At 37.9% G+C, this 1153433-nt stretch overlaps 5 protein-coding genes, 5 long non-coding RNA genes, 1 other non-coding gene and 1 pseudogene across 20 annotated transcripts; 3 read left to right on the top strand and 9 right to left on the bottom strand.

Moving 5' to 3' along the window:
* Positions 1–216146: 216146 nt before the first annotated feature.
* LOC138118502 (uncharacterized) lies at positions 216147–222629 on the bottom strand. The gene is made up of 3 exons (XR_011155173.1): positions 222548–222629; positions 221715–221775; positions 216147–216575 (listed from the first exon to the last, which is right to left on the bottom strand). It is a non-coding gene; the product is annotated as an uncharacterized lncRNA (long non-coding RNA).
* A 70088-nt stretch (positions 222630–292717) lies between these two features.
* GPC6 (glypican 6) lies at positions 292718–1047182 on the top strand. Its single transcript, XM_069008450.1, has 10 exons — positions 292718–293099; positions 513523–513681; positions 705857–706248; positions 844337–844502; positions 978988–979118; positions 986806–986949; positions 991221–991250; positions 1037230–1037366; positions 1046304–1046479; positions 1046914–1047182. The coding sequence occupies exons 1-10, from the start codon at positions 292718–292720 to the stop codon at positions 1047114–1047116; spliced, it is 1920 nt and encodes a 639-aa protein (XP_068864551.1). The 3' UTR covers positions 1047117–1047182.
* Positions 595197–598740, bottom strand: LOC138107160 (uncharacterized). Its single transcript, XR_011149269.1, has 3 exons — positions 598571–598740; positions 596293–596407; positions 595197–595846 (listed from the first exon to the last, which is right to left on the bottom strand). It is a non-coding gene; the product is annotated as an uncharacterized lncRNA (long non-coding RNA).
* LOC138107176 (uncharacterized) lies at positions 598816–619972 on the top strand. The gene is made up of 4 exons (XR_011149290.1): positions 598816–598983; positions 614661–614758; positions 619141–619173; positions 619258–619972. It is a non-coding gene; the product is annotated as an uncharacterized lncRNA (long non-coding RNA).
* LOC138107148 (transmembrane protein 50B-like) lies at positions 748352–748939 on the bottom strand. The gene is given in 2 exon segments (XM_069008462.1): positions 748352–748504; positions 748506–748939. Coding segments are annotated over 2 exon segments (471 nt in total). The 3' UTR covers positions 748352–748467.
* LOC138120241 (U2 spliceosomal RNA) lies at positions 831674–831842 on the bottom strand (annotated as a pseudogene).
* On the bottom strand, positions 899957–908974 carry LOC138107183 (uncharacterized). The gene is made up of 3 exons (XR_011149293.1): positions 908397–908974; positions 903053–903221; positions 899957–900101 (listed from the first exon to the last, which is right to left on the bottom strand). It is a non-coding gene; the product is annotated as an uncharacterized lncRNA (long non-coding RNA).
* On the bottom strand, positions 1042323–1043384 carry LOC138107169 (uncharacterized). The gene is made up of 2 exons (XR_011149279.1): positions 1043311–1043384; positions 1042323–1042663 (listed from the first exon to the last, which is right to left on the bottom strand). It is a non-coding gene; the product is annotated as an uncharacterized lncRNA (long non-coding RNA).
* A 24214-nt stretch (positions 1047183–1071396) lies between the features above and the next one.
* DCT (dopachrome tautomerase) lies at positions 1071397–1098864 on the bottom strand. Of its 10 annotated transcripts, XM_069008431.1 has the most exons (12): positions 1098703–1098864; positions 1091980–1092065; positions 1090284–1090324; positions 1089544–1089672; positions 1088465–1089261; positions 1080998–1081297; positions 1079433–1079533; positions 1078216–1078382; positions 1076426–1076605; positions 1076185–1076320; positions 1074581–1074782; positions 1071397–1072675 (listed from the first exon to the last, which is right to left on the bottom strand). In XM_069008431.1, exons 5-12 carry the CDS (start codon positions 1088763–1088765, stop codon positions 1072494–1072496), a joined length of 1569 nt encoding a protein of 522 aa, XP_068864532.1. In that variant the 5' UTR covers positions 1088766–1089261; positions 1089544–1089672; positions 1090284–1090324; positions 1091980–1092065; positions 1098703–1098864; the 3' UTR covers positions 1071397–1072493. The 10 variants fall into 10 exon arrangements, with proteins under 10 accessions (XP_068864532.1, XP_068864506.1, XP_068864515.1 ...); XM_069008405.1 differs by having other exon boundaries at positions 1090284–1092065; XM_069008414.1 differs by having other exon boundaries at positions 1089544–1090329.
* Positions 1098865–1099261: 397 nt separating this feature from the next.
* Positions 1099262–1099334, bottom strand: TRNAF-GAA (transfer RNA phenylalanine (anticodon GAA)). Its single transcript has one exon. It is a non-coding gene; the product is annotated as a tRNA-Phe (tRNA).
* A 4641-nt stretch (positions 1099335–1103975) lies between these two features.
* TGDS (TDP-glucose 4,6-dehydratase) lies at positions 1103976–1117211 on the bottom strand. The gene is made up of 12 exons (XM_069008393.1): positions 1116847–1117211; positions 1115314–1115380; positions 1114824–1114892; positions 1113924–1114014; positions 1112838–1112980; positions 1111277–1111375; positions 1110381–1110440; positions 1108093–1108136; positions 1107651–1107816; positions 1107011–1107069; positions 1105012–1105109; positions 1103976–1104649 (listed from the first exon to the last, which is right to left on the bottom strand). Exons 1-12 carry the CDS (start codon positions 1116924–1116926, stop codon positions 1104549–1104551), a joined length of 1077 nt encoding a protein of 358 aa, XP_068864494.1. The 5' UTR covers positions 1116927–1117211; the 3' UTR covers positions 1103976–1104548.
* Positions 1117212–1117355: 144 nt separating this feature from the next.
* Positions 1117356–1146754, top strand: GPR180 (G protein-coupled receptor 180). Its single transcript, XM_069008385.1, has 9 exons — positions 1117356–1117563; positions 1120198–1120356; positions 1123331–1123525; positions 1126891–1127071; positions 1127276–1127325; positions 1130864–1131021; positions 1137254–1137445; positions 1137794–1137871; positions 1139531–1146754. The coding sequence occupies exons 1-9, from the start codon at positions 1117416–1117418 to the stop codon at positions 1139687–1139689; spliced, it is 1320 nt and encodes a 439-aa protein (XP_068864486.1). The 5' UTR covers positions 1117356–1117415; the 3' UTR covers positions 1139690–1146754.
* Positions 1146755–1153433: the final 6679 nt, after the last annotated feature.

The following is a 1153433-nucleotide window of genomic DNA, read 5'->3' as shown; positions in this document are numbered from 1 at the left end:
AAGAATAAGCAAACTGTCTCTTGAATAAGGAGGAAATAAAAGTTTCAGGTAGAAAGATTAAATTTGTCTGGACCCTTGGAGGATTTCAAAAGTGAGATTGGTTACCACAATTCAGCAAGAAAATCTAATCTATAGTTAATTCAAAAAGTGTTAGTGCAGAAACAGGGAATGCCTACAAGCCATGAATACTGGCAGAAAGTCAGATGGAGAAAGGTGAAACAGAGTGCCTTTCGTAGATGTCTGTAACATTCTGGTTTAGGTGTTGTGGATAATATCTTCATTTACATCTGATATTAATATTGCTTTAATTAGGAATAATTTTACTGTAATTACATAACAGTTTTTCTAATTCAAGGATCTGAAAAATCTATCAGTGATGCTTGTTGGACATTTGACCAAGTAATTGGAATATAGGTTACTCAAACAAATAATTTGCAAGCAACTTTATCTAATAGAGTTTTCACACAACTCAAAGACAAAAGCAACAAATCTAGAAAGTCAGAACACCAGCAATAACTAAGAAAACAGAGTGGCATTAAGATGTTGGGTTTAACATTTGAAAGCGAAGGGTCCTCTAGCAGTTTTCTTCAGACCTTATTTTTCTTTCTCAAATTCAGAGAAGTGGAACACAGAATTTGGAAACACTGGTATGAAGATTAACACGCAGGAACAGATTGTCTTTCAGCTTAGGGCTCTGTGTATTTATTAAACCACAGTGTAGATGCTGTCCTGACCTCTGAAGAGAGGTCTTTCAATTCTCAGGCAACTGACATCTTGATTTTGCTGTGAAAACCTATAAACTGTACCAAATTCCCAGGAACAACACTACACCCACTGTGAGGGAAGCCAAAAATCTTAAAATCATTATTCTTTTTCATTAACTGCAGCAAGAAATATCTGCCAAGGACTTTATTACAAAGACCTACATGGATTTCAGGATACCTAGCACATCTTTTTCTTATTGAAAACATTTTCTATTGCAAGTATTGAACAATGTCCAAGATTTGTTCAATCAAGCCAGTGATATCTAAGAATTCCAAGCTGAAAACCAAGGCTGATATTTGCACAATTCTGACACTTAGAAACCTTTCAAAAAATGAAATTAATTTCTTCTAGGTAAATTTCCAGGAATTCTGGAAGCCTAGTAGAGCTACAAATCATCACAAACTCTGTTACCCCTTCCTGAAAATGAAAGTCAGCTTCATTTCAGCATAACTTCTCCAGTGTAGAAGTATATTTGTCTTGCTGGTTTTGAAGAGAAACGAAATTAGACACAAGCAAAGCAAGGAAGCATGCGTGTTCTCCTTAAAGAGAGGATGAAAGAACACACCTGTGAACAACACATTTGTGACAGGTCTTAGTACCATCACTTAGAATACTACTGAACACATATTGATGCCAAAAAAAAAAATTAAAAATTAGGAATATATAGAGTATAGGAAAGGAAAGGTTTTATTATTACTGCTCAATAAATATTTTTTCAAATAAATGGTCACATGTTTAAAGATTAAGATAATGCTGATTAATGGACTTAGATGAAAATTAGTTTAATATTCAGAAAATTTGTTTCAAGCACTATATCCAGTCCAAATGAATACTTCTAATACTTTCTGAGTAATTCTGCATCTAACCATTACTTATAAAATGTATTTTACATATATAAAGAAATAAAATAATTTCATGGTTTGGGATTTTCTGGTTTTTTTGTTTTGTTTTTTTTTTTTTTTTTGAGAAACTAACCTCCATGATTAGGATTATAATTTAATTTTACACAAGGAAGCAGGTCAAAACTAAAAATCATTTCCATCTGTTAGGGAAGTAGTGGTGTGTTTATTTATATTCCTTTTTATTCTTTAGTATTTTTATTTTATTCATTTTCTGATGTAATTTTTCACCAATTGCAGTTTCCATTCTGCACCAAGAGCCAATGTTTTTGCATGTTACAGGTCAGCCCAATATATTAAAAGGACATATAAGTTGTTCTGTTACATCATAGAACTAATTGCTTATCTCTTGGTAGTCAAACCTTGTATCAATGGATGCTTCCATTCTTCAGGTCTCCATTCAGAAGCTAAAAGGATAAGCTCACAAACTTCTGTAGTTTCACAATCCAGTTAATTATATTTAAAATCAGCTAATTATTTTTATCATTTTGTAACATGATTGGTTGTAGTTTGATCTTTTTCCTCATGTTGTGACTCCAGATAAATTTCTGAAGTATACTAACTTTTTTGGTCTAAAAAAATGAAAGTATATAGTGCTTCTCAAAGGCCTGAAACTAAAAAGAACCACTCTGTGTTCTCAGCTTGATCCTTGGAGTGTTTATCCTTTTCATTCTAAACAGTCAGTTGATAGAAAGCAGAAATAACTGAAGGCAGAAGGAATTTAGCACAATGCTGTGGGTTTCTTCTAGGTGAATTATTTAAATAATATGTTACTAATCCTGTGTTTCCACAGCAGGCTAAACTGATGTAAACACTGGCTGCTGCAGTCCCATCCTCTGCTGCATCCTCTCATTCCCTTCTTGACCTGGCTTTGGGGTTTGCTGGGCCCTTCATTAGCCTGTCTTGTGTTCAGTTACACAAAACCCCCACAATTTGGCTCTCAGAAGAAACCAGTGATGACCAAATTGAGTCCCAAAAAAGATTTATCGATTCATACTTGAGATTTCAGTTAGTTCAAAATTACAACAGCTGGCAGCTCTTGACTCAGTCTGCATCAGGCTCTTCCTGGTTGCTCTTCTCTCCTCTTGTATTTTTAACTCAGTGGGATCTAAAGTCAATTTAGAAGTACTCTGTCATTATAGAGACTTATCTGGATCTCCCAAACTGTGGTAAGAACTTAGCCTAGGAAATGAAATGGTGATTTCTATAGCAGGTTATAAAACACAGTGTTGATTAGCAGACTAGTTCATTTCATTCAAATCAGATAGCTTGCTGTATCATTGATATTTATTTTACCATTTTTTGTGACACACCTGTCGCGGGTTGGGTTTGTAACCAGGCAGAAACACCAATCTAGTGTAGTGGTTTGGTCTAAAATACTCATTACTGTTTATCTTCTGTGAGATAAGAATTAGGAGAAATGCAAAGCAGGCACCAACTTGAATGAATATAAAGAAGTTTATTAACAGACCTAAAAGAAGAAAAGAAAAAAAATTATACCACCTTTAGAACTCTCCTCCTCCCCCCACCTTCCTCCCTTCTCCCACTGACAATGTAAAGACAACCCTTAAGATGTTCAGTCTGTTTACCACGTCCATAATAACCTTGTTCAGTCCATTTAGAAAGAGAAGTCTCTTTTTGCTCGTGCTATGAAAACAGTATCACAATGAGACAGCCACCCACTTCCAAATATTGTTCAGTCCATTTAGGAAGAGGAGTCTCTCTGCTTACGATCTGAGTCCCTTCCCCCGACTTGCAGCTTTTCCCGCAACTGCTTTCGAGGGTCCACTCTTGAAAGTTTTCTGGGGTACAATTTTAAGGTTGAGCTGTTCAGAAACAAAAAATAACAGAGGCCCTTCTCCTTCCCTGGGAGCAAAGGGTCATCTTCATCTTTAAGACTATCTCTGGAAGCATCTCTAGGAATTGAGGTTTTTCTCCTTTCCTCTTTGGAGCAAAAGTCCTCGTCTGGTTCATCTGGTTCATCTCTCTCTGTCCAAGCTTCTCATGAAATTACAGCTGCGGCAGCATCTGCCTATTGCTTACGAGTTGAACACTCCACCCCCCATATCTTCATGAAATTACAACAGGATACTCTGATATATCATAGCTTCACAACAGACTTTCAGCTTTAAGCATCTCCTCTCTCTCTTCCCTCAGGTTTTCAGCTCTTCACAGCAATAAAAGGGTTAATCTCACCTCGGCCTTACAGCTGGAATGTGGCTTATCGCTGTTGGTCCCCTGACCTCTGCCGGACAGAGGTGCCGCTTTGCTGAATCTCGGCCGCAGTGGAGGGGGGGGTTCCGAGCCGCTCCGGCTGCCCACGGCAAGGCAGTGGGGGGGGTTCCATGGCTGGAACAGGCCCATGGCTCCAGGCTGGCCGTGGCCTGGCCCGGCCTGGCCCGAGCAGGGCCTGGCTGGGCCCGCTGGCCCCCGCACGGGGCCTGCAGCCACCTGTCCCAGTGCCGGAAACGAGAGAGAGCTTGGGGGGGAGTTTGTCTATTCTTAAGTGTGGATCACAGAGGCAGTCACAACTTTAAGTGGCTTAAAGAATTGTCCATATTCAAACTGGCCAGCTGATAGGTTCTATCAGGTCCCAGAGGAAGCTGTAAGCACCCCTTAGCAAGGATATCCCTTCCGGGACTATGCTTGCTAACCTATGACAACACCATAACAACCATAAAAGCTCACTGAACTGTTCATGTTAATGAAATGGCAAAAAAGTGCATATACACAGTTATTAAAAGCATTCACACAAACCCACCTACACACATGTATTTTTATATATGAATAGCTATATACACATATAGATATGCATTAGTACAGCAGGCTGCTGTTGTCTCAATACTCATTGCATCTGAACTGTGCCTGAACTGTGCCTGCAGTTCTTAGTGTTTGAGGACAAAGAAAATAACTTCTCACAGTGTATTGGGTTTGCCTTTGAAATAATAGCACAGAACTATTGACAAAAGGCTCACCTAACAGCAGAGCTGAGATTAGGTGCTGAGGGTTATTGTCTTCCTCTAGTCTCAAAGCTATGTGAAATGTCAGTTAATTGAAAATGGTAATTGTTCCACACAACATCAACAGTTTCATTCCAGGAAATGTGCTGCTCTTAAATTAATAGCCATTGATCCAGAGGTATTTCATGATTCTTCTCCATAGTTTTCTCAAATTATCCAGCTATCAGTCCTTGGGAGAAAACCTATTTCACCATTTTTATTGACCATTCTTTACTGAGTGACCTGGCTTCCTGTTCATATAGACTAAAATAGGCCTATCCATCTGAATGTTTGTCAGGCCCACCAAGACACCTAACTTTGAAAATACCTACTACTTTTTACTATAAATACTCAGAATGAAAACTGTTAAGTAATAGTACAAAGCAGTTACATGGTTATTACTGATTAATACAAAGAAGTACACTCTCATGCTGGGAAACTGCTTTTGTGATAGTAAAAATAGTTCCTTTCAATAGTGCATTTCAGTAAAACTTAAATTCCAGTTTAATTTCTTAGGCAGGTTATTTGGGTTTCTTTGTTTGCTGAAGGAGTATATTATTTTTACAACCTATTTGAATAACAAGTAACAATATGCCTTTGTTATTGCACAGAGAACAATTGCAAATGCTTTGCACTACTTAGCTGTTCCTTTGAAAGCTGAATGGAGAAATTAAGTGGTGCAAAGGTGTTCTTCCATTGAGGAGACAGTTTACCTTCCTTATGTAGTCATAAAAAAAAATCAAAAATTACTGTTTAGATAAGCAGTTGAAAACATTTATAGAGATACAACTCTTAATGCTTTCTGTGTTTGCAGTTTGGTAAATTATTGTCTAGTAAATTTAAAATTTAATTTCAAAATAAATTGTAAATTCTATCAATTAATTTTTGGTAGTACTGAATAAAAAGAGTCATATTTTTTCAAAGTTTTCATTTCCATTTTAACTTGGAACAGTTTCACCTTCACTGATATATTAGTAAACTGTTTATTTATTCGTAATGTTTAGATTCCAAGGCGAAATTTACATATAATGAATGATGGCAAAAGTGTACAGAAATATAAAGTTTTTTAAATAAATGTATATTAATATCAGTTCTGCAGTGACCCAGAAAAGGCCTCCTTTAATCTCAGAAGAAAATATTCTACTTTTCTCTCTTCAAGGGCTTTTTCTTACAGAGGGATTCAATTTAATGTAAACTGAAACAGTTGCCAGCAGGAAACAAAAAAGCAGTCTTGTGTAATATAACATACTTTTCTATTGTTTCAAAAATAATAAACTGGTTGCAAAGAGTTTCTCTGTGTGATCTTAAGTTGCTGTATTTTTGTCTTCTTTTATTTATTAGTAGACAGTTTTATATTAGAAATGGAAAAGGGAAATCTGATTAAGGTTTCTAGGATAGCTACAGCAAAAAATCAGTTGAAATTAGATTTCCACATAACATACATAATGAATTCGGATGTTATATACCAGTTTTAATGCTCAATCTGGTTTATAGTTAATAGAATCAAAAGGTATGTGAGCCAGGGAATATTTTAAGAAAAATTTACAGCAGCTCAGAGGGAGTGGAAAAGATCCCTAAGCATATGGTGCTAAATAAATGAAAGTGAAAACGACTTTTGTGAAGAAACATAAAGGAGTCGAAAGAACTAATTACAAAAGGTAAGCACGTTTTTGCATCATTTATACTTCTGAAAATGAACACATGCACAGTTCATCCCATTTATTGTCATTTTGTACATACTTTCTCTTTCAGTGAATTTCAGCTGCATAGTTAGAAAGTAAGTGCGAATCAGAAATAACGGAATAAATGATTTGGTGGTTATGCAAAGAGTAGTTGTGGTCATGGAGGCAAAAGTTCCTCTTCTATATAATTTTTTTTTTTTTTTTTTTTTGGGTCTTGTGTCAGCAATTTGTCTCCCTGCTCTATTTTATTCTGTTTCAAAATCTAAGCTCGACCATTGTTTCATTCATTTTCTGGTTAAAAAAGACAAGGAACAAGGGTCATTTGAAATTATTGAAACTTCAACATCCTCCCTCATGTGCCACTCTAAGTTCATATTATTCCAAAAGTTTACCTGTTTTTTGAGAGCTTTTGGAAATTTAGACCACTTTGGCAAATTTGTACATCACTGATACCCAATTTGAAATATTTGAAAATATTTGAATATGTAAGTATAGCTCTAAGTGTGTTGCTGTCATTAATAGCCTTGAAGATCACAGCCATTTCCAGCCTTTTGAGGTTTATCTCTTTAAAGCTTATATTAGCAGCTAAAGGCTGTCTTTCCCAAAGTGATTTCACATTAAAATATCATAAAAATAACATTAATTATAGAGATGAGGATTACAGATGCAGATAACAGCTGAACATTGAAAGTTCTAAGCAAATCTGCAAGACAGCAGTAATGACTTAATTAAAACAAAATGCCTCTGTATCTGAGCACAACAATAAAGGAAAAAGAGGCAATCCCCAGTAACAAAAACATGAGTGATTCAGCTGAAGTATGTAAGAGTAGTGTGTAATAGATTGGCTCAGGTAAATCTAATTTATGCCAACCTTAAACATTAGCATTCTAATAGCTGCCAGAAATTTAGAATATGTTATCTTTTGAGTGCCAGATAGTTTAGAGGGTAACTACCAATTACCCATTATCTGAGTCATATCAGAAATGACTTAATGTTTTATTTCCTCCCATGGCCAAGCTGGCTCCGATACCTTTGCAACAGACTTCGTTAAATCTGCTTCCTGATTTAAAGGGAAGCTGTCCTTTCCCACTTATCAAATGGACTGAAATTACCTCAACAGGGAAAAAGAGTTGTTGCCAAGAAGCAGAGTTATGTCGAGGTCTGTTCACACCAGGTGATTTTCTATCTGGTTCATATGACCCATATTTGGCCCATGCAAAGCTTATCTCCAGTCCAGGTTTGGTTTTAAGAAACCCTTATATGTCTTATTCTGCACATTCTGAAAATTCAAGCATTTGTAATCTATCTGCAATAATATTAGTATCTTAAAAAATACATTAAATTCCTGTAACAAAGCATAAAGGCATCCATATTTTTGCTCCCTGGTGTGGAGGAGATAAAAACCAGATTCTCCTTATGTTAACGTTTTCTGCACAGTCTTTAGATGGAAAAAGGCCACAGAGCAATTCTCACTGGAAATAAAAACAGCAGTACTCAAAATTGTTATAATAATCATAAATCATAACATTTGCCACTTCTGCCACTCTGCTTCTGTCACAAACTGAGAGCTGATTCAAGAAAGTGCCTAATACAAACTCATCCTTTTTTTTGAAAAATCACATAACATTTGCTTTCTTTTAGCCATGCATTATCCTCCTGCTAATGACAAAGAGAAGGAGCAATAGCCTAACTGAATCATGGCAGCAGAAGGCTTTGGTTGCATTAGTTCACACTGTATATGCTGTCTGTAAGTAAAATTGGGTATCTATTTAATGTCTCATATTGATGTTGGTCAAGTAGAATGGTTATACTATAGGAATACCCAAAATGGCTGATTCTGCATGGATATGCATTGCTTTCATACAATCATTAAAATAGTAACTTAAAATCATAGAAATTAAGTGGAGATTACATCACTTTGATGGCACTTTATAGGTGCTTAATGATAAGAGACTAGAAAAGGGATCTTTAATTTGCATGTTGTGTACATGTTACATTTCTCCATGAAATGGAGACTTATATTGAATATTACTATTAATATAAAAATCTGTATTGACCAAGGAGTATTTTTAAGTGAAAAGACTACACACTGTATCCAACTCACAAATTTTCACTTTAATGATATTCATACTTTTCCTTCCCTGAAATATTTATCTTCAATGGAGAAAAAAAAAAATTCCTTTGCTTATATATGTGTCTGCCTATTCAGGTTCTCATATTATGTTCTGAAACTATTAAAAATTATTTTAGTGTGGGAAATATTTAATTAAATTTGCAAAATATAATGCAATTTTCTTCCCCTGCTATAAAGAACTTGACTATTTTATATGAATGTCCCTCTGAAAAATGTCAGTTCAAAATTACAGAAAATGTTTTCATGTAAATGAGGAGTTACTTTCTCGTAACAAAATAAAAATTACAAAAACAAAAAAGAACTTTTAGCCCATTAATTTTCATAAAGTTTGATCTTGCAGTCATAGAAGTCATACATCTAGACTCATACACAGTTACTTTTAAATTCAGAGAAAAGCTATGTAACTAGGTGAACATAAAGGAAGTTTAGATCACTAGCTAGTGGAAATAGTGCAGATGCTGTCTAGACAGCTAGGTCTGCATTTAGATAAATGAAAGAGCAAATTTTAAATAAATATGAAAACCAAAAAATATTATTTTGACTGCTGTCTGCAGATGGATGAGAAAGAAACCAGATGTGTTCAACATCTGCCAAAAAAAAGAGAATTAGTTGTAGCACCCATGAATTCTGAGAGAGACTGAATATGCAAAATATGCAACATTACCACTGTCACTGAGAGCTCCCTCTCTGGAAGACACCTATCCTTAAGTAAACTTTATTTTTCCATCTGTCTTTCCTCTTCAGCACAATTGCTTTGCTAGGGTATCTGAACTGCATGGTCTTTTTCATACTAAGTAGAAAGGTCCAATTTTCTTACTTTTTTATATTGAGAGTGTCATCTTATTGAGAGAATAAGGGTTTTGGTGCAGTATACTCTGATAGAATATCAATTAAGTCCTGTTCAATGGCTACTTCAGAGTCACTTCATTTTCAAAATATCACTGAAGCATAAGTTAATTAAATTACATAAATTTCAGTCAGTGATGGAAGAAGTAATATCTGATATAAATAGCAGTAATTTTTTACTGAAATTCCTATTAGGAAAAAAAATGTATGATGATATATCACCAATGTAATTAACAGTCTTTTTATGAGTCATGGGGGAAAACATATCAAAAGTTAGCTGTTCCTGGGCAGGTAAGCAGGATCATTGCTGTTTCTTCTTTCCATGCCTGTAGGGCAGAATTCAGTCGGACAGTAAAATTTAATGATGTACAGTCTGATATTAATTGTGCGTGTACCCATGGGTTACAGTAAGGAGTTTGTCAGAGGTGGCAGCTTGCCGCAGGTGTTTAATGTCACATGATTCATAGTAAATGACTTGAAGCTCCCAAGTATCTACAGCTAAAAACAATTCTGTTCTCTGCAAGTGCCCTCCAGAGCAGAGTGGCTATCTGTCAGCACAAGAGAGTGGGTAGCAATTGACTCCAGTTAGCACCATCTATGAGCAATTTCTCAAGGATAAAAAAGTGATAATGGCCAGCTTTGTCATTAGAAACCATGTTCTTAGCACTGGCTTAATTTTTAATATTTTCCCTTACCAGCAGTATAAAAAATTATCTTCCATTTTTATCATGTGTAACATAAAATTGCAAAAACCCCCATATGGCAGACTTTAAACACAGCAGCAACATTTTTAAGCTTTTTGGATGTGTTTTCGAAGATAGAAGCTCTCTTCTTTTTCCTGCTTATTCCCTTAATTGAAACAGGAAGGTTTTCCTTGGGCTTCCATGCACATCATACCCAAAGAAAATGATGGGGAGGGGGGCATTGGACATTTTGCATCACTGACAGTGCTAAGCACATTTGAAAATTCAATCTTTTGAAATTTTACAGTTGATCTAAAACCTTCATGACAACTGTCATGCTTCTAAAACTTCTAGTTCAACTTCTTGATTCCAGTTCTACTTAGAATTGAGAAAAGCAGTAACACAAAGCTGAAAAAAATGGTAGAAAGAGGTCTAGTACTTTGAAAAATATCAAGTGTTCTTTATTTTTTTAACAGGAACTATAAAACATATTCTTAGTTCACATGATCTATCTTGATCAGCCTAGCATGGAACCTGGAATAATTTACTGTAAAAGATCCCAATTTCTAATTTATCATTTTAAATTTAAAAGAAACTTACAGGCATACACTAATTTTGAAATCATAACTTTATATTCAGAAACAACAAAACTAAGTTTAAAAACATGTCCAATGCTAGCTGGGTTTTCAGTGTGAAAACTTCTAAAACACATTAATGGTTAACTACATTTCAGCAATGTGTCTCTCTAAGGTGGACAAGGACACCTTGTTCTTCAAACCAGCACTTACCTCTGTCATCCCAACACTGGCAAGGGGAAATACAGTAGATCTGCAGCGTCTTTGGCACTCAGTGTCTGCAAAAGCATCACAAGGTCAAGGGATGTGATTGTCCTGCTCTACTCCATGCTGGTGCACCCTCATCTCCTGTCCTGTGTGCAGTTTTGAGCACCACGATAAAAGAAAGACATTAAGCTATGAGAGACCATACAAAGGAGGGCAACAAAGATGGTGAAGAGCCTCAAAGGGAAGCCACATGAGGAGCAGCTGAGGTCACTTGGTCTGTTCAGCCAGGAGAAGAGCAGAGGGGAGACCTCATTGCAGTGTACAACTTCCTCATGAGGGGAACAGGAAGGGCAGGCACTGATCTCTTCTCTGTGGTGACCAGTGCCAGGACCCAAGGGAATGGCCTGAAGTTGTGTCAGGGGACATTTAGGTTGGATATCAGGAAAAGATTCTTCACCCAGAGGGTGGTTGGGCACTGGAACAGGCTCCCCAGGAAGGTGGTCACAGCCCCAGCCTGACAAGAGTTCAAGAAGCATTTAGACAATGCTTTGATTCTTGGGGCTGTCCTGTGCAGGGATAGGAGTTGGACTTTGATGATTCTTGCTTTTCCCTTCCAGCTCAGGATATTCTATGATTCTATGACAGTATGATAAACCTCTGTATCAAAACTGCCTGTCACATTTGCAGTGAGTTAACATGTCAGTGTCTCTGAATAGCATAAAGCTCCTTCTCCAGCTCTGCACCATGTGCTTTCATTAGAGTTTATTTGCAGCCTGCTTGCCTTGCTTCCAGTGGAAACCTAGGCACCAGACATCCTCTGAAATCTAGAAATCTGGCAGATCTCTTCCCAAAGATCAATGCATAAAGCTGACATTCTTTTAAGACAGGGAAGGTTCTGAGAGACTAAATTGAGGGTCTCAAATTTAGGTGTGTGAAGCTGAATGCCTATGCAGCTGTTCAGTCACAAGATTTGCAAATGTAGTCTCCAGTCAATGGGAAAGGAAAAAAACAGTGCCAGAAGATGTTTTGGAAGCCTAGCTCAAATGCTCTGAATTGTTCTGACTCTCCTGAGGAATGTTTTGGCAGTTAGTGTAGTAAGAATAAAGAGAAAGATTATTGAACTGGAAGCTTCCTACCTCTGTCTGAGAAGGAAAAATTTCAGGTGAATATTGTACTACAAAGCACTTTCAAGCAGAGCAAACAGATTCATGTTTTCCTTTTACTGGGAAGGCATGAACTGGTGCTACTTCTTATATAGCACATGTAATTTAGGAAAGTTTCTTCTTTCAGCTGCCTCAATAGCTAATTGGAAGTGATAAACCACTCCAGAGATTGTAGGTCTACTAAATTATTCCCTGGAGAGGTGACTGGATGGAGAGGAAAACCTTGGTAATTAAGACTGTGAATTAGACACTTCAGTTAAGAAGATTGAACGCAAGCTAAGGAGATTTAAAGAAAAAAAAAGGGTAAAACATTACAGCTAAAAAAAGGTAATCATACTGTACATGAAAATATACACATCAATTGGATTCTCTTTCACCCTAATGGAAAAAAATCCTAATACAAGTATAATGAGTATATGTTAGAGATCCTTCAGGCTGCCAAAACTTTTGAAATTATACTGTATGTATACCTAATTTTTTGCCTGATTTGTAAAATACCTGTTACTGGATATTCCATTCATTCTTTACTGGGACTCTGAATAGGGTCACACAGACCATTAAATCAGTTGCAAAAGGGTTATGGTTTGAGAAATAGTGGAAAGGTAAATAAGTACTGCTTGGTCTTTGCTAGTGAAGTTAATGACCTAAAACATGTTACTTACAGATTTTGTCAAATTTTAAATATGCAAATACACACACACACACATACATTTAAGAAAGGGTCTTTTTCAATTTGAAACCAAATGTGACCTTTAAAGAAAAGAGGGGCTGTGGGAGAAATGATTAATGGTCTTAATGAATATGTAGAACAGGCGAGCTGGAAAGGTTATAAGTTAAATCATTTTTCTGCCTGTAAATGCAAATAGTTCTTTACACAGTTGGTTATGCAACATTGATGCAGGAATACTTGCAAATATTTTCACAAATCCTATTCAAAAGCCACAAAATGCCAACACATACTGTTGGTCAGTAAACGGGTTGGAAGACACAGAGGGCAGTGTGCAATTATAAGCCAAGGAAAGAGTCAGAAGGCTGCTGTTAGGAGTGAGGGGGGCAGAATAGAGCCAAGGAACTGCAAAAAGTTATATACTAACATATTAGAGATCTGTGGATAAAAATCTTGACAAAGTCTTCTTTCACAGCTTCTGCTTGCTAAATTTCTTGTGCTAGTCTGTTGCTGTTGGAGAACTTTCTCCCTGTAAACTCTTGGAAGTTGTATGAAGGTAAAAGCCTTCTTTATTCAACTTTTAAGTATATTTTTGATAAGAACAATTTAGTGAAATGAACAAATGTATTTTGACTGGATCTTCTTTTGCTCTAATACTGTTTGCAGTGTTTATAGACAGGTTTTGCAGATGTGCTTGTAATCTAATATCAAAAGAGAAGCAAAATGTTGTATAGACCAGATGTACCATAGAAATAAACAAAAAGTAGTTGCTACATCAGAATCTGGAGAAGTGTATGACAATCTCAGAAATATTCTGAAGAAAGGAAGCAGAAAATAGTCTTTTAAGGCACACTTTAGACTCTGTGATCTTCTTATAGTCTTCTTTACACACAAAATACAGCAAGGGTTTTAAGACAATTTTGTAGATTGTCTTTAAGAGCATACACATTTAAATAATGTAATTTGGAAGATACTGACTATGCAACTTTCTCCACTCTAAATTATCTAGATCTTCCATTAATACACTGATTCTCTTAATAATGAGTTTACTCTGCTTGTATACTTATAGCTGTAAGTTTAGTTCAGTGTACCTGAATTTAGCAGCTGGGGGAGAAAGCAGATCTTTCCAGAAGATAAAACACAGTCTGAGTGCTGTGTTTAACCTGACCATGAATTTTCTCAGAAGTCTTCAAGGCAGTTTTTCTTTGTAAAATGTGGTTCTACAGTCACATACTCTACCATTTACAAAGAGTTGGAAAAACAAATGTAAAACTTCTCTGGGTGCAGCAAAATCAGCTTGCAAAGAGATATTACCTGGGAACAGGTACCAACTGGTAGGAAAAGACCAGATGGAAAACAGAAGGCGCTGTAATCTAAATGTCTAATTGCAGATGTTTTTAACAGATGTATTCATGACTTTGATCATGTATGATACATCCTTACCAAGCACACCTCTTTGAGTGGTTAGACTACTATTTCATCTTTGTACATTTGCCTAAAACAACCAGGCTACTCTGAGTAATAAACCTAAAAAAAATTGAGTAGAAAACTTACGTATGCAATTTATTTCCCTGGTTTCTTAAAATTTTTGTTCCATTTCCCTAGTGGTGAATTTTTCCACATGACCAAAGTAATGTGAATTCTTCATTGGATCAAGATTTCCCTGCATATAAAAGGGGCAAATAAATATTCACAGGAAATTTATGATGTTATGAAACTTTTCTCTTCTGAGCATAAAAATGAGAGAACTGTAAACTGTAAATCCATTATAATTAATTTAAGAAATAATTTAGAAATTATTTAATTTTCTAATTAGCTAACAGAAGTGGAACAGATTTGAGTTGATGTGAGATGTTTATTTAATAGAATCAGTTCTTACTCTTTTAAAAATTCTTTAGCCATTGAATGCATTACAACTTACTGTAAGATGTTCATCCTGTCCTTAAGCATCCAGAGGTCTGTTTGCAATGTATATGCAAAGGCTCCAAGAAGAAAATGAATTTATGATGATCCTCTATTATGATGACAAGTAGAAATACTATACTTCTCACTAAAGTGAGCTTGTACATGCTTTTACATTTTGTGAAGGATTTATAATGCTTGGCTGAACTTACATGGATAAAGTAGGAATCACTGAATTTTATCTGAAACCTGAACCGAATTTTCTGCTTTTCTTTCTTAGATTGACTCAGAGTCGATTTTCTACTCTATACATATAATTAAAAATCTATAACATAAAGTTATGTCTATAAATGTTATGAATCTGTAGAATTGTTGTGGTTTATACTCATTTTGGAATCTATGTGTTTGTGCTTCCTTTCATTACATGTTTTTAATGGCTATTCAGCAGATTTGCTGGTTGAGATTTGGTGGTTCAAGTTTGCTGATATCACAGTTAGAAGAAATATTGTATAAGCCCTCAGTATCAGGGTACTAATAGGAAATGCCAGAATATATGTCTTTCAGCTCTGGATCTGTATATCAGTCTGTGTCCAGGGATCCAAGTAACTGAAAATCACTTGAATGCCAGCAGATTTTACCTGTGTTTTGCATTTTGCTAAACAGATGGGGAGCAAACTCCCTGTACTTCCTTCCTGAAAGAGGCATAGAGAAAGAATCTAAAAATAACCGTATAAATGAATGGCATTTCTGCTTGAAACATTTCTGAGAGAGCACTACACACAAGCAATAAGCTGGTATAACCTACTGCAGATGGTAATTTAAAGAAATGAATACATTATTAAGTACTCATCTTCCCTTCTAAAACGGAATAAGGAGGTCACTGAATTAGTTTTCTTTAATGAAGTCTGTGACAGGTATTTCTGACAAAGAGATAGTAATATCATCAAAACCAAATATTAATATTTAAGACTTTAGCTTAAATCTTAGTCTTTTTTTTTGTCTTTTTTTTTTTTTTTTTAAGTAGCGGTCTGTTTCCTGTTTTTAAGCAATTGGCAGAAAGATTAGTCTCTGAAGCTATAGGACCCACTACCATTTACACCTTTTTTTTAGCAGGGAAAATTTAAGGTATGCATTTCACAATTCAGTGAATCGTGTCTGTTTTTCATTTGGTTTTTTTCCGCTTCTTACAGAGTTCTTGTTTCCTCCACCATTCCTAGAAGTCAAGTCCAGGGGCCTCCAGGAAATACATCTCCACTGCTGCCCTGATTGATTAGGAATTAAACAACATCATCATTGTAAGAAATTCTTTACTAGGCAGAAATTCTTTACTGTGAGGGTGAAGAGGTACTGGAACAGATTGCCCAGAGAGGTTGTGGGTGCCCCATACCTTGGGCTATTCAAGACTGGGTTGAATGGGTCTTTGAAAAACCTGGTCTAGTGGACAGTGCCCCTGCTCATGGCAGGGGGGTGAAATGGACTGCCCAGGGAGGTGGTGGAGTCACCATCCCTGGACGTATTTAAGGAAAGACTGGATGTGGCCCTCGGTGTCATGGTCTAGTTGACAATGTGGTGTTCAGTCATAGGTTAGAGTCGATGATCTCAAGGGTCTTTTCCAACCTAATTCTGTGATTCTGTGCACTGGATGGTCTTTAAGGTCCTTTCCTTCACAAGCCATTCTAAGATCATTAAGATCTTGGATCAAGATACTACTGTGCGAGAAAAGACAAGGACTGTGCCCACTGTGCCCTTCCACTATACCTCAGAAATTCTGTGGCCCATGTTACACCTTTCACAAAGTGTTTTTGAACACTCGGCTTGTGCTTTGCATCACTTGTAATGTAAACAGAATATGCTCTGAATTTCTCCTCTGCCAGTTGCAGCCTGCACATTGTGCCAGTTTAGTTGTTCACCTTGTGTCAAAACTTAGCTGAAGGGTTAGAAAATACAGCCAGTTTTTCTTTCAGTTGATCATCAAGAGTGGTATTTGGGTGGAATTATTTTTAGGCAAATAATATTTTTTAATTAATTTTCAGCTTATTATCTATGCCTTAGAGTACTTCAGTAGAACATGTGCTTACTTCAGGGATCCTTTTTGTGCCTTTAAATCTCATACTGAAAATATGCAGCCCCTTTTAGAATCATGAACAGCATAGGAAAGGGCTTGTTTCAGGACTAAGTTCATGGATGAATAGATTAATGCTGAGCAAGTAGGGCTAAGCATTTCAATACTTTTTATCAGTTGGAACCTCATTACGTTTTTTGAAGATGCAAGGCTTGTTTCAGAGTTCTGATTTAATTGTTATCTTTGTTACTGACTGAACCTACCACTTACCTATATTCATCTTTTTGTATGTGTGTGTTCCTACTGACTTTGAGAATTCCATATCTGGGACAAGTTCTCTCACATTAAAGGCTATATGAAATTGTAATAAAAGAGTAAATGTGCCCCATGCATATATCATACATTAGATACTTTTATATAGACTTATCTATTTTGTATCCCATGACTAGGAGGCATAGAGCTTCATGATGAGTTCTGTAACAAACAGAAATAACTGGATATTTTCTGAGACAGCTTTCAGCAGAAAATCTATTTGCTGAGCCCAAAATGATTTCATTCCTGCATCTTATTACCATATTTACTTCTATGGATTGTATAATAATCCTCTGAAGTCATTCTTGGTTACATTCTTGCCTAGCTACCCTAGATCAGAGACTCAATATTGGTGTTTTTTTAGTCTTGGGTGATGTCTGGTTACTAAAAGTTTCTGGTTTGTGCAATCCCAAAATTTTGGATCTGTGACCAGATCTAGGCAGACCAGCTAGCAAAATAATTTTGGATAAGTATGCCAGATGAACTGCTTATAAGATGCCAGAAGCAAATATATCTAATACAGCCAGGAATACCTGAGTATTTTCTGTCATGGAGATGGGAACTTAAAGTACTTGACAGACTTAACCTTGGCTCTGGGTTCTGTCACAAAAAACTTGAACATCAAGAAATGTCTCTGATTTTCATTACATTATGGCAGGTTTTTCATATTCTCCCTGTAAGAGGAGAATATATTTACACAGTAAAGAAACTGGACACAAATTATATGGAAAATGCATTAATCAAGTAAAGTCTAGGCCCTGATCAATCAATGTTCTACTTGAGTACAACGATGTAGGTATGATTATGACCAGAAATCACTGAAAAGGTAGAAGGAAAGTATCACGATATTTGTTTTGACCTAAAAGTTCTGTGTATAATGCAATGCTTGCAATGAAGAAGCAGAATGCCTTCACTAAATTGAGAAAGATTAGAGGATGGACAGCTCTTTGTATAAACAGATTAGCAGGGCAGTAGCAAACATCTTCATGTTATCAGGATTGCCTTGACAATGGAGAAGAACATATTGCAGTCTGTGAATTTGAAATTGCTTTCCTAATGTTACCTTTCGAACATACCTGTTTATCTCTGGACTGTAGGAATTAAAAACACACTACTTAATAGCAAAGGTTGACCTGTTGATTTATTTGAGGGATTAAAGCCAGTGTTACTATGACTTTTTCCATAAAAGGAGGAGCTGGAAGAGTAAAAGAAAGACTTGCTACCCTCAAAGTCATAACAAAGAAATCTTAAAGGTACTATAGTCATTTCCATAATAGCTTTATTGGTCCAAGTTTAAAGGAAAAAAATGTCTTTCCAGGATTGACAGTCCACTAAGAGTTCATTACTTGTTCACTTCTCTAATTTTAACTGCCACATTTTCTAGCTTGTTGTCTCTAGGGTGGTTTATTTAGAAAAACTTTTGATGTATGAAGAAGTGAAAACTTGGTCTTACACATGTGGCCTCAACAAAAATCCCTAATTATGTCTGATCAGGAAAAATACTTTTGATAAAGTAATAAGAAAATGAAGCCCAGGGATTTATGTATAACAAAATACTGTACCAACATGTAGTATTTAGGAACCTGGAGTGGGATCCATGAAACCAGATACATTTCTCAAAATCCTTGCCCAGGAAGACTCACTGTAACTAGGTAACTCTGGCACCTCATGACATGTTAGCACAAAGAGGCAGAGGCGTGACCCATGGTCTCCACCCACACTATGAGGAGACTGGATAGAAAGTAGATCCAGTCCAAAAATAGGTACATACATTACGCCAAGCCTATGGCTGCATATAGATCCATCAGACTGGCCTTAATAGGTCACTGTTGTGGCTATCACCTGCAAGAGTGCAGCTACAAGCCATTTGCAGACTGAAAATAGCTTGTCTTCCACCAGCTTGGTCTGCTGTCATGTTAACTCAGCTTGACTCATACTGATGTACTTCAGATAATCCTTTTAGATACTGACAGATGGTTCTCTACATTCACTGTGTGGCCACAGAAGAAGGATCAAAAGGTCAAGTCCCATGCCTCCTTCAACCCAAATCTGCAAATCCTACCTCTCCACCCAGAATACAGGCTGGGATGGATGCACACTTCAGGTTGAAGCTGGGCCATATTGCACAACCAACAAGGACACAAAAGTCTGGACCAGTGAGGAAAATAAAAAAGAAAAAGAAAGCGTAAATATTTCACTAGAGATAGGCCTTGTGGGCATACCAGGAAGAAGAAAAGGTCCAGTGTTGTGACTGTTTCTTTTAATCCATTTATGAATTTTATCTCATTACATTTTGTGCAAACAATGTAAGTAATTTGACACAGCAGGAATTGAGGCACCTGCACAAACTCAAAAAAAATGTAGTTGAAGGTGCCTGGATCACATTTTTAGTGTTAAATTTCACGTAAGTTGCACTTCAAGATCATAACACCATATTGAATATAGCTCTAAAATTCTTCTGAATAATATTGGGCTCAGAAATTATTTTAATGTTATTTATGACTGCTGAGTACTATTCCCTTTTGCTTTCCTCCCCAAACCACATATGCTTCTTAATTAGGGCTCCTCTTTCTAGAAATTACAAACTCAATTTAGTTTGGCCTAGGATTTCGATTTTTAAGGGAAAAGGTAATGTCCAAAGTTATTATTCAGTAATATATACAGAAGTGGTAATTTGATGCTAATGACTTTTTTTTTGATAAAAATTCTTGTCATTCCTTGAAAGTTACTATACTGCTTTTGGTACCTATAATTTAAAGGCCTCTAGTCTCCAAAGATTTATTGTCATGATTAATTTTAAACATCTGCTTAGGTCATTGGTTTTTATGAGGTTACTTGTGCTCAAAGTTAAGCATGTGAATATTTTATGTAAGAACGAGGCTGTGACTTGCTACAGCCTAACAGGGTTAAATAAAAAACAAATTTAAAAAAGTTTAAAATAGAACAGTTGCAAGAGTTACATTACAAGTGCCCCAGTAAAACGTTACTGCAATACTTGAAATATTTAAAAATAATATTACTTTTTTAGAAGTTCAAAAGCCATATTTTCACTATTTAAAAATCAAATAAGAAATGAAAATATAAGTATAAATATGCCAAGTTAATGGGTACAAAGAAATGGGGTTAGTCTAGGAACTCAAGATTTCTCCAACATTCTTTTGGTCAAAATAGGGTTTGATGTTATATATACATAAATGCACCCATACATATGCCTGTCATAAAAGTGAACATTTTGTTTACTTTTATTGCTTGTTTTTTATTAGACTTATTGTAGGTTAAGTCCCATAGTCAGCTAAGCCCTGCACAGCCACTCACTGCCCTGCAGTGGGATGGAGGAGAGAATCAAAAGGGTAAAAGTAGGGGGGCTCATGGTTTGAGGTAAAGACAGTTTAATAGGTAAAGCAAAAGCTGCACACACCAGAAAGCTGAAAAGAGGGCAGGTATAGATATCAGGAAGAAATTCTTTACTGTGAGGGTGGTGAAGCCCTGGAACAGTCTGCCAGGAGAGGCTGTGGGGTGTCCCTCACTGGAGATATTCAAAACCCACATGGGTGCAGATCTTTGCCATGTGCTCTAGGACAGCCCTGTTTGAGCCAATTTGGGCCAAATTACCCCACTGTGGTCCCTTCCAGCCACACCCATTCTGTGATTCTGTGAAATGAACAATTCCATATCTGCCAGAAAAGATTCTACAGACTTTTTAGAAATGTCTTGGGCACAAGCAGAAGGACCTGTCTGGGAGAGTTTCTGTGATTGCCAACAGTGTCCCCAGGGTGCTTATCAATACATCTATCCATACAAACAGTGCCTATCAATTGGTCTAGGTCTTGGTCTAGCAAGAGCTTCCTAGAGTAAAGACATGATGGCAGGGTTTCTGAAATTCCCACCTGAAGAGGTTCTGTGATAAGTTGTTGACTGCGCTCTTTGAAACCTGATAGCAGCTCAGTCAGCCACCTTGTCTCACATCAGTTCCTTGTCTCATCTTTGCTCACAATAGCTGTGAAGTTCTGGACCACTCCCGGAACAGACGACTGAATGTGCTGGTTATGTGCACCGGCACAGCCCTGACATACTGGTACACAGTGTAACTGAATTTTCTTTTTATACAGCAATTATTACTTTCATTCTGTAAATTCTGCTGGAGGGTCAGCCTGTTTACAAATAGCAGTTTCTTCTCAAAGAGGCTGGGGTTTTTGTTTAATGCAAACAAGATAAAAAGGTTATCCCCATGTAAATAGATTCATTCTTTTTTTGTGAAAGCTAAATTAAAGTATTTAAGCTTTAATGTCTTTCAAGCTTTTCTTAACACCATTTTTCCCTTTTTCTTAATAGGCATGTGAAATCTACTCCCAGGTAAAATAATGAGCTACATCTGGAGTTACAGCAGTTGGAGGGATATCCTTCCACTTCATTGAGTTAATCTTTATCAACTCTGGGAAGGTCATTGCTGACAGATTTTGTCAGATCTGTTCTTAAGGGCTGCCAATCTTGAGTCTCTACAATTTAGTTCAGTAACCTGTTTACTTCTTAGAAGTCCTTCTGATAGAAAATCTTTCTCAAAGTGTAGCCTAAAGTTTTCCTCCTTTATTTTAAATCTGATACATTTTGACTTCTCTCCTATGGACATTGAGAACAGAAGATTTTACACACATTAAGGTAGTTATCATGTCTTCAGTGTTCTCTTCAGGCTATAACAACTCCTCTTATGAAAACTCTCTTACTAAGCCATAGGAGTTGGAACTCTGTCATTCTTACGGGACTTTTTTCTGGATTTTCTCAAAATGTACCTATCTTTTGTTCTGCAAATATCATGAACACACTATCTTTACAATAGAGGATATGTATTTTGAGAATAGAAAGCAGATTTCTAAAAGGTTAAATTTCTAAATGAAAATCGATTGAAAAAATTTTACAGACTTTCACATGGGAAAGCATCATAAAATATATGGGTAGAAACAGTTTTAATTTTGTGGGTTCTTCCAAATCCAGCTTTGAGTTTTATTCAGTATGGCAGAAATTCAGGGAACATCATCCTGTAGTCACAGATTCAGCAAAATTACATAATCATGTACATGAAAAGTACTGTGGGAAAGTTTATATTTCATTAAGCAGGTGGACTGATGAACTGGTTCATTAAGAAATTGGCCAAGGGCTCCTGGATTCAATATATCAGTGGCTGTCATGCCCATTGGTTTCTCTTCATATCTTGGCCATCCTTGCCAGCGCAAAGCTTGCACATCCCCTCTGATCTTTCTCCCACAGTCAGTTGCTGGTTGTACTTCATGATGTAGAATTGAAGTATAGAAGGAAGGAAAGCTAGAGGAAAAGATTTGCGTCGATCCCTTTCCTGCTCATTTTCTCCCCATTGCTTGGGATCACAAAAGCAGCAGCACCTTGCATAGCAATGATATTAGGCACATAGTTTGTTGCACGAAACTCTTACAGAATACTTATTCTTCAGCTAGGGAAAGTTCAATTTATACTTGCCCTGTGTCATATATTTTTTGTTTACATATCTGCAACTGACCAAAGAATGATTTTTGTTCTGATCCGGTATCATGGTTCTTTAATGTTATGTTATATATTTGTTTTAATGATGATTGATTTTGTATCATTGATTTTTGCATAGCAAAAATCAGTCTACAGCTATTGCATTTCTTAATATCTTAATGTTCTCCCTTCTCTCACTAAATGCCTTTCCTCATTCATTGGTTATTTTTTGTCTTTACCAACTGTTCATATTTTGCATTTTCCCTTTTTTCCATTACTTCTTCTCTGTTTTGTCTCACAGATAAAGGAAAATAAAGACACAGGAAAGTATTTCCACTTTTTACTTGGGCTGTTGTGTTTATGTAAGTCACTTGCTGTCCTTATTCTTCATCTGTCTATCTTTCTCATGCATTTTTAGGACAGTGACTGTGCTTGGTTTGCTGATGCTGCTAATGTTTATAACAACATTCCTGAACTTTTATTTCCTTAATTGCAGTTCCTACATTAGAAAAAACACACTAATAAAAATCCCACACTTGTACTGCCCCTTCCATCTGCTATGCCACTGAGATTCCACTCAGATGGCACTTTGAAAAGGTATTGTCACAATGCATAAAATTCAGCAGGAACTAGCAATAATTAGGTTAATATTATTTATTCCTCTGATTACAGTACTTTTCTTATCAGGCTGTCAGTGTTGTGATAACTTCTTGTTCATGTTTTCAGACTCTCTGCTAAGATGGCTTTGAGCAACTGAAAGAATATTTTGTGAATGTATAAAATTAAAAGGAAACATGTGGTCTTTCTGTCTTTTGATAATTAGCCACAGCCACTATAATGTCCTTCATTTTACCTAAAAATTTGTCCTTGAACAAATTCTAGATCTCTTCTGTTCTCATTGTGCTTTGTGATGATCTTTGCCTTTTCATTGATTCAGCACTTACCTTTGAGCCTTACATTTCAAATATGTTGAATTTGCCTTTTATCAGCTTAAAAATGTGAGTCTCATGCATATTTACATTGCAAGCTGTGACGGCTCTGGAAGAGGTCAGTTGTGTCAACTACTCTATACATCCACAAGAAACTCTATTATCTCTTGAACAGACACAGCTTTACAATGTGTAAAACTAAGCACATTTTTCTGATAATATTACCTTCTTATTTTGAAACTCCTAGTTTGGGTGTTTAGTTTTACAGTTTTAAATAAGAATGGTCTTAATACTGAAAAAGAAGAAAAGTAAAGTTTGAATGAAAAAGTCTCTCTTCCACTGTAGTTTTGTGGCTGTCGCCAAGGAACAGTGTTAGCTTTAAAATTATAATTGTGACTTCCTTTTCATTGTAATATCAATTTTTCTAATTATGGTATGATATGTGCAAAAAGTCTTAACCAAAAAAAAACCAACAAGAAAGTCTGGTGAATCAGATATTTCATAGGTTAGAACCTGATTCAAAACTCTTCTTTGCAGTACAAGGACACAAAATATTTGTATTTCATTGCTTTTAATTTCATCTTCTCTTTTTTGTAGCTGGACTTGGTCTGTTAACTCATTTTAAAAATATACATCTCTTTATGATGATCGACATTGGGGTAAATTATTGGTGAGATTGGGCTTTGTCTTGAATTGGCTTTAAAGATCATGGGAAGAGTCACAACAAAGAAAACATTACACAAGTTCAGTAAGTGAACTTAAGCCTGACCTTCAACATTTCAGAGTAGGAGCTGCATGAAAGAGGAAAGATGAGGCTAGGACAGCTGTAAGCTAAGAAAGAAGAAAAAAAGCAAGGCTTTACAAACATACATGATAAAAATAACCTCTAGTGGGAACTGGTTCATTTGTTTTAGAGGAATCCTAACCTACCCATAGATATGTTCTTAAAAGAAGTTGCAAAGTGCTGCTGGCACTGTTTCCTTTGCTGCCATTTTGCTGGTTCCTATGATCACTCAGAGTGATATTGGTCACTTACTCTGATATAAATATTTTTATCTGTTCTGCAGTTCCAGGATATTCTTTTTACAGGGACAAGGTATTTACCATATTACAAAAGAAGTTATGCAATAATATTTTTGGAGCCTTATGCTGCTCTGATAATGACAGGCTGAATCTATCCAGAAGGAGACTCTAACATCCACTATAAAAAGGGAACCCAGCCCTTTGCAATGCTGAAAAAAAATATTTAGAAAGTAGAAAGAATGGTAATTTATCATTTATGACAGCATCTGGCAAACATTTTAAGCCTTGTTGTATAGCTTTAAATTCTACACATAAGTTAGCAATGAAAAACTGAAGTTACTATCTTCAGAAATTATTAAGGGAGATATTTCAATGCAAAAATATAGAAAAGGAAAGGCAGCACATGACATTTTTACATTGAGTTAAAAGAGACTTGTGACAACTTCATGAAATATTTTGATAGAAGGAAGAACACTTTCGTCAAAATGTTTAATTTTTTGAGTTCTTATTAATACATGCCTCAGTCTCTTGTTAGACTCTGAAATATACTGTTCCATAGTCTAGTACAGCAGAATTCAGACAGGATTTCTGTGAAGTGTCACATGTAATGTCACATTTTATATAAGATTCATGTTTGAGGAAATTACCTTCATTTAAATATTAGAACATAGTCTCTACTGGAAGAAAGAAATTATTATTCAAAATGAGGTGCTTGAAAGAACACCATAGGAACATCAGCAGATATTGTTTCTTGTGTCACAGAACCTACATATTCCCAGTGTTATGTCTTCCATTTCTTCATCCAAGAAAAAAGAGAGGGGAAAAAAGGAATTTTACCCAAGTTTTAGACTAAAAAGTTACTGTGTTTTGTGCACTTTTTTCCTGATTTCCTTTGGAGCCTTTTTCATTGCAGGAGATGCTAGGAAACAAGTTAACTAGAGCTGAATGTAAGGTTCCTACCCAAGACTCTTCACTGCACTGGGCCACCTATTCTGCCTCCATTCATATTCTCAGAATTTTATCAGAGATTCTTACAGCGACAGGGAAAGATTCCAACTCATTTAAAAAGCCAGCAATAAATACATCAGCATATTTTTCCTCTTACATATCTACCCAAGGCATCATCCTGTCACATTCTGATCTTTTCAGCTTTCTTTATTTAGCAAACGATAACTAGACCTGGTTTTTGTTTCAATGCTATTAAACCATAGGGTGTAGGGTTTAGTATGCATAGGAAGAAAACAGATGTACTTGTAACAAACCAAGAAAAAATGTTGCTCTAAATATCCTTCATTATTGTGTATATTTTAGAAAAAAAGTATGCACCCACATTTACAGATTCATTTGAGCAACTTTTAACACTTTTTCATACTGAATAACATTGCCCTTGGTAAACGGTGTCAGAGAAAAGATCACTGAAGTAAAGGTGGCTTTCATTATCTGTAATGATAAAAATATGGTCCTTACACATCTGTCATTTGTTCTTAAACTATTTGGTACCCTGAATTAGTACAACAAAAGACTAAACTTTAACCTTGTTTTGTAGACTTTTCATTTTTAAGGAAGTAGTTCTAAATGGTCAGAAAGCAGGCTGTCATTGCCAATCACATGCACACTGTACCATAAAAAACACTGAAACATGGGCCAGCGGCAGATTAAGAAAGGCAGCTACTTGAAAGTCAGTTCTTCACTTCTTTAGCCTTTATACACACTTCCACTAAACTACATGCTTTAGGGGAAAAAAGAAAAAGTAATTTTTTTGTTTTGTGCCTGTGTTACAAAGAAAGTGGAAATGGTATTGAAAACCCTGTAGATATGAGGTAAGGGTTCCATTTGGCCACTGCATCCTTTCTCTCTGTTTCTTTCTATATTTTTCATTCATATTTTTTAATTTTCAGGGCACTTTGAAATGCACAACTCAATGTGAATTATTCCTCTTTTGGAGTTTCTGCAATAAGACTGCAGTGAATCTTGCTCTTTGTAGCCACGGCCCTATCACAAGGCAGAGGAGTTTTATTTCTTTGTGTGTGTCAATTGAAACAATTTATTTGAAGACTTTGAGAGTGAAAGAAAAAGCTAAAAAGAGGCTAATAAAAGTCAATATCTTCCCTTTGAGCAGTGTCAATCAATTGGAGTGAAATAGATTCCCTGCTTGTTCAATAAGAAAATTACTTTGTGTCACAAATGACCTGGAGAATTCTTGGGTCCTCATTATCAAGAAATACCTGGTGTTTTGGTCTAGCATTACTCGTTTAATTGGCAATGGCTTCTTTGTATTAAGTTATCTGTTTCAGACAATTTAGAAGAAAATATCATTTTATTAAACTATGTCCAACTGAAAGATAAGCAGCAGTTTCCATGACAAAAAGTGCTATGGTAAATTTGGAATTATTTGGCATTAAAACAGCATGGTAAATTGATAGTGTGTAGTGGATGTTTGATCAACTTGGCAAAGACATGGGTTTGAAATTTTTGTAATACTTTTGTCATAATTTTTGTAATACTCCAATTCAAAGAGGGATTCCATTATATGCTTATTCTCTCTTATCTGGCTCATATTTTAGTGGTAACTGTAGTAGTAAAAAATAAATAGGAAAATGTAAAACTACTTAAAAGGTCTTTTTCATTTAAGTGGTAAAAAACATTCAGCTCGTACACTGAATGCATCTTTTCTGACAATATTAATCATGTAAGTCACAGTGAGACTTTAAAACAGTAGAAATATTATTTTTTAAATAAATATTTTTTTTTTATAATAAATTATTCTAATGAATAATTTGTGTTTAGGCAATTTGCATCTAGGTACCTAAAAAAATTCTTTTTTTTTTAATGTAACATATGGTTATGATATCGTTAGAATATCATGCTACAGTGGGCTTCGGTCGGGGAATGCTAAGGACTATTTTGTCTAAACATCCATAACAGGCTTGTTTTATCTGGCTTCTGATTTAATATTTTTTTCTTTTTTTTTCTTTTTTTTTTTGTAGTTCTAATTTCCAGTCTTTACGCTTGTTTTTTCACTCTTTACTGATCAATAAAAACATACAATCACTATGCTAAACAGTGTTAGAAACGGTTCCTCTGAGGCCTCTAATGAGATTTTTGCTTGTTTTTAAGGCTATTTAGAATTCTTCTTAGCTCTTGTTCACACCTTCACACAGTCTTCTTAAGGGAGACATGTTAAACACCCACACATTCTTTTCTATCCCTACCATAAATGTTGTACAATACACACACTACAACACACAGCTTGACTGTAATTTGGTCCCTAGCTGATGGCAGGCTCCAAAGATCTTGTTGCTGCCTAAAATCTTTTGAAAAATGATCCTCTTCCTACATAGACAACTTCTCTGCTAAATACTGTATTATTAATACTGGTGTCGGGGTAGAGAGGAAATAAAATGTCTGGCAAAATTTCCTTATAGAAAGTTGATACAGGATAGCATGCCTGCTTTAAGGAATTAATAAATTTTATATATGGACAATTGAAGGGAAGATTTGAACTGTCAAAAATACTTGTGCCTGTTGGCAAACTACAAAAATATATTCTTAGACGACTTACCACTTTATCTTCCTTTCTTGTGGTGCTGCATGAAGGATGTTTTTATTCTGCACTATGTGATTACTGTTGTCCTTCTGCTGCGTTATGCCTACACATTAAAGACAGGGAAAGACAACTGACCTACACAAACTTTTTTCTACAAGCCAAAAGTAGGTTAAGTGTCTCCAACTTCACAGCTGAAAAGCATGGCATTCTTCACCCACAAGGCTCCAGCTGTTCTTCTTATGGCCACACCTATAAAGTGTAGAAGTAGATTAATTAGAAATTCCTATTTTCTCAATCACTCCCCATATAAGGAAAATTCCAAGGTGATGTTTCTAACTCATTTTTCTCTTTACCATTCCCAATGACTCAAAAAGCACTCTATTCTGTCATCTTCTTCACTGAGAAATATGGATGCAGTTTGCCACACAGGTGTTGTAAGTTTCAATTTATGTGCTTCTCCATAGGGGATAACTGAAGATGGGGGTTGGTCATCACATAAGTTAAACGAACATTCCAGAAGTTCCATTTTCTGATTCTGCTGGAATATCCTACAGTGGGCTCAACATTCGTAGAAAATGTCTCCAACCATTCATTAATTAATTTAGTGCATCTTGTGATAACATTTCTTGTGATGAGTTCATTTGCTATTGCTGTAATGTTTTAAATGCTTTGGTAAGATTTCTAGAGTAACTCGGTATTAATTACAATATTAATTAAGTGGATCCATGTTGCTGAGAATCCCCTGATACACTGAGTATTTCAGTATATTGGAAAACTTTGACGTCCTCATCAGACTGAAAAAATGCCTTATTCTTCGGAAAAATAACAGTAGAAAAGGAAATAAAGAAGTTAGTGCAGAGTAAGCCTTCCTCTCTTGTATGCTCTGCTTCAGATGTTCACTTCTTAGGAGTAGGCATCATGTTGCTTACCTGTTATGACAATAAGGTGGCATTCATTGCTGAGTTAGAGAAAGAGAACGTAGTTCAGTTCTGTTGCCATAGGGTGTGCAAGCAGCACTGCTAGGACTTACTGACACATAAGGGACCTTTCAATGGAAGCAGAATGGCAGGATTGGCTCTGTTATTCAGTACATTTTACAAGTGATGAGTTTTTGCCATGTTTAGAAGCAAAACAGAGGAAATATATTTTTGTTTTCACGTTGTTGAGTTATATGATAGTGCACCCCATGCTCTTCACAACTAGGACAGAAGTTTACTGTCAATCTAGAAAAAAAATCACAACAGAATTAAACTTGAAATAATTCAACTGATGTTTGCAAAATGGTGGCCTGAGACTGAGTAGAGAGCTAAGAAGGGGGAAGGATGGAGAAGGGATACTCTTGCACTGTTATTGTGTGTTTTTAAAGAATTCCAAGGAGCTATTAATATGCAGAACAAAAACTCTGTCTTTATTCTACCTGTCTTTAGGGACAAGAAACAAAACCTAACCAATCAAACAAAATACTGTCACTTTGTGCAGAGCTGTAAAGAAGAGAGAAAGTGCTTTTCCAATATACTGCACCTACACTTCCAGAGAACTGAGATGTGCTTGAAAAGAAAAATGACTTTAAGTAAGCTTTTTGTGGCTGTTGTACTAGCATGTCTCAAACATTCTTCCAAAGCAAGCCCCAAAGTATGGCACACCACTAAACCTAAATTTCTATTTTAGTATTTTTTATTAGATTTTTCAACTGTATGCTTTCCTTCAGTACTTTAAATTAACTTTTGTAACAAGGGAATAATATCATGTTGCTCTGTTACATTGACTCCATCTCACAACATAAAATGATGAGAAATTGAATATATAAAATTGACTCAGTTAGTATTAGAAATTGAAGGGTGACTCTGAAACCTGCCATAAAAAATAAGATACCTTTGTTCATTCCTTTTGTTAAGGCACTTGAAATGCCTTCTAAAAGGATTAACTGCAGGATAAGATTTACAGTCTCTCTAGCTGAAGCTTGGGAATAAAATAGGAATTATGTTTTCAAAATATCTGAGTATATTATTACTCTCTGCTTAAAGAAAATAAAGTACTTGACAAAGGAGAGATGGTATAATGCAAAATGTTGAGGTCAGAAGACATGGAAATTCCAGGAACTAGAAATTGATAAATTGGTGGGAAATCATGAAAAGGTTCCAAGAGGAAAATCACAGATCTCTGAATGCACCTGGGATTCATGGCAGTAATGATAAAAATTTGAGACCGACTGCAGTGAAGACAAATGCAGGTGGACAGCAGTATACCCATTATCAAACTGATAACAGAGATGGAAGCGAAAATATTGGAGGGTGAGAGAAAGATTCTAGAACAAATAAATCAGAAAAATAAAGTGTGATTTCTAAGCTCAAAATGCATTATATAACACTGAAATGTTATATGGAACATGGAAAATGGACTCAGGAGCTGAAAGTTCACGTGGTGATGCTAAGTAAAAAGAGCAAGGATTTAAAAGTACTTGTAGAGATTGCATGCTAAACAGCTGTTTTATTTTGGTTTGATTTGATTGATTTTTTTGGTTGGTTGGTGGGTTTTTTTCTTAAAGGGACATTTGTACAATCACAAAATTACAAAATAGTGAAGAATGTTGGGAAGGAGTTGCTTGCTACAACTTATTCTTTATTAAGACGGCTTCTACCCAGGAGTCTAAAAAAGACATATAGTGAAGCTTCTTCATTTGATTGACTTTAAAGCCTCCCTTTTGCAACTTTTATCCTGTACTTCTCTCCTATATATCCTTTAGAAACCATTTCATGACCCTGTGTGGTGTGTAAGAGTGCTATGAATCATGCAGGTGAATGAAGACTATATCATACAATATGAGAATGTGGAAGGATCTAAGAAAATTCTCAGGTAACAGGTTTAAAATAAGCAACTGTAATAGTTTTTCCACTCAGCACAAGACTTTCCAAAAAGTCAAAAAAGGTTTCAACGAGTTCATGGAGAAATGGTTTGTTTGTGACCATCAGACATCACATTTCAAATAGATGTTCCTTCTGTAAAAGACACATGCTGTAGTTTCTGGAAAAGGAAGAACAAGGCAAGCCCTGTGCATAGCCTGTCTTATGTTCTTCCATATGTACAAGTTACAGCCTGCTATTTTTTTCCTATTATAGGAAGTTTTCATCATTAATTTCTGATTTAATTCTGTTCCTTTTTTTTTTTTTTTTTTTTTAATTTAAATGAGCTCTGTTTTAACGGTGACTGATCTCATGTTTAAACACTTTTTATTAACAGGTCTTTTTGTATGTCTGGAATGTCTCTCAATACCTGTGTTTAGGAAGGAAAGGCCTAATGTCTTTCACAGGTAATATCTGAACTCTCTAAAAGAAGAGCTAAATCAGGTCAAGCTATAAAACACAGGCAGAAACATGTTTCATTCAGTAATATTCATAGTTCTAGTATTAGAGGAATTTATAGCATAGAGTTCCTATCATTCCTAGAAAGATTTAAATGTACATTTACTATTATTTCAAGGACAGTGAAATATTTAGTTATAAAATAGACAATTTACATTATTCCCGCTCCATGAAGTACTGTTTAGTAATATAAATTTTTTAAAAAGTGTTTCTGAAGGATTAATATTAAGACCAATAATGAGCTTTATATCCAGATTGCTTGCATAAATTTAGATGAATGGCTTTCTTAAAATAGCAGCAAAAACAACAAAACAAAACCACTCCCATATTTTCTGGATTTGGATTGTTTTTATGTAGTTTCCCTCAGTAAGAAAGAGCAAGTTTGTATACTCTGAAAGTGCCCAGACTCAATAGCCCAAAAAGTAAATGAAAAATTTTATCAGGCTCAGCAAAAAGTTTCTCACACAGAACTCATGGTCATGCAAAACTGAAGTGAACAGAGTGAAAAAGCAGTCTAACTGAGCATCTCATTTTATAATGAGTGTATTGCTAAAGTGGTACAGAGAGAGAATTCTTTTTTTCTAAAAGAATACCTCATTGGTCTAGCTCATCCTTTCTTTGTCTTTTGGAAAGATCAGTTTCAACATAAATCTTAACAGGTAGATAAGGAACTTGACTGTACATTTTCAAATTATAAAACTATAAAAGAACCAGATGTTCCCAAGAAACATCTATTTCCCTAACTTTTTACATTAAACATTCATCTTTCATTATGCCAAAAAGATGAATGGTTATCTTAATAATATTTCAAGCACCAAAACAAATATACAATCTCATTCTATGAAAGGTGAAGCAAAACGATAAAGGATACGCTTTGGAATGATATTGTAATGCATGCAAATATAAACTTATGAATTTTTGTATGATGACTTTTACTTCTTTTCCTACATTGTCCTTGAGAGCTAAAAGCCAGTTGTTTGGGGTTTTTTTAGGTGATGTTATGTTGCTGTTGTACCGGGGACAGCGAGAAAAACAACATGGACTTCAGTCCAAGAGGAAATGGAATTATTTATTAATTTCCAGACTTGTTTCTATAACCTGGTTTGCTTGAATGGCATAAGGTTATTGGTCCTTTGACCATCCACCTCTTAGAATGATTGGTTAAACCCTACAACACCCATTTCAAAATATTTCTTCAGTCAGTATCATAACAAGCTGCATAACAAGCTGCAGGTGGTAAGATTAAATATTAGTTTACAAAACCCTCTCACTGTTTAGAGCTAGCGTGTGTGTGAGAGCAAGACTTTCACACAATGCTGGCAGAAAGCTGGAAAATTTCTCTGCATCAAACTTTCAGCATCCACAATGTTATGTTTGTAAATATCTAGGGAGATAACATATTTCAAGTTATTTTCTGAATTTAAAAGAGCTTTAGATATCTAAAAAAAGAAAAAAAGTATTTAGGCAGGGAACAGACATAAATCTTGCATTAACTTTCTTTTCACAATCACATGATGAGGAATATTACAAGCTTTTGGCTGAATTATATTCATACTGGTGTTCCTTCATAACGATAACCAGTAAGATACAAAAATCCTAGTAGCAGTATTGGATAGAGAGACTCTCTGGTGTCTCAAATTGAGTACTTGAATCATAAAGAGTTCAGGAATGCTTTTAGGTCCTGGTGCATTACGCCATTGAGAAATATGGGGTAAAGTTCTATCTGTAGGTGTCTTCCAGTATCCTTTCAGTAATCAGTAATCCTTTCCTTTTCAGGAAAAGGCACATATATGTGCAGGTCCAGTGTTTGAACAAGTAGTGCTGTCAACACCACAAATGTCACTGTTTGCCTTCCTTGCAACTCAGTCTACCCATACATAAGGCAGGATTGGGAATGTGTATTCTGAGAAACAGAGCTCTGAGAAGTCAATAGACCCTGAAACAATGTGATATCCTTTCAAAACAATGGAATCCACAAGGTGACTTCCTCTGACCTCTGGAGGGTAATCTTAAAGATAATAAAACTGATTTGAACAGAACTTTAAAACAGATGCTTGGTCAGAAGTTTGGACTGGTTACCCTACATTGTAGAGCTTTGTATTGGGTGTGGGTGGCAAGGTTTTAGCAGCAGGCGGGCTAGAGTGATCGCTGTGAGACCCTGTGCAGATGCAGTTATTTCCAGCTGCCTCCACAAAACACCCACTGCAGGACACAGCTGAGCCCATCAGCCAAGTGCGTGGTGCCTCTGAAAACACATTTAAGAAAGAGAAAAAATGCCAGACAAAGAGCAGTGTGATGGGGGTAAAAAAAGGGAGAAACAACAGTGAAAATGTCAAGGTCAGAGAAGGAGCTGAGAAGGGGGTGCTCCAGGGACCAGAAGAGATTCCCCCACAGACAGTGGGGGAAAACACAATGAAGAAGGTTGTCCTACTTCAACCCATGAAGAACTGTGCTGGAGCAGATATCCACAGTGTGACTAGTAGACAACTCTATGCCGGAACACATGAACATTTCCTGAAGTCCCTGGAAATACCCCTTATAAGCAGAGGAAAGGTGTGAGGAAGAAGAGGTGATGGATGAAGAGGTGCTGCAATTAACTGGTTATAATGTCCCATTCCCCATATCCCAGTGCCACTCAAAGCAGGGGGAGATAGAAGAGTTGGGACTGAACAAGTGCAGCTGGATCTGAGAAAAAGATGGGGGGAAAGTGTTTTAAAATTTGCCTTTACTTCTCACTATCCAAATCTCTTTTAATTGCCAATAAGTTCCATTAATTTTCAAAAATAAGCTGGGCATACACCTTTGGTAACATAGCCAGTCCCACTCAACAGGCCTGTTTGAGACTGTACTATGACATCTTAAATTGCCGTGCTCCATCTTTTTCCAGAGAGTGGGCCAATTTACAGAGGAAATGTTCCTAGATTATAGAATGGTTTGAGTTGGAAAGGACCTTTAAAGATCATGTAGTCTGATCCATCTGCCATGGGCAGGGACAACTTCCACTAGTTATGGTTAGTCAAATCCGCATCCAACCTGATTGTGAACATGTCCCTTAATAGGACACCCACCTGTTCCAGTGTTCCACCACTCCCATTTTAAAAAATGCCTTCCTTGTGTCCAATCTAAATCTACTCTCTTTTAATTTAAAATCACTGTGCCTTGCCCCACCACTACAGGCCCTGGTATAAAGTTTCTCTTTGTCTTTCTTATAAGCCCCCTTTTAAGTGCTAGAAGGCTTCTCTAAGTTTCCCCATGGAGCCTTCTCTTCTCCAGCCTGAACAATACCAACTCTCTCAGTCTTTCTTCAAACCACAAGTGTTCCAGCCTTCATGGATAATTTTCATGGACTCTTCCTCAAGTGAAGTCTATTTTGCTCATCGGTAAGTCATACTCATTTGTTTCTCTTACACACTATTTTCTCTCCCTGTCCCATTGGGGAATGGAAGTGAGAGCATCTGGGGTAGTATCTGACATGTTTCTATGGATCAGGATATTAAAGTTAGCAAACTTACAATGCTTTTTTCTCCCACACATTTCCATTTATTGCATTTAGATAGTATTGTTTAAAAGTACTGATGAATCATTTTAGTAACTTCATTCCCAGTCTTAAATACAAGTGGAAATCATAAGGGAAAAAAAAAAAAAAAAGGAAAATAATGAGAAGGTTAAAGTTCCTTTGTATGGTAAATTGTAAACATTGTTCCCTCTGGATGAGATCTATATGTTTTCTGAGAGACGTCTTTCAAGATCCTTCTACCACCACCCCTGCAGTTAATACAGACTAGCATTATTCTTACATGAGTAAAGTATTTTCTTGATATATCAGCATGTTTTATTCAAAAGCATTTTATATCTGTCTTGGTTGTCCATTTCGACCTATTGAACATCAGTAGGTGCATTCATTGACACACTATTTGAACTGTTTTTCCTAGGCAGCATTTATGATTATGAAGAAAAGCCAGATCAGGGATGTGATTTTCTAGTTGCTGAGTAAAGAGCAGCCACTTAAAATCAGATGGCTATTTTTGGCTACAGCTCAGTCCTTGTTATTGTATGTTTTCTTTTAATTATGGTTAAATTACTACCCCTGCAATCTACAGTAATGAGCAAAAAATGTTGTGAAATGCAGATTTTTTTACATTATTAATCTCATCTAGCAGCTCTGTAACATGTTAATCTCTGAATAACCTTCAATTTACACTCTAACATGGATTTTAATGGTAGAAATTAGATCTGAAAATAGCTATTTGGTTTTCTATTTCATGTAGTCACTAGATTGTTCCCTAAAGAATATTTTCCAAAGCTTCGTCTCATCTAGACTTAAGTGTACTGAGCAATAAAGCTTCTACTACTTTCCTTTGGAGACTGTGTCACCATGTAATAGATTTCACTACTGGGATTCTTTACCCTATTCAATCACAGCAAAATATTTCACCTTCTCTGAAACAGGAAAAAGGAAAAACATAGCAAAAGCAAAAATATTTATTGGCTAAAGCTAGCAATAGGGCTCTCTATAAACCAGAGATGTTACGTCTCTTAAAATCTAATTCCTTCTATGGTACTGTTTTAATTTCCTGTGATATGAAACCTGCTGTTGTGTTTTTATTCATATTTTCCTAAGGTAAAGGCAAATCCTACCTGTTCCCTTTCTCTGTATCAGTTAGTTGTCATTTCACATTTCTTGTTTGTAGTTGCAAGATTGTCTTGCCCTTGAGAATGAAGTGCTGAAATAGCCACATAACCACCAAATTTCCTTAAGTCAGATTTATTAAAAACAGTGAAAATGGATTTAAGATAATAAGTGTATCAAGATGTCATCACCTTTATGAGGCATTATCTTCTTATTCCCCAAGTAAGGAACAAACTTCTTTAAGCAAGAGAACAAGTTGTTATTTTTCAAGTTAATGGATCAGGGGCAAGGGTGAGGATGGTAATTACACACATTACTAGGCCACTGGCTAGAAAATACCAAAATTACTGACAGATATACATACCATTCCTACATTTTCCTGGCACACAGCATGCAGAATATTTTGATGAGTGCTTGGATTCAAGAAAGTATATATTCTGGGTTGTAAAATAGTCTAGTCACTGTCAAAAAATATTATATGAGGCTACAGGAAGGGAACAGAGTAAGGTAAAAGGCAGCTCAGGAAACAATAGAACTGTTTATGTGTAATAAAGCTTAACTAGCAAGTTAGAGTGTTATGGGGTAAGAATACATAAAAATTGCAAGGAAAGACAGACAGACACATGAATGTACATGCAATCCTGGACAACTGCACGTCAAAAGAATGAAGGGCTTCTGCAATAGGCAGAGAGAGGGAGAGCTGCTTCTCTTGGAGCAGGCAGCAAAAGAATGCAGCTTCCTCACTGCTCCAGATCTCACCAATTCTGCTGAAACAATTCCTGTCATAAATACTTCTTTCTCCATACCCCCATTCCAAATCCTATCATTGTACACAATATTTGTGGTTTTGGCAATTTTAGCCTTTAGCCTCTGCCAACAAGACTGCAATGTGTGCTGAGGGTGTTACTCTCACAGGCAGGTGCCTTATCCTGTTGCTCAGCTATTTTTTATTTTGCTTACCTGCTTCTTTTCTTTAGTGTGCTGAAAGGAGTCTTTTCTCCATTGTCAGTGTTGTACATCTTCAGTGACCAGTAATTAGTTGACCATCTGGGGATTGTTTGTAGGTCTAGGTCCTCTGTTTTCAAATACATTTTCAAGGCACTTGCTATTATCCCATGCTTAAACTTGACATCATAACAAGAGACATCTGGTACTAAGCTCAAATTCACACAGCCACTTCTCATAGCAAGTTGGTAACGTTTCAAAGGTCAGGACATTCTTTGCACAGTTGGCATAAGTTTTCACTTGCATTTTTACTGGGCCACTGTACAGTGTCCCTGTTCTGTAAACTAGAATTACTTTTATTGTTGGATGTGTGGATGGTAAGAAGGGGGAGGGAGATAGAAAAAAAAATAAAGTCACCTTCACTGCCAGTGAGTGCATCCCTTGCAAATTTAAAAAGATAAATTTAAATGGCTTTTCAACCTGTCTAATCAGATCAAAATGTTGTGGTTAAAAGATCTTTAGCTCTGTTCTTGGAGAAGGCAGTTTCTTCAGGCTGAAGTTTTCTATTCTACACAGTTTTGTACCTTGTTTTAGAAACTAAGAAAGAGAACAGAAACATATACAGTTTTCATTTTCATCTTTCAAATAATTAAGTCTTTTGTTTTAGGATAATTTTGCAATTAAGTACAGATCAGACTACAGAATAGAAGCCTTCTGTGTCTTATGCATTTTCATAAAGGTAATTAATTTTTTTATCTTGTTTGGTGGTTAAGTAGAAAAACTCACAGCATCCCAAATAATTATGTTCCAGCCTTGATATTTTGTAGCTATCAATCAAAATTCCTTGACATAAAGCTACTTATGTCAGTGAAGTTACAGCTAAGGTAAATGTGCATGTCTTGTTGTCTACTTAACAATTATGTGGTCATGAGTAGATGCAAAATATATGTCTATGGAATATAATTCCAAATGCATCAGTTCCTTTATTTTACAATCTATTTAATAAAAGTTTCCTCTAGAAATCTGATTATAGCTAATTCAAATAACTTTGGCTCCTACACTGTGCTGCTAAATGCAGCAGGGAAAATTCTGGCATATTCAAATTACTTTTTCATGAATATTTATATAATTTAAATAATATTTTTAAATGTCATATCTGTTGGAGAAATTGTTTTTACCTTCACATTTACATTCCCAATGTACGTGGATATTTGTGAACCCTTAATTCACTGAATGCCATTTCTTTTCAATATAACCAAACTGCTAATATAGAATACAGGGTGGTTTTGTTTTGTTTTGTTTTGTTTTGTTTTGTTTTGTTTTGTTTTGTTTTGTTTTGTTTTGTTTGGCTATTTTTTTTTTTGTATGGATATATTTGCCTCGACTTTCAGGGGACTTCCTAGAAAAAAAAATTAGCCTGCTATAAAAGGAAACAAAGATTTGTCAATGAGGTAGGATATGACTTCTCTCTTTTATCTGAAGAAGGGAGTTATGCTTTATACATTGCAAAACAGTATGGATAGTGACAGTTTAGTTGTGGCCTTGAATGCCTAACACTGCTCTCAAATTGAAAGAGAATTACTTAACATGTTAACCTTGTAGTGGTGCAGGACTGCTGTAAGATATAGTCTGAGCACACCAAGCATACCAGATTTTAATAATATTAAATGTGTTTAGGACATGGTTCTGTGGGAGTGAGATTAGCCATGCTTTTTAGCAGAGTGAAATTATGTGTTATGCCTGCAGAGACACAATCTCTAGGATTTATGATTAGCATAAACTGCCGTTATGACTGTTCAGTTCTAGACTGATCTGGCAAAATTGGATATGTTGGATAACTAGGTCCCTGAAAAATCTTTGGAGCAGAACTGCTAATTTTCTCGCTCATTCAAAGCACCAAAACAGTTTGAGGGTATTTTGTTCCTGAGAATCTTTTAGAATCTCAGTCAGAAGGATTGAGACACCACTGACTGGTATCCTCTGGCTATCAAAAAATACCTCTAAGCCTGCAAAACACATAGTATGTCCTCCTGCCAGTGTTTCCTTCATGTCCTCTGTTTCACGCAGTAAAACCTAGCTTGGCAAGATTCATCACACTGCTCCCACAGCAACAGAACACTTGGAGGAGAACACAGAATTATTATCATTATATTTGAAGCCTGCAAGAGACCCAGGAGAAGTGCTGGGTGACAGAGAAGTACCTAGTCCTAAACAGGAGGCTAAGATGCTTTCTACAAAGTTAAGGTTGTGTACTGGCAACTACTTCTAGCATAGGAGAGAGGCAGAAGATGTAACCATTCAGAGTGCTCTAGTGAGTGGTTCTGCCTACTGTGACCCTATGCAGTCGTGCTTCTTCAACCTCTAAAGAAAGTCTTAAGAGCAGCAGCTCTCCAGAACTTAACATATATGTTTCATAATGTAGCAAGAAGGTAGGAAATTTTGAACCATTACTTATTAAAACTCCCCTCTGATTTTCTCATTGGTGTGAAAAAAACCCTAAAGCAACAAAAACCTGATTCTTGTGGTTTAAGACCAAATCACAACATGAATACTAAATGGCTGTGGATACCAATATAATTTAATCATGGATATATGAAACTTTATGAATCACACAGTTTCCATGTTCCATGGGAGTGATGATGCAGATGTGAAGTCATTCACGTTAGTGCAGCAAGCCCCGCCATGTGATGTGCATTTCTGGGGCTGGGCCACAGGGTCTGAAGTGCTGGAGTTATGGTCCCAAATCCTGCTTCAGAGTCATGCATTCCCATCAGAGTTTCACAGGATCTCCTTTTTCTGTGTCCCAGCTGGAATCTTTTCCTCTGGCTTTTCTGAGTATTATTGAGTGTCCTCAATTGGAGGGTTGGGTAGTAAATATCTCATTGACAATTAATATGATGAAATTACACTCTTTCCCCAGTCTGCTGTCACTGTTGTCTGCTTGTTCTGGACACTTCAGGGCATGTTTGCATGTGATGATCAACAGGTTGCTTTTATAGTTTGGCTATCTGTGACACAAAGCAAATATTCTTCTGTTTGGAACAGACGGATTGTTATATTTTGTTTACTTCTACTACATAAAAGAGTTGGTACACTGTTTCATGCTACCAGTTAGGCTAACTAGACTAAATTCATGAAACTTACCTGGGTGGAAGGGAAGAAGAGAGATTGTTTCTATACAAAAAATTTTGAAGACCTTTTCTTTTTCTGAAGCAAATATATGTGTGTCTTTCTGTAAGTTGTGTTCCCACTGCCTTCTGTCCACAACACATAGACAATTCTTTCAACAACTAGAAACATTTGCTGTAAAATGAGCCTGTACATTAAAAAGTCACTGAATGTGAAGCTTTCTGACATTCAGAGCTCTTTCTATTGTGGAATGCATTACTGAAGATACTACTGCATATTGCAATGTTCCCAGCTTTATAATGGTACATCTGTTAAAGTATTTTATGATCAAATGACAATAAAATTTGAAATTGAACAACTTTTCTTTTAGTTTTTAAAAATTAACCTTTATATCCCATGCTTCTTCACTAGTTCCACTTGAAATGTACTTCTAATCAGCAACTTTAATTAGGCAAGACATTGCTTTGGACATTTTTCCACTTACCTAGCACCTCTAGCATGGAGGACTCATACTTTAGTGTCAAAAAGTTGGTATGCACTAACATTAAAAAAGGAGAACATTTTATGAAACTGTATAAGAAAGCATACTTTTCTCAGTGACTTACATATTTTTCAAAATTAAGAAGAGTATGTTGATATAAGCTCATACATATTAGATTTGAAATACAAATTGCTGACAGAACTAGTGTTCAGCAATTTTAAGAAGTTCATTTCCTAATTTTGAACAACAGTTATCTAACACATTTTCTTTTAATCACAAGGAACTGAATTTAATTATGCAGGGAACACAATTTTTTTTTTTATATAAATGGCTTTTGCACAACTGTTCAATCTGCTATAATATATAACATTAGTTAAATTGATAAGGTAAATATCCCACAATTCTTTTCTCATTTGCACTCTCTGATACCACTTTACAATATAAACTGTGACACTTCAGTGGAAATGTTGTCATTGTGCCATTATATTAATTCCAATATGATTTTCATCCAACTATAAACAGACCCTTAGACTGTTAGTCCAGAATTTTGACAGTATCTCTTTTTTTTCTCTCACCTAAACACATGATGCTGATGTCTTCTTTTTAGAGTTCAAGGTATTCAAATTTTATACAAAAATATTTGAAGCATGGGAAAAAACATCAGTATGGTCTGTATGTGACTAGTGAAAAATGTAGTGCCTACCAATCCCAAGCAGAAAATATTTCTGCAAATAGACTTAATGTTCGATTTCATCGCAGTGGTATGAGGTATCCCATCTGGACTCTTGGGAGTTCAGAAATCATAGCCATTAGTGTGAAATATGTAGAACTAAAACCAGTCCAAGCAGAGTTATGATTTATTCTTCCTGAAAGCTAGAAGATGTTTGTTCTTCATTTCTATACTCATATGAAATTTGACAGCTTTTCTTGCTAAATCAATGGGAATTGCAGTACCAGGGCAAAAGTGAAATAGCTGGACTGAGCAGTAAATATCTTGTTCCCTCAGTTTTTGTGAAAGTCCAGTTATTGATTCTAAAAACAAAACAATGACAAAGTATTTTTTCTTCCCCAAGCACTAGTTCTAATAACTTTCCATGTTATTTCTATTTACACACTGATTTTCAGAGACCAGTCACCTAAGTTTTAATATAAATACTAAATGAACTTTTATTTCCCGAATACATAAACCTAGATTTCTCTCATTTAGAATAAACTTCAATGTTACACTTTTTAGAGTGAATCTACAAAACAGGTTTTGAATACCTGAAGAGGAGCAGAAGGGAAAAGTAAATAATGTTCTATCTCTCTGAAATAAAAAAACCCCATGAATAAAGGTATAAGTTTTATCAAAATATTAGACCTCATGCATAATATAAATGCCATCGAGGAGGACCTGGACAGACTTGCGAAGTGGGCTTGTGTAAACCTCATGGAGTTCAATGAGGCCAAGTGCAAGGTCCTGCTCCTCACTTAGAGAGTCACAAACATGCATACAGGCTGAGTGATGTGGAATTGACAGCAACCCTGAAGATAAGAACTCGGGGGTATTGTTGTATTACAAACTGAGTACGAGCCAGAAATGTGTGCTCGAAGCCCAGAAAGCAAATCATAGCTTGGGCTGCATGAAAAGAAAAGCAGCCATCAGGTGAAGTGAGGGGATTCTCTCCTACTCTGCTCTTCTGAGGATCCACCTGGAGTACTGCATCCAGCTCTAGGGCCCTCAGGGCAAGAAAGACAAGGACCTGCTCACCTGGGTCCAGAGGAGGATGAAAAAGGTGATCAGGGGTTGCAGCATCTGCTCTATGAAGACAGACTGAAGGATTTAGTTTCGTTCAGCCTAGAGAAGAGACGGTGCTGAGGAGACCTGATCGCAGCCTTCCAGTACCTTAAGGGGGCCTATGGATAAGAGGGGGATGGACACTCTGTCATGGAGCACAGTGACAGGAGAAGGGGCAGTGGTTTCAAACTGAATGACAGCATGTTTAGAATGGACAAAAGGAAGACGTTATTTTACGATAAGGATGGTGGGACACTGGAACGGGTGAATGCCCTCTCACTGTGCTCAGAAGTGCTTGGGATCAGGTTGCACTTGATTAACCTGAACTAGTGGAAGATTTCCAGGCCTGTGACAGGAGGGTTGAAACTGGATGATCTTTAAGGTCCCTTCCAACCCAAATCATTCTAAGATTTTTGTGATCTAGACATATTTCCACTGTAAAATGGCCCACTCCGTGGAAGCAGATGGAGCATGGCAGTTTAGAAGGTTTCTTCACAGTCTCAAACAGGGATATCAGGCAGCACTGGCTAAGTTACAATAAGTGAACTCTCAGCTGTCATTTTTCAGGAGCTCTGGGGCTGATGTCTCTAACTGGCCAGGTTTGGAAGCATGTCAGAACTTTAAATGAGTTTGAAACAGTCCTGACATAAATACTACCAAGGATGCCATTACCCACAAATTTTTCAGGTAAAACAGAGGAATAATATTAGATATTGAGCTCTTGGAGAACCCAGTGAAATATCTCTATAATTTCAACATTGATCAATACTGATACCATCTGTCCTCACAAAGGTAATGCTGCAAGTGGCAATCATGCCTCAAGATAGGATGATCTGTGCTGTATTATACCTACCTTATCTTTTTTTCTTCTGTCATCTCTCCATCTATGAAAGCAGTAATATACTTCCAAAATAGTATCAGAAATCAATGAAAATTCATTGCATCTATACGAATTTACCATCCTATTGTTAAAATATTTACTGAAAATTTAGAATACTCAGGAAGAATAAAAAATATATCGTAATACAGATGAAGATATGTATTCTCTGTATTATTCAAAGCAGCAACTAACCTTTTAAAAGTCTGAGTGTTTTATCATTTAGTTCCTCATAAAATAATACATAAGGAAAATGGGAGCATGGTTATTTTAGCACAATCTTAAGAAAATAAGTATCTTTTTCTGATATTTTAGTTTTGTAAGCTGGGTTGTTTGGGGTTTTTTTCACAAAATATTCAACATTAAACTCCATAAAGCCACATTCCATTATGTAATTCAGATGCTCATCTTTCTTGTCGGTAAATATTTTTTGTTTCTTTTTTATGTTTCTAGGGTCTGAACATTTTGAAACTTTCTTCCATGAAAGGTTACACTGCGAATAGCATTCATGTGCAGAACTGAAACTTTACACGTATTGGAATAAATGTTTTCTCAGTATGTAATTTTATAGAACATATAATTACTGTTGCTATTCCAAAGTGATCATGCCCTGCTCTGTTGGCATCTAAAAGTCCCTTTAAACTCAATAGGCAGGAATTTCCTTTGAGCATGTAATCTCTATCATCTATCTGAGCTAAACATTTAGATAAAGATTTTAAGCAATTATAGTTCACTTCCTTCTGTAGTTTAAGACCCCTAGTGATTTCTTGGCAATTTTTGTGTGTGCTCTCTGAAGTTTTTTTCCCAGATCCTTCATTAGCTTCAGAAATCATAATGTGTGCTTTAGTTTAAATTGTATGGCATCTAATTTATTGTAGACACAGTGAATATGGTACATTAATGGGTAGATTTTATAACCTTGAAATAAAAGAACATGTCATGCTGGGTTTCTCGCTTGTCTTCTCTAACAGTTTCTATCATTTGCATGCAATTTGGGGATTTCAGTATAAACATTCAAACAACTTCCTGATAAACTTTGTGTTGATAATGCCTACCTGATAGAATCTAAATTTTATTAGTGTAATCTTTCCGCTGAGTATAGGATTAACCCTAAATTTCATATTGTATTTATTTTGTTTGTATCCCTGTTGACTCTATAAATAGCATTAGAACCCCTGGAGCCACGCAAGATGTGAGTTTTAGTTTTGTTAAAAATATGACAAATTTTACTTCTCTCACAGTGTAGAGAAATAGCATTAAGGACCAAATGCATTTTCATAATAATAGTTGTGTATGTTTGTGTACAAAAGTACACAATGAGAAGAAACTCATTACACTTTTAACCTTTGCATAAAGTTACAAATTTAAAGCAATTTAGGACACAAAATCTCTTCAACTTTCATGTTCTGCCCTAGTATCTGTTCAAAAGAAATTCAATCACATTGTGCTGCTGCTCACACACCATTCAGAAAGCATATATTTTAAAAACACTTCTGTGTCTTCTTGGTGATGAAAATAGTTTGTCTGATTCTTGCAAAAAGGAATTACCTACTGGATTGTATTAATTCATCTGCAGACATGTCAGAAACTGAATATAATGGATTTCAACACAGTTCCCTGAGGAAAAACTGCCTGGCAAAGCATCATGCATCAGACTAAATATGCATGTATGGTAGATTTTCTATTCTTTAAAATGTCTACTCTGATACATAAAATTCCCTGGCTGTGGAGAATATGTCATAGGTTTATCAACAAGGAGGCTTGTTCCTTCAGTTTTAGTCTTAGAATGCTCATTAGGTAATTCTAAAATTTCAGTATTTAATTCACCAGGGAGCTAACTAAGGTCATCAGCAAATTAGTTGAAATACTTTGGGTTTAGCCTTGTGCACCTTTCAAGAAAAGGTTTGGCCAAACTCTTTATTTTTCAGTATACTCAGGGACAGTCAGGCTTCCACAGTGAGTTTTGGGGATTTTTTCCCATTAAGTTCTGAAAGTCTTTGTCCAACTGTTTGAATGTATCACCAAGAGGACGGTGATCAGATATATAATGCTTGTCTGTGGTTAATTTGAATAGGGAATAAACTGCAGCTCAACTGAGATGTGTTTTTGAAATAATTCCCTAAATATAAAACACTTCTGAAAGCAGACAGAAATTTTCTGTGTGGATTAAGGACAAAGGAAAAAGGCTGGAGGGTCAGCAGGGGGCTCTTGCCATGGTAGGGTCCCTGACTTAGGAAGACTACAATGACCTAGCCACAATAGAAGAAGAAGTACACAATAGGGCAGACCTCACTGAGGCCTGTTAAGACCAGTGAGCTTCTTTCCAGACTTCCTCCTTTGTCCTCACCCGTACTTCAAGCTATACCTCTCAAAAAGAGCATTTGCTCCTCTGGGAAAAGACTGTTTGGTCTTTAAGACATCCACACCACTCTCTTGTTTTCTGGAGGCTACAGGAATGATGTAATTTACAGGTCAATGGGTTTTAGGCAGACCTTTGGCCTTAAAAACCTTTAATCACAATGCTGCAGTATTTTGTGGCCAGGAAATATTTCCACACTTAGCTCCTGTTTTCCTGGCACTAGAGAAGGAGGATGCTAAAGGGAGGCATTATGTCATCTTCTGTGCCTTGCTCATGAATGGGAATAACCTTCCTAAACCTGACTGTTAACAACTTGATAGCCCCAAAAAACACTCTGGCCACATGGTTCAAAGTAATCATCCTAAGACTTGGTCCTAGGAGCTTCTAGTAGAACAAATATGCCATTTTGCTAATTAGCAAAATACACAGTGATTAAATTTGTAGGTGTCTTTAACAATGAAAAAATACAGTTTAGAGACTCATTGCATTCTTGTATGTATTAGGGGTTTTTTTGAGTTTGAAATTATTTTTGCTCAAGTGAATCTCAAGACTATATGCACAGAATGAACTAAATTCACACTGAGACTAAGAGCAACAATAGAACTCCCACATGGAAATCTAAATTATTGAACACAAAGAAGAATGTTTTGCAACTTTGATTAGGGAATTGTTAATCAGGCCCATAATAGAATGTAGGTCAAAAACCAATTAAAAGAGTCTGACTAGAATTTATGATTAGGCAACCATTAAAAACACTGAGTATTAAAAAAATTAAAAGATGGACTAGATCCATAAATATGAATTCTTTTTTTTTGTGCTCTGGATACAATGTAACAGTTAAGTTAGCGATCAATTACTAACTTCAGGAACAGAGAAATTGTTTGGCAGATAAAAAGCGTATTCAGCCTTTGACAAATACTTGGCTGTCACTATCTTTTATTTGAAATACCACTGTAACAACCCTAGCTCTAGCTTTTATTTTTTGTATCTTCCAAACAAACAAACTGTGTATGGTGTTTTTAGTCAGGCTTTGAAGTTCAATCTGTTCTGGCAAGGAAGTGGTACTTCACAAATAGTAAAAATACAGTTCCTACTTTTACTTACCCTGCAGAACCATTCTCTTATTAGAAAGTCTGGCAAAACAAGTGAGCAGTTGGATCTCTGGTAAAGTTTTGTAAAACTGCAACAGTGTGACAATAAAAGAACATAGCAACAACTTCAGCACTTCAAAGTGCACAAAAATTCCAAAGAAAAAATATGTATTTATTTGATTTTTTGATCAACAAAAAACCATTATTTGCATACCTCTTCATCCCATCTTCACATGTATCTCCAATAAATATAATTTCATTTTATTAGGACCGTGTTTCAAATAATATTTTTCCCAGTCAAACCTGACTGTTTATGCATAAAGCACTTAGAACTCTGTCTTTAAATTTAGCAAACACTATCCATTTCACTTATAAAAAAAAGCCCAAACAAACCAAAAACCCTTTTTTTTGTTTAGTCAAATTTTTTTTGGAAAAAAAGTCAAGGAGAAAAGTAGTGTTTGATATTAGGAGAAGGGTATTAAAGTGGGAACATTCTTTTAAATTAAAAATTGAAATTAAATTTCAGATTAATACAGATTAAGAAATCTCAAATGTGAGACACTGAAGAGACTGTCATGCATGAACCATACTCAGTTTAACAAGATTACTGATAATGATATGCTCATGTTGTGAAGAGAAGATTCCAGAGGAAATTAAGGCAATAAAGTGGGTTTTAGAAGAATTTCAGGGCACAATGTATGTCTCATCTCTTTCAGTATAGTACGTTTATTCTTTCATAAAAAGTCCAATAAGGAAGAGTGACAATGTTGTCCCCTGATAGATATATTGGCAGTGAATGTATGAAACTTCAAGAAAGGTTGCATGTTTTAAAGAAATAAATATGTTAGTAGGAAAAGAGATATTATGAAGGCAAAGGGGGAAGAATTGAACGTCTGTTTATATTTTAAAAATAGTTTTGACGATAAAATATAGTATTTCTGTTACTAATTTTAATAGATACCTGTATACTTTTATTCTCAAAATAGAAACCTGAGGTGTTATGAATATATATGTTCTTCACTGAAATAGTTTGGGAACCAAATCAAACCTTCTGGAGAAGGTAGCTTCAAATGAACTTTTTAAGAATTCATATTTTTTGTACTTTTGGACATGACCTTACAAACACCTTCACAAAATTTGAAATCAGTGCAGCACAAATGTTTTAATTTGCGTTATAAACAAGGAAACACAAGCACGATATAAATGGTCTGCTTTATCAAGAATAGAGTAGACTGGAAGCTAAAGGAGGGGGTTAATAGCATTTGAGCATACTGCTGATAGATAAAGCTCATGAGGTTTTTGTCTGGCCTTGAAGACAGAGGAAAAACATATATGTTGTGTTCTCCCTCCATAGTGTCTAGCCCTGGACTGCCTCTGGCTCTGAAAATTACAATTATCTTTTGTGTGTACTGTTTTTAATAAGGTAATATGAATACTCTCTTGTAGCTCACCACAATGAGATTTTTCACAACATGAAACTGAGGGCAGAGTAGGCATGTGAAGGAAGTTCTGGATGTGGCACAAGACATTGGAACAGCTGAAGTTGCAAAGACAGCTATAACAGTGTTGGAAGTGTTGCTGTCATGGTGACAGGATGACATTTTTGACCAAAACTGCCCATAGATGGTAATTTCCTCCAAATAGATTCCCTCGAAGTGTGCCTGAGCATTGCCCAGAAGCACATTGATCAGAAGGACCGGGACTAAGCCAGGAACTTTGGCTGAGAGTCCCTGCTTGATGTTCCTCCTTCCTCTTTTATGTATGAGTACAGACATGACTAAAGGGGTTAGGCCTAATCTCAAGGACCTGCTCCCTCAGGCTCCTCTTTTGATTAATGAAGAAAGAGTCAATAACTTTTACAATAGTTTTCTATTCTGAGTCTCTAGAATTGTCTGTCTTCATTGAGTGTAAGGAGTAGTATTTGCATATATTTTTCCACCTTTCTGAAGTGGCCTCAAGACATACGTAAATTATAAATGTAAAAAGCATTATGATATTGACAAACTTAATTTAAATTTTTCATAAAAATCAGATGGGAATAAGTAGATTTATAATACACCCTATTTTACCTTGAGGGAAGCAGGACCATATTTACATTTTTGGCTAATTCAACTCTTACAACTAGCAGGCCAAATTTCAAGGAAGCTGTTGATTTTTATACCACATTTCCAACCCCTTATCTATATTGTCACTACAGCTATGATGCCTCGGACAATTCAGACTAGGAGATGCCCAAGTTACTAGACAAGGTCTTGAGTTTGGGCATGACAATTCCAGTAATTTATGTAAATCAAAGTAAAGCATGTAGAAATAGAAAATGTTCCACACCATTTAAAGATGAGAGATGTCTGTGTGTATCTAAGAAGCTTCTGGTATTTGGTGTCTTTTTTATAAACATTAAATAATGCTAAATAAGCTTGAAAATAGCCAGTTTCCATTTTAGTTCTCCCCTGTGGTGACTATGAACTTGCCTTTTATATCCCTCCAGAGACACAGCTGGAAGCCATGTGGACACCCTAGAATCTCTAAAATGGCACTCAAATCTTATACTTAAGCAACTGAGCTTACTATTGGATTAATTTGATTTACAGTTAGAATTTTATAGGAGATGCCAAACAGACCACAGCAAGCACCAGCTCAGAAAACAAGCTATACATCTCTATTCATCTTTTTTAACATACATGAGTTATCCAAGGGAAATGTTTTGGTTACAACCTCCTGGTCATATATGTAAATTTCCAAATGAGATTTTGGCTGCCTTTGCCCTTATAATAAAATTAGAGCTGTTCAATAACACAGTACTCTATTGTTTTTCATTTTAATATATTAACACAGAATCACATAATTGTTAGGATTGGAAGGGACCTCTGGAGATGATCCAGTCCAACACCTCTGCCAAGGCAGGGTTGCCTAGAGCAGGAGACACAGGAATGCATCCAGGTGAGTTTTGAACATCTCCAGAGAAGGCAACTCAGTGACCCACAGAGGCTTGGCACCCTGTTCCAGTGCTCTGCCACCCTCAATGTAAAGAAATTTTTCCTCATTTGCAGTGAAAATTCCTGTGGTTTAGTTCATGGCCATTGCTCCTTGTCCTGTCTCTGGGCACAACTGAAAAGAGTGGCACCATCCTCTTGTCACACACCTTTGAGATATTTATGTGCATTGATGAGATCCCCACTCAGTTTTTTCTTCTCTAGACTAAACAGGTCCAGCTCCCTCAGTCTCTCCTCATAACAGATGCTCCAGATCTCTCATCATCTTTGTGGTCTCCAGTGGACCCTCTCCACTGCACCTCCTTGTTTTTATCGTACTAAGGAGCTCAGAACTGGACACAGCACTCCAGATGTGGCCTCACTAGGGCTGAGTAGAGGGGGAGGATCATCTCCCTGGACCTGCTGGCCACACTCTTCCAGTTCACCCCAGGATACCACTGGAGTTCCTGGCCACAAGACCACACTGCCAAGTAATTAACAACTTGTCATCCACCAAGACTCCTAGGTCCTTCTCTGCAGAGTTGCTCTCTAGGAGGTCAGCTCCCAACCTGTACTGGCACTTAGGGTTAATCCTCCCCAGGCAGGACACTACACTTGCCCAGTATTTATCCCTGGGGAATGCAAATGATTACAAGCCTTCAACCAGATCCTATCCACTGATCACAACCCTCTGAGCTCTGCCATTCAGCCGGTTCTTGGTCCACCTCACTGTCCATCCATCTAACCCACATTTCCTGACCTTACCTTTGAAGATGTTATGGGAGGCAGCGTCAAAAGCCTTGCTGAAGTCAAGGCAGATGACATCCACTCTTTTGTCCTCATTGATTCATCCTGCTATGTCACCATAAAAGGATATTAGATTGGTCAGCATGATTTCCCCTTGGTGAATCCGTGCTGGCTACTCCTGATGACCTTCTTTTCTTCTACATGCTTGGTAATGATGATGCCTGGGGTGGCCACCTGAAAACAGAGACTAGACAAGAATAAGGGAATAAAGGTAGGTATTTATTTGAAGAGCCTTCAAAGGTACACCCTGGGCAGTCAAAAGGCTACACCCAAGATGGACCCCAGGTCACGAGTTCTTCACACTTTTATAAGTTTGGTCCATTTGCATATTAGGGTTAATTCTCCAATTAAAACTTCAGTTAACGATGTAATTGTCCCAAGTTTACTCCCTTTCTTAAGATGTTAGTTTACACATTTTGAGCCTAGGACAATCTGGGTGTCCTTAGAGAGCAAACTTGGAGAGGCCTGTTATGTCTAACTAGCATGAGAGAACAGTAGTTAACAGGCTAACAGAAACTTCAGAGTTACAAACTAGGCAGTACAGAATTTGAAAAATATAATACTTTAAAATATTAAAATAATTTAACTATTAATATTAAAATTTGAAAAAAGTTAAAACCTAAGGCATCAATGACCTCCACAATGATCTGTTCCATCACCTTTTCAGGGATGGAGGTGACACTAACTGGTCAGTAGTTTCCTGTGTCCTCCTTCTTATGCTTTTTGAAGATGAGAGTAACATTTACCTTCCTCCATTCATCAGGCACTTCTCCCATTCTCCATGATTTTTCAAAGATGATGGAGAGCTGAAGAGAAACAACATCTGCCAGCTCCTTCAGCACCTGTAGGTAGACCCCACCAGGGCCCATGGATTTATGGATGTTTATTCTGCTTATCTGTCCTGCAACCCAACCCCGTATGACCAAGGTGAAATCTTCCTTTATCCAGCCTTCTTCTTTTTAGTCTGAGATCTGGGACTCCTGAGGGCTGAGCTCAGCAGTAAAGACTGAGGCAAAGAAGGTACTCAGCAATTTTGCCTTCTTGTGTTCCTCGTTACCAGGACACACATGTGATTCAGCAGCGGCCCCACATTTTCCCCAATCTTCCGTTTACTGCTGATGTACTTGTAGAAGCCCTTCTTGTTGTCCTTGATGTCCCTTGCCAGATTCGATTCCAAGTGGGCCTTGGCCTTCTTCATCATATCCCTGCATACTTTGTCAGTGTTCCTATAGTCCTCCCAAATGGGAGGTCTCTCCCTTTTCCCACATCCCATGAATTTCTTTCTTCTGTTTGATATTTACTAGAAGCTCTCTATTCATCCATGAAGGTCTGCTGCCCCCTTTGCTTGATTTCTTGATCATTGGGATACATTGGTCTTGAGTTTGGAGGAAATGGTGCCTAAATAATGACCAGCTCTCTTGGATCCCTTTCTCTTCTAGAGCCCTAACACATGGAATTCCTCTGGGTAGGTCTTCAAAGAGGCTAAAGTCAGCTCTCTGTAAATTTAGGTTTCTAGTCCTGCTTACTGCTTTGCTTCCTCCAAGCAAGATCTTGAGTTCCACCATCTCACAGTCACTACAGCCAAGACTGCTCCAACCTTCACATCTTCAACCATTCCCTCCTGGCTTGTATAAGATCCAACAACACCTCTCCTCATTGGCTCCTTCATCACTTGCAGCAAAAAGTTATCTTCAATGATCTGCAGGAACTTCCTGTGTGTCAAGCCTTGTCATCCCTCCAACAAATATGAGTGGTTGAAGTCCCCCAGGAGAACCAGTGCCCATGACCACGAAGATATTTCTAGCTGTCCACAGAAAGACCCATCAACCTCCTCCTCCTCTTCCTCCTGATCTGGTGGACTGTAGTGAAAACCCACAACAGTGTCACCCATATCAGCATGTCCCTTAATTCTTACCCATAATCTCTTATCTCCGTTGTCTGTGCCTGGGTAGAGCTCAATACATTCCAGTTGCACTCTCACATAAAGAACAACTCCACCACCTCGGCTGTCTGACCTGTCCTTTTTAGAAAGTACACAGCCATCCATGACAGCATTCCAGTCACGTGAGCTATCCCACCATGCCTCTGTAATTGCAATGAGATTATGGTCCTGCGACCTCACATAGATTTCTAGTTCTTCTTGTTTATTCCCTGTGCATCATGTGTTTGTGTACAGGCTTTTAAGAGAGGTAACGAAGCATGAAGGTTCCCTAGAAGGGGTGTAAGAGGAACACCAAGAATGTTTTTGCTCCCTGAATTCTTTACCGTATCACTCTTCTGTGCATTAGTTAGCTTAGTTTATTCTTATTACTATTACCTCCTTCAGCTTTCTTGACAACTGCATTTTTGTTGTTCAATAGCTATTTGAGTATGTAAGAATCCACAAATTACCTTTCTGTTTTTACTAACTATTTTTAAAATTCAGCTTGAAGTTTTGTTACAAAAGTCCTGGAATATATATGTAGCTCTTTCAGAAATAATTATACTCCCTTTTGTAGGTATTACTCCCTTTTTAGACAGCATGGTCTGAATAGATAAATAGGTAGTGTGACCTCTAACTGTCACAGGGTACATAGGCTAAAGAGAAGGTTGCAGAGTATAGATCACCTGATTCAGTGGGACTGAGGTTTTTAATTCGCAGCGAAGATACATGTAGGTCTGTTGATTCACTGAATTATTACTCAGAAAAAGTACAAAGCCAAGGCACAAGCAATTAAACTTCGTGTTTCTTCAGTGAAGAAAGCAATGAGAAAATTTGTAATTCCTTAACACACCCTTATTCTTATGAAAATCCCCTTATAATTAAAACTTAACCTTGACAAATCAATAAGTATAATTTATTTTATATTAAAAATATAGGCTATAATACTTACAACATTTCTGTTACAATAAATTAAATGCAGAAATTTTTAATTTAAGATTTGATTTTCAATAGCTATTTATGATTTAATTTTCAGAGATTGATGTTACTATACAGACACAACCACACAATTTAATTTGCAGATCATGTTCATATCTCTTCTGAAGTCTGTCTGTATCAATACTGCTCAGTCAGCTCCATCAGATGGTGCACATTGAATCTGCCTTATCCTGCTTACTTCCTCTCTTACAAACAGAGGAAGGAGAGGGACCCTTTCACTTCTTAGGCCAATATGCAGGGTGGTGTCTAGATTTGTTAATGTAGAAAGGATGGAACTGAGCCAGAAAGTTTCTTTATGAGCGAGCCCAGAGAAACATTGCCTATTATTCTTCCCTCGTGTGCATGCTTAGAAAAATTAATATTTTTGGATGTAAAATATGCACATGAACAAACACAAAAGGTCAAGTATACATCTGGCAAATGGAAATAATGTAAATTTAGCAGCTTGGGTCCATCTAAATAATATGTAACTTGGGGATACTTTGTTAAAAAAATATCCTTTCTCCTCAGTGTTATGGAAAGTCCCAAGTCACAGTACGGTACTATTCTACGGACTCTTAAGCTTTGCATTTTCTGAGTTAGAAAAGCAGATAGACACCTGTAAGGCCTGAAATAATTGCAGAGCTATTAAATCAAAATTTCTTAGCAATGAAGCATAGGTAAGAACAAAGAGGGCTACCTATCTGCTTTAATGCAGTTATTCATATCTATCCTATTTGTCTTACTATACTTAAAAGCAACATGCTGTAAAAATAACGATTTTGACTCTGGTTGATGCATGGTATGCTCTGCATGTGTTTTAATAATGTATATGCTGCAGTAAGCTATAGTGCTACAAACATGCTATGAACAGTTACAATCCCTGTCCTTGTCTGAAGGTGGTAAGATCGGACACAAATTCCAGCTGTTAGCGGCCCATGTGGAACCAGGATTTTAACCATTTAAACAGGAGTAGCATCGCAGAGTTAAGGCTAATATACAACTGGCTCTTACATGAGTATGCTCCTAACTTCATCAATATTGAGTCACTCCACTTCTGTGTTCCTTTCTTCTGGAATTGAAGTGCACATCCTTGCAGCATTGTTATGCTACCCCCACCCATACATACACTTTTTTTTTTTTTTCCCCTGTGCAAATTTAAATATCTGTACATAACCTCATGCACACCAACATGTGCCTCTGAGCCATGGCACACGCATTTACAAGGCAGAAATGGAAAAGCTATTAAGAATCCACATAGCCTTAGAAAAATTGTTGTGTAAGACCAGAGACCAAAAAAAAGTGTAAGCTGTTTTGTAGATGTAATTTTTCACATCATCCCACAGATTCCTTAACCAATCACTTTGACTTTTCTATATATATTAAAAATCTGATAATTATTGTAAAAATGTTATAGTAATGCTTAGGGTGAATAGCTTGAAGCTCTCAGGTTTTTAAGTGCTGAAGATGTGATAATGTTATTCTTGTACTCTGAATCTTGTTTTGTTTGGTCTTTTTTTTTCAAGAAAGCTGCCACTATTTGCATGTAATAACCACAGAATTTTATTTCTGCATCCTGTACATTGTTTAAACTCTTTCATTTTTTTAGAGTCTGTGGTCTAGGTCTCTAGCTATAGAGTCAGCAGAGTGTGTCCCTGTCATAAAACCAGATTTGGGCAGACATTTTGGGTACTATGGGGTTTACCTGCCCATGTTTAGATGCGTGAATCCCACCTGAGTCATCAAAACTCTTGCCCTGTTTAGTCAGAAACTAAAAAAGCCTGTGTCCAAAGAATCTCACAGGAGCCAGCTATAGAGTCTACCAATTTCCTAATTAAAAAAAAAAAAAGCACAGTTTTTCTTCAAAAGGAATTGATCTTATGACCCTGAGCTTGTAGGCATATTTTATTTACTTTTAACTGTTCTTCAATGAAATATCTTATTGACTTGAAAGGTTTTGTCTGGCAAATTAGTCTTTCTCTATTTCTAAAAGATTCTCTGATAAAGTTTTGTTGCTTTCTGAAAAACAAAAAGGAAAAATATTTCATCTCAAGTAATTTTTATGCATATTAGACTGACACTAACTCACCTTAACTTTAAATGCTAGATCAAGGCTTCAGAAGCTGGTGGGAGATAGCATATTGTTGAGAAAAATGAAATACTGTTGACTGCAGATGAGTTCACAAAGTCTGCTGATGCACAACCCCTGCAGAGGCAGCACTCTGACAGCTAAATGTCTTCCTGAAAGAGCACTCCTGGACATCCAGCCTTCAGCCATTCCTTCCTTTCACTGCAAATTTAAGTCTGAACAAACATATTTTAAGATATCACAATTATATTTTTTTTAACGAGAAACATATCTGATTTTCAGTGGAAGGAAATATTTTGTAATTTTATCTAGTGTGACAGAAGACTGGTCCACTTGCTTAAAAGTCACAGAAACAGAATCACAGAATGGTTGAGGTTGGAAGGACCCCCTGGTGATCTTCTGGACCAACCCTCCTGCTCAAGAAGGGCCATCTAGAGAGGCTTGTGCAGGACTCTGTACAGAGAGATTTTGAATATCTTCCTCTCTGGGAAGCCTATGCCAGTTCTCAGTCACCCTCACAACCAAAAAACATTTTCTGATGTTCAGAGGAAACCACCTGTCTTTCTATTTGAGCCTGTTGCCTCCGGTCCTGTCACTGGCACCACTGAAAGCATAATCAGATCCACCCACAAGCCTTCTATTCTCTAGTCTATACAGTCTCAGCTCTCTCAGCCTTTTTTCATAGAAAAACACTCCAGCATCTTTGGCATCATCTTCATGGCACTTTGCTGGATTGCTTTTGTTTTGTCCATGTTTCTCTTGTACTGGGAACCCCAGAACAGAACACAGGACTTCAGGTGTGGCTGCACAGTGCTGAGTATAAGGGCAGGATCACTTCCCTTAACCTGCTGGCATCACCACTGTCCTTCTTTGTCACAAGGACACATTCCTGGGTCATGTTTAGCCTAATGTGCAGAAGGACACCTAGGTCCTTTTCTGCCAAGCTGCTTTCTGTCTGTTCCAGCATGTACCAGTGACTGGAGTTGTTCCCCCCAGGTGCAGGACTTTGTTGAACTCTATGAGGTTTCTGTTGGCCCATTTCTCCATCCTTTCGCTCTGGCTGGCAGCATGTCTCTCTGACACATTAGGCCCATTTCCCACTCTGATGTCATTATCAAACTTGCTGAGGGTACAGTCTTACCCATCTTCTGGATCACTAAGGATGTCAAATAGGACTATACCCTGTGTTGTCCCCTGGTGAGCACAACTATAACTGGTGTCCAGCTGGACGGTGCACTGCCAATCACCACAGTTTGGACACAGCCACGAGGTCAGTTTTCAGTCCATCTGACAGTCTGCTTGTCCAGCCAGTACATGAACAGCCTCTTTATGAGCACCTCATGGTAGACAGTGTCAAAGATCTAACCAAAGTCCAAGTAGTATCCACCACTCTCCCCTCATCTACCAGGCCAATCACTTCATCATACAAGTTTTTTAAGTTGGTCAAGCATGACTTCAACTTGTTGAAACCATGCTGACTACTCCTGATGATTTTCCTCTTGTTAATGTGCCTGGAAGTTGTTTCCACAGATAGCTACTCCATCATCTTCCCTGGGAACAAGGTGAGGCTTACCAGTCTGAGTTCCTTGAGTCCTCCTTCTGCCCTTCTTGAAGACAGGGGGTGACATTTACTATCCTTCAATCTTTGAGCAAAATATATTTTTGGATCTGGACCTAAATAAATGTGTTCTGTATGGTTTTAAAAAAATACAATATAATTATGAGTGCAGTATGTTCAGACACTAAATAACACAAACATTAATGTTTTGTAGGCATCACTTTATGATAAGTGAAATTTTTGTTTGGTGTGCTAATTTTCATTTCAATACTGCTCTTGTTACTATGTTTCCAAATTATTATCTGCAGGTGGTTCTGTGTGTCACTCAATGCATTATAAGAAATCCTGAAAATAAATACATTTAGAGAGTGCTGTAGTGTCTTGTTACCTATGAAAACTACACTTCATTTATTTATTTATGTAATTAAAGCTCTATAAAGAACAAAGCTAATATATAGTCCTTGCACAGTACAAGCCAAGATCTATTCTTGCAAATGTCTACATATGTGTTCAGTAATATTGCATGAAAATAAATATTTATCAAGTACTCAGGATTAATTTTAAGGGTAAATTAAAAGGTTTTTTCCTGAACAAGTACATTCTGAAACAGCCTTCTCATCAAAGTAGCAGAAACAACAAAGGCAGTTGGATTAAAAAGAGTCTAAATGCTTTTCGGATTGACTAATGCAACTGCAGGAATATAAAGTGCAGAACTCAACCACTCAGGACAGGTTCTTTGCTCTTATTTACTAGACTTGTGCACATATATGGTAAATAGATTTATCTTTGTTTGTCAGTGTTTGTGGGATCAGAGATTTAATACTTGCCGGATAGTTCATTTTTAGGAAGCTTGGTCTCTTAACTTTAAATTTGAAAATTTGTCCTCCTTATGTGTGTAGAGATTCTATCTCGTTACATCTTGTAAAACGCTTTTCAAACTACTTCCAAAATGAAAGTATATAAAAGGTTAACACAATACTTATTTTTAGCTTCACATTCGTATGAAAAAATGGCAATTTGACTGTATTCATTGTGATTTGAAACCAGATAAATAATGAACAGTTCAAGTGATAATTACCTTATTTCAATATTTACAGAAAACTGGCACTTCATCATCATCAAAGCACATTGAGAATTGTCTTATTATCTACACAAGTGCCTGGTTTCTATAAATATTGAAATTTTGTAATTATCTCTAGCACTATTTCTTCCTTATCTACTTTTCAGAATTGAGCAAATAGAAATATCATTTAGCTATTAACATTTTCCAAATATGTATCTAGTTTCTTTTTAATGAGAGTCCATATGTAAAGAAAGTAAATTGCAAAATAAGGTCAATGAAATGGAATGAAATATCTTTGTATCAGAGGCATCCAAAAGAATGAGTTAAAACTTTGTTATTCAAATACCTAGATTTAGCCTAACTCCATTTCTAAAAGGCAAGACCTCTTCACTAAGAGTCCTAACAGACAAAAAGGAGACATTGACATATATGCATCATGAAATTAACCCCTTTTTTTTCTCTCTAGCACATATTGAGCCAGGTTGTGCAGAGCCATTCAGCGTGTTTTGCTCAGTCAAGCAAAAAGATGACATTTCCCCAGGTTGTCTTCCCTTGTAAGTCCCTTTGGGACACGGCAGACAGGACCAGACTGAACCTGTCTGTATGTTGCAATTGTGTTTTTCCCCTATGTTAGTTTATGATCACACTGATCTGTACCAGATTATCAAGAATTAATCTGTAGCAGAAAAGTATAGAAATCTGTTAAACGCTCATCCTTCACAACAAAAACTCAAGTAATGGAATGTTGTGAAAGAATCTCTGTATGGTCTTCAGGGAACCATCCATACCCTGAAAATAGGGCACACGTTACTCCACATCAGTATTAGGTGCAGTTTGTTGCAGATCTTTTCAGTGTCCTAAGTTCAAAATCTCTTTTTTTTTGTCAGTGTGTTTGGGCATGCTCTGGAGTCTAGCTCTAGTCTGGAGGGATCTTCAGATACATCTGTACTGCATACAAATCAGGGCCTATGATAGGCCCAAACATTGTCCACTGTGGTTGTCCATATAATTTAATTATTAGCCTGCTCCTCATCAGGTTTGGCCCAGGTTTGCACCCTCCAACACATGCTGGGGCAAACAGGTAGACAATGCTCCTGAGAGTAATTTAGATTATTTGTTTATTTACTGCTTTATGTACTTATTCTCCACATGCATTTTTGTTCCTCTTAAACTAGATGCACTGACCATTAAAATTTTTAATGAGACTGATTGGATGGGACCCACTTTATCTAGCCTGAGATGTCACGTGACTTTATTATCTTAGCATAACTGAACTGCAACCAGGAGTCCTTTTTTCAAAGAATATATGTGGAATCAAAACAACTAATTCGTAGGTAGATGTAAATGACATATGTATTTTGAGGGTGGATAAGATTGATCCCACCCTTCCCTGTATTCTTAGCTTCTTCTTTCACACTTTTAGTCTCATTACGATATATACAGTCATTAGAGATGAACATCCTTCACATCCTTCAAAAAATTCTTGATCATCTGCATTATAGATGAGTTCAGTTAATCTGTACTTCTCAAATGCTTCCTCCCCTAAAAAAGAATCACTTGAAATAAAAGAAGTATCTGATCTTTTTTACCACATTTCACCACACAGATATAAAAGAACTCTAATGTTGTCACAGCAGTGCTGATGTTACGGCAATTCAGCATGAAATTATGCCATAATTAAGACCACACAAGATAACACTAATTCCCCTCCCTCTTTAAGATTCAAGTACCTACAGGCCTAGATAAGACAAATGTGCATTCTTGGCATTTATTGTATCTTTCCATTGGAAAGAGCAATGTAGGTATAAACCCCATGATTCATAACTTAGCGATACATAGCCAGTCCAAGCTGTCTAATGAGATAAAAAAAAATATGGAATTATTTTCCCAAATTGCTGTCATAGTGAAAATAAATTCTAAGTCCTTATGGAAATATTGTACTGGTGAAACTGGTAACAGAGCTCAGTCCTGGGGCCAGTCCTCTTTGCTATCATTTAATTTTAAGTCTTCTACTGAGGGAAGGCTGAGAGGAAAGTTACCTCCCTGATGATTCAATACATTACAGAAGATAAATACTAATGTCAGTCCTGTGCACTTTTCAGCAAGAGGAAAGCTATGAAATCCCTACATTTTCTTCAGTGGCCTTTGAGGCAAGAAGAATTAAATCAGGAAGACATCATTTTGACTTAATATATGATGAGCACAATCAGAGGCGCAATTTGTAAAAGTAAACTAGAAGTGAAGAACACAAAGGGTGCTCTTTCTATAAGCAATTCCTGCTATTAAAAATTACTTAAATACATAAAACCAGTAACATGTCAGGTCTAGGGTAGTTTAAAAAGGAATAGGGCTGAAAATATCAGCACTATGAAAAAAATACATATTACATTTTTGCAATACCCCTTTTTTATAAATAAATCTGTAATTTTTATTCTATAAAACAGCAACACCTTTCTCAAATTGTATGTAGAGTAATGAAGCCTTCCTTTTCTTCTTTGCCTGGTTGTACCTGTTATCCCACAGTACCAGAGACACACATAAAACAGGCTCTAGACAGGAAGTAGAAGATGGAAATAACATGAAAAGCCAACTCATTAATGTTATGTCTTGCATACAACAAACATAGTAGCATACAGTATAGTGTTTGCCCCTCCCTGTACTCCTACAAGTTCCTCGCTTGTTGCAACCGCTGGACTCTGCCTAGCAGGCTGCTGCTCCCTGAAAGCTCAGCGAGGGTTTCCTGGGGCCATGCGATTGATCGCACCCCGGAGTCCGTTTTGGACAGCCCTGCGACCTGGCTCGGGCAGCCAGCAGCGTTACAATGCAGTGGATGGTAAAGAAGGTAGAGAAGGGTCTCTCATGAGGGTTTGAGGTAGCTTTAATCACATCTTGTCCCTGCGACATTCAGAGGTGGAGAGACTACGTGGGCTGAGTGCGGGGTGGTTTGGTCAGGGGGCCCAGGGGCAGTCCCTGGGCAGGGTTGGGGTACAGAACAAATAGGGAGAAACCAAGGGAGTGGCCAAGGCTAGGGAGGGAACAGGCCACCACACTCGCTCTTAATTCTGACATGCTCTTGTCAACCAGTGGCAAAAGCTGCCATCAGACAAGCGTCTCTGCAGAGCCTTGTAAGTGGGGCCTCACAAACAGCATTTGAACACTTCAAGGGCCTGGGCAGAACAAAGATCTATCTATCGCCCATGGCAGGCAATCCTATCACAGAAATATAGTCCTGAAGCACTTTCACAGCATCCCATTCCTGAAATTCTGCATCCACCTGAATCCACAAAAGACTTTTCCAGTCCTACTAATATACAATATCGATAACAAAGTGTAAAAGCCATAAATTATAATGTGTCATAAAAAGAGACAGGAACTTGTGGGTATATTCAGCAAAGTCACCTAATATAAAGTGACATATTCCAGATTTCCATATCATTTTCCAAGGTTCTCAAGGCAGTTTTATAAATGTTATGGGTTTATTACTTTGGCAAGTGAAGACTGTATGTTCAAATAAAGAACATTGCAAACATTATGAGTTTTTATACAGAATCAGAAGGAAGTATGCCAGAGCATCTTGACATCAGAATCTCAAAATTTAACAACATTATATGTATCCTTCAGAAATGGAAAATTGGACTCATACCATGAAAATGATGATGGAAAAATTATTAGTTTTCAAAGTACAACTGCACTATCTTCCTTGTTACAAATAATTAAAAAATGTGTTCTGTTTCATATTCAAGATTTCCAAAATAAGGAGTATTAATTTCAAACAATTTTGCCATTTTAAAATGTTATACAAGAAACAGTACTGACTTAACTGCAGAAGATAAAAGGCTTAAATAAGAAATAGATATCTCAAAGTGTATTAAAGGATTGTCTGTCAATGACTTAGGAAAAATTAATACATTTATAAGCAAGCATAATTTACAACAGGTTTAGAGAAAGGAATAATTTTAACATATTAACTACTGCTAATGCATTCTCTTTATTTAAAAGATGCATATTTCATTATAAATGGCTTGCTGAATTATAAGATGGCTTTTATATCTCTTTATTTCATTTTGAATGTGTTAAGGTTTATTATAACCTGCCAGTAACTACCACAACTATCCTTAATTCACTTTCAGAAAATGCTATTTTCATTACATATTGCTTCTAAGTATATTTAAAGTATTTACAATGAATTTTGAAATATGAAAATACATTTTATGTTATCACAGTGGGATTTTGTGTCAACTGTAAGTGCACTGTAGATGTTTAGAACTAAAGTTTTTATGGGTTTATTTTTATATCCTTTTGCAAATTTTTACATGTTACTAATACTGTAACTGATGTGTGAAGGACTGGCTGAAGGGCAGAGTCCGAAGAGTTGTAGTGAATGGAGCTGCATCTGGCTGGTGACCAGTTGCCAGTGGCATTCCTCAGAGCTCAGTCCTGGGGCCAGTCCTCTTCAATCAACAATCTGGATGAAGGATCTGAACATGTCATTAGCAAATTTGCTGACAATATCAAACAGGAAGGTGCTGTTGACACTCTTGAGGGACAAAAGGTTTTGCAGAGTGATCTGGATACATTGGAGCATTGGGCTATGATTAATGGGATGAAATTTAACAAGTCCATATGCTGGATTCTGTACCTAGGACAGAGTAATGCTGGGAACAAGAATAAATTGGGAGAACAGAGAGTGGAGAGCAGCCCTGCAGAAAGGGGTCTGGGGTTGCTGGTTGGCAGCAGGATCAGTGTGAGTCAGTGTGTCCTGGCAGCCAGGAGGGCAAATCCCATCCTGGCATGCATCAAAAGCAGCATCATCAACCTGTTAAAAGAGGGGATTATCCCTCTGTATCCAGCATTGGTGCAGCCTCACCTCGAGTAGTCTGTGCTGTGCTGGGCCCCACAATGTAAGAAGTATGTTGAGGTCCTTGAATGCATTGAGAGGAGGGAACCAGTTCCGCTGGAAGGACTGGAAGTCATGTCCTGTGAGGAGTGGCTGAGGACTTCGGGATTGTCTAGTTTGGAGAAATAGAGGCTGAGGGGCCACCTCTTTGCTCTCTACAGCTTCCTGGGGAGGGGAAGCGGAGAGGGAGGAGCTGATCTCTCCTCTCTGGGATGTGATGACAGGACGTGTGGGAATGGTCAAACCCTGGATCAGGCATTCTAGAGGGGTAGGCAATGCCCCAGTGTTTAACAAGCATTTGCCCAATGCCCTTAATAGCATTCTTTAACTTGGTCAGCCCTGAATTGGTCAGGTAGTTGAACTAAGGGGTTTTTGTAGGTCCCTTTCCAATTGGAACTATTCCATTTATTCTATTTTATGCTATTTATATATTTATGCTCTATATAATTTTAATATAATTGATACTGCTCATGAAGTGTAGAGACTGACCACTTTATCCTCAGGGAAGCACACAGGATGTATTTAAGTTGCTTAAACATTTGAGATGCTTTCACACATGCTGTTAAGCATCCAGCTGTGAGCCCAGAAGGATACAATTCTGTTGTTGGTCTAGGATAATATCTGTTCCTATCTGAGAAAATGCTTCTGGATACTTCAAATGGCATGATATTCTTTGGCTTATGTATCTGAATATCCCACTCATTGAATCATTCCCTTACTCCTCATGGAGGGATTCCTTGAGTCTCTGTTGACTGTAGTGGTGTTTAGACACGTATAGCTCACATGTAAATATCTACACTCTTAGCAGGGCAGGTTGAACCTCAAGCCCGCTGCTTACCACTGAGTCATTTTTCTATGATTGTGCTCTTTCATGTCAACTAGAGTTGAAGTCAGAAGATGTTTGATTTCTTTGTTCCCTGAATATGAGGTTATCATTAATTTCTCAAATGCCTACTATATAATGTATTTGACTGAAAATTTGGCTGGGTTAGAGTGATTACCTATATTAAACTACAAAACTTTATCCCTAAAGCAATCCTATAGGTATAAAGTGATTTGAAGAATACTCTAGGTGAAACAGTTCACTCAAGACAGTTCAAAAGAGAGAAAAAAAAGTTTTATTCTTTCATTTTCAATAAATACCTCCATTGCCTTCATTCTTTGTTCATAGCTGTCTTGTTAGGTTTTGTAGATTTTGGCATCACAGTGGCAATTGATACTAGGACATCAAAAAAGATTAACCAAAGATTAAGTTGGCATGAGAGCTTTTTTCCAGCATGTACTAAAAGTAAACGTCCAGAGGAAAAACCCAACAGCATATGGTAATACTTCTTCAAGCCTACAAGACTTCCTGAGGCAGAAAAGGTTTGTATGGATTTTTCTGACATGAATTTGTCTAGTCTTCCTACAAGCCTATTTACATTTTTATCATCCACAATACTCGGTGTCAAGGTGATGCACACTCTATCTGTAACCATGTTTTGAACCTGACAGCTGACAGCTTCATTTGATGCCTACTAGTGCCTTTGCTGTCAAGGGGCAGAGAACAATAGATCAGTTCTCTACATGCTCTATCATTTCCCCCTCAGTCATTTCTTCTTCAAGCAGAAGAGTCCCTGACTACTTATTTATTCCTTGTAAAGACACTGTTTCATACTTCTCATATTCTTTGTTGTCCTTCTCTTAACCTTATCCAATTCCTCTCTATCATTTTTTTTTCTGGGTACTTCAGTACATACAGTAAGAAAAAATGCTTTATGCATCTTTATAATAACATTCTCTGTTTTACTCTATGCTTCATTTCTAAGAACTCAGTAATTATTGTTACTGAGATTCACCTAATATCTTAACAACTTCTCTGGTATAACTTCAAGATAATTTCTCCAATTGATAGAAATGGACTCAAAAGGAAAGGTGGTTCTTTGCCATGAACACCACTTTATATTAACCTACACTGGCCGCATTTTGCTAGCTATTTTCTTCCCTAATCCTCTAAAATTCTTTGGTGGATTCTTCATAGGTGACCCTGGTCGTTGCTATTTCAAATGGCTTAGTAACATCAGAAATATTTTCACTTCACTTTTCACCTATTTTCTAGGTCACTTATGAATATCTTGAATGATATGTGGGCTAACACAAAGTCTTATGGAATATCATTGGTGTCCTCCACCCACAATGAAAACTGGCCATTTACTGCTATTTTCTCATTCTCTTTTAGAACCATCTTCAAATATTTACAAAGACCTGTTACTCTGTAGTTTACCAAATAAATTTTTGTGATATACACATTAAGCCAGATCTCCTTCAGTGCTTGCTTGTTATAACCCCAGAAAGTCAGTTGTGACAACATAGGGGTAAAATTCTGTGTGTATCCATCTATAAGAAGTGAGACTAGGTGATAAAAGATCTTGGCCCACAGCTTTGTGAAAGTCTGAAGACAGCAGCCATCTGAGAATGAATAAGAATGTGAAGGGCATGAGCATAGGGGATTCGGTGACTGTGGCTAGATTGTATTTATAAACTAACAAGCTCATAAAAGTATTACAACTAGTACATTTTAATATTAAAATGAAATAAAATCATACTGAATCCTCACATTTTCCCCACATGTCCCAGAAGGCTTTCTACAGAATGAATACAAGAACAGCTATGAATCAAGTATAATTCTGGCTGCAATAAATAAGATCAACAAGCAGCCCTTAAGGGTAGCTCCAGCACAGTAGTTTACCATCTTTTTTATTAGTTATATAAACAGCCTCAAGATATTTTGTCATGTGATATCCCCCTGGAATCTTTAAAAAATCCAAAACCTTTTAATCTTCCTGTAAAAGCTTGTAATGTGTAGCTCAGTCTTGCAGCCCTGTGCCTTATCTCCATGTACAGCAAAGGCTAATTTGTCCCCTTTAAGCCTTTCACTGCAACCTGATGCTCTCTTAATCACCCCCTGAAACTCTGGTCTGTTTATCCTCTTTTACAGAGACAGGTGCAAAGGATTTTATTAATGCAATACCTTCTTAAGTGGTTTAGTTTATCCCTTACTATTGATCCAATGGTTTAAATCTATTAAGAGGGTGCGAACAGACACTTTATTCTTTGCTTAATAGAATCCATTCTAGAAAAAATAGGACACAGTATTCTGTCCTCTCAAACATCTTCTTTTTTCTGTAAAACCTGAGACCAAAAGCAGATTACAGAACATCTAGCTGCTATGTAATTTTGATGGATGCTTGTTTTTCTGTAAATCTCCAAGTAATTTATTCAGATTTTTAACATTCATATATAATATTTTTGTAATAATTTTAATATTAAAAATATGACTACATACCAAAAATTTGCTGAATTTTTCATACAAGCAATATGTTACACAAGACATGGACATACTGGAGAGATTGCAGTGAAGGGCTACAAAGGTGATTCAAGGTCAGGAGCATCTCATTTGTGAGGAAAGTCAGAGATGGCTAGACTGCTCAGCCTAGAGAAGGCTTAGGGAAAATGTCATCAATGTATACAAGAACCTGAAGGGAGGGTGTGAAAAGAACAGAGACGGGCTTTCTTCAGTGGTGCCCAGTGACAGGACCAGAGTCAATGGGCAGAAACAGAAACACAGGAGATTCCCTCTGAGCATCAGGAAACAATTTTGATTGTGAGGGTGATTGATTGATCACTTCCACATCTTTCCCACATAGGTTGTGCATTCTCAATTTTTGGAGATCTTCAAAAGCCTCGTGGGCAACCATCTCTTGGTGGCCCAGCCTGAGCAGAAGGATTGGTCCAGATGACCTCCAGAGGTCACCTCCAACCTTAACCTTTTTTTTTAATTATGTGAGAGTTAACAAAAATTCAGTCTTTTGTAATCTAAGCATGTAAATTTTTTTTTGGAGAACACTCAGAAGTCCCATTCATTTAAGATAATAATAATTCTTATTAGTCTGGAGAAGCCTTTGTGGTTTCCACATGAGTTATGATACATAGCAGAGTCAATCCAAACTTTCAGTGTGCTCTGCCTTGGAAAGTAATTCAATGATAGCTTCCTGCCATGAGCATTTTAGCAGCTAAAGTAAACAAGCATAGTAAGAGACAACATTAAAAAAGACAGGTATAATTTTTCTTTGGCTTTTTAGTACTAATAAATAAAAGTAATGAGGCTTTGAGTAGTATCTAACCCCTTGCATGCTTAGCCATGGAAAACACCAAGTCTTTATGACAATGGCAGTAGAACCAGCAAAGCACACTGTCTCCATTAACAAGACCTCAGGGATGCAGGCTGGTTCACCGCCTTTCTTGATGACTTTTTAAGCAGTTGTTCCAGCATGACTGTCAAAGAGTGATGCATCTATATGTGTAAAGGAAGAGTGTTTAGAACAGTCCAGGATATTCTAATGAAAAGAAATATTCAATCAGCAGCCAAGAAAAATACTAGTGTGCTACTTACACATTCAGTGGAAATGTATGGGGATATGTGCTTGTTTGGATAACAGAGATACATCTATTAAAGTGAAACAGTCCACACACACAGCAGTAGGGAAATAGTTCTACCTTAAAATATCTATGGTTTGAAAGCCATCTATTTTTTTTTTTTTTTTAAGATATAAATTTGCTCTTTAGAGGTGAAAACCTGGTCCTTTACCCAAGTTTCATGTTGTCCTGGTTTGAGACAAATTCAGAGGAACGTCCAAAATGAATGTCCTCTGATAGAAGGCAGGTTTCAGCTGCCTTTCCCCCACCAGGTTCGGAAAGAATTTTCCTCTGAGGAAAATGAAAGGAAAAAAAACCTATTTATTTAACAGAGACAATGCATAATGGCAAAAGAATAATGCCAAATAATAAAACCTCTCACTGTGGAGAGAACGTGGTAAATTTTCAGTCCTTTCTGTGGGTGTGGTCTCTCGCTTCCTCTCTTTGGGGCTGGGTTGGCACTGGCCCCCCCTCCAGGCTAACAGTGTAGGGTCTCCCGGTGTGTTCTGAACAGTTCCAGAAGAGAAGAAGAAGCCAAAGTGACAGAGAAAAAATGTTTAACTCTCCACCTCTCTCCAGAGAAACAGAGCCAAAAGCTGGCTGAAAAGCAGGAAAGGGTGCTTCCTCCACTCTTGCCACCGCAGAAGCACACAGAGGAGATAGACTTACCTTGGAGCACACTCTGCTTTGAAAAGTTTGTCTGGCTTTTTTTTCTTTCTCTCGCACACAGTTTTAAAGAAACAGAAAGGCACAGGAATCATATCTGGGCATAGAGCAGCAATAGCGGGTTACACATCATAAAGTCACCCCAAGACACATATTTATCTAAGTTTTCCATGAGTTTTACAATTTTGTTTGTTCTGTAAGGAATTTAACAACCTCCACGTTACATTACTCAGGAAAAAAAAAAAAGTGTAGTGTTTCCCCTGAAAGAGTAGTACTCCCTTCCTGTGAGACAAGAGGAAGTTTACAGTCTCTTGCACTTTAGTACATGCTCTCAATGAGGTTATTATACTGCTATTGGCTCTGCAACAGACTGAAACCTTAAGTTTCAGTTAAGTATTAAATAGTTCACTTTAGCTTTCGTGGTGGACCTATATTTCTGAAAGACAATATGGTGGTATTTTACATTCCTGCTGTCTTCAGGAGCTCTGTTATTTAAAATCCTCTCAACATCTTGCAGTTTTACAGATGAAATAACCATATGTTTATACAAGTGTTCTCAGTACCGGAGAACAGAATGGCCTTCAAGTGCAAACAGAAGAAGCTGAATAAGATGGCAGATGAAGGTTTTATGGATATATTCTTCTTTCCCCTCTCCCCTTTGTATCTTCTTAGCTTGCAGTCTGGTTAATGTCAGTGTGAGCTGACAACAAACAAGTGACACATACCCACTGCTGTGGAGTCACTATGTGCCAGCTGACTGCAGCTGGTGCCAGCTCTCACGGAAGGCTGTAGAAATAATCCTTCCAGCCTATTTCTCTTTAAAATGTGGGGTTTCTGTCCTGTGAGGATTCAAGTACTTTAAGCAAAGTCCAAAAAGTTCCAAAATAATGTTTTACAAAGACACTGCAAATCTGAGTCATTAATACACACAGAATAAAACATGTGAAGGCTTATGCATGAAGCAGCTAGTGAAAAGGGAGGAAGCTCAGGTTGTTTTTCTTTCTCTCTCAATATCCTTCTTCTCAGGTTTCCACTTTTAACTCCTGCATGATTTTTTTAGGGTACTGACAAGGCAGTGCTGGTGCAACTATATGAAATATTTTTTCACTAATGTAGGAACCAAGCATTATATCCACTCTTTTTTTTTACCAGATGTCAAGGGTATTTTGTTATGCTAACAACTATTGGAATTGGAGGGGTTACTGTCTAGTGTAATTGCAACCTTCCTCCATTCTGTTATTGCTGCCAGTTTCTACTGAGCCAAATCAATCCTGACAGCTGGCCAGATGCTTCTTGTGCCAGTCAGCAGGACTCTGGTCTCAAAAGAGCATCTGGTTATAAGGAAATTTTGCAGCAAACTATATAGTCAATCTTGTTTTCTAAAAATATCATCATAAACACTGAAGAAAAAGTATTTAGTAGCTTCACTAATACACTGTGTTTTTTAAATGTGGGGGTGAGCACTTGACTTTCTCACTACAAATTCTATTTATATAGCATTAATGGAGAGTAGTAAAAAGCTCTTTTTTTGGTGAATAAGCTATATATGTCATATCTTTATGACACTCTGTGCAGTCCACAGACTCAAGAGCAGCTGCTTAAAGTGTAAGCCAGCAGCACAGAACACATTTATCCTAGTATTTGTTTCATGAGGTCACAAGTTATTTTGATTTGGAAGGTTTTTGGGACATAGACTCTTCAGAAGCCTTAGACAATTTTTTCTACTACCCTATAATTAGCAAATAACAGGAGGGTTTGGGTTTTTTTACTGATCAAAGCAGTTAGAAAAGTACAACACTTTCCATAGAAGACACCAAGGTTCTCATGCAGTTTCTTTAGACAAACCTGGACTTATTTTCTTACAGTTTATTTTCACTTTGCTCACAAAACCTTTTAAGGGAATAATGAAGAATGAGTTGTTTCCTTATTACCTTCACTGCTTCTGCTTGATGAAGTAGAGTGTTTCTTAACACAGAAAAAATGCTAAGTATGGATAGGCTGTCTAGTTTTTCACTTGATCATTTTCTTTCCTCAATGGAAACAGTTGGCATTATGATCTAAAAATATATCTATTCATCCAAGGAGTGAAGAACAGGGGATAAAAGTTCCATGCAGGGCAAAGCCTATTTGCTGTTCCTAGTGTGTTGGTCCGTATGCAAGAGATATTCTTTGGATGCCTCTGCATATGCTGAAACATATTCACATATGTTTCTTGCAAAACTAGAAAGCAGGTACAGCTGGTGAAACCCTACTAAGCCCTCAAAGAGGCCTTCCACTTCATTCAATTGTTCTTACAATACCACATACAGTGGCTTGCTCTGCTTTCATTTTCTGTCATGAAAACAAGCTGATATAGTCTATATATAAATTCCAGCATCTGAGTTCCACATGCTGGATGGAGTTATTCTTTGCTGAGGATATTTCTGTTGGGGAAAAAATGATGCCACAAAGTCAGAGCATTTCTGGTGCAATTTGTTTATTGAATTAACATGATATTTCTTTCAACAAAAATATTTACAAATTGCAGCCTACTTCCTATGAAAACTTCAGGTTTTCAGCTTTTCCCTCTTTTGGACTTACTCATTTTGGTGGTATAAAATATCCTTTAGAGTCATTATACTAAATTATACCTCCACTAAAGAAATTCCCATAGAGTTCACATGTACGGTGCACTTGAGCTAAACGTAGTGGGAAGAGAAAAGGGGTGAAACAAGGAATTAAAACTCTTGGATTCTCATGGGACTTCTCACCATCTCAGTCCTGAGTTATTGGAGCTTACTTTTACCATATTCAAAAGGCAGTTAACATATGTCCCCATTTTTTCCCCTTTAGTCACACGGCTTACACTGAGAACATATGTTAAGTGATTTTTTTTTACTTTCTTTTGTGTTGTAAGTGCTGTCTGGTACTAAACTTTATATCACTATATAATGGGTTCCTCACACTCACTGTTTTTTCCAGTTAATGGAATGTCCTGATTTGAAAAGTTTAAATATATCTTCCATTTACATCACTTCAGAAATAAGGGCACAGGAGTTAAATATCCTATTCACTTAACTTCATCTTTATTTCTCCCTTTTCCCTTTCCAACTGAAAGCCTGGAAATTTTACATCTGTTTACCAATGACCACACACCATTTAACATGATAATACCAGCAAGATGAATCTCTCTTAAGTGTAATGCTGTTACATATGTCAGAACTGAGCAGCTGTTATTATTACCCTTACTTTTAAGGTAGTGAAATTAGCTCCTGGGGATAAATTCCTTTTAAGGATCAATTGGTATAAATCTCTTTTCTTTGCCATTGCTAGTGCAATCCACCGTGACCAGTGAACAGCAGTTCAGAACACCTAAACATTGGCCCAACTTTTCTACCTATTGTGCTGGGAAACAGTAATTAAACTCTTTGCATTCCCTCTCCTCTTTGGCAAAGTTGTTTGAGCTTTTATCAAAAAAAAACTCCATATGTGCTGTGAATCCTCATTCTGAAGTTAGGAGGAGATATTTCTGATTAAGCATTTTGCCCACAACCCTTGTTCTTTCTTGTTTCTTCAATGGCCCACCTCTGTGCTACCCTTTCTCTAGGTTTCCTGCCCATCCCACGATTAATCATGTTTAGATCAGGGCCATCAGCATCCAGAGCAGCACCAGCTGATTGAAAAGCCTGGTAGTGCTGCTATGGAGACCCAGTTGAGGAAAAAATACTAATTTTTTGATGCCACTCAGAATTGGAGGAAGATCTATGTGAATGGACTACAAGGCAAACCAACACAGGAAAAAAAGAGCACCTGTGACTTGATCCTGCACTTGAGGAGGTTGGGAAGTACGGACACATTGCTAGGAATGCTATGCCAGTTACCTGAGAAAGCAAAGTGCTGGGAGGACAGTTTGTAGTCTTGAAGAAATCCAAGGGATCCTCAGTAAGATGATGAACAGAAAGTTTCAGTACTGCTGTAACCAGTCAAGTATGATTGACACAGCTTTCCACTTTCTTAACCATTTTCCAGCCTCTCCTCATGACCTCAACTAATCACAGCCATTTTGCAAAGTGTGTTCATTGAGGTGGCTGGGCTTTCTGCATGTATTTTTGGCTCTCTTTTCCCCAGGACTGTCTGATTCTGGTGGAGCATCATGCTTTCTTCCTCCCTTGTTCAGACGTCTGACGTGAGCATGGAGGCAGGTTTCTCTGCTGCTATCACAAGTGCTTTGGACAGCAGCAGATAGGCCTGCTAATTTTCTTCCTGTTTGTGCCTTTGCCTGCTTTCTAGAAGTTCAGTAATGATCTCTGCTCCACATAGCATTGTCAACATGCATGAACAGAGCACTGATGAGGATTATAACAGCGTTACTGCTGTGCACTTTTAGCATTTACATGCAACTTCCTGCCTATGGATATTTTGCATGAGAAAACAATTGAAGTCACTTAGAGAAAGAACTAGAAAAATTATCTGAAAAATCAGAAAAAGGTTTCCCTTTTGCTGGGCAAAGAGCTTTCCAGGATAGCACAAATTGAAGTGCAATATGTTCTGTCTTGACAGAAGTCACTATGTATAAAGCAAAGCTTAACTTTTGCATCTTGGTGCTCATTTCCCTAAAAGTGAGGCTCACTTAGAAAATCAGATCATTTCAACTTGACTACCAGTTGAATGACAGGTAAAAATATAAAAATGTTGAAACAAGCATGTTTTCAAACAGTAAGTTTTATTTTATTTTATTTTATTTTATTTTATTTTATTTTATTTTATTTTCAAAGGCCATTTCAAATTCTACTAAGTGCTCATTATGATCTTTATTTGTGTGCTCTTGTTTTGAGTTACAACTCATAAGAGAATTTAAAATGATAGAACAATAAGGATATTTTTGTTGGTAGATATTTAAAAGCAGCTGTCTGTACAATTTTCAAGTGAAATATTTCTGAAATGCGTGATTTAATATAGAAAAGGTTTTTTATATGTGTTAAATGATTTTTATATTAGCTCCTTATGTTATTTCATGAGCCTTATGCTATATATACAGTTATTAATTAATGCCTAATATTGATTTTCATATTGCCTGAAGAAGAAAGAAATCTTGAAGAATATGTTGAAAATATAGCTAAAACACAGATGAATAGGCAGAAGCTAAATGAGTATAAAAAAATTCTAAAAACAAATTAACTGTTTTCAGTCATTTCTGCACTTAATAAACTTATGTAACCATGTGGTATATAGAACTAATTAATTACAGTCCTACTTAAGTTTGTATGTAACATTTTGTATTAGTATAAAAATTTTGGCTGTTTTAATCTCAAAATTAAATTCCACTTTAAAATGAATTAGGATTTGTTGGCCAAAGAAAAAGCTGTAAGAAAATAGAAGTGCTATAAGAAATAGAATATTCTCACATCTAATGTACACAAAATATTCCATTGAATTTAATTTTGATTTACTGCCACAGATAAGGAGGTTTGGCCTTCTGTAAGTGAGGGAAAGATAATGCCAGGCAGAGAGACGCTTGCTGAGGAGCATCCATATTCTTGGTATTGTATCTCTCTTCTCTGCGTCTTGCTGGTTTATGTCTACCTCGCATGGCTTTTTTTAATTGAAGACTTTCTTAGGATGTGACTTCTCAGGAAGGTATTCCATTGTAGAACTGAAATAAAAAATTCAATGCTGAAGCTGTCAACACAGTTATAATCTGTAATTATGATTATGTAGTCAGACTGGAGTGACTTGTTAAGAACCATAATCCCCATAAATAGCAGGATCTAGCAGAGCGCAGTGGTTTAAAGCTGCTCTAGTCAGATAATTAACAGAGAGAAACAGGCACCTCCAAAATGTGGTTCACTTGTGTATGGCCACCATGAGCCTTCCAACAGCAAAGAGTAAGAACAGGAGCACATCTGACATGGGGCTGACCCAGGCTCTTCACCACACCTGCAGCCACCCATCTATGGAGTTGGTGACAAGGCTTCAGCTTCTCTGATGGAGAGAGAAGTCAAAAACCTCTTCTAATGCCAAACTGCTGTGGTGACAGCATTGATTTGGGAAGAGGAGGCTGGATGCCTGAGTTTCCCAGAGAGATGCTGCAGCCACTGGCTGGTCAGCAGCTAGCTGTAGACAGTAAAGAATTCAAAAGGTATGGAGGCAAAAAGGGAGAATAAAAGCAGTGGTCAGACAGTATTTACTCTGCAGCACCTGTAGGCCAAGCTGAGTGTCTTCCTATGATCCTATATCTGGTCTGGACCATAGCTTATTTTTATTTTTGTTACTTTTTTGTGGGGTATGTAAGGAAAAATAGCTTCAGCCCAGCTCATGGAAACAAATTCGGAAGCGGGAATGCTTTGAATCTTATGTCTATTTTAACAAATGCTTTCAGACATGTTTCTATCAATTACCTGTTTCTTATAAATCAAGCAAGAAGTGCATTTCCAATTCATATTCAGATATTTTAACACATCAGAGCTCATCAGGATTCATCTCATCAGAGGACAGAAATATTCCATGAGACCTACCTAATCTATGCAAAATAACTCAGAAACTTGCTGAAACTCCTGCAAATGATAGAAAGAATCATATTCTAATTTTTTTTTTGTGTAATGATTTCTGATAGTTTATCTATTTAAAAAGTTGCAAATGATTCATACAGCAAAATGGTGACACTTGCTGAGTATGTTTCGTAAGTTACTCATCCATCCTAACTTAATATGCCACTTCATTAAAGTCATATGTTCACAGACTGTTAAAACAAGAATTTAATTATTAGGAAAAAAAAACAACTTAGCAAACCATACATTTTTAATACAATGTCTTGCTATTTTTTCTCAGTAGGAATACTTTGCTTTCATGAACAAAATTTTACAATTTTCCAGAGTTTGTTATTTTTGTCGTGATTCATTTCACCTAACTTTAGATGTCTAGATTGCCTAAGCTTTTACAGCTAATGGAAAGAGCAATTCCAAAGCATCCAAGGTATTTAACCTATCTTATGGGTACTTCTCAAGATGACCTGAATTACCTTGTAATTTTCTCTACATGTCAATTAAATTTGATTTTTAGATGTAGTTAAAGTACATTCCTGTGAAATTAATGAAAGATTTTTTTCCCCTGTTCTGCAGAAAGAAAGGCTTAACATGGTCTCAGTTGTTAGAGGCTGCAAGAGTAGGATAAGAAATATCTGTGGTGTGTTTGACTCTGCTTCTCTTTTCCTAAACCCACAATAGATAAGATAAACTTATTTTCCTTGCACACTCTTCTAGGGATGTTCATCTATATTCAAATGTAAGTTCAATTTTCATACTGCTCCAATAAACATGGTTCCTGCAGAGTGGCTTTCATAAAGCTTATAGAGAAGCTGGGTCATTCAGGAGTGCCACGTGGGAGGACAAATGTGTATTCCAAAGGCTACATATATATATCCCTAAATCATAGGAAAGAGATAACTCCAGCAAATTATGTGAGAGAAAAAAGCACTCTTTCATTCCTTAATGTAGGCTTGATCTAAAGCCTTATGATGCTATATTGAATCTTTTAATATGAGTTTAATGACAATCCAGACATAATTGAAGAAAACTTATTGAACTGGAACTCAGCTTCCATTTTCCTGCACAGCAAGAGCTTACAAAGAAGATGAAAGGCCTCAAGCAGAAATTTATCTTAACTAAAAGCATTGTTTTCCCTTATTAGAGTTTAGTCCTCATTTTATTTGTTATAGCCTTTTCTACTATAATTGAAAAACTAATGAATATTAGGAAATAAATTTAAGTGATTGACTCATTTTCTCATGGAAAAGGGATAGAGCTTTCCTTTAAGGATCTCTGTTTGTCTTTGAAAACTGAGTGCTGTAACTACTAAGCTTCTCCCAGTTGTTGGAATAACCCTGATATTTGGATTGTTACAAAACAGCTCCAAGCAACTGGAACTCCTTGCTTATGTCGATATTATATCTATTTACTGTGAGCTCAATTCAGAGACAAAATTAGAGAAGACCAGACCCAATTTCCTGTTTTTCAAAAGTTTAGTATATTTCAATACCATAAGGGTAACTGGCAACCTTTAGTTCCAGAGCATGTTTTCCAATGATTCTGCTGCTGCACACCAACTGTAGACAGATTTATGTTCCAGATTGGTATAGTGGTAATTAAAGAATGTTTTTACGAAGGTTTGTAAATTCATAGACATTTCACAGTATATAAATTTATTTTTTCAACTGTAGCTAACCCGAATTATCCAACAATATTTTATAGAATAGGGTCTGTTGACCCAGACTGGACTTTGATTTTATGAAAAGTGCAGCAAAGGCTGTCATGAGATTTTACAAGATAGTCATTATGCTTTGTAGCATTAAATCATCATTCTGGATATGATTTTTACATTGTTCTGTTTCCTACCAGCAAACCAGTGGCTATATTGATATCTACATCCATTGCTAGTAAAAGGAACAACATAATATGGCATTATTCTAGGTTTATCCTAGGTGTATCCTTGGTGCTGCAAATAAAATTATATCAATATAAATCTAGTTTATCACCAGCATGAATTATTTTTGCATTTTTAATTTAGATCTTATGGGATAGTATTGATAGTTGAAAATGCATTATCTCATATCAATAGTAATATTCCGTGTATATGTATTGAACTGATCATAGTTCTATCTAGCAATACATAACAGTGTCTGAATACTCTCTAAAATTCTGATTATCTACTTGTTTTAAATTTTAATATTTAACATCACTATACTTACTTTTATATACTCATTATATTGGGATAGTAATGGTTCGTGCTGAGAAGTATATGAAAAGATTAATGGGTTGTGACTCAGTACCTGCTGAGGCTTCAAGCAAAATAATTTATGCATTCTTAACACATTTAACTTTGAATTTGCTCCCCAGCAAAAACTATTATCTAAGGTGAAAGCATTCATTGACTTGTAATGGTAATAATGCTATCTGGATGTACAGGTAATAATATGCATATTATTGGTATTCAGGATAAGATAAAGGCAGCAAAAAATCAAAATATGTTGAGGCTAACCATAAAGGTCAATGGGAAAGAGACAGTCTTTTACAAGTGCATTGGCAGTGAAAGAATTACTGGGGAGAAACTAGATATATTAAAAGAATAAAGTAGTGCAGGCAATTAAATAAATGGTAAAAATTGCTGCCATGGTATTTTTATTTGAAAATTTTCTTCAAAAAAGAAGTAATATGAGTAATTAGGAAGGAAAAAAACGCTTGTAAAGGTAAGATTGAACACGTGAAAATCAGACAGCCGGGATGTTGTGTTGCCCAAGATGTTTATATCATTGTTTAAAAGGTGGAAGAGATTTTCAAAGCTGTGGACAAATGCTGTCCTACTCTGTGCAAGTCAGTGACAGCCAAGAGCCTTGTGACTGCATGTTTCGGCATTGTTACTAAATGCGAGATCAGTAATGTCTTTTCAGCCTAGAGAAGAAGAGGTTCAGGAAGGTCTTATCACAGTTTCAAGTACTTATAGGGCAGCTACATAGATGACAGAGGCTCTGTCTTCACAAGAAGCCATGTGGAGTAGACAAGGAGCTTGGGTACAAGTTACCTTAAAAGAGGTTTCATCTTGATATAATATGGACATTTTTTATATTGACAATAATCGATCACTGGAACAACTTCCCTAGGGATGTGGTAAAGTCCTCATCACTGGAGATTTTCAAGACATGACTACAGAGGATGCTAAATAATCCCAAATAAGCCCCCTTTTCCATGGAAGATTGGACCAGATGGTTTTCCAGGGTCTCCTCAGAGAGAGGGCCATTTTGTGGTTTTATGATTTTATATCTGAGGAGTCATGGACAGTGAGGAGCAGTACCAAAAAACTAAAGGCACGTCTAGGTAGTCTCCTTTTTGCTTTTTCTTTTTAAAAATACAAAGAAGTGAACAGCATGTACACATGAGTCCCACACATGTGACTTCCATTCCAGTAATGCTCTGGGGTGAGAACCCCAAACAGCTTCAAGATAGTAAGGTTTTGGTAAGCAAGCAGCATAAAATTTTAGAGTAATTTTATTTTGCAGACTACATTCATTTTTTATACAGAATTTGTGGGTAAAGCCTTCTTATTTTATAAAATTATGCTGATCAGCAAAGGTCATAGCTGACAAAAAAATGTCAATCACAGAGGAGGGAAGAGTTGTGACATGAGAAATAAGTCTTTTTTTTCATGTATACCATACTATTTTAAAGAGTTTGTTTTCATGTATCTGTCAATAAATTAGTTTTTGTCATTTGAATATGTGATTCCAACATCTGACCACTGATCGCAGTGCCTGCAGTGGGTACCCACATCTTGGTCTCAAGAGAATACTTGCCTGTCTCTCCCATGCCTTGTGGTAGCTCTATGTATGCACCACATTTACAGCCCTGCTCTGGATGTGAGTCTAGCAGGGAATCTCTCTGAGGGGAGAGAAGAATTGTTACACAAATCAAGTCCAATCACACCCAAAGGCTTCATTCTGAATCGATCCAGAAACTAACGCAACCCTCAAGATACATTAATAGTGTACTGTCTTCTTATTCTCAGGCTCTTCACAACCACACCACTGAAAGAGTTGCCCGAGTAGTCAGAGTCTGCAGCCAAATGACACTGCTGAGAACAAGACAGTAGCCTGTTCCGAAAAACAAGATCTCACTCCATGACAATTCACCTTCCTGCACCTTTTTGGAGTCTGCGCTTTCAGAAAGAATCTATAAAAAATATTTAGAAAAATACAATCTGAGGGAGAAAATATTTAAGTCATTTTGACTAACTTAGGAGAAGCAAAAAGACTGGATAGACATATTTACTACACAGAAGGTACATCTTGGGTTATATGGCATTCTTTAGTGTGTGCCCCTTTCTCGTGATGGTGAAATGATAGCTGGTAAGGAGCAATCTGAGGCAAGGGGTTTGTAACACCAGCATTCTATAAGATGCATGTCTTCCATTTCTGCTTTTTGAGTGTTCCTTTCAGGTAAGCCGGGAGTATCTTGTGTACAAGGCACACACAGTTAGCCTGACACATTGGTATTCACTTGAGCAATTGCCTGTGAGCTGCACAGATGGCCAGAACACATACAGTATGCTTTACGTGTTCTGGATGCATTGCACTGATTGCATATGCTCGTCAGTCTGTTATTCAAAACATTTAAATACTTGGCCACTGATCAAAGTTGCAGCTACTGCTCAGGCCAGGTCATTGATGCTCAGTAATCCTGGAGGAGTGTTCTTCTCTAAGTGGTCTTAAAGGAAAGGTTAAGACAACTTGCCTGCTTCTCCCTCACAGGGAGCATGACATGGTTGTGAGCAGTAAGAACCTGTGGAATCCACGGCTTCAAGTCATAAGGGACTGGAGGGGAGGCCAAGTACTCTTGAAGAATCAAAACAAATTTGCATTTGAACCATTGTGACGGGACTCACAGAATCACGGAAACACAGAATGGGTCAGGTTGGAAGTGACCACATTGGTTCAAATGATCCAACCTCCCTGCTGAAGTAGAGTCATCCTAGAGCACATTGCACAGGGTTGCATCCAAACAATACAAAGTACTTGAGTCTTTCCAGTGAGGGAGACTCCACAACCTCTCTGGGCAATCTGTTCCAGTGCACGGTCACCCACACAGTAAAGAAGTTCTTCCTCATGTTCAGGTGGAACTTCCTGTGCATCACTTTCTGCCCATTGCCTCTTGTCCTATTGCTTGGCACTGCCGAGAAGGGCCTGGCTCCATCCTCTTGTCACCCATGCTTTAGGTATTTAGAGAGAGGATCTATCTGAATTGCCTCTTCTCAAGGCTGAACAGACCCAGCATCCTCAGCCTTTCCTTGTAAGATAGATTCTCCAGATGCTTGACCAACTTTACAGCCCTCTGCTGGACCTGCTCCAGGACCTCCATGTTTCCCTTGTGCTGTGGAGCCCAGGACTCATTTCACTTTCTTTAAAGTACTAGACATTGACACTACTGTATCTATATCTCCAGAGGAAAATGCAAGAGGACACTCAAAGTGACACTCTAGCAATTGGTACCTCTCTCAGCAACCACAAGAGTACTCTAAGACAACTTGAGACCCCAAACATTGCTACCTTAGCTAAGTACTGAAAATAATGATGGTGATTCTGATAAGATATGAATAATAAAATCCTTTGTAGCTAAAGTAGAAAAGATTTAATTTTAAAAAAGAAATATGGAACAAAGAAAAGGTTCTTTGTTCTCTGTGTACAGGAATAAACACAGAATATTCCATGTGCAAGCACATGGTGCCTTTTTATGTTGCTCTGAAGTTCTTAGAAATGGCCTCAGTTGGGATGACTTATCGAGGAGAATCACTGCTACCCTGAAGAACTTTGGGGGTTAATGTAGTGTAAAATAATGAATGCTGTTCATCAGTTGACTTGATAAATTTGGTTCTGATTTATTTATAGCAAATAGAGAATGAGGATTAAAGTACCTAACACTGTAATTGAACTCAAGTCCTTTTCAAAATCCCTGTGAGAAAAGCACCACCGTACCTTTTATCTATTGTGATATAGTCTTTTATTATATCTGTGCTCTACTTCACAGTTGTTTATTAGCTCCCTGTACAACTATTTACTGTTCAGAATTACTTTAGGTGCCTTTCTAAATAAAAGTATCCTGGCTCTAGTGAAAAGAGGAAAAAATACCTCACAGAAGGCTGTCATGTGTGTAAGGTGCTTTAAAGAAAGATAGTGAGGCAACCAACACATCAAACATATTGTTATGGATATCGTTCAAATCAAGTATTTAAATATTCCTAAATTAATAATGAATATAATTCCTAAAACTAGGAAATTAAGGTAAATAATATTGTGAAATCTTTTATTACCTGTGATTATCCCTACTTTAAGTTCATTAGCATTTTAATAATAAACCTGTATTTCAATAATTATTTTTTCCCTTATTAATTCTAAAGAACACTGTTGATTTCGAAGACTGATGATTAAAGGAATAATGACTTTTGTCATAACGGCTAATTCTTCATCTGTTCCTGTAATTACAAGAATGAAGTCTAGGCCATGGCAATTTTCATAAAGGTCAGACTAATTCGCAGCCTAAGAGCACTGCTTTACTGGATACCTTCATTTATGTTTTTGGAAACAAGCATTGTTTGAAAAGTCACTGCTTGTCTCTCCCTCTCTGACATACTATGCAAAATGCTTGCAAAGGGCAAATTAAAGACCTGCTTCAAAAAAGCAAAGGATACAATAAAAGTGGAGTTTTATTCTGCCTTGTTCTGAGGAAATTTTGCCTCCCCTACCACTAATTTGAAAGGTGGCCAACAGTCCTAAAAAGATATGGATTCCCATCCTCTATCCTAGACACCTCATTTAATACTTTACAGTTATACATGTGTATTTTAAGAAACAAAAGCATTTGGGGTTTTGAGCACCTTCTTTTGCTGAATCACTTATCCAAGGCTAGCTTGATCAGAGACATTTTTTTTATCAGTTCTCCCCTTCTAATCAACTCCCTGGTTAGGAATATTCCAGGGCTAAATTTTCTTGGGGGTTATGTCTTTTGCCCACATGTAGAGGATCAACAAAATTATCTTCATCTTTGCTTTCTTTGTATGATGCCAATTATAATTTGAAACCTATGATATGATTTGAAATCATATCTGGAATTCAATCCTGAATGGAGCTGTGCATGTCTTAAAAACTGAATTTTCCTTTAATGCCTATTGGCAGGGGTTCTTAGGGTGTTTGACATCTGATAGGAAACACTTAGCTTTATACAGATGGGGAAAGAAGGCTGCATATGATAATATCCCATAGGACAGTTCTTAATTGCCATCTATACTTTTATGTCTTTACTGAATATATATAAATCCCTTTGCATAGGTAAATCTATTAAAAGGTGACCTGCTAAGTTTTTAATTAAAAAAAAATTAAGTTCTGCTGTCCCCCACAGCCCCCTTTTTATGATCTTCAGGTAAGAGAAAATAATGCATCAGGGATTTGTAATATCGTAATTACCTTTTAAATGCAAAATTAACACCTGAATGGTCTGAAAACCAAAGAGTTCCTTATAAAAGATAAGTGAACGACTACATAAATGATTCAGTTAAAGACCAGCACAAGGAAAAAGAACATAAAATAATGTGTTTATATACATAGAACACTAAAATTGTCAATTTACCTATCTATATAGCAGTATATTTTGATATGAACACTTGGAACGTCTGAGATGAAAAAATTCAAAAAATTTTTTTGAGTCTTGCTCAAAATCTCAGTAAACAAACAGTGGAAAAAGGATTTCTTGACATCATTAAACTTTTGATCTGTCTTTACAATATATTTTTATTCTTTACATGTTGCTCTGTGCTGCAAATACTGTTTATGTATTTAGTATTCTTTAACAAATAAAACAGAGCTTTTGGAACATAGAACAGAAAACAGATTTTTTTTCACCTGGGATGTAGAAGCAAATCTGCACTTATTTATTATATCCCTGGATTTGTGCATATGGTGTTTATTTTTGTACAGTCTTTCAACTGAAGTGAAAGGCTTAAAAATAGTTTCATTTAAGTCTTCATCATACCAAATACAATGTACTTAAACTTGCTTAAGAGAAGAAAGACCTGGAGCACAGGTTTTGCCACTTGTAAATCACCTCTAAACATGGCTGCCCTTTGTTTCTTCCCCTCCTGGGACACACTGATTATGCCTATTTAATACCTGATAAAACATGTTAGAAACCTGTCTTTAGCAACCTGAACTAGTCAGGCCAGTTGAATACAGGTATTGTGGAGAGCCAATGGCTGCACTGAAGCAGATGAAAACTGGTTTGAAATGCTTTTTCTTACTTGCCATGTAGACAGTGAGCATTTCTCATAGCTCAGATAGCCACCAGTAGAAAAGGGAAAAATTTGGTATTTAATCCCCTAGTCTTTATTTTCCTTATGGCTCCCTGTATTTTGGCTCTTTGCCAGTGAAACATTAAAATCTATTTTTCTAACTATTTTTTTTTCTCCATGCATACTGCATGAAACCAAGCTTATCTGCAGCCAAATAATGCAAGAGTTTCAAGATACCAGACTTTGGGTGAAATCTTCCATTTTATTTGGCAAATCATGTTGGTGGAAGTTGGGGTGACAGAGAGCTGCTGGCTCTGTGTGTGCATATGTTTTATGAGAGAGGAAAGGGAGGTGGCTAAGTAGCAGGACCCTGGCTTGCTTCCATGGTAAAGCAGGAGGTAAATCTGGTACTGTCCAATTGATTTGCTCAAGGTGTTTGCTGGAAATGGCTGCTGTCTTACCTATATATTTCATAGCATGAACCTTGTATATTTGTCAGAAAAATTATTCTGGGTTTTCACAGTGCAGCATGAGTCTTTCCAAAAACAACTGTCCTAGGTCTCCAAAGCAGATGGTGTCATCAAAGTTTTTATTGTGGGCTCTCACTAATTTTGTTTTGCATTAAGTAATAAATATTACTTCAAAACAGATGTTTGTAAAGGGGTGGTAAAAAAAAAAAACACTTTAAAATGTTATAGGTGTGTAACTAAAATCCTTTGTGTCAGGAAAGTGATCAGATAAAAAAATCACCAGTAATATAGGGATAATATGACTCTCTTTTTGGATTCAAAGTAGTGGAGACCAAACTCAATTCATGTTCTCATTCTCCCATTTGCTTTCTTAATGTTTTTCAAATAATTCACCCTAAACCGACAAGAGATGAGGAGACCTGTTTTGAATGTTGTGCAAATTAACCAGGGGTTGCATAAGTATTAGTAAGATTCTGTGCAGGAAATTCCCTAGATGTGAATATTTCTAATGGAAGCAGTGATTGCTGAAAAGAAGCAAAATGGTATTTCAAGAAGAACCATGATTTGGTAAAGGGTTTGAAAGAAATTAATGCAGAACAAAGAAATAAATGGCTTTACGTGTCTAGCTTCTCCAGGTGCCAATTAAAATTGCATATAAAATACATATGATACAGTTATTTGTAACAACTGAAAGTACAGTTCTACAAAAGTTTAAGATGATTTAAAGTGGTGCTGCTGCAATTTTTTCTTCCCTCCTGCATTTGTTCCTGCGTTTCTGACCCTGCTTTGCAGTTGCTGACATCCTTATGTGGCTGTCCTTATTTGTGGTAATTTCAGAGAACTAAAGTAGAAGAAAACCAATCTCTGGGTGGCAAAAGAACACACTCTGAAAGGACAGAATTATAAGCAAAGTGTTGTGAAGGAGGAAGACCATCTTGGAATAATCTAATGAATTAAATTATGGTTTAGTTTTATTAAAACACCTAGGATTAATTACTGACACGTTACCTTAGGAAGTCTCATCATCCGTTGTAGGGTATGCCCAGCCACTGCCCTGGAGGGGCATCTGCTTAGATAAGGAGAGTGCTCAATCTCCCACCAGGACTCTCCCTGGGAAGGCAGCTACTCAGTTACGGCGAGAAGACAGACCCAGAATCCTCTGGGAGACCCTATGCGGATCCTTTGTAACCCATTGGTCCTCACCCTCTGACACCCACCCCCTGTATCCCTGTAAAAGCTAGCCCCCCGCCCCTGCGAGGCAGAGAGGGTTTGTCCCTAGCTTCCCTTGCACCGGAGTACGGACCAGGAATACGGACCAACAATAAAGCTACTTTGTGCAGAATCAGCTACACGGGCCTTCTCGTCTCTCTCTGGTCTGGCTTGGCCTGGAGGTGCCCTGCAGAGCTGAGCTGGAATCACGAGCTGATAATCACTAAAGAGCTGACAGCCTCTGCAAGGGCCCCTCTGCCAGCAGCTGAGGGAAAACACCGGACCTCAGGAAGGCGATTCCTTTTGGGACCATCTCTCCTGACCGGTCACCTCTTCCTCGGTCAGAGCTACTGACCATTCACCAGCAGTAATAATCCAGGACACATTAAACTTTAAAAAGTGAATGTAAACTTGATATGAAGAAAAATCCCACATGGTTGTGAAAAAATAACCATGCTTTTTCACCAAATTTATTAACTTTTATTACTAGGAAAGATGAAAAACAGTAAATAAGATTTAAATATTTCCCACCACTAGAAAATTGGTGGAGGAATTCAAATTAGGAAGAATCATTCCGTTCTAAAACTGCTATTAACTACAATTTTTATATTATTAATAAAGACATTTTTCAAAATAAAACACTGTGGAAAAAAATTTAAAAGCATCCTACACTACACAGACTATTGCATTGATTATTAATTATTATAACTGTTATTATTTCCTTCCGTTTAGAGATTTGTTTAATTAAAATAAATCTTCCCAGTTCTGTGCATTAATATATTATGTGATCAGCTTAAATCCATTTCTTATTAGTAGAAATGTAATGCAGCATTGAGTATTTAATGCATTCAGTGAAAACTAGTCATGAAGTTGAATGAAGTTATTCTGGACATATACTGATATGATGGATTGCCAACGAACACAAAGAACTTGGAATTCAGCCACTAAAATTCATCTGCAGAGCATTAATTTAGTTCCTAAAGGGGAAACCTGGGAACTCCTACCAAAAGGGAGTCAGATGTCTCTATGTGAATGAGGACAACTGAAAAACGATTGATTTTGCTGTCCTTGAAAGGAAGGACTTATAGCTTTATTATACATCTTCAAGATGGCAAGAATTAAGAGTTTTTCTTGTGAACAAAATTTGAATATTTCTTTAGCTGCAGTTGCATGCAGGGAACCACTGGCAAACTGAGATAATTTAGATGTTTGTAAGCAAAAGACTTGCCATTTCTGTCTGTTCTTTTTCTGTCCCTATTCCTTTGGTTATCTGAGTACCTTCAGGGCTGCTCCACTTCTGACTTTTCCCTGCTGCTGTGCTCAAGGCGCCTTGAAGGGTACCTCAGGCAGGGGTCCAATGCCAGCTGCCTGGTAGATTCCCAGCAGGAGTTATTCGGGATGGTGACATCCATATTACAAAGTAAAGCTTGTGCAGAACCCTAATTTCTCTTAAGAGTAGAAAAATTGAAGTGTATCAAGCCATTAATTTAGGGGAAGTCAATAATTCCACTTTCCTGGAATCTCCAGGCACCATTTATTTTATTCCAGATACCTTTGCTTGCTTATTGTTTGCATGGCAATGGAAAGTGTATTATTTTTTTAGTTTTAGCTCTTTCCTTTGGTCTCTAAGACTTACTGTTTCATCTAGGCTACATCAACAGCCTCAGAAAATGATCCAGTAAAAAACAAAGTAAATCATATGCTGAGTAAATATTTTGTTCAGTAGACTTCAGGCGAGTCTGTCAAGAAAACATGCTAAACTCCTCTGACACAGAGTTTTAGCTACCCAAAACTCATCAGCAGAAGAGCAGCTACAACTTCTCATCAAGTATGTTCTGATACAATCAAATTCAGATTTGCAGTTGTATCTTTTGAATATTCCACCTTTCTGCTACTGGAAGTATGAAGCATTAGTCATCAAGACTGATGCAGAGAAAAGTGAATAGATTCTATAAGTCAGAATAGTCACAGAGTTTCCACATTATCATATGCATTTTGAGAGACTGACTAAGTTTTATTAACAATAAATTATCTTGAGCTGTTATTAGATAGTTCTCTTGGGCACAACACCGATAATGCCATATGTTATTTTTTTGTGCTCCTCATTCTCAGGTTTTTTAATTAAGGGTGCATGGGTGAAATCAGTGAAGTCTCATTAATTTAATTAATGGATTGAAAGGCCACATGACCATGAATTAATGTGAATTACTCCATGGAGACAACATTTTGTTTTTGAGGAAAGAAACATTTCACTGACCTCTAGTCACCTAAGTAAAATGAGCAGAGATAATCAACAGCCAGGACTCACTCATTAAGAGATCAGGAAATTTAAAAAACTTTAAAACTATTCTTACATGTGAATTTCTTTTAAAGCTGCTAGTTCAGTACTAAAGCAGTACTGAAGTTTGAAAAGATCTGTTATTTCATTTTGGTTTCCGTTTATTACTCACAGAAGTACTTGCAAAGGAGAAAAAAAAAGATTTTTATTAGGACTAAGAGAACAGAATGCAAGATATTTGTGGGATATTCTGTTTTACTTTTCTGCCAATAAGATGGGACACTTGAGAGATTTTTCTGTGCTTTAAGTTTCTCATCTGAAAAATTAGGATGCTCATTCATAGGAAGGTTTGTTAAGCACATAGTAATGAAGAATGAGATACACGGAAAAATGACTACTTACTATGTTAAGGAATTTTTAAGGAAATAGTTGAATTTTTAAGGAATGTATTTGAAGGATATTCGGAAACTCTAGGACTCTTCTTTCTAGTGCACTAGTTGATACCAGCATTTGACCATCAAAGAAGATCTAGTTTTATTTAGGATTCTTTTTCTAAGATTTAAACATTTTGTCAAAATGTGTCTGCAGAAAAAAATAATTGTAACAGATGAATACCCACGAATAAACTGGATATTTAAAATACTCAATTAAAAAGAAGATATTTCTACAGCTAATCAGCACTAAGTTATAATAATATTTAGGATGTAAAGGGTCCTGAAGGACAAGTTATATTTTTTTCTTCTCTTCGTTTGATTTTTTAAGTAAATAGTTCTATGGGATTTAAAAGGTTTTGGTTTTTTATGTGTGACATTTGTCATGGATTTTTAGAGGGGTGAATGAATACACTGTTATCTAAATATTTGGACATCAGAGTTTTTTATGTATCTGGTCCCTTATTACAACATGAGAATGTGTCTGCAGTAATACAAATGAAACAGACATGAGATTTATAAAGATGTAATAAAAATACCTTGGTCTTGTCCCAGAAACAAAGAGAAGTCATATACCTAATTACAAAAGAATAAAAAGAATAATTCTTCTCAGTTTGCCCTATTACTTGAAGTACCTCCAATCTTTGAATCAGCTTCTATCAGAACACATATGGTCTTCATGCAAGTGTTGGAGTTTTTTTGTTTACAAAATGCTGCCAGAGTCACCAGTGGACCACTTACAGATGTAGACAACTGAGATGAAATCTGCATCTGAAAACCACTCAGAAAGTGTATTTATGAAAGAATATACTTGCTCTGCTACTGGTAGTGTTTCATGTGCAAGGAACTATTTCACCAGTCCTGTAACATTTTCTGTGTCTTCCAATTTTTTTCTAAGTACAGTTCAAGGTATGGTATTCTGCCCATAAAACCTTTTACCTTTTGACTCCTAAGTATCTTAAAGACCTGCTCTGTCTCTTTGCTTTATGTCAGTAGTTGAGATCAACTGAGACATTTAAAGTGACAGCCTCTATATTTAGTTTAAATGTCATGGGGCTGGTGACACTTTGTCCTTAGAGCAAAGCCATAGATTTCTATAATTCACTTCTCCTGTTGTTACATCAGAATTAATTTTAGGCAGACTTCATTCACTAGCTGTATTCGGATGGAGCAGGATGCTTAGGAAGACTTCTAATCAACTGGGGAATTCTTTTCTGTCATTTGCTATTCTCGCTGTCAATCTATATTGTTATGAGACATGCCTTCAAGAAGTCTTGCTGTATTTGTGCCTACAATTTTTTCCCCTCCATTGGGAAAAAGAGCAGCTATACTGGGAAGTTGCCAGGACAGCAAGAATAGCCTCCCAAATGGATACACAGAGCATACTTTGAGACCTCTGCTGAATGGGAAAAAAAAGCAGTAAAAAGCATTTTGTAATTTTAAATGTATAGAATAACTCAAAATATTCTCTGCAGTAGGCACAGAGAATGCCTCACAAAAATGAACCCATCGCTTCTATTTTGATCAGACTTCCTTATCTATAATACATTTTAGCCTCTTTTACACCTTCCATTAGACTCTGGAATATATGAAGCTCACCACCATGTGAAATATTCTTCATGATACCCACTGAGCTATTTTAGTTATACTGTTTAACTTCCAGCTGAAATACAAGAAGAAGGCAGGTTACAAAGGAGAAATTCTCTATGCAGCCCATCTATTATCACTGTGTCTATTGGGTTGACAGTCCAAATCCCATTAAAGTAAATGAGGATGATGTGATCAAAACCTCACAGGTTTAAAAGGTTATCTCTGACTCAATTTCTGATCTGCAGTTTAGGAGAGGCATGACTGTATGCTTTGTGAGTAGGTCATTTAAACAAGGTGCAACTATCTTCTCTGTCCACTTGTGTAAGTCAACTTAGTTTCACCTGATGTGATTTAACATAATGAATCCCAACACAAACTCCATTCAAATTTATTAATGTTAATTCACCCCAAGTAATTTCTACCCTGCCCTTAGAAGACTTTGACACTGTAACTCCTCAACAGTTAAATGGAAACAAAGCTGAGCTGGGCCAAAACTGAAGTTAATAAATCTGTCTGGAGATCTAGCAAGTCACTGGAAATATATAATGTAAGGGAATGCTCAAAAATTGCAACAACTATTTTGGCTGATTAATGTTTTAGTTCTTTTTTCCTTACTTTTGACATAATTTATTTTATCCTTTCGTTTTAACTGGTTATATATATTTTAAATAAATTTGCATGGATTCAAAAAAGAAAAAATGAGTTCTTCAGAATCCCTTTCAAGTTAACCTGGGTCTTCCCTTTTGAGTATCTTCTGCATGCCAATAATCAGTTTTCTCTTCTGTTTTTCCAGTGGTTCTGGTATAGCTTGTTAGGCAGCAGAAGAGGGGGAACAGCAGTGAAAGAAACTATGATAATTTTTCTTGTGCTGGTGATCTAAAGTATGGAAACTACAATCAGAAAGGTTGAAGGGTTGTGTAAAAATAAGTTTATATATCTGTATGTGTGTATACAAACATATTAGTATAGGCTCTCAAAAGAATCCAGAAAACATGTTTTCTAATATTTCAGAAAAAAATGTATATATACTATATTAAAAGTACATTTTAATATTATAATTTTACAATTAATTATGTATCATACACATACTATAAACTGCAGCTGATAAAAGATACACTTATACTGCCTAATGACTACATTTTGAATCATAAATCAATTTGCCAGTGGAAAAAAATTGATTAGTTTTTTAAAATACCCAGCATAACACAAAATTATAGATTTTTGGATTATAGGGAAGATAGTACTGAAATTGTGCCACAATAATGCATATGGGCTTCAAATGCAGTTACAGGAATATCTGCATGTATTTCTCGTCTGAAAGACACTAGAAGGTTTACTGGAAAGTCCTAACATAATCACAGTACTCTAGTGGTTAGAAAGCTTTTTCTCATTTCCTCTTTGAATATATCTTATGCATAGTCCAGTTTTTGGTTCTTCAACAAAAGTAAATCTTACCTTCTTTTGAATGCCAAAACTCCATAGACAGTAAATATACCTCATGGGTTTTTTTGTTAGTCTAGATAAACTAAATTATTTTACTCCTCATCCAGACATCCAGTCTTCTGGATCATCCAAATTTTCATTCTTTCTAGCTATACTAATCTAAAGGTGTATTTGTTTACAGCACAAGTAGTTCTCTGTGGATTAGTGTAGCTGCAAAGTGCATATGGGTACTACCTACAGCACTATGCTTTTCACTTGAAGTAATAACATTTCATTCTGCAGCCAATAGAGAGAAATAACACAAATAAGTTCTAAATCACTCAAAATACCTGTGTCTCTACTGTGACAATAGAGAGATAGTAAAGCAAATAAAGTAATAAATTAGGCATGTCTTGATATTTACAAATGAAGAAAATTTAGGAGGTGAGTACTTTGGGTACTGAAAAGTGACTTTCTCAAGCCTAACCAGACAAGGTTTCTCAAAACAGAGGTTTTAGCACAAACAGCATCTTGCTCCTATGTTAAGATACGAATTGCATCTTATCTGCAAAAAAAGTCAAAAAATGCACTGTGCATCTTTCAAGGTTAATTTTGTTGTTTCCCACCCAACCTTATGTTGGTTTGATTAAAAAAAACAACCAAAAAATGATTCATGCAACATTTTAAATATATCCTTACTCAAAACAGTAAGGTAGGATAAGGAGTTTCTCAAAATGAAGGAAAAGGAATCATTAATGAATAATGTAAAATCTAACCAAACCTATACCTATGTTGGAATTTATTTTTTCTCCAGACAACAAAGTGTTGAAAGAAAGTGGTTCTATATCAAGCTTAGTGCTAGAAGTTATGATTCCCAAGATAACATAATTTCATTTATTATCTAAACTGCAACAATATTTTTAAGCTGTTTCCTTCTTAGGATCCATTCTAACATAAATTATTTTATTCTAATTAGCCCTATTTTCCATGCCATGTGAGAAGTAAGAAATGTGGTAATTCACTATTTTTCTTTAGAGTAGAATAAAGACAGCAGGATTTGTCACAAAATAAATTCCAAGATTCCATAGTTTATAATCATGTAAGTCAACTTACAAAGGAATTATTTTGGAAAATGCTAAAGGAGTTCCAGCTCTAAATCATTAGACTTACTGTCAGGAAGCACATTTCATTCATCATATTTTGTAAAACAAGATATCAGACCTGTACTAGCTCAGCAGCATTCTGATGACAATCACTAATGGTTTGATTTTAGCCCAGAAAGTTGCTGATTCCTAGAAGATAAAAGAGTCTTCAGAAAGAAAGAAATGAGCATCAGTGACACTCCCTAAACCAATATGGTTGTCTGACCTATGCAACGCAACAGGAAATGTTCTTCACATTTGCTGTCCACCTCCCACAGTAGAAAGCTTCAGGGAATGATAATGAAGTATATTTTAGGGCAAAATTCTTAACTCTGCCGGTGGGATTCATTAGCAGCAACACAAAAATCAGATTACTGAAATGGGTTTAAAACTGTGGGAGTAAAGCTGTCATTGAATCTCAAGGTTGTCGGAATGTGCAGGGGATAAGTATTCCACAAGAACTTTAATCTGATATTTCCGAGTATCTACTGCAAAGCCTGTTCTAAGTATTCAGGAGAAAAAAAACTAAAGCAAAACCAACACACCAAACCACAACAACGACAAAAACAAAACATAAACACCAAAACAAAACAACAACAAAAAGAACCAGAGTACAATTTCATATTTGGTAAAAGTGACAACACAGCCTGGCTGACATACATTTAGTATCCTAAAAACACTGGGCCGTCTGAAGTGGTTACCACCCAAGCTGCTCATAGACAAGCACTCAGTGTTCCCCTGTGGCAAAGACCACCAACCTGCAGATGAAAATGCAATCTCACAGCAGCCTACGCAAACTTGCATCAGGTTTTGTCCTTGCTACAGGTTTTTCTGCTTCCCAGAAAGAAGAGGTACCATCATATGCCATCACACTTTCTGATTCCCCAGTTATGTCTGATGTCAACACGTTAAACATCCATGGTCTCACATCTTCTAGGGTACAAGGAATTATAAACATTCTAATCAAGGGAAATAGGCACAACAGGCATATACCTACATATCCAAAATGGAAAGATTGACCTCAAGCTACTTTCCCAAGGTTGTGTATAAAATCCATGGCAGAATCTAGAAAAGAGGATTGAAATATTGACACATTTTTAAACAGTGGCAAAGATCAATCATCTTTAATAATATTACTATTAGTATTTCATAATAGCTCTTCTCAGTTCAGTCTTGGGTCTTGGTTTTAGATTGTGTATGACATAGTATCTAAAATCATTATGCAAAAAGGTAAAGGCAGCGTACACAGACATAAAGTGAATTACAAGTCTGGAAGTCTTCCCAAAGCCAATGTGAAAATGCCAAGGTTGTCAAAACCTGATGATGGGATATTAAGAAGTCTTTCATCTTATATTTCCATGCTAGCATTACTGAGTGTGTTCTAAACATCTAGGGAAGCCATAAACACATGCAGTACAATTTTGTATACCATAACAGTGACAAAGAGTAGCTACTGCATTAAATTAATTGTGAAAGCATGTTTTTCTTAAATTTTCTAGGTGTTACCAAGCACAACCTTGAATGTCAGTATCCTAGAAATCATTAATTGCACCCTATGCTAAATTATCCTCTAATGTCAAAGAAAAAAAAAAATCAGATTGCATGAATTATTCATCACCTCCAATCCAATATGAATGCTGTTCTAGCTGAGTGTTAAGCACTTTTGAACAGTATCACAGAAGGTGAACACTTTTCTATAACAGAATACCAGAAACTTACCTGACCTTTATAAAATACATGTCCCAAAAATCAAGAAGATATACCTCAGGAGGAAAAAATGAACTTAGGACTAAAGATATTAACTTTGTTAATAGGGTCATATAAGTATTTGCATAACATGTTTCAGATGAAATCCACTCACATAGGATTAAGACTCTCAAAAAACAATGTTAGAAATCTCTTAATATATGTCTTTCCACTCTCACAACAATTTCTTCAATGCGTTTTCAGTTAAGGTACAGAGGCTGTTTGCTATATGCACATAAGTAGACTAACATCTTGTTTCTGGGGATATTCCTAGAGCAATTGTTGCTTCTACCCTGGTTTGGGAGGAGATTTTGCCTGTACTTTGCCGAGGATGCATATGTTAGAGGAGAATGGTGAATTGGGCTGCTGGTTTTTATATCTGCGCATTCTTACAGTAGGGATATTTCCCAGAGTTAAATGTTTGGTGTCAATTAACAAAGGTGATATTTGGATAAAACACTGTTGTCATGTGACTACTCTATAAGCTTCCACATTTCATACTGCACACTTCAGAAGCTCCTTTGCCTACCCAGATATACTCGGGTTCACAGATCTTACTTTCTGGACTGATCATTTAGGTGTGTGCATGGAAGGAAAAGTTAAAAAAACAACCACAGCACAAAAAAAAAAAAAAATACACAGCAAGAGACTGTTGTCAAAATCCAATTACTGAGTGAAAAGTGGAATTTAAAAATCCCATGACTTGATGACCTGAAAAACCTATGGTGACCTGATGAACTGAAAAGCCCATGGTGACGTGATGACCTGAAGATTTGAAATTTCCTATCCAAAGTAAGATTATACAACTTGCTTTCTTCAATGTATTTTAATATTTTTATCTTTTTTTAAAAATTTATATTAGTTGGTGTATAATATTATTGTATAGGAAAAGCATCAGATGTCCTTAATTCACCATAATAAACACTGTTCCAGAGAAGCTGCCTTACGTACTGTTTAGAAAGTGACCAACCTCCAGCTGGCCTATGAATCTGCCAGCTAGGAGGAAAAACTGTAGGGAAATAGAAGGATACAGCAACTGCTTTATGAAGTATGGCAAGAATCTTTAGTCCAGGAGAAAGTAGCACTGTCCTACTCATGCTTGTGTTCTTTCTGTGTCACTCTACACATTACTCCTGCTCTGAAGTTTTTTTCCTACTAGTTACTAGCTACCTTTTAATTCTAAATTAGTTTATTTAAAACTTGATTTTAAATATTAGTGTGATAGAGTTCTTCCTTTGGATTTCCAGATACCATGTCCAGCACATGATATTTGCTTAAGACAAAACAGTGAAACACTGTTGTGAACCTGAAATTTTAAACAATATTTTCATACAAGTTTGGACTAGGAAAGAAACCAAGAGGTTCCCTAAGACATCACTTCCACAAAAAACTCAAAAATCACGTATTCCTAAATACGGGAGGTATATTTAAAGAAATAATATTTTCTCGGGTTATTTTTTTTTTTCACTTAAAGCATTGACACAAATCTATGGTACCTTCAGTTTCCTCATGGATGCACTCACTTATGCTGCTAGGTAGAAGAAACCCAGGGAGTGAAATTGAGCATTGGATGCTTGACTGAACCGCTACTTAACTGGTAGCTTCCTCTATATTTAGTTCGGACCACTCTGACCATATTTCTTGGAAAAAAAAATGGTTTAGAAGATAACAGGTCTCAGCAGTTTAGGTAGAAGTTAGTAGTATAGAGGTATCAAGCCTGTTGCACTTGACTCCAAGCTTCAGGACTCATATCTGCCCCCTTTCCTTTTTAGTGGAACAGACAGAATCTATCCAGATTCCTAAGCACAGCTGCATATTGAAAACAGCAGTCTGAAGGCTAGGTGATCTCAGCCACCTATTCATCTCACAAACAGAAGTGACTGAGGAATCTTGCCTGAAGATAGACCTATGGTCAAAAGATGTCTATCTCTAATTTAGTGTGTAAAACAAGTTGTAAAAAATTTAATTCCTAAAATTGTATGGTACAGCCATACATTGTATGTATTTGTACTGAAAATTTAGAAGTAGTGCTAGAGCTTCAATGAAGCTCAGTTTGCAAAGGAGAGAAGAAAGGAGTCAAATTGCATAGTTCTTTAAAATAAAAAAAAAAATTAAAAAATACAGAATTAGGATAATGAAATTTCACTTGCTGCTATTTTATGATAATTTTTTCATTATCTGCTTAATGGAATTCTAGTTTGTGAAATCCTTCCTTAAAAATTTTTAATGAATCAAACAGACACATAAAATGAAGGAATGTCATTCAGACAATAACCAGGCACTGCATGATGTATTCTGGCAAGTTACTGAATCTGTTTTAGGCAATTGTCTGAGACCCGGGTTATGCAGCATAAACTGATAGCACATCTGCTACAGTTTATAGCAATACAGATAAATATTTATCTACAGTAAATTCTGGTACACTCTGAAACTTGAACAGTGTGGAAGTAAGAGTTCCATGGTAAAAGGAAAGTGCCAGAAAATACATTAATGGGTGAATTTATAGCTATTTTTTACTTGAAAAGGTCAAGCGTTTAAAACAGCAGGCATATATGAAACAAAAACATTATGGTATTTCAAGTATACCCTGAAAATAGAAACATCATGTACATGGGTCTTTGCATGAGAATACAGCAGTTCTGGCTGTCCTGGTAGATTTTCTGTACAAAAGAGTAATAAAGGCATTCAGTTAAAAAGGAATCTGGAAGCTCCAGAATCATGGGAATTGAGTGCAATTCCTGGCACCTATTATTATGCAAGAATGGTTCAGAAAGGTAAAGAGTATCTTCTTACGCAATATTGAAAAAAATTACCAGTATCTTTACGATGTGTTTTCTCTCTATGTTTTTTTCTCTAACTTATAGATATGAGTACACAGAGACTTGAAGCAGGTGTCCATAAATAAGTATCTGGTAAAATTTGAGATGCTCCAAGGAAGGTGGGACAGCTGCATAGGTTTATCAGCTGTGACACGGGAGCTGTATGAGAAGCTACCACCACCAGAGACCATCTAAGGCTGGGCAGGCTATCGCTGGGAATCTCACCTTTAACCATCACCTCTACGTGGGCACCTGAATTGAGCCCAGGGTTAAGATATTAAATAGCAATACAATAACAAAAAGCAAAACTTAATGGAGTGCAAGTTATTTTCTTGAATATAAGTGTCTTGTGCATTTTTATATATTGAGAGTTGTCCCACCTAGTTTTCATCTCTAGAAAACTGTAGGTCTCCTATGGCTCCCAGCTCAGGATTTTGTAGATATATAAACAGCTTCCTCGGATATCCCAAGCTGGGGGACACCTATGCCTGCACTACGAAACACAATCCCTAAAATCATAGTCTTAATATAATTTTTTTATGCCAAATCATCTCTGATGGATCTTATTTCCAAACACTCTGTTTTTTCAGGTGGTCAACTACTTATCTGTGTTTGTGAGCTCTTTTCTGAACTGAGATATCTCTCCAAGAACTGGAAGTGATGCATAAGTATCCCAACCACTACAAAGGTTTTAAATCTTTCTGTGTTTCAAGAATACAAATAGTTGCATCAGAGACAACAAGAGTTAGAAAAGTGGAAAAAAAAAAAAAAGCACCAAAATTACCTAGAGAGCTTTTCTATTTCATTATCCAAAGGATTTCTCATCAGTATGCTGATAAGAAAAAGACACAGATGTGTGTTTCCCATATCAAATAGTGCTTGTTATTCTGTTCTTGTGGCTGCCCCAGCAACCAGTGACCTGTGTGAGAACCTGTGCTGACAAGCTCCACAGGTATCCAAGCTTAATGTAGCTCCGGAGTGCTTTTAATAGATAAGCATAGTCTATCTGTTCTGGCAAAGAAAAATAGGGCAAGCAATCAGACAACCATTTTCCATAACCTGAGTGGAATATTTAACACAAGTCAAGGGTAAAGAAAACAATCTTCCCAGAACAATGCCTTGAAATTCCATTGAAAAAAGAGCATTTGTGTTTATACACATTTGTGTAAATATATATATATAGATACATATATATACATACGTGTATATATATATGTGTGTGTGTGTAGTATGTATGCACTTTTAATAGGAATGAGAGATTGCTCCTTTGTTTCCTTAAGTATATTATATGACAAAACAGAAGCCCTTTCTACATAATAGTCTAGATATTCCAACTAGTAAAATTGCTAGGAGATATCATATAAAACCAGAAAAACATAATGACAAAAAAGTGTTGACCCACAAGAAAATGAAATTTTCTTTACTCATTCTAGCTGTCTAGAAATGAAAATTCTAGTGCTACTGCATAAGATAGCACACAGAAAAAAATCTCATAAGATTTTATTTTTTTAACACATTTTCCTTTTTATTGAGCTTTATTCCCTTTTTATTGCCAATAAAATCTACAGTACGATGATTCTGGTGTAATACTGTGTATTGCAAATTCACTTCTACTGAATTGCTTTTTTCTTTGTGTTGATTTATAAACACAGACAACTGAGAACAGAATACAACAGATTTTTAAAATTGTTTTGATTAATTTATTATCATTACTTTTTTTAACCCTAAGTTTTAAAGTTTTACCTATTAATCTTCATTTGCTATGTACATTTTAAGCATGTTTCTGTGGGGAATAAAGTCTGTGATCATTAATTTAAAAGAACAGATAACAGCTTACTAGCTTATTGGTTAGAGAAGCTCTAATCACTTTTGAAGTACAAGACATCCTGAAAATTAGAAAAAGTATCTCCTTTGAGCAATGAAGCTGGAGTACCAATAAGCTGATAACACAGAAACGGACAAGGAGCTGTTTGGATGTTCCCATTCTCTCTGAATGGTCATCTCGCATGACATGATCCATATCTTACTAACATCAGTATGAATGTAAGATGAATAATTCTGTGGAAGTAGGTATTGGCACCCCGTCAAGTTTTAGAAGTGTTACTAAAGGAAAATGGTGTAGGGAGGAAAAAAAAATGAATAAGCATAGAAAAAAAAAGCATACAGGAATGAAGAATTAAGTCAGAGTGCAACTGAAATAAATCTTATGATATAGGGGAAGACTGACCAAAGGTTCATAGTTCCTGCTCTCAAATGTCTAAAAATCAAGATATTTGAAAGCTATCAAAAGGCTCTAATGCTTCCTTGTAAGGTGGGGGCTACTTAGGTCTTCAGAGCTGTAAAGATTAGACACTAGATATGCTTTATAATGAAATCTGAAATTATTTACATAATCATCACTTTCAAAAGCTAGATACTTATGTAAAACACTAGCTATTAAAAAAATTATAACCATACTATGAAGGATGACAACATTGTGCAAGTTTGTTTAAAAAAATGGACAAAGAAAAAATATATTGTGTGAGTTGGTAGAATCCCTTTGCTGCTGTAATATGAAAATCAAGTGGCATAGGAGAGTGTTCCTTAAACTCACTGTCATTCATGCTTATTTGCTTCCTCTTTGGAAGCTATCACAAAATAAATACAGTTTACTATCAAGATCAGAGATATAAGAAAAAAAAGTGGAAATAGAAATTTGGTAAAAAATTAGGGTTTTCTTAAATTCAAATATTACTTTTCTCACACATTTTATGATCCACACAATATTTTAGGCTCCTTTTCAGAACTGCCATCAGTGGAACATATACAAGGATACGCTAAAGATTGATATGTAAAACTGAGCCTGAAGCCTGCCTTTGTTAAAAAAAAAAAAAAAAAAAAAGATGTGCTTCATGTAATTCTCTTTACTTGTCTCATTAAAGTGGTGATAAAATTCCACTCTGCTGAAATCAGATAGAGTTTTGCCATTCTTTTCCATGTTGTCAGCATTTCATTTACAGGTTCAATATCCACTGTATTTCAGACAGAGAGTGTTGGCTCAACTTTTCCCTTTACTCTCTGTCCCATCTCCTAGAGATTGCTGTTCTCTTAATAGAAGGGGAAGGGGATCCTGAACTGCTATAGTCTACAGGATAATATGTCACATACAGTGGTCATGAATTCAGATTATCCTTGTATACTTTCAGGTTTTTGAAAGATAGAGGCTTAAGAACTTTATCTATTTCCAAAGACATTGTAGCACAACAAAACTTCCACACCATAAGAGATAGAAAAATGGAACAGTGACTACTATAGCTTGCTACAAAAATTAGGTGTATTGTAATCCAGGAATAAAAATAACCAAAAATAGTAAATTAGTTATTTTTTTAAGCCTGAAAATATTTTTTTCTACTTTTCTGTACCAGCTTCACTTCATGTTCTTTTTGAGCAGCAAAAAGAAAAGAAAAAGAAGACATAGAGAAGTAAAGGGAGGGTAGGAATCTAGGAGAAAAATAAAATTGAAAAATAAGGTGAATGTATTCAAAATAAAGAGATAAGCAAAGAAATAATTCATACTTTGAAACAGTCAAATTTTTTAAAGGAAAAATAAAAACCCAGCCCACAAGCAAAGTCACTTTCTTGTCCTAAGCTGCAACTCTGAGGGGCATCTAGACACATTCTATGTGCCCTAAAATATGCTGGTACATGATTTGTTATACAGTAAAATCCAACAGTAAAAATATTCCCATTTTCTTTCCATGAAATTTATTTTAAGCATAGAGGTCCTGAAATGTAATCATTGTTCTCTGGTGACACTTTCAAGGACTTGTCCTGTCTTCTTAGTCATTTGTCACTGAAAGCAAGGTAGCAAGGTCTGGAGCAAAACCCATGATGGTTTTGTGCTGTTTTCCAGGAGAGCATTTAAAACAGAGTGCATATTCTCTGGATAAATATTATAAGAAATTTCTGTCAGTAAAAACCCCGAAACATTTCAAGAGCTCATTTGCTTACGAGTACAGCGTCCACAGGAATGATGGAGTTTATGCAATTGGCTGCAAGGGGAGGGACAGGTGCCACCAGTTTGCTCCGTGGAAGGTTTATTCAGCCAGCTTATTTCCACTGCATGTGCAACCAGGCTCTCTATCTCCCTGCCTGGAGCACGCTTAGCTTTAAGCTGCCCCTTGTTACTTGTTTTTTTCCTGTAACAGTTTAATTTTAGGTCATCCAGAGGTCAATCCAGTGTATATGTTCCTGAGATAGGGCTGTAAGCCATATGGAAGAAACAATACACCAGTTCATGGTTATGGAAAAGCACAGTGTACCTTCTTTGTCTTATTCTTCCTTTCAGCTTTAATGACAGAGAGGAAGCTAGATTGGTAAAAGCTACACATTAGGCTTCTCCTTGGGGAAAGAAGTGGAAAAGTGAGATTTTATGCATGAACAAAGGGATTCAACTAAAACGAACTAACAAATTTTTTCCCTTACTTACATGGAAGTCATAAACTTTTTATAACATGTGTTCTTAAGGATTTAAGATTCTCAATGTAAAAAATGTGTGTAATTAGTAAACCCCATAGTATATGATAAAAAAGGGAGTGATTTTGTTAGACGATTCTGTAGATTATACATAAAAGAGTTTATCACATAATATCACTTCATATGAGTTCCAAGAGATTGATGTATTCTGTGGGGCAGAACTGAACCTGGATTTAGATCCTCTTTTGACATATCTTTCCTTAATAAACAGGCAACTTTGTTCTGACACAATGAAAAAAAGAAGCTGTGTCTCACTACAAATTTGTCTTTCAGCTACATTGTATAACACCTTCAAATTATTTTTTGAAGTTTTTTCTCTTCTGGTCCACACTTGAACAAATATTGTCATTCTTGTTGTTGACATTGGAGTTCCTTTTGATAAAATGCAACTCATCTTACTTTTGATTGTGAAACCAGTACAAAGAACATTTTGCTACCATTGCATCTTGGTATTTGAAATTACACATTCCAAGCCACATTGTGTGTGAGCTCATTATGTTCAGAAAGAGGAAAATCTATTTACTTATTTTTTCTCTAAAGGAATTATCCAGAAACTGGTAAATCACATGCACTGCCCAATTACTTCATTCTCAACCATAACAGCAACTTTTACTTTCTTGTCAATAAACTCCCTGCAAGCAATCAAGTTACTCACTTGGAATAAATGATGGATTGACCTCTGATAGCTGTGGATGAAAAATGTATCAACACAAAGATATCACTTATGCTTCAGGAAATCCCTGTAGTGTAGATTGTTTAAAGGTGGGAAAATGGCCTGAAAAAAAAGTATCACACTTTCAATTCTTTTCCTAAACTTCATCTATAAACCATTATCAGATGAACGATAATGAACTTTGGTTCTTATAAAACACTATGTGAACTTTGGTCTGACCTACTTAACTAGTGTTTTTTGTTGAGTGATTTGTTCTGTTTTCAAGCTTCTGTTCCTTTATTATTTAATTCTTAATGTAGTACCAGCCAGAAGGAAGAGGGGGTGGGGTAAAGAATTTAGAACCAGTCAAGAAGAAGAAATAAATTCAAGTTTTCTATGGTATCATATAAAGACTAAGAAATACAAACTGATACTTCACATATTAAAATGTACTTTGAACAATGAAAGTGTCAATTGACCACACAGAGGAATCTGATGCTATTTGACATAGCTTAAGGCATCCTGGACACCACACAGGGGTGGCAGATATGATACAGGGATGGCCTTTGTCCTTCTGGAGTTGCAACTGAGGGTCTAGGAGGATAGCCCAGGGTAGCCCAAACAGTTCTAGGCATCTTTGGTTAGGCAAAGCAATTGAGTCTGTTGGTCCAGCACCACCTTTTGCTCATTTATCTCAATGAACTTGGAGCTTTGCTCTACAGTCTGCCACTGAATAGTTTCTACTGGAGCCACATCTTGCAAGTTTAGATGGTTTTTTTTGAGTTTTAAAGCTTCATTGATTTACTGTAACTCTTATCTGCAACTTCACCTCACCTGTATATTTCTATTATCACATCCACAGGTTATTTCAAGAAGAATACTGTATGTTGCTATTTAATTCTTCATGACAAGTGCAATACCTGGCAGTCCTGAGAAGAGATTCATTTAGGCATTTCAAATAAGAACCATCTTTGATGAAGTTGTGGTTTTTTGTTAGAGGAGGCTGCACTGATGATGGAATCAACAATCAATTTTCATTTACTATTTTTGTTTCCATTAATAGATAATAACTCTGAAATTATGCTGCCAAAGCTAAGCTCAGCTTTAGACATTTCTGATAGACTCAGATATTTCTTTACTGAGTCAGACACTTGCAATTAATGTATCTTTACAGAGAGAAACTTCAGAATATTGTGTAAATGTTTTATATAACTAACTTTATTCCCCTGAAGAGAGAAAGAACTACATTACAAATCTGATATTCAGGATTCTGAAACTCTTTTTACTTTCATGTTAAATTTCCCTGTGGTTTCCTTTTCTACTTTATTGGCTTTAATTGTCTTTTTGCTCAGCTCAAAACACCATGAGCTTTACGACAGACAGCATCTTCTAGTGACAGTGTTGTTTTGTTTTCTTGAATAAAAGGTGGCATTTATGTTCTATTAAAGGAAGAAGACCAGAGGATAAAAAGAGGTTTTGTTTGCTTGTTTGCTTTGCTTCCATTTGCCAGAGTCTTTTCCAGGATGCAAAATACAGAACACAGTGGTAGAGACTGCACTAACACTGTGTGGTGCATTATGAAAAACCTTTTATCACACTGGAAAATAAAGGCAGGAAATTGTGTCACCGTTTATTGGACATAAAACAGTCAGCCATCTCACTGGGATTGAAGGAATTTGGTTTATAAGCTCGAGTTCTTCCAGGTCTGTGTGCCATGATCTCTGCTGGAATGCCTTGAGCACCAGGAAGGCTGACACCCTTTTGTGTCTCTCCCATGGACTAAGGGAAAATATGGCATCATGAGCCAATTCCCTTTTCCTTTTATCTCCTTTTATAGAGTCTTCTTTTCTTTCAGCAAGCAAGCAATAATACCTTGCACTAAGACACTGGACACTGCCATTTGAAATGTCTGCTGCACAAGCAAACAGAATGGAGTATATACTGTTTACTTACCCTCTGCTGTGCATTTATATGTGAGGTCAATGATGAATCAGACTTGGGCATAGAGCTGTTTAAATCTTGTTTTTTAATGCCAGCTTACTTAATACTTGGTTGAAAGACAAGCCAAAATTCTACCATTTCAGGACTTATCAGAGCATTACATGAAGTTAACCTCCAGCGCTATTCCCCATGAAACTCTGATAAGCACGTTTTAATAGTTCACAGTCAGCTAGAGTAAGATAGTCACAGAGAGTTTTTCTCAAGAAATTAATGTTCCCTGTAAATCAATAGCATTGAAAATACCAAAGAAGATGAGTATATGGAATTCACGAGTTCTGCTTTAAAAGGAGGTACAGTCCACTTTGAGTAAGGATTAGCCACAAAGTTTATCGGTATTTTTACTCACACTCCACTGCTTTAGTTGGTCAAGTATAGTGAACCACTGCATGCTGCCAAGGTTTAAAGAGGGAACAGCTGTATAGATTTACATCTTGCTCAAGAAATTGGATGTTCTTCCGAGGCATTATTTTCTAAAAATTCTACTTTCCATCTATCATTATTTTGAGAAAAAGGGATGGGTCGTTTTTCCTCAAAACTTTTGAAAAGCTTTGCTAGAGAATTTGACAAGTCATAGATGTAACTGTCTACTCCACATTTGATTCAAAATAATGGTAAAAAACATTATCAAGTTCATTGTCTGAGTTTTAGTGCCTTTTTGATGGAGAATGTACATGAAGGTGTGCTACACTTTTTCATTTTTCTTCCAAATAACAGGAATATCTTGCCCTTTGGGGGCAACAGTAGTTCATGGACTAGGAGTTTTCCATTTTGTTAATTTAAATTATCAGTGTGATAAGATTATCCTTTTTTTTCATTCATTCAAAGTTTTGTTATGCATGTACCATTCTACATCATCAGAAATAAATGAGAGCTTTGCAAGCAACTCAACTGAAAAATTTCTCTTGAGACAAAGTTTGGCTTCCAATGACTGTATCAGCAGAGGGGCTTGTATTCAAATTAAAATACAGCAGTAGCTTTAATTGCTAATGACTAATGACAAACTAAAAAGCTAAATAGACAACAAAGGGAACATACAGGAACTGTTAACCTGACAATATAGTATACTATAACCATGGATTAGGTTCTCACAAACTTTAGCGTGAAAACAATTCTCATTAAAGCATCCTACTGATGTAAGGGATTTTGTGTCACATGAAAGTTAGGTATTTATTTTAATAAAAAATGAGGTGGTCATGATTATAGAACCTGGAGAACTAAGGAGATGGCAAATATCAGGCTCTTTATATTTGGACATAGAGCTGCTGTCCCTAGAAGAGGGTTTATATATGATCATATTCTGAGTGACAGTACTTGTGTTATATGAGGCAAAAAAAAAAAAGTTTATGCACCTCCCTGGGCTTAACTGTTTTTAGTCATGAATGTGTAATATTGCCCAAGCTGTTGTAACAGTATAGAAGAGTAGAGATAAAGGATTAACTACATAAAGTATCACCTTCCTCAAATAATTGGCTTTTGGTGTTGAAGATATATTGATTTTCTTCTTAACATTTCTGTCCTCTTTTTTTTCATATTATATGAGAAAAGCACTTCTCCACACAATTTGTTTGACATATTATTCTTGTGTTATACTCTATATAGTGTTTGTGGTTTGCTACTGCCCTATCAGTACAGTAGATTCAATTACAGAAATATTGCACGCATAGCTGAACTAAGAGTATATTAAGCATAGAATAACTGAACCAGTTTCATATTGTAACATTTAGAAAAGTTTAAAAAATAACAACATTTCCTATTAGAGGAGCATCATCAGTGATGTATAAAAAAGAAACTTGGTGTGAAAAAAAGGTTCATAACACAAACAGGTTTTATGGCAGTACATAAAGTTGGAACATAAGCATAAATACAAGATGGTGCAAAACCCCAAGAACGTGAAAGTACATTGCCTTTTATTCTAAAAACAAGTAATTTTAGTTTGTTGGGAAGAAACATCATCCATGCTCACACTGCATAACAGAGAGCAGTGCGAGAGCAGCTGAGCTAACACAGACCTGATTGAATTTGTTAGGCTCAGTGTTACAAGGTAGACTTAGCAGCAAGCACCTTAAATGTGTGCTGGCTGCACCCTGGTAAACACACTGAATCCAACATTACCTGGGCACTACACCAGCCTACGAACATGTCAATGAGTATGTTGCTTGTACAGCTTCTATGTCAATGAAAACTGGCTCACAGAGCAGCAGTTTTTTATATTTCCACTCCAGGGTGTCTTTCTCTATTTTTTTTGCCAGCAAGACTATAAACAGATTGGTCCAAATTGAAACATCACATGAAACTCTTGCACCAAACCTCAGTGCAAAATTACTGTAAGTTCAGATGATACTATCCTTAAGGAACTGTTTGTCCCAAAGGGACATATTTCCTAAGTCCTGGTGTCTACCAAGATAGATGTAGTCCAAAAAAGAGGGATTATTTTAGGTACTTTCCCAGGAATTTTCATCTTTGAAATAGACAAGTAATAGAATTTAGTCTCTAAATTCAGCTCATCCAGTACAAGGCCAACTCTCTACCGCAGCTCTGTTGAAGAAGTATTCCAAAGTAGAACATTTATAAAATAAAAGTGTGGATGCACTATCTGGAGTTTCATTTGCGTATGTTTCATTTTATATATCCATGTATTTATTTATACAGTCAAACATATATAGAAAAAAATCCTAAAATGGAAAAGTGGGAAAATGGAACATAATTAATGTTGAAGTAAAACAGTGTTTGTATAATAAACATAACAAAATTGAGTCAGTGAAATAGAAGAATTAATTGGTAGATTTAAAACAGAAGCAAAAGTAAAGCTTCCTGTTCTGGTTTCTGCCTGTAGTAAGGACTGTGAAAGCTTTTTTGAATTAAGATATTTTTCCAGTTTAAATTCAGGCATTAAGAAAGATCCATCAGTTGTTCTTACAGAGCAAGAAAGACTACATTTGTCTCCCCATTCCTGGACTGCAGTGCTCCTGTATGTACCACTGTCTGGTTAATAATGTGAGAGGACTCATTCTTTCTGAAAAAAGTCTCAGATTTTTGTTAAAATAACCAGCACTGAAAATACAAGAAGCTTCTCTCTATGTTTGCAGTCAGCTTTCTGTTGTGTTTGCTACAAAATCATTGCTGCTGTAATTTGGGAGGTTTCCAGTGGGCAGGCTGCAATTGTCTGCTTTCTGCAAACCCTGTCATCCTCCAAAGAAAAAGAGGTCATTGCATCCAATCTCTAACATGCATTCTGGTATCTTTCCCAAAAGGAGAAACTTTTGCAGCCAAAGCACTTTGGTATTTTCCCTTGTGTTCATAAAGAGGGCTAGTAAAGCCTTTTATTGAGGGCTCTGCTCCCATTACATGTGGCCAGCAGTGTGAGGCTGTGCAACACTCCAAGTCTAAGCACTGGCATGGATGTTGGAGGATGTCCTAATGCTCTATAGCTGGCCTCAGATGTGCTAGATATGCTTTCAGACCAGGGTACTGGGATGTGAAGGCAGCTTAAAATCAATTGTGCCCTAAAATGGAAAAGGGATGACGATCAAGCAAGGAAAAGCATAAAACAGGGAGGCAGAGATTGACACTGAACAGAGCTGCCTTTCACTCCTCTAAGGCCTTCCAGGGAGCTGGATCTGCCCAGAGTTGTGACAAAACAGATTAACCAAAAGTGGTCTCTTTATCATCATCATCATTTCCCTCCCCTGAAACTTCTTCCTCAAAGAATGAAAGTTCTGTGGATGGAGCTTTGGTCCAATCCTACCATGGCCATCATTTAATCATTTTTGGAATGCAGATATGAGAATATAAGACTTTCAACAGGAGTACCACTGAGTTCACAGCCTTGCCCATCTACTCTAGTAACTATCTCTTGAAAGGGTCCCCTATGCAAAGTTTAGCCAACTGTGTAGGACCAGAATGTACAGTCATGCTTGCCTGCATGAAACAGTCTGCATCTCTGGTGATCTGAAGCTGTCCAATGTTGTCTCTTAATATTTTATTGTTGATAATGTGCTTTCCTTTCATGGGTTTAATAATTACTTAACATCTTGATGAGTGCAACAGTTTATGTATATATATATTTTTTTTTAAAGTCCACTATCATGTCAAAAATCATGTTGATCCTATTTCATCAGCTGAATAAGGACTTCCAATTTAATTTCTCATGTGAGTGATTTTATTTCACATTATTCTCCAGCTCCTTCCTTCAATGAGATCTAGTATACTTAATTTCTCTTTGCATAGAAATCACTCTGTAGAAATCTTTAATAAAACTGGTTTATTCTCTCTACCCCTATGAGTTCTACTGTACCCTTTGCACAAGGAGGAATCAGAAGTCCATATATTCGGGATTCAAAAAATTATTATATAAGGGTTATTTCAGCTGCTTTTATGTTTATTATCCAATAGTTCTTAAAATTTCATTTTTTTTAAACAATGAACATGAAAACAAAATATTCATATAACCATTTTAAGTCAATCATAGCTCCCAGACCTCTCTGGCAGTAGCTGGTTAGAATCAGTCATTGTATATAGTTTGGCTTGTTTTCCTATGTGTGCTAATTTGCACTAATCAACACTGAATTTCATTTGCCACTTTATTACGTAGTCAGTCAATATTTTGACATCCTTCTGCATGTCTTTACAGAATTTTTTTATGTTTATGATCCTGAATAATTTAAAGTTGTCAGCAATTTTATTCTCACTACTTACCCTCTCTTTCAGATAATTAATGAGTGTGCTGAACACCACATACTAGGAGAAAGAGGGACCTAATTTGAGTGCCTATTATTAGGAAAATGACTGCTTATTTTATTGTTTGTTTCCAAATTTTTTATCTGGTGTGACTGATATAATTAGAGGTTTTTCTGTTTGGTTTGGTTTTGTGTTTGTTTGGGTTTTTATTATCCTTTCTAGGATACCCTGAAGTTTAAAATGTATGAGACTAATATTTGTTTAGATGATTTTTTAGGAAGGTCTCCTTCTGGAAAAACTTTGTTGACTTATCCCTTTTCAAACATAGCTTTCATTGTGATTTTTACGATACCTTATATTCTGGGAAAATGCTGTCTTTTCTATGCAGTGTCCTGCTGTTACAGCAACATTTAAATAGATTAGAACCTTCAGTTCTCAAGACAAAATGTTAGACAACAATAGTTGACAATTACATGGCATTCAAGGCTTCAATCCAATGTGTCTCAACTGGTTTAAAATATATGTATTGAATCATCCAGCTTCAAGACTAATGTTTTCGAAAATAATACAGCTATCCTCTAAGTATAGGTATTTCTTTCAGAATTTTCTCATCAAATTTGAAGGATGGTAAAGGTCATTTACCACTGTGGATATCCACTGGTACAAGTACTGAATACAAAATTTAAAGCTATGTTTAACCTACAAAGTTTAAAGCTATGATTTGCTTACTGACAAAATAATTCCTGAACACCATTAATAATGTTGTTAGTCATTCATCTAGGAGAATATTACTACTAATTTCTCTGTACTTGTACTAGTTGTCTCATAACTTGAAGTGGTGTAATAGGTTCAATGTTTGCAGTGAAGACTGCATTTGAGTAGAGTCAGAGTACTTCTCTTCAAAGTGAACGGTAACATGTGCATGTTAAAGTCATGTTTGCTTTGTAAGCAGCACAGTATTGGGAAAAATTAATTATCTCATTGAGGAGGGAACAAGCTAAGAGGGAGGGGATATTCTGTTCCCATATAAATAGCAAATAAAACAGAAAAGAAAGATATTTTAGGAAAAACAATTAAACAAAACTTTTAATTGTAAAAACACTGGAATAGGTGGCTGGGGAGGTTGTACTGCCTCCATCATTAGGCAAGTCTCCCAGGAAAATCATTTAAGGATATCTGACTGTAGCATGTGGACAGAAGTTTGGCTATATGATTACTTGCATTTACTAACTATTTTTTTCCGATTCTAATATAACTTTTAGTCACCCCCCTGTAAGGTCTACTTTTTGTATTAAAAGAAGAATTATCACCTTAGGATAAACAATTTAGTAGCCTATTAAGAGGGGACCATGTGCATGTCACGGCTTCTTTTATCTGTAAGACAGCTGTAATCATGTCATATCTTCTATTTGTTTTGAAGTTCAATTTTTTAGCATTTGTTTAAAATTGCATACACTAAACTTTTAGAAACTCTTGTTCTGTGCATGTATTAAGCAAAAAAGTGTTTTGTCACACAGCTGGAAAATCATAGACTCATTTTAGTTTTGTATGTTTTGCAGTATTTTCTCACAGTAATAGACTGTAGATTCCTGAACTGTTTCCCCAGAAAAGGCAATACAAAATCTGTTTCAAGTAATTTTGGTGAGGGCTGAGCTGTCACTCAATAAAACATTTAGCAAAGTAAAATCCTTACTTGAATGAGAAGTCCAGAAGTCTTTACTTTGCATTTCTCCCTACTAGTTTCACTCTAGTATTCCCTTGAAGAGAGCGGAAATCTGCTCAGATACCTAAATTCATTTACCTAAATGGATATGTCACCTACCACTTGAGATGTCACAGCATTTCTAAGATATCTACACAAGCATGGTGAAAATTACATGAGTCATGGGAATTCTGCAACCTTTGAAATGAGCAGCTGAAAAGCCAGTCAGGATATCTTAAGGCATCTCAAAGCATTAGACATCTGTGGTTAGACATCAATTATCCCACGATAACTGAGACATGCCTTTTCAGGTCTTCATTTTACCACAAGGTTGGCAAACAAAAGTCAAATGGAGATTTCCACAGCTGATAGAAAATCACTCGCTGAGTTTTGCTTTTCTTGCTTCTCACTATCACTCTACTTATGCTACTAGTTTTTGCTTTGTTGGTAGTGCTTTTTCATTTCTCTACCAAAAAAAAGTCTTGTTTCCTGCCACTTACACTCTTCTTTCTTGAATTGTTCTTTGAGTCCAGGTGCTGTTTAGCACAGAAGCTCTTAAGTATCCAAATATCCACAATCATTTGCAAGGTGCAACCCACTTTCACAACATGTCTGTGGTGATTTACTTGTTAGTTATAAACAGACATAAAGAAACTCATACTCCCTGTAACTAGCCCATGCACTAAGAGTTTACAGGACTTCTCAATTTGTCAGGGCACAAATAGAAATGCTCTTAGGCTTCTGGATGAAATAGTTTATGAAATTATCCTTCACAGCTGCTTGTTACCAGCCTTGCAGCTGAGACGCCATAGCCGATCATGTTAATTTCGAGTCCATTTTTGTGCAGAGTGAAATAGATTAGTTTAATCTAACACTGAAGCTTTTTTAACAGATTTACTCCTTTGCATTGAAATGGAGGGTGTTTTTCTAGTGAAGCAGCTGTGACTCAAATCGTTATTGTTACATGGAAAGGAGTAAAACTAAGAAAAGAGGAGACATTTGGTAAACAGTGCACTTCAAACTGAGATTTAGTCAAAATTAATGAAAGTTTTGGTTTAGGAAAGAAAACACCTCTGATTTCTTATATCGTTTGCCGCATGCTCTGCATTGTGTAAAACACGTTTTCTGTTTGATTAAGCAAATTATTCATTTTATTTAGTCAAAATTAATTATGATTTTTTTCTCTGAAGCTTTCTTATTCCCAGCACTTCCTTTACAACACTGACATTTGGAAAGTCACAAAATAATTACATCAGAATGTTTTTTCACAGCTGTAAAAAATTGACAGTAGGTGGCCTGAACAACTAGCCATGAATTGCCTTGAAAACATGTAGCAGAACAAATAAATCTTCTGGGAAGAAGCCTATCACTATGGTTCCACATTTCTCATGTTTTTTCTTTCCCTCTGGCTGGCTTGAAACATGCTTCCTATGCTGAGGCTATATATTCTATTGCTCAACTTCCCCATCTATGATCAAGGAGGTAAAGGGAACAGATTTCCCTGCTTGCTTTTTTCCTGGTCTATTACACAGGCTCAGTGACTTCCCCTTGGAAACTGAAATTCAAATATTTTCTGTTCAGAAGGCATTAAGTGCTGTATATATTCTTTGTCTTCTTAAAGACTCCCTGTACCTGCATATGTTTATATTCAGAAACATGAATAAACACACCTTGGCAGCAAAGGCAGCACCATTGGACAGCACGTCTGGATCCATGTAACAACTAATATAATTTGTATTGTGAAGTACTGTGGACTCCAGTGTGAGTATCCCTCATGCACCACAGATACTCCTCTGTCTGTTTTTCTCGAAAAAACCCCAACACCATTAAAATAATCCAGTCCTTATCAGTTACCAGCTCCCAGATGAAAAAGTCAAGCAGCTGATACTGAAGGTAAAAAGGGCAGAAGGTATGACAAGTGCAGAAAATACTTGGATGTGCTTGCAGCTACAGCCAGTGCTTCATGGCCACGATTAATTAGGTTGGGAGGGCTGCTGGATTGCTCTCTGAGGGATATCAGCAGTTACAAGAATGCATTATATCCAGTTGCTCGAAGCCTAGCAGACTATGTCCTGCTCTCAGATATATGTGTTTTGCCATCTGGACTAAGACAATGCAACATACCTGGGCATCAAACCATCAGCCTGTAGGAAACACCACCTGCTTCACAATTTATGGCACATCCCGTGGCCAAATGAATCAGCAACTGGAAACACCCCCAATTCTCTCATGCATCTTTGCTTTCTCAGAATACTGAAATATGATGGAGGTGAGTTATGTAATCAGGAGCTCCCAGAGCTCTGGGAGAGACACTACACCTGGTGAGCTGGTTTTTTGAGAGTCCACTGTGACTGATCGTGGATAAAGCTAACGTGACATCATCTTTGTAGATACAAAGTTATGGGTTTTAGTCTATATATTAGTGGTCTGAAAGTATTTATGAGAAGCTGGGAATTTTGCAAGAGTACTGGGTCCAGAGGGCTGTGATCGACATAATTCTATGGGTGTGTACATGCTGAGGATCTTGACCATTTCTTTCTCTAAAATTTTATTTCTCACTTTCATTTTTATATGAACAAAATAAATTATCTTATGTTCACTATAACTACTTAATAAGAAAATAATATCAGGAAAAGAGAGTGGTTAAGGTGATCTAAACACTGATTTAATCATGACATGGATCAGCTAAGTGAAAAGGGGTTATTGGAGATCCCTTACCTCTCCCCTTCACTTTTATTCACTTTTCTAAAGCCTTGGAATAGAAAATAAAGGTGTTAGACTGAGACCAAGCCTAATACAATGCTAGGGTTTTGGGGGGAGGGTTTTATTTTTTAATGAAATTACTTTGAGCACTGCTGGGGTTTGCCTCTTCATAATCTTTGGCAGATAAATTACGAAGGCAACACTAATATATTAAAGTATAAGGGATATGAATACCTTCCTTTGAAGTTTACTTCAGTGACCTCAGGAATGGACAAGCAAAAGGTTTTCCTGAACGCAGCTATTTTTCTCCTCTAATCTAGTTTTTTTGACTTCTAGGTTGCATCCACTCTGTGCTAGTCCAAGAATAAAGAAAAACTGCCTTTAAAAAAGCATCCAGTTTTGATACACCTTTGAATAAAAGCACCCTAACCATTGTATTCTGTTTCTCAGGCTTGTAAAAGATTCTGTGATGGAGCTTTGATCTTGAAAATTTACTTTCCCAATTTGTCTGTCTTCTTTCATTCTAAAATCAAATGCAGTTATCAGAGAAGTCCAAGGTTTCTTTTCATCTTGGAGATAGAAAAGAGCTCAATCTGCATCTAAAAGCATGCTCAAGCCATACAGTTTGTTCCCATAATAGAGACAGATACTGAATTATGCAACAAGTTCCCAGTGAGCAATTACATTTTAATCACAGTAAAGATTTTTTCTGCAAAGACACTTCTATAGATGATTTATTTCAAAAGATGGGAATTGTGCCCATATAGCTTAACTGGGAAAGTGTTCAGCTTCCCCAGACAAATTTCCTGGCAAGAAGATTGTTTGAGGAGACTAGTAACTAATATTTGAACCACCTTTCTTTTTTTTTTATTTCCTCTTTTTTTTTTTTTTACAGTAAATCTTTAACACAGCATGACCTATGGTAGAGAGGTCTTAGTCTGCAGTTCCATTTGGTCACTCATAGCTTGCTTTCTTGGATTAGAGAAACTCCATGAATTATTTTTACTTTTCATAAATGGATTGTGGTGTTTACAGTATTTGCCTTCTGTGCTGCTAAATTGAATAACCATATAGTACTTCAAAGAATGGCTGAAAATAGAAGTAAATTATAGAGGAATGTTCCAGTGCATTTACTATCAAAATGAAAGTCTTACTGTGGGTAAATACATGTGGTACTGTTCAGAATTAGTGATTTTCTGATCATCCTACATTAAATATAAATTTAAATACATAAAAAATTAATATAAAAATTATAAAATAAATATTTACATTCAAAAGACATGAAAGATGTTTATAAACTACATCTACCTATTTAGGATCTGACTTGAGATAAAGTTCAAGCTCTGCTGTCACAGTACTACCTGAAACATTTGGTAGGTTCAGCCAAAGGAGGAAAAACATAAAAGAGATGAGTGCCTCAAAAAAGAGATGAGAACCCTTCTTTTATTGGTCTTTCTACCAAGAATTTGAGCATATTGTATAACTGGTATTTGTGTTTTGCTCGTAAACAGAAATCCTCATATTCAGTTACTTGCACAGTCACTGAAATTCGAAAGATATTTTTGGTTTTGATTGGAAAAAAAATGTCAGACTATGGTAAGAAACATGCCAAATGAACCAGTCCTTTGCACAGGACATCCTTTTCTAGCAAGTACAAGCAAGCTTGCCTGTGATTGTTTAATCTGTCTCTGGCATTTTTGCCAGCAGAAAGGAGCAAGTTGTGAAATTTTTAAGTGCCAGCCCCTTACAGATTTACAGAACACACCCCAAAATTTCAGCTACATTCAGGAAACCACTGTCTGGTGAATGTTGCTCATGGACTTCAGAATTCTTCCAGGTTGCTGCAGCATGTGCCACCCTGAGACTCCAGAGAGATTTCCATTAAGTGTTTTTTAACCAGCATAGGCTGCATATCTAGTTACCTGAATCCATTTGTATGGCTATTTAAACAAAAAAATAAGTAAACAGATAGATGCTTAACACAGATCGATGCTATGCATTGCATAACTATGCAGTTTCCATCACAAAAGGAGGATTCAGGACTTACATTTTATGACCGGTAACCAATTTTATTGAACTCTATAAAATCTAAATGGATGAAGAAATTTTACAACCTGGTCTGCAGGATGCCTTCAGATCTTCTCTTAATGCTGAATATTTGTAGTGGTTTTGTACAAGGAAAAAAAGTAAAATAAAAGCTTTGATGCCTAGCTGTAAACAAAACACACACTAGGACATTGGGGAAATCACTAAATCACTTAGCACATCTCGATCCAACTCTTTTGTATCCTAGAAGAGGTAGTTTGAAAGTGCAACATAATAGATATTATGGTAGCATTTCTATCTAGAATAATTAAACTCATTATATAATATTCAGTAATAACCTGAATGTAATTGTTTATAGGTATACAGTAACTTTAGGTCAAGATACTTTTAGCAGTACATGTTGACTTTGGTCCTTTCAAATATGATTGTCCAGCTGTTAGCTGAAGTTTTTACATTTTCCTAATCTTTAAAAACCTTCAATATCTCAAAGAAATACCCAAGAGTAAAAATAATTCTTTCAGTAATCTATATTATCCACACTCAAAATTTTATTGCATGAATAAAATTAAATAATTTTCATCAAACCCCAGCTGCTGACTAAGCAGTACAATAATATTTTTTTCCTTTTTTTTATTTTTCAAATACACAGTCTGATGTATAAAGCAAGTGTAATGTAACAACTCAGAAATGAGATGGCAACCTACACAGAGACCTCACATCTATTTATGTCATTTCTTGAGTATTTAAAGACAATGTTATGATTTTTGTGCCACATTCTCTATTTTTGAATGCTTGAGGTTGTCAATATGAAGCTGCAATAAAGCTGTGATGAACGATTTTCCTGATGAGACCCATAACATTTGGTATTCCAAATAAAAATAAGCTTAAGTAAACAAACAAACATTATTAGCTCTAAGTGTAAACAAAGTGAGGGAATTGAAGCTAACGCACTCAGATATGTTAGCAGGGTTTGCTATGAACAGGAATGTTGAAATTCTAAACAGTATTTTTTCTCCTGTTTGCTGAAAGTACTCTCACACTTATTTTGCCACTCGTTTTTTTAGTCTATCTAAAAATCTGTCTTGTCTGGATTTTTTTCTTTCCTCTTCTGCAGTCAACTTTTCCATCTTCTTTTTTAGAGCCTCCATTTTTAACCCTTAAGCTCACACTACCGTGACAATTTTCCTTCCTAGTCCTTGACAGTAAAGCTATTCCTTCACTTAATACAAATGTATGAGCATACCTACTGTACTCAGTCAATGTTAGCTCAAAACTTTGAAGACAGAAAGTGGTATGTAAAGGCTTAGTGCACTGTTCAATACAGTCAGACTCCATTTAAATAATGCACCCACTGTATTTATAGAATAATTCAAAGGTGCTTGGACCCCTGAAATAACAGAAGCACATTTTATTTTCCACCATCCCAATTAGGATATGCTATATTATTATAGGTAGGCTATTTTATTTCACTGAAATGGGAGGAAATCTCAAGAGTGAAGCCAACACAAAGCTTGGTATTAGCACAAACCTCTATCAGAGCTTTGTGCTGTTAATGGCATAAGTAAAACAGCTTCTCATTATGCTTTCATAATATGAGACTTTTAAAAGGTAAAGGCTAAATACTACCTGCTTTATGATTAATAGAGATTTTCCTGTTGAACATATAGGGGTAGGATTTCACCCCAAAGGTTTTGTTGTGGGAAATTACCTGATTTATTTATGAAATACATTTTCATTACAAGCGCGCTTCAGGTTAGTAAATATGAAGGCTACAACCAGAAGGAAAACCCAGAAGGATGACCCTACCATGTACAACAATGCTGTTACTCTATTACATGAAGAGTATGAGCATGCTACCTCAGAAACTACAAATTTTGATCAGCCTCCTTAGTTCTGCATTGTTTTTCCATAGTTGCTATCCTGTAGCCTAAGGAAAGGGATATTTCAATAGGTTTTCTTCTAAAACTAAAAGGCAAATAGTTATTATTTTCACTTTAGATTATTCATTCTTTTTTGTCCTGTCAGCTTGTGAAGCCACAGACCCCTACCAGAAAAGTTGCCCTTACCATGGATTGCCTTTTGGACCAACTCCTGCTTTATTTGTGACACTCCTGGCTAGTAAGGCCTTTAAAATTTTATCCACAGGCACACAACAAAGGCAACTAGGAAATCACTTTGTCTCTTCCCCTAGTTTCATTGTGATCTCATAAATATATCTTAGACATATTTGTATAGCATCTGTACTTTGATAGGAACTTTTCGGAATATGTACTTTTACTGAGTATTTCACCATTTCAACAGACAGCATCCCTTCACTTGCAAAGATTAGTTAGAATGAAGTTATTATGTCATTAGAAACAGGAGCTTTGATTAACACTTTACACTCATGAGAATAACTGCATGGATTTCATTTAAGGCACAGCCCCTCCACCCAAAGAGTCAAAACTCCAAGGTACATAATATCATACAGAGATGTAAAACTGCTGTGGGAATAACTTGTAATAAGAGACAGAGTAGCCATTAAAATAAATTTACTTACCAATTTCCATTGTGATTTTCTGTTTTTATGTAAAAATTAAATGCCTTTACTCTTTGGTCACTACCTTAGAATGGAGCAGACCATAGCATAAATTTCTCAACCACTCTCAAGAACGTGCATTAAGCTCTTTGCTCAAGAAAAAAACAAATTCAAAAACTGTATACAGAGAGATCATGAAAATAAACACAGTCATGAAAAGCTGGTTTTATTGTTTGTTTGTTTTTTTTAAAATGAAACCTATTTTTCCAGTTAATTTTCGAACTATTCCATGCCCTGAAAATAATAGAAAGAAACCTGACAATTAATGGATTTACTTCCCTTAGAATTCTAAAGCATCAATTTCTCCTTACTATGAAGGTTTAAAAAAAAAAATCACATGGCTTTGTCAGAGGACTTTTTGCTGGACCAGCGTTTTGGCACTCTGATGACACAGAATTATTTTCCAGCACTGCAGATACTGCTTGAAGGATTTTGAGATAGCTTATTTCTTGTACATTTTCCCTTTTAATCTTGCTGAATTTGTGAGCAATTTGGATTTCAGAGCCACTGTAACTTCCAAAAATCTGTTTCTGGGCTTTCATTATGAGATTAGCAAGACTTTTACAGATTGCTAATGATGCAACTATGTTATCGCAAATAATACAGAGGTATTGAATCATTGACTTTACAGTAACATATGTTTTCTGATACTCTTGTGACTTTCTCTCACTTAAAAAAAAAAAAAATCTGCTCAGATATCCCAGAAATGGTTGTATTTTCTAAAAGAATACGGAGGAGGAATGTCATGTTTCCCATTCCTGTTCAAAATCACTTTTACCTACTAATAGCCATGGAAATTGCACAAATGTACCTGGCACAATGGCCAGGACCTGGTGCTGTCCTCCTGTAAATAATGTGCCTCAGTCATCAGGTGTCAGAATCAGGCTCCTTATTTATGTTTGCCCACTCCTCCCAGACTGAAATGACGCCTGTCTGGAATAAGAAAAGGCAAGCATTTGGGCTCTGCACATGCAGTTTAGCACGCTCTCAGTGACTATGAATACAAGTTCTCCCAAGCTGAGAGAAGGTGCGGCAGAACACAGTTTTCTGCTTCCAGAGTGCTCACCTTAACCAATTGGCCTAGGGATGCTTCTAACAACTGATTTTTAATGGTGATGTTTGAAAAATAAATAGTCTGAATTGAATTCTGCAGCTCTGAATTCATTTAGCAAAAGTAAATTTTTCCAAGCTTGAACTTCAGCTGGGTCTGGTTCACACTCCACACATACTGACAGCAACAGAGTGTATATTCTTTACTGGGAGGCAAGAAGCATTATCTCAGGGACAGGATAAGTGCAAGTATGACTTCTGAGCTGGGCTGTGGTTCTTCAGCTCAAATTGCATAGAGAGAGGCTTGTGTCCATCCTAACAGAGACAAATGTGTCTGAAGTCTGCCTGCACTACCCTTGGGCAGAATATGATACTCATAATGTCACCTTTAAAGATTTGGGATTGGATTCTGCCATTTGTGGGAGTTAATATACGACAGCTATGGCTTCACTTAAACTTTTAAAAATACGGGATTTGGGAAAGGATAAATGGGATTCATGTCAACTAATGTGAATAATTTCACTCAGAAATCATGAGAGTTGAATTTCTAAATGTGAAAAAGGGTATTGAAAGAGTTCAAATTTATTTACAATGTGAAAAACCAGGTATGTGTAACTGACATTAGGCAGAATCACATGGAGAATTATTGTTACATTAGAATTGTCAAGATAGAAAGTGATGTCCTATAACCTCACAGAGTAGTCTGCTTTTGGTCCAGGACCATTTAAATTAGCTTTTTTGGGGGGTGAAACACAAATGAGAGTAATCTAATTCAAAGAGGAAAAAATTGGAGAGGAAATTGCAAATACTTTTGAGGTAAATGCTTTTAATAAAAGAAATTTAGAAAATTATTGTCTTGGTGGGCTGGAGGAATTGCTAGTGTGGTTGAACATAGATTCAATTACAAATTTATAACATTCGCTCTTCTCTTAAAGGAAAACCAAAACCAGGAAAACTTCTTTGCTAAGGAAGCCAGGAAGGAAGGAATGATTATAAATAATTTGATTTTTTCCTTCCTTCACTCATATTTAATAAACACTTTCTGCAATTGTGATCAAGATTTCATTTTCTGAATAACATCTTATAATGAAGTATTATGTAGACAACAGATATTACAAGAACAAAATCAGGCTCAGAGAAAATAAATGTAACCCCCACCTTTTCTAAAAAAAGCATTTCTCTTACAGGGTTGCTGCATTTAAAATAAAACATGCATAAAACATAAACATATGTAGCAATATGGTAGATATTAAATAAAAGATAGATCATCATTTTTTTTCACCTTTCGAGGTACTACAAATATACTGATACCTGTAAAACTAATCTCACTGAATTGTGTCATAAGTAGCAAATACTCATTATGTTTTAGTAGAACAGCCTGCTTAACTAACAGAAATTTCACATAACCTTTTTCAAAACAGAAATGAGTCAAGATTGTACACTTAGTATTTTTACTAGAGAATATATTTATAGCTAAAGCTAATTTTTTTTATAAAGCTGCAGCAAAACCTTTGTATTATAAAGTTGGTGAATACAAATTCTTAGCTATGGTATTGCACACATTCTTTTAATGTACTGTAACACTAAACACCTAATCAATAAAGGCTCATTAAATACTCCCAAGCAACAGCAACGACAACAAAAACCCAACAAAAAAGGCCAGTCTAATCGGGGAGATCTGCGTGTTTTAAACAGCCAGTTGAAGGTCTTGTCCATCAATGTCTACTTCAGTTCCGAGGGCACCATTGACAAGCAGCTCTGTGCTTCACTAAGAGACACTGGTCTGTGAACTGATTTGGAGGTCACCTGTCATTTTAAAAATGCAATCAATACAATCCTGAAACGGTCCTCAGATTCAGTTAATAAGTTAGAAAGGAATAGGTCAGTGATGCCCCAGTGAGTTGCCTGTTATTTTCTGAAAGGCTTTATTTTTTTATCAGTGTACATCAAGTTCCCTTTGTGCTTTTATAAGTAATGGAATTTGCATATTTTCACACTGACAAAATCCCAGAAGAAGACATATTAACATGTTCTTTAATAAAATATGGGTGAGATTTCCCATATTTCCACATTCATTAACTTGTTTTTAGTTCTAAAGGGAAAACAAGCCCTTTCACTGATTGCTTAATGGTTTGTCAGTCTTACACCAGAGAAAATAACATGAATAGCAGGAGGCAGGGAAAACTTAAATGGTATTTCTGATTTTATTTTTGAAACCACTAAATTCTACAGGTAATATATGGTGTTTAAAATAAAACAGACAATGTCTTGCTTGACCAATTGTCAAAATCATTATTTTCTTGATAAAAACAATACTTTCTTTTCAGCTGAAAAAGTTAATTTCATTTAAGCCCTTTGCATAAAAACATTATTATTTCTGCTCTGTGACAGGAGGAAATAAAAGTTGCCACAACAGCGATGAAAAGTGGTTTTCCACCCATGATGTCTAACCATTAAATTGATTGCTCCACCTATTTTTGTCTACAGGTGGAGATTTAAAAATTGCACATGTTTTCTTGAAAACACAGAAACTATTTTGTGGAGTACTGTTAGAAAACAGCAGCAGAAGTTCAGCAAGCCTTACTGTGGGGCCATATCTCAGCAGGGGCAGCACAGGTGGTCCCAGGTGAGCACAACTGAGAGCCTCACTTCCCACTGGCTCTGGGTGGCTCAGCAGGATCCAGACATAAGAGAGTAAAGAATGAGGGGAGAAACCAAAAGAAGGTGGAGCCCAGACTGTGGAGATCCAAAAGGCAGTGTGCCCTGGACCACTGGAAGATGCTCAAAGTAGACACACTGTGTTCTTCCTGACCTTGTCCCTTTCAAAGATAAATGAAACAAACACATGTGCATGTCATCTTGGCAGATGCCAAAACACCTCACTCACAGCTACCAATTAGCAACAGCCTGTCTTCCACCTGGAATGCAGCTGTCTTCTCTTAAATCCAACAAGATTCCTCCTCAGCAACTTTTTAGCAAAGTACACATCCATCATCCCTCATCTCTTGTAGCATTTGGTCTCAACCATTTGACCAGCCTTGAACTCTTGCTATCTAGGTGCTTTGCTGGATTGCCTGCCATGTATCAAAGGTGGGAATTCACTGTTGCATGTTGTCAGAGTTCTGCTTGTTCTGCAGAGTTAGCAGTTTAATGCCATGGAAGAAAAATGGCACACACGGTGTGTTTGTCACCACTGCTGACTTCCCTGGACTCTGTCCCTCAGATCGTAGGTCTTCAGTCCCAGAGCTGGATCAACTCACATGACCTCAGCAGTGGCTTCATGCTGGGGTTTTCCAAGGACTTTTGCTCAGTCTGCCTTGTGATGCAGTGCCTACCAAGAGGTGAGCCCAGGGCGTGATCGTCTCAGTTGATGAAAATGTCCCCTGCATGTGCAGGAGACTGCTGAAACAATTGCCAAGGGCTGCAGGCTTTTTGATTCAGGACTACTTGTACACTGCTTTCTAAGCCACTTCAAGCTGTCTGGCGCTGCATTGAAGGGATGTAAGATTTCAGGACTGATACTTTTGTTCTGACTTCCTTGGCTTTTTGTTCATCTTTTCTGGATTGCAGCAATATGCCCTAGCTGCCTCAGGGTTTGCTTCAGATGTGTGTATCCTGTGAAGGATAGCTTGGCATCCTTGCTACTCACTGGATTCTCTTCATATTCTGTAGATGTTACTTTTCCTTTGATGTTTGTGTAAGCTAGAACTTCTCTGCTCTGTAACATTACTGGGCATATCTCCAAACTATGACCAGAAACCAAGTCGTCAATATAGTTGGGAATGAAGCCGCACCCCTTCTTCATTTTTCTATGGAGTGATCTTGAATCTATGCACATCTTTTGATCACCTGCAAAGTTTCATGCCCTTTCAAGGCTTCCAGGTATAGTTTGATAATTTTTAATAGCAGAAGTAATTGTTCTTTTTTACATTTCCCAAATAATCATCTACAAAGACAGCAGTAAGAGACATGGGATATTTCTCTTGTCCTAAGTCTAACTCTTCTCACTTGCAGCCTACTCTTCTTTTAATGATCTCCATTTAAGTTGCAATTCAAACAAAAGGAAATTTTAAAAAAACCATAAAAATTCACATTTACTGAAAATTATGTTCTTTTGAAAACTTTACTAAGTCACCTAGACATTCTTTCAAGGAATTCTGTTAGGAAAGCAGACTGTGGTTGCCTTGTAAGAAGAAAGTTATGCTCAGATCCCAAACCTCAGGCTTCTGTTCTTGGGATAGGACATAAAGTTACCCCATGAGGTAGTTTTGCCTTGCTACACCAATTAGATCAGAACCACATACCAAGAAAGAGGAATCAGACTCATGGCCAGTGTTGAATAAAAAGAAAAACCAAAACCAGGGCTTTGGATGGTAGATACAGTATATCCATATCAGTAAACACGAGACTCCATCTGGCAACCCACACAGCTGGCTAACTGGCTTCATTTAATCCTGAGCAGGGATTGTGTTGGAAGCAGGGGCTTGTGTTGAAAACTCTTGTTCACACGCAGCAACTCAGGGGGTAAGTTTTGTTCCCTTCTTCAAGTTGTTTGTGTGTGTAAGTAAAATTTCACATAAATTAACTTACTATTCTAGTAAGAAAAAATTAAAATCAAGCTAGTGGGGTTTTTTAAAGTTTCTTCTGAATCTACTGACACCAGTAGTAATTTGGCTTCCATAAGGAGAAAAAAGAATAGAATATATAGACTGACAGTTCAAGTGAGATTTTTTTTTCATTGTCATAACATTGGCAAGAATATATTGCCTCATGCTTGTAGATCCTCAGAAGTTGGGTAGTGCTTTTTTTCTTTTTTTTTCTTTGTTTACTAGATAGGCAAAGCTGAAAGCCATATTATTTTTCTGAATAGATGGATTTCTTCCAGTTTCAGCTGGTAACTTTCTTATCTTGAAAAGCCTTTATCAGTTTCAAGAGCTGTTCATGTTGCTAAAGAAGGAACCTTTCTTCAGGTGACAAAACCAGACATATTCTGTTTGTTACTGGGAAAGGAATGTGATTTATATTCTCACCTTTTTGTACTTGCTACATTCTCTGCTGTTAAAGTACAAGTACTTTAACTGTAGACATTTGCTCTTTCTGTATAAAATAAAAACCTATAGACACACTTTCACCACAGAATTCTTCTGGTGTCAGTTAGTGGTTTCGCCAGATAAAAAGTCAGGACAAAAACAAGTGTTCCCTAAAGAGAGGCAATTGCACCAGGAGCAACATAGCAATACCTCAGCCTCGGACATATCTATTTAAATGTACTTGAGCCAGACTGAATTCTAAAGATGCAATAAAGCTGTGCAACAGCCAAAGTAGCTGCTAAGGCAGGCACAAGTGAGAGGGAGGAAAAGGCGTGAAAAAGCCCCGAATGACATTGTTATGGATTTCTCTGCAGCGGTAGTTCTCGTGACTCTGACCCTCAATATCGACATTCAAAAATATTCTGAAAGACCCACTTGTGTAGTGCACTTGCACCCATCTCTACCTCTTTTTTTCCCTCCTTTTTCCAGTACCTAAAATATACTGACAAATTACAGAGTTAATAGTGATTTGTGATGAGCCAATGAGCTGTTCTCAGAGCAGTTGCAAATCTATTCATGACTTCCTGGTTCATGGATGTAAACTCTTGCTCAAAATCTGAATACTTTATTCATAAATAAAATTATATGAGATGGAGAGAAAATAATTTGGTTTGGTTTATTAAAACTCCAGGTGGCACAGTGTATTCATCTACAAATAAATTTCAGAAGTTTGTCTCACAGGGAACTGTGTATGTATGAGAGAGATTATTATTCTAAAAACAGCATGTGTCAATTCAGCATGGATTTCCTGGTGTGAAGCGTGGGGATTCTGATTATTGTTATGGAAACTTGGAGGCTCTTCATCCAGTCATAGTCCTAGTTAGACTCATCCTTCCTTTGTCCGTGTCTGGATGACACCTAGATCATATCCAAGTGCAATGGTGCCTTACATCCCATACAGCGTTTTATCAGGCAGCTGCACCCACGCTGCTGTCAGCGTGCTTTCCAAGCTTGAGCTTTCCCTCATCTTAGTCATTCCTGAGGGATATCTACTCTCATGGGTCAAAACTCCACCACAGAGCTGATGCAGCCAGCTAGGGGCTTGTAGGGCAGGTGTTCCCTGGGGGAGCCTAAGAAACCCTTTGGCCTCAAGAGCTAAGAGCAATGCTCAGTTGGAGAAATTATACCACTGTTGTTGCTTTCTGCTGGCTAAGTAGCATATAACATGGAGGATCTGAATAACTTCCTTGGCAAAATAATATTTCCTAATAGTAGTGTTTTAGTTGGCATAGTATAAACAGAAATGCAAAAAAGGCTGTAGGGGGAATATCTATTATTGGCCAGATGCTACCCTTGAGGAAAAGTTTCCAGAAGACAGAAGCTACCCTCAGTAAGTGGGGTTTGGTTATTTCACTGAATCCTAGTGAATCTGGACATGCAAACAACATCATCTATCCATTATAGAACGTAAATATGAGTAATATGAGATTTAAATGCTTCTTTCGTTTTTTTCTTTTGAGAAAGGTCAAAGGCTCTGGCAACTAAAATACTTAAAATGGAAAAATATTTGTAGTTATTAAGTAAATATCTTTTTCAGTATGTTTTATAGGTTTTTTCCCCACTCTTTTAATACTGTGCTCACTTTAATTCTGCATTTGACCCATTTAGTCTTTTTTAACCGTGTTGTGCTTTGCATCTTCTGTGTGACATCCAGCACTAGGTGAACATTTCCCAACTTCCCAAAGCAATTTCCACTTTAAACATGTTTCATGAACATTAACGTTATTTTACAAAAGTACTTTAATGTTTTGTCTTTGATTTTCAAGACAAGGTGCTTTTTGTTTATTTGGTTTGCAGGTTTTTTTCTTCACTTCTTTGAAGCTTTAATGAAGTATCACCCTTTCTTTTTTATCTTTTTTTTTTTTTTTTTTTTTAATTGGAGAATTAATAGACTGGCAAAAAGATCACAGGTACTCATTTTATACATTTTCTAAAAAGCTTTGTGATGCTGGCTTACTAATTATCCTGGGATTGTTCTTTGCTTTTTTGGAACCTCATTTGTGGGATACCAAGAAACAAGCAATCTCAGCACAAGTAAAATGAGTTACCAGACCATGGAAAATTCTTTTATTTGGGCTCATCTGTTATGTGTTGAATATTTCTCGTGATCTGCTGAGTAACTTGTACCTCATTCAAAAGGAACTGAAGATGCTGCACATTTTGCTGGACTGATCATTTCTTTGTGAACCTTTGCCACTCTCACTGAACAGCATCAATGACATTCTGGCTGGGGATTTGAACTTACATTTGATAAATATTTTTGACCAAAAAAGTATTTCTAGGCTACTTGTAACGTGCCGAACAAATCTGTTTAGAAAAGGAGAGCTACGCTCCTTAATCTAGCAGCCTAAGGTGACTCCTAGACTTCCTGAATACAAATCAATGCTTTGGATAGGAGAGGATGGGCTTTAGGATTCAGTCAGTCAAACAATTAAACAAAGCAGATGTTGGATGACACTTTTCATTTAACGTGGCAGTTTGGGGTAGCTGTCTTGCTTTTAGCAAAATAAAATATACATTCATAAATGGAATTGAAAAAAAGGAAATTAACCAAACAGTATCCCTGTGTGCACACATGCATTTATTCCAAGGCTTCTGTAGATTATATAAAACAAGTGTTACTGTGCATATGAACCAGGGAGCTCATTTTCCTTTTCCATTTCTCCAGCCTTGTTATTTTGAAAAACAATGACATTATACATTATTAAATATATTTCAGACACAAGTGTGTGAGTGTATGGTCAAAATATTGCGATATGGTGAGATTGCTTCAGGAAATATATATTCAGGTAAATTCTCCCAGATAATAGTGTATAAACTATTGTGACTTTAATATCTGGCATTAATGTACCTGAAAATGTTATATTTTAGGTTGAGTCAGCTTCCGTTAAAAGATGTTTGTGGTACAAAAATAATACATAAATCCGTGATAAATGCTTTTGGGTGTTATTACCCATTTTGTAGTAATATAAAAATCCCATGATTTTATTTGCAGTTTTTTAATCTTTAATGATAAGACAAATAAGGATACAAGTTCTAACACTAATGCAAATAAAGTGATGACTTGTGGAAAGTAAACTCCTAACAACCAAACAGGTTGATCCCTCATGAATATATACCTTAGGGCTGGGGACATAAAGGTCTGTCCTCATCGTGTGAAAATAAGTCGAAAGAAAATCCAAATCAAGCTGTAACTAGTGCATTCATACCACTGCACTACAGGGATTTCACTTAGGATTGCAGTCACATTAGGTTCTCAGATAGGCAGTGAAGAAATAAAAGGCACTGTTGCCTAAAAGCCTCTTTTATGACATCCTAATTTGCACCGTTGAGGTCTTTGCTACTTCCCATTAACTATAAATGTAGCCATGGGTACTACATTGATGCCTTAGGGTTTTATGTTATGTTCCACAAATAGGTGAAATGAATCAGATCAAAACAGTGAAGTGCATGGAACTGGTAGTGTGTTCTGAGATATCTGAGAATATGACTTATATAGAGCATTTACACATTACTTTTGGGAATCTCAAAAGCCAACAGGGAAGCAGTTCAGCCCATGCAGTCATACAAAGTTTTGGCAAGCTCTGGAGAATACGGCAGAGGCCAGGGAAGTAAAATGAAAACATCACAAGAGCGATCTTATCCAGTGAGCACTGCAGTGCCAGAGCAAGTACTAAAATGGTGGAACTGATGTTAAAAAGTGAGGAAGAAAAGCAAATATCAAAATGCTGCAGAATGTGGCATCCTTAGGAAATCTTTAGTATGTTTACTTCACTTAATTTTGAAGTGAGCAGAAGTTACAAATTTGGAGAGGACACACAGTCCACATTGAGAGAAGACCAGAAGCAATACAGGAAAGATCTCCTTCATAACTTCAGTCAGGAAGAAAGTGAAGGGAACCTTCAGAGGACATGCCAGAAGTGACTGGCAAGGGATTGCTATTTAGGTTTCCTGACCACTGAGGACAGGGCTAAAAGGTTAGAGTAGGCAAACACAGCTCTTCAAGTACATTATGAAAGAAATTAGATGGAGGATTCAGCTTCCTAGACGAGTGGTATATTTATAGAAATCTTGGTTTTATCAGTACAATTTTAATACTACATTGTGTAAATCAATTAGTCAAAAAGCCTTACTTGCAATGTAACATACCTACTTCAATACCCTAGATGTGTTTTGAATTACCAGCTCCAGGATACAATGTGTAATTAAGAATATTCTGTGTGGATTTGCCTTGCGACTGTGAAGAGTTAACTCCCTCTATTGACTTTGGGCATGATTTCTTGGTTCATTTTCCTAGTATTGATTGGATTGGTATTTGGTTTTTATGATTTCAGAAATTTTGCTATTTGCATTAAAGTTGGCAACATTTTCCCCTTCCCTGCATCGCCCACACTCCCCCACCTTTACTCTCAGCCAAAGACTGATCAAGAAAAGACTCTTTATATGGAACATCGGTCTAAATCTTCTGCCTTAAGAGAATTATCCTCAGGAAAAAAAAGTAGAATACATAAAATTTTTCTACCATCAAATATATGAATCACCACTAAACCTGTTAAATTTTTTTTAATTTCTGAGTCCACTCTTTCCCTCTGCCAACCTCTACTTCAAATATGAACAATAATCTTTTGGAAGTGTTGATTTTCCGCTAGTTATATTCATTTAGCTGAATCCAAGACATATGAACTGTCAATAGCAGGAATCTTGCACCCAAGCAATATTCTTTTCACCTTTGCTGGAAGCTTCAGACCTCAGATGTTTTAGCAGTGTGCCTAAAAAGCTGGTCTCCATTTCCTATTGGCATGATCTTACTTTTGCTGCTGCTGCCAAGGGCAGTACATAACGGTCTTCATGGGTGTCTTGTTGGGCTCTCAAGAATCAGGGATCAAGGCTGAGCCCCTGGGAGCCCCTGGACTATGGAGAGATCCCAGGGGAGGCTTGGTGTCCACAGAGACTTGGTGCCTACTTTCACTGCCATGAACATTCTCATTCTTCACAGAAGCTTCTCAGCCTGGCCAAACACTTCTCAAAATCTGTGTGATTCCTTTCAGCCACCCCTCACCACTGGCCACTCACTTGAGCTCTACACTTGGTCTGCTGCCACAGATTCATACTTTGTTCCCAAGAAGGCAGAAGAAAGCTTGTTTGGCCTTCATGTTAGGGAAAGCAAAACTCAGTTGTTTCTTGTGGTGCTGAAAAAAAGCCTTTTACTGACTTTAAAACTAATTGATCTGAATCTTGAGTGATCACTTCAAGGTCTATTTTAAAATAAACAGTTTTCAGCAGACTAGACATGAGTAAAGGATGAAAGGTTTCAAAAAAAAAGTTCATCTTGATTGAACAAAACATCTATAATTTATAAAACACTTTGCTAGACAGGTTAAAGCCCTTTCTTGTGTGTTTCAGATGCCATTTGGCTAATAAATGATAAATACAAATGTCAAATTTTCCAAAAGTTCATTTGTTATTTAAAAATATGTAAGCAGTCTTCCCTAAAAGCTTGGGGAAAAGCTCTTCACACTGTGAACAATTTCCTGGAGCAAAAATACTAGTCTCAGAAGAAATTTCTCAGCTTCCAAAATGTATCTATGGTCTCACTTTTACAGCATCCTACATTAATGATCCTAGATCAAATCAATAATTTTATACAATCTGACCAAACAGTTCTTTGAAAGGTTCTGCTAGTGAGGAAGGGATATACTGGGACATAAATCCAAAGAAATCAATAGATAAATGACAAATCATTTCAAAGGGGCAAGCACTTCCTCTTAGAAGTCAGTCTAAAATCTATCTTTGGAAGGTTTTATTCCTTATTTTATGGCAGGAAGTATTGATTCCGTAGACAGTGCAAACCCATAGAATTCTCTGTTATCTCAAAATTATTCTGTGATTTTGAGAGACATGTAAAAAAACCCTGAAAATTCTAGTTGAGTAGGAGAACTAGCAATAAAATAATGATGGATCAAGTCTCAGAAAATAAAGCCTGATTCAGCAAAATTGAGTTAACAGCAGATGGGAACTTTTCTGGAGAAGATTTTCTGTGTAATTGGGAGCAGGAGTCAAACCTCAATTGTGAAGCATCCTCAGTGTTGGCAATGCTTGAGACAATCCACCTGGCATCTTTCTGCTACATTTGTGTAAAAGGAGATTAATCTGCTTTTTAAATGGTACACATTGTTCTGTTATCCCCACCTTTTTTGAGTGAAGAAGCTTTACCACGGTATTAAGCTATATGGATATCCAGACATCTCATTGCCAATTAATCAGTGTTTCTGCACCTTAAGGATTTACTTTGATATAAGTAGTGCTCTTCAGTATTGAGGTATATAGTGAAAGCTAACAAGTTCAGCTATAACATCTCTTTTTCAGTCTTTCCCCATTGACCATCATCTGCAAACTCTTCACTTTATTCTTCTTGCTGTTCAGATGTTGTTTCAAAACAGTTTATTTCCTGCAAACTTAAAATTATATGGGTGAATATAGTACAACTCCAGAGACTGGGAGCTTCTGGAGGTATAATGCTTATTTTATACTGCATTCTTGGAGCATTTCTGTAACATCATGTTTATAGAATCATAGAATCAAGTAGTTTGACATGAAAGAAATATTTAAAGATCATCTATTCCAAACGTCCCCTGCCATGGAGAGGGACATCTTTCAGTAGATAAGGTTGCTCACAAACCCCATCCACCATGGCCTTGAATGCTTCCAGAGATGGAGCACCCACAACTTCTCTGCGCAGCCTGTTGCAGCCTTTTACCATCCTCATCCTAAAAAATGTCATCCTTATACACAATTTAAATTCACCCTCTTTCAGCTTAAAACCTTGTCCTATCCTCTTGTCCTATCACTACACACCTGTCTTGTGGTGACTTTATTATGTGTATCCCATATTGCTGCCCTATGCCCAGAAATTAATTCTTGTGCCTTTTTATGCCTTTAAACCGAGCCTGAGAGGGGGAAGGAAAAACTGAGCAAAAGTTTTTCAAAGCAGTTTGCAGCTTGTTCAAGGTCACACAGAGATGGCGACTTTTTCTTTTCCCAGCTGCAGCAGGGGAGCGAGGAAGCACCCGGCTTGCGGCTGCCCAGTCAGCTTTTGGCCAGTGGTTCAGCTGCTTTTTCTCTGGAGAGAGACTGAAAGTTGAACTTTTCTTCCCTGGAATTTCGGATTTTCTCCCTTTTTTGCTGGACTGCTTCAATATCAGAGCACATCAGGAGGACTTTCCACCAGGTACAGAGGGCCTGGCCCTGAGCCAAGCCCCAGCTCCGAGCAGACCAAAGGGAGGACTCTGACACTTTTTCCCAGGTTTTTTCTCCACAGTGAGAGATTTTTAATATTTAGCATTCTTTTCCTTTTCCTGTGTGTTTGTGAAATAAATAGTTTCTATCTCTTTCACTTTCCTTTGAGGAAAATTTATTTTTTTTCCCAAACCTGGTGGAGGAGGGGTGGTTATAGCCTGTCTTCTCTCAGAGGATATATTTCTAAATTTGGCCAAACTGGCACAACCCTTACAAAAAGGCCCTTTCCAGCTTTCTTGTTAGCCCCTTTTAGGTATTGGAAGGCTGCTCTAAGGTATGTATGGAGCTTCTCTACCCGAGGCTGAACAATCCCAACTCTCTCAGCCTGTCTGCATAGAAGTTGTATTCCAGCCCTCTGACTCCTTTGTGTGGCCCTCCTCTGAAACCATTCAAATGACTCCATGTCTTTCTCATACTGGAGAGCGCAGGACTGGATACAGTACGTATTTAAGTTCAAAACAAACATTACTTTTTGTTCAGTTGCATAGCCTGTATCTTGTGTGCCTCAGTTAGCTATTTTTAGGTATGGATATTGAAGTATGAGGTGGGCTGTTTAATGCTCTGACTTGAAATATGATCAGGACACAAATGTACTACACCATCTGGCTTTGAAAATTCAAGCCTGGTTTTAAAAACTGTTGCCAAAACAACCATGTGGTGCTATATAGTGCCACAGCCTCATTGTTTTTCTGCTATGGAACTTGCTTTCCCTGACCTATAGAGCAGGAAGAGAGCAGACAGCTCACAGAGCTGCATCTTGCCTGTGATACTTGGAGGTGAATGAGGCTTCTGTGGAACAAATGCACAGAAGTACCAGACCACTGGGTGGATGGATCTAGTTCCAGAACTTTACACAGATTTCAGAGATTTTCCAGTTCCTGAAGTGTCAGAAATAGAACAAGGATTTGGATGGGAGAAGAAACCACTAGGTAAAACTCCTCACCTTCTCAAAAAGGTTTTCAGAAGAAATATAAGTGATTCTGAATGATTATTTCCAAGTTATACTATGAAATGCTTATAGATGTTGCAGCAGATCAGTGAATCCTAAGAAGGATGAAATTGAGCATTCTCCATTTTCTTGTTAACAGGGAAACTGAGCAGTACAAAGTAGATCTCTAGCTGATTTTTTTTCTTCTTTTTTTTTTTTTAAATTTTGAATCAAAACCAGGTTTTTCATAGCAATTCTCCATTTTTTATTGAATATATATTTGTCTCTGCCTGTGAGAAGCTTTTAAAAAAACCCACATCATTAACTGAATTCCTATAGGAGTCAGCACTGTATGATGTGTGAATGCTGAGCTGCAAAATGCATCCCATGAGCAGCAGAAAAATACATTCTTTCAGGTACCTTTGCCCCTGTTACCCACCTTGTTCAGATTCATGTTTCTTGCACTGTGAGACTGGGCTCCCTGGGGCAGGTATTGACCTCTTCCTTGCAAAGTATCAGCAAGACATTCATTGAAAATTAAGTGAAAGGAGCATCTTTTTCCTTTCTTGTGGGATCAGTTTTACTTATGAGGAAACAGAGAAGTATCTGTGCTCTTTAACCAAAAAACCAAGTGTATTTCTGTGCTTGCCAACTCTTAAATAGAAACAGATTGAAAACAAGAAGAAAAATTAAACTGGTCTCCTCACATGTTTTTTTTTAAACAGCATCCCAAAAGAAGCCATTCATTTGGCATTTTTACCAGCATAACTCTTAACTTTTTCCTAAAAAAGATGCTTATATTTAGTGTGTGGCTTGTCACATTTTTCATTACTGCAGAGGCAAGCCTAGCCTCCATTAAAAGTCTGGGAAATCCTGTGTTATCAGATAAGGTAGGTTATCACCAGTTGCAAACTGCAACATTTTCATCCTGTTTTACGGTGGCAGTTTTCCTCAGAAAGCTTTTTGAAAGCATTAAATTCTCATTTGGGTATCCCTAGACAGATAGGTAAGGAGTTTTACCTTTCCTGCCAGTATCCTTTCCCAGTCTGTGCAGTATTTGAGACTCTCAAAATAGGGTAGGACACAGCTCTGGTAAGATGTAGGTGAGAGAGCAGAGCTGGAACTCTGGGAAAATGTACCAGTGGCACTGCTGGGGGTCAGCTCATTGTAGCATCTTTAACTGGGAGTGTAATGCCATGCTAGAGGCATATGCCCTTCAATCCCTACCAAACAGACATGGAACAGGCCAAGGAATCAAGGGAATAATCAGCAGGCAATAATCAGGCTCTGTTCTTTCTGCCCCTTATATTAATCCAACAGCAAATGGCTTCCATGTGTCTTTCCTATGGCAAAGTTTGAGCAGGAAAAAAAAAAGCCCCAGCAGTCTCTCTAAGCATAACTGCATAAGTAATAATGTAGTTTTACTCACTACCTGTGGCTCTGCTCAGTCACCACCAAACTTTACAGCATCTTTTGTGTGTTCCTTAAAGGTTTTGCTTTTTTGGGGTTCTTTTTAGCAAAATGAATTCCAAAGCAGGACCCCTTCCTCTGTCACTACTCCCAGTGGTGGAAAAGTAGTTTAGCAAAAGCCTGAAGCACACTCCTGCTCTTTCGTCCAGCTGCTTCTGAGCACTAACAAGCATTGCAGCTAACAGACATCGAGTGCTATGATATATGATGTCTTTGAATCTTCAGAAATATTAATGTAGCTGGGGAAAATGACACATAGGGCCTCACCACTAACAAAATATGAAATTGTACCCTATGAGAAAATAATTCAGAATTTAGTGTAATAGAAGGAACTTGTTTCAGACCTTTAGTCAAAATTCTGCAGTTAAATGATTTTATGGGAAGTCTGTCTTCTTTATTTTTACTTTTCTTATGTCTCTCTAATACAAGTGGAGTTTATCCCTGTGTGCTGATATTAACATACGTCAGTGGAAGTTATCAGTTGTTTTTAGTCTCAGTACCCTGCACGCCAAATATTTTTCACTTCTAAGAAAAGCACAGCTCATCAGTTGCAGGACCCTGCATTTGCCTTTGCTGAATTTCAGATGGTTAAAGTGAATTAAAGTGGCATCAGCAGTCTGTATTGCTAATTTTTTTTAATTCAAAGTGACAGGTAATAATTTCTAATACTCTTTACCATAGCTAATAATAGTGACATTTAGGATTCAATTAAATACCTCAAGAAATACTTCAGAAATACTGAATTCTACCATTCTGTAATTGGTAATAATATAGATGTGGATAGAAACTGGAACTCTCCAATTAAGCATCTATTACATTTAATGCATCCTGTGGATAGAGGGAGAGTAGTATTGTTTCACCTCTTTATTTTAGAAGGACTTTTGAAGTTATCACATAGGAGTCTTATAAATAAACAGCAGAAATACTGTCCAGTTTAAACCACTGTTATATGGACACAAAAGTCGTGGAAAATTATTTTAGGAAAGAATGACTGTAACTCCTTGTCAGAGTAAAGAAATGTTTTGTGTGTTATCCAACATTCTGCAATATTTTTCATTCATGACGGTGCACGAAAGAACACCTTTATTAAATTTTCAGATGCTATGAAGCTCTAGGTGTGCAGATACTTTGAAAGATAAGTTTTTTTGTAAAAATGTATCTGTTTTAGTAATGTGCTTAAGTAAAATATAAGTCATCAGTGCAACACATGAAAAAAATACGGTCCCCAGTTGTGGCATAACCAGAGACGTTTATTAAAAGAGTACATAGCTTCTATAATATTTTCACTATCAGGTAAGAAGAGCATGAGCCTGGATAGCCAATAGTATAGTTGTTAATAAGCAAGCTAACCAATAATACTAGTGATCAATTCCGTAATAGCAACATCAGACTTTTCTCCCAAAGATAAATAAATGCTTGTATAATAGCTCTCTCTGCAAACTACTGTGCACCTGCGACATGTTATATTTTTAAAAGTTTTGTTACATCTTTCCTGCTTTGACTGAATAGTCCTTTCTTTCTAACTAAATGCTCTTTGTTCTCTCAATTACAAGTTTCCTTTGTTTTCTTTCCCTACATAGCAGGAGGAAAGGATTGTATGGTGACAGGGAAATCCTGTGATAAAAATGTAAACCAGGAAATAATGTGTTTTGCATAAAAGGACCTGAAGGTTATTATGGACTACAAAATGAACATTTGCCAACACTTATTGCAGCATTGTGAAGAAATAGGTTCTTTGTTGGGCCATACAATCCGCAAAGCCACACAAACTTTTTGAAAATAACTTTCACTTTCTTTACTTCCCTTCCAATCATTTACTTTGAGCAATGATCCAAAGAAACATAGATTAAGATCTGATTGGAAGGAAAGTGTAGTCAAACCTCCTGCCTAAAGCAGACTCTCTGCAGTTACTCTGCTTCTAACCAGCCGCCAGGTAAAGTGTGACCTATTAGCCCAGTCATCCAGGTATTGTTTTTATCGGCCTGGGTTTTCACTACTCTGAAGCCAATGAGGTGCAATTTTAGGAATGGGCTTGGGAATATTGGGAACCAACAACTGTAGAAAATGTGACCTAAAGAAAGAAATACCTGGGTTGCAGAGTCAGAGAAGGAAAGCCTGGAAGTTGCTGTGATAAGAACTTTCAAACGCGTTATGGTAGCCCACAGAGGAAATGTAGTGAAGTTAGTGCAATCGAATTCAAAGGCCTTTTAGGAAAGGAAGTTGATTTCCACCACTCGCCCCTGCCTGCTTCCTCCCCGCCCCCCCCCCGCCCCCCCAAGTATGTCAATATATCAATAGATTTATTTTTCACACTTCTACTTTCATAAATTTCATTCATTCAACATGCTCTCATACTCTTAGTGGTCTGTTCAGGATCACTTGTGTGCAACAGAGAACAGGGTACAAGTCCTTATCCAGTCTTTGTTTTTCTCTATTTGGTGGCAACAAGCCAATTTTTTAACAGATCTTTCATGCACTGTAGGAGTCAACAGCTGGATGGTCTTTTCTCCCAGAATCTCGCTTAACTCAGCTTCCCTAATTCTTAGGCCACATTGCTGTCCATTGTATGTTTTCTCTTTATTGGTACACCAAGTTTTTCTGATGGGCTAAAAAGGAAAGGATTGATATATATGATATGCTGTAACCTTGTTGGCATCTTCCTGAAGCTCATGTGCAGGTTCTTCGCTGATGAGATATGTTATCAATACAGGTCACTCCTACAACTCTGTGATGTGCAGTTTCTTTTGTTCTTTTTCAAATGTATATTTCCAGTCATACTTCATGAAGACCTCCAGACTTCTCTGCATAAAATCTTGACAACAGGTAATGATAAAGTTGCATTTATACTCACTGTGGATAAGGCAAGAATTGATGGGCTTGAAGTTGCAGCAGGAAGAGCTAAACTATACGTTAGGAAAAAACCCAAAAGCTTTCTAAAAAAGCAGCCCTAATCCACATTGCTAGTGAGGTTGTACAACTCTATCACTGCAGGGTTTGAAAACCAGTTGTTATGGGTTGACCCTGGCTGGAATCTAAAGCCCTCACCCAATTGCTCACTCATTCACCTTTCAATGGAATAGGGGAAAGAGACAGAAGGGTAAAACTGAGAATAACTTGTGAGTTTAATAAGGGAATGAAAATGAGTGGGGGAGTGGTGGCGGGGGGGACGACAACCTCACAAAACAGCAAGTGATGCAAGGGCCTGTTTGCCCACTCACTGGTGGAAACAGAGTGAGAAACAGATAAAGCATTGACCTATGCAGACACTGATCAGCAATATCTAAAACACTGGGATGTGATCAACACTCTTTTGGTCATGAATCCAAATCACAGTAACATAGGGGCTGCCATGAAGTAAGCTGACTTTATCTCAGCCAGATCCAGTACACCACTTTACACAAATATATTCAAGAGATATTTTACATTCTTCAGGGTTCTTTCTTCAGGGTTCTTTCTTCAGGGTGCAAAGATTGAAACAAACTAAGAGCAACACATAAAATCACAGGTACAACTTGGCTCACATCCACACACCTAAATACTCTTACACCCAAAAGAGATGGTGACTGGGCCCAAATTTATGGGAAATATTCTTGCCATAAGTTATCACTGGAGCTATGTCCAGGCATAATGTGGAACTGTAATAGCTGGCAAGACCAAAACCATTAACAGGAACCATGTTAGAAATTAAATAGCATGAATAGTCAGGGACTAGGCCTTTTGCTTAATTGTATGAACACATCTTCAGAGTTCCTACCAAGCTGCTTTACTATGAATATAATGCATTGAAGTAAATATTTGTGTATTTTTACCTCTTTTGATAAAAACTAGGTGGGTTGAATAATTGTTCTTTTGTCAGAAGGAAGGTCTTTACCTTAATACCATGATAAATTGTCCAATGGTAACACATGGAATAAAACAGTATTCTGGAAACAATTGCTCATTAACAAAAAAGAAAGAGGAAGCAAAAAAACCCCTGGCAAACAGCTGTTTCTTTTTACTCACATGGGAGACAAAGTATAAGTAATTTTTTATGTCCCCCCAAAAAAGTTTGTGCAGAAACAGTACACCCCAGAATTCCTTCTAGTGGCATGTCTGTACCTCTGTGCATTCTGCAGGTAGTATTGACATGTACCTGGGAACTGTATGAAAGAAATCCCCTCTATGCATCTGATATGAGATGATAATTACACAATGTTTCTTTAAGTGTAATTTTTTTTTAGGTGTAATAATTTCCTGCAACTTTCAGGGGGGAATTAAATTTTAATCTGTTCTAAATATTTTATCCATTGTGCCCATATATTTCTAGACAGTTCTGTTTGAAGGTTCAGACTGTTGTTGTTTCTAAAATGTCCTAATTTCACATAGTGAATAGGACATCAGTACAGCACATAGAAAAAAATAATATGCAGTACATTCAAAAATAAGGTCTCTCCTCCTTTAACAAGTTAAGTAAATCTATTTTTAAACAGAGGATGTTTATAATATTTAAATATTTCTGTTGCATATCAAAGAATAATAGGTTTATCACACTCAGTTTGGCACATGCATACATACCATCAGTTTTCACTGATTACTTTAATCTCCAAAGTCTGTTTTCTTTGATTAACATGCAGATCTCTATGTAAACTAGTATACGACAGATTAATTAATGTAATTTCCTCTGTAACTTTCTATATTTTGCCTGTTTATATTTTGCAGTTTAAAAAATATATACTCTGCTAAACCTTGTATTAAAACACAGCTTTCTATTTCCTTTGAAATTCATCTCCAGCTCACTTTAGGTCTGGTTCATCTATTGACTTTACAGGTAGTCTGTTGCTAGGAGCAAGCACACAAAGGAATTAAAACACTAGATATCATTATTTAAAGGCAACTTACTTATTTTAAATAGCAAAAGATTGTGTACTGCCTATGTGTCAGCTATGCCAATAATATAAGTAAATATTCAGATCAATGCTCCTTAAATTTAAATTTCCTGTTATTTTATTTGGGACTTGATATTGTCTAGTGGAAATACCATTTAGTTATTTTTCTACACTTTTTTTAAATCTACTTTTCCATAATATGACTTTCACAAAGAAAGAAACATTAAGCCTCACTGAAAATGTTTGATTGTGTTAAAGTGACACATATTCCCTGTGGATCTAAAAGTGTACTTCACTAGCCCAATCACATAGTTTCTCATAGAAAATAATTGTTCCAGTAGTGTAAATGAAATTCAACTTGAAATTCACTAAAATTTTCTCTGAATTGCAGTTTTGTCAGCTTGCAATTTTTACTTTGCATGGACTTGTAGACCTTGATGAATTAAAAGCTGAGTGTAGTTTAAATAACTATCGGCAAAAGCAGAGGAAATAAGGATTGGTCCTGTTAACATTTCTCCTTTAGGGTACAGAAAGCCATGGAAACCATTGCATGTTGTTTAGAACTTTTGAAAAATTTTTTTTTAAAAATGAAATTAACATGCAATAGGTTCCTTAGTGTGGATTTAAATACAGTTGTCTTATAACTCCCAGCCACAAATTCCCATTTCTTGAGAGAACAACCTGTGACTTACGAGAGTGTCATTAGTAGTAAGTTCAGAAATTACTTCCATTACATCAGGTTTTTAAGACTTTAACTCATTGTATGCATTTTAATCTTGTTGGAAATGTAAAGTTTTCTTTGCTACTATCAAATATGACAATGGTGATTGCAAAAATGCAAGTATTCACAGACAACGGCAGTCTATTTAGCAGGTTAATTACCAGATTTACAGCTGTAACATACATATTGGTGCATAGAACCCAGTGTACATTTTGGTGTTGTAATACACAGCTGCATAAATTTATTTCATCTCTGTTCCAGTGGACATCAGCGGATTAGGTAATTTATGAAAGAAGATTAAAAATACGTTGTTTCCCCCAAAGGTTTTGGAGTTTTTCTACTTCTACAGATAAAACTGTAATTTATCTTGGTGCCCACTTTTCTGAGAATTTTCTGCATTATTTACAGGAAATATCTTGTCTTTGTACTCCATCGTGATGCAGCTAAAAACTCTGCACTTGTGGGGAGAGAGGATTACAGTAACAGAATCTGTAGGATCAATGCCTTAACTACATGCTTCACAGAAAACATGGTGTGATTTTATATGAACACTTAAGCACCTGAAGCTCATGGTAGGGTCAGACACAGGTAGTAGTTAAAGCATAAATGTGAAAATAACCACAAGGAAATTAAAAAGGTAAGAGAGAAAAGGATAATAAAGCTGTGAGATGTTCTGGTACCTTGGTAGTTTGGAGCTTTGCGTGAGGAGCTGTTTAAACAATTTCTGGGGGAAAAAACGAAAACCGAAACAACAAAAAACCCATTCAATTTCATATGTATTAGTAAATTAAACTTCACAGGTCTGATTAGAAGATAAATATCAAGGAATTGTAAAGTCAGATGAGCAAACTCCTCCTCCTTTTTACTCCTAGAATAAAAAGGTGTTAATCATCCCTCATGTTGCAAACAGCCTGCCTTGTATTGTCTTATTCAAATGACTCCTAGGTTCTGTCCGGTAATGTGGATCAAAATCATACCATGGAGTGTGCTAGCCATTACTGAGGACAGATAGATGCATGTCAGTAATCAGACCTGTGCTTTTGGTCTGTGTAAATTACTGCTATAAATGGAGCTTGGGGGATCACATAAAGGAAGTGTGGGGAAGTAAGATTACTAGATCATGTGAAGAATGTGAGATAAAGACACAAAAGTTTTCAGTACTTCAGTACAGTTTTCAAAGGTAATGACACAGGATAGGGTAAATTATCTGTTTCAGATATGCAGACTTAGTAGACCTTGATATTTGGTATGTGTTAGTGCCTTCATATAAAGTAGATCACACAACTGAAGATACTACCTGAAGCAAACAAGTTCTTTGTGGGAAAAGGAGGAGTAAAAGCTTCTGCAGTTAGGGGAGGATTTGATTTACAGCCCTGGAAGAAGCTAGGTCTGGCATAATTGTCAGAGATTTATAGGCCTTAAGCAAGAGAATCACAAACCTATGTTTCTATAGTTATAAGTAAAAATAAGTATTGAGGGTTACGGTGACAAGTTTTAAGTATAACAATGTGATTTTATAGGTTAAGAATTTAGATGTTGTAAAAGAAATCTCTGTGTGTACGTGACTTAACGAGCCATTGGTTAAGATACAGCTGCACTGCAGTGAGAAGTACCACAGGTGATAGGTCATGAAGTCAAAACAAAGTTTCGTTTTAAGTTCTTATTGGATTAGAAAGTTATAAATTACCATGTAACCTTTTGTCTTGTGACTATTCGCCATTATTCTAATTTACTGCAAATCCCACGCCTCAAGACTGATGCCTTATTTGTTATTTTAAGGAATAAATCCTGAGTAATTGCATAGTCCCATCTCTCTTAATTGAATAATCTGACAGGAGACCCGAAGATTGGGATCCAATAGTTCTTTATTTTAACAAACCTCCAACCCTTTCAGAAGGAAGAGTTTGTTTCATACAGCAGATATTAAGATTCTTTTCTTCTCTACTGATGTCACCTGGATTTCATTGGATTGCTTGATAATCCTTTTTTTTCTTTTTTTTTTTTTCTGCTATGTTGACTTGCTCTTAACTCCTAACAGTACACAATGTACTGTGTTCCCAGAGACCAACATAAGGGAATGTATGTTGCTGTACAAAGTTATTCAGGGTCCCTCAACCTAATCTACTTTACTTATCATCTGTCTCCATTGACTAATAGTAGATGCTTAAGGAAGGATTTACAAAAACAACAAGATTAAAATGGTCATTGATCATTTCCTGGAATATTTTCCCAGTTCTTGTCAGTCAGCAGCTCAGGGGTTTCTTGAGTTAGAAGTTGTTGCTTTCAGTAGTTAGCAAAACATTAATACACTTTCATTTGGATGTCTCCATGCAACTGCTTAGCTATGAGCTACATGTCTAAGCTTTAATTATAGGTAATGGACTGAAATATAGTTAATGAACTGTCTAGTCAAGACAGTCAATAGAACCTCAAGAGAGATTCAATTCATGCTAAAGTAAACATCCAGTACATAAGCATGAATGCCTGGTATACTTGAAGTACCCAAGTTTATCTCACTGGCTCTGGTCAAGAAAGGAAAGGTCTCATTCAGGTTTAACATTCACAAATTTCTAGGATGTCTGAAACAGCACAAAATTTCAAAGTTAAAGCAAATAAGCTGAGGCTTTTCTATTTTATAGTTCCAGCTGAACTTTCCTGCAGCAGTTTTACGCAGCTGTGTCTTGAACTTTAGTAATTCATGAAGTCCACAGCATCCCATTATCCCATGGCATATATGTTTTGTGTGAGGACATATTTGCTTTTTTTCCTTCTTTCCTCCCCCACCTTTTATTTGTTTGTTTTGGGGTTATTTTTGTTGGTTTTTTGTTTTGTTTCTGTTTCTTCTTACTATGTTTTGCATCTAAAACCTCTTTTTCAGCAGGATGATTGAACCTTTGCTATCTATTCAATTAACAATAATTTTGTAGATTGCCTTATTTTCTAGTGAGCTCTCCAGCTAGTAGGGCTACACAAGGATAACCACATCTAGAGCACCCCAGACACAATTTTTTTTATAAACTTTGAAGCACATCTAGCAAGTTCAATTACAATTTCCCATATAACTTGTCAAAAAACTCTGCTTATTCAGTCTTGGTCAATTTCCTGCTGCTTGATTTTTGAGACTTTATTGTCTTGCCAAATTCTAACTCTCTTGGGATCTTTTACTTTTTGAGACAGTCCTCTATATTGTCTCATGCACTGTCTACTGTCTGCCTTGAATGAAGCTACTTTCCTTTTAAACACACATTTAAGTGCTTTTCTGAAATGATGCCCAAATGGCTAGTCTTCTCAACCAACATGTTTTCTTTGTCTAATTCTGTTCTCTTGCTTTATTTTTTTTCAATAAACCTTCATTACATTCACAAGTGTTAAAGAAAAAAATACATTTTAAATTAAACTGAAAATAAATTAAGTTTTTACTAAAATATTGGGCATAGATTAAACAAAAGTTTTGGAACCCATGTATCTTTTGTGGAAATTCAAACTAAGCAAAAAGTTTTCTCCTGACTCTTTAAAGAGGCATGTATCTTGAGAACAAGAGATTGACTTTCCTGAAAGAAAAATATCCTGGACAGCAAAACTTAATGAAATTAACTCAGGCAAAACATTTGTCATGTTCATGAAACCTTGTTTTCAGGTAGTTAAAAAACTCAAAGCAAAAGGTGAACCTTTAAAACCATGAAACCTGTAATGAAGAGGAAAAGAGAAGTTAAAAATTCAGAAAATCACTGCTGCCAAGTTTTGTACAGATCTAGTAAGAATTCATGCTGTCCTTTGGATGCCTACACCTCAAGCTCCAAAAAGTATTTTTGGAATAGACTATTTTAGTTGGAAGAGACCTACATTGATCGTCAGCTCTTCTTTCTCCCCTTCCCCTCCTCAGGAAGCTGTAGAGAGCAATGAGGTCACCCCTCAACCTCTGTCTGTCCAAACTGGACAAGCCCAAACTTCTCAGCTACTCCTCACTGGACATTCTTTCCAGCCCTTTTGCCAGTTTTGTTGACTTCCTCTGGACATTTTCAAGGACCTTCACATTCTTCTTTAATGGTGAGGCCCTGCACTGGCACTCCAGGTGAGGCCGCATCAATGCTGAATACAGAGGGATGATCACTTCTTTTGACCATCTGGTCATGCTGTGTTTGATGCACCCCAGGATGTGGTTTTCCATCTTGGCTGCCAGAGCACATATTTTCTCTTGCTGACTAAATATCTGAATTGTTGCAATGAGCACAGAGCCATTTCATTCATGTTCATGTACACAGACTTGAAAAAAAAAAAAAGAAACACATAAAAAGGATAAAATATATTTCAAATGAAAAATACCTTATGAAATTATTACTCTGTGTTGCCTAAAGAAAAAAAAAAAACAAATGAAACATCAAGAGTAAATGCCATGTATATAAATACGTATATATGTATATAAAAGTATGCATAGATACATGTACATACATGTATACATGCACATATGTACATTTATACATACATATTTAGGTACATATATTTAAGTAGCTAGGTAGGTACCAAAAATCTCTTGCCAAGAGAGACAAAGAGGCTTTTTTTTATTAAATATGGGTATTTTTTTCATTCACCTTCCTCTGCAGAATAAAAACTTGGAGAATACTAAGGGCCCTTCACAAGAAGTACTCTTTACCATGAAGAGGCAGAGATGGATCATGCCTGGCATTTTGAACCAAAACTTTTCAGAAAATAATGTACAGCAAAGTGTAATGAATAAATCCTTTAGTCTCAAATGAGATATTCCCTTGACCAATGCTGAATAGATTTGTCACCTAACATTTTCTTGTGGTAGCACTGAAATCAATATAAACACTTTTCTTTCACATAAATGTCTAAATTTAGCAGGAAAAATGTAGTTCACTTTAACTGGAAGTATTTTACTTTAGATTTCCACATGCAAATCTGATTCTTCTGGATGAATAAAACTGAGAATAAATGTATTTTTCATATGTCTAGGACAAGATTATAAAAGCAATAAATCACAGAAACTCTGTGCAGCTGCAAAATATCTATTACTGTATATAAAGACCTGCTTTCAATTCCATTTTGAATATTTTTTTCTTTGATGACACGAAATTGTGATTAGCCATAGTTTTGAAGAGTGCCCTCAGTAAATGAGCAGAGAAAGTTGGCAGCAAGGGCTTGAAATATTTAATAAATAGTAGAGGCTCCTCCATTCAAGTATATGACTGGGACAGATTGAGAAGTATTTTAGAGACTGGGACAGATTGAGAAGTATTTTAGACTTTCAGAACAGAAAAGATTGATTAAAAGAATAATGTACTTTTCCAAAACACTAACCAAATATTCAAGCCACAGTGTACATAAAAATATTAAATTAGGAGTTCTTCTAGTCTCCTATTTCTCCTATAGCCTTCTATTTCATCTTCTGAATACTAAGACAATAACAAGTAGAAAACTCACACAAATTTAGGGAAACCTTTATTATAAGTGTGCAAGTTTCCTTCCATGAAAGTTCTGTGCACTTTTCGTCCTCATAAGAGATGAAGTTGTATTATTGAGAGTAATACATCAAACCACATTAAATTTTTGAACACTTATTATTACTGTTCCATGAAGGTGGACTAGAGTATAGAAAAAGAAAATTTGTGTAGCACTATTTTTTTCCAATTCTCCATCTGGGACAATCTTTGTCTTTTTTTCATTCCTGTAGCATTAGAGATGGAACAAAGTATGACACCATCATTCTAAAGCCATGGGAAAGAATGCTGTGCTGATTAACTCATCATGGTGGCTGATAATGAAAGATGTTTTCTTGTTTCTCAGTTTTGTGTTGAAGGTCTAATCATGGGAATATCATCATATCTATTTACTGCTGCTCTGTAGTTTGTAGTTTTATTTTGTTGTTGTAGCTCATTTTTTTTAAATCTTTGCAGTAAAATGTTTCATATTCCATTACTTAGATTTAATATCAGCTTCGTTTAAAATTTTATCAATTTTTACTGGAATTTTTTCAGATTATGAACCTGCTTAGAAATAGCAAGACTATGAGAATTAGTCCCTGTAATTGCATTATGAATGTTAAGATGTTGTGGCCGTAGGAATCTGTTGCTATATGAGGTTTAGCTGCAACAGTATTGCTCATGTTGACTGTTTTACCACTCTGTTCCTGAGAGAAATGCAATCATAATCTAGTTTCTTCCAAATCTGTTCGTATTTCAGCCTGTTACTTGTTTACAGGACAGACTGACCAGTTAGGAAGATGAAAAATTATTACTTCTCTTTCTGGAAAATATCAGTCAGTGTGACAGGGGAAATGATAGTTCACATATGAGAAATTACTTTTTTCTATGTTAAGGCAGGTTTCATACCACTACTTTTGAAGAGCACTGTGAAAACCATAAACCAATTAAAATGGGCATGAAATACTTTCATTAATTTTCTGAAATACATCATTTAAATATTTATTTTAATTTAATTTTATTTTAAATTTTATTTAAGAAATTAAGCATTCCTCAAGCTGTAATAATTATCAGAAACTAGGTGGTTTATTTATGGAAGTGTGCTACCTCTGATCATTTTATGGGACATCTAACTTTATCATCCATATTACTTTCTGAAAAGAGTGTTTGAAGATTTGCCACGTTGCCTTGGTTGTGAAAAAGACATTTTCCATGGTAAGTGCTATTGTTGAAAGTATGATAGAAACTGTATCACTGGAGTTTTCCTAATGGTTTGGAAGAAAGACAGAAATTGGAACAATATCTTACAGATTAGAGCTCTGTATAGGCTGATGGATGCTAAGCTTCAAGTCTCTGTTGTATTTAGGGCAGATAATTGAACTTGGCTTTACCTCTTTCCAAATAATCTACCTATTTGTATTTGTCCTGGCATTTATGCCCTTGCTGCAAAAACAAACAAACAAACAAACAAACAAACAAACAAACTGGAAAAAAAAAACCAAAAAAACAAATCTGGAAAAAAAAAAAAAAAACAAAAAATAAAGCATAGAATCAAAGAACAAAGAATCATGGAATCATTTAGGTAGGAGAAGACTCTTAAGTTCATTGAGTCCAGTTAATCCAGCACTGCCAAGTCCACCACTAAACCATGTCTCATAGCAACACATCTACATGTCCATTAAATACCCCCAGGGATGGTGACTCAACCACTTTCCTGGGCAACCTGTTCCAACGCTTGACAACCCTTCCTGTGAAGAAATTTTTTCCAGTATCCAATCTCAACCACCTGGTGCAAATGGAAGCTATTTTCTCTCCTCCTAGCACTCATAACCTAGGAGAGGAGACTAACCTCCATCTCACTACAACTTCCTTTCAGGTAATTACAGAATCATTTCATTTGGAAAAGACCTCTAAGATCATCAAATCCAACCTTTGACTGATCACCACCTTGTCAATGAGACCATAGCACTAAATGCCATACCCAGTTTTTTCTTGAACAGCTCCAGGGATAGTGACTCCACCCCACCCCAGGCAGTTTGTTCCGATGCTTAAAAACCATTTTTGTGAAGAAATTCCTTCTGGTACTCAACCTGAACCTCTCTTGACCCAGTTTAAGATTTATGTCTTCTTGTTCTGTCACGAGTTGGGAGAAGAGCATGACCCCCGCCAGGCTACAACCTCTTTTCAGGCAGTTGCAGAGAGTGATAAGATCCCCTCTGACTCTTCTTCAGGTTAAGCAACCCCAGCTCCCTCATAGGACTTGTCCTCCTTGTCATAGGACTTACACTCCAGACCCTTCACCAGCTCTATTGCTCTTCCCTGGACTCACTCCAGCACCTCAAAGTCTTTCTTGAAGTGAGGGACCCAAAACTGGACATAGTACTCAAGGTGTGGCCTCACCAGTGTTGAGTAGAGGGGAAGAATCACTGCCCTGGTCCTGCTGGCCACACTATTTCTTATGCAAGCCAGGATGCCATTGGCCTTCTGGCCTCCTGGGCACACCCTGGCTCATGTTCAGTGGTTGTCAACCAGCATCTCCAGGTCCTTTTCTGCTGGGCCTCTTCTTAGCCACTCTGATTCAAACCCATAGTATTGCACTGGGTTGTTGTTGACCGAGGGGCAGGGCCCAACACAGCCTTGTTGAACCCCATACAATTGGCTTGGCCCCAAGACCTTTATAGTTTTTTCATAGCACAGTAAAAAAAAAATTATAAATCTGGAAATTTTTTTTAACAAAAGAATATTCTGGTGGTAGAGACTGCCCTACTTACTTTTTTTGTCCACCTTGAGTGTTTAGCCAGATTTGTAGACATTTAGTTGCCTTAAGTCTGTTCTGTCTGTAGGGGAGAGTTACTGCGTATTTTAGAAACCTTTCCTTAGATTTCCTTTCTCCTGAAGTAACAGACTCAGTTGGATAGCAATGAGCAATTATTCCTCCTCACTGAGTTTAGAAAAAGGCTCTTTTCCAATTTCTGCTGTTGGCAGACAGTGTCCAATTCAGGCTTTCTGTCACTATTACAAGCATTCAAACTGGGTGCATTTTTTCCAGGCAGATCAGTGTCATTAATTGTCACCTTGCAATGGCACATAAGGAACTGCTACAAAAGACACATAACAGAGGAGATTTATTCATACGACTACAAAGGAACTTCCGAATTTCAAATCTGATGCAACATCTAAGTCTTTAGGATTCTTCACGCTTGACACGCATATCTGATAAATTAGTCAGATCAGTACTAATGTAAACACAGTTTTCCTTAATTTCCGAGCATGTTTCATTATTAAAAATAAACTTGAATTGTTTATTAGAAATGAAAACTTGAGAAGCACCTTTGTGGTAAGTTGTATATACAAGTGATTACTTATTCAGGATTAGTAATGCTATTTATCCTTGCAATAATGGATAACTTTAACCAAATTTGTGCAACGAGAAAAAGAGCAGCATGTGAATTTGAACTTAAAAAACCTCTTGGGTTAGATAATAAGGCTTTGTCTATATCCATAAACTAAATGTGCACAGGACTCTTAAATAGCCCTAAAGCCAACAGGACAGAAAAATTTAAGCCCTTTTTCCCTCCAAGAAAGGGTGACCAGATCCAAAAACAATTATTGCTCTACATGTCTCTGCTTCATGATACCCTACAGCCTGTGACTGGAAATGGGTTTGGAGAGACCATTGGTCATAGACCATTATGACAATTCAGAACTGCAAATCATCTCCTTTCAGTAGCCTAAAACCCTCCCTCACAGTGCTTAATTGGAAACAAATATGTAATAAATCAATTCAGTAGAAGTTACTTTGATTCTTACTTTTTTTTTTTTTTAACTGGTGGACTTTTCAGTCAGATATTAATGCTCTAACATTTTTGGTTTTTTGCATTTTGCATTTAGTTTTTTTTGGTCTTAAAAATAAGTTGAAGAAAGTACTCCAGAACAAAAAGAAATCCTGTAGCTGTTTTCCCTCATTTTTCATACAGTTTGAGAAATGAGACAACTCTTATTAAAAAAAAAATTAAAATATTTTATTGAAAACAGATAAAAAATTGAAAAATTAGAAAAATATAAAAATTTGGGATCTTATGGCTCGGGAGGTGGTATGCCCCAGGAGCGCAGGGATTTGAGATCTTCAGGCTGAGACAGCACTGGACCTCTAGTGGAAAAACTTGTAGTGCTGGGCTGACTTTTAGCTAATCCAAAAGTCAAGAAAAATTATTAAAGGCTCCTTAATAGGAGTAAGGCTTTAATACCCAGCACTGGTGTCCACCACAGCTAATCTGCCGAGGACTGCTCTCCTCTGAGGCTTGACTCGTTTTATAGTGCCTTTGCTCCGCCACAGCCCGCCCACAGCCCGCCCCTTTGGTCCAAGGTGATCGGTACTTTCCCTTTGACAGATCATCTCTGTTCACCAATAGCTCGTCGTTGTCAGGGGGGTGGTATCAGTTGAAGTAAAGGCAGTAACATGCCTTCATTAAGATTCAGGTTGCTACGGAGCTTGCCTACAGAATAGCGGCTATGGGGCTAAAAATAGCTGCTGGCTGTTAGAAACTGGGGGTTTTGGAGTTGGTCCTTGGACTAAGTGCAAAGTGAAAACCTTAAAAAAAATATTAAAATACATCTAATACATCTTAAAACACTTGCAAGAGTAGACAATGAACATAGGAAAAACAACTCCCACAGTGCACAGGTGGTTTAAAGTTGAAAAGGGATTCTTAACTGGGGAATTTTTAACTGGGGAATTTTTAACTGGGAATGGTGCAAATAAACTACTTTGAACAATTGAAAACACTAATAATAGAACTTGGTTTTTGTACCTGGGCTGATGGGTTAATTTTAACATTCAATTTAAAAATATTTAACTCAAAATTAACTAATTAAAGTACTTAATATGCAAAGACCAAGCACAATTAAGGATTTCATGTATGACATACAGGTACTTACAATGACTATCAGCGGCTCTTGAAGTGAGTCTTGAAGTGGGTCTGTAAAAACTCTGCTGTTTCAACTGAAAGATAAAATGAGAATGAAGTAAACAAATTCACTAAAGCAGCTGTTACACAATCCCACTGTGTCTCCAATTCCAGAATATAAGTCTCCTTTCTACTTTTGGTTTTGGTACTTATTTAACCCAGTGGTAACTGATTTTGGTTGATCTCTCCTTTCAATAATTTTCTGCAGTTTCAAAAATTAACTCCTTTTTAAAGTACTACTCTTTTAGTTTCTGCCTTGTTCCCACTCTTTCACCTTTTCCTTTCTGGCTTCATGTCAAGGTCAATTTGCCCCACCAGCTGATCTACTCCTTTTCATCAGATTCCACTCTATTATAGTTTGCTGAGCTACTTTCTTCATTCACCAACCTGATTTTCCTGTCAGTCCCACCATCCCCCTTTATTGAAGAATGATTAGAGGATCAGGGGCATGGGTCATTGATAGAATTATGGGATCAATAAAATAACTGTACAAGCAATAGGCCTGCAAGCAAAGGTTAGTGTGAGAAACTATCTGCAGGAAAAAATCCCTGTGTAAGAAACAGGCCTGGGAACAAGAAGGGAGTTTAAGGATGTGCAGCTGTGCAGATAAGACCTGGAGAAAGGAGGGTGAACTCTGAATTCTTTTAATCATGACATAACTAGTAGAAGCTTGCCAATGTAGTCTAATTAAGTAGAAGCAGAAATGCACTTTGATAGGTTTTAAGCCACTTAAGAGTTAAGAAGCTGGGATACTATATAAGTGCCTCTGGATTACTAATAAAGGGAGCTTGCTTTTATCAACCATATTGGCTGTGTCAGCAATTTCTCCCCCCGCCAGAGTCCACGGACCCTTTTCCAACACCCTTTGTCACTTTGTTCTTTGAACTGAATGCTCTTTTTCAGGCAAAATTTCCAGTTCTCCCTGTATTTTCTTCATGTTCTAAGTTCTTCCTTCCCCTTCCCTAGTCTCACAGTCTTGATATAAGCAAATTAAACCAGTGAATTCCCTTCTCAACATGATATTTGTTTCCACTTCATTTGAACCAGATTTTGTCTCTGCCACAAATTTAGGCTGTCTATGCCACACTGTCATAGAGGGAGGGCCACCCTTGTTTTCACTGATAGTGCTCTAAGAATAGCAGTTTTGGGACAAATTCTAGAGGATAGTTTTGAACTTGTGCCCATGTTAAACAGGAAGCAAGGTCAGTTACCTGACTGTAATGCAGGCAGAGTTTAGTCATAACAAGGAGAACTGGAGAAGAATGGATTCTTCAGAAATATTAAGGAAGAAAATCACTTTTCTACTACATAAGAAAATCACTTTTCTACTCAAAACTATGTAACTGGTCATAGTTACAGATTTTGCAGTGGGAAGATTTAAAAAAAAAATTGCAAATCACTAAAAGTCTATTTCTTTAGCCAGTGAAACCCCTTCATAACAAAAATTGACTGATGATCCCACAAGAGCAGATGTAAATGAAAAAGGTGCAAATGTTTGGGAATCAACGTATATCTTTATGGGTTTCTCTTTCACACATATTCAAATAATATTGTCTGAATATTTACAAATTAATAATTGAATTTGATTTCATTTTACAGTAAATACTCCAAGATTTTTGGGTATAAATAACCCAATTCTGGCAAGAATGAATCTTTTCACTGTTAGTGACTGGTCCAGAAAGCCTTAATTACAGAAGATGTTGCCAACACCAATGAATATCTGATGGCAGAAAATACTAAGATCTTTTCAAGATAGATATTTATATTCTAGAATGATTCAGGATACACAGTCTTATTTGACAAGTATTCAAGAAAGAAACTTTTTCTCAGTTTTAATAAATATCTGAAATGTGATATCTCAATAAAGGCATTCTGTTAAAATGTGATGTACATTTAAAATCAGCATGATTCTAGTAAAATAGTGTGCAAGACAGTGGAAAATGAAATAACTTTCACCCTTTCACCCCCTGCAGAGATTAAATTTACAGGAAATATTTAAGAAAATACTATAAACACAGGTTTGATCTGTATGTAAAAGCAATTGGAGCAGAAATTAAAGATGCTCACTTTGTTCCTGTTAATCCTACTATCCACTGTTCTTGATGCACACAATATTTTTACATGCAGTATAGAGGAAGAAAGCAGGAAGTAAATTTGTTACTGTGATATATGTATCACAGTGTACTTAAAAAAAAAAGAAAAGGAAAAACAGATGTTTCATGCGCAGGTATAAAATTCATAATAATGATAAAACTATCAAAGATGTGCAATGAAGTGTAGATTAAAGAGCACAATCTTGTCATTACAACATATGCTCTGAAGTTTCATGAAATAGAATGGTTTAACTAGGCACGTTCTCATGAAAACAAGGAGAGTGAAAAGACCTGCAAAACAAATGGTTTTTTATGTTCTGAAAGGTACAACCTGTAGAAGGGGATGAATGTAGCATTAATGTGCTGTAGGAGTTGTAGAGTTGGACTGATGCACTAGCATCCATTATCCAGTTCTCTGCAACTGAAAGTCACTTTGATTGAAGGTCATTATGACCAAGATGCGGGTCTTAACACTTCTTGGAATTCGTTCTGGTAGAAACAGTGCCAATTCTGTTAAATATCATTTTATTTTGATTAACACAAAAATGAAAGGACTTCCTTCAAATATCTCATTCTTTTCCAGACTTTTTTTGGATTGGAATAATTTCAGTTACAGATGGAATGAGCAGTCCCTGATTATTGTGCCTAAAAACATGTCCTCATGTACTTCTGTGCTAACTAGACACAATATAGTTGTTTAGAAAAAAATTACTTAACAGGTAATGGTATTGGGATAAAATCCAGATGTCAGTAACATGTACATCATAATGTCATTTTTCATTTTATCGCCATCACACACCACTTAGGAAGTGGCAACAAAAGCTGAGTTTCTAACTAATATCAGTGACTAACCGTAACAGTGTGATGTGTGATTTATAGCAACCAATCATAAACCATAGACATAGAAAAATTATATGCATACATTGCAATCCAAGAATGAGAAAAATATGAGCTAAAAAGATATGAAAGAGAATGGTTTTGTTATGTATGAAAAGTCATATATTCAGTCTTCTTGTACTTACTTCCATATGAATGCAAGTGAATATCTTCAAATTATGACACAATCTGAAAAATGAAGAAAAATAGGAACTCACCTTAGCAATTTCAGACAACCAGCATATTATTTTCTTTCATGACTTAGCAAATGCTTCATCAACATCCATTGTAATCCCGTTTATGAAAGCCAAGTACAGCAGCAGTCAGTCAATCACCAGAACTGCACATTCTCCCTGACAGATACTGGATCTGATAGACTTGGAAGAAATTTAGAAACATTTTGCTTCTGATATTTGGATATTCATCTGGATGATACATGCCTTTGTTTCAATTTTGTCATTCAAAGAAATCAATTGATCCACAGGCAAAGAGCAAGCCTAATTATAAACTGGTCATGTCAAAGAGCAGGAATATCTATGATACCTCTAAATATTGGTAAGCAGAGATGGACCATACAGTGCCAAGATGACAACCCAAACCAATTTTGATTGACACCAGAGTGGAAGACAATAACAGTGGGATTCTTCTATGTCTATACTGATAGGTACATAACATCTTCCAAGGTACATGAGATTATCCAAGACAGGAGGCCAATAGGTACAACACAGATCTCACAGAATGTCACCATTCGTCTTGACTGACAGTAAGTAGCTAAGCAAGATACCTGGCAGTGCCAGAAACAGTCCTTACTAAATGTAAGCAACTGAATTATATATGTGTCTGCATTCAGGAGATGAGTGGTTTTGCTGGTGTGCCAGACAGGTAGTTCCACAGTTGAGATGCACAAAATTACAGAAAGGCCTTAGGAACTTGTCTATTCCCCAAGGGAATTCATCCCTTACCCTAGTTTCTCCCATGAAGTGTAGTTCTACATGCCAGGAATTTTCCACAGTACTGTGCGAAATGCCTCCCACTGGAGCTTGCTGGTCTATGCTTAGAGGTCTCTATTGCAAAAACACATGAGGAATGTGGAAATCCATAATCTCTTTTGTTCTGTTCTGAGCTCCATTTAGAATCCATGTCCCATCAACTCCACCACCATTCTTTCTATCTGCAACAGTCTGCTTAGAAAAATTAAAGTACTGCTTATGAAATATCAATACTCACTCACAAAATGGCAGAGTGAGTGTACAAGCACATGTACTAGGGGAAAAAAAAAGAAAAAAAAGAAAGAAAAAACAAACAAACAAACAAACAAAAACCACAAAAACAAAAACAAAAACACACACAAAACCACCTAGCAATGAATTGCAGAGAAACAGAGAAACAGTAGAGCTGGAGCACATAGAAAAGCATGTATAAATGTAAAGCACGTATCGTGTTCGGGTTCAAATGGATGAATCACCAAGAGGATTGCTTAAAAGCACTAAGTCTGGTATCTTTGTGCAGGAATTTTGAGAGCTGAAAGCTCCTCTTGCTAGAGAAGTCTGGGAAAAAAGTACATCTTACTCTTTGGCAACGAGATATGAGAAAAGCCACACTGGTTGCAAAAACTTAAAATAATTTCTGAAGATTCTATTAATTCTAATTAATCTAATTGCTTTCTAGTTGTCAATCATTTCCCTTTTTTTGACCTATTATTTCACTCTATTCAGCCCCAGATATGCCCACAAGAATGTGTTTATTTGAACGAGGATTTCCTTCTTATCTAGGAACTTTGCCCTACTTCTGCATATGCTGACACTTCATTTCTTCTTATTGCATTGATGGCCATCATGATCTTTCTCTAGTGTCTCTGTAAGTCTGAGAAATGATAAAAAAAATCTTCTGCACTGAGAAGAAATGCTTCAAGAAGCTGTTTTATCATCTGGATTCTTGGACAACCTGCAAATCAACACTAATCAGGAACATTACTGGGCAGTGGAATTCAGAGATTAGTATTGGTAAATTGTTTGAACAGTACTTAAAATATATTTAGTCTGTACCAAACTTTTCCAGTGAATTCACAGGTATTAGGTTTGGTGTGCTGTGCTGTGCTGGAAATCCAGGAGTTACAGGTGTCATGGGAGAGACCTGTGGACATGTGAGGCTGGAAATTGTGCACATAATGCTGGGCTTTTTTGTAGATGCACACCTCTTCCAGCTTAATAGCTTCAATTTATTATTTTTGCTCTGTTACAGGGCCTTCTTTTGGAAACTTGTCCACTTTAGCCTGCAATTGCCTGCATTTTATTCAGCAATTGCTTTAAAAACAGTGGCCTGCAGTCAAGGCTCCAAGGCAACTTTACTGTTCAGACTACCTTCATTATTGATTGTAAAGGTGCCTTCAATGCTCAGGACCTCTAGGCAAAATTGAACCTATAATTTGGGATAATTTTGAAGTTGTGAAGTTCTGAACCTTTTGAGTGTTCGGCTGTCTCCCCTTATTTGTACAATTTTTGTAGTGTGGATGGACTCCTGTCCCCATTATAAACCTGGCACAGACAGGAGGCACGGCTGGGGCTACTCATGCTCTTACTAGGTAGCCAGCCTCTGATTGCATCTGTACAGAGAAGCTTGGCAGCAAGCACACAGGTACCTTATCAGATTTCATCTGTAAGTATTCAAAAGCCTATCTTCCTCAACAAAAAACAAACAAACAAACAAACACACAAACAAAACAACCAACCAACCAGCCAGAAACCCAACCTCACACCAAATAAAAATGAAGCACTTTTTTTAAGCTGAAAAACTATTAAACTTGTATTCCAGTTTAAGTGGGGTTTATATCCACTTTCATTCACAATTGAAACAAATGGAAAAAACTTTACCCAAATATCTTAATTTTTCAGACAGGTATATAATTTGCCTAATGTATATGGGTAGTCCCAGAAGGAAAGTTATACATAGATTTACACAATTACCTGGATTAAATATTAGAAATCCCCCTTGCCCTGAGAATTTTCCTCCAGATGCTCCGACATAATTACATTCAGTTGAAAGTATCTGTAGTTGTACTGTTGGATAAATTGGTTTATTGCCTACTTTGAAATCATTGAATATTATTCCTGTTTCTTCCTCTGTGTGAATCCTTAATTTTATATTCCTTCTTTCCAGAAACAAATTGAAATAGATGTGCTGAACACATGGATATGAAGCAGTCTGCCCAGTAATAATTGTCTCATGACAGTTTTGAATTCTTCCAGTTCTTCTCCCTTTGGGATGCTTTAGTGGTTTGGATAGCATTCATAAGAGAGAGACAAAGTACTGTCTCAAGCTAGATATTATTAGCACAGACTTGATAAAATCTAAACTTTTTTGAAACAATTGTTTTCTGAATAATTAAGTGGATCCTGAAAAATTCCAAACATTACTGATTTTTACTACACTTTACAGTTTTTAAAATATCATAAAAGAATTCCAGTCTTGGAGAGAAGTTGGCTTTGTACTCACACAGGAAATATTTCAAGAGCAGAAGATATTCAAGTTCTTTTTAATATACTATTTTTCAATATTTTCCGTCCATAAATAATTACATAAATGGTGCATAGAAATAAAAGTTTTCTTAAAGTAACTTTTCAGCTTTTCTTTACATTTTGCAGAAATAATATAGTCAGGAAATTCTCTCGTTTAGATTTCAATATAAAACAAAATGCAAACAGTCTCTAAATAAGTAAATAAAAAAATACCAGCTGTTAATAATTCTTGTACATCTACTAGTCATTGTTGTGCAAAAAGGAATAAATTTGGAAAGGAACTACAAAATAGATTCAATAGAGATTTTTTTTTTTAAAACTCTTTTGAAAAAACAACTTTTCTGTTTCACTAAGCAAGCTTTGCTAAAACTTCTGCATTTTCACATTTAGTGCTTGGAGATAGCCAGTATATCATTGACTTTGTAAATCCAGTCTTGCCATCAATGGTACTCAAAAGTGGATATAATCCATTTTATGGCATACTTAATGGCACATGCTTTGATTTCCTTGTCTTTCTGTGAATGCAAAGGGACCACTGGGCTAGGATTTCTGGGTTTTTAGTCTCCTGAGTGTCATGCAAATATGTTTGGGCAGTACGTCCCAAAATAGCTGTACTGCATCTCTATGGGGACAGTGTTGTAGGGGGTAGCCATAATTAAACCAAGCAATGTGAACATGAGCAAACTAGGTTACCATGCTAACCTTGCACCTTCTCAACATATAGCATCTTTAATACTGACCTTGATTTTATAGCCATTTTATTCCTTTTTTTTTTTGTTGATGTTGTTTTAATAAAGAAAGTGTTTATTTCTTTCTCCTTCAAAATATCTGGAAATATGCCTGGGAATTCTAAAATAATTAATTATGTATTAGCATAATGAGTCTTCTTAAGCCAAATGATCACCTCTAGTTGCACTTCAATTTGAGCCAAATGTTACAGAAAACCTGGACTACATTATAAATCACAGTTACGCTGGGACCACATTATACTGGAAAAGATATTTTAAAAGAAATAATAAATCACATACCTTCTGTTATACAAGCTGAAAATGTGGTTTAGAAGATTCAGATTTGGGTAGCTGTGTTTTCTTCCTTCATAATCACTCCACAGGGCAAAAATGCTGAGTGCAGCCTAGCTGTAATTTTAATATTGTTATTGAATATTTAGACCATGAACTATTTTAAGATACTCCTTTAAAGGTAGAAAGAAGGGTGTAGAACAGTGACACAATAGTGATGGAGGAAGGCTTCTCATATTTAATCATCTTTTTCTCAGGTTCTTATCACCAATAAAGAACCTGAAAAATCACCTGCACTCCCAGAGGCACAATATCTTTCCAGGGAAAGTATTTGCACAGAGGAACACTTTGAAAAATGTCATCTGAATACAAAGCATGGGAAAGAGACAAGGTACAGAATTTCTAGTGCCTAGGTTGTGCTTGGGGACTTGGACAGTGCTGAGTGTAGTGCTTCAGGTAAGTGTCTGTCACCATTCAGCCAGTAAAGCCTTATTTTCATGAATTTATCTCTTTAGAACTTACGAATTCCTTTTTATACAAAAGTGCTCCTGACAAAACAGTCTCTTATGATAAGAAATATATCTTTGAAATATGATTGTCACTTGCAAATTATAAAATTTCAACAAAACATGGCAAACTGCATAAATGTAAGAAATTTATGGTAAAAAAATAAATATTGAAAATGTGTCCATTGTTTTCAATTTTAAAAAAGAAAATACTTCAAACTACTCCAAAAATGAAAAATCACCTTCATGAGTCTGGTCATGTCAAGTTCACCAGTTCAGGTTATTCTTTTTGTGAGCATTTATATCTGATTCCCTATAATTAGAGAGGTTTTGGTTGGAGAAATAATGTGGAAGTCTGGCTAATAAGCATTAATTCCAGTTCAAGAGGATTTCAGTCTGCACATAAGTTATTAAGTCTACAGCTAAAAGGATTCCATTTTGATCATTTGGTCTGATTTTGTGCATAATGCAGGCCATGGAATTTTAGTATATCAAGATATCCATACACAGCTCAGATGTGTAATCTGAAAATATGCTTGGGAATGTATAATTATTTGTCTGTGTGTCTCCATTTTCCCATTTACAACTCCTTTTCATGTCAGACAAAAATCTGAATGAGACTGACTCACTGTCTCTAACATGCTATTTTGGGTGGTGCACTCACTTCAAGTGTAAAACAAAATGCAGTTTTAAATAACAGTCAAAATAGAATGAATCTGTTATACTTTATTCTTGCATTTTCTATGTGCCCCATTAAATAAAAAAATCTCTTTTACTCATGGATTTTAAAAGAATACCAAGGTTGCAATTCACTAAATATAGAAGTAAAAGAACAGGGTTTTTTACATTTAGAACTAAATCAGTCCTTAAAATTACAATTTTATAACCATGCTGAATTGTAGTTCCTTGGGATTTCTATTGATATATGGTGTTAAATATATTAGTTATTCACTGTCTATTTGTAAATCAGACCACCTGTGTGGAAAAAATCTCCTTTATTTATGCTTCCACATTCCATATGCAGAGAAAGCCTCTAAAAATAGTTTGCATCTGGCAAGTTGATCACTGTGACAATAAAAGGTTTAAACAGCAAGATATCTCTCTGCTTTCAGTAACATCTAGCAATTTTGTTCACTGTGTGTACACCATTTGATATTTTCAAGCATTATGAATGCCACACCTTTCTTTTTTTGCTCTGGAAAACTGACTACATTATTACTAAATTTGTAATATTTAAAGTGTCATGGAAAGCAAAAAACATCCCTGAGAATGCAGAAAACTTACACAATCTGTTTAAAATAGTCAATCTTTCAGACAGGGTTTCTCCCAGGAAAACTCTTTTTAAAGTCATTTAGTACTTACTTTTTTTAAGATATAATAATATATTATATATATGTTAAGATTTTTTTCCACCAACCAAAAATTGTAACAGGGATGTAATTCCTGATTATGTTTTTTAAAAATTGAGATTTTTTTTTTGTTTTATTTTGTTTGTGACAACATTCTGCTTCATACTAACGTGTAAAACAGTACTTGTAGAAGCCTACGTCTTGGCTTATCACAAGCCTTTATTTTTTCATAAGACATTTAAGGTTTGAACTAAGGAATAGGTTCCCACAGAAAAGACTGGGAATCAAGCAAGAGGCACCATACTATTTACAACGCCTTAATCTGTCTTTAATCTCAATGAAAGGTACATCATACTACAAGTCAGATCTAGACTGAATAGTTTAAAGAGAATCCTGAGGAGTGCAAAGACTACAGCATGGGATGATTGGATCAAGCAGCAGGTGCACAGTTCAGTGATGATATCAGCATGCATTTGACTAAACAGACTGTTGAAACCATCTTTTGTTATGCATAATTGCCAGGAGTTGCTGTGGGTTTTGCTCAGATGGATAGGCATCTTCTTACAGGATTGTGTTCCCTTCCCCACTCGGTGGAATCGTCAAGCCAGTGTAAGACTCTGTAAGTTCCCCCTCAGAGAGTGCCCTACCAGCTACTGGCACATACTACCAATGCCAGCAGGAATTCCCTGGGTCTGGCTTTATAACTACCTGCCTCTCTTCTCAAGCCCACAGCTGGTAATGCAGTAGGAGAGGGCTGAGATGGCTGCATGCACCACGAGGAACGGAGGGAGACTTTGCTGTGTGAAGGGCACTGTACCAACTGCTCATCCAAACTGCATTGCCTGTGCCCTATTCAGAGGCACAAGTGGAACAAGAACATTTTGCAGTATCAAGCATCCCTCTAGAAAGTGGGTGAGGTCTTGGGGTATTCCTTGGAGGATGAGGGTGCTGAGGAAATTACACAAATTAAGTGTAAAAATCAGACAGCTGCTACTGAGGTTTAACCATGTTCCCTATTCCAAGACTTGGTGGTCCTGACTGGCCTCACCTGTGGTTCCCACCCATGCCTTCTTGGCCCAAGTGCCTCATGGCTGCTCCGTTCTGTGCAACTAGACTTTCCCTGAGCTATCCTGTAGATACTATTATCTGTAGTCCTATCCCCTGAATGGTCCCAAGCCAATGATGAAGGAAGCCTCTTCTCCAGTCCTGTTTCTGGCCCAACTTCCTGCTGTTGTTCCTGACTGGTATTCCTTGATGGACCTGGTTCTGATTGAATACCTCAATTTGCCTTGGTATGATTGAGCAGTGCTCAGAAACTGGGTCCATCACCAACCCAGGACCTCTCAGGTGCTGAGGACTGAACCCCACCAGTACAATCATGAGGGTGCTAGGGTCACCCTCAGTGCCCAGGTAGACATAGCAGTAACCCCTGGAAGAATTAATCCCACCTTTCACCTTTCTGCAACTCTACTCCCAAAATCAGAGCTGCTTATTGATATCTTTCTTGGCAAAGTGAGGAGACACCATCTTGATCTGATGTCTGGGAGGGTGTTGCAATTTGATACTCTTCTCCCTGCTACACACATTGAGAATCTCTGCTGCTCCCTAGCTCCCTGCTGACTGTGAAAACCACTGGAGCATGACCGCAGTGTGCCGAACATGTCCTGGAACTCCTCCTGTGTGGAGAAGCATGACATGATATAACTCATTCGTGAGACTGAAGGAAAAAGAGGGGGCACAGAGGAAGAGGGCATACCACAAGGGAAGAGATGTCATGATTACCGCTTAAGCTTACATGACATTCCCAGACTTCTATTTTTATTGACTTATTAAAAACCTACAGTCTACATTTTCAGCAGTTTAATTCTTCTGCTTATTCTGCTGAACTATTTTTGGAGAATTGCCTTTGTTGTTTAACTTGCATTAGCTTTTGAATGCATTCATTCATTTTGTTTCAATTCTGTCTCTTTAGTCATGTAATTATTTCCATCTTTTTATGCCAAATATCTAGTTTGTGTATGTTCAGTCTTGGTCTTCTTACACTGGTTGTAGATGTTGATTATAGTAGTTCAGTAGTCTCTTTTCTTAATGTTTCCATTGCTGCTTTACTTTAAGTTGTGGCTAAATTTGCCAAAAGCTTTTAAATATATGTATAGAATTGGTAAAATAAAAAAAGAACCGTCTAACTTTGCTAAACCTAACTTCCCAAAATCAAATGCTTTAGAGTAAACAAGGAATTACTTTAACACTTGATTGTGCAAGAGAAGATCTAGGTAATTAATTCACTTTTTCAAAGATGTAGGATTTTTTCACTGTAAAGTGAACTTATATTTTTTTTGCTTTAGAATCTAATTCTTCACCTTACACGTATGCTAATTTTCTTCAGAGCTGCCATTTGGAGTCCCTCAACAGAGAAAGATCCAATTACCCTGAGAAGACACCTTACTTCAGGACTGTCTGTACTGCTAGAAATGGGTGTCATTTGAACCAGGTTTTGCTTTGTCTATTCTGAGCAATCACCCAAACCTATGCCATGACCTTTAATCTCTCCATAAAACCACAAATCCTTGGTGTCAGATGAAAAGCAACATGTGGTGGTCTGTAAAGCAGTCATCTCATTATTCAGCTTCCATTTTCTGGAAGAAGACTATTTAAAAACAGAAGTAGTTTCAGGGCACAAAGAGCTATCATGCTTTAAACTGCCTCATATCCAGGCTTTACTCCATGGAATGATTCCCCTCCCTATTAATTCCCAAGAAATGATACTTCTGCTAAGGTAAGCACATCAACTTGCAAAAACCTCTGGGTAACACGCTCTGGGATGTGAATTATTGTTCTCAGGAAGTCTGGCATACATTTGTAGGCTTTTGGGTACAGGCTTCTGGCAAAACTTTCTCTGCTTCAGTGTCTGTGGGATCTGAATCCAATCTTCCTTCTCTTCATCTACAGGAAGAAAAAGGTGAATAGGTTGTGTGCCAAGGTCACTGCTATCATCTCCCCTTCTTTTGCCACATGCTGATGGCTTCACAGGAAACAGGAGTGCGGTGGAGGAGGCGGTCTTGGTCGGTGGATGCAGTGTATCCCCTCAGTTCCTATGACTCACCCATGCATGGAAAAAGCATTTTTAGCATTTTGACATACCTTTTCACTGACAATGGTACAACTCAACTTAAGTGCAAACTTACAGTGTCTTTAACTTACAGTCCACACAGAATTACTTTAAATAGAGGTCACCTTTCTCTCTTCTCTTCGCTTTTCAACCCTCATCCATTATTTACTCAATTCTTTCTCTCTTGGATCAATATCTTCAGGCTAAAAACTTAAACTGTGAAAGTTCAGCTGTTTCTCATCCATCTGTATTCCTGTTCTCTTTGAAGAGCTGTGTTGTGACTAAAATCCTGTTTTGAAAAGATATCTAAATTATCAAATTAACCAGAAATAGCAGTTCTGTTTCTTTGTTTATATTTAGGTTAATTAATTAAGGTAAAATAGATGGGCACCCAGTTAGAAGAAAGGATCAGGCATGGCATACGTACTGTTAAGAAGAAACTCTTGAAGCCATAAAGGTTTTATTTTGGCTTTGCAAATGTCCACACTACCAATATGGGAAACAAATAAATAATCTTTTTCCCCTCAATGTTTCTTTTCCTCTTTTCCACGTGTTATCTTTGGACCTGATATTACATTACTCGCATTGCTGCTAGCCAGGAGACTGATATCTTGCTTTTGTTAGTAACTACTTTTGTCCAATCAGTCAACCACAGCCAATCAAGTCAATGGTCAGCCTTGCTAGGCTGTGGGAGCATGCAGTGATCAGCAGTTACTTTCTGTTCAGGGATGGATGCTTGGGAGCAAAACAGAAGCAGCACTATTCATGTGTTGCTGAATTGGAGCTGTATATTTGTGTGAAACCTGTATATAGATATGAATTCTGCAAGGCCAGCTTTCCTAGGGAGAGGTAAAACTGCTGCAGATACCAGGTTTGTTCTTTGAATCGCCCAGTGGTTATCTCTGAACTTACATAAGACACATATTTTGATGTTTACCTATTTATGTTTAGTGACTTCAGATCAAAGATTCTGTACTTGTGGGATGCACTGGGACACAAGACTTCCTATGGCATTTCATAACACTAAACACACTGAGGGATGCAGATCAATATTCATCAGTAAGCACCACAGAATTTATCACTGGCATTCATCTTGCCTAAAAGAAATTGAAATGCTCTGCCAGAAAGAACTGTCTCTGAAATGAAAATCAGAGAGGAAAAAAATTCTGTGAAAAACTGTGGGTTTTAAAACTTCATAATCTGGTTAGAAAACGCATTTCTAAGAAGACATTGCAAAACTGACTCTTTTCAGTCCTATGCTTTTGATATGTTTTCAACGCAGTAGCTGAGCTAAAACTTGTGGAACCAAAAGTAAACCTAGAGAGGAAGAGAAAGCAGCAACTGAGTAGAATCTCTATGTTGCGCTTTTATTTATAAGGAAACAAGCTGTGCTTTTGTTTAAGGTGAAGGAATGGAGGCAAGGACATCTACTTTCTTTACTGCTCCACACTTCTTTTTTCTCCAGTAATCCAGTCTTTGATGTGGGATTGAGTCAGATATCAACAGCAGATTTTACATTTTCTCAGTCTGTTTCTGGGTGCATTACAATGTTATGATTAGCTGACAGCTTAAGTTCTTTTCCAAATTATAACAGCATGGTCCTTCTTCCTCTTGCCAACACATAGCAGATCCCACTGTGGGGTGTTTCTAAAAGTAAGATCAAGATGCAGTAAAACCAACTCATCAAGAAAAATCACAGATCTAATCACTCACCTTTGGGAACAGGTTCACAAGGGGGGTCTTAAATGTGCCACTACATGGCAACAGGTGAGTTTAATATCTCACACCTGCAGGCATGAAAAGGAAATAACTGTAAATAGTTCTCCCTTAAATAGTTTTAAAATGTAGAAATATGTCATTAAATTTGCTTTTCAGCAAAACTTAAGAACTACTTAATGTATCAGTATTTTGGGGATTAAGATAATCTACAGGCTGTGTTTATTTTAACAGAGAGTGGAATGATTGGAATTCTAGGTAGACTGACCTGAAAAAAACTACCAAGTTACTTGAATATCTTGACAATGGAAATCGTTTTAGTTCAGATTTATTTTCCACAAAATGTTTTGGGTATTTTTTGCTACTTTCATTTTAGAAACAGCATCCAGACAAACAGTAGAATAATGAACTGCTACAGTGAAATTGGGCCATAAATCAGGGGAATCTGAATGATTAAAAAAAGTTGAAAAACATTTCATTTTTTAATGACCCTAACTGGTAACATTCTTCCTCAACCCAAGTTCACACATTAATTTCAAGAGTTTCAGTTCAAATTCATCTCTTTCTTCTATATGGTAGTTTTTTATAAACCAGAATTGTTGATTATAAATCTCCTACCGCAAAATGAAAAAAAAAAAAAAAAAAAAAAAAAAAAAAAAAGAATAATGGGTAAATTGTTTCAAAGGACAGTAATTTATATAGGACATCTGGACATCTGACTCATAGGAAGGAAACTAGTACTAATCAGATGAAAATTTGGAGAATGAAGAATTTGCTTGCTTTTACACAGTCTGATTTATGGGACTTTAGCCGTATTTTAATTTTTTATTGATTACAAAGCCTTTGCATAGGTTAATGATAAAGGTTAAAACTCCTTCGACATTGAAAAGGATTGAAAAGATGGATTTCTTCATTTAAAACAGGCATTATTGGCAATACTGATTCCAGCACCCTAGAGCCTTGATCTTATAATGAACATGTCTTATAATGAACATGGATTTAGAAGCTATTGCCCAAGAAGGCAATAGGAATAGATCTAATGAAGGTTACTGTGGCTCTCTCTACCTCAGACATAGTTATGTTTGGTGTCTGTATGGAAAATCTTTTAGACACCTAATACTTGCCATTTTATCAATACAGTTTTAATATATATGCTATTTATGCTAAAACTGACCTACAAGTAAAAAAAAGTACGTATTAGCTATTTCAACAAATAATGTTATCACTTTTTGATTCTTAAGAATGTGAAACAAATGGAAATGTTTTGGTTTGTGACACCATTTGTTTGTGTTACATTAACTCATAAAAGCTTTGTTTTCTCAATGGAAATACTGAGTAAATTAATGTATAATGTGAAACAAATGCCACTGTCAACTTTGAAAGAAAACTTTCAAATACTGGACTAGAGACTTAATGTCTGCTGCTCTTTCAGTTAAAATTACTTGCCAGACTTATCTTAAGATCATTGGTTCCACTCTATTTCTTGTGTACACAGATTTCATAAAATATGGGCAGTAAAACATGATGTGTTGGATTTATTTCCTGACATATTCTTAACCATGCAGAATTTTCTTAGCTAATACCATTAGGCAGGTTTCTTAATTGGTTTCTAACAATAACAGGAATACTATTCCTTTGTATGTGAGATTACTTGCATCTTGATAGTCCCTGTACAGTTAAAATTGCTATTTATGTTGGTTTGTGTATTATTACAATGATTGCTGTAAAAGTAAAAGAAGGAGGATTTTAGATCAAATTATTTCCTCCAAATAAGTGCCTGTTACATACGACAGACAATTTCTTCAGTGTTTATGCAGTTGGCTTGGCTTCTAAGTGAGTATGAGCTCTCTGTTCCACATCCCCTTGTGGCATACCGCTCAGGTTCAGCTTTTGGTACTCAAACTCTTCTTGGGATCTGAAACAGATTTCCTAGGCTACTTTTCTTAGGAACAGCCAAGAAAATTAAAGCAATGACAGCATTTCAATGAAAGCAATGACTGGCCAATTGCAGGAGTGAGGCTTATGAAGACATTGGGAATTTGCTGCTAGGTTTTATATCCCATTATAGAACCTTCCTATGATACTAAGCAACACTCCAAATTTAAGTGATTTCACTGGCCATGTCTATATTATCAAGCTTGTGAGTCTCCTGGTTTCAGTTCTTCTTACCCACATTGCATGGACATTTGTTCACTCCATGGCTGAACATTAGGGAAAATTATCTCAGTCACTCCAAAATAAACCTAAAGTTCTGTGGATAATTCATTCCAAGGACTGTTTCCAAAAGGCAACACAAACCAGACGTTTGAAGGCTTGGGTTTCTCTGCCCTACAGAGTCCCTCAAAAGAAGGCTTTTTATTTTCAAAACACTTTCCCATGCCTGGATATCATACCGCAGAGCCTGCAATGCGTTCCTTCAGTTTCATGTTATAAAAACACCACCTGGTGGGTTGCAGCACAGCCCTCGTATTTATTTCGGACACTTTGAACTAAAAACAAACAAACAAATTGATAACTGGATCTCTGAGCCTGGGGGATCACTGTGTGTGGCTTAAAAGAGATGCAAGGCATTGTACTATGTAGAGGAGATTTGTTTAGCAATTTCTTCTAGGTATTGCTGTCCCTGGGCACAGCAGGCATAAGCCACTCAACACCACTTTGCCTGAAGGATGTCCTTCTGGGACACATATTTAACTATGTAAATGTAGCTGCAATGACGCTTTCTGTACTTTTACAGGTAACACTTTCATGAAGTACTGGCTTCTCATAAATGTTTGCACACATCAGCTATTGGCTATTTTCATGTCAGTATGCAGCCCTTGATCCTGCCCTTCAACACCAGATACTTGAAACCAAAGTTGATTAAAGGCAGGGGTTTAGGTATAAAACTGAAAATATACTACTACAGCTAAAAAAATATGAACTTGATAAATATTTCACTTTTTTAATATTTCTTTTTCATTTTCCTACCTAGAATTTCTAAAATGTAATCCATTTTTCATAGCTACATGATTCAACATTTAGTTTTAGTTTTCCATCAAAGATATTAAGCATGATGGTAGGGGACATATTGGAAAACATTCACTGGTCACTCAGTGTTGAACCTCTTATGTGACTAAGTGTAGGGTTTGCCTGTCCAAATTCAGACCAAATATCTACTGCTGAGTATTCCACCTCCTTCTTCTGCATCCTTCAGTCACTGATTCACTGTAATACAAGCTGCTGTAACTAACTAAGTTGTGTAAATAGAAGGGTCAAAAGTCACTGGAGATGCTTTAAGATGTCCAAGACATCTGTAAAGGGTTTTGTAGGAATCAGGTTGCTTTTGGACAAGCAGATGTATGCCAAATGTGATATCTCTCTTCCCTACATCTAAAACGTCTGTAGGCAGCTGTGTTTAACCAAATGTACCCAAGCTGAAAATGTAGACTCTACATATACCAAGAACTAAGCAGAATTATTTGCACCTTACATAGCATCTCTTTTTATCTTCTTAAGCTCATCACTTCAGCATCAACATACTGCTACTTTATGCAGCTTTCGGGGTAGTGCTCAGAATTGCTTAACATTTCTGACACAAACTGAACCATGTAAACAACACAGCAAACAGACGAAATTTTGCTCTGCCAAATTTTGAGCTCGTGTGTGATTTTAAAAAGAGTGTACTGAAATGTTTTTAATGGATGTATTTTAAGCACTCTGGCCTTCATATTTAAAAGTAATCTCATACAAGTGAGAAAGTGTAAGCATATTTTTGGCTTGTTGGGTTTTCTTTCAATTTTGGGTTTTCATTGCTTTTGGTTTGGCTCCTTCTTGCATAAAGCAAAGTGGCTGTAGAAGACTTTATGAGAATCATTCACTCCACTTTATGAAGATAATCAATTTCCCTGTGGTCCAAGATACATATTAATCACTGGATGCTGTAAGTTAGGGGTCCCAATGGGCTGATTTTTTTAATTTTTCAGTATATTTATTTTCCTCCCACCTCAAAACATCAGGCAACAGTTGCAGGCTGAAACAAATAGTGAAGCAGAGACATTACTGTTTCGTCAAAATCTATCAATTTTGGTTTCAAACCTTTGATGCAATGAGACTGCACCCAAATTAAGATTTTAGACCTAACAGAAAGACAGAAGTTGATAGGAATAAACACCATTTTACATCATGCAATTTTATTATAAGTGAAGGCTGTTTTCTGTGTAATTCATTGGTTTCATTGATAGGGCATTGATAGGGCAACACTTACATTTATGTTCATGTAATAGTAGATTGTATAACGAAAAATTCTCATTTGTTCTTAATTAATAAAGTTGAATCCTCTGTTCTTTTGTCATAAATCTTGTAGCAAATGGAGCCTCACTGAAAGACAAGTCTGAAGTATTAAGAAATTCACCTGAGTAAGCTGATTTATAATTCATATATGGCAAACATATGTGTAATGCTACAAAACTTATTTTGATTTAAAATTAAAACTTAAAGATCCCCAAAGCTTCATTGGAAAAATGCTTGAAAATTGTGACATTCCTTTATCCTCTGTGGATCAACTGTGAATTTTTCCTTCATTAAATGAAAACTATACAAAAGAAAGCAAAGATACATTCTCTACTAGGTTGATTCCTGACTCGATTCTCAGCAGAAATAGTTCATGTATCTCTTATTATGTAGTCAAAGAATGACAAAGCAATGTAAGTTCATTCCCCCTGTACTATGTGTTAGTAGTGGGGGGTTTTGTTTGTCTGTTCATGACTAGTGCTGAATTGTGAAATATTTAACATTTATAGAATCACAGAATTGTTGAGGGAGGAACCTCTGCAATCATCCATTCCAATGACACTGCTCTTTTCCATTTCACTTCAACTGTGTAATGGAGAGAGAAAAAGTTGCATTAAATTATAGAAGCATTTTTCCTGAAGAGGATGAATACACACACTGCTCTATGTGTACTATAAAAAGGGCATATAGAATATGTTTTCCTTTTAGGGACATCCCCTAGGTTTTCCAAGTATAGATGCAGTCATAAAGACATGAAAACGACCTCCAGAAATCAGTCCTTTTCCAGGTAGCCTTCATAAGGGAGTTTTCACACATCTTTTTCTCCCCTCATTAAGACTTCATTGCCAATTTCCCATCAACTTCACATGGAAGAGTCTTTGAATAATAATAATAGGGGTAGTCTATTGTTTCTACTTTTATTTCTAAGCACTGGATACTCATAAGTATTTTGTGACATTTTTAAGAGTACTGGCTTAAATACACTAGCTGGAGAATGATCTCCATATACATATATTCAGTATTTTTTTTCTCACATATAGCTATTGTTCAGTAGAACAGTATATAAATATTTTTTTATGTAGAAAATGGACATTTTCATAGGAACCACTATGTATAAACTGAAGTATTTCTGAGGTATTTAAGTACAACTCAGTGATTTAGTTATCTGTGAGTTAATTATATTTTGTTTAGTTTTGAACCATTTTCATGATATTGGGTAGTTAGGAATAAAACCTGGCAAAAAACTCCAGTGAAATAAAAGGAGGAGACATGCATTGAAAGCTTTAAAAGTTCCAGATGGAAAAATATTGGCCAGTCAAATAAAAAGTTTTGGGACCTAATATGTAATTTTAATTTATGAAATGCAAATGCAAGGTAATACAAAGTAAATATTTTTTTTCTTTTATCTTTTTTTTTTTTTTTTTTTTTTTTTGGTTAAAATAAATTAATGCCTCCCCATGATCCTTCTCATAAATTTAGGGACAGAACTTCAGCTTGTTCTCAGTGTTTTACTCCACAGTTCTTGTTTTAAAAGATCCTGGAATTTCCATTGCATGTGATTTAAATAATTACTTTTTCTTCTAAGAAGAATTTTGCCTACAAATTCACAGTGCTGACTTTTAAAAGCAATATTCCACATTTCTTTTACATCTGAAATGCGGTCCCATTCTTTAAAAATAAAACTTTTCCTCATATTTGAGGCTTGTAGGAAATTCTGAATACATAAAGGCTGTATTTTGAATCTTCCAGAACATCATAAGAATGTTGCACAAAGAGAAATACAGTTCTTCCTCTTCTCTAAATCTTTGTCTGGGTTTGTGTCCAAGGTGATGTCGACAGAATCTCATTTGGCACCTTCAGTTTCCCTTGAAAACCCATATTAATTCTGTTATATGCTGCACAGTAGACAGAAGATAATACAGAGAGGTGGTTAAGGTTAGACTACTCTCACACAAACACTTTCTAGTTTGGGTTCAAAATAGGCCATTGTCAGAGGATGTTCCATTTAAAACCATTAAAATTATTAAATTCCCAGCATGGCCCTTGGCAGGTAAGCATGTACTGCTCCAAAGTCATAGCCTGTTTTTGTAATACCTCAGCAGAAAACTTCTGTGTCAAATGAAAACCTCCCATGACTATAGGTTTGACTTTTCAAATCAAGGCTAAACACTCTTGCTGATTATTTGAAGGAAATTGTATTGTTCCTGTAGGTATTCTGGAGAACACAACAGGTCAGCTGTCAAAACTGCCAATAACGTTACCTCTCACAAGTTTAAGTATGTTTAGAACATATTAAAAAGCTTTAGAAACACTCTGCAGCTGTTATACTATAATGAGATGCTGTAATATTAAACACAATGTTTACTGAAATTCTTTTGCTGCTTATTTTTTTCTAAACCAGAGCAGGACAATACTTTAAATTGCAGCTATTTACAGAGTTTCAGAGCTGATACTGGGAGCATGTATGCGATATTTGTCAGCTTTGCTTTATGTAGATTTATGCAAACATGATATTTGGATTTTAATTCCCAAGCTATTTATGTTATGCTCTGCTGAAATTATAAATTTCATCAGAAAAATCCCTCAGAATCTCAGATGATACTTCTGAATTTTACCATTTTTCCAGTTAAAATATTAGTTCTAGTATGATTTTAATACTAAACTAGACAGTTATCAGAGATAATTTGAAATACCTGGGAATCTTAATTGCCTTTTCTGTAACATAATTCCAGATTCAGACATGTGAGGAGACTAAAACCAAAGAAGTTTGCTTTATTTCTGGTCTGTTCTGCTACAAATGATTAATAGCTCTCATATGCAAGTATTACTGCTTATGATATATGAAAGGTGGCATATATTTTTAAATCCTGGTGCATAATGGACGACAGAACCTACTAATTTAAATAGAAAGGATAGCCTAGGTGTAGTAATTAAATCTATAGTTATATTTATTAGAACTACCTAAAAAACCCCAACAGCAGAGCACAGTTCTGTTCAAATAGGCTATTTTAAAGGAGTGGTTTTCTTTTCAGTGATTTTTTCACCAGATGATATCTATATATATTTTTTGGACCTCTTATTTCAATAAGGTCAAAGTTGTGGCATAGACTTATAGGACTGAATAGGTGACAGGTTTGCTGTATGGTTACACCACAATTCTAACAATGTATTCATTTAAGATCAGAGATTATATATAATAATTTATGGCATTTTGGTTGACCAAAGTAAAATACATTGGTAGATTTGAACATTTTTTTATAACACTGCTTTCATGAGAACTTCCAAAGTCTGCAGTTTTCAGTTGAGGCTGGAAAGAAAAAATTTCCCATCAAAAGAAATCTCTATTTTCCATAGTACTGTAAGTTAAATTTTCAGGTGTAGAAATTACCCCTGACTTTCCAGTCATTAATTAATATCTAGTCACATTGTCTTCAGATTTAAAACACATTCAGCTGAAGCTGGTTATTTCTTCAACTGCCAGATCTAAAAATATTTTTCTTTTTTATGTTAATTAGCTTTTAGAATTGATATCCTGCATAAGACCATATCTTTCACTACTGTGATAATGTATCTGTAAATATACTGGGAAAAATCTACTTTGCTATATCTATAGCACTTACTGAACTGCTTTTTTGCGTAGATGAGAGCTGAATTTTTCACCATCTATTGAAATTAGTATTTTTAAATATGAGAAGACCTCACTAAAACTCTGAAGAAATTATGCAAACAATTTTTTTTGCTTTTGTTCCACATAAAAAACTTCCCTGAAAAAAATCCTTGATATACCTTGATAGTGATGATCCTCTCAAAATATTTTCAGTGAAGCATTGAATGACTGCTGTTTTTCTAGAAAGGTCACAGAATGTACACGATGAGGAAAAGTTGTATTCCCTTCTTCTCAAAATGTGTTGTCACTTTTCCTTCTTGTATATCTACTTGCATTGTACTCATACAGCTAATTTCCACTAATTCCTGGCAAGAGAACTGGATTAATAAATCCACACAAAATAGCAGGGTACGCTGCCCAGTACAGAAGCAAAGAAGACCAATTCAATCTAGCAGGTTTTTTTCAGAAAACATCCAGCAGGTTTTTTAAGACAGCATGTTTGACTTTAGCTGACTCTTCCCTTAATGCTTTTTTTTTCAAGGCTGCAGGAAGGATATTTGAGTACATAGAGCAGGAGTTCACAAAAAGCAGCTTTCAAGCTGCTTTTAGAGAGAAGAGTACTTTTAATGCAAGCACGAAAAAAAGTTATTCTTTTTGAGAATGACTGTCCTCTGCAGATTCTGTTAAATCAGCTTAACAAAGAAGATAACACCATGACTAAAATATTTATACCTCATCATAGTCCCTCTGAATAATAATAATAATAAAAAGATTCACTAGTTTATTCATTTTTCCTAATGATACAGAAAGGAAATAAGTATCTAAACAATGAATACTGATTCAGAAACTCAGACTGTAAAATCAATATATCAGCTCAGTAGAGCTGAGCTTCTTTCTAATGCTGCTGTTCCAGCAGTAGAGTTTACCTTCTGAATTATATATGTATTGACCTAATTATATAAATATTGACTTTGCTTTATATGAAGCTTTTTTTCAGTTTCAGTGTAATTACAATGTCAATATTTGTTGTATGTAATAACACCGAATTTAGACTTGTTAATTTTGATTGATAGTGGCATGCCACAAGTTATTATATGGGATAAGACAGTTAGTCTACAAGTATGCATAGCAGATACAAGCAGCTGACAATGTTACCAAATTTCACTGTGTCTCCAAGACCTTCTGCTTCCAATGTTTAACCAGGGAGAAGAAATATAATGGGTGATTACATCCTTGTTCCATACAAAATACTGTTTTGAGGTGGAGAAATATTTACCTTGGTTAAAAAAAAGTACAAATATTCATCTGGGAACTAAGGGAAAGAGTTCCTGTTTAAATTTAGCTTTAGAATTTTTCTTATAATGTTGTAAAGTCTGTTTAAATTGTGCCAAAGTGGAGGTTTTATATAGCAACAACTATATTTTGCTGCATACCTTCCATGAGTTATACATTATTTTGCAATAATATTGGGACCCAGACACAACCAATTTTACATTAAATTATTTCCTTTTTTTCTTCAAAAATCCAAGAAAGATGTGAGCAGTGGACTTTTAGGTACTACTGGGACTTGCAAAACTGTTCACTTCAGTCTGCAAGTGTTTGTTGCGATATATTTCTACAAGAACAGCTTTGTTCAGAGCAGGCAGACCTCAGAACTGCTTTCAACGATGAATAGCCATATATTATAGTGCATGTTTCTAGATGCAATTATAAAGGATTTTGAATTTGGCAGTAACATTAGAATTAGAAACCAAACTGTGACAGTCTGTGTGCTGAGGATATTTAAATTTTTTCTAGCTATAATATGTTGCCAGTAGTGACAAGGCATGCATCATACTGTATTTTCTTATTTGTCTCAGCAGGGATGCCAGACAAGACGAAGCTCAGTGACGTAAAGCAAATCCATCAAACCAACGATGGCAGCACTTTAGACACAACTGGAGCAGGATGTACAGCAATGGCCGATTATATGACATTTATGCTGATTAGTTTGGTAATACCATTTCTCAGTCTTTGGTAACTGCTTGTTTCTGTCTTGATATATGTATCCCATTGTCATCTATTTATCTCTGCTCACAAGCCTGGAATAAGGGATCTGGTGAATATAGCAATATTTATGGTATCTTTTACAAGATCAGCCACCGATCTTAGCCCTGAATATTAGCAAAGGTTTTTATGTAATATTTTACCTGTGTCTTTTTAAACACCTATATAGTCACAAAAAGTCCTGTTTGCTTTTTTAATATTTTATGTTAAAAAAATTTTTTCTATGATAATCTTTCTCTTAGAAGCAATTTGTAAAAAAAGAGAGCATTACCAAGTTTGAAAGGGTCTTTGGAGATCATCTAGACCAAATCTGCTCGTAGCATACTCACTTTGTGCAAGTTGTCTAAGGCCAAGGTTAGGTGGTATTGGAATGTCTCCAAGGATGGAGAGTCTATTGAATCCCTGGCCTAACTGTTTCAGTGCTTCAGCACTCCAAGCAGATGTTTTTTAGCTATTGTATTTTGGTTTATGCCTCTTGCCCATTGTGCCCTCTGAGTCCTGTTACTGGGCACTATGAACAAGCATTTGGGTCCATCTTTGCTCCCCTTATCAGGTATCTATACATTTTCAAAAGATCCTGCTCTGCATCTTCTCCAGGCCAAACAGACCCAGCTGTCTCAGCCACTTCTGGTGTCAGATTTGTTCCCATGCCTTGAAAATCTTCATGGCCCTTTGCAGGAATCCACCCACTGTGTCCATGTCTCTCTTGTCATTGTCCTTGAGAGCGCAGACCTGAACACAGCACTGTAGATGTGTCTCACTAGTGCAGAACAGAGGGGAAGCATCGCCTCCTCTGACCTGCTGGTATTTTTCCTGATTCAGCCCAGAAGGTATTTGGTTGTCTTTGCTGCAAAGGGCACAGTGTGGGCTCTTTTTCAGCTTGGTGTCCCTTAGGACCACAAGGTCCTTCTCTGCAAAGGTGCTTTTCACCCAGCAGGCACCAACCTGTACCAGTGTATGGGGTTATTCCTCTCCAGGAGGAGGATTTGGCATTTCCCTTTCTTCATCTTTCTGAGATTCCTATCAAGCCAATTCTTCAGTCTTCCAAGGTCCCTCTGAATTCAGAACTATTTTTTATAGTTCAGAAAAACTATGTATTAGATACTGTATAGGTATGTGATAGCTGCATTTTATCTAGGGATAACAGCAGGGTTAAGACACACTGTTGGGTTAAGGTATCTTAATCTATATGTCAACATACAGATATTTACTTATGTGCTGTATATTTCTAAGCTGTAACTGTAGTCATTGGATTCAATTGCTAAAATACCAACAATGAGTATCAGTTGTGATGCCCAAAAATAACCCACCTGGTGTCCACTACTGCTCTGAATGGCCTCAGTTCTTTCTCTGGACAAGTGACCGCAGCCCTTTGTCAACAGAGTTGGTGAAGCCCAGTGCATTTTTCAGCTCATATGAAGACAGACGCCTAAAGAAGCAACTCAGTTGCCCACAGATAGGTGACTGGTGCCACCTAAGATTTCTTGGAGTATCCGAGACATCCTCATGGGACTGCAGGATGTATGGGATGTTCCAGAGGCTTCCTTAAATGGGAGCCATGGGGAGGGGCAGCTGGCAGCTAAGTGGAACATCCTTCTTTATCTCAAACAGATCTAGACATTCACATGTGGGCCCATGAATCCTACACCAAGCCTTCACCAATATTATTGGTAGCTTAGATACCTGCTTGCAGTGATGACACACGAATGCAAACCTGAATCACAAGAATCCCAGCTCAAGTTCATGAAATGAGGCAAGCAGAAGTGTTCCGCAGTACTAATGGTATATTATATATTACTCTTACAAAATTTGATTGTTCTGCCATGACGAAATCCATGTCATTTGAATCAGAAAGTATTTAAGAATACTTTGTAGTTATTTTTCCTTTACAGTCTTTTACAAGATAAAAAAAAACAACCCTGTAGTATTGTATGTATTCATACAGTAACTAGAAAGACAAAAAAAGTTACTCTTATATGAGACTAATATAAAGAAACATACATAAATATTTTTATTCCTAAACCTATATGTTAGTTGTTAACACACACAATATAGCACATACAGTATAATGCACACAGTATAACAAATAGGTAAAAAGATATAAAGGTTAGCAAAGCAAGTGAACATTCCTATGAGCAATTCCATGCCCAGATAAACATCATTAATAGGCATGTGTGCCAGTGTGTACATTTTGCTTGACCTCTTTTTTTTCTTTGCAGATTCTGTAAATCAATCTTTCAAATTCACTTGTCTTGTTTACTTGAAATTATGACGTTGGTAATTGAGGGAAAGAAAATGTGATTTCATTCTTTTCCTTTGTTACATCAACTCACACAAGCAATCAATCCAGTCTGGCAACTTTTTTTTGAAAATGGCCAGTATTAGTCACTTCAATGAAAATGGAATAAATCTTTGAAAAGGAAACACAGAAATGCAGAAAAAATTCCACAGTTACTCGTTACTTAGAATTTTATTTATATCCTGAAGCACTTTGTTTCCATTCCTAACTTTTGTGTGTTATTCAAGACCTTACAAAGGCAGGTAGTCAAGGAATAGTAGCTTTTTCTATAGAACCGTGGAAACACAAACCTCATTTTAAAATACTGATAGTAATTAGTCCTAAGACCTCCTCAGGTATATGTGAATTACTAGTCTGTAATACTCCTCTCTTTTGTTTTTCTTGGCCTGTTCCCATTATCTTCGATGCTGTACCTACACAGAATCATTTCTAAGACTCCTTCTGGAGTAGAAAATTAAGTCTCTCCTTCCCAGACACATTTGAACAAACTAATAGTAAATATGAATAATAGTAGCAAGTCTGGAGATTTCTCACTACTCTGCCATGAGACCTCGTTCACCCTCCTGTTCCATCTATATCTAGGCATCACCACACACTCCACGTCATTGATCAGACTTATACATCTGCCAGGCTGCATCAAGATTTTTTCATTAAATCTGCCATGCTATGAAGAAATATTCTAGTTTCTTAAAGAACTATTATATAATCATTAAAACAGGTCAGATCAAGGAGAAGGTAGCCAAGGCTCTTTGGTGATCTGTCCCAAGGTCACCTTGCAAGGAAGGTACCATTGCATGAAACTGTGGAAACCTGCAGAATGTTGTATAGCTCCACGTTTGGAAGTTAGAACAAAACAAAAAAATACCCAAACAAAAAAACAATGTTTCTGTGCTAAAGCAAACAATGAAAAGAGGAATAGCACTGAGCAGAAACATGAAGAATGTTTTAGAAAAGCCAAGATGAGAAATAGGAAAAAAAAAAAGGCTAAGCTGGATATTGTGACAGTAAACTATAAAACCACCTGCATCCACATAAAATGATGGACCGTATGCAGTATGTATGTGAGTCAATCTGGGTCAATTGCCTGGGCATGCAGAAGCTTTTCCCAACATCAGGTCGCACAGGCTCCACAGGACTGAGCTGAGCTCCCCAGATGACCTCAGAAATGACATGTAGGTGTTGTTTCCTCTGTTTCCTGTCATTTGTTTATCCTGGGCCATTTTTAATGGTCTAAATCTTCTCCATATTTCCCAGAACATTTGGTAAATAAGATTTTTGGCTTTATTTTTCCTTCTTTTAAATAGTCTTTTAATGTATTATTACTGTTATGGTGTAAAGTAGGAATGCTTTACTCAAAGTGCACTATTTCTCAGACAGACACACTCAAAAGCTGATCATACTAAAATGATAATGGATACCAATATTACAGTTGTGTAACTGGCCTCAGTACATTTTTTTTTCAAGTAGCAACCATAAGGTGAAAGAGCTTGGTAAGGAATAATTAGAGACTTAGAGGACAGTCTGGTTGCTTACAATAAAATTCCAGGAATAGAATAATTCCAAAAAATACTACCGTTCAGAAATCCAAAATATTTTTACTTGGTAAAATCAAGATATTCTTCTTCTACCCTGAGATCAAGAGAGACCCTATATGTAGCACACACCCATTTCTTAGGGAAGTCTGCTGCCTCCCTGGGTAAAGCCCTCAGATCATTGCCCATTACTGGTTTTTCAGGAAGCCCGAGGTCAACCAAGAAAGACTGAGGTGCCACAGTGTGTCCAGCGAAGTGCAAGGGAGCTGGTGAAGGGTCTGAGTGTCTGAGGGAGCTGGGATTGTTTAGTGTAGAGGAAAGAAGGCTCAGAGGAGACCTTATCACACCACAAATACCAGAAAAGAGGTTGTAGGAATGTGGGGGTCGGCCTCTTCTCCCAGGCAACAAGTGATAGAACGAAAGGACACAGCCTCAAGCTGTGCCATGGAAGGTTCAGATGTATATCAGGAGGAATTTCTTCATGAAAAGGGTCGTTAAACATTAGAATGGACTGCCCAGGGAGGTGGTGGAATCACTATGCCCAGAGATATTTAAAAGAGATGTGGATGTGACACTTATGGACATTAGGTTAAGCATGGACTTTGCAGTGCTGGGTTAACAGTTGGACTCAAGGATCTTAAGGTTCTTTTCCAACCTAAATGAGTCTATAATTCTTGACTGTCCATTTCTATTTTCTGAAGATGTACCTGTGTTTTTAAATGTACATGTATATCCTGGGGAAAAGGTACTGATTGGAATACTTATACTCATAACTAATGTCCTAGCACTTTAAATAAACATTTCAAGGTGACAACTTTTCCTATGTGTAGCTAGTGAAAGACATCAAAAAGCACTTGTGTTTCCTTGGAAAAAAATGTCATTGTTCCTTTCATGACTAATAAAAGATGATACATAATTACAGCTATGTAAAATGTTATGTCTGTATTCCTCTCTTTCTACAGATATATAGATGTACATATAACTTCTTTGTTACTCTGTACCTGTATGGTTATATGCTAAAATAATATTCTTGTTCAGATTATAACAGGGGTTAGATTAACCTATTGAAGATTTTGGATTAACCTTATTATTTCATATCGTCTTCTCAAGATAATGAATTAAAATATGTAGTCAAAGCTATCTCTACTTATTTTCTTTTATATTCAGTTCTACTCTGAAATAATTGTGTAAGCATTAATCTTATTTAGAAAATGGTGTGCTTTTCTATGTGCTCTGAGTCACAACTGATTATAATAGGAATTAAAATACAAGTTGTTTCTAACTATATTATACTTAAAAAGCTAGTGTGACTCTATAAAAATCCAGATTTTCTTCTTGAAAATCTCAGCAAAATATTACTTAAGCTTTAACTCTTTATTCTTTCTTCCTGGCGATACATGAACAAATTTTGTGAGAAAATATTTGCATATCTGGCAGTTAGAAACTTTATCTTTTGCTTTATTTTAGTACTTCTTAATGTAAAATGCTAGAGACAGTATACCTGGTACGCCATGAGGCTCTTTTCCAGTTCACATTGAGGAGGAAGCTCATGCTGAGCTTCTGCGGCTGGGAGGACTCGGTCGATGCATCTCATCACCCCTCACAGTGCAGAGGGCTGTGCTAAGATCACCTGCTGTGCATCCCTAATTTAGGTGTCACAACGAAGTCTCTCCAGGTTTATCAAGCAGTCTAAATCAATTGTTAGTCTCTTGAATGTAAGTCACATGGAGGTCTTTCTCTGTGGCAGTTTCTGATTTTCCTGCTCCTCTCAATGTCACTCTCTTTCCCATTTGAGGTGGTATAAGAGTTTACAGGATCATGCAGTGAAACTGGACAGAGTATTTCTGACTCAAAGGATGTTCTTGATCCAGTTCACCTTGTATCTTCAAAGACAATGCCACTGGTGGAATGGATGGTATAGCCATAGTGCTCATAGAATTTTGGCCACACATTTATAGCAGGTGGACACAAAATTAGGGACAACAAAACACTTGAATAACATAAAAACCTACTGCAAAGTTCTTTTCATAACTGCATTATGTGTGAGGATTCATACTTCAGTATCTAAAGCAGGATATGGCCATTAAAAAAATCATACTAAAGCCTGATTTTATTCATACATATGCCACACATGAAAGTGTATAAGAGATCTCTTGCTGATGGGCAAAAACATACTGCTCAATACATAAGTCAGCATGCCTTACAAAGAGCCATTTCTCTTCTCTGTCCCCTGTATCTGTCTTTAGGGGATGGATATTGTATAGAATGTGCTTTCCTGTTTACTTTCAGTGCACTTTATTTATAAGTAGAGCTAACACCTTTGTGGCGGGTGGTAAAAATATTCTTCATGTCTGTTTACATGCCTGCTTTTTGGCAGATGGAAGTGTTCATGAAACCTGTGTATTTCACCCCTTGTATTTAAAAAAAAAGAAAAAGAAAATCATAGTTTTATCAACTGAAAAAAAATATGGAATACCAGGCCTTCAGAAAGGTAAAAAGCAACATCATCCTGAAGCATAAAAGTTGCTGTCATATATCTCTTTAGCAAGCTATAAAAACTATGGTATTTTTAGTTTCAGAGCAATAGCAGACTGGAAATTAGCACATGGGCCAGCTCCATCTTTTAGACATTTGTGATACTACTGAATTCCATGGATATAACTGTAAACATAGCTTGACTTTGTATTACCTACATGCAAAATTGAATTGATACACTTCATACAGTAAGATTGTTTTCAGAAAAGCATCACAAAATTACAGGTAATAGCAATTTGTATTTCTCTGGTTTCTACTGGTTATATGCACACCATAACAAATAAAAAATTAATTTAGAAAATAAAGATTTATATTATGAAGTGTTACCTCTTTGACTCTTAGGAAAAAGTATGAAATATGTCACTTTGTGATAAATGTCAGCATTTCAGTAATCTAAATATCATGGGAAAGAGGAAATTGCATAGTTGTTTTTTTATAATTTTATAGTAAGCCACTGTTTGTATGGGTCTTAAAACTGGCAATTTCAGACTGCAGAAGAGGAATTATGTTGGGTTGTCAGTATCTGGGGTCCTTCAAAGGGAGGAATGTGACACTGATGCATTATTATTTCGCACTTCAGGATTCACTTTGTTGTCATTATGCTTGCTGACATGCTTTTATACCTTTGCTCTTCCTTCATTCATCTGTTGCTCCAGATTACATCTGAATCTAACATATATGGTTCCATTTACGTATGTTAGATGTTACCTCTTGGTTCTCTTTGTTACCCTTAAAACCACTCTTTTCCTGGTCCAGAGCTGTGTTTCTTCAAAGACCGTGGGTCAGTTGTTTATAGCTATGGGGTCTCCAGTACCAACCCTATGCACTCTCCTTTGGCACCTCATGACTGTGTTTCCTTTACACCACAATCTGTGCCTGCAGTTCTCTGCTCTTGCACTAAGCCTCTATTTCTCTACATTATAACATTGTCTTAGAGTCATAAATATCTGATTCTACATGGAATAGCTGTGTGTTACTGCTATCTATGTAAAACTATTGTTGTCTGATTTAAAGATAAATGGAAGTAAACCCAATTTGCCATAGTCATCGGGTCAGTCAGGAAAAAACCATCTTGTCACAGCTAAACTGAGCAAAACAAAGCTGAAGGCAAGTAAAGAAACATTCCGACAGCCTGTCTGAAGAGTGCCATTGTGGAGGGCTTGAAAACTCCATACAAAGCCAGCAATGGCCACTTTAGCCATGGCAATGCCATGTTCCAAGGCTACACAGTTACACCAGTATGGCCTGAGACACCTGCCCCTTTCTGGTGCTGCAGGGAGGCAGTGGCCTCCTCAGCCATGTCCTGCACTGTTCCTGCCAGCTCCCGGCAGATGCCTTAGGCCATTTCAAAAGGTAAAAACAGCCTCAGTATGGCCAGATCAACTGAGCCCTCAGGATCAAAGGGTCACCTCAAAAATGTGATTCCTCCCATGCTGAGAAAGGAATCTAGGATCACATAAGTCTTTTCTGGTAAAGAAAAGATTAATTCAAGTATATTGAATTATTATGTGAATTTACAAGAGATAAAATTTACTTTTATCATAGGCTTCAATCCGGTTAAGTCCTTCCATCTTCTCCTTCTAGAACAAAAACTTCTAAAGTGTCACCTCTCTTCATTACCTGCACAGGGAATTTGAATACCTACCCTAGCAGGACTGGTCCTCTACATCACCTGATACTCAGGCACCATCTGGACCTACTCAGGCACCTACATCTGGACCATGTATAGCCTTCTACAGTAGCAGGGGCCTAAAACTGTTTAACCTGTAGCCTTGAAACCAAGTAAAAATAGTTATGGGAGTGTTAATTTCTTTTTAATGTGACAAAGCCAGGGAAAGGCACTCTCCATATGTTTCTGGAAAACTACTGGAATTTCAAATCATATTTGAGAGTTTATAAACACATGAACATACCTGCTTATTTAAGCAATGATCATTTCTGTTTCAAATGTAGATAAGTAATAACGAAGGAAAAAAAAATCATTCTGTACAACAGGCAAGTGAAATTTGCTTGTGTCTAATAATATTGTATCTTCAGTTTTATCTTAATGTAATGCAAAAGCTTGAAGCCAAATTTACTGATTGCCAATTACTTAACTGAATGATTGTCTTGGTTTGAGACAAATTAGGAGGACACGTCCTGAGACGAACATGTCCTCTAACGGAAGGAAGGTTTCGGCAGCCCCTTCCCCACAGGTTCAAAAGGAATTTCTTGGAGGAAAGTGAAAAAAAGCCTGTTTATTTAACAAGCAGGGTGCACGAAGGCACAAGGAAGAAAAAATGAATAACGTTAGATAATAAACCTCTCACTGTGGAGAAGACCTGGTAGATTCAAAGTCCTTTCTGTAGGTGTGGCTCTGACCTCTGCACAGATGGGGTGTGGTGTGGGCCCCTCCGGGCCGCGGTGTGGGGCCTTCCGGTGATGGTGTTCCGGACTGGAGCAAAGCTGAACAGTTCCAGAAGAAAAAGAAGAAGCCACAGTCGCAGGAAAACTTCCTGCCTCAGCTAATGAACAAGAAGCTAGCTAAAAAGCAAAAGAATGCAACTCTTCCCTGCTGCAGAGCCGAGAGCTGGGGTGAGAGCAGTGAGTTATCTGTGTTTTTGAACACAGATGCCAAAGGAATTCCACCTCCTTCCCCACCCCTCTCTCTCGGATCTAGCTTAAAGGCACAGGATTCATGTCTGGCATAGAGCAGGCGATAGGGGATACACCATCATAAACTCACCCCAAGAAAATGATCAATAAAATTACAGCCAAAAACCAAACCAAACCAAACAATAAAAAAAGAAAAAATTAAAAAACATACAAATGAAACAAAACAAACAAACAAACAAAAAGAAACCAAAACAAACCCCCCCCCCCCAAAAAAAATCCAAAAAAATAAAACCAACATGACATTATTCCAGTAGTCAGAAATCTGTGATGGAAGTCCTGAAAAATCTCATTCCTGTTCCCTAAGTGGTTTCTGCATTTTAAGTGTAATTGTTCCCAGATAAAATCCTGAGTCCAGAGAGAAGACAGTAAGATTTCATACTCTCTGTGAACAAATTCATTTTCTCAGCTCTGATGGTGGAGAAGCTTTTTTGTTATTGCCCCTAAAAGCTATTGTTGTCCTCCTAGAATGTATCATGTCTGCTCCTGAGTTGCCACAGCTTACAGCCTAGCAATTTGCAGAAACACATTAGGGTCTAAATTGCTGTGGCAAGGACAAACACTCTCATATCACTGCTGGAAAGACAGAAATCTCTAGGACAGAAGAACCAATAGTTTCTCTGGACCTAGTGGAAACTCTCTTTTAAGTTTCAGAGTTCTGAGTGTTGAAACTCCAGCCAAGCACTGCTTTCCCCTGAAATTAGAAAATTATAATTGTGTGATAACTTACATTAATATATATATACACTTGCCTCTATACATAAACAAGCAGCTAAGGATCAGAAGCACAATCTTTTTTGGGTTTGGGGGTTATTTTTTAACAAATGGTTTCTTTCCTTTAAGTCATAAGAGGATTTTGGAAGAGAATCTTTCTGTTTTAGAAACAAAAGGCAACATACAACTGATTGAACATTCAGGAAACAAAACGATATAAATATTTACTTGTGCATTTTCATCTCTCAAGCAATAGCATACTTCATATCTATCTCAATCAGGAGTCCATGTACCAGTCTTTTACAAAAAGCATTGCTTGTCTGTGCATGAAAACATCTGGTTTCAAAGACCATCATTTGACTCTGAAAAAGATCCAGTGTTGTCAATATCCATTGTTCTTATTTTTCCCAGTTGAACTTAAACAACAGTAGGCAAAAGTAGTAATTAACATGCAAAACAATGTTACCCTAAATGCTTTTTATATCCCTGCACAAGTATGAACTCTATCTGTTCTCTGGCAATACAGATGAAAGCACAGATGTATAACCACTAACTATTATGCATATAGTTCATCCCCACAACTGCATAACCATTTTGTTCTCTCTCCCATTATACCCTATTGCTCTTTTTGCATGCTAATTTTATTTACTATTCTATATAGTTGTCAATTTTAGTATTTTTTTCTAATCCAACTGTAGAATAGCAGATCAGATCTGTTTCTTTTTAGGTTTCTTCATGGCCTACTGATGGGGTATTCCAATGTTATTAGGCTTGCAGAGTCTACTTCAAAAATTTATGCTTAAAAAATTATTACTATGAGGGAAAGACAATCATGACATCGGGTACTGGATGTTGTTGCTGTTATTGCAAAATTCAGCCTTCGCTTCCAGACAGATACTTTATTTAACATCAATTGGTAATTTTTAATTGACTTCAGATAGGAAATTAGAAGAAGCATCTAAATTCATAGAACTGAACTTAATCATTAGATTTCCTGATTAGGCAAATGGGAAAAGCAATAAAACCCCAAACACAAACATCATGTTTTTCAGATAGACCTGGATATGTTTAGGGAAATGATTATATTATTTGGATTGCCTCAACTAGTGGGGAGCTACATGTCATGAATCAGAGGGCCCTCCCAGTCACAACCGTTCAGAGCTGCTTTCCAAGTCCATGATCCAGCACCCAGCTTGCAATTTCTGATCCTCCTACAGTGATCATCACAGGATATTTTATTGCTCAAAAGTGCTTAGAAAACCCATTATTAAATAGGTATCAAACCTTTGAGGATAAATCAAGTAAGGTTGAGGAATTCCAAATAGTATAGATAGTATTCAGTCTCAGAAGGAAGATAACATTTATTCATCCATTGCTAAGTGGCTAGGGAGGTTACACTCTCCATATATCCATCATACATATTTTTGCAGGCAGTAATGTTTGGCATTTCTGTTTCCATACACTATCTTCTTCATCACAGTAATCTTTTCCACTTTCACTCTACTTTGATTTACTGGGGTGATACCACATATATTACCAGAGACCCTAGCTTCTATCCTATCAGACACCCTAGAAAAGAAAGACAAATTTAAATCTGTGATAGGCCAAACTTTTCCAGGGAATGTAGTCACAGAAGCCAAGGAACTGATAAGGTGATTAGGAGATATTTCAGCTGTAGCACAATTTTAGGCAATTAAGGAGTAGCACCATCTGCTTTATTTGATAGCTTTCCACTGGACTACACTGAAGAACACTGCAGGTTTAGGCACTCTGTGACTAGTACATTATCTGATTGGCAGCTTTAGCAAAGAGGCTGAGGTTTGAACAAGCAGAAGTTGAACTGCACCAATATCTACCACTGATTCTTCCAGAATGGAGCTGAAGAAAAGTTTTTGACAGGGTAATGTCAGGAAGGCTGCAGTGCTGCTGTGTGTGTTTGTTCAGTGTCTAGATAAAAGCCATTAGATTCCTGTACTGTTGTTATGATCTCAATAGAAGAGATGCCTCTGCACAATTTAAGGTGCAAACGAGACCAAAGTCACCAGTACAGATTTTATGTAACAGTAAATGTGAGATAGAGAAAGAAATTGGAGGGGGCTGGGGAAGAGGGGTAGAGAGAGAGATTAAGCAAAGATACCACCACGAGTGGCATTCTGCTGGTCCCCGAGTTGTTCTTCTGGAGGTACCATGTTTATACAGTCCAGCTCCTGGGTATCCATGGGGTGTATCCGCCATTCCCATAACTTGAGATGGCATGTGCATAAGCACTTCGTTTTCCATCAGCTTGCTACAGTGGGAATTTTTTGTCTGGATGCTAACCAAAACTTTAACTCCATTAGGCCTGGAATTAGCTCTTTCCTGCTGTGCATTATGTGCTTATCTCAAGTTCCAAGATGGTGGTTTTTATTATGGGGACAGTGTTTTGAGGCATGCAACTGCATTCTTTAAGTCCTCACAACTATCAGTCTGACACATTTTAGAAAAAATAGCTTGTAGAAAAGACCCATAAACCTATCAAACGCTAAGACAAAATTAAATTTACATTTCATGAATGTTAGTAATTATCATTTCTCAAACATTGCTAGCTGGTTTAAAGAAAATGCTCTTGAGGATTTGTGATCTATAGCACATTGCATTGAAATGGCTTTGCATCAAAGCCTGACACTGGCTTTTCACCAAATTATATCTTTGCTATATGATGTATGTGCATGAAGACTCTCTCAGACTGTGAGGTTAAAAACAAACCTAGCTCTGCCCTTTATTTCTCTGCTCTTCAGGCTGTATGTCATTTTTTCAAAATTCTTCAAAACAGTGAATCTCTGAATAGAATTGAATTTGTCAAATTCAAATATCCCTTTTAATGTGTCCCTACACTTTATGACACAGTATGTACATTGGGAGATCTCGTATTCCCTTTTTCATAGCAAGACTCAACTTGAAATAGAAATTCCATAGCCAGTGTAAGCAATATCTAGTTTCTTGTGCTGACAGCCTCTAGTAGATAAAAATTCCTGTAAGACTCCCTCTTATCACCTCCAAGAGAAGAAGCTATCTTCCCTCCTTGATACCATACAGGCATGTGGCCCAGGTTAAAATGATGAAAAGAGTCATTTATGAAATTATTCCAATCCAGCATCCAGGAGGCCACAAAGATGTTATAGCAATTATTTTTTTCCAGTGATTGAAAATGATTGTACCCATAACTTGCAATGTGGTATATGGAGTCCTATTAATTTCTAGATGTATGAAGTTGCTAAAATGTTATGTGTGGGGTCTGGGATTTTACTGAACTTATTAAGTCTTTAAACACAAGTATGTAGCACTTGGTGGTTCCTACCATGAAAAGATTGAAGTTATTTATTGTGTGTCTCTGGTGGAGATTATATTTAATCCTTAACACTGTGTGCATTTAGTCGGTACTCAGGACTTGTACCATACCTCCTGATCTGTTTTATATTTCATGTTTTAATTAAAACTTTGAAAGCATGATGAGGTTTCTCTCTACCTTTGAATGTCAATTTACATTTATGTTAGGGCATTCTGAATGAGTGAACATCTTAGAATATCAGAATATTGCCCTACTCTCAACTACAACTAAAAGGTTTTTGAGAAATAAAAGTAAATTTTAAGAACTTTTTTCCTCTACTTCCTTTGAAAATAACTTAGAATAACAGGATAAGTGTGAAAGGTTTCTGGCTCCCAGGCCTATGTACACTAGATCATACTACACTAAGACTTTCTAGATACCATTAAATTGGACTTCCTCCAATGCACGAGGTGCAGCCCAACTCATGCAGCCTGTCTGCTCTATCAGCAGTGTATACAAACTTTCAAAGGCGTGTGACTTTTCACTGGCATCCCTGAAAAATGAATGAGTGTGAAGGTCCATAGTTACAAAAAAAGAAATGCCATATTAAATTACAGTGGTTTTTTCTGTCTCCTTTTTCTCAGAGAGGCAGTAATAACTTAGCTAACAGCGAAGTTAAGAAGACTCTTAATTTCGAGTTATTCAATAGATAAAAAAATTGAGTTGTTGAACAAAGACTTTGAGAAATCAATTCTAAAAGGAAAATTTTTATTTCTTTTCCACCAAATATCAAAATATCACTGATTTAGATTGGGTTTTTTCCTTGCTCAAAGGAAGCATGCAATTTACAGAAAACTACCATAATAAAACTTATATTTTTAAATCTTTGAATGAATACCTCGTCAAAGACCTTGCTGGAAATGTAAAATAAATTGAGCTTGTAGAAGAAGATATAGGAATCATCTCACCTGATCTCATTCTTCCAAAAAAAAAGTATTTGGTCCAAGCTTGTCCAGACACTCTCTTAGTCACTTGTGAGACATTTGCAGGACCTGTCATTTTAATATCAGCTTACATGACAGGAGAAATGAACTTCCCCCAGGAGATGCACATCTTCTTCAACTCTCTCTAAAAAGAGCTTTGATGACTAAATTACATAAGGTACTGAAGATTTTGGATAGCAAATAACAAGACTCATCCCCACCTCAGGCATCCAGCAGGAGTGACAGAAGTAACATTGCTTTAATGAACACAAGGAATCCCAAATATAATTATGATTATTAAAATTGTTCTTAGAAAGGTGATTACTTTATGGAAGGAAATTAAACTAATGATAAACATAAAGTTTAAAAATTTTGATGCCTTTCCAAGGTCTACATACTAAATAAAAAGCATTGACCTAACTGCATCTATGAACAGTTGTTTTCCAATGTGTTGATTACAGCCAGCCAACTCTGCAGCTATATCAGCCCCATGGCAGTAATGACCTGGCAATAGGACTTTGTATTGGTTATATTCATGAGGCCATGATTGGAACTGGAAAAGAAAAAAATTCAGAAACCTGGCCTTCCAGCTTCCAACAATTAGCTTTGCTACAAATCCAATTTGACAGGAGCACACATAAATTCAGCTTTCTGCTACTAACTGTAAACTTCAAAAAAACCCAAGACATTTTCAAGGGATATTAATGGAGATGGTCTGGATCTAAAAGGAAAGGTTGGTGCATTTTAGATCTTTGCTAATGAAATTAATGAACAAACCCATAATGTTTAATGGATTAAATATTACATTAGCAGTCCATTTCCAAAGGATTGATGAGTTCCTTGCTTGTTTCAGACACTATTTGCAACTGGCAAGTAAGATTGGCTAACAATCTAAAGATCTGAATGTCTGATTTTGTTTTCCAAAATGTAATATAAAAAGCACCGAATCCACCACAACCAACAAAAACAAAACAGAAATAATAAAAGGTTTTTGCTCGTAGAGTTCTGCTTGAAGCAAGACTACAAAGTAATGTTGCCCCAGGATATGATTCAGGCTCACAGATGCCTTATACAAAGGCTAATGAGCCTGTTGCCAGTACTGAAAACACTATTTGCCACTGGCAAAACTAACAGTAATTCTATATTACCACTAATTCGCTGGCTATTTTTCTTCATTCAATAGCTCATAAATTCCAACAGTGTTGCTTCTAGGGAAATATCAATTGCTATGAAAAAGGCATGTAAAAATGTCATAACTCTAAGTGCTTTTGTGACAGGATATTAATATTTGCAATTCATATTTATCATTGAAGATACGGAAGTTAAACTTTTCCAAAATATTGAGTCAAGAAAATCCGTTTGCTTGGATATACAAATGAAGAGTAACGAAGACTACATGGAAATCCAGAACTCGTAATATCTTGAAGTGATTTCTAATTTAATTCCTTGAGGGAAGGAAGAAGAGCTAATGGCTTTCCCACTTTAAATACAAAAGTGTTCCTGAAAGCACCACTATACAAATATCATCTAATAATTCTCAAAGGGTAAATAAAACATTTATTTCTGTAAGGCATATTTTTTTCAACTATTACTACCCTTATTGAAGGATAATCCCTCTTGAAAAAAGACTATAAAAGTTAGTGGCAGGAAGTTAATTTATATTGAATAATTGTTTTACCAGGACAGAGTAGAAATGAGCAAAGAGAGGTATTTGCATTACCCTGTGTTGTATCTCCAAAAAGCTTTTCTGTTCAACAGTCAAGATCAGCTTGGATAACAAACATAACGTGAATTTAATGATACCTACTAAGCAAAAGATTTTTTATTAGAACAGCTTAAGTCTCAATTTAGAGACCCATCTCTGACAAAAAGTACATTTGACAGTGTGTTTTCTTCCTTAACATAAAAGTTACCATATCTCCAGGGAAATTTTTTTGTGACATGTATTAACAGCTGTTGACAAATGAGAGAGGTGGGGGAGCAGGAAGGAGAGGGGTGGGAAGGAGAGGATAGAAGGGAGGAAGAGAAGGAGAGAGAGGAAAATTGAGAGAATGGATGGGGCAGAGAACAAAATAGGGAAAGGGAGAGATGGGTGAAATGAAGGGAGGAGGTGAGGCAAGGCAAGGCAAGAAAAGGCAAGGAAAAGAAAGATGACAAAAGGAAGAAGAGGAAGGAAAAGAGGAAGGAGGAGAGCAGACATACTCACCCCTAAACCATATGCCCAAGTGTCACATCCAGACAATTCTTGAACACTTCCAGAAACAGTGACTCCACCATATCCTCAGGTAATTTATTCCAATGCCTAACACTCTTTCAGTGATTTTTTTTTTCCTATTGTCTAACCTGAACCTCCCTTGGTGCAACTTAGGCCATTTCCTCTTGTCCTTTTACTCTACTACTGGCAGAGTAGACCAATCCCCACTTGATCAAAATAATTATTTCCTTGATTTTAAAGCTAATGACATTTTACAGGCAACAGTAACTTTTATTTTCTTTACATATTTACACAGTCAGAGAAGGCAGTAAACCTCCATTTTCCTTTTTCTGCTGCCTTCAGAGGCAGGATAAGCCTCTTAATAAGAATATGCTGGCAACTTTTAAGTTTTTCCCTTTAGTATCTACAGTGGCTGGCTAATGTTGCAAGATATCAGGTAACATGGCACTGAAAGAACATATTGCAATAAAAAAGATATTTAAATAATACAAAATAAGGTCTAATGGCTTTTAAAGAGCAGGTAAGACTATATTTAATATTTTAAGGATGAATTTAGCATATGTACTATACTTCATAATCCAAACTCCTGTGAAAAGCAACCACAAAATCCTATAGCTCCCTAATGAAAAGGAAGCACAAAATTCTGACAGAAAATGCTGCAATAAAAACATTTATCCTTGGATGATAGGTAAAAAAACCCAGTATATTATCTTATTTTCAGGTAAAATGGAAATTTTTGTTGAGTTGCCAACATGTTAAGTAAGCAGTGTGTGTTTTGCCTATTTTGTGTTTACTTGAGTAAAGGCTTTTAAAACGTTTGTGACTCCTTTTGTTTGTGTTTCTTGCACAGAATACATTGAGACAAGCAAGCTGTGTTAGATAATATGGTGAACCCTATAAATTCTCTCCTTTTTGTGTAAACAAGATGTCTAGAGATTCCTCTAAACAGCAGGTTAAATGGAGATCCCTGATTTGATTTAAACCATACTGGGTCAAAATGGACTACCTGGAAATGCATCATAAGTGACACTGGTGAAAAATACTGAAAGCATTTCTTTCTCTGGGGTGGCATCAATTTTTCCACTGCTCAGCACACTTCAGTACATTCATCCCCAGGTCTGTGCTTCTTGGAAGAGCCAAGTGACCACATGGCACATTACAGATCTTTTTAATAAATCTAGCTAAGGATCATCAAGTTATTTGTTTGTTTGTTTTATAATACAGTTTCCTGGTTCTGAAAACATCTGGGTCTAGCAATGAGGACAGTTTAAATTTTGCAGAGAAATTCTAAATCACTATTACCTGCATCACTTTCAGTCTTACTCTGTTTTATTGCTGATACATATCTGTCTTTATGAGATTCTGAAAAAATTAAATTTAAAACAAAATGTGGTGTTTGCAAAAAATGAAAGTATGTAGTGTTTATGGGCTTTTCTTCCTTTTTTGTTTTAAATATTTTCTCTTTCAAGTGTCATTTAGAAGGAAAGTTTCATTCTGATTGTAAAGACAGAAGTTAGAAGCAAGCAGAAAAATAAAAAGACATGGATTATTACACAGAACATACACTGCCTTCCACCAAAATAAACAGCTATCACACTTACGACTTCCAGGACAGCTACCCTTTCATATAACATCTGAAAAATATTACTAAATTATTTTTTTTTTTAATATGACTTCCGATTTGTCACATATTCAAATGATGTGCATGTGCCTGCTTCATTAAAAACTACATAGCACCAATCTGTTATATATTGTCCATCTTATGTGTAAAAACTATAGCTTAACACCTTTGTCACGATAAGCATTTCTTTAGTAGAAAATAAGTGCTACCAGTACAATATGCAAAATTAACATGATTTTATTCTTTAATATATCAAACAAAGTCAACAAATACTATTGATTTGCAAATAAGGACAGAACACAAGGCTCTCAGGTGGTAACAGTTCACGGATCTGGTACAAATACTGGTATATCTTCATACTCATAGATTCCCCTACACTGGTTCTGGATGCCTCTGTTACACCATAAAAGGAAATCTCTATTCTCTGCCTTTCCTTTCTTTCACTTATCAGAATATAGCAAGATACATCTGCAGATATCACTGCAGATATGTCTTGATTTCTGATGTACAAACATAAAGAAAACAGATTTTTTTCCTTTTGTTCCTTTTTCTCTGCAAGGCTTCCTTACCAAAAGATTTCAAGTTGTGTCACATTATCTTTTGTGCTTATGCAGCCATACCAGTTGTTCCTGGTAACTATCCGCCCATCATATATGTGCTCTCTTATGTAGTTACTCTTCAATAAAGTGTAACACAAAATTTTTGTTAAAAATGTTGCTCAAATACACCAACTTCTGGCATTTGCTTTGTTGTTTTACTTCAGTTCTACTATTTACTTCAATTGCTCTGTTTTCCTTTCCCTACTTTTCAACATGATAGAGTGTGCTCTGCTCTCTTCCTGTCCCCACTGGCAGTGAGGCTCCCTGAGTGCCTCAAGACCATGTGAGACAGTGTCATGCTGAAAGTGCCACCCTCTTCCATGTCTGTAACAGCCCATTCCCTCTGCCTCCTGCATTTTGGCTTAGCAAGCAGTGAAGCAGATCAGTTTGTTGATCCCCTGGAAATTCAACCAGCTAAAAATCAACGTGTGGTTTTGTTTTCAGTGCCACTTTCCCTGGTAGCAACTGCTTGCAGGAGCAGCACTTCAGACCTAGAAATGCACAGTATCCCCATCTTAGAATGGGGTAGGTTGCAGCTTGAAAAGTTAGGTTAATGAAGGCACTCACAGATCTTAAAAGATGTGATATTGGACCCTCATGGCTTGTAGATGTAGGAATCCTTCAGTGATAAGTCATTCTAACTACTTCATTGTCAAGTCAGTCAACACATCAGCCATCACCACAGCCTGTTTGGTCAGCTGGCACCCATGGTGCACTTACCATCTCTGGCTCTTGAAGAGCTAAAAGTGTACACACCTAAATATACACTGACAGACATACAGGACACTGGGATTTCTGATATATCTTCACCTAAAAGGCAGTTTCTTGCACAATGTGTGGAATTTGAGGTCTTCATTTATATTACATAGGGAAATTAGCTACTCAACAAAATCTGCAGTCTTAAATGTCAGGTCTTATAGAAAACTTCAGTCCCTATTTGAATATTTTACTCCAAGAATCAAGAACGTGGTGTTATCTATAATTTGCTTCTTTTTTCATTCATCATATCAGCCCCTTAGTAGAATGCGGTATAATTTTCTTATAGAACTCCTTCAAAACCAAAGGGAGGAAAATGCATCACACCTAAAGTTCTCAATGGTGTAGCTATTTTCTGTCTTAAGGACTGTGATCTTTCCATCAGCATCTATCTTTGGAAGTCTGACGTGCTGGCAGTAAAATTATCTTTTATTTTGTCATTCGGAACTTCTCTTTTATCTTTCTGCAATATGGTCACTGACTACCCTAATTTAATTTCACATTCACCCTTTTTGAAGCACTCTGTATAACTCCACCTTCGCTGCTATCTCTCACTTTTATTTCTTTCTGTTAACATCAGAGAATCTTCGTTCTGACACAATCTACCATGCACATTCTATTAAATAACATTCTGTGTTGCAAGAGCAAGCTGATAATAATCTGCTGTGTGACCTTCTCCTTTGTCAAATTGCTCCCTCAACCCCACTTACACTGTGAGAACTGTTCTCCCTGCTAAGTGTATTGTTATGGGCTTTCATTGTCCATTACATGCATTCATTGCAATGAATGTACCTTAATGTTCTATACAGCAGTAGTATAATGAATACATTTTTTGCATTTCTTGGCTTTCTCCATGGTCACTGAAATCAGTATTTTTTTCTTTTTTTTTTTTTTTTTTTTCCCAGGGATTCAGTGGTTCAGTGAGTTTTGAATTAGGACTTTATGTTAACTTTCCATGAACAGCAGCTTTTGCCTTTTGGATATGGCATTTGCACTCAATGTGCTATTAGACACTGGGCATGTCCCCAGTGTGGTAGGGTAGGCTGTACCAGTACAGGAGAAGGAAAAGGAAGGGAACAATTCTCTCCACATTTTGAGTGAAACCCTGTTAAAGAAATGGATGTACTTACAGGAGGTTTATAAAAGTCTTAGAATATTAAAAAGGGCTGCATAGTTAGTAAAGCAATCACTGAAAGACTTTAACACCACAGCACTTTAGGACACTTTAGGAAAAAACAGTTCTTTAAAATGTAAGCATCTTCTTGATAACCAGTCTGGTACCACTGGGTCTCTTCAGCTGTTCATTAAGTAATGATGTTATTTTAAGTGTTGGTACTGATGGTATTCCTATAAGTGCTCTTGTTTGTAACATTTCCCTATGAAAAAGAGAGGTGTTCATGAGGAAAAGGCTGAAAGGAGAAAGAAACAGGAAGCAGAAAGAATAGCTAATAAAAATGTTAATAAATAATAAGTAAATAATTACTTAAATAAGTAATTCAATCATTGTCATGATTTTATCTGTAACAATTCCTGCTTACATCATCTAGGATTGTCTACAAAATAAGAGGCTGTGCCAGGTATCAATTCCTAACATATATCATCAATTTTTAATATTTATAAATGTTTTAAAGCGCATTTTGGGGAAAGGTAAATTTTATATTATGAGTTTGCCTGTTTCACATATGCATATTTTAATGAGGTTTGAGCTGGCATTTGGTAAATCTTCCTTCCTTGAAACTTTTCTTACTAGAATACGTGATTTTGTTTGGTGCTTTGTCAGAATACAATTTAAAGTAAGCACCAAAGCGAACTTTATTTAAATTCAGAGCAATTTCAGACCAGGCTTATGCATTAGGTCAACAGTGCAGGACAGTTTCTTCCTCCTCTACAACAGCTATCATTTATTTAAATTGAGTATAAAGTAAAATTTATTGTACCATGTGTGCCTATAAGCAACCTCTAGTGAATATGATTGTTTATTCAAATCACTGTGTTTTCCTTGTCCATTTTATTTTGCACTCTTTTGGAACATTATAGTGGAAAAATTTTCCTGGAGAGAGACCTAGTTAATATTTCATGAGACAGACGACTTCCAGAATTCTTTCTGAGCTTCGCAAAATTGAACATGGGAAAATAAAGTTGTCAGGTGTAAGAGCAGTGGAGCATTTTTTCCAGTCTGGTTTGGAGTATGAAATCACATGGTGCTGTTCTGGGAAAGCTGATTTCAGTCACTGTAAAGTGCATCATTATTATTCAGTCTGATTGATCAAGGTAAGGATATTCACTTCATTTAGATCAAATAAAGTCACAACCAAATTATTCTGTACACAGTCAGGTGCCATCTATCTAATCTAAATAAATCTAATACACTTTTCCATTTTGTTACAAAAAAAGGTAGACTGGTTCCCACAGCTGAGACTTAGTAAGTGAATGATAAATAACTCAAAGATTTTCAAACTGTATGAGCAGGAAAAAATAAAATAATAGGAGAAAAAAGAAGACAAATCTTGCAAGTTACATGGAAGAAAGCAGGCATTTCATATAATTTAATTTGAAATATTGCTCGTATCAGGTAAATTAGACATATTTTCTTCCGAACTGTTCACCAAGTTTTGAAAGCAGATGGAATATTTTGATATTATCAGAATGACTAGCCGAGAAATAGTACAATTGGGCTATTTGGAGACAACCCTAATTCATTCCATTGTTTTATTAGACAACTTTCATAGAGACTTAACATGTTGTGTCATTTGGCTTTGGATATGAAGAGAAAATTTCTGGGCTCCTGAAGTGCTGAGTTGAAAGACAAGCCTGACAGAGTTCAAGAAGTGTTTGGACAATGCTCTCAAGCACATGGTGTGGTTCTTGGGGAATTGTGCTGTGCAGGGCAGGAGTTGGACTCAGTGATCCTTGAGGATTCCTTCCAACTCAGCATTTTCTTTGTGATTCTGTGATTATGACTATAACAACTGAGAGTAAGTGCAAAGCATGGTGAAACTACTGTAGGTGTTTATACACAGGGATGAAATTGATAACATTAATAATATTGTTACATGCATTTATGGATGCATGTGGGAGAAAGCATACATTTTCTTATAGATATTTAAGGCAAGGAGGGCTTATTTATGCTTCCCTGTTTGGTCTGGAATATTCAAGAAATAGTTCTCCTGTTTCCACTGTGAGGAAGATGATGTGAGTTTGACAGGGAGTGGATGCAAAAGGTCCAGGAACCAACCTTATGAATGCTATAAGGTGTAGTTGGTAAAATGCTTAAAGAAAGTCAAGTAGTTCAGAAAAGTACAACCTCATTTATTCTTACCCAAAACATGGGAAAACAGGAGAGAACAATCCTTGATACTTTATACCAACCAGACAACAAAGGTAAACATCTATAAATAAAAAGCCCACTTGAACAACTAGCTCATGATTACTCTAGATAAGTCAAGAATAACCAGATGACTGATTTTATTTAGTTGTGTGTCCTGGTGTCAGTATGGATACAGTTAATTTTCCTCCCGGTAACTTCTACAGTGCTGTGTTTGTTGGGATGAGAACAATAACACACTGATGTTTTAGTTGTTGTTAAGTAGTGCTTACTCTAAGGCAAGGACTCTTCATCTTATTATATTGCCCTGCCAGTGAGGAGGCTGCTGGGCACAAGAAGTTGGGAGGAGCCATGGCCAGGACAGCTGACCCCACTGGGAAAAAGGAATATTCCCTAGAATATGACAGCGCATAAACTAGGGGAAAAATTGGCCAGGAGCTGCTGCTCAGGGTGAGAATGGGCACTGGTCAGGAAGTGGTGAACAACTGTGTTGTTCATCACTTCTTTTGTGTATTCTAGTTATTTTGTTGTTGCTGTTAGTTGGAGTAGTGGCAGCAGTAGTTATTTTCTGTCCTATTAAACTGTCTTTATCTCAACCTACAAATCTTACTTTTTTTTTCTGATTCTCTCCCCATCCCAGTTCGAGGCCAGGATGCAAGAAAATGGATGTGTGGTATTTAGCTGCCTGCCATGTTAAATCATGACATTGGGATATAGATGTTACCTTTCCCCAACATGGACAACTGGTTGTGATCCTTGCACATAATTAATTTTTTTAATCTATAGACATCCTTTAGTATATATCATCCCTCATCCCACGCAACTTGCCTTAAAATAAAAGAAAAATCTAAAAAACAACCAAACAAAAAATCACAACACAATAAAAAGCCCCCCTCAGAAAACCCACAAAAGCAAGTATGTATAACCTATGCAAAAATACCCCAAAATAAGTAGTTCTGCAAAAGCTGATCAATGGTAGACATGGCTTATGACAGATATTGTTTAAAGATTGACAGTCTCTTTTTATTTAATATTTCACTTAATAAAGATGAATACATAAATCATTTTCTGAATTATTTAAATTTTCTTGATTTTTAGCATGCCATGACAATTGTTAGATATAGAGTTCCTATTAAAGGACTTTTTCATCAGGTTTATCATTCTAAACTTGCTGCAGCAGCTGCTAGCACTACCAGTGAACAGCGAAATTGAGAACGATACAGCTGATAGGTTTTACCCTTTATCAGCCTCATGCTAATTTAATGCAACACAGAATATTATTTGCATTACTTCAAAAGTAAAAAGATGCCCCCCCATGGGATTACATCACTATTAGACATTTCTTACTCTATTATGTTTGAGTCAACACAGCAATCGAAGCAGGGATTGTACAAACTTCATTTGTGATAATAAACTTAATGAGCAGCACTGAGAAATGTCTGAAGAACTGAATTATGATGACATAGTATTTGCCAAATAGAGCTTTGTATTTTTTTTGTATGTTTTTTCATTAAAGACACACCAGCTCATTTGGCATGAAATGGAAAATAAGAATACCAATGTGCATTTTAAACATCTGTCATGGTAGGCAATCACTGGAAGGGAAACAATCTCTAAAACACATATAAGATGCAAAATTAGAACACTCAAAGTTTTTTCTTATGAAATAAGATGGTTATACTGTTTTGTGATGTTTTCTGTTGCCATCAATAAAATTCCTCAGTTTTACTGTGTATCACTAACAGTGAAAGGAAGGAGTAAAATAAATATAGATTTATTTTGTTAAGAAAAGTAATTATAATAGCCCAGTTTATTTAGTACCAGACAGAATGCCTGAAAATGCTAATATGCCAACCAAAGTGAATGGCACCTAACTTGGTCATTACAGAAACAACCCCAGCAAAAGCCAAAGAAAAAGTCTTATAAAGCTATATATGTACAGACTGGATTTTGCCTGGTACCCCATAATCCTTATGGATCCAGACCTGACAGGGATCCTCTCGCACTGAAGCTATCAAAAGTTGAAAATTTAAAAACACTTTTGGTTTTACTTTTCATAAAGTCTAACATACTTTTAAAAAAATCCATTTAATGTTTGGTTTGCAGCACACTTTTTTTTGCTTGTTGTGTCTGACACTCTTCCTTCTGTCATTTCATTTTCTATTTCAACATTTATAACCACACTCTCACTGTCCTCATCCTTTTATTCCCATTTCTGTCAGTCTGCCATCTACACGCATAAGCACATCATCACCTATTTACTCTGAATGAAATAACCAGCATGGTGGGCCTTGGGCATGTCAATAATTCATATTGCACAGCAAAAAGGATTTGATAAATACTTGTGATCCCTGTAAATCACCTTGAAAACTGGTTATATCTAGGATGATAGAGATCAGAATGACCTATGAAACTGCCCTTGAGGACAGAAAGGTGAAAAGAGAGTTTTCTTAGTGTGAAGGACAAACCCATATTTTTTTATTTCTTTTGTAGAAATGCTCATGCAACTTCACCTGGTATGGCTTTTTTCCAATCACTTCCCATGACCAATATTCTATTATTTCTAAAATACGTTATCCATTAAAGAAAAAAAAAAAAAACAAACAAAAAACCCAAACAAACACACAAAACCCAGAACCTTAATATGGAGAATAATTTCAGACTGCATTGTTCACCTGTGATTTTGTTGCTGGATGTGTAAATCTTCATTTTTCTACAGCTTTGCTCCACAGAACTTTGACAAGGCTGTAAGTGATGAATCACCATCTCCTGTTCAATATTGTGTGCTTCTGAAAACTAGTTATTTGTTTTCATTCAATTGTTAAATCCATTAGCTAATTTTCTTAACACAAATTGGTCAGTGTCATGCAGAATATGCTGAAGACAAAGAATTCTTGAGTTGAATACACACAAGGTAGTCCTTTTCTACTGAAACAGCAGAAGGTTATAGCAGATATTCAATGGGGAAGACTCTAAAGAAGCGGTTGTGGATTAACAGAGCTGTGATCTGTGTGATCTGTAATGATCTAAAAAAACAAAGAAATTATATGTTATAAAGTAATAATCACAGTTGACACTATTGATGGTAATCACAAAAGCAAAGCTAAACAGTATGAGGGAATATTTTTTTCAATTTGCTTCTCTGATTCAAGGTTGAGATCATTTGGCACATGACCCTTGTTATTTGTGTCTTAATTACCTCTGCCCATATTATGCTGATAAAAGCTTTGATCTGCAACCTTTTCATATAGTTCATCACCAAATTCCATCTCTGTCAAGCAAATAAAAGCCATATCTACACTATTGCACAAGACAGCTTTTCTCTCGTTCATGTGTCTTGAACTCCCAAGCCATACCCCAGCCACATATTAGGACAAATTACCAGCATGTAAAAGCCCTCGCCTGTACTCCCAGTTACACCCAAGTGGACCTTTGGAGCACAGGAGCCATCACCTGTTAAAGGAGTACAGGCCCGCTTGTCTAGGATACCAGGCTTAGGAATGCAACAACAGCAAAGCTGGTGACAGCCACAGAAAGATAAGACAATGACCAGTGCTGAAAAAAAGCCAAAGCTTTCTTATTTTTCTGCATACACACTTTGAGTCTACTGTAAGAGAGAGTGAGAGCAGGAGCACTTCAGAACTTCAGATTTAATTACCCTCAGTCTGAAAATCAACAACAAATGGATATAGCGTGACAAAGAGTAGAAGTTAATCTGTGCTACAATGCAGTCAAGACCTGTAGCCCAAGGGTTGTCTCCTGTTAATAAACTAATGACTTAGACTGGTTCAAAAATTTCTTGGTATTTCTGCAGTGCAGACTTCCCTAGTGAAGGTATTCCATATGCATAAAAGATGCTTTTTATTAAGTAAGAAAACATTTCAAAGAAGACACACTGTATCAATGTCATACCTATGCCCCTAATTTTGCTGTAATGAGATTAGTTGAAAAATAATTGTGTCCAGGCCCAAATTTGTCCTACTCAATGAAGCATAGTTATCATAGTTTTTAACCTAATATTTATTTGCTATTTAATATCAGATGCCAAAACACTTATGTTACTTTTTTGTTCTAATACTCCTTTGATTTTATAGCATGTACCAGTTTGGCCAAATTTAGAAATATATCGTCTGAGAGAAGACAGGTCACAACCACCTCTCCCCCACCAGGTTTGGAAAAAAAATAAATTTTCCTCAAAGGAAAGTGAAAGAGATAAAAACTATTTATTTAACAAACACAAGGGAAAAGGATAATAATGCTAAATAATAAAATCTCTCACTGTGGAGAAAAAACCTGGGAAAGTGTTGAAGTCCTCCCTTTGGTCTCCTCAGAGCTGGGGCTTGGCCCAGGGCCAGGCCCTCTGTACCTGGTGGAAAGTCCTCCTGGTGTGTTCTGATATTGAAGCAGTCCAGCAGAAAAGGGAAAAAATCCAAAATTCCAGGGAGGGAAGAAAAGTTCAACTCTCAGTTTCTCTCCAGAGAAAAAGCAGCTGAACCACTGGCCAAAAGCTGACTGGGCAGCCACAAGCCGGGTGCTTCCTCGCTCCCCTGCTGCAGCTGGGGAAAGAAAAAGTCGCCATCTCTGTGTGACCTTGAGCAAGCTGCAAACTGCTTTGAAAAACTTTTGCTCAGTTTTTCCTTCCCCCTCTCAGGCTCAGTTTAAAGGCATAAAAAGGCACAAGAAGTAATTTCTGGGCATAGGGCAGCAATATGGGATACACATCATAAAGTCACCCCAAGACATAGCACGACATCAGAGGGTGTGTTGGGGCAGTTGGGGTCAGCTGTCCCGGCTGTTTTCCCTCCCACCTTCTTGTGAACCCCCAGCCTTCTCGCTGGCATGGCTGCACGAGAAACAGGAAAGGCCTTGACTCTCTATAAGCACTGCTCAGCAATACCTAGAGCAGAATTGTCTTATCAACACTTTTTTCAAGACAAATCAAAAACATAGAGCCATACAAGCTACTGTGACAAAAATTAACACTAGCCAAACTAGAGTTTGGTGGCCAACACCAGCATACCACTGCATAGCAGGTACAAATATAATGCTGCATTAGCAGAATACAATTTTTGAGTGTACACCATGCATAGGGACTGTTGTTATAGTCTACCAGTAGCTAAGTATTTCAGACTTACTAACTTCTTTGTTTATCTTCAAACGTGGTTAGGAAAACCTAACAAGAGCATCCTTTTTTCTGCTACACAACTGGTAATCTTAGGGAGCTTTTTTATATTTAAGTAACACATGTAGAAGATTTAGATAATTCTGACATGGATTTTACAGCAAAAACTAATGACACTAATTGTTTCATTCTTGCTTTTATTGAAATAATAAAAATGATAACAAACAATCTTAATACCTCAATTCATAAGTTTTTGATTTCCAGCACACCAGCCCAGATTTTGGAACATGTAAGTATATGAAAACTGAGCTACACTGTCTCAGTATAATGCAATTCTGGGAAGTTATCCAAATTTGGGAATGCTGTTTTATGACCAGCACATCAAAAATTGAGAGATAACTCAACTCATAGGCAACTAAGAAAAACATATAACCAAGGAGTTTGAAGCCGAGATTTTGTGTTCTATAAAAATGATGCAAGAGACTTTCCTGTTTCCTTACTAATAGGGCCAAAATTTGTATTCTTTGAAAGACCCTTTTCCATTTACAGTTGATTTATTAATGGGAAATACAGTTCAAACAGCCCTTTATGTAGCCAAGACTTCCTCTACATAAATATTAAAGATTTTTGGACAGAAGCACAAGACAGAGTGGTGTTGTCTACTGTTTCAAATCTGCCACAGCAAAGCTGCAATTAAACAATGTCTCATTACTTGCAAAATCTTTCCGATCTAACAGTCTTTCTGCTTCAGTAGTTTACTGATTTCCTCTTCCTGGAATCCAAACATTATTTGAAAAGAAACAGGCAGACCATTTGTCTTTGCAGGAGGACTAGATTAGGGAAGCCATTTAGAAAGGATGAACTCCAGAAGTGGCAGATTTGAGGGTCTAAAATAATATTGAAAATTGCTTTCTAGTGATGTTTATGTTCTCTGGCTTCAAGAACATGCAGTGCAAGATGATGAGTGTCAGCAAATAAACATGACAACTCCAAGGGGGAGTCATGAAATGGCAGTAAAAACACCTGGTAAGTACAGCAGTACCCAGAAATCCCAGAACTTCCAAATCATAGATTTGTAACAACTGAGGAAGTAGCAAGATATTAAATGTGCAGCCATTCTTTCACACATCTGTAGCAGGTTACTTGCCATGGGAAATAAGCTGTTGTTGAGCTTTCTGCCTTTCTGATATTAGTGCTTGTATGATACCGAGAACACAGCCCCACATTTCCAGTTACATTGCCATTTATGGAGCTTTTATCAATGAATCACCTTAAATAATAGACTTAGCTTTAGGTACAATGCACACTGATTGCCAATGGTTGTCTTAAAATCATCTATTTAACCTTTAAGCTATTTCTTGCAACTGAAAGGGCCATTTCAAGAGTAAGGTTCATTATTACAGATGGAAGAAAATAATTTAATCTTCTCAAGTACAAATTGCTCTGTGCAGATCACCCCTGTCAGAAGTTGAAATGCACCACACAGTTTTTATTATTCTTGCTAGCAACTGAGTGATAAAATCCAGGCTTAATAACAGAGAATAAAGTCCTCCAAAACTGTAAAAAGACAGAAGTCACAAGAACTCTGTACCTAAATATTTTGGAACAATATATTGAACATAATACACACATGCGCATGCAAAATCCAAAACCCAGTAACCTCCAATAAAGATAAAATCTGAACTCCTTCTTTGGGGAAATTTAATAGAACAGAAAAGAAAAAAACAGTTGGATGAACTTGATTCAAAACATCATTCAGTTCTTGTCACAGAGTTTAAATTAAATGCAAATCAATTTCTGATCTCATCTTCTCATCACATTCTGTGAGGGCATTTTGAACCTGAGGCTAAAATTGATGGAACCAACAATTTGTAGAACAACTTGCGTTACCTTTAAGAAGGCTTGTGCATATCAAAACAATTAAAAGATAAAGGGCTAGGGACAGAGACAGACAGGAGAAAAAGGTAACAGGGCAAAAAGCTCTGTATTTTCTGTTCTTTGGTAATGTAGTTTTTATGTTAAATTTCATCTCCCAAAAATAAATGTCATTTAAAATATTGAAATGACGGACAGGTAATGAGAAACTGTGCCCTGGGAATATGACTAAAGCAAGAGGTGAGGTGGAGCAAGACAAGGAGATTAAGAGAAGAGAGGGAGAGGGGAGAGGAAGCATGGGAAGGTAAGGGGGGGGGGGGGGGAGGGAAGAAGAAGGAGAAGAGGAGGAAAGGAAAGAATTTTTTCTAATTCTGCTAATTCCTTTTCTAGTTCTGCACATAACAGCATACATCTAATAATGTTACTTCATGTACTATTTGAGGCTGTAGAAGACACTGACCTAATTAGAGAAGAAAATCAGGAATAAGACATCTGTATGGTGCATTTCAAGGTTAAAAAACTGTTGCAGATGCTATACAGCATAACATGCATGGGATGTCATTTTAGCAATATAACTCAAACAGCAGATACTATAGTCAAATGTAAAGTTAAGTGTGCCAGTTACAATTTGACAGAAAGAAGCTGAACCTGAAGATTTTATTTCCACATTAATTTCTGAGTAGTTATCTATATACTGCAGCAGCTGTATATGAATACAGGATTCTGAATCCTATGTTATCTTTGAAGGTTCTGATAAGCAAGGTAGAGGTGGTGAATAATTATATATAAATCCATATGCCTTTTTGTTAATTACAAAGTTAGAAAATGCATTTATTAGTGAAAATATAGGTTGCCATGTGGAAGATACTTACATCACTAAAGACAATTGATAGTAAAAGTTACAGTACAGAAGGAAAATGTGACAAAATATATGTATCTCAGAAATGCACTGCAGAATGAAATAAGGAAGATAGCAAGTGAACTGAATATGTTAATGGCAAAGAATATAAGTGACACCCCAGGTGTTATTTTACATCAGGACTCTTCTTTCCCTCTCTTTTCCAAACTTTTCTTTAAAAAACACTCATATGTACAGTTTCAAAATGCTGAAAGAGGGGTTCCAAACTTCTCTTCTGGAAAGGACTTCAAGATGCAATTACAGTAGTCAGGACTATTAATTTTTGTGGACCAATCAATGTTCCTGAAAAGAAAACACTTTTTTTTTGTGCTGTGCACTTTGCTCTTCTTCAGGAAAGTTGTTTTTATGTTTAATTTTATCTCCCATTCACAGTATTAAACTTATAGACAGGCAAAGAAAAACTGTTCCCTTTAAATGGGTAATATGGCAAATGAAAAAGAAATAAGATCTCTTTTGGCAATTTGGTTGATTTACCGTGCCTGACTATCTGACCCAATACAGAAATTTTTGTTTCTTTGATTTTGCATTTACTTTTTCCATGAAGAAAACATATGGGAAAAAAAATTGGAAGTCACCCAGACTCTTGTTTTCTCCAGATGTTGCTCAGGAATGCAGAAGAAAAAGAGAAAGAAATGGTTTGCTAGCAATAAGGAAATAATTTACAAACAAAAGAGCCAAAACCACCATTCCCATGAAACCCTGCTGCAGAAGTTTGGCCTGGGTACAAACTTCTGGGTAATTTGAGATTGAACAGTAACTTCAGAAACACAGAAATAAACATCAAAGTATACTTGAGGCCCTAGTGTTAATCATGTTACCAATCTCATTTATATTTTTCTGTTGAAAAGCTTTAATGGGAATGAAGCTGTTAAATTCTAAGAGACATATTTTAGGCAGTAGATTCAAAAGCAGCTGAGCTTACTCAAAATCACTAAAATGTTTTGCAAAGTTTTGCAATAACTAGTGCTAGAATACACAAGGAAATGTGGCTATGGGCAGAATAGAAGTTTGAATCACAGTAGAAGCACTGTCCTAGTTCAGCACAACCTGTAAAACCAAACCTTAAAACAAATAGAGAACTATCTTATGAAAGTGCTTAAAATGATAGAATAACTACAAAAAGTATGAAAAATGATCTCATTCAGATTTTACACAATATTACCTGAGCTAAATTTAGAGTTCGACCTCAAAATCAAGGCTTAAAGACATGGTTTGCAACTGAGTTGCATTTTACTCTTTCTGTCCAGTAGAATTTGTAGATTTCAATGCAGGCCATTGGTAAAAATGCTCCTTGTTGAATCATCCTTTCTTTCTGCTTATAAGAATGGGCCAAAGTGATGAAAACTTAATGAGTCCATTTTATGTTTCTAAATTAGGTACTACCATATTTGAAAAGCAGATGTTACTGTGAGCCATGGTGATTCTGGTAATCTGACTCTGCTGCCTCGGTTCTTCATAAAGTTAATATGGAGAAAAAAATAGCTTTGATGTTTGAATGTTTTGGGAGTTAAGCACCTAAATTAGATTACTCAAATGGAACAATCTGGGCAAACACCTCTAAGAGATTAAAATTCAGAAATCCTAAAAGTTATTAGATCTCAAACTGAAATGTATTTTGGGGGAAAAATTACTTCTTCATGGCTGTAAAAGAGATTCTTTCATATTACTTAGGAGTTAAAGCATCAGTGAGGGACATGTTATTCCTTCATCAAGGTCTGCATCTTGGTCTCTTCTTGATACTTCAAGCTCTATGTTTTGGGATATACAGGTATGTTGCTTCAGTGCCTGGGATATTCCATTAATTCCTTTGTTCTACAGACTGCTAGTCATGTCATCACCTAAAAAAATCTATGCTTCAGTTTACTTGAGCACTTCTTAAAATGCCTGCAGCAATGAGAGAATTTTAAAGCAGATCAGGCTATGTCTCATGGGTAGACAGTCTGTGCTGTTACCTAGGGCTGAACCGTCTACATTTGACCTCAGTGCAGTCAGAATTACTTTGCCTGGATCTAGCCTACTGGAATGAATCAATTTGTTAGCAAAGCAATTGACAGTTCAGAATTCTTCTGCTAATCTGGAGTTGCTCTGAACCTTTTTTAAGATCTTCAGCAATTTATATGGAATCTGATTTGTATTATTTATCTTTTGAGAGACTGGAAGCATTAGCAAAAGAATAGTCAATGTCTCATTTTGGCCTGATCCTTCTACAGTTTTTTTCTATGGATGCTAAAAAAGCTAGCAGAGAAATTTTCCTGCTTGGCTCTTGTAGTCTTTGTTCTCACACAAACTAGCTGAGAAATGGTTTGCTATTTTGTAAACCAAGATTTTATCTCACAGGTGCAAACTTGTTAGGCACAGCTTTGTTATGGTACACTGAAGAAAATATTTTGAAATAGGTGTTATACTATTCAGCCAATCACTCTGGGAGGTGGATGGTCAAGCACCCAATAATGTTATGTCACTCCTGCGAATCAAGTTATATAAACGAGGGGGTAATTACTTAAATGATCCCATTCTATCCTGGACCTGAATTCAGTGTCGTTTTTCGCACCATCACTGCGGACAACAGCAACAGTTTTCCTTACCAGCTGCAAGAGGAAAAGGAATAAAATTAAAATCTCCCATGTTTTTCAAAGATTCTTCTTGCATGGAAGATGAAATCACACTCATATAGGTCAGAAAAGATCTCCAGAGGTCATGTAGTCCAACCTCTTACTCAGAGCACATCCAGCAGGCCATGCCCAGTTGATTTTTAAATATCTCTGAAGATGCAGGTTCCACAGTCTCTCTGGGAAGCCTATTACAGTGCTTGATCACCTTTATGGCATTTTTTTATTACATAGAAAGATTTTATTTCATTTTCTTATGCTATGTTTCAACTTGTTTTATTTTTCTCTTGCTTTCCATCTGCACAGGTGAAAAGTTTGACTGTCTTCTCTAGTTTCTTGCATGAGGTGCTTGTATGTCCCCCTTAGCTTTTCTTCTCCAGGTTCAAAATTCCCCATTCTTTCAGCATTTCCTTCCATGGTACATGGATCAACCTCCTCAACAATCTTGGTATCTCCCTGCTGATCTCTCTCCAAAATGTCTTCACTTTATGTCTTGGCCTATTCATGCATCTGCAGTTCTTAATTCAAATTAAAAAAAGAAAAATCAGTCTTTTCACTTAAATCTCGGATTGTCTACCAGAAAGACATTCTGCTCACCACTGCCCCTAACAGAACAGGGGTTAAACATGCTTGATTATTGCACAATGAACAGATGTCAAAGAAATTTCTTGGAGAAATTTTCCCACTAAGTATTTTGAACAAATTATGCTGAGTTAGTAACTACACAGAATATTGTATACTTTTATTCTTCTGATTGCTACATAGATATAGCAGAATAAAATAATCCCTACATACATACATATATGAACAACTTTAATTTGAATTTTCCTTTTATTTCAGTGCAAGTAAGCTAGAATAGCTCAGACTCCCTGGAGCCAAAGTTTAATGAAGTGCTATAGCTTAGGCTAGTTTCATTAATCCTAAATTTAGCTCTAGTATTAAACACTGAAACAATGGGGGTTTTTTATACCATCATATCTTAATTATTGCTAAATAAATTCTTTGTACCAGTCTACACAGAATGCAAAACAGCAAACAACTAAAAAAGGCTCCCTTTTACAAGTCAGAATTCATTTTAATGGCCACATTTCTTTAAATCAAGAGTCTACTCTCATTTTGTAAAATTTCTGGATTTTAAATGCCTGGTGTATTTAATGAGGTCTGAGACTTCATAAATGGAATGGAATGGAATCATACAATCACAGAATTGTGTAGGAAGTGACCTTAAATATTGTCTGTTTCAACCCCCCTGCTATGAACAGGGACATCTTTGACCAGCATGGTCTAGTGGAAGGTGTTCTTGCCCATGGCAGAGAAGTGGCAACAAGATGGTCTTTAAAGCCCCTTCTATGATCTCTTGTTCTTGTGACAACTTAAGTGAGCCATATACTTACACAATTAAAAAAAAATAAGTCTGGTCATCTAGTCTTCCTGTAGGATTTGTTTAACTTTCCTGTGAACAATATCACAGTTACCTATTACTCCAGTGAAATGCAGCAAGGAATTGAGGGGTTTATAAAATAGTTTATTGATGTTCTTTAAAATCATATCTAGACTGTAGACCCTCCTAATCATAATAATTTACTATAGTAACTATAGTGTTGTCTTATTTCTTTTAACTGGCTCTACCTCTATAATTATTACCTCCATGAAAGTAAAATTTTAAAAAATAAATCTCCCAACATTTTGGTAAAATAAGTTAGCTGTTCTATATCCCAGATGATACTCCAATTTGAACAGTGGTTATAATGCAAACCTCTATGTATTGACTCTGAATTAGGTATTGTATTGATAATACTAAATGTATCATCTATCATATCAGAAGATCTTCAAAGAGCTCAGATAGCTGTAGGAAATTCCAAAGTTTGATTAAAATCTTAATATTAGTTGAGGGCGGGTACAAGGTTTTACTCTTCAGTAATAGGTAACAAAAATGTTTCATCAGAAAAACAAAACATTAAAAAAATTAAACAACGCTGACTACATTGTTTACTACATCTGACTCTTACTGAAAACATTTGTGTCACTGTTATCCCCAGAGAGACAGCAAAATCACAACATGAGTGCAGATCAGATGATATGGCCGAAGCAAGAGCTCAGACCCCTTTAATACCAAAAACCTATCTTTTATAGCATGGATCACAAAAGAGAAATTACATGATTGGCTCCTTGGCTAGCCACCCACCACAGTGAGTGGCTGAGTGATATAACCACCCATTTCAAAATATTATTCTCACAAGGCTGAAAACAATTCCTCTGTTCTCACAACAGCCTGCACCTGTGGATAGTTTACCAAACCGTCTTTCTCTGTTTCTCAGCTAAAGCATGAGAAAGGAAAAACTTCACAAATGCTTCAGCAGCTGGAAAATTCCTCTGCTCCTGCCTTTTAGCATCCACACATTTGTATACTTGGTCAAGCTTTGTCTAACCTATAATGGCAAAATCTCTTCTTTCCTATGTTGCATTCTTTACTGGACAGAAATTCAAAGCACTGCCAAGTGATAACTTGGTCATTTTGTGCAATGGAATGTCTATCCAGTCATTTCAGATGGCCAGGCTGAGAAACATCTCGTCTAATTCTGGGCAGATAATCAAGGTGCTCCCTCTTTAGCTGATTATGATTCTTTCCATGATTATACCTGAAGGGAACACAAACCTGATGTTAAGAGAAAATACTGCCTTTGGCTCTTCTTCAGCTCTCTGGACAGAAAGGAGGAGAAAAACACTAAACACACAATAGTATGATCTGCAGGCAAGGCTTCACCAAGAGAGCTCAAGAGAGATCAGTTTCTAAGACATTAATTTAGGAAAACAATATGAAGAGAAAAAAGAAATATAATCTAAGTTTAGTGTTCTGGCACAAGAGCTTGATGAACTTGGATATTAATGGACAACTCAACTTTTCTTAAAAGAAACTTTTCAAGAGTGTAGCTCATATAGGAAAATAGTGCATCTTCAAATGTTCTTGCTGTTAAGGTCAAAATGAAAAAGCTCTAACTCAAAGACAAACCAGTATTTCACAAGACCAAGAAATTAAAGAAGGCATAATAAATAACAGAAACGCTTGGTTACACAGAAGTTTCAAAGCAGTAATTCTCAGACATGAGACAGCAATCCCTTGGAGAGAAGCAAACTTCATTTTTTAAATCACCCATTTCTTCATCTTAGATTTCAAAAGGACAGGTCGTTAAGTACAGAAGGAAGACATTGTATTGCAGCTATTCCATAGGGATTATATTGCAGCTAGTCCCACCAGAGAAATAGCTAAATCTGGTTGCACAGTGCTAAAGCTCAGTATTTAAACTTTGACGTTCATTGAAGTCAATGAGGAAGGTGAATGCTTGATAGTAGCTAAATATTGGGTTAATGATTCATGGTTGAATATATATAGTTAATTTAAAGGATATTGTGCACTGTATATTATACTTATTAAAACTATGATAACTGTTGCTATGAAGGTGTTTAAATAATATTAATTCTGAAATGATCATTTATACATCTAATTACTGATAAAGGATAGCCAAAAAACATTCAATTAATCGAACCACTTTATTTATGAATAAACTCTGTGCCCTTTTCTCTGCCACTCTGTTTCAGAGGTTTCATGGAATTTCAATGCTTTTTCTTTTATTGACAGATGTATTTTGAGATACAATAGTAAAAATTAAAGTAAAGCATTAAAAATTAAAGTAAAGCATTAAAATTACTAGTATTCTATGGACTGTTTACTTGATTTTAATGTAATTATGTCAATTTTAAATATTAAATACAATGTTAGATGGCTTTTTTTTATTCTGCAGAAACTGCTGTCATTATTTTCAGGGAAAACATATGTCAAGAGAGATTAGTACTAAGAAGGAAATTTGTAAAAAGTAATTAAACAGATGAAGTAGTTGTTTGGGTTTTATTCCCATTTCTGTTTCTATAAATATCTATGTTTTTTAGAGCTTTCTATCTCACTACACTACCTGTTTGCTTGTGCTTTTCTCAGTCTTAGAGTGAAGCAAGCAAATAGGACTGAAATCCTTTATATGAGCTGGCTGTCATGGGATAGTCTATTGTAGACAGCAAATAATAGTGGTTAAAATGCCACTTTTGTAGGAGGAACAAGAAGGCAGCTTCCAGAAGTATCATACAGACATATTATCTTCCCCTTCTCAGGGTTTTCATGAGGGTCTCTAAGCAAGTGTCTCTTATTTGAATATTGAAAGCTTGCAAAATAAATCTCTCTGTAATTTAACATAGTATAAACTCAAAGTTCATGATTTAAAATTAAATAAATTCAAATGAATTCTAGGCTAATTCATTCAAATAAGTATTAGTCTGTAGTTTCCATGTGAACAGGCCCTTTGAAGAATTTGAGCCACAGTGGCTAGATTTTGACAGAAGAGTCACTAATAGAATTTTTATTCTCTTTAAAATAATGCAAGTAGTTCATATAACACTGCATCCTTTCATCCATTTTAATACACATCCTAATCTCAGTTTTATGATTATGTACAACTGCACATGCTGAGACAAGTCCTATTGATTACAACTTGTTCTATTTACAGCATGTGTCTTAGGTGCAAATGAATATATGCAGCAACAATTCTTATTACACATAAATTCAGTTCCAATTCAGAAGTTTTCTTCCAACAGCTGTTTCCAGAAAACATACATGAAGTTGGCTGAGAGACAGCTGATAAGAAAACAAGAGGTCAATACAGAAAAGTCAATTTGATTGAAATATTAAAAATCATTAAAAATAATACATGCATTATATGTTCTTCATATATTTTCCCATCTTTTATACTATAAGCATCCAAGAAAATTTATCATTCAATCAAATATTTGAAGACATTATTGTTATAGTTACTTGTCCTCTCCTGGTATGTTTCCTTCTCTTCAAGTATTGGCAGTTCTTCAATTACTGCAAATAGCATTCATGTCAATGAGTGATCTGAACCTTTGATCACAACTCTGATTGCTCTTCTTAATTATATATAGATATAATTGTTGCATCTATAGAAAAAGACTTGCAGTTTCATGCAAGATGAGCCTAAGACACCGATTTATCTTTTAAAAGCAAAGCTCTAACAATCTAAGGCATTCAAAAGCAGAAACATCAGTGATGTCTGCCTTTCCTGTCTAGAAAAAAAGAGCAGACATCACTCACAGGCAAGAAGGCAGGCTCACTTCAAGACTTGGGGAGGTTAAGTGCTAAATTCTCTAGGAAACCTTGGCCAGGCACATGAAGAACAAGATATCAGGAACAACTCATATGGCTTTACCATGGGCAAACCATGCCTGAGCATCTGTCTGGCAGGGGTGGGACCAGTCAAAACTCTGTACCTCCAACCACTCCCCTGCAAACAAGGTGAAAATGGCTGTGTGAGAGCCTTCTGAGGGGCTGACAGCCAATCACCCTTTTTTATAGATAAAATAATTTAACTTTTAGCATAATATCATATCTTACCATAAGAGAGAAAACTGAAACTTGATTTGCAAGTATATGTTTCTGGTTTACAAGACCCAGTAACCACAGAGGTTGTATTTAAGCTATTTGAGAATGTATATGGGAAGACCCCAATCCATTTTACTGATCACTCCACTGATACGATAAAGTTCTCCTTTATTAAAACCTGCTAAAAGTTCAGAAGCTATTTCAGATTCAGGAACAAAGTCCCATCAAAAACTTTTTCAAGCTAAAAAGTAATGAAATAGAAAAGCTTGATTTCCCTCTCTTTTTATCCTGAAGTAAAGCTGAAAGAAAACCCTATCTTTTTTCTGCCTCATGTTACAAAGTCTCCTAAAATATGCTAGTCTTGATGGAAACCTTTTATGCAGAAACCTTTTGTGGAAAAGTGCAAAAGAAAGTCCTTTTCCTCATCTTTCAAGATTAAGCATGGGTTTGAACTAGAATTAAAAATGGAGAAAATTCTTATCAGTGGGCATCATTAACTTTTTGATTCCACCATTAGTCCCTGTAATTTATAGGTTTCAATACAGCAGGAATTCCTGACACATTTTGTCTGATCTTCAGAGCTACTGCAAAAGCAAAACCAGTGTTTCAGAAAGTTCCACTTTGTTCTGTGAATGAGCCTTTCCAGGTAACTTTGGAACATGTGATCAGAACATAAAACAATTAAATTCTGTTCATAGTATGCCATGGGTAACTAAAAAAATCGAAATATTGGTAACAAAAGATAGTCTTATCTGAAAAGGTATTTTTCTAATGGACTTTAGCAATAAAATCACCAGTAACAATTTGGACATCTGAAGATGTGTCAGTACCTCAACTCATTTCAAGAACTTCCTCACCTCCAGAATGATGCAATCTAGGAGAAATCTCTGACAACATTTTTACTTTCTAAGGAGCTACACTAAAATGTATATATTTATGTAATAATTTATCAAATTTTATATAGAATCTGCATAATGCATTAAAGGAAAACAGTTGTTTTTGATCGTATATAACTCAGCAATGCACTCATGTATAGACCTGATTTGTAAGAAAGAGGCATTACTTATAGACTTTGTCTATATTACTTACAGACTTTTTATCTATATATTGGATTTTTTGGAACTTTATTCATCTAAGAGCCAAAAATATTTCGTTTGATTACACATCTCAGTGTATTTCAGATATCAAAAATGTTATGTCTCATAGCAACTCCATTGATAGGTTGTCCCTTCTGCACGTTTGTTAGGTTGGAAAATAAAGTTGACTTATTTCATACAGACAGAAAGTCTCAAATTAGACACTGGAGGCAGACTAATATCTTGAGGTTTCTGGCATCTCATATCTTTCCATGGGATGTTTCCTGCCTGCAGGCTCTGCTTGGTACATGGTACTCTTAGCATCTGACACATCCTTCTCTGACACTTCATGAGGTAGTTGCACATCAGCAGCATGCTCTTATGGGGACTTTTACCACTCTCATCAGCTTCAGGGCCAGGCAGAGTCTCGTGGTGCATGTGGAGTTACTCAGGTCCTGGGCCTGTCATTGTTCCTCTGCTCCTCACCAGGCCTGAGTGGCTGTGGTGATATAACAACCAGCCATAGTCTGAGCAGTATTCAAATTCTAAAACTTGGAAGTTTATTTGGTCACATTGCAGGCACAGGGCACTCAGGGTATGAGGAATATTCTTGGGAGGCGTGGGAGAAGGAAGGGCTGGTGCTTCAGCTGTGAGGTAGGAGCAATTCCCATGAAGAAATGTCTAGCTCATTTTAGAAAGGACTTAAAAGGAAAAGAAAAGCCAAGTGCTCTGAACTAAGGGACTCAGGGAATCAGGATGGCTTCCTGGGGCACATGATGAAGGGGACGGAGATTGCTACAGCTAGTACAACTGTCTGGAAGGAGCCATTTACCTCTTCTTGACCCCAGACCTGTCTGAAAAATGGAAACAATAATATTGCCCTATAAAGGTTTGAAAAATGCATAATATCTGACAGATACTTGGAAATCATGGCATTATTATAACAAAAGAAGAAAGTGCTTCTAATGGTGAACAGTGTTTCCTTTTCTGGGTTGTCAAAGCTATATCGGTCTTAGGTACACTAAGTCATTAGAAGTCCTGTGTCTCCTTCTCTGTCTGCATGTTTGGTTTCCATCTGAAAACCAGCATGAGACAGATGACTTTTGGTAAATATATATATGACTACTTCGAATGTCAATGGATTTGGAACTGGGAAGAACTCTCCACAGAAAACTTACAATGTGCTATTCAGGAGCTTAGAACACACTTGTACATGTAGTAGGTGATCATATGGCTCAGCTTTGAGATATTATGGGGAGAAAGTGACAGCCATAGTAAGGCTGGGCTCCACAATTTACTTTTTTTCCCCTCAGCTAGTGCAAAAGAAAAGATAGGAAGCAAGATAATCTTTAACCCAAATCTTGAAACACAAAGACTTTCAAAGGAACAATGACAATTTTGATGCATACTGAGAATGCACGGATTTATTTCAATGACTCACTTCCTGGAACACTGAAAGAAATTATTTCCTGTCAGGAAAGATCAAACAACTTTTTATAGAGAATGACAGAAGGCAAATGCAAAAAAAAAAAATTGCCTTGCAAAGTAGTGTATCAGGGTGCTCCTCTCCCCACACCAGCTAGAAAAGCACTGCAGGAGCCAGGAAGAAAGCACCTGTCTTTAGTAAAAAAAGTCCCAGATATTTCCTTTGGATAATTAATTAATTAAATTAAGTAATAATAACTACGCCATTAAAAAATAACCTGTTACCAGTGGATTTTTCCCACATACTACACTGAGATTTATAAGAAGCAGCTGATGTCTAGGTTAATATAGCAAATACCAAGTCAGTGACATAGAAGTTCCTTCTTTGCATCTCATAAAAGTACTCTATATTGTGACATCTGAAAGAAATATTATAAATGGAATTAGTCACAAACTTGCATGTGAAATTTTTTAATTTAAAAAGTCATGATTTATTGAAACAATCTCTTAGTAAAATTGTCACTGAATTTTATGTGTAAAAAAAATTATGACTGTTAAAGTTTTACAGCTTTTAAAAATCTATTTTGTGGCCTTCAGAAGAAAAATACTTTCAATATTAAAATATAAATGAATTTATTAAGTGAGAAATACAAGCCAAAACTAAGAAATGTTTTAGAAATCACTGAAGCAGAATGTATTGATTAATCTTTACAGATGTTTTTCTTTCTTGCACTTTCATTATGACATATTTCTCATATATTTAGTGTTTCTTTCCAACTCAGAAGAAAGCAATTTAGTTCTTTAAAAGTGGGCAACTAATGTCATTATAGATGCTCTGATATTTTTCCAGATAGTTTCATGAAGCCAGAATCATGTAAGGAGCGGAGCAGCAGATGGGTACTTGAAAGAGCTCTGCATGTCTACCTTTAGGAAACTGAATCCTGCTTTTTGAAACCCTGAAAAACAAAATTACTTGATGAACATATGAAAACACATCTTCACATTCAACTATGCCACTTCTTTTGACTTTTGTTTGCTTGTTCTCAGAAACCAAGTATAAAGCTCCACTCTCCTTAAGTCTAATGCTAAAAAAGCCAAGGGAATTTGCATAAAAATTACCTACTTCTACTCTGATCAAGTTACAAGAATGTTTCAGCTGTTTGATTGTTTTTAATAACTTCATTATATTGATCCCAAGTTTTGATGGATAGGACATGCAAGTGGAAACTTTAACATCACAGTTTTATTCGTTACAAAGTAAGAGCAAAACAGGAACTCAGGAGAAAAGATAAATGCTTCTAAAGAGTGTTGCTCTGAATTTAGATGTCATATCTATCCATACTTTGATATTATTAAATACAAAATTTGAATACACAAGGAAATCAGATACTGGACCTTTCTTTTTTGTTTATAGGAAGAAAAAGCAATAAAAATATTTGCACTAAATCAAGTAAAAAAACCCCAAACCAGATAACTGGCATTTTTGTGCTTAGTGGTTAGTGTTCTGATTCTCAGTTCATAAACTCTCTTTTCCTTATGAGTACCTGAAATTAAAATTGGAACACTTTAAAAAAATATTTTATGGTTACATTAATGCTTGCTACAAATCAAGACTGCCTGAGACCAATATTCATATTTCAGCCATAACAAAGTGGAACTAAATGCAAATAGAACATTACCTGTAGAAAATTGTTTTCGTTTTATCCTTAAAGCTACTTTGTTTCAAGTAGCTTATCTTTTTAAGGATTTATCTAACCCCAGTTTTTAACAGATCCTTTCTTGGATACGTATGTATGTGTTTCAACTACAGATATGGACACACATATACTGAATCAGCAAGACATCTACTGCCAGTGCAATCAGAAAGAGTTAGAACAGTATCCTTGCAATAACTGGATCACTCAGGAGAATAATGTAATTGCAGAAACCAGCATTATAGTTCCTCAGAGCTAGAGAAAATATGAAAACCATGAACAAAATATGCAGAATTTGTTAATATTTTTTTCTTCCCATTCCTCGGATAAAAAATAATTTTTGAACATTTAAATTTTTTTTCTTGAACAGTTTGAGTGGATGCAGTGAATTATGCACTAAAAAATGAAGTGCCTCCTCCACATTTGTTTGATTCAAATTAATGATTGCTCTGAACCAAAATCCCAGATCTTAATATATTTATCTTCACTTTACATAGAATTGCAGCTTGACAATGTAGTTTCTAATCTCTATCACAGGCCAACCCACATTTCTGTATCTTAGCTTTTAGCAGCTTTGAACAAATGAGAACACAGCACAGCTTTGAAGGGCTAATTTCTTTTGCAAACTGTACAATACTGATATATTCAGAGACCTTCTCTAGTTCTGAACTAATAACAACATGAGACATGTATTTCCAAACAAATAAATTTTTTTTGGAAATACAGTGCCTTTCCAGTTAGAAAAGCCTAGTTTCAAGCCTACTAGCTTTTATGACAGGCTTGACATATTATTAAAAATAACAAAAATCTTGAGTGTGTAATAAAAGGGTAAATGCTTGACAATATTATATCCATAATGACAAACAAATGCTTCTAAAAATGTACTGGAACTGAACTAACTTGTTGAAGAACTTGAAGGTCGGTTTCAGACAAGGGGCTTGATAAATGAAAGCAGTCACATTGCCCACAGAGTTGTCCTGTCATACAAAGTACGACATTCCAGCACTCAAACACTTCTTTTCCAACAGAATGCATCCTTGATTTGTCAGGAGTGTGACACACTCTATTAGAAGAGGATACTGGTGTCTTCACAAAACAAGTTCTGCTGAGCAGCCTGCAGAAGTGTCACATCTTGTTAGAACTGCCACCCTGTCCTTATGTCTCATTATGCATGGAATACTATACTGGAGGGTATCACTTAATGAAATTAATGCTGGAAATGAAACAAAACAGGAGATAATTGCATGACAATGACACAATACATCTGCCCACTTTAGAATATGTTACAAAGTGAAGGTACATCTCTCATTATTTCAACCAGCTTCACTGTATTATAATTGTTTTTGATGTACTTGCAAATCACTTTAAATGGCTGCAGTAAGAACATTTTACTTTTTTTGCTGAATTTATGCAAACATGTCTGAATTTACTTTCCCCCTTCCTTCTCCTTTATATTTCTCTGTCTTTTTAACCTCCTATTGTGACATTTTAGACAGGTTTCTTCCAGTGTGTATACTCCTCAACTTGTCTATGCTGGCTTAAAAAATCTGAGTCTAAAATGCTTTGGAACCCACTCCTACTACTCACAATATATTAAAAAACAACAGAAAGCAAAGGAAAATATAATGCAAAATATAGGAATTAAGGGTCCACACTACTATTCCAGTCACACGTAAGCTGTTCTACCTGATTATTCTACATGGCTGTTTCAGAATTTGTAATTCTTGAAAGAAGGATCTGTCACAGAGGTGTCTGCTAGATCGCATCTAAGACAATATTCAGACTGACTTTAGTAATGTCAGAGTGTGTTACTAGAGTTCCTAAACAAAGTGGCCTTCATCAAGAATAGCTACTCTTTGCAGCATTTAGGCAAGGAAGTATCCTCCAGCACCTTTAATGCAACAGAGGGATCCTGGGGGAGTACAAGGGAATCCACTAGTTGCACAAAATGGGTTGATTTTTGTATGGTTTTTCTAAATGACAATTCCTACTGCTCTTGGATTAGAACACAGGGAAAAAAGAACCATTGGTTTGACTTGAGAGAGGATTTATTGTATTCTTGTGAAACCCAAATTCACCCAAATAATGTCCTCTTTCCTCTACCCCACACTCAATTTGAAAGATTGTATGGAAAAGACATGCACAGACAAGACTTTCTGTTGGAAATGCAGCACTCAAATGCTAAACAGAAGAGATATACAAGATAAAAGGGATCTTGACTTCACAGTGTAGTGCTTAAAATACTTTGTCAGGCTGTGGAGCCCTGGATCATGCACCCTGTTTTGTGTTCTACATTTAAGAGTCATTGATTTTAAAAAACCCACAGTAGTTTAGACGAGTGTTTCCATTTGGGTTTCATAGCCACTAGGATGGTTAATAATGCTTTGGGGCCTTTAGTCATGAAGAGGTGCAACGAAGTATTCCGGGACTGTTGTTAAATAACAACATAGGTTCTTTAAGTTTTAAACTTGGATCCTACATGGCTCAGTCCTACAGAGATAATAATTTACGGTAGTAATAATTTTTGTTATCATCATGCAATTCATTTCATTTTCCCCTTAGCTCAGCACTCATGATTATAACTTTTATAAAGTAATTTTAGTCAGTATTCTGCAGGACCTTAATTCACAAGGGCATACAGGGATGGGGAAGAGGACGTAATATAGCACATAGAAATTCCAGCTATATTTTCCTTGGTTGTTTAGCTCTCTTCCTTTTCTACTCAGTCAAGATATGTATTCTGCTGGATGTTTTTTCTCTCTTTGTCTTAGGTATGATGGGAGGAAAGTAATTTCACAGTGTACAGCTTATTTTCATCTGTTGTTTTTCAGGTAATGAATGAAGTTATGCACACTTGGCATTTATTCAGCTTGCTCATATGTGTTGGATTGTACTTTTTGAATAATTCATTATGCTCCTTACACTCCGGTAGACACATCAGAGTATGTAAGGGAGTCTGCAGAGAGACATGCAACTGTTGACGAGTTGCTATCATCTGAGCAGAGGTTATGAACAAAACAGAGTTTCTAGTAAACAAAACATGTAAAAATGGTGCAGAAATGCAAGATCTTTGCTATAAAAGCTATACATCAAGGGACTCCAAATATGAAAATTTCATGATACAATTCTGTTAACAGAAAGGTCATAAAATATTAGAAGATGGCACTACAGAAACACTACACTACAATTGTTAAACAAGTGCCTCTCAAGGACAGCTTTTATTTAATCAGAAAAATAACTACTGTTCTAAAAATACAAAAATTATCTTGTGCAAAGTTGGAAAAATGGTTTTCATCTACATCATATAAAAAACCTAAACTTAGCATGGGATGCTCAAATTTTATTTTTGCATTTTTCCATTTCAGTTGTTTCATTGCCTGTATGTGAATACATACTGTTTCATGAACTACTTGCTCCGATTCTACAGATCACTGATAATACAGAGACCATGAGTTGAGAAACAGCTTTAGATTTGGCTACTCCTGCACCTTCTTTCATTAGTCCTACTCAGATAAAGTGCCACAAGTAACACTAGCTGCTATAAATCTATAGGAGTTATTCTGGTTTCTGCTAGAAGCTGTCTGATGAAGCAAGGGACCAAGATCAGTGTTCTGCTAAATTGTAATTGTATACTGCCCATCTTCACACAGACACACAAATACACATGCAGGTATTTCACAATGTTTTCTCTTGAGTTTTGATGGAAGCTGATTAGTTAAATGGGTGCTCTCTGTGGCTTGGTCCTGAGACATCAATGAAGGTGCTAAGGGCTTAAAAAATGCAAAAGGCATTCATATCATAACATATCTGATCCCATGTCTAGAAGTGTATTTCTGCAACCATGAAATCTGGGATTTTTGTTACAGACTTCATTGGAAACTGAACTGTATTCTTATATCAAAGTAAGGAAGGTTAGCAGAAAGATTGACGTTCATGTGAATTCATAGATGACTGGAAACTAATAATTATTTCATTCTATACTCAATATATTATGAGATAGACTTTTGTACTGTTTTAACCATTGTGCTAGAAATAGCATGGCATGAGGGAAATATTCCCTGTTAAAATCCCCATAGAGCTCATTATAAAGATGAAGTGATTACGATACTGAAAAAAGAATGAAAAATTAGTCTGAAAACAAAAGTGAGTATCACATGGGGTTTGGCCTTATGTTTCAGGTCTTTTTTTTAATATGCTTTTTTTTCATTGTATTTTGACATTTTTGTTACTTGGTCATCACTGGAAACTTATTTGTTGTACCGCTGAGAGAAGTGTCATAGAACTCAAAGGGTTGAACTGATGTTTTGGGGGAAAGTGGATTTTCATGTTGCTCTTCAGTGAAACTTTTATTTGGTAATTCTATAAAACATGATCCTTACTGCAGTCATGACGTCAAAATATGAGAAAAAAAAAGAAAAACAAAATAAAATTCCTGCAGAATTTTCCAAACACAAAAACACATCTTAGGTGGTAAGAGCAAAGTATTTATAAGATTTTTATTTCTGTTTGTGACTTTGATTATGAACTCTTGGACAATTGGCTCTAGGTGACCCTGTCTGAGCAGGAGGGTTACACAAGATCAACTTCAGAGGCCCCCTGAAACCTCAATTTTTCTGTGATTCTGTGGTTAAGAACTTTAACCACATTTATGTTTGAACTACAGATTTTTTTTTATTATTATTTCTCTTTAGTTAACGGTAAGGACAATTCAGAGGAAAATCAAATTTGTGTCATTCACACTGTTTGTTCAGAGAGATTTGAGTACCTGGGGAATGTAGCTGGACTTGTTGTGAAGATGCCTTTCAATTCCATAAGAAATGGAGTTTGGTATGAAACCAAAAAAATGTTTTCACTCCAGCAAAATAGTGAAGTATTGTTCAACGAAGTGAAATGATTTATGAAGTCCAGAGTATCCCTGTCACATTCTCTTGCTTTAAACCCTTATAATGATTTTACATAAAGGGATTCCTGAATTGCAGCAACGTAGGAGAGAGGAAAAACTCTTACAATGCATTCATAAGATCTTTGGAAGCCAACCACAACCCTCATCTGCCCTCCTCTATATTAGTGTCGACTTTTGTAGGCCAAACGAGTTCACGTACTCGTTATCATAATGATTTTTCAAGATATTTTGATCATGAATATATTTTTATACATTCATATATATATATATATATAAGGACTTAATGACCATGTGAAAAAAAGTAAAAACATTTTGACATAAACTATCAACTATGAGACTATTTTGTTCATTTTCAAATGCTTTCTATTCATTTCATTTGAAATTCTGTTTATTACATTGCATTACAGTCACTTGGTTATGAATGAAGATTTTATTATGCTTAGTCATATCTATATCAAATAGCATTTTTTATTTCCTATCAAAATTAATTCCTTCTAATCATTAAAGACCTATTATAGATACTATATAAATTTATACTAACATATTAAGAATATATTCTGTGTAATGTAGTAGCATACTCAGGCACAGCATCTCCAGCCTGTTGAGGGAGGTGATTGTCCCAATCTACTCTGCCCTGCTACAGCCTCACCTTGAATATTGTTTTGGGCACCACAATATAAAAAAGACATTAAGCTCTTGGAGAGTGTCCAAAGGAGGGCAGCAAAGATGGTGAAGGGCCTTGAGGGGAAGCTGTATGAGGAGCGGCTGAGATCATTTGGTCTGTTCAGCCTGGAGAAGAGGAGACTGAGGGGAGACCTCATTGCAGTCTACAGCTTCCTCATGAGGGGAAGGGAAGGGGCAGACACTGATCTCTTCACAGTGGTGACCAGTGCCAGGACCCGAGGGAATGGCCTGAAGTTGTGTCAGGGGAGGTTTAGGTTGGATATTAGAAAAAGGTTCTTCACTGAGAGGGTGGTTGGGCACTGAACAGGCTCCCCAGGAAAGTGGTCACAGCACCAGCCTGACAAGAGTTCAAGAAGCCTTTGGACAGCGCTCTCAGGCACATGGTGTGACTCTTGGGGTGTCCTGTGCTGGACCTAGACTTGGACTCAATGATTCTTGTGGGTCTCTTCCAAATTAGCAGATTCTGTAATTCTCTCATATTAACTCCAAAATACAAGTATTGAAAGATTTTATGTCAATGCAAACCATATACTGTTACATATACAGCTGACCAAACATAGACCTCAAGTGCCATTCCAGCTTCTTTGGGATAGTTCTCCTGGTCTACAGACACTTCTTTAAAAGTGCATGAGCTACCCATAAATCTCATATCAGCTAGCCTTGTGTAGATAGCTGAAAGGCCCATGAGTGTTTAAAATGGTACTTGGTGCCTGTGGGCAGGCACTCAAATCATATTCTAAAATTATTATTCACTTAAGCACCTACCTTTCCATCACAGAGTGAGCTGGTATCATTCCATCAGTTGGATCATTCTGTAGACTATTGGCTGAAAAGCAGTTGAAAAGACATTGGTGACTGACGCCATTTGAAATACCATACTTTATTCTGTTCATCCTTTACCTTTGTAAAGGACATGCGACTTCTGTAGACCTTGTGTAAGATTTGTCAGTGTGTGTGACATCTCAAAAGGCACTGAGAGCCTCTGAGTGGACCCCTGAATCAAGACTAAATCTTCTAAAAATAAAGTGGTATCTTGGATGCTAGCTTGCAAGTGGACACCTAAATGTAGGTGTCTAAGTCTTTGCAGCTTGTCCACCTTGGGAGTTGTCTTACTTTCACTACAAAAGAGAGCACAAAACAACTGTTTTAAAATTGAAGACATTACATTTAATGTCCCTACAGTGCACAGTGTTTGTGTTACTGTTGTGCAGCCATTGGCTAGCAAGTCCCTATGAACTGAAAAGATAGCATCAGCTCACACTACACAAAATTATCCTTAAGACCAAAATTAGAGTAAGATGGAAAATAAAACATAATCAAAACTGTTGTTAAAACTACCTCTTTTGCAGAAGAAAACTTTGTGGTAATGCAGTCTAAATTGAGATACTGTTAATTACATATCCAAGACTACAAGAAGCATTAAACATAGAGACCTTCTCAATTACTTTACATTAAACTTCTCAATCACTATGCCTAGAACTCCCTATTTCTATCTCATGGCATTTGTGCTTAACAGCATCTTCTATCTGTTGGATTAAAAGCAAAAATACTTCTTTCCTTTTTTATTTTAAATTATCAAAATATGACATTTAATTTACCAATTCATATTTTGAAATTCTTGTGCAATTTGAAGTGGATAGAAATGTGAATCTTTTATTCATTATGCTAGGTAGTCACCACCTTATATGCACCACAACAACTAAAGTATAGTAAGTACCTGCAGCTGTTTTGTAGCAGATGGCTATAGTCAGTGTCTGATTTTTTTTACTGTTAGCAAGTGCACAGCACTTGATTAAATGGCCTAATTTAAAAAAAAAAAAACAAAAAAAACCAAAACAAAACACAGACCATTTTAGAAGTTATAGTTTGTCTTTTCTCTTCTTTTGCCTTACAATTGCCATATAGCTTCACTGTTTTATTTTCTCATCTTAGTTAAGATTTTTTTGGCATTGGTATTTTTCAAGACTCCTGCTTGATAGTTTTTAAATCAGCATTGTATGCACCTCCTGCAGACATTCTCTCCTCTGAAGGGAACTTATGCTGATATTCTTAAGACTTTGTTTCACAGCTTGAAAAAACTTACAGGCATTTCAATCTTGTTTGGAGAAGAGCTGGGAATCAGGAAGGTAATAATCATGTTAGATTTTTTCCAAGCACACTATAAACCTAAAAATGATCCATTTGCTCTGAAATCTCAGAAGATTAGTCCAAGCTACCTTACTCAACTTCAACCCCATTCCACTTGGGAGGAAGATGGGACTCAGAGACTATGAGAGGTTGCTTTACTATTAAAAAATAGTCTGTAGTCAGCTGTAGATCAGTAATGAGAATTAAAGCTGATCAAAACTATATTGTCCTCATAACTTCTATTTTTTTAAATAAAGTGTGATAAACAACTACCTATCAAATTGTGTATCCTAATTTTATCTCTCTAGTTTCAACAACATCTGTTATAATAATATTAAAGTGTTTTTGAGAATTCAGTTATTCCTCCCCATCCCACCCAGCAAATGAACTAACCTAGCATAGGGAGAAATCAAAATCAGGACTCCATTACAAAAGCTGCCATAATAAATTTGGGAAGATCTACTTTAAAAAACAGATGTCTTACTATCACTTGGAAAAAATTTGGTCCTTCTTTTAGTTGAATTTTTGAGAAAATGACCTCTAGAGTTCCTTTCCAAGTAAATAATCCTACGAATCTGTGATTCTAAAGCCTGTTTTATCTTTCAATGAGTTTGTGGCTTAATTGAACATGGATCACAAGAGCCCATCCTGGAAATAAAGTAAGGATCAGAGCAAAGCAAGACAAATTACATCATGCAATGGTCCTCACATGCAAATCGGGAAGAATGATTACATGGAAAGTGAGCTGTAAGTCTAATTCGTTCAACTGGAAAATTATGTCAATAACTGTTCCCTGCTTAATTCAGGGTTTATGCACAGTTGAGAAAAGGGCAGACTTGAGTGCAAAGTTTTGTGATAGGACTACTGAGAGCTGTCAGGGTTGTTACTTCACTGACAAATCCACTGAATCTCAAGACTACTACTTCTAATTATGTAAGTTCCCTGGCAGACACTGGTTTTATAATTGGCTGTCCTTAGCACAGGCTTTTAGTAACTTCTTTAATGTTGTGTGGGTTAGAAACCGGGCATGCTAAAGGGAGATTATTTTCTCTTCTCTTCATACCATTCTCTACCAGTCTTCTTTAATCAAAAGTGGACAGTTCAAAAATCCTTCAGACCCAGAAAGTAAGACCTAATTTGATTTAATCTGCCCTTGTAATTTCAAAATATGATGAAGGGAATGGAAATATTTTTTTCCTTTAAAGTAACTATCATTGTTATGCTCTTCTAATATCCAGGACATAGTTTAGTATCTTGCACAACAATACTAAACTACATTGATCTGCTAGCATTGTATCTTTCCATCACTGTCTAGTTAAGAGTAAACCAAATAATTTCATTCAGTAGGAGCAGACTGTTACTTGAACATGCTTCTCTGAAATTGTTATGGGTGCTTGAGTGATAATGATTGGATGACCTACCTACACTCTAATAATGAACAGACTATAGAAAGTAATACAGCATATTAAATTGAGGATATAAATCTCTTTCTATTACTACTGTCTTCCTCAACACTAATGGAAAGTTCAGCTTTTTATGGCAGCTTAAATAAGAACTGGAAAATTATGAAGCAGACAGGATTAATTGAATGCCCAGGAGATGTGGCTGTTGCTGGTCTGCCTCCTCTCTATTGGTCTCCTGGACTCACCTTACAGTACATCTCTGCATTCACCCTTTATTTAAATTGCATATTTGTGGCAGATTTGGATCAAGTTTTTTAGGTCTTTTTTGATAAGATTAATTTTTTACAAACTTCAGGGGCCATTCTTTTGTTGACATTACATGTTTGTGTATAGAACTCAGAATTTCCATTTAGGATACGTGCTCACTCTGTACCTATGACAAATCGGCAGTGTCAGACCAAAAGTTTTGTTTCTCAAAAAAAAAAAAAAAGGTTGTGGCAGTTCTTTGTCCAATACAAAACTGTGTCTCAATCTTTTCCTTTAACCTCAGAACTTAATGTTTTTGCATTTACACTGAATAATATCCCATCTGATGTGCATATAAATTAACTCTGTGAAAAAAATATCAATTTGTGAAATTTAAAAGAAACAGACATAATCAATGCTGTCAGTTTACTATTTTATAGAAGTCTTTCTGACCTTTTTTTTCCCTGGCTTAATTTGGCTTTGGTAATAAGAAATAAAGGTTTTTGTTGCCTTATTAAACTCTTTTGTTGTAGTATATTGACTTAAGGTTTAACACCAACAGTCAAGGTAGAAGTTAATTACTATTCAGTACCTTTAATTGCAAGCTAAAGTTCTAATACTTCAGGACAAGGTAAAGCAAATAACACTTGTCACCAGTAATTACAGCCAGTTTTCACCACCCTGCCTTAAAGGCACTGAGCTGCTACTTTCTTAAGAGGTCACAAAAGACAAATGACCAAAAAGATAAATGACCAAAAAGATCACACTTCTCAAATATTCAAATAATACTTCACTTTTCTTTATCTGCAATTATGCTTGTGTTCACCATTAAAATTAAGACCAAAAAAAGCCTTTCTATTCTTCTGTTGCTGCACATTCCTGGAAGTGTCCAGGTAATCTACTCTTGCTTACTGTTTAATACTCACATAACTCACCAAGGTCTGCGTTTAGGAACAAGTTGGTGATTGTGATTTTTTTCTTCTTAACAAACTCCCATAAAGACCTAGTAGGCAAAGTACACCCTTGTAAGAAAAATACACAAGAGAAAAATAAACAGAAATCTGTATAAAATGAAATGGTCAAAGGGAGACTGGCATAGTTTCTCAAATTCACAGATACCTCTTTTTCTCCTATGCAGCATTTGTGAAAATCATAAGGAAGTAAATGGAAGAAGAAAATTTACATCAAGCTGTTTCTTAATTGAGCTCTAATGGATCTCCCTCGAGACTCATCATAACAGAGAAATTCATATGTAGTCTGATTTGCATCTGTGCACTGAACTGGCTCACAGGTGCTTACCTTTGCTGTCTAGCAAAAACAGACAGTTTTTAGTACTGGCTTGCAATCTAAATCTTCCTCTCATCTCTTCTAAGCAACACAGCCCAAAGCTTCAAAAATAAGTTTGCTGATAACTCTCTGTGAAATATATTTCCCTTTAATATCTGCACCTAAGAAATACAGTTTTTAACCTTTCCTCACAAGGTTTCTATGATGTATAGGTGAGTTGCATAGTTAAGAGTAGAAAACAGAAAGTCAAAAAATATCTGTGCTAAACAGTCCCTACCATCATCACCAGCTTTAGCTCCTTACTAGTGATTATAACTTGTCACTGACAGAACTGAGTGTGTGGTTTCAAGGCCAGCATCCAGTGAAATAGAGAACACTGTAAATTCACATTTGCAATGTATTTGCCATTCTGTTGCATGTGTGGGTGTGTGTTCATTGCACACACAGTAATGTGAGTGGTTCTTGAAATAGACTGAACTGAAGAATGTTCATCCTGTTGAGAGATGAAATACAGCAAAAGTGATAGCTACAGCTGATATTGCAATTGAAATCACTCTGTGCCTAAGGACAATACTTTTCTTTTGTGTGCTGAACTTCCCTCACCTAATGACCACAAACTACATGAACAGCCTGGAATTATTGGCACCTTCCTATGAGGTTCTTAGTTGACTTTGTTCAGATCATTCAAGTAAGGTATGGTCTGCTAGGACAAGCTCTTAAATGCTGCTGTACATAAAAGGAAACCTACCTAGCTTTTGGACTGGTCACTGCTCATTCTCCTGGGTCATTTCTTTCCCTTGAACTTTCACTGGCCCCTACTGCTCAGCTGTACTGAGAGAGGAGTTAGTAGTGAGCCAGTTTAAAAGGAGAAGCAGGACATATGGGCAGCTTTAGAAGAAAAATGTCCTCTTCTTATATGAGGTCTTTTGAGTACTTTTCTTCAAGCTTCATTATCTAACTTTATTTTGAGAAGATTTAGGTACCTGAGATGTTCAAATCTACAGTTAATACTTTGTTTGAAAGGAACTAATTTCAGTCAGTTAAATAATCCCTATGAGAGTCTTTTTGATACAAACATAAAGCAAATGTTCAGAAGAATTGCTATACTTAAATTCATTTCATAAATGTAGGACTAACAATGATTTGGAGTTGTGGAGCTCATCATTTATATATATATATGTGTGTGTATATATATATATATATAATCTTAAATACGTCATATCTGTATATTCCTTTGATTTTCTCCAAGTTTTTCATTAAAAAAAAAAAAAAAAGAAAAAAATGTGCAGAACTGTCTTGGATCAGATTACTGGGGAAGAACACACTTGAAAGTGTGGAAAGAAAGGCAATCCTTGTTTACCTAGACATTGCAACCGTCATTTTGTTAGAGATGCAGAAGATCATTATAAGTCAAGCAGGAAGTATTTAAGTTAATCAGTTTATTGAAAGAGTTTCTTCAAATGGATTGTCAAAAGCAAATAATAATGTGTTTTAACTGCAGTGGACAACAGCAGTCATAGGTCTCGAGAGCCCAAGTATTGAATCCCATGAATAGTTTTCATTTAAGTAAAAAGAAAATCACAGAAATGGAGATGCAATCCAGAAGTTTGGAACTAAATTATGTGACTGCAAGAATTTTGAGAGCTTGTTGTCATCACAAATAAATGAGGGAGCTGAAGGTGTTAGCCCCAAATCCTGGCAGTAATCAAAATAGAATGTGTTTCAGATAATTCTAAGGATGTACTATAATGGCTCTGCCAATTCAATCCTTAGATAAAAGATATCATATTCATTGTTTTCTTAGTGATTAAAGTACATAAAAAAAGACAACTTTCACCTCCAACAATGTGTACCACAAACATGTTTTCAGAGACCTAAAAGTATCTTGTTTCTCTTTCATCTTGCTGACTCTTTATATAGAGACGATCATGCATAAATTGTAGACTTGGACATATATCAGATTAAGAGAATGAAGAGATCCTTGAAAAATAACAGGATTTAGGAGGGCAAGCTAGTCTCAAATTATGTCTTAATTTTAACATCCTGTGAGTTTCCATGCATCACCTTTGCTGTGTGAGACTCTTCAGCATCCACAGCAGGTTAAAACTTGTGTGGTGCTGACTGTATATCAGATGTGAGCAGAGGAGAGATACCAACAAATCTGAGCTGATGTCTTCATCACTGGTTTGGTTACTCCAAGTGCTTTATCAGCAGAGCCCCCAGCGTACATGCAGAGCATGGCAGCAGAAAGTGCTTTTCTGCCATCATAGTCACACTAATCCTCTCAATGACATAAACTAAGTATGACAAAGGCTCTGTCAGCATAAATGTCTCTGCATAAGGTATTTTTCTGACATAACAGTGTCAGTAGGGAGTGAGATTTTTTTTCACACTCTCTGCTATGAAAGCTCTGTTGATTAAAATTTTGAGTATAATTTCAACTAAGACTGCAAGACTAAGAAATCAACCTTAAAATGTCTAAGAACCTTTCTCCCTTCCATCTGCCCTGAGAAAAAGCTGAGATGGTAGGAGTGGGATTTGTGAGCCACAGAAGGATAACATCAAGATGAATTTTTTTGTGGGCCTGTAAAATTATGTGATTGTGTCACCCTCATTCAAAGATGATGTCAAGGACTTTGGGAAGAACTAAGTAGTGTTTGGGGAATGTAGTGATGCTAATCTGTGATGTGGTTATCAAGATGCCCCTTTCTGTATCTTGATGTACTGGAAAGTTGTTTCTAGGAAACTGTCCATCTAATGTAAGCTCTTTTCCACTGCTTTCTATAGGACACTGCTGGGCCTGTTGCCATTGCTCTAAGTACACTGTCAGTAACAGTACTCTGTAGTATAAACTGAATTTATTATGAATAATAATAAGAAATCATTATAATGAATGATATCAGAAATTATAATATTTCATATCTTTCCATTCTCAGTTACCAAAAGTGTGGACTTCATTGGGTGCATAACAATATGGGCAAATAATGTGCATTATATAATGTGCATAGAGGTACATAGAGACCTAGACACATACATACTTCTATATTATATATAGTATCTGTAAAGATGTGTGTATATATACATATATATACATATGTATATAGATATCTATCTAACTCATGCCTCGAGATGCTAAGATTTTGATGAATTTTTAAACTTATTCGGGGAAGCATAAAATGCAATTTTGCTGGAAAAACCCTTATATTCTACTCCCTTAAGTGACAGATTCTGATGCCATAAGAGATACTCTAAGGTCTGAACCACAAAATTTGTGCATGTCAGCTAGTGAAGTGTTTGTTTATAATTACCATTACACCCAGGTATACAGTCTTGTACCAATATATCCGAGTACAATTTTTTCACAAACAGCTTCTTCTCATTTGCTATATTTAATTTTAAACCTGTAAAGTATCCCACTAAGATGCATGAGAGATACCTCTGCCCAAATTAAGGGGCAAATGAGGCCATATGCTGAAGTCCATAGTATGGATTTTATTTAACAGTAAATGTGAGGTAGAGAGATAAAAAGAAATATGAAAGTAGAGGGGGTGGGGCGGGGGGAGAGAGAAAGACAGAGAGAGGGGGAGAGAGATGGGGAGAGAGAGATCAAGCAGAATATGACTGGCTATTCTTCACCCTAGGCTTCCTGGTGGTGGTGGTCCTGAGGTTGTTCAAAACTTTTCATATTTGTACATTCTTGAAAACGAATTAACAGCCAAATGTTTCTGTTATTCTGTTAGTTGAATGATTCCCTCACTTCGATTGCTAATTAATCCCCATGCTCATTTTTTCTCTTCTTGTGAGGCGGTGGGTTTCTGAGTCAGTGGGTCTGAGCTCAGAGGTCATGATCTACCCCATGTGAATTACCTTTCACCCAGCCTGAACTCATTTCAGCACAGTTGCTGAGCAGGCTTTCCTTGTGGCCCATAAATTCTGCATTCTTTATGTCCATTGTCACTGATACAATCTTCTCTCCCAGATTTGTCAACCTTCCCCGAGGTCTGAGATAACACTCGGACAATAGTACCACCTTTATCTTGTCTCAAGTTCCCATCACGGTGACTTAACTTACAGTTCAAGTTCCAGGCATTCGTGGAGGCATATTCCCGTAGGGAGACTTCAGTGGTTGCAGATGCCACCTGTCCCATAACTTGGTGTGATCTTTGTTTGACCAGTGACATGTGTATGAGCAGTTGGTGCTTTACACAGTTTGCCTCGATGGGAATTTTTGCCAGGATGCATTACCCAGGATGTGTGTCAGAGACTGAAAATAGTTCATGCCTCAAACACTGATATAAAGTTTTGCTCATTATAAAGAAGCTACAACCAAAGAAGCCTCCCTGAAGAGTGGGACTTTGAACTGAAAGTCAAACTGTTGATTAGATAAAGGGACACATTGTTCAGTCATCTCAGGCTGAGGGAAAGGTGTGCATCCACAAAAGGCCAAAGCCACCAGCCGCAACTATCCCTGGTTGAGTTTGGGGTGGGGAAGAGCACAGCTCACAGAAGCCAGGTTTACACAGACTCCACCCAGCTGAGGGGGGAGGAGGAGGTTTTGGGTGCATGGTGCAACCTCTGGTGAGAGGCAACAAACACCCATCCTCTGATTACACAAACTGGCCCAGCTGTGGAACCCCCAGCCCCACAGGACACATCCACGGGACTTTCCCATGAGAGGCTCGGCCCCACAGGGCTGCACGTGGTGCAACAGACCCAGAGTCTGCTGTGAGAGACTGCCCCCCACCCCAGGGGGACATGGCCAGACATGCCCACCTAGCCTGAACATGTACACCCATGGGACTCTGTGCCTTCTGGGGGACCTTCACCACCAAGAAGAGCAGCTGGAGAGGATCAATGAACATCCTGGGGATGCACGGAGGGGTGATATTTTCCTCATTCTGTCCCTGTCATTCTTTCTGTCCCCCCCAGCTATCTTCTACTTCTTTCTTCCTTTCTTTCTTTCTCTCCCTCTCTCTCTCTCTCTCATATTTACCATCAAATAAAAACCTTACTATTGTCACTGGCATATGGTCTCGTTTGCACCTTAATTTGGGCAGAGCATTTCTAAGAACCTTAAAACTGGATCATAACAATGTGCCAGCCAGATCTTGTGTCAACCAGGCCTGGAGTTGGCACCCTTCTGTCACTCCATTCTCTGCTTATCTCATGGCAAAGTGCTTCTGTGGTAACAGTGCTTGAGACAGGCAACTGTGCTCTTTAAGTCTTTACATATCCCTGGAATAATTCTAGCAAAGTTCAAGCATTTTGCCCTCATTGTTTGCAATTACGGTTCACATTTAATGGTTCTATTAAAAGGCATTGCTTTATTCATAGCATTCACTCCGATTTTCAATTTTCTGCCTGTTTGCCTTTGACTTCAGGTGCTTTGTATTACCTATTTGTATTTATTTAACTTGGCATGGCTGTTTTATCTGCAATTCATATACACTTCATTACTGCAATTAGGTGACTGAACTTATGAACTTGAATGTATCACATGGGCAGTAAGTAAGAGATTTTCTGCCTTGAGTGTTTCTTTCTCTGTATATTTTCTCCTAGACTGCATATTTATTGCCTGAGTAGTTGTTATCTTCATTGTTACTGTCTTGAGAGTCTTCTGAAACTACTGCCAAATGTTCACTTACATGAAGATCTGGCTTCTGATTCCTGTTCACTAAGCACTCCTCACTTCAGACAGTGTCCAGTTGTATAGAAGTCATTTTTACACTCAGACCATACAAACACATATTCTCTCCTTGCTGGTCATCTCTCTGGCTCAGTGTCTCTCATTTCGTAGGTTACAGAGGTAAAGAGGTTTTCAAAAGTAGAACAGGAAATTTCTGCATTCAAAATACTCTATTACTTAGGGTACTGCCTTAGGAGAGGAAAGAAGAGACTGAGACTCCTCCAGGGAAAGCTGTTATACCAAATGTGGGAACTCAGAATCTTTGTGAGTTATTTCACTTATTCTCTAGAGCATAAATAGTGCAGAATAGACTAGACTAGAATAGAGTAAGCTAGAATGGAAATAGAACAGAATAGAATAGGTTGGATTGGAAGGAACCTTAAGATCATCTAGTTTAACCCCCCTGCCATGGGCAGGGACACTTTCCACTAGACCAAGTTGCTCAAAGCCTCATCCAGCCTGGCCTTGAACACTGCTAGGGATGGGGCATCCACAGCTTCCCTGGGCAACCTGTTCCAGTGCTTCATCACTATTATATTTAATCTGGGACAAGCCTGTGCTCCTTTCTGTTGGGTGTGGAAGGTCCTTCCTCAGCTGGAGGATTTGCAGCACTCTCCAGAGGAAGCTACCTGGTCCCTCCCTGGCCTAAAGATGACAGTCTAAATACCAAACCTCTGAGGTCTAAATCATCACCTTGTGACAGATTCCTCATGAATGTGGCTAGTTAGATAAATGAATCTCACCTTTGACTGATAGAATATACGATTGATTGTCATTTAATGAGACACTTAACTGTAGTATTCATCCAGTTAAATTAATATATTGTTGTGAAGAATTTATTGCCTTTCAGGAGAGATGTATGGTCTTGAATACAATACATAGAAGGCTTGAGTAAAATTTTTATTTTGCTGTAGCAAATATTCAATCTGTAACTTCTCTTACATTTTTTTCATGTTGTATTTCTAGATTAAAAAATGGGTGTTTTATTAGTTCTCCTCTATACTAGTGTAGTAGTTTAGATAATACTGCTTTTATTGTTACTATACTACTACGGTATGCTTATCAACACTCTTTAAATTAGCAAAGGCTTAGCACTTAGCCAGCTCCAATCTTTCTTCAGGGATGTATAGGTGCCCTCTTTTTATTAGGTTTATCAATGATTTTAACATCAATAAAATCTCAAGTGCACCAACATTAACACTAAATTAATGCTGTGGCCTGCATTTCAGGTCCAGAATTAAAATTGCAGAAAAAGACAAAAAGGGTCAAATTAGTAGTTTTAGAACCTGGGGACAAAAGGAAAAGGGAAGGGCTGTCCTCTGGTCAGCCGTTCCTGATGTCTGAAGTCTGTAGAAACTCCTGCTACAGCTTTAAAGCACATGAGCACAAAGAGTATATACTATACATTACTCATCCTCTGAAACAGAGCTGAACGAAAGTGTCCTCCTGAAGAGCTCCTCACATGAGAATGTGTAATTTGTATTTGCACAGCAGAGCATAGTACAGTGCTAGGCAGAGGCTGTGTCCCAGCTAGTTCTGAAACTGGCTGTGTTACCTTAGTGTACTTATGGTGCTTCTGAGGTCTGATGTAGCATAAATCTGCATTCAGAGTATGGTACTGCACTGTGCAGTCACATTGCAACATTTAGAGCTAGCTGAGGTATTCATAACAGACTGTGGTACTTCTTCTTGTAAGCTTGTCTTTAAAGCCCTAGAAGCTTGGACTGAAATCAATTCATCTGAGATACTTGACACCTCTATTGGCTATAATGACAATGTTATGCCATAGTGTGATAGCATTGCTGAACGCAATTTCTTCCTACAAAGTAGAAATGTCAGTTCTGTGGATGGGCATTGCTCTTGATTCCCTAATGTGCCACATTAAGGAGAATGTTACAGTGGTTGAGTCCACAGCAGGAATGACCAAGGAGCCACAGAGCCCCAAAACAGTGGAGGTCTGCTGGTGGGCAGGCTCCGAGGTCTAAGACCACCCCTTTTTACCCTTTTTAAGTCCATGTTCTAGATAGTTCTCCTTTCCTTGATACCCCACTGATTCCCGGCTCCCTTGTTCCACCCCTAGCCTCCCCCAGTGGTCACTGTCTTGTCACCCCACGCCCTCTCCATCCCCTGGCTCCCAAATGATAGGTTCCGATGTTCTGCCCTCCCCCAGTGCCGATCCGGATAAAAACCCGGACCCCACAGTGTTCTGTGTTCTTTGTTCCTGGGTCCCTTCTAGCGGGGACTCCAACAAACCCCTCGGAACTCCATACAAAGGACCCCTCCCCCCTCTCTGTCCCGGCGGCGCTGCAGGAGCTGTCCGGCTCTGTGTGTGTGAGTGGCTGTGAGCATCCCCCAGCTCCGGAGGGTCAGAGTGTGTCCGAGCGCGTTCGCGCAGCACCCCCGGGGCGGCTCCGGCGGGACGCGGTCGGGACGGACGCGCCGCTCTTTCCACCCCCGCCACGCGCAACGTGTCAGGATAATCTTGAAAATCAAGGGCTGATAGTGTATGGGTGGTTTCCACACTGTGCAGTTAGAATTTGAAAAGAAAAACTCATCTAATAGCTTCCCTATAAGTACAATCAAGGAGATTTTTAATTATACGTCAGTAATTTCTAAAGAAAATCTAGATTGTCTCTTTTTCATGTGCCTGTGTGATGACCATTGCATCAGCATGTTTTATATCATATTTAATAGACCTTATTAGACTCCATTATCTGTCTGTTTTGACCAGTTACAATGCCAACCTCACAAGAGTGTTTTCATTTGTATCTTCTAATCCCAGTTTTCTGGATGGTGGCCTTGTTACAAACTCTGTATGTGAGATAGTCAGTATTGTCTTGCAACAGTAAAATTTCACAATTCACTTTCAATACTCTCTCATTTCTTATAACATTTACTTAAATAAATATTCAATTTCTAGAGCTATCTGTGGGATTTTGATTTATTTTAATTCTGACGGAGTATTGTTCTCATTCCACTAGTGTTGGAAACATAGTTCATAAATTTTTGCTCCAGCAACTGGAGTTTCTACACATAATCTTAAAATGTAATACTGATGATCATGTAATAGATTTTTGCATGCATGATTCCAGGCAATAAATAACTTAGCAGCTACTGAAACCTTTATAAGAGTTTCCCAGTTGTCTCTTAGAAAGCCATGCAGTACCACTTTTAAATTAATATTTTTCAGGAACCTGAATCTCTTTCAATATTTCTAAACATCGACAACTGCTGTCACTTGATACTATGTGAAACATTTGCTCAGAGTTAGCAGACAAATGTGAAGGTGGAGGATGTGTGCAGGCCTGTGCCTCTGGAGTGGCAACAACATGTTGGGCATCATGTTCTCTGATTATAAAAATAGCTCCAGATACATACCTTTAAGCACCTGAAGCAGTCCCTAGCTGATGCTTTGCCATGCACTTAAAATAATTGAGTGACTGTAGTTTCAAAACAAGATTTAAGAGTTTTAATCTTTCACAATTCCATACATTGAAAAGCATTACCATAAAAGAAATTTTATGGGCATTTTAAATTAAACTCTTTTTTTTTTTTTCCCCTACAGATTTCATTCAAATATGAAAGGCAATGTGTAGCAGGGTCTTATGTAAGTATATGCATTGGCCACTTCCTGGAAAAATATGCACAGATTATTTCTGCAGAGAAAAAAATTATGTATCTGAAAAAAAAATTACACACCTTTGAAAATTAGAGATAAAAATAATGTATCAAACAGTAACCATTTAAGTCTGTGCAACTGCACTGGTACAGGGACAACTGAGAACAAAGTCTTTCTTGTGAATGTTAGTTTGAAGGTGATGAGATTAATTATGGATTAAATAAGTATGGTTAAATTCTTCCAGCAATTATAGAAAGTCCTCAGAACAACAACAACAACAACAACAACAACAACAAATTCTTTGCTACAATAAATTCATTACTTGATCTTGATGTCCCAATTTTGCACTGAATTAAACTTATCGTTCACTTAGCACTTCTGAAATGAACCATTTATACCTGCAACAATGGTCTGTAATTAAACTATTCCATGATCTCTATTATCTACCTTACAGAAAGGTTCAGGAGAGTAATTAACACTCTTCACAACAGCAAAAAGCGTTATTAATCAACACTAAAATAAGCACCTGGAAACAATTGTAAATTAATAGGTTTATAAATTAATAGGTTTGTTACATGGAGACCAGTAAAATTTAGCAGCTCTTTGAGAATTTACAGTAAAAACACTGCAGTATTTTTACATTCCTAATAGAAAAGGTAGACTTAATTAGCAAAGGTGATCCTAATAGCAAAATAGGACCTAATAGACAAATGTCTTGTCTTAGGTACATAGAGAAACATTTCTGACTTAAAATTTCAACACAAATCTGAATATTTGGTTTGATAGCATTATATCATCTGTTTTTTTGGAATGGTTTATATACCTCTCAATAGTTATGTGGGATTTATTATACTTTTCAACCAGCCTGTAGATACAACTGTAGGTAAAATGAATATATCAGAGAGCCCAAATTCTAACTTGACACATCTAATTTCTATTATAAAATTAAATTTTTCTAGGTTTTTACATGAGGTCATAGCATTTTTAATCTACATGGTTTGGGTGGGAGTTTTTTCTGAGTTCTTAGCTTGGCTTTTCTTAGAGATTTTGTAGAATGAGGGCAGAAGGTAACTACTGTCTACTTACTGTAGTTAAGTGCCCTTCCTGTGCTTTAATGCTACCCTGAGTTCATTGCCCCGGACATGAACACGAGCCATTGTTCCATTAATGGCCTTATTGGGGAAAGGCCAAGTTGGTGTCACAGGGCTGAATTTGCACAGGGCTCTATAGCCCCTTTCCCTTCTAGAGGTCAGGCTGACTGTGCTCAAAGCCAGTGTCAGTGTAGTGCAGCTGCCTAATCTTGCAACAAATCACTGGGAGAAGACTTTGGGTGGCAGAAGGACCTCACAGAGGCCTTGCTGGAGGCCTCTACCTATGGCACTGAGGCTGCACCTCCGCTCAGACCCACAGTCCTGGCCTTTGCCTGAACTATGCCCTAGGCATGGCCATGCACACGTGCTGACTCGACTTCATGTCTCCCCAGACTGCACTTCTGCAGACATCACAGTGACTGCAGGACTTGTCTGACCGTGGGGACAATCAGTGCTCCTTGCTCTGCTCTTTTTCTCACATGCTGCTGGGCAGCTGTCCTCTCCAGCAAAAGCCTACTGCTCTATCCACCTCTTTTTGGACTTTGGCACCAATGCAGGGAGCAGAAACAGTGACATGCAGAGAAGCCACCATTTCTGCTCTCACCACTCCTCTCTTGGATGGGGAAGTTTTCCTTGTGCAGGTGAAGAAGGGCAAGGGCTTAAATGCAGCTCCTGAACAACGAAATGAGGAATGCTCAATGGACTACCTGGCAGGTAGTTAAATCACTTGTCCAAAACTGCAGACCACCTTTTCTCTCCCTAATGATTTATCAGAACTACTACTTCTTCTTTTTACCCTTTATTAAGATCTGTGCTTATTTTCTCAGCTAAGGGTAAAACAACCTGTTACAGTTGTTGGTACAGTGTTGTCATCCTCTGGCATTCAAAAATCATTCTGAATTACAAAGTAAAAGCAGCTCTTTTAGTTCTCCTTTTGCCTTCAGCCCTCTTAACTTACGTATTAAAGCTTTTCTATCCAAGAATTTTTTAATTTCATGTTTTCTTGCCTGTTTTCAGTTGGAAGCTCACATTCTCAGGTAATCATGCAGAAGTGAAAACACAGGAAAAGAAAAGATTTGACTTTATGAAATCTGGTGAGTCTGAGTAATGGTTTCATGGACTTTGTTGGTGTAGCAAGTTTGGAAAAATCCTTTACCCAGAATTGTACAATGCTTCCCCATCTCCTCTATGCCATATTTTTAAGATTAATTTTATTTTCTATGAAAAAAAAATTCATTGAAGTACTTGGCCCTCCTATGCACTGGCATTCAGTTCACACAAGGGTTGATACTGTAAATGATTCTGTATTTCTCTGAAATTCAGTTTGAAGCCAGATCAGCTGAGTAGACAACGTTTCTGTAGACCAGCTGATTATGATGTTACAAGGGAAACTATTTTTGCTTTCACTTCACATCACACATGAGTTAGCAGCAGCTCTGCCAGTCAATGCAAATGTCTTGGAAAAGGGTGTAAAACTGGCAGTTTGTACAACAAAAGTTGCATTTAAAATGTCTGTCTGTAAACAAGAGAAGATGCACACAGAAACTAGATGTTAAATAGGTTCCATTACATTTTTTTTAGCACACAATGTATCAATTTTATCTCCGTGGAGCAGTATAAAAACAAAACTTAAAATGGTTTTAAAACCTGGACAAATACTCTAGATACAATTACTTTGTGAACGTTATTATCCATTAAAAACATGTTATCCTGAACAAAGCATTCAGTCTCTTTTTCTTGGTTTGTTTTGGGGTTTTTTACAATAAAGGCATACATTTAACATAGGTTCATGTTGTTGTAATTGTGTTTTTATGAACAAATAAATAGTTAAACATTTACTTGATCAGAAAGAACTAGGAAAATTAATAGGGTCAACAGCATGTCTCCCACAACATCTAGAAACTCTTCCTCCCGCATATTTTATTTTTAGCAGTAACTTTACTCCAGCATCCTGGCATGCTTTGAGAGATCTGGGTTTGAGTGTTCAGGGCACACAGGGGTCTCAGAGGTCCACACCAAGTGAACTTTCCATTATGATTCACTGGGGCACCCGTTTTCTGCAATGCCCCTGTTACCTATAGGGTGTTTGTCTTCTGCATAATCCAAAGTAGCTGAATATCAGGGTTATTAATAAAATACTATCTTTTGTTTTTCTTTAGAGAATTTTACAATTTTTTTTCTATTCTGTATTTTAAACTTTATTTGTTTTTGTCTAGAAATTACCTAAAAGTAATAAAATACTGATGTAGAAGTACAGTTGAGAAATGATGGGAATATTTATTTCATTTGATTAATGCTTGAACTCTTTTTTTCCTTACTACAAGTACAGCCAATGATTAGGGTCTAATGAGTGCAATCTGATTTAATATGAACAAGAAAGTTTTTGGCACTGTAACTTTTAAAATTATAATCTGACCAATATTCCAACTTTCCTATGATCTCTTTAATTTATTTTTATTACCAGAGAGGTTGTTCTGTTACAATAAATAGTTTAGGAACAATTTAATTTCTTCTTTCACCTGGATATCTTTAATGATTTACTTCCTTGAAAAACAATCGATGACAGTAGATACAAATGAAAATCATTAATCTCTGTATAATGCATGCTGAGTTTGGACTTTATCCAGGAAGTGTCTTACTTAAATATACTGGTCAAGACAAAAATCTTGGAAAATTACTTTTACTGAGGTTTGAATACAACAAAATAAGAATCAGCTGTCCCATTTCTACAAGTTAACAGAGATGTGTCTTTCCAAAATCTTCATGTCTAAATTCAGGTTTAAGCTTTATATGTCAATATCTTTCCACTTTGCCCTAATTATCCTGCTTTCATAAAAAATGGATTGGTAAACCATTAACATTAGTAGCAGCCGAGATCAAGACACGTACAGCAGATGCAATAATGCTCATCATTCAAATAATCATCATCTAGATGATTGTATTGAGACTTCTCAATTCCCTGCATGCTACTTAAGTCCATTGAATAGGCCTGCACTTGAATAGGGTGTTTGTGGGGGTTTTGGGGTTGGGATTTTTGGTTTGTTTTCTTGTTTGTTTTGTTCATTTGCTTTTTCTTTGGGATTGGTAATTTTTTTTTTTTTTTTTAGATTTTTAAATTTTTTTTCACCAATTTCTCTCCTAACTCTGTAGATCAACATAAGATATCTCTTTCCAAATACCTTACATATTTATCCCATGGATACCTGATTTATGTGGGATTTTCAGGGTCCTGTGATAGAAATGATCAAGGGTTTCTGACTTCAGGGATTTCATCTTTGGGTTTGATTTTGTGTATGGACGTGCTGGCATTCCCATGTGCTGTTCCACACATGCTTTATGCTGTCTTCCCGAGAGCAAATGCAGGAGGACAGTATATGGGCTTTGGCAGAGTGCAGTACTAATGCAGTTCGACTGTTTCTGGTGTATGAGGTAGGCCTTTCAAGCTGGGTTGGGGTTTTTTTTGGGTTTTTTTTGATTCACAGATATTTATAAAACTAAAGTGGCCTTGGGGTTTTGCTCTTATTCCATTTGCAGCAGTCTAACTTGGACTTATAGCAGAAAATTTATACCTACACTTACTACTTTTTTTCCTAGCCAGTGTTTTCATTCTTCCTCCTTCCAAGTGTACTCCTGACAGTCTTACAGTCAATTTTTCAGTCAGGAAAGGCCACAATGCCTTTCCACAAAATTTTTCCAAGAGTCTGATCATTTTTTTGAATATGAAGGAGTCCTGGAATTTCTGTGAATCAATATGCTTAGTTCCTCCATGCAGCATCAGTAATTCCCTAAATTCACTGAAATCTGACCACTTCAAACAAAGAACATTTGGTAACATTTACAGAACTCCTTTTTTATTCATACAATTAATTTAAATTGATTTATTTAAGGTTCTTCTCTATTAAATCCTTACAAGGATATCCAGATCAGTATAAACTTAGCACTGCTTCATGTTGATTTTTAATGACTTAGCAATGAAATCTGCCAGCTATCACAAATCTGAATAGCCAAGGCTATTCAATACTAATACCATTATTAGTTGCATTTGTTCTCCAACACTGTATTTAGGAAGTTAAATACTTCTGTAATGATACTGTTCCTAATCCACCATCTGTTGAGTGATGATAGGTCTTTATACACTTACAGCAAAATTAATATTGAAGTCTTCTATCGTTATTTAAAAATTGATGTTTCTTGAGACATCAGCTATACAGTTTCACAAACATGTCTTTAGAAAGATAAAAGTGAGAAAACACCCTAAAGCCTTTGAGAAGATTGCAAACAAATCAGGCACTACAGTAGAAAATATAAATCAGGAAATGCTGGTGAAAAAAGCTAGAAGACACAACCTAAAATACAAAGAAACCAAGTGGGATTATCCAAAAGCCCAATAACAGAGATGTAGGAATCGAATTCTTGTAACAGCAAATGGGATACTTCATCTTAAATATGCTAGAAAGAAAAGGAGAGACAGGGCACATTCCTAAATAAGCTAAGAAACACTGAGGAACTTGAGGAAGTACTTCAAGGATTATCTGCTTTTGTATTTTCTTGCCTTAAAGTTTCTTTTGTAGTATTTTCTTTAACATAATGATATGTTTTATTTTTAATCCCTGTCAGGCACAGAGTAATTTTTTTGAGATCTGAATACATCATCTGGGTAAAAGAAGAATGGTGGCTGGGTAAGCAGAGAACTCATTCTCCAGTTGAGGACTGATACACTGCTCAAGAGTCTTTGCGTAATTCATTTCTTTGTGTGCTCTCAGGCTTATATGAGAAAGGAGGGTTCTAGAGGCCAGGCACATCTGCATCCAGTTACAAAGGATCATTTTGGGGTGGAACTTCCCAAATGTCTAAGTTGTGGAGGGCTTTTAAGTGTTTTGACAGACAAAAGAAGTCTCAAAATGACTGTGATGTATCCAGTTCAATGGACAAGAGCAGACTCACAAAACAAAACAGTAAAATCTCCTTCACTATTCTTTATTCTTTTATCCTCAAAATATTTTCCATTATTCTCATATTCTGTGTGCTGATGCTTCTAAGGCAATTAGGATTCCTGCAAGAGTTTCTAATGAAAGGAAATGTTTAACAGAAGCATCAGTTGGAATGAGTGATAAAGGAACAACCATATTTTCAAGAGCTAAATATTTTGAGATCAAAATTCCTGAAATAAGCTAATTTGTCTTCAAAATATGCATAAAACGTAAGCCTGTACTATTTTCAGGACTCAACCTCTGTATTAGACAGATTTCCTGACCTGCTGGGATAAAGCAATTACCTCAGGCTTTGAAGTCAGCTATGAGAAAATTTTTAAGGATTCCATAGTCTGGTGGAGACATCTGGCTGGAAAACAGAAATCAGTGCAAATTTATTGCACTAACCTAAGAAATATATGAACCAACAGCCTCAAAAAAACAACTGATACTTTTTGAGGCTGAAAATATTTTGTAGGAAACAATGTCTGTAAATACAGTGGATATTTAAACCCTAAAAATAAATGAAGTTATTTACTTCTTTTGAATTGTCTAAACCATCTTCTGTTAGGCAACGAAACCACCAAGAATAACTCTTCAGTAAAAGGTAAATATTTTCTTTCAAGTTGTCTTTTACGTGTTGTATTGGATCTGACAGAGATGGAGTTAATTATCCCCACAGCAGCCCTCATCCTGCTATGCTTTGGAGTGGCACCTGGAAAGGTGATGGTAACACACACCGGTGTTTTGGCTATGGCTGAGCAGTGCTTGCACAGCATCAAGGCTGTATCTCTGACTTTACTCTCCCTCCAGGAGGCTGGGAGTGGGTAAGATCTTAGGAGGGGATGCAGCCAGTACATCTGATCCCAAATGGCCAAAAGGATATTCTATATCACATGGTGTCTGCTCAGCAATAAAAACTAGGAGAAGTTGGGAGGCAAGGCAGATGGCATTTGCTGTTATGACAATTGACTTCCAGAACAACTGTTATGTGCACTGGAGCCCTGCTTCCAGGGAAGTGGTTGGACATCACCTGCTGTTGGGAAGAAGAGAATAAATCATTTGGGTTTTCTTTTTACTTCCACACACAGCCTTTGTTTTTGCTTTATTAATCTGCCTTTATCTTGAACCATGAGGTTTTTCCCCTGTTATTTTGTCCTCTGCCCTGCCCTGATGAGGAAGGCAGTGATACAGCATGTTAGTGGTCCAGCCAAGATCAACATACCACCATTCTTTTTGGCTCACGAACAGGGACATGAGGAATTCGAGATAAGGCAGAGGCAAAGGGTTGAATGTACTTGGGTTTTGTGGCAAGATTTTGGTAGCAGGGTGGCTACAAGGGTGGCTTCTGTGAGAAGCTGCTTGAAGCTTCCCCTGTGTTTGACAGAACCAATGTCAACCAGCCCCAAGACAGACCCATTGCTGGCCAAGGCTGAGCCCATCAGCAATGCTGGGATGACATATTTAAGAAGGGGAAAAACCCTGTGCAATTCAGCCAGAGGAGTGAGAACATGGGAGAGCAACAGCCCTGCAGATACCAAGGTCAGCGAAAGAGGTCGGGCAGGAGGTGCTCCAGGTGCCAGAGCAGATTCCCCCCCAGCCCGTGGTGCAGACCATGGTGAAGCAGCTATGCCCCTGCAGCCCATGGAGGGCCATGGTGGAGCAGAAACCCATTTCATTATCATACTCTGGTTTAATTGACAGTAAATTAAATTAATTTCTTCAAGTCAAGTCCTCTTTGTCTGTGACAGTAACTGCTGAGTGATCTCTTGTCCCTATCTCAATCCATAAGACTTCTGTTCTGTTTTCTTTCCCCTTTCCAGTTGAGGAGGGGAGTGATAGAGCTGTTTTGGTGAGCACCTATCATCCAGACCCCTGAAATCTTTCATCCTTTACCTTTATTAAAAGCAGATCAAATTTATTCATAAAATCCTCCTGATTCAATGATTTTCAGACACAATAGGTGGGATACATAAATCTGGATGCTCTCTCTGTGCCTCATTTATAAAGTTAAGCCTTCATATACCATTTAAAATAAATAAACCCCCATTTTCAGGGGGTTAAAACTTAGTGAGACAGATTTCACCTTTACTGATTAATTTGGTATTTGTAAATTTTTCCAATTTCTCTTTTACATTTCTATTAACATTTTGTTATGGTGCTTAAAACAATGTATCTTGATTTCTTTCTTTCAAAGAAAATTAAGTATCAGATGATGCCATCTGTAAAAGGTAATTTTCAATTTAATCTCTTAACTCCCTTACTTACTAAAAATACATTACAAACTGTGGAAAGGTACCAAAAAAAACCCTGAAAAAACAAACTTCACATAAACCCAAAACAAAAAGCCCAGACTTATTTTCTTGATCTGCAAATACACTAATATGGGAAATTGAAAGCTCTTCCTGTCTTCATGCACAGAGAAAACAATCATTTTATCTGACCAAGTGTATGGAAAGATGAGATTGTAGAAGTAATCTGAAAGATTCCCTCTTTACCTTCAGATTTTAAACTTTCTTCATTCCTTATCTTAATCCTAAAATTACACCCTTTTAACATTCACTTCCCATATATTTTTAACTTGACCCAATTTTTTCCCCACCATGAATGACTCATAAAATAAATGTTACTATTTTTTTTATAGTTATCTAACCCATTTCCCTTCTAAAGCTTCTACTGACACTCAGTGATTGCGACAGGACCATACCAGAGCCTTCAAAGAGATTATTTCCTTTGGGTGGTAACCTCTTCAGAAGTAGAATAGCTTAATTTCTACTTTTTAATTTAGTGATTAACTAAATAAGAGAGAAGTTGTTTTAAAGGTTGATGTGAAGTGTTGGAGTTGGTTCTATTTCTACTGAAAAATTGTTCCAATGAACAACTAATTATTTAAAATTTTGATGGAAATTATTTTTTCTTAAGGGAAAAAATCTAGTAATTCAGTTAAACAATAATATTCATAAGGTGCTTGTTTAAAATCTATATTTGGTGTGATATTTCAGTTACACGATAATGGCATGTTATATGTGTGCTTCTTTCTTTCAGATAAAAACTATTCAATGGACTTCTCTAGTGGAACTTTAGATCATCTATTTTTCCTTTAAGCTCCATTTACACAGTCTCTGCTGGCACAGAGAAGAGTTGATATGCAATTAGGTGTTCACTTAGAGTACCTTTGAACTTATCACCTTGCTATCTTAAGTAAAACAACATGATAATAAAAAGGTGTAATTTTTTTCATGCTGTGCATAACTGGTAGTTACAAGAGAGGTGCACAGGCTAACAACTCTGAAAGAATCCTTATTTTCTGAAGTGACTCTTTTGACCTTGAAACATGGTGAACTATCTCTAAAAAGCATTATGGACATTTAAAATGAATGTTAATCACTTCTGAAAAATCTATGCCTTATTATGAAGTGACTAATGTGTTTCCTTGAAATTAAAACTTTTAGCTTTCCATATCTTTAATTTTTAACTGTGTATGTATACTGTGTCAGCTTTTAGCCCTAGTGATTCAAATGCTACTACCAGGCTGAGACATACAAATAATCTAATATAATTTGATCTTTTAAAAGCACCATTCATTTTTAGATTAAGAAGAGTTATGTATTATCATCAACTGTAGAGGCAGAATGATATAAACCTCTGACATTTGTAACAAAATTGTATTCCTCTGATTATTGGGAAGACCAGAAATAAAAAAAAAAAAAAATGTGGCAAAGTACTTCAGGGCTAATGAACTGACATCTGGTTTGAACTAAAACCATAAGTTTTGACTCTGCAGCAATTTTTAACGAGAAATTGTATCTAAGTACTCTGGTTTTAGACTTCACAAAAAAAAAAAAAGAAAAAAAGAGAAAGCAGATAAAGAACATAGAAAGGAGATGAACCCAAGATGGTTTAGTAATTCCAGCTAGCTTACATGGTTAACTGGTCCTAGTGTATGAAGATCCTTTTACCAATACAAGAGAAAATGGTTTGTGTGAGCTAAAATGGTTGATAATTTTCCAGTATACACTGATTCTTTTTCTCCCTTAAATGATTTTTTCCCTTAATTGCCCTAAATTTGAATGATTCTCTCCAATAAAATGTAGATACCTTTTTGTACCAAAAGAATGAAAATGTACAATGATGATACAAGCAACTCTTACTCACTGACCTGCAGGTAATATCTCACAGAATAAGAGGTGAAGAGAGAAAAGCTTGAAGTGTACATGAAGACTGGAATCAGGGGAAGGTTTTTGACAAGTCTCTTACATATTTTACTGTGTGTTCACTTTTGTTAAAAGGCAAGTCTTCAGGGAATATCTCAACAGTGCTAACGAAGTCCAGTCCCTTGTATAATTGATTGAAAAAAAGGCAGGATCCTGCTTTGAATCATCCTCTGGAAGAACCCAACTTTATAGACTAAATTAGAAGCTGAGAAGCCTTTGTCTCTCTTCATTGACTATTAAAGAAGAAATGAAGATCAGTGTCTCTAAGCACAAATTAATCCTTAAGAAGACCTTTCGCTTAATTGAATCATGCCTCTAGATGATGTCACAGCGCAGGATGGTTCCTCAGAGGTTCCTTAATGCAGGCAGCCCTGTGTGACAGCTGGTTCTAGGGACAGACTTGCAAAGGGAGGGGGTAAAGGGAAAGTTTGGAAGGCTATATCATGGATTGAAAGGAAAGGAAAAACCCAGGATACTTCAAAATTATGAGAACAGAGTGCTTTGGAAACACAGGACTCATTCAGAAGCACAGGAATTTTCTTGCTTCAGATTGTCAAGCCTTTCTGCAATTTTATTCCAGTCATGTAGAGAGAAACAGGACTGTGAACGTATTTTTTCGAAATAACCAGTATTGTACTGAAAAAATGCACAACTTCTTTTCCCAGAGGATCTAATCAAATGTAAATTAATTGCATAGGCTTATGGAAAATATTTTCAAGACAGTTGATAATCTTAAATTTGTGTTCAACAAGATTTTATTAACTTGGAGCTGCATTGAATGTTTTCTTTCATGATTGGAAAGATTAAAAAGCTCTGCTTTGGATGTTGTTTTCTTCTGAGACAGTTGGAATAGGATGCATTTCTAGTCAGTGATACAGGTATTTGGGAATGCACTGAACATGCATTTCATTGCTCACAGAGAGATGAAGGCTGCTTTCAGATGGAAGTAATTTTTCTCCAGTGGCACTCAATTCTGCATTTATATGAAAATACAGGGGTGAATGTTTGATGTCTATAAGCAGTCTTAATAATCTGTGTCTCTGATACAGATACAAGGTGTTTTATACATATTTTTCCCTGCTAGTACATCCTGTCAAGACACTCACTAATTACTTTAAAAAAATAAGCATTTCACTAACACCAAGGTCACTTGCATAGAATTTTTCACATTTGGTTATAAATGTGCTCCTGCAGGCAAGCTATAATGCATGACAAATTCACCAGGTCACTGTAACCATGATTCACCAGCCAAAATACCTGGCCTGTGGAACCATATCATACAGGCAAAATTTGGGAAGTTTTGCTTGCCAAAGAGACATACTAACCAGGCAGGTTATAATCATGTGTCCCACCATATCAGGCTATGGCTTCCAGCCACCTGCTGTGTGGTGAAGCAGAAGCAAAATATCAAGCCTGCAGCACTCAAGGACTTTGCTTTAAGATCTTGTTTCTGCAGCAGCTAGGACCCCCCACTGCCCACAAGTGAGCTTCTCTTTCTGGCTGGAAACAGGATTGCATTCTGACATCCTGAAGTGCTCCTCTTGCACATTTTTGCTAAGGTCTATTAGAAAGGCCATTTTGTGCCAACAGAATAAACTCTTACAATATAAATTATATTCTATTTAGAACACATTTATACCTATTTAAACTCTTAATTGCACAGGAAATAATATACATTACAAAATTATGATCCTTTTGATATTATCTAATAAAATACCAAGTAAATCACACTTCAGTCTTAAGACATCTAAAGGATATAATTAATGGTGCTAAAAGTTAATTACAATTATTTCATTGGTGTGGGACTCCTTACATTATGCAGCTCTTTATGCTCCTCAATTTGCTTAAAAATAGGGTATTTGCAGTTTCACCAGTAGGAGAACATTGTAGTAAGCAACAAAACCATGTTTTTAAAATGAAATTTTTTTGTCAGGAATACTTACACAGACATCATTTTTGTTCTAACACTGTTCTTTAAATGGTGTGGGGGTGTGTGTGTGTGTTATTTAGCCCAACAATAAACATATTCTTATAAAGACTCCCAAGTCAAAATTTCAGTTATTAGTAATGGTTATATTTATGACAGTATTGTGAACTTTATTAATGTCTCAATTTGACTGCAGTTGATCTATTAATCTGAGTGTGTAACAATGGATAATACTGGGAAGCCTTGCACATCAAAAAATAGTCTTTCTCTAAAGAGATAATGCTCATGAGTAACTAAGATCAATTAATTGAAATGTAGCACAATGACATTTTCTCAGCTTATTAATGAACATTGATTTGTTTAGCAGCTTCAAACATCTAGTGCCCAGTCCGTTTCTAAGTAATTAAAAAGCATTTGAATAAAGGAAGGAATTTTTAGACTACAAAAAGGAAAACAATGGACTAAATTCTCTGGATATGTTTGTATGACTGTAACTGAGAAAATGTAAGAAAATAAATTTAGGAATAATGGATATGGAAAGGAGAAATATAATGTGGTATATGATTCTCTGCTGTTTTATCATCTATATCCCTAAGTCAAAACAAGAACTGTGAAAATGAACATATTAAAAGTAGCAATCTGTCCCATTTGTAAATTCCTATGTTAACATTTATATTAGAGAAAATCACTTTATTTCTAAGTATTAAATTGTAACAAACTTTAAAAAGAGTATATATCAAAACCCTTTCTGGATTATCTTCACTTTTCACAGCAGCCACAAAGCACATTTTAAAGAATTTATCAGTAGAAAAGAAAATAAATGTAATAAAACCTGAGCACGTCTCAGTGGAGATGAGTAAAAGTTAAGTTAATACAACAAGCATTACATTGAACTAAGTACAAATTCAAGTCATTGCATGCTGGAAACACTTGAAAATATGCATGAGAATCACTTCAGTCTCTACTGAACTACCTCCATATTTCTGTCTCTTTGAGCTACCTTGACAATGGTGGAGACATTGTTCTAAATCTGGGCCTGTTACGCAGTGTGCAGAGCCAATTCACACACCAAAGAGAAGTATTTCTATTTTTAATTTTAGTTGGCACAAAGCTGGGTGGTAACCAACAAATTGCTAACTCACTTATTATCAAAACCTTACACTATTTATACACACTTTAACAAACAAACACATCTGCATTTATTGGTTGCAGGGTACATAACTCTTATTAATTAGCACTCAAACCCCTACTTGCCAGCTACATCTCTCACTTCTCACACTAATTAGTTCTCATATGAAGTTCTTTCTTCTGTTTGGGGTCCATTTTGAGTTGGGAGTCTGGGGTCCATTTTGAGTTGGGAGTCAATAAGTCAGTGGTCACAAACTCACCCTTCCATGCTTACCTTTCCTCCAGCTACTGATCAGTTCTGCTCCACACTGCACCACACACTCCTGGTGGGTCTCATTCAGACAGCCCATTCGTCTTGGGATTGTTTTCACTTTTCCTTAAAACAAAAGATTAGCCAAGCACACAGAGTTCACAGTGCAGTTGCTTAATCATAACTGCTCAGCTATAGCTACTGATTACCAACCAAAAAAACCTGCAAAGTTTGATTCAAATCTTTAGGGGTACAAATCTTGAGGGGCTCGATATCAGAAATACTCCCTTTGGTACTACTGTTGGGTATCCATGCTCATAAAATTGAAGTCAAAACAATCAGGACTGTGGCTGACCTCAAGATAAACCCCTTGCAAGCAACCATTGCCATGCACATCAAATAGGGCTCTTATAAGTGAAGACAATAAAATTGCACATATCTCTCTGTTCTCATCTCTGAGCCATGATTCAACTCATCCTAATACAAGGGTCGAACCAGATTAATTCTTCGTAAAAGTGTTTAGATTGAACTTAGACATCCAAAATTAAGAAAGCTATATCTCATCTTGTGTGAGTTTGAAAGAAGTCTGGGCTGTTCTTGTTGCTGAGTATCTACCAACAAGGAAGCTTTTTTCAGTAGTGAAACATTTTGTCCTCGTAGGTAGGATACGTCTCACTTAAGTTTAGACAACTACAGCTGAAGTAGTTTGCAATGCTTACTTAAGGGTTAATAGAGATAAATAGGCATCTTGAATCAGACGCATTGCCTATGAAGACAGTCTGGACAAATAATCAGATGTAGACATCCTAATTCACTTATTTGTATTTGGAATACATTCCTAATTGCAGATACAATGTTTGCAGTGACAAACAAAGGCATCTCTCTTTTCTTTTTCTCTCTCCTCACAAATTCTTATTCCTCACTATATTATGAAGATATTTGCAGTCCTATTAAGAGTTATTAAATACTAGTTTAAGTAGATAATCAATGTCTGCTAAGACAGATTACCTTATTAAAGAGAAATTTAATTTTAGCCGTCTTCAAAAACTGGGACATAGTATAGAGTAAAAACCCAGGGAAGCCATCAAGGTCACGTTCAGAATGAAATGCATCAGATCAAGCATAAGCAGAAATAACTATATACAAACAGCCCAAGTAAAAGTAAAAAACACAGACATAGGGGTAATTTATGTCTCAACAGGCAGAGCAGGGCCATGTTTTATGAATCTCTTGCTTAACTTTAAGTGACCTCTTCGGTCTGCAATTAAATTATCCAGAAAGGAAGAACATTTAATTCATTAAAAGAGGGAATGATTTTTTTGCTATGCTAATGACAAGGCTTGTACTGAGACATAACCAGTTACTTCAGTTGACTGCTTAAATTCCAACTCTTTTCTTTCTCTCTGACTAATGGAAGTTACATTTTTCTTTTTTTTTTAATGTCTTCAGACATCATCTGATATGTTTGTTTAATGATGCCAAATTCATATGATATTTTGCTTCCTCTGACATACAGGTGGCTCCCAAAGAAAACTTTTTAATGAATCCCATTTTGTGCTTTAAAAGCAAACACCAAATGATGGGTAAGAATTGGTGCACTATGAAACTGGACAAACCCTGACATTTTCTTTGTTCATAATCCTTTTGTGCCTTAATAATATCTTGATAAGGACTGGTTGTATGGGCTAACATGAAAGTCATAGCTGCCCAGACAGTATCCTGCTTGACTCTAGTTGTACAAAGGAAAGGATTGGATCATAGAGGATGCACCAGAAACTCAACTCCCAGCTGATCACCTGGGGGTCATTGGCCGGTCTTTGGCTCTCAGCCAGTCTGAGCCCTCTTCAAGGGATGAGAACTTCTGCAGAGAGAAGATACAAGATCACAGAATCATAGATTCATACAATCATAGAATCATTTACATTGAAAAAGACCTTAAAGATCATTGAGTCCAACTGTTAACATAACACTGCCAAGTTTACCCTGAAACCATGTCTCTAAGTGTCACATCTTCATGTTTTTAAAATACCTCCAGGGATGGTGACTTCCATGGACAGCCTGTTTCAATGCTTGGCAAACCTTTCTGAGAATAATTTTTTCCTAATATCTAATCTAAACCTCCCCTGGTGCAACTTGGGGCTGTTTCCTCTCATCCTATCACTCGAGACTTGGGAGAAGAGGCTGACTTCCATACCACTATAACTTCCTTTCAGGTTGTTGTAAAGAGCGATAAGGTCTCCCCTGAGCCTCTTTTCTCCAGGGAGTTTTGGAATTGATCATGGCTCTGCATTCAGTACCTCGAAATTTCACTTCCCAAAATTCAGATCTCCTGTATACCTCACAGCTTTGTAACTTTCACATCTGCAAATAGGTCTGGCAGCAAATGAAGAAAAAAAAATCAGGAAAGGTATCTGTGCCATTCTACCCATACACCACCTGAGATTCTCAAGTCTTTAAAGCTTTCCAAAGAGAGATTTCAGGGGTAGTGGGAGAAGGGAGCACATCTCACAGGACAGGATGACATAATCGCTAAGCAACTGAATTCCATAGGCTACCCGCAGACTGATACTGCTTAAAATTTAGAAATAAGAAGGCTGTTTTTGTTAAGACAAGGGATGGCATACATGACCACAAATTTTAGTCCACAGCTTCCCCACATATTTTGGCATAGATCGCCAGAGCCTCTGACACTTCTAAATGAACTTAAAACAACATTACAAAAATCCACCTTTTCTTGGACCTTCGTATAATAAACGTCATTCTAGAACAAGGGTAGTAACTTTTAAAGGCTGAAAGATCGAACAGACACAATTTTTTGTACCTGTCTGCTGCTCCTGTTCCTTATTTCTGTAGGGAGACGTCTCTAACCTGTGCCTCTATCTGCAGAACTACCGCCTTTACGCTGATTTACATGACAGAGAACTGTGATAAATGGCAGACCCATTTTCCTTCAATCACATGTACAGATGGGACAGAAACTTTCCTTTTGGAGGCTTAATGCTTGGAATAATAACATGTTATTTGAATCATACCAGTTTCACAGAATAATATGGCTATATATGGACTAGAGCACAGACATCTCCCTCTACTCCTCCTCCCTCACGTCCATTATCTCCAGAACTTATCCCTTTATTTTTATATACTTTAGTTATGTTGTTAAGAAGATGCAGACTGTGTCTGTTTTTATTAGGCAGAGGATGGGAGAGAAGGAAAAGACTCTATTTCAACAACAAACGCACATAGAATGATTTTTCATAAAGTTATCAAAAGGAAATACTCGAACAGATTTTAGTATCATTTATGAGTAAAAGCATGTTGAGCAATAGACAACTGTGGTCTGTTGTCCAACAAGTGAGTAAAACAGAAGCAGATGGCAATACATTAACTCTCACGTGCTTGTTCCAAGGCGCCCAGCGCCAGCTGCGCTCACCAGAACTTCCCGAGATTGACTTCCTTCTCCTTCTCCTTCATGGCCACATGCCACCTAGCGGCTTCGCGCCGAACCACAGCTCTAAAGCTCTGCACCCCGAGAGCTACAGCGTAACACGGGGACACGCGCTTGCTTCTCAATGCTTAAGGATGTAAAACTGGCCGTGGAAACAACTAAACGCAGAGCGTGAAGCACAGCTTTACTTCGAGAGCAATTTCTCTCCCAGGCCTCTAAGGACAAAGAAGCAAAACAAAAAATCAGATTTACCTGCATGAAGCAAATTTTTGTCTTCCAGTATTTGTGCCTGTGGAGCACTAAAGCAGAGATCAGGTCATTCAGACGTTAAAATAACAACAACAACAAAAAAGCAAGATAGTACGTCTGCTAAAAGATCAAGGAATAAATTCAGTCAATCTCTAAAAATAACAAATATTCCCTTCTTCTGACTTAGACCTTCTAAATATTTTACTTAACTTTCTCATTTATCAACATATATTTTAAACTTTTTAAAGTCATGTTTTTATTCATCGGAGTTCTGAGGGTTTTTTTGTTCTTACATTATCAGAGAACACAAAAAGTGGTGAAGAGCACTTCTTCCTGATTGCACTCAAAGGCCATGTTACAGAGATGTTTTGATTTTTTGAACACAGCATCACATTTCTTACATAAAATAGTGAGAGCACGTTTTTTGTTGGATAAAATTAGAGATGTTTAAAAAATTATTGTAACTGCTTTACCAGTAACAGCAGCCCTAGAAACTCACTTGATAGTGTCATTGTAATAGCTTTAAAATCAAAGCTTTTGTGCTTGAGCAGGTAGTTCTAAGAAGAAGAGATGTGGTGATCTCTGGATTCTTCCTGCCTTGGAAACAAAAACCACAAACAAAACAAAACTATAGGGTACTCGTGATGCTTATCAAAATATTGTGTCTGCTTTCTCTCAAGTGTATTTTGATTGAACACTGCCTGAGAGGTTCTTCATTACACAGGCAGTCCAGACATTAGAGATTCAGCATGACTTTATGTAATGCAGATCAGAAAGCATTTGATGGCAACTTAATATTTGAAATGCAATGAATAATTCACTATGTGGATCCAGAACACCATTTTCTAACTCGCTACGTTAATAAAATTAAAGTGCAAAGAATTATCATCTCAAGACAAAACAGGATACCAGACCAAATCAAATTGACATTTATCATACACAACTGTTAAAAGATCTTGTAAATGAATACTGCAATATATTCTCCTTTGAGGGCGTGTTACTGTATGACAGGTAACATAATAATTATGCCATGTTTGCCTATAGTATTTTTTTCATCTGATAACTCCTGGCCTGCTACCCTAGAAGAAACTTCCCTAATCAGCATCAGGGAAGCTAAGGTCAAAAGAAATAAAGACTCTGTTAATGATTTCCCTCTTGCCGGATTCACCAGCAGCTGTACGATATTCAAACATGTATTACAACATGATTTAGAAATTCAAATCTGAAATATTTTTTTCTGCTCTGTGGATTTTTTTTAATGTTCATACATAGCATGGCTTCACAGTTTTAATGATACAAGGTATTTCCTTGCCAAGCAGCTGAATGCTTACACATATTCTAGGCAGCATACCATGAGCAGCTGTATCCATTTCCTATGTCCTGTCAAGATCAAGTGTAACTGCATTTGAGAATTTGATCACTTGGTCTTATTTGCACTGGATAGGACCAACCAAATTTCCTTTCATGACAGTATTTAAGCTCAAGTCTTCCTCATCTATAAAGCCTAAGATTTACAAACGTACCTAACCTGCAATTCTGAGAGTATATAAAAAATTCTCAACTATCTAAACAGAAAGCAAGTTTGTAATGCTGAAAACAAACCTGGACTGGTGCTACAGACCTAAACTGGTGCTCTATCAGTATTGACAAAAGAAAGAGTGGGGGAAAGGCAGTGTGGTGAACCTTAGGCACTGACAGCAAAAATTCAAAATGCTCATTTAATTCAGAGGCTAAATATTCTCCCACAACTGTTGGTTCTCCTTCAGCCTGTCATGGGCATCAGCCTTGATAAATGGGAGGATAGAAGTGATTCATCCTTCCTAATGTTGTGCTCTACAGCTGACCTCAGCCTCTCCTGAGAGTTCTCAGAGTCTGCTGAATTTACTGGTATAACCTAAGGTTCATAACTAAAATTTCGAAATAATTTTTTGCTGCAATTTAAATATATTATATATATATATGTATCTCAGTGAAGTGATATCAGAATATCAGAGAGGGTAATGAGGGCAACAAACTGCATTGTGAAGGGAATCTGCCTTTGAAAGGCTATTTGTTCATTTGGTGTTTAAAAACCATCTGTTTTACAGGAGAAGGCAGCAGCACACAGTGTAATACACCACAGGCTGTCAGTTCTGTGTTTACTAGACAAGGACGGTGCCAGTCTAATTTTAATGATAAGCTGTTCTGGTTGAAGCTAGACAGAACAGCTTCCTCCAGCTTGTTTGCAGGTGTGGCAGTTTGCAGAAAATCTCTCAGGGTTCAACAAAGTAACAGAGTTGTTAATAATGTCTTCCAGAAACCTCACAGAGAAAAAGGAGAAAGAGAAGGAGAAAGAGGAAGAGAGAAGCTTTGTGCTTTCATTACCAACTCTGGCAGGAGAATAGGATCCTGAGGTCCTTGAAGTCTGTTTACCTAAATATTGAAGAGTTTTGCCAAATGGTAAACAAACTGTGGCAGTTGTTGCTTGGGATCTGTTATTTTTTGGTTCATGGCAGCAGCACTGTGTCTCACTTAGGCCCTCAGAGGGTAATAACCCCTGTAACAGTGTGAAAGTGCATGTCAAAGCTATCAAGGAATCACTATACTTGTCTAAAAGGAAAAGTTCAGACTTTTTTACAAACAGGTAGTAGGTTAATAGCCTGATTCAGGCCATCTATTTTTTCCTGAATCCTAAAGAAGAACTACATGTTGTCTACACTGGAAAGCACAAGGGGCTGGGGAGCAAACTCAAACACTTGCTCCTGATTATCCCACCGCATAATCGAAACACCCCACTAGCTTGCTATTCAACTGTACCAGCTAGCTTTTCCCAAGATTAAACCTGAGCTGGAGGAGGGATACAGTCAATTCCCAAAGACATACGGGCAACCCTATACTAGGATCGCTTTCCTCCACTCTTCACATCCTCCAACACAATCCAAGGACATCTTGCAGTCTCAAACATACCTGAAAGCCCTTATCCCTTCCCCAAGCCATGCAACCAATACCTTTAGTTTCTCATTAAGACACCACTCTGGTGAGCTGCATCACAGCCCTATGTTAATTCAGACACTCTGGTGGAAACAGAAGTGTGGGCAGTGCAGACTGTAGGTGTAGATTGTATGCAAACTCTGTGGCACCGTATCTTACAGGGCAGTCCAGTCTTCCCTTTCACAACACTAGCCATGTCCAGGACATTTAAAACACTTTAATCAAGCTGCACTTAAGGAAAATGATCTTGCTTGAGCTATGTTGCAGTTCAGTGATGGAAGTGGAAGAGCCTAAATGGCTTTTTAGTCTCTGGTGCTTAGGGTAAAACTGGCAAGCTCAAAGCAAGTTCACTTGAAGTCTAACACAGCTAGGCAGCACAAAATACACAAGTGACACAGAGTAAACAGCATCAGAGCAGTGTGAAGAAGGCACATCCTAAAAATCTAAACTTTGTTCAGGCAGGAAGCTTGGAGTTAAGGAATAATGTACTCTGCCACTAGTGACCAGTTATATAAAACTTGGATGTGAAACTTTAGCAGGCTGTGTGCTAAAGAAAGTATAAATTGAAAACGTGGGTCGTGTATGATGCAAAGACTTTTAAATTAACTACTTCTAGGCTGACTTGTTATTAATACTCAATGTTATATCACTGCTATGTATCACTGTACATGCACGTTAGTAATCTAACACTGAACAAAATAATATAAATCAGTTGAGAACTTTAAATTAAATCAACATAACTCAAGCACAAGCATGAGTGGTTTTGGTTTTTTTTTTAAATGCAGTAGTTTAATGCAGTTGAGGCAGAGAAAATTGAACAGTAAAACATAGCAGGGAAATAGTGTATTAATTATGCATTTACAACTTATGATGCTTACTATATCAAAACAGCAGATTTCAAAGCACGGTAAAGAGCTTGTGCAACAGTTTCACCCACCTTACCTGATTTGTGGTAGCTGCTTGTATAGAGGCTCTTAGCTTATGCTGAAGTAACTCTAGCTAGCTTAACCTTGTTTCATTAACTTTGTACACAGTATGAACTTTTTTCATGGATTTGAACTTTCCCCTGACACCTAACTTTCAGATTAATGCACAGCACTGAAAGATCACAGCCAGACAGTTACAAAAGCCTACCCAGATTTGAAAATGTGAACATTATTTTAACCTGTACTGATGGAAAGAAGAACTCATGGGATCACACAATTTTCTGTTTATCTGGGGAACATAATCGAACTGTATGATAAAGAAAGTGGAAAAAAAAATACAAAAGAAAGTGAAAAACATCCATATGTATATGCTGCATGTATTTTACTAAACCAAGGGATATCATGGTAAGAACAGTGCTCTCTAACACTATCAAAACTCCTTCACCTTATGAAGCTGTCTTCAAGGACACGACAGAAGGATGGGATGCCGACTAGAAGGACAAACTTGAGAAGTGAGCCCACAAGAATGTCATTAAGTCCAATGTGTCTAAGTACAAGACACTGCATCTGGAGTGGGACAATCCCAGATATGAGTAGAGACTGGGAGAACAAGTCATGAGAGCAGCCCAGTGGAGAAGGTTTTGGGGCTTGTGATAGATGAAAAGCTGAACATGAGCCAACAGTATGAGCTCACAGCCCGAAGGTCAATCACATCAAAAGAAGTGCGGCCAGCAGGTTAAGCAAGGGGATATTCCCCATACTTCACCCTAGGGACACCCCATCTGAAGTACTGTGTACAGTTCTGGGGTCATCAGCAAAACAAAGACGTGGACCTGTTATTGCTGGTCCAAGGAAGGGCCGTGAAGATGATCAGAGGGATGGAGCACTTCTCTCATGAAAACAGACAGAGAATTATGGTTGTTCAGCCTGAAGAAGAGGAGGGAGAGACCTCATTGCTGCCTCCCAGTACCTTAAGGGTTCTTATAAAAAAGGAGGGAGATGAACTTTTTATATGAGCAGATAGTACACTGGACAAGGTGCAATGGTTTTAGGCACGTTTAGATTGTTAGGAAGACGTTAGGAGGAAATTCTTAGAGAGCTGTGAGGCATTGAAACATAGAGAAGTTGTGGATGTCCCATCCCTGGAAGCATTCAAGGCCAGGTTGGATGGGCCCTTGAGTAACCTAGTAAATGATATCCCTGCCCAGGAAGGGGATTGGAACTAGATGATCCTTAAGATTCCTTCCTACCCAAACCATTCTATGATTCTATGACCTATTGAGAATCCTTTACTTCCTTCCTTCCACAGTCTTTCACCAAAAATGATTGTAGACAACAACAATAATAAAAAAACAGTTAAACAAAATAAACACATATAAAAAATTCTTAACCATATGGGAGGGGGGAAAAGAACCCCACTATTTTCAAATGAATGCAGCAATTCTAGTTTCATTTTTATTAAATATTTTATTCATATCCCTTTGTTTCATTCTCTCAAAATAACAGTTATTTCCTGCTCAGTTTATCCCATTTTCACAGATTAGTTACCTATTCTTTCAAGTCCCACTCATTTGTCTGTCTCTTGAGGAACTAGATACTGTCTCTTCTGAGCCCCATTAAAGCTCTCTATTCACAGTGCTCTCTGTGTTTCATGGTGCAACCAGTTTTGAAAGGGTTGAAAGAAAAAATGAAAAAATGTACTTGATGAGGGGAAATATTCCACTTTGAAGTATGAGATGGTTGTGTATGCAGGCCTTCATTTTATGAATATGGGTGGGAGATGTCAGGCAAGGGGTATTATTCTCACCTGACTGATGATATCCAAATTTTATTTAGATCTGTCACCCTCATCAATTTTTATTGATAGCAGAGAGAAAGAGAGCTGCAAAGAACGATGTAGCTCACCCTAACATAGATATTTAAGACAAGCCAGATTAATCTGGAGATGAATATTTCTTGCCATCATCACCAAAAATGAATTTAGAATGGCTACTTCCAACTTCGACACCTAATTTTCAGACATCTAAACTGTGAAAGATGCAAACATTGCCTTTAGAATTATTCAGTCTTACTGAACTGATTAATTTCATGCTGCTGAGGGGGCAACAAAATAACCTCTCCCTTTTGTAAGCCTTCTATAATGTATATAGTCTCAGTACTTTAAGTAGCCCATTGTTTTTATATTTTTTTTTATAATTTATTTAGGCAAGTCAGCCAGTTACCTTTTATACTGATCTCTACAGCTTTTCTTTCTTGTCCCATAAATGTAGTCTCTTTTTTTTTTTCTGCCAAACTACTTCATATGAATATTTCCAATATCTGGCACCTTCCTCTTACCATCTCTCAATTAAAATGCAAACCATCTTCAGATCATAATTTAAAAAGGTATTCTCTCTCCAATAATCTTAAACTGGCCTCTAGTAACTACCCAGAGAAGTTTTGAATTTTCCCAACAAAGCTAAACTATTAAAAGATGTGAATTAGAACTAAGCTACCTATATTTTAAACATGCATTATTTCAACTACTTCCTGTTATGATATTAAAAAACATTTTTAGAAGATAACAGCACTTTAGTGTTACCTCTGTAGAACATTTCTGTAGCTGTTCCTTTAAGTAAAATGGACATGGACCAAATGAAAATATTTATGTCTAAGCAGAACCTCACAAAAATATATTATATATGACTAGGAAAGGAAAAATGAGCAGGGCTTGGAAGAATAACAGCAACAAGAGATATCACTATCAGAAATAAAATTAAATGTAGACAGGAACATCAAACAACAATGTTGTATTATAAATAACCATGTCCCTAACTGAAACTATAAATCAGACTTTACTTATCTTTAATCTCTCTCTTGAGCATTGTAGATGTAGTTTCAGCTGCCTAACTATAGCCCTGACTGGCATTTGATCCCTGGGACAGTCTGGTCAGCCTTGAAGCAATGCATTCCTCTTCACATTAATCCACACCTTGGACCAGATTTAGGCTTCATTTCTACTCTAAGCCATATCTCTTCCCAGGCTGCTTTCAAATGACTTTCCTGGTTCACCTCGAGGAAAATTTTGAGACTGTGCATTCTGCACGGTTCCTCAGCAATTGTCATGCAGCCAGTGCAGTCCACCCTGGCACCGGCCCATTAAGGCTCCAGTCGTGCCTCCAAGGTCTGCCCCTGCCTGCATTTCATCTTCAGCTCCCACTTCAGCCCAACTGCCTCTGCCAGTTCCATGAGCCTTGAAGGTCACTTGGTCAATAAAAAGATCAAAAGTGAATAATGAAGCCTAAATGTACAAAAAGGCAGTGGAAGAAAGCAATACAACTGTATGACAGGAAATAACTGACACAACTTTTGCCAGAGAAGTGGATATAATGTCATTTATAGCTAATAAATAGATGGCTGCCTTTATTACTTACAGATTTCTTATGCATAAGGTTTCTAAGTTGATGCCTTTCTTACACATCTGCAAAAGAAAAAAGTAAACAACATGACTTCATTTTTTTCATCTCTCACTTTCATTAACGATCCTCTTTTTGCCTTGAAAAGGGCAATATTGGCCAAAAATATTCATTCTAAGTGCTCTTGAAAATCATGTTGCCTCCTTCTGAGTCCCTTATCTGACTGCTCATTCTTAGGTCACATATAAGCTATTTGTCTTTCAGAGGACTATATATGTACATTGAACTGTATTTTGTGCTATCTGGAATACCTACCCATCAATACATTCAGGCAACCCCCACTAAAATTGTTCAAAATATCTCTGTTTCTTAACATTGTTAGCAATGCTTGTTTCAAACTGCTTATAACCATTAATTATTGTTGAAATAAAACTAATTAAAAAATGAATTATAGAAATAAAGGAAAGCTGGTGCACAACAGAGTAGAAGAAAAATCAAGCCCAAAGATTTGTCTTCTGTTTTGCATTACCTATTTTAAAAACAAACAACACTGACATGCCTTCTATACATGGAAAAAAGCCTTTGGTGTAAAATTATTTGAACTAATTGCACCACAACTTGAATAGTACTACACCTATAAATAACCACATTAAAATTACGCCAAATTAAATTAAATATAAAAAAAATTCTGATTTATGAAGTCTCTAAGTAGTGAACTGCTATAAAATCATAGAATAGAAACAGTCATCAAGCTAGTAAGTAAGAATGAAGTATGGGAAATAGAGAAATATAAGATGAAGAAAAGGATTAAATATACTACAGCTAGGTTCATTAGTTCTAATTTAAATTGATAAATACAATATGCACAGATTTAAAACAATTATTGCCCCCAATATAACAAATAATAGTTGGTAAAATCTGGGTGCAAAAGCTGTGCACCTCTATCCATTTTTAAAGACTGCTCTCTACAGTCCTGCCTAATCTGCAATCTCATTGCAGTGAAAGCTCAGAAAAGACAAGGAACTCCTGGAGCAGGAGTCCACAAAGATGATTTGGGGTCTGGAGCATCCCTTATGAGGAGAGACTGAGGGAGCTGGGCCTGTTTAGTCTAGGAAGAGAAAACTGAGAGAGGATCTCATCAATGCACATAAATACCTCAAGGGTGTGTGCCAAGAGGATGGTGCCAGACTCTTTTCAGTTGTAACCAGCGACAGCATGAGGAGCAATGGCCATGAACTAAAACACAGGAAGTTTCACCTCAACACGAGGAAGAAATTCTTTATGCTGAGGGTAGCAGAGCACTGGAATGGGTTGCCAAGGGGGTCACAGAAACTCCCTCTCTGGGCACATTCAAAACTCACCTGGACATATTCCTGTGTAACCTGCTCTAGGTGACCCTGCCTTTGCAGGGAGATTGCTCTAGATGATCTTCAGAGGTCCTTTCCAATCCTAAAAATTCTGTGCATTTGTGATTCTGTGAATGAGGCAACAGAAGGTAATAAATATTAAATCAAGGTATTAGGTTTTGAGGAAAGTTTTCAGCGGAAGTCATATGAAGAGCATCACATGTCGATGGAAGAATTTCAGAAACAAATGTAAATAAGAGTGGCAGTTCTCAGTCTTCAAATCTTACAATGTTGTGGATTGAAGAAAAAAGGATATACAACACCACTTAAAATCTCCTAGTTTTGTCAAACCAAGTGCAAATGAGAAAAAGACAAACCATAATAGATACGTACTTCAGCTACATGTATCGAGAAAGAAATCCAGCATCAGGATTCCCCTGTGGATTAGCACATGCTATGACTTTTGGGGATTCTATTTAATTTTATTCTGAAGTTAACTTAGCCATTGCTTTCCTAAATAAAGTTGTATCTGCGTTTTGTGTATCTTCTACATAACAGAAGACAAAGACACTTTCCCAGTGTGTTTCATTATTATTAACAAACATTTATTCGGTGATTTTTTTCTGCATTTTTTCCTAAAGCAATGTAATTGCTTGCTGCCAGCAATTAAAGTACTTCATCTGTAGCTGGTCTTAAATAAAGGAGCACAGGAAGAAGCTTTTGACACAACTGAATACTTAGGGCTGGACACAATCTCAAAGTGAAGTGGAAGAATTATTTCAGGAAACTGAATTTCCATTAATGACACTTTGACAGCAAGAATGTGGATATTTGCTAAATATGTAAAATGAATCTTCACTTGTCCCACATTCTATGCAGCAGATGACTTAGTTCTGAAAGACTGAGGATTATGTCAGTGAAAATAAAACAGACTGGTCATCTGCAGCTGTATTCCTAACTTTTGCAAAATATTTTTCTGCCTAAACACAAGTAGAAAAACAAAATATTTTTTAAATTTTTGCTTAATTAGCAGAAAGTCTTTAATTGCTATTTGAGACAACAAACATCAGGAATATCTGAGCCAAACAAATTGCCATATTGGAGAACTGAAAGAGTTAATCCCATAATGAAAAAGTGCTTGTAGGATTAAAGCAAGATTGCACCAAGTTATTTGACAAGCGAACAAGAGTCAACTCCTGAACTTGGAACTCGAGCATTGTATTTTCAGTCTGGGCCTTAACATCCATGACTGCTGAGTGCTCATTCAGTTCATTTCGGAAAATTCATGACAAATTACTAATTCAGTTCTCTTACAGGCACTTTTGATAGATGAATAGGTTTTATTCTGACACAGCCATTGAAATCAACTTGGAAAATTGAAAAAAGAGTGCTTTTGACTGTCATATAGAAAGTTGTTCTCTGATGGCTCCAATTCCAATTTGCAAACATCTTTATTGCAGACCTTCAGCTTCCCTGCCATTTTACTTTGAAGATTAATTAACAAACAGACATAATAAATGCATAATTAAAAAATGCATTTGCTTTTATGTTACTGTAGATATGAAGCTTGAGGAGAAAACCATAAGCTTATTGTAAATGTTATGGAACAAAAGGGTAAGTACATACTTAAATGTCAAAAATTATTCTCAGTGTGTCTCAAGGCAGTTTTAAATGCCTGGTTTTGTTAATGTGATTAATATGCTACCTTTGAAAAGATATTCACAGACAGAAAGTGTGGCAATAAATTTGGTTACAAGTATCTAGAAATATTTCTGCTTTTGTTCTTGATTTCCATTAAAATAAGAGGTAGTTTCCATAAACCCTACCTATAATCCCTGACCAACACATGTCCTTTAAAAGTTCCAGAATGCAGATTCTGTAGTTTCCTCAGCATTTAAATTGGGACATTTTCATATTGTAAAGTAGATCTCTTAAATTAAAATTAAACCCCACACAGTCTGTGTACTAAACAGATGGAAAATGTTTTTCTTCACATCTAGCACTCACAATTGTACCTTAACATGCTTGCACTGCATTACAGGAGCATTTCATTAAAGGAGTATTACAACTGCAGCCTTCTGGACTCTCTCTAGCTGGTGTTTATCTACTCTACCGTGCAGGCGAAAGCATTTCTGCCACGACCACACAGAAAGGAACTCCACCAAACAAGCAGAAAGGGGTACCTCCTGTGCCATTGGGACAGTTTTCCTATTTATGTTTCCTGATAATAATGATAATTACATCTTTTGGAATTGCATTACTTTAGTTACTGTTGTTTAGCTTTGATCCTGATACATTTTTGCAGAATGCTACTAAGTCTATCATTCTTATTTTGGTGAAGCAGTGCAGAATTTAGGGAACTGTGCCCTGTTTGAATTCAGGATCAGTTTCCAAATTATTTATGCAATTTATCAAGAAAATTATGGATTTAAATCTTATCCAACAGTGTACTTTGAGAAATTTCTAGGTGATAAAGATATATTCTCTTCTATCATCAAGTGTTTCAAGACATTCAAATTTAAACACTTAGTACTGAGAATTTATTTTTCCAAAATGAAGTATTTAGACAATATTCTAAATAAGGGAGATAGAAAAGAACTTTTCTGAAATAGTGAATTAATATGTTGATGTATGATCAATGTCAGTGCTCAGTACTTAATTCAGCAAGAAGTGACACTTTGGAGTAGTCAAAATAATTTGCTAATTTAGACTAATTTAAATAAAAATATTAGCATATATATTTTCAGAATGAGTTGTTCTGTCTTCAAACAAAAAAAAATTATATGTCATATTTTAAATTAAGAATTTTATCATATTGTTTCTTTTGAATATTTATCTCCATTAAAACCAGAAAGAGCTCAATAACTTGAAAATGAAATTAATATTTTCATATGACAAAAAGAAAGTGTATGGCATTAGTCAGATTAGCATAGTTATCATGTTTCAAAAAGAAAAGGGAAGAGGCACAGCAGTTTGACCCATGAGAAATGTATTTCCCACAGCTGTCTGGAGAAGCATTTAGTATTAAAAAATACTTTTAAAAATCCTATTTTGTTTATGTTAGATATTATATTTTCATTGTCAGATCACAGTGTTGAAATCAGAAAATTTCCATTCACATTTTTTAAATACTGGTAATTGTAAAATTAGTATTTTAAGAGTTATATACCTGGTCAGAAACCATGTCAGATATTTTAAAGAATATTTTTAATAATACAGTTCAATTATAGGATCAAAGATTAAGACAGACATAACTAAGATAATCCTTCATTTTCTTCTTCTCAGTTCTCCCAATAAATATTCTGCTACTGCTACCCCAGGATAAATGTCATAGTTAATCGAATAAATGTATAATCAATTTTATTGGAATAAATTGAAAAAAAAATATAATAACATCAGCCCAGTGTGCAAACACTGGTGCACCTTTCGTGGTGAGTCATTTAATTATGGACTGACTGTTCAGTTCTGGACAATGATAAACAACAACCAGTTCACCACAGCAGTGATTCCTCATCATCCATTCCTTTCATTCCATTTCCTTTGGTCTGAGAACTTGCCTGAACACCCATGCAAATATCTGTCCTTCCACTGTCACCACTAGGGCAGCAAGGGCTCTTTGGCAAATGGCAGCAGAACTTTTCCCTCATACAAGCCCTGTCAGAGCAGTGACCCAGCCAAGTGGGTGGCAACCCTGCTGTGAGACCCAGGAGTCCATCAGCTTCCAGCTGCATGTCTGGGAAAGAGTTAGGCACCTTCATGGCCCTTACGATTGCCATTGGACAATCATCTTTTGCGAGGTGCAGAAAAGGAGCCTTCAGTGTGTTCTAACAGTTCTTTGGGTGAGCAGCTAGCACTGCAAAATGACCTGGGGAGCTCTACATGGCTCAAAAGCACTCACAGACATTGCAGTTGGTCAACACATTAGCTTATGCATTTTAGTTTTATCATTTCAAGACAGCATTATGAACTGCCAGCAAAGTTCTTCTGCATTTCATAGTTTCAGATGTTTGCAAGATGACTGCAGTGTTCCACTCTGGTTACAGTGAAGACAGGAGGACTGCAGGAGCACTAGCTGGTAGTATGTCAATTATCTCTCAATTAGTTATGTGGTAAGAGCAGATATTTATCATTATTTTAGGGGACAAGTCCTAACATAAAAAAAAAAAAGCCTGAGTACAGGTTTTCATCACAACAACAAAGGTTTAGCCATGACCTGGGACTGTACATTTACTGTATAATATACAGTTAATATGTGGTTATTCCAAAGAGGAGCAATCAGGGAGCTTAAAAACACGCTGTACCTCTGTGTGGCAATTAATTCAGCTAGAGTATTGTTGAATTGATGTGCTGTTCGTTCCTGAGTACTGCTGATACTGACTGCTTTGAGTTGTTCTAAGGAAAAGACAAGAGGACCATTTATAGTTAACCACCTACAGAAATGGACACTGTGAAATTATGAAATTAATTGCTGAATTCCTACATTTTGCTTCTTAGATTTCAACAGCACCTTCTCTTGAAGATACCACGAGCTATGTAAGAATTTGTAGCTATTATCAACAGATCTTATTCCCATACAAAAGCAGAGCTATTTCCCGTTATGATTTCCTCCTGGAAATACTCCCTGCAGGAGGATAAACATATGGTAAATGTGAAAAAGTTAATTGACTATATATTGGCTGTAAAAGTTAATTAGCTGCATAGTCTTCCATATATTGGTATTTTAACAATTTACCTTCAGATGTCAAAACGGATGCTTTCATTTTCCTAGGTCTGTTACCTCAAAACTAGCTTTCAAGAAAGTTTGATGCAATAAACAAATCCTTCTGTCCAGCGACTGTATGCACCTTACAGAGTAGTTATACTCTTTTTGCCAGTCATTCAGTGAAAAGAAGTTAATCCTTGGGATTCTTGCCATCTGATTGTGAATGGTCAGTCAAAAGCTAACCTGGAAAAAATAAGTTTTAAGCCAAGTCATTTGCCTGATGAAATTGCTTGTCTGGCCATATAACCATAAGAGCTCAAGACAAAAAGGAAGGTAGTGTCAGACATGATTTGTGTGGCCCTAATCTGCCAAGAAGCCACAGTTTAGTTCTCATATTCTGTTGTTATGACTACCTGTGCTCAAGTTTAAACTTGTCTCATATCCAGGCTTTGAGCAAGCACCAAAACATGGAGTGTGTGGGAGAGACGAGAGTTTCAGCTCCAAAGACCCCTTAGGACAGTGCATCAAAACCAGCCTGAGATATGCAGACACCTGCTAAGGGGGCCACAGCCACACTCATTTTCTCCAGTTCTCATACTGTCTACAGATACAACACATGGCTAACATCAGGCAGAAAACTATCAAACTTCTTCATTAGAGGCCCAGTAGGACAAACTAGAGTTTTGAAATACTGGATAGCTGAACTGTCTGTAGTACCACACCCTTTGAGTGTTTGTAGTACCATACCCTTTAGTTATACTTCTGTGAAGGGTTCCATATGTAGGAAGATGTGGATCCAACTGAAGATGCCAGATACTTGAAAGTGAGGTGCTAAATTACCCAACACTGTACCTTCTACTGGGTTTAGGCCTTACCTTTGTCCAGAGTCCAAATTTCGCTACAAGGTTGGCACTTTTAAGTTTGGTACCACACTGAAGGTCCAAATTCTGGGCAATGCTAACAAACACTGTCAAGACAGAACTTATAACTTAACCCTTGATCATCTGTGGCACTTATGTTTTAACCCATTCCTTCCTGTCTTTTATGGACTGCTCCAGCTAGCTGTTTCCAAGAAAAATCTGCTGCAGAAACAGATAGAATCAAGCAGTCTTGAGGCAAGACAGTCTGCATCACTTGGCTCTGAGGTTCTTTTTAAATATTATGATGACTTATTATTATAACAGTATGATAATCAATTGTTTCTCTTTTACTTACTGGAGCCTCTGGACCTGTCAGTGAGACCCCTGAGATCTTTAACTAGCAAGACATGGACAGCCTAGAGGAAACCTGGTAAAATTAGGTCTAGGGGAAGGTTCTTCACTTCTCACTCTTTTGGGAAAAGGAAAGGTAAAAAGGGGCCTGCGATGAAAAAATTGAAATTATTTTTGCATTTATAGGGGGTTTTTTTTATGCAAGAACCTTACAGTAGTTATGAATTTCAAGTACTCATGCGACTTACATGTGGAAGTTCACATTTCCTCTGTGGCTGAGGGCTTAGAAGGTATCTTGTCAGTGGCAGGTCATGTGCTAGATCACCACACACTCTCCCTAATGCCAGCTAACTAATAATTTCAGATGGAATAAAAAACACTGGAAGGTACAAGTTCTTAATTTGGACTTGATCTCAACTTTCATCAAAGATGGAAGTTAATTTGTAATAAAATTTGTAAGAGTTAGTAGGAATTTCCCTCATGATTTCTCCAACTTCACATGTATGATTTTTTTATACTATTGATAAAAGCTTCTGCAGTTAATTTTCAAATGAAAACATCCTCCCATCAGAATCTGAGAACTCAAAAGACTGAGCATCATTTCCATTCCATTAGATGCCTGAGTTATCATGAAACTGAGAAAAATAAACGACTATCAGTAAATGACTACCCATCTCTTAACACCACTGCCTCTAGTCTGGCTTAACTGGCTAGCAATTGCATGATGAACACTTTCTGCAGATTTTAATTCCTTCTTTCTATGCAGATTATTCCCAAAGAAACAGTAAAATTTTCTAAAGCACGTTAACTCTGTTTATTTCTGCGTATTTGAAACAATTCTCATTGGATCTTAAATGCAGTTCCAGTAAGCTTTTAAAGAATTTACATAGCCGAGAAAATCTTCCTTTTTTACTGCTCCATTGGTGAATCTCGAGTAGTTAAAATGATCTTGTGATAGTCAAACAAACCACTGACCTATTTGTTCCATATGTATTTGTCTTTGACAAAGAGGTGATAGAACAGAAACAGTTGAGTAAAAAGACAAATCTGGACCAGCATCAAGAAAGGCTTGTTCTTCTTAACTCAGTATGAGGCAAATTTTAAATACCCAGGTGCAAAATTAGGAGCTGTCCACCTCTACAAGCACTTACAGTTGGGCATTACTTTGTCTACATCTGATGGTTTCACCATCAAGTTGGCTTTGCAGCAGCAGCATTTTAGATCCCTGCAAACCTGGTAAAGTAGATGTGCTTTAAACGCATCTTATACACAGATCTTACCAAAGGCAAATAATTTTCTTTTTAAAATTATCAAACAGATGTAGGTGATCTAGTTTCCTGTCCTTCCTCAGAATAAGGAGCAATAAATCCACATCTTAAAGCTGCTATTAAACCACCAAGACAGAAACTAGTTTCCATTCTATACAATGAGGCTGTGGCAGCATAGAAAATAAAGTTGAAGAGGCTGTGGCAGTTGAAGAATATAAAGTTCCAGGGGCTAGAAAACAAGTTAATCAATGTATTCATTGTGAGATGATGCTCTGATTTCATTTTATATGAGCAGGGAATAGAATCCAGGCTTTTTATTTTGTGGTTGAATGGTTTAATTATTTTGTGAATAAAAGTCCTGAAAAGTGGAAAGTATGTCACTACCATGTTCTCCTGATCCTTCATCAGCTCACTGGAGTCTTTCAGTCTGCCAACAAGAAGTCTAGTTATGACCTTTACAAAAAACTGATTAAAAAGCCAAACCAAAACAAAAAATCCAACCAACAACCAAGAGTGCAAGTCCCTATACCCTGAGATGCTGTATGTAAACACAAAGCTCCTAACTTTGTGAAAGCTACCTGTCCTATGGATAGGCTGAGAGAACCTGTATGTCATTCTCTTATTCTCTCTTGCTCCTCACAAATGCACTTGCAGGAGCCTCCAAAATGCTAAAAGCCACAACATTTAGATTATCTTGTATTTGTCAATGCTTTTTTTAAGAAACAGGGGCTGGTTCTATCCTTCCCACAAGTGATGTGAAAGATCTTGTGGGTTTGTCAAGTCAATCTCCAACACAAAGGAAAGCTCTCCTTCGGCCGGGATGAAGTCCTCAGGTACTATCAGTTGTAGAGATTTGTCAGGGTCCTATGAGACCCTGTCAGGGTCTTGAGACCTATGTCAGGGTCTCAAGAAAAGCTTTTTAGCACCTCACATGAGAAGATCAATTTTATCAATCTCTCCTCAGCTGGTACACATTTACAGAGGGCTACTGAGCCTCCTTACCAAATCAGGCAGGCAGACAGGGCAGGTAGCCTCAAGAATATCTAAAAAGCCCACGATCAAAAATCTTAGTGGGTACTAGACTGGGCATAATGGGAGAGAGATGCAGATCAGAAATGTTGCCTTAAGAAACCAGAAGCTGTGTCATAAGGGAGTTATTAGTAAGCTTTTATACATTTTTTGTTTTCCCAGAACATGACTGGAGTTAGTAACATTAGATACAGCTGGTCTAGTGCTTGGATTCTTTGGCACCATGAACTTCAGCAAGCTGCCAGTGGACTCTGAATCTGGTATTTATTTCCATGCCTCTAAGTCCAAGTATAATGGAGCTATTGATTCTTGCTGGTTTTGCATATTATGGATAAACATGATCTTATTATAAACTGCAATTTATTTGGTTTAGCTGTCTTTCAAGAGTGGAAGGCAGTCAAATACTCTCACTCCGAGTCATCCAGCTGTAAATCTGAAAATATAACTTGTATTTATGCTGAGAAACACTTGCATATTCTTACATCTGAGAACTTTAATTGCTGTAGTATTACTACTTGCCATGTTGCCTTTTTAACTCCTATTTGTTGTTTTATTGGTAGAGAGTAGTGAAATGGCTAGCAGCATTGAACATAAGTTCCTAATCACTAAAGGAAACCTATTTAGACCTTATTCTGGTCTTTGTTCTCTTTTTGCCTATTGTGTCATTCAAAGCAGCTATGTTTTCCAAAGACATGTGTAAATATAATGGCAGTAATATTGATTCTCCATTCCAAATGCTTAAGTACCATAATCATTCTATGAAACATCTTTAGATAGGAAAAGTTCTCTGCCACACCCAATTTGATCTGGGGTAGGTAGTCTGGGACTTTTTGGCAGTTCAAGATGAAAAAAAAAAAATCTGAAATAACAACATTTCATGGATGTCTAAATAAAACACTCTTGTTCTAAAAATAGAATGTGCATATGCAGACTCCACAAAAAAAAAAAAAAAAAAAAAAAACACATTATTTCAATTCTTGTTATGTTGACAAACTGAAAATAAGTCACACTCAAGCTAAAATTGTTTAAGTATTAGTTAGGGGTAAAATCAATGCTGGACTGTGAGCAGCAAAACCCCAGAAACTCAGAACTAATTTGTTTTGCAGAGTTGAGGAAAATGGAAATCCGAAATAAAGTGTAGCTTATCATAGGTACAAATTTGTTTTATTTCTTTTTGATTATTTTCCTTTTACTGAGATGCACAACTTTTCCAATCTATATTAAACCTGCTAACCTTAGAAGCTTGCAGAATTATTGCAGCAGACTACTTTTTTTATTTATTAATACTTTTTGAAGTAACTTTTTGGACAAGAAAGTGGTATCCACTGATACCACTAGGGCTCTATTTGGAAGTATAAAACTGTCAGACATAGGAAGGAACAACTTTCTTGTTCGTGTACTGGTTTATCATTCCTTCTATTTATAGCTTGGTGAAAAACTCATTCTATTTCCTCATAGAAAAATGAAAATAAATTTCCAAGGTTACATCTATGAGATTACACATTTGACATGAAAGGGATCAAGCTGTGCTTTGCACTCTTCTTGTTGAAGAGTTTTGGGATTCCTCACAGTTAGGATCAACAATTTTTCCAAAACCAGATCCTGGCACTCAGACTGAATTTTGCAATTCATGGTGGCACACTGCTGATGCAAGTTTGCGTGGCGCACTGATTGTTCCCTGTGTTAAACATACTTGGTCATGCTGGTTTTTTTCCAGCTCCTTCGGATCTTGATGTGACGTACTTACTCCTGTATATTTTGTCTTTTTTATTTTATGAATTATGATGAACAGGGAATTTATAGAACTAAAATAACAGACATAAGAAAGCAGGAAAGTAAGTTTGATTTTGAAGGTCAATCATATGGCCATTTAAATTTTCAATGTGTCTTGATTTTAAAGTTTTGATTCAAATCTTCAAAGGAATGAAGATTTTGTACTGATTTTGTCATTTCCAAAGGGCAATCAGTTTATAGGAAGTCCAAGATTCAGCAACCAAGACCATTACCCATAACACAATTTAACACATATGCACAAAATTCTTAGCTGAGTAAAATGTTATCGCCCAGTTTTTCTGCACTTCTACCTAAAGGCAATGAATGAGAACTTCTGTGAATACTTCCTGATGAGCTTGTTCTTTGTTCTGTTTGTTCCATGGAATTATTTCAATATAGATATTTTTTCATGTTTTTCTTCAGAAAGGAGGATATTGCTACATACTGAACTCAGAATTCAGATGACATCTAGCTGCTGTAACGATTTGGTTTATTTTATTTGAAGAGTAAACTGTGCTTATCCTGTGGAAGATGGGTTTTATCAAAGAATTTCCAATGATTCAAAATCAATTCCAAATGGGAGAAAAACAAAGATTTAAAGGGATGTTAAGATTAATTTTCTGTATGTACTATCCCCACATATTACAAAAAAGGAGATTCTGTTTTTTTTATATAGAGTGAATATTTGTAATGATATTTTCTGCTTTCTAAAGATAGAATCAGGCTAATCAGCTTGCTGAAGTTTAATTTATAATCTGGTGATGTCCATTTTGCATATTTAGATACTATTTGCATAAACAATGTAGCTCCTATTATCAGCTTTTCCCAAAAGGTTACAAAAATACTAATTAATCTAATTTACATGTGGATAAAGATAGTTACCTGAGCTTATTTTCTATTTTTTTCCTTTTTTTAACCAAAGTGCCTTTTTTTTTTTTAAAAGATTCCCACTGTACCCTTACAGAAATGTATTCTAATAAGCATTGTTGTTTGAAGTTTTCAAAGATAGGGCTCAATTCCCTAAAAATGGATTATTCTGTGATTATATTCTCTGGATATTGACTGATATGAGGCACCCATTCAGCTGAGAATGAAATCTTGTAGTCCTGAGCACTCCTGGCACTATAAATAGCCTCCTTTTGGTCTTATATTCTCACATGCTCATAAAATGAGAAATATGTGGAACAGGTTAACCCTACTGCTGGCTTTGCCTTTGAAAACTGAATTTCTCTTTTTTTTTTTTTTTTTTTTTTTACTTTTGTGCTTCTGCATATCTCTATATTCATGTTTTCTCTTCCAAAAAGGAAATGCAAGGCTATATTAAAATTTGTGTGAGCGAAAAAGCGGGGTTCGATAGATTTAAATCCCTGGGTGATTGACAGGTACCTTCTCCGCATTCTGCATCACTGCAGTCAATGAGCTGGAGGGTTTCAGGGAGAGTGAAAACAAAGATCATACCCAAAGGATTGCTTCTCCCAGTACCAGCAATAATAACCCTGAGTTTTGTCCTCAGGCAACACACATGAAAACGAAAACAAAAACAAAAATAAAAAGGAGTACATAAATTATTTACCACTATTAAACATTAAAACAGCAAAGGGTTTTTTTCAGGGGATTTGATGTGTCAATAAAATAACAAAAAAGGAATAACAGCGTACTTTGCTGTATACTCCTATTGACATCCAAATTGAAGGGAAAATGGCAAGGACAGAATTTCTATAGATTGCCTGTGAGTAGTTACTTGAGTTAGAAATGTGGGTGTAAATTAACATAACTCAATTCTTCTGTTACGTGTTATGCAACCTTTTTCCATTGGTACACAGGTCACATTGTCTTGTGGGTTTATGGGATCTCTCACTGCTTTCCCAGGTACAATAGAATCACTATGCCTGAATAAATAACTTTTCCTGATTTTTGGCTTTTGCTACATCTCATAGATATGAAGCAACGTTTACTGTGCTGCAGAGGTGGAGCAGTTAGCTGCACAGGGCTAAGCTGCATCCAGTACTGTTTGCAGTAGCACCAGCTACAAATCCCTTCGTTTGCTGATTTTGCCTACCAGGACAAGATCTCACAGTTGTTATTTTTGGGTCGGACCTTCTGTACCATCTCTTGTAGTGTACTGTGCATCCTCCTGGTTACTGTGGTGGTCCGGGTCTGGCATCTGAGATTCCACAGGGATGCTGGAGCAGACTGGTGAGACATCTTTCCTAATGCCAGCAGAATCGAGGTTTCCTAAGGACCTGAAAAGAAGGCAAAAGTGCATTTTTATCTTATCTTTCCTTAAAGATGAATTTATTCTTTAGACCATGTTCTTTTTTTGCCCAGACTAGTTCATATGGCATTCTGGACAATTAATCATGAATCAGCTCATTCTTTGACTTTTCCCTTGCCTTTAAAAAAGGCAAAAATGTTTTTCTGTACAGCTTTTTTCAACCTGGAGTTTATAATTCCTGTTGCTTTCCTGAAAATTCCATGGGCTCCCTCCAATATCATGTACAGTATCACAGCATTTCAGTCTTGGTCCTTCAGAGGTGCTGTGCTCTTCTACCTGTTTCCTCTCCCTCTGCCCCAAATTTCACCAGAATATTTTCTTTCGCTGGCATTTTTTCAGGGGGGAAGTGAGGAGACAAGTTTTCAGCAGGAACAGGTGCCTGAATAAATAGGTATGCTGCATTATTTCTGATGGACTAATACTCACAGGGGTAGGACGTGATGGAAGAATGATCAGGTTTTGGCAATTATGTTGCAAATAAACTAGTTTTCTAGTTAATAATTTTTCCATGTGGAATTGTGGAATAGCTCCATGTTTATAAAGAAGCTATTACCTTGTCTTATCGGTATAATTTACTAATGATTTTTCATTTAGTTTAATGTTGAATGAAAAAAGCTAAAATTTCTTTGGTTTAGAATAAATAGAGATTGTTTTATTAGAATAAAATCACAGAAAGGATTTTAAGATGTCCCAAGACTGGCTTTATTAATAAGCAATGCCTTTTCATGCAGCAGATATATTTTGCATTCATCTGTTGTATAAAGACTTATCTCTGGAGAATTGTCTCAGCTTGCTTATTGGTCTGCCACTTGTCTCGTGTCTTAAGTACTGTCCTGATTTCAGTCAAGGACAGAGTGAATTTTTTGCAGTAGCTGTGAGGGGGCAGAGCCTGGAGCCCTGTAGGAATGGCCAAGACCCTACCATTATTCAGTGTCACCGTAAGTCATTGCCATGGGCTGGGGAAAGGGACTCTCTATCCCTTCCAAGAAGAAGAGAATTCCTTCCTGGTGAAGCAAGCATGGTGAACAGAGCAGTGGGGTAACGCTGGTCCTGACTGGAGGGAGCGGTTTGGGTAGCATGGCTGTGGTAGGGTCAAGCTCCACACTGTCTCTTTTGTACACTTTTGTTATTAATATTGTTGCTGTTACTGTTTGTTTTCCTATCTTATTGCTCTTTCCACTAAACTCTTCTTATTTCAACCCGTGATCTTTGCCTTTTTTGTTTCCAGCTGGAGCAGGAGGGGAAGCAAGTGGCAGCATGGGGGTTTTTTTAGCAGCACTACTAAGTTAGAGAATGCCATTCCTAAACTACAAGTACCTCTGTGAAGCTTCAGTCTGGACTACAAGGAAAAAAACAAAGTAATTGAAGCCAAAATAAGAAGATAAATAGTATATTGTCAAATACCAGCAGGGCAGAATAAAATTCAGCTTCAGTAAGATTAATCTTTTCCCGTTATTTTTTAACCGTTGTTTTAGTCATGGTTTAATTGATTAGAAATTTAAATTTTTGGTTCTTTTCTACATTATATACGAAAATGAAAGCACCAAAGGGAAGAATCCTAGGTTTGTTATGATTTTTAAATAATATTATTTGAAAAAAGAAACAACAAACCAACCAACCAAAAAAAAAACCAGTGAAAATAATGAACCAAATCACAGCTCCATGACTCCTTGGAGGAACTACAAATGTCTTAGTAATGTAGTTTAGGTTTGTTTTTTAATGCTAAATTATAATGCTTTCCGAGTTTTGTCCTGTTCTGAGCCTTAAGGTTGCTGCAGGGTAGTACACAGCAGCACAGTAACCAAGGCAGGTTAGACCTTCAGTCTGTTCTCTAAAACTCTCCCTGACAATCCTGATGTTGTCAGACATTCCTGGGAACTTGTTATTATCCATGTCAGCTGGACTGCAAGTGCTCTCAAGAATGCAAATCCATTACGCCAGCAAATAATGCTCTGCTTTTGAGTGTGGATGGTAGAGTCATGAGCGCCCCTGAGCAGCAGCTGCAAGGAGAATTACTAGAAGGCTTTGAGATACTGAAATTCCTAGCGATGAAACAGGAACTATGTGTCTGAAAGCCAGAAATGTGCTTTGGTCCTTGAGTGAGAAGCATGGTCAAAACTAATAAAGCAAGAACAGCAGTGTTAATTTCACATTTTACACTGCCTTAATTTTCATTTCATTTGCTCAAAAGAAGAAAAAAGGAACAAGTGAGAAAATGTCTGGAAATTTCAAATTCAAATGAATTGTATAAAACTTGAAGGCTGCTTAGACCATGAGAAATAATGTACATGTAAGCTTTTCAAACACATCTAGTAAGTATTCTTTTAAGAGAAAAAGAAATAAAAATTAATTTTTTGAATAGTCTTCTAGTCTTAAAAACATGAGGCACCTATTAGTGCCTTATTTCCTTATTTCAGTATGATAATTTCATGCATGCAGTGTGTGACTTGTACACACGCACTTTTTTGGAATTTAGGCACAAACCATGTTGTCAACTTGTTGACAAGTTATTTCCTACGACTTGGTATATGTTGAGGAGGATGCATGTGTGGCAGCCAGACTGAACCTTGAGCTTCAGAAAAATCATTGGTATGTTTGATTTACAAAGTTTGAGAGGCTCTACTTGGTCTAATGCGATGATTTAATAATGTATGTTTGCAATCATACCCATGAAAAACACAGCTCTGTGTTTCCAGGTTTCCTACCTATCCCAATGAAAAATCAAGTCCTTGGTTTTACTCATTACAGATCCTGTGTATTTTTACAGAATTTGCATTATGCAAGTAGGCCACCAATACCCTCAAAGTTTCTGTGCTGTTTGAATCCTGTTGTGTGAATGGAAAATGGAAATTCATTTGAAGATACATGATTTGCTAAAGGGGTTTGCAAAAATCATGAAATTATGCTAAAGTTTTGTGCTGTACTGCATCCTTTTTTTATTCTTTCTCTCCGTTACTGAAATAAGCTTGAATGGTCAGCATGGTAAATTATCTGAACCAGCTAATATTAAATTTCTGTTAATTAAACTACTTCATAACTTCACCTACTGATTTTTATTAAGGTCAGTTCATATTTTTAATTGTTGCTTGATTAACATTCTATCTCCCCATTTACTAGATCAACTCTGAACTGTCAGTGAAATACTCTGAAGTATTTCAAAGTATCCTGGTTATATCTTTTAAATCCCCCCAGTCTATTTAACTGAATCCACAACGTATTTTATGTCAATAAGTGACAGTCTTTATAACCTCACAATACAGTCAAGGATAAAAAGTTACATAGATACGAGGTAAATTGATTTGAAATATTGTTCTATTATGGCAAGAATGAGTTACTGGTGTTTCTCTCAAGGGTTTGCTTCTCTGTGTTGTCTTTTGTTACTGATGTATTTTTACATTATATACTGCCCAGTGAGTTGTTTTCTGTTATCTTCTTATTACTGAAACATAGCAAGTGCTGAGTTAAAATTTTATTATGTCGGACTGCATCAGGTAAGTGAATAGTCTCTTTGTTGGTTTTGTTGTACCGACCACATATTTGAACACCAAATTGTAAGAATAGGATAAAGAAATCCCAGCCTCAAAAAGTATTGAATATTTTCTGAAAAAAGTGTTGTCTCAAAAAGCAGAGAACCTGAGGCTGACCAGGTGGTTCAAGTCTGTCTCTTCGAAGCAGACAAAAGGGAAGTGTTGTTGTTTAGGATAATAAGGAGTAGGTGTGGAACGATGTATAACAAGTTTTCTGATTTGGGATCATTGATCTCTCTAAAAAATCTTTCTTGTAAGTTTTTTAATGCATTGATTATCACACTTCTCTTCAGCTAATGGGTTGCTTTGTAAAACCATATTTCATAAACTGATTAATCTGATAAAATCTGTTTTGTGAAGCATAAGTACTTGCTCTTTTAACCTATTACTTTTAACTATTATCCTTAACTCTAAAAAGGTTAGTGTGTGAATATGTGACACATTAGCACAACCTGGTACTGCAAGCTGCAGCCACTGAGGTTACAGCAGGGACAGACACTGCCTTGTGGGGGAAAGGTTAGGGAGGTAGGGTATCTGTGTCAAGAGGATGCTCCCTTTGCTGGACCACCCAGGGCAGGAGAAGATAACGTGGTACAGAGCTTTGGGTGGGAAGAGGAATTGTTCTCTCTGCCATTATAATGGTTACTGTCTATCATGTTTTTTTTGGCATTTGGTGACAAAAGAGGAGCTGGGACTGCTTCCTGGCTATGTGTGGAAATCCAACTTACTTTAATTAGGATGCATTCACTTCAGTGGGGTGTATGCATGAATCTGTATTTTCATCCAAGTTTTCCTGGGTAGAAAAATGGGATGCAGGCCTGCCACCTGCATCTTAGTAGCCCTTTTCTTTGTTCTTACATTGTTACACTTCTTTATTCCAAAGCATGATCAAAGTTTGTTTTGTGACGTTATGGAACTGGAGAAGGACATCAGTTGGGAGAGCAACCTATGCTGGTGATCCACAGAGTGGAAAGAGCATGAAAGTAAATGGGGTGGAAGTAATGAAAACGCCTTCGATTAATCTTCACCTTGAGGCAGAGTGAGATATATGGTTACATCCTCAGGAAGGATGAAAAACGAGACATTTAAGAAAGATTTAAATATCTAAAAAGCCATGCCTAACAGAATCTGTTCAAGTTCTCTAAAGTGTACACAATATGAAGAAAATAAAACCCACAAAGACACTCAAAAGTGGGGCATCTCACACAAAAAACTATAGTATGTCTGCCAGGCAAAAGTATGAGAAAGGAAATTGAACTGGTTTTTTGCATGACCATCACTTTGTATCGTGCTGGATTGAACAGGTACAAAAAACAATGCCAAGAGCATTCTGCTGCTGGGGTAATGTTTTCAGTCACTGATGCTCTCACCTGCTTGCTGTAAGGGTGTCAAAAGACTTCACTGCATCAGGGAGAGAGAATGGGTTTACATCCACCCTGATAAATCAGATGCATATGAGAAATTCTGTTTTCTGTCTGTAAAGAGGACTACTACCACTGGCAGTTTCTGCCACAGCTCAGTTATATGCAAATGAAGGCTTAAAAAAGTGAAAGCAGGAAGAGTGATGCCACTGTAAAATTTACATTCTGTATTTCCTGTATCACAGAAATGGGATGTAATCATTGAGACTTGTTCCTGTGTTGGAACTCTGAATGATTTGTAAGCTGGGATTTCGTATACTAACCACCTCAGATGAGTAATAAAATTGAGATGATTAAATACTATGTACTTTTGTTGGCTGCTTCATATAGGTAAATATTTATCAGTAAAACTGTCCTTTTCCAGCATCTGCAGAAATATGCTGTGACTCAAATGGCATTATTCTACCACCCACAGAAAGTTTTTTCTCAGAGATCACTGAGATTAAGATGATAAAAACATATTCTAGCAATAAATATGTTAAAGGAACATTTCTATTGCAAGGATGCTAAAAGTTGGACCAAATGAACATCTACCTTAAGCACGTTTTTTTCAAAGATTATCTCCTTCTTTGCTTTTTCTATGAAGGTCTAGTAAAGAAAATGATTTATTCATCTTGTATAATATTACTTTTGAGGAATAAATGTTTTTTCTCCATTTTTCTCCTGTTATCCAAGTTTTTTATCTCTTCCTGTGAATATTCATTTTATATATTTTCAATTGCAATATTAAAATGAATATTCTTATTAGTCTGTCAACATTTCATTTCATCAGCATACTCCTTAGTGAGAAGTAGCATCCTGAGTGAATTTAAGACAGTCAGTTTTAAAAGGACTTTTTCTTCCTGAAAAGAAAAGCTTTCTTTGTTTTCTTTAAGCTGATGTTGATGAAACAGATGTGCTCTGTACCTTATGCTTTGTGGCATTCACAGAATACCATATATAAGAAAACCAGAAAAGGAGATAACTCTGACATGATGAAGGGTGGCCCCCAGGAGGAATATTCGTTGCACACACATTACGTGCAGTCTTTTCCTTCACAAAGTACAAGATAGGATAACAGATACTGGGAGCTTTATACAATGAAAGACTTACCAGTTTTCTATTTTGTGGGATGATTTAGGTGAAAATGTCTGTCTTCACTCATCAGCTGCAATCGCAAACGTTCTGGATTTGACCATTTGGAGATTAAGATGTTTTTTGTGACTTAATAGATAAGGTGAAGTGGAAATACATGGGGTCACAGTATGGGGTTGTGGAATGTGTCACTAATGTTTTGTTACCAATCATTTAAACTGAGGTCACTGTCTTCCTATTTAGAGACTTTGTAAACATCATCCTCCCCTACTGAGCCTAAATATCCTAGTTCCTTTGGAAAGTAACTGTCCTGTAAAATTCCCAAGTGCTAATTCTTTAGCCAAGATTTGCTAGCTGCAGAACATCTTGCCTACTGCTAAACTAATACCTTCATAAATATTTCCCTGGTACAGGGATGATGGTTATTTTACACTGAGAATATTTTTTCAGTGATCACTGTCAGGAGAGATAGGGTCTGATTAACACTGGTCACCTTTGCCAGCTGGATCTTTAATCACAGACTCTGCAATAAACAGAGAAATGTAATCAATAAAATTGCAGATACTATGAAGAAATATAGGTGGGGACTAAAAGTCTATTGATAAAATCTGGTGATTATTTCTCATCAAGACTTTAGGCTGTTATCTTCTTTACCTGTAGCACTACCCAGCAGAACTGAGTGGCCAATTATTAAAAAAATTGCAAAGAAAAAAACCTAATGAAATAGATTCTCTAAGCTGTGTTTCTTAAAAACTTACTTTTATTTACTTGATGTATCTTTTTTTCTGTACGTATTTCTTCTGCTTCTTACCATGGGATCATTTGGTAGACAAATGAGTTATGCACAATAATTTGAAATTTGTACCATTATTCACTATAAATTTATTGTAGCTTAACATTTCAGGTAACCACACAGCCTTTCCAGAAAGTGATCAATTACTTTCATTTAACAACGATATTGCATATTTGTTTTGCTTTTCAATTAATAAATTTTTTTTCATCCTGTTACAGTACATAAACTTTACATAAAACCACAATTCCCCACAATTTATAAAACCATTCAACTTGCCTATGTTTTCTTAAGCCTAAAATTTCTTTTTCCTCCCTCATTTTTTTTGTAAGTCTTGGAGAAAAGAAACCCCAACCCCAAACAAAAACAACAAAATCAAATAAAACTCCCAAGTATTAAATATGGTAAATGAGATTTTGACTTACAACTCTTTTGTTTCTTTTCATAGAAGTTGTGTGAAACTGTCAAGGATTTTCAGGAAATGAAAAACGGATACATGTCTTAAGTTTGACTTCCTTATTAGCCAAAAATTTAGTAATAAGTCTCTCTATGTAACAAATGCCCAAACTCAGATCATAATTCAAAGTATATGTGCATGATATATAATACGTTTGAAAACTCTAAACCTAAAGCACCATTTTAAAGAAGTAAGTTTATCATTCAAATCACCTTTGAAACCAAGGAATGACACCATTTTCTTGATGATTTGGAACACACCCAGTAATTTCTTGATTTTTTTTTTGATCAAATAGGATAAAAATATGATAAATATGCCTACAGCTTCGTAAATTCATGGTGAACTGTCATTCTTTTCCAAAAACAATTTATCATTGATAATCTAAACTAGCAATTTGAGCATAAACTTCTTAGGGATGAGCATAGTTTCTATAAAGACATTTACAGGCATATTTGCAGTATTCAAGGCAGTATTCAATACCTTGACATTAATTATCTTTAAAACGATATCCTATATATTTTAATATTCAGAAACCTTACACTATCTCTGCAGGTGCAAAGCGGAATTCCTTTCATGTTATCTATGGTTACTGCCATAAATACTTAAAAAAATATGAAGTTGTGGTTTTCAAATTCAGATGATCTGCTACTTTTATGAGAGCATATAAACATATTTCTAGGAGCCCTGCAAAGGTATTTCAGGGATGAATTCAGGATGACAATGGAGTTAGTGAGTGAAATCTTTCTTATCCACCACAGTAGAAAATGTACACTGCATTTCATCATTTTCACTCCAGTAATCACCCTGTATTTCAAAATGCCAGTGTAACTTTATTACCAACTGACAGAAAAAGAAGTCATGTGGTGGACAGATAGCATTAGGGGTATGGAAATGTGCTCTTCAGCTAAATATTTGCATGTGCCTTACACGTCCCTGGTGTTTTGACTTATGTTTTTAAGTCTCTAGCTTAATCCCCGCATTTTTGCAAGATGTGCGTGGTTTAGTATTCAAGTGATGTTCAGACATGTAGATTACAGATATAATGCAGAGATGCTCTGCCCCAAGCTTCTCTGACAAGATGGTATGAAGTTTTTAGGTTGCATGCAGATTTAGTCCTTGAGTAGATGCACAGAGGGGAGTTACTAGGATTCATAGAGGACATGGACAAACACAACTTCAGGGGCTCCTCAAAGCTCTTGGCTGTAGCCCTGTGGATTAGGGGCATGACACTTCTACCCTACCAGAAACAAGGGCTTCCAGCTGGACTGGTTTGGAACACTGGTTTCAAATAATCTGGAAGAGTGCACAGACTCATTAGGAAGAGGAATGTGCAAATTCTGCGATAGCAAGGAATCTTTTTGCATTTTCCTTAATTTTTTTCTTCACATATTTAATTCTATTGTCTGGTTAGATATCAAAGGTGCATTAGCCCATTCTATACATGCCAATTGCTCTAGTTGTTACTATCCACTGTTTGGCAATATGTTTTTTGCCTATTATTACTTATCTGAGTTTTCTCTGGCTATTGATCTGGAATTTTTCAGCAGCTGGAGTCATAAGACCTCAGTAAATCTAAACTGAAATCCAGACAAAAGGACTCTGCACATGGATGGTTTATGCATGCCCAAATGCAATCTACAGCACATGGCCAGACTGACTACACAACATTTAGCATATTCATTTAAACATATGCAATTTGCATACATCTAGTAAATTACAAGCAGGGACAGTATCTGCAAGGAAATCAATTGCCATAGTTCTACTGAGATCAGAGTAATTTACTATTTTTTTTGACTCACGGTTTCTGGAAGTGCTTTGCTTGGTTTTTCAAGCTTTGCTTGGTTTTTCAAACTTTGCATTTAAAAAAAGGTACATGATGAGGAAAAGCATCACAAAACTATTCTGTAACTCTTCTCTGGAAATAGCAAATTTACAAAAGTATAGTGTATGTGCCAAGATACCAAGGCTCACTTAAACTGACATTAAGACACCTGTGGTTTCTAAGGAGGTCTCCAAAAGCACTCTTAAGAATTGTGAGTTTTTTCAGCTGTGTATTTTGCAAATATTTATTGTGGTAGGATTTATATTCATTTTAACTTAAAAGCAAGCAGCAGGAAGCCTTTTTAGGTAGACAGAAGGGCATGCTTATTAACGAAGCATAGGAGGGGTATGAGCTAATGCTTTTCCTTGAGTAGAGAAGAGTCCAGTCACTACATGTGCACTGAAAGACAGCAGGAGCCAATAAAAAAGTCCAGAAAGAGAAAAAAATACAGAAGACTGGATTCTAGGTGTAGGCATCACAGCACCGTTCTTCTTCTCAACCTCAAAAAATATATGGACCAGTTTCAGTTGTCCTAAGCCAGTTTCATTGTTCCAGTTTCACAAGCTGCAAGAAAGGAGCCATTGCTGTCATACTCATGACTCCTATAGCTGAGACCTATCCCATGGAAGGACAAAGAAAGATGGAGCTGGGTGCCAAGTTGTTTTCAGAATTTTTCAGATTTTTTTTTCTTTTGTAGAACTTTATTTCCCACCCAGGTATCAGAATATCACATTGAGGACTTGGAGTTATGGAATAATATATGTTATAAGGAAAGTCATCTGGTCCCACCCCTACTGAAAATAGCAATACTAAAGTGTAAGAATTCCAATTTTTTTTCTAACAATCATGGAAAACAATACATATAGGCTTAATGACTTTCTGCATATTCATCAATCTTCATATACAGAACTCCCACTGGAATTACAGATAACACAGAAAAATCTCTTTTACATTTTATTCAGTTTGTTCTAAAGGAATTGATACCTGACTTTCTAACTGCAGAGAAGCTTATCTTCAAAGATTTGAGGCTGAAAGTGACTCCACAGCCAAAAATTTCCAGACTCTCTCTTCAGCACTTCTCTTTTCTAGGGAAGGAAGGGAACAACCCTATTGTCTTCAGAAAGACACAACCCTAAGACTTTGTCAGATAACTGAAATGTGTTAGTCAATTATCTGTGCTCTGTCAGGTTAGGCAAATGGACTTTCAAAGGCTGCCTGGAGGCAACTGGCCACCTGTCATGCTGCCTTACATGCCCACGGGGTCTTACACTCCCTAGGTGTCACTGGGGAACAAACCATCCATAAAGAAGTAGGTAGATTGATGGCTCCTATACAAATATTCATCTCTTTATCTGCTTGGTTCCCACAACCTCTCTACTGTGTTTTATCTGCTTTAGAACAGATGTATTTTTAAGGGTCACAGTTTTGTACTTGCTGCAGAGGAAACTGCAGTAGGAAATCAAAGTGTACCTCCTTTTTTTTTTTTTTCCCTTGCTTTCTGCAAATAAACTCCTGCCCTTCCCACTCTTAGCACTTTTTTGAAATCTTAACATTAAGACTCCGAGCTCTGGAAAAAAAAAAAAAAGAAAGGTGGTGATATGGTTATACAAATGATAATTTTGCTGACAGAGGTGAAAATTATCAAAGGAAGATAAGCTGTAGCATTTTGATGAAGGGTTCATGTGAGGGTAACGAAAATAATCTCCAGAGAAAAAGTCATTCTCCTAAAACCTGTGAGCCTGGAAATAAAAATAAAGCATCTGAGTTGTTTAACAAATACACATTTTATAATTAAAGCCAGTTACTGTCTGAAGATTGGAGGGAGGCTGAATACAATATCTAAGTTTCACAGAAGAGTTAAAGGTAATGCTGGGAACTACAAAGCAGTGCTGAAGCAGTACAGGAAAAGCTAGCCGCCACTAAATTAACCAACAAAGAATTGAATAAGGACAGATCAATACCCGTAACTGATTTTTCTGTATCAAAATTATAAATCAACTGAACTCCTTGAACATGAGCATTGTTAAGAGAACACAGTCCTTTTCTTTGTAATAGCTGCAAAAAGTTTTTTGAAGAAAGTGGGGTAAACTTTGCATGAAATTTTTTTCTTTTCCCTCCCTAAGATTGGATTTGTAGCTTGCTGAACAAGAACATAAGGTTATTTACCTGAACAGTGTGCAGGTAAATATAGAAGAGAGTTTCTGTGAGCTTTCCTTAGATGAAGCAATTCTTTCATTCATTTACTCATGTGGGATTTAGTGTCCTGAGGACAGAAAAAACCCCAAAACTTAAGACTTTTGCACTGATATTAATAAAACCGTCTGAGTTTTGCCATTTAAAGGTCAAACAGACATGAGCTGTGTTGAATCAAACTAGAAAATACTTCTGGGACTTAGGAAAGTTTCCCTTCCATGGAATACTGCTCAGTAACAAGTCAGAGGGACTTGAAAAGGAGGGATGAGAGGGAGGAACTGTGTTTTCCCATGAGGCAAAACAGACTTTTAGAAGGAAGTCACTGTATTTGTTGAGCCAGTGATCTTGCAGAACATGGTAATTCCTGTGAACTGCCCTGACTGTGGGAAGTGGAAAAAGAGATAGGTTTTGACAATCTCTGTAACACTTGCAGGGTGTAGTTGGTAGACTGGAGGTTTATGTGAGATTTACAAGGCATACACATTCAGTGGGGCACATTCAGTGGGGCACTGCTTCCTGCTGGAGGTCTGAATTCATTGAAGGCACTTTAGAAACTGGTACATTTTTCTAGATCCAAAGATATAAGCAGTTACTTTATATTTAGGTTATCTTCTGTTCTAGGTACCTAAGATCAAAACCAAATTAAGAATGTAGCATATGAATGGTCATACTGGCTTTGACCAGAGGGTAGACCTAACAGGCTGCTCCTTCTCCAACAATGGCCCAAAGCACATGCCAATGGAAAGCATAGGAAAAGGCAAATTTCTACAGATACTCTCTCATCTTGAGCATTTGGTTGCTCAAGTTATTCCTGAGCCAGAAATAGGCTGTGTATTTACCAATTCTCAGATAATTTCTTCTACATTGCTTTGTCTAGTCTCTCCATGGACCCATGTAAATCTGTATTAAACATCCACAGGAAAGAGACCATACTAGCAGTTCATTTACATGCTATACAATACACTGTTTTGATTATGGCATGTCATGCCCACCCCATGACAAGAAGGTGATGACATAATTCCATTTAGAGTACCAAGGAAAATGAAATTATATTACTGTGCCTGAGGTGTATCTTCCTTTAATCCTCAGGTTTCTTGCCTGTCTTTACCGAAGAATGTGGCTTTTCTTCTCTCACAGAATTTCAGAACACGTGTGTGTACAGGAATGAATGCACGATTGCAACCTCCTCCCACCCTTCATTTGCTGATCTTCCTAAAATATATTTTGGTTCAGAAAACTAAAAAACCCAGGAAGACTGACAAGGTAAGCATGCCAAGAAATAAAAGAAAATTTACTCTCCAGTAAAACTGCAGCTATTATCATAATGCATATTCCAAGTCAAGATTAAGATGTCCCGTATTTTTGCTGAATGTATCAGCTTGTGTGACTCGTTAGGCTCCCATTCATTATGGAAATAGACCAGTAAATTACAGCTTTTGCAAATGCAATCATTATAGCTGTAACTTACAAAATATATTAAGCCCTTTGATCTTTGTCAGAGAACATATCATATACTTTTAAACACATTGCTCGGAAATGGTAATTTAAAAACTATAAACCTTACATTCACAGCTTTAATGCATATATTATGCTCTACATTTATATCAGAAATAATGTCCATATTCTGTCTATTGCATAATATTGCCTTAAATTTCAGCTGAACAGAAAAAAAAATGGTACTGCAAATTGATAAAATATGAATGAAAATTGTCACCAATGAACACCTGTGGGTTTTTGCATTACTCAGAACTACAATCTAAATAAAGCTAGGTATTTTTCTTGTAATAACGTATTGCAAATTGAACGTTGTTAACTCTGTGATATTGCTTCAGTGCACTCTGTACTTCAGTATTTTATATATCCAGGTTTAAAAGTAAATAATGTTTCTTAAAAATATTAATCTAAGTCAAAATGCTGTTTTGAAATTAACACTGTTTTGGCCTTTGTGTATCACATGCTTTTTTTGCTTCAGTTACTTTCTAGTGATAGTAAGATGTTGCAGGAAAGCAAGGATAAAAAGATGCTTAGCCATTTCTAGGAATCTTTAAAGTAATCTTTACAGTTTATGATCAGAACAGATGTGGCATCTTATTTATGGACTAACTAGAAAGGGGAAGTTTCATAAAAATATATGTTTGAATAAGAAACTGATCTCGTATATATTTGTTCTTACAAAAAATGGCATTTGCTATTGAAAGATCTAGTATAATGTCAAAACCCTGTCTGAGCTGGAGACCAGTCGCTCAGAAAGATAGCATCATAATGGCATAAAAAAAGCAGTACATAATACTGAAAATGCTATACCTTGGTCACTGTAAGATCTACACAAGTATATAAATAGTTACATTTTGGAACTTTACCAACAATTATTCAAGCTTTAAAAATGTTTTGGACTCCAGTGAAATTGAGCATAAGTACAGATTTTGCCTATGTATGTGCACTTTAGTCTGATGGTTTCACTGTTTATTGTAATGAAAAGCTATGATCTTAAAGAATAATTTCATTTTTCCTCTGGTTTTTTTGAACTGGCATTTTCAAAGGAAATACAAAGTGAAGATATTTTACTTAACAGATAATGCCACTATGGTCCATTTTTAAAATTTTAAATGGGCAGATTAAATGGCACGACCTTAAATACGTAGAAAGAAAAAATACATTTTAAAAAAAAAAATATTACTGTAAACAGCCCTGGCTTGTTTGCTGTAATCCTCACCTGAAAGGAGCAATGGTTCTGTCCAGACATTTTGACTTACCGAGTCACTTGCTGTGCTTCCAGAATTTGTTCACAAAAGGTTTCATAAAATGAACAGCTAATATAAAAAGCTGCTGTTTGCCCAAAATAGCATAGCCTGCAGATTTCAAGAGCAACCACTACTGCTTATTGCTTATAATTAATATGACATCACTGATTACCACTTATAAACCTTTTTTATGGGAGCCTAAGCTTCCTATATTATCTCTAACTGAGCATATGGAATCTTAGATCATTTTTTTGCCTTCTGTCTCTGAAAATTTTCAGAGGAAAGAAAGCTAGTCGTATTTCATTATTCTTTATATTTAGAAGGTCTGTTTTCTTGGCCAGGAGTCCAAAAACCTTTTCTAAGAGGACTTACCTAGCAGCTGTGTTGACAATTCTATTTTTGAGTTCAACTTCTAGAGCAAGATGAGTTTTTCACACCTGTGCCTCTGGAGCTCACTTTTTGGAAAGAACTGGGCTTTGCATTAATTTTGCAGCAAATGCCAATTCAGTACAAAGAAAAAAATCCAAAGTTTCCCCTCCTAGCACAGACTGATAAAGAAGAGCAGTCTGTGGTGTGTGGAGAAAGTTTTTTGATGAAGGCTCAGGACACAACGTGAAAATCAGTTAAAAGGCACCTTTTGACGCTGCAATGTATCCCTTCATTGAACTGCTCTTTGGAAAGTTGTATTGGGACAAACTCATAGCTCGGTTTCAATCTAAGTGTTACCTCACCACCATGAAATTAACCATTTCTGGACTTCTAAAGAACAACATCCACCTAGAGTGGACACTGTAGACCTAAAAAAAGAGTAAGTGTCTTCATATCTGTCCTCCTGATTTTACAGTAAAAGGATTTCTCTTTAGGTGTGCAGAGCCTGAAGTGTGAGTGACTTGGTACTCAATATCAAGGATGTGTTCTCTACTCTAAGTAAATACTTTGGCAACCTGTGTGAGGATGGATCTTCCCCTAAAATTAAGGCAAGATCCCAGAAGCCACCCTCCCCCCCCCCAGAGCTACAACTTCTGCAGTGCTGCAGGGGTGGTGGTGTGTACAGAGGCAACTGTCTGCCTGCAGAAATAGCTGCCACTTCACCAATGGAAATTCTATCAGACATTTGAGAATTTTAGTGATTGCTTCCTCAACCTGTGAAACATTCTTGCTAGAAATCTGTTATGTGAAAGCTGCAAATCTACGGAGTGCACAGGTTTAATGGAGAATTGAGAAGTCAGCTTCTCTCTTTTGTGAAGCTGAGTTATGGAGCATTTTGACATTTGCCAAAGCTTTATTGTCAAGTCAGGTGAAAGATGCTTTTGTCTATGCAGTCCCCTTAATACCCATGACAACAAGGAGAGTTTTTTGATAACACCTGAAAATAAATCAGTGTATCTTTCAAAGTAACATAATTTATCCTGTTTCTAAAAGGAAATAACTCAAAAACATGAAAAAAAAGGAATAAAACTTCCTTGTACAATCTCAATCTCATGCCTATGTACTACACACTACAATGTTTAAGATCTATAATCTTGTTTTTCCACCATGTCCTTGAATCGTTCAGAGCTCAAGATGATGGCTGCTTTGCAAATGATGCAGCAATTCAATATTTCTTTTTTTCCTTGTTGTTTAGAGATTCCATAGCTCTTTTACTGCACACCTTAAAACTGTCTCAGCCATGTGAAGCAGAGTATTCCAGTGGATGAAGGAAATAATGCTGACTACTGCTCCACTTTCTACTGATGTTTTTATTATGATTGGGCGAGAATGGTTATTTTTAATATCTTTTTTTTTTTTTAATAGAAGGCTAAAAATCATGTCTTTTACATTTTTGACAGATCTTTAGGAAAAGCTTTGCAAACAAAATCAATCGGTAGAACTTGACATGAATGACCACCTATTTGGAATAATTTGAGAAAAAAAGCCCACTTGTGAGAAACCTGGCCAGCAGATGCATTGCAAAGCCTTCATTCTAAGCAATCATCTATGTTACTACATTGAATGTGTTTGATGAAGGGGGCTCTCCAAGAGGATAAAAGATTGATTTTCAGTCTGACTGCCAAGTAAGAAAAACATTAAAAACTTATTTTTAAGTGCTATTATATCTTTCCACAGAAATACAAAAGACACAAAAGCTTTCCCTGGTGATCATAATATTCCATATAACTAAAATAAAATGTTTCATTTTCATGCTTATGCAAATGAATTGAATAATTGAAAAGTGTTTCTTCTCAAAAAAGCCAGCCTTTTATCCAAAAATTTAGAGGTCTGAGCCCTTATCAATGTACAACAACTCAAAATCAAGTCCATCTCTGCCAGGTTGGTTTAAGTTGGAAGACACTAATCACCGTGTCAAGGAGAAGGAAGGAAGACTTTAAAACAAAATTAGAGGTTTTTTCATATGTTGTGAAACACACCAATTTTACAGTTTTATTTATATGGTTCAGCTGAAAAAGGATAGGTATGATGTGACCACCTCAAACAGCCTCCTAGTGTGAGTCCTGAAGTAGGAGAGCTTTTAGCTCATGCCTATGATGTGCCTAGCAGAAGGTGTTATGTTTCTAAGGGATTGCTAAAGCTACTGACTTAGAGTGTGTTCCGACCTGGGCTTTCTTTGGAGATCTTCCACTTTGTAGAAAATTAATTACATGCATACTGAGAACACACAATGATTCTCCCATGTGATGAGTAGGAGATTTGTTGAAGCCGTAGAAATACCTGTGTTTAAACGTGAGCTCCTGGGAGAGCCAGACATTCCTTCCACATTCAGGACTACAACACAACTGGCTGTCTAGGCTACTTACATCTGAGGCAGGATTCAAAGGAAATGAGCCTGACTTTCCCATAGCAGGTTTCCCACGTTATGTAAAGGTTATACCATGTTGTCATTGTCTTATGTAAATGTGCTAATAATACTAACAATGGTATGAATTCAACTGGTATTTGCAAAAAATTCAGGGGTGAACATGCTCCAATTTTTTCCTGTCAGATTTACATTTTTCTTAAAAAAAAATTACCTAGAGGCACCCCTGAATTAATCAGAGAATCTCTTTTGCTCCTTTACGATGATTTGTGCACTTCAAAACAGTTTGCTGATTTTCTTATTTGCATATTTGAATCTCTGTCAACTAACTTTCCTGTGGGCTGGAGAAACGCTGAAGAAGATTGGATTGTGGGGGCGTCTGTCATGCTCAATATGTGGCAAGCTAATGCTCCTCTTTGACCACAGCACAGAAGACGGTTGGCACAATCCAGAGGAAATGAGGTGAGTGCAACATTTGTAACACCCTTCTGAGCCTATATTGGAGTGAACTGAGTGTATCTTCCATGTATCTTACACACCCTGAGAGCTTACATACAGATCTGTCAAAACTTTTCCGCACAGTAAATAAACAAAGCTTGTCTAACTTTCCAATAATACGGGGCACTAACATGTACTAACAGCTTGTTATTTGTAGTGGGCCAGTAAGACACGGAGTTCTCTATTTGTAGGCTGTTAGAGAGGGGTCTACTTGCATCCTGTCCTCTGGCAGAAGAGGCTGGGTGATAGCACTTGACACTGTTACCATACACACAAACACTGTTCACACCGCGTGTACACAAGCAGTGTCAGAGCATCATCACTCGGTCGAGGGGGGGGGAAGGAGAGGGAGAGGAAGGAATGGCAGTGTAAGAGGTAAAACAGGAAGGGAGGCTAAAGGAACACGCAGCACCAGGTGGGACCAGGCTGCATACACTGGCCCAGACCCAAAACTAACACTGCAGCTAATGTGACATCACAGCAGTATTGGCACCTAATAATTTCTGTCTAAATTTGAAAGTATCTTGAATTATGATGAATTATGTCATGATACTGCTCTGATACTACTCACTGATAAGTCAGTCTTCAAGTTCATGGTCTTTAATCTCTTCTGTTGGCCTTCTTCACTTCATCCTAGGTCTAACATGTCTCTCTAAATACTTTGGACAAGCTATCACACTTCTCTACAGTACTCCTGAAAAGCACTGCAAAACCTTTTAAAACTCTAAGTTTGGATTTTGCTATAAAATACTTTACAGAATATTCTTCTCTCTCCCCGAGCCAAGACCAATTCACCTTGCAGGAATTTTCTTCATGGCCCCCATTCAGTTTTTTGCAGATGCTCATTTGCAGAAAGAAAATTTATGGTTTTTTTCCTCTGGTCTCCTCTCCTATGTTAGCAGGAAGTATCCGGGTCAAGGACTGTCTTTCTTGTTTTCTCATTCTTTGTGCAATGCACAGAAACATCTTTCCTTCTATCTCTTCTTCAGACGATGGGCTAATCCTCATTCTAGCTTGTCAGCTCAGGTATTTATGTGAGCAACAAATAATAACAAACGGGGAAAAAAGTATTTAAGGGGCCCAGTCCAACCGTGGCACTACAGAGAGCAATACTGCCGAGGAGTAGTACCTTTCTGACGTCTTTCTAGCAGGCAATTTGTAATTTTGGGCTAGGAATGGCTGGATTTGTGGTGAGGAGGAAGTTTTCGGGGTTGAGGGTGCTTTTCCTTCCTTCTGCCAGCAAACAGCGATCCACGCCAGGATTTGCTTTCTGCTCCTGTATTCTGTATTTCGGCGATGCAATGTGTAGCACGTTTCTCTCTCTCTCTCTCTCTCTCTGTGTGTGTGTGTGTGTGTGTGCGTGCGCGTGTGTGTATGTGTGCATGTGCGGCTTTCCCTCGCTGTGTCTTGTCTCCAGGATTTCTCCCTGCCTGGCTCCGGAGGCTGCTCCAGCGCTGCGCGGAGCAGAGGTTTCCCCGGCTCCCGTAAATACAGGCACACGCATCCAGTGCACCACACGCACGCACACCACACACACACACATACAGAGGCACACAGGCACGCTCCGAGCCGCTGTCCAGTCCATCCCCACGCCGGCTGCTTTCCCCACCGTCTCCATCCAGCCTGGCAGAGGCGGCAGGCACAGCTCCGCGGCGGATCGCGCTGACGCTGCCCCGGGACTCCGCTCGCAGCAACGCGCCCGCGGTTTCAATCTTCACAAGCTACAGATTTTTACCCTCTTTTTTCCTTTGCCTTTTTTGCTTTTGGTTGTGGGGTTTCTGGTTGTGGTTTGTTTTGTTTTTCGTTTTTTTTTTTTAATTTTTTTTTTTTCTTTCGGCGTGGGGCGAGCGCTCTGCGTTTGGAGAAGGAGCCGGGGGGACAAGGCTACCGCTCTCCTGCCCCCGCCGTGCGCGCATGTGTGTGTGTGCGCGCCTATCTCCCCCCCGCCTCGCAAAAGTTTTCCTGGGCGGCCGGGGGGCTCCCGGGCCGCCGCCCCCGCAGCCGGGGGGCGCGGCGGAGGCGCGGCGGGGCGGCGGAGGCGGCAGCGCGGGACTTCCGCGCCGCGCGGGAGTTGCGCTCCGCGCCATGCCGGCGGCGCGGGGGGCTGCGCTGCGCTGCGCCCTGGCGCGGCCGCTGCTGCCGGTGCCGCCGCCGCCGCTGCTGCTGCTGCTGCTGCTGCTGCCGGCGCTGCCGGCCGCGGGGACCGAGGGCAAGGCGCGGAGCTGCGGCGAGGTGCGGCAGGCGTACAGCGCCAAGGGCTTCAGCCTGGCCAGCGTGCCCTACCAGGAGATCGCAGGTGAGGAAGGGGCCGGGCGCGGCGGGGATCGGGCAGGGGCCGCGGAGCGGGGACGGCGCTGCCGCCGCCGAGCTGCGCGCACGCCCCGCCGGAGCGGGGCCGGGGATCGCGGCGGTGTGTGTGCTGCGCGGCGCGGCGCGGCGCGGCGCGGAGCGGAGCGGAGCGGCACTGTCGACCCGGGTGGCATCTGGGGGCTTCCCGGAGGAGCGTGTGTGTGTGTAGATAAAGATTAAATAGACACAGAAACTAAGGGGGTGGGGGGTAAAATAAAAGGGTGAGAATGACGGGGACGCAGGCAGGCTCAGCCGCGGATCTGTTCGCTGGCTGAAACTTCTTGAGAGTTGCAGCCGGGCGGCGAGAGGCAGCGGGCAGGTCCGCAGTGGCGGCTGCCCCCGCTGCTGCCCTGTGCGGGGGAAAAAACTTCGCCCTCTGCCCGCGGGCACAGGGCATGAAAGAGGCGGCGGAAGAGGAGGAGGGCGAGGAGGGCAGACCTGCTCCCCTCCCGCACCCCCCGCGGCCCCGGCCCGGGCGGGTCGCCCCTTGGAGGCGCCGCCGGGCGCCTCCGCCGCAGCACGGATCGAGCAGAGGCACCGGCTGCCGGGGAGAGGCACCCACACACATCCACACACACCAGCCCGGCAGCCCCGGCAGCCTGTTAGCGGCTCTTCCGTCTGCTGAAACATGCCTACAACAGGTTATATCGCAATCCGCCTACGAAGGTGTTGGGAATGGTTTTTTGTTGTAATTCTGTTTCCCTATTTTTCCCTACAACCTTATCAGCATTGCTTCTTTATGACTAAATGAATAAAAATACGTTTGGGGCTGAAAATCATTTAGCAATCAGAGAGCACCACAAAAAGAGAGAAGTCATACGTGGTGTCATGAGCCGGGACTGCTTAAATCGGACTGCTTGAGCCCTCAAGAAAGGTTTATGCTTTGCCACTGGCACTTTGCTGTTAGGTCGTGCTATTTGTAGTGAATTAGATGCTCCTCGGTTTGCTCGCTTCCTCTTTAAAGTTGGAAGCAGTAGATATATCTTCCTTGAGGTGAAATAACGCCACAGTTATTCACTGTGCAATATTTAGCACTTTACATGAGGAATGATAAATGTGGAAGATCTCAGGACAGAGAGGCTGTAGTTCACAAAGATATGGGGAACGTTGTTCCATGTTGCAGCTTCATCCCTCAGGCATACTGGTCCTCTGGTCTTTCTGTGCTTTTTCCTGTAATTTATATTCATGTTGCTCATCAGTTATATGAAATCATGAAATCTCTCTTGTGAGCAAAAGATCCTTTGAATATGTGGTCATGCTTTCCCTTTGCTCACTGTTACACCAGAATGGTGGGATATCCTTTGTTCCATTAAAAGAGAAATTCCAGTAAATTTCAGACTTCTAATAACTTTGGGTAAACACTTGTTGCTTTCAGCTCACAGAGAAGTTTTACTGTTTCATATATTTTCTGAATGTACAGTGCAAAGTCAACATGCAATTTTTAAGCAAGCCCAGCATTTGTTTCTGTTGACATGTATCAGTACAGAAAGACTCAAAGTAATTAAATATTTAATAGTAGTTCAATCCAAAATTACTCCACACTTTCCTGCTAAGTATCATAAGTAACTCTACTTTTATGATTACGTACATGATTTATGGGGGTATGAGTTATTTTTTCTGAGCTTCCTGTTGAAGTCGTTTCATTTTTTGTGGTTTATCTGCCTTTTTGCTAGTTGGTGTATCAACTTTTGAGCAGTTCTGTTTGTAGCTGTTCAAGTGAGCTGTTGGAAGGATAGGATTGTTTCTGAGTGTGCTGTTCTTGTATAGTGCTGCAAGGTGGGGTAATAGCTGTTCATGCAGCATGGGCTCTTGTTAATGTTAAAGCTCTGTATTTGCTACCTGGTGCAATGTTGGAAGTGTAGTTAAAGTAATCAATGTACAGGTTTGAGAAGCTTTTCTCTTCTTCTTCTTTTTTTTTTTTTTTTTTTTTTTCTCCATTCTGTCTTTTTCCATCATACTGATGTGGTTAAGGAAGCAATTTGTTAGTGTTACAGAAGTGTAGTCTGTCAAAGGCCTCATGTTAAGGAGTTCAAAGAACTTAATTACCGTCATATTTCTGAACAAATGTGTTTTCAAAAGATTTTGCATCAATATCTTGATAATATGATGATAAATAGTAATACACAGTGTGGTTTATGTGTTTTGATTTAACAGTAGTCATGTTTGTTGTTGTTGTTTGTTTAAAAGCTATTTTCGAGCTACAACTGTTGAAATGTATAAACTGAAGACTGTGTATGTACTGAGGCAAAGTGTGTATGTACTGATGTAAAGAGCTGAAGAATCTGTTTAAATTATAGAGGCTATGGACATAGATGTATCTCTGTTGAATGGAACTGCAATGCAAGAGACTTGTTAGATAATTCTGTAATGTTGTTTATACTGTCACTTACTTTTGTACAGAGAAGGTAGAAGTTACAAAGTTAGTTTTTGCTCTGTAAGGCAAGGTTTTTCTACAGTATTTTGTTGTACATGAAATATGTTGAAGTTGGCAGTAATGTGACTACAGTTGTTCACTGTACTTTTACAACAATGCTAAATTGTTCTCTGTAATTGTATAGAACTTATTTGTAATCAGCCTTCTGTGTCTGACGTCTTGTCTGATCACCAAATTCCGGTGCTGTGACCTTCACTGGAGTACATCACATAAAGTTGTTTTCTGACATAGTTTAGCAAAGTAAGTCCTCAGTAAAGGAGCTTTGCCTGGGAATGGGGGGCAGAGGAAGAAAATTTGAAGTATACTTAATACACTGCTGCAGGCTTAATTCTGCGCATCAGTCACATGCAGGGCAGGTAGCAGGAGCCTGCCGTGTGTGCTGTGCTGTCCTTGTAAAGGGCTCCTCTCTCAGAGCTGCTGTGGAGTATCCTGTGTGTTAAAAAGAGTTCTGCTGTGAGACTCAGGTTGCCGTGACCCAGCATTCATGAGTGTTAGCGGAGCTCCTGAGGACTTTGCAGGAAATATTTTGCTGAAGGAAAATCTGTCATTTGAAAGTCAACACACAAGAGAAAAATCATAAAACATATCTTTTGGCAATACTTGTTTAACTCCAATCATGCCCTCAGTAACTTATATCAACTTAGAGGAAGCCATGAAAATGAAACATCAAAGTTAAAGTTGGATTGTGCCCTTGCCTCAGAGTTTTCTGAATGAATGTCTGACTGTTTAAAGTAGTGGATGTATCTGATTTGTGCTTTTCCACTTCCAAAGTGAAGGGTGTGGGGGTTTTGTGTGTTGTGGTTTTACTTGGGGTTTGTTTTTTGTTTTGTTCAGGGGTTTTACTACTTGCTGAATAATAGTTTATTTAGACAAAGACTAGAAGTGTTCTGCTAAAGCATCCAACAGTAAAGATGTTGAATTCCAAATGCTGTGTAAGAAGTATGTGAACTTTGTGCTCCTGCACAGATGATGAACGAGGTGAGATTCTGGCGGCAGAGTCACCATAGTCAAAGGAACTGAAATGAAAGCAGAAGCAAACCCTTCATTTTGAAGGTCAGGAGTCACTTGAAATTGTGCTTTGATGAATAGGCTTTATACTGGCATAATACAGAAGTGTTGACCGAAGCGAGCAAGCGTACATAACACAGTTGCTTGTAGCTTCTAAGTGGTAATAATAACAACGTTAATAGTAATAATAATGTTAATAATAATAATAATTCCTCAGTAGTCACCCATGCAATTGAGCTATTAGTCCATGTCAGATGTTCCCAAGATACTCTTTCTGAATGTTTTGCTTTTGTACTCTAAAATGCAGTAGTAGATTGACAGAATAGGGAAAATCCTCCTGACTGAGTCTGTATCCAAGTACTTGTTCATTAATACCTTCTTTTACTGTTTCTCTTCTGCTGTCACTGAGAGCTGTGTGAAGAAAGTGCCTGTAGACCAGGAGGTACATGGGGATTCATGGACACCTTGTGTGGTTGCCTCAGCAGTGTTAAAAAAGGGATAACCTTACAAAAATAAATACTATATTCAGTGCAAATTTGTGAAGTCTGTATTGATTCACTAGACGTTAATTCACTCCTGACCTCCATGATGGCAGTGAAGATGGACATGGAATTTCATGTAAACTTTATACTTTTTGTTTTAGCACTGTTGTAGTTGTATCCTCCACACTATGTGTGACCCCTCTCACCTCTGTTTGCAGTTTCAGTAACTGCAGCATCAAGAGTCTCTCTGGTCACCTCTCCTCATGGCCTCCCTTATGTTTCAGTTGCAGGTGCATGGTGCATGCTAATAAATTGGCATGTGCATGTTGGTAGGAGGAAAAGCAGCTTTCCTAAGACCTGTCTTTGCTGTCACTTCTGTACATATTTATTGGTTTGTATGTGACTGATGCCATTAAAGGGAATACAACTTATGTATGCACATCTAAAACCTGAAGGTGATGTTTGTAAGATCAGGGCCTTTGAGAAGAAATAGCATGTTTTTAATGCTTATAAATAATTCAATTTTGAATGAGAATTTTAAATCTCAGCATCTGGAGTTTCCCAGTGTGACTTTATGCTAGAGTATCTTGGAAAGAGGGGCTTCAAAGTAGAAAAGGCAATGCTTTAATAATTAATGTAATGACGAACTTCAGTATATTGTCTCTAATAATCTCTTTTCTTTCTGTTGTCAGTCTGATTTATAATCAAAAAGTATACCTAAAGCTATAATATTTCCTATACTTTGAAATGCTAATGTGTTAAACTGTTCCAATGCTGTATTAGTACTTGTTTCATCATATGCTGTTGTGAAATACTCCTGAGATTAGGTGGTGTTCAGACACCACAGGTCAAGCACTATGTTAAAAGCTCAGGCCATTCTTTTTATATTACTGCAATAAAGAATATATTCATTTCATTTATATTACCACTTGGCTCTCATAAAAGGTCAGTTTCAGCTGAATGTACAATTACTTGCAAATGGCAAATCTTATAACAAGTGATCAACAATAAAAGCTTTTCTGGGTAATTTGTCTTTAAAACTACTACCTGCCATTTCTTTTGAATGACTTGAGCATCTTGCAGTATCACTTGGAGATCTCTGTCTTATTCCCCACGACACATGTAAGAAAACTATGCATGCTAATTTCCCTTTCTGCTTTAGTAAAGTAAAAATGCATAATTACATTAAAATTTCTAGTTGAAATAACAGGCTTGGTGCTTAAAACTCCATTATGGTATCAAAGTATCAGCACTCTCATTACTAGCAAAATGAAATTACTTTTCCAGTGAACTATGACTGTATGCCCCCTTTTGTACCTGGTTAATGGGTGCTATCTCCCTGGGAGGGGAACCCTCATTCTGTGGCTTTGACTGTTCATGCTACCAGGCATAATTATTTTAGCAGCTTAAATATGTGTAAAAGAATTAACACTTCTCCAGAAATTCCTAAGAACAGTATATAAAGGTTGGTGTTTAAAGGCAGAATTGTTATTATGCTAAAGAGAGAGAATACATTACAAGATGCAAAAGGAATTTAAAATGTGTTGCAGATGGCAAGAAAACATATGCTGGTAAAATTCATAGCACTTTATTCCTCTGTATGTAAAAAAGGCCTAAACCCTACTGAAACCAAGATTTGCTTTCTTCAGTACTTATTGCTCTAGAGCTCCAGCACATATCCAAAAAATGAGCTTCCTTAATAAGAACATTTCTAGCTCTTGTTATAGGAGGCTGTCAGAAAGAGACCAGCTCCCTCCAACGAGCTTCTTTCGGCTAACGTGACCTTTTCCTTCCAGCAAAGTGAAGCAGCAGCACTTTATTCTGTTGAGCAACTGTGGAACACAGAAGACACGCAGCATTTGGAGGCAGGTGCTGCCAAAGATGTGCTGGAAGAGGTTTCCTCTGACTGCACAGGTGACAGCAATTTGGGTCCTACTGTGCCACGTGTCCAGCAGAGCCAGTCTCTGTGGGCAAAGTCAGGGGTCATGGATAGTGCTGGTAGGGCTGCTGTCCCCTCCACCCACTGTGAAACCTGAATGTGCAGGGAGAGGCTCTGCAGCACAGCCCCAGCCCTGAGATGGGCTGGCCACCCATCCTGGTCCTGATTTTCAGGGTTAGGGATGGGAGCTGCTTTTGGTGCAGCAAAAAGAAGTAGCCAGGGCTGATACTCCTAATGCAAACAGCAAATTGCTCTCCAGCTCGTCTGGCCTGTGAGGTCTGTCACCTTGTGCTTCTAATGGCCTTTTAATTGTGTCTCCAGCTGAGCAGCAGATGTAAAGGGTACTGAGCATCTTGAGCTGTTTTTTTTTTCCTCCTGAAAGAAGCATTTCTACAGATGGTTGACAAACAGTGGAGCCTTGGACCTGCTCACTGACCTGTTGGGCTTAAAATAGCAGGGCAAATCTCCCAGAATAAGTGGAAATGTTGACTACTTTTAAATGGTGCTGTGCAGCGGCATTAAATAAGGTATGCTTACAGAATAACACATAGTATCTCTGTGTGTGCGTGTGTGCAGGGGTGAATTTATGGCTTTTACCTGGAGTGGCTTCAAAGTCACATTTAAGGACTGAAAGAGCTAGAGAAGTTGCCCTTTACCAGAATAGGTGCCTGCAAACCAGGTTGAAACTTTGTTTTATGGGCCCCATCTGACCAACACATGTGCAAACACACATGAATGCAAACATATGCACAAGAAAAAGCTACACAGGGCTCACTTCATGGATGTCAGAAAGATCAAAGGCGAAGTCAACCATGCTAGTCCTACTGTTTGGGAAGTTCAATTAGTTCAAGCTTGATGCTTGACTAAGCAGTAGGTCATATAACCTGCCATGTAAGTCAAAAGCTAGACTTTTGTGTTGCCAGAAGCAGTTTCTTTGCCAGTCTGTGCAGCTCTTGACATGTCTGTAATGGTAGCAACATATTTTTCTGATGTTTTTAGCCCTATCCCTCTGGCTTGTGTGTTGAGTTTCTAACATACTGGAGACTGCAGGAACACCTTTCTGACATTTATATGAGTTGGCCGTCCTTGGAGGGAAGTCAGTGCATGGGGTGAGGCTTTCATACATCTCGGTATCAGATTGTAGTATGGGATAGTGGGAGGATGCATGTGGATACTGCTGTGGCTGGAGAACTGTGGAGGTGTGTGGAAATACTCCAGACCTGGCAAAATACAGTCTGTAAATGCTTCACTATGGGTCTCATGTCAAATGTCTGTGGATCGCTTTTGAGTCATGGTTAGTATCCCTTATGATCTTCTGACATGGTGAGTGATGGTTACATGGCCAGGGAGACTCGTGTCAGATCCTGTGTACATTTCCTGTAAGTTCTTTTCAGCTCAGGATTCAGATTTCCCATCTTCAGGAAATGTTTCTCTGTGATGCTGACCTGAACTAGAAAACTGACCTGATAGCTAATCTACCAAAAACGATCTTGAAGTTGCTCAAGATGGTATGTGGGAATGTGTACCTGAAGTCACAATCTGATGGTGTTTTTCAGGTAGATGTCTTACAATTCTGTTGAAACTGCTAGAGAAATATTGTCCATCTTTTCTCATGTGTCACTGAAACACAGTGTGGCAGTAGTATAGTGTTCTTAGCAGTATAGTTGAGAAGAAACTATTAGCAGCTGAACATTCTTGGTTATTGTCCCCACTTCTGTGCCTGGCTTTCTAACTGCATCACCAAAATTTTAAAAGCCATACTAGCAAAGTTGTCTGTTCTCCAAAACTGAAGGAGCTGAACACTTGTCTAGGATGAGGAAGTGTACTGAGAGGGTTTTACTACCTTAGGGAAACTCTTGTTTGTTACTGTGTCAGTGTGTGATAGATAATGGGGTCAGTTAAGTGGGTGTCTGCTGATTTTATGGCATGTTGAATTTGGGGCTTAAGAGGCAAATGGATGAGGTTTTTAGACCTCATGTTTATATACTGCTATTTATCACTGTTTTCATGTTCCAAATCTTTTCTACACCTGAGGGTGCCCATTCCCAACTCTGTGCACCTTTGATGTTAGACTCGTGCTCACAATAGCTCTGAAATAGAGATTGTTAAAAGCAGTGGAAAAATGCTTCTTTTTGTGTCCTAAGTATCCAGTTATCAGCCATCAGACTTCAGATGTTGAATTTCTAAATGCCCTCCAGTTTCTTAGTACCCTTGTTTTCAAATGAGTGCTTTTCCTTAAGAAGGTTAAACAGTGCAGTGACAAATCAAAGGCAAGGGCTGATGTGTCCAGTGTCCCGTGGCTCAACCTGATCTGTTTTCTATCTTTTCTCTTAAACTGATGTAGTGTTTCACGGAGAAAGGAGCTGTAAATACAAACAGCAACTTCATCTTCTTTAGTCACACAGAATTGATTCACAGCATAAACACAAAATATAAATATTTAGTTTTCTGATACTAGATTTTGGCTTTACAACTTTAACATATAAGTTAATACTGCATATGAGCAATTTAGGCTCCCTGGATGAGAATATCTATATATCATTTAATCTGTCAGCACTATCTCTGTTGTAGACAAATATGGAAAATACCTCTTGAACAGTTTCTCATTCAGGCCATTTTCCCTTTAACCAGTTAGGGTCATTTGCAAGTTACAGTATTCTTATCTGGTCCAAACTTTGCATAGCATGCATGTATTTAAAGCTGTTTCAAAAATTTGATGCCAAAGCTGACTCACAGTAAAACCTTCCTTAATAAAATAGTTGTTATTTTGTGAAGTAGTGAAGTAGTCTATCCTTGGCTAGTAGTCCTGTTGCAAAATAAAGCAGGGAGGACAGATAATGCAAATCAAAATTGCAAAGTAAGTCGTGTTGGTTCAACAGAGGTTTAGGTGGTTTTGAGCAGAAAATCAAAATCTAATTTTAAAATGAAGGTATTTAAAAGAACGGCACAGGGGACATTTATTTATTGAATTGGTGACAAGCAGGAGCAATATTCTTTGATCTTTGCTATTCCAAGAGATGGTCTTTGTGCTGACTATGGCCTGGCAATGAGCTCTGTTAATGGAATACCTGGAACATAACTAAAATGCACAGATTAAATAGAAACACCTGTCTTTGCCATGTAGCATGGCAGATGAAGTGGAAGGACTCCCAGAAAGGACTTCCTGAAACTGAATGCTGAAACAGTGATTAGCTTGTTCTTAAAGCTGATCTTCAGAAGTCCTGTACTGTTCTTTGAATGAGAACTCCAAAGCCTCTTTCTTCTTTAACTACTGAGGCAGCATACTAAAAGCCATGTATGAATTGATTGTAGTCAGATTGGCTCTGAGGCACGTGCATGGTTGTGTTATTAGTTTTTTGAGTTAAAGACCCCCCCCAACCCTGATTTTTTGCCTGTCTGTCTCCACTGAATGCAGCTGATGCAGGAATTTGATTGAGAATTAATTGCAGGGGTTTTTTTTTACAAAAGTAAGTAGAGTAGTAAATCAAATTTCAAAATTGCAATTTAATTGTGAGAAGCACTGAAGAAATGCAGAGAAGGAACAGTCCTATCTGCAAAGAGGTTCCATTTTACATTTATGCCAGTATTTCTTCATGAGACTTACAAAATCATAATGTCATAGTTATGGACATAGTTATGTTTAAGCCTTTCTCTGTTACATAAACATCAAATGTAATACAAATAAATCTGCTGCTTAAGTTTTTAGTTGTCCTTCTAAAAGAAGGCCAGCTTCCTAGCCTGGTGAGATTCAACAGTGATTGATGGATGGTTTGTGGATGCATCTTTGTACCTTGTTAATTAGTAATTTAGAGTTTGAGTTTGCTTTTTAAAGCAGCTCCAGCTGGTCACTGTAAATCATTGTCTAGAGGACAGTCTATGCTTGGTACAGAAACTGGCCAAACCACAGACTCCACCTCGTATACCAAAATCTGGTTGCTGGTGAATACTTAAACACATAAATACAGATCATTGCTGAAGTAAGGCTTTTCTGTATCTGATGAACATTTTTAAATTGCTCCTCTCACAGTCTGCCCAACAGACTAATAATGCTGTCTCTTCAACCTAGAGGAACACATGGACGTATTATGTCCACAGTGCATGGACATATGTATATACATTCAAAAACCAAACAGCTCCTTACATTCAAAAAGTCTGCTGAGATTGTATCACATTCTGAGATACATTGTGACACTGTGGATAAGTGGATTATAAGTTTGTATTATAAGTAAGGTCCAATTGTCTTTTTAATAGTCGCACAGCTTTCCCTTCATTGTTCGTCTTTTTCTTCTTTGAGTGCTCTAGAGTAATTTCCATTTTCCAGTGATAGGATGGTCACTGCCATTACCTCCATGCCTAATGGACCTCCAGCTAAATCTGGTTTCGACCAAAGAGGAAACGTTACAGAAGTTCCCTGTCCTTTACAACTGCAAGAAGAACAAAAATCCAACTCAAGATGAAGCAAATTCTATACTTTAGAATGGATTAATCCAGATTTTATTCTGTAATGCCAAACAAATCTGATATCAGTCCGTAAACTTCAATTGGGTTAAAGAATCATGTGTGTCACTTTGCTATTGATTTATATACCTTTAGGTTATTATTTATAGTCCTTTCACCCTCATTATTACATTTATTGCACAGCACAGACAATAAACCTTTCTAGAAAGACTAATGGCATTGGAAAATTAGGATCGTCATCATCATTTTAATGGCTGATACCTAAGTGCTCATCTTTTTGTTCCTTTCTGTGGCTTGCCTGATGTTCAGAGCCGATCAACCTGTTGCATCCTGTTCCGATGAGTCATGTGGAAGGGACTGAAGTAGTGCAATAAAACTTCTCAAAATGGAATTTAAGGTTTCTATACCTTTGTGTTAATCCAATATAGAGATACAGAGGTAAAATCTTAATTAGTTCAAATGGGCGCATATGAGATGAGCTGTTTAAAATTTTCAACAATAAGCCTCTTGGGAAGTTGATACTAAGAGCTACCAGCCACATTTTCTGATTAATACATATTTGATTTTTGACACACTCATATGAAAGGCAAATTTGTAAACATTACTAATATTTATTCCACAAATATTTGTCTCATTTTTATTTCACCGTGCTGCAATCTGCAAGTGCTAATCATTGGAACCCTTTGGAGCAAAGGAACTTAGCAAGTTGTGATAGCTATAACAGGAACACAGTATTCAAACAAATTGTTGTGGAAAAAGTGTCTAGGTCGATCTAATTTTACAAGTGAGCTTCAGGCATGTCTTTCAATAGTGAGGAGTTAATTTGCAAAGGCAAGTTATAGAATCTATTCCGAACATTTTCTCAGTTCCTTACAGGGAACTTCTCTTTTCTAAATCATTCTTTTCCATTCTGTCCAGAACACTTCTTGTTTATGCTACACAGACACATACATACATCGCCATTTCAAAATAAGAAAAAATAACAGGTAATTCAGTTTTTAATGTTACTCGTCATTGCTGAAATACTTATTGCTTCCACAGAGAATTAGGCCCTCACTGCTTTTACTGATGCAGTCCCTTATTTTAGGCAGCTTCCTGCCTTGCAGGTTAGTTTTTCATAGAGGTGCTTAAGGCTACAGGATACAATGCATGAGGGAAGTTAGTCAGAACAACTGAGCGATCAGCCAGTGAATGTGATGTAGGAGAAAAACCCTGTGCGTGATGCTTGCTGATGAGTGAGAGAGTTGAGTCCTCACTCCACCTTTTGAGAGAACATCTTCAAGGCCCTTTTTTGGAGGGATGCATGTGATCTTTCCTTTTGAAGCAATTCCACTGTGCATAAATAGTATTGCATAGTGACAAGAAGTAACGGGAGTGTCGAGAGGGACATTTTTCAAGGGCATGTAGTGATAGGACAAGGAGGAATGGCTTTAAGGTGAAAGAGGATAGGGTTAGATTAGATATTAGGAAGAAATTCCTTACTGTGAGGGTGGTGAGGCACTGAAAAATCTTGCCCAGGAGAGTTATGTATGCCCCATCCCTGGAAGCGTTCATGGCCAGGCTGTATGGACTTTGACAAACCTGGTTTAGTGAAAGGTGTCCCTACCTGGAACTAGGTAATTTTCAAGATCCCTTCCAACCCAAATAATTCCAGGATTCTATGATTCTGTGTTCATTAAGCCAGAGAGGATGTTTTGTTTTGTGCTTTTTTTTTAGCCCGTCAGGGTTAACTATTGGAAGTGCACATGATTATTGTTGAAGTTGAGTTTTGGGTAGGCTGTAGTTCGAAAAATGGTTTGATGATTCCTCAGACATGTGCATGAAACCGAATGCATTCTTGGAAGATGTTTTTATTTTCCTGTTAGCTGGAGCAGGTGGTGGTGCAGAACAGTCCCTTATATACCCTGCTAAGGGGTTTAAGGTTTTGTGTTCTATAAATAAATATATTTTAAGAATAATACTATTTTAAGAATAATATGGTAAAAAGAAACAAAAATATCCCATGGAGAGTCAGCAGCAGAAATCCTGGTGTTGTCTGTTGAAGATGAAGCTATTCTCCTAAGGTGTTCCACTAAGGTTAAGGTACAAGAGAGAGGTCTTGAACATCCCGTGGGTTCTGTCTGTTACCAGTGCAAGTTTTATTTGCTTTATGAGCCTAGACAGAAACTCAGCACTGGGAATAGTAACAGCTTTAAAACTTTTTCCTGGGGAAATTGTTTGACTTTAGAAGTACCTTAGAAGGTTGCAAAGGTATTGCTGGCCAACAGGCACAAAATAATTTGATATAAAATTGAGCTCTGGGTTGCTGTTGGAAACCACCAAGATAATGAGTCAGTTTTAGAAAAAGACAGGTTCATTATTTTTTAATTGGGCTGCTCATCAAAAATGCAAGAGGTGTTCCAAATATCACGAAGTTTAAGGAAATTAAGTTCTGATGAATTCCATATACATAACATGATGAATCTATTGATTATACACTGCTGACCCTCACAAGTGAGTCCTTCCTCCTTTTCAAGCGTCTTCTCAGGTGAAAAACAACACAAACATCAATTTAAGCAGTATATAAATGCAAACTGAAGTAAGTACTTAAAATGAAACTTTAACAAGACCAAAAGCATTTTGGCAAGATTATTTCAGGAAACAGCTAAAATAAATGAGAACAGCTTTCCTTTGTGATTAACACCATTATATTCTCATTCATTTAGGACATTATATTAATTCAGGATATTATATTCATTCAAGACTTGCACAGCAATTTTCAGAGGAGCTGTGTCACAACAAAATGAGAAAAGCAATAAAAGACACAGAACTAATAATACATTTGATATTGAGAGAAAGCAGGATGCAGAGTGGGCTGGGAAAATTGGGGCATATCTACATTCAGCTTGCTGCAGGACTCTGATGTAGGAAGATGTAGGAACTAAAGAAGCATTTCTTGTGCAGTTACATAGACATAACTGTGACAGAGGAGGTGGGTATTTGGTGGAATGCTGATGAGTGGACTTACAAGGCTTTCTGAGATTGGTTTTTTGCTTTCACTTTCAGTATAAATTCTCTCCTTGTTGCCATCAATCCCAAAAATAAAACCAGGATCAAAACTCCCTTTCTAAGAATTTTGTAGTCATTTGATAAGGGCTTAAGACTGAACTCAAAAGTGAGCGTGACACTTCTATTACTTATCTGACTGTGTGTTCCTGAGTGACTAACAACTGCAGCAGGTTTGTGTGATGTCTTCTGAAAGTCCCTCCCCTTAGTATCTTGCCTTTCTCTTCCTTTGGCCCTTCCCTGAACAACCACTAGGTTTTCAGCATCTCCACAGCCCCCCTTAGCACATCTCAAAAAGCTTGATGCAGTCTCAAAATGCTCTTGCCTCTGCACCCATCCTATTAGCAGTCCTTTACCTCTGTACACAGTTACCCTGTTCCATTGTGCACAGAATACTGGGTGGAGAGTTTCTTTCTTTGACTTCTTTTTTTGTTTCATATTGGATATGACAGTCTCACCAAGAAACCATTCTCCTTGGGCATTCATGAGTAGCTGACTCAGTGTCCTCTGGTTTTCACTGACTAGGTTACTAGAATTCTTCCACCTTTATTGTTTCTTTGGTCCTTGACAGGAGTTAGTATTTAATTTGTGTTGCCTTTATTATAAAGATAACCTGATGATAAATTTCCAGCAGCTTCACTCTATGCCACTTTTTTCCCAGTTGCTTGATCTTTTCATTGTTTCTTTTTGGTGTATGCCCATGTCCTGGCCCTGCCCCCACTCCTCTCCCTTCCCCTTCTGCTTTTTTTAACTTGCACTTAGTATTTTTCTTCTGCAGCTTCAGACAGTAGTTTTATCTGCCAGTTACTCAAAAGAAGATATCATTTAGTGTGGTCTTCTTATATTTATGATTTAGCCTCCTTTCAGTGCATTTTCTGTCAGCCTTTTTTTGGAGCACTTTGTTACTAAAGCCTGTCAAAACTGTTTGATTTTAGAAGGGCCAGGACTTCTTTGTTTGCCCAGAATTTTATTTCCTGAACTATTTATTTTGGAAGATTATTTTCTTAAAAGTTAAACCATATGTAAGAAACTTCTGGGGATATGGAGAGGAGTCCAGTCAGTTCAGTCCTTGAGAAGGAACAAAGCACTGGGGAATGAAAGCATGAGGCACATGGGTTTGCTTCTGCAGAGCTATGTAAAAATAGAGGTACACGGGCTGAGTTTAGCAATATCTGCTGGAAAAAAAGATGTTATAACTAAAGTAATCTTTTGTAATTTTAGTGTGTGTTAATGCAGCAATTTTGCTTAAATTTGGACAGTATCAGAATCTTGTTTAAAAACTCTTCATTTTACAACCCATCTGTAATTAGTATTTTATTCTTAGACCATGAAAATTAAACACGATGGAGTTCCTGTCCTTCTTAAAAAGGGAAAACCACTAGCTGTCCATCCACATTCCTGCCACAGTGGAGGCCCCAGAAGTTTTCTGCTAAAATTCTCATATACTCAAAAGAGCTGCAGAGGCATCCTTTGTGAGCCAGCAGATGAGGCCTCTCTGGGAGGGCTTCAGGTAGGAGATGGCAACAGCTTCTCAGTGGTCCCCTCACTCTGCTGTGAGGTGAGTCATTAAAAAATCATGGAATGATCTGTGTTTAAAGGCACCATAAAGATAATCTGGTTCCAGCCCACCTCTCATGGGCTGGAATACCTTCCACTAGACCAGGTTGCTCAGAGCCCAAACTGAACTGGCCTTGAACAGTTCGAGGGATGGGACAGTCACAGCTTCTCTGGACAACCTGTTCCGTCACCACACTGTTCCAGTATCTCACCATCCTCACAATGAGGAATGTCTTCCAAATATCTAATTCTACCCTCTTTCAGTCTAAAGCCATTCCCGCCATGTCCTATCGCTCCATGTCCTTGTTAAAAGTCCCTCTCCAGCTTTTCTGTAGGCCCTCTTTAGGTACTGGAAGGCTGCTGTGAGTTTTTCAGGAAGCCTACTCTTCTCCAGACTGAACAACCCCAGCTCTCTCAGCCTGCCTTCATAGGAGAGGTGCTCCAGGCCTGTGATCCATGGCCATCCTCTGGACTTGCTCCAGCAAATCCGTGTCCTTCTTATGAGTCACTGCTGTAATGAGCTTCCCTGGCATCTTGAGTCCAGGTGGCTGCACTCCAGACACCAGTGCCCTGAAGCCCACCTACAAATGACATGGTGTGGCCCAGGTGGGTCAGGATGCCCTACCTGACCTGACTTACATTGAGCAGCAGCACCTCTGGCCTTATGAAGTACTTTAGTACTGTGTGAAGTAGAAGAAGGTATTGGATTGGTTTGGATTTGGGTAGGACACGACTTCAAATAAAGATGTTAGGAATGAGAGGTTTATTACATTTTTTCTTCCCCACTTTTGGAGGAGGGAGGAATATTAATAGCAAGCAGCAGTACAGATGTATTTTTGCTTCTCAATCATCAGCACTTTGGGAAGAATACAGGCAAAGAACAAAACTAGAAAAAAGCAGCCACAAGATAGAAATGGCGGTATGTGCTGAAAAGCACTGCCTTTGCCATTCTGCTATAGTCAGAAAAGTCAAAATCCACATCAAGAGTACAGGAATGAAAAATGACAGTCTTCTAGACTGAAGCCTGACAAAATTGCAGTGAAAATAAGCTAGCTCCAAGCAAAGCACTGCTTATCTACCACTTACCATGATGTTGACTCTTAAGATAAAAAGTGTGATACTATATTTGGGGAGTGGAAAATTAATTTTTTTCATTAGCATGGCAGTTTTTAATGTCATTATTTCATAATTACTCCACAAATTTTGGAGTAGAGACATCTAGCATTGCCAGTAGCTTTTTCATCTTACTGAATAGCACTGAAAAGGAATCAACATAATGAAATCCAAATACAAAATTAATATGAAATTGCCAAAGATTTGGCTTTTTTTGTTTGTTTTGTTTTGGTTTGATTTAAACAGATACACACAGCCTTTGAGAAAAAGCGCTTTTTTTAAAATTAAAAAAAAATAATAAAAAAGGTACAGTTTCACAATAATGCATGGAATAAGTTTTTGCTACCTAAAAGTATAAAACACCAGAGGCAAATGCAACTTCAGTCTAAATCAGGACTGTGGAAGCACATGTGTGTGGCACCACAGGGCTAACTGATATATTTACTGCTGCTTTAATCTCCTTTACTGGCCTGCACATGGCCAATAGGCACAAACTTTGTTTTTTGACTTTTTTTATGTTAACTGTGCTTTTAGTAGCAGTGAATAAATCCAAAATTAGGAAAGAAACACCAAAACAGTTTTTTTAACAGTGTAAATAAAATGTAATTTAACACAGTAGCATACTGTGATTATAACCTGATGTGAAAAGTACTATATCAGTAAAATTATTCTTACTTTATATTCTGGGGTTAACATTAAATAGTGATAAGGACTCAAGGACTGAAATTGTGAAATATAAATAGTTCGTGATCCCTTAAATAGTGGTGGTACTCCTTGCCACCCTCTTATCTGTGACTAATTTGCCTTTATAATCATGATATAAAAACACCACATAGTCAAGATACAGCTATTCTAGTAACTCAGGTATGCAAAACAGCCTGTAGTTTTGTTCTTTGGCATCGTGCTGTAGAGCAAGGAAATAGTTTATTTAAAAATGAAAAATCCACTTACTCATTCCTTGCAGAAAGTTGGTAGTTACCACTGATGCAGATTCTGGACAGAAATTATACAAATACACTTAATGAATCAGGTATTGTGATGACTGTTGCTTAAAACCTGTTTCTTACACTATAATTCATGAGCAGATATTTGTAGAAAAAGCTTTACTTTGAACAGAACCAGAGCTCGAAAAAAAAACAGGAGAGAGAAGTCTGTGAATTGGACTGAGAGGTTGGTTTGGTAAAACCAGAGATTACTTTGTATTTCTGTATGATGCTAGGGACATGTAAAAGAAATGGATCCAAAAAGAAATGTACTTGAAAGCCCACTGGCAGTAGGATCAAAAGGAAAGCAAATGGGAAATAAAGAGGAGGGTGAGGAAGAAGAGGTGCTCCATAACAATGTGCAGCAGCCTGTGGAGGGAAGTGGAGGTGAAGGAAGTGTCATGTTGTAGCTTCCCTTCAGATGTGAGTCTTAAATCTTTTTTTGCATTTTTTGCACATGAATTCTGTAGAATTTTATTTGCTTTCAAAATCTCATCAGACACAAGTGCTTGTTGGAGTATTTCTGACAGTATTCCTAGTGTTTGAACTTCATAGTTGTCATTAGTTCTTTCAACAAATATTCCATGCTGTTGCTTTGATTTTCATAATTAGTCACTCTCAATCAAGTACATTTCTCAAGGACTTAAATTGTGAAATATAAATTCTTCATGATCCCATAATGAAAAGGCAGTTTTAAAGGTTTTGATTCTCAATATATGCTCCACCTAAGAAAAGAATGTGACTGTGAAAAAGAACAAGGAGTCATGCTCCAAAATACTTCCATTTAAGGATAGGTTAGGGAATTTTTTTAATACCTTCTTAAGATATTAAGATGCCAGTCAGTGCCCAAATACTTGAAAAACTTGGAATTGATTTATGAAAGATAGAAGTCTGTATCTTATTTGTGAGGTGCATATCTATATATCTGTCTGTTTATCTATCTGTCTATCTTATCTAGAGGTGACTAAAGCAAAGCTGTTCATTTGTTGGTATTTGTGAAACAGTATTTTTTTACTATATGTGTGACATCAGAGGGTCTCAGCATAGGAAGTGATTCTAGCAAACAGAAAAGCAAGCAAAGTGAAAGGTATTGTTCTACCTAGAAGTGAAGGCTGTATTGCAAGTGTTCTATTGTGTGCAAATCCAGTAATACACTTATACAGGAGCTATGAATATGCAGACCTCCAAAAGGTCTTAGAAGGATTTTGTGAAGAATTTAGATACTAACATCTTAGAGAGCAGTTTGAGTCAGTGTCTTCTTAAGAACCCCAAGACCTCTGTAAAAACCCCATAAAAAACCAGCACCCCTGCCCCAGGCAGTTGTATTGGCTGTTTTGGGGCAGAAACTTCAACTTGCTAGCCATGAGAGAGGAGTGCTATTCTCCTATGTATGTTCATCACCCAAAAAAAAGTGTGTAGCATTTTGAATCCAGCTGGATTTAGGCATCTGCTTAATCAGGTTTTATGAGCCTGTTATTGTGGTGTACAGATACCCTGCAGTTTCCCGTGGAAGTATATAGATTCCCATAGTCTTTATGTTTTCTTTTTTCTTGTTATAGTACATGACAAGAAAACAGAAAATATGTGTCCTTTTTTTTTTTTTTTCTGCTCTAGTTACTTGTAGTAAATGGAGAAGGGAAGACTTCTAATTGAGATGTTCCACATCATTCCCTGGAATTCAGGGAACACACCTGCATTAGCATTTCGGTATGAATTAGGAATGGACTTTGGAAGTAAAGTTCCCCATTGTCTGTGCTTGGATTCACATCATAACGTGGTCTTGAGAACACAGTAAGGACTTCTTGAGGGTAACGAGGCGATGTGCTTCAACCATTCCCAGATATTCAAATTCCCAGGCCCAAATCAAAATAATTCCAAACCCTTTAATAAGTATAGTGTGGATGTCGGTTTCTCATCAGCCATGCATTACCCTAAGGAGTTGCTTCTATTGAGCTGCACTGCTTGCTGCTGTAGGTGCAAGCATGAATTTCTTCAAAGCTTTCTCTCTTTTAGCTACCGGGTGAGTCTGGGTCCTCAGCAGAGGCAGTCAGAATCACTGTGCTGCAGGAAGGTGCCTAAATTTGAGGCACTGAAAGCTCATATTAGCTGTCTAAAAGTAGGTGATAAAAATACTGTTCATAGTGTTTATATCATAAAATAGAACAAGGCAGTGCAGGCAGCAGCTGTGCATCACTTCTTACTTCAGTCCCCTCCGGTGAGTTATTCTCCCTTGGGCAGTATGTGATGGGGATTGCACCCCATCTGTGCTAATCCAGCTCTTGACTGTTTGTTGTTTTAGAGAGACATGATAATGTTGCAAAAAACGAAACAATAGAAAATAGGCAAACCCTTCCTTTTTTTTTTTTTTTCAGAACACACCCTTCTCCACACTTGCACTCAGCTGTTTGTAATCACCAGGCTAGTGCAAAAACAAATACGTTGATCCGGTACTAGGACTACTAAATAAACCATCTAAATTGTTACTAGCATTGGCTCCTGTTTTCTAGCACGTTCTCTAAAAAGCTGTTTGGTAAATCTTGTTCTATTGTCAATTTAGATATTGTTTCTCCCTCCCAGAAAACACAGACCTCTCAGTTCATTCAAAGAATACTTTGTGAGTACACATTTCTCATGTCAAGGTCATAATAAATCAAGTATGGAATGGTGCAGACTTCAGTGATGTACTTTTCTATAACTTTCTGATTCTCACAGCGTTTGTAGCATATATTTCTACTTAAAACACCGAAAAATACTAGCTCATAGATAAGATCAAGGAAAAACAAAAAGACAATATGCTGGTGTACTATCAGAAGTTTAGAATTGTAACATCAAACATTAAAAATCTAGATAATTACAATTGTTGCAGGAGCTTTGTTTGGCTCGCTTGTACCTATGAGTAACGACAGTCCTAGAAGTATACTCATGCACAAATTCTCATACATGATCCCTTATTGTACTTAGACAATTAATTATTTTCTCCCTCTTACACTAGATCTTATTCAAATTCTTTTCTGAAGATAAGCTATAAATATTCTCATAGCCTCTTTTCTTACAATGACTATATCTGGAAACTTAATTAAATCCTTTTATTTTCACAATTTGTCCTGAGATATTATTTTCCTTTTACATGTGAGAAAGAAATACATCTTTAAAGATTCAGATGCTCAGCTTGTGTTGTAAAAGTACTTAGCGTTTTGTATTTTCAGAGCATCACTAGCACTGGCTTTAGCTGCAGTCTCCAAGCAGATCTTCTGTATAACAGGCTCTATTGCATCTGTTTTTGGACACCAGAAAGTGATTAATGTAAATGGAGAATCATTTGTGAAAGTCTGGCTGAGATACAGGAACCTATAGGAAGAAGCATGCTACAAAGCAGTTCTCCATGGAAATGCTCTTGCCGTGATACTCATGAGATTATCCTTTCTCTAGCTGCAACTCTCATCTCCATTCACTAAGCACTTGCCAAGTTTGGCAAAATAAAAGGCTTTTGTTCTACAGACTGAATACCACCCAATCTTGCTCACACTAAACCTGCTTTAGTCCTATACCATTCACCAGATGCAGTTTCATGCAGGACAGTAGGTATTATTTTATTGTATGAATGTTGCCTTTCCTAACTTCTTTCATGATCTTTAAACAAGACTCCTTAGATGTGTATAAAAGTTACAGTGCAGGTGCCTGAATTTACACTTTTTTATTACCATGTCATCTTTTTGTATAAAATTCACTCTACATCTGTTTCGCTGTGGTCTTCTTTCTGCCCAAAACACATCTTGGTTTGTTTAAAAAAAAAGTCCTTTATGGATCTTTTGTACTTTGATGAATTTTCATGGTATTCTTATAGTAGTAGCTTAATGGAATTTTATTAAAATGGACAGGGAATATGACGGTATTCATTGAAAAATGTGAGCTGAGATGCACACTTAAGTGTTCTGTGACTTTGATGGGTTGATAAGATTGGAGGATGTGCTTCAAATGATACCCAAACCAGCACCACTGCATACACTATGGCACTCTTGCCCTAGTAAGGTTAGGAGGAACCCTAGAAGGACATTTGCAGGAAAGAAACCAAACACCAGGTGTAGAGTTTGATTCTTTTGAGCATCTGACTTGGATTCAGGTCTGTATATGCCCGAAGAGGATGGTTTGGGATTAGACTCACTGGTCCTCTTCTTCATGAAGTCTATTCTGCTGCAAGACTGTTTGTCACTGAGGGCCCAAGAGACAATGTGAACACAGAGTTTGCATGTGGGAGTGAACTTGTCAGCAGAAAGACCAGGGAAGGCATGGTTGAAAAACAAATGTTTGGTTTATGTCTGAGCTCTTCCAGAGAGGGGAAAACCACAGTTTGTTCAGATCAAGTGGCAGCTGCTGAAGTACTGCTGTAAGTGTATTGAAGTGCCAGGTTCATATGGGACACAGACTTATTTTAAACACTCCACGAAAATGAGAACAGTTCTTCAAAGTTGAAAGCTAAAGCGTTCATTTATTTCAAACGTTTCTCTTGGAACGATTTAGTAGACTAGACTCTTTGCTTACTATTGAGTAGTTTATTATTGTTTCTGTTTCCTTCTGAGGGTTGCCTTGGATATTGTACTGCAAAGTTCAGAACTTCCCTGAAAATTCCAAGAGAGAGAGAAGCCTGGCTTATCTCCTTCTCCTTGCTGTTTAGTGAGGTTACAGCTGTGATTGAATTACATGAGATGAGCAATTGGCAAGGTTTAGGAGACGTACCGTATCATGATCCCCCTCACCTAATGCCTTTGACTTAGTACAAAACTCTCGTGTATTACTGATTACCACTTTTCCCATTTCTGCTTAAGAAGCTTTTTTCCTATTATTTTTTCAGCCTTGAGAAGTTTTTGTTTTCAGCATTCTCAGGAACATTTTTCATTATACTGAAGTTTGCAGCATGTAATGCAGCTTCGATCCATAGTACCATGACCTTGCACCAGCCAACAATGTGGTGTCAGTAACTGGTGTCACTCAGCGGCAACAGATGCTCCTCCTTCACCATAGTTTTACCTGTCTCCACAGAAACTGATAGCTCAGATGGATTTCCCAAAAGCAGAGCTTTCGTGTTGAAGGCTTAATTTCAAATTATAATTCTGAAATGTGTGCGCTGCCCACATCTAATTCCATTTGTGCCTTCCCTGAGTGCTGAAAAAATTTCATCTTCTCTCTTCTCCCTCCCCTGTCTTCTGACATAATTGTAGTAGCTGCTGCCCCAGTAGATTTCAAGGAGCATACTAGAGGCAAAAACCCAAGCAAACAAACAGAGCAAAACAAAATAAAAAACCACCCTAATACGTTTTTTCCCTTTAGCTTCCATCCTTAATCCCTATAATCATATACAACTGAATATAGGCAGAAACATCCTGAAAAGGCAGAACTAAATCAGAACTCGATGGTTTACTCTAAGACATGTATACAGCAGACAGTATTTCTAAAATAAACTACAAATCTATCTGGTTTTTGGTTTTTTTAATTCAAATTTCTTAACCTATTTAATCTTTTTAAAGATGAAGTTAAGTCATTGTGGTCTTCTCTGTATCTTTGCTAAGTACACCATCCTGTTGAGAGTGTGCAAGATGTGCATTGTAAGGTTACATAGTAAATAATTTTCTCTTTTGGTCTTGTTTCTTGTTGCTTAATAATTCCTAAAATTGCATTTTGTTTTTAACAGCTACTGGGCATGAAGAACAGTAATCAAAGGGTTTAAATTGACTATTAATACTAATGAAAGTTACAGCAGTCCATGACTGTCTGTGGTTAAGGCTCTCCCTTTTTGCCTTGCATATGCAGTACTTTGCAAGTAACTACTTCGAATTTCATGTGTCATTTCTTTGCCAAGTGATTGAGTATTGTGAGATTGTTGTACGGCTCTTCAAAGGCAGTTTTATTTACTCCTGTTCTGGTTAATTCTTTACCATCACACTTTCTCTTTACTTACCATTCTCATTTCTCAGATGCTAAAAAAGAAAGTTCAGTGTCATGAGACCTGGAAGAAGTCGATGGGAATGCTTCCTTCTCTGTTATGAATACTGACCATTTTATTTCTAACATGCTAGCCAGTTGCCAAGCCAGAAGACACTCTTGCCTCTCCTCCCATGATAGTCAGGTCTAAGGTTCTTTTAAGTATGTTACCTAAAAGAAGGATTTTGGAAATTCAACTGCTTTTTGCAAATCATTTGTATCTTATACACACTTTATTTACTCTTTCAGAGAAGTAGTAATTTGTGAGACAGGACTTACTATCATGCATTCAACACTTTTATGTTCATTTGGTTCATCAGGCAAACTTCTGTTGATAAATCTGATACAGAGGTTGGGATTCCTCTTTTGGTGTTTATTAAATTCTGAGGGAGATTAAAAAGCCACCTCTCATAGATCTGCAGCCTTTCTCTGACACAGAGCTTGATTTTACTGACAAAAACAGTTGCATTATGTGCTTTCACATGTTCTAGACTAGTTTGAAGTGTAGTACAAGTTACAGGAGAGAGAGAATCAGAGACGTTTGAAGAACTAGGAAACCACTGTTTTGTGGACTGAGCATTACCAGAGGTCTCATTCTTCATTCAGAGGCGTCTTATGTCAAACAGGTAGCTGAACTCGTCCAAATCATGATTAGGCATAAGCAGTGCAACTCTTTATAGAAAAGCCAGAACCGTGCACTAATCACCACAAAAAAAACCCATTGTTTTTAGAAGACCAGTGGGAAGGATTTGTTGTACCTACTTGAGTTAGCACAAGAGTAGTAAGTGAAATTGCCACCCTGTGTTCCAAGCACATTCAAAGAAAAGCTTTTTTCTTAGAATTGCCAATGTTAAGTTTAGTTTTAGGGTTGCTTCTTTTATTTCAAGAAAAGTTAAGAACTCGGAACATTATTCTTGCAGACCCATGAAGATCAGAGTGAGCTTTCCAGAGATACCACTGTAAGGAGGTCCGTTTGTCTAGAGAAGAAGTATGGGCACAGTCTTCAAACAAACATCTTTTTTGAAGCTAGAAGCATTTACCAAAAAAATGCAGGATCACATTATTAATTCAGATGAATACTTGTTATAACTAATCTGACATTAATTTTGAAGTAAATCCAAATAGCATTCTTCCTTTCAGGTAAGCATCAGAACTTTTCTAACAGCACTATCAATCTGACACAGAGAAGTCATGACTTCTATTTGGAGATCTGTGGGAGTGAATACATGGCTATCAGTACAGCAATTTACTGTTTCTGCTGTTGGTCAAACCAAGTAGAGGAAAATAGAAATTGTATATTACATAGAAAGTTTGTTTTGAATTTCCATACTAGAGTAAGAACCTGCTTTCCAAGCAAGATAAATCTTTCCAAGCTCATAACTGTGAAAAATTGCACCACCGTTGATTTATGGACCTCAGTGTGATGGAAGGTAGAAATGTATTACTGTGCTTACTTGGAGGTTTTCTTTCTTCAGCAACAAAAGTCCTCAGATCAGAAAATTCTAGAAATGCTGTGTAGAAATACAGAGATTTATGTTCTGAAGTATTAGAAATCTTTTCCTTTTTCCTAAGGTTGTTTATTTGTTATTTAGTAACATTGAATTAACTTAGCTGTGAAAAGTGCTGATACCAGGCCAAACTTCAGGGAGTGAGACACGGTATCACTTGTTTGATTTTGCCCTCTTTTTGTAGGGACCAATCTGTGTCACCCTTAAGAGGCTTGGGATTTTCTAAGAAAGGGAAATTTCATTGGTTTTCTGTAACTTAAGGTTTAACCCATACTTTAACCCATTTATTAAAAAACCCCGCAGGTATGTGAGGCCCATTGAATAGCCCTACATCATTCTAATTCTTTTTAAGTGTCTGAAATGTTGGCACTAGAAGACTTATGCAGCTTTCAAATGTATGAAACTTGTAGATCTGCTTTCTCTGTTCTGGGGGGAATTTTATGACATTATCCAACTGTGGTGTGTTTGCTTGGTTGAAGTTTTTATTACATGGTTTGGATGTATGGTATTTTTCCCCTGTACTTCCACCTTCCATCCTTACTCAATAATGCAATATGTTAAGCTGGGGATTTTGTTAGCCAGCATTAATAGTAATCTGCTTTCAGTGTGTTTTTATGTGGCCGCATTTGAAGTGCTGATAAAAAGTTATGAGTTCCACAAGATGAGGACATAAAAGATGCAAAATTCAATCCTTTACCTCCTGGTCTTTTAACCACAATATTATCTGAATCAAGGACACTATCATAATGTGCCATAAGACCTAGTATTTTTAAAGAGTATTTCCCAAAGTAATTCTGACAGATTTGACAGATGTAATCTTTTTACCTGGTCATCACCTACCAGGGTTTTTTAAACACTTACTGATGTCATAAGAAAATATTAAAAAGGAGGCCTAGCACTGTAGATACTACAGAAACTATCATGGTGGTCTGGGCTCTAGATGAGCCTTTCTCAGGAGTATTGCAGCACAAGCCAGTGAAAAAGCCACCGTGCCTACCAGAGATTACTGAAAAGCAATTGCGGTGCCTTGCCTGTATCCTGGTACAGCAGTCAGGGATGTGTCTTAGGCTAATGCAGAAAGGTTTGTTGTGAAGGAGTCTAGTTAAGGCAGTTTAAAATAGTCTTGGAGCAAGATGCTTTTTAAGCACTGTATAACTGGTGCTTTCATTCATAGCCCTCTATTTTATTTTTTAAATTATTTTATTTTACTTTATTTTGCTGTAAATGCTAAACCCCAAATATATAGAGAACACTGCTATAGGATTTAGTGGCCCTAAATCTTTTCCCTTAGCACCAGCACTGAAATTTATCCCTCTTGCTCAACACTGTGATAGAGTTCCCCCTCTCCCCCTGCAGCAGTCAGCTGAATGCTCCTTCCCTCCTGGGGAAGAAACCTCTCCTTGTTTTGTTCTTTCTTCTGTGAGTATTAACTCTTCCCTTGCAGTCTTTCTTTCCTTGGGCTTCTTTTCTGCCCTCTGGTAAATATAAACTTGATCAGCATCCAGTCAGTTCATTTCCAGAGAGTCTTCTCTCAGCTTAGTCCTCAGCAACTTCTTTAATACCAGCTCATGAAAATGCTCATTGTGCCTTGTTCATAGTCTAAAATAATTCTAAAATCATTCTTCAGGCACTGTGGGACAGTTATCCTCATTTCCCCTGTATTTGTGAGGGTAAAAGGGGTCATGGAGTGGGATCAGATATCCCTAGAGGGTGGAATCTTCACAGTCACACCCCACTTGTAGGGTTTTGGGACCACTAGACAGCCCTTGTATATACACTTCTCCTGAACCAAAATATCTTAGCCCAAGTCCTAGCCAGCAGGACCACATAACTCTGTGGTTGAAATGCTCCCAACTAGTCACTGAAACTTGGGAAGAGATATCTACAGGTTTGCATATGAATATATATATGTATCCACATATATATCTAACTAATTATATATATCTATATATCTAACTGTGTATAGAATCATAGAATCATGCCTCTTCTATGAAGACAGGCTGAGCCAGTTGGGGTTGCTCAACTTGAAGAAGAAAAGGCTCTGGGAAGACCCTAAACGGTGTTCCAGTACCTAAACGGAAAGCTGGAAAGGGACTTTTTACAAGGGCATGTAGTGATAGGGCAAGGGGAGTGGCTTTAAGCTGAAAACAGGCATATTTAGATCATGTATCAGGAAGAAATTCATTAGTCTGAGGGTAGTGAGACACTGAAAACGGTTGCCCAGAGAAACTGTGGATGTCCCGTTGTTACCGAAAACCAGAAAATAAACTCTCCAACCAGATTGTTAGGTTAGAAAGCTGACAGTACTTTATTCAGCTCTGAGGTACATGGGGATCACTCCACCCAACATGTACACCAGTTGTCAAAAGTTTTAATTATTTATACGGTTTAGCAACCAAAGGAATTCGTGTTCATTGGAATTAGTATTCACTGGATACAAGTTCTCATAGTAGATAGCATTCTATCTTCTACTGGTTAATGATTTTCCCACTTCTCGTGCTAATTAGTTCACATGCTCAGTTTCTCTCTTCTTATGGGTTGGTGGGTTTCTTGGGTCAGTGGTCTGTGAGTTGGTGGTTGTAGATCCCCCCTGCCAGAATGACCTTTTACCCACTTGGAGCTGATTTCAGATAAGCTTCTTCCTTATTTTGGGAGTCCTGCCAAATGTCCTTGTTGGCCATAAATTCTGTATTCTTTGTGCCCATTATCAGAGTTGCATCCTTCTTTCCAAACTATGTTAACCTCTTCCCCAGGTCTCAGATCACTGGAGCATGTCAAGTCCTAAACTTTAATTTGTTGTTCTAACACATGGACATCACTTCAAGGTTGCTTTGTTGGCTTCTATCTGTTTCACGAACTAAATCTTGCTTCTTGTTGATTAGGTCCCAGCATTTTCACCCAATGCTGCATAGACTCCTTTTTAAAGAAATAGAATTATTTGGTAACACCATCCCTGGGAGTGTTCAAGACCACACTGGATGGAGCTTTGAACAATCTGGTCTTGTGGAAGGTGTCTCAGTCCATGGCAGGAGGGGTTGGGACTAAATAGCCTTTCAGGTTCCTTCCAACCCAAACCATTCCTATGTTTCTGTGATACCTACTTCATCAAAGGATAGTGTTTTCACCTGGGATGCCTGTGGCCACAGATCAGACACATTAGGAAGGACCTCCCTCACCAGGCTGAGAAAATAAATGGCTAAAACCCCCTTTTTTAGGGTGGGAAATACATCTGAGAAACTCCTCATTCTTTCCTGGACCTTTTTTCCCCTAACAAAACTTTTTTATATAGAAATCTTGTCTTCTCTTTCTCTGATGCTGGTCCCTTGCAGTTTTTTTAGTAGGCAGTCAGAGTTCCTTGCTGATTCCCAAAACCAGCAAAGAGTTTGCTGTAGGCTCATAGCTGGCTCCCTGCCAAACTTCTTTAAGGGACGCAGGTGCAGTGCTTCACTGACCATTACTGAAAACAGGTTAACTGTGGAGGATGGTTCTTCTTTAGTAACAAAATTACCAATTTTCAAGTACATAAATTCTTTGAGAAGAAATGGCTTTCAGCTGCAGTGAACTTGTGAGCAGCAAAATGCATACCTGTGATAGGGACTGTGCAGGCAGAGTGAGTACAGTGATGTGTTGTTTTCTCAGTGTAATAGTGTTTCATTCACTGGAGCAGTAGGATGGATGCTACAGCTGGTGACTGCAGAAGAGTGTGAGGTTAAAAACTGAGTGAAATGTCTGAGGTCAGGTAATGGGACTGAGATCAGAAAAATTAGATTTAGTTAGACCAGTTTTTTGCTAAAAGGCTGGACAGGATTTAAAGTTCTTGGGGGGGGGGGGGGGGGTGTAAGTTGTACACATCCCAGAATTTTATTATCTTCTTTTAAGCCTCCTGTCATAGACTAGCTCAGCTTTTAAGTATGCTCTCTGTTTCTGTGCAGTGTGCTGGAGAGATTTTCCTCCATATTGACAGGAAAGTATTGCAAAATGCTTCTTCTTTCCTTCCTGTTTTTTGTTGTGCTGATTCTTAAAACATCCCATTCTAAAAAAATGTACTTTTTATTCCCTGGATGCCTTTGAAATAGTACATTGTGGGGCTGGACACTTTTAAGTGTTTCAGTACCTGTGTACCACATTCTTTCATCAGGAATTTCTTCTTGTTTGTCAGGTCACACAGGCACTGTTTTCTCTTTAAGGACTAAATAGAATGTCTTTAAAATATAAATGTAATGGGACCTAAATACAGAATGATACATTAATTATATACAGAATTAAGACTGTGCTTAATACGAGCAATCTTCCTTGCTTGTTACAGCCTCTCTGAAGATTTCATTGCTCTTGCTTTTGTGTCAGTACAAACTCTCCCCCTATGAATTGAAGCTTATCTGCAGACCTTTTACAGTTTGCTTACATGGAAGACATTGTCTCCAAGTAAAAGCTACTGCTTTCCTCCTCTGCTATTCCTGAGCTAGAATGTTCTGTCTGTTTACTCACCATGAGAAAAATGCTCTTTCTTCTTCTTCTCTTTGCTGAGACCCGTGGTGATGACTACCCCTGGCACTGAGGAAGAGGTGAAGGAATTACTATAATTTCTTCCCAAGGTTCTTGGAGTAATGCTTCAGTGGCTGCTTCAGAGTTGTGAAGTTGTGTTCCAGCAGTGCCTGATGGAGACATATGTGCTTAATTCGTTAGAGAACCATTCCTAAGACAATTTATAAGGATATTCCTGGGATCAGTGGACTTAATAATATGCCACTCATTCACAGAAAAGTGAATTTTGTGCCTTTTCTTTTGTACTAAAAATATTATGAATCAAGAGAGGTTTTAAGCATTGGCATAATACGTGGGTTTGGGGTTTTTTAGGTCTTTATATATCTTTAGCTTTTACTGCACCTTAGACAATGAAATGTTAAAGCAAATGCGAAATCTCAGACTGGAAAAATAAAAAAAAAATGTATTAGCAAAACCAAGAAAGTCTGAATGTGTAGAGATTTGTGCCATGTACATAAATGTAGGAAAAAAATTTAATCTTGATTAGCTATCAGTGATGCCAGTGTTGTATCTTTCCATATTTTATTTCTGAATATTGATAAATCATTTTAGTGATTGGGAACTCTTGCCTTCAGTCACTGTTTTGTTTCTGTATATTTCTTGGGAGTGGTTCAGTGAATTAGGTCCTAAAAGTTCATCCATTTTTGTCTGGTAGCTTTTCAAACCAGGAAGTCCACAATCACAAGAATACACGAGGAAGTTTCTTGAGTCTGTCAAGTTAGTGCATGTCATACTAAGCCACTTGGGAAACCCACCCTGCATCCCCTCTATGTTTCTTTAGGTTAATGCTGGTACAGTTCAGCTGATTGCAGTAGATGGAGAAGAATTGCAGGGCTGTTGTAAAGGCTGTGGTTTCAGCCAGTGCCTCTCTAAATGATAATGTTACCGGACAAGCAATATTAAAACAAGGCAAAACAAAGCAAACCTCCTTCTCCACCAACAAAAACCATTTAGGAACACAGATTTCTCACAAAATTGAAGTGATGATCTAATGGCAATTTTTACAGCAAGAGAGGGGATAAAACATACCCTAGGTCTACCTTTAGATCCATTTCAAAACTGCTAGAGAATATATATAATTTCAACCGCATTTTCTGCGATTGCTCGCTGTGAGTAACTGCACTCCTTTTAAATGGGAACAAACTCTATCCCTTCATATACATGTGCTGTTCCCAGAGAAAGCAATGTCTTTATATAAAAGTGGTTTCTTGAAAAGGTTTTCATGTTCTGAGAGGCTTTGAAAGAAATGGTTGATGAACCATTACTGGTGACCTAAAAGCTGTGCTTTCAGGATGGAGGTTTCAAAAGCTCTTATTGAGGACCTCCATAAAACTTGTGGGAACAAAAGTAATTCTGTTTTTAAAATCTGCCCTAAACCTGTGAGCTTTCCAGGTGCTATGGAAGAATGTGATTGGGCTGTTTTCTGCCCAAGAAAAGCCTGTGTGACCCCTGCTGATATACCCTTACTCTGTCTTGGGGCATTTCTGCATTCTGTGAGCAGTGCAGAAATGGGAGTTGCATCCAGCATCAAGGATTGTCATAAAGTTAAAAATTAACAATTGAACTCATGTGGAATCAACTCAATTTTCAGTTGTCTGCTTCTGTCCTAACAAGCAAAGCGTGTCATTCCTTCATGAGAATGAATATCTACCATAATTGCTTTAATTAAATGGTACTAGATCAGTCGTCATATAGGATCAAACCACTGCCATATTATACATGCAAGGGCATACAGACATTCAAAAGTGCCCTGGGCAAAAGTTGAAACTGTGGTCTTTTCTAAATTGGTATTTGTTATTAGCATCTTCACACAAAGCTCACTGTGCTGCCTCAAAATATTGCAGACTGTCATTTCTTCCTCCTGAGCCTCATCTCTTGGGCAGCCCTGGGCTGTATTTATGAGATGGTTTTTTTTTCCTGGTTTGGTGGGGGTTTTTTTGTTCATTTGTGATTTTTTTTTCTTATTTAAGCTTCTCGGTTTCCTTTTTCTAACTTGAAATGTGGTCATTGCTATAGAGCCAGTGGAGTGCATAGTGGAATGGCCACTTGTGGTTGGATTGAATAATATCTGGGAGGACAGGGTGAGGTCCATTTATAAATTATAGCAGCTTGAAAATCTTTGTGTGTAATAGCTTGGGAAATACAGCAGATGTATTGCCCAAGTTCAAGAGCAATTGATTAAAATACTATCAAGAGAAACATACTTACCAGAGTGCAGTAACTCTTGAGTCAGTGCTTAAATTCCATTTTTCTGACTGCTGGATCCAACTGTTGTCTCTCATTTTCTATACGCATCATAAAAGCTGCATGATTGTGTTGCTGTTTCTCCCAGCCTGACAAAACCTGGCGCCTTGGTCAGTGACACTAGGTTTCATCAAGTTCCAGATAATAAATGTATCATGCAATGAAAGGAGCAATTGGTACCTGCTACACAGATTTTGTAGTGGTGGCATCTTTCATTGCTACACTATGCTTTCTACAACTCTTTTAATTTCTTCTCACACTACCTGAAGTATTTTATCTCCTGCATTATATATTGGGTTTAAAATACTATATTAATAAGTATTTAAATATTTTATAAACATATGAGCTTTCCAGTTAATATTGTTCTTGCTCTTTCTGCTAGTTGACATAGATTGTTCGCTCTTTCTAGGCTGGAGAACACTCTAATTCTTAGAATTAGACACATGGGCTCCAGTGCTCAAATGGGATCCACAAAGTGCAGAGGAGGTTCCATGGAACTCAGTAAACCTGTTGCTTAAGCATGGGGGAATGATGCTGGCTGTGGACTGCACATCAGCACCCATCCCTCACCTATCCTTCCTTTCTAAATCAGGTTGAATTGAGTATGCAGTAAGTTAAGCACAGTATCCTACAGGCCTCAGTGTCTGTAAAAACCCTGCCTGCAGATTCCTCTTTCAAGTGCCACTGCCAATGTCACTGCTTTTATTCCCAGAAAATATATATATTTTATTCCAAGCCTTCTGTACTTTTTATGACTGCTAATTTTGTCTTTTATAATGTTGTTATGTCATCTTTTTCTTTGGATGGCCTTTTAAGGAGGCTGGAAATAAAGTTGCCTTTGCCATCATGAGAAGAATTTTAAAGACCCAAGAACTTGAAACACCCACAAATAATAAGATTTGGCCACTGAATGCTGAGCATAGCCACTGACTAATAATTTAAATGTCAAGATCAGAAATTGTGTTAGCAGCTCTTTATCTTGTACTTGAGAAAGTATAGGCTTCAAGGGTGAGAACTGAGGGCAAGACAGCATAGCTGCTGGGGGGCAGACTTGGAGTCAAGGGCTTTAAACCTGCCTCTAGGAGCTGTCTAGTTCCTTATGCTAACCAATTACTGAATACATTTCATAAGCAGTTATCGCAGAAGGAACTGGAGCATACTTCTCTCCCACACAGCTGCTCTACCCTCGAAGCTACAGAAGTATGCTCTTTGTTTTTTCTTTCTCCTCTTGACTAAGGAAAGGCTGGAGGGGGCTCTTTCCCAGCCAGAATAATGTACAACCCATTTGTGGGGACACTTTCCAGGGAAATCAGATGCTGCAGATAAAGCTTCAGCTCTCCCACCTCAAAGAAGCAGTGAATCCATTAGACGAGTTTATGTAGGGGACCTGAAAACATCAGATGAATTTTTACCAGTGCTGCCTGAAGGAAAAGAGTGATCCCAAGCACATTTTCGAAAGAAGGAGTTTCTTCATCTTAGAAAAGTTGTTTAGCTTTTATATCTCTGTAGAGATCTAGAGAGGGATAGCACTTAAGATATATATGGGTCTCCTTTGCTAATTGCTGCCTACTTTTGGGCTACTTCAGCACAGTTCTCTGAGGTTAATTGGATCCTCCATCAGCCTGGATTGAGCATCTACTTCTGTCATAATACAGTGTACAGTGTGAGGAGCTGTGCCTCCCATACCTGATTTCTCACTTGGGTCACATAGCCTGATGCTTTGCATAACCTGCAGAGTAGCAGGAGACAGGCTGAATTGCAGTAGCCTGAAGAAAGGAGCTGAACTCTTATGTCTGAAAATATCCTAAGTATATCCTTGAATCAGAGTATATCCACTGAATCAGGATCCTGATTTTTTTTTTTTAAATGCAATTCTGGCTGAGGTGTATATCCATCCATAGGAAACTTAAGTCTTATTGTTGATTGGGATGCTCTTAGTTATTCCTTATGGATTACACCAAGGCAGTCTGTTCTTGTATAATGCCTGCAGACTACAAATTGAAAATCGGCTCAGCTACATTCAGCTACTGAAAAACAAGGGGAACCAGCACTTTTGTTACATTTTTAAAAGTGTTGGTTAACACTGTACTTCAGATATGCTTGATCATGATCCAGCGTGTCATAAAAATATCTAATGAATTCAGTTCTTCATGGAAGGTAGGCAGGAGATTATCAACTTGATTTTTATGTTTCTTTTAGCTAAATGCTGGCTTCTCAGCATTCCCAAACCTGGAAAAAAAAATCTGTGGATGTATTAAAGGGAAATTTTAGGCACCCAGGAACTTTCAAATAGTAAAAATAGATTGCTTAAGTAAACTTTCATCTGAGTTCAGGTCTTCTGGATTACTGTCTTGTCTAAAGGCAACTCTGTTTTTTTACTGAGGTGACTTTAAGTGCTTGATATCCTTCTTCACTTCTTTTAGGTTTTTTTTTTTTTTCCTTTTGGATTGACATGAATTAACCTTAGAGCATGCCTACAAATGAGTGAATTAATACCTAGACTATGCTGCTAATGGTGCTGCATTTACTGCTGAACTAGGAAGGAGAATTAGGTACCTTGGTGTCTGGCTGTCTGTGATCTGGCACCAAGCTTAATTGGACAGCAGCAGCTCCTTGAATTAACAAGTCCTGCTGGCAGCACGCACCTGATTCCCAGCATGAGCAGAGGGGATGCAAGGGAAAAGAGATCTGACAAAAAAAAAAGGTTGCTGCAAAAATGAGGGAAAACAAAGCTAATTTTTTCCCATTCTTTTATTTTTTTCACCTTGATAATTATTAGGTTGTGATCAAACATCAACTATATTTCAGGAGCTGCTAGCTGAGAAATACTTTCTAGATTTTGAAAATTTTTGGCAGAAGTCTCAGAATTTGTATCCGTCTTGTGAAATCTTGGAACAGAACAGTCTTATTTATAGTAAACACTAACAGAACATTGGATATATAATGAACAATTGTGCTACTTTTTGCAACAAAACTTTTCATACCACTTTCTCTAGTCGATGCATGCATTTGGTGGTGTTTTTTGAAGTATTTTTGACACAGGCAAGGAGAAATTATGGCATAGATAATTATGCTAGACCATCTCAAACTAATCACTCAAGAGCTGTAAAAATGGTTTTGGTGGGGGAGTCCCAGTTCTTTAACCATTATGTGTTTCCTTGGCTGTGGAATATGGGAAATGAAAATGATTTTCAGCCTTCTGTCATTTTTATCTGCATGAAAAAGCTGAATCATTCAATATGTTTAGTTAGTAGCAGCTAAATGTAATGCTCATAATCTCCTTCCTGTATCTGTGTTTGTCTCTGTGTGTGTGTGTAGGACTTCTGAACCTGGTAAAACTGTAAATGTATTTAAACGTAGGAAAAAGCTGTCCATCCTTACAATATAGTAACTGATAAACTTTCTATTCCATCTATTTACTCTTTTTTGCTACAGTATGGATTTTGTATGCTTTTGGTTTTCATTTAAACTGTTCCTCTTCTTTGTTTAATTTCCCCCCCCCCATCAGCCTGGTATCTTGGCTGTCTAGTTAAAAGACAAAAGGGCTAAAAGAACCAAAATTGAAGAGGACCAGTTTCTTGTGGATTTATGTCCCTTGGTTAATAATTGAATTACAGAGGTCTTCTTTTATCTCTGAATATGCATATATTCTGGTGATGGTATGCTGGCTGCCACACTAGGCAGCAGAAATGGGCTGATAAGATTGTTAGCACCCTGCATGTTAATATGAGGATCCTGCTCTCTCTTCTCTCCAGCAGCTGCCGCTTTCAAAATTTATAAGAGTGTAACTATCCTTGAGATTTCTATCTCCTCAGTCACATTTAGTGGAAATCAGGCTACTTAGTTCAAAAATTACAAGGAAAGGACACACAGACTGTATTATATTGTTGCTCAGTCTTGTTTCCATAGGAAACCAGGCTAAAAACAGCCTAAAAAAAGTCAGCTTTATCTTTGGCCAAAAAAAATCGCCTCCCAATTTGTATGCTGTAGATCATAAGATAGTTGACGATACTCTGGAGAAATTAAGGTAAATTACTTTTATTGTATGCCTAATCACACATCACCTTCTGTTAAAAAGAAGCTTTTTACCTGACCAGGAGTAGTAGGAGTCATCCAGCTATGGAGAGCCTTTTCTGCCCAAATCTCTCCATGCTGTCTCTCATGGATGAAGGCTGACATGTTGTTACGTGCATCTCTGAGTAGGAAAAGTAGATGAAGGAAGGTAGGACTACAGAAAGGTAAAACATTGTTTCTTCCCTACCTGCTATTGAAGGAACAGATAAGTCTTTTCTTCTTCCTGCACTCTGCCTCTGTTCAAAGCTCCATTTCCCTACAGGTGTGCAGCGAACATTATTAAACTAATTGGAAGTACATTATGAAAGAAATCGAAGGTACAACCTTCCAGTTTTATACTGCAGCAAGAAGAAGCCTTGCTTGTAGGATTTAACTGATACATAAGTCAAAATGAAAGAATGAATATTTGGCTAATCATAAAAGAACTAGCAAAACCCAGCATCCCAGAGAGATGCATGATTCAGGAAACAGAAACTTAAATGAATAGTTTCACCTTGAAATAATATTATATACAGAATAGTGTTGAATTGTTTAATAACATGACTTCAGACATCGCATAGTGTATTTTCAGGAAAAAAATTACCACTGCTTTAATGGTAAAAATGAAACTGGATTAAAAAGCAGTCAAAGTCTATGTGCCAAGTACAAATAAATCAATAAATCACAATACCTTAACTTGAACAGTACAAAATTTGAAGAATTTTGGCTTGGCAGGCTTGTTGAAAACTTGTCTAAGTGCTAATTTGTTGTCTATTTTTTTCTGGGAAAAACATTTTTTTTCTGGTCTGATAATGAATTATTGAGTCTTTGGGTAAGTATTGGTCACTCAAGTCTCAAAAAAATAATACATTTTATGTCCAGTACATGTAACAGGCAAGCTGTACACAGACTGGTTACTACCCACAAATATGGGCAAACTAAAGGCTTAGGAATCTGAAAGCATCCCTGTATTTTTTAGAAATTCAAATAACGATTGTTTCTCTAGTAATACATTCGGAAGTGTAAAGTTCTGAAAATGACCTCATACAGGTAAGCAAAAACTCTCTTAAATTGAATGCAGCAAAGGTTAACCCATCTAGTTGGTATTAGATGGGCTGAGTGCATAGGTTGTTTAAGGGTTAAGCATCAAGCCTCACGTGAGTTACAGTTACCTCAGCTCCTTCTGAATGCAGTGGAGAGAAAGGGGCATCTCCGGAGTGTGGCTCATCCCGTGCTAAGTGTATGACTGGCATAAATGTGGGGAGAAGTGAAAAAGAGAGATAATCTCATTCTGAAGATAAGGAGTATTTTAAAAATTTGTCACTGATCTTAAAGCATGTGATTCACCTTCAGAGCAGGACTTGAGACACGTGGCGAGTTGTGTTGTGACATTTGCAGCATATCACATACAACCACACTAAGATGTGTTTAGGCAGTGGCATAGGAACTGGGTCAGGTGAGGGGATTTTTTTTTTCAGCATTTTGAAAAAGGACAAGATGCAGGTAGGGTATATCTTTCTCTCCACTTTGCTCAGAGATAGTTTGATTGGCTTACTGAGTTCTAAAAAGCCTTTTTCGCTATTATTATTTAATCAGGCTTAGTACTAGCACATACTTGCAATGGCAGCTTTACCGTCTGAGGAGCAGAGTCTGATTGCTGATTCCCACAGTAATGTATTCAAGAGATGATGTTATGACAGCCGCCATTTTTATTTCATTGATTGAGGACAGTAATGAGGTCAAAATCATACATCTAAAACTGGTTCATTTAAGCCTCTAATGAGCTGTGTGATATGAAAGCTTTTTCCATGTCTTACAGTATAGACACTGTGCAGTAGGAAAAATACAGATAAGCAAAACATCTGAAAGAAGTGCATAATTTCTAAAGGCTACAGAAGTAGTAATGTTTTGAATTTTTTAACCATTCTAGTAAATCTGTAGTTGGTCAAGGACTTGTGGTGCAGTAACATGAGGCTGCAATGCCACGTTGGCTTGCAGCCAGAAACGATTTGCCATCTTCACCTGAGGAAGGTGTGTGCACTGAGGCACATGTTTATGGAATTTGTTGGTGCCCACTGGTTACACTCTGTATGATCGGGGGTCCACTGTTTGGAGACCTGGGAGATGCTGATCAGAAAGCAATGCTGTTTAGAGTTGCAGTCTAATTTAAGATGTGATTGAAGAGGTAGGAGGTGCTCCTAGGAGGACAACTGAGGGCTGGAGGCTTCCAGTACCAGGGAAACAAAGCCATGAAAACTAGTGCTGTGCAGCAGTATCACGTGCATGTTTTTATTCATTTACTTATCCATGTGCCATTTTTAATTAGTTTTCAAAGTTCACTGTAAAATTACAGGCCCTTACTTATTTGTATCCATTAAGAGACAAGTGTGTTCATCTACCAAATCAATATGTATGTTAATTTCTCAGGTATATCAGTCATCTCTTATGGGATTGCATTCCCTTGGTGTGGAGTTTCTAGTGGGCTGGTATGCCAGCTATCGATACTAAACTGGAATACATAAACTTTAGTGTATTGCAGTAGAACTCCAGATGTGTATTACTGTCCTAAGCTTGTCTTGAAACAACCCTTCCCTTGGTTTGGTATCTTGCTTCTTGAATTTATAGGGTGTGAAACAGTCTGTGAAACTAATCACAGATAAAAGAATTGCAGTTCAGCTTGATTTTGTAGGCTAAAATCCGCATTTATTCATGCAATGTCACAGCTACCCAGGAAATTCGGTCTGCTGGTCCCAACGTACCGACAGTTTCATTCACGTGTTCCAAATCTCATGAAGAACAACACCAGAAATTAGTTTTATTTAGTTGACAGTTTTTTATCTTAGAAATCTTAAAAGTAAGAAGATACTAAAAGATCAGTATCTTTCCATTCTTAATAGTCATAATAAGATTTATTAAAAAACCCCAAAACCAAAGCAAAACCAACCACCAAACCCACAGGCTTGAAATTTCTCCAAGTAATAACACTGTCAATATTGAATCTGCCCATATTTGTCTATAAAATTATTTCATATGTTTTTAACCATAGTATTTTATTCTTTATTATCTTGTCTTCCTGTCACTGTTTTTCCCTGTCTTCTAAGGAGATCTCAATCTCCTTATCCAAAGCTTTTTCTATCAGTTTGATCTGACATTTTTCTTTCTCTCAATAACTCATCTTTATACTTTTTTTTTTTTTTTTTTAATGTGTTTCAGGTAGATATTCTTGACACATGTTGTTTGCGTCTCAAATGCCAGAGTGGAGAACAAATTAAAAACCATTTAAATTCATGTTGATAGATGAAGGTCAACAACTGTTTCCCTCACCTATTTTCTTTGGCTGATATACTGTAATGCAGAATATATTAACTGTTTCAGCACTGGGTTTCAAAACAATTGCATTATGTTCCAATCCTGAAACCTGCTTTTTGCATTTAAAAAAAATCCCATTGAATCAATGCCAGGTTGATTGTATTTAAATCTCAAAGAGGTCTTCTGAAAGACTGTCTTGCAGTGTAGAGCCAGGCTGTCACTGCTGTTTGTGTTATACATGCCTCACTGATTTTTGTGGGACCACAAAGAAGAAGGCATTGGAAGATTTCTGTCCTTACGCAGCACACTAGCCATTATTACAGGACCATTCTGTTTATTTCAGCCTCTTCCAGTGCTTTCTGCGTCCAGGTTACCAGCCTGACTTGCCACAGAGGCCAAGCAGCAGTCATCCCTCTCCTCAGGAGAGCCTGGATACAGAGCAAAAGAAAAGGAAACAGCTAATACCATTGAGACAGAAAGCTACAAGACCAGAAAAAAGCCTTGCAGTTTTGGTGGTGATGTTCTTTCCCCATTGCCAATTTTTCTTTTTGAAAACTTGTTAATATTTGAAGATAATTTGCATCTTTATCCTTGGCTCTCCATGCCTGGAAGAGGAGAGGGAAAATTATGACCATTTTGAGCCAAGCTCTCTCCAGGCCTGAGAAGAGGCCCAGGATCATTATGGATGAAGGTGGATGTGTTGGGTGTGGATGTAGATAGCTTGAATGTTCCCAGGTGCGGAGCATCCACCACTACTCTGGGCAACCTGTTTGAGTCTTCACCACCTCATTTTCAAATTTTTTTTTTTCTTCTATCTAGTCTGAATTAACTCTCTTTTAATTTAAAACCACTGCTCCTTGTCCTATTGTTACAGGTTCTACTGAAGTCCTGATCAACCACAATGGCTTTGAATGAGGGCACATTCAGGCTATAAGGGACTTCCTGGAGCATCTAGTTGTCAAATTCATTTCCACAGTGTGTGTCAGGAGAGAAATCTTCCAGAAGAGTTTGTGTTTTGTTGAGAGGCAGTACTTTTTTTCCTAGGGACCACAAAAAGCAACTTTGTTGACACATTTCAGTTTGCTGCTGCTCCAGAGTGTGAAGTGACAAGTTATCCGATGAGACCAGAGAAGAAATTCATAAAGCTATTGCATAGCAAATCTTTTCTGCTTTTCCTGGTCTGATTTCAGTCTGGAATGGAATATCTGAAAAATTGTTGCATACTTAAACAACAAACCTCAACCAGATAATAGGTTAAAGATTTTTTTTTTGTAGAAAATGTATTGCAAAAATTTGAAACTTCTGAAAATAAGGAATGTCATAGAAAATTTCAAGCAATACAAAGGCTGAAACTTCCCATCTCCATTAAGTAGCTCCAAGAATTTGCTTTTAGCTGTGTCTCTAGAAATAATGAGAAATAGCACAGAAGATTAATGACAGTGCCATTATCATAGTGCTGATTATAATTGGATACACATTAGAATAGCTTCACATTGTGATTAGCTGTTCAGATTAGGATTATTAGAGGTTTAGAGTTTTTGAATTTTACAAAGGATTACTATGGTAGTTAGTTGCTTTCTGTGACATATTTTTCATTGGTTTACCAAGATTTAACAGAGAGAAGTGAAACAAAAAATGTTCGCCCTTTATGCAGACTGCTGTTATTTCATTTTCTGTTTATACACTTATAAAAGTGTCAGAGTAGTAGACCAATAAAAAACCCTTTTGTATTTTACAAGTTAAAGACATTTGGAAAATTACTGCATGCCAAATCACTCTTAATAACAATATGTACCAATTGTAACAAGATTATTACAAGGCTTCTGTTAATGATTAGTCCACTTTCCAGCTCCTTTGAACTTGCATTAACATGTGGATATGCATATAAAAATTGGTATTAGTAAAATCTTTCTTGGTTTCTAAGAATTGCTGGAGAGAGAGGGACTAAGAGAGACAGGTGGCTCTAATATTGGCACAGTTTGTATTTGATAGTCACATGTCCTCCAGCACTGATCTGGGATATAATTTTTTAATGTATTCAGCATAATACAGAGTAGATGTTTTTTAATAAACATGGAAATGCTTTTCTCAGATGTTTCCTTGCAGAATTTTAATTTAGTTATTAGTAATTCCCTGAATCCTTTAGAAACCAGGTTTTTTTTAGCTACCGTTAATCTCTACGACTCTGTCTTCAGACTCCTGTTTTCCAAGGGGAATTCAGAAACCCAGCATAAAGTTTTAACAGCCTCATTGAAAAACTAGTACTATCCAATACATTTAATTTTTACCTATCCTCACGAAAGCGATACTTCATATGAAAAAGTATAATAAACTGTAATTCTTTAGTGAGAAGACACTATTTTTCTCATGCAAACCCACTTTAAAATGGAAATACAGTCCTTCAAATAATTTTTGTTAATAGTTTTTTGTAATTCAGAGGAGTATAGGGAATGCATATGAGGGGAAAAGAAAATTTTAAGCATTTGCTAAACCACTGTGTTACTAGATCCTACCTCCTGAATAGCATGTCCAGTATCTACCACAGCAGGAAGATTTTGCAGTCCCTTTGGTAAATACACTGTCGTATTTTAAAAATAATGAGCACATTTTGCCCACTTACACTTTTTTATCCTTCATGCTTACCTCATTGTCATGGTTTAGGAATGACACTCCAAGACACAAGCTGCTCCTCCGACCACCCTCCTGTGGGAGACAAAAGGCAGAGATTATGGGTTGAGGTAGAGCAATTCACTGGAAGCAGCAATGAGATAAGAAAACAAATGGTAATAGCAACAATAGTATAACAAAAGTATACAAGGAGAGGGTGATTTACATGCAAAAAATGCTCACCAATCCTGGGACAATGAAAAACTGTGGTAGACAGGCCCTACATGATCAATTGCAAGCCACGCAGTTTCTTCTTGGAAGTGGGAAAGTCCCTTTCTCCTGCCCTTGCCCATGGTACAAGATGTTACTGAGCAACACAAAATCTTGGCCCTGCCCACATGGCTCCAGGCTCTGCCCACTCATGCCCCTTCACCCTGTCCTTGGCTGGAATGAAGACACCCATTCAACCAGTGTGTCTATCAGGCAGAAGTATTCCAAACAGAATGCATTATCAAAGAGTACAGACTCTTCAATTTGATTTCTGCTCCAGGTTTGCCCAGCTTTTGTTTGGCCGCCTTTTTTTTTTGGTTTTTTTTTGGTTTTTTTTTTGTTTTGTTTTGTTTTGCTTCATCATCATGTTGCCATCTCCTAATCTTCTGGGCTGGGTTTCATAATGAGTCACCTAAAAGGTGAGCATCCCCTCTAAAACAGTAGTTGAAGGGGAAAGAAAAAGACAGACATCTAGTATGTGTGATTCATTCCACCCAAGGTTTCAGTTTTAGTTCAGTATGAATCATGAGCTAAAGATACTCTCCACTAAATGCAGAGAAATCCTTCATGACTGGCTGAGGCCAGACATCTTTTAGATGTCTGAACTGGATAAGTTATATATGATAGTCTGTGATCACTTGTACATAAGGACTTTTTCGTGCTTTGGTTGGTCACAAAGAGCGTTCTCTTGTGCAAGAAGGCAGTAGATATACCTGTGTAATGTATTCTGCCAATGAAAAAGTTATGCAAGAGCCAGAGCATCATTGCCTTTATTCTTGCATCCCTATTCCCTCTTCACAAGGCCATGCGGCACCAGCAATGCTGGAATTAAGTGTCAGTCTACTGAAAACATGATTACTGTCAGATTTTGAAATAGCACACTACTCCTCTAATAAAATGTATTTTTCTGTATATAGAGTTTCCCTCCAAAATTAGTCTTGGGATAAAGTGGTGGATTTAACCTAACATGACAGCCTGCAAAGGGATACATGGGAAGATAGAATCCTGCTGTCATTCTGAATAACTGAATTTAATACAAGGAATCTGCATCTAGAACTCTCTGATTGTTTTCACAGTTTTCAAAATTTTCAGTCTTAGTGGTGCCTCATGTTGCAGAAACATTTATGAATTTTCCCTAATGCTTTATATATTATTACCAACCTAAAATACACTCTTTTAAACTTAAATGATGGTTAGACTGTGTAAAATAAAGTTTTAACATCGGCCAATATTGAATAAGTTGCTAAAATTTTTATTTTCTTTTAACTCTTGGAGAGCTCATTCTTGTCTTTATGAGCCTGGCAGCTTTTTTAAACACTGCCAGATGATTAACTAGCTTCCCAATTAAAATCAGCACTTGATAGTTAAATGCTGATACTAAATTGATAACCACTTATGATGTGAAATGACCTTGCAGGTTCTATACATAGAACAGCCTTCCTTGTACTTGATGATGACATTATAAAGTATTGCTGTTTTAGAATTTGGTATATTAGAAGCAAGAATTTTTATCTCAATATTGAAGCATTCATTAGATATAGGAAGAATTTCCTGTAGAATAATCTCCAACCATAAGCATTATTCATAATATTGAAAGTATGAAGTCTTCACAGACTTTACGACATACGACCCAAAGGAGTTGCAGAGGATAAAGTTGAAGTCAGTGCGTACTTTTGTGTTGTGGGATATAATATTGTAGATTAAAACTGTACGTGCTTCAAGATTTGAATAGAGAATATAATTCTTTTAGGCAATATTATCTATAGGTTATCTAAAACTTGTACATATACAAGTGAGTACATCTTAGATATCAGTTAGCCTTAGAGAAGCTCATGATAAGGTAACTTGAGAAATCAACACTTAAAAGGATCAACTTGTTTCTTACATAGCAACCAAATATAAGTCCTATCTATCTTGCAGTAACAAGAAACAATGATGTGCTGGTGTTTCCCTTTAATCTGGAAAATACTGTTATTCCCACATTAAAATGGTCTCTTATCTGTAGTATTATAATTTCCCACAAGTTTGCAAATACTTAAAGACAAGCACACAGTTAAAAAATCTGTAGCTGTGTTTCTTGAAGCTTTTATGCCCAGATGATGGCAGGGGATCAAGACACCAAAGCTTCGTGACTATTGCCTGTAAAGCGAGCTGTGGGAAATCATGATCTCTCTGTAACCACAGTCATCTGCACTTGTGAAGTAAAATACACAACCTTAAACCAGGGCACTCAACCTTTCTAGTTGGGCAGACAATACTTATTATGGGGCCCTAGTGACTTCCATCAAGAGGTGCACGTTAGGTGAGCATTAGTAGAAACTAGGACTGAAGAAGGCTGAAGAGCTGGTGATGTTCTGATGGCCATAAAATATGGTAAATTTTTCGTTACTCAGGTGTTCGCTTAAACCCCTTTGGAGTAGGTGGTGTCAGTTGTAGCTCTTAAGTTTGACATGTGAGCAAAGTATTTTTTTCTGACTTCCCATCACTTTGCAGGTGCCAGCTTCTGCTGCCATTTTTATGTGGTGTCTTTTGCTGTTCACTCATAGAATATCTTGAGTTGGAAAGACCCACAAGGATCATCAAAGTCCAACTCCCGGCCTTGCACAAGACCACCCCAAGGATGATTGGGTGGTATAGAATAGCAATATAGCCACATCCACACAGTTCTAGACTCCGCCCTTTCTCCGCACGTTCAGGGAAAACCGGGATCAAACCTTACATCATACCTGATCTGGGATTAATCTTGACAATCCCAAAGGACTGTTCTTGTATTTCCAGTACTCATCTGTACTGTTAGCTGTATTAACCTTTAGTCAAAAGTAGTATTCTTTCCTCATGTGTTTGTTCCTCCAGAACAGTATCAGAAAAAAACCCTCTTCCTTTAAAGTATCCTTTGCACTTCAAATTATTGTCTTCAAATTCATTACAAGATGTGTAAAATCCTTCATTACAACATTAATCCTTTCACGGTTTCTTCTTTCTCATCTATTCCTTTTACATTATTTGTATTTTCTTAGATTGTAGGTATAAACAGAAATTATAAATCAGGATGTCCTAATCATAAAATTATACTAAAAATTTTATTGTATATTAGGCATGTGGAAGAGACCATGTTTTTATCTGTTAAGGAAAGGGCTGTTGATCTGTTGACACCAAAGGCCAGTGTTTTCCTAAAGGCTCCTTTGCTTCATATGTGTATTTTTACAGTAATAAATAAATATATTCACTTTTGATAATATAAGAGGGAGAAGCCAAGGTAAAATTTAAAATTTTAAATTGGTTATTTTATGGTATACCATCATGAATTTAGTTTCAGCAAATTACTGTGAGTGTTTTTACTTAGGCATAGCGTACTTGCTAAAATGTACTCTAGTTATATGCTGGTCTAGATTTTGTTGGGATTTTTTTTTTATAAATAGTGCTATTTATAGAAATTGTATTAGTATATAGCTGTATTTTCATTTACACTTGATTTACTGCATTTACTCAAACTGACTAGGTACTTTAAACATGTAATTAAACAGGATTGTCTGCTGTGTGCAATTTAAGCAAAAAAAATTGATTATTTCCAATCTTCTTTAGTAAATGTGTGTAAGTATTATTTTCCAAAGTGTAAATTGTAACCCTGAAAAAGTTTTTTTTAAAAATATTTCAAACCTTATATTATGTAGGTGTTACTGCTTTAAATGATGTTATCTCTGAAAGGTGAACAAGTAAAACGCAGCAAATCTAATTTCAAGACTGATGCATTATATTTATATTTTTGTGATACTTTCTGTTCAATTATATCAAACCCAGACGTTTCTTGGAGATTATACTGATTTTCCAGGAATTCAGATTACATTCTTTAAGAACCAATTACTCTGAAAGCATTGACCCGTTGCACTGACCCATCCCTTTTTGAACCTCCTACTTTTTTTTACCTCAGACTCAATTTGACCTGAACAACACAAAACAGATTTTATATAATGATTAAGAGGAAATTGCATTGGAGGAGGGGGAGGATTGTATTACTTGAAGTGGTAGCAAGGTAAATAAATACACAGCTGATCTGTTAGCTTTCACTGCTTCATGATTTATGTCTTATGGCTTCAAAGAAAAAAAAGGCACAAAAAATGCCCCCTAGCAAGACCAATTAAAAAAGCCTATAACTGCAAGTTCAGTTCAGTTCAGTTACTTTCATTGTATTGTACAATAACAGTAGTTGTTGGTTGCAGTTAATGCTCTTAGGCAGCAAACACTGATCTGCCAGCATCTCTGTTGGTTTGATGTAAGGCTGAGAACACAACTGTTACTTCCAATAACTGGAGGGAAGTTAAAATTCATCGTTTCAATCCCTATGAACTATACAAAAGGAATTTAACTTCGCAAATCCCCCTCGTTCGGTTTGGTTATATAAAAATAAAATAAACACTGATTTTCTTGAATTGCTTAGAGTTGTTGCAGGTTTTCCTTTTTCCCCAACTGCAGTGAAACACACTTGTTGAAATGGACATCTGACATGGGATTTCAAGCTGTCATGCTAAACAAAATGGTGTGTCAAAATGCAGGTCCAGGATGATGGCTGGTCCCTAAGGTTGGTGTGACTTTGGCTTACAGAAGATACTAAAGCCCACTAGAGGGCTCACAGTGTGTGAAGACACCCAGTTTTCCTATCGAGTCTACAGCTTTCCTGTACTTCCCTGCAGGACATAGCTGAGCCAGGAAAGAACCCACTAGCATCTGGAATATAGGCATACTGAGTACAAGTAGAGAGCTCTCAAATTGTTTTAAGGAGTACTACCAACTACAAATTGCCAGTACTTTGGTGTGTGTACCAAGCCTCTGTAGTACCCTTGTACAAATGGCGTTCCCTAGGGACCAGATTCTGCATGCACTGGTGCATATGGCATTTTCCCTTGCCAGGAGCAGTTCAGTTTTCTGCTCTGCCCCCTATTACATGATTGCAAATTCAATAAAGACTTTATTCAGCTTCAGAACAAAAAAAAATCTGAGTGTGAACCAGAGGTCCAGGCTTCTCGTATAGAAAGCAAACTTTTTAGCAAACCAATCAGCATGGCCAGGAGCACTAATTGGGCTCCTGTAAAGTTAACACACTGGATATGATTCAGTTGGCTGCAGTGGTCCCTTTTGAAATGCCCTGTTACAGATGCTAGTTCAGCAGGTTACATGTATCCTACCTGCCTCAGCCTCACTGGAGTGGTTTGGATTGCTATAAAACCTCTGAACAAAACTCCTGAGGAGGCAGCTAAAGTAATTGCCTTTGGTCAGCTGAGTAAGTCCTAGGGTTGGGTTACAAATTTCTAGACAGTATGACTGGTAGAGTATCTATCTCTATGCAGTTTTTAACTAAAGCTAAAGCAATTTTGTATAATTTGTTTCTACCCCCCTATTGCTTTCCACCAGGAATAAATTGTACACATTTAATTTATAAGTATGTTTGGTATAATTCAGTCTCTGTATGTTATCAGAGCAAGAACTGCTGCTGGTACAGTGAGAGGACAGGAGCTCCTTATCCCAACTGTGCTGGGCTGTCTTCCCCACAACCAGGAGGAAGATTACCAGTTCTTTGGAGAAGACTTCCTATTTCATTCATGATGGCTATATGCTAAACAAGTGCAGTAGGCTCGTCAGGACTGACAATACCCTAATACCTTTGCATTGTATATCAACATAGTTTGGCTCTCTTGACAAAGAAAGTGCATCTTTTGTAGTCAGAAAAGCCCTATATATCCTTTGAATAACATTATTTTGAAGCCATTATTACCAGAAGAATTCAAAATCATCAATAACTCTGCGCTTCTATCTGAAAATTGAAATATAATTGTTTGGAAAATCTATAAATGTTGATAAATATCTAAACCTTGATATATATATAGCATCTCATGTGGAAAGGCACTTCAAATATCAAAGTGAGACACAAAGAGCCATGGTTCGTTTGTTCCGATTTATACTAATGATACTATTTTCACTTTTAATGCTTTTTCTTTACAATTGGCTGCTGCGTACTTAAAAGGAAACAAAACTTATCTTAAGTGTCTTCTAAACAATTTCCACTTGAGGAAGAAAAGGATTTCTAAGCCTTGAAAGAAGCATTTGGAAGCACATGAATGAAGAACTAGAATAAAGTCAGGATAATCCTCTGTCCTTTCTCATGCAGCAGGTCAGATTAGAGGATCACTGAGATCTTTGTGGCTTTATAATCTATGATTAACATATTAATTTTTAACTGTGTGCTTTGGGTCAGTTCTTTGCAACAATGCATATAAGCATGTCTTCATTTGGGGCAGGTGGAGCCAAAGCAAGGGGTGAAAATTAGGCAGATGTTGAAGTGTTTTGCAGACTGGAGTTTGACTCCTGACATGCTGAACTCTGTCTTTTAGAATATTTGCACTGAAGTTTTTGTGTTTGTGTTTTTTTTTTTTTTTTTTTTTTTTTGAGTGGTGGTCTTCATACCTTGCACTTTATTTAGAAAAATAAAAAGAAGTAAAAGTATTAAGGTTTTAGTACTTTTTCTTTGTTTAAAAAAACAATTTTATTAATTAAGAAATGCATTAAAATAAGTTTTATATCGGTGGAATAATTTTTTCCCCTAGGTTTGGGATTTTAAAAAAATTTTTACATTTTCATAGAATTGTAGCGTAATAGAAGTTATTAGAAGGGACTTCACGGGTCATCTGGCCCAACCTTTCTTGGCAAAAGCACAGTCTAGACCAGATGGCCCAGCACCCTGTTCAGCTGAATGTTGGAAGTGTCCAATGTTAGGTAATTCCCCACTTCTCTGGGGAAATTATTCCAGTGTCTGATTGCTCTAACTGTATTCTCAGGGCTCATCAGTTTGTAGGGGTCAAGCTTCCACAGCAGTTCCCAAATGAACTCCTCCTTCACAACAATGGGTCTGTGATTGTGTCATCCTGGATTTTTGTTCTCAAGGTCTGGGACCCAACAGAGCTGGCAAAGACAGAAGTGAAGAAAGTGTTGAGAACCTCTGCCTTTTCAGCATTGTTGGTGATTAATTCACCTCTCTTCTTTAAGAGCGTGTCGGTATTTTCCTCTGTTTTCTCTATTTTCAGAAGAAAAATAAATGTATCGCATGTAGAAATATTCTAAAAGTTCAATTTTTCTTGTGGAGATACAGTAAGAGAATGTAAATGACGGAAAAATAATTGTCAGCCTGAATTCTGTATTTCAGAATGTAAATTAAATGTGTAAACAGTAACAGCACAATTACATAATATATCTTTATGTTTCTAATAACCTGTTAAAGTTTTAAAAAGTAGTAAACCTCAGGATGCTATTCAGCTTGCTATCATTCTTAGTTAACTAATTAAAAGGTAACATTTAACTGAAATATACTGACCTCTGAAGAACATACCTTTGACAGTTGTAGTGTGTGACTTTTAAATACCTCCTTGGAGGTATTAAAAGACATGCAGATGTGGCATGTAGGGATAGTTTAGTGATAGACTTGGCAGTACTGGATTAACAGTTGGATTCAGTGATCTTAAAGGTCTTTTCCAACCTAAATGATTCTGTGATTCTGTGACTAACTCTCCAGATGTTTTTTGGGGGTTTTGATTCCATGCCAGCTAAAAACAGTAAATTCATAGCAGTGTGGTGCATCTTGAAATGTATCAAGGAGAGAAATAATAAGTACATAGACCAATAGTGAAAAGAACCTACAGCTTCCTGTAGGAAGGATTCATCTTTCCATCTCTCATCCGTGCTCCCTTTGGTACTGTAGTTTACGTCTCTCAGAATGTTTCTATTACAAGTAGAGTTATAAATCTAATTCATAGACAGTGATATGATCAACAGATGGCTTTGCATTTGCAAAGTTTCCGCCAAGATTTCTTGCACTGATTTGTTATTCATACACTCAGTACTTCCGCATAACTTCTTTTGTGTGCTGTTGTCATCTGTCTTCAAGAACCTCGGATGTGCTTGGTTTACTGGGTTCTCAGCTATCTTTCAGCTGCCGCTCTAGCCACTGCCAGTGTTTTCAGTTACCCAGATGCTACGAGTAGGATAGCTGCATCTATTCTGGTGAAATACACACTTTCTGACAATCTTTGTCATTTCTGCCATCACAGAATTCTCTCACAGTTTTGTTTCATTTCCATTGGTCTCCTTTCCTGCCATGTCTTGTTTTTCTCCCAGTTCTCACTGTACTTTATCCCTTCTGTCTGCACTTCTGCTTGCCACAGCCCTTTTCCTGAAACTTCATTGTCCTACTTGCTTGTTGGATAGTCTTGCATCTGTGTACCATTTTGCTCTCTGCAAAGCCAGCTCTAGCTGTTGACCAAAAACCTGTTGACTAAAAACTAAACCAACAGATAATGAGCAAGAGAATGAGCAGAATTTATATGAAAGTGTAGGTGATTCCAGCTGGCTGGCTGATTCGTAAAACCACCCTGTGAGTGTCTTAAGACATGATGGTAATGAATAGTTTTTGAGGGTCTGTTTCTCTGTGTACAAACAAGTTCTGGGTTTTGAGCTGGTGAGCTGTATGGTTGTCAGCTGAGATGCTATTTAGGACTGTGCACAGACAGCAATGGGAGAAAGAAAGCATAAAAGCAGCAAGAGAATTTGTCCTGCATGCCTCTACCTTTTGGCAAAATTGCACTTCTACCAGTAGTGGTGTTGATCTGTGATTCTTAGCAAGTGTACATTAGCAGTCCAAAAGTCTGCTTCAGAGTTAAGGTTGCCAAGGGCACTTTCAGCTCTTGTGTTCAATTACTATAAACTCTCATACAATATAGTAGTGTATTTTATAACACCAGAAAATGATGAATTAAAGTAGAGTTCAGCTTATGAAAAGCACTTGCAGGTATGCCCCAAAATAATCTAAGTCTACCCTCCTGAATAGACTGGTAGTTACTGGAAAAAGCAGTAGTTGTGCAGTAGTACACCTAAGTAGCAGTGGAATTACTTGTGCTGTATGTCAGGTTTTTGAGTTCATCATATGCCTTGTTCGTTATCCAACTTCCATTCACAGCACTGAGTTCACATATACTGAAGAGTGGGGGATTGGTTGAAATGAGTTTGTCAGTGTTGTGAATGAATGTGGAAGCCTGAGGCTTCAAGTTATGACACCTAAATATGAGTGTCTGCAAGTCAACTTTGCGAGCAAGAGTAGAATTGGACTCAGTTACCCCACTTTAGGTGTCTAATACTATTTGAGCTGTCCTGCCATATCTGAGGCAGGAATGTAGGGCTGCTGAAGGTGACAAGGCCCAGATGGAGATTGGAGTAGTGGACCCCTACTTTCCCCTGTGTCTTCAAGAACATCTGGGGCAGAATTTTTATTGTGAGTGGTAGTTGAGGTAGCCCAGTTTATCCCAATGATGGGAATCTAATAAATCCTGATGAAGCTTACAGGTCTTTATAGAGCCTGTGTTTTATCATATCCATGCATGTGTTAAAGGTGTCACACAGCTTCTCAAATTACTTGGGATGCCTACATTGAAGTATTCAATTTTGTCCATAACTGTTTATAATGGTGGGAACTTGTTCATATTTAGACACCTAAATGTATAACAGTGAAGAACTTAAGTACAGGCCACTTTCAGTACTAAGATGTCATATACTGAAAAAAATAGGGTGGCAGATTTAAACTGAGATGGAAAACAAAGTAGTAACATGAATGATTCAGATCTCTGCAATAACAACATCTAAATAGAGGCAGTTAAGGAAAATATTCTTGTACAAAGGAGAAGTGATGAAGTTTGCAAGGGCTGTTTGATGAGTGTTAGATTCAGAGACAGAGTGGAAGCCATACTTAAGAGAGTGGCTTTCTTTTAATGCACTCTTCTTGATTTCACATGATTTCTTTTCCCATGATTTTTCTATACCATTCTTCAGCATCTGTAGTGGAAATGTTCTGACCCCATTATTAAAGAGAGCAGAATTGAGGTTAACAGTGTTAAATATTCTTTCTTGGATTTTTCTAGAGGCTTCAGGATATTTTAGTTCAGATTGTGACATTATCAGGTGACACTGACTATGCATTAGCTGATGGGTTAACTTTAGCCCGCAGTGAGATGCTCACCCTGTTCTCTTGCCACAGAGTCCATTCCCTGCAGCCTCTAACATCTACACAAGCCTTGGGACCTACACCCTGTACTGTCAGAAATAGCATATTCCTTTTTGTGCTGATGAAGGAAATATTCCCTCTGTTCCCTGTAGTTGTTTGAAAATTGTTCTGATGGCCAGAATTAACCCTTTTTCTACTTACTCTTGTGTATCTCTACTTAGTTTTTGACCTTCCTCTTTTGAGGTGAGGAAGTGTGAGTACGTAGGGGTTGATGAGCTAAAGAAAGGAGACAAGGAAATTACTGAGTGAGATGAGTGGTGACATACTATGTGCAAGAATGGAAGGGAAAGGGAAATCGTTGTGACAGGTATATCTCACGTGTGCAGACTTACTCTCCTTTTCACACTGTCCTGTGCTGTGCTGGCCATACCCATATTCTGTGAAGATCCTATGCTCACAAGCATTTAGAGAAAAAACGAAATTTGGGATTATTTCCTCTAATTACAGAACAACAAATGATTCTCACAAGAGATGCTGAAACCAATGCTAAAATTAAAAAAAAACATTACTGACAAATAGTATTTCTAAACTTTTATTTTATTTTATCCATTAACAAAGCCTCTTGCCTGTTTCTCAATATTTGTAGTTTGCCAGAATTACCTGAAAGCAAAGGCCAGTTTTGATGGGCCTTCGATACACAGTATTTTTGAAAACCTGCTTCTTCATCTTGGCAACAACCATACTGGCTTTGAGCGCTGCCTCATAGCTTTGTGGGGAGTCTTAAGTCAGGTTCACATTGATAGAAGAGTATGATGTTGCTTTATCAGTATCGTTACCTGTCTGGCAGTGGAAAATTATTGTTAATGATCTCTATTGAAAGTGCTTTTAACTTTTGAACTGTCATAATACATCCAAAAGTAGCATTTCCTGTCCTAGATGCAGCATCATGCTTGAAGTATGTGTTTAGTTGGTCATTTAAGGTTAAATTTAAGTTCTCGATTTCACTGAATTCCACTGAAATTCTGATGTTGTATGACTATAATCTGCAATTTCTGTTTTGAGTTGCAACCTTGAATTTAAACCCCTGACATTCACATTGCTCTAGGTATACCATATACCAAGGAATCCAAGTTTTCTGTACAGGTGACCCATTTCTTCATCGCTTTATGTCTCCAAAAGCTTTGGATTATCTACAAATGTTTTCTGTACTGGTTTTTTAACCAGTAAACATGTATTCTTATCCAGAAGCTATTGGGATGGTGTCTGATATTGCACTGTCATAAGTACCTAGAAAAACACTCACATTGATGAAAACCAGAATAAAATACAGTGATATAGAAATTTGGTTTTCCCCAACAAATATATTTTATCTATTTATGTGTATAATTTAGGTGTGTTTCTTTAAAGCATATTCCTATATTTATGCAGTTTGTCTGTGAAGGATTTTGTATTTACATACAAAATATCCTTTGAGAAACAAAAATCATAAGACAAATCTGGATTTTTTTAATCACCCGTTTAAAACTTTAAATTTCAGATTCTTGAATATGTATGCAATACTGAGTACTAGAATGCCAGCAATCTCTGACAAACAGGATGGGGGGCCTGGACAAGCGTTCCAGGAGCTTTTATTAGTTTGTCAGTCTCACATACGGAGTTGAGACAAAGTTGGTACGGAGCTCATGCTGTCACAGAGGCATCCCCCGATTTCCTGGTTGCAAAGCATTCTTAAAAGCTTTTTGGCCAATAGCGTGCTTCTAAAAGTTATAGACATCTGTCTCAAACAATCCTTAATAAAGCATGTACATCTATTGTACACAATAGTCACTTGTTATGCCTTATGCAATAACATACAACGTCCCATTATTAAGCTTAAATTTATCTCTCTAACTAAATATTACAGCTGGGATGGGGTCAGTGGCTCTGACCCAGGAAGAGGTGACCGGTCCGGGGAGATGGTTCCAAAAGGAATCGCCTTCCCGAGGCCCAGTGTCTTCCCTCAGCTGCTGGCAGGAGGGCCCCTGCAGAGGCTGTCAGCTCTTTAGTGATTGTCAGCTCGTGATTCCAGCTCAGGGCAGCCTCCAGGCCAAGCCAGACCAGAGAGAGACGAGAGGCTCGTGTGGCTGGTTCCGCACAGAGGTAGCTTTATTGTTGGTTCCCTCCGGCGAAGGGGAAAGCCAGGGACGAGCTCTCTCTGAGTCCCACAGGGGCCAGAGGGCTTGCTTTTATAGGGATACAGGGGATGGGTGAAGGCCAATGGGTTACAAAGGATCTGCACAGGGTCTCCTAAAGGATTGTGGGTCTGTCTTTCCTTGCCGTGACCAAAGAAGTGGTTGCCTTCCCAGGGAGTCCTGCTGGGTGATTGCGAAATCTCTTATCTCAGCAGAGATCCCTCCAGGGCAGGGGCTGGGCATACCCCACAACTAAATATACTTTTTGCAACTTCCAACATCCATCTAGGCCAAGCCTAAGAACTAACCATTGTCTTTTAATGTCCTTGCTGCTTATAATTGTATCTTCTTCTAATTTTACCAGGGAAAGCTGAATTCTAAATCCCTTGCTTTTTTTCCTGAGGCCTGCTTCTATTTCTCACACCTAAAATCCTTTCCACCTTTTGTGATTCCCCACATAGAATAGTTTGCATGTTTAATCATCTTCTTTATTGCATTAAGTTGGCTTGCTGAGAACAATAGTTTGTTTATGTACATGTGGGAAAAGGGATAAAACCCTTCATTTTGAATCTAGAAGGAAAAAAAACCCAAACCAACTATGTGAGTACAGCTAGAGCATATTTGCTGGTTGTGCCTCAAAATACATACTTTCAATTACATCTTGCACTAGGGTATTTCAGCATCAGTAATATAGTTATTCATACCAGGATACAGCCTATGGTCTCAAGTGATAGCTGGCATTTTCTCCATTTTCTCAAGAGATAATACGGAGAACTTTGGTCATTTACTTTTCACATCAGTAGCTTTACAAGGTTATCTGTTTATAATCCCTCCTCACTTCTTGAGCATAATTTTGCTCTTAATGATAATGCTGAATCTTCTTGTAAGGATTGTCATCAGCGTTTGTTACAGGAGTTTTAAGTAGGGTAATAAAACCTAGTGATGTGGTCACTGTCATATAATAAAGCCTAGAGTATGACAACTTCTGCCTGAAGTAAAATTGGAAGCATTATCAATGATGATGTTTTTTAAGATAAGATGGGTTTAATTATGTTTTATAAGCACAAATGAGGAAAAAGTGTACTTGTTAACTACCATTTCATTCCATTTATTCACTGCACTTCCTCCAGTGTACTGTATATATTTCACAGGAAGCTCTCCAAAGACAATATTTTGAAATTAATTATTGTTATGGCTTAAGCTTTTTGCCTTTGAAGAAATAACACTTCAGAGAATCCTTGGACTTTCCAAGGGCACTGCCCTTTTCCATGTTTACAGACCCTTTAGAAAGAAAAGATCAGTGAAACTGTTAGTTAGCATCTGGTGCTGGTCTGTCTAAATTGTGTCCCACAGTGGTAATTCCTATTCCTCCTTTTCAGCAAAGAACTATTTTGTTGAATTCGATTTTTCTGAATTGGTGGTGCACTTCTTGGTTTACCTATTTTCCCTTTCCCCCTTGAAAATGCTGGATCCATTAGCTGTTGTTCAGTGAATACCTTTGATACCTGTTTTATGTTCTACATTGTAAAGCTTGCAAGAAAAGGACTAAAATCCTCAGAAAATATAAACATTTTTAGCAGGGATGAAAGTCTACTAGGAACTAACAGTAAGTTAAAGCCTTGATTTTTCTTCTTATAGTTTGGTAAGTGGGTTAAATTTTAAATTCTATCTTCACGAAATATTCCCAGTGTATAAGTTTATACAGTGCTCTTCAGAAGAACACTACCTTTGCCAGAAGTTCAGCTTCGGTTGCCTAAGGAGTAGTGATGGGAAAATAGCAGGAACTCAGAACTCTTCCCACCTTACTTTAGATGGCTGCATCAGAGATGAACTGTAATGGAAAGAAATAAACACATCATTTTTAGCAGAATTCCAGATTGCTCCAGTTGATCTCCATTAATCTGGTCAGCATTAGGATGAGATGCCTTCTTCTCTTCTGTGACTGGAAAAAGTGCCTACGATGAATTCCTTAAAGGTAAATGTGTATGGCATAAATATTGGGACAGATAAATTCCCATTCAGAGCTTCATGACACTTCATTAATGCTAAATTATATTTTGCATAAATAGAGGCAAATAGACATACATAACCTATATTTTTGTGTAATTTAGGGAGATATTTTTCTTCTTACTAAAAACTTTATTTAAAGATGAGTGCTTCTGAAAATCAGTTTTCAGCTTGTTTATGGGAGGATTGATTGAGTTGAGCAGATTCAGCATTTAATGACAGAATAATGTAAAGTTGTAATATTTTAATTCCAACCTAAGCCTGCTTGGTAAAGTACTTTAAATATGATTGGGATCCAAAAGGAAGTTATTATTAAATGAAATGGAAGTGTTTTAGTGACACAGAAGCACTAGGTAGTAAGTGACAGAGTATGGATGAAGAACTAAACCAAGATCCAAACTGTTTTCCAGAGTATGTAAAAGATTACAAGCTCCTGATTTTCAAGCACACATATATCAAGTTAAATGCAGTATGATTGAAAAAAAAATTAGGAAAGTTTATATTACTTTCATCTTCTGAAAACTTAGGGCCATGTGTCAAATCTGTGTACAGAAAATGACGTTTAGCTTTGAATTTGAAAATTTTAATTTTTATTTTAAATCACTTTTCTTCTACCATACTTTTTTGAGAGAAATAAGTGGTTTTTATATGGAATAGTTTAAATTAGAATGTTTGAATCATATGCAACAAATTAAATTCTGTGATACTATCTCATATTACAGAAGGTACTAATCATACTCTTCAAACAGGAACTGTGAACCAAAACATGTTTTAGGAAAGCTCAGCTCTTAAGCTTATTGGCAATGCCATTCATGTAGATACCAGAGAGATCATGTTTTTAAAGTAAGTTTACTTTAGTAGACATGTCCAACAATTTGAAATTTCTTGAATAAGTTGTTGAATTTAATTTTGTGTTCCAAGTTGACAAATCCCAAGAGCAGCAATTTTCAAAATGTCTTCTGGCTAAATACGAAGCTATGGTAAAGCCTCATATATTAATGATTAAGAGTTCTTTATAGAATATTTCTATTCTACTGAGAATCATCAGAACCCCTTCTACAGGGAAAAAAAACGCTTCTCCCAGGTCTTCCTGGCTGTCCAGGATAAACAAGGTATGAACTAAAACCCATGGAAGTTATCAGAAGGATTCCCTTGTATCTCAGCACCTCGGATTTGGCTTGCTGCATCTTGACTTACCAGAACTAGTTGCATGTTTTAATTAAGGTTTATTAAATGGCAAGAGGCAGTTCTGTGCAATGAAGAGAACGTAGCAGCATTACTTCTTCAGCATGGCCTGTTTTGCAGTCCAAATCATGCTGTGCTTTCTGTCTTTCAGGAGCTCTTTCCAAGCCAAGCAAAATGGTTGTAGTGCATTGGTTTTCTCTTCAGACTGGGATGTGTCAGCTTTTGGAAGAAGGAATAGACTAATGTGGAGTCTTACTTACTTCTGTACTTCATTTGGACATTCCTTGGCCTTCTGGTTGACATATGACAAGCTTCTGGGTTGGGAAGGAGCTTAGGTATCTAAATCAAACCTAGCATTGATGGTTCGTGTTTGATTTTGTCTCTTTTAAATCACAGAATAATACAACAGCATAGGTTGGGACCTCTAAGGACCATTTGGTCCAACATTTTTAGCAGAATCACAGATTGCTCCACTTGATCTCTGTAGACCTGTATTACTGATCCTTATCAAAACCACTCCTATTGACTGATTTTTAACTACTACCTGTTGAAAAGACTGAGGCTGCTCTCTGGGGCAGCGTCAAGGATCTTTACACAGAAGGGTGATTTTCCATTCAGCAAGCTGACACACACCAAGCTGACCCAACACAAGTTGGTAGCATCGTACAAGATTGTGTAGCACCATGTGGCCATGCCACCATCGATCTGAACCCTTTGTTGGGTCAGCTTTGTGCCCCAGCTGATAAGCCTTAGTTCTCCATTGCTGGTCTCCCCAGGCACATTGTCGCAGTTGCAGCACTCTGGTGGCAAAACCATTCTACTTCTGGCACTGCGCCTTGTGTGACCCATGTGGCACCTGGCTCGCACTGGTCAGTGCATCTTCCTTGATAGCGGTACCTTCAGCTCATGTCTGCCTACAGCTCCTAAGAGATTTGCTCATTTGAGGTGTGCTCAAGCATCTGTCTCTCTATCTGTCTGTCTATTTGCACATTGCTCTTACTGCTGGTGAATGTGTAATCTTCTAAGCCACTATTATTTTCATTAACAATTATGTACTGTAAACTGGCAATTTTACATAAATTATAACATATATAAATGACATGCATAAATTTATTACGTAAATTATGACACTGCAGGACTTTGACAGATCTAGGGTCCAGTTAACATAGGAAACATTTATAATGCATCCCAGAGAAGTTTTCAGCTGAAGTAAAAGATCAGAGAAAAACTAACAAATCTTAAACCTCTAACAATATATATATTTGAAAATAGATATAAAACTGATTTGTAGCTAACTATTCTTTTATGACTAGTGAATGTTGAAACAGGAAATAACACACTAGTAACAATCAGAAAGCTGATTATTAAGCTTATGTTTACTGTAAAATTAAGGATTATGATACAGCAAGGCAAAGTCTAAAGGGTGAACAGTGGTATCTAATAGTGTTGTTTCTTGCGATTAATGTGACATTCTGGTGGCTGTAATATGCTCCATACATTGTTTTGGGGAATATTTGTGTAGAATATGTAAAGTACCCAACAATATTGTATGGAAGTAGCTTTCAGAGGTTATTCAGATCCTCTTTCTTATATATTATTTATTTTTGTGTGCTTTTATTCATTGCATAACAATAAATTCAGTCAATATTTCTCTAAATGAATTGCAGAATAATAACCAAAAGATTTTTTTTTTTGTGGTGACTAATCTATGAATAAGAAAGATGTATTTATTGACTTGAGTTGCAAATTAAACAAATTATGAAAAAATATTATGTTTTATAGTATAGTTTACCTAGAAATCATTGTGGAACACTCATACCTGCTAAACAGAACATTCCCTAGATCCTTAATACAAACAAAAATATTCAGCACAAAACCCTTTGGGAACTGAAATTAAAAGACTGGTGCTGTGTGATGGAGAAAAAATTTATAGGTTATAAAATATATGTTTACCTGTGATTTTATTTCTTGATTATGTCATTAATAAGCAGGATACAAATAAAATTTTCTTCATGCAGTCTGGGCTAAGAAATGAAAAATGTATCTGGTTAGGGATCATTCTCACCTCCTCTCCCAATATCAATCAAAGGCTAAACATTTTTTATAGAATCAGATATGCTTCCTAATAATTGTTTGCACATATCTGTGCCCTTCTTCACTTGATTTGTGTGAAGGTTCTAGCATGGATCTTGTTCATACATGGCCTGACAATAAATTGGGTTAAGGATTGAAAGGGGCATCTGATCTCATTGATAAAAGCTTGTTGGTTTTAATCACAGCTGAAGACTTCCGCTGCTTCGGATGAACGCTGCCTTAGTTCCCAGGCCATTTTACTGAAATGAATAGGCTTTCCTCCTGAAAGAAGATGACAAATATGGTAGAAAGCAGACCTTAATTTTGCCTGATAAGATGAAAATCTATCATTTATTTTATACTTATTACTCTAATTCTCCAAATGTTTTGGGAAATAGCAATAAACCATACATCCTTTACAGATTTTACTGGTGCGTATATATGCTTTGCATGTATATTTGTGCAATTAGCTGCTGGCAGTGGGCAGTAAAATGGCTATTACGTACTCTCCTTTCCATATGGCTATGAATTTCAGAATTAAATTTAGCTTATTGCAGAGGAAATGTGCTGATCCACTGGCAGAAGTGTGCCATCTATACCAATGACTGTCGGCTCCTCAGCAGAGCAGGAGCAGTGGTAGTGCTGGCACTTGTGCTCAGCAGATGCTGCTGTGATGGCCAGCAGCAACACCTGAGAAGCACAGAAACACTGGCAGGAGGAAAAGAGAGGCCGGGCAACACAGAAACAGTATTTATTCCCAGAGAGGAAGAGAGATATTATTTCTCTTCTGAGATCTCACATGAGAGGAAGAGTTAAAACATACTCAACCCGGAAGCAAAGGGAAAAGAGAATCTACTTAGTTGGCACCAATCTACAAAGGGATAGAAAATGTATTTTAAGGACAGAGAGCAGAACTTGCTGGCACGTGCACATCCAGCCTCTGCTATAATGCAGGTCTCTAGTTCAGTGGCACATATGAAAACCGATTCATTTACCTTAGTATTGATTTAGCCTATACTGTGTAAATCTTGGCCTTCAAAAGCTTCTTATCCTTTTTTTTTTCTGAACCTACTTCACTCTCTTTTGTCAGAAAAACATGCCAGTCAAAAACACACCTAATTTATCCAAGTAACTCCTGGAAAACTCCCCTCCATCAGGAGTTCTCAAGGCACTAACCTCAGCTGCTGCTCCCACTAAATTCATGAAACTGCAGTACTCTAAATCCCCCATCATCTTTCTCTCAGAGGAATATGAAAATATATGAGTTCTATTTGATTCTGTTCTAATATTTAAGATACTTCTGTGGAAATTCCACCTTGGACAAAAACTTACTGCAGTATTAAACAAATGAAAGAAAGCACATCAGAAATTACGTGCAGCTCCAATGAAGGGGATAATAGTTTATCCCCATCCACACAGGAATAATAGTTTATTAGCCTTCCATAATAAACTTCATAGTGATGTTACTTTTTGGATCATGAGTTGAACATTTGTGATGACAGTACTTACAGTGTTTGTCAACAGAAATCCTGCTTTGATGCGTCCAGACAGGCATGAGGCGGAATGGCTCACAGGATTAGAAATGGGATAAAGAACAGTAAGCTTTGCATTTGTAATTCAGGAATGTTGTGTTATTAGTACCTCTTATTGGTATCATATAATTTGGATTTTGGGCTAATTTGCTGTAGAAGCTATTGTTTGTAAGCAAATACTCATATTGCAACTCATAAATTTCTAAGGCAGCTGAGATCATTAAATCACAGAAATCTAAAGCTGAAACTGTCTTGAAGAAATCACCTAATTCATCACCTCTACTGAAAGCAGGATCAAGTACATCCATATGTGACAGATGCTGGTGTATATTCCGTTCTTAAAGTGAGAAAGCTTTTCCTGAGATCAAACATAAATCTTCTTTGCTGCAAATGAAGATAATCTCTTGTAATCTGCCATGGTCCCAAGGAACAATTGATCATTGTGTTTTCTACTCCAGCTTCTGCCTACTCTACTCAAACACCTCTCTCCTTGCTCCTTCCCGCTGCCACTTCCTCTCAGCTGCACCTCGTGGGCTCCGTTTGGCTTTTCCTTCATTAAAATTGCATGTTTTGGTCTTTTAGTGTCTTCTTCTTTTCATTTGGGCTCTTCAGTTTGTCTAGACTAACTTGCCCCAAAACACTTGACAGTTCTCTGGAAAAGGTCCACTAGTGATGAGTAGAAGAAAGTAAATATTTCCAGTATCTCATATGAAATACTTGTTAGTTAACAAAGCCAAAGTGACACTGCTCTTGTTCTGCAGCAGTGACATGTACAGGTAGTGATGAATCATACATTTAGGGAGCCATTTTAAATCCCCAGACTCTTTCTATCATTCTGCTGAGTTTCCAGGCTGTTGTCATTTGATTGTTTCGTGTTGTACTTGACACCGTGCCCCTAACCCCCCTTTTTTTAGTATCACACTTGAGACTGTGGCAGTAGACTTATTTGTCACACCAGGTTCATGTGGCATTCTGGTTGTCTGCAGGATTTTGTAGAACCTTCCCCAGAGTCATCTGAGCACTGTAAGCAAAGTCTCCTTCATTCTCTGCTGAATGAAGCTGCGTCCAGGGCAGACTTGGGTAGCTATGGTTGCCCATTGTCCACAGCTCAATAAAGAAACACCAACAGCATTTCATGTGTTGTTTTCCAATTTGTTTTGCACCATCTGAGGCTACACTCACTTGTACCATGTAGACATTAGATCTGTTTGAGATGTCCTGTTTTCTGCCTGGCTGCCAAATGCTAGATCTTGTGGACAAGCAGGATAGGCTGCTCCTGTAGGTCTGTGACATATCTATGAGCCTTGTCTTGTGTCTGGAGACTTAACATGTGTCAGGATACCTGACCCTATTTAAAAGCAAATAATATTTTTTATGAACGGACTTTTGTTTTCTCACAGTGTCAAAATATACGTATGTGTAACTTGCCAGATTTGGCATGTTTTCATATTTTCCTCAAAAATGCATAGAGAAAGAAGCCTTTGCTTCAGACTTCTTTTCTTACACCTTTTATTAAGATCAACTGATAAAGGTTGTTTGAAGACATTATTCTATTAATTTCTTAGAGTCACATTATTTCAAAATAAAAATTATTTGGTCTAGATATTAGAAATGCACTTTGTATTTTATCTCCTCAGCTGTATAGGGAAATCATCGTATACAAAACATGTCACTAACTGAACTGAATTATTGTTAGACTGCAGTGTCTTATGTACAGAGCTGTCACACAAAAGTAAAAGACTGAAATACTTAATATGATATAAATTTCTGTTTTTCTGACTTTAATTATTCTTTACCTTTACAATGGATTAAGTGCTTTCAGAAAAGATCTGTTCAAACTATGTGCAATTCCTGCTTTGTAAAGACAGTCAGCAAAGTTGATAGGGATAATTTTAGAAATGAAGCTGAGTGGCTCAGTTTTTGCTGTGAAAGAGATGTAACTTCAATAAATGAGAAAATTTAGATGTGGCTTGTGGGAAGAACCTTTTGATTTAGTTGAGGCAGTTGTTGCTGATCTTACAGTTTAATTTCTTAATATAAATTGAAACATTTCCAGTAATTACATATATGTTGATATTAAACCTTTCACTGAAGATAGTAATCATACTGATATAAATACATTGCACAAGGATAGTAATACTTGAAGTAGCTTATTTTATGTTAATCCAAAATGAATAGCTAGAAATAAGTTGAAAACCATTCATTTTTCAATGTTATTTGAAATAATAGGGATTGTTTGAACCTTTTTTATCAGTATTGCTCCAGAATACATGCATTAATTTTAATTCCCTTTGAAGATGATTGCCACAGGAAATTAGCTTTTATTATTGAATTGGCCTTATGCAGCTGAATAAAGCTTGAAAAAACAAAGATCAAAAAAGAAAAAAAATTACTTTTCCTACTATACCTTCATTTTCTTCTCCATTTTTTTCAATGGAAATCATTGGTTCACTTCTGGTGAAATTGCTTCCCTCTGACTGAGCAGTGTTGTTAAAGTATATTTGGGATTAAATGAGCTAACTGTAGATTGGGTAGATACTGCTGAGACTTAGAAGTTGGATTCTTTTAAACATTTGAATGAACTCCTATTATTGAACCTGAGAAAGTTTTGTCAAACATCAGCAGTTACCATCCATATAAAGAAATTTTTACCTTCCCAAATTACTTTTGCTTTCAAGAGTTAAAACTCCATGTAAACTAATAAAAAAAATGGCAGGGGACATCTGAAGGTAAATTCGTACTGTGCTTCTTGGTATGTTTTAAGGTGTGGCTGAATTTTATTTGCAGTGTCTTTATTGTTTCTTCTGAGAAATGAATGTTTACAGACATTTTAAAACACCTGTAGAACAGACACAAACCAAAACATACAGATTGTTGTCATTTAGCAAATTCTGAGGACCTTTCTACAATGTGCTGGGGAAGCACTAATGGAAAAAAAAAAAAAGAGACCAAATGTAGTTCAAAGGCCATTTTCTGGCTGCCTTGGCAGGCTCCAGTCCTGATTTGTATTCTCTGAGCTGTAGCAGAAAAGTGTGACTTATGACTGATGAAGTGGCTTAATGTTGCTGTATTCAGAGATTTCAAAAAATAATTTTGTCTGTGGAGGCACTGGATTGTAAAGTCTGGCAGTGGTGGTGGTGGTGGTGGGGTAGAGAGCCCTCTAGGATGCACCACATCCAGACAGAGAGTTAAACATCACAGGCTGTCTTCAAGTTTCTGGGTCCAGTCTCACCCCCAACATTTGTTTTGACTTCCATTATTTATTAATTTCCAGTGCTTGGCAAAATCCTTGCAAAATATTTAAAGTTGAGCATGGGTGAGGAAAAAATTAACTTCATATGATACTTCCTCAAAAAAACCCCAGTTATGGCCAGCATGGCCTTATAGACTCTTACTTTGGTTCTAGTGCTGAAGTAATATTTAGTTTTACAAAGAAAAAAACCCATCTTCTTACTACAAAGAAAATAAAATATCTTTTTATTGCAAGGGTCATTACGCATTTTAGGTATGGGTGCTTCAGTTTTACATCCTTAATGTGGGATTATGCTGTAGAGGTTGTGTTTTAAAAGAGGTATTTCAATAGTAAAGTTTTCTTTCTTTCTTACCGATTTCACTCTTAGTTTAGTTAGAAAGTTAAGTTTCTCTTTGCCATAACAGGAATATTTTAGTTATGGATCCTAAACATATTAGCCCCTGGCAGGTATTGCAATTGCCTGGAGGAAATTTTCAAAGTGTTTTAAAGTGCAGTGTTATGAGTAGTTTGCAGTATTCCAGTTTCCCTTTTAAGCTTGAATCAGAAATGTTTGTGCAAAAGAATATATGTTACTTTGCTCGTAAAGCAACTGAGGTTACCCAAGTGGAGGAAAGGCAGCTGACAGCCTGGGAGGCACAGCCACCCTTCAGAGGGGTTTCACTAGACCAGGTTGCTCAGGTGTCCCTGCCCATGGCAGGGGGCTGGAACTAGATGGTCTTTAAGGTGCCTTCCAACACAAACCATTCTGTGATCTATGATTCTGGCTGCAGCTGTAATTTGCCACTACCTGTAGGACATTACAGAGAAAACAGGCTTTCAGCAGTGTGTAATGGACAAAAAGCAGCTGTCACAAACTGCAACGCAAACAATTTCATCTGAGTATAAGGAATAACAATAATTTAGAGCAGAAGTGGTTTAGAATAAGAAAAAAACTGAACAGGGAGGCGGTAAAATCAACTTCAGTCTATTCCCTGGAGAATTTGAAAGTCTGCTGACTTGAAGCACTGAGCAATCTTATACAGTTTTTCCGTCAAGTGCTGTTTTGAGCAGAAGCCGGGGACTAATCTCCTCCAGAGGTCCCTCCCAGCCTCCATCTCTCTGTGGTTCTTTGAAGGCAGCTAGCAGGAAGCCTCTAGAAAAAAATGTAGTTGAAATTATGAAGGGGGTTTGCTCTCACTTTCTTTAACCTGCTTAGGGAGGACATAACATGATTTATTACATCAAGAAACAGAAAGTGCAGATCATAATAAAACCAATAAATTATACGAGAACAAACTAGTAGGGCTGATGAGTCAGATCTCATTGCAAATAAATCTAAGAGAAAAACATTTACGAGCACTGGCAGTTCCCCCTGGAAATTATATTTAAGGGAGAAGCACAAACCATCTCAATACTTGTGAAGCCTAGGAAGTAGCTCCCTTAAGTAAGCCTTGACTGCAGTGGCCTAAGGCCCAGGAAAAAAAAAGAATCCCTCAGAAAGTGGAAACTAGGTCAAATTACCAAATTAGTGTAGATGAAATAGCACTAATAGAAAGGGTGACAAAACTGGAAAGGGCAAGACACAGAGTTATGCATGGCATAAAAAAAAAGGACACAAAAGGAAATGAAGTAATTTTATAAACACATTAATAATCAGAGCAAGGTAAATAAAAAGGTTGATATTGAATTGTTAAAAAACATGCTATCAAACAGGGAAGGAAATAAATTGAAAAATTGTTTTAAAATGGAAAAAATATTTAATATCTTTCTCACTTTTCCTTAATTGGAGCTACTGTGCATTAATGCAACTACTAAGCCTATGAAAGGGCTAAGATGTCAAATTGGAATGATAAAAGAGATTCCTGAAAGAATACGTAGAAAAATTACATATTTGGAAGTAGTCTGGGTTTAATGAAGTTTACTGTACAATATTTAAGTGACTAGATGAAGCCTTTTCAAGATCCATTAGTAGTTGTCAGTTTTGAAGAATGGAGAAAGTTTCAGAAAATTCAAGAAGAGCTGACTCAGTGCCTGCCTTTATAAAGCAGAGGAAGGAAGAGCTGTGGAATTACAAACCCATCAGCATAATTTAAATGTCTTAAAAAAAACCCCAAACAACTGGAACAAATAAATCAAATGAACTGTAAGCACCTGCAGAATACTGGGGAGATGAGTAATAGTCAAAAGGAATTTATCAAGGAGAAATTGTGTTATACCAGTCCCCATATCCTTTTGTGACAGAATAACAGTTCTTGAGAAGGTGATGAACTAGGAGATGTCATCTGTCTTGACAAGTAAATCTTCTGACATTATTTCACATGACATTTTCATAAGAAAGCATAAAAAAAAAAGAAATTGCATTCTATTATGTGATCATATAATTAGTAAGGAAGCTGTGCAGAGTGTGTTCCCTGTCAAGCTGACATGTGTCCTGTAGGAATATGCCCTCAGTCTTGTTCTATTGCACATTTTTACTAATGGTATGGACAGTGAAATAAAGACTAGTCTAATTAAATTTCTGCCAAAATTGGTGGGAGAGAAGGATAAGCTGAATCAGTAACCTGGATGAGAATTCAAAAATTTATAAGTTAAAAAAAACCCCAAACCACTAAGCACCATAATTCTGTGATGACAAAGGCAAGTTCTTATTTTAAGTGAAAAAAAACCTGATACAAAGACAAACGTGTAGAATTGAACTTTAGATGACCTGGGTTTGTCCTTTATAGTCATTAACGTTATCTCCATGATTGTAATGATAATTCTTCATTTCTTAAGAAAAGTTTCAAGTAATGTAAATGAGATGCTTTTACATTACATAATTCATTATGAAGGTAAATAGGGGAAAATGACATATAGATCTTCCAATGTCCTTAACTTTGATCTTATTACAGGTTGTTGCTGTAAGAGAGGTAGAACTTAAGCTTTTGAATTTTAGTAAAAGATGCTTTGCCTTTTTCCAAAACTAGAATCCAGTATATTTTCATTCTAACTTCCTAACATCTTGATTTCTAGATAATTATAATCTTTCCCTTGCTTCTCTGGAACAATTATTCCTGATTTATAGTCCTTGAGTTCGGAATACAACATCATAATATTTTTGATAAAAATAAAAAAAAATGTTCAGCTTTTGTAATATTTTCAGGGAAGAGTTTTCTAAAACATATTCCTGAGGAACATTAAGGGCCCAGCATTTGTATCAAATCTTAATAGATACCCTAGAAGTTCTCTCTGGTGGATGCAAACTCAAATTTTTTGGGCATGGATTTTCACCATTAGTAAAAGACTGTAATAATCATCTGCATCATTACAGTCTTTTACTAACTGAATCTGTATTAATGCTATTAAAATGGTATTTCTATAGGAGTGGTTATTGTAGACTCTATTGTTTACATTTTTCCACTTCTACACAAACAATATCATTGCAAATTTTTTGTCATATTTTCATACTACAGCCAGCTTGAACAAAGTGTATTTCCAAGAGATGTCTCATATAAAATACAAAAGGGAAAGTAAAAATTGCATATTAAGCTCACCTAGACTAAAAAAAATGTACATCAAATAAAATTATACAATTTGTTGGTACTCTTAAATTTTATTGAGGCTTAGGTAACCTTACTATAACATGAGCAAACTAAGAAAATTGTCAACCTAAAAATTCTGCTATCTCTGTTCAAAATAAATGAGAAATTTAGAAAAGAGGCATTATCTCTGGCTCATATTTGTTAGGTAAGTACCACCATGCTCTTTAAGAGGAGACAAAGCATTCAGTTCTAACTGCTCCATATTTGAAGCTAGGGGAGGGGAAAAAAGGTGCATCAAGGCATTTGCCTCTCACTTTCCTGTTCCAGAATGTATGTACATGCAGACAGTTGAGCATCTTTAAAAATCTTTGAGCAGGACATGCAGAGAACCAGGAAGGGAAATGAAAAGCTCAAGAAGAATGGTGTCAGATTAGTGACAGGTTAGACTCTGGGGCCTGGATTTGTGTCACCTAATTTTAGACATCAAGCTATCGCACCTCATTTAAGTCAGGCTGGCCACTATCTCTAAAAAAATCTTTCAAAGGTGCAGTATGATGACTGGGCAACCCCACACAAATACATAAAAATAATAGTGTTGCTCTACAATAACAGCTTAATCATTGACAATTCCTTTGGAATTTGTTTTAATAAAATTAATCATGAAGTAGTCAGTTGGGATTAATATGGATGAAGTACTTAAAGGATTTCAGTGTTAATTGACCATTATATTGAAATGTTCCTACATGAATTTTGAGCTTGGGAGCATCACAGTAAAGATGACTTGGTCGTAAGTTATCTCTAGAGCTACCGAGCATATGATTTAGATCTACATGGTTCTACATCCTTCCTGCACAGACTGAAATCTGCGTGTAACGTCCATTGTGGTTTGCTTTTGAGTTTAATTGGAGTTGCTGGATCAATTAATGTAGATCTGTTTAAGTCAGTGAGTGCCTGTGCATAAAGAGATGGTAAGTTTAACAAGCAGGAATGAGGCATTTACAGTTAAATTACCTACATTTTGCAGAAGTTATCAACCACTGGCTTTTGATTGCTGCTTTGCTTTGAATAACTTTCTTTAAACTAAGCTGCATAGGGTCAATACAGATACTTGAACTATGAAAATTGTTCTTTTGATTTGGGATCAGCTTCTTTCATACTGAGCACCTGTCAATGGGCAGTAGATTCAGATCATCTGAAATCAAAAGGAACAGTGGTGGTAATAACTGCAAGTGGTTATCTTTAGGGTTGCAGATTGGTTTTCTACCTACCTCCTTCTTTTTATTATCTCTTTCTCACGTCTTTTGGACTGTGCAAGTTTTGGTCTTTGTGAATATATATTTTCAATTTCTGTTTTGGAAAATCTTCAGTGAAATTTGAGGTCTTCCTGTGGAGTGACACTTTTTACTCTAAGGTCATCATTCATCTTCTGTCTTTTACGATTTCTAGAGAATTGGGAAATGTATGCTTTTGTCTGAATTCTATCCATTTTTATAGACTAGCTAAATGCAGATCTACTCTATGCAGCAGAATACAGAACAAAGGTTACTAACCTTAGTCTGACTTGCATATACCACGTCACAGTGCAGTACTCTACAGACACACCAGCTGGTGTCCCAAAATGCATATTAAGTGCAACAGCTAAAATAGCCACCATTTCTAATAGAGGTATTGAAAGAAAAATGTGTTTTCCAGAACAGAGGTTGAAAAGGTGGGGGAGGGGGGAGATATAAAGATAGTCAGCCTGAAAATTCATGCCTGGCAAGCAGTTAAGGGGATTTCTGGAGGGTACCAGAGAAGCAAAAAGAAGAGGTTATCAGCTATTCTGCCCAGAAAGCAGAAAGATTATCGGTTTTCTCTCTCCAGTATCTGAAAGGAAGTCTATAGTTTATGTGTGAGCAATAATATATATGGTGCTCTGTGTTTTGGGCTCAAGTAATGGTATCTTGCTTTTGCAAATGAAGAAGTTGGAAAGCAGACTAAAACCATAAGGCATTAGTGTTGCTTTTTTTTTAAATATTCTGCTTTTAATTGTGCAGTTGTTAATCTTATGTGATTGACAGCTGAAAAGAAACCTGAGCAAAATTCAGCACTTGCAATGCTGTAATTAAAACCAAAATCAGAACCTTAAGATTATGCCCTTTAAAGTTTTTCTCAGTTGTCAAAGCCCATAGGCAGAGCAGACTGAGCTGTCCATTTCATCAATAGATAAAACAATAAATTCAAGTCTAGTCCAGGGTGACCAACTTGAGTTTGGAAATTTTAGACAATTAATTCAGGTCATATCTGGTATAGTGTGAAATATTATTTAGGAAAACAGAGAGCACTATTTATAGTTTTCCAGATTCCCTACTTTACTCATTTTGCCAAACTCCTTCTCTACTGTAACATGGAGCAATAAATGTTTCGGGGTAGACTTTATGAAGAAATGAAGCGGTAAATTGCATTATGTTTTGTATTATCTCTGTCTGCCACTAAACAATGCAGCATCAAATTGAGCTCATATGTACAACAGCTTTTACTAGAAAAAAACATTAGTTCTGATAAACTCATTCTGTAAATGGCAGGTTTTCTACCTCATGCAATATCAAGTTGTTTTTCGCTGAGCTTTGTAAGTGTGTTGCACAGGATTGCGAGCCCAGGTTCATTAGTTTTTGAGGTCTGTGAAGACATTTCATTTAGTGTGTCAAACCAGTCAGTCATGCCCAGTTCCTGGGAGCTGCCTGAGATGTAGAGGGAGGATGCTGTGGTCCAGGTGAATCGTGCTGGCTACAGCATTCCACTGAATGCCCTCTTATATTATGGGCCCTCACTGCTCACGTGCACTGTGAGCAGCATACCTACATACATATAGATATATATATATAGATAGATATAGATAGATAGATAGATAGATAGATAGATAGATGATTAGATATAGATATAGATATAGATATAGATATAGATATAGATTAGATATAGATATAGATATAGATATAGATAGATATAGATAGATATAGAAAGATATAGAGATAGAGATAGATATAGATAGATATAGATATATACACACATACACACACACACAGAGTCAGTACAGGTACCAGTGCTGCAGGTCTGCTGTAGCCTTCATCTCGTGTCAGGAAAGGGGCTACAATCCACCATGGGCTACAATCCACCATCCTCAGCTGCTGGTAAGGAGATACGTGACTCTGAAACTCAAAGCAGCTGAACCAAGAGTAAGAATTTAAAATGCATTAGTTGGGCAATGCTAAGTCCCTATTTGTTAAATTGAGTGGTCTTTCTTCAGAAGAAACTGGTCTACATCTGTCTAGTTGCATGCACATATGTATTCAATATGTATTAAAGATACACTCAATTGGCTTCATGTCCCATCTAGAAAAAAAATTATTTGATGTGGAAAAAAAAGTGTTGTAAAGACCAGGCTGCTCAGTGCTTTCACTAAGCCCCTGCAAAGGTCAGAGCAATCATACAGCTGTTGTCTGGAGTTATTCCTTTATCTGCCTCTAAGCAGGTCAGTCTTCCCAAACCTGAAGAAGAGCAGGACATACTCTAGGCAAATAAATAAGAGGAGCTGGAATTAAACCCCTGACTGTGATGTAGTGTTTAATATACACTGTGTCCATGGTGACTCACATGTTAGAGATGACCAATTCCAGTCATCACAGAGTACATTATTCTTCATTACCACCCATTTAAAGATCATTACAGTGTAAGTAAAAAGGACTTCTGGAAAGAAAGAGAGATGACTGAAACTTAAAATGGTAAGCGGCCAGAGGTTTTTATGTTTCCTTGCTCTGTAACACTTTTTGGTGGCCCTTAGGATGCTTTTTCTTCCATTAAGCAAATCACTTCCAAAAATTTGTTACATCTTTCACCTCTGAAAATGAAGATGCAGTGCTCTGTATCTCAGTTCACAAAAAAAAAAGGACCTTGAAAGCCTTTTCTTGACCAAATCCCTTCTACCTGTGGGAGAGGATGAGATGAAAATAAATATCATTGGTCTTCTAAGAAGAATTTTCCTTTTCACATGTCTTTCTGCTGGGCACTTCATTTCCACAACTTCTTCATACATGCTTTAGAAACTTTTCTTTTATTGTTTTCAGATACTTAAAAAAATATTGGTAAAGAAGCCTATTATGAGCAAAAAAGATTAGCCAGCCATTGTAGAGATATTATTAGGAATTAAAAATTGGTTTTTATAAATAAAAACCCTGTAGCAAAATCATGCTCCAGAACCTGCAGTACTTGAGAAAAAAAAACCTCTAATGATGGAAACAGTTTAACTATAAAACATCTGTGTGCACTGATGGCTGAAGAAATTCCCATTTTAGTGTAATGGCTCATATTGTTGAAAAACTCCACTAAAGATGATGAAAAAAAGAACAGTAAATGTTTTTTTATTATAAAATATGATTAACTTTTCACATGATTGGGCCATATGAAAGAGATGGAAGAGGAAGAGGTAATTTAAAAAATAATTAAAATTGATATTTGCAAAAGGTTTATTACCTTGATTTTTAATAAGGTTTTCTACTAGCTGCTCTACTCCCTGCTGTTCCAGATTTTTCTTCTAGAAATCAGTCATAGATTTTAACAGTAATTCACCTGTCACCAGGAATTTTAATTGTCAGCGTGATCATTTATTAAAACCAGAGGCTGATCTTCCTTCTGCTATGCAGGATGTATTTCCATAGATTCAAATTAAAGCAATTGTGCAAGCATGTCTTATACAATAGAAATAACACCTCAGGAAGAAAAACTGCTGTGTATAGATAATTCTCTAATGTTAGTAATGCTGAAGATGGAGATACCACTGAGGTCTCTAGTTCTGTGGGCTGTGGTATATGCTGCTGTGGAGGAACTTCTGTTGAGTCACTAGGGATATTTGAAAATTCTTTTCACCAAAGGAGACTATGCACTAAGAAAAAAAAGGGACTTTTAAAGAAACTGCCCTTTATCCCAGCTCTGCTCAAGCCAGTAATGGGGCAGGAGTTGGATGGGGACAGCTGCTGCTCTCCTGAAGTAATAAATGTTTTGGTTTGAGATTCGAAAGCCACAATCTGGTCTAAGAGACCACATGGTTAAATGTAAATAGGTCCTGACTTTAAAAGGCTGGAACCAAGTTATTTTTTACAGTGATGAAAAAAAAAAAGAAGACCCTTAATGAATAGTAAATCAAGAAAATATGTTCTAGTAAATAGTAAATAAAAATTACTATTTAATAGTAAATAGTAATAGTAAATTACTATTTATTAATTTATCAAGTAGTAAATTGAGTAGTAAATAGTAATTGAAGAGTAAATCAAGATCTTTCATTTTCTGGTCTTGTTCTTTAATCATGGTAAAATACTCTTTCACCTTTTTCTATATGAGTTAATATTTAATATATAATTTTAGTACCAAACCTGCATGTATAAAGAAACATAAACTCTTAATTCTTGGCAACACAGGCCAGTCTCATCCTTAACTTAAGGCACCTGCTCGAGTCACTGTCTCTAAAACGGTACTTAGCTATGAGCCCTCTACCATTAGTGGAGAGAATTACAGCCTGAGATGCTCTGAGGAAGATGGTGTATATCCATCTTCACTGGCCCTAGAAGGAACTTAGGTCATTAAAATTCAAAATTAGATGTCTCAGATTTCATAAATGTTGGTCATTGTAGCCACATTTGGGACACCGGACTCTCTGGCTCTCTGTAAAAACTCAGTATTCTCTACATTTGCCACCTCTTTCCTCTAAGTTTTCCTCTGTGATGGCAGGAACAAGGAACAGAGAATATAAGAATGTATAGGTGAAATCTCATTTACCAGTCTCAAGACTATAAATCTTTATACACAGTGGTGACTTAATGAAAACTATGCAAGCGGTCTTGAGTGCAAAGTATCTCTTTGCTCACTAGTGAATGGAGAAACCAGCATGTATATCCAGCCGTACAAAGACTGAGATTGACTCTGAAGCCTGTTAACTTAGGTAGATTGATGGTCCCTCTTTCACATTCTCATTACAACAGCCTTACACTGGTCTGATTCTATTAAATCAAATGGAATCACTGAAGTCAAACTGCATCAGCATGGGTGCAATCCAACACAGTCCTTTGAAATCATACAAGGGTACTTATTACAACAGATAACTTTGTATTGAACATGAAAATGATCAGGCATCATTATTTAGTGACCAAGAATGGCTTATCTTTTAGCATAATTCTCTGCACCTGTGGATGTTGTAACTTTCTGTAAAAAAGGCTTCCTTTCATTGTGGACTTGGTGGAGTCCTTTCTAGAAGCAGAAATCTGCACCGTGATAGAAGGCGGGTATTGGATGTAAGGGATTAAAGTACTCCTGACAAGTTCTCAAGTAATGTGTATGCAAAGGACAAATAATCCAGAGCTGAGCCAATAGCTAGGGGAGCTGGTATTTAAGGTCTTCCACCAGACTGATTATAAAGGAATTCCACCAGGAACCTCTTTGAGAGGTTTGCTTTCATCAGAGATCTCCCACCTCTAGCAGAGGGAATTATTTAGGTACTAAAATACAACTACCCTATGAAATACAGTAAAACTCATCCCATGTCCTGAATTTACCAAGTTTTGGCTAGCAGGATATTTAAACTGCAAAGTTTAAAACATCCCTCCAGCAGAGATTTATGTTAGACTGGCAACACTGATACCCAAATAAAAACTACTACTCTGCAGTGTGATGTCTGGAGCCTGCAGAATACGGAATGAGTTCAAAAAGCCACTTCTCTCTTCACCTTTGACACTAACCAGGTTTACATTTCCCTCTCTGTTAGTGGACACCCTTTTCTGTTGTTCTTTTTTATTCTTTATGCCTCAATAGGTTTTTCTTGCAATATATACTGAGGCCGGGTTCACACACACTTGGGTGACTTCCAAGAACTCAGAATTTCACTTAGGGACCAAAAATTAATCCACTTCTGATCAGAAAAAAAATTTTATTCCTGGAAGTGGTAGTTTGGTAAATTCGAAGAGGTAGAATTTATGAAACCCCTTCCCTTTCAAAGTCTTTGCTTAAATTAAAACCAGTCAAAAGATTATGTAATCAATTTTATTATTTGTATGGAACATCACTTCAGTTAAAATTAAAAGGAAATGCCATTAAATTAAGCAGCAGTCTAAGTCATTTTTGTATGACTCCTAGCTCTTAATAAAAACATAGCTGTTCGTGTAATTCACTATAATGTTAGATAGCAATAAAGTGTCTTCCTCATTACAATCAATACCTATGAATAGCAAGGACCTGCAGTGTGCCATGGCTTTTCTCAACAGGCAGCCTCACTTGGTGGTAAGGAAAATTGCTATCATCTTATATGAAACCATTTTAGCATCACCCTGAGCTTAATAGAGCAGTCTTTCATTGCCTGTTAACAAGCTGAGCTATTGCCAGGAAGTGTTTAAACTGAAAAATGTTGTCAACGCTCTTTCTTTGCAAAGATTAATTTTTTTGGGGTGTGTAGTGTGTTAACATCAGTTTGATTTCTATCAAAACATGTGTTGATTATTTTATTTGACAAACCAGTCTGTTAGTTCAGGAGGACACAAAAGATCTCTCAGTAACAGCCAGGTATGAGCACACTGATGGTAAGTGGGAGTCCCTTTGTTTGTGCTTAAATTCATCATAATTTCAGGTGCATTAAAATACAGAGCAGATACAAATGTTAAGGGCTGCAGTGTGCAGCCCAGCCTCGTGCTCAGCAGTTGCAAGTCATTCTATGCAATATACAAGACTTTGCTGTTATAGCGACAGCCCACATATATCAAATGTGGTGGAGTGACAAACGTCTCGTAAAGGCCAGACGTGCTGACATTATACAGGCATTTATAGTCCTATATGTACTTGCAGCTGCACAAAATGCATACTGATAATAGCATACCTAAAACAGGACAAATGAAGGTACACTGTATTTATAGAGGTTTGGTGTAAGGTGAATGGTCACATAAAGAAATTCAAGAAAAGGATCATTGCATTACTCTGTATTCTGTAAAGGAAAAGATCAATCCTAAAAAATTTGTTAACAAGAGAAAAATGAAATGTGGGCTTTTTGAAACATACATCAATTTTATGATTTCTACAGTTGGGGTTGTAATATGGATGCATTCTTTGTGCTGCAAAATCTTCCGAATTACACAAATGGTCAAGCAGACTTTGCCCATCTGCCTTCAATTTTTGTAAACCTCTCACAGGCAGTTAGAGACAGTAAGAGGCAAGAAGAAATACTGAAGAAGAATATGGGCTGCTGTGTGCTGCTGTAGGCACCTTCCTTCCTGCTTTATTTTATTACAACCATAATTTATCACAAGGTAACCCCCTTTCAACCTTCATGGCACAAAAGCTGTGCTGTACTTATCCTGCTGCCTCTTTTGCTGAATGCTCTTTAGGTAGACCCAGTGGATGATACCTATTATTTTTGAGTGTCATAGAACCAGTAGTGGTTTGGCTTCTAAGTCTTACAGTTAGGATTTTACTTTTCAGTAAGCCTGGCAAAAAGAAGCAACAGTTTTTGTTTTGTACTTGGTTTTATTCTCTGCACCTTCCCAGCAGCTTCATCAGATTTTCTAGATTATAAAATTATTGAGGAGTACATTTGTTGCACATAGCTCAGTTTGCTAGCTCCAGTGTGAGCTGACCCTGAGACAAGAGGCCATGAACTGCCAACCTTTGGGGTAACAAAGGGCGTGACAATAGCCAGGTGAATGGACACTGAGAGAAGCGACAGCAGCTGGAGTCTTGGGAAGATGAGCAAGAGTTTTGCACACTTGGACTGTGAGGGTATAAAAGCCCAGAGATCCTTTGAGGCACCAGCTCAGGCTGTTTCTGTGTTGTTTTACCATGTACAAATGGCTTTATGGAACGAGACCTCCGAGCCTGCCGTGGGAAACCTGGTGTGGCTGTGTGAGTGGGGTGAGCAGGGAGCCAAGCAGGGTTCCTGTCAGGTCACTGGAGCTGCCTGCTGGGAAGGGGCTTCGGTCCCAGCAGTGAAGGTCTGGCCTTGGGGGTGTGACTGCCAGGGAGCCCCGTGAATGGTCAAAGTGGGAAGTTTCCTTAACAAAATGGAGTTGGATGTGAAGGGGAAACAGGATGCGATTAGTTGTCGGAACGTTCTAATTTCAACTGGTTTTCATGAAATAATTAGCAGTTTCATGTCTCTTGATTTGAGCTGGAGCAGTTACTAGGCTCTTCAAATACAATCCTCTATTTTCATGAAGTCCAGGAGCAACCAAAAAACCCCCTTGAAATAAGGTAAGGATCTGTCCTTGAGTGTTACTTTTTCATTCCCCTGTATAATATAAACTTAAGTTGTAGCTTTTCTGCAACATGTGGTTAGTGTGTGGGGAAAAGTTACTCTTTTAATATAATTGTTTTGCTTTATGCTCTAAGGAATGATTGGAATATTACAGTGACTAAAAAGGAAAAAAAAAAGAATTAATTAATAACTTTCTTACACCAGCTGTGGGTTCAAATCCGTATTTTTTGCTACTTTTCTCAAGATACTCAGACCTAGAAATCAGGCTTCAGAGTAAGAAAAAAAGCTAAAATATAAAGAAATACAGAATCTCACAAAGGGGGTATTCTCTTCTTTTTTACTTGAAAAATCTCACAGAATCAAAAGGAGGACAGAGCAGTTCTCTACAGTGCACTGAAAAACAGTCCTCCTCTATATCCTGGAGAAGGAGGATTTTGCATCAAAATCAGGCTCATGCTACACTAAGTCTCAATACAAGCACTGTATTAGTTGAGACATGGGGAAAATGAGAGGAGGGAGCAATCAAAACAGAAATATACAGGAAACTCCCACTTAATTTAAAACACTTCCATATCAGTAAGTTCCTGAAATAATGTTTGAGACAACCCTGAAATTTCATGCGTTCTAATTACATACCGCAAAATAAGATAAAGGTTTTTCAAGAATCTGTTCTCCATTTTCCCTTTCCATGTCTGTGAAATGCCAGTGATCATTGAATGTACAGCCCTCTAGATCAGGAGACCAAGTTAAATTGAGTGCTGTCACTGCGTAATAACAATGTTCTTCTTCATGAAGTGTTTGTTATTTTGTGGGCCAAAGGTTTCCTGTTTCCCTGAGCTGTGGGATTTAGTACAGTTGTGTTAGTGCTGAGAATTTTATGCAAGAGCTAGTAGTTTTGCTCCTGATATCATAGAGGTATCAGAAGTTTTAACGAGTTATACTTTGTGCAGCTTGTGAGAAAAATTTGGACATGCGTAATTTAATTTCTAGTTCTTTATAGGCAGGATTTGAAAGACACTTTCCAAAATGCCAAGCTGATTTGTTTTTTGGAAATAAAATACATTTTTGTTAATTTATTTACAACTTTTTACCTAAGATACCTTACTTTGAATATGTAAGTGAGAAATGGCCCAAACTAAATGATAAAAAACAGTGCCTATGGGTACATCAGACAGATAGAACGTAGAAGGTTAGTATACTCTAAAAAGTTTGCATACCACTGGGGATGAGACCAGCGTTTTTGTCATCTGGTCCTCATGACTATTTAAAAAAAAAATGCAGAAGGCATTTCTATGCAATGTACCATAAAACAGTTTGTAAGCAGAAATCTTTTTGTTCATAATCACGTCATTGTACTTCTGTTCCAAAATATGTTTATCCATACTCTGAAGTTTTGGAGTCTAGCTTGTTACAAGTTCTGGACTTCTGAACATTTACACTTACTTTGAGCAGATTTTAATTTTTGTAGAAGATTCTCAATGCTAACCAGAAGCATTTTCACTGAAGATTGCATCTGCTGTAAAGGAACAGAAAATGGGTGTTAATATCAGTGAACATGTTTATACATGGAGACATTTCTTGGTTTTGTTGTTAAGTTTGCATAAAGTCCCTGGAACGTTTCTCCCCTTATCTTCCTGCACCAATACATTAAAGCCTTCCAGAACAGCAGGGATGCTGTATTAGCATTTGCAGTGTATTTGTAAAATTATTGTCAGATTCCTTTTGTTCTAGTAGATCTCATACGATCTTTCTGAATAGCTGAAGAAATAAAATCAGCTTGCTGGCTGCAAGAGGGAAGGATTTGCCAGGAATCAGAGCGTAGCCCTAGCAAAGGAGTACTGCTGGGGAGTTTGAATCCAGATCAAATAACAATCTCAAAAGTGTGGGGAACATGGACAAACATAGGAGCTCTGTCTTTGGAGAGCTGGACCAAATCCCTTTATTGAAGTCTCCTGTGCTAATTGCTTAAGAAATCTTTCTTAGGTTACTTTTGACTGCATGCAGGTGAAACTTCATTAATAAAAAAAAGCGAACAAAAAAAAGCCCATTGCAGTTTCAAGTACTTTGTGGTCAGTCTGTGGTTTTTGGGCTTTATGCATTAATCTGTAAGCAATGTAGTGGGCTAAACAGAGGGATATGCAAAAAATCCTATGGTTTGGAAGCAGATGTCTGAAACAATATACATTTATTTTCCTGCTTCAGTCGTTTAGTATTGTTTGGAGAAATAATTTAAGTGTGATTACAAGAAAATATATGCACAATTTAATGTGCGTAACCAAGGTAATGCTGAGGTCTGCTAGAAAGGAAGAGGATTTATTTTGGAGCCTGTTTATAAAAATGTGTATTAATTGGTATCTCAGGATTGTGTCTGAAATTCAGCTTCCTGTTTTGACTTCCAGTTTCTCAGAATCTGCCTGTGTGAGCACTGAACCTCTCAAAAATGCTGACGTTAATTTTTAGGCTTTGAATCCAATTTTGAAGGAAGCTTTTACTGCGGGGAGTTGAATTAGGGCCTATAAACTGTATAGTCTGTGATGACACACGGAAAAGATGTGGTAGGTTTATATAATAAGGGCTTGTGCTTTCAAATACTTGACACTTTTTGAAACTTTATGAATGCAGTTTCTCTTTGAATTGTCCTCTGAATTCTTACTGCCCCATGCAAACTTTGCCTGCATAAAAAAATAATTCAGATCCTCTCTCTCCATCTGGAAATATTGAGTGGAAACATAAGGCCATTTTACTCATAGATAAGTGTCCAGGCTTTCAGAACAAGTTTCGGTGAGAATTTTAAGATCCAGCCTTGCACTGACAAATTGAATTTAGTGCTGTTAAAAAGCATGCTGTCCTATTGCAGTGCATTTAGGAATGGGGTTGCGCTAATAAGTTCCAAAATCTCTGCTGCTTTTCTGCTCATTTTCATTTAAGGAGTGTGTTTCATGGCTGGCTCAAAATCTGTAGCTTGTGGATCTCAAGCAGACTTTTTCCCTTCCTACAGTCTTCTGTTTAGGTCTGATAGCATATATATTAGTTTAATAATAAAAATACAGTTTTGATCAGTGATTGTACTGGAAATCCTTGGTGGAATTGTGCAACTGCACGGCTTCTGAAATTGCTGTCTAAAATCAGAAATCCACATCTAGTATTTTCAAGGTCAGACATCTGAAGCAATTACATCATTTTGCATTGATGAAATACTGCATTAGTAATATATAAATGTTGATAAAGTGTTATTGACAGTCATTGGTAGATTGCTTTTGCTGCTATTGCTAAAAACTATATTTCTGTAGACTTCTTACGGCACAGATAAGCAGTTTTACTTAAAAATTCAGTGATCACATAGAGAGCTGCTTACAAATATGTTATATAATGATTTAATTGTCTCATTTATAAAATATGAGAAGGCTTTTTTTGTGTGTTGTGAGTTTAATTCTTTTTTTTAGGGATTTGTGGAAACGAGTTCACAATACTCAGTTCACTAAACATACCAAAACATATATATAATTTTATTTCAAGCACAAAATAGGTTGTCCACTTGGATAGGACTTTGAACCACCAGGTCTGGTGGGAGGTGACTCTGCCGCTGTCAGGGGGTTGGAACTAGATGATCCTTAAGAACCCTTCCAACTCAAAGCATTCTATGTTTCTATGATTATTAAACCCATGATCATAGAAATGCAGTGGGCAGATCTTTATCCATCTGTCAAAGAGGTCCAAAACCAATTCCTCGGACTGCTCTGATTCCTCAGTGTAAAGGTCTGTTTTATAGTCACTGAAAGACACATCTCTATCCCTCAACCCTCTTGCTGGAAGCTCTGAAGCCGATCTAGGTATTTGCTAAGGAGACACTTGTTTGTTGTACTTTGGATATTCTGAAATTGTATGGAAGAGATAAAGCATTTGTTAGCTTGTCACAATACCCACTTAAAATCTGCTAAGCAGTCCTGGATGAAAAATCCTGGCAAGCACGCCTAGCTCAAATCTGTGTCAATTAAAAATGTTAAAAAAAAAAAAAAAAGGTGGTTACCATGCTGTCTATTTTGCATGTTGTAAATGTTTCTAACAACTGATCAGTAAGTAAAAGAAAAAAACCACTTTTTTTTTCACATCAGCATTAAAACTGAAAGGCATCTCTATGTCTGTATGCCTTACATAGAGGATTATACTTCTACATGTCATTCAGGTTCCTTTTGGGAGAGAACTGCTTCCTAGCAGAAGTGTTAGCTTTATACCTAATCTTTCTTGAGTGTCTGTAGGCATGTGGGTAGATTTACTTGTTCTCCTTCAGTTCTTTCTGCCTTACTAACTTCTGCTTTTGTTAGGACCTAGTTTTACGCTTCCTCCAACTGAAACAGTGATTTCCTTAGGGGAGCAAAAATAACTTTGATGAGTCAGGTATTAGTTCCTGTGTTTGATGGTCACCTCTGAGTAAATGAGGTGGGCTCTTGCACTGCTGTCCTGTCTGGTGACCTGCTCAGAAGTGTCTCCATCCAATAGACTTGATGTCTTCTATGTCCACTTATGTCATCTGTGAGTCTGTGTACTAAGAATGGAATTGATGCAAACGTGTATAGGAAATAATGTGTGTAGCCATTACTGAGTCATGATGGTTCTTAGACAGAGTGGTAGCTATCCACTTTGAGAGGACAAGCAATTCATATCCTTGTCAATCTCCATCCTATTTTTTCTAAATATACCGTTCTGAATCCCATAACCCAGTAATGAATCTAAAATCTAAGAGACAGCTCTAAGGTTCATAACACTCAAATGTGTGTTAACGAAAAGTGTTGCAGTTTTCATGCTGCTGGTGTGAATAACCATAATTGAATCTTAAGGTGTCGCAAATGTTTAGACATGAAATAAAGCCCTAGTTTAACTTGAGTAGTAAGAGAGTGAGGAAGAGGGCTGCAGTCATCTCAACAAGACAGATGAGGGAGAGTAATGCTGAATGACAGCACTAAATACAGTAAGATTCAGCTGGAAAGTAAAAGAGATTACAGCATCTTTTGTTTCTACTGTCCCTGCTTGCCTTTTTGCCTTTTTCTCAGCCAGACAGGTAAAACATGAGGATCCATGTGGTGCACTGTGCATCCCTGGGGCCCACCTCATGAAGCAGATTGAGGGATCCTGTTAGTGCTTGTTTGGCACATCGTCCCATCGCTCAGCACTGGTGAGCCTGGTTTTGTCCCTTTCCCTCTTCTAAGCTAGCTTAAAGCTCTGTCAATGAGCCACACCTAGCTCCTGTGCTAGAGCTCTTTTTCCCATTTGAGACACATGCATCGCATCAGGTGTCCATAGGCCAGGTGTTGAGTAGGTCATCACATGGATGCTTATCCTATTTGAAAACTGAAATTATAAGTGTTACTACATTTTTTTCAAAGAATGCTGTCATGTACGCATTCCTAAGTAGCAATTAGTTTAATTTGGGTTTGCTGAGGACAATTTGGTCATTACCTCTGGGGATTGCGGTCAAAGATCATGTCTGACTACAAGTTTGGGAAGATAGTCTTTGGTTTTTGCTATGCCAGGAAAGCTGGAAAATGATTGAGCGAACCTAGAACTAGTTGGAAACATAATTCCTTCATATTTATACATGAAGAGACCAAAAAAGGAATACTTCTGGGTATCTGAGGGGGAAAAAGTTTGCTAAATTCTTAAAGTTACTTTGAATTTTTATGAATGCCATCAGGTGCCCAAGTTTTTAAATTGCATACTTTAGGGAGCCAGTCAATCATATTCCAGTAGTGCTTTCTATCTGTACTTTTCACTTTATGCTCTAAGTAGAGGAATGAATTTGTACCTAAAGGAAGACTATAAACATTCTGATTGCCTGTAACGGGAGTGATAGATTTTATGTTGTATATCTTTTCAGAGAGTTTTCATGGGGACCCTTCCCCTCCACAGTATTTTAGGATTTTATGGATTGATTACTAAAGCTAAATAAAAAAAATAAATCTGTTTCATGACCATTTCTGCTGCATCTTGCCCTTCTGTCAAATTGATATATGGGCTTTAGAACTTTATTAGAAGGAACTTTGAGATACATGAAAATGGACTGTTCAAGCTCTTCCTTCCCTAGTGTAGAGTGCATGTAGTTATATTAATAAAATTTTGGTTTTTACAGTGAAGAGAGTTATAGAAAGGTGAACAAGCAGGTGAAACAGCGCTTACAAGGGATGAAGAAAAAGATGTTGCACCAATGAAGGAAGGCACAGGGTCAGAATCTGGGGAACGCACAGGTTGTGTGTTTGGATGGGAAGGGCTGCACCTCTTAAAAAGGTTGATGAAATAGTGTGCAAGGTAAAGATGTATCCTGACCATAAGGAGCTAGACATACCACTTGAAATAAGTCATAGGATTTATATCTGAGGGGGATGGAATTATTCCCAGATATATAGAAAAGAAAGTAAAGATCTCTCAGGCCAGAAAGTAAAATTAAGAGTTGTCTGAGCCATTATTATCTTAAGCCAGTAGTTAAGAACTTCTTCAAATGTATCAGTGTTATGTGAAAGCAAAATTAGAGAAGTAGGAATAAAAGCTGAAAGGAGTGATCCCGAAAGCTGAAACATGACTGTATTTCAAGAAAAAAACTTGTGCCAGAAGCATTTGAAGATTAGGAGGGTGAAAATTACTCCTTGATTTTGCTTTTGGCTAAGAAAAAGCATAAGCAATCTCTCTGAGAAAGTTGTGTCCATGGAATGTAAGGGCACAAGTTATGCTGAAGTAGAGAAGCTACAGACACTAAGTGTACTTGGAGAAAAATATGACCTCAGAGATAATTGTAAGAAAATATTTAAGGTGCTGGCATCAGCAAATGTAGGTGGTTGATTATGACTTGTTTCTGTTGTGGTTTTTATGCAACTGAAAGGACTGAGCATGTGGACAGATAGGCTCTGCTTAAAGAAGTTACCATATGTCTCTTTTGTCTCACTTCAAACGCTACGAGGAGGACTGAAAAATAGCTTATGCAAGTTTTAGTTTTCATCACAAAAATATTGCAGCTCCAGGATCCAGAGCACTATTAAGTACACTACTACTACTACTGTTAATAATAATAATGATGATGATAATAACAACAACAACAAAACTACCACCTTTATCAGCAGTAAGACCATATGACTGATAGGGCAGGATCAATCTGAAGAGACATTTTACTGTAATACTGTGCATCTGAGAGCTGCCACTATCAGAGACTGAAGGAAGAGTAGAAGTTCTAGGGAGCATACAATGATGTCTATGTACTTGCCCAGCCTCCAGCAATTTATAGGTCTTGGGGTTTTGTTTTTGGATTTTTGTTAATATTTCTTAAATTAATTTCTTCTGTGATTTAGGCAGCATTGCATTTCACATTTCAGTAAATTTGATGATGGGTGTAGCCTGACATAGCCAGTCATTTTTCTATGGAAATGATAGCTGCAGGTAGAATCTGGCATATACTTCACTTATGGTTCTCCCTAACTTCTCCTTGCAGCAGAGAACTTTCTTTTAAAGATGTTGACTCAGTCTATTTGTCTTTGCATGATTTCCTTGTATAAAGTGCTGTTCTTTTTCACTTATTATGATTTGCCATGTTCAAAAAAGGCAGGAGAGACAGCAAGATTTCTAAGGGTGACAAAAGATAAGGGTATTGTGGCTTTGTTTTGTGAAAGATGAGAAAGTCAGAGTTCTTATGGAAAAGATTGTGTCATTGCATGTTCCTTTTTTATATCTTTGTAGCTTTGGACTTTAATAACTGTGGTTACAGAGCTAAATGCCTGTCAGATTTCAAAGATTTGGTCTGAGAATCAATATTTTAGTGTCGGACTTTAAAACCCATTCCTCAAATCTCAGGTCTTAGAATAAAACCCCTGAACAGTTGAATGACACATCATGCTACTCCTGTCTGGAAATAGTATGAATCTCCTTTTTTTTTTTTTTTTTAAAGGAATTTTGAGTGTGTTATTTTAAGTGGCTTTAGTTTTAGTTAGTTAGTTTTATTTTTTAAAAATCTGTTAAAACTTAAGCTGAGTCATTTCTCAGGAGTGCCTTTCTGAGTGTTTTTTTCAAAAGCAAACTCCTTTTTCTTCAACCTACTGGCTTTCAAGTCTATTCTACTGTCTAAAATTCTACTGTGTGAAGCATCTAATGTGCTTTCTGAGCACATGGTGCTTGAATTATCATGTAACAACAAATTTTTCCTTCTGTCTTATCTTGGTGGAGTTGATCTCTTTTTCTCTTTTTTTTTTTGACAGTGAAGTTTGATGTAATTCATTGAAAGTACTATATGGTAAGGGCTTGGAGAGGTAAAGAGTGATGTGTGCTTTTGGAAGTCTGCTGTGCCATCTTTGCTTAATCATAACAAATATGTGTCCAGTGCTCCCAAAGTCCGGATATACTGACAGTCCGACATAGTATCTTAAGGATTGCTTAGGCTCTTCTGCGTTTTGTCAGTGAATGTTGCAGTGAGCTAAATTTAAAGAAGCAAAGTCCATAAAACTGTTCAATCCCTTTCGAGCAAGGTGTGACAGAAAGAGCACTAATCCATGGCTTTGATAGCAGATAGGCCTGTACTTGAGTGAGGTTAGACATTCACTTCAATATTGATAAATCTGGCCACTTTGATTATGGAATGTTTTTGAAGCCACACACTTCCAATTTTGACTTTGTTTCCGCTACTTCAAAGTCATATGGCTAATGAAGTCAGAAGTTTTCTTTGGTTTGATTTGGTTTGGTTTGGTGTGGTTTGAACTCCCATAAATACTAATTCAGTGGTGAAATAAGAGGGCTGACTTTAGCTGAGTTAGATCCACATATACAACATTTGGCCGAAGTAAGCTGAAACAGGGAAATACCATGTTGAACAGTAAATCTGTTTGAAAAAAGCTCTCTCTTGCCAGCTTTAATGTGTTACTGGGAATCAGAGTGAGAGACAAAAATATTACTAGGACACAAAAATCTTGAAATGCTATGGGATTCATACTTTCTTAAAAAAACCCAAAACCCTCCTTCTTTAATTTCAGTTTAGGAATCTTTATTTTTGATAAACAGAAACAGTAGAAGTAAGGATAAAGCAAATATAGTGGGAATAAGAAAATATATAGGGACTAAAGATTACTATGTGAATAACATGACCTTCTTTAACTGATTATGAAAAATGTAACAGCCAAATTTTTCACTCACTCGAATGCAGAACAGGCTATGCAGCTGGAAAAATACATTGCCAATAGCAGAAGTAAAAATCACTGCTGCAGTGTAGCAGGCATTGCAAAATAATTCCTAAAGCTGTTACAAACAAAGGACAGATAATTTCTACCATGTGTATAAGTTATTTGAAGAGCCTCTAGTAAATGTTTGTACATACAAGAAAAATGGTATTTGGACCCATTTATTTCCATGTCTCTTAAGGTCATTCTTTGGATATACTGAATCATTTTTACTTTGTTCAGCCTTTTTTAGGGTATTTTTATGTTAGCTAGAGGACAACACTTAAAATTAATTTAAGCAAGTTGATAACATTTGGTTGTATTTTATTCACCCAGAGTGTGTTTGATTTATAACTTGCTGTTTTATTAACACCATGGCAGTTATAGCCTGTTTGCTTGGGGGGGGGAGAGGGGGGAGAGGGGGGTTGAGTTATATAAAGCAATTATTCTGTATTCGCCAAATACAGAATCTGTAAAACTGCTAACCTACAATTTGATGTAATCCTGAAATCACTAGGAAACTCCTTATAGGCAGCAGAGAACCTGCCAAAGCCAGTGAAGATTCTTACCACACATGGAAGTTGTTTCCTCAAGGCAGGCAACTTTCCAGTTTTGTGAAATGATCTGAAACTGTAATTCTGGGGGATTTTGTGTTTCCTTATGCCCCTTTTGCATTATTTTATAACCTGCAGAAGCCAAAATGGTGGTGTGTAGGAGGATATCAAGGCCCCTGGCTCATGTTCACAGATATTTTGCAGGATGACTAAAAATGTTCTTTATTTTTTCCTTTACTGCCATACCTAACACTCAGCTTTACTATTGTAAAGTGCTTTTACTTTCAACTTAGAAAACACAGAGGGCTGTGAACACCAGTGGATTAGAAACATTTCCCTTTCTGCTGTTCCCTATGTAACTTCCAGCTGTGAGAGGAGTGTACGGAGCCAGGACAGTCCCTGCTTCAGCCATTTCAGCACTTCCCATTTGCAAGCCTGAGTCCTAGTTTTAAACTCCCTAAAAGACTGCTTTGGTTTTGCAGGGTGCTGAATTCTCAGGCTCTCTCTACTCTACTACACTGTAATCATGGCTATCATAAGCAGTTCTCTCTTTCTTTCATTCTTCTTCTTTATTTCTTCTCTGTTGCTTCTGCAGATTTTCTGAAAAGTGTAAAATCACATTATTAAAGAGTCACCCAGGTGTGGCAGTTCTAGATATTGCTTGCATTTTTATATCTCCATCTTAAAACAGAAGAGAAGCTTTGAGAAAATTGTGTGCCACCTAATTTGTGGGCATATATGGGTGAAACATTTAAAACACTGAAAAGGGATCTAGACAAGCCAAATTAATTTGTCTTGCAGTCATAAAAACAATCAAGTGCTATTAAAACCAATGATCTGAAAAAAAAAATACAGCTATGGGTCAGGAGACAAGGCAGTGAAATTGTCTTCTGAGGTAACTTATTTGCATTCTAATTTCCATCCAGAAAACTGAATGATTATTTGATTCTGCATATTCAGGAGTTGGTAAACATCTTCATTTTTTTTTTTCCTAGTGCCATGAAAGAATACCCATTTTTAAAAATATTTTTATGCTACTCTGGATGTGCTGAAAGATGAGTCTAATTTTACAATATATTCCATATATTCAGGTTATCTGAATATTTAAAATGCATCTATTTCTTAGAATTGCTTTATAGTTCAGTACAATTAGATGTTTCAAAATAAAAAGTACTGGTGTAAAAATATTTATATCAGACACAAGGTTAAGCAAACCTCTAAAATTGCCTCAAAACATTATAGTGCCTACAATTTATTTTCATGTTTGTGATGCTGTGAGAATCAGGTTCAGGTTCATTGTTGGACATGTGCTTAAATGATGTTTCCAGTATTGCTGCTTTCTGATCTGACATATATAACACAACCTCAAAGCCACTATGAAGATACATTTCTACTTGAGAGCACGTTTAATAATTTTGTGCATATCTTGTGAAAGAGATGGTATTTTCAGTAAGTTATTCATGAAGGATATGCTTTGCATTGCTGCTTGAAATAATCAAGTATCTTGTTTGCTAGTCATATCCTGGTTTTTTTACCCTTTTGTTCTTGGTATCATCCAACTGGATAAAATTAATCCCCTCAACTATATGTGTTATGCAGCTCAGAGATCATAATAAGACTTTTTTATATTTTTAAAGTAACTTTGATATTTTTTCTTTATATACTCATGATTTAGTGAGCATATGATAGTTGAATTCCTATGACTTTTCTTTTTAAGTAGTTTTAAAATGATTCCATCCTTTTTATGATCAAAAATATGAGAGATTCTGAGAGATACTTGAAAATAATTTATTCCTTAGCAGAATTTTGAAGAAATACTATGAATTAATTTCACATCTTTTAAACATATTGTTCAAGTAAGTAGCATGATAAAGTCAGCTTTATTGCTGACCTCGATGTGTTACTTTTAGCTGAAAGAGCAGCAGCCTATCTCATGCAGACAGCTCAAACAGTAAAGGCTATACAATATAGGGTGATTGGAGAAAGGGAAACTATCTGGGTGGTTTAGCACAATAGGAACTTACTTCTGTACTTGAGAAAAAAAAAAGAAATGTAGAAATTTGTAAGTTAGTGTCCTAGCCAGGTTGTGCTCTGGTTGTGAAAGCCATTAACTTGCCTCCCGCTACATGAATGAACCCCTGGACCAGGGTGGTTTGCTACCTGCAGATGTCTGCCAGAAATGGATCTCAACCTTTAGGATCTATTACCAGCAGCAATAACCTAGCACACTTTTTACTGCTTCCAAGCAGAAGTTACATGCCCTTTCCAGCTGCTTTGTTTGGAATTACAGGTTTCAAGCTCAGTGCCATCCTCCCTAATTAGGAGGCCCTGAAGATCTTAGCCCGAGGGTTGTTCAAGCAAAAGCTATTCTCCAGCACAAACATATTTTTATTTCCAATACAAGTCTGCTTGCAGGGTCTTACTGCAGTTCATTATTACAGTCATACACATTTAGCTTTGGGCAAACACTGTGAGCAGCATTTGTATTCAAGACAATCGGCACTCATCAGTGTAAATTCCTGTCTACTATGCAAGGTGCATCTTTTGATCTTTTAGAAGGAGCTGGAAAACTGGATGGTATTTGCAAAAGTCTTTCAGCAGAGCAATGTCAATAATCATGTTGAGACTAGTACATGGAACTGACTTCTTGGAGGGGCCACAGGGATGGTTATAGGTGCAGAAATGAATTGTGTAGCTTTTGATTACGTAATCCAAAGTTCATAGATGAGAAATTGTGCAAAGGCTCAGCGTCTCCAGGCTGCACCAATCTTTCATTTGATGTGGCAAATTGAAGGTTTTCCTGCTTTTTTTTTATACAATGTGTATGGAAACACTTTGTAAATACTTTGCCTTCAGCGCACTAGTAAATACATAAAGGCAACAATGAAATGCAATTGCACCGCTATGGCTGGTGCATGTTAACAAATGGGAGCAAATGTGTAGTTTAATTTCTTACTGAAACATTCTTTCACAGTTTGTGGCTCCCCACAAACACTCTTCCTGTGCAGAGTTTTGCAAATTTGCAGTGTTTAATGTGTATCTCTACAGATCACTGCTCCCTAGCCACATTACTTCCACAGATAAAAAGAATAATAATAAAAATAATTTTAAAAATTTTATTATTATAAATTTTTTTTTTCACGTGTTTGTTGTTAATCCATTAACTTGAACACATTGCAGTTGTGGTTTTTTGTTGGTTTTGTTTTTTTTCTAATACATCTGGAAGAAACACGCTAATGAGTGTACGTAAATCTTTTCTCCTTCCCAGACATCAGTACTTTGAATGTAGCATTATTTGAAGTTTATTCTTTTAAGAACCCTATAAAGGTGTCCGGATGTTTGTGAAGTACAAATGCAAGTGCTGTACTCAGAGTGATATTGCAGGATTGCCAGGGTAAGCTGATGGTTCATTAAAAAGTTGGTTTTAATATGAGAGAGAAGTAACCAAGAAGCAGAAATGAGAAAGTAATCCAAATGAAAAGACAGGGCAAGGAAAAAAAGAAAATGACTTAATGGAACATACACTATCAGTGCTTCCTTTTTAAAAGGTGAATGTATCATATGTAGGAAGAAGAAGATGGTAGATTGGTGAGCCCACTGCTAGAAATACAAAATACACGTTTTTCTGATATCAAATTAGAATCTTCAGTTTTACTGATACGAGTCTTCTGTGTTGTACCTTGTGTTGACAGAAGCATGTAGGAATTTAACGGTGCTTACTTAAGCTGCAGAGAAGCTCTTAAAAATAAGCTCTCTTTTTTTTTAATGTTACTTTATTTCAATAATTTTATGTTGGGGTCTCCCCCCCTGCCATGGAGCCCTGGGAGAGGGGCCCTGGGGAGGAGACACAGGGTTTCCCTGCCCTGGTCAGCCTCATTCCCCATTAGTTGGTTTGTGTTCCCTGGTGTGGCCAAGGATGCTGGGGTCCCATGACTGCAGGGTTCCTGAGCAGAGCCCCGGCCATGCGGCTGGAGAAATAAAGATCTCTGAAACATCTACCAAGAATCCGTCCACATATATTTCCTTTCCACAGGACTCCTGGTTTGATATATGCTTGTTACAATTTTCTGTAAAGTATTTTTCAGGAAAAGGCTTCTTGTTCGGTGACCACAGAGGAGAGAAGCTGATGCTGATGCAACAGCTGCTGGAGATGGATATTTAAAAAGATGACATCTAATGCTTGAGACTGATAGACTGATTTTTTTTTTTTTTTTTTTTTTTGAGTACAGGGTATCTTTTCAGCTATAGGATGTGCTCATTATCTCTTTGAGATTTTCACATGTGAGTTCTGAAATAGAAAAAGTTCATATTTTTATTTTGTTTTTGTATGTATTAGACAAAGATGATTAAAAAATAGCAAAACCCAGTAGATACATAGTTTTAAAATGCTTGGCAATTTCAAACCACAAGACAGTGGCATAAGAACATATTCAGGTGCATATCAGCTTGGACCTAATATTCAGCCAATGCATATCTTGAATAAAAAGGATTAGTAATAGGGTATTGACAACCTGAGGGAGAGTCTAAGCTGGAAGAGACATTGAACAGGAATTTTTCCAGGGCTTTCTGAGCCATAATGCTAGGTTTGTATTTAATGATTCCAAACCAAGCTTTTTGTCCATTGATTTTTCCTGTCAGTTTTGAAACACTGTAAAAATTTACAAGTACTTTCTTACCTTAACTTGCTGTGTGACACAAGTTATGTTTTTTTTTCTTCCTTGCTTTTTCTGGCGTCAGGTTTTTTGGTGGTTGGTTGTTTTGGTAGTAAGGCATTGCCTTGCTCCCTGTATCAGGAAAAAGAATGAGCAGTCTGCATGCACCTTCTTCAAACTGCTGAGAATTTAATAAACCTCTATTATATCTCTCTCCTCTATTTACCTCTCAGCCAGACTGAAGCATCCTTGAATGTTTGGTAGTTCCAGGTACAGAAAAACTGTAAAGAAGACTAATATGTTAGGAAATTTAATAATCAAAAAAGGCAAAGCTGCATATTTTAAGCAGATGAATCAAAGAGGTCTCTGTTGGCTTCTAGAGTTCTCCCAAGCATTAGCTGGTATTGGTCATTGGAAGTTTATTCAATACTTCAGTGCTCATTTAGGAAGTGTATACATCTGTGAGTCTGTTCTTCATAGTTCTTCCTAGAAATACAGGCTTGCTAAGACACAGCAGATCTCTATGATTCAAATGTGGTCTTTGTGATAATTCAAAATTAAAAAAAAATCAGAGAGTCCCTTAACTTTTTCCTTTGACATGCACATAACTAAATAGGGCAAGATTACCTTACATACACTGAAGTTCATTAACTGACATGGTGTGCTATTCACAGTGACAATTCCAAACTTGATAGTACTTGCAGAGGCTTTATTACTTAATTCGATTGTTCAGACTTCATTTTTTGGAAACATTTGTCTGATGGTTCCTGTGAAAATGTAGATGGAAATTAACAATGAGAGTAGAAGGACTAAGAAAAAAGAACTTTATGGGATTTTAAGGTTTGGGGGTTTTTAACAATACAGAGTAAAGCAGAATTAGGGAGATTACGTTTGTTGGCAGATGTCATGCAGGATTTGCCATTTCCCAATTCCTAGCTTTGTGCTGAATCTTGTTAAACACTACTAAGCTCTCAGTTTCCAAATTTGAGCTGGATTTTAAATACAATGTTGCCTACTCTTTCTATATGTAATCTTACATTTTTATGGGTTCTGTAGAAACGCAAACTATGGGAAGATGAGAAACAGAGTTAGTCATTCTGCAGTTCCCATCTTGCTGTGATTCCTTACCACAACACGTCCTTCTTGGGTGTGTGGTGGGAGAAATAACGTTAACACTCTCCCCCAGCTGTTTGGAGAGTTTAGTGTGATTCACACCTTCTCTGAATGACTCTACTTTGATGCTAAGTATTGTGACATGTATAATGGACAGAATACTTGTTTAAAAAAACCCAAAAACTACCAAACTTTGGACCTTGGTATCCTGTAATACTTGCGTTCAGAATGAAATCACCCAAACAACGGATCTGGATGGAAATGGGAGTCCTTATTGCAAGAGTCTTTGGTATTGTTAGCTTGGACATGACTCCCCAAACCACTCTTCTACTGGCTTGTGGTACTACTTGGCAACCCCAGTGCGTATGTGGTGCATTTTCAGGAGCTATCTCAAATGACATAGGAAACATCTTCTTACAATTGCAAAAGTCCATGCAAAAGACTGTCCTTGATGGACATTTATGTGTCTGCAGCAAGTTTCTGCAGGCTGTTTTCATGTGGCTTACCTACATATAATTGGATTGATTCCCCAGTAGGATCTGACTGGGGCACTATACTCAGGACGTTAATCAAGACATTTAAGCTCACAAATTGAACGAGGCACTGAAGGAACTGCCTGGGGGAATGTCTACATCCCTTTAAAATTCCCACCTGGAGAGCTCATGTATCTGCAGTTCCTCAGTCAGATAATTAATTGTGACAGAAGGTGGCTCAAAGATCAGTCAGTTGCTTAGCTTGAAGTCAATCCCTTGTCTCCAGCCAGTCCATTAGCTCATCTGTGTAGAAGACCGGTCTTGGAAGTCCTGGGCTTCTCGGGGAATTAATTCCTGAGTGTGAATGAAGGCACAGCTACTGTGGACAAACTTGAGCTTCATACTTGGAGTTTAACTTCCATAAGCTTGTGCCCCAGAAGAAGAGCAGGGGAGGTGGCTCAGCAGGAAGGGACATTAAAATGCCACAGTCAGGGGTTTCTGCTCCTCCCAATCTCTTTCAAACTGTTACTTAATATCTGCAATCAAATGGCCAGTCCTTCTGCAAACCTAAAATATTTTGGTTTCTTCAATTCCACTCACTAATGTGACAGTGTTTCTAATTTTAGTGGCTGTAAAAAGACTCAATATCCCATCAGATTATTTCTTCAGGACCCTCTGGCTTAAGGGAAAATTCTGGATTGCTCTTAATCATAGAATGGCTGGGGTTGAAAGGAACCTTAAAGATTATCTAGTTCCAATCTTCCTGCCATGGGAAGGGAACACCTTTCCTAATATTTGTACTGGCATTATTGGAGGTCGGTCTTCAGGTTTAGGGGATTAATTTGATAATGGCTGGAAGTTCTTTTTGCTAAATTAAGTGAGTTTTTCCAGTTATCAGCCTAGTGGGTGCAGAAAACTCTGTATGAGAAACAGCAGTGAAGTCATTTAGGGCTGTTCAGTCGCTGAGAGCCTGTTTCCCTGTTTGTCTTGAAAATCAATTTTGGAATAAAATCTCCGTTCTTTATGCTGGTTTTGGCTGGGGTGGAGTTAAATTTCTTCAGAGCAACACAGATATGGGTCTCTGTTTTGGATTTGTGACCAGAACAGTGTTAATAACAAAGGTGTATTTTAGCTGTTCCTGAGCAGCGCTTACACAGAGCCAGAGCCTTTTCTGCCTCTCACCCCACCCTACTGGTGAGGAGACCAGGCGTGTGCAAGGAGCTGGGAGGGGACACAGCTGGGACAGCTGAGCCCAGCTGACAAGGGCTATTCTATACTGTATGGCATCGTGCTCAGCATGTAAAGCTGGATGAAGAATGAGGAAAGGGGGGACATTTGGAGTGATAGCCTTTCCTCATCCTAATAATCTTTTAGGAGCCTGTAATGTGATGGAGCCTGGCTTTCTTGGAGATGGCCAAACACCTGTCTGCCATGGGAAGTGGTGAATGTATTCTGTGGTTTGCTTTGTTTCGCTGTGTAGCTTTTGCTTTACCCATTAAACTGTCTTTTATCTTAACCCAAGTCTTTTATCTTAACCCAATTTACCCTTCCAATTCTCTCTCCCATCCTGACATGATGGCTGCATGGTGCTTAGTTTCTGGCTGGGGTTAAACCACAACATTATTTCAGACAATTGTCTTCCTGCTGAAATTTGACCCCTATTTTATATGGGATTTTATGAAAACCTAATTCCCATTTGCTTGAGGTTGCTGTTTAAAATTACAGTTTTTTAACTGTTAGATTGGTGACAAGATGCCATGTATGGAATATTTGTTACCTCAAAAGATATCTTGCAAGCCTTGTCTCCCTCTGGGAATGTGAGCTACTATTTACTGCACTGAGCTTCAGAAACAGGCTAGTAACATGCCACAGCTGAATTATCCTCAGACAGGAGTGCTGGTTAAGTGCATGCCTTGCTGTCAACAATTTTAGTTGACACAGTAGCTTTTTTTTTTTAATCTGAACAAAATTTAAGTCTAACATAACCTGGAAAGTTGACCCCTTCCTAATTGGCTGATATGCCTGGGAAATGTAGCTTGTATGCCAGAGAAAGAACACAAAGGCTGCCAATGAATATAAATTGATTGAAATTACCACACGTTTGCCTAGATTAAGAGTGTGTCTGTGTAAGAGTGTGTCTGTGATATATTAAAGCAATTAGCTATGTCTCTGTTTCTGGTCCAAAGGCCTCTATAACTTTGTAATTTTTTTGTTTTGTTATTCTTTGTGTTGTTCTGTATGACCAGTCTCCTTGTAATTTTTTTTTTTAATTTATTTTTTAAATAGATGATCCCAGTCTTGCTGCCGTGTCACTAATTGGTTCTGAGCTGAAGTAGCATGATCTAGGATAAAACATTCTGTACTTGAAACAAGGACCTCTCACATAAGGCTCACTATTACTAGGGACATACTCCTTACATTTTTAAAACCTGTAAAAACCCTTCCTGTAATTGCCAAAATCTTTGAATTAGTTCAGAATATATTCACTGGGCACTGAGGCTTTTTTCATGATTGATATTTTTATATAAGTACTTCTAGTAACTGGTGGTATAGCAAAAATAAATATTGAATCTTGGTGGCCCAGTTATGCAGCATTTTATACAAAATGTTTCCAGAGTGTCCCACATTTTGTAACTTGCATAATAACTTCTCATAAGCAGTTTCCAGTTCACAGCCCGAAGCCAGAACTCCTTGCATTCATTTTTTCCCCTCCTCCTCCCCTATTCCATATGGTTGGGGTCCTCATGTGTCACCCCTTCAACTCACCCCAGATTTTATCCTGCTGAAGTGCACCATCTCCTGATTTCCCACCTCTCCCTCCTCCGTTCCCATCTCTCTCTACCTTGGTGTTCCACCACCAAGGCAAGGAGCTCCATGTATGCATCCTTCCCTCCAGTGTTATTTAAACCCCCCCCCTTCTATTTTCACCCTCCCACCTCTTTTCAGGGGTCTTCCTTGCTCCCCTCTTGGGATATCCAAAAACTCAAATATACCTCCATAGAAAGGCTTTCCCTGACACATATTGCAGAGTCTTCCTCACTCAGGTCACATGGAAATCTCCTATTCCCCACCTCCTTAGTGATGGTGGCCATGAAGAGTAGTCTCTCAAGGTTCATTAAACTAAAGGATAAAAGGTTTTCTTTTGACAGCTCCTTCTTTTCTAACACTCTTCCCCACATTTTTCCACTGGGGAGACCAAAGCCTATGTTAATGCCTTCCAGTTTTACCTAAGACAGTTTTTCTTACTGAACAGAACTTTTTTCTCTCATCAAAAATCATCAAAAAGATTCACATTATAGACACAAAATTTGAGGTATAACTGATGAATCTGTGTAGCAAGTTCTTAAAAGTCATGGAAATTTTGGAAATACGAGCAAAAATGAGAGTTTTATTTTCTGTCTGTGGATATTTTGGTTAAGCTGTTTTTACTGAATAACATAATAAGAGTATTAATACTTGGATGAAACTGCAGTTGTTTTTTACAAACAAATGGAGGAAATCCGGTCTGGATTGAACAGCCAGAAGAAGATACTGAGCAGATTAAAACTGTATGAAGCAGAAATCCATATAGGGTGATAGGATTTGATCTGACACTTATTGCCAGAAACATAAACATGAGAATGCCTCCCACAAACACATCTATACTTGCAAATACACCAAAGCAAGCATGCCAGCATACAGAACAGAAGAAACTTCTATCTGTTTTTAATTGATAGTAGGGCAGTTGTTCGGAATACAGACTATCTCAAGTGCAACAAAGACATTTTTCCAAGCCTAATCTGATCTTGCATTGATAGCAGTGTACAACTGTACTGCATAATGGTAGCCACTGCAGAAATGCTGAAGCTGGCAACATCTCACACCAGCTCTGGAGTCATGGGATGTAACATACAACAAAGTAATTTAAAAGCAATGCAGCTGAATTTGTATGATGCCATATTCAAACTGTTTTCCTGCTGAGAAATGTTCTATCTTAGGTGCAATGTTACATTTTTGTTAGAACATGTGCAGCACGCTGAGCTGCCTCGTGCAGACACAGGAGCTTGGTCAGCATTAGCTTCAGGACCTCAGTGATTTGCAGTGCGGTGGAAGGATGCCCCGTGGAGTCCCTTGCTTATACACTAGAGTGCTTTCTCTGACTCTTCAAAAAAAGATGTGTTTATTGAGTGTGCCACTGAGAAGTCAGTGCAATAATGACTTGCCTTTACTTTCATGTTTATGATGAATTATGAGTTATCAATATTCTCAACAGTTAATTGCTGTTAAAAGTCTCTGAGTCATCTAAATCTGAAAACAAACTTATTTTTTCTTCTCCAGCAGAAAATTCATCTTTGCTCAACTGCATTTTGACAAGACCTCTGCAGTATTTTTCACTTTCACAGGACAGTGTCCCACTGGGAGACATCAGCAACATAAATACTGTGCTGGGAAAAAAATAAAGCTAAATTGTTACTCCTTATGTTGCTATTAACTTTGCATTTATCTTCTCCCCTCTAATTCTCTAATTGAGATTTCTGTGCCTGTCATCAAGCATGCAGTGTACAGAATCTTGCAACACAGTGAACTGGTATGTGAATGGAGTTGTGCAGAGAGCCAGGCTTTTGTGATGGGAGAGTGGTTCCTGAAGGACATCGTAATTTGTGCATTGTGTTTCTATGTAATTCTGCTGTGACTAGACAGATGGGTGGCTATAAATGAAGTATCTTCCTATTCCCTCTGAGACGTATGTGGTAATGTCCTTCTTTAGATGTTCTGTCATGGCAGTGCACACAATTAGCTACAGAATATTAGTTACTCTGCAGGATGCAAATCAACATCTTTCTGTAAGTGTGGTAAAGACACAAACCTATCAAATGGTATCAAGCTTGTATTAGTGATTTGGTTGCTCATCAGCTGAGTCAGGGGAAGAGAGTATAACAAATGGACAGTCTTATGTTTGTTTGTAATGAACCACAATTTAATGTTTTCATCTCCTTGCCCATTTAAATGCAAAAGAGCACATTTCACTTTGCAATATACCACATATACTGATGTACAACTTCAGTGAAATATCAGTTTCTTCCGAAGGTCCTCATTGAGATGTAATAGCGTCACAGCAGAGCAGGACATTGTGGTTAAACACCAGTAAGGATCTAAGTCAGAAATAAACTCTTCTTTAATGTTCTTTATAAAAAGAGAAATACATTCTTCAGTTAACTTTAGTATTTTTTCAATCAGGAGGATTTCCCTGAAATTCTTTGTGACCTTAGCTACACCAATAGGTGTCTGACTCTCTGTTAGGAGGTACCTGGGAAGATTGGTCTAATTGAAAAATAGATGAGTTTGATTAGACAGCTTAATCTGATATGTGCATATAAAGAATGACCTGATCTCTGCCAAAGATCATCAGCAGGCTGTGGATCTGTCACTTTGTTCTTAGACAAGAAGTCTTAACTCATATGTGTTGTAAAATCTGAATCTGAATTTCAGTTTGAATGCCCAGTGGCATTGCACTCCTGAGAATGAAACTGTCAGCTGGGACCTGAAACCCCAGGATATGACCTAATTTTGGAAGCACAGAAGTCCTTTGGTGGCGTCTGTAAAATTCCTATTTTTCCTCAGTCACTGAGAAAATTTAGCAGTTCTATTCACACTTATTTTATTGTGAGCCATGTTGTGGAAAGATCTAGATCACTCTTCAGTTCTGTCTTAAGCCATTAAGTCATCTCAGTTTTCTCAGACAAAATAAAATTAATAACCCTCGGAGGAGCTAATTTATCTCTATTGATTATAAGGTAGCATAGGGATGACAGTCTAGACGAAAGTGTATGAAAGCTTGTGGTGTAAATTAGGTTTAATGCCCTTACACTTCAATGCAGCAAAATCTTTTAATAACAGTCTGTGTCTTTGTAATCAACTTTCTGTTAGCATTTCACACAACAGAAAAACGTGTTTATCCTAAAGCTTGAGTATGGCTTTTGGAAGGACTAAGTCACCAGCAATTTTTAAATCATAATAGAAGTTCATTACTTTCTTTGTTCAAACACTGTTTTCGTTGCATGTGGCAGTACCCATAGCCCTAAACAGAGTTTCCTCTCACTTATTCCTAGATTAGACTTCTGAATATTTAGTTGTGCTTTAAGCTTTCTCCTGATGTATCATGAAGCATTAAATTAGCATCCAAGCATTACAATTTATCTCATATTAAGACCTTAAAGAAGGCAGACAATATTGTTGTTAACAATCCACTTTTTTCTTATTTCTACAAGAACTTGCTGATGAGTCTTGATGACATTGTAAAAGTAGGAGAGAGAAAATATATTCATAGCGTTTAAAATGAAAAGGGCTTTGCAGAAATGAATCTTCAGCATTTTATGCCAAGAAGGACCTTGAGCATTTACTCAATATTTCTGGAAAACCAGAAAACTGCTGTCCATATGAAAGTCAGATAGAGACCTTTTATAGCAATGCAAGCCAAATTTTAAGACACTTCAGGGAGTCTAAGAGTGGATTAAGCAGTTCATTTAAGGATCCCTAGTACACTCTCCTGTCCCTGTTGGAAATTTTTGATTGTGTTACTCTGGGTAGATTAGAGTCATTGTGTTTTCTATGCATTTCTTTTATATATATATGTGTGTGTATATATATATATATATATATATATACATATATATATATGTATATATATACATATTTACTAACAAATCTATCAGAGTTGTGAGGTTTTGGTTGGTTGATTGGTTGGTTGGTTGGTTTGGTCTCTTTGTTTCTTGCATGCCTATTTTGCAGTATACTTGCATTTGTTTTGGAAGAAAATTCTGCTTTGTGAGTGTTGAGACAAGTAAACATTTTCTGAGGTGAGAGTGTTCCTTCCAATGATGAATTATTTTTCCTTCTCCTTAGGGCAATATTTGTGGTTGTCCAGTGGGTAAAGTATTGAAGGGTTAAAACTTTATCATTACCCTACTTTGTTACATTAGTGCAACACTGGAAAATTTCTGTTCAGTTCCTTCTAAGATTCTTCACTCAAGAGAGTTCTTGAAAGGGAGTAGAGCTCACCCTAGCCCCACGCTTCTTCCAACATAGATGACACTGAAAGCAGTGAAGCAGTGCATTAGCTTAAGCACTGCCATCATCTTGTGTTGGATTTTCTTCTCGAAAAAGAAAAAGAAAAAGAAAAAGAAAAAGAAAAAGAAAAAGAAAAAGAAAAAGAAAAAGAAAAAGAAAAAGAAAAAGAAAAAGAAAAAAAAGAAAAATAAAAAGAAAAAGATGACACAAAACCAAACCAAACAAACAAACAAAACCCCCAAAACTCACCACCACCAAAAAACCTGAAAACAAACCAAAAAAACCTATCCTCAAATCTAATCACTGCTTTCTTGTGCTCTTTTTCATTCTCTAGAGCATTTGTTCAGCTCTAGAAAGGTCTCAAAAACAGGAATGATAAACAGAAGCACCTGCTTTCTGTTCTTGGTTTCTCTTCAGGAATGAATTTTCTCTGCTCATAACAGAAGTGGTTTCTCATGCAGTCTGTGCTGAAATTGATGCAAGTTTGGCAAACAAATCTACACTAGTAAGACTAGAATATGTAAAGCTCTTCATTTCTGCAAGGATCCACTGAATCTAGTCATTTTGTACCACCTCAGTGTTCATTTTTTGTATGGGTGAAGCCAGTGTGAATCACTACTTTGAAACAAACTGGGTCTGTTTCCATTCAGTATGAAGATGAGTAAATAGCCTCACATAATTTTTAAATATGTTGCTTGTAGTGTAGAGAGTGTACATTAGCTTTGTCTAGGCATTACTAACCAGGCTAAAAGTAGCAAGTCATCTGGTGATTCTTCATTTAATTCTTTGAGTGCACATAGCCTTGGTAGTGAGTATACCATGCTGAATTTGTCAGTACAGCCTTCGCATTCATTTCTCTTGCCTGACAGCAGCTTCATTCTCTAGCTTGGTCTTTGGCCAACTCAAATTAACTGCTTACACTGAGGCATCTATTACAAGGATTGTGCCAGATCTGTGTAGTATTGGCAAATTTTTGGAGACTGCCTTGAGCCCTAGAGGTCTAACGTGTTTAAATGATTAGGAGTGACTGTTAGGAAGCTCATTCCTGATCCCTACAACCATTCGTTCTGGCTGTAATTCAGAGAAAGCTCTTCCTCTGGCAAACTAAAGAAAAGAAAAGGAAAAAAAAAGAATGTTTCAGTTGGAACAGCCTCAGGTCTCTTCCTTTGAGTGTCATTATATTATGAATAGATGTCTTCTATAAATATAAAATCTGTTAAAGAATTATGGCAGGCTCAGTTTTGTATCCAGATGACTGACTTGCACTGTATTCATGAAACATGATTTCTGAGCTTTGAAGTTCAAGTTATAGGTCACTTCCATTAGCAAATTCAGAACAAAAGTTTGACTAGCATTGGTTACTTCACAGAAAACTTTTTAAGTTATGACAGGCAGGCTGCTGGTCACTTCATCAGTTCCTCTGATGCTTTTCTACTGATGCCTTTGATAACAGCTAATCCAACAAAGGTTTAATGCTGTTTTTAAAGTCAGCTTCTCTTTTTCTCAGAAACCACCAGATGCTGCTTTGATCCCCTTTTGCACCTCTTGTCTTTTAGTGTTATTTAAAATTACTGTGTCTGTTTTGGAGTTTTTTAAACATGCTGGCATCTGCTCTTTTGTGGTTCATCAGAAAAACCTGCTCACAGTTTTATCTTCTTAAAAATAAATTCCATGTCTCCTACCAGCATTTCCCTTTCTTGATGTGAGAAGCTAGCTAGTAATTAGAGTCCTGAGGATCCTTTGTGTTAGAGGAGAAAATGACAATGAGGTTGAATCTCTCTTTGTACCTCCTTTGTGAAATAAATAGGGTTGTGTCAAAGTACTGTTCCTAAAGCACAGTATGTAAGGAGATGTGCTTTTATTCACAGATTCCATTCTTCCTCGTGGCTGCTTTGTTGCCTGCTGCCTCTGCTTCACTTTGCATTCCTTTAATCACCCTACCTCAGAGATGTGCTGGCCTTTGTACCATCCGGCAGAGCTGTCGCAGCCCCGTGCCCATCTCTGCCTGGCACTTGCCTTTGCACAGGGAAGTGGCTTGGGTTTGTTCTGCTCTGAATCTCCTGTTTCAGCATTCTCCTTCCCAGGAACTGCTCAGGGGCTGTCCCAGCTGTCAGGGAAACAGAGCTTTGAGAACAGCTCTCCATTCCCAAGTCATTTCACCAAAGCATTACCTACCTGAGAACAACCTATTCTGGGATTGGGAAAGATGTGTGCCAAGGTCCCTTCCAACCTTAACCAATCTGTGACTAATTCTGAGATTGTGATCAAACACTGTAGAGAAGTGGGAAATGTGGCCCTCAGCTATCCGCGTAAGAAGTGGAACCAGATACACATCTCCAGACAATGACCTACTGAAGATCTAATTGCTCTTAGCAAAACATTGCCTTCTTCCTTGTTGACAACAGTGGAAATGTCCCAACTACCTCCCTGTCAGCACTTCATGTAGGTTTTATGACTCTCCCTTGATCTCAAGGTATAGATGTAGGTATTCGAGTAGTATACCTTCGTGAATTTGAAGGGACATCTGATTTTAAGAGACGTTTGAAGGATTCCAATTACAATCTGAAACAGTGGACCTAGGAGCTGTCTATATTAATTTATCTTCTCATCTGATCTGATGACTAAATAGATACATCTTCGTCCCCTCCTTCATATCTGAACTTTTGTCTTTTCTGCTAGAGCATTTGTTTTCTTTTTCTGGTACTCTGCACATCTTTTGGTATTAAGAAATTGTCTTAATCGGTTTGAGTACTGGAACAAATTAAAAAGCAAATACTAAATAAGCTGTAGAATGTTAGAATAAAGACATGCTCCATCTTTAATAGACAATCTAGAGTATAAACTTATAAAGAGTTTAGATGAACCTTCATAGCATGAATTTCTTTTTCATAATACCCTGTCCTGATAATTTGAGAATAGAAAACAGACTGTTGGTCATATAAATTTGTCTGTATCTATAGGTAATATTTAAGTATTGAAAGGCAAGCAAGGAAGAAAAAAATTTTGCACTCCTAAGACACTTCCGGCATTTCAAAGTACTACACTGGAGTAAAAGCAGTATCTTTGGAATGAAAACAAGAGTGTAAAGATGATGTTATATGTCTGAATCAGGGAGAACAGCAGTATTAACCTGTGTCCAACATAATATATGAGCTCTGTGACCAGATGCTTACTGGCTGTAGGCCTGTGTGCACCCTTTCACAGGGGATTCTAACTTTGATGAAAGTAACACCTCATCTCTCTGGAAAGTTTCAGTTCTTTAAGCCAAATTAGAGCTGAGTTTTGATTGAAAATTCCAACTGCCTTCATCTGCAGTATCTTCCTTTTAAATGCCAGCCTAAATCATCATAGAAAAATGGACATCCATGCTTTTATCTTTTGCTACTTTTAAATACATTTTAAGTATCAGTTTCACATGTTAGTACCTGAAAGAAAGACAAACGCAAAAGCTGCTCCTTCAAATTCCCTTTTGTAGCTTCTCCCCAGTCTTTAACTGGTTTTAGTCAGTTGTTCTGTTTCCATGGAGCTGTATGAATTAGTAGACATCTGGGTAGGGAAACAAGAAAAAAGGTACAAAACCAGAGCACGTATCTTATCTGACATTTTCAGAAGAAAAACACTGTTTCCTTTCACTATTGGGAATGTAAAAATGGGCACATCTTGAGTGTTTTGAAAGTTTCAGTTACTCTTCAGGCAGAAGGATCATTACCAAAGCACTTCAGCACAGCTCTTTTCTCCCCATTGAATTGCAAGCGCTCAGCAGATTATGGCAGCTGAAACAGGGTCTAGATTTCATCCCTTTTGTTGAGAGCAAAATAGTTCACTTTCAGTGAAAATAGCTTTAACAATACTTCTCTGTATTTGTGATGCTTTTATAATCATTCTGCTGTTGAGGACACTGTCACACGAGAGTTTTCTTGTCATTCAGGTATGCTGTCACATCACAGTGGAAGGATGAATCAATCAATCAATCAATTAATCAGTCCATCTCTGTATGCCTATGCAGTGACTCATCAGTTAATCAGTGTGCTTATTTAATTGCTACTTGCCCCTTGCCAGGTTAGTAAAAATGCTGTTGTGGCCCCCATAAATTTAAAATAGTATTGTGCTAATGTAACAGCAGTTGTGATTAATTATTCATAAATTCTTATTTATGTGATTATTCTTTTGACTGTGATGTAAATGATATTTAAAGCCTAGGATCTATTTTTGGGAAACTTAATGACAAAGAACTTCAGTTTAATCTGAGGTGAATTGAATTTCCAAAGAATAAAGAGAGAAAAATAAAAGGAACCGTGATCCACATCCTATTCTTTTCTTCAAGTCCATGGACCATTACACAGTGAAAAGGTTAACAATTTACCTCTAGAATAACAAGCTTTAGATTGTTCTGCTTTAAAAATGTGTTTGTTATCTTCTCAAGTGCTGGAAACTACCCAGATGACTTTTATATCGTTATAGCCCTCAAATAATACAGAGACCTACGCAAAAAGCAAAAGGGTGGGAGTTGTACCCATTAAAAATAATTCAGGACAGAAATATCTAAGTAGAGGTGACAAAGAAAGACTGTCTGTCTGTGGACTTTTGTGCTTTTCAGTGATTTTCAGCTGATTCTAGTAGGAATTATCTCTTGAGGCAAGGTAGGGCTTTTCCTGCTACCTGACACTTCTACCCGTGAAGGGTGCAAAGAAACCTAGAGGTATTTCCTTGCTGACAAATATATAAAGGAGGTACACACAATCTCTCTGTATTTCTGGGATTTGGAATAATACCGTCTGGAATGCTGGAAGGTACCAGATTTTATTCAGGGTGAAAACTGACCAGTATCCTTTATTCGTGTGGATCATTTTTTCAGCAGCATTAAGGTGCTTACAGGCCAGGGCATGTCCCTTGACCCTAAATCCAGAGGCATGGTATAACTCTGCCTTCCCATTCCATTCTCCTTTTCCACATTCCTCAAGGAAAAATGACCAAATTTTGCTGGAAAATGCATCCACAGCTCAAAGTGGTGTGTTTTAATTGCACTCACTGCTTTGCTCTCATTAGTTCCTGGAGAATTGTATCAGAAATCCAGGTTGGTGGAAAGCACAAAGTGCTTTGGCAGAAGTGTTGAATTGACACGTGCAGTGAAGAAAAGTTGCTGCTGGATACAGTAGCCCTAAAAGCATCTGAACAAAGGAAGATTTCCATCTGCTACTCAAATTTAGTTTTACCAGCTCTCTTAGGCAGTGAGATACTGTGATAATACTATCCACAGTATTTTCACTACATTAACAGCAGTGAAGACCTGAATCCAAGGAATATACTTCCTCTAAGAGTGGGCAAATACTTTAAGTAGAATAGTAAAATTAAATTGCTTTTATGGGAATTATCAGACCTATAATAGGCACATAATTTTTATGAAGAGTCTGTGAAATCTTCTGCTGCTTTGGGTTGCTATGATAAATACATGCTGTTTTTCTAAAGTAAATGAGTAATATAACTGTGTTATAGAAAAAAAACCCCAGGTTTTCTCTTCTTGATTAAAAGCAGCACTTCACAGTTGTCCTACACTGCCCAAAGTGCAATTGAAGGTCCTTCATAAAGGCTTCTTTTGGATTAGAAGCACTACATCCTTTCCCATCAGCAGCATGAGAACAGTGGGGTTTTGGTTTTTCTTCCTATCAGCATTAGAAAGAACATGGACTCTTTTTCCCCAGCTGCAATTTAAGGGAAAAAAATTAGGGATATAATGTAATTACCAGCACTGGCGTCTTGCCAGGATGCTGGGCCTTTATTTCCTTGAGTTCCTCAAAAAAAGTGTCCTAGGACCATCTAATTATAAGCAACCAAGACCACAGTTCCATATCTGACATGAAAGATTCTGCCTCTAGCAACACAGAACATCAGTCTGGGCATTTCCTCAAAAATGCCCCCTAATGACTCATATTTTCTGCTGGTTCTTTTTGTTTGAAGTTTTTTTTGTAAATTTTGTGATGTACCTAGGGCTTGTCAAAATATCTTAATAACCAACATATGTACATTTTGCAACACACTGTTTTACAGTCAGTAAAACAAGATTAGCCAGTACATATAATCCAGCGTATACTCCTCAACACCATTAAGGAGTACATTTACTCCTGGAGCATCAAAAATTTAGGGCAATATTCTTTTTTTTGTTAAAGCGAGTTCATGTGATAGAAAGTAGAATGAAAATGGTAGTTTAATTGCAAGGAGTTTTAAAAACATTCATGTTTGATAAATAGCTACAAAGTCAACAGTAAAGAACTGTAAATTAGAAACAAGTGTCCCGTCATACTACCCTGCCCATAAAATGTCTGAGACTCTGTTTTAATACATATTGAGAAGAGCTGTATCCACACTCCAATTACAAAGCTGATCAGCATCTACCAATTAAAAAAATTATTCCTGTGAAATTTGAATTTCCTCAAAAGTTTGGTTTAACAAGCCCTGTTACTCTTGTGGAAAAAGGACTCTCTGGTATTTCAAAGAGGAGGACAATAAAAACAAACAAACAGAAAACAACAAAAAACCCCAAACAAAACAAAACAAAAAAAAAAACACCAAAGGAAGTGAAAAAGGAAATGGAGCCGGCTTGCTCTCGTGGAATTATTTTTATAACATACCTGAAATAGTTGACCAAATAGAATAAAGGGAACATGGTTCATGTGCCAGTTCAATGAAATACCTTTGTAAATCCCTGAGTTGAGGTGTCTAGGTGGAAGGAAGCATATATACATTAAAATCTTCCCATCCTGAACTATAAACAGGTCTAGTTTTCACCCTCAAAGCGACAACTGGTAATAGAATATTAATTGCAGAAAGCCTAAAAATATCTTTATTCATGTGCTAACTAATTGGAGGAAAACACAAAGGTATTAGGACGGGTACTTACTTATAATTGATATCATTGGCATTAATATGGAGAGGATGTGGTAAAATCAATGATCTGCATGGATAAAAGAAATCAACATGCTGACTTCATCAATATGAGAACAAAATCAGCATCAGCAAGGCTTAGTGAAAATTTATTTCTCATGTTGTTTCCCATTTTAGAAATCATTCACTGTAAGTTTTCCTTTTCTAAATTTCCTGTCAAGCTGTTAACTGTATAAAATAGAAAAATCACAGTTAGTGGATGCCTGGAGGGAAGGAGGTGGGCATCTCCTTTATTTTCCTGTGTCAAGGAGTGTGCATAAGGATGTTCCTTTCTTCATATAAGGAACCTGTAATGATTTTAACCCTCTATTTATTCTACTTCCTTGACTATTGGCTTTAGCTTAAGTTTGGCTTGGTTTTGGTTTTACAGTAAGTCAGCTTCTGTACATATAAGGCAATAACAACATACACTTGTGTAATAACCATTTTAAACAGGAGTTGCATCACTTTTGGAAAACTGGTTTAGGACAGCTGTGGTAAGAATGTTGTCCAGTGAGATTAGAGGTAATGTGGTTGCCTTCAATATCTCTTGAGTTTTTGGCTGGTGCTCGGTGCAGTGAGAGCCTTTTCGAAGTGATGTTGAAGTGTAGCAGACATCAGTACCCTTAAAAACTGGTCACATCATCTTTGACTTCAGAATTTAGGAGCTTACACACTCAAAGTCCTTTAAAGAAGCTTGCATATATGAAAATTGAACAGAATAAGATAGTATTTAATCTAAATTTAATAGGTTTTTTTGGCAGAAATTTGCTGTAGCAATATGGTTATCTAGGCAAATTCTTGTCTATTTGTATCAAATAAATTTAGATGATATTCCTCTTTTTGGGGATGTCAAGCTGAAAGCAGGTCAGAACATGTATTCACAGATGTAATTCTCAGATTTTCAGGATGTATGTAGGTGGCCTCCTATGAGGTGGACCAAAATTTAACAAGCTAATAACAGATGAATAGGAAAATTGGCATTCAGCAGAAATGCAATTATATGTTGTGTAAAAATTTTAATAATCTGGAAAAAGAAGCCTGACAGCATGGTGTTATAGGGATAATAATAACAAGTGCCTCTGTATGTTTAGTTGAAGTAAGGGTTGTTGTTATTAATACATCATTGACTTTTAAACAAACTATAACCTAGTTTTGGAACATTACCACAGTGATGCTCCACAGAGATTTAAGTGGAATAAAGATATATTAGTCCATTAATTGTCAGTGATTTAGTTCTAGTTTTGAAATATTACTTCATGGGATGAACAAAAGAAAAGGGTAAGTAATGAAAGATGGGCTTTACTGAGAGGACCCACCTCCTCATTTAGTCAGCCAAGGGTTGTTATCCCTTTATTATTGTGTAACTGAGGGCAAGTTCAGTGAACAACTGTGGAGCTGTGGAGCCATTAGAAGCTGTCATGGAAAATTTATTTGCCTTTGAACAGAAGGTGGATGCAGTATGGTAGAGGCTGTGTGCTTCAAAGGGGGTAATTCTCCTTTTGCAAGCTTTTTAATACTATATTTATTGTTTCCTAGTACATCTCCCTAGACTGTTTTTTGTTGCCTTTGCTCCTTTTGTCAGGAATAAAATTTATGGAAGTGTGGCCCAGGAGAACCAATCTTATTTTGTGTAGTGACTATGCTAGCAGCCCACAGTGTCTTACTGGAAACTTGCAGGAAACAGTAAAATCCACACCTCTTCAGAAGCTAAAGGTCTGGTGACATTTTTTCCTTCTTTCCTGTAAAGTATAGGTAGTTGCGGTAAAAAAGATTCTTTCTTCTAGTGTTCTAACTCCAAAGCAAATCTCATCAAAGTTTGTAAAAGCAAATTAGTCAGCTAAGTTGTTACACCCCAGTTTGACAGTGCAAGCTTCTGACTTTGTAGGAAAGCAGTTACTGCTCTTGCAATTCCTGAGGTATAATAGACACCTTGAACACAAGAGAAGGATCTGGTCCTTGCTTTGAGTAATGCATTTTATGAACTTAAAAGGCATGAGAGGATATGATAAGTTAGAAAAGAGACTGACAGCAATACATTCATCCAGTTGTGAATGCAGGGGACATTTATCCTGAAAGAACCAGTGCTGCTCAAAAAGTGGAAACAAGAGTTTTGCTCAGTGTTCTGAAGCTACGCATGGGAGAGAGGAACATCCTTTTTTAGCAGACACTGTATATTGGATGTGAAAGATATCTGTAAGTAAAGATACAATTTCTAAACCTCATGTCACCACTGCTCCTATCTAATTCACGTATCCTGTGGATGTGTTGTGTTACAGGAGTGTTTGAGGAATGTATTTTATTTATTCTAAGTGAAATCAATCCTTGAATTTTGATCCGCTTTATAGGCATTCAGTTTTCTTACCAGGAAATGTAAATGCAAATATCTTGGAGAAAGAAAATTAAAACGCATCGGTGAAGATGAAAGTATCTAAAAAAAACCGGTTTCAGATACAAAGTCACACAGTGGGTTCAAATGGTCACCTGAGTGGTGTATTTCTCTTTCAGAGTTAATGTTACTTTGGTTACCACTCAGTATTTTAAGTTTATGGGATCTTATTGTGACATTGATACTATTTACACAAGTGAATAGAAATTGACAGTTACAGTACATTTATGTGCATTTATATCAACTAACTTACCCATTCTTCCTAATACTTTATTAAAAGGGAGATTTCTAAATGAATTCTGTTTATTCACTATAAGGTTTCCTCTCAGAATCAAACACTGCTTTCTTTCCTGAAAAGTGTAGTGTTGTTGAAATATTGCTGAATGAATCTAAATTATCTAAAAATTCTAGCTAAGTTAGTCTGGTGACATTCGTCTGAAAAAAACCAAAGTTTCCAGATACACAAAATGTTCTTGTTCATAGATATATTTCCTGCCCAGCAATGCTCCATAGTTATAACATGAACTCTTAAGGAGGTTGATACACCAAATCTTCTAGTCCAGACAGAAGTACACAGTCCCAAGTATTTTATTAAATGATCAGCTGCATCCAATGAATTACAAAGATTCTGGTGCTAATTTTTTTTCTCTTTATTAAGAGAATTTATTAAGAGATTTATTAAGAAGAAGGAATTAATATGAACTTCTCAATGAGATATTTCCACAAGGCATGCACTTATTCCTTTTATAAGTGCCTAGACATTATTTAAAACATTTCTTTCAACCACTGGCTTTTAAGGCATATTTTCCATTCTGCTTTTCTTCTAATTTTCTTCTTTCATCTGCAGGGTTTTAAACAATTTCTAGAGGCAGTAGCAGAGGTTTTCTTGTGATGTTAGTGATAGCCTAGAGGTCAGTTTATGGAACAGCAATAGGAGGTACAGTCAAAGGTAGAATGATAACTGTTTTAAAATTTAAAATACTTGATCTTCCAAAGGACAAGCAACAGTCATTTGCTAACCATCAGTTATGAGTGGAAGGGTTATTGTGGTGTTTTTAAATTCTGTCCCAAACACTCTGTGGCAAACAGCTGCCAAAAGGTAGCTATGTAGCTGTTATCCTCTGTGTTTAGTTCTGGTGAGGAAGAGCAGTTCCTCAGCAAGCAATGTGCTCACCTAGTGGCAAATGATCAAGTCAGTAATGGGAGAAGAAAAGAGAAACCCTGAACATATGATCAGGCATTATTTAACACTCCCAAGTCGTCATGAGTCTGAGCTTACCTTTGCATGTTCATTTGTTCAGCTGTTGTCATTTGTAGGCTACAACTGCAAGGGTAAATGCACAGGTTCCTGAAGCATTCCCCACTCCTCAGAGGGGGAATGCCAGGCGGTCTGGCCCATGCCAATCACAGCTGGGCTCCACTGAAGGGGAGTGATGATATTGTGTGAAACATCGCTTGGCTGTGGGGGCCATCAGAGCCCCTCATGGTGCCCTGTGATCCTGCTAACTTTACTCATGTGTGTATAAGCACGTGTGCATGTGGGAGGCAAAAGCTCCTTTCAGTTTAAAGTACTATTTTGGATTGCAGTGTTTTTATAGCAACATATAGAAGGTACCATGCTCAAAGGCTGGCAATCCTCTTGTTCCATATGTTGAGAGTGGCATCCAGTTGCTCATGTGTTACTGCACACTGTGCATAACCCCTGCTAGAGACACTGAGTTGCTTTTCTGGTACCTACGTTTTAAAGTGAACAGCAGTGGACTGCTGGTATTCATGCTTGTATTTCCCAGGTAGGCTGCTCCTTTACATGTTGTACATACCATATGGTGTGATAAAGGGCAACAGGAGATGGCACTTCCCCAGTGTTCTGGTTTGGCCAAATTTAGAAATATATCCTCTGAGAGAAGGAAGGTCACCACCCCTCCCCCACCAGGTTCAGGGAAAATAAAGTTTTGCTCGGTTTTCCTTCTCCCTCTCAGGCTCAGTTTAGAGGCACAGAAAGGCAGAAAAATTAATTTCTGGGCATAGGCAGCGATATGGGATACACATCATAAGGTCACCCCAAGACACCCAGTAACAGTGTGAGCAGTGTTGGAGCTGTTGGGTGAAGCTCATTGCCATCATTACCAGCAACCACAATTTTCTTACCATGGCACCATTCCCTTGCTGCTGTCCCTGACCTTGGTTGTGAAACCCTCTGCTCCTACCCTCATGTTCTACAGAGCTGCTGGCACAACAGATGCATTGCATTACAACTGGTTCCTGCAGCTTCAGTGGAAAAGGACACCTTGGATGTGTTGGCATTGTCAAATAAATTAAATGCTTCTTTGTGAAGTGGTAGATATGTTACTTGATTCCTAGGCTCTCTAGTGAAGCAAATCAAGTTGTTTCCTCCCTCCAAGGTGAACCCAGGTGCAGTTCAGGAGATGCTTCTTCCTTGAGGACAAATCATTTCTCAGCCAGGACCGTGCCAGGTTTGGTTTCTTCTGCCCTACACAGTCCTTTACGTCATCCCAACGGGCCGTGTCCTTTGAAACTCACCATATGTTCTGATGCCATATCCTTCGTTCCCTTAGCAGCGTGCTATGTACACACCGTTCTGTGCTGACAGATTGCACGACAGCCTTCTGTTATTTCAGGTATTCAAACTGAAACATCTTAAAGCCCAAACAATTATTTCTAAGAGGCAGAAAGATGGCATGAGCAAGTGGGACTGGACTGCAGGCCATCATACTTCCAGCCCAACCAAGAAGTTTTTTCACTGCATGGCCTGGGGTACAGGGATGTTTAGCAGAATAGATGTAGTTCTGTCCCTAACTGGCAGATGCAATTACTCTATCTGCTGCAGGATTTTTACTTGCACTGTGTAGCTCTGTTAGCAGAATGATGTGAAAAAGTGTATCATGTATCAGAGATGGAATAATAGCCTTACAGTGGGTCCTTTTTTTCAGCTATCCACATTCCAGTGTAGGTGGCCAGTATTAGAAAGATCTTCTTAGACCTCCTCACCTCCCTTATATCAGTGGGAAGAAGTAGGGCTTGCAATCAAGACCTGAAAGAACATCTGCTTTAAAGTCATGCTCACACATTATGCCTTTTAATTGCCTGATTTTCACAGAATGGGTTGCTCTTGCATGTCCACAGGGCATACCAGTGTCACTTTATGGTGCATCATAGTTCCACAGTGCACTCAGAGGGAAAACCACTCATTAAAAAGATGAACAGTGCCTGCTTTTCAGCACCTATTACTATCAAGATGTCTGAAATATGCGATGCACATTCTAAATGGCTACTGACAAAGTACTTTAAAGCACATTGATGTTTTAAATGTATATTTAGACTAATGAACAAGATGTAACTGAAGATTAACCTTTTGAGTCTATCAAATCAGTGGTATAGCCCGCCCTGCTCCTGAATCCCACTGTTTTCTTTCTTAATGTTTTATCCATACAGTGATACATTAGGGAGATTGTGAGGGTACAGCTCTTCTTGAAGCATCCCAGACTATAGAGGGAAAGAATGTTAATTTACCAGGGTAAAAAAGAACCTGAATAATAAATGACATGAAGGACAGATTATTGAAATTATGATTTTGACCTCGGCAGTGACTTTGCAAGAATGGCATTGTAGACCTCCATATTTAATGTGTCTCCCAGATTTTTCAGCTAAAACTTGTTTAACTGGAAAGTGGAGAAATCTTACTCTTCTAGACCTGCCATCCTTACTGACACTGCCTCAGCTCTGGTGTCCCAGCTGGGCTCTCTCTGGCATAAGGGACCTTAGCAGTAAGAGCACTTACCACCTACTTCTTACCACCCCTACTTACCACCACCCTTCACAATAAGGGCTTATTTTCTGCAATTCCTGTAAAAGCCCACTGCAAGGTTACGCTCATGCTCTCACTGCACTTGATGGATGGGCATGAGAACAACAGGTTTTAGTCATGCCTTGAGTAGGACTAGTAGGCTTTGGGAAGGTATGGATAGAAGGGCAGGTGATATTGATGGTAAGGCATGATGTGAGCAATCTGTCTGGGATTTTTCTGTCTACGTGGGAGAGACTGAGGACACAATTTGTCTTGGCACGCAACCCACATGCACCCATTTAGTTAGAACAGAGAACAGAAGTTTGATTGCTTGACACTGAAAATAGAAAGAGAGCCTGTTCAGTCTGAAGTACTGTTGGGTGTATCAGTCCAAAGTAAGAGTTCAGTGTTAAGAGTCATTTTTTCTAAACATGGGTCTGGGGGAAGAATTCTTTAGCTCCCCTAATTTCTTTTCCCTCTTGTTGAATGTTCAGTTGTCACAAATTTCTAGACCCTGCTTACTGATACTGTCACACTTTCCTGTACTGCTGTGTGTTTGTAGAACAGGCCACATTGGGACTTTCAGGCAACAGGTTCTAAGTCCTTGGATCACCTGTCATAAATTCATGATCACCCACCAAGATAACATGATGTGGAGAATGCCTAGATCATCAGTGATATTGGAGTTCAGATTATCTGGAGATAAGCCTTGAAAACATGTGACTTGGTTTACTTAGCTTTCTCCTCTACTTGTTGTCTTAATAGCACTTTTCATCGCACCTATCAGGAATATTTTTGATATTCTCAAATGAGGAGGTTATCTGCCCTAGGCCTGCTTAGTAATATCTGAAAGAGACAGGCATTTTTAACAGGCAGACATTTCATGCTTAAATGTAAACATTAAATTTTATATTTTCTTTATCACTGCAGAGAAAAAATAGAAGTGTTTTTAGAATAGGAATCTATTAAAACGTGCCCCGAGGACTCCCATGCTAAGGCTCTCTGTGGTGGATCATCTGTATGTTTTAATTCTCAAAGATACAGAAGTAGGAGTCTTGTAACCTATCTGGATCCCTCTGAATGTTAGTAAAATAACTCACAATATATGAATAGCTGCTTTAACAGTATGGGGTTTTTACATTCGTTGAGATAATAAAACAGGAACATTCTAATTAAGTACCTAAACTCTCATATAAATATATAGGTGATGTTCTTATCCTTTTTTTTTTTAAAGCAGGGAACAGGAGGGGCTTCAGTAGCATTGCATTTACTGGATATTTGGGAGATACATTTACAATACTGGTGCAATATTACAATATTTCCAGTCTCTCATATCCTTAATGAATAGTTTTCCTCTATGCAAATTTTTCTCTTAACCACTTTCCTAATAAAATGCAGACGATATATGGGGTTTGTTTTCAGTCCTATTTGTGTTACCTTACACTTGCATCTTTGTAAGAAACAAAACAAGCTACAGAGAAAGGGGCCTCAGAGAATGTAAATTTCATTGCAAAAAATCCTATTGCAAACACTGTCAGTGAAAAATTTGTTAACCACTTAAAAATTGAAACAAAAAATCAGTATGAAATTTGGATCTTCCAAATTCTTCTTTTGCATTTCTGAAAAATTGTAGAGATCTGAAATTGCACTGAAGTTTTGTAATATAGTCATAACAATACGTCTTAATTCCACAAAATACACTTTTTTTTTTTAAACTTGCACGTTGTTTACTGATAAGTTTAATTTAATTTCTAGGTAAATGTCCTATTTCAAGCTAGAAGTATTAGGCATTTTGTTCCTGATACAAATGATCATTTACTTTACCAGAAATTGGTGTTTCTCATCTAGTCTCCTATCTTGTGCAAATCTGTGTGAAGTTACTTACAATCTTCCATACTTCATTAACTGAAATGATTACCTGCAGGCTTCAACTATTTAGTCAACTTTCTCTTGCAGTACACAAATGAATAGATCTACTTAGCATATTGACATTAACTGTCTCTTTCAGAAGAACAGTCTTTATTATATACCACAGGATTTTAATTTTATTTTATTTACTTGATAAGTGACTCTTACACAAGATTATGATTTTTAATACTCTTTTGTATGCTAGGCTATATTTTGTTTGCATCCTTTTCTAAAAAGAAGCAGGCACTCTACTGTTGACTCTGTAGTCTACAGTACTGTATATACTCACTGCAGAGGGAAAAGAAATTTTTCCTTGTGCTGAATAGATAGGCAAAACAGACTTTCAATGAAATAGGGCCCTTAACCCATGATATTTGCATGAGTTGAGAAATGTGTTTTTGGTTTGGTTTGATTTTAGGTTTTTTTGCAACTGTAAGCTCAAGTACTGCTCTGATACGTCCCGATGTCCTGTCTCAGGAACTGTGGACACTTCTCCTTTCTAATGATGTTGCACTTATATTTCTTCCATGATTTGTGGCTTCATGGCATAACCGAATCTGTAGTGAATAGTCTTTTTACACAGCTATCCAAGTATCTGATCTGCACTCAGTGATTTGCTGCACTTAAGATTCTCCCTAGGGATTTCGGTTTCTAAGGATCAGTTCCTGAAAAATGTCTTTAAGTGAGCATACAACTCCTCTCCCACTGTTGAAGACTGACAGGAAAAAAAAAAGCCACTGTGTTTGTTAACCATCTCCTTTAGATAAGTACTTCTTCATTTGAATGTCACTTACTGTATTTTCCCAGGTGCATTTAAAAAACTCTCAAACTTACTTTGCCATTAGTTTCCTCTTATTGTTTGTCTTATTAAATACAGTAATCTGTGATGTCCTTCTGTGATCTCTGCTGCTCTTGATGAATCCATAGGTCTGCACAGTTTTACTTTCTCCTTCCTTCTCCGGGCTCATTAAGAATTTCAGTCTGCGCAGTGATTTTAAGGTGAAGGAGATAGGAAGAGAGGCCAGTTGTTCCAGTGCTCAGCAGCAAACTATTAAGGGAGGAACAGAGTAAGCCAAAAGCAAGTGCAGTAATTGCTGTCATCATATTTCCATCTTTCACTTTTTAAGTCATCAGTTCATTTCAGAGATAATTTCCTCTCATTGGAACAGTACTTTCTCTTACAATGGGAGCAACTCTGGATGTATATGGAGTTTGTTTTTAGCTTCCTAATGGTCACTCAAAAGCAGGCATCATCAGAGATCTTTAGATGGAAATTGCAAGCCTGTTGCCCAAATGTTACGAAACTAATGTGTGGGTTTTTTTACTCAGAGCTCCATCTTTTTAGTTTACATTTTCTATTTAATGTGTCCTAGCTGGGATGGATAAAGGAGGGGAACTGTATGAAAAATAATTGGACAGTTTAATGTCTTGAGCAGTTATTTCTTTCTTTACCTCATGCCAGTATATGACTGAACTGATCTGAGTCATGGCATTTGCATGTGTTGAATCGATGGAAGTAGTGTAGGTTGCAGTAGGGTGCACCGGGAGAAGAACCTTAAAACCCACCTGGGATCCCACAGGGATGTATCATATGTAGGGGGAAGAGGCAGTAGGCTGAGCCTTTCCTACCAACTCTGGTACAATCTCGTTTTGGGCTTGAATTAGTCAGTAATGGGGCTCCCTTGCCTACGCCTTGCTCTTTTCCCCTCAGTAAGAGAACTTCTGGCAGAGCTGCTGCTGACAGGGGCCTTTGTTCTGCTGTCACTGAGATTGAAACCTGCCCATAAACGTGACAAATGTCTCCCAGGCGTCATTCCCCTGGCTTCAATAGAGTTACACAAGGGATGATTTTGGACATTTTCAGCAGTACTTTGTGATTTTAGTACCTGTGTGCATACAGTTTGGAGCACGTATTTAATCTGCACAATCAATTTGATAGGTGTCCCAGAAAGATAAGTCACCTTTTGTCAGAATTATTGCTCTGTATGTTCCACAGTTAAGAGACTATTAAATCATTTTCTCTAAAAGCTTCACATTCTCCAACTTTGAGACTTTGCTCTTTCAAGGAAATATAATGTCTAGTCCAGTATATTGTAATTTTTTTTCCTCTTATTTTTTAATAAATTCTTGAGGAACTAAGTAATTAATAATGCTGTAGTTGGTTTAGGACCTAAGGCAAATACATTAGGCCAAAGTCCAGAAATGCCAAAGTTCTTTTTTTCTTGGGGTGCTGTATTTCAGGGTATTTGTTCAACTGTTGTCTGATATCCACCAGCCTTGTGACTAAAACCAAGTGCTGTATCAAGTCCTCTGTATGTGACCAGAGCCAGGAGTGAACTATGAATTAAGCAATTAAATGGGTGTTGAGAGTTCCTGTGACTGAGCTTCCTCCTTGCCCTCTCGTAGTTTGCAATATAAATGTACTCAATTATTCAATCACAAAAGCTTTTAAGCTCTGTCTGGATACAGTCTGCATTTTTAGGTTTATGAAGCCAAGTCTCAGGTTCAGAAATCCTTTCATCATCCCCTTCTATCACTGAGTAGCACTGCCTCAGCTCTGAAAAGTAATTTCTGATGCTTCTTGGTCCACCTAGGGGTTGCAGCCAGACTTTTGACGCTCTGGAAATTCAGTCTGATTTATGAATGTAAAGATGATAGGCAGTAAAACAAGGCTCAGCAAAGGCTTATTCAGTGGTACTTTGCCCTTAAAACATATAGACATTTTGTAGTATCGCATATCCTCCTGTTGCTGGCCCTTCAGTGAGTGTGGTGATTGGACTTTGGGCATAGGAGACCCCTACCAGTCTTTGCTTCCATTGACAGCTGTTGGGCAGCCACGGCTGCTTGGACTTGCCTTTACAGAAAATATCTTTCTTTATAGCCAGCAACTTTAAATTTGAGAATGCTCCAAGCAGGTCTATTCATAATATTCCCCACACAGCCATCTATTCAGCAGATGCTTTTTTTGTTGTGGGGATTTTTAAAGTTTTTCCTTTTTCCCAAGATAGTTTTAGTAGCAAAAGAGCAGTAGTAGCTTTTAGGCTATTCTGTAGCCTTTCCATAAGCAACCAGTGTGATTTCCCAGGTAGAGAAAGTGCTTAATATGTATTTCAGGGTTGTATAGGCCTGTAGAGTCACAATGTGCCAACAGTCCCGAACTAAGATGCAACACATATGAGGACATCTGTTCTGTAACACTTGTTTCCCTTCCAATTGGTATTACAGCCTCTAAATCACTCTGGGCTGGCTGAAAAGTGAATGTACTTCATCATGGTACAGGTTGTGACAAGTCAAAAAATTTATATTTTATTTTGCTTTTAGTGAATTTTTGTTGGAAAACTGCAAAGGAATGGTCCTAGAAACATGATAAAGAACTTAATGCACCATATGCGTAAGAAGGCAAAGCTGCTGGAGCAGAAGTAAAGCTTTTGTGACCATTAGCAGCAGCAATGCTGACTATTCATTAGGATTCTCCAGCTCACTGGTACGCTGCATGGGAACAGTTTATTTTGTATTCTGGGTTTAATTACCGCATTAGACCTTAGACCTCTCAGCAAATGAAAGCTTCCTGCCATTCTGACAGCTTATTTGATAGCGATGATTGTTAACCTTGAAGGCACCTTAAATGACATTTGAATAGTGTTTATGGATTTATGCTGCTCTTCGTGCTGTTTTGCTCGCTCTCCATTAAACCAAATGAGACACCTCCAGAAGGCTGTATTGATTCTTGACCACAGATCCTGGCTCTGCAGGATACCAGTCTATTCTTCAGAAAGGTCGTGCTCTCTCAGAAGTCATTTTTTTTGCAGAAAATACACATTGCAGTGCAGCCAAGAGCTATGCAGATGACCACATAACCCAGCTTTAATGAAGGTTACTGTCCTTCCGCTCCTACTAAATCAATAGTGCAACACCTTTTAAAAAATGTATGCATACAGGATTTTTTCAAATTCAGCTTTATTAGTCTAACAAGTAGCAGACATATTAAACCTGTTGTCATTTTGTCCATGCTTCAGTGAGTTCTACCTGAATTTTAGGAATAGAAATGTCTCACTTGATTTAATGCTTTTTTTTTCTGTTGCCCTTTACCTCTGCCTGGAAACACTTCCTTCTATGTCTGTAATCTTTTCCTGTTTGTGTTCTATTCCTTTGCCCTTGAAAATACTGGGAGAAGCCAGTACTCTGATCACTTTTGACTCACCTTAAAAAGGAGAAGTGTACTTTTTAAAATTCTTTTGTACTTTGGAGAGGTTTGAAGGCTTTTCTGCATTAAATGTACTCTATAGACATTTGCATCTAGACTTTCTTTACAATTAGAAGGAACTCCATGTTCAAGTCAGTGGTTTGTGGAACATATTTTACCATACAGCAATACATAAAAGCAAACAAGGCAGAAGAAAACAGACAATCATATTAATGATAAATACCTTCCTGGATTTTTTGTTTGTTTGTTTCTCTGTATTCACACTACAGGCATTTCAGCTTTGTAGCCTCAGCTTTCTCCTCCTGTAAGAGGCACTGCATCACCCATTCAGATAGCTCCTAATGTATCCCATCCAGGATAAACTCATCCTCTCATTTGCACAAAGTCATGACTTTGAATTCCACTGTAAACTGTCCAGACACTTCTGATGGACATTTCAAAAGACAAGTGCATTTTTGGCTTTCTAGGCTATACTTACCAGTCAAGAAAATGATCTCTTCATTTGAACAGCACAGATTCTGCTGCAGGTGTCTAGATAGGTGTCAAATGCTGTGTCCGGTTCTGGGCCATTCACTACAAGAAGAACTTTGAGGTGCTGGAGTGAGTCCAGAGCAGGGCAACGGGACTGGTGAAGGGTCTGGAGGGTAAGTCCTGTGAGGAGTGACTGAGGGAGCTGGGGGTGTTCAGCCTGGAGAAGAGGAAGCTCAGGGGAGACCTTATCACTCTACAACCGCCTGAAAGGAGGGTGCAGCCAGGTGGGGGTCGGCCTCTTCTCCCAGGCAGTCAGTGACAGGACGAGAGGATGTAGACTCAAGCTGTGCTAGGGGAGGATTATGTTGGACATCAGGAAGAATTTCTTCACAGAAAGGGCATTGGAATGGGCTGCCCAGGGAGGTGATAGAGTCATCATCCTTGGAGGTGTTCAAGAAATGACTGGACATGGCACTTAATGCCATGGTCTTGTTGACAAGGTGGTGTTCACAGTTTGGACTTGATAATCTCAAAGTTCTTTTCCAACCTAATTGATTCAGTGATTCTGTGAATCTGTGATAATAGCATTTGCTGAATTATTTTATAATCCCATTGCAGTACACTAACATAACCTTTCAATATTCTGTCAAAACCAAATTTAGTTTTCAAAAGAACGTACTAGTCCTTAAATAACTTTTCCCAATTGACTATTCAAGTTGGTGATGCCAGTTCAACTATTTGCAGTTGCTGGAATATTATCTAGGGGACTGGAATGAGATCTTGTTACAGGAAAATGGTGGATTGATAACCTCCAAAGATTTGTGAGAAATGAAATGATTTTTGGTTACAGCTCCAAGGAGAAAAAAAGCCACTGACTCTTCACTGCTGCTTAAAATAGAATCAGAAGATGAGTAGCAATACCCAGGATGTTGAATTTTGATCTTCAGAATGACTTCCAGCTCTTGACTTCTGCCTTTACCATGCAGTATCAGTATTTTTAATTATTATATTAATTATAATACTAAAGCTAATGGTATTTGAAATACTTTATTTTCTTACAGATGTACCAGCAGGTTTTCAACTACTATGCAGCAGTGGGCTACAAGTTGATCTGCTGAAATTTTCTGAAAATTGTTGCTAAAGCAGTATCTTGGAAAAGATCTTCTATGGTTGGTGAGGCTTGTTTACTGTAGCATTTTAGAGCCACCATGAGCATATTGCAGTTCTCTACTAGCAATCAGGGACCTCTGTGACCTTTTAGTTGTGTTTCTCAAGCTAAGTCCTGAAGTTTTGGTGTAAAGCAGCTATCAAGAATGAAGGCAATGAACAGAAGTGTGTGGGTAGGTGTTGATGCATGAAAAGAAAAAGTTGTCTACCAGGCAAAAAGGAAACAGAAAAGCATTTTCTAGAACATGTTCAGGTTAGCTTTCTTATTTTGATGTTGCAGTCAAACAAGAGAACTTAAAAAAAAAAAGGTGCTTCAACTCTGAATACACAAGTTCATGCAGTTTGATGGAACACAAAGCAGGAAGCTAGCAAGTTTCTGAAATTATTTCTTCTTTAAAAAGTTATTCCAAAGAAAATTATTTTTGGACTTCAGTCTTTATATTTTGCATCTGCTATCTATATAAATACATGTTCATTTGCTTTGATCCTAATGACATCATTTCCATATTTATAATAATCTAATGTGATAAGTCCAGGGAATCATGAATTTTATTTCCCCAAGCTCTGGAGTTCTTTGTATGTAAACTGAAGCAGTTGCTGATATAAACAGAATAATCAAAGCTACTAATCTGAACATCAGGCCTGAATTAAGGCCATTAAGTAAAACAATGACATTAGAGAGCTGAACTATAATTTACTTTAAATTAAATTAAATTGAAAATGTTGGCATTATTATGCTGTGAGAAATTAAATACTTCTACCTTCTAGTTATGCACAAAAGCTGGTGAATTTTCCTAATTGTTTTTTGTTTTGTTTTGTTTTACGAAAAAATGCAATGCAACATAGGTTTCAAAAAGCAGACATTGTAAGTGATTCCTGACAATTGAATAACATTGTTATAAAAACATGTAAGAAATGGGGAATAGATTGCAAATTGCTTAAATCAAATAGTCTTAGAGAAAAATATAATTAACTCTTTTCCTTTTCTACGTAGTGCTACTAATGATGGCCTAAAGTTAACCAGATATGGTTAGAAAATTGACAATTTTAATTTCTTTTATTAATTGAGCTTATTAGGAAATTCTGAGTTTACCTATGAAAGATAATTGAGAAAAATAAAAAATAAGTTGATTATTCTTTCATGCTTTGGCAAATGAAAATCTTCTCTGTCACTTTTAAACCATAAAAATATAAATTATTAAATAATTATGAAATATAAGAGCATATTTATCTTTCCTCTAGCGTTTAATATTCTAATTAAGAATCACAAGCATTTTTCAATCACATTTCTCAGAATTTTTTAGAAAATTTTTAGATTTCTCAGGTATTTGTTCGGGTTCTTTTATACTTTGGGGTGCAGGGAACCACCTAATTTTAATACTAGTGACTGGCTATTTGGGGGGGAAAAAAAAAAAAAAAGAAAGAAATATTATCAATATGCAGAATTCAGAAACAGCTGTTTTGCTGCTAATCCTTCCCAGGTAGTCCCTAGGGATAATGCCAACCTTTTCCATTCCTTCTGTGCTTCGAAAAAACAGTGTAACCCTTTTGTCAAGAGGATTGATCCTTCTGCTCAGAATTTGGCCATGCTGCAGACAAAACGTTTGTGTGAGTTGGGGACAAAAATCTGTGGAGATCATGTTGAGACAAAGGGACTGTTCAGCTGCTATCGCAGCCTGCTTCTGCTTTTCCTGATGACATAGTTATTTGTTTGAGGCATCCAGTGGTTTATAAAATTCCTCTGGTGTCTCCTTGACTCTTCACAATCCTTTCCAAAACCACGCAGACCCATTTACACACTGGAGAGATGTCTGAGAATGACAAAAATATCCATATTCAGAAAAAAACCCTCTGTTCATGGCGCCTGTGACAACACTTAGAGGCTTGCACATGGCTTGGTTAAATGACAAGTTAGATTGACAGCAAATGCACAGATTTTTCTTCTGTTGCTACCCCTACTGCAGTTTACATTGTGAATCTGCTTCCAGTGTTGCAAATAAAGCTAACATCACCAGATTAAAAGGTACAGGTAATACTTAACTGGAAACACTGCACATACTCCTGGAAGTGCTGGGTTAACAGGTGGACTTCATGATCTTGGAGGCCTTTTCCAACCTAAAATGGTTATATAATTCAGTGATTCTATAACATAAATGTGGTGATTATATCATGCAAGCAGATACAGGCAAATTTGCCGAGTTGAGACAGTAGCTCACTATTAATAAATGCTTTATTGAGTTGAATCTCAGTAAGCGTGTTTGCTCCTTTGTATGAGGAAGGCAATTATCATCAGTGAAGGAAGCATTGCCTTGCAATATTGAAGCTACCATGCATTGTATGTAATTAGTAATAAATGCAGTAGTTAAAAAGATGTACATATGGAAGAAAAAAGAAGGAGTAAGATGGAATAAGTGATGAGAATAACTTATAGAAGTATCCTTTTCCGATAATTAGGTATTCAAGTATTGATTATTATGGTATATTATGAGTTTCTCAGAAGAAACTGAGTTTTTCTGGACAAATAGAAATCAGTCTTCTGATGAAAAAACCAAAAAACAACAGAAACCCAAACAAACCAAAACAAAGCAAAAAACCCCTGAAATCCCCAAAAGCACCACACCTTATCTCAAAGAATATTTCATCTATTTATTTATTCATTGGAATTTTTATTAGCCTTTCAGAGGAGAGAAGCAAGCAGGGTCATGATGCTCTGTGCATTCTGTTTCTGCACACACCTTGCACAGCAAGCAACCCAGAGGCACTGGAGTACATGTGCAGCACTTTGTAGTCCTTCAGATTCAACTTGGACGTTTAGGAAAGTTGCTGGTGACATTTAGGAGACACAGTTTTTCTGGGATTAGCAGCTGGAGGCCGTGAGGGGTTGGTTCCCTGGGACATGCACCTGACACATACATGCAAGCAAGTAAATTGAACATTGAGTAATATTGAGGGGAAAAAACCAACCACTGAGGTCTAGGAGTGTTCAGCTTGTGGCTGACACTGCTTTGGGCGGGTGGTTGGACAGATCTTTGATGTGCCTTTCCAAACTGAATTATCATGGGATCCTATGAAAAGAAGTTAAATTTTACTTTTGCACTGGTTTCTGATTACAGAAAATCTAGGGAGGAGATGTTACTGAGATTTGGGTATTAACATAGAGTTTAAATTCCTCGAGGACACTGTCCTTCAGCCTGCCTGTCTCATTTTAGTACTCATGTTTATGCATAAGTGAAATTAGTGACTCTGAGATTATGCATGGATTCTACATCACTCAAGTCCCCTCTGCTGGGATACTGAAATGGATGGTTTGTGCTTTTCCAGAGACCAGAATTATATGTTACAGTCCTTCCAGTCTCTGTTGGCAAGTCCACCCAGGCCCCACAGAAAACATGAGCAAGACCTGCCACTGGTCAGCTGTAATGGTTTCCGCTCACTGCTGCAGAAAGTTATCTCAGATAAACAGCTTGCTAACTCTATTTCTTTTAAGTGCCTAGAGGAGGATTGCCGTCATACAGCTGAAAAACTTCCTGGAAGGAAACAACAATAAACTAAATTGAACTGTGCTATCATGAAAATACAGCCAATATGAGCAGTCAGATATGCTTAGTTAATTAATCACTGCTTGATGAATGGCATCCTTCTGTTCATTTCTTTTTAGCTGAGCAATAACTTGGTCAAGAGTAGATTGATATTTTCAAAAACACACACCTGAATTTTCTAATGTCTGTAATTGACTTGCGGCTAAAGTGTAAAAAGAAAGCTGCAACTGTAAAAAAAATGAAACACAGGGTAGTGCATTGTGCAAGAAGGCAGTAAAATGTCAGCAGAAACAAATAGTGCATACTTAAGTATTTACAGAGGAGAGATTTTTCACAATCCTGGTCATTTCTGATGTCAGCAGTTCTGCCAAGATGTGCACAGAGGGGCTGTGTAGGGATTGCTATGCAGAGATCTCAGGAGGCCAAGCAGATAAGATGGGTCATTTTAATGCCATGCCTACTGTCTTCAGAGATTCCTTTTCATCACTAGAGAATGGTGGGTTGTGAAATAAGTAGTTGTCATCAGCATAAAAAACCAAATTTTTAAATGGTACTATGGGAATCTGGGTTTAGTAGTTAATTGATTGTATGGGGGAATATCAAGGAAAAAAAAATCCCTCTAAACTACTATATTTGAGATTATAGACCTTGTGGAAAACTTTCTCATAACTCAAGAGAAAACCTTAAAATAGTTATTTATTTAAATAGACTCAGATTTCAAATATTTTACGGATTAATATTCCTTTATACTGACAATGTTTAAAGGAAATGTTATAAGAATTTTTGTTTTCATAATGGTACCAGAACTGTCTGTCCAGGATCATATGGCTTTACTCCTGTGGGGTAGAAGTCTAAGATACAAGTGCAGTATGATTCTTATATAATTTTATTTGCTGTTCTAGGAAAATTCAGGCAGTGATTTAGGACAGATGTATTTATAAATGACATTCCTGTTTGAACACTCTTGCAAAAGTGCAGAAAATAACATGCCTGTCCTAGCAAATAATGATAATTATTGTTGACACCTTATTATTTATCAGACACTTATTTTGAGCTTATTTTTTTGTTTTATTATAACAAGTAAGAATTCTCATAACATTAGTGATAAAGATATGTCTTTTATTAATTTGAAATAATTAATTGTTAATATAAATCTGTTCTGGTGTGCTTCTGGATTTTGCTATACCATAAAAATATGTGGAAATAGAAAACTATTTTAGCACAGGTAGATAATTAAGAATATCTGTTGCTAAGCCAAACTTTTTGGGATGCCTAACTTTTATTTTTTTTTTAAATAGGCATTTTGAGCTTAGTGAAAGAATTCATGAATATGGGTCAAAACTGGTGAGGAGCTTTCCTCAAGACATAAAAAAATTAAAACTACCTCATTTTCTAAAGAGATCTTGCAGTTCCATATCAAAGTATTCTTACCCACTTACTAACGAACTAACTAGTTTATTTCATTAAAAATCTTTATACAAAACTTTTTAGGGAAACCAGTTACACCAGATGTTGATTGGAAATGAAAAATGTGGAAAAGGGTTTTAGTTGTGAAACTGAAGACAAAGCTATCCTCATACTGCAAGGAAAATTAAGCAGTGCTTGCTTTTTCCTAGTTTTAGAATCACAATACTTAATACATTGAGCTCTTACCCAGAATGTTCAATTAGCAGATCTCAATGCATCTAGAGACGATTTAATTGCAATTATATTAATTCCACCAAAGACCTCTTAAAATAACCAAGTATTAAAAATCTAAAAACACAAAAGAAATCAAGGAAATCTCTAATGAGACATTAGGTCTACCTCCTGAGGGAAATTTCTGCCTGGGACAAGTTTTGTGCAGAGGTTTTTTTCCAAACTCTCAGAAGTAGGGGACAAAACCCCCATGTTTTGTCTTTTTAAAACCTACTCTGTCAGTGTCTTCAGGCAAAGGCATGCAGATCAAAAGATCTGTGCCCAGACATCTGGTCTTCAAGACACTGATCGTAAATTACATGTGTAGAAGTAACTGACTGCCCACATTGCACTGCTGAACATCCTCTCTTCTTCTCTGTACTGTTTATTTTCCATACTTGTTATTCATCTTGTTTACCAATTACACTTGATGCTTGCAAGTGAAAGCTGTCATTTAGCTTACCAGTGCAACTGGTGTTATGCTTGACTGTGATCTCTCAGCACACAATGTTGCCAAAGGCAGGAGAGCAGAGTGGGTCCAAGAGTACAACACATACAAAATACAGCTGCAGAGTTGTAGAAACTTGTAAATTATGTTCTACTGTGAGAAGAGTTCAGTTAAGCAAACCTTACTTCTGTGTGTAAATGTTGTTTGTAGAGATCTTTCATCCAGCTGCCATATGAGGGCTGAAAAAATTAAATCATGTCCTCTGCTGTCATATTCTGGACTCTGGTAGTGTGTGAAGACTAAGGGAAATAAAGATAATGGGGAAAATTCGGTTTATGGCTAACATTTATTTTTCTTTTAAGCCACTCAAAGGCTAATTTACCTTTATTCTTAAAGCTCTGTCAGAGCCATATCTTGAAGTAATATCTACACTGCACTATTTAGCTGTTCAGGATAACTCTCTGATGCAATTACACCTCAGTTAGCTAATATGTTCTTTTGTTTCACTACAAATAACAAAAAAAATTGCAAAACAGTATCTAGTCAGAGAGTCTTTCACAATATTCTTGGGATATTAGTATCAATAGTATTTTTTGTGTATGTTAGAAGCCTCGGCTACCTTCAAAAAATCTAACTTGGTGATGCATTTGTTGCTTCTTTGTAGTAAAATCATGGTGGGTTTAAGATGATAACCTGATTTTAGATAACTCTGAAAGGACATTTAGGTAGTCACAGAGGTGCACCTGGCTCTAGCATTTATATGGAGTCTATCCATTGGAGTGTTAACGATATGATGGGCATAGAGCAGTCCCATTGAAGAGTGAAGTGGCAGAAGTTTTATTAATTTGGGTGTGGGCAATTCGGGCAGATCAATAGGTTCCTGACCACATAATTGATTGTGGGAGCATCAAAACTCTGCTCAAATACTGTTTTTGTTACCATCTGCCTATTCTAGCAGCTTGTCTGGATAGTCAACTGAAAGCCTCTTTAAAAATAATGTATGGGTTGTATGCTGTCGGTCTTCCACAGGTGAGCACCATTTGAAAACAAGAGTAAAGCCAGAAATACACTTCCTCCAAGCAAAAAAAAAAAAAATACTAATGAAGAAATGAGCAAGAAAATAAGTATTTTTTTTCAAAATGATATTTTATATGCCATAAAAACTGTGGCATGGTTAGGGATGAAACAACTTTCATACAAAAATATGTCCTATATCCACAATTGTTGTGATAGTTCATTTCATTTAAGGCAAGTAAGAAGACAGTGAAAAAGTGCCTGTGCCTCTGTCATTTACTGGAGATCTACCTATTATGCTATTCATAAAGCAAGCATTATTATTGGTGAAAGAGGTAGTTACATATTAGGGAGCTCATAGCCCGAAGACCTGGTGTAGAACTGTAATTAAAGTGAATACTAAATGAAGTTCATTCAGCTTACTTCGTACACTATGCCAATGATTGATTTTCACACTCAGGCTAATAGAACAGTTTTCATCAGTCCTGCTATTACATTACTGTTAAAGCATTCTTAGATTTTTTTTTTTTCTTCTGGTACTATAGATTTAATAGAATTTCTGAGTCTCTTTTGTTGCTTGTAAATTTCAATTTAATTGGATCATGAGATCTCAATGTTGAAAATCTAACCTTTTATTCTTTGGAAGTAGAACTGGTTTTTTGTATTCCCACCTCCTCAACTGACTGACCTATAAAGGGTAATAAATGAAAGCTTTCATGATGGCAAATACTTCAAAAATTAAAAAATGGCTTAAACTCAGTCATACAATTTATGTATGCTTTATGAAGATTAAAAAACCATGTCTCTCTGTCTTTTTAAGTGAATTTGGAAGTCTGCATGTTTGTGTCACAATTTATAATGAGAAGATATTTTGCCATGTTATTTAAGTGAACCCCAGACACTGAACAAATAGTATTTGTTTTTCACAGTTCTCTTGAAAACATGGTGGTTTTTGGGGTTTTTTTTAATAGCACAGATGAAACTGGTCCATAACAGAAAGATATCAGTGCAGAGAGAAATAAATTATTTCAGACTGATTAAAAAAATTAGCAATGGCACATGAGATGTTGTTGGCTCTGAAAAATCAACAGAGCTGACTGATCAGTCATGTTGTATTGTCAGGTACATATGGATGCAGAACCTGCATATTTGTTTACTGAAAAAGTAGCAGGAAAAATTCTGTTGTTACACTGCTGTGTTATAGATTGTATTCTTTTTAAGTGTCAGTCAGTGCTGGTATCTTTTAATACAAAGTATTAAAAGCAATAGTTCTCAAAGAGTTACATAGTAATTAATTCACTAAAATAATATTGAAATAGTATTTTGATTTTTTTTTAAAGCAAAGGCATTCATGAAGCAAAGACAGATTTAGAGGTGCTACTTGCAATGTCATCACAATCCAAAGCATAGTTGGAACACCCTGCATGGTGAGAAAACAGAGTGTCTACTTTGGAGTCACTTGATCTCTCTGGTTTATAAACCGTGAAAGCCGAGAAAGTGCTGAATGAGAGGGGAATGTGAGTAGGCATTGAAAATAAACTCTTCGAAGGTAATACAGATTATGGACTGGTCTGTCCAAAAAGTACCAACGATCACTGACAAAAAGATTTTCATATACTGAAGCAAAAGACTTTTGTGCTTCACTCTAGTGACCCTGGCACAAATAAGAAGGTAAAAACAGAAAAACAAAGCTGAAAAAGATCATGACTTACATAGTTATTTTTACAAGAGCTGGGAGTAGGTTCTGTTTTCTTTTCAGATAGGTGGAGAGAAATGGGTTTCAGTATGATTTTAAGATGAAGTCATGTAAATACACTGGGGATAGTTTGTATCATGTAAGTTATATGCCTGGTGCAATAAACTAATAATCAGCTTGTACATTTGCCAGAGGAAGTAGCATGACCTTTTCAAAAAGTATTTGGGTCTGCTCCCCAGCTGCTGAATCTCACAAGACCATCTTCATGTGTATTTGCAGATTGTGTTTGAAGGTGTTTAAAATTACTACGAGGTCACTGTTTTGAAAAATAATCAAGACAAAGGAATTTAGTGTTTTAATGTAAAAAGCTGCATCTATATGATGCAATTTCAGAAGGTTTAATGTGAATGGAAATACTGAAAGCAAAAAAGCCAATGTATTTTTTTTAGTGATTGTATGTCAAACCCAAATTATTTGGGTTCCAAGAAATAGCTATAAAATGATGCAAGAGAGCACAGGAGTTCAACATGACTGGTAAAAGGGAAAACCCTTAACAGCTTTTTTTTATTTTCTCTTGAGTTCCCCCATAGCCATCTCTCAATTTCCACAGCTGTCTGCATCAGGAAGAGACCTTTGTTTTCTAGCCAAGGGATACAGGGAGCCTTTGTGTGCCCACTGAGTTTGACCAGGAGGACTGTGTTGCTGCTGCAGAAGTGGGATCTGTGCCCCAGGACCTGTGTGCACTTAGGTGCAATGCCAGTCTCGTGTGTTTCTCAAAGTCCCTGAAATAAAGTGAAGGCCTAATTGCACCTCAGCAAAGTGCTGTTTTCTTAGTGGAATGGTCAGTGCTGCCTTGCATGTCCTGGGATGTGTCCTGAGAAGGGCAGTGGCTCAAGGTCTGATGAGACAATGTCAAAGTGCAGTGGATAGAGCAAGGGAACCTCATCTACACTTAATCCCAGTCATCTGTCCTCCAGGCCTGGAGAAATGGAGATCTCATCGACTTCACTGACAAAAGGGGTCTCAGTGGAAGTTAAAGATTAAAAAAAAAAAAATTCAAATAAAACATCAACATAAACCAAGAAAGATTCCTCTTTATGGATTACCCTATAAACTGTAAAACTGTTTGCCATGGGCCATTATGAATACCAAGACTGTTCAAGAGTGCAAGGGGAAATTTCATGAAAAAGTTGATGAAATTAATTCCATCAAGAGTTTCTAAATGCAGAGGTGTCAATCCCAGAACTGGGAAACCTGTGTGCTGCAGAAACACAAGGACCGACTCAGCATTATGAGTGTCTCCCTGTGTGCTTACCTTAGCCATATAGTTTGATTTTGGACATCATTGGAAACAGCTTATAGGGCTAAATAGAGTGGCTTATGTTGCTGTACTCAACTGTGTCAAGGTTTCCTCCTGTGTGTTTTGGTAATTCAGGTGGAAGTGACCTGTGTTACCTATGTTTGTTTTTTGCTGGCTTTAAGAGGGAACTCCTTATCTACATGACTCAGAGGAAGATACCACAGTAATTATTTAGGAAGAAGGGCAAGCTTAAGGGCTCTACTGAAAAGGCTACAGAATTCTGAAACTGTATTTCTCAGTTTTCACGGGGAACAGAGGAGTGTTTAAATTAGTCAAAAGATATCCCTATGGGCACTTAAATGAGGAGCGGACGCTGGGAGAGCAACAATTGGTCGGTAATAACTCCAGTATGCCCTTGGGCAACAAAAGTGAAAATCTACTTTCCAGAAGATATAAAATAAGTTTAAAGAAGAGGAAGGGTAAAGGGACATGAATTTTATGGAACATGGAAAAACTAGCAATCTTATTCTTGGGACTGAATTTCAGGAAAAGATCTCTGTATATGTCTTTTGCTTTAAATCGAGTATCTCAGTTATAATGTGGAAAATACAGGACATCCTTTAACTCAAAATATTTGTTAACAAACTTTTAAATACGTTCATTGTGGTAGCAGTTGTAGATTTAATTAATACTTAAAGTTTTATGTAATATTCAGTATTGATTAAAATATAAAAGTGAAATAAGTTTACAGCAAAGGCCAGCTTGCAGTCATAGACCTTTGAAAGTATATTTTTTTTCAAGCCATTTCAAAAGATGAAAAAAGAATAAGGCATAAAGTACCTTATATTCATTAATTATGAAATATCCTGAATAATTAATTGTCATAACACTATGGGAACAATATGTATGTACATCACTCCTGAAAATGAAGTGTCTTATTGAGGACGTAATTCTTTGTATTTTTTTAAGTAGAGGACATATGCAGCTCACTTCAGGAAGATTGGTAAAAAAATCTTGTTCAAAGTTTTCTTCAGTAGTTAAGCACCTAGATATGTTTTTATAGTTGCCACTGCAAGTCCAATAAAATAATCATAAGCCTTCTAAGGCTCTTAAGTATTAGAGTACTTAATCATAAATACTCTAAAGTACTCTTGAGAGTTAAAGAGGGCACGGTGTATGTGTAAAGTAATCCATAATGTCATGGTAGGAGCATTTTCAACAAACTGTGATAACAGTTGACATTTCATGTGTCCACAACGCATGTATCTGGCCCTGCTTTTGGAAGGCCTGGACAAATGTGGTAGTCATGGGAGCTGTGAAAAAAGTGGGCAAAAAAGAGAAAAAGAAACTTTCAGATTAGAATTCTAAATGTGTATTTCATGCAATGAAGGTTTCTGAGGAAGTTGGTTCACCTAGAAACTGGAAGATGATGGCAACAGACAACAAGATGAATAGATACAATTAGCCATGGATCGAGGAGACAGTAAAGTGAAGGTGTATCTGTAGTTTCCAGAGCACAACAGTAAACATGGAGTAGACCGTCAGGGAGAGTACCTGCTCTAAAAAATGTGAACTGAGAAGGGCTGGAACTGACTTTAATTTCCTGCCTCATAAGATGAGCTGCTGCTTTGCTTTTAATATTGAGAGGATGTAGCTGTAGCTTGCTTTAGTTAATGGAGATGTTCAGATAAGTTAATATAATTACAGTGAAGACTTACCAAAATAATAAGTTAACGTGCTTTTGAAGTAGCCATTTATTTGTGTGTTTAAAAGGAAAACACAGATGTATAAAAAACAAGAGATTGTCATGTAATTTTAATATAATTATACATACGAATTTACAAGAAACCATTAAAAAAAAAAAAAAAAAGAGAAAAACAGGCTTCTGAGAATACAAATGTGAGGATAAGCCAGGAAGGCTCTTTGCAAGCAACTCTCCAATCTAGGAGAAGCTGTAATTTTAATTTTTAATATCTTTTTCCTAGAAAATCAAAAAAGTATATTTGAAATTTAGAAGATAGAGAAAAAGAAAGATGCTCTCAGGCAGTGGGTCAGAGAACCAAATCTGGCTGTAAAAAAGTATTTGCTATGCTGTCAAGTTTAACTGGTCATTGAAGCAATTTGTCTGAGGTTGTTTTCATGTTTCCATTTTACTTTATCTTGAGTAATACAATTTAAAATCCATCCAGATAGTTTTTCTGTGACATCAGAGGAGGAGAGGCTAGGTAAACATTTCATATCCTAGAGGCTGGTATCATAAATTACAAGCTTTAGTAAGGTCAAATAAAACCCTTCATATTTGGACCCTGGTTCTGCATCTTCTTTCCAGCACTGCAGTGTTGATGAGTTTGTAAAGTGCCTGCGTGAAATATGCATAGAAGTAGTGTATGTGAAATGTCCATTTGTTTTCATATCATGTTAAATCCGCTCTTGGTGTCTCCCCGAACAGTGACATTCAAACTCTGTTTTATGAAGGCTCAGAAGGAGGAAGGTGTCTGCTGAGATCCAAAAGATCTCAGTGTCAATACCTTAAAGTATAAGTATTGTCTTTTCCCTTCTACCTTAGCTTTGGAGTTGTCATCTCTCCTAAATCCTGGCAGATTGGATATTTTAGGTGAAAATGCATTTATTACTTTAAGGTAGTTAGTGAGGTTTTTTACCATGTTCCACAAATGTTTGTCCAAATGCTTGTTCAAAAATGTTGTTTTCTGGAAATCATTACCCACAGAAGTCCCCAAACCCCCTTTTTCCTTCTTAAAAACCCATTGGGAGGCCTGACCTCATTCTCTAAAACTATTTAGTATCCTAAATTTGTATCTGTATTTTCAGAGTGTTTAATAGCATGAACTGAGCATCACGATCCAATTTTATTTGGTGCTGTAAAAACACAGATGGAAGAAGCAGGTCCCCAAAATATGCGAAAGACAACTACCAGATGGACAAATTTCAGTTGTGGAATACAAGGAATGAATTAGCCAATGCAAGTACATATTGCTGGCAGAGGTTTCAGGGCAGTCTTGGGTTAGACAGTGACTTCAAATGAAAGTTTGTTTCTAATCTGAAAGTGCAGTTGGTAGGGTATGGGTGAATCTGAGGGTTAGGATGGTAAATATGGATACAATTCCACTGCTTAAAGATTGTGAGTCTATGCAGTTTTAAAATTTCTTCTTTCTAAGTTTCTGTGGTCTTTCTAAATGTTTAAATGGTTTCCTTGCTCAAGTTCTGTATTCAGTCTACGATGTGTCAAGAACTAGTAGCAAAAAGAAGAAAGGTGCAGGTTACCTGAGTATTCTGAAGACAAAATGAAGTAGAAAATTAAAGATACTTATCTCCATTATTCTTTCTTAAACATATTATTAACAAATCTGAAAGTACAAAGAAATTGATAAGTTATTATTCAGACTGTGAGAGCAATATATATTTTAATGGGAAGAAAAAAGTAGCCTGCTGCTTGCATATTGTGATCTTCTCTGCTTTTTTTCTGGAATAAATGAGATTGCAACTGTTCTGTGCATATCCCTGCCTATTCCAAGCAGTTGGTAGATGCTGTGATGTGTTTTCATGGCAGACGGTACCAGCTGATGCCAGGAGAGAGGTCAGTAGTAACCAAAGCAGGTTTCCGGTAACAAGGAAACATGAATTGCCTCACAAGCTCAAACTATTAATGGCATTAAATTAAGCCATGGATTTTTCAAGTCTCTGTAGATGTTAGGTAAATTTTAAAGCAAAAAAGCAGAGACACTGTAAAAATTATATTCCTGAATATGTGATGTGTGGGATGACATTCTTACATTCAGTGCTGCTTCCTTTGTAAACTTCACTCAGTGAAGAGCTTTTTATAATTCAGTTTGCAGCTTTTTCCCTGCCTCAGAAGGAAAGCTGTAGACTGCTTCTCTGCTATTGGAATCTCTAAGTCATGCTTGCTGGGTAGGTTTACAAACATAATTCAGCAGCCAGCACACCAGACTGTCTCCATGTGCTGATTCCTCTGCTGTCCTGGTGGGACCCCCAGAGCCCTGGCAATACCTGTGGTCCTGCAGGGACCTCAGAGGGAGTTGGGTGTTACAAAGGAGTCTCCAGGACATAGAACCAGGTCTCTCAAATCTCCTCTCTTTTGATTGCTGATTCCTGTTATTAACTCAGTGAGTATTTTGTTCCTCAGTAATCCCTAGGACCACCAAAAAAAAAAAAAAAAAAAAGACGATGGTAGTCATATGCATGTGGATTAGAAATGCTTTGAGCTCCCTGGGATCAAAGCCACCCAAAGCTTTTCTGTCTCCCTGGGCTGCACACTGCTCAAAAGGCAGAAACGTAGACCATTGTCATAAATAAGTGGAAAGTAATGCCATGTTTGTTTTAGCAGAGTAATAGTACTCATTTCTCTTCCTTCAGAGAATTAGTAGTAGTTGTACTTAAAATAAACCTGCTTGTTGTCAATTCAGCCAGCTCAGCTGGCATCTTCTTATCAGTGATCAGTGTACATCAACTGTCCAGCTACAAACAACCTTTTTTTGGTCAAAACAGCTGTAAGAGTAATGCCTGAAAATTGTTTCAGCTCCTAATGCACTGATTCAATTACTGCATATTGTACTTTCAAATGTAATTTGTAAACCTCAGTTGTAATGTTCCATATCAATACTTTAAAAATATTCTAGACAAATTGTTGGTCATTCAGGAACATTGGACTATCAGGTAATCCTGATGGATTAATGCGTTTGTTATAAACATAATGAAGCGTATTTTACCTGAAAAGGTTTTAATTAGGAAGGCATCAGAGGTTTGTGTAACACAAAACCATTAATCTGAAAATAAAATTATAACAAAACCATATGAACACACCTCAGCAACTAAAACCAAATTTTCTCTAATTATAGAAAATTACAGAGTCTGTTTAATACATAAATTGCACGATAATGAAATTAGGGGTCATCTGTTTGAATAACAGGGATTGTTTTTGGAAAAAAAGGACACTAGCACACATAATGGAGTGGAAAAGGGGTTATGGTAAAAGCTTTTCAAATAGTCTCTGCTGATTCTTGTAAGCTGAAAAAGACAAACATGATCTTGAAGGATATTTCTAGAAAGAATAATTTGATTTCTTAAATCAGAATAATTGTAGAATATACTGCTGTGCTCACAGTAAGATTTAAGAAGTTTTGGTAGTTCTAAGAGATGTTCTATGAAAGGTCTCAAAGCTCATATTCTGAAAATGGTTTTGCTTTATTTTCTAGCTTTTTTCAGCCATAAAATGTACAATGGAAGGGCAAAAATGTTGCTGATGGAAGGAGTAACTTAGTGACAAAAGTAGCTCTATAAGTAACTGACTTTCAAAGAGAAAGGCTAAATATGTTAATGATAACAGTTAAAAGTGTGTTTGTTCTGTAAACTCAGTACTGTTTACTTATTTAATGAAAATCATGCCTGTGAATATCCAATTAGATCGCAAAATAATTACTGTTATGTAAAACCAAGAGAGTACAAAAGACATGAGATGATTTGTAGCTTCATATTACCAGCGCTTGATTATTCATTAAATTTTTTCTGTAGCTTCCATACATCTTGTAGAGGTTTTAGAAAAGTTGGCCTATTTTTCTCTGAAGCACAGATCTTTGAAGTAATAAAAGGTTTTGTCCCTTTTGGCCAGGTACAATGACCTAGGTAAGACAAATGATGCAGCAGGTGACCTCATACAAGGTTTCGGGACTTACTGTGATTCTGATGCAGAGCCAGATTCTGAGTCACTATTCCCTTTCTTCACTAGCCCAATGGTCAGTGCCCAAGTCCAGATGTTCTGCAGCTTTGTATCTCTACTGCTAACATAAGCAGGCTGGTATTTTATTTTGGAGGACAGGAGTAAAATATAGTATCTATTCCTGTGGACTAGCTATTATCAGCACTGTCTAAATTTGGCAGTTTATTGAAAAGCTTGGCATAAAGCAAAGACTTTTGATGGGTTTTGACCACATTCATGACAAATTGTGACTGAAGCTGTGTCAGCAGCTGTAATTCAGCTATACAGTAAAGAAATGTGCTACATATCTGTAATTATTAAATCTCTAATACTGATTGTCAGATTCCTTTTGTAAGTTGTAAAGTGATAGCATAACTAGATACACAACAAGAAAATCCTTGAAAAGAATGAAAACATCTTGAAAGGCCTGGGTTTCCTTTCATGTTGCAGCAGATTGGTGGATCACCTTATCAAAGTACATGTTGTTCATATGAAAGAAAAAGAAGCAATATGGTATCAGAGTTCAGTCTTTATACATAATTTCCCCTACTTTTAAATGTGTGTGTGTATATATATATATATATACACGCACATATATCATGTATATTATATACACATTTCTTGCCCACTACATATATATATCCTTACACATGCTTTCCTAAATTAAGTAAAACCCCTTAAGTGGAAGGTGATGTATTTTGAGATTAGAATTGATTGATCAGAAGAAATACAAACATGAAATCAAGAGACAAGAAGTACTCTAAACTATACGGTCTAGTTCTAAAGACGTCACAGCAGTTACAAAATCATAATTGTGTTAAGATGCTTTGGCACAAAAATGCTACCTCAGCATATTACTTGCCTTGTAATATTGTTACAGAACTGCCAATGCAGTGAGTTCTTTGAAAAATCATCCTTCAATATTTTGTATGCCTCAGTGATTCATATGCCAAATGAAATTACCATACATGGGGTAACAGAGCAGTAAATATTTTATTCATTGAACTTTATATGACAATAGTGAACGGTATTTATTTTCAACTGCTAATTTTTTTGCTTTCCCATATTCCATTCAAACCCGTAATTCAAGCTTATTTAACTTATATAAAATGATCAATGGAAAGGAAAGCTAAAATACTTAGGTATATCTATAAAATGTGTATGTATTTTAATATGTTTAAAATGTATACATAAACATATGTATAAAATATACATATACAATGTGTATATAAGATTTCTCCTCTGAATATATTGGTCAGCCACTCAGATACTCAGACAGTAGACTAATGCCATTTCAGTTTCCTGGAGCACCATAGCTGATCTCCAGCTGCCAGTCCAGAAAGTCTTGGTGCTCACATTGTACCTCTGTCATATCTGTGGCTGGCTCAGGTACTCCAGGGCTTCTCAAATGGGACTACATGCCTGTATTTAGGTAGATTAATCCAGCACTGGAGTTTGTAAGCTGGAGATGAATTGCACCTGAGATGGCATTATTTTGACACACATTGCATTACTCTTTACCAGGAGCAATCTGTGGTCAGGCTTTCTGCCTTGGTCACAGTTACAGCTGGTTGATTTTGGGGTGTTTTGCATTGTTTGTATTGGTCTTATACAGCACAGTTTTTCTCACAGTGACAGGCACGATGTAAGAACTTAAGCAGATAAGTAAAGGGAATACAGTTACACCATGCTTGCGAAAACTAAGAAAATTGTCATGCAGTGAAATTACAGAAATATTGGATAGACACAACTGCTTTGAAAAGGACTGAGATTCCTTGCACATTTGTTCAGGTTGCCTGCTTTAGGCCTACAGCGTTTGTAACTGGTTTAGATTATTTCATCCTGATGAGCTTCAGTTTTATATATGGACAGTAATATTGTTTCCATTTTTCCATGAACCACAGAACCTGAGAGACAGAGATGTTCAGCCTCAATATCGTGATTTGGAAGGAATTTTGATTCTTCCAGTCATTAATGGAAATATCAAAGAACCACAAAAAACACTGAAAACTGATCCAGAATATCCAGTTGCTGCCTCTTTTTTGTCTGTTCAGGGAAATCAGGCACCTTTATATAGTGATTCATTTCTCCTGAGTACCGAAAAATGGGCCAGCTAAGGTCATACAGAAAAAGTTCAAACATGTATTGGTTAGGAAGAGAGATAGAAATGATATTTAAATTATTCGAATTACTGTGTGAATGTGAATGATTAAATTATCTACTAATATCTTTTCTTCCTTATAAGAAATTGTCTCAGTTTAGAGACAATTTTAGGAGAAAACCACTCTGGAATGAGTGTTTACTCTAAAAAAGGGTTCCAACAATCCCTTTCTGCCAATAAGAAATGAATACTAGTGGATGAAAATGAAAAAAAAAACCCAACTGTTTATTGACAGAGTGCCCACATGGTATGTGAAAAAGATAAATAAATGCTAGTGATTGAACTCTCAGACCTTTCCTCCCTCCTCCCCTCCCTTCCCCGGAACAAAACCCCAAAATGCCAGGGATAAAAGCCCGCTGAAGAGCCCCAAGGCTCCCCCCTGCCACCTTACAGATACAGTAACCATTGTTGGGCATAAAGCAGATGATCAGGGAATAGACCCCAAGACACAAATGTCACAAATACTATGAGAAATCTTAAATGCAGAGAGCTGCTTTAGAACTTCATCACGTGCTTGTTTGTCCCTGATGCCTTCGGGGCAAAGTGTTAATCAAATGTATTAATGTTTATCGCTGCTTTAGCTTTTTTTCTTCTCTCATTTACGTAAGGAGATGCCTACTTCACACTTATGTAGTCTAGTTCCTCTAGGCTAGTGACACATTAGAGTTGCCACAGAAGGGTAATAAAACATATGGGTTGACTCTGCATAGTATTAAACAAATTGATTTTTTTTTCTTTCAAATCAACCAGGGGATATTTATTTCATTATCTTCCCATAAAAGTTACATAGACAGATATTCTCAGTCTCAGATCTACAAGATGGTTTGTCTTTTTTTTTTATTAACTTACTTTATTTCAGTCTAGACTGTAATAAAAAAAGTTCATTTGGAAAAAAATTTCTGTCTTTCTAGATGGTAATTCTATGTGCCTCATCTTTAAATTAAAAATTTATTGTCTCTTTAGATTAAGAATTTATTTTCTATTCCAGTGTATTTCTAATGTTAACTTTTCCTTTCGAAGTAGGATTTTAGGTTAATGTTAAAGAAGACAATGCATCATGCATAATTTTTAAACTGCTAGGTCATCTTAATCTTGTCCTTAGCAATGAAGAGCTTAGCCCAGGTTGTAAAACTTGACTAAGAAACACATGGGCTCTTCATAATGCAATGTGCATAATCTTGTGTCATCGTGGCCTGAGTTGAATGCAATTGTAAACTACATCTTGGACTGCAAACCATACAGATACATTTTTATTTTTACTCTTCCTTTCAATTCTGTTTTCAGCCATCTGGAACTGTGTATAAATTCATATCCGCTCTGAGTTAAAATTTGACTGAAAACATTGATTCTCTTATGAGGAAAGTTTAGTGTACTAGGAGCTGTTCCTCAATTAGTCTTATGTACACCAGTTTCCTCCACTAGTTCATTAGGGGTTTGCATATGCAAATGCCAGACCTCCTGTAAAGTCTACAAAAAAGCTGTGCCCAGGTCAGCCACGGATGCATGCTTAGCCTTGCCTGTCAGTCAGACATGGATAACTGAAACCTCCGAGTGCTCCACAGACACCGGTATTTGTTCATACCCATTTTACCATGATGTAAGTTTGCCTTCACAACAGTAATTGAAAACATGTCCCAGGAACAGCAGCTAAAAAGAGCTGCATGTAAAAATAGCAACATTTTAGAGTTTCCTCTCAAACCAAAATATTGTCATGTCTTTAATCTTCTCCAAATACCCTTCCCACTTTTCATGATGGTTTATGAAAGAGAGTCAGACAAAAAAAAAAGGAGAAAGGAATCAGAAAGTCTCTGTTCAAGGTCTTCAAATTTAAACCATTTGTGAATCTACATACAGAAAACTTCATAGCAAATGTAAAGGGTCTAAAACACAGAACTGTATAATATTTAATGTAAGTGTAACAGATATTGAAGGTCAGGAATTTATGATCCATTTTAGGTCATTTTAGAACACAATTACAGAGAAGCTGTCAATTGACTAAACAGCACAGTTCTTTGAGCACTCCAAAATTACACAGTACACACCAAAATGTGATACCCATCATCATTCATATTGCTGTATTTGTTCATATTGTAATATTCATGGACATGGTTAAAAAAAAAGAAAGAAAGATTCTATTGACAAAAAAAAAAAAAAATTCCTGTTATTTCAGTGAGTAAAATATAAATAACAGGTCCAGCAATCCTTCTAACCCTAAGTCTATACATATATGCAAAGACTTTACATAATGATGTAAAACTCTTTTACATAATGATTAAAACTTTTTATTTTATAGAGATTTTATACTAAATACACAAAGATATTGCCATTAGAGGAATATAATGTGTGGGAAAATGTCACAGAGTGGTTCTGTATATTATTAATAGTGAAATAAAAATAGAATGACAGGACAAGGCTGAAAGATAGGAAAACTTTGTGCAGTGTAGTAGGCAAAAAATGTGAGTTTTCATAAATTTGTTTTTATTTTTTCCCTGATATTTTTCATTGAAGAATAGTTAAGATGCCTGAAGTGTTGTCAAGTGTAACTCACAAGATCTGAAAGGTTCACCACATGCTATTTTTTTACTTTATTTCTAGACGCTTCAGAAAATGCTATGGATGGCTGTAGACAGCCATCATTTAGCTCTCCTGGGAGAGTAGCAAGATTAGATCACATGTAGTCATAATGATGCTTTGTTGCCAAAGGAACGCATATAGACAGACTTTACAGTCTCCTGGATCTCAGCTGTAAAAATATCTTTCATGATCTGTGTCAGGCCCTTCACACTATCCTGAATGTTCCAGATGAACTGAGAAGACATTCAGATTTCGTGCTTTAACTGGGAGAGGCATTTTTTACTTTTTTTTGCCAGCATCTTACTGAGGTTATTTGTCTGCTCACCTGGGGAAGTTCTCAAACCTGTCACTCATGAGACTCTACTTGGAAGGCATGATTAGATAGCTCCTAGAAATGAAAGATGTAAACAGTGTCATGAATGATTACTGTCTTTAGACATGCTCATTTTGCCAGAGGAGTAGAATGTTGCAGCTGGACAAGTGGAGCCACGTTCTTGATTTCAACTGTGATGACTTGCAAATATAGGAAATAGGTAAACATGCTGTGTCCGGAGGGCACATAAATATGACCTAGTAATAATAAGCAGCAAATCTCATTCACTATACCTCAGAAATAGTTTTTCTTTATAAAAATTCAAGGTGAGATAACAGGTGGCAAAATGCCTGTAGCATGCTTAAGGATGGTACAGTGTTTTCTGTTTTTTCATTTGCTGGGTGTCCTAACACAGACTTCTAAATTTACAGATTTGCTGTGTCTTCAATCAAAATTAGAGATTTTGTCGCCTGTTAACTCTGATAGCTATTAATAGTGTAATTTTTTTTTTCCCCCTTCATGTCTCAAAATTGTCACTTAAGTGACATTGTACCTTTAGTTTTCTAAAATAAATGTAATTGCTAAAGAGAAAGGATAAAATCTTGGCCAACACTGTTATCTGTGACTGCATATACATCCCGTTGCTGAGTCTTCCTTTCAGGACAAAATCACAGATTCTGAAGCAATTAATAGAGCACTACTAGATATTTTAAAAAATGTTATTTATTTATCAAGCATTTATTAATTTATTGTTATTATTTAATTTTTATTTGTATTATATTATATATTTGTATATATAACATTCTATTATCATATTATATTATTATTATTTAATTATTATTATTTAAAAATTATTATTCTATTTAGCAGCAAAATTCAGTGTAGAGTTGTAGAATGCACCAACGAGAAAAATCATCCAGATTTTACATTTCCTTAGCCTTACCACTCTAGGGCGACTTAAGTATGGAGTTCTTTTTATCACAGAGTAATTTTTTGTTTAGTTTTAGCCTTTTATCTGAATGTATTCAGCACATTTTCAAGATTACAGGGTTTACACTCAGGCCGAAGATCATGATTAGTGCAGCAGTGGTATTCAGCACCTAAAAGAAAGTGTTTTTCATAGAATCACAGAATTGGTTGGAAGGGACCTTGAAGATCATCCAATTGCAACCTACCCGCCATGGGAAGTGACATCTTCTACTAGACAAGGTTGCTCAAAACCCCATCCAAACTGGGATTGAGCACTTCCTGAGGTTAGGCATCCACAACTTCTCTGGGAAACCTGCTTCAGCGCCTCACCAGCCTCACCACCCTTACAGTAAAGAATTTCTGCCTCATATCTAATTTAAATCTACTCTCTTTCAGCTTAAAGCCATTCTCCCTTGTCCTTCTAAAAAAGATCCTCTCCAGCTTTCCTGTAGGCATCCTTTAGGAACTGGAAGGCCACCAAAAGGTCTCTGGGGAGGCTTGTCTTCTCAGGGATGATCAGCCCCAACTCTCTCAGCCTGTCTTCATAGGGCTAGTCCTCCAGCCCTCTGACATCTCAGACATCTTCATGGCCTCCTCTGGACTCATTCCAAGAAGTCCACGTCATTCTTGTGTTGGGCGAGTTTTAATGCTATCCAGATAAAATGGGAACCCAATCAAATTTACAGTTCTCTAATAATATTCCTAGAAAATCTGACATATGAAAAATGCTGACTAGATTCTGAAAACCCGCAGGAAAGATTAACAGATAGTTTTAGAGAAGATGTCTTTTGACAAAATATGACTAAGAATCAACTCAGCCCTAAACATCACTAGTTTAATTCTGTATGAGAAAAAGGGAGTTCTAGAACTGATTTTGCACCTTCACGATTCTTGAGAAAAACCTCAACTTGGTTTCCTGTAGAAATATACCTGAAAAGATGAACAGCAGAATTACAATGCTGTTCAGATTTTTGTAATTTTGGCTTCATAATATGGGGGAAGTGTATGAGTGTGTGAATCAGCACATACAGGTAGCCAAGGCAACCACCAAGCCAGAGCTAAAATGTGAGGAATAGATTTATTTCATCACCTTGCTAGCAATGCTGGGCAGTAGAGACACATGGGGACACAGGCTCCGTTAGGCTTAGTTCATCCTAGCAGCAAGCAGGGGGGGCAGGGAGACCTCGCTGCCTGCCCCAATATACCAAAAGACTTCCACGTGTCTGTGAAAATGTGTTATCTCTCTACAAGAATTCTGCTTCTCCAAACAAGCAAAGGATAAACCACATTAGGCGTAAGAAATTGAGTTTTCCCACACCAACATTTTTTTTAATAGCAATTTTTAGCATTCCCAGCTGCAAGGTTACTTTGAGTGAAACTACTCCCTTCTCCTCGCCAAATCTTCTGGTTTTAACCCTTTCCTCCCAAAAATGAGGTTGAACACCACAAAACTTCTGGATTTTCTGGTTTTGTTTTTAGAATTGTAGTTGGATTTAATTTGCTACATTAATAAATGGCACAGTCTGAAGGTGGTCTTTTCAGATCTCCCATCAGCTTTAGGAGTGTTCCCACTGCTACTGTTCTGAGCTGCTTTGGGCAAAGATTGGTTATTGGAGTGCTAGTTTGTGGTCTGTGAAACTTGAAGCAACCAGAACAATATCAAATTCACCTTTACCTTTTTCCTTAGGGTTTAAACTTCACATCCAGAAGTGGAAGTGGTATTGTCACTCTGCAAGTCTCAGTTATAATGTCATGAGGTCATTTAGTGGTGGAGAATCCATTTCCTAATATCTGGATTCTCCTGTGGAAGTTAAAGCTTTATAATGTTTTTCACTCATCCACAGAAATAAATGGCCAAACTGTTTTCTTGAGTTAAAAATGTGTAGAAAGAGATCTAAGAAGATCTACACATTTATACTGTGCATGTAAGTGTTCTCATGTGACAGTTACAGATATCAAAATGTTCTTAGAATTACAGTTTTGGTGTGTGTGTGGGGAAATCACTGTAAATCCCTTACAGTTGTGTATAGTTGATGAGATGTCAAAAGAGAGAAGCTGGTCAGTATATACAAAAGGAAAATTATTCCAGACGCCATCAGTGCACAAAAATGAGCAAGACGAGGCTATTTACACTCTGAAGTCAAGCATAAGTTTTTTATTCAGTAGCTTCCAACCCATCTCTTGAACTGAATCTCTCAACAATATTGTGACTTGCCATTTATCCTATCCTCCTTGCTTTTTTCATTCTCTACTGAGAAGAGAAAAGAGCTCTGGAACGGTTAGTTTCATGACACCAACAGTTGATTTTTGTTCCTTTTTCTACTATATTGACCACTATAGTGATATATAAATAAAAATACTCTCTTCTAGAAAAGTAAGAATTTAAGAAAACAGTAAAGACCCTTTGTTCAAATGAATGATGACAATGTCCTTTTTGTGTGGAGATTTTAATGGTAAATCTTCTTTATCTTCTTCTTTCTCTGTTCTTTGACATTTAGCTGCTAAATTCAATAGCTTTCATTAGGAAGAAGGTACTATTTCTGAAGAAAAATGTGACTCTTACTTTCCTTTTGCCTTAAGATTTGGCAGTGGCATTATTTATACTTTCATCCAATAAAGAGAAGCTTTCTGGAAAGTGATTCATGCTCTGTCTGTTTAAAGAATGCAGTGGCATATACTTCCCTCAAAGGGGAAAAAAGAAGGATTTTTAGGCTTTTTTTATGTCATGTCTCTCCTCTTTATATCATTTTAATGGTTCCTTCAGTTTTTATGAAATGGAGGCTTTATTGACTAGTCAGCCTAAAACACAGTGCTAAATATTATATATGAGCTAAATAAGTTGATTGTTATTTTTCCAACTAGATGTCTGAAAAATATGAAACTCCCCATTGTGATCATCTAGGGAGAAGCCTCATTTAGTCACTGAACAATCTATAGCAATATTACTTTTTCGTTTTGTTTGCATTTATTGCCAGAAGGGAACTGAAGAATTACAAAAAAATTATCACATCTGGGGAGAAAAAAACAGTATTTTAGGAAAATTATTTATTACTTTGATTGAAATAATAGTTCATTACTTCAATTTTTGGGTTTTTTTTTAGATGGGCATTCCTCCTTTAAAATAAACAGTGGGTTGCAGAGGCAAAATCAATTTTTCCTTAGTATATATGGTCATGGTATAGCAAGAATTAATATTGGGTGTTTGCTGTTTTTCTTTTCCAAAATCATTCCTTAAACTTGCTGTTTCCTTTCAAATATTAGAGAAATAACAGAAGCCGTCAGACACACAACATGCTAAGCTAATTCTAATGCTTGAGCTACCATATTTTTAGGGTAACAACTGTAGTAGAAAGATTTTCCAGCTAAGGAGAGAGAACTCATGCTAAAAGGCTAAAGGCTACTTCTCTAAATAAACTTATTTGCAGATGGAACTTAGGTGCTCCTTATATGCAGGAAAGTTTTTTAAGGTCTCAGTGGAAGAGTTAGCAGCTGCAGGGTTCCAGTGTTGGTGAAACCAGGCATTTAGCTTCTGTCTCCAAAATCAGAGTACCAGTCAACTAGTACAATTTTTTAGAAGTTGGACCATTAAGAGAAATGTTTCCTTTTTAGGGATTTGAAATGCACAGTATCTAGTTTTGTATACGACTGAGTTGATTAATCTTTTCTTCAAAGAAAGCTTCAAAGAAAGCAAAGGGATCATGTAATTCTCTGACTGCAGATGCCAGTGGCTCTAAGGAAAACATTAAATACTATAAACTCCCGATAAACCCACAGGAATGGCTGCCCTACAGCAGAGGCTGTGAGGCCTGAGTTACATCACTGAAAACAGGAATTATCAATCAAAATAATTTCCTGACCCAGAACATGCCTTATTCTACTGAAGAAGAAAAATTCCCACCCATTTGCATGAGAACAGGAATGGAGGAAAAGAGAAAAGGCCAAAGTTCACATGAATCCTTCAAGGTTCTTTAGGAAATCACAGAATATTTGAGGTTTGAAGGTGCCTCCGGAGATCAACACCACCAACTTCATTTCTCAAACCAAGGTCAGCTACAGCACATTGCTCATGTCGAATTTTGAGGATCTCTGGAAATGGAGACTCCACAAACTCACTGAGCAACATGTGCCAGTGCTTTGTCACCCTCACAGTGACAAAGTCATTCCTAATGTTCAGAGGGAACCTCCCATGTTTAAGGTTGTGCCCATTGCCTCTGATCTCATCACTGAGCACCACTGAGCAGAGTCTTGCTCTGTCCTCTTTACGCAGTCCCTTCAAGTATTTCCATACATCGATGAGATCCTCCTGAGCCTTCTCCAACAGTCCCGTCTCTTATAGCCTTTACTTACATGAGAGATGCTCCAAAACCTTTGTCATTTTTATGGCCGTTTTTTGGCCTCACAGCTTTCAAACTACTAGGTTTTTTTCAAGGATGTATGTAAAAATATAGTCAAAGCCACTGTATAAAGCTTACCATAAGAGGAATAAGGCAAATTACAAATGCTTGCTTTTTCGGGAATCAAACTATACCTTCATTAAGTTTTAATGTATGAATAGACTTTGGGTGCTGTTAACCAGTCTCTTGTTACTTTGAAAGCCAAAACAATTGCAGGGTGAAATTGGTTAGAGAATCTTTTGTGTCTGGTAGGAAGCAAAGGAAAAATTACTAACTCATAAAGAAGGCGGGGCCCAGACTTAGTGCCTTTGAAACTCTTTCAAACTATTTCTTAATTCATTTTCAAGCAGTGGTGAGTTTTGGAATGAGCTGTGAAGGGTCAATGTATGGAGATGTGTAAGACTCATATCAAGCCAAGAGAAATGTTCATAGCTTCTTGGATCTTTTAAGTGCCTTGTGAAGCCCTGGTTTTTGCTCAGAGAGTTTATTTAAAAGGGGCTTATGGTACTACTTTTTCCTGAGGTGAGCACACGGGAGAAACACAACATTCTCCGAAGATTAAAAAACAAACTTTACTGGCAAACTTTAGAAGGTCAGGAACTTGGCAAAATTTAAAGCAAACATTCAATCAAAACAAAGCATTTCACAAAGCATTGACTTAGCAAACTCTAACCCATCTAACCTTAAGAAGAAATAAGGAGGAGAAGAGGACAGAAATAGAAAAAGAGAGAAAAGCAAGATACAGCTACAGCCTCTTGGATCCTAGCATGGATCATGGAAACAGTGCTGGATTGTAGAAAGTGAAGGATTTTTGGATGAAGCTTAACCAGATATTTTTACGCAAAAGCTGTGTGCACCACAAGAATGAACTAGAATGAGTGTGTAGTAAAAGCTTCCAAAAACTCAACAGAAAGTGCTTTACTCTACAGAACCCCTTATTGCAGTGCACTAAATTGCTCATGTAAGACAGCCCACAGTGCACTTACACATGCCCAGGAACTAACTGTCATTAACAGAGACCATTTGGAGGTGGAAAGCCCCATCTTTTTAAGACAGAAATTGAAAAGGTGATGGATCATTTGTAGTAGCAGCTTCTTTGTAGCTAAAACTATGCAAAGTGTTCAGATGAAGCTTGCAGGTTAGAATTCAGTCAGTACAGAAGTTGACTTCACTGCCTCCGGGTGGCTGGTTGATTTCCTTCAGTATTGGTGGTGTACCTCTGGGGATAAGGGTTTGTTTTCTTTGCAAATGTTGACACTTGTAAACTAACGATCTGCGCAAACTTATCTTAACATATTTATGTGTATGAGTATATATGCACACGCACACATACAGTAGACACGTGCACACCAAACATGCTGTAGTGTTCATAAAGCCCTCTGCCTTTCTTCAAATTGTTTTTCACAGAAGTCTTGCTGAAGGAACTTTTGCTGGCACACGTGAAAAAAAATCAGTGTGTCCTCAAACAGCTCTTTCTATGTAAAATACATTAGTGTAGCTAATTAGTATTGACCTTTTAGAATATTCATCATGCCATTGCTTTATTATCATGAAAGTTCACTTTAAAGGAGGTATAGCTGGTCCTGCAGGGAGAGGCTGAAAGAAAACGCAGTTGGGTTTTAATTTTATGCTAAAGTAACCGGTTTCTGCTGGATAGCCTTAATTTGCATCATCATTATAAATACCATATTTATTTTGTACTACTGCAAATTTTCTTAGATTATATTATTCTTTAGATGATTACCTTGGTAGAACACGAAAGTTGCTTTTACTGAAATTGCTTAATAGTCCTGCTTTAGCATATTTTCCTTCAAAATCAAATGTTTTTATCCAAATAAGCAAAGTATGAATCGTGCATTGAAGAATAATCATCAGGAGTACTATTAAGGACCTTTTAATTCCTTATGTGAATTATTTCTTATGAGTGTTCAGTCACTTTGTGTAAAGATGTGTAAGGTTATTGTTGTTGCTTACTTGAGTTTCCCTGTTTTCTGTTAATATTTTTCTGGAGCTCCACTGTGCAGGCTTCATCTGCTGTTTTAGAAAGAAACTCAAATAGTAATGATCTAATAGTAAGCCTATCAAAAAAAGAGCTGACTGCAGGTCATAGCCATGGATATTTTTTTATTCCCTTATTTAGACTTTCCACATGAAAATGAAAAATCTTTGACATACTGTTTTTATATCCAAGTTACAAACAAGAGGTGCAAACAAATGACTGAAAATCTACATGGCTTCTTATACACATACTCTTCTTTTTCTGAGTTTTCAGAATGCTTCCCGCTGCATTGGAGGCTTGAACCTTGCAAAATGCTAGTCTGGATTTCTGCAGTTTTCAAATTAGTACTGCTATATTGAGGTTATTCCAGTGTATCTTGCCTAACTAGCTGGTGGAACTACTAGATTTTCCAGTTTACAAGTTAACTAACTACCAAAGGTAGGTTTAGGGGACAGTCACTCTGAAAGAGCAGCCATCAAGAGCAGGCTGGATATTTGTCTATGAGGTCATGTAGTGAAATAAACACATTTGTCTTGTTTTAATATTAGTATCAAGTATATTTGATAATCTCCAAGTTACCATAAAAAAAGCACCTGATTTCATAAATGTAAATGGAGTCAGTGAAATTTCTGCTCTGACATTTTTACGCAGGCTGGAAAAGGAATTATTCATAAGCCAAAAGGCTTGTAGTGGGTCACGCAAGTGCAGGAAGCAACAATGTTCTGTCACACCAGCAGCAGGACAAACTTCCTTTGGATGGGAGGGCTGTCTTAATCATCAGTAAGTCAAAGAGGTAAATAAATGTGGGAATTGAGAAGAAGTGAATGTGTATATAACTCCAAGAGAGCACATAGAGAAATAGTCTATAAACCCAGTATGTTTAAGTAGGAACAGATGCTCATTAAGGACATACAGTGGGAACGGAGGACAGCAGGATTCCTGAGACTGTATCTGGGAGCTAGATATACAAAGAAATCTGTTAGATTGGGTGTTCACTCATACAGCATAAATATAGATTACTATAAACATTTGCAACTGTTTTCTGTTTTGCATTCGCTATAAAGGTTTTTTTTTATTCTATCCTAACTGAGTTAAACAAAATGTTGAGGTGCATCAAAATGCTTCTCACTCATTCAGGGAAGAAGGAATCTGAACTGCTGGAGACACTTCTTATGATAACCTAGCTTTGCAACAAATTATTTTCAGGCTTGACACATAACTTGTCCCAATCTGAAAATTGCCATCTCAGAAGCCAGGAAAAAAGGGACTTTCTCACTCAGTGATAGGTGACATTTGGGAGGATTCTTTTAATGTGAAAGTGATAGAAATTTCACATGAATGTACCAAACTGCAAGGGTCCTTACAGTTGTTCATACTTGAAAATAGAAATGCAGCCCTTTACTAAGTATATTTTCAAAACTTACCACAGTTTGCCCCGAGTCTCTGTGTGCTGCTGTTCTGCTGTACAAAACCATTTTGACAGGACCACATGAGTGTAGAAGTGGGCAATTTGGGCAGGGCTAGGCAGGTAAATACAAGGATGTATGGAGATACATGTATTTCACTGAACTAGTTTGTTCTTCAGTGTCTGGCTTAAGTTCCAGGATCAGGCATCAAATAAAGCATAATTAAAACTGACCTGCTTTGGCCACTGCTGTTGTTTCTGCTGCTGCCATTCATAGTGTCAAATTAATCTCATTGACCAAATGAAAGTACTTTTTAGGGGGATGCAAATTCAATGCATCTTACTCAGCACTTGCTCTGTCATAAAGGTAAGCAATCTCTGACTGTATGTGAGGACTTTACACTTCCCATGGGCAGTAAAGAAGTGAATTTTTAACCAGTGTCATGCTGCTTTCTGTACCTGATGATTAATCTGCTGGTAAAAACTTCATGCACACTTAATCATTCATAACTAAATATAACTGATTCTGTGCTGCTAAAAGCTTCAGCATTTATAATTAAATGACAACAGTGGAAAGAAACCTGCAGAATCTGGACCTAGACAGTTTGAAAGCTTGATAATAATGTTTAAATCTTCCTCCATATTGCACAGTGGTATTTAAGGGGATTTCTTTGTGGGTTTTATAATGAGGGAGGGACAGCTCCCCCACAGTATTTTCTGGGGTACACTCTGTTTCCTTGACTAGGGAGAAAAAAAATGGGGCAGTGCAAGAGCTGCCTAAACATCTTCACAGAAAAATATATTACAAAGTTTGTTTGAAGCTATGGGCATGAATTTTCAGCATGTAAGTTTAAAGAAAATGCTCAAGAAGACAGCTTGTTGGCTGTGAAGATTGTAAAGGGGAGGGGAGGGGGAGTCTTGAGATTCTGGTTTCTCATCTAGGAACTCTCTTTTACTAAATTAGGATGTTCATCAGAAATAAATTTTTGCAAACATTACAAGACAGTCCTATCAGTTGTTCCTTCACCTGCCTCACCTTAGAAGAGAAGGAAATTTAACTTTAATCTCCCAGCATGTGAGAGGGGGCTCCAGTCTCTGAAGGACTGGATAGAAGCATGTGCATGTTCTCAGGTCATAGCCTGAGTGCAAGCTCAGATTAGAAAAAAGACAGCTCATGAATGAAATTTAGATGGACCTGTTGTTTCTCAAAAATTCAAGAGTATAGACTCATTATTTTTCAAATTATTGCTTCCTGTAACTTTTACGATGTAGCATAACTCATCAAAAGTTGTTTATCTTAGATAAAAACTGAGTATTGCCTAAAACATATATATGTATTTAAGACAATTTGCCTATGGATATAAACTGCTTTCTGAGAATATTTGACATTATACTTTTAGTATTTTCATGTAATCCAGTAAAATAAATAAATAAACCCACTTTTAAATTCATGTTTTTAAACAGACTTTTTACTGTTTCCTTCACTTGGGAAGATGTCAAGCAGCAGTAGAGGAGAATAAATTACAAGATGTTTCCACCCTGTGGGTTTTTTCTTTTCCTTTTTTTTGTGCTCCCCCAAAGCAGGTGTAATAGATGGATCAGTGGTCTAATTTATTAATTCCCTGAAGCTTGAAAGAGATATCTTAGGGCAAAAGAATGTGGAAGCTATCTAAAGCAATGCAGTATTCAATTATTTATTTGCCTCTGTCCTTAAAAACTGCTCCAGTTCCAGATCTTCCCATTTCTTTTATATAATTATGGGGGTATAAAATACAGCTCAGAGGAACTTGGCTGGATCTGAAAGCATGCGTACTTTTTGTTCACCATAGAAAGTGCACAGGCATATGCACACCAGCTTCTGCTTATTTGGTCAGCAAATACTTGACGTATGTCATGTGTTTCACTGTGTCCTGGAAGTGAAGACACCTGTTTCACCAAACACATTAGTTGTAAGTGCAATTTGCAGGAACATATCTGCATAGCTGTATAAAATATATGTATAAATTTGCAACTGGGTGTATTTATAACACCTTTTTTAGGCCTAAAGTGTTATTTTAACTTAGTCATACTGAGATGGACCTCAGAAAGTGACATATTCCTATGAGTTTAGTCACCGTAGGCAATGTTTTGCAACAGGAACAGAAATTTTCACTCCAAAATACAGAATGGATGATGGCATGTTCTTGGAAAGTAAAAGGTTTAGTTATATTCTTCTGGCTGAAGACAGTGTTGAACCCAGATGTTCCATTTAAGGGGTAGACTCTAAGGTGAGAACCACCACTGCATTCATCAGGTGCTTCTTTGCTTCTCTTTCTTGAAAAAAACTTAAGAAGTAACTGATTGCCTTAAATAGGATGTGTAAAATCATTGCTGTGTCATTGCAGAAATTCCAAGTTGTTCATCCCACCACTTCATAAATCCCCAAATATATTCCAAATCCCATCTCTCTTCTGCTTTTGGGATTTTTTTAGCTTGTCATAATCAACTATCAACAGATGCCTTATTCCTAGACACTCTTTTCCTCACCAATGGGAAAGCCCAGATGGGAATAGGTAGCTACAAACTCACACAACCCATGCTCTGAACCAACTTGGCATCAGACTTGTGAAAGTAAAACTCTCAAAAATCGGTGACTAGACTTCTGAAAGTATGTATGTGCCAAAGATTATTTTAAATATCAGGCTTTGTGCAGCTGAGGATACAAAACCCCATTGTTTGATACCTGTGGGACTTTGGCTCCTAAAGGCACAGGGGACTTTGAAAGACACTGACCTGTGCATCCATTCCCTGCAGTAAATTGTAGATATTTGTTATATTATAATAAAAATAAGCCTGCTGTCAAGTAAGATTTTAAAAAAATATAGCAACTGCGTGTGGGCTTTGGTTTTGTTTTTTTTTTTTTTAAAGCTGATGTTGGAGACAGATAAAAATGATAAAGAATATTTAGAAAATTGTTATTAGATTAGTCATGTGTGTCATGTATTATTACCTATACTGAAAAAAATTGTGTATGTTTATGAAATCAGTTAACTGATTTGTAGACTAAGAGTTCTCCAAGAAATATAAAAAACTAAGTTACATGGTTGAACACAGAATGCACTTTGGATTCCCTGTGTAGTTTTAAGATAAGTAAAATTCAGTAAATGTGGCATTTCACTACTGATGAAGTTTTCAGTTTCTTGAAATCATCCATCTCAGATAAGTGAAGACCGACCAGTCAAGCTGGGGACACTTGTATATGCTGTTTTCCACAAGAAATATTTTAAAATGCAGAAACTGCTGGTATAAGAAAATGTGCCCATGGATAGATGCATTCTGTTTCAGAGCAGCCCTCTCCCAGGCTTGCTAGACTGATCTGCATAACTCACAAGATTTCTCTGTAAGGAGACAAATGTTCTATTGAGGTCACGAGGACTACTGTTTTCTTAAAATTCAGGTCCTATTTTACACTCTGATTTACTAATCTGAGCCCTTCAACAGGAGAAAATGGATGCAAAATTATACTATTAAGTATGGTAAATATAGTCATTTATAGAATTCAGCCCCTGCAAGTTTCCTATACAGAGGCTAACAGAATTATTTATTTCTCTGTGTCTGGATCTGAGTTAGTACTGGAAACACCAAAATAAATACAGTTTGCCCTTGAAAAGTGCTATGGTTTAGGAATGTGAGGCAGTATCTTTATCTTGAGAACTGCGTGAGCTCTGTGGATAACAGGTTTCTCAATTTGCACACATTAAGGAGACCTTTCATGTTGTTTTTAATGTTTAGTTTACAGTAACCCAGGTCATGATGTGTGACTCTGGAAGGAGAGTGAATGAAAGCACAACTTTTCCTTCCCTTTTGTGAGAAACAAGAGAGCTGGGAGGAGGGTAAGTGTTTTAGCAGCTGTCATTGCCAATTATTATTTAAAAGCTGTAAAAGCCTTCATTTGCCTTCAGGAGTTGTGACATATGGTCAGAAATGGTTTGAAGATTTATTGTCATCTTTGTTGGATGAGATTCAAAATGTTCTTTAACAAAGATCTTGTCCCTCATCATCCTTGGAAAAATCCTTCAGAAATTGTAAAGCATATAGAAAGCAGACAGAGCATCAGAGTTTTTAATGATTTTTTTTATTTTTTTCAGAAAAGGCATTAAGCAGGGATTCCAGATGAAAGAAAGAAAATATTCATGGTAAAAGTGAACCTTATTTTTCACTTGCAATCCATTTTTTTAAATATGAGACCATTTCATCACATGCATTAATGACAGATTGTTCCTTACCCAGTTAATTAAAATTTCAGGTGCAGACTGTGCATGCTACGTGTCACAAAGCTCTCCAGTTGTGGTTTGAAGGTATACAGCTTTTCCATGCAATTACAGCTATCCATTTTGTCTGGACCTCCCTCCCCCATTAGTTAGCAGATGTGGATTTCACATTTTGAAGGGATGATGAGACCTTTCTGCCCATAAAAGCCCATCAAAACTTGTGAGGCCAAGAAAGCAACAGGAAGGTACCAAATGACAGGCTGTCTGATCAAGCAGAGTAAAGGCTAATAGCAAAGGGAAGACAATTGCCTGAGCACAGAAATACTTAGAACCAAAAATAGCCCCAATTGCAGGTCTGCAAATGGTAATGGACAAATCATGTCTGACTTAATTTTCCAAGCTGAAGGTATGTGGAACAGTACTGTGCCTGCTCTCACTCCCATTGCCTGCTGCACCTGTGGGGATTCAGAATAAAGCCTGACACAATGAATATTGAAAGGCACATTGATCTCAAGGTATATGAGGTACCAGTGAGATATGGCAAAGGGCACCTTTCTCATCCCTCTCAAATTTTGCATAAGTCACACTGATTTAAGCTTTAGCTGAATAAAATCCTCCAATCTTAGCAGGCTTGACAAGAATTTATTGTGTTCCAGCAAGAAAATAACATGGAAACATAATACTCCAATCATATTTTTAAAGGTAGCTTCACAGTATAAAGTTATGGTGCTTGCATGGTAGAATTATAGTTACTTTCAGATTCAGTGTCCTTGGCTGTTTTCTGAATAACAATAATATATCACATAAGCAGGAAGTGACTGTTTACATATGTAAAACTTCTCACTGTCTCTTAAATCCAAAGTGCTGCCACGTTATTGCTTATGGTGGGAGGAGGTGAAAGGCACCGTGCAAGCCTCTCACACTTGCATGACGACTGTGTGAGGACCATGAGGAAAGTGATCTGGCAGTAGTGACAGGCAGAGAAGCCAAGTAAATTCATTTTCACCAGGGCTTCTTCGAGCACATGGGAAAATAAAATGAAGATCGGTAAGGGGAAGACAGACTTGATCTGACTCTTGAACAGGGAGTTTTATCACTCGCTTGATTTTGTTGCTGCAGTCACTGAATTTTTCAAGTCCTTTTGGTAGGAAGGAGAGTATCTGAACAACTTCTTGTCGTGGTTTTTGCTGTGTTTCCAGGTCCTGTGAAATCTCAGTCAGGATTACAGAAAACTAAAACCACTCATTCCAACATGCATTTACCATCCAGGACAAAAGAAGAAAATATGTTTGAACAGAAACTATTTCCTCTAATCTGTTAGGTTCTGGTCATCATAAGTGGTGACCAATTAGGTCTGTCCAGAGCTGTCCTCTGGCAGGGAGGCCATCACACTTTTATATTTAGTTCTCTACCTCGAGGTGTTGCTTCATGCAATGTGCCCATGGGTGCAGCGGCTGCCATGTGCACTCCTAACTTAATTTTTTTCCATACATTCCACTGCAGAAAGGAAAATGGTCCATAATTGTCCTGCTTCGGGGTTCTTCAGTGTTTTTACCTGTTGTATTCTTTCTTCGAGTGCCCCAAACTTTCTACAGAGCTTCATTCTTCCTGGCAAAAGCTGTACTCTCCTAGCAGCAAGACCTTCTTAACCCTCAGACTGTATTTTTTTAGTCTTGATTTGCATAAATTTGCAGAAACCCACCAATATAGGGCTTCCCATCTGCTTGCACTATTATCACTGAGTGGTAGGAATAACACAAATGTTTGAAACAGAGCTGCCAGACCTGCCTGAGATGCTCTCCACTCTCATACGGGCTGCTGCAGTGCCGCAAGTTGAAACCAGACTTTCAGCCATGAATGCCACTTGCCACTGTGAAAACCACCCCCTTCAAGTCCATCCAAGGGTTCAAACTGACAAATGTGTTACTAGAGGAGCACAAATGTGCTGGGAATGTCACCATATAGGTCCCAAAGGGTGTTGTGGTACTCCTGATTATGCTGGCAGAAAGGCATGGCTGTGCCAAATACCTGATTGGCAAGGCCACTGCTGCTCCCCTGGAGGGGGCTGTCTTCCTCACGCCCATCTCCAAGTCGGAACTACGGGATGGAAATCAGGAAGGAGTACATGGTAACAGAGATGTTTGCTGCAGAGTGGGAGGGGAACCAGCCTTGATAAGGAGCAAAAGAAATCCTTTTCTTTCCACACCTACATCTTGAATAACTAAGATGAGCTATCCAAGGTGATAGTGAAGCAGCCTTGTTCCGTGGAAGATGAATCAATGCAGGCCCATGTATGGTGCCTCAGAAATTGCTCCAGCAGGATATACCTCACAGTTTCTGAGATGCAGAACTAAGCCCTAACAGTTTTCTGAATCACTTGAGATTTGTTCCTTATTAATACTAATTTAAATTTTCTCGGGAACATTGGTAGCAAGTCTGTCACTGGCAGAAAGTCATCCTTTTTATTTTTAAGGATGGAAAGATTATACTTGGAAGCAAATCTTAGTTCTTTTCATTTGATTTTTACATGAATCACTCAGGTGCCACTCCATGATTTAAATTAACCTTGTTGCTACAGTTACATAGAAATTCATGCTCTCTGATGGCTTTTAATTCCTCGTCTATCTTCAAACACCTGGTTTTGATCATGGAGCCAAGGCATGTATATGACATATATCAGCTCAGATATATTACTGGGAACTTCTAATAACCTGTCCCATGGATACTTATTGTCTCATTAAATAACTTATGAAAAGGAGCTTGAATTATCCACATTAAATGATAGCTAGGAGACCTGCATAATGAATTTATAAGTTTATCCTAATCAAATGCTGTTTTCCAGATATAATTTCTTGACTGAGCCTTGGGCTAAGGACAGCTCAGTAGGGGTCTAATTATAGTGATGCTTCTAGTATGAGAAACAGTTGCTTTCCCTTATGGGAAAGTTTCTGTAGACTACTAGGTCAAGATAATGAAGCACTGTTTGTAAGTCTGGAAAACTGCAAGTAATAGCTGCTTTTCTTAGAAGCTGATGTGATGGTTTTGAGGAAGTTTGTGAAATACTGTGAAATGCTTGTCGTTGCTTCCAGAAAGTAATTCCAGTGAGTAGGATGAATAGGCTACTGTATTTTATTTAATATACTTCATTAGAAATGTCAGCATGCATGAGAATAACAGATTATGTGGGTGAAGGAACTATTGCTTCTAAAAAAAAAAATCAATATATAACCATTAAAATAAAGTCTCTTTTCAGTATAATGAGGGACAGCATTTTCAAAGAGCCTATAATATGCCTACAAAGAACATTCACTCCAAGAATAGGTGCTATAACTGATCTTGCCATTCATGCACAATAAAACCCTTTTGTCTCTTACATTTTGGGTTTACACAGTAAGCTGTGGGTCTGTAAATACAAACAAAGTGGAAATTTTTTTTGTAGCTGTACAAAAATAGTAATTAATCTTATTGTTGTGCATACATTTTTAAGAAAGGAGCAGAATAATAGAGTTAGACTCTCTGGATCTGTGGCATTAAACATTTTGAAGAAAGCAGAATTATGTGGGTTACAGAACATTAGGACAATCAGTCTTTTGACTTAGACCTTAACTGCTGCACAGCTATTAGAACTTTGCATGCCAAGGTCAGGGAAGATTTTCTCTTCATTCTCTGGTGCGAAGACGTGTGGTCTCAGAAGAGGAAAAGGCAAGCAGATCTGTGTTTGAATTCTTAGGTATTGATTTGAGGCAGGGTTCTGCAATTATTTTGCGTAGTTTTTGTTGCCACTGCATCTATTCTGTTTTAGTTTTAGTTTAGGGAATAGTTTAATGTAGTGCTATCAGTGAAGCATTTCTTTCCCATTAAAACTGCCATAATCAGTACAGAGTGTAAAGCCAATGAAAAAAATGCTGGTATGTGGTTTTCTGACATCAGCTATAGTTGACTGTACGTTTCTTAAGAAAGTTAGGAAGTCAGTCAGAAGTTATGAGAAAACAACATGATCTTCCCAATATGTAAAAAAAAATGTCAGGGGATTTCTTTCTTGCTATTGGTTTGGCTCTGATAGAATCTCCCGTATTTTTTCTCACATCTCTTGTCATTGAGAATTATTTCTTAGAATAGGTTTTAGACAAGTTGTCTGACTAAATCCATCTGATTGTTATACTATGTTGGAGTAATATTGACTTTCTTTTGTCTAACAACACATTGCAGAATTAGGCCTTTGAGATGTATGGGCTTCAGTCTCTTTTACCTCTTACTGGAGGGTGTTAAGAGAAAAAGGCTGATAAAATACAGAGGTATTTGCAGCTTGGAATGAAGGGCTGCTTTTCAGATCTCAATACATAACCAGAAGTGAATATGAGGAGAAAGAAATGCAAAAATAGGAAACCACATAAATACAGTACAAAATATTTGATTATACTCCCAGAATTCCTGTTTTACCTTCAGAATTCTATGAATGGCTGATTTTGCTTCTGTGTTATAATCAATGAAACATTTGCAGTACTTCTAAGGGATGGACAAAAACCTCAGGAAAAGAAAAGTGGACACGTAGAAAATGAAGTCACGTTAGAGATGAAGGTAAAATTAAGAGAGAGTTGATCTCTGTTTTGGTGTTGTTGATAGTCTTCCTAGGACTTCACTGCACAACTCTGAGGGTTTCTTTGCTGCAAATTTTAGACCACATGCAATTTTGAGGAATTGATACAGCTCACTCCTCACTGGATTTGAATGCCAGTAAGAGCAGTGGTGATTTAGCATTTGACAGTTTATTTTAAAGAAATTTGAAGGTACTAAGTGTATGTTTTTCTCTGTGGTGCCCAGGCATAACTGTGATGAGCTTTGGAGATACTGAGTTTTGAAGCAAAGCCATTTTCTTTCAAAGGTATGAAAAACAAACTGATGTGTAGGTCTCTACAGTATAGGCAAGGTATGAGTAACCCCATCAGATTTACTCTTTCAGCATTCAGCAGACTACTTAAGGAAAGATATTAATTCATTTTTAATGTTAGGAAAATACAGTCATTAAAAAGTAGATAACATAAAATGCCAGAAATGCTTTTAACATTACACGAAGTGCACTACTTGCCTAAATAGCTTGCTACTTTTGGAGATCTAGATATGCTGAGGTATTAAATATTAAAATAGAGGTTGCTTTTTAAAATGCAGTGTTTCTTATCAGAAAAACAGTTTGAACAAGCAGAGCTGTTGTATAATGCATGATGCTGCTAATAAGAGAGTCTTGGAAAATAATTTTTCATGCTGTAAGAGTGACTAGTGTTCTGAATAAGAAAGATGCTTTCTCTGCTCATGTTCTCTTAACACATATATATAACAGTGCTGTCAAGCTGCATGCAATTATAAATTTACAACACATTCTGAGTCACAGGAGGTTCATTCTGGGCTTTTATCCTATTTTTGTTTATTTACTGGTTATCAGCTCTGCTATCAGGCTATACATAACCTTGATTGGAAAGTCATTCTCAATGAGTCGTTATCAGTACTTCAGTGGTGGTTTATATGAATGTGTTGGAAGGGTTCTGCAGCGTCTGTACTATGTCTGGTCTTATTTAATATTCATGGTATTGATTTGGATGAGACAATAGGAGCAATAGTTTATTCAGTTTTCCAATGATACTAACCTGTACACAGTTGCACCTTCATCATCAAAGGGAAAGATTCTGAAATGGTTGTGGAAACCATTGGGAGGAAAATAGGGGGAATATAAATGAAAAAAGTTAATCTAGAAGAAACAGCAGTGTAAGTACAGGCTAGGGAAAGGTTGATTATGTAACATTTTAAAGACAACGATTTTTTTATAACCACAATGTGTTAAAAAATTATCAAAAGTCAAAAATGGAATGATATTGCCACAAAAAATCCCAATGTATATAATGAGATGGATAGACAGAATCACTTTTGTAAGGATCCATATACACATATCCCTTGTGAAGTGATGCAGGGGGCACTTTGTCCAGACTTGAACACAACCAAGAAAGAGCAATTGCAGATAGTCCATACAGAGCAATAAGAATTACGAGACCTCTGAGAAAAGGTGAGGGAAACTTAAGTTTCTCAGTTAAGGGAAAGTCTTGGAATATAAAAAAAATACTTAATAAAGTCAAATGAGTTCTCAAATTTTATGAAAGGAAAAGGAAATAGGTATTCAACATCACCAATTTTCTAACACTAGGGCAAATGAAGCATGGGAATAAGAATTCATGAGCAGATTAGACAAAAATCTTTCAATGAAGGCAGAGGCACTGAGAAATGGGAGATGGATGAGAGCTGTGTATTTGGTTCTGACAGAATTCATTGTCACAAAGAGCACTTCTTGTCCACCCCAGATACCATTCTTCTTCTTGCAAAAGACAGTAAGCCACAGTCTCACTTCAGGATGGACTTAGGATTGATCAGAGTGCCCAAACCTTTGACCTCACAAATCAGTGATATTTAAACTTTACTTTGATTGTTTCATAATAGAAGTATGTGTTAGTAAAAACTAAGTAGTGCAGCTGTGTGGGCTTTTAGGGTGTGACTTTGAATTTGTATTCAAATGGAGAGATGAACACACTTTTAAACTATTCAGGTATTCTTTTCAGCAAATTCCCTAGGCATTGGAAAATTTTCAGACAAAATAATAAGGCATGTGAAACAGATGGGAATAATGCATTTGTTACTGTGAAAGTCTATGTGAAAGGGGGTTTTTTTGTTGTTTGTGTGGTTTGGTTTTTCTTGGTGACAGCACAGTGAAATGACTTGAGAACAAGTACAGTAACATTTTCACTCCACACTAACTAATAAAAGATCACTATTATAGAAAATTGAGAGGCTTCAAATAGGCCATATGATAACATGGAGCTAGATGACTTGAGAGGAAGGAACATCAGACTGAAAGGATCTGGATTTTTTTTTTGCCCTTGACCTGTCACTGAATTTGAGCAAATTTTTTGCCCTAGGCTAATTCTTTAGAAAGGAGTGCAATGAGTGCATCTCAGTGCATGTTTAACATCATGACCGCCCTTGTTCCACTGGGTACTTTAGGGAGCTATTATTATTTAATAACAACAACAATGTAAGGCAGAAGCGGAAAGGTTGTAAGGTTTGTATGCACAGTACACATGTAGTCTGGTTAAACATGAAGTCTTGCAGAGAAAGATTAGTACTATTCAGCCAGAATCTGCTTTGTTGCTTATTGCCTTTAAAATATTAATATTCTTCTCTTGTAGTGTTATGCACAGCAGCAACAATAAAAAGGAACTGAATGAGAAATTTTCAGAATACTGACTCCAATAGTCTGCATCTATTTCTTGTGTAATCCAAGTCCTGTTACCTTTCATCTCATCTAGTATTATAAAACTCTTTTTCAATAAATACTTCAATTCAGATGCAAACTTAATGCTTTAGCTGTTAACATTGGACATTGTGTGATAGCTCAGAGAAGGCAGACATATTATCCCCAGACCATTTTATGCTTACAGGTTTATATTTACATTTTGCATGGATTTTTGTTCTGAATCAGAAGTGTTGATGTAGTAGTTTTATAATCTGTTGATTTTAAAGTCTGTAATTAATAGTAAACATAAACTTTCCAGTGATCCATTACTTTCAAGCACTGTAAGTGAAAATTTGCCTGCCCATGAAAGGGATTAAATCCCTTGAGACAATTTTTTGGGTAACAAAGTTCCCTCAGTGTCAGGTAGGATAGCTTTTGTGAATTATTTCAGTAGACTAATGCTTCCAACCTAATCAGTTTTGCTGATTTAAGAGGCCCACTTGGGAGCTATTATGAGTCACAGTCAGGATTTTCATATAGGACAAAATGTAGAACTTCAAAGGAATCAAAAATATGCTGGATTTTGGTGCATTCTTGACCAGTACTTTAACTGTAAAGCATTAGAATGAACTATTCAAGAAGAATATTAAAGTTTATAAGATTGTATTAACCTTCTGTGAAAAGAATTCTAATTGGATCCGAACTATAATAAAAAGAATTAAATAAATATCTTGGCTTTTATATAGCACGTAGCATTTGGAGGGAAGAGAAGGAATTCCAGAAGAATAAATTGCAGTTATTCAGTCTGTTTTCATTTTTTTATTTCCAAAAATTAGTAATATTGTTACATGGGATGGGGGTGAATGGGAAGCCTGAGATCTTTGCTAACACTTGATTGAATATTCTCTTCTAGTATGTCAGCACAGGGAGATCTAGAATCCTACCTAGTCCAGTTTTCTGCTGCACCTTCAGTCTGCTTACGATTTTTCATGTAGATAGGGGCTGACCTGCAAGTTCAGTTTCAGCCTTCAACTAACCTTTCTGAGTTGAATGAAAAAACAGTGACAGAGGAAAACTGGACTTGGCCACACTGGGATACTGAGGAGTCACGTGTTGTCTCAGTAGGTCCATTGACTGCATTCAGTAGGACTATATCAAAGTGGTAATGAAGCAATAAGGCTTGTAGATCATACTCCGACTAAAGTCTTCAAAAATTGACAGATTTCTTAGGGGAAGTACATCTCTCTTTTTTTTTTAACATTTTGATGCTGCTTTTTAAAGTTTGGATGATACTTATACAAGGTTTTTTTACAACAGGCTCACTGTTTCAGCCATTTATAATTTAAATTGCTCTCAAACTTTTTAATATATAATACAATTTCTCTCAAGATTAATGTTTAATTTCTGTGATAGCCACATACTGTAGACTGTTTCAACTTGGTGCTTTTACATTCACATCAAGTGCCAGTTGTTTGCACAGTCATGTATCTTGCAGTCACCATGAATAACTTTGCACCATAATCTAAGTAACTGTAACTTTAGTGTCCAAGCTTGAACAACAAGCCTCCCTTTACAGTCAAGGAAGAGATATGTCCAGAGAGTAATTAATCTCATCCTAAAATGGGCATCTGTGCGGGTTGAACAAATTTCCTTCTGGTGAAGTCTAGTTTTCTTCATTGTTGTATGTATCCAAACACTCAAATGTGGACATTTAACTTTTAGATGTCTGAAATTAGAGGAGCTACAAACTTCCCCCTTTAGACAATCAGTACTGCACTGAGATAAAAATATTTATTTATTTAACAGAAAGGCCTTACCTGGAATTTCAACTGTTTTTATTGGTGAACTCCATAACTCATTGGCTGAATTTCTGATGAGATCATTCCTCGTACTGAGAACAACCTGCAGTATTCAACAGCTGAGAAACATTTTGATTTCCTGCTCTGAAGTTTTGGAAGTCATGTATTCCCAAGATGACATTGTATGCCTGTGTTGCTGAAAATTATACAGACATTTTTCATGGCCAATTTCCAAAGATGAGAAAGTCATACTTTTGTTTTGTATCAACAAAGGAAGTAGGATTTGATTTTCTACTCTTTCAGTTGGTAGTCATTTACATGTGTGCCAAGAACAGAACTTTAGCAAGTCAAAATAGTTGGCTTTATGCAGCTCAGATCTGTCAAATCCCACACTGAACATGAGACTACTGCCCTTCTGTTTTGATTATTTTCTCGTGTTTCTTTATGACTACACCTGCACTTTTGCCATATGGTGCCATGGTCTCTCTCCTACTCCATGAGTCCCTGCACAAATGCTGCACTTCCTGGTTGGAGATCTACTGACCAGCTGCATACACATTATGAGTCAATAAATAAACAAAATGTCAACAGTGCCACACTACTGCCAGGGCATTTCTTGTAGCCTGGTTTTGCTTTAAGGGACCAACAAAAAGGCATTTTCCCTTTTTAGACCCCTGTGTGCAGTCATGTAGTTGTTGTGATAACATATAGAACATGCATAATTTGCTGTAATATTGTAGGGGAAAGCTAAGAAGAGCGTAATGTGTCTTTACTGTAGAGATGAAAATGGCAGCTAAAGGTATAACAAAGACTGTAGTGACTCAGATCCAAATAATTTTCTGAGATTTTATGGCAATAGAGATATAAAACAAATAGAAAACAAAAGTCTTTGATTCTCTGTGAAACAGCACATTCATGGTCTTCTGTCATATCTAGGTAGCAGTATGTAGCTAAAAGAGGCAATGAGATGTATGAAAATACAGCAAAAAGAAATGGGTAAAAGGAAAGAGAAACTGAGAGAAACCTCCAAAGCAAAACTACTGCATAATCACCCAAGACCCAAAAGCAAAACTGCTCAAAAGACAAATCAGGGAAACTACTGCCTATCTCATTCAGGAGGTGAAATCTACCCACAAGAAGTATTTATTTTCTTCTGTGCATGAAAAAGAAATAAATGAAATCTTCAAATAATGGAAGAATCTGAATATTCATCACTTATATGGAAATGAAATTTGCTTTGTGGTCACAAGAGCTGCATTTCAGTAGCATTGATAAACGAGTGTCAAAGTATACATTTTTAGGAGACAATCTGGTTACTTTGGCAGCTCAAGCAGTATTAGTCACTTCTGATAAGGCATCCTTCTTTCATTACCACCTGTGGCCTTTGTCGCTCTGTTTCCTAGTAACATCAAGTTGTTTTGATAAAAAGTAATTAACATATTCACTTCTAACAAGACTGTACATAAATTTGATCGTTCTTTTTTGTTTCTTCTCAAGGCAGCATAATGAAATTGAAAAGTAAGCTTTGTTTCCTTTTCTTTTTTCCTAACCAAGCTGAGCGAATTACACTAAATTACTGAAGCATCTATATCTCCAAGCCCATTAAAATAATATAATTAGGTTTAAAAATGCTAGTTAGGATTGCTGCTTTAGATCAGGGTATATTTGATTAACAAGGAGAAAAAATAGCCTTGAGTTATAATGAAATAAGAAATGATTATTGTGCAAGCTTTGAGAAAATTGCAACAATTCAGAGATGCAGAAAATATTTATAAGTCCTTTTAAGATGAAATTTTGAATGATTTCTGTTGTAAATTATCTTGATTTTTTTAACCCCTTTTTAAAGTCCTGATAGTCCTAGGTCTGGAAAAACACTAACTTTTAAAAACCTTTAAACAAGAAATATTGCTAGATTTTATTCAGATGATTACTCATGTTGACACACAGAAAAAAAAAACCACAAGTTACTGTGTATATATACATATGTATCCATGTGCTCAGGACTCTGTTTCAAGATGTAAGATTCTATTCTTGCTGGCAAAACAGTCAAGACAGAGAAACTATACCTCTGGTGGTGGCATCAATTCCCTGCATTAAATTACTGATGGCTTCAATATATTACAGAATTGCAGAATGGCTGAGGTTGGACAGAGTCTCTAAAGACCGTCTATCCTAACCCTTCTGCCTTCAAAACAGAGTCAACGAGAGCAAGTTGCCAAAGATGGAGTCCAGATGGGCTTTGAATAATGTCAATGTTGGAGTCTCCATAACCTCTCTGGGCAACTTCTACCAATCACACTTACTGTAGAAGTTTTTTCTACTGTTTAAATAAAACACATCAGTTTGTGTTCTTTGCCTCTTGTTCTACAACTGGACACCCCTGAAAAGTGTTCGGCTCAGTCTTCTTTACTCCCACCAAGTCCACACTGAGAAGATCACCCTGAACCTTCCTTCTCCCATTAAACAGTCCTGGCTGTCTCAGCCTCTCCTCATATGACAGATGCTCCAGTCCCTTAATCATCTTTGTGGCCATTTGCTGGACTCCCTCTGGTGTTTCCATGTTCCTCTTGTACTGGATAGTCAGAGCTGGATGCAGTACTCCAGGTGTGGACTCACCAGGGCTGAGCAGAGGGCCAAGATCATTTTCCCTCACTCATCGTAACTGCCCTGAGAAGCTGTAGGGGTTTTTTAGCTGCAATGGCACACTGCTGGTTCTTATTCAGCTTCTTGTCCATCAGGCCCTTGTCTGCAAGGCTTCTGGCCAGTCAGCCCCAGTCCATACTGGTGTGTGGGGTTATTCCTCCCCATATACAGGACTTTATTTCACTTTGATGAACTTCATGAGGTCCCTGTTAGTTCATTTCTTTATCCTGTTGAAGTGCCTCTGGATGGCAGCACAGCCATCTGGTGTACCAGGCATTCCTCTTTGCTTGGGATAATCTGCAAATTTGCTAAGGGTGCTCTCTATCCCATCATCCAGGTCATGTCTTTGCTGAAGTCAAGATAAAATACAACACTGTTCTTCCTTCATTCACAGATCTAGTCATTGTAGAACATTATTGGTTTGATCAAGCATGCTTTCCCCTCCATAAATCTATACTGACTACACCCAGTCACCTTCTTGTTCTTCATATGTTTAGAAACGGCTTTCAAGAATACATGCTTTATCACCAGAGGCTGAGGTGAGACTGGCAGTTCTCTGGGTTCTCCATCTTGCATTTCTTGAAGAGAGAAATAACATTTGCTTTCTTCCACACCTCAGAAACCCTCGTCTTGCCCTAACCTTTAAAAGATATTTGAGAGAGGTGTTGAATGGTGGTGGCCAGCTCCCTCTGCACTCACAGCTGCATCCCATCCAGATAGAGATTGTCTATGTCCATTTGGTTTAAATGTTCCCTAGCTTGATCGTCCTCCACCAACCTTAATTTTCCTTGTTCCAGTAGGTCTCAGGGCAGGGATTAATGAAGGCTGGTCAAGGTGAGGAAGGTGTTGAACACCTCAGCCTTTGCCATGTCCTGTGTCACCAGGTACCCATTCCCATTCAGCAGTGGGCCCACACTTTTCCATTTGCTGTCGATAGACCTCTGGAAGTCCTTGTTGCCTTTCCTGCACATTTACAGATTCAGCTTCAGGTGGATCTTGTCTTTCCCAGAAAAACATGCCCTAGTTTGAAAACAGCTAAAATCTTTATTTAAAAAAATTATGCAAAATATGTTAGTGTATATGTAGGTGTATATTTATGTGTATCAGTGTATGCATATGAGCCTGTATATATTTATGTTGGTAAATTCTAGTGACCATTCCAATATTAAAATAAATGTTGTCCAGTTCCATATATGTCACGGATTTAAGGGGCCTAAAAGAAACCCTAAAAATTAGTGCAGGAAAAAGAACTGAGTTTTGACTGCCTGCCAGATTGCTGATGTAGCAAGAACTACTCCCTGTCCTTGAAATGTGACCTTCCTGCTCTTGAAAAATAGGTGTCATGGAGGGATTTACCCACAGAATTCATTGTAAATTTAAATAGGTGTAGTTCAGTTTGAAATGTGGAAACAGCAACTCAACAACTACACAAAATAGAGAGTTTGTGGCCCTATGTGAGTGTGAGTTTGTACTCAGGAGCGTATTAATATGTTGGGAGTATATATCCCCTTGATTGTAATTGAATAGCACAAGTAAATAATACAGAGCATTAAGAGAAACATTTTTTCTGTTGCATTTTCAGATACATTAAATGTTTGCAGTTTGCCAGTGTTTAGTTTTGAGAAAAGTGAGAAAATCTGAATATGTTTATTCATAAAATAAAGCACTCTATTAGAACATTGTCAAAATATTTACCATTTTATGATGCATAAAATTTTTTGAAGGCCATCATGCACATTTTTCTTCCTACTTTTCTTTTCTTTTCTTTTCTTTTCTTTTCTTTTCTTTTCTTTTCTTTTCTCTTTTCTTTTCTTTTCTTTTCTTTTCTTTTCTTTTCTTTTCTTTTCTTTTCTTTTCTTTTCTTTTCTTTTCTTTTCTTTTCTTTTCTTTTCTTTTCTTTTCTTTTCTTTTCTTTTCTTTTTTCTTTTCTTTCTTTTCTTTTTTCTTTTCTTTTCCCCTTTCCATTTTCCTTTCCCTTTCCATTTTCCTTTCCCTTCCCTTTCCCTTCCTTTTTCCTTTCCCCTTTCCCTTTCCCTTTCCATTTTCCTTTCCCTTCCCTTTTCCTTCCCTTCCCCTTTCCTGTTCCCATTCCCTTTTCCCTTTTCCCTTCCCTTCCCTTCCCTTCCCTTCCCTTCCCTTCCCTTCCCTTCCCTTCCCTTCCCTTCCCTTCCCCTCCCCTCCCCTCCCCTCCCCTCCCCTCCTCTCCCCTCCCCTCTCCTCCCCTCCCCTCCCCTCCCCTCCCCTCCCCTCCCCTCCCCTCCCCTTCCCTTCCCTTTTTTATTAATTGCTATAAAGTCCTGCACATTGTGATCATGCCGTCGTCTGATTGATGTCTTTTATTAAGACTCTGTGATTTTATTTGTGTCTAGAAATGGCCTGTAAGTTCCTACTGAGAATCAGCACTTGCTGGATATTGATACTGATTGTGCTGGCCTTTTTTGGTATGCAGTTGAGTTCTCAGAGACCGAAAAAAATTAGAAACCAAAGAACCCTGTGAATATATTTTACATGAAATTTAGTCTTCTAAAGTGAAATGGTGAAGTTCTCCATACAATGGCATGGATAGAATAAGAGTTGTTTTTTGCTATTGCCGTTGAATACTGTTCATTTTTAAATGCAATTTATTGCTCTGCTTTCATGATGAAATAGTTTCCAGAAGTCTGATTATGAATTTCCATGTCTTTGTACTACTTTTTCTGATTACCCCAGGAAACAAAAGTCTCCATATGCTTTGGTAGAATGAAAGGAAACAGGTCATTTTATTTTATAGGAGCAAGGTAATTGCTTGCCATTATCACTTCTATTTCATATTGTTAATAATTGGAAACATAATGGTATTTGTAGTAATTATTCAGTTTCTTAAAAAACAAAACAAAGCCAGAAACATTTTTTCTAACTAGATATTTCTCATTTTGAACTATTGCTACAACTGAAATGCAAAGAAGTGTAATGCAATTTGTGAATTGTGTACAAATGTTATATATTATTTCCAGAAAATGAACCACTGCAATTTTAATTTTTTCACAAGCTATTTCCTTCACTCATAAAATATAATGTAAATTTCTGTTAAAAACTTGTTCAAAACAGAAATACTAAAATATCAAATCAGTCATAAATCTTTCAGAACACAACAAAAAATGTATTATGTATTTTCTGTAGCTCAGACTTGATTGTTACCATTGAGAAGAGTATGCAGCCTTCATGACCAGAGAAAAGGACAAAATTAATCAGATAAATTATCCATTAAAAGTTATTGCTAATCTATAGTGACATCATGGAGAATAATTCTTTTTATTCTTCAGGCCAAACTAAACTCAGTACATTAATATTTGAATTTGATACTCTGAATTAATTGAGTCATCTTTAGGAAGGTTCGTGGAAAAGACAATTTAAGACCCTGATCCTGATATCTGGTACTTAAAAATAGGCTCTTGAATGATTTAAACGAGATTCTTCCCAATCTAAGTCGCTACAGGAAAGGTTGATGAAAATTCAGAGTAATGTTGCAGCAGTGATAAACATGGGAACAACTTCTACACAGCAATTGAACACAAAATTATTATGTCATTTTACATAGTAAAAATCACTGGTTCAAAAAACACTGAGATCAGCAGAGGTCCTTACTGTCTGTGGAAGCATTGACTTTGGGCCTGAAGCAGTTAGGAATTATTCAAATGCACAGCAGCATATGTTCAAAAAGACATCTTTTTCTCATCCTGTCTAGAAGCAAGCACTATGTTTCAGCTTATCTAATCTCTAATCCATTTAAGTTACTCATTTTGCCTAAATTGTCAGCTATGTTTTTTTAGGTAGGAGAGACAGTCAGGAACTTCTAAAAGCATCTAAGTTATGTCCATTGACTACAGAGAAATGGCAGTGGTGGATGTACGTATATATATACACATCTGGTAGAAGAGAACTAAAAGATCTTCTATTGTGTTTGCATGGCCAGGTTTTTGTAGCAGGGTGGCTACAGGGGTGACTTCTGTGAGAAGCTGCCAGAAGCTTCCCCCATGTCTGACAGAGCCAGAGATTGAGTAATCAGAAATGGTTGGTAACACCTTTGCAAAAACATATTAAAGAAGGACAAAAAAAGTTACTGTGCAGATGTAATTGGGCCAGAGAAGAGTGGAGTGAGAACATGTGAGAGGAACAGCTCTGCAGACACCAAGGTCAGTGGAGAAAGGGAGGGAGAAAGTACTCCAGGTACCAGCGCTGAGATTCCCCTATAGACCATGGTACAGACCATGGTGAAGCAGCTGTGTCCCTGCAGCCCATGGAGGTCCATGGAGATACAGAGATCCACTTGCACCCCATTGAGATCCACAGGGATGCAGCGATCCACCTGCAGCCCGTGGAATAGCCTACACTGGAGCAGCTGCATGCCTGAGAGGAGGCTGTGATGCTGTGGGAGGCCTGTGCTGGAGCAGGGTCCTGGCAAAGGCCGTGGAGAGAGGAGCCCACGCTGGAGCAGGTTTCCTGGTGGAACTTGTGACCCTGTAGGGGACCCATGTTGGATCAGGCTGTGCTTAAAGGACTGCACCCTGTGAAGGAGTGACCCATGTTGCAGCAAAGAACTGTTGCCCATGGGATGGACTCACATTGGAGAAGTTCACAGAGAACTGTCTCCTGTGGGAGCGACTCCACGCTGAAGCAGGAGAAGGACTCTTCTTCCTGAGCAGTGGGAAAAAGAGTGTGTGATGAACTGACCATCACCTCCATTACCTGTCTCCTTGTGGTGCTGGGGAAGGAGGTAGAGCTGGGAAGGAGGGCAGGGTGGGGGAAAGGTGTTCTTAAGATTTATTTTACTTCTTATTATCCTACTCTGATCTTGTTAGCAATAAATTCAGTTAATATGTCCAAGTTGATTCTGTTTTGCCTGTGACAGTAGTCAATGAGTGATCTCTCTCTGTCCTTAGCTCAACTCACAAACCCTTCGTTATATTTTCTTTCTCTTGCCTACTTGTGGAGGGGAGTAACAGAGTGGCGTTTGTGGGCATTTATATCCAGTCAGGGTCAACCCACCAAAGATGCAATCACATGTGGCTTGGAAGACTGGCAACATTTATTTTGGTAACTGCATGATCATATTCATTTTACCCAGTGTAGACTTGTCTACATCAGATGAATCCCCCCCACACATCCCAATGTTGCTTATTATCGCCTCTGACTCTGAAAGTGCCATAGCTTAGGTGTAAACATGGCTAGCCCAAATGTGGATACCGATAATGTAGAGAGATATGTCATGGAGAAAATAAGTCCTACCTTCTTTGCCTCTGGAGTTAAATTATGTATTTACAAAAGGAACCATTGATTATGTATGCTACTGTAGAGAGAGACAGAAGTTTGATACCGAGTTCCTTGACTGCCTGATGGAAGGCAGTTGATGCAAAACCTCTGTGATGGTCAGCAGCTGATTTTTCTGTCTCTGTAAATGGCAAGGAACAGTTTTCTGTGACTTTGACTTTCAGAAGGTATCTGTAATTATATTCTAGAGAAATACTTGTTACTTTGGGGATAAAAAGAGGCAAAATGTGAATAAATTTTAGTGTAATTCCTGGGTCTTTTGCATCTCTTTCAGTTTTGAACAGTGTACGAAATTATTTACTTAGTATCTGCTAAAACACTGCGGGTAGGTAGAATGAAAAAAGAACTATAAATTTCTGCATGAATTTGCATCTGTATTTCTATCACAATCTTGATCTGAAAATCACATATCCAGAGCCACATCCTAAATGCAAATTACATATGCTGTAACTGTACTCCTGTATGAAATGTGTCGAAACTAATGGGCTGTAGGCATAGTGCAGTTTTAGAGATATATTTATGGTTCAGGACTTGTAATTGGAAGCAAAAATCAAACAAACTTGTCAACCTCAAGCCAGCCAATCTCAGTATTCAAAAGATGCTTCACAAGGAATTCCATCCCTTTAGACTAAGAGATGTTTGAAAAATATTTTTCCAACAAGCAGAGTTTTGAGGCAATAAATTCAGGTATGCTTTTAATTCAGAAAATAAGTTACTTGGATAAGGTAGCAACTGCAGTACTTCCCTTTCCAAAGAGTAAAGGGTTGGGGAAAGAATTGAATATTTATCTGAGAGGGAGTGTTATTAATATTCCATAATTTAGTATGTCAAAGTTAGTAATTCCTATGTTTATCCATTTGAAAATGATAATTTCTACATGTGTTCCTGTAGAGGGCTGATTAACTTACCTCATGTCTTCTCAAGTCTTATTTCATTAAAACGAATCCATTCAAATGTCACTCTGTGTTGAAGCAGAGATTTGATTTAAAAACTACATATGCTAACAGTATTCAGGTTTTCAGCAGTAAAAATATGTTATCAAAAAGAATATTTGTGCTTTGAAATGTTCTTCTGTAACAAGAGTATTTTTGGGTTTTTTTTGGTTTTGTTTGAATTTTGTTTAAATAAGTGAAAGTATCTCATAGCCAATATTTACACAAAAAGAGCTGAAGACAGGGATGATATCAGTATCACAAGGAAACAGCTGAATATAGTTAATGCAGCAACATCACCTTGGGTTTGGGAGGCTGTATTCAGGGGACAGCAGGGTATTAGGAAATCTGAACTGTGACTATAAGTAGTTGTTTAGAAAGAATAAGGAGTATGGTAGGTAAACAGATACTCAGCTTTATTCTCCTGTGTCCCTGGGAGTTGATGTAGTGGAACAGAGTACTCTTCTGGGATCAAGGAGAGATGACATGGCCATCATCAGTAAGATGAGATGCAGCTGACTCAAGAAATTCCCTTTGCAAATAAATCAGTCTTCCAGGCTAAGAAAATAATTTTGCGAATGCTCTGTCACTGCAAGAACACAATGTTCCTGCCTCATCTGCGGGTATGATCAAACTCTTTGATGGGCAGTAAGCTCGTTTAGCTCTACTGACTGATAAACAGGGAGTACCAGCTTTAGGAGGCCCAAGTGACGAAAAAGAGCAAAGAATGATTTTGGGTGCCCCATTCCTGGCAGTGTTCAAGGCCAGGTTGGATGGGGCTTTGAGAAACCTGCTCTAGTGGAACGTGTCGCTGCCTCTGGCTGGGGGATTAGAACTAGATCTTTAAGGTCTCTTCCAACCTAAACCACTCAATGATTCTATGAAGGAAACAAGAAATAAAAGATGAGTAAGTTTTTGTTTATAATTCGGTATATTATGGTTTTATTATTTCCTGGTTAGGTTCTGCTTTGGAATATTCCTCTACACACTTTTGAAAAACACGCCAACCAAAAGGGAGAAAATTTGAATTGCAATTGAGTGGTGCCAGAACACCAGTTCATGGCTAAATGACTCTCCATTTTATTTAATTTTACTGTTTTTCTTTTCTTGGGATGGAGTTAGAAGGAACTACCTTAACTTTACATGCCAGCAAAAAGTCCTGTTAAAAACTAATAATAACTGTATAGTCTCCTGCTTACATTTCCCCAGTTTCAGAGTAATGGGAGATGACAACTGGAAAATGACTGTTTAGAGGTGACCTTAAAAGGCTGAGGTGATTATAGACCTGTTAGTTTGACTTCAGTACTGGAAGAGAAGTTATAAACATATGTGTCATTATTGTAGAGAATTATTCATATTTTGTTTACAGAAGATCCCAGAAGGTGGATTTATAAAGATGTCAAATATACTTGGTTTTCAATAAGAAAACTTTTCTCAGTCCTTTTCAGGTTTCCTAGGTGTATAACTATTAAAGGATAGGAGACTAGGGTTGGGAGTAAACAGTCAGTTTCTCCAAAGTAGATGAAATTGGTGCTCTTTAACTTCTCTATAAATTACCAAAATAATAAAGAAAAAAAGGTAGCAGAAGGCAGATCAAGCTGATTAAATTGTTGATCCTTTCAAATGAAGGGTGATAAAATAAACCTAATTAATCTATATTTTAGTTATAGCAGTATGTAGTAATAAGAATGTAGGCACACAATGATGATCTATAGATTAGATATTACTTTTCAGGAAAGAGTTTATTAGAGGACAGTTATTAAATCTCACTTCTCAACAGCTGTAAAAAGACAAAACTTATGGGATTTTTAATAATGGCCAGTCAAAAAGAAGCATCGTTATGCTAGTGTCCAAACAAATGTTTTGCCTTCATCTTTAAAATTCCATTCCATTCTGCTCATATAAAAATAAAAATAAAAATAACCAAAAAAAAACCAAATAAACAAACAAGAAACCTAAAGAGATTGTAAGTGTGCAAAGGTTCTTGGAAAAAGATCGTCAGAAGTACAGACTTCCATGGAACCAGAATTATTAAATAGAGTAAGAATATTCAACATTGAAAGGAAATGATTGATTCAGGTCAAAGGAGATGCTGGAGATCTCTGTAATATATGGAGAAAATAGCCAGGTCATGGTCAGTGGGTCACCATGTTTTATTGTACAAGGGAAAATTATTGACTTTCAATTAAATTGTTGGGCATAAATTTGGAGAGATACACAAGTACGTTTCTCACAGTTGGAAAAGTGTTGATGAAAAGCATTGCTGTAGTTTCCCCTGCTCTTATACTTCTCTAGGTATCTGCTATTTGCTCTAATGGCCTAAGGCTCTTAAGGTTAAGTAGCTCATGGACTGGCTCCTGTCCATTTTTACACTAGTCCTTCCAGAGCATATTGGCTAAGTCTCCTCTCAGCCCTGTTTGGTGCTGCTGCAGCCCTAGCACACAATTCTTGTTTTGTCTTTGATGAATTTCATTAAGTTTATGATGGCCCTTTTCTCCATCTCGCTTTCCAAATAGTAGCTCTGACCTCAAGCAATCAGATGTTCCCCACCTGTCTTTTGTTAATGTAACTGTGGTTTGTTCTGAACTATCATTCACATTACTGACAGAGGTTCATTAATTCGTTAGGTTGATTTATTAGCCTCAGAACCAACTCTTGAGAAACAGTATCCCAAACTGGTTGCCTGTTAGACTTTGAACTATTAGCCTTGATTCTTATTTGCACAGCCAGTTTTTCATCCACCCTGTAATTCACATCCAGCCCATCTTCCCCCAGTATGGCTACAAGGAGACTTTGTCAAAAGCTCTACTAAAATAAAAGAAATGTCTTCCAGTGCTTCCTCCACACCAGCTCTATGATACACAGAGGCTGTTAGCTCCTCACAGAAGGCAGTCAGGTTGGTCCAGGGCCATTTGCTCTTTGTAGATCTGTGATGGCTGTTCACAGTCACCTGTTGTCCTTAATGTGCTTGGAAATGGATCTGTGCGGACTTGTTCAATAAGCTTCACTAGTCTTTCCTATTTTCAGATAAAACATAAACCAAATTAAAAATTCTCTTCTAAAAATTTGTCCTTCATCCAGGTAGTACTGCTCCAGACTTATTCTAGTTTGCATTCTTTTTTTTTTTCTTCTTTTTTTTTTTTTTTTGGTAAATGATGAATTATGCATAGAGTATTCTAGATAAGGTTTAATAATCTTCCTTACAAAGTTGCAGTAATTCTTTCCTTCGATTCTGCAAATACAGTGTGACACATAATTTATGAATGTTTGTAGCCTTCATTATGCTGGCCTTTTTCAGTTATCCTCTCTTCCACAAGTAAACCTATTTCTGTCATGCCTTTTGCTATTCCTCTCAGTAACATTATTTCCTAATTGTGTTACCTTTTTTCCTAATTCTATTATTCCTGAAGATTTACGTCTCACTCTATGGTATTCAAATCTTCCTGTCTTGTTTCTTGAAAAACATTCTTTAGTGTGTTTCTGCCCTTTGTGCCAAAATCACTAGTTAAAATATTCCTAAGGAACATATGAGTAAGTTCCTTCCAGCAAAATATGCTTCTTTTCTCCCTTGAACTGGTTTTGTCTCCATCTCAATTATTGTAGTAATGAATGTTAAATATTTTTATATAAACTAACAACTTTTTAAGTGTTATCATACCTAATGCAGGGGAAGTCTGAAAAAATACATCCATATTTTCTAAAATACATTAATATTTTCTAAATAATTTATTTTCTAGTTATAAAGCCAGTCTGGCATCTGTGCTTAGCCCATACATTTCATAATCTTGGAAGCATTCTTTGAAAATATTATTTCTTTCAAAAATTACTCTGAAACATACATTTTTTTAACATTCATCCTCAAATCATATACATCCTTATAAGTCTTTTTTTCTCTTTCTCATAGGTTTTATGATGTCCAGTCATATGAAACACTGATATTTCTTGCTAGACAAGTGAGACCATCACAAAAAACAAGTAGAGAATTACAGTTTCTTCCTGCAAAAAAATAGGGATTGGATAGGAGAAATCACTGGGGCAGCTTGTCCTGCTGAGGTCGGCAAAAGTAGGCAAATCTGCTCGCAGTCAACAGACAAGTCAGATGTGCTGAGGACACTTGGCTTGTTTTCACTTGCCTTGAGAGACTGAGAACTACCCTAACTTCTCTGAACCTGCATGATGGATGCACCTATTTGTCAGACCCCAGAAGAGATTTAGGGGATGGGGAGAGTGTGTATGAGTGTCAAACTTGTATTGTTGATGCCTGCTAAGTAGCACAGTCGTGTGTTGTGGTTGTAGCTATACAGATGCTGGGTACAAACTGTGGCTCTACCCTGTACCAAGGTAGTACTGGTATAACTGCCCTCACAGGACAGGTAGGGATCACAGGGGTGAAGAGAGGTGCTGTATTGCAGATCTCAGGTCTCTAGGGATGCCTGGGATATCACACTGAAGATCAACACCTGAAACTTAACAGGATCTTGATCTACATTTACCAAACTATCTATGTTACTTGGCATCCCGTGGCTGTAGTAGCAAGAAAGCAATCGTGCAGGTATACCAGCAGCAGCATTTTGTCCTTAATTAGTTCAGGGTGAGTTTCACCATTTAATTCAGAGGCTAAGACACATCATGATTTTGAAGAACTCAGCTGGCTCTCAAATATTTACACTTTTATTTTCTGGAATTATTAATCAAGAATATCATATAAATGATAATAAATAGAAAATCTTTGGGGAATTGCCTTGACTGCACTTCCCCGATGTCATTTTCACATATAAGGAAATCCTGAAAATCAATCAAAACATTTCCCCGTGGCTAAAACAGTATTATCTTGCTATCCTTTCTGACAAAATACTGGCTTATCACATTTACATTCAAACAGTGTTCAGATCAGTGAAATGGAAGTAAAAGTAACAGGGTTATTGGGTTCTTTTATAATTGTGTGAAAGGAGCAATCACTTTATGAACAGCAAGTTCTTAGGTCAGGGAGCATTCGGAGACAAGCCATAAAATAAAGAGCAATATGGTGAGGATTTCAGTAAAATAGTAGAATCAGCACTTCCTACTCTATGTAACTGGAAAAGGATGAGGCCTGCCTTGGGAACTAATACTTCTTAAGAGTATTTGGGCAGAGAGCCAAGAGGAAAATGCATTTCAGAAAGAAAAAGACAGGTCAGTAGTCGGTAGGATAGGTAATCACAGCAAGCCACCCTAAAGCACCTAAATCCAGGATTTTACATTGAGCATGAATGAGACTTTCAAGTCCTTGTGGCTGAAACCAGAAATCAGTGTATTTATCAGATTAGTAGTAAAACAGAAGCTTGAAGTTTAGAGATTTACTTACTCTACAACACAGAATTAAATTTATGTAAGCAACCTAACTGGTTAAATAGAAGTGTTTTTATAAAATTACTGGCTTTGATATTCAGTTACATCAGCATGGGCTTTGCAAGATGTAACAGGAAGATATATGGCTTCAAAGATGTGTCCATCCCAGAACAATGCATGCAGAGTATAGAAAATCTAATTTTTCGGTGTGTTCCTTCATTTCATTATGTAGTTTCTTTATTTGAAATTTCTTATAAAGAGCAATCGATTAGAATAGTCTCACTGTAAATGCAGATTACTGCCCCTTCATCACTTTCCTCCTCAATCTGTTTTCAACTTTAATCCAAGATTATAAATGCTTTCATAATAAGCAGCAAACATAGCTCTTTAGGCATACTTTAGGGATTTTTTTTCTCAAAAGTAACCTCATTTCCAAGTTCAAACACATATGAAGAGCTGTTGGAACAGAAATCTATGTTCATGCTGATGAAAATCTTACTGTAGTAGCAGTAAGTGCTCTTACAATACATAAATAGCAAAGGCAACACCTGAAAACTGCTGATATTAGAAGGAGTGATAATCGAGGAACAAGATGATATTAGAATATTTATTTCCTTTTAAGAGATATTTGACATTACTTTTGGCCCCCTAATGGTGTTAGATGTTAATTAATTTTGACATCAAGACTCACTTTGGCTCTTACATGTTAGTCTTTTTAAAGATGTTTTGTTTGTCTTTTTTCATATGCCTCTAAGCAGCATAGGCAAGAAGAAATCCAAGCATTTCCAGTCTAAATCCATCCTTGGATGTCAAGCATGTTAACTTTCATACCTTTCTGTCTATTAACAAGTCCCCCTAATCTGTTGCTCATTTCTTTTTAGAAAGGGAGTCTAATGTGATTGTGGAAGTACATGTTTTTGCTGTTTTGATACAGACTATTTACCCCACCATTGAAAAACCAGGCATTTTTAATATAAGATTTTTTAGACATTCAATTTGTATTAATTTATCTTAAAACCACATTATTTTCTTCTACAGCAAAGTTATAACAGTCCTTTGATCTGCTACCAATAGTTCTATTTTCAGAGAGAGACTCAGAAAAATCTTGAATGCTACGTATCCTGCAAAGCACTCTGTTACCTCCTTATACCTCAAACTGCATTTTACCGTATGCCCTAGTAAGTTACCAGACTGTGATGTAATTTCTCATTTGGAAGAGAGGAAGGGAAAAAGCAGCAGCCAACATTGAAAATTTCACAGCATCTATAATTTTGCTTCTGCATGAAAGTGCAGTTTTCCTTGTCATTGAAAGTGATCGTATAACCATAGCTGTCACGAAAAATTAGAAATAAATAGGCATATCTGTCCTCAGCTGGTCTTCAGAGTTGAAAGACTCACTCTAAATTACTAGTGATGTTTTTAAATGTTATTATCGAGTTTTGATTTTAGAACTTTCACTCTGTTTCTTTAAATTCACATCCAAAGATAATAAAAAATAATGCAAGCAGAGTTTCCTTTTTAAATAAGTTCTTGTGGGTTCATTTCATTCTCTTAGGATAGTAATTTTCATACTAAGGTATATAATCTATTTTCATTTTTTTGCAACTTAGTGTCCATCTTACTCAAGTCTAAACATCGCTCCTTTGATTTCACTCTTTTGTGTAAATCTGCAAAAGTGCAGGCAGAAGCTAACACACAGCTGTATCAAATACATGTATTAGATAATGAGGAAACTTAAATTTCTTATGGTTTTTTCTTAGAAATGGTGCAGGCATTGCACTCTTCGTTTTTTCTACAAGTAACCAAACAAAAAGGCTGAGCAAGTACCTGGAAATTTTCAAGTCAGGTACTGACTAATGTTGAAGTAGATAATTATCCTGGGATCTTTGTCCCTCTACCCTCACTAAAAGAATACTCTGCATTTTCTAGAGAAATATTCTGAAGGATTGAAATAATTTTTAAGCATGTTATCCTCATATTCACTTTTATTTGTCTCATGGCTTATAAAGACTAGCAAGACTTGAACTGTTCTTCATTTTGGGAAAAGTATCAAAAGCTACTAATCCAGATCTTATAAAGGTCTTAAGGGATAAATGTACTTATCTCTCCTGATTTGTATCAGAAGTATGCTATAACCTTTCTTCTCAGATGAGCTGTTTTACAGGTTCATCTTTCATTATCTTCCTAAGTAAACCATTAATGAAGTAATTGATTATGAGAGCTTGTATAAACAGTTAAATTTTGAACTTTTTTTGCTACCACTTCAGATGAGCTGTATATATTATGCTGCTAGAACAATTGTGAAAAAGAACAGGGCTTAACCCATTTTACCCATTTTATTCAACAGCAATATCAAAATGAGTTATGTAGTTTTATTGTTAATGTTTCCTTTTCTTTACAATTATTTTAAAGGATATTCAGTAGGCACAGAAATAGCACGCAAAAATATTCATGTGTAAACAGTAGAAAGTAATTTCACAGCAATGTTTTGTACGCACCTGTAGGAGAAATAAAGCAATAGTTTCAGCATGAGAGAAAATTACAAGTATTGCCCATAAACACTTATTTAAACAAAAGCTTTCATTTTCTAAAATTGTCTAAATATTTTCAAATCAGTAGCCTTTCCTCCATAGGATTGCCTCTGTAATATAAACTCTGGTGCAGCATGAATGCTTTAATGCTGTCATTATTTGTCTTACATAAGATATTTAAAGTATCTTACATGTCTTACATATGTCAAGCTATTCCACAGAAAACAGTTTTAGGAGAAGAGATTGATAGAGAACCAGCCTTTGGCATTAAATTTTCTGCCTGGAATTCATCACACAAAACTTTAGGCAATAAACAGCCATTAAAGATTTCAGCAGTAATTTAGTTAAGAGTTAGCTGATGGGAAAGAAATAGAAATAGCATAAGTTAAAGGACTCCATCCTAAAAGGGTCATCAAGAACAGACTGCTGTTGTAGGTGTTGACATTGACAATTAACAATGTTTATACAGCTGAATATAGGCGAGATGCATCCAGAATGGATAATACGAGTATCAGAAGAATTTGGATGAGGTTCCCTCAGGCAGAGGTAAAGAACTGAACTTCTCTTTCATCTGGAGTAAAATCTCTATCAAGTTAAATACTGACAAGGAAGCATCTCTTAAAGCACATACTCGCTTTAGTAATTTAAGGAATTTGAGGGGAGAAGTTCCGAGTTTGTGAGCCCAGCAGTGGTTATCCCTGTGCCGGAAACCTGGCTTCTTGCTCCGCTCAGAACACATGCAGTCCCAGTGCTCGGAATGGGAGGCTGTGCAGCTGGAAACACACCTGTGGTGCTTCAGAGCCCTGGGGAGGTGTTAGGCAACACTGCTCTCTGGGTTTTGAGGAGCTTAATTTTCAATTTAGGCATTTCAGAAAATGGCACCCGAACACTTATGTCCCATTTGGGATTTTTGTGTTAATGAACTAAATCTGTTCTAGCTCTTTGCTAAATCAAGTGGGCATATTGTTTCTGATTTATTTGGGGTGGGATTCTTGCCATACCTTAGTCAATTCCCAAAGGATGATCATAAGAAACCATATTCTTTAGTCCCTGTAAAAAAAGAACTGCTTTTATTTTGGTTTGTATTTTTTGTGGATTTTGTTTGTTTGGGCATTTTTGGGGGTTTGGGTTGGTTTTTTTGGTGTTGTTTGCTTGCTTGGTTGGTTTTTTTGTTATTTTGGGGTTTTTGGTTTTTTTGCGGGGGTTGTTTATTTGTTTGTTTTGTTGGGGTTTTTTGGGGTTTTTGTTGTGGTTTTTTTTGTTAAGGAAGTACATCCAGAGACGGTGAGTATATTTAAATATGTCTTTAATAAAGAAATATGTAACAGGACAGCTCTTTTCTTTGGCCACTAAAATCAACAATTGTGGTTTAGTCACTGAAATTGTGTTAATGTACTTCCTCTACTGTATACTTCTGTGTACTTTATGCAGTTACCTTTACTCTCTGAGTTCAGGAAACCTAATGGGCTAATTTTGGATGGTGCACTTGAATTAGTCACTTGAAACTAGGAACACATCAGCTTAATGCTTCTGACTGCATCTCTTACTCTTTAGTCCTCAGTGATGGTTTTGGAGAAGGGTCTTGGGAGGCTGGGAACCATCACTTAACATGATCCCCTATCTTGAAATTTGCAGAATATTGCAACAGCCTCATTAATGATCTATACCTTTTCTTCCCTCAAATAATTTCATACTGAGTATTCAGAACGATAGCAACTCTCCAGCTAATCCTGATCTCTGACTTTAATTTCAGTTTCTGTCATCAAGCCAAGGACTATTTTCCTTGGCTACGTTTTCTTTAGTCCTAGACCCTACTAACCAATAACAATAAAAAAATATGTATGGGAATGTGAGTGATAAAGAAAAAAATAGCATACAGAAAACTAATATCTAGTGGAGCAGTTTAGATGTCAATATTTGATGCCATTATCTTCTCTCTCAGATCATTAAACAGCTGATGGTACTGAAATGGAGCAAAGAACTGCTTTGACAGTATTTTGTCTGTAACTATTATATTTCCCTTCCTAGACCATTTGCAGAAGCACTGGGTGGAGTTCTTTCCTGCCCCAAGGAAAATTTCCTTTACAATTTAATAAATAGCTATTAAATGCCCAACAATTTTGAAACTTTCTGGATATTTATGGGCTGAGTCACTCTACTCAAACCTTTACAAATGTACAGACATTTTAATGAAAGACAGCTAGTGTCTTTTCAATCTTCTAGAGGAGACGGCAAGAAATAAATATTGAATAAAGCATGTGTGTTATAACATTAAACTGGGAAATGTGAAAACACTGAGGTAAAATGTTACCAAAGTAACAAGAAAGGTAACGCTATGCCCAACAACTATAATAGTACCATAACTAATGGAAACTCAGTCTGTAAAACTGTGATCTAATAAAGAGAGGTAAAAACTTAATTTCAAATGGGCTTTCAAAAGAGACTTGAGATATGCAATATAAAGATATTTAGCAGCCTGTATGTTCAAGAGGGAGGAAGTGCCTGGAAAGAAGAATTATGCCAGTAATTCCATTAAATTGGCAGTACATTTTGGGGTTGGATTTAAAACCAACGCTGGTATGCATTTTAGGTAAGAAGCAAACTTTTAGAATATAAGTTTGTGAGGTGAAAAAATTACAGGATTCCTGACATATAAACATGGTATTGTCATCTGAATTTCTCAAAGTGTTAGTGGGACCGCAATGTTTGTGTCCCATTCTCATGTGTCCTTCTCATTTTCAATGAATGAGTACAACTCCATCAAATTTTGCTAATCTCTTTTCTCTGTCCCATAGGATGTTGCAGAAAATACCAGCTGGTTTGTTTCTGAGAGCCTAATGCAAGTTACAGGTGATGCACTTTTCTTTTAGCCTAATGCAAGTTACAGGTGATGCACTCTTCTAAGGCCTTATGAATGTACCAAAATGATGTTATTAAGCAAGAAATAAAATAATAATAAACTGACCTACTAGATAAAATTTGGAATAGATAAAATTCCTTCCCAAATTCAAAATAAGGAACTAAGATGATAAAAGTGCAGGTCCTTGCTTTAGAGTGAAGAGATAAATATCAGAACAGTCCCCCTCTCAAAAAACCCCAGCCTCCTAGAAAGAAACTTCAAAGGTTCATGTTCCCCATTTTAATCTGACAGAGTCCTATACTTACAAAACTGCACATCTAACCTTTTATGATTTCACAGTTTCCACAGACAATCTATTCCTGTATTCAAGTGGGTTTACTCTTAGACAATGTTCATATTTCTTAACTTCATTTTTCTTGTTGGAGTGTAGTACCATTTTTTTCTTTTCTGATATACTGAGGACATGGAAAGTAGCTTATTTCCTTTCTCTTTACAACTGCTTCTTAATATTGGAGATCATTCTTATATTCCAGTTTCAGTCACTTTTCTTCTATGAACAATAAATCTGGTTGTTTCTGTAGGTTATGATTATTAGACATCTGGTTGCTACCCTGTAGGATCTCTCTAACTGGCTAATTTTTTTTGAAATACAAGGCCGAAAAGTAGACTCAGAAGAGAGAACAGGCTTTGCCAATCCAGAATGATTTTTCCCTGTGGCTTGCAAAAATATTTCTCTTTGTATGTCTCAGTATGATAGCTTTTTACCAGTCAGCTGGCATTGACTGCTTACTGTCACCTGAGAATTCATTATATGCCTTAGATTTTTCCTTTCACAGCTGCCAGCCTGCCACTTGTTTCCCACCTAGACTTTTTGCGACTGTTTATTTTGCCTCACTGAAGAACATTGTATAGTTTTGGTTTTTTTTCCGTAATGAAATCCATCCTGTTTCATTCAGACCACTTTGTCAATTCTTTGGTCTTGTTTTCTAAACCATTTTTTCATTTTGATGCCTGTGAATTCAATAGATGTATTCTCTGCTCTATCACTAAGTTGTCAATGAAGTATGAAGACTATTGATGCAGTGCTGTATCTATATCTGTTGATTGTCATACACCTTCCAGTCCTACAATGACCTATTGATAACTGCTCTCTGAGTGCAGTTCTGAAACTGATATTGCATAGGTCTTAGAATAGCTCTGTCTGTAACATTGCTTATCAAAATGTCTCCTGAAGCAATGTCAAAAGTATTTTTTAAATCTGTGTATTTTCTGCTACTTTGTTTTTCATAAGGTCTTATTCTTAGAAGGAAAATTGAATTGGATTTGTTCTTGATAAATATATGTTGGCTGCTGTTCATCGTTGTGTTATCTTTCAAGTTTCTAAAATTCTTAATTTCTCCCAGTATTGTTTCAGGTACTGAACATAACTTGAGTAGTTAGTTTATAATTCCTTGTCTCTTCCTTTTGCCACTTTCTAGAGATAAAGGTTGTGCTTGACCTTTTTAAATCTTCTGAAATGTCATCGTCCTCTCACAATTCTGAAAGATAACTGCAAATGCTTCTGACATTGTTCTAGTCAGTGTTTCATGTACTCCAAGGCAAATTTCCTGAGATTCAGTTGATTTGGCAACATCTAATTAAACCAGATATTCCCTCCTTGGTTTTCTCTGTTCTCACCTGATTACTTGTCTCTCTGTTAAAAATGTTAGCTGCCTGATACCTGCCTGGTAAATGCAGTAACCCCTTCTGATTTCTCCAGTACCCGTAAGATAGGCTGGAGCTTAGGAAATCAATACAGACTGATCTTCAGTGTTCTTGTATCTTCTTAATCCAAATCTGAACCCCTGCTTACAGATGCTTTTAATGCTCTGATAGGACTAATCTCTCTCCAGAGAGCCATCAAAAAATCTTCTAAAAGCAGGCAGAAACTTCCTCAAGGTCCCTGATAAAATGGTGTTGGTTTCATTTTGTTGATATTTGTTGTTGTTGTTGTTGTTACTGGGGTTTTGGGGGATTTTTGTTTTCTGGTTTGTTTTCTTTTTTTTTAACTGAAGTTCAGTCACAGAAACAAAGCCTGCCTCTAAATATCTAAATTGACACTAAAGGTAGGATCCAGACTGTGATTAAAACACCTCCTTGTAGGGACTCAATACACCTGCCTAACATAAATGCTCAGGTTTTTCTGATACACGTTACAAAATCCAGAACACCCTCTTAACACAGGACTTTGGTCTTTGAGTGTCAGTTCTGTTCAGGTATCTGGTGCCAGCTGAAATGTCCTACAACATCCAGCTTGTCTTCAGCTGCGAATTCAGAAGGTCACATGCGTCCTGTATATCTTGTCTCTTATTTGATAACTCATGCAGATATCCCAGTTATGCCAAGATGTCTTAGATGCAGCCTGGCACTTATATTTAGGCAGCTGATTTCCCCCCATACACACAGACACACCCCTACAGCCTGTAAATTAGGTGTCTGATGTATAACTTAAATCCCACTCCAGATTTCATAACAATAGAATGGAAATAATCCTACTTCTCATGAAAAGTGCTTGCATGCCTTTTCTTCAGAAACTGTTTTATGATTGTATATATTTGATTATTTTCCTGTATTCTTCAGTACTAGGGAAATTAAATAAGAACACACCTCCCCCAGGCTGTTTCTAAAACTTAATCTTCTTGCCGCTCTTTTGTGTACTGAAGTCATAATCCTCTATTTGTGATGCCTAAACTGGTTGCTGTGGAAATAATTACACTGTTACAAGCTTGATTAAGAGTTCAGGTAGAGAAGCAGCTAGAGAAACAAGAAAATTCTTGGAAATAAATATTCTACCTTAACATTAATATCATTGGTAAGGAATACAGTATTAAAGAGCAATTGTTTCTAAAAAGGAAGTTTTCTTCCAAATCTCTCCAAGATGTGAAAGTCTTTTTTCAGCAGTTGTCAAATTCTTTTCCCCCCCTTAATTTTATGTAAGTATCTTTAATTAGATAAAAAGAAACAAAACAGAGAATATATATAATACAATAAACAAGAGTATTTCTAATATATATTCTGAAGTGGTAGAAAAAAAATCCCTGAGCTGTGGTTGCTGCTGGCATGAATTATTTCTCTCCTCTTGCTGCAGATTAAAACATCCAAAAGTATTTTTCTCTTAATCCCTTTTCTCAGGTTAGTGACTTTTTTTTTTGAGAAAGCATATGGTTTTCTTCATGTGTGATAAGCCTAAAATTAATATGAAAAATTAAAAAAAAAAAAAAGAAAATTAAGTAAAACTAGAACACTTGAATAGAAAACCGCAATAGGGAAAGAATTTTCTTAATTAGCATCCCAAAAGCACTTCTTACTTTAGGTTAAAATGAGTAATGTTGCTCATTTATCATCATATGTAAATAATATTGGCGGGCCTATCTCTTGTATGCTGAGCCACTAAACACTCAGTCACAGAGGTTTACACTAAAACACTTTGACAGCTTGCAGACATTTTAACCCAGAGACAAGTATCTCTGTGTGACCACTAATGATTCTGATGCATGGAAAAGCAGCAATTGAGCTGAAACATTAAGAGAAGTAGATAAAGCTACTAAATTAAAACTAGCAATCAGGTCCTTGAAAGCATCTCTTACAGTTTCTCTGTAGTAGGTGCACACATTAATTGCGAAGCCTGAGATCCAGACTCCCAAGTGCATATGATTTATTTGTACTTAAAAAGTAAATCATGTTGATGTTCTGTGCATTACTTTGGCTAAATGGGTAAGTCAAGAGGAGATGAAGTCTGAAGTTTTGTTTGATCAGGTGAGCTTAGCAAACAAATGCTATGAGAATCAAAGCTTTCAGTAGCAGTCTTCAACACAACTGAACTGGCTGATCAAGTGTAATTAACGTATCTCGTGTCATGGGTAGAATCCAGCTTTCAATTCACTGCATCCTTCATCTGTAAAGGAATATTACTTTTGCTGTTTGAGAAAGAACCATATTCAGCACTCCACTGAACAGCTAAGGAACCTGTTCCCAACATGGAAGAATTTACATTGCAGTCAGGTTAACTTGTTCCTGTTTCCTTGTTCCTTTCAGTTGTCAGTATCTTTGCTCCTCTGTACTTCTGTTAGTCTCCCACTTCTGTGTCAGTACAGCTTCAGCTCCAGCTGTAGGAGATGCTTTGCAGACATGCACAAAGAATGAGTCCCAGGGATCTGAGAATACAAAGACAAAGCAAAACGTGGAGGCTGGAAAGAGACAGAATCTAAAAAATCTGGGAGAAAGGGGCTGTTATGAATCATCTGTGTTTCATCTGTGCAAATTTATATTCTGGACCAGGCATTAAAGGCAAACTTCCGAAAATCATAGCAGTTTAAGCTGTGCTAGACGCCCTCCCTTGTTGCTGGCCAAAGCACAAGGCTGTATTTCTAGTCTTAGAGTTTGTGTAGCAGCACCTAATCACTATAAATCTGCATCTTTCAGACTGAATTGGCTTAAAATATCTCTCCCAGTTTCTCTATGAATTACAAGTTTGGAAGATTTATTTAAGAGGAACAAACCTTAGCATTCCTATCAATGCATACGGGCAATGTAAAATTGTACTCATGGAGCAATAGTGACCAATCTCCTTCCCTCAAATTTCAGCAGATTTCTTTCATGAAATCTGTCTGTAATTGACCAAGGAAACTAAAATGTGGAACAAATTTCAGCTCATTGCCCACATTGGCAGTAATATTGCCACACCTTTATGAGGAGCATGTTTGGCTGTGGAGCACCTGCAGAAAAGTGATAATCTGAGCTCCTTTTGATCTGAAAAGTGTAAAATCCTGAATCTGTAGTAGATCTTGATTTCTCAGTTCCTGGTGCAACAACATGAAATGATTAGGACAAACCGTAACAGATATGAAATTGAATTAAATTTAACTAAATTGAATTTCTGTAGATAAAATAAAATATATTCTTTTTTAAGTTGTACACCAAATTTTATTTCAAGTTTAAGAAATGTTTGGTCTTTGCAGTCAGCTTGTTCATACATGCCTTAATTGCTCCCTTGGGATCTTGTCTGTAATTTGTAATTGCTGGCCCTGGTTGTCAGTGGTGCCTTTTAAATTTGTGACTTCTAGCATTGCCAAGAGAACATTTATCATTAACTTTCCCATCAATGCTTTCATTTTGAGCCTTCTGTTAGTTTTTCTTTTTTCTTTCATTTAATTTTATCAAAGTCAAGATAAAACAGCTCATCGTTGGTTAGCAAGAATTGCAGTCCAGTAAGAGTAGATCGGTCAAGTGCAATAGCTGTTGCTGAGGACCAGATGTCTACATTATATGCATTTTCAGGGTGTTTGTTTCCCATGGGTAATGGTTCTGTGGACTGTATTTAACTAAGATACTTAAGGTAAAGTCTTAAAGTGCATCTTTTCACTTGCTGCATTTTAATTGGAAAGTTGTGTCTGCTGTCTGATACATGACATGAACCGAACCATCACAGGAGCAGAGACTGCAATATTCCCTTTAAAAATCTCCCTCTTGGTCCAAACTAAAATGCTAAAGTAGCACACCCAAGGAGTAAATACATACAGGACCTTAATGAGGCAAAAATACATGGGAGAAAATGTTCTTTATTTCAGAAGAAAAAAAGTCCCATGATAAAACCAAAATGTCAGCCTGTGTTCAAGATGCTGTTCAGCTATGTGTAGAGTCATGCAACAGCACTGAAAAACTTGCTTAACTCAGTACTTGGTGGATGGTGTTTTGATTTGCCTTGAGGATGCTAGGAAATGTTTGCTAGGCACCAGCAGCAAGCCATCTTGCACGCTGTGATCATTAACCAAATCAAGTAGCTAGGGAACTCTGAATCTCCCAGATCTATTGAAAGTGAATTCAGGGTACTCAGCTTGAAAGAGAAAAGGACTTTGTGATGTGCTTGACAAAAATGGTACGGTAATATGACAAGCATGGAATGACCTGTCCACGGGTTTGATTTGCTGATAATCTGTAATCTGGGTGCTTTCTGAGCAAGAAATTGCATCTGTGTCAATATGTTCTGCAGACAGCTTATTTGTCCAAAAACTCCTGAACCCTTATAGAATTTAGGCACCCAAATGAAATGTGCCCATGAGCCAAATACAGAATATCTGCTTTTAAAAGTCACTGCTTGATTTGATGCCTTCTGATTTTTGCAACATGGGATATGCCTTCCTTAGCAAGTAGTACAGTGCAATGAAATGAATATGTAGAATGAAATGATTCGTGCTGATGACCTGATAGCCTACAATATGCATTTGAAGGGATTTTACATCAAGCTAACAGTAGTCTAGTTACATGCACACCTGGTAGTGGCTGACTCATTTTAGGTGAGTATATGGAGTGCATCTTTCAGTTTATTTTCCTTTTAAAGGAATCTATTTAATGTGCACTGAAGCTCCTCTGTAGTATGAACCAAAGAGGATATTTGCTTCAAGTGCTCTCCAGATCAAAACAAAACACTGATGTGGATTCACACTGGTAGTAAGAGTTCTCTACTCTTCTTTCTCTGCTATTTGTCATCTTCCAGATCTGCCTCACAATTTCCTCAGTAATCTCTTTTCCTAGCTGAAGAGCCCTAGTTTATCTATTTCCTCCTTGTATGAAAATATTCCATTCCTTTTAACATTTTTGTTGCCTTCTTAAGTTTATTGTCTTCCTGGGCACTGAACTGCAAAAGTCAAATCCTTTGCCACTACAAGACCTCTCTTAACTATGCTACAGCAGGGTTGAACAAGTGAATTGCTCTGCCCCGCTTGTGGGACCCTGGAGTCAGTCCCTGGAACTGACGGTTCACACTGCTCTTGTTCCTTGGTACCTGGTCAGTGTGGAGTAGAAACCTCATTCAAATACAGGGACATAGTTGAAGAGAAGTGGAAGGAGGCAGTCACGTAACTGGCAATTTGCAGGACTTAAGAAATAGCAAAAATGACAAGGGGAAATTCGAGTACATTAAAGGTAGGGGAAATGGAAAAGAGAGAGCAGAGAGGTCTAAAGTCACATATTTCCTTCAGAATGTGGAAGAAAAGAAACAATATTGCTCTGCAAAATATCTGTCAAACAGACTTACAAAATAGCATCCTGCTTGCACAATTGGTTCTGTTAGGTTGTGCCTGTGTTCACTTTTTGCTTTGAGGCAGAGCTGAAATTCTGGGCGGAGCTCACAGGTCATCCTCAGGTGTTGCACATCAGAAAGCTGAGTCACAGAGCTGTTTGTATTTTCAGAGGGAAGCAATAAAATCTTCAAAGCATATACCCCCTTCATAAAAGTCTGACTCAGGAGCAAGCCAAATAGAGTCCAGGCTCTCTTGGAGAGTAAGGGTTGTTACCAATGACCAGTCCTTTGGATCAGTCAATTCCCATGTCTCTGGTGCAAGCACTCAGTCCAGGGAACTGGATTAATCTCATCTGAGGTAAAACTCCTGTACCAGATATATCATTGCAGGGGCCACAGTGCCATCTGTTTTAATCAGCTGATCCTCTTCTGTTGCTCCAATTTACTTGTTAACATATATGTACTCTGCAAAACCAACTGATAATTAGCTTGAACATCCAGTGCATCTAACATTTAGTGCAGAGCTCATTATGGTTTCACAAAGCGTATGTGACATTTACTTTCCTTTGTTTGTATACAGCAAAAAAAGTGACTTTTAAAAGAGCATTAGACTCCTGTAAACAGGGTCTGGAAAGGCTGGAAAGCCACATGCTCAAATGTTAGGAAATGCCAGCACTATGGCTGCAGAAGTGCCCAGCAGTCACAGCTGCAAGTCAGTTAGAGCAGTATGACATCTATTAAGTGTTAATGCTCTTAAAACTCAGGTTCTGCATAGCTTTAAGAAAAAATGTAGTCTATAATCTGGATGGTTTTCCATTCTCTTTAGCAAAATGCTTATGGCTGTTAGTTTTCTAGCACTTTCAGAGGAACTCTGGTGTCAGGGAAGTGAGCATATATTGTGACATAGGCATAAGCGGATAGTTCTGTGAGTTTTACCTTCTTTGTCAGTGGTAATCTATACCAAATTGCAATCAGAGGATTCTTGAATTACAGCCAAGCTACTGTAGGAGTGAGAATAGCCGAAAATATAAACCAAGTTGTTCCGCTGTGCTGCTGTGGTCATGCCTGCCCTCCCAATGGAGTGGTGCACTAATGCCGTGAGTGCGCTGCTGCTGGGTCATGGTTTGATGTTCTTCTGCCCCCCCAGGCACAGACTCCACTGGCACTTCCCATCCCAGGCCTGTCATTTCTGTTTCAGTGAAAAAAACACCTTTTATCATGACTCCCAAAGTTTGTCCATTGTGTCCATGCTTAAAAATGTGATCTTCCTGTGGTAATTTATATTCTAGCTGAGATGAGGGGAAGAGAAGAGAGAAACAGGCAAGGATCTGATGTTCTCAGATTCTGTTATGCCCTGATATTTTTTCCAGCTCTAATATTACCTGAATTGACAGTATCATGTCAAGTTTTCAATCTCTGTTTACAGATATAATGTGCAATTCTTAATTTTGCCTAGCAGTGAGATTAAGCATGGCAAAGTGAGTCAAGGGTGTTGGCTTGGAATTCTCCTGTTGCCTGCAGTTTGCAATTTGCACTGATGTTCCCAAGATGGACTTTGCTGTAGTGGACACAAATTGAAAATATACACATACAAATTAATCTAAGTATTATTTGGGTCTAATTTTTTTTGGGGGGTAGTAAAATGCAGTGTATGAAAGGGCCTTTAATGAGAATTTTTAAACAGGAACATAATGTTCTTTTTCAGAGAGACATGTCTAAAAAAGATGTTTAAATTAATCTTCTGTTTATGTAGTTTCAGAACAGAATTATAAATCATATTATTCTGAATACCTATGTAAGTCAATTAGAACACATATGAATATTTTTTGTGTGGAGATGAAATTTCTGTGATCTCATTTTAATTTGCTGTAGCAAATTGACTCCTTTTTTTATTTGTTTCTGGTTTGCGTAGTAGTTACTTCTGCTCAAACTGTTACCATGTTCTAAAGGAGGGTTTGCAGATGGTATAAGCACATTGATTTTTTTCATGACATATAGACTGAATTCTTTCATAATAAGGTAGCTTAAAGATAGCATTTTGGTAAGCACACTCATGCCAAAATACCAGGGTGTTTTGTTGAGATACAACAATCTCAATTGCCCTGTTATTGTGAATGTTCAGCTATAATCATTAAAAAAAAAAAACCAACATATTTTGATTTGGGGTGTTTCTTGCCATTTTAATCCACTATGTGAACAAGTTCAGCACTCCAGGTTGAAAGGAAATCAGCTTAGTGGGAAAATATGTGTTATATCTATTCCTCTAGCAATACATAATCCAAGTGCTGGACAATATTGTAGCAAGATGCCACAAGAAGTTAACTCTAACAAGAAGTATTTGGTATGACAAGCATTATGCAAATTTTCTTGAACAAGTCTTTTCCATCTTTTGGTTTTGCCTTGATGTATTTCTTTATTTGTTAAAAAAATCTAACAAAAATACCTCCTGTAACATGAAATTCCCATTTAAAGCACACACTATTTTAATTACATGCCTCTGTTCTTCACAGTCTCCTGACAGTTTGACTTTCACATAAATCTCGAGCCATGCCACCCCAGTTTCATCAGTGATGTCAGTCCTAAAGCCCAGCTGCTCTTCTGTCATTTTTGTTGTGCCTTTGCGTGCCTCTGCAATGCACCGATTATGTTCCCAATGAAACACATCAAGAACAGCCATCTGCTTATGCAAACATAACAGGAAAACCTCTCCTGTCTTCTTGTTGCTTGAAGCAATTCTACTACCATGTCTCTGCTTCCTTCTTTGTGCAAAAAGTGAGTTGAAAAGGAACAAAATATCCCCAAGTTATTTCCTCAAAGTGTTTTCCAAGCCTGTCCATTCTTGATCCAAAGTTTTCATACTGTGAGTGTGGCCAATCTGCCTGTCACCAGGACTTGCTCTGCAATTCATTATTCTCCCAAGTGACACAGTACTATGTGTGATTCTAAATCAATCTCTTCATCTTCACAACAGCTGTATATGCAAAATTTACCAACACACCCCAGTATAGGTGATGTATACCATCCCAGCCATGTCATATTTCTGGGTTGCATTGCTTTTTTCTGATACAACCAATACCAATAAACTAAGTCATGTACCTTAATGCTGTGGACAGGATCACCTGCATTTATGTTAAAAAATATTCTGCAGTTCTCTGGACAGTTGAGTGAAGAACTTCTATTATCTGAGACTGGAAAAAATCCCCAAAAAAGAAAATCAGGACATCAAGTTAGGCCCAACTATATTGCTGCTCTGGAAGAAGAGAGTGGTACCCCAGATCTCAGGAGATAGACCTTTTTTTTTCAGAAAAGTGGCCATGGGACATCTAAAAACAGTGTATGCAGGAAGAAAGAAGTGAGAAGACTTAGATTTGAGGAAGCAGTAGGAGTAGATAGATGTCTTAGAGAAGATCCACAGAGGCACAAGCTATCCTGCTGCCACAGACTCATCCATGGCCGTCACCACTTCAGGATACAGAACAGTGCATCCTTAGGGACAGAACCCTTTCCTAATGGACACGTGCTCACTGGCCAAAAGTGGCACGTACTTGCTATCAGCTGCTATGAGCAGCGGTATTTGGTGTCACAGCACAAAAATGTCCATGCAACAGAGTTATGTGGAGACCAGAAATCCCTGTCTCAAGGGGGCCCATGGGCAACAGCTGCCTTTTTTCCCTATGCCTGAAACAAAAAAATCTACTTGTAATAGTCAGGCTATCATCTTAGATGGACAGCTCAAGTATTTTGAGGGGCAGGGTATGGCAAAAGAGAAGGGGGTCAATGGGGGGATATGCTAATTTAACCTGATAATAACAAGAGAAGTGATGTGATGAAGGAATTATCTCACTACAAAAAAGACTACAAGCTTCGGCATACAATCAAAGCAAATCTTAGAATCATGGCTGAAACCATTCTTATAAAAAAAAGCAGCGACATTTCAAATGCATATTTTTTTATCTACTTCTCAACATGAATCTTTTTTTCAGTTTATGTTATTTTATGTAATCAATTATATTACATCTAATTATGTGTTAAGTGTAAGTACAAGTCATCAGAGGAGTAGACCTTTTAATTACAAAATAATTATGAAGTTATTGTGCTGTTCAATTACATATTCATCCTCATTAAGGATACCACATGGTGTATGCATAAGCAAAATTTCTTTTGAAGTTCAGTATTTTCATAATTTCAAAATGTCAAGAATAATTAGTTGAAATTATATTTTTCATTGCCTTACATATACAGAATGCTTACAAAATCTAGACATGAAATGGTATAGATGAGTTTCATTTTGGTTTCCTACCATGCAAAAAAACCTTGATACAAGAGTCAGAATTTTTTTCCTTTTTAAACTCTTGGGTTTATGTAATTATTTTCAAAATGTCTTTCAGGAGGGTCAATTTTGCAGCAAAATTGAAGCATAGCTAGCACTCAAGATCATGAAATAGTGTATGGCTATTATAGCATTTTATTTAGAAAGCGAGTGGCGTGGAGCTTGCAGGACGGAATGGAGTGATGTGTGTCTGGTCTTTCAGCCCTGCTGGGGAAGTGCAGCCATGTGCAGCCGTGCACTGCAGTTCTCAGAGCAGTTATAACCAGTGATACTTCTCAGCAGCTTCAGAGAGCAGTTCCAGACCAGCCCACCAGCAGATGGGCTTGCTGACTTGATGGGCGGAAGAGCCCCAAACCCCGGCAGTCAGAGTTAGTTTTGTTCCTATTGATCACTGTGTTTCAGACCGTGCTCATGGTTGACAAAAAATTTACAGCAAGTGATTAGTATTGATGAATGTTTCCTATTCTTAATACTTTGTTGCATAGCCTTATTACATCTCCATTGTGGTGATCCAAGCAAAATTTTTAATTAGAGATTTGAAAGGAAATTATTTGGATTGAAATCCCTGTTTTATAATATGTATGAGTTTTGAAATGTGCAGGGTTGTAGCTTTTTTCTAAATGTGGGAGCAGCAGGAAGGTGAAAGTTTGGTGAAAATTGCTGTCTCAAAAATTTATAATCTAAGTAATAACTTGAAGGGTTTCAAACTGTAATACAAATTACCAAAAAAAAAGCTGTAATTAGTAATATTTTTAATTGTTACACTAATTTATCTATGATTAAAATCTCAGTTTTTATTTATAGAAATTTTTGGAATAGTAGCTTTCAGCTATCATTTTAAAAGAACAGTTCAGTACAAACTTCAAGGAGTAGTCTCATTCTTTGACTCTTTCAGAGGGAGTCTGGCATATTGTTTGGCATATTGTGCAATGAGATAAATCCCCTCATTAAGGAAAATAAACCAAATTATCATATTCCTATTTCTCTGTATACCAATACTAACTTTTCATATAGGACCCATGGCAGGAACATTATCATTTGCAGATATCAAGAGAAGAGTTAGTAACAAATTGTGGATCACTGGAAATCAAGAAATTCTTGGCTTCTTAATGCATGCTTATGTGAATGAGATGCCTAAAAATGATCAAAGTACTACTGTGGCTGAACAACTGTATTTCCAATTTGGTGTGGCAAAGAATGAGAAATTAAAGGTTTACAAATGCCAAAGATTCACTGCAAGAAGCTGGATAACAATCTGTCCAACACCCAAATGATGATTACGATTATGATGATCATTGTTGTTGTTGTCAAACATTTACTTCAGTAAAAGTAGGTATGTAGGTCAGTGAAAACTGCATGACAGATTTGATCTAACCTGGGAATCGTTCATGCTGTGCAAAGAACCCCACCAGAGAAATAAAATGAATGAATGAAGGAAAACTATTATTTCTCTTGTTGGGCTGCCAAATGAGAAAATACTGTGTTCCTACATTAAAGCATGATCTTTGATATATTTGATATTCTGTAGAAAATCTACAGATAAAATTGTAAACTCTCAACAAATCTTTTTTCCATTTAAATGGAATCTAGACTACTTGAGAACCTGCCCTGTAGGTTTCTGGTTAACATAGTACTAATAAGAAGGGGAGAATTTTTGCATAAGATGTTTTTGTCTTGAGGGAAAGCTATTTTTTTCAGTGATCTCAGAAGGGAAGTTCAAAGTACTATGAAGGAGAGAAAAAGTGAAATCAAATCCTTTAAGTGAAAACAAAACAAAAGCCTTAACAAAAGTCTTCAGAGTAGTTCGCTGGAGCTGCCAGGCGAGAACTATAAAATAAACCAATCATCTGCACTAGTTGTTTTGCACTGCTTGAAAAATACATTATTTGGAGGAAAACAGCCACAACATACAAAATAACAATAGTGAAAGATACGTCTGGTACCTTGGGAAATTATTTTTTCTGTAGAAAAAGTTGAAAATGAAGGATGTATTTTTTTAATTAGCAAACACCTTTTTTGTTCTATTTTATTTAAGGCCCTTTTGAAATTTAAGGTAATTGAATCTTACTGAAAAACCCCAAGCCTGAAAGCTTTAATCAGTCATTTGAAAAGTAAGCCCTGTGTCAGTAGTAGGAAACCTGGGTTTTACTTACTTTAACCAGGCCTGCTGGCAGCTACAGCATGGTGAGTTAAAGTGCTTTTATAATTCAAATTTTACAGTTTACTCTGAGTACTAAAATGCTACCAGTAGAATTTTCTTTTGGGTACCGAGGAATGTTTTTGCTAATGGGCAATCAAGATTTTTAAAATATAAATATTTTTCATATAATTCTGTTTGTCTCTTGAGTAGTTTTGAGTCTCTAATACTATTACTTAATCTTGATAGTCAAAATTCTGTTACTAGACTTTTGACAGTATTAGTACAGAAAAATGATCAGCAATGAGCTTGAATCCGTCATGGAATTACATTTTGTTCTTTTAGTAATGAATGAAAAGCACATAATAAGCAAGTATTTCTCAATGTGCTTCTTATTGCCCTAATTAGACCTAAAAGCTTTTAATAGTGGTAATGAGAAATCGATGATATGGTGAACTGATTATCATCTGCAAACAGTGCTTAATGCACCAGTTTTCCACCTCCTTCTGCTAGAAAACTTACTAATTTCAGGCTGCTTTAAAAACCTTAATGATAGAATTACCAAAAACTTACATAAGAAATTCTAGTTTAATTAGAGAATATAGACACATACATGGTTAAAGACACACAGACTCTCACCTATATGTATACATCCATGCACTCCTCAAGAAACACGTATTTCTGTAATCAAAGAGGAATTCAGATTGCATCTATGATATCATCATCATGTGAAGTTGAAGATCATAATAGAAGACTGGATGCAAAGGAAATAGTGCTTGTAATATCCAGACTGGTTTGGATATTGATGAAAGCAAAATCCCCATTGTTCAGAAGACCACTTATTGATTGGACAAGTTAAATGACTGTACAAATCTATTTGGTTTAGTTCAGCTTCCCCAAAGCAAGAGGCATGTAGAAAAACTCCCTTGGAAAAATCATAAATAAAGGAAAAACATTTACCTTACAATATCTTAAATCCCTGAAATCCATCTGAGGCACTCAGAATTGAGATTTACTGTACAGTTCAAAGATGCTATAAAGTTTGAACACCATTAGCTCAAGCTCTGCCAAATATCTCCAAAACCTTAGATTCCTCCTCTGCTTGTAAGTATCAGTGTGGCAGACAATGATACTTCATAAAGAAAGACTGGTCTTTTGCAATGGAGAATAAATTGCACAGAATAGTATCTTTATTACCTAGAATTTTTAAAAGTTGAAAACACTGTGCAAGATCTCTTTGTAGACCTGTCCAGGGCATGTATGGAGCTCAGGATGAAAACTAGATGAGAATTTCCTGACTATAAATCAAAACAATAAATCAAGTTGAAGTCTACTGCATTTGTGTCAGTGGAAAATATACACATCAGAGGTAGAGAACAATCCATGTAAAAATGCATGTGAGTCTGCCTGCACATTTCTTTTGGCTTCTCCTTGACCTCTTCATCCCACAATTGATGTGTGTTTTGAGAACAACAACATTTGCTGTTTAATTAAAAACAGCAAATATGCAATTTTGTGGATTTCTGGAGAGTGGAGATCAGAGTAGAAGGCTTACAACTAAACTTCAGTTGTCCTGTTCCTGGACCAGTGTCCTTTGTTTACAGCATGAACAAAGCATATTGGAGAAGTATTAGCTGTCTACAGCTCCAACCAACAAATAGGGAGAGGTCTCTTTTGGAGACAGACTCTGATTCTGCAATTTTAAGGATATCAGTACAGATAGTGATGTTTTTGACAATGCTACTGTTTCATTGTTTTAACTGCTGCTGGATGTTTCTCTGCCATTCATATAAGGCTGTGTTTATTTTCTTTATTTGTAGCTGTTACTCTGACTTCTGTGGTTAAAAAAGGTTCCCTGAGTTGATAACTTGCATCCTTCAATACACTGGAAGCAAGAAAGAAAAAGTTGCACATACCTGCTACTTGCAGGCAAGTAGCAGGTAGTTTCTCTTGGATTTAAAAACTGAGCATTTCAATGCACTAATCTCAACTGATAGGGCAATTATGATGTTCTGGAGACAAGTATATGTCTCATTGTTTCCAGGAAAACATATTTGTTGATTCATAATGAAATAGAAAATAATCTGAGGGATCTGTTTAAAGTGTAGATGAAGCTTAATATGGTAATTCTACATATATATTCTGCACCCTTATGAGAGACCATGGAGGAAAACATTGCTCAGATGTAGCTCTGAGGAGGCAATTTTCAGTTTGTCCTTTTCTACATGTACTTAGAACTGGGCCAGGAAAAGAAAAAATTATTTTGCAATTCTGTATTTTTTTTTTTTGTTTGTTTCTAATGCCCTCATATGCAACTAATGGCACTGTTTACTGGTGAGTTCTAGATGCAATACAAAATTGGGCAAAGTGTCAGATAGAGGATTCAACTTCTAAGCCTGTGAAATACTCTCTTTTACCTGAAAAATCAAACCTGAGAGATATAAAAATGTGCTTTCTATATTTATGTGGCACAAAAGGACACTTTTTTCTTAGTTAACTTTCTAAAGGCAATGTAGAAGCATGCTTCATAAAGAGGAAATATGATATTGCAAAGAAAGTATTAAATATGCAGGTTCCCAGAGACTGTTTTTGCAGTAAAAGAAATATTTTATTCCATAATAACCAGAGCCACTTGACAACATATGTGCTAAAATGTGTAAAATCACAGTTTGCTATATTATCCAAAGTACTTTTTACCCTCATCCAATGGAGATTTTTGTTAAACTCTCTTATCATATATGACATGTCATGATTTCTTTGTGAATAATAATCGATAATCAGGAACAACACTGTTGCACAATACCTTTGGCTAACATGGATGGGATTTTATTTCTTGGCAGGCAGAGGAGAAGGAGATTTTCAAAGGTAACTGATAGCTATATAAAAGTAATTTGAGAATGTGTGTATGGTTTTTAATTTCAAAATATTGTTGCAGTAACCTTAGTACTTCACAAACTTTTTGATGAAAAGTCCTAAATATACAGAAATTAATTATACAATTAATAATAAATTTTACAAATATTCTATTAAAAAAATAGTTCCTCCAGCATTTTTCAGTGTGGCTATAAAGCTCCATCATCAACACTCAAATCAAAGTCCTAATCTGTAACACCAGAGAGCCACTGGCTTATGCTGGGATGGTACAAATTTGTTGATAGGAACATTTAATTTTCAGTCAAGTGCTATGTGCAGACTGCTCTGCACTGATCTACCACAGGAAAATCTAATATAAGAAAATACATTTTTAGTTCTATATTTAAACAGTATTGGCAGTGAGATGTACTTACAAGCAATGAGGTAGACTTTTAACCTATCATAATACATATTATTTCAAAACAGGGCTTAGAAAAGTAATTGTACATGGGGCTGTCTTTTTCTGTATAATATTGTCAGTAAGCATCTGTAATTTACCATGTTTTTGCATAAAAGAAGGTGAAGTCATTAAGCTTTTTAAAATAAAATAAAATAAAATATTTAATGGAAAAAAAATGGCCATGTACCAATAAATTAAAAAATATAAATAATTTTAAATTGTTCTCAAAAATTTCTTTAAGTTACACTGCAACTCTTATTTTTGATTTTGGTAGTTAGTGCCAATGTACCATTGACTTTAATGGAGGCAAAGTTGGCTTCACATCTGTTAAAAAAATGCAAGTTAAATACAATAAATTAAACAATATCAAGAAGAGATCTGACTTGGGAATAGTGTTGCACCAAGCAGAAGAACTTTTCCTGTGGAAAAAAAAGAAAACCAAGGCAAAACCAAAATCTTTGGGATTTATGTAGTATCAGAGAGGCAACCTGTGAAATGGTCTTAACTGACTTATTTAAATTTTTAACGTAACAAAATAAATTTTAAAAATTTATTTATAGTGAAACTTATACCAGATGAGTGAAGACAAAATATTATTCTCAATTTTTTTATGACTATCTAAATATAATTTCACATGGGTCTCGAGGAGTTTTTTACGTTTCCATTGGATTAACACACAGTAACTATCATCTACCTTAAATTTATTTATTTGGGAGGAATGATATTTTAGCATTTTCCCTTGTGTCTTGCTTTCTTTTCAGCATTTTCAATTATACAATTTATCCTATATTGTCAAAACAGCGAGTACATCCTTCAAGACCAAAACTTAAACATGTCAGTAGAGTGCTATTTATTGCCACAAGTACATTTGCCTTATGGTGTTGTCTCTTGGCTTTTTTATCATCTACTGAATAAACAGGTTTTTGGTCTTTACTGTTTCTTTCTGTACTCTTAGATGACGAGCCAGCTACGCACCACTGTGCCTAGGAAATGCCAACAGTGAAGTGCCAAGAGTTTACCACTGATAGAACTTTCTGTTCTGCTGAGAATATCCACATTTGCATGTGAACACTTATGAACTGAAAGAAGAACATATCTAGGTTTCTCTCAGCTGCTAGTACTTTGCATTTGTAGAGCAAATTTGCTCACATTAAATTTTGACATTTGTAATTCTGTATTCTTACCATGCCAATGTAAATAAACACATGAACAATCACCTAATTCCTGAGAAAGAGGAAGGTCTCAGAAAACAAATTTACTTATTCCTGTGTAACTCTATGAGCAAGTCTCAACTTTTTGCTAAGCTTTATATCAGGTTAACTCATGTAACTTACAGGGAGAAATACGTAAAATGAAAAGTGTTTCCTGAGATTTTTTACAGAACTGGTTGTCAAAATGACAACACAAATGTATTTTTTCTCTGTAGTGACTGAGAGATAATTTAGTAGTTAGACAGTAACTGGTGATCTAGCAGGATTCCTAATCCAGGAAAGGAACATCAAGGAAGCTTTGGGAACTTCTTAAACTGTATGGGGTTCCCCACAGTACTCTTGCACTTTACTTGGGCAGATGTTCTTCTCTTCTTCTAACTAGCAGGAGTTGCGTGTGTCTGAGTGTTTGTTGAGAGTGTTCACAGAGAAAAAATGTACTCAAGTACTTCATGAATTGCATAGGCTCACAAACCATCATGAAATGAAATCATCATCTCCTCAAGTGCTGTATATTCAAGCTGGGCGCAATATAAGTTTCTTTTTAGATGTGTTTTAAAAGAAGCAGAGAAAACAGTCCCTCATTAGCTTCCTTTTTGATAGCATGTTTTGCATATTTAAATTTTAATTTTAGTGTATTTAGATGCTCTTTTTTTTCCCCCTACCATTTCTTTCTTCCTGAATGTTTCTCAAAATCCTCCTTCCAGTGAAGGAATTTGCAGTAAATACGAAGTAAGTAGACTTTATTGTAACACATTTAAGTGCCTAAAGGAAATTATATTGAAAAATTATGTGGGTTTTATTTTTTATTTTACAATTAAAAATTACTTAAATACCCATTTTAATACACTGCAAACTGAAAATACCTTCAACTTTCTAATTTTTTTTTTAAACTAACTTTGGACCAGTATTTGCCTGTACTTTCTTGCACTTCTGTTCTTGACAAAAATGCTTTGATATGAATCTTTGCACTTGGCTCTATGATCTGAAGATGCAAGTCCTCATAGATACAAGTTTATCATTTAAAACCCTATTTCCAAAAAAACCCCAACTAATCTTTTATCTACACACTTCTGAGATTTACTAAGTCATTCAGATCCTCTAATGTGTAGTGAATACAATACTTTCTTATAAAGGCAGACAATTTGTGAAAACTTCTTTGCAAGTATGATGCACTCTTGTTTCAAGGACAGTGAGATAACACAAAAACAATAAAATAATTTTCAACATCAAAACAAGTTTCTGAATATTTATAAGACACGTAACACGGATAGAGGTGAGCCCAGTAGACGACCACTCTAATAGATAGCTCATTTCAGTCAGATGTAAAAAAGTTGAAAAAGAATTGAAAATGATCAGATCTCCCTGTTATTTAAATGTATTGCTTAAAGTGAATTGCAGACCAATCCCAAGTGAATGTACAAACTGTTGGCTATTTTCTGAAAGAAAAATGAAAACAGCACTGAGTCAGAAAGGCAGCTTTTCTAAGGTGGCATAAGAAGTAAACTGTATATAGAAAATATTTGTGCAGAAGATGTTTCGTAAAGTTGCAGATCTTGAAAACTGATAAGATAAAAAGTTTTTCAGTCTTTCAGGCCTTCTGGTTTTGAAGTGAGTCCTGCCAATCATTGCATCTGAAGTCTGTTCTACAGAATTGTACTGAACAGAAGATATAGATCAGAAAACTCTTTTCTTTCTATTTGCCTTAAATATTACTCAGTAAAATAATTTAGTGTACTGAGAAGAAAAATACCTCTTTATTTTCTCCCATCAATCCTTGGTGAAACTTAAAAGCATTTTAATTTAGTTTGCGAGTGAAGCATCCTAGGCAACATTGTTCCCTGAAGGTTTTTGCAACAATACCGAAACCAGGATAACAGCATGTAAATCTTTTCATCTTGTTAAGACACTGTCCTTACCATGGATTGATTAAAATTCCTGTCTTTATTTTAATTTCTTAGAGGCATAAGATTATGATAATGGAAAAGCATTTTTAGTTTGCAGCAGTACTTAAGTGTATTATTTTTAAATACTGTATGATGAACTGTAGTGTTTTTACCCACAGCTTTTATGAAGACCTAGTTGCTTCAATTGTAATTTAACAGCTCAGTTGCTTGAGGGGTGTGTGGAGACATATTTTTTTTCAAGTGTCTTTCTAAAATTGAGCTTTAATTCATGTTTTTAAAGTTTCAGCTTGCTACCCTTAGGTAACTTAAAATTTTAAAACACTAATTGTCCTTGAACTTAGCCCATGTAGCAGATTTCAGTGAGACTGAATAGTCAGTTTTGAAGATTGAAGGCATATGGAAGATTGAAGGCATGTGTATGTAGGACAATATGAATAAGGAAGACTGTATATGAAGACTTTATAGTATTTTTGAGGTTGTATGTATTTGGTTTTGTTATTGTGATACACTGACAAATACCAATACAGATATAAGTGCAACTTAAGGCACAAGCATCAGTCAGTAAAGTCAAAATATCTGAATGAGATTGTTTAAATTAATTATAGAAATCTGGGATGCTACAGAGTACATCTAGAAAAATATCCCCACACTTTTTACTTTTCATTGTTTCAAAAAAAAGGCTAAATTTTGTTTGAGGAGTTATCTGCTAGCTCGTCTTCAATGATTTCACTTCTCTTTTTCACACTCCATATGTCTGGTTTGTCACCCGTATGCAGCAATACAAGCTTGCTGTTATCCTGTTTTGGCTGGGTTTTGGCATGAAAAAAAAATGCTAATTGACATAACCTCTTCAAAGTTGCTGTAGAAGCAAGGGTTCTGTGGAAAAATACCAGTGTGTTGCATTCACAGCAAAGCTGTGCAACATTGGGCAAAATCTTGAAAGCATAACTACCAGCTACAGTGTGTTTTTGGAGGTGGGTGTGGGTGTTACAGAGTGAACCTGAAGGAAGGACAACTGTCGCTTCCTGGAGATCTCCAACTGTAAAAAGCTTCTTTAAGATCCAAACCATTCAGCCTTACACTGGATCGTAGTTTCTTAAGAACCATGTCTGAATCAGGAAGACGTAGAAGACCTGGAGATGTTTTCTGCTTGCCTGCCTGGCTTAACCAGAAAACTGCTAACCAGAGGGGCTGATCTGTACCCCCAAAGCATGTGGCATAGTCGAGCTCATACTTACATTACCTCTTTTGGAGCAGAAGCTGCCTACTTGATCCCACACTTCATATTCCTTAACCTTCATTCTCCTGTGGTCCTGTACTAGGGTAACGCTGTGGCATAACTGGTGCTTTTTTTCAGGTGACATTATTTTCATTCAAAGTATCTGAAATAATGTAAGGTTTTGTTCTGTCTAAATAATTAGTGTGATTTGCTTTTATATTCTATTTTAGTTGAGAGCTTATGAAAACTAAAAAAGCAATGATATGGTTCTTTCTGGACAAATGTTACATTATTTATACCCTCATTATTAATACACTTTGACTGTCTCTCTCTTTTCATTTCCCTTTCTTTCAGTCCCCATTTCCTTCTCGTATTTCAAAAGCACTAGATCTTTGTTTGACAATTTAATTACACCATCCAAAATCAAACTGAGACAATCTAAGGGTTGCAGTCCAATCCTGGGTCACAAATGAGCCTCATAGTTATGCAAACTTATGCATTGAGTAAGTGGATAAGTAAAGAAAATATGACAAGTTTGACTGCATTTTTGTTTTGAGGATTGTGGGGTCATTCAAGCTTGGAAAAGGGCAATTTAGGCATATCAGAACTGAAGATTATATTATCTTGACTCTGTGGAAAAAAGTGTTTGAACTTTGTTCAGTTCTGAGCAGCAGAAATAAAGTGCAAAAATGATCATGCCATGCTACAGGAACATTTAATAAAGTAAGATGTAGTCACTCAGGGATGTCATGATTCCATTGTATTTCTTTGATCCATCCCACTTTCACGAGTGTGGATGTCGTACCCTGTAGTACCTTCTACTTTTATCTAATTAATCTGTTCTGATGATACAGCCCCTTGTAAAGGAAATTCTGCAACATTCAGAGACCTGATTTGCTCATAAAATAACTGACACAATTTCAGTTTGATCATTTTGTATTTTGAGTGTGTCTTGTCAAACAAGTCTTAGATGCCGTCTCGACTCTGAATGATGCATCAAATTAGCATTAAATCACTGCCTGCTGCTTCTCTTTGCAGTCTGTACTCACAGATCTGCAGCTTGACATGAAGTATGCAGCATCTACCTTTAAAAATGCGGGGAGCTCAGTTCATATCTTCACTGTGGAATTCATTCCTGAAGAAGACAGATTGGTTAAAGCTTTAAACCTATTTTTGTATTACTTACTTCATCTTCATAGATCTAATATATTGCAAATCAACTTAGAATTATTGTGGGACCTTGTAAGATTCTGTCACTAGCATATATGCCTAATTATTATTATATGATTACCATTTTTTAAAATCTTTTTAACACATTTTTATGTTAGTAGCAACAATAATAATAGTTTCAGATTGTTATAGGAACTTCAGCAGGAAGCTGATCACACAGGATTTCCAGTTTCTTGCTCTGGAAGTTTGTCTTAAGTATCACTTGAATAAAGATGACAGTGAAGGTACTTAATTTGCTGTTTTCCTAGATATCTTAGATATTGATACCTTAAGATTGTCTCAGCTGAATTTACCATCTGATTATGAGTAAGTAGTCTCAGATTTAAAGGTTATAATAAGGAAAGGTTGAATCAAGGACTATAATCATTTGATACATGAATCATACTACTTCATTGTGTACCAAATGCAACTTTAACTATAAGCCAGCATGTTTGATTCATTTTAGATCCTGTTTGTTCAAATCATGAGTGTGGAGCTCATGATCATCCCCAAATCGTCCTGTATTTTTGGAGCTGTATAAAAGAAAAATAAATAATTCATTAATCAATAGCTGATCAGTAATAATTCAGTTACAAATTTAAACCCCAAATATCAATAAAAAATATGTTCTCCAGCAGGTTGTCCTAATGAATTTTAATGCTGACAGTTTTTCTGGATGAGGGACTTCAGGTGTATAAGTCATCACAGAGTTTGGTGGTACTTTCAGATGTAGACGTAATTGCTGAATTTATCACTGTCATCATCATCATCATCATTTAAGAGTTTATGTTGGATGTTGTGGGTAACTTTCATTTTTTAGGAAGTAATGTTATCTTGTGGTAGTTACTTTATGAGTTGTCAGATAATAGTGAATTATTAAATGACAGCAAGGGGTAGCCTAGATGGCTGTTTTGTGACTTGTTTTTAATTAGTTTTTGTGTAGTTTTAGAACTTGGTCTGAGACTATCCAGCATTAATATTTTATGATAACCTCATTAAGATAGAATTTAACTTTTGTGTTGTGTTTGCATGGCCATGTTTTGGTAGCAGGGATGCTACAGGGGTGGCTTCTGTGAGATGCTGCCAGAAGCTTCTCCCATGTCCAGCAGACCCAATTCCAGCTGGCTCCAGGACAGATGTGCCGCTGGCCAAGGCTGGGCCAATCAGGAATGGTGGTAGCACCTCTGTGATAACATGTTAAGGAAGGGGGAAAAAAGTTACTGTGCAGATGTAATTGGGCCAGAGAAGAGTGAAGTGAGAACATGTGAGAGGAACAGCTCTGCAGACACCAGGGTCAGTGCAGAAGAAGGGGCAGGAGGTGCTCCAGGTGCCAGAGCTGAGATTCCCCTGCAGCCTGTGGTACAGACCATGGTGAAGAAGCTGTGTCCCTGCAGCCCATGGAGGTCCATGGGGATACAGAGATCCACCTCTAGCCCGTGGAGGAGACTCACACTGGATGCCTAAAAGATGCCCATGGCTGCCCAAAAGAGGGTTGTGAAACTGTGGGAGGCCTGCACTGGAGCAGGGTCCTGGCAGGGATCTCCAGGCCCATCTTGTTGCACTGCTGCGGGGAGGAGGTAGAGCTGGGAAGGAGGGAGAGGTTAGGGGAAGGTGTTTTTAAGATATATTTTACTTCTCATTAACCTGCTCTGATTTTGTTAGCAATAAATTCAGTTAACATCCCCAAGCTGAATCTGTTTTGCCCATACTGGTAATCAGTGAGTCCTGTCCTTAACTCATAAACTCTCCCTGTCTGCTTGGGTAGAGAGGAGTGATAGAGCAGCTTTGGTGTGTGTCTGTCATCCAGCCAGTGTCAACCCACCACAGCTCTTGATACTTTGTAACCATATTGTGAGGAAGGCTAAATCTATTTAAATGTGCTATATTGTTTTTAAAAAGCATTCTGTTCTGTGGAAGGGGATTTAGAATGTTCCTAAAGTGATATTAAAAGAACGCAAGTAGTAATCTGATTCTCCCTTTAGGACATTAATCTTTTAACAGTAGTATCAGCTAAGACTGGCATTGATAATTCAATCACTCAAGTAGTTGAATTTGCATTTGGCAGAAAATGGTTGGAAACATCTGCAACAAGTGCTCAAAACTACTGTTGCAGTTCAGCAACTGCTGTCGCTGAATGGATGTAGAAAATAGCCATAAACTTTAAGAGAATATTCATTAAACACAGTACTCATTAGGCAATTTGTGAACTGCACCACATTAATTACACTGCTTAGAAATCGCCTTGAAATAGGGACTTTTTTCTTAGAAAACAGTACACAAGAAAAAATTTTAACAAAATGCTTTGATATTTTCTGTTTAATCAAGATGTGAAAGATTTGCTTTTCCCTTTTTGCACATAGCTTTTAGTGAAGTTAATAGCACCTGCATTATATTGTTCCTCATTATAAACCTATAAATCTCCTTCAGAAACATAAAATGCTGTGAAAGCTGTCAACCGGTAGTATATTGTATTTATTAGGATCATGAATCCCTAATTTGTAATTTAGAAAAGTGCCAGCTCAGTGAAGAGGTTATTTACTGGCAGGTGTGTATATTTTGTTTATGACTTTTTCATAAACCATTCTGACTTGTTTGCTGATGACTTCTTTTGCAGAATGTGATTTGTTGCCTTATCTCATAAACCCTCTGTAAGCAGACCAATCTTGCTATGTTTTGTCACAGAAGCAGCCAAACCACTCCAGTTTTTCTGAGTATGGCTTTCAACAGTTTCACAAGAAGAAAAAAATTTTTTTTCACTCTGTGCTTTTAATTTCATGCACAGTGTTGTACAAATACTCATAATTTGTCCATACCATTTCCACTTTGATTGTGTAAATCACCCCCTCAGAGCAAAGTTCCATCTCCTGGTTCTCCTTATTGCTCATGAATCAAACCAGAAAAGAGAGAGGCTTTGCAGGTTGACACTCAAGAATTGTGACACAGTTGTGCAGTAACTTAAAACACATGTAGAAATGACAGTGAGTGGAGATCTTCTTTTAGTTGCTTTGCACATTTTACCAAATAACATTTTTTTTTCTCCTTGGTAATTGCAGACATTACCTTTACTTGCAGACAGTTACTCTGGGAAGGCTGGGAAAGACAATTTCATGTTTTTCCACATATAGTTTACTAGATGTATTCCTTAACTGAAACTTGTCAGTCATCTTTTATAACTCCATTTGTGATATATAAGGAAAATAAAATATATGTTACTTACTTTTGATAATCAGTAAAGACAGTGATAAGGAAAAGGATAATGTGAATTTTATTATGACATTTTCTATTTTAAATAATTGTAAAGACAGTAAAAGTCAATACTATTGCTGAAAATGTCGACTTTATAGACTTTAGAAATTACTAGTAACTAATATTTAAAGAAAAGGGTATTGACTAGAACTATTTTCTTCTTTACATGGCTTTTTGCCAAGGTGAAAAAAAGCAAAATATTCTGGGCCCAAGATTTTAGGCATACATTAGTCTAACAGAGCGCCAGAAAGTGCTGTAATATATTTACTACTGCTGCTGTTGAGCCCAGGGTTGAAATATAGTTCGTCGTTTATAGAAAAAAAAATTCCCAAAATATTACTCTTTCCTAAATGTACATAATTCATATTGGAATTATGTGCATGTTGACTTATCTTTTATTTTACAAAATTATTCTTGCTGTTTGCAGAGATTTCTATAGATAATCACAGTTACTCCCCATTATGGGTGTAAAAGAGCAGCACAATCACAGAGTCCCTTGGCAGGGCCACAGGGCTCTCTCCAAGGAGGAGGAGAGGGGAGGGAGGGAATAAAGCAAGGCACATTCAAACTGTTTCACCCAAGGCACCAAGGAAGGCAGTAGTCCATTCCATAGGGAATGAGAAATGCTTACATTTACACCTTCATAGGTAATAATAAAACCCAGAAACATCATATCTACATCTGCAGTGCTGGCTTGCATGGTTTTATGAATTTTATAGTTGTGTTTTAGCAGTTTTTGGGATAAGATAAGCAGTTGTTTGAGGTTCATACAGACATGCCCAGAGACTTCCTTACATTTTTGCCTGTCATTACTGTGATACCTTAATTTGGCTCAATCCGTGCAGCAGAGGCCAGGGAATGCTTTATTCTGAGTAGTTTCTGAGAAAAGAAACCAAGACAGGAATGTACTCAAGGTGATCTGAATATAGACAGATGCCTTAGAGTCTTGTTTATACTAAAGGCAAAAAGCACAAAGGATTTTGACATAGTCTTTGCCAACTTTCTGGCTCAATCTGATCTAGCTCTGCAAAGAGTTTTCTCCATGAGACAAGTACTCACTTTGGAAAGTACTCACTTTGGATAGTATCTGTCCATGTTATGTCAGCCAAAGTACTCAGAGTAAATAGTACCAAAGAGTGCCTAGTACTCTTTATAGGAAATAGCCCATTTAATCATAATGAGGAAGAATTATTAAGCTTCTTCAAGGTAATATGGTGCCTATCAAACCATGAAGATGATGCTCTTTCAATAATTTTTTTTTTTTTTAAAGTCTGGTCATTTTTTCAGTTTTTTTTTCATTTCAGTTTTTTTTTTTTAAATTGTGGCTTGTAAAATAAATGCAAATTAATGGGAGGTTGGTCACTGCTGTAAGCTGCCTGTAAAAAGCTGTGATTGTACTGGGAAATGGGTCCCAAAAAAGGTATATTAAAAAGGTAAAAGTAATTCTCTAAAGGACTGATAGAACAAGTATAGCTTATTACTTTATTCTTCTATGTTTAAATGCTTTGATTAAGTCTATAAAAGTGCGCAGAAGCCTTTTAATTTAAACAGTCAAAAATGTCCATTCAAAAATGTGATTACATAAGAGAAGACTTCAGACACAGATACAGATTTCCTTTCAAGCTGATCTGTAATCATAAAAGTCAAACCTTAAACATTAAATCATCCGAAGAGCAAGAAACATTCAGTTATTGATTTTAAAGACCCTGACCCTTACCAAGTATCACAGCCCATAGAGGCTGTTGACAAAAGTACAATAATAAAAAAGCTAAAAAGAAATTGTTCAGACTCGTTTTGTGTCTAAATGCAGGAAAAATCCAAACCAAAACCAAAAGTCCCACATGAACAAAAAACAAAAAAGCCGCCTCTGTAGGGCTGACGATAGATAGAGCTCAAACACTGCTGGGAATAGTGGAAAAGCGAAATTGTTGTGGCTAAGCTACTATCCTCCGAAAAGCTTTCTTTTTCCTTTTGGCAGTGATTACTGTGGCTGGATGATATCATGGAAGCATACTTTCTGTTAATTAGAGTGAACGAAAAGTTTTTTCAGATTAAAAGGTGTACTGTTGGAAAATATTGATTAAAAAACCACCATGACATTGTAAGCAGGTTTTTCTATTACACTGCAGGACTGCCTGCATTCCCAAGCTTGCAGCATCAGCAGTGCAGGACACACCTGCCCTGCATCCTCCTTCAAGCTGGGAAACCACTTAAAGTCAAGGACGATGTCATGCCTGCTCTGCCAGTACCTCTGAAGTACCCTTCTCTAATTCATTGCTAGAATTACAGAATCATCATGTTGGAAAAGACCATGAAGAGGGACCAACTGATAACTCAGCACTGCCAAGCCCACCACTAAGCCATGTCCCTAAGAGCCACATCTGCATATCTTTTAAATATCTCCAGGGATGGCGACTCTAGCATTTCCGTGGGCAGACTGGAAACACGGCTTGACAACCCTTTCCATGAAGAAATTTTTCCTAATATCCAGTCTAAAGTTACTGTGGCACAACTTGAGGCCATTTTCTCTTGTCCTGTCACTTGTTACCTGGGAGAAGACACCAGTCTCCACCTTTTTACACTCTTCTTTCAGGTGGTTGTAGGGTGTCATAAGGTCTCTGAGGCTCCTTTTTTCCAGGCTAAAAAACCCCAGCTCCCTCAGCTGCTCCTTACAGGACTTGTGCTCCAGACCCTTCATCAGCGCTGTTGCCCTTCTCTGGACACTCTTCAGCACCTCAATGCCTTTCTCGCAGTGAAGGGCCAAAAACTGAACACAGAACTTGAAGTGAGGCCTCACCAGTGCTGACTACAGGGAGACAATCACTGCCCTGGTCCTGCTGACAGGCCAGGATGCCATTGGCCTTCTTGGCCACCTGGGCACACACTGGCTCATGTTCATCCAACTGTAGACCAGCACCCACAGGTCCTTTACAAGGGGCAGCTCTTCGGCTACTCTTCCCCCAGCCTGTAGCAATGAGTGGGGTTTTTGGGACCCAAGTGCAGGACCCAGCAGTTGGCCTTGTTGAACCTCATACCTTTGACCCCAGCCCATCGGTCCAGCCTGTCCAGAGCCAAGTCTAGAACAGAGAGATCCTAAAGTCAAGCAAAGCAACAATCCTTCCAGTCAGGACCTTTGTTTGAATATGGGCTAAGAAATTAGCTGAAGCCCTCACCCAAAATTTTGAGTCCCACCCTGTCTCTTTTTGCTTCCTTCAACTAGTTTGCTCACAGATTCATTGCCTAAAAGGGGATTTCCCTGTGAAACATGGGCGCAAGCTCCTCTCACCATATGTATCAGTTGCTAACTCCTTTATGTGGAGGGACTTAGCTATAGCCTTTGGATACACATGGAAAGGGACAGAAACTTGAGAACTTGACCTGAACCAGTAGCTAAGAGAACTTCTACCTCCTGTAATGTGGAAACTTTAGAGGTTATCAAAATCAGCAAGCTCTGAGAAAGCACTGGGCCTGTAACAGGAAAAAAAGCATCTAGTCTGTGCTCAAGAACCGTTCAAAACTTTCCAACTTCTGCTGAAGAATGACAGCCCTGTTTTCTGAACGACCTTCAGTCCCACCCCCCCACAGGAAACTTCAGGCACACACACCAGCTGCCTCCCTCTTCAGAGGATGCCCATGAGTCCAGCTTGTCTCAAAGATGGGAGGACCTGGACACCCCAGGCCAGGCTCTACAAGATGTGACAGCTGATTATTGAAACTGAGAATCTGAAAGCAGTAATGAACAGGATTTCAAGAATGTCAGTCCTCACTGCTGAACCCTGAGATCACTAAGGAAATACAATTTATTGAAAATGTTTCAGAATTTCTTGCATATCCATCAAAAGCTTGCCTATCCTTGGTTTTAATAATACAGGATTTCTGTTTGTATGATGTAGTTGACAATATCCACAGAGAAATCTTTTTTTCATATTGATAATTAGAAGATTTGTAATTCAGGGTATTTTTATACATACTTTAACACATGGGTATTTTCAGTTTGTGAAGTTATATTTGTCTCATAAGTGAATCAAAGCAGTCTAAAAGTAGTCAGTCAATAGAAAAAAAAAAATTGCATGAGAGGACTTTCCTCTGGCACATTCTCAGGGGATATCTGTACTCTATTTCTTCCTCCTGGGTCAGCTGGCATTGCCTGTTACTGAAGAAGAGTCATTTCAGCAGTGTTGATTCATCAGAGTGGGCAGAAAAAGGTCTGAGTTCCTTACTTGCATACAATTTACTGTGGGAAGTCATAGAACATTCTCTTCTGCACCTTCAGGAAAGACCTAAATACTTATTTCAGTAGTTCTGAGAGTCTCTCACCTGAAGGAGATGCCACTTGCAGAAAAAGGCACCCACTACTGTGGTATTTTCTTCCACTTGGCTGATCAAGAGGAGCAGCTGGGGAAGTTTTTCCGCAACCCCTGGGAGTCAAGGCTCCCCGAGTCACAGCAGAGCATGTCCAACTACAACCAGTGAGCTATGAGGTTAAGCAATAGATTGATTACCATCAGTGATAAGTCACCTGATAATTCTCAGGTGTTCATACAGTCATCATTTAGGTCAGGAATGAGCTGATTTTCCTTGTTGCTTCATTGCCACACTCCAGTTTGTCACGTTTTTTTCCTGTAGGGTTTTATACCTTCCCATGTCAGTAGTTCTCTTGAATCTCCCACAGTTCTGTCTGTGCTTTGCTTCCAGTATCTTATTTGGGTTTAGCATGGACTTTCTCACATTGTAGCAGCGACTGGATCTGCAGAACCAAGCCCGAGACAAATAAACTTGGCTCGTAGACCACAGAATTCCTGCATGGGGGTAACAGGACATTATTTTTTGCAGCATTTGGCCTCTCTTTCATTAAGTGATTTCTCTGGGCTTTACACTTGTTGACATATTCTTAGCATGCTTCTTTGGGGACAAAAAAAAAAAAAAAAAAAAAAGGGTTTTCCCCCTCCCTTATAAAGTCAAAAATACACAAACTTGGAGAAAGTGCTTAGCTTTTTGCCTTACAACTTGTGTTACAGTAAGGTTAATACTTAGGAGCTGGCAGAGGCATTTTGCTTTTCACAGTGGTTGGTTCCAAACAGAAATTAAAGGACAAGTGCCAGCATTTCTGGCCTTGAAATTTCATGGGTAGACCTTGAGTTAGTATGAGAACCTGACTCTCAGATCTTTATAAATTGTAGCCTCCCTTTTTGTACTCCCTTTTTCCTGACGGAACTAAGAAAGAGATTAGGCTGAAAAATATTTCAATAAAGAGTTTATGGCAGTAGCACCAAAGTCTTACCACTGACATATCCATTACAGCCTATGAACTTATGACCAACTCAACATTTATCATGTTTGTCTTTGTGAGCTGTTTCTGTGACTGGCATTGCAGGAAGCATGCCATTATTAATCAGAAGACAGAAATGTAGATTAATGTTTAATGGTAGCACAAAAAAGGTTTCCTTGGGCTGACTGAAGCCATGTGAATAAGAGGAGAGCATTTTGAGTAACGAGTCTTAAATGACTCTTAAACAGTTGTTAAGTTTCGTATTTTAGAAACATGGATTTTATGCATGACAATACAGTCATTAGCAAGGGATCTGCACAGCTTTAAAATACACCTGACAGTGTAACCAAACGGCATGACTGTATCTCATTCAGCTTTAACCTTTGATGCATGTATATTAGTAATGGTATAACTATCTTAAGGACTGGTTTGGGCACTACAGCATACCCAGTTAGTCCCAGGAAGCTAAATCTAGTACTCTCTCCTACTGCAACATTCAGTGGGTATATCAGAAGTATTTCTGTAGGTAATACTAACCTAAGTGGTGTAAATCTGTCTCTGATATGCCATGTGCTGCAATCACATCTTTGGATTTCTGTTTTACTTGAATTGAAGAATGTTGATTAGAATCTTTATAAATACATGAATGTGTACAATCTCATCCTGCTATCTTAATCATAAAATTGTTCTGAGGGTGGATTAAATTTAAAGCCTGCCTTGCATTGTGTTTTATGGTCATGGTAAAGCAATGTGCTGCTTGTATTCTACTTCTCACTATAATGCTATATAAGATATTTCTGCTATTATAGTAGGGGACATAATAAACAGCAAAAATCAATTGAGGGGGAGGGGAAGTTGGCTGCCTGTTCCCAGGTGGGAGCATGCTTTGAAATCAGAAAATTGCAGCCATGTAGCCAGTGAGATGATGAAACTATCAGTTCTGAATCACAGCCTTGCCGTTTGCTTTCCACAAGGCACTGAGCATAAAGCCAGTAATACACTCTCCAAGAGGTAACTAAAGATTCTTCTCACAAACTGTGCTATCAAAAAACAATTTGTCTGACTGTGTATGCTTGGGAAATAAAATGATCCTGAGCATTGGAGTAGTGGTACTGCTTCTAGTAGTTTAGTTAGGAATACTCGAGGGACTTCAGTTCTTTCTTGAGCATCTGTATAGTCTTAGTCTGAACAAGTTTGCCTTGGCCTTGGCTTCAGTAACTTATTACTGAAATCTTCCCAAGGACAACAGGGTCAGGGCTTCTTGTAAATGAATGTTCCCTGTGGGACCTATAATGAAGAGACTGTTAACTAATTATCAGTCCGTTTGGAAGGCATTAATTTTTTAATTGACCTCAGAGAATTCAAGGAACAAAAGAAATCTGAGCAAAAATTATTTGAGTCGAGGCAAACAAATGAGTCAGTTTCTTTCTTGGGGTAGTTGCACAGATTTATTGGAGTCCACCAGACACAAAAGGTTTTCAAGTTCAATATTCCTTTGATTAAAATTAGGAGAGCTATGTCTGATGGCACGATCTGTGTGTTACAGACAGGTTTCCCTCCCTTCCTCCAGCTGTCATTTTCTGTGCAAATATTGCTCCTGTCATCGCTTGTCAGGCCAATATTACAATGGAATTAATTTAAAACATCATCTGTTTCCTTTTAGTTTGAGTAGGAAAGTTCAATCTGTGACTTGAATGTCAGGTGCAGTTTTGCAGGGCTGTTATACCCCACAGAGATGATAATTACAAAGTCAGAAGGAGCCTTAGGACTTTTTGGTTAGAGAACAGGGTTTTGTCCAACAAAATGATATTTTAATTTTCACTATTTGAATATTGCCTGAAATGCTAAAACTCATGTTTCTAATTTATTTTTAACTGCTAAATAAGTTAATGCAGAAAACATGATAATGGTGCTTGGGCTTTTTTTAAAATTAAAGATGATTGTTAGTCAAATTATTCTACAGCATTGTTTTCTCTTAGAAATTGTGTGAGAGAATGTTGTAAGTGTATTGGAGAATAATAGTTTTCTCTAATAGAAAATTAATAATGTGATCATTAAGAGTTTCCCATGCTCCTGATTTCACCAGAGAACTTAAATTGAAAACTTCAAAAACTTCAATGATACTCAGAAATGTCATCATCAATACTGAAAATGATCCAAATCTCAGAACAGTGGGCAAGGGTTAAAGTTCAATGAGGTTTTTCTAACTCTATTCATCACAGTTTTAAAATAATCTTTTAAAATAACAGAAAATGCAGATAATTGGGTGTAAAATGTTAGTTTAGAAACAAAAGTCAAGTGGTTTCAGTCCTTTATAATTATGAGAGGTAGGAAGTTCTGAAGTACTTTGAAAGGAATGCTAACAGATCATCTGGTCTCAGGCACTGTAGGAAAGGGAGCCCAGATGGGGTTAACTTACACTCTGCCCAGTTAAATCTTGAAAACCCCCAGCAATGAGGCATCCATCATGTCCCTGGGGAGGTTGTTCCAGTGACTGATTGTTCTCACTTTAAGAAATTTCTTCTTTATGCTGAGATGAAACTTCTACTGGTGCAGTTTGTATTTTTTGCCCCTTTTCTTGTCCATGTGGCTCCTTGTGAAGAGAGAGCCTTCATCCTCTTTGTACCTGCCCTCTAAGTACTGTAATATTGTGATTGGTTCCCTCCTGAGCCTTGTCTTTTTCCAGGGGAAAAAAACCTGACTCTCTCAATCTTTTCTTACTTGGCAGGTTCTCCAGTCTTTTGAGCATCTTCATGATGCTTCTTGGACCCTCTCCACTCTGCATCTTCCTTGAATTGTGGGGACCAGAATGGAGCACAGTGCTGCAGGTGCAGCCTGAAAAGCACAGAGTATAGTGGGATGATCATGTCTGTACCTCTGCTAGTAATGCCCCTGGGGATGCAACCCATATCAGATTTAGTTCTGCTGCTTCAGGGTACTGTTGACTCATGTTGGCTTGGCGTCCACCAGGAGCCCCCCCATCCTTTTCAGCAAGGCAGCTCCCCAGCCACACAGGGGTCAGTATGTACTGGGCTCTTTGGCTATTCTGTTCCAGGTGCAGGACTTGATACTTCTCTTTGTTAAAGTTCATACTGTTAATAAATTCCACTCCTTTCTCCACAAGTGGTTGAATATGAGTAGGTCTGAAGCAAGTATTTCTAATTTTAAAGAGCACAGCTAATGACAAAGCCAAATTACATTAACCTAACCTGCAAGATGAAGAATGCAGAGCTATCTTCCCTTCTTTTAGGCTCTGTTGATGTATACAAGGTAATCAAGTTTGAATGCACATCTTTAATTTACCCCTTGTATTAATTAATTTTTATTTGTTGCTGGATTTGTGAGGCAGGCTGGTGACTGTGTTTCTATTTTCCCCAGTCATACAGTTAGCCCTATCATTCTGTGAACAGAACAATATCAGGGTTTTAAATTTGTGATTGGGATAGAAACTATAAAATTTTGACTGCCTGAGAAAGAATTGCTTCCAAAATTGCTGAACTTGCAACATGGCCCATAAAAAATTCTGCCTGATGTTAAATATGTTAAGTGATAATATTTCCATTTCTAATAATGTAACCAATGCTTGCATCACGTATTCAGGAAATCTGGTGGTTAAATTGTTAAGGGTAATGTTATATTCCATAGAGTTTACCGATCCTTTACACTGTATCTCCTGCAGGTAGTTACCATGCTCAGATCAGTTCAGGCATTTTGATACACAGTAAAAGCATTTATTCAGCTTGAGAGCTGTAAGTTGTGATTTTTTAAAGACTTCTGAGTTTTGTAGCATGTTTTAAGGACACCAAACAGCAATACATCTGAATATAAAACAAGTGCTTTATAAATTGCTTTATCACACTTCAAAGCAGCATGCTAGCAGGATTGCCAAATTCAACTGCAAAACTTGCCAGTTTGGATCATGTGAAGGCAGGTGTGAGATTACAGCTGTAATAAAACTGGAATTGAATACTGGTAGCTGAATTTGTAGTAGGCAATTGATTTGATTTATATAACATAAGCCACATGAGGAGAGATATGTAGGTCAGCATCTTCAGCTGGAAGTGGTGGTTAGAAGAGTTGTGGTAGGTCACTGGGAATATTGAGTTAATAGCTGTTCAGCAGATGTGGCAGAATGCTGGGGCAGTGTAACTACATTCATGTCCAACTTGTTTGGGGAGACACCATTTGCAACAAGAAAAAACTAGTCAGTTATAACCAATGCACTTGTGCTGTAAAAATCGTTGCTAAAATTAGTGTAAGAACCTAGACCATATGGAGTTTCCCAGGGCAAGAACTGGTACATTAGTTATGAGCACATTTTGCAAAATACTTGAGGTGTGTAAATACACAAATTAGTGATTAAACTCTTTCTATGGTAATGGAACAATGTTTTACAAAATGCAAATGGTAAATGACCCAATTCAAGAAATCAGAGGAAGCACAATCAAATTAGCCTGAAGAGTTATTTCCAATCCAAACAGCCTGTTAGGTCACAGATTTACACAAAAGAAGAAAAAAAATCCAAAATAAAGCTCACACCCCTTAATTAAAAATATTCAAACTAACAAGAAAACCAAAACAAACCACAAAAAAAAAAACAAACAAAACAACAAAACAAAACAAAACAAACCTGAAAACCAACCAACCAACCAAAAAACCCCAAAGCCCTTGGTTCGTGTTGAGAAAATTATGTCCTGGCAATTTTTACATTAGTTGGAGGTTTGATAAGAACAAGCACAAAATTTTATAAAAATTCTTGGTTGCAATGGCACTAGAGATCATTATCATAATAGAAAGCATAAACTACCAGTCTGACTGGAACTGGGAAAGTAGGTATTTTCAATAAGGAAAAAACCCTGGATTTATCGAGGAAAGGAGCAGACATTATGGATGGGGTATTTTTTTTATTTAATCAAGGACACAGCACTGCTTCTAATGACACAATATTTCAGCTTTACTTGTCCTTCTGACATCTAATAAAAACTCACATTACTGTTACTAAAATAACCTTTATTGTTTCTTATTATGATACCTCCCTTACCTGTTGAATAGTTGCAGTTTAATGTGACAGAGATGTAGAGGGTAAGGCAAACATTAGTTTGCCACTATCTTTTATGTTTGACAGCAGCTGGCTCACCAGTCCCTGTATATGTTGTTTATGGCTTAGATGTGTGACTTTGAGGATGGAGAGGAATTAATTTCTTGTGGTGGGAGGGTGTAGCAGACATGGGAAGCAATCCCTACAATATTTTGATGGTCATGGGATATATTTTTTTCCCAGGTTTATACTAAGTTTTTTATCATGGTGGATTTGGACATGACTATAGGGACTTGTAGGTAGTACTACCAAAGAGTAACTAATAATGAAATGGTCCTTTCTGTAGATATATAGCTGTGAGCTTTTAAAAGTCTTGAGACTGCTAAAAGAAACCTCATGGCAGTATAGTTCATATATTATGAACTCTTGCAGAAAAAAAAACAAATTAAGATGGGGGTGAGGAGTCAGGATTTAGGAATGACTAAATTTCAAATTAAAATACTTCATTCGAGAACCAAAACATAAATTGGAATAAGGTGAGGGCAAATTCAAGACAGTGTTTATTCTAAGCATGTGCAAACCTCTTTTTGATGCTGTCTTCAAAATGATGCAGCAGCTAAATGTATTATACCCCTGGGAAACATAAAACTTAGGGCCTGGTTCTCCTCACTACATAATAAGAATGGTGAAAAGCAGCCTTAAAGTGGGTATAAATTGCATTTAAGTCTTCTTTATGGCTCAGCAGTGGTAGAAAGGAGCCTTGATATAAATGAGAATCAGGTCCCCAGTATTTATTTAACCCTTGGGCTTTGTATATCATTTTATTTTCACCTTTAAGAGATTTGCAGAGGGATTTTTAATCAGGATTCGGTGTACAGAAAGCTAAATGTTTTCATTGCCTTACAAGTAACTTTAATCATACAGGCAGATCATTCTCTTTATTTCTCAAGAGGAAATGGTGGAATTTTCTGCCTTTGTACAAACCAAGCTAAATGTTTCTGACACCCTCAGTACAGTGTCAATTGGAAATTCACATTTCATGTAATAACAGACCATTTTAATTTCATGAGCTGAAGAATTGGTTTCCACTTGCAAATTGTACTGAAGAAAGCAATATTGTCAGAAGAACTGGCAGAGTGCTTCAAGAGATAAATCTATTGAATTAAATAAGAAGCTTTCATTACCTTTTACATTGCATTTCCGTATAACATAAGCATTAATTAAACTCTTCATTGCTTTCTCCTATTCAACAGAGCACTTGCTCAGTCTGACAAGAAATGCTGCCCCAGAAAACATGTGACACCCAAATAAAATCATTAAAATACACTTAAGCAGAAGGGAAGGAAAGGGGAGAAGGGAAGAATGTTTTGGTGCGCTTGGGAAAGTGGGATCTGTCTACAGAAATGCATAATTTCTGTTCTTCAGGTTTTGACAGCAAATGCATAATTTCTGTTTTTCAGTTTTTGATAGCTCCAAAGACTTGTAACAGGTAATCTCACTAGGTATTTCTCCAGGCAATTTGAATACAAGCAGAAAACAAGCAATTGTTTTTCAGATTTTAAGCGCATTTTAGTAAATGTGGAAGGCTTCTTCATCATGGGAGAACACTTTTGGTGTGAGACAGTTTTACTTCTTGAAGTATCAAAACAACTCTCCAAAATGTGTGTCCTCTCCCCTGCGAGGAACCTAACTATAGCAAAGTAGTTGATACAAGTTCAAGATGTTCTCTGTCAAGCTCTTTAAGTCAAGCCTTAAAGAGGTCCCTGGGTAGCCCACCCAAACTGAAGAGCCATCACGTATATTTGGTTCTTGCACATTTCTATCCATATTGAAAGATTTATAATTCCTTCTTTTCTTGTGATTCCAGGGGAACATTTGAGAATCTGCCCTCAGGAATATACATGCTGCACCTCAGAAATGGAGGACAAGTTAAGTCAACAGAGCAAACTGGAGTTTGAAAACTTAGTGGAGGAGACAAGTCACTTTGTACGCACGACTTTCGTATCCCGGCACAAGAAGTTTGACGGTAGGCTGGGTATAAATTACTTATTTTCAAGGTTATGGGATTTAAAAGCCAGTTATCCATAATAAATTCCAATGTTCTTTTCTTTACAATTAGATATCACATTTGCAGTTGTCAGTTTGGCTAAGATAAGGGTTAATATACAGCTGGTATGCTTATCAGCCTTGTGAGTACTGCCTTTAATTACAATGACATCAAGAATCACACTGTTAAGTGCCTGCAGGCTTGGCTAATGTTGAAAAAAGAGATGAGATATGCATAGAGAGCTTTATAATATTTGTCTCCTAGTTTCAAATGCAAAATTTAGGTTTGTAATTATGTTCACTGTTGCAAGATGAACTATGGATCTCCCATGATTTTTGTTATTGCGGAGCAGTATTTGTGTAGTCTGCCTTTTTATAGCCTTAAGGCTGTTGTTTTTTTCCTGCATGATTTTCTTGTGATAGACAGAGGCTCTAAGAGGGCTTCTGGCTTCCAAACACTAAGGCCTCAAGTTCTGTTTGAGAGGGATTATCATACAAACCACTTAAGCAGTATTGAATACATCTTTTGTACCTAGAAGGGACCAGCAAGAACAGTTTGGGGGTTTTATTTCCTTGTGATCAACCTTTATAAGATCTGTGCAAGATCAAGGTTGAGGTGTCACAGTTTGCTAAGTGCTTGTCTTTGATAATGAACATTAAGCTGTTTTTATGGTTGTGTCCATATTTCCAAGTCATGGTTTTATCTAAATATGAAACCTGTATTTGTGTTGAAAGTGTCACCCTGAGCATTTCTGCATATGTGTAAGTTAAAAAAGGTCTGGCATTAAGAGGTGTAAATCAGCATTGCAGAGAGGAATCCAGAGCTGCCTGCAGGTGAAAAAGCCTGCAAATAGGTGGCCTAAAGCTGGCTAACCCCAGGTAATGGGTCATATGCACACATTTAGGAGAATGGTGGAAATGTCATCTCTGAAGTTGGAAGCTTGCTTCAAAACTCTTAGGTCGCGTTTAGAAAGAAGTGAAGATGGCTCTAACTCCTATGGGTAATTCTGTATTACTATCCAATTAAAGAGTTTTTTTCTAATATTGATTCACTCAATATGACACAGAAGAAAAAATGAATTATAAAAAAGGGAATGGAAAATGTGTAATATGAGAATGAGCTGGAGGAAAGTCCCTAGCAGCAGATCAGATGCTAATGTAATTTAGAGAGTGTCCTTGGAAGGTAGGGATGACTGCACTCCTCTGAAATGTGATGACTTCCCTTTTTAATGTGAAATTGGAATTTTTTGTGTAGTGGATTTTAAAAAATTTACTTGTCTTCAAAGGATTTAAAAAAAAAAAAAATCCAGAAGTTGTGTGTGGTATTACAAGATGAGTGTGCAAGCAGAACAGACATTTCAAACCATCTATGGCATGTACAGGGTTTTTTTTCCTAGAAGGAAGCTGGGGTGGTTGCTGGTGTTCAGTGACCATGCAGCACTCTGAAAACACTGGGCTCATTGACCACAGAGATCAGACAGCACTTTGCTAATTCTTTGGCAACTTCAGGCTTTTCTGTATTGCACTGAACTTAAGAACATGATGGGTTTTTCAGTAATCTGAAATTTTGTTTCTTAATACTGATGGTAAGGTATAGCTGGAAGTTACTGATTGGTTGTTAATACTCCACTCTGGGATCTGCTCCACAGAAACTTGGAATAAAAGACTAAGTAGTTTCTTCTATCTTATTACTGATGTTTTAAATGGAATTTGCAGTGTGACATCTTATCAAAGAGCATTTGAACTTTGTGTATGCTTTCAGGATTTCAGTGCCATTCTAAAGCTATTCAAAATTTGTTCATTTGTATGGAAAAACTGCTTCTTTCTAGAAGGGCAAAGACATTAATGGAAAAATATATCCACCTAATAGACCATCAGTGTAAAATCAGCTAGATTTCTTGCAGTTTAAAATAGCGTGATGCTTTTCAATATAATGCAATATAAAGATTGATAGCTAATGTCCATGTTTTAACTGTTCGAGTATTATCCATTTTTGATGTTGTTTTTTTAATTTGGTACTGTGATTGCACAAAGGAATTCTGATACATGATTCTGCCATTTAATGCTAGTACACCACAAATAACAGAAGAGATACAGCCAATTGTGATGATTTTATGGAAGTTTTGCACAGTACCTGTGTTTGTCAAGAGCAGCATATATAAGCAATAAAAGAATAGTTGAATATCTAAGTAATGTTGAGGTAGATATCAGCGTTGCTCCCATGAGGAGTTAATTTAAACTATAGTTGCTGCCAAGCTCTTTTTCATTCAGACATTCATATAATTTTGAAAACTCTTGAAAGGACATCAAAGGGGTATCTTGTAGATTTTACAGGGGGTTTTTTTTATGCTGTACTAGACAACTTAGGGTAATGCTAAGTTTTGCAACATAAAACTTTTTAGAGGTATGTGAACACTGTTGAATTTTGACCTGACCTTCATAAGCCTTGTCTTTCTTATTGTTTTCTACTCCACAACCATACACTTAAGCACAGATAGAATGGTGTTGTGATTTCCATTTTGAGAGGCCATTTGAGATCTGTTTTCCTTTTCAGGATTTTTTCCTAGATTCCTATTCGTGATCTAATCTAAAATGGAACTCAATCTGCTGTAACTTGAACTTTGTCTCTTTAGCCTCTGGTGAGACAAACATTCTTACACAGAATCACAGAATCCGAGAATGGCTTAGATGTAATGGAGGTGTCTTTGTCAAACCTCCTTCTCCAAGCAGGTTCAGCATCCTGGGATAACAGGATACCCAGGATCATGTGCAGCAGCATTTTTAATATCTCCAGGAGGGAGACTGCACAGCATCTTTGGGCAACTTGTGCCAGTGTTTGACCATCCTCACAATAATGTGTTTTCTTGTGTTTACATGGAATTTCCTGATTTGTTTTCTTTTGTTTTTCTTAGTTTGTACCCATTGTTTCTTGTCCTGTCACTGGGCTATACATCCCCCCACTAGATATTTATGCACATTGATGAGATGCCCTGAGCATTTTCTTCTCTGGGGTCTCTCTGCCTCTGCTTCTAGAATAGTCTAGATAGTCCAATCCCCTCATCATCTTACTGCCCCTTGCATGGATTGCACCAGCATGTCCATATCTGTCTTGTACTTGGGAGTACAGATCTGGACCTAACTCTCCATGTGTAGCCTTATCAATGCTGAGCTGAGATGAAGATTCCTTTCCCTCAGCCTGTTGGCAATGTTCCTACATAATTTCTATGTCAATTTTATATTTCATTTCACCTGAAGTGCAGTACTTCCAAATCTCTACAAGAACTAAATTTCTATAATAACTAAAAGCAATAGAATCTGAAGATGAAATTTGTAACAGAGAACTTTAGAAATTACTAAGCAATTTGGAACCAGCTATGATCAGAAAAAATTATACCTTTCTTTTAACTGACAATCAGTTCTTGCATCCTAAAGCCCTTCATAATCTTTTAGTTCTTATTCATTTGTACTTCACATTTCTAAAGGGCTGCCACTGTGTTGGGACTGTCGACTGCTCCATTCTTCTAGACTCATTTATTCCTCATAGTATATGAGGTTCAGCGATGTCTCAGAACCATTGATCTGACAATATAATTTTTCGTTCAGTTTCCATGTTCTAGACCAGTGGTGTGCATTAGCATAAGTCACTACACAACATAATGCCAGCTGCTAGTTGCTTCTTGGCTGAGCATTATGTGCAGATGTTTACATATGTAATATGTACATTTGCACATTTGTCATTGCATTAACATACTGGATGGTCATTTCAAGCAAAATCAGTATCTGGAATTTCACTTATAGGTGCATGAGGATCCATAGAATCTTCTCCTAAGAATCTCGCCAAGTAATAAAGCCTTGAAATGAGAAAAGTTTCTATGAAACAATGAGTGCTCAGTTGTCCTAGCAAAGAGTGCAATGCCTGTTTCAGCAATGGGACACACAAACCCTTCCAAACACTAGGAAAAGGAGTAAAAAGCCTTTCCAGCAGATAGGAAACACACAGGAAATGAATAATTCCAGCAGATATAAATTTTTCTCTTACCTCAAGGCTTTGTGTAAGACTAACCCATAAAAGCAGACACGTAATGATCAGCTGTTTGCTATTCCTAACAACAGACAAGTAATCATGCTCTGGTTCTTGGACCTCCACTGTATACCTCAAAGTAGCTTAAAATATATTACACTCCCAGTGTAGCTGTAATAGTATCATCTTATTATCACCAATTCCCTTGCATAGTGACATTGCTGAGCAGCTGTTTCACACACAAGCCAATTTCTTTTAAGTATTGCTCCATCAGCAGCCGAAACCAGCCCCTGCCCGGAAGCTTTTGTCATGAATGTTAATGAGGAGACAAGTAGCTGTTCAGTGACATTTTCTCACTAATCCTTTGAATAAGAATAGGAAAAAAATATAACAAAGAGTTTTCATTAAAGCTAAATAGATCTGAACCTGATAAAAGACACACTATCTCCTCATTCTCATTAAAAATTACAGTAGCAGTCTTAGCTGTGGTGTTGAAAATGAAGGAATGTCTAAGAATAGCTATGATGAACTTGAATGGATATGGATAGCCTTCAGCGGAATGTGTGAGGCATGATGCCTTTTAAGGAAAATAACCTAAAAAGCCTAAGGATCAAGCTGCAGCTGCACATTGATTTATCATACAGTGTCATCATTCCCCATGCTCCTTTTTGCAGTCTAGGAGAACAGTGATCCATACCCATTAGTGCTGCTTATATGTCTTACAGTCATTACCAGCAGTAGTGGTGTAAATTACAGGGCAGAAAAGAAAGTTTCACAGATGATCTCCCAAAATAATACCTGCAAGAATAGCTAACATCCCAGACACCCTATATTCCCTTTTCTTGCACACTTTATGAAAGAACTTGGAGAAAGATAGCAGGTTTGAATCTTTTCTTGATGCTACAGCTAGAGCTAGAGCTGAAAAAAATATGTTTTGTGAAGTTTCCAACAAAGTAAGAACTTTTCAAGGAGATGAACTATTATAGCCAGGTATAACTGTCTCATTAAACTGTCTCATAAAAAAAAAATGTGTGAAAAGTGAACTAAGGGAGATGCTTGAAGCTGGAATACACTGAAGTTCAGTTCCATGACCAGTGTAAGTCTCCTGCCCTCTGCTCCCCCTTCCTCCTATTCTTGCTGCCCAGCTTTCCCGTCTGCCTTGAGCTTTAGCTCATGCCTGTAGGCTCCCTGACCTCTATGGATTTCTGCAGAAGACAGGGAATACAGCAACACAGAAGGTCACTTGTACACTGGTGCTGTCGTGGTCAGCAGATGGACTTCCGGCAGAATATTTTTTTAATGCTTTGCTTTTCATGCATCCAAAGCAAAAGGGCTTGGTTTTCACATGAAGATTTTTGGCTTGGTTGTTTGGTTTCTGAAAGCTGGAAGTCATAGAGATCTGCCTTTTCCACAGACCTATTTGGGAGGCAGGGAGCTTTGCTGGAGTGTGGGAAAGTCAAATAGATATATTATTCTAGTGCTGCCATGTCTGAGGCAGCACATAGGCTACACCATGCCAAAGCTGGGTGACCACATATTTGGGGCTTCGGTATTTTGGGCAAGATGGTGATGGTTTTTTTGGTTGTTTTTGGTTTTGGTTTTTTTTTGGTTTGTTTTTGTTTTTTGTTTGTTTGGTTGGGTTTTTTTTACTTTGTTTCTTTTACAAGATTTCAGTGTTGCTTTGCAACATGTTTCATATCAAATGCAAAATCCATTGCAGGACAGGTGGATTTTTAAAATCCACAACTGCTTTGCTGTAACAGTGCTAGCAGGGCCACAGTTTACATATAGTTAATCTACTGGTTTAACACACTATGTAAGTTCTGTGTTTGCCAAAATACAGGTCTTAGAGCAAATAGAAGCCTTAACAATATGCAACATCTGTTGACTGGTAGCATGTAGAGGCTTGCAAGTCTTCATTGGACATCTGGTACAACTTTCTAAGCATTAAAGAGATTTTTAGTAAGAGATGCCGTACCTTAAATTTCACAGGAAACATTAATTTGAAAATAAAATATTCTACACCTAATTGAAATCCTATCAGAGCTGAGAATAGTCTAGGAGAAACCTCTATTGCCTGCAAACAATTTTAGGCTCTAATCCTGTAGGATTTGACTTGAGATTACTGTTTATCAATTTCACATATTATGTTAAAATTTGTGAACTACATTAAAGCTAATTTTTTTTGCTTGTTTAATTAACCAAAAGAGAGATGGCAAGCCTACAAAACTTGGATAGGAATGGTTGGACCAGTAATAAGAACAGTTTCCAGTCAGGGATGCAAATTCCTGTAACCTGGCCAAGTCCAGTACTGAAAGGCTGGAGAATTGGTGTCTTACGCACACTCCCTGAAGCTGGAAATGCTCTTTGTGCATTTGGATGGGCTCTGCTCTTCCTCAGTTTCATTTGCTAAGTGCAGCTGATCAGAGGAACAGTCATTTTCTAACCAGCTGCATCAAGTTTATGAAACTGCAAAGCAAAGGACAAGGTGCTACCCTGAGCTGGAGTGGGCATCACCCACTCTCAAATATGTCTCGTTGGAAAGCATGTTGTCCAGGTATGGCCAAACCCAAACAGGCTTTGAGAGGGCAGGGATACAGTGTTTCTCCCATGCAACAGAAAGCAGACTTTGCCTTGCTGATGATTAAATGTCTATGATATGGAGTGTTAGTGTAGGTTCATGTTCATGATATAGTGTGTTCCCTCAGTAGGCAGCAGGGAATGAGAGGTGCAGGTCATGTTAGTGTAAAGTTTACACCTTAAATAGGTCTGGAAAAATCTTTCCCTGGAGTGCTTATTTCTCTATATGGATTAGAAAGGTTATTTAGTTGTGACATAGATGCCTATACTATGGACTTACTTACACATTTGTTCAGATAAATGGAACAGAATAAAGGAGTGAAACATCTAAAAAACTTTTGAGACTCTTTTTTGTGCTTTGTTTGCCTCTTTTGCAGAAGATGTCCTTTTTTTTTTTTTTAATACAGTATTTTGTAGGAAAAAGATCTTTAAAATATTGAGGCAGGCAGGCACTATAGAGGTCAGTTATTATCTTATGTTGGTTGAAAAAAACACTATCCTATTGAATTCAAATGGCACTTAATCTTCAGAGAAGCTCTGAACAGTGTATGTTTTTAATATTTTATGATGAAAATTGTTTTCTAATGTCCAATCCTTAAAAATATCAACCCATAAGTAAAATTACTGATTTACAATTACTAAAACCTCTGCGATTAAAGATGTTTCCTATACATATGGACAAGAATAGAATTAATAATGGACTCAGTCTCAAGTCCATAATACTGATGTCTTCTTGCAGTCGTTCATCCGAGACTCTCTTGCCCATACCTGATTCTTACTCTGATGGTAGGTGCTTACCTGACATAATGCAAGGACAAAACCATGCTGTGAGAATCAAAAATAGGGGCTTTATATAAAACCCAAGCTATGAAAAAACGCTATTCATACATATTGTCAGCACTTTGGATAATAGGAACTGTAGCCTTATAATTTCTCATTTGTTGTCCTCAACCCTCATTAAATGCAGAAATACTATTTTTTAGATTAATCCCTTGACTGTAATAAACAGGCATTGTTATTTTTTTGCTGACCTTCTTTCCCTAATTCTTTTGCCTGTGTGTCCAAACAACTGGGAAATTAAAAGGAAACTTAGTATATCATGAAAAGGTTCCTGTAATACTGAAAAATGATTTAATGAATCTCTGTCCCTGTTCCTCTGCTTATCTAAAATACTTTTTAGAGTTTATTTTAAATTAAAGTTTCCTTTTTTTTCCTTTTACCTCTGCTCTATGGTTTACCAGAAAAAGATGGAAGTGGATCTTTTTCTGGGAGGAGTATCTGGGAAGACTGTCACTTTTTCTGGGAGGAGTATTTCTGGGAGGACGGTCAATTTCTGGGAGGACTGTCACTTTCAGCAGTAAGATGGGGACAGAAGGGAGCTGTATGCCTAAATGCCTATGTTCAATAAGAATACTTTTAGAGAAAACTTAAAAGCAGGCATATGAAGGTCCACTTGTGCTATACTTAGTGGCAACTATGAAAATTGCACATATAAATCAGAGCTACCAGATATTCAGGAAGAAGATAGGAAAGATGTGGCACAGAGGTATTGCTTCTCAAGTCTTCCCTACTTGCTTTACATTAGGTCTTGTTCTTTACCAACAGATGAGAATAAAATTAAACACATGCTGCCTAGACTCCAAGAGTTGCAATCCCTCTTGCCTGTGTGGGTGCTGGTAGAAAGCAGCAGCCATCGTTCTCTGCGTGGGCAGCCCCACTGGGTGCTGGTGAGGGCTGGCAAAGTTGGTTAGTGTAACACCAGAGTCACCACCGAGCTGGTGTTAAATGTGACACCACCGCGAGGTGTGCAGTTTCTGCTGGCCAGGCTGCCACAGGCAAAACAAACACAGATCACCAAGACACAAACCTCATTAGATTATCCATGTTGCAGCATTTCTTGCTTGTTTTACTGTGCATGAACATTCAGGTGTTGTTTCTGAAATCTTTGAACTTAAAACAATGCATGGCACCTATATTATTGAAATGTTCCAGTTTTTCTAAATACCTTGAAATGCTGAATTTCACTGATTCTCCAGAATGTGGTTTTTTGTGGATTGTTTTACTGAATATTTCTGATACAGTTCCCACTCATTTACTTCTTAGGATTTTTACATAAATAGGAATCTTTATTTTCAAAGTTATACTGAAATGGTTTTGCTTAATGTGTTTACTGTATATGCATCACGTTTACTCTGGGATATGTATATATTGGTTTTTAAGCTTTATCAGAAATAAAGTCTTTAATTTTCTTCTAGTTGTAAGCTGTGTGCGTTATGCATTCAGAATGACACAGCACTGAAATGTCAAGTGTTTCAGCAGTGCACACGTCAGCTACCTGTCCTTAACAGCAGATATTGCAGTGGCAAAGCATAGAGTAGGAGATGGCAAACGGAGGGTGGGGAGGGGGAGAGAGATAGGTCCAAAAATACTGTGTCATGATCTATCTGTTGAACTGCAATCACCTAAAGAACAGTATATGACTTACAGAAACAATCTGAGAGGGGTAACGATGCAGCTTCTATGGAAGAGTCTTCACACTGGTGGAGAGACAGGTGGTGGACACCATTGGTGCTTGAAGTCTGCTTTGAATCTATACCAAGACTTCTAATAAAAAGAAAACCAAACCTTAAGGCCTGAAATATACTTTCTTTAATATATGGCAAGTTCTTAATTTAACATTCCTGGGTATTTAACATTACTGTAAATTGATACTTATTTTGTGTTATCATGGGAACATCTAGAAGCCATTCACTCTTCCTAAGTTAGGAAATTCATCAACTCACAGCTAAAAGGCTGTTTTTGCTCTTGAAGAGCTACACTCATAGTGAAAACATTAGACATATGTAAAGCTGGAAGGAAGTGAAAACAACTCATTTCAGAAATGTAGGACATCTTCAGTCAATGAAATCTCAGCAAGATCATGGCCAGGAAAAGGCAACAGCAGGTACTTGTTGAATACTAACATCAGTGAGTGGGTACAACATATGCAAATTAATTTTTATCCTGATAAGAGCAACTGGTCTGCACAGGTGCTAAAACTGTGCTGAGGAAATCAGTTCTGTTGTTATCTCCTTTTGCCTTATTCTGACATTGAAGCAGTTTCACAGGGGTGTGCAGTTTAAGGAAGGCATCAATTTATACAAGCTTGTTGTATAAAAGTTGAATCAAAGTTTGGTAGATGGAAGATGAGGTGATTTCTGCTTGATGTGAACTAGTTTTTGGAGCATGCAAAATCTCTTAAAGGGAAAAATGCAGTAAGCTTTCAAAGCATAACAAGAAATGAATGCATTTGAGGGTATGCAGACTAGGAAATCTACTGTTCTCTTAGAGCAATTAGCTATTAAGACTAAGCAAATGTAGACAATCTGGGTTGTTTAATTTTCAAAAGCTGGGAACAGTTTTTGAAGAAAACACCTTGTTTCAATCACCGCAAAGCAAGAAGCAAAAATTGATGCTGAAATACGTATTTCATGTCAACAAAATATGATACAGATTTAGTTTTGAATTTCAGTAAAATCAGATATTTTGAAAGATTTCAAATGAATTCTAAAGGTTATTTTCAGCTGAGAAACCCAACATGTTGGAATTAAAAATGAAGAAACAAATTATTACCAAATCTTTTCCAATAGTATATTTTATGGTACAGTGAAGTTCTCTGAATTTGTGAAAAACATCAGCACCGCAATTCTAATTTTTACAAGTTGCTGATGTTAACACTTGGTCAGCTTTACAAGCAAATCTGAAACACTCCCAAGAAAGCAGTGTTTTTTCAGTATCTACTGTTGTATATATCTCCATAACTTTCCTGGCACTTCTACAAGTAAATAACTAATTAATTTAATCTCTCATTAAATAACTTGCAGGGGAAACCTTGTCTCACCTTCTCAAATGCATAAAGAAGTTTCAGTACAGGCTATGTGCTGAAGATGCTCTTAGGCTATGAGGAATGGATCCCAGAGCCCCAGACATTTCAGGATCATTTTTGGGCTCTACCCAAACCCAGCTAGCTGGGATCTGCTGCCTAGTGAGCTACAGCAAGTGGAGAGCTACAGCTTTGAAATTACTCTGTTTCTTAGTTCAATGCCCAGAGACATCCTTTTCCTACATGTAGTTGATGTTTGGAATTCAGCTTCCTGTTTTCATACCAAAGCATACATGATAAGACATTTTAAAAGGCCACTGTGTACTTGTAAGCATATTGGTATTCAGCTTCTAAAAGTTGTGATTTATTTATTCACGCATTGAATTTAAAGTCTAACTAAAGGTATAGAGGCTGAACCATTGTAATCTAATTGTATATCAATGAGACGTTAAATATCAAGTGATTATTAAGGGAATTTAAATTAAGAATTTAATAGATTGGAAATTACCCTACAGCAGAGTTTTCTACCCCTCACATTTTATAGCATCACACTCCTTGAGTAAATATGGTTATATCTTTAATATTTTTAGCAGTTTCAGTGTCATGTAATCTCCATATGGATGGGATCATTGGATCAGGACCGGTCTGCATACCCTTGTAGAAAAACTTCTTTTTATGCTGAAACAAAATACAATGAAAAAAAGAGAGATTTTGGAAAATGAAAGAGAACTGGAAAGAAGCTTCCAAATGGCTCTTCAGCAATGCTTCTTGTGGAAGGAAGGAAGGAAGGTACTGAAACACATATTTTAAAAGAATCATTAAGATTTTAGCTAAACAGTATTTTTGTGGAAATTAGTTAAATTAGATAGATAGGTAAGCCCGGCTGGGATTAATTAAGAGTTAATAAGAGCCGGACTTAAAATACGCTTTTAAGCTGTAAGTAACTGATTACTTGTCATTCTAATATTTGCTTAGCTGTGTTTATAATGAGAAACAGAAACACTGATAAATAGATCTAAAGAAATGTAGATAATTACTAATTTTTCCATCTGAGAAGCTATTCAAAAGTCACGGAGAGAGGAACTAGACGTCCCCAGGGAGTAATTTGTATTGTCAAAAACCAAAGAGGTAGAAAGGTCAAACTGAGGAAGATAGGTTTTACTTTGTCCCACGAGACCACTCCCCAAATAAGGAGACCACCAACCCAATTCAGAGAACATGCCACGCATGCTTAATGACTTTTAAGCTAATTACCATATGAAGTGGATAATAGGAGGTATCAGTGTTATAAATATGCATTTGTATTTTAGATATTGATAACTTTTGTAGATAAATAGACTTTGTATTGGCTTGTACCTTTGCACTGCGTATTAGGGAGCTATCCTGCACAGCTGCCCGGCACTGGAATAAACATACACTTTCTAACTCTAAACTGTTAGAGAGTCTTTGTCCGTCTTATTTGGGTGTCGATATTAGATCAATGCCCATATTTTAGTAAATCAGTACTACTGGTGTCAGGAATCTGAGTGTACCTGAATTCTCTTTTTCTCTATTTTTGCATTGTTCTTTGAAAGGAAAAAAGCTATTACTGTTTGTTCAAAGTAATAATCAACTAGTTCTAACAACAGAGCCAGAGAGACAGTACTATACATGCCAGGATAATATCATGCTTAACTGTTCAAAGGAAACCCTAAAAGCATAGTGATTTATTTGGATTTTCTGGCATCTTACATTCCTACATTCTCTTCCTTAATGTGACTGGCTTTTTGAAATGCTTTCTTTCATATGCATGGAAATCCATGGCTACATAAAACTAGAGAAGTCTTTGTTCTGTTCTTAGCCCAAGGATAAGTCTCTTTTGGGCCTAAGTATATGCAAGCTTAATGCCGGGACTTTGCACGGGGATCAGCTGCATTTTCAGCTAATGCATAAAATAAAATGCAACAAGCCAAAGCAATGTTGTGCCCACCATTTACAAAAAAAGCCCTTTGAAATGAAACTCCTTATCCTCACCTTCACCTGGGCTATGCTTGTGATTTATGTAGCTGTGTTGCTGAGAGATGCGTTTTTCTAGCGTGATCTGGTTTTCTACTTACGCATCAGTAAGCTGCGTGCTGAAACTTTATCACTGTTGCACTGCTGTGCCTAGGAGGAAATGGTTTTGTTCAGCTGTTTCTGAAGAGGTGCCTGGAAGAAGAGTGATGCAAAAGAGGAAGGGAAGTTCAGAGGTGAGAAAAGGACAGATGAGAGCCGACCATAATTTTATGGTGGCCTTAGTCCCATGAAAGGATGGGTAAATGTTGAAACCTGAAGGCCCCCTCAGCAAAGGTCTCTCATTGGGCAATCCACAGGGCTTTATTGCCATTGCAGCCTAGGGATTTATTTGCTGAAAGTTGCAGGATCTGGTGAATTGTCTAAAGGTACAAACAGGAGTAGATGGCTATTGCCTGAGGATTGTTTACCAGCAGGGAGTTTTAGTTGTTATGGAATATTATCTAGGACATAAATCTGCCCTCCTCCTGGCACCTGCTTTTCCTCTTCAAGTCAGAAGAGACTTCAGAATGCAAGGAGTATCTGTAATTAGGCCTTCAAATGCACATCTTGAAAGGAAACAATCTTAGCACAGCATAAAGACAATAGCACTTCCCTCGTTTCCCTGGTAAAATTTCTCAATGTCTTAATCTCCTTAATTTGCATCTCTAATGACATTTGTTTTTGCAAACTCCCTAAATAGAAACTGTGTTACTATGCAGACTGACAATGCCCTTATTGATAATCTGTATTGTATTTATTTATTTACTACTTTAAGCATACCTAGGAAAGCTATAATCCATATTTCATTTTGGAATAGCAGTGATGTGAGAGGCTTTTTATGTAATCACTGGAATAAAAAAAGATACAACATTAGGAGGAAAAAGGACAGAGAACCAGTGACCATTTCCAGGGATGATCTGTGCATCCCTAGTGCAGAGGTGTAGTTGTGCAAAACAAGGTATCCCTGGACAGGGGATTGGAAGCTCTCAAATTAAGACTCAAGTGCTAATATTGCTTGTGAGTTTGTGCTGTGCTGTTCATTTTACATAAGGAGATAAATATTGATCTTTCGTATTTAGTGTTGTATCATTACTAGACATACAGGTAGCAAGATAATTTTCTGATGGCTACGTGCTGCACAGATAAAAGGGAAAAACAAGGCATCTTTGTAACAAGTACATTTTTAGATCAAAATATCAGAAGTAATTGAAAATAACAAACTGCCAATGAAAAAGGAAAAAATTAAAATTATTTCTGCTTGCAAAGATTTATAAGATACTGCCTGAAGTTAGTCTTGTTTGAACCAATGACCTTGTTTTCCTTGCTTAAAACTTGCGTGGAGTTTTTGAAAATTCTTTTTAAAATCTCCCTTTGCTATTCAGACCTGATATCCTCCCTACGTAAAATTTCCTTCATTTATATGATAAACACGTGTAGTCTGGCTATAGTTAAAACTCCTGTTCAAGACTTGTAGATGCTGAAGCTTAGGGTCAGCCACAAGGCCACCTTACTGAGATGGTCATGGCACACCACCAGTCAATTTTAAACCAACTAAACTGGCTTAGCTTGTAAAATCAGCAAAAATGTGCTGTGGTTCCTTCAGATAAAAGAAAGGGGTGGAAGACATAAAAAGAGAGAGGTGAAAATTGAGTGATATGTCCACGTAGTATGGCTAGTAACTCCTGGCGATGCGAACAAAATACTGTCAAGGGAATAACAAACTTAGGAGATGGAAATCTTGAGAAGGAGACAGTCAATAAGTAGGTGCTTGGCTGTCTGCTTATGTTTAGCTGTGACATAGAAACATAAAAGTACTAATGCAGATTTCAGGCTCCTAGGAAAGGGCCAGGCACTGCTCTCACCAATCCCTTAGCACTTAGTCTGTTTGAAAGACTTTATTAGACTACCCAGAAAAACAGCACGCTATCAAATTTGCTAATAGACCATCTGCGAACAAGTGCAGCAAGTTCTGCAACAGCTAAAAGGTTTCTTCTCAGCTTCTGTTTGCAAAACATGTGTGAGTTAATGGAGTATCACATTCACATGGTGCTGAGGCATTGATCTGGAGTCTCTTCAGAAAATAGATCTAGGTTTTATCTAGACGTACTGTACTTTACAATGGGAACAGCCCACATTTTCTAATAAGAGAATAGTGTTATTTGTTAAATTTGTTATGCTGCATGTTACTGTGCTGTTCCTTCTTGGAGGGCAGTTCTCTTTCAAATTAGTCCCATTTCTTTTTGATCACCAGTTTAAGTATCAAGTAAACCAGGACCAGGCCAGCTCAAAGTTTGGAGGGAGTAATGATCCCAGTTTGTGTGACTAGGGGAAAGAAAATAATCTGATTTGTTTCCAAAGAGTTCAATGTCATTTGGGAAGGAATTTAGAGATAGTTTAGAAATGTCTAGACAGTAGAGCACTTCCAAGGCCACATTCCTTGTGAAAGCATGCTTCTGAGATTAGTCACACAGGTAGTGAAGAAACAGAACTATTCCTGATGCTGCTGTAAATCTATCGGTAATATTTTAACTGTTGAGCATAGAACATGCTTATGGATTGTCAGGATTTCCTGTTAATGCTTTCATCTCTTCTTTGGTGAGATATGAAGAAAGGTTTAGCCGTTATAATTCAGTAGCTAAACAAATGTGGTCTGAAAATTACTTTCCCCCACCTATTCACTATCAAAAAAGACAATTATGAATTCTCTATCTGTTCTCTGAACAACAGGGGTTCCTTTAAACTCTGCATCTGCTTCAGCCTTTCTGAAATTAGACTCAAAACACTTTGCTGAAAAGAAAATTTGTAGTCAGATTTTGGAGAGTTGTGCTGCATTGTCATGTTTTAACCAAATATGTAATTCTCTCAAGTCACATAGAAGGACTTCATACAGATTATTCACAGAGGGAAGAATATGCAAAAGATCATTTTCCCAGAGTGATGGAGATGGAAATCATAAATGTGTTAAATGATAATGTAAATCACATATCTCTAAATCTTTGAACCACAAGACACTAACTTTCAAACAGTTTAACCTATCCAGATCTTGACAGTTCTTTTGTATATAAAAGTATCTCAGACATATTTTTCACTCCATTTATTTTCATTCTACTATTTGCATTTTCTCTTACATTTTCAAAATAATCTAAATTGAGATTAGTTAATTAAAGTCGTGTAACTTCTCTGTGAAATAAAAAACAATCTTAAAATGTTCATATAATTACAGAGATAATAAAGAAATGGAGGCACCTAAAGGCAATCTGACTTGCCTGATGTCACAAAATTTGGTAGTGACAAAATTGCAAATGGAACAAGGGCTGTTTTTCATCTGCTTTTTCTCAGGCTTTATATATACCCCCACCTTCTTGATGTTAATGCTATAAAATATTTAGAGAAGGACACAGTTTTTCTTAATTGTAATTGATCCAAGATTTTGCTGTAAGCAAACATTCTTTTTATTTTTTCTCATAAGTTTTATTTTCTTTCATAGGCACTTTTTATTCCCTTTTAGTAAATTCCTTTCAGTTCAGGCTTTTGCTGTAGAAATGTCCAGACCTATACACAATATTCAGTGAGTGCACCATGTTGCCATTAGAGAGGTTTCTCATGCACAATATCCTTTCCTTTGTGAAATGAAACTGATTTTTTTCCATGCTGCAACACAGTGTTACACATTCACATTACATTTACTATGCTCAGGTAATTTTCCCCCAAGTATTCCTGTTGAATTTTTTCTCATTAGTCTTTAATGCATTCACTTGCATTTTTCCAGATAGAAACTACTTCACTAGTGACTGTCAATTTTTATTTTCAGTCATTACAGGCTTTTTGTTTTCCCTCTCTATAAGTTGTTGTAACACCTCCCATTTTGAAATAATCTACAAATTTAATTACTGTGATGCTTAGTCCTTCATCCAGGTGATTATTAGATGATTCATTTGCAAAAAAAAAAAAACAAATCCTATTCTTTACCTGACACAAGCTCTTTGGGATATACTACTAGCATCACTAATTAGGCTGCTGAAATTCTGCCATAACCTCCTCTCATCATTGATCTTTCAAAACAACATTGCTCTCGTATCAAATTTCTGCTCTGTAACTTCATGACAGCTTCCCATAGCTGAAGTGGATCATTGAACCCCAGTTATTTATCAAACAAAGCAAGCCTTTTCTTTCAGACCTCTTACCAAATTGCAGTCAGCTTGTGGCCTTCTTAGATTCAGTTCTCATGAAAACATTTAAGATTGTCTGGTACTAAAATTGTTTCCATGAGTACCATTACTGCATTGACCACTCTGTTTTCTGTTATTAAGGTACCTAGTATATCTCTAAAACAGTAAAAGGCCACTCATACTTTATTTCTTCAAACTTTCTCCAAAATGAACAAATAAATATGTTATTTCACTAGGACCCCCTGGGTTTTGATTTTAGCCAGTAAATTCTGCCCAAGGCACCAAGATACCATTCTGTAGTGAGCTAGCTGTAAATTAGGAATATTAAAGTTCAGCATATTTTTCAGCACTTCTTATCTGCTAGGCAGAACGTCCTGACTATAAGTTCTGTAGGTAAGGACTTCAAATAAAGTTTCTGTTTTAGAAATTCTGCTCAGTTGCCAAATGCTTTGTGTGCTAGTTTGAAAACAAACCAGTGAGAGGCACCAAGTCAGAATAACAATTTAACGGAAATTAAAGAAAATGAAAAGAAAGTAAAAGAAAATACTGACAGAGTCAAGATACAACCTGAGTCCCTATTAGGCAGGGTAGTGGTAGCAGTCTGGTGGAATGGTGGCTGCAATCCTCTGAAGTGGTGATCCTGTAGTAGAAGGGGTCTGCTCTTCCTCGGAAAATCCAGCGGTGGCTGTGTAGCTCCTGTCCTCTGGAAATCCAGTGGAGTCCCCTCTTTGGTGCTCAGAGTCCCAGTTATATCCACGATGGGATGCTTGGTTCCTCCCTCTGGGTGGAGCATCTCACAATGGGGTAATGAGTCATGAGGCCAAGTGTTGATTAGGCTCGTTAACAGAAGATAGTCTGGAGGGAGTTATCTCTGAGTCATGCAGCAGGACAATGATGGGCCATTAACAGCAAGATAGTCTGGGGGGAGGAGGCAAGGAAACACTGCCCCACCTGATTTCAACAGCTCATGAGGATGGTAATAGAATACCCCTCAACCCAGGACATTATCCACCCCTTATTCTATTACCATCTACATCATCCCAAATCAATACTTTCTTAAACTCTAAACACACATACATACATATATATATATATATACAATGAAACCCTACACACCGTTCTCACCTAAGATTAGGTCTCCCTGTGGTACACAACGGGTTTCCCCATCTTTTTGCATTACCCACCAAGTGCAACCAGGTCCTTGAGCAAAGACAATCCCACGGATGGGTTTGCCTTTGCCTGAGGTAGGATTAATCCAAACAGTCTTTCCTAAAATACCTCTCAGGTGTACCACAGGGACTCCATCTCCATCCACTGTGTGCAAGGGTTCGGACTCGGCAGGACCAGCTCGATTGATGGACCCTCGGGTATTGACCATCCAGGTGGCCTTCGCTAAGTTCACTTCCCAATTTTTGAAGGTCCCCCCACCAAGTGCCTTTAGGGTGGTTTTAAGTAGTCCATTGCAGCGTTCAACTTTTCCGGCAGCTGGTGCATGATAAGGAATGTGATATATCCATTCGATACCATGTTCTCTGGCCCAGGTGTTGATGAGGCTGTTCTTAAAATGAGTCCCGTTGTCTGACTCGATCCTGTCGGGGGTGCCATGTCTCCACAGGACTTGCTTTTCCAGGCCCAAGATGGTGTTCCGGGCTGTAGCATGAGGCACAGGGTAGGTCTCCAGCCATCCAGTGGTTGCTTCAACCATGGTCAACACGTAGCGCTTGCCTTGGCGGGTTTGGGGAAGGGTGATGTAATCAACTTGCCAGGCTTCCCCATACCTGTACTTTGACCATCGTCCACCGTACCACAGAGGCTTCACCCGCTTGGCCTGTTTGATTGCAGCACAGGTCTCACAGCTGTGGATGACCTGTGAGATGCTGTCCATGGTAAGGTCCACCCCTCGGTCACGGGCCCATCGGCATGTTGCATCTCTCCCCTGATGACCAGAGGCATCATGGGCCCAATGAGCTAGGAATAGTTCTCCCTTGTGCTGCCAGTCCAGATCCACCTGTGATACTTTCACCTTGGCAGCTCAGTCCACCTGCTCGTTGTTGCGATGTTCTTCATTAGCCCGACTCTTGGGTACGTGCGCATCCACGTGTCGAACCTTCACGGTCAGCTTCTCTACTCGGGCGGCGATGTCCTGCCAAATCTCAGCGGCCCAGATGGGTTTCCCTCTGCGCTGCCAGTTGGCTTTTCTCCAGCGAACCAGCCATCCCCACAGAGCATTAGCTACCATCCACGAGTCGGTGTAGAGATAGAGCCTCGGCCACTTCTCTCGTTCAGCAATATCCAAAGCCAGCTGGACGGCTTTAAGCTCTGCAACCTGACTCGATCCACCTTGTCCCTCGATAGCTTGTGCAACTTGCCGTGTGGGGCTCCATACTGCAGCTTTCCACTTCCTGTTAGTGCCTACAATTCGGCAGGAACCATCAGTGAAGAGGGCATAACGTCTTTCAGTCTCCGGTAGCTCATTATATGGTGGGGCTTCCTCAGCACGAGTCACTTGCTCTTCCTCTTCTTCAGAAGATAATCCAAAAGTCTCACCTTCAGGCCAGTTTGTTATAATTTCCAGAATCCCAGGGCGATTTGGGTTTCCAATACGGGCACGCTGTGTGATGAGAGCAATCCATTTGCTCCATGTGGTGTCAGTGGCGTGATGCGTGGAAGGAACCTTTCCCTTGAACATCCACCCCAGCACTGGTAGTCGGGGTGCCAGGAGGAGTTGTGCCTCTGTGCCGATTACCTCCGAGGCAGCTTGGACTCCTTCATAGGCGGCCAAGATTTCCTTCTCTGTGGGAGTGTAGTTAGCTTCAGATCCTCTGTAGCTTCGGCTCCAGAATCCCAGTGGTCGGCCACGAGTCTCACCAGGCACCTTCTGCCAGAGGCTCCAGGACAGACCATGGCTCCCGGCTGCAGAGTAGAGCACGTTCTTCACCTCTGGTCCTGTCCTGACTGGGCCAAGGGCTACCGCATGAGCGATTTCCTGTTTGATCTGGGCGAAGGCTTGCTGCTGTTCAGGGCCCCAGTGGAAATCGTTCTTCTTGCGGGTAACCAGGTAGAGAGGGCTCACGATCTGGCTGTACTCAGGAATGTGCATTCTCCAAAAACCTATGGCGCCTAGGAAAGCTTGTGTTTCCTTCTTGCTGGTCGGTGGAGACATCGCAGTGATCTTGTTGACGACCTCGGTGGGAATCTGACGTCGTCCATCTTGCCACTTTACTCCCAGGAACTGGATCTCTTGGGCAGGTCCCTTGACTTTGCTCCTTTTGATGGCAAAGCCAGCTTCCAGGAGAATCTGGATGATTTTCTCTCCTTTCTCAAATACTTCCTTTGCTGTGTTTCCCCACACGATGATGTCGTCGATGTATTGCAGATGTTCTGGGGCCTCACCCTTTTCCAGTGCAGTCTGGATCGGTCCATGGCAAATGGTGGGACTGTGCTTCCACCCCTGGGGCAGTCGGTTCCAGGTGTATTGCACACCCCTCCAAGTGAAAGCAAACTGGGGCCTGCATTCTGCTGCCAAAGGAATGGAGAAGAAGGCATTGGCAATGTCAATAGTGGAGTACCACTTCGCTGCTTTGGACTCCAGCTCGTACTGAAGTTCCAACATGTCCGGCACAGCAGCACTCAATGGTGGTGTGACTTCATTCAGGCCACGGTAATCCACCGTCAGTCTCCATTCTCCGTTGGACTTACGCACTGGCCATATAGGGCTGTTGAAAGGTGAATGGGCCTTGCTGACCACCCCTTGGCTCTCCAGTTTACGAATCATCTCATGGACGGGAACCACAGAGTCTCTGTCTGTGCGGTATTGCCGACGGTGTACTGTTGCTGTGGCAATTGGTACCTGTTGTTCTTCAACTCTTAGCAGTCCCACGGCAGACGGGTCATCTGAGAGGCCAGGCAATGTACTCAGTTGTCTGATATCTTCTGTCTCCACAGCAGCTATCCCAAAAGCCCAACGATGTCCTTTTGGGTCCTTGAAATATCCATTTCTGAGATAGTCTATGCCGAGAATGCACGGGGCCTCCGGGCCAGTCACGATGGGGTGTTTCTGCCACTTGTTCCCAGTTAAACTCACTTCAGCTTCCAGTACAGTCAGCTGCTGGGATCCTCCTGTCACCCCACAAATGGAAATGGGTTCTGCTCCCACATACCTTGATGGCATCAGAGTACATTGAGCGCCTGTGTCAACCAAAGCCGTGTATTTTTGTGGGTCAGCTGTGCCAGGCCATCGGACCCACACAGTCCAAAAGACCCGATTATCCCTTTCCTCTACCTGGCTAGAGGCAGGGCCCCTCTATTCCTGGTTCTGGTGCATGTTGCTCCCTTCCGGTGAATATGTTCCTGAGGTCCCTTCAAGAGGATCAGTCATACTATCATTCTGGTATCGTCTGGAGTTCTGTGTGTGAGAGACCGGAGCAATGTTGACTCTAGATGCGCTTCTTGTGGTAGTTGTCCCTCTTTTTAGTTCACGTACCCTGGCTGCTAAGGAGGAGGTGGGTTTTCCATGCCACTTACTCATGTCTTCTCCATGTTCCTGAAGGAAAAACCAGAGATTACCTCGTGGGGTGTATCCTCTCTCCCTGGTTGGGGGACGTCGGCTCCTAATGGCAGAGACTCTTGTTGGTTCTGGCGAGATCTGGTAAATCTCTTCCTTAAGTTCCTTTTTCAATTTCTGATGGCCTTCTTCAATCAAACTCCGGACTTGCTCAGCCAAAAGACTTGTTTCCACGGATGAGACATGGGTGCGAAACGGGGCTGTGACTGTGTCCTCGTAAATCCTCAGTTTGTTCACCAAGACGCCCACCCTGTCCTCGCCTTCCCTCCATTGCAGCGTTGCCAGGTAACGGGAGTATATCTCTGGTCCAAGGCGTGCGAACCTCAACCACATCTGTGACGTGCACTGGACACCATCTGGGCTCTTAGGAAATCTCTCGTCTTCTGAGAAAATGATCTCCAGCACAGCCAATTCCCTCAGGCACCGGATACCTTGTTCCATTGTGCTCCATTTCCCTTGGTGCACCTGGAGGTCTTCTTTACAAAGGTACCTGTCCCTGACACTTGTAAGCAGTCGCCGCCAGAGGCTGAGGGGTTCTCCCGATCCCCTGGCCAATGACCACATCCCGGGACAGAGATCCCAGCTGCCTGGCCTCACTTCCGTCCAGAATGGTGTCATTGGCTGCAGCATCCCAAATGCGGAGCAGCCAGGTCAGGATGGACTCGTTTGTCTGGCGTGTGAATTCCCTCCGCAGGTCACGCAGCTCACCCAGGGATAGTGACCAAGTGATGATCTCTGGCTCTGCCTCTTCTGCTGGATGTGAAGGTCCTGCTGCATCCTCGTCAGTCACTATGCGGACTGACTTGCTTTTTGATTTCTTCTTCTGCACAGGGGCAACTGCAATCGGTTTGGGCTGTTCTGGTTCAGTGGTGGCTTGCATGGAGACGCTGACAGTGCTTTTGGTTCCTTTCTCCTCTGAGTCAGTCTGCGTAGTCATGGACGCTGTTGTTTTGTATTTGGTTCCTTTCTCCTCTGTGATAGTCTGTGTAGAGATGGACGCTGTTGCTTTGCATTTGGTTTCTTTCTCCTCTGTGTCAGTCTGCGTAGAGATGGACGCTGTTGCTTTGCATTTGGTTTCTTTCTCCTCTGTGTCAGTCTGCGTAGAGATGGACGCTGTTGCTTTGCATTTGGTTTCTTTCTCCTCTGTGTCAGTCTGCGTAGAGATGGACGCTGTTGCTTTGCATTTGGTTTCTTTCTCCTCTGTGACAGTCTGCGTAGAGATGGATGCGGTTGCTTTGCGTTTGGTTTCTTTCTCCTCTGTGTCAGTCTGCGTAGAGATGGATGCGGTTGCTTTGCTTTTGCTTCCTTTCTCCTTTGTGACAGTCTGCGTAGAGATGGGTGCGGTTGCTTTGCTTTTGGTTCCTTTCTGTGTGGCAGTCTGTGTAGACATGGTATTTGCTGCTTTGCTCCTTTTTACCTCCTCCTCAAGCAGACGTTGCACCACACTAAGTAGCGTTCTGTTTCTAAGCATGGTGTACACAATGCAGGCCATAGAGAAAAAAGAGAATAGAACTGACAAGAAGATTATACCATCCTTAACATCCAGAGGGAACTCAATATTTTCAAAAACTGCTGTGCCTGGCCTGAAAGGCTGGAAGAAACCACTCTCTACTCCTCCCACCAGGGGCTGGGTGCGATTGTTGAAGAGATCCCAGACAGAGGAGCCCAGACTAGGAGAGCCAAACAAAACTGAGTATATATTCCGAATGGTATTCATTACCTCGCAGGTTATTATGCTATAGACATAATAAACCAATAAAGCAATTCTCATACCAGTCCCTGGTTTTAACAGGAGTAACACAACAGGCAGGTAGTTCCCCATGTGAGGAAAAATATAGAGAGCAAGATACAGAACCCATGTAGACAAGCTGAGCACCATGGTGAATAGGTTTCTGTTAATACAAGATTGTAATTCTGACTTTCTCTCAGAGCAGGCCCCACTTGGGCGCCAAATTATGTGCTAGTTTGAAAACAAACCAGTGAGAGGCACCAAGTCAGAATAACAATTTAATGGAAATTAAAGAAAATGAAAAGAAAGTAAAAGAAAATACTGACAGAGTCAAGATACAACCTGAGTCCCTATTAGGCAGGGTAGTGGTAGCAGTCTGGTGGAATGGTGGCTGCAATCCTCTGAAGTGGTGATCCTGTAGTAGAAGGGGTCTGCTCTTCCTCGGAAAATCCAGCGGTGGCTGTGTAGCTCCTGTCCTCTGGAAATCCAGTGGAGTCCCCTCTTTGGTGCTCAGAGTCCCAGTTATATCCACGATGGGATGCTTGGTTCCTCCCTCTGGGTGGAGCATCTCACAATGGGGTAATGAGTCATGAGGCCAAGTGTTGATTAGGCTCGTTAACAGAAGATAGTCTGGAGGGAGTTATCTCTGAGTCATGCAGCAGGACAATGATGGGCCATTAACAGCAAGATAGTCTGGGGGGAGGAGGCAAGGAAACACTGCCCCACCTGATTTCAACAGCTCATGAGGATGGTAATAGAATACCCCTCAACCCAGGACACTTTGTATTTACCATATTTCTATACAGAACTGGAAAACCAATGCCATATCTAACAACAGCAAGAAAGAATAGAAAAGGAAAAACCAACCATTTCATCTCCTTAGGACCACAAGTGATTCCATAGGCAAAAGCACAGGTATACCCAGCAAAGCAGTAACCTAGTCCTATGGTCAGAAATGTTTAGGAAAAATAAATACAAACAGAAAGATGGGAAAATACATGTATTCTATGTCTTCAACAGATGAAGATGATAGGAAATTTGTTTGCAGATACTACAAATACACTTAAATGTCCATTCCTTCAACTGACGGCATAAAATATGTGTTATTAGTTTGCTGGGTTGCCTAGCACCTGCCTGTTACAGCACATAGCTCTGAGCTATCCAGCATCTTAAAGCCCTGTTCTCAGAGGACTGATAGGAATCAAATGTCATTTTGAGCCTTTTCTCTTAAAATGTATGTGCAGAGAATACAAAGCTAAATGTTCTTCTATTCCTTGTACAGCTTGAAGATGGCTTATTAGTGAAATGATTGATTTATGCTTTGACCTTTACTGTTCAGTAACTGATCTGTTTCTCTTTGCCTCTGAAAGACAGAAATGCATGTCTTAAAAGGTAGCCCTGACACAATTTCAAAACATGCTATTTTAAATGGAAACAATGCAACCTGGTATTTGAAATGCACCATGAAGAATATCTTAATATAAGTGATGGCATTGACAAAAATACCAACAGTAATCACTTGAATATACCTTTATGTAACCTGGAACCCTGTCCCAGATGCAAATGTATTATGTATAGCTGTATAGTCTTGTAAACATGACCAGATGTTACCATTTTGTCACAGAAAATTGCAGTAAGAAATGCTTTTAGTCAGATAACTGATTAAAACTGATAACTAGCAGTCTCATAACTAATATTTAGAATATTTGAATGACTCTTAAAAACACTTTCTGTCCTTATTACTCAGTAGTTTCAAGTTAGTTTTATTTAGTTTTAAGGCTTGATTTTGGAAATAAAAAGACAGTCCCAAAGAATGAGATGTGGAGGTATTTAGGAATATAGTATTTCTGTTGCTGCTTGTTAATTTGCAAGTATGATCTTCAGAGTCTGTTGCTACCCCTAGAAACAGCACTCTGAAAAAAAAAAGAATACAAATCTAGGATGTCCTGAAGTGCAGCAGGTGTTGGCTGTGTCATTTCAACATCAGTTTGGGGTTCAACAGCTTTGCAGGACTGAGATTGTCAGTTTGCAGGTGTTAAATTTAAAAGACTGTGAGGCCAGCTGCATTCAGGCGCTGCAAGTGTTCACGGCAGGCATTCAAGGGCAAATCATGCTTGAGCAACCTGATTGCCTCTACAGCTAAATGACTGGCTCTGCAGATGAGAAAAGAGCTGTGGAGGTAATATACCTTGACTTTGGTAAGGTTTTTGACACTATCTCCCACAGTGTTCTCATTTGATAGCTGAGGAGACCCTGGCTGCCTAATCTGATTGCTACGTGGGAAGAAAATCATCTGGGCCATCAGGCTCAAAGGGCAGTGATCAGTGGCTCAATGCCCAGCAGGCAGCTGCTGAAGAGAGGGTACCCAACACACTAGGGGATGAGTGCTGGGGCCCTTACTGTTCATCTGCAACCTCGGTGGTTACCCAGAACAAACTTTTACCTGGCACAAAGTTAAGGGAAATGGCTCTCATTAGGGCTTTGAACTTCGGTCCAAAGGCTTATCTTGGCAAACCTGTCCATACTTTTCCCAGAAGCAGTTCAAACACTAGCCTATCACTTTCTATTAATCAAGGTATTTATATTGATTGCTGTTGTTCCCACTTCCTGATTATTCTCTTTCTTCTTTACATGGGACTTAAATATTAAGGGTTAGTGTTAAGATCCAATTATTAAAATTATTAGAGAGATGTGTCCTCCCAAATTAAGGTACAAATGAGACCATATACCAAAGTCAATTGTACAGATTTTTATTTAACTGTAAATGTGAGGTAGAAAGATAGGGGAAAAAAGAGACAAGAACTGTGAGAGAAAGAGAACGACAGAGAAACAGATTAAGTAGAAAAAAAAAATCACTACTCCATAAATTCCAACAGCATCTCATTGGTCTTCTTCTAGTCTTCTCAGTGGTTGCAGACTCCAGGAGGCATGAAGTGGTAGAAGGAGAGTCCAACCAGCACCAGGTCCATAGGGTTTATATTGTGTTGAGAGTAGGTGGAAATGCCCCCATGAGTCTTTGACACCTGCTAAAATGTTGCAGCATAGTTGAGTCAGTCATGGTCCATTATAGCCCATTAGCTGATCTGTGTACCCTCATCCTGTGTGTGAATGTCCCTGTGCTTGGGAGGGGAGTAACCTGGGTGGTTACTGCAAGTAGTCCCATGTTTGAGTAATTAATCACTAGCAGTCCAGTCTCTCACAGTCACCCTTCTGACGCTAGACCTTTTCCATTTAGCTTAGTTCCTTGTGCTCTGTACCTTTGGTTCCTGTCCTTCTCTCTCCCTTTCTCCCTCTCTTTCTCTCTCCCTCTCTCTCTTTTTTTCTCAATAGGGATATCAGCCAGTGTGTGGATGACTTCATCTGAACAAATTGTCTCACCTCCCTTCATAGTCAGTGGGGAGAAATAGGAGCTCTTGGGGTACAGCATATTTCCTAATTTAGAATAGGTTAGATGAATACATCTCACAAGTGGCTCCTTTTCTCTATTGACTGTACAAGAAATGAAGATGAAGCCTCTCAGATGCATGTCACAGGTATCTAAAGTTAGGTTCAGTGATATCACAATGTATCAGAGTTATCACAGCCAGAAAGAATGATGTTGCTACTATCCCATGATAATAGAAGCTACTTCTTCTTCATGTTTTAAGGACATGTCATTCCTTCCATGTTTAGAGTCCTCTACCTATATTTCTGTATTTCTGTGCTGGCTTTTGTTTTTCCCAATTTTTTTTTTTTTTTTTTTTTTTTTTTTTTTTTTTTTTTTTTGTAGTTTATAGACACAGTGTATGGAGACATTACTCCACTTCTATTTGTGCATATATCAGGAGATTTCAGGCCCTGAAATTGCTTCTCACTCTCCCGAAAATGGTCAAAGTATCACAGTACTGGGTGTCTCACTGTTGGATTTCCAGATGCAGATTTCACTTAACAGACATGGAACAGATTAAATACTAATTTTCTAGTCATTTTCTTACAGTCTTTTACATTCCAGTTAACGCATTAGGCTCTGTTATGTTGAATACTATCAATGCTCCCCAGTCTGAGAGATATTATAATGTATCTGGCTGGTACAAAATGCTTCTGCTGTGTTTTAAGTGTAACATTATGCAGACAATGAGATTTTAATGGCTCTTTATCACAGCTGGACGCCAGTAATAAATGCATCAAGACCTCAGACACATTCTCCTTATATGTGACTGAGGACAATGAAGGAACCCAAATACATGGGACATATAATGAGGTTATTTTGATCTGTAATAAAATAGCCAATGCTGTAGCACTCTTTTCAAACCCCTCAGATTTAAACTTGGCTCACTTCAGATTTTAATGCACCAGAAAATTGGTATTAGGCTAATTTTATAGATATAGCAGCAAACCTTCAAACTTTTTCTTTCCAGATAGTCATGAAATCTCTGATCATTGAGCTTTTTCAATCACAAATGATAATGAAGCTTTCTGCTTTAGAAATGTAAGATCATCAGGTATCAGGTTTCCGAGTCTTTCAGATTTCATTAAAACTATGATTCCAAAGAGGAGAGATTGACCTACGTGTTGTTTATTATTGGGTGATTGACTGGTTTTTTTTCTTTTTCTTTTTATTTCAGGCACGTTTTCACCCTTTTAAAATTATCCTTACTGCACAAAATACAGCCCAAGTGATTTGCATGCATGTGTGAGCACAAACTTAGGTCTATTGTGAAGTAATATTGCACAAATATGAACACATTTGTCTTTCACTTTTATTGAAGAGTATGGAATTGAAAAAGTAAAGTTGGAGTAATTCTTGGCCTGCAAGTTATTGCATGTTTTAGATCATTGAAATAAAAGCCATTTTCAGTGACATTGTAAACAAAGTTAAATGTGAAAGAGCAGCTCGTAGCTCTTTTCACACTGTGTTTTACAAAACAGCCTGATAAAAGCAGTTTTCTTCTACCTTTTATGATTTTTGTGTAAGCAACACAGTCAGAGAAGATTGCAAGTCACAGGGAATACAAGACAATCTCTCATACAGGAAAATTCCTCATCTTTTTTCGGTAAGCAGTAATAACTTTACCTCTGAGACAACACTATTCTCAATGTCCCATTCCCGTTTAACTCATTGAGATATTAGAACTAAAGGCTACAAGCCTCTCTCTTTTGCATTTGGCTTCTTAATAAAATGCTTGAGTGTGACAGTAGAAGGAATGTAATGCTGTATGCTGCTGTAGAGTAATGCTGGATGCCGCACTGGAGGTACTTGATCTGTGTCTTTCTCAGCAGCAAAGATGCAGGTGTATATTTGGGTTAGCCCCATGTTTTGGTTTTGGATACTCAGGAGGTAACTACATTCATATTGACTTTGATTTTCACTACAGAGAAAAATCTCTCTTCACTTAGTCCTTTTTGCAGCATGCATATTTGAATCTGTGTTTATCTCTTCTGTATATTAGTATTGTCTGGATGAATAATTTCTGAGGTTTGTGTTTTGTTTTTAGTTGCTTTTTTTTCATGTACAACTGGTTCTGTAAAATCCACAGAATAAGTCTGTTCTATGGTATTTCAATGTTTCTACTTTCAGTCAAATGTGATGCCCCCGAACAGTGCTGGTGGCAAGTATTGCAGAGTTTAAACATTATTGTGGTTTCTCCATCCCATTCTGTCTAGGAAGGGCCCTTGTTCATTGTAAGGGTGGTCTGCACTGTGGAAATGGCAGAACAATCCTGGCTCCAGAACGGACACTGAATATTTTGAAGTCCATATTGTAACTGACAAAATGATAAGTGAGTATTTAATGAGAGGCAAGGTGGTCAGTCAGTGTTTATAACATTGGTTTTATGATTTGAGTTAACCAAGCTTCTGCTTCCTTACCACTTTTAAAGTAGCTGGGGTGCTTTCTGTGGCTAGTACCCCAGTCTGAAGCCCATTTTCCCTTCCCTTTCTAACTGTTACATATTGTTGTAGGTAGTTTGACTGGAAGTTATTGCTTAAGCACTGTAAGGTGTTCCTCTGCAGCACAGACAAGCGGTGGGGTTGGCATATTTTTGAATGTGGTACTTTAATCTCTTACCCCTGGGAAGCATAATGTAAAAAACAAGAAGCTCTGTCCTGGCTAGAACTAGGACATTATCCACCCCTTATTCTATACCACCTACGTCATGCCCAGACCCTCCACCTTCCAACTATGTACAAATACATACAAATATAAATATATACAAGCACAGGTATTGTGTCCATAGTTAGTGGCTGTCCTCCCCCAAGATGGTTGTTGAGTTCCTTTAGTCCATGACTGTGGTTTCTATCCATCCCAGATGTTTTCCAGGGCAGAAGAGCTGGCTGCAAGCTGCGTAGGAGGCCATGACTGGTCTGTTTGGAGCAATCCATGCTCATTGTCCATAGTTCTTACAGCATACAGTGGCAGTGTCATTCAGCAACCAATATTATAAAATTCAACATTACAGACTCTTCTCAAACAAAAATCAAACCCCCTTGAGGTACCTACACATCATGTTTCCCCATCCTTCTACATTACTCATAATCATGAGTGGCATGGAATGTGGGAGAAAATGAGCCAGTTTTTGGGGAAATTCTCTGCTTTGCTGGTTTGGAAGTTCACCCCTGAACAACTACAAGACTCTGTTAAAGTGACAGAATATTTCCAAGAATATTTGCATTTTGGGCTTAAAGGAAAACTTTTGGCACTTTTTTTTAGTTAAAATTTGGATTTAGGAAAATACACTGTAATTAAATTGTCTTATTATCTGCTGTTTGCTGTTATGCTAAATGGTTATAAAAGTTAATCAAATATGTTTGAACTATTTTGTTGAAAAAAATGTGTCCATGGTTAGCCTTTATTCTTTCAGATTCTCAGGGTGTTATTTCCCCTCCAGGTTGCACACACTGAATTACTAGGGGGGAATTCACCCACCTAACGATAGACATGTGTGCCGTTTGAGATGTTTCAGCATTCCCAAGACACATGCAGAGGTTAGGCAAATATGATACAGTCAGAAGGACCAATCTCAGTGTTCAAAATAACAGCATATCTTTATATTTCAGCGACTGATTCATATGCTGAATATCTTCTTCTGAGCAACATTTTCTGATAAATACTCCTCATACCCACTGAAATGCCACCAGTTATTCCTCCTGGCCTTCAGATGCCTCTTCAAAAGGACATGGTAGAGACAGAGGTCCCATGTAAGTCTCCTTAGCTCTGTGGGAACATCTCACATGTGCTAAAACACATCAAATGGCACCAGACTCCTCTACATAGATAACTGAAGTGAGCAATCAGCTTTTTCAAGTGCAGAATAAGCTTATGGCAAGCAGATGTGGACTGTAAACCAAGGAATGATGGTTATCTTCAGGACAAGTGGAAAAGGCAGTGTCCCTGTGATCAAATGGCAAAAGGAAAGAAACAGTAGTCAGGGTTTTTGAGGTGTCTGTGGAGTAGTCAGGTGTGTCAGGTGGCTTTACCAGCACATGGCAGACACAGCCCAGTAGAAATGGATTGACATTTTTGTTTTGGATTGGTGAGTGTGAAAGGTGTAAAAGTTTCAGGTGATGTCTGCGGAATAATTATATGAATACCAAGGAGTCCCATAATGAGGACACTGCAGTGAATAGAAGCTGGAGTTATCTAGGATACATTCAAGAGCTGAGGCATCCAGGGACATTTGTCTTTGTGCTTTTCTTCATGTTGTGGAAGATGGAGAGGGGGAAGTTACATACTACTTTTAAACCTAGAGAGAGTAAAGTATGATCTCAGAGTCCTGAGCCTTGGAGGTCAGGAGGATTAATAACTTAGAGCAAAAAGCACTAGTGATAAGGTGGAGGGAAAGTAATGAGAAGGCAAAATTGGATGTTTTGAGACTTTTTTTTGCCTGTCAGTAAAAAATAGCAATAAAATAAATTCTCTTGAGAAGATGGGGTTGCTCATCAGTAGGAAGCTAATTCGTGCTTGATTATACCTGACTTTTTTTTTCTTGAGTTTTTTGGGGGGATTTTTTTTTTAAAGCAATGTTTATTTTCCTGTTCTGATTTGAAAAAAGTGCACTTTCACTGATTTAAAAGCCAGAATCTGCATACAAATGGAATTCCTTCAACATCATCACAGGAAAATTTCATTTTCTCATCCAAGGATGATATTATTATATATACTTAATACTGAATGAAGTGTAAACCAGAATATTTTATTTAAATGCCAATTTTGAAAAATGACTACAAGAGTACCGCTAAGTTCATTCAGTATCAAAATGCTGTTATTGGGTAAAATGGATAAACACTTCACCAGACAATAGTTTGGCTTCTTTCTATATATATCTTTTAATATAAATTTTTTGAACTAGTCTAAAAGCTAAGATACTCAAAACATCCTTATTTATGAAAAGTGATTTGTGACCAGAACATAACTCTGCAACTCTTAGTTTCATTTTGAATTCTGTTTGAGAAATAAAAAGTATGAATGTTCAGTGCCCTTGTCATATAAGATATTTATCAAGGAAATTGCTATTGGTGTGTCTGCCAGTAGGGTGAAAGGACATTGCTTGTCTTAATCCCAATTTCTCTCCAATTAATTATTACTACATATTTTCCTTGTTCTCAACATCTGATATTGTTTATGTGATGTTGGAGTCAATACACTGAGCTAGAGAAAGGTTTTTTTGTTTGTTGGTTCTTTTTGTGTTTTTTTTTCTTTCATTTTTATTTAAAGAAAGAAGTGCTTTGTCTTGTTGAACCCAAAAGTGGACTCATCCAAGAGCAATAAAATGGTAGTGCTCCACTCTCTTTCTAATTTCCTTTTGCTATTAAAAGAAAAAGATGCTTCAGTAATAGTTTCTGGTATATTAAAATTAAAGTAATGTACTGCTTTCAGTACTCTTTTCTTGCATCCAAAGAAGAGCAACAAAGCTGGTGAAGGGTCTGGAACACAAGTCTTATGAGGACTGGCTGAGGGAGCTGGGGGTGTTTAGCCTGGAGAAAAGCAGGCTGAGGAGAGTCTCTACCGATCCCTACAATCACCTGAAAAAAGGTTGTAACAAGGTGGGTCGGTCTCTTCTCCCAGGAAACAAGTGACAGGATAAGAAGAAATGTCTTCAAGTTGTGCCAGGGTAGGTTTACATTGGATATCAGAAAAGATTTCTTCATGGAAAGGGTTGTCAAGCCGTGTTTCCAGTCTGCCCACGGAAATGCTAGAGTCACCATCTCTGGAAGTATTTATAAGATATGCAGATGTGGCTCTTAGGGACATGACTTAGTGGTTGTCTTGGCAGTGCTGTGTTGATGGTTGGTCTCTGTTAAGGATCTTTTCCAACACATTGATTGTGTGATTCTGTTCTTAAATATGACACACATTCAGTGTGCTGCTCACAGTCATACCTGGTGTTTTCTATCTGTCATTTTTAAATTGGGGTAGTATTTAGTAGCTTTATGAAACTCATGACACACCTGGGCTGAAAGAGACTGCTAAGTACTGCCAATACCTTTTTCCTGTCTTTAACAATTCTTTGTCTTTAACAATTCTTTAACAACCACTTTTTGGTACTAAAAAGAATGAAGTTGCTAAAATTTGATGCTTTACATCTGTAAACAGTAATTAAACATCTGTGAATAATTGTACATTAACCGACTAGCACTGAATTAAAACAAATAGAAGTGTCATTAAAACACAAACTGTAGCAATGCACAACTATAAAATTCTTCACTGCTGTAAAATAACAATAACAAAAACAGCTGCCTTTCAGAGGGATTAATGTTGATGTCATTACAGCTTTCTCACTTTCTCTATTTTGCAGTGACATATGACAGTCTACTCCCTTTAACTCTTCATCTGACATCAGTACTGGATCTATCATATGCCAAGCCTCATAAATGCACATCCTTTTAATGTAAAATCAGTAAATCACTGGGTCAACCACCCATTCCTGTGAGTAGAGACACATTTTATTTAGAAAACAAAGCCTTCAGTCGATGGCTGTGAGAGCCTTTGTAAAAGTATTCTGCATTTCTTTCGAATTCTTCAAGGATGGGGGGATCAGCCTCTGGCTCCATTAGATATCTGAGAGGGTCCATTCTCTAGAGAATCCTTGTTCAAGAAAAATAAATAAATGTCTTATTGGACGATGAAGGAAGTTTTACAAAACAAACAAAAAAATAAAGCTAGACAAACAATGCCGGTCATAATGAATATTGTGTCACAAATATTCTTCTTTGTACTAGCAGTCTTTTGGAGAACTGCAGTATGTGTGATTGTGTCCTGTTTGTATGTCATTTTTTCCTTTACTTTTCCCTTATTCCCTTAGAAAATCTAAATCAGTGCTTGGATCAAATAATGAATGAATATATTTGAATAGCAGTATTCGCATGACTACAGTTTTCAGGTGTCAGGTAGTCTCGACACATTATATTTCTTAGAAGCCTATTGCAACACAAGGAGTAAGCAGGAAATAACAATCATGAACTGAAAAGTTATAAAAATTGGTATTAATGGATTAATTGGACACTATTGGGCTAAATAGTATTTTTCTTGAGAATTTGAGTCTCATCTTTTTACAGTCAACAGGAGTCTTTACTCTGACTACAGCAAGCTTTAAATTACTTCTTGCTATACAGGTATGAAGAGACAATATTAAGGATACCTGTGCTTAGAAAGGGACCTTTCAAATCCTCAGGTTTTGCTTTCATTTATTAGGATAACACAGATTAATGTTTGAGCCAATTGTAAGCTTCTAACAGCATCCATATTATAGAAAGTTCTGCAACTTATTGAAAAACTTCAAGCTTCATAAGCTCTACTTAGTGAGCTCCTGTTCTGTTATAAATTACCAAGTCCAGTATTATTGCAAACCCAAATAAACTCCCTGGTGATTACAGATTACAGTCACAAATCCAAAAGGTACAGCACAATGCACTTTTCTTAGCTAAATTAATTATTTCAGTTCTGGGCAACTCAATAGTGAGAACTGAACCACCAGCTGGCTAATATGTACAGTCAAAACATTTAGCAGCAGGTTTTTACATTAGTAACAGCAAGAATCCATTTCACGGAAGACAACAGAGAATAAATGATTCTCATTTTAAGAGTCCTTAAGGCTAAAGTGCTTTATTCTCCTTAAATGTTCTGACTAACTAGCGCCGCATGATGTCATCAAGATTAATTTTATGTAGGTAGTTTCTCCTGCAGAAATACTGTAGAAATGTGTACAAGACTATGGGAAGTAGTGGAGATGGAGGTGAGCAATTAATGCAAAATAAAATTTTCCAGCTTCATAACCAAGCCTTATAAGTCTTGGTTCTCCTTGGAGTGTGAAGAAATCTTTTTCTAGTTGCTGATATTGTGATTATAAGCTCAAAGGTGGAAGGGACTAAACTCTTCCCTGTTCTCAGAAGTTTTCTTTTCCATGAGTCAGTGCATAGGCTAAGCTTTTTTAGAGAGAAATTTACAAAGAAATGATGCAACATTATTTTGGAAAGCATACAAAAGACAGTATATCTAGGAATGTGCAGTGTTAGTCTTCTATTCAACTGGGCCCTCAAAGATAGTTGGTAGGTTGGGTTATGGTGGATCTTTTTGGTTTTGCCCCATCCCCACATTCCCTACCTCCCTGGAAACACCTTTTATCATGTAATTTGAGGAAACTACATTAATTGTAAAAAACTTTCTTATTCAATGGCACAACCAGTAGTGCTTTAGCTATCTGAACTTCCAGTAAAGTCAAAGGAGGCACAAATCTGTTATGGAAGGATCAGTGTCCAGTTTCATGGGGAAAAAAACCCTCCAGAGTACCCAAAATGTATCTATCAAAGTAGTAGGTATGACACAAGACTTGTTAGAGACACTGATGAGTCTGATTTGTTTTATGTTGGTCTGTTTCATGAGATTTCTGATCCAGGCTTGCTGCAATTGACAGGAATTGGCCCATGAATTGCGATGGGAAGATAAGACACTGGATATTTTGGAGACCCACATTGTTCTGGCATGACAGTTTGAGGCCAGGAAGGTTACAGTAATGCATTTCAAATGACACTAGTTGCCTGTGATCAAGAAATCGAACAGAGTGCTTGCAATTTGGCCAAAATCATCAGTGGTCATTTCTTCAGCTGTACAGAGGCATAAACTGAGTAGCTCTCCAGATCCACCGGTTCGTTTACCTGAACATAGCTTATCTAAACACACATACAAATATTGGACAATCCTCTGTCTGCTTGTGCCAAATTCTGTGTGAGATGACCTGTATGTTCCAGGATACATTCTCAGTTATCTCAAGGGTTTTAGCAACTGGTTTTAAGCAATTAAATTGAGACCCATCAACTTCCCAGATATTCATTCAATATAACAGGAGGCTTCCACATTCCCAGACAATGTCACAGATGTGTTGGGGCTTTTTGAATTAGTCCCTTTATTAGACACTTGCTGTGGAGGCATCTACATTTGTATTTTTCCTGTCTGAAGCTAATCTTGGTGTGGGCACCAAGAGATGCATTTGGTGATTTAATATGAGAACTTTATGCAGGGCTTGATGTTCCCTAAAATTCAACATAGTCAGTGAGGAAAGTAAGATCTTCCAAAGGGAATTTCAGAATAGAAATATTAAATAGATGCTTTTTGCATGTTATGCAGGTAACCTGCAGCTAGGATGGACAGATTGTTGTTGTCCAGTTGGACTATTTGAAATTCCGTAGGTTATCTGTCACATCATTATGGGACTGAGAGATAAACCTGAGGTACACTGAAGATCCAGAGGATTCTGACATGGTAGCTGGAAGCCAGGCATTTTGAGGGATGTCAAGACACTAGAGACACTAGACAGACACTATGTTCAGGCATTCTTTCTTCTTATAGGGACAAATTTCCCCTTCCAACCCAAGCTTTCTATGATTCTGTGAAATTCTGTTGTGCCCAGAGAGACAAACCAAAGAATGATACAATTTATGAGTGCAAAGCAGTTATTTACTGACTGATACACACAGCAGATAGCTGAGACTAATGAGCTACTAGGCTAAACATTAACATGATCCTGCCAAAATTGGATGTCTCAGCTGGGTGACCACTCAACATTTATATAAAGGAGAGGTTGGTGGTCAGTGTTGCTGGGTTTCCATTTCTGCTTTCTGCCATTGTGATTTGTACCTTCCTATGTGAGATTTTATGCTTCTCAAGTCCTTGATTGGCTAAACAATTGCTTATCAATTGCTCAGCTATCTCTGGCTTTGATTTCCTTGTATTTTGTGTTCTAGCTAATGAACTTTTCTCCATCAAGCTGAGGCAAACCAGTCCTGCCTCACAGAGAGCAGACTTCTGAGGCTGAGAGTTACAGAAGTGAGTACAAGGTCTCCAGGAGAGTTGCCTTTTTCTGGGAAGGTAGCTGGAGGATGGGAAGAATACCACCCTGCCTGAAATAATGCTGAGTTTGGGCAACTAGGTCCTCCACAGGTCAACATTCCTCCATATGCTAGTTCTTTGATAAGTGCAGTCCTAGTGAAGTCACTAGAACTTTGTCCAGCCTTAAACTGAAACTCTGACAAATTGTGTTTCCAAATCCTAATTTTGGAACAACATTGATAAATTAACTGTGCAATTATGGTTTTTGAAAATAGCTGCAGGAATGAATAAAGAAGGTTTTTCTTTTTTGTTTTCCTTTTCTGAAGAACACAGCATTTATTTTAAAACCAAGACATGTCATAGTGAGAAACACTGTCAGAGAAGAAAACCAAAATATTTCTGTGTCACACAAATGTGCCAGCAAATGTAAAAGAATATGGTAAAAACACTATTTTCAGAATGTAACTGGTACTTGATATAGACCACATTCCTTGTAACTATCCATGAAATATCTCTACAGACATTTTTTCTAGACAGAGGGTCTTTGTTTTGTCTGTTGAAAGAAGGGTCTGGGAATATGGCACCAAATGCCAGTGATTATGATTACATCTTCACTGGGAATAGCAATAATTAATATATTATCTGTTTATTGTTTTATAAACTTGCCTGTGTAGTACCCAAATATGTGCAGATTAAAATATTGCCAAGTTTAATTTTTCCCACAATTAACCCATTGGCTATGAAATTATGATAAAGAACTGTATTAAACAACTTTTAACAGAAAATTAGAATAATCAGAATCTGATGGAAGCATTTATTAAAATACTTCTCTGGCCTACTTTTTGAATACTTTGATGGCCTGCTTTTTATTTTCATCACTGAGAGATGACATTCTTCCATTCCATGAGGAGTGGAAGGAAAATTAATGGAGATTTCATATTTTGCTTGGTAGGATTACTTTTAATATTGTCATAATGATGTTGATAATATTATGAACTTTCTTTCTTCTAATTTGTTTTGATCCATAGATGTAGAATATGTTATACAGACATCCAGATAGCTTTCAGAGTTGGGGAAATGACAATGCTTAAAGATGTTTTGATTTGTGCAGGGACAAAAAGATCTAGGACAAGATGCTGTGTTGCTCAAGGATGCACTTTAATCTTTCAGAAAGCAGTGGTATATGGAAAGGTGATTAAAGTGTTGCTTGCATGCATTCCTTGAAGATGAAAGGTGTAGTTCTGGCCTAGTCTGTCCTGTCCTATCCTAATCACATTTATAGTTTTCCTTTTATTTGAAAGCTGATTAGACAAAATAGGTGAGGGGAGGATGTATCAGTTGAACAGTGTATTTTTTTCTGTAAATTTTTTATGAATCTGAAAATTTTGGATCAAACATTCTGTGGGGAATTTCATTAGTTTAAAATGTTTAAAGTAGTATTTTGGAGAAATGACAAAGCACAAAATAATTTCAATTTTTTAAAAAAACTCTGTTTTCTTTTCTCTTTTCTTTCTCGTTCAACCCATTTACTTTGCCTGAAATTCACAGAATGTTTTTCTTTAGGTATACCCTATATTTTTCACAAAAGAAAGCTGAATCCAGTGCTTACATTTTGCCATTTTTAGCATGCTGAACTAGTTTGCCAATTCGATGGGTCAGTGTTTCAAATATGTCAGAGATTGAATCCCAAAGTCAATTTTCCAGATATTTGGGCAATAAGACATTTTGAAGGAAGTTCAGAGCTTTTCTGGAAAAGATAAAAAACCTGAAAATTAGTACTGTAATTGAATGCAAAATATTTCCTCATATTGAAATAGAAGACAGATGAACACCAGGTGCAGAAAATCATAGTAGAAAGATGTTTAGAGCAAGAAAATATTTGAAGGAGTTGAAAAGAATTCTGGAAGGATACCCTGTCTACCTGAAAACCTATGTGGCCAGCACTATTCTTAGGAATTCAAAGAAAAGCAGCTCAGGGCTGAAACTCCCTTTAAACATATGCAGTGTTCCACGCAAAATTTTGTTACAGGCAAAACCACACCTTTCATACAATATTTCAACAATATATTGTGAGTATGGTGCAAAGATTACCAGTTTAACCAAATAATTGTTGCTGTTCCAAGTCTAAGTACAGAAAAGAACACAATCATAGAAAAATAGCACAATGGTAACACAATTTAAAATGTTACACTCCCAGTATGGGTTCATGTGTAAATGTGCCTCTTTTCCCTGGGGTTATGCTTACCTCTCCTCTGCTCCTCTGGTTCTAAGGGCCATCAGCACTCATCTTGCTTAAGAGGGATGTCAACATTACAGCTGTGTACTAGCAGGAGGTAACTGTTGGTGCTGGGAAATGCTTCCTCCATGCTCCTGGGTTTTCTTGGGAAGATACTTGCAAATTTTTCTAAATCTTTTTTGAGTCTGCTTGCTTTTTCTTCCTTCATTAGCTCCCAAGTTAAATCTGCATATAAGATTCTACATAGGTGTTCCTGACCTTTGTTCATTGTTGCCCTTGAACTGAAGTTCAGCTTTACCCAGCTCCTGAGACTGCGTCCCTGTCGTGACCAGGAATAAACCATTGGTGATTTATTTGTAGGTCTGGGGCCTCTCTTATCCTCCCCCTATATCAGCACCTTCACAGTCTATGCCACCATCCTATGCTTGCACCACTTTGCATATCTTTAATTCTAGAGCAAAAGATATTTGTTCTGTTTCATTTATGTTTTAAAACCATGGATAATGTTCATTCAATAGAGAATTACTGCTTGTTGTTACTATCCTTTAATCACATGTATGTGTGTCTCTGTGTGTGTGCATGAGTCAACATTATGATAAATATTTCTGTGCCACCACAGATCTAAAGATAGTTAGAGATAAACCAAAACAAGGTCAAGGCTGGAAAGGTAATGCCCCATCAAATAGAATAGTTTTACAATCACTTTTCTAAATGAAGAAATTAAAATATTAATTGTAATCTAATCCCTGGCTTCCAGATAAACAAGATAAGAGACTGTTGTCCAGTTTTGACTCTTCTGAAGAAGAATATATCTAATTTTTGTATTTTTGGTGTCAGTACAGAGAGATGGGGAAAAGAAATTTAAATTTGCACTAATAAATGTCAAATTAGCAGATGCTCAACAGGCAACTAACAGCAAATGTTGGAAAAGCTAGTTCAGAGCTACAGAGAGGTCTGTAGACCAAGGCAGTGAAGTCCGCACATGGAGTGAGATTGTTCTAAGGAAGATCTGAAAGAATATAACAATTTAGCATACCACTTATCTTACATAAATATTGGAGATTCGTAGTGTGGCTTCTTTCTCCTTCATATAATGCATGATGGATTACATGATGGATACTTCATATTTTTTTATTGTCATATGGGATTGTGAGACATAATAAAATGATGATCACTTGGCTTCATACAGAAAGCAAAAAAGAAAATTGAAAACTTACAGATGTGGAGTGGTTTTAAAAATATCACATCGGTTTATAGAGAAAAGTTTTTCCTTAAAAAAAATGGTTTTAGTCAAAATGAAAAAAGCAAAGATTTATGCTATTTCACATACGGGATTTTGGTTCTTTTTCCATTGCTTAACTCAAGTTTTTCATTATATAGGTTCATATTTAGACAGTCTCACCTTTGGATAAGAGTAGGAAGAAGGCATGGATTTGATATTGAAGGAAGAAATTTCACAAACATAGAAAGTTTACAAAGTAAAATCCCTTAAGCCATTTCAAAGGGCCATAGTACCTTAAACTCCAAGAAGTTTAAGCTTTCTGATAGTTTTGACCTTTTGGTTGTATTTCTCCAGAGTGTTATCCCACTGTAATTTGTTTTAAGAAGGATAAAGAAAAACAGGAATCTCATGCAGTTCAACAAACACAGGTGTAAAGCCCTGTGCCTGGGGAAGAACAACGCCATGGACAAGTACAGGCTGAGGAAGGGCTGGATGGAAATCAACTTTGCAGAAAAGCACCTGGAGGCGTAAGACAATGAGCGTACTGGAGCAAGCCCAGTGAAGAATCACTAGGATGATTAAAAAGCATTGGAGATATATGAAGAATCTGAGAGAGCTGGGACTGTTTCAGCATGGAGCAGAGAAGGTTGGGTCCCGGAGGAGGATCTTATCAACTTGTGCAAAGTTGAAGGGAGGGTACAAAGAGGATGAAGCCAAGTTCCTCTTAGCAACAGGACCAGAGGCAGTGGGCACAAACTGAAAAAGCGGTTCCCTCTGGATATCAGAAAACACTTTTTGACTGTGAGGGTAACCAAGCACTGCCACTGGGTGCCCATGGAGGTGGTAGAGCCTCCATGCTTGGAGATACTTAAAAATCTGTCTGGACGCAGTCTTGGGCAACCTGCTCTAGATGGTCCCACTTGAGTAGGGAGGTTGATCCAGTTGACCTCCAGAGGTCCATTTAAACCTCAGCCATTCTCTGATGTTGTGATCATGGTGCTTTAATATTGGTGATTCATGCTACTGTCTCTTACGTCATTAGAGATAAAGCAGGAAAGTTTCTGAACAGTTTTTAAAAGGCTTTGTAAGAAGTTTTTGCCAACTGTAGACACTTGAATAAAATTTCCACATCACAACAAGAAATTTGAAGGTATTTTATTATGGAGGAACTTTATAAGTAAAATACTATTATCTCTACTAATGCTTCTTTTTGACTCTTGCTTACTAAAATGTTCTGTGGTAGTAAAGGTACAAAATAAAGTTGCTATGAGATCCAGAATTCCAAGTACAGGTGTATGTAGATGGAAGTGTGTAGTCATCTGGTGATCTTTCAGTACTTAGAAGACAGACTATGGCTTTCATCAGCATTTTCAGTTTGGACAAACAGCTTCGGAAAATGCAATTGCATGGACAGCAATGCAGATTTCTCAGCAGTATTTTGTAATTTAATTGTCATTTTCTATTGTTGTTTTCTATATAGGTGAGGTATTTTTCTGATTAATTTGAATGAAACAGCTGTTGTTGGGTCAGAAAAAGCAAAGTCAGAAATTGAACCATGTCCCTTCCATCACACTGTGAAATACAAGTATTCTCTTTCATCTTATAATTTAAATTCTTGTGAGAAAAGTTCCAGGGAAGTAAGAAATAGATGTACTCCTATAGAAGTACAAAGTAGGTACATTTAACTTTGAATGTCATGCAGTAAAAATGCTTTTCAGTGTGTCTTTCAATTCATGCCAATTTGCATTAGAAAAGTGTCTAAGTAGTTAACTTATTTAAATAAGAGCTTTGAAGAGAGGCTCAAAATTCTGCATAGAAGATAGGTATTCAGCAGTGTTTACTGAATTAAAGAAAATATCTTTCAAGAAGAAAATCTATTTCTTCACATATATGCCTGAAGATTTTTTAGGGAGACACTAAGCTGAATGGTTGAATTTGGGTTGATAAGTTACAAAGACAAACAGCATAAAAGTAATTTTTTAAAAGGCCGTGTAATTAAGCATGTCAAATGCAACCCCAGTAGCATTTGGGTTTATATTTGTACCTGTATTTATTCATGGAAATAAAGATTGCTGAGAAGCAACAAGATTTTAAATTTAGATTTTAAAATCTAAAAAATCCCAGATTTTAAAGTTTAATTATTATTACTCTGAGCATTGTTGAAAGTGTGTCTCTGAGACACCAACTTGTATTTCAAAAAGATAATTAGCAGAGCCCCACCAATGTATATTAAATATTTGTGTTACAGCATCCTTTTCAACTCTAAATACTATTTTGAAGAAAAGCTTGAACACTGTGAGTAGATGATATACACGTTTGATTGTATCCTGTTGACCCCTTTTTGACGGGACATTAACTTCCATTATGCAGTTCACTTGTGTTTCACCTGATATGTCAGCCACAGTCTATAGTAAAGAGTCAAAGCTTCACAGAGTATTCAGATAATATAGCCAAGATTTGCTGGGAGATCAAGACGAAGTATTTGCTCTGAAGCACAAAACAAAATGGTTTTAGTGTAAATAAAGTTGTGCACAGAAGCGTGAAATTGAGAAAGTTCTTGAAGCCTCTGAGAATGCAGGGAGCTAGTGCTTCTGCCACATTTGACACCCTTGGTTGGGTGATTTCTCTTCAAAATGGGGTGAAATAGGATAAGAAATCAACAAGTGCCCATTATGCAGACCCTTTAATTTCTTAGAAGGTTATAATGTTGAGAGCCAGTAAAATGCATGACCAAGGGAAAAACTGTTCTATCAGTAAAATATTACAGTGATATGAAGTGAGTGTATCAAAAGTTTACTGCAGTTTAGTTTTAGCTGGTGGATGTTTTCTTGCTTTTTTAGGGGTTTTTAATAGGATATATTTTATTACTAGCAAAATTCTTCATGATTATTAGTGCTCTTTTGCTTTAATTCTCTAAGGTAGTTCGAAAGTTGTAATGACAAATTGTTTCACAGAGCTTTGAATGGGTTCCTTGTTGACTAGGCATGTCACTGCAGCTCAGCTAGAGCATGCAAGAAATTAATTAACCTATGTTTTCCAAAAGAGGCAATTTTTAGAGTGTCTGAACAAAATGTGTATGTGTAAAGTGATACAAGGTAGCAAATGGACATGGTGTTAGTTGGAGCGAGCTCATCCAGTTGTAGATTAAATCTTGAGAGATGTTTGAGGTCCTAACATGTCATTAGGAATGGATTGCCAATAACTGGAGATCAATTAGTTCATAATAAATGGGAAATTTTGAGGTTCTTTTTATTGTATTTTAATAAATTGATCTTATATTCTTATTAGTGTTGTTTGGAAGTAAGGATAAATACAAATTTTTTTGCTGGTCTTCTCTATAGGCTTTCTGTCTTTATTTTGGAACATTTCACTTCTTGGCATCTACCCATGCATGATTTTTGGGGGGCTTCTAAACTCCCGTGTTTTTAGTATGTGATCACACTGAAAAATAAAATGTAGATGGCTTAATTAAAGAACCTATATATAGTCACCTAGTACCTTTTGAAATACCATGAGATAGTTTTTTCAGCTTCCAGCTGTTATTTCAGGAAAGTATAGGCCTTGATATAACCCATGGCATACTATCTTATGTCTTGAATATCATAGAACATTCCAAATAACACTAGATACCTTTATTTAGTCACCTGAATTGACATCAAAGTTATATTATACTCTTGGAAAAGGATATAGAGTTGCTTATGCTTAGGGAACAGTATTCTTTGGGTGGGACTCAGTTGCAAACTAGAATGGCCAAATTTAGTTGTGTACTACACAGGTGCTTACAAGCAAGCCAAGTGTCTGACTTCCTATCCCAGTCAAAAGACATCTAGCAAATGCAGACAATGGAATCCAACAACCTATCTACTGGTATCAAATCAATGTCCATACTTGACATCTTAGAAGGTAGTAGACACTGCTTTGGTGGCTGAACCAACATCAGGAATTAGCTCTCAAGGCCCTGACTGAATTGGCCAAGGACAGCTTCTGGTTCCTGCATATAGTTGCTTAATGTTGCTTAAGCCACTGTGGGCTTTCTGGGATTTTTCCAGGGTTACCAGATATGACAGCACTTGTGTCACTTCTGGATTAGCAGCTGAAGGGTCGGTGGGGTACATTACTAAATTTCAGATGGTGCTCAATACTTATGTTCAGGCAACTTAATTAAAATTTTCATCCCTGATGATGATAGTGGGAACCAGGGCATGTAAATAAATGTGGGTAGCTTTATGTGGGAGTTGAATCTTATCCTTCATGTCTGGGGTTTTTTGCTCTAATGTAGTTGTCTGTGCCGTATGAGACTCCCTGTCCTTTAGCTGCTAGCCCAGAAGGACATGAATCTCTCTGAGCTCTTGCATTGCTTCAACCAGGATCATGCCAATATCTCAGATAAATGGGCCTATTGAAGGGCCCTAGGCACTTTAGGCAACTGTGGGAAATCCTTAAATATATGTCAGTGAAGTGATAACACTTCAAGAGCTCCACAATCTGAAAGTGACCCTGAATTGAAGTATAATGACAAGTAGTTTGTAAGTATAAGTAGGTTTGTTAAGACCTCAGGGTATTTAGAAACAGGAGGAGAAAAAAAATAAAATCAGTATTACACACCTACACTTTAAAAATAGTAATTACAGGTCATAAAAGTATTATCAGTAAATTAGATAGGTCAGGTGTCCCTTAAGTAGAATTTACTAAGATTTTCACAACAAAAATAGGCAAACCATCATACACAATATATGTGAAATTGACATATTTGTTTACTGTGTAAACAACCCAAGATTCTATGTTATCTGAGAAATAATAAAATCAAAACACTAAAGACCCCAAAGGAAAGAAGTTACTATTCATCACAGAAATGTTACTATTTAAAAAGTTGAGTGATAATCTGGAATACTTGAGGAGCACAAACTGAGCAGTGGAAGGACAGGTAATTTTTTCCCCACCAAATGAGGTGTTCAATGCTGCCAGCTTCACCCTTGGCTGTATTTTCTGTAGCATTCTCTGTCAAAGTACTTAAGCGAAGACTTGAATCTTCTCTGGGAACGTAAGAGAAATTAACTGTGACTTTCTTAGTAAGTGTTGGAAAGAAAGAGCACTGAGACCAGTGGTTTTTATAGAGAGAAGAAAAGAATATGAACAAAATGTTGATACCTGGGTACACTTTTTAGTGCACATGCTGTTTTTTCATGTTTCTTGTAATAGAGTAGGGCCTTTATAGTAGCATTGTCAGTGGCATGGTATCAACTAACTGGGAATAATGTTTTTCCTAGTCAGAAACTTTAAAAGTTGAAGTACAGATAGAGCATTTGTGAAAGGAGAAAAAAAGAATCTGATGTTGATATGCATAAAAGTAGATTTGAGTATAAGGGCATTGCTTGCTTTTGGTTCAGAGGTCTATGTCTTTTACTTCACAAATACCTGCTGCCATGAAGAACTACCGAGATTCTCTGGAAGCATGAATTCTGACCTCAGATGTTCTTTTCCTTTTTCTGCTACTTGGAAGAGTCTATGGTTTCATTACATTCCAGCACAGAGCTACTGGAATACATTTATAACCCATCCATTACTCGTCATCTCAAATTGCTGCCTATTTCAGTGCAGTTAACCTGGCACGAAGTGCCGTAGCTTCTCGACAATCCCTTGCCTTTGCCATATTTGTTGGCTTTGACTGATTGGCTAAGTGTTTTCCATGCTCCCATGTCCCTGTTAGTTTAGTCCCATGGTTAGTCCCATGACAGTTCCTTTGAGCCTGTCATGATCTCACAGACTGGCTCTGTAGTAATGATTTGGACTTGTTACCTTTCCCGTGTGTCCTGAGGTTTCTGGCACTCAGCATTTAGCTTGGTGCAAAAGCTTGGTTTCTAACAGCAGCTCCCTCCGTCGTACAGATAGGATTCAGCTATACTTAGCTGCTTGTCTGTAGGTGACTTTAGACTCTGAGTGGAATTCACAATGAACTGCTTGATTTACAAACTGTACATCTGTCTTTAGACAAAAGTATCCCATTTATAATTAGACTACAACTCATATTCATTTCTTGTAGCAAAGTTTTTGTTGTACAAATGAGGGAAAATAAGTGCTCTGTTTGACTACAGAAGGACTAAAATAAATCCACAGTGTTTGGCTCTGATCTGATAATTTTCTGGTTTTCATTTTGTTTTGTTTTCATTCCCCTAAATTGGCTCAGTTTAATACTGAATTAATGGGCTGCCTCTCCCTTGGTCCTAATTTCTGCATCAAAAATTCTGGTTCTAATGCCACACATTCTTGTATTTCCAAACTCCTGCTGTTCTGGGAGATGTGATTTGATACCATGTGTGAAGGACTTGGATCAAAGTAGACTTTTATTTATACAAGGCGGGGAGACTATATCCAGTGAGACTGAGAGGCTTATCCTTATTCATTTAGTTTTAGTTAAATAATTATGCTTTGATGCACAGTCTTTAAGACTCTTTATTCTTAAGTGGGAATTTAGGAAACCATGCTTAAGCAACTTAGCATGTACATTTTCTGCTTTTTCTTTGCCTATTCTGCTTAGGAATAACCTATAGCCCAGTTACCTGTAGCTGGAGTCTCACTGTTTGGAGACTTAGGCTACATTGCTATAGAAAGCCTGACTCCTCTGTCGGCTTACTTTCCATTACAGAGATTCTCAGGAAATAGAAGCATTGATTATACTAAGCCTTCTCGATCTCTTTCACAGCAGGGGATGACTAAATAAAAAGAGTATGTGAGCACCATGAGATGTCAAAAATGTGTAACCCCTTCCAGTAGGTTTAACTCTGTGGTAATGCAATAGAGCTGCTGCTGAAGAGAGACTGAGGTGTCCTCTGCGATCTCTCCATTGAGTGCACTGGTCTTGCATTTTTAAGTGCATGGAGATATCTATTGTCAGCTGTAGTGAACTTCAAAATGTCATCTCTAATCTTGTGCAATTGTTTTGTTCTGCTTTGTGTTGATTTGCTTTGAATGGTATTTTTTAAAGCAATGCAACCTGAATTGCTTTCATGGTAGAGAGACACAGATGGCTGTGAACTGATCTTGTTAGGCTTTGTTAAAATAAAATGACAGATGTACCTTAGAAATTGAATACAGGTGCTGCAAAGAGAAAGTTATTACTTTGTATCTGACTTTGTCTGCAGACAGCTGGTGCTACAACTTTTTTTCTTTTCCTTTTTTTTTTTTTTTACAATGGGGATTCAGGCATTTTATTTAATTTCATCTGATATGTCACTTTTAAAACATAGTTAAATGACTCTGAAGAAGTTACCAACTGTAATAAATAAAAAAAGGATTTGATTCTTAGAGTTGCTGAGTATTGTAGGGTCGCAGAATCATAGAACGTTTTAGGTTGGAAGGAACCTTAAATACCATCTAGTTCTACTCACCCCTGCCATGGAGAGGGACACCTTGCATTAGACCAAGTGGCTCAATACCTCATCCAACTCGGCCTTGAACACTTCCACAACTCCCAGTGATTTCAGTATGTCAGTATGTTTCTTTTTTTTTTTTTTTTGAGTATCTCGAACAAAAAAATAAAGTGAAAGCATTTTGTTCCAAGTATTTTTCTATATTTGCACCTGAGTCCAGACTAATCAATATAAACATAGTTAGGCATAATGCCTATATATATTTTGCAAAGGAGATTATTTTTATATATTAAAATACTGAAAATTAAATTCTTTTGTACATCCTTCATGGTACTTCATATCATATCTTCAATTCCCATTAACTTTTTACCCTGAACAGAGCTAACTGCGAATTAATACCTTTTATTAAATCAATTCAGGAAGATTTTGTGGAACTGTGTGCCCATATATCATCACAATTTAATCAGAGAAAAAGAAAAGAAAATCAGTGTCTTTTGTTAGATTGACTGACTCAGCTGAAATGGGGCACTAAAATATGTTTAGATGTGAACCAGAAAGGCAAAAGTGAAAAATTAGCTACCAGCTAGAATTAGTTGTGTTTGGTTGTGTCATTCTGCTAATCAGTAAAGCAATTTGAGAGAAAAGGGTGTATGGCAGTTGGTGAAAGAAGGGGAGGTTGGTGAAGCAGAGGTGGGAAGATCATTATTCTGCATGGAGCTGACAGAGGCAGGTGGTGAATGCCTATGCAACGTTCAGGGCTAGTTGGCAGGGTGTCACTGGGAAAAATGGAATGTGCAATATCTTTATTCAGTCCATAACTTTTACTGTCCAGTAGAATAATGGGTTTTAGCTTCCAGCCTCATATGTTGAAGGTATTTTATAGGTCTCACTTAAGGGACAGAGAGAACAGTGATAGACAGTTCCATGAAAAAATGGTTTCTGATGACAACTGGATGTTTTTGTCCCCTGCCAGTTGGCTTTTCTCTTTGAGATGTAGCGTTCATTTGGTTTCAACTGTATGGCTTCTACAATGACATTCTGTGCAGTGACTGAAATGTGTTACAGCCTGGGATGAACGGCTGTAGGGCATGTAGCTTTTGATGACTCAAATGTCCAACTATGTAAATGTTAGCTTAGAATGTAAGTTGAAAAGTTTTACTCCATAATGGTCTCATGTCATTGGTATTTTTTTAATTCTGGGCAATTATCCCTGTAATCCTGATGGGTAAAGTTAGAAGATGCTTTCTAGTCTCGGAAAAGGCAGAGTGACAGGAAATTTTCTTGTGATACGTGAATTTTTCTGGATCAGTTGCTACAGCTTAGTTACTTTCTTAAAAATAGATTTCAGAGAAAAGTGATAGAAATGCTCAGTTAAACAAGGTTGGAAGACTTTTTCATGACAGAGGCCAGTAATATAAGGCTATATAGAATTAATGTATCATTTAGGTCCGTTTCAAGATACAAACCTGTTTTCCCAGGGGAGTACCGATTGAAGGTTGTCTTGTAGTTATTAGAATCATGGAATCATAGAATGGCTTGTGTTGGAAAGGACCTCAAAGACCATCTAGTTCCAATCTCCCTGTCATGGACAGGGACACCTTCAACTAGATCACGTTGCTCAAAGCCCCATCCAGCCTGGCTTTGAACACTTGCAGGGATGGGGCATCCACAGCTTCTCGGGGCAACCTGTGCCAGTGCCTCACCACCCTCACAGGAAAGAATGGCTTCCTAACACCTGATCTAAGCCTACTCTTTAAGCCCTTTGCATTTGTCCTGTCAGTACATGCCCTTGAAAAAAGGGCATCTGTCTTGTAGACTCCCTTCAGGTATTGGAAGGCCACAGTTAGGCCATCCCAAAGTCTTCTCTTCCCCAGGCTGAACAATCCCATCATCCTTTCTTCATAGGAGAGGTGCTCCATCCCTCTGATTAACTTGGTGGCCCTCCTCTGGACTCAATCCAACAGGCCAATGTCCTTCCTGTGCTGGGGACCCCAGAGCAGGATGCAGCACTCCGGGTGGGATCTCACCAGAGCAGACTAGAGGGGCAGAATTGTCTCCCTCACCGTGCTGACCACACTGCTTTGGATACAGCCCAGGACATGTTTGGCTTTCTGGGCCGGAAGCACACATGGCTGGGTTATGTCCAGCCTCTCACCCACCAGCACCCCCAAGTCCTTCTGGGCAGGGCTGCTCTCCATCTGTTCACCCCCCAGCCTGTGTTGATAACAGGGGTTGCCCTGACCCAGGTGCAGCACCTTGCACTTGGTCTTGTTAAACCTCATGAGATTCCCATGAGCCCACTTCTTGACCTTGTCTAGGTCCCACTGCGTGGCATCCCATCCCTAAGGTATGACAACTGCATTGCTCAGTTTGGTGTCCTCTGCAACCTTGCTGAGGGTGCACTCGATCCCGTTGTCTTTGTTATTAATTAAGATATTAAATAATGCTGGTCCCAGCATGGATCCCTGAGAGACACCACTTGTCATCAGTGTTCATCGAGACTCTGAGCCATGGACCACTACCCTCTGGATGTGACCTTCCAACAAATTCCTTACCCACCTAACTGTCCACCAATCAAATCCACCTCTCTCCAATTTAGAGAGAAGGATGTTGTGGGGAACTGTGTCAAAGGCTTTATAGAAATCCAGGTAAATGACTTCCATAGCGGTTCCCTTGTCCACTGATGTGATCATTCTATTATAGAAGGCCACTGGCTTGGTTAAGCAGGACTTGCCCTTGGGGAGGCCGTGCTGGCTGTCTCAAATCACCTCCCTGTCCTCCATGTACCCTAGCTCAGCTTCTAGGAGGATCTGTTTCACGACCTTCTCAAGCACAGAGGTGAGGCTGACCAGTTGAGAGTTCCCCAGATCCTCCTCTGTTCTAATAAGGTAGTGTTCTCATAAAATCAAATGCTCTTATGTTTGAGAACCTAATTGTATGTCACTTTTTCTTGGTTTTGTCAGTGTGGTTGCTGGTCCTATAATTTCATAATACTCCAAGAGAGGTTTACGAACATTTAGCTAGGCATTGAATTTAAGAAACATCCCACTAATGCTGCAAGAAGACCTCATGGCAAATACTTAACTAGGATGTTAAAATGAAGGCATCTAAAATGATCAGTCGTCTTTGAAACATAACAGCTTGGTAATCATTAATGCACTAAAGTTTATTTAGAAATTAATATATAGAAATTCATTGTGAAATTATTATTTTGTGTTCTAAATTGGCTTGTATTTTATCATTTGGTAGAAATCAACATCACTTTTATTAAAAAAATAAATACTCTGTGTGAAATGCTGAAAGTTTTGAAATAGGTTGTAAAAAATATATTCTGGTTACTGATATATCTCTGATAATGATGCTGGCAGCTCTGGGTAAAACAATACTTTTGGGACAGTGCTATGTCTCACTGGGTGTTTTAATTAACTACTGGAAGTAGCAGAGCTCTTTGAAGCACTGGTAAAGCCATGCCTATATTCACAGAGCACAATAGATAAAAAGATCCCAGAAGTTATCTTCAGTTTTCTACCTAGGTTTGGTGTAAGTGCTACAGATGAGGAAATATTATAATGGAAGGCAGCTTACCAGAGCTTTTTTTTTTTTTTTAATTCATGGTGATGCAGTGGTAATACCTAAAGTCTGTAATTGTTGGACATAAATAAATGGGTTGTGACTTATTATTTAGTTTAACTGTATTTTTGAATCCTGATTCATAGTTTTTATGCTGGAAGTAATATTTCCAACTAGAATGAGGCAAAAGTTTGCTTTTAAGCCTGTTTGTCAGTCACTTGGAATATTCTCTGTTCCAGTTTCTGAAATGATAGCATAAAATCTGTTTCCTGTAAGGCTTATAAGTATAAAGACTGAAACTGATTTTTCAATAATCTCACACAGTACTTAGTGTGTGTCTGAACAGCACTGTACCCACCAGCTGAAGACTTGCTCTGCTTTGCAGCTGTTGTGATCTTTCCCATTACCGACAATTCCTTTAAAGAATTTAAGGGAATGAATATTAATAACAAAAGCATGAAAAGTAGTTTACTTGTTAAAAATGATAATTGAAAAACCCACCATTCATTTGAACCCTAAAATTACCAAAACTAACATTTCAAAATGACAAATCTACTGTGGTGAAGGTTCTGGAAATTAAGAGAGGCAACATGGTGCACAAAAGTAACCGAATGAATGAGGAGCTGCAAGGCAAGATCGAGGAGGTTACAGAGAGATGCCTGTTCAGTGACTACAACCAGGACACTTTGAACTCTGGTTCTCTGTAAATTATTGAAGTGGTGATAAAGGCCTGATATAGGCCTTTGAAATTATAATGATAATAATCTTTTAAATGTCATAGATAAATGGCTAGGGAAAAGGCAGGAAAAAAGTACCTTGTATTTTTGGGTTTCTTCACTTCATTCTTAGATATATATCTCTGATGACTGGGAAAAATTTTTAGCAGTTGAACTGAAGGTCAGCAGCACTGATTCACTCATTCTTGTCCCAGAAAAACTTATCCTTGTACTAGAACAAATAAGGTGGAAGGAAAGGTGTGAATCCTGTCCAGTTGGCTAAGTTTTTCACTTAGTTTAACACTGCATTCTTGCCTCAATAACTGCATTAAAAAAAGAGATTCTGAAACCAGAGTAGAGTTGTCCACAGAATTGAGATTATGCCAGTATCATTGTAAAAGTTTGTATCTGTATCTTCTTTTGTATGAACACAACGCTTGCTGGGAAAATCCCTTAAATTCCTTAGTAAGGAAGGTTTCCTGAGACTGTGGTTTCAGGACTGCAAGGATGCTCCTTCATATGCTTTGATCTGAAGTCCTCTGGAGTTACTGGAAGCCCATTGCCTTTAGTGTACTTTCCCTTTCACTCATATGCTGTTATGAGTCCTTGTGTAAAGAAATTAGAACAAACAGTTATTTGTCATTTTTTCAAGTGTGATGACTGCTGGCAAACTCAGTTTCAATAAAAAGGAAGACTGCTTTGGGAGAGAGATTTGAGAAAGCCAGATGGACTTAGGTATTGGCAAGGAAAAGTGGTCTTCAACCTTATTCTTTTCCTTCTTTAACTCAGCCAGGATCATTTATCATCTACTGCTCTTGCCTTTCTAGAATATGATACCGTGACCAAAATGCCGAAAGGCTGTATGCATAATGTTCCAGACCATGACTGTTGGCAAATCTGTCTTGCTTTTGTGGAATTTGAAGATTACTTTGGAGGCAAATGTGTCTTCACACGTACTTTTCAAAGGGTTTTCCTATTTCTGTTTTTCTTCCCCTTTTCCACTTACCTTTTTCTTCCACTTCTCTGTTATGCAGAGCCAGAGAATTTTCTTTGGTCCCTTCATATTTCATTAATTGTGACAGTATGCCTCAGGAGACTGCGTTACTCCAGGTAATTTCATCAGTGTCAAAATGGATGTTCGCCAGTAGCCTTGACACTGCAAGTTAATATTTTATGAAAGATTTAAACAGACAACAATAAGGCGTGGGGTGGTACCTTTATACTTGACTAGGGAGAATTCAAATGTCAAAAGCATACAGCATTCTCTTTAGAGTTTTTCAAATTTTCTTGAATTTCATTTGCAGCACGACACATACTTTGAAAAATCAAAGCAGTCGTAGTAATTTTGAATGAGTTGTCAAATTTACATTTCAGAATCTCTCTTTCTCTCCTCTTGCTTGGATGTAATAAAATGCCATAAAGTCTGACATTCACCCATACATACTAATGTATTATGTCCCTGAGAAATAAGCCCACAAACTTTAAAGTGCTGACTTTTAGCTTCTACAAGTGCTGTGTAGTAATCACACAAATGCAGTGTTTTATTTATGGAGTAAAAACCTTGACTTAGTATATGAAATGTGACAATGCTGAGAACAATTCTGAGTCTTTATAATATTTAAAATGAAATGTCATTAAATATTACTAGGCTTATGTCATTAATACAAAAGATAAAATGACTTTTACAACTGAGATGCCTGCGATATCTGTTGTTGGAATTTTGGATGTATTTTCCCTATTTTTTAATAAAAATGCATCCAAAATGTGACTTACTGTGTAACATTTCAGAAAATTTTCAGTAATAATCTGATTTTTGCATGTACTGAAGATTCTTTGGATAAACAAACGAATGATCTCAAGTTGCATAAAAATATCGGGGTTTTTTTCCTACACTTGGGTAATTTTGTTTCATTTATTAAGTTGTTTTTCCATAATAATTTCCACAAAGTACATTAATGACAAATTATCTGGGTATGCGAATAAGGAGTTACACAAGTTTATCTGGTCACAGAATGAAACTACAATTTTTGTTAAAGAACCTCACAGTAGGCTAGTTTGCTTCTTTTTAGGCATTGGTAAATGCCTGATTAGGGCTGCAGATGCAAAAAAATAATTTAATGTAGGTTCAAGATAAGATTTTTTTTTAAGAAACAAATGTGGGTTTTAGGTCTCCAAACTAGGTTCTGTTCATATAACTTAACATTATATTAAGAACTGTCTAAGATTTAAAATAGTAATTATAAATTATCAAATAATAGAAAAGCAGTCCAGATAAACATTAGCTGTGTTACTTAGACAACTGGTTTTCAGGGAGATCTCAGAAGATGAGACAGAATGGTGACTGGAGGAGCACTTTATCCAAAGTATCATCTTTTGTATCTGCTGCCTTACTCTATGTTTTGCCAAGTTGATTTACATGCTTAAAAATAATTTTCATTTTATCAGTTTTGATTATAAGACTAACTTTAATCTGGGGTCCCTGTTTTTGATGAGTTAATAAGCCTCCATCTGTTAGAACTATTACTGTTACATTAGTTGGTTGCCATGGAAAAATTTACCACAGTCTGTCAGGGCCTGAAGAGTGGTAGGTACCCATTGTTGATCTGAACAGATCCTTCTTTTATTCATTACCCATAGCACTCCATTGCAAGAGCACTGACATCTTGTATTTGAATCTTGCTTTTGGTTATTTTTTCAGTAATTCTGTAGTCCCCTGTTACACCTTCAGGCACAGTTATGCTACACTTCTATCTTTACTATTATTACTGTAACATAATCTTTAGATAATTATATCAGTGTTAAGGCCATCAACGTACAGTAATGATCATCCATTGTAAAAGAAGGGAATTTTTGTTTTGATGGTCACGAAACCAGCAAGAGAGCTTTAAAGTATGCCATGTCTATTTTGAAAAGCAAGATGTATCTGTAGTTAGTCCTTCCAACAAAGTGACATGTACCAGAAGCATGTGAGGACAATTCAGACTGAAACCCCTATCCAACTCATCCATTGAGCTGTAGAGCTTGTTGACTGACAGATGTGTGGCAGCAGTGAACAGGGAGCTTTTGTGTAATCAAGCCATTGCTGAGGCATTATTTTCCTTTGTGAGTCTGTTTTATTACTAGATTTGCAAAAGACTAGACAAAAGAAGTCTTTCTTCCTTGGAATTATTTGCTTCCAAATGTAGGCAGAGGAACATTACTTGTTAGTATGTGATATGTGTGCATTCGCAGGCTGTTTGGTCATTTTCTAGATGAAAGACATCCCAGTTAAATCTTTATCTGCATAAGTTATAATAGTATCAAGAATTTATTAAAAATTTCTAACAAATAATTAAAACAAGAAAAAAAAAATCAAACTGTATGGAGGTAACCCCTCAGTATGAATCTTCTGATTCAGGTATTGCTGACACCATGCAAACCACATTCTGCCTTCCCATGAAGAGTTCCAGGCTCCTCAAAGACAGCTGTAAAAGAAGTTTTCTCTCTCCAGTCCTCTTTTTTTGTGCATTTATTATATTGAGCTCTTACCTTTTCATTGTTGCAGTTTATCCTTTTGACATATTTATGTGTGAAAGTAGTCCTCTTATTCTCTCAGCTACTGGAATTATATTTACAATTTATATATATTGTAATGATGGAAAGAAACACACAGCAAAACAGTGATTTTACAAAGAACAGGAAAAATGAATGGGCGTTTCACTTGTTTATACCTTTTCTAAGGGTGTATAGAATTTAGTAGCAAGAATGGAAATACTTCCACGTGTTTTAAACACAAAGTCAGGGGGGAAAAAAAGAACAAAAACAAGAAAACAAAAAACTCTAAAAGAGAAATTAATCTGCCCAGCCTTGACAACATCCAAAGCATAGATGTGTAAATCTCAGCCAGTTCCCATGGTTTCTTTTAAAGTCAGCAGAGATAAACATTCCAGAGAGTAATTTATCTTACTCTTCTTAGATGCCTTTCTTAACATGAGATTAATTTCTCTTTGTTGTTGATTGTAAAGTGAGACTAGAATGACTTGTTCAGACTTAAAAGCCCAATCTGGAGATGTCTAAACTAGGGCTAACTAATCTGTCCCATCATTTAAAGCAGAAGGTACTGTTAGACAATTTAGTCTGAATTTCTACATATTTCATTTCACTCAGTAACTGCATCCAGCAACTTCAGCTAAAGCTGACATAAAGCTGAGCCAATATTAAGGCCAGCTTTAACTCATTTATTGCAAAGGGTCTTGTCATCATATACCAATTCAAATTCCAAAACCAGTATTATAATATGTGCCTCCACAGGAAATGCATGGGTGAACTCTCAGCCTTCTATTTTTCTATCTCGAATCCTGAGCTATGACATAATCTGTCCCCTATGCAAGTAATCCAGCTTTTCTGATTGTAAATGATGAATGCAGCTACTAACACCCTCTTTCATTCTAGTTACTTGTCTTGCCTACCTGTTACCGGAGTCCAGATTTGAAATAATTGTTGGAAATCATTGCTCTGCTTCAAACAGCTTTTTGTCCATTGCATATGCAGCAGCTTTGTTCACTCCCAGCCAAAAACTTTCAATATCCTCTCAGTATACCGTTTCCATGTATTAGGTGTGAAAAATTCCCTCTGAAAGCTATGGGTTCTAATCTGTTTTTGAGAATCTGGTGCTTGGTGTATCTTAAGTTTCATTTTCTCACCTTCAAAATATTGCCATATTGAGAATCAGTTAATAACTAATGCAGCAGCTTAAATCTGTCTTAATCATCTGTCTCATTACATTACACCTGTTCAAAAAAATCTCTGTACTAGCTTTCTGTAAAATTTCTTACAGACTTAAAAGTGACTCTTTTCTCCCTTACAAATGCTTCCACAGTAGTGGTCCGGGTACTCTGTGGCTCTCTCACCACCTTTTATCACATGTGACTAGTTTCTATACAGGCATGTATGCATCAGACTGTTCTTTGAAAAGTCTTCATTATCAGCTGGATTTAGTTGTTTGCATCTATAACTCTGACTGTAGAGTTACCCTATGATCCAAATTTAGCAAACTGACACCATCCTATCTTTCAAGCCTACATTTATGGAAGGTATGATGGAGGTACGCTGGAGAGTTTTAATGAGTTTTTAGCCTGTCAAGTACAAAGTGTCTGCTGTGAAGAAGGCCCTTGAAGTCTGTGATTTTTGTACTGAGAACATCTAGGATTTAATTTATGATGTAATAGTAAGCATTAATCAGACAAAATAACATGGCATGTTTTGGGTTGGCTCTTAAAACACAGTTTCAGTAAGTCATGGACTTTGCCTGGTTTCTGAGATACGGGAAATAGAAAAGATTGAGTGATCATCTTGTACTATTGTCCCAAAATATAGGATAATTTAAAATATGCAACATTTGCAATGATCTGAAGGTTTTTCCTAGCTTGACAGTTGATGGGCTTCCTATGTCTTTCTTTTTTCTTTTTTTTATTTCTCTCGTTGTCTGTCATGTTTTCATACTGGACTGCAAGTATGGCAACACACTTTTTTTCCTGTCAGAAATTCAGTCAAATTCTGACTCCTCCAAACAGAGTTTCACCACCAGAATGGGCACAAGTTGCCTGCAGACAGCTGTGCAGATCTCAAACATGGCATTCTGGCTTTGCTTAACTAGGATTTACTTGCTCTTGTTCAGCCTCCTCTTCATCCTCTGCTTGCTCACCTTTCACAAAGCAGCATGATCTTCCCCAGCCTCACCAACCATCACTGCCACATGTATACAAAGTAATGCAGTGGTATTTACAGCCCTTTCACCCCTGGTTGCTATCCCACTTGATAAATACCAGCAACTATACACACTTGGGAGTCATGGGGTTCATCAGGGCTCAGATTTCTGCCAAACTTGAGCCCTGCAAATGGTATTTATGTGAGTATTGTGGGACACAGGAGGGAAACATTTAATGAAAAAAAATCTCCTCCTCTTCAACCTTTACCATATCTTAGTTATTGTTTTCCTCTCTTTCCCTTTTACTTAAGCCCTGATCTATTTATTCTGACTTAAAATAAAAATTACATCTGTCAAAAAGCAGTCATGTTAGCAGCCTGTCACATGGAGGGAGAGGAGATTTCCTATGGCACCTGGTAGTAGAAAGCTCTGGCTTTGAAGACAGCAGCTCGTCCTTCCCACTAGCAGTGGCTGGGACGCTGGTGGGAGAAGTAGATGCATGCTTAAGGAGAAGAAACATGACTAAATGAGAAATATAGAAGTTTGAATCTACCAGCTCTGTGTACCTTCAGAAGTCTAAGAAGTCCAGACGACCACATATAAAGCAAAATCACAAGTATGTGGGGGAAGATGGTGGTGGGCAATAACAGGTAGCAAATAACATATAAATTCAGGAGAGAGTTAACAGAAGGGTGGCTGTCAGCTGGTCTGGTTAGTTTTTATTTAGCTGGAGTACAAGTTGTTTTCTTTGACACAACAGTTCCCTCTTTCTACCTGTCAGCGTATTCTGACTTCCTTTTTAACTTAATTAATTTGCTATTTGTTTATTAATTCAAAAGACAATGTGTTTCATACTAACCAATAAGAATGACAATACTAAAATACCTATTTAAATATGCTTCTGGATGATTTAGTAGATTTGCTTATGTTCATAGCTAGCCAATATAAACATACAAATGAGAGTAGAGGTGTATTTATACCTCGTGATATATATGTTTTACATGTAAATGTGCAAACACTTTAATAAAACTATAGCAGTGGACATTACTGAATTTTTATTTAGAATTAGGTTTTAGAATACCTAGCATTAGGGAATGCTAAAATTAAGGTCTGCGCACATGAATTATAATACAGTCTTTGCTTTTATGATCACATATATTTTTAACAGAAGCCTTGTTTTCTCAGGCTGCATTGAAAGAAAATGCTGTCTGTAGGATGTCTGATTCATCTATTTCTGGTTAGAAGATGTGTAACACTAGAGATGGAACTGATGACTGTGAAACAGAATGATACCATCATTAATGCAGCCATGTTAAAAGTAGTATCTTTATAAGTGGAAAAATTAGACAAGCTTTCTAGAAGATATGCCCTTTTTCCATTCTTAAATTGAAGCAGAAGATTTCAAAGTTGAATGCCCCTGTTGAGTACAATTTCTTAGATATCTCTCAGTTAGACCATCTCTATAGGAGGAGGAGAGCTCTCTGCTACAGGGCAGAGAGCCACAAGAGGTGGTAAACTAGTTGTCTCTTAGGGGAAAGAGAACGATGTAAAGCATAGCAGAGTCTGGAGGGAAGAAAAAGGAAGTTCCCGGAACTTACACCTAAATTTCAAAAAGATATTTTTCATCTAAAGCATTAAGTACTCTTGTAACTATTTTTCCATCTTTCTGGGTACACCATGAAAAATATGGGGTCAGAGTTGAAGAATTGTTGTGTTTCCAGTTGTAAATAAAATCAATTAGGACTGCTCTGAATGATGACAATGTTACAAATTAGTGTATGAAGAATTCAGGTCTCAAGGGATCAAAACTGTACATCCAAACCTAGTAAGCTTCTTAGTACAGCTGTTAATTTTCAAGCTGAAAAATGGCTGTAATAAATTGAATCTTAGGAATTTCTAGTTTTGGAAATTCATTCACCATTCTTTCACTATAGCAAACCCACCACAGAAACAGTGCTGAAGAAAATAATTTTACTTTCAATTCAAGCTTTGAATAATGTGTACTAAATAAGGTATGGGGTTAAACGAACACTGAATAAAGGAAAGAAAAAAAAATACTACCTTGAATAACAATAAATACAACTAAACAGTTAGAGGAAGAAATATAATGAGTCATGTAACTAAAATATTAGGATGGATGTGTCAAAGAGGCTATAAAGTTGCATATGCATAGGCAATTTTTCTGACAAACTTCAGAGTGCTTGAATACATAACTATGTCGTTCTGCTCAAAAAGGGGTGTGCATACTCCAGATTAATAGAATTCTGCATATTTCTAACCTCTTAGAAAACAATCTGCCATCTGATCAGCTATAACTGTGTTGGTAATGAATTAGGATCATCAGCATTTTTCCAATCAGTGCCACAAACTGCTTCAGCTTCAGGCAGTAGAGTGAGAAGTGGCAGTAGTAGACTATGCATCATCTATGTACCAGCTGTATGGATAATGTGACATAAGGAATCCAAAGTATAAAGATAATAATGATCTTTGTAGTTCGGTTACAATTTCCTTAAGGAAATGTACCTTACTGATTAGAGGCACTTCTGCCCATATAATGTTGGCCAGCCTGGTCCTCTATTTCTATATACCCCCATATCAGTTTTTTGCTATCACAACTCCTGTTTCTCATGCTTCTGCAGAGTATCCAGTCAATTACATCTATTCTCATTTACTTTTATGCCAGGGAGAAATAAAAAATATTTTTAGATTAATGGCAGAGCTCCCAGACAGCCAGTCCTTTCATCATGAAGAGTCAGGTTGGTCAGATGCAACTCATCCTTGGTGATATTGAGCTGGCTTTTACCAGACCCCTTCTTGTTCTTTATATACTTGGAAATGTTTTCAGAAGGATTTGATCTATAACATTCCCAAATACTAAATGATTTTGACCAGCCTATAGTTTTCCTGATCCTAGTTGCCCTCTCTGAAGCTAGGAGTTTAACTTTCTGCCCTGTGGGCTACTGCTTCACTCCCACAGAACAGGACACCTGAGAGCAAACCTGGCCAGTGGAAACTGAGATGAATAAGTCATTGAGTACCTGGACCTTTTCCACATCTTTCATCCCTAATTTTCCCGCTTCATTTGATTGCAGACCTCCACTTGCCTCAGGTGCCAATATATATATACCTACAGACACTCTTCTTGTTGACCTTCCCTTTCCTAGTTTAACTCCAGCTCAGTTCTACCTTTCTAACAGCATCTGTTCATGCTTGGGCAGTGCCCTTATATTCCTCTTGGGTAACCTATCTGCACTTTCACCTTCTCTGGTAATGTTTTTTTTGCCCTTGAACTCATCCATCCATGCTTGTCTTGCTTGCTTTACTTTCTGCACATTGGAGTGGACCATTCTTGTCTTCTGAGGAGGCTGTCCTCAGACACAGGTTTAGAGGCAGACTTGGCAATGTTAAGCAATGGTTAGTCTTGATCTTACAGGTCTTTTCAAACTTAAATTATTTCATGAAGATGAAGCAGCTGTCCTGAGCACTTGCTAAGATCACCAAAAATGACAAATGCTTTTGAAGTTCAATATTGTAACTATTTGACTTGGTCACTTCTGTGAGCATTTTAAGCTCCATAATCTCACAGTTCCTGTAGTCAAGGTTACCTTTGCCCATTCTATCTCCAAACATTTCTTGTTTGCTTTTGAGTAGTAATTCCAATAGAACATCTTGCCTAGTCAGGTAGTCCATTCCATCACCTGTGTCAGGAAATTGTAATCAGGACACTTCAGGAGTCTCAAGGGTTTACTTAATGTGTACATCTCTCCTCTCCTGTCCTCTCCTCTCCCCTCCCCTTCCTTCCCCTCCCTTCTCCTCTCCTTTCCTCTCCAATATCATGAGGCTTCCTCCAGGTTTCTAAAGAAAGCTTCCTCCATTTCCCCTGTGCAGAGAGGTGGTCTGTAGCAGAAGCATGCCACCGTGTCAGTCTGTCCTCTGATCTTTTCCTGTAAGCTCTGAACTGGCTCCTCACCAGTCCCAAAAGTCAAGCTTAGGTGTTCAATGAGCTCTCCTCCTTGATCTCCCAGCTGGTCTTTCCTGAACAGCCTGTGTCCATCCATTGCATCTCCTATTCACTGGTGCAAGTTCCCCTGCTACACCTCCTCACCACATGTGGGAACATTCCAGGGGTGATTCCAATAAATATTACAGCCTTTTTTTAGATTACTTTTGCGATTTAGTGGCTGTTAGGTTAGTCACCAAATACAATCATTCCTTTTATGAAATTTTTACACTGCTCTAGGGACTCAGCAGCCATTTTGGGAAGCTACAGAACAATGAGGACCTCAGTCAGCCTTTTAGTTTTCCAATTGCTCGACAGTATAGGTTTAAAGATTTGAACTTTCTTGAAAGTGAGAATCCACTTAATGGTAATTGAAAGTGTCCTTCCAAATGCATAAAATTTCAGTCTTCACAATTAATTTTAAAAATCTCAAAAAAATTAGTATATTGCTAACAGGACATAAGACTAGCTATAAATGTTGGACTTCTGAGATGTCATAAACTCCACGACAAGGAAATTAACAGATATTATTTAAATTGTCATATTATTACTATTATAAACTATGCTGATTAGTAGCTACTTTGCATGCAGATTGAATGTATGTATTAATTCATTTTACTTCAAAATAGAGGATCTGCCAGTCAAATCACACAATATATTGTAACATGTTGTGAAGTCTGATAATATATAACATGAGAGCTTGCTAGTAAAACTTTCCTAGTATTATCACATAATAATATGAAAATCTGTGGATTGAAGAAAATCAGATGAGATGAGATGAGATCAAGGATAAACATGTCATATGATAACCTATGTGTATTCTGGGGATGTGAGGGATATGGCATACATATTTGGCATACTTTGTAGGGTTATTTAATAATGAAAAATAGGGATGTAAGTTTGCCAGATTCCATCCTAGTTGACCCACGAATTAGAGGTGGTGCAGAAGACAAAAAAAAAGGAATTTAGTATCTTTGTGTAATCACAAATTCTGGGATGAAGAGATAATAGCATCAATATTTTCATGACTCTTCTGTTACGTTAGGCTTAGTAATACGGTGAGAGATTAAAGCACGTACGAAAGTGTGGGAAGAGAAAATTATGATAGGCTGAAAACTATGTCCTGGATTCCATGTCATCATGGCAAAGTCATCCTGTTTTGGTAACAATAGTATGTATCTGGGGCAGGGCATAAAAGTATCCCTAGGACTTTAATGATATATACAACTGCACAGTCATCATACATGGCTGTATTTTATCACCAACACAGTTAAGTCTGCTCATTTTGGATAGCCAATGGAGATACATTGGATTAGAATGCAACTGAGATCTTTGAAGCACCGTACCTTTTTATCATATTTTTTAATCATTGTTCCAAATGTCATTAGTTCTCAGATGAAGCAAAATAGCAACACAAAAACTGGCTGTATCATTTATTATACCGTATAGAAAAAAAAAAATTCATGCCTTTGCCTTGATGTGACACTCCTAAAAGAAACAGGAGGTGATGCATTGTTCAGGAATGATCCCTTATTTTTCATTCTTTCATATTACCCCTTTCAAAGAAATATTTTGTAAGTGCTCCAACCAATATTATAAATTTTGAAGTAATTTTAAAACTACTGGTGATTCTGCAGGTTTTGTTGTCCTATTTATTTCACACCTCTTGTCAGTTAAAATCAGAAACTTCATTGTGTTAATCCTGTGTCCTGTGTTCATCATTCATTTTGCTTAAAACCTGATGGACTAAATTCTCACTCTAAAGCTCTGATCTTTGACTTCTGATTTCATGTTGTATTAGAATGCTTCTTTCCTAAGTCTTGGAAAACTGAGCACTCTATTTTACATTATGTTTGGTACTAGCCAATCATTCTGGGAAATCTTTTTTTTCCCTTTTTAACCATATAATCCATCTCTCTCCCCTCTTAATGCATGAGATCAATGTAGATTCATCAGTATTTTATTTAGGTTATTTTATGGGAGGAGGGAAGTCTCTTCCCACTCCCTTTAAATACAATTTGTATTTGTTTTGCTATATGTAAGCAAGAAATTTGCTAATGCATTTATTTTGTTGTGTGCTATGTACCCTGTATGTTGAAATGTAAGTCACAATGCAACCAGAGACAGAGTTTAATTCAGAGAATTATTAAATATATCAAATGCCTAAAGTAATATTCACATCTTTGTCATGTTTGAGTTGCATCATCTTCAGTGATGCAGTCTTGATTCAAACAATATTATGAAGAGGGAAAATAACCATCAGGAGTATGTTACCTGTAGAAAATACTGTATTGAAATTTAGTAAATAAATAAATAAATAAAGGAGCAGAGTGACCATTATGTTACAAATCCACTCTTAAATGAACTGTTATTTCTTTAATTTAGAAGGCAACATATAGATATTTTTTAAAGGCTGCTTAACTGACTCCTAAATAGGTCTGTTTCCATCAGCTTAGCAAAGTGCCACAAATCCCTAAAGTTACTGAACCATGAGGCAAGAGAGCTGTCTCTGTTATGGAATAGTGATGTGCTGCTAGCATCAGATATGTGGGTTTTGGTAGAAAGAGAGGTAGTAATTATTACCTGTTACAGCACAGTTTATCTACTAAATTATCACAGAGCTTAAACCCAGAAGAATCAATTAAATGTCCAGTCTGGCCTTTAGGTCTTTCTCTTCGCAATATCTGAGCCTTCAGTAGATCTCAAGACCTCAAATGCTGTGCAAATATTCCTCTGTAAAGCTATATGTGACACCATAAGACCTGTGCAAGAGATTAGTTGGATAGAAACAATCAGGAGACTAGGCAGTGCCAAAGGAAGAAAACAGTGTGTAATCATAAGGGCATCAAAGGAAGAAGATTATTTAGATATGACGTTCAAGATTTCAATGTGGCAAATATTGCCTTTTGGAGGAGAAGCAGGGGAAAAAAAAAAATCCAAATTCTTTGCCTAAAGAGGGGAAGAAATTCCTTTCAGATACCAAATTAGTGACCAGTATAATCTTGACTTTTTGTGGGGGCATTTATATGAACTGTCAAGCATCCTACTTATGATAAGCCAGCAATACTGTATGGAAAAACTATTCTCCTGGCATTTGCCGGTAACAGCCACCCAATATTTCCCAAAAGAACCTGAAGTGGCCTCATGATTCCCGCTGTGGATCTAGCATGAGGAGTAGGTGGTAGCAAGATATCGGAAATATAAATTAAAAAAGGGATTTCATTTGCAGACATGCATTAATCTGCATGCCCTTTCCTGCCCTCCATGTTGCACTCATTTTCACGTACCATGATGTTCTACTGGATGACATTAGTCTTGTTGGGGATCACAGTTACTCAATAAGAGAGGGAATTTTAAAAACAAAGGGATTGCTGCTCCAAATTTGAAAGTAATTCTTCAGGGAACTTGTGTGTGATAGAGAATTAAACACAGAAGTTACAAATGTGATTTAACACAGCTCTTCAGCACCCTTATGAACCTTTCATGTTTTCATTTCATTTCAGAACTGTAAAAGTTGTGTAAGTCTGATGAGGTTTCAGGAGGGTTTCCAAACCCCTGACATTTATTGCTATGGTCTCTGGATCCAGGTGTAAATGTGCTAGTGTATGTTGGCTCATGCAGACTTTTGACAATGTCTGGGATTAGTTCAGTTCCTCCTCCTATGTGTATTCTGGCAGTGCCAGCGGGCTGGGCAGCCATATGCTCCTATATTAATCTTGGCAAGGCTAGCAATGCTTCAGTGCAAACTCCGTAGCACATTCATAATGTAGAACCTACTGGTGTCCCAGAGGTGCTGCTGGTGACATTACTTTGAAATCCTAGAGGTAAGGCAATAGGGCTTTTTTGTTGTTGTTGGAAGGGTGAGTATGGGTTTTGCTGGTTGGTCGGGGTTTTGGGGGTTTTTTTGCTACTTATTCTATAGAACATGAAAACTCAAAGTCTTAGTTTTGCCTTTGGATATGAAGCACATGACAAGTCACTGCAGCTGAAGCTATACCTTGGCTGTCTGAACCAGTAATGTTAGTAAATTTCCTGGGGTTTAAGATAGAAATGGCTTAGGGTTTTACTGCTCATCCTTGTTCCTAATAAAGCTAAAACTCTTTTTTTGCTTAAAGACCCTTTCACACAAAATAGGCTTCTGTCCATATAACTTTGCTAGCTGAACTGAGTTAACTGTTGTTAACATAAAATAATACAAATAGATCAGGAAAAAGAATTATTTTACAGTATTTCACAACTGAAAACTCTCTGAAGAGGTCAGATGGATCAAAATATAATTTTGATTGATGAAAAGCCATTATATCTGATTTGGAAAGATTCCTTATCAAATAATGATGAAAATTGATACTTTTTGTAAAATAATAATGATTTCTGAAAGCAAGTTATACAGCAGTGTGGGGAAAAATATAATAGACTAAACTCTTCTTACAGATTTCTACTTTTACTGAATAATGCTGAACATAAAAACAAATTCAGATTGACTGTGGGAACTGTGGTTTATGACTTGGTCTCTAGGTGTTCATAAAAAGTGTTTTAAGAGAGCACTTTATTTTAGAGGCATTTCATTCTTAGCGTATCTCCTTGCAAGGTAGTTTTTATTTAAATGAGAACTGTCCATTTTATTTTACTGTACATGCAGTTAAGAAAAAGGTAGTATTTTAATGCTGTATGACAAATAGTTCTACTGAGAAGCTGAACATATGCTTGAAAAAATTATAAAAATCTAGTTACTGAAGAATAATCATTTTACCTCTTGGCTTGGCTTTTACTGGAATGTGGAGAAGCCAGCAGTGCATCTTAAAGCACTGTGGAGCAGTAAGGGATATCTTGGAAGTTACTCTTCTCTACAGAATCCCATTCTTCGCCAGTACTTATATAACATTAGTATAAACATTGTCCTGGCTACCTGATTCACTTCCTCTCGGTAATTCAAGTTACAGGCTGTAGCAATCAACTCGGTCAGTACTATGACCACAGTGGAAATGAAGTAGACCATAGCAAAGAAGGAACATATTCTTTCTGTTGGAAGAAAGATATTCTACTGCATGGTTTAGTATCCATGGTAATGAATATTTAAGGAATCTTTCTGAAGTTTCAGAGAAAAAAAAAATCAACACTGTATTTTTAAAATGTTCTTTGTTTATTTCTTCAGCACAAAACATTTGCTTATAACTTATGCATAATACCATGGAATGAAAGTCACTCATCAATCCTCTATTGAAGTTGATCCAAATTGCTTGATTTGTGGAATCGCTTAGAGAGGAAAATCTACCTGACATTTTTCTCTGCAAATTAATGCAAGTTTTAGTGTAGTTAGAAAAAATCCAGTTTCCATATATGCCTTATTAAACTAAGAGCAGCTGTAGAACTGTATTTTCACAAGTGTAAAAATGTCAAAGCAAAAGCGTGCAATCATTCAGACGAGAAGAATATATAGGTCTGTCAACCATGAGAAGTATCTGGGGTAAGAATATTATATTGACTTTCCTTCTCTGTTAGGATTTAGCACCACAGACTTCTAGCTGACATTCTCCTGTATTTCTTGTATTTTAAGCTCGTGCTGTTAAAAGGGTATTGGCTCAAGACTCCTTAGGAGTAAGGCTGTGAGGGTCATTGAATCTTCCATTTTGGGCACAACAGCTAGAGACGTATGTTTACTTTTGCTACCTTTCCTCCATTGCATAAGCCCACTTCTTTTAGTAGTCATTTTTATTTTCCAGCAAATAGCAATGACAAGGACTAATTGGAAATTCATCCAGAGATATGTGCTAGGCTGGGTGAATATTTGAAAGAAAGGCTTTGGAACCAGAACTGAACCAGTAATTTCCTATTACACTTGAATTTTGGTTTGTATTATGAAGCAACTCTTGCCACCAAGCATTGAAAATGAGGTTGCAGAGGAAAACATTTGCTAGGATATATGTGTATTTTCACTAGTACTGAGAGCAAAATAAAGGTAAACCCCATTTTTTTGGCTGGGTAGCACTGTCCAGTCTAAATGGGTTTGCAATTTGCAAATCCATGGCACTGAGGAATAAGGAAATATAAAATGCCTTATCACAAACCAAATGGAGTTCATCGAAGAGAGGACAGACTCCACAGTGTTTTGGGACTTTACAGGGTGGAAGGGCAATGGCTAGGTGACAGTTCCTTATCTGTAAGGTTATAAGTATTATTCAGTAAGTCAGATCAGAACAGTACTCTTCAAATTGTGCTGAATATCTAGTGTGTAGCTTATGAAAAGCAAAATACCCCACAGTCAGGTTTCTTGCAAATAATTTAAGGTTATTGTTCAATTCTCTAATTTCTAGTAGTGAAACAATTTAAAAGGGAGTATATTAGCTACAAAATTCCCTTGACATTTTCTTTCTCCTTGATTCTGTCCTTATAATGCTACTATTGACGTTCCTTCTCTGGCATTTATTATTCTCTTTGGTAGTTTTATAATTCTGTGAAGAAACTAACAGATGAACAGATTGCCCCTCTTAGTTTCATGCAGTATTATGTTTTATTAGCAGTACTGCTTATTATTTGGATGAAAGAAGTTTATCTTGCCCCCTGCCCAGAAAATAAGTGTTAGTTAAATGATGGAAACCCAGTGGGATAAGCTAGTCTAATTCTCAAATGTTTATATTAATCCAAACAGGTAAATTTGCTTAACCACAGTGATGCATCCACAGCCTCAAGTTAGAAAGAATTGGGACCTTTCTCTAATTAACAATGACCTTAGAAGTCTTTATGTTTAAAAATGGATTAAAGATAATGCACCACTACACTCAGTAAGACAGATTCTGTTCATGGTAACTCAGAATAAAACTGGGGGTGATCTATAATAGATTTTTTCTTTAGTTGTTTTAATAACTTTGAACATAACAGCTTTCAAAACTTAATTGGGAGGTCTGGAGGAGCACAAGCACATTTTTATTTCCAGCAGTTTGACTGAATTGGATTACCTTTTTTTTTTTCCTTGCTTTAAATTATCTGTGACTCCATATAGATTGCCCTGTGAGCCTCCAATTAAAAAAAAAAAAAAAAAAAAAAAAAAACAAAAAAAAAAAAAAAAAACACCACCACCATTTGGTTTTCTCTATTTAATTTTGCTGTGGTTTAATCTTAACACTGATTTTTAGAAGTCATAATTTTGACTACCAAACCTCAGAAGACATATTTTCTGTTGAAATATTGTATTTTCCAAGGTATTTTATGTAGTTTGATTTTTCAAAGCCCCATGAGGTTTTTTTGCTTTTGAAGGCAGTGAAATATCTGTTTTCTTCTATGGACAATAAAGGAAGGGAAGGGAAGGGAAGGGAAGGGAAGGGAAGGGAAGGGAAGGGAAGGGAAGGGAAGGGAAGGGAAGGGAAGGGAAGGGAAGGGAAGGGAAGGGAAGGGAAGGGAAGGGAAGGGAAGGGAAGGGAAGGGAAGGGAAGGGAAGGGAAGGGAAGGGAAGGGAAGGGAAGGGAAGGGAAGGGAAGGGAAGGGAATTTTTAAAGAAAAATATCCCACTATTTTATGTGTTTAGCATCTCATTTCTTTTCCCAAAGACAATAAAATATTTGGAAACTCTCACCATTCCTTTCATAAAAACTACTATCGGTACCTCTGTGTTTTGTATTTTACAGTTAAATGGCATCTTAACTTAAAGGTAAAGACTCTAAATATAATTTTGAGGAATGAATGTTGATCAGTATCTGCATCCTTCCTATCTGTACCTTTTTTTTCCTACTTAAAAGAATAGGCATTAGCAGTCCATTTATTGAAAATTTTATTTTCTCTCCTTTAATGTATGGAACCATTGCTCAACTGCGCCATAAATGTTGTATTTGAAATTAGCTTCTGAAATGAACTACTGCACTTATTGACTGTAACATACAGATATTCTAGTATTTGAAACAAAGTTCAATAAAATATTTTTTATTTATGTTCTGTTTTCTCTCTTAATACATAAATACATCACTGAAAAGATTTGTTTTTCTCCAGTCACCCTAAAAATATAGAAAGTTATGCTTCTTATATTTTCAGAAGAAGATGAGATACTGGAAGATTTATCGAGTAATTTTCTAAGCTCCAACTCCCTGAGAGGTTCAGATGCTGTTGGTATTTTAGACACATGGGAGAGCTACCAACCACATACAACAAGCTGAAGGAATCTCAGTGTCAGAGAGCAGAAAGCCTTCTTTCAACTGCCTCCCTAGTCCAAAATTGTTCAGTCTCATTTAGTTGCTTACAGCCTGTGCAGAGCAGGATCTTCATAGGCACGTATCTCCTCCACATCTGTGCTCCATAAATACACCTCGATGTCTGATGGAGAAACAGAATGTTTTCCAGAGACTCTATACTTCTTCAGCCCTTAGAAATTCACAGAATATGTTTCAAACACATATAGGTATGATGGGTGATGCATAGTGTATGGCAGCATCTTTTATATAACATAGTGAAGCTTAGCAGGAATGAGGGTGTTAGAGAGCGCACAGAGGAGGGAACAAAAGATGACTGGGATGTAGGCTGGGTGTGGAACATTTTCACTCCATCTCTTAGAGCACTTTCATTGTTAAAAAAATTTCTCTGAGTGCTGTTAAGCTAAAGAAAGAGTATAAAAGGAAACAGAAAGCTGTGACAGTAATTGTGGAATGAATCTACAATAAAGGACTTTTAGTGGTGCCTGATGCAAGGATTAACTTTTTTATATTACATAAAACAGTCGTGGAAGAAAATACAAAAATCAATAATCTTTTCTAACCAGTTTAAAAGAAAAATAAGTTCTCTGAAAGATTTGCCAAGGATATAGTTGTATACTGGTGGGAGCAAATGAACAAAGACTTTTTCCCAAAGCTCAGAGCACAGTATCTGAGTTCCATACAAGAAAGCATGAGAAAGGACTACAGAGATGCCCACTGCACAGTGTTTCCCACAACCTGGCTCCAACTGAACTTAGCATGCTGGTTGGCTTTGATCTCCTTGTCTTTTAATATTCTAGAAACAGGAATTAAAGCTCATAAAGTTGTCCTTTGGAAATAGTACATAATGACATGCAATATATAGGTACCAAAATCTTCTGTTAGACTGTCCTCTTACCATTGTTTGATATCTAACATTTCCTATAGCAGGTGACATATCTAAAAATCTATGCCTACAAACCAGATTACTTCTTTTATTTCCATTTGTGGAAGGGTCTTCAAAAATCTTGAGATCAGAGGGTTAAAAAAAAAAAAAAAAAAAACCACAAGAAAATATAAAAAATAATTATTAAATAGTGGAATTGGACCATAATTCTGTAGTCAGATTTTCATGGCTGCACACATGCCCTTATAGAGATGCTGCTGTACAAACAGCAGTTTGTCATGGGACAACTGTAAAAGGTGTCAAGGTATTTTTTTAAAGAAACCAAGTTTTTCCCTACTTAGACAAAGTGATTGAATGTAACAAAATATGTCTTAAAGCCATTGAGATGGCCAACAGAAAAATCAAACAAACAACAAAAAAATGAAGATAGTTATGAAGAACCTGAAATGCTGCCCAGTTCTTTAAATAACTGAAGTCAGTCATACACTGTATGGGCACAGGCTTAGTTCCTGTAAGAAGAAATTACTGATATTTCAACCAGATTAATTGTAGACTGATATACTTAGTAAATTGCATTCATTTTGCATCTGATTGTCATCTTTATCTGGTCTCTCAAGTACTTCTCGATCTACCATGTAGGAAAAATATATTCTTACACTGAATTTTGGGTCGAGGGGTGTGCTTCTGAACTTGTCTTGCTCAGACAGGCCTCATACATGGAACTGGTGAGGATGAAGAATGTGTCAAGCCTTTTTTTTGCTGTTGAAGTGCCATCCCCGAGTTTATGGGGGATTGAGGTCACTGTGGCCTGTGGCGTATCTCTAGGGAAGAAGAATGTATTGCAGAAGAAGGTATTGGAGGGTTTCAGGATGAAGATTGCTTTGACAAAGAAAAAGCATGGATGGAGATTCCTGTCAAATTCCTTCCAAGAAATGGAAAAGCAGAAGGACTGTAGTGCTCCTCCTAAAAAGGCAGTTTATTTTAAAAAAACAACAATTTTTTGTACTAATAAATTCTCAAATAGCATTTGGATGACTTAGATGTTACAGAAGTGGTGTATTATGAGGTGGGGCATGTGATTCTACATTATTCAGTACCTTTTTCCAACCTGGGAGAAAATTAAACAGAAAAAAAAAAAAAAAGGATAAAAAGAGAGAAATATAAAATAAAGAGAAGAAATAACCATGGAATGATCAGTTATCTTTGGTCTTAGAACTGCAGTTTTATTTGAGGAGTATCTGCTATAATGCAGTTAAATATATTTTTTTTAAAAATTGATCAAAATTGACACAGAGTTTTGTACCTGCTAGATGTATCCTCGTATGTAATGACACTGAAAAAGATCTTGAGGTCAGTGTTGACAGTCAGTTACCGATGCAGGACTACAGCAGGAGTATTACTTAGTATTCAGCATCAGTGACATTGTTGCTAAAGTACTACTTATCTTTGAGTTAAGATGCCATTTAACTGTAAAATACAAAACACAGAGGTACCGATAGTAGTTTTTATGAAAGGAAGGGTGAGAGTTTTCAAATATTTTATAGTCTTTGGGAAAAGAAATGAGATGCTAAACACATAAAATAGTGCGATATTTTTCTTTAAAAATTCCCTCTGTTGATGGAGATGAATTATGAGAGGATTAAAAGAATGGTTAAATTCATATTTGTCTCTCATATTATGAATTTAAAATAACTCTAGTTTAACAAATAGAAAGCGAAGGGTGTCTCGTTCTAAGGCTCCAAAAGAATTTGATTCAAATGATTTTGGGCAATAAACAGCTCTGTAATATAGCAGAAGTGAAAATGGCCTGTACACAGAAACTAAAACTTAGATAAAAAATCAGTCTAGATAAAGGCAATATACTTTTCATGAAGTCTCTGGGAAAATGTGTTCAGTGATGTGGTAGTTCTACCATGACTTTAAATTCAAGCCACGACATTTTTCTCAGACACATACAATAACCCTAAGAAATGAAGCCCTTAATTCCTGAATTACTGCATGACTTTTTTATAGCCTGTGTTATGAAAAGACCAGATGACTGTAAGAGTTCCTTCTGGCCTTTAAATCTTAAACCTCTGTGAAGAGGACATTGAAAGAAGAGCTCACAGATTTTGGAACTGACACAGAAATCTAAACCCCATGAAAAAAAGTGAATGAAATATTGGTCTGCTGAAGAAGACAAACATTCCTTTGTATTTTCTAATTTCATCCCACATGCCTAAGCTTTTTAATTATAGTCCAAATAAATACAAAAAGCCCCTGCTTTTTGCTGATCATCAGAGCTCAGCAGTATGTAATGTTGTCACCCAATTAAATCAGCTTCTAGATCTGTCTTTATACTTGTGTTAGTAAAAAAAATTGGATTCTTCTTTGTAAGCAAACATCACACTTATCAGATGTCTTTTTTTTTTTTTTTTTTTTTAGTTGAATTAAATAATTTCATGTTTAAAATTTCCTAGAAAGATGAACTGAGACATTTGAAGGTTTTTTCAGGAAGCTGAAGCTGTCTGGTCAAACTTGTACTTTTCAGATGGTTTTGCTGCTGTGTCTAGCCACGGTTTATATAGGAATAACTAAATTTTTATTATGGCGGATCATGGTCCATGCAACATGAATTCAGATGCTGTGAAGTGATAGCACTATTTCTTATGTAAAAACAGACAAGTTCTGTAGTGTTTATTTTCCTAATTTCTATATTTGAATAAACTACATAAATACTTAAAGCATTAAGTGAGCTTTATGAAGATGAGCTGTAGTTTCTCCGGTAGCATCATAAGTACTGATGCAAACCAGGAAAGACTCCCATTTTATGTTAATTAAAAATCACCTTGACAACTGAAGAAATCCCCTTATAAACTTAGAATTCATTTACATGTAATTAATCAAAATTTTGTTTGAGAAGATTTAAATTCATTTCAAGGAAACATACAAGTGTTATTTCCTCTTTTAAAAGTATGTTTGAAGCATTGTACGTAATGCAAATTTTTTGCTAGTGACGCAGGTTTCCAAAACTTCTTTTCTGTAAGCAAATGAAAAGGCAGTGGGATGTTTTTGCTAATGATATTTTAAAAATCTTGTTAATTAATAGCTATTTTATCTCTTATGAAATATTTCTGGCATATTTAATAAAAGAACCAGACACATAGGATCATCTTAAAGATGATGCTATTCTGATGAGCATATTTTAAAGAATTAAAACTTCTGTTTCTTTCCTATGGCAGGAATTGTGTTCTGTGCCACTTATTCACTTTCCACAAGCCCACAGTCCACGAAATTGAAAAATCTATTGAAAGTCACATGTGAGTGAACCCACTAGCCTTTAATGTGCAGGAACGCTCATCAATCATTTCTTTATCCCTTCTTTGTTCTAATTTTACTCACCGACTAGGAGCGAGTGCTGTGTATTATTATACACAGGATTACCTGTTCCAGTGGCTGAGCCCCTCAGAGTTAGTACTGCTGTATGAAAGCCATGCAATGCACACCCTTCTGTAGTTTTGCAGCTTTGCATGTTCAAAGTAATGTCTGCCCATCCCAGCTTAATTATTTGTGTGGTAATCCAAGAAGTTTTCATAAAGCCTAATTAATTTTATGGTTGGATATAGAATTAGTCTTTTGTTGTTCTGTAGAAGCAAGGCAGGCTTTACGGTGTCAGAAACAGTTTGAAAGTCTAAATCAGGTGTAATATAAACAAAAGATGAGTCAAGAAAGTGGAACTAAAGCTCATTGGAGAGAATATAATTTCACATTCTTTGTAATGTGTCGAAAGCTTTATTGTGTCAAAAGAAAGAACTACATAGCCATCATGAATTGGGCATTTATGGAAGAACAGAAGTTGTTTAATACTCTTTTAGATCAAGCTTTTGCAATACTTCACATTGTTTCCCAACAGCCCTCTGATCCACAATCAGGTACAACATAAGAGGAGGGTATTGTCTTTGCATTAATTCTCTTTGTAGGTTTTTATTTCCATCCAAAGGGGTTTTTTTGGCCCCTTGCATATGTAATTCTTATCTTTCAGATGATAGAAAGGTAAAATTGGGACAATGGGTTCTAAAGAAGAAAATGAACAGTGATCAGTGCAAATGAAGAAGAGGGACCTTGCAAATATAGGAAGCAGAATTTAGGGAAACTGTTTTAAAAATTTTCCCTTCTGTTTCTACACAACACTAGTGAGCTTTCAAAATAAGCTAAATGTATAAATATGAAAACTAAATTTAATCATCTATTGTACCTTTACTGAAATGTGACTATTCCAGCAGCTCATGGTATCAGTACAAAAAGATTGGCAAGAACTCAGCTGGATACCCCGATGAGCTGCAACCAAGTATATTTGCAGTTACCAAAGGGTAAATTCCTGTATTTGTCTTTGATACAAGAGCTGAGGCCTTAAAATGAAAACAGGTAGTGTAGTTTTACTAAGCAAGCTTGGCCAGGTCTGGGATTGTATTTCACACCTGAAATAAGACGTCCCCCACATCACCATCCTGATGTTGCTTTCTGCACCTGACAGGTGTTTTATCACAACAGAGGAGCAGCCATACGGCTGAGCACAGAGGTCTGTCTAGCCCAGAATTTGTCTTGACAGTTGCCAGTAATGGATGATTACAAGTGTGGGACAAACAGTGATCACTCACTACCTTGTTTAGGTTTTAGCCCACCACAGAAAATAGCTGTACTGCAGACTAACAGGCTGCATTTTGACATACTTTAAAGCTAGTGCTTTAGAAACCGCAAGTACCAAGCTGTTTCCTTCAGCAGTAGGAATGCTGACAGCAGCTGTACACTGAAACCTGATCTAACCATTGTACATTGCCCCTGTTTGGCAAAGTGTTAGCTGCTGGCATTTAGGGACTCCTCATTTCTATTTATTTTTTATTTGATCTGCTTTTGTAAGTGGGCTAGGCTGTTCACTGAGTAATTTTCCCCCTACAGCTTCTAGTGATAAACACCAGCTGTCAACAGTGAATGCAGTAACATGAGAAGCATACAATGATTTTCAAGACAAGGTCAAATGACAGGTAGTTAAATAATGTAGAAAGGATAATCTTCTGAACAAGCAAAAATCTGAGGTTGGCGCAGTGTTTTTCACAAAATTTGCAATCACCAGATGGCAATGCAGAGGTCAAGCTCCCAGACAGAATATATCATGTAGCTGAATAAATAATTTGGGTATAAATGATACGCTATGGAAACTAATTTTTTCTTTTGAGATACCTACCTGACCTTGTGAGGCTACTGTTAACACTCTTTAAATTGTTGTCTGAGTTGCTTTATAAGGTACTACATGAAATCATATGTTGCTACCGAAGTCAAAAATGATATTGTTATACACATTTAAAGGTCTCATGATTTTGAAAGCTGAGGCTTTTTTTCCTGTGCTGGCACATGTTCTTTAAAGTGTCTTATGATAGGAACATGACAGAAATCATATTCTTGAGAATTTAAGCAAAAGTTAGCTGCTTCTGGGATTTTATCTGGCCAGTCTAGTGCCTTTCCTTGCATATTCCTTTTTCACTTATGCCTGGCTTCTTGTGTTTCATAGTGTCTCTTGAGAGGTATTCCTTTACATTGTCCAAAAGCCTACATTTAACTGGCTAATAAAATTAGCAAAGTGTTTTATACCACTTTAATTTCAATTTTCCCTTAAGCAGGAGGTGCTTTAAATTTCTTTAAATTAAAAGCATCACATTTATCATGCAAAAGTTTAATTGAATGCAGTAAATATCTTTTCACTACCCCTTTAGAGCAAAAACAAATTAATGTTTTTCCAAAGTGGACCTCTTATGTGTGTTAAAAGAAATTCAGTAAAGTGATAATCTAAAATCAGTATGTAACCATAGAACCCACAGTGAGCTGTCACAGACATAATAATATAACACTAGAAGAATTTTTAATGGAAATGTCAAATACAATTTTATTAAGAGGAAGTTAGCTCCCTATGATGATGTAGGTATAATTTCATTGTTGGTTGGGAGCTTAAAAGATTCCTTTTCCTTTATATATTATATTTTAATAAAGGAAATTAAAATATCAATCAAAATCTATGCTGAAATCATGTTAGAGGTTTTGAGGAGCTAGGCAATGTAGGAAAATTCACAGATAAGGCTGCCACAATATCCAGAGATTAAAAGCAGTGAAACAACCCTTAGGAATTGCTTGCCTTCCATGAATTGTCAGTTGATGATGAGAGATGAGGTGATAGCAAAGTGAAATATTTCTTCCCAGTGAGCTGAAGGTGTGATAATGACTTTTGAAGGTGCAAAGATAACTTGATTAGACTGAATTTATTCTGAATTTGCTTTCTAGTTTTAAAGAGAAAATTTCCCTTTGAGTTAATGGAATATTAGTAAGCAGAACCTCATGCATTATGTTGTTTTTAATAGCCAGACCATTCTCCAAAAGTGAGGAAGGATTTACAAATTAGTGCAACTATGCTGATTTCAAAGATCACAAAACTTCTTTGACCACCCTGAGAGAGAAGACAGTTTTGAAGATGGGCTTCACAGTTATCTTACTGTTCTGATAATAATCTTATGACCTTGGTTTTGAAAAGGAAGTATGAAGAAGTACTGGAATTTTTCTCAGTAGCCAAAAAAAAAAAAGATACTTCATTCTTTCTCTGCAGTCTCTTTGTGCTAGTCATATTCCTTCTTTTAGCTGGAAAGTATAAATAAATTGTAGGATTCACATCCAGCAAAACAAGCAAAAAATGAAGTTATTGAAATTACTGAATTATTCAAAGCTTGGAAATTATCAAAATTACTGGCTATGAATGTCAAGTATTTGGGTAACTTAGAGGAAATTTGTTGCAAAAATGACATTTTACTCCAGTTCTAAACCAACTCTTTTGCAATATCAATGTTAGTAGCTACAATTTGTTCAAATGCAATTAATTATTATTTTCCTTTCTGTAGTATTCAAAGAGGAAGAGCAAGATCCATCTCACTGAAGTAACAAGTATGAATTATATTGTAATGTTATATACACCAAGAGAAGCATAGAAGGTGTAATCAGGGTCTAATATTACTGTTTCTGGCATTTGAAGATGACCTCTAGTTCTTTAGCATATGATATTTTTATGAGCACTGCTAGCTGGAATCAGAAAATTTTTTAATATATGTCTCTCTCTGCTGAGAAGGTTTGAGGCTTTGAATGGGTTTTTTAATTTATAATACATACTTTTTTTTGTCATTGAACTTGTTGCACAATTCTTTCAAGCTGAAATTTCAAACAACCTAGCAGCATAATAATTATTTGGTACTGGACACATTTCCATTGCTACCATCAATGCTTTTAAAGGAGCTACTTATTAGCATAGACTGGAAATTACTGAAAATCATGGCAGCTGTAGTGAGAAGGGAGTTCTTGTGAGCAATACTTCTCTTTGCATATTTTCCCTTTTATGATCTTAGTTGCTGGCTGACACAACTTGTGTGTCACTGACAATGCTGAGCTGGTAAAAAGCAACTGGGACAGGAACAAAGGGGTTCAAGTTGTGAATTCTGTATCTTGATTTTCTGATTAGGAGACAATTTTAAACAACTGTATTTCCTCCACTGTTACATAAAATACATGCAGATCACATTTTAAGCTCTAATAGAGGTAAGGAATCATTATCTTCGTTTTTTTTTTTAATTCTATGTCTTCATATCTATTTTCCAACTGAAATTGGCAATGATTATTGAAACAAGATGAGCAGGATGCAATTGTAGCTGCATTAGAAGTAAAATTCATAATTAATTTAATTATTCTGTATTTTTCCCCCATTCACACATTTCAATGAACCTTATGCTCCTGAGACCTCAAATGGTACTCCTAAAGAATAAAGTCTTCTATTTAACTACAAAATAGTTATAATACAGAAGCAAAAAACCATATGAAACACAGTGCCCGAAATAACTTTCTCTCCATTGCAGTACCTGCTAAGAGCAGTGAGACAAAGCAATAGAAGGAAGGTTTAACCCAGCACTGGATTGTGCTTAGTGTAGCTGTGGATAATTAGAGCCTGATGCAATGCTTGCTTTCAGAAGTTGTTAGCTTTTGCAAACCTTTTGTGTATAGAATTGTGGTGAGGGGGGATACTTACCATCAGCTTGGCAGCTTATGTTTTATATGAGAAACATTTTAGCATCAGATTGCCATAGACATTTAATGAAATAAGTCAGTGGGAAAAGATCAAGAAAAGATTTGATCTGAGATGTCAGGGAATTCTTTTAATCCACTGCCTTAAAAATAAACGCTAAATATTGTTAAAGCCTTTCTGCTGCTCCAAAGCAGATTCTCTAATACTGCCAATAGCGTAAAATTGCTCTGGAGGTGTCCATCTTTCTCTCTTGACTGAATATGGAGCCTACATGATCAGTTTTGGGTGACTAGCATCAGTTATAGGAAAAGTATGATTAGCAAAGATTAATCCAAATCTGTGTTGTTAATCAATGTGCACCAATGCATTCTTTTGAAACTTGAAGCCCACATAGGAATGATATTTTCAGAAGAGTGATTTATCTCCATATATGATATATATATGGTATAAACATATCCATATATGGCACTTTTACTTAACATATTATTAGAATATTTTACAGCACTTTTTTTAGGGGTAATTTAATTATTGAGATTTGTCTCCTAACATTTATTATAATGTTCACATTTGACTTTCACTTAATTTCTTTTCTGATATATTTTTCTCAGGATTTGTTTTTTCCTTTCATGAAGCCACACTAACTTTAGCCATAATGGTTCATTATCATGCTGGATATTGAAGAAGTAGCCTTCTAATATTGTAATAGAGGTTTTACATCTTGCAAAAGAAAAATATGAGAGCAAGAAAAAGTCTTTACTGTTGCATGATGAGTTTAATAGCTATGTAGATTCCTGAATGTTTAAAGACTACAGAAATGTAAGGTCCAACCTGCAATACACAAGATGAATCCACAAAGAGATAATTATCAGTTCAGAAAGACAAAATGGCAAACAGCTGTGAAAGCAGGCTGATTCAAAAGGCTAAGATTTACCAAAATAAAAATAGTAGTTTCGTATGAAAAATGCCACATAATTAGTGAGTAGGTAGTGAAAAGTATTGCATTCCTAGATGTACTTATAAAAAAAGTATTTTGCAAAATCAGAGTTAAGAACTAAAGTATTTTCATGGCTTTTGTTTCATTTAATTACCACTTATTCAAATGAAACTGAATAAAAATTAACTTAAAAGCAACTGAAAACTAACAGCAAAGAAACATAAACAAAAAAAACTTAAAAATAAGACAACAGAATCAGTTATTAAACAAAATCACAATACCATTTTGTAATGAAGCAAAGGTGAACAAACCAAGTGACATCATACTGAAGTTTCAAAGGAATGCTAAGTTCAGACTAGAATACAGTAAAATATATGCTGGGAATTATCAGGAAAAGCCTTTCTTTTACCATTTTCAGAATTTGGCTCATATAGACTCCATTATGCTGATTTATGGGATAGGGTGTTCGAGGACCAGCAGTCCTGTCCCACTGACAATTCATCTGTCAGAAATGTTTGAACTATGTGGTGGAAGCCATGTGGTTAAGGCTGCATAGAAATCACACTTTTTCTGTTTCCCACAGAGGAGAAACTGTACAGCCAAGCTACAGTTTCCATCTTCATTTTCTTCTGTGGTGAAATCCTGCCTAAAACGTGGCTAGTATTTTACTTAATCTTTCATTCTGGGACCACTATCTGGAGCGTAGGAGATAGCAAGGGAGGAGAAGTATGTAATTTGTACTGGTTCTGCATCAGTATTTCAAGGCAGGAGACATGAAAGAATGCAAGGAGGAAGTCTCAACTCATCTCATACACTGAACTCTGTATTCCCAATTCTTCTTCAGCAGCAAAAAGTTTTTATCTGCTGATCTACCTTTAGCACCAAGCGGCTAAACAGGCTAAAATTTTAACACTTGCATGGTCTCACCTCTAACTGAATACATTCTGTTTGGCAAGCTACCTTCATGTCCTGTGCAGTCACATTTTTTCTATGGTTTAAGTGTTTTTAGTTGTGCATGGAGAACATTTATGTACAAAAATATCCTTGTGAAATGGGTAGTGCTGTCTTCTATTTTTATTCCTTTAAGACATGCTAAATATAAATGCACAAAAAAATAGAAGTAAAAAGGCTCAAGGAAATAGCAAGTTAAAAATACTTTATCAGCAAAGAAGATACTGAGTCAGAAAAATGGAAGTTATACTTCTTGTCATACATCACTTTGAATCTTTGGAGAATACTTAGATACTGTTGTGATGGGCCTTAGCATAAGAACACAAATATAATTACTATTAAAATCGATCAGTGTGGGAAGGACTCCACTTCCCTTATATAAGAAATGCTGGATTAATTTATTAACAGTTTCTGGGGTAATAAGGAAGCAAGAGAAAAGAGAAAACTTTTTCTTCAGTCAGCATTGTAGTTGGGGAACTGAGCAAAAGCACACATTTTGTTCCTATTGTCATTTGTAAATATGTCATTACTAAGTCTTTACATTGTAGTCATTGGTATATCCAAGTAATTAAATTATGTTAGTATCTCAGAAAATCAGAGCATCCAAGGGTATTCTAATTAAACAGTTCAAAGAAGCTTTGAGGGCACAGATCTAGGACACAATTCAGGTAACATTTGTAATGAAAGCATATAATCATATGCTCTGGATCCAAAACAAAGTAATCATCATCACATATGTAGCTTTCTTTATCTGATTTTTTTTTTTAATATATTCATATGGACTGCATGCAACTGGTGAAAGCTATATACTTGTTGGTTTGAAACAATGGGTTAGTCTGAAACTGAGTCACTGCACCTGGTGCACTTCTCAAAGCAGCATTTACAGGAAAAACTGCAAACCTTATCTAGGCCACTGTCAGTAAGTGATGAATGAGGTCAGTGGTGGTGTAACCCCAGTTCTTTTTCCATGGGTGCAATTGGCTCCCTTGGAAACATTTTGTAGCTGATTTCAGAATATGCAACAGGTCCCACCAAATATCTGCAGACTAATAGCTTTTGCAGGGCTTCTAAAATGTTGTCTTGTCAACATTGAATTGGGAATATTGGGAACATTGAAGGCAGCAGTGTAATGTTTTCAAGAATCTATATAGTACTATATGTCATTAATAGAGGTACAAAGTATTGCTTGTTAATGTATGAACATGTAAAAACTCACTCTCCTACCAACTTTTAAAACTAGAGTCTGCATTACAGTAAATCAGAAATTTGACATTTGAATAATTTTAAAGCAGTCTGCTAGCTGTCTCTCATGACTTTTTGAAATACCAGCTTTATGGTAGAACCAACAGAGATATGATAAAAATTGCAGAGAGTAACTGATATATTAAATTTCCCATAACATTAACTAAAGTACATTTCTCTCAGCTGTGAAAAGTAGCAATTAACTATCCAATTTTATATATGGTTTGTGAGTACCCTTTTGGTAGCAAGAGGCTGTATTTCTGCAGTAGCATAAATGAAGTACAGGCTGATACAAAATGAAGGTTTAGTTTGCATTTTGCCTGTAGTCAGATCAGAGTTTAAAAACTTAAGACTTCAAAAGATTTTAGCCCCTTAGGATCTTAAATATAATGTTCCTTCATTGTGCTGATTTCAGATCCATGTAAATTCTCTCAGTGAAATGGGTGTTTACCTCCAAAACAAAAAAAGATAAAATACTGTGTTCTATGAGAAATCCTATGCTGGAATAATGTCTTTCACGTTCATCCAATTTAGTTCCACATAATGTGTCTAAAAAGCATCAGTGGTGTAAATAAACATGGAGAAAATAAGTGATGTAGATTTATGTTTATGTATAGCAAACACATCTAAATTCTTGTGATAATCAACTTTGTATTTACCAATGAATAGCAATGCTCCCTAACTGTGCTCAACTGCTAGGAATGTTTTTATCATTGCCAAAACCATAGCTTTACAAGAAGAAAACAAATCAGATGATAAAAAATTAATGCATTCATTATAGCAGCCCTTTTTCTCCATACTGAAGAAATCCAGCACCTGTTAATAGACAAAGAGGAAGAGGGAGAGAAAATGTAATTTCACTGTACTATCCATTAGCAGGAGTTTTTAAATCATCAACAGAAAGATAACAGTGTCCTTTGATTACCTCCATTCCTATGAGAAAACAAGAGAAATCTACAGTGAAATCAGTATCTCTGATTATATGGTGGTAATGTAGTTTTTTAAAAGGATACACCCTTATCATCTTCATTCCACAAAAGGGCAATACAAGCAAAACCCAATCAAACAAAATACAGAAGTCAATAAAAAAAAGAAGTACTGATTTTTATCAGGTTGGTGAGGGTTAGAGCAAGTTGCTCTGGAGTTATCTCAAAAGGCACGTGACATTTTAGCTCCCACCCTCTGTTCTGTAAGATTTTTGATGTTTAGAAAAGAATGAAAAAATAAGAAAGAAAGAAGGAATGGAGGTCTGGGCTACGTACTGTGTTTCTGAAGCCCTTCTGACTGATTCTGCCAATCAGTGGCATGCACTCTCTATCCAGTTAACAGCTGATCTGCAGCAGTTACCAAAATCTCATATTATGGTAGTCTTACGCTCTGTAATGCATAAGGGCAAATGTGATTATGGTGTTATCAGTATCAGCAGATTTAAAGTGACAGAAATATAGTGAAATTTAAATTTTACCTTCCATGGCAAAATAACAGGTAGAAGCATCCTTTAGTGATGCTGAAAATTGCATCTTTCCACCAACTTTTAAAAAATTCAAGTCATTGACACCTTTTTTTTGCTGAACTTGCCTTCTGTTGGTCTTATTTTCTTCTGTGAAAATGTAATAACACACCCTACACTCTCTTTACAGGAAATTTTTATGTTTTAGCAATATAAAAACCCTTTTCCCTCCTCCTCCCCCCCCCCCCCCCCCCCAAAATGACATAGGGCTTTGCTTCATCATCCCCGCTCTTCAAAATATCGTCACTGGGAAATGCTTGGCTTAGTTTTCAGCCTCCTCACTTTTTACTCAGTTCTGAGTAGTAGTAAATATTGATAGCAAATAGATTCACTGTTTACTCTATAAAAATTAAAGTTCACATTCTCCATTTATGTGCTATTGCACCTAAGAGCACACCCATACTTTTCTGCTGTTTGTATAAGCATATACTTATATGCAACATACAGTCAGACAAAGTACAGAACTGAAAGTCCCATTCAATCAAATGATGCTGAAGATTAATGAAGAGTCCACTGCACATGTTCATTTGTTTAGAAGAGATCTTAAAGTCACCTATTTGGACATCTAGAAAGATTTTTAGTTCTATTTTTTTATTGAAAATGAGACCTCATAATTTTAAAGTCATTCTTAACCTTTTTTCTTCTATTTTAACTTGCCCTTTTGCATGCATCTCTTTCTTCCTGTACTCAGCCCTTTTGTAGCAATAGTCCCTTGAGTCAGAAAGAACCAACATGACCTTGAACACATATCAAAGCAGATGTAGTAAATTTACATAGTATCATGCAGTTTTCCTTGAAAATATATCACCTAGTGGGAAATGGGGACATACTTATGCCCAGACAACATGAAATGAAGGATAGCTTTGTCCAGAGGTCTTTGACATATTAAACTATTTTTCATGAGAAATTACAAACTTGCGCAACTTTTTTCCCTCTGGAACTAAAGTCAGTGGGTTGGTATATTGAAAACGTGGTGCTGAGTGAGACTTATTCACACAAGGAGGAACCACACAGTTTTTGCAAATCTGTGTGCTATCTGACCTCAGATTTAAAAATCAAGTGACTTAAAGCAGTCCCTTTTTCCAATTCCTGCCCTTTTTCCCTTAGTGCACACACCAGTATCCAAAACTGTTTCTTACATTTATTTTCATGTTCTCTTTGATTAAGTGCAACTGTGAGCTCATATTTTTTCCTGCTGACCAAGGACAGCAGCAGCAGACTGACACCATGATGTGTGCTGGTACATACCAGCTGGGTGATAACAGGCCTTGTGAAACAAGTTGGGAAAAACCCTACATATTTTCTGTGTTAACCCTACTACACCACATGCCCTATATACAGTAGTCAGTAGCTGGAATCTTTCTGGTATCAGAAAAATAGGAAGAAAGTACATCTCTTGTGGCTACACATGATATCCCAGAAGTACCTCTGAAATCCACTTGTGCTTTGAAGGTTCAGATAGATTTCAGCTCAATCTATCTGTTATTAATATTATTAGTAGGAAGTAATTTCCCATTTGGTCGGATCCCCATGGTTCATTGCAGGCACTCACGCATTCTGATCAATATGATTATGTAGAAGTGTCTTATTGTTTAAAATACCCGTGTTCACACATCTCACAACTTTGACATAATACCCTACTTATACAGTCTACTTCTTATACGTTTCACTTACTTACACTATTTATACATACATTTATACATACATTTATCACTCTACTTATACCTTTTCTTACACTGTTTACAACTTCTACATAACACAGTACTTCTGCATTTTACTTACTTATACAATACACTACTTCTACATTTTACAACTTTTACATAATGCAGTACATATACATTTTGCACCTGCTGTGCATGAGATCTCACATTGCTTGATTGGTTTCTCTGTTTTATCCATGAGCTCCTCACACACTCTTCTGATAATATAATTGGCTTTAATCTAGTGTGGCACAGTCCTTTTTTATCTATTTCTTGTTGTCTTGGTATCTAGTTTTTTAGCTTCTTCTTTCCCAATTTAGCACAGTTTACCTTTTCATCCTTGATTAATTCCTGAGGGCTCTAATAGGTGGGGCTCCAGATCCAGGCAAGCAAAGTCAATATGATGACAACAACAAAACCCATCCAATGATCAGCAGCCAAGTTAGTCCAGAAAATCGAAACAGCAAGCCAGCAAAGAACAGGAAGCAAATATAAACCCAGCCCACCTCTACCCTCAAACCTTCAGACTGGAGCTTAAAAACCCTCTTGGGGCTGATGTGCTGCAGCTGAAGGTGGAAAGGCCAGGTGAAGCCAGTGAGGGTAATTCCAGCCTGGTCCCACTCTGAGGGCTCTGGTAAAAATAACTAAAAATGGTTTGACTGGGGAACACTGTCAAGGTTCAAATACTTTACAACAGTTTGTCAGATGTTTGGAGAGAAGAAGAAAATCTGAAGATTTCACAGGTGGGTGAACAGGATTAGATGCAGTTGAATGAATTCAATGGAGAATGCTAGCTTTGACACAGTGCAGTTGTGTATTACATCAGTGCAATGCCTCAGTCAGTTGAAAGCAGAGTTGACAGAATATAACAGAATTAGATATCTACACCAAGTTTTTATTTATGTGCTTTGGCTATAGTGATGAGAGAACAGAAACAGGCGATATTCAGTACCTGAATTGTGTGCATGCAAAGCTACAGAGTTAAGCACTGACCTTCAGTTTGGGTGTCATTTTTCCCCCTGTGGGCTGACTAGAACTTATCATTTTGCAAAAGGGAGTGTGGAAACTGCCCTTTACACTTCAGGTCTTAAAAAGTGAAAAACAGATATATTAATGCTATAGGTTAGTGGAAGCTGTCAAGATTTGTGACAGCCAGTACCATTTACATATGTCTTGCTTCTGTCTTTGCTGTTGTTTTATACTATATTCCTGAAATAGTAGGCAACCAAACATAACAGAGAGCTCAGACTTTTGGCCAACTGAGTTGTATTTGTCTGGCAAGTACACTGAGCTTTAGCAGGGTATTCCTACAGGATGTAAGGGAGATAAAATTAGTGTTCCTCTTGAAATAGAGTGGTACAGATGTTTCTGTGTTATTGCTACTCTCAAACACCAAATGCTAAACTCCTTTGAAACCAGCAATGCTTGTTGTTGAAATTCTACATCAAGCAAATTGTGTACTGGTAGTAGGAACATGATAAGAGTCTGAGAATTATTAGCATATATGAACAAATCATCTCTTGTTTCAACATATTTGATTATGATATGGTGATTTCCTGGGCAGTTTCTGAAGTAGATTAACACAGATAGGGACTTGAAAAATGCATTTAAAATTTTATGCAGGTTAACATTGACAGGCAATTTGATACAGAGAATAAGTTTGTGCTGACTAATCAGGTATGGTCTATAGATCAGGAATATGTTTCTTTTAAACATGTAATCATGCGTTCTTTTGTAATCTGGTACCTTAAAAAGGTTAGTTCTGGCAACAGCATTGGATTATTCTTTAAGGATCTGATCCAATACCCAGTAAAGAGTAGGATGAGGTACAAACAGAAAACTGGCTAGTTCCCCCAGGACTCAACATCTGTAAGCAGCATCTGAAGAAATGAACCTGAGTTTATATTAATTGTTTTGAGGGGGGAAAAGAGTGCTTGGGAATTAAAAAACGCAAAAAATGAATATGTAATTTGTGTATTATTTGAATTTTCTTACAGAAAGAACTTAGAAATTCCTACCAATTGAAAGATTTGGTAACTTCATAGAGATATTGGAAATTACTGCTCTTCAGCAGTGTCACAAACTTTTCATGTTTTAATGCCTGTGATAGATTCCTTTTCTGATGAGCTGTACGCAGTCTTCACACAAGTGTTACTCTTTACATAAATATTTTTCTGGTTTATTTATCTGACAGCTGTTATTTTTATTATGATCACAGGCTTCCCAGGAGCTGAACTTCTATGGTAAACTAAGCTGTCATAGAGGCAATATACTTTTATATTTATCTTTTTTATTTTAATTTTTATTTCGTCCATATAATGCTACTTTACCCCTAGCATAATGGTTCTCCACTCTTAACTAGAGAAACCTTTAAGGCATTGTACTGGCCAGAGAGTTGTGGCTGGTTTTGACTTAAAAGAAGAGTGGTCATTTAGACAAAAATCCTTAGGAGAGGCATGAAGACAGATCTGATATGTTGTTTATTGTAGAGAATTAATGTGTGAAAAACTCTGAACTTCATTGCTCCTAATGGTGGAGAGAAGGAAGAGGAAGAGCAATTTCAGCATCTTTATTCATTGATTTCAAGCAGTGAATCATGTGTTCCCTCACAAGCTGTTTAGAAACTTAAGTAATCCTGCACTGATGTCTTCTTGAAATTGTAAAATGGCAATCCCATGAGCAGGTGGTCAATATTCAATCAAAGTCACACTGAGGCCCATCTTTATCAGGTTTATGGACATACCAGCATCAGGGCCAGAGCTTGATGAGTGGTGCACTGGTGAGAAGTGACAGGGATGGACCATCCTGTGCCACCCTGGCCTGGGGGAGAGCTAGGTTGGGCTTTTCAGACAGACCAAGATGGCTGAATCAAAGAGGACCACTTCTTGTCCCTGAGAAGAAGTGACATGGACAGCCTCACAGCTGTACTGCCTATGACTTCACTACCTCCCACATCATTCCTTTCTTGGAAAAAACTGTTTTGAACTGTCCAAAATGGAATCAGAAAGTAGACTAACAGCAACAAGACAATCTGGTGTCTGATGACATGACTTGCTTGACCCTTTATGTATGCCCTTATGCCTAGCCTCAGAGGGACCCTACTGTTTACATCACCAGCTGCAGCTAGCTCATCTTTCCAGGCCTTCTCACAACCTCCTCTTCTTCTTCTTTGGTAGTCTCTTTGCCAGTCACATCATTTCACATCCCTGCCTCAATACTTGGACACATTTCAACAAAAGAAGTTTGGCTCTTCCTACCATGGCAGCTTGACTCCATACCAACTGTGATTTCATTTTGTGAGGCTCCATAGTATCTGAATGTATTTCACCCACTGTGCTTACTGTGCATAGCCGTGCTGGTGTGCATTTCCGTCTTACGTGCACACTTTTGGCTATGATGTCTTAAGGACTCTCTTTATAGAACCTAGAGTGTACTTCATCACATTAGAAGAACTACCTGGATTTGGTAACCTATTAAGCCTTTCTCATCTCTAAGATTGCAGTTTCAGGTCCTGATAGGTAGTATTTGTTTTCCTACTCATAGGGGTTAAAACAATCTGTAGCGCAGAGAGTATTCATTCTGCTGTTAATAAACAATTTGAAAATACTAGCTCTTTATTTTCCAAACATTTACTTGGATAAAACATACTAACTTTGAATGAAAATAAGGAAACAACTCAATGAAGAAAAAAGAAAAAAAAAAAAAGACCTGGTGAAGCAGACTTACAAATTTTGTTAAAATGAGAAGTAGAAATCTGATTATTAAAAAGCTAATCACCATTTTCTGCAGCTACAAGTCTGTGTTCTCTGTTGAGAATAGTGACCTGTATGAGCACCCTTCTTTGTCTTATAGGGGTTTCTCAATCATCAATGACAAACCTACTGTAATAAAAGGTCAGGGCAGAACCAGGTGTTTCCATTTGGAAGGAATCTTGTTATGTAGCTCTGCCTTCAAAAGGACCTTCTACATCTTCAATAGCAGCACTAGCCTCATAACCTGCAGCTACACTAATGTAAAGAAAAAGTCCTTCCTCTACTACATCTCTTCCTTTGCTACAGGAAATTAACTTTTAAGCTTTAAACATTGACATTGCCCTTTACTCTTTTGTGTTGCTAACGTATTCATCATAGCAAGCGCCATGTACTCTGCTTGGAACAGCACATACTATTGGAAATTTTCTTCCAGGTGGCATCACTGTTCCTGATCTCTCCTCTGTAGCCCAGGACAGAAATGTTGTGGTACAGTTGCTTAATCTGCACGGTTTAGAGCATCTCTTATGCACAGCTTTGTAGCCCTGAATGACAGGAAGAGCTGCTAGATCTGGCCAGTGTAGAGCTTTTATGGGAAATCACAGCTGTGCACTCAGAAAACTAGCTAGCACTCATCCTGCCTATGGGGCAGTGGTGACATGTAGAGCATTTTGCATAACCAAAGACAGCCAAATTTCAGAATCTTCCTCTAAAGAGTCATCAGTTTCATGAGGATTTCCGCAACTCAAGGGTTTAGGGAGCACTGTATTACTTTTATAGGTACTGTAGCCAATTTGTGCTGGCCAGTGAATCAAGAAACCCAGCAGTGCTCTCTTATTTCCACCCATATTATTTTCTAACACTGAGTTCTTGTACCAGTAAAATCTCTCACCCACCAAATCTGAACAAGTATAATTGTTTGTTTGGGTTTTTTCTTGAGAACTCAGTATGAAAGCATACTGAATGTTTTTAGACACACATAATAATGACTATGCGTAGAAATTAATTAAATTATCTTTCTGAATAGGATACTAGCAGATTAAAACATAATTATGAAGTCAAATATAATTTTCAGTATATAGATCAAGTTTTAATTGCTAGACTAATTACAGAAAGACAAGAGAGCTTTGAAATAATTTGACTGAACAATTAATCAAATGCAGGGTTTTCATTTTTCCACTCCTGTCCCTGTTCTTTTGCAATTAATACCAGTCTTCCCATAGTCATATAATAGAAGCTTTTTATTTAGTCATTTAGAAGTTTAACTTCTTGAATAAGACCAATGAACCATTGCATTAATATGTTAATTGATACTGTAAGGGGTCTGGAAATTATTAAAGTATTAAAATATTTATTGCTATTTTGCTTTCATCCAATGTAGGAATTGAACACAGAGTCTAAGTTTAAAGATTTGTTTGTGAAAAGATTTTAAAATGGAAAAAACTTTTAATAGTATTACAAAAACCATTTCTGAATTGGATATTTCAGCCACTTGAATATTTTTGACTGAAATAAGACATTCCCTGTTGGGTATAATTTTATTCCTTTGGGATGTTTTTGCTAATTAAGGCAGCTGAAATATGAGACAGTGTCATGCAGCAGCTCAGACTTCTTCTCTGACTATGAAAAATAACACAGAATGTTAAGGAATTACATGATCTATTGTAGTGACAGACTTTTCCATCAGTCCATAAATGAGTGTCTGTGGAGCTCTGCTGCAGCTCATGAACATCACATAGTAGCAACATTATACAGAAGGAGTTACAATTATATCACAGAGATAAGTTGAACATAAAGTATTTTACAGCTATGGGAAAAGTAGCTGCCTTATGAAAATCAGGATTAGATTGAGTTTTGAATTTCTTCTAAAAAGTGAAAATCGGATTCTATTTCCTGACAATTTATTTTCGATAATCTGTGACTTAATAGTTAGTTCTCTTAAACACTAAATAAGTACTTAAAATAGGCCCTGCAGGATTCATTTCCATTAAAAGGTACAATGTAAGGTCCCTTAATCTGGTTACATAATACCATCCCTACAGAACTGTGTCCTTTCTGAACCTGTTTGAAATAGTACACTTAGTATGCAAGGAGCATGCTCCAGCTCTTGGTGAAGGTGGTGTCTTTTTTTGGAGGGAGATACAGGTGTGCTGATTTTCACATTACAGAGGGGGAAATACAAGAGACAGATGTTGACTATGATAAGGAGATGATGATGTATATATGATTAATATGTCACTAAGTGTGTTTTGGGACAGTCTGTATGACCTCTTTATTCAGATTAAAAGCATGTGCTCTAAATAACAGTAGGCTTTTAAATTAATCAGTGTTTGTCTTTATACTGCCAGGACTCAGATGGAAATGTCATGGGCATTTAGGTTGATGGGACCTTGCAGCTACTACATCACTCTTGTTGCGAAGAGTAAATGACTGCATATTTGACCTTTCCACCTATATCCAGTTACACTGCAGATAGAAAAATTATAGGAGTGTAAATATTGTTACTATGTGCTTTGATAATACAAATCAAATCCTATTTTGTGGATATCAGCTTCACTGTTATTCTTGAATGCGATCATTTGTTGTTCACATGAAATCATAGCCCACCCTACTTTCATGAGACTAAATTTAAATGTAAATTTAAATTTATATGTATAACATAAATGCTTCATGTCAATTGTGAGTGAAGCCAGGTATTAGAAGTTTGGTATCCCAATACCAGAACCAGCAGAAACTCCATGCCTTGGAAATTAATTTCCATGCCTACAAATTAAAGTTCTGACTTTCATTGGAACCCAACATAAAAAGAAATTGCAAATATAAGACTTCATCTTACTTCAAAACGCATATAAGAGCACACTGTACATGAAAAAATTTTGGGATTTGTTCTTTTTAATTCCAAGATCATTCAAAGTTTATCTTGATAAACAGGAAAACTGCTGTAAGCTTTGTTATATATTCTGTGAGTTATATCATGACATATACATAATGCAAGCAAAACCCCTGCTTCTTAGGGGCTAAACATACTGATAGAGCTCTGATGCTCTAGTAGAAGTCATCTATGTGTGCACCTCTGTGACAATGCAGCTTGCTTCTAAACACCTAAGTGACAGCTTCTGCAGTCTTGGAATGCATCACTACCTTGGATAGATGGAGGTATCTAAAGGTAAATGCAAACATTTGAATTAAGTCAAATCTACATTATGTCATAGTTAATCAAGGTCTAGAAACAATTCAGTTACCTAATGACAGGATCAAATGCCACATGATCTGTTCTTTGATACTTGGTTTCACACCAGGTATTTCTCCAGGGTGTTTTTATAGATCTTGAACCATAGTCTCATATGACTATTCTGGATATGGCAGTGTTTCTCATATGGCACTGGAAGCCTGCCTTTATAATCAAGAGAGTGACTCATCTACTTGATTGTGGGAAAAAGGATCCTTAGAAATGCTTCCAAAGTCAATTGCAAGAAGTGGGTAACATACATGACAACCTGGCACAAGGACCTACATTCTGGACAAAATTTCAGGAGATGTAATCTATCCCTTTTGCTTTTTTTCTCTAACAGAAAACAACATGCTACTGATCTAATAATTTGTTTTCCAACCCAAATTATAGAAAACATTATGATTCTTGAAAGAATTGATTTCATGCCAAGTGAGGTTTTTGCACAATGGAATTTTTTTCTTCAGCATCGAATTCCTTTAAAAAAAAAAAGGTGCTTATGCAAATCACTTTTACTTTATATCTGCTTTCATCTGCGTGGCTTTCATGTGAAACCCTAATGCAGATAAAGAAATATTTCAATCATGATGCACTGTGTGAAATTTCAATAAGAAAAATAAGTCAAAGGGAATTTAAAATTGGACCACCAATCATAAGACATTAGCTACTAAGAATAAGAACACAGTGATCACAGAGAGGGAGAATGGGACAAATCATTTTTCTGAGCTAAGAGTTCTCAGAGGTAAAAACTGAGAGAAGGGTTTCCCTGGCCTTTCTGCAGGGAAAGGGTTTTTTTGATATATAAATCAAACAATTTTAACGTTCAATCCATTTTTCCAAAATAGGGTCTCCTGAAAGACTTCTGGGTTTTCTTTTATGTTGAGATGGTATACAAAGTCACTGTGGGTAAAGGGTCTGTCAAGACACTGTATGCCAGACATATAGGAAAAGAGACTAAATCATGAAATGTCTGACTACATTTAATAAAGTTTTCAAGAGACCGGAAAATATACTAGAAGTAATTAAGTCTTTAAACAGTCTTACAATAAAGTTCATGCAGGCTTTAATTATGCAATCCTTCTGTGAGCATTTCCAGTCTAAATACTACAGTAGGAAGTGGTTTTGGGGTTTGGGTTGGGTTTTTTGGTTTTTTTTTACTGTAATAACATATGAAAGAAAAATCTGTTTAATAAAATACAAAAGCATGAGTTTATTAATTTCTACTTGACAAAATTGTTTTATGTTATGTATTCTGAGAAAATAGTCTTCCTAATTGCTCAGATGTATAGACTGTATGGTGAGCTTTAAGAGCACAGACCTTTCTAAATCTGCTTATATGGATTTCTCTCTTCAGATTAAATTTGGACTTGTATAATATAGAGAAAACTTCAGAAGTCTTGTCAAAATACAATAGAACAGTTGCAACTTAAATACAGCTCTATTGAAAATGATGAAAATACTCCAAAAGGACAAAGAATACTGTGTGTCTGTATCAGCAGTTTGAACTGAAGCTATTCCTTTTTAAAGTTATCATTATAACACCTTTAATTTTATTACTGTTTACAAAGTTTAGTTTTTCATTTACTGAGGGGAATCTCATCATTTCTTTCCTCCCATACTTTTGAGTTGTGATAAAAATGAGCATGAATATGTGTCTGTCTTGGTTTAAGACAATTTATAGAGGTGGAAGCTCTAAAATGAGTTACCTCCCCTTAGTTTCAGCCAATCCTTTTCCACTAATAAAGAATGAATACAAGTAGATATAAGTGAAAAAAATAATAGTTTTCTAACATGCAAAACAGCAACAGGCAAATAAATAGCAGAAAATAATACCTAGATACAAAACTGCTAAATCTCATTAAGTCCCTGGGAACAAAGAGACACCCAAAATGGCAGAAATACCCTTTCCAAAAAGGTGGCCCCACTGCCAACTGCGTACAGGGAGACAAAGAGAAGATGGCATCAGAATAAGAGAGAGGTCAGACTTAGCAGAGTGATGTCTGTTTTATGCATCCTGTACCTAATAAATGCAGAGTGCATACCTACCTTCATAACAATGAAGTGAAGAGCAGGTCAGAGTAGCTACTTGCTTTCCTGTTGCTCAAACCATTCCCTTTCCCTCTTGGGTGGCTACCTCTATCCTCCATCTATCCACAGCTAAGCTTTCTAGAGCTATACTAAGATTTTACCAATTGATGACTTCATAAATGTCTCTCCTTTTTGGTTAACTTTGGTCAGACAGATCTTGACTCACAGCAATATGGATTTTCCAGCTGAAGAACTTATAGTTGAAAATGCATTCTCTGTATGTTTTCCTAGATGAAATAAACATGGGAGAAATAAAAGTAGAGGTCTAGAATGTGCAAGTTTTTAGTTTAAGAGAGTAGAAAGGTTTGATGAAAAGAGACTCTGTCATCTGTAATATTTGTCTTGTTGCTGGGTTTTGGTGCAGTGGGCTGTTTTGCTGTGCTTGTCACTAAGCTTTCTTCTGCCATACCATTAATTACGGTGCAGGGAACTGCAACGTGGAACTGGCTTAACTTGTTCCACAAGTGGAAGCAGTACAGTTGTGCTGGTTTAGAACTGAATCCAAGCTCATCAAAACTCCTTCTAGACAGCAAAGTTAACTAGGACCATGCTAATGAATTTAGAGTGCTTTTGGGACTTCAGGTATTTGGATTTTTTTTTTTTTTTTTTTTTTTTTTTTTTTTTTTTGAGCTGGTGCTGCACCAGCTTCATTTAATCTGATTCCTTTAGGGATGTTTTGTATGCTTCTGTGCTGTACTCCATTTAAAAATACAGATATGCTAAAGGAAATGGGATTAATTGAGTGCTCAGAAATATGTTTGTCATAGATTAGAATATCAATGCGCGATGAAACTGCTTTAAGAACAGTAAACGGACTTCCTCTGTTCATTAATTAAGACATGAAATGTTTTTGCCTGATTTATGCACCTCTAGAAAACACCCAGATGTATAAATGTGTATGTGCCCCACTTGTGGGTGAATTCATGTAACTGAACAAAGATACCTAAAGTATAGATGTCTGCATCTGAGTTAATCATGCTTACTTCCTCTTATAATCTGTGGAGAACAACAGAACTTCTAGAGTGTGATTCACTGCATCCTAAAATAGTCTTCTAAATCTGGCTCTAGGATTATACTGCCTGTTTCTCCCCATCAACCATACAAGAATCCTACAGTGACTAGCACAGATATAAATTACATTGCACATATCTTGGGTCAGAAATCCCATCCTAAATCACCAAAATAGATTCTCTCTTAGCACATATTATAAAGATCTGCGTTTCCCTGGAAATAGTGTGATAATGAATAATCAGTGTAGGCATCAAAATAGCTAATTGACTCTCTAACGATAACATGCCTGCTGTGTGTTTGCCAGAGTGCTTATAAAAATGATAAATACTTTTAACATTTTCTTAAAATGTATGTTAGGTTTTCTTCAAATGATATTAAGGAGTTTTCAAAGCAAAATATCTCTATCACATCATGTCAATGTGGAATTGCTTTCAAACAGTTCAGGTGGGTCAGCCTGAGTGAATCTGAGTGCCTGCAATCATAATAATATTAATAATATTATAAAAAAGCAATAAAAGGTAGGAACATTCGAGGAATTGTTATACAAATGTGGTAATGGACTGCGTGATTTTTCTATTTGCTTGCTATCTGGACTAAAGGATGACTTCTCTGTTAGCAAAGATTACCTATGCTAAGGTAACCTTGGACTAGGCCATTTCCCTTTTTTTTCCATTTTTTTTTCTCTTGCGTGCCTTCCTAGTGTTGAAGTACTTGATTCAGGGATGGGATCATCTTTATGAATAGTAGCATGCTTTTTATCAGAAGAGACTGAGGAATACTCTTTCCAGATCACCTAATAGTATTTATGAGTGTACTGATAATTTATTTCCAGTATGCAGGATTATCTGACTTGCAGTTATTTTTTCAAGTTTATGAGAGAATGAGGCTTTGGAGCAAACCTGGAATCTGCAGTCTTTATGCCAAACACCTGTTTCTGTTCCTAAATATTGTGGGACAGTGTATGTAAATATATAAGTATACATAAATTTGAAGTCTCTTGTAAGAAATGTGCTGTGTAGGTGTGCTAAAGGGCTGGGCAGCTGCTGTACGGGGGGCACTTTAAGGAATTGCTTAGACTTAATGTTAGCAGATCCCAGCCCTAACAGATGCCTACAAGTTTGAAGTCTGAACTTCAGGTAAAGAATGCAAGTTTAAGGCAGGTATGTCTAAAAGCCTTTCCCTATTTGGACCCTTATTTTAGAATAAGTTAATTTCCTTTTAGATCAATCTATTTGTCTGCAGAGACTATGAGGAAAGTTTAGGTTACTAGTTCAGTTTTAAGTGGGCAGCATACATGTCCCTAGATACTGGAAATAGCATGCCCAAGGCATAATTTAGGTGCCTAAAGGCCACTCAAATGAGTAGGAGCCAGCTCCACACTAATTTTCATGTATGTATTATCACTTTCTTCTCCAAACCTGAGTTGGACTACCTTGAAAATTATGCCAAGAGCAGAGTTATCAGACTTATAGAACTTAGGGTTATAAATTAGCCAGAATGGGGCATGGACTACCCCTTAAGGCAATTTTTTATATTAGAGAGTTTCTTGTGCTCCTCCATCATAGGATGGAGGCTTTATTCTGTCTTTTTCCAATACTGTGCCCTTTCCAATTTTATCTACCTACATCTCACTGTGAGCTGCTTTTCTTTTGTTTTGCTGAGTGTAGTTAACATAATTTCTTGGCATCCTTTTCTATAAAGAAAAACATTGCTACTCTATATACAGTACAGTAGTGATTTTGTACACTTGAATTCAAATATCTCAATATCTTATATCACTGTCTGTCATGAGAGTTGTTTTTTTTTTTTTTTTGGTACAAAGAGCATAAATGGCCATTTTAGACACTGCTTGTCATACTGGGGAAATTAACACAGAACATACAAAAAAGCTGCATTTCTGGTGAGTGTAAATCTCAGGGGGGTGAACTAAAACTATTCTGTGTTATCGTAATCATTGCATAAAAGAGAAAGATTATAATGATGATAAAAGAAGCCTCGTGAATAAATGATAGCTAAAATGATTTTAATCTCTGATGTTAAGTATTCTCTCAACACCTTCTTTTAACATTCTTTCTCATAAATCCTGTACACCAGTTTAGTGTAATGAGGCAAGAGCATTTTTAAAAGGAAAAAAAGTCTTCAATTGTAACTGATAATGTAATAACAGTGACAGAGTTTGTTTCTTGTCCAATCTTAAGATCTCATATTTATATTGCTTAGTGCCCAAGCAATGAGCACGTCAGTTGAGTGAATCTTCAGCAGAAATCAATATTGTATGCTTTGTATACAGAGGTAAATATAAAAAGGGTTACATATAAATAAAGTGAGTACTAGAAATTAGATGGTTTCTGGCTGCATTTATTGTAGTCAGAGCTGACAGTGATGCTAAAGTTTCCTATTACAATCAGTGTTTTCAGTAAGTTGATTAGTTATGAGACATCAGCCAACATTTAGTTCCTGCTGAAGGGAGATATTAGCCTTTAAAAAGTTTATTAAGCTTTATTTATGGCCCTTTCCATGCCTTACGTTCTTGAATCTGAAGTATTACTCTCCTTATGAGAAGGATGAAGGTTTTTTTTATTTTCTTATTTTAATAGCAGCAAAATTCAATAAGTGGGAAAATACCCTATTATAGATAACAATCAAAATATGTGCAGTGTTTCCTGTGCACTTTCCTACTGAAATACCTAAAAAAAAGCACATTTGATTTCAAAAGAAAAAAAAAGTTAAAATGTTGTTATGAAGAAATTTATAGTGTCAGAATATTTTGCTGGATTCTTTCCTGAAGACTTGTAACATTTACACACTGAACCAAATTTTCACTTTTATTACTGAAACCACTTGCTACACTTTGCCCCTCTCTTGCACTCTCCCTTTAAATGCTTATCTTCAGTAAATAGATTCTATAGACTTACTTAGTTTTGCCTCCATTTATCAGTGTCCATCCTTGCAGCTTGAAAGGATGACTTTTCAAGTGCCACTGTGCATACTTTCTGATACTTACAATTTTGGAAACCTTCTCAGATAGATAGTTGTCGTTATTTATTGTAGCTGATATTTCACTGCATAGTTACAGTAATAGAAATGCATAAATGGGAAGATCTCTTTGCCTGGTAGTAGATAGAAATATTAAAAGTAAGACCTGTCTTTTGTGTTAAAATAAAGCACTTTACTGCTTTACAAAAGCTCCTGTAATTGTTGTATGTCACATTTGAAGGATGAGAAGACATTTAATCTGGATATGCTATCAAAGCGACTTTAGTGGTACTGTAAGTGAAAAGGGAAAAATACTGTGAAGTATTAAAAATGCTAAATTTCTTCTGAGAAATCAGCTTACTCATCTAATAATACTTGTGGTTAACCTTGGAAAGAGAAATGAACACATATCAAATTATTCTGTGAACTGAAGTGGCCCAGAAATACATGCTTTCTTGTGGATACATCTCATTCTTTTAATAGGAAGGGAATGCTAATTCTGTAGTATAAAGATGCCTTTTCTGCCCAAGTGGTCAGAGTGTTGTGTTTCTCTCATTAACTCTTGTTATTCTTCAGGCATACTGTCTACACAAGAACATCAGGTAACCTGTTTTCCAAATTTCATTTGTTCTTCTGTTGATGATGTGATATTCTGCCTGATTTCGGTGGTCATGGTAAATACTGATTTTTCTTTTAGGGAATGAAGGAAAAATTCAACAAACAGATTATCTTCTTATACCAGCCATAGGCAAGCCAGAGTAAAATATGAAGTGTTTTATGGAGCACTAAATTGAAACTGTCTTGGCTAAAATACAATCAAATGACAGTGCACAGGCATGCTTTATTTTAGTTGATTCCAGTCTGTCAGAAAAAATTGGGGATATCAGTCCTCCTCTCTGTTTGATTATTCCATTATCAAAAGAATGGGGAGTGCCAGAAACATACATGTTGATTTAGTGTTGCACTGATGAAACCATTCTGTTTGTGTGATGTGTCATTTTTCATTGCTTTCTTATCAAGGTGTTTCAGCTGCACCCATCCCAGGTCTTGTAATTGCTTCAGTTGCTTGTGGCAAAGTTATGTCAATGTCAATTGCTAAATAACTTTTGACTGCTCCATGTTGGATCTGTTAAAAGAGAAAGACAGTGCAGGATGGACTTTTACATAGTGATGGTGTCATTCTGGATTGCAAACGAAGGCTTTCTACCAAAGAATGTCATTGCTATTAAACATACTAAATATAAAGCATTAAACATGAAACCTGGTAGAATGCTTATAGGAGTGGAAAAAATACATTTTTGTTAGAAAGGGCTCTAAAGTCATGTGGGGTTCAGATGGCACATCCATAGAATATCAAATAGAAATCTGAAGGCAAACCTTGTAATCCATACTAGGTAAAACTCCTTTTCATTGAAATATATGCCCCTAGTTGAGACTCAGTGGACCTACAGTGCTCCCCTAAAGGCAGAGATAACACCCATTTAGGTCTTGTTCACAGCCATTCCTGCATTGCTTTGAAATTAGGTGGCAGTGCCATAGGATAGGGCTGTGCATCAGTGGTAATTAGCAGTTACTGGAATGTGGAAGCTTGTTTGTCCTGCTGTGTAGACAGCTGCTGAAGCAGATTTAGGAAGGCACCACAATTTTTCCTGAAGCCCATTAGGTACAGGTTTCGGATTATATGAGCCATACATTATTTTAATATCATTTATCAAAATTAAAATGAAGACAGTCTGAAAACTAAATGTGTCGTGTCAGTTCAACACAATACAGTATTTCTCTCTTAAAACAGTCATGTTAAGTATTTAACATACCAAAATACAAGGTCATGTGGGTACTTGTGATATATAAGAAAGAGAGGAGCACAACTAACTGGTTTGCTACGTGACAGGTTTAGAACTAACAAGCTGACCATCAATTCTCAACTTACATTTTTCAGTGACTTTATATCAGAAAACCAACTGGAACATGTTACCAAAAATACCATTTTTGTACTACTCTGAATTTTTCATACCTGTGACATTCACAAATTGCTATAGCTCAGGTAAGACCAAGCTCTGCCTAACATGATTATGTTTAGGTGCTCTGACATGCCAGGAACTGGGGTCCCAAGCTGTTGTGAAAACATGCAGCAGAGGCAGATATGGGAAACCTGAAGGGGAGAAAGGCAGAGGAAGAAAAGTAAGGGGCAATGTAAAATTGGTTTTCAATATCTGCCCTTGCTTTGAGGGTGTGATTTGGAAGTATATTGGGTGCTCTGAAGTCAGAAAGAGAAACAGATTTATTGACATGACCAGCACTGGTGTGACCATCTAGCACTAGTCAGAGACCTTTGCTGGTAACCATTCAGATTTTCTCTACATTCTGCATTTGGCATAGCTTAGGACTGAAAGCTGCTCAGTCTTTGCTTCAGAGAACCTGAAGACCTGAAAGATGAATTGCTAAGTTGCCAGGCTGATTGCAAAATAAAAATAACAAACAGATAATAGCACAGAATTTTTAGGTGTCTCTGAACCCTTGTTGGAGCAGGAGTGAGCTCCTGTGTGATGGAACCTACAGGGCTTGCTGTATACCACTCTTCCTTTTTTTCTTCACATCCAGTGGGAGACATTACATTTACAAAATAGCTCTTGTGTCCTTACACTTACTGGGAAATTTGGGACTCATTAAAAATTATGCTCCCAGGCCATCCAGGGGCTCTGTCAATATTGACAACATTGCCTTCTGTGTTTGTACTTAGCAACCCAGTTCTGCTGCACAGAGCAGGACAAATGATGTGATTTCAATTTCCTGGCGACACCAAAAGCATATTCTTCTTAATTTCTCCAAAACAGTTAAGCATCTTCCAGGACCCACTAGCTTTTTTGTAACCCACCCAGAGATGCAGATGAGTTTTTGCTGTTGTAAATTATTATCGCATGTATGTGGAGCATATTTTATCCCCTAAAGTAAAAACAGTAGTGTCACTGAAGATGCTAATGTGAAGACATAGGCTTTGTTCAAGACCCCTGAGTAAGGATCCATGCTTGTGCTCTTTTGAAACAAAAGGAACTATTCCAACTTTTCCACATTGGAACAACATTCAGGATCCAGTTACTGTAATAAATAGTGCCATTCCCTACTTAGATGACTTATATTTCCCAAATTAACATGAAAAAGGCCAATAGTTTCTGTTGCCAACTTGGCAGAAAGTTAATTTAAACTTTAATTACAGGAAGACATTTTAAAATTCCTTTAAAACTTTAAAAAAACATTGTTCTGAATTGTAGGCTTGTCATTTTCATTCCAGACACGTAGTTTTAGAAAGGATATTCTTCAGGTTTTAACTGAATAGAAAATAAGTAGCTCTGTCCATCTTCTTTGGCAGGATTTGATTTTTGATTGCTCATTTAACATTTCTCCTTAAGTCTTCAAAAGTCTGTCATTTCTGATCTATGAAAGGCCTACAGAAACAAAGCAAGCTATGTAAGTTGGATCAATGCAATACAACATTTCTTTTGTTATTGTGTTGTTTTCAAATTTTTCTTAAGTAACTATACACTTCTAGTCTCAGAGTTTCACAAAACTGCACTTTTTAAATCTTAGAGCACTTAACTTTCCATACATTGATAGTCTATGTATGCTTCAGTGACTTCAAGACTAATTTTGTGTACTTTATTTTCTTTTGATTGCTCTTGATACCTTTTTATTCACTTAAATCCAGTTAATAGTATTGATTTTTTGAGTCAATAATTTTAGAAGGACACATTTTCAATCCTTTGCTTCAATAAACTTTTTTTTTTTCCTGGTGATTTTTAAATGCCACCTTTACTTTGATGTGCAAAAATCTGTACATGCTCCAAGATGTCTATAAAGATGTTTGAGACTAGGAGAAAATGAGAGATGTAACTATCTCTTTCTAATCTGCATCTGCTTGTAAGCTAAAGAAGCTGTCAGAACAATCAATCTTATGTTTTGTTTCTTGGACACATTATATTCTGCAGTATCAATAGTTTACATACAAGCAGTGAAAACACTTCAAAATTTCAAAAATGTTGAAAATACTTCTCTTTAGTTGCCTGTCTTTTACTTAATATGAACTGCTCGGCTCTTTAGAGTGGTTGATAGGTATTTCCATAGCAGAGGACTGAGTTCCTCTTTCCTTTTAATGGTCACCCCACAGGTTTGCCATCATCCTGCTTCTGAGAGGGAAGCATTAAAAAAGGTGTAAAGTGCTGACAGATGTGGACATTGATGTGCTTTCAATAGCCATAAATGAATGAATAAAAATTTGCAGTAAATTAAATATTAACCCTCATGTATAAGATTAATAAATGTAAAACACTGTTATAACTTTATTTATAACACCACATTTTTAAAAGAGGAGTAGTAAAGTTTTAGATATTGTGTAAAATTCATAGGAGAGGATCTTGTAATTGTCCCAAACAGCAAGACAATTATAGATAAATACATATTTTATTGCATATTCTAACAAAGTCTTGAGGAGGACTTTATAGGATTTTAATTATGATTGGAGTCACACATTTTAGCCTTCCTTCAAGATCAGGCAGGAGGGATGTGTGATGAGAGGAATCAATTATGCCAGTGCTATGGATTTATGCTTCTGTCACAGAAGCTGCATCTACACTGTCAGTTTGAGTCATTCAATTTTTCAGGCCAGAAACGTGTTCTTCCTGGTTGTTTACACCTCATGCATGCAGAATCACTCCTGGAATCCCTTTTGGAGTGGACCAACTGTGTCTGTCTGCAGATAAGCATCAGCAAGGTCTCTGCAGGCTGGCTGGCCCAAGGATGGCTCCAGCAGGCCAGGAGCATTGCCCTGCTTTTTGGTATACAGCAGATACTTTCAGCTTCCAGACATCAAATCAAAAACTTGACAGGTACCAAGGAAGCCTTTTAGCATGTCCATTCCATATAGAAATATTAATTTTTAAAGAATTGTAAAAATACTGCTATAATGTTTCATACCCTAAAATTAAATTGACCTCAGATAAGTCCTTTATGAGAGCTGGTGTCACACAGCAAGAGAAATGCTATTCATGGTGTGCTGAGTCTGTTGTAAAGGCTTGTGAAATACCTATTACAGCCAAATTACATATAGCCTGAAGATGCATGCAGACTAATTCAGAAGGAGCAGGATGGGCTTGAATCATTCAGGACCCATTTGGTTAGGGGAAGGGTCACTCCCTGGAGCATACCACAGAAACTGCATGACCCAAATGTGTACATATATCTATATATATGTATATGTTATAGACAGAAAGGCAAAGCTTGGTTTTAAAATTCTAAAAATGCGGCAGGCATGAAGAACTGAATGGTTCTTTTTCTTGCAGTAAGACTGGAGTGTCAGTTTCATGAACATCTAAAAAACTCATAATAATGTAAATGTGACTTACATTTTTAGGAAACTTTTAGATGTTTTCTCTTCCACCTGTGATTTTGCTGTTAGTAGTGTTCATTTGCTTATCAAAGGTAACAATGAAAGTTTCACCAGATTCATTAACTTACGATGATACACTCATTTTATCTATGGAAGCTGGACCGGAATCAACCTCTACACATCTAGAGAGAAAATCATCCCTCTGGAAATAAGAACATTGGACTCAGCACTGGATCAAGAGTGGCAGGTTTTTGGCAAAAACTTCCAAATTCATTTAAAAATATACATTTCTTTTTTAACTATGTAGAGCTAACATTAGCCAGTGAATCTTAGCAGACTATTAATATTGCTCCTCAAACACAGTGCTAAGCAACAGCACTACATATCAGCACTGATTACCATAAAACTGCTTAAAAATTCTGTATGAACAATTAAAAAACATTGTATAGAAAAGAATTCTTATTAGAAGGCAAACAATGAGGTGAAGGCTGCATAGACCTTCCTTAGAACATGTGTAGGACAGTGGCTGCCTTGTTCTGAGTGTTGAGGTGATAATATTTTCCGGTGTCACTCTTTTGCTTCATAATTTTATGTTACTGCATATGTATTTATGCATAGCTTAGTGCCCTGAATTACTTATTTATCTTTAAATTTCACTAGACAAAGCATGAGCTCACAAAATAATCAACTTCCTGAGCTGACTAACTATAAAACAGTATATTCTTTTTTCCTATATTACATGTATGTGAATGTTCTCTATGGTAAAAAAGATTTCTTTCATAATGTTATATATGAAGATTATATTTTTTTTCTGGTAACAGATTAGTGGATCTTAATTAAGCACTATTCAAATAATTGAAATTAATGAAGAGTGAAATTATGAAAAATATAAACATTATACTGCAGAGTGCTATCTGTAGTGCTGGAGAAAAACAAAACCAAACATTCTCTCATTGCTTGTTTATAAGCATTTAATAGATTAAAGTGATTGATGAGGAGAAACTTGATGGCATAATCCATTTTCACTTTGAAAGAGACTCCAATGAGATCCTTCACAAGTGGCTGTTAGCAGTAGGATGTCAAGCACAAGATTCAGAAATAACCTCAGTGGTGTCTGACTAGTAATTTAAAAGAAAGATTTCCATACTTGAAGGTGATACAGAATTACTCAGCCTATTTAAGAAGAAAAGTAATGGGTAGAACCTCAAAGAAAGCTGGAGAGATTAAGAAAATGGGATCATGGTTTCAGATAAGTTCACTGCTGAGAAATGCTAGGGAATCCACTTAAAGAATATGTGAGGTGTTTAACTTGTTCAAACTTAATTGCTTAGATTCAGGAAAAAGAGGAGACCAAAAAGACCTAATAAATTCTGTTGAAGAGATCAGAGGGAATAATGGAATGGGCTAGAGCTGATAAAGCTACTAAAATTAAAAATAAGGGGGAAAAAAAGGGCTTCTCCCTTGAAACATAAAAATGAAAGGATTAAAACTCTGCAAAGGGAAGGGGAGAAGTGATAAAGACAGGTAGAATACAGGAATACAGAAAGTATCAGAAACTGTGGATAAGACACTATAATCTGTCCTATACTTTAGAAGTCACAAGGTTTAAAAATAGTAACATTTGGTTGAAGCAAAAATAATAGGTAAATTTTCTTTCAAGTTGTCCCAAGGAAATTGAATTTAGAACTACAAAAAATGTGTATATGCTTGCAGAAATCTTCACATCTGCATTACCCAAATTCTTCTCTCTGTCTCTTTTGCTTACCAGCTTGAGAACTGTAGCAATGTCTTGTGGTGTTCATCATCACACAGTTCAAAAGAACAGCAGACTTTTGTTGCATGCCACAGAATAAAGGTCATAATCTAATAGGCAGAGGTATTTTTTTCCATCAATGTCCACACATATGTCAGCTTCAAACTATGAACTTTACTTGCAGATAAATGCAAAGTGAAAGAGAAGTTAAATTTATTCAATAAATTGTTCATTTTAATGAGAATGCAGTAGATTACCTTTATTCACTGAAGTTGTGTGTGAACTGAAAGTATTTTATATGAGAGGGAAATTGATAAAATTTCCTGCTTCATAGTTCCAGTTTTTATGTCTGTGCATTTTTACATATTATTTTTCCCTTCTCTTTCTTTCTTTCTTCCCATGTCGACAAAGGAAAAACGCTTGGGCCCACCATGAGTAGATGTGGAATGTTGCAATATTTTCCATCCTTATTTCAATAACTCTCAAAAAAAAAAAAAAAAGAAAAAAAATAGCCAAAACACCAAACCCAAACCCAAACCCAAATCATGGTTGCTTGTTCTTTGAATAGTCCTTTTTTTTTTTTTTTAATCTTAAGAGAAAACCTTAAGTGTGTACAAGAGCACAGTGTAATAAATATGTAAAAGAATAAAAGAGGCATTTGCATAAATCTGTATATCAGTTTATACTCATTGATTTCTTTTTATGTTTTCACAGGGGCTTTAACAATAATCAAAATAATAAAGAAAGGTAAATAGCTGAGTCCCCAGCTTTGCTTTTTGCTGCCTATTTCAGTCGTGCCTGAGTTGAATTGCTTTCTTATTTCTGTTTTAGGAAGATTTTGCTGGTCTCTGTGTGATTGGTAATTGAAAAAAGACCTTATTTTTTAAAAATTGAATTAGGAGTTATTTTAAAATAAGGTTTATTCTGTCTATGAACCCAAAAATACTTATAGCTGTAAATACCTTCATCAGGTGGTGTTGTAAGTTATTTGCTCCCATTTCTTTTACACACGAACATGAAAACTATTGCCATGATGCACTCATTCTTCCTGTTGTCTTCATTGTGAATCACTATGGACTATGTATGAGAATGCACTCATGAAGAAATATCCCCTCTATCATTTATTATTTATATAGAAGCATACATTTTTTTTTCTATTAAACACCTTGTAGTGGAAGGCCTGGGATTGGGTTTGCCATGGCAGCCTCAGGACTGTACACCCTCATCTTTGCTTTAAAAGGTGTCATTTCCTCTCTTTGCTCCTCCTTGACACACACCTTGCACAGGCACAGAGGCCCCTGCCAGGGCACCCTGCATCCACCTGGCAGCTGGGTCTCACAGGGCCTCAGCCTGGATTTTCACCACCTGGGAAAACACTTGAAGAAATCATTTTTGTGTGCAAGAATGGATTGCAAGGCTATAGACCATCTGTAGATACATTGGAAATTTTTACCAGAAAGGAACCTTTTGTGTGCCTTCTTTGTTATCTCTAAAATACAACTCTGGGAGCAGACTCCTTTAGATATTCCATCTAACAATCTTTTTTTCTTTTATTTACTGGGTCAGTCATCTGTATGCACACTACAATACAATTAAAGTTCTTTTTATACTCATTATACAATTATTTTTCTTTATGCTATAGATATTGTTGGGTTTGGGAACTATTTTACTAAAAAAGGGCAAGTTTAAGAAAAAAGCCTAATTATTAAAATTTATATTAAAAATGTTAATCTTATGCTGTTAATATTCTGATAGCTGAGGCTGAGGTACTTTTTTGCCTGTGAAAATGTATTCAAAAGCATGCAGCAGTTTGCTGCTAGGCTTAAGGTGTAAGAGTTTCTGAACAGTCTGTAATGAAAATGTAATCCAGGGAAATTACTCATTCTTAAGCATAGGTTCTTTAATACAGTTTTGTAACCTCCTGAATATAGTGAGTGTACTTGAAAGGACAGAAATCATTACTTCCCAGAGACACAAATGTTTCTCTTGCTGAGATTTGGAAAACTTTGAATAATTGGGGATTAATGGAATAGATGGGAAAGTCATAAACTATTCTTTTACACACAGTTTAGTTCATTGAATATATTTATTAACTACCTGGAATGACTTTGTGGAAAGTCTACATTTGTAGAAGTTAGAAGTTTAAATTAAGATGACCATTTAACATATGAGCTTGAAACACAGTATTTATAAATATTCTGATTTAGAAAGATATTTCCACTGAAGAAAGCATATGCAAAGGTGCTTAAAGTAAAGCTGACTCTGAAAGCTGACTCTGAAGTTCAATTAGAAGTAACTTAAGTGAAAGCATGCCAGTAAATTCCTCTCTGCTTTAGAGAAACTTGTACCTCTGCTTTGCACTCAAGTACACAATGAAGTTTTTTCCCAAATAGGATATGTGAACCATCATGTATCTAAACCAGGGACTGCTTTCCATGCCACACCATTGTTTATGGCATTATACACATAAATGAACTAAATTTATTTTGCTTTTTTTAGGGACTGAAACCATGAAAATGCATGAAAATGAACCAACTTTCCAAAAGGTGTAAAGCTCTCAGATATAACTTTCAGCAGGGTAGCACTAAACCCAGTTCCAAATCATGTTGTGCCATCAGGGGCCAGTTCATGATTTAAGAAGAGTTTTTATCTTTCTTGACAAAATTTGTTCCATTTCCCTTTTCTGTCCTGACACTTGCCAGATGCTTCATATTCAATTAGGCAATCCTACAAAAAAGATGTTACTACCTTATGAATTCTGGAAGGTCATTTGACTTCCATAAATTTTTATACCTGCAAATATTACTCCCAAATAGTAGCTGTCCTGAGACCTATGAAAAACTTTCAATATATATGACGGGACAAGTAATCCTCAGTTAAAGAGAAGATTTTTTTTTTTCTTAGGCCAGCTTTGAAGGTTACTAAATAAACAAATGTTTTGAAAGGTAAAAGCTATACTTATTGAGACAGCATGTTTGGACTGTGACATTTTATGGAGCTGGTATCACAGATGCTGCCTTTTACTATGCTCATCAGATGGCTTACCCCTTTGCTGCTGCATCAATACAGAGTGCCATTTGGGAGGCTTCTGGATCCATTTCTCCTTTGTCATTTCAAACTTGAATTTAATTTAACTATGCATTGTTTTGAAAATATCAAGACTTCAGGTATGAGGATGTCATAAAAGGGGATTGATAACATTTAGTAGAGAGTATTTAAGGTTTCTGAAGTGCCACTACAAAGTCTTCTAGAAATTGATCTGCCCAGTATGGTACCAGCACTATAAAACTAATAAATAAAAACAAAGTTTAAGGCATGATTGGGGAGAGCTGAGCAAGTTTGGGGATGGATAGATGACAGAGTGGAAGAGAGATGTGTATACATGTGCATACACATATAAGCATGTGAATTCTGCTAGGTGTCTCTTTGTGCATTTCACTGTAGCAGTTTGTGCGCGTCTCTTACCCCTTCTCTTCTGACAGGAGCTTTTGAAGAGATTAACTGCATGGAGACTGCAGAAGCATCAGTATTTCCTGTTAAAAAAAACACAAACAAACAAACAAGCAAACCACCACGTTTTTAAGCTGCTCTTATAATTTTTAAGCTGCTCTTTATAATTTTTATCGGGATTTAAATGCAAAGGGGACTGTAAGACTGCTGTGTGCAGGTCTGTGATGGCAATTGAGTAAAGTACTGTTAAGAAAACAGTCAGCAATGCTTAAAACTGAAAATAAAAATAACCCCTATTTTTTTATTTATTTGAGTATTTTGGATTTTGTCCTGTTTCTTCATATTTGAAAATGTGCAATCAGTTGAGTTCCAACTACAAGATTCTCATTATAATTTGAACAGGAAAAAAATCAAATTAAACCAAATTAAAAAAAAAAAAAAAGTGTATTCTATCTACTAGGTTTTCCTTTTAATCAAAAATGGGCAATAGTCTATAATCTCTCATCAGCTTCAAAAATTTTCAGTGTGTAGAACAGGGAAACATTGATATCAACCTTAACTAGTGTCTTCAAACAGCTGAGGATTGGACAGACCCAGTATGTATAAAAAATAACCAGGTAACTGATCCAAACAATTGTCTGCATTTCTAAACATTAGAAATGCTAGTGATGGTGCACATGTGGACCTTGTGTCATTTTCAAGTCAATGGCTTAGTTGCACCCCTCTTTGTTATGTATTGCACATGTTGAGACTCTCATAGAAGACATAAATTGATTTGGAGAGTCTGATTAATGTTGGGAGCTGATTTATTGACTTTGCATATGTTTTCCTAAGTATCTGTGTCTTTTTATTTTACTCTTTCTCTTCAAGCATCCCATATCTACTTCTTTCTTAGAGAAGTTCTAACTTCTTCCTGCTTCTGTGTTTCATTGAGCCACCAGATTTACCCAAGTATCTACTTTTGACTAGTAACTATGTCTGTAGTGTATAAAGCATGGCCTTAGGGGTGCGTGTGAGAACTCGAGTGCTGCTCATCCTTACTACACATTCCTGGTAGCCATTAATGGTTTGGGCCCATACTACCTAGTCCTTTCTTGGCAAGACAGTGCCCTAGAGCTGTGTGTGGAGAATGCCTGGGGGGCAGTTCCCAATGCATGGTATGAGAACGAGTGCACCAGTCCCAGCTTTCCACACAGTTCATGAGTCCCACAGCAACACTAGTAATGTCCCACCTGTCCTCATGCTGCCTTCTGGCACTTGGAAAAGAAATCATAGAATCATAGAATGGTTGGGTTAGAAGGGACAATTAAGATCACCTGATGTGGGCCAGGGCACCTTCCACTAGACAGTCCTCGGTTTCATTCTCTGCTATAAAAATATCACTCTAGCTGGTGGAACATCAGTGCTCAATCATACAGTTTGAAATGAAAAAACCCACACCTACAAATATCAGTAATGTAAAAGAACCAGCAGCAAGATAACAAGCAGTAGATGGGTTTGTACAGTATGTCAGCCTATGCCACTTGTCCTTAAGGGCAGAGGATTCTCTGTGACCTTGTTTTATTCAGCAGTGTAGATATTGTCTCTTTGCACTCATTGGAATTAATCCTATTGTACTGTAAAAGTCTAATTTGGATTAGCTGAATTCTGCTGCAGGGGGGCTATTAGCTGGGTCTGGTTGAGATCAGTCCCACTCCAGGTGCTGCAGTTCTCTTGCTATATGTCTTTGTGTGGTTTTGTTTTGTTTGGAGGTGAGATTCCTAAAGGCTTTTACAATAGCTAGTTGGATTTCTCCTGTTGGGAGCACTGTGCTGTTTCAGAAGTGTTCCTTTAGAAGGTACATTATATACTGAGAGTCTGCTGGTAACTGCTGTATTTCTGTGTTTGTGCAGAAGAGAATTTGCCCTTGCTTGAGAAAGGGAAATTTGAAAAACAAATTTCCAATTGCACTGTCACAGGTGTTGAATCTTATCTCATTGGAACAAATGTACAGATAAACCCCTATGGTGTGGTCTCAGGTTCAACAAACAGCTTAGTTATTAAGGTTAAGCAGTGCTCCTGAGAGATATGCTAATGTCCACCTCATTTTTAACAAGCATAGTTTGAACGGTTTTGCAGTCTGAAGGGACACTGGGTTAGAATGGCTCGCACAGGGATGATTAACAATTGGATCTAGCACTTGAAAGTACAAGGGTCTTTTGAAAAACTATTTTTAAAAGAGGTTTATGTAGCAAATATCCTGTAAGCAAAAATGTTTAAAATCATCCATTTTACTTAGTATATGTCTTTACATACATGTAATATTTTTACTGTATTTTCCTTATTGTAATTTACTTTTGTATAATATGTATATTTTTACTTAAAATTATTTGACTTAGTAATTAAAATATCCTATGTTCTTTTCTAAGTCCAAATAAATACTGAAAAATGTAGAGCTTCATTATGAAATTTAAATAATGCCTTCATTTAAAATTGGAAAGATTTCAATACTGAATCTGGTGCAAAAATTAAAAGATTTTCTAATACTTCTCCTATGTCAGTGCTGGTATATAAATCCAGAGCAAAACTATTGCAGCAGGTAAAAGACAAGTTTTAAAACTTTAAACATAAAGTTATTGTGTGCCTTATTATAGAAAACATAAGTACACTCTAAAAAATATTGCTAGTCTCAGTTCTTAAATAACATTCTTTTGAGTGATAAATCTTTCTTTAAAATGTTTTTGGCTAAATGTGGTAAATTTCTAATGTCTAATGAAGCAAGACATCCTTCTAGCCTGGAGAAATGGCAGCATCAATTGCTGAAGAGCAACCAAATCTTCAGTTGTGTAAAGACTGGATATAGATTGAACAGTAGTTTGCAATAAAATGCATGAGGGGACTCAGCAGTTATCATGAGTGATTGGTTTTTTTGGACAAGTTGGTCTTTTGCGTAAAAATGGGTGATTTTTTAATTGTCAAAGTTGCAGAATGACGTCAGTCTCTGGTCATCAAAATAAATTGTTTTCCTGCTGTGCACCTGTTGCCAGAAGGCAGATGAGGAGTTGCACAAGTTTTTGTTTTCAACCTCTGCAGCTGTTGTACATCAGGATTATGTATCAGTAATGTATATTATCATTCCAGTGTAACGCAGCAACACAAATTTTTTAGACATGAGCTATCACTTCTTTATTCTGGATGGATTTGCTTTAGTGACAGAGGCTTCTTTGTCTATGAAGATGTTGCTATATTACAGTGGAGAGATATTTTTGGAACAAGCAGATGATGTAAGGTCATCCTCTACCATGAACAGAATAGATTCTTCTCATCAGTGTAGATGATATTTGCATTCATTTATGAAATCTTTTTACCAGTGAGCAGCCTGAGTTTTCCTAAACTGTGGATCAAACTAACTGGTTTTGGACATGTGCTTTAAAAGAAAGGCAGTAATTCTGCAGCTAATTTTTCCCTGCATCTTTCCTTAGCACATTCCTCACAGTATGTGAGGAATTCTTTTCGTATTAACATGATCTTTTCCTGGGCGTTTTTTATTTATTTACTTCATAAGAAAGGGGACATGGGCTTTTGGAAGAAGGCTTTAAACTAAAAGTACAGTTTCTTCTTCCCTGAAGAAATATACAACTCCTTAATTTTGTAAATTATTTATCTATGTGCTTAGCTGTGCACTGAACAAACCATCCATTTTATTGATGCACCTTTTAAAAATGTTTAAGAAGAGCTACAATATATTTGCAGAAGGAGTACACAAGTTTCAGAACAGTATCTTAATATTGTATGCCTTGGGATGCTGAAAAGGATACCTGAGTGGGAAGAGCAGTTAGCTTCTTCGAGGAGGCAGCCATATTTCCTCCAGGTTTATTCTATCAAAAGAGAACACTCATGCAGGCAAAGCTTAGAAGAAGCGTTTGTAGAAGATCAGTCAATAGCACTAATTGGAATTTAAAAGAATGAACAGATGGTCTTTATGTGACTGGAAGCAGCAGGATAAAAATTAGCTCTTGTTTGCTAAGACAGCTCAGATTCAAGAAAACACACCTGTTTATTTTTCTGATAAAAAAATATTGTTCATACAATTTTTATTTACAGTTATCTTTGCAGTTAAATTACTCTGCAGTGTTATATTCTCTTTTGTAATCAGACAGATAATCAGATTTAAACTACTTACTATTATTCATATAAGTGTTTTTCCCTGTGGGTCCAATAACATTAATCATAACATCAGAATAGCAAGGTGATTTTTCCAGTTTCCTTAATCCTATTTACACCATATGGCAAACACAGTCTGACTAGAAAGACAACAAAAATATCTTCACAACTGGAAAACAGAGTTTCTTCCAAGCAATAGGAAATGAAATTCCAGTTTTCTCTGGAAGGTTTTGGTGGTAGATCCTCATACAGCTTATTGTCCTAATAAAAAATCCCTAAAAAAAAGGAATGGGCATTAAATAGCTTTCCTCACCTTAGCAAATGCACAAATGATGCTCTGACAGAAAGGTCCACTGCGTATCACCCTCTGACTGGCCCTTCCTAAAAGGCATCCACCATCAAGGGATTTGCTATGGCAAGGCCTCAAAACAGTTCTTGGAATTTAGTGGAAAGCAAGATCCAATTCCAAGGATTCCTAAGCTCATTTTGAGTTTCAGAAACCTGAGAAGTGTGGCTGCAACATGGCTTTATTTGGAAACAGATGGCCTTGTGTGCTAAATTGAGTGAAAACAACTTAACTATTCAACAAATACCATAGTATTTAACTTCTGACTTTGAAATGCAATTTAAAAGAGGAAGATAAAATAGTATGAATTTCTGTGTGCCTCGCTGAACTCACTGAAGGTCTTCCTTTGTTGCTTTCACACTTCTGGAAACTTTGAAGGAATTGGAATACAGAGTTTTCTGAAATTCCACTTTCTTACTGAAATTGTTCAGGATACAAAACTCTCCTGCTACCTTACTCATGGCTTTTAAGAAATTTCTCCTAGTTCATATTTATTCTATAATTCCATCAGAATTTAACATTACTAGACCATACCTCTTAAGTGCAAGTCAAAGTTTTCCTCAGCTTTGGGTTCTTTTGGCATTGGTCTTTAAGATGAAAAATGCACATTCATCATCCCTCTTTGACTAGGGAACTTCCTTAAATATACCTTTAGTCATATTTCTTAATTAGCCTTTTCATACTTTGTTCATACTACTCAAGACATTTTCAAATGTAATAAGCACTAAATAATAGTAAATACTATGTAACAATAATACTAATTAATAAATAAATCATATATTTTCATGAGAGTTGTCTGCCATGCTTCATAATAAAATGAATTTCTAGTCATTAATTACTAGAATTAGATGAAGATGATACCTGTTAGCCATAGAATTAACCAGTTAGGCAAGAGAGCATGCTTTTCCTTTACGTGCTTTCCTGCGTTTCTTTTACCATTGTCATGGTCTAACTCCAGCTGTTTGAGTTCTGAGGTCTCATATACATTTCATTGAATGGAAAAAACTTGATACAAGTATTTTTTCTAAGATGCTGCATATTTTTTAAAAATTATGAAAGCCTGGTACTTTCCAGCTCATAGAAATTCTTCAGTAAGAAAACAGTTAAAGCTAATTTATAATTATATCAGTATCAGTTAACATGGCAAAACTTCATGGTTCCTTGAATCATTGGTCCCATTTCAGGCAAACAGTTCAGAAATCAGGTCAGGAGCAAATCAAAAATACATATCATGCCTTCAAGCCAGGAAATATGCTCGCTATACCATTTACTAAACTTCATTAAGTTGCTTACAACCATAGGTAGGAAGTTATAGCAAAAAAAAAAACAACCAACCCAAGGCTAGAATAGAACAAAAGTAATTAGAAGACACTTTAGCCCCACGTATGTCCCACAGAGCTTAGCAGTTGGAGACCAGCCCACACTGTGAGTGAATCTCATTTAGGCTTCCTTATCTTGTTTTGGAAGTCAGCAAGCGAAAAAAATATACCTTGTTACTACACATCAGACTACATTTCACCCCACTGAAATTTGCCTTACATATGCTAAATCTTATTATCCATATGGTTGTCATTTAGGCCATAGCTAACCCATTTATTGTTTATTGTTCTTTAATTTTATCCATACATAACAGAATTTCAGAAAACTTAATTCTTGTCATCTATCACTAGAAGTAACAAGCATAAAATTAACTAAAGAAAACCATAGCTTTGCACAGATGGCCAAGTGCTGTCAGATAATGGTTCACATGTTGTCTTTCATCACCACCTGGATATATATTGCCTCTTAAGTAAAATATAAATACATACATATAAATACATAAATACTGAAACGCTCTCATCTGCCTGGCATGAAACCTGATCAGATCAGCTTCTTTGTTTTATCCGCCATAGCTACATTTCTACAAAACATTTAAGTCAGGGATAAAATTAAGAATGACTAGGGAATTACACATGGGATAGAGGCAAAATGTCTTCCAAATTGGAAGCTTTCCTTTGAAAGTGTTTGGATCTTAATGTTAAAAATGCCTTAAGTGTTTTGTTGAATCAGAACTGCTAGGGAGAAATTCAGAGGGTAAAGAAGTGATTACCTCCTTCTTCTAAATTTGATACTGTATCATTTGGTTCTACACAGTAATCGTGATGGCTTGCAGGAATTCTTGACAGATAGATAACCCATTCAGTCAATTAAGTAATTATCATCTCATCACTCTTTGTTTCACTTATAGCTCATTTTCAAAAAGAAGTTTGTATTTTCAGTCTCTTTAAATGCTTTTGGAAGTGCTCAAAAGATGTTCTTCAGCAATTGCCCATGGGATTAATATGTGCTTTATGTATTATTTCCATGGTAACTTGAGAGAAGAGGAACAGGGGTTTATGCTATGTTACATCAATCTTAATTTAGTTTAGGACATGTTGGTTTTGGTTTTTTTTTCCTAGGGTCAGTTTTCATTTAACAAAATATTAAACGGCCTGTAAAATGAAGATTGAAAAGGCAAATGTCCTTTAAAATAATACTGTACTGAAGTCCTTTTTCACAGTACATTTGCTTTGATCTTAGAGTAAAATAAAAGGAATCTTTTTATTGTTATTCTTATTTCTAGCAAAGCAGAAACTGATGTCTCTTGTAAGTGTTCTGTGATGATTTGAAATTTATCCTGAATATCTTGGAAACTTGCTCCTTGACCTTTTTCCTGTGCTATTTACAGTTCATGAAAGTACTAGTCATGGACAGGGGCGATTTTTTCTAAGTGAATCCAAGCAGATGATTGGGTTGATAGATTTTCAGGAGACATCTTCAGGAGCTTCTGTGTTTACTTCTTTTGAAAGTACAGTATTGAAGCAGTTTTCTCTTTCCTACTTGGCTGTATTTTGGTTCCTATGTATATGTATATATATGTATATATCTAAAACTACTAAATGAGACTCCCTATTCAACTACTGTTGTTACCTGATATTTCTGTACAGGTAATGTAATACTCCCTAGTCAGACTTTTTATTGGTTGCTTCATATTTATATCCTTTGGTCAATTATGTATTCATTCCTAAGTAGATTACATATGAAGTATTGAGATAATGAAGAACCTGCAATAAATGAAGCTACAAGAAATGAAAACAGCAAGTACTACTGTTGGAGATAGTGCCGTGCTAGCAAGAGACATTCATTAAAAGATTAGGTTTCGTTTCGCTGTTTGCACATGTCGCCTCATAAACATTAAGAAATACTATGTCAGACACCATACAACTTCATCATGAAGCTGTCAGGTGAAAAAGCACGCTTTGCAGATCCAGAAATATACTGTATGGAAGGCATTTTTACAAAATATCAATAGAAAATATACTTCAGGGAACAGTTGTGCTGTGTAGAGACAGAATTACATTATAGTTGTCTCCATTAAGTTGTCAGCAGTCACGGATTGATGCCATGAAGTCATTTCCTGTTTGCAATGGGAGGAATAGCAATCAGCTGTATGATGGAAACAACTGCATTTAGTTTACATAATGTTAACTTACCAGCAGTTTAATTCCAACCACCATATCTCAAGTACAACTGTAGAATATTTGCATGTTTCCTTCACAGTGGGGCAAGTTTTCAGTAGAAAGCCTTGTTGGATATAAAATAAAATAACTCTTCATTTTGAAATTCTAAGTGATTTAGGCTGGAATTTTTCAAGAAGGGCAAATGAGTTAAAATTAAAACGTTTTAACCAAGTGTTTCAAACCTGAACATTTCTATTTCACTTCTCTTATTTTTCTAATTTCTGTAGGGGGAATACACTTGAAATTCCTGGTTTGTTAATTCTTTTTTTTCCATCTTTGAAGTGTTCCTATATGTTTCTTACTCACTACTGTTGTAGAATGCATTGATTTTGGCACATGGTTTCAAGTCTGGGAAAAATAAATGAGGTTTTGGCTGAAACAGGGAAATGTGAAGATAGCACTTCGTAGGAAATGTTTTCTGTAGCGACACCTTCATCTGTAAATATACTTCTGGCTTTCCTCATCTCCCTTCTCTTACTCCTTACTTCCTCTTCTCAATTCTTGCTCACACTGTTTCCTCAACTTGGCTCCTAAAATGGGGCAATGGAAATGCTAGAGTATATTTTTTCTCATTATATGCCCTTTATTGTGTGCTTCCTTCTCATGCTGTATTTGGGGTTAAATAATGGACAGAAAAATACAGCTGGCATACAGGCTCACTTTCCTATGGAAAAATGGTCCCTCATAAGCAGCTTTTAAAGAGGGAAAAGTCAGGAGTTGAACTTCAATGATCCTTAAGGGGGTCCCTTCCCACTCAGGATATTCCAGGGCATTGAAAGCAGATTATTACCTGTCTGTGACAGGTTTTGGAAAAGTAGAGGAAAGAATCAAGATAATTGGTTATCACTGGAGGCACCACATTCACATATTGCAAATCCCACCCAACCCACAAGGTTTGCATATCATGGTAAAGCAAAAATATTAGTATCAAACAGTGTAACAGAGTCTCAGGGATTTTCATTTGCTTTCTTAGTCCTTTTGAATAGGTCTACTGCCTATCCAGAAAAAACATGTTCCCTAAGCAAAAGAAAACTTCAACATCAGACTGAAATTAGCAGAAAGGTAGTATTTTGTTCATTTATGTATAATGTTTGATTTAGCTGTTTCTTGGAAATTCATGTTTTCTTGTTCAAGTGCAGGCAAACTGAGAATCTAAGTTAACTTTCCTCAGTTTTGTGAAATGCAATTTTTTTTATAAAATCATAGTTAGATGATAATTATTAACTCGCAACAAAGGTGGCATTAAAACAACACATAGGATCACATTTTCTTTGAAGTGCATGCAAACTGACTACAGACATCTTCCAAAGATCACAGGCTTGAAATCATTTGATTTGACATAATCTATACCTTTCAAAATGACTGCCTCACTCTTTTCTTTGAAAAAGCCATTATGTCAGAGGAGGCATCTGATGTCTTTTCTCATAGAATCATAGGAGCGTTTAGGTTGGAAAAAATCCTTAAGTTCATTAAGGATCCAAAAATCTAGCAGTTAGGATGTGTGATGGAAAGTGGCAGACCTGGATCCCCTTCCCTGTGTATTCTATGAGGATTTAATTTCATATTTCCCAGGTCTGGAGTAAATTCTTCTTGAAACTGAGTCTTGTATTACCAGAAATGTAAAGCATATGGGGCCATGAAGTGATGTCTCTGGAAGCCTGACTTAGTAGCACTGTATGCAGAGAGAAGGATTGCCTTTTAGTTCCTGAACCCTCAGAATAAAGAGCAATGGATGTCTGCAGTGCAGATCATAATACAGCATGGCATTTCTCCATGGGACCCTTTCACTCCCATAGCTTATCCTTTTTGGTGCAAGGAGTGTGTGAAATAAATTGTGTGCTTGCCCATTTAATGATTATTGTACCATTTGAAGAGACCAACCTTAACCAACTTGCTACTGCCTGCCTGAGAGCATTACGCAGAGAGGAGACCTCCAAAGTCACCCACACCCATCCCGAATTTCAGCTGGTAGTTGAAATTGAAGAATTCCTGAGGAACTCTTCATTGTACCATGCCCATATAGATTAAATCACATGAGAATTTAGGAGTCAAGGATCTATGCATCTACTAAATGTGCAAAAAATTAATTTTTCAGAACCCTGTAATTTTGACTGAATGTGGGCAGATCTGTGTTAGGAGTGACAGAAATTCCTCACTAGAACAGACTCTCTGCAGATGCCACTCCATGTCTTTCTTGCAATAGGCTGGAATAGGGATCCGTGTTTCCAGTTTCAACTTTTCTTCTAACTTCTAAAATTATTTCTGCTCTTTAATATTTTGTCTTCTATATCATCTTTTTGGGCCATTCTTACCTGGAGTGCAGGGTCTGTCTGCCAGCTCTCGTGAAGGTATATTTACTGTAGTTTGCAAAAGTAAAACTGTGCCATTAATCCTCCCTTACAGTGACCTCGTTTGTATATTGAGATGGTGCTGCTGCTGTTGCCAGTACCAGTGCTTTCCTCCTGAAGGTGACAAAATGCCTTGAAGATGCTAATGAAGTACAAATCCCAACACCCCTGCATGATAATGAGATAACTTAATTCTGCAGTATTGATGGAAGAAGTTCAGGTGCAGAGGGGCCTGGTGATTGTCTCCAAAGGGCATAATATTTTGAGATGTAATAACTTATAGGGCAAGATTTGAACAAAGGCTCCTGTATAGCACTGTTCACTCCTGTCATAAAGAGATACTACTGTGGCACATTTCAGATGTGAGAATGTTTGTTTTCTACTTTTCCAATCATCTCCTGCAAATTCAAATGTATATCAAGTTGCTTTGAATTGCCAAAAAATTAAACCTATTTCTGTAATTCTTCTTTGATCTAACTTAAACAAAATTACATAAATCTATCTGTGGTGATTTTCAAAACCAGACTGGATAAAGCCCAGAGCTAAGAACCTTACCTGACCTCATGGCTGACCTTACTTTGAGTAGGAAATTGGACTAGAGACCTCCTGAATTTCCCTACGTATCAGTTTTTGTGCTGTTTACTAGAGAAGTTGCATGCCTATGACAATTACATACATGTATTATTAGCATAATATTGTGTGTGGAAACTGAATACTCAAAATAGAATTAATAAAGAATGCATTCTATTTATTGTTATATAATACCAAAACACTAGAACTTCTTTGCCTTGTTGTAGAACCTCTCCTGCATTAAATAAGCATGTGATTTAATGATATCTAAAATGTTTCCTATTAAAACAGATAATTGTTATGAAAGCTGAAACGAGAGGATGGCTCAGAAACTATTCTGGGTACCTGTAGTGCATATTTTCAAGTTGATTTAGAAAAGATTAGAAAATGAAAATCAAATTATAATTCATGGATTGCTTCCATAATAATTGTAAAATATGTTTTGTCTGTGAAGTTTCAAGAAGTTATGCATAACATTTTTATGAGTGTAGATGTGTTTACATTGCGTATAAATTTATCATTAGCTTGCATCATCCAGACCCTAGAAGCCTAGAGACTGCAGCCTAAATACCATATCCTTTCCGCAGATTAATGCATTAATTGGCACACAGCGTACATAAGCTTATTTATTTAATGAAGTCCATGATGGCCTCTGTGGGTGAATGCACACATTAAAGTATTGCAAAACACGCCTAATAATTTTTCTTCCTTTAATTCATGGAACTTTTTTGTGTTAATTCTTGATTATTTTCTGAACTGTTCAAGCTTAAGGCAGAGCTAATCCATAATAAGGGAAATCCAGGGAGCCCCTGGAGTCAAGGCTGTGCTCTCTGTTTCTCAGCCTGACTTTTACTGTGTGAATAGGGAACGGAGAAAAACTATCATGACACTCTGTGTAGTTTCAGCAGATGAGGGTGCTGCCCTTTGTATTTAAAAGATTATTTTACCTCCTGCCTTTTAGGCAAGCTATCTTAAAAGTCGGCTGTCTGAGGGTGAATAACTAGATCCAGGCTCTTTTTCAAGGTCCTTTCACAGACAGGAAGACAAAGACCTAGTGCCCCCATTTGAATGTGCAGTTCACAGTGCAAAAACTAAAGCCTATCAGCCTGTCAATCTAGTGAGAAAATTCTGCCAGTGCAGGTTGCTACAGAAAGCAGTAAAAAGAGACTGCTAGTACAGTAGCTTACTCCAGAAAGTAAAATAAAGGAACAAAAAATGTTGTACCAGGATAAGCATGTGTTGCCAGTTGCTGTAGCATGTTCCTTGTAAAACTTTATCCAGAGTTCGAACTCATTTAGTGGTGACTACCGGTATGTAATACTTGGATCTGTTTGTTCTTCAGTGAAGGACTGTAAAGCACAGCATCTAAGCAGATACTAGGGAAAAAATAGGCTGACTCTGATATATCTGAACTTTATCATCCATCCTCAGTTGTCCAAGTAATAGCAGGGAGCATTATCTGATTTTGTTTATACCAAAGACAGTATATTTAGAAGACCTAAAAGAGAATAATAGTGTGCAACACGGTTGCCTCCTTTGATTTTACTTATATGAAATATTTATGACTTGCATTCACTTTGTGATTTCCACTCATGTTGAAAGCATACAGCTTAATAGTGATGTGAAAAGCATAGATCTTAGTATTTGTCATCTTGTGAATGGACCACAATAACTATCTGAAATCTGACCTCCTGTCTGTTGTCTAGTTACTTAAGTGGAACTGTTGTGGGACAACCCTGCAGAAAAATACAGAAAAATTATTGAAATGCTCTAATTTATAGCATGAATTATGTATAATTGATTTCAGTAATACTGACAGGATTGTAAAGACAGTGGATAAGCACAGTCCAGATCATGGCCATACATCTGTGACCAGCGGGAAGCTTCTTTTTCTTGAAGGGAGATATTTGGGTGCTGTATCTTCCCCAGTCAGAGTGTGCTCCGTGACAGAAGGTCCATGCCATGCTCAGGCAATATATTGACTGCCCAGCTTGGGTACCCTATCCTGTTCATTAGATATTCTATGAGTACATCAGGACAATATGGATATTAGTCTGCAAAGAACACGTGCATGTTTAACACTTAACAGACTTTCAGGGTCAGGTCCAATTAACTTAAAACCCTGGCAGCAGCTAGCAAGAAACCAATCTTGGGGCATTGACCTTGAAGAGGTTGGCTTCACAGCAAGACTTGACTATTTTTAATTTTTTTTTCCTCAATGAAGAGCAAGATAAAAGGAGGTGAATACAATTAATGACAAAATTTATCTTCAGCACAGATTCTCTTTAATGTTTCTTCTGACACAGCTGCACCAGCCCAATCAAGGTTTTCTCCTGCCACCAGTAGTCTTCCTCATTTGGCGACGGTGTTCTTCTGCCTTCCCCAGTTTATCTCTTTTGCCTTCCCCTGCACATGGAGAGGAGGCACAGTGAGTTTCATGGGAAGCCCTCTGGATTTGGAATATGCAGCCTGAGCAGCCTCCTAACTCCTGGTTGGTTGGTAGGTTTTCAGAGAGCAGAAGGAACAACAGGGAGCAGAAATCACTAGTCTTCACAGTCCCTTCATGCAAGGTATTTGGTCCTGACCTCAGACTTGGGGATTAGAGGGTTTTGTTAGGGTAGGGATGACTTGAAAAAGTCACTTCATGGATCTGATGTGAAGGCTGTGCAAGCTACATACAGGGATTCTGTGTTGTTGCATGAATCTCACATTTTTTCGGTAGCAGCCAGCACTTACAATACAGATCAATAAATTTCAATTAGCTTCAGGGCTTAAAATAACCAGGCTTAAAATCTGTAGAGCAGCTTTCACCACTTCCCTTTGTCATTTTTTATCTTAAAAAAACTAAGTGAAAGTGAGGTAGAGAATATTAGTATCATGCAGTTAGGTGAAAAAATTTTTCATTTGGTTTCTTTTAGTCTTTTTCACTAGTATGATTTTGATTTAACAAGACACCACTGAGTTCCTGTAGAAAACCAGCATGCAACAAGCAAGCTGTTCTTTGCAACCAGTTGGGCTTGGTGGGTGCATTTCTGTTCTCTAATGGGATTTAACTGGAGATCAGACTACACACTAGGCGAGGTGAGACTTCATACACGATACTGTTGGAGTTCTTGCTGTATCAAGTAAAGCTGATATGAAAGCTTTAGCAGTGACACTGTGTATGTGTTTCTGTGAGAGGATATTATTAGAGGAAGAGAATATGAGAAATAACCAAAATCCAACATTTACTGAGATGGTGAATGATGTAAACTCAAATCTCTTTTTTCTTGGCTACTGGAAGCTTGCATTTATATCCTGGTCATACCTCTGACTTTATGACAATCTTATGAAAAACTTTATAATATATCTTTTGAAAATTAATACATGTATTAATTTTTTTCTATTTTTTAGACCATCAACTTTATAGCTGGGCATCCTGCTCTTCATGAGATTTCCATAATCCCATGGATCTGGCCATCTAGAGACTTTCAAAGGAAATAGGTTTCAGCACAAGGGAGAAGGACAACCAGTGGGGTGGGGAGTTGGGCTTTTTCTTTTTTATAGAATAGGAAACTTTTCCTTCTCAGGATTTATCTTCAGTGGGATCTTTCTCATTGCTGGATGAGTTAGAAAGGCAGAAGCTTAAATAGCCTATAACAGCAACACTGTACTACCTAATGTTTCTGTTTCTTTGTAAGTTTACCATACGTCTAAGTAAACTTTGGCATATAGAGCAGGGGATCAGATCCTATCCCTTCCAAGTTCTCATCATGATCCTGTAAATTTAAAATGATTCTTTCTTCTTAATGAGGTTTTTTTGAATACATAAAAAATAGGGAATAATTTGTTGACATGGAGTGAGTACATTATATTGATGAAATACCCATATTTGCTGGCAAAATTGACATCAGGAAGTCATGCATCCATTCTAATCTCAGGTGGTTGCAGGAGTAGGGGTGACATGGTGTCCTTTCCTATCCTTACCTGAAATCCATTCCTCACATATTTTCAATGGCTGTGTCTATTAATATTTACTGCTGTTGCACAGTTTCCAAAACACTGGTCTCAGTACATTCCTTTCCATCTTTAATAACGCACAGTTAACTGAATCATCAATCTGTTTTCTAATTCTCCCTTATCTTTGTTAAAAACATGCACATTGATGGGTTATTTGTAGTATGGCAAACATGCTGTTCTGAGGTGCTTTGGTTTGCCGTGCTGGGTGAATGAAGCACCAGTTGTTTAGAAAACAATCTCTGCCTCCTATTGCAAAAAAGCCTGTTACACAAAGGACTGCCTGCAATGTGTGGATAGATGGTCAGTGATCAAGCCAAACTATACATCAAATTTATGTCTCAGAAACTTTACTATTAATAATTTTTACTGTCAACTTTTAGTATCAAAGAAGAAAGTACAGCACAGTGTTTTAACACACTCCAGAACACTTTATTAAATAGCATGGCAGTATGCTGTTGTAAATTGAGGTCAGGAAGAAGGGTAGCAGTACTTTACAGGCTTAGGAACTCGGTATTTTGGTATACTGCTGGGATAAGAGTCTCTTTTCCAAGACTGTTTGCAGCTGGCAGTGTGTTGTGGCTTAACCCCAGCCTCCAACTAAGTCCTTGAGAGCTGCTGGCTCACTCCCCCACCAGTGGGATGGGGGAGACAGTCAGAAGGGTCAAAGTGAGAAAATTCATGGGGTGAGATAAAGACAGGTAAAGCAAAAGCTGTGCACAAGCAAAGAACACTATGAAGTCTTTCACCACGTCCCATCGACAGGCAGGTGATCAGCCATGTCCCAGAAAGAAGAGTTCCATCACAGCTCATGGTGGCTTGGGAAGACAAACTCCATCACTCTAAAAATCCCCTGTTCCTTCTTCTCCTCCCAGCTTTACATGCTGAACATGATGTCATATGGTGTGGGATATCCCTTTGGCCATTTGGGGTCAGCTGTCCTGGCTGTGTCCTCTCCCAAATCCTTATGCACCCTCAGCCTCCTTGTGGGTGGGATGAGGAGAGAAAAGGCCTTGGCTTTGTGCAGACACTGCTCAGTAATAACTGAAGCATCCCCTTGCTACCAACCGTTTCCAGCAGAAATCCAAAACACAGACCCATACAAGCAACTGTGAAGAAAATCAACCCTGTCCCAGCCCAAAGCAGTACACACTGCAATCAGCAACTCCAACTTATTATGACAATGATAACAATAATAATAATAAAAAAAAGAAAATAAGTGATTGTCAGAGATATAGGTAAAAACAATGATTTTGTTTATCTCAAGCAATAAAGGCAGCCAAAAGGGATCCCTGGGACACCTGAGGGAAGAAACTCTAATGCTAATTGGCGCGATTTAAAAAGATGATTCTGTTATTGCCAACAGTCTAATTAAGTCATTATCTCCCCAATGTTGAGGCAATCATACCAGTTATAATTTTAATAGATGGATAACAAGGTATGCCTCAGTGTACAGATGTATATGCAGAAAGTAGGCTCAAAGAAAGTGAAAATAGCTTTCTAATAAATACATTTTGTCTATCTTTTTATGAAACAGCTCTCAATGTTATTTGTCTGCTGAATGAGCTTCATTATATTTTATGCAAATATGTAGTAGTAATTTGTCATGAGGCCATAGAAAACCATCAAGAGAAAACAAACTATCTACATGTCCTTAATTTCACCATTTCTCAAATGAAAAGGTTTATATTTTTAGAGAACAACAAATATTTGTTAAAGGGAAATAGTTTTGTGACTTTTTTCCTCCCAATACTGTATGTTTGCTTTTCAGCAAATGCTCCTATATTAAACAGCTCTCTTTGGTGTTCACCCAGAAGTTGTCAAGACTGTAAGAATCAAAAAGCAGATGTACTTACTGAAAGATTTTCTGTAATGCTTTCCTCACATCTGTTCTGAGTACACTTCCCACTCTGAAAATGTCCTATCAGTATCATGCATTTTTAGTAAACTATTTGACAGTGTCCTGTAATGTGTTACCCCTTCTTTGACCAGCCCATTTGCTAAATCATATGTGCTTCAAATGAGGAGTGAAGGAATGGAAAAAACACTACATATATATAGATATATATAAAAATTTGCTGCAACTCAAAATACCTGTTGTTAAAAGGATAGGCTTTGAGATAGGAGAGAGCCTTTAACTTTGATAAGTCTTTGGAGTGCACTCTGCTCATACAACACTGTGATGCTGAAAGTAGTAGTAACTTTGTTCCCATTAAAGAAGAGTTATGAACTTGAAACAGGATTTTCTTCCTCTTCGCAAGGGTTGTTCATGTCCCATGTGGCCCTTCTGCTGCATACTTCACTTGATGTTTGTCAGGAAGGGGACAAATACAGGCCCCAATACCCCTGATATTCTGCCACCCCAAAAGAGAGCATTTCATCATGGTTTGTTTGTTTCTTTTTCAAAAATGTTGATGCTTTGAAATCAAGACTCTGTCTCAGTGACAGGATTGTGTCACTCAAGGAACAAATACCTGAATGAGAAGGGGAGTAGCCAAAAGCTCCAATGGCAAGGTGTTCTCACTCCATGTAGAGATCAGGGGTGCAGTCTTTACTTTGACTCAAGCAAGGTATGAACAGAAATGTATACTAATGTTCCTGTTTCCAGATTTTTAAATGTAAAATTCTGAAAGGTCAATTTCAAAAGTTCTAAATGGTCTTATTAAATTAGAGGAAAAAAAAAGTGACACCCTCAAAAAGACTGAAGTTTGAGATTAAATGTTTCATTCTAATACCAGGTTATTTTTGTTTACACTTTATTTTGGGCAGAACAACATAAAAATACTAAAGATGAGCTTTTGAAAGACATCCCTTGTTTGCTTAGCTGTTAGCTGCCAAGAGATCTAGCAAATTTGATAGAATTAATTCACTTCCATGACATTACTACAATTTATCCCTGGGTGGGATAAACAGGCTTTAGAAAATGACACTGCCAGGATTGGATTAAGACAATTAACTTGCATAAGGAGTCAAATCACTGACCTCTACTTTGCTTCACCTCTCATGAGTACCACAATCCACTGGTAGAAAGATGGAAGTGATAGCCTTTACAGAGTAGAGCAGATGAGCACTCTTGTACAGAGAACAGCTTTTGAGGAGTTGGATTTCATGTGGGTCATTCCAGGCACAATTTACTGCTGTCTACTGCTAGGGCAATTTGCATAGGGGAGATTTTTATACAGCTTGTTAAAACAAGTGTAAGGGAATCACTGTCAGACAGGAGACTACACAATGGGAATGTTAACAAGCCAGCAATCTGTCATTTGCTCTCTGATAAGTTTTCCTAGTAATCTTAAAGCATAAACTAGTCATAACCTACTATGTAGAGAATTAACAAGTACCAGACTATCCCTCCTTCCACACAAATGCTTCCAGCTCTGGAAGAGTAGCACTACTGCAAAAAGGAGCCAGTAAGGCAGAAGCCATGCCCTTGCAGTGGTTCTCCATGTCACTGAAAAATTTGCTAGTGTGCTTTGCTGTTGCCTTCAAACTGAGAAGGAGAAGTAGTAAGGACAGGAGAATTCTGCGATTGCAAACACAATCATAAGTCAGAGTTGGATTTCCATGAGGCTTCCAGTTCTAGAAGTGCAAAAAAATGCACAATGTGGATGAAATAATAGTCATTTTAGCAGGAGTTAAAAAAAATCACAGCTGGATGTCAGAAAACCAATTTTACCCCTTGATGTCAATACTTTTCCTGTAGATAGTGTATGTGTAACAGACGGCTGCAAAAAATCACGTGCTTTCTGGTATTGGAACCATGGAATGCGGTGGCTGATTAGGGAAACATGTCTGTACTTCACGTCAGGGGACATTTGTAAAGATTTCTTTTTGGCTCTTGTGTAGGGCTGTAATTAATTTCTTTTTAGTTTAGAGAAGGGATTGAGCTATGACTTGAATCTAACATTTCTGGTACTTGTATATCATGACAACTGCTGAATTTTGACTCCAGCAAACAGTTTCTCTGTTTATTGAGAACATACATCTGTTCTGCTGAGAGGAAACATCCATTCTTTGGGCAAGGGAATCCCTTGCCCTTGCTGCAAGTTCCCTGCCTAGAGGGCCCTCAGTGGCTCTAGAGCACACCTATCCTGCTATAGTTTTGTTTATGGAACTGCTTTGCAGTAAAATACTGTTTCTTTGGTGTTACTTTATTTATCTACTCAGAGGAGAACAATCCTCCACATTAGTACTGTCACTGCTCACTTGCCCTGTGACTGGTGTTCCCAGTCCTAATCTCCAACAAGTGCAATGCACACCTTGTGCTGTGTTAGCTGCACAAACCTGAACCTATCAGTTAACATGTAGTATGAGTGGCCATAATACAGAAACAAAATACTTCCCATCACCAAAGAAAATTCTGACTTATTCAGAGTTAAACCATGGCTTCTTTCACTTACTTCATGCCAAGTCCCATAGATCAAAAATCTTGGACTTGATAAGAAGGGAAGTGTATGAAATCACCTTAATCTGTAACCATGAACTATTCACTGCAGCTTTCTGGTGTGGGCAGTACCTGTACTCTGCAGTTTCACACATCTCACTGATCTCCTAGTTAACCCACTGTAGCAGGTTTGGTTTGTAACCGGGTGGAAACACCAATTTAGTGTAGAGGTTTGGTCCAAAATACTCATTACTGTTTACCTTCTGTGAGGTAAGAATAATGAGAAAAGCAAAGCAGGCACAAAACTTGAAAGAATATAAAGAAGTTTATTAACAGACCTAAAAGAGGGAAAAGAAAAAAAATCATACCACACCTTCAGAACACTTCTCCTCCCCCCCACTTTTCTCCCTTCTCCCACTGACAAGGTAAAAAGACAAGCCTTGAGATGTTCAGTCTGTTTACCACTTCTATAATAACCTTGTTCAGTCCATTTAGGAAGAGGAGTCTCTCTTGCCCATGCTATGAAAACATTATCACAATGAGACAGCCGCCCAGGTTGGTTCTCTGCTCGCATGTGAGTCCCTTCCCTGACTTGCAGCTTTTCCCACAACTGCTTTCGAGGGTCCACTCTTGAATTACTGGGGTATAAATTTAAGGTTGAGCCGTTCAGAAACAAAATTTCTCTTCACCCATCTCTGGGAGCATTTCATCTCTAAGAACAGAGGCCCTCCTCCTTCCCTGGGACCAAAGGGTCCCCCTCATCTTCATCTCTAGGACTATCTCTGGGAGCATCTCTAGGAACTGAGGTCTTCCCCTTGCCATGTGGAGTAAGAGTCCTCATCGCTTCCATCACTCCCTGTTCAAACTTCTCATCAAATTACAGCTGCGTCAGCATCTGCCTATCTCGGTGCAGGTGCTTTTGCTCACAAGTACAAGTTGAACGCTCCACCCCCCATGCCTTCATGAATTTACAGCGGGTACTCTGATACATCATAGCTTCACAACAGAATTTCAGCTTTAAGCATCTCCTCTTTCTCTTCCCTCAGGTTTTCAGCTCTTCACAGCACTACAAGGGTTAATCTCACCCAGGCCTTGCAGCTGGAATGTCACTTGTCGCTGTTGGTCACACGATCTTTGCTGGACAGTGGTGCAGCTTCAACTGAATCCTGGCCACACTGGAGAGGGGGAGCCGGACTGCTTCATCTGCACATAGCAGGGCTGTGGGCGGGGGGTTCCGCGGGTGGAACAGGTCCATCGGCTCCAGGATGGCCGTGGCCTGGCCCAGCCTGGCCCGAACAGGGCCTGGACTGGGTCCGCTGGCCCCCGCACGGGGCCTGCAGCCACCTGTCCCAGCACTGGAAACAAGAGAGAGCTCTGCCCGGGGTTTTTCTATTCTTGAATGTGAACCACAGAGGCAGTCAGAATTTAAGTGGCTTAAAAAATTGTCCATATTCAAACTAGCCAGCTGATGGGTTCTGTCAGGTCATAGAGGAGCTGTAATAATCCCTTTGCAAGATCACTTCCGAGACTATGCTTTGCTAACCCGTGACACCCACCCACTGCACTACCTGGGTGCACTGCAGCCTTGTCTTCTCCTAATCACACTTTGGGATTTAAATAGGATGTGCAAACATGGGGAATGGGTCAGTTATTCACTTTTCAGAAGTCGTCTACTCCAATATAGCCACCTTAATAAAATGCCAGGTACACTGGTTCTGTTATTGTCATAAAGAGTTAGGAGATTGTAGGAAAACGTCGTTCTATAAAAAGCTGTCTGAATTATCCCCCTGGAGCTTGTTTGGTATTACTGATGATGAAAAAGGCAAAGAAGTGTTTTTGAGACTTATTTTTTCTTAAAAGTTCTTAACTGGGAAAGAATTAGAACTCATGCTTATATTACTCTGTTCAGTAAAGCCTGTAAGAACTCACTCATATCCTAGATGATAATTCTGAAGGACAAAATTTCCACAAAATAGGACTTCAGAAAACGGTTTTTCTGGACTGCTAGAAATGCATGTTGCCTGTTTTTGATAAGGGGACGTACTTTAGCCACTACCTAAAAGACATTAGCATAATGCCTTCAAAACATGTGAAGATTGTATAGGCATGCAGTAATCATTTTGCCTTGGAAACTTAGAAGTCTGCCTGGTTGCTAACAAGTAAGGGTCAGAACAATACACTGTAGCCAAGGATAGGTATTTATATATATACATTTGCATTTTAAAGTTACAAAAATTTTCATACACTTCAAAGATCCATAATATACATCTAAAATTATATTTTTAAGAGTATATAAGGTAATGCAATTTAATTGTTACAGTTAAAATACAGGCTTCTTTTTGAAAGAAGTCTAGTTATGACAATGACCTATCCTTTAATTATTTATTTTCTCAACTATTGACATGTTGCACCAGGGAAAGTTTAGACTGGATGTTAGGAAAAATTTCTTCAAGTTGAGAGTTGAAGAGTTGTCAAGCACTGGAACAGCCTGCACAGGGAACTGGTTGAGTCACCATTTCTGGAGGTGTTTAAAAGACATGTGGATGTGGGACTTAGGGACATGGTTTAGTGGTGGACTTGTCAGTCTGAGGTTAACAGTTGGACTAAATGATCTTAAAGGTCTTTACAACACAAACGTTTCTATGATTTTACTAATATTTCAGATGTCACCATTTGTACAGTGCCCATAACAGTCAGGGCCGGCCCTCTGTAGGTATTTAAGCACCAGGAGAATTTATATAGTTAATCATGGTAATTATAGAAGGTGTATGCTTAAGAAAGCACAGTTCAACAGTTGCACAACACCAGGGCACTGCCAGTGGTAAAACAGTAACAAACAAATGGGGCAACAGCCTTGTTTTAATGTACTACATTATGAGATGCGAAAGATAAGCCTGAGTGCTAGCAGATAAACAATCCAATACTCCTCTGGGATGTTGTGCACCAGAGACAGAATGCAGTGCAGATCCTTCGAGATAAGCATCGTCTCATCATATTTCTTGAGTCTCAGCAGAAAATGAAGAGCAGTGCATTTAAGCATGCAAATAGATAAGCTGAATTTAGAAACTGTGTTGAATGTCAGCAAGAAGTGGGTACGGTGGAAATATGAAAGTAGGGAGAACATGATATTCTCATGTTCTCCATGTATTAAGGTAAAAGAAAATCTGACCCTATGGCTATGTTCATCTGAGAAATTTATTTATTTATTATGGTTAAATGCACTCTTCCCTGTATGCGAAAACGTGCAAATATTCACAGACCAACTGCATCATTTTGGTGTATGGTAGATTAAACCATATATTTAGTAATAAAAATTCTCAAACATTTTATTTAAATAATTAATTACAACACCATTTATGAGATATATTTGGGGAAAAAAAAGCTCTACCAGTTATACTTTGAATTTTCAGCCTTTGAATTTTCAGCTGATATTCATGGTAATACTATACAACTACAGAATATTTTTATGGTTTGATGAAATGCAGGGAAAAATGAAATAAGAAAGTAGTGACAACTCTTCATATCTTCCATGTCATTTCTTCCATAAGAGGAAATTTGAGACCATTAGCTGTTAAAGTGACCTGTATATGATAGAATCATGGAATGGTTTGGGTTAGAAGGGACCTTAAAGATCTTTTAGATCATCATATCCATAGGACCTGATACTTATTGCCAGTAAGACACTGCAGATTATTCTCACATAAAAGGTTAAACACGTGCATAAGTGTTTGCAGGAAGAAGGTATTAAAATGTGCAGTGTGTGTGCCCCAGTAGCAAACCTTGAAGAAAAATGAGACAGAAAAATTCCATTCTTTAGACCTTGGTGCTTATCTGGCAATTTTTAGCTGTCAGCTCAGACAGCCACAGTCTGAAGAAACACCAAGGACAGAACAAACAAAGGAAGAGAAATCAACATTATAATTATTTGGAACATTTCATATCAAATCTTATAAAATTACAAAGAAACAATCAGGACCAACGTCTCACTGCTAATACATGAGTTGGCTCTTCAAGGTTGAATGCACTTTACTCTCAGAAGATATCAGAAGAAGGATACTGAATTACCTGCCTTTTGCCATAGGTTGGAAGAAGAGTTGCTGTGCATCAGCTAACACACTGTTGACATTCTTGCATGCTAAAGCCTTCAGACACTGTTTTCAAACCACTGCCCAACAGAAATGATCACACAGTCCATTCTCACCTTCAACCATCAGTTTCCTGATCTTAATTTCCCTCCTAAAAGGTTTTAGAATCCCCAAATCCACTATGCAAAATATGTTTAATTTTTTGTTTTGAAAATAAGTAGAGAAATTCAAAATCATGTGTAGAAACATGAGCTGCAAAAGCTCAGCACAGATTGCCTCTGATTCTAGTAGGTATGATAGGATTTTATGTAAGTATAAATAAACTGCTTTTCTTAAAATCAAGTCACAAATGGAAGATAGATCCTACCTCCTACATTTCTGCCTTTGGAGTTCTCATCTGAAGAACGCCACAACAACAAAACACAGTAGTGTATTTTAGGCTAAAATGTTTGATTTCTTAATTGCTGTGAAGGACCCATCTCTCTTGGAACATTGTACAGAAAGCATTCCAGCCTTCAAGTATTTTCCAGGTATCTCAGTGTCCTTGTTTTATTGCTTTGTTTGGTCTGGTTTGGCTTTGAAACCAGTCTTACGAATTCTTTTTACTTCCAAATTAAGCTATGACTTTCTCCACATCTACTTGACAGAAGAAGTTGAGCATGTTGGTTGATCTGTATAATGAAACATCTAGGTAACATTGTGCTAATCTTTCAAAACACATCTTGTGAATCTGCATTTGCCAGATAAGGTTTGCTTTCCCTTTGGGTGCACTACCTGAGCCACCACAAATACAGGAGCATACCTTGACTGCAGGCACAAACTACTCTGTGTAAGGCTGCAGGGTCTTAACATAAAAAGACTGAGCCCAGTGCAGCTGGTGGGAATTTTCCTTAGGCATGTATAGCCCTCATCGTGCTAATATATTGCAAAACACTTAACAGCTTTATAGGCAGCACACTTGTTAGACACAGAGCAGAAGTCCCCAGTATATGAGAAGATTCCATATAGTTTGTGATAGCAGGAATGAGCTCAGCATCAAACCACTCTTCACACAGCTCTGCTCACACAACTGAGCAGCTACACCCACTTCAGATTCAAATACCAAGACCCAAGTGTCTGTGATAAGATGCCGTCATAGAAACCACCTTTCCCCTTTAATTAAATGTGAAAAAAAGAAAAAAAATCAAGAAAAAAATCTCAAGTCTTGCAATTCTATTGTCCTAGAGAGTTTCTAGAATAAAAAAATCCTTCCTACTCCACATTTTTAGGTAGTAATGCTGATAGTCATTACTGTAAAAGGTTATCTGAGAAGGACAGCAGCATTCACTACTCCAGTTCTGTCTAGTTTCCTAGAAGACTAAATAAATCAAACAGATGCAGAAGTGAGAGAAACGGATAGAGCAAAAAATATAGCATCAGTGACGAGGGCGGAATTGTGCATCATTGCTTTTGAAAGAAAGATATTACATACAATCTAGTCAGCTAGTCTGACACTTGACAAACTTGTGGTAGTGTGAAACTCTTTGAGATATTATCATTAGCTGACTTTCTAGTGATAAGCTTATTGCAATCGAACAAAAATAGAACATTTTAAGAGGCTAAGGCTACCAGTCTCGCAATGAAATGGATTAGAACTCATAATCTGCTAGACACATCTGTTTTGACATTGCCTGTTAACAAAGTGTGACCATTCAGCATGTAGTTGTGGCAGATGAAAAAGAGATATTTTGGCCATTAGCAAGAAACAAAACCCAGTGTGCTGAGTATTTCTAGCCCCCAAGTCTACAAAGAAAATCCCTACTCTGGGGGTATTGTTCATCACATCAATAAGTCACTGAGTTGGTGAATGCAGTTGTACAGACAGAGCTCTGGTCAACTCTTTCTGCCTTGTTTTACTTGAACTTAATTTTACATGTGTTTTCCACTGCAGTGTTTTTCATGTCGATGGAATATGTATTCAGGGTTGCTGGTGTGGCTCTTCAGTTGGAAAGGTTTGAAGATGAGAAATATGAAGAAAATATGAAAAAGATACAGGAAGGCAAGTGACGTTAGGAACCTAAGTGTCACATTTCAAATAAAGCTGGAGATCTGACTGAGGCAGGGAAAGCAAAGCAATCCTCGGTGTGCCTTTTTGGTTGTGACCTGGTCAGGTCATTTCTAAGCCTGTGGGTGAGGAAGAGCAGTGTTAGGTTGGGTTGGAGAAACGAGAGGAAAAGAAACTTCAGGAGGTGGCAGCACCTGTGAGTAACTCTCATTCTTTCACTGTCATAAAACCTGATGACTGGTACACTCCCTCCTCCTTTTTATTTTGTTCACTTGTTAGATCCTGTATTTTATATTAATTTAAATTAAGTAACTTCATAGCTATTTGGTGATAGATGTTAAAAATTTAGCTTTAGTTTCATATTGCTAACTGACTTTAAAAATTACTTCATGCAAGTAGATGAGTTGGGGGCTTTTGTTATTTTGGACAACTAAAATAATAATTTTTCAAAAATATGGTCTCCTTTAGTTCTCTTCTGTGAATTTCTCTACAGCTTCATTTGAATAAAGTTAGAATAGGCACCATTTCCTCTGTAGTTTCTCTGAAAGACTGGGAAATAATCCAACCAAATCCAAGAAAAAACTACTGAACAAAAAATAAGCTCAAGTTTAGCATTATAATTAGGTCAATGTAAAATTGACAAAACCCAGCATAATGACAGCCTCTAGGCATTGGATTCAAGACAGAAAAGTATGCCAACAGAAGTATGTTTGCTAAAACTGAGAGAGAGAGGGAGAAGATACCTAGAAGAATATCCTGACTGTACTCCGAAGCACCAAGCCACCAAGTCCTGCAAGAGGTCTTGTTGCCTTGACAGGTGAAAAGTCCAGGAAAAATTATTGCCATTATAATTCCTCTACTGAAAATAGCAGGGAATTCTCATCAAGTAATGTGAGAGCAGCCCCTTTTTCAAATGGAGACAGAGGTAGATTGATGAAAAAATTTTTAGTTACTTTATATGATATACCCCACTGTCTCTGGAGAGGTTATTTGCAAACAAACCCAGAGTACTTGCTAAAATGTAAAGAAGGAATAGAGTACTATTCACAGAGAAGAAAAAAGCTAATAGAAGCCTGCGAGAGTTATGAAGAAACTATCAGAGGGAGGATTGAAATTGTAGTGTAGAAGAAGTGGTTTAATTGTTATTCCCCTCCAACTAATAGTCAGTAGGAGAGTTGAAATTGAACATCAACATCGTTTATTTCTTTTTCAAAATTATTATGGTGTTTTGAATTCTTGTTTCTATTACTTGTATACATTTTATGCAGTGGGTCTTGGGTATATATAATACTCCTAGTCATTGTATTAGTACATATAATATTATAGAAAGAAAATATGAAAAAAATTAATTATTTCTGGACAGGATGTTTCATGACCTTTTCAACAACCTCTTAAGACTAAGAGTCTGCTGGGATTAAATGTAGCTTTTAGCTCTTCCCTAAACACACCCTAGGCCTGTTGTGTTTGAAACCCAAATTGATCAAATCCCTCTCTACCCAAGCCTGAGACTTGCTTAGGAATATACTTGATCTTTCTGCTCTCCTTGATATTATGTCTCCAAATGCAAGCAGTATTAAGTTCCCTTTGAAAAATCAATAATGATAAAGGAAGCATGCAAAGATGCATCATCCATGTTTCACTCCAATGAAGCACCCTGTCCTTCTATATTCCTGTGCATCACTGCCTTAAATCTCAACAACTTGAAGTGCCATGTCATCAAGGTATCAATCTGACTGCTCCTGTTTTATGGAGACTTGTAAGATTTGTGAACAATAAAGTGAAATCTATAAGCAGAGATTCATGGTGAAGTCCAAGGATAAATAAGGATTTCTAACTGGGTTTTTTAAAGGATTGATTCTGAGGGAGAAAATTATCTCTATTTAAAAAAAAAAAAAAAATATTGAGAATGCCCAGGGTCGAAAATTAAAGAGACAGAAGTCAGGCCATAGAGAAAAAGGCTTATCCTTAAAGTAAATAGTAATTCCAAATTTTCTGGTTTCTGAGAAATGAATGAAATAATTGAATCTCTGGCTCACTACAAGATTTATTACCCCAGCAAATATATAAAAAACAGATTTTGGGGAAAAAAGTAAAAATTAGTAATAGCTTATTCCTCCTTCTGTAAGAGCCACTGAAAAAGCTGTCTATTCTGTTTCCATTAGTGAATGGAATGTATAATTAATTTGCTCTTTTAGCTTGGAAGAGATCACCTCTCTGTGACAGTTTTGATCAGAACAAACCATCACACCACTAAACCACCTCTTGCTGTGAATGATTAACTCTCAGAATTATAACAAAGCAAAGAAAAAATCAGCATGTTTTTCACAGCTTTATATTAGCATAGTAGCCTCAGCTTATTGTCTTCTTTCATAGTAGGGCTATAATTTTGTAATTGTAAATGTCTCACAATTTTGACAGAATCATAACAACCATAATGCATAATTTACTTTTCATTATAAATTTTAAAAACTTTTCAAAGGTGTCAAAAACTTTATTGGATACTTGTTCAGTGTTATAAATAGATGGAAAACAAACCTCAACATTTTTAATACTTCCATTATTTCTTTGAAACAACTGTATTGTACATGACTGGTGTAGGGCAGTATCTTTTCACACATTTCAGTATAAATGCATGCTAGTTGTATAAATGCATAGCTGCTCATAGCTAAAATTATGGTTCTTTGCTTTCTGTTGTTTGTTTTTGGTTTGGTTTTGCTTTGTTGAAGGATAGTATCTTGGTGTTGACTTCATATCATGTGTACCATAACATGCAAGAGACAGAAGTAATGTAGAAAAAACTACAAGACTATTGTCTCTGTTCAACACATTAAACTGGAGCTGTCATTATGCTGGGTTTGTGTGAAAAAATAATTTCAAATAATACATTTTGTACTATTGTGTAATTCATGTATCATTTGTCAGGAATTTATGAATGCTCATATATTTGTGAAATACTAAATTATATTCAGCAGGGAGTTGGAAGCATCAGAACTGTGTTATTCTGCATAACTTTAGCATCTAGACCAGTATTACCATCTTTAAAATTCAGTTAAATATTTTGTGGCATTAAAAATTGCACACATTTTGCCACTAAGATAAACGAAGGCAAATATATGTGTATTAAGAGAAACTGACTCCCAGTAGACTCTATCCATATTGTTTCATTAATTGAATAAAGTATTAAGCATTGCAAATTGTAATGGATTTTAGAAGCTACTCTAGAATAGCAGTATTATATTGCAAATGGTGACATCTGTCCTTCAGACTTCAATGTGTGTAATCTGTAATGCCCATAAACATATAATTGAATTCAGCTCACACATACAAATTCTGTATTGGCTGAAGTGTTTGCTGGATCAAACCATTGTTTAGTTTGAATTACACATCCAAATATTTGTCATTTTGTTGCCAATTTGTTTTCCCCTGTTTCTATTAAGATTTACCCCAGAAATACTGACCTTATTTGCAGGCCTCTCGCCATTTTGTTCATTTCACATAAAATCAAGTGTCATTTACGTAAGTTTAAAATATTTACACTTCTTGAAATTGAATTTTACTATATGATGTGACTCTGTAGAACCTCATGCAGTGAATAAAATTGCGATGTTCGAAGTTAAGATGGCATACATGAGAGTACTAATAGCATCAGGCTTGGTATTTGTTCTTCTGGAGGAATAACAGTAATTCTGTTTTCTAACTTGTGTTTGAGTCACTGCTGTGCCTATCAATAGGGAGCTTGTCTAATTATTCTCTGAACTGACATGAGGCTTGAGTTTCCATTATACAGCTGATAGAAATTCACCACAGCAATATTGTAAAATGGAGGCACTATTTCTAGTAATTAGTTTTAATCAAATGTCTGTTCCCTAAACCACACATACCTGCTTCTTACAATCCAGCATTCAAGTTGCCAAAGGACAGAATTCTGTTTGCTTTTTATTTGTTTACCTGATACTTGATCACACTGATACTTGTAAATATTTGTGACTCGATGGATTCCTTGTTTACAAGCTCTTCCACAGAGCTTGAGTGTAAATCTTCTTATGTGATTCTTGGGCCAATTATTGCACATTATGATAAGCATAAAGAATTGACTACTGTTCATTTACACTGCAGTCATCTTACATTCTATTAGACATATATTAAAAATCTCACTTGGGCACTTTTTGAGAAAGTCAAGGTTGTAAGGTCACAGATTTCATGTTGAACAAACCCCACATTAGTTACAAAAGAGAGAGCCTGTAGCTGTGCAAGATCTTGTGATTGGGGTTTTTTTGAGGAGATCAGCCATTACCATACAGCATTTGCATCTTGAAACTTCATTTTGGTAGTGGTATCTTAAGGTTAATCTGTACAGAAACTGAGTTTTCTTCAGCTAATTGTTATTCAGTGAATGGCCTGACTTGCACTGCTGAAGAATCCTTAATCAAGTAGGTTTTGCATTCCAGGTCTTGATGTTGTAAAAAAGAACTGCTGATCAGGTTGGAAAAGTAATTTTAGATGATTTTCTCTTTCTTCTCAGGACCCAGAATAGGAAGATAGGTTATTCCAAATCTCATAAAGGACTGTGACAATTACTGTTAAGATAGATACTTGAAATGACACAGTTATTGGGTAATGTTACAGCATGACTGAGCAATGTACCTTTCAAACCTACTACAGAAATTTATGAATTAATGCTCAAATCAATTCAGTTAACTCTAATAGATTAACTTGTATCTGGTCTTAATATTACAGATGGAATTGGTCCAGGAATTGTTTTGTGCATATAAGAAGGAGCTTCGTGACAAAGTTTTGTTCATTTATCTGGAAAATCCAATTAATCGAAACAGAAATTCGTTATTGGTTTGTTACATTATAAAAAGACTTTTGCTGGCAAAGCCTTCTCAACTCCCCAGTGGAGTTCTGGGTCAAAACCAGTAGGGAGAGAAAAACTGGATTTCATGTGTAGGATCGTGGTCTCCAGCATGAGAAGAGAGTGCCATGACAAACAGGTTATTCATTATTCTGCATTAGTTTTTCCAGGTTTTCCTGCTGGAACTGTTCCATTTCATGTGCCTAATCAGGTATTATTTTGTGAATCAGAATCATCAATGTCCCAAGTAATTCCCCTGCCTATTGAATTTATCCTTAATAAGTTTATCCAACGTAGAAGTTCTTCAGAAAGGGACAGACATAATAAATAAGACCAATCCAAATCCAGTAACGTCATCAAATGGAACATCTCTGAATGGGGAAAAAAAAGTGGACTTGAGCCAGCCAGGGGCAACAGGAAACACTGGTATTATTCAGAGCATATTGATGGCTGGAAATGGCACATCCTGCAGTCATCAGAGCAGTGATGGCAGTAGGACTGAAGCAGAGAAGTTAACTTATGTGGAGATAATACTGTATGACACCTGAGATAGCAAAAAATTAAACTACACTTAATTCGACACTGTTCAAAATCAGTCCATTTAATCAGGATTCCTACACACTGCCTTTCCAGCCTTCAGCAGTGACTGCTCTAATAAGGATTGCTGGCACATATTATGCCAACTTTATTTCTCCTCCTTCCTTTCTCAACACTTTGAGGCATTTTTGCTGACACCCATTGATCAAGATTTTTACTCTACTCTCAAGCAACAAAATAGGCGAGAACTTGAATTCTGGGAACTAAAGCTCGAGGTAATCCACTGAGTGGGTTTAGCAGAATGACTGCAGGATCCTGGCTGAGCTGCTTCCCCAAATAATGACTATAGATTAGATGTCATAATAACAGCTGTCAACAAGCAGTGTGCAAAAGAGTTTTTTTGAAGTCACAGTTACTCCACAACCTCTGCTCCCTTTGCATACCAGCGACGCGGTTGATGTGCCGTCTGTTGCCCTCCCACCCGGCAGTGCCACTGCTCCCGGCACCACACATGCCTGCTGCTGCTTGCAAGATGAGTCAAACAGTTCAGCAAAGCATATCCTTCAGCTGTGGAAATGAATAAAAGTGATACCAGCATGCTGGCTACATGGGATGTACTAAAACTAGAGCTTTTTCAGTTCAGCAGGAAGCTGATTTCCTTTGCATTTGGCATTGGTGTTGGCAGGAGGTTGGAAGTGACCACTCCATGATAGCTTTTGTCTGTAATTGGCCTTTGCTATCCTGACATAGTTGATCTCAGTGGGAATAATTAATCTTTCACCCACTTAGGATATTGACTGGGTAGTTGAGCTTAGAAACATCATCTAGAATTGCTCTGAGTCACAAAAAAATTGGCACAGGGAGAGGTGAAATGAGAAATGATAGAGGTCTTTTACAGTCATCAATGCAAGACCATGCAGGGAAAGAAAACAGTGCATTCCTCTGCTTTCCTTACAGAGTAGCTGAACAAAGTGTTTTCTAAATAACAGTCTAAAATGTTGGGTTGATTAAGATCTAGTATATGGAGAAAAAAATATTATTTGCTCTGTTTAGAAGGCAGATGTCTAATACTGAAATGGTAAACATGATTTTCCTAGCTTAAAAAATGATAAGAGAGTTACCTAAAAAGAGGTAAGATGATTTTTAAAGAAAAATATACAAAACTTGTTACTCCAGTAGTTTGTTTTCTTGCTGTTGTGTCTCTCTGCATTTAAATTCCATCATTTCAAGTTTTTAAAATGACATATAAATCAAGAAATCCAGTATTCTGAGAATGTCTAATGTGCATGAGGATACACATTTTGATAGTGCAGTAAGCAATATTGATTCAGCCAATTCTCAAAAAGCAAATGAAAGAGGAAAAGTCTCTTAAGTGTTGTTTCTTGTGCTCCCCGTGTTCCAGTCTTATATGAGGAAATCCATTTGCAGGTGTGGGCATTACTCTTTTGGGTCCCTGTTACATTTGCTCAGGTGCTGTAAGCAGCCAGAGGTGACTAAGAAGGGAAAATATGTGTTTTTAACCTTTTAACCTATTGCTGAACCCCAAGGATGAGGTTACCCACCCTCACAGGGAGTGGCAGATCCTTTCTACTGTCTGAAAATCTTAGCGGTGCTTTGGAAATCAGAGCCACTGTCCTTCAGCCTGAGCGGATTGAGACACACTGTACTGATTGCCTTATGTTAAAATTCTGTTTAACTCTTCATAAGCCAATGGGACTTCCATACAGATCTAAAAGCAAGAAGAAAAATGGGAGAGGTCAAGTAAAGAAAGAGTTTAATTACCTTCTACTCTTCAAAAAATTTGAATGCATCCAGAAGTCTTCCTTGTACCTATTTGGAAATTTGGATGGCAATATAGTCAAATGTTTTCTAAACCAACATGCCTGTCTGAGTAAATAGGATTTTCTATACACAGAGTTTCAGGAAAAGCATCTTAAAAAATAAATTAAAATAAAACAATATAAACCCAAATTTTTAAAAATAATTATCATTCAGCTTAATCATACATTAAAGAACAGATTTGACTTAGTTCTCTTCTTTATATATTATCTATATATTATACAGATAATATACCATTAAGTTGACTTAGAATTTGGGGCTGCTCCTACACTGAAAATTTTTGTTTTTAACAGTGTTCAATCTTCATTCCAAGATTATTTTTTATTTCAATTTCTTTCATTTTTATTTACTGAAATTTTGAGTTTATTTTTTAATTAGATATTACTTTCAACATGAAGTATATTTTTCTTGTTTAAAAATTAATGAAACATTCCGTACAAATTGATTCTTCATTTTTTGACGTGATTTGCCAGCAAAGCACAAAGGTATTTTTTGCCAAGCTTCAGTCACGAAATATTGAGTGCATCCTACAGTAACAGTACAAAAAGATTTTTACTTTTTTGTAAGTTTGGTTCTAAATGCATTAATCTTTATATTTCCAGGCAAACAGCCCCAAGAGCTTATGTGCATGTAAAATACTATTACGAGGAAGAGACATTTTTGTCTTTTGTTTCCCTCATATAAAGATCATGGTCCTGCTAGCTGTACTGATGCTAACAAATTACCAGGTACTGATAGGTTTGGATTGGGGAGGGTGGGAAGGAGGAAAGGTTCTCAGACCTTAGACATACTTTTTTTTTTTTTAAACAATTAAAAGATTCCTTTTAGTGGAATAATGAAATGGTTAAACTCTTGGATTAACTCTTTCAACTCAGCAAGTATGCATAACATATGGGGTAGTTACATGGTGGATTCGTGTATTTTATATGTGAAAGCCTTACAGTCTTCATAAAGTAATAGATAATCATAGCAGTAACAAGAGATAACTAAAAAACATCAACTACTGCAGTAACGATAAAAGAACATACAGGGCTATACAGAATTCAGTTATTTCAATTTATAGCATGTTATGCTCTACTTCTGCTTCTCTAAGTTCTGATTCATAGAATGTCTAAAAAATGTTAGTCATTTTAAACCAGTCCAATTAAAGAAAGATACTTTGCTGAGAACTCAAGAATTTGACCGGGTTATCCAGGGCTTAGATGTAGCTCATGAAAATGAAACTTTACCTCTAATATTTTTTTTAAGTCTTAGCAACATCGATTCTTACCTTTTTGTCTAAGCTTCCTTGGAGATCTTGTTAAAGTTTCACAACTTGCTCCTTCCTCCCTGCTGAGGTTTATTGTTTCTCTGTGCTTTTAACAAATAAGGTCTTGAAACTTTGAGGTTTGGGATTTCTCTAGGGTATGAATTAAGGAATTAATGTTTCTTTCCAAAATCTTCTCCATGGACTTCTAGCAACTTGTTGCTATTGCAGCTTCACATCTTCCTTTACTTGAAAAGTGAAAATTTACTTTTATAGTTGCACACTATTAAAGAAAAAAACGTGCTGGAAGATGAAAGTTAGAAACCAGGTATGCCCTATGGCCGTGTCAAATCTATTAAATCTCCATCATAAAAGTAATCTTTTGCTATTTTTCCCCTGAAGCAATAGACTGTGATCTCATTGTGTGCTATAAACTAAGAAAGGTCAGGCCAGCCTTCCCAGTCTTTGGATGAATGAAATCCTAAGAACTCATCTGTGCTTAGGATGATGCTGATGAAGTTAGTGCAGAGACAAACAAGATCTAGCTAGAACAGTTTGAATTTACTTTTCACAGCTGTTTATTGCTGCTTCTCTAGGTAATCATTACAGCCCCCGCAGCTGAGGCCCAATAACAGCTTGTGGGAATCCTCCCACTCTGTTTCAGGGCAAGCCAGCTGTATTAATTTAAGTCACTGTGGAAGATGGCTCAGGCTAACCCAAACGGTGACTCATTAGTGCAGCTCAATATGGAGATAATGAGGAGTGACTGTTAATCCTGAGAGCTAAAACTCCTACTTGCTGCCTTCGAAGGAAGCACTTTATGGTTCTTGAAGCTACACTGCTACCCAAAAGTAATGGCTGGAAAAAGTCCTAGAACATCCCAGGTTGTACTGGGACTCATAATTCTTATTTTTGAGAGCTTTGTCCCTATAAACAGGAAAATGAAGACTTCCATGTAGTTAATAGTGTTAGATGTCATAGTGGTTCAAATAGCGTAATGCTTTTCTTTTGGTTAAAAGAATGGGCCCTCTCTTTCTCTCACTTCCAAAAAAAATGAATTGAAAGGCAAAATATTTTTAAATAAAATTAAAATTTCTTAACTGATATTACTTTGGTTATTTTATTATTTCTCTCCATGCAAATGAAAATTAATCCTGGTCAAGAAAAAGAATAAATTGAGCCCATTTCTTTTAAAATAATTTAACTTTATTTTACATATTTTTTGTCCATGGCTAATGCTAATTTTCTGACCAAATTTGGACTGAAATAAAGTTAATTTTTTGTTTTGTCTAGGAAATATCAAACTTTACATAAATGGGAAAATACATTTACTTTTTCATAGTACTGCATACTGTTGTTGAATGCTGATAGACATAGCCTTCACTATCAAAGACATCCATATTGTTAAATAAAAGAGACCCAGGAAATCAACTTGAGTATTCAGCCCCTGTTGATCCCCACCATTTATTTTTTAGGGTAGTCTTCTGATCTCTTTAGGACCTTTTTAACTTACTCTCTCTGGTAATCTTAGGTGTTGTGAACAAAAGACTTAAGAACAGCAATTGGTTTGTTTTTCTTTCCTCATTAAATGCTAATATTTTAAGACAATTAACTGACAGAAGCTATGCAACCAGTTTATTAGACTACTTGTGCATCTGTTTATTAAAGTTCAGTTATGCCCTGTCATACAGTTTCTCATCATCTTTTTAATTGAAGTTTCCTGAAAATCATCTCTTTCTTGTGACATCCATTGCCTCTCTACATATGAAATCACTACAAAAACAAAAACGAGGAGGTGAAGCTCTTCCTTAGATCATTTGTGTGGAGCCAGGGACAGATGATAGCTCTTTTGACTCTCACAGATGAAGAAGTATATGCAATCTTTGCAGCAATATTGTTACTTATTATTTATCTGAGAGAGACACCACACCTCTGGGAAATGACAGATAGAGTTGCTGCCAGTACCATCTTTCCTCTGGCCACTGCTGAAGGGCACATATTTATTTCCTACCAGGCTATTTTTGTCACTGCTTCCTATGGAAGGAAACTAGAAAAAGATATCTGATACGCTTCTCCCATGTGATCTCAAAGAACACTACAAGGAGGGTTTCTTAATTCCATTTATAATGACTGAATTGCAATTTCTTAATTACTAAATGGTGCTTATATGTACATATTTGTGTGCAGATAAATATGCATATAGATATCAATATCCATGCGTATATCTGAGAAGTTATGTTGATATCAGGGAAATAAATGCTTAGTAACAGGTACTTTTCTCCTAAACAATTTTTTAAAAATCAACAGTAGCATGTGGTTAATGCTGACATTCAATAATGATATAGTTTAGAGTCTAGGTTTCAACTAAAATTCTGGTAATTTGTTCTTATTTTTCTCAGACTGGGAGAGGGCCTGAAATACTCTGTGGATCATTTTGTGCCTTTATTTTGTGTCACTGATGAACAGCAGCTCCATGATCCACCTGTGTGGAAGGGTTCATACTAATTGTGATTCATAAATGTTATCCTCCATTGTGCTATTTTAGAGCAATACTCAATCCAGGTAATTATGCTCCGTTGCCTCTGCTGCAAGCAGACACTCTATAAATCCTTCAGCCAAGGTGGGCTTGTCAGGCTGAGAATAATGTGCAGGTCCTCAGAAAGGATTTATATTCAAGGTCCATTTGATAGGTGTGTTTTCCAGTTTTTCATTTCTCAGAACTGATGACAAACCGAACTAGTTGGTTATTCCCTACTGATGCTGCTCCAGTGATAGGATGATCGAAAATCTGTGATTAATTTAGAGTCACTTGTATGCTGGTACTAGGCAGTTTTGACAGCCTTACTTTCAGTATCGATTTCTTGTATAATTTACAAAAGAGAGGCATACCAGAGACGATGATGCTTTGAAAGTGGTTTGCGTTCTTCTTGTAGACACACACCTCCCCACCGCACCAGAAAAATCCCCGTGATACAAAACTCATTTGAATCAAATAGTCTTACCCCTGCTCCTCTGTCTTTCATTGATGACAGATTTAAGTTAAGTTTAAAAATAAATTAAACAATCTTTCAGCAGTGTATTAACAAGAATCTGTCCCTGCAACTTAGTGTACTAGTGGTATTATGGTTTTATAAAGCCTCACAGTCTCAAAGTCTGAGAGATCAAGCCATATTTTTCTTTTTTATACATTCAAATAAAAGCTTTTTTTGGTCAGCATAACTAAGGAAGAACATAATGCCATTTAACAAATAAATGCACGTTATGGTCATGTTTTAGAAATAGTAATTTTAGCAGTTTTTTCTTTCCCATAAAAACATGTAGTGTTTAATTCGGTTTTCTGTTTTAAAAAGTGCAGTTTCTATTGAAACTCATGGCATTACTATGGTGGGAAGAAGATACATTAGTTGTATATGAGGGTGTATTGCTGAAGCACATGAAATTTCATCTGATGGGAATGAAGGATTTTAAAAATTGTAGTGGAGAATACGGGATATTGTTTTAGATAATACCTTCTATTTGGAAGTACCAGAAAAGTTTGTAAGGTTTAGTGAGGCCTGAGGAGAACAGCCTTTAGTACATGGCAAAAAACAGTGAGTCAGTTATAGCAAGGAAATGTTCCTCTCTGGTATTTGTGATAAATGGGGTGGGTTAATCTTCCCTGATATCTTCAAAACTGTGACTTTTTTTAAGCAAATAGAAAAGATTAGTGCTGAAAATGAAACTAATTCACTTCCCTTTCTTATTACTGAAATCATAAAGATATGTAATGTATAATATGTAAGATATGTTAATCATTTTGCAAAATAATTCCCTTTTGAGATATTTGCTAAAACATTTTTATTTCATTTTTTAATTTGAATAATGATGTTATTTACATGACTAGATAATAACAAAACAAAAAGACCTGTAACATTATATGAAAAAAATGGATGTCATTTTAACTGAAGATGAAATAAATGTGCTACTGATAGTATTAAAAACAATAAGCTCGTTTTCTCTTCTGATTTGTGAGGTTTTTTGGATTCCCAAACTGCCCTGCGGGAAATGAATACAGGAATAAGCTAGTTTGGAGTGATCTGATTGACTGTTTGTTTCTTTGATTTTTAAATTTTTTTTTGTTATCAGATATCAAGCCAAATATGTTAGCACCTATATCCTGCTGTTTTGCTAATATGCATCAAACTGTATTCCATGTAGTAAAATACACAGCATCACACAAACATCAGGTAAATATGTGACTGTATACACAAAATGGGATCAGAATGCAATCTGCAATGCAGCCATCCAAACCTGTTGAGAATAGAGATATATTTAATGTGATCTGCAAAGCTGACATTTTCAGCAAGAAAAATTATGTATTTTCAGCAAAGGCACAATATATGCAAAAATATCCATCTCACAATGGACTTATCTTGTGACTGGTTTTGATGAAAATTGCTTTTGCCTATTTTTGACCAAACTGAAGGCATCAGCCACTCACCTGATGAGGACTGTCCTCAGTGAGAAGGACTGCTGCCTACTACAAAGGCTATGTACAACATGTTGCTGCAGGTACGGGAAGATTCCAGCTCAGGAGCTAGTGGTAGAATGGTGGTAACAGAGTATTGTGATCATAGCTCTCACCAGTACAACAGTTTTTAAACTCTTTCTTAAGCATGAATTTACCTGCTGCTTTCACAAACATGCAAATCTCTGCATGTCCTGCTCTACTCCGTGCTCATGCACCCTCACCTCGAGTCCTGTATGCAGTTTTGGACACCACAATACAAAAAAGATATAAAGCTATTAGCATCCAAAGGAGGGCTATGAAGATGGTGAAAGGTCCAAAGGAAGCTTTATGAGGAATGTCTGAGGTCACTTGGCTTGTTCAGCCTGGAGAAGAAGAGACTGAGGAGAAACCATATTGTGATCTTCAATATCCTCACAAGGGGAAGTGGAGGGACAGGCACTGATCTCTTCTCTCTGGTGGCTAGTGGTAGAGGACCCAAGGGAATGTCACGTAGCTGTGTCAGGGAAGATTTAGGTTAGATACTAAGAAATATTTGTGTACTGGAACAGTGGGAAGTGGTCCTGGCACCAAGCCTGACAAAGCTCAAGAATTGTTTGGACCACACACATGGTGTGATTCTTGGGGTTGTCTTGTGCAGGGCCAGGAGTTTAGCTTTGATGATCCTAGTAGTTTCCTTCCAACTCAAGATATTCGGTGACTCTATGATCTCAGGTGACCAAGACTGTGCCTTTTGTCTGTGTGGCAAAAAGGGACCATGGGCTCAAATACTGCTCACTTCATTTGAAAATATTGTGACAAAAATTCCTGTGTTACAATGGTAAAGAAAGTCATACTTTATCCACATTTTGCTGTTCATTATCTATGATATTAACTATAATTCTCTGACTGCACCACCATTTGCTGTCTGGCATGGTCACAAACAGAACAGCACTGCAAGATACTGCAAACAGTACGGAAACTTTTCAAAGCACTAGACTTAGGCTATATCTATTTTAAAAGGACTTCACTCATAGGAATCATTATTCTCTTCACTGATGCACTGAAGCCTAGGTTAATTCTATGTAATTTAGGCATCTCTCCAAAATATGGAAGTCAGAAAACTGTTTCCTTAGAACCCCAAAAAGTCAATGAGGAGAAAGAAATGCACTTCCAGAGATTCAGAACTTATATTTCAACAGACTGCAGAAACTCCATATTGTACAAGAAATCTACAGAAGTTATGTTCTTTATTTAAACTCCTGAAAGGTAGGTGCCACTGGTGAATCTGGTGCCACTGTATAATAATTTCTTTTGGAGACCCATACTTGTATAATTATAGTAACTGAAATAGTTTGCACAACTTAACTGAACGTACTCTTAATCACCCTGAACATAAGATTCGTGTCAAAATTCTGAAGAAGCAGGAATATCTCTATGCCCCACAAATTATCCTGGAGAAATTTACCTGTATATTCAGTCAACCAATGTATGGTGGCCTTGAAAGTATCACAACTGAGTGGATCACTAACAGGTCTGTTTAAAAATGTGTATGTCAAACTTTGCAGAACAAGTGACTTAAACTATCAGTGTAATTGTTCTTTATGTTGTAGGGGGTTCATGGAAGCAATGAAGAAATGAGCAGCCTGGTTGTTGATTCTCAAGACAGAACTGATATTTTTCTAGTTCCATCTGTTACCCTAGCAGCTGCCTTTTTTTATCACAGCCTACTTTTGAGTGCTGGGCAGCTGGGTAAGGGATTTGCATAGGCACAGCAAAAGGAAGCTAAGGGTTATGACAGCAGTGACCACAGCAGCACGAACATCCCAGGCAGGGAATTTCCTTACAATGTAAGTTCAGATTTAGTACTGTTCCAGAATATTTTTATTTTCCTACTATTTTTTCATATTAAAGCAAAGGAAAGCATGAGGTTTTGCATTTTGTTTCTTTATTTCTTTTTTAGTCTGAAAAAAAAAGCTAAAAGGGAAATTATGACATTTAAAAGGAAGACGGGCCTGACAGGAAGGTTAAGGAGGCTTTTATCTTTGACAGGGGTACAGCAGCCAAGGTATTTAACACATTTACCAGGATATGCAAGTAGAAGTCCATCTGATAGCCCAATAATAAAATGACATGCAATATTGGGTGATTGCCCTCAATTACCCTATGCAAAGCAAGAATTACTTACTGGCACTGAAAAAATTCACCTCTGTCCCTCATTTCAGGCTCTCACTTATACCAAGTGTTTCTCAGGCTGGGGTAGTGCAAGTGGCTCCAACCACTTGAGTCTCTTGAGAAGAACTCAGACAAGCAGCTGTGGTGGTCAGCAACCCAAGTTTAGTACATAACTTACAGTTATGGTGAGAACCCATAATTCCTTTGTTCTGATGTTTGCATGTTTTCCCCTGATTGGTTAATGTTTTCCCCTCCCTGTTTTATGTATGAAGTTATGTATATTCATTTCCCTTCTTTAATACGTATTAGTTCTAGAAAGTTCTTCGTTCCTCACCGCCCCATTGGATCCTTCCCTGAGTCCCTCCTATGTGTTGTTCCCATTGGTTTCCTTGCTGTCAACCCCGCCTACCTGTCCCTATGCCATTGGCTGAGATCCCTTTCCCCGCCTATTCCGTACCCAATATAAGATCCCTGGACCCTCCTACCAATTTGGTTCTTCCTCCCTGTGATTTGAGTGGGATAAAGTTGTGTGGAGCACATACGGAGAGTCCCCTCTCTTTACTTCTTTGCCTGCATGCACGCTTAACAGCGACAGGAAGATCCAGCCCCTTTTGGGTGAGGAGCTTTACCCCTTTTTCATTGTGTGTTGGACACTGAGTGCCGCCTTCCAGAGGGGTTTCAGCGTTGACCTCCAGGCTTCTTTGTGTCAGCATGCGAGGGGAAAAACCCCCTTCTGCCAGCTCACAGCTGCAAAAACCCTCATCAGGTGGTATTACTAGAGGTCCAAGTACTTGGTAGCTGGAGGTTTTTTTCCTTCTTTTTCCTTGTAATGGAGTAAATTCTCTTACATGATAACTGTAGCTTAATCAATCAGAGGCTGACGTAAGCATTAAGGTATATAGAAAGCATTTTAAAAGTGCTGAATTCACCCATGTACTGTTTGCCACTTTGTTGTCCAGAGTTGTAGTACACAGGATGGTTAATTTGATCCATTTGTTTTGCAACACAGACTGCCACCACCAAGTTACTTTAATGTAACATTATAAATCAACTTGAAGCCTGCATAAAAAAAAATAAATAAGTCAAATAAAACCAACATAGAGATTTATCACATTTTGTCTGTTTTTTCTTGTTGAATCAAGAGATGCATTTCTAAAAGAAAACACTAAATGATCGTTACCCAAGATTCCCTTTGATTCCCAGGTTGCCAATATAGTATTATATTGGTGGAAGGAACTGTCTGCTTTCATGTGATTTTAAAATACATTCTGTCTGCACGTATTTAGTACAAGTCTAGTCATAAATGCAGAGGCAGAATCGGAAATTTAAATAGAAATTACTCAAAAAATACAAGTTATGAGAATAATATTTTTCTGTTTAATATTTATTTTATAATTAGTTTTACCTTTTTATTCAGGTCTAATTTAACAGATAGAGGTGATACTGTAGTAATAGAAGAAAATGTAATGGTGCAGAAGAATGGACACTACCATTTTTATTTGTTTCTAGACATTTTCTTCCAAATAAAAAAGGCTTAGGAGGTGTGTATCCATATATTTATAGATTATTCCTAGTTGCACTAAGATTTTTTCTGCATACTCTGGTATAATATTCAGGTGCATGCTAAGACTGAAGACAAGTGCACAAAGAGTAAAGGCAGCAGATGAGAAATCAGTTCCAGAGGGTCAGTAACTGAAATTTCCAGTCCCCAGTGTCATCTGGAGAGTGCTAGTAGCAAATGGCTGGTGAAGTGAGAGCAGCTTCTGAAATCAGTTGTTCAAATTAACCTGCTTGACTCTACTGTGAAAGGTACTATAAATACTCATTCACTCAGGAAAGCGTGGGAGGAAATTTCAAAAGCTCTCTTTTCTTTTTCAACAAAAATCCATGGAAAGAGATATCTCATCTATGTAGACATCTCTAATGTGTTGGCAGTATCTGAAGTAGTCATTCAAGGTTCCTTTATAGAAAAAGAATAGGTACTTCTAGAGTGCTGTTCCCCTTCTTTCTTAGGTAGAGATCTGGTACAAAGCACTTTAATAGCTCTATAAAAGTTCCTACTTCTCACTAACACAAATAAAGGAGGTCTGGAAAACTAAACTTGTTGTAGGTGTCTACAGTGCTCTACAGGTGGATGAGATAAATCCCATCTCCAGTGACTTAAGAGTGCTTCGATCCCATTTGGTGCTAAGTCAAACTAGTTATTTTGAGTTATAACTAGAGATACAGGAAGCTGATCCTAGCCATTTCCGATAGTCTGAAGATTTCAACTGAAAAGAATTTAAAGTAAACTGTTTGCCTTTGCACTGAAGGGGAATGAAATCTGTCACACACCAACTGCATCTCCCATCCAGAAAGCTGTGTTTTACTCTAACAGACTGGTGGGCATCCAGGTGAATTTGGCATATTAACCCAACATATTTTGGATGAGTTCAGGAAAGACAGCCTGCTGACCTAATCATGTAAGTGTATTTTTAGTTACTTTCTGAAGAAGTGGTCGCAACAAAGGTGGTTCGGCAACACAAAAACACAATCAGACACCAGTCACAATGAGGACTCCCTCACTGAAGGCTGGCTTCATTTTATGTATATACTGCATTTTGTGTCTTCTTTAGCATTTTTTAGATTAATATTAGTGAAAGATACCATAAAAGTTTGGGGTTTTTCTTTTTCTAAAACCTGAGTATTTTCTTTGAATTCTATGTCCACACTTTCTTATGATCCAACTTAAGGAAGTTTTTTCAGGATGTTTTTTCTGCTGAAGGGAAATACTATTTTCTTTTTAGAAAAGTAGAAGTATATAAACCCAAAGGATTATAGAAGTTAGGCCTGCAGTTGGGGTTCTGTTTTCATGGAAAGGAGGATTAGAATCCTTCTCTTCCACACATCACAAATTGAACTGAGTTTCTAACCTAAACTGCAGCCTTCACAGAAACAGGGTCGAGCTGGGGAAAAAGACAAGCTCAGTAGCTGTGCATGGGGGTTTTGTTGCTATCTATATTATTATGAAGCTAAATGGAGACTATGTATGTCTGAGACTGTAATTTGTTTTAATGAGTTGTGAACTCTGCAGGATCTGCACTGACCACCTTCACAGATAGGTACGCTAAAAGCTTTGCTGGTCTGCGGCATTTTTTATGAAAATGCTGACCCAGAAAAGTAAAAATATAAACAGAAAGAACTTAAATCCTTAGATTTTGTATACCTGTGGTTGAATATCCCCAAAACAGTAAATTATCATTCTGTACAAGAAAATTGTGGGTCTAAGTTTTTTTCCTGATTTGACTTAATCAAGAAAAGCACTGGGCTTGGTGAGAGAAGCAGGCTGTCACACTGGTTGATGTAAGGTTATGTATAAGATTAGTGCTAACAGAGAGACCTCTAAAGAGGAGATACAGTGGATATCAACAGAGCATCGTGTAAGAACCCTGAATGAGTCAAAACCACAGTGCTTTCCCCCTGGGCAATCCATAGTGTAAAAGCTTCTCCTTTAAGAGGAGTGAGAGAAAGGAGTGAAATGGGAGCAGCTGCACATATTCACAAAAGCACCTGGCTTGGTGTGGTCAGTCAGTGGAAGCATTTCAGTTGTTCTCACCCTAGGAATACAGAAATACTGAGGTCAGTAGAGACCTTCACTGAAAATCTGATTATCTTAGTGTCTGAATTACTACTTTTTTGAGACAGTATAGGCTAGTAAAATAGGCTTTGTAGGATTCAAATGGTAAATAAGTGTTTGTAAATTTTTGGGTTTGAGATCATTATGGTTTACAGGGCAAAGAAAAAATTTGAAGCCTGGCCCTGAAAAAGCAGTAAGTATTTCTCTGCCCTTCAGGATGAGGCTAAGATGAAACTTTAAGCAGAAATTAAATGTGTCATTGGAATGTTCTTAATATCTGACTGTGTTTCACCTGTAAATGAATAGGCTTCTACATAGAAAACCAGTAAGAATATAAATGGCTGAAAGAATAAATTTGTTTTCCATTGGTTTTCAGGAATCTTTGTATTCAGTAAAACATTCCTAATGAATGTTCAATCTGAACACAAAACAGTTAAATGAGTGAAAGTTCACAGCAGTAAATTGTGGGCTACATTGATTTTCTGATCTGCACACAGTAAATTTTTCACATTGGGGCTACCCACAAAATCTTCTTTTTCACTTCTCAGATTTCAGTTTGAAATAACTGAAAGAAAGCTTTCAGAATCTCCTTTCAGAACCATCTTTTGGAGGTGACCTTTGACTTGGAAGGGACAGTTAAAGCAGGATTTCAAATACCAGAAAATTACATAATTTTCAGGCATCGTTTACAATTTGGCCTGCTAGCTGAGATGGTGAAAATACAGTATTAAAGTAAAAATTGTTTGGAAAATAAGTAATTACTTGGTTTTAAGGTTTCTTGGACAATGATTGAGGAAGAAATTAAAAGCGCAACCTTCTCACTGGAAAGGCAGGATCCCTCCAGTTATTTTGCATTCATGGTCTGGGTGTCGTTGACACAAGGGTCGTGTATGTAAAGGTTTTGATCGGGATGTAGAGAAGAATGAAACAAAAATAAATGTCAAAGCAGAAAGAAAAATTTTGTATAAATGCTTAATTTTTCAAGAGATGCAGCTACATTCCATCCAAGATAGCAGTTTCTTAGTTTTGTATTTTTGTGAATAGTGTCATTTCAAAGGGATTCCATCCCATGAAGGCTTATAGGAAGGTGGGAAGCTTTGTGTTTGTTTTTCAAACTGCAAATAAACAATTTTAATGCAACTGTTCAGGCCAAGCTCTTTGTCTGTTTAAGTTTTGGGAAAACAGCCTGTCACTTGCATTGCTGACTTAAGATGAGAGTTTTGACAAAATTACATGTTTTCAATATTTTTCAGTCTTCAATTTTCATCGTAGGAAACTAGACCCAAGGAATTTCTGAAAAAGTAGAGAAAAGGAAAAATAGGACTAAAATTGAACATTGAATGCCTTACCTCTGTGGGAAAACTCTTTCTTATTCTGTAAAAAACAGGTGATTATTGAGACAGCACATTTTCATGCATGTACACTCTGATTTGGTGGAAGAGGACAGTTTTAGAGCTAGTCTTGGAATTAGTTTCTCTCCAGCAGAGATTGTAGATATAATTTAGGACTTCACTGTCAAAAGCTGGGTTGTTATCATGGGCTAACTATCACATATCAGATGCAAAGTATAATATTAAGGTGAAAACAAGCCAGTGTCATTTAGTTCAGAACTAAATTGAGTTCTCTAAATGACTAATAATTTAAAAGAACAGGAATTTAATTCTATGAGGAAGTCAAAGTCAGATAGTGAGGAGTAGTATGTGAGCAGTCCCATGGTAAGGAAAAAAACATTTTATATAGAAGGCAGGACTAAAATTTATTTTAGTGTTGCTTTTTTTTGTTTCTTTAGTCATGCTGTGCCTATATTGATGTTCATAGGAAAGAAGGTCAAGTTTTGGTTAGTTCCTCAAAATGTTTTCCATTCTGTGAGTATAATTTTCCACTGAATTAAAAGGAACAGGCTTCTTGCAACAATGCAAACATTGCATTTGGACTGGATGATGGTTGTAGGTCCCCTCCAATTGAAATAGTCTAATCTATTCTATTTACTGGGGAAATCATCTTGTTTTCCCATGTCCACATTCTAAGATGCTTGAAACCTGTGACCTGAAATACAGTCTCCATCCTCGAGGAAACAGCTACTGGCAGGATGCTCCTTTCCCTTTACCACTCCCAGTTCCTGATGGAAGATTCTTACAGAGTCTTGCTCCGTGGTTGCATTTGCTGTTAACTGCTTTTTTGTTTCCAGATCAATATATGTCCAGTTGCTACTTTCCTGGGTTCGCACCAATATGGAATTTAAGATTAAATAGTTCTTTTCCATCCCTCTCTAAAAGTATAGAGCCATATATTGTAAATATATTCTTTCTGCACACATAGTATTTATGTGTAGTATAAAAAACAAAAATACAGAAATATTTCTTGGTAGGGGATTTAAAGTTTGCATAGTATTTGCATTTTTTGACTATGAATCATAGCTAGGAGTTAGTCTGCAGCTAGCAATGAACTGTTAGCTGGTGAAAGAGTTTATGCAGAAGGGAATCTTACGTGTACTTGTTGTTCATGAATGGCACTTCAAAACTACTCATTGTGCAGAAACACAGTGTTGCTTTCGTCCTGGTTAACTTCTGAAATGTGTATCCTCCCTGGCTCTGATATGCCTCTGAGCCATTTGGACTAAGTCCAGGTAAAATATTTTCAATTCAGCAAATCAGCTTCCTGCTGTTGTACATTGTTAGGAAGTACTGAAAGGTGCTTTCATACTTGTAAACAAGAGATTATGTGAAAGTGGCTCATCTGTAATAGAAGACTTCCATGTATTTCGTGTATAATGAAAAAAAGAAATTTCAGTCTTTGCATACACATGGTGATAGTTCAAGCATTTGGACAGACTGTTAATAAAGGAATGAAATCCTATGGATTATAACTTTAAATGTAAAAGTCACTAGATCTTTATTTTATATTAAAAAAAAATTGTCTGAAATTCCATGCTGAAAGTGATACTTCAGGAATACAGAGAAGCAGGCAAAATATGTCTGTTAGAGCCATTCAAAAAGACAAGGAGTAGATGCTGGAGTTTGGCAGCAGACTTTTGAAATACAAAACTCTACTCTCTGTGCTGACATTTCCAGTGACTGCACTACAGGTCAAGAGGGTGTCAAAGGCCTAAGAAGCTCCAAAATTTTGATAAAAATTTTTATACTTATGAAGAACAGTTTATGCTTTTTGAACTTTCACAGTACTCTTTTGCACTAGTCCTTTTTTCCATTAGTTTTTTTTAAACTGATGGTGTCATATAAAATAAGGAGAGCAAAACGAAGTGATTTTCCCTTGACGGTACCAACCCACTGGTGGAAGTGCATTATAGCACCCTATGCCCACTTATAAAAGATATGAATAGTCACAGCCCCCAGATGCAACATCTTGCAAGGTGGTTTGGGCTTTTTTTAAAGCAAGATCCAATAAAAGGATTTGACAGCATTTAAGCATGTGCATTCAAAATTGTGATTCTGAGGTTTTACATGATTTTTCTGCCCTGTACTTGGAGAAATAGAGCTTCCATCACATACACCTTACTTTCTGACCCTCAACTTTTGCACTTCCACACCCCTCAAAACAGCACAGATGAAATCAGAATCACAGACTATGAGATACTCCTCCAAATCACCAGAAGTTGCAGATAATGGTTAATAATAAAGTGGACCATCCCTAATGCAACCTATAGGATGTGGCTCCCCCAAAAAGGCCATGGGGATTTCTGCTTCCCATCACGGTGCTTCTTCTGTGACCGTTGATAGCTGAAGCACTTTCCTAGAAAAACCTACCTTGTGTACCTACTTTGGCATATGGAGGTACAGCTCTGTATTGCTCAGGTCCTGAGGATATTGGTGTTTCAATACTGGGGGACTGGTGTTTCTTCTCTTGAAGCTGTTTGGTTGTACAGAGAATTCAGAGAGGGAACCTCTGTATAGGAAGGCTAAGCCAAAGAAAGGACTAACAGTTCAGCCTCCTTTCATTCCTCGACATTTTCTACTGTGGGAAATATTTTCCTAACTATAGGGTTCTCATGTAATATTTTATGCTGTCAGAAATCCCACTTCATCTCCAAATTTCTTGTACTCCGTCTTCTGGAATTGGCTCAGATGTCTCAAAAGACAGATGAATACTGCCCACTGGGCTTGCCATTGATTAACCTGGTGCTGAGTAAGGTAAATGGGATATGTGTTTTGCATATCGTTTACCAGAGGTGTCACTTCTCCCACTGTGAGTATCTGGATTTTGGATCTCTCCACAAACCTTCCCATGAACCAGCCATTAAAGAGCCTCTATTCATTGCAGTCTATATTCCATAGGGCTGAAAAACAGAAGTGCCCACTGTTATGGCAATTTGCCTGCATTTGGGATTTTCTTCAAGGGTTTGGTTTTTTGGGTTGGTTTTGAGAAACAGTAGTTGCTCGTACTTTGTAAGTACATTTTAAAGGTAATTACATTTGAGCCTGATTAGCTGACATTCTTCTCAGATAAAATGCTAGAAATAAACTTTATTTATATTGAGAGGGACCTGACTACAGTGTAACCAAAGGCAGTGCTTAGCACCCTTTCTTATCTTTCAAAAATGCTTTGCCATGATAAGCATACAAGAGGTATTCTTTAATGTGGATATTCTCCCTGAGTATCTCAATTGCTTGTGGCTTTACAGCATATATTTATTAAAACATGGAAATATGTTACTAAAATTAATTTTTCTCTCCCTTGCCCACTTTACTGATGAGAATATGAAAATCTCTGTTCACTTGGAGCCATTCTGCTGATTGCTTAGGTATTGCAATGTAGAGGTCATTCAGTGTTACTTCTGAAGATAGATCAAACTAGCTTTGGTGCTAAAAACTCTTTTGCATGTTGACATAGGAGAACAACTTAGAAGGAAGACAGTACCAAGGAATGCTTCCAGGTAAAACAACTTCCTTTTAAGTAGGTTACCTCTTCAAAGTTCATTTCATTGCTCTTCTTACCCCCTTAAATGTATTTTAAGGAAATGAATATGAAATGAAGATGCAGACTGGAAAAGGCCACTGCCAAGCACTTTCTGTTATCATGCTCTTGTAGAACAGTTGGTTTGAACCTTGAAAAGAAGAAATACTGCTCTATGCCTTTAACTTTTGATGCTATGGATGTTTTATAATATTGCCAAGCACATATCAAGAAGGAATATTTAAGTTACTTGAATACTCTAGGGCAGACAAACATATTGACGTCTAAGACTGAACCCATTAGATTAATGTACTAAAAATGCTATATCACATAACATTAATATAATAGAAATGGTTGTTGTACTTGAAGCTCATATCAGTTCTTGTCTATATCAAGCATCTTGGATCTACAAACTACTTCTGCTGAGACTTGATTCATAGCAGTGAGGGAAACATTCAAATTGATGAGTATCTCCGTAGAACATCAGCTTGCACTCATGAACTTTTCTTGGTGACAAGTTGTCATAGTTTTAATTCCAGCTGGAGATGAAACACTCACTTAACCCCTATTCTCCCCCCCACCCTGGTGGAGTGGGGAGGAGAACCAAAGTAAAACTTGTATGTTGAGAACAGTTTCATAATTCAAAATAAATTAAAATACAGCAATAATGATAAATGATAATGGTAATAAAAAGGGAAAAGCAAGTGATGCACAATGCAACTGTTCCCCACCTGCTGACCGATGCCAGTCCCCCCTTCCCAAACACAGATTGGCCACCCTTCCAGGTAACATCCAGTTCTATACTGTATGTGTCTGCATTTAGGTATTTAGCAGTGTATGTGACATTGTACTTATGGCCTGATTTTAGTCAGAAGAGACCTGAGACTTGATTCAGGTGCCATTCTTGGCCATTTGTGCCTATTTGAGGTACCTCAGGGCAAGATTGGCAGATGTGACAGAATAGCTAGAGCTACATATAGCACCTTTGCTGTGACATATAATTCATGACCAGAATTACAGTGGTGAGTAGACAATGTGAGATCCTATATGTTTCAGCTACAGTCAGGCATTCTTAAATTAGGGGCAGACAAATAAGAACCAAAAAGAGGAAATTATTCCTGATAGAAATAGAGGTTGTCTATGGGTGGCTGTGTCTAAAACAGAGTAATAGGAGCAACATATATATGCTTCAAGACTTCCAAAAAAGTTGAGATAACAAAACACATGGAATGAAAATTAGTCAGTTTCAAGAGCTACTTGAAGTGTGGCAAAAAGAAAGAAAATCTACAGGGGTCCATATTGGGACCAGTGTTTTTTAATATCTTCATTAATGACAAAGGGCTTAAGTGCACCCTAAGCAAGGCTTCAAAAGACACCAAACTGAAATGCAGTTGACACACCTGAAGGACAGGATGCCATCCAGAGGAGCCTGGACAAACTGAAACATGGGCCCGTGGGAACCTCATGAGGCTTAACAAGACCAAGTGCAAGGTGCTGCACCTGAGTCAGGGCAACCCCTGGTATCAGCACAGGCTGGGGGATGAACAGATGCAGAACAGCCCTGCTCTGAAGAACTTGGGGGTGCTGGTGGGTGAGAGGCTGGACATGACCCAGCCATGTGCACTCATAGCCCAGAAAGCCAAACATGTCCTGGGCTGCACCACAGGAGGTGTGGTCAGCAGGGGAAGGAGGGGATTCTGCCCCTCTGCTCTGCTCTGCTGAGACCCCCACCTGGAACACTGCATCTAGCTCTGGGGTCCCAGCACAGGAAGGACATGGATCTGCTGGAGCAAGTCCAGAGGAGGGCCACCAAGTTAATCAGTGGGATGGAGCACCTCTCCTACAAGGAAAGACTGAGAAAATTGTGATTGTTCAGCCTGAAAAAGGGAAGGCTTTGGTGGGACCGAATTGCAGCCTGACAGTACCTTAAGGGAATGCATGGAAAAGATGGAGTGTATTCCCAGGGGCATGTAGTGACAGGACAAGTTAATGGGTTCAAACTGGAAGAGAGGATGTTTAGATTAGATATCAGGAAAAAGTTCTTTCCCGTGAGGGTGGTGATGCACTGGAACAGGTTGCCCAGAGAAGTTGTGGATGCCCCATCCCGGGAGGTGTTTAAGGCTGGGTTGGATGGGGGTCTGAGCAACCTGGTGTAGTGGAAGGTGTCCCTGTCCACAGCAGAGGGGTTGGAACTAGATGATCTTTAAGGTTCCTCCCAATCCAGGCCATTCTATGAATCTATGATTTTATTAGTCTGTGATTCTATTACATTGTTTGTAATATACTTTGTTATTTTGTACTTTTGTACATACTGTGCTCTTAGAGAAGGTTATATTTTTAAGTAAATATATAATTCCAACCTTATATCTTACCTTGAAGTGGGCTCTTAGTGATTTACCACAACTCAAAATTACATTCCTACAAGTTCTCAAATCCTTAGAAAGTAAGAGTCTGAACATTGCAATCAAAGAAATCAACACTTTTCTTCACAGTAAAGAAGAGAGCACCTCTGAATGCACTGCCATGGGAGCTCATTGCAGGGTTACTTGGTTAGATGGTTTGCTATCAAGTTTGATTGCCATCCAGCACATGATATGGGATATGATGTGCAACTGGGAATCCTTTTGTACTTCCTATTTCGTAGGATTCTAGTATCAATAGCTACTTGGGGGGCTTAGTGTCCATTTCACTTCTTTCTGTATATATATTTCAGCAGTATTTACATTAAAGAAAAAAATGGAGTGGTTTGTTGGGGGCTTATTTTTGCCTTGGTAATTTTGCCGGTTTCCCTCACTCAGGAAGTCTTGGTGAAAGGAGGAAAACTGGAATTACGAAAACCAATGCACTCTCAGTGGGTTCAGGCATAACGAGGATCTGTGCTGAAAAGGTTTGCATGGAGAAATATTTAGGGCTGTAGAAACATATGTGATCATTTACATATAAATTGATTTTTTTAAAGGAAAAGGATAGCATTCAGGAATTTGGGGGAGGAGTCATAATGCAAATTATATTTTTTTTTACTTCTGAACAAGGTCAAAAATTAAATTATAAAAGATAAAATTATAAAAAACAAAGACATTTGGGAAAACGTGTTTACGCAAAATACATGGAAATTAGTAGTTAAAACGATAGACCTTAAGTTTCCGAAGTTTGACAAAAGTAGAAGTTCAGAGTCTTTCATGCTTGTAAGGTTTCAGAAACTGTGAGAAAAGTATTTTAATACTGGTGAAATGTGTAGTGGATAGCATTTTATGTTCTGCAAAGTGTTAGGATCATCCTTTCTTTTTAATAATATATAATAATGTTTAATAAAAGTGTTCTGGATATGGAGCCGACTCTTACACAAAGCTGTCGAACTTGTTTTGAGGGGTTGGGGGCTTTTTTTGGTTTTGGTTTTTTGGGGGCGTTGAGGTTTTTTTGTTTGGTTGGTCTTGTTTGTTTGCTTGTGGGGTTTTGTTGTTGTTGTTGTTGTTGTGATATTATGGTTTGAGGGGTTTTGTTGGTGTTTCCATCACATTTCTTTACTTAGGGATGTTGATTATGTTTCTGTAAAATAACACCTTGTGGAGTATAGAGGATTGTTCAGAGATTATGGTATAGAAAAACTGATAGCTCAGCACCAGCCCTATGTTCTTTGAGAAATGAAATAAAGAAGCAATATCCAACTGACTAGAAACCCCTTTTTTTCCCTTACTGAAGGACATAACCTTTCCCTGGTCTTAACTTTAAGAATCTGTGCCAAATCATGTTACCTCATCCTGTACCACACTGTAGATTTACTATGATTAAAAGAGCTAAGAAATTTCATGTAACTAAAAAAACCCTGCTAGTCAGGGGCTTAGTGCATTTTTTGAAAGAAATTTTAATATTTTGCAGGTCTTTGTTTCTAGGTTTTAAATTTCCTGTAATTCTTGCTTCTTTTTGTTGGTTTCTTCTTACATGCTGCATTGCACTTCCAGTTCTCTCCTGTCTTCTCTCCCACTGTCTGCCTCTGTCCCTCCTTCTTCTTTTCTCATCCTTCATACAAAGCCTTCATGGTAAAGGCTTGATGCCTCTGCATAGTAACTGGAGAACTTGAATGAGCAGCCAAAGTCAGATACTGAAATGGGAATGTGACTAGTTTTCCTAGGCAATAGCCATGTGAGAAGCCAGCTCTTGCTGCCTTCTGCCACCCACCACCATGTCCAGAGAGCAAACACACTGTTCTTTGCTGCTGCTAGCCTGGTTTTCACACCAATTGCTGGCCAGCAGGACCCAGAGAAGCACTTACCTTTTCTATGACTAATCTGATCCTTCACTGAAAGAGATGCGATTGTTGCTAAGGATTGATAATTATAACAACCCCCTTCAGGGGTTCTTTGTGATAGTTCTGCAGCTACACTCCCTAGCTCACCCCTTGAAATTCCACAAGTTCTTTCAGCTCAGTGAGATTTTAAGAATATTTTTATTGAAAACCTGGGATAGGTCTTTATCCAGTAAATATACTCCTAAGTCAGAAGGGGGGATTAATATGGTGCCAAGAGTTAGTGTTTGAGTTGTACATAACAGGGAATGTGCCTGGGATTAGTTCCCAGCTCAAACTTTGTAGTGGAAACAGGAATGCCCATTTTATGCGTACCAGAGCTGCTTGCGATAGGATGCTTTTCAGAGTGTTTGGGAAATCCTCACAGGACAGTGATACTAACTTGGGAAAATTACTTATTTTAAAAGAGATTCACTCAGGAAACGTGGCACTGGAAGTTGCAGAGAAACATCTTCAACACATTCCAAATGAAGAACTGAAAAAGAAGTTTTCTGGTGGAGATGATGACAGGATAAAGACAACTAGCTCTGTAAGCAAAGTGATTTTTGCGGCTTTTTGAGTCCTATGGTTCTTGCAAAAGCTCCTGAATTTTTGATAAATAAAAGGGCTCTTGAAAGAAGCCCATGTCATTGTATTTTTCAGTTGCTTAATGCTAACAATTCCCCCCCTTGGAGTACAATTAATCCCTTTTAATAAGAACAAAAGTCCTAAGTGAACTACTTTTAGCTTCTGGTTACTGAGTAGGAGTGAAATGGAAAAGAAGATGACTTTCAGGACAGGGTTGTTATTTCCCCACAGTAATTTTACGCAGCATGTCAGAAAATATGGGGCTAAGTATTCTATGTTATTCTGTTTTCTAACTTGAACCTGAGATCTGTCTGTTATTATTGTTGTACACATTTAATTTCAAGCAGGACAGCCAAAGTTCCTAGTTACCTGTTCAATTCTCAGTTTTCAATTACACAAACAGCATGTCATGTTTCCCAGCGTGTAGCCATATAGGTCTTTCTGAACATGACAGGAATGAATACTCACTGAGAATTCTAATCTCAACGACTAAGCAGCAGATCTTATTTCCTCTTCCTCCTTCAAAGCTTTGAAGTTTGAATCACTATTAAGGATAACAGGTTTGAGTTTTAATCCTTTAAAATCAGGTCAAGGAACCAACACCTTGTAAAACCGAGATTAAAGAGCAAGTGATAATGTTTAATCCAATTCTGTTAGATTTTACAACAGAAGAAACACATAAGCAGTGGTGCTGCATTTTATTCCAAGACTCAGATTTGTTTGCTGTTCCTTCCCCAAGCTATATTAAAAATATTAAGGCTTTTCTGCAGTAAACGTTTGCATAGTGCTTAACTTTTAACTTCCTGAAGTATACTTTATGATTTCTGTCACTGTAATACATACATACTTCCTAAACTGGTAGGCTATGTTGTTTAAGCTTTCAGATCCTCCCTGAGGCATGCACAGTCTGGTTAGCCCCATTATGCTGATGAGGAACTAAGCATAAAGTTGCGTATAGGTCTTTTGCAAGCAGACATCTCACTCTGCTGGGCCAACAAATAGCCTCCTCAGCTGGATCTTTAGGAAAAGTCAGTGTACTTTAGCACTTTGACAACTGCTGAAGCAGAACACAGACAAACACTACTTGTCTCTGCTTGCAGGAGGTTGTGTGCACAGCTGCAGAGAAAATCAAAGTAGGAACTAGGATTTCAGCACTGGACACCTACATCTGAGGCTACAAGAGCACCTGATATTCTTTTTCTCTGGTGTTGTGTAAAAGGAGACAGAGGTACTTGCTTGCCACAGGCAGCAGTAAAAATAGTCATATCGTACTGAAGGGCAGCAATATGAAATGCTGCATATAATGGGATTTCCATACCTACATGCATTAAAGGGATGAGTTGTCACCTTTTATGGCCAATACATGCTCTGGATGTGTACAGAAACATCCCTTTCCTCTCTGGTTACTGTGATTTCACTCACTTTTATTATGTAGGGTAGCAAGTCACTGTCTTCTCCAAAGGTAGTGACCCAATGGTAATTGAAATAACATATGGAATCTCATCATATAAGGCCTTTTCATAGTTACAGCTTATTTCTGAGACAAAATCACTACTTATAACCATTTCCTTAAATTTTAAGCCACCATTGCTTATATGGGCTGCCTAAGTGCTTCTGGTTTTAACCACACAGTCAGAGATCCGGGCTTTTTGGCTTCTCATGATAGTACATCAGAGACACTTAGCAGTGATAAATAGGTATCTCTACCGTGCATCACCAAGCTTAAAAAATATTTTAAAAAAGAGAAAATTTGCATAGGATTAGACATTTCTTGTGCTAAGTTTTGACTTTGTGCTAGAAAAGAAAAAAACCCCAACCAAACCTAAAAACAAACAAACAAACAAACATAGAATACACATCTCTTTTCCTTCTTGTGCATTGCTATTCTGTCTACTTTTTGGTTCTTAGTAGCTTTCGTTTTGGGATGCATGTCTTTGGAAGAACCAGATGTTGCATTACAATTGCTGTTGATTTCTCATAGGGCATCACACTGTTGTAAAATCCTAATTACACATGTTTTTCACAGTTCCCAAAGCTAAATGATGGTTTTTGCTACTGCAACTTCTTTGTTTCTTTCTTTCTGGCATACTGTGGGAACTTTACATCTTCCAGCAAAAATGTACTTGAAATACACAAATTCCGTTGCATAGCTAAAAAAAAGTAAAAGGCTGTTTTCTTGGCTGAGATCCCACTGCCAGCTGGACCTGGATAGTTATGCTCACAGAGAACATCTTCTGGTTTGGTCTCATTTCAAAGGACTCTAGTTGCACAGCCCAGGCAAGACTGTCCTGCCATGTGAAGGAAAGTGTGAGTGTGTGCATCAAAAGCACATGCCTGATCCAAACATCTGAGGTAGATCCCACCCTGAAATGTAGATAATAGTGTTCCTAGACAGACACAAGCTTCCTTCTTCTGGCATTTACTACATTATCACAAGTATTAACTCTTACAAGTAGTGGTGCTTTGGAATGGATGGGAAAGCGAGATCCTGACCTCACCTACAAGATATGGATGAGACCACCTGAGCATGCTGTCAATGTGCTAAGCTATGTCAGAAAGTGGCTTAAGTAAATAGTGTAGGCTGGGAAAGGAGGAATCTCATATGCAAAAGAGATTACAAAAAGATGATAATGCACAATGCAACCTAATTGAAAAACTAGTCAGTACTTGGACAGAATATTTTATGAAATGTGCTTTCTAAACTGTATTTTGCCTCAGTTATACCTACAAAAATTTGGACCTTTTTCTTGTAAATTTTTTTGTATGTGAACCAAATATATGAAATATGTTATGTAAAATAAGGACAATTATCAGTGTAAACAAAGTCTGTGTTAGCATGGTAATAGGTTAGAAAACTGGCTCCATTTTAGTTAGAAAACTGGCTTAATTTTATTCTATGCATATTTCTTGTCATAGGCAAATAATTTGTCTTGAAAGTAGTTACAAATATTTACAGAAATAGATAAAATATTTTATCCATTACAATTTAATGAGTTAGAAAATGTGTCTGTTTTTATCTTCTAAGGGATCACTGTCTTATAACTCAAGGAGAGGTAACTAGACAGCAAAATAGTCTTTCTTTTATGTGTGTAATATGGTGTTGCCAATGTTTTCCAAACATTACTATATTAATGGGTGAGGATAATTTATTTTTTTTAGCCATTTGTAATGGAATATTTTGTACAGATAATACGCACCAGTTTTCAGGGTAAATCAAAATACCATAGGTCTTCCATGTCTAAAGCACAAACTTCCCTTCTTCTTCCTCAGCCTTATTATCCAGTTGCTTTTATTGGAACTTTTGTGCAGAAACCCTCTGTTCTGTATAATAGAAATAATCTAATTCATAGACAAGCTATATTAATGGCCTTTTGCTATTATGCCTGTTTTATCTATCATCTTAAATACCTCTCTTTTCTCCCTGGTGTTTAATGCTCATATGCACTAGAGAGTAATCATATCTGGTCCTGACCCAGCCTTCATAATGTTAAGCATGACATGCTCTTCTAGAGTCCTGTGCTATGACAGGTTCTCTGTTCTTTTGCTTCTCCCAATGATCACATGAAAATGACCAATGAATCCCTTGTTGATAATTTTAATTTGTTACTATATTTCTTTCCAAAGTGTGGAGAAGACAACCATAAATAAATTAAATCCATTCATTGCACATTCCTTTCAATTGACCTTTCTGCCTGTCCTTATTTTAATAGAAAACCAGATTCCCTAACTAGCAAATAACCCCTGCACAATTATGACATTCATAAACTGTGGTTATAATCAAATGAACATCAGGAGGCAGCTGTGATTCACCAGCTTGTTGCTGCCTACTGGGACTCTTTTCTCTTTATCAGCCATCAAATCAGCAACTGCTAGAGCCGTTCACACAAATGTAACTCCAGTATAACAAGTTTCACCTTATTTTAATCCGCTCCAGCACAACAATTCCTTGACAGTTTGTTTCCCAAACTGCTGTCACCTACTCTATTTTTCAGCTACAGGTCAACAAGGTCTGTTTCATGGAAAATCCCAAAACGAATAGTTAGCCTGAAGTTAGAAACAATGTTTCTGTTCCCTACAGGGAATGGCTCGTGTCATAAAGTAGATTTGCTGGTCAATCAAACCAATTAGCACATGCCTACTTGCCTTTCCTATCTCCCAGGATTTGCAAAGTGTCCTGTCATCTTGAGACATATTACCAAGACTGTGATTGTCATTTTTTAGAAACATTGACCAAAAGTGTGACTGCCAGAATCAAAATCCCAATGTTAATGCCATAAAAAAACAATCACAACTACCAGAGCTAACATTTTGGTTTCGGTTGAGGTTTTTGTTTTGTTTGTTGGGTTTTTTTTCCTTTATAGAAAGGCTTCAGAAGCTCCCACAGTTGAAAACAGCTTCTAATATGCTTGAACACCCTTGGAAGGGAAAATTTGGGAACACTTAACATGGACTCTTAACATCAGACCAAGTTTTATCTGAGCATTCTGGATAGATCAAGTAAATAAAAGGGCTGAAGACTCTTGACAGATAATCACAACCTTAGCTTTCAAATAGGAAGAGCAAACACTGAGTGGGATTCACATGACCATATACATTGTGGACACCTTCACTGCTAACTCTTGGTATTTTTATAGTCAATTAAGACAAATAGGCACTTCAGGGTGCAGTTTCTGTGTCTCTATATTGCACTTCACATCTGCATTCTAAGAAGCACTGACTAAACTCACTAACTAAATAGGGACTCTACTGTGACCAATTTGGATACAGGTACCAGCACTAACAGCATGGCAAGCTAGGTGATGTGAAACCAGTCTTTTAAATAATTAAGTCACAAATCAAACCTTTTCCCAGACTCACTCTTTACCTTGCAGTATAAACACAGACTTGTTGAAATGAATACTATATTATCTGTGCTCCTGTGTCGTGAATTGTGACAAAATAATGGAAATAGGAATTCCGTATCAGAGAGCAACTGTGTCTTTACTGAACCATGCAGAATTAGCACAAGCTTCACCCACCTTTATACCTTGTTAGTGAAAGCGGGCACATGTGCACATTTCTCCCCCATGCGGCACAGTTTACATTAGCTGAGTACAGAATCTTAGAACAGTAAGGGTTAGAGGGACCTTAAGGATCATTTAGTTCCAACCCCCTTGCCACGGGCAGGGACACCTTCCACTAGACCAGGTTGTTCCAAGCCCCATCCAACCTACCCTTGAACACTTCCAGGCATGGTTGCATCCACAGCTTCTCTGGGCAACCTATTCAGTGCCTCACCACCCTCACAGTGAAGAATTTCTTCCTAATATCTTACCTAAATCTACCCTCTTTATGGGTAAATTCTACTATGAAAGGAGAATGGAAAGGAGAAAGGAAAGGAAAGGAGAATGGAAAGGAGAAAGGAAAGGAAAGGAGAAAGGAAAGGAGAAAGGAAAGGAGAGGAGAGGAGAGGAGAGGAGAGGAGAGGAGAGGAGAGGAGAGGAGAGGAGAGGAGAGGAGAGGAGAGGAGAGGAGAGGAGAGGAGAGGAGAGGAGAGGAGAGGAGAGGAGAGGAGAGGAGAGGAGAGGAGAGGAGAGGAGAGGAGAGGAGAGGAGAGGAGAGGAGAGGAGAGGAGAGGAGAGGAGAGGAGAGGAGAGGAGAGGAGAGGAGAGGAGAGGAGAGGAGAGGAGAGGAGAGGAGAGGAGAGGAGAGGAGAGGAGAGGGGAGGGGAGGGGAGGGGAGGGGAGGGGAGGGGAGGAGAGGAGAAAGGAGAGGGGAGGAGAGGAGAAAGGAGAGGGAAGGAGAGGGAAGGAAAGGAAAGGAAAGTTTGGGCATTTTTTTCTAGTTTTATCAGTAAAACAAAGATATTTTTTACTACCTTTTACCTCTACGAATTTTATCAGTGTATTTCTTTCCTTATTTACAATCTGATCATTGTAACCTGGATTCTTTGTAACTGTAATAGATAACCACATAGGGAAATGGTATTCCTTATCACTCTCATTAGATATTTCATCAGAGATTGTTTAGAAGTCCTGTATTACGGAAATAAACATTCAGAACAAAAAAGGAAAGGTGAGTTATAAGAGGTTAAGAACTAAATGAAAATTTAACATTCAGTCACTGACTGTAAAGATGTAAAGTACTATTGATGATGATGAATGAAGAAACATGGCTATCTAGAAATAATTAATCAGTCCCAAATTCTGATTAACTGTTTATAAAAAGAAACATTTTCTTGCCATTTAGGCACTTTTATGGAAAGGAAATAATTTTAAAATTTTGTAGTCTATACAGTTAGAAGAGGCCTAGAATGCATGTTACTCCAGAGGGGTCAGTTTAAGATTTTTACCATTACTTTTATTTTGTCATGAACAGGTTTGCACTTAAAGTTTACTAGTGTGGATCTCAGTAACAGTAGTCTTAAAAGATGTCAATGAGTTGGTAATCGTGTCTATTTTTAAGAGTCATAGATTTATTAATTTCTGAAGTTTTATGAAAAAATCAAGATATATTCTGATTGATGCACAGTTCTGTATTTTTAAGCTTACATCCCAAAGTTTGCTGTGGTTAATTACATTAGTGTTTATAAAAATGTATAATACTAATTTTTTAAAGTTATGTCTCTAGCACATGCATAAACATCCATATATGGGAGCATAGCATGGAAGATGTATAATAATGTTAGGGTGATCGAGAGGATGTTATCTGTTTTCCCCACAGTTTTAGAGCCACATAATCTTGTACCACTGACTTTACTGGGGTAAGCTGTGTGCTAGGAGTCATGCTGAGTAGGAAATGAGAAAGAATCAACTGCTTTGATTCTGTGATTCTGCACAGTTCAGGTTGATTTTGGCCTCTTCCTCTGTTCCTGGGTTCCTGGGTTTTATTTCTATGTTTGTGACACAGGTTTTTGTGGAAGTTATTTTTTCTGTCTGGAACGGGTCAGTCACATGCTTATTAAAAACTAATGGCAATTCTTCCTAATTGATGGTGATCTTCTCTGGTTTGGATAGCGATGGGTAAAATCTTTCCTTCAAGGTTCCAGACTTCCAGCTCCAAAGGAACTGTGTGAATGATATTATATCTATAATTTAATATAAACATTGCATTTTATTTTCTAAATGCTTTTCTTTCTCCTTTTATTTATGTGTATCTTGCATTATTTACATTTTTAGCAAACTTTTATGAAAAGATCCCTGTAGGCTTTACTCAAAATTAATAGTATATGATCCCCCATGGCAGGGGATTTGGAACTAGATGATCTCTAATGTCTCTTCCAACCCAACCATTCTATGATTATGTGATTCTCTATGTGTGTGTGAGTTACTATGCTGAGGTAGCCCTTAGTCTGAAATCCCCACATGATAATTCCATCATTTCATTGAGAGACATGGTGAAGTGAAACTCTGTCTTGGTAGTTATATGGAGAATAAATCTTGCCAGAGGTCTGCAATGGTTGCTTTGTGTCCATATGGTGAATTGAAGAGACCATGGAAGCTTTGGTTCATATTGCTGACCTTGTAGCACATTTATTAAAGAGAACCACATTCTGGTTGCAGGACTTGATGTGCAAATGAGAAGGAGAACGGAGCAGCAAATGAGTAAAAGACCTGACAGCTTTGAAAGGCAGGAAACAGCTCTGGCACTTCAGAGGACCAGCATCTTCCTTTTTCCCTTCTCTGATCTTCAGAATCTCCTTCCCCCCCAAGCCAAGCTCCAAGGTGCATTAGAGACAGTCTCCCACATCACATCATTAAAACACCCTCAGGAATTTAAAAGCATGTCATTAGCAGTTTCCTGAAGTAGTGGATAAAAAATAAAATAAAAATCAATTCAAATGCCAAGATCAGTATGTTCTTAGACAAGGTAGGAAAGGAAAGGGAATACTTCTCAGGATGGTTTTTGGTTTCCTTCAGAAATGATAGGATAATTTGCAACAGTGAAAGCATATAAACAGTTTGTTTTCTGAGCTTTTTAAACCTGTGTTTAAAATCCTCTTTAATAACAACTGTGATAATTACTTGTTACTATAATTAATTGTTGTCATTTTGTAGTTCAGTCTAGGATAGACATATGTTACGATCAGTTTAAACTCAGAAAAGCAAAGCAAGCTAAGTCTCTGTGCATAAACCGGAAAGAACTTTAAAGGTTCAAAATGTCCCCAGAAACGAGATTAAAACCAAACGAGGTTAGATGTTGATGCCAAAAAAATTGATGTATTTTTTGTAATAGTAAAGAGGCAAAGAAAAAGAAAGAGGAAAGAAAGAAAGAAATGGAAAAAAGAAGTGTGTGGGGGGGTGGGGGGACAGGGAGAGGTGACAGGGGTTAGGTGGAAGCACATCACCCATCCCAGGGTCCCAATGACGTCTCATTGCTCCCCTCCATCTGGTCTGCTGGTGGTAAGGGTCCCCCATCGCCGCCGTGGCCATACCGCGACACGCCACCACACGCTGCCACACGCTGCCACACGCTGCCACACCACACACCAGAGAGTGCAGAATCCCGTGGATTAATAGACACTTTGGGACAGGTGGGAACGCCCATGTGTCTCCCCTTGCAGGGGCTGGCTTGACACTGTCCCTTGCAACACTGAGGATCTGTTGCATCATCTCTGGTGCTCTGGTGCAGGGTCTGGGGACCCCTTTGAGGAGGGCCCCTTTGATGGGCCATGTCACCCCCTCCTTCTGTGGATAAGTTTCCCCCCCTCCCCGGTGAGGACCCCTCAGCTGGGCTCCTCTGCACAGTGGAGGATGGGCAGTCACTGCACCTCTGACCAGAGGCTTCTCCAAGATACCCAAAGCCTCTCCTCCCCCACCCTTTGGTGTGAGGGTCTGTGCAAGCCTGGCAGCTGATAGCCCTGGGGCTGTTGTCTCCACCTTGGAGGTGTTAAGCTTGTGCTCCTTGAATGTCCCCAGCCCTGAGTTGTTATTTTATCTTATCTTCATCAGCGAGTGGTGTAAGGCCTCAGTCAGGGCCCCATTCAAGGGGCCGCAGTCTTCTCTGCAGCTTTTGTAATAAAGTTTTAAAAGTCGTTTAAGAAAATGTTTAAGTCATAGACCATAATATTTCAGTCTCTGACAACATATCATTTGTGGGGCAGCAGTTTGTCATCAAATCAACGAATGTTCATTTGTTTTTTTTATTTTCTGAAATTATGAGGTTATTAGTTTAAGAAATATAGTTGGGGTTCTTTGGTTTGGTTTGGTAATTTTTTTCTGTTGTTGATGTATTTGACCAAAATTTTACCAGACATGTGAGCCTAAGATGATGTTCCTTAAGCACAAGTTTACCAGCAGTGTGCATTTTGGTTCTGCATAACTTTTTCAGCATTTGCTCAAATGCCTGTGGCCAAAGAAAAAGTTGATCTCAGAATATTGTGCTAACAAGAAGCATTGCCAAATGATAAAATATTAATTCTTTTATTTTATATGCAGATATGAGAGAAGCAGCAATTACCCCTACTTTAATTGTTTCATAGATGAGTACAATTATGTTATTCATTCCATTTGCAGACTGAATGTAAAAAATAACATCAACATCATATAGTCAGACAGTTCATTTTAAAGTAAACATTACCAATGTTAGATATATTAAAGCAATAAACCAAGAGATTAAACTTTCATAAACTGTAAGAGCTCATTGTTTTGTAAATGGATGTATAACGTGTTTGTAGCTCAAATGAAACTGTAAAACTGACTGGGTGCTTTAGTCTTTCTGCAAACTTTTGATTTATCTTTTTAATCACTTGTTAGCTTTTTTTAATGGCAATTAAGCACTGGAAATGGGCTTCAGTCTTCTTGCTGCATTACTCTTCTCTCGTTGAACTGTCATTTCTTTATGATGACAAGCGATACAAAGGTGCAAAAACAAGCCAGTTAAAGTGTATGTGGTTCCTGCTGCTATAGGTGTTTGTTACTAATCAATGAAGTGATAGCTATTGTTGGAATGTGAGATTTAGCTTTCTTTGTGACTTGTGTAGCAGAGAGTGGAACGGGGTACCTTTGAAAAGCTGTTATGAAGAGTCCACAACCACAGAAAGGCTGTAGCTAGATTTCCTATCTGTAATACCAGAGTTAATGTTAGGGAAATGTTAAATAAAATTTGTTAGCTAGATTGCAATTTTGAACCTTACTACAGCTACAAATAAAAGAAAGCAATACAGCAGGTGTTAAGGACCATCCATTACAGGTATCTGCTAATGTTCCAAACAGGATTTTTAAAAACCAACCTAATACTTAGATAAATATAATTAAGAAAATGAAATATGATGAATGATAAAGACCATAACTGCTCTAAAATAATTAAAATTCTATAAAACTGCTTCCACAGGTACTGTGACACACATTGCTAGCAGTAGCTATACCTAGGATCGGGAAGCAGTTCCTGGGAATCCCCATAGTTTTCCAGCTATGTCTTACAATCAACCATCTTCCTTTTTTTTTTTTTTTTTTTTGAGGGAGGGAGGGAGAGACTGTGCCTAACAAAAGTTACTAGTACATTTTTTGCCCCCTCTGTCATGTTACTGCTTCAGGGCTAACAGGACTAAAGAGTGCTAAGAATATATTTTGTCATTGAACAAATCTGTTGACTCAAACTGCCATTTTTTGTGGTGACTTCTAAGAGTCGAACAGCACCCTAGAGAAAACTACTCTCTGGAAGAAGAAAAGTAGTAACAGCAACAGAATTTAACTTCTCATTTCCCACTGCCATCCAGCCACATAAAAATATTTTCTATCTCTGTACCTAGTCCACATTGAGGAGAGATTTTAACCTGGGAATATTTCACTGCTGGTAAGATTGAGTTTTTCATATTTTTAAATGCTAAATGCCCACAGTGACTTCTTGTTTCTTCCTTTACTCTTAATGTCCAATATCTTGTCTCCATTTTTTTTATTAATGCATTTCTTGATTTTCACATTCATGTATTTAAAAAGCATTATTTTAATCTATCACGTCGATTACTATCTGCATCTGTTAATGATTTTTTCTGCCAAATATAATCAGCCTGGCTCTGCAAATAATCATGACCTAAAAATAAACCAGAGAATTTACATCTAGATATCATGGAAGAAGGCAGTAAATCCTGAAATAGCATCAGCTTCAAATTCTGCTTCTTCAGATGACTTTCCCTCCACAATTTGCGTCAGTCAGTCTGTGCGTTGCTAGGACATCCCTACTGCCTGGTATACATTTTAATAATTTTAGTGGTGTGGTGTTTCTATAAAATAGAGTGAACAAAGGAGAATTTCACGGATGAGTCTGAGATTTTGGCTTTCATTTTTTTTAGCTGCAGACACTATTTGCATGAAGCTTTTGTGGTATAATTGTTTTTAGTTCTGCTGACATTGTGGCGGATAGCAGCACAGATAATAACAGATGACGTTTCCTTTTGTGGAAGTTAAGAACCAGCTGATTAATTGTTATTATGTTACACTCTAGAGGAAACATTGTAATTAAACCACAAAAAGCTACATTAACATAATGGTAGGGGTCTGACTTAGTCCCATGAAAGCAAGAAAATTCCAAGTTAACGATGAAGAGGGTAATGTTACATGTTCTAGGCCAAGTGCTGCTCTTTGGAAAAGAGCTTAGTCTGACTATTTCTGACTATTGTGGTTGTTTCTCTGTGTGATTAGGGCAGCTGCATTTAAATCAAATTAAGTCCTTTGACTTTTCTTTGTATGTGCTTGCAGATCAGGCTTTATAAAAAAAGATTATTGAGCAGTCAGCTCAGCAGTTATCTTTGGAACTAGGTCTGATGCTAGATTTCATGCTTCCAGGCAGCTGGTCCTGGCTTTGAACCAGAGGATGAGCTCCTCAGTAATTTTTTTATTTGCAGGTTTACTCTATTTCCTGACAGCCTACCAGACTACTATTGGTACTTTTATGTGGCATGTTTTGATTTGCAGTAAAATGCTATTTCTTTATGTGTAAAACTTGGAAGAAGAAACACCTGGTTTATTTGAATGACTGCTTTTCTGAAAGCTAAAATCTTCCAAGTTTTAATACATACTCTATTCAGGACATAATTTTAAATTATTTCCACAGTCACACTTCCCTGTCCTGCTTTATGTATCTTCAGCTTTTTTATCTCCTCCACAGAGAGTGTCTGAAGATTTCAAAGCCTGTAGGAAGGTGTATGCAGGCATGCTATCAGGATGAAACGTACCAGTAAAAGTTCCATAATTAAAAGTTTGAGGCAGGTCAGGGATTAGTCTGACAGGCTGATCACAGTGACTGCTTCCCCATCTCTGCTTCCTCCATCCCAGCCCCTCACTGTTGGAGAGTTACAGCATCTGCCTGCAGCCTGGGTTGTTAGTTGTCATATGCATCTCCACAGCAGCTGATTGGGAGCCTTGATACTCCTGAAAGGTCTTGATTTGATGTAGTCCCCTTTTGTGTGAACAATTTAGGTAACACAGAACTTAATTCTCTATTCTCTGGTCTGTATGATCCTGTGGCAATTTCATAGCCCATTTTGCATCTATTACAGGTAGAAAATTACATGCAGGTTGATAGAGTTGGTAGTGAAGTGGCAAAGACAGATGATTACCTGAAAAATTCATATCCTCTAACGAAAAGGCTTCAATCTTCAAGTATGGATTCTACCTTGTATGCCTAAAGAATACTTTTGCATATATTTCCAGAAAATTAATGCCTAACTCTAGTACTGGGGCAAGAGAAAGAAACACATAAGTGCATAAGTCCCTGAGTCGATAGCAGGATTCATATGTAGTCAGTTATTTCTGGAATTTTTGAAAACATGTACTATAAAATTAGTTTCTAGAGCTTCTTACTATAAAGGACAACAATGACAAGTGAAAAGTTTATGAAAACAGAAATGGTTTTGAAATATTAAGAACTCATTCAATTATGAAATTTAAACATTTTAAATGGACTCCAGAGATACGATTCTAATTCTAGGAGTAGACTAGTTTATGAACTGTCACAGCTATAACATCCAAAATGAGAATACATTTTTTATGTAGCTCTAAGGCTTTAAAAACAGTAAAAAAAAAAATTTTGAAGTTTATTTTCCAGTTTCCAGATTTCAGAGTTAGTCCAGTATACATCTTAGATGAATAGGCCATGAAATCTGTCCTACTTAGTTATCATGCAAACTCATCAACCACTGAATTTTAAATACAGCCTAATCATCCTTGTTTTGGGAAACTAAAAGCACATGATCTTACCTCCAAAGGGTTTGTTATTCTACACTCTCACTCCTATAATAAATATGCAAGAAGCAAGTTCTGTAGAAAAAAAAGACAGGGTTTAATATTTCTGAGCAATTTTTAAATTTTTTTTTTTAATTCCTAGAGCATACACTTTTCCAGTGCAGTCCTGGATCTGAGCATACAACATCCCTCTTTCTGTGAGCTTTCTGTGAGCTTTCGTGGTTCTCTTTATGTGTGCTCATGATGCTTTTTCTCCCCTCACACTCTCTCTCTCCTAGAGAGAAGTCCAGCTGCTAGCATCTGCACACACAAACCAGCCTCCAGATTCCTGGCTAACTCACTGATGTGCTGTAGTTTGTGTGTAATTTATACACCTGCCGCTTTAGCTGTCTGGTTTATATGAACCTTTTAATTATTTTTTATCCTTCTCTTAAATGAAGGCTGGACATTAAGCTCACTGGCTTCAATAATATTTGTTCTCTAAGCAGACTAGTTGTAATAATTTATTTTTACTGTTAAACTACAGAGCTAGGTCAATTGGTATATTTAATAGGGGCAAGTTACAACCATAAAAGTTGCAGGAAATTTCACCTGTTTTGCCTTCATGAGATCCTAATTACTGTATGTAACACCAAAGCTGTCATCTGGAGGAGTCCTTTTTTAGCACCTGTAAGAGCCTTATCTTCATGCCTATAGATACCTGACTTGAATATTTGATTTGTAAACACTTTTGCATAGAATTGTTTGACAAGCACATTAAAAGTGGTTGCTCACAAGCTACAAATCTCGTAAGTTACAGCCACTGCATATATTGCAAAGCTGGCTGTCATGATGCTAGCAAGAGTTTTGCTCTTTGATCTAACAGGAGTTTAAAATTCAGTGTTCAAGATGCTTATCATGATTGTCATTTCTGTGCATTCCTGAAAATGCTAAGAAAAGCTTTCCCACCATCCAAGCACTGCCCTCCTAAGACGAACTTTTAGTAAATTTGCCAGCTCCATGCTGAGTGAATACCTTGCTATTTTTGCTAAAGCCAGACCCTTGCTGAACTCTGCCTGTTGGTGCCCACTTAATATGAAATAGTTGGAGCACTGCACAGAAGCCAGATGCAGAGGGACACAAAAACTACATTGGCAAATGATCTGTCAAGTGACCCATGAACAAAATCGAGATTGAGTTGCCCTTTGAAATAAACCTATTTGAATTTTATTATCTCTAGAGCACCTTGTGTCTCTAATCTTGTGAAAGGTTAGTATTCCATCCATCAGAGCAAGATTAGAGCTCTAGTTGATGCCTGTGCTTGATGATAACTGAATGCAGCAGTTGGGGCTGGAGGAAGGGGATTCATTACCATCAGCAGTTCAAAGAAAGATGCTCAGGGAAGACAGGTCACGATATAGACCACATACAGTCCAGGTCAGGATAGCAGAAATCAAAGGAGAAGAATATCAGCAAAGATTTAAGCCTATTAACAATAATCTAAATGAAGCAATGTTATTCCCATACTTTTATTTCATGTCACAGATTCCTACTAGGCTGAAATGTTAGTCACTTTCTCAGTGCATCTCTCAAGAAAAAGCTAAGACTAAAGGAATAAATGAGAACATAATAAAAGAAAAAGATCCAGGGCTCGTGACCCTCATATGCATCGATAGAAGTGAAGAATGCAGATTCTGTGAAGTTAAAAAAAAAAAAAAAAAAAAACAAAAAAACAAAACCCTCCTGTTTTTATTAATTCAGAAGTTCTTCCTCTCCTACATCTGGTAAAAAAAATGATTTCTCAACTTTTATGTCTTTTTAAAGCTTACCTGACATTTTGGAAAAAGCTTTAGTGAAAAGGCATCATTTATCCATGTCCTTGTTTTCCTGAACTTTCTAAATTTTATATTATGCTCTAAATTATATATGTGATTAAGTTAATAACAGTGATGGCCTTACTTCTTGTATTAAAAAAAGAAATACGATTAAATGCTTTATTGTTCTGTGTCAGCTCCAGACCTATGCATTGCTTCAAGAATTTAGAAGCAATTCAAAGGATTAAAATGTGTATATTTTTCTAATCCTTTTGTTCCTCTTGGTGGGTCTGGATTTGTGCCTCTGGCTTTTCCATCCGTGCAGGGCAGACCATGTATTTATGTTCTCACATTTGGCTTTGAAGGATAACAAGAAGCCCTTTGGACCTGATGCCAATGTATCAGCCAGCAGCAAAACAACATGAGACTGAATTTTTTATTTGCTGTCAAACTTCATAACATCACAAAGGAAAAAGAAATAGAGGGTAGGTCTGAGATTTTCCAGAGACAGAGGTATGTTAAAGCAGTCAAAATAGTTGCTCTGCAAAGTAGGAACCTGTTTACTTCTTAGGCAGTACCCAGTGTAGTAAATTTAAAAATAAAGAAGCAAACAACACCCCCCCCCCAAAAAAAAAAAAAAAAAAAAAAAAGCGAAGTAAAATAATGCCAAAATAAATTTACATTTCTAATAAATTATGTTGATGCTCAGAGTATGAGAAATCACAACTTTCAGCTAGATTAGAATTATTCAGAGCCTGTGACAGGTACACAAAATTTGATGGCTCCTCAGAATAAGTGAAAATATTTAGAAAAGGCCAATTTTAAAGTAAAACCAGGTAGTAGCAACAAGAAGAAAAAATAGTAGGGTATTCATGGTGTTATGAAATATTTTGGTATGAGTCTTGATTCCAGAGACAAAAGCTGCTGTTTCTGTGTAATCAACAAAAAACATTTTTCAATACCATCTACAATTACATTTTCAGCTGCTTAATTGAGTTCTAGTGTATTAAGGGACCAACAGTATAGACTATACCTAATACATGATATTAATTCATGTTCTTAATGAATCAATAGGTATTAGGGAGGCAATATGACACCTATTGCAGTTACTGTGACATTAAAACATAAAAAATTCAATTAAAATGTATTATACATGCACATCATAAGGGCAAGTCTGAGTAAACATATGGTCTTTACGAGAGAGGAAAGTGTGACTAATAAAATAATGCTTCTTCAGTGAAAATTGAGAATATTTTCTAGATAATGGTTTTAATGAGTGATACAATTTAATGCTGAACCCTAACATAAAAGTCACCTATTGGAAATACATTTCTACATTATATGGTTTGTAAATGTGGAAGCACTTAAAGTATAAGGCCATCTAGGCTACATAAAATTATAATGTACTTATGAAGTTTATTATTATGGCAGAGGAGCAGGATAATTAGTCTCACCTAACATGTACATACCTAATATTTACATTTTTCAGAAGTTATCAGTGTTTTATTGTGAGTTTGGAAGTCCTTCCACAATTACTTAGGTCCTCATAAAAGAAAGTTGAATGTTGTGTCAATTAAAAAGCAGAAAGCATGTTCTCTTGTGCCCTTTTCAAAGGAATCCCTATTTCTTCAAGCAGTACTGTTTGTCCCTAATTCTGTCCAATGTCTGACTGTTTCTCCCAAATGACTAAGTATATATACATTAGGGAAACTAGCGAAGAAAGAAATTATTGGATAAAATAGTTTACAACAATCTCTTAGAGTAAGTATTCATTTTGCTTCTGTATCTTACCAGACCACTAAAAATTTCAGTCTTTCAGATAATGCAGTAATGGAAGACCTAAAATCACTTCATCAAGCAATAACACATATATTCATATATGCATTATATGAAAATACTAGCCCTGATCCAGTGGGGTTGATATAAAGGACAGGCTCCTGCGAGATGTGAAGGGGAGCCCCCATTTCAGAGCCCAAGCCAGACTTCTGATCTAAATCCTTCTTTCTCTCCCCATGGACAACATAAAGGCAGAGCTGCAGCAAGGCTTCATGCCAAGGTTCTTTGGTTGCATATTTGAAGTGAATCGATGCATAGCCTGGATGTTCAGGTTTTGAGACCCTTGTTCTGCCTGTGTGTTCAAGGGTGATGGTTTTGGCAGTATTGATAGACTGTATCTGAGGAACATCTGGGAAACTAAAGTTGAGCTCTCTTCTTACCATTTTGTCTGTTTTATTCAGTTGCCATTTCCCTTTTTCACTATCTTCTCTCCAACTATTATTGTCCCCTCTAACTTTGCTTTCCTGTTTCACCTGTACTGCCTCATTTGTGCTTATCCTCCCATACTTTAAGATTTTTGTAGTAGTATAGTGCAAGTACAAGGCCTCTAGTCAGCACAGTTCACCCTGGCCCTTTCACTGACTGCTGCCCAGTAGGACTGATCATCTTTTCAACTTCTTCTGCAAATCTCATCTCAGAGGGCTGTAATACTCAACTGGCAAGGTTCATATGAGAAAAGAAGTTAGTGGGGGTTTCTTCCCAAATGTGCCACAGCGTTAATATTAAGGCCAAACAAGCTGGAGAAACACCCAAATATTACGCAAGGAAATAGTGTCCAGCAATCATTCTAGGGACTGGACAAAAAGACTTTGCTACCAGAAGTGGCACAGAGTTTCCACTTCGCTTCCAACTCACTAATGTGCAAAACATGGCCTATGCCTATGCTTCCCCATCAAGCTCTCAGGTAAAAACCATGTAATGTGAGGAGAACATATGTCTCAGAGAGGGGGATGAAAATGGTATAGCAAAGAAGGCAGACAATAAGGTCTCAAGATTGCAGAGAAGCAGTAAATGGCAGAAGGCCTGGAATTCCAGTGGCTTCTGCACAAAAATCCCCTACCAACAGACAAATAAAAACCCTATACAAAAATCCAGAAATAGTTTTTAAATCTCCTAGCTCCTGCTGAGCCACGCCACTTCTCACAGAACCCTAGGAAGCAGTCAAGTATATTGTTTGTTTGCTTAGAGAGCCAACAGCTTGTGGGTTCATTGAAATATTCTTGTCAGTATGTTCAGCAACTTATCAGCACACCAGCAGTAGAAGCATGAAACTTTGGTGTCACTACATGGACATATCCATTTAGATGGAAATATCATATGCAACACAGCAGCTAATAAATGGAAACAATTCCCCAAATGAACTTGGCCCAGGAGTTTTAAGGCTACTCTTGTGTAGTTCAATCAAATAAAAAGTAGATTATATTGTTTGCAATCGAACATAACCCAAATATATACCAATCTTGTAAAGCTGGTTTTTCAGTTCATCATACCGTATCTTAGATATAAGTTTCCTTCTGACTGGAAATCTTTCCCACTAGACAGCCTTGTAAGAGAAAGGAAAACATTCTGTTGAGAAGGTAGGTCAGATAAAAATCAATCATGCAGCATCTTGATCCAGTGAACTGATGTCTGTAGATGAAGATTTGTGTTGGCTTTAAAGCTATTCAAATACTGACTTCATTTTTTAATCCCTGATCTTTGAAACATCCAGGTAGGAAAGTTTATTGACTTCACAACGCTTCTTAGGGGGCCCAAGGTCTTTCTACCAGCACATGAATGCAGATCCAGGATCTGAAAGATTGTTTTCTTCTAAAAGTAATGTATCTATTTTTTACATTTGTAGCTTATTGAAGGCCAACTCTGTTATCCTTAACCTTAAACTTATCCTTTATCTAGGATTTTATACATTGCCTTGTTTTAAGTCACGGATTGCCAAAATCTGATCTCTAGGACCATTTCTAGTCCTTAACTTTCCTACTATTGCCTTGGAAAAAAACTAAAATCATCCCTCTAACAAGCTGATAACATTTAAGTTAGCTTAATTTGATGTCATAAAACTAAAAGCAAGTTTGTTGCTTCAGTGGAGTTTGAACATGTAGCTCAATTCACAAGCAAGAAATTCAATCACATCGGTATTATGTCAGTAACAAATAGTAATGTGCTCAGTGTCCAAATAGTCAAGAAACAACTGGGAAACCAACCTGGATTTAATACTGCATGACCTTAATGGTGCCTTGGGTTCCTTTGAGTGTAGGTGTAGAAAATTTGGATAAGCTCAAAAAATAGGTAAATTTTCTCGGTGGTAGTTTTATATTTTTTGCTGGTACTGCTAAACCATAACAGAACTTACTCGCTGCGTTCAGAGGTGTCTGGAAAAATTATCAACATGACTTCATTACCTCTTAGACTGCAGACTTATATACAAAATTGATTTTATGTACATAATAATTTCCACAGGAAGTCAAACTTCAAACTGCTCTTACAGCAGGTTTCTGTTGGTTCAAACAGAAGTCTTTGCAGTAATTTCAGTAGTATCTGTCGCAGGTCAAACATCTAAAGATTTTGGGGGTTTTTATGTAATATACTGATTTCTTTTTAAATACTAAAATGAACCTTCTTCTAAAAGGGGAGAAGGTGAAATGATATTGAAGGGCAAACTGCAACAGATTTACAGCAGCTACATTATACAAATACAACCGTGCAAATATGTTTTAGCTCTCTGCACTTGCAACTGTGGCATGAAAGTAGCTGAAGTTCGAATTTTAAACATACTGCGATGCAGCCAGTTGACCTGTTTAAACCCCACCTTTCCACACTGGGATTCAGACCTGCACTTCCTACTGCGTACTTCACCGGTTGGATCTAATCTAGTAGATGCTTCAGAAAACACCTCTTTCTTGGAGCTGAATAAGGCTCAAGAAATTGTTTTCAAATACCTCAATGACAGTTCTGTATAGTAGTCTATTTTGTTTAAAGTGGGAGGAAGAAAACAAAGAAGACACTATGCTAAAAGGGGTGAGAAGCCTTCTTCAATCCCATGCATGCCTAAACCCAGGCTGAGATTTTTGCCTCCGAAGCCCAGTGTCACTGCTGTCAAATTGTGGCTGATCACCCCATTATAGATAAAAGTGTGTGGAGGTTTCAGTGTTTTCCTCTGGCCAGCCAGAGCCTCCTTCCTGACAAATGACTCCTGCCCACAGTCAGTTCAAGTTGTCTGCTCTGAGAACAGATATGAAGGCACACGGTGACTTCAGGGCCACATTCCTCCCCAGCACAACACCTGTGACGTCTGAACAGCACAGTGATAGTGATGGAAAATACTGCCTCTGGTTTCAGACCTGCTTGTCAAAAAATTGCCTCCTTTCCTCCCCCCACCCCAGACAAAAAATATAAATTATCCTGACTTAAATTTTATTTAGACTGTACCAAGGCCATTTGTTGTTAATTTTCCCCCATGTCTTCTGGTCTACCGTACACTTCCCTGTATTAAGAGTCAACAAACTTTTAATATGTTTAGAAGATGGTTGTAGATTATGGGCATGGCAAGGAATTTTCACACAAAATGTTAGATGGTAAATCTCTTTAACTATTGAACTGGATATTTAATAGTCTCTAGTGATGCGTAGCGAAAAATGTTACAGTCTCTATATTTTAAAACAATTGTTGCACTAAGTCCCATAGTTTATATATTGTTAATATTTTCATGAAAGCTTTAAATGTTTTTCAGAAGAGACTGTGGTGACTCATGAATCTTTCATGAGGTGTTATACATTTTTATGAACATACAATGTAAAATTCATCATTCTGAAATTCACAGATATCCATGAAGTGCTACATGTCTCTCTTTGGTCATGGATATTCATGACAATACTACTTCTGTAAGCATTTAAATGCTCATTCATAAATATTCTAGAATGTAACCTTCTGATGCCATGTAACAGTTTACTTACGTTTTATGAGTACTTCACTTGCGCATTTTCCACTTGATAATGAAACTAGAACCTTCAGGGATAGTTATTGGTGCATATATAAATTCTGGGTAAAACTATCTCATTGGGTTTTTTTTATTCCTAGCATTTTCTTTCTTCGTTATTACTCTAAGTTTAATGAATTCTTTGAGGGCATCTTGGGAATTTCAGGTTTCATATTTATAGCCAAGGATATATTATTGGTATAAAGTACCACATGCAACAGAATCAAGATTCTAGAGTGCAGTAAAGACTTCAAAAAGTATATGCTAATGTCTAATATTCCTCATGTGAAAGTTATGTGTTCAGCTAGTTGCAGGAGTGTCTGTATAGAATCATTGGCAGGATCAAGTCTCCCTTTCATAAATACTCAAGTGTTAGCAAATGACCTTTTGCAATGCAAAGACAGTAGATTTGTCATTTGAAGGTTGCACCTGCATCCCCTGAAGTTGTTGATAATCTTCTTATTGATTTCAGCATTGCAGAATAAAGTCTTACAAGCCTTTATCAATGCACGTAATCAGCTTTGAGTAGATGACAGATCCTTTAACTCTGTTTTAATGTTCATTTGTACAATAGCTTCTTTGTGCTTTGGCATTAAATAATGCCTTAAGTTCTTTGTCAGATTAGGTTCCCATTCTGATAATGGCATTTGATGTATAAAAAGCAGCATAGCTTTTTTTTCTGTTTTCCTGTACCAGATCTACCTTGTCCAACCCAGCCTATCATAGATGTGTTTTTGTTCCTTCCCCATCCTCATGTCCCTCATTTTAGATTAGGACAGTCCTGTTTGCATTGTCTCCATGCTCCACAGTGGGGAGTGGTTAAGGATGAAGCCTCAGTGGTTTCGTCTTCTCCTGAATCTCACTCCTTTCTTGCAATATCCTGGCCCATAAGGGGGGAGAAGTCATGGACTCTGGACAGGAGTCAGGGAGAAGATCACAGTGAACTATCTGCTGTTACCAAGTCTTGCAGTAGTCTGAGAAATTGAGAGATTAAAGAAGGAAGAGACTCTCATCTTTACTCACAACCTTTGAGACTGCACTGGCTTCTAAAAAATTTAGTAGCATCCAAAAGATTTTTTAATATCATGATATTTACAGGTCTGGGACAGTCTAGAAATCTATCAATATCCATTAACAGCTAGATAATTTCACACATAGGTGATTTTACCCAAGATATAACTAGAGGATGTAAATCACCTATTCTGAAATTTGCAGTTATAGGGCACATTTAATTATCAGACTTGTATTTCTTGGCTTTAAATGCAATGTATATATATTCAAAGTGAGTTAAAAAAGGAGAGCAATTTTCAGCAAATCTCATCACACTGCAGCTTTTGTTTTTCCTAATGGGAGATGAAATTTGTTTCCCGGATGTGACTGTTGAGTGTTTTTAAAGGTCAAAGCTATAAGGGAATTTTAAAATTAGTTATTCAGGCTGACTAAAAAGTAATACCAGTGCACTGGTAGCCTTATGCAAGCAATTTGTTTGCTATTGAATATAAAACAAATGTAATGTCAGAACTAGGGGAGAAAAATCATCTGCTGTAAATATTCTCCTACAGCAACTTTTTTCTCAATCAGGAAGTTAAATTGAGTTCTTTTTGTTTTGTAAGGTTAGTTACTGTTAGAAGAAAGTCTCTGGAAACCCAAAACAGTTGGAAAATGAAAAGGCATAAAACCCACAGAGGTCCATTTCACTTGAATTTCCTTGAGATAAATCACAACTTTCACTAATTGATGCCATTGTGGAATATCTTTAAAGAAAGAAAAAAGAAAAGAAAAAAGCCTTTGCAAGGATCCAGCAAAAAAGATGAAGATTTAACCAAAACATTTTTGTTCCATTAATGACTTCCTGAACAAAGAAAGACAGACAGAAATAGGATGCAGGAAAAGGCTGACATTGATATTTGTAATGAATGCATGTGTCTTTACCTAAAGAACCCCCAAAGAATCTTTCTGTCAAAAAGCATAGTCCTTTAAAATGAATTCTAATATTCTTCTTACCATCAGCCTTATTAGGACTGGGAAGTCCAAGGATGTGCAATACAGTTAGGTACATGTAGTGGTTTGGCCCAAAATACTCATTACTGTTTACCTTCTGTGAGGTAAGAATTAGGAGAAAAGCAAAGCAGGCACCAAACTTGAAAGAATATAAAGAAGTTTATTAACAGACCTAAAAGAGGGGAAAAAAAAAATTATACCATACCTTCAGAACTCTCCTCCTCCCCCCACCTTCCTCCCTTCTCCCACTGACAATGTAAAAAAAAGAGACAGCCCTTGAGATGTTCAGTCTGTTTACCCCGTCCATAATAACCTTGTTCAGTCCATATAAAAAGAGAAGTCTCTTCTTGCTCGTGCTATGAAAACATTATCACAATGAGACAGCCGCCCACTTCCAAATATTGTTCAGTCCATTTAGGAAGGGGAGTCTCTCTGCTCATGATGTGAGTCCCTTCCCCCGACTTGCAGCTTTTTCACGCAACTGCTTTCAAGGGTCCAATCTTGAAGTTTTCTGAGGTACAGTTTTAAGGTTGAGCCGTTCAGAAACAAAAAACAGAGGCCCTTCTCCTTCCCTGGGAGCAAAGGGTTCTTCCTCATCTTCATCATTAGGACTATCTTTGGGAGCATCTCTAGGAACTGAGATTTTCTCCTTTCCCATTTGGAGCCAAAGTCCTCATCTGGTCCATCTCTCTCTGTCCAAATTTCTCATGAAATTACAGCTGCAGCATCTGCCTATCTCAGCACAGGTGCTTTTGCTTACGAGTTGAACACTCCACCCCCCAGATCTTCATGAAATTACAACGGGATACTCTGATATATCATAGCTTCACAACAGAATTTCAGCTTTAAGCATCTCCTCTCTCTTCCTTCAGGTTTTCAGCTCTTCACAGCAATAAAAGGGTTAATCTCACATCGGCCTTGCAGCTGGAATTTTTCTTATCACAGTGGAGAGGGGGGAGAGCCGAGCCGCTCCGGCTGCCCACAGCAAGGCATTGGGGGGGAGTTCCACAGCTGGAACAGGTCCATCGACTCCAGGATGGCTGTGGCCCGGCCCGGCCTGGCCCGAGCAGGGCCTGGCTGGGCCCGCTGGTCCCTGCTCCGGCCCTGCAGCCACCTGTCCCAGCGCCAGAAATGAGAGAGAGCTTGGGGGGGGAGTTTGTCTATTCTTAAGTGTGGATCACAGAGGCGGTCACAACTTTAAGTGGCTTAAAGAATTGTCCATATTCAAACTGGCCAGCTGATAGGTTCTATCAGGTCCCAGAGGAAGCTGTAAGCACCCCTTAGCAAGGACATCCCTTCTGGGACTATGGTTGCTAACCCATGACGGTACACAAAGTCCACATGGGGTGTAGATACATGCAGATATTCACATTAAATGATAGATCATGGTAGAGTGGCAGAGAATAGTAGAATATATATATCTAAATCCTTAAAGCTCTTGGAAGAGCAATGCCTCCACAAGGAGAACAAGGCTGTAGTGGGGAACTGCCGGTAGGTTTTGCGTGTTACTAGTCAATGGTAGATGAAATCAGTATGTCACCCTGAGCAGTGTTTTATATAAAGACTGATGTAAAATCAGACATATATTGCTGTCCAGAACCTCTGAAGAGCTCTGTGCAGCTGAGCTGGTTTTTTCTCTGCCAACAGTGAGACTGCTTGATAATTAAATGAAATTTTCTTTTTGTCTTTTTGGTCTTAGAGCTCATGAATATATTTTTGGTTTTGGGAATTAGACAACAAACTGTTTCTAGGTTTGCATCTTGTCCTACAGTTAGACATTGCTTTTGCTTGAATTACAGAGGAAAAGGAAATGCAAGGGAACTTATCAGGCTTATCATAGAATATTCACTCCAACATGATACAGATTTGTGTCTATAAAAATTGCCTCTAGATATCTGTGCATATATTTTGTTAAAAGCAATTACCACATCATGTCATGCTGCAAAATTATCCCTAATCTTGATCCACTGACTTACAGTGACAACTAGTTATCACTTTGGAATTAGACCAGCTCCCATGTTGAATTGCATTATGACACTTGTTTACCTCTGTCAAACTAGAGTGAGAATGTCGACTTGCAGTTGGCAAAGCAGTGTGAGAGTAACGAGACATTATTTTTAATCTGAGAGCTGTTCCTACCCTTCAGTAAGGAACTCTAGCAATTCTGTCCTTTCCCTTTGTGACTGAGTTGTCTTATCATAGCCATAACATTTTAAAACAATTCAGACTTCATTTGCAGAGACTGTTACTATCTGTCTTGCATCCTAAATTCACAAATACTGTTTAAAAATGAAAACTAGCTAAAGAGTGATCCATGGACTGGAAACCCACCATTTAAGCTCATATAGAGCATGTAATGGCTTGCAACAGCAATCTTCTCTCCATCTTTTCAGTATCTCAGTGTGCCTTAGACCTTATTCTTTTCAACTACCTCACAGAAGTGAAGGGGCTTCCTGAGACCCTCTGGTTAACAAATGAAATCTGTATAAAAACGTGCTAGCAACAAAAGACATATCCAGGACATATACTGTCATATGAATGAATCACCGCTTAAAATTAGGAAAAATTATTTCCAGCATTAGCACTGCTCATGACAACCTATTTTGGCAGCAAAAAAAAAAAAAATCACAAGATATATATTTTAAAATGCTGCATGGCTCTGTCTTATATAGATTCTCCTCTCCCACCCTAGTACTTGAGTGCCTTCCAGAAGCACTTTAAGCAACATGACTAATGTCTGTCTCATCTTCATTCTTTTACTTGAAGCTGAAAAAATTACATTATTTTTCAAAAACTACCTGCAAGTTGATGAAATATCATCTTTGCAATGAACATAAAATTTTTACATTACTGTGAAGACCATGGAAAAATTCAGCCTTTGAAGCACATACAGTGTCTACTGATGTAAGTGAACAAGTGCTCAGTTATGCCAGGACACAGTTTCTATATATAAGCACTGCAAAGCAGACTACCTTCTTGATATATGAGAGGTTTGCAGCCTAATAAAGCAAGCAATCCTTCACAACAGCATTCATTTTGTTGGATGGGAGTTGATTGAGAAATTAGCACAATGTGAGAGATCTCTTTTTGCTTGGAACCAAAAAGGTATCCAATTTTGTAGCTGCTGTTGATTTATTATTCTGATCCTGCATGGGGTTACTGATGCAGATAGCTCTCTTAACTGTCTTTTGTGTCAAAATGTACAAAAAACTAACACTCTGTAGTGGGTTTGGTTTAAAACCAGGCAGAAACACCAATTTAGTGTAGTGGTTTGGTCCAAAATACTCATTACTGTTTATCTTCTGTGAGATAAGAATTAGGAGAAAAGCAAAGCAGGCACAAAACTTGAAAGAATATAAAGAAGTTTATTAACAGACCTAAAAGAAGAAAGAGAGGAAAAAATAAAGTCATACCACACCTTCAGAACACTTCTCCCCCCCACCTTTCTCCCTTCTCCCACTGACAATGTAAAAAGACAACCCTTAAGATGTTCAGTCTGTTTACCACTTCCATAATAACCTTGTTCAGTCCATTTAGGAAGAGGAGTCTCTCTTGCCCATGCTATGAAAACATTATCACAATGAGACAGCCACCTGGGTCGGTTCTCTGCTCACATGCGAGTCCCTTCCCCCGACTTGCAGCTTTTCCCACAACTGCTTTCGAGGGTCCACTCTTGAATTACTGGGGTACAGTTTTAAGGTTGAGCCGTTCAGAAACAAAAGTTCTCTTCACCCATCTCTGGGAGCATTTCATCTCTAAGAACAGAGGCCCTCCTCCTTCCCTGGGACCAAAGGGTCCTCCTCATCTTCATCTCTAGGACTATCTCTGGGAGCATCTCTAGGAACTGAGGTCTTCCCCTTGCCATGTGGAGTAAGAGTCCTCATCGCTTCTATCACTCCGTGTTCAAACTTCTCATCAAATTACAGCTGCGTCAGCATCTGCCTATCTCGGTGCAGGTGCTTTTGCTCACAAGTACAAGTTGAACGCTCCACCCCCCCATGCATTCATGAAATTACAGCGGGTACTCTGATACATCATAGCTTTACAACAGAATTTCAGCTTTAAGCATCTCCTCTTTCTCCTCCCTCAGGATTTCAGCTCTTCACAGCACTACAAGGCCTTGCAGCTGGAATGTCGCTTGTTGCTGTCGGTCACACGATCTTTGCTGGACAGTGGTGCAGCTTCAGCTGAATCTTGGCCACACTGGAGAGGGGGAGCCGGACTGCTCCGTCTGCACATAGCAGGGCTGGGGGGGGGTTCCGCGGGTGGAACAGGTCCATCGGCTCCAGGATGGCTGTGGCCCAGCCTGTCCTGGCCCGAACAGGGCCTGGGCTGGGCCCGCCGGCCCCCGCACGGGGCCTGCAGCCACCTGTCCCAGCACTGGAAACAAGAGAGAGCTCTGCCCGGGGTTTGTCTATTCTTGAATGTGGACCACAGAGGCGGTCACAATTTCAAGTGGCTTAAAGAATTGTCCATATTCAAACTAGCCAGCTGATGGGTTGTGTCAGGTCATAGAGGAGTTGTAAGAACCCCTTTGCAAGAACATCACTTCTGGGACTATGCTTTGCTAACCCATGACACACTCCAACTTTTTAATGGCATAATTTACCTTCAGCAGTAGCTCTCAAAGACTAGAGACCTATAAGAAGACTAAAAATTAAATAAATGTGCTGCTGTTTAGAGGACATTAGCTTCCCTACTGAATTAGTATGTATGGTGTCACATTTGGACTAGCATGAAATTCAAGCTTGTAGAGTTACTGAAAATGTTTGTACCACAGTATAAATAAAGCTTGTGACCAGCATGGACCACATTGTGCTGGGTGCTGTACAAGCAGAGAATAAATATCTACCCCTCCCTGAAAGGTTTGGTTGGCTTCCAACAAGCTGACTGTGAGACTGCTAAATAATACACCTGCACAAAGAAAGAGTAAGCTAATAATCTCAGACAAGAGTAGCTGTCAGCAAACTCAGTTAAGCTTTGCTGTGACTGAGTTATACAATAGCATTATCTTTTAAGATAAACAGTGGGATTCCCAGTATAGCTATGGATTGTGAGGAGCCAGCATGTAAGTTGCTTATAGCAGCCTCCCAGCATATGGAGGCTTATGGGAAAGAAGTTGAGGAGCCTGGATTCACTGATTTTGTGACTGTCTTTCCCAGTTGTCATTCAATTGCACTGGTCGGAAAGCCTGGCTCCAACCTTAAAACAAATTTTCATTTGAGCCCCAAGTTCTCTGCCATATTTTTGCCTTGGAATTGTGTGATTAGATGTATTCAGCAGTGCAGTCAGTGTGCATTATTTCTAGAAGAAGAAATGTCGAATGTATAAAACAGTAATCATGGTGATTTAGAGGTCAAAGGTACCACCAGGTCAGGGTTAGCAATGAAAAACAGCTTTGTTTCACTTGTCTCTTAAACAGAAGCCTGTATGTTGTGGACATCAAATTATTCTATTTGGAAACAAAATTTTGATTGTGGGTGTGCTTTTTTTCCCTTTTTTAAATTTCTCCCCCCCCCCCCCCAAACTATTTGGCAAAAGCATATCCTTTTCCAAATATCATTTATTCCTTATGACAAGCTGCAGTTTTAATGACAGTTTAAACATTGATATATTTATTAGATGATATTTTCCCTTTAATAAATGCTTTGATGTAGCAAGTGTGTTTGCAATGTTCTGTTTATGTATTTTCAGAATAACCCTTTTCCAGTTATCTGGGAGATCAAAGGCTGCAGCTCTGCACCACTTCTGCCAAAAATAAGAAATTCTTTTCTTACTGAGTCCTTGTAGACTGGCCCACAGTGTTCAACGGATTCTGCTTTCATGTGATCACAGTTGCAAATCCTTAAATTCAGTGTAGATTTTTTCACTTACTCTTAATTTCTGTCCTGTCTTTAGCATTGCAGTGGTTCTGCATTTTTATGAGTCACTCTAGCCATAGCAGGGCCCTATGTTAAGAGTATTCACATTATAGCATTAGCAAAGAGTGTAAGAAGTCAGCACATCCCTGCAGTTAGCACACAGAGATGTGTCTTTGGGCAATGACCACAAATTAAGAATCTTTTATTCTGGAGTTGGTGTGTGATAAATCCTGCTTCACTGCACATCATTTAATTGCAGCACATACATGTTTTGCCAAAGGTTCTGCCATCTCTGCCTTGCTGTCTGCAATGCCTCATTTACAAGCCACAGCAGTTACAAAACTCTTTCCAAAGGTGGTTTAAGAAGGTTGACAACAAGCCCTGTAGAAAGATGGGATCTTCTGAAAGCCAGGAGATACTATGCCCGCTTAGGTCAGCTGGGTTTAAAGACCTGTTGTACATTCTCAGGGAATTTTTTGGGAAACCCTAAGCACCATATTGCAATTAAAAAATCCGAACAAAAGAGATGATTACATATTTCTACTGTATCCCATGGGCTCAGTTTCCAGTAAGAGTAATTTCCACAAACCAAAATTTAGAAATAGATTATGGTTTGGGCCTCAGTAGATAAAAGGCACAGAAACAATAGTCTGAAATCCTTTCAAGAAAACCTTAATGCCTGCTCCTCCAAAATAAAAAACTCGCACAGACTAGAATTAGTAGGATGGTTGTGACATGACTGGTGGAGGGTTCTAGCACGGTTCTTCAGTAGAGTAAATAAATATTGAAAACACTAACATTTTTTTAGTATTACCTAGACATGTGACACTTTTAAGAAGGATCCTTCTCATTTCCACTCAAGTCTCTTTCACGTTCTCTTCAAGAATATTTGCAAATAGGTATTCAGATTTATTTCCATGGTTTTCTTCTACATTTTAAAAACTCCATCAAAATGGAACTTCTAAAATCATTAAATTTTCAGTTAAATCATCATATTAGTGACTTCACTCTTATCTTAGCAAATTTAGTCTACTGGCTGTGGAGGATATTGCAAGGGACAGAGATTGCTATGATCAAATAGTTCATGAAGAAGAAGTGGAACTACTCTCACTGAAGTTCTTTTAAATGGGTTTTTCTGCTCAGTGTTATAGGTTCTACATCTTTAAACCTTGCTGGGGAATTCAGTTTATACTCTTATTTTTCTTTACTTCTAAATAATGCTATTTCCTATCCAAATGATGAATTTCACTAGTAAGTGCTGTGATAAAAACCTATTAGGACAAACTATGATGAGTTAGGAATGCAGTAAGAAAACCCTTCATACCTCACTATTATGGCTGTTAACACCTGCTTGTTTTCCCTGCAGAGTTTTTTCGAGAACTTCTGGAGAATGCGGAAAGATCCCTAAATGACATGTTTGTCCGGACGTATGGCATGCTGTACATGCAGAACTCGGAGGTGTTCCAGGACCTCTTCACAGAGCTGAAGCGTTATTACACAGGAGGCAATGTGAACTTGGAGGAAATGCTAAATGACTTCTGGGCTCGGCTGCTGGAGCGGATGTTCCAGCTTATAAACCCCCAGTACCATTTCAGTGAGGACTACCTGGAGTGTGTAAGCAAGTACACAGACCAGCTGAAGCCGTTTGGAGATGTTCCCAGGAAGCTGAAGGTTCAAGTGACTAGAGCGTTCATTGCTGCACGGACCTTTGTTCAGGGGCTGACAGTAGGCAGAGAGGTTGCGAACAGAGTATCCAAGGTAATCTAAAATCAGGGTGGGGTTTCTTTAGCTTGAATTTGTTCTAAACTTGCCAGACAATTGAAATCTGTCTGTGTGCTTTTTTTTTTTTCAGTATAAGGCAGTGAGTTTGGTTGTTTTTTATGTCTACCAATATACCCAGCCTAAGTTCATAAAGAGGGGCAACAGTTGTTTTCAGTTCCTTCTGGGGATATTAAGGCAATACTGACTGGAAAGCATTTCTCTGTGCTTAGGACATAATGAAATACCAATACACATCAATGTTATAGCATGGTAGTGATTGTCATTTGTAATTCAAAACTGGCTATATATATAAAAGATGGGGATTAGATCAGAATTTAAATGTTTCAGGCAAATTTATTCTGCTGTTCATTAGGAAGGTACAGCCCTCACAGCATTCATTCATCATGCAGCTGGGTGATGGATTTTGTTAGAAATGTCTAGTCATGTTTCTGATGAGAAAATAGACAAACAGTGACACCTCTGGAGCTTGAGCTTTCCCAAAGGATGGTTTGACTCACATTTATTTTAGTTTTAATTATTTATCTATGCAAATATTTATGACAATTATAATCCTTGAGGGCTTCACATAATTAAAGAAAAAAAACATGCACAAAAATAACCCATCTGGGTACCACAAATGTGCTTGAATGACTTTCTCTTACACAGTATTTCAAAACTAGGTATATTTTTCTGAATTGATGTTCCAGCTAGATACTTGTTCTTTGATCTCGCTGTTTCACAGCCCTCTTAGTGTATTTGGACCTTGAATTCTGAAATTCTCTCATGAGATCCACTGTGAAATGCTCAAATACTCACTTCTGAACAATAAGTGCATGAATGATTTTGGTGCTTGGCCCATTCAGTACTCTCCCACATTTACAAGCCTAAGCCATTCCTCTGCCTCAAGAGGATTGTCTCATTTGCTTCATTTAAATCACGGTCAGAAGATGAGGTAGAGCTGATACATTGTACAGTAGACTGCAATTCAAGCACTCAACAAAGATGGGGCTTTTAAATTTTCTTAAACTGCATTATGTGATATTTTGTGATTACAAATTGAGAAGCCATGGAGCCAGAGACGTAGGCAAGAAGGGAGAGCCTGATTTTATGCCTAGGAGACTGCATGGGAGAAAAAGGTCATTTTGCACTTAAAATTCAGTGGATGAGAACTTGCTGACTATAAAGGATATGTGATCCTTTTTAGTCAGCTAGAACCAAAGTCTCTTCCTCCAAGTGCCTTCCTGGGCTTCACGATTGCCTTTCTTTGATTTCTGGCACTGTCAGTTCTTGCAGTCTTTCTGAATGGTGGCAGGGCATCATCATGAAACCCCAGTCTGCCTAGTCTTAGCTGGGGGCAGATGCAACTGTTTAGCCTCCAAGTGTGCAGAATGCATGTATCTGCATCCCCAGATTCCCTCTGAAGAGCGATGGTGTCCCCGTGGGTCAGGTTTTAAGTGAAACTACAAAGCTCTGATGTCACTGCTGGCAGCAGGCATTAGGTCTTGGTGGATCAGACTGTAGAGAATAAGCTATGAAATTCATGTAATAGATGCATAATTTGTGAATCCCTTGCAGATTAAGGTCTGAATTGTCTGCTGAGATGTCACTTTCCCTGTATATGTACATGACTGTACAGAATGTGCAGGTGTCTTCTCTCTCACATATCCAGGAAATGTTTTCATCTCGGCCTCTGGGCTTTGGGTACATAAGCCCTTTCAAGAAAAGGGTTTATAACAAGATCACTGAACGATCCTATGATCCTATAATGAGAACTGCTAGCTCTGCAACCATGAAGTGGGGCTTTTTGTAGTGTCACTTGAAGATGATAACAATAGCTCAATAGCGCTTCTGTTTGGTTTTTTTTTTACTTTTATCATGAAAGAAACACTTGAAATCATCATTAAAAGGGCTCAGTGGGTGGAGCAAGACACAATACAGATTGAGTGCTTTATAGACACATAGTGATACTCCATTAGGCTACATCTAGAACACTGTGTTCAGTTTTTGGCCCTTCCCATACAAGAAAGACATTGATAAACTGAAGCAAGTTCAGTGGAGGCTGCCATCATGATCTGGACTGGATTACTTGTTCTGTGAGGAGAACCTGTGGGACTGGGGCTTCTTCATCTGGAGAAGAGGATACTTCAAGGGCATTTAGCAGTTGCTCCTGGTGCCTCTAGGGAGGTCATTAAAGAAATGCAGCAAAGCTCTTAACAGGGGGGCATGGTATGATATGATGGGTGTGAGTTTAAGCATTTCCTCTTGTCCTATCATAGCAGGCCCTAATAAAAATCCCGTCCCCATCTTTCTTATAAACACCTTTTAAGTACAAGAAGGTTCCTAGTAAGATCTGCCCAAAGCTTCTCTTCTCCAGGTTGAACAACCCCAAATCCCTCAGCCATGTCTTTATAGGAGAGGTGCTCCAGCCCTCTGACCATTTTTGTGGCCCTCCTCTGTACCCAGTACAACAGGTCTGCATCTTTCCAATGACACTGAGAATTCCAGAGCTGGATGTATTAATCTGGGTGGGGTCTTCTGAGAGCAGAGTACAGGTGACCTGCTGGTCACCTTTCTTTAGCATCATTATCCTATGATCCTATTAAAAAATTAATAAAATGAGCATTTTCACTTAAATGTAGAATATGCTTTGATTGCATGACTATTAAAATCTCAGTGGCTGTATTCATACCCACAGCATATGAAAAACAATTGCTGGCCTTAGGGGCTTTTTGTTACATGCAGCCTGGTGAGGCAGATATGAAGAACCCCAAGTGGCACCAAATATTCAAAATTAATAATTGTCCTGTGGAAAGGCTGTGATTACTCTGAGAATGAATATTTTCTTGTCATATCATAACTGTGGACTTTTTTGCTGGTTTATCTACTGTAGAAAATGACAAATCCTTTTCTTTAAACATGATTTTAAAAAACTAGAGCCATTTCTTAGAGTTAGCACATAACTGCAGCCAAAAAATCAGGCAGGTAAACATCTTTTGTTGCTGTTTTGAAAGTCATCCAAATTCAGCACAGATTTCTTTCTCATTGTACTCTAATATTAAGAGATTCTGTGATAAGGATGCCACATCTGAGTAAGTCAAGAGAAATGAAAAAAGAGAGAAAATGAAAAGAACTGTTGCAGTTCTTTTACAGAATCCTTTGTCCATTGTCTACACTGTCTGGGAACAGAGGGAGATCTTCTACCTGCAACATCACAAGCTTAAAAGATTTTTTGCTTTCTATTTGTGGACCCATTATTTCACTGAACTGCCACTGACATAGAAAATGTTGAGCCTACACCTTAAAGACCATGAGAAAGAGAGTGACTAATGAGAAAGCTGGTAACAACATCTCTTTTGGGTCTTTACTGTCTCATTGTCTTCTGGACCATTTCTGTAGAGGAGTTGGTGGGTCACACACGCAGAAGGATTTGTTCCCTCTCTAATTTCAGGGACATATCCATTCTAAAGATCTCTCCTCAGAGAGGTTGTAATGTCTCAAAACAATGTAGTCAGTGTATTCCTTGCAAAGAAGCTACACTCCCTTTTTTTTTGATGAAGTGTGCACTCAAGCACACTCAAAGTAGACAACACATATTGCAAACATTTTCCTCTTACAAAAGGATTTTGCAATTTTGCAATTTGCTTGTCAGTGAGATTATAATTTGTAAATTACATTTAGATAAATGGGGAGGGAGGGTGGTTAGGATATCTTATTTTTGTAATTTTTTTCTAATATTATATTTCAATTGTAAGCAGGCATAGTTGCTTCCATCTGCCTGAAGTTTTATTACGCTGTTTTAGTTGAACAGTATTTTCATGATCTCTACATCTAATTACAGTTTTTAATCTTCAGAGATTTTTAAATCTTTTTATTTCTCATTGTAATGCATTAAATTTGTCAGCACTATGTTGCTATGCTGCTTAAATCTCCACTCAATGCAGTATATTTCCACTGGTTTGAATGGACCAGCTTGGTAAATTATATATATATTCTAGAAAGCTGTATAGGCATATGAGCAAAAAGTTATTATTTCTCATAGTGAGATAATTAATTCTTAATTTAAACCAATTTATTCATTAATATAGAAGATTTCCTAAAATATCTCAAGTTGGAAGGGACCTGTAAAGATCATTGAATCCAACTCTCTGCTGCTCGCAGCACGAACTAAAAATAAACCATGTGACTAAAAACTTTATCCAGATGCTTCTTGAACTCTGACAGGCTTGGTTTCATGACCTCTTTCCTGGAGACACTGTTCCAGTTACCAGCCACCCTCTCAGTGAAGAACCTTTTCCTAAGGTCCAATCTGAACTTGCCCTGATGCAGCTTCAATATATAATATTCAATGTGCAACATCAGAACTGCCATTTTGGGTATGTCAAAAGTCTGTTTAGTTGATTTTACCTCAGTAGCAGTAGTTTAAAGGTCAGTATAGGAGCAGAGCTTCTCAACTAGTAGACTTTCTTAAGCTATAGGTAGTAGATGTTTATGGACTTTTTGAACTACCATTCCAGAAATAATTAATTAATTTTTCTACTACCTGTTTTTCCAGTACTTTGGTAGGTTCTGAAAACTTGGCTTTTCTGCTTTGCTACCATTTGGTAAAAAAAAAGAAAAGTTCTCTCCTTCCCTATTCCTCTGTAAAAATATAGCATATTAACATATTATTGTTACTAAATTTATTGGGTTTTATCAACTATTTTCCTAGATAAAATAAATAAATAAACTAAACAAAAGCAAAGCAAACAAGCCTTCTTGACAAGCTGTGATATAGTATCTAATGTTAAGCTGGAGAAACTGCTGGAAATATTTCTGAAGTTGCTCCTAGCTGTGATTACCAGTAATGTGATAGAAAAGACATATGCATACTTTTCAGGTTCATCTTTTACTATGTCTGAGCTCTGGATACTTTGTGAGAAAATAATGCCAAGTTATTCTCTCTGACTCTAAACTAAACAAAGCATTCTCAGTCATTGTAATACTCTCTTTGAACTGTCACTGAGTGGTGGAGGGTGTAAGCAGAAAAACACATGGGAAATTAAAAGTTTTAAACAGGAGGGTCAATATGACTTTGCAGGAGCACATGATTCCTGAAATGCTTTTCCCAAATATATTAATAACTGAATTACAACAATTATAAAGCTAATTGTAATGGGATTTTTTTTCATTAAATAAGGAAGAGTTCTGAACCAAACATGGCATGTGTAAAACAGAACCAGCTCCCAAGGAAAGATTAAGAGTGAAGCTAAGGGTATTTCAAAATTGCCAAAAATACTGTACTAGTTGATAAGTTCAGTACTCTAACATGGGTGTATCCCCTGTGATTGGCATTCCAATCAAAGGAAATATTTCCTGGAAATATTTTCTTTCCATATACTTTTAATGGAAAGTTATAGAAAAGAAGAGAAAACAAAAAAAAAGCTCATTTTATTCTGTTTCATGAGCCTAACTTCTCAATTCTGACTTGTGTTGATTCCATATGTTAACCTGGGTAAATTCACTTTGAGAACATGTGAGTTTAGTAGGAAAACCCAAATGATGGAGTACAACCGGTCGGTCCTGTCCGAAGCACAGCCGTTCACCAGCTGTCCATTACCCCACTGCTGCCCAGAGCTCTGACTCCATCCCAGGCAGACACTTACATCTTCATTGGCTCTTGCACTAAACCTGGCCCCCTAGGAACAGCAAGTGCAGAGTCCTTTATTTACAGAGATCTAGGGTTTTAGCTATTGTTTGCTAGTTTTGCTTTAAGTTTGGCCGTTTTGCGGTTTGTTTTTTTGTCTGAATTTGAGCACTTTCTTCCCATTGTATACTGGGATAAGGACAAGAAGAATTGTTCTGAGTTTGGCTTTGACTTTCACACTTGAAAATTCATGCTACCAGCAACCAAAGTAGTTTTTATACCAGGAGTAAAGTGAAGCTTAGCTCAGGGGCATCATTAAGAGCAGTTAGTGATTTTGTTAGTGGCATAAACATCAAAGATTTGTGACCCAGCCACTAAGAACTTATTTCATTAATGCATTTAAATATTAATTATCATTTATTACAAAATAAAAAGAGGCTGTTACAATACTTTCCTCATTGCATGGCATAGGCTATATATCTCCTTTTTAAACCAGTTAAAACCATTCATCCGCTCAATATTATTAAATTATGTTAATATCAGACCTCTTATTAGGAACCTGGTGATATATGAGCAAAGTGAAATAAATTCAGTAACACAATTATAAGGTTAAACCCAAGTTTAGTAGTGAAAAGCAGTCTCTAGTAATTGCCAGTGATTACTTCTACTTGCAGAATGCCAGGCCACTGCTTTTCTAATATGCTGAATCAATATTCTTACAAACTCTGCTTTTCATGGTTTATAAATAAACATTCAACATTTTGTGAGAGGCATAAATAAAGGCCAATATTGAATGATACAGTGATTCAGAATGTAATTATTTCAGGGGGGAGGGAATATGACAAGTCAGGTAATTAAAAGCCAAAACAAATTGTACTTTAAGCCTGGAAAATGTGATTTGCAGGGTGTGACAGATAAGAGCTATGTGTCCTGTATATTGGCTGAAGAGATTTGGCTTGTTAAAGCCACAGAGGGAAAGGAAATCTAAAAAGACTATAGTTTTCAGTAAACTTTAATCCTCAGTTCAAACTGTTGGTTTAGGAACAGCCCAGCTGAGCAAGCATAGCTTTTATGATTGCATTTCTGTCTGTTGTTTTAAGGTTTTTTCAGTCATTAATTATTTGAGTTTTCATTGAGTTAATATATATTTACAAGAATTCTATCACACTGTGACATGAATGGGGCCACATTGTTTTTTCCTCTTCCTCTCACTTGGTGCTCCTCAGGTGGGGAATCCAGGCATTATTCAGCCAGGGCAGTTTCAGAGTTCTAAAGTGTCTGTGGCACAAAAGCAGGAGTGAATTGTATTCACACTTGAGTTCTTTCTGGGAAGTATCCTTTGAACTGAGGTTCTTCAGCTGTGCTGAATATCTTTCCTCCTTTTTTGGAAAGAAAAGGCACAAAAACTGATCTAGTTAATTGCACACATTTCATGGAGAAATAAAACAGATGCCTTCCAGATATCCCAGACATACTGCAGGTGCACTGATCTATTTTCCACTTTGTGTGCACTGGAATCATCAGACGTTCCAGTAGAGCAGTCCAGAAGAAAAGGCCTAAAATGGAACAGCAGCTTCAACAAAAGGAAGACAGTAGGAGGTTTATCAAAGCTGTGGTCTATGTCCTACCTATGAGAATTGTTAGATATAATCCAGCCTGGCCTCTCCATTTCATAGGTCTTTAAATATCATTCAGCTACCTTCGTATTGAACTTAATAACCCAAGTTTAACTGAGTCATGTTGCTCAGTAAGGCAGTCAGTCTTGCTGAGTATCCCTCTAGGTAGGTCTGCTGGTTAGATTTATTCCTACTGTGTGCCATATCACATCTCAGAATCTAAAGCAGTCCTGTCTTTCTGGATTTTTTGTATCATTCATAAACAGAGATCTTCTGATTACAGGACTTTTGCTCAGTTTGTGGCTTGGGTTTTGCTCAATGCCTACTGCATAGCAAATGCCCTTTAGTTCAGCTTTGCATGAAACTTATCATTAGAAATTAAGAACTGTAATGAGAGTATTTTTGTTTAACAACATTATTAAACACTGTCATGACCCATTAGAAAATTAATTATTTTAATCAAGGTTTGCTGAAATGCACATTTTATACTCAATCCTTCAAAATTCTCACACCAGATGTATTTACCACCTACAAAAGATGTTGATATGCCACCTGCAGAAAATATATTAAGAAAAAATTTAGAACTTTTTTGGAGACATTCCTAGAAAAAAGGATGTATCCTAGTGTTGCAGCGGGGATACTGCAACACGCATATATCAAACCAGGAGTCCCGTGAAAAGGAAACAAATATATACGGACGGATTCTTGCTAGATGTTTAAGAGATGTTTATTTCCCCAGCCGCATGGCCGGGCTCTGCTGAGGGACTCTTACAGTCGGGGCCCGAGCTGCTTTGCCCGCGCAGGGGAACACAAACCAACCAATGGGGAACGAGGCTGAGCAGGGACAGGGAAACCCCGTGCCTCCCTCAGGGCTACATGGCGTGGGGGAGGGACCCCAACATCTCACCCGTTTTATTTTAATAAAAGGAGAATGAAGACAATTGGATAAACATAACAAGAACAGTTTCAAAACAAAACAAGCCACCCTCCTGAGTCTTTAAATGTCCAAACAAATTCTGTGGAACATCTCAGGGCTGACAGAAGGGAGACAGAACTCTCTGGACATGCCTGTGGGGAAACTGAGGCAGGAGAGGGTTTAATTTCTTTCCTCCCCCTTTTCATCCCCCCATCGGCATCGGAAAGGGATTTTTGGGGAAACAATTGGCAAAGGCAGGGGTTTGTGAGGGAAACCATGGATGAAAAAACGGATTGGGAATAAACTGGGGATAGGGTAAACTTAGGAAAGGGTTCATATTGGGTATAGGGTAAAAGGGGAAATTAGGCTGTGGGTAGGGAAATTGCTGGAATGGATATTGTTTATAATTTTGTGCATAACGGCTGCCTTTGACGGGAATACCTCCAGGCCCAGTAACATTCGCTGCTTGTAAACCCTTCTTTCCTTGCACTATATCAAATTGAACAACTTCCCCATCTCCTACACTTTGCAGGTAATTTTTAGGGTTATTCCTTTTAATGGCAGTTCTATGGATGAATAAATCTTCCCCTGTATCATCTCGTGTTATAAATCCATAGTTGTTTTTCACATTGTACCATTTCACAGTTCCTGTGACTTTCGTTGCTAGAACGTCTCCTATCACGTGCTTGCGTGTCTGTCGTGGCTGCTGGTCCCGCGTGGCCGCCGCCTCGCCGACTCCGACGTCTCGGTCAGGCCCCCGCGCCGCGGCCGCTCTGCGCTCTCTGCACGGCCCCGCTCCAGCGCCTGTCTGGGCTCTGCACGGCTCCGCTCCGCAAACTCCACGCTGCTTTGAGAGCGGCCCCGTTTCGGCTCGGCGCTGCACTGCACAGCTTCTCGTGTCGCTGTGGAAACCGCCGCTTCTCCCTGCATAGGGCTCTCTGAGCCGTATGCACAGAGCGGGCTTCCACGCTGACCTCCGCTTCCTGGCTGCTCGTGGCCCACGGCACCCATGGCGCCTGCGGCGTCGCTCCCTCACTCGCGGCCGCGTAGCCGGGGACCCCGAGACAGGGATGGGGTCCGCGGTAAGGCGCGCGCTCCCGAGGGGGCCGGGCGCATCCAGCGCAGGCACCTCCGCTGGCACAGCTGCAGTCATACACTCCTGGGGTGGCCGCCACGCGGTCTCGGCCACGGGAGAAGTATGATCTTCTGCTTTAGGGGTAATGGGATCATACAGATGCTCCTGAAGAGCGTCACTGATTATAAAGGATCCACGGAGAGCTTCTATCGCTAGTCCATCCCTTAGCTTATCACAGATCTCGTTCCAGAAACACTCCTGAGAATATCCAGGAGGTTTGATATCAAAAAGTAAGTCTCGAGAAATATAGGGGAACTCTTTGAAAAGCCAGATAAAAAAGTGTTCAAGATCTCCCGGTTCCAATACTTTTTTGTTTTGTTGTTCAAGGATCCCTTTTACTTCTAGATACATTTTTTTCTGTGGCTCAGAGAGCCCCATTTCCCACGATTCTTCCATAGTCCAGATATGCAATAGCAAAACAAAACCAAGAAGAGGAATCCAAAGTTTCCAGGGTTTACTCACACAAATCAGTCACGGGGATCGTTCTGCTCGCAATCTTCCACCATATGTTGCAGCGGGGATACTGCAACACGCATATATCAAACCAGGAGTCCCGTGAAAAAGAAATAAATATATACGGACGGATTCTTGCTAGATGTTTCAGAGATGTTTATTTCCCCAGCCGCATGGCCGGGCTCTGCTGAGGGACTCTTACAGTCGGGGCCCGAGCTGCTTTGCCCGCGCAGGGGAACACAAACCAACCCATGGGGAACGAGGCTGAGCAGGGGCAGGGAAACCCCGTGCCTCCCTCAGGGCTACATGGCGTGGGGGAGGGACCCCAACATCCTAGTGCATATCATGATACACAGTCAAGTCATGATAAAAATAATGGTGAAAAAGCAAAGCTCATCTAGGAGCTTGCTGATCCTGATAGATTTAGAAAGTCTGTAATTAATCTTACAGCAGGTTTTACATTTTTGCTGTTTTAGCACAGGCGAGTGAAAGAAAATTCAGAGGAATCAAATGGAAATAAGAAGGAGCTTCAAAAGTCTGAAGGTTAAGCAATGCAAGGAGATCTAGATCATCTTGCAACTTGCTGACTTTTTAGAATGTCTCTTTTTACAGATTGTCTTAATTCTGTTTTGAAGACAGCCTATGGAAGCACTGTTTTTCAATCATGATTTGAGAAAAGCAATTAATTTTATTTTTTATGTGAGCCAGAAGCAAAAAAATTTCCTAATGGGTTATTTGGCCTTCAGGTTTCTATGGAAAACATTAACCAAGAAAGTATCTGATTTACCTAAAATGCATCAGGAATACTAACTGGAATTTAAATTCATATCTGCTTAAATGTTGCAGTCAACAAAGTCATCAGCAACATACTGAAAAAGTTAGGTCAATTCTCAGTTATTCAGGGGTCAGCTACCATTGGCTTAATTGTCTGCTTAAGTCTTGCATCTCAAAATATATCTGAGACAAAAAAAAAATTATGGTGTGAACATAGGAATACAAAATGAAGAACTTCATTGTCAGGAAAATAATTGTGTTCATCAGTAAAATTTTAAACTTACCCACATACTCCGGTGTCTGCTTCTTATGGGAGTTTTTTATGGTGCAAGCTTGCCGAGTTTTTTCCATAATCAATTCTGGAAAAAGTAAAATGTCACTTTCAGTCTACATGTTTGAGAACATGATTGCTCTTGCTTCCTCTTTTTTCATTCTTCTCCTTTTGTTTTATTTTTTAAATCCGTAGGAAGAATTGAGTTCTTGAGTAAAAATTAAATGTACCAGACCAAACTGGGAAGAAGTAGAGCTTTGAATAAGATAGGAGGATTTAACTGACCTCAGCTGTACACCTGTCACCTTTAAATGGCCAAGAACAGAAATTAAGAATATAGGGTGAGGATTTTAATGCAATATGTGCCTACTTGTCCTTCATAATGGATGATAAGGATGCCTTGGCATCCTTTGGCTGCTGGTATACAAGACTTTGCAGTTGCCAAACACCTCAATGCAGTTTTAGCCTGCAAACAACTTCCCCCTTCTTGAAAATGGTTTTTCTTTTAAAACTGCCAGAGATGTTTTAATATTCTGGTCTGTCCCAATATTGTGCAAGTCTGACTTCTGGTCTTAGGTTTTAGAAGGTTTAGCAATTTTGTATGAATCCACTAGTGAAGAAATTACTGGATTTCTTCAGGAAGCACATACAGACTCTCCACTTAACTCCCACTTACGTGATCTTCAGTATCATCAAGCAACAGAATTGCATCTACACTTGCCTATTGTCTTTCATCCCACAGTTCTTTCATTCATGTCCATATGTTGGCATTATCTGTGGATCCAGAAGTGAGTGTGTATAAGGCAATCTTCTGCCAAGCTGACAAAGCTGAGCAGGGCCAGTGGACTCTAATTCACATTTCCTGAGTGAGCTTTCTGCATACTGTTGTTATGCAAAACCATCAGCAGCTCTCTCCACAGAGAAGACACCAATCTAATTGTCCTATTTCAAATGGAGGTTTTATGCATCTAATTGGTAGAGAGAAGCCTGAGCAGCCAAAGATATTATCTGAATTTCACAAAAGTAGCCTCAAGTGTTTAAGTACAAAAAGCGAGAAATGACAAACTGTGTTCTCTCCAGCAATTTGCTGACTCAGCAGTATCACCACTCTCTGTTGGTGTTATGGAACAGCGAGCCAGCTGTTATGAGCCCTGTTTTTCAGACATGTCCCAAAACAAGGGAATGCATATGGATCTAAGTGCTTGGTATTCTCTGTCTGGGGAATGCAGTAATTGACCTGCTTTGGTCTGCAGCATCCAAGCTGCATTAACTCAAACCAGCTCAAGCTTAGGAGCCATGGAAACATGTATGGAAAAGCTGCTCAGCTCAACTGCCATCTTCTTTTAGGTCTAAGGTCCTCTATGGGAATTAGAGTGGATCTGGCCCCAATACCTTTTATACCTGCCTATTTCCTAGTCAGTGAAGGAAATATTAGAGGTATTTATTTGTCTGATTTCTTCAGTCTAAGTCTGTATTTTGTTGTTGCTGGCTTTACCTGATTATATTAATATTAGAGTGTCATTCAATCCATTGTTTATCTGAAACAACTATTTAATTTTGTGTACTGCTGGTCAAAAGATAGAGTAAATGGAAAAAAAAATTAGTTTTTCTCCAATCTGAGTGTTAGTTTTGAATTTGCACTGACATTTTATTTTAATAAGTGGTGGCTATTTTAACACTTAGTTTGAAATCCAGCAGAGAGACAGCTCAAGACACACTGCTGCCTTTGGTCCTCGAGATCTTAAGGTAAACTTCAAGGTGAACTGCTACCACATAGAGTATAGGAAGACAGAACCAAAACATGTTCAGAAAGCAGCTGGAAACCTACCCATCATGAGTAAGGTGTAGTTTTGTAGGAAAAATAAGCACCTGTGTAGCTTTCATCATCGCACATCTGTTTGTAAGGAACAGTGCACATCTTCTTTTCTAAGGACAGTGTTTAGGAACCAAAACTGCTGTCAGAAACTTTCAAACTGGTCCTCAAAACTGAAGTTCTTTCGTGAGCCCTCAGAATGTTTCCTGGCCATAAGTGAAAGGTTAAAGAAATCTCTTAATTCAATACAACATTTTTATTGTTACTTTATTGTATTTATCATCAACATTTAAAACTGTAATATGCCAAATGGAAATGAATGCGATTCAGTTTTCCACTTAAATCAGTTAAAATTTTGTGTGAAGAATGTTTGCAGATTTATTTATACTCTGCAGTCTCCAAAGTTAACAGAGGAAACTGCCTGCCAGTCTCTACCACTATGCAAATAGTTTTTCTTCCTTATAGTTACAGAAATATATTTTAAAAATTTTAGGCATGTGAAATAACAATTTATACAATAAATTTTATTCAAAATAAGGGAAGGGGGAGAGGGGCAAGGAGCCAGATTGTGAAACGTTAATACCAAAATGGCTCAATTGTGTTGTTTTCATCCCGACCCCAAAGAAAGCATCCTGGAGCCATATCATATTCTGAGAGAAATGTCTTCTAGATTTAGACTAGTACTGAAGCACTGTGAATGTACATATATTCCTACAGTGCGTATTTTTATATGTAAAAGTCTATTTACTATTTAAGATTCAGTCTGTGCCTCCCTCTCCCTCCTCCCACTTTCACTCCTTTTGACTGAATCAGTAAAAAGTAACTTAGCCATTGACTTCAATCTGAACTTGATTAGGGTATGATTGTTCAGATTGATATAAAATCAGGTTGAAAACAAAGGTTTTAAGGCAAAGGTCTTTAGAGGAATATTGCTTTCCTGAGCTCTCTGTGGCTTCTGTGCCGGAGTGCGAGGTGCTGCGATCTTCCAAAAGCATCTCCAAAGCGAAGCCGCTCAGCAGGATCAGCCACACACTCACACACGCCTGCACACACACGCACACGGACAGCTTCAGTGATATGGGTCGACGGCAAAGAGGCAGGAAGGGTCTCTGCACTGAATTCCACAGCAGCAGTTTATTGCTTCCACACCATGAAGGAAGGGATCAAGAGGCAAAGACTAAGAACAATGAAGAGTTCAATTTTAAGTACAGGAGTGGGGCAAGCACCAGGGACCAATGATCTGAGGTCATGGGGGCGGTACACAGGCGGGACTAGGAAATGGGAGCCAGTGGGGAAGCTCTGGGGGAGTGGCGAGGGGCAAAGGCCATTGGGGGGAACCTGGAGTGGAGAACTTTCTAGGGCATGAAGCATATAAGGTACCAAGGGGGTGGGGCGGCCAGCAGCCAACCAGGGAAGCAGAACTGGGGTGTAGATTACCATAACAGAACAAAGCATTCTGGGAGAGGCTTCTTTTCTCACCATGACCTGGTAGAAGTCTCTGGTACTAGGGATTGTCTTACCAAGAACTCTCTCTGTCCTGTGTACCACAGGCTAACTGGCCACCACACAGGGAGACAGAAGAACTTACTGATGGAAACGTTGAGGAAATTTGGGTACAATAAGATATTGTCAGTCAAGAAATGACCATTTAAAGGCTTAAGAACAGCACTACCTGTAAACATAGATAAAATGTTTATAGACTATATGTATGTAGTATAATTTGGGTAAAATCATCATGAGTGGAATTTCACACGTGATAATTTAGTTTAACACACTGTAGAAGTTTAATATATTTCTGAAGCTTATAGCCTTACCTGCCACCAGGGCTGTGCTCCAGACAGGGAAGCACAGTGTTCACAGTTTCTAAGGGCAATTCCTGTGGTTGCCAGTGAGCTGGATATGGGTTGGCAGTGTGCCCAGGTGGCCATGAAGGCCAGTGGCTAATGGTATTAGCAATAGTGTGGCCAGCAGGACCAGGGCAGTGACTGTGCCTCTGTACTCAGCAGTACTGAGGCCACACCTTGGATTCTGTGTCCAATTTGGGTCCCTCACTACAAGAAGGACACTGAGGAGCTGGAGCGAGTCCAGAGAATGGCAGCATAACTGGTGAAGGGTCTGGAGCACAAGTCCTATAAGGAGCAGCTGAGGGAGGTGGGGGTGTTTTAGCCTGAAGAAAAGGAGGCTCAGGGGAGACCTTATCACTCTACAACCACCTGAAAGTAGAGTGTAGCTAGGTCGGGGTCAGTCTCTTCTTCCAAGTAAGAGGCAATGGGATGAGAGGAAATGTCCTCAAGTTGCATAAGGGAAAGTTTAGATTGGGTATTAGGAAAAATTTCTTAATGGAGGAGGTTGTTGAGCATTGAGGCAGGCTGCCAAGGGAAGTGGTTCAGTCACCAGGTGTAGATGTGGCACTCAGGCACATGGTTTACTGGTGGGTTTGGCAGTGTTAATTTAATGGTTGGAGTCAATGATCTTAAAGGTCTTTTCCAACATAAACAATTCTATGATTCTGTTATTCTATACACACACACACACACACAAAATTAATAAGCCTTGACAGCTATATTGTATTAATAGTGTTGATGTTGTGAGATAGAACTTATGCACTGGGGTGTGTAAAGCACTAAGTTATTCTTCTTCCTGACTAAGATATGGCACCCGAAGAGATTGTCACTTAGCGGGAGAAAGAAACATGTTAACTAAATGTATTGAATTATTTTCTTTTTTTACTATCAAAGTTATTTTCCTGGTGACAGTGTATTGGTCCTTAGAAGGAGGAGTAAGTACCTTTCCAGGAAAGATTAGATTTCTACAGAGTGATTGAGCTTACTGCTTAATCAAGTGATAAATCCATTTCAGCACTTCTTTCTTGTCTTGTCTTCACATTCCTGCATGCACACGCACACACATACAGATTCCCAGGTGCCATGTTGGCAGCTAAAGTAGTGGGAGAACTTGCTGTGTTGTAGGAGAGGTGGGCTGGACAATCTTCCTTTGCACAAACTCATGGCTGTTGAGGTTCACTCTCCTGTCTTTATGATCAAATATATTTCAGAATACTAATAGAAAGAGAAGACTAGAGTATATATAAGCCTATAAGCACGCAAACTAACTGCAGGTAATGGCATAAAAATGTTGCTATTTGAGCTTGTAAATGGCTGTGTTATTACCACCTGATAGGTATTTATGTATATATCATGAAATGTTGATGTATTTATACATAGATCACAGAAAGCACTACTCGGTCCAGTGTCTTTGAAGGCAATCTTAATACAGAGGAAAACATACACTCAACAAGTACAGAAAATTACTTTAGGTTTTCTGTACTGTGTAGATTTTGCTTTTTGTAGTTTTATTTTTGCCTTTTTGGGTCAAAGCTGAAGCATTGCTCAGAGTCACATTTTCTTGCTCAGTTTTATCAGTGACTAAGGACTCAATTATGCTTTGCTGTCAAGTTGACATCCTTTTAAAACAGTGGGAATAAACAAATGCATTCTAATGGAACCATTTTTCACTATTATCTTTTCACCTAAATATATTTGCAGCAGGATCCAGAAAGCCTCAGAGGCAAAATGTTTCCTAAATGTTTTAAGATACTCAAATATAATGCTGTGTTTAATGTGAAAGTGGCAAATGGACAGGGGTTGAGAAGAATGGAAGTTTTGGCAGGTGAAAATGCTTATAAATGTGTTTATTAGCAAGAAAAGTTAAGGGCTTATAATTCAGAGAGTATTATGTGAATTGAGAAGTTGCTAAGAAGCATAAAGCTTGATGTGGAAAAAGAAAGATGTTCTTGGAAGCTAAGATCAAGCATAATATTTAATAGCCGGAAATTCATATCACCTAGGGTAGGCACTTATGTGAGGTAACTAAGTTAAAAATAGAGTGACCTGATACTGTTTCTATGATCTCTGCAGAAAAATAGGCCTCTCCGGCAGGAAATCACATCTTGTGCAGGTTCAGTCCTGTTCTAGAGTGGACAGTCTCTCATCAGCAAAGGAGAGGGAGCAGAGAACCACTAGAGGCCATTTAATGCATGGACTGTCCCTTAACTTATCCAAGGTAAAACTGCCCAATAATGGGGACATCCCACAAATTCAACAAAACTTCCTTTACATACAAAGATGGCAATTGCCTAAGGTGTTTTCCATTTGTCACAGAAGTCCTAAATTCTTTCCTTTCCTTTTTGCACAACTGTAGAAAACACATCTGTTCATTTTACTTGTGAAGTTTTTTTTAAATGGACTTCTACTTCATGTTTTTAAATGACTCTGTAGGTTGTTATTTATTTATTATGCTTAGGATATCATTAGAGAAGTCAAGAATAGCATTCGCACACTTCTTAAGAGCCCAGAAGGTTAGTTTTTGCCTCACATATAGATCTATAGTAGTTATTCTTATTAAAAAAATATAATTAAACTCAAAATTAGAGAGGTGGTTGTTGTTTTTTTTTTATAAACCCTATTAATCTAAGTATTCAATACCTCAGTGATCAGAAATTCACTTTGCAGATGATGGATAAAGATTAAACAAGACAGAATCAACCTTAATTTCTTTATATGTAAAATATGGTGCTTCATAATTAACTTAGAAAGTGGGACTGCTGTTGAAATAAAATGGAAAATGTCCTCTTTAATCTGTTGCTCCAGGTGTATGTAGGTTATTCATTACTGGAATAAGGAGACCTTGTAAATTAAATAGGTGACATGACAAAAGAGGAGAGGAAGTCTGTAGTTTATAAAGTTCAGCTGCTATTCATACTTGTGACAGAACTGCAATTTGATTTTCTTAGCAATCATTATGGAAAAGAATTTCTAAACTGGAGACATTAAAACATATGTACAAAAGTACTAAGCAAAAAACTTACAACAGTTGGTTAGTACCTTTGGAGATGAGAAATGCCTGATTGTACAATCTTTTCCAGCATTAATATTATTGACTTAATCTTTTCTAAAGATAGGAATCTATATGCTAGGACACAACTAATTTTGTTCTGATTGATGTCAAAAATATTTCCTGATTTTTTGGCACGAGGTAAAGGGGAGTATTTTTGGGCCATCATCTCAATTGAAATGGTGGTCAGAGAGCAATAACAGCAGGAAAAAGTGAAAATCTCACTTCCCCATCTCTTTACTGTGAATGAAGTGGGTCAGAAATAGACTTTGGCATGTATCAGCCATAAAGCAGCCAAGAACTGCCCTTGTAGATACTCAAATGGTAGTGTTTGCTGCTGATAGGATCTGAAAACAGGTGCAATTTGAACTATTTGTAAGAGCATTTTTTTCTAAATGTAAGACTCTTTAAAGCAAATATCCACACCAAAAAAAAAAAAAAAAAAAAAAAAAAAAGTGGAGATAAATGTGTTATTTGAATATCAGTAAATTTCTGCCTTGGTATTTTGTCTTTTCCAAATACTTATGCTCCATTTAGCCAGGTAGATTTGCCTTTGTATATTATTCACTATGAAGAGAGTGGTTGTTATTCACCTTGGGACCATAATTTCCTTTTTGTTTCTTTTGCTTGTTTGTTTGCTTTGGTTTGGGGTTGTGCTTTTGTTTGTTTGTTTGTTTGTTTGTTTGTTTTTATAAGAGTTGATGGATTTCTGGGCTTTCCTTTTTTACAGAAGATGAAATGAACCTAGCAAAGGAGTTACTGCCTCGATAAATATGAACAGCCATTTTTGGGATGTGCTTGGAAATTTTAATGCATCTCATCTCAAAGCATGTGGTTCAGCTAATGAGAGAATTGACTTCAGATTGTTCCATAAATTGTATTCTGGCTTAGTCAGAAAGGTGTAAACTGATTTACTGTGGGAGAAATCTCTTTTGCCTCAGGAAGCTGTGGAGATGGTAGACTGTGGAATTTTCACCCCCATTTCATGGTGTTCGAAAGGGAGCTGTAGTTGAAGGTAACAGCCTACACTGGCTTGGCCATACTGTGAGAGGGAAGAATCTGTTTGATCATGTAGTCTCTTCTCTGCACCTTATCAGTCACCCTACTTCATAATGTAGTGGACTAAAGAGTACTTAGAAAATTTTTCATTGGTCTGATAATATTGTATATGTCCAGTAATAGAGTTTGAATCATTTATTCAAGGGACTAAAACTTTACATTGCACCAAAACTTACTTTCTGAGCTAGAGATTAATTACACAAATTGAAAGATTTCTTACCTCTTTGTTTCTCTAGCAGGGGAAAAAAATGCATTCCTGTTTCTGTTATACAGGTTTTATACACTTTATGCTAGTTTTAGTGTATATTTTTCATCAAAGGAAAAAAATATCTCAGCAAACTTACTCAGCTAAGAAACTAAGACTTGTAGTTGAAAGCTAACCTTAACTGGCTATTTTGTTTTTGTAGAGATTTATTCAGCATTGCATTTCTCCAAACCTGGAGGCCCTCGGGTTAGCCCAGCTAGTCTGGTTCATTAAGCCAAAGTGTGTTCCTTTATGTAACAGAATTTCAGATGATCCTTACTTTTGGTTAGCCAAGACACCTTATGTTTGGAGTGTGTTTGTCATAGGCTTCTTCAATAAGCAACGAGAAGAGTTAAGCATCTCCAGAAAGCAGTTCTCATCTCCAGTCACAACGATTAACTTTAGGATGTTGCTCTCTTCTTTACCAACTACAGAGAAGAAAATAACTCTTCTTTATATTCTTCATCTATATGCATGGCATTAGATGGGGAAAAAATCCAGTCCGTCGATATTAATGTGCCATACAGTATTTTGTAGCTGTTAAATTAGAGATTGTTAGGATTTTATCATAGGTACTTCCATTTAGCTGCTCCATCTTAATTAAAAGACTTAAATACAATTGTTAATGCCATTTTATTCAGCATTTATTGGTTAGTCATTGTGGAAATTATTCTGAAAGGAGAGCAGACCAAGGTAATGATTTTCTGTAGAAATCAGATGCTTAAAGGCAACAAATGTACAGTTTTAATGCAGTGTTCTGGTGTATTAATAGAGTTGACTGAATAATAAAAAATAGATTGCTGAGTATGTTTCAGTGAAAGTAGACCAATTTTCCTTTATGTAAATTAGTATTTCTGAAAATGCTCAGTTTTGTGAATTGTAAATGAGTTAATCACAGTATTTATGTGAGGAACCTGCTGTTAGTTGGTCAGCAGCTAAAGAATTTTGCTTTTACCTAAGAGATCTAAATACATGGCTAACTAGTCAGGCATACAATTATCTAATTAAAATACACAATCTGTAAATAAGTCAATTGTAGACATAATTTCCTAAATTCTGGTTGCAAATACTACTGGATAATGAGGACATCAACACAAATAGACAATTATCAGCATTAGAAAAACCTCCTGAAACCTGTACAACTTGCAATGGTATTTCATCAGATATCCTGATTAGGGTTATGACATAGAGTTTGTATGTGGTTCTAGCCATGAAAGCTGTTTAGTAATATATTTTCTGTTTTTATCATAGTCTGTAACTCACATTCTCCCTGTTGCTCCTCCACATACTACTAGATGACTCACACAGTAATTAAGTTGCTTTATTTTTTTAATTTTTATTTTTACGGAAGAACCTGATAAACAAATGTAGATAGCTTATTGACTGGAAGCTCAGCTACTTACAATCAGCAGTACAGATATATAAATCACGTGTAGCAGTGCTGCAGGTAAGTCATGAAATAGATCAAGCTCAAGACATGAGTTTACGCAGTAGTACTGCAGTACCTCACTTGTTGATCAGACTGGACATACTTAGATTTTAGTCATCTTTTTACTGCTGGCTTTTGCTGTGTTCGTGGTTAACAGTGCAATTAGCACAGAGGTCTTTGTAGCACTTACATTAAAAGCATAACATTAGCATGAATGTTAAGTGTCCTGGGAATATAGTTCATGTCTGTAAAACTTAAGAATTTATATTGCTGGAAAGGTTTTTAAAACCCAACTTTGAAGAGTTATGTAAAAAGTTGTGTAAGTACATAAAAGGATACATAACTTTGGTTGGCAGAAAAAGTCATACCCAATAGGAACTGGAAACATGATGAAGGTTCAAATATTTTATCTATTGAAGTCTTTTTTTGATACCTAGTATCCCATAATCAGTCACAGCATGTGCTTAGAAATTTTTCTCAAGCAAATGGGATCTCTGAATCCTGTGTTCTTTTACTATAGCATATCACTGCTTGAGACAGTTTTCTCCCATAAATATTATGTGTATGAGCACTTGAAGATTGTGCCTTTTGCTGGATATGCTGGACACCAGTGTTCTTCCTGGGCTGCTCAGGGTACCTATGGTATTTCACCCTCTGGCAGAGTGAAGTGCCTGAAACCACCACATCATCCTCTCTTCTACTGTTCCTGTATCTCATTTTGGCTTGGGCATTTGGCACTGGCATGCCATTCTCTGAGAAAACAATGTTCTTCATACAGATGGGATGGACTTGGCAGTGCAATATACTCTCACCACCTCAACCCACAGTTGACTGGCAGCTGTGTCCTGGAAAACTGGCATATTACCTTGCAAGGGGCTTATTGCCATCCACAGACAATCAGGCACCTCGGCAGCAAAATGATCACAAATGAATATCAGCTGTTAACGTTCAAGGACTGATTCCAAGTCATTTGGGTTGGCTAGAAGCATGAAGTCTTTATTCTCTTTACTGCTAAATGCAGAAGTCTCTATTGCACACTGCCTGATGTCTTCCACATAAATAAGTCTAAATTGAAGAGTAATTCTCCATACAATATTTACAGCACAGATATCTGTGCTCCTTCATGAATAGATGGAAATAGGCAGTTTTCAGGAATATTTTGAATTGAAAAATCAGAAAATATACTGAACATTTTTGGCTTTGATGTCTTGTCTTACCCATGCTCTGAGAAGCAGCCTGTGGTCAGTAGTAAACTAGACTGTTATCAAAGTTAATAAATGAATGTTTCATACAACTGTCTTTTCAGAACAAAAGGCAGGACAGAAATGAATGATCTGAGTCTTGCCCATAGTCATGAGTGCAGACCATACCTTTCTTAACCAGGAAATCAGATAGTGCAATGAAATAATGCACTGAAAAGTATATATTAGGCAAAATTAGCTACCATTTAAAAATGTGATTTTGATCTGAAAAATGTGTCATGAGACATTTTGAATTAATTTTTTTTTCATAGATTTATTTATCATATTTAGTTCATTCTAACAGATTTCTTAAAATAAAGTGGAAGGAGCTTTGAATTTGCAAACCTGAATGTTAAAATAAGCTCTTAAAATTTTGCTTATTTTTGAAGATTTTTTGAAGATTTTTTTGAAAATTTACTTTTTGAAGGTTGACTGAGCCAGGGTCCCTACATAGTTCTGTCTTGTCTCCAGCTGAATGGGACATTTGTAAAAAACATTGGGATGCTGCACTGAACAGTTATGGAGACCTAAAAGCAAGAATAAAATTGAATTCTTTCTCTTATATTTCTGTGCAGTTTGTAGGGCTAAGAGTGAAAAAGACTGGTCTTTGATTTTTCTTACCAGACGCTGAATGCATATAGCTGGCTGGAATGCTGATACCATGATGACATTTTTGCATACTGTATTTTCAGACTAGAAATGAATTCTGATTTATCACACAGTTTTTAGGGCAATTTTATTTGACCTTTTCTAAATACTACCTCCATTTATCTCTGGGCAGCTGACAAAGTCTCTTTTCCAAGTGACATGGTATTTGTTAGAAAATATGAAAGTCAAGGTTGGTTTTAAATTATTGGCTTCACATAGTTTTATTATTAAAAAGGCTAATGAAGTGCCCCCCCACTCCAATTGTTCAATATTGCTGGAGCATTTTAATTGTGTTTTTTTTTCATTGTCTTACTTTTCTCAGGTACTTTTAGCCAGTCAGCCCAAGGTACATGGCTAAATAAAAAGGGATGGGGGAGTGAATCCTGCCTTCAAAGTGGCACAAATTAACTCACATTAACATGCCCCTGGTCACCATGTGGGGTGAACGGTGTCTTACACATTTATGCACAAACTAAATTTCTTTTTTCTAACAGGGATGAGAAGCTTGGATCCTGGGGTAAAAAAAAATAGGGTGGGGGGAGGGGGAATGTTATGTGCAAGTTTTCAGCACCTCTACATCCTTTCACAGCAAAATGTTATCATGATCATCATGTTGAATTTCAGCTGAGCTTTGTGCTGTAACTGCCAGCAGTGCAGTGATACACAATAAGCTGGCTGCCAGCTGGGCTGAGAAAACGCACAGCAGGGTGGGCAAGTACACGAGAACCCCATGTGGAAGGACACATCCGAAATATGGCTCTCATCCAGCCACTCTGAGGATCTCTGGAGTGCAGTCTCTCCAGCTGCAGGTTTCTCACAAACACAATGCAAACAGTATGAAATCTTTGGGCATTCCAGTAAGCAACAAATTTACAAAGGGGAAAGAATATGCTGTCAGCACTTGGCTCACAGCACATTGTAAGGTTACGAGAAATCAGACTTTAAAACCTTAGGACTGTAATTTTTTGAAAATAACTGAAATCTCAGTAGGTAGAGGTGTTCAGGTTTATGCCCCTTTCTTTTATAAAGTCAGCCCACATTACTAAGCTCACAAGGTGAACTCACTGTGAGAATTAGCACTCACTGTTTGCCAAGTTTTCTAGGCCTTTATTTCAGGCAGTGGAGGTGGTGCTAATTGCAGGGAGTGGGGCTGTGCACCCAAGGAGATATGGGAGTGATATTGTGTGAAGGTACCTATTCCACATTCTAATGGGAAGGTTAAACATTCTCTGCTCCCATCATGATAAATCCATGTCTGTCTGGACCACTGAACCGTTCCTCCAGGAGAGGCATCATGCCTATGAATAATTCTGGCAACATTTTAAAGCAAATTAGAGTATGGCTTTATGGCATTTTTCACACTATCCTCACACAGAAAGGATTATAGATGGCGATTATTTTATCTTTTAAAGAGAGAGATGAGATTCTCTGTGCATTTCTTGATCCACTGCATAGATGGAAATGCTGTTATGATGAGTTTACAAGACCTCTAAGGCTGATTAATTGCACATAAAATAGTAGTATGAGAGCATCCTGTTAAGAACAAAGAAATTATAAAATGATCCAGATGCAGCTGCATCCCAGCATTACTTCATATGCTGTCTGTTAAACATCTTGCAAATGTTGTTGACTCCTCTTGAATGCAGTTCTTGTTAACTGTACACTAATCCTATTTGTATTCAGTAGCTATGTAAATTTCTTTCTGTAGGGTTGGTTTTTTTTTTTATTATTTCCCTGGAAAATTGCAGTTGTATACAAGAGATCCTGATGATGTTATTCATATGAGGAACCAATATATTACACACCGAGAGGCATGACAATCAATGCAAAACAGTATTACGAATCTCAGGTGGATGTCTGAGACAATCTTATAGCTTAAAAGAAACAGAATAATCTCTTAATAAACTTTTTCTCTGAATATAACGTTCAAAGCATATTTTATTGCTCTATCCAATGAGCATTGTATGTTTTCTTGTACTTGCTGTTCTGTTACTGTTTGTAACATATGTCAGTATCTTGCCTTTGTACATTAGTTCTGACCTGGCAAAAGACCTAAAAACCTACTCATCTTTAAATCTGAGGTACTAATTCAAAACTAAGAGCATCAGTAAAATATTCTTCTAAATCAGGGCCAGAGTCTCCACAAATAAAGTGCAATATGAATATTGAATTTGCAGAAATAGATTTTTCCTTTTTAAAGTGAATAAGATTTATTACTTTCACAAAGTGTTTTTGGAGTGTTTCACTACTATTTAGCAGACAACACATAGAAAGAATAAGTATTTTTTCTAGAACCAGTGATTCATGTCTTCAAGCATGCCAGTGCAAGATGGCATTGTTATCAGAAGTAATGTTAAATAATAAGTATTCAGAGAGTGCTGTCATGCTCATTATTATGGCAGATTAGTAAGGATTAGAGAAAAAATGGTTTTATTTTTTGTTATATAAATAAAAAGGAAAAAGATTGCAAAGTCTAAATCCCTCCTATTTTAGACTAAAACATTTCTTTTTGAGGCTAGTATGCTCAAGAATTGGGACTACTATAATATTTGTAATAAAATGATTGAAAATATACATGATTGAATTATGTAACCTGATGTTTTGTTAAAAATGAGATTTTCTAGAGTTTGAGAGAAGCCTGCATCTCTCTAATGCAAGGTTTTGCTCTTTCATTGTGTCATGGTTTAGGAATGGTATTCTCCAATTTAGTGCTCCCACTAAAACCATGGTGCTGCTTTCTCTCTCTCCTTGTCCTTGCTTCCCACTGTGGGTGCCTGGAGAAGAGAACTGGAGGCACAAAAGGTAAAAATTACGGGTTGAGATAGGAACAATTTACTGGAAACAACGAGGTAAGAAAATGAGTAGTAACAGCAACAATACTAGTAACAAAAGTGTACAAAAGAGAGAGTGATTCCCATGCAAAATGCTCACCTCAGAGCCCGACCTGACCTGACTGCAGCCACACTACCCTGACTGGAAGAGACCCCTTCTCCTGGGAATAGGCTCCCTTCACCCCACCCCTATCAATGACGTGAGGTGAAATGGAATAGAATAACCTCTGTGTCCTAGCCATGCCCCCTCCTGCCTACTGCAAAAAATTAACTCCATCCTGGCTGGAACCAGGATACATTGCAAACACAAAATTAAGATTGACTTTTGGATATTACACAGATGCCATTAAGGCTAAGAACGTTAAAACAGGTAGAGATTAGGGTGGTTTGGTTTGAGACACCACTGAAGTGGGTTTCCCTGCATACTGAAACTACTCAATAGTTTCTAAAAATTAGGACTCTGAAGTGCTCATTCTCTGCGCATCTGGATCTTCTAATTGCACTAAATTACTACCTGGAGACAGGTGATTTTTTCCTCTAGAATATGCAAACCTTACTTTAGGAAATTCCAAACTATCCAGAGTACAGCCATGCCTATACTTCCAATCTGTATTTGTTTCACTAGGGTTTGCAAGCTGACCTGGTACTTTGGAAAGTTCTCGTTCTCCTTATTTCAAACTTATTTGCCAATTTACACCTAACAGTCTCAGAGCATTCTTCTCCCAGAACAGTTAGGTAACATGAGCACCAGGTTGGGGTGTTTTGAGAACCAGCAGCTTGGTGATTAGAGGGGGAGGATCTTAGAATAAAGCTAGTTTTGACTGATATGTCCTCTCTGACTTCTTCTTTGTTTTGTTTCTCCTACATCAAGCCAAGCTAAAAACGTAGAATTCTTATTGATTAATTATGAATTGTTCTATCTACAAAAATAAGTCTGCCGGCCTTAAAAGAACAGAGTTGGATCTCTGTGCAGAGAAACCTTATGACAGCATGGGTATAGTGAAAGAAACCCAGCTTTTTAAATTATTGTCTGTAAAATACAGAGAAAAATTGAGAAGGAGCATAGGGCACTCCCTTCCCATGTGGGAAGTGCAGAAATTAGTATTTTATTTCTGAAGAATAGCAGTTAGCAACTTCCTGACTCAGAAAGGTTACACTAGATGAAAAAGGATTGAGTATTGACAAATAAACATTAATTGATCATAAAATGAAAGGATAAAGTTGCTTAGATATGACTTGGTGTTACTGGGTTGTATTTAGTCCAGTCTGAAAAAGATTTGAACACATCCTAGTTTGATTTGAAAAAGTGTTCCCATAGTCCATGTGTCCACAATCCAAGAAAGATACTGAAAGAGTGAGGAAAACTCAGAAGAATGTCATAATAATATTAAGAAGCAATTAAAATAGGTCCCATAGGAAGAGACTGAAGGAGTGAAATCTACTTCTTTCAGAAAAAAGAACTGCATAAAAGGTGGTTTAATCATGGATTTTACACATACAAGCGTGGGACAGCATTTTGATGATGGAAGAGGCTTTCTCCTAATTGACTAAGATACATAAAGATCCTCTGGCTGGAAGCTGAAACTACGCAAATTCGGGCTCTATTCACTACACACATTTTTAATTGCGAGGGTAATTATCCATAGAAACAGCTATTCAAAGGCTATGATGGCCTCCCTAGCACTTGTAGTTTTGAATATTAAATTGGACATTTTTTGAAATAGCTTTTTCAAAAAGCTCTGCTGTGTTTTTAACCTAGTTATTTTTTGGCTCTGTTTTGCTAGTCTTGAAATCAGATGGCTGCAATGGCCCCTTCTGGGTTTAAAATTCTTCCAATATAAAGGGAAAGTACTGAACTTTAGTAAGTGAAAACTTAGTCTGATCAAACTAATTTGCTAAATAGTTTGGCCCCACTTAGAGCACCTAAATAAGACAGCACAGAAGGGGTTCAGTGAGGGACATTTGTCGTGAAGTAATTTTTGTAGCATTTTGATCCTATGCTCAAGATAACTGAAAGACTCTCACAGAATAAATTACTACTACGTAATACAGTAGAAGGTATGTAAGCTATATAGACTGTCTGATATTATTATTAATCATAGAAACATATAATGTCTTGGGTTGAAAGGGACCTTAAAGGTGATGTACTTCCAACACCCCTCCCGTAGGCAAGGACACCTTCTACTAATACCTAGTTGCTCAAAGCCCCATCCAGCCTTGCCTTGAACACTTCCAGGCATGGGGCATCCACAGCTTCTCTGGGCAACCTGTTCTCATCACCCTCACAATAAAGAATTTCTTCCCTATATCTAATATAGCCCTTCTTCCATTCAGTTTAAAGCCATTCCCCCTTGTCCTATTACTACTTGCCTGGATGTAAAGTGCCTCTAAATAGTTCTTATAAGCCCCCTCTAGGTTCTGGAGGGCTGCCCTAAGATCTTCCCACAGCCTTCTCCTGTCTGAACAATCCCAACTCTCTCAACTCTATTAATACTGATAATCTGTAGTTTTATAACATTTGTAAGACCTCAGTTTTAGACTACAGACAGTATGTTCGGGGTACTATACAAATGCAGAGATTTTCATTTCACAAACTCTGTATGAAGGTACAAATATCCATCTTGCTTTGTCTGCATACCTGTACCAGGACAAACCTCTTCAACCAAAGCCTATGCCTCATGTTGTTTCTAATTCAGGGATATTGTATTCCATCCAGGCTAAGTGGGTTTTAACAGCTGTGCCCATGGCCCATGAAATAAAAAAATCCCTTCCTATTGCTTTTAATTTCATAATGTAAAATAGTTCTTTCGATCATGGAGGACATAATCTCCAAGGCCTCATCTCCAGGGTAAGCCTGGTGATAAGACGTAGGGCCTTCCTGTTTACTGAACAGAAGCTGTGGAGCTGTACCACAGAGTATAACCTAGATGTATGCAGCAGATTAGCCTGCTGGGAGTTTCAAAGCATACACAAGTTTGGAAAGTGTACTGTATTCCTAAAGAAAGCATTAGAACAATAAAACTTTTTGATTTTGATATAACCTTTGCTCGAATGAAAAGAAAGAACAAAAACTCCTCTTTCAGTACAGTTAAACATTTCCAACAGTTTAGCCAAGTAGGAAATCTCTTTATTCAAATTCCTCCCCCCTTCAAGGGGGCTGGTTAAAAACTTTTTTTTTTGTTGGAAAAATCATCTTGATACTTGAGAAACCCCTGTTCTATCTGAAGTATACATATTTCTTGTTCAGTGAGTCAGTTCTTGCCATGTTAAGTGCACAAGCTGTGTGCTGGGGTTAAAAGGGTAGAATGATTATGGAATCAACTGATCTAGAAAGATGTCTCCATGGAAGGCAGATTAGCTTAAAAAATATTTTGAATATGCATTTAGCATCGGCGACTAGTCAAACGCAGATATTTGAATCAGAGGAACAATTTGTTATTTATGAATGTCAGATTACAAAAATAATTTGAATTTATGACACTAAGGTTTAAACAAACATCAACCTAAATGTATGCCTAGAAGTCCTTATGAGCATTTAAATAAATGACGCCATCCTTGGTACTTCAGAAAACCAGGTCACTTATTTTTGTACCAGTAATGATACAGGAGATTTGAAGAAGGCATTTGTTATTAAAGAGCTTGCATAGGGTACTAAAATGACTTATGTAAATGGCATTTGCAGATACATAGAACCACAGAATGGTTTCAGTTGGAAGGGACATTAAAGATCATCTAGTTTATTAAAAGTAAATATAATCCATACTGGAATGTGTGATGCTGTATCAAGTTGAACATTTTGTTGCATTTGCCTCTGAGTAGGAAGCATGTAAAACTTTGTCTCTTTGCTTATCCTTTTTAGCACAAAAGGTGCATAATAAAAAATTTGCAATGTTTGTATTATTTGCTGAGAAACAGCAGGGATTTTATTTTAAGTTGAAAGCAAGACAGAGACAGCGCTCTGTGGGAGACTGTAGACACTGAATTATCATATATTTGGAAATACTCAATAATCACTTGTGTGCAGACTTCTCTAAAGCTTTTGTGAATGCTCTAGGTGCAACACCAAACATAATTTTATGTTCTCTGCTCATTATAAAGGAGAATAAAAGGTTGAAATTATTGAAAAATATGCAGTTGGCTTCAAAACAGCTACTCTTCAATGCAGTTAAAAGACAAGTATTTGAAATGTCATGAAATATTATCAAAGTAAAAGACCAGTTGTTCTTTATAGGGTGTTTCTTAAATAATCGACACAGAAACAAGGTAGGAAGAAAGGCAAATAGGTAACTATCTTAAAGTACTCAGATAATGTAATTTCAGAAGCATTTATGATTGTTATATATTTGTTTATTTTCTTCTGCATTTGTAAGTTTGAAAAGGAGTGCTAATGAAATAAATGTTAATGCAGGGAAGAGACAGACAGTGGTTGATTTGAAGTAAATCCCTCCAAACATATCAATAAAGCTTAAAATTTTGGCCTGTACTATTCTCAGAGCTTGTGGGGGCTTATTTTTAACACCAGCACCTTAAAAAGCAGAACTGCATGTGTTGTCATCTTGTCCGCCATAGGACATGGAAACAGTATTAGGTAACTTTTAAATACTGCAGGATGTGGTTGCAGTGGTCTTTAATGAGGTTCAGGCTGAACTTTCCTATATAACCTTGGGACCCTTCACTCTCAAGCTGTCTCTGGACAGGAGCACTAATTTTGTTTCATTATCCTAATATGTGGCTCTGTTTACATCCTGCTTTTCAGCAAAGGTTCAGCTGTGGGCTATGGCCTTACCAGGTGGAAATGCATCCAAAGTCAGCAGGAAGGCAGATGGCAGCAGATTCTCTGGGTTGTGGCACGCATTAGTAACTGTCACTTTTCAGCTCAGACCTGCATAGTTTTCTGTTTCCAGATGGCTCTGTTAAAGCATTTGGGTTTGTGGCTGGTTAGTTCTCAGGAGCAGTGTGGGAACAAAACCTTTGCACAATGAGGCTGAGGTATCAGCCTGGGTGCTGTAAAAGTAGCTCCCGTCCAGGACAGGAGCCTGATGACACTCTTCCACTCTTCTTCTGCTCTGTGCCTGAGAGACCTTTCTCTTTAAGCAGCAGTCCCAGATTAAAGAGGCAGTTAGCAGTTGTCTCCCATGAATGGAAATGCTCCTGGAGCCATGTCCTCTGCTCTGTTTGGAAAAGACCAATGAGAGCTGAGGTCAGATGACAGCTGAGATTTTGCATCCACCCTATGTATGAGAACTTGACTGGCTGGCAGGTTTGCCTTGTTGTCCCCAGACATTTCAAAACAGATGCTTAAGTGCCTAGCAATCAAATGGTATGCACTCAACAAATTAGGATCTAAACCCAAGCTGTGCCCACTGTAAATATATTATACTGTGGTAAATACCATAAAATTATACATATATATAAATAGTTATCTAAATAATAACACTGCAACAGTGAGATAGCCTTTAGTTTTCAACCAGGGCATTTCTCACTTCTAACATAATTTTTTTTCTTGTAACCACCACCTCCTTCCCCTTTTGCATGTTTGTATCCTCTCGTGAATTTTCTTGGACATTGAATCCTCTGAGAATATCCTTTTCCTTACCCATTTCATTAGCTGTACCCCTAGCCTCTATTATTTTCTCTGCCACTGTATTGTCTCTTGCCGTTGACTGCAAACACTGTTTGCAAGTGGAGAGTAGTTTGGAAAGTATCTTTCACACTGTGAATAAGCTGTATTAAAAGCATTATTTTTCCAATATAATATCCCTTGAAAAGAATTAATATATGTTCCTGGAGTGCTTTCTTGCCCTTTCCTCTGTTTCCTTTCTGCTACGATACCACCCCTCTTTAATTAAGACTTTATGCCCTCTCTCCTGTTTGTTTCTTTCCATCTGGTAATTGGACATTAATACATTTATCCAATTAAATATCAGAGTGGTCTTTATGACAAGTGGGGCATCCTAAAGTCAGTAACAGATTCTCTGATTTCTGTTCTTCCAGAAGAACAGAACTTTTCTATACTATCAACATCCTCTTGAAGTCAATGTTTCCCTAATCACTTTTCAAACTATGAATATTACTATTTTCCTGTTGTCTACACATATTTTCACTAAGAGAAATTTGACTCTTTTAATTCCTTTCTTGTGGGCTTCTCAAGCATTAACCTCACTCTCAAGTGCTGTATTCTGCTCTTAGTTTCAAACACCAGAAATCAGTTCAGAGTTCACATCAGTATCACTATTCTGTGCTCCAGATGCACTCTCCTCATGCTCTATAGGTTGTCAAGGTTGGTAAAGAAATCAGAAGGAATTGCTATAATCCATAGATAAACTGTGGACTTCACTTCTCTGAATTTCATCGGGTCAATTGGCAATAAATAGATCCACTTTCCAGAAACTAATCCTACTGACCTCACTGATCATTTTGTACAAGTGTTTAGAGAGGGACTATTCTTCGTAGTTATCCTGTGTTGAAAACCAATGTGCAATTTACAGGTTCCTGTCTGGTGTTTTTTTTAAGGTTAACAGAATTGAAGCTGCTTCATTTCTGTCAGAAGAATACTGAAGATAATCTTACTTAACTTCAAGATAAAACTATTTTTACAGTATCAGTGTGAAACACTTTTGGTCTCACTTTATCATTTTTTGCCTTTCTGCACAAGGAGAAAGGGCAGCTAATGTAGTATTGCTATCCTGTTATTCCTTCCTCCTACAAAAAATCTATTTCTGCTGGAGGTGGCAGTTAACATTGTTTGTCCCACTTTACCTCCATTAAAGTAGCGGGAGGAAATCATGTGTCCTGGGGAGCTGCTCTGTGTATAGCCTCTTTCTCTATTAAGCAAGGGAGTGGGTTGCACTTGGAGTTATAACATGCTTTCTTTCTTCCACTTTAAGGTCAGTGGGACTGCCTGATAGATAAATAATGTCTTTGTCCACTACTGTCATGCAGTTCAAAATGCAACTCATCAGAAAGGATGAAAATCAGGAGCAAATTGAGTCTACTTGTCTTTTTTTTTTCATGAAGAACAGTAAATTATTATAGTAAAATTATATGACTCTTTGTTATATTATTAGTGCTACTTGCAAAGCAGATTGCCTCAACAGGAATGGCAGAATGTGATACTTTATTTGCAGAATGGGAAATACATCATGGTCATTACAATTCTGTTAAAACAAACCTTCTCGTAAGAAAAGATACGCAAGGAAATTATGAAAGGAACTTACACAAATAATCAGAGAGATAGAGCACCTCTCCTAAGATGAAAGACTGAGACAGAGTTGTGTTCTTTCAGCCTGGAAATGACAAGGCTCTGAGGAGACTTTATTGAGGCTTTTTGGTATTTAAATGGAGCTTCTAAAAAGATTGGTTGAAACATTTTAGTAGGGGCTATAGAGATAGGACTAGGCATGATGGTTTTAAACTAAAGGAGGGTAGATTCAGAGTAGACAGAATGAAGGAATTTTTTATTATGAGGGTGGTGAAATGCTGGAACAGGTTGCCCAGAGAGGTGGTAGATGCCTCATCCCTGGAAACATTTTAAGTTCAGGTTGGATGAGGCTCTGAGCAGCCTGGTTTGCTTGAAGATGCCTCTACTCATTGCAGGAAAGTTGAGCTAGATGACACCTTCCACTAGACTAGGTTGCTCAAAACCCCATCCAACTTGGCCTTGAAGACTTTCATCCACAACTTCTCTGGGCAGCCTATTCCAGTACCTCACCACCCTCACAGTAAAGAAGTTCTTCTTAAAATCCAATCTAAGTCTGCCCTCTTAATTTAAAATCATTACTCCTTGTCCTATCACTATACCCCCTCATAAAGAGCCCCTCCCCATCTTTCCTGTAGCCCCCCCTTTAGGTACTAGAAGGCTGCTTTAAGGTCCTCCTGGAGCTTTCTCTTCTCCAGGCTGAACAACCCCAACTCTGTCAGCCTGTCTTTGTAGGAGAGGTGCTCCAGACCTCTGATCATCTTCATGGACCTACTCTGGACTCACTGCAACAAGTTTTCTTAGGCTGACAACCCCAGAGCTGGATGCAGTACTCCAGATGGAGTCTCACAAAAGCAGAGTAGAGATTATCTCCTCCCTCGACCTGCTGGTCACTATTCTTTTGATGCAGCCATGGGGCTGATTTTCTTTCTGGGCTGTGAGCACACATTGCTGGGTCATACGCAGTTTTTTATCCACCAACATCCCCAGGTCCTTCTCTGATGAGCTGCTCTTAATCTACTCATCACCCAGCCTGTTTCCACATTTGGGATTGCCCCAACCCAGCTCCTTACATTTGGCCTTGTTGAACTTCATGAGTGAAGTTCACTTTCACTCTTGAAATTCACCTGTCCATGTGTCCCCCTATCAATGCTGAGTCCAAGTGTCAAGGCTGCCAAGAACTTTCTGAATGGCATTCCTTCCCCCTGGAGTATGAACCACACCACACAGCTTGGTGTCATCCGCAAACCTTGCTGAGGGTGTACTCAGTCCCACTGTCCGTATCACTGATCATGTTCAACAGCGCTGTTCCCAGTACTGACCCCTGAGGCACACCACTCCTCACCGGTCTCCACCTAGGCATCCAGTCATTGACCACAACTCTGACTGTGACCATCCAGACACTTCCTTATCCACTGACAGGTCCATCCATCAAATCCTTGTCTCTCTACTTTAGAGAAAAGGATGTTGTGCACACCAACGTCAAATGCTTTACATGAGTCCAGGTAGACAGCATCAGTCACTCTTCCATTATCCACCGGTGCTGGAACACTGTCATTGAAATTTGTCGAACACCATTTGCTCTTAGTGAACCCATGTTGGCTGTCACCAACCTGTCGCCTCTCTGTTTTCTTTGTGCCTTACCATAGTTTCCAGATGGTTCTGCTCCTTGAACTTGCCAGGCACAGAGTTGAGACTGATTGGCCTTTACTTTTTACCTTTATAAAAGTGGGGCTGTATTTCCCCCTTTCCAGCCAGGGGAACTTCACCAGCATGCCCTGACTTCTCAAATATGATGGCTAGTGGCTTAGCAACTTCATTACAAGTTCCCTCAGGATCCTTGGATGCGTCTCATCAGGACCCATTGACTTATACACTTTCACGTTCCTTAGATGGTCTAGAGCTTGATCTTCTCCTGTGGTGGGCAGTAATTAATTCTTCCAGCCCCAGCCTTTCAGTTCTCTGAATTGGGTGACATGGCAAGGGCATGTGCCAGTGAAGAGTAAAGGGAAAATAATTTTTGAGTCTGCAAGGTTTATGTCCACAATGGACAATAAACAGTTCCAGTGATGGTTTCTTTCAACATATGTGTATTGTCACTCATTTTTCTACTCAGTGAATGCCAGGCTTCCGCAATCTGGAGGGGGATCTCACCAACTTTGAAATAATTTTTTGCAAACTTTATCTATTTTACTTGTTGATTGGATTGTGTGCTATGACATCTGGAACACTAACCCCAGCTGTCTTTGGAGTCAGTGCTCATGTGGCATCAAAATTAGGAAAACAAGCTTATTCATTTACATATTTTGCATATTCATAAACGCACCATTTTTCTCTATCAGTAAAGGCTGGGTGCAGAGACAAATGAGCCTGGATCCACTGATTTTAAAGGACCTGACATGACTGACACTAGCTGGGGAAACCCAGCCTGCTGTGTTTAGCTCTGGTTACACCAAATCACATAAAGCCAGGAAACATGATGTGGCAAGTGCTTAGAAGTGTTTTAAATCTTCTTTTGAGAAGTGTCTGCAGAACAGTACTAATTTCAAGTCTGTGAAACATTACATGCAAAAGAACTGGGATCAAGCAAAACCAGCACTGGACCCATGAAATAAGCCTGAAAATTATTTCCAGCAGAGGATACTGGGACATAGCTAGTAAAAACTGCCACAGGATCTGAAGTTACACTGCTGTGTCCACCGCATAGGTGGAATGGGACCTCCAAGATACATTTCTGCTGGAATATTATTACTTGATTTATTTTTCATCTTCCCCTGCAGCTGGAGACTCCCCCTCAGTTTTAATGAAAATAAAAACACAGCTGGGTAGGAACATGATCTCCTGGAAAACAATGAATTCTTCACACTTCATGGAATAACATAAATAAAGAGAACCCACAATAGGGTATCAAAGATTACACAGAGGAGTCAGTGACTGACAGAAATAAAGTAAGGAGCTCTAGCTGAAAACACAAGTTTGGGGAAACACGGTCTCACGGGAGGTTTTTCTGAGGAATAATGAGGGTGGCTCCAAGCACAGTTTCCTGGGGAGGGGATGAGGTGAAGTGTATAACTACAAGTGCACTGATGTGCAGGCTCATGTTGTTCTGGTCACCTGCCAAAGCCAGGACACCCCTGAAGCATTTGATAAGGGATTCAGGAATGGTAGCTGTTGGCAACCAAATAACCGATCCTCATGGACTTTACTGCAGATGTTTTTCCATGTGCATGTGTGTGCATGTCATGTGCATTATTTACAAACATGTACATGTGTTAAGACTGTTTGTATAACTATCAAAGGTTTAACAGTGTAATTAAATAGGTGGAAGTACTGTCTTACTGATATGACTGCTTGATATATTAATAGATTTAAACATGGTTTTTATAAGAGGACATTATCAACTTGAAATCTCACCTGCAGATCAAAATATTTTTACTGTTTAAAGGCATTCATTAAGATATAATAGGTATAAGGTAATAGAAATTGGAATATTTCACCTGTTGTTCTGTTTATTTAGCGTGTGTGACAGCATTTCATATATAGTGGGTTTCCCCAGTTACTCAGTGTCACCTTTAGTTGTAGGGATCTTGTTCAAAACAAAGAGAAAAATCATTCTCAAGGGGAAAATTTTTGTGTCTTTCTCTTTTTACTACCTGTCCTCAATCCAGATTTATTTTAAAACCTGGCTCCAAATGAAAGCATAAAAAAGCTGAGAAAAATTATATTTATTTGCGTGCTGTGAAAAATAACATTTCTGTCAAGTTCTCCTCTAAATCAGGCCCATTGCCAGGGTAATTAATGAGCAGATGCAGTCCTTGGAACTACTTTTAACTCATCTCTTGAAACTGATTCAATTTTAACTTGATGATCTCCCTTTAATGGTGCTTTCTATAGAGTCAGTGCTAGTTAATAGGAGTATTCCCATTTTTGCCAGGAAACGGTTTCATATAAGGTATTTAAGGGATATCTCAGACCTCATGTCAGATATTATGGTACCTGAGAATTTATTATTACCTTCTTAAATGCAGTAGTCCCTTGAATAAAATTGTGGCAGTGCAAGTGGCTCCAGCCACTCTGTCTCCTGAGGAAAACTCATCCAAGCAGCTGTGGTGGTAAGCAACCCAAGTTATATACTAAACTTTCAGTCATGGTGAGAACCCATGATTCCCTTGTTGTGTCTTTTGCATGTTTTCTCCCAAATGGTTAATGTTTTCCCTGTCCTATGTATGAAGTTATGTATATTCCTTTCCCTTTTTTAATATGTGTCAGTTCTAGAAAGTTCTTTGTTCCTTGACGCCCCATTGGATCCTTCCCTGAGTCCCTCCTATGTGTTGTTCCCATTGGTTTCCTTGCTGTTAACCCCACCTACCTGTCCCTATGCCATTGGCTGAGATCCCTTTCCCCGCCTACTCTGTACGCAGTAAAAGCTCCCTGGACGCTGTCAAAAATTTGGCTCATTGTCCCTTGTCCTTCACTGGAATAAACCTGTGTGTAACACAGAGAGAGAGTCCCCGCTCTTTCTTCTTTGCCTATGTGCCTTCATTCCAGCAACAGGAGGAAAACTCCTTTGGGTGAGGAGCTCTGCCCCTTCCTTTTGTGTGTCTCAGCGGAGATTGCTGTCTTCCCGAGGGCTTGTAGCATTGACCTCCAGGCTTCCTTTTGTCGGCAAGTGAGGGGTAAACCTACTTCAGCTTCCTCTCAGCTGCTAAAACCCCTCACAAAATCTTAGAAATGTGAAAAAGAAAAGTATTCTTTTTTAAATATGTGGAGCTATCGCAGGAGGAAATAGCACTTATTACACATTTAACAATGCAGCTCACATTTCTTCCATTTTTACAGCTGAAAATGAGCCTTGTCCTATGATTATGATATCTTCTGATCCTTTTTATGTGACAAAAGGGCACATTTAAATTTTACTCATCATGATTAACCAAAGCCAAGCCTCAGGAAATGCTTGTATTTGCTAGAGGTGACCTTTGGTTTACACCAGGAAGAAACTGTGGCTTTGGCTCTCCAAGGGTGGACTGCCTTACAGAAGCAGAGCTGTCTCCGTACAGCTGTGTTTGAGATCTGGTTTGAGTGTGGTAATGATTCAAAAATGTAGAGGAAAGGACGCAACCGATTCTGAGAAGGACATGAACTGAAGTTTATTTTTTCTTTAAACAGTGTGAGATTTGGCTCTGCTCTGTACCTCCGCAACTGAACCTTTATTATACTCTCAGGAATGATGGTTTTACTGTCAACTTCCCAGACAGTTTTTCAGCAACATCTCTGGTTAGTTTTTCTCTTCTTTCTCATTTTTAATGACTCTTTAAAAGAAGACTACTATCATTTCTTGCCATATCTAAAATTCTCAGGTCAAAGAATTAGAAGAAAGAATTTATTTTCCCCCTAATTATATTCCTTATATTGAATTTTTGGCTCACTTTAGGCAAAGTCTTCCCCAAATTATGGAATATAACACTGTTATTTGTAAATGGGGCAGTTGTATTTTGTCAGCCAATTTGTTGCAAGCAATTTGTTCAGTAAGATTGTGGGAGGAACGACTGTGGAGTAAATGAGCTGCATGGAAGAGAGTAATGGGAACAGGCTATGAATTACTTTGCTGTGAACAGAAAGGCTTCTGTTAATCTCTTCAGAAAAAAAAAACAAACAAAAAACAAACAACAAAAAAAACCAACAGTATTTCTACTTCCTATATGGTTTATTTCCTTTTTTTTTTGAGATATAGTTCAGATCTCAGAGACCATTTGCCCTCTTGGCTTTAGTTAATGTCTCTATTTTATCTCTGTATTTAAATAACTGACGAATCTCCAGAGATAGGGGTAGTTAGGGTCTTGAAATGCTTCTTCCACTTGGCTTCAAAATAATAATAATATTAGAAAAGTGCAGTGTTTCATTACATAGCAGTCAAACTACTGTCAGTCAGATAAAATACGAATTTTGCGTTCCAGTTTCAATTTACATAATAAAAAAAGAGAGAAAATGTGAAATACTTTTTTAAATTATATTTTTATTTAAATGGCGCATTTTAAAAGGCTGGTTGCTTTAGCAGATTCAAAATACAATTTATGCATTATGTTTGCTTTATAGCATTAGGCTGCCCACAGCAATAACAGCCAACAGCTGAAGTAAAGTGTGTTGTCAAGCAAATAGTGAAAGAGGGAATTAAAGGGAACACCTGTGTCTTGTTATTAGAAATCATATCCATGCTGGACTTGTAATATCCTAAATAATACAAATTTAGCTAGAACTAACAAAGCAGATGGAAACATCTGTATATTGTATGCGGTGACAGTTACTGGTAGAGTATCTGGCACTGGTTTTCCTCTCAATAAACATTATTTGCGTGGTAGTTTTCATCCTTTGCATCCTTGACTTGTGAAAAAAATTGATGTTTGATGAAGACAGGATAGTTTATATTAGAACATTAGTACACGGAGACAGTCTGGTCCTGACACAAATACACAGGTACAGATGTAAGTCGTGTAAATGTCCAGTACAGACTTACAATGAACATTCTAATGGGCATAAGTGGAAAATACAACATTTAGACTTTCTTGTTGAACATTTCACCTTCTCACTAAGTAAAAAACTCAGGAGAAGGTGTTGCAATGCCAGGGATTGTTGAGATGTCAAAGAGCACATCAAATGCAGCCAGGTTGCCACATCACCATAAATGAAAGACAAAGGAATTTAGTTCTCCCTAACATGAAGTGTCTATCCAGGAGGCACAGGGCATGCAAACAAACTGTCCCATTCTACTCTGCAGTCAAAGGACTGCGGCAGCCATTCAGCTGGGCAGCTGTCAGTGTCTGTTTTAGTTTGATCTCAGTATGTCTGCAGCTTCCAGCAGCTCTATTGACTAGGTCCTTCTCTGGCTGTTATGGGAGCTTGGACAGACTTCACTTGCAGACACATAGGTGGTAAGACATTTTAAGCTGAATGTCTGAAACCCAAAGCTGAATGTTAGTTTTGTAGTTCCTTTACACACAGATTCAGTTCCTAATATGAAAGAATTTGCAGTATATCGGCCACCATAACTCTATCTTAACTTTTAAGAGAACTCAGATGTCACCTGACTATGGTTGGAAAAGATGGTTTTTCTGCTAGTACCTACACATTTCATTTTTGTACCTACACATTTTTTTACCTAATGTCTTCTCAAGCCAAGCTTTCCTTGGAGAATGGAAAGAAACCCAAAAGCAGAAAAAAAAAAAAACAACCAAACACCCCCCCCCAAAAAAACCCAAAAACCAACAAACAAAAAACTCACCAAAACACATGATATGCAATGGAAGAAGCTAGAGGACCTTTAAAATTAAATTTATGGCTCTTTGTAAAATCAATTTGAGTGAAAATTCTGCAAAGGAGAATTCTTTAAAAGTCTCCCCTCTGTATAAAATACTAAAAGAAATCCAGTGCAATGAATCTTTTAGACCCAGATTTTCTTTTTCATCCTTCTAAGATGTATCATAAATATGAACTCTTTTTTTCAGTTGGAAGGTGTTCTGTCAGCAGGATAAGATGGTTGGATGCTGGGTACATTGGACCCAAATACCTCAGATGCTACAATGGTAGATGCTAAACCAAAGTTTGAGACAGATGAAGTTAAAAATATATGGAATTATGATAAAATACTTTCCTGTGAGTGCTTGATGACAGATATTATGCATTTTGGCATGTGAAATTTTTCCAAGATTATGTATTTGGAGTGTGACTCAGAACTGATTTCTTGCCTATATGGACAAATGAAGCTTTTAAATTGCTCTTCTCCTTCATTCTAGGTGGTTTACACCTTATGCTTCCAAAGAAAATATTGCCTAATGCGCCTATCCAATTGTGGAACTTCTGACAAAAAAATTTCTTCCTCAGATCATCCATGCAATCCATTATTGCTTCATCTTTCTGAATTCATTTTTATAGCTTTTTTGCGTAAGTGTAATGTTTTTTGAATTTAGTGCTGTTCCTGTAAATAGAGAATCCTTTTTAAATTGTCCCAGTGTAGTTTTCTCAATGATTTCTTACAGATGATCTACAAAGATTCTCTTTTGCTTAATTTGACACTTTGAGTTGCTAGCTGGGGAGTTAGCTTTGAGTTGGCTAAGCACTCTCACTGTTAAGAGATTCTTGTGATGCAAGAAGAACAGTCATTTTAATTGCAGAAAGACTAAGTTATTTTTCTGTAGCTTTCCCCCTAATTCTGCTCGCTGTATTAGTAAGAAAGTAAGTCACACACTCTTCTATTCTTCATCCAGTTATTGAGCATGTTATGTGATAAAAAGGAAACATAGTACTAATGAAATTACATTTCCTAATGCATTATTCACCAATCTCCAGGGTTTAAATGCTATTTTGTGCTAAACACTTACTATATTCATTATTTAACATGCAAGAAAAATGCAGATAAACCAGGCCATTTGGGTGGTAAATCAGAAAGCAGAGAATGTGAATTAGGCAGGGAATGTCTTTTCGTATCAAATCTTACTATGCTCTTTCACCAAATTTTAAGAAACTCTGCAAAGACAAAGTCTCTGTTTAAAATAAAACAAAGCAAAATAGCCTTGCATCTTGTATTCTCCAATGTTTAGCTTCTTCCTTGTTCGGAACGTAGCCATGATGCTCTCCCATCTTTAGCTTCAGAGAGTACCTCGTTATTTCTGGCCTTGCTTATTCTGCATTTCCAAGACACTAAACACCTTTATAGATCTCTTATTCTCTGCATATAGGTTGCTCATACATATCAATGACAGCTGTCGACAGATTCTGCCTGTAAGCCTCTGAGTATGTTTTTTAAATCCTTGGTGACAACCAACCTGGTAAAGCAATTAGGCGGGAAACTATAGAAAAGGAAGAAGAATTAAGAGAAAAAAATGCAAATGCTTTCTCTAATCCAGCAAAGGTTACTGTTGGAAAGGGGAAATTCAAGTCTTCAGTGTTTTGTATCACTTTTGTGTGGTAGAACCTATGATTCATATATCACATGGTGCCTAAATGTCTCCAGTAGTGATACTATCCAATTACACTTTTCATGGAAACTAGGGGTTTCATCCAGACCCTGTGCCATTGGTTATGGATGGGCTATGCTTACTTACAGCTTGAATAACCAATCTTCCTGTTTCAATCAGGGTGTAACACTCCTCTAAGGACTTCAGTCTTCTAAAGCTTAAATGTTTTGAGATGCGCATGGTGGCTCTTGTCCTAGAGACTGGTGTGCCATTTTTTATTTAGTCAAGAACCAAATTTCCAAGATATTTTTTTATTAAATCACTATAAAACTTAAAGTTCTTTCCACTTGAAAACGCTTTTCATATGAGATGGTATGTTTGACGCTGTCATGTGCTTTGTCTTCAGAAAATCTCAGGGCAGAGTGCCATGCCATTCCTGTATACAGGTTCTTTCTGCCTTAGTTTGTCCCACCATTATTTCATAGAATCACAGAATATTCTGCTTTGGAAGGGATCCATCAGGATCATTGAGTCCAACTCCTGGCCCTGGACAGGACACCCCAGGAATTACACCATGTGCCTTAGAGTATTGTCCAAATGCATCTTGAAATCAGACACACTTGATGCTCTGAATATTTCCTTGGGGAGCCTGTTACAGTGCTCAGCCACCCTCTAGATGAAAAACCTCTTCCTGATATCCCTGCAGAGAGACCTCGACAAATCAGAGAACTGGGCAATAGCCAACCACATGAAGTCTAAGAAGGGCAGGTGCTGCATTCTGCACGTGGTCCAGGGATGGCCTCTGTCCTGTTTGCTCACTAATTGTTCACTGAAGCCTCGGACACAGGTGAAGGTTTGGAAGATGAAACTGATGGAAAGCCATGGATTTGAAGGAGAAAGCCTGGAGATTCCAGAAGGAAAGCCTGGCAGCCTGCCATTCCCTTTGAAATATACACAGTCCTAGGTACGTATTCACAAGTGTGTCCTGGGAAAAGAGGAGCTTCAGGCAGGGCCTGGAATTGTCTCAGTTCCAACAGTTTGGGAAGGAAACCAAGAACAAAGGACTGTGAATTTATCTACATACAAGAACCACATGGCAACTATGGACCAGACCAGGAGTGAGCTCAGCCCCACACTTCTTCTGTTCTCCCAAACTTGTAGAGTGCTGAAAAATATTAATGCATTCTGGAAAAACACTGCTAATCCAGGGTACACGTTAGTGTTCTGTGTAACGTATGCTCCAAAGAGGATCCACATGGAAGCAATGAGTGATCCAAACATCAACATGAAGCCGATGAAGAGCCAGATCTGAGCCCCTGTTCTTCCTAAGCATCCATCACTGTAGCTGTCTCCTCTCACCTGTTCATTTGATACAGGATTTATCATGAAGAAGGCCAGCGTGGAGAAGACCCCACAGGTGTGGAAGGCGTGGTTCAGCTGCTCCAGCTTGGGATAAACCACGGCAACGTCGATCATGATCCACCAGCCTGGGAAAAACAGCACCCCAGCCACGATGGAGGCGATGGCATTGCAGCACTCACTCCAGTCGATGCGCTCGCACTCCGGCCAGCGGAAATTGTCCAGGAACCCTGCCATGGCCACAGCTCACACTGCCCTGAGCTTTTCCATCTACAGCTATGCCCGAGTGCCTGCTCCTGGGGTGGGAGGGATTTAACAGCTCCTCCTAGTTTAGTGTCATCAGAAAACTTGCTTAGTATCCCTTCCAGTCCTGCACCCAGGTCATTACTCAATATGTTGAAGAGCATGAGGCCTAAGATGGAGCCCTGAGGAACCCCACTAGTGACAGACTAGTGACAGGTCACCAGTCCAATGTCACCCCATTCATGGTAACCCTTTGTGCCTGACCCGTGAGCCAGCTGTCCACTGATCTCATGGTGTGTTCATCCAGCTGTGTGCTGGACATTTTGTCCAGAAGGATCCTGTGAGAGACAGTATCAAAAGCTTTGCTTAAGTCCAAGAAGATTGTATTTACTGGCTTCCCTTGATCAGTTAAGTGGATTATCCTGTCATAGAAGGAGGTCACGTTTAACAAAGAAGAAGCCGCTCCGGCTGTGACCAAAGACTTCATTGTCTTCCAGGTGTTTTTCAGTACCTCCCAGAATAATCTTTTCTATGATTTTACTGGGCACTGAAGTGGGACTCATATCTCACTTGTAGTTTCCAGGGTCCTCCTTCTTACCCTTCTTGAAAACTGGGACAACGTTCACCAGCTTCCAGTCAGATGGGACCTCTCTGGATTCCCAAGACTGCTCAAAAATCATCAAGAAAGACTTTGCAATATCAGCCAGCTCTTTGAGGATTCTCCAATGAATCCCATCAGACTCCATAGATTTTTGGGATCCAGCTGGAGCAGTAAATCCCACATAAGTTCAGGAACAGCTGAGAGTTTATCTTTCTTGCAGTCACGGTCATCCAGCTCAGAGCACTGAGACCTGCCTCTGTCATCAGTGTTGAACGTGGAGGCGTAGAACACACTAAACACCTCTGCCTTGTCTCTGTCTCTGTTTGCAAGGACACCTCATCCTGTATTGGCCTGATGTTATTTCTACATTGCCTTTTGCCATTAATGTATTTGAAAATATATTTGTTGATATTTCTGTTCCTGTAGTGATCTGAATTATATTTTACTCCTCTGTGTGTCCTTTTCTGACCTTAGTGTGTTTTCTAAAAATCCACTGTTTGTTGACCTATGTGTCAGGATATTAGCTTTCACCTGAGAATTTTTTTTTAACCGTTGTAGTTAATGGGGGGAGGTGAGGAGGAAATAACCCCAAACCACAAATTGTGGCTGCTTTAAGATCCAGAGATTCTAAAACTCAAAGAGGAAGAACCCAAAGTCATCAGCGTTTTACCCAAATGTAAAACATAAAAAGCTGTTGAATAAAAATGAGCCTGATTTTGGAGGAACTGACCCACAATTGCTGAAGGATTGCTGAAGGCTCCTGGCTGTCAAGGCATCAGTGGGAGCACCTGCAGTGGAGCCCCTGCTGTCCAGTTAGCCTACTGCCAGTTTTTCCCCATGTGGTGGTACCAGGAGAATGTGCAAATTCTCCACTGGGATTCCTGCTAGGTAAGTGTCAATATATTTCATTTTGCAGGTGAGGTCCAGAGCAAATTATATTAACAAGGAGTCCCAGAATGGGTATTTGGGAAGGACAGCATTAGAGCATAATGATGGATATTGCAATGGATATGCTAATACTTAATTAGATAGCCTACTTACAGACATCTCTATAGCAGTCATTACGAGACCAGCTGTGTTCTGATTATATCAGCAATCTGAACTTTATCAAATCATTAACTTATGGTATTAGTAATTTCAGAAGAGAATCACAAAATAAAATGGCTGGTATTGCTGTTATTGTAATACATGACATAGTAAAGTTGCAACTGATAATTAACCATGTGATCAATCCTTATTAACACCTATGTTTGTCAACCATGGAGGATTATAGTTTTAAATAACAACAGGTAGGACTTGATACTCTGGTTGAAATATAATCTCTCAGGAAGAAACTTTATAACTGTGAATAACACCCTTTGGGAAGCAAAGTGCAGTGCATGGGTTACCATGTACCTTGTGAGATATTTGCAGGCAGTACATGAAATAATAGGACTCCCATTTGGCAATGTCACCTGGAATAGGTGCCAGAAAAACACGTGCTTAGCAGTCCATGAAAGAACTCGTACAAACCTGGTGGGACTTGTGTTCCAGAAAATATCTACAGGGTGTCTGAAATTGCTATAATTTAGGAAATCTGGAAGGATGTGGGTTGGAAAGCACACTTTTTTTTGCTTTCTGTCAGCTGCAGTGAAGAAGTTGCGTTTTGCTGTGCTGATGGATAGTGCACTGGACTGGTGCTTTAGAAATTCTCATTAGTACCTACTGGCATCAGGTCTGGAGGGCAGCACTCAGGTAGGGCTGCAACGTGGTGTTTGTTTCTCAAAATCCCTTGTGTTGTTACTCAAGAGCATTCTTTTCTCCCTCACTGGAACTGAATTGCATCATTTAAGGTTACAGATTGAGTCAGCTTTCTGCTAACATTCCCTGAGTGAAATGTACCACTTCTGAAAGTGTGTTAGACTGACAGCAGTATAAGATGAAGCCATTTGCTTATCCACAAAAGTTTCTGTAGAGTCAGTGTCACCACATTTGCTAACACATGTATCTAGTCGTGGTTTGATGTTTCTTTTCTGCACTTGGAAAACACAATGTCTAAAGTGTAGCTTAATGACCCATAACCTGCTGGTCGTTCAACTTCACAACAACTTCAAGTCTGCAGCAATCTGCACCTGTATTTTTTTTTGTCCAACAAAAGAAGCTGATTCATTGAACTGAGACCATTAAATCATTTTATGGATGTCCCCAAACATGCCTTGCTCTCAAATATCATGAGAGAACTAACCTTGTGAAGGATAAGTCACAACATTATTCATTGCTCTACTTCAACAGATCCAGTATTTTTCATGTTGTCCTGTTTGTAACCTTTCTAAAAGAAGAAAAGGACAGCATTATTGTTAGCATATTCCCAGTCTACATCATCATTCAGCTCTTCCTCATTTCATCTTTAATATCTATTCTTTTAATCCAGGAAGAGACTTTCTTTTCCTGTCTGCACTCCCTGAAAGATATTAATTCAAAATCACATTAAGGCAAAAAGGCCAGGTCACTCAACAGGAATAAAGATACGAATTTCCACTAATCACATTCTCTGTTCCAGCACTGTGGTTCCCCAGTGAAATGAAAAGAACCAAACATCCCACTGGGTCTTTTATAAAACTGTGCTAACATTACATAATCCCAAAGGCACAGGAAAGTGTGATAAAACTGTAAGATAAAGCCTATGTTTTGTCTGTTCATGAGAATCCTGATTGCCTGTGACACTCAGGCTTTTCTCTCATGCTTCTCTCCTTGGAATTTAGCAGAAAATTTCTGACCATCATTTTGACACCTCAGTGTCCAACTGAAAAGATGACTTCCTTGCACATCTCAGGCTGGCACAGCTTGTTTTTTTTGGTTGACAGTGCAAAAGTGCTGTCATTTGTAAATTTCCTATCTCATTTTTTTGTTTGGCAACAGATGGGGGTTTTGCAATTTTGTTACTTTTAGTGAGTATTTTTGTGAATGTTCTTCGGTTTAAGTGAACCAAAGGCAGTCACTGCTCAGTGGATATTGTGGTACTTGCAATGATGCTGGCAGGTTTTTGTGACTGGGTGGCATAAACATTCATATTGAAGAAACTCTTAACGGCCCTGAGCCAATAAAATGTTAATAGAAGTCTAACAGTAAGAGCCAACACTGTCTTAGTGATTTCAATAAGATAATGCAACAATTAATTGTTTTCTGGATTGAGACTAGAGTGGATTGCTGCATATAGATCAGACTGAGATGCATTCTCCATAGTTATTTTTATTTTTTTTTTAACTGTTAGTATTTTTTGTGTACATTTCTTGGGAGTGAAGAACATTTCTAGATGCCTATGCAAACATTTTGTTTTGCCTAATATATTTTCTAAGAAAGGAAGAAAGATCAAAACTACCACATCCCAAATTAAATTTGCAGTTACTATCTAAAAAATGCAAAAGGATGATTCTTGTCCTTTTACCACTCAACTAAAAGCTAATCCTTCCTCTGCCCTATGAAAACCTATTATCTCTTCATGTGGAGTAGGTGACTAAAACCATGAAACTTGAGGAAAACTACTTAAAAAAAAAAAGGAGGATGGTGGATTGCCTGAGTACCAGATTCTTAGTTCCATTCAGATGCTATAAACAAAAAGAGAAAGAATATTTATCCCTAGGCAGAATATCAGTTTACTCTCCTAAAACTAAGACAAGGTTCCTGTTCACATTTCATTAAAAAAACCAAAAAAAACAAATGAAAGTCATCTTTCACTAGTGACAGAGTATTTTGGTTCTGCAATGAAGTCCAACTCCAAGAAGGCTCATTCCAGGGAGTACTTTGTGCATACTGTTATTCCTATTAGCAGAATTAAACAAGGTCCTTACGTTCACCGGTTTAATACTGTGCTAAATAGTTTATTACTTTGATTCAAAATGGAAAATGTTTGAGAAAATCTTGAACAGGATATGGGAAAGAAAGTTCTAAAGTTACCTTGCATCCCATAAATGTTCTTCTAAAGATGGCTCCAGGATCACTAAGGGACATTGTAGAAAAAGTAAGCATCCTAGGTGTGCTTGAGTACTGATGTGAGGGGTGTGCATGGACTCTGAGCACTCTTCACACTGTTCAGCTTCAAATTCTGTTTATTTTATTACAGTTATAATAGGAAATAAGTTCACCATATACAACCACAGCAATGGATTGGCCTGTTTCATAGTTTCAAAGAAGAAAAATGAATCATCTTGGAGTAAAAATTACAGTTGGGGGTGTGAGTTCTCTTTAAAGATGTCCAGACAGAAGAAATGCTGTGCACCACTACTTTGCAACAGGGTTTGTGGATTTTTTTCCTTCTAGCATTTGTGTTTCTCTTGTTAGCCTGCCATCCATCCCAGGTGCCACTGCAGAAATGAGCAGTTTGTGAGTGAAGAAAAAAGAGAAGTTATCATCAGGGAGATGGCACAGAAATCCAAAAATATGGAATGGAATAAATGGCAAAATCTTCTCTTTGTTTACAAGCCAAATTCTAACTAAGGAAATCAACTGCAGCTTGAAAAGTTTCCTGCCAGAAATTTCTGCAATCAAATCAAAATTCAAACCTTGTCTTGGAGACCCTGTGATTTTATTGCTACTCACTTGAATCCCAAGTAAGCCACCAGTGTCTAAACATTTCATACACTTTTTCAGATTCTGAGGATGACACCATAATTCCCATAGCATATTTTTTGTACTGAGTAATGTTTTCTGCACCTCATTCAGTACTGTGTATTCTGCATGCAAGTAAGCTCTAATATTAAGTGCTTTGATGAAGTACTTCTTACCTTATTTATAAATAACTTAAGAACAACAGGGGCAGATGGGGGTGAACTAGGGAAGGAGCTTCTGTTTCCAGTAAGTAACATATGAAAAAAGGCAACCATTTCCTGGGTTCCTGCAGACAAACGAATTTCCTTACATGTTCACTGAATACCAGCTCTGAGCAATACTGGTACTGAGAAAGGCAAGGCAGACCAAAAGAAAATTGATAGGAGGGTATAGCCCCTCAAAACTCCATGAAAGGTGTTTTTCCATATGGTGGTGGAATAGATGCATGTTAAACATCATGGCACTTCTACGTGTTCATTCCTTTAACTGATTCTCAAGTTTTCAGTCAGTTGAAATATGGCCTTAAAACAGCTCAACATTAATGTGACCGGGACATAATTAAAGCACATTTTGTAGTCTGTTGCAGATGTCTTTGGTTTGGTTTTTTTTTGAGGGGGGGTGGGGGTTATATTGCTCAAATTAGGAATCAAGTTTTAGGAATGCAAGGAGACTTGTATTATTGTCTGGTTTTGTAATGAGTTTTTTCAATATCCCTTTCAAAGGATGTCATAAATCTGAGTTACCTCTGTTAAAGTGTTAAAATGAAATTATTTAGCCTCATGACTGACCCACAAGATGTGTCTTTGCATTTTATCATGTTTCCAGCAATTTTCCCTTCCACCTTGCTGTGAGGCAGTTGTAGGACATGTGCACATCATCTTCTTTCTTCCTTTAAGTAGGGGAAAAGTCACAATGGTTTCATGTCACAGAAGTAAACCGAGAAATTATTCTTTCAATTGTGGGAATTTTTTCTTGTAAGACTACCATAAAACTGTAGGAAAGTATGTAGTCTTCTGAAGTTTACAAAACAGCAGTTTTGTAAACTGTAATTGAATCTATTCAGATTATCCTAAGCAAAATTGTTTTCCTATATTCTAATATCAGAAAGCATGAGGAATTTTAGTTACTGGGACCACACACGTGTACATATAGTGTTCTAGTGTTATTAGTTGTTTTAAAAAATGGAACATCCAAATGGTTAGGTATTTCATATGACACAGGTGGCAGCCATCTTAAAATCTTTCGCATTCCTTCAAAAATTGTGGTAGGTTTTGAAACAATTCTGCTCAAAACTTTGCACACATAAGTAAAAATTAAAACTAGAGTGCTTACAGAAAAATATATTCTTCAAAACTGAAAAATAAAAGGTTAATCTTGTTTGCATAACAGAGCTTTAAAAAACACTGATGTTCAGTTGACCAAATATATTTTATTTTTGTTAACCTGTATATTTTAACGAAAAACCTCCTCTAAGGACTGCAGTTTTGTAAATTGTAAATAAAATTATTTATAATGAGAATTAAGGTAATATATGTTACTACGGAGACCGTTTGAGAATAGAGGCATTAAAGTATAGCTTGCTTTCTTTCAGGAATTGAAACAAATGCTTATGAAAACCTTTAAAGGCATTAGTTCAACTGCAGTACTTGAAAGAATAATGTAATGGAAAACATGTATCTACTTATTGACAGAATTCCACAAAGTGAGGCGATTATGATGACAGAGTTATGTTTTTGGTTTTGGGGAAAATAGGCATCTTTTATTTGTATAGCCAAAACTGATGGAAGACATTGTTAGTTCATGGAAGTGGAGTATTCGAAAACAATTCATAGGGAAAGGTTTGACAATCCAAATAATGCTTATAGGAAATTGTATCTGGGACTATTTTCAAAGCTCATTTATTTCCTGGGTATGTATGACTGCTATATGTACTCTGGGGAATTACTCTAAATGGATGAAAACCAACAGTTGGAAGAAAAAAGTAGATAAGCATTTTTTTAAGGGCCCTCTAAAAAATAATTTGTATGCCTAGCCTGTCCTTATTCAGTGGCATAAGAGGTTGCAAGTAGCATAATATTATGTCATTTTAAATTTTTGTTTTCTCATTAGGCTTCATAGAGAAATATCTCACTGTTCACTGGGAACACAGTGTGGGAACCAGTAAGCAGTGTAGCTAAGGAATACGTATCTGAAATCAACACATGGTGTTATGAAATGCCATGGTGTGAGAAAGGAATTTGGAGAAAAAATATAAGTAAAAAAAGAAAAGGGAGAAGAAAGTTATAAAAAAAAAAGTAAGAGTGAAAGTAAAAGAAAGCAAGGGAAAGGGAAGATAAAAGATAAAGTTTTATTGAAAGCTATTTCAAATCTTCACTTCTGCAGTGGTAATTTCTAGTCTTCATTTGGTTTTGATTCTTTTTTCACTGGACTTTATGCCATTTCTCTTTCTTGGCTGTTCAAATAGCTCAGACATGCTTTTCTCCATTTTTCTTATTCTGTTTTCTTCACATTTGTCATCTCTTCTCTGAAGAAAAAATGTGGTTCCTGAGGGTATTTCTTCACTTGTTTTTCAGGATTCTGTTAATGAAAGGGTGGTTTCTTAGGAGCTCTGAGAACCAAACCCGATTGTTCCTCTGCCCAGTTTTCTACCTTATTTTCAACATACTTTTACTCTGGAGGTTTTTTGGGACTTACGTTTCTGAGTGTATGGAACTGTATTTCGTGTTCAGGCTAGCTTAAGCCACATACTTAAAATTTGAAGCATGTCTTATGGTTCAGACATAGTTAAAGGCCATGAGCACAGCCCACGTGGGGCAGGGAAAATAAAGCTCCACAAGGATTTCCACGCTAGAGAGAACAGTGATTCTCATGTTGTCATACCAGAACACTGCAACAGGGACTGAGGATTAGACAGGGTTATTTGGGTCCCAGGATGACTGACCTGAAACACCATCATCAGAACCCTCACTGTCTCATGTTCTCCTACAGGTGTAGGAATGACTTTATGCAGAAGCACATTGCATAAGAAGAGCATGTGAGAAGTGAAGAAGACCACATACAAAAGGTTTTGTATTTTGGCTGAAGTTTCAGCAGTTAAGATACTTTTTGCCCACTTGGTGGATCAGCTGAGCTGAATTGACCTTTAGTCAAATCAAATCATATAGTTTTGTATATGCTAGGGATCAAGAGCATGCACACATGCACATGGAGTGATAATGACAGCTGAAACATAGAAAAGTTTAATCCTAGGATAAAAGTAATTTATTTTGTATTAACTTCATTTCCCACATCATAAATGGAAAAAAATTCAGTTTAAGCCAAAAGATACCACTTTAGTTACTTAGGTCAGTAAATTAAGTACTGCAGCTTCTTTATAATCTTAAACTAGGGTAGCTCAGCATTCTTTTGAGAACAAAATGGTAGTCAAGAAGAGAATGAATTGTGAGGAACTTGAGAGGGAAATAACTGAAACTACCTATTGAAAGCATAGAAAAGGAAATGCAGCACAGATGTGTGTGAGGTACTTTACATTCAAAGCAGAGATGAAAGCATTGTGAATTTAAATTAGCATAATGACCTACAGAAACTACGTCAAGGTCTCTGGAATTATTCAGCCCTGGCAACCAGAAGGTGTTCAAATTTTATTTTATCTGGAGTTCATATTAAGCCCAAGCACTGGTAGCAGTCATTTCACCATTTGCATGGAGGAAGCACTGTGGAGAACTTTATTTATCTGAGTAGAGCCTGTTGCAGTGCTCCACATTGTGCTGTTGTTTGAAAAAAGTGTTGCTCTTCCCCCTTTTTTTTCTTTCTTCCTCTGTATTTTTTCTCTCTTTTCCATTACTGTTTCCTAGAATTGTGGGATCAATCAAGAAAAGCCCGTGCTGACAGGTCCCCCAGTAGATCATTTGGTCCAGAAATATGTGAGAAAGGGAGCCTAGATGGAGTTAATTAGCACCTCGTGCAATCACATCTTGAAAACCTTCATCAATGGGGCCTCCACCATATCTGTTGAGGTTGTTCCATTGACTGAGTCTTCTCACTGTAAAAATTTCCTTTTTATGTCAAGATGAAACTTCTACCTATTGTCCCATGTGTTCTCCAGGTGGCTCCTTGTGAAGAGAGAGCCTCTGCCCTCTTCGTGTATGTCCTTTAATACTGGAAGACTTTTATGAGGTCCTGACTTGTATTTCTGTTCTCCATGGAGAAAAGGCCTAACTCCTTCAGTCTTCCTTCATAGAGGAAGTTCTCCAGTGCTTTGATGATCTTCATGGCCCTTCTTTGGACCCTCTCCAGTCTGTACACATCTTGAATTATGGGGATCAATGTTCCAGGGGCACTCCTCTTTCTTCTTTCCCTTCATTTTATTACTGAAATAAAGAGCTGTCCTTGACTCTTACTCTTTAGTTTTATCTTTTCAGAGGGAAAACTCAGACTTTTAAATATCTGAAGGTGGATAAATAAGGCCATCCACTCACTATTTCAGCATGTCTTATTGTTGAATTCTTGTTAAAAGTCTTGGGTTTGTTTTTTTTTTTATGTGGGTTGTGAGTCTCTGGAGCCTAGTTCAAAAAGTTTAAATGGATAAGGTTGGCAATACTGGGAATCAAGCTTTTGAAATGTTTCAAAGAGGATGATTTGTCCTTTCTTATGGTCTATCTTTGAAGAAATATGAGAGATGTTCTTTTTTAAAATAAAGCAAAATTTATCAGGCTGTTACAATAAAATAATTATACTTTTTTTTAAGCCTAAAAAGTACAAGTTTTGCATTGAAATCAAAAAAAGACATCTTGGCTGGGAAAAAGTTCAGAACTTAGATTTGCTTCTTTCACAAGAAGATGCATGCCCTCATAGCCAAGTTCTAATTAGCAGCATTAAGGGGCACAGTACCCAAATCAGTACATATAAGCTGTTTGGCAGTGACACCTACACTGTTTGTACATGCGATTAAGTTCTGAATTAGCTGTAATCTCTCAGGGAAAAAAAAATAAAGTGTCACCATGGACAGTTCAATGAAGACATCTGTTCAATGCACACCTGCAGCCGAAGAGGAAGTGTTATCTGCCTTTTATTTCAGTGAAAGCCTTACAGAAGAGATAATGACAGGAGCAGGCTCGGGGTGCTGAACACCTGCTTGAGAGGTCTTGTCTTTGCTCTGGTAAGAGAGAGGATATGAGACTATGTGACCCATTGTTTTGTCCCAGGATGGCAATTTCTGTGTTCCCATAATGAAAGGAACAAAACCTTCTGTGCAAGAAAAAGCAAAGAGATCTGCAGATAATATCCAATTAGTGGTTCAAAGGCTAATTAGGTAAGTTCTCAAATAAAGTTTTGAAGGTGATACAGTCAGCTAAGCAGGGAATTATCATAGGAGAGGATAATGATGCTCTCTGAACAGCTCAGGAAAGGACAATCAAATACCCTCAGTGATGCCTGAAATGGTGAGAAAAAGAAATATGTTTAAATGAGCATACAAAAAAAAAAAAAATATTTCCTTAAAGTAGTGGTTCTAGGAGTCACTAATGGAATTTGGGCCAAATGAAGGATGAGACTGATCTATTCTACTTTAAAATAACTCATGTTCTGTTGCTTATTTCTTAGATTTGAGATTAATCATCAAAGAGTGGAACATGAGCTATTTTTTAATTGAAAGATATACAGAGACAGACATGAATGCACTGATATGCACACGCACTCACATACACACCTTGCCTGTAGTTATTCTGAAGTATATTTGAGACAGAAGTCCTAAGGCTCAGTTCACCCCTGAATTAATAGCTAGCTGATTGGATAACATTTAGAGAGATGGTCCACTCAGACAGGAAGGTAACTTGCAGATTGATTTATTCAACTTTTACAGAATCTTCCTGGTTTAATGACAATGTCTTCTGGAGGGTGTGAATTTTGTGTGGAAAGAGGGTTATTCTGTTTGCAACTGCAAGCATTTTAAACATCCAGGCAGTTGTTAGAGGCAAGTTCTGCCTAAATCAATAACAAAGCTACAGAAAGAACTCCTGCATGCATGCATTGCTTTCCTTCACCTACATGAGTACAGCCTCTCCCAGCAAGCAGGGGTGTGCCTCCTTAGTGAGAGCCAGCGCTCACCGTGCACTTTGGGGCCGGCTGAAGTCATCAGTGCCGGCTCAGAGCCTGCGGCCCCATGTTAGCGCTGCTGACGCTTTGCTGCATGCCAAGGCGGGGAGCACTCCCACTTGGAAACCCAGCTTTCCCTCAGGGCTGCTTTTCAGGAGGCATAGCTCTGTGGTCATGCAGTCACATCACCCTATGCCTGTACAAAAGATACAATGGGAATAGTCCACCGAGTCAGGGCTCTTTCTTTCTGCCTGGGTATGAATCGCCTTCAGCAAATAATGAAATACCACCTTTGTGTGTTCTTCCTTCTTTAGCCTCCCAAATTTACAAACTTTTGTCTTTTGCACACTCTTGATTCCTTTTTCCTACATGCAGCCAATATTTGGGTTTTCATATGGTAATCCCCTTTATAAGAAGCAAATAATGGAATATATAATATTTATGAGGTTTTATAGTCTGGCTCCAAAAGTCACCATGTGAATTAATGTCCTCTGTGGTTCAGTGCTACAGCATGAACTACCAAACTGTTAAGATGCTAACATACATCAGCTTTCAATCAAGCTAATAACAAGAGGGCCAAATTACACTCAAACATGCTGAATGCTTCACTGACAGGGTTTCTTAAAAACTAAGTCTTTTCAAAACTTTAGGTGTCCTAAAACTTTGCAAAACTGGATTTGTGAATTTTGTCTTTGTTGCTGTGTTTTGTTATTCACACCACTACTAAGTTCATTCCTTATTAAAGAGTGTGTTATACTGCAGAGTGTGTGGAATCACTATTCTTTTTAACCAAGGGAAAGACTTAGTAACACGGTCCTGGGGTCACTAAGGACAGACAATGCTTTTAAGATGGTCTCTTGCATCTTACCTGAAGGTCCTTGTGACTTTCAAGGATAACTGCTAGACTGAGTGTTTTCTGCATGGCATTTTTTTTTTCTTGTCACATTCATTCAAACATAAGAAAATATTTGGCACTAGGGAAAATTTACTGCCTGAGCTCCATGCTTGCAAACTTGACATGCTCAGAAATATATCTATCACCCACAATATGTTTATTTTTATTTAAAATGCATAGTGTGTCTGTTTTAGGGTTACTTTCTTGAAATCTGAGTCCCCACAAGTGGAGTTTAGGAAAAACTTATGAGCTGAATGTCATATCAATGCAGGGATTGTCTCCATAAACTTGCATCCTACAAATTTCTTGTGAACATAGTAAGTACGTATTCAGGTGACATATTCCAATGTATATGAGCAAAGTTACTCATGTAAGAGAAAGCCTAAATGGGTGTAATGTTTTGCATTCTGTATATGCTGAGAAACGCCCTAACATCTGTTTTGAGATTTTTAATGCAAATTATAGCACCTGCGTAAGTTCACATTGTTCTAGCCTCATCCAGTAACACTACAAATTATTTGTTTGCCCCTCTCAGAGCTACAACAGGTGCACTGAATGTGTAATCTGTTTTTCAAGGCCCTGCAGAAACTTTTAAAAGTGAATTTGTGCACTCTTGAAGGTGATGCAACTGTGTGCACCAAGGATGTGCCATAAAAGATGCCATTATCCTTCAAAGTTAGATGTATTTTCTTGTCATAAGAAAAAGAGATACGTGGCATTCTTAATATGTTGCTCAATTCCAGCAATTTTATGGAGCATTGCAACTGTTTCAGTGTAGTACTATTTCATTCTGAAATATTTTCTTCTCTATATATACCCTATTGATGGCCTTTCCACTGCCACCCTCTTTTTTGGACCAGTCATAATTGCACCACTCTTATGTGGAATGATTGCAACTACTATTGAGATATTTATGTCTTTAAAAGCTGTTTCTCCTTTTCTTAACCAAATGTTTAAACCTCCTACTTTTACATGCATTAATTGAGGAAAAATAGGGGAGTGGCAGCTCTTACTTTAAAAGAAGTTTTCTTTTAAAAGTGTTCTTTTCCCCAGTTCGGATTTAAGCAACTTCACCTGAAAAGCAGATCAGAAATATAAACCCTGAAATGAAAGTCAGTATTTAAGCAGCTCAAGGTATGAGGCGCAACTGAAGAATAAAAGACATTGTTTCTGTTTTGATCGTTGGACACTAACTGAAATTTTAGAAATATAGCATAATACTGTGCTAAGTTTATGAGCAAAACATTGCTTTTAATTTGGTTAAAGGGATCATGTGTTTTTCAGTCTCTACTTAAAAGAAAAAATAAAGGTGGGATCAAAAATATAATTGCTTTTTATTTGCATTTAAAATAAGACTATAAAACCTGTTGCAAAGCACTGTTGGTACAAAGGAAGATTAAAAAAATAAAGATAATAAATTGTTTCTTACAACAGAAAGATATTTAAGTGAAAGGAAGGAGAACAAGGCAATTTTGAATTTTGGTTTTGGAGCAAAATCAATGATGTGGCTTTGGTCAGTGCAACATTACATATAGGCTAATGATCTGGATGAGAGAGTAGGCAATGAGCTGGATATTTACTAATAACAGTCTTTAAGGTTTTTTACTTAATTAGCATGATTTGGCAGTTAAAATCTAGAGCTCTGCAGATGCAGACACCCTGGCCCTGAGCAGCATGGTGCCTATGAAATTCAACCGAGTATAATGTTCATAGGTGAAAATGACTGAAATAACTGATCTTTTGTGGGTTTGTTATGTGGGGTTTGGGTTTGTTTTTTTTTTAATCTGAAAAATGAGAAGCCGTGAAAGGAGGATAGAGAGAATGGGTTTTCTAAGGAAAAGTTTTCTTGTGGGAATTTTCTGCTTGACATTACTTGTGCTGTTTGTGACAGTTTAGGTAAAAAATAACCCATAGAGGATTTTCTCAAGCAAGAAAATAAATTTAAAAAAAGACAGGAAGCCATAAAGTCATAACGATGACATTGTGAATGAAATAATGTTACTCTCTTGCTTCATTATATCTTATCACTTTAATCCTATGATTTTAAGGCAAATGGTGCTGTGACTGAAACAATTGTCTTGCAAAGATGTGTATAAAATAAACAGTACCACCCAGGAATGCCTTAGTCTAATGAGGAGTTGTTGTATGCCTAAAAAAAAAAAATTAAAAAAACAAAAATCCCCAAAAAAACCAAGACTCAAAATCAAATAAACAAAAAATCTCCCCACATAATAAAAGCAATCAGAGCTATGGAAAATGACAGGGAAAAAATTGAATCATCTATATTCTTGAGTGGGAAGTGAGCCTGTTATCCTACCAAAAGAACAAGAAACCTTTGGTAAACTTGACGAGGACACGCTGAAGGGTACAGAAGAAGGCACGATGACAGTTTGCCACGGACTGTCCTCAGATCCCGCACTCATTGATATGAGTGGTTTTGATTGCTGTGAATTTATGCATGAGCCACTTCGCAACACTTGTTTCCACATCAGGAAAGAAGAATCAGGTTGAATAAAGAGCATGTGTCTGATTTTACATATAAGAATTTCTGACTTGGTATCTATTACTTCTTTCGTTAAAGAAGCAAAAGCAAAGTCATAATAAAATCTTAAGCTTCAGGGAAATAATCCATCACCTACGGAGGCTAGGAAGGAATTTTTTCTCTCCTCCGAAGAATATTGCCTTGGGTATACCCGGCATACTTCATCTTGCTCAAGAGCATGAAGCATTTGATCATTGCCAGTGGCAGCCAGGGCACTGTGATAGACCAGTTGTCTGATGCAGTCTGACAAATGCTGTGTTCTAGGTTTAATTTATTCAGGTTTAAAGTTTGCTTATGATGTTGATAGGGGCATAGGAACTAGTGAGACAATATCGTTTAACTTGTCCTCAAGAAACAGTTTCAGAACACACAGACTCTAATTAGAGTAAATTACTCCTGATGGAATAAGCAATCTGAGAAAAGTAAGAAGAAAAAGTGACTGTAATTTCTAATGCCACAGGCAGGTCTTGACTGTACAAAACCTGTCTTTAAATCTTAGAAGCTTTGCTTTGAAGCAATAGCTAATAGTGCAGGGCAAGAAATAAGCCTGATTAACATTTTATTAGTAACTTTGAGCACAAAAGATGGACTTTTGACAATAGCCGAGACTTACCATCGTCAAATGAACTTGACATTTGTTGAAGAAAAAAAGTAAATGGAAGCCCTTAAAATGGCATTAAGTACATTCAGGTGTTCATTCTGTACAGGGCTTGTCACTTTCTCATTTAAAATAACATGTTTGGAGATCTCCAGATCTAACTAAAGGGGAGCGGTTTCCAGTGGCTTAAATGGGTTGTGACACATCTATATATATGTTATTCACCAGTTAATATTAATTCATATCACAACAATCTCTGCTGCACTTTAATACAGCAAATCAATCAGCAATATCTACAATAAAAAGGCTGGGAGAGATGTATTAGGTTTATTGCAAACAATTTACATCTGTAACCTTAAGGCTTTATTCCACAGGACTGATTGGAATTCATTTCAATGCATGAGGCAGTAGTTACCACTTTTGCTGCCCTACAGAATAATTCAATATAAAGCTTGGATGGGCCGCATCTTTCTCTGTTTGGATTCTCATGGTGCCACTACAGCACGTAATTGTAAATTAAATTTTGAAGGGAAAGAGGTTTTCTTGTTGTTGTTGATTTCGATTTTGGTTTTCATATTTTTGATGGAAGTATTCCAGAGCAATTGCTCTTCTGTTTGGATTTTTTGTTGTTGTTCAATATCTTTTAGCTCAATTTTGCATAGAACACAGAAGACAATAAGGAAAAACTCAAAATAGTGAAGAGAAATAATATCTGCAAGTGGAAGAGAATAATCCCCTCAAAACCTATAATCAGTATATCCAAAAGGCATAAACTTTTTGTGAGCATACTGCTTGGTTGTAGACATGGATTTTAAGACATTTGGGAAAGAAGATAGAGATGTAGAGAGGCAAACTTTAAGAATATATTTTGTAGACTTTTGTAGACAACTCACTTTCCTGTACTGGAAATTTTAAAAAGCTAAAAAAAATGTAGGAGGTTAAAATAGATGGAAAGGAATGGAAGTAAAAACTTGGGGGGGGGGGGGGGGGGGGTTAAGGGGTGGTGGTGAACACTAAGGTATTCATAAGTGTGAAGTTTTCTTCCTGGGGGTTGTTTTTTAGCCTTACTGTTTTACAGTTTTCTCGTAGTTTTGCTGTCACATGGGGTTTGCTCTCAGTTTTTTTCAGTAGGCTGGACATGACTAGCTGATTCCCCTCAGTATACCAAATTTCCCTGACTGCCCATGGGCCTTTCATTTCTGTCTGGAAGAGGTGTCTGAAGGCTGAGTGGCAGGAGCAAGAAATCTATTGTTGTGCTCAGTAACAGGCATCTATGTACTGATAATAATAGATGTACATTCCTCTTTAAGGTAAATTTCCGGCTTTCTGTTTTATTTTCAGCTTTACATACACTTATTAGCATATGAACTTTTCCAGGAATTTCTTTCCTAGGACTTGCTGTGTTTCAGCTGTGCAGTATGCTGACTCTGTTCAAGTCCCCAGAGACTAGTTTGTTTAAGCTAATCCTCCCATGCTCAGATATGAGCTTTCCTAGCCGGATGTTCAAATCTGTGGCTTGAAACATTTAATAGGATCTCAGAAACTCTTTTTTTCCCCCAAGTATTAGCATTCCTTTTATTTAAAATTGGTGCCAGGGGGTTTGTAAAAACACTGACTACTTTTGTTTCAAGTTATTAATTATTCAAGTTTCCTCCATTTACTTTATATTTCATTCTGAAGGAATTCTGGCTTCTCAATGAGGAATGGGATCACAAAAAAAAACCTAGAACTGTTGGTATAAACCCAGTATTTTTTAGTAATCGGGACTGCAATCAGTTCAGAGAAGTGGGTGTAACTGTACCACCTTCCTTCTCCTAAAAGAATTCAGAAAGCATACAGCCAGTTAACTGCTGAAATTTAACTTTTTGTGACACAGTGTTTTTCAGCTCTGAATAAATGATGTTCAGAAAGTACATACAGGAATCTGATCATTATCCTGTGTGTGTACAGTATGTGTATGGTGCCCTAGGGCTGGTGAAACTTTGGTCTGAGTCCCACAAGGACACTTAAACAAGCTTTCCAACTGGTCTCTAGTCTCAATCAACATCAGTTTTGCTCTTATTAAGCGTTACCAGTATAAATAAGGGTTTGCTCTACTTTCATATATCCTTATTTAAAAGATAAATATAGAGCTGGAAAGCCAATAAAATTGAGTAGTTTTTGACTTGGTCACACATTAGAAAATTATATCTGCAGACACAGACCAAAGGCTGTTTTCTTTAGTTTTAGATTTAACCTGACATATCACTGCCTTGCCAAAAATGGCATTCTAATCTGCCAATATGTGAAGTTTCACACAGTGCCATATGCAAGTGCCTGTATGCAGACTCTGAAGGTTCAAAGGTTACAATGATTTCTTAAGGGGAAACAAGTCGTATTCAAATGGTTATCCTCAAGTAGTGTGTTTTGTATTGGGGAACAAGGCAGTAATTCTGTATTCTGTCCTTGTCTACCTCAGTTGAAATGAGATGCTTGAAGGAAATAAGATTTCTCCTTCTGACACTTCTTATCTACAGATTTTGTAAAGTATTTCTTCCCCAGTATATTTTGCCTTTTGCTGCCAGCTTAGTTATAAAAAAGAAAGTCAGACTATGACTGCAAACAGGCAAAGCTGACCAAAAATCTTCAAAAATGCTGTAAGTGTTATACTGCAGAATACCTGTAGCCTAACTTGAGGCTAAAACCAGCCCTGGATGTGATGATAGGCACTAACTGTACCAGGGGGAAGGGAGGATACAGCGTCTGCAGATAATGGCCCTTGCACTGACACTGCTTATTGCAAAGATTCTTTTTCTCTACCCCTAGTCCATAGACCATCGATCTCGGGGAATGCTAATTCACACATTTCCTTCCTAGATCTCTGTACCTTAGGGCATGGAAACGTACATCCAAGGCAAAATATGTATCTTTTGTACTATCCTACCCATAAAGGAGGAAACCCCTCAAAAGAGAAAGTGTGCAGATGCAAGTTCAGCTTTAAACCCAGCATTTAAATGAATCAGTGATTCTCTCAATAATTTTAGATGCTCAGACAAGAGGATTGCTATCTGGGGCCATTTGTAGATCCCCTGAATCATGAATGTTGGAAGTTTCTTGCACCAGTCTTAACTTGCAGTTATTCTCTCAAGATCAGATGTGCTCTGGGGTCAAAGTCGAGTGAAAGGAATGTTTTATTCCAACATTTTAAAAAACTAGGAGTCAGATTTGTTCCTGAGTTTGACCTTTCAGAAAAAGGAATTGGCTGTCCTCGTTACTGACTGTAGGATTTTCTTAACAGATGTGGATCGGTTGGGTCAAAAGGTGAAAGATACCGAGGCATATAGAACATAAATGAGAATCAAATATCATCATTGGCATCTTCTCTCTGTTCTAGTGCCTTGAAAAAAGAAATCAGTCAGCAGAGAGTGTCTACAGTGCACAGAGCTACCAAATTCTGGGGCTATGTTCTTTTTATTCAACCAAGTCCAAGAAATCTGAGAGAACAGGGAATCCAGAATCACTTTGTTGCCATCTTGGATGTGGTAGTGTCACCTAATCTGTGCCTTAAATATTTTAGCCATTCTATTGTATCTGCTTGGATGGTCCATCACATTCCCGGATAAGTGAGTTGTGATAACTTTTCCCATATATTAAAGTCAAAAAATCTTTTCCTGTGTATTGTAAGTGCACTCTAGGATTGTGTGTACCCTGTAAATTGTCTGGATTGGTTCTTTCAGTAAGGCAAGAAACTGTAAAGGCATGTGTTAAGCCTGAATTGCATGAAGAGTCCTGGAGCAGAGACCTCTAGAGCTGGGAGCAGCACGGGTGTAGCTGCACCACACTCTGAGGCAATTAACCTATGGAAAGGAGAGCTTCTTTGAGAGGAAGGCATAACATCAGTTAGAGAAACACTTCTGGGTTTGTTTGTTTCATTGTCTCATCTATATATAATTTTATATATATAAAAAATATTGAGTGTTTTTTTAACTTAGGCAGATACTACCTGTTGGTGCTTATATATGCAGTTCCGCAAGGGCTGGAGTTGATTCCCATTGCATTCTCTATATCATAACTCTGATAAAAGGTTTGGAAAAGCTTTTCTCTTCTGTTTGCCTTTCTTGGTGTTAATAGGATCAATCTTTTCCTTGCTGTCATTGCATTTCAGACATTCAATGAGCAGTACTAAAAGCAAGGAGAGAAAGAAGACAGTGTTAAAGACGTGCATCATTTCTTTCCTATGCCTGTGGACAGACAAGCATTCTCTTGATTAGACCTGGAAGGTCTAATTACACTGGAGTACAGTGAAAAATGTATTCCAGTGAGGATACTAGTAATCTTCGGAAAAAGAATAAAATTTAAGAATTGTCCTTAACACTCTCTCGCGCAGAAAAAAAATAAATCTTATAATTTAAAACAAGTAGGAGTCTCCATACTAAAATATCCCTTCAATCTCCAATCACAAGGTAACAACTGATATATTTTCAGTGGAAGGGGAGGGTTGACAAATCCAGGCCATGGAAGTGACAAGCAGATTTCAAAGGAATCCAGCAGGAAGCCTTTTATAACTCCTGTCAGTGAACTATAACTTCACTTTTGTAAGAATCTGTTTATGAAACAATTTATTCTTGTGAAGTTTGCACAAACTTGTGTGATAGGTAATGTGTTATGCATAAAGAGCAAAATAGTGCAAACACTAAATAATGATAATACTTCTTCTGTATGAGTGAAGATCAAGGAACCTTCCATAAAGGCTGCTGTTATTTGCAAGTTTCCACTTGCAAACCTTAACTCATGGATAACAAAACGAAGTATGCAATACTTACTGGAATTTTCAATTTTTAGTTTAGAATTTTCCACTTAAATTCCCAAACAATTTTTTTTCTAGCTTCATGTTTTTCCTGTGCTCACCTCTGTCTTTGTGTTTTTCAGTCAATCAGATATTTATACTTCTGTCTTGATAGTGTTTTCTATATTTTTCTGTATTTTATTTTTCTTTCTCACAGTTCATCCCAAAAGGAAATCTTTGCACTGTAGTTTAGTTTGGTTGATCAGTTATTTCTCTTCTCTTGTTGACATATGTCCATTGAGGAGACACTATTTATGCTAGAGATCAGTTAGCACCATAACCAGATGTAATACAAATCCAAGAGAGGTACCAAAGTTTTATTTCCTTCATGAAAGGGCACATGGGGGAATACCAGAATTGTTTCTGATATTAGTCCTAGCCTGTGTATGGTGCTCCTTTGGGAAGCTTCTAACTGGCCATCAATCCATCTGTTAAGCCTCATGTTTGATCATCTCAGTGCTGACTTATATGTATCCAGTAAAGGTGTACCACCTGACAGGTTGCTCTGTCTGGAAAAATCAAGCAACCAAGCAAACAAAAATAAATAATACTTTGTAAAAATTTCATTATCTCCTTTGGACCAGCACTGGTATGATCAATGACTAGACCTAGGAGTTTAAAATGAAATATTTACAGTGCCTGTAAACTACTCAAAAATGTTGTAGAATGCCAGTTAAAAAAACATTTATTTTTTTACTATTGCAATTTGTCCTCACATAAAGCATAACATATGAGAAGGAGTAAAGTGACTTGATCTAAGGTTTACAAGATTAGTAGACAGCAAAGAATTTCCACTTACTTTTGAAGTTTTTCTTCTTCACTATTAAAAATTGAAATGCACTTTGCTTAGAAGACAAACTCAATTCTAAAAATGTGCATGGTCATTTATTTTCTGGGCACAGTCATTTATTCACTGAGAAGGGTAGTTTTCCAGCTGGTCACTTTTTAATCCAAGAGTGCAAAAATAAATAAATATTTTATTAGCTTTTTTATTTGTCTATTTCACCCACTATCTTTGTTGATATGATGTAGAGACTGTTGTTTGTTCAATCTTGAGAAGACAGGAATTCTCTTGTTGGCTGCTAGTACTCAGTGGGTGGTTGCAGCAGGGAGCCAAACTCTTCTTAAAGTTGCACAGGAGAGCAAAAGGCAACAAACCGAGTTGCAACGTTGTACATTTTACTTATGCATTAGAATTTTTTTCACATGATGGAGGTCAGCACCAGGAAAGGTTTTCTTGGGAGGCTGTGGAATCTCAGTCCTTAGAAATATTCAAAAGAAATAAATATTTTAAAAGTTATCTCAGTTGTGTAATAACATGCCACCTTAAGTGACATAAGAGCTGTACCTTCAGTTCTATGGGCAGTTTTTTTTAGGAGTTCATTCTACAAGATAGAGCAGCTGGATTTCAAAATTATAATTTTATTAGTGGAATTGAGCTAGCAGGCTTTGTTTAGAAGTGCTCTGGAAATGAAATAGTTCATCGATTGCTGCTCGGTGATTATCTTTAGGTCACTGTAAATAAACAAACTGTACAATGTGATTAACTTTTCATGAGTTATCTCCTTTAAACTTTAAGTACTTAGTTTACAGAAAAGGTGAGGGTTTGTAAGTCACCAGCAAATTCAGGAGTCACAGAGCAGCCTGAGCACCTTTGCACATCACTAGCAGAAGACCTATTGCAATACAGGGCAGACACTGCTAGTGAGATTTCTCTAGAGCCATAATGGCAATTCTAAGGAATCTCATAACTTCATATACAAGAGGAAGAAAGTGCCAGTGGCAACTCTGCTCTTCATGTGAAACTGAACCGAATTTAAGAATTGGGATTATTTCTTTTTGTGTCTTTGACTACTGCCTATTTTAATACTGTGCTTGAAGTAACCAAGAAGGGTTGCTTTTTGTTTTTTTCTGTAATGTCAGTAATACTTGTCTCAATCTCTGAGACGCCAAACCTGCTTGCACTGGTCAAGCCTTGATGTGAGCTGGTCCCAGTGTTTTATGCTTGTCCTGTGCAGGTGGCACTGATTCTGCATCAGTACTGAGCACAGGGTGGGGCAGTGGCTGTAATGGAGGCTTGCAAAACCTTTCTCTTCTTTCCCGTGCTGTCTGTACAATCCTGATGTAAGTGGCTCAAACAGAAAAATATGAGATGCCTTGGACTTTCCATTGACCAGATACAGGCATCTACACTGGGGACATCAGAAATGAAGAACAGTGGTCTGGCACTCAAGGGAAATAAATAGATAAAAGCTTAATCAACCCCAGAAACAGCAGGCAAATATTACTGTGTCAAGCAGCCTGTTTTGCTCCATAAAGCAAACCAAAAAGGGTTGGAGGGAGAGGACAGAGGTAGGGGAGAATGGAATTAAAACTATGGGAACAAACAGTAAGAAGTAATATATATCAAAAGCTCCATGGGCCACATATATATAGAAGAGAATAAAAAATAAGCTAGAAGAGGAGTCAGATTTATATTTTACAGTGCAAGGAAATATAAGCAGGCTGTAGAGCTGTTCTGTACAAAGCTCCATAGCTGTCTCATATATTTTAATCATACCTCGTTTTGGAAAATTTTATGTCTTACATCCAAATAAAACTAACATGTTTTTTTAATTAGCTACAATGACTTTAATTGAATGAGAACAGAAAGAACACAAGATGACTGCTGAAATGAATCAGTCAAGTCGAATTTCACTGGTAAATTGCCACCAGTGCGCTTCAGTCGAAAGGCAATCTGCAACTAGGCAGGGGCTGCCCCTAATCACATGGTTTTCATCACCATGGCAGAAAGCTCTGCAACAGTCACCACGTTTCAGGCAGTTGTGGATGGGAAAGAGAGCATCAAAAGAATTGGAACACATTTTTATGTTCATGTAAAGCAGGTGGAAGCAAAAGTGGCCTTTCAGCTGCACTTTGGTTGTGATCCTGGGAGACAGAGGTCCTGAGTGCCTGTGCCCTGAACTGAAACTGTAAAAGGCATCCGTGAACACTTAGTCCTTAAGTGTCCTTTCATTTCAGTGAGACTCCTTTTCTTGAAATGCTCTTTATGCATTATACATCATCAGTACTATTTTTGTTTAGACACATCAGCAATCATCCCACAGCGATTAAAAATCATTATTCCATTAACTTTCATGCATAGGAAAAATTAATGACTCCATGAATCATAATTAAAGCTTCCACTTCTTTCAGCAAGCAGAAAGCCAGACATTCAACAGACCTTCTTGTTATCTATTTTGGCTGGTCTAATGCTTCGTTTTTCATCTTGCTTTTATGCTAACTGAGACCTCCATGCTTTCCCTGCAAGTTTGTTTCCCTTACGTGGCTGTGAAGTTTTTGAGCTGCAGAGAACAACTGATGAGGGAAAAGATGGCTGTATGGATAGGCAAGGCACTTTGGGTATTTTTCTAGTATTATGCTGAGTGCAAGAGCATGTTTTTTTGGTGTTGTGTTTTTTGTTTTTTGGGTTTTTTTTTATTTTAATTAGTATTTAAATCTAAGGTTGGAAGATGTTTGCTGTATTTTGCCAGATGAGCAGGCTGATAATTCATCTTATTCTTGTCCTGCTGCTTTTCCCCAGCAGTCAGTGTTTTATCAAATACATTTGTCAGCAAGGTCATAGTTACATACAATGAAAGCATGTGCTACCACCACTTGTGTACAAGCAGGTAACCAGCAGCCTTAAAAAGTATTCAAGGTCACTTATTTAAAATATTTGCAGGTATTCATAAATATATTTAAATTAATTAGAGGAATCATCAACTAAATATTAATCAAAAATTTCTTGAAAGCATTTTGAGGAAAATCAGCTGTGGTCCAATATAGTGACATGTTTTGAAGTTCAGAGGGAAAATGTGTATATTCAATTTTTAAAAAAGCAAAGGGATATTTGTTTTTAGCATTCCAGTCTAGGGAAAAGCATAATAAATGTTAATGTGTATAATCACTTGATTTTCCACAAATCAGATATTCTTGAGAAACAAACTCTTGTAAATTGTTGGCCCTCAGCTATAACCTGCGCAATGATCCTTTCCTCTTGAAACCTTTTTTCCATTTACTTCTCTGTTTACCTTCTGCATCTTCCACCATTTTCTAGTAGTCCTGTGAGTTCAGCTGCCTCAGCCTTCTTTGGGGTAGTCACTAGTGAAAGTCAAGCACTAGTAATGTAACAGCCAGCATGATGGAGGCCGAGACCTGTAGTTGCTTGTAAGTAATAGTGCTGTGCTTCTGAAATAGTAGTAAAAGCCATGGTGCCTGGAACCGATGGACCTGCCCTGCTGAGGAGGCTTCAGGCTGTTACCTGCTAAAGGTCAGCTTGCAGTTGATATTACTGTGGTTTTCAGATGCAGTGTAGGGCTTTTTTTTTTCCTCCCTCAAACATTATTAATTATTATGCACATGTATATAGAATTAAAATTATGATAATGGAATTTTTACACAAAATAATTAGCTATAATAAGATATTGGTGACACTGGCAGTGATGGGGTCTCTTCCTTGAAGCATTTTTCATTGTGAATGGCAGGAATCACTCATTTATCTCAAGTACCACCTTCTTACTGTGTTTTATACCCAGTGTAGCAGATCAAGCCTAGCAGCATGGCAGAGGTGTGACACTGCCCTCTGCTAATTGTCTTCTTCCTCTTTTTCTTCTTCATACCTAAGACATTTGTGGGATTTCTTCAAACCAGCAACAGAAAGCATTCTGTGAAGATTCTTCTACTGAAGAGGACGACGTCCCTCCTATGCTCTGCTGCTACAAATCCTTTTTCCACATTAACTCTGAAGAGGGAGACTGCTGAAGAACTGTGTTTTTTTAAAGAGTGGTTCTTTTTCATCATTGTTTTAGTTGGTGGTGATGCAGGCTTTTTTCCCACAGTGCTCTAAGATGTGAATACAAATTATCTGTGTTCTTTTTCCCAGATGCCCAGTGAATCCACACTAACAAACTCACTTTGTCTAGTCAACCAGGAATTTACAGACCTACCTTTGTAGCACCATAGTGAGAGCTGTCTGTGTCCTGGGTGATGCCCATAATTCTTACTCTGGTTGAGGAGTTTTACAGAGACATTCAACACATCATCCATAAGTCTTAGCTCCTGAGTGATGAAGCACAAAGAAGAGTTTGATTTACTTACCATCTGACAATACTTTTATTGGCAAGCTAAACAAGTGTTGCCAACATGTAGAAGAGAGCAAACCACTCCAGTGTCTCAGTCTGGTCACAATACAGTTTCCTGGAATGTTTGGATTGTTTCCCGTCTCCATTGGCATCTATTACCATTTTGGTGGAAACCTGCCACAAGGTTTAGCATCTTCATCCCCCTTCCTGTTCTTCTCAGAATTATTAACACTCTTTAAAGTGATGTTCAGTGAAAATCTAGTTTCAGCATTTTCTATAGATTTAAAAATACAAATCTAAATTTATCAGAGATAAAACCCAGTAATTTATTATGTCAAGTGTGGAAGCTAGCTCTTACCATAGTCAAATATCTTTTCTATCATCTAGAGTTGCCACTCAGAGAACTTTCTTCAGCAATAACTTGAACAAATATTATGAGCAGCCAGTTACAGTTTCTTTCCCTTCGGGACACAAAAATCTAGTAAAGAACCTACCATACATATTCCTGTAAGCTGCTATTCAGAAGGGAACAATATACTCTAAATTCTTTGGAAGATACAACAATGGCACAAAATAAAAATTAATAGTAGGACATTGAAAGATTCCCCATCCCCTGCCTCTTCCTTCTCCCCCAGTAGAACTGAACATTTTCTAAGTTTCATCATAGCAGCTTTCAGCAGAGATGATTTCTTGCCCAAAGGCACAATAAGATTAACCAACTATATCCAACTGCTCAACCAATAGCTCATCTGAAAAGGAGTCTAAAGAGCATATTGTAAGCTTCACAAATGCAATCAGTTTATGAAGGTCAGATAAGGACAAGAGCCTGAAAAGGTATGATTCAGGATAAAAACTGAACAGATACTGATACTCTGCAATTAGAACCCAAATGAGGCTACCTACTGAATAGCAGGGGTGAAATACCACATTCTGCAAAAACTCACTGTCAATAGAACATACACAGCCTGAAATCCCTGCTGATGAGGAGAAATTAACTTTGTAGTCAACAAATGTATTGATGCTTTCCTTTTACAATTGTACAGTGGAACTGGTGAGATTAGGAGGAAATTTGTAATGCATAAATGAAGAGCTCTTATGCACATTTTCTATCACGTCGGTGAAATGACAGTATGCCTCTGACAGTGACCTCTGGTATAATCATCATTAGTGATGGAGCAAGATGGCATCTGCTGAGAGGCTGACACCTGACAGGTGAAATATATGTATTTTTTATGTGATTGAGGGCAACATTTTAATGGCAAGAATGCTTCCTAGTCAGAAAACCAAATTGCTGTACAATCTTGAATGTGTAAAACTGGGAAAGAAGTAACCTATTGTTCAGAAGATAGGCAAGAAGGCAAGAAGGAAGGACAGGAGAGAATAAAAACTAGAGACAAAAGAATGTATCATGGCCAATGTACCATTCAGCAACTGTAGAAAACAACAAACAGGCAAAGGAAAGTTAAAAATATTTCTGATCTTTGCAAATCTTATTTGTAAAAATCAACTCCTGTCTTTTTGTTGTCACTTTTTAATTTGTAATTCACAACAGCAGATGGCTTGTTATGTCCTAAATAAAGGTCCTTATCCTTTGATAATATTTTTGCTGTAGAGTTGATTGTCCCTTGGGGTAGTAGCAAATGAACATGCAAGCTGTCAATTTGCTGTGGTGCTGTGCTCATATATGTGAGTCACTAGGACTTCAGGGTTCAAGCTTCACTTTACTTACCATCACAAAAAAAGTAAAGTATCCCAAGGAATCTTTCCCTGAGGCTTTTTGCCTTTCCAAGCATGTGGGTGTATTGTAGAAATGCATGAGAAAAGCTGAGTCAACATTTGAATCAACACTGTATTTCTTCAACCCTGCTGCCTGGGGTGTATAACCACCTGTATTCCTTGAAGCATTTTATGCTTTGGCAGAAAAACACAGCTAAAGTCACCTTTATGTGGTGTCATAAAGGTCTGTTCTCTGGAGATGTGTGTCTGACACCACTGAGATTGCTGTGAAAGATACTCCTCTTCCATCCAGTGTTTGGTTAAAGCTTATAGGGTTTTAGAAAGTAAAGATAAGGTAACTGCTTGCTAGTGCCTCTTACTGTTTCACATTAGAAATGGGTCATATATGGATAAAAACTTACCATCTAAAGACTGGTTTAAAATAATGTGGTATGTTCTTACTAATTAATCTTATAGGCCAGCCACCAGTGAGTAGGCATTGAATATAATCAACACCTTTTTACTGCTTATTTACTAAGTTTCCTTAGTTTTCTGGAAGCACTGATAGTAGTAACCCTGTGGTTTTCTGTTGCAAGTTTGATCTTCACACGACGTTCTCAGTCTCTCAAAAAGAAACTTGCTGCATGAAGCTGTTCTTTAATGGTCTTCAGCCAGATCTGTGTGTGTATACACGTCATACGTGCAGTACAGTGAGGCTGAGATTAGCCAGGAACTAGTTTGGCAAGAGGTTGTGTAGAAATCAGAGGCATAGAAGGAAAGTGTTACCTTTCCACTGTTGTTTGTGTCGCCTGCTCAATTTCCTTTCCCTGTCAGTAAAACCTAGGCCATTACAACATTTTAGAAAATAATATCGTTTCCATTTATATATCAGCTGCAGAAAATTTGATAGTTCTTTATTCAAAATGAAGCTCTTAAAAATACAACATAAAACCATGTGAAATATGTTGTTATTCTGTCATTGAAAGAATATTTGTAGACACAGAAGACAAAATCTGAAATTTGGATTATATTGCTGAAAGAAAAAAAATACCATAGGAGAACACTACAAAAAAGAACTGCATATGGAATTTAAAAGCCAAAATCAAGATTCTCTACACCTTTACCAAAAGTACTGTCATAATGAGAAAGACATTCTTAACTGTAAAGGCTGCATAGTTCAGTCAGAGGTCTGAAGATGTATCCCAGTTACATTTTTATAGCCTTCACGCTTCAAAGTATTGGTCCTCTGAAAATTTTCGTAGAAGCAAGGTTGTTTCAAGTACTTGATACCATAAAGTGATATCAATGAGTAGTTGCATCAGTGAAACTTACCATTGCTGTTAAGTTTTTATAGATTCACACGATTCACTTTCTGACTAAACTTGATAATTTCTGGAAATATACAAAAGCAATGGTTTCTTCTTCACTGGAATCAAATAATTGCAAGCGTGTATGGAAACTGTCGTGACCTGAAGTAAATTAATTTTTTGTTTAATTTAGTTTTGAAAATTCTAGATTTTCTAAGACAAACAAAAAGAAAGGTGTAGTTGAGTGAAGATCTGGTGCCATGAACAAAAGAATAGGAATGTATTAGACCATAACAAAAATTGTTAGACACATACTACTTAGAAAAACCCTAGTTTTAATAAAGCAACAAATCTTTGAATGTCTTCTCATTGTCATGTGGACCAACACTTCAGCAGAACTGTGATAGGAACACTGAAGCTTAGCCCTTCATTTGCAACAGGGACAACATTCAGAGCTTTTTTCTTTCTTTTTGTACAGGTGCAGATCAGGCAGAGATAAAAGAAAAACAGATATGACAGTTTCAGTTAATAATAGAAGTTGATGCTTTGTGCAATGGACCAATGCTGATATGACGGTACTCAGGTGTCAGACTTGTGCTGTGCTGGGAAAATCACTGCTATGCAGTTAAAATCATTGCAGTTCTGTACAAAAATGGTATATAATGAAAAAATAATGCAGGAAACAGCCCCTTAAGTGCTCATAAAATTCGCAGGCACCACAAAAGCTACTGTTCAGTGTGCTGTGCACAGCAAGGGTGCTTTGGTGTCCAAAATGGACCAGTTCAGGGCACCCAATGCAGACCTGGGTGAATTTGGTAGCAGCAGGGGATCAGATAGTTTTTTTAAATAAAAGATAGTAATAGCTTAATGTAGATATTCTTACAAACTGCCTTTTATTATTTTCACTATTTTTGAGGATTAAAGCTTTTTTCTTGTGCACAACAGACATTTCATCCCTCTGCCTTATAGCCACTGCTTATATGAAGAGGAGAGGCAGGTAAAAAATATTAGGAGAGGCAGACCAAGGGTATAGAAACAAATAATGTAGCTATTAAAATCTGTGCTTAAGTTAGTGAAAAAAAAATATATATATTTCTAATACTGGAAAGAAATTCAGACTTCTTAATCCACTTCCCATAGACATTATAGTCAAAGCCAACTCATGGAAGAGCACACAAGAGGAGAGAACAGTAACCTGAAGCCAAATTTACATAGATCTTTGTGGTAGGATTTCTGCCTTAATTTGTGCATATAATTGCTCTTTGTCTATGTCTCACTTCAAGTCAATTGAAGCTCCTTCCAGAGTGATTCATTATCTCTTAAAATAGATCTGATAAATTATCTAGAAAGAGAGCCTAAGGTAGATTGCTCACAATTAGATATCTAATTTTTGAGCAGCTGAATCTCACTTTATGCTGACAGCAAAGTAAGATCACAGAGTACATGCATGGCAGTTGCCTTGTTCTTTCCTGTAACCTCTATCCCACTCTAATGAAACAGCCCTCATGAGAATGACTTTCCCAAGCTGAATTATGCTATGAGGATTAGTTTTTACCTTCTATCTTTCCCTCACTCTTAGCACTTCTATCTTCTTTTTCTTGAAATCTTTTCAATCTCTGCTCCCAGGCCTCTGTTCTTTTCTTATTCTTTGCTTCTTTATTTCCCTTCCAATATACTAGTTTGAGCTGAAGGTCCTCTAGGGTCTGTAGAATCTGTCCATTCCCTCCTTCCACTATGCCATACCTCAGGGTAATCTCATCTAACAGCAATCTAATGTACTATTTCTTTTTCTACTGGGAAGGCATGTAATTTACTATCAATACCAATCCTGTTTCCTTCCACTCAAGCTAAAACCTTGTTTCTCTGATACCTCCAGGTAAGAACATTATCTGTTCTAAAGTTCACCTGCATTACCTATCTCTGCAGCAGCATCTTTCCTTTTAGGTGTTGTATGAACTGCAGGTATCAGTCGCTGTTCGCGATTCCCTCCAGCCCACACCCAAATATTTTAGACTAATTGTACATTATACCAAATACACATCTTTTTCTTGCATTGACATACTTTTATCCAGGCTCCCAGCATCACGTGTCATCCTTTTCTGGCCTTGACCAATGCAGTGTTGCTTCTGCTCAGCCATCTTGCTAATGTTTTCAGAGTGCTGTAAAGATTGTTCTTCTAACCTCTCTTTTTGAAGTTGTAAATTTCCCTTTGCGGTCATCCATTGGATCTCCCTTTTTATTAAATTAAAATAAGCTTTCTGTTATCTTCATACCCTATCCCTTCATCTCATCAGGTCATTTCAAACAGACAACTGGCTCACAACCAGCCTCCGTCATTGGTCTGTCCCTGATTCTTATTGGGAGTATCCTGGAGCAAACCTCCTTCATCATTTTGCTGAAATGATCTCCACAAAGAAACAGCAAAATTGTCATCATCTGTGCTATTCATGTGCTACATATTTCTATTGTCTATTATTCTTCCCAATTTTAGTTTCTTTTGAACAACAGCTTGTCTCCATTCTCCTATAATGCTCAATCTGTATAATTTCTCCTGGTTTTTTCTCCCAGTCTTTTTTTTTTTTTTTTTTTACAGCAGGGTTTTGTTTATGGTTAGAGTTCATGGTAGTAATATTAATTAAAAGAAAGAAAAATAAGGAACAACTGCAGGATTTGGTGTAATATAAATTGATACACTGTTAACAAGGTGGGACTAGAAATTAATTTGTAGTTATTTTACATAAAAACTTACAATTCTTTACTTTTGATGGCCAAGGAATATTTAAATGATGTTGCAATACTGTAGTTTCATTTTTCTCAATGAAAAATTCTGTTGAAAAATTTTACTGCCAGGAAATTTGTCCCAACCCTCATAGTTCCTGAGGTGGCAGTATTCACTCTGGCTGGTTGACAGTGGATTCAAAATATTATTCTATACAGCTCAGCTGTGTTGTGTTGTATTATTGTAACTTGAATCTTATAGATTTCTGTGTGCATTGCAATATAGTGCAGCAAGAACTCTGCCAGTCAAAAAAAGAGTTATTTCTGAATTACCGTTCTTCAATAACAGAATTCAGCAACCATGCTTATTAAATCAAAACTTTAGAAAAGGAAGCATAAACCCAATAGTCCATATAGATGAGAAATATGTTTCTCAATATCTGAATTGCTCAGATGTGAAAATCAGTGCAAGCCATACAATCACTCTTATATTGTGCTTATAAAGGGATTTTCATAACAATGCGATCTTACCAATTGCATGGTTTATTTCTTCAGGATAACAGTCCTGGCTAATTTCAAATTATTTGTACAAGGTGAAGATATAAATCATAAAATCTTATATCCTGTGAAGCACAGGGAAGGATTGCATAATTGAAACTCCTTTACAGCAATAGGCTACTCCATCAAATTAGAGAGGTTTTTTCACCCCCAATATTTGGAAGGAAGCTATGAAACTAATTTGAAGTTTTGGCACATAAACCTGTGAGAGTTAGATACTTGGATTGTAGTTTGATCATTTCTTGGAATGGACAAACTCTTTTTCTCTACATGTGATTTAAAAGCATAATTCAACTTCCAATTTTCTTTTCTTTTTTCCTACTTTTAAACATATAGATTTCTACAGATGACATTTTCTCCCTGTATTAGCTTTCAGTTAGAATTTCTTTTTCCTCCTAATTTTTTTTCCCCAGGCATTTTTAATACCCATGAAAATCCATTTTGTATTGAAGTCAAGTTGTCAACAGAATTCGGAAGGCCTTGATAGAAGGCAAAAGAAGGTAATTCTTTTATTTCATAAACTGCCTATGAACAATAATTCTAGCACATGCAGACTGTGGGCAGGCAATTCTCCAAATCTAGGGAAAAAGTAACTGATTTTGTCATGGTCTAAATTAAATTTTGTAAACTATTTTAAGTCTTTTTTATATATACACTATATTTATTTTATAGGCTTGTTTACATAAACTCGTATCTCACAATCAGAATATTGCAATGTCTAATTTAGTATTTCAGAAAAACTCTTGTCATCTCCTTACTGCACTGTTTGGTTAGTTAAATTCTCTGCTATAATCATTTTGCTTGCCCATCTAACGATTTCTTTGCACTCACCCCTCTCTTACATCTGAGGATTCCTTAAAAAAACCAAAAAAAAATACAACTTCTCCCCCCCAAAAAAAAAACAAGCTAACAAACAAACAAACAAAAAAACCCCAAACAAACAAACAACAACAAACCCCCCACATGTGCAGCTACATTCTCTAGGAGGAAAATTATGTGTTTAAAATTCATGTGCTAAAAATAAAAGGTTCTCATTGGTAGTGTATGCCCAATGCATGTCTCTAGATAACCATTTTCTAACATATTGTATCAATAAAATCACTTTATAGCAATTCCAGTTGCTCAACCACCTAAATGTTCACAATGAGCTAGCACCAAAATGCAAAGGAACAGCATGTGATAAAGGCTCTGTTCCTGCAGACACCCTATTCCAGTATTTCCTTCCTGACTCCACCGGCTCCATGCCCTCAGCTTCCCCAGCTGCAGGCTGGTCTGCAAAAGATACTCATCTTGAGAGAAGTTCTTGAAAGTGAGCTGGGAAGATAGCTGAAGCCACAAGCCTTGTGGAACATCAATCCCTAGCTCTCTTTTATCCACAAACCAGAGAGCTCAGGTGGCTGCCCTTCTGCGCTTGTAGCACAGCTGACCAGCTTCACAGGAACAGGGAAACATTTTCAGGGAGTGTCGTGGTATAAGGTGGAAATGGGGGTAGCAAATGAAGTGTGAAGAACTGCAGGGATAGCAGTTTTGCACTGTTGATGCATAAACAATTTAGGAGGCCTCCCATATACTCTCTATTTTTCTGCTGCTCTGGGCCTGTGAAACACCAGGAGTATGACCTGTCTTCTGACTGACAGGTTAGCTCATTGCAAATGTAACAAGCAGATGTGTTGGGAGGAATATTCCAAGCAAATATAAAAACAGAGTACTTAACTTTGGGGTCGGATGTTTGCTTTAGAGAAGCTTCAGGTTTAATTAATTCCAATACCCTGAAAGCAAGGAGGAAATCACAAAACATGGACTTTGGTGTGTTTTGTGTATTTAGTCTGCCTGAGTCTTATGCCTGCAGTTTTTAAAGATGCATGGAAATGTTAGACCACAAACCAGCAAAAGCAGTGAAAAGTAATTTTGAGGAATGTATGTGCTCTGTCCTTTCTTTCCGGAAGAGAAACATGTTTTAAATTGCATGGCCCATACTTGAGTTCTGCAATTTGTACCATAATAGCTAACTACTGCTAGCAACACTGAATATCCAAGGACATTTCTCTGTTTTGAGGATTGGATTGGGTAGTTTTAAGTTTATATTGTTAATATTTATAGAGCAAATGTTGTAGGGAAAAAATTTAGGCAATCAAGCCAAAAGAAAAAACACCCAGTTTTAATTCAAACTGATTCTTCTTATGAATCCTCTTCAGAGTTAGATTTTTTCTTCTTTATAACAAAAAGATTTTAAAGTATTTATTATTTCAATTAATTTAAAATTAATTTCTAAACAAAGAGACAAACAAAAAACAATCCAAAACCAACCCTGTGGTAAGATGAAGAAGGAACCACAAAATTCAGAATTTTCTAAATTATTTTCATCATGTACTTGGACTGTTTGTATCATTTACTAAATTACATGCATAGAAATTAGGAACCTATTGAACATTATTCGCAGACATATCTCCTAATGAAAAAGTAACTTTTGAAATTTAGTACAAGCATATAGGAAGCTAATGTAATGTTTCTGCCAGCTGTCTTGCCCAGGGATCAAGCAATCATGGGAACTGAAAGTATTTTAAGGAGGAATTATCACAGTTGCTATACCTTCCATAAGAATAAGGACAACTGTCCCTTTCTGACATTAGCCTGCTGGGTGACAGAGTATTATGCCATCCTGAAATGCTGTGACTATTAAACTCTACAATCCTATTCTTACAGGTCACTGAAAACACTTTGGAATGTCTTTTTTTATAGTTCAGCCACAGATAAATGAAGCAGAAAATGTCTGTGTTAGAGACTTGTCAATTAAAGAAGAAAAAGAAATCTTTGCTTTTTCTGCCCTTGTTTTGACAGATTTATTTTTATTTCTCTAGCAGAGGAATTTTTTTCTTAGCATTTAAAAGACTGAAGCTTATATGGGGAAATGAAGCCTTCAGTTTTGAACAAGGGAATAGAATTTCTGCATAGTACAAGCATGTGAGATTTGCTACAATATTTTGTAGTTCTCTCAGTGGTAGTGTTTTACCTCTAAATTGTGTTGCCTGATGCATTAAGGAGTAGGGTACATGTGCTCTGTGCAGTTGCTTTGAATCTTTGACATACAAGTATTTTAAAAAACATACCTTGGGCCAATGTCTGTTGGGACATGCACAGGGCTAAACTACAATCCACACATGAACTGCAAAGAAAAAATGCTTGTATAGATAAAGATAACCCTCTCCTCTCCTCCCCTCTCCTCCCCTCTCCTCCCCTCTCCTCCCCTCTCCTCCCCTCTCCTCCCCTCTCCTCCCCTCTCCTCCCCTCCCCTCCCCTCCCCTCCCCTCCCCTCCCCTCCCCTCCCCTCCCCTCCCCTCCCCTCCCCTCCCCTCCCCTCTCCTCCCCTCCCCTCCCCTCTCCTCCCCTCTCCTCCCCTCTCCTCCCCTCTCCTCCCCTCTCCTCCCCTCTCCTCCCCTCTCCTCTCCTCTCCTCTCCTCTCCTCTCCTCTCCTCTCCTCTCCTCTCCTCTCCTCTCCTCTCCTCTCCTCTCCTCTCCTCTCCTCTCCTCTCCTCTCCTCTCCTCTCCTCTCCTCTCCTCTCCTCTCCTCTCCTCTCCTCTCCTCTCCTCTCCTCTCCTCTCCTCTCCTCTCCTCTCCTTTCAGATTTTCTGTTTCACTAATTTATAGGACATTATAAGTTAATTCTAGTAAAAACACTAACCAAACAGGTATTGTTAGTGTGAAACGTTCCCATGTACTGTACAACTAGTTCACAGCTCATTATTTATGTTCTCCTGTTAATATGGAAAACCCCTAAGCTTTCCAGCTTGAGTGCATGGACCTGGACCTTGGGACCTAATGACTGAGGTTGGGGTACATCTTCCTTCCTGATTTTGAACATGGATTGAATATGATCTGCATGATATGATCTTTACACCAGGTTGACTGGTTCATCAGTTCCCTTTACTGTGAAGAGGATTTTTAGGCCTGAGTTCACTGTTGCTGACCACATCTAAAAAATAATATTACTGGAAGTACTACTTCTAAGTCATATTCTGCTAGATAACACTGCAGTCAGAAGTCCATGTGCAAGAAATTTCTTTTTCAAATTAAGGCGTGAGGGATACTAAAAACAGTTACTGCAAGGTCAAGTTTCTGTAGTTTCCTGTCTGCTCTCCCTTCTACAGTGTCCTATGCACCAGTGCACTAAAACTCTAACAGGAGACTGTAGGACTCATTAGGAAGAAAAATTATTACTTTCCATGTCTGATCATGTGTATCTTCTCATATATGTTTGAAGATCCTGTGATACTTGGCAGGATTTAAAGTCTCGCTTCAGAAGTTCCACTGAAAATATGAAGGACAAGTGACAGATTCTAGTCTGTTTTCAAAAAACAGAAGCTAACTATAGATGGGATTTACAGACACAGTTTCGTCTGTTTTCTTTCAAAAGCTGGAATGACAGACAGAAACCAAGTTTCTTGCAACAGACAGCTATCTGTTTCTCTTCACTTCAGCCCATTTCTATCCCACTGAGGTTATGTGGGTGCATTATCTATACATATTCTGTATTAAGATATCTGTGTTGTGCATGTTTCTCTATCAAAGAGTGAGGAAATCATTTAATAATACTGCCTGGAGCTTTCCATTTAAATTTTCATTGCATCTGGGAAAGCTGCTAAGTGAACGAGCATTGACTTTCTGAGATAAAAATAAACCCATAGTGCTTTAATTTTTTTTGGCAAAGAACCAGCATTTCATAATTTCATCCTTTTGGTTTGTTATGGGCTATAACTCAGCTTTAATGATCTGATTCAGTGAAGTAATAAAATCCCAGCTTCACTTCAGCTTTTTTTTCTTTTTAATAGCCAGATTTATTGGTTCATACATGGGTTTTAACATCTGCAGGTCAGAAACTGTCAAATTGCTTAGACCAAGGTATGTGTTTGTTACTTGGGCACAAATGAACACATAGATTTCTGTATTAGAATTATCAAAAGACTGATGATTGTATCACTAGTGACGTATCACTCCATGGTTCTCTGCCAGGTTTTCTATTTACTTCTTAGGTACTGTCACCCCTATTTTAGTACAGAAGAAAACAGTTTAATGGGAACCAAAAAGACAAAGAGGTGTTTGAGGAACTGATAAACATTTATACATATGTGAGGAAGGTGAAGGAGATAATTCATTGACCATTATAGTTTAAATTATGCTTGTTTAGGAAATGTGATAGAAATAAGAAAAAGGTCTAATATTTCAGACATATTAAAAAAATGGTAAGAGGAAGGCACAGAATAAACTGGTTTACACTCAAAAAATGAGAGGGGAAGTGTATTTGCCAATATTTACTTCCCTCAACTCATTTTTTTTGTTTTCATCAAATTAGGGGTAGACAGGTAGGGTTGAAGTAGAGGGGAAGGGTCATGTCCCTTGTCCTGCTGGCAATGATTTTCCTAATGAAGCCCAGAAGTCTGCTGGCCATCTTTACCCCAGGGGCACATTACCATCTCATAACCAGCTTGTTGTCCAGCAAGATCCACAGGGCCTTCTTTGCAAAGCTGCTTTCCACCTGTTAGTCCCCAGTGTGTCCTGCTGCACTAGGTTATTCCTTCTTGCCAGCAGGACTTCTCATGTACCAAGAGGGTGCTCAAACCGTAGAACCAGAGAGGCTTCTAGGGAGGTGGTCAATGCCCCGAGCCTGTCAGTTTGGGCAATGCCCTTAATAATACACTTTAACTTTTAGTCAACCTTGAGGTGGTCAGGCAGTTGGACTAGGTGATTGTCTCATTGCTGAGATGGGGAAACACAGTGACAGGGGATGAGGAAAAGGCTGAGGTACTTAATGCCTTCTTTATCTCAGTGTTTAGGAGTAAGACCAGTTGTTCTCAGGGTATCCAGCCCCCTGAGCTGGGAGACAGGGATAAGGAGCAGAATGAAGCCCCCGTAATCCCAGGGGAAATGGTCAGAAACCTACTACACCTCTCAGACACACAAAAGTCTATGGGGCTGGATGGGATCCACGAGTGTACTGAGGGAGCTGGCAGAAGGACTCACTGAGCCACTTTCCATCATTTATCTGCAGCCTGACTAACCAGGGAGGTCCCAGTTGACTGGAGGTTAGTTAATGTAACACCCATCTATAAGAAGGGTTGGAAGGAGGATCTGGGGATGTACAGGTCTGTCTGTCTGACCCGAGTGCCAGGGAAGGTCATGGAGCAGATCATCTTGAGTGCCGACAGGCAGAATGTGCAGAACAACCAAGGGATCAGGCCCAGCCAGCCTGGTTTTGTGAAAGGCCAGTCCTGCTTGACCAATCTGATCTCCTTTTATGACAAGGTGATCCACTTATCAGATGAGGCAGAGGTTGTGGTGTTGTCTACCTGGACTTTAGGAAAGCCTCTGACACCGTTTCCCACAACATTCTCCTGGAGAATGTCTGCTCATTACTTGAATGGGTGCACTCTTTGCTGGATAAACATTTGGTTGAATGTCTGGGCCCAGAGAGTGGTGGTGAATGTAGTTACATCCAACTGGCAGCCAATCAGAAGTGGTGTTCCCCAGGGCTTTGCACTGGTGCCAGTCATGTTTAATGTCTTTAATGACCACCTGGATGAGGGGATCGAGTGCAGCCTCAGTCAGTTTGCAGAGGACACCAAGCTGGGTGGGAGGATTGATCTGCTGCAGGGTAGGAAGGCTCTGCAGAGGGATCTGGATAGGATGGATCCATGGGCTCAGACCAAAGGTATGAGGTTCAACAAGGCCAAATGCCAGGTCCTGCTCTTGGGTCACAACAACCCCATGTAGCGCTACAGGCTGGGGGCAGAGTGGCTGGAGAGCTGCCCGGTGGAAAAGGACCTGGGGGTGCTGGTTGACAGCCACTGAACATGAGCAAGGGTAGAACACCCTGTAGTCTGCCAAATCAGCTAAGACTGTCATCTGGAAGAGGTTTATGGTGATTTCCAGTGGCCTACAGCATGACTGTGCTTTGCCTCTCTGAGTTTACCTTTCTGGATCTGTGTCCACATTAAGGTAAATGAGCAGTGTGACTTGACAACTTTTAGAGGCTGTTGGATTCAATGGGCTTCAGAATGCAAGAGATATATCCAACATCAATCAGTTGGAATTGGCTTTGGTGGTCTCTAAGGCACAGGGGGCAGCTGGGGAAATTTCAGAATAATTAGGAAAAAATGTGATTAGTTGTTTGGCTCATGCCTTATCCAAACCTATTTTGTACTGCTCTAGTGATTCAGCAATGCTCAAGGTTGGTATTAATGTGCATGGAACCATAATCTTAGCCTCATCAAGGCTTCCCCTGACCCTTTCCAGCAGGAAAAACAGCTTTCCTAGAGCTCTAGAGGCTAAAATTATTTGCTCCTTATAGATAGTTTTCTTTAGGTTTATCACCTTGCTCCACTACTCCTTTTGACATATGAAGAAACTCTTGTACTATGCTGAAGAGTAATTCAGCAGAACCAAGGAAGTGATTTTTCCTCTGAACTTGACACTGGTAATGCCACACCTTGAGTTCTGTGTCCAGTTTTGGGCCGTTTACTTCAAGAAAGACATTGAGGAACTGGAGCATGTCTAGAGAAGGGCAATAAGCATGGTTAAGGCTCTAGAGCAAATGTCCTGTGAGAAGTGGCTGAGGGAGCTGGGGGTGTTTAGAATGAAGAAAAGGAGGCTCAGGGGAGATCTTACCACTCTACAACTGCCTGAATGGAGGTTGTAGCCGGGTGGGGTTTCGTCTCCTCTCCTGGCAACCAGTGACAGGACGAGAGGACTTAGTCTCAAGCTGCCCCTGGGGAGGTTCAAGTTCGACATCAGGAAGAATTACTTTATGGAAAGGGTTGTTAAAAATTGGAATGTACCACCCACGGAAGTGGTGGTGCCACCATCCCTGGAAGTATTCAAGAAATAACTTCATGTGGCACTTAGTGCACTGGTCTAGTTGATAGGGTGGTATTCAGTCAAAGGTTGGACTCGATGATATCAGAAGTATTTTCTAACCAAAATGATTCTGTGATTCCGAGATCATATGTCAGGAGATGAGCTCATACATTCCCAAGGAAAAAAAGTTATGAAGGAAAAATGCAACATGTTGTTGTATAGTCAATATGAAGAGGGGCTATATTGTTTCTGTTCTTTTAATGAAGCAGTTCACTCCCCTGTAATTTCTGCTTCACAATATCCAGTTACTAACAACATAATAAACAAAGGCTGGGGGCTTTTTGCCTTGACTTGTAAATAACATTCCACCAATGAGGTTGTGTGCAGGAGCAAGGACTGCACACCACTGATTGTGTTTGATCTTCAGATGGTAGAATTAAATCCTAGAATCCATTTTCCTGTGGCCAGTGAAAATCATATATTCAGCTCCTACAGTCAGCACCTGCATCTCCAAAATTAGCAAACATTTTGAGATAGTTACGCGGATATCAACAAATCATGTGTCTTCTATCTTTCATAGAGCAGTATTTTATTTTTAGCAGGCTATTCTTTTCTCTTTTCAGAAACAGAATTTCAACATAGAAGTCATAAAGATTCCCCATCTGACGGGTGCAGACACCTGTGCAGTTACGCAGGCATGCATATATGCATTTAACACGCATTACCCACACTGCATACAATTTTTTGTCATTCAAATAAGAAACAGAAAATAACATCAGTAGGGATCTCATTCAATAATTACCTATTGTTGAACACAGCACTAGGCTTTTCCCAGAACTTCCTCATGGATAATTCTCATCTACTCTGCAAGTGTGTGAGATCTCCAATAATTTCCTTCTGTGTTTTTGTGCACATCATTCTTTAAATGGAGGAAGAAACAAGCATTTTGGGAGTCCATTTTGGGGTCCATTTAACAGATTCATATTTGAGTAATCAAAGGTTTGTAAGGTTCAATTTCCATTTAAAATTCAAAGTCAGCTTCCTTCTTATGAAATAAGTATTGATTTTCTGCAGAGAAATGCTAATCAGAATGCTCCTGAAAAAGGAAAGGAAATTGAGTGTAGAAGAAAGGCTCTGTGAAAGAAGATAGGAAATTTAGTGCCTCCTCTCTTTCTGAAGCGAATATGCTTCTTGGACCTTTGAGCTTGATGTCCAAGATTGTCTACAAATCAAAGTCTATGAAAATAAATACTGAATTTTTTGATACTTTTCTTGATATCTTGGTTTTGTAGTAGTGACATATTTCAAACTACAGGGATTATTATAACTGCTGAAATTATGAATGCTTTTATGAGATTTAAGACCGATCCTTAAATCTAATCTCCTTTCTCCAGGAGCTTTGCATAAGACCTGGAAAATATTAGTAATTCTTGTTTACTAATTCAAAAAGATATAGGTGATTCATAGAGGTCAGGGTGAGAAGGAACCACTGAGATCAACAGGGGCTGGTCCTGGAGTCAAGCTTCTGTAGAACTTATATCTTGGGATGGAGAGAGTCCCGTTCAGCGTCTCCCATCTACTTAGAGCAGGGCGTTTTTTTCAGACTACCTTCCAGAGGTCCTGCCAAACCTAATTTTTCCCTTGATGCTATGGTAATCAGTGAAAATAATGCTAGAGTACAGAACCCAGCAGCTTCCAACTCTGCACACCTAGACTGCATCCCAGCTCCACATCAAGTTGAATTTTGGACATGGTTCACTCCTTCCTCCATTTCCTACCTTTCCAGTTTCCATTTTTAAAGACCTGGTGAAAGCAGCAGTGGGATCCAACAAGTTCCAGCTTGGCAGGAGCTGGTTTTGATTAGCAGAACTAGGTCTGTCTGTTGACTGTTGCCTTAATGTAATGTATTTGAGTTTCTCTATCTAAAAAATATTATTTTCACCAGTGGCAGTAGCTACACAGTGTTTGTAATCACGGTCAGCAGCAAAGAAGTTAAAAGACCAGAAAAATGCAAACTGTCACTCCACCTCCCCTGCCACCAGAGGGCTTTATGAATGGTCTTTTATGAATGTTGTTAGCTTTCCAGCTACATGACATTTTAAATGATGGATGAACAAAGGCATCATCTGTGCAAACACTGGGATGTTTGAACCCAGAGGAAGGTTCAATAATTAGTCATGCAGAATATTAGTAACGCCCTTTGGTTATATTCCAAGTTCCTCCTGGATTACAACACAATGTCACAAATCATCAGCTGCTGCAATTGGTGTTTTCACAAAGGAAAAGCTTCCTGGTGGTAATACTGAACCTTGGAATAATATTTAACTCTGCGTCTTTCCTAAAAACTGGTAGTGTACAGGAGCCATTTCATTCTACAAACGGCTTTTTCTGCTATACTACTGGTAAATGGACTATTTTTTTTTAATCATCTTTCCTTTCCAGTCCTGTCATCCTTACAGAACTTAATGTGTTCATCAGTAGAAAGTGAGACAGTTTTCTACTGTTTATGTCATCAGCATAACTATGAATAGTTAAACATGCAGAGTCTTCTCTGTTACAGCTTCAAACAAGTACTAAGATGTACCTTTCCAGGCCCACTGTGGGCCCTGGGCTACATGGAGGGAGGTAAATGAGGGCACAATTTGAAAGCAATGCTTTGTCTTTCACAGTTGTACCCAAAGGAAGCATTTGCCTGCAGAAAGGTTTTTGGATTGCATTGTGCATGTAAGAAACAACATGCTTTACTTTCCAGACTCCTGGATGGTTTGCAGAACAGATGCATAGCAAAAAATGACATTTTAGTCAGCAAGCTAAGTAAATTTGATCTAGAAATCATTGGGGTATAACAAATAGGTAACTTTATGCTACCATTTTTTGCAAAAGCGCTTTTAAAATAGGACTGCACCTTAAATCATTTAGTCTCAAATAGAACTGGACGGTAGGGACAGTATGGAGATAGAGGGTATGTAAAGAGCAATAAAAAAAATTAAAATGCCTTTCTCTTCTGCTCTAAGGTTCTCCAGCAAATAGGAGATTTCATATTCACTGTTATGGGCAGCAAAGGCCCATATGGTGTTAAAGATACCGATACAGTGCTGCACATTACTCAAAAAAAAATCCTATTCACATAACATTTTACCTTTATACTGCATCATTGTGCACTTAGTATCACTTCAAGATAAAAAAAAAGCAGTTTGGGCAGACAGGTTTAAAATGGAACTCAGTCAAGCACACTTTCCTGGATAAATCAGGCTAACTTCAATGTGCACATAGCTGAGACCTCCTGTGATTAAATATTGGGTATGTATGCCAAGGCGTTCTGGCTGTGACTTCAATTGTCTGTTTTAAAACACAAGCCTCCTGCAGAAAAAAATTATTTAGTTAGCTAAATAAAGTGCTTGTTGAAAATCCAAAGAAATCATTTGTGTGATAAATAAGGTTGCTTATTACCAAGCTAGGATGATTATAGCTATTTTATGAAATTTTAATTACATTATGTGGCTGCTCAAATATTGGTTTTGAACATTAATCAAGTTACTTGGGAAGCATTTCACGGACGGGAAAATAAAAATGAAATGGCTTATTTACTTATCCCAATGTATTAAGAAAAAAAATTCAGTGGGGAAATCATGGAAAAGCCATCAGGGAGAAAGCCCTGCCTAAGAGTGTTCATAGTCAATAGATGTCTAAAACAAATTTTCACTTGAATGATCCTCCAGTGCTGTCTCAGTAGTATCTCTATGCTCCAGACAACATGGTATACTTGAAAAGCCATGTGTATAATTTTATAGGTAAGTTTATAGCCTGAAGCATTAAGATCTTTTACATATTTAGGAAACCATAAGATATTCTCATGTTACTAGATAAACAAGATGTCTACCAATTTTGTTATTCAAAATATGAAGCTTTTTATGGCCTCTGAAAAATCCATAAAAATTCTTCCACAGAAAGAAAGTTTGCAGTGAAGAAAAGCGAATATAAGTCTGAATTAACTAGACAGATATGGATTGATGCTGAACTGATGTGACAAGAGCCCATGTATTGCCACTGCATATGTTTCCTGTCTCAGTGATTTATTTCCTGTGGTAAATTGCACAGGACAGAGATGTCACCTGAAGTCTGCTGAATTATTTCATTTTACATTTTTATTACCCTTTAGAAACATTCCAGGTTTGTATTAACGTTGGCATCTTGAACAGCAATTCAAGGGCATTGTCTGTGCGTGCAGTTTTACTAAGTACACATCAGCATTGATGGTAGCAAAAACCTCCTGATGGTGCTTCATCATAGACATCCACATACAGCTGTATTCAACAGAGCCCGTTACAAAGACATTCAGGTGAGCATCTCTTCTGTATTGCATGACCTAGCTCTGCTTTTCCCTCATCCACAACTGGAGTGATGGGGAAGAAAAGAAGCCTTTTCCCTTCATTTTCTCCCTTGCAGAAACTGAATAAAGGCCCAGCATACTTCTGCCCTGTCAGCCCAGGAGCTGCAGCTTAAGGGTTTCCTCAAGTCCAGGAGGAAGAGGGAAACGACAGAAACAAGACAGCAGATGCTGTTTTGCATTTCTGTCCAGGTGTATGAATAAAACATGCCTTGAGTCTTGAAGCTGGTGCTGTAGTACACATGCTGTTTACTCATCAGGAGCCCCTAAAGCCATTGCTTCATTCAGTAACCTTCACATCACACCCTTGGACATCCATTTCCAGCCAAGGGTCATTTAGAAACTCTACAGTAGGATACTGTTTGTACTAAAGGGGTGGGACAACCTGCAGTCAGAAATACAGCTAGTTACTTTTCAGTACTTTGATTTCAACTTAAAAGAGCAGTGTTTGGCTTTCCTGTGTAAATAGCTCTGCAAAGGTGATGAGAAAAATAACATTAAGGAAAGTATCATCAATTTTACTGCAGGATAAAATCTAAACTATATCAAAGTTATTTCTTAAGGCATTTCTGTAGTTTTATTTCAAACTAGTTGATATTTTTTACAAATCGTATGTTTTAATGAAGAAATTATAGCACTACGTTAGACTTCTGGCAATGAGAATTCCCCATTGTTACAAGCCTTGTTCTCAAGCCGTTTAAATGTAATTCAATGTTCTTCCCAAAGTGTTTCACTTGTATTGTGCAATACATCCCTTATCAAGATAACATATTTCTATGTATTGATAATAACTTCAGTACTAATAACTGATATGATTTGTGGCATTTCTTTTCTCTTTGGACAAGACAAAATGCCTGAGAAGAGAAAATATAAAGCGGAATAATATGGGGTCCGGATAATCAGATAGAACTCTGAGTCTGAATTTTTTCGTTGCAGCAAAGGTTTAGATAGCATGCAAACTCAAGAGACAACCTAGGTATTCTCAGCATGTTTTATATAACTATTACACTCAGAAAGCTCTGAATATTTAATCCTTATACGAGGGCTGGCTCTCAGCTGCTTGGGTATGTAGATCAAAATATTATCCAGATCACTTGTAAGTTGTTCCCCATTTCATGTTGCATTTTTATTAAATACCAGCTCAGATATTTTCTGCTCTTAAAAATAGTGGTATTCAGGATTGAACATTTGTATCACCAAAGCATGATATGGTCTAAGTGTACACTGGGGATAGTGTATCTGTGAATCTCCAAATACACACATTCATTTTACTTCTAATTTTTACAAATTGCCTTAAACTGACTTAGTAATCAGCGATCCTTTTGGGTCCCTTCCAACTCAGCATATTCTGTGATTCTGTGAATCTGTGAAATATTCTTTCTTAAGAAGCCTTACCTAGCTTTAACCATACAAAAAATATTATGTACCCATCTGTGTAAGCTTGTCTCCTTAGTAGAGTTTCAATTCCCAACATAAAAATTTTGATTCTGTGAGATCCAGTAAAAATTTTCTTGGTTTTCTTGATTTATTTTTAGTCTACATTGTTTACATGGGTATGTCAAACAAACTCCATGTGCTTGCCTGGATTATTACTGTCGAAAATTCTGGTTGCAGGAGGTGCAAAAGTTTTGAGCACTTTGTGTATGGGTGTTTCAGCTCTTCATATACCTATTTAGACAAAGTGAAGCATGATAAATCTTACAAGGAACAGTAAAATAGATTTACTGAAGACTGCTGAGGGCTATGCAGCATTTCATAACTTTCAAAGACACCATTAGAGATAGTACTTGTTCCATTGCATTTCAGCAGGGTATGTCTTAAATTAACTTTGAATAGAGGGACATTGAGGGGAAAGAAAGACCTTCAAAGAAAATTAAATTTTCAATGCAGGGACCATCCAGGTCCAAGGACATCCACATTTCTGTCTTTTGCACTTTTCAAAGTTCAATTGAATAAGAATTGAGTAAGAGTATTTTATGTTCAGATAATTATGTAATTATTTTGTTTTATAATACCTTTCATTCTAAAGAATCCCATGAAACTTCAATATCCCTACAAAGGAACTGGGAGATATTTTTCTGAAGGATAACAGAGTATAGCTGGAGAACAAATAGCTTTTTGCCAAGTCAAAGTTTCAGGATGTAAAAAACTTTCTCCAGTTTTATCCTCTCATTAGATTAGCGGCCAGAGAACTTACATGAATGAGAAAGACTGATTTGTAATCCGTGTACTTTAACCTATGCTGCCTTCATTCCAAATGAAATTAATAACCAGGGAGGAAAGGAAATTGCAACCTCTCCCATTGGAACTATTCCACCTTGGATAAGTAATGAACCCTTTTCTTGGACAGGAATTTGAGCCTTTACTTCCACAATCCAAGATAATTCTCTAGCTTCTGAGAGCTAGAATTAATTTATCCTATGTTTTCTCTGCACTAGTGAGTGTTTAACTGAACATATTAACTAGAAAAACCATCAGCAAGAGAGAAATTGTCAGAACTGATTGGAAAAGGAATAATCCCTTGCTTTTATTTTGGTACAAAACCTAATCTTTGCCCTCAAAATGTTCTTGCTATAACCATTTATCAGTGTGGTGGGTTGGCCCTGGCCATTAACTCACCACCCACCCAGTCACTCATCCACTAGTCCTCAATCAGAATGGGGACAACAATTTGAGGAGCAAAAGCAATAACGCTTTTGGGTCAAGATAAAGACAATTTAATAAGCGATGGAAAGATTAAGGAAAAAAAACAAACATAAAGATTGAAAAGACAATCACTTCCCATGCCACAGGCAGACTGCTGCACAGCCAGTCTCCAAATATGTCTGAGGTCAGCTATCCTGCCTGTGTCCTCTCCCAGCCTCTTGCCTACACCTGGGCTACTTGATAGTGAGGCAACATGAGAAACAAGAAAGTCTCAATGCTGTGTAGGCACTGCTCAGGAATAGCTGAAACTGGTGTATTAGCAACACTTTCAGTCTCAAATCCAAAACACAGCACTATACAGGCCACTGTGAAGAATTTTAACTCCATCCCAGCTGGATCCAGTATAACCAGCTAAGGCAAGAGATCTCAATTTTGATAAGTCAGCATTTCCCAATGGAAAAGTTAGTTTACTGGAAAAAAATCACAAATTTGACTAAGATCTCCAAACATTCCCCAACAACTTGGTAAGGTCTCAGTCCAACTGAAATTTAGTAAAAGGTAGGCACTTCAGTATCTAAAGATACTTCTGTATCTAAAGGTATGTTTAAGTGGTATTCCTTTTTAAGTTATTTTCCAAAATAGTATGGGCCTCTGAGATGGGAGAGCTATGAGCCCTGGTGACTTCCTTCCCAGGCTAGATTTTTTTTATTAGGCTAATGAAATATACTAATACAATAACAAAAACCAAGATATGTTTTCAAATACTTTTAAGTCCTGAAACGTTGCGTCAAACAAATTGCTAATCTGAAATAGTCTTTAACCTGGAGAAGATTCGTCTTTAAGATTTTCTCTCAGTTGATTTAGATGTCCTAATATCCCACTAATATATAAAACCTGGACATGACCATCTCTCTCATTTGACATTTAGAGGGTTTCATGTGTCTGAATTAACATTTTGAATTCTGGTGCAGTATCAGCACGCTGATTTTGCAAAGTGACATTCAAATTGCTTCCACTTTGTTGTCCCATGAAGTAGCCTCATTTCCATTTTAAGTTGTCTACCCTGGAGGACAATTATCTATTTCAACATCTCCTCCAACTTGTTTTTTGAGAAGAGTCATTGTATTTCCTTGAACTAAATTTCAACAGGAATTGCTTTTTAATTTTTCTTGATTATTCCGTGCAACTTTGTTGGCAAAAAGAAACATTGATGTAGTGTGCCTAAAACACTTGGTATTGTGAATATTTTAGCTGAAAATGCAGAAACTCAAAGAGTGAAAGAGATAGCGTCTGGGAAAAAGGAGACATGCAAGGACAGAGAGGATTAATCAAGATTCATATTAAAGAAAGTGTTGTCCTATTTACTAATTCCATTCCAAATTGTATTTCTTGAAGAATGACATTTTTCATCTCTCCTTATATTTTCTCCATTTGTCTGAACAAGACAGTGGAAGGAAAATAAGATTGTAGCTTATGATAAAACAGGAAAAATATCCAAGACCATTGTGCCTGTTCATGTGTTAAAGATTCATATTTGATCCTGCAATTTAGGTGGAATGTGACAGTTATTAGACAACCTCATTTCAAGGAAATTGGAAAAAAAGTTGAACAAAATGATCTTAATAGCTTTTTATGCTACCTTAAGCTTCTAAACCCCTTCTAAATATCCTATCATGGTGAGTTCTTATGCCTTCAAATTTGAAGGGGCTGCACTTGCTGCCTTTTGAATTTCCTTTCATGACCTAAAGAAAGATGAGGCAGCTACCAGCCCAATCCATTGTATTTATTCAGTAATGGACACTTTTCCCACAGCACTGCTTTATTTGGTCTCTAGTGCAGTAGTCATTCTCCTTGTAGAGAGGAAAGAGAAAATACTGTGCTCCCTCACTCAGGTGGAAAGGGAACTTCTTAATTTAATTTCTTTAGGCAGCATGGGATGGATACACACATTGTAACTTAGTCAGAAGGAGCAAACAGCATCAGTGATTCAGCGTATGCTTCTTCTTAATCATGTAATTTATTTCCCTTGTAGTAGATACATTTTAAACCAGCTTCATTTCCTGATCCTCAAGGACAATATGAAGTCCTACCCCTATTATATTATATTACTATGTTGAAAGGACACCTATTTTCTGTGTAAGAATGATTTTTTTTTTTTTCAAAATCATGAGTTTCTAGGTTGAGCCCCTTTATTACACATGCATTTGCTTTTGTTATATAGTCATATGCTGTATCTCTTCTGAGAGCAGTTGATTTACAAAAATTACTTTTATTTTCTGGAGGAAACATCTTCTCAAACCAGGAAAAGCAAAGCCTTTGAAAGAGTTGCTTAATTTTCTGCAGCATGTCATAGAAGGAAAATGCCAGGCTGTCTATCAGTCCTACCAGCTCGACTGGATCAAACCATTGTGGGCAATCATTGAATACTTAGCAGAATCACTTTGGTGAGTACTGATTGGAGCTGTTGATACTCCTTTTGCTGAGAAAATCAGTATGAACAGTGTAGGGAGGTAGAAGGTCAGATTGCACGTGTCTGTCTCTGCCATCTCAATTGGTTTTATTGCAATTCTGTCTAAATCACATGCTTTTTTCCACACTCCTTGCTATTTCAGTTTTTGTTGTGTTCTCTGTTGTAACTTGTAAGGTGTTTTACTGATATTAAAGACCCATTCCATACAGATCTAATACATGAATCAATTCAGTATTACTTAGTCAAATATCGATGAAACAAGAATTAAGAGAATCTTGGCCTATACAGTAACAACTTGCTTATACTTCTTTCCAAAATAAGATTTACTGTGAAGATAAAGGACAGTATTTTATTACATTAGAATTTTGATAGAAGCAGTGTTTCAGCAGATTTTCCACATAGTAAGGGTTCTTTCTTTCCCTACACTCCCATTTTTTCTCTTACAGGCTCCTTAATTTTTCTTCTATCACAACTTCACTCATTCTTACAGCTCAGTTCAGGGTTGTCTTCAGTATTTATGGCTATATTTCATATTGTGTATTAAATTTAAATGCATTTTCTATAAATTCCCAAACTCTGCATAGTTTTGTTCAGATTATTTATATTCTTGTCTGGATGGTCTTCTTCCTTTAGCAGGACTTACATTTAAATGAGAGATAAAAATATATGAGCAGACTTTCAAAGATGCTGAGCAGCCAAAGTTTCTATTGCCTTCAACAGCAGCTTTGTGCAGGTTCTTCAAAAAACCTGTCAGTTGGGTCCTAGTTGAAGAAGTGTTTTACTACAAGTTATTAAAAATTTCAAGACTGTGCAGATGTAGTATTTGAATGTTAAGATACTCAAATAGGTGACTCTTGTAGTTTGAGAAGGAGGGTGAGGCAATACATGTCTTCATCAACTTCAGTAACCACCAGAAATGAAATGGTGTTTTATTTATGTGAAGTTGGAAGCTGGATGGGGTTTTACTGTGTATGTGTAAAATAAGTTAGTGTTATTGATAGACCTATTCTTGACATCTTTTTGTTGTTCATCTTGTTTCTTTCCATTTTGTGGCAGCCCTTGACAACCAAAATTGGTTTTACTTCATCCATCCTTCATATCAGAGAAATGAAATAGCAAGTACTGACATGTCCAAGACAAGTTTATCTATGTGATATCACTTCTCTTTCATTTTGATCTGAAGCTTTGTTTTCATTCCACACTCATCTTCACTCCCAATGAAGAGACAGACATAATGCCATAATTCTGATGACTGAATACAAAAAACTAAGTTCTGTCATCGGTTATGCCTCATCTAGCTCCAGTGATGAAACACATTTAAAAACATTATTTGAGTTCCATATTAAAATACGTTTTTTCTAAATGTGTTTCATTTCCAGTGTGCTTACTTGAAGACTACCCTTTGACGGGTTTTTGGCTTTGATGTCGGTCTGTTTATGGCAGATGGATTGTTACAGTTGTAGCCTATTGTTGAAGTCATGGTATACATGTGAAGGAATCGTTATATATTTCATCATATATAAAATATATCACTATTTCTTCTTTATACCTAGCCTCTTTTAAGGCTGAATTTTTAAAACAGAACACGTTTGTGTAACTGCATCTTTGTGTGCATGTGGCAGAGAGCAGGAGATAGAAACTGACCTACTATGCACTATATCTGACTGATGATAGATACTACTAAATTCCTCACCAGTGAAGATCTTTTTTTTTCAGGACACTAGCATTACCACAATCACAAATATTTTTTTGTAGCAACCTTTGCAGAGAATTCAGCAAGAACAGGTGGGCTTAGGTACCACTAGGTTTCATAAACAGACTTAAATTTTGCTGTATGTTCATATTACATGTATTCAGAGTCAGACTCGAAGGGATTGTTTTTTCTTTTTCTTTTTTTTTTTTTTAATTAATGTGAGGAAAATTAAATTGGTCTTAGTAAAATCATCAGGTATAGTCTCAAAATTTAAATTGCATTAATATCAGTCATTAGAAATCAATCTCTGTATGAGTGAAAATCATTATGCTAGATGTAAAAGAACTAGTTTGTGGCATTGTATTTTATTAGTACTTCCTATCATAGCATAAAGTTAAATCAGGCAGATTGTACATTCAGGAAAAAAATTAAAAGTTTCATCAGAAGTTACTGAAAGAGAAATTGACCAGCGTACAATATAAGTAGGCCAGACAGTAGGAAAATGCCTTTGCAACAAATTGAGGTTTTTGGTGGTTTTGGCTTTTGGTTTGTTGGGTTTTTTTGTTTTTTTTTTTTTGGAGGGGGGGATGGTGAGTAAAGTTACGTTGTATGCTATGTGCTCATGTGAGCATATATGTTTAATTTCACTTTATATTCAAGTGAAGGCAAGTATAATTTTATTCCTGTGCCACAGATCACTTGAATAATAGATGAAAGACAGATAGAAAAACTGGCATATATTTTAGATAATTTCAGCAGAAAACAGTAGCATTTATTTCCTGCTGTATGAGAGAATCACCAGGAAAACACAGTAAATATTTAGGCAAATTTTGTTACCTCTGGTCTTGCTTATATCTAAGCCATTTGTTTAAATATAAGCACAAAGTTAAATAAATAAAATATTTAGAATTACTGTATTGTCATTGAACCACTCCTCCTGGGACTTTTGCTGTTGGAGGAACTCCTTTTGGCTCTGTGGGTGCATTCCCCAAGTCACTTAAACTATATTTTGCCTTCTAAAGGAAGACAAAAGAATAGATATGCAAGATATACTTTAGTCAAACAGAGAAGATAGCTGCCTGCAGTGCTTCTGGAATTACTTCAAGAGGTCCATTGTGCTAATTTATTATGGATAGTAGATTGAGTATGTGCAAGAAACAATGCAATATTTGTCACCTAATGAGCATTATTTTTTATTATGCTATTTTAAAAAGATCTGGATGGTATAAATAGAAAAAAATGTTAAGTTTCTATCTAAACTTGTATTGCTATTCATTCATTACATAATTAATTTTGTTTTAAACAAAACTGAGGGAGCTATATTGGTAATCTATATTTTTACCCCTTTAGTAATAATCTTTTCCTTGTTGATATTTTCATGAATTGCAATGCAAATGTTTCCTTGAGCTTTAGTTTGCAAGTTTAGAAACTATCATTGACTTTTTCCCCCACAATTTATTCCTTGTCATTTTCAATTTAGAAAATGCATCAGAAATATTTTTCTGTCACTCTAGAACCATACTGATCAAAACTTTACATTTTTGGACATTTACTATTGCTTCCAGGATTGGCAAGGAGAACTAGATTTTCATAACAGTTTACTTTCAAATGTAACAAGGATTTCCACATATACAGTAAGAGAAAAGGAAAAAAAATATAAAGGTCATCTAGGTAAGTACTATTGCAGTAATCATCCTGCAGCCTGTTAGCTCTCTGGAGGAGTTCTTGGCAATGCAGAGCTGTGCATTGTGCCTGTATTTGTTAAAAATACTTTGAAAGAAATGGAAGCATTCTAATTATTAAAGCCTAATTTCTGCAAGCACCAGGTGTGACAGGTGCCATGTGATGAAAAACATATTCCGTATTTCCAAATGTCATGAGTTCTCCTCATACAAAGTTCAAGTAATATCATCTGTGGCTTCAGGTGATGATAGAAATCCATATGGGAAATTATATAATTGCTATTATCTTGGTGTTTTGATAGCATTGCAAGAATTGCTGAAATTACAGATAGAGATGTATAAACATATATGTATATATATGTGTATATATATGTAAAGCCACACACTTGTGTGTGTTCATAGTTTTTTGTGCTGATGAATTTTATGTTTAGGAAGATACATGTTTGCTCTTGGATCATTTTCCTTAACCAGATGGTATCTTTGTGATTGTTGTGACACTTCATTGTTGCTGCCTGCTGATGACTCACCGAAGGAAAATCCCAGCACACCCAGTAGGAGAAAATAAGGCTGCTTGGTGTTCTTTGCTACATCTAATTTTCTAACAGAATTTCGACAGATGTGACAATTTTGCTGAAATGTTGTCAAAATAATAGCAACAAGTTGACAAATCAAATCTGGCTCATGTTCAGTCCCCTGGTACTATACTGGTTCATCTGCAATAACAAGGGAATTTATATCAATGTCATCCTTGACAACTTGATCATTTTAGATGGCACATTATCAATTTTTCATCCTTCTCTATGCCTTGCCTTTCTTTTTCCTTTTTTTTTTTTTTCTGTATGTTATTCTCTCTGGTATTTTTTGCAAATAATTATTACCCAGTGTTTCTTGATCCCCAACTGGAAGGAAAGACAATAAGGAAATCATAAGCATAGGAACTTCAATCTGACATCAAAATGTGAAGGAAACTAAGCTTTAGTAGAGAATTTTTCTATTTTGTGCTATTTAGAGAAGTAAAACTGGGAACAGCAAGACCAAATATACACAACACATGCAGTGGTAGAGTTCCATGCTTGAAAAATGCCAAAGACAGATCTTTAGGAATGCAGTCTGGCTATGGCATCTAATGAAATACTGTGAGTATGCTTTGTGAGAGAAGATATTTTGCTCACTCCACAAAGTATTTCTATTTTGTGTCTCCATGATCAGAATTTTTTTGTGAATCTTTTTCCTCTTTTCCCCTAACGGAACTGATTTTGACAAAGATTTTGCTGAAATGACACAAGGTAAGGGATAGAAACCAAAAGGATGAATGGCTTCTTTGAAGAATAACTGTAACTTTGAAGAATAACACAGATCCCTGCTGTGTCAGAATCTCAGCTCAGAAGAACCAAAATTTCACTGTCCACTGCCTGAATAAGAGATTTACAATACATTCTCTGCTTCTGAGCTTTGTAGATGTTCTATTTTATAAGGAAGATAAAAAAGTCATTAGGCAGAGGCAAAGAACCCTTTACTTCACAAAACTGGTGGTCACGTGGGATTTGAACCTTCGCATTTCAGGCTCTGCATCTCAGGGAGCTCTTCAGTTTCTTAAAGGCTCAGCTACTCTGTTTTGTGTTGTACAACTGCTGAATTCTCCAGATCTTTGTCAGGGTGAAATCATGAGTCATAAAGGCTCTGTGTGAATGTACAAATTCACAGCAGCATCTTTAAATTACTAGAAGGATATAAATCAACCAAAAACCCTCTACATAAAGTACTGTTAATTAATCAATAAGGCATTCCAAAGTACCAGTGGGATGCATATATTGGAAAGAGAACAGAGCTTTTCTTTCTTTTTTTTTTTTCTCTGCACATGTTGTATTAAGATTTCAGTGTGAATTTTGTTATTTGTGGGTAAAATAATCCAAACACCAGCCTGAAGCCTGAAGTGTTGCCTGGATTCTTTGCCCAATGCAATTCACTTTTGAAAAGAGACCACTGCATTTACAATCACATATTCTTGTTATTTAGGAAAGTCAGTAAGTATTTATATGAATCCATTCTGGTAAGCTATAACTGTTCTGCTGTCCATCCAGGTCTCAGTGCATAAACATCAAGATCAGAAGTTACCCTAATGGGTACATTTGTTGTCACACTCTACAGACAGGTTAAGGACTGAATAGCCATTCCTATTTCACAACCATAACAGTAGCCTGTTCTTTGAGGTATTTTGACTGATCCATCTTTTTGCAGCAGTGAAAACGGAATGCAAATTTTTAGAGGAAACAAAAAGTAATGTTGACAAATCTGACTGAGGCAAAAAGTATACTGCGGAGAAGCTAGTGGATTTTAATGTCAGTGTTCTGCACTCAGATGATGTAAGACAGGAATGTGAAAAAAAAAATAGGTATGTAGAGAAATTGACCATCCACATTAGGAGTAAAAATGACTAGGAACTTGGTTAATATGTGGTATAATTTCTGTAAACAAATAAAAAGCTAGTCCTCACAGCTGACAATTTATTACTATGTAAAATAATGGTTTTATACATAAAATGCAAATGAAGATTCAGAACAGATCTGGTACTTACCTTTCTACAGCACAGGGGGTAAAATCAAAAATATGCTTTACAGTGGTCTGGCATCTCTAAATATCATTGCAGTGTACCATTTTCTGTACATCTTCTGATCAGCTGAAGTAAATGTGTTCATGACTAGGTCGTGTGATGACAGTCAGCTGGGGCATACTAACAAAATTTAGGGGGGAAGGAAAGGATTAAATTAGGAAAAATTAATCTGAAATATTTATTGTGACCCAAAATAACAATCCTTATTCTTTACATATACAGCATCCTTCCCTTTTTTTATAGTATTAATTGGAAAATGGAATTTGACACATCAGCCATACTGATTAAAATGTTTATAATGAAATACTATTTTATTTTAAAAAATACATAAGAACACATTTGGATTAAAATTTGTTCTTGAATTTAAGTCAGATTAGACTTTTACTACAGTCACAGGTGGCACTGTGTCCAGCATTATTATCTCTGTCTCCAAGAACTTCCAAAAGCCAAAGGAAGGGCAGGCCCAGCACTGGAGTCTTGTGTTCTTTATGCTGTGTTTCACCACTAGCTCTGAGGAGAATCCAACAATAGCCTGGTGCATTTGGGCATTGAACAAAATTTCCAAAAGTGTTCCAGTAACTTGAAGCTTAATATCTCAAAATTGAATGGGTTTTAGATGCCTAAAATACTATGGTTTAGAACAGTTAGGCTTCTGAATGGTTTTGTAGAATTTTTCATTGGATATTTTCAAATATTTTCTCCCCTTTTCATTTTCTTGTGCATCACCCTCTTGGTCCACATAGACAGAAACATCACAGACAGGCCATTAGTAGGAGCTTAATAACAATTGCAGTGAGGGTGGAGCCTTGCAGGAGCTCAAGGACTAGAATAACAGTTTTGCAAAGAACCATTTTCATTTTCTTCCTCCCAGTCAGCTGGAAATACTGCTGCATTAGTTCTGCAAAGCTCCTGAAATACATCAAATTAAAAGCACTACATGTACACAGCCTATAGATTGTTACAGAGCTCATTAAAAAAAAAAAAAAGAAAAAAAAAGAAAACAATCTTTCTCTTGGAAGCAATGGGTTTTATATTCCTTAGAGGAAAATAAAGATGCATGGAATCAATTCCTCCCATGAGGATGATTCCATTTTTTTTACTTCTGAATTTGATTGGGGTACAGTCGGATTCCATTTTCCCTTCCTCTCCTGGTGCAGATTCTCAATCTTTAGATCCCTAGACCCATCCTTCACTGCAGAAAAGGTTTTTCTGTAAATGCAAATTACTTGATAACAGGTAATTTGATATAGTGGCGTTTTCTTCTGTTTTGAGGCAACTGAGGAGCAAAGTATCTTTGTGCTATACTGTATAAGGATTTGTGTTCCTTCTCTGTTTTTGAATGACCTTTTCACAAGTAATTTCAAAAATCCAGTAATTTGTAGTGCGTCTCTAAGTTTCATAATGGAACAGGGATTTGTACTATACTATATGTTGGTTTAGGGTACTTTACATGAAAGAAGTGTTACAAAAGCAAATAATCTAGCTTCTTTTTTTTTTTTTCTGATAGGTGCATTCTCACTCAGAATAGTTAGCATAAGAATTCATACATTTTCAGGGTTGAAATCCATAGCATACATTTCACTGTGCTCCAGTGTAGTTGATGCAGTGGTCAAATGTGACATTTTGAAAGCTTTAACCATTATTAGAAACAGAGAAATATTTATGTGAATCACTGTGACACAGAACCTGCTGTTCTGGTCTCATGAAGCACAGAGAAAAGTCTGTGTGAAAAAAATAAATATTTTTAACATCATTCTTTTTAAAATCTGGAGGAAATCATCAGGCTTCATTTATCAATTTTCCTTTTTTTCTCCCTTTTCATTATTCTCTTCATCAGAAAAGAACAGTTGTTGACTATACTTACAGCTTTTGAATTATTTTTTTTAACTCCATCTTGTATCTTCTTCATGATCATGATCATTTAATTGCAAGGCAATGCAATATGGCAGAAGATAATATTAATAGAAAAATAAAGAGTTAAGGCAAACATTGTGCTTGGTCTCTTGAATTTTGTTTATATTGGAAGGAAAATCTTCATAACAGAGGTGATGGTCTGAGACCAGCTGAGGATGCTTTTTCCCTACATGGTAGAGCTGGAAGGGGGAAAGTGGCTGGATCATGACCTCTCCTCCTTGGGGTGCTGACTGTGTGAAATTAGAAGTCTTCCCTTGTTGGTTAATCCTTGAAGTGACTGTCATTGCTCAGAACAAAGTGAAGTAGGTCAAAGCATTGGTGACATAGAGGGGTGAACTTTAACTGACTCCTGACTGACCTTTGGGTCTCACCACTGACCGAGGCTCAAGTCTGACCAACAATATTTCCATCTTTTGCTGTATGTCTGTAACATGAGTTTGCTTTGTAAAGATAACATTGCCCTTAATAGACATACCAAAGGGACATATTGCCAAAGCCAGGGGCAGTGAACTTATCTGCCTTTTTCTATTTTTTTACTGATCTGTATTTATGTAGTCAGGGCAGGCAAATCTTGTGAGATTCACAGACTCATTTGCAGGATAACCATGTCAGCAGCATCATTGTATCTCAAATCTGAAAATTTAGAAGAAATGCAGATTGAGATGTGTTAAAAGCAAATATACAAAGTGCAGTTTTGCTCTGAGAACTTGAAATAAAATAGGATTTCAACACAGAATGCTATTTACTGCATTATTTACTGCATTTTTGTTATTTTTACAGTGCATGTGATATGCCAGACACCTTACCGTCCTCACAATTATAATCCCTGGTCCTGTAAAACTGTGAAACAAATTTCAGCTGTTACTTAGTGAAAATTTGAAAAGAATTAAGTAAAAATAGGTAGGCAGAAGTGTGACAGCAAGGGATGTAAAGGAAACAAGGATGCATCAGTCTGTATTTTTTCCAAAGCTTTAACTTCATATTGGAAGACCTAAAAAAAGCAGGAAGTCCTAAAAAAAAGCATGACTTATTTAAAAATAGCTGCCTTAGTGACTCAATATTTGTGTGCATAAGCCCATTCATAAAACTGAATATCTAAAAAGAGAGGTATCCCAGTTCCACACTTCTTATGTTGTAGGTGTGTGTAAATACGATGCAAAGAGTTCCTTATTATATTACATTTTCCTTGCTGTTTGTCCTCAATTGGGAACATAAGTGCTACCAGGGGAAGGCTTCATGAGATGCTTTTTCTGGTTTGGTGTCACCTGAAGCTGTCTGGTACACTTACAAAAAAAAGGTTATTTAGCTTAGATGACAGCATTATGCCACTCCCAGCTCCAGAATTTATCTTCTAGCTAAGACTCCCCTCTGTCAATGGCAAGTTGAATTTGAGCCAGCAGTTCCCTGGTAGCCAGGAGAGCCTGAAAAATTCCTCATATATCTCCCTAGACTGATCTCATTAAAGCCATGAACCTTTGCATGTTATCCTGAACGTGCTGTGAGTTTCAACATATCACATCACCTTTCTCCTCTTCTGTTATTTCTTTTGCTGCCAAAACATATTTACTTTTCAGCTGTGTATTAAGGTGACTTGTGTTTGACCTTAAACTGTAATAAAAGCATGTGAGAAATTAGTCAAAATGGGAGGTAGGGTAGAGTTGAGCACGCCAATATTCTGATTTGTTTAAATCTACATGTGCCTGGAAAGAGCAAGAATTATCATTTTCAGTTAATAATGACCTTGTTTGAGTGACCGGTAAGGCAAACTGGTGTGTTACTCAAAGCACCATAACCATCTCTCTGCCTCTCTGCCTCTTCTTTTTTTTCTCTTCTTTTTGTCTATTTTTTTGATTGACATCTCAGAGCAAAAAGTAACTGAAGATTGCTCAGAAACCTCCCAGTGCAAGATATCCATAAAATCTGGACAGCTGCAGGTGAGACCAAATCAGAGGAAACAGCTCATGCAGCACTTGCCTGGTAACACCTGTGTTCCCTCAAGAGAACAAACACCAGTATGTCCCCAAAACCCTGGAAAAGGTGCATGACGTGGAATCAGGCACCGCTGGCAATCACCTGCTGGTGCCCAGAGTCTGGACTCTCACAGACATTCCTCTTCCTGCTCCCACTGCACCAGCATCTCTGTGGGGGATGAGTGCTGGCTACCAGGAGCTGCCTCAGGCAGCCCAAATCTGCTCCCTATAGCCAGGGCTGGACTCCTGGGTGTCAAATTTTTGCAAAGAAGCAGCTGTTTCCCTTACCATGCTTGAGCTTGGTCCAGCAGGTAGACTTAAGCACCTCAATTTAAGTGTGTGGTGTTGCAGAATGTGCTTCTCTTATTGGGGGTCAGACCATTCAGGTGATTTGCAAAGGTCTAGAATTGCCCTTTTTTCCTTGTAATTCTTTGGTGAGGTTATAAACTAAGGAAGTAGACTAGTTGATGATGACAAAATATTGTTTCAGTGAGACTGACTGCACAAATAGACTCAAAGTAAGGGAGCCAGGATCTGGCCATCTGGTGTTATGGCTGATGAAACGTGCTCATGCTGTTGGAGGGGTGTAAGCAGCTTGTACAAGTGTCATGTTTTGAAAGCAGCATTTCAAAAGGATTGTAAAGTGGAGGGGAAAAAAATTGGTTTTCATTTGACATTAATATAGAGATAACAAAGATCTGGAAAATGAATAAGCTGCATACACCAGGATAAAAGTTGTGACCTTTCACATCTGGAACCTCTTTCAAGGGGACACAATCTGGTGTCACACAAAGTTAGGTAAGATAATTGGCAAAAACACTTTGAAAGTTTTTCATCAAAATGCCTCATCCATATACAAGTAATATGCTGTGTTAGACAGTGTCACCTGACCTTGTTATATCTTATTCATTCCTAATTAGAAGTGAGGCATCCAGATGTGAAAGGTCATTACACTAGTTCCTATGACACCTATCGTGGCATATTTCTGTCACCTAGATTTTTATTAGAAATGCACCGAACAAGCCCAGCTCTCTCTGCCATATGTTTATTGCCATGTTCAAGGACCCGCAGGTAAAAAGAATATTTTGTCTACCCAGATGGTTATTGCCACATTTGGTTTTAAACTTCCAGAGCATCTCATAGTGCTAATTGGTTCACACTCTGATGCCAGTTTACAGAGATGTTATTTTTGGTAATAACACCGCTGACAGTATTCCTCTGCAAGAAACATCTCTTTGAAGAATAAGAGAAAAAAATTAGGGACTTTCCCAGCCAAAAGTAAAGTTCTTTTTTTTTTAAATGCTGATTCATATGAGGTATATTTTAAGTGTACCTTCATTTAAGAGTATAAATTGTAGGGTTTGGTTTTTCCTTTTTTTTTCTTCTTGTAGCTTTTTGAAAAGTCATTTCATCCATGTTTATTGAACTGCTCAAAATAAAAAGCAATAAAATGACTAAAAGACTATTTGTTATAAAGTGTATTTTTCTTTACACAAGAGCATTTATGTTTTTTAAAAAGCTTTCATTTTGTATTTCAGCATATATGAAATGTCTAGTAGTCATCAAATTTGTTTTGTTTTGTTTTCAATTATGGAAGGTGACTTTCTGATATCCTCTTTAGTCAGAAGAGCTTCTTATTTGGCAACTAATACCGTTAAAATCAATTGCACCACTTGCTAAAAAAGGCACCATTCCACCTGCATCCAGGGTAACAGAATCTGGCTTAGAACTGATACTGTCAAAATTGATTGATTTTGCTTTTGTCTCAAACCCACTTAAATACCAAAGAAAAAAGAATCAGAGGCTTTTCAAAGTTGAGCATCAATACACATCAGCAAGTCAGCAAATTACTTATCCAATGTTAATATAAGACTGTTTAATTACCTACATATTAGAATTATGTTCTACCTTTTCCTTAAAAACAAAGATAGACTGTGATATCTGTAGGATTACCATATATCCATCTATCTTTTCCAAAGTAACAAAATGTCATTTGTGACTAAATTTTCAGGTCATTTTCAAATGCATTTGCTGCATTTTCTTAAGGTTTCAGTATGCGATAAAATTATGGTGCATATCAATCTTTATTACAGTAGAGCAGAGAATTTCGGTTCAGACATCCAGGCTCTTGCTGTGATAAGGTTTGTATGTTACATGAATCATATGTATATATGGCAACAGAAGTCTCAGTGGGACTGAAACACATTTCAGTCAGACAGAATGTTCACAACGTCTACCCCAGTAATTTAGCAAGTCCACTGCTGAGTTGTACAGATGATAACATTGCCCTGTTTGCAGCTCAGTCAAATCTGAACAGATTTTCCCAAAGATAGCCACAGGTATTTTTCTAATCTCTTCCAAATGTCAGATATTACACGCATGCAGTAGAATTATACAAAAGACTGCTTCGAGGATCTTTAAAAGCCAGGACTGTGTTTACAATGCCAGGGGTTGGGTAACCTCAATAGGAGGTCATTTGACTGTCTGTTACAAATACAAATAAAATCAATCTCATTTTCCTATCAGAACATATATAGTTATCTGATTGTGGGGGTTTTTTCACTTAATGATTAAATCACTTGCTTTTCATACCAGTTTACTATTAAGACTTCTGAGATGATCAACACATCTAGGATAGACTACATATAGAAGGAAACATGTTCAGGGACTATTCCCTACCCCACAGAGGCTGGCTGGTGCATGGTGTAGCTCATGCCATAAGGACTAAAGGTGCCTTTTGTGACTCGATAGTGTCTGGTAAAGCTATAGGCAATACAAGCCAGAGTTATGGCTCAGCACTCAGCAACTGTGTTAACCATTGAGCGTGTTGCCACTTGTGCCAGCCCTCGCTTTCTCCAGGCTGAGGTTGTGGCACAGGCTATGACACCCTTCTAGAGCCCTCCTTAGGATGGGCCAGGGTAATGTGCTCAGGACACCTCATCTCCCAGGTGTCTAGATCCCCTTCCTACCCCCCATGCCTGAGTTTCTCGAGAAACAGAAAGTGTTTCGGGAATCAGTGATAGAGATCTAACCAGCAGATATTTGTGATATTAATAGTCAAAGAATGCATCAAAGAAAAAGTTCTTCTAGATTTCTTTTTCCAAGCCAATGTACAACACAATAAGTTGAGAGCACTTTTATGGGTCTGTAACTAAATAAACCCATACACATGAAAACCAAGGGGAAAAGGTGATCTAAGGTAAGGCAGAAACTCTCCAGCACTGGAAATGCCACACAACCTTAGCTTGATGACTGTTATATGAAAAATCAACCATTTCTTACCCATATGAACTGAAATTTTAAAATATAAAAACTTCAGCCATATATTTTATTGTTAGCTACAGGAATTGCTCAGTTGTAGGTGAGACCTTGTGGTTTTTCATTATTTGCTGTCTCTAGGACCCCCTTTCAAGAAAAAACTGAACATTAAACTTAGATGTTATTTACCACAGATAAAGCTTGGTCTGAATGAGTGGTTTAACTGAGGAGAAGTTATATTAGCTCTTCAAATAATGAAAATGTTCATGAACATTATGCTATGTGAGAAATCACATTTTACTACAAGTGTGAAAGGTAGTTATTTCTCTGAGCACACACTATTTGCATTAGTCTAATTTCCAAGTTTGGGGATTTTTCATATTTCTTGGTGTTTATTTTAAACTACTCATGAATTTTTAACAAAACCTGTTTAAGAAATCTCTCAGATGCCTGAAGAACTCCTGTACACATTTTTTGAGTTATTGACTACAGCAGCTTCAGGGTTTTTTCAAATTTATTTTCATCGTCAGTTGGGTTTTCTAAGGACATCAAAATGTTGATCATTCTGACTGAAGTTTTCTTTGCATTTCCTATTTCCCTGGGTTTTGGGGAGAAGAAAAAATAAAAGGAAATGTGACTTGAATGTTTATATTCCATAGTGGTGTTGTAAGTATCACAATTTGTGGAGACTGACATAGTACTTCTGAGTAGCCGATGGGTTATAATCACAGGTCAAATTTTTTGTGGGTAGGATGTGGGTCAGAAGGTTGTTATTTAAACTTAATATTAAAAATGGAAGGGGGGAAGGAATTACTGTCGCATTCATTGGCTTGAAAAGTGTAAAAAAAACTATGAAGAAAAAAAAGACATTATTTTTCTGCTGTCAGTAAGTGAATCGCCTATATATTAGGTATTTCCTGTGGTGTGGATCAGTTTGGTCTAAGATTAGAGGCACAAGACAGAACAAAGTCAGTATTTTTCCAAGATATATAGCAGCCTGGATTAACTTAAAAAGGAAAATCGTACTTGTCCTTCTCTTCTACCTCCATTCATCTTCACTTAAAAGAATGTTGTGTTAGTATTGGAACTGGAACACAGTCAAAATACTGGATTCAGAAGCAAACAGGAATGCTAAATCTCCATGTTGGCAAATATGTGACTCGAGCCAGAAGAAAATATTTCTTTTAAAACAAGTTTAGCAGCCTCTAAATTATCATGTTTTGTGTAAAATGTGCATATGTATGTTTCCTCCCAGACTTGAATGCTGAGATGTAAGCAATAACTTGCTGGCTTTCCCATCATCCACTTCGTCAGTAGTGTTACATCAAGAGCCAGGGCGAGACTGGTTATGTCAAGTGGCACACGATTCACCATCAGCTAACTTTGCAAAGTTTGTTATGCTGTATATGGAGACCTTAACATTTCCAGAAATTGGCACTGTAAATTGTACTCCCTTTTTCAGGCTCCTTGCTATTAGAAAATAATCATTTAGCTTGGGTTTTCCATGAAGAGTGAGCAGTTCTCATTGCCCTAGAAAAGTGGGAAGGTGTAGGGCAAGAATTTCTGCCTCAGTCTAGATGAATTAATCTTTTTTTTCATATATTCTGCTTAGAGATTCTTGAAGTAAATCTTGTAAAGCTCTGTCCAGAAATTGTACACAATGCTATTTTTGTGATATTTTTCCAGAAGCAAGTTCTACAGTGATAGAAATGCTAAAACTGAAGGTGATTAAAATCCTTCCAGTTTTCTACAGATGGGACTTGTACTACAAAATATTTGATAAGGGTGAAAAAGAAGACATTTAATGTTAAGAGACATATCAGTGTCTCTGGGCTTTTTATTATTAATCATTAAATTGTGTTATAAATGGTCATATTTTAACTCCAACTCTAAAATGAGACAGCTTTCACACCTTGATCCATAATTCCTAGTCAGCTAACCTAAAACTGCTGGTTTAGTGTTTCTTAATCCTTTCCCATCAAATCTCTACAAACCTGAAATAAAAGATTGATTGAAATACATTATAGGAAACTTAGTATGTTCAACTGCTCTTCAGCTGCTCTCTTTGAAATCATTAGCATATGACATAATGCACCTTCTTTCACTCAAGATTTAGCCAAGTTCCTGCTTATCTACATGAGGTGGCTCTGATACCTGGCATAACTGCAGGATTAGGACATTAGAGTCTAGCAAACAGATGAGAAATTTGAATGCAGAAATTGTTACAGGAGTGGAAGGAACATATGCTGAAAAATAATTGGCAAATATTTTATCTCATTTTCTTTTCTGGTTTCAAGCTGTGCAGTAGTTACAGCAACCATAGTTTTTTCTCCAGGTTTAAATGCTGAAAGATAAGATGGGGTGGGAAGGAAGGAGAGGAAGGGTTTCTCTCCTATCATTGCACAAATGATATTTCATCGCTCTTTTTAAATAAAGTTACAGGGTATTTCTGATAATTTTAGAAGTAGATCAATGGCACTTATTGGGATTTCTGTTTCATGAGATCTTGATTATTGTTACTGATTGGAAGTCAGGTGAAGAAATTGTATTTTGATGGCAGTCACTCACACTGGTTCATGTTTGATTAAAAGATGTGAGTTACATGAAATTTATCTACTGATTCACAAAAAATTTACCAGTCTATGTTCATTTCTCTCCGTTCCCAAATATAATCACTTTATTACCATGCTGGAAGTTGGAAATGCTTGAGGAAGCAAGCAACAGACCCATTTCTAACCACGGACCAAAACTTCCTATTGTCCATCTGCACAGAATAGAAATTCTGTGTCACTGTGGCCAAGAGTTAGAAGGGTGAAATATATACATAAAGAAATAGCATATAGTTAATGTTCAGCAGTTTTCCCATGGTATATCCTTCTCCTTCTTACATTTGAAACCGTGTATAAATATCCATTATTTAATGAAATTCTCTGCTATCACCAGAATTTGAAATTTTGAGTTTTTGAGCTGATACACAGCAAACTTGAAGATTTACAATATTTATCTAGCACTTCATAATTTCTTGGAGTTTCACTTCAAATATTTGACAAGTACTTCTGTACAATGGTAGATGCTATGCAACTGGGGCCAAGACTTTAAGGAACAACAGTCTTTGACACGCTTTATGGGTTATTTTTCCTAGTTATATTCTCATCCCATCCGTTTTGATTTAGGACTTCATTAAATATTAAACTGAATGAATTTGCTTTTAAGTTTATACCTACTTTAAATAATAAGTGGACCTCATTTTTCTTTCTGTGTTTAAATTAGATGATATACATTTCTCTACGCAAATAAATGTCTTTGCAAATGAATGTTTTCTGAAATCCTATGAGCAAGTATTAAAACCAGCATTAGGATCCCAAAGAGGCTGTGGCAATCTTAATTAGTTTTATGGACTGAATCCAATTATTCTTTACTGGAAACCATGCTGTGTAATTCCAGTGCTTGCTCTTGATAAAGAATTTACTTCCACTATTAAAAAAAAGTAAATACTTGTAAGAGGTTATCGAAATATTTTTTGTACAGCTGGAGAACTGTTTGCATGAATGTGATGCCTTGTCATTTTGACAGAATGCCAGGGACCTCCAGGACTGAAAACCATAAACTGTCACAGTTTGAGAGGAAGAGCCAGGGTTATAACACTGAGGACAGTCGTGCCTTGTATCTCATGCAGACCAACCTGCCGCAGCAGCGCGCACTCTGCAGTGGGCCACCTTTTTGGCTACTAAGGCAGTGCTTTCTCAGCAATTAGGACCTACTGCTCACATAACCCCAGGCGATCTCCCAGTCAAGAGACTGCCTGATGGCCAGCACTAAGAGCTGAGGCACAGGTCTCCAAAGTTAGTAGCACAGGTCACTCACTGCTCTTGGGTGTAAAACATGCTGAGGCTAGGAAGGGGTGAGGGTTAGTGTGAACTCCTGCCATCTGCTGAATAGCATCAACTCCTGTCACCTGTTGCATAGCAAATCCAGTGGTTTGTATTGAAGTTTCCAATTCTAATGAAGAAGGTATGATTGCATGCAATTTAACAGAGACCTGATTGGCTTTGTTGTCCCTGAGTAGTGAGAATTCAATCTTTTGCTATTCAAATACTAATTTTAAAAAGTTTTCCACTGATTCTAGTGATAATAAATTCACTGTATCTCTTTTCTTTAAAGGGCTGAATGTCTTAACATTTAATTACTGTTAACAAGACCTTTATGGGAAGAATAGAAAATTTCTTGTACTGTAATAGCATTAGCATATTAAATGTAACCATCAGGTGGCCCTCTTAGGATTACTGCTTCTGATTGAAGCCTATTCAGCTTTTTCTTCATTGTCATTTAAACTTCATTAAGTATAGAAATCCTTTCTTTTTTACTCCTTTCCATGACAGCCTTGCAGTCAAAGTTGTGTAAGCTGACAATTCATTTGGTTTGATCAATAGAAATTTGATCTGATTGCATTCTGATTTGGAATGGTCTAAAGGGTGAGTTAGCTTTTTCAAAGACAAGCATAGAAATGGTTGTTCTATGTAAATAAACTAAAGACAATTAGATTTATTTTCTGTCAAGGTGTTCATAGAATTTGTTTATAGATTTTTGCCCTTAAGTGTACCGAGTTTAATATTGCTTACTATTTCTTAAAATCTGATTCTGTTATGGAAGGGCAACCCTGATTAGGAAAAGGAAGCAAATTTTTTAAAAGTCATTCTTAAGGTCATAAAGCAAAGTTGAGGTCCTACAGAATCAAAGCTTCTGTTACTAAGTAAACATATTTCAACGTTGCAGAAACAGTGTAGTATTGAATTTCACTGCTTCTCTGTTTAAAATAGAAAAAATAGGATGAGAAATCGTTTCCTTAAAAATAATAATACCATGTGATATTCCCCATGCTGCACTACTGTCAAGAAGCTTCTGACCCTTGGAAGAAGAGAACAAAACATCGATAACACCGACCTTTATAACAAGAGGTTACTTTTCAGTTCTTCTGCCACTAATTAGTATTAACATCTAAACATTACTTTGTGTTGTTTTAATTGGCAGTTCTACTATGATTAGCAAAAAAAGCAGGTGATGTTGTCATGCATAGCTGCTTTGCTATTATTTCTGCCAGTCTTGTTTGCTTTGCCAAGCAACATGCAGGTTTCCTTGTCCTGTGATTCAAGCCCAGCAACTCAAATTTCAGGTGGCAGAACACATGCCAGTTTAGAGCAATGAAAAATGTACACATTTTTTTATGTCTGATTTGATAATCACAACTCATTATGTTCCTTAAGGAAGCAGTGAAAGCTTTGCTTGGAGATGGCAGCTTTGGAGCTGTCATGTTTGTATCAGGGAAGCATTCATATGAGGCAGTGATGATGTGCCAGCCTGCAAAAGCATTGCGTGCACAGGCAAAAGGTCTTGGTTTCGGTGTCACAAAAAGAAAACCCAAGCTGGTTTAACAAATGCTAATATTTGATAAAAATAAAGCTTTTTTTCCCTTCAGTTTTAAGCATTTGTTATTTAACTTGATTCAGTTAGGGTTTGGTTTGGAGGTTTTTTTGCAAAGAAGCCTTTTCTTTCTGCAGTTCAATCTGACTTTGCCAGTTGTAGCTTTGCACCATAGGGAAGAAACATTTTTTAATCCAAATGTATATATATATTTTTTTTTTTTCAGAGAAAAATGCTGATTATTTTTTCCTGTGTTCCTTATTCAAACTTTTTCAGATGTATCAGTTTGAGTAAAAAGGACAATGACTGCAATGGATAAAACAAGTTATCTTAATTATATAGCTATTGTTCTATTCCAATAAAATATGGTTAAATAAGAAGGAAACAAAGATTGTCATGAAAACACTAATTTTGCCATGAAAACACTAATTTCTTTCATGTGGAAAAGGTGATTATTATATTAATTATATTAGGTTATTATTATCTAGTTATTTTACATGACATGCCATCAAGACATCTCAGAGATATTTCCCCGTGTACATGCTGGGACCTGTGGCTTAGCTGGGCATTCATGAACACCAGATTCACCTTTTCCAATAATCCAGAGTTGTCACCACAGCCTCGGCATGGACACCACGGTGGATGTGGCATTTCACATTTTCATCATCATCATTAAACTTGGTGGAAGTGACCAAAGGAATTATTTGCCTGAAACTAGCAATTTGGATTCTTTTTTCCTAAGCTAAGGGCATTAATCATAACAACGTGATCCACTGGCCCATAGTCCAACAGCCTGTGTCTTGGAAATATTCAGAGTCTTTGGGGATTCACTTTTGCTCTTTTTTCTTCATAGTTAGTGAGTAAAACTCAGTGAGGTGCTTTTGTCTGCAGACAAAATGCACACAAATACCCTTACAATGACAGCAATGAAAAAATGTCCCAAAATGTTGAAGTCGACTTGAAAAAACAGTGAAATTTGCTTCCCCTCTTTCACTGTAGAAAGAAAGGAGGAGTTTGCCTATAAGGATCATTCTGGAAATTTCCTCATCTCTGAGATCCTAAAACAAAGCTTCCAATAAATTTTTTTAGTGGGAACTATATATAATTGGTGGTTAAAAGTTCAAGGGACCAGAAAACCACCAACATAATGTTGTGTTCTCCTGAACAAGGACAGGAAAAAGGAGGAGCAAATTCAGGTAAAATCATTCATGCTTCAGATCAGTATCTTACGTTGTAAATAAGTAGAGAGACGCACAGAGGACTGACTGTTTTGAACGGGGACTGTGGTCACTGAATGATGCTGAAAACATACAAGACCAATAGATTCTTGAAGATGAGTTTATAGTTTGGAGGGGAAGAAGGAATGGAACAGAAGACACTATTATGATAACCAAGTCAGTTCCATTACAAGAGTATCTCAGAGACAGAGTTAACATTTAGTGAAATGTGCACGTGTCTTAGCCTGGGAGAAAGGCTGAGAAATAATTAGAGTGAATAGAAAGAGACTGAAAACATAGTCAAAAAGTCCTTTTCTAAGGGTTCATAAGGAAAATGAGCAATTGCATCACACAAACAAATAAATCCCCAGGAAAAAATGTTGAAACTAAAGTTATTGCATGAGCAATAAAATTATATAAAGTAATATTTATTAAAGAAAAAAACCAAGCTAAATGAACATGAGTTTACTGGCTATGTTAGACAGAAATGTCTAATGTGAAGAGCTAAACTTAAGCAGAAAGATGAGTTATTTAGTAATTGTCAAAAGAGCATTAAAAACTAGGTAGAAAAACGTAACTCAGAAAAGGAAACTTTGCTTCACACCTTAAATAAAACTTCCTATCTAGCTGTGTTCTAACCTTCCAAACATGGTGAAGAATTAACTTCTTCCTGCAGGAAAGTCATGAAGTGGATTAAGAATGAGAAGAAAAATCTACATTCTCAAGAACATGGGGTAGATAGCCAAAGAGTTTTTGGTCTTTAGCCTTAGTAGTTTTCTTGAAAAAATATATTTTCAATAAAATGTCCGAAATATATACTGAGTAATTTATAATTTGGAAATAGTAGAAAGCAACCATCTATCTGCAAATCTCTGCTTTACAGAGAAGGTTGATCTGTAGTTTCTTTTATTCTGTTTTATGGTTATTGTACAAAATCTATCTAGAAACTTCAAAGCAGGAAAGATTCATTTCACCATCCCAGAATTCTTTGCTATTTTATCCAAACAAATTGAGTTGTAAGTCATTTTCAGGTGGTTTCTCCGATAAGCTTAGGCAAGTGTAATTTCATGCAGTGCAATTCAGGCTTACATTCCTCCTGTGGCAGAGAGCTCATCGGTCTGTCTTCTGGACAGAAAGGCAAAACCCTTCAGAATTACTTCGTGTCAGTTATATTTTCTTTGCTGTGCAACATAACTCTTCCCTGGGAATGGAATATACCTTGTGTATGTTTCCATTTTTGGCTGAGATCGACCAATGCAATTTGAACAAAGCTTTTATAAGTGTTTAGAGAACTACGTAGTTACAAATAGTGCCATATTAATATCACAGTAAAGTAAATGCTCTGTTTAGCCAAAGAATGATGGCAGCAGTGGAAGTTTTTGTATCTGTCAGTTTGGGTTTTTTTCTGGAGATTGACATGGGTAACAGACAGATTCAACATCCACAACAGGACTTTTCAGGTTAGTTTGCCAGCCAGAACACCAATTAATGCAAAACGTGATGGTGTGATGAACAGAGCTCACTAACTTGTCTTCTTCTCACACTGGCCACCAAACAGCCATCAGATGGTGTGAGCACAAGCCAGGATCCTGCAGTGATGCCTGCATGGAGAAAATGCTTTGCAGGACTGGGGCCATAATATGGCCATTATTAGTCTGCCTTCCCACTGGAGACTGAAAATGAGATAATATTAATTTTCTTACCCAAGCCCGAGATGTCAGGGCTGCTTGTAGGAAGATTTTGTTTGCTTCTTGTAAATCAAACAAGAATGACAAAAATAAAGAAGTTGATCACTGGATTAGTCTTTAAAATAGTCAATGTTTGGAGAATTTTGTCAAGCTCTTTGGTTAAGGAGGAGTATTGACTAAGACATACCAGTCTTTTGTAACTCATAAAAAAAGGGAAAGAGTTCATTCCATATTATTTTCACATTGTTACCTTATTTTGAATTATTATAATAATCCTAATTTCATTTAATTACTTCATCTTTTATTCTAAAATCTTCACTTTTAGAGGAAATATAATAAAATCATGGAATCTTCAGGGTAGAAGACAAGAATAATAAGTGGTGGCAGAGGATTTTCTTTTTACGTTTCAATATTATTTTGATTATTGTGTGACATGTATGAAGTTATATGCATGAATTTGAAGATGAATTGCTTTCAGCCAATAGCCTTGTAAAGACACGGGGAAAAATTATGTTATGGATCAACCATTCTGCTTTTGTCCTCAAACTATTAATAACATCAGAATGTATGTTGAGTGAGTTATCACAGATACTCCCACTATTGAATTAAAAAATTAAATTGCAGTTATGAAAACTGCACTAATGTAAGAAAAATACATGTTAAAAAATTAAATTCTTTGAAGTTAAGAAAGTTGATTAAGTGGCTTATTTGCATGAGGTATTGGCAAGAATGAGGAAATTCTAAAAAGAGTAGGAAAAATCATGTAACAAAAGTGAAGGTACAAGGTAAACACAGATAAGAGAAGCTTGGTAGGAGATATTGTGGCATCAAAGGATGGATTCAAAATATGAAGAATGCTATTTGCAATAATTTTGTCATTTGGTTTAATTTCTTTGTGCTCAGGAAAACATTTTTTTATGCACTTGTTTTAGCTGTTTGAAAATAATTCTAAAAATGTTTGTAGATTATGGCCTGGGGCCTAAGGGGCCCACTGCCACCTTAAAACACAGTGACCACTGACTTCCCTATGCCCCACCCGAAAGGCTTCTCATGTGTGAAAAGATGTGTGAAAACAACAAGGAAAGAGTGGTCAAAAAGAGCATTCAGAAGTTTTGGTTCTGCTGGAGAACCTGAGGAGGACTTTTCACTCCCTTGGTTTTAGGGACTTGGGTGGGCAAGGGGAGTGAAGTTCTTTAATTTGGACAAAAAGAGATGACAGAGGTTCTGGACAAAAAGAGATGACAGAGGTTCTAGACAAAACCAGCCAACTCCATAAGCCTGCACACACTGCAGCCATTCTACTCACCCCTACAACTCTGAAACAGTTTCACTTCTCTGAAAACTATTTTTTTCCTTCTTGAGGCACTACCATACTACCATCATTGATCACTTACCCCTTATGTATGCAATCACTTCTTCTACTGCTCTATTTCTCTCATTTTTCAGGGAATTTTTATGAGATTTTTGGCATCATAAATGGTTGTATCAGTCTCAAAAACATTTCACCTCTGTGCATTATAGTAGCCTGTTTTATATTACAGCTCATTACACTCTAAAAGCATAAAAGCTTTCAAGGCCGTTGATGCCGTTAAGGTTGCATTTGCCTATTGCGTTGGACACTGTACACTTATAAGATAAGACAGCAGAGAATCACTTAGACTAAAGCAGTCTTTCTCTAACTTTATGTGGTACTTCTATTGAGTGTTTTCTCAGTTGCCTAGGGGAGTTTCTGTGTGTCATTCTTTGTTTTGATTTCCTTGCACCTTTAAATGATAGTCCTATTTTGAATTCTAGAAACCAGCCAATTTCTTTTCCAATGGATAAAAATTGCTTACTGGAAAATGTTGGGGTTGTTTATTTGTTTTTTTTATATTATAGGATACCAATGGTCTTAACCACTTATTTGGCTTCCTAAGTTTAACTATCTAGATTTCAGAAAGATATGCAGTCTGTTCCATGCTACTTAGTAGGATTTCTTAGATGCCTTTTTGGTTTGAAATTAGTAAAAGAATCAACTTTGTTACAATTTCTTAGTTATTTTGTTGGGGTTTTTTTAAACCTTGGTTCACATACCTACCTCAATTTTTCACATAAATTAGGAGTTGCAGTTTTATGGGTAGCTTGTAATTTATCATCTGTCCCTCTTACCACCCACCTTGTACTCATCATTTACAGATGATAATCAAAAAAGCACAAAACTTGGCATCGAGTGTAAAGAAAATCAAATTTAAATTAAATTACACCAGAGGGGAACTGTTTGCATGCCAGAAAACTAAAAAAAAAAAATGGACCTGTTAAATGAGATGAACTAAATATATACAGTAGCACCCTCCAGACAAAGTGCAAAATTTGCAACTCCTTTTTCTTTTCTTTGAAATGTAAGTGTATTTCACTTCAACAAAGAGATGTGCCTTTTTATCTTCTTTATGAGGTGTCATATGCATTGTCTAATGGAAATGAAAAATTGTACCATGTGGGTTCAAAATTCCTTTTCCTTTCAAGCACATGACGTCTTCGCTTCTGAAATCTAATGCAAATAAATCATTATGTCAATGAAAGCCAGTAATCTGCACCAAAAAAAAAAAAAAAAAAAAAAAAAAAGAGTGGTGGGGGTGGTGTAGGTGGTTAGAACGTGCATCTTCATGAGTTAAGAAATAACAGCACTTCTTTGTTCAATACTCAGGATCTATTCCCATTTGACTCAGAAGGGTCTTCTGCTTTAATTACTTAACTTCAGAGCTCTTTTTCAACAGCTTAAATGAACTTCCAAATGGACCTGGCAGTATGGCCCTTGAGGCCAGATGATGTCTTTGTCTCAAATTCACATTGGTCAGGATTTCATTCTTAGAAATTGTTTGTTGCTTCTGGTGGTTTACATTTTCTGTGAGTGAGAGCACTTCCTGTTATACCTGTAGCATGCACGTGTCACCAGCAGGGTTGCAGCTCTCTTTCAAAATCTGTGTCCCCTTTCATTACAGCTGTTTCGTAATTGTTGGTGTGTGTATAGTATAGCTGTTATGTTTAATGGCTTGCAAGGTATTGTCACTTGGGAGTCTAATACTTCTAATCCTCAGAAGTTCTCAGTGGATCAACTGTTGGGTGCTTTTCTAATTCTTCTCTTAGCATTTCTCAATTACTGGATGTTGAAGGTGTGATTTCAATCACACCCCTTTTTTTTTCCAGACCTAATGAAGACACTTGCATCACCACTCTTGCCATTAACTTCTATGTATGTTCAACCTCAAGCTTTCAGCAATAGGTTATGCCAATCCTAGGGAAAATTCTCCCTCAAAACAGTACTCCATTGAAACCAGAGCAAACTGCTGACAATTTCACAGTGAGACCTCAAACAGGGCAGATTGGTCTGAGCACGACTGGTCACTGCCTGGGATCTCCCTAGCCACAAATAAAATATGGACTTATATTAAAAACTAGCCTTATTTTTTGGTTCAGGTGTGAAAAGTCCAGGCTTATTGCTAATCTTTTTTGAGTGTGGCCATCAAATTCATGCCATATACCAGACACTGGCTGCTACATACAAAATGAGCCAGCTGTGCATTTGGAGCATTTCAGTGTCTGGCAGGGTTTGCCTTAGGTTTTCTGTCATGAGCTTGCAGCTTTTTTAAATCTGCTGTTGTGCTGCTTTAGCCTGTTTATACAGCTACTGTATTTGCTTCAGAGGGAAGCCTTTCCTTAAATAGCTTCGAGGCATTGGAAACTGCACATTAGCTTGCAGGAAGGCTCTAGCTCTCGTATGGGACCCCAGAAGCACGTAAGCCCTGTGAAGAGGCCAGTACAACTATTTCAGAACCTGATCTTCAGGCCACAAGCAAAAAGGCATTGCAGGAAGGAGAGCTTATGAGACACTGGAAATCAAGCCCTTCCTTAATGGTTCCTGAAAAGAGGCAGATTTACACTATATTGCCTTCAGTGAGTAGTTCAGTTTTGTATCTGCAGAATAAGGATAATGGAGGTAAGAATGTGAATTTTAAAATAGAGTTTACGAAGCATAAGTTATTGTGCTCAATTTCACATAAATGCTTAGATGAAAAATAAAAGCATGTTGCAAAAACTTTAAAATTCCACATATGACAGTCAGAAAGTTCTTGTACTCAGGTTTCTGTTGTTCATCTTTTTAAAAATATTTTGTTAGCTGAAAGTTTATAGCAGAAGAATTATATATTTAGAAAAGCTTGTTTGACATGAATTCTTTTTGTGAGCATAAATCTTCTCTATAAAACAAAAGCCAAACATCACATCAGTTTCACAGATTTTCATATTATAATTATCTTCTTTTGCTTTTCATGGAGTTAGTGTATACATAACAATGGGGAAGCAGAGTCTGGCGCCTATCAGTGGTAGAAGAAATGCACTTAAAGGGCACAAAAATGAGGATTCATAAGGAACTCAAGTAACACATTTGGTACAAGTGGCCTTTCCTCAAATTTGTTGCTTCTTGCTGAATAGCAGCCATTGGCTGCCACACATGACTGACTTCATGAAGAGTTCTAAAAGGGTTTGATTCATTGTTGTGACTTTATTAATACAAAATCATGAACCTGAATTAACCAACCAATTTAGATAAGACCGTCTGTTTTCTAATAAGATGTGACTGTAATTTGAATAGTGGTTTTATAATAAGTGTATTATGGGATGAAGGACAAGCAGATATTAGCTTTGTCTCATTAGCTTACAGAAAAAAAAGGTAGTTTGCCAGTACAGAACGTGGAATATTTTTTTCTTTAAGTCTTAGTGCAGTTCTGTATAAAAGTAGACCCCCCTGTTTGTATCTTCACTACCATTCAATAATGTCAAAGCTAAAAAGAAAATGGGATTCAGTGCACCTTTTGGAATACTCTTGTGGTCCCTCTTTATTGGCAATAAATCCATTTTGTTCTTGCTTGATTCTTCTTAGTGCTACTGGATACCGTGACTGCTGTGAAGATGAAAATGCAGGCAATCTAGTTTATCAACATTATGTCAGTGTCATCTGGTTCTGCTTTATTTAGTTGCCCTGTCTGGTCTATTACAAGAAGAGAATGTCAGCTGAGTTCTGAGAAAACATGTCCTTTTCTTTTCGGATGTCTGGCAATGAGAAAATGAACAAAGCACATGTAAAGCTGACTTGTCAACTCTCCCTAAAGCTTTCTTATGTTTTTATATGGATGTTAGATGATACTGGAGAGTAGATTAAGCTTTACTACTCACTATCATGCTTTTATTGAACCTCTAAAACTGGATTTTATAGAACCATTGTCCAGTAAGTAACAAGGATAAAGCTTTTCTTTGGTCATAAAAACCCAGGCATTAATCCATATGAACGAAGATTAAGACAGAAATAAGTGCAGATTTGTATGGCCGTGATGTTCTAAAATAAGAAGAATGTTGTGTATTTTGTATCAGTTTCTGGTTGAGCTGTTGCTTCCTCTCATATCTGAGTGATCTTCAATTCAGGAAAGCAAAACATAATTAACAAGGAATATAGTACTACTAATTAGAAGGTTGTATTAAAACACCAGACTGAGTGGTGCAGTTAGCATGCTGGAGGGAAGGGATGCCATTCAGACAGACCTTGACAGGCTTGAGAAGTGAGCCTGTGTGAACTTCATGAAGTCCAATACAGCCAATTTAAAGGTCCTGCACCTGGGCTGGAGCAATCCCAAGTACAAATACAGGCTGGGAGAATGGATCAAGAAGGTGCCCTACTGAGAAGAACTTGGAGTGTTTGTGGATAAGAAGATCAACATGAGCCAGCAATGTGTGTTCACAGCCCAGAAAGCCAAACACATTCTGGACTGCATCAAAAGAATCAAATTAAAAACCTTTTCCTAACATCCAACCTAAATCTCCCCTAGCAGCGTTTAATGCCATTTCCTCAGGTCCTGACACTTCTCACAACAGACAAGAGATCAGGAGATTAAGGGACATAATTTTCCCTCTCTACTCTGCTCTGGTGAGACCTCACCTGAAGTCTCTTGGAATCCTGGAGCCAATCTCTTGGAATCATTGAGAGAGATGGAAGTCAAGGTTGCAAAGGTTTGTCTGGCTCTGGCGGTCCTAACACAGGAAGGATGTGGACCTGCTCAGTAAGTGCAGAGGAGGGCTATGAAGATGATCAGAGAGTTGGAGCATGAGAACAGGGTGAGAGACCTGAGGTTGCTCACTCTAGAGAAGAGAAGTCTCCAGGAGAACTTAGGGCAGCCTTCCAGTACTGAAAAGGGACCTACAGAAAAGCTGGAAAGGTGCTTTTTCTAAGGGCCTGTGAAGGAATTGGCTGTAAACTGAAAGAGGGTAGGTTTAGGTTACACGTAAGAAAGCACTACTTTACTGTGAGGGTGGTGAGTCACTGGAACAGAGAACTTGCCAGAGAAGTTATGGGTGCCCCATCACTGAAAGTATTCAAGACAAGGCTGGATGGGGCTTTATACAACTTGGTGTAGTGGAAGGTGTCCTGCCCATGGCAGGGAGTTTGGAAATAGATGATCCCATCCAAAGGTCCCATCCAAACCAAGCCATTGAAAAAACTCATGAAGGCTAAACATGGAAGATGCTAAATTTGCTTTCACTTGTCATAACTGAGTTCCTTGATATTATGATGTGAAAACAGGTTTTCCGCTTCAATGTTCTGCAACATGTAGATACAGAAACATAAAAGAGCAAACAAATATAAAGGTCTTCAATATTCCTTTCTCTCTGCTCTGTTGCTATCACCTTCAGTCTAAATGCTAGAAACTCAGGCACTTTTTCAGTAGTCAGCTAGCTCTGCTGTTACTTAGTCAAAGGCAGAAAATAATCCAGTATCTTATTGAGAACAGTCTGTCCAGTTCTGGGGCCAGGCTAAGGGTGAGCTGTAATATGCAGGATAAGGCCCTCCATGGATATCGGACCAAGCAGGCAGCATGGGCACACTGAGCTTCAAAAGCCACAGTGCTTTTAATCCTCCAGGAAAGCAAAGAATCTGAAACTGATTACTTTTATGAAAAGATACAGTTATTGTATTGACTTCTTCAGAGAGGGAGGACAATGAGTTTTGTACAACTTAATGAAGTATCACCAGAGAAGAAATTACATAATATGAAATCTTTAGACAAGATTGAAAGAGCACATTTTGTATTTCTAGAATGGTAAGGATTTGTTGCAGCTTCACATTTCCTAACAAACCCTGAAGCGAAAACGATGTCTCTCCATAAATCCTACTGTATCATCTGGACAGGGAGCTGCATTATGTTCGCATTCATATGGTTTTAAAGCTGTAAAATAGTATCCACAAAATTTTCTGAAGCATTTCATTTTTTAGTAAATCTGTAAAGAGTTGTAAGGAGTGGGAAGCCTTTTGTATTTGCAGGAGCAGAAAGTCTAAGGCAGCAAATACAACCTAAGCAAAAGGAAAATGTACTGCAGGTGCTGATCGCTGACTTGAAGAAGATCAGAAGTTCCTTTGCGCATGAAAAAAAATACACATCACCAGCAGGGCCACAAGTTTGAAAATAATTATGCAGCATGTTAGTCATGTTCAGTTTATTTTCTCTGTGTCTCTGTATGTTGTTTTTTTTAATAACACTTTTCTGGATTTATGACTGAAATCAAAATGCAGTGTTTAATTCCAAGGAGTATGCAAGACTTAAAGTAAAAGAAAATTGTTTTTCAGCAAAGGCTCAGATAAGTTAAACATGTAAGAGTTTCATATAAGGGTTCTATATGGAAGATATTTTTGGCAAGGGTTGTTACACCTATTACACCTTTTAAAATGGAAGATCATGTCATGTATATGTGAATTCTGCTGAATACCATTAATCCCGAACAGCAGTCATTGAAGCCTTTGGAGAGGGGAAGGTAAAAAAGCTTCTGTTTTCAAGGGAAGGTTATAGTCGAGGTTAATTCAGGGTGTCATGAAAGTGTGGCTGTGACAAGATTTAGTGACAATGCAAGGCCAAATTAATGCAAGATCAGTGGCCTGACTATTGATTCTTATCATGGGATCCTGCTGAAATGAAGTCATTATTTAATTACACTTTTACTTACACTATAAATGGTTCCCAGAATAGACTGCACTTGGTTTTCATGTCTGCAGCTCCATCTTCACTTTTCTTTTGTGGCCATAAATAAGTAGGGAATGAGTATAAGCACTCCACAAAATTTTTATTTATTGTACTTCACATGCTGTCATTTTCCCTATTTTTTAATCCATTCCATTCAGATTAGTCTGTGATATCAAATAATCCTGGGTACAGAAGCTTCTGAAGATTGTAAAACCAAAATTTCTCTAGATTGGATTTAAAAAATCAGTGTTTGAATGGTTTTCCTTTTCTTCTTGAGTGGTCGAAAATACTTTCATTTACTATCTCTAGAAGTAGATTAAACTTACTGTTCATACTAAAACAACTTAACTGGGACCTAGAAGAAGCTAATAAGTACTTCATTGGGACTTAAGATACAACAGTATGGCAGCTGGTGTGGGGTCAGTAGCTCTGACCGAGGAAGCTGTGACTGGTCAGAGAGATGGTCCCATGGAGGATCGTCTTCCCGAGGCCAGGTGTCTTCCCTCAGCTGCTAGCCAGAGTGCCTGTGCAGAGAAGCTTTCAGCTCTTAGTGATTTTCAGCTGGTGGTTCCAGCTCAGCTCTGCAGGGCAGCCTCCAGGCCACACCAGGGAGAGATGAGAGGCCCATGTAGCTGTTCCGCACAAGGCAGCTTTATTGGTCAGTACCTGGCGAAGGGGAGGCCAGTGACAGGCTTCTCTCTGCCCTCACAGGGGCAGGGGGCTAGCTTTTATAGGGATACAGGGGGTGGGTGTCAGAGGGTAAAGGCCAATGGGTTACAAAGGATCTGCATAGGGTCTCCCAGAGGATTCTGGGTTTGTCTTCTTCTTGCCGTAGCTGAAAGTGGTTGCCTTTCCAGGGAGTCCTGCTGGGAGATTGAGCACTCTCCTTATCTCCACAGGCATCCCTCCAGGGCGGGGGCTGGGCATGCCCCACATGAAAGCAAGGGCTTTGCTACAGAAATCTTTATGAGAAAGCTCAAGCACCTATAAAACAAGAGCAACATTCACTGAACTGTCAAAATTGCATTGTTTCCCTATTTTATATTATCAGTTATCAAATATTTATATTTGATTCTCTTGATTCTACATCAGATCTGTTTGGAAAATTTGTGACTAATAAAAACTTATCATTCATTCAGGTTTAATTTGTCTTGTGGACCAAGCCCCATTTTTTCATCAAATTTGAAGACCCAACAACTGAGAAAAATAATTGCAGTCCTTCTGTGTTAATGGTTGGACTCAATGATCTTAGACATTTTTTCCAACCTTATGGTGCCATGAAAATGTGACTGGTTGTCATTATAATGCTACTGTTTGAAAAGCAGCATGTAAAAATGGGCAGAATTCACATTTTAAATGCAGGCTTATATTTGTCATTTTTAGAACATGGAAGTATCTACTTCTGTGCTTGTAAAATACAGTGAAAACAAAGTTTTGCTCAGAACAAGGATCTTAAATAGATAGTAATTTTATTGAGGAAAAAAATCCCAGCTCAGTGGAATAAAGTTTCATAAAAAGTTGGTGAGGGATTTAGAATTGTAGAATATTGTGTTGAAAGTGACCCCCAAGGACCATCAAGTCCAGCTCCGGGTCTCATGTAGTAACACCCCAAGAGTCACACCATGTGCCTTGAGAACATTAACCAAATGCTTCTTGAACTCTGTCAGGCTGGTGCTGTGACCACTTTCCTGGGATGCCTGTTCCAGTGCCCAACCACCCTCTGGATGAAAAACCTTTTCCTAATATCCAGCCTAAACCTCCCCTAGAGAGTTTAATGCCATTCTCTCAGGTCCTGTCACTGGTCACCACAGAGAAAATATCAGTGTCTGCCCCTCCTCTTCCCCTCATAAGGAAGTTGCAAACTGCAGTGAGGTCTCCCTTCAGTCTCCTCCAGGCTGAACAAATCAAGTGATCTCAGCCACTCCTTGTGTAGCTTCCCCTCAAGGCCCTTCAGCATCTGTGTAGCCGTCCTTCGGACACTCTCTAATAGCTTTATGTCTTTCTTATATTGTCGTGCCCAAAACTGCACACAGGATTTGAGGAGAGGTTGCACCAACTAGGAGTACAGCTGAACAATCCCCTCCCTTGACCAGCTGGTGATTCCTATTAATGAGATAAAGGAAGCAAAATTAACTTTTTTGGTTTTGATCAAAGCAGTGAATAAAATCAATCTGCACAGTTTAATCTGATCTTCATTGTATCCCACCATATTTACAAAAGCTTCATCCTCATGGCCCCCTTTTTTTTTGTACACTGTATTTTCATATTCTTTTTTACATAAAAGAAAATAAAACCATATCAGTCACAGAGCATAAAAGATAAACATGTAATGAAACAAACTCAAACTCTGAAAGACTGTACTGTACTCTTAGTAAGATATCCAGCTCTTATTTAGCTCACAATATGGACTTTTCTCCTTGCAACATTATTCTCATTTTAAAACTTCTCCTATGAGAGAGAGAGAAAGGGAAAAATCAACTTATTAGATGAGTAAGTAATGTAATAGCTTCCTTTAATAACCATCTCTAGTTATCGCTTAGTTTTTAGACATTCAAAAAATAAACAAATAAAATGCAGTGCATAAGGGGTTTGCTTGCTCATTCAGTAGCATGTGATTAGCCATTAAATAATATAGCAAGATTATTATGTTAAAACCCATAATACTGAAGAAATTTCTTTTCTCTCTTGTGCACCTATGTCCATAAGTAATAGTGTTAAATTTTTCACATTTTCAACTACTGCAGAGGGAATACATATATTTAAATTGGAGTGATAACATGTAAAGAATTTTGTTGATGTTTTTCCTCTGAATGAAGAAATCCAGCTATAGTAAAATTCTTTCTGGTTCTGCTTGCCTTTCAGCACCCTTGACAACTGTAGGGTGAGAGGGAGGGGTGGGAGGAGAGGCTGATTTCTGTGCTTCAGGATTTCAGTCTTTGCTAAGTGTGTTTTCCTTTGGTTTTTTTTTTTTTTTCATTTCTTTAACTTTTTCTCATCATAATAGGTGCCCAGCAGTTATTTTTGTTCCATGTCTAGCAGCAGCAATGTCACTTGATCTCACCATTTTGTAAGTGTGTCCACACAGCCAGTCAGCAGTCTTGTAGGTAGAACGAGATACAGGGATGGGAACAAGACACATGGGTTGTAAAGGGCTGATTATAGTAAGAACCCACTTCCTGGAGTCATCTTATACAAGGGAGTATTTCTGCAACATTTTTTTGTACATTTTGTTACAGTGTTATTTGCCAAAGCTTTTTACAGTAGAGCTGATTTCACAGTGGTATTCCTGTTGTCTTCTTCACTCAAGGTGAGTAATACTGCTGCACTGAGGACGTCTCTCCCATCTTGTGAAATACCTTTGTGTTTTGGACACAACAGACTTTCCTTACTTTTAAAAGGTTTGGAAAGAGGTTGTGGTAGAATAGCTGACAGTTCATCCATACCGGAGATGGTAATGATGAGACATCATTCTGCAGGCATTATAAATGGATATCTGGCACCAAGAGTGCCTTTATGGTTTGAGAGTGTTTATCCTTGTGGTTCTGGAAACCAGACCACTAGGTGGATTATATTGCTGTACATAAATTGTATTCCAGCATGTTTTACAACTCAGGTGGCTTAATCAAATAGAGACAAATGGCAATGGAATGGCTGAAATACAAATTTACTGCCAGGTAGCCATTATATAGCATTATATATTTTTTTCTTTTACTGGATTTTCTGACTTAGCCAGCAGTAAATTCAGTCATTTTTCACTTAGAGACATGGGTCAAATTGTCATTCAGTCCAATCTGTTTGGTCTTTTGAGGTTCAACATGAATGGGAGTTTTTTCATCCAGCAAGGACTGACATCTTATTTTACAAGCTGTAGAACTTCTTTCAATTTCTTAAAGGAGAACTCATCATGCTGAGGGAGAAATACAAAAATCCTTTCCTTGGTCTGGCTGCAGATATGTTCAGGACCAGTTCAGTCAACAGCATAATCAAGACTGTTCTATTTCTTTTTTCTTTTAGAAAGACTGTGACAGTCTATTGGGAAGAATGACAGCAGCAGGGATGAGTGCAGTCCCAGTTCCAGGCCTTCCCCCATATACACTGTGTCTCAGACTGAGATTTCAGGAGTTCTCCATGCAGAGCATAGCTGCAGTGGCTGCATCAGGCCCTCAGTCAAGTGGTGGTACTGTAGTCATTGACTGCATCACCAGAAGATCTGTGGAAGCATGAGAAATCCAGAGTCCACCTAAAAAAAGATCAAACCACACAGGGTGGTTTTATGTGCAGATATCACATCCTGACACACAATCACAATGTGACCACAATAGGTGGAAGCACTGCACTTTTGGGTTGATGCATGGAGTGGATGGAGGAAATGATTACTCCTTCCCATGCCTTCCAAACCCATTTAATATAAAATCTTTAAGCTGAGGATGTATCAGATAATAAACTGATAAGAGAAGATGATGCACTTGATCTTAGCCAACAGCTGGGAAGTGTGCATCTGGGATAGGGGCTTCAGTGCATACTGCAGAGCATTCTGCCCACTGAGGATGATATAGGATCAGCACTTTCAAGGGCTGTTGACACATAAAAGATGACACATAAAAGAATGATTTCTTCACTTGAGAAAGTAAGAACTGTAAGTCAATACAGTTACAGTAGTTCATAGAGATAGCTGAAATTGCTGGGTTTTAAATTACTCTGGCAAAAATTCTGAGCAAAAGAAAATAATCTTAGGCTATATTGTTTATCTCCTTAATATCTTCTTTTAATTTTCACATTTATAGATCTGACGCCTCTTAGATACTAGTCAGCCCTACACAAAATGCATTTTCCTGCTCAGTTTTTGGTAAAGAAAAAATAATCTGAATAACATCTTACCTGCTGAGAATTTATGAGGAACAAGATATTAAAAATGTTTTCATATGGTTGTAGACACTATTTCTGGTTTGTACATCAATCTAAAATTCATGGTAGATTAAATCAAGATTTAATAGCAAATTTCACATATAGTCTATCTCTAATAATAAAAAAAGTAAATCTAACTGTCAGAGATATTTTAATAGAGTATGTTTGATCTGCTTCCTGCAGGCGTGAACAAATAACCGGCTTAGGCTTGACAAATTGTCTTTTATTTGGTACTTGCTTCTTTCAAACCAATGCTACAATGTCTGTACTTTCCATTGGAATTATTTCCCAAAAATTACAGTACCTGAAGTATAATTTTATAATACTAGGTATCATAAAGGCAATTTGCTGCTGCAGTTCACCCTTCTGCTATAGGGGAACAAGACATGTCTAATTTTAGTTTATCCATACACCATTTCAGGTTTTCTTCTGTTTATGTGGATCTGAATGTGAAGAAGGAAGAAACTTGAATCTTTTACCCAGGACTAGTTTGGTTTAATATGTAAAACATTCTCTGGGAAATTATACACTTGACTTCATGTCATGTAATCATCCAGAGCTAGTACTTTGGACCATGTTTTTCTTTAGTGTACAACTCAGAGACAAAATGCTGAGAAGAATCCTTGTTCTCATGTAGAAGCATTAATTCCCCTAACTATTCTTGTTTCAATCACCTTCCTGTGTTTGTCCTGCAGTGTCTTGGAAGAAGGACACACAGACACTAGTGAGGATCCCTCTGCTTTTACATTTTGTGTCTACAGGTGAGGAGATATGAGGAAGGGATTAAAAGGGAAATAAAAGAAAATAAAATGATGAGATGAAGATTTACTCTCAACTATGCAGTTCTAAAAACTGCAAGTGCACTACTCAGCAGAATTGTGGGCACACATCCCATAAACAGGTCATTCCAGACCATAGTCATCATCCCAAGGTGCATTTGAGCATCTGTTAAATATTTTATATATGGTACATATATTTACAAGTAGCTCTCTGAAAACCTAACAAGTATTTGAAAGACCATAAAGGAGGAAATGTTAACATGGAGCTATAGGGTGATCTCACATGACTTGGGCCCACATAATGTGGTGGGCATTTATGGATCTTATAAATAGATGGTGAACTATTTTTAAAGTATCGCTCTGCTTATGTGCTACACTGAATATATTACCGAGACATTGTTGTTGATTATTGGAACCAGCAATGTATCTGACTAGATCCTTGCTGGGATACCTGAAGACCTGACATTCTTCTTCTTCCCTTTAGAACTCAAGGAAATAGTTAAATATATTCCCTTCCAATCTATGTACTTGCATATGATTCACAAAACAGAATTCGTTTTACTGTCCTGTCCATTGTGGTCCAACCTGTGCTTAATTCACATCATAAAATTAAAAAGGAGAATAAGCAAAATATTATATTCTATTGTGTCCCAGAAAATTAACATCTTGCTTTGTAGTGGGCTGCAGGATATTCAGAAAACAGTCACTCTTTAAAGCAGGCTTTACATTCCTTGGCACATTGATGACAGCATTTTGTGCCTATCTTGTCTCTGACACAGTGTGACCAGCTTATTGCTAATAATCAGAGTGAATATTTTGTTTCAAAACTCAGCACTCTTTATTTGGCCTTTTGATTTTCATGGCAAAGGACCAAGAACATGAGCATCTTGAAAAGTCTTGTTTGATTTCTATGGATATACCTTAGCCTTTTTTCCCAATAGCCCGGGGCTAGTAATGAAATTTTACTATTTGAATTATTTCAATTTTCAGGAATATGATGGGGCTTAACAAGTAGGCAAAGCCATCAAACTTGGACTTACCTGCTTCATTTTTTATCCTACAATTTATCCTACAATTTATCCTACAATTCTATTTCTTTCTCTAGTAAGAACTCCCTCCTTTTAGTACTAATATACCCAGTTCCTACCCTTTTGTCACTTCGATTATGCGGCTCAGACAATTAATCAGTTACAGGGGAAAACAGCTGTAAGGAATCTACATATCCTTACTTGCTGTATCTCAGAGATTGCCACTGTCAGCTAATTCAGATAGTGATCACATTACTATTTAGTGACCACCTTACTATAAACTTTAAAGTGTCTTTTGCATCATGACTCCAGGTTTCTTAGAGCAGGAAGGCGCAGGAACAAGTTGGGTCAATCTGCTGTCACTTGTCACCTCGAATTATTGCATAACTTACCATCAACCAAGACTGCCAATATTATGTATGCATATATTTCTTTCTCATGAGCGTGTTGTTGCTGACACTGCACGAATAAGACATCCCACAGCCCTTTCCACCACTCTGATTCATGCCCTTTTTAAGTCAGTGAAACAATTCACACATCAGTAGACAGTGAAGGAGAGGTACTTCTGAGTACTTGTGAGTGATCAGAGAAGTTTTTCCGAGCGTGCTCTCTCTCTCTCTCTCTCTCTCTCTGAGAGAACTGTTTTTCTTCTCAGGTGCTTTTTTGCTTGGCACGGTGAATCATAGGCAATCAGCAAGAATGCCCTTAGGTATATAGTCTGCATTTCAAACTTCGTGGGTGTTGCAAGTAGGACTGATTTTGACCATTCTTCTCATCACTTTCTTATCCAGATACTGCTGCACAAAACGTCTAAGTGCTCGATTTGATCATTATCTCCTGCTGTGACAGTTCTCTTTCTCTCAGAGTTTTTCCTTCTGCTTATCTGGGGGTTTGATTTCCAGATTATCAAGGACCTCCCTTTCTATTTATGATTTGTACCTGGGCAATACTTAACCTACTTCTCTACAGCAGGTTTTTTCCCACACAGGGAGCACGAGGCTGGAAGAAATGAGCACACTTCCTTTAAGTGAGAGGCAGTTTTGTTTTTCCTCTGGGAAGAAAGCAGAGTAGCTACTTTTTATTAAGAGAGTATCTTAAAGTTTATGTTCCAGAAGAGATGGTGAGAAAGCCTAACAGCTGTGAGATTCCTTCCTTGTGTCTGTGTGATAGAAAACTTTCCATCTTCTGCAAGTGGATAGAAGAAATTATTTCAGAGATTTTTCACCTTAGTGTTGTCCTTGAAATGCTAGGAAAGTAACAGATGGAATCTGTACCTCAAATTCTGTTTAATGTGGGATTACTCTAAAAACAGATGAGAAAGATAAATATTCTTTCACAAAATTTGCAGGGCAGATTTTTCAGCTCAATAATATCTCATGGGATTTAAATCCTTGTGTCCTGGAATATTTTCTCAGCTTGCAGGATTTTAAGTCAAATAAATTTTCATTTCCACCTAGTTTGCTTGAATTTAATTACATTTTTGACAGGTAAAATGGGATTTAAGAACATTTTAATATTTATATCTGAGTGCTCAAACATTTTATTTTGTAAAAAAAAAAATTCTTTAAAGCGTCATTCAGATGTGAATCAAGAGATTAAAAAATAAGCTTTACACAAAATATCTTGTGACTGCTGCTTTTCAAGTGGTTTTCTAAATTTAGATTTTCTGTATTCAGATCATCTGATAAGTAATTTTCCTAGTTTCCTAAAAATAGGAGAAGCTATTCTTTCCCTCTGTAAAGAGAGCTTCGGTCTCACCCAAGTAAACATCTGAACATTTTGTCCTTGTCTTTTTTTTGCTCTTGACTTCTGTAGGGAAATTGTGAAATTCCACAACTCACCTGTCCAACAGTTATTTATTATTTGATGTGCAACCTCCTGCTGTAATCTCTTAGAGACTGTCAGTCCTTATTTTCATATGGCCACTTTCACAATTACGTGTCACGATCAGTTAGGCAAATTATAGATAAGAGCAATGCTCATAGGCACTGCTCAAAAATTCTGATGCTTAACATTTAGGGGTTTATATACTTAAATTCCTTTAGAAATGGCTTGTAATAGTTTGTGGTTTTTCATCTGCTAAATAGAGGGGCAATGTTAGTACACATTCCAGAACTATACACATACTGGAACACAACTGAGATGACAAAATAAGTAAGAAAAATGCCTCAAATTTTAATAGGCGTTAGAAAGAAAGGTACTTGCCATGTTTTGCATGATTTCAAAGTCATGATTACTGGAAAAGAACATCTCAGTTGGACAAGAACGACGGCTAAAATTTCGTCTTCTTCCTTAGTGCTGCACAGTTTGTACCAGATAATAAATGTGTAAATTTTTTGTTACATTATAAATCTTCTCTAGGGTTCGACTATATTGCCCTAAATTTTTTCTAATAATTTTATTAACATCTTGAACTATACATTATACATTTGCTAGAAAAATATTTTCTGGGATATGAATATATTAAAATTAAAATGGCCATGTTTTGTCTCATCATATTCATGAGATAATACTATCCCAGGATGGTGGGAATCTTGAAGCTCCTTAACTGGCTGTAGTTTTTTATTTTTAGTTTTATATAATTCAAGCACAAAGTCAAAGGCACTAGTACAAAGCTGTAGTACTTAAACCAGGTCTTCTAGCTTTCAGTCATCTGGGGTGACTGAAACTGCTAAAAAGATAGCTATTTTTGTCTTTAGGAGGTTAGTATTAGACTAGACTTTTGGTTGATATAAGCAAATATTCTCAAATTGACCTTCTACAACATAAATTCCCAATTGAGTGTGGCTGATGCAGTACTTCCATTTTTATATCAGATTGTGCTATAAAAGCAGTGAACTGAGGTCTTCGCTTCTGTGAGCCAGTCTGAAGCAATGAGAAGTACTTCAATAGAGCATTCAAAATCTTATGAATATTTCTATGTAGTTCTAATTGGATACATACAGACATAATTGCAGCTGAAATCTGCTGAAAAGAACTTTCTTGATACCTTGATTATTAAATTAAATCAGCAATAACACAGTGTTCATGAAAACAGCCAAAATATGGACAAAAAGAAAATTTAATTACTTGGATCCAACAGTGAGCAGATCTTCTTTGAAGAAAAGAAAGAGCAAAAGGAAGAAAATCATCATTACAAGCAAAGCTTTACCTGCTCTTCCCAGTAATAAAAACAAACAACAAAAAAAATCAATAGGGAGTAATTGTAACATGTGGATGAGATAATGTAAAAGCTCTATGGAAAAAATAGTCACTGACTGGGCTGAAGTTTTGTCATTGTCCTGAAGTTAATTAAAGATGAAAGAAAAAGCTCTCAGGATGTGTGATCCAAAGGTTTCTAATAATCTTGTGTGCCCTATAAAGTGTGCTTCATGATACATCTCAGTCTGATCCTGGTTACATCACTGTTATGATGGGTGATCAGAATTAAGGGTTTTGTGCTTAGCAGAAATTTCCTCAGTTCTAGTACACTGAATGCAATTCTAAATTAAAGGTTTTTCTTTTTCCTTCTTTTCTGAAATCACAAGCATGAACCACTAATCCTTATGTCCCCTTTGATTTTAAATAGAATATTTGATAGAAATGCTAGAATTAAACTGGGGAGAATTTTGGGGCAGGAATCCCTGGAATTGTACCATGAAGTTCTCCACAGATCAGCTTTCTGATAAAAGCATGTAGGGAGACTTCTTGAAGTTAATCAAAACATTCTAATGTATACAAGTTAAAACCCTGACCTGGCCACATACATAAGCATTTTATTACACAAGGATAGTGAAGGGCCTTGAGGGGAAGCCATATGAGGAGTGGCTGAGGTCACTTGGTCTGTTCAGCCTGGAGAAGAAGAAACTGAGGGGAGACCTCATTTCACTCTACAACTTCCTCATGAGGGGAAGAGGAGGAGCAGGCACTGATCTCTTCTCTGTGGTAACCAGTGACAGGACCCGAGGGAATGGCCTGAAGTTGTGTCAGGGCAGGTTTAGGTTGGATATTAGAAAAAAAGTTCTTCACCCAGAGGGTGGTTGGGCACTGGAACAGGCTCCCTGGGGAAGTGGTCACAGCACCAGCCTGACAAGAAGCATTTGTACAATGTTCTCAGGCACATGGTGTGACTCTTGGGGTGTCCTGTGCAGGGCCAGGAGTTGGACTCAACGATCCTGATGGGTCCTTTCCAACTCAACATATTCTATGATTCTGTGAGTCTAGTCCTGTATAAACTCTTGAGATAAGTAGGCTATGAATAAAATTATACTTGGGAAACTTAGGCATTTTTCTATCATTAAGTAGATGGACTGCACAGAGATCAAAAAAATAATTTAAGGATGCCAGTACCTCAGTTTCTCAGACAGTGCACCATGCCTTTGCTGGACACACATCAGCTTGCTGAATGGAAAGCTGGATGATTTAGCCAATACTCAACTGTTAAAGACAGGGATTTCTTTCAAAATTCTCTGCACCTATGGACCATTTACATGGGCTTGCAGGAATATACCTCACCCTCATCTTGAACACCAAATTGGAAGGAAGTAGAAATTTCCAATTTTAATCCAGCAGTCTGATTTTTAATGCATTTGTAAAGCTTATGAAAAATAAAATATAATCCTCTTCTCCTTCAAACTATGGGTCGTTCTAGTGTAAAGGCATTTTTAAAGAGTGTCTACTTCCTTGCCCAATTGGCTAGAAATTAATAGGTTCCTCCCAGCAGTTTCTCCCGCAAGGTCTTCATGCTAAGGAGTGACTCCGTGGTTTCAAATAGGAGTTCCTTTGGGTGCGCAGGAAATGTAGGAAGTATGTAAGTTCCCTGATGTGGTGTCAGTAGTGATTAATTTTGCTCATATTGGACAAATTTTATTTTATGCCAAGAAATGACAGGGTCTGGACCTAAGTGTGGTGTATGGACTTATTCTGTGAGTTTGGGTACATTCAATATAACTTTGGAAGAACACCCCTACTTTATTACGAGACAATGTATGCCAGCTACTTCAGTAAGAAATCTCCTATAAATAAACACAGAGAAACCATATCTGAACATGTTTGATTCTTCTAAAGGTGACCAGTTGTTTAATCAGTTTGTCTGACTTTTTGTATCAGAAAAATAAGATTTATGTTCATATACTTGACAAAGCCAAGGATTTTGATTATAAAAACAGGTCAAATACATAACAAAGCAGTCTGCAAATGCAGTGTTTCCTGGCTTTTACCCAAAGAAGTTCTCACCTCAATTATTTATATTTGCAAGTTCACCATTGCAAAATCTGTCTTCTAGATGAAATAATATTCCTCCTAGACTTTCTGAAGGGGGAAAACAAGTGTTCAGTAATGAAGCTCTTAAGAATATTGCTTTTTGGGGGTTTTGCATGTATGCAAAAACATGCATTTAGATAAAGCTGAAGCTGTCAGAAAATGTTACAAAGTGCAGTAATGTAACATGTCCTGAAGCTACTAGGCTCAGTCAAAGCTCAGAAAGGCACTTTTCTGATGTGTTGTATTCCACGTATGCTTACGCTAAACTGAAGCTGTCCTGGTCAGTCAGGGAGACAGCATGCTATAATTAATGACTCCTCTGTAGCAGCTTCCCCAGTTATGTCATTCAGTGGGATCTGACTGATTTATATGATTTACGTATGAACCAGTTATTTCCAAACTTCGAAGTCTATGCAAATTTCTCTGCTGCGATTACCGTAGAGCAAATTGCAATGTGTTTTAAAAGACAAAAAAGAAAAAAATCAAGCTGTACCTATCCACAAATGTTACTTACAGAAAAAAACATTGAAACTTCTGAGCTGAGGAACAGGTCTCCTTGGGAAATGCAGGTTTTAAGATTTTGAATACCTCTGAATGCAATTAATGCTTTTTGGCTGGTCTGCAGAGAAGTACTTAGGTGTGAGAGACTGAATTTTATTTTTTTAAGATGGAAATGAGAAATGGGCTTTGAAAATGCATTTCATAGCATTTTTCAGCAGCAAGAAGGTGGTTGAAAATCAACTTTGTGTGATAGTCTCCAGATTTCATGAGTTCATAGCTTTCTGAAATACTCTCACTCTAAGCTGGATATTTTTTTATATTTGAGTTCTTACCAAGATTTCAGAATCTTAGAGCAAAATTTGATTATTTTTTGCATGAAAGATAATTCAGCTGTTGCTGAGAGAAGAAAAAGACCTAACTGTATTCTTTGAAAATAAAGGTACAGAAAAAACAACTGAAGCTGAGAACTGAAACCTGGCTGCTCACTGAAGTCTATGTTCAGAAAGGCACTTAACTGCTGTAATACAACATTTAACTTTTAGCCTTCAGACTCCTAAAGTAGCTGTGCTACTGGTAATATTTCCCTGAGCCACAGTTTGGATACCTAATGGTACATCAGTACTGCTAAGTGACAGGTGAATATGGAGCAGGATTGAGAACGGGACTCATCCCTTGCTTGGGTCACAGCTTAATTGTTAGCCCTCTTCACAGATGTGTTTTGGACCTCTCCACCTGTCTCTCCGTTCAATACACTTTTGGCAGGATAGACACTGCCTCCAGAGACCTGCATGAAGATATCTGTCTTGTTGTGGTCCCCTCCCTTCTTTCAGTGCTAAGCAGAGTATAGTCTAAGCACTATGAAACCACTGGTCTCACTTCAAAACACACAACATTATACTTAGCTTCCTTTTACTCCCATTGCCTGCGCAACTGACTCCTATTATTCTGAACACTTTGAGCTGAAAAAAACCACACAAAATAATAATCAGGTATTTTAGTCACTCAGGCACTAAGTGGAACCCAGAGGAGATGTAGTGCCAACACAGTGAGGTACTATGGGATGTGGCCAACTTGGAGCAGAAGGTGCGAGCAGTAAGCAAAGTGAATGTAAGCCAGCAGGCACAGCAATTCATCTATGCTTCCATTTTATGTCACCAGTGTAGCATATTCTGAAACCAAGTTCTGCAACAGCCAGCTTGATCAGCAAGGATCTGCTAGCGTTAGTCTTTGGCAGAAGATGATGTAGATAAGTCAGATGCAGATATAAACAACATGATAAAGGCTTCTGTAGAAACCTCCGTCTGCTTTTTTCTTGGGCTCACCTCTTGGCTTCTTCTCTTAAAAAAGCATATTACTTCACTCCTAACATAAGCAGAGCACCTTTCTTTCTTGTAAAATGCTGTTAATGATGCCACTGTTTTGTATGGGAAATATTAAGACATTCAGACAAGATATGAGACACCTGGGTCCTGCTCATTCTTTTTGAGTGGTTGGAAGTTACCCTGACTGCTTCACAGTGGACTGTGATGGGAAGTACTCTGTTAAAGCAATTCTGTAATGTGACAAGAATTCAAGGTTCACAGTGCCTGTGTAAATAGATACTCTAACTGGCCTTTAGGGTTCTGTCCTAGCAGATCTGAGACATGATCTGGATCTCTGGCAGAGTAAGGCATGATAGCTAGTTTCCTCCCAGACGGCACTTGTTATAAAATAAGGCTCACATAAATATTGATGATTTTTTTAATATAAAGACAATATAAGAAAGGTAATATATCATGTAAAGACAGGGACTGTCTTCTGTCTTTTAGATATGCTTTTCAAGAATTATATTGACGGGAAGTTTCTGTGTAAGATCAAGATCTTACAGGTATATGTCAGCAAAAGTACCAAAGTGGATTTGGGAAGGTGTGGATGGGAGAACATGTGGATTCCAACTGAATTTAGAGGCCAACTAGGTGCTGATGACTTGGCATTGATGAGACTACTAGAACTGGGAAGATGCATAACTTTAAGCATGTGTGCTGGTTTGGCCAAATTTAGAAATATATCCTCTGAGAGAAGGCAGGTTACAACCACCCCTCCACCACCAGGTTCGGGGAAAAATAAATTTTCCTCAAAGGAAAGTGAAAGAGATAAAAACTATTTATTTAACAAACACACAGGAAAAGGAAAATAATGCTAAATAATAAAATCTCTCGCTGTGGAGAAAAAACCTGGGAAAGTGTTGGAGTCCTCCCTTTGGTCTCCTCGGAGCTGGGGCTTGGCCCAGGCCCAGGCCCTCTGTGCCCGGTGGAAAGTCCTCCTGGTATGTTCTGATATTGAAGCAGTCCAGCAGAAAAGGGAGAAAATCTGAAATTCCAGAGAAGGAAAAGCAAAATTCAACTTTCAGTCTCTCTCCAGAGAAAAAGAAACTGAACAACTGGCCAAAAGCTGACTGGGCAGCCACAAGCCGGGTGCTTCCTCACTCCCCTGCTGCAGCTGGGAAAAGAAAAAGTCGCCATCTCTGTGTGACCTTGAACAAGCTGCAAACTGCTTTGAAAAAGTTTTGTTCAGTTTTTCCTTCCCCCTCTCAGGCTAAGTTTAAAGGCATAAAAAGGCACAAAGTTAATTTCTGGGCATAGGCCAGCGATATGGGATACACATCATAAAGTCACCCCAAGACAGCATGAAACAAACCTAGCTGGTAAAACTCTTGGTATTCACAGCTATAGCTTTAAGCAGCAATTTCAATATAAATTTGAAGATCCTGTTGTTGACTGTAAATATACAGTAAATATTACTTCCTTCTTTGGTGTTAGTCTTTTTGTAAAAATTGACCTGTTCTAGGTTTGGAGGTATACAGCATCTGGATAAGTGACTCTGAAAATTAGTTCTGAGCAGTGAAAATAGTAAAATATGCCTTCTTTTGAATCTGGATTTTCTGCTGTTCAATAAGGTGAAAGTTCCCCTTGTGCTTTTTCTAACCATAGCATCATTTTCAGCGTGGATCCTTTGATATCTGTGAGGAACTGACCTCTTATTTCACCCTTTTCCTCAATAAAGGCCTCAATAATAGAGCCTCTCTCCTTTCCCTCAGCTGTCTATTTAAAAAGAAAAAATGTGTAAGATCTTAATGTACTGAGAAGTGAAGTCCTCAATCAAATTTGACTGAAAGTGGCTGATGGGTCAAAAGCTATTGGAAAAGGATGGATACATATACCTTCACACATACCATCAGTGTTGTGCTAGTAAAGTGCATTTCCCTAGGAAATGAAGGCAAAAATCCCTTCTGAGCATATTCAGAAGCATGTGCTGTATCTCATAACAGAACTATTCTCATGTAAAAATGTCCTGTGTAAAGAGTATGTTCTCTAAAAATCAATAATTTAACATCAAAAAGGGAGAAACAAATTCCAGAGATAAAGAAACACAATTTTAGTACAATCTTGATAATACAAATGACATCAATCAGTTCAGCCTGTACCACTATAGTGCAGTTAGATCCATGCTTTCAGCACAAGTTACCATGATTATGGAAAAACAGTTTAATCCCTTCAAATTCATATCAGTAGTGTTGCATTTATTCATAAACCAACAGGTTGAGTGAAAGGAGTTCCATTGCTTTGCAATCTCCTGTCCAGGAATTTTGAAATCACTGAGGAACCTGCAGCCCTTTGTCATTGCTCTAGATTGTCACTCCAGCATGAGAAACTTGTGCTCCACTGCACCGTGACAAGATGCTTATGTGAGTAGTACCTAGTGTGCATTTTTAACCCAAGTTAGAAACTTTGGCATGAAAATGTGTATTTTACTAGTACATACGACTTTTAAAGTCTGAGATTAGATGATTAAATACAGAAGAGAAGTTCACCATGTGCAGACATGCCATACTGATATGTAAATTGAAATGCATTAGACTGTGGTCTATAATACTTTTTGTCACTTGAGATGTTGAAAGCATACAAAAAAAATTAAAAACCCCAAACAAACCCTGTCTGATCTTTTTATGAATTTGTCTGAGAAGACGGAAGGATATTTTTGTCTGAAAACAGAATGATATCCCTTTGTCATGGTGCAGTTCTGAATAAATTTATAGAAACCGTCAAGATTATCCTGGATTTACTGTGCTTTGATAAACAGGAGATTTTAATCCAGTGCCGGTGTGACCGACAGTTCTATCTTACATAGGAAGAGTGAGGAGTCTCCTCAGGATCTCCATGTTAGGATCAGTCAGTTACTACCCAGCTGATTCCCGAAATGTTTTTCCTTCGCTTTCCAGCAGATTTTGTGTGGGAGGGCTGGGGAGGCAAGCACTGCTATCAGTAAGGGAGTGTTGATTTTTGCATTCCTGAAAGTCGCTGCTGTGCTAAATGAAGGTAATTGGCAGGAATCGATTAGTCTTATAGGAGGGTGTTACTAAGGGTTGAGCTCTTTTCACAAATTGCCCCTTCTGCACTTATTGCTTGAGAGGCATAGTCTCAGCCATCCCGAAATTCACAGAACAGGAGATTGATTTCCTCCTTTTTCTTTTTCTTTCCCTGCCTTAAACTCTGCAGGTCAGTCCCACCCCAGGGTGCATCCGGGCGTTAATGAAGATGTTGTACTGCCCTTACTGCAGAGGACTTCCCACTGTGAAACCTTGCAACAACTATTGCCTCAATGTAATGAAGGGCTGCCTAGCAAATCAGGCTGATTTGGATACTGAGTGGAATCTGTTCATAGGTAAGAAGAGTTTAAATATTAGTGAAAGGAAACTCTGGTAATAGCAAATCTCTGCAGAGTTCTGTGAGGTTAGAAGACACTGTTGGTCAATATTCGGAATGAACTGCAGATGCAGCACACTTTCTAATTGAACTTAATGGCTTGTAGTAAGAAATGACTGCTCACCCTGCCCTAAGCCAGCCACGTTTCACATTTCGTATTTCCAAAGGAATGATGTGGTGTTACAGCTCCTGAGCTGAATTATTACATGCTATGTGAAGTGTTGAGAAAGATTTGGTTGAGGATTTGATAACAAGCTTAACATGGCAGAAATAGTATGTATTACAACTGAAAACTAGGCTCTTGCAAGCTGAGGAGATAATAACATTGTATAACATCCAGTCAACATAAATCACAACAGCTGCTGTTCTTAATTCTGGTAGTATATAGGCAAAAAACGTTCAAAAGTTACATACATGAGAAATCATTAATTCCTCATTCTTGCTTAAAATATGCTAATTTCTCCCTTCCAGTGTACTGAATAGAAAGTACCAAACATGCAACCCAATGTTAGAATGGAGCATAGAATACATATTTAAGAAAAACTGCTCCTATGGTTTTATTCACATAATTCTTCACTCAAATAAACTAAGAATAAAACAAAAAAGAAATCTCCCTTAAAGCCATTCAGCTATCCTATAGCAAAACAAAGCAAAACAAAAAAACAGCCAACAAAAAAAAGCCCAAAACCCACAACCAAAAAAAACCCAAAAACCTCCCAGAAGTTACATATAAGAAAAAACATTAGTTTTAGGTTGCTTTTGGTGATAGGATAGGATGAGAGTTAGACAAGGCTGATAACAATATGGAAGGAATGGAAACAGCTAGTTACCCTAGACGCTAATGAGCATCATAGTCTAGACTGGATTTCAGAAAAATAAATGCAGCTGGAAAAAATGGGATAAAACTTTCTTTATTGCAGCCAAAGAAAAATTTGTTTTCTATTTTTGGAAAGATAAAACATAAGCAATCTCATTCTGCTTAATTTCAAACCCCACTGACCAATGTGACTTTGAAAATTTGACTCTGACTCATTCATGGATTTTTGCTTTACTCAGCAGTGCAAGATGGATAGGGAGAAGAAAACAGGATGAAAAATGAATCAGAGTATGAAAAGTGAAAACAAGCATTGAGTGTGCTATAAAAATAGCATGCAAACAACAATATTAAACAAATTATGCAGATACATTTGCCTTCCCAGACTCTTGCACTGGTTAAAGGAGTTGGCATCAGAAATAGCACTGTATGGAGGGATACCTGTGGGATTACTGGAGTGAAAAGGAGAATCTGGTCATCATCAGAAAGCTAAGTAGGAGCTGATGGGAAAACAATGCTAACCTGTAAAGACATTGCATAAGCTACTTTCTCTGTCACTGAAGAATAAGCAAGTGCTTATTCTCAAAACATTTGAACTAAAATAAACAGAGTTTTTATTAAGGCAAGCACCTGTTTAAATCAAAAGCTGGAAGTTAAGGTTTGAGGTGTTAAGAGAAGATTTCCTTTTTTGTTGCTTTAAATTCAGTGAGAGTGCTGGGCACGGTGAGACATGTTGGAAAGTGTGGAAATTCTTACAGATTCAGACTTTCAGAGTCTTTGCTGCAAAGCCCTTGTCTTCATCAATGTCTCTCTGGTTTTGATTGTTCTTGCTCTCAGAAAATAAAAACTACATGAAATCTTGTATGTTATGTTAAAACATAGTGCTAATTTATTAAATACCATGTCAGGCAGGCTACTATGCAATTATCTCTACAGGTCAGTGATGACAAGGCAGTATACAGTACAAATACATCAAATCATATTTCCTCTTTCTTCTAACTATACAGCTTCCTCTCTGTAACTTTATGGGGAAGAAAATAGAGGAGCTACAGAGATTTTCATGTGTTTGGAAAAGGTATTCTGTTTTATCCCATTTTTCAGGCCTCTGACAGCTTTGCTGAAGATGAGGGTCCTTCCTGTATGAAAGATTGAAATGAGGCAAGTTGTCTCTGTCTCTGACAGCTGTCAGAGGCTTTCTAATAACACATGCAATTCCCTTAGTGGTAAACACAACAAAACTTCTATGCACTGAATTAAAACGAACAGCAGCATTTTACAGCACCGCTGAGCTATGGAAGATTGGAAATTATGCATGAGCAGTTTTATCCCTGTTCCAATACTAGGAACCATTCACTAGCAAAAAAAAGAAGATAAATTCCTGCCTAGGCAGGAATCCCAAATGTTAGTGCATATTCATACACAAGATAGTTTTGCTTAGTTCATAATCTGTGCATTGCAAGGTTGTTTTGACAGAAGTTGGTACTAGGAGAAAACTCTCAGATATGTTTGTCAGTAACTGGGTAAATCCTGTAGTTTGGACTGGATGTCCTGATGCTGTTCTGTAGTTACAGCAATGGTCCAGCAACAGCCAAGATCTGCACATGAAGAGGAGCAGAAGAAAGTAAATGGGCTGTTTGACAACAGGATGCGTTGCATGTTTCACCTAGTTTATAAATATAGAAGTCAGGACTGAAATCACATATATATAGTACTAATAAATCTTGCCTCTACTTTCAAAGCTAGGGAGAGTGGGACAACTTCCCCTAAACATCTGGTGCTTTCCAAGATTTTATAGACTGTGAAAACTGCTAAGAGGTGAAACAGCTGCAGCAGCATGATACATGGCTTATTACATATTTCCTGGTTTTGTCTTTTTTGTGTAACATTTCATTATAGGCTTTTTTGTATTTTGTTGCCTATATTATTGTGCCATAAAAGCCAAATGTAGCACATCTCATTCTAGCAGATCATCTGCAACTCAGAATTTTGCCTGAGAAAGGAAGACAGTCTTTAATATCATATTATAATTATAAAACTGTAATGAAAAAAATGCTCCTTCCAGGTATCTATATAAAATATTTAAGAGGTATTTAAAAGTAAACCCGCCACACTGACTTTGAAAATGTGTATTTTGCAAAGCTTGCTTCTGATGTTTTGCCTGTTAGTTACCCATCATAATCTCCTTTGCACCCATCTCAAGCAAAGTTAGCAAATGCAAGATAAAAAGCATGAGCAGAGGAACTGTACTGCTGAGGAAGGAGATTGCCTCAGGGAGCAGCTGACTGATTCTGTGGAGTGGGGAAAAGGGGATTTTCTCTGTCTCATGGCCCAACAGATATAGTCAAAATTACATTTTTCTCCATGGAGTTATACCAATTAACAGCAATAAGAATCAGGGATCCCACAGTTCATTCTGTCACAGAAACACAGAAGAGGTGGATAAAATTATTCCCACTCAGAAAAATTTAAAACCCCTATATCTTAGAGAATGACACTCAATTTTAGCAATACTGTTTCTCCTCTTTCTCTTACTAACCTGTATTTAAGTCCCTGTTCCTATCTTGAGATTCTTTGACTTTCCCTAACCTTAGCTTTCCCTATAATTGGTCATTTATTTCCCTTCAACTGCTCTTTTTCTCAAGCAAGAATGTCAGTTGAAAAACGAGCCCACCTCAGTGGATACCACACTTTCTCTTGGTATCCTCATTCAGCTTCAGAATCAACAGCCGTAAAAAGATTCTTTCCATGGAAGCAGTGCATCTCGTTCTGACAGCTGCCTTAATCACAGGTTCAGGATGGCAAAGTGGCCATAACCCATTTCTTGGGGTTTTTGGGGGATTTCTTTCACAATTAGCATTAGAGTTAAGTTTCTTCTGTCTTGAGACAAAAACATATATGATACTAAATCTGAAAGTTTAGCGAGATTGTGAGCCAAATATGACAATCCATCCTTACATAAGTAATTCAGCACAATGGAAGAGTAAAAATCCAGGTAGTTGTTTTAATCATAGCAATTACTGTATCTGAGCTGGGTTTTTTGTGGAAATCTAAAGTAATTGATAAATTCTTTGTTGCTGTAATTAGTGACAAAGTGTAATGCTTGTGTAGTAGTGTATCAAATGCAATCTGTGGAGGTTTGACACTGCATGGCTATCTATAGTAGCAGAAATTACAAGTCTTTTTTTTTTTTTCCTACAAAATATTCAATGATAAATCAGGCTACCTCGACCTTACCCCTATGATTTAGTAGGCAGGAGATTGAGGAAAACACTTCAGGAGTTGTGCAGTCACAGAGATTGCATCCCTGTCTGTGAAAAGGAGCCAAGAGTTCATGTCCACAGCCATCCTTCTGCTTAGAGTGGAGAGCAAGTGGCTTTGCTATGAGTGTATTCGATATTTGACAAGCTCTGTAGCGTAGTAAGGCAGATCAGGGGGCAGTGTGTTCACACTGCAGGATTCAAGGCCTGCAAACCTGAGAGCCAGACACCTCTTACTGCCACCATCCTGCCAGGCTTCACCAGAGAAAATCATACCTGCAAGGCTTCAGCAAAAGCTTCTCCTTCCAGTGTTAAAATTACTTCACTTATTGTCATTACAATGGCTCTGCATTACTAATTAACTTTCTTCTTGTTGTGCTTTAAGAATCCCTTTTTTCTTCCCATCAGTATCTCAGACACTTACCTTAGGAGTTCTCCTGAGGCAGAGTATACCATGCAGTCTCACTTAGAGCAACTAGATCATTTTCAGAAAAACTACCCAACAAAACCTTAATTACTTACTCCTAGTGAAAGTTTCAGTGATTAAAATATGCAATCAGTTTTTATTTACTGCTTATGAAAGTCCTCAGGTCTCTGTGCTTTCTCTGTCCCATGTGCAAGCACAAGGATAGACATTTTCCTTTTAATGCTTCAAGAGACCACCCTAATGTGACTTTTTAATGGCTTATTACAAGAATAACTGTGTCTTCAAGATTCACTTTGGTTCATAGAAAAATCAGTCTATAATTGTAATAGTAATCCTGTACTATTTTCTTGCGATTTTTAGGAGGTCTCAGAGCAACCTTCTCCAGGCTGAAAAGCTCCAACTTACTCAGCCTGTCCTCATAGGGAAGGTGCTCTAGTCTTCTTATGACCCTTATAGCCCTCTGGATTTGCTCCAGCCATTTAGTGTCCTTATGCTGGGAACACCAGAGCTGGATGCAGCACTCCAGGTGGGATCTCAGAAGAGCAGAGTGAAGGGGCAGAATCACCTCCCTTGCCCTGCTGGCCATGCTGCTTTTAATGCAGCCCAGGGCTGCCTTTCTGGGCTGTGAGCACACACTGCTGGCTCATGCTGAGTTTTTCATCAGCCAACACACCCAAGGCCTTCTCTGCAGGGCTGCTCTCAATCACCTCTCCACTCAGCCTGTAGGTGTGTCTGGGACTGCCATGATCCAGGTGCAGAACTTGGCACTTAGCCTTGCTGAATTTCATGAAGCTCACTCAGATCCACCTCTCAAGCTTGTCGAGGCCCCTCTGAACCCCTGGAAAGCACACCCCTTTCCTCCAGTATGCTGACCACACCACACTGGTGAGAGCTTGGCATTGCCACACAAACAAGCTGGTGTCATCAGCAAACTTGCTGGGGGGGGCACTCAATCCCACTGTCCCTGTCACCAACAATGAAATCAAACAGTGTCAGCCCCCGTAGTGACCCCTGAGGGACACCACTCATCACTGGGCTCCACGTGGACAATGAGGTATTGACCACAACTCTGAGTGCGGCCATCCAGCCAGTTCTTCTTCCACCGAGTGGTCCATCCATCAGATCCATGTCTCCCCAATTTGGAGACAAGGATGTCATGCAGGACAGTGTCAAACCCTTTCATGGGTCCAGGTAGACAATGTCAGCTGCTCTGCTCTATCCACCAATGCTGTAGCCTCATCATAGAAGGTTGCCAATTCAGGCATGATTTCCCCTTCATAAAGCAATACTGAATGTCACCAGTTACCTCTTTGTTTTCCATGTGTTTTAGCATAGTTTCCTGGAGAATCTGCTCCATCTTTCCCTTTATTTATCTTTGCCTAATACAGAGCAAAGGCTGGCAGTCTGTCATAACACTCAGTAGGCAAAAGCCTTGCTCTGGTTTAATCATGGCAAATAAGAGCTAAATCAGGGGTTTTAGCAAACTTAGTTACCTGATACTTGAATATCTTCACTCTACCACCCTCCTCAATCATCATATGAAGGTATCCTGTGCTATTTTTTATGTATTAGCCTTTCACAAAGACTCTGTGAGAAAAAGTATGTTCTATTATTTCCTCCGTGGAAAAGCACTCCGAAAGATTCCGGCAGCCCTGGGGTGCCATTACTCCAAATTCAGAGTTTCTGGTAGAAAGTTTGATGAGCATTGAATGGACATTGTACACAAACACTAAAATTCCATAATTTGCATCTTGTGCTGATATGAAAACTGATAGCGTTCATAGTCAAGGCAGCCTAAAACTAAACCCCTGAATAGAAATCCTTATTTTCAGTAATTGTGTGCTTAGAAAGGATTTAAAATGTTAGGCTAAAATCATCTTTGCTTGCTTTCTTCCTGAGCCAAAGTTATCATGGCTCCTCAAGTGAATCCATCTTTGCCAACCATCAGAATGAAATAGGGAAAATTTTCTTAACCTAATGCTTTTCATCTCTTCTACTTATTTCATAAAACAACTTTAGTGCCTCCAGAGTTTGAAGAAGTAAGAGTTTCTTTAAGTCTCTTGTCTGTGGACTATAGTAGCTATTATTGTACACCAATATCTGTTCCCTTAGATGAAGTGTCAGTTTGGTGGATGGCTCTAAGGGTGTGGAGTCACATTGTGATTATATATGAAAAAATGGAATCCCTAGTTCAGAATTATTTTTCCCTACTTTAGCTTATTTTTACAAAAGGAAAGGAAAATTAGTAGAGTACTCTGATGTGTGAGACAACTGCAAATTTGGTTGCTCAGAGATTGAGAACAAGATTTGCAGATGTAAATCTAATGTTGTTTATGAAAAAATCTTTAGTGTGCCTCAGGCCCATTAGTCTCTATAATGCACAGGTAGCAGTGTGAAGGAATTTGCAGTGCTGTTAAAAACAGACTTAACATCTGTTAACAATTATGTCAGTTCAGGTTAAAGATATGTAATTGTACAAATGAAAAGTGAACTCAACTTGACAATGTCTAATTAAAAGATTACAGTATTATAATTTTTTTAATTCTCTGATAAGGAGTAACCTCCATGATCTCATATTTTCCTCTTGTTTTCCAGTAATAGTAGACTCACTGCCTACAATTTCAATACAATACCAAGATCCAATGTCTTAGAGTATATAGGAGCCCCCCTGAAATAAAGCGAACATCACCATTCGGTAAGGTAATGTGTAGAAGAGGGGAACTGTATTTGTTATTTCCCACTGCTTTTCTTACCTCAGAAGTATAAAGGATATAATTCCTCAGATGGAAATGAATTCAGCCTGAGAGAAGCTCTCTGAAGTTGAGGGACTGCCAGCTAAATGCAAATAGCACCAGCACTTGCCTGCTCCCCCCGGGGCAGTATAGATTCTTACAAGCGATTCACAGCATCCATTGCCCTGTATATTTGCTTTAGGATGTGTCAGTGAAGAAGGAGATTCTCTCCTGCAGGACTATGGGGATTGTGCTCCTGTTACTGGATCAAAAGAGCTGGGACTCATCTGGCCTGATTTTGCCAGTGACACCATTGACAACTTGTTATTTGGGCGTGCATCCTGGAAGGGTGCTAATAGCTTCACTCAGAGTGACTCTTGAAGATTGCAGCTCCTAAAGAGGGACCGTGAATTTCTGAAAATGCAAGTGTTTAGTTGAATGACAGCAGGGGACCATGAGCTTTGACGTGTCTTGTGAAAATCACATATGGTGATTAAGAATGCCATTCTCTTTAAGGCTTAAAAGATATTAGTACATGTGAAACACATCACCCATCCTGTCATATGACAGCTACAAATACAGCCATTGTAAAAATTCAGCCATTCTAGAATTCTGCCTTTGGCATGCGAACACAGGTCTCTTGAACTGTATTTGCAGGAAAAAGCTTCTCAAAACTTGAAGGGATATGAGAGTTACTTACTCAGCATTTTCAGCAGGCCCTATGTTGACTGCAGCACTTAGATGCTACAGCTTCTTTTGAAAATAGCAAGACTGATCAGTGTTGTCAAAAAGTTTAAAAGATTTTATAATGAAACCATTGGACCCAAATGATGACTTTTTAGTTCCATTTTCAATCCTCATCTCCAACTCCTTCATATTCTTTCACATCAAAGGGAAATGCCTGTCTATTACACATGAGCACAGTTTGGAAGTTGCAGAGAATAGCAAATTTCTCTCTGTTTATATTCAGGGGAAGTGCTGGGGAAGCTGTTTTGCCACTGCTCTTAAAATGCTATGAATTAACCCAGGGATGTTACATAAGATATCTCTAGAAGCAGGAAATACGTTCATTATTTATTGCTCAAATACTGTGGGTTTCTAGGACCATTATTTTGTACTTTTCCAAGGCCATAGCTATACCTTCTCAAAGGACTTATTTCTTCCAGGAGAGCAGTAAACAGTGCTGCTATTTCTGTCCTAGGTTACCATGTATATTAACACCTCAAAAGAGTTTTCTCTTTAGTGGAGGATTTGATATCTCAATTAATTGTATTATCAGTAGGGCTGAGTCCCTACTTACCTGTCGGGATATCCCTCAGGCACTTACTTCACTGTGCTGATCTCCCAGTTTCACAGGCAAGGGACCAGCTGGAAAATATTGTGCCTCTTACCTGATCTGGTTTCCCTTCTGGTTTGGGGGATTTGGGGCAGGAGGTCTCTCTGGCATATGACTGTGAATGAAGCATACACCCAGACTAGGGAACATTGGCTGTGTTTTTATAGTTCAGTTACCTGAAAGAGCTATTTCCATGCAGTTGTGCTGGTTTTTTTAAGGATTACAAATCCAAATGAAGAACATGTGAGTTTCATTTTACAATCCCAAACAGGTGGGATTAAATATCATTGTAATTGGTTTGTACTTACTACTATGGCTGTGCTTAATTGAGGCAATGCTGTATTACACTAGGAAAGGTGAAAACAATATTATTTCTAAAAACATATCTTCAGTTAAATCATCATTTGACTCATTCAGTATTGATAAACTTGAGATAATTTGAATTCTAAGTTTGGCAAACACCCCTATTTTTAAGGGAAAAAATAATTGTGCAATAATTAGAATGTTGCCCAGAGGAGTATGGACAGATTTATTTCAACTTTAGTTGAAATAAAAGTTGTCTCTCTGTCCATTTTTCTGCATTTTGTTTCTGCATGTATTCCACTACATTTAAAACTGTATATCTGAGGAAAGTATTTGTTGCACCATGACACCTTTTTATACATCTAAGATATTTTGTCTTGAAATCTGCATCCATTTTAAAAAACTGCATAAATAGTTTTTCATACACTGAAAACAAACTTGAAACTATGTAATATCTTGAATGACGAGTTTTTTCTGGTAAATTGATTTACTATTTCAGATTCTCTAAACTTCATGTTAGAAAAACATGTCAAATATGTTCTCCATTATTCAGGCAAATGTAATGGAGAGATAAATGTAACTCAGAGCAAGTAACTATCAAAACACTTGGTTACATCTAAAAATACTTTGCTGAGTTTATTATACAATGTCAATAAAAGGTGATCCCTTGCCACAATGATGTCAAAGAAAAACTGACATCGATTTGCTTTGTATTACAATTTTGAGCCATTGCTTGATGAGGGCTAATCTGTTTATGATAATGTCTCAGGTAGCATATTATCTATTTAGAACCACAGATTCCTTTTTGAAATACAGAAACAAAGTAGTGTTGGCAACCAGCCTTAATTTCTCCTTACAAATAAACCCTAATGCTGCAAATGAACAATACAAACATGAACACAAAATGAACACAAACGCAAAAAGTGATTTTTGATTGTACCTAATCTGCCAGATTCCGTTAATGAGAAATTTGGGGTTTTTTTAGTATTGGTTCCTTATGCTTTTTTACTTCTTGAATTTCAGAGGAAGTTTAAGTTTTACATTTCTTGAAGATTAAAAATCAACCCAAAACTCAGTAAAAGAATTCAAATATGTAGACACTCTCAGTCTAAATCATTGAATTTTCTTTACCTTTTGACTGCTTATTCAGGTCTTTTTTGAGCTATACAAATACTATCCTTTGCTGCCAGAAGCTCCAAACATTAGCAATATGGCAAAACCTGCTCAAATGTATAATCTTGTATGAATATTACATATTATAATATATATGTGTCACATATATATTACATATGTTCCTTAATATAAACAAAATGTTCTTTTTTTTTTCTAATGAAGCCACACAGATATACAAGGGCATACATTACACTTGGTCAATTTACTTGTTTTGGAAAGGCTTTTTAAAGATGAGCTAATAGAAGAAGGTGAAGAGTGTTTGGCTGAGCTATAAATTTCTCATAACTTGGCAAAGAGACTGTGATAAAAATCCCTAGCCAGTAGCCCATATCAGTGCCAGATTTAGTGGAGCAAAAACTTAAACCATTAGAGAGATTAGAATTTTAGTAAAACAAAAGATTCAGGAAGTAATTTCTGATAAGAGTCCTATGGATTCCTTTCTTGTAATATGTCTTCTTGTAAAGAAAGCTTTTTCAGAAGCAGGAAATACTAGGAAAAATGTAGATCGTTTTTTCCCCCTCCATTGTCTCTGCCTTATCAACAGAAGATCTTACCATTTCTATAGTCAAGAGAACTAGTTTGATGCAGAGTGCTATGACAGAGCTGGTATGGCCAAAATTCATTGAGCAATTTTGCAAGAGTGGAATCTAAAAGTGTTCTGACACATTTGGGAAATTTTGATGTGTTTAGAAGGTAATAGGAAAAACTCTGCTCTTATATTTCTTATTTCTCTGTGTTACTCAGTGTCACCTGCTCTGTAATATAACATTCAACATCCCATAATATCATTTATACTGCAAGTTAACCTATGGGAGTTTAAACTCCCATAACATGTATTTTTCATTTAACCACCAGAACTTTCCATGACAGTAGGAACTCACCTTCATAATACCAGATTTCAATTTGCAGCAGCAAAGAGCCTTTTCATCTGTCTTGTCTTGTTAACTCGTAAAATACATATAACTATGAAGGAGAAAATAGCAGCTTGAAAAATAAAGAACACGTTTTTGGTTCTGCTGGATATTTGTTGCCGACCTCCGAAGAGAGTCCAATTTTTCAACTAAGCAATGCATCTCACTGTAATGTTATAAAATGAGATGAAGGTTAGTCTTTGCTCTCAGTGTACAGGTTAGAACAGCATATTGCACTTAATTCAACTGTAGAATAAGATGAAAAACATCACTAAAACAAATGGTGGACCGTGCAGAATGGACAGTGCCAAAAAGACAAGAAGTTATCCTGAGCATGAGACAATAAAACATAGAGCGCTCACAAGTTTCTAGCTTGGATTTCATAGATGAAATGATACAAAAGGTCTTCCAGTAGATTTAGCTCTTTTAATAAATTATGTAGGATCAGACCCACCGGCCTTTAGTTATACTTCAGCTTCCTTATTTTTAAATATTGGTGAAAAGAAGCAAATAAACAGGATATAGGCTGTCCCTACTGTAGGAACAGGAGTGACAATTCTGGCCACACATAGCTATAGTTTGTGATTTGTGTTTCATTTGTACACTCTAAAGAAGGAGTTTATGTATTTCTTATGCCAAACTAAAAACTAATCCACGAATGTTGTGTTGCTTGGTTTAGCAAGCCGCAAACCTTCCTGGCGAGCACTGCGGGGCTGCTTCGGGGAGAGCGGCTGTTCCGCTGCCCACAGTCCTTCCGGACAGCCCCGCGCTCCTGCTCCGGCCAGGCATCGGCTCCACAACACCGTGGTGATAAAGAGGCGAGAAGGGTCCCTGCATGGGGACCTCAGAGGAACTCTATTCACTCGATGATGAGCCGGTTCCCAGAGGCAGAGAGACCCCACAGTCAGGGATCCGGGAGTTTTATATGGGGCTGAGGGGGGCGGAGAAAGCACATGGACTATAGGGCTCAGGGCACAGGGGCGGTACATGGGCGGAGTTGGGGTACTGGAACCAATAGGGAGAACCCGAAGGTGTGGCCAGGACAAGGGGCAGGGAAGGGGGGAACAACGTGGGAAGTAAGAAAAGGAGTGGGGAAATACAGAACTACACATGAATATTTTTGCAGTTGAAATTTTGCCGGTATCTGCAGTGCTGACAACATACAACATAATTTAAATCAGGTTCTGCTCTTTGTACTGCATTTACTATTTGGCTGGCTTTTCATAACAATTAGAAAATGAAATATTTGTGTTTCCTTTCTACTTTTTCCTGGGAGATTTTCTGTCAGGAAAATATTTCTGTGGGAGTAATGAGAGATGGCTGCTCCAAGTTACACTGATGGCTAAAACCACATTTCAATAATATGGAAATCTTGTATTCCAGATATTAATGACTGATATTCTCATTTTAGCATGTTGACTGCACCCAGATAAATCACTTCTAAAGTATTAGGCAGTTTTGAGGCATCTCATAATGTTTAGTTTGATTGTCTTCTCCATATACGATTAATGTATTCTTCCAGTATCTTTCAATCTTTCATTGATATAAGTGCATATTTGGTGGTTTGGTTTTTTCAAATGCAGCTACTAGAAAAATACATATAGAGCCTAGTTGTCTGACTGATGTGTGTTTTGAAGAGTGTAAATATAAATTAATATTTTAAAAATTAAAAAGCAGAATTATGGTAATATGCAAATCATTTTATGAAGCCTATGAAATTTCCATTGTTATCAAGCTTTTCTATAAAAGCACAATAAAAGTATTATAAATTACTCAGGTTGAAATCAGGAAGGACAGCATGGCAGAACTTTAACTGATGCAAATAATTTGCTAATGGAAATATGTCAGTAAAAAATACATGAAGAGTTAATTCCACTTATATTGAATGTATCTCTAAAGAAATAATTCTGAGATTACTTCATTTTGTCGAGATACTTCTTACTGAGAGATGAGGAAAGCAAGTACTTATTTTTCTTTATGTAAAACCACCTCCAAGCTCCTCATCAAGTCTGTCAATTCCAAGATGTGGAAGATTTCTCTCCCCTTACAAAAATAAATTTGATAGTTAGAATATCTAGTTATATAGGCCATGAAGTCTAAGGCAGAATTACTGAATAAAGTCCAAAGCATAGGGTAAGGGCAATGCCTAAGAGGGCCACCTAAAAAACAGAGACTAGACAAGAGTAAGAGAATAAAGGTAGGTATTTATTTGAAGGGCCTTCAAAGGTACACCCTGGGCAGTCAAAAGGCTACACCCAAGATGGACCCTGAGTCCCAAGTTCTTCACACCTTTATAAGTTTGGTCCATTTGCATATCAGGATCAATTCTCCAATTACAACCCCAGTTAATGATGTAACTACCCCAAGTTTGCCCTCCTCTTCAAAGGCCTTAGTTTACACATTTTGGGGCCTGGTGTCCTTGACGTGGAAACCTAGAGAGGCTTGTTATGTCTAACCAGCATGAAAGAACAGCAGCTAACAGGCCACAAGAAACTTCAGAGTTACACACTAGGCAGTACAGGATTTGAAAAATAGAAAAAGTTAAAACCTAAGGAATCAGGATAGTCTTGTATAATGTTTCTAGTTGGATTCACATTTGTTTGGCAATATTAAACCCAAGCATAAGTCCAGACAGAGTTGACGTGGTGATACTTCTCTTTGAATCTGCCTCGTTGCTTGTCCAAGCAGAACAGGCTACAGGGCCCAGCCAATAGACAGCGACTGTTTACAGGGAGAGAAACCATCAAATCAATATAATTTGCACCCTTTGGAGAATAAACATCTCAGAGGGAAACAACAGGTTACAAATAGCTTTTTCCAAAGTATTTGACAATGAATTGTAATTTTCTTATATCTTCATTTCATTTTCTTGGGTTTTTTTTGGTCCAAATGGTGATATAATCCAAGTTGTGTGGTCTTGTGACTTTATAGGGTTCTGTAAGTGACAAGAATGCAGTCCTTTCCAGCTGATGCCAGTATAAGCAGTTTCGGTGGTGTTTGTGGGGTTTTTTTCCAGTTTTGTTTGCCTTTTAGTTTTTTAGTGATCTAAATAAATATGCAAAGCATGTTGTACACAGGATTCTTGTAGTATAACTTAATCAGTATTGTAAGAAATGTGTTTCTACTTGCCACAATTCATCACTTATTTTTCTAAAAGCATTCTATTTTGTTGTCACTTTCACCTCTGTGGGCTTCTGAAACAGATTTTTAAACTGAAAAACATTGCATTTGTTATGCATGAAAATAATAAGCATTTATGAAGAAGGCTAATACATCTTTCAGCTTTGAAGTTGGTCACAAAACTTGTGTGTTATCAGAAGTCTTTTTTGTTCAAATTTTTTAATGCTTCTCCATAAAACTACACCCAACTTTGAGAGATCTGGGAATACCATACAAAATAAATAGTTCCATCTAAAATGAGTCTTCATTTATCTTGTGGGTTATTTCGGTATTCCAGCTCAGTTTATTTGCTGACATCTTTTTCTTGGAAATTGACTCTCAATATATCCTACGCATATGTGCTGAGCTGTTATAAAAGAGACAAAAGACACTCAGGTCTCTGACTTACTGTGTTTCAGGAGAGGATTTTTTGAGTGGAAGAGAGTAGATTTTCTGAAAGATTTCCCTCCAGTTCAGAGTATTTCTCAGGATAGACTGAAAGACCTTCAGGCATAAAAGTATTATTCCAAGCATTGAAGATCCCTAATACAAATATGAAAAAACTAATTAGCTTTTTCTGTAGACCAAATTGCTTTTCAATCCTTGTAAAAATATAAAGTATAAAATAAAAAGTAAAAATGGTATTGAATTAGTAGTTACTGGATGTGCAGTCTCTGCTTTTCATTACTTTATACTGAAATTCTATTGAAATTAATAGAATAAATAACTATTATATTGCCATAGAACACCTAGCAGAACAGTTAGGATTCAAGGCAAATAGGTTAGTTATGAAATATCAATATTTTCAATGGGAAGTGGGTAGCTATTGAAATTCCTTCATTTGAGTCTGAATTTCATAGCTATTCAATGCTTTGGTTATCTGTCAGATTCCTCTAATTTAAACAGACACAGATAAGATAGGAAAAGTCTTTTGTTTGATTTCTGTTGGATGACTGAATATTCTCTGAAGCATTTAAACAAGCTCACCAAATTCAATTATAGGTGACCTAATTCAAGAAAAAATAGGAGAATTTAGATAATGTATATGAAGGGTAAGAGAAAAGGTGCAGAGTTGTACTATTCCACCTTATATACCTAGATGTATTTAATTTATACTTCTTATTTAGTGAATGAAAGGGTATGAGAGCTGAGTGAGCTCCCAGAAGTACGTTACAAAACATTTTAATTAACAAAATTTAAAAATGTTAAAATGTTCTTATGTTAAAAAGCTGTATTTAAGCAGAGGCAGCAAGCTGATGCTCAAAGAATAGCAGCTGTAGTTTCTCTTCTTTTAGAGAAGAGCCAAGAATATGAATGGGCACCATCCCAGCCAAAACATAACATCTTTCTGCAGAACTATTGTTTGAAAGAAAGAATGAATCAACACTGTAAGTACTATGTGTCACCTTTTAGTGAGTTAAAGAATTGCAGATGGATTTAAAAAAAAGGCCTATAGGAAACACAGCTTTTTCTTTAATTGACCATAGGCCAGTAGAACCACAGGTTTTATCCTGTTTTTCTAATGTGTAAACTAGAACGTTTTCACAGCATTCATGGAGTCATCTTGATGATCAGACAGAGCACTTGGATTAAGACCAAATATTTTCTAACTATTGCAGCAAATTGTGGGGTGAATTGCTGTCATTTGGAAGTGTCATCATGACCCACACATCCTTTCCCACTATTTGAACATAAAATGGAAGATTGTTTGCCTAGTGAGAATGGCACCCTGTTTTATCAACACATGTCAGTTCCCAGAACAGCTTGCTGGCATAGAGGAGTTTGCATGGGTTGAAAATTCAGGCCAAGTCAAAAAAAAGCTTTACTACTAAAAGAACAGTGATCACAGATATCAATAGGATGCTTTGCCACATGTTTTTACTGCAATTAAGGTGCAACTTGAGTTTTATTTAGTTTAGATACTGAAATCTGGTTTACATACTAATTACAATATAAAAGGGCTGCATAGATTTGAGCCTAAGCTCGCTGTCTGTATTTCTCTGAGCTCCCAAGTGGGTCCTGTAACCTTCGTTCACTGATGGCCCAGCCACATCTGTTATTTGAAAAGCTGGAGTAGATACTTCCAAGCAAAATACCATCTTCCCTCTTGCTACAGAGACTGACTTTTGTAAGAAAAGAAACACACAGCAAGAAGAGATGTTGAATAACAATCTTAATCCATTTGATTTCAAATATGTACAATTCCTGCAGGTACAAACCTGAAAAGAGATTAATTATCACAGTTTAGGGCTTATGTTCTGATAAACTGCTACTAAGGGATCTCAAATTTCCCAGAATGATTCAGACTCTGTCTCTACATCACTGACTTTCAATCTGAAAAGGCTTATTCAATTCCCATTTTTTAAGGCCATAATTTTTAGATTTCAGTGTGCACTCAGAGAAGTTCATGACTATCTGAACTTTCTACTCACTGTGGATAAGTTTGTCTTTAGGAAGCTCTCACCTGAGACAGCTGAATTACTTTCTTTCTCTGCAGAAGCTCACTGTATACATGGTGTCTGCAGCAGTGATCCAAAAAAGCATGAGAAGCAAACAATACAGATCTCATGGGCTCTGAGCAGCTGCTGACCAATGAAGATTGCACCCAAGCACTGGAGTAGATGTGCATTTTCACATGCTTTTTATGCAAAATTCTGAATGTTGCCTGAAGTGTACCTTCATTATTAGCTGACCTAATAATACTGCTTCAGAAAACAGTGATGACAGTCAGTCTTCCCTGCACTTTCCTGTGTTCCAGTCCCAGCACTGGGGGCCATCTCTATGAAAACAATTTTTGCTTTCTTTTCTACTTTTTCAATGAGTGTGCTTAGCTGAGTTTGTTCTCTGGTATGTCTCACTCTGTGACCCTGTAGATTCTGGCGCCATGGCAAGAGAGGGGATGTGTGGTGAGATAGGAGACATCAAAAAATAACAAAACAACACCCTAAGATACTCTGTGTTCTCAATTCTTTGCATTAATTATCCTCATTTATAACCAAAACTCCCCTAGATTTTTACTTTGAAACTTTTAATCCTTTTTCATCACAACAGCCAGACCCTCCTCAGGAATTCACTAGGATGAGGTGTAGTCATAGCTCAGTCACCTTTTGATACTCAGGAATCAACACAACACCTGAAAACTGACAACTGAGCTCCCTCAGAGGAGACACGAAGAGCCTGCAAGCCTCCACCCCTGGGTCCTGCTGGGTGAAGGACCAAGGATCTGCCACTGCTGTTACTACTGTCTCATATGGGACGGGCGACTGGGGCTGGTGCCGTGTTTTCTCCTAAACATATGGTCTGGCACGGAGTGGGAAGGTGTGACAGAAAATACTTCTAGTCCTGTGAGGGGAGTGTGTGAGCAAGCTGCATTTGGGAATCACTATCTGGTCATGCTTTCACCCATCCTGCTTAAGCCAGCTGTGCCAGTCCACACACGGCAGCCAGCTGTGTGCTTGTACCACTGGTACCCTGATCTTGAGATCCTCCACACACACAAACAGCACTGCCAACACAGGGCAGGGACAGGCAGCTTGGTGGGAATGAGCTGGTGGGAGGAGGGTGTCAGGGAGAGAAAAAGAGCTCCCTGGGCCAGTGATTGTTACAGCGGGGATACTGCAACACGCCTATACCAAACCAGGAGTCCCGTGGAAAAGAAACAAATATATGGACAGATTCTTGCTAGATGTTTCAGAGATGTTTATTTCCCCAGCCGCATGGCCGGGCTCTGCCGAGAGACTCTCACAGTCAGGACCCGAGCTCCTTTTGCCCGCGCAGGGGAACACAAACCAACCAATGGGGAACGAGGCTGAGCAGGGACAGGGAAACCCCGTGCCTCCCCTCAGGGTTCCCGGGGCTACAGGGCGGGCGAGGGACCCCAACATTTCACCCATTTTATTTTAATAAAAGGAGAATGAAGACAATTGGATAAACATAACAAGAACTGTTTCAAAACAAAACAAACCACCCTCCTGAGTCTTTAAATGTCCAAACAGATTCTGCGGAACACCTTAGGGATGACAGAAGGGAGACAGAACTCTCTGAGCAGGCTTTGTGGGGAAACTGAGGCAGGAGAGGGTTTAATTTCTTTCCTCCCCCTTTTCATCCCCCCATCGGCATCGGAAAGGGATTTTTGGGGAAACAATTGGCAAAGGCATGGTTTTGTGAGGGAAACCATGGATGGAAAAACGAATTGGGAATACACTGGGGGTAATAGGACATAGGGTAAAAGGGAAAGGTAGGATTAGGAAAGGGAGACTGTAGGGGGGGTTTACAATGGAGATATTGTCTAACATGACTACGATTTTTTGCATATATACTGCCTTTTACAGGAACACCATCAGGCCCAGTGACCTGCCATGCTTGTAACCCTTTTCTACCTTGTATGATTTTGAATTCCACCACGTCTCCATCTCCCAAGCTTGGGATGCATTTTTCAGGGTTATTCCTTTTAATAGCAGTTCTATGCACGAATATGTCTTGCTGGTTATCACATCTTGTTATAAAACCATGATTTTGTTTAACATTATACCATTTCACTATCCCTAAGATCTTAGCTACTATGGTTTTTTCCTTTTTCCGAGTGGCTGCTGTTTTCTGTCTCGCTGAGTCTTTGCTCTGTCTTTCGGTTGCTCCCGTGTTGGAACTGTCGGGGCTGCTGGTGCCTCTGTGCTCTTCCCAGGGTCGCGTTCGGGGCCGCGCGGGCCGGGCCAGGCCGCGCCGCTCCGTTCTCCGTGCGTCGCCTCCTCTGCTCTCAGCTGCGTTGCCACTGCCAGGCGCTGCATCTCGGCCAGGCCCCCGAGCGATGACCCCCCCGTGCCCTGCTCCAGCGCGCGTTCCAGCTGGGCACGGCTCCACTCTGCCGCCAGCCGCCGCCCGCGCGCCGCCCCTCTCGTTCGGGCGCTCACGGGGCTCGCTCCACCACGCGCTGCGCGGGGCCGGGGGGGCACTGCCGGGCCGCGCCGCTCCTGCCGCGCCTCGCTCCGCCACCGACACTGCGGCCCGCGTGGCTCCGCCCGCGCACGGGAACCGTCTCGCTGCTGCTCGCAGAGCGCTTGGTGCACGTGGCCGAGGCCGCACGGTCCCTGAGCCAGGCTTCTCTTCGCCAGGACACAGCTGACATTGCTCAACAGTCTCGGTTATTAAATAATATTCACGAAAATATTCTTCCATCGGCATATATTTTGACTCAAAATTTAACTGGGTCCAAACGGTCTTCCAAAAGCCCTTGGTAAGAATTAAATCCCAAGAAACATAGAAAAAGTTCTTGAACAACCATGCCAGGAAGTGTTTCAGTTCTTTCTGAGCTTGAATCAAGCTAAAATTTACAAATCGTTGTTCAAGAATCATTTTAAGTTTAAGATAAATGTCCATATGCGGCTCTGAAAGCCAAGAGTCTTCCCACGGTTCCTCCATAGTTTAGATATGGAATAGCAAAACAAAACGAAGAAGAGGCATCCAAAGTTTCCAGGGTTTATTCACACAAATCAGTCGCTTAGGGATCAGGGATCGTTCTGCCCTCAATTCTCTACCATTATGTTACAGCGGGGATACTGCAACACGCCTATACCAAACCAGGAGTCCCATGGAAAAGAATCAAATATATGGACAGATTCTTGCTAGATGTTTCAGAGATGTTTATTTCCCCAGCCGCATGGCCGGGGCTCTGCTGAGGAACTGCTAGAGTCAGGACCCGAGCTCCTTTTGCCCGTGCAGGGGAACACAAACCAACCAATGGGGAACGAGGCTGAGCAGGGGCAGGGAAACCCCATGCCTCCCCTCAGGGCTCCCGGGGCTACATGGCGGGGGAGGGACCCCGACAAGTGATGTCAATTGAAATATCAGCCAGGCTGTGATTTAAGATATTAGTTTGATGCTAAAGAGAGAGGAAGCTATGGGTGGCTGCCTTGAACAGGTCGGTCACATTTCTGTCCTGGCCATGGGTTTCTGCCATGTCTGTTCCAGCAGCAGTGAGGCAGCCAGCCTGGGGAGAGCTGACTGGGACCAGGACCTACAGGTAGCTAACCCAGCCACAAAGCTAGGATAGGCTTTCGACTGGGATAGGCCTCAGCTACCTGATATAACTCATATGCCACTATATCAACTTATGGCAGAAAGAAATAATTCAGGACAAGAAGTGAAATGCTAATTTCATCTTCATCAGTAGATCTTTAGGTGCATTTTGAAGTAGCATTCCTAAGGTGAAGAGTCCTGAGAAGGCTGAGTCAGTCTAAGAGCTGGAAGCTGGTGAAGTCAGAGAACTTGTTCCCAGCCATGTGTTCCTTCTGCTTCCCTTCTGCTGACCTGCTTCCCAAGCTTTCTTCAGTCTACTAACCTGGTAGAAAACGAACCATGAGGGGAAAGGTTGTTTGAAATTCTCAGCCAGATTAGTGAGCAGCCTCCACTCAAGGAGTGAACAACTCAAGTAGAAATGCAAATCCGAACTTTACATGAGATGACTGAGGTCACAATTTCTGAAAACATGCCTTGTCATTTATTTCTTCTCCATCCCATTGACCCCATATGGCTGCCTGTTTGCACTGACTCCTTTGCACTCACTTTGATGCTGATAGGATGTTTTTCTGAACAAGACCATTGCCCAAGCATAAAATAATCATGCCCCCCCCCCCCCTTTTTCTTTTTTTTCTATTTCTTTTTTTTTTTAATTCAGTTTTGTTTTCAGTGTGCTCACTGAATCATCTTGGCTTATTGCTGCCTTGGATCACCAATGCATGGTAGAGCCAAAGTAAAAGCTGTAGGTGCTCACAACAGGGAAGGCAGATGAGGTGTGGGTTAAGAGAGTAGGATGTCCTTCTACCCTTTTAAAACTACCAGGTAGTAAAAGCTCATTACCTCTTCCTCCATTTTAAGGGTTTGCTTTTAGTCCTTCATTAGATTATATGCAGCACAATGGTGAACAAACATGCTTCCCCTTAAAGAAAATAAACTGTCAAATATTTTAAATGTTTGCTATAGATACCACTTCATTCTTCTAGTTCTAATTATTGTTAGATAACTAGTTCATAAGTTTCCTTTTAAAAAAGGAGAAAATCAGTTATGTATAAATTTCTGCCTATGTATTTCTGTCATTTGTACTGTTTCATGCTCTAGTATGAAGAAATTGTGATTTAGTTTTGTTTTAATTTTCTAATAAAAATCTCATAAAAGATTTCTCACTGTACAGAAAGATGCAAATATGATGTATACAACCTCCTCCTACATTTTATGGATAAAAATGTTTTAGAGACTTTAATCAAAATGTCTTAAAGGCCTAACTATGCTTATGAACTGGAAATAATTAAGAAATAGGTAAGAAAAAGAGCAATTAAAATAATGGAAAAGGATACAAAATAAAGTTTTCTTATGGCATTTAGAACAATGGGCTGCTAAGCAGGGATATGTAAGAAAGCTGACAGAGATGGCAAAATCTCTCTTTAAGAAGGCTCCTGCATGAATAACAGTAACAAAATGAAAAGAAAAAAAAATCAGAGAATTGGAAGGTATTAGACAGAGGGAACAGTGAAATATGATGCACAATCAAAGGCTGTGTGGTTCCTTGCAGTAAATGTGTCAGCTTTAATCTGGATACTGAAATTAATGCCATTTTTAATATATTTTCATGTCACTGTATCCATGAAAAAATAGCAAGGTAGTTGTGAATACGGGTCAACAGTGCAGAAAGCTCTGAGAAATGCAGCTTCAGCCCATCTCTGAACTGCAGACAATCCTTTTTCTTTGTGTGTTTGAGGTGTTTTAGTGAGGAGTTCAGAACCCTAATAGCAGGTTTGGATAATCGTTGCTGACAACAAAACTGAGTGAAGGCATTGCTAAAGGAGCTGAAAATGAAAACTATAATTAAATGCAGAAGAAAAAAGGTTATAACTTAGAAAGAAGAAATCCTCTCCATCTTCCATATTATTACTGTTTTGGGCAATAAAATGTTATTTCCTCATAGTTATGCCTTGAACAACTGGGTTGCTCTTTGTATAGGTATTAGGGAGAACTAGAACACAATGACAAGAGTCTGTGTGCATGAGGAAATACCATTTTTGATGAAATTTACGCAAGAAGGATAAAGCACCGTTTCTTGTTGAAGTAGACAATGTGCACTCCTGAGTAGTTACATTAACAGTCTCTTCAGACACGGCTAAGTAGGAAATGGGGATTTCCCGTGTTCTGTAGGAATAACCTAGACTATATTGATGTCTTTTTTTTTGCCCTATCATTAGCATGTTTTCTCTTTACGTTTTAAAGCCACAATTTCAGCCCGATTTTTAATAGGAAAAAAATTAACAGTTCAAGGTTTCATTAAGCTATACGCTGTCTTTAAAAGCTTTTTGTATAACTGGTATGTTGCTACAGCCTTTTAAATCACAGTAATATCACATTACATTAACTACAGAGAGCTTCCCAAATAGATATTTTAGTTTACAGAGTGCTCCATGTTACCTCCTAAATAAACATGAGGTTCTCTCTTACCAGAATGTTCAACTGTAGCACAGTTCTGAGATAAGAGTGAGCACAAGGAGGACTGTAATTACAGCAATTATGGAAAAGTAATTTACTAGTTGTGTAAACTGAACAGCTTTGAAAGAGAGTGGATCGACCATAAAAAGAAGTTCAATACTGAAAATAAATATTTTGGGATCTCTGAAATCATTGTAATGTGGATAAGCAAACTGTAAACATTTTGCCTAAAGTGATATATTTTCATTTTAAAGGCCCTTATAAATATAACTTTGTGTTTTTATAAAAAGACTTAAAGATGTCAGAATTATGCATAGATATTCAGATCTGTCATTTCCCATCTGGTATATACTCAGAGCTTACTAAAGAAACAAATAAATACAGCTGAATTGACGTGTCTTTGGCGAAAAAGAACGCAACCCAAACTTTTACATTTTGAAACAGGTAAAACGATCATTAATTTAAAAGGAAATTGATAGGTTCATGCCAAAGGATGCAATAATGAATAGAGTTATCTAGAGAGAAATTTGATCAAAAAATGTCTCCCAAGATGTAGATGCAGAAACTACATGTAGATTGTTCAGAAGCCAAATTGACATGTAAACAGTTATGTTCTAGCCCAAAAATATTCAAATTTAGTTTTTCAATGCTTGGTCAAGAGAACAACAGGGCTTTGCCAGCTGTTCTGAAGACTCCACAAAATGGGGTTAAGGAAAGCAAGACCACGTATCCCATATGAAATTTCTAAACAGTTTTGCCTCTTCACCAAATGTCTTACACAAATTTTAAAGAGTATATTAATAGAAGGATGAAAACAATCTGGTACATGAAGTTTTTATCAGATCAGGCCCATTTTTGCAGTGGCAAAAGCTAGGGCCATGCTCTGGGTAGGTATGCTCTGCAGCACACCTCTGTACTCTGTCTCCTGCCAAGGTGCCAGAATACATCTTTGTGCCTTCATCCTTCCTATGAAAGTCAGAGGTTAGGGAGGAGACCTTTACATCTTCGGTCCATCCCAGATGGAGATGGTGTATAGACTGGATGCATCCCCAGGGCCTCAGGCACTCTCTAGTATTTCATGTTTAAGCAATATACTTGCAGTGAAAATGGTAGCATTTAGATCTCACTTGCCTGTCAAGCCAGAGCAGCTCAGAACCTAATGTAATTGATTGGATAACAATAGGAATATTCCTTTCATCTGATTCCCGAGAATGGATGTTCTGACTATCAGTTATTACCTGCACTTTGCGATTTTACATTCACATTTGTCTCTGAATAATAGCATCCATTACAAGCACTGGCCATATTCTGCAGTCAAATTAAACCACATGGCAATTGTGTGTTCCATTACTTTGTACTGAGTCACAGCATTTAATTGCATTATCACAATACTAAGTCATTACAAGCAAGTCAGAAATAAATAACAAGGCCTGAATAAGTATTTGTAGTCATTCAAGCTTTGAGGACTGTTACATAAGAAACTGTCACTTATGCTTTGCAGGGAGAAAGTTAAGGCTTCTGTCTATGAGTTAAATGCTTGAAAACTAAAGGGCTGGGCCAAAACCATTATAGAAAATAAACTGCTTCTGTAACAACCCTGCTGCTGTAAATGCTTCTTTTTATATGAAGCATTTGACTTAAATGGATTGCAGTTACTCTTGATAGTATGAATGAAGGTACCCTAAAACATTTTAAAAAGCTCTTGTATTCCACCTTTAAAGCTTTGGTGTATTAACTTGGCAGAAAATGGCTTATAAGAAAACCTTACTTATATGAATGACAAAGCTGAAGAGGTCTGTACACTAGGGAAAGAATACATCACTTTGTCAGTGGGAAAGAACACAGGTACCAGCAGGAGCTCATAAAATGAAGAAAGAGGATGCAAAAGGATAAAATACCATAACCCTAGGTCTTTTATTTTGTAACATGTCCAGAATTTTTCACTTCTGTTTATAACACAGGTGTTTTAATATAGTGAAGCTGTGAAAAAAGGAAAAGAAGTAAAAAGGTTCCCTATTTGTACCTTGCCAACAATTCTTATTCAATACATCTAATTTCGTAATTGCTTCTTTCTGTAGCAATAGGTGTGGAAGTACTAAGCAGGGCTCTGCAGAAATCTCGCAGATATTTGTATGCAGTACTGAGAGATCCTACTTAATGAGATCTGCAATATAATGTTGCTGAATTTAGGTATTTACTTTTAACTGGAATTAAATTCTATATCATAGAAGGTAAAAATGAGGTTATAAAATGTATAGGATGACTCAAAGCATTTATGATTATCTCAGAATGGAAACTCTTGTATTGTCTTTAATGTATATGTGTCTTATTTAGATTATTTGCTCTGGACTAACTTCATTCAAATAAAAAACTATTCTAGTACAATAACAGTTTTCTAATTAAACTTAAATAAAAATATACACCAGGAAGATAAGCCCAGCTCTATAGTACAAATAATCTTATGCTTTTACAAAAATGCACAAACATAAACAAATCTTTTGTATCCCAAAATTTTATTATTATATTTGGAATACCCTCCCTAAGTACTATTTACTTTGGGAGTAAGTAAATATTTGAATTTTTTCCAGATGTCTGGGGCTCAACAGGCCAAAGGTATCCATAATAAAATAGAACTTTAATTTCTCTTGAAAAACCTGAAAAACAATCCCATTATTGGCAGCCTCTTCTAATGTTTAACGAGATTTTTATTAATAAGTTCTGTGATAGAAGCAAGTGAACAGGATTGGTATGTGTTGCTTTTGTAGACAATGTTTTTGCATAAAATTCTGATGTATTTTAAGTCAACTGAAAAATAAGACACAAGTTCTTGCAGTGGAGAATTAGAAAATATTTTAATTTTCTATTTCTTCTTTAAGCAGGAGATTTAATCTGTAAAATCTTATTAAAACAATCACTAAAATGAAAATAATTTTCATGTTTAATTTGTTGTAGAAAGCACAAAGGGTAATATGCCTTTGTATCATTTTACATTCAGCTTTTTCCAAAACATTTGTTTTCTTAACAATGCTGAAGTGTATGTACCAAAGATTGAAGGAAGCTGTTGCAAGGTTAGTTTGAGGGTGACTAAACAAACATTCATTTGTAGGATAAATTATAAGGAATAAATTGAGTCAGGTTATGAGGAGGCATATATGAAGGTGAAAAAATTCTGATGAGGTTTAGGAAGGTATAAAGTTGATGAGATGGAAAAATGCAGAATGCTCTGGTAAATGCCAGCAGGCAGGTATGAGGACAGACTGTGAATGTTGATGTAAAGTGAAAGAAATGCAGTCTCATTTGGATAATAGGAGAAAAACAGAAATCAAAAGGAAGCATTTTAGCTTAGCATTAAATAACTTGTGAACAATGAACACATCTTTAAAAGAGTTGCTCTGATTCTGAAGGTCACAGTTCATCTGGGATAAAGGAACTCACTGCTTTGTTTGGAATTAACTCTGATTATTTCTGTCTTTTATAGGCTGGACAGGTTACTTTTGTCTTCTTCTCCCAGAGAGATTTCTTTAAGAGCCAAAAGCCTGCTACTTTCTTTTCACATAGGAGAGACTACCAAATGACAACCTCCCAGCAGCCTGGGAGGGAGGTCAGAGCTCTGCTTGGCTCTGAGGATGAGGAGGAGACAGTGCTGCAAGCCCGGGTTGCCTCCCATCCCAGTGTTCGCAAGTGAGTCACACGCCTGCAGATGGAAAGGATTTCCAGTCCGGCAATATAGACCATACAGGGTAGGACACATGAAAAACTCAAAATGTGGATGAGATTTAGGCTTTTACAGAATTTGTAAAGTGAAAAAGTCCATCTGTATACTGAAAACGTGAGCAGATTAAATAACGTGAGGGTGATGATACCCAGGTGATGCAGTAAAGAGGCAAATTAGAGGCAGAATAGTATCTCTAAACTATTTATTCAGTGAAAGTATTAGGAGAAAGATTGTGCTTTCCAATGCATTTATGAATTATCTTCACTGTCATCAGATTATCTGCTTGTGGAATAAAATTTTTACAAAAATATGAATAATAAGAACATCAGCATTTACAAGATGATTAAAGCACTCCAGAGGCATATAAACAATCAGCCAAAGGCCTTTCTTTCTACAGAGTCGAAGTAGAAAATTTGAGTATAAGAAACTCACGGTGGTTGAAAAGAGATTTCTTACACATTTCAGATTTGGTCAAGTTCATAAGAGTCACAAGCAGTTTCCTCAAGGGCTTATTCTCTCTAATGGAATTTTACTGAAGATTGATTACACTACCTTAATAATTAGAAGGTCTTAATAAGCGGTTTACCTTTGATAAATAGAATTGTTAGAAACTACCGTACTCTTGTAGTAAGCTAATAAGGTTGAAGTGTCAAGTTTTAGAGTGCATTTTAATCTTAGTGTTACATGGTAATTAAAGGTAATTAATAATCCAGAAATAATCACCAGCGAAAACTCCAATCCCTTTTCCTTGTTTAAGAAATTCTTTACGGAAGGTAGATGAGGAAAAGACAGTTTCCCTCATTTTTAATCAGCCTGTGGAGGTGAAAAAAATGAGCAATAAGACCATGACCAAGGGCTCAACACAGAAAGCTCTCTGCAGGAGCAGGGTCTGCAGGGAGACCCAGAAGCCATAGGGCCATGGGCTGAATTCACGCACTCCCACATTCCAGAGCTGTGTTGCCATGAACCACCTCCACTTCTACAATGTAGCTGAGCTGCTGCCTCCTGGGCTGGATGAAACCCCAAACCTGATGTGCAGACTGTGCCACAGACTCTCAGCTTCTCCCTAAGGTGATGTATCTGCCTTTCTAGAAAGGACTCTGGGCCACCTTTTTTGCCCAGGATTGATCATGTAAGATCGCTGCAAAAGAAAACAGAGAAATGCTGCTCAGTGCTACAGGATAACCCACATATCTACAGAGTTTGGGTTTTAGGGGGTATGTGAACTCTTTAGCAAGAACTATCCCAGTTACTGCACAGGCAGCCCTCAAGACACTCCCACAGAACATGATGTGGAAAGGATATTAATTTGGCCTTGGTCCTGCTCTTGGCTTTGCTTCTGTACACCTCCATAGATGCACACAGAGAGGCATTACTGCAACAGTTCCAGCTTCATCAAAAGTATAAATGGAGGCTGGATTTGGGGAAGGGGGGTAAAATTGGGAGCCCAGAACTTGATTCTCCAGAGGGTGCCCACTCCTTAATCAACCCTATACCTCTGACTACTAGAAACAATCTATTTTCAGGCATGCTCTCTCTCAAAGATCATAATCTAGGTATCAAATAATTTTGATAGGTAGAAGAAAATATTCATCCTCCTGTAGCAGTGTGAAATAAAAGTAGTCCCCTTCCTCACAGCCACACCAGGTCTCTTGTGCAGTTCATAAAGCAGGTAGTCACCTTTTGCAGTAATACAATATGTTTTAAATATTGAGTGAAAAAAGAATTCATTGCAGGATAATTAAATATGCTAATTCTCCCCAGCGTCCCAAAGGGATTGATTATGACTCTTAAGTGAGCAAATTTCATTTGCTTTATTTAAAAGCAGATGCAGTATAATCAATGCTAAATTTCCTGATTAACCATAAAAGCCCTGTTTGAATAAGTGATCCCTGGCATTTTAATAGGTTTCAAAATAACTACAATGTGTAAGCAGGGTTTATTAATACCATAGGACTGGAAGCATAGTGTGATATGGGTAGAAATGGTTCCTGTTTTGTAAAAATGTTAATATCCTGTGTAGATGACCTTGCACCTCCTTTCACATACATTTTAGCTCAAGGCAGAGAGTGAAATTTAAAGCCTAACTGCAAATAACAGTGTGGCAGAATAAGTAATTTTGACTTGCGAGGAATCAAAGTAGGATTTTATGTCATTATGAACATGGATATATAATTACACGTCTTAAAAGCTAAACTGTGCAACAAAGATAAGGTAGTGAACATAAAAAGAAGTAGACAGTATTATCGTTTCACTAAATATGTGCACTAAATATGTGCATAGTATAACCCAGGCAAAGAGTTCCCTAAATCTTTGGGATTTGTGGGCAAGCAAGGCAACTCACTTTGCAGGTGGAGGGTCACATAAAATCAGTTTCAATAACAACATTTTATTTTAAAAGCTTGCTAAATTTTTTTCTTTAATGTTGCTGTGATATACTCTGGGTGGCATGACTGAAATATAACAGCACATGTTGCTGTAAAAGTTGTTTTGCCACTTGTTTGGGATGACCTACATAACTCACAAGTGACGTAGTGGCAATAAAACCTTTATGGCTCTCTGCACGATTACTGATTCCAGCCGCATGTTGATACTTGCACTTGTGTGCACTGTAAAGCACAGGCCTTGCATAACCTTACTAAGACAAGTGTCGATGGAACTTAACAATGGCGACAAACTTTACCAACATAAAATCTGCAAACTTTAGTTTCACAGTATAAAGTCAGCTGGAAGAATAGCTGAGTACAAATAGCTAAGATCAGTCTGGCCCTTGCATGGAGTCGAATGTTTAGGTAGACTGTCTTAAGAAGCATTTCATCTGCTCGTGCTTCTCCTACAAACCTTTATGCCATTGCAGATAGATTACATATTTTAAAATAGAATATTTCAAATGTTAGCAGTCCTGTTTCCATTCTCACAGCAAAACTGATCCTGGGAAGATGAGGCATTAGAAGTGCTGACCTAAAGCTTGGCTTATGGAAATACTGAGGAGCAAGGATCTTTGATTCTCAATCCTCGCCGCAGAAGTGACTGCAGGAAGGAAATTTGCCTTCCCTAGAAAGTGAATCTCTGGTGGGGCAGAACACATGCAGCCCCATCTTGTCCATCATAGCACTCTGCAGCCTCATTTACCACTGGATGCATTTGAGAATTGGATGGAATTTCTTTTATTTTTTTTTATAATCAAGATATGTTAGCTCATTACAACTGAAATGTTTTCTGGGAAGATGCAATTTTGCTTTAAACTGTACCAGTTTATGAACCATGTGTTCTGTTAGGAGCACTTACATCAGACATGAGGGACTGAACTGAAGTCCATCATTTGTAGAGGCACTTAATAATGTGGTTTTGTTCTTTTTCTTTATTGGTGAATGGTGACGTGAAGTTTCAGGAGAAACCCAGTATGGAGTGATGAAATGTTTGAAGTCATTAAATTTTGCGCATGATGAAGAATTGATTTTCTATGCATTTCTAGTTATCTCTCCTAAATTGTCCCAGGAGAAAATGATTAGTAAGGGTAGAGTTTCCACAATGAGGGATTTCCTTGCCAGTAGCATGATGATAATGATGATGAATGTCCTTATAAGTGGATGCATCTTTAATTAAAAGTAAATACATGATGAAAATAGCCATTTCTGGAGCACTTAAAACGGCTTGTTTCAATATTTGTGTGTTTATGCCATAAAGCATCTTAGCTAGTGCTGTCACTTGTTACTCAGTACATACTTAATGAGACAGGCAATCAGAGGAATGTAGCAGCAGCAATATGCTTCATCAAGGTTATCAAGAAAAGTTAAGGAAAAGAAACCTGACTAGATTAATTGTGCATCTGTTAACACACTGCAGTTCCAAAGACTCTATGCCTTTTATCTTGTACAAATATTGTTAGGAGAGCATGTATCATTACTAAAGTGAAAACAGACACAGCTGATTTGGAAACCTGGAGAGCAGCAGTGACCTAGACAACAGCTGGGGTCGTGTTTTGGCCTTTCAGCATTTTTGATTTAAGCATGTGGTTACACTAGGGATCTTTGCTGTCCTACTGGCTCAGTCTTAGTTATTTAGACCGTAAGATTTCAAGGCCAGCATGTAATCTAAGTAGAATGTGCCCAACCATGCCACGAACTCATTTATTTCTTCTGCTGCTAACATGCTTATGTATTACTAGTCAAAATCATGTTTTTCAAGAAAATTAGAACAGTAAGGAACTGATAAAGTCGGTCTTCTAGCTTTATGATTTTGTGCACACCAGTATTGCATCTTTGGTCTGTGGCATATCTCATTTTCAGTGGGATGTCACACAAATAGGTTTAATGGAAAATAATGCCTTATCAAAAGTAAAGAATTATTGTGTTTCCTAATTGCAGTTGAATAAGAAATAATAGTAAGATGATTTAGTGCAAGCCTTAATCTCAGGCACAGAGTTTTTCTTTTCAGAAAAGTTACGTAAATACTTTTCATAAAATGGATGCTGGCATGCCTCCTCTTTCCCATTTACTACTTAATATCATTCCTTTTAAGCTTAGGTGCTGTGGTGGGTTAACCTCTACCAGCAGCCAGACCCCCACTCAGACTCTTTCTCTCTCCCCCTCCTTGTCAGGACTTGAAGAGATGTCATGCAAATATTCATGGGTAAAGATAAAGATGGGGAAATTGCTTACCAGTTACCATCATGGGCAAAACTTGAATGTGAAAAATTAATTTAATTTACTGACAATTAAAATAGATTTGAATAGAAAGAATCAAAGAGAAACATTGAAACAACACATTTCTTTCCCCCTTTCCTACATTCAGCTTCACTCCAGACTCCAAACTCCTCTATTCCCCCCCAAGCAGCACAGGAGGAGTGGGGAGGGGCTATGGTCCAAATAAAAGTTTTGATCTCTGCCCATACCTCCCTCACATGTGTTTTACCTGCTCCAGCGTGGGATCTTCATGAGCTGCAGTCCTTCAAGAAAAGGCCTGCTCCAGTGTGGGTTCCCCAAAAGCTGCAGGGGACTTTGCTCCAATGCCTGGAGCACATTCATCCCATTCCCATTCTCCCCATTCCCATTCTCCTTCTCTGGCCTTGGCCTCTGCCGAGCTGTTTCTCCCTTTGTTTTTCCCTTTGCCTGTCTGGCATTTTTAGCCTTCCTTAAATCTGCTTTGCCCAAGGTTCAACCATCATAGCTGAGGGATCCAGCTGTGCCCTGCAGTGGGCTGGTTGAAGACAGCTGTGTCTGGCATGGGGCAGCCCCCGGACACTTCCCACAGAAACCACCCCTGTCACCACCTCAACACCTACCACCAATGTAGGTATACAGCTGACGAGTCTATTTTAGCACGTAGTTTTCCTAAATGTTCTGTATAATCAATGGAGACAGATGGGCATCTCTGAGGGGTAATTCAAGTCTTGGGGAATCACTCACCAGAGGTGTGCACGTCTCTCCTCTTTTTCTATAATACTGCAATCATTTCTTTTAAATTGAACAAAGTAGATTTCCCGAGCAGAGTACACAGCACCTTCTGAGATCTACTTTTCCCTTGTACATATTCAATGAAACAAAAAAATGAAGAATTATAGACACTGAACTAGTTGACACAAATACACCACCAAGCCACCTTAATCAAACATAATTATATCTTCTTATTTGCTTTAAATTTGCCTAAAGGTGCAATAAAATAAAAGCATGTATGCAATGGAGGGCATTTGTAATACTCGCAGGGATGGCAAGTGGGCTGTAAAAAACCATATAATAGTTTTCAAAGCACTGAACCAGGTTAGCATAGATTAACACATTTGTTTGAAAACCCATGTCAGGAGCCATCATGAGTGCTTGGTACATCACCCCTTTTTACATTGCTTATTTTTTCAGCTGTACAAAGTAAGCATTGCACAAAAATAAAAACACTTTGTTGCATGTTTCAGTTTCCCACAAAAGGAAACTGTTAAACAGGATGAGGAGGTCTTTCAGTCTGCCATACTGAAAATATAATGGTGACATGTCCTTAGTTTACAGTCCAGGTGCTTTTTAATGAGCACAATATGGAATGCTTTTGTGGTTGAACAGAAGAGAGTTTGTATTCACCTTTTTTCTTCTTATATGAAAAAGAAGCAACTAAATATAAAAAACATAAAGGATATTGAGAAAGTTTCAAAATTAGAAGTATCAAGCTACTTGTCCTCAGAATGTAAGGTATTCATACCATCTGAATTTTCCCACCATTTTTCATCATAAACCTTTTTCCAAATCAGAGTCTCATGCTGTTCAGAGTGTGGGAGCCAATATGACCAGTGACAGCCTGTGGCAGCCCTTCTTCCTTTGCTTTAGCAGTTGGAAAAGGTTCAATATTTAGTAAGTAATTTAAGGGAAAGAAACTCTTTGAGTAGGTGTGCTAAGTATGTTAATGTTGCAATAATTGCACTAATTCGCAGATTTTGGTGCATCAGAGCCGTTCTGATAGGATTTAACCAGCCAAGGTCAAATGCAGTAACTGTGTGTTCATGTAATAGCAGTAATTTGCATTCAGTAAAGTTGTGTCCAGGCTAATAATCCCAACAAAAAGCATGGTCTGATGCTGAATGAATATTAATGTCTAGTATCCAGACTCAAACTGACCTCAGGGTCCCAGATAAAGAGGCACCAAATGGCAGAAAGCAGTAACTGCAAATAAAAATTAAGGATATGTCCTAAGTTGGTTCCCTTTTAGGTGTTTCTTTCTATCCCAGTAACTTTATCTGTCTTTTCCCTGTGCAAGGTGCCAGAACAGTGAATCAAGCTTCTAATTTAAAGAAGATTCAGCACCCATGGTTTTATGGTGAATACAGATTTTGATCCCAGTTTCACCAAGGTCTTTTTTCCCATTCAGCTCTGGAAGCTCACTGAAAATTTTCATTTATCTGCTGGTGACAATTTCCCCATCATCCTGTCCAGAAATTATGTATAACAGCATTTTTTACAAGTTTCCACATTGCGTCCTCAGATCCCAGGTACTTATTTTGATATCTCCACAGTTTCACAGCAGAAATAAAGAGCATACACAAATTCAGCTCACTTTACTAGGACTTAAGGTATTTTATATTATCAAAAGGCACCAGGATCCATTCACAGAAGAAAACTGATGGCCATTAAGTAAAAAAAATCCCATCACTTCTGCATCAGCAAGTCTCAGAGTCAGACATCACTTAAGGCTGAAACATTCCCCAGAAAATATTACAATATTTACAAAGACAACGTATTTATATCACTACAGGCTTCTCCTGTCCTCACAGACTGTCCTGTTGGCTCCCCAAGGTCAGAGACAGCATGCAAGCTTACAGTCTGATCTGGTTTGACCATCCTTCTGTTCATCACATTTGAAAGAAATGTATCATGTCAGAACACATGCCTGGCAGTCAGGTGGTCCTAAATTATCACCCTTCATTTACTGCTGAGCCCATATGTTGCCCACAAAAGACTTTGTCTCTATTCCTCCAGCTGTGAAATACATAATGTCATATTGGAGATGAAATGGTTGGTCACAGACTTCCAGGTTCTTGAGTGATGGGCTGAAAAGCTTGTAAAGGCTGACTTATAATTTCACAAAAATATTAAACCCCTTCCTGAGGGAGTATCTTGAGCAATATCCATTGTTCAGGCCTACTTTGGGAAAAATAATGTGTAGGTATGGCATTAAAAGTGGTCATACCACATGTGCACAGGGGGCAGCAGTAGATTTAAAGTATGACTTTAACTATAAAATTTCCTGCTTTTCAAGTTTTTTTGCCTTTGCAGCTTTAATACTTTACAATATATTCCTACAAAAGCAGAAAATTAACACAGAACCATGCCTTTAGAGAGTTGCAGAGAGACTTTAGAATCAACACATGTAAATTCAGGGAGAACAACCTTTTTTTTCAAGCATGGTAGCGTAGGTCAGTACATCACACTTAGGCCAATGGTGTACTTTCATTTATCCTTTTCAGCCTTTTGTGTGACAGCTACAAATATATCTTGTATCCTGCAGATACATACTACCTCCTGAATAAGAAAGGAGATGTAAAATTAAATGATGGTATAAGCAAAACTTACACCAGGCTGTTTTCTCTGATGGTATAGACCTAAGCAGTAAACAAATATCTTTCTAGCAAGGTCACAAAGCTGGCCTTTATGTTTAAAACAAAGCAAATGTTTTGTTAGATCAGCCTGCTCTTTTCTTTAAGCAGAGCCTCTCCAACTCAGTTGTCTTCACTCCTTTGGAAAGTCGTAAACACTGCTTTCCAGTGCTGCCCATGTTGCATACCTCCTTTGTATCACTACTAGTGCTCCATTTGCTATCCTATTCAGAATGGTTGCTTTCTCTCTCTGAGGTTTTTTTTCCCTCTCTTCACTTTGCTTACAGATGTTCTACAACAGTCTCCACTTGCACCTTTCATATCTGTAAAATGTGTAAAATTAATTTCAAATGCAATTCTGGAAAGGACCATTGGGTTTTGGAACCACTCTCTTACAATCTCTGGCAAACATTTCCTGTCACAGTCACAGAAATTAAGAGCATTGTCCAAGCTAAGTTCTTGGATTTTCTCTGTATGGAAAAACTGAAGAAAGGCTTTTTGGTGGAAAATTCCTTCTATCCTTTCTCTGTCTGTAAAACCCTCATGGGTTTCCAAGTGACATACTTGGAATAGGTTTCTAATATTTAGCTGCTTAAATGCAAACATTGTGATAGATCTGTACCTTAATCAAGGTGGGTCCAAAGAATATTGTCTTCAGTTGCAAACATCTGTATAATGACATCACAGATGAAAATGGGTGTTTGTTAACATGCATTAATCCGCTTCCAACTGGAAACAAAGTTTTACTGCTGGGGGAGGGAGCCCTGAGGCTTCTAGGTTTTCTGAAAGCAAACCATGTTTCTTAACTTAGAAAAGGGGCTAGTATGCCAAGCACTACTTTCCTCAAAGCAACATGGATCTGTGACCATGCACATTATTTTGAAGTGCTGTTAGTCATAAATGTTTTTGTATTGCTGGGAAAAGCAGGAGTACTGGCAACAACAAAAGTGTATTTTGACAAACTGTTGAAATCAGAATCAAATCTCTGGTTACATCTGGTGCTTCACAATAATGTCAACTAATACTTGCTCAGGACCTCCTAGCAACATGGAGAACCTTGTTTAAAAGTACAGGTCAAAATTTTAAAAAGTGCTGCAATGTTTATAGAGTTCCTAGTAACATGAGACCACCTCAGAACATTAGAAACTGTAATACTTATTTTTCCAGTAGGAATAAACTAACTCTAGCACCAAGAATTGGACTAAAGGGAACAGAGCTCTTAGGTTACTATAATTGCAACACTATGTAGCTTTGGCAACACTTATCTTTCCATCCCTGATCCTCTTTCTTTAGTTCTAATACATATTTATCCTTTCACCTGTAAATTAATCCTTTTCAAAGGCATATTGTGAATTCTTCCCAGTAGGGCTTTTATTTAATGTAGAAAGACCCATTTTAATTTTTAAAAAGTGGGTTCAGAGGTCCAGTATTGCAAGTTGTAAATGGTTTGTCAAACTGAACCTGGACTTATAATTTTCTTTACTGTTCTCAAGATAGAGGAGTTTTAACTGTATTTATTTTACTGTTAGAGTCCTAAAATTTACAGATCAAATGCATTTGAAAAAAAAGAGATATGCCTCAAGAAATTTTGTTGTTCCATTTAGAATGGTGATTTTCATTTATTGGATCCCTAGATTAGTATTAATTTATGTTGTGATTTGATCCCAGCCAGCAGCTGAGCATACATGTAGCAGCTCATTCCCTTTCCCATAGTGAGACAGGAGAGAGAATCCGAAGAGCAAAAGGGAGAAAATTCTGGGGTCAAGTTAAAGATGGTGAAGGGAAGAGGAAAAAATCCATCCCAGCTGTTGCAATGCCAATCAGTCACCACTCCCACAGGCAGCCTGGTGCCAGCCAGTCCCCAAGCAGTGGCCACCATGGCAGAAAAACACACCCAGTTTTATTGCCGAGCACAATGTCATATGGAATGGAATATCCCGTTGGCCAGTTCAGATCAGCTTTCCTGGCTGTGTTGCCTCCTGACCTCTTGCCCACCCCCAGCCTCCTCACTGAGGGGGCAGACTGAGCAATGGAGAAAGCCTCACACTGTACAGGCACTGTTCAGCTATAGCCAAAACTGTGGTTTGTGATCAGCACTCTTTTAGTCCCAAATCTGGAATGCAGCATCATAAAGGCTGCTACCAAGAAAGTTAACTCCATCCCAGCCAGACCCAGTGCACTGAGCTATTTAAATAAGTTAGAATTATATTTATTAGTATTTCCTGTGGTTCTTGGGCACTTTCACGCCTACTTTGCTTCTTTTCTTCCTTTAAAAAGCTCCCTTTTTCTAAAACTTATTGATAGCAGACTATTTTACTAATTTTCTTAAACAGTCAGAACAGAACTTTCACTCCTACTTTGCTTCTTTTCTTCCTTTAAAAATCTCTCTTTTTCTAAGACTTATTGATAGCAGACTATTTTACTAATTTTCTTAAACAGTCAGAACAGTGTACCTGCAGTCCCATCTGCAGCCTCAGCAAGGGAAAGGAAATCTGTACACAGCAATATAAATATTATATTGCATATGCATTAATGGTATATCATTTCATGTCTGTGCATTGCTTGCAGATGTAAAACACATATCTTTAAGAAATTTGGAAAATCATGCAATAATTCAAAGAAACGAGACAGCAAAACAACTGGAGGTGGATTTTCTTCTAGCACAGGCATTCCTTAAATTTTTTTACGGGTTTGCATTAATTGAGGAAAAAAAGGTATACTGGAGCCCTCATGTTGAAATGCAAATTTTTCATATCTTTGATGCTGCTCTGGTATGGTTGGTAGAAATAAAAGGAGAACCCAGAGGCACAAGAGCAAAAGAGCAAATGCTCAGAAAAAGTACAGCACCAGGAAAGCACAAAGCATTTGAGGGTTTTTTAAGTAACTGAGTAATCCAAACCTGAGGTAGTACAAGATTTTGCAGATGAATAACTGAAGACAAAGTTCCATCACAAAGATTGTTTCTATTACTCGTTGTGATCACTTGCCTCTTTTTAAATTGTGGCAATATTCTTAGCAATAATAAAGAATTCAAGAGGACAAATAGCACTGAATTGTACAAAAGTTAAACTAGTTAATATACAATAAGCTGTATAACCATTTGCCAGATGAAGCATTTGAATGGATTTTAGTTCATTCGAGAAGGCCTTAGGGAGCTGAGAAAACAAGTTAAGGCACTCATTCTCTGGGAACTCGGGATATCTATCATAATTTGCTTGCTTCAGGGCTGGTGAAGTCATCTAAATCCATCCTTCATAATGCTTTCAACAGTGCTGTGGCAGTTGCCAATTGTCCTTCTCCTTGCAATTAAAGCAAACTTCCGTCACATCCATTTGCAGTGAATCACGGCATCATAGAATCATAGACGTGTAGAATGTCCTGAGTTGGAAGGGACCACAAGGATCATCAAAGTCCAACTGCTGACCCAGCACAGGCCAGCCCCGAGAACACACCATGTCCCTGAAAGCGTAGTCCAAACACATTTTGGACAGGATTTGGACAGGATTTTGGACCACTTCCCTGGGGAGCCTGTTCCTGTGCCCAACCACACTTGGATGAAAAACCTTTTCCTGATATCCAACCTAAACCTCCCACTGACTCAGCTTCAGGCCATTCCCTCTGGTCCTGGCACTGGTCACAAAAGAGAAGAGATCAGTGCCTGTGCCTCTGCTCCCCTCGTCAGGAAGATGTAGACTGCAATGAGGTCTCCCCTTGGTCTCCCAGAAGATCTCTTCATGGGAATGAGGATATTGCCACTCAGCCCAGGAAGTGCATTTGCTTGGCTACAACAGTGAGGGTTAGCTGTGTTGGTTGTGACATAGTTACACGCTTCCCCCAGGTTTTACTTATGTCAGATTGGCAGGTTGTCTTTCCACATTCTGAATTACCTACTCATTTTTGCATGAGTCTTAACATTTTGGAAGCTATGCAGAGTGAACAGAACAAATGCCCTGCACATGTCAAAGAGAATTAGAAAAGTGTCTCATGTTAAGTATTTTGATGAAATATTTGACACGTCTGCATTTTTCTTCTTGGTGGAAAACTTTTGTGTAAGTGGAAAAAAACAATGGAAGGAAAGGATATGGAAAATTTTCAGTGCATGCAGAAGTACCTCTGAATGATAAGCAATAAGAAAATAGCACCTTTTCATTCATAACTCCACAAACACTGTCTGGACTAATGGTGTCTAAAATTGCATTGAATACATTGTAACTTTTAATTCATTTCTAAATCACTGTTAATATAAAAACTTCTTGGACCATGGCAATTACCCTAAAATGAACACTTTTTCTCTAGTGTTTTCCCAGAGAGATTTTGCCATCAAACAGCATGGAAATACTATAAATTCTCACGTTCTCCCTGTTTTCAGTGGAATTTTAAGCTTATCATAACATAACTGTTTGAATCACAAGGCAAATATAAAGAGGTAAAGAGGTATTTAGAACAGTCCCGGCCTTGTTAAAATACGCGAAGTGGCCAGATTTTCAACGATACTCTGCATGCAATTTTTAATAGTCTTTTTAGGATTTGCTGAGTGCTGGATGTGTGAATTGAAATGGTAGGAATTATAGAGGTGATGAGTTCATGTGGATGGAAGGGCTGAGCAAATTTTGATGTTTGCTTAGCTACCAAGGCATGCATCCAGTACCTATATCAGCAGCCTGATTTTCAGGAAAGACCGATGTTCATGGCCTCTGTCAGGTCCATCTGACAGCTCTGAGACAGTTTGCCGCTTCTCTGCATCACAGCTGTGGCAGTGGGTCAGGGGGGTCCTTCTCTTTTCAGCATCTGTAAGTGGTATGCATTTATCCATTCAGGCTTTTCCATTTTCCTTCCCTTCCCTCCAAATCAAGCAATCATTTTTAACTCTGGATAATAGGATTTTATCTGGGATATAGTGCTTAATCAATGTACGGAGTCTGTGTCTCGCATCAGACAACAAAGGAGGTATCCACTTGTTCTTAATCCGAACTCCAGCCTGATGAATGAGCATTTTATAGTGTATTTTATTCTTCTCAATACAAAGTATCAGTGCAGTGTGATCATCATCTAACAGAAGAACGGGAGGAACAAAAGGCTATGGCTGTTGGAAAAAAGTTATTTTAGAATAGATGTTTTTAAAGTGTGGCATGCTTTTACTATAAAAACACTATATAAAGTTTCTCCTCTCTATCTAATAAAAATTAGATAACCAGGGATGAATCAGAATCTGCATAATTTTTTCTTTAAAAATGAAATAATAAAAAAGAAATATATTCTTTTACTGCTAGAAGCTGCTCCTGTAAATGGAGCTTCCTCACACTGGTACATGCACACTATTGCTAAACTGTCTTGAAAACCAAAGACGAGGACTCTGCATACAAGCCTAATTATACCAAGAGCAGTGTCAATGACACCAGAGTAATCTTGAACAGAACACTCACAAAAAAATGGAGGTGTTCTTCTGGGACCTTCGATGGTATTAATAAGGGCTTCATCAAATCAAGAGATCTTATTAAAGAGATGTGCTGTATATATCTTAATGACAGACTATTTAAGAGCTTATCAGGATCCCAAATGAGAATAGTAATTGCCTTAATGGGATGCTGATTCTTTCCAGACGTAGGACACTAGCTATTGGAAGTAATGTCTTTGTCTCTTAGTTTTTTTACTTTCTGTAATAAAATAAGAAATGTGATTCCTGTTACTATAAAAATAAAAATAATCAATCCTTTAAATTTTAGTCATTATAGTGCTCCATTAAAATATCTGACCTAAACTACTATTTACCTTTTTTATTAAGTCTTGAGTTGAGTTTAAATAGAATTTATTGGATGGGATATACTGCTGAATTCGTAGGGACCAAGGCTATTGCTTCTGTGCTGTTTAAATCTTCTTGATTCTCTTAGAAGGACTGTCTGCTGCACTCAAGAAAATTCCAGTTTTATCCCAGGAGTATAATTTTTTCCAATCATGTATAATGTATCTAGTGAAAATTAGATTATTTGAGGAAATGTCAACTAAATTTGTGCTAGGGAGATACTATATACTACTTTGCAGAAAAGGATCTGCAAAGAAGAGGAAGATAATGCTTTTTGAAGTCCAGTTCACCAGTGCAATCTTTTTCTCTGATTTATCAGTTGTTGAAGTTATGACAGTTTTCCCAGCATTCAATGAGCTTTAAAAGAAATCCTGTACAATACCATGACTGTGCTTGGGACAGAGGAGGAAAATATTACAATTACTGTTGTAACAGTAAAACCACACTAACTCTGTTAAGACCATGTTTATACAAGATATATCTTTACATATAACCTTTAATTCTGAAAATGTACTGATTTTCCCATTCTTCTTCATTATTTCTGAAGGCCTGAAAACGGGGGGAAAGGCCAGTATTAGATGAGAACTTGCACTGTTAAATTGTGTTTTGCTCTAAATGATCTTCATCAGTTGGTGACAGATGAGAAGACCAAAAAAAGTTTCCTTTACATAACCCTTCATAACAGCACAGTATTTGGGATGGCAAAAAAAAACCAAAAAAGCTGGTCTCAAAATACTTGTGCTAAAGGCTATGAAGCTACTAATTCAAAAATGCATGAGGTGAAGATGCAGCATCATTTTAACTGACCTCAAAAATGCCCTCATTTAGTTTAAACTAAATATTAGAAGTCAAGCAATTCATGAATTTTTTCCATGTCCATGAAGCTATTGACCTGTGACATGGTCTTTATTAGAACATCGTTTACATTTCATCCTCAAAATTTCATGTAGTCATTACTCATTAAAATATGAAAGAAAAAATGATGATCAGAAGAGGGAAGAGCATGTTTCTACTCTAGGTATCGATGAGATGAGGTGAACTGAGATCCTTTTCTCCTAATCCCAGTGCTGACAGCTTCTGTGAGGAGTCACTGAATTTCTAAGTGCGTGAAACAAAGCACAATTCCTTTTAAAAATATCTTTAGCAGAGGAATGTTCAAAGCTGCAAAGAAAAGTGCCATTTGCTCAAGGTGGTATTACCTCTGCACTACTGTCCTTGTGGGGCATTCTTGGGCTTACTTCTCACTCTAAGTTGTCACTCAGTCCCAGGAAGTAAAAACTGAGATGATAAAACTGTGCGAGGTCCCCGGGTCCTACAGCTTCCTCTTTTACACGCTAGAGCTCTGCTTCCCTCTTCCCTCATCATTTTTCTCAGGATGTTTTATGGATCATGTACTTTTTTATCAGCTTCTTACTTGATTTCACCAGCTTTACTGTTTTTCAGTGTGGTGTGATGTTTTTTTTCTTCTGGTGTCCCTGTGCATTTATTTTGAAGCAATGCAGAAAATTGCTGTGAACGATTTTCCTTCACTTTCTTCTCAGTTAAGGCATGTGTATATCAATAATGATGGAAAAAATGGCTGTTGTCTGACTTGTGGGGTTGGTTGGTTGCTTTGTTCATGTATTTGTTTCTCGGATGCAACAGGCATCTGTGTATTGATGTTGTCACAGCTTTGCTCAAACCTTGTACAGTCAGTAGTGCAGGCAAGATTACAGAGGGGGTTTTTGCATTCAGATAACCTATTGAGCTAAGCCCCTATTACTTATCTGCAGGCTAACTATATTTCAGGAGTGCTGACTTGCTTAATGTAAAGACTATTCTGGAAATTTTTTGCTCCCTTGTTTACTGCACACTCACTGACTGACAGAATGGCTATTTACACCTATTTAACTGGTACTCCTAACCTCACCCTATAAATCTCCTGCACCTTTTCACAATCATTACATATCATATCTATTTACAATCTCTTGATAACACCAGAATTTTCCTATATAAACAGGATTAGATCAGTCTCTTCCATGGCCAAAAGACAGAAGTTATATTCTGGAAGCTACTATTTTTTTTGTCAGTTTTGAGCCATTTATTAAATGGGCAGAAGCAATTGGATGAATAGAGAATTGTCAGTAAAATATCCCCAGCTTCTCTCCCTCATCTGACAACAAGAATAAAGGAGTCCATCATTCTGACACTGAGCAATGATTAATCAAGGCAAAAGAAGAATCTACCACAAACAGGACATCCCAAAAATCTAGCTGGAATATGTTACTAGTATTAGGACAGGTTTATGTTCAGTGCTTGATCAGGCAGAATTGCACAATTCCTAGTCAGAATTATTATTTCTCTATCTTCCACAGATCAGGACTTTTTGCATTATTTTTGCCCATAGCTTTGGGGGGGGAAGGGATATTTTGTTTTGTGAAGGCCACTTCAACTTCACACGACTCATATGGTATCAACAACCATCATTTTTCTCAACAAAATAGCTACCATTAAGAGATTCTGAAAGATGGAAAAGAAAACTTGGTTATATTAACCTGTAAGGTGTTTGATTCTACATCGTTATTCTGACCATCTTAAGAACTGCTAGGGCTTTCCTGAAGTGCATTTTTGCTTATTTGCAGTGGAGGATACAATTACAGAGCAATTTAGTTCTTAGGCAGCAGAAAGATGTTGTGTAAGCAGAAGGCAACGACAGCTGAAGGTTTTTATGCGGTTCTGTAATTCACTAATTAAAAAAGATCATTCTAGCAAACAGAACTGCCTCTTGAGATAATGCTTAATGAACATTTCAGTGACTGGATACCTTTAAACTCTGGTCAAGATTGCTACAGCTCGTAAGATTGCCTTCAACAAGACTGAATGATACAGCACACAAATTAGTTCTTGCTTTCATCAAAGAATTTTGAACTGCTTAGCATATTTATATCTCTTGTATTTACATTTGCTGAAAAAAAAGTGAATTTATAGCCAGTGTAAGCCCGTGCAGATCTCCTTAACAGTGTGTATTGACTTTTACACAACATCAGTTTTGCCTCATTAATGATAGAGTCTTTTGCCATAATGCCTCCATATAGACACTGTCTGTCATTCTTTTGGGAATCTGCTGTTTTGGAAAATATACCCAGGACTCCTTACAGTGTGACATGTACAATGCTGGTGACTGAATCTTAGTAAAACCAACTTTCTACAAGAGCAACCAGCAACTTTGGGAAAACTCCTTGCAGAAAAAGCCTGGTAGGGTTTGATGAGGTTAAAAAAAGACTTCTCATGAGCACTCATGAAGATGACTGAACTTTCTTGATTATTTTTGTAGATTCCTCTGTCTCTTGGAGGGGAATTAAGAGCAATATGCAGCCTAAATTAAAAACAGAACAATACAATGCCAGTGGCCATTAATGTGCCAAAGCAGCTGTTCTCATCTTCTGGGATACAGTCTGGGACTCAGCAGCTAATTGCTGATATTGCACCACTACCAGAAAGAGCAGGGGATTTCTGTTTGTTCAGATTATAGAATTCCTATTTAAGACACAATGATCTTTAGCATTGAGGAGCTGAGGATTTTAATGTATCATGGACTGGTAGTTGTTGCCACAGTGGAGCCTCACCACATGCTCTGTCTTAGCAACAGGCCCTGTAGGATGATGCATACAGCAAACCTCCAGTGAAACAATTGTGGTGTGATTTACACTTCATCAAGGGGGTTGCAAAAAAACAAAACAAGCTTACTAGGCACAATATATGTAGAAATTTGTCAGATCAGAAGTGACTGAAGATAGCTGTTATGGAAATAATATGATACTAATGTAGTTGTTCTTTCTTTTACTGTCAGGATAATTGGAATACTTTAAAGTAAAAGCAATCTCATGGGTATGAAAGCAATGCTCCAATTTTAACACTCTATTATGCTTCATCTATTTTTCTTTTTTTTTTTTTTTCTTTTTCCAGAGCTCCTTATGTCTGTGCCTAGAAGGATTGATACAAACTTGGTGTTCAGTCAGGAAAGTAGCACATTTGAGATAATTTCCTTTCTAATTAATTTTGCATTAATTTTCAGCATAGAGGTTGCCTTACTCTGCAGTTTTTAAATAATGGTTCTTCCCATTCATGGAAGAAGGGTAATAAAGGACTATGATCCCCATATTTTGCAAAACTAACAGTGAGTCTCACCAAAGCACACGTTAGGATTCTCGGTGTTTTTCACTCGACCATATGAACTTTAAGTTTCACAAACAACTTCAATGCAGGGAGTATCATTATATCTGATTTTCAGGTATCTGGCTCCCAAGATACCTCTACCTATACAGAGAATTTAGGAAAAGATACATGGAAAAGTACTCCTCATCAGCCAATGTGCTAGATGTCTGAACTGCCTGAGAGTCCTCTGTGGGTAGAGCTTCAACATTGCATCAGGTTTGAGATTCCTCCTCCCTTCAATTTAAATGGACCATTAATTTCAATTGGATACAAGCATCTCAGTATCATTTTTGGATTTAGGCCTAAGTGGAAGAGTGGTTTTTTGTACTGCATGTTTTGCTAGATGTAAAGCGACGGAGGTACAAAAACTCTTTGCCTCTGTGGTTTGGCTTTGATGGTAATATGGAACTAACATTTGGGTTTGAAGCCCCCCCATTTGTTCTGGCAGGGCTTTTTTGTTTTTCTTTCCTGTCATATAACATTAAATCACACTCACTTAGCTTATTCTGCTTTTCTCTTTTCCTTATCCATATATTCTCCACATTAATATTTAATAAAAATATGCCAATTCCAGGCTTAAAAAAACCCCAAATTTAGGGTAAAACTTCACATTTTCTTGGGTTTCACACAGGCTTTTAATTCATAATTGTTTTACCATGAATAATTTCAACAGAACTGGAGATTAAATAGAAAAATTATTAATTAAAATGGTATCAAGTATAAATGCATAATGTGCCTTTATAAAATGGAAAGGATTAAATAGTAATGAAATACAATAAATGTTAATTATTTTTGCGTCTGCCATATGAAATTACTCCATTTTAATGAAGCCAGGATGGAAACAGCAGGAAGCTATGTGAAGCAGGGAGCAGCACTAGGAACTTGTACAAAAGTGTTTGCACTGTTGGTGCTGCTTTTTGTTTCTCAGTTTGCAAATTGTAATCACTGGGACAGTGATTTCTTAGTTGGGTGGGGTATTCTTTTCAGCCAAAGATGGAGCTGACATTTAAATTGGAGGCTGAAGTGAAAAGGGACAGGAACCACCCTTATGACTGCACTTTAGGAGTTTGCAGAACCCAATTTTCTGCCCTTCTTTTCGGACTGACTCTTGGCAAGTGGACAAAGCATGCTGGCTTCCAGTGTGCATGACTTTCTTGCTTTATATAGCTGACTGCTCAGATCAGTGGGCATTCAGATCTGGTTTTTGCATGACAGGGTGAGTGATAAAAAAGCCTGGATGAAGCTTGCATTTTGTTGTCTGGACTCAGGTTCTGTGTTCCCTGTGCTGCCTCAGAGCATCTCTCCCAGAGCTTCCACAGGCCAGAGGCTTTCCAAGGCTGAGTCTTGTCAACAGTGAAGCACAGACTCTCCACTCTTGCCAGAAGCCTCCTTTGTTTTTCCTTCTGTGCACAATTTCTAGTTCCCTGCTTCGTTGCTTTATCTTGCTGCCCCAAAAAGGAAGTTTGGATTTTTACCTTTTGTTCCCTTTTATAGAAAAGGAGAAGGGGGGGAAAAATACTCTTCTACCTTTAACTGGCCTCCTGAGCATGTCTTTTGTGTAAACAGGGTGATCATTAAGGTTAATGGCTCATCATTGTGCCTAATGTGGTGAGTGATACAGAACTTTTTGGAAAATGACAAGATTCCACATTTGCAGATTAAAATAAAAAACCACAAACTTTTCACAATAATATTAAACAATTTACTAGATCTCATAACTTGTACATTGGCAGAATCCCAAATCATCAAAGCAAAGAAATTGGAAAGCATTTATCCAAGATAAAAGGATGCAAGTGCTTTCCGCACTTCAATTCTCCAGGGTATTTTGGGTCACTGGCTGTTTCCAGTGTTTCCTGCTGACTTTTCTGGATGTCACATTTGTAAAATACCACAAAATATACTTTGGGTGCTGAGCATAAAGCAGTGTAGTTAACAGAGTATGGCTAGATTGATTCCCTTTTGTGGCAGGGTGCTGAATATAATCATGTGCAGTGAACTTGCACTCAGTATATATAAATTAGGAGACTGAAAATTATCTTTGAGATTCAGTTTACACTCACAGGGTCTTGAGGGACTATACTGAGAAGCACTTGTCAGTCTCACAACATCTCCAGCAAGGATGCACTGAGAAGGGCAAATTACCATATCTTCTGAGAGTGTGAATGTATCTGAGTAGCTGAAGAAGTATAGTATAAAGAAATGCCTAATAAAACTCAAACTAAATTTGTGTAGTCCATTAATCTTCAGAATTTGACTTACTTAGGTCAGGATGAGCCCTCAATAATAAATAATTATATAATTATATAATGAATAATAATAATAATAAATACTGAATAAAAGTTTAGTGCTTTTGACTTGAAATTATGTGCCAGTGACCCAAGTCAAATAAATGAAAAAAGGCCTTAGTGAGCAATGTCTGAAGATAACTAGTTTGGATTCTGCTTAGAATTTGGCAGCTTTCAAAGTTCAGATCCTTTCCTGTTTGGAACAAAATAGAAGTGCTGCCATTTGAGCTGAAAAAAAATCTCATAAGAGAGAACTGCAGGCACTGCAAGACAGTCAGATTGATTGCTTGCACTCATCAGAGGCATAGTGTGTGGGATCCTTGCCCTGGCTGCTGCTCCAGGGAAATAAGCCAGGAGAAGGAACTGGTCTAACACTTCTCACCAGGGGCTGTCAGTAAGGCAGCTCCCTGGTGGGTCTGTGCTGGTCCCTGCGTGGGTCAGCCCCACCTGATGCTACCATTCACTGGGACTGCCATGCAGAGTACAGGAGACACAAACAAACTGAAGCAAAGGGACACTAAGATGGTTAAATGTCTGGAGCATATCGTATGAGGAGAGGCTGAGAGAATTGGGACTGTTCAACCTGTAGGAGAGAAAGCTCAGGGGAGAACTCCTCAATGTATATAAATCCCTAAAGTGGGGGAAGTAAAGAAATGGAGCCAGGCTCTTCCCTCTGGTGCCTAGTCATTTAAGGATAAGAAGAAAATCATTTACTATGACAATAGTTAAACACTGGTACAACTTGTCCAGAGAGGTGGTCTCTGTCCATGGAGATATATTCAAAACCCAGCAGGGCAAGGTGCTGGTCAGCCTCCTGCAGCTGACCCTTCTTTGAGCCAGGTGTTGGACAAGGAGATGTCCAGAGGTGCCTGCCCACCTGAGCAATCCTCTGGGATCCACCTGAGTGATTCCACTGGGAAGCACAAGTGACTCCAAACACAGGTCCTCTGCAGGAGGGTGACCAGCCTCCCCCTCTGCAGTGTTACAGGCAGACTTCAGTAGGATGGCAAAACAAACATTAACAGCAAGGAAAGAAAGGTGGTGGGTGCACAGGCACATATCCCCCAGGTGCTGCAAGTGCAGTAGTTTGAGCTAAAAAGCAAGACCTGTGGGCTGAGTTCAAGAAAGCACCAATCTTGTTTCCTAGAGAAAGGCTGTTGCACTTCAGAGAACCAGTCTGTAAATATTTCATGCTAGGAAGAAAGCAGTGAGTTCCTTCTCTCCACTACAGATCTCTGCCCCAGAAGAAAAACACTACATGTGTAGGTGTTCTGCACATACATACAGTTTTCAAGTTGTAAAAAGTAAACACATTTTTGTTACAGCAAGAAGGTAATGGTAAAATCCTTAAGAAATTGCTTCTTAGAGAGATAAATGGCACAGCAAGATCCAGCAAAATCCTAAAAGGATAATTCAGCAATAAACATTCTGGGGCATGAGAGTTATTTAATTTTTAAATTGCTATCGCAACTTTTTGAACAAAAAAAAAGCTTTCATATTTTCAAGCACATTAAATAAATCTTTCCTGTGCCTTGGTTATATGTGCCGGAAATGCTTGGGAGATTTTTCAAAGATTTACCTTATAGATTTACCTGTTCCCTGAAAGAAATCTCAGTGATGGGTTGCTGAAACCCTTGCCCACACAAGCTGTCATGTTGCTACCAGCAGAGCTATCTGTGTGTCAAAGGCATTGTGCTGAGGTAAGGGTTTGCAGAACAGGGCCTCCTGAGACCCGTGAAAAGTGATCCTTTCCAAATGATCTACAGAAAATTTCTTGACAGGTACAGGGAATGCAGGTTGTGGTCAGTTCATCACACACTGTCTCTGCAGCTCTTTTGTCCACATAGGGAGGACTCCTTACACTCTTTCCCTGCTCCAGCATGGAGTTCCTCCCACAGGAGACAATACTCCACAACCCCATCCCAACTCATTCATTTTCTCCCAAAATGAGACTTCTTTCTTCCCCTCTTCTGCATCTACCTTCTTCATGATTTATCCCTTGCTTCTTGCTGCAAAGGAGATGCTGCCCTCCTGCTCTTTGTATCCCAGAGCAGGAGCACACATCACAGCACATTAAAAAGCAGCATTAATAAACGTGTGGCAGTGTCATGAAATAATCTGAACATCATTTGCCTAAAATTGTGAGTAAAATACTGAAACTACTGAATGAAAGGAACTTTTCCTGGTGACTTCAGCTGAGCCAAGACTGTAGACTGGGTGCTCCCATACCTGTTGGTTAGATGCATTCCTTGCAGAGAGCCACAACCATTTAAATCCATTAAAAAAAAAAAAAAGAGGGATTGACTATTTTGCCAAAGAAGAATATGAAATACATAGCTATGACATAATAGAAAATGTGGATGGAATTGCTAGACTTTTAATTTCTCAACAGGGTTAAAACAGTCCAGCTTCTGGCACTCTAATTTCTTTATGCATTTGATTATGCAGGTCTACATACATAATGCTATTAGTCAATAGGTCTCAAGGGGCAACAAAACAACACCAGGACCTCTTTTACACAGGATGCTTTTGCATAAAAGATTGCAACATTGCAAAAGGAAAGTAAAAAGATGCATTCTTTTTGTACAGTATGTCAAAGCATTTTAGTTTTCTTGTAATTAACCATATTTCACTTTGGTCTGTGGATTCTGAATATCATTACTGAATACAGAAATCTTGGAGATTTATGATTAATGTTGACTATTCAATGCAAAAACAGTCCTGCCCAGAAATAACCCAAATTTAACAAAAAATGGTTTCTCCCCTATACTCCCCAGCTGAAGGGGAAGTATACTTTTAAGAGTGTACTATAATCTAGCTTTAGTGTACTAATGAAATAATAATGAAATTGCATACACAGTTGATAACTGTTCTCAAACTTGTTTTTAAGAGCTGCTTTCTCCCGCTCCAAAACACTGTGCTCAGTTGTGCTTTGGTTTTGAAGTTTTTTTCCCTATCAGTTAGTGTATCCACTTGGAGAAGCTTAACCACCTCTGTACTCAGAAATTATGTTTCATATACTGCTTTTCTACTTACAATAGGTAGACCATTGCAGTGATCTGGCATTTGAATTTGGACAAATTATGCTAAATAACAAATATAGCAATTAATCAGAGACTTCCTTAGGAAGCAAAAATTGAGGATAATCAATCTTGAAACATTCTACCTTACCCTGCAGTTTTTCAGTTTTGTTTAGCAAATGCACTGCAAACCCCTGTTGTGCCTAGCAAATCTGTATTTCCAAAGCTATCCAGCAGAAATCAGACAAAATGTCAAAGATACATATTTATTTATGCATAATTCAACACCTGTTGAAGCTTCTGAACAAAGTGCCAGGAGTCTTTTTAAGTGTGAGTCACCTCTAGAGAGAGATGTGTTTCTAGGCTGTATTCCTAAATTCAGTGGATTCTACAAACTTGCCACAAATCACTCCATAAATTTAGTTGCAATAAACTTGGGACCATCTTAAATTACATTTACAAATCCCAACTAGTCTCTGAGTTTCAGAAAGTCACCTTAAAATTCAAAAAACCTGGGGACTGACCTGACTGTAGAGATACCTTTATTAAACTTTGGGCTAGTTTTCTTAAATGAGACTCAAGCATCCAAGATTGCCACAGCTGGTGCTTCTGTTCTGCATTGTAGTTTTAATTTGGAAATTATGTAAACTGAAGCAACATATCTAAGAAAAAGATTTCATCATGATGTAAAAATTCTTCCAAAAAGCGACTTGTGAGACAGAAACTTATGAAAGTGTCTCCAGTGAGAGGACTGGAGGAAATGACTTTAAAATGAGACAGGGGACATTCAGATTAGATATCAGAAAAAAAATTTTCACTGTTATGGTGGTCAGGCACTGGAATAGTTTGCCCAGGAAGGTGGTGGAGTCACCATCCCTGGAGGTGTTTGGGAGGTGTCTGGGTCTGGCGCTGGGTGGTATCACTTAGTGGTTTAGAGGGTATAGAGATAGTGCTGAGTTAATGGTTTGACTTGATGATCTTAAGGGTCTCTCCCAACCCTCGTGATTCTATGATTCCATAAAATGTTACGAAATAACTAATTTATATATAACCAGTTACTCAAATATGATTCATGCTCTCCATTTTCTGATTTGCATATTACCCTTTTTCCAACTAGGTTTACATTCTAGGAGTTGCATCAGATTCCAGAAGAAAATTCAGATTACTAATGCAGTATTTAACAACCTTACCATTCTTTCCTTTAATTAAAGTACCAAGACAATGATTCTTCTTTCAGGCAGCTGTGACCTCAAGTTTTGTTAGCACTGTGTGATTTTGTTGAAATTGGATTGAATCTTTGACAGTAAATAATGACCTTCAGTCAAGAGCATTCTGAAGTCTTTGCTAATGAGGATCTGCAACTTATTCCTCATGTTAATTGTCCAACTTAATGTCTTTATTTTCCATGCCCCACAGTTCTGTTTCTTAATTTGTGAGCTACTGAGATTTTTTTGTATAAAATATTTTGGGTTGGTTTCTACCACTAGCTTTTGCTCTGATATCCATGAGATGTAGTTTATCAAAAGATATTTGAAATAAAAGACACAAAGCAGCAGCACTTCTGATTTTTTGCTTGGAAAACAATATATCCAAAAGCTTTATTGACTATTCATTGCTTCATGCCATGCAGTTAAATGTTAGAATTCACAGTTAACCTGTCTAACTGAGATTGGGAACCCACTGAATATATATTTATACTTCTGTTTAATGCAAGATATGCCATTGTCACTAAAGATATTAGTATTTGGTAATGCACAAAGTCATGATTATTCATACTTTTAATGGCTTGTTCATCTACTTTCATTATTTCAATTACATGGACAATGTTTCTCCTGTGCAAGTAAATAGTATAAACATTTTAAAAATATTTCAAATTTTCTAAAATGCTTCCAATTTTACACTAAAATAAATGTCAGGGGTTTGTACACCACAGATGATGTAATAAGGAATATAAGAAGCTGTGACAGAGAGGGCAAAGGAGCAGAACTCAAAATACCCAGGTAGGTCAGGGAGCTAAACCTGGGCCTACCAGAGCCTGTCAGTTTGCTGTAATGCCCAAGACATTAGCTGTCTTTTCCTCTGGTGTTGGAGAGAAAAAAAAAAAAAATTTGCCCTTGACCTAAGAAATCATTTAAATGAATTTGCTCAAACAGATTCTTCCCAGGAATTTTCTGGGGGAAAACCATATTTTCTGATGAAGTAAAACAGTAAAAAACCCCTGGGTACTCCGCATGGGGTATAACAAGAGAAGAGTAAAGGAGAAAAATCACCCTCCTTAACCTGCTAGCCACACTTTTTATGCAACAGTTTTTCTGGGTTGCAAGTGCATATTGCTGGCTCATGTCAAATTTTTCACCCACCAGTATGGGCAAGTCCTTCTCCAGAGGGCTACTTCTTACACTTTAGTTTGCCCACGAGATCCTCACTCAGCCCTGCTGGTCTCCTGCCTTCCTTTTCTGATTTCCTCCATCTGGGAATTGAGAGCTCTAAGAGAAATGTCCTTAAAGATCTGACAGCTCTGTTCATCTCCTTTATTCTGTGGGCAAATTCCCAGGAGGGTCCATCCACTAATTACTTTAACAACTTAAATCTCAGTCTCCTAAACGTCAAGGTTCTGACTCTACTCTTCACTGGGGCCATATGCTTCAAGATTGGGATCCCTCAAGCCCAGGCTGCTACCTATCTTAACATTTCTAATTAGTTCAACCATGTTGGTAAGCAACTGGTTGCCTCTCCAGCGAAGACTTTATGGGGCAAAGATGATACAATCAATGGATTGAACACTGAACCCAGAGAAGCATATTAAGACATCTGGGGATACTTTCCTATTTGTGTTTTCTACATCTGCTCTGGGCTACGTGACAATGCACACCAGAGAAGCCAGGTCTCAGAGCTCTATCACTGCACCCTCCACCACTGGGAGAAGGTGCAACCTATTTCATTTACCAGGTATAGAAAAATGGCACACAGAATGTATGACTGTATATTGTATGCTTTCTGCTGAGAGGTGGTTTTTAGTCAGCCTCCTGCATTATGTGTTTATCTCAATTTCTCTTCAGCTCTCCCTCAGCCTTTTCTCATTGGATTCATTTCTTTTTTTGACACTTCGCACCCTTTCTGTATCTGAAGTCCACTTGTATGTAGTCTCCTCAGTCAATAATGTTTTTATTAAAAGAAATTAATAGCATCAATATTCCTTTCAAAATACTACCTATAGTTGTTGGACTGCATGATTTGTCTCCTCCTACCTTCACCAACATTTTCTTTATCAAATCTCTTTAGAGAAGGTAGCCAAGAAGCCCACGTAGACATTTTTTTCCTATTTTTTTCTTTGCACAGTGTAGTGTTGAAGTTACTATTATTATTAATTTATTGCATAGTTTTCAATTTGTTTGCAATTACTGGCATTCAAATTAGCGCCATGATAATATTATTAAAAATAAAAGCATTTTAAGTTATTCATTGGAGTTCTATTATTTTTCCTTTCTTTGTATTACTCATAGTCCTCCAATTTTCACTTCTGTTTCCATTCAAATGTGGTTTTGTTTTCTGTTATTCAGTTTGCAAATCAAATTACATTTGTGTAAGGACTGGATGGCCAGAAGCCTGATACTTGAGCAGGTTCAAAACTGACAGGACCAGTTCACAGTCCCGTGCCACTGAACATAAATACAAGAGGCTTGCTGACCTTAAAAAAAATGGATAAATTAAGGAATGTTTGAGGATATCTTGAAAATAATGAGATGGCCCAAGAAAATCAATCTTCAAAATAAAAGAAGTACTACAATATGGAACAGATATGTCAGCCTGTACATCAAGATTTGTGTAAGACAAGAGGTAGCAGGCATGGAAAAAATGGACAGTTTTATGACATAAGGAATTAGGGGGCTCTTGTGTTTCACTGACCATGCACATTTTGCTTGTATCTCAAAGAATGAATGGAAAATCAAAATATAGCGTCTCTAATTCGCTCATTCAGATAAATGTCTGTCAGAAATCTGATCTAAAGGGAGTTTTTCCTTCCACTTGCAAACAAATTAAAAACTATGCAATAAATTAATAATAATAACTGCAAACATTTTAAAAGAACCTTAAACTAAAATCTTCGTCTGAAAGAGGACGGACACTTTCCCTTCATAAGTAGTCACATGGAGAAGACAAGATGCACTTGTACAAGTTGCACTGGAAGAGATTTTACCTCAGTATAAGAATTTAATTTTTATGCTACTGTTTATGCTGAAAACAGTCACTGTGATATTGTCAGATCAGAGTCAGCCCACAGCAGTATCTGGATGGAATATCCATTGACCAATTTCATTTAAATTCAGCAGACAGGTAGTGGTGGGAAAAGAAGAGAGAAACTGAGGGTGTGGAACACAGCACAAGGCACACTGGTGTGTACAGAAATGCCAGAAAGTAACTGATAGACACACTGACCTCATTAGTTCTGCTACTCATGAAACAACAGTTGATAGCTGATATTTCATAGTAATGTATTGCTGTTTGAGTTAAAGAGCTACACAAGAATCTCCTTATTTTGAATTATATACAAAATTAATGAGTTGCAAATTATAAAACAATCCAGCTTCAATAAATATCACTATGAGCAGCACTAGGTTTACCTACACAGATGTTCAAAGCAAAATTACTCTGTGACTACAATAAGATTCAGAGCAGTTATGCTCCCTAAAATATAAGAACTTAAGGAAAAGCTTACCATGTGTTTAAAATTATCTGTAGTTGCATTTGAGATCTGTGATAACTGTGCATATATTTTCTGGATTGTAGCACTTTAGAAGTTTTCCATTTTATTTTTATAGTGTTAGTGTAAAATTCACCTCTAGCAATTTATAGTAAGGCTCTAAAAATTCAAATAATAAAGAGCTTCTTTCTATGGCTGTGAGTAGTAATTTTACTATACATTAAAATGTTCACTACAGAGAAGCCAAAAATAGCTATTGCTGATGAGTTTAGTAAACTGTATTTGTGCTTCATTGTAATGCTAAGTTCCAACTGGTGAATCCTGTTCTAGGATTATCACTGATGTTATTTTAAAAAATGGGGAATTTAAGATAGCATGTCTACTCATGCACAACATGGGACTTTATTTTCTTCTCTGAAATCAACAGAGAAATGTAATGTTCTGGTAATCTGCAGTTCCTAACAGCATGTTCTCCAAACAGCCTGAGTCTCTTCATAGTCTGGTGTGATTCTCCTTCTCTTTTCTCTGGTAAATCTGCACGGAAGTGGAGATCAGTGAACATTTCCATATGAGCAAAATTACTTGCAAATGCTTTTACTCCTCAGAAAGACAGCTATTGCCAGAGAGAAAAATCGTCCATCTATCTATCCATCTATCTATCTATCTATCTATCTATCTATCTATCTATCTATCTATCCAGATCTAGCAAGGCAATGGACAATTTACATCGATGCTCCCTGACTCAGACCGCAAGCCGTCCATGTCATAAAGCTTAGAGGCAGGCAGGCAGTTCCCTGAGCAGACTCCATCAGCATTTGCCATGCTCAATGGGCTGTTCCCTGCAGCACCACCTGAGCCATGAAGACAGAGAAGCCCCTCAGTGAGAGAACGCGACCCAGGAAAGTAAACTGTGCTGTACAAAGATCATTTGCTTTGCAAAAACGAGGTACAAAATTACTTTAAAATATTTATTTCTTTAAAAAAATAGCATCAGCATTAGTCTACATTGTAGATATGTCCTTATATGTAAATTCCCCCTAAGGCATCCAAGAGTGTGCCTGAATGGTACAGACTAAGAATGTAAGAAAAGATATCTTCCATGCGCGATCTGCCGTGTTTACCAGCCTGGCTTCCATGCTGCCTGCTTCAGGTCTGCTCAGATTGAAACCATTCAAGAAGGATTCTGATAACTGAAAAATAGGAATATGCAATATTTGGGAACTGCAAAACCATCGATTCTATATTTTCTACTTTTTCGCCTACAAAAATTACCACCTTTGTTTGTATTAATAAGAGCATGATTTTTAAATCATGTATTCTTTTCTGCCAGTGATTCATATGATACTAGGCTGAAAATAGCACTCTGTCTTCTGACTGAAAAGAGAGAAAGGATATTTCTGATAAAGCATGAAGTGTCTCTAAAATACTCAGTTTTCTTCTGTAAAATATCCAACTATGTGTGATGAACTGATGTGGCAAGAAACTTTCATACTTACTTGTTTGAGATTATGAATTTACAATGTGTTCCTGAATTTCCCCTGAAGAACCCACAGATCAGGTCATGATAATTGAACAGATTATATTATATTATATTATATTATATTATATTATATTATATTATATTATATGCTATATCTTCTAGTGTATTGTTCCTGAGCAAAGAGACATGAAGATTAGATATGTATTTGTAGGCACACCTTTATGTGCAAGGGAAAATACTTTTAAATTCTTGTGCAGGGGTTCTTTCTTCTGTAGTTAAATAACTTCATATAAACTAAAGGTGAATTATTTTGTCATTACTAATGAATAAGGTTGTAAAAACATCACTGTCCACCCATGGAACTGTCTGTCTTCTATGCTTTTTACCATCCCTGAAATTCAGTTCAGCATCTAGCTGGCAATTTTCCCCTGGAGTATATGATTAGAAAGGACATTATTCTGCCAAATTGTTATTTAAATTCTCTGTTTCACCTTTACTGTGTGATGCCAAACAAGTTCAGAAATCTTTAACATCCAGTTTAAATCTTCATCATTGTTCTCCATGAGTTTGAGCATTTCTGTAGTTCACAGGAATTCTTCAGACATCCCAAGGGCCAGATTAATATATGTATTGATAGAAGTCTTCACCTGCCATAGTGTTTAATAGTGCCTCATCAAAATCAGACCGTGTAGTGGGATATTTAGGAGACTATAAAACTTTATGCCCTTTGGATAAAACACTCACCTAATCTATCTTTGACTATACCTGTTATGTCCCTTCCTCATCTCAACTACCTAACTCCTTCCTGTGAGGAATGTATTTTTGATGTTTTTCTTGGAACCATGCTAGGTACAAAATCTAGATTTGCAAAATGCTTTAGTTGTACTTCAATTCTAACATCAGTGTTTGTCCTTTTGCTTATTTTTATTTTCCCTCTTACTTTATTCTTCATTTCAGAGACTCCCACACATAAGAAATTGGGCTGGTACCTAAAAGACTGCATGACTTCAGTGAAATTATTTTCATTAGAGTGTTTGTGCCTTCCAGCCCCTACAATAAATGCAAAGTACAGAGAGGTATTTTCATTTTCTGATGATCAAATACTTTTTAATATAAACAAAATCACAAAGTGCTGAAAAAAAATAAGCTTCATTCTCTGTGCTTGGTGAATCAAAGTAGATACAACTGTTTAACTGTTCTGAAAACAGGGTTCTGGTCTTAAGTCATATTAAATTCCTGCTGCTTTGGTGGATTAAGATCTCTATTAAGCAGATATTTATGTCAGCCTAGTTCTCTTGGTGTGTGTAACTACTGTATGCATCAGGGTCCTGAGCTGGCTGACTAAGTAAATGTGACTTTCAAAATCAGGTCCAAAGTGACTTATTCCCCAAAATAAGTGTTAAAATTGGAAGGATCTCTCTCCTACCTTAACACCCTCTGTAAAGTTTCTGCTATTGTGTTCCAGGATCTAAACAGCAGATTTTATTTGTTCATCACCTTTTGTACCTTCCTGCACTCTTGTTCCCTGAAGAATATGAAAACTCAGATGTATATCCACATTCCTCATAGTCTGAAATTGAGAGGAGGTTTTCTCTTAGCTTTACTGGAACTTGGCCTTTGCTTTGAAGCATCTAGATTTAGGAAAATCATTGAAACATGATTCTGGTTTTCTGCATTGGGGATCCCCTTTTTCACTACTTTAGGCTATTTTAGTGACATTTCATTACAGAGTCAGAAGGACTTTGTGTTTTTTGTTCCTTCCAGTGTGAAGGTAGTGGATGAATGCTAGCTTGATGTGAATATTCCTGAAAGTCACATCCACCCTTGCCCGAACTGAGACAGTGTCCTGGCTTCAGCTGCAAAACACCTAATTTTCTTCCTAGCAGCTGGTATAGTGCTGTGTTTTGGATTTAGGATGGAAAAAAATGTTGATAACACAGGGATGTTTGATCTGTTGCTGAGCAGTGTTTATACAGCGTGTAGGACTTAACAGTTTTCCACCCCACCAGGGAGCAGACTAGGGGTGCACAGGAGGCTGGGAGGGGTCACAGCCAGGACAGCTGACCCTGACCAACACTGGCCAAAGGGATGTCCCATATCATATGGCATCGTGGCCAGTACACAGACTTGGGGAAAGCTGGTCAGTGGCAGCTGCTCAGGAACTGGCTGGGCATCGGTCAGCAGGTGGTGAGTTCTCTTCACAGGAATCCTTCAGACAATGAGCTTGCATTGTGCATCACTTATTTTGTAGCATTAGTGTTAGTGTTCATATTATTTTCCCTCAGATTTCTGGCCTATTGAACTCTTTATTGCAATCTGCAGATTTTGCTTTTTTTTTTTTAATTGTCCCAATTGTCTCCCCTGTCCTGCTTGGGGGGCAGAAGTGAATGAGTGGCTGTGTGCTGTTTAACCACCCACCCGGTTAAACCATGACACACAAGCAACTTTTTTTCAAGAAAAAAACAACGTTCTTAAAACTTTAGACTGGCATTGATAATGAAGAAAAAAAAATCCTGAAGGAAAATTGGAATGCATTAACATAATCTATGGAAGGAATGCTGCAAAGTGGAGCTAGACAATACTCTCAAATGCAAACTAAAGTGTTTGGACAGTCACAGCAGGTAAGAAGTCTGGTGCAGAATTTGCTTTAATGGTTCCTACCTTTGAGAAGTCATTATGTAAGACTTGCTTCATACTCCTTTTCTACTCCTTTTTCAGCTGAAATGTCGTGCTGACATCTTTTCTGTTTATACTTTTTTTTTATTTATTTATACTTAGATGAGCAGCTCTCCTGCTTTTCTTGAATTTGTTTTCCCAGGCACATGGGTATCTGGACAGAATGCAAGGGACAAAGTTTAATTGGATCACAGCATTGCTATTTAATTAATTTGCAGTCTGTCAAGCAATGAGTTTTCCAGTGCACTTCCTTTCTGACCGGCTTCCAGCTGGTGGAGCTCATCTGTCTGCTCACAGCCCATTGCCCTGTGTCCTTTCACAGCCAACCTGATCTGAAGCCACCTTACCTTATTTCCAATTTTAAGGTTAACAGACTGAGGAAAGAAGATTATATCAGACAATGAGAACCCATCTCCTTTCTTGCCTTCTCTAAGGGATGTATTATCGCAAATCCACTGCTGTCAGCTAACAAAGTGTCTCGTATTGAAGGCCTCTCAGACATGGGTGATGACCTTGAGTTCCCCTATGGCTCATTATAGCTTGTGGCTTCTGCTGTCTCCTACTGTATAGATTTATAGATTTATAATAGGGTGTTTGGAAGGGTTGTGATATTGTGGTTTGGAAGGTAAATGGAGTTGATGCTATATTACAGGGTTATCTTAATCAGAACTGGGGTAGCCCAGGACAACAGGAAAGGATTCAGTGGCCCGAGAAATGCCTTTCCAGCTGAACACACCTCTATCAGATAAATGCCTATCATGAGCAATAACACAGCCAGGACAACAGGGATCTTGATTTAAGTTACCACAGTTTAGCTGCTCTTCAGAGCTTGTTAGAGAGTGATGTAATGGAAAAATCTATTCTTTATTATCAGGAAAATCTGTTGCGACCAATAAACAGTACTGTGACCAGTAATGTCCCTTATGATAATAAATACTTTGTTGTACAGAATAATGAGAAACTTGATAAATTTTATTTTCTGCTTTAACATCCTCATGCTTTTTTAAGCATTATTCATAAAATGTAGAGATTTTACATTGACGGTCCTATCACTCAACATAAAAGATGCCTTAATTCAGTCAAATGTCTCTGTGTCAGCTCAGAGCTTCTGGTCATGTACAGCTAAATCATAAGAACACAGAATCATAAAATAATATCCATACATAAATTGGTACAAATAATAGTTGCAATAGTTGGATTGTTTTCTACTGGCTTTGAAAATTATGCTCAAAAAATAGAGCATTGCACTTAATGATTAGTGAATGCTAAATATCATTTCTAGTTTTCACCTTTGGAAAGCAGAAATTATTCACTTAGTCAGATACAAACCATGATATCTCAGAAATCCCCTGGCTGATATGTTCCTAGCAAAAGCTGCTTTATTCCAGATGTTACAGAACATATGTGTATATGCACAGTGCAGCAGAGAAGATGTGTAGAATATGCCACAAATTACCAGGGAAGGCTTAAAATGTTATTGCAGGATATCCTTTGACCTTTCTGATTTCATCATTAAATTTTTTTAAGTGTCTCTTAGAAGGTTTTTTATACAAACTCAACACAGATAATTTATTTTAGGTTTATGCATGTACCTCAATATTTGACAAAAAGCCCTTTTTTTTAGAAATGCTACTAGAAATGCTAAGACTCAGCTGCATTGTTATAGGCTTGACTCACAAGTTAGGGCTCTGTTTATTGTCTCTTCGTGTTTATGGCAGCACCTAGATTAATGGGTTTGGACCTGGTGATTTGGCACAAGAATTCTGGGGGTATTTGATTGCCTAAAAGCCTGCATATGTGTAACTCTGCAGGCTAACACTTTTGGCTAGGTTTCCATCCCATTCACCATCTGCGTTTAGTCCAACTGTGCAGACACCTATGTATTAAGGAAACTTTCCACCTTCACGGGGCTCCCTGGCAGTCACACCCCCAAGGCCAGACCTTCATTGCTGGGACCGAAGCCCCTTCCCAGCAGGCGGCTCCAGTGACCTGACAGGAACCTTGCTTGGCTCCCTGCTCACCCCACTCACACAGCCACACCAGGTTTCCCATGGCAGGCTTGGAGGTCTCATCCCATAAAGCCATTTAGTCCTGGCACACTACCACAGAAACAGCCCAAGCTGGTGCCTCCAAGGAGGGATCTTGAACAAAGGACCCCCTGGGCTTTTATCCCCTCCCAGTCCAAGCATGCAAGACTCTCGTTCATCTTCCTGAGTCTTTGGCTCCTGCTGTGTCTCTCAGTGTCCATTCACCTGGCTGTCACCACCCACCTTCATGCCTTTTGTTATCCCAAAGGTTGGCAGGTCCCGGCTTCTTGTCCAGGCTCCCACCAAGAACTCAACCTGCATCTCAATCTGCATCTCAATGTGCAGCTTTTGAGCCCAGCTAACTGCCTCAGATGTATTCCTCAACATGTAAGCCTTTTCCTCTAGGGATCAACAAGTAATTAAAATAGTGCCTGAAAGCCTCATCTTCAAACAAGGCAGTAGGTGATTCTGAAAGGGAATTTTTCATACAGTAATCAGGCACCCTTTCCCCACACCCAGCCATAATAGATGTATTTCTAATGTGGAAAAGCCCAATTTCCTCCAGCATCTTCTCATTTTCTCTGTCCTTGCCAATCAACTCCCAATGACAGCAACTGCCTTGTTCCCAAATCACTGTAGGAAGCTTAGGTTTAACATCTCCTAGTTGCTCCTAAGAGTGAACCAGATGAAAATAAATTGTTTCCTAAACTAACAGCAAAAGCCTTATATTTTCTTCAAAAAAGAATTCTTTTTTTTTATTTTCTTGCTTGTTCTTTCAGAAAACACTATGATCTAAGTACACGCATTCATCCTAGAAGGTGCAGTATAGGTCAATTGGAACATTTATTAAAATTATTTAAAAAACCCTATAACCCTATTCTGTATGTTTATAGATGAGAAAAAAGCAAGTCCATACATCTAAGTCTAGATATTTTATAGTTTTCTTACTATGTAAATTATTTCAAGTTTGTGAGCCTATTCCTTGAAAATTAGCAAATGAAATACAGACTGTGTTTCTGGATCTGATTTTGATCCCATATTTATGGGCAGGAAGAGAGTCTACTGAAGTCAGTGAAGTGTCACAAAAAGTGTAGATGAAATCAATTCTATTTTGGTCACCAGTTTTCCACATTCACTTTACAATCAGTTAATGCTAAGTTGCATCAGTTTGTCTGCACAGGATTAAATTTGAGAAAATGAAACTTCATGAATAATTTCTAGAAAAGTTTAATATTTCTTTTAGTCTGAATGAAAAAGTAAAGCTTCATATAAAGCAGTTTAGCCCACCTGAGTAGAATTGCTGCTTAAGCTCCCAGAGTGAAACACATTATTCTATGAACATGAACTGGAAAGGGTTTTCCCTAACCACAGCATATATTGACAGCTACTGTGCACTATACTGGCCACTGTCCAAACATCTTAATACATACATTTAAGGCTTCTTTCATTCTAATGGTATAGAAATTTCTCTAAATTAATTTTTGTGGACCAGAGTCTACATTATGTTACATATAGAATATGACTTTCTTAGAGCAGCTACTTTTACTGGCATACGGAAGAAATAGGCTTAATTTTGGCAATTAAATCAGTCATATTTCAAATATGTTTACTGGCCATTAGCACAAATTACTTTGGACTGGGTACATTTACATAGTAGATTTTTTTGCCAGGAGAATCCAAGAAACATCTTGATTACTGGGCTATTTACAGAAGAAAAGAACAGCATCAAAATGATATTTCATATAGAAATGAAATCCATTTGATATAACTGTGGTGACCATTCTCTGATGACCAATAAAACAATATTTTGGTGTGTGTGGTGTTACTCAGGGCTGTTGAGTGCAGGGCCATGAGTTGGACTTCAGTGATCCTTGTGGATCCCTTCCAACTCAGGATATTCTATGATTCTATAATTCTAATAGAGTAGTACCATGCAGACAAGTCAAAATTCCAGTCTGAACCCAGTTGATGCAGCAAGTTGAGTGACTACTCATGTAAGATGATTTGAAAATTGTACAGTGAAGCTGAAGAGGTCAATAAGAAAGAGTATGAAATTTGATTCTTAGCAGATTGTTCTAAATTTAGATCTGCTGTAAAAATATATTTTAAAGACTATTGTGTTCTTAGTCTTCAAGTAACACTAAGTTTCTACAGGTTTTTAACAGAGTTTCTTAGTAATGACAGAATTTTGGAGTACTAAACCTAATGCAGATAAAAAAGGTGTGAATTTACCAACAGACTTCTCAAATCATGCCAAACAAAATGCCGTAGTATATGATACAAACCGTGGAACTTCTCCAGCATCAGCCAGAGACACTGGGAACATTTCCATTCAATTTAGTGGGTGTTGGAATCAAGCTCATTTGCAATTTAGAAGCAATATTAGATGGTAGCAATGTTAAATGAGTCAAGGCAATTAAACAAATACTGAGCCAGTCAGACCTCTTGGATGATAAGAAAAAATTCAGCAACAAGCAAAGAAGCCATTGAAACAGATCTGATTGCTGACCTCAGTGTGCCTTTCTGTTTATGTGAAAATTTTATTTCATTCACATCTCAAAATGCTTGTAAACTCACATTTTACTTGGGAAACTAAGTGGACTATCTAATACTTCCTTGCAGATACTTTTCTGGGTTTCTCTCACTTTCAAATTCTGATGCAACCATATAGTATTAAATGCTTGGCCCAACCTGCTCTTCTCTTGTCTAGAATATTGCATGTTGTATGGCATTAAGTTGTCTTTCTTCCTACATGATTAAGTAACATAATTTGAGATACTTAGAGGTCATGACACATTACTGGAAAGATTAAAATATAGTATTCTTAATTAATAACATATCTATAAAAAATAGCTTAGGTTTACTCTTGTTTTTGACCAAAACTATAAAGCATAACATTTTGGCAGAGCTAGCATAGCTATACTAATTTAATTAGTAATCACTGTACTTCAATTATCCTTGTGAAGAGAGACACACAAAAAAGTGTTTCTTTTCCATGAAGGACAGAATGGTATTAGAGCATAACAACTTCATTCTTGTGACTAATCAATTCTATGAAAATTTATAGACCTAATGTAATAAAAGACCAAAGGTAAGAAAAAAGATCATAAACTAATGAAACTAATAATATTAACAAAGTATTAAAGCAATCAATTACTAAAGAGGCATAAAGGTTAACTGCCCGTGAAATGAACATACTAATTCAGTGTTGTTATATGATGTACTCACAATTTGTTTCTAAATTTACTTCAGTGGCTCAGGAGAAAATTCACTTTTACTTGTGTTACATTAAAAATACCCACCTTCAGTTCAGATCTATGGTAAGCAGATATGCTGGTGATTCTGACAGCACCTTCTGTCAGGATAGAAGTGTGTCCATATTGTTCCCTCAAGCTGAACTGCTTCTGATCCCTTTGATATAAGGCAGCCAAACTTAATTTTCTTTTAATTAGGTACCCAACTTTGTGTGAGGTGGACACAGGGCCAAGCTCTAAAATCTTCCAACACCTCCACCTAAGAGCCATGTTCCCAGTGAGTTGATCACCTTCCTCACAGCAGTAAACAGACTGAGATACTTGTAAATACAAAAAAGCAGTGTCCTTAAGTAAACTTATCCTCCTGGGTGAAAACTGAAATTACTTACAAAACTGTTCACCCAAGTTAATTTTATATCTGTTTGGGACAAGAACAACAACGTTTGATTGCCTGAGTGTGGTTTTGTTCATTTTCACTGGAGATGCTGTAATCTCAGCCTTATGAAGATTGATTCAAAGACAGGCAATGACAATATATAGTAAATTTGAAAAACAGAAATTATAATCTATCCTTGTCAAATTAATGAGGTATTGAAAGATAAGAACAACTCTGCTGTGTCTGTCTGGTTTCACAGCATCACCCAGAATGGGAAGGACCTCAAGAGGTCTAGTCCAGCCTCCTGCTCTAAGTATGGGCAGCTGTGAGATTACACCAGATTGATGGGGACTGTAAAGGGCTCTCATATGTGTGCAATTTACCAAGCATATTTCTGTCTCTCAAATACACTTCAGCTGTGAATTCATTTTTTTTTAAAAAGAAATATGTGTTATAAAATTAGTATGCTCTGTATCCATAAAGAAAAATAAGTTGGTGTGCATTGTTATGTAGTTAGCATACATGTAACTGATGGATAGATAAATACATACATATATGCTAAATCAACGCGGCAGGTTTTAAGTTTGGTCCATAGTCAGCTGCCCTTATCCTGGAGCCTGGCACTGCACAAGTTACTCTGCTAAGGATGATGTATGGCTGTCAGTCCTGCTTGAAGGAATAGAGTCTGTGCAGGGCAGGTGGGTACACATTTAATGGACCGTGGCAGATTAAAGGATGCAAAAAGGTAGGAACAGTTGCTAAGTTCAGTGTGAAAGGCAAGACTGTCATCCCTGACCAAGGAAATGTTTACCCACTTCACCTACTCTGTTATCTGAGGGTCATTTAGCTGGGCACTTAAGAAAATTAAGGCTTCCTGCATCTGTTTTCCCCAAAGATCTATGGTGCTACATTTTTGATAGCTTGGATCTAATCTTTTTTATCTCAAAAATATCTCAAAAATGAGATAAATACTGCCAAGAATTGTGATTAGAGAGGACCCAAGTGACTAGTGTACCTTTGCCATATACTAAACTAAATTATTGCTTTGGCTTGCCTGTGTTTTTTTTAGGTACTTGAGAAACAGAAAACCAATGAGTGCTTGTGTCTTGGGGCTGAGCAGAGTGAAAATAGTACAGATTAGTGACAATTCTGGGAGGCCCATAATTGCGAGTGGGCTCAGTTTTTGAGTATCACCCATTAACAGCGGCACATGTAGGTACTGTTGGTTTCATTTGCTATTTCATTACAAGCAGTGGCCAAGAGGTGCACCTCCCAATGGCCACAGGTCTGGTAGCACAATCATTTTGATTGTTTTTCTCTCACTCTACACCTCACATATTAGTACAAATTTCCAGCCTGCAACAGCTTTTCTGTTTCCATTCTTTGTCTGACTCCTCTCCCTCTGTAACAGAGGAAGCTGCTTCCAGCCTCCCTCAGGAGATGTCTACTCAGCATTTCTTTTTTCCCTTCTCTCTCCATTCTTATTGAGAAGAATTGGACCTGGAAACTAGCTCATGTCTTGGTTCATCCACCACTTTGCTTCCTGATGAGGGAGCATTTTCTCACTCAGGTCTGGCCATAAGAGACATTTGTTCATCTGGGGGGAGAGGCTCAGCACATTCTTGCACTGTTCTTGCAGTTTAATGGCAGGGCACTTGCCCTGGAGGGAAGTTCCACCTCACCAGCTCCCTGCTGTCAAAAATCACTCGATCTGTATCCTGTCATGGGATAGCTCCACTACTATAAGGTATTTTTCACCCTTCAGTGTCATTTTGTCTCCTGAGGCAATTACCACAGAAGGTGCTTCTGCCTTCACTTCTCTCCCTTGCCAGCTCTCATGATTCATTTGGTCCAAACCCCATTCCTGACTTGCCCTACTTGACCAGGGAAAGAAAAAAAAGGACAAAAAGATGAGTTTTGTGAAGATGAGTATGTAAAATAAGGATAATCTAGTTTTTGGCAGGAACCAGCATCTTTTCAGCCTGCATCATTTGTGCTGCTGTCTGAGCTGTACCAATGCCTGTGTAACTCCCTTCCTACTAAGCGTAGAACCACATCTTTGAAAGCTGATACAGTATGATTTGCAAGATATATTCACCCAGTTGCCTCCCTAATGGTCATTATTTGAAAATAGATATGCAAATCTGACAATTATGCCTTTTCCCAGCTACAATAGGAGAGACCAGAAAGGGATCTTTGCTCTCTACACCTTTTACATTCTCACCTACCACAGAACTTTGCAGAAGATTCTCTCCTGCAAGTACACAGAGGACAGTGAGTGCTTCTTTTCCTCAAAATCTCTTGTAAATTTACATTCTCATGACTGAAGTATATAATTTTTACTGTACCAGTAGACCTGCTAGAGCCAAAGTCAACTCAATTAGGACTTTTCATCAGAGGTTGCATTTCCAATGCAAAAGCTCCTAGGTCTGGTCATTTTTCCCATTATTCTTGTTTCTGCAACAGAGACAGGTGGATTGCGCAGGCACAGATGTCTGGCATCTGGCTTTAAATGTGCTCATCTATTCACATCTGAGAAAGCAATGCATCCCAATGAATTGGCTTCAAAAAGAGCAACTCTAAACAGAAAGATTGACATTTCCTCCCATTTCATGCTGCCACTGCGTACTGCAGAGATCGCTGATTTGTACCTAACACCCAGGAGTTGGCACAGGCAAGTTCTGGATGGTGGAGTTTGGAGCTACAGCCTACTGAACAAGACCTGGGAGAGAAAAGCAGTGAGTCTCTTCAAGTTCCCCAACTCAGCTGTGAGAAAAGAGACAACTCTTAGTTAAATAAAAAATTAAAATAATTTATTGAAAACGGAAAAATGGAAAAATTACAGAAATTAGAAAAATATAAAAATTTGGGATCCTATGGCTCGATAGATGGTATGCCCCAGGAGCACAGGGATTTGAGAGCTTCTGGCTGAGACAGCACTGGACCTCAGGTAGAGAAAAAGGACTTGCAGTGCTGGGCTGACTTTTAGCTGGTCCAAAAGTCAGGAAAAAAATTATTAAAGGCTCCTTAATAGCAGTAAGGCTTTAATACCCAGCACTGATATCCACCACAGCTAGCCTGCAGAGAGAGAGAGAGGACATGTCTCGGTCCGTCTCGTTGTTTTATAGTGCCTTTGTTCCACCCCTTCAGTTTAAAGTGATTGGTGCTTTCCTTTTGACAGATCATCTCCGTCCGCCAATGGCTCATCCTTGTCAGAGGGGTGGTATCAGTTGAGATAAGGGTGCTAAAATGCCTTCATTGAAATTCAGGTTGCCATGGAACTTGCCTACAGGATAACGGCTATGGGGCTAAAAGTAGCTGCTGGCTGTTAGAACTGGGGTTTTTGGAGTTAGCCTTGGAACCAAAGTGCAAGTAAAAACACCTAAAAAAAGTATTAAAATACATCCAACACATCTTAAAACACTTGTAAAAGTATACAGTAAACACAGGAAAGATAACTCTTATGGTGTACAGGTGGTTTGAAGTTTGAAAAGGGAGCATAAGTTGGGATTTTTAACTGGGAAGGGTGCAACTCTCTTAATAAACTATTTTGAACAATTGAAAACACTGATAATGGAACTTGATTTTTGTACCTGGGCTGATGGGTTAATTTTAACATTCAATTTAAAAATATTTAACTCAAAATTAATTAATTAAAGCACTTAATATGCAAAGACCAAGCACAAATAGGGATTTCATGTATGACAGCAGCAAAAACAGAACAATAAGTTAATGGCAGGAGAATGGATCCTTTGAAAGGAAGCATCTCTTCAGCCCCCACCTAATTAATCTCTGATATATCTGGCATTTGGCCTCTGAAAGATTGTGAGCTGTCAGTTTTCTTGGGTTAGCTGTGGAAATTGTGTACTTTTTCCAGTAACCTAGAGGGGAGGTTTTATGTAGTAAGGAAAGCCTTTTCACTTGAAGTTGGGGGTTTCTATAAAAAGCCTGGAACTATTTTTTTCCAACAGGTTTTTGACCTGTTCAATCAAAAAGCGCTTGAATGACAAGTAAAAGCTTGCTCAAAATGAAGGTATTTCTACTGTCATTGAAGTATCTCAGAGGGAGAAAAATAAAACTTACCCACATCTTTTCTGTTTGTTTACTCCACACAGTGTTTAAACCGTCTAGTGTGGTTTTTCTCTAAGAAGGTATGGCATAGGCCTTTTGTAGACATTTCAGAAAGAAATGCACAAAGGGGTCTACTTAATTTCTATCTGATAAAAAGGTATAGTTGCTTTTATAGTGGAGAACGACTGCAAAATCAGAAGTGGTAGCTCTTTCATGATGGTCAGCAAGTATTAGTTTGCACTTCATAGCAGGATTCTTTTAATCAAACAAGTGAGGAAAATGTCTAATGTAGTTCCTTCTGAAGAAAAAACTAATAAAAGATGGTAGTTTTCAGGTATCACTAGCAAAGTTAATTAACTTCACAGGTCAGCCACTGTAGATTTCCCACACACCTTGTAAGAAGGGACTCAGGCTAATTATGTGAAAAAGAGCACAGGCACAGGCACAGGCACTGCAGCTGCACAGTGCTTATGGAACAGAACCTTACCTTTGAGATGTTGCATAGCATCTTTTGACAGCAAGTGCAGAGCCATCCAATGGTCTGACTTTTGCTCTAGTCCAGAAACTCTTGGGGTTAATAAATATCCCAAGAGAAGAAGCTCTAACCTTTATTGAAACCCACTGTTTGAATGGCAGATTCTAGTTTCTTCATCCTATGCCTCAGAGCTGAACAAAGGCTAGGACCACCTAGAGAAGGATTCATCGCCTTAAATTTCTTCTGCCATCCAAAACCTGGATATTTAATCTAAGGTGGCCACCTGGGTTACCATCATAGTAAATGGAGCTAGATGGGTAAGACTGGTGAGATGGATCTTCCTCTGAAACTGTCTGCTCCCCTGCTCCTTCCTTCATTTTCTGCAGAGAGAGATTAAATGGTGTTTTTGTACTAGATACAAATTTTAGACTTTTGGTCTTTCCAGAAAGAGTAAACAGTTAATATGCACTACACCAAATGGACAGTTGTTATCACCAGGATTCTTCTTTTAGTACTGCAGTATAAGATTGCCCTAAAAAAATCGTCCTCAATATCCTTTGCTGTTGGAGTCAGGGGAGGTTTATGTGACAGCTATGTTCTGTATTTTCCCACAATAAGAAGAATTTATACATGCCAGCATTCTAAGGAAGAAAATGGTAGGAATCCAAAGTGTCCATAAAACCATCTGTGCATGTGCTGCCAGTCTGGTCTATACTGTATGTACACAGATCAGCTCATGCCTGAAAGTCCCAAACGAGACCAGTCTCCATCGAGGCTGGTATGAGATATCTGCCCTGAATTCAAAGTGTCCACGTCGTGTTTGATTTGGTACACAGAGAACATGGATATAGTTTGGGTGCAGATAGTGACTACTCATTTTAAATTCCTGGGTGAGCAGACACCCAGCAGAGACTCTGTGGCACAGCCACAGAGTTGGTAGTTTGTTGCTGAAAGTCTTCAGATGGTACATTATTGCTAAATTACATTATTGCTAAATGTAGTAAAACTGACAGTATATATGGAAGATAAATTTCTATCATCAAACGATAAGACTGTTTGAATAAAACAACCTATGAAGAGCCACCACTTTGCAGTAGCAGGGCACTGCAAAAAAAGTGTTCAGCTGTGTACTGAAAGTGTATACAGTCTGTAAGGGAGTGGCATGAAGAATAGGGACACTGAACCTTGTGGGCTTTTATGAATCCAAGTGGAATAAATGCACATGTGCCAGGGGGAATAAAAATCTGAGTGGAATTTAGATGCCAACTAGGCACAGAAAATAAAATCTACATATATGCTGTCATTTTGCAAAAAAATTACTTCCTGTTAAGTCTGTGCAAGTCCAGCATATCAAACCCAAAGTAAGGCCACTTCTTAACACTGCATGAAATGCACAGTGCCTAAGTTGGTGCATGACCTTCTTTATCAAATAAACGTATTTCAATAAGCAACACCTCTTCAATTCATAGTAAATCTCAGGAGTGACGACTTGTCCTAGAGCAATTACTCTAAATTGCTCAGTGGTCACTGCTGGGATTCACCAGCTGACTGCAGCCATCTGAGGCGTTTCATGTTGCTGAGATTGGAAAGCATATTGAAAAGGGAAGCTAAGAAATACTCATGCAGTGCAGTTTGGTGTGCTAGCCTGGTGTCTGCCCAACATGTCACATGGAGCAGGCTAGCAGTGCAAAGCAGATGGCATGGGCAGCGACAATGGACTGGACCTCTGCACTCAACAGATGGCATCAACAGGATACAAGAAAATCATTGGTGTCCTGGTGGACCTGGGAGCACAACAGAAAGGTTACCAGAGATAGCTACTGGGGGTCCTGCCACCATATTAAGAGTCATCATGTCATAGCAATTCAGCACCAGCTGAATAACTTTCAGAAATCAGTTCTGTATACCTTCCTCCTTTATTTGATCTAAACTTTAAGGACAAATGTCCCTGTTCTTTCAGAAATTGGATCCAGATTCATATTTACAGCTTACAATGATGTTCACAAACTTTACCCTTGTCTTTTTGCAGCTTACTACAAGTGGTATGTCAGTATTCCTAGCTGCAGTGGGTTTTTTAATGCAATTCGTGTTCAATTCTTGGCAAGATCTTAATTTGTTCCTGTTTATCTACAGTTATCCTTCACTCTGACTGGAATAGTTGCTTTCTTATTTGTGAAAGCTAATTTTTTTCATATCCTGACAAAAAGAGAAGGAATAGGGTGGGGTAACACTGTTGAAGTACATTTGGTATGCTTTCACTAATGTTATATTCACATAGAGACAAGTTCTGGATGTTTTGCAGCCAATGGTTCTTGACTGGTTTCAAGTGAAGCACCAGTTAAACTTTTTTGAAAATACGTTCCGAGATCATCTCATTGTGATTTGTGGGAGGGAGTGAAAAGAGTGATAATAAATAAAGTAATGAGAAATTAACTAAATGCAAATTATTTTATAAAAACATGGTGTTCTAATTACAAAGATTTTAATTGCAAGTGTTGGTAATAAGAAAAACAATTAGTGGTGGAATTATGCCTGAGGATAGCAGTCAGAAGTTATCTCATGATGCTATCAGTTCACAAGATAAGACTTAGGATAATTGTTGGATGCTCAGTGCTTTTTTTTCCTTTCTCTGATCATGAGGTGTTAAAGCAACCCTATTTGCAGTCAGACCATATAGCATCTACTGATGCAATTTCATATGCAGATCAAGAGGATAAAGACACAATCCCTGCCTCAATAAATATAAAAGCAACAATCCAGTTACGTAGCAAGTAGAAGGGTATGAGGCTTTGCGTGCTTGGTAAATACCTTGAAATTACTTTAGGGCACACAATTTTGCATAGCAAACTCCTGAAATTGTCATAGATACTTGCTCACAGCTCGTCCCATCTAAAAGAAGTTCAGTAGGATGTGTGGGTGCTCTTGGTATATGAAGTTTGGATGCTTGCATTGTAAACTCTGCACAGATAGGCTTTATTTAGGTTTTTAGGTTCTCATGGCAAATTTTTTTTATGACAATGTTCTTACAAGTCACTTAGAAAAGTGACACTGTAGTCTCACGTTGAACCAATATATGAACAACTATAATATCAGGAACAATTTTTGCAGAGAGTCAAATATCTGCTGTTCACTGAAAATTTTCTGGGGTGGATTCACTGCAAGACCATGATTTCCTTTGGTTCTCAGTAGAGCAAACCCAGTGAGAGTAGCTGTACGCATGAGTCTTTCGGGAAATCTTGGAGTCATGACTCTGCTCTTGGAAGTCTCTGTTGTTCTCTTACTCCATGACCAGTTTCAGGTGGATAATGTCAGTGTGGGCTGTACCTAGGCTTTTCTATGTTTCTCTCATCTGTTATCTACCAACCATCATGCTACCTCTTGTTTTGATTAGCACTGGAGTGGGTTTTTTTATAAATAGTAAGAGTAGTAAATAAGTAATAAGAGTGAAAGCAAAGTTGTCTTTAATACAGCCTGGAAAAATGTTGCAGTACTTTAATCAAGGATCCAAAAGAAGAATGTAAGTTTTCATGCTTGATGCAGACATCTGCAAATATGGGGTATCCTCGGTCCTTCCATGACCCTGGGAGGTGTCACCCCGATCACTACAGTAATGCTTGTATTAGGGGCAGTTGAGCCAGCTTGTTACCAATGGCCTAGCATTCAAAGGGGAAAGCAGAGTGGTCATCTGCTGGTTTTATTACCCCCTGCACAGGTCTTGTTTTTCTCTGAAGTTCATTCTGAAATGCAAGACGCATCATCAGGTTCATGATTTTTACAACATCTGCCTTGACAAAAATAATGACTGAAATGAGAATAATATGGTCATGGTGCCAGAACAGTAAGTACAGTAATAATAATAGCCTCTCTGTTCATTATGATCATCATTTTATTCTCAGTATTACACCAAATAGTATAATTTATTGCAGTAATATGGCCTGGCTATGAATGATTATATATATACATATGTTATCTTTTTCAGGGGTTTTACATATTCATGCTCTCCTGATGAAAATATATTATTTACCAACAAGGAGAAGGTCTTAGGTGAGAAAGAAAACAAATTTATTCTCTTTGGCAGCTATCCATTTCAGATCCAAGCAGAGTATGAGAAATGCATGCAAATGTGACAGCTGCCTGTTCATACTAGGATTCCTATGGATCATCTATTAAAGCAGCACTTTGTTATCATCTTCTGCATTCTGATCCTGAACTGTGTGAATTTACACTTTATAACAGATGACTGTAACTTTAAAATATATCCAACTGCTAAAGACAGAAAATAATCCCTCAGGTAATCCATCTCAAATATTCTGAACAAAAAGAACCGATGTTGATTAACCATCTAAATAGACTTTAAAACACTGAATTCTTAATGGTATTTCTTAGAATTTGGGGACTTTTCTTTCTACAAAGAAATCAGCAGTTGAAAAAAAATTAAATTTGTAACTGAAATATATCTTTATGTAGCAATCTCTGCTTGGTCTCCATTTCACAGGAGATGGACCCAGTCTTGAGGATATTTGAGCATCCAAGTAATTCTATTCAATTTAAAACCATCTGCAATACTCAGTGATTTTACTCATACACATCAGAAGCAAGCATTTTCACCTGATCAAGGACTTTAGGATCAAAGTGTCTAAATACTATACTGTAGTACAGGTTTTCATTTTGTCTTTTGGAAGCAGTTAATTCTGGTATTGTTTTGAAGACCAGAATTTTACAAATTCATTTTCCATCTAAGAAAATAAATTTAAATTTTAGCTTTGCAGAGCCTTTATAGCAATCTATTGTGTGATCATTATAATGAATTAGGTACATGGTGACTTCAGTCAAAATTCATGTTAATGCAGTATATATTCTAAGCTCTTCAATTATATGAAACATTAAATTTCTTGGGCAAACAGGGTCTAGCATCCAAAGGGCAGATTCTAAATATTTTGAAAGTTATTTAGAATCTAGTTATACCTGACACAAATGTATCAATATAAGTAATATTTGGAAGGATGTTGTAACACAGCAAGTAAACTACCAATGATAAAGCTATTAAGAAAGCTTCTAAGCAAATATTGAACTTAAACCAAAACTAATGTTTTATATATACGTGACTACTGAATTTTTCTTTATTAATTTCACACATACATCTGTCACTCTAGCAAAGAGTGTGCATGTCTTTCCTGAGAGAAAATTGTTAGTCAGGTTTTTTGTTTTTTTTTTTTTTTTAATTTTTATCCTGAGAATAAAATTATGAGCTTCTTGCAAATAATACAGCTTTGCTGCAGTCATAATTTTCAGGCATACTCATCCAACTTTAACCTGACCATGCTCTCATTGTTGGGAATTGTAAAGCTTTCACTGTAGCAGAGCTGTGCTAGTCCTGTGAACAAATGAAATATCACCTGAGAGCTATAAAAAGATTAGTCTCCAAGTGATGAAAGGAAAAGAATCAGCTGGTTTCATAGTTGACCTGAAATATTTCTTGAGGGCCTGGTAATAAGACAATAAAGGGATGTGGCACATGTGTTAATTAGTTAATACTTTTCTCTCAATTACACTGATTTCACAGAATCAGAGTGATCAGAGAGAGGTGAGGGAGCCACTGCTGATCCCTGGGCATCTGATCCCTGCAGAGCAGCCAGACACAGACAGCATGGCTGGGAAAGGCGGTTTGACTTTCCAGGGAGATCGGAATCTTTCTTGGCTCCCATAGATAATGAGGGAAGGTTTAACACATCTTTTATTCTATTGTAAAGTTGAACTGAAGTGTTTACAGTGACAGTCATGTTTCCAATAGTGGTCTCTGCTTTGTTTTCAGTACCAAACTGTCTCTCTTACAGTATTCCTGACAAATTGTTTGTTGGTGGTGAATGTTCCCTAATGACTTCCTGAACACTGGAAAAGGAATAACGACGGTAGCTATTTGGAAAGAAAATAATGTCATACACATTAATTGATATCTCTTTGGTTTTGAATGCTCAAAGGTACTTCCAACTGCAGCTTTTATCAGGCCTCCTTTTTGGCCTTTAACTTCCCGTAATTTATGGACTTAGTTTAAAATAATAAAAAATGTCTTATAAGTTATAGAACATTATTGATTGTGTTGAGATTAAAGGAAACTTGACAAATACAAGAATCTGAAAAAATGGCACCCTACAATGCTTTCTCATTAAAGATGTCGTGGAGTTTTTTGAGAACCTTGCATACTGCTGAAAAAACATAACTACAGCATGCCGAACACTAGTTTTAAATATTGATATTCACATAAACTGAGCCTTGCTGATTTATAGTCATAGTCTTAGGACTTATTTCTGTGTTTATCACACAACTGCAAATGTCAGAAAATTAAAAAACACAGAGGTAATGTTCTGCCATAAACGCATATAAAGACTATTACACTATTTAGAATACATCTGCATTTGAAACTAAGTAGGCTGCTCAAACAGAAGGGAAAAGCTGTATATCCTTTCCCTTCTGTTTTAGGCCAGCAATGCTGTTCAGTCTAATTCTTCTGCTATAGGGGACAGAGTTGGGAAAGGAAAAACAATTTTCTAGCTTCCCAAGAAATGTAGAGGAAAGATAAATACATTTCATTTAAACCATGTCTTTTAGGACCTTCTCTCTGTCTCTAGCTGTAGGTTTACACCTTAACTGTGCAGGTCAGGAGGAAAAATCATTTTCCCTTTCTGCTGCTTGGCTCTTAGCGAAGGAAAAGGCTCTCCAGGTGACAGAGCAGGTCTTTGGCCTTGGGAGGTCAAGACTGTGGGATGTGTCATAGCATGTCCTGCCCTGCAGCTCTTACTTGCTTGAGTGACAAGCACCACATTGCTTCATCTGGAAGCTAGCCTCTCCCATTTTTAACATTCACCCTGTCCCTGGTCTTCCTCCCACAATACCAGTTATAATTTTAAAGCTTCTTAAATATCTTGGATAAATATATGATGTATCCAAGTGCCAAGAAATAGTCCCTGAGTGAGTTCACGGAAAGGATTTGAGGATGAACAAGGACGATTTCAATTTACATTGACATTTTGAGACTTATCATTTAGCCATCTTTAATAATTTTAAAATAGCCCTTTCAGAGCTTTAAAATAACTTTTTGATTTGTCATGTAACAGCAAGTCAAATGCTTCAGTAAGTTTAATTCAAGTTTACCATCTTCACTGATCTTATGACTCATAAAGAAAATATTTAAATTTGATCTCCATGAATGCACTGACTGAACAACTGTAGTTCCATCTATAGTTGCTCTTCATTTACTAAGTCTGCAGTAACCCACACAATTATTTTGTCTGAAGTATTTCTCAAACTACCTTTCTTTGTATGTTTCATCTTATTTAAAAACTGCTTAAATTTAAATAGAAGTGACAGTTGCTGAATTGCTTCTCTACTTCTTTCCCCTCTTCATTATTCTTTTTATAGCCTTATTTATTTTATATTTCTAGTTCAAATGTTTTTAATTTCTTAATAAAATTTTCACATAAAATTAGGTAAAAATATGTTGTAACATTGTGATTATTAAACATCAATTGTGAGAACTACAAATGTTTTCTAGTTAGAAATTGGAAAAACAAAATTTCAACTTTTCAGTTTGGTTGTGATCAACTTTTCAGATTGGTTGTGATCCTTTCATAAATGTACACAAGCAATTGCTCTTTGGAAAGATATGAAAAATCTTAAAACAAGTCTTTATAGAACAGAAATGAAATTATGTGTGCACTGTACAACATTTTTGCACAGAAGGAAGTTGAGTTATATGGACTCTTAGTGGAACAAAACCTTTTCATTGCCAAGAAAGCACCATCTTGAAAGACATATCTGGATTTATATTTGGCATCAAGTTTGAAAAATTACAGCTCTTCAAGTAAATTATCGCCAGCTTTGTAATCTCTGATGTGATGCTTTTAACCTTCTTGGACAGAGATCATAATTGAAGTTATGTCTTGAAGCACCTGAACTTTAAATCTGGAGATTAATATACTGCACCAAGAATTTTTTTTTTAATGTACTCTCGTCTATGTTTAATTTATAGCTGTCATTAGCAGCAATAGGAGCTTGATTTTCACACAGAAAATAAAAGAAATCATGTGGTTTTAGTTCTGACTGTGCATAAATAGAAAAGGTTAGTTTATTAGTAGATAGTGAATATTACCAGGAAGGGAAAAAAACCAAAACTTTCTTGCATCCTAATTAATTTTCAAGTAAACCAGTGTACTGATTTCCCTACTGTTTTGGTGTTTAATTTTAGTGCTAAAAAATATTGACCTAAAATGTCTAGTGTACAACAATATAAGCCTTTCAACTTTAGAGCCGTCTGTGGGTGTATTGAAGCAAGATACAAGACACTGTACTATCCAGCAACCTGAACACTGTCAAGTGAATGAAAATTTCATAGCAGGACTAAGTTTCAGCATTTCATAAACTGACTTCTCTATCACTGCCATTTTCAGGTGACTTATGTGCACCAATTTGGCATTATATGTTTTGCAAAGATGTCAGGTCAGGATTTGTCATAGCACTTCTGAGGAAGAAAAATATGTTGTTTGAGAAGTGGTGTATGAAATTTCAGGGGATGTTACAATCAAATGCACAAAATCAAAGCAACTTAGCATAAAAAAGTAGCTCTATTATTATTTGTATAGTGTTTGCCTATGGTTTGGGGTAGGTTTTGAGAAGGTATCTTACAAGACAGGACTACAGACAGAGTGAAGAAATGCTCTTTCAAATTCACTACTTAAACTGTAGATAAAAGTTCACCTGTCATGTCAGCTCAAAAAATGTTAGCATATGTTTAGGTACTCTAGTAATTATAAATAGAAAATTTTGAAGCTCGTGTTCCCTTCTACTAAAGCATAAGGAAATTATTTCATAGGACACGAAACACACAGAAATAAAAACAATATTAGAGAGGCAAAATTAATCTTATTGCTAGTTTTACCAATATGCCTCTTAACATACCAAGGCTAGGCAAATCCGTTTCTCTTCCTTTCACATAAAATGTGAATTTTCTTTACCTAAGTTTTTAAAGGCACATTAATAGACCAGCTTTAGTGCCCATGTTCTGAATCTGATTTGTTCCCCCTAACTGTGGACACCTAAGTGAAGAATCTAACAATTCAAGGCATACTGTGGGTAATTCCAGTGGGAAGTCCAGACCTTGGCCTTGCTAAATGGTTTTCCAGAGTTCATGTTTCTCTACAATGATCACTTCCATTCCCTCTGTTTACTGCTCCCCTAAATGAATCCACCTTACAGAAATGCTCCATCACTGGAAGTGTTTGAGGCCAGGTTGGATGGGGCTCTGAGCAACCTGGTCTATTGGAAGGTGCCCTGCCTGTGGTAGGGAGATTGGAACTACATGATCTTTAAGGTCCCTTCCAACCCAAACTATTCAATGATTCTACAATTCTAAAATCAATTGAAAGAGAGGGGAGGGCTTGTATTTTCACACATTTTTATCTACAAATAGTTTCCTGACAACTAATTCTAGTCAGAATGGGGAACAGATGATGAAAAACTGCTGAGGTGCTCTTCAGACACCCTGGGGCTTCTCCCTAACTGACACTCCAGTGTTGGAAAAAGAACTAAAAAACCTGTTGGGAGATGAGAAGAGAGGATACAAGGTGAGAGAAAGGTGGGAATGAGAATACTGATGATTTTCCTGCATTGCATTGATCTCAGCTGCATACCTATTACCAGCCAGCATGAGCTGATTGCTTTAGTGGAATTTGGGCGTCTTTGCTTGTATACAGGTACTGTAGTTGCATATTGCATGGACATAACTTTGGTGATGGCTGCAGACTTCTGTAAAACATGGAGTTTAGAGGCACAGGCCTAATAGCATTGAGAAATGGGAGTTTGGCTAATCAGCAGATATCCTCTTGTGGACACCTTGCTACCATTGGGTTAATTAGAAAACAGCTGGCACTGACTGGGGGGAAGAGGGAGGTATAGGGTGATAGAGTTTGCTGAATCCCTATAATGCTTTATTATCTTTCTCTAACCTTTTAGCCTTAATTGCCATTTTAGGGACTTAATGAGATGCATTTTTTCAGAGCTATACCCCTCAAGTGGTATGAAATGGGTTTGCTTGGGTAAGTGTGTTTAATCCTCTGGGGTTTCCTGCGAACTATTCAATTTAATTGGATTACACCAGGGGTCTGACTGGGTGTGATGAGGGCCCTCTTCACAAGCTCTTGATTGCTTCATATTGTGTTCATCCTCTTTTACTTCAACCTGGTGAGTTGTAAAATGTGACAAACTATATATCTTTAGACTTGGTAAAATGTAAAGTTTGCAACTAGGGCAGGTTGTGCTGATTTCTAAAGGAAGACAGTTAAAGAGAAATACGGATACATACAGTAGCTACATTAACTGAAGTATCTGACAGGAGCATAGTTTTCTGAGCTTGTGAACTGAGTTATCACATTCCCTGTGCCTAGAACAAATATTTCATAGCAAGGATATCTGGAAAAGAGGAGCACAGTAAGAATAAGATCAAGAGTACTTGGGTTTAGCACTAGTAAGAGAGGACAGAGCAAGAGACAAAGAGGAAAGATGCTGAGGAAAGCTCTTAATAGATACCAAGCCACATCCAGAAACTTTCAACTTCCTGTCAGTGTGGTGGTTGAAGAGGTGCTCTGCTGGGAGGGAAACCTGAAGAGGTAAAGAATTAAAACCTTCTAGAAATAACCACAAGTGTATACGAGAAGAAACCTTGTGGACCACAAATTCATGCCAAAAATGCATTCAAGTTACATGGCTGTTAATCTAACTCACAAGCAATTATAAGAGATTTAAATGTTTTAGAACATGGTGCAGAAACAGCTACACTGGGGCACTGGGAACATAAATGGGAGGAGCTTCTGTGGTGTGGACAGATGATATATCCAAATTTTGTGAGCAGGATTTCAAGGAGGAAGTCACACGTGCATCATACTGCTTTCTTCCCTTTTCACCTTCCAGTGCTACCCCTCTTTCCTGGGGGAGGTCACTGCACAAGTAGCCCTCGTCACAGACATGGAGGCCCCAGTCCTACTGCAGAAGTTAATAAAGGGAAATAAAGGCAACAAGGCTGTCACTGAAAAGAACAAATTTTAATATTTTACTACAGGACTGGATTGGGTCTTACAATGAAGGGATTCCAAATCATTCTCAGTATTTTCTGAACTTCAATACGATATTGTTGCAAAGTAAAGTTGGCAAGGAAGTTTCAGGTGGACTGTTTTGAAGTTACTGCATCGTTAACTATGAGGTTAAACTGGTGTCCATGGGAAGAAGGCCATCTGACCATTTATCTCAGAATCTACAGGCCTTGGTGGGTAGAAAGTAATCTGAAGAAAAATGCAGTAGGATAATTTTCTAAGAAACAGGATCATTTTCTGGACATACAGTCATAACTATGATAGAGATACGAAATTAGAAAATATTTAGTCTCTTTAAATCCTTTCTGGTCTTCAAAGATGTAATAGGTGAAAGAACTGACAGATGAGTGGTTGAAGTGCATTAGCCACAAATAACAGTAGGAAGGAGCTGAACAGCAAGAAGAGTATGCTTGTGGAAACCATCTACTGTAAGCAAGGGAAAGTTGCTTAAATGAGGAGGCAGAAACAAATATGAAGACAAAACACTGTGGGGTTTTTTTTCTGCTGTAGCTTTGCATAACTAGATGATCTTTAGGGTCCCTTCCAGCCCAAATCATTCTATGCTTCTATGATAAATTTGCATAGAAGCATCAAGTATTTGCATTTACCTACCAGTAGGGTAGCAAAAGTGACTGCAATTTAAATATACATTACTTTAAAGCTGTACAATACCCCAGAATATTCCTGAAAATTTTTAATTTTGTCTGTACATGACAATAACAATGACATTGTCACCATGGCAAAGACTTTCAGAAGCATACAAATAAAAAAAGATGTGATAAAATTAGTTAAAGATTGATCAGATGAATGCTGTGAAAGTCTACAAAGGATTGATATAAAAAACTGAGATAAATTAGGAAGTCAAAGGGGAGGGGAGGGGAGGGGAGGGGAGGGGAGGGGAGGGGAGGGGAGGGGAGGGGAGGGGAGGGGAGGGGAGGGGAGGGGAGGGGAGAGGAGAGGAGAGGAGAGGAGAGGAGAGGAGAGGAGAGGAGAGGAGAGGAGAGGAGAGGAGAGGAGAGGAGAGGAGAGGAGAGGAGAGGAGAGGAGAGGAGAGGAGAGGAGAGGAGAGGAGAGGAGAGGAGAGGAGAGGAGAGGAGAGGAGAGGAGAGGAGAGGAGAGGAGAGGAGAGGAGAGGAGAGGAGAGGAGAGGAGAAAAACTTAATGCATCATTTGGAACAAAGAGCAAATTTTGAATAACAATGTAAGACAAATTTTTTAAATCCCCACTAACTAGAAAATGTTAAAGGGAGATATGGTTGTAATATTTTTCTTAAGAAAAGTGTATACTTTATATTTGAAAATGTGACAGTAGAGGTAATTTATTATACTTTACAATGAAACCAGAGAATAAAAAGAAGAAAAACCAGACAAATTTATAGTCTTCATTTGAAAAAACTTATATACGTAGCAATATATAGGAGTTGTAAACACAAAATTATCTACAGCAAATTGTTAAAATTCTGAATTAGTACATTTAGGCTCATTACATAAGATAAGTAAATTAAGAGATGTTTCATTCTGTGGTTAAAGCACAGCACTATACTATATATGCAGTAGGGGAAAAGTAAGAATTTGGAGGAAAAAAATCAATCTTTGGCTAGGTCTGTGTGTGGTAAATATAACAGGATTGTGGAAGTGCAAGGGCTCTTTGCAATTGTGTTCATAACCTAATTAGGGTGGTAATTAGGACACAGGTAAAACCACAAAAGGAAAAAAAAGAAGGATGTTAAATTTCAAAGAGTGAGTTTCAGAAGAATGTAAAAGCACAGGATGAAATCAAGTAGGATAAATCAATAGAGATAAAGGACACAGAGGGAAATGGAAAACATTCAAAGATAAATTAATGTATGCCCAAGGGTTGTGCATGTAATCTAGCTAAAAATACACCAGAAATAAAGAAGGCTAATGTTGATGAACAAAGAAGCTCAAATCTGAAAATATACACTCTAGAAATATCCAAGGGACTGTATGAAATGAATATAACTGAAAACAAAAGGTCAGGGATGAAGCTCAGAGCACATTTAACAAATTTTAAGAGCACATTTTCCATTAAAAAATATATACAAATCTCAAGGCATAAAAAAATATCTCTTGAATTTGGAAGTAATCAGAAGAAGATAAAGAACAAAAGAATTACTGGGAGAGATATATTAAGTGCAAGATGCTGAAAGAAGGAAAAAAGACTGTCAAAGATGTTTTGGATTCAAAGCAGAAATGGTCATGCTAGAGGACTGCAACTCTGATATTTGCTTTTTACAATACTTCATTAGCATACCGCAAGGTATCCTAAAATTCTCTTGTAAATTCAGCCATTTAGGCAGCCAATTTATGGGTACTTTTATAAGTAGCAGGTACATTATTAGGAGATTGACCTCTTGCTGTCGTTGATTTCTATCCTGGTTTTTGGCCCAACCTCCTCATAAAAATAACAGTAGAAAATTACACTTAAATAACCCAAATTCTCAGAGTTTCACTGTATATATGCTTTCTATGTAATTTTGACTAATATCAGAACTTGTGAAGGCTAAAAGTCTTCCAAAGTTTCAACCTAGAAAATGGAGTAAAACTAGGAAAATTTAAATAAATTTCAAGAAGTGCCAGATTTGCCAGAACTGGAATTCAAAGCAATGAAGCAGTTATGGCTTTCTGTGGTAATGACCATGGCCAAAACTGAACCTGCCTGATTTAAATTTTTCAGTGAGGCCTCCTATTGTCCACATTTCCCTGGCAGCCTCATTTCTTCTTCCCCCAAGTGTAAAGGGAACATCTGTACCGAGAAGAGCAAAAAGGATCACAGCTTACACACTTAACTGAGATGCCTAAAGGAGTGGGAGGTTAAATCAGATCTAAATATAGTTTTATTACCATAATTACAAAAACAATTGCTCTCTATACAGAATAATGAAATGAGAAAATCGAATGACTAACTGCCTGAATTAAGTTGATAAATGCACTACAATATAGTAGGTAGAATGGATCCAGTGAGATAGCTGGTTGAAAATGAGTAATTGATAATCATTTTACACCAGTAGTTCTCACTTGCTACAGCCCATAAACTGTCTTTCTGTAATTTTCCCAAGTATATGACCTTTTATTTTTTAAACCAAGTAAGAAAATATCTTTGCTTGACAGAAATTCTGTTCATCCCTGATAAAGAGTAATTAAAAAGCTAAAGTACAGGGCAAGAAAAATTTATGTTCCAGGAAGCAAGAACTCAGAAATCTCCCCTAACTGGAAGAAGAAGCAGAGGGAATCAAGTTTATGTTTTCATTTTGAATCTGGTCCTCTAGGTACTTTCTTTACCATTTCATGTTAATGTGTCCAAAAAATCAGATTTATCTTCAGATCTGAAAAACACCCCAAATAACCTTATTAAACTATCTAATGAAAACTAGAAAAAAAGCAAGTTGGAAATGGAAGCTATTTAGAAAACTCTTCCCAAGTGGCAAAATCATCCAAAAGAAGTGTTCATATTACCTAATATTAAGAGCTCCAGATTCAGACAAATGTTTATGATGTAAATGTCTACAAATATTTTTGTGTCTGAATTTTGAGTTGAATTCAGGTTTTATCTTGGGACTGAAGTATCCCTAAAACAAAAAGTAGGCAGCTTTAATCACTTATATTAGGTGAGATGAACTCTGCCTTAGCAGTCAGTGCCTGTCTTTCTCTATGGACTAAGGGGGGATAAAGGATGACAAAAAATATCTGTATTTTGTCAGAGGTATCTCAACTGTATATTTTTTGTGAGACAACATACCCAGGTCAAATTCTTCGTGAGAAGCAAGTGTCCAGACCCACTGACTAAGCAACCATGGTTAACTCTGTAGTTCGTAACAGTTCACAGTAGCCACATGACACTTTTCCCTTCACCCTAAGATTTGTATTATCCATTCTAAGCTTAACATTTTTCACAAGACTTGACAGTTAAAAATCCAAAGCACACAGCTGAAGAGTTCATTCTTGGTTCTCTCCAAAGTACCATTGATCTTACAGAGATTTGAATTCTGACCTCACTGTACAGTTCTTTCAAAACCTGTGAGCAAGAGCAAATGTTTCCTTCAATGTGTATGCCAATATAAAACAAAATAGTAGTAAATTATTATTTGACTTTTAGTGGTGTCAACACACCTCTGATGACATAAACAATCAACTTTTTCCCTTTCTTTGAGCTGCCCAGAGAAGAAATACTTAGCATTATTCACAGTCACAAGAAATAGCAATAAGAAACTAAGTGGGATTCATATAGTGCAATGAAACAGAAAACTGTACCCTGGGGTGTACCAGGAGAAATATTTTCGCTAGGAAAAAATTAAATAAAAGAAATAAAGAAATGCCGTTTTCCATCAGGAAAAGTGGTCCAAAATGGAATATGTAGGGAATGGTTGAATAAGTTCCAGCTCTAAGAAGAGTTACAAAAATAAAGCCTGGAAGAGAGTAAGAAAATGCTATTGTTGTCTGTCTTGGTAGTTGGATGGCCTTGAACAGCTGAGCACCCACCCAGTCACTCATGGAAAGAGAATTGGAATAAAAGCTGAAAAACTGTGGGTAAATATAAAAACAATTTAATAGGTGAAGCAAAGCTGCATGTGGAGCAATGCAAAATAAGGTATTCATTCCCTACTTCCCACCAGTAGGAAGATGGTTAGTCATGTCCAGAAAAGCCAGCCCTCAGCACAGATGATGGTTACTTGTGAAGACAAAAGCTGTAACTGTGAATGTCTCTTTCTTCTCATTTCCTTGAGCTTTTTATTGCTGAGTGTTACATTATATGGCCTGAAATAGCCTTCTGGTCAGTTGGGGTCAGATGTCCCAGCTGTGTCCCTTCCCAGCTGTGTCCCTTCCCAGCCCTTTGCCTACCCCAGCCTTCTCACTGGGGAGGCAGCATGAGAAACTGAGAAAGCCCAAGTGCTGTGCAGGCACTGTTCAGCAATAGCCAAAACACGTGTGTTATCAGCATTGTTTTAGTCTCAAATCTGAAGCACATCACCATATGGGCCACTTTAAGAAGCATTAACTCCATTGCAACTGGACCCAACCAGTATGTTCACTGAGAAACATGAATAAGGAAAGAAAATAGAAATTTCATTTGGAGGATGATGACACAGTATTTCTTTCTGGGACTTAAAGAAAGACTTTGCAGTGAGATTCTGGAATTTCTCTTCATTCAAATAAGGACAGCAAAATTAATTCCTTTTAAGGTGCAGCCTCGTAATTTTATGAAAAGCTTTATATTGTAAGAGTCTTGCAATACCAGTTCTCAGTGACACACGTCTCTTCCAGTCCACTGCTGTTTTTTGTTTGGAGAAGTTTTTAAGAAATATATTAACATCAAAAAACCTGCTTTTATTCCCTTTTCTCTTCAAGACTGATAAACAAACAGCAGATCTGAAGCACAGTCTGAAGGTAATTTGGAATTAACTGAGCTACTTTATACCTATTTTTTCAGACACTAATAGCTGTTTAGCTGAGGTAGCACAGATAGGAACGGCCTGGGAAAAGCCACCCATCAAGCAAAGTAAAATAATCTGTCAGCTGTGCCGGGCTCCCTGCTGCTGCAGACTGCCAATAATTTAAAATATTTTAGGTGTATCTGCAATGACTGCAGGTCAGCTATCACCTAAAGGGAAAAGAACAAAGGAACTTCCTTCCCAGCCAGTGTGTGACCAAAGCCGCCTTCCAGGCAGCTGAGGATAAGCAGCATGCAGCAAGATGCTCTTTGAGATAGCACACCCCAGCACATCTCACTGATCTCCAAAGTGGGGATGGAAACTAGCTCCTTTAATCTTCTGAAATGTGCAATTTGTCTCTAGTAGTTCTCCACAACTTCATTCTGTGCACTCAATCTATTTACAGTAGTTCAAATAGGCTAAAGCAATTTAGAGTTTCTGTGGAAGATGGAAATTCCTATTCCTCATTGCAGAGAGAAACACTTCTAAACTGCTCCTGAAGTTCTCTGACAGCCCTCTCACTCCTCCCCATTTTTTCAATGGGAGGTAGTGAAGCACATCATTTATAAGTTGTTCTAATGGGGTATCACGCTGTTTTTAAGAGGAGATTTGGAGGAAGAGAAATCATTAGGGCTGTGTCATGAGTGAAACCTGACAGCCAAACTGAACTAACTCCACACATGGGAGGGTGGTTTTTTTTCATATTTGTCATGCTCTTATATTTTTAGAAAGAAAAATTTAACAACAAAACTTTATAAAGTAAAAAAGGTTGTACAGCTCTTCATCCTCTTGTTTTTGAGAGCTGAATTAAAGTGAGGTGGGAATTTCCTATGAAGTCTGTCTTCTGTCAAAGGATTTCATTAGCATGCCTCAGACAAAGTTTACTGCTGCTTCCTTATAAAAGGGCATTGTAATACTAGGAGAAAATATATTATTATCATATTCACAAACAGAAAATAAGATTGTCACTGACTGAAAATGAATACAATAGTCTTTTCCCTGGTATTCTCTTCTGGATGGTAAGCACTCACAAAAAATATTTGGGGAAAAAAAAAACCCAATCTCTCTGAATTACTTTGAATTACTTTCCCCTAGCAGCTTTCCCTGTATAAATACTTTTTTTCTCAAAGGTTCTACATCTTCACAGCTCTGGAAAACCTTTGCTGAAAGAATGAGAGATTCTGGAATTTATGCCCTGGCACTCTTCTAGAGATGTTGGTACCCCCTTTGCAGTGCACAAAGACTGGCCGACGCTTCAGACAAACGAATCCTTCTCTTCACTACGGGTACCTTTAGCAAATACTCACTTTGATGTTGCTAGTTCTTCACAGCCAGCATGAGGATTACATGTTGAGAAGGGATAAATCAGTTTTTGATGACAGCTGAAAGAACAAGGCTGAAAAATCAGTCACAAAGGCATTTCTTAATTTTGGGTTTTCCCTGAATTGCCTTCGCTCTAGAACAGATAATTTCAGTAAACCTGAATTCATCAGGAGTGGATAAGAAGTCTTTTCTTTGCCCTAGCATGCATCAGTTTCAAGGGGTATTAAGTTTTACTCCAAAGGAAAGTTAAGATATACCCACAAAAAGGAAAAAGCCTTCTATACATATAATGAACAAATGCATTAGAAAGTTTTCTAAAAAAATTGAAAAATAAGGGATCATCTTAGAGAGGTATTTTCTAAGGTCACATATGTCATACAAGGAGAAAGAATGTCATACAGCACATTTGAGATCTCAGCTCTCTCAAGATACATGTAGAGAGATCAGTGTTGCAGAAATACCTAAAATTCAACACTATAGTATGATTCCCAAAGCTTCTTGTTCCCCTGGATATACTCCAGCCTCTATTACAGTAAAATAAAATTTAAGTTAATGTTCGGCTTTTTTTCACGTAAACTTTCCCCTTCACCTGTGTCATTTAGCTTTTTCAGCACTTTTGTAGGACCCATCATTCAGTGATTGAATTTTGCAAACCTAGTTTTGAATAAACTGGTGCTTTCTAATGCTCTCTCAACATTTCAGTACACTAAAGACTCCATCTGAAAACTGACAACATTAGAAAAGTGAGGCATGAGAAGAAGTTTCCCAGGACAAAAGTTCAAGAGTTAACATACAGCTGTTGATGTGGAGTTTGATAAAAGATTTTCATGCAATAAGATGTAATCTTTTAGATTCTTTTCAAGTACATGCAGTTAATAATTTAGTTTGTCTTTTGCTCTTGTACTCCTAAATCAGCAGTAGTGCTCATTGGCAGTCAGCAAGCAGCAGGTTGTATTCTACTTCCTCTGGGTCTGCTCTGGCACGACCCATTTATCTCCAGAAACACTATAAAGAGTTCCTGTCATATGCTTCTCTTCAAAAACATCTTAAACTTATTTTCAAAAAGTAACAGTATAATTTAGAGATGTTTTAATGGCTCTTGAGCAGCCTTCAGATACACATTTGGGGTGGAGGAATGCAGACTGCCCGCTACGGAGCTGGGGATCAGGAGGCTCCCTTTGTAGTGACTCCAGACCAGTAATGACTAGCTCCCCTGAAGCCAGATATTTTATGCAATCGTCCTCAAGTTACCCCTGTGCTAGACAACCATTCCCAGGCAAGAAACATCACTGCCTATAGCACTAAGCCTGGATCCCTTTGGTCTGTGGTAACAAGCAGTCTCCCATTAAATTCCCTGGCGCAATTTGTCCGACGTGCTCCACAGACTTTTCCCAGTTTGCAGGAAAGCACAAAGGAAACCTTTGAGGTAGCCCTTACTGTGCTGGCTGATCCCACTCACTGCTGTTTCAATGTCCTATAAACTGGAAAATTAAGTTTTTTACTCAGAAAAAGCATTTCTTCCCCAAACATTACTCGGTAAGTATCTCCAAAACCCAGCCTTGTTTCAGAAGGGAATTTTTCATCAGCTGACCACAAGTAAGGAGGATGAAGATACCTGAGATATACAAAATAACTGAACAAGTATGAGATAAAAGAGAGTCAATATCATGTCTGGTGTAGCCAACAAGGCAGGTGACTTTAGCAGAGCCCTTCAGGTGTCTCTGTCCAGACTCCCAGTCCAGCAGCGTGTACCGGTTTAGGCACGGCACTAGATCCATGCTGGCTCTGTACAGTAGTTCCACTCTGCATCTTAGCAATAATCTCTTGGACCAGAAGCACTGCCAGAAAGCAGCAGAGAGGCATGGAGAAAGAAAGCTCTATGGGCTATAATGCAGTGCCCATCAAACTCTACCTCCTCTCCAAAGTCAGCTGTGCCAGGCTTGGACTAGCTCCATGCAGAGTTGTTTGGTTGACTCTGCATGGTGCGGGGAGGCCAAGTGATTTTAGTTTAGACTCTGGAAACTGGTTATGGGCCAACTTGACCCTGAAAACTGTAAAGCCACCATCCCACAGCATTCTACAGTAGCATACAATTCTTGCCAGACCAGACTTGTCTCTGCAAGGAGCCAGTTCAGTGTCCCTGCATCTGCAGTTCAACTAACCCACAACTTGTAAACCACTCACAAATAGTTGAGAGTTGACTGAGTAGAATTCATTTCATCCATGTAAATTCTCATTAATCTGCAATTTCTAAGCAGGAAGTTGGGAGGAGGGAGGGAGGATAAAGGACATTTTACTGAAGTGAATCCAAGTGAGACATTAAGAAAGTCATTACATTAAATTGCAGGAATAATACATGAAGCAGGATGGTTTTGGAAATTAAGCAAGCCTCTGCTCTCCTAGGCTGTGGTATGAATTATATCTGGTCATTTTCTGTATGGCTTCTCAGGTTGGGATAAGTGGAAGAAACTTACACAAGGACTGGAAGAAAATGGATCCCCTATCATAACTGTCAAACCAAAAACAATCTGGCCAAATGCTGCCACTCATTTAACAACCAAAATTCTGAATATAATTCTTGAATTTATTCTTGAACAGCCTTCTCTGCTCAGCAGAGCTGCTTTACACAATCACTCACTTATGTAATTTCTGCATGTGTATGAAAATAGCCATTCGCTCCTCAGTGGTCCTATTTATTCTCAACAGTGTATTTAAGTGCTTTGCAATGTCTTTCATCTCAGAACAGGGAACACACATACTTTTCATAGTACCTACTGGCAGTCCCTAGTTGGTGTGGCATAACTAGCCAACTGGTTTTTAAGAGGTGGTGGTTGGGCAACTGTTCTCAAAAACAGTCAGTAAAAGACAGTGTATTTCCTGTTTCCATGGGAATATGGCACCAAAATTTAAAAAATTATCTCATGTGTCAAGCAACAGACCTCAAAGGGAACGAAGAGAACTTCTGGGATGTTAACATGTAGAATAGGATTGACTGGAAAGGCAAAGCTGCTAATTATAAATAAGAAAAAAAATGCCTACATTTGCTGATCCTTTATGAGAAATGGCTCAGTTGCTAAGAATATATCTGACATTTCATAGGACCTTGCCTGTTTATTCAGCATAAAAGGCAACAGATGTGTTATTTATACTTTAAAGCATCCAAATGGCAGCATCTTTGTGCCCCAAATAAATTTTGAAGAAACTAGAGAAAACAAATATATTCCTTTTCTTATTTTTTCATGCTAGTTAAAAATGTCTGTCCTGAAAATAAGTAATAAAGTTGCAACAAACATTCAAGTGCACTAAATTCCTGGACAGAATCCATTCTAACAACAAGCCAGCCTTATGAAGGGGGAGAGGAGTTGGGTGTTTTCTTCTGTGAAGGTGTTGTCCTGTGAAGATGCCAGTAACAAGGAAAAAAAAAAAGTTGAGCTTTGCCAGTTCATATGGTGTAACTTGGAAGAACAGCCTTCAAAGTTTATTTTTGACATATCTGCAGGACAGATTACTTAAGTTAAAGTAAATCAAATCCTTAAAATATCACGTGAAAATAAATTACTGATTTGTGTTCCAATATTTCTATTCCCAGTGAAGTCAATGATCAGACTTGTTCATTGGCAGCAGATAATCTAAGCATATTTATGGAGAAAAAAATAGGTATTTTAGAAATGCTTTTAGAAATAGCTACAGAACTACAGATACCTGTCGATATCTTTGAAGGGATGAAATCTCCTGCTGTGGATTATTTGTGGGGCACTCATTTTCCTCTCTTTCCCAGAGGAATTCTGCTAACATAGGGTTGGAGCGCTAATGAGTTCCTGCAATTCCCATAACTGGTGTAACAGATGCAAAGCCCCATCCAAATCAAACGTTTGGCTACAGGAGGAGCAGGAAGAAGCATCTGGTTTTTGGCAAATGAAGCACTGCTCAGCATTTCAGTGCAGGGGGCAGGGGGAAACCACAGTGAACCCCCAGCCTAAGGAGCACTTTCATATTCAGCATCAATGTACAAAAGATGTAGTTATTTTAAGGCAGTAATAAACAAGCAAAGCCATGTACCTTAAGAAATACCTCCCAAAGCAACTGTGAAAATCCTCTTTCTTACGCATGCTGACACTAAAAAGCAAAACCTTTGGATTCTGTGTACAAGACACCAGCATGCTGAAGCTTTGTGTTTAGATAATGCTCCTACTGACTGGGAATATTTCTGTGGAAACATACAAAATTAGATGAAGGGGTAATCAGAAAAAGCCATTTTGACTCATCAGACAATTATTTTTCAGAAAGAGTATGACAACCAGGAAAGTACTGTTTGTTAACCTAGCAGTTCCTCTAGCAAAGGTGTCATGACTTTCATATGAGCTGTGGGAAATGTATCATTTATATATAGCTCTTAGCACTTTTTCACTCACTGGCAATACTCTTACTGATATCCTGGTGATCTGGAAGAACAGAACACCATGCAACCTTGATTTACTATAAATTTAACTCTGATGAATTGCTTTACTAACATATGACACCTTACAACACAGTCCTTGCCAGTGCGGAGTTTTACTTGATCAGAAAAAGAGCTTGAAAAGAGACATGTGAAAGCAAGTGTCGGTTACAGAGCTCTTTGGTTTGCCTTACAAGAAAGGATTTGAAAAATAAATCTGTAGTTGCAGCTTTAATATTTGCTTTGTAAGAACTTCTACTGACTTCTTGAATAGTTTTGCTAAACCTTTATTGAGTTCAGTTGCTGCTACTTTATTCCAAATTCCTTTGGGATTTTGAGTTCCTACTGCTTCAAACAGAAACCCGTATGATTGTCCATTCAGACTGGATATTCATTTTGTCATTTTCTATCCACTTGCTGGTGATCCTGTGCAACCCAGACCACTTTAGTAATATTCACAGCATGCACATTCATGTGTAATGGGGGTCACTGGCTCTAGCATAGACAGAATTGTTCTGCTCTGCCTAATCACCATAAAGCTGTAACTGCTCAAACTGCTTCCTATGAGCTGAAAGGAGAGGGGAAATGGTGCACATGGACATCTACCACTGTTTGGTGTCCTTATTTAACTCTTCTGAAGGGGGCAGTTACAAGGTTCAGTTGTCTTAATGAGGGCCAAATCCTTTTGTTTGATTTGTTTGCCTGTGATATTACCCACCCTAGAACACCCATGCCCAACTGCCCTAATTTTCCCTTCCAAATAGAGTGGAAGGCAATGAACCATTCTACCACAGAGAATGAAATATGACTGTATCTATACCACTAGCTTGGCTATAGCTTTGATGATACTGCAAAAACGTATTCTGCTACTGAATTTTATATATATATATATATATATATATATATATGAGTGTTGCTTTTGCAGCATTTTCCCAACCCTATTCTTACTATTTAGCAAAATTTGGAATCACCCATAACATATATAATAGAAAGTGCATGTTTGTGTGTCTCATTCCTTTATTTTTCCAGCAATAAAGACTTGTGAGTGAGTACAGGTGGCAGTTCAAGGGCACACAGTATTACAATGCAGAAGAAGGGAAATGAGAAATGAAATTTCATTAGTTAATTAATTCAGTCAGTGGTTTTATGTTCGCAGTGCCTGTAATTTCTTTGAGGCTGTTCCAGATATGCAGCTATGCCACAATTCCTCATTCTTTCCTATTCTTTCACTTGCAATGCATTCTTCTTCTGTGAAATAAAGATCAAATATAGCTACAGTAGTCAGGGTGGTTTAAAACTGAGCTGGGGACATCAGACTATATCTGCCTGAACTCTTAGCTATCACTAGATACTTGTCAATTAGGCATAATTGAGCATGCATAACACCCATTATTTTAGCAAAATGATCAAAAAAGTGTAGCATCTCTTGTGCTCAGGTTTCTTTAGGGAAATTTTTGTCTTTTTTGTCTCTTTTTCCTTTAATGAATAGAACTGAAAAAGATAATTGTATTATCACAGTGAATCAAACTAAGTAGCTTACTAAACTATGCCAAGGAAATATTAACAGATTGTTGGGGTTTGGTATAGGTAGTGTACATACATGCTTCCTCACCCTCTTTCTCATGTTGAATGCTGCCTCTCAAATGCAGGACAACAGAGTATCATTGCTAACAGAAGTTTTATCACTTTTTCACCACATTTTTTAATGTTTGCAGATGCAGCAGACTTTTTACTTGAATAGGTGTCCCAGACAGACTGTTCAGAACTCAATTGGATTTGGCCCTTAAGCAACCTGAGCTACTTTTGTAGTATCTATCCTCAAAGTTAGCCCTAATGACCTCTAGATGCCCCTTCAACTCTAATTAATACTAAGACTAACACCCTGGTAATTCATAAACTAAGAAATTTCTTCTGGAGTGTTGGTTCACTAAATCTCTCAGATTTGAGGAAAAGTTATGCTATTTGGGATGTTTCTGAGGCATCCTGTGGCTGGGTGTGTTTTGGTTTTATGGTTTTGTACAATATGATCTGTGAGCTGTAACTTTTAGTGCAATTAAGAGTGAGATGCTGTCAAGGGAGACTTGAAAAGCTCTCTATCTTACCTGTTCCTTTATGTAGTTCTTTCAGATACATAACTTCTAGCCTTTTCTACTCCTTAAACTTTGTTTTAAGGAGAGGAATTAATCAAATTAGATGTGGATTACTACATATCTAAGCTGGGCATGTTAGGCTTATTTTTAATATTTATATTATAATATAGATCATTCTGGTAAAGATGGCTAAAATAAGTCAAATGAATTGTGCTTTCAAAATATTTGTTTCTCTCAAATGACAGCAGACACTGCCTAGATTAAGAGTTTAGCTCAGCTCCAAATATCTACACTACAGGTTCCTGAATTTAGGTGAGACAGATTCCATCTAAGATTCTGGGTAATGGTTAGAATCATGTGGCTTGAGAGAATAGGTATTCTATGGACATTTCTAAGTCCTGTTGCTTAGTTTTTTGTAACTGTCAGGGTGATTCATTTTCAGTACAGCAAGTCTTTGGTCAGAGGCCAAAGCAAGTCATGTCCAGGACTAATTTTGCTAGAAAATTCTATTTTCCATTCCCTTCCCTGCTGCATAAGGACTGTTACATGTTTTAGGGAAAGGACTTGATTTAGAGGTACTGAAAACTGCATGCACTACTGAAGAAAGAGTTTTATATTTGGGGGGGGTTAATTTAAAGGAAAAAGTATCCTGCACTCTGTATTCCAGGCTTCTGATGAAGTTTGCAACAAGAATTTAGGAAAATATTCTCTTTTGACCCACTTTATTGGTTACATCTGCTATGTGTTAGAAAAGTAAGATGTACAGGTATGGATTGCCTCAGCATCATACACGTAGTCACAAGATTTCTTATGAGAATCTTAATGTGGTAGGGAAGGGCTTAAAAACTGGCTGTCTGCCAAAATGGTACTGTCTCTGGCTTGTCTTTGATCACACTCCCAGATACATCTACTCTCTTTTCTGCTATCAGACTTAGACAGTAGCTGTAAATTCTATAAATGTGAATATAGTCAAACTCCTGAATGCAGGAAAGCTGGGAGTGTAGCTCAAGGTCTTGCTGTCTTTTGGGGAGGTGGAAGGATACTTATTTCATCTGGTGAGGGTTGTTCCTTCATTTTAGCTTTGTTCCCCTTTTAGATTTCATTACATCCCTCTTCTATTTCCTTGCTTTTTACCTGCAGCCAGGACTGAAGCTGTGCAAATTCTTCACTGTAAAATGGAATAAATGAAAATTTCCTTGCTTCAAATTTCCATATGTTACTGAAAATTGAACCCAGATAAATCAAAATAAATGAACCTCCCTTCTCAGTAAGGATATAGTTTGAAAATCAGTGTGACAGTACACAGATGGAAGAAGAAAACGAACCTGCTCCTTTCACTGAGCTCAATATTAAAAAGAGAAATTTGTGTGATGCCTCTGTTCAGGAATGCAGAATGAAACAAAACAACTGTCTACCTTACTGGAAACTGAATCCACTGAGTGTTAGAATGCTCTAATAATCATTGCTCTTCCTTTCAGCTGCTCACCAATTTTATGTATCCTACCAAGAAACATGTAAACAGCGGAAAAGAAACATTTCATTTAGAATTTTCAATGCTAGATAAATTTGCATTTACTTCACTTCTTAACTTTTTGTCTCGCTTCAATTTTCTCTGTTGTGACAGTAACAGCAGTAACATTAATACATAATTAGATTGGTAGCAATGTGCTCAAAGTCAATAGCTTGTAATAGCTCCTTTGGAGCCGTAGTAAAGTATCTCCTATAGCAAATACATAGTTATGGACTTGTTAAAACAGACATTAGTTATCCAGTAGTCCATTATGGCTCCTTGTAGTCTACCATTTGAGTAGCTCTATATTTAGAGCCATATTGATCAGTAATTAAGAGATATCATGGTGGCAAAATAGAAATATATGATAAATAATTTTAAAGCAATAATTTATAAAAATGGTAGAATCATCAGGAACTGGCAAACATCTTTTGCACTATGTTAGCTTTCATATAGAAACCAATAAACTCAATAAAATTGTAACTGATATTGTGAGATTCCCTTGTGTAGGCTAAGAATCTTACTTCAGCCAGAATTAATTTTTAAAACAGATCTATTAAAACTAGGAAGGAGTCAGGCAGGTCACCACCGTGTGTGCAGTCTTCATCTCATTGTAAAAATTAACAGTAATGAATGTAAGCACTGGTAAAGGGAATTTAGCCATTTTTAATTTTATTCATCTGAAGCTTTCCCATCCCTCATTAGTCTGTAATACCACACAGGCGAGTTTATCCAATTTGTTATTTTGCAACTATATTCACTGAAATGCAATTATAATACTCTACTAGTTACAAATGGTTAAGTCTCTATTAGATAGAATATGCTAGAAAAAGATGTTCAGGCATGAGAATCTTTTAGACTATTCAAAGTGCCACAGTAGTACTAATCCCTTAAGGTTTTCCCATGATACTAAGGATATTGGGACACAATTACATATAAACCCAGAAAGAACAGCTATTCCTTACTTGTTTTACATTTCCCTCCACAAGGGGACTGCAATATTATTACTTGTGTTGTGTGTAATGGAATTGTTTAATTCACAATAGCTCTTGCAAATGTAAAGATCTAGTTACCATGCTTATACTAACTGAGCAAAAGAGGGATGTTCTGATGTGAACCTATTCTTCTAATTGTTCCAATCCCTGCATTAACATTAATTAGCAAATTTGTCTTTCAGTCTCTCCCACATGAGGCATGTTCAGTCAGGGTTGGGTCAGCAGGGAATTTAATTAATTTATCAGCAAATTGGATTTTTTCACTAGGTGTCCTTGCTTTGGCTTTCTTTTGGTTGTTTTTGTGTTGGTGGAGGTTTTCCTGCCCAGAAATTTTTGATGGTTTATAAAACTATAGGTTTTCTTTTTCATGTGCAATTCTCTGATGCAGAAGTTGTAAATGGAATGATATTGAATAGAAATGCTGCATTTGTAAAGAGTATCAGAAGAGGGGTACTCTCTGCCTCACTGGTAATTTGTAAGCAGGTAGTTCTGCTATAGTAAACTTTTTCCCATGTAGGCTTGCAGTCTGGTGGGAATATTACTTTACAGTAAACCTGCCAATAGCTGGATGTATAAATGCCTGATATTTGTGGCTTAAGCAGAAATGGTATCAGTGTGTGAGAATTCAATTCAACAAGGCTAATCTCAAATGCAATTAATGTTCACGTTCTTTATGTGCCCCTATGGTAGACCATTTGCCCAAGGAATTTATTGGAAGTGATATATTTAATTAAACTTCTTGAAACACTTGGGCAATGATATCATTTATGCGATAAGCCACCACTTTTGGAAAATGGAAAAAGGAAAAACACAATTGTTGTATGCATTCTATACTGTTTTCCATTTAACACAGGGTAGGTGGGTTCTTGGAAGCTGCATGACAAGTGCTGCTCAGAAAAGGTGATTTCTTCACATTCTACCAAAATGCTAAATAAAAGTCAGCAATGTTTTGATCTTGTGTCCATTTTGATTTAGCTATATGTGCTAGGTGAACAAAGCAGGGACATTTGCTACACTGCTTGTAGGGAAAAAATGCGGCTTTCTGTATTTCATTTGGATTATAACTTTACTAATATTAAAGCAAATATTCTTCCTACTTAGCATCTATTCTTTAGCTTGGTAACCATAACAAGTTGTAGCCATACTATAACCGGTGCCAGGGGCGATCATGGAGCAGATGATCCTATGTGCTGTCACACGGCACATGCAGGATAACCAAGGGATCAGGCCCAGACAGAATGGAGGTCCTGACCAACCTGGTCACCTTCTGTGGCAAGGTGAGCCACTGAGTGGATGAGGAAAAAACTGTGGACGTCATCTACCTGAATTTTAGTATCTGAACTTTAGTAAAGCCTTTGACATGGTCTCCCTCAGCATTCTCCTGGGGAAACTGGCTGTTCATGGTTTGAATGGGTGCACTGTTCCCTGGGTTGAAAACTGGCTGGGTGGCTGGGCCCAGAGAGTGGTGGTGAATGGAGTTACATCCAGCTGCTGGCCGGTCACCAGTGGTGTTGCCTAGGGTTCAGTATTGGGAACAGCCCTGTTTAATATCCTTGATTATCTGGGTGAGGGGGTCAATGGCACCTTCGGTCAGTTTGCAGATGACACCAAGTTGAGTGGGAGTGTTGAGCTTCTGGAGGGCAGGAAAGCTCTGCAGAGGGATCTGGACAGACTGGATCAATGACCCAAGTCAATTGTATGATGTGCAACAAGGCCAGGTGCCGGGTCCTGCCCTTGGGTCACAATAACCCCATGTTGCCCTATAAGCTTGGGGAAGAGTGGCTGGAGAGCTGCCTGGCAGAAAATGACCTGAAGTGCTGGTCAACAGTGGCCAAACATGAGCCATCTTGTGCCCAAGTGGCCAAGAAGGCCAATGCATCCTGACCTGTATCAGCAATGGTGTGGCCAGCAGGACCAGGGCAGTGATTCTCTCTGTACTTGGCACTGGTGAGGTCACATCCCTGAGTCCTGTGTCCAGTTTTGGATCGCTCACTAGAAGGACACTGAGGTGCCTGGAGCATGTCCTGGGAAGGCAATGAAGCTGTTGAAGTGTCTGAAGCACGGGTCCCGTGAGGAGTGGCTGAGGGAGCTGGGAGTGTTTAACACCAAGACAAGAAGGCTAAAGGAGGACCTTGTCACTCTCTACAACTACCTGAAAGTCTCTTCTGCCAGGTAACAAGTGATAGGAGAGAGGAAATGGCCTCAAGATATTAGGAAAAAATTCTTCACTGAAAGGGTTGTCAGGCACTGGGACAGGAAGCTGTGGGAACTGGCAGTCACCATCCCCAGCAAAAATTCTGTATTTAAAGTACATGTAGATGTGACACTCAGAGACATGGTTTAGTGGTGGAAATGGCAGTGTTAACAGTTTAATTTGAGATCTTGGAGATCTTTTCCGATCTAAATGATTCTATAGAACTTCAATTAAAGAGAGATTCTGTCTTGCTACCAAGACATCCTCCATTTGATGTTAAAATGTGTGTGGTTGCAGAAATAAATACAAGAATTCTCATAGAAATTTTATTTTTATACTTTTCTTGTGCTTTATTGATACAGCTAGTCTGTACTACCCTCATTCTGTACTGATTCTGCTCAAGAATTATATTCTAAGATAAAGCACACAGTGCAATAAATTATTGTCAATGTTTATCTTTAACATATCTGTTTTCACAGTGTTCTAAGAGCTCAGCACTACAAGTGAAATTTGTGAAGGCTGGCTGGGTGGGTAAAAATTTCCTTTGTGTACTGCATGTCTAAGGAATTCAGGAGATGTTAAATCCCCATAGCCTGAGTTTTGCCTCCCACTGTTTGAAAACGACTCTTTACAGAAGAAAGAGAGGATAAAAATAGATATGTAGGTGGATCTCTGTAGGGAAAGAAAGGAAAGAGGAATTTTGATTAATTGTTTGCATGGACCTTATAGATTCTGAATTATTTCAGAATTTTTCTACAATGACCCACATATATGAGGTGACACATCTCTGGTAAGATGGGTAGGAAATTTTGCTCTGAGCTTATAACCCCTAACGTAAATTCAATTCATATTTCAATACTATATTTACAATTAAAATTTCTTCTGAAGTGTCATAAAATAAAAAACCGGAAACACAAACTAACAAGCAAAAACATTATTGATAAGATTCATGAGCAGAGTTCTAATTAAGGCAGTGAATTCCACATTGATACCAGTGTCCCAGACATTTCCTTTCAGGGAATGAAAGCATAAGAATTGTGATATGTTGGTCATTTTTGCTATTGAAGCATTTAGATTAGATTTTTGAAATGCAGATAAAGATACAGTCCCAAAATATTCATTGTAAGAACCATAAAAAAGCTTGATCTCCTGAGTAAATGTAATTATTCCCCCCATCTTATGTGCATTTGTTTGTATCTCATTCAAAGACATATAAAAATATTAAATATTTGTAATAAAAAATTGCTGATTTTTTCACATATATGTATGCATATGTATTAGGAAAAATACATGTGGAGTATTTAATGCTTTTAAATCAGAGTAAGTAATGCTTTTGCTAAGGTGCTCTAAAGTGAAATTATATATTAAGCATGGGAAACCCTTCAAATGGCAAAAGGAATAAACAAACAATAGCAAAACACTACTGAACATGCAGTGCTTTCATGTCTCTTCAAGTCTGTCCAGGCTCAGTTGGAGAAGAAGATAGATGTTTCTTGAATAATATGAAAGCATTCTCTTCCTCTACCTATGTACTTTCACTGTTTCCATGATACAAAATAGCATGGAGTGTTTTAGAAATGCCAAATTTCTCCTGAAACCAAACGCAGGTTACTGTTGGGGGTTATTTTTGTCTGTAGGGAAATAAGCATAGAGAAAATTTTCATCTTTGAGAAAGTCTCCTAACACTTGATTAAAAAAAATAAGGCATGGGGATCAAAGAGACAATAACAAATGAGAATGTGTGTGCTAATTGCATCCCAGCATGAGTCCATGCATCTTACCAGGTGTGAGTGTGCCAGTCTGAAGTCAATCTGCAGAGCTTCACTGACAGTAAGGTTATAAGGTATCCTTCTGTCTCCTTAGTTAGACTGTCTGTTCATCATGGGGAGATGGCAGATGCTGAATTCAAATGAAAGATTTCAGACATCCAAATAGGGTCTGCTGAAATTACTTTGACAGCATTTGTTCCTAAGTATTACTTTCATCTATGCAAAATCCTGAAAATTTGCAAAACATAACATTCAGTCAGCCAGATTTACCATTCCTTCTTTTTCAAGGAGCCAGATCATAGGTTGGACCTGTACTAGGACCACCCTTGGACCTTCTTTGTTGCACTTCTAGCCAAAGTGCGATTCAGAGATATTTAAGACCCCCAAACATTTCACAAATTCTCGGTGATTTATGCAAACATAGGGCAGAGAAAACTTATCTCTCGCTGACTTGATGAGGACTTTTCATTTAATACAGAGTCTTAGGAGGGACAAGGATAATAACATTATCTTCTACTATGGTACTCTGGGAGAGCTGATTAAAGTCACTCGTTCAATTTGTGCAGTCACTGGAGTGGTAAGAGAGTGCCGTATTACACAAAAGAGCCAAGTCTGAAAAGTTTTATTGTTCTTTCTTTTTTTCTTAAATAAATACAGATACATCTCACTGCCTCTTAAATATTCATGCAAAGACAATATCACTTACTTATTGGAGACTTCTAATGAAGCTTAGCATTTTCTTCTGTGGTGAAATGTAGAAGCATAATTATCCTGCCATTGTAGAGAGATCATAACTCACCAAGCAGGAGAAATTCAGATATTACCCAGAAATAAGAGCATTCATAAAAAGAAATGTATTGGTAAAATCATCCTAGTAAATATCAGCAGAATGACAAGGCATCCTGTCATGGGGGCAGGAGACAGGAATCTCATTTTTGAGACAGTAACCTGATAATTTGGAGATAAGCTTGATTCAAGCCCTATGATTGAAGTATTCCTGAACACAGTCCAACTGAGACCAGCATCTGGATATTGCACTTTGTGATAGCCTCTGCATGGAGGGTGGAATATCATATACAAAACTAATGACTAGTTTTTCAAAACAGAAAGAGAAACAGCTATTATGAGAATCAAATTATACTGGCAGATAAACTTATGTTCCTCCAAACATAAGTTTATATTCTGACTTTTCTGTAGCTGTATGCTAAGAACAAGTAGATAAATGCTCAATTTAAGTAAATAAATATGGTAATGTGAAGCATTAGAATCTGAGGAACTCGGGTGGTAAATCATTCTCCGTTAATCATAATTGTGTCTGTTACCACTGAGCATCATTTAATGGTATTTTAAGGTTTCATTTTATATGAATAATAAATAGGAATTTAAGATGCATATTCAAATTGAAAAAATTATACTTTGAAAATTCATTGCTGCTTTATTTTATTACCTGGCAATTTTGAAGTATAATCTGTAAAGCAGACCTAAATTTTATGGGGTTTTTTTTAGCAGGTATGAGTATCAAAGGTGTTCATCCATGCTATTGTTAGTCTAACTTCAGGTAATAAAAATAGTTGCTACCTCTTTCTTCGATCAGTCCGTTCAAGGGCTGGGACATTGGTCACGGTGGCTGTGGCATGCATCCCCCTTGTTCCTTGTCCCCATGTAAGCAGGCTGAACCTCTTTTGTGTTTAATCATTGCTGTACTCTCCAGTGCTCTGAGATCAGCTGAAACAACTAGGCATGTGTGCTGAGCACTGACACCACTCCCTAGTGCTTAAATCAAGGGGTTTTCAGTCTAAATGGTCTAGCTGTTCCCATGGCTATACTAGTCCCTAGGAGGCAGAGGGTACACAAGGTGTGGATAGGTGGCATTGAAACATGTACACATCAAAATCAGTTTGAACAGAAGGCTCCTGTAACTGGAGAGAAAGTGGTGTATTTCACACCTGCTGAATATCACTCCTGCAGAATGGAAGATCACTTAAATTTACATGGAAGAGGTGAGCCTGAATATGCTATTTTTATTGGAACCAGATAATTTTGTGTTTTGTTTTTCTCCAGTGCAGTCTCAAGTTGGTGTTGCAGGTGAGGTGAGACAAGCTCTGGACAAAGGAAATCTTCAGGTGAAACATAAAGTAGCATATCACTTGCAAAACTATCTCTCAGCATCCCATTGAAGAAAATAGGACTTTCCTATGTCACAAGAAGCTATTTATTCTAATTGATTGTATTCTTGCTGTCACTGGGATTATTTAGAGCATTCAAGCTAACTGTCCCTAGTTTTAAATACCAGAGAGAATCAAATATAGTTGTATTTTTGTCACCTTGTCACGTTCAAGAATGACCCCAAAAAATGAGATTTGTATTTTCCAATGTCACATGACAGATCATCTGAAAATAAATCCTGAGTAACAGCCATGTTTCCTGAGTAAGTCTGTCACCTCCTTCCTATGAACTCAGATAACACCACCTTTTCAGAGTATAGACAGACAGTGCTAAAATTTCTTCCACACAGGAGAAAGTATTTTGGATAATATGTAGTTAAATAAACATTAACAGTACAAAATATGAAACCACACTTAAGGTGTGATGTGTTTTATGAAACATATAATTCACCACACAGGCAGCAAAAAGCTTTAGCTACAAACTGCAGCTGCTCACATAAATTGGCCCTAAGGTCTATAATGCTACCAAAATACAAAAAAAAATAATTACACTGTGTCTCTACACACTCTCTTCTACAGGAGATACTTGTTCAGAAGGCTGTAAGTTATCGCTCAGCTCTGCATCTAAGCTGAAGTATTAGCTGATGTTAAATACTCTGTAAAGCTTTGGCTTCCTCATCTTGAAAAAGCTTTAGTAAAACTAAATATGATACAGAGCAGAGCAAAGGGAAATAGGAATTCTTCCATGCTAGGAATTACTCTATGGACCAACACATTTCATCTTGGAATAAAAACATCTCCAGGGAGATACTATAAAACCCCAGTGACCTATAAAACCCCAAGAAGCAAGGGGAATGTGCACATATTTCCTGTCTCTCATAGTACAAGAGGTGATAAATATCTGTTTAAATCAACAGATAGCAGATTGCAAATCAGCAGAAGTGCTTGTCCACGTGTATCATGGCTGAGCCTCAGACCTTAGTGCCAGGTGGTGGTGTGGTTTGCAGAGTTTACGTGAGTTTAGAAAAAAGGTTAAGCAGACACATTTAAGTAAAATCAGATAAGGGCTTTGAAATAAAAAGATGCTCCTCAATATGTGTCTGACACATTCCTAGACATCTGCTACTAGTCACTGTCAGAGATTAGTAAATTATGTAAACCTTTGTCTGACCTGATACAGCCATTTACAGCTCCTAAAACTATCTTAAGCACCACAAAACTTAAACCACCTGCTTATGTATTTAATGCTACATAAATCAGTGTAGCAATTGTATATGTGTTGTATAAAGTGTAAAACAATATTTTTGTATCGGCTTTCACTTGCATGAAACTTGGTAACTGTCTTTTATTATATCCCATCCTGTTTTCTATTTCAATATTTAGATGTGACTTCTTCCCTTAATAATAGTTGGAGACAGCAATGTAAATCCTTGTGTTCAGGTACAGAATAGGCCCCTGCAGCCTACTCCTTTGAAGAATAATATGGCATTACCAAACTGTGAAATAAACCTATAAAATATTAATTACAGATTGATTTAGTCTGGCTGGAATTCAGCAGTAATGGTTTCACTTAGTGTTACCTAGGTTTTCAAAATTATGTCAGAAAGAGAGTGTGGGAGGTCAAAAATGGAGCTGAGGAATATGCTTTAACTCTTCATCTCTAGAAACCTGAAGTCAAAATCCCATTTTTCCCATGCAGACATGACAGCAGTGTCTACCTGTGCTCTTGTGAATGTTAGTGTGGAGCATAAAACTACACAACAAGGGTAGAAGTGAAGAGTCAAGTCTGCTGTGGGTCGGAGTGCAGTGCACTGAGGAGAGGTTTTAAATTATCTATTTTATGAGTGGTTCTCAAATAAGTCTGAAAACTGAGAGCTCCTCTAAGTGACAAAAATGAGTCGAAACACCAACTTTTTCAGCATCCCCTGTTGTTATACTGGAGAATTTCCAGAGCAAGTAAGCAACTTCATACACTTCTGTTTCTTGTTTCTTTCTGGTACTTTGTGCCATGAAATAGATATCCATGTTAGTATTACAACATAGTAGTTCCATCAGCAACTGTTGAAATAAATTAGACCTCCGAGTCCTGTTTTCTAGGTATTTGGCTGAAATACGTTTTGGAGAATAGATATCCTCCCTTGTTCTCTCCAAGGACACTCTTGGTAGTTTCAGTGGCACACAGACACACTGGGCAGCTGCACAGCAGCTTCACCTTGTGGATCAGCCCTATCACAGATCCATACCATACTATTGCAAACAGATTGCTTAGATCTTTTGTCATCCAGTTTGGGGACTTGTGGCAATGCACCATGACTCTCATTTTACCACAGCTTTGATTTCCATTCCATGTAAACCAGGGAATGGAAGGGGGCCAAATGCAAGCCTAAGATTTATCCTGGTGTACAGACATGGGATGCAATTCCCAGAATTATAGAAGCAAGATACAAAACCTGGGAAACATTTTAATTTCATGCCAGGCTTATTTTTCAGTCATAAGAATTAGAAGTTTGTGGGTTTTTCAATGGTATGTATGTCTCTGGAAAGGAGCCAGGAGGCACAAGTATACATGACCTTCATTTTCATGGGCAGCAGGAGTGAAAGACTTGTTATTTTTTCATACTATTATGTAAGTTAAGCAGGATTTTGTTTGTTTGTGGGGTTTGTTTGTTTTGTTTTGTTCATTTGGCAATGTCTTCATACACACGTAAGGACCACACCATGTTCGTCAGTATAAATTCAAGCACATTAGACAGGATTTAGGCTGAGAAGTGAGGAAAGACATTAAATAAAGAGTTATAAATCTCACATTATGAAATTTGTATGTTCATTTTGTAGATCTTGTTCTTGGTTATTTTAGTTCATAATTTTACTGTGTGTCTAAAGCATTTGGATTTCTTTCTAATATTGACAATATTTTTTTTAATGTGGCTTTGTTGGGGTTTTTTGGTACAGAAGTAAAATGCTCTAAAATACAGACTTGATTTACAGCCAATGGAAGAGAGATTAGTACTTCTGTCTATTCCTCAGCTAAACTTACTGTATTGTCTTTAAAACCTTGCCACAGTCAAAAAGACCAGCTTTATGGAACAGTTACAGCATTTGCGTAAAAGGAACACTTGACGAGGAGTTTGTGGAACCAAGTTGTCTCCGGTGTTCCTGTAGGAAAGCAAGCTATGTAACAACGAGGAACATATCTGAGACCATTTTTTAAGAGGACCATATTTCATCTGCCATTTAATATGACATCTGCAAAGAAAATATGAAATAGGAGGTATCCCAGCTGGCCAAGCATGCTGACAGTGGAATGTGAATTATTTCCTCCAAGAAAACATACTTTTACCTTCCATAAAAGTTTAGTTTAGCCACTCTATCTATGACATTTATTGGGCATTTAACTTTCAATGGCCCAGATACTATAAAAATCAGATTTGTTTTTTTCTCTTCTTCTATAATTAGCATTAGTTTTCTCTGAATGTAACAGCTACCTTCCAGTCAAATATGAAGAAGCTAATCATTGAGGCAGGTAGCTTCAACAGTAGTAGTCTAAGACTTTAAAAATGTTCATGATTTAGTTGACAATTTAAGAGACAGGGAAACAAGTTAAAAAAAAAAAAAGAACCACAATTTTTTAAGTAGCAATGTACAAATACTCTGCTTCAGTTTTACCATCAAAAAAGAATATTTCAAAAAGCTTTTAAGCCCACATCTGGAAAGAAATATATGAAAGTGTTATTACTTTAATATATATGAGTATGTAGAGTTTGTTCTTCAACCTAAAATGTTGTTGGGTTTTTTTAAATCATAGAAAAAGATACTGTGGAAGGAAGTTATAGTAGCAATACATTTTAAATGTATTATATGCAATAAATTTTTTAATCTTAGTTTTTGATTCATTTTTATTATGAACTTTCCATTTAAAGAAACAAAGGACAGCTTAAAAGACATTTGGTAATTAAAAAGCTGTACTCAGTGTCATCATTTATCTTTGGTTTTTGCTTACCTTGCTCTTATAAAATGCCTACTGTTATGCTACTTAACATTTGTAGTGGAAGGATTTTTAAATAGCTTGTGATAATTAAACTGCAAGATAAACAAAACATATTATTGTATTATTTTAGCTAGTAGTTTTTAATCTCATAAAACAAGCAGCAGCTTCAGGATAAAGAACATTCTGGTTTACTTTGGGGTTTTTTTAACATCTTTTATGAGTTAACTTAGATTGTCTGGCATACAGCACAGAATCACAAAATAAATAAAAATAGTCCTGTGGGGTTAATTGTGATCTATGGATAACAATCTCTTTACTTTTATTGCACACATACATTGTCCAGAAATGAAACACCAACTTTCTTGAAAACAGAAGAAGTTTAGCTATTTGTTTCAGCAGAGGCAGATTTAATTCTGGAGGAATATCTGCAGCTGCAGCTGCTTTGTTTGTGATATAAATGTGTACAGGTTAGAGCACTCACCCCTGAAAATTGTTTTTCTGTTCTTGCTTTACTACTTGTCACAGTCAGAAGTGACTCCCACCAAATCTCTCATTAGAGTTGTTTTCCTTGTTTTCACACCCTAGGAAATCCCATCCAAGATATCTTAACTACTCACTTGATCCATAACCAATATTAATGATGTCTTTTCACATAGCCTGCCTGGAACTGTTATAAGAACTTTCTACTTTTCCTCTCCAGCCATGCAGAACAGCCCTTTGCTTCACCTCCTTTTACCTTGTTTCTGATACTAGTTCAAAACTTTTCTCTTCTCCTGTGCCCTTGGTGTTCTCCCACTGTGCTTCTTATCATTTTGACACTTTTTAAGAGATCATTCATGCCAAAGAAAGTGCCACTATTTACTATTATAAATGCACCATTATTGTTTCAAGTAAAGTTGGCCTATCCTTTTCACAAAGTGTTGGTTCTGACAAGAACCTTGCTAGCTTCTTTTCATTAAAAAAAGAACTTCTTAAAATGTTTTTCAAAGTGAAAGAGTCAAAACCATTCACATGCAAATAATTTCAGTAGAAAAATGTGATTAAATGCATATAAAAATTACTTTTTTTGCTTGTGAGTACACAGAGAGAAACCAGAGCCAAGCAGTTCAAATAAGTCTGTGCAGAAGAACTTCAAACAGCATCATTTTAAAGACAGAAGAATATCTCTAGTGCAGGCAGATTCCTTTGGATGGATAGACCAGCTTTTTTTCAAATTAGTCTTTTTTTTACGGAGGACTGACTACTCCATTCATCCTTCAAAAACCTCTTTCATGAGAAAATGTTTAGTTTAGACCTCAATTTAAATTATAACAGGAACCAGCAAAATTTCTCCCTATTTATTTTTTTGCATTCCAACTAAAATAAAATAAGTTTCCAACCTGGGTGTTGTACATGCACACAAACACGTCACCAATTCCCACCACATCATCCAGTATAAATCTGCATTTACAATCTCCGTCCTAGAAGTCAGTGCTGTGAGTTTCTAAATACGTTGTCACTGGCATTAAGATTAACAACAGGACTTTTTCCAGCAGCGGTAGCCTCAGACAGCTTGTAAAGCATTTTTTAATGACACAAAAATCCATATTTTGCAGAAAAATAGCTCTGTTTTTAAAAGTTTTATACACTTCTGGCTTATAAAAGTCTGAGGACCACTAGTACAATGTATTCAAATAATCAGCATGAAGTGAATCAGATTCAAAACATTGCAAACACTACTCTTTTTTCCTCTTAAAAAGCAAATTTAAAGTGCTTGCAGGTTACTTTTTCATCAGAAAGACTTTAATTAAAAAATAAAAAATGAACATAATAGCATATAACCACCTATTTTAAAGGTTAGAATTTTAAGTTCAAAAAACTGCTGCTGCTAAAGGCTCCAAAAGACAGTTTGCAGCCAGATTAAAGTGTGGTCTCAGCTGTTTGATGGTGTATGGTCAGTACTGTTATAAATTGTTAACAGCACATCTGAATCAAATTCTGAAATAGATATCACATATATTTTCAACATCTGAACAGATTCTTGATACATACTAAACAAAGAGTTTTGGCAATGTACACTTTGCCAGCTCAATAAATAGCTCAGAAAACAAACATATAACATTAGTTCCTTCATTTTAGGAGAAGTTACAGTAGTAGGATCCCATACATTTTTCCCCATGAAAGGAGAAAACCAATGTCAGCATGAAAAGCCCACAAGAGTTCAGAAACTTCTTTCAGCCAAAAGTTTAAAAGAATAAAAATGAGTTTATTCAGCTCCTAATGCTATGCTCAAAGCAGTCCTTTGAAAAGGTTGTTTCCATTTGTCTCTGTGCTGAAATAAGGGTATGCTGAGAAGCTGTTTGTGGAAAATAACAATTATCCTTTCCCTGAATCAGTGCATGTTTGTTGTTAATGAACTTCTACATAGGCAGTTGATGGAAAATTCAAATTTAAGTAACATTTGAGTTGACCATGGGATAAATACTGACTAAATTTATAACAGTCATGATTTCTTGTTATGTACCCTATTTTCGGAGGCCCCTTTCTCACAGTGAATTGTTCAAATTCTCCAGGTTTTTAGGGGAATGTCCAGTTGGTATTGTACAGAGAAATGAGAGACTAAATAACCTTCAGCGTAGCTCCTCAGATTAGAACCAACAAAGAGATACACTTACTGTTTATAAAGAAAAGAAACAGGTCTTTGATCATTTATTACCACTGATCATTTTTTATTGCAATGCCAGGAGCTTAAAAGTTGGCTTCCAAGCTCCCATCATTCTTTGACAGAAGTAAGATCAACAGTTCTGCACTCCAAAGATTAACCAACTTGAAAGACCTTTCAATATGCAGAATGAAAGGTCCACCATCTCTTGATGAACAGGCTGAGGAAGAGAAAAAGAGTGTCCCTTTCAGCCAATATTTATTCTCTTTGATCATGTATAAACACTATTTGGGTGCACATTGTTTTCTTATTGCAAGGTTTCCCTGGTTAACTACAGTTGTCATCCTAGAACAATAATTATGATTTAGGTTTTCTGTAGGTAACTCACTTCAGTACGTGGAGGTAAATCCTACAGCTTCGAGTGCCTACTTTGATGTTAATAGAATTATTTTATGAGCATAAGTTAGGGAATAATATGATCCATTCTGTTTCATCTTCTGCCTTTTTAAGTGGATAGCAACTTTACCAGACCATCTGTTTTCCATAAAATATTTATATGTACATAAGAGAGAGAGAGAGGGAGGGAGAGAGAGGGAGGTAGGACACCACAGAAATAGAAGAAGAGTATCTGAGGACGGCTTTAAAAATGCAACATATGTAAAACTTTTTTGATAAAACGTAAGTATAAATTAAAAGTAAGATGTGAAACCCTCTGAAAATGGTGTTATTTTATGATCGTCAATATGTGCTAAAGGGAGCTCTAGTTCATGAGTTTTTTTCTTTAGAAAGGAGAAGAATCTCACTTGTAATATTGATCTGTTGTGCCCAAAAGAAAAGTTAGTAGGCAAATCAACATATTAATTTTTTTTTTTTTTTTAATTATCATGTGTGGTCAAAATAATTAATTGATTAGAGGGAATTCAAAAACAAAGCTGCCACCACTCAGTCAGTAAGGAAGCTGAATTCCACTTCATTGCAACTTGCACCCAAACTTTAGGTATTGATTTAGCTCCGGGTGTAAACACTTATATTCCTGATCAAGACAGTGAAAAACGTGATTCTGAAAACATCCCAGGAGAAATCTTGCCAGACTGTTTATGATATCTGGGTTTAGGCAGGCAGATATCTCCTTCCAGAGGCCTCTGCTGACACACCTCACCTTTGACTGAAGATCAGATTCTGTACACAGAATGTTCATTCTACATCAGCCAGAAATGTGGACCAATAGGAGGAGATTTGCAAAGCAAACCAGTTGGTGCAGAGGACCTGACATACACATTCAAATTATACACATTTCGAAGCTGTGTCCTGGTCCTGAGCACCATTGTCTGGTGATGCTGGGAATGCAGTGAATGTGATCCTGAAGTACATCTTCCCGTACTGCTTCCTCTGAAAGGGATCCAGTTTGTGTGTCCTAAGCCCACCTTGTAAAGTGAACCAAAGCACACTAAGTGAGGACAGGCAAGGAATGTACTTAAATAGAGGCATCTTGATCTGAACCAGAATAAATGCACCCACTGAAGCTGAACTGTTTCACTGGACAGCAAAACTTTCTATGCAAAGTGGATATACCTAACTTAGGATGGCACTTCATGTATGTATTTAAAACTAAAATTGTTGCAGTTTAACATTCAAATACTAAAAAGAGATAAAGAGATTTGGCTTCTTACTTTTTTTTCCTCGAATATAATCTTGTGTCCTTTTGTAGCATTTTTCATATACCTTTATTTCATTGTCTAAGAAAAGGAGTATCAAAATTGCATGTAGTAGGTATGATCAAACAAAATTGCCTTCAGTCAGCAATGGAACAATTTCCATGCCCATTTTACAGCAACTGAAATGAATAACAAAGCTTGTGCTGCACATTCTAGATCTTTGTTCTTGGGTACCTTGGATAAAGCCCTTACAGCCTTGATTATCTCCCTCCTCTGTATTTCGGTGTGGAGCAAATTTAAGACTCTTCAAAGGACTACTGAGTGGGTTTATGTATTTTTTTTTTTTAGAAATGGTCTCCTACAATTTGTACCCATTTTGAAAAGAAGCATCCTTGTACTATATTTCCTTACAACCCCTCCATTTCTTCTAGTCAAAGCCTCTGCTTCTTATATCCTCCTTCCAAACCAATCATTCTAATAACATCTCCAATTTTACTCCTATAAGATAATCATATGTGATTTTTGTCCTCATGGTGGGGACAGCAACAGAAAAGCAGAGGCTTCATCTCTTTCAAAGAGGTTCAGGAGGCAGCTGAATCTGTAGCAGTAAAGCAAAGTGGTGCATAAAAGGTTAGTTTGCAACATTTTTTTTCTTTTTTTTTTTCTTTATTCTCTACATAGCCTATGTTTAAGCAACAGACCACAGAAGAAGAGAAAAAGGAAGGGAGTTAAAATGGAAGTTATTAGAAACCCAACATCTACAGCTCTTCCATAGAAACAGCTGTTTATTTTGGAAAAAAAAAAAACACAAACTTTTTTTTTGAAGAGGGAACTAACCTGATGAAAGAAGGAGGGCACATGTTATTCTCAAACTCAGGTTTCATTTGACAATTTGCATAATAGATTAGCCTATGAGTAAAGAGGTCATTTAACAGAAAAAATCAAGAAGGTAGCTGAATTTCTGCTTGCCACAGCCTTGCTGAGCAGCCCATTCTCACAGCAGTCTCGCTGCACTTCTAGCTAGCTAACTTAGCTCAAGTAGGCATAGCACTTGGTTCATCTGTACAGCATGAGTGCTAAATGACAACCATTAAAATAAAAGGAAAATAGCACCATGCAGTCATTGGTGTCAGTGATTTTTTAATACATGTGCTGATTTAGTCCAGTTTAAACCCACATACTTCAGTTCAGTGCCTAAGTTTGAGCAGGATAAATCAAAGCAGAAGAGAAAGGCAGAGATGAGAAGGGAGGATGAAGAGGTATAACAGGTTTGGAGTCAGCAGGGGTGTGCAGGGAGGCACTGCATGTCAGCCATCCCAGAAGGGTCCCCCCAACCTCTCCATGCTGGGTGGTAGGTGGTGGCCCTGGGGCCACTCCAACTTACAGCCTCACACAAAAAAGGGTCGCTCCAGTGATGTGGGAAGCTGGGCTTGAGTTACTGGGGCTTGGCTATGAGCTGAGCATTAGGAACACCGAGAAATTCCTGAGCACCTGCTGGGGAAGGACTGGGGTCTCCCTGCACCTGATGCTCAGGAGAGTCATGGTACCACTCATAGCCCCGATGCATTTGGGAAGAGCAGTGAGAAAGAGGAAGGCACGAAGAGTTGTCCAACTTTAGGCACAACATTTCCCACTGCCAGCAGAAAGCCAGCTGCTTTTCCAATCAGTGGGTGTCAATAGTCAGAGATAGCTAATGCCCAGGGCTCCTGCCTTTTGAATGCCCCTCTGGAGCTTGGCTCCAAGGGTGGCACATCAAAGAGAAACATCCAGCAGCACCCTGTACTGGCCTAAGATACTAATTCTCATTTCATTGCTAAAGAAACCTACTTTGTGCCTACACCATCACAGCTTTGGAAGAAAATTGATATTTATATAATACTAGTGACTTTAAAGTGTAAATAGAGTAAATCTATTACTGATGAATCAGTTTGACATTTGTGTTGGTGACACAGTTCTACTTTTGACTTCACAGAACCACAGAATCATTTAGGTTGGAAAATATCAAGTTCAACTCTTGCTTTCCACTGTACATGGATCACAATTCCAGTTCTGCTTGCATTGTCTTCTGCCTGCAGTTGGAAAAGTGTTGCAGAGTAAGCATTTAATTCATTTTGATCAAAGTCTGCATCTTGTATCTTCAATCAAAGTGAAAGTACTTATCCAGATGCAGTGTTCAGTAATCAGTAGGGATAATGCACAAGCAATCCATCAGTGCTTGAAGCTGTTGTCTATGAGCCCTTTCATGGCCCTAAATTGTTTTCCATAGGCAGAATTGAGCATTATGTTTTGCCCCCAACTTTTCTAAAAAATAATGGAGTCATTTCTGGAGTTAGTCCAATATATCAGACTCTGTACATAGTTCTGAATCAAGGTTGTAATGTATAGTTATGGTTCTAATATTCTGCTATCACATAAAGCAACCTCTGCCTCCTCCTGCAGCCTTGGTGGGAGACACGGTCTGGGACCTTCTGTCCAAGGTTCTGCATGCACTGGCACACACCAGAGCTCAGCCGCAAGGGCTGACATTGCTCAGCGCACCCCTTACACTGCAGTGGGTTTTTACATTGAAAACCCACTGAAGGGGGAAAAATGCAGAACTCTACATTCTGTAAACCTCTGTGAGCAGGAGAAGTTAGGTGAGGACTTCTCCCTTCCCTGCCAGTATGACTTAATGGCTAAATTTTTATACACATTTGGGCATGGTCTCTTGAGAGCTATACATTGGGCAGGAAAGTCTTGTTCAGCTCCCAACTGGACTGAATAACAAAAGGGCTGGAAAAACCAGCCTTTATGGCAAACAATAATTTGTCAAAAAAACCCAAATTAACCAGATGTTCCACATATAAGAAGCTTGCCATATGAGAAATGGCTTAGAGAACTGGGTTTGCTCAGCCTTGAGAAAAGAAGGCTTAGGGGATACCTTGTCACCATGTTCCAATATTTACAGGGTGGTTCCAAAGAGGATAGACTCCCCTTTTACAAAAAGTTGCATGGAAAGGACAAGGAATTGTTCCGGTTTGGCCAAATTTAGAAATATATCCTCTGAGAGAAGGCACAACCACCCCTCCCCCACCAGGTTTGGGAAAAATAAATAGGAGATAAAAAATATTTATTTAACAAACACACGGGAAAATGAAAATAATGCTAAATAATAAAATCTTTCACTGTGGAGGAAAAACCTGGGAAAAAGTGTCAGAGTCCTCCCTTTGGTCTGCTCGGAGCTGGGGCTTGGACCAGGGCCCGGTGGAAAGTCCTCCTGATGTGCTCTGAGGTTGAAGCAGTCCAATAGAAAAGGAAGAAAATCCGAAATTCCAGGGAAGGAAAAGCAAAGTTCAACTCTCAGTCTCTCTCCAAAGAAAAAGAAACTGAACTGGCCAAAAGCTGACTGGGCAGCCGCAAGCCGGGTGCTTCCTCACTCCCCTGCTGCAGCTGGGAAAAAAAGTCGCCATCTCTGTGTGACCTTGAACAAGCTGCAAACTGCTTTGAAAAAGTTTTGCTCAGTTTTTCCTTCCCCCTCTCAGGCTAAGTTTAGAGGCATAAAAAGGCACAAAGTTAATTTCTGGGCATAGGGCAGCGATATGGGATACACATCATAAAGTCACCCCAAGACAGGAATAATGGGTACAAATTTCTCCTGGGGAAATTCTGACTGAACACAAGAGAACAATTTTTCACAATGAGATCAGCCGTAGGAATAATCTCCCCAGGGAAGTGGTGGATTTCCCAATGTTGGGCACTTTTAAGATTCACCTGGACAGGATTCTGTGCCATCTGGTCTTGACTGTGCTAATGCCGAGAAAGGTTAGACCAGATGATCCTTAAGGTCCCTACTCTATGATTCTATGATTTCATCTCCATTTTAGAGCTTTAACAATTTGGATGTAGATGTACTTCATTCTGTGGGACTCTGCTTTATGTGTGGAGGACTGGGTCCATATACACACAGAAATATATCCACGCATACGCACATTTGCTGGAGGGCACATTAATCTCACATGGATTATTTGGCTCAGCCCTGGTATGCAGGACTACCTACATGGAGCTCCTAGTGCTACTGCAGCTTCTGCTCTGTTCTCAGGACCAGACCACTCATGATCTCCCAGCTCTAAGTAGGGGATAACAAGATACGGCATCTCCATGATGAGACAGGGAATATTCTGCCATCTGACTGGAGAGATTTCCTGAGAGATTTTCCTGCCCTGTCCTGTAATGTGTGGAACTAGAGCAGATAATTGCTCCATTTTGCAAATTATGAAGCTGAAACCATTAAATAATTTATCTTGTTATTTTCTGTAGTGTTTCCCCGTTTCTGTGGGTAGTAGTTGTAAATCATAATAATGTACAAGCCAAAAACGCATTTGCAAAATTCTTGAATTATCCAGGGATGAAAACCCAGCTCTCTGCTCAGTTTCTTTGCTGGACTCATGTGCTGGTCAGTTTCAAGCAGCATAAATAATCAGACCCTGCATGCATACAGAATATGCCAATAACATTTCAGGTGGATAAATCTGTCTTGTGCTGTCCTTCATCTATTATAAATTTAGCAAAAGAATGGAATAACAAATTTTATTAGATTTCCTTCATTAAATAAATCCAAACCAAACTGTGAACAGCAACAAAAAGTCACTAAGTGGCTTTTTGAGCCTGTATTTTTACAGAGCTGGAAGTTTCTGCAAAAATTCATAAATGTACTGTAGCTTTTGAGTTTATTTGCCATAGCTTGGTACTAGCAACTAGCAAACAGATACTGGTTTTTGCAGCCAGAAAAACATCTGTGTGTCTAAAGGGTTTATTTACTTGCACTTTCAATTCTGAAATTTGTATGCACATGCTGGCAGATGTACGTGTGTGTGCACACGAATATGCAAACAGTTTTACACATATAAAGCACAGCCCTACAAAATACAAGCGTGTCTACATCCAAATGGGTAAAACTCCAATCTTCTTTATAGAAATACTCTAAACAGCCTCAGTAATCTAAATGATGAAAATAGGTCTCACCAAAGTCAATATAAAGAGGGAACTATTTTATCACCTTTCACTGCACCTTAAGGAACAGATGAATCAAAGCAACTTTGCAATTATAATCCTTTGATCTTTTACTTAAAAAAAAATGATGACAGCTGAAGGAAGGATCTCATGACATGTGCCATTAATAGTGCATTATGGACAGCATGAAACATGAAATAAAAAAAGCATTAAAACAAAGGTGTTAAGTTTTTAAAACTGTTACAAGAAGACAGATGGATCATTACTTGCGGACAGCCCTCTGTTCTGCAGTTCTGTGCTGCAGGATTCATCAGCTCTGGCTAGAGAGATGCCTTACCTAACACCTGCAAGACATTTATCCCCGAAACACAGCCCTAATCCATGTTCTCTGCAGTTCTCTGCAGTCTGCTGCATTTTCCAGTAGAGCCCTGGCTCCTTTGCTGGCATTACTAACAAGAGTGGAATAACTCTTTTCTGGGAGACGAAGCCAATACGTGGTTCTTTGGGGGGCCCTCTGTTGCAATTGCTAGATTTAGCTTAGCAGGCTGCAGCTTCCTGGGAGCTCAACGGGGCAGCTTAGGGCAGCGCCACCCGGTCTCACCCCGCAGTCCATTTCAGAAGTTCCCGCAGTCTTGCTCTAGCCAGCTATCGGCATTACAGTCAGTGATGACAGAGGAGGTGAGAACGGTCTCCCCATAAGGGTTTCAGAGGGTCTTTAATCTTACATCTTGTCCCCGTGATCCCCAGAGGCACAGAGACCTCCCGGTCCGGGCGCAGGGGGGTTTTGTCAGGGACCCAGGGGCGGTCCCTGGGTGGGATTGGGGTGCAGGAACCAATGGGGAGACCCTGAGGGAGTAGCCAGGGCTGGGGCAGGGAACAGTGGGAGAACAATGTGAAATAGGAAAAGCAATGGGTTAAGAGCTCACCACAGCCCTCCATCCCTCTCTTGTATGAGCTTTTCTCCTGGTTTATCTGCAGAGAAGGATTTGCTTCCCACATGCCTTGTAGTGCACTGTAGAGAGGCCTTTTATAGAAAGCTTAAGGACTGGAAGACACCTGTCTTTTGGTATGAAAACAAACGCTTTCACCCAGTAATTCAGTAGCCTTGGATATGTGGCCTCTTATACTTTTCTACTGTTTGGAATAAAGGAAGTGTCTCTTTATTCTCTTGCCTCAAACTCAGTTAAACTCTTGTTAAATGAAATGTCTTTCTGTTGACCTCATCCAATTCGTGCATCATATTTGGAGGGAAATGGGATGTGAAGGAAATTGTTGTTAATTTTGAAACAAAATTAAATGCACTGCAAATCTTCTAGTAATATCTAGGAGTTTTTTCAATGTGTGACCCAAGAGTTAAAAATGCAATTGCCATCAGCAACTTTTTTCTTTCCCCTAAACTGTGCATGCACAATCTGCTGCCTGCTGCAGGAAACCAGTAGGAACAGACAAGGTGCTGTACAGATCAGACTGGGCTGTCATTATCTTATTTCCTGTGCCATCAAGCAGTGGTTTGGGTAAGGTGGAATTGGAGATATCCATACACGATGCCAGATACTTTTAAGAGAAAGGAAAGAAATGCAAAGCACATGAAGACCAGTAGGGTTTTTGTTAATGACTTATCTAAGAGTTCAGGGAGAATGTGGGGAAGTGATTGATATAAACTGGCGACCTGAGTGTGAAACAATGAAGCTGAATGTGAACAAGGGTATTTTATCTGATTGTCAAGAACATGAACAACACAGTGCAATCCCTTTGGTAAGCAAATCGTGAAACTACTAATCAAGGAGTATGCCCTAATGGCAAAGGGATAAATAACTGCATAATAACAGTATTTATCTAAGAAATTAGATTCTTTCAAATAGCATGAAGCTCTACAAAGCAATCACATATCAGAAACCCTTAGATGTATCATAAGTGACAATAAACATAAAAATCCATCTTTAACTGAACAAAAAAATAAAGTCCAGAATAAATATGTCTTTAATGGCCTCTGTCTCCATGAATAAATAATTGTTTTGTTCTTAATGTGGTCAGGATTGAGATTCCTCCAGTCATCCCCTGTATTGCAGATTTTTTTCTTTAATCATGCAGAAGAAACCATCAATCTACTATCACAACCTGCTCACCATTTTCTCAAGCCAACAAAGTTAGGGAGCTGGAATGACCACAAGCCAGTACATAACTCGTTATGCTCTTTCCAATCAGCATTTATTGTTAAACTTTCCTGCTTCTTCAGAAAATAAAAAGGATTTAAAAACATTGACTGTTTAAAACAAGAATGATTTATGGGCAACTTTTTGTTTTAGAAACAAATCATTTTTACATCTGACATTCATTGGAAGACATACATTTGTCTTAACATATCAAGATGTCATTTTACTGTTGGTATTTTCTTTTTAATTTGTTCTGTGGAGCTATTCAAAACTTCCTAAGCATTTTCAAAGCACACAGTGGTTACTGTAGAACAACAGAAGTCTAAGAATAGCAGATGAGCAGAAGGGCTCAACTGAGAAGGAGAAACGGTCTAGAACTTTGTTCTTGAAACTGTTTTCACAGTGCCCTGGTGCCATTCTGCCAGCCTTTTGCTGTGGTCTGTCATTTGCAGCTGATTCACATTGCTGTAACAGTTCTGGCTTTGGCTACTGTTTCCAGCACCATGGAAATCCTCTATATTTCAACTTCAGTAAAGCAGCCTCTCTCCAGTATGCTGTTCCCACTACATCCTTCTGGAAATATTTCTCCCTGCAGCGTGCACATCCTTTTCCGTAGCTGCTCTTAATGCTACAGAGGAAGTCTGGAGCACTCACATGGTCAGAGCCTTGCAACCCACCCAGCATGCTGCTGGGTGCATCCATTGTCCAGGCCTGCAGGCACCTCTTCCTGCAACACCTGGGCTGGTGGGAGCCACTTGAGAACCTGACGGGGATGGCAACAACACTTTGGACACCTCTAAAAGCCACTCTAATGTGAGCTGCCTTTTGTAAGGCAAACTTCTTCCCATTCCCACCATCTTTTTGTCTGCTCTGCACCAGATCACATCATGCTGAAAATGAACCTGAGATTGTTTCCAACCACCTCCATCCCTTCCTGAATCTGTCCCTCTATTCCATGAGCATCAGTGCTGGCACAGAGCAGAATGAAATTTTGTCCTCAGTGGTGTGGAGGAGAACAAGCCCTTTTTTCAGTTGACTTAAATGTTTTTTGTGACTGTATCCTGAACTGGGCAGCACAGCTGGCCTGTCTTCTGGTACTACTTTCTCATCTTTGGACTCTCTTGGAAGTTATACTCCTCCATGCATAACATTCAAGTCCCCTTTTTCGCTATACCATGTAGATATTCAGACTGTGTCATGCATCCAGGATAGCAAAAGGACAAGAGAAAGTGCCTGAGGAGACACATGAATACTCCTGTGCTCCTCGGTGTTCCTTCAGGCAGCTCTCCAGAAGCATGTGATCATGTTGTGACTGCAGTCTTTATTCACTACATTTCAAGGAATAGCTTTTATAAACAGAAGAGAATTTTCAGATCTACTGAACCATTTACACTAAAGGAAACCACAAGTATGAGTTATATACTTTTTTTTTTTTTGTAACTGGCCACTTAGTTCACAGCAAATGTATTTCCAGTCCTTGATTAGATATTCTATCCTTCCCAGAGGAATGAAGAAAGGAGAAGCTTTGTAGTAAGAGCTGTAATAGAGATATGCAAACTTTTCATGTTCTTTCCCTGCCAGACTCTTTTCCATTTTAAATTAGTGAGGTTCCTTCTTATCAAACAAAAAAGGACTGTCTTTTCATATATTGTCTTTTTTACATCTAAATGACTGATGTTTCAGTAAAATTTTTCTGTCTCATTTCCGTTGAGACATTGTGGTCTTGGACGTGTGACAGGGCTGAACAAACTCATCTGAAACACAGACACAATAATTTGTTCATGAATGGAAATCTCTCTACAGATATTTGTGTAAACTAACAGTAAGCACACAAATATTTGCAGGAAAAAATAAACAAATAAAAAAATTAAGCAATAAAGTTAGGGCAAGGGGTAAGTTGAATTTATTGGCTGTTATGTTTCCATAGAGGGAGAGAGAGAAATGTTTGAAATAATCAAAGTAAATATTTCTGTTCCATGGTCTGAGTAAATATCACCAATAGGACAGGTTTGTTCTAGTTCCATTTGTGCAACTCACCTTTGAAACAGCAAGTTGTCTAACTTGTTTTTCCAAAAGAAAATATTGTAGAATAATAGAATGGTTTGTTTTGGAAGGAACCTTAAAGACCACCTACTTCCAGTGTCCCTGACTTAGGCAGGGACACCTTCCACTAAACCAGGGTGCTCAGGGTCCCATCCAACCTGCCCTTGAACACTTCCAGGGATGCGACTTGCACAATTTCTCTGGGCAACATGTTCCAATGCCTTACTATCCTTGTTTCCTAATAGGAAAAATTTCTTCCTCATATCTGTTCTAAACCGACCCTTTTTCAGTTTAAAGCCATGACCCCTTGTCCTATCACGACATCCCCGTGTGAAAATTTCCTCTCCAGCTTTCTTGCCTTTAGGTACTTTTAGGCCCTTTTAGGTACTGGAAGGCTGCTCTAACAGGAGCCCTCTCTTCTCCAGGATGAATTTCAATTTCATGGCTCTCATCTGGACCCACTCTAACAGGTCCATGTCTTCCTTATGTTGGGAGCCCCAGAGTTAGATGCATTAGTGCAGGTTAAGTCTCACACATGCAGAGACCCCACCTTAGGGGGGGATATATAAACGGTATCTGCTGGCTTTAGGTGAAAGGATGTTGCCAGGCTGATGTGAGTATTATAAAAGCCTTTAGGTTTTCCTTCCTGGTTGGTAGAGGAACATGGTACCTCCAAGTTAATCATCATTATTTATATTGTTAACTGTTTTCTTTCTGTATAGAGCATGTGGGAAATAGTGGGGACAAAAAATGCATCTTAGATTTTCCTTCAACTGAAGCAGAACACACTTGACTTTGGAGGCTTTTTTTAGTTACTGAATATCAGCAATGTTAAGTGTTTGTGAAAAGATTTCCTCACAGGGCAGATAGAAGCCAGTGTACAGTGCAGCATATATCACTGTCTGATGATGTCATTTTTCCTAATTTTTCCTTGAAAAAATATGATACCTGTAAAAAGTATTTTAAGAAAGCAGTCATTTCTATGTCAACTTTTAGAATAGTGTTTTCTGTTCTTTTTTCTCTCTTTTCACTATTTTTTCTCTTCTGAAACCATGGAAAACAATTTGCTTCATAGATACTGTCCTATTTCATTTGACAAACATTGATTTTTTTTTCACCCATGTTTTGAACAGAGCCAAAACTGGCATGGCTTATTGTGTTTAATAGGAACAAAATCATCAACTTCATTGCCACCTTGTCCTGTCATGACAAAACATGCTCATTTCTGTATAGCACTGTCCACAGATATCAATGCAGAATCAGGAATAATAGTTGTTTATTTCCTTCCATACACTCAGCCAACTGGGAAAAAAAATGGATTTTTTCAGAAAAAAACTGAGAATAGGAATGAACAGCCTTCTCCAAAACAAATTATTGTTTGAAAAGATACTTTGTGACTTTATTAGGCCTTGGGTCATGTCCTATTCTTGGCAGATATAAATATTAACAATAATCTTAATGTCTTCTTGAAAACGTATAGCATTTAGAGGTTACATATTTGGGTTTATACTTTTGCATTCAGAAAATCTGAAGTCAGTGTTACTTTTTACAGCAATAAACCGTGGGTACAACAGCACAGGACAGAGTCTAACATTTCTTCCTTAATGTGCTACTGGATTTGCACCCTGTTCTTGCTTATGTCTGGAAGGAACAGGAAGAAATGAAATGAAATCAGTGTTCATATCCCAGGGCTATAGCTGGGTTAGTGAAAGCAGAATTTCATCAACCTTTGTTATTCTAGTAAGAAAAGGAGCTGTATTAAGGGGGTACATGCCAAGATTAGGAATTTCAGGAAGGCTGGTCTCCAGCACAGATCATTAACAGAGGAGGAGCTCGGTTGGATAAGGAGGGTGGGACAGAGCTGTGCAGAGCCTTGAATGCAGAGGCACAAAGCTGCTGCTTTATCCAGGCATCTCCTAGAGAGGGGATGCAGTATGAATAAGTTCACAGCAAACTCAACCCCTAAATAAACTGGGAGGATTGAATATCTCTCCAGAGCTGACTACATCTCCACATTTAGTGTTCAGGGAGCCAGGGAGAACTGTTCCTCTAAGTGCTTAGAATTGAAAGAACAGGTTAAAACCCAAAGTTATAGAAAATTGATCCCAAAACACTCCCATACCTCCTTAGATTTCCTCGTCCATTTTTATGACATTCAGCAGTCTTATGGGGAAATAGAGTTAATTCATGTTCATAAATCCCCACTGGATGAAACTGGAGCTGTTGGATGAATTTTTGTTGGTGGTGGTTTTTTCTTTTGGAAAATGTTCATTTTAGATAATCAGAAATTTTTGAGGGAGAATTAATGCAATGGTTCCCTGGCCACCAGCCTGGAAGCCTCAGCAATGTGCAGCCAGACAGCAATCTTTCTGTGGAAAATGTTCCATTTTTTAATTTTTCACCCTCAGTTAAAAGCATTTTTTTTCCTGCTGTGAAAGTTGTAGTGGGAATAGACTTTTTATTTTCTGCAAAATACTGTTGTGTGTTGTTATTAATATTTATGATGATTACAGCATATCAAGCAAGTGGTCTCATGTGATGAATATTAACTTTTTATAGTACTTTGACCTTCTCTAGACTGGACAAACATTTTTACTCTTGATCTCCCAATCACTTAAAAGATCAGGACACAGATAATTTGGAAGAATTAAGGAACTCAAGTGTAGGATTTTTACAACGTTGCCCCTATCCTATTGGTTAGTTCTGTTTCATCCCCATAATATAGTTAGTGCAGCTAGGCAAACATAGAGAAATTACTCTTTCCTTTCAAGAGGAATGTCAAAACAATAAATAGATTAGTCATGCCAACAGCATTGATTTGTGACAGCCTTGATGTATGCAATCATTTGGGATTCAAACATTTATCAGTGGGAAAAATAACCACAGTTTTTATTTGCTGCATTGAGACTTGCTGGGAGAAAATGCTATTAGGCATCTCAAAATTCTCTGCATAGTGGCAGGCTTTTAAATGCAATGAGATATCCACAGTACATTTCCATATTAATCAATAAAATGAAAGGCAAAAATCAATTTTGTCTGTGCAACTGTGTGTGACACCTCCCTAAGAGCTGCTCCATTGGGATGGATTCATGCCAGCAAAGATGGTCATAGGTTGATTGTTTATTTATGGCAAGGAAAGACATAAAGTCATCTTACTGACAAAGTAGCAGGAAAGATATTACTCGTAGGATGTCTATTCAAAAACCTGGCACTGGTACCTGGGAAGTATGTATTTCAGACCTTAATAGCAACTGCGGCTTCCCACATGAAACAAAAGCAAGGATTTTTTTTGATTCAGAGGAAATAAAGGTTGAATTTACCAAAGAAACTGAGGATCATCCAGTTATTCTCTAAAAAGATAACACTAAGGAATTTGCCATATATACTTGGAATTAGCAAAGTATCATTATTGTGTAACATTAAGAAATTAATAAAATGTGATCGTATAGTTTAATATGCTACATCTCTTTCCTGCACTGGAATAAGCACTGAGCCTTAAGACACCCCCATGTCACCTGCACTTTGGCTGGCCACTGTTGCATCCTCTGGTAATTCTTCTAATTCAGTATTGTAGACTGTTAGATTATGGTTTGTGACATATTTTAAGGCTTTCCTTTGTCACTTCTTCTGCAATGCACTATCCATGATGTTATTTCGCTGTGAATTTATCCGTAACTATAAACCTATTTTCTTTGGTGATCTTTTCCATCTCTAGTTATTCCAAATATTCAGTGTGAAGTTTTCTGATGATTGCTGAGCCAACGTTATGGTAGCATCAACTGAAAAGCTTGGTTTTGAGTGGCAGTGGTCATCTCAAAATCCTTCATTGCCTAAAAGATATTGGGATTTTTATTGTTTTCTTATACTCATCACTTGATTCCATTTTATTGCTCAGTCATTCAGTATCATGAGGTCCATCTCAGATTTTCCAGGTCAGTCTTCATATTTATTCTCCTGAACAGTAATACTAGTGTCCATTTTCACCTTACTATTTACTCCCAATCCCAGTTTATAAAAATAACAGGAAAGTCTTGGGACAGGGTCCTGTGGAGTCTACTAAAAATGTCTCTGGATCAAAAGTGATCTCCAATATTCTCATCATCTAGGTGGCCATCCACTGGACCCTTTAACCCACAGAATGGCTAAAAATTCATTGATAACGCAGCACTGAAGATGCATTACATCTAGTGGTAGACAGAGACTATGAAACAGAAAAAATTATTCATAGAAAAGAAAAAAATAGAATGATGGTCAATGTCCTTCCATAAGGCAGTAAACTGCCAATAAGGACATCAGTCTGGTAGATTTAAACTAGATTTTTGAAGAAGAAGACATTAAAGTCATAGATACCACCACACTTAGTAGTAGAAAAACTATGAACAGTGCAGAGAAACCTTTTACAAGAGCATGTAGTGGCAGGACAAGGGGAAGTGGCTTCAAACTGAGAGAAATTGGGTTTAGATTAGATATTAAGAAAAATTCTTTACTGTGAGGGTCGTAAGGCACTGTAACAGGTTGCCCAAAGCAATGGGAGATGCCTCATCCCTGGAAGTGTTCAAGACCAGGCTGGATGGGGCTCTGAGCAACCTGATCACGTGAAAGATGTCCCTGCCCATGGCAGGGGGTTGGAACTCGATGAGCTTTAAGATGCCTTCCAAGCCAAGCCATGCCATGGTAAGATTCTAAGATAAGATTCTATACTATTGTTCCGGTTTGGTCAAATTTAGAAATATATCCTCTGAGAGAAGGCACAACCACCCCTTCCCCACCAGGTTCAGGGAAAAATAAATTTTCCTCCAAGGAAAGAGATAAAACTATTTCTTTAACAAACACATGGGAAAAGAATAATAATGCTAAATAATGAAATTTTGCTATGGAGAAAAACCTGGGAAAGTGTCAGAGTCCTCCCTTTGGTCTGCTCAGAGCTAGGGCTTGGCCCAGGGCCAGGCCCTCTGTACCTGGTGGAAAGTCCTCCTGATGTGCTCTGATATTGAAGCAGTCCAGCAGAAAAGGGAGAAAATCCGAAATTCCAGGGAAGTAAAAGCAAAGTTCAACTCTCAGTCTCTCTCCAGAGAAAAAGAAACTGAACCACTGGCCAAAAGCTGACTGGGCAGCCGCAAGCCGGGTGCTTCCTCGCTCCCCTGCTGCAGCTGGGAAAGAAAAAGTCGCCATCTCTGTGTGACCTTGAACAAGCTGCAAACTGCTCTGAAAAAGTTTTGCTCCGTTTTTTCTTCCTCCTCTCAGGCTCGGTTTAAAGGCATAGAAAGGCACAAGAATTAATTTCTGGGCATAGGGCAGCGATATGGGATACACATCATAAAGTCACCCCAAGACAGTTATGTGTAGATTAGATGCTGCTAAAAGGTGAACTTATTCTTGAAATAACTAAAAATTTTTTGAAACAAACTTCTTATAAAAGTAAAATATCTGTCAATTTTCCAGAAGAGATAATGAACAGGTCATTAATTATGTGTTAGAAAAGGTACCATAAATTCTGTCGAGGTTGGAAAAAGCTCTATGGCACAAAATTTAGAATTATAAGTAGGGAAGAAAATAAAAAACAGTGTAGAAATTATATTTACTATAAATTCTGAATATGAGGAGACATTTGAAAAATGTGTCAGGACTGACATGGGAAATATGAATTATAAATCAGTTGTGATGAAGGGGATAAGGAAATCAGATACATCAAGGGAATCAAGGAAGTTTTCTAAGTCAGACATATGGAACAAAAAGGACCTCTGCAAAACAACATTAATGAGATCCAACTCTAAAAGTTTAATTAGTTCTAGGCACCACAATACTAGAGAGCACTTTTAAAGGAAATAAAGAACACAGGAAAAGACCCGAGGAAATCACTTATGAAAACAGAATAAGAAAATTAACATGGAAAGTATGACCAAGCACAAACTAAAAGACATGATAAATGTATACATGTATCTGAGGGATGTAAAAAACAAGAAATAATAGAACTGTTTAAGATTATATGAAGTAGCTTATTAGAAATAGTTGAGTTAAATTAAGCAGCAGAAGAAATATGCCACATAGCTAGACAAATATTCTGATAGTGATGTACAGCAGACAGTGAAAAAGCTTCCATTTGAAAAGTCAGAAGAAGGTAGCAAAGCTATTTTAAAATTTTTCTGCACAGGTCTCTAGGGAATTTATATCATGGTTGTAACTCTGCATGGGCATTGGAATGCCTGAAAAGATCTTTGAGGTTCTAATGTCTTTGACTGTATAAAGATAATGCAAACTATATACCCAGGAGATTTTTACTAAGGATACATTTAAATGTAATAGAAAATGTCAGGCTATGATTTGTTCTTTTCAACCATTTCAGCCTATCTCATCAAGAAAGAGTCAGAAAAATTGACTTTTTTCAGTGTTCTAAACTCCACATATCTTAAAAGAATTATGCACACTAGTCTATGTTAATACAAATTTAAATTAACTATGGCAGGTAGCATACAGGCATGCATCAATGGGGGTTCTTTTATTTACTAACATTTCCTGTGACTGACAGTAAGACCATTTAAACATCTCTTGGCATATGGAAAAAGCAACAAGAAAAAGATTTTTAGAAATGTCTTACATTTTATTAATTGGTACATGTCAAACATTCAGACAGAACCCTCAACATTTAGCAATAACATTAACTAGAAGCCCAGTTCAGAAGTACATCTTGCATTCAGCTACTATAGGTAGTGAAAAAATAAGAATAGTAGACAAGGATTACCATTTTGCCTAGTCTTTGCTATTTTCCTTTTGCATACATGAACAACAATAAGACATGATCTAATAAGTGTACTAAATTATTTAAAACTCCTTAAAATTATAGAAGGACATAGAAGAAAAATAATTTTTATGTTGCCATTTTTTTCAATACATAGAAGAAAAACGTATGCTATGTGAAATACTCAAAAAAAATCTAGTGAAACTGCAGTTCACTCAACAAAACTCATTTTGTTTCTATCAGATGCAAAAAGATGACAATTGCATGTCAATAACTTTTTATGCATGTATTGTAATTTCTTGAGCTGCTCTACCTAAGAGACACTTAGATACAAACCCAACAGCAGAAATGAAAAATTCTTTTAGTTTATTCATACCGTTGAGAATTCTTTTTTTCATTTTTATTTTGGGGGAAGAGTAAGTGATACTGTCATGAACCAACATGGCTATATAGCTGATAGAAAATATCAAAACCACATTTTAATTCTTAAATCTGTACATTCTTATAACTGAAACATAGACAATAAAAAACTAGATCTGATTATCTACACTCATTTTTATGGTTTGCCTTTTAATTAGCTGGTAATTAACCTGGCAGGGACAATTCTGGATTCCAGTCCCTCCTGAAAGAACTTGTGACATAATTTCATTACATCATCCTTCAGACATCAGCTCTTCAAGCATAAGCCAGAAAACTGGATTCACCCCTGCTTAACTGTGTGCCTTAAATACCAATCTTTCTGTCCAGAATAGCTAAGTATTCCATAGAAGCAACTTTAAAAGGAGAGCTATTGGGTACTTTAGAATAGCAGAGGTGGTTAAGGTGTTTTTCCAGCGGGTAAAATTTTGAGCCTGCTCACAGCAGGAAAAGAAATTGAAATGGAGTTTTCCATATCTTGGTCATACTGGATAAAGTTAGGCACCCTCAGGAGTGCATCCTTCTGCACTACTCCTTTGAAGAAGTCCATGCTCAAGGATGATGTGCAGAAATGGTAAGCTCAGAAGGGATAAGAGGGTGAATGGATCCCTATCAGACAGCCCCCGTGGCAGTTCATTTGGGAGCTGCATGCAGACCCCTTTACTCACACATGCACACAGATCTGGAACCAACTCCCTTGAACCATAGCCTGGGCATCAAGACCATCCAGACTCTGCACCCAGACTAAACCAAGGGTCCAGCAGAAATGTCAGGTCTTTCCTGCTGCTGGTCTCTGACTCACAGGGTCATTGGCTTGAAGCTTGCTAGCACCACATTACACACACACATACGTACACACCGAGAGAATACTCTGCACAACCCTGCTAAGATTGTCAACCAGAAAATGGTTAAGAATGGAGTTTAATACAGATATAGAGCAGACTGCAGTGATCAGGCAGCTGACAAGTTTGCCTACCAGCAGTTTTTCCAGATGGCCTCTTTCATATGCCCTCTTCCACCTATTTTCCCATGCTTGTTCCTTAGCTCACCTTAATCCATCTTTCTTTGCCCTTGTTTCCTCCCATGTAAACAACCCACTCCAGACATGTTTTCCCCATTGCTCCCTGTTTTGTTCAGCTGCCTATGCTGATAATTTTTACCTCCAGAAAAATCTTACCCCACATCCAGCAGTTTCTCATGTTTTGCTCAGGCAAGGACTGACGAGTCATTTGCCCGTGTATCTCCAGAGAGCAGCTTAACTGGTTGTTGTTAACTGAATTTCCAAATAAAAATATTGAGATCCCCTTTGCAACATGAATTTTAAAGAAAGTGCCTTCTCCCATGAAACAAAACAAACAAACAAACAAAAAAACCAACCAAAAACAAAAACACCACAAAATAAAATAAAGCAGGATGTAGAGAATTATAATGTTATTATGCCGAAGTATATGGAGCTTAATGATACTCAGAGAGGAAATCTGTAATGTGACAGTTTAACCTCATCAGGACAGAACCATTAACAGTTCTAATATGAATAAAAATTTGAAAAAGGGACTGTGGACCCTAAGGAAAAGAGCAGTTTTGGCATCACAATCATGCCTTACTCTGATTTCCTGAGAAGAGTTCTTATCACCTCCCTTAAATGTGAGGTAGAGTTTTACTTTCCTCTTCTTGAATTTTTTTAGTAAATCACAATCTAGCAGTAAAAGTTTTGACAGAGTATTACAGGGATGTATTTCCACTGATATTATATTTGTAAAAAGTCAATATGTACCCATATTTCACTTTTCAATTTTTAGTTTTTAATTTGTTTCATTAGTTTACCATCTAACGCTCTAAAGATTTTATGACCGCTATTTATATTTAGTGTCATGATGGAAAACTCACTGAGTTTTACCTACATGACCTAGTAAATACAATCCAGACTCCTGCCTCCCTTTGCCCTTGGTCAGAAGGTTGGGAAGCTACCAAATGATCCCTGCCTTGCAGCCCAGCATATCAACATCCTTTTCCAAAACAGTCATTGTCACTCTCAAGGTCGTAGTCAACTGCAACAGGTTGCTCAGTCTGTTTACGACTGATAAATCTGCAATCCATGGACTTGTCCATAAACAAATCCTTTAAAGTTTCACAAATAAAAATTTACCCTTACTTTCTTTCACCAGCAACTTTGGGAACAAGCACTTTTCATTTCTCCATGAATAAGTGTAAGACCACATACATAGAAGAAAAATAGAGAACTCCTAATAGGAAAAGATCTTCCTCCTTTTTTTCCCCAAAACAAAATATATCTTTCAATTTTGTGAAGGACATGCAATTTAGTATTTTACCATTCTTTGCTTCCATGAAGAAACAACATTTGTGGGCTTCATCCATAGATTCTTTTTTGGATTCCCCTGGGGGAAGCTCAGCCACTGCTGGAATCTCGCTGATAATTTTGAAGTAGAAGAGCAACAATGTGCATGAAAAGAAAAACTGATGTCACAGCCAAATTAACAGAGACTGTAAAATGCATTTGCTTATCAGCCTCCTGAGTTTTCCCTATCAGACCCTCCTTGCATTTTCCTGATGATAGAAAGGGGGCAAGAAAAAGGAGTCACTGATTGTTCTTACAAGAACTGTGTATTTCAGTCTAGTTTGGGGGGGAGGGTTGACTTGTCAGATGTCTCACAAATCAGTGTCATTGTCCCTGCTCCTTTTATTTCAACCTGGAATTTACTAAGAAGTTTTCTGGGAAACTGCCCTGAAAGAAATGTAACACAAACTGGAAGACATCACTTTTGGTATCAAGATAATAAGAGGGTGGCTTGATGCATTTCCAAGGAAACAGAGGCAGATTCTTGTCTATTTGTACTGTTAGTCTATCCATTACTTTGCCTGGAGATGTCTAGGGCTCATAAAGCATCTCCATATCTTGAAATTCACACCTGGTCTTCTGAATTTTTAAATTATGCAATAAATCACTTGGCATGATGACCAGTTTTCTCCTGTGCTTCTCATTAAAATGGCACCAATAAAAGTAAAAAAAAAAAAAAATCTGTGAAGTAAACCAAAAATTTCTTCAGGATCTCCTTCTTATATACTGCTTAAAATGAAACAATGTCCTTCCAAAAGCCACTGTCAAATACCTGTGGTATTTCTTGATACGGATGAGGGAATACAAAACAGTTAAAGAGAGCTGCTGTGCTCAGCTAGCAGAGATATGTTGGGGTGCCCTGGACTACATCGTAGGCCTTCAGTAGACTTGGTGGGGTTACTGCATCAGGAAGGTCCCTGCTGCTGTTTTGAGCATCCAGGAGAGGCCAAGAGCAGCAGCACTGATGATGACCCTGGTGTGCCATATGCTCTGCACTTTCTCAGGACCATTTGGCAAGCCTATGTCCTCAAGTGAGCAATTAGTCATGTCTATTGTTTCCAAGTCCCTGACAAACCCACAGCACAAGAATGACTTACCTAAACCGAGTTCCTGATCCACTCACCCCAGCTGGCAGCGAGATGCCAGCTTTTTGCCAAATGCTGTAGTGTATGGAGAGGGAAGACTTACTGAACCTAAGAAAATGCATTTGGAAAAATACAAAAGATGAAAAAGAACATATGTATTTGAGCAATACAGTCCAAGTATATTAACAACATAAAAAACATGTAGTCAATTAATCAATCACTTTTCAGATTTTTATGGCACAAGCAATAATTAAGTTCTCAATATCTACTATTTGAGGTGATTGAGAAATTATTAAGCCCACTCAGATTCACACTGAAATAAACTAGGCATCTAGATTTTCTTAACTTCATTCTGAAATTGTTCCAGCTTCTCATGTAATAATATTCATAATATTTTTAGGAAGAAAAACAAAAGGACTTGGGACAACAGTGTTGTGTTTGTTGATACATGATTATAGATTTGAAGAGCTACAGTCTGGTGAGGACCATTCCAATATTTTGACTATCCTGTCATAAATCTCAGGTGCTTACATGTCGTCTGATTTTCCCTATATTCAACCTAACAGCTTCCATTTTTCTTAATTGCACAGGGTAGCTGGTATCTGTATATTGCATGTGCTCATATGGAACTGTACAAGTGACTAATAAGGTTTGTCACTGTAGTGAGAGTTAGGGTTGGCTAAAAAGAAAATTCAACCTGATGATCTGGGGAAATATTTTCCATGAGAGTAATTCACCTTAAACACTGTGCAGTGTTTCTTCCTAGAAATCAATGTTATAGATGAAAAATTCAGTCTTAATTTAAATCTGAGGCCTAACTCAAAAAATTGGTAGATTCAAGCTAGTTAAATATAGTAGTAAGTTTGTTCCCAAGGGGCCTGAACACTCACAATAAGACTACCTTGTTCTTCCAGGCTCTCTCTGTCTGTGGCTGTCAGGTATCATCTGGATATGTTTGATTTAGTTAGGAACAGGATGATGGTTAGAGAAAGGGTAGAAGGAAGAGCTCAGTCAGACAGAGGCTAAAATCATTTTGGCATTCATAGAAGTGGCACTTGTTCATCCTCTTTTGCTAGACTGAGTTTATATTGCTCTTACCAGAAGGAGACAAGAGTAACCCAGCAGCCCGGTCACTGCTAAGTCAGCTATGGCCCCGCACAGCTGCTGAAGCAGAAGTAAAAATGAGTCCTCGAACATTAATTTTCCATTTGTGCAAGAACTCATCTGAACTGTGCAATTGTCCAAGAGTTCCAGTCTGAGCTGATCCCTAAAATGAGCCTTAGCTGGAAGCACAGTTTGTGTCAGCCTCAGAAGTAATGTTGCAGGAGGAACCTGTTTTACTTCCGCCTTTCAAACATCTCTTGTCACAGCATTTAATCCATTTCTCAGACTCTTCCTCTTCAAATGTGTCCCTGTATAGGCCTCTACTTCAGCATTAGTCCTACCCCACACTCTAACCCCAAATACAGGTACATATAATAATGTACCTGTCATCAATAAAGCTGTGGCTATTTCCAATTCTATTTTTCCTTTAACCCATTGCTCCCTAGCCATATCCTTAAGATCTAGCTAAATAAAAGATTGCAAGGCTCTGATCTCAAGTGTCACTGTTGGCTCATAGCCTCTCAATGCTTCAGGGTATCTTCTCCACAGATTTAAGTTATGAATAGCTGCCTGGAATGGTCCAGATTCATTCCAAGTCAGAGAAGGAGATAGAAATTAAAGAATATGGACAAGCAGGGATTTACTGCTTGATTTTTCTCTCTTCTCTTATTTTCTTTTATTTTTTCTTATTTTCTTCCTTTCCTTTATATCGAGCAATAGCACAAAGCTATAGCCCATGTGACTGAAATATAAACTTGACCCTAACCTAACTTGAACCCTGTCTCTTGAAACCACCATCAGACTTATACCATACTATATCAAAGAAAGAAGCCCAACATAACAAAAAGCTCACCTTTGGCAGCCAGGAATCATCCACATTCCTCAGGCTTTGCCCACTTCCTTAACAACAATTAAGAGATATAGATTATATAGATATAGATATAGATATATAGATATAGATATAGATATAGATATAGATATAGATAGATATGTATAGATTATATATAGAGATTATAGATATAGATATAGATAAGATTATATAGATAGATATAGATATAAATATATGTAGATGTACATCTAATGACTAAGTCTATGGATAGGGTTAAGATTCAGAAAATAGAAGCTGATGAACTAAAGGATATCTTTCTAAAGATACAAACTGTCTAAGCCAGGAACAGATTTTTAGTTTGCATCTCCTAGAGCTATTAATTTTGAAGTTGAAGGCACTTTGCTTGAGGAAAGGCTGTTCTTAAATTAAAACTGTGGCTCTTGTTCAATTAAAGATGATGCACTCTTCTGCCACGTTGCTGAGATTTCACATCAAGATTTAATTCAGAACTAGTGTCCCATGCCATGAGAAAGAACAGCAGGTAGGCTCAAGCCACTACCCATTCTCAAGAGAGATCTCCAACAGTTACCTATTTACTGAACTCTGCTTCAGCACAGAACATGTACTAGGCTTAGCACTAGACTTGTCCAACCTTCTAGTTGCCAAAATAAAGTGGACTCATACAAAGAGGCACTTGTCCTTAACTTAAAATGTAGTCTACTCCTACCAAAAAAACCAAACCAAACCAAACCAAAAAGACACAAACTCTACCTTTTGGCTGTTTTATGCATAACCCTAATTTTAACCCTAGTCCTGAAGTAAACTACAAAAATCCAGGCATCAAGACCTGTGCCCTAACAATGCCTAGTACTGGTTATGGCACCTAGGATTTAGGCTGATCACATTGCTCACAAAGCACTAAAGCATAAGTGTTTTATACAAGTCATTCTGAACATGTGATGAAGAAAATGCTTCATGGGAGTCCACACTTACAAATACTCTATTTTTTTTTTTTTTTTTGCATGTGGAAAAACTGCTAACTTATTGCAGTAATCTGTATGTCTGTGTATGTGTGTCCTTGTGTGTATGAAAACTGCTTCCCCTATTAGAGGCAGTTCCTGTTTTCACCCTTTCCCACTAAAAAGGGTATAAACTAAAGAATTTTAAAATAATGTGCAGGCAAAATAACACCTCTGCTTGAAACTAATTTCCTTTCATCTCACCATTTTTCACAGTTAGCAACAAGTGCTCTACACCTCACTGCAAATAACTGACATTACACTCTTTCCAGCCTAAAAGTGCTGTAGAGTATTAGATGTAAATTTGCAAAAGTGTTTAGATACCAAACAATTTCAGTTTCAATGGGATTTTTAGGTATGCACTGACAGCACATAAACAACATAATGCAGTCCTCAGGTGAGGCTGTGCATGGAAGTGTGTGTCTCAACTGCTAGTTGAGCAGTTGACCAGCCACTTCTTCCCATAACTCCATGCACAAGGTAGCCATACAGGCTGGAACAGAGCTCTGTGACTTGGCAGCCAAGTGTGGAGCTAACAAGCACTGCTGTCAGATCTATGGGGAGCTCCACGGCTTCCCCACACAGCTGCTGTGGGACCGGTGCTAACAACAGCAAAGCAGGCATGGGTTTGTTTCAAAAGGAAGTCTGCTTGGTACTTTCTGGAGCTTAAGTCTCATAGATAAAGAAGAGAGCATGTGAAGATTTTAGTTTATCATGTTGAAGTTACAAGCATCATCTGCTTAAAGCTAATTAGTTCCTGAAAATTTTAAATCTAATGTAGGAGACAAGGATAAAATATGATGTTCAAAGGTATACAATAAATCCAGTTTACCACATGGCTACTGCCACATAAATTGTGATAAATTTGTGTCTGTGTATAGACAAATATATTTGATGCATGGCAAAACCTTTTTTACTGCCATTAATTTCTGTTCAGTTGCTTGTTTTTTCTTGTTAATGAACATCAAAAGATTAAATTATTTTGGAGAGGGGCTCTAATGTAAATTAAGTAAACTTTTTTGTTTGAATCCAAAACATACAAAAAATATATGTTTCTGCATACAATTTACAACCACGTTTTGAAAATGTAGCAGGGCCAACATGGTTTATACTTATATACTATGGCAGAAATCCAATATTCATCTGCTGTTTATATTGCAAGAAAATGAGATCATTAAGGTCAGAAAGAACAGCTGCTTTAATTATAACACCCTGATATATCATATCAAAGTTTTCATCATCTCACACAAACTCTAAGAACATACCCCAGGGATTCATTTCTATCATCCTGCTTTTTCTTAGGAAGGAGATTATATAAGTACACTCCAGAGCATTAGTTGCTTGGAGAAGCTGTGTAAAATAATTTTACCCCAAGCTCGATAATGCTATGGCAACTAATATTAATCTAACTTTTACAGTCTTTATTCATTTTTTTGTGGTGGCAGCAGTAGAGGACGATGCTTTTGCCAGCTGGGAAGCTGCCCTGCAGGCTTCATGGTGCTGCTGCCACACATCCCCCCAGACTCTGCTCATGAGTGCTTGGTATCCACACCTACAGCTGGCAATGCTGGTCTGCCTGAGGCACCCAAAGGTATCCCTTCTTTAAGGGAATGGCTGCTTTGTGTTTTAACAGATGCTATGCTTCTGGTAGCGGAGAGATTAGAGGGACCATTCAACATTGAATCAGTCATGGATCCTATTGATGTCAAGATTTCTGAAGCCATCATGAACATGCAAGAAAACAGCATGCAGGTGTCAGCAAAGGTACTGTGTGAGTTGTGCCTTCTCTGTTGTTGAATGTCACGAGTGGGGGGAAAAGATCTCCACCAATTTTTTTGTCTAGACTTTAAGAAAGATTGTCCAGACCACCAGAAATTGTTTTTGCTTGTTCAACAGTTCATCAGACTGCCTTTGAATTCTTCACCTAGTTATACAAGCTTGAATTTTTCAAAAGGAAGTGGAAGGGAAAAAGCTACCATTTATTAAACTTCAAATTAATATCTGTAAGAGTTTTAAGGAAAATAGAGGGTGCTGAAAATCAGCGGTAACTCTGTAAGCGATATGCTGTGGAGTAGACTTGGTAACTTTCACTTGTGTCTCATCTGTGATTCTCCATATTAACTTCCAAACACATTTTGATCTATCTAGGTCAGACTGAAGCATAATGTGTTTGAGGTGAATACACAAAATGTTCCATTTAACCTCCTTTAATAGCCACTCTAGGGAAATACTACATCGGCCAGTCTCTGATTACCAGACCTCAGTTTATGATAGAGTTTTGTCTGGATTCTGACACAAAGATAAACAGAGCTAATGATACCAGCTTCCTCCTCTCCATTTTTAATGTGTGTGTGTATACACAGATCACCAACACCTCTGAACCCCATGTTAATAAGATCCTTCAAATTCAGTACCAGGTGCTGTTGAGCCAATAGTCAACAATTAATGACTTTGCCTTAATATTCATCAGTGCACTGTGGCTGAAATTCTAAAGTCAACAGTTTGCCAAGTTCTGTGCATTAGGAGCTTCTATCTTCTGTTTTACTCCCAGCAACTTAGGTGCTGGCCAGATCTAAGTCAGTGATTTTCCATTGCTTGGAAGGAAGCTGCTGTAGCTGGGGAAAAAGTGGGGACAAAAGGCAGGAGCCTGAGGTTTATATTCTTCCTACCAACCCAAAATTCGATGCTTTTTATGGCCCCAGTGCTGCAGGTTGCTAAGAGTTTCCTTCAATATGCCTTTTGCTTTCAACCTACATGACATTCCTTGGATTTTAAAAGCAGTCTACATCCTGCTTGATGAGACTGTGTTCTGGCACCAGTGATCAAGGTGTTTAACAGCCAAATTCTCTCAAATATTTTGGGAATTAAAGGCTAGCTTCAGTGAACTCAGCCCTTACCTCAAAAAAGAAACAAAAATATATTTTCACTTAAAACTCACCCAAGGCCCAGGTGTATTTTGTTTTCCTTTTTACTTGTTTGGTTTTCACAGTTTTTTCATTAGCTGGAAAGCTGCAGCCCCTGCCAGAGTCCAATGACATTTTGGCATGAACTCCTCTCACAACTTGTTTGTAGCAGAGCTGACTGTTTCTCCTGTCCCTCAAAAATATTTTATTTGCTGTAAAGAGTAATAGCAATGCCATTTGCAATGCAGAAGTTTTTCCTGTAAGAGAAACCTTAGACAATATTTTTTTAATCTTGCAGAACAGAAAAGAAATTATATCAGCAAAATTTATTTTATTATATTTTCATAGATAACAGAACTGTCTATGCTTGAGGGACCTTTGTATATTCTCTGTAGACCATTATTCACCTGAAATATGATTTCCTTGGTCTCCTAGGGTTACATCCGTCTTTTTTCATGTAACATGGAAATGCTTTACCCTTTAAAAAAAGGCAAAGGCTTTGGGTGTAGTGCTGTCCTCTTTTGTGCCAGGTCAGATCTGTAGAGAAGATATACAAGCAGACTTCGAATCCATCCTCTGTTGTCTCATTTTCCCCTTTACACATACTGACCACTTAGAGCTTCAGTGGAAATGACAGATACCTCACCAGATGTAATGGGGTGCATGGAATGCAATTGCAGACCTAATGTGGGAGAAAAGACACTCTCGTCAATTATTCTGAGATGCCACTCAGAAAGCTTCAAGCAGGGTGTTGAAATTATGATATTTTCTATTTTCTCATTCTTCAGACAATTTTGTACCTTATATTTGACTGTACCTACTGAAAAATGTGATGACTAGGAATCATAGGTATTTTTCCACAAGTCAGTCAGTGCCTTTTTAGAGTGGAAAAATGACGATGCACTAGTAATGTTATGCCTGCAACACACACATACACATAGATTATATTTTACCACTGACATGCAGCCTTTTCTAGCTAAAAATCTGTTTGATGTCTGGGAGAAGACTCTATGCTGTATTCAGTAGAATTTTTGGCCATGTTATATTATATTGCTTTTCCTTTAAAAGGAGTGGAAAAAAATGAAAACAAGAAGTTTCTTCCTCCAGGAGCTCTCACTTATTTCATCCTCTTTGTGGGCAGAAGACACAGAGTTTATTTAATCCAAAATCCAGCACTCCTGTTTCAAATAATTGTATAAAATTGTCCTATTCCAAAAGCCAATGACTTAACAATTAACAGTGCAGACAGTCAAGGCTTATTGTTTGAGTTCACTCCTTGTCTTTCATTTCCTTAGGAGATACAAACCCTCTGTCTTCCTCTTTTGATGGCTGCACATCAATATTGAGACAGAGAATTATAGAGATACCACATGTACCTCTTCTATCTCTGGACTGCCCACCAAGAACATTCAGACTTAGATGTATTCCAGTATCTCTCACTGAATAAAATGGAGCATCTCTGTTCCTAGGCCATTAACTTTTCTTGTTTGTGTGATGATTGTAGTTTGACTCTTCTAGCAAAGTTCACATTTACCATGTGCTACTATTTACATTAAGATCCCCCAATTCATGCTGAGGCTGCAATCTTTCTCTGTTTTCTTGGTATTTCTCAGCAGTTTATATTCAGCACTGGCTGTCTAGGAAGTCTGACTCCAAATCTCTAGGCTTCTTGGCTGCTCACCCTGCACACCTGTCATGTCCCTTAATGACAGCTACACAAGGTTCTTATTTTGCCCTAGGAAAAGTCCCATTCCTGACAGCTGTGACATCTGGAGATGCTTTTCAAATAGAAGCAATGTTATAGAAAGTCAGACCCCAAGGCCCAAGGCCTTTCTGCTGGAGGAATCTATGTGCTCTGAATATGCCCAAAGTTTCCCTTCTCCAAGAGAAGACAAGGATTGAAGATCATCCAAACCAATTTCCATCATCTGACACCTGCAGCCATTGTTACAGAGTACCTTCCTCAAACCAAACCACACAGAGTGCAAAACAATCAGCCTGGGCTGCCTGAGATGCTTCCCAAGACATCAGTACCTTTTAGGAACAGGCTTTGCAATCTGGATCTACCCAGACTAGAGTAGTGTTCCCTGAAGGTTGCCTCTGGCAGAAGTCAGGGTGCAATAGATTTACCTTGGATTTCTCCTTATAGTATCTGAGACAGGCTATACTCTTTATTGAAATCTCTTTGTTACTCTCCAGTGACACCTTTTTTATCTTTGAACAACATAGTGACATACTCAGTGCTCAGCAACATGTTGATTATTTCTCAGGCAAAATTTTTACATTTTGTATATTGTTTCCCAAGATTCAGCTCATATCCAAGACGCAGCCATAGCATACATTTACCTTATTCTCATTCTCCCTGAGGTAATTCAGGTAGTCATATTCAGAGAGTCATAACATATAAATGCTCATTTCAATCTTGGCCAAAACAAGCATGTTTTTGAGAGCCTTCATAATTTTCCCATAAGGCTGTAAGTACCATCACCTTTGATTCCTGCTTCAAGTCAAAAAGTAAATGCTACATCTGCTCCATTTTAAAAAACATGAATGTTTACTAGAGATAACTGCAGAGATTGCTCATTCACAAGTGGAGGAAAACTCAAAAAACATCACCAAAGATGTTATAACATCCATTTTTTTTTTCCAAATGGAGAAAATTCCTAATCTGGTTGCGTCAGCATAATCATGTCTCCACTGCTGTTCAAAACACACCATATGGAACTATTTCCTGCAACAGTCTGGTCCTGTACAGGTATGGTTGAGTGCTGTAAGTCATTTGGCTGCCATGACCAGATTTTTCCACTTTCATATAGTCTGTCCCATAACTGAGTTTCCCCTTAGTAAGCCTTAAATCTGCTTTTATCTGAATTGATGGATGTGCCACTTTAACCTATAAATGTATGTTCCTTCTCAGCAATTACTTCAGCTAAATGGATGAATGAGCTCCATGACATAGTAGACTACCTATGCATTATTTATAAGGAGGATATCTTCACAGAACTACATCCAAGGTTCTTCTTAAAATAGTCCACAAGTTTCATGTTAAGAAAACCTCTTCATTTATCTGTGTTCTTTCCAAAGCTCTGTGCAGGAAAAATACAGCAGCATTTCAGGTAAAAAAATCAATGCTATTCTATCTGAAGAGTCAGTGGAGCAGAATCATGTAGAGACACTCAACTGGAAACACTGAGCACTAGCACATGGCTCAATAACAGTATGACCCAAGGCTTCACGGAGAACACACTGTATCTTCCACAAAAATTCAAAACTTCAGATTCTCCTGGGAAAAGGGCTCTTTTTTCTACAGTATCTACATCCTAGTCCTGAAGTAGATACTTCCATTTAGTCGGCTCAAGAGATACAATTCTTCACTGGCTCTGTTGACTTGTTCTCATGGCTTGGTTCATATCCCTGACCATAGAGATCTGGTCCATTTGAGCTTTAACTGCAGTGCAGTGGGGAGTGGTTTTGTGTTAAGACAATCTTAAGAGGTATCTTGGATATTCTAGGACATCACAAACTACTGTAGATGCTGATGAGAGAGAAACAGAAGGAAGCTTTTGCAATCCACTATCTTAGATGTTTAGCTTAAATGTAGACACACACATGATGACACCTAAATTTAGCTTTCTTAATTTCAAATGGAACCCATTCTCTAAATTCAGATGAAATGGACTACACCAGTTATATATAAAATGCAATTTTTTAGAGAGTGGATTTATGCTACCAATTCACAGCATGTGTAATGAAACACCTGAATATTTTTCCAGAAATTGTTCAATATCTCTGATATCTCTGAACTTTGTAAAGAAAGTATTTCATGTCCTTCTTCTTAGGAAGCATATGTTAATATCAGTTATCAGCTTTACATTTTGTGTTCTGTCACTTAATACCAGGATGCAAATTTAAAAATGTCTCTTTTGCTCTCAAAATTTAGTTGCTGAATATTGTATCCTTACTGCATTTCTGTTAGGTCATTTAAAAAACAAGTTATTTCTTTTTCTGTGATGTAAATATTACTATCTAGTTTCCATCTCTCTTATTGTCTGCCTGTATGTGAATTTGATTGTATAAAACCACATGCTGCAACTATTTGTATGAAGCTAAATGCCACGAAGTCTCTGTTGGATTTTTTTCAGTGCATCATAAGAAAGATGAAATATAAATTATATAGACTTGCAGATCCACCACATGGTCATACAAGTAGCTTAACAGTCACACACTGGGAAATTTAAGAAGTGCCCTCACTTGCCTTTCTCCTGAGAATCTAGTTGTATGTTTTGGACAATTGTCACTTGCGTTGTAAGCAAATACCTGGTTGCTTAATTGAGTAAATGGGATTTCATAGATACCTAAAAAACAATTTTGTTTTCAGTGCATAACTTATCTCGAGTCAGAAGAAATATAAAGTAAAGTTTTGTAAGTGTAATTCATGCTCTTAACATATAGATTTCACCCTTTAAATTGTACAGTATCCTATACAATCATGTATAAATTTTGAATATTAATCTTAGTTGAATTTTCTTCACAGAGGAAAAATAAGATTCTTTCCTGATGAAAGATTTAGAGCTTTACAAGCTAAAATAATTTTTCTTTGTAGATTGAATTAATTTATTGTCCAATAGTCCTCATGACTAGGGAGGCTTGAAACTCTTAAAATAGATATTCTCAAACCAGACCAAACAGTATTCCACTCATAAATTAAAAAAATCCCAATGGCCATACAACAGCTGACTTGCTGGACTTTGAACCAAAGCAGACCTGATGATTGGACATATATTTAGTGTGAATCAGCTTCTTTCAGCAAATTTTGAATCATTTGGGGCCTCTAAATTAACATCAGGAAACCTAACTGAAAGCCAATTTAATGTACCCTGAAAGAAACAGAAGTTGCACCATGGGCATGGGTCACTCTTTCACAGGGTGCAGTCCTTCAGGCACAGCCTGCTCCAATGACAGTCTCCCCCAGGGCCACAAATCCTATCAGGAAACCTTCTCCAGCATGGGCTCCTCTCTCCATGGGTCTGCAGGCCCCTGCCAGCACCCACCTGCCCCGGTGTGGGTCTGTTCCACGGGCTGCAGGTGGATCTCTGTATCCCCATGGACCTCCATGGGCTGCAGGGACACAGCTGCCTTGCCGTGGACTGCACCACGGGCTGCAGGGGAATCTCAGATCCTGTGCCTGCAGCACCTCCTGCCCCTCCTTCTGCACTGACCTTGGTGTCTGCAGAGCTGTTCCTCTCACATGTTCTCACTCCACTCTTCTCTGGCCAATATTACATCTGCACAATGATTTGTCTTCCTTCTTAAATATGTTATCACAGAAGCATTGCTATCATTCCTGATTTGCCCAGCCTTGGCCAGCAGCACATCTGTCCTGGAGCCGGCTGGAATTGGGTCTGCTGGACATGGGAGAAGCTTCTGGCAGCTTCTCACAGAAGCCACCCCTGTAGCAGCCCCACTATGAAAAGCTGGCCACACAAACCCAACATAGCCACACAAAAAAGAGTAATTTGGTTCTACAATCAAAACACAGCATCTGCATAGTTTTCACCTCCATAAAGCTCATTCAAACTGTGTATGGCATTAGGGTTTTGTATAATATATCTTATGAGAAATTCAAATTTTTTTTTCTTTTGAATGGAGGCAAAATGTTGAAAAATGTTGAAACAGACAAAATACAATGGTCACAAAAACAGAAGTTTGGTTCTAAAACTGTAAAAGTTGATATGAAGGCGAACACTAGGATTCTACTTCATGAGGGCACTTGAAAATTTTAACTCTGTGAATATTCCTCTTTTTGGATGTGCAGCTTGTGTGACAATGCCTCTGGGAAATATACTTCATATCCAGTAGTCAAAAGTGTCCTCTGTGTCCTTTAGTACCAACTAAATACACAATACTGAAACTTTTTTCCAGATGGAAGTATATGAAAAATTTCATAACCCTGAACATTATTTTTTATACGCAGAAAACAAACACACTAGCAGAAAATAATTATCACTGTTGGCCACTCAGTGTGCCTCACCCCTCTTCTAGGGAGAGATTGGTAGGGAATAAGAAAGTTATCCAGCTACAAAACTATTTCATCACTGACCTTTTCTCTTAGGCTACAAATAAGATTGCAAGGTAGGAAGAGCTGTAGGTAGGGATTATAGATGACCTGTGATTCTGGGTAAATACCACATTTGAACAAAACTGAAAACAGCTATCAACTACATCCTGCCACAAAGGACATCCTTTTGTACATTTTTCTTCCTGAAAAGACATCAATTAAGATGCTTTCAGATGTTAATTTCTCATAATAATCACCTTCTTAAATTAAGGAGGTTTTAAGGTCCCTATATGTTTCTATACCTTCATCAAGTGATTAATAATGCTAAATTATTAACCTGAGTTTTAATGCAGGCCAAGCACTCAATTCACTAGTATAAAAATGTCAATCAAATCTTGTTTCGAGTATACGGAAGAAAGAATAAAGACACTACAAAATACCAGCTTCTCTTTTTTTGTGATTTTCATATAACCAAGAATGTCTTTTTCAGGTTTTCCAAGGATGTGGCCAACCTAAACCAGCACCTGCCCTGAGATCTTCCCGCTCTGTCCCTGAAAATTTCAATACCCGATTTAGACCATATAACCCAGAGGAGCGACCTACAACTGCAGCTGGCACAAGTTTGGATAGGCTGGTAAGGCAAAATACATTCCATTTTCAAATTAGTACAAAAGGCTTCATTATATACCAGAAGGTGGTAATCTCCGGATTTAATAATTTTATAATCACTCTTTATAGTTTCTTTGCCAGCTGTTCCAGCATTCAGTAAAGCTTTTTACTCCGTTGGAAGTGGTATAGAATTTCATTATAGGAGAGCAGTATGACTCAGTTTTTATGTATTAGAATTGTTAGAAGAGAATAAACTCTTTCCTAAAGGCCAAAAACCACATAAGCCTTTGCAGGTACTTTGTAGTATAAATTACCTTTCAAAAGTGGTCTAGAAGATTTTCTTTTTTTTTTTAATTAAAAAAAGGTTATGTATTAAAGCCATTTTTATCACCTAGTTCTTAAACTTACACCCTTGCAAAGACACATCAATTTGTGTCACTTCTTTACTTAATTATAAAATTATCACTGCTTTATTTCCATCCATCTCAATATTTGACTTTAATCAGCTAAAACTTCAGTAATCATTAATCTTGCTTTACTTATTCAATCATTTTGAAAAAAAAATACCATAAGATTATTTTCTTTTCTACCAATCATTGGATTCACATTTCAGACTTCAATGTTCCTGCTATTTATACATCTATAGATTTATAGAGGGCTAATTACTACAGCTGTTAGTACTATCCCAGCAATCATCTGTAGGTAAAACTGATGAGCAAAACTGAGGCGTTTCTGATTTTAAGAATCACATGCCCACGGCTTATTGCTGCACACTTGCAGAGCACTGGTCTGTCTTGTCAAAGAGAGTACCCAAGTATACCAATGCAGATGAGGACCTGAGTGTCTTCTTTGCGCCGTCATTCATCAAATTCCTGTAGTGGTCGCAGTAGTTTGTCACAGTGCCAAGTCTTTCCAATCACTTCTATCTGTGCTGTACTCTATCTACTCTATTCTGTCAATTTTTATGGCAACTCAATAAGAAAATAACATGGCATTTCTAGTCAAGACATGGGATCACCCTGCAGCAAAAAGCAGCATTTGTTAGTTCTCTGCTTTTCTGGAACCAGTGTAGCCTGGTTATCCTAAAAAGAGAAGCAGAGGACATGCTTACCTCCACTGTAGACTCAGGTCTTTCTACCACAGCAAATTCATAGTGCAGTGTAAAATCTCAGGCTAAAAATCTGACTAGCAATACTCAATCTATATTTGATGGGATCTTAATTTTACCCTTTCACTTTAGATTCAGAGAACCAGTCCTTCTGCATTGTTCACAGTAGAGGCCTGAATCTTAATCTAGAATTGGCCAAGGTGAAGTGAAAGGTCACCAAAGTCTAGGTTTCAATCATGCTTTGTCAAATCTAAAGGTTGCAAACAGCTGAAATGGGACGAAGAGCATAAAAAGGAAAGGGCTGATAGCACAGCTCAGCTTGGATTATTCTGATTATATAAGAACAGTTGAAGTGCTTTTGTAATGAAAAAGGGAGGTTTAAGATGCATTGCATATTGACATAAGAAGAATACTTTTAAATACATTAATATACTTTTAAAAATACTAAATTGCAAAATACTGAGCAGCATCCTGAATAAAGCAGAGATGTGTCCCATGCTGGCAGCTTTTAAAGGCTGTAACTAATGAAAGTTGCCAATGCAGATAATTGTTTATAACTCCTGATAACTTACAGACTTTGAAAGAGGAACTTATCTCCATATGATGTAACTAGCTTTATTCATGCATTATTTCAGGAAAAAAACAAGGAGTTTAGTATTGCTTCTGTTAATTTAAAAAATGTTCAAATCAAAATCCTATTTCCTGTTCTTGCTGATGGTATTTAAAATAATAACTATTTATGGTCTGTTGATGATGGGTGTTGGTATCAAATCCATCTTCAAATGGCAGTGATGAATGTGTTGTCTCCTTCTGGGCTGGGACCAACCATCTCTCAGTCCAGAGATATCTGCTGATCTCAGTGGAGCTAGGAAAGGTAGTTTATGTGGATTAGAGCAGACGGCCTTATTTCAGAGCTGTAATCCCTTAGCAGCTCTTGGGAAAGGTCACTGCCTGCATCTCACACCATCTTGGGTAATTTTATCCAGAAGGATATAAATGCTACACTCCTGCCTCACAGAAACACCATTTAACCTGTCTGTGTTAGAACCTCAGCTTTTCATGTGCTGAATCATTCCCTGAATGACGTATCTCTCTTCATTAACTACAACCAGAGCTTGGAGGACCAGCTTCATTTATATACTCCTAACCCTTGCATTGCTAACAAGATGTAAGGAGAACCCCATGCACAGCAGTTTTCTTGTCTACACAAGGATCATTTTCTATTGCAAACTTAATATAAATACACTACAATATTAGTATTTTGTTGGTATTTTCAAACACTTAAAGACTGTTTTGATTATTATAGATATAAGAAACAAATCTTTTCTTGTGATTCAGAAGACGGTTCAGTATTATATTAATGCTTTTAGAAGTCCATTCTGGAGTTTGTATTCATAAAACACTGTCAGTCCACTTGACTTTAAACTGTCACCACGAAGTCCAAACATATAGTTACAAAAAATTCAAAAGAAATGACAAAACATTCTGCTTTTATCTGTCTTTGAGAGCAGAAGAAATCAAGTTTAAAAAATATTTCATCTGCATCTCAATGTTATACAAACATGCAGCAAATCTGAACCAAATTCTGTTTTAGTCCTGCTCATATCCCCACTTATAAGCTTAATTCAGTTGAGCATATTTTATCAGATATGTCACACAAGCCCTCATAAGAAGCCTGCGCTGGGATCACCAGGTACTTAACCCATCTGAGAAAGTGCTCCTTCATCCTTGCCTGAATTTATGTAATTAATCCAGCCATTCAATTTCAAAAGGAGAGAAGGTGATTTCTCTATATTATTGTCATAGCTGTAACAAGTAAGGCTTAACAAATAAAAAATAGATCAAAATAAATTATATTTAATTTATATGGAAAAATGTGGGAAAAAACTAAATATTCCCTCAAAACCTGTGGTATATGTTGTTTTAATGCAACTGATGTATTTAGGAAGTTATGTAGAGCTTGAGAGACTTATCTAAGTATGGATGAAAAGCATTATCTGAGACATCCTAGGGTATCTGAAGTACAGGACCAGCAGAGGGCTAAAGGAGACCAGTACCTTTCTGGAGCAGTAGAGAGGAGCTGGCTTGAATACACTACAGAAGCTCAAGCAATTCAAGATACTTATGCTCAGAAAATTCAATCACATCTTCACAGCACTGGACCTAAAAGTCAGGCTCTTTCTGAAGTCAATGGAGAGAGACACACATCTTTGGAGAGTGATTCACCCCATCTGTCACAGACACCTCTCAAAGACTGGGAAATAAAAGACTCAGTTTGATTATCCACATGTAGATAGACAAGACTGAAATGCCTTGGAGTATTTGAGTCATCTAACTGAGCTGGAAGATAGAACAGTAATTTGAGATGCATATGCTCCCCTGGACTGGCAGCTGAAGTCTGGATAATATTCACTATGAGGCATCCAAGTGGGAGAACAGAACTGAGCCCCAGCTGTTCTCTGCAAGTTGCACTATGTGAAATTCGGCTACATAAATATAGTCACCTAATGCTCTTTGAGATGCCTGTGGTCTTCAAGATGTCCAAAGGTGAAAGAGAAGTTACAGGAGACCTGGCTGGAAGTAAGATAGAATATCTCAGATCTGCTAAATTCACTTACTTTGCCTACATTTCGATAACTGTATTCCACCTTATACTGACTGAAACAGAAGCAAAAATGAGGACTTTTCTGATTCAGTATAGAAATCCGTAGTGCAGATACCTAGAAGCAGCTATCTTGATTTGAGTCCAGATGACTGTAGTTTTTACTGTTAACAGAGAGTAATAAAGGCCTTCATTCAGTTGTCTAAGCATGTGGCAACTGAATTGAGATCAAATATTTCTAAAGCACAATTCATCTCATCCTAAGGTATACATTTGAACAGCTCAGAGAAATCTTTCCATATCCCTCTACTACGAAGGGCCAAAAAGTGACCATCTTAGTTCAGGCATCTAGAAAGTACACCCGAAGATCAGTAAATTCAAAAACTGTCAGAAGTTAAATAATTTTAACCACTAAGCTCACCTCGCTTCTGTAGAGCATGATCTAAATTTTCTCATTTAAAATCAACTGCTTATAAAGACTCATTATCTTCTCTGTGGTTGCCTGTTTGGTATAACCTGTGGTTTATTTTGTTTTGTTTTGTTCTGTTTTTCTGTTCCCTGAATCTGTTTCCCTCTTGCTTCCCAGAGGACTATCTGGAGGACAATGCAACATGGTGTAAGCTTTGGTATTTTTATTCTTCACATCATTCCCATTTGTCTTTGTACAATGCTGGACAAAACACTTGTTTAAGTTTCATCTTCACCATCTTTACTTTGTGTGTGTGTCTTGTAGGCTAAAATACTAGCAGTTCTTTCTGTAATTTTGCATTCTGACTAATTTAATTTTGCCAAGTGCCCAGAGCTGCTGCTGCCTTCCAGTATTTTTCTCTCACCTCAAGGATGATGCCTCATCCCCAGAAAGGAGCTATGTACTCCTCCAGTGAAATAAAAACTGGTGTAAGCATCCCCATGGTCTCAACCCCCACAAGGACATGTCCAGCAATGCAGACACTGCAGTAGCATTCAGCTCTGAGTCCTCTGCCCAGAGCAATGGAAATGAGCTCCCAGGCCTTCCTGGGCTCTCTCCCTAAAACTGCCTCTGTCTTGCTGTCCAATCTCCTTATGCTTTACAGCTTCATAAGTTTTTGCGGCTGTTAGAGGTCCCTGGTTCCAGACAGAAAACCCTCCTCAGCAGAGTTCATTCAGCACAGCCCAAGGGGAAGGCAGGAACACTGCACAGATTTGCATTTAGCATGGACTTAATAGTCCAGCTTCTTAGCAGGACTAATTAGTCTACAGAGAGCAGCATGCTGATACAGCCCTGCTGCCTCCTGCGTTTGAGCTGCCCCAAGTACCTCTGTGTCCACCACATCACTGTACAGCAGTGCTGTCTTAATGCTGCTGGAATTTCTCCCGAGAACATACTGCAGCCTGACCTGGCTGGATGTGTATAAAATAATTCCACATTTTCCTTCAGGACGACATGGAAGTTTTCTTGATTTTTCACCAGGGAGCTGATGCACTATTAAATGTATAATACATAATGCACATGCATACTATGGAGACAGGCAACTGAGAAATTGGCCGTGGCATTCATGGGTGATTTGCATTCAAGTACAGCACAGTGGCTGCATAAATTAGTGGATGAGCATGCACCCAGTCTGAGAAAGAACACCTTTCATGCTCTTTACCCTGGGGAGGGGAATATACTTTCCTACAAAGTGTGACACCTGGGGAGGTGTCACACTTTGTGGGAAAACGTTATTTTAGATTCCCTTCTGATTTCCTTAAAGTAAAAGTAGATAAAGTCTCAATTTTCATGAGGAAAATGCCCTGAACTACCCTTTTTAGGAATAAATTGGGATGTACTTTTAAGTCTCTTTTTAATTTTTTTATTCCACTGTGCTGTTTTTTGTTACAGTGAAAAAATGCAATAGTAACCTAACAAATCTCTTGTGAACAACTTCTTCCCAGTGCTCCAAAACTACATGGAATAGAAAATGTGGCTTCAAAAAATATAATCTGCTTTGCATTTTAACTATAAAAGATTAAAAGTAGCAGGACAGTATTCAGACATGGATCTGAATTGCCCAATGAATCCTCCAAGGCGCTCCTGAAAGTGAAGTTTTCATATCAGTTTTGTTAGAATCCATTTAGTCTGGAATCTAGAACTGTTGAATATATGCCATGATAGCACAATGTTCCTGGGATAGGATGTTTATCCTCAACATTTTTTTCCTCAAGAGACCCTAAAATAAAATCCAGAAAGTTGAAATCTTAGAGGGTTTAAAGTTCTGAGATTAATTTTCAAAATATCTTCTTCATACTGAAGCCATAGGATAAGATACAAACAATGAGCCTGTAAAATACATCATAAATCTGGAGTTTTGGGTCACGCTCTTAAAGGCTGAAGATGACATGCCTGCACAAGTGTTTTAGAAGCCCACTGGCTTCCCACAGGCTACTCCCCCACAACCCTTATATGCTGTGCTGTTGGATTTGATGACCCTGGGTGATGTTAATCAGCAGATGATTCCTGTAAAGCATAAAATGTACAGCTCCTCCAGTTTTACGTTTTGCATGTTTAGATAGAGTCCTGTTTCTTATTAGCTGTTTGGACACAATATGCATAATGAATAAATATATTTTACAGCATTAGTTGGGGGTCATTTGGTGTTAGATTAAGGGTTTGACTGGTTCTCCAAAAAGGTTTGCTTAGTATCAAGTTTTGTGTAGTCTCAGTTTCTGTCTCACAAGAATATCTAAGTTTAAGTCTGCACAATCATATTTTCCCTCATGGTTAATACCAGTTCCAGGTGGCAAAGGTGGATGAATGATGGTGGCTGTCAGAACCCTCCTGGGAGACCTGACAGAGTCCTGTTTTTAAAAATGGTGATATTATTCCATCCCCCAGTTGAATGGTTGTACATGCTGCTGTATCTGATGCATTGCATTCCTAACGTGCGTGAGGTGGTTACTAAGACAGAGCTTTGTTACAGTGGTTTCCTCTGACTTCATGTGGAATGGGTCTGCCTGCTGTTCAGACCCTGACCAGCATGGGCAAGGAAAGGTCATCTCCCAACAGTAACAAGAACCACAGACCTCTACCTTAATTAGTTGTCAAAGAAAACACACAAATCTTGATTGCCATGCAGTTTCTGCCTTGCCTGAAGGGTAATGTCTCATGGAACATGAGGCTTGCTTGATCAACTTTTAAAATGAACTTCTTAGTAGTAGTTGGACTTCCTTTACCTGGTGGGTGTGGAGACCTACTGAGAGTCATCATCTCATTTCCAGGAAAGTCTTAGGGGTGTGAATGGTATTATGGATCACTGTTAGAGAGGTGGGGAATACAAAACCTGTAGATAGAATCCAGTCCTGATCACCAGACTTTCTGCAAACAGTAAGATGAAGAAATGGCACAGTCATGGGTCTTCATCTGGTGTACATTGAAAAATTATGTGATTGCTGAACTTGGCTCTGGGGTAAAGAAAAGCAAGATATCTAGCTAAAGTTTGCACATCTGTGCCCTATCAAACCAGATAAACATGAAGTGGCATTTATTTGTCCTAGCTTTTCATGTTTCTAGTGTTGTGATCAAAGTCTGAGCTATCAGTTCCTTCCTTTACTAGTTGATGGAGATAGCAGCTCCAGACCTTGCTTAAGACACTCATTTAGGGAAGACAAGAATCTGAATCACCCCCTTCTCCCCACAGAGGATGAATAGAATCTGGATGATTAACTCAGAGATCCAATTTGTAGATGACTAAATGTAACCATAATTCTTGGCCTTGGAGCTAGGCTCTATGAATCATACGTGCTCAAAGGAGATTTTGGTCTATAAAAGATATTGATACATAGTACTTGTCATACTTCTAATCATACTCATTGTCATAGTATCATCAGGTACCTAGAAGGATAGCTAGACTCAAACAAAAATTGTTAATTTGAAGGCTGCACAACTTCTATTCAATGGCAATTTCACCTTGTAAATCTAGATTGAAATCTACTTCCTTCCATTTGATGTTTTAGCTTCTGCTTAATAAAGACTAGGGTTTTTTTCCTATATACAGGAAGTTTATATTACCAGCCTCTGGAAGATTAATCTAGGCAGGAAATACCTTCACACTACACTTTCAGCTGGAAGATAGATCACATTTCATTGCACGTGTCTGTGCATGAATCTGTGCAGAAGGAAAAGTCAATTCTTAATGTTCTTTTTCATGATAAAGACAGACAGTGACTATATATACATCTTCTGAATTTAGTGTTTTGATATCATATTAGAAAAAAATATGGTTTAAAAATTAGTGGCAGGGCTTGTGTCCCCATTTGCAGTGCAGAAACCATGCTCATTTAGATGCTTCCAAGTAATATGACAGTAACAGCGACGACTGCCTGCCTGCCTGCTTGGGAGGTGTTACACTGTGATGAATTCTTGCATTGTTAGGATTGGTGCAGCCAACAAGTTCTAAGTTCCCATAAAAAATGGATTTGTGATATATCATCTGTTCATCTACCACTACAGAATTAGAGGGTCCTTTTTTGTGGAAGTGACTACAGAATATAAAATGTCTTTCCACAATGAAGTTAGTTGTGCACAAGTGCAGATGCCAAGAGAGAAATTAAGACTTTGGTAATTTCTAAATTAGTTGCAAATAGTGAATCTCACTCTCCAAAGAAAAACATGTTTTATGCTTTACTGGCAATTAGTTTTCTCCAGCCTTTGCAGATTGTTTTATTAGACTGCAAACACATGGATATATTGTGAACTCGTAACAGGAGAGTGCAGTGCTGGACTCCACTTAGAAAAAATAGTAGGTTACAGCAGACTGAAACTCATTTCCCAAACTAAACATCTCATATGTTTTTCTTTGATTGTAATAGACAGAAAATGGCACTTTATGGACTTTAATGTGTATTACTAGTGGCTAAAGAAGAGGTAAAATACAAGCAATAAAAAGGTTTATCTGCCTTACAAATGGTGACCCTTTTGTGAACCTTTTTTAGTCAAAACTGAGTATTTTATGTTAGGAAAGATTTCCTGAATTTTTTTCCTGCTCTTATGTCCAGTCCTTCAATCATATCAATGTATCAATCTAGGTTGTTTGGATAGCAATACAGGATGCTTCTATAATGCAGAGCAGCATGTAAACAGTAAATCTTGAGTGGCAAGTTACAGATGTTCTTTGATGGGAAAGCCAAGATGATTAATAATACCGGGGAAGGGAAAAGGCATGGATTCATCACATCAAATTGTATCCATCATTAACAGAGGAAAAGCCTAAGGTTGTTTATCTGTGAGCAAACCCAACAGCATTTTCTGGATCCTAGGTGTGGGTGTAGATCCTAGCAACCTCACGGGTTCACGTTAGGGCAAAATGAGTAGCTCACATATTACCAGCTCAGATGCTTAGTCAACATGGAAAATAGGAGAACAGCTGCAAGACACTTCAACAGATCCCATTCTGGACACTGGTGAGTACTGAGGTGCATGGTAATAGAGAACTCTGCCTACAGGATCAGTATTGAGTAGTATGGACTCCTTGCTCAGCTTGTTAAGAAAACAGGCATTTTCAGAGGGTAATTCCCAGTCTAATGTAGATATCTGCCAGAGATTGCATTAATAGCTCTGTGGAAGTGCCAATGTTTCTTTGTCCACTATGAAGAACTTTAGGCTTGACAAGGTACTTTGGTTACAGAGGACTAGAGTTGAGTTAATCTAACTCTTCCTGAGCAGTCAATACCTGACTTCTCCACAAACAAACCTAGCAAAGTGAAAGGGACTGAGAATTAGAATTAAGGACTCAGATGTACTCAACTGGGAGCTGAGTAGAAGCTCACAATTCCACCATGTTCCAGTGGCTTTGTGGTCTGGTGGCAGCAATCATAAATTACCATCGTGTACATGTCTTTGTTGGTTTTCTTGGGTCTTGCTGCTTCTGCACTGAATGTATGTCATGTAAATGTTATTTCTGGCACAAAAGAAATGGAATTCACTGTGTCTGGTTCAATGTCTAATACAGGTGCTCTGTGGAACTGGGTTTGTTAATCTTTCATGGTAGCAGTGGAGAGCTAGTCAAGGGAGTCAGTAACAGAGAGAAATCATTTGCTGAAACACAGGTGTCATGATAAGGAACATTCCCTGAACTATCTAGGCATCTGCAAAAAGCTAAGTGATGTGATAAAGGCCATACAGAAGTTCTTTCACCTTCTGGATGCTCTAGAGGACTCCAACATGGCATTAAATTCATTTGTACCCATATTGAATGAGGGATCTGGGACCTACTCATAAGATCTTAAATTAGACCAAAATGAGACAGCTGGCAGCTTGACTAACTCTCTAGATGCCACTGACTAAGAGGTCACAGGCTTTCCAGAGAAACCTCGCTTGAGGTTCTCAGGTATGGTGCAGGACCTATTTGACACCTGTTCTGGTGTGTGGAAGAGAGGGAAGGTTTCCAAAGGCACTGGATATCTGTCTGCAGACAACTGAACTTCACTCCAGGTCTCCACTGTCTATGGTGGGTTCTTAGACACCCAGCTGACATGTCAACACCCACACTGAGAGCTTTTAAACTCAGGCAAGACTAATGCACTGCCAGATCCTGATGGACAGCTGACATTACTATTCACTGGTATGGGAACAAACCACGCTGATGATACACAGCCAGCTCTTAACAGTCCCTAGGATAATTGCCTTTGCTTTAAAGTGCTGAGAATTTTCTTTTTCTGTTATGTATTTGGACAGCATAAATACCATATCGGAACCCAAATAAAAACAGACCAGAATGAAAGTTGTTTTTCTCCTGAAACACTGGAGGCCATAAAAATATCCAGTACATAATAATAAATGTGTTACCTAAGTAACTGCTAGAGCAAGTAAAGAAAAAAGCTAATTGTTTAAAGTGCGCTGTGTTTTTAATATAACATACCTACAGTGCTCCTATGTTAAAGTGGGATAGATATGGAGAAATAACAGGAATTTGAGTAATGTATTTCTTCTGTGGAAAAAAGCATCAGTCATTTAGGGGAAAAAAATCACTGCATAATAAATGAATCTGTGAGAAACTTCCTCTTCTGTGACCTTGCAATGAATATTAATGGACTTAAAATATCAGGGAACATTTATAGTATTAGAAATAATTTGTAAATAAAAATCATTTCAACTCTTATTCCCTCATTCAGAGGAAATCCAGTTGATCAAATGGAGATATCTAACCCTAGAGCCAGGCAGATAATGTATCCTTTGGTGTCAGTTAAGAGAAATAGGCACTTTCAGGGCACAGTTGATCTGAGCTACTTTAGAAATCTTTGTTGGATTAAGTAGCACTTGCACCCTTCAGTTCCTGCTTCTCACCATTGTCTGCAGAAGAAGATTTTGAAGCTCAGACAGGAACACTGACATCATGTGAGATGAATTTCATTCACAGATTCTTCTTTATGGAGTCCATGGTCTGGATAGACTATGAAATTACTATTATACACCTTGATGGTATTTCTACTTGGTTTGGTTTGGCAACAAGGGTCACACTGTGTTCAGCATTGAACACATATTAAAACTATGTTCCTGTCTTGAGCACCTTAATGAGCTCTATCTTCCAGACCTTTTCTTCTGAAGTAGAAGATGCAGGATTCCCAGTCATTCTCATTGTCTTTATATGTTTTTCTAACCATTCATTTGCACTATGGGAATAGAGCAATCCAGAAAAACAAATCAGCTGTTCCTGTAAAGCGTGATATTCATAATACTCGAGTTAACAAAATCTGAATTATAACCTGTTTGCCTCACAAGAGAAAGAGGAGAAAGCTGACATAGTCTTTCCCTTGTCACTTATGCTCAGGCAATTCAGATTACACCTCCATGTGCAGAGCGGTGGAGATGGAATACTGTCCAGGATGCAAGACTCCCAGAGACCAGGAATATCCTCCTCTTTGTCAGATACAGAGCACTTTTGCCTGTAGTGATGGGACTGGAGAACCATGACTGTTTTTATCTGCAACCCACATTTCCCAGATTATAATGCTTACATAGTTGGGAAAGAAAAGAGGACAGCTTCTGTCTCAATCCCATCCAGATTCTTATTCAGTCCAACTTAAATTCTCCTAGATAAAGGCCTTCATTGTTAGATGGAAAATGGATAACTCAGCTCTTTTCTGCCTGCAGAGAGAGGCCTAGATTCATCATAATTTTGTCAAGTCACTCCTTGCTTGATAAAAATCAATGTGGCAAAACTGGGTCCCTTAAAACTCTCTTTTATCATGAAATCAGCCGGATATAGACATATAGGGGAAAGATGGATTGGAGAAAAAGTACTGCCTGTAAAATGTGCGGCTCACTTGGGAATGTGACTAGCTGAAAATTGACTTGGTAATGGTCTGGGACAAAACCCCTGGAATTCTCAAGCTAGTTGTGGAAGTACTTTTCAGAAATCCTATTTTCCACAGGTTGTAATGTTGATTTATTTCTGTGCTAAAATGTGAAATAATATGGCTGGCAAACATGCTTTCAGAAATCTAGAAAATAGTTAGTGATATATAGGGACATATTCTTCAACGTCATTTGTTCCTTAATGTGTCCCCATGGCAAAGGCACCATAATCACTTCAAGGCCACTCAGTCCCATGCTATAACACTCTCTCTGCTCTCAGCCTTTCACTTCATCAGAGAAAAAACAAGAGATTATAGAGGGGCGTCATTGTAAAAAGAAAGATCTGGGCAAGATCTTATAACCATCCAAAAATTTAACTCTGACCTCCTCAACCAGGGTGGCCAAGGCCAGGCTCTCACTGCAGGATATGAGCCATCCTCTGAAGATTCTCAGTGGATCCTACGTACACAAGGAAGTTGCTGAATTTTGCATCCAAAAAAGAGCCCCCACACACTCTGGAAGCTCTCCAACAACTGCAAGTGAAGTTATCAGGCTTTCAGGAAGGCCTCAGATGCTGCACGGTGATCACCACAGCTGAGTTTAGACACACACCTAAATAGTTTTTTCCCCATTTGAAGCACTAGAGTGTCTGATGCTTAGAACCTCCAAGTTTGTTTTGCACTTATCCATGTAGCCATTCCCTAAACGAGCTGGGAATATTTTGTCCTTTTCTACTATTAGTAGTGACAAATAACAGGACTAACATTAAGGTTCTCTTTAGGATTTATTGCACTTCTGAATGCAATATTATCTGATTTTGAGACCTTACTCCTCTTGCTGTTGGCTTGCTGAAGTGTTTTCTAACAAAGTAATAGTCACATTGTAATCCAGACTAACAACTAATTTCCAGCAAGGACTCCAAGGCTCAGGCTTCATTTGTACAATTCACCATTTAATTTTAATGGATTGAATTGCATAGTTTGGGGAAAAGAGCAATGATAAAAACATACCTGTGAATGCTTCAGTCTTGCTGCACTGGTGGAAGTTGCCATAGTAACTTATCAGGATAAGTTAATCAAGCTTTTCCTGTTATCAGAAACCAGATGGAGCAAAGACTCCAAACTATGGATCTTTAGGCACCTATTAAAAGTCAGATTGATGTTTAGCTAGAGCTAAATAGGGCAAGGGCTGGTCAGGTAGAAATTGTAGTCATAATATGTTGGTATAAAGGAATTACAGAGAAAAATGGGGTGATGAGGCACAGAAAGAAGTGTTTTAAATTTTTATTCATAATATTTAAATATTATTCTGGTTCAGAAAGTATGTTTATTTAAATAAGGTTCTAATATTCCATATGGTTTGCTCCATCCCTTATATGACTACTATCATATTTACTTAGTCACAGCTATTTTTCTTCTCTACTCAGTCGTCCAGGGGTGAGCCCAGCAAAACAAAATCAAATTGTCCTACTTGTCTTTCATATGCCATCATTTATATCCTGAAGGAACCTACACTTTCTTTCTTTTAGCTGTCTGTGCCTGGGGGGTTATTTGTGAAGAAGAAAAGCAATATGATTTTCATGGGCCAATGTGGGGATCAAAATTGTTTCTTGGACTATGACAACAGAGAAAGGTGCTGCATTTTCCATCAAGGGTGCACTGGAGAGAGGAGGAGGACACTAGGGAGAAGCCTGTTTCCCCATGTGTGAACATGCAGGCAGAGAGGTTCAAGATGGCCAGGAATTTCAGTTCTGGGAATTGGCTGTATGCTTAGGTACAGGTTCAGGGAACATTAAAACTCTTGAGACCTTTGCTGGAAACACAAAGTGTGTTTATCTCTCCTATTCCCAGCAGCCAAAGAGGGCAAGCAGTAATTTTTTTACTTTTTTCCTGTACACAGAATTTTTAATTTGCCCGTAGGCTTCAGGTGCGAAAGGCCATGACAGTATGGGCACCGCTAGAGGGTGCTTAGTGCCCTGCACCTGCTGGTCTGTATCATAAGGGACGCCAGCTTAAGCACTGCAGCCTGGTAAAGGTATCCCGGGGTTTTAAGTGTGGAGTGCACCATGCTGGCTGCTGCCAGGGCAGTAAGCTGTTACCCTGCACTGCAAATTCAGGGGAGGGAGGCCAAAATCATGAGCCTTGTATAGGCTTGTCAATACAGAAGAAAAGCCAAGAGGTGCTTTTCACCGACACAGTCACCATCTTACAGCCTTGGGGTGCACAGTACAAGGCAGCCTGAGATAACTTCGCTCTTCAACAAAAGAGGTACTAGTCCTGAAAGGATCCACAGGCATCAGATGAATTTCAATTTCAACGAGCTAATCAGAAAACCCAAGGTTAGCCTGGCTTGGGAAGGTACTAAGCATCCATCTAGTTTCCATGAAGAGCACTCATCTGCACATTTTTCTTTTGATAGTTTGCCAGGTTTTCCTAACTATGAAAATAAATGAGATAAAATTGCTAAAACCACCTTGAAAAGAAGTGTAAACATCACAGAGATTTGGCTTGCATAGTACATTTCTTAAAGGGCTGGAAGCCATCTGTGAGACGATGTGAGGCAAGTTATATCTTCTGAAAATAATTGAACCCAAGAAGCATAAGAGCATAAAAGAAGGATGGGTGGTCCAGTTCATATAAAATGAAAAGTGATTTTACCTTTTCTCCCACATCTCATTGAATTAAACCATTTTGTGCATTGAAAAAATCATACTGTTTTTTTCTTATTTATTTTTGTGGATACAATTCTTTTTAGGATGCCTGACAAGAAGGGTCTATTAGCTAAGAGTTGTACAAACATACAGCTTTGGCACCAAGAACTTGAGTCAGAAATCAATTCAAATCCCAACCACCCCAACCCTTGGCTATCAAACCACACTTCCTTTGAAAAACAGGCAGGGGATATGAGTAAGGCAGATAATTCTTTTCTGTTTCCTGTTTATCTGGGTTTGGTCAGGACTAGAAAGAAACAAATATAAACGAAGTAAAGCAAGCTTCTGACTTAGTCTGCTATCTTAGGTTGAAGTAGAATTGCACCTGTATTTTACAGACTTCAAAGTTTCAGAAACATGAAGTACTCTGGTTTTGGGGTGGTTCTTTAAAGTGCAACTTTAAAAATTAATCATCACTGGGAATCTCCTTGCTTTGGTGCATAGCACTGCAGAAGCTGGAACACATCTGTAGGTCTGCATAGTCCAAGCAAGAGTCCCAGAGAATATCACTCCCATTTAGAGACTAGTTTCAGGATTGCTCTGAGAGCAGTCCACTGATTGCTGTGTTACTTTGCACCTTTCTGGTTCTTCTATATTTCTGCTGTTTGAATAAAATCTTTCAGATTGTCTGCTTGCATACTGTAAGCCAATTCTTAAAGAAGTTGTGGTCAGAACGGTAAAGTTCTCCTGGATTTTAATGATTTAACCTGTAGGCTCCTTCGTGGGGTTTTTTGGTGGGTTGAGGTTTTTTTTGGTAACTCTTTTGACATAGATTTCCTTTCCTCTTGAACCTACAGTGGAGTTCTAACCTTTGCCTTTTCCATCACAAGATGAAATCATGTATACAGTAGCTGAGTTATAAATTCAGCTTCACAAGCAGTTGTACTGTAGAATAAAATAAGACAGGCAAAGCATCTGTAAGAAACAAAACTTGTTTAGATGTAAGTGGCTTTGATCAGCAAATGTGGCAGGAGCATGAGGAAAATAAATAGGTTTGTCTTAAAATAGGACATAGTTTAAAGTCATTCCCAGTGTGAAAGTATTCTCTTTGCACAGTTGAAACATAAATAATGTAAGATCGATGTTAGATGTTGGCTGGGCTATTCTGAAAATGAGACTGTAGAAACTGTGCAAACCAACCAGCACCAATGAGTTTGCTTTGCTGTATGCATCAAGACAGAGAAATTGAAAGAATATGTAAAACTAGTCATGAGTTGATGGAGAAATTAAGCTACAAAATGACAGGAAGACAGGAGATGTAATGACCAGCATGGGCTGGTTCAACTGGTTGTTTGAATTAAAGTAATTACATATGCAGCCTCAGGAAATAAAAGCTCCCATTCCATTCAACACAGTTTATAAAGTTTTGCTCCAGTAATGAAAAATGGAAATGAGCGTCTCTAATGAAATATAGCAATTATCTCTCTGGTGGGGCAAGACAACTCTGAATCCAGTCATATTCCCTCAAGAAAAGAAGCACTGTGTGCTGTTATTCACCACACACCTCAAGAAATTCAATGACATTTCTTGTTATTGTTTTTCTGAAGCACAAGGCTTCTCAGCTGCCAGCCCATGGTGCTTCTGGATTTCACACTGTGAGTAGTGAGTTTTTCGCACGTCACTTCATGGAGTATGTTTGCACAGGTAAAACATAGATTTAGAAGAAACATAAAGATTTTAGTTGTAGGCTAGCTGTGTTGAGATTAGTTGAAATAGGAAAGAACCTGGGCCCAGTGAGAGTTAATTAAAATAGTTAGGAGAGCTGGACCTGAAATGGGTTTTAAGATGTTAGTAACTGATTGCCAAATAACTGATGATCTGTCATTTGCATGTTTGCTTAGCTGTGCTTAGAATGAGGAGTAGAAACATTGATAAGTTGGTGTAGAGACCAAAGACAATCACCAATTTCCTCCCTTGGTGGGAACCCCTCCAAAAGTCACGCAAGAGGAAACTTAGAGGTCACTAAAGTAATTAGGATTGTTAAAGTTCAGAAAGGCAAAAAGATCAAAATGAGGAAGATGACTTGCTTCATCTTCCTTAGGACCACTGACCCAATTCAAGACCACCAACTCAATTCAGAACACACACTACGCATGCTTAATGACACGTAAGCTCATTTCCATACGAAGCGGGGAATGGGAGGTGTTAATGTTATGAATATGCATTTTGTATTTTGGATATTCATAATATTTGGAAATAAAAAGCTTTGTGTTTGCTTGGATCGGGGCCCTGCATCTTAGGGAGCTATCCCATGCAGAGCCTGGTGCCAAATAAAACATGCACTTTCTAACTCTAAACTGTTAGAGAGGTTTTGTCCGTCTCAGTTGGATATTGATATTAGGTCGATATTCATATTTTGGTAAATCACAGGGAGCTCTCTGTGTATGAGCAGCAGGCTGACACACAATTAGGTTGATTTCTTACACTTTTACATGGCAGTAACTTTTGCATTAATTGTTAATCTGGTTAAAATAAAATCCAAGGTGTTTCTCACTTACAGACCCTATCTGATTTGTGCAAAAGGAAAATGGTGCAAATAATATTTTAAACAAAAATATTTCTTTTCTGTGCCATCTGTCATGGAAGAAAAGCAATGCTGGTATTTCCGTGTTTGTAGAACTTTATCTAGATTTCCTGATTGGCATAAGTGATATGTCAAGGTAAAAGGGCTAAGATTACTAAAACTACTAAGATTAAATCCGACAGTACTTCATTTTACCACACGTGTACGTTTTCTCACACACAAAACATTTACATTCAAACTGGCCCAAATACATTTTTGTTCAAAACCATTGTCTAAAAATTGGGGAATTTGCCCAAGAAATTACACTTCAGTCGAGCAAAAAGTGAACTAGTATGGGCAAATAGCATTTATTGCAAGTCAAAAAGTCTGTTATCTCTTGGACACTTTTTCCAAAGAAAGAGCATATTTAATGTGTCTTTTCCTATAGAATTAAGTTGGTGTCTACCTATATCAATAAAAACTGAATTTTTTTTTGTGAGATCACTGTTGGGGGATTTATACAAGCTGTTCATTGGCAATGCATCACAGCTAGGCTGGAGCATTATTTTTAGGAAAGATTTTAGGTTAAATCCAAGGCATTAGGAGTATCTGGGATGTCTTTATCTGAATGTTTTCATGTGATAAAAGCATAGATATATTTGTATCATGTAAGAACAACATATGTTCATGTAGTTGAGTTTTTCAGACTTGCAGACTGATAAGTTCGCAGTCTAAACAGAGAAGTTTTGAGCACCCAGGACAGAAATTTTTTAACATCCCATGGCTGTACCTCTATTAAACTGAGAACAACCTCTGCAATTAACTGTTTAAAATGGACAGAGCCTGTTTTCTCTCTTTCTTTTGACAGTGACAGATTCTTTGCATCATGAAGAGCCCTAGCTATAAATCTCACTTAAGGCCAAAGCTGTGCATCACCTCATCGTCAGTGTTCAGCCACAACATGCCAAATTCACAGGCTCCCAGCTCAAGTCTCAGAATTCATAGTCATTCATAAAAACTGCGTCAGCAGCTTTTGCCTCGACACACCAGGATGACTCTAGTTTCTGGAGGCAAGCAGGCATCATCCTTCAGGGTCAGTGCTCCCAAATGGTCGCTGGGGCAGCCTGTGGCCACCAGCTAGTCAAGAGGCTTATAACTGCCAGGGAGCAAAACACAACAAGCAGGAGAGTTGTGTGCCTCAGGAATTTGCACAGCACTTTGTACTGTAAAACGGGGAGACCTGGGAAGAGTGAGACTGGCTAATTTCCAGTACACTTCCATGATACTTTATTGAAATGAAAATAGGCCTGAACAGTGTAGGAGAGGGGCAGAACCCTGAGGTTTCATCTGAGGAAAGCAGAGTCTTTCTGAGACAAGATTTCATCCTGTGGCTGCTGTTTTATCCCTCTGAGTCCACTTGTTATTACTGTCCATGAGTAACCTATTGGCAAGTTGCCATCTCTTTCAGGTCTTTTTTTCTCCTCTCCTTATGCAAAATATTTAATGGTTTCTGATCCCTCAGGGAGATACCGCTGCTCTTTTCCCTCCCGTTTTGAACTTTACAAGTAAAAATGTGTTACAGGTCAGCTCTGTGCTCTGCAGTAACATAGTCTAAAAAGTCAGAAGCCAGCTGGGGGTGAGCTGATGTATCCCTGCCACTCACCGTGCCACAGCATGGAAAGCTGCCAGCTCATGTCATGGAGGCAATAAAGATATTTTAGCACCATTCTGCAGCTCTTAACTTGCCTCTCCACAGGACTAATCTGTTCAATCAACATGTCTCTGTCTTTCAGCCCCCAGGTCTATAATGAGCCTGGTTGGGGTGATCCCAAGGATCTCTTGACTGCCATGATGTAGCTGTGCCTCTTGTCCATCTTCTTCCCCATTCATTCCTCTCCAAACAGAATGGGGGTTTCTGTGTCAATTCTTTCTCATGTATAGCTTTTGTCTCTCCAAGAAGAACATACTTCATACTGTTGTCTGTTAGACAGCTCTTCTAAACCTAAATATGTATCGTCCAGGGCCTGGTTTTGATGTGTCCAGCTTGATGGGTGAATTGCAAATTAACTTAAGTAACTTGCTCATGATATGGACATCACCAACAGGCTGCCTCTTTCCATAGTCTGGGATGGGATCACAGGGTTCCTGAATCAGGAAGAGCCCAGTAGAAATGTAATGAGCTGAGAATTTGGAACAATCAGGTGTTAAATCTCACCAAGCTTGGTGGCCTCATGAGAACTGGTTTTGATCATGGCCTACAGTAATTCCCAAACCATGCCAGAAAATTGGTCTGGAGAGCTGTTCCTATGACAGATCTCACAGTTTATCTGCATGGACAATCAACCTCCAGTGTCTCCAGGGATGTTCCTGGCACTCTTAACTTACTGAAGAAAAAACTACCAGGCTAGGCCCCAGAATGTAGTAGTGGTAAAGAGTTTGTTTGGATCCCTCATGACTCAGTGATTCTTTCTCTGTTCTGTATTTCTTTTCCTAAAAAAACAAAAAACAAACAAGCAAATACAAAAAACACAACAAAACAACCATATCTAAGTGAAGGCAGTATCAAGAGATCTTAGTCCACAGATGCAGTGAAATGGGAAGAGTGCAGAAATGATCTCTCTAGTGTGGATAGTGGAGGATTCATTAGAAAAATAAAGTTGCATAGGGACAGATATCTGGTGATTTTGAAAAATCAGATTTAGCCCAGTTATACAAAAGGACTGAAGAGCATGCAATAGGTCATCAAATAATGAGTGAGAAAAGTAAACGTACTTTGAGCTTGTGAAAGCACAAAAAAAATTTCTCCCAGGGCAAGGTAGACAACTAAGAGCTTTGACTGCTAAAATAAGAAATAAAATTGCATTATTTCTGAAAAGATAGCTCAATTATGTAAATCAAAATGACATTGACATGGAAAGGGAACTAACATTACAATATTAAGCATATAAAATTAAGCAGCTCAAAAGGCTTATTGACAGAGACTGATTTGACACTGAAGGATATACTAGAAATTACTGTGCCACTAGAAATTACTTCAGAAAAAGAGGTACAGCAACAGTTTGACACCATTTCTTTTAAGCATAGAGCTGCTTACATAGTCAGAATCCCTATATAGAACTTATGGTTCAAGGGCAGTCATGTAGAAAATGCAAAAGTCTTGTACAGCTGTCTACAAAAAAAAAAAAAAAAAAAAAAAAAAAAAAAAAAAAAAAACCTGAGAACAATGCTGTGAAGGCAACAGTTTGCAAATGACAACTCAGAACATCTCTGCCTGCTCTTGTTTTTCACAAAGATCAGTTCTATAATCTGTCTTAGTAATGCATCCCTGTTATTTTAAATGACAACACACAGCATCCTGCTTTAAAACCTTCCTTTACAAAACATGGAGAAAAAATATTAAAAACATTAAGAATGGAGACAGATTTTTCAAGATGTATAAGCACTTCCTTTAATTTCAAGAAGAAGTATCTGGACTGACTAGCTGGCTTACTGATCTCAGCAAATAGAGGGAATCACCATGTTTCCACACAACTGTGTCCCTCTATGTAACCATATGTTCCTGTGGAACTCTGTGAAAACCAGTCATAGATCTTGCAGCATTCAGTGTTTATGTTGGTAAAATTCAGTATGAGCTTTGCAGGTAGCACAGACTGATCCCACAATAAACATTTTATAAAATAGGACTGCCCAAGAGAGTGATCTAAATGACCTATGATTTTAGTCTGTTTGGATAAAACATGTTTTGATAGAGCCAGATACAAGGTCATGTATCTGGGAACAATGACTACCTGCCAGACCTAAGAAATGTGAGACTACCTTACAAAGGAAAGGCTTAAGAGAACTGATGAGGTAGTAGGAAAAGGCAAGGTAGAAATTTCCAACTGCTGTTGCAAGAAAGGTTACCCACCACATATGCAATCATGAGGTGTAACTAAGGATCTCTATCTTTGTCTGGATATGGAACTGATGGGTCTACTTAGATCACTGGATAAAAAAAGGCTGGGTGTGATCAAAGGCCACACCGAGGATTGCTCACACTGCTTACATGGCTGATTCATTCCCATCTCAGTTTTGGCCCACACCAAAAAATATCCTCCAAGACATGGCTTGAAGGGTATCAGGAACCATTCCCCAAAGCCAGCAGTTGGGGCACAAAGTCAAACTACGTTTGATCTCCCAATCCAGCATACTTTTCCAACTCCATCTTATCATCTGCTATCCCAGTATTACCCTCAAAATACTTTGCCTGCATACCTGGCACTCCTCAGGGTGTGTAACACACAGGCCGTGGGAAACCCTGCACCAAGTGCTGTGTAAAACAGATACAGGGAGTTTCTGCCACTTGCATCAGAGCCAAACCCTTGAGATCATTTCTAGAAAGAGGCATATTCTCCCTCTGTCATTTTCTGGTCATTTTTCATCTCTAGAAAAATCCAGTGCAATGAGGGAAAGTTCTTTTTCAAGAAGTTAAGACTGTGTTCTGTCTGTCTGTAACATCAACAAATCCAGGGCTATTAATTCAGAAAAGAAAGAATATTCCTTCCAGCAGAATGGATAAAATTTGGAATAGATCTTGATGAAAGGTTCACTGCTAGTATATTAGTACAGCAAACCCCAAAGCAATGTGCAATGCAGTCTTGGCATACACTCAGCTTAGTAAGCAGTGAGGCTGTGGTTATATTCCATGCTTACTCCATTTTTCAGGTGAATTCCGTATTTCACTCTAAATAGAGTACATTACACTAATCCAGTCTTGAGTTGACAAGGTACATGGCAAGTTTTATTGAGGTGGAGAGGTTGTGTTTGCCTTTACAGGCAAAGATGTATATATTATCTGGGACTATAATTGCAAGCTGGGCATGCAGGAGATTCTTAAGGTCTTATATCACACCCAAATGGCCACCTGCCACCTCCCAGAGCACAGTCACACAGATTCAGTTTTGATGCTGATCTAATATTTGATCAGCCTCTCACCTGACCTTTGCAGTTAACCCAAGTTGTCTCAGGTGATGTGTAACACATCTGCAGACAGCTAATCGTCTTCATCAGCCTTGCTCGTGGGGGTACTCTGTTAGATAGCTCGTTGCACCAGCCAGAGCCAATGGGACAGATATGGAAAGTTTCATCAACATGCTGTGTGCAGGCACCGACTCCCCCAGTTCCATTTTGAGCTAGCTCAGTTGTTTCTTTATTATGCCTGTAATGCAATTCATTCAGAGCAGGAAATAATCCCCAAGTTAGAAATAAAGTGCTTGACTTTCATGTTTCAAGGGAGGGCTGCTAATTAGCTAAAAATCTCACACCATTTTATTTATATAGAAAGCAAATTTGATTTTGAAACCACTGAGAAGCAATAACCACAGAACTTTATGATGTCACTATTAAAGAGATGTTTTTCAAGCTTTATTTATGACCTAATTTTATACAAAGCGCCTGCAGTGTTGTGGGCATATAGGAATACCAACTAAGTCCAGGAAATCAGAGGCCATTTGAAGAAGTCATTTGCTCAGTGATCTCCATGGGCTGATTCCAATAGGGGATTCATGTACTTGTAAATTATGTCACAGAAACACCAAATTTTCAAGTGGCTGGATCCCAGTGATGAGTCAAAAAAAAAAAAAAGAAAAAAAAAAGAAAAGAAAAGAAAAGAAAAGAAAAGGAGGAAAAGCCAAAAAAGTTAAGAAATATTATTTAAAATATGTGTGCTGACTGAGTGATGAAAGTGCATTAACAAGTGACCTGATCTGGCTAAAGGGCTATTCTGTACCACAGAACATCATGTTCAGCATATAAACTGGGGGGAGTTGGCTGGAAGGGGCTGATCGCTGCTTGGAGATGAGGTGGGCATAGGTCAGTGGGTGGTGCACAATTGTACTGTACATCACTTGTTTCTCTTGAGTTTTATTTCTCTCTTTCCTTTTCCTTTTCATCATCCTAATCTATTACCGCAGGTCTGGGCCCTAGGGTGTATCACCATGTCCCACAGCCATAGGGAGGAGGAGGAGAGAAGATCCAGCAGGCAGGAATTGTGCACCAAGATTGATCTATTTAATTATTTTACAAACTCTTTTATGGACTTTTTTCTTCATAGTCTAATTGGACAAAGGATCAGCCACCCCTTGGGGTGATTGGCTAAAATCCTAAACCATCCATTGTCAAAATATTTTTCTACTATACCATAAAGAAGACTTTTCAAGGTTGCAGGTGGCTTGGTTGTTTACATACTCTGCTACCTCTTCTGTGAGAGAGAAAGGTCTCTCATGGACTTAGAAAATAGCAGGAAAATCCTCGCTAGCAGCATTTTTGTATCTACAATAATCTTTTAAATAATAATAATAATAATAATTATTATTATTATTATTCACATATTAAACTGTTCTTATCTCAAACCACGGGCTTTACCTTTTTCCAGTTTTCTCTCTCATCCCACGAGGAGGAGGGCAGAGGGGGAGTGAGTGAGCAGCTGTGTGGTACTTAGTTGCCAGCTGGGATTAAACCATGGCGGTAGCCAAATTGTGTTCTGAGGGGAGAAATATACATTTGAGTCCACTGTTCCTGCTTGAAAAAAAAATTCCACCCTGCCGTAGGAAGTACACACCTCAGTATATATAATATATACTAACAACGGTTATAAATGTATTAACAGTGGTTCAACCGCTGCCTTGCAGAGTGGGGTACATACCCACTCTGCCCACATCTCTAGCTGGCTAGGTTTAGAAGGCTGCACCTTCCACAGCGTGGATTTTAGGGTAGCCTTTGAGGCACACCTGACTTTGCTGAGCTGTGTGCTCCAACCAGTCCAGCTGTCACTCACCTTCTGAGTGACACCTTGTAAATGCTACACTGGAAGCAGCCGCACCGGTTCTCATCCAGATGCCTGTAAAAGCTCTGCTGGGGTGACTATGCCTCTTTTTAAGCAAGTCTTGAATTATTTCTTATTTTAGGAAAAGAGGGAGAGCAATTTTTCACATGGGCAGATTTTGATAGGACAAGGGGGGAACAGTTTTAAATTAAAAGAGGAAAAAATTAGGTTAGGTGTTAAGAAGAAATTCTTCACTGTAAGGGTGATGAGACACTGGAACAGGTTGCCCAGAGAAGCTGTGGATGTCCCATCCCCAGAAGTGTCCAAGGCCAGGTTGGATGGGGCTTTGGGCAACTTGGTCTACTGAAAGGTGTCCCTGCCTGTGGCAGGGGGTTTGGAACTGGATGGTCTTTAAGGTCCCTTTCAACCCAAACCACTCTGTGATTCTATGATTCTATAATTTCTGATAGCTGTACTAAGTAACAGAAGAGAGATGAGTATCTTGATGAAGATACTCTCCCTCATACCCCAGCTCCAAGTCAAGAACCCACTTTCCATTCAGCCATTGGCAGCAGAAGGGATGTACATGCAAAACATACAGCTCTGCAGGGTGGTTGCACCATATCTTGCAGCTTATTTTGGCTATCAGTGGCATGTATGTCACACAGACCCCATGGAGCCAGCTTTCCTCTGTGTGAAGTCTAAAACAGAGAACAGAGAACCTCTGGGAACTGAGGTAAATTTCTCACAGGTACAGCATACTCAGAACAATGGAAAACCTTCTCTGGATTTTTAAGGGCTTTTTCTTTTGAAGCCATTTTGGTTATTTGGAGCCTAAAAAGTAAACACTGTCTCCAGACACTTCTCTTCTGGCAAGGCTTAAAATCCCTTGTCCCAGGAGGGAGAAAAAGTCATCCCCTCATCTCCACTCAGGGCAATGTTCAAAAGTTTTATTTATATATGCATCAGCTTAAATGTCGGCTTCAAGTGGTATAACCCAGCTGGAAAAGCTGCCAACTCCCAGATGCTTTTTGTCTCCGGCTCTATACTTATCTCTCAGAAGACTACCCTGGGTCAGGGGATGGCAGTGATTATCCATATTTCTTTCCTACACCCAAAGCAATCATTTTAAAGCTGCACAGTCTTTCTCACAAGCCCTTGTCTGGGTCTTGTCTAGGTCATATATTACTACTCCCTATGAAAACTGCAGATTCTTGCTAGATTGACTATAAAATATCCTCAGGTTGCTGCAGGTTTTTGATTTGTTGCACAGTACTAGATGAAAATCCTTTCAGCTAAATATGAATGAAGACTTGAGGTTTATATAGCAGCCTTGCAAGAAGAGAAGGTCATCGTAACTCTGTCTTCTGAAAAGAAAATGAGGGCTAAAGGAGTGTAATTAAGAATTTTTTCTGCAAGTAGAAAGTAAGCTCTGTACTCAAACAGTTTGGGGTAGTGATGGCAACCACTGACACATCACACGTTTGCAGTTGACACGTATTTGGGGTGGTCCCAGCGGTAATTTTTAAATTTTTTAAAACAAATTTGACACCAGCTGACAGAAAAGGTCCATTATTAGCACTTTAAGAGAAAGGGAAAGGGAATGGACTGCAAATCTTTGTCATTGTAAACCTGAGAGAGGCTCTGTGCTCTTCATTTTGAGGATTTGTCATCAGAACCAGGCACAATCCTTAATGTTGTGAAAAACACCAAGCAATATGTGAAGATCCATCTCACCAGTAACATGCACAGGTAACCAGGGCAAAGTTACTCCTTCCCAGGCAGGCTGCCAGCACATTTCAGGAGAGGCAGGAGGACTCCCATCCAGCTTCAGTCCAACCACTCCCATGCAGAGAGTGGAGTGTTTCTGGAGGCTTCTGCCTGAGCTGTTCCTCAGGACCCATGGCATCAAGGCTTCTGCATGGACACATGGATTTCTCCTACCAGAGATATTTTTTTTCCCAGTCCTTTACCCCCTTCTTGTGCTAACACTCTTCTTACACAGACAGACAATCTCAGGTACATCACAGAAGAATACATATTGCAGATTTGAGCTGGATATATTTTTTATAGCTGCTGTCACCAGCTGTGTTTGCTGTGCAATCTGCTGGCCACAACCACTGCCCTGCTGAGCTACCTCTGCCCACCAATTCCCTCAGAGGGCTTCAGTTCTTTTAGGATGGAATCATTTGCAACAGGATTTTCATATAAGCTTTGCAACAAAAGACAAATTTCCCTTGCTCTTCTAAACAAAAATAAAATAGCAACAAACTGTGACCCCTTCTAACAATGACAGTCTCATCCTACTGATTAATACAGGATATGGCAGATATTAAAGTGCATTTGTTCTGGCCTGAATGCCAACATTTCTAAATGCATGGGCTGTGGCTCTCTTTCATCCCGTAAATACCTCAATTGTCACTAAAGCACTAACACACCGAGTCTTGTCTAGTTAGAAGTCCACAGGCACACTTAACACTGCTCAGAGAACTCTCTCCAATCCCAGCTGCCACTCATTGTTTTCACTCTTCCAAGGCCACCAAGAAGTAGTTTACACACACAATAGAAAATTGTCAGCTTTTCATGTCTGTAAAGCACATGGGTGGTAGAATTTTCCAGAAGATGTTACCAACACACATGAAATTTATTTCGTTCATATATGGAGTTAAAACATAGAGAATAAGTTTATTTTTTTAATTTCTTTTCAAATTTAATTTCTAGAGTTACAAAAGACAAGATGATGATTATTATAGTATTATTATTCCTGTGTCAAAGAAGATTAAAGCATGGTATAACTCCAGGAGCGCATATAAACCCTGCACACTCCTTCCATACCATATTTTTCATCATCACCATGGCTGCATAGAGTCTTTAATGGTTATTCAGCTTTTTGGCACTGTGAATTTGTGTACTGGACCCCTTTTTCCTCAGAATCCCTTCAGAATTTTGTCAGAAAAAATTGTCAAAACATTTCTGAGATACACTTTTCATCCCCTGCATTTTCACTCCGTAGTAAGTATGTTTGCATCCAGTTTTAGAAAGCAATATCAAGTAATAGCTATTCCTTTAATTATTGTATGGCCATTTTAGGTTTCCCACTTCGAGAGTGTGGTCTTTTCTCTGAATGGATATAATGTAACTATATCCTTCTCATCTGGTCCTGGTACCCATCCCGTCCGAATTCCTTCTCCACAGAAAAAAAGAGAGGAGGTTATTTTACATTTCAGACACTAAGTGCTTTGATTCACTGTTTGAGATTCTGATTGAGCACTAAATAATTCTTCCTTTAGGTTAGGAATTTTAATTTGGAGCTCTTGTCCTCAAAGGTACACATATTCAGATAGATATAAATGCTTTTGGTATTATTTGTGTAAACATCTGTGCTTGTATCATCAAGCACTTGCAGCCCACCTGTATTTCCTAAGACTTGGAATTGTTTTAGTATTTAAAATGGTCGACATAAGAACCATTAGCAATCAACAAACAGATTCTTTCAAACTTTTCCCTCATGGTAAGTGAAAAGTGCACAAAACTCTAAAAGGCATTGGAGCAAAGCTTAATCCTTGGACACTATGCATATATTAACCTCCACAAAGACTTTGATCAAATCTTTAAATGTCATCAGCCCCCTTTCTGTTTCTTCCAGGCCATATAACATCACACACATCATGAGAATTGACCTTTATTGTTTGCAGGCATGCCCGAGGTTATTTACATCATCCACACGCAGCCCAGAGACACCAGTCTCTGCTCCTTACAAGATCTAAATAACTCACAGTGCATGGAAAGCAGAATTGCACACCCATGCAATCATTTAGATTAGAAGGAACTCCTGGAGGTCATCTGGTTCACCCCCACCACCTCCTCTTCACATCCTCATTTGGTTCAAAGCAGGGACAACTTCAAAGACAGGTCTATCTTCAACTCAGGTTGCTCAGGGCCTTGCCTACATCAGGTCAATGAATCTGTTGCTACCAGGATAGAGAACCCAATTGGTTGGACATGTGAAAGAGCACAAATTCCCCACAGCAGCATTTCAATATCTAGCACTAGCAGCTTTCCCAACTCGTCCGTCAAAAACAACAGTCACTGACAAAAGCAAAACCAAAAAACCGTCCCCTTAGTTTCATGCCAAAGCCAGTGCTTTGATAACAGTATATGGTCTAAGAGCATTCTATCAGTGATGCCCATGCTGCCCACAGAGAATAGCAGTTGGAAATCTCCAAAAGCATTTTCTCCAGAGGGTATGAATGGGAGCTCTGAAGTTTGATTATTCTATTCCTTTTTTCAGAAGTAGGGGTGTCTAGCCATGAGCCCCTCAGTAGGCAACACAATCAAGATATGTCAGATTTTGCTCAGGGGACATCAGAGACAGAATACCTTTGTAATGAATGGCCAGGTCAATTCATATCTGCTTCCCCAGTGGTTTCCACGCTGCTGAGGGCTCTGAGGAAAACTAAATGGGAGAAAACAGCTAATTCCTCCATTGTTTAGCTCTAAACCATCTTGCCTACAAAGTGCCTGACTCTTCAGTGGGCCCTATGGGGCCCCAAATTATGCCTTCTCTGCTTCCGAATGGAAATGCAAGGGAGCCAGTTCCCATTCAAATTGTTTCCTCTTAAAACAAAAAGGAGCAAGAAACCTGCTTCATTCACTGCTTTTTGTAGATGTCACTGCTGTCACTCTCCCCTGCCCAGCAGGCAGTGCTGGGACATGTCTCCCATGGGCAAGTGCATTTGCACCCCTGCGGGCAGAGCAAAATGCACACAGAGGTAACACGTCAAAGACCTCCAATTACTGAACACGTAAGTAACTTTCCTCTCAATGCACCACATGATTGAGTCCTAATTGAGCATCACATTCCTCCTGGATGCAAAAGCAAACCATTACGGACAAATGAGTCAAAAAGCCAAAATAAAAACCAGTCAGATAGCTCAAGCACGCCTGACAGAGCTATTTAAAGGATTCTGGCCATTAGCTATCACTTTGATTTTATCACTTTTCATACTGACATGAAAGGTGGCAGAGGAGCTATTTTCTCAGTCTCTTGCTTCTTCACAAAAGGAGACAAACATCAGGCAGAAAACATTCAGAAAAAAATGTTAGCTCTCTTTGTTACCATTTCATCTTCACCTGACTCTAATGTTATTGTCCAGGGTGGGGAGGGCACATGTCTGAACAGCCAAACACTATTTTTAAGGCTTTCAAAGAATAGTCTGCATATGAAAAAGGTAGGTCTACATATGGATGATTACACTGGTCTTTAATGCCTGGTCCCCATATGTATTTCGCTGATGCAACAAAAATACTTAGAACCAGGTATTTATTTATATATATGGCATCTTTTCAATATTTATGTTTTATGTACAGTTGCCAGCAAGACTGTGAGCATCATAGGTTTACTTCCTTTGCAGTTGTCCAAATAAAATGCTGTGTCTCAAACCAATGTAGTTCGAAGCCTAGTTTTACAAAAAGTTAGGGAATGAAGTTTGAGGCTGGCTTTGTTTGAAATTAAGCCATTCCTCAATGAGTCTTGTTATCTGTCTTCCTTTTCACACACACACACACACACAAGTCCTCACAGTAATGTCTTTCCTTATAACTAAATAGAGGGAAAATACAAAGAATAAGTCTCTCACATGTCCAACCAAATGGGTTCTCTATCCAATTAGCAATTCAGTCAATGATTGCTGTTTTCACTGCCATAGGAAAGAGGGGAGTTCTCCCACGAACCTCCAACTATTTCTAACTGCAAGATGGTCAGGGGACTGGAGCACATGGCATACGAGGAAAGGAGAGAAGCACTGTTCAGGCTGAAGAGGTAAAAGCAGGCAGAATCTGGTTGCTGCCTTCAACTGCCTCATTAAATGTTACTAAGAATATAGAGCCATATTCTCTTTGTAGCTCCTTGACCAATGAATGAGAGGCAGTGGACACAAGCATCAGTACAGGAAAATCCAATTAGACTTTAGGAATTTTTTTTTTGTGCGGTGAAGGTGGTTGAGTGTCAGAATAGACTGTTGAGAGTTTGTCATACCTCCCTCTTTGGAGATACTCGAAACCTGATGTAGGCAAGGCCCTGAGCAACCTGATCTAAGTTGAAGATAGACCTGTCTTTGAAGTTGTCCCTGCTTTGAACCAAATGAGGATGTGAAGAGGAGGTGGTGGGGGTGAACCAGATGACCTCCAGGAGTTCCTTCTAATCTAAATGATTGCATGGGTGTGCAATTCTGCTTTCCATGCACTGTGAGTTATTTAGATCTTGTAAGGAGCAGAGACTGGTGTCTCTGGGCTGCGTGTGGATGATGTAAATAACCTCGGGCATGCCTGCAAACAATAAAGGTCAATTCTCATGATGTGTGTGATGTTATATGGCCTGGAAGAAACAGAAAGGGGGCTGATGACATTTAAAGATTTGATCAAAGTCTTTGTGGAGGTTAATATATGCATAGTGTCCAAGGATTAAGCTTTGCTCCAATGCCTTTTAGAGATTTTAAAAACAAATCACTTTCCTTATTTGACTCTTGGCTGAAACTCCTCTTTTACTGAGGTTATGTCCTCTCTCTCTCGATTTATATTCTTTCTTTTCTTCTCAAACAATGAGGTATTAAAGTCTTCATTTTCAAAAAGTAAATGTTTATCCTTTTTTCAATTTAGCTCATCAGTACGGCACAATGGAAACACCAGTGATACAAATTTGAATGACAGTTTTGGGGCTATGTGTATCTATCTGTTCATTAGGACATGGCCCAGTGCCAATACCAATCTTCCCACTGCTGTCAGTGAATTTGGAATCAGATCTTTTAGGGCTAGATGCAAAGAGACTGGACACACTGAGTGAGCCCAGAGCTGAATCCAAATCTTTGAGCCAGGCATTAGCACTACTTGTGTCATATTTGAGGACAGATTTTTGCCTCATTGTGAGAGGCAACACAATTTCCAGAACTTAAATCAACAGTCTGCAAGCTTGGTCTTGGAAGCATATAAAATAATTCCATTTAGAATTTTTTGAGTAATGCGTTTCTAAGGAATAAAAATTACCCATGGGAAAGTAAAATTTAGCAGTGATTTTTTGGCTGAAAATATCTGGGAGCCACTAGATAGAAATAACCAGTCACTGCTTAGGGCACACTGATATTTTAGATCTTGACTTCCTTGACATGTTTGGTGTTTTACCCATCAGTACCAGGAAGCACCTCCACATGTAACCTGGATCATATATATGTATTTATGTTCACCATAGCATCACCTTGAACCACTGAGCAGAGGTTGTCTTCCAAAATGGGCATCATGCATGACAAAGCTCATTATGACAGCACTCACAGGCACATGGAAAGTCTAGGTTTAATTCTTTTCCCTGGCTGATGAGACCGCAACCTCCCATCTTCCTAGAAAGGGGCTTATCCATCACCTGTCGCCCATCCTAATACAAGAACATTCTCCTTGGTGAACTCTGTAGCGTGAAGGAAATGCATTGAAATATCTTAGGATAAAGTGTGGGAGTGTGAATGAGCCTGGCTGTGAAGTTCAGTGATTAGAAATCTCTCATCCCTCCCAGTTAGTTAGCATGTCTTTGAGGTGACTTACCCTCATTCCAGTTTACAACTGTTCTTTAGTGATTGGTCTCTGTGCCAGCAGCTTGGTTTGCACTTGATGTAAGAACTGAGAGCTTGAGCACTTGGACAATCCTTAGGAGCAGATTCCACACACTTTACTATCACCGCTTTTACATGTAGTATGAACAAATACAGTGCAGCAAGAGACACAAATCCAGGTTTCTTTTACTGTTTATCAGTGGAACACCAATTGTTTCAGAGTTGTAATTAAAGGATATTAAAACTTGCCTATAAAGTTTCTTACTTGTTTCGGCTTGGAAGGCAGATGAAACATTACTAAATTGTGAATGCATCATCAGTGTTGTCTATTCTATTAGAACTAATGATAGGCAGAAAAGATACAGAAGTGCAGCATAAAAATTGTATTGTCCAATTTTGACAAATTGTAGTTTTATGGTACCTGTCATTTTGGAATGCCTTCAGTTTTGAGGAACACTAAGATGAGGTTATTTAGACATTATTGACTCTGCCATTATGGCATCAATCATAAGTATTTAAAGCATTTAACCCTCCATGAGGAGCTTTGAACTATAAATGGCATTCTATAATAAGTATAGCCTGCTGTTTTATAGCAGTGACACCAGATGTGTGGTCTCTTTCATGGCTGCCTGTACTGCCACAATAACTTCTGTGGTTCTCATGGTGCTTGGAACAGCACTTTCTTTGAAGACAATGAAAATATACCCATGTTAGGATACAGCAAGCATCTTTTTATTTGCCGATATATTTGAACTCATTTTAGTTAGATTGGACTGTCTTTTCTGGAGTGATGTTAATGGAGTTTGGAATCAGTGAGCAAACTAACGAATTCTTGTTCCAGGTAAACAGGAGGTGCAGAATACTTATTAATACACGATGCCACATTCCTTTACTAGAACCCACAGTTAGGCTAATAACACTATACTCAGCTTTTTCAGCAAATGGCCTTGTTTCTCAGCAGGCCTGAGCACTGACTTACAGTCATTTTGCAGGAAACCTCTGCTCATTCATCCAAAGCGTGCAAATGTGGACATGGCACATTAACTCCAACACCATCTTAAAACAAACCTGGGCATAATGTTCACAAATCAAACTGTACATAGAAAAGGAAACCTAGAGCCTAATACTAAGTTCAGTGAGGTCAATATAAAAATTTCTATTCATTTTCTTAGGTTTTGAGTGAGTCCCAATGAAGATTCAGTAGGTGTTCCGAGCGTGAAGTCACAGTCTTGAATTTCTTGTGGTCTAAGTGTGTACTCCAAAGTACAAACAAATATGATAAATACATTCAGTTCACAGAGATATTTTTTCCTACCACTAGCCTTTCCAATTTAAAATATACCAGAAATTAAGTTTTCATCCCAGTTTGCCTTAAGTAAGCATGATTTTTTTTGCCATTTACGATGTCCAACTCTCTGTGAACTTCATTGTTCCAGTTCTCCTAATTGTGTCCATCTGCAGTCTGTACCCAGCCTGCAGACCATCTCTTCTGAGTTGCTGGAAAAGAAGCACTTCCCAGATGCTTCCATCAGTGTTGGACAAGCATGAGATACATAGGTATCAGATATTTTAGCATTTAGAATGCACCTAACATTTTCACTGTGGGAGCTCAATGCATTTGCTTATGTGTGGTACCTACTGACATTTGAAATTATGTAGATCATGTGAGATATCTGCATGGGACAATCACATGTGGCACAAGGTATGCCTCACAGCAATGATTGAGCAGGATAGCAGTCATGCACCCTTCTGAAACAAGAGCTGAAATCCAGGTAGCATTCTCTGGGGCATCTCCAACAGTAATGGCAACATTTGGGCAGCTGGACCACATCCACCAAGTTAGGCAAAGGAGTTTCCATATGTATTGCTAACATCAGCCTGGCCTACCTATAAGGGTACTTTGACACCACTAAATAGAAATAGGATATGATCCTGGCATTTTGAGGCAATGCAATGTAAACTGTGCCTTGTTCACACCGATGAGGACTCATTTACACAAAAGCAAACTGCTTGCACCCACAGACCACACCTCTTGGTCCTGGACCTCCAGTGTGTCCCTCATTGTGCTGCTGTACTCTTAAAAAACACTGTTTGTGTGTGTTTGTGTTTGCAGTTCACACAATCTGAAATAATGTGAGAGCTGTGCTGTGGTCCATCCATTCAGCACTGAACTGAGCATATGTGTCATTGTGCCCTTGAACATGGCAGGAAAGATGTATGGTTGTGCAAGAGAAGGCAAAGCCTGCCAGAATAGCATTAGAGAGCTGTACAGAGCATAGGGTATCATAAATATGCAGTCTCATGTGCATTGCCTGCTAGGAGCCATCTCTGGAATGAACTCTCCACCAAGCCATGGCAGGACATCGTGATGGAGAAAGTGCTTGGAGTGACTGAGCATAGTTCCAGGGAACATATTAACAATTTAGCACTGTGAGCAACCTGAGGTCCCATGCTTGTGCCTTTTCCTATTTTTATGAAGTAACACAGATCTATCTTCAGTGTCTACTGGTTAGTATTATTGATTCTAGGTTTAAAAATGTATGCTTATACAAGCATACTTACATTTATAATTTTTCAAATATAGGAGAAATATAAATTAGAGTTTACTTGAAAATTTGGTATTATTTTGTGCTGGACTGTGTTCAGGTTCGATAAAAAACTTGAGTGAGCAATTCTGCTCAGTCTTCCTGGAACTTAGCATGCCAGCTCCCCTAGCAGACCATACAAAGCACCACATTCAGCAGCATTCCTGCCTAAGACATGTGAGATCAGTGTATTCACTGATGTAACCTACATCTTATGGAGAGTAGATGGTCTGGGAATAACGTGCATGCCCCCCAAAAACAAGAGTCAGTGAGAATTAAGCACTTAATACTGGCTAAAATCTGTTCCTGGCTCCAAAAAAGCTAATCTAAATGAGTATTATGATGCACTACTACTTTAAGTTTCAGCAGCCTTCCTGTTGTGGGAATGAGAGTGCTCTGGGGAAGCAAATCATCAGGACATTGATTTCATATCAGATTTGATTTAAGTTTCTTGCAACACAGTGGGTTATGCTGACTCTCAGCCTGTGTGTGTTATTTGGATTCTGGATAAACAAAACAATGGTTCATTAGAAAGATATTAGTACTTTTGTTTTGACTTCTCAGAGCAGGAGAAAGAGGGAATATGCCTTACATTTGCTGTCATTTTTGAAATTTTAAACACGGAAAATCATAGGTAATTTATATGTGATGTATTTCCATATCAGCCCAAAATACACTTCATGAATATTACTGCTGGTAGAGGAACCATGCTTTCATGCGGCTTTGCTGTTCATAAACAGGTTTTCCTTTTACAAGTGAATACACAGATCATTTTGTGACTACTGTACTGCAAGCCTCCAGCAAACCTGAGAATTTGTGGCTTTCACAGAATCATTACTTTTCTATGTGAAGCATCTCATCCACATGTCTGCAGGATGTCAGTATGCATTGTATTTTACATGTTATGAGGAAATATCTCTTGAATTTTGCAGGGTCCTTTAGTCCTCAAGTATGGATTGCTACTTTTTGAATAGTACTTTTTCTTTGCTGAGGTGAACACCTAGAAATCATCTGTCTGCTGAGAGAAAGTAGCTTAGCTTGTTGTCCCTAAGGACTACAACCAGAGCTATCTGCTCCCAGCATTGTATTGGGAAAATTCTCTTTGTGATGAAAATAACATTGTTCTGAGCTGTAATACAAGCTACCACCCATCATGTTCAAGCAAGACCAGCTCTTGGTGTTTGGGGTCAAATTAATGCAAGGAGGAATGATATCAGCATGCTGTGAATTTAGTCTTCACAAAATAATTTTGTTCTTCATTGTGTATGATTACATGTATCCATTGTACCTTCATCAAAAGGAATTTTTAGTTCTATTCCTAGAGTTATCAGGCATGTCTTTCTTTCTGTATTTGAACTTATTTACAGTTTGCCTTTTGGGCACACTTGAGCTGTCCCTGTGCATTGTTTGCCTTCTCCCCATTATTATAACATCTTGTTTCGCTTTGTGGTAAGAATACTCTGTGGATTTTTCGTAAATCTGTGCTATCCTTGTGGGAGTTTCTTCAATCTGTTTTTTTTCTGGGATTTTTAAAAATGTTTTCTACCTACTGAATTCCTTCTGAATTTCAGAGAAAAATGAAGATCCTAGTACTGATACCTGCCTGTTGTCTGATTCAGAAGGAAAAATTAAATCATCTACAAACTGTCCCAAGAATCCAAATCCAACCTAGGGAGCATCACTTGAATCTAACTTGTCAAGTCTTTAAAAAATATTAAAGTACAGAGCTTTCATTTGGCTTTATTTTGCAGTGAAGATGTTTCTCAGAAAGTCATTCCAAAGCAGCAACTACAACCAACATAGTGTTTTGGAAAACCAGTTAACAGAAATATCACCAAGATTATGCTGCTCTGAAGTTCTTGTTCAACTACTTTGTCATGATTACGGCATGATCATCCAATGGATTGATATGAAAGGAGACACTTAGAAAATGTATTTTGTGCACTAAGGTTTGTGTTGCTCCTGAAAGAGTTTAAAAGTAGGACTTTCAGTGCCTGTAGCTTCCAGCCATATTCAAGGGCACCTTGATTTAACTGTAAGCAGTGCCCCAGTGTATACTCATAGGGTTATTTCTGTTCTTTGGGGAGAAAATCAGGCTGCAAAGGCACACATCCTTCATGGCAGAATATCTGTCTAGAGAGAGGAAAGCAGATATATGTATAAGGATAAAAATCCCAAATATAGCCTCTAATAGGTGTGATAATTATTTTCAGGAAAAAGTGTTAAGATGCAGTTTAAATCCATGGGGCACATTGTTCCAATGAATGTGCAGTGTATTTATTAGGGTACCCAAAGGATTTATAGCTGCTCCAAAGAAGTACATCTGCTCTATGACTACAGGCAACTTTAGTTTCTAGGGAAAGTTTCTTGAAACTTTTTTTAATATGCTTTAACCTCTTGCATGCTGACTTGGCATACCTAAAAGTGAGTTACTTCATACAGCTTCACAGGCAAAGGCTAAATGACAGCATCCAGCTGCTCTGGATGCTCAGACTGGCTAACCCCTCTGGCTTGGCACCAGCTCCAGACTGTCAAGACTCAAATACACACCTCCCAAAACTTTTGTAATTCCTGTTTTCTGGGAAAGGAAATCAGGGTATAAAGACTGGATGGGAATTACAGTTTTTCCTGTAGTATCCGACTTAGATTACCTCGGCATGCAGTAACAGTTAAGTATAGGGGAGTATATGTCCATGTACACATGTGGAATGACCTGCTAGTCCTGAAAAATTGATATGCTTGGAAAAATAGCCCAACAAAAGCCCATGTCTGCACTGCACAGCCCTACATGCTTTGACCCAAAAATTCTCCTGCCCTTTAGCTATGCTCACACTGGCAGAGTCATAGAGTGGGGTGCCCAAGGAGGAGTCTCTTAAGCCACTTCCCATTTCTGCATGCCTGCAAGGGTTCACTCATGTTTCCCCTCAGGTGTTCTCAGGTGTGACCAGAGCTGGAGCTATCATAACCCTGGGAGATGGCTACCAGACCACAACGTCAGTGTACCCCAACCACGCAGGACAGACAGAGCCAACCGAAACAGTGGAATAAGGAGATTCTGTTCTGCACAAAGGAAGAAGAAAATGAGATAGAGATAAAATAGAAAAAGGAAAAAATAACCCAGTAAAATAAGAAGTAATGAATTTTTCATTACAATGCAGTGCAAGTTATTACCACTGTGACAAAAAAAATTTGAACCTCATCACCCCTTTTCATAGCTGCTGAATAACTTGTCCTCCTCATATGTGCCCATTTGTGGCTCAAGATATGAACCAGAGAGAATGTAACTCCTTGCTTGATATTAAAGGCAGGGTAGTCAACAACTGTTTGCTCTGCTGGCAAATGACCCATAGGTCAGGACATTGCTCAGAAATATCACAGGAGGATGTTGCCATTCAGAGTGCTGACTCAGGGAGAGCAGGAATGCCAAATGAATGAGCAATCATCACGGTATTTTGTTTAGGATGGAAAACTCAATTAGAATTCTGTACTTCTCCTGCTTCTTGTTCTTCCTTGTGGCAATCTTTTTACACAACAGCAAGATGTTAACAGTGCAGAATAAAAGGCATGCTAATAAGTATAATTTTCCTTTTTTTTCTTTTTCCCTGAACACCGCATTTGCTTCATGTTCTTTACTCCGTTGTACATAGCAATTAAATAAAGAAAAACTGGTGTTGGCCTGTTTCTTTCCACAGGGATTTTAATTTTTTTCAAGCCACTCCTCTCTGAGCATTTGTACATTTGAGAGCAATTGTACATTTGTTCCCTTTCCTCCACAAACACCAGGTCCCCTCTAGGAACTGCTGTTCTTATCTGCAAAGATGTAGCAGCAGTGAATAGCAGTGGAACAGTCTGTCTGAAACCCATTTTCATCTGTTGTTTTTTTTTCTTTTTTATCCCAAGTGTTATCTTATTCATTATAAAATATTTCTGTTCCTCTATTATTTTTTTCTTTTCTTTTTTTTTTTTTAATTCCCTGTGTCTACTGTTATTGGCTTTGATGGACAGATGATCAATGATAGCCTGAGACACATTTGACAGAATATGACTTTGGCCTGCATAAATTACTGTCAGGAAATTTTCAAGGAAGTACTGAAATAAATTTGCAGTGACTCAAAAATGTGTTATAAATTATAAGGTGATCCCTGCCACTGAATGATTTGATGGTTAAAACAATTAAGTGAGTTTTTATTTTAGGTGAGTCCTCATAATTTTTCCTTATAGTTCAACTTCTCAAACTGCTCTGAGCCCTTTGGAGGAAAATATTTTAGAAGCGAAGTTTTCCCTCTCCCTTGCCAAAAATCCTATTTCTTTTCTGTCAAGCTTGTGTCTCTACTCCCACAGGTAGTTCGGAGATGTCACAGTTTGGCCTTTCCTCACATACTTCTATCAACTCCTACAGGGGGTAACTAGGATCCTTCTACAGTGTGCCACTACCTTCCTGATCCTTTTCTGCTCCAAGTCACCAAATCCCAGCTTTTCAAATGACATTCTTGAAATACTCCAATTAACAGAATAAGGAATAAGAGAGTTTGTGAAGCTCAGGATCCTTATGGGATCTTGAAAATATTCTTCAGGCAGTGGCCTATATTTTATGCATTCAGTATCAATGGTAGCTTTGACTCAGTGAGGATAATCTCTTCTGTCTGCTGAAGAGCTCCTGACTGGAAAATAATTAAATTAGACAGAAAATGTGAATGTTTCTATTATTATATTTCGCTCCTTTATGAAACTACCCATTGTGAGGCTGTATATTTTTTTTCCATTTTGAGTTTTTTCTATGCTGTGAAGAACTCTGGATTTACTTTTTTTATAGAAAAAAATGGCAAATTTTCTAGATTTTTCACTCCCTATCCTGTGAAACTGCTTTTCTTAAAATCTGCAGTCTTCACTCTTATGGTAAAACAAATACAATTTTCCACTTTCGTGACTATTACTAATTCCCCTGAAACATGAATTTCAAAGCTGCTAGATTTTGGAGGCAAATAAACTGCAGTACTTGTTGCTTCTATAATGTCATTATTTTTATGATAGACTCCTGACCATGGGAACACAACCTGTGCTAACCAAATGTCTTGTGTGGCTGAAAAGCATCAGCAGACTAAGGTGGGGTAGGCACTTTGAAAAAAAAAGCCAAATAAATAACCAGTGCACAGCTGCCTCCATCGTGAAGGGGCTGGCACAGGGGCTGGGCTGCTTTTAAGCTGCCTGTGTGTGAGGAGCAAGCATTGATCTTCTGTCCAGCTACTTGCTTCCATCAAGAGGGGTAACTGGCAGGAGGCTGCCTGCCAGCTATAGGCAGCTCCACAGCTCAGTTGTACCTGTTTGTTCTCAGAGACAGCTGTGAAGAGCAGGCAGGATTGCCTGGGCTTTGAGGGAAGAATGAGACAAGAATATTTTGCTGTTCTTTGTGAAGTGACTCACTAGCTATCCATTGCAAATTGATTGCTTCATGTCCTGGAGCTTTCCTTTCACCACCCACCCTGCCCTCACAGCCCACAGCAGAAGATGCAGAACTGATGCATTCCCATTTTCCATATGTATTTGGAAATATCCCAGTGACAGCATCCTTGTCCCCGCCGAGCCGTGCAGTCTGTCCTCCCCCTACAGCCTCTGTGATGCTGGGGCCTCTTGCATTAGCACTAAAGGGAAGGGGAGGGTGCAAGCCCAGAAAGGAGACTGGTACCTGTTGCAAAAAAAAAAAAAAAAAAAAAAAAAAACAAAAACCAAAAGACCAGCAGAAACAAAAAGAGAGGGAAAAAAAAAAAAAGACAAAAAGAAAAAAGACAAAAATAAAAATTAAAAAAAAAGAAAAAAAAAAAAAGACAAAATCGAGTTTACATACACAGCTTCCTGACTCAGGCCCCTTCCCTTGACAGCATCCAGAAAGTGGTGTGTACCCCTCAGCAGTGTGGTGACATAAAGTTCCCAGATGCCAGCAGCATGCTTGTGGTGGCAGGGAGATGGATGGCAAGCTACAAAGCCTGCCCAAGAGCCACAACAAATAGTCAAGCAGTAACACCAAGCCTAGCTGCATGCTGTGTTTACCTGCTTGATTTAAATATAGCTTGAATTGTGCTAGAATATCACTACTGTTAGGTAGACATGTTTGGAGAAATGGGGAGGCTTTTTACCTAAAGCAGTATTCAAGAAGGGAAAATAGAGTTTTCATTGTAAGGAAGGTACTAGAGAGGTAGGGGTAATGCTTTGCTTATCCAATGACTCTCTGATTTCAAGTAATTTGCTTGGCATACGATTATTTTTCATCTATATGGGGTATTCCTTTCTTCTCTTCATTTTTCTCTTTGGAATAAAAAACTCTTTGGGACAGACACCTCATTCAAATTCACACAGTATGCCTCAAGTGCTGGAAACTGTGCTCATTCTTATCCATAGGTGTTTGCTCTTTAAATTGTCCAGATTAGATTTCACAAATGGTTTTGCAGTGTATGGAATTTATGGCAGAGGTGAGCTCTGCACCTTGAATTCATACTGCTCACCAAGTCACAGGGCTCAGACTGAGGACTCCAGACATGTATATCTGCTTCAAGGAGAACCAAAGAAGTGGTTCATTTCCTGATTCAGTATTAGATTGAGCACCAGTCTTGCAAGAGTATCTAAATTCATTACTTTCCACCCAGCCATGGCAGAAAACAGGGAATCAATTAGTCTCATTAGATTTTTGCTGCTTTAGGATAAAATCTTATGAGAACACCCCCTTACTCTGCTCTACTTCAATCTGAAATTAAATTTCTTCCCTCTTTTAGAATGATTCTTGAACACCAGCAGTAGCTGGACCCATACCCAACCTCTACATCTCCTGCCTGCATCTGCGTGAGTCCCTGGCACTGAGGAAGTTCTGTGCAGTTGTTCCGTGAGCATCCAATAATTGGGGCACTTAATCCTCTAGTGAAAGGACAAGAGAGTGCAACTCCACCTCAGCTCCCCTGCTCAGTAGGAAGGCAATGAAAGCCATTAGTATATTGACATAGCAGATTGACACTACAAGGCTCTCTCTGACTCCGATTGTTTTCCTGATAAGCACTTTCCCTGCTGAGCCTAGTCGCCCTGCCGGAAGTATCTTTTTGCATAACTTTGTGTCTCTGAAAACATTACTTTCTTCATTCTAAATATTTTGTGATTTTCACTTAGATGTTTTAACAATTTATATTTGCATGTGATTTAACACCAGTTTGTTGATAACTCTCTCATCTCCAAAACAACTCTGAAAATGAGATTATGGCATCTTCCTCAGAGAGTCTGGAAAGAAAACTTGGCAAAAAAGCCAAAACTACACATCACTGTAATGACCACATGCAATGTGACAAAGCCTCCATGCTGACTTTTAATTTTTTCCTGACTGTATAAATTCACCACTTGTAATAATGCATATTTGTATATATTTGGTTTAAAATAATCCAGAAGGGAAATATCCAGGCCACTGAAAACAAGCTCCAGTTCCAGAAGAGTGTGACTGGCAACCAGAGGTGTTAGGGAAGGGAAATCCCCTAACAGGGGATTAATTTTGGATGGAATAAATTATGATGTTAGAACAAGCAGGAGTTTGTATACGGTTGCAAGTTTGGGGTATTCCCATAAAACGTTAATAATAGGGACACTATTATTCCAGATTATGATGTGGAGAAGAGTACTCTACCAGCTCTAATGCCTTGCTCTCTGCAGCTGCTCTCCCTCAGGCTCAGTCTGTGGGGCCTGGTGATCCCCTGGGATAAGAGGGTCTGAAAAGTTTGGCTTTGAGTCATTGAGAGTCCACTGAGAACTTCAGTTTGGAAAGCAAAGGAGCTGTGTCAAGAAGTAACTACTAGAAGAAGTGAAGTAAAATGTAAGGCTACTTCAAGTATGAAGTACAATTATCCTTGCTGTTATGAAAGGACATATCCCAGCTCTTGCTGCCCTTTGAAATCGTACACTTCTCACAGCTCTTGGGAGGCTTGAACTGTTTGTCTGCTATAACACATGCAGTTCCTTTTAAACCCTTGAGTTTTAAGAGAAGAAACAGCCACTTCACTACAGGTACCAGATGAACATTTCCAGGACAAATGAAAGTCTGTGTAAGCTTGAAATACTCTATTAGTAATTGTTTACATTAGCTATTAACATTTTTGCTCGGAGGGATGAAGGGCTGTTCAGAAAGAATCAGTGCTTAACGGCTTAGCCTTGCCACAGAAAAGCCTCTGGCATTTTATCTTTAAGATTCCAGCATATTTCTGTTGCTACTTTTATACTTATCTGCAATAAAAAGCTGATTCCTCCGAGTGCTTTGGATTTGCTTGAATCAGATTTATAGACCAGCATTTTAGCACTGCTCCTAGGTATTGCATGGAAGGGGAAAGCTGCCTCAGGTCCTACAGATTTCCATTTCAGGGCACTGATGTTTCCAGTACCTTCTACTTTCCAAAAGCAATGTTTTTATTTACTGAGGGTCAAAGTGTAGAGTTTAAATGGACACATTTATGGAAAGCAGGACACATTTATGGAAAGAACATTAGCCCAGGTTGCTCCCCCATTGGACAAGCTTCTGCACTTCATGTGTCCTCAGCCAAAATGAATGTTGAGTGTGGGAGGAGTTTTGTGTCAGGCTCTACCTGCCTGTAAGCAAAAATGTCAGTGTTTTATTAAAAAAGAAGGGTCTATTTGATGATGTGAGACAACATTACAACATTATGCTCTCTTCAAGGCTGTGGAGACTGCTGAAGGTAGGATCTCCAGGTGAGGGCTAAGACACAGAAAAGTAGCAATGCCAAAGGCACATGCCTGCTTTACTTGTGTTCTTTTGGAGCACAAGGCTGTCAGCTCTGAGCAGTGACTGTCTAGCCCCTACATGGGCAATGGCACCTGCCCCTGGAGCCAGTGAGCACGCAGCCTGACACCAGCATTTCCGGGCCACAGATGGCAAGGAGCCTTCTGCGAGATCATGTCAGCCCTCATGCAGACCTGTAAATTATTTTCTTGAAAAAACGTGCAGTAGGCAACCTGGATTGTTTTAAAATGCGTGTTTCAGGTCAAAGCTCAGTGAAACACAGTTCAACCAGGTCATCCAAGACAGCACCCTGGGCGGTCACATATAAATCACAAATTATAGGAGACTTGCTCAGGTCACTGCAGGTGTCTCAAAAGGCACTAGAAACTTAAGTGAGTCAGTGTCGGGTTTCTGGGGACTGTGATGTGAATGTAGATACATAAATGTAGGAGTATTAGTGTGGAAGCTGAATGCACCCTAACTCTCTGAACTTACATATGTGTTATTGTGAGAATTTGGTAAGGTTAACAGCCATTCTTTACTGTTATTAAAGGCCTTAACTTTTTTCTTGTCAAAGAGGTGATAGCTCTCAGAGACAATGACAGCAAAAAATCCTTTCATTTTACTTTAAAATACTCTGATGAGAAAAGTCTACCTCTGGAAAGTCGCCTGGCTCATTTGTTTTATTTCAAAAATTACCCAAGCGCCCATTTGTGCTTTATAACTGGGATTCTGCATTAGTTCTTGATTAGAAGAGCTGTCATCTGCTTTTCTGCAGATTCAGAAACATGAATCATGGGCAGGCAGTTACTGGTAAAGCTCCAGACCATTTAAAGTCACAAAGTCAAAAAAAAAAAAAAAAGAAGGGGGGGGGGGGGGGGGGTGGAAAACCAAAAAAGCATTTGTTGAGCAAGAAGACCTGGGTGAAATTCTCAGAACTTCTCTGCCCTGAGAAAGTATCAATAACCATAAAATTTCACAGCCCCCTTTTTAGAACCACAGCCTTAATGTTTTGTAGGGAAAATAAAGCTTTGGTTAACCTTGGCACTGGCAGACCTCATTAAAATAACAGCCTGTCACTTTCGAGTTTAAAATAACAGGGTTGTCAGTTTTATATTCAGCAGAACAATCTACAGTCTTACTCTCTGGGAAACACAGCGGGTGTGCTGGGGGGGGAGCTGGCAGCAGCCTAAAGACTGAGCAACACTGCCATCTCGAGGGCCCCCCAAATCCAGGGTGCTCCCTGGCAGCTGGGGCAAATCGAAGCTCAAATCCTGCTGAATCCATGAGGCACACGCTTCACTTTTTAAAAGGCTGAGAATAATCCGCCGCCAAGTGCGTGGTGGTTTGGCAATTGCTTGGCATTTAAGTTTATTTTGTGAGAAAGTATGGAAATGTATAATGTATGAAAAAAAATTCCACAGAGAGCAAATAAAGTTCTGCCTCACTTGTTTTATAAGCGAAGCAAGTCACCCTCACTGAGGTGCCTAGTGTGCATGAAAATTTTGGGCACCTAATGAGCCATTCTAAACAAAAATGTGTGCCTCAGCGCCCTACATCAAATCAGTGGAGAAATGAAGGTGCCTTTAAAAAAACCTCTGAGGGAGATCCTCTTTAGCTGTGTGAGATAGAGCGAGCCCGATTCAGTTGCTTATAGATAAATGCCTAGTGCCTCTGAGATATCTATATGAAGATGGCAGATGTAACAAAGGACATACAGGAGACACATCTTTCTTGAGGGACAGCCCCTAAAACTTCAGGGTCCAAATTAGCTGCTTTTCATTAAGCTCCTTTTACAAGGAAAACTGTATGTCAGTTAAAATACCCAGCCGTGCTATACTAAGCTGCTTGTGACATATGATTCTTGCCCTGACTGTGACACACACGTAGCAGACACATAAACATAACAACTTAGTTAGGAACAGTATATAATATGTGCTTGCTAACCTAGTCCTTTTAAATAAATTGTTGGCTGTTAGTCTTAGAATGCTTTCAGATTAAATCCCTAATGGACATAAATCGATGTATGAAAGCCCGGCGCAGCTTTCTGCTGGTAGGGCAGAACACAAATCAGATGGTGGTGAACTGTTTGTTCTTCCTACCTGGCCATGCCCATGATCAAGGGCATGTCTCTCACAATTCCACATGCAGCTCAGTTGCTCAAGCACCATATCCATAAATCCATTATCCATCTGCCCACTATTATACAAGGTCTATATTATTTTTAATAAAGACTGCAACGGTGCTGAGTGCATGGCTGCATGTCTTAGACACTTCTAGGGGAAAGCAAGCAGCAGGCAAACAAAAAACGTGTCTGGTTTTTCACTGGGAAATAATGTAGCATGAAGAAGCGGCATTAGTTAAATGTTGCTTGTGAATTAAAGGGCAAAGGAGTATGTGACTAAAGAAACTACACAGACACAAACATGGCCTGTGATGGCTGCTTGTATGTCTGTTCTCCAAGACAAAATGCCAGACCTCTTTCTACTCACTGTCTCTAGCTGTTCTCTCAGTGTAATACACTGGTAGGATACACTTTACACACACAGCCTGAAGTCCCTGAAATTACAGCACCCCATCACAAGCAGCCACTTGAAACATCTTCCATCTGTGCATCTATGCTGCCACATACTAACCCACAATACTACATCTGGGGTGACACCCTGGTACTGCAGAGAAGCAACTTCCAGTGAACCAGAAACATTTGTGCATTTTTCCAGGTCATAAAGGCTTAATTCTCAATGGACTTTACAGCAAGATGTCTTTGAGCATCCACAAGGAGAAGGTGTTGACAGAAAGGCAAGCTGAATAGTCTGCTTGCACTTCACAAGGAAAATCTTCCCAAATTGCAGAATAAACAAGAAAAAAAAAAGCAATTCAAAAACATCAGGAAGAAGAAAGGGAGGTTAATGGGAACCATTTCTTCTGAACATAAAGACTCCATATTATTTCATTTCATTTATTGCATTTAACCTACATCAGGTTTGCATGCATTTCACCATCTTTGACCACGATTTTAGCATCTTCTGATAGTCCTTTACTTTTAATAGTAGGAATTATATGGGTGGGGATCATAAATCTGGAAGGAATATGCAATGGTCTTGACAGAGGAGGACTTGGCAGAGCAGGACAAAAAGAAAAAAATTGGAATTTACATTTTAAAAATTATTTTAGAGCACCCACATTTAAAACTTGCTTTTTGCCCCCAACTGCTTCTGAGCACACTTTATCACTCTGCCAAAGAAGCATTCTTCCATCAGAAATTAAACCAAAGTGATTCTGTTGGCGTCTGCCTGCTCCACAAGCAAGGCTCCTTCTGCAATCTTTCATGCCTTGTAAAACTGGCATTCTGCACACTTTTATTTTTACATGGTGTATTCAACACTTACTCTGAATTCTCAGTTTATCCAAATGTCCTGAAATAAAGCAAGGAATGCTAAGGTCTAATTCCTACTAAAGTGACAGGCTTGCTTTTAACCTGCTTCATGACTTTGGAGTGCAAGGTGAATAAAGAAGACAGAAACGTGGGTCAGTTTTATTTATTTTATGTCTGAGCCCATGCTGGTAGGCCTGGAACTGAGCTCATGGGTGTCATTCCAAGTTCTGCTGAGGAATTGCATGACATTTGTGACTGACTTGGTCACATAAGAAGTCAGTGGCAGAAATAAGAAATAAACTGTATTTCTCAATGTAGGATGTGTAGCTATACCATTCCTGTAACTCTGGATAGGAGATTGCAAATGATGCAAATATTTAACTTTTCTCACTTACACGGTAATGCCTTTCTTCTGTTAGCAATTATAGATCAAGGCAAGGCTATTTTAATATCCATTTTGATATATCCCCCAATAAATTAAAAATTTAACTCTTTGCATGGTTCTTGCTATATCTTTTTTCTTACGAGAAAGTTTTGTGATTCAGAACAAGTTTCACACCTTCAAAGTAGCTGTAAAAAGGATATTTCAATATAATATCAGGGCTATGTCAGGAAGATAACTAGGGAAAATCAGGCTAGCTACAGCCAAAGATATCCAGCTGTCATAATCCCTATAAATCTCTGCTAGAGCAAGTGGAAAAGAAATATGTAAAATATCAAAACTGCATATGTCTCATATTTAAATGTTTCCACACAAGCCTAACCAAGCTTGAAAGTTAATCTTTAATTCAAAGAATAGGAAATACCAAAGAATCATTTACAAGGCCACAGGTCACTGGGGAATACAGTAGTCTGACTTCATAAATCACGAGCAAGCAATGTTAACTGAGTCCTTAGTGGGTTTTATATCATTTTCAAGGGTCTGTACACCTGTTATATATTTTTTAAATGCGGGTGGCGATCAAAACAATGTACAGAGGAACATGTGTAACCATGGGGACTAATAAGAGAATTTCTGTGGTCATGCTTGACAAGATCCCAGAATTGAAGCCTCTGAAACCCACAGGCAAAAGTTTAACATGTCATGGCAGGCACTACATCTCCTAATTCTATTCTGCATTTGAAGTTACATTAAAAGTACTCCAAAGTCATTGCCAACCCAAACATTGATCTCGCAGAAGTGGCTATCAGGCCACTCCCTAAAAGAGGAGGTGAATCAATCAGTGTTCAGAGTTCCTTTAGCAAAGCCATCAGACACCACACTGCACTTCCAGAAGGTTTCAGGATGAGGTTCAAGGAACTAGTTAAACAGATGTGCAAACTCCACTGCTAAAAAGTAAGGATTAACAGAGGTCTGGCCAGATAGCAGGAAAGGGAAAGACTTCAGAGATTGAGTCCACACAAGTTGTGTAAAGTTCCAAAGTGAAATAGTGCAGCAGGGAGGTGTGAGGTGGGAGATAGCTGTGAAGGGAAATATCTGAAGGAGATAAAAATATGTTAAAATGCACCTGAATCGAAGGCATCTGGAGAGGCTGTAAATGGTAACCTTTCCCCAAGTTGTAGTCATTTTTGCTGTTGCTGCCTTTTGTGAGTCATGCAAGTGTCTTCTTCCCCCCAGCCTCTAAAATGGGAATAACACCTCAGAAGGATGCCTCTGAGATTTAATTAGTTGTCATTTACCAATGATCCTGAGTAAAGTAAGACCATCTTACTTTATCAGGTGTACTCCCTTAACCCAAATTTTTAAAAAATCTGTTAGGAAATTTAATGATTTGTTATCTTATAGAGAGTATGCATACACCATTTAATATCTTCAGAAGAGACTAGGGAATGGGAGTCCTCATTTTGATATTCAGGGAGTATCTGGAGAACATGTGCAATGTGTGAACTGTGAGAACCTCTCTCCATTCTTTTGCTGACTTCTATGAAAATGAAAGGCTTCTACGCCAAATTACAGCCCTTAGGAGGGTCAGGGGGAAAATCACTTTCCAACAGGTGTTGAATCACTTGTGGTTCAAAACAGAAGTCCCCAAGTCCTAGAGCACCAGCTCTAATTTGAATATGGGCAAAATCTGAATGTGACTCTAAACATTTGAGTTTTGAATAGCTTTACATAACTTCCAGCAAGCAATGAAGTTACTGCTCTGAAAGCTAATTACTCACCACCAATATCAATCAGATTGCTTGTGTAAGTAGTTATGCAGGCACAAACAATAATAAGAAAAGCTATCCCTTTGACTCTCATGTTCACCAAGATTATATGACTGGATCCTTCACCCTATGAACTCTCTTCCTTAAACTTTCCATAGGATTTCTCTATCCTCACTGTGTCCTAGCAGGAATTTACACACCATGAACTGCCATGAACCATGGCTGTTTAACTGAGTTGCTTGTGCTGATTAGCTGTCCCAGTAGAGACCTAGGGGTTTTTACCCTCAGCATGGGCAGAAGGGGAAGAAGAGGGACTGCTGTCTCGCCAAAAACCCTGGTCCCATGCACCAAAGACATCAGAAAGGGCAGGCATCCTGAGACCATCTCCACTTCTGCCAAAGTCTTGTTCACAGCCTGTAAACTGGAATTTATTTTTTGGCTTGACAGGGCTCCCCTATTGAGACTTTAAAGGCTTGCAAATGCCACTAGTATCTCATGTGAAAACAAAGCAACTAGGGCTTGGCAAAGTGTGTGGAGGAGATTTATAAGGTGTCTATCATGGTGAGAAACACTGTCAACAACTCATACAGAAAAATACTGTCCTACTTATTTCTTGTGGATGAAAATTCAAACAGTGCTTCTGAAATAACATCCTCAGCTATTTCTATCTCCTGGCTTATAAAGTGACATTCCACAGGGTTTAAGCACGGCAAAGCAGCATGGGCCATTTGCAAGGACAGCTATCATGTCCTGAGAAAAAAAGATAAAAGAGATAAATAGCCGAGTACAATATTGTACCTCAACAACCTAAAAGACAATCTCAAAACTGAATGGAAGAATGGAGAGCTTTTATTTCTTGGTTTTTTAAAGAACAAAGCTTAGCGATTTCCTTTAAAAGCTATTCAACAAGCTCCCCTAAATCCTATTACAACTTAATGTGAAATGCATCTGTTTCCATAAGAACAACAGTGGCAGCATTCATCCTTTGTAGTCTGTCCTTTGTTGTTTCTTCTATCTATTCTTGTAGATTTTCCCACTCTAGTATACCATACACAAAACAAGAACTGATAAAATTTTAGTCAGAGCATTTATTTATTAAGTCGATGCTGGAAATTCAGTTTATTCCTGCTTGCTGCCTGAATCATGCCAAATTAAATTATTGTTCAAGGAATTTATAAGGTAAAGAAACTGTTTCGATACTGTCCCACCATTTCTTGCATGCGGATTCTGTATTCAGCTACATATATTTATCTACACATAATAGCAAAGATGAATATAGTCTCTGCATGACTTCTCACTGTAACTGAGATCCAAATGTACTGTAAGGTATTCAGCCGGTGTATCTTAAATCAGTTCAACATCAGCTTAGCACTGAACCATTTTTTTAGAACCTGCACATGTAGCTGTCTATATAATATTTTTCTAAGACATGACCAAGCTGGTGGGTTTATCTGATGTACACTGTTTAACTGAATTCATATTCAGCAGACTGTGAGGCATATTAATTCTTAAAAAGGTGTATATTTAGAAAACCTTAGACAAATGGAGACCAGGAAGAGCAAGATGCAACATGCTTTTATTAATGTCTTGCCTGTGGAAAAAGGTGACTTTGATTGTTTGTATGTTCTGAACTCAAATGCTGAGTGTCTTGTTTTTAAACACAGGAAATTAAGTTTTAGCACATTTAGCTTTTTTAACCTTCACCATCATCACCATTACAAATTTAAACAATGTATTGTTTAACATTATAATTAGTGTGGCTTATGTTTTTAATCTGTTTTTCCTCTCATTGTCTCTTAATCAGGTAACAGACATTAAGGAAAAGCTAAAGATCTCTAAAAAGTTCTGGTCAACATTGCCCTACACAATCTGCAAGGATGAGCGAGTGACAGCCGGTCCGTCAGTCGAGGAGGACTGCTGGAATGGCCACACCAAGGCGAGGTGAGGTGGACCCCTCTCCACCCCACCCGCTCCAAATCCCCATCTGGCCTGAAGCGATCATGAAGCTGAGGGTATTTCACAAAACTGTTTATGAGGGTGAAACAGAAATGGGGAGAACAAGTCATTGTCCACATGCAGCTTGTAGCCAAGATTACTTATTGTCAAAGTGCCATTAAAGCCAGAGTGTGAGTCAGGGTAAATGTGCACAGCGTGTCGGCATGTGAAGGCAGAAAATGTGCATTGGTTTGGCTCCAGAAGGATAATTTATACTGAGATTTCAAAGAGCTCTTTAGGTCCATTTAGCATCCCTGTGTTGGGAATGACAGCTTGTGAAGCAATTGCACTCTCGGGATATCATACAGGGATGAAACAGAAATTGGAATTTCAACTCTACTTGCTATTGGCTGGCAAAGCTTAGGGCTATTTACTGGGGCAGGGGGGGCGGGGCGGAAATGAAAAATAACCACCAGAGAATAAATGTAGCACTCCTCCTTATCTTGTGTAGAAGATTTGACCTTATGTTACTTCTTCAGAGATAACTGTGGTCATCTGCCCTTATTTGTGATGAGTTTTCTGTGAGTTTTAATTTTGAAGTTTACTTGGCCCTGCTGCGGCAGAGCAGGAGCCAGCAGATGAGCAGGTGTCTCCAAAGGTCCCAGTGTGGATTCATCAGCTGACAGAGGAGAGGATCTGATTATCCCTGCTGAGAGAGGGAGGAACTGGCTCAGGGACCATGCCAGAGGCAGTGTGGTTTCAGGTGCACAGCGGTATCCTGTGCTTTTGGATAGACATGAGGATGGAGAGGTTTGAGTGTCTGGTGACAGCTGAATCTCGAGAGAAGTGACACTTTCTGGCACTCAGAGACTGGAATCTTTCTTTTCTTTTTACCTGGCAATACACATGAAGGCAGAATATAAAAATGAGCCAATAAGAAAAAACAATCAACCAGTCAAACAAACAAACAATAGAAAAAAATGAGACGAACACATAAAATATAAAAACAGTGAAAATTAGACAACATAGGAAAAAAACTTAGAAACCTGCTCAGTGTAATTTTACATGGATGGATGGATGGATGGATACATAAATAGATTGCATCCACCCCACCATCTCATCATCTGATCATTTTATTAAGGAGCACAGTTTACAGGGGGATGTTTCACACTGAATGCACACCATTTTTTCCTAGCCTTATTACATAACCTTCAAAAGAATTCATTTTGCAGACAAGAGGAGGGGGCTGTTTGGTATGCTACTAGCCCCTTGAATCCACTTTTGGATGCATGTGAACAAATCTGTCCGAAAGCATGAGCCACTGCTTAGTTGCTAAGTCCCAGATCCAGAGAAAGCCCCTGAGGATTCAGAGAAATACTAGGAGGAGCATCTGGCTATTACAGGATTCATCACAAAGGAACAGTGTGAAGAGAGAAATAAAAATGTGCAGCTTCTCTTTCTCTATTTTATCCTTTCTTGTTATTGAGCTTTGAAAGACATGAGCCCAGGCCACTGCACTGCCAGTAGTTAAGCAGAATTTCCAGACATCCCAGTTAAATGCCATGAGCCACACCAGGATGCATGCATCAGTAAGAGATATATGCTACTCGTTCTACAAAAAAGCAGTCAAATCCCTTAATATCCATCTATTCCTCCTGGTTTCCATGGCCAACTCTAGTGTGTGTACCACATCTGGCAAATACTTGGCAGCTCTCTTCTGCTCCTGCACTGAAGGGTTTGGCACAGCTTCCACGTTTGTTGCGAGTTAGGGAGGTACATTTTATGCATACAGTTTTTCACCCTTCTTTTGCAGTATTTATCTTATGAGAAGCCTGGTTATTTCCATGATGACTTCTAAGACTAGTGTTCTGGAGAGAGAAGACCTGTCCTCTGTTAATAATGTCCTTGATAACTGAACACAGACAGTTCACTGGATGTAGAGTGACAGCTTCAAAATATCACCTGAAGATATGATTTCAGCAGGTCCAGCCACTGCTTCTCTGCCCAGTTTCTGTTTAATATCCATTCACAAAGGAAATGTATAGTCATAGTCTTAGTAACAGAATTCAATAAATGCATCAAGTGGAGGCAATAGCAATAAGTCAGAGAAACACTACAGAATGCCGTGGCTTGTACATGAAATAGTATTTTAAAAAATATTGAAAATAACTAGCTTTAAATGCAAAATAACCTCTTGGCTGGTGGACAAAGACATTTACTGCAGCATAAAAAAAATAAAGGTTTTCTTGATCAGATTGATTAGTATCTGATATCAAATAGTGGCTCACAAGAACAAGCATAGCAAAATCTGGCCAGTATTCATATGTGTGTGTGTGTATATATATACACACACACATATATATATATATATCTGTGTTCACTGTGTCAGCTGTCATAAGCACCCCTGTGCTATATGAGGAGCTGCATTTTGAATTCCAAAGAATATGACAAAAGCCTGTGATAGAAAAAAAAGGATATTTAGCCACCTCCTGTTTTCATAGACATTAATACTGTAAGTAAAAAGACAACATGGTGCTGGCTACCACTGGGAAACGAAATTATTTCTGGGGTTTTTATCAAATCCTGTTTTGGAATAAAGAACTAGAATCTTTGAACTTCCAGATAGACATTATGCCTTATATTTCACTTTGCACATCACCTTTTGATGCTGCTTTTACTGGGGGAAAAGTTACAAACATGAGATTACAGAGAATAAAAGCTTGGCTTTCTCCTGAGAGAGGCATTACACCAAGGTCATTTGTGGTTATTACACTCCCTAAATATCACTTTGCTGCCATGATTAATTTACAGTGACACCAGGTCGCCAACTGAAGGTCACCAATTCACAAGTAATCATGGGGTAACAGAGTCATCCATTTGGCGTTCTGGAAGGGTGCACTTGGCTCGTTGCTGATCCTGTACGAAGAACGGTTTTAATCAGCTCACATCACGTAGAAACCAAGTGCTGTGGAAATGGGAAAATATTTATTAGATGGATGAATCTCTTTTTTTGAAAAATCCATATTAAAAATAATGATAATAGCTACTAAAGACAAAGTGCCTTTTAGAGAGATGCCCAGCAGGATTTCTCCATCATATTTGTATTCACAAAAGAACATGAACATAATTTTATGTTTTAAGAATTAACGTCTTCTGCCAGATGTACAGAGACAGATTTCCAAAACCTCTTTAGGATCTAAAAAACAACATTAAGATCAAACTTTGAAAATTTACCTCCCTCCCTACGTGCAGTTAAATTCTTAACAACAGTTGATAACATCTTCACTAATAGGTATTCTCCAGAAATGAAGAAATTTTCCCAAGCATGATGGAAATCAGGCTTTAGGACTTAAACCAAGTCCAAGGTATTAGTCCTTGAATATATGACTTCTGCTGAAGTGAGAAGAGCAACCAAATCTGGAGCCCTCTGATGTTCAGGAGACAAACCTTGAATTGCTCCAACCAACTCAGCCAGCTCAGTTCAACCAAAGCATCTGAGAGTTTGTGCTCATGCACTATCATCCTGGTTCTCATGCTCACGAGTGCTATAGACTTACTAATGTCTCAGCTCTGAACAGCTGTAATCTATGGAATGATGAGACCTGCATTCCACAATGAACCTATCACTCCTACAAAGAGAAGAAGAAAAGGAATTATATATAGACAGAGAAATAAAATAAACAGAAAAACATAGAGAAAGGTAAGGAAGAAAAGGAAAAATGAAGATTATAATTTTCAATATCTAGCTCAAAACTACAAGGTATGTCACCAAAACAAACACAGAATAGATTCTCAGCTGTCCTGACATTCTCTTCTTCTCCTGCCATACATATGGGCGTGTCTACTTCTGTGGCAGAGCTTTTAATTCCTGGTGAAATTCAGGTGGGAAGAAAGACTCATCAGATCAGTGCTTGCCCTGAGAAAGTTGCTAACTGCTGTCCAGCAAAGCTTGCAGTGACAATGAGTTGAATGTCCTCTAGCTGGAGGTAGGCACAGATAACCATTTAGCACCACTAGTGAGAGCATGAATAAACCACTTCTCAGTAACTGTGAAAACTGCCTATTCTTAATTGATGGCTCTAGTTTATTTTTACACCTTCCAACAAATTGGCAGATGAGCCATTTTCTCCCTCTCCTTGTGTCTCCTGAAGCTTTTCTCCAAGATGCAGGAAGAAAAACCAAACTGAAAATATCCTATGGGGATTACCTCCTGAGCAAACAGAATCAGATGAGGTGAACTAGTTAGCCAAACAAGCCAATTTTCCATTGCACTTATCTTTCTGGACCAGATGTGACTGTCTAAACCCAGCCCAGCCTGAGTAACCCTGTGCTGTATTTTGTACTTTGCTGCCTACAATTTTGTGCACCTGGAATAACTCCAGTACTGACTAGGTGGCATGCCCCAGTTGTACTGTAAGTAGCTGCTGTGGCAGCAAAATATGAAGAATGTTGTCCTTTAAGATAGATTCATTTAAAAATCAGAAGATTCCTTTTTTTTCTTTTTTTTTTTTGGTGTAGGGGGGTGTCAACTCTACAGGCTTTATATAAATGACCTGAAAGATTCATCAATCATTTTTAGACTTGGAAAGGAAGCAGACACCCTGGCACATTAATGAGTTATTAAAAAAAAAGGTGGGGGGGAGGGGGGGAGGGAAGAGAAGTGGTTTTAAATAGGCTTTGTGGTACTTAGCTATGATGTGCCAAAAGACATCTTTGCTGTGTCTGCTGAGGCAAGCAAGAACTGTGGAAAGGCTAAGAGGAACAGAAAGCATTAATATTTTAGAAAACAACGTAAATTACACTAAAATCCTGACATAGCTGAGCAAGGAGCAAACAGCAGAAAACAAACAGTATTGTTCAGCTTCTCTGAACTCAGGGCTAAGAAAGCTTGCTTCTTTTTTTCTTTTTTTTTTTTTTTTTCTTTTTTGCTAGGAGGATGCAAAGAACAGACACTGATTCAGGTTGGCACTTCTTTTCATTTATAATGGGCATACACTTCTTGTAATGGCCAGGCCGACAAAGAGATCATTAACGAGAGAAGAAGCAGCAGCAAAGCTTAAAATTCACAAGGGTGTCTCCACTTTCGGAACTGCAGCAAAAGCAGCTGTGTTCAACAACTTTGCCCAGCCAGCAACAAATCTTCTGTCAAATCACAGTCCCAAGACATGGCTTCCTATTCAGTGTGACTTAACCCTACCCCACACACATCAAAATGCTTTTGTCAGAACATGTGTCGGGCTGCCTCTCCGAGGCTGTCATTCACGAAACACCTTGGGCTGCGTGTTCCCATATCTGCATCAGTGCTGTAAAGAAAGGAAAACTATTCAAAGATATTTCATTCAATATAGACTTTTCTGACTGCTCCCCCCCACGCCCCCAAAGAAGCAGGTGAACTGGTTCAGTAATAAGGGTAGAATCCAGCTACATGCTCAGACATGTAAATTCAGGTACTTAAATACGGAGTGAGACAATAAGGAGTGTGTGGTCCATGCAGTTGCAGTATCGTTAGAGACTCTCTGGGCCTTCTGGGATGACTATGACCCAGGACACTGCCTCCCCTCTGGACCAGAGCCTGGGCTAAAACTGCCTGAGCATTTTGAAAAGCACTAATGTTATGGTGCCTGAAAAGAGCCCCAATATCCTGTCAGTCTACTCAAAGGGGCAGTTTTCCACTGCCTGAACACTTTACCTACTGCTATGTAAGATGGTCTAAGTAGTGAGGACACCTTCCTGGAACTGGCAAATTAGACCCTGGACCTACGGATATTCAAACCCTACTGGAGTGGCAGTATGACACCAAATGGCCTACATCCTAGTGGCTAAAGTGGCATTCAAGACTCAATTCAGCTGCCTAAAGAAAGACACACACTATAACTGTAGATGCCCCAAATGTCCAGGACCTCCCCCTCAAGCCTGCACATATGATCCAGAAAGAGCTTTCAGAGCTCACCTGTCAGAGCTAGGGACAAGAAGAGGAGGAATAAGTAAGAGCATTCAAATGGCACCAGCTGTCTATGTTTATGCAAGTAAATCCCAGCAGGTGAAATATAATGAACCAGTCATTTGGCCAAAGGCACATGGGACTCTAACAGCTGTCCCTGCTCCACTGATGAATAAACTGCTGACTAGCTGCGACTGGATCTGGTGGTGACTAGATCTGGTGAGAGTGGGACTCTGATTATATGCAGATGCTTGTATTTGAGCATACAAGATTTGGTATGTGTGTAAACCTAAAGATGAATTTTCAGCCTTTCTAATTCTTTTGCTCTTATGTCCTAAATGCCAAGAGAATTTAAGTATCTGACTAACTGTTAGGCTGTAGTAAGGCCATGGATTTCTTGTGACCTACATAAAGTATGTGTCCCTTACATACCTAAGTGAGGTACACTTGCCAGGAATGCTTTGGGGATCACCAGATCCTGGGCAAATAGAGCAGGGTGTGTGATAGTTTGACAAAATCACTTTCTGTAACTGAATGGGCTGCCCCATTTAAAGTTAGGTGATCCTGAGAAGGACAGAAGATACACACTAGTCACAGCCTTCATGAAATGCACATGCCAGAGCACTCTCTAATTGCTTTAAGTCAGTACATTCTTCTTTTATTACTGATGATAAGACAAAATTAAATCAAACAGAAATCAGTCAAAGAAAGCCTGTGAGCTACCATTCAGAGCTATCCTTAGCTTCTCATGGACAGCTTGCAATAAAGAGCAGCTAACCCTTCATGAACAAGGAAAGCAATCCACATGAATGTTTAGCACTTTCAGGTCACTTCTAGCTGCTAACAACTATGGCCATTGTCATGGACAGGATACTGGGCAAGACAGTCATCTTCTCTGAGCCAGTAGTTCAAATCTTACACTCTTTCTTTTTTTAATCAACTGTACCTTGAAATGGCTGATTTACTACTAGGCTGAGTAATTTATCTACAGCAGCCCTTTCATTTGTAGAGACGTGTGACAGATGGAGATGCTGTTCCTTTGCAGTCCAGAGCATCTCTGCCTGCCAAGGTCTCCATCCTACTGCCTCTAGGCAGCTCTGCAGAATTATTTCCTGTTCTGTCTCTAGTGATTCATAACACTGTGGTCTGCTATACTGGGGGAGGTAGCTCTGTGTTCTCACCGTAGTAAATCTGACCACAGGATTCTGGATGGGATCCCCACAGCAATGTTATTTCTCATCATGGTACTAGCAAAACAACAGGCCATGCAGCTTGAGGCTGGGTATTTTGGCAACCATGGTTGGTTCTTAGATGTTCACACACCCCCAGGATTATTCTCATGTAAGCCTTCAAAAGCCACTGCTGGCAAATGAATCTCATCTTGCAAAGCGAGGACCCATTACGCTGAGACTAAGCCCTTCCCTGGCACAGCAAAGCATCTGTTCTCTTGTGAACCTCCAGAAGGAATGCAGAGCTTATTTTCCTTTCACCATGGCTTCAACAGAGAAAGCCCTTTCTTCTCCCTTACTTTCACATTTATTTTTCAGATCTATTTCTTTTTCCAGACCACTATGAACAATGCTGTCATCAATGCCAGACTTCAGTAGTGATAGAGAATTGGGCACACACAAGTGAGAGTGACGTGAAGTACTCTCAAACTATATTTGGTACCAGGCATCATGAAAGTTTATCATTAGTAGGCTAGACTGGGCTGTCATTACTTATTGTCTGAGCACATATGCACATGAGGAGTCCCACAAACATCAGTAGGACAGCCTGGTATGCAAACTAATTACAAAATAGATCATATCCTTATAAAGAAGGTAAACAAAGGTAGATCTGCCCTATATCCCTTGCAGCCTAAATATGAGACAAAGATAGTAGGTAAAGACAGACAAGAGAGAACAGGGAAGCTGTGATACACTATTTTCTCAGGATACCATGCCAGCACAGAGAAATAATGTCGACCCATTTTCAGCCTGGCAGCTGTAAAATGCACAGATAATTTTTAACAGAGATTTGAAGCACAGAAAAATATAGCTTTGCAAATGCCTATAAGGTGAGCTTCCTGAGGACAAAGAGCAGCAGGGAACAAAGTGTGCATCTTTAACAAAAGGTAATGGAGATTTTTACTGTAGCATGATTGGAGGCATGGGCTGCTTTTTTGTGGGGGAAAGATGTGCAAAAGCACACTTGCTGCCTGTGAGCAGCCTAAGACTGCATTACTCAAGGTCAGAGAAAGGAATGCTGCAGTAATCAAGAAACTATAAGGTAAGAGCCTGAATAAAAGATTCGGATTTGTGGAGGGATGGGAAATGCCATACCTTAAATGTTATGCACAAAGTACACAAGATGTGCAAGCATAGCCTGTTTTAAAGGAATAAGGACCAAATCAAAGAGAATACAGGAGTTTGGTAAAATTATAATGATTTTTATGGGCCTGGATGTCATATAGGCTGGAGATGTTGTTCATGGTGGTCTGAAAAAGAGATGCAAGGAAGAATTGGAGAAGAAAATTAAGTGCTCTTTTAAACTAAGAAAGCCATAACGCTTCAAGATAGGCTTCTAAACTGTCTCAGAACAAATATACTATATACAACAAAGGACTTCATATCTTTTAAGCAGAAAGAAATGAAAACAGCAGAATGCACGGTTAGATGCTTAATTTAGTGTGCAACCATTCATGTCAGCAGAGGATATGAATATGCAGTGACTTACTGCTGGCTTGCAAACCTTTTCCATAGTTCACACAGTCATTGCTCTTGCTGGGGCGTATATGGAAAGTTAGGAGGATGAGAAACTTAAATCCTTTCTGCTCTCCATGCAGCTCAGCTACTAAACAGATCCTTTGGAGTCAGTAAAATTAAAAACTATATTTTTAAACAGTTTTAATGGATCTGTTTAAGAACTGCACATTGAATTTTTTAGCACATCATTTACTGTACAGTGTTTTATTTCTGAAATTACTGCATCTCAAACTAATCTTTCATTCTGCTGTATAGATACTTGCCTGAGATTATGAACGATGGCTTGACCAACCAGATCAACAATCCAGAAGTAGATGTGGACATCACAAGGCCAGACACCTTCATTCGACAGCAAATCATGGCCTTACGTGTCATGACTAACAAACTGAAGAATGCATATAATGGGAATGATGTCAACTTCCAGGATACAAGTAAGAAACCATTAACTGTCATTACATAACTCTAATTTTGGAAACATTTATGAATTGGCTCTGTTGCAATGACTTTCTGTGGTCTTTGTGCTCTGCACTGCTGACAACATAAAAAGTCTTTTTCTGTTCCATAAAATTCCAGTTATGTAATTGTTCCTTTTGGTTCTCTTCCTTTTCTTCATGTTTAATGCATCAAGGCACTGAGGGCTTTCCATAATGCCAGCAGTCTGATCCTTTTTCAGAAGAGCATTTAATCATCTAATTAAGTTACAGTGGCTTTCATTTGGAAGCTTTACTGAATGAAATTTAGCATGACCACCACTTCCTCATTCCCAATGTGTTCATCCCCACTGGGGTGCCAAGTGGAAGGGAGAAAATGGATGAAAGCTGTAGCGTATAGCACTCACATTGTTTCCCTCGCTCCTTTGTGCCAGGTGACGAAACCAGCGGCTCGGGCAGCGGAAGCGGCTGCACAGACGACATCTGTCCCACCGAGTTTGATTTCGTCACCACCGAAGCACCGCCTGTCGACTCGGACAGGAGGGAGGTGGAGGCTTCAGCCACACAGCCTGGCTGGTCACTGCAGACGTTGCTCGTCGTCTTCCTCAGTCTCCTACTGCAGAGACAGTGGAGATAATCCTGGATCCAGGCGGACAAACTGTGTTTTAGCTACAGAAACAGCCAATTTCTTCTTTTCTTATACTCTTGGACAATGGACCATGCCACAAACACTTGCAGTTTTCTACAAGACAGCAGTACTGCAACCTGCTTCCCATTTTAGTTTTCCCAAAGAGTACCAGGTGCCAGACTGAACTGCTTCCTGCTTTTTTCAGATATCTCTGAAGATGATATCCACTCTTGAGAGAATTCTTTCTCAATCCTTTATTACAGGAGACTTTCTGAGCTTCATTTCCTTTTATGCTGCAAAAGGGAAAAAGGATCTTACAGTATGTGTTTTTTCCCAGTGAGGAAAAAAGAGGGGGGAAGAAACCAAGAAAGTTTTCTTTCTGAATCAAGCCTGACTCAAGGCTGCTGCATTTCAACAGACTATCAACAAAACACAACAAAAGACAAGAAAGGAACACAAAAAATGCAACCATTTTTCACTGACAGCCAGGTTTCCTTTAGGAACTTCTGTAGGATGATTCAGGTCATCAGAATGATCACTGTTATAGGGAGGAAGGCTGGATTTTTTTTCTCCAACACTAAAAAAGTATGTCTCAGCAGTGAATGTCTTGCACTCCATCTGCCAACCACATCAGATTGGTATGAAGGTAGAGAAGCTGAAAAATAAGTTTATCTTTTAGTATGGTAGTAGCTCCACTAGCTTCAGAATGTCATGTTACAGTTGCTTAGGACTTAAATCTTAATGCCCAGTAAAAATATGAGTAGTAGCACCGTTTCACCTAGTTTCTTTTAGGATTTATCCATGTTATACAATTGTCACCATTTTCCACTTAGCTCACCACCGTGAGCTCACCAGCCATGATGGTAATGTTAAACAATGTTCTTGACCCCTCACAGGTTCAGATAGAAAATAATCTCTTGTGATGTAATCTTTTTCCTTTTGTTACTGTTCTGACATCGATTAGAACTTTCTGCTACTATGTTCATTACCCTACCAAGACAGCAATTCTCTAATAGACTAACAGCAACCAGATCAATAGTGTGTTTCACACCTAACTACATCTTTCTTTTCAGTTAATTTCAGTGTCACAAGGATTTCTTCTACAAAATTTCAGATCAAACAAATATATAGTACTGACATGGAGATTTCTTTCACTTTTTTAGTCTTAGTATGATCATCTATTTTTATATATATAAATATATATAAATCACAGATTTTAACTTCTTAATTACAAGCTCAGGGTTGACACTTCTTTATAAGAAAAAAAATGTTTGGTCAACCAACTCTTCTTTTTTTTGCTGCTCTGAAAAGTAACCCTTTAATGACTGGTGAGCATGAAAATCAAAGAAGAGAATTTTTTACATATCCAGTTGTCCATTTCTTAACAAGTTTGCAGGTTGGTGGAGAAAACCTCTCTCATATGTGTGTATTTGGTGGTGGTTGGGGGGGAGGGGCATGTGATTTTGTATGATAGGCCTAGAGAAGGACGTGGATGTTAATTGCGATGGTAATTGTATTCTCAGATTCTTCAAGAATACATTGCTTTAATAATCATTATCTAAATGGTTATGGTCTGGGATAGAGTTTCCCTAATTTGCATCTGGTCATAAACCCAGGATGGAAGCTGTGTAAATCCTGGACAAATGTGTGTCAACAATTAGACATCAAAATCTTCCTTCTTCTATCAACCACAGACAAAGGATTTTTGGGGCAATTCTGTGTGGTGTTGAAATGATTTGCCAGAAATTTATTTCCTGATTCTTATGTTGACTCTGGAAATCATATACACAAATTGTGGTATCACTGTAAAGCCAACCAACCACAGTACAATTTAACAGCAGAGCAGGTAGATCGTATCCATTGCAATTGCTTTTTCTTGTCAAATTATAATTAGCTATTGATTTAGGCATGAAATTAAAATAGAAAACACACAGCACGTTAGAATAAAGTATACTTAAGCACTTTTACCAAAAAGTATTTACAATCTATTTATATCGTATGTCTAATAACAGAAAGCGTAAGTTTTGAGCCACTTGTATTCCATTCCTTTGTTTCCCCCATTCGTTTACTTTGAAATACAATGAAAGATAGCATCATAGAATTCTGGAATCGTGAAACGGTCTGGGTTGGAAGCAACCTTAACGATCACCTATTTCCAAGCCCCATGCCACGGGCAGGGATGCCATTCACTAGATAAAGCTGCTCAGGGCCCTATCCAGCCTGGCCCTGACAGGTGGTCTATTCTTCTGGGCCCAGATTAGTGTGTCACTGTCTAAGTGTACAGATCACAGGGGTCTTACATGGCAATAGCAATGCTTCCCACTTCTCCAAATGTTCCCCATGGAGCAAGTCTTGTGGTTCAGCATTTACGGTCTCCAGGAAGTTTAAGCCAATTCTCACAGACTTCTTCTTTGCCCTGGTACAGCAGGTACCAAGCAGAAGGTCTTTGTTTTAAGTTTTTTTTTCCTGAACTTGCACATGCAGCTTTCTACAAGGAGAACCCTTTAAAAATCTCTCCTGATCCATCTCTTTTTACCCATCTCCACATCCTCTCTACGTCTTCAGCAACTTTGTTTCAGGAGAAGTTAAGTTTGATTTTGGTTTCTCTGGTTTTGTGTTTATTCAGTGGTAACTGATTCTATTTCCATCCAACTAGTCTGGATCTAAAAGCTTATTGACAGGCAACAATGGCCAAGCCCTCTGATGCAAGTCCTCTGTTGTACTTGCTCCACACTGCTAGTGAAAGAGCTGATGGGCTCCACATGTAGGTGATCTGATGACTGTTTTCAGCTGGTGCAGCCAAGATGTGTGCCCAGGGTGCTCTCATCTATTTGCAGACCTCCATGGACTTTTGGACAAGGAGTAAGAGGGTTCCCTAATAACTAGGGCTTCACTGAAGGTGCTCCTCACTGGAGGAGCTTGCCCTGCTCTTCTTGGATTGGATCTTATAAACAGCTGCTCAAACAACCAGCCTACTCCTTGCCAAAATGTAATCCTTGAGGGAGTTCTGCCAGAAATTTATGTCTTCCACATTATTATTTCTCCTCTTATTTTCCTACTATGCATGGTGATATTTTGTCAGGAGACAGAGATGCCTTTGCATGAAGTACTGTGCAAACATTTCTTTAATAGTCCCTAAAGGTTGAATGCACTCTTCATACATTGCATTTTTCTGAGATTAAGAGAGCTATTAAATCTACAGAGAAAATGAAATTGGGAATGAAGGAGAGAAAAGAAAAGGCATTCATGTTCATAAATGTGAGAATCTACATAATTTTCATTGATTCTATTTGCACATTCTTGCATCCAATAGCTCTTCTTCTAAGGTAATTTTTTGGTGTGCCACAATTTAAATATTTCTCTTCTGTTAGCAGCTGATAAATTAAAGAAATTATAAAGAAGACAATTACCTGTTCAAGAAAAAGCCACTAAGTCCTAAGGAAAAGTCCTTTGATTGTGTAAACCCTTTCTGCTGCACAGTCTAGAAGTTCTTAACATGCAATGTTCTTTTAAAGTGGAGACTAATAAAAAATTAGATGCTATTAATTACATAACCATGCTGTAGACCCCTATGAGGTTTATCCTTTCAATATTAACTGAATTGCTTTTGCATCATCCCCAAATTTTTCATGTTCACTGTACTGCAGATTTTTCTACTGGTGACTAAGTACACAGTACTATAAATGCAGTGCAGACTACCTGGACTCTGGCCAAACTTAGGCATTTTAAAAACAGTTAATCAGGAAAAAATTGAAAAAGAGGATAGAGATTTCCTGCAAAAGAGAAAGATGAAAGGAACCTGTGCCTCGGTGTTCTGGTAAGGGTTGATCTATCCCAGTTTCCTAAGAGGCATCACAGACCTCTGTCCGTGGAAAGCTCCCAAAATCTGAGTCTCAGATGCACAAATCATCCCAGTTCTGTGGGATTTTTAGGAAGGATGATTCCCACAGATGTGTGAACCAGTTTGAGCTGCTTCCATGCAAAATGGCTTTACTGTGCATGTGACTGAGCACTGGCACAGATTGCTCAGAGAGGTTGTGGAGTCTCCCTCACTGGAGATATTCAAGAACCGTCCGGACACAATCCTGTGCCATGTGCTGTAGGATGACCCTGCTTGTGAAGGGAGGTCGGACCAGATGACCCACTGCGGTCCCTTCCAGCCTGACCCATTCTGTGATTCTGTGATTCTATGAGCTGAAGCTGTTCTTGGGAGGTGGACTCTATGTGCAGTGTCTCAGCAGGCAGCAGTTGCTTTCAGTTTACTAACTGATTCTGAATCATTATCAAATGTAACTATACTTATTCACTGAAACTTTTATTACTTCAACATAAAAAATAAATTACAGCACTGATGCAAGTTGTGTTTTTTGTTTTTAATTTGCTTCCAAAGATAACCCATTAAAACTGAATACAGAAAATTCTAGAATTATCATGCAGGTTTCTATTGATTGCATTATGGATATTAACAAGAAACCCACATTTCAAAGACCACAAAACTATGTTTAATATATTAACCCACAAATGTTCAAACCTGCTAGAGGAGAATGGATAGAGTTAACAACAATGGAATGTTACATAAAATTGAAAAAAGCTGTAATTTTAAAGGGAAATTCAGCAGTCAAAGGCTAAGTCCTAGTGTCAGTACTGAGATTATGTTGTCAAAACATAATAGACTCAGTAATGCCTACTTTCAAGAAAAATAGGGCAGGTGATGCACTAAACATGTCAATGTTTTCATTACAACTACTTGGACCGTGAGGATCATATTAACATGTGTGATTATGACCCTTTTTTAATAAAATAATGATACAGACCACAGTACAATGGTAACAGCGTATGTGAAAGATAAATGTTATGATAGTAACAATTTTCTCATCTGTTAAACAGTATAGGAGACATAATGGAGAATTAAGCACTTTGATTTTTAAAATAAAGTTCTTGCATCAGACAGGAGTGATGGCCTCAAAACAATTTAGTCAGAATGTTTTCTAGCAGTCCATCCTATTCAAATCTGCTGATCAATACAACCAACCAATCACTTGAGGGTAATTTGCCAACATAACATGAAGTGTTCACTTACAGTACCTACTTACTTTTTCTACTAAACTGAGTATATAGTTTGTGATTCTGATTGTTCATTGTGTGAGGTCATAAACAGACTTGTGCATTGCACCTGTGTGAAATCCTGGTGCCATGACAAAACAAATGAGTGCTTTGTCGTTAGCAAGGGTTATGACTATAATCAAAGAGAAAAAAGTAAGTCCCTTTTTTTCTGGAAGCTGTTCATATGTGATTTGTTTCTGACTCTTAATAAAACAACAACTGTCCATAAAAGAAGTGACATTAGCATCGTCACCTGCAAGTTTTCAACCTTTACTCCAAAGCAGTTGCAGTCTTTCTGCCTGGCTTCCCCACAGCTGAGGTCTCTGGACTGTCCAGGAGCTCAAGAAAGGCATATGTGTTTGTCCATAGCTTAAAGTCTACATGGTTAAATCAAATCATTTCAAGAAAATGGGTCAGTATTTCAGTCAGCTCTTATTTCACCTTTATATTTAATAATGTAGCACTGATAATTAACAGTGTAACACGCATGAAACACTTTTGTTTCACATTGATGAAAAAACCCCTTCTTCCTTTTCCTCCTTTATTCTGGCACTAGGAAATCTGTGAGGCTTAATACAGCAGTTGGAAGCATCTGGTGTGTAGTTTGTTTATTAAACTCAGAACAGCTGCATTACTAAGAGGAGTTGTCTTTTTCTTGAGAGGGAACAGGGAAAGAGTGTGTCCATTTATCATTAGCAAAAAAGATGTACAGAATTTCGACTATTTATCTTAGGTATAGTGGAGGTCCATCTGTCAGCATTTCTGAAGAAGTTTTAAAGCCAGTTTCCAGGGAAGACAAATCTACTCCCACTAAAACATAAATCAGTATGATTTTCTTCTGTGAAAATAATACAGAATATGTGGCTTTCAGTTTCAAGCATTGGGGAAGTTAGAAAGAAATTTGATTTCTCCAAAGTGGGAAGCTAGAGATTTAGACAGCTTTCCTTCTCTCATCTCCTGGAGCTCTTTTGTAGCTCTACAGGGCTCTCCTGAGCCCCCCACACAGATTGTCTGAAGCAAGGAGCCTCCTAGGTAAGGAAATTGTCTCTACCAACAATGGAGTTTGTTTTTCCAAGATGGATAGAAAGACAGCTGAGGAATGAGTAAGGGCAGAGTGACTTCACAGTGAGACCCAGTGAGCAGATATATATGACTGTGGGGGATTACCAATAAAATCGGGTGAAGGACAGCTGGTGCTCCTCACATCTGCCCAGCTCTTCTTTTCAACCTACTGCCTGTGAATTTTCAGTGTAGTCCGACTGTAACCATCTACTCATGGACATAGCAAAGGCACAACTATTGCTTCACAATTCAGCAGTGCTTTGGTAGTCTGCTGCAAAGTTTCTCTCTCTCCTCATTTTCCTGGTAGACTGTCTAATTCTGTATCTTTCAGACTCTGAGGAAGAGCTTGCTACCTAAAATAGATTTCTGTGTGTCAATAGTCCATTTTTTGTTTTTAAAGTGTTATTTAGGCACAAAGTTGTTCATATGTCTCATTAAAATGACTCAATTTCACTATGTATCGAGGGAGTTTTCTTCTCCAGCCTGAAAATGACACTCACAGGAGGCTTTGGAGAAAGCCCAAACTCCATTAACGCTCTAAGTTTCTTAGAGGTCTCCCATGTTACACTAAATACCCCAAACACCAGGTTACAGGTGGACAGTGCTCCTTCCCATCCCTCCTCTCCTCACTCCTCACCTCAAGCTATCACCCTGGGCTTGATAATCTTTCAAAATAAGTATTTCACCAAAGCTAGTACATTGAAAAAGAAAATCTTTTTTTACCATATCTGTGTTTCCTGATGATAAATAATTCTAACTAATGCTTCCTGTGTGCCATATGTCCTATCTGTCTTTGAGTCACCAGTGTCACTATGACAATTTTCTTCCCCAGGCTGAACTGTCTTTTCAGTCATTTTTAGCTCACCGGATTTTCTATCTCCCTTCACCAGATTTCTATGCCTTTGGTAGAAACTAAAGCTTCTATTTTCAGACAGAGAATGTAGCAAAAGGGAGACTTGGTTCACTTATTTGGGAGGTTTCTGTTGGGCTTTATCAAACCCCACCTCTAGCTTTCATTCTCTATGCCAAACATGCTTGTCTGGGTGTATGCTCTTGTTTATCTGACATAAATCCTGCTGACTGTTTTTTGAATCTGTAATTAGAACTTATAGACTATGTCTTGGGTTATTCATTCAGTTGTGACAAAGTTCTACTTCTTTCTTATAACTATAGCCTGCAATTTCTGTTTTGTTATTGTCTGCTATGCTGATGAGCCAGCAAGGCCAATGGCAAAGAACTTGTGGATTTTCTATAGCAAGATTAGCTGAATGGGCAACAACTTGTGGAAACAATTCATATTGCTTCTGTAATTGATTATTTTGAGGTCTGCTGTTGGGTATTTTTTAATTTCACTTTATTTTATTTAAACGTTGTGGGCTTCATTTCGTTTACACATTGTCTACGTGTGTATTACATTGTACGTGTGTAGTGGAACTACAGATTAACTCTTTCAGTCTTTAGATCACAGAGAAGGTTTTTAAGCAGTTGGTCAATCTTAGGGGTTTTGTTAAGAGCTACAGAGTGATGATCAATCTCAAAAATTTGCCCAAAGAGTAGTCAGAGGACTTCAGATTTTGGCTTCATGCTATTAGTTGAGTTTGAGGCTCCAAGAATATTTTGTAAATAATTTGTGAATATGTGCGTGTACTTGAGGGGGAGGAAGGGAGCATTTTCATCTCTGAAATATTCTGAACCTTCTTTTCAACTTCTGCCTAATCTGAACACAAATCTACAAATGAGGAATTCACACTCAGATGTTCAGGGATGTCAAACTAAATCAATTGATGGACATTTATAGACAGACTCCCCCCAGGTTACTTTTTTTTTTTAAGAGCAACATCATTTAATTTCCACTAGCAATTTTGTTACATTTATCAAATTCAAAGGAAGGATGTTGTTTAAGTAGGTCAGATTTCTTGATCTGAGTATCAATTGACATTTATACATGTTTGTTAAACTTTTATGACTCCAGACATATGAACATTGCTTGAAAGCATGCAAATTGTTAGCTCTGGTTTTTACGCTGTATTTCTAGATTAGTATTTAACATAGCTAAATGTGAATTTATAGGGATGATATTTGAATGCAAATCAAGTTTAGAATAAAATTAGTTTTAGACAGAAATGGGGTTGGGTTGAAAAAATATTATTAAACATTAAACCTGCTTTTCTACTTGATCTGGTTCTAACATTTCGGCTTAATCTGGCACGACAAAAACACAAAACCAGTTTATAGCTCATACCTGAAACTAAATGGTAGTTTCAAATTTGGGAGATTCCAATCAAAATGAAAGGTAGAGAAAAATCCCAAGTTCTCCCATCTCCAAGCACTACTTACAAAGATAGAATATTTAGCAGCATATGGCAGTGTGTGTGTATATATATATATATAGCAGTATATCAAGGCAGAGTTTGAACTTTTAAGGGAAAGATTCTTTATGGCTTTGTAACTTCAGAGAAATAGTGTACCACAGAAATAGACAGAAATAGAAAAATATATACAATCGTTTTGATACATTTGTGAAATAGGTTTCACAGAACCTGATATTTTTTTGTGCAAAATGCCTTAAATCACTCTATGTAGGGCTAATGCAATCGAATTTATTTCTGTATATAGCCTTTTATAGTAAATACTTCGGATGCAACACTAGACTTTTCTTTCCACTGCAATCATATACAGCCTTATGATCACTAACTGTAACAGAGAGACAATGAAAGCTCTGCTTTTTTAGCCGTGAATGCCCTTTCAGTCCACTTGTAGACTGAGAGCTTGGAAGCAAGAAGTGGTGACTGTGCCAAGGGCACCAAGACCTTCCCAATGGGCAATACCTGCATTCTCTTAGTCCTTTACAACTGACTTTTTCCTCTCATGCCATTTGTCTTCATGAAAATCAGCTGTGACTTAGGGCCTCAGATCACCCCACCAAGCACTTCAGGGAGCACATTGTCTTTGTAGATCTTTACAGATAGTCAGAAGAGATGGGCACCTCCATACCTGGGAAGGGGCTTACCTCCCTTCCCAGCACATGCTGCCTGGGATGACAATGTTTGTCATGTAGAAATCTCACTTAAGTGCCTGGAGGTAGATGCCACTAGTGAGACAAGGGATCCAAACTTCACCCAGACTCTCTCTCCTGTGCTTCTTTTTGTTGGCCCAATGGTGCCTCTTCTTCACACCAGGCCTGGAGTGAGGAGCCTGGAGAGGAATTCCACCTGGAGAAGCCCCAGTACAATGACTTTTTTTTTGGGCCAAACCAGATGTACAACCAACATGCATTCATTGTTCTGAATGCTGCCTGATGCTGTTATGTTTGTATTCTTACCTATATAGACATTGGAACCAGTCAAATATCCTAGTTTCAAACAGGAAAGGGGATTGCCTTCAGTGCACATATGCACAAGGGGTGGAGCTCAAAAAGGTCTTTTCTGAAATCCCAGGTGTCTTTCCAAGACTGGTAAAAGCAGTGCACAGGGCTAAAGCCAGCTCAGACAGTTAGCAAGGATTATGATGCACATGGCCAAAGGACAGAAAGCAAATTAATGCAATGCCTCAAAGAGTGAGGAACTGCAATAAAGATACCCTTTGGGTGTAATCATTAATGCACTTAGTTGTTTGTCAGTCTCAGCCCTTACTGCATCAGCGAAAGGAAAGTACACATCTAAGAAGTCAGTAGAGAAAGCAAGGTTAATACCTACAGGTTAATGCTGACAAACCACTAGCACACCTCTTGAAAAATAGCTGAGTGGTATGATAGAAATAACTTGTTAAAAGCTGAAAAATAATTAAGCACAGCTTCATCTGTATCCCCCTCCATCTCTTGAGACTCCATAATGATGAAATCCTTTTTCGTTCCCCAAAACACTTCTTGGGGGGTTGGTACTTGAAGTGTGGCAGAAACCAAAAGCCCTAGCTGTAAAGCACCCATTTCAGTCCAGTATTCTAGGTGTCCTGCTCTTCCTCTTTGTTTTCCTTTTGCATTTCTGAGAATGGCATATCCACATAGTGCATGTGAGGATGCATCTTCTCCCTGCATGCACATTTATTTATGCATATACACACATATATGTATCTCAACAAATACAGTCACAGACCAGTAAATTTCAGGCACATATGCTATAAGAGAGTATTGCAAAGGCTCCATTTACCACAATACTTGACACAGACCTAATGAGAAGAGTCCCAGGCAGGGACTTGTGCTTTAAATATGTTTATACCTTGTGTATCTTTAAGTGTTGTTGAAATTTTCTGACATAACTGGAAAAGGGTGAGCCTGCAGAACTTAATTTGGCAACATCTGCTGCTACTAGTAAGGAACACATAAAAAACCCACAACTCTCCAGATAAAAACAGCAACCTAGATGGTATTTTGGGGGCTTTACTGATACAAATTTCATTATTACTTGGTTTCTATTTAAACACACACACAAAAAAAAACCTGTAGAAGCTCACACAGCTTTTCAGAACCCCTACTTCCTTCCTTTCAGGCTACAATAATTGTTCAATGATTACTTTTCTACATTTATGGAAGTATGCTCTTCAAAAATGAACTGGGTAAAATAGTGATGATCAAAACCATCATCCTAGTTGGTGGGGTTTTTTAAAAAGCAAATTCATAATGCATGGAAAGTGGCTCTAACTTCTAATGGTGTCATCTGCCCCCCCTCCCCCCTTAACTGAATTACAGATTTATAATCATACTGCCACTGTCCATCACCCAAGAATGACATGACACAATACCCGACAGATTACCCCTGCAGCAACTGGGTCTTTTTCATTTCTTTCTTCTCCACATACTTTCCTGCAGGAAGTTTTGATTAGTAGAAATGCATTCAGATTTCCCTGTGGATAAAAAGAAGGGAAGTGTTTGACATTTTCCAGACAATCTCAGACGGTACTGCTCGGCCCATTGCTTTTCCATTTCCCCCTGAGTCTTTACTAAGTCCAGTGCACAACAGTTAATGTGGTTTTCACAAAGCAATGATCAGTAATGTAAATACCATTTTTTCCTTCAAGATTTATAATGAATTCTGTGGTTTTTGAGCTTGTTTCTTTCACAGTTTTTCATGTCAAGGATGTTAAAGATGATATTTGGAAATCACAGAACAGTTAAACCATAAACCGTTGTTTTTCTGTTCATTAGTAAGAAAAGTTTGACTGCAGGGATATTTTGTTGGCAGGGTTGTATTAACAGTCATTTACATACATATATATATATATATATATTTGTAGAGCTGCACCTGCTTCTTTCATATACCTTAAAATTACTACCGATAATGAATGTCCTCCTATTAAACTCATTTTTCGTATTGCATCTTCCTGAAATATAGATGTTAGAAGACCTTGCTGCTCAGCCAAGGCAATTTTGCCTGGTGCAATATTATGTTACTAGACAAAGGCATTTGAAAAAGCCATACATTTTATTTTCTAAATCAATACTTCTTTTGCTGCCTACTGAAAAATCCCTTTTTAGTGCTTACAACACATCTGAGAGCTAGAATAGGATTGTAATATTCAGTAACAGACTGAAACAATAAATAGCATTCTTAAAGATTAATTTTATTTGCCCTGCCTTTTGCCTGCAAACGTTATCCACATAATGCTTTCCAGACAGATTGTACCTTGTTAGTTTCCCTGCTTCATAGTATACATGTATTAATGAATATGTATTTCCATTGGCGACAGTGTAAGGCAAGTTATTTCTCTCGTAGCGTTATTCTACTGTTTATTCATGTGCATATTTTAAATTTGCAATGGCTTGTTGGAAAGTCTAATTGATTGTCACTGACTACTAGCCAGAGCTTTCTTTTGTTAAGACACCATTACATAAGATTCTGATCATTACATGAGAGTTCACTTCTGATTGTTAGACCTAAATTATATTCTTTTCAAAGTAACAGCTAACTCCTTATCAATGAATCTCCACAAAAACATTGTGTTAAAAATCTCAGAAAACACAGTTTTCCCAGTTGTCTTTATAATAAGAAATAAATAGATTTTCTCAGTTAAACAAGAAGATATATTGAGCTTTATTTGAATCTTGTCATAATTGGCAAAGCATTAGAATATAGAACCCACAATTCACTAACTCTCTGTGCACAGAGAGCAATAGCTCAGCTAAAAAATATCAGATTGCTTGTCAGGAAAGTCTTATTGATGCAACACACAAAGTCATTTGCAGACCATCTACTATAGGCATCCAGTTGCAGCAACTACTGTGACATGTGACATCAAGAAAGCAATGAGAGAGTCCAACTCTCTGCTTCCCAGTGCCACGAGATCTCAAGTGTCTATACAATCAACAGACAGTAAGAGGGAAACACATTCTTTCCAGCTGCTGTAGCTGCATATACTGTAAGTTGCTCTGACTTCTCTCTGTTAACAGTAAAGAGTATTCTTAGTCTGGCATCATGGCATGACAAGCAATGTGAATGATTCATTACCATCTTCAGCTTAGAAACCTTTAAGTACATGCACAATGCCATAGTAGGTGGTTTGCACACAGCACATTAATCCAAGTATTAGAGATAGGTGATCAGCAGTAGTTATTTTTGGTGAGGTAGAGATCAAAGTGTATGGATTAAGACTTCCCAACGTAACTCCTTCAAATTCAAAGTTTAGAAGTGTTCCAGCAACCTGGTCAATGTAATTTATGCTGTGTGAGGACTATGCAATGGAGGATCAGAGACACCTTCCCAGCCTCTCTGGTCCTCCTCCCAGTGAAGCTAGTGAGAGTTTGCCATTGGCTCCAGTACCAGGAGAAGCACATCTGACAAGTTTGATACTTACCATTTAAATCTGTGTTCATATCCTTGATGTCTATCTCTCAAATAACACTGGTGATACTTACTAGTTCATAATTACAGCAGAAGTGTGGGACTATCTTTTACACTGTTGCTTGATATTCCGTACTGTATGTATATATCTACTTGACACCTCGGTGAAGACTTTGACATGCCTTACTCATTCTAGTTATTTTTATGGTATTGGTTTTGTTAGATTGCTTTCCCATATAAAGAATAAAACTATAACTGTTCTGACTTAAAATTGTCCAATTCATTTTTATCCAAGTTTTGTTAAATCTAAATCATGTTCATCAGTTCTTCTCATTCCCATTACCCTTCACTCACACCAGGAAGGCAATGTATATTGGTGGTTTGAAAACAGGTATTTGATATTCTCTGATGGACTACAATAAATATCTGAAGGAAGTACCTGCCTCATGTCTTGTGGTTTCTTGTCTGCAGGATGAAAAGTGCTCTCTGCAGACCAGCAGTGTTAATCCCATGATTGTCAGCTACTGGAGAATCATGAGATAAAATGAATCTTTAAAATAACTTATGAGGAACTTTATTCTACAGCATTCTTTTTCAGCTATATTTATATGTCAACCATATTCCCCTAGAATCTGACAGAGAAGAGAAAAACATTGCGGAAGTGTCCAAAGTCATGACATCTAAGGATAAATTTCAAGCAGGAGTCATTTATTTATTCTTTTGCAAAAGGTGAAGTCTTTTTGTGTCTATATATAAAATACTTCTAAAAATTATACTTGATTGTTATTTTTACTTATTTATTAGTTCTAAATCAATCTAATTTTTTTTTTATCTGCAGAGTACATACTTTTTTATGACTACAGAAACTTGGCAGTTTAAGCCTATCACTTCTTTCAGAAGGGACAGCTAAAACAAAAATCATTTAAAATGCCACCAAACCAGGTATATTTAGAAGACAAGACTTTTTTTTCAGAGAGACAATTGTAAGTCGAGTTTCATTAGGGAGCTGATTTAATGGTAGTATTTTATTGCAATTGTTGAACACTTTTTTCTTTTTTTTTTTTTTGCATAAGACTGCCCATGATCCAGGAGTCTTAAAATGTAAAGCAATATTGGTCTTTAAGAAATGTGGGATCTGGCAAATTAGAAGGGTCTCTTTCTCCTTTTTAGTTTGGCTTATTCTAATTCCTTCAGTGGAGTCTAAGATTTCATGCTAGGTTTTTAAACTGTCGATGCAGCCTCTTTAAAATTCTTCCATTGATTAGGTTTCAAGTTTAAGGGGTTTGTTCAGATGCCTACATGTTGCTGTCTGGCATCATTTGAAACAGTTTAAGTTAGCCAAGGCATCTGCCCAAAGCCAGCAGACATGACACAGGACCTGCAGAGGCCCTGCATCCTTCCAGACTGGTAATTAGTTGTCCAGATGGGATGGTCTCAAGAACCTTAAATGAAACTAAAGGCCTACATTTAGGCAAGAGAACCAATTTCCTAAATTTAGATGAGCTGAATCCCACCTTAACCTGGTAGTAACCTTGATTTGGGTGAACTAAATCTCACCCTGAGAAGTTGTATAAATAGAGGCACTGTTGCCATTCTGGGCATGGCAGGGTTTGGTTCAGCTGCCGACTGGATCTGTTGTCTATCCTGTGTCTACATCTTCTAGTCCCACTGCCTTGGATTTTCTAGGATGTATCAAAGAGCACTGGACACTTTTGTGAGGCTCATTGGGTCATAGCTTGCATTGCATTCAAGATGCCTGCGTGTAGCTGGCAAACGTGCAGAGCAGCAAGAAATCCATGGCTTCCTGGGATAGCGGCGGAAGCCAATGCATGGCACACTGAGCATCTCCAGTGGCACTACATTACCTGCCTCTGGGTACCCACACCAGCTCTCTAAGACAGATGAAGCCTGACACCTTCTGGGCATGTCTGTCACTGGGCTGAGAGAAGACGGCTCATTTTTAAAGTGTTTTTGTGAAAAAATTGTTTGAACAGGGTTGTTAAGTGTACTCCTTTCTTTAGAGTGGACTGCTGTGTTCCCTGTCCTAGACCCAAACACTGTGTTTTCAAAGAGAGAAAAAAATATTCTACAGTGTTCAGCCTCTGAAGAGGGCTGAAGAATGATTTCCAGCTTCTAATAATTTTGTAGTATTCTTTATCTTATTCATACATGGCAAACCTTGCTGTGCATGTTTCCTGACGAGGTAAAAACAATCACTTGTCATAGAAGAATTTAGTTAAATCAACAATTTAAAATTCTGGTACTTCCCTGAAGAGATATTACCTGAAGCAGTGCATGGAGTCTTCTGTGAATCATGGAAAATCTATCTGACAACTAATAATTTCTTTTAATTATTATTCCTTTCCTGTGCACCTATGAGAAGATTCTGTTGATTAATAGTGCCTTGCTTTAAATTCTGCTGGATTTAAATCATCCTGAGAACAGAATGAAAATGTGAATTGCTAGGGATTTGATTCCATTAAGTGTCAAAAATTTACCTGCCTGTTCAAACACCACTGAATCCTTTAGTCTAGAAATACTATCACAACAATTTTCTCTGTCAGACTTCTGATATTTTTTTCTTGACTGTATGAAACATTGCAATCCTATTTCGATTCTTTTGTCTCATTAGAATGCAAATAAAATTCAAGGAGAATGAAATGTGAGAAAGTATTTTAAAAAGTGAAAATACAACCATCTAACTGTTTGAAAACAACAGATGCTTTTATTTGAATGGCAAGTAAAGGTTCTGGTCGGTCCTTTTACAATTTAGAGGTGGTATTTGAACACCAGCCTTAGCACTGAAAAGATATTGATATACTAAATTCTGAGGCTTTGCTGAATTTATTAGCACTCTCTTGGCTTAATACACTATTGAACCTAATATTACATTTGCATCTGTGAAATGCATATCCATTTACCTGAATGTTCGGGTAGTATCGACGGCAAACATTAATAAATCCAATCGACTGTTGACGTTAATCCAGGGAAAACCGTGGCCTAAGAAAATGTTTTCTGATGCATTGCTAAGCTCAGGCATTCCAGAGAGCCATCAAATACAAATTCCCAGCTAATATAAAGAATGTGCAGGTGTCAAGTACTTGCAGTATGATGTAAATGCAAAAAAACCTCCCCTGGGATTTGGATCTGCATGAGGAATAATGTTGTCTTATAAAGAGAGAGACGATGGCCCATTTTTGAGCAGCTCTGTGTGAGAGATGATGCTCAATTCTGCCATCAGCTTCACCTGTCCAAGCCCAACACACAGGAGGGAGCACAGGGCTGGGCTGCCCTTGCAGCCAGGAGCTCTGGGGACAGGGCAGTGAGGGAGCATAAAGGATAGGACAGGCTTGGAGAAGACACCAGCCTACTGCAACAAGGCATCTTTGATACTTATAATTACTTCAAATAAATTATTTTATGAGATAATGAGCATGAGAGAAAGAAAAGAATAAAATTAAGTAAGTCCAGTAGCTACAGAATAATGGAATTAAGAGGAAATATTTGAGCTGAGTATCAGTAAAAATATCCTTAAAATGAAACAGATATAGGTGCCTAGTCTGGCTCCTGATTTTAATTTTTGTGATGAAATTTCTCTTTTTTCTGGTTAATTATGTTCTTCAATTATGCCTTTATTCAGTTTTGATAGAGTTATTAATTCATTCAAAACAATCAATAAAATTTTAAATACAGAAACTCTTCACACACTTTTTATTAGATGTTAAAAACTTCTATCAGCTGTAACCCTGACTATACTTAAAACAGCAGAGTATATACAGTACAAATGGTTACTATGTGGGACAACTATTGTGCTACTTAATTTATGATGCTTCTTTAAAATACAGCCTAGGTTTAAGCATCATTCTACCCTCCCCCACTGGAATGAATATTAACAGATAAGTTAGAGGAGGGTGAAATAGATATATTTGACAAGCAAGGCAGAAAGAGGCAAAAGGACAAAGCAACCAATGTTGAAGAGAGAAGGGAGACTGGAGAAGTCTCTAGAGGAACAAACAGAAGTGAAATCTCTGGGACAATCCCAGCAGAAAACAGAACTGGAACAATCCTGCACTGCAATACAAACATGCTAGAAATTCAGACTGGATTTTTTCTTTCCCCAGCTGTTGTGAAACTTGGAAAACTCTGTTTCCCAATTCAGTTACAGTGCCCTGAAATGCTGAAATATTTGAGGGACTCCTCCCTGAAACAATTTCAAAGATTTTTAACCATGCCACAGGCACAACTGAAAACTAAGGGATTCTGTTCTAGGGCAAGCAGCTCCACTACACATCCCATGAAATGTGGAAGGAAAAAGTCTGACATTCCATGGCTGCAGATTGAATTTACTGACACTTTTCAGGCAAAGGCAATATTCCAAGTAGTCATTTTGTTGCTCAATAAATTCCCATTCCCATTCACTTTGCTCTGTAAAACCTGCCCCTACCTTGCTTCCAAATGAAATAAATCATGGAATATTAGAGAAAACAAGAGAGAGCAATTTTGTGAAGTGCTACTAGAGATGTGTTTTCCAGATAAAAACCATACCAATATTGAGAGACTGACAGCAACTAAAGCAAAAATGAGCACGAGACAGGCTGTTGTGATGAGCTGACACAAATTCATCTGTCTGAATAACACAAAAACCACAAAAACACTACTAACAATCCCCAGAACAAGTTTAAAAATTTAGATATAGACAAGACTGAAACAAAAAGTAACACTTTTTCCCTCCCTTTTCAATTTTAAGTAGAAATATACCTTTTATCTTTATGTTTGTCTGTCCTAGCACAGCCACCAGGGTATATTTCTTTCTTGCCAGCAGATAGACATAGTGTAAATGAGCACTGAGCTCTGTAATCTTTCTCTACATGTGTCATGTCCCTGATCAAATATTTTTAGTTGGGGGGTTGATTTAAAAACAACAAATTCTATATTAAAACAAATGCTCTCATGGCTTTTGCAAAATCAACTTATCCTAAGATTACATGTGGAAAATGTTGGAGGAAAACAAAAAGAATGGCTTTTCCTTCTGTTAAAAAAATCCAACTTTTTCTTTCCTCAGGAAGGATTGTGCTTTGACTTCACAAGCGGTATTTTTCAAAGCTCTGAGCTGAATTGTAAATCCATGGGGTTTGGCACACTGAGGGGGGGGGGGGGGGTACACATCTGCACGAGAACCAGGCTTTCTAGAGCTCATTGAGGCTGCCGTCTCCAGGCTTGGGGAGGAGGTACGGCCACCTTGGGATGTCACACGCATCCCAACAGCCTTGGAGCTGCTCTCAATGAAGCTGTTTGTTCACAGCTCTGCCGGACAGCCATGCCAAGGAGACCAGTGAGAGCACAGCCTGCCGAGCAGGAGTGCACCTGCTAACCATGAACCCGGTTGTTGACGGCAGTCCTCAGGACTGTGAGTAGATTTGATGTGCATCTGCAAGGGCTGAGCACGCCGGCTCTCCTCGCAATGCCCTCACCCTGCACAGCCAGCTGCAGCAACATGGGAAGAAGCAGCTCTCTGGCAAGGTCTCTCCACCCCGAGCAGCCACTGACCATGGGATGGCAGCATGAAAGAGAGTGAAAAAATTTGCTTATAAATTTTTTGGGCTGCAGTTTGGAAGTCTGGTAAAAATGAAAAAGAAACCAATGAAGAAGGTTTAATAAGCACTTCTAGCTCTATCTGAAATTGGTGGCAACCAGCCCCAACAAAGCCAGCCTGACTGCTGACAGAACATCTTCTGAGCATTTAATGTGTTTAGCAGCTATTTAGTTAACTCAAGCAGAGGAAGCAACTGTGAAATTCTTACAGATACTTGAACAATAATGCCTCCACATAAATATGAAGCCACTGAAGATGTTTTCAAGTAGAAGGCATGGGGGGGAAAGAAGAAGAAAGAAACCTCAGAAGACCTTCTTCTGAGTCAGAAATAAAAAAGAAATCTGGACAGAGACAGTATGGACCAAACAGAGATGGATGGCAGGGAAACAAGAATGGAAGCAGCCTAGATGCAGCAGTGAAATCATCCAGTGAAGGAAAATGCAGGGGAGATTTTGTGGCTTCACCACTGAACATTTAAGCATTTGTCTCCCAGTCGTAAATCCACATAACACAATTCACCATATCCAGAACAGACAGCTGACCTCTCTGCTGCACAACCGCAGAAAATCAGCAGCCACAGAAGGAGATCCATGACAGGCAGAACCACGGTGCTGGAAAGGATCTTTTTAATCTATTCTGTGAGAAAGCCTGAGGACAGAGATAAGGGCTGGAGACCTAGTGGCTGCCTCCTTTATTCAGGCACTTGGAAGTGCTGCCAAGGGCAATGGCTGCAGTCCACCCATACATTCTTTCCCTTCTGCCTGTTGAAGTTGCTCCAGGGTTCATCAGTTTGTCAACAGGCCAGCAAGAGCAAGGCAGTGAAGGGAGGAGAGATGAACAGGGATGGATAATGTGATGTGGAAAAGACCCGACTGCTTATTTGCTCTCTACTGAAAAGCTTGGTGTGTTGAGGTTTCTCACTCTCATAGATTTTCTAGCTTTGTTTCTATCCTGCAAAACCCATCTGTCCTGGTCCAAGGACAAATGAGACCTCTGAAGTGGGAACACGTGGCAATGGTAACATCATCAGAAGTGCAGATGGTATTCATGAAGATCAGGACAGGCAAAATAACAGAAACCTGCAGATTCTGCAGTTAGGTGAATACCTGGAGCTTTCTTTTTATATTTCATCCATCCTCTGCTGGTATTGGAGCATGGTTTTGGATCTATACAGTGCAATGGTTTATATGTTGTCTTAATATGAAGCCCAGTGTAGAAGTATTTTTGCTATCCATGGTCTTTCAGCCTATAGAAGAGAAGGTAAATACCCCTTCACAAGACGAAGCTGGTGTGTAAAAATGATGGACAGCATTGGTACCATTTTGTCTGGCCACCCAGGTCTTGGAAAGCCTAGTTTCAGTAAAAAGCTCTGGATAATGAATATCTGCTGTCTCAGCTGCAGGAGCACTGAAGCAGAGCAGGATCATAGATGCAGCTTTGTTCATAACCTGCCTTAGTGCAGGCACCTGTGTGCAGGGCACATCACTGCCTGCATGCACTGCACAACGGGGCACAGCTAGTATTTCAGAAAAAAAATGTTGTACACCTTCACCTTAAATTTAGCTGACAGTCTTTCAATCTGCTTCTTTTCTTTCTCTTTTCTGCCATCACAAGCATAGGCATGTGTCTGCCCCAAAAGAAAGTCAGTAATGGTGTTGCAACTTACAAATTTACAGTAATAACCATGAGATGAGGTAGCTTTACATCACTTCTGTCCTATATCGGGTCAGAATTGGAACAAATTACATTTCAAGCATTTAGCTAAACAGCCAGGAATGAGATTTAATTTAATTCAGAAAACAGGTTCTCGCTAAATCCTTAAGAATATTTTTATGATACTCATTTTCACAAAGGCACAGGCCATGACTGACAGAGATGATGTGGCTGTCATCAGCTTACTGCAGTGTGAAACTTTAGGCACCTAACCTACTGGGTGACTCAGAAAGAGGCATTAGCTGCCCACAGGTCCAGTACAGTCAGGTGAGAGAGCAATTAACTAGTGACGAGAGGGCATTAAACTCCTCAGAACGATGATCCACACAAAAGCCCTACATGCAAAGCTGAAAGCTGCATGGGTCTAGCTAACAAAAAAGGCTGAGGAAGGCATGTTTTTGAGCACTTCTTCTCCAGAGCTCAAACATCTCATTTGTAGCTGTTACACGCTCCTGTGTGATTCAGATCATTTTCTCAGAAGAAAGCAGCAATTCAGTAGGAATTATTTTAAAGGGGGGCAGGGGTGGTGATGATTACACCCATTTCAGCATGAAGCCGTCCAGCAGTGCACCTCCCATCTGTTAGCAAAGTGCCTTGAGTAAAAAGCACACAAAACAGATGTGCTGATCCCTCACCCTTCCTCGCTGGGCTGGGCTGTGTGGCTGTTTAGTTATGAATGTGAAGGGAAAAAGTGAAGGGCAGAGGTGGTCCATGGGCACCAGCTGAGGTAATGCTTTGCACTGATTTCTAGGATGAACATCCCAGGGTATACAGGTGTCATAGGTTAGCAAGGATAGTCCCGGAAGGGATGTCCTTGCTAAGGGGTGCTTACAGCTTCCTCTGGGACCTGATAGAACCTATCAGCTGGCCAGTTTGAATATGGACAATTCTTTAAGCCATTTAAAGTTGTGACCGCCTCTGTGATCCACACTTAAGAATCGACAAACTCCCCCCCAAGCTCTCTCTCGTTTCCGGCGCTGGCACAGGTGGCTGCAGGGCCGTGTGGGGGCCAGTGGGCTCGGCCAGGCCCTGCTCGGGCCAGGCTGGACCGGGCCACGGCCAGCCTGGAGCCGATAGACCTGTTCCAGCCATGGAACCCCCCCCACTGCCCTGCTGTGGGCAGCCGGAGCGGCTCGGAACCCCCCCCTCCACTGCGGCCGAGATTCAGCAAAGCGGCACCTCTGTCCGGCAGAGGTCAGGTGACCAACTGCGATAAGGGACACAGCTGCAAGGCCGAGGTGAGATTAACCCTTTTATTGCTGTGAAGAGCTGAAAACCTGAGGGAAGAGAGAGAGGAGATGCTTAAAGCTGAAATTCTGTTGTGAAGCTATGATATATCAGAGTATCCTGTTGTAATTTCATGAAGATATGGGGGGTGGAGTGTTCAACTCGTAAGCAAAAGCACCTGTGCTGAGATAGGCAGATGCTGCCGCAGCTGTAATTTCATGAGAAGTTTGGACAGAGAAAGATGAACCAGATGAACCAGATGAGGACTTTTGCTCCAAATGGGAAAGGAGAAAAACCTCAATTCCTAGAGATGCTTCCGGAGATAGTTCTAATGGTGAAGATGAGGAAGACTCTTTGCTCCCAGGGAAGGAGAAGGGCCTCTGTTTCTTTGTTTCTGAACAGCTCAACCTTAAAATTGTACCCCAAAAAACTTTCTAGAGTGGACCCTCAAAAGCAGTTGCGGGAAAAGCTGCAAGTCGGGGGAAGGGACTCACATCGCAAGCAGAGAGACTCCTCTTCCTGAATGGACTGAACAATATTTGGAAGTGGGTGGCTGTCTCGGTGTGATACTGTTTTCATAGCACGAGCAAAAAGAGACTTCTCTTTCTAAATGGACTGAACAAGGTTATTATGGAAGTGGTAAACAGACTGAACATCTTTAGGGTTGTCTTTACATTGTCAGTGGGAGAAGGGAGGAAGGTGGGGGGAGGAGGAGTTCTGAAGGTGGTATAATTTTTTTTTCTTTTCTTCTTTTAGGTCTGTTAATAAACTTCTTTATATTCATTCAAGTTGGTGCCTGCTTTGCATTTCTCCTAACTTTTATCTCACAGAAGATAAACAGTAATGAGTATTTTAGACCAAACCACTACACTAAATTGGTGTTTCTGCCCGGTTACAAACCCAACCCGCGACAACAGGGCTATGTGGATATTGGGGTATATTTTCAGCACCCCTTCCCTCAGTTTAGGCATCTGTGGGAGCCTTTGGGCATCCCTCTTCATCCCACCCCAGCAGCCTCAGGAAAATTTATGAAACAAGAGACAGTAGATATTTAATAACACCTGCATAAACCAGCAACAAAAAGAATGCTTCTGTAGTTAGGGATGAATGGAATATTAAAACATGGAAAACCAACCTTTACAATCAGACTTCTTGCAAGATTTCCTCTGTCTGTTCTTTAAAGTGTCTGTGCTCAATTTCCTTTCTTTTTGAGCATTTCATGCAAAGTTGACCTGTGCTTCTTTTTTTTACCAAAGACACAACTTTTCTTGGTTGCTGTACTTTTTTAAGAGGGAGAAAAAGAGCTTTCTGGTGTCACCAGGTAATTTTCCAGTAAGCCACGAGAGGGCAGGTTGTGTTTTCGATACAGCTGCAGATTTTTATAAGCAGCCTTTAAGTCTGCTCACAGTTTTAAAGCCCTAATTACCAAACGAAGCTCCAGCCAGTGAAAAGAGGAATGCGCAGGTCTTTGACCCTAGTACTTGTTATGTGCATAGCATCAATCTAATGCCCTCATTGCTTTTCTTCATGAAAGGAAAATACTTTTCTACTCAGTCTACACGTGAAACGAGAACAACTCTGTTTTACCCACGGGCACTTAGGCAAAATCTGTTATAACAAGTAAGCTGCTGTGCTACTTTTTTACATTTCCCCTCTCTTGTTTTTCCTTCCTCTACCCCACTGCCACAGTTACCTGCCCATACCCAGGGCAGCTTGCAAAGCAAGCCATTGGGACAGCAGCATATAAACCTCCAAGCTGATGAATGTAGTTGGGCACCCTGTGACCCCAAGGAAAATTCTCATCCACTGTTGGAAATAACAGCCTAGAGTGCCTCCTGAACTTTGGCATCCACATCCCATGAAGGACAAAAATGTGTCGGTCTCCATCCAACAGCAGCTCTCTAAATTAGTGTTCAGCATGAACTGGTGCATGTTCTAGGTTGTTCAGCCTGGAGAAGAGAAGACTCCAGGGACACCTTGTTGCAGGCTTTCAATACTCAAATGGGGTTATAAGAAAGATGGGGACAAAATTTTTAGTGGGGCCTGTTGTAATAGAACAAGGGGTGAGGGTTTCGAACTAAAAGAGGGTAGATTTAGACTGGACATAAGGAATAAATTTATTACAATGAAGATGGTCAAACACTGTCACAGGTTGCCCAGAGAGGTGGTGGATGCCCCATCCCTGCAACCATTCCAGGTCAGGTTGAACAGGGCTCTGATCTATTTAAAGATGTTCCTGCTCATTGCAGAGGAGCTGGACTAGATGATCTGGACCCAAAATCTCCTGTGATTCTATATGAAGACCCATAGTCTTGTAGTGTTGGAAAACAGCTGACAAGTCCTTGAGAAAGGCACATGGAGATCTCAGACCTAGCTACTTTCTGACACTAATCAAGGTCAACTAATACAACACATGTGTAAGCTAGGACTGGAGACCTCATCTGATGTCTTCAGCACCAGGTAACACTGGTCCCTAAATAACAAAAACCCCCAAAAGGCAGTGTGAGTTGGAAACTAAAGTCCTGAGCTGAGCTGCTGTACAAAAAGTGCTTCAGCCTTTGACATCTTGGGCATATTCCAGGAACAAGCACACTGGGAACCCCCAAAGGCAGCACAAAACAGAAGAAATGGCAGCAGATTGTTGTCCACCTGATGGAGCAAGGGCTGTCTCAGTGTGTGGTGAGCAAATCACAACTTTGCCCCGAAAAGTCTGCATTCTAGAGGTACATTTTGTGAGTTACACATATTCAAAGCTTCTTCCTAGTCCACACAGGTAGTATTGAGCAGGCCTAAAAGAAATGCCAGAAACTGTTGCTAACTGAATTTTTTTATTCAAGGCTACAGAAGCAAAGGTTTTACAAGACTCAGGATTCCACAATACACAAAGTTGGAACACTCCATTAATGTAATACATCAAGCACCAAAGCTGACAGGATCTGTTCAAGACGTCATTTGGTATGTAAAGAAACCTGTTCTAAGACAACACAGAAGAACCACACAAATGGGCTTCAAACCTATGTCTAAATAAAGAAATATATAGGGGATGTATGAAGGAATGCTTAGGATGGGGTCTAACGAATGCCACATCCAAACCTGATTCCCCACCTGCACACTTGAGTAATGAAAGTTATCCTAGTCCTGTTACCTTGAGTCCTGAATCCCAGACTTTGGAAATTTGGAAGTTTAAGTCTAGATACAGAGAACAGTGCATCAGAGTCAAAAAAGTTAAGTCCTACTTTCAACTTCTGTCCAAGGTCGCTAACACAGAGGTAAAACACAAGTGTGTAGGTGTCAGGGAAATCCTGCTCCTAAATTTTCAGAGAATTGGAGTTTCGGAATTTACCTGGTGTTGCTAACAGCAACTTTATTGGAAATAACATATAGAATTGATCATGTTTCTGAAATAAACTGTAACCAGGGTGCTCCTATAGTATTTTGTCATACAGCATGAAACATTTTGAACCTCAAAACAAGACTATGTTATTCAGAATATTTATTGATAACTGTAAAATAATATGTTATTCAAATATACATGTAGAATTAATAACTTTCAGCACATCTTAATACTGCTAAATGAAATCAAGAACACATTGAGGTGAAAAATTATCTTGGTTATTCAAGTTGGTTTTCTCCTATTTGGATTCTTAGCTGTCTTGATCTAAATCAATAGAGGATGATTTACAAGTGTCACACACTCCAGATAACATTTAATCATGAAAAAAATCTAGTCTGACTTGGGCCTTGCTCAAATGTACCCAGAGACTTCACACGTTACAATTCACAAGATAATGGGAAAAACCTGAATGAGAACAATGTAGTCAGCTGTCAAAGGAGTGTGTGATAAAGTCTCAGCTAAGATCTCAGTAAGGCAATCAAGGTCGCTTCCTACAAGAGCAAGCAAAGAAAGTGAGGGCATTAGGCCTCTCCCATGTACTTTTTGGGGGTGAAGCTCACATTCATCAGTGGTTCAAAACCTCTTCTGTGCCTTCGGTGCTGGAAAAGTACAAGCAGCAGAACAAGCATGGCCAGAGCTATAAGTGCTCCTCCAATTGTGGATCCAACCATGACAGCCCATGCTTGGGTTTCTTCAAGGGAACCTGGAAATATGAAACAACTGAAATGAGGACAGCCCATCATTCAATTTTGCAAGTTACAGGGAAGACACAATGTTTCCTACACGCTGATAATTGTGATTACTTGTGCAGCTTTGTGACCTACCGGCCACAGGCAAAGCTCCTAACACACCACATAACTGAGACACATACCAGAGCTGGAGAAGCTTCCTGCCAGAGGAGTCTAGAGCTGAATTTAAACTTCAACAATTCATACAAATTAAAGTGTTGTGAATGGGAAAGATTAGCACTGACAAAACAAAAAGACCATTCTTTCATCTAATTTGGCCAAAATTATGAATGATTTAAGCAATTCTTTCTATAGTGACATTTCAAGACAGCTGCTTCCAAGCTATTTTGGTCAACAGAAAACCCTCAAATTTTCCTGAAGACCACAAAGCAGCCAATTGTCAAACTTTTAACTAAAAACACTACTTAGTGTGGTACTGCTGACCAGCTCCAGATCGCATCTGCTGATTTTGAACCACTTCTGAAGAACCACTGTCTTCAAAGATAATATTGCTTTTTCCTATAATAACGCTGCTCCATTTGACTGAATTTCTGTGTTTTCATTTATGCTTTCAGAAGCAAAAATTGCCTGCTCTCCTTTTCTGAAGAATTCTACATATACTGAGATGGCAATAATCACGTTTGACAAAACAATCACAAAAAAAAAAAAAAAAACCTCTCAAGAGGACTGCACATATTTAAAAGTTTTTTAGACATATGAGTTAGAGGAGACAGATGGCTAAGGGAAATGTCACACTGACTATAAAAGCAACTAAAAGTCTTGTGCCCCAACCTTCAGTCTTCAAAAAAGTTGAGTACAATCATTCAAAAAATTAGTAAAGTCCCAAAATGAATTGTTTACCTCTTTACCACCTTTCAAGTAAGAATCTGCAATGTATTAATATATGTTTATTTCTAATGTGATTACATAAAGTACAATTAGCAAGTTATTCTTTTAGATGAAAGAGAAGGGTTTGTATATAAAAGCTTTATTGTCTGAACACAGGCCATACAGACAGGGATAGATACCCTCCTTCACAGTGAACTAACAATATTTTTAGGTGTGAGCTGAGAAGCAGCAGAGTCAAAAGCTGCCCGTGTTCCTCTCTGAGTGCCTCATGCCAAAGGGGCATCCACATTTTCAAAGCAGGAGAGGGGGACAGTAGTCCAAAGGGAGGAAAACTTAAACTCCATAAGAGGGGAAGTTTAAATTTCCAGGGGAATTCTGGGAATGCCCCTGAGAAAAGCACTGCAGAAGCAGCTAGCATGCCACCACAAAGTAGGGCTCCCCTGCATGAATGCAGCCTGAGGACAAGGGTTTCAATCTTTTGCAGTCTATAGACCTTTAAACAGTCTCCACAGATTAAAACCACAGATATTTGGTAAGCATTTAGAAGAAATTCCTGCCCACACAGGCTAGATAAGCACCTAGTGCCTCTCAAAGTAATACTGAAGCGGAGAAAGAAACTGCTTAGATTTAATCTTTGGAAAAGGAGCTGAAGCATGATTTTCATGCAGCTCTTACCCTTCTGCCTTTTACAAATATTTTAATATCTTCTTGCAAAATTTGGATTTTGTGCATAAATACTGTGCTTTCTTGCTATTTTGTCTTTGTCTGATTTGTGTCAAAGGTAATTTCAAATGGATAGACAAACCCTAAGACACATCCCAGCTATGGACACGAAAAATCTTTAAAATGGAGGGTTTACAACATAAAACACCCAGGTACATCTCTCCAGGTACCCAAATATTAATGTTGGGTAGTGAGCAGGTGAATAGACTTGTGCATTTTGTGAAAGGTTCCTTATTTTATATATGCCTGTGCCATGGAAAATATGAGCTGTGTCATGACTTGGCCAGGAACAGTGTCCTGGGACATACCTGGCAGGTCAATGGCGTAGGTGTAGCCGAGTTGCTCTGCAGTTTGGAAAAGCTCATCGTTGGTCACCGGAGGGAAAAAAGGGACCATGTTATACAGCCGGTTGTGACCGATGGGGGCCAGCTCCTCAGGCCAAGTGTTGTTAGGGGGCTTGAAACGCTTCATCCACTCATCAAAGATGGCATCAGTAAAGGAGTGAAGGACCTGCAAATCCGGCCATGGGCACGCATGTTTATTAAGCTCTTTCAGAACTCAACCACCTTTAAAACACTCAACAAACGCACAGGAGGAACATAATATAATTTAGATGGGATTTACAGAATGGGAAACCAGAAAAGCTCATGAGAAGACTAAACTCATCTTCTGCGTGGGACATTTTGCTTTACACACTCTTGTTGCTGCTCGTTCACAATAAGATCTTTTTCCAGACAGTTTAACATCAGCTGGCATTGAATGGGCAGGTGAATCTTCTCAGGTGAGGAACCACTGAGCCCATTCCAGTGAATGTGCCTTTCAAATATATGTTAGTCTTTCTCGTCTCTGAACAAGTATGGAAAGTTGCAGGAAATTTGACTCCATCATGCTCATTTTAGAGCACGTGCCACCAACTCCACAGCTCCAGGTGCCCATGAATTTGATCAGGTGAGTTTACAGATCTATAATTGACTAATACAGGAAAGTTGTTTCAGACAACTACTACGAATGTCTGAAACTAATTTCTGATGTACTCATGTTTTTTTAATTACAACCCTGGGAAAAAATTGGAAAATATCCTATAGAAGATAATCTTTTGTACAAAATTACAGTGTACTGAAATGAATTACATTGTGTAAGAAATAAACTAATGCAAGAATTAAAGAATTATTATGGGAACAATCTGGAAAACCACTACGTAAGTGTTTGGACTAATTTCTCAAAAAAAAGATTGAAAACTTAAAGGTAAGAAAGAAATGTATCTACATAATATATAGATATAATATACAAAGAATTTATATATGTAAACACTGTGGTTTAATCTAACAAAGAGGAAAATAAATTGACACAAATTCCTTAGGGGAGAAAGATGTATAAGCAGAGTTGACTACTGGCTTTTTATTTGCACATTGCTATTTGTGCTGCTCGTGGCAGGGCAGCACTACTCTGATGCACCAGTGAAATCCCATTCTTTCTATTTCCCAAGAGACCCTGATATCAGATGGACATTCTTTTAGCCTGTAAATTTTGAAACAAAGAAACAAGCCCCTCAATCTACTGCTTTAAAATAACTAGGCCCACTTTCACCTTACCTTGTTGCTGTTAAATTGTAATATATGCCATTAAATTTAGATACCACCTAATGAAAGGATTCAGGGCAGCATGACTCAGAATAGCAGCTCTTCTCCCTAGAATCTTATTTTATATTTTACAGATTACCCTAAGATATTTTTCCTTTTATTCAACCTTTACGCAGGTGTGGCAGTGTTCAAGAAAAGATAAAGGATTCCTCCTTTTCTATTTAAAGGACTAATTTTTAGGGAATTTGCTTTACTTTTTCTGCAAATCTCTGGTGAGAAAGGTGCCTTTGAGCCACAGTCATGGTCAATCACGCTGGGGGTAAAAGGCATACCACAAAGATGGGATCGTTGGCAGCTGCATGAGGGAGAGCGCTGGTCCCATTCAGGAAAGAGTGAACCAAATTATGAAGGCTCAGCATCGGTGAGTCAAGGGCGCCATCTGGTTTATCAAAGCCCTCCAGTGCATTCCTGTGGATGGGTAAAAGCACCATCAAGTAACCACGTTTAGCTGACAAATGTGCTCGTAAAGAAAACCAGTGACCCAGCCAGCTCTAGAGGAGCTGAAGGACAAACCTGAAACTGAAACTGGAATTGCGGAAAAAGGGGGGCCTGTCAAACTCCTGCAGGGAAAGGCACCTCCTGACATCTTCCACGGTGGGCAGCTGCTCACTGGAGCCCTGGGGCGGCCTCCGCCGCAGCGGCCCTTCAGCAGTCCCGTTGCACAGAGTGACCAGGCGGTTGTAGTCATCCAAACTGAGCATGGAGCAGAGAGAGGCACAAGTCAGAGGAAGGTGATGCCTTGTTTGCTGGCTTTTTCTCACGCAGTATAAAGAGGCCTCAGCTATATATGTGAGAGAGCAGAGGTTTGGGATGGACACCTCCTGTGGCAGCTCAGTTCACCTCCCATGGCCTGGGAGATTAATTTATTGCAGGACTGTCACCATAACATGGCTTTCTGCGGCTCTGCTTTCTCTCTGGACCATCAGTCATTTAGACCAAGGGTTACCAGGTTCATTGTCCACAGAGAGAGGATGCTTTAGAAAAGGAAAGCACAACTCCCATCACGCCTTCTCCCCTTCCAAGGGCTTTGGAAGAAGAGTTTTTGTCAGGCAATGTAAAACAGACTTCAACTTTGAATTGGCAAGCTTTCACTCCTGAGTAAGGACTATTTTTTAACTCAACAAAAAGAGGAAAAAAAATATTGAAATGTGAGCTGTGAGGTTTTCACTTTCCATCCCTCATCCCCTTTAGAAGAAAAGCAATAGCAATGCATTGCATCTTCTTTTTTCAGGGCCTTCAAGAACAACCTGCTCATGCAGGGGTTACCCAGTAACTAATGGGGAGCAAATCCTTTATATCAGGGAGAGAAAGAGGGAAGGAGAAGGAGAAAAACACTGTAACACTTGTGAAACAAACAAAAAAAAATCTGTGCTGTTCAGTGTGAAATGAAACAGCATTTTCAGAAACTTCAGAAATAAACAAAAGCTCTTCTTGTCTTTACCTTGAGAAGGCTGAATTTAGTCACTTCAGTTTTCAAGAAAAAAAACCAACGCCCTATTTATCTTTGAGAAAAAGTAGGGGCAGGACTTAAAGCCAACTGGTGCCCAAAGCTGGAATTTCAAATATCTCTTTCGGTATCCAGAAAAAGAGACTCTTGAAAAACCCTGAGCTTTTGGTACCTCTGTCTGACTAACTGCACACTGCCCTGAGCTGAGAGAAGAATGATGCATGGATAACGTAATCAACAGCATTTTATGTCACAGCACCCCAATCCTGCATCCGAATCCCCTGTCAAAGCCTTGCTCTCACACAAATCAGCACATTCTCACAGGGAGCTGGCAGAAAGCTCCTGGCTGGCTCTGTGTTGTTTTTCATGTGAAATCTCAGATACCTCAAAGTCAATCCCCAAACTGCATTAAATATACCAGGGTTAAGGTCTCATCCAAAACAACATACCAGACTTTTCAGCCTATCTCTAGCTTCCTACATGCCAAAACAGTTTTCTTTTTCTGCTGCTGAGATCAGTTGGGTGTATGTTATAGAGAACCAACACACAGGCATTCCTTTGTTAGAAAGATACTTGCCAACATGGAAACTCTTCAGACTTTTGGCAGCCATAAACTGGCCAAATCAACAAAAATCCTGTACTAGGAGAATCATCTTTAAAAAATACACTTCCATAATACAAGAGAGAAAGTTTACACAGCACCATCTACACATAAACTGGTGGCAATTTCCAGTTTTAAAGAAGATGCCTTGTCTCCTTTCCTGCCACTCCCTCACACTAAGAGAGCAGCGCATGCTGTCAATGCTGAATGACAAGGTTTTGTCCATATGCGAACTTCCCCTGGATATTCTCATACCTGTTACAAACCACTTGCCACTGGGAGAACCTGGAGCTCAGGTTGATCAAGGCTGGGTCCTCTGGCCGTGATGCTCCAAAGAGCTGGTCAGTGCAGATGTCACACTCGTTCCTACCTGTGGCAAAGTTCCAGTACGGCAGCGCAAAGGACTCGTTGCCCATCAGACGCTGCAAGGGACAGAAATGCATTAGCTGGGAATCACCTCCAAAGGAAAGAGAAGGAAAGGGACTCCTTCAAGCTGTTTGACTGGGTAGTTCACTCTATGTGCATTTCATTCTGCATTTCGGCTACCTGCATTTCACAGTGCCGCTCCAACTCCTTCCAAAAGATTGTGGCATTGAATCAGTCTAAGCAAAGACATTGTCACTAGTTCCCCTACTGTGGGACTGCACTTCTTTTGGCCATGTTAGGCTTTCTGCCAACTCAGACACCAGGCAGGAGAGCAGGAGTAGAGATAAATAGAGCCTTAAGCAAGTAAGAGGCTTTGAATGATGTAAGCGGGTAATGGGTAAAATTGTGCATGTGGTTGGCTTTCGTTCCAGAAAACTGGCCCTGGGGAGGAATCAGAACTTGTGTTAATAGGGGAGCACAGTGCATTTGATTGTGCTTGCTTGCCAGATACGATTTCACACAAGCAAGATCCTGCAACTACTTTGATAAGCAACCATTCTCATTAGAGATCTGTAAGGCTGAAATACAGCAACATTTCCAATACAGAAGTCATGCAAATGGAAATGAATCCTTCTGCAACTGACTCTCAGGCATGTTAACATATATTTGTTTAAAAGGCATATTGCTAAATATATGTATGTATTAAATGTATAATATGTCATATTTAGAGCTGGTTTCATTGGAATGGTATCTCCAGTACCAGCCAAGAATATCAGTTACCAAGTTTTACATGAAGGTGTTGCTTCAATCTTATTAATAAATACTATTACTTCACATCTTCTATCCTCTGTTGTGGAGATGAAGGGAAAAAATCTCCATGATAACCTTCAAATCACTGTTCACAGTGAGAAACCATTCAGTCCTCAGCACTCAGAAAGCACTAATTTCACTTAAAATAAACAAAAAAATAAGATCAGTAAGCAAATACACCTCAGACTTTGGGGGGAAATCTATTGTAGGAAGTAGCTTACCCTCGGCTGGCTCAACAAGGTGACAGAGCAAAAGGGAGAAGCTGTGCAAGGAAAAGGAAAGGCTGTTCAGCTAACCTGCAGTTCCCTCTCCAGCCACAGCAAGTGGTACCTATGCCAAGTAACGAAGGCAGGTCCTTGGTGGGAGAAATCAATACCTTTGAAGGGGCGGCCAGGACCTACAAAAGAAAGATAAAATAAGTATTTAGGCTTCAAACGAGGCTGGAGAGAAAGACAGCACCTTCTTTTATTGCCCGGAGAGGAGTTAAACAAGAACCTTCTGCTCTGCATCTTTGAAAAGAGTGCACACATCAGAAGCTACATCACTTACTTGGGACAAGTGAAACAAACTCCTCTGTGGATATTTGCTCCCGTGCTTCTCAAAATTTCACATTCCCTAAAAAGCTGGACATTGTGAAGATTTCTTCCCACTTTAGTGGATTTTGATTTTTAAAAAGCAGTTTAACTTTCTAAAACCCTATCTCCTTGCTAATATGTGCATTATCTCATTCTCTTGCTCCGCTGCAAGATTTAAACATCCATCTATCAAGAGAATGTCAGCATTTTCCATGCCAATAGTAATCTGGAATCCTTTGCCAACTTTCTTCAAATTGTGCTTGTTATTTCTTGTATTGTGCTTTTGCTGGGTGAGTGGTGAGAAGTTTCAAACCACTTAGGGGTTTATCACTGTAGAAAGCTTCAAGCCACATATGCATTTATTTACCACTGCAGCAGCACTAGAAGTTGCCCCTTTCCCTTTCCACATGACTGTCCTGTCCCCTGAAGGACCTTTGCTCTCGCTGGGCCACAGACTGCTTCCTTCAGCCCTGCAAAATGGAACTGTGTCAGAGGGGCAAACTGAATGAAAGCCACTGCAGAGTAGCAGCTGTCCTCCAGCAAGGAGATAGATATGGGCTGTTCAGCTTGCACATGGGAGTGCCAGGTAGAAAAGCCATACTAGTTGGTGCTCCTCCTACGAGAAGTAGGCTTTGGGAAATGGGGCTGGTATAGGTACTTCTGTCTAGAAAAGCAATGAGGACTAGTAATCTGGATTTGGGAGAAAGCATGGGGTTAGATACCCAAACCTCTAACTTAGGCTGGTTTTAAAAGGTGACTGTGGCTAGTCAGGCAAATCCCATTCTTAGTGATCTGGTGAAGGCCACAGAAAGCAGTAGCACTCTGGTCCCAAAAATCTCTGCATGGTCTGCGCCTTCACCACTGCAGAACCTCTTTCCCACTGCCACTGCACCTACCTTGTCCTATGGACTGGGAACATCTTTCTGAAGTCAGTCGCTGCCTGACCACACTTCAGTTCACTCAAGTGAAGACTGTGCATTGCTCCCTGTCAGATTGAAGATGCACCAGAAGTGCAACTGGTGTGCTCCAGCTGCCATGGGGTGGGGGGACCAGACCACAGCAGGTCCAAAGGACATCTCCCTCGATTACTGACGGCCACCAGCTTCTCACCACCAACTGTTTCTCTACAAGTCTCTACATCAACTGCTCTACAACTCTGTGCCTACTACTGGGACTCAGTGCTTGATGAGGCAGCACAGCTGTGTTAAGCACACACCTTCATTCAGCAGTGGTACTTTCACCCTTTTCTTTACCTGCAGAGCCTATTGGAAAAGAAAAGCACTAACCCAATAGCGTGTCTCTGACTGAGTAGTAATGAAGCCAAACAAAGTAGTTATAAATACTACAGTTGGCAATCTGTGGTTCCTCTCCACTTGGACCAAGCAGACTTCTCCAGTGCTGAGTTGCAATGACATAGTCTGGGTGAATGGTTGTCTTGGCACGGTCTAGAGCATCGAAGAACTGCTCTCTCTCCTCTGCTGTCAGGGAGTGGAGGTCCTTCCTGACAACTGCTGGCTTCCTCCTGTTGCATTCGGGGCCGGTCCAGCCAAACTTGCATTCACCACAGTTGTAGCCACTAAAGTTTCCTGGATCAAGAGGGAACAATCAGTCATGATGTTATGAATCAGGGAAAACTAACAGTGAAATGCAGAATTAAGAATTAGTGCTCTTCTTCCCCAGAGATGCAGGTTCCTGGAAAGGACAGCAGCTGAGCAGACTGGCAGCTTTGCCAATTGACTAACCAGAAGGATGGCTGGCCCGATTCCCAGAGCCACAGCAGGGCCAAGAATCACACTCAGCCAGCTGGGGAAGTGCTGGGTAATGGGCTCGATGCCCTGAGGTGCTCAGAGCTCTGCAAAGCCCTCAGGCACGTGAGGACTCTCACTGAACAGAGAGCTGAGCAATTGAGGTTAAGCCGGTGATGAAGTGCTTTGCTCGACTAGCTCTCAAGTACTCCTCTGCTTCAAACCCAAAGCAGGGTCAGTTCATGTGGATCCTTAAGCACAGGAAAAAAATCCCTAAACAAAACAGTTCTCTTAAGGACAAAACTTATGAGAAACTAGTGCCTCTTAACAGTGTATCTGGAGCCCAACACAAACCAGGACAAGCACCAGGGTTGCTGCTGGTCATGCTTTAAGCATTATTAAATAGTGCTGCAATAACAGCCTAAGAAACACTGCACTACTGTCGTTCCCTGCTGGCATCACTCCTAAGGCAAGTAATCAGGTCCGCTCTAGGATATTAGCTCAGACTCTCTGATGAGATGGAAGAGCCCCGGAAAGCAGAGCTTGCCTGAGTGTGGCCTCTTGCACGCTGTGGCAGATAGCTGGCAGCAGCAGAAATGCCCTACTGCAGCTCGCTCCCGGATTCTGGGGGAGACGGGGAACAAGCGGCCATTCCTGCGGTACACACCTGCCCCCTGCCTGTGTGCTGGCAGACTGCAGCAGTGTAGGACAGTGGGCAATGCTGCCGGGGCAGGGGGGAGCAGAACGGCAACCAGGGCTCCTCTGGGATCTCCATGCAGTTCTCAAAAACCTGCACTGACTCCTTAACCCCTCCTTAAGCTCCCCTCCAACTCCCCACACACTCACTCCACAACAACCATGCCAGTTTTTTTCCAAAATGCCACAAAATCTCACTGCTCACCGCACGTATCGGTGCTGCTAGATCCAGGACTAACATGGGGATGAGGAAGAGTCTTATGAAAAGTTCCCAGATGGGCAGATGTCCCTAAGATGTGGGCTTGAGCTTATGACCAGAACAACAACTAATATTAAAGCAAGATTTCAGATTGTTAGGGGCTACAGGGCTTCTTACCAAATTCAAAGACCCCCAAGGTTACAAGGGCTGTTACCAACAAGGCTCTGAAGCTTATGTCTAGCTCTTAGGGTAAGGGCTGCTGAACTGTAAACATCTGTGACAGACTCCTGTGAGACCTGCCAGGATATGAGGATTCACTGTAGAGTTTGGACCAACCGTAGGTTGGTTATTGTTGCTTCAGAGCCCCTGAGATCTCTAAGTTTACATGTTATCATGAAGCTGAGGATCAGTGTTAAGGTTAGGGACCACAAGCATGAAGACTTTAGCAAGGTTTTGGATTATGCACATCGTGATGGCATCCCATGAGGACAATTTCCAGAGGTATGGCTTACGCTTGTCATGATGCAAGTAGAAGCAGCTGGGTTCAGCTGCCATGTTTCAGCTATGAGGGAAGGCACCCAAAGCCAGGGGTCTGCACTGGCTAAAGGGGATGAAGACATACTCCAGAAAAAGCAAGTAGGTTATAGTTATGTGAAACAAAGATGATTGTATGGATGGTATGGATATGGGGGGGGGGGGGGGGGGGGGGGTGGTATGTACATGGAAGATTTATTGGATCACAATATCCTCAGGGTCCCATCAGAACAGCACAATTACTGTTATTGTTTGGTGGACTCCACTATCTGTGTCTTGTTCATTCTTCATGCCTCAGCCTAGCTATCAGGGCCCATCACATACTCCAGCCTGAACTGGCCAGATGACAAAAATTAGGAATATCTTGCAACATTGCCTAATCAGGCCATGTATACTTCTCAAGTTTCAGTCATGGACCATGAACTTCTGGAAAGCATTTGTTGACCCCTCACACTCAGGTACAATCCAATCCTTAAGAGAAGGAGGGAAAAGCAGGAATTAACCATGAAAAAGATCTGTCAACAATGTCTTTTGAGACTGCCAGTTATTCCTTCAGTCATTTAAAGGATCCTTCTACTCACAGTGCTGGATAAGCATCACACTGAAATACAGCACTAACAGAACCAAAGTCAGTGCAGGACCGGGTCTGTGCTGTCTGGGCTGGTATTAGAACAGGACACTCTTGGTCACTTGTTGAGGCTGTGATGGTGCCTATTCCTCTCTCAGGAAGGGCCCTTTGAATCTACGCAGGTCTTGATGCCTGAAATCATTTTACCAGACAATATCTGTATTTTAGGTATACTCTATGCACCTCCTCAGGCTCTGAGAAGAAAGTTGCAAAAGCCTGAAATGATGATTTATCTTCATGGGAAGAAGCTTTTCTCCAACTGTATGTATGTGGAGCCAGGTGGAACAATGACTTCTCACCTGTTTCCCTTGGGCAGGTGCTAATTATATCCAGTTGATGCTCTGCAGGATTTTCTCCTGTAACCACCCTATCTATTAGGGAATTAGAGGTGTCCATTCTTTCCATCACTTCCCCAGTCACTTTTCAATGGGGAATGAGCTGTTACTAAGGGAAGAGGACTGCAGTGGAGACTTGCAGGAGATGATTTCCAGGCAAAGTGGTATTTCACACTGAAGTATTTCTGCTGATTGTGTTGAACATTTTTGTCACATCCTCAGGTCTATTTGGCAATGTTCTATTGCCAGAAACACACAAAACAACAACACTTCAAGATATCAAAACTTGCTTTTTGTCATTATCTTTCAACAGACTCTGTGCATCACAGCACTGCCATTACGCAGCAGCTGAAATGGCAAGAAGCTGATGGAGGTCTGTGGGATTACCCACATTGCAACCAGAAGTTACTGCAGTAATCAGACCCAGCTTTATCATGACCCACCCAAAACACTCTTTCGGCATTTGTTTCTAAAGCACTCTACCAGGCCTCAGATCTGGAAATTATGCATTACTGTTTCCAGAAAGTTCATTTACTGCTGTGTGCACTTCCCACAGGACAGTGTTGTGAAATGGTGGTCTCTTACAGCTTATCTTCCTCGTCTGCTCTGCTGGTGATGGTGAACTTCAATGGTACAGCTCTAGGAGAGCAGGAAAAGTAAGCTCATGATAGCAGTATATAGCACACAGTAGATATTTTCAGTAAGGCAGTTAGACCCTTTCAAGATCCTTTTGCACACAGGAACTATAGGAACATGCAAGGGTTCATGCCTTAGCATTTTTTCACCTTCAGTGACTAACACATAAGAACCCAGTGTACTACCTTCCTGAGGCTATGCCAGGGACAACAGAGATTATTATCATCTCTTGTGGTTTCCAGAGAACATAGTGTGGGAGGTCATTCTGGTACACAGAAGGGAGATCATATCTCTGTTGGATGATCCTGGCTTCTTCCACTGTTTCCAGGAATGTCCATTATACTGACACTGGTCAAAAAAATCATCTGTGTCTTCTCCACTAACCCTTTTGTCTGGAAATGGGATCACATGCTTTGCGAGCTGTCTTTTTCTGTACCTAAACTCAGCAACATTTAAGGTGCTCTTCCTCAGTCAAGTTGGGTGAATCCGGCTGTTTCTGTAGGCACTGTGACCATGCTCTCCCAGTGTGTCAGTCCATGGGCATGGCACTGAGTAAAACACACTTCTTAATGACCTGACACTTGGTATGTGCTCATAAACATCACTGGTGTATGCTAACACCAGTCATCACACACCACTGTAGCTGCTTCTCAAGCCCAGAGGTTGCCTGGGCAACCAAAAAGCTTCTATTAAAAAATAGAGCAAAGTTCATCACATGCCCATATGTAAACCTTAGAAAGTGGAAGCAGAAAAAAAAGAATGATAATTATGTTTAAGTCCTCAGTGAACTCAAACTACGTCATTGTTTAACCACTGTGACAATCTGCACTAGCAACCACATGACAGACTGCAGTGGTTTTTCACAATAGCCTTCTGTACTGTGTTTTTAAAATGCTATACCAGACCTCTATCCCAGCAGTACAACATTATCATTTAGAACTCAAAATAACATTTAGTTCACAAGACTTCTATAACAGTTTTCTTATAAACTAAATTTCGCTATCACTGAAATACTGTTTTATTGTGTAAACAGCTACAAGTCTCGATATTCAAGGTTGGACTCATGTAGCCATCACTTGGTCTAATTCAACACACACACCTTATTCAAAAACAAATTAGCACATTCCCCTTCACACAGTACTGCACACTGTCAGGATCTGTCATCAGGTCATTTCAGTTTAAGAATTTATATATATTGAATAATATCAGGTGCACCCAAACCAATTGCAGAACACATTCAATAAATTCAAAACTGAAATTAGACGAGAACTAAAAACTCTTTGCTACCTTCCAACTACATTCATGCCATAACCCCGTATTTTTTTACAGAGATGATATTTTTGCTGCAACCAACATGTTGAGTGAAATGTGCAGCATCCTGACAACAGACTTGCAGTTGCTGATTGACCATGGCCCTTGGCACAAAAAGTGGGAAGCAAAGCTGGATCTTTCTTTTGTTCTAATCTTGTTCTATTTGTCCTTAGTTAAAGAAAAACTAATGCATATTATCTGCTGAAGCCTCGAAATGGAAAAAAAAATTATCTGATCCCATTATAGCCATTTATCCATATTTGTGTTTGGGATTTTCTTTCTTCTTTTTGGTTTGTCTGGTTGTTGTGAGGGGGGTGGGGGAGTAGTGGTTTCCATAAATATTCAGGACCCAGACCTGGATAGATACCATATAGCCATTAGCTATGTGACACATTCAGTTGGCACCGTCTAACCAAATTATCAGCCACATGGTAGTTGGAGTTCCCATAGCTTATCATTCACACAATTTCTAAACTATAAATTAAACAGTGCCAAGATGGAACATGACTGTTTATCTTGTTAAAGTGCTAGAAAGAGCCTTGGTGGGGTTGGAGTTTGCACAATACAGGAACCATTCCAAACAGGCAGTTTGCACATAACATTCACTTGGAAAACAGGACACCTTAATAGCAGAGATGTGTACTGTTCCATGTCCCTTTGAATGAGCATGTTTAAATTACGTTACCATATGTTACCTACCATTATGTTACACAGTTAGCATAACTCTGGATGCCTAATAAATACTACACGTCACACCACTTACAGCTGGTGTGCAGACAACCAACCAGTGTATTAAACTGAGTGGAAAAACAAACCACAAAAAACCCGAATAGACACGGAGCCACGATCACCAGCACTGTAAAAGCATCAGATCTAATGCAGATCCCACACGGCTGTGAACTTCTTCGCATTCTCCCAGAAATGGTTTTGCATACAGCATCAAGCAGAGTACAGCCCAGGAAAACTTTCTGAAAGTCATGCTTAAGGATGCCTTTCACTTACTGTTTTATCACTGGTATATTTATATTTTAAAAACTGCAAAGAGAGAGAGGAATCCAAGGGATTTAAAGAGGGGAGCAGCCAGCTCAGAAGTAAGGCTGAAGGAAAGGACACTACCTTCTGCTCATGTAACTTGGGATCCTGTCCTGCAAACATCAAATCCCAGTGCTTATCTCTACTTGGACAAGCAAATTAACGTCTGCCTATGCAGACCATGTCTGTCTCCACTGCTCTTCAATTTATTCCCAGGTTTTAATGCTCTAATTAACTGCGTAAATATTGGTGTATGTCCATGTGCTTCAGTGTTCTTCTGACCCAGGATCTGTGTCTGTTTGTGATACCTGACTTAAGTTTTGGAGGTATATAAGAACCTTTGAGATAAAAAAAAGTGCATCCATTTTTTTTATTTTTTGCAAACCATCTGGAAAAGTCCTTTCACACAAGCATTTGAAATACAGTCAAAGGAAGAGATAAAAACTGATGTATACTCTAAAGCCTATTGTTATTATTTTGAGGAGTTTCGGCAACACCACATATTCATTTAAGTCATCTGCCACTACCTCTCTGTTTCCAGTTGATAACTGCACTGGAAAATTTAACCTCTTTGGCTGAAGCTCTCTGCAGTGCTGCCTTCTCAGATTGGTCCAGGCTTTTTTGGTAGTGAGAGCCAAGGATATTTTAGACAAAACAGTTCAGCTTGTTCTAAGAATCAGGCTGAAGGAAAGCAGTTTATTCTTCCCATGTTAGAAAATTCAAACAACTTGATGTTTTCAACAAGAAATCCCAGGCTTCATTTGAAATTTGCCTAGGAAGAGACTTCAGTGGCTGGAACATGCCTTTTGCCCGACTAGTGGTACCATCTCCTGCCAGCCCTGCACAGGAGTCTGGGCTGAGGGTGTAGTTCCTGCTCATTTTAACCCCCCTTCAGCCAGGGCTGTTGCTGATCCTGATACCTTATCCTGCCCTGAGCTCACCTTCCTGCTCACTGCCTCCTGCCAGCATTAGTGAAGTGGTCTCATCAGAACCTTTTCCCTTTGGCCAGGTTAACCTTCAAGCACATCTGCTCCCAGATCCATTTCACCTCCAGCATGCAAACTCAGGAGCCTATGTAAAGTCACAGTGAGAAGGAGTAGCTGGAGATGAGGAGGAAAAGCGTGGGATGGCCTCTTTGGTGGTTGTACAGACACATTTTGGATCAATGTAAGAGGTAGATTTAGTTAACAAACCTGGGAAATGCCCTGGCCTGACATCGGGAGACTTGCAGTGCACAGGGCTATGCCATGCTGCAAACTGCTAGTCCATGAGGAAAGAATCTTCAAACAATGCACACCGATCCAGGTTCACTGCACCTGTGATTAGATTAGCAGTGACAGAGGTTTGAAAGCAGCACTGAAAGGTCCAGAACCCTGCGAAGAAAGGGGATCACTGGCTACAAGGACAACTCCACAGGCAAAGAGGAAAACATAAAAGCTCATGTGAGAGAAAACACTTCTTCAACCCTGCTGCTCTGAAAAAGTACTAATAGTATTGTCAATATGGACGAATTTTCAGGAAAATGGTAATATTTGAAGCCTCCTTTGTGTCTTACACCACCAGGAATGTCTCTGGCCTTTGGAGCAAGGTTAGTAGACCCCTCCATCCCCATACCCTCCCCCCAGCACCCATCTCACCTGTGCACCGACAGCTGTGGTTGAAGAACTTGAGGGGCCATCGTTCCCGGTCATCCACATTTTTGAGAGTGTAGGGGCCACTCCAGGGCTGAGTGTCTGCCTGCACACCCTCGCACTGTCCCCTGCCCTGCAGGGACCCGCAGATATTGCCTGGCTCTGTCCCCAAGGGCGGGCAGCAGCGTTTCAGGCGAAGGGCTTCCACTGTCATGCAGACACGGGGAAACTGTGCCTGCACCTGTGGGGGACAGCAGCAGCTTAGGTAGCCCAGCCCAGCCCAGAAGAGCCACCTCAGGGCTCCCATTACAGCTGGGTGTAGGCTCTGCCTCCCGGCTGAACCTGAGTGAGAAGAGCAGGGAGATCTCTACTGTGGGACAGCCTGGCCTCACCACGGCTCCATGCCCCGGCCAACCAGGATAATAACTCTTGTTGCTGAGGATGCTGGTGTTGGGTGTTTGTTTAATCCCGGCCTCTAATTGCCTTGAATGCAGTTCAAAAGACGGGTGCTTTGACTCTGTGGTGCCTGCCCACCAGCCACGGCTTTGAGCAGGGTTTATATAGAGGTTGGGAGAAGCCCTCATTAGGGGGATTAGCACAGCACAAATCCTCGTGTTTTGCACATGACATCAAGGGCAGAAAAGATGCCAGTGTGAAAGCAAGTTCTGCAGGGTCTTGCAGCTTGTCAGGAGAGTGAATGCCTCAGATTTATTTCTGCAAGTCTTTTATGAGCTTTGAGAAATTGATGGTCTTGTTTTAGCTGAGGTGGCTGGAGAAATACGTTTATTCTTTTAATCAAAACCCTGTAAACAGATAATAAATAGAAGAGGAAACCTCTTCTCTTTTAGTTCATTCACTGCAAGATAATACTTCCATTAAAGCAGTAGCAGTGGAAACTAACTGGAAGTGCAGAGGATAGAGGTGCATCATTAACAAAAATTAATAAATGTGGTAGTATAAATTTGGGATGGAGATTCCACCTGCCAACTGCTGAACTTCAGTGCTTGCACTGAAAACATCTGAATGGCAAGTGAAGAAAGGTTTCCTTCCTAATAGCCCTATTGCATGCAAAATAAATTATTTACCTGTTTTAAAGAGTGAACGGTCCTTATTTGCTCTCAAATCCTTTCCCCATCATTACATCAGAGGTTATTGTAGAGCTGGTCTGGCTGTTAGACTTTCAGAACTGTCACAGCTGAGCATTTATTACCCACCTGGCAGGAGACAGTCTATGAGATTGATCCACACACCAGACATGCACATAAGTGGTTCTGTTCAGTACACTGACAAAAATATCCTTAAATAGCTCCTAGTATGTAGCAGTTCTTGCCCTAAATGCAACTCCTAGAGCAATAAATTTAATAAACAAAAATAAAATCATGATAAGTGGTTCTGTGAGTCTGAAGCAATAGCTATTAGTTCAGGTCCACCATACTAAATAAAAACTGGCAACCCCCCCACTTCACTGAAAGCTTTCATTACCTTCCCCCTCCACAGAGCTAAACAACAGCTCTGTTGTTTAGCCATTTTTATAAGCATGTATCATGAAAAAAAAGCCATGGTTGTGTCTGTGCTATTCAATATGGATGTTCAACCTCACCATTCTGCCACAAGAAGTTTTTGATCTATGCAGCAAATTATTGCCATCATGTAGCTAAAGAGTTCATCCACACTGTGGATGGACACTGTCATCAGCACTTCTAGGTTCTCAGATCTTTATATCAAAAACTTACTCTTTGACAAACTGAAATATTATTCTACCTCATTTATGGAGGCATAAAGCGAATTAGCAGTACCATGTATTCTGAAAAGGGTTTCAACTCACCTCACTTTGGATTCAATTTACCTGGAATTGGCTTTTGTCTGCTGCTCTTGACACAACATGTGAAAAAGAAAGAAAGTGTGAATAGGTACTGGAAAAACATGTTGAAGAAGCTCAGGAGTTACGAATGGAAGCACTGGCTCAAAAACCATCTGAACAACATTCCTCCCCATCCTACTCAGCACCCAAATACATCTCTCTGGTGTGTGAAGGATCTGTCTTTGAATCTGTGTTAGACAATGTCTTGTACCAAAGACATTGGTTACCCACATTATCCATATACTATCTGAAAGCAATTAAAGTGAACACTCACTTATCAGCATCACTGAAATTAAATCAAAACATACAGATAGGATTCAGCTTACCAATCAAACCCCTGAACTGATGGGTCTATACAAAAATAGAAATATGCATCCAAGCAGCCATTTTAGTCAAAGATGGCTCAATTCAGACACTGATAGGAAGGTTCCTACCTATATGAGACAGAAAGAGTAAGGACAGAAAAAGGTGAGGTACTGAGGCAGTCAAGATAAGGTAAGACAAGAAAATGGGCTTCTAATGTAGGACATGAGGAAGGAGAAATCTGCTGTTTTCAGAGAAGCTGGAGTGTGGAGAAAAGGAATAGCAGGTAGAGGATGACATGGAAATTACTTAGTGTGCAGGGGAAAGAGAACTGTGAGTAGAAGAGTGGCACACGTGTAGCTTTTATTATGACTACTTCCCTCCATCACAACTATGTAATTTTGCAAAACTGGGAGCACACTATAGCATGCAGTCCTGGCATAGATGTAGCACTAGTCTCTGGTCCTCAGTAATGCATTAGCATTTTAGGAGTGCCTTCCCTGGCTGAGGGGGGGGCACTCAGACAAATGGAAAAAAGGACAGACATCCCACATCCTGGCGTCACTGCATCGCCAACAATGGTGGTTCTCTGCTGCTGCATGACACACCATGAGGAATACACTGAACAAAACTACAAAAAGACAGTTGTCTTTCAATCAGTCATCGGGAAACCAGCAAGCACTGTCTGTTCCTTAGTACACCACTACTGAGAAGTTCCTCCATTTTTCCCACGCAATCACACTTAAATAAAGGAGCTGTTGTTGGGGCTGCACAGAATCAGCACTATATCAGTTTGCAAATTAGCATCCTGAATGGCTTTCTATTTACTACAGAGTTTTACTACATCTTGAAAAATGAGTAGTGCTGTGTGTTGGTACTACTGCCCTGAACTATAAAAGGAAGACTTTTCAGGCAGCAAATCTGAGCACTTGAGCCATGCCAATGATCCAAACTGTGATTGCACTGCCTTATCCACACGCACTGGGCTTGCATGCCACAGTTTGGCAGACAGGGAGCTACAGGGGTGGCTTCTGTGAGAAGCTTCTAGAAACTTCCCCCATGTCCAAAAGAGCCAATGCCAGATGGCTCCAAGATGGCCAAGGCCAAGCCCATCAGCGAAGGTGGTAGCACTTTGGGGATAACAGATTTAAAAGGGGGAAAGAAATTACTGCATAAAAGCAACTGCAGACGGAGGGAGGAGTGAAAATATGTGAGAGGAACAGCCCTGCAGACACCAAGGAGAAGAAGGAGGGGGAGGAGATGCTTCAGGTACAAGAGCTGAGATTCCCCTGCAGCCCCTGGTGAGGCAGCTGTGCCCCTGCAGCCCATGGAGGTCTACAGGGGACCAGAGACCCACCTGCAGCCTGGGGAGAACTCCACACCAGAGCAGGTGGATGCCCAAAGTGGGCTGTGACCCTTTGGGAAGCAGGCTCCTGGCAGGATCTGTGGAGAGAGGAGCCTCTGCTTTAGCAGGCTTGCTGGCAGGATCTGTGACCCTGCAGGGACCCACACTGGAGTAGTCTGTTCCTGCATGACTGCATCTGTGGGAAGGACTCATACTGGAGAAATTCATGGAGGATTATCTCCTGTGGGAGGCACCGCAGGCAGAAGCAGGGGCAGACTGTGAGGAATCCTTCCCTGAGGAGGAAGGAACAGAAGAGACAAGATAGACTGACCACATCCTCCATTCACTGTTCCCCTGCACTGCTGGTAGGGAGAAGGAAGAGAAAATGGGAGTGATGTTAAGCCCGGGAAAGGGAGAGATATGAGGGGAAGGTGTTTTCAAGAATTTATTTTTCATTACCCCACTCTGATTTGACTGGTAATAAGTTATACTAATTTCCCTGAGTCTGTTGTGCCCATGATAGTAATTGGTGAATGATCTGTCCCTGCCCTTATCTCAACCCACAAGCCTTTCTCTATACTCTGTCTCCCCTATCCAGCTGAGGAGGGCATAACAGAGTGGCTTTGGTGGGTATCTGCCATCCAGCCAGGGTCAACCCACCACACCACACATCTGAGCTACTGGGTCAGGCTACCACACCTGAAACTGTGTTCAATTTTTAATTACAGTAGTTAGGATTTATGCTGAAAGTACAGGAAAACAGTATTTCAGCAACCTTGCAGTCTGGATTCATGTACAGGGTCACCCCCAACAGAAAACTTCTCAGCCTGTCATCAAAGGCTGGCAAAGAAATATATCCATATGCCAACACATTTTTGGGATAAGTACATTCACATATTTTTGTGGCAAGAGAGGAAATAAAGAATGCTCGAAGGTACAGAAAAAGAAATCATTAAACACAATTCACATAAGTAATACAGAATTCCTGACTAGTAAGTAGGCAGCAAGTTCACATTTTTTGTCAATGACACTATTGTTTCTCAGGCTCCTTCTACTGTACTCAAGCACCAATTAGTATCAAGCCAGAAAAGTATTTAGCCTGTGGAATTTTGGAAAGAATTTTGGTCAAAATAAAACATTCTACATATAAACTTGTGTGAAAACCAGTATATCAACAGAAAGAATAAATAAATTACATGATAATTCATAATGACTTAAGAGATAATAAGAAGAAAGACAATTTTACAAGGAAACCTGCAGCAGAGGCTTTCAGACACCTATGTGTGTTCTACATTTCCTGAATCTCCTAGCAAATTTATGTCCTTGGAATCTCTCAACACAAGCTACTGCCGTGTCACCACCTTACCCTTTGTCTCCCTGTTCTGGGAGAATGAGGACAACATCTGGGAATGTCAGAGCAGCTCTGAAGATCTCATGATCCTGCTGCTGCACAGAAATCCTCTTCATATGAACAGTCTCATCATCTCCTGGCTTCTCATATTTAAATTATTTATCCAGTCCTTTTCTAATGCATGGAATTATTTTCCTGAAAATCAATTTATATGCTACAACATGTTCACATATTGTTAGAATAGAAGAGCAACTCAGAGAAGAACAATCTGCTCAGGTCCCATGGAAAATACACCAGATGAATGCAGCCAGGAATTAAACCTAAGTTAAAGACAGTTTCACAGTCTTCCATGAGTTTTCTTTCCTCAATAACCACAAGGCTGCTGTACCCTATCAGTCTGGATGCTAGATACTCAGCCTTTCCTTGTGTCACCAATTTCACATGTCATCTTTTTGTGGATTTACCTGTAGGTCTCGAAGTGACAGAGAATGAAATTTATCTCACCTGATGTTAAACATCTCTTGATTACTGAAATCTACACTTAACCAGTCACCCAGGGTTTCCTTTGTAGGATACTCTCTTAATGGAGAGAAATAGCTAGGTTTAGGGTGCAATTCACTTGGCCTGCTTTCTGTACTCACATTAGGAGTGGATGAACTGCACCACACAAGGCCTAAACTCAGTTTATTTATTTCTTGTAAAGGGAGCCTTGGTTTCAGTGGTAGGTACCCAATATGCATGAGAGGTCTACATTTAGACAGATGAATCCTCCTGGATTCTTCATGGATTCCTCACTGGGCCCTGTGGTCTGGCTGCACTTGCTTCCTAGAAGTCTGGAGCTGACTGCAGTGGGAATTACTTAAAGACACACATTTCCAAAGCTCCGAATTTGCTAGCACTTTGCTTCTCCCCTCCCCAAGGACACATGCTAGCTGAAGCATGTACTCTGCACAGCTTGCAAAGGAAGGGCTTACACTCTTACAGTGCTCTGGTAACACACATGCCTGCGTCAGCTCTCCCAGATCTTTCCACAGCCTTAAATAAACATTATTTGCAGACACATTTTTACACTTTTAAGTCAGGTGTTGCCTTACTGTGGTTTTACGCATTTCTGTCTGAGACAATAATTGAGCACGTCCACTTCTTTTGTAAGGTCTTTCTTTCGTCCTACTTACTCATTCAAGATGTCTGAGAAACTTCTTTGGTGATCATGATAGAGTATCATCATTTGGTTTATGAGACTCAGAACTCTGTCACTTTCTAACTAAACAAGCCAAGCACACTTTTTCCAGTGTCCATATTATGCAGGGACATGGATATAAGCTTAAACAAGTTATAATTTAGATAAACACAATGCTGACTGGCAGATTAAACTGCTGCTGTGGTAACCACCTACCCAAAGACATCTTTATCTTCAGAATTATCTCATCATCTTCTAGCCCAGGCTTACAATAAAGGCAGATTTAGAATATAAAGTATGATTCACTTAAGGAAGCCAGAATCTGGAAGGTAAGACAACTAAATCTCAGTTACCCTGACATTCACCAATACTCTACAAAGGGAAAGAAGCACCTCCAGGGAACAACACACCCCATTCTCAGACAGACCTTGCATCTTGGCAATGACTTCTGTCCTAATTTCTCTGCCTTGATCATAAAAGGAGGTGAGGGTGACTAGTTTGAATTCAGACAGACACTGAAATTCTAAATATCTCTGAAATCCAATGAATATCACTAAATGGCTGTGGTAGGGGAGGATCTGATCTACATAGAGTAGATTTATGTCAGTTTACAAAATGTGAAGTGAAATAGGTAGCATAGAGTCTCTCATCTCATCAATTCAGCTGGCAACAAGTTGTCCCTGTCACAGGGGAAGAAATATGAAGAAGGAAATTCAGATCTGGCTCCGTACCACATTAAAAAAAAATCTGAAAGATATGACAAGCACAGTATTTGAAATAATATCAGAAATTATAGAGTCATAGTATAGTTTTGGTTGGAACCTTACATTCAGCTTTCCAGAGCCTGTTCCAGAAGACATTCTTCTCTCACATTTTTTACTCAAAATACTAATGCTACTACTTACCCCAATAGAAAATATTAAATGGAACAAAATATATTCATCCCTCATGATATGTAGTCTAAATTCCAAGACCATTGTTGGACAAAGTAATGAATGCTCCCTTGCTATAAGCAAGAGGATGTACACACATTCAAACAAAAAACATAATGTTTCCCCTGAGGTTCACTGAGGAATAAAGATAGAATTGATGACCATAGCAGGACTGAAGACTAAGGTTTCACTTAACTGCCCCAAATTTGCCTTAACTGTACCATAACTGTACCATAGTTCTACATTACAATGGAATATGAGTCCTATGTTCCTAGAAAAGCATAAAGTAGGAACTCTGGAATATATCACTGGGAAAAAAAAAAAAATTTAAAAAAGGAGGAGGGGGGGAAAAACGACCACAACGCAAAACTTCCAAGGAACAGGATCAGAAAAGGCCTCCTTAAATGAGGTTCCTGAGCTGAACTCAAACAGGATAAAGCTCTCCTAAACATCCCACTCGCAGGGGGGGCAGGGGAAATAAAAGACTTGAATACAAATTATTGGATTGTAGAAATGCATCATCAGCTGAAAATTTTTGTTGCCTTTTTAACTGCATTTGTTTCCCAAAAAATTGAAAAACACCATTCTAGTTCTTCTACAGGATCAGAAACCAAATACACTATAACTAAGATTTGTTATTAAAACACAAAAAAACCCTAAATGTGACTCCCGAGTCATGTTTTCTAAACCCCTTGTATCTGTCACACTATGTGACTAAATGAGATTTACCAGATGTCCATAAACAGTGAGGGAGACAAAGTCAGAAACCTTTCAGTCAAGAGACAGAAACAAATCTTTTCTATCAAACAAACCCAATTTTTAATCCAAAGAGAAGGAAATTTTACTGCTGAGAGGTAGAAAAGACAGAAACACATATCAAGTGCAGAAATTCCTTCCGAGACAAGGAGGAGACTTTTTAAATCGAGTAGATGTGCAACTTACGGGACATGGAGAAAAAGGAGGAGCATTTCACACGAGGAACACCTGAACTTGAGCCTATGGAAAACACCAGGCACAGCAACTTTGTCCCACCTATGTCAGAAACTCCAAATAGAGGTATTTCGCAGCAAAGCTTTAAGCTTCATTATTTGACATGTTCTGTGACTGCAAGTTCTTGCAGCCTGCAGCAGAGCTAGGATGTGGGGTACACCTCTCTCTGATCCTCTCCTTCTGCCCCAGTTTTCATTCACTTTAAACAGGAGCCAAGGATGGCCATGGAAAAAGCGTGTGGACCAAATCCACCAGATTTTGAATCTTTGCATAAGGCTGAAAACACATTGTAAGATTTTGTTTTCCTCTGAGTCCCTGTGAGGTATCAACTTCAGTATTTGATGGACATTTAAAAAAGCATATGCAACTATATCTGTAGCAGCAGAGAAGCTTCCAGCTGCAGAGAAGGAACTTTGTGACTAAATATAAATGCTTAGTTAGACAGCCTGTATTTGCGTCCTAGCAGGGGGTTTCCTCTTTAGGGAAGAAGCTGATAGAAAAATAAATGGAAATGTTTGCTGGCAAGAAGAGCCCTAGAGTGCAGCAAAAAAAGATTGTGTAAAGAAGGTACAGCTGAATGAAGAAATAACTGAATATTCTCTGACAAGCAATAAAGCAGCAACACTTGAGGCTTTTTCACAGAACCTGCCAAACCACATTAGAAATCTGCATCAAGCCTGCAAAATCAAACAGACAGAAGTTTAAAAATTCCAGAATTGAGGTTATCTCTTAATTGTATCCTCTTCTTCCACATAAGACTTCAGGTTTTACTCAGTGTATGCAATCTAAATCCCACACCAAACAAAAAAAAAGATATTTTCTTCTCAGTGTCCCCATGGCTATCATCTTTAGTATTTTGGTGCTCCACAAAATTTCTGTTTAACATCACAAAAGCTCTGAGAACGGGTTTACTATTACAGGTAATATTATCTTTACCTTTAAAACAGAAATTTCAGACATTACCACAGCACATATTTGTCATAGATCCATGTGCCTGAGTACTCCTGCTAAAAATCAGACACGTTGAGGGGGTGAGGGTGACTCACTCTTTTCCTGCCCCTCAAGGAACTCAGAGGCAGGGGGGACCAAACCTCCAGAGCAGCACTGGGGGGTATAGCCAGACCACTGCATAAAAGCAGTCTTGGGGCCACACCCAGGCCCCCCAGCTGAGCAGCACCTGCTGGCCACTGTCTCCACTGTGTCCAGCTCTTCCCTCCATAGCAAACGACCTTGGGAAAAGCTGTCTCTCAGGGTGCCACTGCACAAGCCAAGCAGAGAGTCAAAGATCCAGCATCCAAGCTTGCACCATGACTCTTTTATTCAGCAGTGGGGAAAAGGCCAAAAAGTAAGCACCCATTCTCTTTTTTTTCCTTCTTTGATCACATATCTGCAGGAAATTAATACCTCCCTAATTCATCCCCAAAGCACCATAGAAGTCTTTGATGAATAATTGAACACTTTTTGCAAAAAAATTAAAGTATTTTTGATATCACACACTCAGAGGAGTTGTAAGTGATCATTTTAACATTTCCTTCTGTTCCTGAGTACTCAAGTGTGCAGTCTTAATGTTATTTCAAAACCTTAAAAAATCTTTAGGAAAAATAGTAATATTAGCAGTTATACTACCCCTTATCTGTCTTATTAGTAGGGATCTAAGTACCACTACCCTTGCTTTGTACTAAAAGGATGTTTGTCTGTAGTGAGTGTTCCTCGTACTGGACAAGTAATTCAAATCAATGCTTGATGTGATGCTGTGCTTAGAAAAGGACCAGTAACACCTTTTCATGCATAGATGAAAGATGCTGAACAGAGAAGTAAGGAGATGCTTTACTGCTGCAGTAGTGACACCAATACTGAAAGTCTTTTTTCCGTGTATTGTTCTGGTGTCAGTGTATTAAAAAGGTTACCAAAAAAATTACCCGAAAGCAGGAGAATCTGTCTTAAAGAATCAAAGAATTTAATTTCTTTAGCTTACTGAAACAAAGCTGGGTGCTGACTTGGCAGTTTTGTGACTACCAAATGCCAGGTACGAAGATCTCTGATCTAACAGAGAAAAGGTTTAACAGAGGGCAGGGCCAGATTAAAGTATATATTTGAAAAAATTGCAACAAATTACCAAAGACAACTAATGAACTCTCTGCCTCTTCATGTGTTCAAATCAAAACCAGACGCCCTCCTTAAAAATACGCTTCAGAAAAACCAAATTATTTTTCTCAACTTACAAGTAAAGAAAGGAACAGGAGGAAGCAGATGAAGGGCAAAGACTAGGTGACATTAATTACCAGATCTCCTGGCCTCGAAGCTATTCCTTCAGCTTTCTGTGAAATAAAGTAGTTTCAGCCATCTATTGACAGTAGAGGAATAGTGAGGTCCGGGAAATTTTGAACTGCGGTCCAGATTTCGGCAAGAAGCAACCACTAACCCTTCTGTCCTTGTCCCCGTCCCATCCCTCTGGAGCCACTCTCTCCCTCCCTGTCCCTTCCCTCCCACTCATCCCGCCCCTCACGCACAGTTTCACTTTCTCTTCTCTCGTCCCTCCCGCCGTCAATAGTGGGAGACGGCGAAGGGCAGAGGAGGGACCGCGAATGAAGCTCTCTGCTTTCATTTCTTCCATCCTAAATAAAATGTTTAAACTTAGAAGAGCCGAAAAGGGAAGCGGGAGGGCGGGGCACGCTGCGCCAGCAGCGACGCGGCCGGTGCGAGCCCGACAAAGCAATTCCCACGTGCAGCACAAGCCCCGCGGCAGCCGTGCCCCGTCAGAGCCCGCGGGCCGGCCCGGCAGCAGCGTCTGCTCGCCACCTCCCGGGCACGGCGAGGAAAGGAAAAGGAGGAAAACGGTGCTGCCGAAACCCGGGATCGAACCAGGGACCTTTAGATCTTCAGTCTAACGCTCTCCCAACTGAGCTATTTCGGCTGCCGTGCTGCCAGTGTGGAGGTGAGACAGTACTAATCTGTTCTTCCATACCGCCACCCGGCCTCTCGTATCCAATGATTGAAATCCAGTATGTGTTACTAGCCCTGCGGTGCCGGCTAGATTGACTCGACAAACGAGTCAATCATGGCTCCTTGCAAACCAAATTATGCCGTAAGCCAAAGACAAATCAGTAACACAAAACATGCACATACAAACATCTATGCACAACACAGACATCAGTATGAAGGTGTTTTGGCAGTGGCTCCCTGGATTATTGGCGTAGGTAAAAGGAACTAGAACATTATGGGGGACGCAGAAGCATTTAATTGGCAGTATTTTAGCTTCAGTTTTCAGAGACTTTCTTTTAAAGCCTAACAAATTGCGTGCAGAGATGATGGTATCCCAAAGACATGAATAGGAAGGGCACCTGCATTTGCTTGTGTCCATGCTCTTGGTGGGAGATGCATGTGCGACTGGAGAAGCTCCCTGCATCCGCAAATCACAAATCCTGACTAAGCAGTGTTATTATAAGAAATATAGTTTACATTCACGTTGTTGATTAGGCATTTATTTCAACAGGCAACTGCTTGCATACTCCTGTGGCTACAGGTCAGAGGTAGAGGATGCATCTGAGTGCCCACAGTAGCACCGGTAGTGGGCACGGACTTCTCAGGTTTGGGTTGATTTGCACAGCCCATGGTCTAGGAAAAGCTACCTGTGAGGGCATCTCCTACTCACACTTTCTGCACACTGTGAGGTGAGAAAGGCTGCTTTGCAACATTGTTCATGGCTGCTCCCTCCTGCCTGTAAAAATAACCCAGACTCACTTCCATAGTAATAGAGGAAATTTAACAAATCCCTCCTTTTTCGAGGGGGGAAGAAGCAGCCTCAGCCTAAGCCAGCCATGTGAATAGTTGGTGCCATGAACCACCCCACTTCCTTTAATTTTCAGAGTGTATTTTTCCTCAAGTTGTCCCACATTTGTGGGTTCTTCAGGAGCTGATGTATTTTCAGGAGTCAAAGACCTGTTTTCAGAAGTACAAAAGCTGAGGACTGAGGCAGCAGTTTAGTGACTGAGAATAAAAACCTCTGTACAAAAAAAATTCAGTTAGGGAGAGGTTAAAAAAACCCACCCACACTTGTACTTAAGAGTAGTAAGAACAACATACTGATACAAAATCTCATCTTCTCATGATTTTCCATTGCCACTAGCAAAGATTGTTTTGCTGAGAAATGATGAATGTAATCCCTTAACAAGCGTGTCTCCTACTGATGCAGCTAACATAATCTTGTGATCTTTGGCGCAGATAAACTCCAAATGTGTCACAGCATGCACAGAAGTCAAAACACTATTGACTTAAGAGTTTTCATACATTACCACAACAATCAGAGGTACTATGGAGCAACGGGTTATTCTGATTTTTATTTTTAGAAATCTTTGTTTTGCCAGGTGAAATGGAAATGGCAATGGAAATAGAAACTAAAGGTAATGCAAAACAAAATTAAACAGAAGGACAATTCAGTCTCACATATAGCATATATAATAAAAGAGTCAGCTTTTCCCCTAACAGAATTTGGCAAGGGGGTGTCTATTTAAAGTTCCTCCTTTTGAAGACTAGACAGATATTTGCATTTCACGGCTGCCTAATGAGCCTAAGACGTTTTAGCAAAAATCAAGCATTCTGAGTCAAAAAAAACACAAACAAAAAACCCCCTGATTTTTCACCCACAATCTTTCTCCTACATCAAAGAAAGTAGAGGGTGGACAAACAAAAGCTATTTTCTACCCTATCATCTTATGACAATGTAAACCAGCCTCAACCACAGCTGACACCCCTTAATGCCAAGCAGCACGCAAATTTAAGCAAGTGCCAAGGTCAGAGCAGAAGAAAGCCTTGGAGAAAGTAAGGGTTCTCTCCATGGCACAAACTGGAGCTGATACACACACACCACAAACACCCCACAGGCCACAGCTCACAGGGTAAGCTGTGGCTGCCCCATCCTTGGCAGTGCTCAAGACCAGGTTGGATGGGGCTCTGCGTCCCTGCACACGGAAAGGGGCTTGAACTAGGTGATCTCTAAGGTCCTTTCCCACCCAAACCACTCTATGATTCTGTAACTGCAGATGGCCCTGCCTCAGCCGCCCACTTCAATGTCTTCCAAATCCTTTCACCTGCTGCTGGCAAGGGAAGCACTGAATAGCAGCGGTGGTATGCCAAGACAGTGGGGTAGCAATGTTGGTTTTCCCCAAAAAGGGATTTCAGGAACTGCTTCCCAAAGATCTGATCCAACTCAGAACAGTAATCCCAGAAAGAGATGAAAATGACAGCAATCCCCACATACTTCCCAAGTTCGTGACAGAACCTGGATGAAAACCTTTGCCAAATTCCAGCCCTCCTCCCTTAGAAAGTTTTAGCAATTTAAGTGACATACACATTTATTGTGTATTATACGTGCATTGTTATATTTTCTTACTGGTGTGGCCTCGCTTTGTTCTGTGACACAAACCTTGAGAGAATGGACTGAAAGATTAGTGTTCACAGGATTTTACATCACTGCCTTTGCCTTCTGCAGAAATGCTTCCCAGTAAAATCAGTGAGAAATAAAACCTAAAAGCACCACACTTCTCCACACTGACAGTTCACTGGTTGATCCTTTGTCCTCTTCTTCCTACAGAAGCAAGAATTCTAATGGCAAAATAAGCTGTTTTCTTTAACAGAAAATAGACTTTTCCCTGTGAAAAAAATGCTCCTATCAGATCACTCACCTAAGAAAACCTGATCTACAGGAAAGTAGCTCTAAGTAAAAGCCTTATAGATTATTTAAATATATATATTTCAATATTTTAAAGTGTGCATGTATGCATTTATTTATATATCTATACAAGTAGTAACACAAAGCCAAAAAAGCTCAAACACTTTGATGAATTAAATCTTCAAAAACATTTAAATAAACTAGAACAGCTTCCACTAAAAATTAATAGATCCTACTGAAAATCCACTCCTGGTAATACCACTTCTTTGGCTAGTCACATAAATATCAAAGCTTGCATCTTCAGCATCTAAATATTACAAACAACTTTCAAAAGTTGTATTCAATAAACCAATTCCCCACTCCTGCTTTCTCCCATGCATTTCTGATAACGTTATTTTTAGTGCTCCAAAAACACTGTACCTATTTTCAAAGCTTTAAAATATTCTTAAATTAAGGTTTATGCGGGTTTAAAATAGTAAGATTTTAGTTATCTGTAATCTCTACTCCTAAAAACACAACACAGCCAGTATAAGGAGATGTGAAATACACATATTTTCATGTAATTCACTCAAAGCAGCTGTCACAGTAATCACAAGCACAGCTAAGACAGATCTTTCCCAGACTTCAGCTATTTCTGGCACTGACTTTTGCAAAATACAAAACAGTAAAATGGATATTGTAAGGGAGGATGCACATTGTAAGGAAGTCATATATCAAGAAAAGTATAAAAATTAAGGAGATATTTGAATGTAGACAGCAACATGCATTTGACAGTGACATTTCAGTGATTCATCCATAGAAGCACATGTGGTAAGCCAAGTATGCTAACAGATCATTACATATGAAGTCCTGTAATTTCTATCTGTCCCAAATCAAGGCTTTTACTTCCGAACCAAGTATCAGAAACCCAAAAAATATAACTGTCACACAATTCAAGTATATTATAATTACCCCACTTAGTCACAGAAAACTCACCTGCAATAACAGGCTCTTAGACTTTAAAACCCATACTTGGCACCGCAGTAAGCCTGGAAACTTCCTGGTTAGCTTTCTTTTAGATGACTCTTGCCAACCAAAAGTGGCATTTTATCAACAGCACCATGCACCACACAAGAGGTGTGATGAAGTCGGGAACACCTGTACTTCAAGAGTTAACTCCCAATTTCTGAAACCCTTCGGAAGTCACGGCTTTTTCTGAGTAGACCACAGCATCCCAGTCCTGTGCCTCCTGCAGCTCTGCCCAGGGGCTACAGAGGATCAGGGACTGTGCCAACCACAGAAGCTGAAGTGATAAAACCAAGAACAGTGGTCTCTTACGTCTGACAGAAAAGTGAAGGTAATTTTTTCAGGATAGAGGAAGAGCTAAGAAATATTTTTTTAAAAAAAACCATCATCTACTTTTTTGGCCTGTTTTTTTTAATTAAGAGAAACCAGTTACACCATAGTATTACTAAATCAACTTTGAACAAGATTCATTGACATATTTATAGAATTGAAGGTTTTTTCCCAAATTTTATATTAAAACTCAAATACTGTTGTATCTTTAAAATGTTTATTACAGAAAAAAAATTGGTGAAACGCACTGATTAAGGTCTGCCAACCCACAATACATAGAAAAAGAAGTGTTTAGAACTTTTTCTCCATAAGTAGCCTTCATATTTCAGGAAATAAGATCATTGGAATGTTAACTGTGTTCCAATATTTCAAGTTTGTTACAATTACAGCTAAGGAAAGGGAATTAACATGTAATAGACAGTAATACAGTAAAAAACAGACAAAGTTTATGGAAATGCTTCTGGAATCTCAGCCAGAACACCTGCTACTTCTTGACATCTTTCCCCCCTTGTTCCCTTTAAAAAGAGGCATTTAAAATGATAGAGTAGATAAGTTTAATCAGTCACCTACAAAAATTAATAGTGCACCAGCAGGAGAGAAATGGACGGAATCCTACAGGTACTGTATCCAGCTTTTGTCAACCAATCTATAGTCTCCAAAAAAAATATAATTTCTCCCCTTGATTAAAAATAAAACGCAATTCTTTGAAGTGACAAAAAATTCTATATATATTACACTGTAAAAACAAACTAATACAGATGAATAATTCCAGAACAAAAACAAATTTAACTCCCAGTCCCAAAAGCTGCAATCACAGTTAATTATTTTTAATAAGGCAGATTTTACTTCAGTTACACTAATTTATAACATTATAAATATTCTTCACTCCATACAGTTTTTTAATATCAATACCTACTGAGAATAGAGTATTGCACCAAAAGCTGAAATTAAGAAGTTCAACTTATAAAGTGCTGAAACCATTCCGAAGTTGTGCTGTACTGTGGTTCTTTACTCATCATGGTTCATGTATCTTGAATACATTGAGTCCAGTGTGGCCACTTGATTGCAGGCTTTGAAGAAAAGATCGTACGAGGTAGAAAAAACTCTTTCGGGTTCTGTGCCACACTATGGACCACTGAGCTGGGCAAATGGCTCTGTCACAGGAAAGGGCTCCAAAGCCTTCTCTGCGTTTTTCCAGTTGTGAAAATTTTCTCTGTACCATTCAACTAATATGGAGACAATGTTGGTAAGCCAAGTTGACCAGAGTTAACAGGGAAATCCAAATATTCCACAGACATCGTAAGACTAACAGCATGCTAAGTTTCTTTATGGAAAATTTTAACCTACAATATTAGAAAAATCTAGCTTGAACTTTATAAATTCTTTATGCAAGACTTACTCTATCAGTAAAAAGTGATTATTCCCGTTTTTTAGTCATGTAAATTCACTACTTAGAAAGCAGCCAATTTTATGTAAAATTCAAGTGTTACATTCAATCTCTTTAGCCTCTCAGTAGCTAACCTATAACCCATTTCCCCCTTTCCCTCTCCCGTCACTCCTAAATCAGTGTAAAAGTCATCAGTCTTACTTGTTTTCATTATTCCTTCTTTCCAAGGCACTTTAGGTCTCCATCCTAAGTTGTGCATTTTTTCTGAATTCATTGGATATCTCAGGTCATTTGTAGGCCTGATGAAGTATAAAATGCATACGGAAAACAATTTGATTATACTTCTTCATTAATTAGAGATGCAGTACCTCACATTGTCTTCCAAGGAACATTAGATATGCTTCAATTTTGAAAATTCCCACCAACATGAACGGATTGCATTCCTTTCAAAAAATACATGACAGCTGAGTGCAGCTACAACAATACAATTCAGTTTGTACAGTCAACTACTTGAAATTGACTAGAATAAATATTAATTAGTATTTTATTGGCACAAAAATGAATGCAAAACTCAAATCACTGCCAACGCAATTGTGCAAATCAGTGCATTTGCAATGCAGAGCCAGTGTTTTCTAATATTAGCATTTACATTTTTCAACCTGAAAACCCACAAATTTACACAAACTTCAGATTTAAAACACACAGGCTTCCAAAGTGGCATCATTACAGTGGCTCACTAGCTACACAACCTTAGTAATACTGAATATGTAGAATCCCAAGCTGCAAGATTCAATGCAGAAAGACACATTTTATATTTAAGCATGGAAGAAATTTTCACTTCTGCAGTCTGGCAGATAGGTAGCCTAGCCTAGCATTCCTGCACTACTGGCACTGGCATATTGAATAGTCAAGGTACATGTGCAGGCACAAACCAAGTCCTTATCACTGTTACTATAACATGCTAATCTTGAGCAGAAGCAGAACTCATTTTTCCATAACAAGTAACCCCCATGACCTTTAAGTCACTCATTATAGAATTAAATAGTCATAAATTAGGTATGTTAACAATCTTTTATAAGACCTCAACATTCCCTGAAACATGTATTCCTATGTGGTTAGTTTTCCCAAGCCCATTTATGTTTAAACATTAGCAGACAGGGCCCAAAACACATGAAGAAACATCTCAAACTGAATTACATTGAGAACTCCTGAACACTCATATCATGTGAGCCAAAGGCAGTTCATTCAAAGTCCTGTGATACACTCAGATAGGATTCTGAAGAACATTTCCTTTTAAAAACAAAAGTTAGTACATTTTTAAAGACACTTCAGTTGCCATGATAACAACACAAATGTGAACAGAAAGTGAGAATTCTAAAGTCCATAATACTTAACTGCTATCAGTAGACACATCATTTCTAATCACTCTGGAGAGAGTGATATCTAAAGTATAAGCAGAGATTCATTGCTGCTGCAGAAAAGAAATGGCGATAAAAGAACAGAGCCAAACCAAGCCTGAAATTAAGGACAGAAACACACAGCAAAAGCATATCTATAAAAGCTACCCATTTTTACCATTGTCCTAACTTTGGTACCTTAGAGCTTTACATCTACTTTAGAGATAGCAGCTTCAGCTTAAGACAGAAATCTAAAGCTAACTACACTCCACAGGCACATATTTCTGCCTGTGGAGAGTGGGTCTTACTATAAAGTAGATCTAAGTCTGAATTAGTCACATTAATGCCAAAATACTGAAGCTAACCGAGAGATGATGGGATTCATCTCACTCAGTGATGCTGAATACAAAGTACACCAAATAAACTGTCCAAACTACTGTGAAGGAAAGATTTAATTGCTCTGTAATACCTGTCCTCTTCCCAGAGCAGACTTCAGTAGCGAGAAGTATGAAAGAAGTTTGAAGACAGACAGATTACCATTACACGTTCCCCTTTCAAGACACACATTCTGACCTACAGATCCAAAGAAGAAAGGAAAATCCTGTTTTTCTATACAGAACCCTGATCATAGATGTCAAATCCACTAGCAAAACAAACAAATTAAGGAAGCAAAACAGCTCTTACTCCCTCAAAAGTGTTTCCCCTCCTTCAGAGCAGAAACACTTCCACAAGAAACCATTTGATAAAGAGTCTCAGAAACCTTCAGGACAAAACTATCCTGCATGTCCCTCCACATTCCTTACCTGTCTTTAACATAATCCATCCAGTGCTCCATTTCAGACTCTGAACTGGTCTTCTTTATCTGTCAAGAAGAAAAACAATTATCACTCCTATACATCTTGGATGGTCTAAATATATATTTTAAAAAATATATAACAAGATTTAAGTTTGTTAATTTAAACAAGATTTAAGTTTGTTAAGAAAAAAACACCACCAAATAAAAAATACAAATCACAACCAGAAATGCTCTTTTGTATACTGAGTCTTCAAACCACCAAAATTATGAGAATTATCTAGAACAACTCCAATCTGTCTCCTTCATCCCAGCACTACCAGAACATCCATAATCAAACTGTTAGATTTTAACAGTGCCACATTCTCAGACCAAAACTAAAGCAGTCAGCATAAAAAAAAATGGTAATTAATCATGATGCCAGTTATGTCCCAGTCAGGATAACTGAAGCAGCAGCCCAACACAGGATAGCCCACACTGCAAACTTACACAGTCCAGCTGCCACAGAAAGGGTAGCACATCATTCTGCTGCTAGGATCTTCCAGCACCCACCACAAGCCTAAGCTCTTTCAGAGCTACAAAAGGTGTATAGAATTATTCATATGTGCAATGAAAACTGGTAAAGAAAAGTATCAGAACTGTTTACTCACTAAATGGATCAGCTCCTTAGCAAGCTGGGCAATGGACATCTCAAAGTTAGTTCCAATGTTGTAAATTTCACCTGGTTTCCCCTCCTTCAGGACAGTAAGGAATGCTTCTACCACATCAGTCGCATAAAGGAAATTCCTTCTCTGAAGTCCAGAACCATGAATACAGCTTAAGAAAAAGACAAAAAAAATTTGTTAATCCTCAAATAGACGCATTCAATTTACTGGACTGTGTTTTAAGCAGTTTTGCTGCCAGATGGTTACCTGAAGGTACCTTAAATAGCTGGACATGCAAACAATGCTTTACTTTAAAGAAATCCTATTATTAAAATAAGTGATTAATAACTTAGTTATGTAATTATCATTTTACAAACTAGCACATATTTATAACTGCAATTAGAGTTTTATAGCACAAAATACTATTAAAAAAATGCAAGTTACCTACCATTTTCTGTTCTGTTGCAACAAAGATATAAACTTTGGAATAACCTAAGGAATTGAACAAAAAAAAGAACCCATGACTCCACTATTTTACAAGCTGCTATTCTGCAAAGAATAATGAACTTCAACAGTTATGTAGCATTATTTTAATAAGATCCTTGAAATACTTTTATGTTTTATTAAGTCTAAGGGAAGAATGTATCAAGCCTAGAAGCTGCAAGGTTTTGAAAGAGTAGATGCCTCTATTGTACTGTAAACCTTATCTTTCTGGCAGTTACAAACGTAACATTTTCACCAAAAAAAAAAAAAAAAAGAAGTTTCCATTACTTTTACACATAGCAGTGCATTAGAGTCTAACCAGAAATAGTTATTGCCAACAGTTCAGAACAAGGTTTAAACATCCAGCAAACTGCAGTAAATCTAGAACCAAAGAGTTGTTAAAATAGTTAAATTTGGAAGAGAATCAACAGAGAATTTTAAGATAATGCAGATACACAGGTGTAGGAACCCAGAGTGCCGAGAATATTTCTCTTCCTGTTTTTAAGGGTTCTTATCCCCTTGAACAACACTGTTTTAACCTCCAACCTTGAAAAAATTACCAAGGATCAGACAAAAACTAGAAAATACAATGCTGTGAATTAGGTGATAGATTACTATGTAAGATTGTCACAGAGTGAAAATTTTAGAGATTTTGGGCTTCTCTTTGTAGTAAATAGATAAGAGTAAAAAATATCAAAATGGAGGATTGTTGTTCAAACTTCCTTCTTCTACTACTCCATATTTTGCAGTAAAAGTAGTTCGGAATGGTTGGATGAGGAATTCTGCAGTTCCTGCCTGTGTTACTGAATAATTGGTAGGAAAGTGAAAATAACATACGTTTTTAGTAACTATTGGTTAAATTACCTTTAAAAGGCCGTGTAAATCTTGATAATTACACTTCTCTCCTGCTTTCTGCGCTCTGTGTTATGCCTGGGTCATGCTAGTGGCTCTGTTCCTCTGATAAGACTTAATAAACAACTATCCAGCAGCATTGAAACTCCTGGAAAAGTCCCGGTTTATCTTTCAAACTCCTTGCAAGGACTTCTAGAAAATCCTCTCCCATCAGAAGGGATTTGATTTATGGCACGGTTCAGTGTCAACAGGCATCAAGTGACAGTGTGCTTGCTGCACAAAGACTTACAATATTATGTTCATCTACGAGCTTAGATGCATTCATAATGCCCCAGATACTTCAAACCAGTTAGCCCCACTATTAAAGTCCTTAAACTGAAGTCATTAGAAAACTACTCAAATTACTTAAATTTTTTTAACTTCCTACTCTAAACATAGGAGCAGGATACTAAGTAAAACTAAAGATTCATCAAGCCTAGTGCTGTGTTCTCAGCAGTAACTAAAATTGGGTATGTGAGAAAGAATAAATATAAAGTCAAAAGCAAGCAAATAGTGATGCATCCCCTAAATATACCCCCAACAATCATGAAACCTGTAGCAAGATACAGACCAATGAAAAATGTATTCTAAAACCCATTGCTTATCCACCTGCAATAATGTAGGTGAATATAAATTTATTAGAGAAAAAAAACAGAAAGGTGAAAAGCAATTTAAATTTAAAAACATCTCTGTAGTACTGTAAAATATAACTACATTTCCCACCCCAAACTCCAAAGAGTACATGTGATTATCATATTCATTCCATCAGTGCATTTCCATTCACTAACCTAGCAGATTCTGGTATTGACTTACAAAGGCAACTCCTTCTCAGTAATAACTGTTTTAAATAGTTACCCTGCAAGGTCTGTTTGAACACGTGCAAAGACAAGTCACTTTGCACTACTTCTCACCTTATAGATGAATGCTATAGCTTCATCTTACTTATTTTCTGTGCAGGTTAGAACATCCCTTTCTATACCAGACATATTGTATTCTCAGTTTACTTTTTGAAATGTTTCCCTTAGTTATTCAACACTCCTGATTACAGACCATGACATGTGAGTTAATGTAATTTGCAGGGGAACTCTGTCAAAATATCCTCTGAAAAATAGAAAAATTACGAAACAAAGTTGCTGTCATAAAATTCATTTAAACTACAAGTCTCTAATTGAAGTTCTATCCATAATCAAAAAATGTGTTCGCAGTAAGACATGTTAGCGTGAGCTCAAAATATATAATCACATGTTAATTGCAAGAACGCCTTTTTCAAAGGTCATCCCATGCACATGAGAAAAAAGTAACCTCACTGCAACCCTGAATTATGGTACACTGAAGCTTAGAATAAAGCACAGGTTAACTTACTTTTTCTGGATACTGATGTGGTCCGTAAACATTACTGCTCCGTGTGATGACAACTGGAAACTGGAGAGCATTAAATGTACATGTGATTACATGGGAAAGCATATATCAGTAAGAATCTGTAGGCTTCCTGCTGATCAATAAACAAACTGACACAAACACAGTGCATACTCAAAAATCTGCAAGCCCTTACAAACATTATTGAATTAAGCTATCTGTATTTCTGTCAAACAGGCAAGGGCCTCCAGCCTTCTCAGCCCGTGAGGGGCACCACAAATGACAAATGTTTGAAATCCCTCTTGCTCTGGAAGCACCACAGGACATGGTATATGTGTATCTGGCTGAATGAAGACTGGCTTACTCCTACTTATTCCAATGTTTCACAGGTTATTAACATCCTATTCTTATCAACTTTTTATCAAAAACATCATATATCAAGAACAAAAGTCTATAGTATTCAAAATATGAAATGTGTTTGCTTAAACAAATCTAACAGGGCTTTTTCTTTTTTTTTTTTTAACTATAAGCTTAGTCTTAATACAATTTGAATTATGCCTGTTCTACTTCTGTGTAATATTTTTGTACTTCCTTCAAGCTTAGTACTGATTTTTAAATTCCTAATGTTCTCTTTGACCAGTTTATCAAAACACATTCTCAGATATTACAGTTCAGATTTAAAAAACAAAAATTAAAAACATCCAACCTGTCCCCATTGTCTTCCAGTGTATCTTCACCACTTATTGGTAGAGATTCTCTAACACATCCAAACTACAAGACTAACACTAAGAAAAGAGGTGGCACTGTGTGGACCAGTACTGATTTTTCTTTTATACTCTTAAATACATAATATTGACATTTAATTACAGGCTTCAGAGTTTTTGAAGCTTCCATGGACTTACTTGGTACCTTTCCCAATAAGACTGAACAAAACACTCTGCAGCTGCTTTAGAGGAGGCATAGGGATTTGTCGGACGTTTTGGTGAGGATTCATCAAATTCCTAAAATTAAAAGAAGAATTTGCATCACCCAAATGTAATTTGCCCAGGTAAGCCCTAAAGTTACAAAAGAAATAAAAATCCCTAAATATCCAAGTACATCAGTCTGACAAAGTCCCCTTACAACAAAAGACAGCCTATTTATTGAACATAGGAGGCAGACAGATTACCAGCAGTAATATTTTTATAGTTCTAGCAGAGTTACCTCACAGTAGCAGGTCCTCAGATTTTTTATCTTATAAAATCATCACTGCTGCTACAGGAAGGCTCAATCCTTTTTAGGCTCATATTGCCTCAGAGAGCCATTGGACCACCACTAGTAAATTTACCTTTCAGTCCTAAATGAAAGGGGTCTTTTCTTAAACTTTTCTGTAACTTTTTTCTGTAAAACATGTAGAATTGCAACCCAAAAACCTCCAAAGCAAGGCTTCAACAATTCTGACCAGTTCCAGAACAGGTCTCTTCCAGGCTATCCTGACACTTTAATCTACTTCTTACTTGAAGAGAGAAAAAAAAACCAAAAGAAGAAGGGATGCTACACAAGGTGCAATTGGTAACAATCACCTTAACGTGATTAAAACATTCACTCTTCTTGTCTGACCTTTGCCTCTGAAATTAACTGGCCCTCCTCCCCTGAAAAAAAACCTCTATGAGAACTTCTAGCGTGATTCAAAAAGAGAAGAAAAAACAGATTAAAGTTCTCTTTCAAGGCCTAGAGACAAAAAAAAATTGCTTGAAGGTATCAGACAAGCCACAGGTCTACACTCAAGAAAACATCACCCTTGGGTATCATAAAAGCCCACAGATTGAAGTTGTGTTGAAGGAACTGATAAAGACGTTGTGATAATACAAAAGTGCATAGAACTCTTCTGAAATACACTAATATTTTCATGGACTATGGCAAAAGGCTCCTTGACTGTTATTTATGCCTTTAAAAAGATGAACATGCATAACTTGCCTTTTTACTGAGCCAAATTACATTTCCTGAATTAAGGTCAGGTATAAATTGTCAAAAATCAAAGATCTCCATACAACAAGAGGAAACATCTGAATATTTATTACAGTAATATAGGAATTGTTTCCTGTTTGAATTGTCACTACCTACAATATTAGCATTTTAGCTAGAATATAAAGCAGTTCCCTGCCTGTCAAGCTGTGCACATTACTGAAGTCTCATGAATGTCTCCAGGACAAAACCTGTATAATACACTCCTTTGATACTATCTCTGAGGAGTAGTGACACCACTAATGATCCAAATCTCACTGCTTTAGACAATAAACATGCAATATAAAACATGCACCAAAAAAAAAAAATCAGGACAATTTTGATACTCAGCTTTCTAGAAGCAACTAGTGGTTACTTAAAGCCAAACATTTACAGAGGCCAAGGAAAGTTAGACTCAACTTTGTTTTCACGATTAAAAGCAGCTAAACTAGAAAAATCCTCATGCATTTTCACACTCACCTCATCAATGCTACCTCCATATACTTCATCTGTACTAACATAGACAAACTTCTCCACATTGGCTTCATGTGCAGCAGCAACCAGCACATTGGTGCCATAAACATTCACGTAGGTGAATTCCAGGGCATGCCAAAATGAAAGATCTGCATTACAAAATTCAGACAATTCTGATTAAATTTATGCAAGACAGGGCTATAGGTTCCACTTGGAGGCTGCAATGCACATCTGTCAGATAGCAATGTCCTTATTAAATGATAGCACCTTCTACACTTACCTGAAGACAAAAATCCTTGTTCTCAACAAGAGGCTGAAATCAGGAGCAAAAGCTTGTTGGCTATGGACTTTTTAATCTAAAATAGCATTATCTAACTTTATTTAAGTGGCAGCATAACTACTTCCCATCTCAGTAGGAAAGGCTAAGCACAGTAAGAAAAGTGTCATTCAAAGACAGTTGCAAGATGCAGTAATATGGACCTATGACTATTAACTCATGAGCAGCTGTTTTGATTCTTACAACTGTTCTACTGACCCTAATGACTTTGTGCATATCAAATCTGACAATTTTGAGAACTATTTTCCTGGAGAATTTTTTGAGGATTTCTTCTCATGATGGAAGGAATATAGTGGGGATTGTTCATATTAATGGTGATACTGAAAAGCAGCCATCTGAAATGGAGAAAATGTGCATGCCTAATCCTTCAGCTTTCACACTGTTTTTTCATGTGACATTGGAGCCAGTTAAGTAAATATTCAGATTATGTACAAAGATCCTCTCCACTGTCTTTATGCCTCCCTCAGTACACTGTCAGCTACATGTGAGTCTACATGGAATTTTAAAATGTAATGCTGACAAAAAGGTACATTACCATTTATGTGCAATGAAAACAAGACAACAGTTAGATGAAGCACTTTTTAAATCAAGGCAGTGAAACCCTTTAAGTCAAAAAGGCCACCAGACATTCAGTCATGTGAGAGATAAATTGGATCCTTGGTTTATATGATGGGAAAAGAAAAGAAGTGTACTGACATATATTTCAAGCAGGTATATCCATGAAAAACAACAGCAAAACATGCAGCAATGCTCACCTACATGTGTTTGGGCTGCAAAATGAAGGACTATATCTATTTTCTCAGTTTCAAAGAGCTGCTTTATAAAATCAGGTTCACAAATATCTCCCTAAAGAGAAAAAAAAATAGCAAATTATTTTTGATAGAACATAGTCAGCTTCCATTTATACAAGAAACCATTACAAAGGGAACACAAGATACAAACAGCACTACCAAATCAGTTCTGGGCCATTTAAATAAGACCATAAATAAAACTTCACCCAATTTTTTTTAAAAATCCTCAATGAAGCTTATTTCAGAATTTATATTACTATTAAGATTAGAAACAGCAACGTTCCCAAAAATACACGCAACAAAAGTATAGCATGGAGCTCCAACACTGAGGCTGAAATGCCAAGTTCCCAGAGCGAGTTAAGAGTTCCCAGTCTGGCAAGCAGACAGGGACATCTAGTGGCGCTGCAAAAGGAGAAGCGAATTCCCACTAGGGGCGATTAGATTATATATTGCAAGAGTTTTGCTGTTCGCTGTTTATACCAGTGATTTATCTTTTTAATTTGATATATTTTTTAAATAGGCATTATTTTGAACTAAATGGCTACTTATTGAATTTTTTAACTGAAATTCAAGCTTAGTACATCTACGCTGAACAGCAACAGAAATTGTGATTAAAATGTATCTTTCATACAGCCCCTGAGTCAAATTTTCTAAACTTACTGGTCTACTTTCCAAAACAGACTTCCTTTCTACAGTACCACTAGAGTGTATACCCTTCTTGCTGTCTCCTAAGGTCAGTACCAATGTTACAGTTCAAATCATAAGGGTTGCACATCAGGGATTATCTTTTCCAGTAGTAGTGTGGAAGCAGTACACCAAAAATCTGTAATAAGTCACGTTTTGTGGAAGAGAAGGCTTTATCACCTGGATAAACTTGTAGTTTTCCTTCCCAGAGACAGTTTCAAGATTCTTCAAGCTTGCACAGTAGTCGAGCTAAAGAGAAATACCACACAACATCAATACGTGGGCTTTATGGAAGCAAAAAGGCTAACTCAAATCCAACCTAAGCACTGGAAAGTCTGAGAATAAAGCAAAAACTTATTTCAAAAGAAAACCTACTTTTTCAATAGAAAATAGCATTTTCTATAGCTTTTCAAGCAGATGCAAAGGTTTAAAAACACAAATCTCCAAAAGATGCCCCAACTGCAAAAATTCTTAAACGGACATTTACAGCTTGAAAAGCTTCTTTTTTTTTCTGAACACCAGTTGACTTTTTTTTTTGCACAGGAACAAATGGAAAATCAAACAAAAATTAATAACTAACAATAAGCCACATAAATGTTAACACATTACAGATTGCATTATAAATAATTTAAAATAGTTTTCCACGTCAAGAAAGAAAACAAGCTATTACCTTATCTAGATTTATAATCAGATAGTTTGGATAGTTTTTCACAAGAGAGACGACTACATGTGAAGCTCTGCAGGATACAAGAAAAACATATTTTACAACTATATACTGGGCTTTAAGGTAATAAAAAGGTGACAAATTACAAATAAGTCAGCAATATCAAAAGTCTTTGGGGGAAGAAGGGGATACATTCAAGACAGGTGAAACACGAATTCAAAGATATATTTTAACATATGCCAACATTATACAAATATATTCTATGATATATAAGTACATTATTCTAAGATATAAGTGCATATTGTTAAGAAACTAAAAATCAGAATAAAAGCTCATGCTATAATGAAAGAAACCAGCACTGCACAGAGTCACATAAAAAAATCCTGTTATATGCTGTACTCAATTGCCATTCTAAAACACTTTTGCACTCAAAAGTTTACCTATCAGGTATCAGGGAGAACCAAACAGTCAACACTCCTAACCCACAGCAGTGACTCCCATCACTCAAGTCTTTGACACTGCTGCTAGGTGTAGGAAGTGACAACCAGACAACCAGGTGGCATTGCCTCTTTGGCACAGCCTTGTGTACATGCAGCTCGCTCAGAGTTCAGGTTAGCAGGGGTTATTCACACATAGAAATTTAACCCTCTCACAGCTTCCGACTTCAACCACACCGATGGGCTCAAGCTTAAGGTGGACCAGACCTTTCTCTAACTCAAACCGAGCCCACAGCACTGGGGGCTTGATATGGGAAAAAGCAGCTGGCTCAAAGCCCTGTCACCCCCAACCCAAATAATCCATTAGGCCGGAAAAGACCTGCAGTCATCGAGTCCAACTTACGACCAAACACAACCTTGTTAACTAGACCATGGCACTAAGTGCCATGAACAGTTACTTCCTGAACACCTGTAGGGACAGTGACTCCTGCACCTCCCTGGGCAGCCCGTTCCAATACCTAATTATCCTTTCTGTGAATAAATTCCTCCTAATGTCCAACCTAAACCTCCGCCGGCGCAGCTTAAGCCTGTATTCTCTCGTCCTGTCATTTGCTGCCCGAGAGAAGAGACTAAACCCCACCTGGCTACACCCCTCTTTCAGGGAGTTGTGTAGAGAGGGAGAAGGTTGTTTTGCCTGAGCCTCCAGGCAAAACAACCGCAGCACCCTCAATCGCTCCGCATAAGGCTTCTACTCCAGGCCCTTCACCAGCTCCGCTGCCCTTCTCTGGGCAGCCCCATCCCGGCTGAAGCCGAGCACGAACTCCACCGCCTTCACCGGGCACCTTCTCGCCGGCCGCAGGCGAAGGACCACCGGGGCAGCATCCCAGCTCGCTCCAGCACTTGCCACCTCAAAACCCACGACAAAGGCGAGTCACCAGCAGCCCCTGAGTGAGCGCGGCCCGAGCCAGCGGCGCCGAGGAACCGGCCCGGGACAGGCACAAGAGAGGCGGCACCGCGGGACCCCCGCTCGCCACGTCTCGCCCGCGCCCCCGACAGGAGGCCGGCGGCCCGCTGCGGCCCCGAGAGGCTCAGGCTCACTCACATAAAGCCGGCGCCGCCCGTCACCAGGACCCGCTTCTCGAACCCCGGCGGCGCCGCGGGGCCCGCCCGCCCCGACATCATCCGCGCTTTACGGCACCGGCCCCTCGCTCCTTTTTCTCCACGGCTGCGCGTGCGCAGCACGGGCCCCTGGGTTTCAGGGACAGAGTCGCAGCGCCTGCAAGACGCTCATTGAAGAATTGCCTTCCTCCCTCCCCGCGCGGCCCCCAGAGCGGAGCTGTCACCGTCCCGGAGGTCACCGACAGCGGGGCGGGCGCGGAGTGTGAAAAAGGCCAAGGCTTCTCCTCCGCATTTAGCAGCGACCGAGAGTCGTCTCTTTTACGACTCCGGGTCTCTCTACTTTACAGCCGGACCCGGCAACGGGACACGTTGTCGCAGGGGCGGGGCCTGGGCGCTCGGGCCGCCCCCAAGGGCGGACGCGCCCTCTCATTGGCTCGCTCGCCGCTACCGCCCTCCCGCTCGCGCCTAACGCGGCGGGGGCTGTCACGTGACCCGGCGGGGGGCAGCGCGGGAGGAGGGAAGAAGGATCTCGGTGTCCGGCGGGTCCCGGGGATGCGGTGGCGGCTGCTGTGGCTGCTCAGCGCCGCTGCCGGCTGCTGCTGCTGGGGCCCCGCCGCCGGCAAGACGCTGCGGGGCGGCTTCGCTAGCGCCGCCGCCCGCCGGGAGCCGTGGCGGCCCGTGGCGCGCTTCCAGTTCCACGGTGGGTGCCCCGACGGCAGGAGAGCGGGGAAGCGGCTGTGCTGTCCCGAGACGGGGCCGATGGGGAAGGGAGCGGCTGTGCTGTCCCGAGACGGGGCCGATGGGGAAGGGAGCAGCTGTGAGGAGCGGCTGGGGCGCGGGGAACCGCTGGCGGCCGGAGGGGCCGGGAGGTGGGGAACCAGCTCAGCCCCGCAGCTCTCCGTCTTTCCCTACTTTTCTCCCTCGCTACCTCCTTCCCTCTTTTCCTCCTCTGCTCCTCCTCCGGGATGTGCAACAGGTCCGATCCGCTGTCCGGGCAGCGCCGGAGCGGGGCCGGGGATCCCGGCCAGCAGCAGGACGCGGCCGCAGCGCGGCGGGCGGCCCCAGGCGCTGGATGCAGGAGTTGGCAGCAGCCCCGGCCTGTGGGTCACAGAGGGGAGCGGGGCTGTGCCTCCCTTCGTGTCCCGAAGCCTGGTGCGGAGTCTCCTGGCCGAGTGTCCGGCAGAGCAGAGGCTGTTCTCACTGCGGCACGCGTCGCTCCTTCCCTCTTGGAACTCCACCAAATGGCAGCGGTGCTCCACGTCGCTGTGCCCCATCGCTGTGTGGTCTTGGTGACACCGCGCATTAGGATGTAAAATTCTCACCTGGTTATTCCCAATGGCTTTTTTTTTTCTCGTGTTACTAACTCCTTGTTAGTATTGATTTCAGAGTATTAGTCAGTAACTACTTAGTAATAATTCCTGACCCCTATCCTGCTGAAAGAGAGTTCTAGCAGTGGTCCGCTGTGCTTGCTAAAGAAGTTTTACTTCGCAGAAAGAGACGTGTGTAACCATGACAAGTGCCGTGTACAGCAAGGCTGTGCTGGTCAGTGTGCTTTTCCTATATGCTCAGCAGTTCAGTAGCTTAGGCTGTTTTCTTTCCCATTGAGCTTCAGGGCAGAACAGTTCTGCGGAGTGTTTCAAAATCTAACGGGATGCAGGAAAACGTGACATAAGCGAAACAGAGATGGAGCGTGACCTTCCAGCACTGAATGGGAAACGATAGATAGGGTGGAGCTAGCTTATGAAGTGACTTGAAAGCAGATAATTATCACTGTCCTAGAAGATAGTTGTAGAAGTGTTCTAAATAGATCTGAAGGGAAAAAGTGCACTGTTTAAATCTGAGAAAAGACTGTTAAGATTCAAGGTCAGTGGTGTAGGTGTTCAGATATAATTCTATAAATTGATGTTGCATATTTGCATAGAAATACTCCTCTTTCTGCATAAATACCAACAACTATTTTGAGTCTTAGTGAAGCTTTTTTTAGAGCCTTCTGTTAGTATTTCACAATCTTAGCTAGACTGTAGTTCATACAACATTTTACAGATCCCAGGAGATCACCTTATTTGAGGGTTTTTGCAGGACCTGTCTTGCAACTGGTTCTGATCAGGCAAACCTTCCTTATCTGAAGCTGGTAGTACTCTATTGATTCACATCTAGCTGGTGCCTCCATTAGGGGTGAAAAAAAGGTTGCTCTGACAGATATAAAAACACTCAAGGCTTGCTTGAATTTGTATGGAATTTGTGCTCTTGGGGTACCAATTGATATTTCTTCTACACTAAATTCTACCTTTTAATTTAGGATACTCTTTGGTTAAAGAAGTCTATGGCAATATATGAAAGAAATTATGAAGACAAGTTTGAGGATGTGGAGTTACTCAGACAAGATAAATTGTCAAATGAGCTAGTTCTAAAATGACTAAAATATTTCTGTGTGTCAAGATGCAGACTGTAGTGTCAGAACAAGGGGCAGTGGTTTCAGACTGAAAGAGAGTAGGTTTAGATTAGCTATTAGGAAAAAAAATTTACTGTGAGGGAGGTGAGGCACTGGAATGGGTTGCCTGGAGATGTTGTGGATGTCCCATCCCTGGAAGTGCTTAAGGACAGGCTGGATGGGGCTTTGAGCAATCTGGCCTAGTGGAAAGTGTCCCTGTCCATGGTAGGGGTTTTGGAAACCAGGTGGTCTTTCAGGTCCCGTCAATCCAGGCCATTCTGCCATTCTATGATTCTACAGTAGACTGACACATTAGAGAACACTTGTGAAGTTTGATTTTCTTTGCATCAGTTTGACATGTGTTATCTATACCTTAAGTATTTTAGCTCTAATCCATCCATAACGTCAAAGTCCATTCACATAAGTTCTTCTAGTTTTAGACTTAAGAGCTACCCTGTGATGCTCATAGTCATGCCACAAAGGTCATAAAGTACTAGACTTTGAACTAGTTATTGAGACTATTGAGGCACTGTCTTTAACTTAAAAAAATAAAATTTGGGATGGGAGGGAGGAAGGGAAAGAATGTTATCTGTAAGTCTGTTTTAAAAAAGAGAGGGGTGGGAAGGCTGTTTGTAGTAGAGAGGGTTAATGACACTTGGGCTGTGGTGAAAGTTTGTTTAACTACCATCATAGAGAATTGTGCCTGCACTGGTTTCTTAATGAGATACATAGAAATTGTTTCTGAAAGACCATAAATACTTTTATTAGGAAGTAGTGGTAAAAATTTAAGAATAATGTGAAGCTGTAGTGCAGCTACTTATAAAAAAATCTGTGCCGCACTATCTTTTTGCTTGTAAATGACATCAAAACAGAGTAGTTGATTTTATTTTTTTAAATATCAAGGTGACCATGCTCTTCTGTGTGTCAGAATCAAGAATATAGCAGTAGCTGTGGCAAAAGCAGCTAGACTTCACCTCTTTCAAGCACAGGAATGGCAGAAGCTGGAGGACAGTATCCAAGATCACAGCTGTACAGAGAAGTTCTCTAAAGCTCAGCTGACAAGTGAGTTACTGCTTTTTTTCTCCTTACAGAGTTACTGGTGTATTTAGAACTCTGTTAAGTTATCTGTGTATTTAGAACATTCATTTCAGTGAATTTGAGCTTTGCATCAGCTAGGACTTCGGCCTTCTGCAATCAAAAAACACTACAAGGAAATAAAATTTCTTTCTTTGTATCTCTTCAGAAGGAAATAAAATTTCTTTCTTTGTATCTCTTCAGAAGACTTTGCAAGTTATGTGCTGCTGGAAAATGAAATCCATGACAAACAGTGGCTTTAGTGGAAACAGCCAAACTTTATGACCAGTTCTAGTTCATGCTTTCACATGTTCACAACTCAGAAAGAGTACATGCTTGGCTGAGGTTTTGATTTAGTCATTCAGTACGGAGATTTTTTTTTAAGTCAGATCTCAAATTTTCCATAGCATAGATTATCTTGGGTATATGAGAGAATTTACAAAGAATACCATTGTACTATGAAACTGAAGAACTAAAGAATCTGAGTGTTTGGGACAGTCAAATGTACAGTTTGAATTGTGACGTTCATTGCAGTAAAAAAAAAAAAAACTTAGAGGCAAGCTGATGGAACCTGCTGCAGTTACCTCTAAACTTCTGAAGCAAATGCTTGTAAGGTGAGAGTGTATAGCCCAAGTACAAAGTAAAAGGGTGATTTTGTACTGCAAACCTTCTATTTCACCACCTCATAATAAGTCTTTCTTTTCTGCAAAAATTAATCTGTGTCATGCTGCCTTACTTTATAACTTAATGCTGTTTCACCCTTTACTTTTGTAATTTGATACTCTTCATTGAATCTCACATTCAAGTGTTTTTAACATCTGAGCTGAGAGTTATACCAGTATAGAATATGTAGGTTGTCTTTTTGTCTCTTGTTTTCAAAGGAACATTTCTCACTTGTCAGGAGACTCCTGTTCTCCGGTTCCATGGAAATGGCATTTTTAAAGCAGAGAAAACAAAGATAAAATTATATTTTCATGAGAGCACAAATCTGTCATGCTTTGATGTACAAAACATGTTAGAAAAATTTTAATACAATATCAAAGATGAGCTAATCAGGATAAAGCTTAACTTGAGTACCCATCTAAATGTGAAAGAACAGTAAAACAGAAGCATTGAGTTATGTAACTAGAAGACAGACTGAAATAATTTTTGCACCATTTGGTGATCGTAATGGTACTTAAAGCATAAATTTTCCTTTAAGAAATTAAATATTAGAAGCTTCATTCAAATCTATTTTATTGACTACAGCTTCTCTTTTAAATACATTTTCTTTGTGCAGTCAAAATCCCTAGAGTAACACATTGATCTCCTGTAACATTTGTCATAATGAAATCTTACACGTCACTTTTAGGGATCTGGTTTCCTTACACTTCATCAGAGCTGCACAAAAGTGCTGCTGGAATAACTAGCAGTTGGTCTGTCGTCCCTGACTGTCCCAGCAGTGTACCCACTGTTTTCTGCTCTGTTTAGGAGTTGTATGACCCCAGATGCAACAGAGTTGCATCTCTTTGCTGATCTTGAGCAAAATCGGTTACTTTTCTGCCTGTGAGTCAGTTTACAGGTTTGACAGGAAACTGATTAAACACATTCTATGTGATCCTTACTCTTGGTGCAAATAACGCAGTGTCAGAACTCAGTTGAGTGTGGGCATGGGGAGTAAAGCTGACCTGTCAGTCACAATTTGCTTTTCATTTGGGCTCAGCACCATATGAAATACTGGTTTGCATGTCATCCAAGTCTGTACCTCATGACAATTGCTGCAAAGACACACATAGTACAATTTTTCGTGGATTCTGATGTTGTTCAGTTCATACCTTAAGAGAACAGAAAATAACTTCTTGTAGTTGAAACAAGTTTATTTGAATTACATAAAAGTTTTTCACAGGTAGGCTTCAAGTTAGAAATTAGTTATAAATTTTGTCTACAAAATACTTAAGGAAAATGTGTTTGTATGTTTGCAACTTTTTCATTTAAGAAGGCCTTCCACAAAAGAAACGTGTTTTGTGGGGTTTTTATGAATTTTTTCTTTTTCTTCATCCTTAGCCATTGTCTTCTTTAACTATTAAGGTGAATTCATCTGATATTGTTATTTCTCCTGCAGAGAAATGGTTGAGCTGATAAGCACTCAAGTTCAGAAGACAATGTAACTATGCTTACAATTCTTGCAGTTTCAGCCAAACATAGAGAGCCACAGGTTTCATTTGCATCAAGTGTTTGTTTTGAAGAGACTGTGCTTGGTTAACTGTTGTTTTTAGGCAAAAATAGTGGTAAGATATTGAGCAGATGATACATGAGTATCTTACATAGTTGTTTTTAAATGTAATCTGATTTGAAATACGCATTTTGATTATATAATGGTTTCAGCCCTTAACTGTCAATTGAAATTCAGTATGCTACAGTTTGGGGAAGGTCCTGTGAAATAATACTGATTTGCACCTTTAAAGCATGCATGCTGTTGTTTACTGAGCTCACATGCTCAGTAAACAAACATGTTCCTGTTTGGTGCTCTAAATCTCTTTGAAAACAGAGTAAAATAAATTTCACAAAGGTATTTTTCATGCTGCAGAAGTACCTGGTGGGTAGTACGGAATAGCTAATCATCTCAATACTGAACTAAAGGATAGAAATGTGCTAAGCAGAGGAAACACAGTTTTCACTTTCTGGCTTTTGGAAGAAGGGAGCCCTCCCAGCAGAGCTAAGAGCTGAGAGGTGGGATGCAGTGTCCTCACCAACCCTTGCCTGCACTTGTTTGAAAACAAAAGATGAAGTTGGAGGTCTGGTCTCTGGTATTATGGATAGCTTTCAAAACTAAGTCTGTTTTCTGCTGTGTACAGTTTATAACCTGTTTATGATGCTGTGGATTTAAGTTTTATCTTCATGCAAAGATGTGTTTTCTAAAACCAAACTAATCAAGTATTTACTCCTATTTTTGTTTTTTCTTTTGTTTTGTTTTCTTCTAAAGTGACTGTGAACCACACAGAGCAAAATCTGACAGTGTCCCAGATTCCTTATCCGGAAACATGGTATGTGTTTTATGTAGACAAGTTTACCTGCGAGGAGAATTATTCTGAATCCGAGGATATTCAGTTTGAAATGGTCTTACTAAATCCAGATGCAGAAGGGAATCCATTAGATCACTTTAGCGCAGGGGAATCTGGTAAGATTTTTTTTCCTTAAAATTAGATTTGTAAGTTAAGGATCTGATTACTCAAATCAGTGCTTACTGTGCTTGGAAAAGTATGGGGAATGGATAGCAGAGCCTCTTATATTTCATGTTCTGTTTTCGTACAAAGAGTAAACTTGAGTTCATTTCCTGTCATCACAGAAAAATCCTTTCCTTCCCTAGACTGACTTTCCAAAACTTGCCTAACTAAAAGTGTAGATCCACAAGGAAAGTCAGGGTTAAAATCTTTGCTGATAGGTATTTTGAACATGTTGAAATTGTAATCTTCCACTTGAATGTGGACTTAATACCTGATTTTAATTAATTAGTGAAATTCCTTAGCTGTGTGAAACTCGATTCTGTGCAACACGCATACATGCACAATAAAACATTTTGTCAGTACAATTTCAGTTCAATGCTTAGATCTTTATAAGTGCCTTAGTCACAGGCTGTAGATGAGGTTTGTCAGGCCAGATTTTGTCATAATTAGGAAATGTAATTTTAAATCTTTAAACATCCAAAGAAAAAAATCAAGACAGCATTTTAAGAAACGCCTACATAAAATTGTATGCTTTGGACACTCCAGCCCAATGTGTTCTTTGTTGGAATGAGTAGGATCACTGCTCTGGGAGGCCTCATCAGCGTGTCACTCACCTGGGTCTGTTGTGAGGGAAGGGGCCTGTAGGCTTAGTCTGCCTTCCTACACAGAGTGAACCTACATACCCAGGGTGAGCCTAATTGCTGTGCCCAGAATCAAATGCCCTGCTGTCACTCTTGGTCTCAAAAGGATGTAGAGGGAACAAAGGCAGCTCACTTTTTGAAAGGAAGGAAATGCTGGGACATTTAGCAGAATCTGCAAGAAAGTAACACTTCAATAATCTGGATTTCAAGGCTCATAATCAGACTTAATCTCTCTCTCTAACTTTATGCTACAAATTTGTCAGCTTTTATTTGGTGAATTTGGTCTTCAAAAGTGAATTCTAGGTTAATTTACTTACTCTCAAAGAGGAGTAATAGCTAAAGGAGTAATTGCTAAATCAAGGGGCAGAGCAGCTACAAGGCCTCATATGGCCCACTGCAGTGGTGTAGAGACCTCCTAGAGAGGCATCTCAGTTCTATATTGATTTTGTGGGAAGACTGAGTACTTGGAAGCAGAACTCTGAACAGCTTACATGCTGGGTAAGGAGGTGTGTAAATGTGCTGGATGCATGTACTTAGATTTAACAAGTAGGAAGCAAGGTGAGCTGTACATGCCATGTCTTCCAGAGTTGCAGAGGAACACCTCTGTTGATTCAGAATTAAAACCTGCATCATTGCCATGAACCCTGAAGTTACATGCACTGGTATGCTTTCAAAGAGCTGAGGAGAATTTAATCTCTCTCTCATTCTCTCTCCTTTTTAATTCAATGTTTAATGCATCTTTGGGAAATAGTCTTTGCCATTTTTCCATAGAAACTTGGAACAAGAGGGTATCAGAGAGAAGATCCAGCTTCATTTCTTGCATCTTTCATGCGGGCAACTAAAAATTACATAGTTACAGAAGGTTTTAGTTAGGTCATCCTTCACTTGTGTTACTTTAGGCTGTGGCCTGGCACAGGACATCTCAAACATTAAATTAATAATAAAGAAAGCATAGGAAAGAACTCGAGGCTGTCACCTTGTGATTAAGATGTTTGCCTTGAGAGATGAGGAGGCCTGACTTCTGATCCCTGGCAAGTAATGTTATTTTGTATGGTAGGGGTCTTCTACTTAAGATACGGTGTCAGTGGAATCTAGGCTTTCTAAAGGCAGCTAAACAGGTAGACAGTGTTTTAAAGAGCTTTGAAGTTAGGTATTTCAAATAATGTTTTATTTTGTCTGTCAACTAGGTTCCTTGAAAGTCAGGAAACTTAGAGAAGACAGGTTGAAAATTACACTTTTCTGTGTTTTTTATAGTTGGTTTTTAGTGCAGCTTTCTCCTAAACCCTTTTGGTCTCAAACCAGTAATCTACACTCTGTCTATGGTTGGAAAGAACTTTCTATCATAAATTTGCTTAGTGTTTGTTAAAAGCTAGTTGATTTTCCTAAAGAATTTTCTAAGGGTTCTCACTCATCGTGGTGAGAAATAACTCTATCATAAAGTCCTTGCCAACTTCAGTGGCTATCTTTTGAAGCAGAAAGAAAGAAGAAAGATTTGATTTGAACCACATATTTTTGTCATTCATAAATCATGCTATTGTATCAGTGTACAAGACAAGCAGAGTGGCGTGGAATTTTTTAAGACTCTTTATTACCTTACACTCTTTTTTCTCCCATTTTGCTGTATGTCCAAAATGCTTAATTTCAGTTGTAGAAGTTATAATGCTAGCTACTATTCAGAACTCATCCAGTTCTAATGTTTTTCAGCTCAGCTATTGTAATATGTATACTTGCTCTTCCCAGTCTCTGGGTGGAGCTGGCTGGAAGCTTTTAAATAGAGTTATTTTGCTGCTGGAGAGAAAGTGTTTTTTAGAATCTGATTCTGTGGGCACCAGTAGATTTCAAGGAAGGTTGGAGAAAGAAAACGTAAAGTTTTCTGTGAAAAATGTTTGTTTACTCGTTTTTGCTTATATCTCACTGGCTTTGACCCTTTGGGAGCTCCTGATGGGTTGCAAAGCTTATGGACAAGAGAAAAGATTTCCATGATCGAGGTCTTAAGGGGAGCTTAACTTAAAAAACTACTGCCAGACTGAAAATTAGAGGACTTCTGTTTTATAAATAATCTGAAAAAACTTTGGGATTTTTTTTAGGACAAGTGCAAAAAACCACATGCTAAGAACTAATTACCTTTTTCTGTGCTACTTTATAAGTTTCCGGACTTGATCAACTGTGCTTCTTGAGCTGCTTTATGCAGAGGAAGAGTGACACCCAGTGGTTAAAAAGATTAAATAGAAGTCTGTTCTGGGTTTCTCTCACCTCAGATTGTGCCTTTACAAAATGAAACAAACAAACAAAGGGAGCTAAAATTAGTCCTTTAATAAATACATTTCTGACTGATCAAACGGGCTACAGTTATTTTGTGTTTATCAAGAAACTGTGTGCCACTTTACACTAGTTTGGTAATTGCTGCAAACCTCTCTGCTCAGAAAAGGTATTGTTGAATAAAAAAATATTTTGTTAGATCAAATAATAATTGGTTCTCTGATAAAGTTCATAGATTTTCTTGGATAAAATTTACTAGAATTTAGACATTTTGTCTGTACTACCATTTTTGGGTAACAGTTGCTAGGTATTTCCCAATGATTATATTAAAAAACCCCGCTGTTTTGTTTTAGTTATTTGCTGCTAGTAGCAATGTTTCTTCATAAAAACCAAGCTGTATTTCTTTTTTTTTTCCACAGGATTACATGAATTCTTTTTCCTGCTTGTCCTAGCCTACTTCATAAGTGCTTGCATATATGCACAATCCCTATGGCAAACAATTAGGAAGCGTGGACCTATGCATGGTGTATTAAAGGTGTTGACAATTGCATTACTGTTGCAGGCTGGTTCAGCTTTTGCCAACTACCTGCATTTCTCAAGGTACCTTTGCTTCCTTTTTGCTTTTCAGTCTTTAGATTTGAAGAACAATGTGTTGTAAAGATCAGTACATGATTTTGCCTGGGGTGGATTGCGGCAAAACATAGGACTGACCTTTGAATTGCATGATTGCCTAAATGTACTTCTAAGAGAGGACACCCATTTAAGGCACACCTACTTAAAAATACAATCTTTTTATTTTTTCAGTTATTCTAGAGATGGGATAGGCGCTCCTTTTATGGGAAGTCTGGCAGAATGTGAGTATGCCTGTGTCCTGTTTCTTACATATTCCTACCTGTGAATCTGTATAATACATTAGCAAATGCTGTTGCTGAACTGTACTATGATCTTGGATCACATAATTGGATTTCTAATATAAAATACTATAAATTGCTTCTCCAGAAAAAAAAGGGTTTAGGTGTTTACAGTAACTGTATTTGAAGTTATACAACTGTGATATTGTTTAGGATTTTTCAAATGATTTTTTTGTCTCAAGATTCCTTGCTACAGACACTTAGACATGCCTGTCACCTGAGTAAATCTTTCAATACATTGAAGAGTTTTGTGGAGTTGGATCTAGAAAGCCAAGCTTTTTAGGAAACTTAATCATGTTTTATAGAGTTTGTCATTTCAATTTAACAAATAACAAATTTAACAAGTTTTAGATGAAAACGTATTTTACAGAAAAATTTTATGATTAGCGTGATACAAAAAGTGCTTATGTGAAGGTTCGATGCTAACAAAACATTTTTCTCCACTCTGTATAGATATTCTGAGTTCTCACTGGAACTAAATTCCTATTGCATCCCTTTCCAAAGTGCACTAACTTAATCATGTTCCATTCTTCAGGGTTAAGCATTGTTGTTGGGTAGTTTGGGGATTTTTTTCTGCAGTTCACATTTGAAGGATTGGGGGTTCTTTCCAAGCAAATTCCTTTTGACTGGTTTGAAGCACCCCAAGAAAGTAGTACTTTGGTAGTATTGGGGAGTAACAGCCTATATAGAGAAGTATTTCCCTTTGTAGAGCTCATTTAGAAGGCTGCAGTTGGAATTATCAGCCTCTTGATGGCACCTGGCACCACAATAATTGCCTTTTCCTTGTTTTAACCATTTGAACTGGCAGCTCCTTGCAACCTCTCCAGCAGCTGTTTTATTAAATGCTCCTTCTCATCTCATGAAAGTAAATGAAATGGAGAATGTAGAGGTAGTCATAACTCCTCCCCAGTGTTTAACTATCCAGCCAGAACTTCAGAGAGAATAGCTGCATGTTAGACTTTTTTTTGTGTATGTGTTGTAGTCAAAAGCCCGCTTTTATTTAGATAAAGCAAAAGTTATAATTAATATTATTTTTGAATCAATTCAGGTAAGAAAGTTTTCCTTTCTTACTGTCTCTGAAGTTGGTGGTTTCCAAAGCAGTAAAAGAGCAGAAGTAGTAGAAATGTGGAAGGCTTCAGTGGCAGTTCCAGTTCTGAAGAAGGGCTGATGGCAAGTAGTATAGTCTGAAGGTGGAAGGTGATACCATTTTTCCTATATGGCAACAGAAATCTGAGTTAAAATTAAATGTTAAAATTTTTATTAATTGCAGTGTGTCCAGAATATCTTTCTAAAAACCTGTTTGGGTACTATCTCCGGCAATTATTCTTTTCCTGGTATGATTTAGTCTTTACCACGTATAAAGACCTGATCCTCAGTCTAATTAACCACCTAAGCTAATTACATAAATCACACAAGTAATGTTGGCACTCAGAAACATTGCAAGTGGTGGTGTTCTAACTTTTGGTAAGAATGAAATGTGAAAAGTCAAAGACTACTATCATATCTGTTGAATAGTCAAAAAAGATGAATTGTGATGAAATCAGACAATTATGCTATCAGCTCGGTAACATGACTTTAACGCTGCCCCTGAATACTGTGGGATTATTGTAACCTTTAAAATTTTTCTCACCCTTGTTCCTTTTTAGCAAGGTGTATGGGATATCAAAGATGAAAGCTGGCTGTGGATTTTTGTCTTACACAAATTTATCTGGGAATCCACTTGAATTGTTACCACAATGAAGCAGAGCAGTATCTATATCCAAGAGATGATTGAGAGATGAGGTCTGGCTATACCTTATAGGGCAGGTTATGTTAAGGAGTGACAGAAAATAAAATGCTCCCTAGAACACACAGATTTATTCAGTCATTTTTCTGGTTTGGATTTGTGACACTGGTTTGGTATGCCTTTGGTTGATGTAACAATTCTTTTTCTAGTGAGTACTGTCTCTCCAGAGGTAGCATTGGAAAATAATTCCATGATCTTTTTTTTTTTTCCAAAATCATTGCTGGTTCATTTTATTAAAGAATGATCAAGTTTGTATTTACTAAAAGCTCTTGACAGATCTTAAACAGTAAAGGTGTCTTAACACATTAAGAAGCATTTAAGCATATAAACTCTGAGCATACCAAGCATATCCCAGGAATTACATTTTGAAGTCTCTTGTATCCCTGTTTTGCTAGTATTGTTGAGTGTCAGGGAAATATGGTAGATGATCTTCTTTTGACACACTTCCCTTGTATCCATATTAATTTCTGTATGATGGCAACATTTTCTGTGCCAGTATTTTTAGTAGATGTGGTATTTATCTTTTCTAATACACTCCGGTTGTATAAAAGTAGAGCTTAATTTTTTTTGTGACAGAAATATTATTCTTGTACCTGATAGTGTAAATGAAAATTACAAATAAGGAACAAATTTAATAGAACTAAAATATTAATGAAGTGAAAAAGAAGGCATTGCTGTGCGTGTGCCCAATCTCCAGTTTCTGAACCAAATTTACAATTTATATCGTGTAAGAATCAATTTTTTTTATATCTCTGCTACGCCAGTACAATGAGTCAGATCCCACCACCAACTTTAAAATTGTTCATTAAGTCAAAAACTTACCACTCTAAAGCTAACAATCACCCAGAAAGAAATGGTCAGGTTTTTCTACTGTCAGTAGTGCTGCAGCAAGGCTACAAATAAAGACTTTAATATATTCTAGCTTAAAGTTTTCTATATTCTGATGCAGCTTCAAACACAAGTTTGAGACACTGATTAAGAATGTAACTTTATGGAGTATGTGTTAATTGCTCCCTAACAGAGGTAAAAATGGATATAACAAAATGAGGCAAAGTTACTTTGCATTTAATGAAATGAAATACAGACAAGTTGTTGATCTAAATGAAGTTTGTGTTACGGTTATTCATTATATTTTCCCCTTTAAGTATCTCAGAGTGGAATTTGTCCTAAATATTTGTGCTTTCTTCTGGAAGCTACTACATCCTTAAGACAAAGTGCAATTAATTTAAAGTATAATGTAACTATCTGATTTTTGAACAAAAGTTCTTAAGAACGTAGAAAGGAGTTCATTTAATCATGCTTCATATTTGCACTATGATTAACATCCATATGATTTTAGTTCTTTAGCATTTATAAGTCTGTTTATGCAGATGCACTCCTGAGCCCAGACTACTCTGACACAAGAGTGGGATTTACAAAGATGTGGCACTGTGCCTGTGTTCTTGCAGAATTGCAGCATAACTGGGGGAAAGCTGATGGTGATCTGTTTGGTCACTGAAAACTCCACAAAACAGCCACATTTTGTTGCAAAGCAACCTCAGCTGATCTAACTCATCAAAATTAAAAGATGATACAGAGGCATAAGCATCCATTCGTAGTTTGTGGGTATATAGAACATTTCTCTTTGCTATAGGAAAAAAAACCCAAAACTTTCTTTGTTGTAATTTTATTCATTTTTTCCTTTGTTTTCAATAGTATGTGACATAGTCTCACAGATACAAATGCTGTATTTATTATTGAGTCTGTGTATGGGTTGGACAATAGGCAGAATGAAGAAATCTCACGGCAGACCTCTTCAGTGGGATTCCAGTCCAACATCTACTGGCATTGCTGTAGTAGTTGTTGTTACACAGGTTTGTATTTCATATTCATTCTTACACTGAAGTGTACGGCTGCTATTAAGTATGACGGAACTGTGAACCAAATAATTTCAATATTTTAATTTTATGAGGGAGGGAGTATCAAGACTGGAAAAAAGCCCACAGCATAATGTGCACCCAGTATGTCTAATAGGTAACACCACCTTCTCTTTACTTCAACAATTTAAGGTGTAGCTCTACAGTATGTTTTTGTCTAGCAGTAAAACCACTTAAGAAGTTCCCACAGTTTTCCAAACTCCTGGTTGTGCCAATTGTTCGTAGCATTATACTGTGAACCAGATTAGTGGAACAATCTAGACTAAAAAAAAAGGTAAAAAAATATTTTTTCTTAATTTTGTTGTTCTGATTTGTAAGGTGGTCCTATAAATAGTTGTTATCAGTACAACTGAGGCGTTGTGAACTACATTATGCAGGATGACAACCAGAAGCATGGGAGGAAAGACAAGAAAAGCTGCTGTGACAAATTCTTTGTCATGAAAAAAAAGGAAATCATCAGTGCCCTCCTTTTGGAAGCACTCAAATAGAATGTCTAATGGTCCTTTCAATCAATATAAGGGAATTCTTGAAAGGTTCATGTGCAGGACTGGTCTTGCAAATATACAAATGGTCTGACACATAATTTCATTCAAATATTTTCCATTAGTATAAATTAGAAAGTTAAGTAAACCAGTAACTTAAAAGTAAATTGTAATGGAAATCATTCAACCCTGGTGGTGCCTTTTGTAAACAAATTTTTTTAAATCACATCATAAAGACAAGAGAATCTGAAAACCATTGAGAAAGAGAAGAGCAGGGAGAAACTGGAGACAGTAATGAGGAAGAGATTATACTGAAGATTTTTGTGTCATTTGGGTAGTATCTGTAATTAGTGCTGCTTCTAAACTAAATAAGTGGACTTGTAGAACATTAAGAGTAGCTGGGAGCTGACATTTCTTGCTAATTAAGAATATAAACCAAAGGTTGTTAAGGTCAATGGGACTGTTGAAATTTAAAGATGGGTGTCAAAGTAAGGTGGAATGAGTCTATCTAGCACCAGAAGTTTTACATGCTGGTAGTAAAGAAGACTTCTAAAGTATTTAATTTCATTCATGCCTCTGCGCTTGTGCATATGTATGGGTGTGTTAGTACTCTGCCACTTGAGACTGGAAAGTTTTGTGTTGTTGTTTCCTTTTACTATACATAGAAAAGGCACTCAGTATAATCAGCTTGGTTTTATTTTGGTTGTTACTTATGGTAAAAGTGGGGCAGGCATCATACGTATCTGCTGCTTCCCCCAAGACTGGTCCATTACACATCTTTTGGCTCTTGGAGCAGCACTGGAGCATAAGCACAAAGTTGTCCATCTTACTTCTCACCAGTAAGGCACAACTCTACCACATCTCCTCCTGGTACCATTGGGAATGTCAGGTTCAGCAGGAGTCTTGTAGGAACAGAAAATTGATACTGGAATATATCATTGCCTGGTGGTTTTGCACCCCCATATCAGTGTCTGCTGTATCCAGCAAAAGTTCCCTCACACCAAGAGTATCCCTGCCCTTCTGGAGAGGATATTTTCCACCTCATGGTTCAGCACGAAATACACCTTCTGCTGGATTTGTTCTCCTGAATAGAGAGTGCAGGTGTTGAGCTCAGGGGAACAGGATTTAGACTGTATCGCCTCTAGTGAAGGTGGTGAGTTCAAGAGTTCATCTGTGGATTAGTCAGTTGTTCACTGGTCTGTCTAGATTGACATGGGTGTTTGACCTGCTGTAATCAATCGATGGGCACTTTTAATGACTAAAAACCTAGAATAACCTTCTTCCTGTTCTGATCTTTCCCAGAGATTCTTATGGGAGAGCCATCTTCCTCCTATGCCAGAGATTGGATAGACTTGATGTGGATAATCAGAGTTGTTCTGAGGACTTGCTGAGGAGGCTGCTGGAAACCCTAATGCAGCAGATAGAAATTGCGCCATGTTAGTTTTATTGACATTCTCTTGTACCTGTCCTCATCTCATTTTCAGGGAAGTAAAGAAAGTGGACAGCCTGAGAAAACATGTTACTCTTCAACTTAAATGCAGTTTTGACTGGCAAACTGTCTTAGCCTGTTTGCCTACTACTAGTTCAGATTACTCAGCAAATTTTTAGTGGTTTTTCTCCTCTTTGTACTGATGCTATGGATTTTTTCTTTTTGTTTTTTCACAAGCACTAGCAATTTCTTGGGCTGTTTATGGGTTACCTTCAGTGTAGGGTGGACAGATCCTTCTAATCAGCCAATGTCTTGTAGTCTTCACAGCTGCAGAGAGGTAACATCTCAAAGGAGGGACAACTCTGACATTTAACGTCTCCCTTGCCTTAACTTGTTCTTTATTTCAGCCACAGAACAAAAGATTCCCAGGCTGCTGTGCATTCATTAGAAATTCCACTTTCTGCTGCTGAGGCACAAACCTTGTGCAGAACTTTATTGATGGCAGGCCCTTCCCATCACATAGACCTGAGCAGTTTCAGCTTTCAGGGCTGACCAGACTGGAGGCAGTGATTCTGGAAAGATAGCTGATTGCTCTGAACCTGATCAAAATGACATGGAATCTTACTGCATTAGACATCGTCCTACACACGGGTTCTTAGGTGTGCTCAGAATGAGCTCTACCTCTGGCCTTAGATCTAAACCCTTTTTTGCTGTACTGGCATTGTGTGACATCAGATACCTGAGAACTAGATATGGTTAGAAACAGCTAGTTTGCCTTGCTGCTACTTCTAATTTCTGTTTTGCTTCCCCCTTCCCCTTGCCTCTCAGGGGTGATCTGTCCCATGAGAACCTGTCTTTGGTGGAGATTGATATGTTATCTTCGCTTGTCATAAATTCAGTGTGGGCATAGTGAAGGGAAGGAGGAGTTCTACCATAATTGTTTCCTCATGACATAAAGAAAGAGTGTCTGGTTCTTCTTCATATGGATGTGGAGGTTCAGCTTGTATATCTGGAACATCAGGATGATATCCATGGCCATCATTCCTCTAGTATTTGAAGAGGAAGGCCAGTACTGGACAGTGGTTGGTGTCCACTGTGAGCCAGCGTAGGTCAGGTTTATGTACAGGTAAAGTCAAGCATTTTGAGCAGTGTATTATGTAAACAAGGAGATGGCCATTCTGTTTCACCTTATGAAGAAGCAGTTGGACATAGCTAGTGTGAGTCACATCTTTAGCTACCTCTCTCATCAAGTTCTTTTGTCTACAAACTAAGCACAGTTGTTCTTCTGGATAACAATTAGAATTGTCCCCCCCAGTTTCTTCTCAGAGCTCAAACATAGTTCTGTTCACTGCCAACAAAAGATGTCTCTGATGTCTACTTCAGCAGGTTGATGTCTGGTGTTTTTCAGTTTGTTCCTGATGTTGCAGCTAAGTGAGCTGATACTTGCCTTTCTGTGGTCAAGGTAAGGGACTTCAGAGTTCCTTGACCTTGATTTCTCAACCAAATTTTAATTTTTTTTTATATTTCACAACTAAAGAGATTTAAACTTCACCATCGTGCTTGTCTGTGAAAGCTCTTCTTCATTGAGAACAGATTGCCTTATCCATTTTTACCTAGAAACACTCAATCTCCCAGATTTCTCTTTTATTGGATCCTGCTGTTCCCAGATGAGTGAGAATAGCCCCAGCTCACAGTAAGGGCAATGATACCTTCACCTTGTCCACGTTAACGCTATGTTGCACCGACAGTTCCATCTCTGCCTCTAACACCTCTGCCTTCTGCTTATTTTGGAATAATCTAATGAACCTGAAGGAAACTGGACTTCTGTGATCTCACATTCCTGTCACCATACACAGCCTTTGATCAACTGATGTTGTGTTGTTTATACTCTTTAAAGGGCTAGTCCAGGACATACTCTGCTGTCAGACACTATTATCCTATGAGGATTTGGGCTTTGTTCTCATGATTCCTTTACTCCAGCTCTTTGTCATCTTCTCATGAAAGTGGCTTCCTTCTTTGCTGTTACTCTTGGTGTAGACTAAGGAGAATTTAGGCCTTCATGAGCTCTGGTTTTTAAGGTAAGGTAGATCCCAGGGATATTTTCTTCTTAGAGCAGTATCACAGTTCTGTCTCCATCAGCCTATATGGCTTCGCCCCAGAAGCTTGCTTGAGTCAGGAAGATTCTATACATAGGTTCAGGGGTCTTTCATTTTCTCAAGCAGAATATGTACAGTCCAGGTAAGTTAAATACTTTTTCTGTTCCCAAATGTAAATATCAAAAGGGAAAATGCTCACAAGACTGCAGTGATTCTGTAACTGGTAGAACCCTTGTTTGTTGTCTGAGCATGTTCTAACTGGACTGAAATAACTTCTGTGATAGGAATTCATCAATTTCATGCCAAAACTAGTGCTGTAGACACAATGTTACCAAGCACTGTGCTGTATCTCAGGGATTCAGGAGCAGTTTAGTCTTAGTCCTTGACAGAATTCTCAGTCAAGTAATTTGATCATTTGAAGATGTTTGCTTGAAATTACTCTGTTTCTGAGCATTGTGGTGAGAGCATTTAAAGCCTGTTGGTCAGATTGTTTGCTAGTAATCCGTGATGTTGAAGACGCACATACTTTACATCTGTCCCTCTCCCATCCTTCCATTTTCCATCCAGGTAGTTCAGGAGTGACGGAAGTGACAGCAGCTGTGAAATGACAGGGCTGTGTCCCCCCTAGGTAAGGGAGGAGGAAAGCACAAGAGTACTCTCTGAGGATACTCTAAGCAAAAATTATTCGAATACTCGACTGATGACACTCAAGGACACCCACCTTTGGAAGGCACAGGTGGATTACACATTTTTAAGAAGTTAATATTAGTAACCTTTTTGTCTTTATGTAGTGAGAAAGCCTTTGAATGTGTTCAGAAAGGAATCTGACTAATTTATATTTCTAAATTGAGCCACACAATGTCTGCTTCTGAAGGCCTTCAGAGCTACTTCACTCATAAATCAAATTTGCCTACCTTTCTTCAGAAAACCTGCTTTATTATGCACCTGAAGCCTCAGTGCAAGTTAGATATGTGCACTAGGTGGACTGGATTCCAGTGTATATTCAAGTTCTGAAATGCCATTCAGCTGCTACATGATGCTCAGAGTCTAAACTTTATGTATATTCTAATTTATAATGTTAGCATTCCCAAAGTCTTGAAAAGGTGTTCTTCAGCAAGACACATTTTTTTATGCAACTGGTTGGTGCCTGCCTTCTTCACAACTAAGATTCAGAAACTAGGCACTTTTTAGTCTATTTTTCCTTGGAGAATATCAATATTGTTTCTCACAGTGTTCCTATAAAATTGGATTCTGCAGCAGACAGATAAAACGCTGGGAGTTAAGGAGGGGCTTCCTATCTTATATGTAGTTCTCTGTTGGCTAGAGTGTTTAGCCAGATGTTGGAATGACATTTGGAACCTGTGACACTCCCTTTCCTAGACCCTAGGAGGTTTCTGAGCCAGGTGCTTGCAGAGTCAGGCTCGCTCACAGTTTCTGACCTAGCTGATGTTGAATTCTTTTCTCCACAATGGCACAGCTTCAATAGAAGGGGTGGAGAGTGGCCCACCCAAGAACACCCTATAGCCTGGCAGTTGCAGCACTCTCCAAGGAGGTGGGAGATGTGAATTGAATATCCTGTAGGCAAAGAAGGGAATTGTGGGAGATCCAAGTTCAACCTGGGTGAATGCTTGAGCCTTAAGGCTATTGTATAAAAGGGGCAGCAGCACCACCCTCTTACTTCCCCATCTTTGAAAAGAAAAGTGAATCTTGTTAGGATTTTGAAAGAAAAGGCGTAGTCGCCTGCCTTTGAAACAAGCTTTACAGGTTGTGGATCACAAGTGAAAGGAGACACCTCCCTGTAGCTCTGTGAAAGCGTTTCAGTGGTCTTCCTGCAGAGTAGGACGAGTGTTCAGGTGATTATTTTAGATTTTTTTCTAAGGTGCTACATGTCCTCTACCCAAATTAGAGGAAACTTTAACTTGTCAAGGTTTCTGAAAGTTACAGAATCCAAGAAGTGAGACTGTTCACGCCAGTTGCAATTGGAGTAATAGGTCACACCAAAAAGCAGTTCAGACTAGAGTTTGTTGGGTTTTTTTGCTTAGCGTGGCAGTGGCTGACAAGTAGAGTGGAGCATTACCAGATAACTTAATCTGTGATGGGAAGGTTGAGATTTAGTGTAACCTGGTTTACTGTAAGTGTACTTTGCTGTTTTTCTTTTTCAGACCTTTTTGTTAATTTGGGAGCAGTTTGAAGACACAAATCACCACAGCTACCATTCGCACCATGGCTTGGCGAGCGGGCTGCTCATTGGCCTCAGAGTCTGCCTAGCTCTGTCACTGGCTGCTGGGCTCTACCAGATTATCATGGTGGAGAGAAGCACGCTGAAAAGGGAGTTCTATACCACCTTTGCCAAAGTATGGGTTACATCAAGCAAACTGATCCCTTCTTCTGTAAATATAATTGTGGCATGCAGTTGACTGAAGCACTAAACTCTTTTCCTGCGTAACAAAGTTAAAGTGTCTGATTTGATTACATTGCACCCTGTCATCATACTCTGAGTAGTCATTTTAATTTGACAAGGAGTATAGAGCTTTTTAAAACAGAAATCCCACCTTTCATTGTGTGGTTTTCGTTATGTTGATTGAAAATTAAACAATGGGTTCATAAAATAGACAGAAATGTAAATGTAGTTCCTGTAACTGTCATCTCTTTCTTCTAAGTTGGCATGTAGTCATTTTACAACTTACACTCATCTTTTTTAGGCCTGCATTCTCTGGTTTTTGTGCCACCCATGTCTTGCAACCATTGCTGTAATATTCAGAGAATATCAAAGAGAAAAGGTATGTACAGGCAAGATAAAAGAGATGAAATTTGAATAGTAGTTGTTCTTCATGTTTAATGTTTGTTAGCAAACTCATGCTCTTAGGCTGTTAATCTTATGACCCCAAAGCAACTTGAAAAGTCTTAGTCACACGGCTCTCATTGATGCTAACGTGAGTCATATTTTACAAAGGCATACAGAGCTCGAATCATCTAAGGGTAATCATTTCTAGGTTAAGGGAGGGAGAGGGAGAGATTGTTAAGTCAAAGGAAAATGTGGAGGGGGTGTTTTGTTTTATTGTTTGCTTGTTTGCTTTTAATTAAAAACACCTTGGGGATTCTTTTAACAAAGGGAGTAGAAAGATAAATCAGTGGATTTTTTTTGTTGTTTGCTTTTTAGTCTTCATCCTTTAAAAGCTTTATGTGGCTAAATAGGTCAGAGAACCTGTAGCTGAACTGTGTTCTTTAGATCAAGAAGTCTGTCCAAATATGTTGTTTGGTTTGTAAGCTCCAAACAGTTAAAAACAAAGGTGGACTCACTGAGTTTCTCGGTTGCTTAAACATACTGGGAACTGGAGAACTCCATGCATGGAGCCTGCCATGTTCAGATGGAGTGCGCCACTATTCTCAGGTGACTTGACTACCTCATTCCAGCTTAGGGTTTGCTGCTTTTCTTTATGCTTGTAACCGTCTGTGCATTTGTATGCAAATACATTCATAAATTGAGCTTTTATTTGTGTAGAGGATACGTAAGGGAAAGAAAAAGGTTTTATTAAATAGATATAATCAATTAAATACTGTATTTGATTTACAGAAAAAGGAAATCTAGGCAGAAAAAAATTTATTTCTCCAGAGTTACTAATGAAGAGACTTTTTGTTTTGCTTGATGAAAACATCCCTAGTGCAGGAGGACAGTCTCTAGAGGTGGGATCAGTAAAGTAGTATTTTTGCAGTATTTTGAGCTTACTGAAGGAAGACTACAATTGCTCTACTCTTGCATTTGAGCAAGTTTAACCATTATGTGCAGCTGCAGTTCCTACACTATGATAATTCAGCTGTGTTTGCTTCTTCAAATACACTTCAGTACAATAAAGAAATGCATGATCAATAAATACCATATTTATTTAAGAAAAACATGTATTTTAAAAGACTGTCTGTACATAAACTGAAGAGTTGTGCTTTCTCAGAAACAATGGTTACACCTTTAGGCATTTGATAAATACAGCCATACACAGCTTGAACTGAAAGAGGTCTGACTAAGTGAGATTGATAAATCACTATTCTCAGCTCCATGACTGTTCTAGTGCAAAGTGTTTCTGAGCTTGCTTTTTTTTTTTTTACCCCCACTCTGTTTGTTGTAAGAATAGAATATCTAAACATCACCTCTGCTTGTGAAACTGCATGGGTGGTGAATTGCAAGTCTGAAATTCCCCAGAACAGAGACTGCCAGAAGGGTTATGTGACTTGCCCAGGGCTATCTACTGATTTAAAAACACCCAGGTGTGAGAGTCTGATTCCTGGACTTAAGATGCATGTTCAAATCTTTTGTAACTGCAGCAGTATTAAAAGGTTTAAAGTTAAACCTCAAGCACTCATGCTAATAGAAATTTATTGTGGCTTGTCTGGTGAGAGGCTTTTTTTCACTTACTATTTCTTTTTCTCTCTTTTCGTGTCTCTAGATTATTACCATAGGTGTTATTCTCTGTCAGTGCATCTCCATGGTTATCCTCTACAGACTTTTTCTATCTCATAGTCTATATTGGGAAGTATCTTCACTGTCATCAGTGACATTGCCACTAACAGTATCCTCTGGACATAAAAATCGACATCACTTCTGAGATGTTTAGGAAGAATACATTATGTAATAAATGTGCAATAATGACTTAAATATACAGGTATTTTTGTCACAAGTGTATGATACATTGGTTTCACTGGAAAACTGAGTGATGATATCAGAGCACTTCACAGACGTTTGGTCCGACAAGATTCCTTGATTAATGTGTTAAAAGTATTGTGGAGTATATTAATCCATAATTTGAATCGCTTTATAGGTATTGTTTAACAAGTGGTGCTGAGCTGTATCACAGAAGAGTACAATGAATCTTTTCTCTCCCATTCACAGACACCAAAAATGCCCTTACTTCGTGTCAATACTAGGTTTGAAGGTCTTATAAAATGCAGTTCTTAAAACATCTACATGCTCAAACAAGTTTAAAATAGGCCAGTTGTGAAATTGGTGTGATGCATAACGATGAGTACAAGAGCTTTTTTATTTTCATGCTTTAGAGAAAATGCATTTTATGTATCAGTATAAAATATGGGGAAAGAAAGGAGGGAGAATAGTCTAGAAGACATATGTGAAATGTTCACAACTGACTGCAAGAAACTTTCCTTCATCATGGGTGTAAAATAAAAGCCTTTTTTGCATCTAATGTTCATACTGGTTAAAATTCTAATGGGAATGTAAATAGGGTTTATATCTGTCTTTTTAAAAAAAAAAAAAGTAAATGTAACCAAAAATTTCCAGTAATCAAGATCTAAACTGTTTTTGAGGCTTAGAATACATACCAACATAAAGGTAATTAAAACAGCAGCCTTGCATCTTTTAAAGGAGAAAAAAAAAAGGCAAAGAAAATGGAATGGGTGATGTGGTACTAGAATTTTAATCCTGATATAATTCATTTCTGTTACATTGAGGATTCAATCATAATTAAGCCATATACACAGATTAAATTAACAGAAGCATTTCAAATAAATGTTGGTTTCAGTCATCAACTACCCATGAATTCCTGCCCAAGGATACTTAATCAGGATTAAATTTTCTATGAATAATTGAAAAACAAAATACTCACTGGATTTGTTATAATCCATGTTGGCACTGGGTTCTAAGTAGTTGCCATCTTCCATCCATTGTAATAAAGCCATTCTATTTTGTGATGCCCTAGCATTCAGAAAGCCAGTGTAAATATATACTTTATTGAAGTGCCTATTTATAGAGTATGATTAAATCATGCTGACTTTTTTTTTTCTTTCATAATAAGAACATACCTATTGCCATTGTGAGTGAAATTTTTCTTTTTGGATTTAGCTTCGTTTAGACTTCATAGGTGTGTGTGTTTCTGAACAAAATGGATTTTATTTTCTGGTAAATCAGTGTTTACTTCTTCTTAACAGTGTGTATTTGATTATGTCTCTGTGAAAATGTGAAGACACTGGTTCTAGTTTTAAAATAGCCCTAACTTTTCCATTTATGTTTCCCTCAGTTGTGAGCATAGTTGAAACATAAGTCTGTTCCATTTTAGTTTAGAGGCAAAACTAGACATTTGCCTTTGACTAAGGCAAAATGGCAACATGACAAAGTTGCTCATTAAATCATCTCCTTTCTTATTGTTTGTAATTCAGATCAAGAATGGCAGGTTGAGGCTGGAAAAGATGAGATATTATGATTTCACACAATCTTCAGAATGATTAAAAGATTAATTATTACATTCCTCTGATAACCACACAAAAATATTATTGGTTAAAACTTCAGTCTTTATTTCCCTGCTTATCTCTGTACTTTTCATCTTCTCAAGAAAAAAGCATCCTGTTTTTGATAAGTCTCCAATAGTGTAGTAAGAGTTCTATCTGTCCTCATGTATAAGACTTCAAATTCACACATAAAATAGAATTTTCTGATAGACACAAGTACTACTTTACAGTTTATGATCCATTGTGATAAAAGTTTTAATCTATGCAAAAAAACCTCTATGTGACTTTCAGAAGAGGCACTGCATTTGTTTTATTCTCCAGAAGTACTGTCTTACTTCCTGTAGTTCTTCTGCCTCGACTTGGTCAGTATTACGATACCATTTACCTTATTTTCACTTTATAAATATACCCCACAACGAGCTGTGGTTCGTTAGTGTCACCATGAAACATGAGGTGGTGTCTTTTACATCTTTCCCACATTGCCCCCTAAGTCAACAGGTAACATTAGCTTCTTAGTTTGGCATTGGATCCAGTTACTTGAAAATAAATTTTAATTTTGCTATTAATGTAACTATAGCAATTAAGTGTCACTTTCTCAGGGTAAGTGGTACAAAGGTCTCTTAGCACTGTAGCAGTACATCACTATGACTGCAGTAATACTCAGTTATTGGTGCAGGATAGCTCAGAGTGGAGAGGGAGTCTTCAAGTATGACTAATGGACAAAGCTTCATACTTAACCTGTACTGTGTGTTGAAACTTACTGCCTCTGGATCATGCCTGAGGAGTGGTTCAAGTATGTAAAAGTCTCTCTCTTCTTTCTAACTTAGTGAGAACAGCTGATAAGACCTTGCTTTTTTCATGCTTATCCGCACTGTTACCCATTCTATCAATTTGATTTCATAACTTCATCTTGAAAAAATAGCTTCCAGTTGTCTTCAATCCATGCATCCCAACTTGAAAACTATACTTCTAAAATGTGCTTTCTGTCACCAAAAAAAAGAAAAAAATTTAGCTTTCTCTCACAAACTGGGGCTTTTGCGCACATCAGCAGAACTAGTGCTGCACCCTACGTCAGGTGTGCATTAGGTGACAGCAGTGCACAGAAGCACTCCTCCAGTGCCCCCGTAGCCCCAGTGTGTACAGGGTGCAGGTTTGTGCCTGCAGAGAGCTGCCACGCACCTGGGGAATTTTTGGGGACAGCTTCAGCAGTTCCAGGCTCCCTGACACCTCACTGCTGCAAGAAGCCGAAGCAGGGTCCCCCTGAAGGCAGCACTGTCGAGGTCAGAGGATGACATCTCATCTAAAGAGTTTCTGTGCATCATGCAGTTCTGTTTTAAATAAAGTTGGGGTTACCGTGTCTGCTCATTCTATTGCCTCTGTGTTTTAGTTCTCACAAAATATGAGTGTATTGACAAGACTGCAAACTGAAGTTGGTTGTGCTATGTGAGAAAGGGCATCACCTGGCCAGCCATCACCTTTTCTGCTGGCACAGATTCCAGTTTGCATCAGTTATGGTTTGTTGGTTGGGAGGGAGGATCTCAGTTCAGTAGACAAAAGGGTGGGATCACCAACTTGGTCTACAAGACACCCCCCCCCCCCAAGATGTCAGAAAGGATCCTGCATTGCTCCTGACCAGCAATGTGGAGTCTGGAGCAGTTCTGGGGCTCATGACAAGTCTCTTCAGCTATTCATTCCCCTTACATGTAGACTGTGTTTATTGTATATTTACTTAAAGTGCTTCAGGTAGGAAAATGAATATTTACAATTAAATATATGTTAATGGAGGTGGAAAGACCTGATTGGAAAAATACCAAGTTTCTAATACATATTACAATACTAAGACCTCCCACACAAGACAAACGTTTATAGCCAGATCTAAATGAATATTCCTTTCTGGTTCCTGTGCCAGTGGAAAGCTGTGGAAGTATCAAAATCTTTTTGTTTGCATCTTGATCCTCTACAGAACTGGAAGAATGCTTTATTTGATTTGGCTTTAGCTTATTCTGTGCAATGTTCTGCCTCTAATTGATAGAATAAGTGTTTATGGGGCTGGCCTATGCTGATGTTAGGCTGTATCTTTTAACTCTTCGTTTGACTATGCAGTGTACAAAAAGCAGGTTCTCCTTGTAATGTCAAACATTAAAAGAGAAAGTATTAAGCCAATTTTCAGAGAATCCTTCTTTTCTAGCTGCAGTGATCTTACCAGGCTGTGAATTTCCAGTGAACGCTAAGTTCCGATTCCAGTTTTTCTTAAACCATTATTTTCTGCAAATCTATTTCCTGCCTTGCGAATTCTCTCTCCCACTGTGCTGTCTCTGCCCTCCTCTTTCCCCCTCTCTCATACATATGATTTTGAGTGTAATGGGTGTCATTTCTCTCTATCTCTCCATCTGTTCCCACGATCAACACTCGCAGTCCAGCCCCTGCTTTGCATGTAGTATGTGTATTCTCTTTATCCTTGGCCTGTTTTGTTTTCGTGCTTTTCCTGTCTCTCCTTTGCCCTCTCTGCCATCTTTCTAGTCTCCATAGCCATCAGAGACCTGAGGGTGTGGTTTGACATTGCAGCTAATTTGGGCTGTTAGCTGTCAAAAATAGTGTCCCTGTTCCCCTGAACTGACACTGGCTGTCACCTCAGAGTCTGAGGGAGGAGTCAAGGAGTAATACTTGTGAAAAATTCAGCTTTTAGCAGCAGCCAAAGAAAAAACAATTTAGTTCTCAGTGGTTGTAGCTCACCAAACCACGTTCATCAAACTTCGTTGAGTGCTGGTGCCACTGCTGGGGATGGGGTAGGAAAGGCACATTGAAGAGAGGCCAGATCCCCTTTAGAAGGGGGTAGTCAGTCTTTTACAAGCTGTCAGCCTTGTCCTCCATCTCTCTCTTCTCCATGTCTTCTGCATTTTGCATGCTAAGGATTGGACTGTCCCTGCCCTTGACCACTGTCTTACAACAGGAGTGTGTCATTAGGGGCAGGGGGCTTCCAGCCAAGAGAAAACTGTTTGGCTGCTTTGAAGTGTTTTAAATTTAACATGGTCAGTTATGGGTTTGCAGCCTTTAAAAGGAGCTGGGAGGCATCACAAGCAGCCCCCAGTCTGAGGAAGTATTTTTGAGGAGAGAAAAACCCATGAAAACAGACGTGGCTGGAGTGGGTGCCGTTTTTTTCAACATGATAACACTGTGGTAGAAGGCAGCCAAGGACATTGCACGGCTTTCCACGAGGTCTGCCTGTGGGTAAGGAGAGACTTAATCCAAACGTCTGCAACCCAAAGAGGAAAGGTTTCCAGCAGTGGGGACTCTTTACTATCAGCCAGTTAGTCTGCTGAGATGCCCGACTTGGAGAGGCTGCGGTGGGATTGTGAGGATCTGTCTCGCCCTGTGGTCAAGTGCTCCTGAGTTTGTCCAGGCTGGTGAGCGAGTTTGGTTTTTAATGCTCCAGCAACAACCCCCTCAAAAAGAATGGATTCATGGAAACTGAAAACAAGGTATCTCAGGCATCTCTCCTTCTTTAATACAGTGGCTACAGCTGAAAGAGTGTATGTGCACCTTGTTATTGTATACTTTTTTTGCTTAGTTTCTCACCCTTCCAGCCTCTTTTAAAACAATGGCATTATTTTCAAATCAAATTTTATAAAATGAACATTGGAGTTGTTAAGAAGAGATCAAAATTTACATAAGACTTCTATGTAACCTATTACCTATGAAAATTTACTTCAGGCTGAAACATGTTTTCCAAAGTTTACAGCATACAAAACAAATGGTGTTTTAAAATTTCTTTACTTATGATTACCTTAAATTGTGTTTTCTAAAAGGGAAGGAAAAAAAACCTTGGAACCTTACCAGTTTAATTTGCATTTTGGCTCTGATGTAACTCAAAATAGATTAGATTAAAAAAGGAAATTTGGCAAGTGATTACTCAATTACATGATTTTACTGCTTTGGTATTTTGAAAATAAAAATGAACAGATCTGTTTTACTTTGAAAAGTGCCTGGTGCACGTGGGCTGTAACCACTTTTCAGAAACCATATGGAAGGTTCCTTATGCTGCATATGGCAATGCTACCCAGAGCTCAGATGTGTATTCCTGCGATAGACTACACAGGATTCAGTAGGATCAGGGATGTTAATGTCTACATTCAGATAGTACTGTATTGAAGCACAGAAGGGTAATGAGCTTGGTGTAAAACACGGGAAGTTCACTGTGACCGGGCTGCATTTCTCCTTTTTCATAGAAAGGAACTAAAATTGCTTGGAGCTAGTGCCGGGCCAGGAAGCTGGGAGGAATTTGGAGAACGGATACAATTTATATGGGTTCTGTATTTTGCAAGATAGAAAAGGTGAGCAGCATCATACCTTCAAAACATTTCATCATTTAGAGCTATGGTAGCTGCTCATCTCTAGCCTTCATGCCAAGGGAAGGAAGCCTCTGCTGACCTCTAGAAGACCAAGCAAGTTGTGACAAACTCCCTAGAGTAGCAAAGCATTGATCCTCCACATGGTGAGGGATGGGGTGTCTTAAACTGGATATCATCAGGATTATCTGCTATTCCCATCACCCTGTTCTCATTAGCAAACTGGTTGGAGAAGATGGACCATCTGTCGCTCTGTCACTGATGTGTCCCCTTGGAGCCCCTAGGACTATTTGTGGCTTTTCAGGTCTCTGATAAATACAACATTTGCAAATGTTTGTTTGGTGCCATGATCTCATCACTTGTCTGTCCTGCTCTATAGAGCTGCTTGAGTTCTTGAAAGCTCTTCCACATGCATGTGTGCAGCTGTCCCCTCAGTGCAAACATCACGGTGTGTGTCTGTTCCTTCACACAAAGCCAGCTTCCATGGCAGGGGATTTCACCAAAAAAACCAGCAACTTCACATGACAGAAATCTTACTTAGTGCCATCACTGTCCTGACAAACTGTAGCTCTTCCAGTGGATTTCAGTGGGGATGAAGACCTTCAGAACACTAATCTTGGTATAGTAATGATAATACAGACCCCTGACACATGAAGAGCAGAATATGCTGGGGAGTTAGAAATTAATAAATTCCTTTTGAAAGAGTGATGTGGAAGAGAGATGATGGCCTACATGATTTCACTGGACTGCTAAGCCTGTGGACCTTCAGCAAAGCAGCCCTGTCTGAAGAGGGGTTGCCACCTAGATGTCCCTCACACAAATGGCTGTTGCAGGGGGACACGTGTTCTGCTGTTGCTTCTATCCCTCTTCAATGATTTTTAAGGGTTACATGGGATGTGAGACTAGGTTGTTCTCTACCTCTTGGTTTCATTTTTCTGTCTCTTACAAGTTTGGCTATTTGGTTTCATTTTTTTGTCTCTAACTGGGTTTGGCTACTATATACCTGATATTTAACAGACCTGTTTCTGAGAAATCTGTGAGATGGATCTTTGCTGTCTAAAATAAAACACTTCTCAAGACCCTGAATTGCCCTCATGTCTTCACTTCTCTTCTGTTTAAATGTGAAGCAATGGCCTTTGGGAGCCTTCACTGCCATGCTATTGTCACTGATGGCATCGGTACATCAGGATTGTTGCTGCTTCTCAAGAAGAATTTAATGTTTGATTTTTCCCTCCTTTCTGCCTTTGTGGGGGCGAGGGATGAGCTCAACCCCTGGTTTCCATCCTTCTAAGTCAGCAACCTGTGCTGGTACTGTCAATAGCCTGAGTCATCCCAGCGCTGAGATGGACAAAGCAAGAAGCCTTTACTCAGTGACAGGAGAGGAGCTGACAGCTGCCATCAGCCCTAAGTATTTCTGCTGGAAAAGGGGGGAATGGCCATGCACTTACCAGAAGGGTTGATCACCTTCAAAGAAAAAAAAAAAAGCAAGCATTTTCTACAGCTGAGTTTGAGATATGTAGACAGTGAACTTCAGTTTCTTATCTCTGAGGTCCATTAACAGAGACCAGAATGTGTGGCGGTGTGCGTGTGTGTGCGGATGTCGCTGTTGTAAGTGACTTTGTAAGTTTGTGTTGGGGGAAGCAGCAAACCTAGGGCTCCTGTTCTGGAGATGAAAATAGGATGATAGAACCAGGGCATGAAGAAACCACTTCCCGGTCACCATATCCTGGTGGAATGGTTGCAATTCATGTATTATTCAAAGTCTAGATTTCGTGGCCAAGTCTTAAATTAACCTTGAAGTTATCTGAAAATTCTCTTCTTCCCTGTCGAGTATGTGACTTTCCCAAGCAAGCTTCCCCCACTCCTCACCCACTTCACCCCCAGTCACGGCTGTTGGTGTTCCAGAGGGAAGGCAATGCAAGCAGCGTCGTGGCTGAAGAGCTGGCTTAGAAGTCTTTCCAGGTTAGCTCTATGAAGCACGGCTGTGGTCGTGCAGGGCCCGTGAGCATCCACACCTCTCCTCAACGCCCGGGTCTGTTGCTACTGTTTTCCCCGGGAGGAAGAAAGTCCCCGCGAGTGGAAGCCTCTGTGCCGGGGAAGGCGGCTCCGGGCGGAGTCCCCGAGGCCCGGCGTTTGCCCTCGGCGGGGCGCGGAGGGGCCGCGGAGCCGGAGCGCGGCTGCCGGGCCGGGCCGGGCCGGGCGGGGCGGGGCGGGCGGCGCCGCCAGGGGGGGCCCTTGGGCCGCGGCCGCAGCCCCGGGGAAGCGGCTGCGAGCGGCCCCGGCCCCGCAGCCGCCGGCGGGACCCGGCACGGCCGGGCTAGGCGAGCCGCCTCCTCGGCGTCCTCTCCTCCGCTCCGGGGGCCCGTGATGATTTGTCTCTCGTCTTCTTTCCCCCCCTCTCCCCCCCTTTTTTTTTTCCCCTTTATTTCCCCACCCCCCCCAGCCTAAGATTATTTTCATACACCTGACCCGCTATTTCACACGCTCGGGAAAACCCAGAGAGCGGCTGACACCGAGTCCCAGCGAGTGAGGGAGAGAGGATGTGAGCAAAGAAGTTTAGGAAGATAAGTGTGAAATAGGAAAACGTAAAACCTCAATAACAAAACACAAACAACAAACAAAATGAATCTTTAGAAAAATCCTGAATGTTTGAACGTGTGTGTGTGTGTGTGTGTGTGTGTGTGTGTGTGTGTGTTTTCCTTCCTGCCAAACCAGGATGTCAAATACTGTCCTTTTCCCCTCTTTTTTAAAGCAGGCTGAAAGGAAAATTCTTCACAGACTCTTAAAGAACTTTTTGACACAACAGCTGCAAAATCTATTTTCTAAACAAAGATTTATACATATTTATACGAGCTTAATCCAGATTTTTTTTTTTAATAAATCATTCTCAGAACTGCAGAGGTAAACTATATGTAAATACCTCAAGTAATAGGCTTGTAGTGCAAATCACATCATTTTATCTTCAATTTTGCATTCGTTTTTCTGGCTTAAAGGTGCATCAGAGATATGCATTTTAGCATATTCAGAACACGGGGCGTGAAATTAAATGTTTGACAGAGTGAGAAAAATATACAGACTTTGGAGATGCCTTAAAAATAGTAATTTATGCAGATCTAGAGGAGTGAAATCATTTGCAATGGAGTGACCCTCTCTCCAGGAATTTTTTGCTCAGTGTTCTTCTCTAATCTCCTGCTGTATCTTCATTTTTCATTGAACTAGCCAGTTTTCTGCGAAGCAGTCTTGTAGATAAGGGAAGTGCTAAAAGAAGAAGAAAGAAGAAGCTCAGTGGGTCCGTTTCCATTGCACTTTTACCCAAGGCAATGGGCAGAATTTAACGGATTCCTTCCAACATATGTTTTTGCCAGATAAGTAAACAGTGTGTGTCGGAAATGAAAAAGCATTTGCAATTTAATGACATTACAGCTCTCAGCTTAGGCTGGCGTGCTGCGAGGCGAAAAGCAGAAAGAGAGAGGAAAGTAGAAAGAGAAAAAGAACAAAGTTCATCTTCCCTTTTGTGCATTTTTATCAAGGAAAATATTACTTCTTTCCCCCTCTTGTTCTCTTTTCTTTTTCTCTTTGCTTTTTTGTCTCACTCATCTACATTTTTTTCTTTTCTCTCCTTTTGTCTCCTCTGTTCACTTTTACCTTTTTCTTCCACTGCCACCGACTCGTTTCCTTTCACCACCCCCCCATCTATTGTGTCACCTTATTCATCTATTTGGCCCATTCAGTTTTTACCTATAAGGAGCTGTTTATCCAACAATGTATCTTTTTTTTTTTTTTCCTCCGTGTTGTACTCCCGGCGCTACAGCTCACAGTCAACAGGATTGTTGGAGGGATTATAACGTTTCATTTCAAAGCGCGACAAATCTGCTCTCCTTCCCTCTGTCCCCGCTCTCCCCAGACTCGCCGGTCCCTCGCAGATGCGCGGCACCCTCGAGGCCGGGATCGCCCCCACATCCCCCCACCAAGCCCCCTCCGGGCCACCCCGCCGGGGCCGCCCCGCTCGGCAGCGGCGGCGGGGGAGCAGGGGCAGCCCCCGGGGAGGGCAGGGGGTGCCGGGCAGGGCAGGGAGAGCCCCCGCTCCCGCCGCCGCCGCCGTCGGACGCGCCTGTATCTCAACCCCCCGCTTTCCCCAGCTTCTAGGTGAGCGCTGCAAAGTCACGGGCTCCCACCCCAGGCTTTCCCTGGAGCTCGGGTGTAATTGAAAAATACCTCCAGTCAGTGGCAAGCCCTATCTTATAGGCACATATCTGAAAGGATGTTTAAACAAAACAAAACAAAAAAAAAGCGCTTGTCTAACGATCCGTTCAAGGGTTGGTTTGGGGTTGGGTTGGTTTGTTCGTTTTTTTTTTTCTTTTTTTTTTTTTTTTTACCATGAAATTACATCTTCCACATCTCCCAGATCCGGTACTTGGTAAGTAAAAAGGGAAATCTGTTTGGACATAAGGAGGTAAAGTAGCTAGAGGTGGTAATTTAATCATCCGAGGATATATTTCAATGTTTTTTCTGGTCTTCTAGGCATTAGCACTTTAAATTCATTATGTCTGTTTGACAGATATATGCAGCCTTAAGGATCTAAAAATGAAATCCAAGAAGTATATCCTGCTAGAGGACATATATTGAAGTTAAGAGATTAAAACGGTCTAACCATTGCAAACAGAATGGAACATCTCGCATTTCTCATTCCTTATAAGCATGACTATTTTGCAGATGTTAAATACGGTCTGCTCTAATTATGAAGGAGGGGAGGGGGGGACCCGCTCAAGAGCCGAGGCTTTCTAACTTTTACATTGATGAAGTGGATATTAGAAAGACAATATTAGCTCCTGTGCCGTCTCGGGCTCGGGAAGTTTTACATGGGGGATTTTCTCTATCAATAATTTAATAAGGAGGGTGCAGCAGCAGCAGCAGCAGCCTCTCCTACATGCTTTAAAGACTCAAGAATCGTGCATGAATTTCCTATAAGGCAAATAACAAAAGAGCCAAACGAGAAGAGCGGGTCTTTTTTCTGTCTAACTGGGACACTGAGGACTCTGTGTCATTACAGTAATTTAGCAATGTTAATGATCTGTAATATTAATACATCATACTTGAAAATGGGGAAGAGTTGTCATAATTAAATGCATTAAGCCACAATTAAAAAGTCATCTAAGCAGTTGTAAAGATACCAGCGACGATAAGGCTGTTCATTACACTGTGAACCTCTCTGCCCATGGAAGCCCTCCCTGGCAGGGCTGATGCAGCAGCCCCGGCCCGGCGCAGCCTCCTCCGCGCAGCAGCCGCGCAGGAAGGCGGTGAGGCGCGCAGCCTGCTCGGCCTTATCAGCACATCGCCTACCGAGGCGGGGGGTGAGGGGGCTGGACCAGCGAGCCTTTGACGGATGAGCCCCAGTTCTCCAGGAAGGGAGGGAGACAACACAACAGTCTCATCCCAGACACTGGTGTCCACGCACCTTTTCAAAGCATGTCCCCAGACGCACTGAAACGCACATTTCGGCCGCGAAGCCGGTGTGACGTTCAGGACAAGCCCGGAGCAGGCTGCCGCTCGCCCGGCGGCTGAGTGCGGCTGCCGTGCGCTCCCCCTGCCGCGGACACGGGCGGCGGCCGTCGGGGCGGGTCCCGGCCGGGCCCCGCGGGGCGCTGCTGCCCGGCCCCTCCGTCCCCCACGCTCGTCATCTCCCTGCTTCTGCCGGGAAGAGCTGAACCCCTGTGCCGTGGGACTGAGCTCCGAACAGCGGGACTGAGTGCTCCACCTGTGAGGCTGAGTCCTTCACCACCCTGGGCTGCCCCTGCCCGTGCTCTGGCTTCCACTGCCGGCTCCCTGCTGCCTGCACGCTGGAGTCGGCGTGCTCCCTGCAGCACACACTTGGGGTTGAGGGGTGAGGAGACACAGTCTGGTACTGTGGGCTGTAAGGCCTGGCCCTTTTGCTGCCCAGGTGCTGCCAGCCGTCCCAAGTGGGCAACATCCCCATGCATTTACTTCCTCGTATAACTTGTGACAACCTCATCCCCAACTTAGTTTTGGTGAAAGCCTCATCCCTAGCCTGTTCTGTCAGAATGGTCCAGCTCTAAAATAATCCATTACAGGAAAACAAACAAAAAAAACCAAAAAACCAAACGTATTCAACCAGATCACTGCTGATAGCCAGAGTGTTTCTTCTTCCATCTCTGTCAGATTTTCCATCTCATGGACACACACTGATTTTCAGGCTGGTTCCATAAAGGAGAAAAGTTTGCACTCCCAGACAGTGTGCTTATGTAGGGCTCTCTGGTGGTCCCGTCCTGAAAATGGCTTATCTCTTTGGACAAATTCAGGAAAATCTGGCTGAGGGAAGATGGTCTCTCAGCCCTTTATTACGGAAATGGACAGTTGGGTAAAGGAGGAAAACCCAGTCTGCTGATTCATGAGGGAAAGCCTCTAACACAAGGTCAATCCTATGAATCAGACATAGAGATGAGTCTTCCAATCCAAGGAAAAGTTTCAGACAGACCTTGAACATAGTTCCAAAACTTAGGCCTGTTTCCAGCCATAATCCACAACTCCATGCAAATGCAGGCTTGCCCAGCCTGGAGCTGCCTGGGGAGATACAACACATGGATACTGTCATCTCTATGGAGTCCTGAGAGGAGTGCTGCATATTGCAACTGCTTATACCCTTCCCTCTCCTGTTGATATCAGAGATGGATGTGATCACTAAAAATAAGAGAGACAGGAAGCAATGTCAAATAAACAGATAGGTGTAAAGACTATTAAGTAAAAGCAACACAATTTGCTCAATCTTCAGATATGGCATTTTGGTAATGGCAACAATTTTGTATTTTGTTTTGCATTGCTGTTAATTCAAACACACCCTAGAAAGGCACAAGTTTGCTATTACTATTTATACCAATATATTAATGAAAATAGTTTACATATGTAACAATTTACATACATATGTCCAACTTTCATATATAGTTGAGTGTGATTCTTTGGAAGCCCTTGCCTTCCATGGGAATGTTGCTTCTTTGAACGACAGCACGATGATGAGAAAGCCTTCATTTGGATTTGTAAAAAATCTACAGGTAGGAAATAGATTTATCTTGCAGATAAATCAGGGACAGCAGGTAAAATGACAATGTCAAAGTGAGGGAACCTTAGCTTACAGCTTACGTAAGTATGGATTTCTTAAAGGGCTCAAGGGAGCTTTATCTCCTCTTCGCCTCCTGCATCTGCTGGTGCTATACATCCAAACTCTGTGAGCGGGTCACAGCTGTGTGACTGCATGGCCTCCCATTCAGTGGATCAATTTCTCTTGTGTGTTGGTCCATCAGAAGAATCTCTTGCACCCTCAGCTTCCTGTCTCACAGCTTTCTTGAGTTTGCTTAAAGCCCATGCTTGACCCCAGATGAAGGCAAAATAACCTTGGACTTGAGCTCGCATTTATGTCCATTGTCAGAATTCCTTGAAACCACTCAAAATAATCCTGATTTAAGTTGGAAAGGAGGTGTTATCTTTGGAAATGGGAATGCACCTTCAATGGTCTGAGGCCAACACTATATCTCAGAATCCTATTTGTGGTCCATTTGTCCTAACACACCACAAATATGCTTCATAATGTATCTAAACACAGGAGATTAATGCCCCACAAAGCTTATATGGAGTCCTGGAGAAGACTTTTTCCAAGTGTGAAATTCTAGAAGATACCTTCCCTGGATTTCAACCCTGAAATTATTGATCTGAACCCAGGCTCCCTATAAATGGTCTTTTTGATCATCCCCACTGC

This window comes from Aphelocoma coerulescens, chromosome 1 (genome assembly GCF_041296385.1).
Source record: "Aphelocoma coerulescens isolate FSJ_1873_10779 chromosome 1, UR_Acoe_1.0, whole genome shotgun sequence".
Lineage (NCBI taxonomy): Eukaryota > Metazoa > Chordata > Aves > Passeriformes > Corvidae > Aphelocoma > Aphelocoma coerulescens.
Note: the sequence above shows the minus strand (reverse complement) of the source record. Positions and strands in the feature narration are given on the sequence as shown.

What these genes read in the sequence shown, in the direction of transcription:
- GPC6 (XM_069008450.1), top strand. Translation starts at nt 292,718, where the DNA reads ATGTGTGTGTGTGCGCGCCTATCTCCCCCCCGCCTCGCAAAAGTTTTC. An exon ending in AATGGCCACACCAAGGCGAG is followed by an intron (nt 1,037,367 to 1,046,303) that starts GTGAGGTGGACC and finishes TCTGCTGTATAG; the next exon opens with ATACTTGCCTGAGATTATGA. An exon ending in TGTCAACTTCCAGGATACAA is followed by an intron (nt 1,046,480 to 1,046,913) that starts GTAAGAAACCAT and finishes CCTTTGTGCCAG; the next exon opens with GTGACGAAACCAGCGGCTCG.
- DCT (XM_069008398.1), bottom strand. Translation starts at nt 1,088,765, where the DNA reads ATGGGAGCCCTGAGGTGGCTCTTCTGGGCTGGGCTGGGCTACCTAAGC. An exon ending in AATTCCAGTTTCAGTTTCAG is followed by an intron (nt 1,076,321 to 1,076,425) that starts GTTTGTCCTTCA and finishes ACCCATCCACAG; the next exon opens with GAATGCACTGGAGGGCTTTG. An exon ending in CTACGCCATTGACCTGCCAG is followed by an intron (nt 1,072,676 to 1,074,580) that starts GTATGTCCCAGG and finishes TCATATTTCCAG; the next exon opens with GTTCCCTTGAAGAAACCCAA.
- TGDS (XM_069008393.1), bottom strand. Translation starts at nt 1,116,926, where the DNA reads ATGATGTCGGGGCGGGCGGGCCCCGCGGCGCCGCCGGGGTTCGAGAAG. An exon ending in ATGGAGGTAGCATTGATGAG is followed by an intron (nt 1,111,376 to 1,112,837) that starts GTGAGTGTGAAA and finishes TTTTAATTTTAG; the next exon opens with GAATTTGATGAATCCTCACC. An exon ending in AGAAGGAATAATGAAAACAA is followed by an intron (nt 1,104,650 to 1,105,011) that starts GTAAGACTGATG and finishes TCTCCATATTAG; the next exon opens with TTGAATGGTACAGAGAAAAT.
- GPR180 (XM_069008385.1), top strand. Translation starts at nt 1,117,416, where the DNA reads ATGCGGTGGCGGCTGCTGTGGCTGCTCAGCGCCGCTGCCGGCTGCTGC. An exon ending in GGCGCGCTTCCAGTTCCACG is followed by an intron (nt 1,117,564 to 1,120,197) that starts GTGGGTGCCCCG and finishes TTAAATATCAAG; the next exon opens with GTGACCATGCTCTTCTGTGT. An exon ending in TAGTAGTTGTTGTTACACAG is followed by an intron (nt 1,131,022 to 1,137,253) that starts GTTTGTATTTCA and finishes TTTCTTTTTCAG; the next exon opens with ACCTTTTTGTTAATTTGGGA.